Source organism: Lepidochelys kempii, chromosome 6 (genome assembly GCF_965140285.1).
Source record: "Lepidochelys kempii isolate rLepKem1 chromosome 6, rLepKem1.hap1, whole genome shotgun sequence".
Classification (NCBI taxonomy): Eukaryota; Metazoa; Chordata; order Testudines; family Cheloniidae; genus Lepidochelys; species Lepidochelys kempii.
In genome coordinates, this window is record NC_136385.1 from 129,964,588 (window position 1) to 131,118,020 (window position 1,153,433).

A 1,153,433-nucleotide genomic window follows, 5' to 3' on the forward strand; every position below is an offset into this window, starting at 1 on the left:
TTCTTTTGGCCCAGCCCTCCAATTTGTCTAGGTCCCTCTGTATCCTATCCCTGCCCTCCAGTGTATCTACTCCTCCTCCTCCCAGTTTAGTATCATCCGCAAATTTGCTGAGAGTGCAATCCACACCATCCTCCAGATCATTTATGAAGATATTGAACAAAACCGGCCCCAGGACCACCCCCTGGGGCACTCCACTTGACACCGGCTGTCAAATAGACATGGAGCCATTGATCACTACCCATTGAGCCCGACAATCTAGCCAACTTTCTACCCACCTTATAGTGCATTCATCCAGCCCATACTTCTTTAACTTGCTGACAAGAATACTGTGGGAGACCGTGTCAAAAGCTTTGCTAAAGTCAAGATACAATACATCCACTGCTTTCCCTTCATCCACAGAACCAGTAATCTCATCATAGAAGGTGATTAGATTAGTCAGGCATGACCTTCCCTTGGTGAATCCATGCCAACTGTTCCTGATCACTTTCCTCTCATGTAAGTGTTTCAGGATGGATTCCTTGAGGACCTGCTCCATGATTTTTCCGGGGACTAAGGTGAGGCTGACTGGCCTGTAGTTCCCAGGATCCTCCTTCTTCCCTTTTTTAAAGATTGGCACTACATTAGACTTTTTCCAGTCATCCGGGACTTCCCCCGTTCGCCACGAGTTTTCAAAGATAATGGCCAATGGCTCTGCAATCACAGCCGCCAATTCCTTTAGCACTCTCGGATGCAACTCGTCCGGCCCCATGCTTTTCTAAATAGTCCCTAACCACCTCTTTCTCCACAGAGGGCTGGCCATCTACTCCCCATGCTGTGATGCCCAGCGCAGCAGTCTGGGAGCTGTCCTTGTTATGAAGACAGAGGCAAAAAAAGCATTGAGCACATTAGCTTTTTCCACATTCTCTGTCACTAGGTTGCCTCCCTCATTCAGTAAGAGGCCCACACTTTCCTTGGCTTTCTTCTTGTTGCCAACATACCTGAAGAAACCCTTCTTGTTACTCTTGACATCTCTTGCTAGCTGCAGCTCCAGGTGCGATTTGGCCCTCCTGATTTCATTCCTACATGCCCGAGCAATATTTTTATACTCTTCCCTGGTCATATGTCCAACCTTCCACTTCTTGTGAGCTTTTTTTTTATGTTTAAGATCTGCTAGGATTTCACTGTTAAGCCAAGCTGGTCGCCTGCCATATTTACTATTCTTTCGACTCATCGGGATGGTTTGTCCCTGTAACCTCAACAGGGATTCCTTTAAATACAGCCAGCTCTCCTGGACTCCTTTCTCCTTCATATTAGTCCCCCAGGGGATCCTACCCATCCGTTCCCTGAGGGAGTCGAAGTCTGCTTTCCTGAAGTCCAGGGTCCGTATCCTGCTGCTTACCTTTCTTCCCTGTGTCAGGATCCTGAACTCAATCAACTCATGGTCACTGCCTCCCAGATTCCCATCCACTTTTGCTTCCCCTACTAATTCTTCCCGGTTTGTGAGCAGCAGGCCAAGAAAAGCTCCCCCCCTAGTTGGCTCCTCTAGCACTTGCACCAGGAAATTGTCCCCTACGCTTTCCAAAAAACTTCCTGGATTGTCTATGCACCGCTGTATTGCTCTCCCAGGTCATATAGATAACCACCGTCATTTCACCAGCCATGTTCTACTGGGAAGAGTCACACATGCCCTGGCAGTAGTGTGGGGCTACTTGCCATCAACACACACACACACACACACTCTGCCACAACTTCAGTCTAAGACCACATAAAAAGAGTTAAGAGGGGAGAGTCCAGCACACTGCAGAATCCAGTCAGATCCCAACAGGACTTACCGGGGTGGTGAAGGGGGAGGTTACCTGACTCCAAATGCAAGTTCCTCAACAATACAACAAGGCTTGGAAGGATTCGATTTTTTAAATCAGTGAATGTTGATTTCACAGTACACACCAACTTATGAAAATACATTTCCATCCACACTGATCAAAATTTACAAATAGACAAAGTCAGAAGAACGCTGCCTCAGAACATGCAGTTTGAGTTCTGGGTGTTTACTTTGTACATTTTGCCATGTGATATTGGCAATTTGTGCTCTAACGGTTATAAAGCTTTGACTTTTTGAAATCGGTGTCTACTCATTGAAATATTGTCTGACCCGACCCTCATTTCCCACAATGGTGAACATTTAAATCAATAAACATGAAAAAAATGCTTAAAAATAAGCATTGATGTTATCAAATAAGCATTGATGTTATTCATCAACATTATAACAATCAAGTTCAGCTGTGCCTAAGTAAGCTGGGACACACGACACCCTCCCAAAGCCTGGTGAGAAGGTGCCAGGTGATCAAGCAAGGCCAATACACAGGAGCCAGGCTATAGCTGGGGGGGGGGGTCAATTCACTTCTGTAGGTATCTATCCGAATCATTTAGGGAGATCACAGGGATTGGAAGTCACTGCTGCCATCTGCATAGCACATTCTTTGAGTACCAGAGGCAGGAGGACTAGACTAGTCTAGACAGTTCTGTGCCCGTTGGAGAAGACACCATTGCCGTAGGGGGATGTTGACTTATGCTAGGACTTACTGACCCCCTGTTCTGTCTTCTGACATGATTCTTCTCTTAGGGGGTTCCCCCTTTTCAACTCTCCCCCCATCACATTTTCTTCACCTAAATCACTGACAGCTGCCTTTCTTATCCATTTTTACCTGTTACTAGTCAGCATTGGCAATGCGCTCCATGCTGTACAAGACACCAAAGTGAATAGCAGGTTCTGACAGTAAATGCAGAAGAAAACATGGATGAGTATTTCAAAAATAGCAGTAGCATGCTTCTTTGTGAAGCGGGAGCTGAGGGAGACCAGGATACGGAGTGAAATTAAGTTGAAAAGACAGAAACAAGAGAGCTGAAAGAGAAATACAAAGGAACGGAACGGTCGGATCTGGCAGTTTTGAATTGCTCTGTTTCTTAGGATTGGGAAAGGAATGGGCCAGATCCTCAGATGTGCACCACACTGAAGACAACGGAGCTTTGATGATTTACACCAAGAAGGGCTCTGCAGTGCCTGGGATGTCTCCAACTGTCTTCACAGGACCCCTGTAGCATTCAGCCTGTTCAATCCACACATGACTCCCAGAAATGGAGCACTTCCCAAGGCAAGAGCTTGGGCTAATGCCGCTTGCCAAACTGTGCCACACCAGTCCTGGAAGCCCCTTGCTCCCGAGGGGGAACTCTGCAACTGATGTACAACTATGACGACAAGGGAAACATTGGGCTTCTACTTGTACTGAAGCATTGAACGAGTACTTATGGGTTGTGAATCTCCACATCTTATGGTATCTAGTCCCACGGCAGCCTGGCCATTCATGTAGCTGCTGAAGCTAGATATATCAGCACACAGGCAACCCTCCCCCGTTCCCCTCAGAAATGAACATCTTGAGCTGGAAGGCTGGGAATTTCCAGGGGCACCTCTGGACTCAGTGAAACTCAAGGGGATTTGTCCATTTAATGCTCTTTGGTTCCTTTGAAAAATACGAGCCTAAATGACATTGTTCCATACACAAATGCTAAGTCAAGGGGAGTCACATTGACGATCATGCTAAGCCTTATGGTTACTTAAAGGATTGCACATAAAACCTGACAAGGGAAAGCAAGGAGAACTTTAGAACAGATGCCTCAGAGCGCTTTCTCCTTCAAAGATGTGTACAGCTGTAAGAGCTCTCTGGAGCGGTCTCCCAAGCACATTGTTGAGTCAGAGGCACTAGGGACTTAAGAAATGGATTGTTTTAAGAAATGGAGCCACTGAAGGTAGCTGCTAGTGTATACTTGTGGTATTAGGTATTCAGAGGTTCAAGCTGAAGATATATCAGACCTGACTAACACTTCAGGACTCAGAGTGTCATGCGGTGGGTTTGTACAGCTTCAGGTGCCCCACTGCTGATTTGGACCTTTGGGTCCTACAATAAATATATTGCTTAGTGCATATTGTTTCATGAGTCTATCAGAATGTGTCAGTAATGGAAGAATCTGCCTGTTTGTTGCCAGCTGGAAGCCCGAGGATGATACAAATTACAGGAGATTAAAAAAAGGAAGAAACTGTCAGCCATGAGTCTACAAGCACTAGCTGCATTGTATAGTGCATACTATGGGGAAACTGAGGCACGGAGTGGGGATGTTAGAGTTAGGACCAGCCCAGTAACCCAAACACTGAGCCATGTCACTTCCCCTAATATACATGCAGGGTGCTTTCTAGAAAACATCCATCCATTTACACAGCGAGAGGCGACTCAGAGGACACTGGGGAGAGTGTTTAGCTCTGGTTGATCTTTCTCTCTAGCTGGTTTGTCCGTACACTTGATTGGTGCCTTACCTTTTCATGCCAGCGGCAGTTCAGTGCTACCCATGCAACGCTGGGTGCAAGCACAGGAGACTGGAATTCTCTGTGTCTGTGCTGAACGGACACATGCCCACATCTCACTCCAAACCTGGAAGCACCACCAGCAAGGAGGAGAGGTTAATTCATTCTCTCTGCCTTGATCCCGAGCACCTGGGGAATGGGCTGGTTAGTACACATTGTCAATTCTTACACATCTTCATCCCCTGCCTGAGGCTGGCTGGCTTTTAAAAAAAAATATACACTATCAGTGTTCTCTCCATCTTTGAGTTTCTTTTAGTACTCCCCACGCCGGAAATTCCTTTAAGGAGACAGAAAGACTTCTCCTCCTCCGTGAGCTATCAGAAATTCACCCACTGCAGCTGGATGCATACCATGTCCTTCTTCCTCTTTGTGAGAAAACGCTTTACGTGCTCGACTTATTTCAAACAGGAGCTGTATCACCGGTAAAACTCCCCAAAGAACTGCAGGGTATTGGCAGGCTGCTAGTTTAATTCGTACCTGCCAAACCAGAGAATAGACAGGTGAATATCTACACACAGGAAAATTCCTTTGTACCGAAGTTTTCCTGGAATTCCTAGCTCAAGAGAGTACTGTTGTAGAGAAAGCCAATACTCTTATTTTTTTTTAAACATGACATTAAGACAGTAGTTAAAAGCTTTTAACAGTCAATTAAACACTTAAGCTGAAGCATCACAAAACTGCAGGCTTCCCATCAGGCTGCCAATGGATTCAAAGATGGCCTTCTACTCCAGACACATCAATCTTCCCTTGTGGGGGTTCTCTATGTATCCTTCTGGCATCAGGATGGAGGAAAATCTATATATACACACACACGCACAAAATCCAGGGGAGTTTGTCCATTCATTTCAACAGGACCGGGAGAGGACAAATTTAAGGAAACATGTCTCTGGGAGACAGGATGAAATTTAACTGCAGCCACAACAGGGGACGGGGGAGGAATTACGAGGAATAGGAACAGGGCCGTTCAGAAGAAGTTAACATGCTTCAAATGATAAAATTCACTGAAATTTCTCACAGAAATGCTGTGATATTCTGAGAACTCCTTTTATCAAGTCACACTTCCACTGGCTGCCTGTGGAGTTCCAACAGGCCTGGAATAGCTGCAGCTGAGACCGTAAAGTTGCTAATTGAATAAGCCTTTGCTCTGAATTATTGCTTTTAACCACACAAAGAGCTTTCAACCCACAATGTTGTGTTCACCTTGAGCTTTTTAAAATTGAAGTTAATTTCTGAACAAAAAGTGACTTTCAATAAAGAAAAAATAAAAACAAAAGGTTTGCCTTCAAAATGTTGAAATAAAATGTTCTGTTTTTTTTTTCTTGTTTAGTTGACGAGTCAGACGTGAATTCACAAAATATTTTAGTTGACTCAAATCTGCATTTGTGGCATTTAGTCTGAAAAATTTCGCCCAGCTCTACTGAATACTGATCACCTCCATAATCATCACAGATGGACTCAAACCCCTTCTCTCATTCTAGATTAGCCCCTTGGCTATGTTGTAGAGCCCATTAATTTCCCAGGCATTTGTGGAGTGGGTAGGATGAGGAATTAGAAAGATTAGTCATGTTGCTGTTAAGAATATTATGGTTATAGACAGTAAATACTACTTGAATTGGAAAGGGCAGCTAATCATACATTTTTATTTCCTCTATTTGCAATTAATAGACAAATACAATTATACAGACAGAAATACATACTGTCGATATGTTGGGGAAAATACTGTTAATATCCTAATCAAAGACCTGTGACAAATCTGGCTATTATGTCATTGAGTCTAATTACATCCCCTTAAATGAAAGTAAAAATAAGATCAAAATTACAATAAAATTCCATTCATTTCTGATAGTGTTTTAATTACTGAAAAAGAGTCTAGAGCTTTGATATATATCTAAATTAGTTAATTACATATACATTTAAAAAAGAAATGAGAACATGTAGTGATGAAAGTGCAGTACATTTGTCCCATGTAACAGCAACGTTTGAAGCAAGCACAGAAGTCATGCAGATGTTAATGAAGCATTGGCCTTCTATTTGCAGAGAGAGACACAAGGGAAACAAGTGTCAACTGAACATGATTTAGCCTACAAGCTTCGGACACAAGCTTATGTTAAGCCTTTTCAGCTAAAACGGACCGTAATTTGGGAAACAAGAAATCACAGTTGGCTTGAATTCTTGAGATTATACGCTCCAGAAGTTGTTTTAAGATAAAGACAAACAAACAAAAAGAAAGAGCCAATGAAAGTGCAACATAGATTTCGTATCTGATCTATGTAGACAAAAATAATTTAAAAATTGGTGTCTATTCTCCTGAGCAACTGTGCCAAAGCCCCCTGATGTTGAAAGGGTGGGAAACTGTAGATTTTGAGATCTTCTCAATGATGAGCAAATATTGATTTTAGAGCAGAGATCATAAAACAGCTAGGCATTGGGGAGCAAGGAGTTGGCTAGCTTAGGGAATTCATAATAGGAGCTAGAGAGTTATACATCTAGGTCACTAGCTTGAATCCGCATCGGAGCAGTAGTAGTGACCTATTTGAAATCCCCTTATGATCTGTCTTGTTCCCACTGGACAAGGCCTTGTCTGGATTAGGATTTGGAAGGTGTTAGGAGTACTATGCTTGTGCCAGTTAGCACTCTTGCCGGCAAACTTGGCAAAAAGGTGAAAAATGCAGCTGGCCCGGACGCTGAACTCCTTCTTCATCCTGAGAACTGACTCATTCATCACATGCGTGAAAAGCATGCTGGGCAATCTGGGAAAACTTGCTGTCGTAATGCTGAGGTCTTATACAGTGCACTGGGTGACAGATAACTTTATCCTTGGCAGTTGTCAGAAGCACTCAGACAAACAAAAATATTAAAAAGGTGTCTAGCCCAAATCCAACGTGCAGGCTGCTCTTGGTTCTGAGGGCTATTTGCCCTCTGATCGCAGCTCTCATGTTTTATTAGCCTGTGGACAACAAACAGCCCTTTCTTAGCAGGGACAAAGTCACGTGTTTCACCCAGTGTGATTGCTTTGCCCAGACTTGCTGAGCAGGTTTCCCCTTGTCCTGTCTAGCACTGGGCAAACCTCAGAAGATCCACAGTACAGACCACTCCTAAACCCAGGGGTAGTCAATAGGTGGACTACGGTCCAAATCCAGATGCTTTTTAATGGACCACGGAATCTTTTTATTTACTTATCATTATTGTTATTATTTTTGTATTATTTTCTCTGGAGTCTGGATCTTGACTATACCTTGGCCAAAAAATTTGGACCGTGACAAAAATTAATTGATTACCCCGACTTAAGCTGAAGGAAAAAAACCTCCATTAGCTGGCAGTAAACATTGGCTGCGGTGATGTTGCACTCCATATGTTTTATGGAAATATGTGAATGAGTGTGAATATGATGTCACTGGAATATGCTTCATGCAAAGGTCTCCTGTCAGGTATCATTACAAAGCTTATGATCTACTGAGTGTGGTCATCCTATTTGTATGCATGTATCATTCTTCTATCTAAAGCTAGAAATATGAAATATAACCCTGAGGTCCTATTGAAATTATGCAAAGTGTGGGCCATTAACGGTGGTTTAGAATCTTGATGGCTCCCATTGTCTAGGACAATTGGTTGTAAATGGCTCTGTTTACTTGCAAGCCTTCCTGTGTTCCTGTGAGTCAAGCCAGGAAGAATGGAGACTAGGGAGTCTCACAGGACATGTGACCATGTCACCTGGTACTGAGATTCATCTTAAACCTGGTGCTTTTCATTTAGAAGGAGGGGTGGGGACCCAGAGAAACAAAAGATTCCTGCCTTGTGCCAAAGCTATAAAAGGGGATGGAACAGAACAAAGGGGGCTGCCAGTCATGAAAAACCCCTAGTTACCACCTGAACTGGAACTAACAAGGACTGTACCAGGGAAAAGGATTGGGTCCAGACTAGGAAGGAATCTAGTCTGTGAAAGAAGCTTTTTGGAACATCTCTCAGGGTGAGATTTACCTGTAATCAGTTTCTTAATGTATTAGACTTAGAGTTGCGTGATTTGTTTTATTTTGTTGGGTAACTTACTTTGTTCTGTCGGTTATTACTTGGAACCACTTAAATCCTACTTTTTATACTTAATAAAATCACTTTTGTTTATTAGTAAACCCAGAGTAAGTGATTAATACCTAGGGGAGCAAACAGCTGTGCATTTCTCTCTATCTATCTTATAGAGGGTGGACAATTTATGAGTTTACCCTGTATAATCTTTTTACAGAGTAAAATGGATTTATTTGGAGTGTAGACATACCCTAAGTGAGCTACAGCACCTCCAAGTAAGTGTAACTGGTACAAAGACTGAGATGCATCTCATTCCAGTGGAGCTAGAGCAGAGCAGGAGAACCAGACAAATAGTAAGGAATTGTGCCCTCAAAGTACCATCCTCTTCCTCAGGCTGGATGTAAAAACCGTAACATGGATGAAAACAGTGTAGACAGAACTCTTGTGTCAGTCAAGTCTGCCCGCCTGCTTTCATGGAAAAAAAACATTCTCAACAACAGGGTACAGGAGGGAAATTATTCCATTCCTCTCCCCTGGGACAGCAAGCCAGGCAGGCGTTGGAAGTAAACACAAAACCTTATGTGTCAAAGCTTGGGACATTAAAATCTCAAAGTACTGTTGTTCCAGGGATTAGAATAATGCGAGGACTCTGCTGGCTGTCAAGATCTGCAAAAAGCTGGGCTGCTATGTGTCAAACTTCAGCCTCCAGACAGGAGTAAGTTATTATGAGTCTTTTAATGCTGTTAATTCTTTTGTATTCCTTAATCTTCTTCAAATGTTCTTGGAGCCTGGCCAGGCCAGAATGTATATTCCAAATCACTGAAAGTTATGGATTCTTCTCCGTATATTTCACTTGTCAGATTTAAAGGCTGTTTTGGGAAAGCTGAGAAAAAACCCCTAGGATTAGCTTCTACAGAAACTTCATTTTGCAAAGCACACTGGCAAGAACTGTACAAATGAACTCATCTGAAATACCTAGCACGTGCACAAAACAGCCAGGAGAGCTCCCATAGGTCTGTCAATATCTTGAAGCTAGAGTTGGACAAAAACAGCTCAGGTCTAAAAGGATCTATGCCCTTATCCAGCCATTGTCTCTTTATTGGAGCCAAGAGGACTATCCATATCATAGAATCATAGAATCATACAATATCAGGGTTGGAAGGGACCCCAGAAGGTCATCTAGTCCAACCCCCTGCTCGAAGCAGGACCAATTCCCAGTTAAATCATCCCAGCCAGGGCTTTGTCAAGCCTGACCTTAAAAACCTCTAAGGAAGGAGATTCTACCACCTCCCTAGGTAACACATTCCAGTATTTCACCACCCTCTTAGTGAAAAAGTTTTTCCTAATATCCAATCTAAACCTCCCGCACTGCAACTTGAGACCATTACTCCTCGTTCTGTCATCTGCTACCATTGAGAACAGTCTAGAGCCATCCTCTTTGGAACCCCCTTTCAGGTAGTTGAAAGCAGCTATCAAATCCCCCCTCATTCTTCTCTTCTGCAGGCTAAACAATCCCAGCTCCCTCAGCCTCTCCTCATAACTCATGTGTTCCAGACCCCTAATAATTTTTGTTGCCCTTCGCTGGACTCTCCAATTTATCCACATCCTTCTTGAAGTGTGGGGCCCAAAACTGGACACAGTACTCCAGATGAGGCCTCACCAATGTCGAATAGAGGGGAACGATCACGTCCCTCGATCTGCTCGCTATGCCCCTACTTATACATCCCAAAATGCCATTGGCCTTCTTGGCAACAAGGGCACACTGCTGACTCATATCCAGCTTCTCGTCCACTGTCACCCCTAGGTCCTTTTCCGCAGAACTGCTGCCTAGCCATTCAGTCCCTAGTCTGTAGCTGTGCATTGGGTTCTTCCGTCCTAAGTGCAGGACCCTGCACTTATCCTTATTGAACCTCATCGAACCTCATCAGATTTCTTTTGGCCCAATCCTCCAATTTGTCTAGGTCCTTCTGTATCCTATCCCTCCCCTCCAGCGTATCTACCACTCCTCCCAGTTTAGTATCATCCACAAATTTGCTGAGAGTGCAATACACACCATCCTCCAGATCATTTATGAAGATATTGAACAAAACCGGCCCCAGGACCGACCCTTGGGGCACTCCACTTGATACCGGCTGCCAACTAGACATGGAGCCATTGATCACTACCCATTGAGCCCGACAATCTAGTCAGCTTTCTACCCACCTTATAGTGCATTCATCCAGCCCATACTTCCTTAACTTGCTGAGAAGAATACTGTGGGAGACCGTGTCAAAAGCTTTGCTAAAGTCAAGAAACAATACATCCACTGCTTTCCCTTCATCCACAGAACCAGTAATCTCATCATAAAAGGCGATTAGATTAGTCAGGCATGACCTTCCCTTGGTGAATTCATGCTGGCTGTTCCTGATCACTTTCCTCTCATGCAAGTGCTTCAGGATTGATTCTTTGAGGACCTGCTCCATGATTTTTCCAGGGACTGAGGTGAGGCTGACTGGCCTGTAGTTCCCAGGATCCTCCTTCTTCCCTTTTTTAAAGATTGGCACTACATTAGCCTTTTTCCAGTCATCCGGGACTTCCCCGGTTCGCCATGAGTTTTCAAAGCTAATGGCCAATGGCTCTGCAATCACAGCCGCCAATTCCTTCAGCACTCTCGGATGCAACTCGTCCGGCCCCGTGGACTTATGCACGTCCAGCTTTTCTAAATAGTCCCTAACCACCTCTATCTCCACAGAGGGCTGGCCATCTCTTCCCCATTTTGTGATGCCCAGCGCAGCAGTCTGGGAGCTGACCTTGTTCGTGAAGACAGAGGCAAAAAAAGCATTGAGTACATTAGCTTTTTCCACATCCTCTGTCACTAGGTTGCCTCCCTCATTCAGTAAGGGGCCCACACTTTCCTTGGCTTTCTTCTTGTTGCCAACATACCTGAAGAAACCCTTCTTGTTACTCTTGACATCTCTCGCTAGCTGCAGCTCCAGGTGCGATTTGGCCCTCCTGATATCATTCCTACATGCCCAAGCAATATTTTTATACTCTTCCCTGGTCATATGTCCAACCTTCCACTTCTTGTAAGCTTCTTTTTTATGTTTAAGATCCGCTAGGATTTCACCATTAAGCCAAGCTGGTCGCCTGCCATATTTACTATTCTTTCGACTCATCGGGATGGTTTGTCCCTGTAACCTCAACAGGGATTCCTTGAAATACAGCCAGCTCTCCTGGACTCCTTTCCCCTTCAAGTCAGTCCCCCAGGGGATCCTGGCCATCCGTTCCCTGAGGGAGTCGAAGTCTGCTTTCCTGAAGTCCAGGGTCCGTATCCTGCTGCTTACCTTTCTTCCCTGCGTCAGGATCCTGAACTCAACCAACTCATGGTCACTGCCTCCCAGATTCCCATCCACTTTTGCTTCCCCCACTAATTCTACCCGGTTTGTGAGCAGCAGGTCAAGAAAAGCGCCCCCCCCCTAGTTGGCTCCTCTAGCACTTGTGCCAGGAAATTGTCCCCTACGCTTTCCAAAAACTTCCTGGATTGTCTATGCACCGCTGTATTGCTCTCCCAGCAGATATCAGGAAAATTAAAGTCACCTATGAGAATCAGGGCATGAATATGAATAAAGTCTGTTTGCAGGATTTGGAGCCAAAGGCCCCTATCCTGCAGCTGGTTCTGCATGAGTGCAAATGGCCAGCCATACAGGTCTGTTTGCATGATTGAGGTCTAAATGTTTTCCATCCTCCACCCTTTGTCTATTTAGGCTCCAATCCTGCAATCACTAATGCATGGGCTTCTGGTTAAGCACACTGTCCCAGGGCTGATACACCCCGTCACCCTTTGGGGTGGGAGACAGGTGCATTAAGGCCCCATGGTTGAGTCTGTAGGGCTTCCCCCAGGCTTGGGGCTGCGTGGCCCTGTGGCCTGAGACTATAGTCCAGCCCTTGGGCTCAGGACAGTGTGGCCAGAGTCAATAGTGTGGGTGGTGGCCAGGATAGGGGAACCTGGGCCCGCCCTCTCCACCAGGTCTCAACCCAGGGCATTGTCAGTGGTGCGGTTGCCCACCAACTCAGAGGGGATCCTACCGAAACTTCCCTGCCAAGTTTCCCTGGGTCACTTCCTACCCAATCCTCTGCAGTTTGCTGCCTCCGAGTCTCCCGGGTCTCTCCCCTCTCTGTGGTGTCCAGAGCCTGTATTTCAGGGTCTGTCTCCGTCTGGCTGTCCTCTGTGTCCTGGAGCGCAGGCATTCCTCCTCCAGGAGACAGCAGTGCACTTCCTTCCTCGCTGACGGTCAGCCCAGATGGAGCTGCTCTGCTGCCTTTTATATCCTGTCTCCAGCTGGAGCATGCCCAGCAGAGACAAGAGGGTGTGGCCTCCTAGGCCAAGAGAGAAGGGTTAACCCCTGCTGCACCAGTGAGGGGCTGATACACCCCGTCACAAACACAAATAACTTCAATGGGGCTACCTGGGTGGGTAAAGTTCAGCATACAAAGTACTATAGTAGAACCTCAGAGTTACGAACACCTGGGGAATGGAGGCTGTTTGTAATTCTGAAATGTTCATAACCCTGAACAAAATGTTATGATTGTTCTTTCAAAAGTTTACAACTGAACATTGACTTAAAACAGCTTTGAAACTTTACTATGCAGAAGGAAAATGCTGCTTTCCCTTTATTTATTTATTTATTTTTAGTAATTTACGTTTAACACAATACTGTACTGTAATTGCTTTTTGCCTTTTTTTCATTTGTCTCTGCTGGTGCCCGATTGTGTATTTCTGGTTCCAAATGAGGTCTGTGGCTGACACAGTTCGTAATTCGGGTGTTCGTAACTCTGAGGTTCTACTGTATTTGCCGGATCAGAGGCTCAGAACGTTAGATCTTCTAGGCAAGGACTGACATGTATTGTCTTTCTAGCGCCTAGCAAAGCGAGACCTTGATCTCAGTGGAAGCCCTTAGCTAGAACCATAGTAGCAATATTTGTCATGCAGAGCTTATCCAAAGAAATGACAATACAAGGACAAAAGGAGAAAAATCAAAACCAGCCTAGCTGTAAAACAGTAACAAAAAATAGCAAAAATATCCCCAGCAGCTATGATCATCTCTCATAATATTAAAGATGGAGCAAGGTCCAAAGGAAATTACAACACACTACAGATTAAGCAAACTGTCTCCCAGGTAACTGTGCTGTCTCCCGTGCCACAATCAGCCATCATTCATTAAACCATAAAGTATATGTTTATTGCATGGCAAAGGCAGTGGTGTTCATAAAGGAGTCCCAAAGTGTGCGGACTGTCAGCTCATACGTAACCTTGTTGGTAATGAAATCTGTTCAGATTACCTGCTTGACTAAACCATGCCAGACAGCAAGAGAAGGACTTGGGATCGCTCCAGAAATTTAAAATAGCCTTACAGGCCCCAAACAAAAAAGCTGAGCAGCAATCTGTCTCGGAGCAACATCTGGGCTCTCTCACAGCACAGTGCTCAGAAGAATCAAAATGGGCACAATGTCCAAATGTTAACGGTTTATTTGTACTCTCTGTGACTACGTATGCCCCAAGTTTGCTACATCAAACAGCCCTAAACGATATGCCCTGGTAATCCTTTTCCGAGGGCATCTAAAGCCACTCCTGCATACTATTTCTGAGAAATATAAGCTCTGTGCAATCTTACATCTACGGGCTAGATTCTGCTCTCATTAGTAGAGTGAGATCAGTAGTAATCTCACTCTACTAATGAGAGTAAAGTACTAGACTAGTGAGTAACGATGGGAGAATCTGGCCCTAAAACAGCCAGACCCTACTGGCTTGAGTCCTGATTCTGCAGCCTTTATTCACACCAAGTAGCACATACTCACACACAAGGAGACTTTGCAAGTGTTTGCACTGAAGTGGCCTTTGCACCATGAAGCGCTGTTTCAGTTCAGTGAGTGATGGGCCCTAGGGAGCAATGGCCGATGTCAGTGAAGGATTTGCCCCCGCAGGAAGGAGAACAGTGGTTTGGAAGCCAATTACTTTTTCACTTCCATCATAAACAGGCCCTAGTTTGACAGTCTTTCCGGCCATGGAACGGGGAACCAAGCAGTGCTTAATTTGTGCCAGCACTTGCCAGGGCTGAGTCCTGTCATCTCTAGGCTTGGCAGTTCAGAGCCCTGGCACCTCTGGGCTTGCCACAACAGTTGTGAAAATAAAAAGAAAGGCTTGAGCCCCAGCACCTCTTTTATTACAAATTAAGACTCTCTGGGCCCTCATTTTAATTCCAGATTTTTTTTTTTTAAAAAAAACCTACCATTGGAAGCCAAAGATCGATCTTCAAATTTCAGAACCCTACAAGTAAGTTTCTTTTAAAGCTTTTACGATTTACCTTTAAGTACCTAGCAGTCATCACCACCGCATCAAAGTTTAATTTGCTCTATTTCACCACAATGTCCTCACTATATTGAGGCCAAGGATTAATTACTACCTGCTAATAAAAAGACAAATTAAATGCAAACAGCCACCAGACTGAATTATTAAATAATTACCTGTTTCGGCCTACATTGGGTCCTGCCGCCTGTTTGGTTTATTTATTATCACGTAATCACTTTATATTTTCACCTCTGGTGTGTTAAGTCTACAAAGGCGACTAGACAAAAGTTGCCTTAACTAGGACAGAGTGTGTGTTCCACTTGTGGGTTACATTTTGGGGCAGGCAGATCAGCTGTGCTTGGTAACTTTCAGCCAAGAATTTGGGTGGTATCCTGGACTTTGACTTCTCTTCCCACCTCACTTTGGTTCTTTAGCTGTCCCCTGTTGCTCTCTCTTGTTTAATATCTCTGCAATTTGTAACTACGTAACCCTTTCAGTTGCACAACCACGAGCCTTTGCTCTCTTGTGGCTCACCTTTGGATTGCTGTAGTAGTGTTTCAGCACGTTTGTCTACACGGCCCATCCCATGGCTTGCCAGCAATTGGTAAAGAGTGCAGCAGTATTTACAGCTTTCCCTGTTCCTTATTGCACTCACCATGTGTTATTCAGTGAATTGCATTGATTAACGAGGCTTTGGGCTAGTTTTAAGGGCTCAGTATTCTTCCATGGAGAATCTTGCAGGAGGGGAATCTGACATGGTATTTCCATTCTCTTATGGCAGCTACTCCAAGCCTGTGGAAAGAGCACAGACTGAGGTCTGGCAGCTGTGCCCGGGGCTCTGAGGTCCTGCAGGGAATTCTCCCTGTAGATATGTGCAGCTTGCCATGGAAGGGCTGCTGTTCCACGGTGCTTTGCCCCTCGGCCCATTGGCAGCACGTCTCTCTCGGTCACCATGCTCCCGTGGGACCTTGACTTGACCTTGACGTGGTCACCTTGACTCCCAGTGGGACTTCTTCTGAACATGCCACAGGAACACTGGGGGCAGATCACCACTGAGGTCTGGCAGCTGTGCCCGGGGCTCTGAGGTCCTGCAGGGAATTCTCCCTGTAGATATGTGCAGCTTGCCATGGAAGGGCTGCTGTTCCACGGTGCTTTGCCCCTCGGCCCATTGGCAGCACGTCTCTCTCGGTCACCATGCTCCCGTGGGACCTTGACTTGACCTTGACGTGGTCACCTCGACTCCCAGTGGGACTTCTTCTGAACATGCCACAGGAACACTGGGGGCAGATCACCTTCTGGAGCAGTGATCCTCTACCCTGTGACAAGCACCCCCATGAAGCATTCACACCAAGGGACTTCCATGGGTCCAGAGGGGGAAGTGAACAAGCCAGCACATTACTGTTTGCTTTAGCTCTATACTCCAGCATATTACAGCTGTTCCCTAGCCATGCTTCCCTCCCCTCTGTCATAATTATAAAGGGAAGGGTAAACCCCTTTGAAATCCCTCCTGGCCAGGGGAAAGCTCCTCTCACCTGTAAAGGGTTAAGAAGCTAAAGGTAACCTCGCTGGCACCTGACCAAAATGACCAATGAGGAGACAAGATACTTTCAAAAGCTGGGAGGAGGGAGAGAAACAAAGGGTCTGTGTCTGTCTGTATGCTGGTTTCTGCCAGGGATAGACCAGGAATGGAGTCTTAGAACTTTTAGTAAGTAATCTAGCTAGGTATGTGTTAGATTATGATTTCTTTAAATGGCTGAGAAAAGAATTGTGCTGAATAGAATAACTATTTCTGTCTGTGTATCTTTTTTGTAACTTAAGGTTTTGCCTAGAGGGGTTCTCTATGTTTTTGAATCTAATTACCCTGTAAGATATCTACCATCCTGATTTTACAGGGGGGATTTCTTTATTTCTATTTACTTCTATTTTTTATTAAAAGTCTTCTTGTAAAACACTGAATGCTTTTTCATTGTTCTCAGATCCAAGGGTTTGGGTCTGTGGTCACCTATGCAAATTGGTGAGGCTTTTTATCCAACATTTCCCAGGAAAGGGGGGATGCAAGTGTTGGGAGGATTGTTCATTGTTCTTAAGATCCAAGGGTCTGGGTCTGTAGTCACCTAGGCAAATTGGTGAGGCTTTTTACCAAACCTTGTCCAGGAAGTGGGGTGCAAGGTTTTGGGGAAGTATTTTGGGGGGAAGGACGCGTCCAAACAGCTCTTCCCCAGTAACCAGTATTAGTTTGGTGGTGGTAGCGGCCAGTCCAAGGATAACGGGTGTAATATTTTGTACCTTGGGGAAGTTTTGACCTAAGCTGGTAAAGATAAGCTTAGGAGGTTTTTCATGCAGGTCCCCACATCTGTACCCTAGAGTTCAGAGTGGGGGAGGAACCTTGACACCCTCAAAAACAGCTTCTGATTTCTGTCCTGTATTTTATCTGCTCCTCTCTCAGGGAGCTGAGTGTATGCTAATGACTGCTGTGGTTGCTAGTGGTGATGCAAGTGCTCATGTTTTAAACGGAGCTCGATACTCTTTGCTAAGCACGAATTTTTAGCTTCATCATGCACAGTGCAAGAAAGGAAGCCAGCCAGATCATCACAGTGCTCCTACAGGTCAGAGACACCTCTCTGCAGGTAGAATTTGAACTGGTGTGCAGAAGAGTAGCTGAGCTAATGCTGTGAAATCCAGCCGAATTCCTCCTGAAATATTAGGAGACAAGACTTTGCAGTGCTGCCAATGGACATAAAGCACCTTGTGGCTGTGTATGCATGTCCCGGCATGAAAGGAGGGTGCCTGGGGGTACGCAGACATTGCCATTAAGTCCACTTGTCCATCTCTGACCTCACCACCCTGGAGTCTAAGGACCAGTGAAAAGTCAATAGCAAGGCCCTTTGGTGCAGGGCAGCGTGACCTAGTAGCCAGCACCCGAGGAGCCACCAGCAAGGCCCAGGTAGAGGGGTCCGGGCCCACCCAGCTCCACTGGGCCCTGATTCAGGGCCCTGGCAGTGGCGGAGCGGTCCGTCACTGGCTCAGCGGGGAATCCCACTGAAACAAGCTGAGCTTACCTGGGTGGGAGATACCATTCCGTCACCCTCCCTGGGTCACTTCCTATCATTGTCTCTGGCATGGCAGTCCATGAGACTTCAGTGTTTCCAGGCTCCACAGCACTGGTCACTTCCTTGGGCTCCTTTGGTCGCAGGGGTCCAGGCTGATCCTTGGGGCCACCAATCTCCGCAGGCAGGGGCTGTAGCCTGTCCTCAGTGGGAACTTCCAGCACAGGTCCTTCCCCTCTGGCATCCAGCTCCGAATGATCTGGGCTTCCTCCCTTTATACTGCTGCAGCATCTGGAGCATGCCCAGTCCAGCCTAGGGGGCGAGTTTTACATCATCTTGGCTAGTGCAGTGTATGCACACTCCATCACACACCTGCAGAATGCTCTTTCTCATAGCATTTTCATAATTTGCCAAAACGAGCTTCATAATGTGAAGGAAAATGGTGCTGAAAATGTTTCCCATAGAAGTTAGGTCTTAAAATGCTTGAGTTATATCAAGACACTAGCCTCACTTTATTGGGAATGAATTATCCAGATCCTCCTAACTTCTACAGGCTGAAAGAATAGATTTACACACCTATATAATGTAGCCAAACATTATAAACAATTCACTTGGAGACTTGCCAGAGTTTTTTTCATTTAACAGGGGGAGGATAAGAATCAGGGAAATCATATTTAATTCATCTGGAGAGCACTTAACAATTGGTGACCCTCCTGTGGTTGTAATTTTCAGAATTACTTTCCCAGGTTATAGACTCAAAAAAGGATTTAGAAAGACCACAAGATGAAGAAACTAAACTGGAGAGGTGACATTCGCCATTCGGCGAATCATGTTCGTAAAACAGCAGCAGCATAGGGCTTCAGTGGTACCTTTGCGCACTCTGAGGAAGCAGCATAAAACGTGTGGTTCAACGCCCTAGAAGTAGGTAGGGTAGCGTGAAGGGATGCACGGACACACTTTAGAAAGGGAGACTTGGCTGGAGAGAAGATTAGTAGAGCTGCTCGGAAGAATCATAGAATCATAGAATATCAGGGTTGGAAGGGACCCCAGAAGGTCATCTAGTCCAACCCCCTGCTCAAAGCAGGGCCAATTCCCAGTTAAATCATCCCAGCCAGGGCTTTGTCAAGCCTGACCTTAAAAACCTCTAAGGAAGGAGATTCCTTAGAGTTGTTGATGAAACATTTTCATTGGAATTGACCAATTGGTCAAAATCTAAATGTTCTGCAGAGACTGGTCAGATCACTTGACTGCCTCCTTGGCAACTTACCTGGCAGGATGCTGGAGAGCTCAGGGACTGTGGCTCCAGGGCAGATTGTCATGCAGAAACCAGCTAGGGGCCATGGCCCTTGGGAAGCCATCCAGACAGATTGCCCCAGAGCTGGGGACCCCAGGGTTTCCAGGGTCCACAGCCTTGAGTCAGCCAGCCAAATAGCTGAGCTGCTCACAAAAATATGCAGTCTCAGTAAAAATAGCCACTGTCCCTGAGGATTGCAGGGGAGCAAATGTTGTTACCCATATTTGAAAAAGGCCCTAGGGTGATCAGAGAATTATAGACCAGTAAGCCTTACTTTCGCACCTGCCAAATCATACATAAACCTTTTCATCAGTAGATCTCAAAGCACTTTACAGAGGAGGTCGGTATCATTATTATTGATTCTGTCAGCTTCAGAAAGTGACCCATGTGTCACTGCCAACAGCTCAAGGAAGACCTCTGCTCAACATGCAGCTGAAGCCAAAAGCAGGTGTCAAGTTGGACAAGGAGCATGACGCTAAAAAATACAAAGCCTATTCTAATCCTTTCATAGAAATCAGTGGTGCGGCCTCATCTGGACACTGTGTGCAGTACTGGTTACCCCATCTCAAAAGGACATTGCAGAATTGGGAGCAGGGGCTCACAGAAGGGGGACAAGAATGACCGGGACTTGGAAAAATTCTACAAAAAGAGATTGAGAAGACTGGGATTGTTCTCCTTAGAAAGAAGACAAATATGGGGTTATGATAACATAACAAACCATCTTGAGAAGCAGGTCTGGAACTTCTGTTTTGCCTGTCTCATAATGGAAGAACAAAGGGTCATTCAGAAATTAAAATGTGGGACATTTAAAATAAAAAAAGAAACCCTTTTTCCTATAACGTGTAACAAGACTGTGGGACTCCGAGCCACAGGAAGTTGTTGAGGCCAAGAACTTAGATTTAAAGAGGGATTGGACAATTATATGGATAACAAGAATATCCTGAGTTTTCATAGTTAATGATACTTTTGTGAAAGGTGTGATGCTTGCAGACTAGTGCCTGCTCTTGCCAAGCCCCCTGGCCTCTCTAAACACTGGCAAAGGCATAGATAGAAACTAGTCTGGCCTCGCCTGTGTGTTAGTGTTGTTAAAATAAGTATTAGAGTTATAAGAATGTGTTTAGTATTTAGACTTTCTGACACGCATGTACAATGCTGCATGTATTAATCTCATAACATCTGTACCCCATGTTATAAGGTAATTAAGTGTTTCTTTTGTATCTGTAAAAGTGTTTGCTCTAAAACTGTAAACCCTCCACCATCAATAATGAAGCAATATAAAGTGTGAAATGCTAGTTTACCACAAAAGGTGTCATCTCTTCTCCAACAAAAGAAGGCCCATAGATACCAGATAAGCCATTGTGAACCATAAGAGTATAAGAAACCCCATATTGGGTCAGACCAATAGTCCATCTAGCCCAGTATCCTCTCTTCTGACAATGGCCCAATGCCAGGTGCTTCAGAGGGAATGAACAGAACAGGTAATCATCAAGTGATCCACCCCCTGTTGTCCACTCCTAGCTTCTGGCAAACAGATGCTAGGGACACCATCCCTGCCCATCCTGGCTAATAGCCATTGATGGACCTATCTTCCATGAATGTATTTAGTTCTTTTTTGAACCCTGTTATAGTTTTGGCCTTCACAACATCCTCTGGCAAAGAGTTCCACAGGTTGAAACACCAGTGGACAAAAGACTTTGTGCACGTCTCCTCTTCATGGATATGAGGGGAGCAATCAAACACTTGTCCCATCAGTTTGAGCTCAAGAAGAGAGGGCAAAACTTCTAAGCATAAGCAAGGGATCCCTGACTGTTCAGCTTGGGTTAGCCCTAATGGACATATAGAGCGTGCACATTACAGCAGCTTCTATGACTTTTTGAAACCCAAGGAATGGCTATAGACGGTGTTTGTGGTATGAGATCTGAGGTATAATTGACCTGGGGTAAGTGACTGGTCCTTAGGGACTGGGAGTAACCTGAAAATTGTTGTGATTTTTGGAGTAAGGGACCATCTATCACAAAGGAAGCTTGCCTGGGTGGCTAGCTAGACTGGAGTGCCTGAAGGACCGTCTGTAACTCTGTGGTTAGGCTGCTGTGGTGCCTGAGGAGTTCACACTTGATACTTGGTTGGTGAAATCGAAGTATAAAACTCCCAACCAGTGTGGGGTTTGTGTCCTGGTTTGTAACAATCTGCCCTGAGGTTGGTACTCATGTTCGTGAGTCACTCCAGACAGCTTGACAGAAGACATATTAAACCTTGTGCTCCAGGGCTTGAGGTCATCTGTACCAATTTGATATCACCATCAGAGTTAACATGGGGCAGATTATCCCACATCTGGATGAACAGCAGTGTTCTCACACCCTCCCCTAAAGCATCTGGCGCTGGCCACGCTCAGAGTCAGGACACAGGACTAGCTGGGCAAGCAAGCTGCTGGTGGCCTAGAATCCATGAATCATAGTGACCTTGATTCTTCATTTCTTTTCAAAACTTACAGATGTGAGACCTGGCTTCATTTCAGCATTTTTTGTCCTTCATTCACTTCCTGCAAATAACCGTAAGAGTTTGTTCAATTCAGGGCATCTCTGAGCCAGGCTGTTACAGACAAAAAGTTCCCTCACGTTTAGCTACGTGCTAAGACCAGTGTCTACCGGTTCAACTCACACTTCCATTTTGAGCTTCACAACTACGTCCAAAACTCTTCTGTTGTAAACTTCACATCCATAACATCAGCCATTAGTTGCAGAGAAAGGCCTCTCTTTGAGCTAAATGAGAACCATAATGGGTTTGAGTCCCCCCTCACATCAGTGAAACTTGATTGAGTCAGACTGCAAATTTGATTTACACCAGTCATTGAACGGAGCAGGTCATAAACTGCATGCCGGCAGTCCCCTTTCAGAAATCTCCATCAAACCCTTGTTCCCAGGGAGCAACTGAGCCTGAAGAATGAACTCCAGTTAGATTAAGGCAGAAAGCAAACTCCCTCACTGCTCACTACTGCTCTCCCCACCCCCCCAAGAAAAGAAACCATCACAAACAATATAAACATGCCCTCAAAGACTAAAAAGAATTTGTAAAACCGTAACACCGTCATCTGTTAACTGCTGCCATAAGAATATTTTGCTCATGCCGTTTGAACTGAAGTCTTCAACTTACTGTTTACTTATTCTGCTACGGACTCGAGTATTTTAAATACCAGAGCTACTCTTCCACATGTGCAATGCAGCCTATTTAAAAGGATTCACTACTGGCCTAATAAAGCAGAGCCCAAGTTTATGCACAAATGTTTCTGATCCTACTCCTCAATATTTTCGTTAGTGCCTTGGATGATTGAGTGCAGAGGACACCAAGCCGGAGGGGTTGCAAGCATGTTGGAGGACAGGATTAGAATTAAAAAGGACCTTGACAAATTGGATGAAATTCAATGAAGACAAGTGCAAACTACTTCACGTTGGAAGGAGTAAATCGGATGCACAGCCACAGAACAGGGAACACCTGGTGAGGTGCTCATACTGCAGAAAAGGAACTGGGGGTTAGCGTGGATCACAAATGGAGGAAGAGCCAACAAAGTGAGGCGGCTGGGAAGGAGACAAATAGAATTCTGGGGTGGATTAATGGCAGTGTTGTATGTGAGCCATGGTGCCACGGGGCAGTCCGCCCCTTGAAGGGCCAGGAAGCAGCCAGCCCTGTTCTGGAGAGTAGCCCAGCAGGCAGGTGCTGGGAATCAGCCAACCCAGCTAGTGATTGGGTGTGATGTTTCCCAGCTAGGAGATATAAACCAGGGCCCCAGGTCCAGGAGGGAGCTGGGGATGTTCTCTCCTGTGACAGCAGCAGAAGGCCCCAAAAGGGCAAGCTCTGAGACTGGGGAAGGCCCAGACTGTTACTGGAGGCCAGAGAGCCCCACAGTGTCAGCTGAATCAGGACTGTTGCTTTATGTTAATGTTCTACATGTCCTGGGCGGTGGGTGATGGACACAACTCAGCTGGGCACAGCCAGTTGTATGTCCTACGCTTGTGACTTTGGGCCACCAGCCTCCATGTGGGAGGTAGTTGTCCTGCTCTACTCACTGCTGGTGAGCTCCCAGGTGGAGTATTGAGTCTATCTGTGGATACCACACTTTAAGATTGACATGGGCAAATTGTAGATAAAGTCCAGAGGAAAAAGTGATGAAAGACTTAGAAAATCTGACTTAGGAGGAAAGGTTAAAGAAACGTGGTATGTTTACTCTAGAGACGGCAAGGATGTGGGCGGGGGGAACTTATAACAGTCTTCAGGTGTGTTAAGTGCTGTGTGATGGGGTTTGACTCACTGCTGTGATGCCTCCTGCTGGCTGTCCTGGGAATTAGCTTAGTTCACCCGTGCGCCCTGTCTGGTAACGTCTCACCACTGCTCCAAGAAGCACGTTGTCCCAAAAAACACAGTGTCCTCTTCAGGACACAGCCATCCGGCCATGTCACCCGCTGTTCAACCCCCTTCCAGAGGAACCATACTCCACTGTCCAGGCATTTCCTCAGTGGCAAGTGGGAGTAGGGGGGGGACCTGGGACCACCAACTTCTCTGGGTCCCAGCCCAGGGACCCTGTAAATGGTAGCCATGTGCTGCATCCCCTCCAACCCCACAGTCTATTCCATGGGTCACTTTCCCATAGCCCCAGCACCTTCTCCGGCCCTTGTCTCAGGGTCTCAGCAAGTCAGCCATCAGCCGGGAGCTCCCTCTCACTCCCCTAATCCTGGCCAGCCCTGCTCTGTCCAAGGTGCTAGCTGCCCTCTGCCTGCAAGACAGCCAGTCCTCCTCCCTCCCCGAGCTCCAGGGAGTGACAGACTTGCTCTGCCCTGCGGCTCTTCTTATATGGGCCTGTCCGGCCCTGATTAGCTTCTCCTCGCAGCCCTCTCCAGTTGGCTGTCTCCTGCACAGCCTCCCTAGGGTCTTCTCCAATTGGCTGCCAGTTGTGCATCCTCCCTAGAGTTGCTTTAATCCCTTTCAGGCCAGTGGGGGCAGGTGCCCCATCACACACTGTATTAAAGAGGATGCTGATCAATTGTTCTATCCTCGGTGGAAGTGGAGGACAAGCAATGGACTTAATCTGTATGAAGGGAGCTTTTAGCTTAGATGTTGGGGGGGGGAAATGCCCACCTCTCTGGACAGTTAAGCGCTAGATAGGCTTCCAAATGAGATTGTGGAAACTTTGTCAATGGGGTGTTTAAGAATGGGCAGAGGTGACACGTGCAGGGGGTGGGGCATGTAGGGTCACACGCCCCCCTCAGATTTGCTGCTTGGTTTGTACTGAGCATGTTTACATGGACTGGGACTGAGCATGCTCAGTAACGCTGCTGAAGCCAGCTGCCCTCACTCTGTCCCCCCTCGCTCCCCCACCACTATCGGCAGGCACGGATCGTCTCTGAGAACCAGTTACTAGACAAACACCTGCTAGGGGTGATCTAGGTGTACTTGGTCGTGCCTCTCAAAGTTCCTTCCTGCCCTTCCTTGCTATGGTTCTATTACTACATTTACATAAACACTTTGCAAGAAGGTTTATTAGGGAAAAGTTAACCCTTTGGGAACTACAGCTAGTCAATTGGCTAATTTGGGGTTTTTTTGCCTGGGCTATTGAGGGAGGGTTTTGTAGCTATTGGGAGGCAGGAAGGGCTGTATCTCTTCTCAGCAATGAACTCTGAATGGTCCTATCTCCCCACCTGCAGCCCTTCTCGCATAGAAGGCATTGAGAGGCATTCCAGGGAAAGGCCTAAAGGATGTGGGACAATTGTGAGCCTGCTTCTTAATCTTAATCACTGCATCAGAGGCAAGGGGCCTATGAAGATTGACATATGCTGAGGATCTGGCCAAGGGTGTACAGTGTTAACCACTTAACCGATAAGCATCAGTCTTATTGGTAATGTATTCCATTAATAATTAAACTCCACTGCCAGCCCGTGCTCGGGTCCCAGCGTAGTGTGGCAGCCAGGACCCTGGGCACGGGGCCGGCAGGTGAGATCCTGGGCATGGGGTAGCAGCCGGGACCTTGGGTACAGGGCTAGTAGCCAGGTTTCTGGGCGTGGGACAGCAGTAGAGTCCTGGGCGCAGGGCAGCAGCCAGGATGATGGGCGTGGGCAGCTGTCGGGATCCGGGGCACGGGGCGGCTGCAAGGACCCCAGGTGCAGGGGAGCAACAGAGCCCCAGGAGTGGGGCGGCAGCAGGGATTCCAGGCGTGGGGTGGCAGTGGAGCCCCACATAAAATGCAGGGGTGCTGCAGCACCCCTAGTTCCCCGCCTATGCTGTGAACTTAACAGTTAAACATTTAACCGAAAGAATTTTAATAGTTTAAACGGTTACTTTTTAAAAACGTTATTTACATCCCTAATCTGGCCCTCTACATGTACCTGTTTGAATGCAATGCAAGGACTGGACACGATGCCCTCTTCCTTTCACCATCTCTTTCGAATCTTCCTCTGTTAGATGTTCCCTGCTTGGCCAGCGCGTGAGTGAGGACAGAGGGTGTCTGTACATAATTTCCTTATCATTTTAGGTGTATGACTCCAGTTTTATCATTAGTTTCCCAGCACTGTTTTGAACATTTCCAGATTCTTGCTAATAGTTTTTCTTCAATTCTTGCTCCCAATTAACCTTTCATATTTCCTTTCATCCAGCAAACTGCACTTTCTGCCATTTACATTTTTTATCTTACTAATTGCATTTTTTCATCTCCATCTTTTGGTTTCAAATCTAATTATATTGTTATCACTGGCACTTGGATGGTGTAAAACCACTGGGTTATTGATAACTTCTGTTCATTATTAAATTAAAATTTGCCTTATTGTTCATTGCTTAACATTTTGATGTGGAAAGCTGCGGTTGGCTGTGCAACCATTCTGAATGTTTCCTTGGTTTACTGAAGCTCTTATTAAGTCATTCCATCCAGACTTCTTTCATTTTTTCAAATGTAATTCAGCCTTACTCTTGCCCACCTTTATTCAAAATACACTATGCAGCAAGAGAATAGATAGGCATAAAATGCACTTCCATTGTGTGAATGTTTCAAGTGTTCCTAAACAAAACTGAACATTCATAGAGTGCATAGCAACATTTATAACAGTTATCAAAAGCTAGCTGCTGGACCAACCATATGCATTTTAGCATAAGAACGTAACAATGACCATAGTGGGTCAGATCACTGGTCCATTTGGCTCAATATCCTGTCTTCTGTCAGTGGCTGCTCCCTGATGTTTCAAAGGGAATGAACAGAACAGAGCAATTTATCAAGTGAGCCACCCCCTGTCATCCAGTTTCATCTTCTGGCAATTGGAGATTTAAGGGCACCGAGAGCATGGGGTTGCATTCCTGACCATCCTGGCTAATAGCCATTCATGGACCTATTCTCCAGGAACTTACCCAATTCTTTTTTGAATGCATTTATACTTTTGGCCTTCACAACCACCCTAGCAACAAATTCCACAGGTTGACTATGCATTGTGTGAAGTAATATTTCCTTAGGTTGTTTTAAACCTGCTTCCTATTAATTCCACTGGGTGACCCTGGTTTGTGTGAAAAGGTAAATAACACTTCTTTATTCACTTTCTTCACACCATTCATGATTTTATAGACCACTGTCATATCCCCCCATAGCAAATGCTGAAGATGTCAGAACAAACACATCACCCTGTCCCATAAGTTTTTGCTTTCATGTCAGACCAAGCCCTAGTCTACACTAGGACTTTAGGTCAAATTTAGCAGCGTTAAATCGATATAAACCTGCACCCATCCACATGATGAAGCCCTTCATTTCGACTTAAAGGGCTATTAAAATCGATTTCCTTACTCTACCCCTGACAAGTGGATTAGCACTTAAATCGGGTCGAATTTGGGGTACTGTGGACAAAATTTGACGGTATTGGCCTCCGGGAGCTATCCCAGAGTGCTCCATTGTGACCACTCTGGACAGCACTCTCAACTCAGATGCACTGGCCAGGTAGACAGGAAAAGAACTGCGAACTTTTGAATCTCATTTCCTGTTTGGCCAGCGTGGCAAGCTGCAGGTGACCATGCAGCGCTCATCAGCAGAGGTGACCATGATGGAGTCCCAGAATCACAAAGAGCTCCAGCATGGACCGAACAGGAGGTACGGGATCTGATCACTGTATGGGGAGAGGAATCCGTGCTATCAGAACTCCGTTCCAGTTTTCGAAATGCCAAAACCTTTGTCAAAATCTCCCAGGGTATGAAGGACAGAGGCCATAACAGGGACCCGAACCAGTGCCGCGTGAAACTTAAAGAGCTGAGGCAAGCCTACCAGAAAACCAGAGAGGCGAATGGCCGCTCCGGGTCAGAGCCCGAAACATGCCGCTTCAATGATGAGCTGCATGCCATTTTAGGGGGTTCAGCCACCACTACCCCAGCCATGTTGTTTGACTCCTTCAACGGAGATGGAGGCAACACGAAGCAGGTTTTGGGGACGAAGAAGATGATGATGATGATGATGATGAGGTTGTAGATAGCTCACAGCAAGCAAGCGGAGAAACCGCTTTTCCCGACAGCCAGGAACTGTTTCTCACCCTAGACCTGGAGCCAGTACCCCCTGAACCCACTCAAGGCTGCCTCCTGGACCTGGCAGGCAGAGAAGGGACCTCCGGTGAGTGTACCTTTTAAAATACTATACATGGTTTAAAAGCAAGCGTGTGAAAGGATTACTTTGCCCTGGCATTCGCGGCTCTCCTGGATGTACTCCCAAAGCCTTTGCAAAAGGTTTCTGGGAAGGGCAGCCTTATTGCGTCCTCCATGGTAGGACACTTTACCTCTCCAGGCCAGTAACGCGTACTCGGGAATCATTGTAGAACAAAGCATTGCAGTGTATGTTTGCTGGCGTTCAAACAACATCCGTTCTTTATCTCTCTGTGTTATCCTCAGGAGAGTGAGATATCATTCATGGTCACCTGGTTGAAATAGGGTGCTTTTCTTCAGGGGACACTCAGAGGAGCCCGTTCCTGCTGGGCTGTTTGCCTGTGGCTGAACAGAAATGTTCCCCGCTGTTAGCCACGGGGAGGGGGGAGGGTTGAGGGGATAGCCACACGGTGGGGGGAGGCAAAATGCGACCTTGTAACGAAAGCACATGTGCTATGTATGTAATGTTAACAGCAAGGTTTACCCTGAAAGAGCGTAGCCACTGTTTTATAAAATGTGTCTTTTTAAATACCGCTGTCCCTTCTTTTTTTCTCCACCAGCTGCATGTGTTTCAATGATCACAGGATCTTCTCCTTCCCAGAGGCTAGTGAAGACTAAAAAGAAAAAAAAACGCACTCGTGATGAAATGTTCTCTGAGCTCATGCTGTCCTCCCACACTGACAGAGAACAGACGAATGCGTGGAGGCAAATAATGTCAGAGTGCAGGAAAGCACAAAATGACCGGGAGGAGAGGTGGCGGGCTGAAGAGAGTAAGTGGCGGGCTGAAGAGAGTAAGTGGCGGGCTGAAGACAGGGCTGAAGCTCAAATGTGGCAGCAGCGTGATGAGAGGAGGCAGGATTCAATGCTGAGGATGCTGGAGGACCAAACCAGTATGCTCCAGTGTATGGTTGAGCTGCAGCAAAGGCAGCTGGAGCACAGACTGCCACTACAGCCCCTGTGTAACCAACTGCCCTCCTCCCCAAGTTCCATAGCCTCCACACCCAGACGCCCAAGAACGTGGGGGGGGGGCCACCGGCCACTCCGCCACAGAGGATTGCCCAAAAAAATGAAGGCTGGCATTCAATAAATTTTAAAGTTGTAAACTTTTAAAGTGCTGTGTGGCATTTTCCTTCCCTCCTCCACCACCCCTCCTGGGCTACCTTGGTAGTTATCCCCCTATTTGTGTGATGAATGAATAAAGAATGCATGAATGTGAAGCAACAATGACTTTATTGCCTCTGCAAGTGGTGATCGAAGGGGGGGGGGGCGGGTGGTTAGCTTACAGGGAAGTAGAGCGAACTACGGGGCGGGGGGTTTCATCAAGGAGAAACAAACAGAACTTTCACACCGTAGCGTGGCCAGTCATGAAACTGGTTTTCAAAGCTTCTCTGATGCGTGCCGCGCCCTCCTGTACTCTTCTAACCGCGATTTGCCTCAACCTCCCACCCCGCCATAAACGTCTCCCCCTTACTCTCACAGATATTGTGAAGCACACAGCAAGCAGTAATAACAGTGGGAATATTGGCTTCGCTGAGGTCTAAGCGAGTCAGTAAACTGCGCCAGCGCGCTTTTAAACATCCAAATGCACATTCTACCACCATTCTGCACTTGCTCAGCCTGTAGTTGAACAGCTCCTGACTACTGTCCAGGCTGCCTGTGTACGGCTTCATGAGCCATGGCATTAAGGGGTAGGCTGGGTCCCCAAGGATACATATAGGCATTTCAACATCCCCAACAGTTATTTTCTGGTCTGGGAATAAAGTCCCTTCCTGCAGCTTTTGAAACAGACCAGAGTTCCTGAAGATGCGAGCGTCATGTACCTTTCCCAGCCATCCCACGTTGATGTTGGTGAAACGTCCGTTGTGATCCACCAGAGCTTGCAGCACTATCGAAAAGTACCCCTTGCGGTTTATGTACTCGCCCGCTTCATGCTCTGGTGCCAAGATAGGGATATGGGTTCCGTCTATGGCCCCACCACAGTTAGGGAATCCCATTGCAGCAAAGCCATCCACTATGACCTGCACATTTCCCAGGGTCACTACCCTTGATATCAGCAGATCTTTGATTGCGTGGGCTACTTGCATCACAGCAGCCCCCACAGTAGATTTGCCCACTCCAAATTGATTCCCGACTGACCGGTAGCTGTCTGGCGTTGCAAGCTTCCACAGGGCTATCGCCACTCGCTTCTCAACTGTGAGGGCTGCTCTCATCTTGGTATTCATGCGCTTCAGGGCAGGGGAAAGCAAGTCACAAAGTTCCATGAAAGTGCCTTTATGCATGCGAAAGTTTCGCAGCCACTGGGAATCGTCCCAGACCTGCAACACTATGCGGTCCCACCAGTCTGTGCTTGTTTCCCGAGCCCAGAATCGGCGTTCCACAGCATGAACCTGCCCCATTAGCACCATGATGAATGCATTGTCAGGGCCCATGCTTTCAGAGAAATCTGTGTCCATGTCCTGATCACTCACATGACCGCACTGACGTCGCCTCCTCACCCGGTATCGCTTTGCCAGGTTCTGGTGCTGCATATACTGATGGATAATGCGTGTGGTGTTTAATGTGCTCCTAATTGCCAAAGTGAGCTGAGCGGCCTCCATGCTTGCCTTGGTATGGCGTCCGCACAGAAAAAAGGCGCGGAACGATTGTCTGCCGTTGCTCTGACGGAGGGAGGGGCGACTGACGACACGACTTATAGGGTTGGCTTCAAGGAGCTAAAATCAACAAAGGAGGTGGCTTTACATCAAGGAGTATTTCAGGCAGGACTTCACGGAGGGTTCCAATAAGAAATGGTGCACCTAAGTTATTGTTCTTATTGGAACAAGGAGGTTAGTCTGGCCTCTGATTGATACATTGCTAGATTTACCTCGCTGCACCTTCTCTGTGAGTGACTGCAGTGTGACCTAGAGGAATGAGTCCCCTAGATGGGGGGGGAAGCAAATGAGTACAAAACAAATCTGGTCTTTCTTGTTTTGATCCACTCCATCTATCTTTTACATCTTTGGCTGGCAGCAGACGGTGCAGAAGGACTGCATGCCATCCACATCTCATGGCTGCCCGGCAGAAGATGATGCAATAGGACTGCTAACAATCTGTATCGCCTGCCTGCTCACCATAAGACGGTTCAATAGGACTGACTGCAGGACTAAAGAGAATGACCTGGTCAAGTCACTCCAAATTTAGTCCCTGCGCCCATGTCTGTCCAGGCGCTCCTGGCCGACGTGGCCAGGAGCACCTCGGACATGACGATGACGGCTACCAGTCGTACTGTACCGTCTGCTGCCACAAGGCAAGGGGTTGATGCTGCTGTGTAGCAATGCCGTACCAAGTCTGCCAGCACCCAGGAGACATAGGGTGACGGTTACCTGAGCGGGCTCCATGCTTGCCGTGGTATGGCGTCTGCACAGGTAACTCAGGAAAAAAGGCATGAAATGATTGTCTGCCTTTGCTTTCACGGAGGGAGGGAGGGAACGGGGGCCTGACGATATGTACCCAGAACTATCCACAACAATGTTTTAGCCCCATCAGGCATTGGGATCTCAACCCAGAATTCCAATGGGCGGCGGAGACTGCGGGAACTGTGGGATAGCCAGCCACAGTGCAACGCTCCTGGAAGTCGACGCTTGCCTCGGTACTGTGGAAGCGCTCCACCGAGTTAATGCACTTAATGCACTTAGAGCATTTTCTGTGGGGACACACACACTCGAATATATAAAACCGATTTCTAAAAAACTGACTTCTATAAATTCGACCTAATTTTGTAGTGTAGACATACCCTAAGAAGTTCCTGGAATAGCATATGCTAAGTTTTCAGAACTAATAGACATCTTTTCAACAGTCTGTGCTCTGAGACAGCTGAATGAACCAAGTTCCAACTCCACAGAAGCTAAAGGATGCTTACACCGTGGACTATATTTGGTCCTGAGTCTTCCAGACAACAATGAAAAAATGGTTCCTAACAGCCAAGGCCATCTGCAGGAGAGGGAAATTTGAAATCCCACCCGTTTCTGCTGATTGTTTAAAGGAGCTGTCCAAGAAGGAGCTGATGAAGGGATTGACATTAGAACAACCTGATGCCTGGTTTTAGATCTTGCATTAGTCACCATCTTCCTTGATATAAGTTGTGTAACTGCTCACAGCTAAAATTTGGATCAGATGCTAGCTAGGCTACCAAGCCTCATGTTACTATAATTATGGAGGATTTTATCAGTGTTTTATATGTATTGTGTTTTTTTTTCCTAGTTGAAATAATCTGCGTGTAAGCTGATCGGTAGTTTCAAACAGTTAGAATTTTTTCCTCTCTGACCTTCCACACCTGCATAGATGCATTATCAGGATTCACTCTCTCTGAAGTGAACAGCATAGCCGCTAGCACCCAGGATTCTGGACTAGATGGTTAGGTCAGATATTGAAAATTCAATGTTCTTGTGTGATGTGTTTCATTTTTAATTAGCTAAGTGACCTTCCAATTCATAATTCATATTGACCTGCATAATTCATAACCACCTGATACCTGCAAAAACTAAAGTACTGACAGAAGATCAGAAATCTCCAAATGCCATACAAATGAGGGATGGATTCAAAAATTCCAACTCAGGCAAGTTCTAACAAGGGCAATAATAGGTAATCTGGCAAAGCTCACTTGCCATGATCATTGTAATTCAATCCCACATCGTAAAAGCAGCCAGAATTGCATATTTTTGATGTGCTAGAAACAAAGTTCCTAGTTCTGAAGATGTGCAAGTTACATTTGGAAAAAAAAAAAATTCCAGCTGAATCCTGTGGGGTCACTTCAGTTTTACACTACAGTAGAGGAGAGTTTTAGAAAATTTGGAGACATTCAATTACTAATGGTAGTAAGACAGTGGGAGTTCACAGGGAGTTCCAGAGGGCAAGCTGAGAAATGAAGTTGTATATCATCTGCATAAGAATGAAATTGAACTGGAAGTTCATGTTACAGAACAAAACTGACTAATGCAATGGGCAGACAAAGAGAATGAGAAGAGAGGGCAGTTGACTGAGAAATACTAGATTAGGCAGGACAGGAGCAGGGTGACCTAGAAGACAAGACAGGCCAACGTCCACCCTAGTTTAATTTTACAGACATTCCTGATGTTACACAACAGATTTATTTGGTCCCGAGCATAAAGAGTGAAATCCTTGATGAGCCAAAGGTACTCTGAAATAAGGAAAGATTACTGGCAAATTCATAACAAAGATATCGTGTCCAGCTGAACAGTAACTGAACTCAGGTTTGCAAAAAAGATTTGAATCATACTCGGATAAATCTGTGACATCAGTAAATGTCATTCCCCTCACAAGATTGCACCATGAGAATATAGCCCCTTGCCATGCATTACGTAGACCTGACACCATTATTTCCAGGAGAAACAGGCCTTGAGCCATTATCTTCAGTGGAATCTGAACCAAACCCAGAGTTCTGAACTGCCTAAAAGGTCTTTTCCACCTCTACGTTTCGTGATTCCCTCATGCAGTATAATTAAATGCAAAAGCTCGTTTTGATACATTGTTAATCTTGAGAAACCAGGACATTCCAAGAGTTAAGGAAGCCACCACAAGATTAACTCCTGCCCCATGCACATAGATAGTATTTATTGAAGTGCTTTTGCTATTTAATGGATACCCTTGTAACCAGGTTGTTGGGGTGGTCCCCTTGTGGCCCTACCAGGCATAGCTCACCCAGCTGCTGGTGGGTCTCTTTCCCAATGAGGTCCAGTACAGTGCGGTTTTGGCCTTCTGGCCTTCAGTCCTACCCTTCTCAGGGTATTGAAGGTTCAGAGGCAATCAGGAACAAAAATAAGCCCAACTCAAAACAAGGCTCATCCCACAAACATTCAACCTGGCCCCATATGGCTCATTTCCAGAACAGTCTGTGCTTCCACCAAGTCCCTTCCCTGGGTCTGATCAGCTCTTCCAGAGGGGTTCATCCAGGCTGCAGGAAGGCTTCTCTTCTACCCAGAGAACCAGAGCTCTGCCCTTCTGCCTGGTTAGACCTGAGTTGGGCAAGGCCCTCTCCTTTTATCTCCCCTCTCTGTCCCTGACTTTGGCTGCAGGTGTAGTGGGGCAGGGCCAAGTGGGTTCACAGGCTTTCCTTAACCCCTTCATAGCCAGAAAGGAGCCTGTCACCCTCCAAACCCCTCATAGCCAGTGGGAGGTGGGGGCTTCTCTGCCCCATCACAACCTTATTGAATGCAGGATATGCAAGATAGCCAAGCAACCCTTACAGTAGAAGCCTTGGGCCAAATCATTAGCTGGTGTAAATCAGCATAGCTTCCACTAAGTTCAACTGAGCTGAACCAGTGTACACCACTTGAGGGTCTGGGCCCTTAACTTCTGGAATGTTCAGACTTGCAGGAAAGCACAAGAGCCTGTTTTCTTCCCTGCCTTAAAGCAGAGGAAGGATCCATTAACTTTGTAAATTAGCACACACAGCTGTCCTTGGGCTGTCCTGGGAGCCCTAAACTCCCACAAACCTGGAGGTTTTAAGTGGATTAAGCATGGTTCACAGAGCCTGAAATGAGTGCAATAATTCAGGCTTTTAGTGCATCAGTAGTATCAGGTTCTATGTGGGTTTGGTGATGGCCCCATAACACTGTGGCAGAAGCTCTACGGAATAACACCTCTTCACTTGCCAGGCTCTGAGCTTACTGGGACATTGTCCCTCCTTGCATTTTGTCTACTGCAATGCGGGAAGACAAAGTTCAAGTGCTAGAATTCATGCAGTGAAACCAGCTGCCTTTTAAGTACAGGTGGTGTGCATCCTGCACAACCCAGGCGTAAGGTGTTGCACGCACTGTGTGAGTGCAGAATTCTTGGGCAGGCCCCAGGGAACATAAGACGGTGATGCCGGGCAGCTACTAAAGTTAGTCTTGTCTGTGTTAGGGGGCTTATTCCTTCACCCACTTACTTCCCTGGTCCTTCTTGCATGAACAGAGAGCAACAATACCCAAAGTCCGAAGGTGCAAACAATTCGATGTTTATTGGGGTGAACTTCCAGCAAGCATGATTCCCGTTTCCTTCCTTAATATCCTCCTTCCCAGCTCTGACACCACAGAACCTTACACCTGTGTCCCTGTTCCCATTCCTGCCCTTAGCCAAACATGATTCCAATTTCCTTACCCCCATTCCCTGTTCCCATTTCCCCCTTTAGCCAAACATGATTCCAATTTCCTTACCCCCATTCCCTGTTCCCATTTCCCTCTTTAGCCAAACATGATTCCAATTTCCTTACCCCCATTCCCTGTTCCCATCTACCCCCCACACCCACTGCCTCACTTCCTGATTGACTGCAGACTATATAGTAAAACTTGAGTTCTGATTAGCTATACCTTAACCAATCATTTTCCTGAAATTTATCTAACCAATCCTAACATATTGTAACATGAATATGTAACCAATTATATCCCACCACCTTAATTAGTTTACACCCAGCAAAATTAATGATACAGCAGACAGGAACAATCACACAACCAGACAGAGATTATACAAACAAAGAATAGCAAAGTGGGAACTATAATGACAAAACAATACAGAAGTGAGGATTTCACATCCCAGCTACTGATAAGTGAGTTCTTGCCAGACAGGATGCTATCAAACTAAGTTTCCTTTTACATTTTCTAGGCACTTCCCTTTCTCTGGAGGCGATAGGCACTATCAGGACAGGATTGTATCCCAACAGCCCAATAGCACCTTCTTTCAATGTGACTAGTTTGGAATGTGAGGATGTGACCGGTCGCTTCCCAGCTTATGGCTGCCTCTGCTGCTTAGCCAAAGGCCTTAGCCTAAGACCAGGGCCTGAGCCTGTCACAGTGAGAGAAGGCCCTTACACCAGCAGACAGTGATTTTGATTCTTTCTTTTATACCTCTATAACTGGCCAAGTGATAAAAATACACCTAAATTCTTAGAGTACAGGCCTTTACAGACAGACCTGAATATCTATATCCTAACAAAAAGAAAAGGAGTACTTGTGGCACCTTAGAGACTAACCAATTTATTAGAGCATAAGCTTTTGTGAGCTACAGCTCACTTCCTCAGATGCATCGTGAGCTGTAGCTCACGAAAGCTTATGCTCTAATAAATTGGTTAGTCTCTAAGGTGCCACAAGTACTCCTTTTCTTTTTGCGAATACAGACTAACGCGGCTGTTACTCTGAAATATATCCTAACAGTCTGTTTGCAGTCATGCCAGACAGGAGAGTGCATGGCTTGTGCATGCTGCTGATGGTGCTGGGATACTTCCCCCACCCACTACCCCTCTTCTGCCTTGAGATCCTGATAGTGAGCGGGCATTTAAGGGGCTTCAGACTTACTTCTGAGTGGCGGAGAAGCCCACACATAGTTTCTACTCATGCCTGATCAGATGTGCCAGAGCCTGATGCTCCTCACTGCATTCCACGGAGAGTTCAATAGGTTCAGAGGCCAAACGGGACCACTGTGGTCACCTAGTCTGAACACCTGTATCACACAGGCCACAGACCTTCCCTCAATTAATTCCTATTTGAATCACAGCTGATCTTTTCGAAAAAAAACCCATTCAATCTAGAATGGAAAATTGCAGCGACAGAGACATCACCAGATCAAGGCCTTGGCTGTTGCAAGGATTCATAGATTCATAGATACTAAGGTCAGAAGGGACCATTATGATCATCTAGTCTGACCTCCTGCACAACGCAGGCCACAGAATCTCACCCACCCACTCCTGAAAAACCTCACCTATGTCTGAGCTATTGAAGTCCTCAAATCGTGGTTTAAAGACTTCAAGAAGCAGAGAATCCTCCAGCAAGTGACCCATGCCCCATGCTACAGAGGAAGGTGAAAAACCTCCAGGGCCTCTTCCAATCTGCCCTGGAGGAAAATTCCTTCCCGACCCCAAATATGGCAATCATCTAAACCCTGAGCATATGGGCAAGATTCACCAGCCAGACACTACAGAAAATTCTTTAGTGAGATCCCACCCCATCTTAGATCCCACCCCATCTAACATCGCATCACAGACCATTAGGCCTATTTACCATGAATATTTAAAGATCAATTAATTATCAACATCATGTTATCCCATCATACCATCTCCTCCATAAACTTATCAAGTTTAATCTTGAAGCCAGATAGATCTTTTGCTCCCATTGCTTCCCTTGGAAGGCTATTCCAAAACTTCACTCCTCTGATGGTTAGAAACCTTCGTCTAATTTCAAGTCTAAACTTCCTGGTGGCCAGTTTATATCCATTTGTTCTTGTGTCCACATTGGTACTGAGCTTAAATAATTCCTCTCCCTCTCCGGTATTTATCCCTCTGATATATTTATAGAGAGCAATCATATCTCCCCTCAACCTTCTTTTAGTTAGGCTAAACAAGCCAAGCTCCTTGAGTCTCTTTTCATAAGACAAGTTTTCCATTTCTCGGATCATCCTAGTAGCCCTTCTCTGTACCTGTTCCAGTTTGAATTCATCCTTCTTAAACATGGGAGACCAGAACTGCACACAGTATTCCAGGTGAGGTCTCACCAGTGCCTTATATAACGGTACTAAAACCTCCGTATCCCTACTGGAAATACCTCGCCTGATGCATCCCAAGACTGCATTAGCTTTTTTCACAGCCATATCACATTGACAGCTCATAGTCATCCTATGATCAACCAATACTCCAAGGTCCTTCTCCTCCTCCGTTACTTCTAATTGATGCGTCCCCAGCTTATAACTAAAATTCTTGTTATTAATCCCTAAATGCATAACCTTACACTTCTCACTATTAAATTTCATCCAATTACTATTACTCCAGTTTACAAGGTCATCCAGATCCTCCTGTAGGGTATCCCGGTCCTTCTCTAAATTGGCAATACCTCCCAGCTTTGTATCATCCGCAAACTTTATTAGCACACTCCTACTTTTTGTGCCGAGGTCAGTAATAAAAAGATTAAATAAGATTCGTCCAAAAACTGGTCCTTGAGGAACTCCACTGGTAACCTCCCTCCAGCCTGACAGTTCACCTTTCAATAGGACCCATTGTGGTCTCCCCTTTAACCAATTCCTTGTCCACCTTTCAATGTTCATACTGATCCCCATCTTATCCAATTTAACTAATAATTCCCCATGTGGCACAGTATCAAATGCCTTACTGAAATCTAGGTAAATTAGATCCACTGTGTTTCGTTTGTCTAAAAAAATCTGTTACTTTCTCAAAGAAGGAGATCAGGTTGGTTTGGCATGATCTACCTTTTGTAAAACCATGTTGTATTTTGTCCCATTTACCATTGACTTCAATGTCCTTAATTACTTTCTCCTTCAAAATTTTTTCCAAGATCTTGCATACTACAGATGTCAAACTAACAGGCCTGTAGTTACCCGGATCACTTTTTCCCCTTTCTTAAAAATAGGAACTATGTTAGCAATTCTCCAATCATACGGTACAAGTCCTGAGTTTACAGATTAATTAAAAATTCTTGCTAATGGGCTTGCAATTTCGGGTGCCAATTCCTTTAATATTCTTGGATGAAGATTATCTGGGCCCCCCGATTTAGTCCCATTAAGATGTTTGAGTTTCGCTTCTACCTCAGATATGGTAATATCTACCTCCATATCCTCATTCCCATTTGTCATGCTACCATAAAGATCCTCTTTAGCCTTATTAAAGACTGAGGCAAAGTATTTGTTTAGATATTGGGCCATGCCTAGATTATCCTTAACCTCCACTCCATCCTCAGTGTTTAGTGGTCCCACTTCTTTCTTTGTTTTCATCACATTGCTTGAATGGCCAAATCCTGCCCCCACAGTAGCCTGAGCACTTGGGCCCTGGGGTGTGGAAATCAAGGCTGTGGGTTACCATGGGGGAAAGGGAGAATGGAGACACTGCTGCAGCCTTTTCTCTGTTGTCTGCCCAGGAAGCGTGGGCCTAATTTAGTTATTCATGTGTTTGCTTTATAAAAGATGTATCTGGACCTGGTGCACATGCAAGCGTGGGCCCAATGGCATTAGCAAGTATGGCGGGGATCATGATGACTGCCCCTTGCCCCTGACTAGAAAAGCCTTTTGAGCACCAGAGAGAATCCCCGTCAAGCTCAGGTGATCCCATTTGAAGGCAGTTGTCTTCTAGCAGCTAAAGCCATTGTTGTGGTTTGTATTATGGCAGTCCCATTGCATTAAGCTTTTTAGAGATACTCTGTAAGCTGTCCCTGCCCTGAAGAGCTTACAGACTGAGGGAGAGGAAGGAAGTATTTTTATTACTACTTTTTATAGTTGGGGAGTTCAAAATCAGAGAGATTAAGACCCTGAGTCCTTATGCTAAGCACACAAAGCCTATTGACTCCAATAGGACTATTCACATGTATAAGGAATTTGTTGACTAGAAGCCTAAGTAACTTGTCCAAGGTCACACAGAAAGTCTGTGGCAGAACAAAGAATTGGACCCAGTTCTCCTGAGGCTCAGGACAGTGCGTTAACCACATGACCATATTTGAAACTCATATTCCACTGTGGTTTGGAACTCAGTTCTCCAGAGATAAAAGGGGAGGGACCTAAATTACCCTGCATGCCCCACATCTCTTCAAAATTAGATGAACTCGCCTCTAGTATCCTCTGTCGTGGGTACACATTTTAGTCACCCATGAAAAAGAATTAGTGTGCTCCTAATAAAAGAGAAAAAATGCATTTGGTTTTCAGGCATGCCATATAAAACTGAAAATGTACAGTGAGGTCGCAAATGAAAGTCGGAGTTTGTGACAAATAAGTCATTATTAGTCTGTGTAAACTATTACTCAGTTTAGTTAGCTAGGGCATTATTAAGCCAAGAAGGATGTGATAGGACATGTACAGAAACAGACAAATGATTTTACATTGTGCCCACCTTGTATTGCTTCTGACACACACTTTTGCTCGGGTTGGCAGGGTGCCATTAGGGCTGTGTTAATTTTAGCAGCAAGGACACTAAAGAAGGCAGACAGTGGTAATAATATATTCTGTTGGGGTCCTTTGTTGTCTTTTACTTTTCTTGTCACAGTCCTTTCTGCAAGGGGAAAAAAAAGAAGTCACCACTCCAGAAAAAAGAAATCTAGCAGTCATTCTTGGTCCCTGCTGGAAAGACATGGTGTCAAATTTGGTGTAAAGAAATGAAATCCCACGGTAGTCAATGGAGTGCACAAATCAACAGCAACTGAGTATTTGGCCTAAGGGTCTATGGTTGGCTGCTGTCCATTGGTGGCTTGAATTTTCAGAGATGCTGAGCACCCACAGTTTCCGCTGAAGTGATGAGACATCAGGCCATTGGCTTGTTTTCTGCTATATAACTAGAAATGGGAGCGGATGACAGTTTTCTACTAGACCCCTTCCCTGTCATGCCAACCATCGACCAAGGCTTTATCCAGTTTCCCATACAGATAAATGAAGAATATTTTGAAAAGCAGTTCTGCTCTGCCAATGTTCCCAGCCCTACCTGTGTACCTCTCAAATAACTACCTCCACCCATCTTCTACAGAGCCTTCTTTGGATGGCTCAAACTCCCTGAACTAATCAGAAAGCTCCATCCCCATTTTCAGCTTCCTCTTAAAAACCCACTTCTGCCATGCTGCCTGTAGAAGATCTTGCTGATATATATTAAAACACCCTCATGTCATTCCGCTTCCCTGGCCTCTCTCCGTCTGTGCTTAGGCCAAGAGCTTCACGTGGGGTTGGAAAGAGTCCAGCACATTGTGGATGCTACTGCAGACAAGCAGTAATAATGGGAACATACAGAAGAACATACACCTTAATCAGAGAAATGAAGAGGAGAATGTGAATAAGGAAGTGTTATTTACTCCTTCTCATAACACAAGAACTAGGGGTCACCCAATGAAATTAATAGGTAGCAGGATTAAAACAAACAAAATGAAGTATTTCTTCACACAATGCACTGGCAACCTGTGGAGCTCTTTGCCAGAGGATGTTGTGAAGGCCAAGATTATAACAGGGATCAGAAAAGAACTAGATAAATTCATGGAGAATAGGTCCATCAATAACTATTAGCGAGGATGAGCAGGGATGGTGTCCCTAGCCTCTGTTTGGCAGAAGGTGGGAATGGGTGACAGGGGTTGGATCACTTGTTGATTACCTGTTCTGGTTCATTCCCTCTGGGACATCTGGCATTGGCCACTGTTGGAAGACAGGATACTGGGCTACATGAACCTTTGGTCTGACCCAGTTTGGCCATTCTTATGACCCAGATCTCAAAGGTATTTAGACTTTCAATGATTTCAGTGGAAGTTAGGAGCCTAAATACATTTGAGGATCTGGGCCTAACACCTTAGTTGTTACCTCCTGGATATGATGATTAATTAAATGCATCATCAGCATAAGGAAGACAGCTTTGATTCCAATTTCTAGGCAGAATGACTCTTCCTGCCCAGACAAATCTGCTTTTCCTCCATGGATCCCTTTTCCATGGCCTACTTTGGCTAGCATCTCCAGCAGTAAATCGATTCTCATGCTATTACCAGTAAATGGTACAACCTAGTCATTCACCAGCAACTGTGACAAAACTGCCTTCATGCAAACTTCCATTTGTTAAAGCAACAACCTTCAGAACCATCCATTGTGAGAATGGCAGAGTGGGATCAAATTTCTGAACATAATGACAATGTCAGTGTAGTTTATGAAACCATAACAATATAAGAAATGACATCTGGTAAGCCCATCATGCATGTAATGTATGGTTAGCTTCAATGATTCCTCAGCGTTTTGCGCTCTGTGTAATGTATGGGTGGCAGGATGCCACTCAAAGTAAGTAGAATCGTTCAGCTGCCTTGAATATAAAGTGGCAAATATACCATGCTTCACTGAGTAGGCTAGTTGCACATGAATTTTGATGCAGATGCCCAGTGGAAATCCTGCTGATAAACAATGTAAGATGAACAACCTAAAGAATCAATACAGAATCGTATCCTGGAGAATACATTTGCATTTATACTGAAAAATCCTGGCATCCAGGCAGGAGCTGAACACTGGTTCCATGCCTATTAACCCACAGCCTTGTGGCTTTAAATACAAATTAACTCCATGTTGCTCAGGCACCTTCCTCTTTCCTCTACAGGTAGTAGACAACCTTGGTCCCTGAGGTAGCTGAGTCATGGTCTAAGGTGACTTCCTCTGGTCCTTTTCCTGTGAGTAGAAAGCTAGTGAAAGGGCTATAAAGGGATGAAATACAGGGTTACATTAGGGAAGTCATGGGCCCACCCAGGGTACTCTCTGTTCCTTCAGAGGGATCAGGGCTTATTGCACTTGCAGTCATCTTTTTAACTGCCATGGTGAGGTTGGCACTGGCGTAAACCACGGTATGCAGCCTGGCTACCTATCACTGGGCATTATATGGTTCCCATTGCCATGATATCTGAGGGCCTCGTTTCAGCTTCCAACCATGTATTCCCTCAACAGACTCTTCAATGGATTTGTCCACACACACCCCGTGAGATAGGGCAGTGCTATCATCCTCATGTTGCAGACGGGGCCCTGAGGAACAGAGACACTGAGACTTGCCAAGGTCATACAGGCAGAGTAATTGAACCCAGGTGTCCTGAATCCCAGTGTCATGCTCTAGCCACTGGGTCACCTTGCCTCTCTAGAGTCATCACAAGCCACAGTGTTCTCTAAAACAGAGGATTCTCCTGTCTCATAACATGGCAGCCGAGTTACTGACTGACCACCAGTGGCATTCATGTGTTCATTATCTGTGTATCCCTGCTTTCCTCAGAATATCAGCCTGGCCCCAGTTTCAAGGTGACCCCCAAGTGTATCCACAAGAGAGAGAGGGAACTACAAGAGGTGGGAAAGGGGCGTGCACCTCTCTAGTCTGAGAAGTCTCTCTTCCAGTGGTGGGTTCTGGCATGGGGGAAGCAGGGTAGGTTCGAGGGTGGTGGGTGGATGATGTCACTGCCTGGTTGCCATTTTGAGGGAATGGTGTAAAATGGCAGAGCAGACCAGCTGGGATTCATCGTTGGAAGTGGCAATGAGTGCACGTGCAACTGTTGCATGGGCAACTTAGAAATTTGAAAATTTGGCCTAATGTCTCAGCCAGGCCATAATCTGACCCATTCCTCCCTAGACCATCGTTCCCCCTGTCAGGGAAGAGAGGCAAGTCCAACTACAGAGACCCCCTAGTTTGCCTATGCACTGCAATATTGGGGTATCAACCTTACCATATTTGCACAGCACCTAGAACATTGGGGCCTTGAGCTCCATAAAGGAGAACTAACCTCTTGAATATCTCATTGGGGATGGGTGCGTTACCACCCTCCTTTTCTCACCCTGGTTCTCCCTGAAGGCTGCTGGCTGGCCGCAGAGGTTTGGCTCTCTGGACAAGTCACAAAGTTCAAATGGACCTTTCCAAGGTATTAAAGAGTAATAGTCTCGTTGCTTTCACTAGGGTCTTCAGCCTTGGCTGTGGGTCCTTTAAATTCAGCCCTTTGTTCAGGCTCCCATGTAAGCCCTGCCCCTGTCACGCTGTCTGGAGTGGCTCACTACTGTGAGTGCCTACCTCAGGGCAGACTGTCGAAAACAAGGCAGACACCCCAAACTGGTGGCATTTTCTATAATTAGATTTCACCAACCCAGGAACAAATGTGAACTCCTAGATAACTGTAATGGTCTTACCATGAAGTCACAGACAGTCCCCTGGGGCTCGCCAATCTATCTTGCCACCCAGGCAAGCTGGACTTCGTAATAAATGGTCACTTACATCAGAATGTTCAGGTTGCTCCCAGTTCCAAAAGACCAGTTACTTACCCCAGGTCATTTTGTATCTCAGATCTCACACCAAGACAATGCTTGTAGCCAGTCCTGTAATAAACTAACTAAAGGTTAATTGATTAGGAAAAAGAAACAGGAGACAGTTATTGACCCATTAAAGCAAGCAAGCCTACACACACAAATGAGTGACCATCTATGTTTCCTAAAGATGACAGAGATGTAGTAATCTGTCAATTCAAAATGTCTTTCAGAGTCGGCCCAGCGATAGGTGTAGTAGGTAACCCCTGGGAGTAACCAGTAAGTACCAGTAACTGGTTACTGCCAGTTACCCCTGGCAGTAACCTACTGCCTTCCTATAGTGTTTCTGGCTCTTTGAGAGTTCAAACAGCAAGGAAATGAAAAAAAAAATCTTCATCTCAACTATTTTTGTTTCCAGCATTCAAACAGATGGGAGGAGGCCTTCTGCACGTATTTCTCCATGGGTGGATGAGGCAATTAACAAAGCTTTTGCCCTATGATGGCCCACTTAATTTTTGATAGTCCTTCTGGATGAGCCAGGGGAGCCACTCTTCCTATCTGAGTTCACATGTTCAGAGCAGATATTTTAACAATTATAAAACCAACATATTTTACCTTGTAGCAGGGAATGCAGACATTACAAGTGAGATTAATGCATCCAGCAACACACAAACATTTGATAGACTCTAAACACTAAATGCATTCTTATAAATGCATTTTGAACAAAAGTAATGTACAGATTATTTGGTTTGGTTTCCAGCTATGAGTTTGTCCGGTCTGAGCTAATGCCTACAGCTTTGGCCAGAGCTGACACTTGGTCTACCCGTGTCACATCTGGGTTTAAGCAACTTTACCTGTGCCTGTAGGGGAATCCGGGGCCCACTACTGCAGGTTCCAGCCTCGGGACCCTATACACCGCAGCCACATATTGCTTGATTCAGTTCATTGGTGCTTCTTCCCTGGGCCTCTTCCTACTGGACCCTTTATCTCCATCCCTATCTCACGGCCAGCATCCTCAGTCATTTTTTTCCCTCTGCAGTCTCAACTATGTAAGTTCAGCCAGCCATAAACTATGGCCACTTGTCAGGTTCTGGTGGCCAGAGTGGAGCCCCCGCTTCAATCCTCTGGCTCCAGCCAAGGACAGACCAACTAAGGTCAGTCAGCAACTTTTATCTGGGTCAGCAAAGCCCTGATTGGCTGTTGCTGGTCCCTCTAGCCCTTGGAGGATCAGGTCACTGTGGTTTTCCAATGTGGCTGTTCCAGAGAATCCTCTCTAGGCAAGCCTGGAGGACCTGCTTTTGCTGCTCTTTTCTTCTCTCTACGCTGTAGGACAACAGGACCCCCAGCAGGGAGTTGCAATGGTCGAATGCACCCCCTCACAATCCCTAACTGAGACTCTCAGCATTAGAACAATGTTAAATAATAACTGAAAATTATGCTTTTACTTAAAGTTAGAATTTCGGTTAATGGTTATGTAAAAGGCACAAAACTGATACATATCAAAAAGTTTAGAGTCCTTAAAAAGTATTCCTGTGGCTGATTTTTTTTTAGAAAAAGTGGATGATGGGAAACCTTCTTAGATTATATTATGGGTAGCAAACCACAGCCTAGCTCGCTGAGCAAGGTCTTGCTGGTGGAGAGAACTCATTAATGTCATTCAAATAAATTGGTGTGAAATATGATCATCCCAAGCAGCACATTTATTTACACTTGCAAATCAGAAATAATACAGTTAGGATGGATGAGGCAACAATTAAGGAATATGTCTGCAGGTATTCAAGGAAATATTCAGCTTCTGCCGCATAAAATGAATATTTTATTGCCGGTGTGTATGTCTAATTGAATAATGAGGATAATAAAGCTCTTTTACAGGGGCAGCAGCAATGGAAATTTCAGCTAAATATAGAAGTAATTCCCCAGAAGTAGAGCTGGTACGCTAAGCGTTTTTGTCCCCTCAAAGTGCAGGAGATTCTTTAAGAATCACATAATGTGCAGTGTGCAGTCTGATTGCAAAGCAGTGGTGATACACTATGGATTGCGATGAGGGACGTCCCACTTTGCACAGGGCTCAGAATGGCACAGCACACCTTCAAAGAGCTATGCTTCAAATTGCAAGGTTGAAAAGGGAGAACTGAAACAGTGAGCATGGAAGAACCTGATTTTGCATCAATGTGGGCCCCGCTGTCAGGCCACCAGGTTATTCCTTCCTTCTCACAGGAGTAAGCCCAGTGAGTGCAGCATATAACTAAGCCTCATTACTGTGAGGATTATGCTTATATCCAAGGACCAATTCAACACCCACACCCTCATATCACCCTGCACTCTTCAGAGTAAGGAAGGGAGCTGGGACATATTTCCTCTCAGTGATGATGTCTCCTTCTTACTTGCATCTGCATAGCACTTTTATTTACACTTACATTGCGTGGAGCAGTCTAGTGGTCCCAGCTGTGCCCCATCCAGCATCCACTGAAATCCATGGGAGCCCTTCTGTTGACTTTGAAGTTGGATGAGGTCGTATGCATGGTTAGAATCATAGAATCATAGAATCATAGAATATCAGGGTTGGAAGGGACCCCTGAAGGTCATCTAGTCCAACCCCTTGCTCGAAGCAGGACCAATTCCCAGTTAAATCATCCCAGCCAGGGCTTTGTCAAGCCTGACCTTAAAAACCTCTAAGGAAGGAGATTCTACCACCTCCCTAGGTAACGCATTCCAGTGTTTCACCACCCTCTTAGTGAAAAAGTTTTTCCTAATATCCAATCTAAACCTCCCCCACTGCAACTTGAGACCATTACTCCTCGTTCTGTCATCTGCTACCATTGAGAACAGTCTAGAGGCATCCTCTTTGGAACCCCCTTTCAGGTAGTTGAAAGCCGCTATCAAATCCCCCCTCATTCTTCTCTTCTGCAGGCTAAACAATCCCAGTTCCCTCAGCCTCTCCTCATAAGTCATGTGTTCTAGACCCCTAATCATTTTTGTTGCCCTTCGCTGGACTCTCTCCAATTTATCCACAGGTTGACAGGCTCGGGACCAGGGTGCCTAGTTCTCTGACTATTTCAAACAATCCAGAATTGTTGAGTGAAGTGTCTACTCCTGCTGCTTCGACTTCCTTTCCGCTAACCCCCTCTTTGATCCACTGTCAACTGGTTTCACCATCCTGCCACTTCCCTGACCCTACAGTTTCCAAGGTCAACATGACTTCCTCCCAGACCAAATCTTAAAGGCTTTGCTTTGGTCTTAAGACTACCGTTTGCCATATAGAAGGAATTTTGACAGAAAAATTAAAACTCTGGTTCCTCAGGCCAGCAGGGTGTATTTAATTGTGCTGCCCATGTTGGATTTAATTTTTCTCCATGACAATGAATCCAAGGAGCCATTTTAGGACATCTAAAACCTCTGGCCTTTCTATTAAAATTTAATATAATAAAGAGAGTGGAGTAAATTCTGTGTCCTTTATTGAACAAAAGTCCCATTGAAGCAGTTTTGCTCAAGTACAGAGCAACAAATATGGCCCAGTGTAAACGGAATAGGAAATTGTGCTTTAACAGTAGTCTGTATGTACTTCATTAATAAATGGCAAGACCATTTCTGGAGTGCAAATGCTTATTCTATCCATGTTATCTCTTAATTATACCGGAAAGCCCCATGGCAGCACTTTGAACATCAATACCCAGTAGCCCAGTTTGCTGCAAGCTAGTTTCCCGGCACAGTATAATGTGAGTCTATAGTGATTGTTAAAAGACAGCATTTAGTGAGATTATAGCCAGTATAGTACAATAGAGGTTCCTTCAGAGCAAAGGCTTCAAATCATGAGTACATCTGGGGAGAAAAAGGTACAGCTATATTAGAAGATAATGATTACTACACATGTAGTTGTCACATCAAAGTCATTTTACAGTCACAACCTAATAAACGGCTGTGAAATGTGCCATTTCAAAGTCAGATTAATTCAGATTCCTGTGATATTGGCATCACATCCAAGTTATTATGCTCAGGCATTTTCACTGCAATGGATTGTGGGTTTTGATTGGTTTGTTTTCTTATTGATGAATTAGCCAAATGGTCATTAATATCCTTCCTGGATTTAGGGTATTTTTTATGCAAATCCAAAAGGAAAGAGAGAAAAAAAGTCATCTTATTCGAATAAAGTGATAGCCACTTGATTTGCAATGTTATTATTCTGGAACCTATGGAGTCATGTCCAGGCAAATTCAGGAAATGGCACCCATTACAAATCACAGAACTCAATGCATCCGTATATCCTTGTTTGTACACATAAATACAGAATATGTTAGAAAGTCAGCATATGTTAGAGTGAAGAGCAATCTGTTATGACTGTAATTTCATTGCATGTTGTACTACAGAGGATTGTGCTATAAATGCAGCTCATTATGATGGATGTGCTTCATTTTGTTCAACCAGTCATGGTAAAATATTTGGCTAATGTTTTCATTGCTTGCCATCTGTTTGGGCAGTAAGATTGTCCAGCACCACTTGAAATGTCACCGTTTCAAATAAGCATTTAATTGAAATTTAATCAGAGAGATCTTTTCTACTAATTAAATAGCAGCTGATTAACGGAAACTTTTTTGATATGTAATAGACAAGGCCCAGATTCTGACGCCCTTACTCACAATGAGTAGGAGACTTGCTCCTTGAGTATTGCTATTGAAATAAGTAAATCAGAGTGGATACGGGTATCAGAATGTGTACTTTGGTATATCTTACATACCCAAAAACTATGCTCAAAGGTTGCAAAGTCAGACCCTCAAAAGTTAGGATATGCCAGTCTGAAGATTGCCCTGGAAACATTCCCGGTACAGCTTTAATTCAGTTCCCTTGTGCATAAGCATTCCGATAAAGTATTTAATTTCTTGATCAAATACTATATTTTCCACAGGACCTACCTCTGCCTCATTCAGTGAACGGTGTGGTTACTCAATATTTCTTTTTATCTTCCTCATTCAATCTGTGGCCCTCCATCTTATTCAACGCACACAATCCAAGCCCTGCAACTGTATACAAATTTATTAATTTCCTCTTGGGCTTTTCCATGGGGCTCTCACCATAGTTTCTGAATATTTCATAAATATTAACAAATCTGTGTCTCGTCCCAGTTTTACAGCTGGAAACCTGAAGAACAGAGGCATTAAAGCTAAAATTGTCAGCGTGCACTAATTTTGGGTGCCGAACTTGAAACGGTGAGGGATTTTTCAGTGTATTTAGTATTTTTAGAGCATTTTATGATAGTGCGGTGGTTAAGGTGTATAGTTAAGGTTGTGATTAGCTGACAGTTTAACAGCTGGTTTTTTCAAGTGCTTTAAAATCTACATTCTGGCTGAGGTTGTCTTGAAAATGTCTTGCTTGTCTACACACAGATTTTTCCAGAAATACCAGTATTATTAAACTGGTATCGTTAAACCACTATATTTATATCAGCATAATCCCCATGTAGACACTCTCATTGAGCTATAAGAATGGCTTTTTCTGGTTTAGCTTAAACCACTTCCCATGCGACATAAGCCAAACGTGGAAAAGGCTCTTATCGGAATTTGTGTATATACCAGTATAACTATAGAGCTTTAAATTCACGCCTTAGTTTATAGTGATACAACTTCCCTGTGTAGACAAGCCCTTAGTCATATCTCATGTCTGCTTATTACAGGGCAGCCTGGCTGGAACATACTCACAGTATATCTCCATTGGCTTGTGCCAGATCCGGGGGTAGAGTTAAGGTTGTGGGGCAGGGCTGGTGTATACCTTCACTCTGCCCCTTGGGGCTGGCATGAGCCACTGGAGACACACTGTAAGTAGGTTTCAACTAGTAAGTATATTTCTCCTTACTTCCTAACCAATTCCAGCTGGCTAACCATGCCAAGAATGCTATAATAAAGCGCTTCTGAGATCTACTGATGAAAGTCCTATATAAGAGTTAGGTATTTTTATTGGTAATAGTATAATACCAATAACCATTTTTCAAACAAAATCAGTGATTGACACATTTTTAAAACTGTCTGCTTATTCATCTCAGGGTTTTCTCTTGGGCCCATCACTGCAGTCTTCAAGGGCTTAGAATGTGTGATAATAAATATTTCATATACATTGCAGTTTTCCTAGTACTTTAAGTGTATCATTTCCCATTCAGGGGGACCCAGTGACACATACATGCATATAAATATTGGTGAGGAGTAAAAAGTCTGTAAATTATGCCCCAAAGCCCCCTGAATTCAAAGAAAAGGGTATTTGCAAGTTATTAAAATAGGCACTTCTGACCTTTGCAACAAACACTTCTTAATTGCTTTTATTTTGCTGACTAGGCTTCACATTCAGGGGTTCTGCTGGTCAGTGCCCAATTAGTGCTCAAATAAATCACCGAGCCGTGTTACTAATGGGAATAAAGCTGACATTCTTGGAATCCAGGCTCAGTGAATTGGAGACAGGCCCTGAGGGACTCTATTCCTCTTCCATCTTTCTCCATTTCACTGAGGTGTTTGCAAGCCATTCAATAATATTCGACCATCAGGCTCTCATCAACCTTCACTTTCAGTGTCTTTAATGCTTGCCGCGGTCATTAACGATGCAGTCAGCAAGGCCAAGGGGGCCTGAGTATGTCAGCAGTTAATTAGTCCTCATGCTACACAAAGTTACTTGTTAAGTAATGGAGCTGCATCGAGTCACCTGTGCAGACACGGCAGCCCAGGACCGTTGCGTACGTTCGGTTTGGATGTACACCTTATAAAATGTCTGCTCTACTGGCTTTATGTTCATCTCTGAGGAAATCACTGTTACATAGATAAGGACAAATACTAGGTAACGTTAACGAGAACCACAGATTAAAATGGGAAATAATATATGGTCCTTTATTTAGCTAGACACTACTGCATCCAATGAAGTGAGCTGTAGCTCACGAAAGCTCATGCTCAAATAAATTGGTTAGTCTCTAAGATGCCACAAGTACTCCTTTTCTTTTTGCGAATACAGACTAACACGGCTGTTACTCTGAAACCTACTGCTATTATGTATATTACTTTCGCACTTAGAGGCCCCAGCTAAGCTCAGGGCTGCATTGCATAGTAAGTGACTGTCCCTGCCCTGAGGATCTTGCAACCTAAATCAACAAGAGAGAGGCAGGGTGGAGAAAAGGAATGTTCATTATAACTGTTTTACAGATCAAACCCACCGAGATTTCTAGACTTACCTGGGCTCACAAAGGAATTGTGGGTGAGTTGGGAATAGAACCCAATATCCTGAATCCCAGGTCAGCCACAACAGCGTCCTTCCTCTCTGCTCTGTATTTGATTTTATGTCCATTAATAAGTTTTTATACTGTTAGTTTATTTTATGTCCATTAATAATAACCCATTCCCAATACATGCTTTGTGGCTCATCTTCTTCCCCCAGTCTCACCTCCCCATATTCTCTGAAGCAGTGTCAGTGAAGATCACATCAGAATAGGAAGGGAGCACTACAAATACTTGCCTTCATGGTATATCCAATGCCAGCATAGCTCATAGACTCACAGATTCCAAGGCCAAAAGGATCATAGAATCATAGAAGATTAGGATTGGAAGAGACCTCATGAGGTCATCTAGTCCAATCCCCTGCTCAAAGCAGGACTAACCCCAACTAAATCATCCCAGCCAGGGCTTTGTCAAGCTGGGCCTTAAAAACCTCTAAGGATGGAGATTCCACCACCTCCCTAGGGAACCCATTCCAGTGCTTCCCCACCCTCCTAGTGAAAGAGTGTTTCCTAATATCCAACCTAGACCTCCCCCACTGCAACTTGAGAGACCATACTGATCATTACACCCTGCACATCACAGACCACAATACCTCACCCACCCGGTCCTGTAACAGACTCAATCCCTCTGGCTAACTGTTCTGGCATGACTCTTGCCACGAAGGCTGAAGCAGCAGAAAAAGAAAAAAGTTGCTGACAAAGTGAAGCACATTTTATTTAAAGAAAACAAATTCAAAATCAGGGTTGTGTCCTTCTGAGGCTGAATGGCTATTTCTAAGGCTATAATTTTAGACTCTCCAAGTGTAACCTGTAGAGGTAGAGCTGTGTCCCTTTGTGTCTCGCCAAAACCTTTTCTATTCCAGCTTTTTTGCATTCCACAGATGTTTCCTGTGGCTGTAGCTCAGGGCTACCTGCTGACGCTAGAAATGCTGGGCTCTGAAAAGCTCCTCAAAGACTTTAGCCACATAACCCCCCAGCGAGAAGGTTAAAAGGAGAGTGAAAATATTGTAGGGTATAATGCACAGGCACATCCCATCTGAGTTTGAGTACATATCCGTTCTTATACCATGCTCATCACAATAGTGCCTGAGCTCCTTCCCGTGGTGAATGAAGCCATGTGACTCTACAGTTGTATTACGCACAGGGAGGGCCTTTGGGTGAATAACTGATTTTCCAGTTCAGTGTCACTCCCAAAAAAATTCAGAAAAAATAATGATCCATTTGTTTCTAACCAAATCTGAATTTTTGATGAATCAAAAGAAGTCTATGGTGGTTTGGTTTCTATCTGGGAATTTAAACCTCTGCCCCCGCCCGGCCGCTAGCTCCTCAGCTTCCATTGGCTGGGAACCACAGCCAATGAGAGCTCCGGGGGTGGTGCCTGTGGGCAGAGGCAGCGCACAGAGCCATCTGCCACGCCACAGCCTAGGAGCAGCCTAGACAGGTCGCTGCTTGAGGCGAGCCACCCGAGGTGAGCGGCCCCTGGATCCGGCACCCCGCACTCCCTTCCGCATCCCAACCCGCTGCCCCAAGCCCTCTCCTGCACCCAAACTCTGTCCCAGAGCCTGTGCCGTGCATCCCACCCCCGCACCCAAACTCCCTTCCTCTTCATTAATTGGCATTTTTCACTTATGGGAACCCCCCATTCTCCCGGCATGCTGGATAAAACAGCTTTTACTGTAATTCTCTTGCTCAATGCAGTGGGATATATACACACTGCTAAAAAATACAGTGGTCATGATGTGCCAGATGACCACTGCCTTTTAATGCCACAGTACCAGGTAGAGAAAATGATACCAAAGACTCAAGAAACTGAGGGTTTTTTTTAAAGCAATGCAATTAGCATAGGATGAAGATGGATTAAGTGGAGGTGACACCATTGGAATCACTGGAGCCATGGACAAAATGCAGCCAGAAGTGAATCCTGGTTTAGTACTTTAGTACTGCAAAGAAAGCCTTACCCATCAAGCAGTGAATGTCACTAATCTACAACACTGTACCCTTCAGAACATTGTCAGAGAAGTTTTTGTCTCCAGATAATTTGTAGCTTTCATCCTGTGATGGTGTATTTCACAAACGTTATTGTTCCAGACAATTCAAATCTACCTAGAATCCTACATACACGCAGCTCTGAAAATGAGACACTGTAAACCTCAGGGAAATAGCAAAAGATTAGCGATGAGACAGGCCACACATTTCAGAGCCAGATTAAGATCCAGCTGTTAACTGCCCAGTTTCAGAGAAGGGTTCATATCTGAAGTTCTGGCTGAGCTCTTTATAGACTGAAAGCCTCGCCGTAAAGTTCCCGTCTGAATCTGAAGTTCTCCATGTTTCTGAGGGATGAGGATTCACATCCAGGTTGGGTATGCCTTCTGGGCTTAATATGTGCTGCTGGGCGGTGTTGTGGTCCTGTAATATACAGGATGTCAAACCTGACAATCTAGTGGTCCCTTTTGGCCTTAAAATCTATGACTATGGCCTGTCAATACTGTTACCACATGTACCTGGAAGGATAGCTACATGACTGAATTAATGCTGCCCCTTTATTTTTATACTAAATACATTACAGAGAAATTACTCTGCAATTATACCATTTTGATACATATGCCTAACACAAAATCCTAGAATCGGAAAGTTAATTACATAAGTTACACTTCCTAATTACACTATAATTGCTATCTGATTACAATCACTATATTATCAAGAGTAAACGAACTGGGAGATGAAAAGCTTAGTCAAACAAATCAGTAAATACAGAACACTAGAATTTTTTTCTAAATATTACAGGAAAGCAAATAACATATTAGAGATACTTTGCCACTGTGTATGTGAACACTTAGGACTCTCTTAGATCTATTTCAAATTATTCATTGAATCTACTTTAGTTCTTGGCTTGTCAATTGCTCACAATGAGTTCACTGCAAGTATTCAGAATTTGAAAATCAAGTTATGCCAATGGGACACCTACATCACATGATACTGTTTTTGTTCCTTGACTGGAAGCTCATAACCCTTAAACTTGAATTAGGGTCCTGGTGAGAATACCTGTGTTTTCAAATTCAGAATTCATTTTCTGCAAAGATTTCTGAATATTCACTTTAAATTGCTGTTCCCATTACTATGACTGACACTTTTCAGTAAATCATTTTCCTGCATCCATAAAAATCTTTGGTTTCATATTTAAGTGATCAGCAGAGTTTTCAGTTTGGATATAACACAGTGAAAGCTGAAGAGAATGCTAGTAGATTTCCTCTTTCAGGTTATATGGTTTATTGTCAAAACAGGCCAAGCCAGGTGTCCTACAAAGCTTAGCTGGATTCGCCAGATGACCAGCTATGGAATTAGGATATTCTGTTAAAGATTCTCTCTTGAGTTCTCCTTGGGGGTTTTCTCTACTGAAATCATTGTGAAAGAAGGAAAGACTGAATTCAAAGTCCCATATCTGTGTGCAAGAATATCTGGATTAGGTCTACTGGGTTGTCTGTTTTGAGATGCCTCGTGTTGTATTTGGACATAGAAATTAGTGCAAGTAACTGGAACTACTGATGATGCTAAATATCCAGGAAAAAATATTCATTGTGGTGGGAAATAAGGTGGAAATATTTGTTGTGGATTGGAGGTTTTACTTATTAGGGCCAAATGGAGAAAGGATCAGAGGATCAAAGGATCAGTTCATGCTGCTTAACTCAGGATAGCCCTTGAGGGTTCAATGCTGAGCACTACTCTGCTCTGTAGTACCAAAACGCACAGGAAAGCCACCAGAATCCCAAAGATGAGGATTCCCCTAGTGTGCTGGTGTCACTGGTGATCTAGAGATGTTGTAGCCAGCTCATACACCATCCCCATCTCACAGCCCAGGGGGCCATGCTGTGAGCATTACTGGAAGAGAAGGGGTAGAGCTGGAGCATCTTGGTGGTCTGGCAATGCCAAACTAACCTAAAGCCCTTTGGGGAACATAATCAGACGGGCCTAGTTTAGGGCAGCTCTAAACTACGGACTGAACCAGCCACTGGCCTGTGGATTGGAGAGAGGCAATTCCAAAACTCACGTCCATCTCAGCTACACACGTACTTGTGTGCTCATGTCTGCCATGCAGCACTTCTAGCAGACCAAACTAAAACAGCCAGGGGGAGCGATTGAAGCAGAAAACACAGAATAATATCCATAATAGAATGAGGGTCACAAGGAATATGGGTAACTAACACCAACCTCAGAACCATCACTGGAAACTGACCTTTGAATGTTCCCACTCCCTCCAACTAGCTTCACAGACTTGCAAGATTCTGTGGTCTCCCACCTTGTTTTTCAAAGATGTATAGATCCTGAGACCAGAAGGGATCACTGTGATCCTCTAGTCTGACCTCCTGTATAACATGGGCCAGAGAATGGCCCCAACATAATTCCTACAACAGATCTTTTAGAAAAATATCCAATCTGGATTTTAAAATTGTCAGTTATGAGAATCCATTGTTCCAAAGGTCAATTACTCGCCCTGTTAAAAATATATGCCTTCTTTCCAGTCTGAATTAGTCTAGCTTCAACATGTTACACCTATTAGATTGATGAGCCCATTATTAAATATTTGTTCCCCACAGATACTTAGAGACTGTGATCAAGTCACCTCTTAATCTTCTCTTTGTTAAACTAAACAGATTGAGCTCCTTGACTCTATCACTGTACAGCACGTTTTCTAAACCTTTAATCATTCTCTTGACTCTTCTCTAAACCCGCTTCAATTTACAAACGTACTTCTTGAATTGTGGACACCAGAGTTGGACACTGTATTCCAGCTGCAGTTGCACCAGTGCCAAATACAGTAGTAAATAATCTCTCTATTCCTACGTGAGATGTCCCTGTTTATGCATCCCAGGATTGCATTAGCTGTATTGGCCAGAGTGTCATTCTCGGAGCTCAATGTTCAGCTGATTATCCACCATGACTCCCAAATCTTTTTCAGAGTCCCTGCTTCCCTGACCAACCTGATTGCCTTCTATGATGAATAACTGGCTCTGTGGATATGGGGAAAGTGGCAGACATTATATATCTTGACTTAGCAAAGCTTTTGTTATGGTCTCCCACAGTATTCTTGCCAGCAAGTTAAAAAAGGTATGGATTGGATGAATGGACTATAAGGTGGATAGAAAGCTGGCTAGATCATCGAGCTCAACAGCTAGTGATCAACGGCTCGATGTCTAGTGGGTAGCTCGTATCTAGTGGAGTGCCCCAGAGGTCACTAGTATCTAGTGGGTAGCTAGTATCTAGAGGAGTGCCCCTGGGGCCAGTTTTGTTCAACATCTTCATTAATGATCTGGATGATGGGATGGATTGCACCCTCAGGAAGTTCACGGATGACACTAAGCTGCAGGGAGAGGTAGATAAGCTGGAGGGTAGGGATAGGGTCCAGAGTGACCTAGACAAATTGGAGGACTAGGCCAAAGAAATCTGATGAGGTTCAACAAGGACAAGTGCAGAATCCCGCACTTAGGACGGAAGAATCCCATGCACTGCTACAGGCTGGGGACCAACTGGCTAAGCGGCAGTTCTGCAGAAAGGGACTTGGGGATTACAGTGGATGAGAAGCCAGATATGAGTCAGCAGTGTGCCCTCATTGCCAAGAAGGTTAATGAAATATTGGGCTGCATTAGTAGGAGCGTTGCCAGCAGATCAAGGGAAGCAATTATTCCCTTCTATTCACTGCTGAGGACACATCTGGAGTATTGTGTCCAGTTTTAGGCCCCCCACTACAGAAAGGATGTGAACAAACTGGAGATAGTCCAGCAGAGGCCAATGAAAATGATTAGGGAGCTGGGGCACATGGTTTACAAGGAGAGGCTCAGGGAACTGGGTTTATTTAGTCTGCAGAACATAGGGGGAGGGGCGAGATTTGATAGCAGCCTTCAACTACCTGAAGGGGGGTTCCAAAGAGGATGGAGCTCAGCTGTTCTCAGTGGTGGCAGAGGACAGAACACGGAGCAGTGGTCTCAAATTGCAGTTGGGGAGGTCTAGGTTGGATATGAGGAAAAACTATTTCACTAGGAGGGTTGTGAAGAACTGGAATGGATTACCTAGGGAGGTGGTAGGATCTCCATCCTTAGAGGTTTTTAAGGCCTGGCTTGACAAAGCCCTGGCTGGGATGATTTAGTTGGGGACTGGTCCTGCTTTGCGCTGGACTAGATGACCTCCTGAGGTCTCTTCCAACCCTAATATTCTATGATTCTATGATTCCCAGGATGGAATCCCCCATCCTGTAAGTAGGGTGTGCATTCTTTGTTCCTAGATGTATATGTTTACATTTAGCCATAGTAGAATGCATATTGTTTGCTTGTGCCCAGTTTCTAAGCCACCCTGATCCAGACCATTCTGTATCAGTGACCTGTCCTCTTCATTATTTATCAGTCCCGCAATTTTTATGTCATCTGCAAACTTTATCAGTGATGATTTTATGTTTTCTTCCAGGTACTTATAAAAGTGTTAAATAGTGTTGGGCTAAGAACCTATCCGTTCAGGATCCACACACCTGTTCTATGATGTTTCTCCATTTACAATTACATTTTCAGGTCTATCAGTTATCCAGTTTTTAATTCATTTAATGTGTGCCATGTTAATTTTATATCATTCTAGCTTTTTAATCAAAATGTGGTGAGGTACCAAGTCTATTTCCTGCAGAAGTCTACATTTATCACATCAATACCATTATCTTTATCAACCAAACCTGTAATCTCATAAAAGATATCAAGTTATTATGATAGGATCTATTGTCTATAAGCTCATGTTGATTTGCTAATTATGTTACCCTCCTTTAGCTCTTTATTAACTGAGTCCCATATCAGCCTCTCCATTATCTTGCCTGGGATCGATGCCAGGCTGACCAGCCTATAATTTCTTGGGTCACCCCATTTACCTTTTGTAAAAATTGGCACAACATTAGTTTTTTCTCCAGTCTTCTGGAACTTCCCCAGTGCTCCAAATCTTTTTGAAAATCTATGTTAACAAACCAGCAACCCCTCAGCTAGCTCTTTTAAAACTCTTGGATGCAAGTTCTCTGGACCTCATGATTTAAAAATTTCTGACTTTAGTAGCTTTTCTTTAACATCCTCCAGAGATACTAGTGGAATGGAAAGAGTGCTACCATCACCATATGATGAGACTATATGATCTGTTATAGCTTGTTGAGGAAGGAGACTTATATTTCCAAATGGAGTCCCAGCAGCCACATGACCCTCCTACTCTAGAGATGGATGATCTCCTACTCTAATTTCTGGCTCCCTCACCAGGGAGCCCTTGAGGATTTGGTTCCCCATACTCCCCTCCCTCCAGCTCCCATCTGTGATTTCCCTTAAGATCCCTTACTTTAATGAGGAGTACTTTAATGAAAACTACTTTTCATGCAGTTGTCTCCTCTCTGGCAGTGTGTATGCATCGCTGTGCTGCATGCAAATTAACATGAACCACCAATCTTCACAACAAAACAACATCTAGGGGCTTGCTAGGGAAAAGTAGGCAGAAAATACTTCTAGCCTTCATTGCACAGAAGGCTAGTCAAGGCCATTCAATCCCCAAAGCATTTATTTCCAGGGTGGAAGCTGTGGATGCTCTTTGCCTGTTACCAGTGCAGGATACAGATTCTAACGCCAGTTGCAAAAAAAACTTGACGCAAGAAGTTACAAGAAGGGAAATTATTTGCTGTAATTCCTTCCATCTTGAAATGACCTATAAATGTAGAGGGCACTAAATATTTCTTCATTTCCCTGTAGAATATTCTGTTGCTTTCACAGCACTGACCAGGAAGTCTAGTACTATCTTAAATTGTACATAAACTGATTAATATACTGTAGCACCAAACCATCCCAAACCAACAGATGGATAATGAACGTTTCACTCTCGATGTCATGCATCAATCTCAAGACACTGTATAGTATTAGAACAGCCATATTCTTAATTCAAAAGTAAAGAAATCCAAGAGAACCAAATGCATACTAAAATGCCCCTTGAAAATCAGATTCACTGAAATCACTTTGAGCTCCTGATGAGAGAAAATTGCTGATATGGACAGGAAATGAAGCCTTGCATCAGAAATCCCTTCTTGCCCTTGGCTAGGCTCAAGTAAAACCGGCTTTCTGATACAAACAGCAACAAATCAACTAGCCACGAGAATGAGGTTTGCTGCCTAGGCCTAATGAAAGTTAAGCAAACACTGAAATTATTTAGTTGTGCACGCAAGGAAAGCTATTTACATTGATTTTATACAGTACTTTATTCTACCTGAATGAGATTTCCTTGTATGCACAAACTTTCATATTTACCTCTATTCATTAATTTGGTAGCCCTTTGTAAAGGTAGAATGCAGGAGAAACCTGGAAATCAGTAATGGTGAAAGAGACCTATGGGTGACAGTTCCAGACAACTAGACAGTCACTGTTCCGGAGGACTGGATGGTGGCAAATGTTCTCCCTTTATGTAGAAAGGCTCCAGGGGTAATCCAAGGAATTATAGACCAATGAGTCTTACAGCTGTACCTAGCAAGTTGGTTGAAATGAAAATAAAACCCAAAAGACCTAACCACTGTGAGAACATTATATCATAGTGTCTAACAAGCACAGTTTCAACAAGGGAAAATTGTGTCTCACTAATCCTTCAGAATTCTTTAAATGTGTCAATAAAGTGGAGGATAAAAGACAACAATCTGATGTCATTTATTTGGATTTCCAAAATGTCTTTGGCAAGGTTCCATGCAAGATACAAAAAAGGCTAAGAAGTCATGGGGCGAGAGGCAAAGTGTTGTCATGGATGAAAATAACAATGGGCCCCTCAAGATTCTGTATTAGGACACGACACATGTTGTTTAATATATTTGTTAGTAATCTGGAAATGGGGATGAGCAGTGAGGTAGCAAAGTTTGCACATATCACAAGTTATTGAAGATCAGTAATTAATCTGTGAAACTCCCTGCCACAGGAAGTAATTGAGGCCAAGAACTTAAGAAGGTTCAAAAAGAGGCTGGACAATAGAGATACCATGAATATCCAGGGTTATAATAATAATTATAAGAATTTGGTGACAGGGATATTAAACCTCATGCTTCAACGTTTGAGTCAATTTCTACCAATTAGAGATCAGGATGAGTAGGACAGATTATCCCATAGCTGCCTCTGCAGGTTTGTACACCTTCCCCTGAAGCATCTGGTACTGGGGGTACAGGGCTGGAAGATCTCGGGGCTGATGTAGTCCAACAGTTCTTAGGTTGTGATATGGCACCCAAACAGCCTATGCGCTTCATACACAGAATCATGATACCTCAGAGCAGGAAGATCACCGTTCCTCTCAATATGTCTCTCATTTAACTGCATGGGGCATATTGTGTTCAGTTCCAGGCCCTGTATTTCCTGACTGATCCTCCCAAACCAGAGTGAGTACAGAGAAGAGCAACAAAAATTGAGATCAAAAGGTGCTGGATGGAATGATCAAAGTTCTGCCTGGAATGACCTGTATGGACAGATGAATAGAGTTCAAGATGTTTGGTAAAAAAGGTTACTAAGAAGGGGGTGGAAATGAGGAATGACAACTGTCTACACATTTTCCAAGAGTGTCTGAGGGGTTACATAAACCCTGCACTAGCATGGAAGGGGTTAAAGAGCCGCTTCAGGCTGGAGTGGCCCTGCCCCACTGCACCTGCAAATCATGCCAGGACAGGAGGAGGAGTTAAAAGGAGGCAAGTCCACAAAGATGGGAGCAACCCTGGAATGGGTACAGGCTGTTACGTTTCTCCAGCCCTGGAGAGGGGGCTGACAGCCAACAGAGGCCTTGCCCTCACAGCAGGAGGGTGCAGAACCCAGGAGTTGAATGGGAAAGTAACACAGGCTGCCCAGGACCCCAGTGAGCTCTGACGTGGACACTGATAGTCTCAGGCCCCACTGCAATAAGAGAGCCTGAGAGCCTGGAGGGAGGTTTTTCTGTACCTTTCTTTTGTTTAACCCCTTTTGCTGACTAGGGGCTGTTGGTGGCATCACCGGGGACACAAGGATGGACAACACATTTGAGAGGTCCTTGCCGGACGGTGACCTCCAGTCCCCTAGAAAGACATCCCGTAGCATCCGCTGGTATGGGGGTGAAGTAAGTGGACTCATGTGCGTGCATCCCCACGTAACCTAAAAGCAAAGCCCTCCCACAGACAGATTCGTGAGACGTGGTCCATGGGGTAGGATGAGGAGCAATGGCATGTAATTCAGGACAGAAATCTGTCGTGAACATCAGAAGAAAAGTAAGAAGTGTCAGACTGTGGAATAGTCTCTCCAGGGAAATGGGGCGAGTTCCATTGCTTGGGACATTTAAAACTAGACTGAATAAAATGGCTTGAGGGAAACCAAACCTGGACTGGGAAGGAGAGGGATGGGATGACTTCAGTGTTTTTTCCCCCATGTCTGGGCCAGCTGATGTCAATTAGCGAAGCCTCACTGACATCAATGTGGCTCTACCAAAGTACACTCTTGAGGACTGGACCTACCCTCATTTATGGTGCTCTGATTTATAAACAGGCACATTACAGGAGAATATCTCTCTTCCTGCAAAGATACAGCAAGCCCGCGTCTTCACAATCGTTCTAACCAGGGAAATAGTAAATGCCCTTGGCATGTGCCATTTGAGAACGTGTGATGGGGTGTCCACTCCCTACCAGCCTTGAAAGGATGAACAATGCTGAAAAGGGGGCTGATTAATGTGAAAGGCTGAATCCGAGGGAGACCCAGGAACCCAGCTGAGAAGGAACAGGCGGGGCTGGTATGAAGACAGCACGTTGGCAGCAGGAACAGGCTGCAGGGAAGTAGTCTGCAGTCACTCCCTGGGAGAAGGGAGCTGTATTTGGGGTGACAGTGCCAGGTAACCTGCAGTTACTACCTGCGAGGAGGGACTTTGGTCTGGTCCACCCAGAGCTGGGGGGAGGCAGAATGTTGAGCTGAGAAGTTGGAAGATATAGGAAGGAGTCCAGGGGAAAAGCAACATGGTCTGAGAAGGCCACCATTGCTAGAGATAGGATCACTGGACAGGAACCCAGAGGAGAGGGTGGGTCCGGGTTCTGCTGCCAGCCACTGGAGGAGGGACACTGTCAGGGCAGTGAAGGGAAGGGAAAACTGCCGTTTCGTGTAAAGGGACTTTGATACCCTGGAAGGGAAGGAATATAGTGACCTGGCTGGAGGGCTGAGTCAGGAAGAAGCACCCCAAGTCCAAGAGGAAGAGCAAGGGCCTGGGGAGGGGAACCGACAGAATAGGGCATCAAACCTGCGAGGAGCTAATCCCCAGCAACCAGGGAGAGGCGCTTTAGCAGTGAGTAGACCCTGTGTCAAGAACGCAGTGTGGGACAGAGTTCAAACCTCCAGTAATCTTTGTCTATTCGACTATCTTTCCAGATTTTATAGGATTCTCTTTCTAAGGAGCAGGATAGCAGCCGAGAAATAAAAGGGACATTTTTTTTCTTATGAGAAGAGTGGGAGAAATGATGCTATAAAATAGTTTTAATATGGAGGGAGGGAAAGTCCATCAACAGTGTGTAACACAGATTTTGGCTGCAGTCATGGATCTGTCTATCTCTGCCATTTCCCTACCTATTTGGTCACATAGCATCAGGTTATCCTACCCCAGATCCAGGGAGGTCCTACGCAGCTGCACATGGTGGCTTACTTCTCCTTAGTCTACTCTACGGTTACGTGGGAACAGGGAACACTCTAGCTCCAAGTGGGCATTTCCTGGATCTTTATATCCAGACACAGCAGATGCGGGTGGGTATTCCAGGCTGGAGCCCCGCTTGATCTCTCTTTGTTTCTTTATGTCTGCCACTATTTGGGCCATATCCTCACCTGGCATAAGTTAGTATAGGGAAGCAAAAAGAAAAGGAGTACTTGTAGCACCTTAGAGACTAACCAATTTATTTGAGCATAAGCTTTCGTGAGCTACAACTCACCTCATCGAATGCATACTGTGGAAACTGCAGAAGATATTATGTACACAGAGACCATGAAACAATACCTCCTCCCACTCCACTCTCCTGCTGGTAATAGCTTATCTAAAGTGATCACTCTCCTTACAATGTGTATGATAATCAAGGTGGGCCATTTCCAGCATAAATCCAAGTTTAACCAGAACGTCTGGGGGGGAAGGAGGAGGAAAAAACAAGGGGAAATAGGCTACCTTGCATAATGACTTAGCCACTCCCAGTCTCTATTTAAGCCTAAATTAATAGTATCCAATTTGCAAATGAATTCCAATTCAGCAGCTTCTCGCTGCAGTCTGGATTTGAAGTTTTTTTGTTGTAACATAGCGACCTTCATGTCTGTAATTGCGTGACCAGAGAGATTGAAGTGTTCTCCAACTGGTTTATGAATGTTATAATTCTTGACATCTGATTTGTGTCCATTTATTCTTTTGCGTAGAGACTGTCCAGTTTGACCAATCTACATGGCAGAGGGGCATTGCTGGCACATGATGGCATATATCACATTGGTGGATGTGCAGGTGAACGAGCCTCTGATAGTGTGGCTGATGTTATTAGGCCCTGTGATGGTGTCCCCTGAATAGATATGTGGGCACAGTTGGCAACAGCCTTTGTTGCAAGGATAGGTTCCTGGGTTAGTGGTTCTGTTGTGTGGTATGTGGTTGCTGGTGAGTATTTGCTTCAGGTTGGGGGGCTGTCTGTAGGCAAGGACTGGCCTGTCTCCCAAGATTTGTGAGAGTGTTGGGTCATCCTTCAGGATAGGTTGTAGATCCTTAATAATGCGTTGGAGGGGTTTTAGTTGGGGGCTGAAGGTGACGGCTAGTGGCGTTCTGTTATTTTCTTTGTTAGGCCTGTCCTGTAGTAGGTGACTTCTGGGAACTCTTCTGGCTCTATCAATCTGTTTCTTCACTTCCGCAGGTGGGTATTGTAGTTGTAAGAATGCTTGATAGAGATCTTGTAGGTGTTTGTCTCTATCTGAGGGGTTGGAGCAAATGCGGTTGTATTGCAGAGCTTGGCTGTAGACGATCCATCGTCATGCACATTGTAGGGAGAGTGGTCACTTTGGATAAGCTATTACCAGCAGGAGAGTGAGTTTGTGTGTGTGTATTTGGGAGGGGAGGGTGAGAAAACCTGGATTTGTGCTGGAAATGGCCCACATTGATTATCACACACATTGTAAAGAGAGTGATCACTTTGCATGGGCTATTACCAGCAGGAGAGTGAGTTTGGGGGAGGGGGGCGGAGGGTGAGAAAACCTGGATTTGTGCTGGAAATGGCCCAACTTGATTATCATACACATTGTAAGGAGAGTGATCACTTTAGATAAGCTATTTCCAGCAGGAGAGTGGGGTGGGAGGAGGTATTGTTTCATGGTCTCTGTGTATATATAATGTCTTCTGCAGTTTCCACAGTATGCATCCGATGAAGTGAGCTGTAGCTCACGAAAGCTTATGCTCAAATAAATTGGTTAGTCTCTAAGGTGCCGCAAGTACTCCTTTTCTTTTTGCGAATACAGACTAACACGGCTGTTTCTCTGAAACCTGTCATTATATAGGGAAGCAGGGATTTCACTGGAGCGATGCTGATTTATACCAGCTGGGGCTCTGGCCCTGTGTGTCTTCAGTTCCTAGGAAGATTAGATTACAAAAATTAATAATTAAATAATAACTGTGTTCCTATCCTGATTGTCTGTGGTAGTGGGGAACTTGTGAGGCCATAACTAGAAAGGGCCTTTTACATTTTACAGGGAACATTCAACTAACAGGTCCAAGGGATGAAAAGAAGGTTCCTTGTGAGATCAAAAATTCCCAAACAAAAGGATTGATCTCTCTTTCTGGCTCACGGTCAGTAAGGAAATAAGGCTCAGCAGAATGTGAATTATATAAGCAGTGACCTATATTGTCTGTGCTCAGAGCAGCACTGATGAGAAGTCTGTACTGACAGCTGCAGAGTGCAAAGATTCTCAAAAGGAACTAGCCCCAGTGCTCAGCAGAAGGGGCTTCTAGGGTACTCGGCCTCCCAGTCTGGCGGAGGCCACAAGTGAGGAAGTGGGATTGAAACCCCTGTTGATAATCAACCAGAAATGGATTTAGAACAGACGATTCAGAGATCATCAGCACCTCCAGGCCCCTTGTCTACCACCCAAAACAGTTCTCCCATTCAGGATGCTGTGTGCCCTATATTAAACACCTTGGGTGAAACCCTTGACCCAGTAAGAAGAAAAGGAGTACTTGTGGCACCTTAGAGACTAACCAATTTATTTGAGCATAAGCTTTCGTGAGCTGCATCCGATGAAGTGAGCTGTAGCTCACGAAAGCTTATGCTCAAATAATTTGGTTAGTCGCTAAGGTGCCACAAGTACTCCTTTTCTTTTTGCGTATACAGACTAACACGACTGTTACTCTGAAACCTTGATCCAGTGAAATTAACAGGAGCTTTGCCTTTGACTTTAATGCGATCAGGATTTCACCACTTGAGTTCATAATGCTGTTATTATGTGTTAGCAGTTTGGATAGGATGAGCCAGATCCTCAGTGGATGACAATCAGCCTAGTCCCAATGAAATCAGCTGATTTTCATGAGCTGATGTTCTGGTGCCATGATTTTAGTTTCTCCCAAGTCTTTTAAAGTAAAGAATGGCAATTTCGTATCTGATTTATTGGTGGATGATTAGGACAGAGGTTGATTGATCACTTTTCTGTAGTGGCCCGAGACAGTAAGAAATCTCTAGGTTCCTATTATATGACTCACCTGAGAATAAATCTTTATTATGCACAATTTAGTCTCTCTCTCTCTCTCCTTTTTTTTTTAATCCAGTAGGGAAGTCTTTTTCAGTTATTGTCTCGTAAGGACCAGAGTTGTAAACATTATATCCCTGAAACAGCATCATTGCCTAGAACTTTATCATGGATCAAATCAAATCACAAGATGAAACATTGATGTGATATGGGATTAGGCAAGAAGCCATTGTGTTTTCAGATTCCCACTGACTGTTCTTCTCTTCATTTTTTATTTACAATCTCCAAAGGGCGGAGGTGGGAGGGGGTCTGGGAAATGCTAGCGGAAATGGAGGTGCACACCTACATTTAAGATTTTTTTTTTAAATTTTAATCTGATAGAGCTTGGCTAAAAATAACCCAACCCACTATGTTGCCGATCTATAACTACATTTTAAAGAGACAGACGGCTTTCAGGATTAGTAAGGGAAAAAAACCAAACCGGAATGTCAATGTCCATCCAGCACTGCCAGAAGCCAAAATAATTACAATCTGTAGATCTATGTGGCATTAATTACTAATTGTTTGCTTAGTTCCTGTGCACAGGAGTCCACACATCACCCAAATCAACAGGAGAATTCTACCCCATGTTGGGAGTCTAAGCAGAGAGGCCAAATCTTGAATGGGAAAGTAGACAGGGCTCGCCCTTTCCCTCGTGCTGGCCTTTCAGGGTCAGATTCACCAATAAGGTAGAGAGGTTATTTTACCTCTGTATTTGTCATTGGTGCAGCCATTGCTGGAATACTGTGTTCAGTTCTGCTGTCCACACTTCAAGAAGATTTTTGATAAACAGGAGAGGGGTCAGAAGAGCCACAATAATGATTAAAAGGTTAGAAAACCTGCCTCCTAGTGATAGACTCAATCTATTTAGCGTGAAAAAGAGAAGTTGTGACTTGATTACCGTCTTAAAATACCTGCACGGGAAACAAATATTTAATAATGGGCTCATCAATCTAGCAGCAAAAGGTATAACAAGATCCAATGGCTGGAAGTTGAAGCTAGACCAATTCAGTCTGGATATAAGGTGTAAATTTTTAATACATGACAGCAATGAACCATTGGAACAATTTACCAAGGTGCGTGGTGGATTCTCCATCACTGACAATTTTTAAATCAAGTTTGGATGTTTTTCTAAAAGATCTGCGCTAGCAATTATTTTGGGGAAGTTCTATTGGCCTGTATTATACAGACTGGATGATTCCAGTGGTCCCTTCTGGCCTTGGAATCTACCCATCTCGGATTATAACTAGAGTTGGACTAACATTTCCAAAGTTCCTAGGGATTTAGGAGCATAAGACCCATTTACAAAAGTGATTTAGGCACTCTGAAAAGGAAAGTCAGTGGCACTGAGGCTGTTAAGTCTTAGGTTCCTAAATCACATCATCATTTTAGAAATGTTTGCCCCTGTTCAAAATTTCCCAGATTTCAATTTTCTGATGACATTTTCCATCCAAAAGTCAATTTTAAACACAACGTGGCAGATTTTTGACCAGCTCTAGTTACAACAAAATGTGGCAATGCCCTGTAGGTACTAGAAGGATGCTTATACTGCCTGTATGTCTGTTCAATGGAGGAAAGGCTGCAACTGCAAACATTTTACCAGGACTAAAGAACTATTTCTAGTGGGTTGGAGAGTTGTTCACAGTTCTTTTAATTAGTAAGGACATTAGTAAGGTATAAAAAAAATCTTGAGGGCCCTACATACAGGACATACTGACTCTGGTTACATCCTTAGGCCCCATCCTGCAAACACGTGCACACATGTTAAACTTTGTTCACGTAATTAATCCCCCTGACTTCAGTGAGACTACTCACACTGGTCATATTAAGAATGTACTTAAGGGTTTGCAGTATGGGCCTTCACAAAGGCCTCCCTTCACAAAGAGATTTGGGACCTGATACTCTTCTCAGTTATACCAGTGAAAATCAGAAGTAATTCTACTGAAATCAGTGGAGTTATGCCATTGGAAAACTGGTGTGAGAGAAGAATTATAGCCCAGTCTTTCTTAGAAGATGCAGACCTAAGCACTGACCTTTCAAGGGTACTGAATTCATTTATTTCCAGAAGAAGCTAAAACCGCTCAATCACACCTTCATGAATTCATATGTTTGAAGGAGGAATTCGTAAGAAATGGTGCTATTACTTCTCTTCTCTATCTTCCTAAATTGAGGTTTCACATGTACAGTAAAGCCAAAACATCGATTTGACACAATCTGAGCAAGGCACATTCCTTCTGAGATTAAAAAGGGCATTTTTGCTGCTGACCCCATTGTGCATCAAGGTGTATCAAACACTGTGCAAATCCCCCAACTAATGGATTGGAAGAACTCTTTTATTCCAATGACCTTTTAACGAGATTTTTGGATTGAGTTTTATTCTTATAATTCAGCAAATCAGCTGCATAGGAATTGATCTTTTTTGCTGAGGGGCTATATTCAAGCACTGGACTTTCTCAAAATTTGGCATAGGACTACTTCTAATACGATGTCTTTTTTCTAGATTTGAGAACTGAGATTGCCTTTTACCTTGAATTCCTACCTTCCCTGACACACAGACGGCTGTTTAAGCATGTAGATATTGAGGGGGAAAAGCAGGGGGAAGGGACACTGGACTAGCAAAGGGAAATAGTTTTTATTTTATGACATGTTGCCCTTTGCGACCCAGTTCTTCAAGGTGCTTGGTGCCTCCTGAGGGGTTTTGAGGACCTGTCACTCCCACTGGGTGGAGGGGTGTCAAGGTTCCTTCCCCACTCTGAACTCTAGGGTACAGATGTGCGGACCTGCATGAAAACCTCCTAAGCTTACTTTTACCAGCTTAGGTTAAAACTTCCCCAAGGTACAAATTAATTTTACCCTTTGCCCTTGGATTACCACTGCCACCACCAAACTTTATCTGGGTTCCTGAAAAAAAACGTAGTTTGGACACGTCTTTCCCCCCAAAATCCTCCCAATCCTTGCACCCCACTTCCTGGGGAAGGTTTGGTAAAAATCCTCCCCAGTTTGCATAGGTGAACACAGACCCAAACCCTTGGATCTTAGAACAATGAAAAAGCATTCAGTTTTCTTACAAGAAGACTTTTAATAGAAGTAAAGGAATCACCTCTGTAAAATCAGGATGGTAGATACCTTACAGGATAATTAGATTCAAAACATAGAGAATCCCTCTAGGCAAAACCTTAAGTTACAAAAAAGACACACAGACAGGAATATTCAGCACAACTATTTTCTCAGCCATTTAAAGAAATCATAATCTAACACACACCTAGCTAGATTACTTACTAAGTTCTAAGACTCCATTCCTGTTCTGTCTGCAGCAAAAGCATCACACAGACAGACACAGACCCTTTGTTCTTGTTTTTTCTCCCTCCTCCCAGCTTTTGAAAGTATCTTGTCTCCTCATTAGTCATTTTGGTCAGGTGCCAGCAAGGTTACCTTTAGCTTCTTAACCCTTTACAGGTGAGAGGATTTTTCCTCTGGCCAGGAGGGATTTTAAAGGGGTTTACCCTTCCCTTTATATTTATGACAAGGGGTCTCAGCACTGATTTGATCAGGCCCTGACTCTTGGGAACGTACAAGATGGCTGTTGTACAGCCAGTACTGGGTTTACAATGGCACCAATGGTGCCACGGTGCTGGGTGCACACTTAGAAGGGGCCCTAGTGCTTGGACCATGGCCCTGCCCCCGCACTCTGCCCTGAGGTCCTGCCCGCCGTTTGGCCTCTTCCCCCACCCCCCACAGACATCTCCCACTGCTTGCTCCTCTCTGCCCCTTTCTCCCCATGTGAGTGGTAGGCGGGTCCTTTGGGGGAAGAGGACGAGTGGGAGCTGGGCTTTGGGGTGGAGCACAGAAAGAGTATGGGGGCTGGGGCTCAGGACAGAGTTCTGTAATCTGCCACCATTGAGAACAGCTGAGCTCCATCCTCTTTGGAACCCCCCTTCATGTAGTTGAAGGCTGCTATTAAATCCCCCCTCACTCTTCTCTTCTGCAGACTAAATAACCCCAGTTCCCTCAGCCTCTCCTCGTAAGTCATGTGCCCCAGCTCCCTAATCATTTTTGTTGCCCTCTGCTGGACTCTCTCCAATTTGTCCACATCCTTTCTGTAGTGGGGGCTCCAAAATTGGACGCAATACTCCAGATGTGGCCTCATCAGTGCTGAATAGAGGGGAATAATCACTTCCCTCAATCTGCTGGCAATGCTCCTACTAATGCAGCCCAATATGCCATTAGCCTTCTTGGCAACAAGGGCACACTGCTGACTCCTATCCAGCTTCTCATCCACTGTCATCCCCAGCTCCTTTTCTGCAGAACTGCCACTTAGCCAGTCAGTCCACAGCCTGTAGCGGTGCCTGGGATTCTTCCATCTTAAGTACAGGACTCTGCACTTGTCCTTGTTAAACCTCATCAGATTTCTTTTGGACCAATCCTCCAATTTGTCTGGGTCACTCTGGACCCTATCCCTACCCTCCAGCATATCCACCTCTCCCCCCAGTTTACTGTCATCCGCGAACTTGCTGAGAGTGCAATCCATCCCATCATCCAGCTCATTAATGAAGATGTTGAACAAAACCATCCCCAGGACCGACCCCTGTTTTGCAATAGCACCTTGGAGCAGTCATGTACCCTTGTGCTAGGCACTGTACAGACACAGAACAGAAAGAATCCTTCCCCAAAGATCTCAGGGTTCTCACATGATCGCTTTAAACCACGCTGCCAGTATAAAGAGCCTTTGGTTTAAGTGCCCTGCCGTCAGCAGCCTGTTGGCCTTCTGCTCCTTCTAACACGCACAACATTAACTAAGCCATGTTAATTCACACCTTCTGTGAGACAGCTTTGCTGATGCTGCCCTGGGTGTGCAGGTCTTTCAAAACCCAGCCAAGGAAAATGTTTTCTAAAAATAAAGCAAAAACAGCACCAATCAACACCCAGAAATGTGTGTCTGCAAAATTACAGTAGGGAGAAGCAAGGGATTTATTTCCTGGCCAGACATGACCAAAAGGTCTCTACCATTGCAAGAGCTGTTTTTCCACACCTGTAGTGCTCAGGAAGTGAGGAAGAGGAAGTTACTCACCTTGTGCAGTAACGATGGCTCTTTGAGATGTGTGTCCCTATGGGTGATCCACTTTAGGTGTCTGTGTGCCCCTGCACCTCTAATCGGAGATTTTTGGTAGCAGTGTCCCATTGAGCCCGCGTATGTGCTCTCCCTCCCTCATGGTCTGCCTCGAGGCTGTTTAGCACTTCACGGGCAAACCCCCCTCACTTCCACAGAGCCCTATAGAGAACTCCAAAGTAGAGGGGAGGAGGGCGGGTTGTGGAGCATCCATAGGGACACACATCTCGAAGAACCATCGTTACTGCACAAGGTGAGTAACTTCCTCTTCTTCTTCTTCGAGTAGTGTCCCTATGGGTGCTCCACTTTAGGTGACTCTGGAGCAGTACCCACCACTGGAGGCTGGGACTTAGGAGCGGAGTCTTTTAGAACAGAGAGTACTGTGGAGTCGAAGATGGTGTCAGCGGCCAAATCGTCAGTGATCGCATAATGTTCTGCGAAAGTATGGACAGAGGCCCCAGTCATTGCTCTATAGATTGGGGAGATAGGGGTATCCCTATGGAATGTGATTGAGGTAGGAACTGATCTCATGGAGTGAGCATGGACGGAAGCAATTGCACCCTTGCTAAGTGATTAATGCAACTAGAGACCCATTTGGATAGTCTTTGAGGAAATACCACAGAGCTTTTGTATCTTTCTGTGAACAAAAGGAAGAGTTTAGGGGATTTTCTGAAGTCCTTAGTCCTGTCCAAGTAGAATGCTAATGTCCTTCTAATATCTAGCATATGCACAATTGTCTCCCAGTTGTCACAATGTGAGTTTGGGAAAAAACAGGGAGCTGGATCTGTTGATTCATATGTAAAGTGCAGAAAAAGTAGGGAGAAACTTGGGATATGGCCTTAGAGTTGTTGTGGTTTTTGGTGGTTTTTGTTTTTAAAGACAAAGGCCGTGAATGATGGGTGTGCCATCTGGGCTGCTATTTCTCCTATGTGCCTAGCTGAGGTGATGGCAATTAGAAATGCTGTCATCATGGACTGGTGTAAGAGAGAACAAGTTGCCCTGGACTCGGAGGGAGGTCTAGTCCAAGCCCTGAGAACTAGATTAAAGTCCCAGGCTGGAACGGGTGGTGTCACATGGGGGAAGAGAGTCCCAATGCCCTTAAAGAGTCTACGCATTAGTGGTTGAGAAAACTCCAAGTGGGAAGCCATTTTTGCCATGAGATGTACCTAAGGGAGCTGAGTGAGAGTTTAAAATGTAGTGCAAAATCAGAGGGAGGAAAGAGAAGGTTGGGTCTGTCCTTTTGGAATGGTACAAACTTGGAGTCGTTTCCATTTTGTAGATGGGTATGTGGAGTGGTCAACTTGTGGTTGTGTTGCAACATGTGTTTCAGCTTGTCAGAGCATTCTGCTTCTAAGCCTTGGAACAAAGAAAGATCCAAGCCTGGAGGCGGGGGACCCATGGGTTGGGGTGAAGGGTTAGCCCATTGTTTTGAGAGAGCGGGTGAGGAATGGGCTGACGTCAGGGGAACAGGAAGGCATATTTCCACCTGCGTCAGGTAAGGGAGCCAGACTTGTCATAGTGAAGAGGGGCAATCACAATAACTCTCGCTTTGTTTCGTTGAATTTTCAACAGAATCTTGGATAGGGTAGAAAACTGGGAAAAGACATACAAGTGGGCCCTGTCCACTGGGAAGATGAGGACAACTTCCAGTGAATGTTTCCCAAAAGGATGGCTATATCTTGAAGCACCTCTGAATTCAGTATACACTCATTGTCATGAGAAAATTCCAACTGAGACTGTTGGTTATCCCATTCTGTATCCCTTGTAGACCGACAGCTGAGATGAGCACATTGTGATGGGTGCATCAATTCCAAAGTTTGAATACTGTCTTGCAGAGGGAGGGAGATCTGGCAGCTCCTTAGCAGTTTATACAAAACATACAGGTCACATTAAGTCCATCATAACCTTTGTGTGTTGTTTTTGATGAAAGGCAGAGTTTGTGCACAGGCACTCCTGACAGTCCTAGCCCCAAAAGACTGATATCGAAGGTCATTTCTCCTGAACCTTGTTGTTGTGTAGGTCAGCTCCCCAGCATATTAGGGAGACATGTGTCCCAGGGTGGTGAATGTGGGTAGTGAGAGGAGCGCTCTCGCTTGTACTGCATCAGGTTGGTGCTGATACAGTCCAGTCACTGTACCGGGGTTAGTATGCCACTACAATGAAGTGAACCTTGGAGAATATCCTGTGTGGAGCAGTCCGTACCTATAATGATCCTGCCCCAAAGGTAAGCAGTAGGAAATCTCCTGTACAATGGTTGTATTCAGATATGGAAGTAGGCACCCTGTAGGTTCAGGGCTAGAAATCAATCTCTTTGCTCTAGAGCTGGTCCTAACTGCTGTGAAGTAAGCTAAGGTGACTTCTGAGTGGCATGACAGGTGTATAGATGGCAGCTGATGCTGTAAGGTATCATTGTTCAGGCCCCCGACCAGCTCATCAAAGTGCTTATAAGAGGTAGTTTGAGAGGTCATGGACTGGGGTGCAGACTGTTCTCACTTTTGAGCCCTGGGCCTCTTACACTGTGGCTCATAACAGCACAGAGATGGTGAGTATTGAGAAGACTGTGGTCTGTGGTGTGGTTGAGAGGTATATCTTCTCTTCTGTTCCACAGTGTAGATTCCTAAGGGGTGTAGTGCGGTCCAAGAATCCTTCAGGATGTGGAGAGAAAATCTGTCTTCTCCACAAAGAGTTTGGCCCTTCAAATTGGATATCTGTAGCTCTTTGGGCAATCTAGAGAGGTGTAGTGGACAAAAAAAAAAACCCACAACCCACCTCAGTACCACTGTCATGGAGACTGGGCGGCAGCTGTAACAGCTACATCCAGTGGTGTCACTAGGAACGGTCTGGCTATTAACTAACCCTCTCTAAGAATGGTCTAAATCTGTTCTTTTTGTATTTCCAGTAATGTTTCAGAAACATCCTGGGTTTCCCAAGATTAAGAAAATTGTTTTGACCATGACAGTTTGTGAGCTGGTTTGGGTAGAGATGTAGGGTTGCTTTTGTTTACACTCTGTTGCTGGTTGGTGTGATGGAGGCTGGCTCTGCCAGATGATCTTGGTAGGATCTAGAATCAGCCCATTAATTGGGAGGACAGTTCTAGATGAGAAGGTAGTGTGCAGAATTTCCACCAACTTGTGATGTGCATTTGCCACCGCCTGTAAGGGAATCTGCAGCTCATCTGCCACCCTCTTGGTAAGATCCAGAAAGTTCTTAAATCTTCACCTAGTGATGAGTGGTGGGAAGCACAGTCTCATCTGGGAGAGATGAGGAGAAGTGTGCTGAAGAGGTAGCTTCCTCTTCAGGTGTTTTTTTCCCCCCCTTCCTCCTTCTTTCCTGTTCTGAAAAAGCTTTCTCCTATCCTGGCTCAGGTGCTCTCCTGCCCTGGCTCAGGTGCCAGGCTGTAGCAAACCATCTGGTGGACTCTCCCTGAGAGACACCGGAGATGGTCACACCATGTGTGTGTGTATATATCCGAAGAGTTACAATATGGCCTTGGGAGGGAGATGCAGGAAGGCAGGCATGGGCTGTTGGCATGATGGAATTGGGGATGACCCTTGTAGTGTGGTGGTGGGCCACCTTGAGGGGCCAGGGAATGATCTCCTCCTAGCCAGTGTCAGATTTGTCAAGGGGTAAGGGTGCCACTGACTGGGGTTTTGGCAGTATACAGCCCGGTGCTAAGAGTGATTCTTGGTGCCAGGATGTGGTCGATACTGGGGTCCTGGTACCAAGTAATGGGGATTGTGGTTCTTCCCCAATCATCAGGTCTCCAGGGTACCAGAGCTCATGTAGTACCGTGGGTTCATTTGGTACCACAGAGGAGGGTCCGTGGTACATTTTCAGTACCGATAGCTGGGCAGAGCACTCCCTAAATGAGAGTTTGGCCCAGTACAAAAAGTTTGTTTGTGCCACTTTTTTAGAGACAGAATGGTAATTGTCTCTCCTTGGGTCCTGAGGCCACAGGTCTCCAGAGTATCAGAGTACCTGTGTTACCATGAGCTTATGCGGAACCCCAGAGGAGTGTCTGTAGTCGGTATCGATGGTTGGGAAGGCGCAGAACGCTTTCTAGATGGGAGTTTTGTTGCATCTGGTACCAAAGGTTTCAGAGTAACAGCCGTGTTAGTCTGTATTCGCAAAAAGAAAAGGAGTACTTGTGGCACCTTAGAGACTAACCAATTTATTTGAGCATAAGCTTTCATGAGCTACAGCTCACTTCATCGGATGCATACTGTGGAAAATATAGAAGATGTTTTTATACACACAGACCATGAAAAAAAGGGTGTTTATCACTACAAAAGGTTTTCTCTCCCCCCACCCCACTCTCCTGCTGGTAATAGCTTATCTAAAGTGATCACTCTCCTTACAATGTGTGTGATAATCAAGGCGGGCCATTTCCAGCACAAATCCAGGGTTTAACAAGAACGTCTGAGGAACGGGGGGGGGGGGGGGGGGGGGGAGGAATAAACAAGGGGGAATAGGTTACTTTTTATAATGAATCAACCATTCCCAGTCTCTATTCAAGCCTAAGTTAATTGTATCCAATTTGCAAATTAATTCCAATTCAGCAATCTCTCTTTGGAGTCTCTTTTTGAAGTTTTTCTGTTGTAATATCACAACTTTCATGTCTGTAATCGCGTGACAAGGGAGATTGAAGTGTTCTCCAACTGGTTTATGAATGTTATAATTCTTGACATCTGATTTGTGTCCATTTATTCTTTTACGTAGAGACTGTCCAGTTTGACCAATATACAAGGCAAAGGGGCATTGCTGGCACATGATGGCATAGATCACATTGGCAGATGTGCAGGTGAACGAGCCTCTGATAGTGTGGCTGATGTTATTAGGCCCTGTGATGGTGTCCCCTGAATAGATATGTGGGCACAGTTGGCAACAGCCTTTGTTGCAAGGATAGGTTACTGGGTTAGTGGTTCTGTTGTGTGGTATGTGGTTGCTGGTGAGTGTTCGCTTCAGGTTGCGGGGCTGTCCTGTCTGGCCTGTCTCCCAAGATTTGTGAGAGTGTTGGGTCATCCTTCAGGATAGGTTGTAGATCCTTAATAATGCGTTGGAGGGGTTTTAGTTGGGGGCTGAAGGTGACGGCTAGTGGCGTTCTGTTATTTTCTTTGTTAGGCCTGTCCTGTAGTAGGTAACTTCTGGGAACTCTTCTGGCTCTATCAATCTGTTTCTTCACTTCTGCAGGTGGGTATTGTAGTTGTAAGAATGCTTGATAGAGATCTTGTAGGTGTTTGTCTCTGTCTGAGGGGTTGGAGCAAATGTGGTTGTATCGCAGAACTTGGCTGTAGACAATGGATCATGTGGTGTGGTCAGGGTGAAAGCTGGAGGCATGTAAGTAGGAATAGCGGTCACTAGGTTTCCGGTATAGGGTGGTGTTTATGTGACCATCATTTATTAGCACTGTAGTGTCCAGGAAGTGGATCTTTTGTGCGGACTGGACCCGGCTGAGGTTGATGGTGGGATGGAAATTGTTGAAATCGTAGTGGAATTCCTCAAGGGCTTCTTTTCCATGAGTCCAGATGATGAAGATGTCATCAATATAGTGCAAGTAGAGTAGGGGCGTTAGGGGACGAGAGCTGAGGAAGCGTTGTTCTAAGTCAGCCATAAAAATATTGGCATACTGTGGGGCCATGCGGGTACCCATAGCAGTGCCGCTGATTGGAAGGTATACATTGTCCCCAAATGTAAAATAGTTATGGGTAAGGACAAAGTCACAAAGTTCAGCCACCAGGTTAGCCGTGACATTATCGGAGATAGTGTTCTTGACAGCCTGTAGTCCATCTTTGTGTGGAATGTTGGTGTAGAGGGCTTCTACATCCATAATGGCCAGGATGGTGTTATCAGGAAGATCACCGATGGATTGTAGTTTCCTCAGGAAGTCAGTGGTGTCTCAAAGATAGCTGGGAGTGCTGGTAGCGTAAGGCCTGAGGAGGGAGTCTACAAAGCCAGACAATCCTGCTGTCAGGGTGCCAATGCCTGAGATGATAGGGCACCCAGGATTTCCAGGTTTATGGATCTTGGGTAGTAGATAGAATATCCCAGGTTGGGGTTCCAGGGGTGTGTCTGTGTGGATTTGATCTTGTGCTTTTTCAGGGAGTTTCTTGAGCAAATGCTGTAGTTGCTTTTGGTAACTCTCAGTGGGATCAGAGGGTAATGGCTTGTAGAAAGTGGTGTTGGAGAGCTGCTGAGCAGCCTCTTGTTCATATTCCAACCTATTCATGATAACAACAGCACCTCCTTTGTCAGCCTTTTTGATTATGATGTCAGAGTTGTTTCTGAGGCTGTGGATGGCATTGTGTTCTGCACAGCTGAGGTTGTGGGGCAAGTGATGCTGCTTTCCCACAATTTCAGCCCATGCATGACAGCAGAAGCACTCTATGCAGAAGTCCAGTCTGCTGTCTCGACCTTCAGGAGGAGTCCACCTAGAATCCTTCTTTTTGTAGTGTTGGTAGGGAGGTCTCTGTGGATTAGTATGTTGTTCAGAGGTGTGTTGGAAATATTCCTTGAGTCAGAGATGTCAAAAATAGGATTCTAGGTCACCACAGAACTGTATCATGTTCATGTGGGTGGAGGGGCAGAAGGAGAGGCCCCGAGATAGGACAGCTGCTTCTGCTGTGCTAAGAGTATAGTTGGATAGGTTAATAATATTGCTGGGTGGGTTGAGGGAACCATTGCTGTGGCCCCTTGTGGCATGTAGTAGTTTAGAAAGTTTAGTGTCCTTTTTCTTTTGTAGAGAAGCAAAGTGTGTGTTGTAAATGGCTTGTCTAGTTTTAGTAAAGTCCAGCCACGAGGAAGTTTGTGTGGAAGGTTGGTCTTTTGTGAGAGTATCCAGTTTTGCGAGCTCATTCTTTATCTTTCCCTGTTTGCTGTAGAGGATGTTGATCAGATGGTTTCGCAGTTTCTTTGAGAGCGTGTGACACGAGCTGTCAGCATAGTCTGTGTGGTATGTAGATTGTAATGGATTTTTAACCTTCAGTCCTTTTGGTACGATGTTCATCTGTTTGCATTTGGAAAGGAAGACGATGTGTGTCTGTATCTGTACAAGTTTTTTCATGCAGTTGATAGATTTCCACTCCATACGGCTAAATGCAGTGCCTTGCATAATGACAGGTTTCAGAGTAACAGCCGTGTTAGTCTGTATTCGCAAAAAGAAAAGGAGTACTTGTGGCACCTTAGAGACTAACCAATTTATTTGAGCATAAGCTTTTGTGAGCTACAGCTCACTTCATCGGATGCATACTGAGGAAAATACAGAAGATGTTTTTATACACACAGACCATGAAAAAATGCGTGTTTATCACTACAAAAGGTTTTCTCTCTCGCCACCCCACTCTCCTGCTGGTAATAGCTTATCTAAAGTGGTCACTCTCCTTACAATGTGTATGATAATCAAGGTGGGCCATTTTAACAAGGTTTAACAAGGGTTTAACAATCCAGGGTTTAACAAGAACGTCTGAGGAACGGGGGGGGGGGGGAGGAATAAACAAGGGGGAATAGGTTACTTTTTATAATGAATCAACCTTTCCCAGTCTCTATTCAAGCCTAAGTTAATTGTATCCAATTTGCAAATTAATTCCAATTCAGCAATCTCTCTTTGGAGTCTGTTTCTGAAGTTTTTCTATTGTAATATCGCAACTTTCATGTCTGTAATCACGTGACTAGGGAGATTGAAGTGTTCTCTGACTGGTTTATGAATGTTATAATTCTTGACATTGATTATCATACACATTGTAAGGAGAGTGACCACTTTAGATAAGCTATTACCAACAGGAGAGTGGGTTTGGGGGGAGAGAAAACCTTTTGTAGTGATAAACACGCATTTTTTCATGGTCTGTGTGTATAAAAACATCTTCTGTATTTTCCACAGTATGCCTCCGATGAAGTGAGCTGTAGCTCACAAAAGCTTATGCTCAAATAAATTGGTTAGCCTCTAAGGTGCCACAAGTACTCCTTTTCTTTTTGGTACCAAAGGGTTTCTTTATGCTGCTCTTTTAGAAATGGTACGGTAAGTGTTCCCTCTCCTTAGGGGATGGTACCCTTGCCTCAGAGCATGAGGTTGGAAGCCTCTGGTGTCTCCATGCCAAAGCAGAGCTGACAGCAGGGCTTCTCTGTGCCACTCTTTTAAAGATGGTACGGTAACGGTGCCCTCTGGGTGAAGTAGTTGCCCAGAGTAGAGCTCACAGCAGGGCAGAGCTCACAGCAGGAAGCCCCTTCTCAGGTTTCAGCTTCCAGAGCTTCGGTGCCCAACCAGAGCAGCAGCTGAGCTCACAGCAGGAGGTTCCTCTGCTGGTATCCTACCAAGGTGGCCACTCTGGGGAGTCCCACTGGCTGGGCCGCTACTCGGGGATCGGTGCCAAGATGGCCGCACTGGGAAACACCCCATTGGCTGGCCAGTTGCTCGGGGATAGGTGCCGAGATGGCCACACTGGGGAACACCCCCTCTGGCTGGCCAGTCGCTCGGGGGTCGGTGCTGAGATGGCCGCACTGGGGAACACCCCTCTGGCTGGCCAGTTGCTCAACGGAGCCTTTCCAGGGGGAGTCTGCAGGTGGCTTCTTCTTTCTCTCTCTCTCTCTCTCTCTCTCTTCTCCTCTTCACCACTTCACCCCTTTTCAAGTGAAGGCTCTGGGGATGATCCGGGGTCAACACCCACCAGAGTCCCCTGCAGACTGAAGAGTTTTCTCCATAAGGGAGGAATTTTTACTTCAGCTCCCAGCTCCTGTGAGGCTGCAGTTTTAGGTTTGGCAGGTAAAGCATTTCTGTGAGGGTCTCCCAGGCACAGTGAGTGTCTGGCCATGACAGGAACTGACTCCTGGCAGGAGAGGCACCCCTTGGAGCAGAGAGAGCCAGGCAAGCCCCTGGGCAGGGGGTGTCATCCTCTAGCAGGGAGGAATATGCTGAAGAACATGGTCTTTCCTTTTTTCTTTTTAACTGAAAAAGAAAATAATTATGAGTCTACTAGATGCCTGAGGAGGGGAGCGGGGAATGCCCCCAGAAAGGGAAGAAAAGTGAAGTTCTTTTCCTTTTTCTCTTTTCTTTTTAAACCAAAGGAATAAAATAAAATAAAGTAAAATAAAATTAAATTAAATTAAATTAAACACTAGCCTGAGTACTTTTAGGGAGAACAAAGGTAACAAAACAAACCCTACTTATGCCAATGACACAGATAAGGAAGGGACAACTGCTCTTTTCCTCAGAGACCAAAGGCAGTAGAGAAGGAAGGGAGGGGGGTTAACCCATGCAGTGCTAAATAGCCTCCAGGCAGACCAGGAGGGAGGGAGAGCACATGTGGGGGCTCAACAGGACACTGCTACCAAAAATCTCCGATTAGAGGTGCAGGGGCACACAGACATCTAAAGTGGAGCACCCATAGGGACACTACTCGAAGAAGAATTTAGCTAATTTCAAGCCATTGTGAAAAAAATGCATCTGTGCAAAGAATTTGAACATGCTTCCAAACAGCTGATTATAAAAGGGCATGACAGACTCTACAAATGGTTCTGTAACTATGCTTCAAACCACCATCCCCTCCTCCCATCCATCATCATGCCTGTTTATAACATATTCCCAGTGTAAATTATGAGCCAGAAAACCAGCTCATGTTGACATTTTCACATTCCAGCCTACAGGTGCCAAGAGGATTCAGAGATTATTAAATGTTAAGGCCACAAGGTACCTTTATGATCATCTACTCTGACCTCCTGCATAGCACTGGCCAGAGGAATTTACCCAGTGGTTCCTTCATGTAGCTCAATAACTTGTAGTTCCACTCCAGCATATATTTTAGAAAGACATCCAATCCTGCATTCAAGACTCTGAAAAATGGGGAAGTTACCCTCACTAATAAAAAATTGCAACTTATTTCCAGTTGCAACTTTGCTGACTTCAACTTCCAGCCAGTGGATCTTGTCACATGAAATTAAGGTGCCCTCTAGTTTCAGACCTATACACTGTGATCAAGCTGCCTCTTAACCTTTGCTTTGGTAACTAGATTGAGTTTATGTAGTCTCTCACAGGAAGGAGTGTTTTCATAAGAACATAAGAACTGCCATACTGGATCAGACCAAAGGTCCACCTAGCCCAGTATCCTGTCTTCCGACCGTGGTCAATGCCAGGAACCCCAGAGGGAATGAACAGAACAGGTCATCATCAAGTGATCCATTCTCTGTTGCTCATTCCCAGCTTCTGGCAAACAGAGGCTAGGGACACCAGCCCTGCCCATCCTGGCTAATAGCCATTGATGGACCTATTCTCCATGCATTTATTTAGTTCTTTCCAGACATCACCTCCTTCTTGTACATCTCCTCTGACCCTTTCCAGTTTTTCACCATACTTTTCAAGTGTGCACACCAGAACTGGACACAGTATTCCATTAATACTCTCATTAATGCCATATACAGAGTCAATATTACCACCTCACTCCTGGTCCAGATTCCCTTATTGATACACCCAAGGATCATGTTAGTGTTTTTGCCACAGCATCGCACTGGGAACTCATGGACAGCTGGTTATCAACAATGATTCCTAAGTCCACTCAGGATACAGTGCTTTCAGGATACAGTTTCCCCTATCCATTAAGGATGGCCTATATTCTTTGTTCCAGGATGTCTATGCCCTTGCATTTGGCTGGGTTAACTTACATGTATGTTTGATTGTGCTCAGCTTTACCAATTGATCCAGATTGCTCTCTCTCAGAGACCCATTCTTGTACATATTTCATGGTGGAGAAGTTATCTTTATGCTTCTGAAATGAGGAGGTTTCTTCTGTAGGGCAGATTTTTTTCCCTCACCTTCACAGAAAGGAAAAGACTGTGCTATTATCCTTAAGACTCATCTCTTAAGTTATGTTTGCTAGGATTTGCAATACATCTTGAAGCCTGTTAGAATGGTCACCATTTCTTCAACAATAATTATTACCTCTACTTCCCTTACTGGTAGCTCACATCCAACGCCAGATGAAAAGAACAGATCTGACCTATGGCTTCTGCCTTCTTTCAACATATTTATTACTTTTGTTCGTTTCAATGTGTCATGATAAAAGTGAAAGGTAAATTAAAAGTGGGAAAGTGATAGCTTAATTTCTTAAAAGTAAATGATCATTCAAGCTTATGTACACTGAAATGTCCAAAAATGATGGGGAAGATGGAACACCAACTTCCAGTGATCTTAAAGAGGCCATTATTTTAATGAATTAGGGATGGATGCCTTCAGTATTGATCTGCAGGTATTTGTCCTGAATGTTTTCTGTTGTTTGGTGGGGGGCTGTGCAGGCTTGCAATGGTTGGAGCATATCTACCAGATCAACTATATTTTTGAGGGCATTCCCTTTATTATTAATTGTTCATATATTACAGTAGCACCAGGAGGCCCTGATACCAGATGCCTATTGTCCTAGGTGCAGCTCATGTACATACTTAGAAACACCCCGTGTCCCAAACAGTTTACAATCTAAATAGACAAGGCAGACAATGAGTAGGAGACAAGACAATGCTACTATCCCCATAGTACAGATGGGAAACTGAGACAAGGACAGAAATGTGTATTGCCCCAGATAATACAGGATGTTGGTGACAGAGCTGGGAACTGGACCTTAATCTCTTTGAGTTATGGTGCAATGCCTTAACTACAATTCTTCCAGTGCCCTTGGTGCCATCTTCATTATCATAGAATGAGGCCCTGTACTGTAATACTGATTGGACCAAATCCTCAGCTGGTGTAAATCAGCATAGGTCCCATGGTTTCAGTGGAACTAAGTGAATTGACACCAGCCCAGTATAAACCACATTCATTTCCTTTTCTTTACGTTTTTCTTATTTTCCCCATTTCTGACTTGAATTGACCTGGTATTCCATGAAAGAAAAGGCGTCAGGAATGGATGAGATTTATGCATCAGACGTTTGTTGAGTAATAATGGCTTTTAAAACAGTAAAACTGACTCTGGCTATGAAGGGCATAAGCATTTTCCTGGGGACACTCTTCCTGGTAGAATGCCTGCTTAGGTGCCAAATGTGAAATCTCATATTAGATGAAAACATACGAGCTGCTCATGGCAAGCTCTTGGCCATCCTTGTCAGAAGCTGGGAGTTGAACTCAGGGTTCTCAGAGCTCAAGGCAGTTTGAAATGTGCATCTCCTCTTTCCATCAAGTCATTCACTATTCAAAACGAAGTTTGACAAAACTGTGCCAAGACATATTGTGCCGAGATGCTTCCAAGTGGGAAAAAAAGGAGACCCAAACGGTACAGCGATGGTTAGGATGATGTGTTGTGGAATACTGCATAGTTCAGAGTAGCGTAAAGTATCTCCTCTCTGTTCTTCAGGCCCCAGTTCAGCACTCCACTCCTTTCCAGCAAAGCATGTCAGCACATACATAACTTACTGAAGCATGTGCTTCACTGATCTGCTGAATGGGGATAGGCTTCAGCATAGGCTTTTGTAGTTCTGCAGATTGTGCAGTCACAGGTTTTAACTTCTGGCTTTAGGAGTCAGCATCCTTAAAACCAGAGCAATGCCACAGCACCTCAGCATGCAACAAAATAATTAGAAACACACCTGCGCACACAGCAACCACTGCCTCTCTTTGGGCCTGAGGTCAAAGAGACCTGTGAACCAACAAAACACCTGCTTCATTGAGTTCATCCTCTGGCAAAGTGCCTAGAGGCCATGGCAATGCTTATGGTACAAACACCAGGATAAATAAAAGAACCAGATCTGCTTTTTCCTCAGGCACAAATTGCAGAGGCAATTCGGTCACTTATCCCGCATCCCACTTTCCTTGTTTAAACAGCGGGACATGCCCAGTGCCCTTCACGTACCCTCATTCTAACCTCAGTTCAAGCTGGGTCAAAATAGACCGAGAGAATTAGCATGGTCCTGCATGCTCTGTGCTCCTAGAATGCCTCTTGACCTCACCGCAAGTCTGAGGTGTACAAAGAATGGCAAGGTTTAGGTCCGATGACACTGTTCACTTGGAACAAAAGGGACCAGCTGCCACCCACATAAATTCTACGTTTCCTCCCTTCTGCAGCTGTGGAACCTAACTCTGGAGCAGAAGATAGAATAGGGTCCTTGCTATCCAAGCTGCCCTTTTCTGTTTTCTTTGAGCCTTTCTTTTCACCCCTTGGGGGCAAATGGGAATAGATGTGTTATTTTTGTATAAATATCCCATGTCCCTGGGCGTATCTTTGTGATATTATTCTGCATGCTGAGAGTTAGATCAAAAGACATCAGGCAGAAAAGATAAAACAGTGACCTAGAGAAGGAGCATCCCCTCCAACACAATTGCAAGGTTTAAAGCCATGAAGAGGGGCTCCTCAGTTTCAACCCCGGCACCAGAGCTGTTTGGCTGAGAGAGCAGTTACATGACACTGGTCAGTTAAAAGGTACCCTTGACAGAAAGGTCAGGGAGAGGAGTGGTCAGTCAGCTGTGATGCTGACACAGAGACTGAATCAGAGTCAAGTTTAGAGGAAGAGGAGAATGGGGACCACCAGGGCGAAGTCATGTCTGCCCAAGGGCTGGATGCCAAGCGTGGATCAGACAGTATTTATGCCATCTCCTTGCTGTTTAAATTCCCCTTCTCTAAGTGCTGGGTACCTTGTACTTTTGGCAGAATATACCATAGGGCTTCTCTACATGGTGCATTAGTCCACATCCGAAGAGCATCCACTGAAGTGCATGGGATCCCCTTTCAGCGCCGGCTTAGCATCTGTATGATGTGTGAATAGGAGAGGGCACCTCAGTCTTTGGACAGTTCCAGACTTTCTAGCCCCAGGTTCATTCCATGGTGCAGCTGGTAGCTGGGCGACTTCTCCTCTTGGCGTGCTAAAGAATAACTACATGGCAGTGCCCACAGTGAGACAACCACACGGAGGCTGTGGCTACCACCCTCAGACTCACAAATAATTCAGACTCTCACAAGTAAACCAATTAAATCAGTAACTATAAACTGTACATAAGGGTTTGATTAAGGAGAAATATACAATCAATATAAATATTCAATGATTCAAATGATTGGAGATATCAACAATACTTTTTAAGTACCAAAGGCTACTGGCAAGCATACTAGGTCACATGACCACACCCCCAACCCCAAAGTTCCTCACCAGACATGTCTCCCCCTTGGCTCTGTCCATCCCCCCAGGTCTCAGGTACTCAGCTGATGCCCACATGGACACATTGCAGGCCTGCCAGGGGATGCTGTGAGAAACACTCTTTATTTTACTGGGAACTAGCAGTGCAGGGCTTGGTGATCCAGGTAGATGAAAGCCCTTAATGGTTCAACATTAAACTCTAACCACCTATCTAACTGTGACAGAGGGGACTCACTCAGGGTCCTTTTCTGGCTGAGTGGTCAGGAGACTGGTGCAGGCAAGCGGGTCCCCCTGGGGGATCTCTGGAGAGGGACTAACCACCCACTCCCTTCTGGAACAGCACAGACAGTCTTTAAAGCTTGGAACCTGAAGGTTCAGCTGCAAGCAGGTCGGATTTCTGGATCAAAAATCTCAGATCTGGTGTGAGCTGGCTGCAGGACAGGCAGGCTGCAGGCAGTGGCCGGAGAGCCGGGTTGTCTCCTCCTGTTGCTGGCAGGCTGGTGGCAGGAGGAGCAGGCTGTTCCCTTCAGAGCGATTCCTGAAGGCTGGGTTTACAAACAGGCCAGTTGCTAAGCCGGGACTTGCTGAGCTGGCTGACTGTAAGGAGACCTCTGTTCCCTGACTGGTCTCTGCCATGTGGAGGGAAAGGCGGGCTATCAGCAGCCTCCCTCCTACTTTCCCGGGCATCCAGGGGCTCTGCACAGGGTCAGAATCTGTTGTCATCTGCCTGGCTGTCCTCTTCCCTCTAGTTGGCTACTGGTGATGGCAGAGGACTAGGGGGGTCATGTTCCTCTCCCCTTCCTTTCTGCTGCTGTGGAAAGTCACCAGTGCAGGGCTCTGCCTTCGGCCCAACAGGGGCCCAAGAGGGCTGTCTCTTCTTCTGGGGCACCATTCCCTTGCTACGAGGTGAGGGCTACATGCTCATACACTAACTGGCCCATGTGGGCCCTGCCGGAATGTTCGTTAGTGCATGTTAATGTAGCACTGTTTGAAAGGGGACCCCGTTAACGAGCACCAGGAACCATTCAGTGCATGCCAGCCGGGCCCACACCAATAGGGTGACCAGACAGCAAGTGTGAAAAATCGGGACAGGGGGCCTATATAAGAAAAAGACCCAAAAATCTGGACTATCCCTATAAAATCGGAACATCTGGTCACCCTACACAGCAGCCAATTAGTACATGACACACAAGCACGCACTAGAGTTGTCATCCCCTCTGGGGCGGACCAACACACTGTGTAGACACGCCCTTCCTTTGTGTTGGAGAAGCTGATTCTGTCTCCTTGCACTGCTACTGTGCACAGGTTGCCCAGAGGCAAACTCCATTAAGCCTGCTAAGCAACATGGCGGGCAACCAAGGGGTGTAACCTGAAGACCCAGTCAGGAAGTGGTTGGATTGTGGGGAAGGGAAGGCATGGATCTGCCACTTGAAAGGGGTGCACTTGGGGGACTGGAAAAAGGGGTTTCAGCAGGGCCAGCCTGCTCCGTGTACACCAGCTGAGTATTTTATTTGTTAATAAACCATATATTATAGAATGCCTGAATTAGTCTTGATAGGTTGTTTGCAGTTGGCTCCAGCCCAGAGGATGTCATTTTCTATAGTAACGGGCCAGACTGTATGGTTCATACTCAGCATGCAAGAATCCACAGGAAGAGAAGTTAAAAAAAACCATATGGTAAAAGTGTAAATTGGGTACAAGTGAACAATAGGTATCTTAGTACAGCTACCTGGATGGTGTCTACATCTAGGAGCAAAGAATGCAGGCCACACTTACAGGATGCAGGACTCCACCCTGGGAAGCAGTGACTTTGAAAGAGATCTAGGGGTGCTGGTGGATAATCAGCAGAACATGAGCTCCCAATGTGGTCCTGTGGCAAAAAAATCAGATGTGATCCTGGGATGCATAAATGGGGGAATCTCAAGTCGGACCACAGAGGTTGTTTTACCTCCGTATTTGGCCCTGGTGTGACCACTGCTGGAATCCTGTGTCCAGTTCTGGTGCCCACAATTCAAAAAGGATGTTAAGAGGTGTCAAGGTTCCTCCCCCACTCTGAACTCTAGGGTACAGATGTGGGGACCTGCATGAAAAACCTCCTAAGCTTATCTTTACCAGCTTAGGTCAAAACTTCCCCAAGGTACAAAATATTACCCCCGTTATCCTTGGAATGGCCGCTACCACCACCAAACTAATACTGGTTACTGGGGAAGAGCTGTTTGGACGCGTCCTTCCCCCCAAAATACTTCCCAAAACCTTGCACCCCACTTCCTGGACAAGGTTTGGTAAAAAGCCTCACCAATTTGCCTAGGTGACTACAGACCCAGACCCTTGGATCTTAAGAACAATGAACAATCCTCCCAACACTTGCACCCCCCCCTTTCCTGGGAAATGTTGGATAAAAAGCCTCACCAATTTGCATAGGTGACCACAAACCCAAACCCTTGGATCTGAGAACAATGAAAAAGCATTCAGTGTTTTACAAGAAGACTTTTAATAAAAAATAGAAGTAAATAGAAATAAAGAAATCCCCCCTGTAAAATCAGGATGGTATATATCTTACAGGGTAATTAGATTCAAAAACATAGAGAACCCCTCTAGGCAAAACCTTAAGTTACAAAAAAGATACACAGACAGAAATAGTTATTCTATTCAGCACAATTCTTTTCTCAGCCATTTAAAGAAATCATAATCTAACACATACCTAGCTAGATTACTTACTAAAAGTTCTAAGACTCCATTCCTGTTCTGTCCCCGGCCAAGACGACTACAGACAGACACACAAGCCCTTTGTTTCTCTCCCTCCTCCCAGCTTTTGAAAGTATCTTGTCTCCTCATTGGTCATTTTGGTCAGGTGCCAGCGAGGTTACCTTTAGCTTCTTAACCCTTTACAGGTGAGAGGAGCTTTCCCCTGGCCAGGAGGGATTTCAAAGGGGTTTACCCTTCCCTTTATATTTATGACACGCCCCCCAAATCTCAGCTAGGGTGAAACACTGGCTGGGATTTCTTCCTGGAGCTCTAGGAAAACAGAGTTAATAAGACACATGCATCTCTAAATATACTACCAAGTACATAAAGACTAACAATATTTTCCACATCTCAAGGACGATTTTAACCAGTTGATTCTGGGAAACTTTCACGGGAGAGTGCATCAGCCACTTTGTCAGAAGCTCCTGAGATGTGTTGGATGTCGAAATCAAAATCTTGGAGAGCTAAACTCCACCGAAGAAGTTTTTTGTTAGTTTCTTTGACGGTGTGAAGCCACTTTAGTGCAGCATGGTCGGTTTGCAGGTGGAAACGCCGTCCCCAAACATATGGGCGTAGCTTTTCCAGAGCGTAGACAATGGCATAACATTCTTTTTCAGTGACTGACCAGTTGCTTTCCCTCTCAGACAGTTTTTTGCTGAGAAACACTACAGGGTGGAATTCTTGATCAGGTCCTTTCTGCATTAAAACTGCTCCCACACCACGCTCGGATGCATCTGTGGTTACTAGGAACGGTTTGTCAAAGTCTGGGGCCCTTAGTACAGGGTCAGACATGAGTGTCGCTTTAAGCTTGTTAAAGGCCTTCTGACACTTTCCGGTCCACTGAACAGCATTTGGCTGTTTCTTTTTGGTTAGGTCTGTCAGTGGGGCAGCGATTTGGCTGTAGTGCGGTACAAATCGTCTGTAATAACCGGCCAAGCCTAAGAAGGATTGAACCTGTTTCTTTGACTTTGGGACAGGCCACTTTTGGATAGCATCCACTTTGGCCTGTAGGGGGCTGATAGTTCCTTGACCCACCTGGTGTCCAAGGTAAGTCACTCTGTTTAGGCCTATTTGACACTTCTTAGCCTTAACAGTTAGTCCTGCCTCCCTTATGCGCTCAAGGACTTTTTGTAGATGTTCCAGGTGGTCTGCCCAGGAATCCGAAAATATGGCCACATCGTCAAGGTAGGCGACTGCATATTCTCCTAATCCCGCTAGGAGACCATCTACAAGTCTTTGGAAAGTGGCGGGTGCATTTCGCAGCCCGAAAGGGAGTACATTAAATTCATACAGCCCGAGATGTGTGATGAAGGCTGACCTTTCCTTGGCAGATTCATCTAGCGGTACCTGCCAGTACCCCTTGGTTAAGTCCAAGGTAGAGATGAACTGGGCCCTTCCCAGTTTCTCTAATAGTTCATCTGTGCGTGGCATGGGATAGTTGTCTGGGCGAGTTACAGCATTTAGCTTACGGTAGTCCACGCAAAAACGTATTTCCCCATCTGGTTTGGGAACTAGAACCACTGGAGATGCCCATGCACTTTCAGAGGGGCGGATTACACCCATCTGTAACATATCCTGGATCTCCCGTTCTATAGCAGTTTTAGCTTGAGGAGACACCCGGTAAGGTTGGACCCTAATTGGGTGAGCATTACCTGTGTCAATGGAGTGGTATGCCCGTTCAGTCAGTCCTGGGGTGGCTGAGAACGTTGGCGCGTAGCTAGTGCACAGCTCCTGGATCTGCTGTCGCTGCATACGCCCAAGGGTCATGGAGAGGTTCACCTCTTCCACACCACCAGCACATTTCCCTTCGTAGTAGACACCTTCAGGCCACTCAGCGTCGTCTCCTCCCTGGGCTGTAAACTGACAAACCTTTAATTCTCTGGATCGATTAGAAGAGCTGAGAGGCGGTGGGTTGCTCCGTGCCGCCGTCCAAGCTCTCTGGAGGCTTTCATCTGCTTCCTGTTCGGTCTGGAACTGTTCCCTTGATGCTGGAGACATCAGTTCCTCATGGGATTGTGGACCTAGGCTTGGTCCCTCTGGAAGCGATATAGGGGATGGAGCTGTTTCTGTTGACTGTGAACCGCTCTCCGCTGGTGCACTATGTTGGGATTCAGGCTCCGGCTGAGCCTCTTGTGTAGGGTTATCGGCTGCTGCCAGTTCAGGTTCGGTGGGGCCCTCTGGTGTTGAGGTTGCAAGTACTGGATTCAGTGCTGACACGGGGTCTGGTGTTGGTTGTTCGGCTGGTTCCGGTTCTGGGACTGGTTCTGTCTGGGTCTCTGGGACTGGATCCACTACTGCTGTTGCAGACATTGGCCTGGGGTCCAGGTCCATCACCTCTGACTGGGTCCTGATAGAAGTTTCCGGAACAGAGCTAGGCCTCACGGCTTGTTTAGCCTGGTTGCGGGTGACCATTCCCACCCTCTTGGCCTGCTTCACATGATTGGCCAAGTCTTCCCCCAACAGCATGGGAATGGGATAATCATCATAGACTGCAAAAGTCCACATTCCTGACCAGCCCTTGTACTGGACAGGCAACTTGGCTGTAGGCAAATTGAAAGAGTTGGACTTGAAGGGTTGAATCGTCACTTGGATCTCTGGGTTGATTAAATTGGGGTCCACTAAGGAAGCATGGATAGCTGACACTTGTGCTCCGGTGTCCCTCCACGCGGTGACCTTCTTCCCACCCACACTCACAGTTTCCCTCCGCTCCAAGGGTATCTGGGAGGTATCTGGGCCTGTGGACCTCTGGTGTGATTCCGGTGCAATGAACTGTAATCTGTTGGGGTTCTTGGGGCAGTTGGCCTTTACATGCCCCAGCTCGTTACACTTAAAACATCGTCCAGCTGACGGGTCACTGGGGCGAGGAGGGTTGCTGGAGAACGGGGTGGTGTGACGATAAGGGGTCTGGAGGGTTCTTTGGGAGGTAGGTGGGGCTTTGGGCGGCCCCCGGTAATAGGGTGTGGTCTGGGGTGGTCCCTTCTGGTCTCCGCTCCAACTGCGACCAGTTTTCTTCTTCTCTGCCACTTCCACCCATCTGGCTCCAATCTCTCCTGCCTCAATTACAGTTTTGGGTTTCCCATCTAGGATGTATCTTTCTATTTCCTCAGGAACACCCTCTAAGAATTGTTCCATTTGCATTAGGAAGGGCAAATTTACTGGAGATTCAACACTTGCTCCTGATATCCAGGCATCCCAATGTTTTACAATGTGGTAGGCATGTCGGGTAAATGACATGTCTGGTTTCCACCTTAGGGCTCTGAACCTCCGACGAGACTGCTCGGGTGTTATCCCCATTCTGACTCTCGCCTTGGATTTAAACAGTTCATACTTGTTCATGTGTTCTTTAGGCATTTCAGCTGCCACCTCAGCTAAGGGTCCACTGAGCTGCGGCCTCAGCTCTACCATGTATTGGTCAGTAGAGATGTTGTACCCAAGGCAGGCCCTTTCAAAGTTTTCTAAGAAGGCCTCAGTATCATCACCTGCCTTGTAGGTGGGGAACTTTCTGGGATGGGAAGTGGTACCTGGAGAAGGATTGCTAGGGTTTGTTGGTATATTCTGCTGGGCCTTTATCCTCTCCATCTCCTCCACATGCTTCCTCTCTTTTTCCTTCTCCTCCTCCACATGCTTCCTTGCCTCCATTTCCCTCTTGTGGGCAGCCTCTTGGTGTTGTTCTGCCTCCCTTTCTTGTTCCTTCTTCAGCTGCATGAGTTCTATCTGTCTTTCATGTTCCCTTTGTTTTTCCTCAGCCTGAAATTTGGCTAATTCCAGCTGTAGTCGAGCTGAGGATTTGGCCATTCTAACCTCTCTGTTTTTAACTAACTTTACACCCGAGGTTTAGAAATAAACAAACAAAACTTGGCTGTAAAATTTTGCTGTGCTGGAATAGAATACCTATTCTCTGATAGTGATTGTCAGCCTACAGAAAAAGACAATTCCCTTGTCTCTGCTCTGGGCCCAAATTAAAGCAAAAACCCTCCAACTACTTGGAAACCTGCTTACCCAGCCCAAAGAAGAAAAAAAATTTCTTTTCAAACCTGTGCTCCTTGTAAAACAAAAAAAAAATCAAAATCCTAAAAAAAACCCTGCCACTTTTGTCTCCAGGCAAATGGGTAGAGCACACACCCCCTATTTACTTTTAGGAAGAAAAGAAAAAAAAAAAAACCTCTGGGTTGGAAGACTGTGAATTTCCCTGCAGGAGTTAAGTACCCTGCCTCCAGGCAAAGAAAACCTGCAATTCACAAGATAATCCCCTTTTGTCTCTGCTTGGCCACAAAGCAGAGAGAAACCAAGCTGCTTTCAGTTTCAAAGCTGCCTTCTGGACTTCCTAAAAATTCCTTTTTAAAATCTGTATTTCTAGTTCAAAAAATCTCAACTGGATCTCAAAATGATTTCAGGTTCATCCCACCGCTGCCACCATGTCAAGGTTCCTCCCCCACTCTGAACTCTAGGGTACAGATGTGGGGACCTGCATGAAAAACCTCCTAAGCTTATCTTTACCAGCTTAGGTCAAAACTTCCCCAAGGTACAAAATATTACCCCCGTTATCCTTGGAATGGCCGCTACCACCACCAAACTAATACTGGTTACTGGGGAAGAGCTGTTTGGACGCGTCCTTCCCCCCAAAATACTTCCCAAAACCTTGCACCCCACTTCCTGGACAAGGTTTGGTAAAAAGCCTCACCAATTTGCCTAGGTGACTACAGACCCAGACCCTTGGATCTTAAGAACAATGAACAATCCTCCCAACACTTGCACCCCCCCCTTTCCTGGGAAATGTTGGATAAAAAGCCTCACCAATTTGCATAGGTGACCACAAACCCAAACCCTTGGATCTGAGAACAATGAAAAAGCATTCAGTGTTTTACAAGAAGACTTTTAATAAAAAATAGAAGTAAATAGAAATAAAGAAATCCCCCCTGTAAAATCAGGATGGTATATATCTTACAGGGTAATTAGATTCAAAAACATAGAGAACCCCTCTAGGCAAAACCTTAAGTTACAAAAAAGATACACAGACAGAAATAGTTATTCTATTCAGCACAATTCTTTTCTCAGCCATTTAAAGAAATCATAATCTAACACATACCTAGCTAGATTACTTACTAAAAGTTCTAAGACTCCATTCCTGTTCTGTCCCCGGCCAAGACGACTACAGACAGACACACAAGCCCTTTGTTTCTCTCCCTCCTCCCAGCTTTTGAAAGTATCTTGTCTCCTCATTGGTCATTTTGGTCAGGTGCCAGCGAGGTTACCTTTAGCTTCTTAACCCTTTACAGGTGAGAGGAGCTTTCCCCTGGCCAGGAGGGATTTCAAAGGGGTTTACCCTTCCCTTTATATTTATGACAAGAGGGTTCAGAGAAGAGCCACAAGCATGACTAAAGGATTAGAAAACATGCCTGATAGTGATAGACTCAAGGAGCTCAATCTATTTTGCTTAATAAAGAGAAGGTTAAGGGGTGACTTGATCATAGTCTGTAAGTACCTACATGGGGAACAAATATTTGATAATGGGCTCTTAAGTCTAGCAGAGAAAAGTCTAACACAATCCAATTGCTGTATGTTGAAGCTAGATAAATTAAGACTGGAAATAAGGCATCTTTTTTAACAGTGAGAGTAATTAACCATGGCACAGTGAACCAAGGGTCATGGTAGATTCTCTACCACTGACAATCTTTAAGGACTGGATGTTTTGCACTGTGAATTTTTTTAGGGGTGTGGGGGCAGTTTTCTGTCCTGTTATACAGGAAGTCAGACTAGATGATTCCAATGGTCCCTTCTGGCCTTGGAACCTATCAATCAATGGAAAAAGGATCAAAGGAATTTTTCTGAATGCAATGAATAATTAATGTGTGGAATTCACTGCTGCAAGATACTGGTGAGTGAACAGAATAGCTTTGGGAGTTTGCAGAAACAAAGAGACGGACATGGGCAAGAATAACATCTGCAGTTGCACTCACTAGGATAAAACCCTCATGCTGAAGCTCATCGCCGGATGGGATCAGAAGGCATCCTGCACGGTTTCCACAGTCAGTTCCAGTATGGGGGTTTTAATGCCTTAATTTGAGTAATTTTTTTGTAGGGGACCAAAGACCAGATTAGACTGACCGTTACCTGGTGCTCTGATAGGAGCTTTGATGCTGAAGAGCTAAATAAACATACATTAGTCATGCGGCTCCTACTTACTGGAAAGTACATTTGTATGCAATAAAGGCTAATTGTGTCACTAAGGCCACAGCCCACTGTAAAGGACAGTGTACAGATGTGCTGCCCCAGCGAGATTTCCTGGAGGCACAGAGCTTTGGGCAGGGAAAATACCGTAGGAACCAGCCCAGAGTGTGGCTGTGTGTACTCCCTCTCAGAAGGTGTTAGGTCCTTTGGAGGAGACAGGGAGGGGACCACTGACCCCCTACCAGGGTGTCTAGTGCTGATGGTAGCGCGTAGGTGATGGGGCAAGCTCTTACTCCCCCTATGTACACTGAAGAGCAGTGAAGACAATGGGCCTTCTAGAGGAGTCAAGTGGGGAAGAAGGCTATCAGAATCTGCCCCTCCGTCTTTGCACTTCCAGTGTGCCCAGCTCCTGTACAAGAGGGGAAGGGAAGGTCCTTGCACTCTATACGCCCAATGCACTTACAAGCCAGCTGAGCCCAAAAGAGCCTGCAGAATATGCGACCAGAAAGAGAAGATAAGTCTCAATAAGGTATCTGAGCACTGGCTAGGGAGAGCTGGTGGGAAGCCAGGATTTCTGTTCCAGTTGCAATTCTGATGTTTCTTGGGGGCGGGAATCATTCCCAATCAGAAGGAGAAGCCAAAATTTCAAAGCTTCCTGCAAAATAAATTTACCCCGAATTACTTGTTGCAACACATCACTGGCCCTTGAAGAGCTTGCGAAGCCCCTGCTACAACACCCATCTTCGTGTGCAAGTGGTGGAGTCCCCCTCGGTGCACCAGAGGATGGTCCTGGCAGAAAGCACCAGAATCGGAGACATCCTGGACTACGACCTGGGGGCCTGGGTGGATTCCCCGGGTGCTTGGTTGGTGCATGGGGCTCTCCACCCTGCGTGTACTCCAGGAGGTGGGGGCAGCCTTGTCACCCACCTCTCAGGTTTTCCTTGAGCGGTTCCTGAGAGAGGATGCCCCCCGCCTGCCCCTCACCCTGGTCCTCCAAACCTTTTCATCGGGCCCCTGCCCCGCGAACACCCCCCTCCCCCTTGGCCCCATCCCTTCCACAACTCGAGCTGGCTGCATGCCCTGCCGCCGGTTCATTTCTGAACCATGCCTAGAGAACAACTCTACACGCTTGTGCTTCACACGTTTCACCTCCTCACCCTCATGTCCCACCACTTGGCATCGGGATACCTTTTACCGCCTGTGGGAGGCAAGGAACCCTGGTGGGCCAACCAGGCTTGTACCTTGCACACTTCATCCCCATCCCCGATGCCTGTCCCTTTTGCAGCGTGAGGGAGATCCAGGCACACACTTATCTCAAATGCGCCAGGTTGCAGCCCCTTATCCGGCTCCTCCAGAAACTCCTGTTGAGGTTCTGGGTGCACTTTTCCCCCACACCTGTTTATATGCACACACCCTGTCCATGGCCCCAGGAAGTCATGAGACCTCCTCGTCAAACTCCTCCTGGCGCTGTCCAAAGTGGCCATCTACAGCACCAGAAAGAGGATGCTGGACAGGGAGGTGCTCTGTGACTGTGGGGCCTATTTCTGTTCCTCCCTGGTCTCATGTATCTGGGCAGAGTTCCTTTGGGCAGTGGCCACTGGCTTCCTGGACAGCTTTGAGGAGCAGTGGGTGCTGTCCGGGGTTCTCTGCTCAGTGTCCCCCTCTAAATCCCGAATTTTGAACCTATGACCCCCCCCCACACCACCACCACCACTCAAGGCCCTGTTATTCCTTAGTTGTCCTTTGTATTCCGTTGGGTCCCAGGTCCAGTGGATCCTCCCAGAAGGCTGCAGGAGGGGCCTCCCGCCTGTCTCCCAGAATTCAATAAGGCCCCTGAAGAGGGAAGACGCCAGCACACATGTGACTGGTCAACTGATCCCCAATTGGGTTTAAAAGATGGCACCTGGGCCCTCAAGGGAGGGGACTGGCTGGTGAGAGCTGCTGGAAACCTGGAGAAACAGCGATCTGGACAGTCAGCACCTGATAAGACTTGGAGAAACAGGAAGCAGCAGGTGAGAGCTGGCAGAAGTCGCCTGGCGGAGAACGGCAGGAGACCTCATTGAGGGAGCTGAGTTCTGAGGACAACTGGAACAGAAGCACTGGTGAGAACAGATGAAAGCTGGGGATCGCTGAGGAGTGGAAGGTTTAAACGGTGACTCCTGGGGAAAAGGGAAAGAACCAGATTGGTCGGAGAATCTGAGCTCATAATCAAGCAGGTAGACTTTATGTGCCCTGAGCAGGGCAGGGCTTAAAGGCAGGACAGTATGTGCCTTGGAGTCATGGATCGGGGCAGAAGGAACTGGGAACACAGTGCTGCTATTGATTCTCCAATGGGGCCCCTTGTCCAGGGAACAGAAAAACCTGTTTGATCTTTTTGTCTTTACTGTGAAATCAGATAAAAGTTTTATTACAAGGCTCTGAGGGAACTACTGCACTGATGTCTATGAATAAATTATACCCAGGGGTGCATTTTGTTTTGGATACTGAGAGATTATGTTCTGGTCATAAAGTTTGGAGAAGAAGGGAAGCTTGCCACTGGAGGGGGCCATAGATAGGGTTACCCTACGACAGGGACCATCAAAATATTTCATTTCAATTATGTTGAATCATTTCACTTAGATAGTGGTGAAACATTTCATGTCAAGAAGGTAAAATCATGGTATTTCAATAAGGTAAAATGTTTTGTTTAGATGTTCTTGTTTTGATTGATTTTGATCAATTTAATATTACATTAAATATTAAATATAATATATAAAATTAAAATATTTAATATAATATGAAAGTCAAAACAAAATGAATCAGAACAATAAAGTCTAAATGAAACATTTGACCATTATTGAAACAAAACATGCTGATGTTGTTGAAATTAAGTAAGAACGTCAAAATGATTCATGCAAACTTCACGGTGTTGACAATGTGGTTGGAATGAACACCTTCCAAACAATGTTGCCATTTTTATAAAGTTGCATATTTCAATTTAGAGCCATTGGCCGTTATCTCTGAAAACTAATTGAAGGATAGGGGGACGTCCCAGATGACTGGAAAAAGGCTAATGTAGTGCCCATCTTTAAAAAAGGGAAGAAGGAGGATCTTGGGAACTACAGGCCAGTCAGCCTCACCTCAGTCCCTGGAAAAATCATGGAGAAGGTCCTCAAGGAGTCAATTCTGAAGCACTTAGAGGAGAAGAAAGTGATCAGGAACAGTCAGCATGGATTCACCAAGGGCAAGTTATGCCTGACTAATCTAATTGCCTTCTATGATGAGATAACTGGCTCTGTGGATGAGGGGAAAGAAGTGGACGTGCTGTTCCTTGACTTTAGCAAAGCTTTTGACACGGTCTCCCACAGTATTCTTGCCAGCAAGTTAAAGATGTATGGGCTGGATGAATGGACTATAAGGTGGATAGAAAGCTGGCTAGATTGTTGGGCTCAACGGGTAGTGATCAATGGCTCCATGTCTAGTTGGCAGCCGGTATCAAGTGGAGTGCCCCTAGGGTCGGTCCTCAGGCTGGTTTTGTTCAATATCTTCATAAATGATCTGGAGGATGGTGTGGATTGCACCTTCAGCAAGTTTGCAGATGACACTAAACTGGGAGGAGAGGTAGATACGCTGGAGGGTAGGGATAGGATACAGAAGGCCCTAGACAAATTAGAGGATTGAGCCAAAAGAAATCTGATGAGGTTCAACAAGGACAAGTGCAGAGTCCTGCACTTAGGACGGAAGAATCCCATGCACTGCTACAGACTAGGGACCAAATGGCTAGGCAGCGGTTCTGCAGAAAAGGACCTAGGGGTTACAGTGGATGAGAAGCTGGATATGAGTCAACAGTGTGCCCTAGTTGCCAAGAAGGCCAATGGCATTTTGGGATGTTTACGTAGGGGCATTGCCAGCAGATCGAGGGACGTGACTGCTCCCCTCTATTCGACGTTGGTCAGGCCTCATCTGGAGTACTGTGTCCAGTTTGGGGCCCCACACTACAAGAAGGATGTGGAAAAATTGGAAAACGCCCAGCGGAGGGCAACAAAAATGATTAGGGGCTGGAACATATGACTTATGAGGAGATGCTGAGGGAACTGGGATTGTTTAGTCTGTGGAAGAGAAGAATGAGGAGGGATTTGATAGCTGCTTTCAACTACCTGAAAGGGGGTTCCAAAGAGGATTCATCTAGACTGTTCTCAGTGGTAGCAGATGACAGAACAAGGAGTAATGGTCTCAAGTTGCAGTGGGGGGCGGGTTAGGTTGGATATTAGGAAAAACTTTTTCACAAGGAGGGTGATGAAGCACTGGAATGCGTTACCTAGGGAGGTGGTGGAATCTCCTTCCTTTGAAGTTTTTAAGGTCAGGCTTGACAAAGCCCTGGCTGGGATGATTTAGTTGGGGATTGGTCCTGCTTTGAGCAGGGGGTTGGACTAGATGACCTTCCAACCCTGATATTCTATGATTCTATGAGGTGCCCGTCTCTGTGAGTGATCCACGAACAGCGATGTGTCTCCTGGAGTCAGGCAACCTAGGTGTGTGTTGTGGGAATGAGCGAGGTGCCTGCCTCACTCCACAGAAAACAGTGGGTGGCTACCTTCTCACCTGCACCCATCATCACCCTCTTCCTGTTGTAATGTGGATCAATCATTGGACCACAGAGAGTGACTCTATGTCCTGGCTCTTGGGACACCACCTTGTGGGAGGGGGATGGATCCAGGGCCCAGGCCCCCTGCCCCAATTACTTTTGTTTATCTACAGAGGAACAGCTTCAACCAGAGAAACTGAGGGTGCGGCACATCAGAGGTTTCTACAACCCAGTAGCTGGCGCACACTCCTGAGAGCTGGGCAACCCCTCAGGTTGAGGGGGGAATTGAACTAGAGTCTCCCACTTCTCAGGTGAGTGCTCTAACCACCGGGCTAAAGGGCAGGGATTGTTCCACCTCCTCTGGTCAGGCTGAGTGCAGCCTGCGTACCAGATTGGGGCCCATGGGAGAGCTAGTTGCTCCTGCACCTATCTTCCCCTGGTTCATGGGTCACCCTGAGGCTTAAGTGGGAGATAGGTGCCCAGATGCCTACAGTGAGGCAGCAGCGTGCATGCTCAGAGGCAGGAACTTAGGTGCCAAGCGAGTTAGTCACCTATAGAGTTCAGCAGGAGTTTCGTGGATTGCAGTGAAGCCAAAACTGGACCCTAGATACCTAAACATATTTTGTGGAGCAGGGCCAGAGAGAGACTAAGGGACCAGCCCACCATCAGGCAGGGTGCCTGGGTGAAGCAGTGAATTGAACCGACTTCTCCTGAGTCCCAGGCTAGTGCCTCAGTCACTGAACCATCCTTTCCCCTCACACATCAAATCTGGAGCCACCATATTTTTTTTCAAATTATAAAATTGCAATGAATTATTTTTGTCTACTAAATATGAAATTTGTTTCAATGTACGAAGAATAATCCCTTAAAAGACAGAAATTAGATCACCACTGGATTCGGCATGATTTATATGGGAGCAAAATGGTCTTGCATTAGCACAGTACATGTCAACTCAGCATGAACATTTGGCTTAGGCATGACAGACAAGCGCCTGTCCTGGAAATGTTCATTGAATAATTACAAACAGCTTTGAATTTAGACTCTTTTGTGTCTAAATAAAATACAGGATAAATAAAGAGTGATTAGAATCCATTAATGGGAAAGGGAACTAATTGAAATAGATTGTAGGTAGGAAATTAAATCTGTCAGGAGCCTTTGTCATAAAAGAAAATATCACTCTAGCTTTTGTGCGGGGAGAGCTAGTAGTTTATCAGGCACACTTTTCCAGGAGAACAGAATTCCAAGAGAGGGGATAATTATTATCTTTGCATTACAGTGGTGTGTGAAGGCCCCAGCTGAGATGAGAGCCACTTTGTGTTTGTACAGTGCCTAGGACACCACCAGTAAGAACATGTAATCTAAATAGACAAGACAGACAGAGGGTGGGAGAAAAGAAGGATTACTATCGTCATTTTAGAGATGGGGAACGGAGACACAGAGAGACTAATTATTTTGGAGAAGTTCTCTGGCCTGCGTTATGCAGGAGGTCAGAATAGACGGTCACAATGGACCCTTCTGGCTCTGGACTCAATGAATCTGTGAATGAAAGGCCAAGTTCACACAGGAAACCTGTGGCAGAATTGTGAGAATTAGACCTAGACCTCCTGAGACCACAATACTGTTTCATGTGGTGAATAACATGAGAGGATCCTGCGCTTAAATTTAACTGGCTCTTTGTTAACAGGACTCTGTACAGAAGTGCTGCAAGTGCAGGTAGCTTTCCAGCCATGTGCATGCGGATTAACTTTCTAGTATATCTTCCAATCTCTTCCCTTCTACAGCCTTCGCTCCCAGCCATTCCCCTGAATGTTTTTGTGTGTGGGTGGGAGAGTGGTTTGGGGCACTGGCATGAGCCCAGGCTAACTCTGCAGTGAAGACTTACCCTATTATTTCCTCTTCCCTTCTCTGCTGGGCTATACAGAACATATTCCATTTTAAAGCTGGATTATTTTACTCTACTAAGAATGCTACTTATTGTGGTCGGACCTGGAAAGAGCTCAGCTCTGGGGGTGCCAGGGCCCTCTTTGCTCTGTCCAGACCCCTTTTCCCCACTCACCCAGGCAAGGCCAGTGATATGAGATGTCCGAGGATGGCCAGAATTTGAGCAAAAGCCCCAAGGCAGAGGCAACACAGTTGTGCGGCTCCTCACACCCTTTGTCTATTTGTCTCCTCCCACCCTTTGGGGGAGGGTTTGTCTTTCCCTATGTGTTTGTACAGCACCTGACACAATTCTTGTGCTACTGTAATACACATAATGAATAATAAAAGTGCAGCCTCTGAATACAAAGCCCAATATTGGGGTCCATTCACAATCCTATTCTGTGTTTTGGAGGGACTTTTGCCAGCTTTTCTGGCAGTTGGTTCCAGTAGGATTACAATAGTCCCTTCTCGCTCTAATGACATCAACATGGAGTGGGCAGACTGGATAGAAAGCAAGGAAGAACAAAAGGCCTTCTCCTTTGCCTCCGAGGATTACAAAGGTCTCTCACAAACTGCTCAAAATATCCATCTGGCTGTTCTGATGATATAAAATAAATTCCCCCCCCCCTTGATTAAACCCTTTGCCCTGCTGGACCAAATTCTGTGTGTACATAGGCACTCAAGATACTCCCTTTTAAAGCATTACTCCATAAAAAGAAAACAAACCAGTTAATCAGCTCCTCTTTTCTTTCAGGGTGTGAATTAAAAATATGGTCCCAGATACTGACTATGTTCCACCTATGTGAGGTGATGCCCAGCTCTCTTGGAACAACACAGCTCTGTTCTGGGACCCATAGCCCAGCGGCCCACTGAGGGCTTTGAAAACTTCCACATCACTGGGGCAGAAGTTGACTTTATTTGGGGTTTGTTTTGTTTTGTTGCCAGCTTTTTTCCAGCCTCTATCTGACCTTGAGTTCATAAGAAGATTATCTCTGGTGACTCGGATGGGTTAGATAAGAAGAGCCTATTGAAATTATGTTCAGTTTTATATCCTTGAATTGAGGTTGATGCTAAAGCTACCCTAAATGATTTGTTTTAAAATAGAGCATTCGTGTCCTGAACTCAAAGGTAGTTTGAGGTAGTTGAGGAGGGGCTTGGAGAGAGCCCACCATTACCAGAGAGGGGATTCAACATATACATAAGAGTTTCATACATATTTTAAGGTAAAAAAAAAGTTCATTCCTCTTCTCCAGCTTATACTGCATCAAATGGGAGGTTTAGGGAATGCCATAGGATTGTAAAGTCTGTGTCATCTCTTTTGGACAAAGAATATGTCTCCATACAGTGCCTAGTGAGTTGGGCCCTGATCTCCGTTGAGTCCTACTGCGTTATCAGCGATAATGATATGCTGACCACTCTGACAAGTATTGGGTGTACATCTTCAGGGTCTGTAAATTGGTGTAGGTCCATTGACTGAAAGGGATGATGCTGATTTACACTAGCTGAGGATGTGGCCCTATATTCTGGGGGGGGAGGGGGGAGGGTTAACAAAAACATATAAGGACGTGCTAAAGGGGCCAACTGGCAACATGGCTATATGAACAGCCCCATTTTGAAAAGCAACTTAATTTCCAGGACCACGTAACTAAGAGACAGGCCTTGTCTTAGAAATGATGGGTGTCTCATTTTCAATTTTTGGAAGAACAAGCATTGCCAGCATACTTTTATTAACATTGCAGTAGCAGCTGGAGTTTAGGGCCCATAGTATACAGACACAGTCTAAGCCTTGAAGAGCATATCACCTACCTAGCCAAAGGGAGGGAGGGGAATTGAGGCACAGAAGTGTAGTGCCTTGCCCACAGTCACACAGCAGGTCAGTGACAGAGCTGGGACTAGAACCCTGATGCCTAGTCTACTGCTCTATCCAATACACACTGCTCTATCCCCTACTGAGCCATTATAGACTCATAGACTTTAAAGTCAGAAGGGACCATCATGTTCATCAAGTAGCTTGACCTCCTGCACAATGGAGGCCACAGAACCTCACGCACCCACTCCTGTAGTAGGCTCATAAACTTGGCTGAGTTACTGAAGTCCTCAAATCTTGATGTAAAGTCTTCAAGTTACAGAAAATCCATCATTTTCTCTCATTTTGATGCAGCAAGTGACCTGTGCCCCATGCCGCAGAGGAAGGCAAAACCCCCTCAGGGTCTCTGCCTATCTGACATGAAGGGAAGTCCCTTCCCAACCCCAGGATCAGTTAGACGCTGAGCACGTGGATGAGACCCCCCAGCCAGACTCATCATCCTTATGGCAAATCCCAAAGAGATGCTGTTTCCTTGTAGCACCACCCAGACCCAGTTGGGCCAGGTTCATCCCTAATGTAATGCCATTGACTTTACTAGTGACATCTGGGCAAATATGTGCTCAAGCCACTCCTAGGGAAAGCTCAGCCTGCTGAGAGCAGCTGGAGAAGTGACCCTGATCAAAGCCCATTCCTGCGGCACCAGAACGGATAAAAGCCGAGCTACAAAGGGGGCAGATGAAAAAGGACTATTGGGGAAAAAAAGAGTAAAATGGCATTTGCTTCAAGTGTGAGCATTTTAATTAGAGCTCATTATTTTGCCAATAAATCTCATATTATTAGACTGAGGATTTGACTCCTCAGCAGGGCTAGAGGCTAGCAGTCAAGCACTTGGGGACTTCACACTGTGATCACTCAACCCTACATGGAGATACTTTCTAATTATATTTTTTTAACAGGAAGTGTCAGTTAAATGCTAGTGCAGACCTTACAAATGCATGTGTAGGGTTTTTTAAAAAAAATTCTCACCCGTCTTTCTGAAATAACCTATGCCCACGGAAGAGTTACACAGCAGAAGCTTCATCTCTCACTGACATCTTGTTGGTTGTCTTGTTTCATTGTTACTGGGGAAAATGTCACACCGTGAGAGGTGTGTAGCTATATAGCCAGACATGAGCAATATACTGATGATGATCACCTTAGAAACTTCTCTGAGGCTACCTTGCACTGCAAAGCTCTGGAATAACAGGCTGAACACCTGTTTTGGAAAGGAAAGAAATCAGTCCTGCCAGGAAGCTCACTCTTTTATAAATACTGCATTAATAAGGGCCATGAGTGACTTGCTTTAGCTCATTTATTACAGTAATACCCAACCGCACCTTGACAATAAATGCAGCTCTCAGATTTTAAAAAGGCAGAAGACTCTCAATTCTTGTGAGCTATAAAATAGTCTACAATTTAAGACAGTCTGATGGGCTGGACAAGGCCCTGAGGCCTCGTGGTTCAGCCACACCCTGCCCCAGAAAAGAGAAGTGGAGGGGGTCCTCCAAGCTGCCTGCAGTAGCTGTATGGAACACAGCCAATCAGAAAGGAGTTGCAGGTGGCAACCCCCTTCTGGGATATATCTCCCCTACAGACTGTCTGTGGCTCAACCAGAGGGCTGGGTCACTGAAGACTCACCACAGAGAGAAAGTACAGGCACACCGGCTCGGCCAAGGGGGCGCATGCGAGAGGTGAGTGCATCCCATTACAGACAGCCAATAGAAAATGTCAAGAGATGAACCTAAGGGGATTTGTTGTGGGTGGGAAGACCGTCAGCATGAAGTGACTCCTCCAAAAGATGGAAGAGGCGTATAGTCTTGTGGCTAAGACACTCCATTGGGACACAGGAGGTCTGGGTTGTGTTCCCAGTTCTTCCATTGACATCCTGGGTGACCTCAGGAAGTCACACAGCACCAGACTTTCAAATGTGTAGCACCCACATTTGGGGCAAGATTTTCAGGGGAGTTCAGCTCCCATTTGGAGACCAAAATTAAGCCGAGCTCTTTTGAAACCGTGGCCTCTCATTTGGGTCCCTAAATGGGGAGCTGAACTCATATGAAAACCTAGCCCCAAACATGGGTGCAGAGCAGTTCTGAGACTCTGGCCCTACACCTCTGTGTGGCTCAGTTCCCCATCTCAAGATGGAGTAATATTTCATGTCACCAACTCTACCCCTTTGCGGTAGCTAGGAAGGCACCTGGCAGGGAGGCAGGCACTAGAAGTTATCAGACCCAACCGGACAACATCCACTGACTCCAAGCACTGAAAAGAGTGAAAGGCCCTGTGAACTATTTGCAGATCTGGGATGGGCAGGTATAGGCCCACATAGTCAGTGAAGAGGGAGGAACCGCTAAGCTATGGTCACAAGTGAGTGCATGGGGCGACAAATGAAAGAACAGAAACAGGGGTGAGGTAAGGTGAGGTGATGTGCCTGGGGAGTTGCCTGGGCTGAGGAAAGCCCTTGGGTAGTAGGCCGCCAGAGGCCAGGAAGCCCACAGCCTACAGCTGAAAGCAGGACATTTGTGTTACATTGTCATTTCCATTTTGCATTTGGAAGACTGAACAAAGCCGTGAGGCAAGGGCTAAGGACTGATTTGGGCATGGCTGGTTATTCCCCAGACCAGCAAGCAGCTCACCAACCTACACTTCCCCACCTCACGGGGCCACGAAGAAGAGATGCTAATTTATGTGAGGTTGCGATGGGCTTACAACGCATCACCTGCAAGGCGAGGGAAAGAACCCCAATTAGCTGTGCTCTGCACAGGGTGAGGGCATTAGCTAATTGGCTCCTGGCCAGCGAAGGTGGAGGCGGGCCTTACAAGTAAACTGAGGGAAGCTCAGATGGGGGAAGACTGCAGAGATGACAGGTGTCCGGTGGAGAGAAGCCATAGAAAAAACAGGAGTCGAGGAAGGCAGAACTGTACAGGCACAGGTTAGGCCTCCACAGGGGTAGCTGAGAGGTAGGGCCAACAAGGGAGCTATGGTGAAGTCTGAGAGGGATTGGCCACAGAAGGGCTCTTAGTTTCAATATTTGTTTGGACTTTCCTTTGGAATTGTTAGTGTTACCCTGGGGGAGGGGGCCGGCTTTCCTCTGACTTGTCCAGTGGGCCAAGCCACAGAATACCCGGAGTGGGAGTGGCGAGAAGATGAAGGCTGAGAAAAGCCATTGCGGGGCTAAAGGAGAGCCCAATAGGGAGTGTCAGAAATGAGGACCCTCTGAGGGCTGCAGCCAGAGACAAGTGGGTGCCCATATGAGGATGGGAAGTTACATGGATGCTAAGGCACTAAGGTGAGGGGAATCATGGAAGGACGTAGATGATAGTCTGCTTGTGGGACGGTCTGCTCCTTTGGCTCGTTGACTAGCTAGGTGTGTGAGCGTCACAGCACGGTAATGAAGAGAACTGGAGCAGTTCACATTTGGCTGCCTCTGTGTTTGTGCTCTTTGTATAAGTCGCATCCAGAGTTCAGATAAATCTTCTTGCTGAGCAGGAGAAAAGTTGGCTGTAAGACTGTGCATCACAATGTGTGTATTGTTGGGCTGCTATTTTCCCCCAGCAAAGCTGATATGATAATAATCATAATACTTTTCATCCAAAAGCTTTACAAACCAAGGCACCGATACTGCAAACATTTAACATGTGTAACATTATGCATCTGACTTCCATGAGCACTACCAATATTGATAGAGGAGTGTTAGTCTCCAGCCTCATTTATTCTCCCCCCGTCAACTTCCCTTTGCAGGAGGTATCAGAAAAAGCCTTTTGCAGAGGGGAAAACTAAGATGCAGTGCCTCAGTGACTTGTATAACGTCGTGCAGGAGGCAGGAGTGCCAAGACGACTATTCAAGACTTAGCATCCAGCCCCCAGCAGTACCACACTCCCTTCTTAATGCAGCATGGAAAGATCATAATTTTTTATGGACTAGATCCTTCAGTGTTCCTCTAGAATTCCTGTCTGTGGTGGGCAAAACCTGCAAGTCCAAATAATAAATTATACTAGACTCCCCTGGAGAAGAATGCACAAACATCCACTCAGTGGGGTTTAGCCATGCTTTATCATTTGACTTCAACCTCCCATGTAGACATAATTAGTAACCTGCTCCCTAAAGCCTCTTTTTCAGACTGCCTGGTAGATGCCCTCCGGCAACATCACTCAGTTCTTTAAGGGAGACTGGTTTCAGAGTAGCAGCCGTGTTAGTCTGTATCCGCAAAAAGAACAGGAGTACTTGTGGCACAAATTTGTTAGTCTCTAAGGTGCCACAAGTCCTCCTTTTCTTTTTAGGGGAGACTGCAATCTTAGATAGGAAGGGAAGACAAGGGAATCTCACTTTCAACTGGAATTCTTCTCAGCGCCATTTCAACTGCAACCCCTTCACCCCAGAGCTGAAAAACCACTTCGCCCACAGCTGTTTCACTGCTTGTGGATATTTCACAATGAATGCGTTTTTCTCTTACTTACACTCAGAAAACCTGATGGAATAGCACTGATAATGCCTTGGAAAAAACACAACTGGAACAAAGACAGTCACAAGCACACAAAGTCAAGTAAAACTGAGCATCATTAATGAGCGCAGATATGTTGCTTTCCTATCTGCTGATTAATCAGTTGATCACTGATTTGCTGAAACGCCAAAACTGAATTTGAAATGTCTCCTAATGTTGACCCAGTTAATAGGAGCAGGGCTGCAAGTGAGGGTGAAAAACAGCAAGGAGGACCCTGTGCTGAACCTCTTACACATGCAAGTAGTTCACTGCTAGACTGAAAACTCAGGCGGGAACTGTCTCTTTACAATATGAATGTACAAAGCCTAGAACAATGGGACCCTAATCCCTGACTGGAGCTCCAGGCACTACTGTTAATATCAGCACATTTATTTTTCCCAACTCTGATTATTAAAGGCAGAGCAGCTAATTATTCTCTCTCCTTCTCTTGCGTGCAAGACAAAAACCTGAAGCACCCCCCACAAATGACAAATATAAATATCAGATAACAGAAATCTCCCGGGAGATCTCCTGAGCTATTGCACCAAGGGGCAAGTTCATCACTGCCTGAGGCAAAATGCTGTCACTCACGCTTGTGAAAAGTTTTGTTGCCATCCACTGGCTTTATATGAGGGCAGCCCCATTGCCTTCAGTGCCGTTACCTCTGATCTCCAGTGGTGTAAGTGAAACCAGAATCAGGTCCCCTATCCCTCCACTAAAATGCTGTCTGAAGTGTGTCCCAATCTTATCTGTTCCTCTTCAGGCAATACAAAGACCTAGGTAGGCATGGTAGGGAACCTGATAGCCAGATTAGTACGTGCAGTAGGTAAGAAACCTAGGGAATGTTGATGTATTAACCAGTATCCTCTCTTTTTTGAATAACAATTCAATTATTTGTTATGAAGAAAAGACTACGTCTAATCCTGTTTAACCCTCTTTGGCTTTGGCATTAGTTTCCTAAGCTTTTAGTGTAATGAAAAAGCATTCTGACAATACTGTAGCTTGCCAATCTCCTATAGCCTAGGGATCTGTGGGTGTATACTGCCATTATGCGCTATATGGTGGTTTATTTGTTCAAAGAAGTTAGGCCTTTTCTATTGGAATTGGCACTGACTTAATATTACATATTTATACCAGGCTGCTATATCAATAATGTGTTTATTGCAGCAGTGCCTAATCATAGGCCAAGACCCTGTTCTGCTAGGGGCTGTACAAACAATGAACAAAAAGATGGTACCTTCCCCAAGGCTCTTACAATCTAAGATGCTACAATATATATTACTGTGACACCATTTCCTGTCCCTTGTGGTCTTTGTGTCTGATCCAAAGCACTTTGAAAGCAGTGAGACTTTCCCCACTGACTTCACTGGGCTTGGGATCAGCCCCTTAGTCCTTTGGGTAACATCTCTCTCAATTCTTTGTTTTGCTCCACCGGGCTGGAAAAGCTGCTGGAATGATTAAGGTGTGTGTAGGCAGGTTGTCACATGGTTTTAAACTGTCAAATCTAGAGTAGCTCAGTCTGTTCTTATCGCTTGTATAAGAACAGCATCTTTGCTTGGCTAGATTGTAGATAGAAGCGCACTCTCGCAAACTACAGCTCCCTACCTGCATGGACTCTTGGAACAGCATGAGGATTTCTTTGTCAATCGGTTTCCAGACTCCATGTTTCAAGCTGAACTCTTGGTGATTTCCTTTTCATTTGGGTAAAAGATAACTGATTGATAACTATGTTTTCCCACTATGCTGTTTCTTTTCATCTCCCTCTTCCCGCTGCTGCCAGCTTCTCATTCCATAAAGCTGTTTTTTGCATTTCTGTCCCCCTCCCAGAAAATTTAAAACCAATTTCAATCCAGTTTAATGTTTCTTTGTTTGTCTGACTATTTGCCATCTGCTGTGATTGAGTAAATATTATACTTTGTTATTGTGTTCCTAATCAATATGTGCAACACTAGTTAGCAACCTTCCTTATTAAACGGTCTCCCTCTGCTAAATTTAAATCATGGTTCTAGTTTCCAAACATAAATCATATACATTAATAAACAATACCTTTTGGCAAGTTATTTATTGGATACATTGGGAGGTGGTTGGGGTATTCATTCATTCCCAGGCAGGGACAGATCGTGATACCCTTGTACTGAGTAGTGTTTTTTTCTACAAACAATCCATTGATTTCAGTGGACTACCTGTGGCATTACAGGAGATGTGATTCAGCATTATTAAGTGTATCATAATTTGTCAACCACTGTTCGTTGCTGTTATGGCCTCAGTAACTAGTTATGGCTATTTTAGTGCAACTACAAGATATAAGTAGTATAAAAAAAAAGATTTCTCATCAGCACTTGTGGCTAAAATCCAAACCAAGAGGATGATGGCGAGGAATGACGTTGATAATCCTATGAACAGTATGTCTATGTGGAGCGAAGGGCCTAAAATTATTAATGTGATTTGTATTGATGTAACAGGTGGGCTATTTCATTAGAAGAAGCTTTTCTTCTAATGAGAATGGATGAATCCATTTATTCTGCATGAATCTAACAGTCCTAGATAATGGCACACAAGTTAAATTCATCCCTCTATGTCTTCAATAGCATTGTGAAACATAGGCCTCGAATGCAGTATCTATCTATAACACTTGGGAAGCTTAACAGAATTAATCTTGAAATGTTGAGTTCCTCCTCCTAGTTTCTTGTCTCCTTCCTACACTTTTTAAGAAGGATTTTATGTTTTTGGGGAAGCAGAAACCCAGAACACAGCATGAATGTCTTTTAAAGATGGATTTGGGCAGAGGGGAAGGTACTGTGTACAAATTAACTATGAAAAAAATGGAATAGTTGGAGACTCTTATTACACAAATGTGCAGCACTTAGAACAATGGGGTCTTGAGTAGAGTTGAGCCAATAAGTTATTTTTCATGTTGTTGGCAATTTCATACACACAAACAAATCATTTTGGGTCAAACAAAACATGAATTTTTTTTAAAAAAATTGGTGAATCAAAAAAAGAAAAAAAATATTTGTGGTGGAATAAAATATTTTATTTCGATTTTGAGCTCTTGATTTTCTTTTTTGAAATTGTTAAAAATAAATTAAAGGAAATTTTGAAGCAAAATGTTGTGTCAAACTGAAAAATCAAAATGCTTTGCTTTGAAAATGTCAATGGGAAACATTTCCATTTTTTCAGATTTGTTTGTTTGTTTTTATTTTGTAGAGGAACAATTCAGTGATATTGACACATTTGTAAAACATTTCAGTGCCACTGACTCTGCATTTTTCATACAAAAAATAAGGTAAGTGTTCATCCAGTTCTCAGCCCCAATGGCTGCTCATTGAATACAAATAATAAATAACAATTGTATAAGTGAATTTTAAGCCACTACAGAAGATGGCAAGATAACTTTACTAGACACAGAGCAGATGGTTATGAGGGTGAGTGTTTCGGATAGTTCCAGGAATTATCATTGTTCTTTATTATTTGAGGTTCTGAGGTATTCCCATAATATAACTGAGCATCAGGACCCATTGTACTGGATTCAATTTGAATTTTTTCAGCACCATTAAATGTTACTTAGGATATATCTCCACTGAATTAAATGATTTATATACTAATTTATTCAAGCATTAATATTAGCGATGGCCAAAATGCAATTAATTTTTTTTGTGGGAAACGTCCCTTGGAGGAAGGGGCGGGGGTTAAATGAAAAACCAAAACTGAAACTCAAAATTTTTCAGTTGTCAAACCATTTTTGGTTTTAAAAAAAATTGGTTTTCAGTCAACATTTTCAAAGTGCTGAAAAATGAAAAGCTGAGCATTGGGGCTGAAAATGGGAAATGTGTAACGAAAAACATTCGGCATCTGGATTCTGGCTTTTCAATGTTTAGCAAAAAGAAGAAAATGAACAGAAAACGTTTTCTTTGGTCACAATGCTATTTTTTATTCAAAAAATGTTGCTGACCAGTTCTAATCAGAAAGCCACGCCTAGAGCCTATTGCCGATTCTGCCTGGTTCTACATTATCTTTAGCAGGGCTTAAACTCTTCTGAAAAAGGTCTCCCCTAGTCTCTCAACTCATCCTGTTATATGTAATTACCTGTAACCTCTCACCCCCTGTCATAAATATAAAGGGAAAGGTAAACACCTTTAAAATCCCTCCTGGCCAGAGGAAAAACCCTTTCACCTGTAAAGGGTTAAGAAGCTAGGATAACCTCGCTGGCACCTGACCAAAATGACCAATGAGGAGACAAGATACTTTCAAAGCTGGAGGGGGGGAGAAACAAAGGGTCTCTCTGTCTGTTGTTTTGCCAGGAACAGAAAAGGAATGGAGTCTTAGAACTTAGTAAGTAATCTAGCTAGATATGCGTTAGATTCTGTTTTATTTAAATGGCTGATAAAATGAGTTGTGCTGAATGGAATGTATATTCCTGTTTTTGTGTCTTTTTGTAACTTAAGGTTTTGCCTAGATGGATTCTCTGTGTTTTGAATCTGATTACCCTGTAAGGTATTTACCATCCTGATTTTACAGAGGTGATTCTTTTACTTTTTCTTCTATCAAAATTCTTCTTTTAAGAACCTGATTGCTTTTTCATTGTTCTTAAGATCCAAGGGTTTGGGTCTGTGTTCACCGATGCAAACTGGTGAGGATTTTTATCAAGCCTTCCCCAGGAAAGGGGGTGTAGGGTTTGGGAAGGATTTTGGGGGGAAAGACGTTTCCAAGCGGGCTCTTTCCCGGTTATATATTTGTTAGACGCTTGATGGTGGCAGCAATAAAGTCCCAGGGCAAAAGGTAAAATAGTTTGTACCTTGGGGAAGTTTTAACCTAAGTTGGTAAGAATAAGCTTAGGGGGTTTTCATGCAGGTCCCCACATCTGTACCCTAGAGTTCAGAAAAACAAAGACTATTATTCCACTTCCTACTTAGTAATGATTAGAATTTGCATAATCTTACTTAGCATTTCGCACTTTTTCATCTCTTGAGTATTTGAGTACCTCACGAGCTGCAATGAATTGGCCATTGTGATGTCCGTGGAGGTTAAGTAATGTGTTCAAGAACACAGAGCAAGTCTGTGGCAGATCACAACCCAGGACTCCTGAGCTCCAGTCCTATGCCCTATTTCATGCATCACACTGCCTCCCTACCATGTTGTGATGCAGAGAAGGACACATTCAGTGTGTATTTTGCCCGTGTGGACAAGAGCGAGAGCAAAGTAGTGTGAGATTAGAAGAAAAAACAACAATGAAGAGTAAGTAAGCCATGCATGGAACTTCAACTGTTGTGTCACCTGTGGCTATGTTACATTTTCACAACAAACCATAGGTAATTACCCAGTAGGATCAGATTACTGGTACAGACAAACCCAGTATTTTCCTTAAACAAAGATTATGGGCCTTATCAATGCCGAGTGATTTCTTTTCTTGCTTTCCTCATTCCTGCAATATGACTATATCAAATGTAACCTGATTTGATTTATACTGGACTGCAGATCGCATTCTCTTGGCTCGTCTATATTTAGAGATCCATCCATTTTTTAGATAGTGTTTTAATCATTCCAGTCTAGACTGAACTGATACCAGAGTTGTTTGTCCACATTGTAGGTAAACAAACAAATAAATGTATTCTTCTATTAAATATTAAAACCAGACCACGTGCAGAACAGATGATTAATGGCTTGGAAGCATCCATCTGGCAAACCAAATTACTGAGAATATTGGACAGTACAAACTCCACAATGAATGATTATATCAACTCGGCTTAAAGGTAGGAGAGAGGGGGAAACAAAGCTGGTTGAGTGGTGAATGGACTATGCATGCCTAGTCTTAGACCCTGAATGGTTTGTTATATTGTACACATAATTATTCATTTGTAAAGTTCAGTATTTTGTTACTTCCAAGCACCTGAGCCAGACATATATACATAGTAATGCCCTGATGCAGTAGAGACTGAAGCAGCATTGTCCCATGAAAGTTAATGACAAAGCTCCCATTGACTTCAATGGGGCTAGGATTTCACCCTACCTATTTAGTTCTCAGTTCCCGTATTAGCTATTAATCTAGTCACATACTCGCTGGTTACCCTGTTTTAACTGTGAACAGTCCACCTCCAATTTATGGGTCACGGCAGCTAGTGCACAACTTAGGCAGCTCTCAGGGTTACCCCAGCCTGCATCATGGCCAAGCCACCCTCAAAAGCCCTGGAACTGGGGAGATGCAGGTAACTTTGGTTCCTGAGCCAACACTAGTGCTGTCACAAGGATGGATAGAGCTGCTTGGGTGCAAGTCGCTCCTGATATGGAGAGTCAGCTCTCATTAAACTACAGCCAGACCAGCACATAGGCCAGCCATAGAACTCTCTGCAAGCTGCTGAGTCAAAATAGTCTCGGGCACAAGGGAATTGGGAGGCAAGCTGAGGGAGAGGCAATAGAATCTGCACTGTCTCCATTGGCCCTGATCCCCTCTTACAGATTGTGTCCCAGGAGGGGCTGGAGTAGCAACCAGGAGCTGCCTACATTCCTAATCAATTGGAAATGGGTGTGTGAGACTGACTGCATTTTATACCTAGCTTCTCTTCACAAGCCAGTATTGCCAGACACTTCCCTGCAAAATGATGAGCAGATGAAATTTTTGAGCAAGAAATTGATCTGGCAAAAATGATCCACCAGAAGCTTTTGGTGCCCTTGAAATTTTACCGAGAGCAATGAGCTCAAACCACGCAAGGCAAATTTGGGAAAAATATTAGTGGGGGGCAGGAGGAAAGTCTCCAGTTTTCCTCAGTTCTGTTGACAACCCTCACCGACTTGTGAATGTTTTTACCCTAATTTCTCATTTCTCCACCATTTGTGGTATTAGGACAGGCAATGCTTTAAAATGCTTTTGGGTGCAACTGGGGAAAATAACACCAAAACTTTCTCCACAGATTCTCAAGTGTAGCCTCAGAAGATAAGGGTTCTAATCTGGAAGGCTGGCCCTTTGAGCTAGGTAACACATAGCCAGGATCGTTAATCAGAAAAAAGATATGTTTTTTTCAAAGATGTAAGGCCCATTTACTCCCACAAAAATGCACACACACATATTTGAACATGCGAACACCTGTTTGCTCTCCAAGGTAGCTTTTGCAGATGCAAATGAAAGTGGCACATATACAAATGAAGTGTTGATGGATCCTTGTTGGGTGCCTAGTTTTGGAAACTTTGCCCTGTAGTCTCTCTCACTTAAGCGCATGTTATCTGCAACCCTTAGAAACAGTAACAGGTGCAGAAAAGTGGTAAATCTTGGTTTACAGCTTTAAAACAAATTGAATCTATTTGTGGCATTTCATGATTAAATATTCCATGTTAGCTTCAGATCTAGCGTTCCATAATCAGCATAACAGAAGATCCAAGAGACATGACAAAAAGGTGTGCCTTAAGTTAAAAGTGATGAAAGGAAATCATAGAATCATAGAATATCAGAGTTGGAAAGGACCTCAGGAGGTCATCTAGTCCAACCCCCTGCTCAAAGCAGGACCAATCCACAACTAAATCATCCCAGCCAGGACTTTGTCAAGCCTGACCTTAAAAATATCTAAGGAAGGAGATTCCACCACCTCCCTAGGTAATGCATTCCAGTGTTTCACCACGCTCCTAGTGAAAAAGTTTTTCCTAATATCCAACCTAAACCTCCCCGACTGCAACTTGAGACCATTACTCCTCATTCTGTCATCTGCTACCACTGAGAACAGTCTAGATCCATCCTCTTTGGAACCCCCTTTCAGGTAGTTGAAAGCAGCTATCAAATCCCCCCTCATTCTTCTCTTCCGCAGACTAAACAATCCCAGTTCCCTCAGCCTCTCCTCATAACTCATGTGTTCCAGGCCCCTAATCATTTTTGTTGCCCTCCTAGGTCCTTTTCTGCAGAACTGCTGCCGAACCATTCAGTCCCTAGTCTGTAGCGGTGCATGGGGTTCTTCCGTCCTAAGTGCAGGACTCTGCACTTGTCCTTGTTGAACCTCATCAGATTTCTTTTGGCCCAATCCTCTAATTTGTCTAGGGCCTTCTGTATCCTATCCCTACCCTCCAGCGTATCTACCTCTCCTCCCAGTTTAGTGTCATCTGCAAACTTGCTGAGGGTGCAATCCACACCATCCTCCAGATCATTTATGAAGATATTGAAGAAAACCAGCCTGAGGACCGACCCTAGGGGCACTCCACTTGAAACCGGCTGCCAACTAGACATGGAGCCATTGATCACTACCCATTGAGCCCGATAATCTAGCCAACTTTCTATCCAGTTTATAGTCCATTCATCCAGCCCATACTTCTTTAACTTGCTGACAAGAATACTGTGGGAGACCGTGTCAAAAGCTTTGCTAAAGTCAAGGAACAACACGTCCACCGCTTTTCCCTCATCCACAGAGCCAGTTATCTTGTCATAGAAGGCAATTAGATTAGTCAAGCATAACTTGCCCTTGGTGAATCCATGCTGACTGTTCCTGATCTCTTTCCTCTCCTCTAAGTGCTTCAGAATTGATTCCTTGAGAACCTGCTCCATGATTTTTCCAGGGACTGAGGTGAGACTGACTGGCCTGTAATTCCCAGGATCCTCCTTCTTCCCTTTTTTAAAGATGGGCACTACATTTGCCTTTTTCCAGTTGTCCGGGACTTCCCCCTATCACCATGAGTTTTCAAAGATAATGGCCAATGGCTCTGCAATCACATCCGCCAACTCCTTTAGCACTCTCGGACGCAGCGCATCCGGCCCCATGGACTTGTGCTCATCCAGCTTTTCTAAATAGTCCCGAACCACTTCTTTCTCCACAGAGGACTGGTCACCTCCTCCCCATGCTGTGCTGCCCAGTGCAGTAGTCTGGGAGCTGACCTTGTTTGTGAAGACAGAGGCAAAAAAGCATTGAGTACATTAACTTTTTCCACATCCTCTGTCACTAGGTTGCCTGCCTCATTCAGTAAGGGGCCCACACTTTTCTTGACTTTCTTCTTGTTGCTAACATACCTGAAGAAACCCTTCTTGTTACTCTTAACATCTCTTGCTAGCTGCAACTCCAGGTGTAATTTGGCCTTCCTGATTTTACTCCTGCATGCCCGAGCAATATTTTTTGTGCATTGTGAAGTATTCTTTTTTTTTTTAAGGAAAAAAATATATAAAAACAAACAATCCCCAGTGAAAGGCTTAAAATATTATTTTTTCTAGGAAACTGAAGTTCAGATGATTTTATTTCCCACCTTGCCCTGGTCTGCTTCATGCTGGATTGTTTTCTATTAAGCTTCTAACTAGAGAAAAGCTCCAGTCCCTTTGGGAATTTAAATGCCATTTCATACTTACTGTATTTGGGGGACTTTGTCTCCTTACAAAAGATTTTCTCTGCCTAGGAAATGAGGTTTAGATTCCACTATGGATAAAATACTTTTTACAATATGTTGTATTAATTTTGGTGGAGTAAACGAGCCAAAGGTGTTAACGCAACTCAGTGTCTGTCCAACATTAATCACTGTCAAACAAGGTCCGGTGTTTGGCATACAGAGACCTTAGCCGGCTTAGTACAATGGCAAACAAACCATTACAAATCCTTTATACCTTTTATTAAAGATACAGAAAAGAAGGAAAAATAGTTAAATGTTAGAAATGTAAGGTATTAACTAAGGCTTTGATTTTAGCACTATTTCTTGTTCCCTTTAGCTGGAGAGAGATTTAAAAGGAAAACCCCCTTGTTTGACAGTCTCTTAGATGGTAATAACTGTCCTTTTGGGGGGAAAAGAAAAGACGTTAGTTGAGATGGGCTGGAGATGTTATTGGTGCTGTTGTCAAAGTCCAATCCCATTTCATCTCAGATGGTGTTTGGGTTTCAGCCAGAGCTCATATGGGTGGTGATGTTATGTGTGTCCCTCTCCCTGGATCGATCTGCTCTGGACATCTCTCAGGATTAGGATGACAGAGGCCCAGGGTTCCAGGAGATAGTGGGGGTAGCAGCCATGATGGTGAAGTTCGCTACACTAGCTCCCGTCTGATGTTCTCTATTTTGCCTCTCCAAAGTCTCTTTCTTTTAGGACCCACAAAGGTAATGGCGAGTGGAGTAGGCTGTCCCCTCATTATTTTTTCCACCACTTAGGTCTAGTTTCCAACACACCAATATTGGTTCATTAATTTCCGATTCCACATTTTCTGTTTTTATCAAACATGATTTTAACCTAGTCCTTGAACCGTAGCACTCAGCCTTTTGGTTTTGGATTAATTCAGTTTTTCTCTCTCTTCCGAACCTTTTCCCATCAACATTTGTTATTTTTGCTTATTGGGACATCTTATGAGGTTTCAGACACTTTTACATTTGAGCACATAATTAAAGTAAACTGATAAGCTCAATTATCACAACACCACCTTATCTCAATTGGACACCCAAGATAGACATAATGGCATGCAGGAGCCAAGCAGGAATGAGGTTGGAAAGGCAGTCCAGAGGGTAAGAGAGAATGTATATTAGAGAAATATCTGTCAGGGATGGTCTAGGTATACTTAATCCTGCCTCAGCCCAGGAGCATGGACTAAATTACTTCCTGAGGTCCCTTCCAGCCCTGCAATCTACAGCCCTGTCTCTGTCATTCTGCAGAGGGTCAGTCAGATTCCAGAAGCATATGAGTTGCAGCGAGTTCCCTAGGTAAAAGGCTATTGCTTATTCTGCAAAAGCACCCCATTTCTAAATGGTAAGAGTGTACCATTGCAAGGAATTTCCATACATGTCTGGTGTTCCAAACAACTAGCTGTGTTTGATGGATTCTGTGGACCACAGAGTTGCCATTGTGCTGAATATACATGCAGCTCCATATTGGCTAGCCCCCCAGGCCAACACTAGTGGAAGGGAATGGAAAACATCTGACTTCCCTCAGCACTGGATCAGGCTTTAAAGTAGTTGAAGGGAAAGCAGGAAGAAGAAACCAACCCCCTAAGGATGCTGACGTCCCATGTGTAAATTCAGAGGAGGGTACAAAGGAAATGTTTAAAGCAAGCCACTTGAGGAACCTGCAGGAGAGTCACCTTCAATAATTAGAGGTCAAGGGCTGTCAAGAAAAGGTGTTTTCTGTCCCATGTTCATAAAAGACTTATAAGAACCCTCTGTTTGTCAATGTGTGTTCCAGTGAAAAAACAAGTTAAGTGGCATGTCAGATGCAACGATACAGGAAAAGCTACTGCCAACAGCATTGTGTTGAACTGTGACCTGAGCTGCATCTGAGCCTGACAGGAAGATGCCATTTCAGGCTGGACTTTCAGAACAGTACAGTCCTCTGTGAGAGTACCGTAATTATCCTACCTTATCGACATAGCTGGGTGGTATGCAGATGGATGGAGATCTCACGTCCCTCCCTCGTGTCTTAGGCAAACAGTGTCTTCAGATTGCTCCCACGGTACCCTGGAGCAGCTCTGGACAGATGTGCTGAGCTGAGCAAACTGCAGAATCTGCTTACACCAACCCAGAAGAAGTCAGCCTGGAGGTTATGGAGGAGCGTTTGTAGCCCACTGTGGATTAGGGCTGTAGGTCCCCAGCTGTGCCTGATCTACCTGAGTCTGTTCCAGCCCCAGCTATGGAGCATTGGCTCTTTAGTTCAGATTGTAGTAGCTCATTCTCTGTAGCACCTAGCAGAGTGGGACCCTGATCTCCATTAGGGCTTCTAGAGGCTACGGTACTACAAATACATAGTCATAACGGGAGATTTGCATCCGCTATTTGCAGTACACTTAGACTTACACGGGACGTTTTGATTTGTTTCATGATGGCAAAGTCATTATTTTTTTTAAAATCACCAGGGCAGATCCTCAGCTGGTGGAAGTAGACTCCAAGGGGCGCATGACACTTTGCGGCAGAGCCTCAGCCTAGTGTAGAATATTTATTTCCCCCTTGCAATCAACACATGCAAGTTGTCTGGATACAGGGCAATTTGTGAGGGTTGGGGTTTCCATAGACCCCCTTCATTTTTGCCGGTGAGCACTATCAGAGGCTCGTTCACCTGCACATCTACCAATGTGATATATGCCATCATGTGCCAGCAATGCCCCGCTGCCATGTACATTGGTCAAACTGGACAGTCTCTACGTAAAAGAATAAATGGACCCAAATCAGACGTCAAGAATTATAACATTCATAAACCAGTTGGAGAACACGTCAATCTCTCTGGTCACTCGATTACAGACCTACAAGTCGCAATTCTTCAACAAAAATATTTCAAAACAGACTCCAACGAGAGACTGCTGAATTGGAATTTGCAAACTGGATACAATTAACTTAGGCTTGAATAGAGACTGGGAGTGGATGGGTCATTACACAAAGTAAAACTATTTCCCCATGTTTATTCCCCCACCCCCCCCACTGTTCCTCAGACGTTCTTGTCAACTGCTGGAAATGGCGCACCTTGATTATCACTACAAAAGGTTTCCCCGCCCCCGCTCCCCTGCTGGTAATAGCTCACCTTACCTGATCTCTCTCGTTACAGTCTGTATGGTAACACCCATTCTTTTATGTTCTCTGTGTATATAAAATCTCCCTACTGTATTTTCCACTACATGCATCCGATGAAGTCGGCTGTAGCTCATGAAAGCTTATGCTCAAATTAAATTTGTTAGTCTCTAAGGTGCCACAAGTCCTCCTTTTCTTTTTGCGGATACAGACTAACACAGCTGCTACTCTGAAACCAAGCTATCATGCTACTCCTTGAGATCTAAGCAACTTATGTTACTTTTCCACTTACACCTATGTTCTGCTGTGTGCACACATTATGTAGACCTTCCTCCACCACATACATCATTACGAATTTTGTTCCAATGATTATACCATTGTTCAAAATTGGTCATTGTTTGTAGGGGGCTCATAGTCTTAGTGTCCATGGGCTTATAAAATATTCTGTAACGCATGCAGACCCTGCAGGACCGGGAAAAAGCACATTTTGCTCCATCAGTCAAAATCTAATAAAGATGGACAAACTTCAAATTGCTTGTGTAGACTTCCCTCCCCCGCCCCCGCAAGGCTCTCAATAACTTGTATTTTAAATGAGGCAGACACTATTCGATAATCTCCAGAACACGCTAAGGTCGCTTGTAGTCGTGCAACGGGAAAGGGAGACATGATGTTTATTCGACCAAGTGTCCTTTTTTCAATACAATTCATTTGCTTGTTTTTTTCTTCTTTGACTCATATGGTTTTGTCTGAATTTGTTGGAGCAACAACTTTTAGGTAGTCTCTTAGCAGGGGCTGCTCTCTCTGGTTTATTTTATTATTGATTGATTTGTCTTGCGGCACCACCCAGTTGTGAACCAGAAACCTATTGTGTGAGGTGCTGTACAAAGACAGAACAAAAAGACAACCAAAGGGTAGAAATGAAGTATAAAACAAAAGAGTAAGTGATCTTGACAGCAAGGAAACAATATAATACCGATCAGCATGATAAGTAGTGGTCTCAACATACCTGCTGTCATATGTTATCATATGTTGTTAGTTGTGAAAAGAAGAGCAATATGTTGCTTTCAAACATGAACCCCTGGAAAGTTAACCCAAATGCACACTCCTGGCCAAGATTTTAAAAGTGGAGGCTACGAGCTATGCACAAAAGAGCAAGGGCACACGCAATTCAGTTAATTGTGTACACAAATGCAATGTTATTCGTATCTGTAGGACAGTATTACCCAGAGGCCTCACGTGAGATCAGGCTCCCATCGTGCCGTATGTACACCTAGTTAGAAACAAGCCCTGAAAACCCAGACATGGGAAGGGTGATTATCCCTGTGTGACAGGTTTCAATTGGTCCACCGAGCCGCTGTGGGGGGGGGGGACCTACTGTCTCACCGATAGGCCTTGGTTGCACCTTTCTGTCACTAGGGAATTAACAGAGGGAGGTGCGCCGGCAGGAGTCAGTGGCGTCCCTCAGGCAGGGGAGCGCCAGCAGGAGTCAGTGGCGCCCCTCAGGCAGGGGAGCGCCAGCAGGAGTCAGTGGCGCCCCTCAGGCAGGGGAGCGCCGGCAGGAGTCAGTGGCGCCCCTCAGGCAGGGGAGCGCCGGCAGGAGTCAGTGGCGCCCCTCAGGCAGGGGAGCGCCGGCAGGAGTCAGTGGCGTCCCTCAGGCAGGGGAGCGTCGGCAGGAGTCAGTGGCGTCCCTCAGGCAGGGGAGAGCCGGCAGGAGTCAGTGGCGCCCCTCAGGCAGGGGAGAGCCGGCAGGAGTCAGTGGCGCCCCTCAGGCAGGGGAGCGCCGGCAGGAGTCAGTGGCGTCCCTCAGGCAGGGGAGCGCCGGCAGGAGTCAGTGGCGTCCCTCAGGCAGGGGAGCGCCGGCAGGAGTCTGTAGCGTCCCTCAGGCAGGGGAGCGCCGGCAGGAGTCAGTGGCGTCCCTCAGGCAGGGGAGCGCCGGCAGGAGTCAGTGGCGCCCCTCAGGCAGGGGAGCGCCGGCAGGAGTCAGTGGCGTCCCTCAGGCAGGGGAGCGCCGGCAGGAGTCAGTGGCGCCCCTCAGGCAGGGGAGCGCCGGCAGGAGTCAGTGGCGTCCCTCAGGCAGGGGAGCGCCGGCAGGAGTCAGTGACGCCCCTCAGGCAGGGGAGCGCCGGCAGGAGTCAGTGGCGCCCCTCAGGCAGGGGAGCGCCGGCAGGAGTCAGTGGCGTCCCTCAGGCAGGGGAGCGCCGGCAGGAGTCAGTGGCGCCCCTCAGGCAGGGGAGCGCCGGCAGGAGTCAGTGACGCCCCTCAGGCAGGGGAGAGCCGGCAGGAGTCAGTGGCGCCCCTCAGGCAGGGGAGCGCCGGCAGGAGTCAGTGGCGCCCCTCAGGCAGGGGAGCGCCGGCAGGAGTCAGTGGCGTCCCTCAGGCAGGGGAGCGCCGGCAGGAGTCAGTGGCGCCCCTCAGGCAGGGGAGCGCCGGCAGGAGTCAGTGGCGTCCCTCAGGCAGGGGAGCGCCGGCAGGAGTCAGTGACGCCCCTCAGGCAGGGGAGCGCCGGCAGGAGTCAGTGGCGCCCCTCAGGCAGGGGAGCGCCGGCAGGAGTCAGTGACGCCCCTCAGGCAGGGGAGCGCCGGCAGGAGTCAGTGACGCCCCTCAGGCAGGGGAGCGCCGGCAGGAGTCAGTGGCGCCCCTCAGGCAGGGGAGCGCCGGCAGGAGTCAGTGGCGCCCCTCAGGCAGGGGAGCGCCGGCAGGATTCTGTGTCCCTCCCCTCAGGCAGGGGAGCGCCGGCCCGAGTCAGTGGCTTTGTCTGGATTCTGCTACCCCAGGCAGGTTGGCCGGGGTAGGGGAACGCAGGCCCACCCAACTCCACTGCATTCCAGCCCAGGGCCCTGACAGTGGCGGGAGGAGACGGTCCCACCACTGGGTTAGCGGGGAGCCATCCGCAACACGCTGACCAAATAGAACCACCGCACTGTGCAGTTCTGCCCCGGGCTACTTCCTACCCGGTCTCTCGAGAGGGTCCTTCTGTTCCCTCCAGCTCGTCAGGGTATTCAGCTGCTGGCAGCTCCAGCTCCCCCTCCGCGTCAGGCTCATGCTGGCCTGGGTTACTGCCTGGCTCCTCCAGTTCCTCAGCAGCTGGCAGCTCTGGTTGCCCCAGTCCTTCCTCCAGGTCAGATGTCTCCAGGTCCAGGGCCTCCCCTGGCTCAGCAGCAGGGTCTGGAAGGAACAGCCAGCAGCCTGGGTCTATCTCCCTCCCTGGTGCTGCGCTGACTGGGCCAAGGGCCCCGAACTTTGTACTTTCTTTTCCACCCCTCCCCTTCCGGGGGTTGGAGTAAGTTTGGTCTGGCTGAGAGAGTAGCTCTTTACCCTCTGGTTAGGAGGGAAGCCACCCTGGCTCCCTACAACCTGGTTTACAGGCAGGTGACTGAGACACAGAGAGATTAAAAGTCTTGCCCAAGGTTGTCCAAGGAGTTTGTGACTGAGCTGCGAAGTCTTCTGAGTCCCTGTCTAGTATGCAAGCCCTTCCTCTCCATGTGCATAGGACGTGCATGCTCAGTTTTGCACATACTCATCCGCCTCTGCTTTGTAAGGTTTAGCCCTGAGGGGCAACTTCACTCCTCACATGCATTGTTCACTTGCATCAAACACAGGCATCTGGCAGTGGGCCATGGAAAGCTCTCCCAGTAAGCAAGAAAGGTATTCAGAGTTATAGCTGCACTGGCTCCTGAACCCGGGGTTTTTGCACAGCTGAGCCATTACCTTGCTTATTCTTTCTTGATTACGGCACAGCCAATGCATCCACCACAGCTGAGCCGGGGGAAAAGCCGATGATGGAGATAATTTGACTACACTAGGATCTGAAAGCTTTTGGGTGTTTCTTGTCCGTCTCTCTCCTGTGCACAGTGCTATCGCCTTACAGTTAACACTGTAAGCCTGAAACAAGAAAGCAGAGGATTGTCTGAAGGGAAGAATAGTTAAGATAATTATCTTTGTTTTAATAGTAATTCTACAGCTCCGCTCTGATCATAGAGTTACTTCACAGCACACCACTTGCTGTGGCCACTTAGCCCTGGTATCGGACACCAATGAAAAGTTGTGACCGCAGCATTCAAGGGCGCAAAAACACAAAATAAAACATCCAACTTGTGTTTGAAAATGTCGGCTGTAGGTAAGGATGGGGTATGCCATTGCTATTTTCCTATTGGAGCAGTTATGTATGTCGTGGGCCAGATTCTTATCTCCTTGTTCCCAAAGAAGAGACGTTAAAGTCAAAAGGGTTACTCCTGTAGTAAGCTGCTATCTCATGTAAGGACCAGAAGCTGGTATCATATCACAGCAAACTTTACATTACCAAAGATGTGGGGGAAGGGGAGGGGAAGAAACAGGTGTTTCTCTCAGGCCTCACAACCTTGAAGACAGCTTGAGAGCCAGGGGAATGCCCCTTAAGGAGAGGCCGTGGCCCAGTTCAACCCACAGCCAAGCCATTCTGGGGCTTCTAGTACCCAGGGCTGGGTTGTACTGTGGGTCTGACAGTGAAGCATTCTGGGAGAAGGGCTAGGACTCTAAGGAACCTGCCTTTGTTTAATATGGGCATGGCCAGTGGCTAGGCCAGGTCTGTGGAGGGGCCCTCAGCTGAGAGGGAACCTGTGAGGAAGCCCATGACAGGGCCCCTGAGGCAGACCAGAGCACAGGGAACCCCAGAGAGGTGTACATTGTTAGTGGGATAGAGGCCTGCTCGTCAGCTCGTGGACCACAGCGGGTAAGCACTGCACTACGGGATGGAGGTTTCGAAAGGGGTGGAGCTGCCAATTTAGCCGAGGAGCTAAACTACTCAACCAGCATGGAGGAAATTAACTGAGGCACCAGCTGGAGCTGCCCATGGAAGGTAAAAGTAATTGTTTCAGCAAACTCCCCAGCCCTACACTCCAGCGCTCTTGAGGCAAGGCTGTCTGATGCAGCAGCAGTCTCTCTTCCGCAGCAAGGTTTGCTTCTGGCTTGTTCCCTGTTGACATTCCAATGGATAACCTCACACACCATGAGGAGCCTCTTCCTAGTACTGCACGCTCTACAGGAAAGGAAAGCCAGGGGCTCAGGGGCTCCTTTATAATCCATGTGAGCATTCAATGCCCCACGCTCACAATCAGTACTGACATCAGTGCAGGAGTGATCAGGATCTTAGATGGGGCAGCATGTAACTGACTGAATTAAAGGCAATTGTTCAGAATCACTTTGAGTCCCCATTAAAATAAATCCTCCCTTCAGTCCATGTTTTGTAACAGAACCAAAGACCTTAACCAACCTGTGCTGGTTTAGCTGGTTATCCCAGGAGCTGACCAAGCTAAATGCTCACTGGCCACGAGTAGTTCTCAGTCACGTGAGTAGTCTCATTGCAGGTTAAGTGAGTAACATTTATAAATCTGGGCCTTAAATAGGGAACGGAGTCTAAGTTCTTTTTTTAAGACAGAGGGGTTAAAGGTTGTAAACGAGAGCTGAATTTGGCTTAAGGTCTGCATATTTCCTGATGTCAGGGACAGAGACTCGAGTTGCATCTAAATAATGGTATAAGACAGTCAATAAAACATCTCTAACAAGGTGAGCCTCGTCTTCACCTGTCAAAGCAGAAACCCATGATTGCCGTTACTAAACTAACATGTAGACACTCTTGTACTGACCCATTGAACTGCCAACTACTACACATCTTTTCTGAAATTGGCAAAGTGAGGTTGAAGTTTAATAAGAATGTGGAATGGCAAGTCAGAATAGTGTGTCTGTCAGCTACGTAGGTTTGTTACAAGCCCATGTCTTGCAAGTGATTGTATCATATATCCAGGGCTTAAATTCAGCTGGCACTGTCCGGAGCAGAGCTCCAGTAAATATTTTCAAACCTTGACTCCAGCATGATGCTGTTGTGGTCCTCAACCGGGGGGGTCCACGACCCTCTGCAGGGGGCTGTGAGCTGGTTTCAGGTGGTCTGTGGAGTCCTGTGGCTGAAGCCTGGATCTCTGAGCCCCAGGGCGCCCTCCCATGTGGAATAGGGAACGGGGGGTGTTGAGCTCAGGGAAATATTCTATGAGAGTTTAAGCCCGGCGTATATACCATATTTACACACAGGAAATGTAAGTAGCTACAGTATATACACAGGGCAAGCGAGGTATAAGCTCCTTATTGCTTCAATTCACTGATCCTTAGTCTTCCACACATAACATCATTTGCCTTATCTTCTACAGTCCAAGACTCCAGAGGCCCATACTATGTATCCTTTGTATAGCACACGTTTTGTAACCTGATAGAATATTGACATTATACCTCATAATCTTAACACTAACTCCCATACCATGGTAAGGTTCTGTGGGCTGGAATCTGACACCACTACTCATGTTGACTAGCATCTTAGTTCAGGGATGATCGTGTGGAGGTCAACAGCTGAGGTGGGCAGGGTACGGATGAAAAGTTGAAATTGTGCATGTATTTGTGAACCAAGTATCTAAAACAAAAATGTGGACTGGGCCAATCGAAAGGTTTTGTTTCAATTCTGACCATTTTAAATTTGCTTTTAGCATCAATTAACAAAACATTTGAAATAAAAATTTGTTTGGAATAAAAAAAATGTTCAGAAAAATTTTCCCATTGGAGGATTGGTCAAAATCAACCCTTTCCAAGAATGATTTCGGTTTTGAAAAAGCAACATTTTCTCATGAAAAAATATTTAATTGGAAAATTGTCAAGCAGCTCCAGTAATCAGCCTGCTTGTGGTGCACCAGTGCTCTCAGTGTGTGAAGTGTTAGACTCTGGCCCCTTATGGGAGGAAACCTTTTGGCTTTTTCACTCCCTGTTCCCTGTGGAATTGTTCATTTTCAAGCAAATGTTTCATTTCATCTTTTTTTCCATAACTGAATAATTGAATCTGTGGTTTGATGCAGGATCAATACATACTTTTACTGAACCAGTAAGATATTGCTTGTGAAGGTAATAATATTAGTTAAGAAGCTAAATACAATTAAATTTGGAATTGTAGCAAATCAGTTGTGATACGGTCTTCTGATTAACCGTATTATTTAAATTACTAAAGATCATATCTGAATTTTCCTTGAACTGTGTATTAACGTTGCCTTCTCTTCTTCCACTAATTCAGCAGGACTGTCCCCTTCTTTGCACTACTCTGAGATGGGACGCCCAGGAACTGCCCTATTAAATTCTGTTTCTGGGTGCTTCTTTGCTACACAGTGGAATACAAGCTTTAACCAGTAGTTTGCTCCTTCCCATTTGCTTTGTTGGTTTTCTGGTGTTCTGTGTGCAAACACTAGGCGCTCACATGAAGTTCGTTCTGGCTTTAGAACTATTACTAGTTCTAGTGATTGACCCTTTTTCAAATATGGGGAATGCAACTGTTGGTACCTTTACAATCTCTAAAACTGGAGTGAACTTTAATTGTGCCGGCTCTATGCAGTGTCTCTTCTAACAATAAAAAACTATTTAGGGAATAGTAGAGAGAAAAGCACACAAACCTGACCCAAAGCACATTGAAGTCATGCAAAGACTTGCACTGACTTCTCTGGGCTCCAGATCTGTCCCCGTGTTGCTTTGGTATTCTAATCTGTCTTGATTACGGTAACATTTTCAAAAGTGCCTTTGCCTCTCTTGTTCACACACCCTTCCCAGCTCCACCCTGGGTCCTTTTCCCTATCTACCCTTTTTTTTTTTCTTTCCTATCATTCTCCTTTTGCCTTCTGTCTAATAAGAGTCTGGCTTAACTGGCCAAGCTTGCGTATTTGGCAACACTGCTGTAAACCTGTGACCAGAAAGAGGCAGGTAAAAGCAATGCTTCAAACACTGCCGGTACAAGTTTGGCAGGTCTCAGAGTGGCTAATCAGACCGTGAGCTGTGCCTGTGTTTTTCCAGCAGCGAGGTTGCAAGTGAGAGTCAACACCAGAGACAGAAGCTGCCTGTCCTATCTTTGCTGTTCTTTTCACTCCCCCTTTGTGTTTGTTTGTGTTGTTTTGTCTTCTAGGAAACAGGATCAGAGTTTTACAACAACAGCAACAACACAGCTCCCGACCATCTCTGCTCACTGTTTCTCTCCCCACAACCCCAAGAATGGACAGTTTTTACCATCTAAAGGTGTTAATAAAGGGCATTTCTTTCTAAAAACTCTCTATGGGGAAAGGGAGCAAGGGACATTGTTACAATGAAAGCCTTATTTCATTCTTTACATATAAAACACTTTAAATGCTTTTCCTTCTTTTTCTGTATCTTTCATCAAACGTGAGAAGAATTTTCAATGGTGCATTTGCCATGGTACTAAGCAGGCTGAGGTCTCTGTATACCAAACCTCAAACCTTGTTTAATACTGTTTAATGTTAGACAGGTTCGGGGTCATGGTAACACCTTTGATTTTGGGGGGTCATACAGCCCATCTAAATTACGAGAGCCCCCCCAAGGGAATTAGGTGTCAACTGAAGGGATATGGGCGTGTAGTGCTCTTATTTTACTCAGAAAATCCCAGCAGCTAGTTTGAAAATCTTGGCCTTGGGCTGTAGAGTTTTCATCACTCCAGACAGAGCCATAGTCTTTTCCCAGTTTCAAAGGGAGGTATCCAGGGTCAAAAATCACTTGACTAAATCTTCACAGGTTTCCTATGTGTGTGTATACAAACTTGAGAACAGGCTGGCTCTGCAAGTGCTCAGCTCTGAAGAAGGCTCTGTTGGGTGGGCAATAACAATAGATTTTTGGGGAAGAAATGCTACTGTTTAAATAAGCGAGGGCAAACTTTTCCCTACAAGCATCACTGCTGCTTAAACAGAGGATCATCCTTATGTTTGAACTTGCTTTCCCAATCACAACAGACCGTGGCTTGAGGGTTAACGTTATTTTTATATCCTTTCCTTTTTTTACAATGGCTGGATTATCTCTGAAGCTTTGATTCCAGTCCTAAAGAACCTGGTCCAGGTAAGAACATAAGAGCATCATTTGTTCTGTAAGCACTTAAGATCTAAGGAAAAGAAAAACACTGACTAGCTCAGCATACTGTACCTGCCCTTTATTCTTATCTGAATCTCAGTCTTACCTTCCTGCTCTTTCATTCTCTGCAAGTACGGAGAGAAGACTAGAGCAGGAAAGGTGTCCCTGGAGGTGGTAGGGGGTGTGGGGGAAGAGAGAGACACTTGACTTTTAAAACATTTTTAATAATATCAGTACAGAAACACTGTAAAAACAAAGCAAAAGATTACAAATTCAAAGCTAGCTGCCCATACCAAGCAGTACAAAGTTCATTTCCAATAGCCCACAATAATCCTTCTGATTATTGATTAACCAGGTGTGGGTTTTTCCAGAGTTTGCAGCCTTGAGGCCCCAATAAACATTCCTGGGACACATCCTGCTCTTTTAAGATGCATGTATCAGCAACTTCAACACAATTCTTATCAGGAAGGACGCAGGGTCAAGCTGCCCTTTCTGCAGCACCCAAAACTCCCCCCTCCCCTCCTGCCTTGGTCAAACTGAATGGCCAATTTACAGCCTGCTGACTTGGCTGCTTTTAGCAATAAGCCACAGTGATTTCAGGCACTTTACTGGTTTGCCAAAGTCTCCCTGTACAAGAGGGGGTGTGATCATAATGCATCATGCAATCGTCACATATTATTTGTGTTATAGTAATGCTTAGAAGCGCCAATATAGATCAAGACCCCCGCCATGGTAGGCACTATTCCCATGCATAGTAAAAGACTCACTGCCCCAAGAAGCATACAGTATAAATAGATAAGACAAAGGGTGGGAGGAGAAACAGAGGCTACCCCAGGTCACACAGCAGATCAGTGGCTGAAACTAGCAGGTTTCCCTAAAAGTCTTCATCAGACCATATTCTCACCTCCCTGTCTTTTGTCAGAAGTGGATACTGACTTAAACCCACGAAGTGTGAATGTGTTACTTCACATTTGCACATGCAAATGGACAATTGCAAACACAAAAGGGGATTAGCATGTGCAAGACCCCAATTTAGGCACACAAATGTGGGTGCCTTTGTACACCTGTTTTTTTTAAGGTGGGCAACATTCAGCCTCTATTTTTGGAACGTTTGGATTCAGTCCACTCTGGACAGTGAGCTGGATTCCCCTCTTGCTTGTACTAGTGAATGTGGAGCATGCTAGTCAACTGAGTTACATAAAGATAGCCCCTGTGCAAGTGAACACAAGAACATAGAGCATAAGACTGGCCGTTATGGGTCAGACCAATGGTCCAGCTGGCCCAGTATCCTGTCTTCTGACAGTGGCCAGTGCCAGGTGCTTCGGAGGGAATGAACAGAAGAGGGCAATTTCAAGTGATCCATCCCTTGTCATCCAATTTCAGCCTCTGGAAGCTGGAGGTTCAATGACACCTGGGGTATGGGGTTGTATCCCTGACCATCTCGGCTAATAGCCATCGAATAAGGACTGAATAATTTTAGGAAAACCTACTAGTTTCTTTACCTTCATGCATTTTTCTTTATTTATTTTTGATGTGTCAAACGCACCAATTCCAGGTTGTCAGTTGTTGTATATGTCCAGTGGTTCACATCATTTTTGAACATGTTGATGTTACTGAGTATTTGTCGCACAGGTGGAAATTTCAGCTTTTTCTTTTTAGATGCACTGAATAACATTTTCTGCAAAATTACCCGTCTGGGATTAGAAAAAGCTGTTTTGCATGCAGCAGCATCTAATGAAGGAACATGTTGTTCCACAGTATATCTGATGAGCAGCAAACACGTTCATCTGCTAGGTGTGTCCTTTTTGATTTCCCCCAGCAGTTCAGAAAGCAAATACCTGAGTAGGCATCATTTAGGAAGACTAACAAGAAATGTTTATTTGACTTTAGACCTTTGAACAGCACTGTAAAATCTGCAAGGTCTGAAAGTGCCTGCATTCAACGCACATTCTACAATAAAGATCGAAATCACGGAGTCCCTAACATTGTGCTTTCATGGATGTTGTCTGAGCGCTATCAATTTCATGTCTGATTGATTTTTGGAAATGTGTTGAATAGAATTCATTTTCAAGGCCCATTTATTCAAGATGAGGTTCGTGTCACATAAAATCTAAATAATCTATTTTGAATTATAAAGACTAAATCTGCTAGAAAAGCTGTTACTTCGGGAAGAATAGCATCCGACAAAGAGTTTCTTGTGGTGGTGGTATTTTTTCTCCAAAACATTGTCTTCCTGTAGTCTTATATTAAATCATCTGTTATGCTCTGAAATATTCCTTATATTTAGCAGCACTCAACCACTAAGAACCTTAGGCCTACAGTTGTATTTTTAAGAACACAGTAAATATGCCTTTCCTGGATTGGTCACTCATTTACCACAAAAATGTATTTGAATCAAACCACCAAGTCATATCTCTTTCATTGAGAAAATCACTGAGCTATGTACAAATACCAGTGCTCAGGTAGGACAGGAATCAAAATAAGTCCAACCAAAAATATTTTAGGCAAGGTATCTCATTCTACTAGCAAGGGTTGCTTTGTATGTCCATGTTGTATATTTAGTTAAACTAGTCTCCTCCTAGGACCATTGAATGTAAGCCTATAAAGAAGCAGAGCAGAAAGCAGAAGCAGGAGTACGTTAACCCAAAGGATGATTATAAGTTCTGTCTTCCCAAGTTCCTGCTAGGGTGGATTCTAAAGCTACTCAAGGGAAATCTATTCCCTCAAAGTGCATTTATACCTGAAAAGTGACTGTAAAACTCTAGCAATGTGTATGTATAAAATGTTTTTTTCTCTGACTCAGAAAGTCAAGCTGTATTTCTTCTGGCTCTCATGCCATTGTTAATAACGGACATTTCACACCTTGACGCTCGTTAACATTTATGTCGATCATGCCTGAGTCGCAACATAATCCAGTTTACTTCCTCAGAGTTGTATTGACTCTACATTCTAATCAGGAGTAAGTTTTTTATGTTTTGTGTTTGACAGTAAATAAGCAGCTGCAACACTTTGTACAGCCAGCCTAGAAATGTTTAGTATGCCAGCTGGCTTTAAAATTTCAGGCCTGCTTATATACATAACAAATTCCCACCCAAAAAGACCTCTGGCAATTAGCAGTTAAGGGTGCCAGAGTAAATGATAAAACTCTTAAACAAAATATTTAACAAGAAAATTACAATTAAAAAACCCACTGATTGTTAAGAGGCTGGAAATGACCATTTCCGTCAACTCACACAAGTATTTTATTACTCTTGTAGTCACATTTTCAGTTGATGAAGGCATTGACATGAAGTTTACCATATGCATTGTAATAACAATCTTAACTAGGAATACTTATGAAGTCATTCACAAATGCATATGTATCATAGCTATATCTCTAATTATATTTAGAGTTTGGGAATTTTGTTAACCAATAGTATCCCCCCAGCAAAAACAAACAAAACAGAGAAAAAACCAACAATAACAATTCCACAATAAATCCAACTCATCAATATATTCAAAGGCATTTCCAGGTGTATCAGTTAAAATCCAGAAGTTGCAGAAAGTGTTAGATAAATACGCTGTCTGAAACTGCAGGGATCATGCAAGTAACACACAGAAATTCTGTGAGAACCCTAAATAAAGCAAAACCTTGTTTGAAGGCCTCTGTGTTGCATGATCCATGCCACTTGCTGCCTGGCACTATTAAAGCATGCATGGAAATGATTTGCAGCTTTTCAAAATGCCCATGTCTCCATTATATGTTGTTGGGCACTGTAAGTATGCACATGGGGGCTTACATGCTGTGTGCACGTGACCATCTCCAACAATGGTCAGATGCCTTCCTGGACTGGAAGCAATAAACATAGTGACTGATAGGTAGAGACCTTTTTCTGACACTTTATATTTTTCTTCATTTTTTTCTTCAATTGGTGTCATAGGAAGAAATTTGAAGCCCTTATTACCATAACCGGTGAGGTGAAGGACAAACACTGTGTCATACATTATATGAAAGTTCTATTTATTGATAGATATATTGATAAATGTTATAGGCATGATTATTTGTTGTAGATAGTTAGAAGTGCATCAGCAGAATGGGTTATAGATCCCCATCCATACACATGTTGGAATCCATAATAATAAATTAACCATATATAAAAACATCCCTTAATAATGTTTTAAACATTTAGAAAGGAGAATGTTAATATAAAGTCTGACCAAATACAGTTGACTGAAGCCTGGAGTCTTTAAACTGAAAACACGACTCCTAGTGCTGCTTCTGTGGAGTGGCTAGGATCGGAAGACCTCATTGTCCACTGGAGGTCAATGTGTTGGGGTGGACACCAGTCTTCTATTGGAGAACAAATGTGGGGCCAGTTCTTGGGAGTCTGGTTCAGCAACATGTGCAGTCGTGGTCTCGGTGCCATTTGAGAAGTAGCAGCTCCTGAATGACACTTTTTAAAATAATGACAAATGGCAATTCTAAGGTCAATCCTACCATTCTAAGGCATAAACCCATCCCAGGCTGCGTCCATTCCACCTGTGGTTTAAGTGCAGAGCAGTTAGTCAAGTACATTATGTTTTGTTCATGGGTTGAATTTTTTGGATTCCTCAATAGCAACATAGGAGCTTCTGCAGGAGATCAGCCCAGTGGGATATCTAGTCCAATGGCCTGACTTTGGCCATAGCTGCTATGAGATGCTTCAGAGCAAGGTGAAAAGACCTCCCCCTCCCCCCTCCCACCCCGAGTGGATAATAATAGAGTAAGCTGCCCCTACGGGAGGTTTCTTCCTCTATCCCATTGTTTATGTCCTGGAGTGTGAGAGTTCATATCCCTTACAGGTGTTATGCTACCTAATGCAAAGGTGTCAAACACCCAGCACTATGTGCAACATGGCCACGGACCTGGTGCATGTGTCTCTTGGAGAATCTCTCCTGCCTAGTGTGATTTCCTTCCCCACTCCTCCCTGGCAACCACATAGTTGGTGTTGGTCCTGCTTTGAGCAGGGGGTTGGACTAGATGACCTCCTGAGGTCTCTTCCAACCCTGATCTTCTATGATTCTATGATAGGGGACACAGCTGGGGGAAGCAGTGTTTGGCCAAGGCTTTCCTGAACCATGGCAACCTCCACATGCTGTTAAAGCCTCTTGGGGCTGTTAGTAGCTAGCCGGCAACCTCTTGGCCACTCTAACCTGTGCCTTGGGACTGGCCCAGCATTGCAGGGGCCCTGGGGGATGTCACATGCTACTTGGCGCAGCTGGGGATTTATGTCTTGCTCTGCAATCTCTAAATAGCATGTCGCTTCTACCCAGTAACCAAATGAGAATTTCCTTCCCCAACCTTCATAGCAAACAGCAAAAGACATGGGTTCTTGGGCTCGTCTCCCATTTGCTATTGCTGTACAATACACCAAAATTACTTTTAAAATAGCCCTTAGCCTGGGATTTAAAATGCCAGTTAACTACTTCTCTAATCCTTGTACATGCTTGAGTTCTCTATATAGTGGGGAAACAGTGACTTAGTCAAATTGGCTTTATCCACCTCTGCAGAAATATCCACTTACAAATGCCATTAACCTCTTGTTAAGAGTTCTCGAATAGTTATTAGTGAGAGAGAGCGAGATGAGAGACCCCCGAAGGCTAGCAAGCCGGTTACTTGACATACATCCAAGGGAGTAACGGCTTCATCCGAAACTCCTAGCAAACTACACATCAAGCATCTACAGAATGTGTACAAGAGCCTGGATTATCCTCATTTCTGGAGAGATCCTGAACCTTTGGATAACTTGAGGCTTGGATGATTGGGGCAGCTTAGCACAGCTTTCAAAGCCTATTGAGCTTCTTCTCCAGTTATAAACATCTTCCCCAAGGCCAACAATCCAGAAATGGCAACTGCAAGCCAAGCTTGTCGGACCCTGGAGTACAGTGATGTCTGCTCCCCAAGGCTGGTTAGCTCAGGAGAAGGTGGCAGGGTCTGAGGATAGGATTTCCAGACACATGCAACATTGGCCTAATTCTACTCCCAGTGAAGTAAATGGGAGTTTAACCAGTGACTTCAATGTGAGCAGAATTAGGCAAATGCCTAATTTGAAAATGCCATGCTGCACTTCTTGGCATTTAGTCCTGGCATGACATGAGAAGTGTAGCAACCTGCATGGAACTTGGAGGAAGGAGCACAGGTTGCAGTGAGGAAGGGTGTGGAAAGGCACTAGGAAGTCCATCTGTGTGCACATGGGGAGGAAGCTAGCTGCAGTTGCAGCACCGCTGTAACTAGTTCTCTTAACAAAGCACCAGTTTAGAAACACGGTGTCCTCTCATGTTATTACCCAGAACACAGTCCATGAAACAAGTGGGTGCCCGGGGAGAGGCACTGTTAATCCTGTGGCATGTAACCCCAGAGCTGGGTGATATGCAGTTCAGTTCAGTTTTGGTTAACAGGGATGCAGTTAAAAGGGATCATAGCTCGTTCATTTCTAAAGGATAGAACCGGTGATTTTAAGATGGCTCTTTTGAAGTCTCAACTCAAGATGTTTTGGCCAATCCCTTAATGCAACCAGGGCAGAAAAAGTTATCGCATTCTCCCTTTATTTTTTATGGCCCACCTCCAAAATCCCAGTCTAACAACTGATTACCAAACCCAGCAGTGATTTGCAGCTTTAAACCACTCCAGGAAGATCAAAGAAGTGTTGCTGGCATGACAGCCCAAGGGTACTGACAGCTTGAGCAAAGAGAGAGGGGCCAGCTCTGGAGATTAGGAGATGAGATAGATAGATAGATAGATAGATAGATAGATAGATAGATAGATAGATAGATAGATAGATAGATAGATTCTTGTTATCATGCCTTTGTTTCAAAGTTTGCTACCAGTCTTTATGGGTGAAAGTCATTCCTCCACTTTTCCTTTCATTCTGAAAAGAAAAATATGAGCTTCATAGCTGAGTTGTTCCAGTTGATGGGAATAAATATAGGGCCTGTGTCCCCTCAACCCACTTGAATTGAAGGAAATTAAAGGATAGTTCTTACCGCTGTTTTTTTCCCGGTCACAAGGGTAGTAATTTCAGTGACCCTCATCAGCAAGAGTGCCAGTATATCTTTCATCTGATCGCTCAGGTTCAGCTAAGGAGCAGGCACAAGCTCTGCTTTATCTCCAAACGTTTTTTTAATAGGTTTCCAGATTTGAAAGCTCTCTGGAATGAGCTTTTAATAAATGGCTCTTCCATGGAAGCTGCATTTCCCAAACACTGATGCAGCTGGAATGGCTGGAAGCACGGCATGCTGCTTGTGAAGAGAGGTAGAGGTAGTCACGGTGCTCCAGACAAAAGCCACTCAGCAATAGAAAGTAATTTCACTAGTGCACAGATGTGGACCATTTTCAATTGAGTCCCACAATGTACAATGTTCCAATCTGTTCCGAGAAAGAGCAAGGACAAAAAATATAATCCTCTCCTGAGAAAAATACAGCTTTATAATCTCCATCTTCATTTTTCAGCACTAGATTTAGGAAAACAAAATAAAATGAACTAATTACAAAAAAGCAAACAAAGTAACCCATCAGCAGATCCCTGCCTAAGCTTTAAAGTGAAACATACAAACCTCAAATAGAATGAGAGGGGGAAAAATAGCGACAACCTAGGAACCTCAAATTTTTCAATAGCCATCCGTCAGAGGCAGAATTTCAGAGCAGGGAAGGGAACAGGCCTGATGTCTCAGCAATATGCACAGGATTCAGTTTGGCTTTTTATAATCTCATCCTAAGTGCTAGTTAAGAAAAACAAATTCTTATGTAGAGATAATGCAGCAGCACAAAGCAAACCTGATGGGGGGTATGGAATGCTCACTCGTGTGTGGTGGGATCTTCCAGTGGTATAGAGCTACCCTACTGCTTTATCATACCCCTGTCATAGCTGCTAGCTCCCAGTGGCATGGCCAGATGAAAGATTGCATCATGGCTAGGCAATCCCTAGCACTAATGGTCCCCCGCAACAGCAACAGTATGTACTGCATGTTGGCAGCAAGCCCTAATTAGAAAACTCTGATACTGCTTCAGTTTATGCTGTGGGACCAGTCCGGCACCATCTCTAGATAGCTGGACAGATCATTCCTTGGTTGCACTGGAGGATCTGGGCCCAGCCTACCCATTACTTCAGGTTTGCTTATCATTATTTGACATATTCCTAAAAACGAAGAAAAACGAAATCTAACCCCAGCTGCTGTCTTCCTTTCTCACCAATGCTAACACCAGTGTGTTTGTAAAGTCCTAGGGAAAAAAAAGAGGCATGTACATTTGCATGTGCAATTATGCCCCTAATTTGCTCCCGGAATTAAGGTGTCTGTGCACTAAAATCTAGCAATTGCACACAAAAATAGCTAATAGGGCATATGTGTGGATAACATTTCACAGTTTGCACAGTCAATTGTCACAGTTGTGTGCACATATTTGCATGCATGTTTATACACTTAACTTGTTTGAGACTCTGTTAGTACAACCTGCCTAAAGCTTTCCTGCCTAAAGCTACCAATCAGTAAAGCACCTAAACAGAAAATATGTCAGGCACTACTATAAACACTTTGGCCATATACTCTCCTGCATCAAGATCCAATATGTGCAGGAGAGCATATTATCCAGAAGGTGATTATGGCTCCTTGATTCACCAGCCACATTTGCTCCAGCCTTGGCTCTGTCATAGTTTAGAGCAGCCTAGAGGCAGCTTTCACTTTCACCAGCTGGCTATGCTCCTTGAGGGACGTGCTGAGAACTGCAGCGTGCAGCTGCCCCCTATGATGGCTTTTCATTAGCTGGGAACCAAAACCAAGGGATTTCTTAGACATGCAGTTAGGGTCAGATTCCAGCTCCTCTGTGCCATCTGAGTGGTGCAAAGGGCCAGAACAGAGGGATAGAATCTGTCCCTTTCCTCTCTCCTGGGACAATTGCAGGTGTCACCAGGTGGTACTGTTACAGTTAGTCATCCAAGTTCTTTTTCTTAGATTGCAAGTGAACATTCCCTCTTGGAAAGACATGCTGTGTTGATGTCAGTTTTCTTTGGCAAGGCTTTCTGGAGAGGCAGCTTCTAGAAAGAGGCAGCAATGGGAGCAATATGAAAGTTTGCCTTTTGCACTGGTCTCTGAGTCAATTCTTGAAACAGAGTTGCTCCCTAAGGCCTGGGCATTGGGGTTGGGCTCAGATTCTAGAAAGAAGGGATTTTGGGGGTGCTATTTGCCCACCGCTTCTCCAGGACTTACATATACATGTAAATGAAGAAAGTTACAATTACAATATGCTCATTGCTGATTTCTCCGGCACTGGGAAGCCAACCTGCAAGGCCACAGCCATGGTGTTGGAAGAAGAGTGAACAATAATTGCATCTTTTTGGAGAGTTTGGTAAATGTGTGATTATGTCTAGGTTCGTTTGTTATTTCAGATGACTGGTGCTTTAAGGAAAGCTCAGATTTTCCTCACTGCACTCAGGAGTAAAGCCGTTCTGCAAAGGGTCAGCACTTGGAGGGGGTTGGGGCTGAAACTAAAGATGTTATTAATAACCATTAAAATGGAGTTAAAAAAGAGCCTTTGGGCCTGATTCTCTTCTCATTTTTACACCTACTGGTGTAAATCAGGAGTCACTCCCTTGACACACTCTGGGGTAAAACTGGTGTGAAAAGAGACTCGCACCCACACTGTTTTGTGCATGCCTGTAAATTAGGCCAAAGCAGGGTTTGCTTCGCTCAAGTTCTTCCTGCATCAGCTCTTCAAAATGTGGCCATAATCCCCTGTAATTATTGAGTACTTCACAGATCAAGTCAGTTTTACAACCCATTAAAAAATCCAATTCATGCAAAAGTTGCAAATGCCTCTTGCAGTTGCACTGCCTCAAGTAGCCGGCTTTGCTCAGATATGACGCATTCTTTGCCTTTGACCCAACGTATTGCAAGGATTACTTGTTTATTGAACGGCTTATCAATTCCTACTGCGCGGCAGTGTTACTAACAGGTTGCTTCAGCTTTCCCAGCTTTCTCCATAAGAACGGCTATACTGGGTCAGACCAAAGATCTAGCCCAGTATCCTGTCTTCTGACAGTGGCCAATGCCAGGTGCCACAGAGGGAATGAACAGAACAGGTCATCATCAAGTGATCCATCCCCTGTCGCCCATTCCCAGGTTCTGGCAAACAGAAGCTAAGGACACCATCCCAGCCCATCCTGGCTAATAGCCATTGATGGACCTATCCTCCATGGATTTATCTAGTTCTCTTTTTAACCCTGTTAGTCTTGGCCTTCACAACATCCTTTGGCAAAGAATATCAGAGTTCTAAGCAAAGATGGGAAATTACAGTTCAGAGAAGTTTGGGTAAATTTCAATGGCTATTTTACTACTAGTCGTTGTATCATGGTATAATCTGGTGCAAACATACCTGGTTGAAAGGCCCAGAGAAATGCTCTCCTGCTCAACTCTTCTTCCTGGTCTATACTCAACATAACTTTGGTCTCAGCAGGGTCCAGCCACCAACTGTAAGTTACTGTAATGTCAATGCAGGCAGCACCACCCCCAACAGGTGGCACTGTATTTTCATCTTAGTGCTAAGATGTCATCTTGTTTTGAGATCATATATTAGGAAATATATATAACTGTCGGCTATAGGTGCGGGAGGGGGATTCTATCCTGGAAAGCAGTGACTCTGAAAAGCTTGAGGGGTCATGATGGATAATAAGATGAACATGAGCTCCCAGTGCAATGCTGTGGGTAACCCTGGGATGCATAATCAGAAGAATCTTGAGTAGGAGTAGGGAGGTTCTGTTACCTCTGTATTTGGCACTGGTGTGACCACTGCTGGAATACGGTGTCCAGTTCTGGTGCCCACAATTCAAGGAGGATGTTGATAAAGTGGAGAGGGTTCAGAGAAGAGCGACAAGAATGATTAAAGGATTAGAAAACATGCCTGATAGTGATAGACTCAAAGAGCTTGTTCTAGTTATTTTAACAAAGAGAATGTTAAGGGGTTACTTGATTGCAGCCTCTAAATACCTACATGGGGAACAAATATTTAATATGAGCTTTTCAGTCTAGTAGAGAAACAAATAATAAACACTATCCAATGTCTAGAAGTTGAAGCTGGACAAATTCAGACTTGGCATAAGGTGTATGTTTTTAACAGAGAGAGTAATTAACCCTTGGAACAACTTAGCAAGGTCATGGTGGATTCTCCATCACTGACAATTTTTAAATAAAGATCAGATGTTTTTCGAAAAGATCTGCTCTAGGAAGTATTTTGCACTGTGTTATATAGGATGTCAGACTAGATGATAACTGTGATCCCTTCTGGCCTTGGAATCTATAATATTTATGTTGTTGTATCTGATTATGGAGGAGTGTTACAGGAAGTTTGAGTCCTATCTCTAAATAACCCGAAGAAGCCCACTAAACATTGTGGTGCAGCGGGTCACACACCCATCATTCAGGCTGTCTATAAATAACTCTCCCTGGTTTCCAAGCCAGTTGTCTCCCTAGAATAGTGCACCTGGTTAGCAAAGAGTTAGGCACAAAAGGGAACTTGGTTCAGCCGCTAATCAAACTTCTCAGAGTTCCATTAACAGGCAAAGAGTTGAATTAAAAGGAAATCAGATGGATAAATCATTACAATTCAAGCCACAATTAAAAAGACAGACCATTGTAACAGTTAGGCAAAGCACTGTTTCATAGCCAGGTATCACCGTGATTTTTATAATACAATCTATAGACAAGTAAATAGTGTCATTACACTTCTCATCATCTGCTTTAAACACCGTAATTCATGGAACAGTGGGATTAATTAATCCCATTAATTCTGATTTTCTGGAGAACCCTAATGAATTTTGGTTCAGGATTTAACTCTTCCTCTTCCTGTAAACCAATAAAGGATTAGGAATGTGGAGTACTTTGTTCACATTTCAATGGAATATCTCAGCTGGAAGACTGTAGTGTCAGCAAATGTACCTTCTTCAAATAACGGGGCATGAGGGATAGAATGTTTGATGTCCCTGGCCGGAGTCAAGCATGGCACAGTCTCATCTCTCTTGGGACTTAGAGAACAACTAACATGCTCAGGCAAAGTTCTACTCATTCACCATGCATTTTCTCTACATTTCATTTCAATCAGTAGTGCTTTGCTCAGTAGGAGACTTCTGGACCAGCAGGGATCTTCTCCTTTTTTCACCTGCTCCTACACCCTGACTGGATCCATGGTGGCTTCTCTATCATACGTAGGCCTCCTGATTTCATTGCACCCAATTTTGGCCACCAAGCCAGTGGGTTTGATTAGCAGGGTTCTGGGACGCTGCCCCAGTTCCACCTGGAGTTTTCAAGGCAAGGCTGAAATCCCATCAAGTGAGGTCTTTTTCCCCCTTCTCCATTCGCCTCCTGTCCCACATGCACTGCTGTCCAAAGGCTCTTCTGGAGGGTGGGAGAGCACTCCTAGTTACTGGGATAGCTCAGTTCCCATATTACTCCTTAGATAAATTTCCATCTGCAGTAGGGGCAGCACTAGGCTCCTGTGTCCCAATGGTGATGAATGAGGACAGACAGGCCACCTTCTCCTTCCCACAGAAGAACCTCACAAGGGTGGGAGGGCAGCGACACCTAGAGCCTGGCCCCAGACAAATGGCCACTTCCTAAAGACACCGGATGGGATGAGTTTCTGGCCCACCTCCCACCCCCACACTGAGAAGCCTGCCAAAGGCAGGGGAGTGTTCAGAACCAGGGTTGGGGTGGTTAGGGTAGACTGGCCTGTTGGGAGAAGTAAAGAGTGGGACCTTTTGGGGGGCTCCACATCCTTTTCTTGGAGGGGGCAAAACTTTTGCCCAGGTCTAGGCACCATGCTATCCAGTGTAACAAACAGCAGTGTATTGAGTTCTGAAACAAACATGTTTATCAGCACTGAGAGCCTTCCTATGCACTGGTTTATTGGTGGTCAGAAAATGATGGGAAAGGGAATCTAGAGGGAAATGGCAGAGTACCCAAAGGGCTGAGACCCAGTGGCTCTCCCTGTTTAGAGTTTGCTGGACTGTGGCAGTACAAATTAGAACGCAGAAAACAATCAGATCCAGACCTTGAGCACACTGTCACCTGGCCTCTATACAGATCTGCCAATATCCCAAAGCTTTGGATGGTAGAAGTAACTTGTGCCATATTGGGTTTCCATTGTCCTTTATGCACCCTAAGAGACACAAACACACCCCAAAACTCCACTGGTGCTGGTTCATATGAATAATGGAGCCCATTGCTCTCTTTACCAATATGTTTAATGCTGGCCACAAGGTGCAGTCATCACCATCACAGGTAGCAACCCAGAGCAGAGCTAGCGAGCCAGCAAAATGTTCCCCTTTACAGTATCTGAATCCTGAATATATCAGCCATATCACTGCAGCCAAAGCCAGAGTGAAGACCCTCATGGATCCAGCAGACAGGTGGGTAAAGAAGCCAGGCTAATCTTTGTACATCTGGAAGTTACTTTGCGTACAATACTAGAGGCTTGTAGTGTTTCACAGAGACACATCTTAAACACTTTTCCATAAGACACATTGATTTCCTTTCACTGAGTTCAAATGCTTGGTGACCTGATCCTAACCCTTGGATTTTCTTTCTCAAGTGTCTTAGTGCTACAGTAGTGCTTTACCAGCCGTAATCTACGTTTTTATACGTTGTGGCGCCATCTATAGGACTGTGTCCTTTTATAAATATTTGTCAGGAATCTATATTTGCATGGCAAAGGGGAAATAAATCTACCTGCAGAGTTTGCTTGACTTATCTCCCTTGTGTAAATGAAAATTTTGCAGTCAAGATTTACGTGGCCTCAGCAAAGTTGATTCTAGTTCATAGACTATGAATAGCCTATTATATTTTAAAAGGTACATATTCCTTGTTCAGATTTATTCTATTATCATTAATTTGTATTGCAGTAACACTTAGCAGCCCCAGTGGAGATCAGGGCCCTGTCGATCTAGGCAGTGTAGTACATACACATAGCAAGAGACAGTCAAAAAAGAACTAGATAAGTTCATGGAGGATAGGTCCATCAATGGCTATTAGCCAGGATAGGCAGGGATGTTGTCCCTCGCCTCTGTTTGCCAGAAGCTGAGAATGGGCAACAGGGGATGGATCACTTGATGATTACCTGTTCTGTTCATTCCCTTTGGGGTACCTGGCATTGGCCAGTGTCGGAAGCCAGGATACTGGGCTAGCTGGGCCTTTGGTCTGACCCAGTATGGCCTTTTTTATGCTCTTATCTTGAGTAATATGTATCGTCTTCACCTCACTGTTCACCCCTTTTTCCAGATCATCCATGAATATGCTGAACAGTACTGGTCCCAGTACAGATCATTGGGGGACCCCACTATTTACTTCTCTCCACTGCGAAAACTGACCATTTATTCCTACCCATTGTTTCCTGCATTTTAACCAATTACTGACCCATGAAAGGACCTTCCCTCTTATCCCATGACTGCATACTTTGCTTAAGAGCGTTTGTGAGTCCAAGTACACTATATCAGCTGAATCACCTTTGTCCACATGCTTGTTGACTCCCTGTTATGGGGTGTACCTCCTACACAGGTCTGACGGGTTAAGATGGCCTAGTAGGCCAATTATCTACACAGGCTGCACCTGGAGGAGAAGCAAGGGAGTAGGGAGCTAATTGAAAGCAGGCTCAGCTGGGCAGGAACAGGTGGGACCTATAAAGCCAGGAAGCTGGCAACAGAATGTGGCTACTGCTGGGAAAGGGTAGTCACTTCCTGGGAAGAGGGAGAAGTGTTTGAAGGCTGCAGAGGCATGCAGGCTGCAGTCACTTTCTGGGAGGAGGGTTTGGAGCTAGTACAGCAGAGCAAGGAGTGGCAGGAAGCAGTCCAGGGAGGAAGCAATGAGGGCTGGGAAAGGAAAGCCCAGAATTGCTGGACTGGAACCCAGGGTAGTGGGTGGGCCTGGGTTCCCCTACCAGCCACCGTGGGCGTGGCATAGACTTGCGGCAGTGAATGGGAAGACTGCCCAGGATTGCTGAAGGAAAGTCTTTGATATACCCTGGAAGGGGGAAACACTGAATGACCTGGCCGGAGGGCTCAGTCATGAAGAAGACGCTGAGGTGCCTGGAATGAGAGAGGGTCTGCAGACCAGGGAGAGAGACAGAGTGATGGCATGCAAACTGCAGTAGGGGGCATTTGCCTTGAGAGCTAAGCCCTAGAGTGACCAGAAGGAGGCACCAGACCAGCGGGGAATGGAGCACCCCGTGACACTTCTTCAAAGAATTCTAGTGTATTGGTGAGGCATGATTCCCCTTTTGAAAAGCCATGTTGACTCTTCCCCAACACATGTTCATCTATGAGTTTGATAATTCTGTTCTTTACTATAGTTTCAACCAATTTGCCTGGTACTGAGTTTAGCCTAGCAAGCCTGTAATTACCTCCTGAGCCTTTTTTAAAAATAGGCATTAGGTTAGCTAGCCATCAGTCAGCTGGTACAGAGGGTAATTTAAGCAATAGGTTACATACCATGGTTAGTAGTTTTGCAATTTCATATCTGAGTTCCTTCAGAACTCTGGGGTGAATACCATCCAGTCCTGGTGACTTATTACTGTTTAATTTATCAACTTGTTCCAAAACTTCCTCTATTGTCACCTCAATCTGAGACAATTCCTCAAATTTGTCACCTAAAAAGAATGACTCATGTGTGGGAATCTTCCCCACATCCTCTGCAGTGACGACCGATGCAAACAATTCATTCAACTTCTCTGCAACAGCCTTGTCTTCCTTGAGTGGTCCTTTAGCATCTACACTGCAATTAGACACCTGCTGCTGGCCTGTGCCAGCTGACTCGGGCTTAAGAAGTTGTTTAATTGCAGTGTAAACGTTCGTGCTCAGGTTACAGCCTGAACTCTGGGACTCTCCCACGTTGCAGGACTCTATCCTGGGAAGCAGGGACTCTGAAAAAGATTTGGGGATCACAGTGGATAATCAGCTGGACATGAGCTGCCGGTGCGACACTGTGACCAAAAGAGTGAATGCGATCCTGGGTTTCATAAACAGGGGAACCTCGAGTAGGAGAAGAGAGGTTATTTTACCTCTGTATTTGGCACGGGTGTGATCGCTGCTGGAATCCTGTGTCCAGTTCTGGTGCCCACACTTCAAGAAGGTGAGGGTTCAGAGAAGAAACAGTGATAGACTCAGAGAGTTCAATCTATTTATTAACCAAGAGAAGTCATCAAGGGATGACTTGATTACAATCTATAATCTATGTATGTACATGGGGAACAACTATTTAATAGTGAGCTCTTCAGTCTCGCACAGAAAGGTGTAACGTGATCCAGCGACTGGAAGTTGAAGCTAGACTAATTCAGACTGAAATATGGTGTACATTTTTAACATGAAGTGTAATTAACCATTGGAATAATTTCCCAAGGGTTGAGGTGAATTCTCCATCACTGACCATTTTAAAATCAAGATTGGATGGTCTTCTAAAAGATCTGCTCAAGGAATTTTTTTAGGGAAGTTCTCTGGCCTGTGATATACAGAGACTGCAGGGCTGGTTTCCGCTGCCTGAAATCAGCAGTACTAAGGGATTATAGGAACGACCTGATGAAAGGCTAAGGATCTTAATAGCCAAATGTCACAGCCTGATGATACTAGAGCAAGATTTGTGGCGGTACAATAGCTGAGAATGCTTGTTTCCTGTAAGCTGCTGAGATGCAAAGAAATGCAGAGAGAGAATTTAACTCTACCGTGGAATGCTAGGAGTCTCTTCCATTGGCAAGAGTGACGACATTTCCATCTTTCTGTCCAGAGGGCTAAGCATTCTGCCCAAATGAACCCCTATTCTCCACATCATCTTTGCACCCTAAGCTCCCTAGCTAAGTGCTTACATGGCCCAGTATCAGTGGGGAATCTGACAATCTAATGCTGGGGAAACGCAGAGAAGTAAATGTGCAGGCTTTGGTTCTCAGTAACTCTGGTTCCTGCCCTTGGGAAAAGTACAAAGAGTTGAGGGGCGAGTGTTCCCCATACTCTGGGGCTGTGTAGGACCCTACACAGCCCCAGTGTTAACTCAGAGCAGCCTTCAGACTGCGCCCAAGGGTCCCTCAGAAGCATTGAACAGCCACAGGGCAGTACATTCCGGCTATGCCCCCAATTTGTCCCTACATTGCTGATTAGGAACAGGGCCAGTATAGAGCTTTGACTACCCAGGGAGCCCCACTGCTGAGGCAGTTGGTTTAGGGGCTATTTCTGCCTACCTCAGTGTCCCTTTATACTCCAGCATAGACCAATAGGACCTTAACATAACTGAAAATTCGGCTTGTCAGTCAACTTGTCCCCAACCATGGGTTCCTCCAATGGAGGAGACAGCATGGTCCTTAAACTCTGACTCAGGTCAAAGTTGACAAAGTAGTGGGAGGGCAGAAGAAAAAGCCTTCATTGGTGGGAGCTGGCCCACACAGGTTGGATTAGCATTTTGACTGGTCTGTTACCGTTTCAATTTGTCGAGAACCAGCATGGCTAACAATAGGGAATTGATCCCTCCAGGGGTTAGCTTTAATCCCTCTGTGATCATCAACATAATAAGCACTTATTAGCTTTCATTCAAGCAAATACCTCCTTTCAGAATGGCGCTGAAACCTTAAAGCACAAAGACGTCCATTAATCCTCAACATCCAGCAGCAGCTGCCGTGTGCTGGGGACAGGGAGAGCCGGCCAGGCCTGGAGCCAGAGCCAGAGCAGAAGCCCAGATTTGGACCGTGGCTTGTCACAAATCTACATGGTAGAGCGCCCCCTGTAGGAGCCATGTGGGAAGCACATATGAGAGTCCAATTACCCCCACCCCAGTGAGTGCCTCTGGGTACATCTTTCTAGAGGGCCAGTGCTCAACCCTCTGGCCAAGGCCACTTGGCAGTTTCTTCCCCTCTCAGGGTGAAATAACGTTTGTGTGTGTATGGGGGTGGGGGGGATGTGAGAACCTGGATTTATGCAGGAAATAGCCCAGCTTAATTGTCATGCACATTGTGTAAAGAGTTATCACTTTGGATGGGCTATCACCAGCAGGAGAGTGAATTTGTGTGGGGGGGTGGAGGGTGAGAAAACCTGGATTTGTGCTGGAAATCACTTTAGATAAGCTATTACCAGCAGGACAGTGGGGTGGGAATAGGTATTGTTTCATATTCTCTGTGTATATATAAAGCCTGCTGCAGTTTCCACGATATGCATCTGAAGAAGTGAGCTGTAGCTCACGAAAGCTTATGCTCTAATAAATTGGTTAGTCTCTAAGGTGCCACAAGTCCTCCTTTTCTTTTTGCGAATACAGACTAACACGGCTGTTACTCTGAAATAAGTACATAAGAACGGCCATTCTGGGTCAGACAAAGGTCCATCCAGCCCAGTATCCTGTCTACCGACAGTGGCCAATGCCAGGTGCCCCAGAGGGAGTGAACCTAACAGGTAATGATCAAGTGAGCTCTCTCCTGCCATCCATCTCCACCTCTGACAGAGGCTAATAGCCAGGATGGCTATTAATGGACTTAATCTCCATGAATTTATCCAGTTCTCTTTTAAACCCTGTTATAGTCCTAGCCTTCATAACCTCCTCAGGCAAGGAGTTCCACAGGTTGACTGTGCGCTGTGTGAAGAAGAACTTCCTTTTATTTGTTTTAAACATGCTGCCCATTAATTTCATTTGGTGGCCCCTAGTTCTTATACAAAGCCGCCTGCAGCCAGCAAACAAGGTTAAATGAAGGTATGAAGGAAAAGAAAAACCTGTTTCTGATTCTCTCCAGGCTGTGGGCCTCTCTTACTTCACAGGGGCGCTGGGAGTATCATCATCCACATCATAGTTCTGGGTCTCCCATGCAAGTCCCAGTCTTTTCCCCCTTTGAGCTCAAGAGATCTGCACTCTCTGTCAGGGCAAGGGGTTTGCTGGCTGTCAGCCCTCTCCTTGGAGCTGGAGATGCTTAAAAGCCTGTTCCCTTCCTAGGGCTGCCCCCATCTGAGCAGTGTTTCCTCCTTTTAACTCCTCCTCCTATCCTGGCATGACTGGCAGGTGCACAGAGGCTAGGCTACTCCATCCCAAAGCACCTTCCTAACCCCTCCCTGCTAAGTAGTTCATGCATCTCTCAAAGCAGAATTGAGCTCTTACTGTGCTATATATAAACTTCTATTGCAACATACAGGATAATAAAAAGTCCTCTCAGCCAGGGCAGCAAAGTATGGCAGTCCTGTTCTCCTATTATCCAATTTCTATGCTGGCTTCTGTGAGTGCTTTCAGTGCACTCAGAATCCTCTGCATTATTATCAGTCCATTGATGTAAAACAAAATGAATAGTCTTCTGAAAACAGGCAGAGCAGTGGATGAAAGGTCTCAAGACTATCTCTAATGTTTTCAAGATGTTTAGGAGTGCTGCTGGCTTGCTCAGACCTGCACATTGGTCATTAAAACGTGAAACAACAAGCATCCGATCCATCAGCCTAGCTTGAAGCAGCATGAGCCAGGCCTTACACCACCACAATTGCATGTCGAAACAGAGAAAGAACAGGGACAACAACCTCTCTTGTTCACTCTGAATGGAAGTAGGTCAGGGATAAGCAAATAACTTGCACATGTTCACGCACCAAACACATGTGCCTCCTTGGAGCCTGTTCTTGAGTGACTCGCATTACAAGTGCCTTGCTGCAGAAGCCTGATTGCAGGGGAATTGGAACACACCTATGCATGAGAGAGAGGGCCAACCTGCCAAGGAAGGGGAAGACAAAGATCACCAGCCAATTCCTGCCTTGCAAAGGAAGAGGGGACAATTGGAAAAACAGATCCACTGCTCATGGGATCTCCATCGGCTCCATTTCACTGCCTCCCCTCAAAAATGGGGCTGGTGGTGAATGTCCAGCAGTACTTGTGGAAAACAAAAAGCAGCAGATAGAAGGGATCTTGACCCACCCACACCTCCCAAGTAGGTCTTCCGTGCCACCAACACTATATCTCTTGGCCTTTCCACACCAGCAGCCACATGCTGCTGCCCTATTTGCCTTCTGTTAAAGCTATGGAGGGGAGCTACTGCTTCAAATTTCATCATAATTTATTCTGCCCTGAAATACAAATATGGGCCCTGCTCCATAGCTCACTGGAGTCAGTGGGAGTTTTCCCATTATCTTCAATGGTCTTTGGATTGGGCGCATGATGCATAGATTAGCCATTTCTGAGAATCCTTCCCCTCCAACCCACAACGGCCTGTCATTCTGATGGAGCCACAAAAGCTCACTGGACATGGAGGGACTTCCAGCAGCTCATGGGAAATGAAAACAAGCCTAAATAGCCCTTGTTGTCTCCAGCTAATGCTAGACATGCACCCCATGTCTGATCCCACGATGGGGGAGATTTGGGTCTCGTGTCATTGCCTTATGTGTGTGGAAGATGCAAGAAAAGTTACCTGTGTGAAGCCTGCAAATCTAAATTCTGCACAACAGGGAGCTAGTTGCGGTGCTTAATGAACAGAATTTTATTTGGAGAAGGTCAAAAAGCAATTACCCCTTAGTGAGGCATTCAGATATTCCAAATGAGCTGGCTCAGAGGGCAGAGCTGGACAAGAGCAGAGGCAATAGAAAAGAGACAACAAAGTTAAGTTCAAAAGTTGCAGACACTTACATAGAATCATAGAATATCAGGGTTGAAAGAGACCACAGGAGGTCACTAGTCCAACCCCCTGCTTAAAGCAGTACCAACCCCAACTAAATCATCCCAGCCAGGGCTTTGTCAAGCCGGGCCTTAAACACCTCTAAGGTGGCTGATTCCACCACCTCCCTTGGTAACCCATTCCAGTGCTTCACCACCCTCCTAGTGAAAAAGTTTTTCCTAATATCCAACCTAGACCGCTGTCACTGCAACTTGAGACCATTGCTCCTTGTTCTGTCATCTGCACCACTGAGAACAGCTGAGCTCCATCCTTTTTGGAAACCCCCTTCAGGTAGTTGAAGGCTGCTATCAAATTCCCCCTCACTCTTCTCTTCTGAGGACTAAACAAGCCCAGTTCCCACAACCTTTCCTCGTAAGTCATGTGCCCCAGCTCCCTGATCATTTTCATTGTCCTCTGCTGGACTCTCTCCAATTTTTCCACGTGCTTTCTGTAGGCGGGGGGGGGGGGGGGCAAAACTGGACACAATACTTCAGGTGTGGCCTCAACAGTGCCAAATAGAGGGGAATAATTACTTCCCTCGATCTGCTGACAACTCTCCTACTAATACAGCCCAATATGCTGTTACCCTTCTTGGCAACAAGGGCACACTGCTGACTCATATCCAGCTTCTCCTCCACCGTAATCCCCAGGTCCTTTTCTGCAGAACTGCTGCTTAGCCAGTTGGTCCCCAGCCTGTCGCAGTGCATGGGATTCTTCTGTCCAAAGCGCAGGACTCTGCACTTGTCCTTGTTGAACCTCATCAGATTTCGTTTGGACCCAGTCCTCCAATTTGTCTAGATCACTCTGGACCCTATCCCTATCCTCCAGCATATCTATCTCTCCCTCCAGCTTAGTGTTATCTGTGAACTTGCTGAGGGTGCAATCCATCCCATCATCTAGATCATTAATAAAGACGTTGAACAAAACCAGCCCCAGGACAGATCCCTGGGGCACTCCATTTGATAGCAGCTGCCAACTAGACATTGAGCCATTGATCACTACCCATTGAGCCCAACGATCTAGCCAGCTTTCTATCCACTTTATAGTCAATTCATCCAATCCATACTTCTTTAACTTGCTGGCAAGAATACTGTGGAAGACCGTAACAAAAGATTTGCTAAAGTCAAGGTATGGCACGTCCACTGCTTTCCCATATCCACAGAGCCAGTTATCTCATCATAGAAGGCAATCAGGTTGATCAGGCATGACTTGCCTTTGGTGAATCCATGTTGACTGTTCCTGATCACCTTCCTCTCCTCCAAGTGCTTCAAAACAGATTCCTTAAGGACCTACTCCATGATTTTTTCCAGGGACTAAGGTGAGGTTAACCGGTCTGTAATTCTCCAGATTCTCCTTTCTCCCTTTTTTAAAGATGGGCACTATATTTGCCTTTTTCCAATCATCCGGGACCTTCCCCGATCACTATGAATTTTCAGAGATAATGGACAATGGCTCTGCAATCACATCAGTTAACCCCCTCAGCACCCTTGGGTGCATTTCATCTGGCCCCATGGACTTGTGCACATCCAGCTTTTCTAAATAGTCCATATCCTCTTCTTTCACCACTGAGGGCTGCTCACCTCCTCCCCATACTGTGCTGCCCAGTGCAGCAGTCTGGGAGCTGACCTTGTCTGTGAAGACCAAGGCAAAAAAAGCATTGAGTACTTCAGCTTTTTCCACATCATCTGTCACTAGGTTGCCTCCCCCATTCAGTGAGGGTTCCACACTTTCCCTGACCTTCTTCTTCTTGCTAACATACCTGTAGAAACCCTTCTTGTTACCCTTCACATCCCTTGCTAGCTGCAACTCCAGTTGTGTTTTGGCGTTCCTGATGACACCTCTGCAAGCTCGAGCAATATTTGTGCATGAGTCATTTTACTCCTGTGAGTGGTCTTAGTGGAAGTCAAAGGGTGTCACATTAAAATCCCAGGACTGGGAAAAGCAGACCAGCAGCTGAAGCAATGTACCAAGCAGCACCTTGGTGGTGACGGAAAGTTTCAGAGAAGCAAGAGGCATGGACATAGCTAATGAAAATGTGGATAAAGGCCAGAAAGAGGAGAATGATTTTGCCCTATCCAACCTGGACCCACCCATCACTGGATGAAATTAGCCCTGAGATACAGAAGGGATGAAAGAAGAGCAATGTGGTAAATGCAAGGGGAATCTGAAGATCCTGCTAAAAGTCTCTGTCTGATTAGGCTCATTTTCCTGAAATATAAGAGAAATTTGACTGAAAAACCAATTGCAATCTATTTCAGAGCTGGGTATTTTCTCTGACCTGTCTGTATAATACTATAATAATGTGTGGCAAATTGAACAGTATATTACAATTAATCCAAAATATTTCACACCAAAAAAGACAATTAATTTGACCCCCTGGACCAGAATAAGGTAAACTTTTTTTGTGTATTCCTGTAACATGTTTGTGCATTTGTCTGATGTATGGGGAATTTAAAAGATCCCTAAAGAATAATCAGAACAGATTCCTACTCACCTAAAGTGTGCTGGGATGCTGGAAGGGAAGGAAAGATGTATTTGAACTATATTATGATAGACAGGGCTCATTATTTAGGTTGCCTGACACTCCCCATTGCCAGACACTCCCCAGGATAGGACCCTATTGTCAAAGGCTCGTAACTTTGCGAAAGTTTAACTGTTTGGTCTGAAATTTTCCATGCTGGGTATCAGACTAAGCCTGAATTTTCTTGAAAATTTTCAGCCAAAACAGTTCAGCCATTTCTAAGAAGAAGGCTAGGGTGAAACAAGTTATTTTTCCCATGTCAAAAAATTCTGGCAACCTTTTATTTCAATGCTTTTCAACCTGTGGTCCAGCGACCCCTGGGGGTCTGCAGACTACGTCTAAAGGGTCCACTGAAGGTTGTCGTTACCACAGAACAGTGGTTTTCAACCTGTGGTCTGCAGCCCATTTAGGGACCATAGATTATGTCTAAGATTTCCAAAGGGGTCTGTACCTCTATTTGAAATGTTTAGGGGTCCGCAAATGAAAAAAGTTTGAAAACCACTTTTTTATTTGAAACTCTCTACCAGTCTTATGCTTTGGAGCAGGGATGTGTAACTTGGCTGGGGGTGTCCTTTGTGTCAGGCATACGCCCTTTGCCATGTCTGTGAAAATCCATCCACATTTGGCCCACTTATAAGTCTATGAAAAATGGCATTTGGCACATGCGCAGTTGAGACTTCTTAGCTTTTTAGAAGCTAAATTGCCCAGGATTCCATCTGCACTAGGTATGCTCCAGCCTGGGACTAGGCAGGACTTTCCCTTCAATTGCAGCTCCAGCTGGGGTGAGCTGAGTCTGGGCCTAAGAACAGAGAGCCGGGAACCTGTCTCTTCTGTGCTCTCAATGATCCCCTGCTGGGCATCTGCATCCTGGAGAAGGATGGTGCCTGATCTGAATGCAGAGACAAGACAAAGGGACTAGATTGGGTCCTGTGTGAGGCAAACACACAGCCACACCAGGGCTGCTCACTCAGTTGCAATGACTTACCTCCCGGTAGGCCAGTCTGCACTCCACCCTAGTCCCCTGACCCTCCAGGGATATCGGTTGGCAGCTCCTTCATGGAGGTCATGACCTCTTATGAAGTGCTATTTGCTGCCTACATAATCTTCTTAGAAGCTGTTATGGATTGTGCGATGCAAAAGTCCTGAAATGTTGTTCTGGAGCAGTGAAAGAGGTTGAACTATCTGAATACCGCCTTGGAGAGTTTAGAAAATGACTAATGTCAACAGTGAGAGAGATTGCTGAACCAGTTCTTCTAGATGTCTGTTCCCTAATGCTCATGAACTCCCTTGGTTTGGATCTCACTGCTACTTTCCTTTGGGAGATGTAATATAATGGCTACTCTTTGACATATCCTGAGGCTGTCCCACATTGTCTTTAATGCAGTGTGAATACTTTAAAGAACTATCAGCAGGGGGCCCTGATAGCCATAAATCACATTTATAAGACGAAGGAAAGGAAAGCAGTGACTCTGTAAAGGATTGGGGGAAACTCATAGATACCAAATGGCCATGAGCTCCCAATGCAGTTCAAGGACCAATAAGCAAGGGATGTTGAGTAGAAGTAGGAAGGTAGTGTTGCTTCTGGATATTGAGTCCAGTTCTGGTGTCCGCACTTCAAAAAGCTTGCTCATAAATTGGAAATGGTTCAGAGAAAAGCAACAAGAATGATCTCATGCCTGGAAAACATGCTTTATAGTGAGACTTAGGGAAGCCAACCTATATAGGGGCTGAGAGGTGACTTGATTAAGTACCTAGAGGGAAACCAATTTCTGATGATAGCGGCTTTTTAATCGAGGTGAAAAAGACGTAGCAAGATCTACGGTTTAGAAGCCAATGCCAGACAAATTCAGACTAGAAATAGGGTGCAAGTTTTTAACGTTGAGGGTAATTTAACCATTGGCACAATCTTCCTAGGGACGTGGTGGATTCTCCATCTCTTCAAGTCTTTACATCAAGAGTGGCTGTCTTTCTAGAAGAGATGTTGTAGCTCAAACAGAAAGTGATGGGCTTGAAGCAGGAATTACTGGGTGAGGTTCTATGGCTGGTGCTATGTAGGAGAGCAGACAAGATGATCATAATGGTCCCTTCTGGCCTTAAAAAAGTATGAATAAGTTGTTCCCTTCTTAATAACTTGTACCACTATCATTCTAATTAAAGGTTTACAAGCTGTGACTACATTGTTTTTGCTAAATGGTATACCCAGGCTCCTTTAAACAACCAGGAGAATGTTCTACACAATAAAGACAAGTTTATTTAAATGTATTTAATGGCTCACAGTGTAGCTCTGGCACATAGAGCTAGGTTTGCAAAACAGTTCCAAGTAGTCAGCACCCGAAATCGGGCCTAGATTTGAAAAGCTCTCAGCAGTTTGTGCCGAATTTTCCAAAGGGCTCAGCATGTTGAATGTTGAAGTCTTTAGAAAATCTGGGACCTAAACAGAAGCTGAGCTCTTTTCAAAACCGAGTCTATCTAGACACTCAGCGTGACATCAGTGGACATATGCTGGTTTGCATCAGCTGAGGCTCTGGCCCTTATTTTTCACTTCCACCTTTATTTAGTTATTCAAACTCGAATCGTTTCAGAGTAACAGCCGTGTTAGTCTGTCTTCGCAAAAAGAAAAGGAGTACTTGTGGCACCTTAGAGACTAACCAATTTATTTGAGCATAGAATCATAGAATATCAGGGTTGGAAGGGACCCCAGAAGGTCATCTAGTCCAACCCCCTGCTCAAAGCAGGACCAATTCCCAGTTAAATCAATTCCCAGTTAAATCAAGTGAGCTACAGCTCACTTCATCGGATGCATACCGTGGAAACTGCAGAAGACATTATATACACACAGAGACCATGAAACAATACCTCCTCCCACCCCACTGTCCTGCTGGTAATAGCTTATCTATTATCTTTTATTATCTTATCTATAGATAAGCTATTACCAGCAGGACAGTGGGGTGGGAGGAGGTATTGTTTCATGGTCTCTGTGTGTATATAATGTCTTCAGCAGTTTCCACGGTATGCATCCAATGAAGTGAGCTGTAGCTCACGAAAGCTCATGCTCAAATAAATTGGTTAGTCTCTAAGGTGCCACAAGTCCTCCTTTTCAAACTCGAATACTATTCAAAATCAAAATGTCACACTCACTGATGTGCACCAGGCCTGTACCATTTAAGAAGTCTTTACCAGAAAATGATTTTCCATTGTTCCAAGGAGGTCATGCATAAACTTGGCATTTGTTCCATTAATTCTCTTATACTCTGCCAGTCACCCATGGCTAACTAAAAACTCTGTAGTCAAAACTAAAGGAGGCTGTTTTGCTGGCCATGAAGGGGTGAGTTTTAGAGCAGGGCAGGGGGCAGAGATCATACAGAAGGACCAGACAAAGCAGTGAAATGGATCAGGAGCCCAGCGGCATTCTGAAATGGATTTTAGAATCGTTGGAGTCATTTGCATAATAGCAGCCCTGCCTGCGTTAGAGGGAAGTCACAGCCTCTGCCATATAACTACACTTTCCCTCAATCCATTCCTCGGCTTGGCAATGGAGCATTAAGGCCTGTCTCACAGCTTCTCACCCATAGGACCTTGCTGGAGGGTGGGGGGCTTGTGGGAAATGTGTGGATGGAGAGCTCTGTGGAATGCATTTGTCTGGGGGAGTACAGCATGCCCCTGCACACTACTAATGCACACGGGACAGTCACTCTGGGTAATCTCGCCCCTGGTTTTCTTCAGCTGCACCGAGATGGTTTAAAATCCCTTTAAATGCCAGCTATTTTTTGCCAGTGCCCTTTGCAGATGCTGCTCTGAGGTGACCTTGTTCGTCAGATTTCAGTTTAAAACAAGTTTTGCTGAAGTCTAAAAAATGTCCAAGTAAATAGACTGAATCTTCCTTCTGCGAGTCTCCTCTCTCTGCCAGTGTGACATTCTGTAGACAGCAGTGGACTCTCTCCTGAGCCACACGACCAGAATTCTCATTCTCAGCCTCAAATAGCAGGATTGGGTCCACCCCTTCAAGTGCTCTTTCCAGGATCAGACCTATTGTTGACAATCCTGACATCAGAACTCCTTTCTGTGCCATGTGTAGCCTTGGAGTATCGCTGTCTAGCTAGCTGTTCGGGTATTTCCTTACCTGCCAACATGGAAGAGTGTCTAGACCCCATCCTGGACTGGTAAAGTGAGCTATGTTTTCTAGCACAAGTGGCTTGCAATCCCAAATTGGAGGTGAAGGAAGGTCTTGTAGTTAAGGCCCTGCACTGGAGCTCAGGAGTCCTGGGTTCGATTCTCAGAGACTTGCCACAATAGCCTGTGGTCGAGCAGGGTCTGCAGAGTCCCAGGCTAGCTCCCAAACCACTAGACCACTCTTCCTCACCAAACTATCCCATCCCTTCATTAATGTCATAGAACTTCACTGTTGTAGGCTTCCACCCTTCACTGAGTTCCGCAGGTGGATGCTTGCATCCATGCACAGCCAAAGGTCCATCCATGTGGCTCTCAGTACACTCAAAGCCTCTGATCCTGTAAGATCCTTACAGAGTGTGTGTGTGTCGGGGGGTGGGGGAGATGATGTGGAGTGGCTGTAGGTAGCTAATTCAATAGCTTTAAAGTTTGGAACACCGCACTCACATACCCCTCTTTACCTGCTCATTTGTATTCCAGCTCCCAGCTGAGCCTTGGTCTGTGAAGTGGGGTGTGAGGAAGCCCTTTACACTCCTGCCTGGGCTATTCATATCGCAGGTGAGAAAAGCCTCCCAGGGGTTGCTACTCCTACTTCTACAGAAGTGGGCAGGGAATGGGCATACAGGGGTGGGTGTGGACAACACCTTGGCTCCATTCCCTCTCAAAGCACCAGCCAGAATGCCAGTGCTCGCATGGAAGGAGAAATGATCTGCACCATGGCAAGGCAGGCATAGATTCCTTCCTGCATGGAGTGAGGGGGAAGCAGGGATCAGACTGTGGCTTTCTGAGTTATACCTCAGGCCCTGCCTAGTTTTTGAGGCAGTGCAGTTACATGCTGCCCCTCACAGAGGGAAACTGTAAGGGCCCCACAATGGTTCTGAACAGCAGGAGCATGAAAATGGGGGCTTCAAATAGAAACTGTTTTGCAACCTGACCTTTAGCAGCCTCTCCCCTGCCCGCAGTGTAAGACTCCGTAGCAGTCCCTGAATTGCTGGGTACATCTCAGAACAATGTGTCTTTCTTTTAACTATCTTAAACAAAAATTAACAAAACTTTTTTTAAAAATCCATTCTCTCCGGTTTGCTTTCCAGAACGGGAAATCCCAGCAGGATTTTAAATCATGTCCATCGCTGAGGAATTCCCAAAGGAACCACCTGATAGCAAGGAACCATATCCATGTACTAACAATATCTTCCTGGCCTAAATCCTTCCAGCAGCTACCTTCAAATGGAGCCTTCCATATATTCCATCCATTTTCCCTGTAACAGCTACCCTGGTCTTCTGGATGAACCCAGTCCATTTTGAGGAGCAATCAGGTGCTGCTGCTTTGCATTTCCATTGGTAATATCTCCCTCGAAAGCTTGCTTTGCTTCAGCAATAGTTTTACAGGGATATTAATTCACCCAGTGCCTACCTAGCATCTCCCTACTGTAGCTTAGCCACTAGAGTGTCTGTGGCAATCAGTGAAGTCAACATTGCTCTGTGCTATGTTTTTGCGTCCTTGGTCTGAACACAGTAGGTGCTACCCTGTTTTATACTTACTCAAACAGCTCTCCTATTAACTTCAATGAGAGCTTTGTCTACGTTAAGGCTGAGTGAGATGTGAGGGCCTTGCTATCCTCCGAGGTGAAAACCCAAGGATCAGGGAATCTTTGCAAGGTCCTTCTCAGTGACTAGACCTTTATAAGGATCCCTAGAATGGCTACAGTTACATTTGATGGGACGTAGAAGGGTTATAAACCCTCCTGCTTGAGGGGCACAAGGCAACCACTGACCAATGGAGGTCAGGAAGGCACTTCACTTATTAGCCACCACGGGATGCGTTGCCACTGGTAGTGGACTCTGTCAGAGAGGATCTGGGTGAGATGAGCCAGTGGTGTTGTCTGGTACTATGGCAATTCCTGTGTTTCTCTCTGATGTTACATAGTCCTCAAGGGAGTCCCGGGGGCCTCTGTTCCACGCATGACATTCTGTGACACCATCTAATATCACAGATGAGGCACTAATAAGAGTAGTGGATCAGCCAGCATGTCATGACAACATGGATGTAGCCTAGTCCCTTGATGAAGCCAGCACTGCAATCAGTGCCACGAAGAACTGCAGAGCTCCCGGATCTGGTGGCATTCCTGCAGAAAAATTCAAGTATGGAGGTGAGAACCTGCTGAGGCAACTGCATGGACTATTTCTCAATACATGGAGTACTGAAACTGTACTGCAAGACTTCAAAGACACCACCGTTGTCACCATAGGTAAGAGGAAAGGTTAAAAGTCCAGCTGTGGTAACTATCTCAGTATTTTGTTACTCGCTGTCGCTGGAAAAGTTCTGACTAGAGTACCATTTGATCATCTGCTATGCAACGTCGCTAATCGGATGATACTGGAGTGGCAATGCAGTTTTAGGTCAATGCGAGGAATGGCAGACATGATTTTTGTAGCCCACCAGAGGCAGGAGAAATGCAGAGAACAGCAACAGGATCTTTACACTGTCTTTATTGACCTGGCTAAAGCATCTGACACCCTGGCAATTATTACATAAATTTGGTTGTCCAGAAAAATTCACCAACGTTCTGAGGCTATTTCATGATGGCATGCTCAAGTCGAGTCAGCATAGATGTTCTGTTGGACCCATTTCCTATCATTAATGGTATTAAGCAGGGCTGCGTAATTTATCCACTCTCATTTAAGCTCTTCTGTGCAGCAATCCTTGATGATGCTACAAGAGACCTGAATGCTGGTATCAGGATACTTTTCCAATTGTCTGGAAAATTATTTAATCTGAAAGGCTGTGATCTTCCACAAAGGTCTTCAAGGCAATTGTTGATGAGCTGCTATATACCAGTGTCTGTGCTCTTGAGGCACGTACTCTGGGAAGATAGACGATTATGGACAGATTCGCAGACTCTGCAGAAAGGTGTGGGCTGACAATCAATCTGAAAAAGACAGAGGTCATGTATCAACCTATGCCAGGGACACCCTCCAGAAAGCAAAAGTCACCATCAGCAACCCACATCTGAATGCTGTTACAAACTCCTGCTATCTCAGTAGTATAGACAAGGAGCTGAAACAGCGTATCAACAAAGCCAGTTCATAGTTTGGCAAACTAGCTGGCAGAATCTGGCAGCAACATGGCATTAAGCTTCAAACCCAGTTCAAAGTTAGAGGTAGTGTTGTCCAACTTGTTGTATGGGTGTGAGACCTGGACCTGCTACAGGCATCACATTAAACTTCTAGATTAATACCATTTATGACATCTGCATGCCATGCTCTGCGTCAAATGGCAGGATAAAATTACCAGTGACAAGGTTCTGGCATGTACTTGCTCCACAGGGACTGAAGCCAGGCTTATCACATCACAGTTATGCTGGGCCGGTCATGTGTTGAGGATGGATGACACCAGAATGCCAAAGCAGTTGCTGGATGGCAAACTGAAAGTGGGCAAACCAGATGTGAAGCAGCCAGAAGCAATGCTCCAAGGACACACTGAAGCATACCATGAAGATAGTGCACATTGATGTTGACAGCTGGGAGTCGTCAGCAACAGATCGATCCGGCTGGCAAGCAGCAGTCAGCAATGGGGTTACCCAGTTTGAGATCAGCTGCCCTATGGATCTTCAGGCACAGAGGCTGGGTTGTAAACAGCGTCAGATTCAACAGGCACCAAGTGCAATCCTTTCCTTGGCATTGAGGTACCCATGCACTTCATACACAGAGGACTGCCACTGTCGCGTCGAGCTTTTTAACCACCACTGTCCTCCCAAGACATAAAACCACCGTCAGTATCATCTTCGGTCACAAATGACAAGAACAACATAGTCCTCCAGGAGACCAAAGGGGACTCTGTTCCACGCATGCCATCCTCTGATTTAAGGAGTTCATTTAAATGCCAGATCAGAGGAGAACACTTCTCTGAGGCTACGTCTAGCCTATGAGCTGGGGGTGTGCCTTCCCCTGCTCGTGAACACATCCTCGTGCTAGCGTGCAATAGCAATGTAGCTGCGGTAACACATACAGCAGCAGCATGGCCACGGCTGAGCTGTCATGGGATAAGAGGGAAGGTCCTCTCATGGATCTGTAACTGGTTAAAAGACAGGAAACAAAGGGTAGGAATAAATGGGCCAGTTTTCAGAACAGAGAGAGGTAAATAGTGATGTCCCCCAGGGGTCTGCTCTGGGACCAGTCCTGTTCAGCATATCCATAAATGATCTGGAAAAAGGGGTAAACGGTGAGGTGGCAAAATTGGCAGGTGATACAAAACTACTCAAGCTTAAGACTGTGAAGAGTTACAAAGGGATCTCACAAAACTGGGTGACTGGGCAACAAAGTGGCAGATGACATTTAACGTTGATAAATACAAAGTAAGGCACATTGGAAAACATCATCCCAACTATACATACTAAATGAGGGGATCTAAATGAGCTGTTACCACTCAAGAAAGAGATCTGGGAGTCACTGTGGATAGTTCCCTGAAAACATCCGCTCCAGGTGCCACAGTCATAAAAGCTAACGGAATGTTAGGAACTATTAGGAAAGGGACAGTGAATGAGTCAGGAGATATAATTCCACTATATAAATCCATGGGACGCCCATACCTTGAATACTGCCTGCAGATGTGGTTGCCCATCTCAAACAAGATATACTGGCACTGGAAAAAGTTCAGAAAAGGGCAATTGAAATGTTCGGGGGCATGGAACAGCTTCCACATGAGGAGAGATTAAAAAGCCTGGTACGGTTCAGTCTGGAAAAGAGACGACGAAGGGGAGAGATGAGAGAAGTCTATAAAACCATGACGGGTGTTGAGAAAGTTCATAACACAAGAACTTGGGGTCACCCAATGAAATGAACAGGCAGCAGGTTTAAACAAACAAGAGGAAGTATTTCTTTACACAACACACAGTCAACCTGTGGAACTCCCTGCCAGAGGATGTTGTGAAGGCCAAGACTAGAACAGGGTTCAGAAAAGAACTAGATACATTCACGGAGGATAGGTCCCTCAATGACTATTAGCCAGGATGGGCAGGGATGGTGTCCCTAGCCTCTGTTTGCCATCTGATAAGACTCATGGAATGTGGTTATTATAGGTGAACACATCTGAAGCTCTTTCCACACTACTGCAAGGAGAAGTGAGTTATCCAGTGAAGCCGTATGACTATTCTCATTGAGGTAAGGGAAAGATGTGGGCAAGTGGTGGGAATGTCGTCATGTCACTAATTATAGATACCATGACGAGGTAGTGACCTGAGTAGTGGATATGTGTTTACCCGTCTGACCCCTCTGTCAGTCTCCCAGCCAGCTGACCAACTGAGCTATTGTCTTAGAGCTGTGTGGGTTGGGGGGGGGCAGGTTGCCATCTGTCTACAGTCGGTTGTGGTGTGTTTTGTATTTATGCTACCCAGGAACAAGCTACTTAGAAATATAATGACCACATACCCCTCCTACCTGCCCCCCAAACAACCTCATATGCTAGCCAGCAACATTTTGCAGGTACTCTGATCTAGAGCCATTAAAACCTGCCCCTTCTGTAGGAGGGATGTTCTGATTTGCAAGAACTTAATGTGATCCAGTAGGATTCACCATGCAGGGCAAATCCCAGAATTTGTATCTCAGTGTCTAGTTTGCGATAGATCCTCTTTCATCTCTTCTTTTCTGAACAGCTTCCCCCCCACCCCCCGTCCTTCCATGCACTCTGCAGTACCTGTTTTTCAGTGCTTTTAGGAGACCTCACCCTTAGTACCATTGAGAAACAATGTGAGCGTGCTGGCTGCAGAGTGCAAAGTCACGCTCGTTCTCTTCTCCTGCTTTATTCCTTTCCTCAGGGTGCAAATCTCTGAGGAGTGGCTTCCCCCCTGCCCTTGTCCCACCCTACTCCCTACACTGGCACATCAAGATGTGGAAACACTGCTCATTATCGCCGTAGAGTCTAAGTGCAGGATCTATATGCCAGTCCTGGATGGGAGTCAGCTTACCTGGTCTTGCCGACACTTATTATTCCCTTTGCTTTTAATATATCTATTTACAGGCTCAGAATACAGTGGCAATATGATGGTAGCACTTTCCTGGTTGCAGTGATTTTTCTGCCTGTACGGAGAGCCTGGAAAATGAAGGATTACTGACGCTGTGCTCTATACAACTTAAACTCTGAGAAGACTGGAAAGTCCCCCTCTCTTCTTCCACATGGCTTCATTTTAAATGATCGCCCTATCTGAGCGAAACCTTTCTTTGCTAAACAAGGTCGCTTCTTTTAGCTTACTTGCTATATACGCAGGTTTAAAGCGATGGTGGTTAGTATTAAAACTCTTTTAGCTTTTCCTCTTTAAGGGGATTGCTTAAGCAGGCAGTGCTTCTCACCACTTTACTGCCTCTTGAGACTAAAGGCTACCAGTAGACCAGAAAATTATTTTAGGACTTCAAAGGCAGATTCATTTCTGGAAGGTGGGGCCTCTGCGTTTTCCCATCCCTAACCACAAATAGGGAAACAAACTGTTGCTGTGTTCGCGTCCACAGAGAGCCAATACAGGGAAAGACATCCTGCTGACAAGAGTGGCGGAAGAGCAGCACGCCAAACACATTCAAGGCAAGGAGGGAAGAAATGTGAGCCAATATTTCATCCAGGTTCCTAAATCATTGCGTGCTGGCAGCAGCATCAGAAACACGGAATAAAGAGAGCACACAGAGAGCTGAAATCAGTAGCAGCTTTAGGGCGTTGCAAGTGATTTCAATAGCCTCCTTTCATCAAATTCCAGCATTCCTGCAAGTCAGTCTTGTTTGACTTAACAGGTCAGCAGGAACAGCTTTTTATTTATGGCTGCACAGTCTTTTCCAGGGAGAGAGAGAGAGGCAAAGCTGAATATTCTCTGCTAAAGGCTCCCTTATCTCTGCAGAGCAGCCGTATTCAGAAGCGGAAGCACTCCATCTGTATTATAAGCTTGAGCTTAGCTGCAGAGGAGCAGCAGGCAATACACCCCAAGCCTGTAGAGAGCAGGGGCAATCAGACTGGGAAAACAAAACAAAACAAACAAGGCTGCCTACAGAAACAGCCCCTCTCCTAGCTACTCTTTTCTTAGATCAATGCGCTTTGAAAGTGACGCTCGATCAGCTGCAAATCAGACCCCTCAGTAACCCTGACTCTTCAAGCCGTTACAGCAGTTGGCTTGTAAATCGAATCCCGGGTGGCTTTTAGGTGGCTAACGTTTCAAGAATTTGGTGGCTTTGACACCTGTTTAATTTCCTTATAATGAAGATCACTTTTATTATTTCACCTCCATGTGTTCTGCAGGAGATGTAATGTTCCACAGCACAATGCGTCCGTCCTGGAGAAGCATAATATGGCTGAATGCTGGTCCAGTGAAAGATATCACCTCACCCACCTTGTCTCTGCTCTTACGAACAGCCACAAGAGGGGCTATGTTCTGGCATAGCCCCTCTAATTTTTCTAGGGATTTACATGGCCTTCATCACCATAGTTACCTCAGTGCTCTCATTTGTGGATTTAACCTCATCAATGGATTTTATCCTCATGGCATTCCTGTGAGGTAGGGAAATATCCCCCTTGTACGATGTGAAAGGAGGGCACACAGCAGATTAAGTGACTTGCCCAAGGTCTCACAGGAATTCTGTGTCAGAACCAAGAAATGAGCCCAGGCCCACTGGGTCCCAGCCTGGTATAATCACAGCCATTCTTCCTTCCCTACCTCAAGGCCTTAAATGGGAGTTAAGTAGTGCATAGCACTTGTGCTGGCCCTCTACACTCGGGTGAATTTCAGCCTAAATGAGCACTATACCTAATCTGATATATTTGGACCTATACCATAAGAAAATTCATTTTCGTTTTGTAACTCTTCCAAAAAACGTTTGCCCTTTACAATTAGATTACAATTATTTTCATATTGCTACATAAATTATGGTACAGAAGTTACCACATGGCACGTACAAAATATTATACACACCAGTCTAGTGTCTGCTGAACAGTTGGAGGTTAATTCACACTGTTGGTTTTCTTTAAAACTGTGCATTACCCTAAAGTACACCATCTATCAAAATAAAGGTCTATTTATGTTTCAGATATTGCACATCAGATCAGTTCTGTTTGTGGGCAGGGTTACTATACATCTGGGTTTTTTCCGGGCATGACTCTTTTTTGATCATCCGATTTCCCTCCGGGCAGATTTTGGAACTGTAAGCAAACATCCGTGATAGGGTAGTGCCGCCCTCCTGTGCTGCCTTCAGAGCTGGGAGGCTGGAAAGCTGCAGCAGCTGGTTAGTCGCCCAGCTCTGAAGGCAGAGCCATAATATACTATTCCCACCCTTACTTCTGCACTGCTGCTGGTAACGGCACTGCCTTCAGACCTAAGCAGCCGGAGAGCAGGAGCTGCGGTTCCTCCCCTTCCAGCTTCCATAGATTCATAGATTCATAGATATTTAGGTCAGAAGGGACCATTATGATCATCTAGTCTGACCTCCTGCACAATGCAGGCCACAGAATTTCACCCACCACTCCTAAAAAAGACCTCACACCTATATCTGTGCTATTGAAGTCCTCAAATTGTAGTTTGAAGACCTCAAGGAGCAGAGAATCCTCCAGCTTCCCCTCCCTGTAGCAGTGTGGTCTAGTTGGGAACTTGAAATATGGTATTTGTAGGAACAATATGGACATTCACGTCAGATCAGTTTTGTTGGTGTGGACATTGCTACCGGATTCCTAATACTTGTTCGTCAATGCTAACTCCTGTGGCGAAAGCTATTTGCAGAGCACAAGACGACATTTTATCAGTCCTACAAAACACACGGACTGTGCTGCATATTCTTGAGCACCATCTTCTACCAGCACCTTATCTATTAACTATATACATATATATGGATATAAAGCCCTCTTATAACAATCCTAGCACCTGGGTGACCTATTAAGTTATCAAAGACACTGTTATATCTTTAAAAGAGACGAATGTCCTTCTCTTTGAATTACAGCTGCTCTGCTGGTGTCATTCTGCCAACCTTACTCACACAAAGATTAACACTTTATTGAAATCAATAGGACTGTTCACTGGGTTAGTTACTACTCCATAAGATAGGTGGCTGAATCTGGGCTATAAAGTGGTCAGACCCTTGCAATTGGCTTGCGAGAGAGCCTTGACCTGGCTTTTTTGGGAAATGCCTCCATATATAAGTGAATCTTGCAATATGTTCCAGTTGTGGAAAACTATGGGCGTAGGCCAACCCCGGAGAGAGTTCAGCCCCGGAAGTGACTCTGTTAGATGTACAGAGTTGATACCACTGGATACAAAATAGTAACAAATATACCCCACAAAGGTTCAATGAAATATTAAGATAATCTCATGCCTGGGTAAATAGCAACCTCCAACAAATTACTAACAGTGAGGTGAATTGTCATTGCATTGCATAGGGATTTTTGTTCACAGGGTTTGCATGGAATGCTGAAGGACAGGCCTGTACCTAGTCCGCACAGATATGACAGACATTTGGGTGTCAATCCTAGCCCTACCGCACCTTCTTGTGTGAACTTGGGCAAGTCACTCCCCTTCTCTGTGCCATTCCCCAACTGTAAAGTGTGGCTAATAACTCTTCCCTACCTCACAAAGATGTTGCAATGGACCTTTGGCAAGGTCTTTTGTCAAAGGCTACTGAAGTAGGTGCCTCAAGGTTCCATACGATGTCCCATGTGGGTTAATATAGCTATTAATAATCTGGAAAGCGTGGCAAGCAGTGACGCAGGAAAAATTGCCAATGACACAAAGTTATTTTGGTTTGTCAGGACAGAGAGGATTTTGAGGAACTTCAAAGGAACTAACCAAGCTGGATGACTGGGCAAGATGACGACAAATTAAGTTTAAAGTTAATAAATGCAAGTATAGTGGAAGGGAAAAAAATAAACTATTCATACACCTTAGAGGATTCCAAATTAACTGTATCACTTTCGGAAAAGGATCTGGGCACCACTATGGACAATGCATAGACCTCTTCTCAGCGTGAAGCTGTGATCAAAAAAGCAAGCAAAATGTTAGATTGCATGAAGAATGTTATGGATAATACTATGGAAAATATTATATAAGTCAATATTGCGGCCCTATATAGAATGCTTTGTAGTATCGGTAGCACATCTTTAAAAGGATATTGCAGCATTAGAGGGGATTCAGAGAAGGGTGACAAATGATTAGGGGCCTGGAAAAAACTCTCCTCCTAAGAGAGATTGAAAATATTGGGATTGCTTTTCTTAGAAAGGAGACAGATACAAGGGCATACAGTGAACGTGTATTAAAAATGACAGTCCTAGAGAAGGTAGATTGGGAGCTTCTGTTCTCCCTGTCTTGCAACACAAGAACATGAGGACATTAAGTGAAATTAAAATTGGAAAATTCAAAACTGATGCAGGAAAATATGTTTGACTCAATTCATGTTTGGACTGTGGAACTCATTGCCACAGGATGTTGTTGAGGCTGGCAATTTAGCAAGATTCTGAAAGGAATTGGATATTTATATGGATAAAACAAATATTGAGTTGCTAACAATTTGGGAAGGAAGATTAAACCTCATGGTTTGAGATTTAAGTCAATTTCAACTGTTAGGGGTTAAGAGGAAAATTAATGTAGAGGGCAGATTATCCCACATCTACCATGGTGAGATTTCTTCTACTTTCTACTGAAGTGGTGCTGGCCACTGTTGGAGACAGGATACTGGAGTAGATGGACCCCAGGTCTGATCCAGTCTGGCAATGCCTCAGTGCCTGTGAGGATAAATCCAGTTAGTGGGCGGGTGCTCAGATAGTATAGTGGTGGAGACCATCTAAATGCACAGCTAGAACCTCACCACTCTTTGTGGTAAAAAAATGTGTCCTACAATAATAAAAGCACCCTATCTGGAGAGTGCTCCCATTACCAGGTCTGTGTGTCCACTTTAACAAGCAAGGAGACCACATTCATCCTTTGCCCTCTGAGAGCTGGGCAACACCAAATAATCATGGTGTTGAAGTCTTCGCATCTGGCCAGATTCTGTCATCCTTAATCACAGAGCAGTACCTGTCTCGGGGCCTGGTTCAAAGCCCATCGAGATCAATGAGTCAGCTCATCTGCAGAATAAGGACAGTTCAGCATGAGCACGTGTAGCCCTCCTGGTGTTTTACGGATATTGTGAGAGGCAGCACCTAGGGAACCTGCCACAGGAGCATGTTTGCCTGGTGATACTGAGCGGGGAGCTATCAGGAGGCATTGAGCCAGGGTGCCTGAGATATGTGGAGACAGGGTCAGGAAAGAGATGGAGGAGTTACAGGAGTCTGGCTGACGGACAGGACAACCCATGGCAGGCCCAGGAGAACCTGTACGTTGCTGAAATCACCCAGGCTTGCATTCGGGGGTCAGCTTACAGAACAGGGTTGCCAGGCATCTGTTTTTCGACTGGAATGCCATGGGTGCAGCCAGTGGCCATAGCTGCCTGGCCCCTCCACCTACGAGAAGCAGGACAAGCTGGCCACTTCTGGGAGGCATGCAGAGCTCAGGCAGGCAGGGGGCCTGCCTTAACCCTGCTGCACCCCAACCAGGAGCTGCCTGAGGTAAGCACCCACACCCCGAAGCCCCTCCTGCACCCCAACCCCTTGCCCCAAGTTGGAACCACCTCCCACACCCTATCTCCCTCCCAGAGTCTGCACCCCAACCCCCTGCCCCAGCCCTGAGCCCCCTCCTGCACCCCTGCCCCAGCCCTAAGCCTCCTCCTGTACCCCAAACCCCTCATCCCTGGCCCCACCCCAGAGCCCTCACCCCCTCCTGCACCCCAACTCCCTCCCCAGCCCGGTGAAAGTGAGTGAGGGTGGGGGAGAACGAGCGACCGAAGGAGGGGGACAGAGTTAGTGGGAGCAGGGCCTCGGAGAAGGGGTGGGGCAGGGTTGTTCAGTTTTGTGAGACTAGAAAGTTGGCAACCCTATTGCAGAAGCAAGAGATGCAACCCTTCAATCGCTCTTAGAGAAGAAGCACAAAGAATCAGGGCCCACTGGTCCCAAGGTGTGGCACTCAGCCCTGAGGAGGCAGGGATGAACATACTCCAGGAGAGGGCAATACAAAAGGATCAGAATCTGGCTTGCCGACGTCGTGCAGGCATGTGGTATTGTTCATAGGCGTTGCTGAGGTAGCATGCTGGAGACTGAGGTGTCATGCTGATGACAGGACAGCGCTGCAAAGGAGGGAGGTCTGTGTATGGGTGAAGAGTTCATTAAGAAATGGTGCTCAAGAATATGCATCAGTATTTTGGGGTGTTGTAGGGCCGGTGCAGGGACTGCTCTCGTGACTGGCTCTCTGCTTCAGTAGCCACGTGGCCTTTGGGAGAGCCGCAGGTGGGGCCCCGCAGACCTGCATGACCCTACTGAGTATTGCTAGTCTGGAAGGCTGTCATAAATATAAAGGGAAGGGTAAACCCCTTTAAAATCCCTCCTGGCCAGGGGAAACTCCTCTCACCTATAAAGGGTTAAGAAGCTAAAGGTAACCTCGCTGGCACCTGACCAAAATGACCAATGAGGAGACAAGATACTTTCAAAAGCTGGGAGGAGGGAGAGAAACAAAGGGTCTGTGTCTGTCTGTATGCTGCTTTTGCTGGGGACAGAACAGGAATGGAGTTTTAGAACTTTTAGTAAGTAATCTAGCTAGGTATGCGTTAGATTATGATTTCTTTAAATGGCTGAGAAAAGAATTGTGCTGAATAGAATAACTATTTCTGTCTGTGTATCTTTTTTGTAACTTAAGGTTTTGCCTAGAGGGGTTCTCTATGTTTTGAATCTAATTACCCTGTAAGGTATCTACCATCCTGATTTTACAGAGGTGATTTCTTTACTTCTATTTCTATTAAAAGTCTTCTTGTAAGAAAACTGAATGCTTTTTCATTGTTCTCAGATCCAAGGGTTTGGGTCTGTAGTCATCTAGGCAAATTGGTGAGGCTTTTTACCAAACCTTGTCCAGGAAGTGGGGTGCAAGGTTTTGGGAAGTATTTTGGGGGGAAAGACGTTTCCAAACAGCTCTTCCCCAGTAACCAGTATTTGTTTGATGGTGGTAGCTGCCAATCCAAGGACAAAGGGTGGAATATTTTGTACCTTGGGGAAGTTTTGACCTAAGCTGGTAAAGATAAGCTTAGGAGGTTTTTCATGCAGGTCCCCACATCTGTACCCTAGAGTTCAGAGTGGGGGAGGAACCTTGACAAAGGCCTTTCCCCTTCGAAACCAGAGGTGGGCTTAAAATTGGTCTGTCTTGGTAACAATGAAATGCTCCCTCAGGCCTGAAGCCCCAAACCACAGAAGTCAGTGGAAAGACTTTCAGTGACTTTAGTGGGCTTTGGATCAGGCCCTGAGACATCCCAGCTGCTGTAAATTTTGTTCCCTATTTCTGCAAGGGAGCAGTAGATTTCTGTAGGGAAGAATGATTGAAAACGTCAAAGGAGAGAGCCATCTGTTTTGTCTTCTGTAAATAGCACAGTGCGGGAGACTGGTCATTGTGTGTGTACAGAGTGGGTTCTTTTTTTCCTTTTTTTTAAAGGAAAGGAGAGGAGAGGAAATTCAGAGCTTTGCTCCTGGAAACATACACAGAGCTTGCTCTTTATTTCATGTTGAACTTAGTGAGGAATTAAGCACATCTGGTGTAAAGCACTTTGCTGCTGTAGGGGCATGGCAATTTCACTGTAATGATTATTAAATACCTTTATTGCCAAAATGAATCTTTAGACCAGGTTATTAAACAGCGGTGTGGAGTCTCAAACACAATCTCCATCAAGAGTTTCCTTGTGTATTTTTCTCTTGCCCCAATTCCCATAAAAACACCCACTGAGCTGGGCTAGCTCCTTCTTTGCTGATGTTCTCCATGCAACAATGTAGTGGTAGATTCACAAAGGGGCCTTCGCCACTGCAAAGCTCACTAATGCAGCATCGAACGTTTAGGCCCCCTGTCGCCTTGTGGAATCGGCAACCCCGAGTTAGGCGCAAGGCCTGGGCTGAGTGAGGCCCATTTTGTGAATGGGATTCACAAAAGCCAGCAAGCGAAGTGGGGAACTGCCAAAGTAGCCAGTAGGAAATGCTGAGGGGACGGCTGTGTCAAGACCCCACCCCCCAAAGGGAATGAGCTATCTGTCTCCACTCACGATTCACAGACATGTGCCCCCTCCTGGAGTTACGTACCTAACCCCCGTCATTCCTTTTCTAATGAGGATGCAGAAAGAGGGGTGATTTGTGGTGGTGTGCCACCCCCAGAACTTTCAGGCTAGTGGTTGTGGGAGACCCGGGTGCAATTCCTCTCTGCCTGATGTGAAGGAAGGTTCTGAACTTGGGCTTCCTTCCTTTTCGGTGCAGGCTTCAACCACTGAGCTATGGGATATGCTGGGTCAGGGCTCTCTCAGGCTGTCCTGCTGAAGCTGTCCCACTGCGTATGCCTAGTTCAATATGCATTGGCCCAAAGACAAAGTGAGGGCAACTATATACCCAATAGGTAGGACACTTCTCTCAGGTGTGGGAAGCCCAGCTTTCAATGCCCCTGCTTCAATGCATATTTAATTCTGAATATACAGTGGAAGTCCAATGTGGGAGACCCAAGTTGTATTAAACTTCTATATTGTGGTTGCACTTAGAAGCCACAACCAGGTTAGGTTGTATAATTATCTAATCAATGACCTGCCCCAGAGAGGCTGTACACTAGAAGTTTGGGGGTGGTACTCATCTCAGCAATATCTGCAATGGTGCCCACTGGGTTGTACAATAAGCCAATCAAAATAGCATCTCAGTGCTGGGTGACTTTTAATGGGCCCAACTGAAATATCTTTAATCGGTTCACAGGTCTGAGCCCTGTTTTGCAATTGGATCTTTGCAGGCAGGTGCTAACCCCTGCACAGACTTCCGGTGCAGTCATTGCGGGGTCACACAAGTGGCAGGGGTCCATTCATGTGGGTCAGGACCTGGGATTGTTCTAAAGCAGGGACTGAGGAATTAATTCTGAATTGGTTTTATTAAGTTGATGGCTTATGATCCAGATCCTCCTATTATATTTTAATTTGGCATTATTGTTAGGTGGCAAATTTAGGCCAATTGAAGGCTCAGTTTTAAGCTCTGAGTGCCTCCTTCCTCATCCCCTTGTGATAATGCTCTGCTCTTCTCCACTCTTATCATATTTGTGTAATTAAAGCTGAAAATAGTCCATCACAATGGGGAATATGCAACTGCAGAGAGAAGATCTAATATAATTATTTATCAGTCCTAGAATGATAATAGCTTTTATGAACATCCTTTATTATCCCTTCAATCAAAGACAGACAAGACAAAGCAGCCCTGGTAGCTGAAAACATGTCTACACTGCAATCAGGAGGTGTGATCGCAGCTCATGTAGACATACCTAGGCTAGCTTAGGTTCCAATCTTAGCACAGGCTGCCCAAACCAGCCCAGGACCCTGGATACTTATCCAGGTAACTAGCCCATGCTGAAGTCCAAGCTGCCACAGCTTCTCTGCTATTTCACAATGGACAGAGATAAACAGTAGGGTCCCCCGAGGATCTGTACTGGGACCTGTGACGTTCAACATATTCATTAATGATCTGGAACAAGGAATGAGCCGTGAAGTGGCAAAGTTTGCAGATGATAACTATCTTGAATGATTTTGTAAGTCCAAAGTTGACTTTGAAAAGTTACAGAGGGAGCTCACGAAACTGGGTGATTAGGCAACATAATGGTAGATGAAATTGAAAACAAATCAGTGCAAAGTAATGCACATTGGAAAAATAATCCCAATTACACATATGTAGTGATGGGTTCTAAATTAGTTGTTACCACTCAAGAAAAACATTTTGGAGTCACTGTGGATAATTTCCTGAGAACTTAAGCTCAATTTGCAGCAGCAGTCAAAAAAGCTAACAGAAGGGATACAAATAAGGATAAAAGTGAGACAGAAAATATTATAATGCCACTATATACGTCCCTGGTATGTCCACACTTTGAATACTGTGTCCAGTTCTGGTTACCCCATTTAAAAAAAATATCGTGAAAGGGGAAAAGTTTCAGAGAAAGGCAACAAAGATGATCAAGGGTACGGAACAGCTTCCGTACAAGGCAAGACTAAAAAGATTAGGACTGCTCATCTCAGTAAAGACGACTAAGTGAGGATAAAATAGAGGTCGATAAAATCATGAATGGTGTGAAAAAAATGAATAACAATGTGTTATTTACCCTTTTCCACAATACAAAAACTGGAGGTCACCCAATGAAATTAATAGGCAGCGGGCTTAATACAAACAAGAAGTACTTTTTTACACAGCACACAGTTAACTTGTGGAACTCATTGCCATGGGATGTTCTGATGGCCAAAAAGTATAACTGGGTTCAAAAAGGAATTAGATAAGTTCATGGAGGATCCGTCCACCAATGGCTATTAGCCAAGATGCTCAGGGATGCAACCCCATGCTTGGGACAACCCAAAACATGTGATTGCCTGGTTTGACCCGGTAAGGCAATCCTTATGTTCATATTTGTATTTGTGCTAGCTGTATCAAAGCTAGCTCAGGTATGTCTACATGTGCTGCAGTCACATGTCTGAGTGCAGTGCAGACCCACCCAAAGTCATGCTGTCCCTTAAATCTCTCCTTACCCTGCCCCACCCTCACATAAACTGTAACTAAAATATTCCATTTACTGTGTTATTACCTTTTCTCAAAAGATGATCTTGTTTCTAAGCCTTTTCGAATATTGTAAAGAAATATGTGGACATGTAGTTGTGAAGATGCATCCTTTATTCTGTTTGTAAAGGTGATAGCTGAAATTTCAGCATCTAGCTATTCTGCTAGCTTTTGACCAACGGAAGGATTGAGGCTTGATTCTGACCTCCATTTTGCAGACCAACCTCCTATTCAGTTTTGTCATATAGACGTGTAGGACTGGAAGGGACCTCAATAGGTCATCTAGTCAGTCCCATGCTCTCAAGGAAGGGCATTCTTCGTTAAGACTGGGCCCATGAATGCTGACACAAAGGAACAGTCCAGTAACGCATCCATACACTCTACTGAATTTCTTTTTGTGGCCTCATTGTAATACCCCTTGATGGGTCATCAGCAGGAACTGAACCTAAGTACTCTCCACCTGCAAGCATAACCACTGCTGCTTGACCTAAAGGATAAAGCCCCCTAAATGGCTGCTGTAAATGACTGATAAACCTCTTCTGTGGACCCCAGAGCTAGAACAAGACAAAACCCCACATCAGGTTAATGTGTACTCCACTGTGACAAAGAGGTAGCTGCGGCTCTCCCGCTGGAGCCCCGGAGGCCGGGATTGGGTTTTTGCGTCTGCCGCTGACTCTCTGTGACTGTGGGCAAGTCATGTCATTTCTAGGCCTCACTTTACTCACCTGATAAGGCTCCTTACTTTTCGACAGTGTCTCAAGGCCTTTGTGGGAAAAGCTCTAAATAAAGCAAGTGCACCAGTGTTAGCAAACACTATGTAAAGTGTGGTCACAAGGTCTCAAAACCTCATAGGGAAGTTTCATTAAACTACCCTTTTCTATTTGCATCCAAAATAGTTCCCTTAAAATAAAGTAGGAGCCCCTTAGGAGATACTGCAGTTTGCTAAAATACTAAGAATAATGGCACTGGCAGGGCAAAGGAAGAAACCTGGAGCTAGTTATGTGGAACTGTCTTTATTGTCCATAATAGCAGCATACCATAACAGTGGGGAAACAGTGGCTTCTACGCAGATCTCTTGGCGTCTGTGAGCATGAACCCTTGCTCCATAGGAAAGTAAAACTCTTACTGACTTTCGCTTGCATAAGAGAGTACAGAACTTTGCCGTTCAAACTCGGCTATTGGAAAATGCTGGCTAGTTCACAAATTCCTTAATTTGCTCAATGTTCTCTTTGTAGCAACAGTAGGATTCATTCTTATGTGCCTTTAGAACCAATTTATTCTGTTGGGTGTGTGTGTATATATATATATATATATATATATATATATATATATATACACACACACACACACACCTGGCCAAACTCATCCATTGCACAACTCCACTAACTTTCCCAGGCATGAAACTGGACCATTTATTTCACCGTTAACTCAGCTTCCACATGCAGAATTTGGGGTCATATTGTGTTGTTGGTTTTTCAGCAGCAGAACCAGCCTGGATTTTGGTTTCAATAGAAAGTTCTGGTTTAAAGTCTTTGTATTATCATTATCCCATGGTGTTTAGCCCAGGGTCTATTTTATACGGATGCTAAGTAGGGCTACAGGGTAATGCCAGTTTTTCACATTGAATAACCAGGACCTAATCTAATACCAGTGAAGCCAGTGGGTAGACTCACAGTGACTTGAATGCATGTTGAACCAGGCCTTCAGTAAGCAGGTCTTGGTGAGTATTTTTTTTCAATGCTATCTGAGTAGGAACCTGTTGGCTCAGCAGGGTTTGTTTCTCCCACGATCGTACACAAACAGGTAAGTTGCTTTGCTGACTCCGACGCCAGCATGACTAAGGGTTAAATTCTGATTGCCTTGCTCACAACTGCACAAGTGATCCAGCTGAAATGAACAAGACTACTTGCAGAATAAGATGCTACTCCTCGTGAGCACTGGCATCAGATATACCCAGAAGTGTTTGTTGCTTTTTGTGCTTAATATTTTTGCAGCTGGGTAAAGTCTGAGAACGAACTCAAGGCAGTCTTAAATAATCATGAAGACTCAGTAAATGTTACCATTATTTTCCTTGAGATCTTTTCCTTTCAAAGCAGGCTGAAATCCTAAATGTGTTGTTTTTACTCTAGAAGCTAGTTTGAATTCTTAATGTCATTAATCGAGTACCCCACAGCTGAAATTATTTTAAACACCTTTAGAGGGGAGGGGTAATCTATCTGAAAGTTGGTTGTGCAATGAATACATGGAAAAACATCCAGAGGTCTTCTTGTAATCATTGTTTGTCTGGTTTTTATTCCAGCTTATATATTTCAATGGAAACACACTCTTTATTTTGCTGTTCTATTAATAATACAGCAATGTGTAAATAATAGATGTGTTATTAATAAAATGGGTGAATGTGTATTCCCACTGAAATGCATGGACTGGAATGAAATGTCAACCACAGATTATGCAATGAATATTTGATATTTTAATTTATTACGTAATTTGAAATGAGACAACAGTTTGGGTCCTCATTTAAGCTTCATAACCCAGGTGGGCTCCTGGGGCTTGGATTTCATCTTTCACCTGTGGACACCATTTACAACTCCTTTAATTTCCATGCAAGTATTTCTCGCTTGCACAGGCATCAGACAAGATGTGCTCGGTGTGCCTCTCAGGAAATTGCTGTGTGTGCAAAGGTGGCTTTAAGCCACTTTTATACTCACCCGGTACTGAGGTTGCCAGAGCACTCGGCTGGCCCCTGCCATAAGTTCCTCAGGGATGCTCTGGCTTAAACCAGCTGTCCACATCTCCCAAAGAGCTGCTGTGGATTACCAAGTTGTAGGGACATGTCCTGTGCCAGCGGCTGGCAGTGAGGAGTGGCATAGGAGCTGCTATGCCAGTTCTCTGCCACCTGATAATTAATGTTAGTCTCTAAGGTGCCACAAGTACTCCTTTTCTTTTTGTCAAAAGGCCAGGTAAGCTGGTGTTCCATCTCTATTAGGATGTTTTGCCTGGCCACAGTGGGGCTGAGGACTCAGCTCTCTATTTCCAGTTGAATCTTTTTCCTTTTACATAGTGTCAGTGAGGAAAGGGTAGAGATGCTGCCTAGGCTAGGCCTCCTGTCACGGATGGGAACTGCACAGGGGGGCAAAAAAGAACTAGGTGCCAGGGCAAGACCCTGACTGATGTTGCTCAGTGCATATTAATGCATATTAGAAGGAACAATTTAATCTACCCGCACATGCTGATGAGTTCTCAAATCAGCAGCAGCTGTTCAGCAAAGGCATCTAGGCATTCCTGGGCAGCTCAATGCAGGAAAGAGCTCAGAATGTAGAGGCAGCCAAACAAATCAGTAAAACCCCAGTTCTGAAGCTCTTCCCCATAAGTAGCCCTTGTTCTAACAAATAGAAGTAATTGATTTTCAGCAAGGGAGATTTAGGTTAGATATTAAGAAAAAAAATCAAACTGTAAGTACAATTGAGCACCGGAATAAGTTACCAAGGGAGGTTGTGGAATCCCCATCTTGGAGGGTTTTAAGAATCGGTTAGACAAACCCCTGCCAGGGATGGTTTAGGTATACCTAATTCTGGGATGGGCTAGATGACCTATTGAGATCCCTTCAAACTGTACATTTCTATGATTCTATGAAGCAAATAGGACTATGTGCATGAGTAAGAATAGTGGAAGTGTGAACAGCGTGGTGACAGGTGGAACAAATATTTCCTCATAATGAAATTCACAAAGTGACATGGAATGCCCCATGTGGTACCACAAAGAATCAGACAGATCGCTTCTGCATTTCCAGAATGTTTTGCAGCTCGTTGGCAGATATACATGCGTACAGGGGAGAAGATGGGGGCAGTGAGCATAGCCTTTGCATCACTACATTTTGAAGATAGGGTTAAAGTGGTTTAAGAAGATTAAAAGAAGACCGGGCATCAACAGTGCACAATGAAAAGACCCAAACACAAAGCTTGAACTCAAGAGCAGGTTCAATGTTCGAATGGAGTTAACTTAAGAAAACCAAGACGTTGATACTCTGTGGGAAAAGATCAGAGAGTGCTTTCTAGAAAGTAGCAAGGCAATTCTCATATCAATGAAATCTAAAAGGGAAGCATGGATTAAGAATGCAACGTGGGCAGCAGGGAATAGAGAAGAAGTGTAAAGCAAGAACTCATGAATGCTAAAACATGCGAAGAGACAAGCAAGTGGCAAGATGAATACAGAGCGGTAGACAGAGAGGTAAAAAGGAGTGCTGAGAAGAGATGACATTTTTCTACCAATATATACCCTTTTAAGAGGCCGAAGATGCTACCCAAAGAGGTTACCTTACAACCTTGTATAAGACAAGCAACTAACAGGAAACTTTAGCAGTACTGGAGGCCTTATTAAAAGATGCCAATGGAAAGATTCTTAGTACAGAAGAAGAACAAAGGAAAAGGTGGAAGAAGAAGAACAAAGCACATTCTCAGTCTATTTTAAATAGACCAAGCCCAAGTGAACTACTAGAAATACAGGATGGAGGCCTACCACTAGAGCTTGATATTGATTTAGAAGATATTACCATGGAAGATGCTAAAAAAGCCATCAGTAAACTCAAGAATGGCAAATCAGCTGGAGAGATGCTTAAAGCAAGTGACCAAGGAACCCTCCAGACTCTCCTTGTGTTTTCGCATAGAATATGGAATGAAGAAAAGAATGCAACCCAGTGGAAAAGAGGCCTCTTAGTAAAATTGCACAGAGAGGTGACCTTATCAACTGCAATAACTGGAGAGAAATCACAGTACCTTCAGTGCCTGGGAAAATCATATACAACATCATCCTGGAATGTATCAAGAAACAAATAGACTTCAACATAGAGAGGAACAAAGCAGGTTTTAGACCATGGAGATCATGTGCAGACCTTACTGTTGTTCTCAGGCATGATATAAGGCATACATTTTTAACAGTGATAGTAATTAACCGTTGGAATAATTTAGCAAAGGTTGTGGTGGATTCTCCAAAACTGACAACTTTTAAAATCAAGATGGGATGTTTTTCTAGATGATGATTTAGTTGGGGATTGGTCCTGCTTTGAGCAGGGGGTTGCACTGGATTGCCTCCTGAGGTCCCTTCCAACCCTGATATTCTATGATTCTATGATCTGCTCTAGAGATTATTTGGGGGAAGATTTATGGTCTGTATTATATGGGAAGTCAGACCAGATCATCACAATGGTCCCTTCTGAGGAGGTTGTGAAGGCTAGGACTATAACAGGGTTTAAAAGAGAACTGGTTAAATTCATGGAGGTTAAGTCCATTAATGGCTATTAGCCAGGATGGGTAAGGAATGGTGTCCCTAGCCTCTGTCAGAGGGTGGAGATGGATGGCAGGAGAGAGATCACTAGATCATTACCTGTTATGTTCACTCCCTCTGGGGCACCTGGCATTGGCCACTGTTGGCAGACAGGATACTGGGCTGGATGGATCTTTGGTCTGACCCAGTATGGCCATTCTTATATTCTTATGTTCTAGCCTTGCGAGCTATGAATCTATGAATTACAGAACAAAAGTGTGGCCTGTCAAACACCTCGGGAAGTAAATATTATGGATTTCCAGAAGGCTTTTGACAGCATACACAGATACAGTCTTTGGAAAATTATGGCATATTATGGAAAACCAGCAAAAATAATTAGCATAATTTAAAAGGCTATCTAGCCTCATGCTTCACGGTATAAGATAATTACCAGCTGGGGTCAAGAAGAATTTTCTACTGAGTTATAGCATTGTTCATTTGGATGTGTAGCCCCTCCCATCAGGGGTCACTCAAGACCCCTCCCGGGTGCTTGCTACTTGCAGTGGTTTCTCCCCTCTCCTTATATGAAATAGGTCCTGAGTTATTTTTTGTGACACCGGGTGCCTCCACCTCAGGTGACTCCTCTCCATGTCTGAGCCACATGGGGTGCTGTGCCTTGGGAAAATGAACAATGCTACCACTGCTGGCCAGGAGTATAAACCCCATTACAAAGGGGTCACGTTACCCATGAGGAATATGGCTGCCTAGTCCCAGACCTCTTCACTCCCCACATATCAATTCGTCTCTAATAATTACTTTCCTAGCAAATTGGCAGTAAGTTCCTGTCGTAAAAGTTTACATTAATCCCCTGGATAAACTTTGAGCTGTTGACTATGGATTCCAATGAAAAAACGAGAGGCAACAAAAGACCAAAGCCTGAATCACCTAAAGCAGCTGAAAGGGGAGACCACACAGCCACAGCAGAACCTAGCCCAGGATATCGTGGCACTGAAAGAATTCCTCGCAGACTGACTGGATTCAATCTCAAAATATATTTGTGGCTTCTCTAAAGATGTATGTGATGTAAAATCCCGAATGGCCCTCTTGGGAAGTGAGCTATAAAAGCCTTCCATTGAAACCAGTGAAATGCAAAAAGAAACTGCCTCTTTAAAGCTTTAGACTAGACAAACTGGAAGAAAAACAGGCTAACTTAGAAAACAGATCTCAAAGACACAACCTTCCCCCTCTTGGGCCTTGCTGAGGGTCTAGAAGGGAAGGATATTATCAGCTTTCTTCAGAAGCTGCTCCCTGACATATTTAAATTGGAGCCCCAGCTGCCCCCATTAATAAAGCGCTATGTGGATACAAAATGTATATCTGCAGAGGAGGATATCCGCGGATATAAACCAGATATCGGCGGAGCTGCAGGACTCTACGGGATGCACTAGCGGCCAGAGCAGCAGCATGTTGGGTTGCCACTCGCAGGAGCCAGCGCCCTGCGCGAGCAGCTCCTCCTGCATCGCCGTACCACCCCCAGCTCCACCCACTGGGGCAGGCACCAGGCTCACTGGGAGCTGTCCCTGGTCATGCTAGTGTGTGCAAGCGGTGATGTCTCCTTCCTCCTCCCTCTGTCTTACTGGGGAGAATAGAAATAGCCAAAATGAATATCTGCCCAAGATTGACTTATATCGTTAGCCTATTGCTTTTCAAGGTCTGCCATAAATATAAAGGGAAGGGTAAACCCCTTTAAAATCCCTCCTGGCCAGAGGAAAAATCCTCTCACCTGTAAAGGGTTAAGAAGCTAAAGGTAACCTCGCTGGCACCTGACCAAAATGACCAATGAGGAGACAAGATACTTTCAAAAGCTGGGAGGAGGGAGAAAAACAAAGAGTCTGTGTCTGTCTGTATGCTGCTTTTTTGCTGGGGACAGAACAGGAATGGAGTCTTAGAACTTTTAGTAAGTAATCTAGCTAGGTATGTGTTAGATTATGATTTCTTTAAATGGCTGAGAAAAGAGCTGTGCTGAATAGAATGACTATTCCTGTCTGTGTGTCTTTTTGTAACTTAAGGTTTTGCCTAGAGGGAGTTTCTATGTTTTGAATCTAATTACCCTGTAAGGTATCTACCATCCTGATTTTACAGAGGTGATTCCTTTACTTCTATTAAAAGTCTTCTTGTAAGAAAACTGAATGCTTTTTCATTGTTCTAAGATCCAAGGGTTTGGGTCTGTGGTCAAATTAGTGAGGATTTTTACCAAACCTTCCCCAGGAAGTGGGGTGCAAGTGTTGGGAGGATTTTGGGGGGAAAGATGTGTCCAAACTACGTTTCCCAGTAAACCCAGTTAAAGTTTGGTGGTGGCAGTGGAAATTCCAAGGGCAAAGGGTAAAATTAATTTAGTTTTAACCTAAGATGCAAAAAGCTGGTAAGCTTAGGAGGTTTTCATGCAGGTCCCCACATCTGTACCCTCGAGTTCAGAGTGGGGAAGGAACCTTGACAAGGTCTCTCCCTTACTCTTTGCTTAAATAAAGAGGCTTGTCATGCAGTTTATATGGGATAAAAAACAGCCTCACTTGTCACAAAAGACCCTTTAAAAATCCTGGGCAAAGGGAAGCAGGGGGTTGCCAGATTTATATCTACATTATCTAGCATTCCACATGTGTCCTATTGTAAGGTAGCTCCCATCTAATAGCTCTGTATCCACACCAGCCTGGTTTGCTTAGCTATGCCAGTTGGTTCCCTCTTCTTCTTCAATATACTTTAAGATGTACCCACACCCTTCAGGAAAAATCCAATCTTTACCTCTTCGTAGGGCGTCCTGCAATATGTTAAGACAATTATAGCATCTGATCTTGCTAGTTTTCTTCTCATACCACTATGGGATAACCTGCACCTAAGGATCAAGGCCAACTCCAGGCTTAAGACAATTTGGGTAGAAAAAAGATTAACAAACATTGAAGACCGAAGATGAGATGATAGACTGGCCTCCTTTGATTGCATGTGCAACAACTATCAGCTAGCGCTTGTCTCAGAGTGCTTCTTTCAGCGCTATGCTCCAGGATTCATGCCAGAATAGGGGACAACTGGTTCGTTTCAACTCTCTCAGCTCGAAAATAATATGTTGAGAAATATAGAAACAAAAGTCACTTTGTAGGAATTACTTATAGCTGGTTTAATGCTTTGCGGTACCTCTCAATCTCAGTCGCAGAGAAAAATGGGGGAAAGAATTTAGCCATATTAGCCCAAGAGAAGCCTGGGAAGACATCTGGCTTAATGTGAAAGATACTTCAAGTTCTTCATCCTTGCAATTCTTCCAGAACAAGATATTAGACAGGTACTGCTGGGCTCCAGAATGTTTGCTTAAGTTTAATTTGGCAATACACAGATAACATTGGAGATGCAAACAGCCACGTTCCCACCTTTCATACATCCTTTATAGCTGTCAAAAATGCATGTGTTCTGGACTGCCTTATTCGGTGCATCCTCAAAACCTGTAAGTGTCACTATCTTTCCTCCTCCAAACTTGTGTATTTTAGGGGTGCTGGGTGAGTTGGTATTAGAAATGGATTGCAGGAACTATCTTAGTGGCTAAAAGAGCTTTATGGGGGAAAATAGAAATCTGCGATTCCTCCCTCAGATGCATACTGGCTCAGTGAGCTCTTGACTACTGCATTAATGGAAAGAATGACTTTGTCTAATACAAATGCTTGGAAACACTATGAGGATATGTGGTCATACATGAAACTATTGCCTACTTTTGCAGTTTAGAATACGTTAGTCCCTGATACTCAGGTTATGTTCTCATTTATTTATCTGTTAATTAGTTGCTTTAATAATTGATGCCCTGCACGACCTTTGTGGGTTTGGGGGTTGTTTGTGGGGGTTTTCCCCTCTGGGTTTTGCCACTAATGAATGTTGAATTTTGTAATTTATATGCTAGTTCCATGCTGTGCGCATATATATAATGTTGATATTTTATATAAAAGCAATAAAAATAAAGTTTTAAAAAATAAATGCCAGGACACAAGAAACAATAAAATACATCCACAGCAGCAAAGAAATAACACAGCCCGAAATAATCTCTCTCCACTCTCTTAAAAGTGTTCATTCCCAGAGAGCTAAAACTGTATCCTTAACCACCCCCACAAGCCTACACGGGGGCAACATGCAGCCTATAATGGAGCCTCAGGATACATCTGCACAGCTAAAAGCTAGCAACACATCCGTGAGTCTCAGAGCCCAGGTCGACAAGACTCATGCTCCCCGGGCCTGTGCTAAGGGGCTAAAAATAGCCATGTAGACAGCTGGGCTCAGACTCTGAAAGCCACTCGTCTTCTTGGGCTTCAAATCCTGAGCTCCAGCCTGAGCCTGAACGGATACATGGTGCTGTAGCACAAGCCCGAGTCTGTAGACATGTTTGTTTTTCGCCATATAGGCATATCCATAATTGCAACCTTAACTCTAGTGTGGCTAATGCCCAGTGCGTTATCCACTGGGCATTAGTTACAGGAGACCTGTGTTCAGCTTCTGGCTATGCCACTAGCCTGCTGGGTGACCAAATCATTCCCTCCCTGTGCCTCCCTTTCCCGATATGTGTAATGTGGGGAATCATAGATCTGGAAGGGACCTCCAGAGGTCATCTAGTCTAATCCCCTGTACTCAAGGCAGGACTTAGTACTACCTAATGCTAATCATCTCCTTTGCAAAGTGCTTTGAGATCTGAGAATGCTGTGTGAGAGCTAGGGGTTGTTATTCATTCCACTCCATCATAAATTACAGCACAGGAGGGAATTAGTAACATTTGTCTCTTGTAACATCAGCAGAGTCACCAACACACTGCGATCGAAGAAAGCAGGAGAAGAGAGTTTAGAAAAGACATTAAAAGCCTGTGAAGTATCCATTAGTTGCCAATTGTTCTGGGATAATTTCCTCCTTAGTATTTAGTCTATTGATTAGAAACTTGCTCCGTACTTTCTGTCCAAGAATATGCTTTGGAACGAGATTTCTCTGGCAGAGCACCAGCCTCTGAAGTCCTTTCTTAACATGGGCAAAACATCTGGCTCCTCCCACTTTTGTAGCTTATGCAGGACTGGATTCAGTGCAAGAATCTGACTGCTCTCCGGTTGGTGTGGGCAAAATTCATCCACAAAGTCAATGGATACCAGGAATGGAGTGGTACTAAATTTGCCTAGACCTCAGCTACTGGATTACCCCAACAGTAAAGAAATAAGGTTCAAGCAGAACAGATATATGCAATTATTTTTGTTCAACTCTGCATCATTGTTCTTACGGTCACATTTAGTGAAGCCAGCCTTGGTTGGGATGATAAAACTTGCGGTAAAAAATCCCATTAGATCTTACAAAACTTGCAACCAGTTTCTGGTAACAATCTGTTATTTTCCCCCTGATGACTTGAGTCCAAGGCCAGGAGCTTTACATGGTTTGACAGAAACCAGAAGGAACTTGCTTGACTGAAGTTTGCTCTTGTTTTTACAGTTATAAAACTGAAGTAACTACATGGGTGGCACTTAGTGGAACTACCCCAGGGCTGAATCTGGCAAGGTGATTCCAACATAGCCCTGGAGTCAGGGGTCCAGCACATGCCGAAGCTAACGGTCTTGCCCCCACTTCCAGCAGAGTTGAATGTAAATCAGATTGGACCTTATTCTAGGAGAGATGCTGTCGTTCAAACAGGAGTTAATTCCAGGAAGTTCTCTGGCCTGTGTTATACAGGAGGTCAGACTACATGAGGACTGGCATCCATTCTGGCCTGAAATCTATGAAAGAGTCAAGGAAAATATTGTCAGATCTTTGGGAAAGGGGCCGTCCTTTCATCCTATGTTTGTACAGCCTCTAGCACAGTGCGGTCCTGGCCTGTGACTAGGGCTCCTAGATGCTACCACAGTATAAATAAGAACTCCTGCTCTTCACTCTTTCTGGTCATCCCCTTCCCCAGGCTAACAAAGCCAAAGATACTTTAGCAGCTCCCCTTCTGACATTTAGGAGGCCCTGCAATGTGTCACCACCATTTTTTCCCCTTAAATCATCCCTCGCGCTAGTTTCAACCTAGACTCACTCTCCTACCAAGCCTGCATCTGACCCAGTTTAGAAACCAACAGTGCTCTGGTAGCCTTTATCGGGAGAGCCTTAGACACAGAAGAAACCATGTTGACTACCAGGAGAGTAAAGGCAGTTGATTTATCATTTAGCAAAGCACCTCGAACCATTTATTTTCAATCAATTTAAAAAGAAATCACAAGCTAAACAAAGGCAGATATTCCTTTACAGTTAGAGACACGAAATCTTGAAAAAAAAAAAAAAAAAAACAAGACGAGAGAGGTGCAAGAGGTGACAGATACACAGAGACACAGAAAACAGGGTCCAAAGCAACATTATATAGTTTTAAAAATCAATATAATCCTTTTAAAAAAAGAGGTCTGAGTCTGATTGCTGTTCTTTTATATGAATCACAACTACTGAGCTTAATCTCTGAGATGTATCTTCTGGAATTCTGCTTGTGTGCTGCTAACTGGTGAGAGCTATCATTGTAGGGAGGATTCTGTTAAATTGGGTGTACCCTTCTGAAAACTATTTGTTTAGAATGCAGACTGGTTTAAAACCTTGGGCAAAACCCTGCTCTGTTATGCCCAAGAGGTGCCTTTAATTCAGTGGGTTTGCAGGTGTGACCAAGAGCGGAGGTGGGCTTTGTATCTCCAGCAGCTTCCACTCTGTTTTTGATAGCATTCTGAGTGTAACAAAACACTTCACCTCTGCATGGAATAGCGGCCTTTGAGCCTGGCCTCTTCAGCTCTGTGCTTCACAGGTCTCTACCATTTGACCTAAAAGAGAAACCTCATTCGCTCATAGCAATAGTAGGTAATTATCCTCTAGAAGACAAGTCATTAGAAATGACTTATTATTTATTTGCATTACATTAGTGCTTAGAGCCCTCAATGAAGATCAGGGCCCCATTGTGCTAGGCACTATAAACACACATAGTACATGAAATTCCCTGCCCTGTGTAGCTTACATAAGGCAGAGAAGAGAAGCAGAGAGTTGAAAGGTGACATATAGCAGATAAATGACAGAGCAGGAACAGAACCCAAGTCTCCTGAGGCCTAAGCCAGCATCTGAGCCACTGGACCATGCTGCCCCTTGCTAAGGGGAGCTTTGATATGTGCGCAATAAATAAATACCACAACCAGCCTAAAGACTGCGTTTCCATAACCAGCCTCCCAAACTGAACAGTCACACATCATAAAAGCTCAGCATCTTGAGCAAGCAAAAGAGTTTTTCGCATCACCCAGTGGGGTACAACAGGGACAGAGCAGGAAGCGTTGGGGACCCGTGGAAGGGAAGACCCTGCCCTCTATCATTGGAAGACCAAATTTAGGATGGGCAGTAATTCCACCAGCCCAGTCTAGCTGGCAGGAAATATGGTAGCAGATGCTTCCTTAGCTCGACTGGGCCAATTCTACTTCAAGCCCTAGGAGCACACTCGCTCACCTACTGCCACTCTTGTAAGATCTCTGCCTATAGTCATGAACCGGTTCATCTGTGACACTTGTTATCAAAGCAGCCCAGCTAAAATGAATTGGTTCATTTCCCAGTCGCAAAGGGAGCATGAGAATGGCATTCCGGCTCCATTTCTGGAGATTGTAAAATCTTAGATTTTGCTGGTAACAAGCGTGGGTTAAAAAAACATCCAGCAAGAAATGTGGTTTTCAGACAGGTTTCTCTTCAGCCCATGAAAAAGGGAGTGTTGGGACCAAGGGGAGAATTCCCATTCACTGATTATTCGGTTGAAGCGTTGATCCAGGATGAGAAACTACAAGTCAAGCCCAGCTGCTGTTTTCACTCCACCCCGTTGGCCAGCAGAGTGCACTCAATCACATCCCTGCTGCCTTTGCAAACAACCTGCGCGAATCTTCCAGGCTAATAAAAATAATACCCAGTGGCTGCAGTGAGGAGCTACTAAAACTTAATTGTTTCCTGACGCATGGTGAAGAAGAATAGAAATGTTCCGGTGGGAACATGATTTTACTCAGGGAAATAAACATGGGCTGATTGTGTTACTTTAAATAATTCCCAGGACTTATTTCCATAGTGCAACAGGGGCGACTTTACCAGCAAGAGGGTTGTGCATTAATATATCTATGTAACTTAACAAGGATTCGCTTTTGTTTTTCCTGCTGATAATGTGCAACAGACTTATTCTTTTTGGAATGTCAGCCTTATTTGAATGATCTTTGGTGTGCTATTCGTTGGCAAAATAGCCAAGCAAACGTGACAGCTGCCTCTGTGAGGAGGGGAGTCAGAATATGAGGCTGCTGTTGCCTGTGTGTTCAGGCCTATCGCTCACCCATTACCCAATAACACTGGTACATTTTTGTCAAGCAGCCCCATTTGTCACTGTTCAATTAAATGTGAGCTGTGTCTGCTATGCCGGCCCTCTCTTCCACTCCAAGGAGTCATTGTTCCCATGCCATAGTCAGTGCAGTCAGATTAAGGCACGAGTGTAAGATGCCTTTTGATTTCTGGACACAACAGAGCTCCAGTCTGCAGCCAATTGTGTGTATGTGTGTATATTTTAATGCAAGAATAAAGCCACTGAACGAGAAGCAAGATAGCAGAGTCAAGGCAATGGACTGTGTTTGAATGCCTGTGATTAAATGTAATTCAGTCAGTGTGGGTATACAAATAACCAGGGGTGATTTTTTTAACCTGGATCAATGGGCAGGCGGTAACTGAGCTATTTCAAGCTCCCATCCCGAAAGACATGCTAACTTGTGGTACTTGAGGTTAAACATTTCCCTTCACAAGGGATTCATGCACTTGGGTTGAAATACACCCTGGGGGTAGATAACTCACAAGTGCAGTGGTTATAACTTTCTGTAACAGAGGAGCAATAGCCCCGCATAGCCAGGCAGGGCTTCTCTGCTGCCCTGACTAGCTCATAGGAGACATGGATAGACTCCACAAAGCTGGGAGTTGAGGTATGCTGACTCATTGTGCCAGGTGTAGTGTGTTAACCTCAGTTCAAGAGAATATAAAAGCAGTTTGCATGGCCCCTACTAGGAGGAAATGAGGGAGGGAGGGAGGAAGGGGTAAGGTAGGAAACTCTAGGTCCAGCCTGCCTGCTGGAAAAAAACTTGCAGTGGCTCCAGAAAATACTCTTGCTGGTGTGTGCATCTCTGAACCAGCTCTGCCCCTTTGAGAAACTCCCCTGTCAACTAACTTTAGACTTGCAAGTTAGAGTTACTGTTTTGGGGAGGGAACGTGCCAGTACCCTGAGACTGACCTTCCCCTCGCCTTTTTATGAGATAACTGATACATAAACCAACTTCTCATGCTTACCCAATGCATCTTTCTTTCGGGGGCAGGAGGCTTGACTTTAACTAGCTGATACAATAAGTCTTGTTGGAGTTCAAATTCAGCAAAACCCTGCCAACTAACATATTTGCATCTGCTCTTCCACTGTGACTATCCTTGTTTTAGATGGGGCAAAGGGGACTTCCTTCTGCTGTTCTACTCCCAACATAGCAAAGCCCAGGAACTTCTCCATATCAGCCAACCTCAGGTTCTGGGCTCAGCCAGTGGGGTGGGATGGGCTGAGATATTCTTGTGTTCTTCATTTCCACCTTTTCTCATGACCGTTAACCCTCCCCTGTTTCTTCCTTCCCATCAACCATCCCCCCGTCTCTTTCCCTCTGTGTTCTGTGACCTGTGAGTCAAACACATCTATATCCCCAAAGGCAAAGAATTCTCCTCTCAGGACTCTCTACTGTTGGGCCCATTGGTTCTCCACTGTGTGAAATGGTGCTAGTCTCTTCTCAGTGGTATCAGATAGGCTAACTTCTCAACTGCCCCTTGTGCTCAGAAGTCAGTTTGTTCTGCTCTTCCCCTCCTGTCCTGTGCAATTGGGCAGGCTGCGGTGTGGGGGTATATCCATGTTTCCTTGGGCACAAGTTCCAGTTGAACTGATGTCCCAAGTAGCTACTTACCTTCCTTTGCCCCAGGGTTTTGGAGATCATCAGAGCCTGTGGATGATTTTCTATAGGGGGACTGCTTCACCTGGTTATTCCTCCTAGTGTCTACCTACCCATTCCCTGACCACGGAGAGAGCCTGCAGGAGCTCCTGCCAGTTGTGTCACCAGCCTGATGATGGTGTTTAGCCGCCTCCACCAAAGTCCTTATGTCTCTGCGGTGTAGTTCAGCAGCTCCCATCTAACCCAGTAATGATATGGCTTCTTGGTTGTGGCCAGTCAGTATAGGATGACAGCTTGGTAACCTTAGGACTATTTGACTACAGGCTTATAAGTGCCCTGTGCTTTTCCCAATGAGATCTACCAGCACCATAGCCCACAGGATCAGTGGCCAGCAGACACAGGGGGCTAGACATTGAAATGTCTCTAAGGAAGCCCTTTTGCTCTGATACTGGCCAAGAGGAACCCCAGTAGCCTCTTTCACTGGCTCCCACCTACCTGCCTGGGAAGTTGACAGGAGTTGAGGGCTCAGCACCCAACAGAATCTTGCAGAATCGGGCCCTTAATGGGCTTTCCTATTTGGGTCTGGATTGTGCCTTGAAGGCACAGTTCTTCCAAGGTGAAAGTACGGGGCCCCTGAGTGGGCACGGGGGTTAGTCACCTACATCTACTTGCAGCATAAATACACACTGCACCACCACAGTGCAGCCGCAGCTGGAGGGTCGTGCTACACTTATTCCACAAATAGAAAAAGGAGGAAACCACCTGGGCACAGCTGTGTCCCACATAACCATGATTCATAAATATAATCGAACATGCAGCTGACACTAAACTAGGAGGAGTGATAGACATGCTGGAGGGTAGGGACAGGATACAGAGGGACCTAGACAAATTAGAGGATTGGGCCAAAAGAAATCTGATGAGGTTCAATAAGGACAAGTGCAGGGTCCTGCACTTAGGACGGAAGAACCCAATGCACAGCTACAGACTAGGGACCGAATGGCTCGGCAGCAGTTCGGCAGAAAAGGACCTAGGGGTGACAGTGGACGAGAAGCTGGATATGAGTCAGCAGTGTGCCTTTGTTGCCAAGAAGGCCAATGGCATTTTGGGATGTATAAGTAGGGGCATAGCGAGCAGATCGAGGGACGTGATCATTCCCCTCTACTCGGCATTGGTGAGGCCTCATCTGGAGTACTGTGTCCAGTTTTGGGCCCCACACTACAAGAAGGATGTGGAAAAATTGGAAAGAGTCCAGAGGAGGGCAAGAAAAATGATTAGGGGACTGGAACACATGACTTATGAGGAGAGGCTGAGGGAGCTGGGATTGTTTAGCCTGCAGAAGAGAAGAATGAGGGGGGATTTGATAGCTGCTTTCAACTACCTGAAAGAGGGTTCCAAAGAGGATGGCTCTAGACTATTCTCAGTGATAGCAGATGATAGAACAAGGAGTAATGGTCTCAAGTTGCAGTGGGAGAGGTTTAGGTTGGATATTAGGAAAAACTTTTTCACGAGGAGGGTGGTGAAGCACTGGAATGGGTTACCTAGGGAGGTGGTGGAATCTCCATCCTTAGAGGTTTTTAAGGTCAGGCTTGACAAAGCCCTGGCTGGGATGATTTAGTTGGGGATTGGTCCTGCTTTGAGCAGGGGGTTGGACTGATGACCTCCTGAGATCCCTTCCAACCCTGATAGTCTACGATTCTATGCCAGGTATGGCTACATACATACCACTGCTTTCACTGGCTTCTGCTGGCTTTGAGCACCTCTAGGGGGCTCACCAACTAATTAAAGGCACACTACCCTATTCCTATACACTATAGCAGTGCAGTATACAACAAGAGGGGGAAAGAAGCTTTGACCAAAGACAAAAGGATAAAATCTAGTCTTGTGACAGCATGGTCTATGCAGAGCATATAGGCCCTCACTTTTAAGGAGCTCAGGGCTTGTCTAAACGAACATTTTTGTTGGGTGACAAAGGAAATCCACTCCAATATAGGTTTAAACAGGTTCTTGGAGCCTTTAGTTTGTACGTTTTAAGACAATACACGTCACCTATGACTTACATGGACACATACGAACAGATCAGGCAAGAAAAGTAATTGATCATGTAACCCTTCTGCCAGGCGAAGTTGATAGCAGCAAGGGCCGGGTTCAGTACACAGGGGTTCCCTCTCATTAAAGCAAATGCAAAACTGGCTCGAGCCCCCACCCAGTGACCTGGGAAAATCTTACACACCCCCTGGGCGCCTCAAGGAGGCAATACTTCCCCTCTCGCAAGCACAGAGTCTTGGTGTAGTAGAGAATCTTTAATAACATGAGGCAAACAACATCAGCATTAAATTGGGGAAACACCACAACTAGTGTTCATTATCCAAACCATGAACACCGACCCACCCCAGAAAAATTGGGCCACATCCTTTCCCTCAGGCTCTTGAGTCCCAGAACCCAAACGTCTCTTGAGTCCAGCAATCCACAAATCACCCAAAGTCCAAAAAAGTCCAGCCCCGGAGTTCAAAAGTTCACCTGCAGAGTGTTACTCCCCAATCTGGCTAAAATGTGCCTGGGTGTGGGGGAAAGAGGTAAGGGGCACCTTACATGTCCTGAAGCTGACTGCCCCACAGGGCTCTGCTCCGCTCCACCACGACCGGCTCCACTCTGCACAGCTCGCCGTCTCACGACCGGCTCCGCTCAGCTCGCCGTCTCACGAACACACCGCCGTCTCACGACCGGCTCCGCTCAGCTCGCCGTCTCACGAACAAACCGCCGTCTCGCGACCGGCTCCGCTCAGCTCGCCGTCTCACGAACACACCGCCGTCTCGCGACCGGCTCCGCTCAGCTCGCCGTCTCACGAACACACCGCCGTCTCGCGACCGGCTCCGCTCAGCTCGCCGTCTCACGAACACACCGCCGTCTCGCGACCGGCTCCGCTCAGCTCGCCGTCTCACGAACACACCGCCGTCTCGCGACCGGCTCCGCTCAGCTCGCCGTCTCACGAACACATCGCTGTCTCGCGACCGGCTCCGCTCAGCTCGCCGTCATCACAAACACACCGCTGTCTTGCGACCGGCTCCGCTCAGCTCGCCGTCTCACGAACACACCGCTGCACACTAGATCCTCCGGCTCCCCACTACTTGACACAGTGCTCAGTGATTTCAGCTCTCAGTGATTTCAGCTCATAGTAGTGGGAGCCTTAGTGCTGGTGCACCATAAGGCTGAAGTGAATTCAGCACAGTACCTGTAACAAAACTCTTAATAGACCCAAAATTAGCTCAGACATTCCACAGTAGAGAGAGACAGAGGTGCAATTGATGTTTCAGGCCCTCACAAAGGGGCCTACACCACCAGGCACTAATACCTGTCTCAAGTCTCTCTCAGTTCACAGAGTTTTGGAACCCATGTCCCTTGCCTAGTGAGTGCTCCTCAGTTGATGGTGAGTCCTCCATCATAACAAAAAGGCCAAGTACAGTTCCAAGCACAGTTCCCATAATCAGGGTACTAACAATTTATTCTTCCCGCCCCAATAACAGAGACACTGGGGATCCCACAGCAGCCAAAGTGACCATTTGGGCAGTCTAGGCGGGGTGGGTGTGCCTATGCAAATGAGATCAGCCCCTGAAGTTCTTTTCCACAACTTGCCACACCTCACCACCAGATGTCAGGGTGGAGCCCACCCTGTCTCTGCTTACAATCATGTTACCTCTCCTGGGGACAGGGTGACTTTTTCCAAATCTCTGGTCTCCGTACTTCCCCTGTGTCTTCTCCACACTTGTCAATCACTTTCTCTTACACCCTGTATCTTAATGCTGACTCAGTTACCTCATCGGTTTACCTATCCATTTTAAACCCTAAAACATTTTTATCCATAAATCACAATAAGTAGCCAAAACTAATACATGGTACTTACCCTACAAAAATTATTTGTTGTTGACTTCTCTTATCTATTCTCTACTGTTAATCCCATTGGCTCCTACAGTTTTTATCATCTTACTGGTCAGTTTTTAAATGGCCTTAGGTTTTTTTCTTGTTAGCTTGTCTTGGGGGGAAAGAGGGGCACCTGAAATTAACAAATCCCTCATGACATTCTGTTTTCTGTCTGGTGTTTACACAGACCAAAGTTTTACAAGGTAACACACACAAACCAAGTTTCCTGGTTTATGCAACCCTGTAGTTTTTTCAGCTAAATTCTGGACTGTTGCGTAAGCAAAATATCTTTAAATTTTCCTGGTTTCATGAATGTTATATACAATCATTTCTCCAGCCTTGGTTACTATCTATATTTGACTAACACAATTCATTACACAGTTTACCAACACTGTGGTTTGTGGCAAGCTGAGACGTGAATCTACCCCACGCTAGCCGGCTGCACGCAAAGTGTCTCTGTAGACCTTGCTGATGCATGTAAAGGCTGTGTTGATACTGTGCACCGCTTCAAGCGGCATGTAGGATATGTGTGGCTACAGGCTGCATCCACACTGCAGCGTGCAGCTAGCCATGTCGATGAAAGGCTCTGGCAGTGGGCAGTGGGAAGGCTGCCTTTCCTGCCTCTGCAGTCTTTCCCTGTGTTAGAGGAGCAGGGAGGCCGCGGCACACGAGACTGCTAAAAACAGCGGAGCAGAAGGGAGGGAAAGCGTGGGTAAGTAGACAGTTGGGCAGTGTACGTACTTGGCTACATACCCACACCCGTCAGGCATGTCTTGGCTCCCCTAAGCCAGGCCGCACTGTCTACATTGCTATTTAGGGCTCCGTGGGTATATACGCTGCATGCTGCTGAAAGAGGTGTGTAGTGTATACATAGAATCATAGAATCATAGAATATCAGGGTTGGAAGGGACCCCAGAAGGTCATCTAGTCCTGCTCAAAACAGGACCAATTCCCAGTTAAATCATCCCAGCCAGGGCTTTGTCAAGCCTGACCTTAAAAACCTCTAAGGAAGGAGATTCTACCACCTCCCTAGGTAAAACCCCTGAATGGTTCCCTGGTGTGCTTTGATCAACTCCCATTTCAAAGCAGGGTAGAGCAAAGTGCGCTAGGGAACAGTTAGTGTGCATCAGCAAGCTCCATGCAGCTAGTTAGTGCGTGGCAGGCTAGGGCCGGGTTGATTTACACCCCACAGACTCAATGTTCATGTAGATAAGCGCCTAGGTGAGAGCCAAAAACAGGAAACGATCTCTTTTAGACAGATAAAGGCTAGATTGGAACCTGTTGGCCCAGGGTTTCAGACCTGACAAAGGCCTGATGAGCCATCCACCTTCAGGATGTAACATAAGCAGAGCAACTATGTGGGGTTGTACAACGGAGAGAATGAAACACACAGGTGCACTGACTTACTATCGGGTCATTCGGTGTCCTACTTGCTTGATTTCTTTGACAGACCCTCCCCCCTCTCCCCCCGCTTAGCTGTTCCCATTGCAGAGAGGCAGGGGTGGACCATGGAACACAACACGCCATGTCTTGACACTGACCGTTACACACACATTCCTCCATAACACCGCAGGTCGGAGAACCGAGAGGCTTTTCCATGAGTATAGAATGCTTCATATTTATGACTGAATTAGCTCAACTGCCCTGGGCAGAGCTGGATTTTTCCCACCAAAGCTTTGTTTCCCAGATATTATGAAACTTCCACACTGCCCTAATCATGGGTATACTGACTGTTAAATGCTGGCTTGTTTACTAATTTCAGAGGAGCAGCCGTGTTAGTCTGTATCCGCAAAAAGAACAGGAGGACTTGTGGCACCTTAGAGACTAACACATTTGTGCCACGAGTCCTCCTGTTCTTTTTGTTTACTAATGTATTTCATCCTTCTGCCAAAGGGCTGTTTCATATTGCCATCACTTAAAATAATGGTGTGGGGAGGAACAGTGGAGGAAGATTTATTTTTCTGTCTCTTTTTAACGTGTCTGAGCTTTTATCTAATATGTGAAGCTGCACAAGTCTCATTACTGAGATCTCTGGGCTGGAAGCAGAGTGGAATTCCTGCTGGAAGGAATGCCATAACAACCACAGCATTCGACCTGCCAGCTGTACTGCGGGGCCTCTTTCTGATGATTTGTGATTATGGCAGGTTTAATAGGTGCAACAGAGCGAATGAGGCTCGATCAGCCTCCCCTGTAAAGTCAGCACCAATCTCCTGTTCTGCTTCCCCTTCCGTTCGTGAGCCAAGGACCAAACAGGAGGCATATCAGTGGGAAAAGCTTAGAAAGTCCCCATACACATATTGAGAATAACAGGTTATAATCAATTCGTACCAGAAGTAATTGGCCATATGTGGCTACTTTTCCTAGGTAACTACTTGAGTGATGTGATGCAATTATGCTTTACTTGTATAACTGCTAATTTAAAGTTCCCAATGCTAACTTGTAAAATACAACGTATTAAATATTTACAGCTACATTTCAAATCAAATACAGTGTAAATAGCTTAATTGAGGAAAACACATCATGGTCATGTTAGCATTGGGCATTTTTAAATAGTGTTACCACTTTTGTTGACCCAACTAGTTAGCTTGTGTTCAGGTTCCTGCAGGCTGTTTCAGTGAGGAGGAGACATTGGCGATGGAGTCAGAGTATTTCTTTGATGCAATCTTGTTTGCTTACAAGAATGTACCTACAGATCCGTTTCTCCAATGCAGTAGGAGACTGTTTCATTCTTTCCTAGGCAGCACTGCCCAAAAGCTGTCTTAGCTTTTTCTCAGAGTAAAGCTGTGACTGTCCTTGGCTTTCTGGCTACCTTGTTTGTCTGCCCCTGTGGTCTTTATCCTGCTTCTGTGTCATGTACAGACCTGCACAGCTCCACCAATCAATGCCTTTGCCCCCTGCATTTGCTAGATCAGTTTCCTGGGGGTCCACATGTTTCAGCTTATACTGAAGCCTTGCCATGTACTTGTGTTTTGGGTGGTGGCTCCTAAGGTTCCAGCTCTCTGGTGCCATAAAGGAGCTTAATCACTTCTTGCAACTAGCCTGAAAGAAGGGCAATGGTTATGCCCACCAGCATCCATGAGGTTTTCGCCCACTCCCAGTATAACAGTAGCAAATACAGGAACACGCAGAAAATCCTCTATGATCTGGGATGTGAGAAGAATTGTATTTATTACAATGTTTTGACCTTTCCATTTTGAGTTTTGTATTGATGCTTTAAAATCTGGTGACTTTTATTTCTAACTTTTACCTAATGCATTTGAAAAAAACCACAAAAATGCTTAAAAAGGAATTAAACCTCTCTCTGGAATATCAAACAGCCTCTCACACTTGGCCCCACAGCTTGGGCTAGCGCACAATGAATTGTAGACCATATGTCCATGGATGTCAAGTTCCATGGGCCACCAAAGCCTTCTCCTAATTCTCCTACAGCCAAATCCACTCATGTGATCTCAGTTCTTCCACGAAAAGCAAGATGCATGAGGCTGACATGTCTGGGGGTGTACAAGGCTTTCCCTTGAGGCAAGCAAGTTGGCTCTCAGCTTGTGTAGTTCTGGCTCCCAGCTTCCATTACAAGCAGCTAGCAACAACATTCAGAGTCATAGTCTGAGACCTGCCTCAAGGCATCAAAGTAACAAGTGGTCAAAGATTAACCAAGGATATACAGTGTGCATGATATACTTATACTTGTTCCATACACGGAGCTCCCACTGGCAACAAGAAGTGTGCTTTGCGCTGAGAAAGGATAGGACCGCTGTCTTGTGCTATAGTGGCTTTTGTTGAACTGCAGTTTGTACTTGCTGGTTGCAGAGCAATACAACGTGCTGGGTAATTAATTTGGAAATACTGTACATGGAGCAGGCCACAGCATTTTAAACTTGCATTATCCTGAACATAACAAGAAACTGAAGATTAACAAAAATTAGACCCCATTTAGGGGAAGCAAGCCTAATATAAACAGGATATTGTTCAACCAACTTAGCATTGGACTATACTTGTTTCCAGTCAAAAGTCCAAATTCATCTTGCAGTTTAATCTCGGAATGATTGCAAATGACACCAAACCACTTATTTCAGGGCCAGATTCTGCTCTCCTTCCTAGAGTAAATTCAGAGAGATGTCAATGGACTTTCTCTGAATTTACACTAGGAGGGAGAGCAGAATCTGGCCCTAAAATAACTAGTTTGGTGTCATTTGCAATCATTCTGAGATTAAACTGCTCAGTGAAGAGAACAAGTGTATCGAAAGGCTCTGTTACACTTAATTATTTAGCTAATGACTCCATCCCTTAGAGGTTTGGACCTAAACATTGTTAAGTGAACCTGTCTAGATTTTCAGAACTACATCATGTCTGGGAAGTCTGTGGGCTGGAATAGGAATAGGTGAGTGGGTCTGGGTGGGAAATGGAGGTCCATGGAAAGATATGTCTGAGGACTGAACACTCCCATTTGTGACTTGGAAAATAAAATAATATTCAGACTTCTCCTGCTCCAAGTGGAAGGAAGGAGAGGAGCGTTGCCTGCAGCAGATAAGAAAGCTTCCATAGTGAATCTACAACCATTCAGAAATTGAGATTTTTACAAAGAATACGTTTGTGGAGGGTTATTTTCCTTCAAGATTTTGAAAATTTAGAATTGATGTTTTCAAGTCTTTCTCTGCAGCCATAAGGGGTAGATGCTTACATTTAATCCAAATCCATAAATAATAAGAGTTGCATGACTCCAGGAGCTGCCACTTTAACGAACACCAAATATCACAAGGCTCGCAGTAAAATTGTGTGAACTGGCAATAATAATGCTTTCTTGGGAGAGCAAAGCTTCCCTAATACAAAATGGCATAAGTCAAGGAGGCTGGAATTTAAACTTATGGGAACAGGGAGAGAGGAAAAATCAAAGAAATCCTGCATCTTGGCAGCAGGTTAGATTAGATGACCTTTGTGATCCCTTCTAACCCTAGGGTTCTAAAGAACTGGTGTCACACCTGTTCCTACTCGGGACAGGTGCAGGCCCTTATTTCCTATTGATGTCAATGGTAAAAGTCCGTGGGTACCTGTGCTGGGTAGGAATGGGGCGGTGGGGATTCAGTGCGCATCCCCCAACAACATATGGTTGTGGGAGAGGGGAGCTGTTGGCTTGCGACATCCTCTATTTCCTTTTCCCTTAGGGAGAAGAAGTGTGGGGCCCCACAAACCATGTGCTAGCTGATTGTGCCACTTTAGTGTTAAGAGGTCCCCTTTCCCTCCTAATCCCTCAATGTATCTCTGGCTGCCAGAGAGACCCTGTCATCTCACACAAGTACATGGGGAGAGGATTTGCCCTGAGACCCCACTGCCACATACAGCAGTTGATTGCATCCTTGCTTTCCAGAGCATGAGTAGGTGATGGTGGGCTGCTGTGGAACAGCTCCATTCCACTGCCCAGAGGTGGCTCTCACCTTAGTAATGTTCCATGGAGAGAGGCCTGGCAGGGCTTCCTTGCCTGAATCACAGCAGGGTCATCGACTTGCCTGAGAGCAGGTTCAGGGATCCAATGATCTCAAAATTAAAAATTAGACCCCATTTAGGGAAAGCAAGCCTAATATAACCAGGATATTATTAAGTATCCCTTACTGGGGCAAACTGGATGTTCTTGCCATCAACTCTTCAACCTACTAGGGGTGCCCTGGGCAGAAGCAGAGCTCTCCCCGCTCCAGAGAGGTGCACTACAAAGAGTACAATGGTAATAGCTTCATAGAGGTTCTTACCTAGTTCTTGGCTTCCCCACTGGACTACCTCTGAGGAAGCATTGATGTTACAGCATGATGATACACTACATCACTTCAGGGCAGCTGAAACTGTAAACATACCTGGCTTGAATCAATCATGCGGCAGATGTCTTCCTGCCCCTTGCCATCTGAGTAATTCAGCCTATAACCTTACCATCTCCTCACTTCCCAGAAAATCTTTGCTGGTCATCTGCAACTCACTTGTTGGGCCTGAAGATATGATAGCCCTGAGATACGCAGGCTAAAGAAGGTGAGTGCAATTCCATAAGTTTGAATCAGTTTTGCTGAGCATGAAATCTACGATCAGTTTGGACAGATGGATGAACTAGAGTGACACACACAGACAACTTACTGGTGCAGGCAATTTACATCAGAATCTTGACTGTCATGGCAAATCCCAAAGGGCTCAAGTACCACTGATCTCTGGCTATATCCTTAAAGTGGCCTGCTTGCCAGTGATGGCCATAAACTGAACATACGATCTTATCACACCGCTGACACTTTTAGTGCAGACATGATCACTGGCGATGTGGTGGCATTCCTTGTTGGGCATGCTTTGGAATTTGCTGGTAATCCATTCTAGTAACACATCTGTAGCAAGAGAGATGCCAAAACCAAACCAGTGCTGATGGAGGCAGTTGCTAGGTTAGGCTTCAAATATCCTTGTTTCTGATCTTGTCCTGCCAGTTGATATGGAACAGCTGATGGATATGATGATAATCAAAATGTGTTCAGCCTTAAGAGAAGACTGAGGGGGGACATAACTTTTCAAGTACATAAAAGGTTGTTACAAGGAGAAAGGAGAACAATTGTTCTCCTTAGCCTCTGAGGATAGGACAAGAAGCAATAGACTTAAACTGCAGCCAAGGTGGTTTCGTTGGACATTAGGAAAAAATTCCTAACTGTCAGGGTGGTTAAGCACTGGAATAAATTGCCCAGGGCGGTTGTGGAATTTCCATCACTGGAGGTTTTTAAGAGCAGGTTAGACTAACACTTGTCAGGGATAGTCTAGATAACAGTTAGCCCTGCCATGAGTGCAGGGGGCTGGACTAGACGACCTCTCGAGGTTCCTTCCAGTCCTATGATTCTATAATTCCTCAGCACTCATTTTACACTGACATACAAGTAATATAACTGTGGTTCTATAGCTCCACAACTCCGTGGCAAGTCTGACGTTGCAGCATCCCCACAGAGGCACCTGAAGGGCCCGATCCATGAGTATCTCCATCTTTTGAGCCTACTTAATGGTATCTTTTAAATATCTGATTTAACTGTGGACCTATTCCCAACAGAGAGAGAAATCAATTTAGCTTAGTGTCCTGTGTTTAGAAGACTCAAGGTGAAAATGTTACATAGGGAAGAACTGAAATATCTCTTGCTCAGGAACAAATTACTGGTAGAGTTTGGAATGACTTCGATTTCCAGAGTTTATGCAGTTATAGCAATTAGCTTAATTCACTTTGAATTTTCTTTATTTACATCTCTCCTTCCCACAGCAGAGAGGACTGTAACATTCATTCAGGACTACATAATACTATGCAAGTCTCTTGATATTGCAAAATGCAAATCTGTCACCAGCGATGAAGTTTACTGACAGCTCTTTATGCTTGCAGCCACAGAAATAGAGCTGCAATTTAGTTTAAGAGGACGCACTGCATCAACCCTACAATAATTGTGTCTCTATGGGTGTTTGTCTAACATGTGCGAAGCCGGAGATGAATATGGAATGATTTTTTCATTGCACTGAAAGACTGTATTCCAAAAATAGCATGACAATGTTGTGCAATGAGAAGGGGTAGTAATTTTGGAGGTTCTCTTGGATACAATGCCTCTTTAAATCAACAGCGATATCCTGACAAAACCAACCTGTCATTTTGTTGCACCACAAGGCGGTTGGCAATAAGCATCTTACGAGGCATTCTCCCAAAGTGCAGGTGATGACAGAAGTTCAGCTAAAGTAATTGATTAAAAACTTACCTGGTGTTTACTCCCGGGAGCGGGGTGTGTCTGTGTGTGTGTGTGTGAATGTTTCTTTGCCTTTTCCATGGCCGTAATAAAAACTGCTTTAGGGCTCTAGTTAAAAACAACAGTAACTCGACATTTGTAGATGACCTACTTGGAATGCATTAATCAAACTCTCCTCAGGAGCTAGAAACAGCATTCCTCACACATTCAAAATTCGCACTGAGGTCAGTGGAGGCTTGGATGCCACCTATTAAAACTAAGCCAGTTGTGCCTTTAAGCAAAGCTGTAAGTAAGGGCAGGGTGTAACCTGGACCATCCCAGGAGGGGGCTCTGGGCTGCATTATGCTGCCCCTTTTGCACTGGTAGCTTTGCCAGATGATGCATAGGGTGATGGAGCCCCTGCCCCCTCACCCATCCCATCCATTTGTTTGCTCCAGACAGAAACACCTGGAGCAAATCCAGGCTTTTGACCAAAAGTGAGAAGGTGTGGTGGCATAACTCTAATGCAGCCGCACAAGCGGGGAATGCTGTCTCCTCTACTACTCCCCTGCTTGGCTACATTTAGGGACAGTCACAATCTAGCCGGCTGCAAGTGTCTACATCTTGCGCGCTCTCTGTTTGTCATTTGTAAAGCTCTTCTTGCTTCACTATCAGAGCAATGACCATGAATGCCACTCAGCATCTTATTTCAGCACCAATTCCTGGACTGAAATGGACAGAATACTGCAAAAATATTTCTTTAAAATGTTCTCAAAGTAGCTTTTTTTCCTTCTGGAAGATGGAGGGGTTGGAATTGATGGTGAGGGTCGCGGGGTACTTAATAGGATTCCATCTGAAAATTCATCTAAATGTATCTGATGAGTTTTATCCCAGAGAATTGAAGTCTCTGCTTTAACACGAAGATGGAAAGGCAAACAGCAAATCCCGTAAGGATGATGTTCTGAGTGGGAGACCAGCTTCTCCACTGGTATAAATCAGCATAGCTTGGCTGGAGTCCATGAAACCATGTCTAGACACCAGCTGAGGGTCTGCCCTGTGGCTTTCTGGGGATAAGAGATTAAGAGAGCAGGTCCTCAAGGAATCCATTTTGAAGCACTTGGAGGTGAGGAAGGTGATCAGGAACAGTCAACATGGATTCACAAAGGGCAAGTAATGTCTGACCAACCTGATTGCCTTCTATGACGAGATAACTGGCTCTGTGGATATGGGGTAAAGCAGCAGACATGATATATCTTGACTTTAGCAAAGGTTTTGATACGGTCTCCCACAGTATTCTTCCCAGCAAGTTAAAAAAGTATGGATTGGATGAATGGACTATAAGGTGGATAGAAAGCTGGCTAGATCATCGGGCTCAGCAGGTAGTGATCAACAGCTCAAGGTCTTGTTGGCAGCTGGTATCAAGCGGAGTTCCCCAGAGGTCGGTCCTGGGGCGGGTTTTGTTCAACATCTTCATTAATGATCTGGATGATGGGATGGACTGCACCCTCAGCAAGTTCGCGAATGACACTAAGCTATGGGGAGAGGTAGATATGCTGGAAGGTAGGGATAGGATCCAGAGTGACATAGACAAATTGGAGGATTGGACCAAAGGAAATCTGATGAGGATCAACAAGGACAAGTGCAGAGTCCTGCACTTAGGACAGAAGAATCCCATGCACTGCTACAGGCTGGGGACCAACTGGCTAAGCAACAGTTCTGGAGAAAAGGACCTGGGGATTACCGTGGACAAGAAGCTGGATATGAGTCAATAGTGTGCCGTTGTTGGCAAGAAGGCTAATGGCATATTGGGTTGCACTGGTAGAAGCACTGCCAGCAGATCAAGGGAAATGATTATTTCCCTCTATTCGGCACTGGTGAGGCCACATCTGGAGTACTGCGTCCAGTTTTGGGGATCCCACTACTGAAAGGATGTGGACAAATTGGAGAGAGTCCAGCGGAGGGCAAGAAAAATGATTAGGGGGCTGGGGCACGACTTATGAGGAGAGGCTGAGGGAACTGGGGTAATTAGTCTGCAGAAGAGAAAAGTCAGGGGGGATTTGATAGCAACTTTCAACTACCTGAAAGGGGGTTCCAGAGGATGGAGCTTGGCTGTTCTCAGTGGTGGCAGATGACAGAACAAGGAGCAATGGTCTCAAGTTGCAGTGGGAGAGGTCTAGGTTGGATATTAGGAAAAACTTTTTCACTAGGAGGGTGGTGAAGCACTGGAATGGGTTACCTAGGGAGGTGGTGGAATCTCCATCCTTAGAGGTTTTTAAGGCCTAGCTTGACAAAGCCCTGGCTGGGATGATTTAGTTGGGGTTGGTCCTGCTTTGAGCAGGGGGTTGGACTAGATGACCTCCTGAGGTCTCTTCCAACCCTAATCTTCTATGATTCTATGATGCTTTGAAGCTTTGGGCAGGCAGGCAGTGAGTTGTTGTCATGCTGGACAGTGTGTTGTTGCTATTGCAACCTGAATCAGTATGTTGCAAAGGTGTTGCACTGTTGTTCTCAGGAACCAATGGTGTATTTTCCCCTTTACCGATCTCCCTTCTAGCCAATAAGAAAATGCCCTGAGAGTGCACCCTGCTGACTGGCCTTCTTTAGGAACAATCTGCAGGATTGCCCATTGCAATCTCTAGCTAGGCATCCCACTGGGCATATCAGTCATGGGGGAGCACTTCGGCTTTTGCAGCCACTTCTTTAAAATCTCCTTCTGCCATTGTGGAAGTAAGGAAGCTGCTAAAATATGCAGCTGTATTCCCTGTGGTCCTGAGCAGGGCTTGAACTTGGGACCTTCCACACAGCAGATCTTTACTCCTTGAGCTAAAGGATAACTCCATTAGCTGGTAGCAGCAGTAGGCTATTATCTTTTAGAATACCACCACTTCTGAAGTAATACACACTTTGCCAATGTTACAGTAATACTGGGAAAACAAAAAGCTTTTGTCTGCCAATGAAGGGGCTCTCATGTTCTCTAAAATGCCCCCCTCAATTTCTTGTAAATTGATCCCCAAGGTCCCTAGAGTGAGGCTGGATGGAAAGATTTAATGAAACATGACTTTTCAAACATGACACTTCCCCCCCGCCCCACTGCCCCACGATGTTTCCCTGTTGTTTGAAGTTTTCCATTTTTCAGCAGGGAAAAAGGGAGCAGAGAGAAGACTGGAAGCATGGGAGGAGGTTTGATTCCATTGGAGGAGAAATGAAACATTTCCCTTTCAAAGAGACTCAAGCCAAATTCTTTTTGAAAAATTTTGTAAAAAATCCCCAACCAATTAACACAGTATCCAGACATTAATCCTGAATTAAACAAATGTTTTTCATTTCATTCGAAGTTTCTCACAGAAGAGAATTTCCACTTTTGACCACCTAACTCTGTCAATAAACTTCATTAATTGACATGATCTGCACAACTCCCTCAAGCTGCTTTACCAACACTTTTAGAGAAGGGTTCCTCCGTCTTGGGGAGCTGGGCCTCTGGAGAGGCAGGGGCACCAGGAGAGGCCAAGAGGACACAGGGAAGAGGAGAATGAGCCCAGATCCACCTTTCCCTCGAAGGTACAAAGGCAGTGGTGCCTAGAAAGTTACTGCTGCCCCTATTCCAGCTAGGGTTGCCAGGTGTCTGGTTTTCAGCTGGAATGCCTGGTCAAAAAGGATCCTGGCAGCTCTGGTCAGCACCACCGAGCGGGCCGTTAAAAGTCCAGTCGGCGGTGCTGCGGGGCTAAGGCAGGCTGGTACCTACCTGTCCTGGCACCACGCTGCGCCCTGGAAGCGGCCAGCAGGTCCGGCTCCTCGGAGGGAGGGCCACAGGCCCCGCACGCTGCCCGAGCACTGGCTCCGCGCTCCCATTGGTGGTGATCGTGGCCAATGAGAGCTGGGGGGGGTGGAGCCTCCTGGCCCCTGCACCTGGGAGTCAAACCTGTTGGCCGCTTCTGGGGCTAGGGTGACCAGATGTCCTGATTTTATAGGGACAGTCCTGATATCTGGGGTTTTGTCTTATATAGGTTCCTATTACCCCCCACCCCATGTCCTGATTTTTCACACTTGCTGTCTGGACACCCTATCTGGGGTGCAGTGCAGAGCCAAGACAGGCAGGGAGCCTGCCTTAGCCCCACTGGTCCACTGGAGCCTCCCGAGGTAAGCCCACACCCCAACCCCAAGCCCCAAGCCCCTGTCCCAGCTCTGAGCCCCCCCAAAACCCAGAGCCCCTTCCTGCACCCCAAACCCCTCATCCCCGGCCCCCAGAGCCTGCACCAGCAGCTCGAGCCCTCACCCCCCTGTACCAGAACCCTCTGCCCCAGCCCAGAGCCCCCTCCCACACCCTGAACCCCTCATCCCTGGCACCATCCCAGAGCCTGCATCCCCAGTCCAGAGCCCGAACCCCCTCCCACACCCCAACCTTCTGCCTCAACCTTCAGCCCCTCCCACATTCCAAATCCCTCAGCTCCAGCCTGGAGTCCCCCCGTGAACCCCAAAACCCTCATCCCCAGCTCCACCCCAGAGCCCACACTCCCAGCCAGAACCCTCATCCCCTCCCACACCCCAACACCCTGCCCCCTTGTGCAACCTGAACCCGTCATTTCTGGCCCCATCCTGGAGCCCAGCCCCCCAGTTACAGCCCTCACCCCCTCCCACACCCCAACCCCCTGCCCCAGCACAGTGAAAGTGAGTGAAGGCAGGCGAGAGTGAACCATCAAGGGAAGTGGAATGTAGTGAGCAGGGATGGGGCTCAGGGAAGGGCGGGGCCTCAGGGAAGGGGCAGGGCTAGGGTGTTTGGTTTTGTGTGGTTAGAAAGTTGGCCACATTATTTCCAGCCAGCCAGAGGAGCAGCTCCTAAGGCCAGGCCTACAGCATGCTGCTACCCAAATGGCTCTTCTGTCCCCCTTCCTTAGGCACTAAACCCACCCACAGATGCACCTGCAGTTACCTCCCCAAGGAACTGACAGTGGTTCTCCTTTTCTACTGACCTAAAGCAACATGTGAGTGGGGAAAGGTCCAGCAGCCTTCCAGCAGGGAAGTAGGAACAAAAAACAAGCAAGAGCAGAGGTGAATCAAAATAGAGGGCGAGGGGAAGTAGACACGGAAGGACAAGGGAGAGAAAACGAGATGATGGGGTGTGATATTGGGGCACACAAAGACTAGGGGCACCTGGCTGCCCGTCAAAGGGCCTCCCGCAAGGCCTGATGCAAAGCTCAGTGAAGTCTACGGGAGTCTTTCTATGCAGCTTTGTAGTAGGCCCCTACAGCATTCCCAATGTGCTTCCCCAGATTCCAGCCATGCCAAAAAATACTTGAATGATAAATATCACCTTGTTTTGAAAGCAGGGGTGCTGAGAAGGCCAGGATTCGCTAAGCACAGAGAGCTTAATCTCCGTGCCCATTGTGGTCTGGAGAATATCCTGATTGGTCCGCCAGTGATCCCACTTCATTGTTCAGAACCATTCCATGGCTATTTAATTTGATTACTAACAGCAACACAGAAAACTCTTTTGTAAGAATTTGGATGGGTGTCACAGATATGACTTGTGGTTTGTTTTAAATTCCTCCTTTCCTACCCCCCGTTCCTCCCCACAATATACTAAGGCTATGTAGATCATGGTCAGATGACAGCGGTGTTTAGGGGTTTTTTTTCAACATTTGTCTGAAAATCAGTAAAGTCATGTTTAAACATTTAAAAATTCAGCATTTAAAAATCATATTTTAGGTAGCGATGACAAAATTGCAATTTTACTGTTTTGTGCAAAAGGAAAAAAACCTCTCCTCTGGAGAGAGTCCAGAGGAGAGCAACAAAAATCCTAAAACATTTAGAAAAGCTGACCTCTGAGGAAAGGTTTAAAAACAAAAACAAAAAATACCTCATCCTGGTTAGTCTTGAGAAGAGAAGACTGATTGGGGACCTGACATGTCTTCTAAGTATGACAACAGCTGTTATAAACAAGACAGTGATCAATTGTTCTCCACAGCCACTGAAAGTAAGACAAGATATAATGGGCTTACCCTGCAGCAAGGGACACTTAGGTTAGATATTAGGAAAAGCTTATTAACTATAAAGGTAGTTAAGCTCTGGAATTGGCTTCCAAAGGAGGTTGTGGAATCCCCATCAGTGGAGGTTTCTAAGAACACCTGTTGGGGTGGTCTAGGTTTACTTGGACCTGCCGATGATGTCTCACTGTTCCTGCCAGCCCTAAATATCTGATTCTATATTTAGGCACCAATCCTGCCAATATTTACATGCATGTTTACCTTTAGGCTATGAGTAGTCCCATTGACTTCAGTGAAACTGGTTATGTTTGAAAAGTTAAGCATGTGCTTTAGTCTCTGTAGTATTTATTTTATGGTGTACAATTCACTAGCAAAATGTTCAAGTCCCACTTTAGTGGCTGGTTCACCTGGAAATCATAACTTCCTAAAACCGCTAGTTAATGGAGTTATTCCTTTAGCTCAGATGGTAGGGATCTATGCTTTGCTGTTGATTTTGGATATCCACAGAAGGGGGGGTTGTTGCAAGTCTGTGACACTAAACAAAATCGAAGCGCCAAAAAGGCAGACTTCCGTGTTTCGAACATCAGCTCCATAAAGAGAGGCAACTACCTGATACTCCTAGTTGTTAGGAATGTGAGACCGTGCACAGGAACTCTGCAGCATATGGTGGTAGGCCTGGGGGTTGGAAACTCCTAAATTCAAAATTTTAATTACAAAAAAGGCAAAAATCTCCACTGAATCTCTTCAGCTGGCCCTAGTAGGGGGCCCTCCACTCTTCTGCTGTCTGTGCGGCTCAAAGCCAGGCACGGCTGGCATATCTAACTGTGGGAAGGCTGTGTGCAACCCCGTTGCCTTTCCTGCCCATTGGCCCCATCCGCAATTTCACCTCTGGGGCAGGTTCTCTTATTTTCTCCCATCCCTGATATGGGCTCCGCAGATCTAGAGGGACCCCCCGCAGAGGATAAGCAGGAAGCGAAGGAGAAAGAGCCAGCTCTGCTGCGCTGGTTATCCCTCACCTTCGATCCCATGGGGGAAAACCATCAGAAGTTAATGCTGCCAGCAGAATTAACTGCACTGTCCCCCCACCCCATGGCCATGCTGTGGAGAACCCCTTTGGACGGGTTCCCAGGGCATCTGCAGTAGGTTCCTGCAGGAGCTATTCATCCTCCACAGGTTCCAGTGGGGGCGGGGGGCACTTGATCCTCCTTATCTATGGGGCCTTGTGAATTCAGGGAGCAGAACCTTCAGTTTGTCCCACTAGGGCTAAATCGTGTACCGGTTCCGCCCTCGCCCTGCATCCCCAACAAGCCCTGCCTTGCAACAGAAGAATGAATAGTGAACGGAGCCCTCTCTGTCTGGGCGGGGCAGTAACAGCAGAGACAGAGAGAGGCTGCTATGCTGCTGTTGGCCATAGTCAGCATGAGAAGTTACTCGGCTTGGCAATCCTCCTCTCCACGCTTTTCCTGCTGTGCATGCTGCAGCAAGCAGGGAGCCAGCAAGCCCCGTGGAACCCATTGTTTTATGTGGAACAATCCTCTCTGCAGCATTACACCTCCATTACCTGCATGGATCCTCTTGGCCTGTCTCACCTGATTAGTCTCCTGAGGTTTAGTCGAATCCAAGCTTTTGGGCTCAGTACAGGTGTATGTGGATGAAATGTAATGGTCTGTGCTATACAGATGACCACGTCAGACGATCTAATGGTACCTTATGGCCTTAAACACTGTGGACTCTGTCTTCACAATGTTACCTGCTGGTCTATCGGAGGTGGTGTGTGAGTGGCTTGCTTCTGGGGCTCTGCACTCTGTATTCCGGTACAGAACTGCTGTCTGCGTAGCTTAGACAAGGCAGGAGGGGCATGCAAATACTCTTAGTATTTGGTGTTACACGGCTCTATTTTAGGCTGGTTTGATTTTTTTATATTTTTTTTTCATGGAAAGGGTAATGAATGGAGTTGTATTGGCAGGTCAAAACGCCCACGCAGGTATTTAGAGCTGGGGTTGTACAGTGAGTATGGTCTGTTGGGGGGTCATGCTGGAATGTGGAGTAGACTGTACGGGTTCATCTACACCAGTGGTTTTAAAACATTTTTTCTAGGGACCCAGTTGAAGAAAATTGTTGATGCCCGTGCCCCAGCGGAGCTGGGGATGAGGGGTTTGGGGTAAGGGAGGGGCTCAGGGCTGGGCCAGAGCGTTGGGGTGCAGAGGTGAGGGCTGCGGGGTTGGGCCGGGAATGAGGGGTTCAGGGTGGGGGAGGGGGCTCTGGTCTGGGGCAGGGGGCTGGGGTGCGGGAGGGGATCAGGGCTCTGGGCTGGAGGTGAAGGCTCTGGGGTGGGGCCAGGGATGAGGGCTTTGGGGTGCAGGAGGGGGATCCAGGTTTGGGGTGGGGCTCAGGGGATTGGGGCACGGATTTACCTCTGGTGGCTCCTGGTCAGCGACGCAGCCGCGGTGCAGAGGCAGGCTTCCCACCCGTCCTGGCATTGTGGACCGCGCTGTGTCTGAAGTGGCCAGCAGCAGGTCCAGCTCCTAGATGGAGGTGCGCAAGCGGCTCCGCGTGGCTCCGGGAACCGGCCAATGGGAGTGTGGAGCCGGTGCTCGGGCAGTGCGCAGAGCCCCATGGCCCCCCTGCCTAGGAGCCAGACCTACTGCTGGCCGCTTCCGGGGCGCCACGCAGTGTCGGAACAGGTAGCTGGACAGCGCGGCCGATGGCACTGTTAACATCCCGGTCAGCGGTGCTGACCAGAGCGGCCCAGTGCCTGCCGTGCCACGACCCAGCACTTTGAAAACCACTGATCTACGCTGCAACAAACAAAGGAAAAACCCAGAAACAAACCACCAAAATAACCCTGCAGCAGCAAGCTTCAAAGCCCAGGCCAGCTGACTTGAGCTTCCACTAGAGCGCTAAAAATAGCAGTGTAGACATTCCCACTCCAGCTGGAGCCCAGGCTCGGAGAGCCTCCCATGTCATTGAGGGTCAGAGCCCAGGCTCCAGCCCCACTGGGAACGTCCACCCTGCTGTTTTTAGTGCCACAGCATGAGGCTGAGCCAGTTGACCTGGGCTGAGGCTTGCTGCCCCGTGGAGGTTTGTCTTTGCTTTTGTTTGCAGTGTAGATGTACTCGCTGGTACCTGGCACTTCACAAACCCTGATGCTCATCAGTGAGTAACAAGCAAGTGGATTTTATCGCTGTACAAATGCCCCGGTGTGCTGTGCTTCGAGTGTTCTTCTGAGCCTCCTCGTGCTATTGGATTTACAAAGAACATGGGAATCAGACGGCTGAATCCTTGTGTCCAGCTGCGCTCCTATCTGTGCACGATCTGGGATGGGTGAGTGGGGTGGGTGGAGGGAAATGCGGCTGTATGTACCCTCCCACCTCCAGATTCTCAGGCCAGCGAGATTCCGTCAGTGCTTTAAACTCCCACTGAAGTCAGTGGAAACGGATGGTGCCCGCTGCGGGTACAGCTGCCCTGACCCCCAAGGGGCTGTGTGGGCAGCAGGAATTGTTGGAGCACAGCACAGACCCCTGCCGTGCCCCTTGCATTGGCACAAAGCTCGTTATGCTGGCTGTATACCCGGTGCACATTCCCTCATTGGGAGTACTCGGATAGCCCAGCCAAAACAGCCCCCGTGGGAGCCGAGACCTGGCCTGCAGCATTTATGAATGCATTTAAGAACAGCTTGTATGGACAGTGCTCTGACCTCCGGTAAACAGTGTGCCGCGTGCTCGTACCCCAATGCACTACATCACTGCAAACCAGGAGCACAGAAAGAGAGCTCAGCGGCTGGCCGGGATTAAAGAATGACTGCAAAGATTCCAACCCTCGTTAATGCTGTTGACCCGGCTGGGCCACGGGTGTCACAAGAGACTTTGACAGGGCTGCAGCTTCTTCCAGCATGTCATCTTTTGTTGGCCTCGGCCACTAATCCTTCACTGATATAGGCAGGCATGTACGAGGGAAATTTAGCTTTCCTTAAAGAGCTGTTTTACAATCCCAGCTTTCAGCTGTGTGGAACGATAGGAACTGAAGTGGAAGGGCCAGATTCTGACCTCACTAACCCCAATGTAAATTCTGGATAATTCAAGAGCGGCGTGGGTTCAGGAGAAACCTGGCAGGGGTTGGGTCCAAGAAAGAAGAATCACTTGCTGTCCAGTCGGCCCTCGGTCCCAGGAGCAAAGGGAGGCTGTTCTCAGTAAGTGAATTTAACAGGACACGGCACCGTAAGAGCAGATTGATGTAGTCTGACTCTTGCCTTAACATAGGAATTGAACCTGTGCTGGCCCCGTACCTGAGCTCCTGTGGACAGGCCATACAAAGTAAACAGTGCACCAGAAGACAGGGGTCTGCTCCCTACACTTGCAATGTTCAAATTTTCACTTAAAAATAGGGCTTCAGTCTACTCACCTGCAGTAAGAGGGCGACATTCCCCCATTTCATGTTGGATTCCCCAACCAACAGCTGTTCATCCCCCACATAAAAACTGCTCCTCCCCTCGTGCCTGGGAGAAAAGATGGGGCCTTGCAGCATGTTCAAACTCATTTTGGGCTTACTTTGGGGAGATATCTGGTGCACCTGGGGAGCTGGCAAACACCTCACATTCCCTCTCAACTCCTGATCAGGATTGGAGCCCAAGACACCAGTTGACCTTCCAAGCACTCCCCTGACCTTCACCCGGAGGCGGAGCATGCCCCATGCTTCGACTCTATTTCTAACAGAGTGGTAACATGTTAGCGAAGACTGATTAGCTCCCCGGCAGGTCCTGCCAATGGGGAGGCACGTGCCACACTGAACAATAGGCTCATCTCACTGCTCCCTGTCTTCTCCAACTCTTTGCCTTTTTCACCCTCTTCCCCCTCCCCCTCCCCCAGCTGTGTCATGTCCTAAACCTGGCTAGTGGGCTCTTGGGGATAGGGGCTTTCTTCCTCTTCCAAGTTTTTACAGTGTCCCAAGTAATGGGGCTGCCCCAATCCAGATCTAATATATGAAGGAAGAAAAGACCATGTGGGGATAAAGAGGGTGGAAGAGCAGTGGAGTTGATGGAGAGTAGGGCCTTCCTTAAACAGAGCCCAATGGGGGGCTGCCGGGGCCATCACATTTAACATAAGAACATAAGAATGGCCCTACTGGGTCAGACCAAAGGACCATTTAGCCCAGTATCTTCTCTTCTGACAGTGGCCAATGTCAGGTGCCCCAGAGGGAATGAAGAGAAGAGGGAATCATCAAGTGATCCATCCCCAGTCGGCCATTCCCAGCTTCTGGCAAACAGAGGCTAGGGACACCATTCCTGCCCATCCTGGCTAATAGCCATTGATGGACCTATCCTCCATGAACTTATCTAGTTCTTGTTTTGAACCCTGTTGTAGTCTTGGCCTTCACAACATTCTCTGGCAAGGCGTTCCACAGGTTGACTGTGCGTTGTGTGAAGACAGTGCTATTGTTAATCATGTTTAGTGGGGTAGTTGGGAAGGGCCAACCATCAATGGGATCCCATGGTGCTAGGCTGGAAAGTGGTAAATGGCTCCTGCTTCCTAGTTCCCAGGGATTTTAGCCCCTGTGATGTTAGCCCCGGAGGAGATGTTGGGAAGGGAGAAAACACTGAGGACGCTCACCAAGGAGGGGAAGAAAGTCAGGCCAGGAAGGCAAAGTGTCCTGAGGACAGAACAGGCTCCTAATGAAGATGATGCGTGGAAGGAGTCGGTGGGCAAGGCAGCCTCTGACCCAGCGAAGAGCCGCTGGCTGAGGAGCTACCCCTGGAGAAGGAGAAGCGCCAGGAGAGGGTAGCAGCTCCCCCTTGCAGGGGCGCTGCTACAGTTTGTGGAGTGGGGGTGCCGGGAGCCATTTGGCTGCAAGCTGCAAACCCTGCCTCTGACGGGACCCCCCTTCGAGCCGGGGGCGGGGGGCGTAGGGGCAGGAGGGTCCCCCTCCGCCCCCGGCTGCGATCCGGCCTCCCCACGTGCGAGGGGGGCTCGGCGGGCCTGCCCCTGGGCTGGGGCGGCCGGGCCCCCCCCGCTCGGCGCGCCCGCAGCTCGGCGCCGGCGCGGGGAAGGGGGGCGGAGGAGGGGGCGGGCAGGCGGGCCGGCAGGCAGCCGAGCCACGCAGGCTTTGACGTCGCCGGGCTGCGGCTCCCCAGCCCCGGCTCCCCGCACGCAGAGCGCAACGTGACCGCCCCGGCCGCCCCTCGCCGCTCACACACGCGCCGAGCCCGGCCGCTGCCGGACGCTGCATCCCCGGGCAGGGCTGGGGCAGGTGCGTGGCCCCGGGCGGCGGCGGCGGCTGCGTTGTTCCCGGCCGCCCGCGCTGCTGCTCGCCCCGCGGATCCCCAGCCCCGGCCGCTGCCTGGGGAGGGGGCCCCGGGCTGGGGGCCGCAGGGCAGCCGTGTGCATCGGCTCCCCGCGGGCTGCTGCCGCCCTCGGCCGGGGGGGGCGTTTTTTGGGGGTTTTTTTTTGGTTTTTTTTGGGGGGGGGCTGCTTCTCCGGAGCGGCTGGTCCCGGAGAGCGCCCGGGGGCGGGACACGCGGCTGCCGGCCGCCCCGCCGCGCACCATGCCCCGGGAGCCGCGCTGCGATGGCATCTGACGGCAGCCGGCAGCCGGCTGGGGCGGCCCCGGAGGCGGCTGGAAGCTGCGCGGAGCCCGGCGAGTGACTCGGGGGAGGCGAGAGGAGCCGGCGGAGCGGGGACCCCGCGGGGCCGAGGAGCGGACCGGCCCCCGGCTGGCCCCGCCGCTGCCGCCCGCCCGTCCCGGGGCGCCCAGCCGCTCGGCGCTCGCTGGGCTGGGCATCGGCCCGCGGCGGGTCCCGCGCTTCCTTCCCGCCCGGGGCTGGAGATGTGGATGCTGGCGCGAAGATGGATTTAGTGTACGGGCTGGTCTGGCTGCTGACGGTGCTGCTGGAGGGGATCTCCGGCCAAGGGGTGTACGGTGAGTCCCGCCGCCCCCCGAGCCTGACCTGGGGTGGGGTGGGGGGGGGTTCCGCCGCGGGCGAGGGAGAGGTGGGGCTCACCCCCGCCGAGGCAGGGGTTTGCGCCCCCCCTCCCCAGTGCAGAATGGGGCTGGGGTGGGGGGCACCGCTCGGTTGTCATTGTGCAGTGCAAGACTGGAGCCCCTCCGTGGCTGTTAGCTGGGGGACGGGACCGACCTGGCGCGCCGGATCAAACTTGCTGCCTGCAGAGAGAGGATCCCTTAGGATTCCTGCCTCCTGATACCCTCCCCCTCGCCCCCATCGGCATGCACCCCCCACACACCCCCCCGGCTCATCACCTCCCTCTCCCGCTTCTCCGGAGAGCCCGGGCTCGGTTTTCCGGCTCGGGAAGTGCAGGGAGTTTGCTTTCTGTGCACCCCCGTTGCCATGAGCACTGGCATCAGAAGAGAGTCCGGGTTCCCACTACCAGAGACCGCTTGGGGGAAATGGGGATGGGAGCGGATGAATGGACGCGGATTCAAGGCTTCCCGGGGGTGGGGTGAGGGGGGACCCCCGCTGCAAACAGCACGTCTGGGGGCTCGGTCCAGGGTCCTGTCAGCCCTCGCTTCCCACCTGGAGCGTGTGCGGCAGAGGAGGGAGCGGGTGCTTGGGCTGGGAGCTAAGAGACCCGTTGGTCATCGGCTGTAAACCCATTTGCCCCGGTTCCCCGCCGCGCGGCGGCTGTGAGCCGCCGTGTGAACGGAAACGGAGTCCCCGCTCCGGAGCGGGGAGCGAGCGATTTGGCGGCGCGCTGCCGTTCCCCTCCCTCCCGGGTCCGTTCTTCGTGGGCGCCACACGGCCGCGGTGCTCCGCCGGCTGGCCGTGGGGTTGGGATCATCCAGCTCTGGGGTGCAGGAACGGGGATACAGCGAGGCCGGAGTGGGACTCACCCCGGTCCCCCAGTGCCAGGGCAAACGCGGAGAAAGCCCCCAGGCGACGTTTGGGGAGGGACGGGGGAGGCTAGAAATAAGCTTTCCCTGGCGAACGAGCCACGCGTCCGCAGCTACCCGGGGATCCAAGGTCTGCGGGGCTCCCAATTCACGGCCAAGTCCAGCCCAGGCTCGTCCAGGGGTCCTGGGAGCTCCTCTGCAAGGGGTGCGTAGCGCGGGGAGCCAGGGCCTCCCTTCAGCCAGCTGGGCTCATGCCCCCCCTCAGCACTGCCAGGAGCCTGCACTTCGGTTGGGGCTCCCTCCCCGAGGAGGATTTTGTGATGTATTTATTTTGCATTTCCCCGTGAATTTCTATCATTCAGATGCCTTCCCTGGCAACAGCATCCTGGTGTTGGGAATGCTGACCCAGCGTGTTGGCACAGCGCAGATTCAGAGAAGACAAATATCCCAGTTAGACATGGAGAGGGAAGCAAATTGGTGCATGTTAGAGAGTGGCTGCTGTAGAAATCATGCAGGGCGGTAAAAGAGACAACCAGGACTACCGGAATGTGTAACATATCACAGCCTGGAGTGGCCAATACAGGGATCAATTTACAGGGCACATGTTACTGTTGGACCATTTCTTCTCATTAGCCATGTTACATTTCTTTACCGTGGCTTGCGAATCACCTCATCTAAGATCAATCTGTATTTCTCTGTCTTGTACTGGTGCACACCTGTTAAAAACATAATGCATTACTCTGGGTGGTGGAGGACCCTCAATTTGAGAGCTGGCTTTGCAAGGTTTATATTGGTACAAATGGACGGGAATTTGAACTGCAGCCGGGAGGAGCAGATTAGATGAATGCAAGTAGTTTGTCCACACTGATGTTGTGCATTTGGAAATTACAGGGCCAAAATCTGTGCGGATTTCCCTCCCCATGCAGCCTCAGTGCCTTCAAACGCATGGTCCAGAATGTAAATCAGCACTTTGTTTAGCTCATCAGATGGTTATTACAAATGGTTTCGAAAGGTAGGCTAAACAAACCCCCTCCTAGTAGAAGAGAAGCACATGCTGGATGGACAGTAGCTGCAGCACGTTTGCAGGAGAACATGGTACATACGATATGCAGCCATAATCTACGATAAAGCTGTGGCATAACAACAAAAGCCGGAAAGTCCAAAGAGCAGGGTACCATAGTGCTGCACCCGCCCCATAATCACAATACACACCTCTGAGACACCCATGCTACTTCATTATCCAAGGGGTGGCCTGGGGATGAGGGAGCTCTGGGTCACATTAATTACTGGTCTAAGTAGATGCAGCCCTGTTAGCTACAATAGAAGTTGCACTTGCTTGCGTAGGGCTAAATGTGTTCCTCTGTCTCTCACTTGCCCCAGTGTTTCCAGTTCCTGCTCCACATTACATAAGCAGCATAGCTCAGTGATGTGACATTGCTGTCATGCCTCCCATTCTCACAAGAGTATTGTGGTCGTACATGTTACGGAATCATTGTCATTTTTCTAGTACGCGTTGCTTTTGGCACACGTGCGCGCACACATGAAGGCAATAGGCCATTCGTGTCCATGACGCACCTGCAAGCAAACTTGTGGCTGGAGGTTTTTGAAATCCGATGTAATTCAAAATATTAGGAACGGTCATGAGGATTTTCCTTGGCGTTTGCATTACTGAAGCATTAAACTCTGTGTGCCACCAGTGCATCCATTCGCCTGTCAAACACAGGGACACACATTGTTGGATTTCTTGGAGCATAAGCTTCTGCAATGCATTGTAGAATATTTGTTAAGGCTTATATGTTGTGCGTGGGCATCTATGAAAGAGATCGTGCCCTTAGTTGGTTGCTAACAATTCTGCTGAAATCGTTACTGAAAAAAGGATTGCACATCTGGGCTAAGACTTCTTTGTAAATAAGAGTTAAATGTGATCTACTGTCATTCTGTAATGCACATTATACTTGGTCTCTGTATGGACCAGGGACCTGCAGATATTCATGATGTTGGGAGACAAAGTGTTTTTTCAATTATAAGTGAACATATGATATTTTAAAATGATACATTAAACTCAGTCTTGTTTTTCATTGGCAACCTCCTCATTTAAAATAAATATATATATATATACACACACCCATTTAGGGCAACAGCATATGTATTTCTTACTCAAGGACACCAGTCTAGGCTTCCAGTTCCTCAGCCACCACCTCTCTTGGGCAGAGGCACACGACTCTCTCTCTCCTGACTGGGGTTTTCCAGTTGCACGGTTCCCTGCCTCTGCTGTAATATTCCCTGTAAGCCAGACTGCCTGTACAGGCCAGCATCTGCACTTTCCTTTTCTCTCCAGAGGCTATGAACAGTGTAATGGCCTACAGCTATAAATTACCACACAGCTCTCTCTAGGCAAGCACGTTTATTCTTAAGGTGAAAGCATTACAGGGAAAACATTAAAAACAATAAAAGAACCTGCATACATGCTAAAAAAAAGCTCACCAGAGATCACCCCAACTCCAACCTCAGGCTCTGGTCGGTGTCAGTCCATCAAAACCCAAAACTGGGTTTTCCCTCTGGTGACAAGTTCCTAACTGTTTCAAATTCAGAATCAGAACAATTATGAATAGTTTAGTCTTTCCCTTATGCTGCTTAGGTCTTTGATCTTATCCTCATGTAAGAGGTGATCAGCAGACAATAGCTCACTCCTCAGGGTGTAGCTTCAAAAGGCTGGGTTTTGCATAACCGGAGTCTGGATAACCCCATGAAAACCATGTAATGGTTTTGTTCCAAGAGTCCATTCTTGTCTGGCACGTTGTTCAAGGTAATCCTTTGAAGACCAGGTCTCACATCTGTCACAACATTATGGAACAGTAACTTTCCAAAGTGCTCAGCATCCGCCTAAGTCGGCTCCTGTTGAAGTGAAACAGTCATCATAAAGCTCCTGTTAGCTCCAGTGGGAGCTGTTGGAAATACAGAGTGGGATTTTCCAGAGTAATTTGGAGGAAAGGTAAAATGTTCCAAATTGCCGAGGTTCCATTTTCAAAAGTGACATGGGCACGCTTAGGCAACTTAGGGCCTAAATCTCTTTTGAAAATATACGTGCCTTTGAAAATTGTACCTGAAATCTTTTTGTTCATAGTTTTTTTTTTCTTTTTTCTTTGACTGGAAAACTAGTGGCAATATTGCACCGAGAATCCTGAACATGTGGGCGGCCTGTCCTGCAGCCATTGCAGTTTAATGTGATTTTTTCCACTGACTTCAATGACAGCAGGATCATGCCCAATTGTAATCTCCTTGGGGCAGGGACTACATCCTCATTTGTGTACGCCCTCCCACTTAACGAAACTCATAGATAAATAATGACAATAATTAATGCCAAAAAATGGACCTGATTGAAGTAGTAGGAAAAGAAATTTTGCTCCCTTTTCCCTTCTCGTTTTTTAATATCTCCTGTCTTTGTGCCAGTTCCTCAACAGGTCGAAATGCCATTGGACTTCACTGGAGCGCCACTGACTGGTAACAGTGGTGTCTGGCCCTTCGTATTTTAAAATGCAAACCACTGATCCATGTGAACATAGATTCCAAGATCCCAGAAGAATGTAGTTCACTGTCTTAAGATAAATGCAATTATACAATTGTTTTAAACTAACGTTACTTCAAAGTATTATGAGTGATAATAATAATACCTAGCTCTTGCGTAGTGCTTTTCATCAGTAGTTCTCAGAGCTTTTCAAAGGAGGTCAGTCTCAGTGTTCCCATTTTACTGATGGGGAAATGGAGGCATAGAGATGCGGAGTGATTTATCCATTGTTACCTCGCAGCTCAGTGCCAGAGCCAAGAATACAACCCAGGGCTCCTGAGTCCCAGCCCAGTGCTCTATCCGCTAGTTCTGATTAAAATTATTAATAATATTCCAGGTGAGCCTGGAAGACTGACTAACGTCAGCGCGGACTATGGGGGTGTGAGTTGGAGCACGCCCTGAAGTGTTGCGTTGGAACTGTCCCGTGTAGACCCTTCTAGTGTGAACTGGAAGGTACCTGTTTGCGTAGTCCCGTTTAATGCCATGTATACAAGCTCTTTGCGTGGGTAGGGACACGGGCTCAAAGAGGTGGAGTGACTGCCCAAGGTCACACAGCAGGTCAGCGGCACAGCTAGGAACACACTTCAGATCTACCTGACTCCTAGCCCAATCCCCTATTCCCTGGACCACTGTAATACAAAGATCCAAAAGGCCTGAAAAAAATGGGGCTTTTCTCATATTTATTTCACCTCCTTAATTTTAGCTAGCTTATTTTCTGCAAAATAACCCTTCGAGAAACTCAAGAGCTGCATGCACTTTTCCCTTTTTAAATTATATCTCTCTGAATGCCATGCATGGTTACTAAAGCATAAAAAGTAAGTACTCAGAACATTACTGTTACATATTTTTATTCTACAGTAGAGTTGCAGTGCAGTATAAAAGTATGTTGGTGAGAAGGCTTCCTATGGGCACAAAGAGTTGTTATTAGATACCTTGAAGAAACGGTGTTCTGTAAAGATGAATGATATAGTAAAGATGGGAGAACAAAATTCTTAATGTCAATTTTACAAGCTCTTTAGGCCAAGGATGCAGAATTTGACAGGCTTTTGGATCTGTTATAAATGGTTTGTATTGTTCCAGGCCCTGCGAACCATTATGTCTTGGGGTCATGTACTCCCATGCGTTGCAGGCTGCAGAATGAAGAGTGTAGCAAATTACTACAAATCTATCCTGGAAAGTCTGACTGCAAACCACAACCTTCTGCGTGATATTACACCAAACTGAATTACAGCAGGGAAATGTCACAACCTGGATGAACTGCCAAAATTATAATATCAGAGGTGCGGGGTGTGGCCTGGAGGAAAAATGGAAGGAGGCACAGAAAATCACTACCTGTTATAGTAGAGACAAACATTCCAACTGTGTAACAATTTGCACAAGTAACTTGAGATGAGCAGCTGTAAACATTTTGGTGAGATCTATAATCTAAATGTAGCAATCGCTTAACCAGGCCTACAGTGGCTGTCTGAAAACAGCATGTGTGGGTGGGAGGGAGGCTCATTTGCAAATTCCAAGAGGCTCACAGCCACAGCTTACATAAATGCAACCCAGTCTCCTTTCCCAGAAGCAGGTATATCTCTGCTATGCACAGTGAGTTCCACAGGTTTCCTCGCTGTATTTTGTGGTCAGACCTCCAGCTGTATGCTCCTCCATGTTTCACTACAGATTGTTTGCCTGTGTCTTGCACATCTTTTCTCTTTTTATATGTTTCTGTTACTTCCGTGCGCTTTTCCCATGACCAGGAAAGACACGGCCCTTAGTAATCGTAAATGTCCATCAATTTGTAGGCGTCAAAATGCTGCTGAAGGTGAGTGCAAGTTCGTGTGTGTAAAGACAGGTATTTTCATATAAAGAGAGGCATGTGTGTGTAATATGTATCCCTCTCCACAGACACACACACACACAATTTTATAACAGCTTCTATAATTAAAAGAGCTAAAAAACCCCACCGACAGGCCTGGGTAACAGTAGTAGTATTCCTCAAAATGTTTATAAATGAAACCCGAAGAAAAGAGAGAGACATTGAAAAGCATAGGCACGGTGCTTGGGGCAGAGGAGAGAAGAGTATTGTTGAGATGGGCCAAAGCTATGCGATGGTCCAGCTGGAAAGCAGTATCTTGTAGTACTAAATACAGGGAAGCGTCCCCCTCTCAAGAAGCACCCTTGGTAAGTGAAGGATGATCCTTTTCCGTTGCTGCAGTGACTAATGTGGAAGGGTGAGCATTCCTGACACTAAACATTAGAGAGATTGCTCCTGGTGTTGTTTTTTTTTTTTTTAATGCCTGCTAAAAGCCTTATCCAATAGGCTTAATTTTAAAATATATTTTAATGTTTTATAAAGATGCACATTTAAAATCAATCAGTGGATCTAAGAATAAGAACGGAGCCTTGCATTCGATATGGCAACTTGGTTTGGGGGTCTGATTAAGTATCCTGTATAGAAAATACAGCCAGCCATTCAACATAAACTGGTGGTCATGTCTTGTCAAGAAAGAACTTTTCTCAGCCACATTGCTGCTTTTGTTTTTGAGCTGCATGCTTGCAGCTAACCAGAGAAGGAGATTAATGGCTGTTGGCTTTAGCAATATTGATGGCTGTATGTCATAGCTGAACCTGCTTTTACCTAATACTCTGGCTGAAGCCAGTGAAACAAGTGAGGCTGGAAGGAGGAAAAAAAACTCAAGGGAGGTGGGAACCCCAACACTAATGCATTTTCCCTGTTAGGAAAACTAATTAGGTTCAGGAAGATAGCTGATTATTAGCTCTTATATTCAAAAGCCAGCCTCTTAATTACCCAACCCCCAAATGGTACGGCTAGTTTCGTGTAGAGAGCTGGTTTTCTGAATCAGTGCTCCCCATCATGCAGATCTTTGAATGCGGTTATTGTATCATATGGTTTAACCCTGTACAATTCTGGATATTGTGTGACAGAAACCAAAGCAGTCTCACCAGAGAACAGGAAAGGTATTATGTCCTGCTGCAGTGCTGTGCATTTCTAAGCAGCTGATGTGCTCTGCAACTGCTAACTCCAGGACCATTTACTGAGCAGCCGATCCTTCAAAACTTTAACTCTTAACTCAGCCCACTTAGATTCCCTTGAAGGCTGTTCCCTCTTCTCCCAGCATATTTTAGCACTGAGATTTCATTAATGCTGGGAGACTATTTCATTTTCTGCATGTAAGCTAATGCACTTAGAGAGTGTGGAGAGCGGGAAATAATTCTGGCCCATCAACCTGCCCATTAACCAACACAAATGAATAGAAATGACTTTTCCAACGGATTCTTTTCTTGGCGGTCCCAGAGGCTGCTGCTGTATGCAATGGGTCACACACTTCAGCATTTTACATGGGGGAGCAAAGCAAAGGCGCACTGGATTTTTATGGAGAGGAACAGGGCGGCTTGGTTTTGCACTCCATTGCGCAGGTTTCGTGCATGATCCAGGGAGCACAGTCAACGTATAGAAATGTTCACCGATTTGTAGGGAAACATTAAATAACTGCGATTGAATGAATTTTGGGGGTGGATCCAAAGTCCGCTGATGCCAGCGGAGAAGCTCCTGCCAATGTCAGAGGGCTTTCGATCGGGTCCTGTGGCTGAAGAGTGACCGAAGTACTCTTTTTACAGACAAATACTGCAGCCTTGATGCCCAAATACTGTTCGGAGTATTACTGAGTGCCAGTTACCTCAGTCAGTAATGCAGGATTAGTCTGTTGGTAATTTTATATCCTAGAGTTCGCGGTGGTGGTGTTGTAGCTGTCTTGGTCCCAGGATATGAGAGAGACAAGGGGGTCCGGAGCTCCAAAGGTTGTCTCTTTCACCAGCAGAACTTGGTCCAAGAAAAGAGATTCCCTCACCCACCTTGTCTCTCTCATATTGGAGCATCTTGTGACTGGAAATAAAGGCAAAGATATTTGGAATGGTGTCAAAATCTGGCAAAATATGACAGGAAGATGGGCACGTGGAACATGGCGTTTAATGCTTTCCATGTAGGTGGCAACTAAAAGCAAGGTTTATATCTGATAAATATCATTAAAATGCATTAAGTTTCAAGCAAGCAAAAGAGGGGGCCGTATCCTCAGCGGGTGTAAGCGGTGGCAGCTCTGTTGTCTTCAATGGACCCTACTCCACTTTTATACCCATGCGGGAGCTACCCTGCCAACTGTGCCGCGTTCAGAGTAAGAAGATGATAACTCCAAAACAATCCTCTTGACATTTAAAGCGTTTTCTGTCTGCTCTCTTGAGTGGCTTATTAGCACATTGCTTGCATCTCCATAGAAGGAAGCCGTTGATGCTCTGCATATATTGGGTCAAGGTGTTCTCTCTGAATCGGAGCTAGGGGAATTGGGAGGAAGCCTGGCAGCAAGGAAGCACTTCAAAATAAATAAATAAATCTCTCCTGGCTCCTGAGCTAAATCCAGTTTAATTAGAGTCAGTGGGAAAACAAATGAAGAGGAAAAATAGCTCAATCCAGCTGCTCTCCCTCTCCTCGCATATTTCCTGGCAGCTTGTCCGCTCAGAGGTGCGACCTTTGACTCGTTCTTCATCAGTAAACGCGCCGCCCTGGATCTGCGCACCCTATTGCCGTCAGCAGCGATGGGAGTTGTGTGCCTGCTGATCAAGGGCTTGAGCTTGAATGGTTTTTGTGAGCAAGCTTGGAGGAGCTGGCTTGCCCGGATTTGATTCCCTAGTGAACAGGTGGCTGTGGCTTTCATTGAAACACCCTTGGAGGCGCTGTAAACTGAGTAGTTTGTATCTTGGACCAGTTGAGGAGAAAAAAACCCATTGAGACATTGGCTTCAAAGGGCTCAACGGTTGGCTTGGCCGGCTAGTTTTGGGTGCCTGGGGAAACCAGGGGAATGTGGGAGAGGCCTGTTCTTTGAAAATGTGTTCTCATGACTGGGACTTTGTACCGTCTGGGTGCCCAGTGACTGGGATAGCCAAACTTCACTGCTGTAGGAGGCTGGGCTCTGCAGGGGCGGCTGTCCTGTGTTTCTAAAGGGCTCCCCCTCCCATTACATCCAGTTCCTGAAGATGCTTAAGCAAGTCTCTGTTGCCTACTGGGGCAGTATAGCGACCTCAACAGAACTGAGAGAAAAGCCTCAGAAATAAATGGGTGGTGGGTTCCCTACAGTGATATCAAAGCCAGTTTTCCTGTTCTGGGCCAAGCTGGTAATTTTTAGACCGCATTGTAGAGTAGCGGGACTGACTGGGCAGGCGCAGGCGGAGGGGAGGAGTTAATGGGGGAAAGAGACCGACCGACTCCGCAGACCCACGAACTGGCATCGTAGTTGCAGGAATGCGGGCTCAGTGGGGTCTGGGTGTGTGTGTTCGGGGGAGACAGGGAAGCAATGGCAGGATGTGCGAGTCATGATGGGTTTAGGGGTATTCAGTTACCGTAGACATGAACACCCTCTTGGTGTCCCACAGAGCCCTCGTCTTCATGGAAGGGGGCGTCTCTTTGCTGTTTGCACAGGCTGCACTGTTGCAGACAGGGCTATGTGCAGTGGCCAGCACCAGTGGGCCGCTCATCCTGGCACAGAATTGCTGCAGCCCTTGGTGTGGGGTCTGCCTGCCCATCACCAGCTCTCGTGCTCTGCATCCCTGCTTCTCTGCACCAGCTCTGTTTCGCACTGAGCTCCGGTTCCTTGCAGCACAGTTCCATAGCTGGGCATTTCCTCTGGCTGCAGCTGTCCCTGGGACCCCTTGAGTACGGGTGGTGGTTGGGGGGAAGGGATTGAGGCAATCTCTGGGGGTCTAGAGGGTGGCTGGTGTTACCACTCCAGACCCATACCCACTCTTTGCACTTCTGTGGGGTGGACCCTGAATGCTTGGTGGCATCTGAGAGAAGGGGATATAGTGTTGAGGATGCAGTTGGTCCCACTTCTGTGTAGTCCAACCAGTCCCCAGGAGCAGGGGAGCTCCTGCCGATGACCCTCTTGGGCCTCTAGGCCAATTACTGTGCTTTGACAAATGCATTGTTCTCCGTTTTAAATCCCGACTCTAGGGGGACGCAGTGACACTAACTGCACCCACGGTGCAGGGGATTTTCAAAGGCACTAATGACTGGTGCCTCTTAACTCCCATCGATTTCCAGAGGGAGCTGCGCACACAGCTGTCCTTTGTGCTTTTGAGCAGCTCACGCAGTGTGTGCCGCCCAGTCCTCAAAGGAGACAAACTGAAATGAGTGAGCTACTTCCCCCCAATCTCTTTCAGCTCTCGCATTAGGTGATAAAAATAATAATTGCAGGTAGCTTTTCTCGGACACAGTGTGACAGTCTCCATTTAAAGGTACATTATACTCTAAACACTACAGAGCCTCTGCACTGAATACGTGATATGTTCTCATTAATATGAACATTCTCAAGGGTCTTTGTGGTTCATCAAACACATAATGGTACTTGAATTTTCTCTCCCTACACAGTATTATTATTGTGACTGGTAAAGGTTTTAGCATCTAGGGTAACAATTCAGGTGGATGCTGCCAATAGCCTTTCGCTAAAGGGCAGCAGGTGTCTATTTTAAAAGACACTTCTGGCTCTGAATAGTAAGTTCGTGTAAGTATTTGCTTTTACAATGACTTCATTTTTTGCATTATGCAGGGGTCGGACTAATTCAGAGTGCAACCCCAGCGTCACTTAGGATATGTCGACCCTGCAGCTGGGAGTGTGCTTCTCCGCTCGGGTGGACAGACACGCTAGCTCTGCGTGAGCGAACCCTAAAAATAGCAGGGTAACCAGGAATAGCCCAGGAGGCAGCTTGGGCTGAGCCACCTCAGTATGGTCCCAGTGCCTGAGTGTGTATTCGGACAGCTAGCCCAAACCATCTCCTGTGCTGTCGCTAGGTATGTGGCTGGTTTTAGCTGGGAAGCTGCAGTGTGAACGTACCTTGAGGGGAAAAGAAACTAGCACAACAAACCAGAGGGATTTTTTACAAATCAGTTATTTTCTTCAACCTGCAACAAATCTGGTTCAGTTGTTGGGAAGGAAGGAGTTCTCCAGTATCCACGGAGAAGGGTTGCTTGTTCTAATGCTGGTAATGGGGGAGGGATAGCTCCGTGGTTTGAGCATTGGCCTGCTAAACCCAGGGTTGTGAGTTCAATCCTTGAGGGGGCCATTTAGGGATCTGGGGCAATAATTGGGGATTGGCCCTGCTTTGAGCAGGGGGTTGGATTAGATGACCTCCGGAGGTCCCTTCCAACCCTGAGATTCTCTGATTCTACCACCTTCCGTCCACTCAGCTGTCAAGCAACTCCTCTGTACTCTGTCTCCAGCTGTACTGGGCATAAGTCCTCATCAGCCAAATATCCGCTACCTTGTGCTTGTGTTCCTTAGTATGTTCTAATCCCACCACCCACTCGGCCTCTAGCCCGAGGGGCTTTCCCTCACTCTGATGGTCATGCTGTCCTCTGCTTACTTGCTGTGTCTTTGCAGGTTTATTCTCATAGATTTTATTTCCAAGGAACATTTCAGTCTGAATTACTTCCTGTCATCGCCATAAGTAATCTGAATACTAAATACAGTTGACTTCAGTGGAAATAGCAGAGCCTGTTCTCAGGCAGTTCGCTTTTGGGGCCCCACTATACTGGAATAGGCTTTTGTTCAACTTGAATGTAGCTACTGTTTCCTGATTGACAGCAAACAAAGGGCCTGATCCTGCATATCTCTTCTTACACAAGACAGGGCTATACATGGGCATAAGTACTTTCAAGACTGAGAAGTAGGAGGAATACTCTCTCTTTCAGGTTGCCAGTTTTTACCATGCTTTTTCTTGGAGTTTGATTGGATTTTGGCATTGGGTTGTCACATCTTTATTAATTGCCCATTCCCAAATTTCCCAGTAGGCCAGGTGTAAGCCAGTGCAACTTCAGAGCTGGGCACATGTAAAATCCCTGCAAATGCCTAAGATTATCTTTTGAGTCCTTATGCAACAATGATAAAAATGAAGCCACAGCATGACGGCCAAGGCTCATACCAGCCTGCCTCCTGCTTCGCTAACCCTCTGGGCAGATGGTCAAGGAAGAGTAAGTAGGCCTCGGCATTTCGTTTTCAAGCCCATGAGTAGTGTACACATTTATTTCTACAGCTTGCTATTACTAAGGTATGGTAACTCTCAGCCTATGGTGCTCAATGATGAATAGTGGACTGTAATGCAAGGCACTGCTCACTGAACTGAGTGAGGCCGGTTTGGCTGACGGAAAGATTGTAAAACATGCCTTGCAATGAGGCTAAATTGAGTCTATTTAGTTGATCCAAGAGAAATGTTGAGAAGTGACTTGATCGTGGTCTAAAAGTATCTACAGAGGGGAGAAGATTTCTCATTGGAGAGGGCTCTTTAATCTACTCTCTAGCAAGGGTGCAAGTTGAAATCAGCAAAATGGAAATAGGAAAAATTAGGAAAAAATAGGAGAAATGGAAATAGGATGTACATTTTTAACAGTGAGGGCAGTTAGCCATTGGAACAACTCACTAAGGGAGGTACCGGATTCCTCATCTCTTGGTCTTTACATTAAGAATTGGATGTCTTTTCTAAAAGTTGTGCTCCAGCTCACCGATAAGTTGCGGGGTTTGAAGCAGGAATCTTGGGGGGAAATCTATAGTCTTGTGCTATGCAGAGGTCAGACTAGATAAGTCCCTTCTCACCTTGAATTCAATGAACCAATGAATCTCTTTTTAATATTACTTTAATGAAAATATCAGAATAATGTAAGTTACTCAGCAAATGATCTGACCTTTAATTGTAACCTGTTTTACATTATTAAAACAGGTTTCAGAGTAACGGCCGGGTTAGTCTGTATTTGCAAAAAGAAAAGGAGGACTTGTGGCACCTTAGAGACTAACCAAATTATTTGAGCATAAGCTTTCGTGAGCTACAGCTCACTTCATTGGATGCATACTGTGGAAACTGCAGAAGACATTATATACACAGAGACCATGAAACAATACCTTCTCCCACCCCACTCTCCTGCTGGTAATAGCTTATCTAAAGTGACCATTCTCCTTACAATGTGTATGAAAATCAAGGTGGGCCATTTCCAGCACAAATCCAGGTTTTCTCACCCCGTGTGTTTTGGGGCGGGGGGCTGAGAAAACCTGGATTTGTGCTGGAAATGGCCCACCTTGATTTTCATACACATTGTAAGGAGAGTGATCACTTTAGATAAGCTATTACCAGCAGGAGAGTGGGGTGAGAGGAGGTATTGTTTCATGGTCTCTGTGTATATAATGTCTTCTGCAGTTTCCACAGTATGCATCCGATGAAGTGAGCTGTAGCTCACGAACGCTTATGCTCAAATAAATTGGTTAGTCTCTAAGGTGCCACAAGTCCTCCTTTTCTTTTTATTATTAACACAATATATATGCTCTAGCGGGTAATATATCAAACATGCCTGTAAATATGAGTGTGCAGTAACCGCAATGTTTCTTTGAATTTAAATTAATTTAAATTTGTTGCTTAAAATATAACCTTAATTTCAGCGTCTTGTTCTTTGTATTTGAATATAATCAATATATGGCTGTAACAATAAGAGAACCAAAGCAGAATTATAGACACTCTTCAACTTCGGGGAAGTTCAGAACTTTCCATCTGGACCCTATCTTTTAAGTGAACTGATCCAAACCACATAATTCAAATACTCCCAAACTGTGTGTGAATTTGATTCTGGAATCCAGCTTCACAGACTGGCTCCCCCTAAGCTGACCAGAATTTCAAAATGAAAATTGGGAACACTTTTGTGGTGACTTTTTTAGGCTCATGAAGTAGTCTCACAAAAGTGCACATAAAAAGAAAAGTGTATTAGTCCTACTACTGTCAACTTTTCCCTCAGCACCAGCCGGTACATAATTCACGGAGTGGATGAGTTTTCACAGTAACTTCATGTCATGAATTTGTGATGAAATACTGAACAAATGTTGATGTTTCCTCTGAGCAAAAGAAGGGGGTAGTTAGTGTCCGCACTCATTTTCTCTTCACTCCAAACACTGTTCATCACACTGAACCCATGCTCTGTTGGTAAACACAGGGTAAATTTGACTCTGAGCAAACGTTTTATAATTATATAAAAAAAACAACAATCCATGTTTTCATTGACTGTAAATGATAAAGTGGGATGTCTCTGGCCTCCTGTGAGAAGTTCCCTTGATATCATATGAAAAACCAGGATTGTCCTTGGGAAAAAACAGATTTGGAGTTGCTTTAGGGTTACCCATATGACGAATAGAACTGGAGGAAAAATTTTCAGATTTAGATTTCCCTACAAAAGCAATGGGATGCATTTTTAAAGAAAACAATGAATGAAAAATGTTTTTTCCCCCCCCAGCCCACTATACATAGTAATTATCTGGGACCAAATGTGGCCCTGGTGTAAATGGACACATTAACCTTGCCTGTCAATGAGAGATGTATCTCATGCATTTGCCTCATTCTCTGGCCCCAGTCCTTTACTGTTTACTTTGGGAAAACTCCCATTGAAGCAAAGGGCTGGAGTGGGAGTTGGCCTGAACAAGGAATTCAGGATGAGGCGCTATGCTTAATGGTCCCAATGTCTCATCTTTCTAGAGCCCTAGTCCAGAGAAGCCTTTTGCTGTACTCAAATGATGCTGACTACTGTGTCGGGGTATTCTCCGGGGTAATGTCAGGCATAGTTTGGCCTGTGTATTCGGCACCCTTGCCTTGCAGAGAAGGTTCACTTCAGAAAACCCTGGTGGTCTGGGTTCCTGTGGTGGTCTTTCTTTTTAGAGAATTTGAGGAGCAGCATTTGTGACTTTAAACATGTTTCCCAATTATAACTGGTAGTTGACATGGTTTTAATAAACAGCAATACTCCTAGGCTAGACAGATGGCTTGCCAAAATTGGGGAAGTTTTAGCCACGGTGAAAATTAGCTGGCCCGAAATACGACACAAATGGCAAGCACTTAGAATCTTGCCTACTCTTGATGAAATTGGTTGGCCAGGGGAGCCATTCGCAGTGCCAGAATTCTCTCTGTTGGAATGGTAGTCCTTTGCAAATTCGACTTTCAGCCTCTGGCCTGTCCTTAGATGCCATTGGTTCCTCTTTGACCTTGACACTCCTCACACCAACAGGAGTTGGCCTATGCAGAACTGTTGCTTTAAAATGCCTTCTTTGACCCATGTGACCTGCTGTTTGTCATGATAGATAGTGTACTTAAATGGAAGGACTCGCCTGCATCATACCCACTTGGGCGATCTTAATAAAATTTATTAGGGGGAAAAATATGTTGGATTATTTCGCTAATTACCGTTAGTGTCTACAGGATGCAAAAAAAAAAAAGGTTTGGGCCACAATGTGCTAGTTACTATACGAACAAGCTATACCAAGACAGGCCCTGTCCCAGAGAGCCCCCAAACTAGGACGTAGACAATACTGAGTAGGTATATAGACAGGAAAACCATGGGGCTGAGGCAGAGAGAGGTGCATTTGTATAGGTCGGTGGCCACTGCGGTTTCAGTATTCACAGGTGGTCGCTAGCCTTTGGTATGCTAAACAAGTTAGGTACCCCCATTTTGTTTGGTAGCTTGGCAAGGTCCCAGAGACGAGTCTGATGGGGTCTGTTGTGTGTTGATGGAAATGTTATTTGTGATGGGGACTCTGTGACAGGACGGCTGGAGACTGGGTCAAAGAAGGTGCATGGCTGGGTGGGGAATTAGCTTATGGACAAGGCATGGTGGTGTTTAAAAGTAGCAACCGTCACCCAAGGAGAGAGAGCTTCTCTCAGCTGTATCTTCTCTCACTAGGAGAGCAAGTTTTGCCTCAGTCACAGTCCAGAGAAACAAGCGCCAGGACTTGCTTCATCCAGGCACACAGTATAAGGGGTGGCTGCTTCAGCCTTCATAGATCCCAGGAAAGACACCTCCTACTTCTTCTCTTGAGTCCACCTGCTTCTTCTCTGCTAGTCTGTCCCCATAGGTTCTTATATCCCTGCTTGTCAGGGAATTGGGTGGAAGCTGCCCAGGGGGTAGCCTCAACAAATCCCCTTGTACCTCTTAGCAGAGTGTCAGGGTAGTTGTTTGTTTGGGCTGGGGAGGGCTTTAATGTATCCCTACCAGGCCCTCTGTGAATTCCCATGATCCCCATCGCAGTCTCTAGTTGAGCTGTGGCACTGTGAAATATTTTGTCCTGGATGCATGCGCACACTTTGACTATCTCACCTGTTGTGGCTGGAAGCCAAGTCGCTCTGTAGTGCCAAGCGGTATAACAGCCCTGAGGCCTAGCAGCAGGCACTCTTAACAGAGGTGTTCATTCCTGTAGTCCATGAAAAATGTTTGAGTCATATCCACTTCGTAGCCCTGGGCAGGGCTGGACACAGTCAGAACCACGCCGCAGGAAGGAAATCCGGCCATAAAGCAAGTGGTGTGGGTGTCTCAATATGTGGGGCTTTTCTCTCTGTCCACTGCCTCAGTGTAGTATGAAGGGACACCATCTTATTGGAGATGCTCTGGCTACGTATGGTCATTAAAGGTCTCCTGATATCTCCACCCCACACTAGTAGCAGTTAGTGCTGCTCTGATTCCAGTCCCAACAACGACATTCTGCCTCCCTGACCTCCCTCTGTAGCTCTCGCTGGAGAAGTTACTCTTTGTTCTCCTGCCTCGACTCAGTTGTGTACCACGCCGAGGTAATTGCATTTCCCTGACGGATGCAATGATCCTTGAAAAATCTCTTCAGATAGCTCCGGGGTCCCTCTGCTCAAAGGCACTATTCTTAATGTCCTTTCCCCACATTAGGTAGCAACATAACCCTCAGCGCAGCCCCATGCTTCACTCACTCTTTGGAGCCTCAACCCAGCATCTAATTATGCACCTCTCAATAAAAGAAAGTTTTGCATCTGCAAATGATTGCCAGAGCAATCAGTTGTGGACACGGATGACAGAAACTAGGACAGAGTTGGGCCAATACTGAGTGCCCCAGCTGAGATGTACCTGTCCTCTCTGTTGTGAAGTGTTCTGAAATAATAGTTATTCACAGATGGTGTGAGTTAAATTTAATATGCAGTGGGAACTGACCGTCTGAAACACACAGGGTTATTAAAAAGAAAAGGAGTACTAGTGGCACCTTAGAGACTAACCAATTTATTATGGGATGCATCCGATGAAGTGAGCTGTAGCTCCCGAAAGCTCATGCTCAAATAAATTGGTTAGTCTCTAAGGTGCCACAAGTCCTCCTGTTCTTTTTGCGAATACAGACTAACACGGCTGCTACTCTGAAACCTAGGATTATTAAGTTACACCAGCAGCATTCTCAAGGGACTATATGAACAGAAATACACCTTTCTTAGGAGAGAAGGTCTCCAAAGTCCCTTACACAGCAGAACAGCAATCCATACTGCACTGTACTTTCTGATCATGCAACGCTGCCGGCTTGATATTTAGCTGGTTGGAGAAAAGAAGCATTTCGGGTGCTATACCTGCTTCTGAGTCCCCACGGTGATTGAGTTGGGGTTTTACAATTTCATTTCCCTCTTCTTCTTTCAAGTGTTCTCTCCCCTGTTCTTGACTGAAAGACCCACACGCACAATAAACATCTCTTTGCATGATAGTAACCAGAGGTGATACTTAAAGCAATAGTAGGGAACACTTTTCAGATAGTCGCGATGTTGCTTCAATGTGGTGCCTTTCCTAAATCTCCAACAAATGTTACAGGTCTAATGCTACAAGTTCAGCAGCGTGCGACAGCTAGGGGAAGGCCAGAACATGTTTGTAGCTGGATAGGAAAATATGAGTTTTACACTGGGTTGTCAGGCCCCAATCCAGCAAAGCACTTAAGCAAACTCTTAAATTTAAAGCATCTGAAAAGCCTCTTTGCTGGATTGGGCCTTAGTGCATATAAATTAGTGGATACAAATGTGCAGATGCTGGGAATAGAAAATTTCATGACTAATTGATCACACAATGCAAATGTGTACTGGATAACTCAGCTACTGTAAATTGGCCCATTCAATGAACCAGCTGTCCAGTCTTTCAAAGAGATACAGACAGGTATAATTTTGCTTTAAAAAAATTGTCTACAAACTCCTGTAATTGATCAGTGGGTTTCATTGCCAGGTGAATGACAAGTTAACGTATTCTCTCTGAGAAACAAGTCCAGAGAGGCAAAGAGAAATTGTTCTGGGTAAGGATCTTGGTAAGAGTGACCGAGATCTAGAAGACAGAAGCATCCATAATCATTGGGGAGAAATTGTCATTTCATTCCAACCCTTCCAGACTTCCTGGACCTAACCAGAGAGATTTTTAGATCGAGAGAGAATCTGTCAACAGTTTGCATCTGCATGTTTGAAAAGGGCAAGTATTAAAACACTAATTGCATGAGTCACGAGATACCTGTGCAGTGAGAAAGCCATGGTTTTTAAAACAGATGGCTGCTTAAGCATTAGATTTGATGATAGACAGTCACTTTAGAATCAGGTCATCTAAAAAGACACCAGGTTTTTTTCCTCTCTCTCTCTGTCTGTCTCTCTCCTCCCCCCCCCCCCCCCCCCCCCCCCCCCGAAGAGATTTGGAGGGGAAAATATGCACCCTTTAAAAAAAAAAAAAAGAAATTCAAGTTCTAGAAATGTCTGTGCTTTTGACAACCAAAGGACATTGGAATTAAAAAAAAAAACCCTCAGCAAACCTGTTTCAATTGTCTGAGATTGAGCTGAATGTAACCCCGTCATGGCAGCACTGTACCCTGCAAATAATGGGCAGATCACTGGCCTTCGAGCCCTTTGTGCACAGTACGGTTGAGCATTGCTGTGCGATGTTCAGCGCTTTGGGGCGTGTGTGGAGGGCACGGCTGAGCTGAAATGGAGTGTGTTAGAGAAGCCGTTAGAGTATTAGGGGGGTAGTGCTTGGATGTTGCGGTTGTCTCAGACATAACTGTGACTTTATCCAAGTGCCTGGAGTCAGAACTATGTCGGAATCGAAGCTTACTTTTTAAATATAAAACTTTCTAGATCTAGTGGCTGCCAAGAAATGCTTGAAAATGTTTTGTGTCACCCTTGCAGTGACATCTGCCTGAGTTTGCAGAGAGCCTGAAACAATAGCTCCTTAGAGAGGGAAATGCCCCATACATCCCAATGGAGTGATAACTGCCCTGGGAGGCCGCATCAGCACCCACCCTGCAGAGGGCTAAGTGTATGGCGGGCGAAAGAAGGAACAGGCCTGGCTGGCTGATAAACCCCAATTCCTGGTATAAGTAGTAGGGACCACCTCCTACCATCCTGCTTCTCTAGGGTGCAGAGGGACCCCTGGTGACGCTCCTTGGAGGGAAATTGGGTCCTCATGCCACTCCAAATTGGGGATGCAACTGTGGGCATGGCCCCTGGGGCCCCTTTCATCAATCCCAGAAGTCACTCTGTACTGGCCTAACTGCCCCAGTGAAGTCAACGGTAAAACTCCCATTGACGTCAGTGGGAGCAGAACCTGGGCCAGCGCTGAGTGCTTCCAAACATCCCACCCAACGTGCTTCTTGCGGTGTGGAAATCTGTTGCTGGCATGCAGGTTCTCGGCACGTGCCCACCTGTGTGCATGTGAACCCTGGCACGCGGGCAGGAGAAGGCCTGTCTGCATGACTGTCGTTTGTTTCTACTGTGAAAATTCAGATGGGTCCATCTGAGCCCTTTGATTGGAGCCTTGATGGTTAGAGAAGCCACTTGTGCTACTGGTGAAGAAAGTAACATGTTCAAAGCCTGTCCATGTTTGACAGCAAATGTTAATGACAGGGCTCAAAGTAACCAAACGAAGCAGGTTTGTCATCTCGTCTCTTTAGACAGCCAGCTAGAAAGGCACTTGTTTGTTCCTGTTTGTCCATTTCTTAGCCATGTACTGTGGGGGACTTAGTACTATTCATGGGTTAGAATAATACAGGAAGTGTATATGCAGCATACATAGTCTGCTGATTTGATGTTTTTAGGATCTCACGATCTGAATGGAAGGAATGATCTCAATTCAGAAACTCTAATAAGACAGGGAACTTTATATGCAGAACCAGATTCGATGATAATGCAGGGAATTCGGATATGGTAAAGGTAAAAATTGACTCTCTTAAGAATTCTGCTGCATAAAAACCAGTTGCCTTAAATCCACAAGAGGCTTTTAAAGCAGCACCAGCCCACAAACTTGAATTTGCCAAGACTTTTTTTTTTTTAAATTCTTTACATGGTTTCACTCACTAACGCTGGCTTCTGGCCTAAGGATTTACGAGATATGGATCAAAGTGGCAAGGAGATAAAAGTGTTCTACTGAGTCTATAGACTAATAGACAGAGCACCATTTTAGTGGTGTGTGCTGCGATGCTTAATTCAAATGTAAGAATCAGTAAAAACCTGGGTCTGCTTCATAGGCATTCAGGAAAGGGAATATGTTGCCGCAGACTGGTTTGCTACATCTTTTTTTGCAGGTCTGCGCAGTAGCTGTTAATACTTAGATTAATATTCTGGGTTACTATCTCTTTTCTTAAACTTCAGTTAGACCTTTTGGTGCAGTTCGTGTTTTATGAATATTTGAGTCTGGGGAGTTTAATGCTGAACTTGAAAGGATTTTCTTTACTAGAAATATGACACGTTGTAATAAGATGTTGCCGTAGCTAAGGTACATTGCAGTCCTCCTCACACAAACAACCTAGAATGATTATTTTTTTAAAATGAGGTACCCAGTATTTGTTCAGCCTCTTTCAACTTTCCTTTTACGTGTCTCTGCATTACATGAGTCAGATCCTCAGCGGATGTCAATTAGCCAAACTCCCTTGAAGACAACTGAGCCAAGGCTGTTGACTCCTGTGGAGAATCTGGCCCTATATTTTCATGTTAAGCGAATTTTCTAATCTGTGCATTTTGGCTATTAAAAGAAATTCTTTTGGAATAAAGGAAGATTGACAGGTATTCAGGTCATTTCTGCCATCTGCCTAATCTCTCTGAGCTACTGTTACTTGGATGGAGTTTCCCATTGAGGATTTGTGCTTGAGTTATTTCCTCAACCCCCTTTCTGAATTCCTCTTTGCCTGGTATGCTCATGAAGATTTGTCGCTCTACCTTGACACAGTTATCTAATAACCTAGTTTTGGTGACTGATAAAAAACTATGGCTTGACTGCTCATTCCAGCAATGCCTGGCCATTGCTGCTGGTGTAGGTATTCCGATTGTATAGTCCCTGGGAATGATTTTGATGATCTTGTCAGCTAAGGACATGGCTTCAGTTGGTTAATCATTTACTGCACACAAGCTGTCCTCAAAGCAAACTCTTCCCAGTGACTGACTGTGGAGTGTCATTATGTCCCTATTGGAGTATGTAGCCTGTCTGTCCTCTTGGCAGCAGGAATTTTTTCTACAAGGTGGGCCATGTGTGAAGGGGACACCTTCTCCCTCTTCCTTTGGCAGGTACACTCGGCTTGTGCCATGTAACCTAATACAAAGAAAAGAGAAGATGTAGCGATCAGGGCGGCCAACACTTGGATACTTGTTTTGGCCTTAGAAACAAAAAGTAGTTCTGTTTTGGCTTACTATTCTGGGCCATGCTAGAGTGGTGCAGGTTACATTTTATCTGACCAACAAAGTCAGTGTCTCGCAGAGCAGACGTTGGCTCACCAAGGTCAGTGGGTTGCTTGTGTGAGGAAGTGCTTACCTGTATAAGTAACGGATGCATTGGGTCGGTTTAACCGTCTGCTTCGCTAAAGGGCCTGAAGACAAATTTGGCAGCCTCTTTTTCTGCCAACTATCAGCCTTCACAATGGGACGTGGTTAATCTGGAACCTTCCTCACTGTGTTGAAGCGTTGTGGCTGTAAAACAAAAGGCCAGGGTCTTGAAATGTGATTGACGGGAGTAAAAGAATTGAGAGAAATGGTTGGCTTTCTATCTGTAATTGGACTAACTCAACTATTTGGGGAAAGAGGACCCAAATGGGGTGAACTGATTCAATAACCCCATTGAGATCGTGTTTATAGCGACAGTATGTAACCTCTACTTCCTCTATAGTCCATTATCTTTTAAATATGACACATTTATTAATACTTCTATAAGAAAATAAGTTGTACTGTCAACAGTACTGTTGATCATTAATAAAAATAGCAAATAGAAAGCTAATAGCTATTAAGAATTTCATGTTGCAAGGAGAAAAGGAGTACTTGTGGCACCTTAGAGACTAATCAATTTATTTGAGCATGAGCTTTCGTGAGCTACAGCTCACTTCATCGGATGCATGAGCTGTAGCTCACGAAAGCTCATGCTCAAATAAATTGGTTAGTCTCTAAGGTGCCACAAGTACTCCTTTTCTTTTTGCAAATACAGACTAACACGGCTGTTACTCTGAAACCTGTCAATGTTGCAAGGACATATTCTAACAGCAGCTCTGTATTCTGATTTTTAGCCTAGACTGTCATGCATTCCTTATTAGGCGCACAACACATTTTCCTCCTATCTAAAACCTCAGACAGTGGGGGCTCAAGGGCCCAGATTATGAATTAGAAAAAAAACCCTGAAATTTCCTTGTGGAAGAAGCTGAAAAGATTGGACAGATACTGGTATTAACACAGGGCTGCCTAGCTAATTAACAGCCATTATTCTGAAGGCAGAGTTAAAGTTACTATATTGGCCATGATATTTTTGACATTACATTGGAGGACTATCATGTGACAAGCCAGTTTTGAAAGCATTTTCTCTGTCATGGGGCCAGAGCTATTGAGGGTTTGCTTGAAGGTAAAGCTGTTGAAGTAGCAGAATCTCCTAAAGTTGTTTGGTGTAGAAGTATACATACTATGCAAATGCTGTACTTTTCTTCCTCAAGAAGCAACTTAAAATACGGACCTGGGAAAGTTTCATGCATTGACTGTAGATTGCCTGCTTGTGTACCTACAGCTGGAGTTTAAAGAGCTCCTTATTTAAATTGCGAGCCAGAGCTTCTCTCCCCAGATCAGTGGCAAAATAGTGCACAGGAGAACCGGAAAGTCAGACACATCCTGGCTACCAGCTTCCCCTAAATGTAGGAGAGCCTCCTTTTTCCTCACTCCGTGACACCTTGCGAAGGAGACTGCTGACATGTGAGTCAGCGGTGCACAGGCATGTTCGTAGGCCCACAGCTGTAATCTATTCTGATCTTTATTCAAAGCACAAGCAAGACCACAGTTCCTCTGCCTTCCCACAGTGGCTGCAAATAGCACAGAAGTGAATTGGCTAATCTGGTTTATTCTAGCTACCGACTTCCCTCAATGTAGCAGTTTCTCTTCTTCCTCCTTTGAAATTACTCATTTGCCATATCAACAGAGGGGTGTGCAGGGCAAAGGGGGAAACAATAGTTAATTAAGCACACAGTTAAAATGTAGGATATGGAGGTAGCTACTCGAGGGGCACATATCATTCAGTCGTTTTTTGTGCTTTTGAAAAAAATCCAAAGAACAGCGAAGAAATAGAGCTTTGGAGAAGTTACCACTCCAGGGCTGCATCTGTGACTCTGTTACTCCAGTTTCCTGATGGTGTTACTCCGTGGAAATTCTGGGAGAAAGAGGAGGAACTGGGACGATAAGGGGGGGGTACGACAGTATCTGGAATGGGGCAGATGTAAAACTAGCGAAGTTCCTTCTTTGTTAAACTGGTGTAACGGGTGAATCAAGCACATTATGTTCAATCTGCCTTATCCCAGATCTGAGCTGGATAACCAGCGATGGTGGCAAGTTGCTAAGTCCATCAAGTATAATCATAAAGAAAGATTTGTGTGACAGTACCGTTTTGTCCATCACACGCCAGGGACGGAACCAGGGGCCTCCAGAGGTAATGTCGTGCTGCCACCCAAGCTGCAACTCATGTCCTCCCTGGACCAACACAGGTGGGGACCTGTCACACACTCATCAGTGGGTTACATTTGCATTTCCAAAAAGTTTTTCATAAGGTTTGCTATAAGATTGGAGGTTATATGGCATTGGAGGTGTTTAAGCACAGATTAGACAAACAACTGTCAGGGATAGTGTTGGTTTATTTGGACCCACCTCAGCAGGGGGGATGGACCAGATGTCTTCTCAGGGTCCCTTCCAGTGCTACATTTCTGGGATCTTTAAGCTTTTTTTAATGTGAGAGTCAAAGATCTTAAATATCTATTTTAAATAAATGAAATAATCTTCCATAGATTCATAGATTCATAGAAGGTTAGGGTTGGAAGGGACCTCAGGAGGTCATCTAGTCCAACCCCCTGCTTGAAGCAGGACCAATCCCCAATTTTTGCTCCAGATCCCTAAACGGCCCCCTCAAGGATTGAACTCACAACCCTGGGTTTAGCAGGCCAATGCTCAAACCACTGAGCTATCCCTCCCCCCCTATCTATCCCTAACTATCCAATTCTGTTTCTCTAGCTAGGGCCTGGTCCAACTCCCACTGAAGGCAATACGACCGTGTCTAGTCGAGAGCTTTCCATTGCCTTGTAGCACGTGCTAACTGATTGCCAATTAATCCATGTTACAGGACTTGTGGCAAAATACCTTGTTCTCCGCAGTAGGCTCAGTCCTTTTTAGACTTGGAGACTCGGGTTTGGGGCAAGGCGAATCCTTATAGGAGGCATAGGGTCCTGCGACTCCTCTCCTCAGTCAGTCCCTTGGGCTTGTTTTCCTTCCCTTCTGGGGAGCGAGTGCAGCCTCCCTACTGGGAAGGTCTGGTGTCTTGCTGCAAACAGCCAACGGGCCACTTCCCTGCTCCTCTCACTCCCTCACTCTCCCCCTGCTACCACCCAGGGGAGGGTTTAAAAAGGTCCCAAGTAGTTGGAGTCAGCTGAACCTAATTGGTTCCCTAGCACCCCCTTTTCCGGCTGAACCTTATTGCCCCCTGGTTCTCTCTCCTCAGTGGATAGGGAGGGGACTTTTAATCCCCTGGGACTAATTACTACCCCCCTTTTGTAGCTGTTTGTCCTGGGTTTACCACAGACTGTAAACACTAATGTAGACCCTGGGCGTCTGTGCTAGCATTTACCAGTTGGAAAGTCTGCTCCCCCAAGGTCTGGAAGAGCCAAGTGGATAATGTGTTTCTAAATGATTTGTCTCCATAGTCTAAGACTGCTCTGGTTGAAGTTGATGGCAAAACTTCCATTGACTGCAGTGAGAGCCTAGTCAAGCCCTAAATTTGGTCAATTGCTTCTTTACATGCAAATAAAGGAATCAATTTATAATCTATTGTCCATCAGATCAAAGAGATTTTCTGTCAGCAGTAAGATCAAAGAATGCTCATCTCTCTTCATTTGGCAAAAGCAGCCCCTCTCACAATTTCAAATTCATTAAATTAAATTAATTAATAGTATTTATTTTGAGTTATGAAATGTGCCTATCTGACCCCCAGGCACCTGTAAAAAAAAATGACAAATTACAATCAAGGATAAATATCTTTCATGTAAATACGCTTTGCCACCCAAAGCCACTCCATGTTAAAACAGATCGCCCACTAAACTTGAGGGGCCTTTTAAAAGTATGAAAACTAATACCCTATGACTAAAAATCTGGAGTAAAATTCTGGATCTGTTGACATGCAAGTCAACAGGGGCTGGATTTCCTCCCCTCCCTGAGAAGACAGCTGAAGAGAAAGGAATGACTTTCCTATTCAAGTAATTTTTTTTTTTTAAAAAGAACACAGGATATATGGAAGAGCCTTTGCAAAATAACAATTACAAATAAATGCATTTTACAACAAAATAGTTGCAAATCGTTTTCTCCTCCTCTTTCCTGCCAAAACCTGAATTCTGTTTTTCTCTTATAATATTTTTGGACATTTCTTTAGTAAAAGAAACAAAGCTCTCTGCTCTGGTTTCGATGTTAAGGTTATTGTCAAATGCTGAAAGATAAACCCAGAACACCGTGTGCGGTGACCCAGCGACTCTGTGCAAATCCCCTCCCACTGTCAACTAATTCGAACTGCGTTTGTTAGCCCCTCACGGGTGAGCATCAACTCAGTGAAACCTCTGCATGGAACCCAAACAGTTTAATTACCTCTAACATCTTGATATCCTGGATGGATACAGAATGGCACTGGAAATAAACCTTCGTTTAGTTGGCAAATGCCTTCAGTCCAGCCTTCTCCTCGCAGAAGTCCATAGTTAGGGGGGCTGTAACACTATGCACTCAGTGGGTAGTAGGCTAGGTCTGTTTCATTGGCATTTCCAGGAGCTGCTGTAATACATAAAATAAAGAATAATAATTCTGCAGAGTTACTGCAGATTTACTATGCTAAGACAGAATCTTGCCCCATAATAATCAATAAATTAAACTTAGTCCACTTTAGCTCATTGAAATCTACAAGAACATGTTCACCAATGCACAGGAACAGATCCACACTCTGAGCTGATGCTGCTACCAGGCTCTCCTTGACTTGTACACTGAGTTCCTTGCAGTGTTGGTGGGAGTTGTATGCAGAGGGTCACTGATAGGGCTTGGCTCACAGCCCTGAGCTTGGAACCTGGCAGAGTTTCTTTCCACATTTAAATAATTGCTGATTATGAATGCTGAAATATTTATAACCGTGTATTGGGGGGAAAACAGTTGTGCCAGTCCAGAAATCTCACCAGTATTAATATAAAGCTAAGGGAACTGAGAATTTCCCTATTATAATTTTATCAGAGTAGAAAATGCTCTCTTTATTCAGAGCCTAACATGGCTCTTGAGGAGTTCAGATGGGGCTGCAGGGAGCAGAACAAGCATCTGTTGGGGACCTCACGCTTTGGAGGCTGGTATTCTTAGATAACATCTCTTCAGAATAGAGTCCCAGGATTTCTTCTGACTGCAGATGTGAAGCATGACAGCATTGGATGCTGTCAGTTACTTGCAAGACAGCTGAAATGAAGGTGTCCATGCCACCTCCCAGGAAAACTGCAGACTGACAGATGTTGTGAATGGAAGGTGGGAAAGGAGGGAGGAGAGGAACCTCAAAATCAGGTCAGTCCCTTAGCTAGTTCATGACTTCTTTGCTACTGCTGTGTCAATTATTTGTATTGCCCTGCTTGCTTCAGCTGCCTTAACATGCTTTCACTGAGTAACCCTTTGTTCCAATGTCCTGGCTTTTTTCATAACTTGGCACCACCCAGAAGCATCCAACTCCAGCGCTCACCATTCACAGCTTACGTAACTTGGCAACATCTTCACCTCAAGCGAGGAGCGTCCTTTGACCTTTCTCATGAGTTTCTTTTTCTTTCTGACACTGGGAGTGGAGGTGCAGGCAGATGAAAATCAAGCAGATGGGAGTGTGCTGTAATGAGGACAGCACAAGATTAATCTCATGGGTCAATAAAGCTCCACCACTGAGAGCTGTACAGCCGTAGCTAACGCAGGAATAAATTAAATTGCAACAGCATTTAGGATCGGTGTTGTAAACCTGCTCAAGGAATTGGTTGTACAGTGAAATATGGCCAGCCAAGTTCCCTTCTATTATTGGAAGATACAGTTGTCCCGGCTGAAGCCTAATTTGTCCTTTGTGTTGCTCAGTTTGTTTCACTTCATCCTTTAACTGCCCTGCCCGAGCCGCGTCAACGCTGGGGCAATTCACCAGCTCCCGATCAGTGTTAGACGCAGTGGGAGCCACCGTGCGTGCAAGGCATCAGTGTCCAGGCCTGATTTTACTGCTGTGCTCCTAAAGCCTGATGAAAAGCAAGTCTGAGTGACACGTCTGGGAAAAATGGCCCAGGCCAGAGGCGCAGTGTCCTCACAATGGCTTCCAGTGATTTTAACTCTAGTTTAGCAGACCTGGGGTTGGTACGAGTGAGAGTGGTAGAGTCAATTTCCCCAGGGTGCACAAGGCTCTACGAACCAAGTCCCGTCCCACCGAATCACAAAACTCCCCTGGACTCCATTTGCGGCAGAGCTGGAGGCTGAAGCTTTGGCTGAGCTAGAAAAGGAGGGACACTTGGCAAGTCTGTGGAAGACTCAGGGCTCGATTCTGGCAGGGAGGTCACAGACCTGAGAAGGATGTGCTGTGGAGATGCCCTGCTCCAGGAAATGCCCTGTGAAATCCAGCAGGGACCGTCTTGGGCAGGGCTTTCCTTTGTGTCTGTGAAGGGCAGAGTCTGCTCCATCCATCTGTCCCCAGGGTGCACCGTCCCTCTCAGGAAAGCGTTTGGGTCTCCCTGTGCACCAGCTGGAGAGGCCGGTTGGAGATGTTCTTGGGGGGTCAGAGAAGGCCTTGCCTGAGTGCCATTGCCCACCTTGGAGGCCCAGAGCTGGAAACAGCCTCTCCCTCCTCTGCTGCAGCCAGCAGGAACTGAGGGCAGCTGACAGTTGAGGCCATCACCTTCAATGGTGATAGCCAGATTTACCCCAGCTGCGGGGAGACTAGAATCAGGCCCTGCTTGTCTGCCATAACTCAGAGCTTCTCCATTTTCCTCTCCTGTGATTTTCTTTGCTTTTGTTGCCTCTAAAGCTAAAGGCCAGTAATGTCATTAACGTTCCAGTCGAAAGAACAAGCTCCATGAATGGAAGCTGTTGCATTGTCTAGCTTGACAAGAACCATTAAATCCTGCTGTCTCTGCACGCTGCAGGCCACCCCAGCTCGACTTGCCCAAGCTATGTAGTCTGTTACGTATCTCTGAGTACGGACCGCAGGGGTTAGGCGATCAGAATGAGATTATGTTGCACAGCAGCCTAAGGCCCTGTTCAAAATGGTACCCTGTGGCTGCTGCTAATGCGGTGGTGAGAGATGCAGTCATTCACCATTGGTTTTCAATGACCGGTCTCTGTGTGGAAGATCTAAAGCCAGGCTGCCCATCTCTTGTTAAATGTTAGTTTGGTGGCTGCCGTGTTGGCTGACACACCAGGGATTGAATCCGAGATTTCCAGAGCTAAAAGCACAAGTCTCAAGCACTGTAGCTGGAGGCTGTAACAGACTCACAACCTGTGTAGATCAGGCGTAGGAGGGGCCGTGAAACACACAAAGAAATGGATAGCATTAGCTACCACTAAGACTGGTTAAAAGAGTTGCATTCCAGAGGGGCCTGAAATCTCTACTGCACTGCACAGGCTCCCCTTGACAAGGCAAATTCATTTAGGTAGCTGAAGTGAATATGGGGGATACTGGCACAGAAGAGAGGTAGGTGCCCAACTCCTACTGAAAATTAGTGTGATTTTACTGCCTAACTCCTAAAATGTGCCTTGTGAAAATCACCCCCTAGAAAACTACAGGCAAGTTCTTACAGCGACCTCATTTCCATTTTCCCTGTAAGATGGCGCATAAGTATTTCACTTGGGAATTTGGTTTGCAAGCAGAGCATTGACCAGAATGGATGAGACACCTACAACTCCCCTGCACTGTTGCCAAGCCATCGATTCTGTTGATGTATTGAGAACACCACTTGGTGGCTATTCATAGGTCACAGGTTGGACAAAAATAAAGATTAGTGAGATAACTCATATGAGTCTTGGAACAAGTGAGCTAGTCAGGTAGCTAGTCAGGGGTAAATACATTAGCATGGGGAATGGGGAAATACTCTCTTTACATTGGGGTTCAGCAAACTATCTTCTGCCATAACATTTACATATGTCCAAATCTCTCTGTCATTTAGAGATTATGGCAGAAGAATTTCTCTTTTTTTAACACTTTTCTTAAAATGTATAATATGCAATAGCTTGGCGGTGTGCTGCTGTGTTCTTTCATTAGGCATAATAGACCAACAAATCATGTGTATATGTTCTGATCCCCGAGGTGAAGGCTAATAGGAGGTAAGGGCTGCATGTTAAGGAACTGATGCTATTGGCAGCTGAATTTACCAAGTGTTTTGCTTGCATGTTCGTTTTTTAGTGGAGATGATCTGGGTTGCCTAGGTCTGTAATGACGCACCAGTAGTTTCACTCTTGCAGTAACGACTATCAGACTACTCCTCGTTTCCTTGTGTCGTTCTGATACGCAAAATACCCAGCACTCAGCTATTTGTTCTGCGCTTATTAATGTGTAAAGTGGCATAACACATTATATATTAAATAAAGCTATAGCTCTTCCTGAATGCTGAGTGATGTAAAACTTTATTAATAGCCCTTCTGAGGTAGGTGAACTGTGTGGCTGGTTGTTTTTGTTTTTTTTTCTGTTCATCCTCTATGCTACAGAGTTCATGCCTTGACTCGTTCGGAAGGGCTTATAATGAAGTTTAAAGTCACTCAGCAGAAGGAAGAGCCATTACTTTATTTAATAGACAAGGCATAGTGCAACTCTGGGGTTAGAAAAGCAACTTCTGATACCGTTTAATATCACATGTTGTTAACTGTTTTGAAATCAAATACTGTGGTAATAACCAAGACTTGTATTAGGGGTACAGAACCGGGGGGTGAAATGCCATTGACTTCCGTAGAGCCAGGATTTCACCCCAGGAGCCTGGAAACATCAGGCTTGATTCAGATCTCACTTACATTGGTTCTATACCAGTGCAAGACCGTTGACTTCCATTGACCTATTTCTGTGCATACACCTACGAACAGTTAATCATCCAAGTACCCCAATTGCATGTGCCATCACGGTACTTGAACATGAACTTTAGGCATGCACAAGTGTGCATGCTTTTCGGAAAATAGGAGCCCAGAGATCATTAATTATCTTTCTTTTATTAAAAGCATGCTTTATTCAGCTATTTGAATTGGTGATCTAATGGTGGTGTGAATATTAACAGTGTGAAAAAAGCCTGAAAGCTGTTCATAGCCTTTGGCCAGGGAGTGGCTGAAACTCCCCTCTCTGGTCTCTGATCCCCTTACGCACTAGACACCCACCAGAAAAACTGATCTTCACACAGTGGTGAGCCTTGGAATTTCAGGCTTAACATCACAAGTTCTCATTTATTATGGGTGTTCCAATAACCCTGGCGTTCTGATCTCGGCCAGGGTGCTGGGTACATCCTGAGAGACGGTCGCTACCCTGAAGGGCTTATGTTCAGAACAGACAAGAGGGGCACGGTGGGTTTCGGAACAGAGACATGGAGAGGTCAGTAAAGCTGTTGAAAATTGTCCATTCCAACTTTTCCATTTATTTATTTATTTCTGAAAAAAACGATTGATTTTTATTTTTCAGAATTTTTTTTACATTTTCTGGTCCTTTCGACTTTTTTTTAGAAAATGAAAACTAACATTTTGATATTTGAAAATACAAATTGTCTTATTTTTTATGGCTGGTCTAGCCAGCTCTGGAGGTGAGCGAACAAGAAGGTTTCACACAACACTGTAACTGCAGGACCCCACTGCTCACCTTAGTGCATATGCATGTACGCAGCATAATAAATTGGTTTCATGCAGCCACACGAAGGTTTAGCCTGTTTACTGACCATTTATAAAGGGCAATGCCTGCTTTAGCCTGTTGTGGTCCGATGACTAAAGAACTGGCTTTGGAGTCAGGACACCTGGTGTCTATTCCTAGCTCTGCCACTGAGCTTCAGTGTGACCTTGGACAAGTCACTTCCTCTGTCCCCCCCCCCCCCCCCCCTTGCACCTTTTGTCTCTCTTGTCTGTTTAGATTGTAAACTCCTTGGGGCAGCATGTATACAGCACCCAGCCCAATGGGGCCCTGATCCTGGTTGCGTCTTTAGCTGCTCTGTTTAATAATAATTAATAATTAACATTGAGACATCTCTCTCTCATCCCTGGACATCAGGTGTCTCTTCACTGAGATTAGTGTTTTTACACCAATTTTAAACCAGTGTGAACGAGAGGAGAATCAGATCTGTAATAAGGTTTCTAGGTGTATTTTTTCAGTGAAGGTTTTGCGTAGCTCGCCATGCACCACACTGGAAGTTTAACCTTCGCTGCTTGTGAAGTTTGCTGTTTGTGTGACCATAAAAGGGAGCATCTGAAGAGCACAAATTTAAAGTTTCAAATGACATAAAAAAAATCTCAGCGGTAATAAATATCCAGCTTTGCCGACAGGTGCATGTCACCTGCTGCTAGTGCTGTTCTCTGTTTGGATGTTTCTCACTGATGAAGCGAGAAGCTTCTAAACACGATTTTAGGAAATCACCGTGAGTATGAATAAAAAATAATATGGAGAATTAAGACCCTCTTCAGTGTTGATTTTTTCTAATTAAAATTTAAAGTTTACCGTTGCTCAGTTATAGCAGAACACGCATTTTACCACTTCAAAGTACAGTGGGAGCCATTAACTTCATAGTTTTAAAACACAATGTTGTCTTATTCATTAAAACGTTACTAAAACGTACATCGGTCAAAACACTGGGTATTAGCGGGACAACCTGGATGAGCCACACGAATAGAGGGCTCGGTGAGTGGCCGTGGGAATAAAGCCATTTTACCTGTGCACAAAGTATAAGTTCCAGGGCTCCTTTTATAAGTTCCTCTTGCAGTTTAGGAACCGCTTTTTCCCGATAGGCCATAAATGCAGTTGTACTCTGTGCACATCTCGGTGGGTTCTCTCCTGCACGTATGTTCCCCCTCATCTCCTGGGTCCTGTTCCGGTGCAACGGAAGGTCTATGAGACCTCTGAACTATAAGGGCCAGTTTGTGGAGCTGCCGGGTGCTTTTCTTAAAAGTCCAACAACTTATTAAGGGGCCCAAATGATGAGTTTAGTATCCCTTCAAGCCAGTGGCCCCGAAACTTTTTATGTAGCACCCCCCTTACCCATAATGTCATCTGTCTGTGCCCCCTGGGCATGGGGTTGAGACCGGAGCTGCAGCTGGGGCCAAGGCCAGGAGCGGGATGGGAGCTGCATCTGGGAGCAGGGTCAGGCTGGGAGCCAAAGCTGGGGCCTTGGCTGGGAGTGGGGCTGGAGCTGGAGTGGAGCTGGGGGCAGAGCAGGGCTAGGTGGCACTCCGCCCCCCACCCCCCATGGGGGCTGGCCTGTGCCCTGCTGCACTCCCCTGCATGTTCCTCCGTGCCCCCCTAAGGGGGTCTACCTCACAGTTTGGAGAGCACTGCTTTAAGCAGAGGCAACGTGTGTGTGTGTGGGGGGGGGGGGGCAAATGGGGTCCGTGCCCCACAGATTTGCTGTGTGGCTTGTACTGAGCATGCTCAGTAACACTGCTGAACCTGGCCAACCTCACTCTGCCCTCCCCGCACTCCCTCCATATGCAGACACGGGTCATCTGTGCCTTTAAGTAGTTTTGGGAGGCTTATAATGGGCCTCCCTGTCTTTGTATTTCAAAAGCCACAAGAGTAGCCATGCACATAGGTAGCTAGGCCTGGATGTTTGTCATTGGTAAAAACAGTTATCTGGAACCTGTTTGTGTCTGTGTGGTTTGCTCACGCCCTTAATGTTGTGTGCAGAGCAGTCACACAACTCTGACCTCTCCTAAAAATCTGGCCCTAAGGTCTGAAGCAGGACATGAGGGATGCATCAGACTCGTGTTAGCCTTCTGCACTGGGGGTGTTCCATCGTACGTGTTTTTGTGGGGCGGGGGAAATATAGTTTCACAGCGGTGCAGCTTAAATACCTTCACCTGCTTTCAGCATAGGTGCACAGCAGTAGTCCCTTAACCAGGGAACGCCACTGTGTTTTTAAAAGGTTAGTAAAATTTTAATAGGCAGCAGATTCAAAACAAACAAGGAAATCTTTTTTCACACAACGCACGGTCAACCTGTGGAACTCCTTGCCAGAGGATATTGTGAAGGCCAAGACTATAACAGGGTTCAAAAAAGAACTAGATAAGTTCATGGAGGATAGGTCCATCCATGACTATTAGCCAGGATGGGCAGGGATGGTGTCCCTAGACTCTGTTTGCCAGAAGCTGGGAGTGGACGACAGGGGATGAATCACTTGATGATGACCTGTACTGTTCATTCCCTCTGGGGCACCTGGCATTGACCACTGTCGGTAGACAGGATACTGGGCTAGATGGACCATTGGTCTGACCCAGTGTGGCCGTTCTTATGTAAACTCCAGGACCCTGTTAGCTCTGGGCAGCCCACGCTGAGTTTATCTGGTAAAAGAATGGATGGCCTCAATTCCCATGTACGTCGGGAGTTGCGGGGACTCATCCCTTCTGAGGAGCTGCTTGGAGGACCAGCGAGACGGAAAGGAGAGCTGCCAGGGGGTTCATTCGTTCTCTCAATCCCCACAGAGCTCCTCTCTGTGAAGTTCTGCTGAGCCCGGGTTTTTTACTGTACCTGACAGAGCTGCATGGAAGGAACCTTGTCTCAGCACTGCCGCTGCTCCAGCCAAAGTCCTGAGCCCCAGCCTCCTTTCACTCAGTCAGAGGAAACGCTTCAGCTTTGGCCATGCACGGCCGGGCGGGCAGCAGCAGAAGAGCATTGCCAAGGGCTTTGGGCTCTGCAGGTTCAGGCCCATAAAAGGGATCAGAGAGGCTTGTTTTGCCTTCTTTGAAAGACTTTCCAAATTTGCAGATAGGAAAGGTTGACTCAAGGATTTATTGGGGGCTGCGGGAAGGAAGGGCAGTGAAAACCCAGGGTGAAAAAGTGAGCCAAGGGTGAATATGGACTATGGGACAGGGAAAATCGGGTCTCCAAACATAGCGATTCCTTTGTGTGTGTATAACAGGGTGTGAACCCTCGGCATTCAGTGCTGGAGCACAGACTGCTGCTTCTTGAACTAAAAGAGGAGCTCCAACAGCTAGTAGCAGTAGTAAACTGTTGTCCACTGGTGGAGCAACCACAAGAAGGGGTTGTGACGCTCTCTTTGCCAGTGAGTTGCATAAACTCAAAAGTACTCCGAGGTTTCCCAAAGCTTTAGGAGGTTTGTCCACACGTCTCCATTTAAATAGCAAGGTAAAGCTGAGGTTAGCAGAGTAGAGGACTCAGAGGCAAAGCAGGAATGGGTTACAGCTCTCCCACTGCCAGCAGGTGTCGTACTGACTGCTCCAGTTGGCTGTGAATAGAATGCGTAACAAGCCAATTCTTCCCAGAGTTCAGTGCAGCAGGAGGAACAGAGAGAGAAAACAGCCCAGTTACCAAATTCTGATCGCTGTGTAGCTAATGCAAACAGTGTGTCCTAATCAGAATATTGCAGAGCACAGAACGTCTCTTGTTGTTGCAAGGAGTAATCTGCCATTGTCAAAATTTCATCCCATAATTAAAAGACTCCATTACTCAACCTCTTCTTCCTTGAAAAGGACCCGCTTTCAAGTGTACTTCAGCAGTGCACGTTCTCTGATGCATTGCATGAATACCTCACAAGAGCAAGCTGGGGCTCTGGTGATGCATTACTGTAATAAATCATTGGAACAAGGTCCAATTATAGCATCCTCCGTGCTTAGGAAAGAGCCCCAGGAGACTGTATCCATTAAACACACAAAGGCATTAAAATAACATTGAGGATCTGATTTTAAGATGCTGACCCCTAAGTAGAAATTGCCACTCACACCTTACTGTGCCTTGGCAGTTGGCAGTACAATGGGTTGAGTTAAAAATGGAGATGGAAGCCTTGCTCTGAAACTGCTGTCCACTCTTTCTTTTTTTTTTTTTTTTTTTTTTTTTCATTTTAAGATGGGTCTTTAGGTGCATTGCCTTCCCTTGGTCCTGGTGTGCAACTGTTCGTGATGTCAGTGTCAAACACACTCTGTGTGTATTAGGGGTTATTTGCTGTATTTCATTTGTTCATTAAGCTTTGCAGTTTGGCACGTTGATGTGAGTTCCTGACCCAGGAGTGTTTACAGTGCAAACAAGTCAATTAGTTTTCTTGGCCCTATGGGAGAAGTGCAGCCCTAGCAAAGTCAATGTTTTGCTATACAAAATCCAGTTCCTAATTTACTGTATGTTTCTATTTGCTCTGAAGAGAAGATGTTGCATTGTCTGAGAGAGGTGTGAAGGAGGGGGATGCAGAGAAGATACAATGGGTGAATGCTGTGTGCAGAAAACCTACACACAAAAACTTCAAAAATGGCAAGAGCTTGGAGGAAAAACTCAAAGCGATTCACTCAAACACAATCGGATGCTTTCATTTCAGCATCCTAATGGAAAAAAGAATGCACCATTTCTTCTATCATACTGTCTGATATGGTCTTCCCACACACATAGCAGATCATTAGCTTTCAGTCTGGGTGGGTTTTAATTTAAATAAAAGGCAACAACAAGGAAAGAAAGTACAAACATAAAGTCTCCAGGAGAGAGCGCGGTTTGTGAGACTCCTTCTGTGCCAGCAGCCATCTCAAAGTGACTCTCAAGGAGAGTTTAAGGAGGTCAACTTTAAATATAAAAGTGCAATACATAGAAAACAGACTGACATTTAAACAGTGACATGTTTCACTCCATAAAATAGGCATATCACTGCAGTGTCTTTGGCCATGGAAAAGATTTGCATTCTTCCTGTCGAACCCCGGTGTGCAAGCATGTTTTCTTTGTTGTGGTTTTAAAATGTTCAGTAGGTTTTTAATTTAAAAAATGGGCAAAATAAGTGCCTCAGTCTCTAGCTCCGTTAAACAATAAACAAGAAGACAGGTGTCAGTGTTTCCCTCACCTAAGAACCTGGGTGAGTGAGTGGCTCTGAATCGCAGGACAGAGGTCTCCTTCTGCAGCATGTATAAACAGGTAGCACAACTAGTTGAGAACCGTCCTCTATAAAATTAAAGAAAAAGCTGAATAATTTGGACCCAAACTGTGACCAGCTTAATACATTGGGGTCAACTCTTCAGCTCAGGACAGACTGAGGTGAGTGGCATTTGGAAACGTCGACTCAGGCAGAGAGAATGGATTATTTTCACTCTAGGAAAATAAAAGGATGGACTATGGGTATTGCTTGAAAGATGGATGCCTGCAGTTCTCGGCATTCACATTAGTTGGAAACGGAGAGTAACTCACCACTCAAATAGCTTTGCCAGGGGTGCTGTGCATTCTCTGTCAGTTGGAGCCTTTACATTGATATTGGATGTCTTTCTAAAAGATACCCTCTAACTCCACCACAAATTATGGGCTAGATGCAGAAATCGCTGCCTGAAATTCTCTGGCTTGTGTTCTGCAGGAGGTCAGACTAGATGATCAGAATGGTCCCTTCTGGCCTTGGAATCTATGAATTAACCATGAATCACATATAATCATAGAAGATTAGGGTTGGAAGAGACCTCAGGAGGTCATCTCGTCCAATCCCCTGCTCAAAGTAGGACCAATCCCAACTAAATCATCCCAGTCAGGGCTTTGTTAAGCTGGTCCTTAAAAACTTCTCAGGATGGAGATTCCACCTACATAATAGATTGGTGCTGAATGTTCCAGAGCACGAGAGGGACTTTTGGAGAGACGTCCCAATGCAGGTCAATGGGATATAGACTCCTCAGTCACTTAGGCCATTTTGAAAATCCCAGCCTGAGCCTACATGCTGGAGATGTCTGAACTGAGAGCATGAGGAATGAAAGACAGAAACCATCTGCCCACCGTGGCATTTAGGTGAACCTGACCATTCCCAGAGAAAGCAGAGAACAGAAAAGGACAAAGGGTTCATCCTTCGTGACCTGGAGCAAGCGTCACCAATCAAAGAGCTTTCTTGGAAGAAAAAATATCCCAGTGTTAGTTCGGTGCCTACCCAAAGCCCAGGTCAGCTATTATGGTGATCATTATCCATGTGCTTTCAGACCTCTTAAGTGTACATCTACACTGCAGCCTGGAGGTGTTTGCAGCGCTGGTCGACAGACTCAGGCTAGCTCAGCGCCAGCTAGCGTGCTAACAATAGCAGTGTGGGTGTTGTGACACCGGGGGTGGCTCAGGTTAGTCTCCCGAGTCCAAGCCTGCCGGACCACCTGGGTCTGAGCTTGCCAGCCCTCGTGCCGCCGCAGTCAGGCTGCTGTTTGTCGTGCTGTTTATCTGCACTGCAACACGAAGGAGTGGGAAAAACTGGGGCTGAAATACGTGAGAAATTTTCATAATCGGGGGGTGGCAGAGGAAGAAGAGGGACTGATTTTGGTGCAGTTGTGGTTAAGTGCTTTATTTTTTGGTGAGCTAATGCAAGTGTTGGAATTTGGTATTTGCTGTGGGTTTAATCCCAAAGTTTGTACTCATTCCTCATCCAGGCAAACTCCCGTGTAAATGCTTGGAGAATCAGGTCTGAAGTCTCTCTCTATATCTCCCCCAAGTCTTCTGCTTCTGACTTTCGAATGCTGGCAGCTATAGCAGGTGATTGGGCTTCTGAGAGGCTGTGGAATCTGAAATGCTTAGACTCCCTCTATCTTCTCCTTACTCCCCTCTCTCCAGTGTGCCCACGCATGGCTGATTCTGCTCTTACAGTGGCATTACACGAGTATAAAACGGGCCCAAGCAAGCCAGGTTAGAATCCAGGTTGACACCTTTTATTCTTTGGTCTTCTGCATTATAAACAGAACTGAAGGAAAGGGATAGGGGTGGCATCATCAGAGTGATTTGTTCTTCTTAGCAAACTAAATTACAGAAAAAATCTTCACAATTGGAGTTAGAAAATCTCTGTATCATAATCAGGCTGAAATCATTGGGGACACCAAGTTTCAGAACCAATGGCCTAGCATGGTGTTAATGGACAACGAGGCAGCTGGAAGCCATCCATTGGCAGAGCTGTAAAACAAAAACCCTGAGTACTAGTTCAGAGTAAACATTTCATGCTATTTTTTGCCAGAGCAGGGATGTTAGCCTTGGTACCTGAGCTAAATTCCAGCTCTTCTGCCTCACTGGAATCCCCTTTGGATTGACTAAAGTGGCTTCTGAAAACCCATTGTGACCATTTTGTCAAGTCTATGAGCACTTTGGATATAAGGCACCCTATCAATATCACTTACTGTTCATTATTGTTCATTTAAAAGGTGTGATTATCAGAACGTTCAATCCAGCCGAAAAACTGCTGGTGATATTTAAAACAAATTTAGATCTGTTAGTTATACATGATTGTTCTGAGAACGACCAGCAACTGCACACCACACCACTGAAACACTAACCCAGGAACCAATTCCTGTAACAAACCTCCTTGCCTCCTCTGTTCCCATATCTACTCTAGCAACACCATCAGAGGACCCAACCACGCCATCAGGGACTCATTCACCTGCACATATACTAATGTGATATACGCCATAATATGCCAGCAATGCCTCTCTGCCAGGTACATTGGCCAAACTGGACAGTCTCTACATAAAAGAATAAATAGACACAAATCGGACATCAGGAATGGTAACATACAAAAGCCAGTAGGAGAACACTTCAATCTCCCTGGACATTCAATAACAGATCTAAAAGTAGCCACCCTGCAACAAAAAAACTTCAAAAACAGACTTCAAAGAGAAACTGCAGAGCTACAATTGATTTGCAAATTTAACACCATTAATTTGGGCTTGAAGAGGGACTGGGAGTGGCTGGCTCATTACAAAAGCAACTTTCCTTCTCCTGGAATTGACACCTCCTCATCAGTTATTGGGAGTGGACCACGTCCACCCTGATTGAAGTGGCCCTGTCAACACTGGTTCTCCGCTTGTGAGGTAACTCCCTTCTCTTCATGTGTCAGTATAACAATGTCTGCATCTGTAATTTTCATTCCATGCATCTGAAAGAGTGGGTTTTTTTACCCACGAAAGCTTATTCCCAAATAAATCTTTTATTCTTTAAGGTGCCACCGGACTCCTTGTTGTTCTGAGAACTGTAATCCACAAAGGCTGTGCAAGAAGTAATGAAATACCTTTTACAGCCACAGTAGCTATTACTGTAGTTTCACTGATGCCTCATTTCACTAAGAAACATGTATGTTCGGCTGACCATAACCTCAGTCAGTCTTAAATCTGTCTCCTCATCTGTACAAAATGGGGAGAAGCCGTTTTGTATTTGTCTGCTGTATGTTTTGAAGCTTGGACTGTGCTTCCCGTGAGAGTTACTGCATTATGCCAGTGCTCTCAAATCCCAGAAAAGGCTCTGGGTAGAAACTGGCATATTTGTAGACACTGCACTTAAAGAATCAGCCTTTGCCACAAGCAGTTACCACATTTGGTGCCTGAGTTGCTGAAGCTTGTTCTTAGTTACCGCAGTTCTTTCCTAGTCTTTGTAATGTTTGTTGGCAAATGGTGACCTTTTTGAGGATGACAAATCTTTCCTTGGAGAGATGCCCTGGGTGAAAGTCTGCAGTCTACCTAGGGTGTGATCAGCAGTCTTCTACCTACATAATGATTTGGTATGGTATAGAGAAGAACCAAAGGATGCTCCGTGAGAGATGCTAACTACTATTTAGCCTCGAGGACGGTGGGGAAGAATTCAGCAATCAGTTTTATTTTCTTTGACCCTCCAATCTTCTAATGCTTTCTTGCATGAGTATCAGCATGGGAGTCAGTAGAATTGTTTATGGCTCGGATTTGGGCAGATATTTAATCCCTATGCATCATTGTAAGCATGTGCTTGATCCTGAATTGGGGCCTTTGTGAGTTACAGCAGCGGAGTGTTTGTCCTTCATGAGTGCTGATGGAAAACGACTTTGGGGATCTTGCCCCAGCACTCAGCTGAGGGAATTGTTCAGTGTGGCCTGCTGCCGGAGTTGTAGACCTGACTCTGTATATGTCCGATTTTTTTTTTTCTTAGCACTCTGGTCATTCAAGGATTTTTGCTTTTTGTTCTGGGCTGAAGAATAGAGATTTTGTTTCTTTTCCTAATAATAAATGTACTGGGTGCAGGAGAGGCCCCAGCATCTGGCAGCTACCCGGGAGGTGTTTCTCTGTTTCTGAAGTCATGATCCCTCTGAGTAGGTGTTACTGAGAGGTCAGGAATGCCAAAGGGACAATGGCTATTTTAAAAATAAGGACGTACGTTCTAAGGAATAAGTGATGGAATCTGCTCTTACCTGGATATTTTGGTTTTGAGTCCCATCTAGTGATCTGTCCATTAGGCAACGCTGCCTCCCCTAAGTAGCTCTGGGATAAGCTACGTTCTCATGGTTGGGCGGACAATGATAATTTTTAGCTCTAAGAACTACTAAAAAAAAATAAATCAGTCCTTGAAAAAATAATCTCCAGGATCTGGGAAACATTTCTCTAGCCTACACCACAGATGTGATTTCAGACTGGTTTTAATCCGTGATCAAAATGTGGGATTAAAATAAGGAACAGGTGGTGGTTGTAATGAACAGTCATATTTTTGGCCTAGACTCTTTGTGTGCTCTCGTTAGCTGGTGGGCATCCACACACACTTCTTGCAGCCTGGGCAGTCAAATGATTGCAGAGAGAGACTGACACTGATTGTTTCAGGAGTAGGCATGCCACAACTGGGGCTGTCAAGTGATTAAAAAAATTAATTGTGATTAATCGTGCTGTTAAACAACAATAGGATACCATTTATTTTAAATATTTTTGGATGTTTACTACATTTTTAAATATATTGATTTCAATTACAACACAGAATACGAAGTGTACAGTGCTCACTTTATTTTTGATGACAAAGATTTGCACTGTAACAAAACAAATTTTTTTTTCAATTAATCTCATGTACTGTAGTGCAATCTCTTTATCATGAAAGTTGAACTTACACATGTAGAATTATGTACAAAAAAACCTGCATTCAAAAATAAAACAATATAAAACTTTAGAGCCTAGAAGTCCACTCAGTCCTACTTCTTGGTCAGCCAATCACTCAAAGTTCGTTACAATTTGCAGGAGATAGTGCTGCCCACTTCTTGTTTATAGTGTCACCTGAAAGTGAGAACAAGCATTCTCAGGGCACTGTTTGTAGCCAGTGTTGCAAGATATTTATGTTTCAACCACCATTCCAGAGGACATGCTTCCATGCTGATGATGAGTTCTGCTTGATAATGATCCAAAGCACTGCAGACCGATGCATGTTCGTTTTCATCATCTGAGTCAGATACCACCAGGAGAAGGTTGTTTTTCTTTTTTGGTGGTTTGGGTTCTGTAGTTTCCGCATCAGAGGGTTGCTCTTTTAAGTCTTCTGAAAGCATGCTCCACACCTCATCCCTCTCAGATTTTGTACGGCACTTCAGATTCTTGAACTTTGGGTCGAGTGCTGTAGCTATTTTTAGAAATCTCACATCGGTATCTTCTTTGTGTTTTGTCACGTCTGCTGTGAAAGTGTTCTTAAAATGAGCAACATGTGCTGGGTCATCATCCGAGACTGCTATAGCATGAAATATATGGCAGAATGCGGGTAAAACAGAGCAGGAGACGTACAACTCTCCCCTCAAGGAGTTCAGTCACAAATTTAATTGACGTGTTATTTTTTTAATGAGTATCATCAGCATGGAAGCATGTCCTTTGGAATGGTGGCCGAAGCATGAAGGGGCATATGAATGTTTAGCACATGTGGCATGTAAATACCTTGCAACACTGGCTACAAAAGTGCCATGTGAATGCCTGTTCTCACTTTCAGGTGACATTGTAAATAAGAAGCAGGCGGCAGTATCTCCCATCAATGTAAACAAACTTGTTTGTCTTAGCGATTGGCTGAACAAGAAATAGGACTGAGTGGACTTGTAGGATCTAAAGTTTTGCAGTGTTTTGTTTTTGAGAAAAGTTACGTAACCAGAAAAAAAATCTGCATTTGTAAGTTACACTTTCATGGTAAAGAGATTGCACTGCAGTACTTATATGAGGTGAATTGAAAAATACTATTCCTTTTGTTTATCATTTTTACAGTGCAAATATTTGTAATAATAATAATATAAAGTGAGCATTGTGCACTTTGTATTCTGTGTTGTAATTGAAATCAATATTGAAAATGGAGAAAAACATCCACGAATATTTAATAAGTTTCAATTGGTATTCTATTGTTATAAGTGTGATTAATCATCATTAATTTTTTTAATCATGATTTTTTTCCAGTTAATTGTGTGAGTTAACTGCGATTAAGTGACAGCCCTAGTTGCAACTGCAACTTACTCTACCAAATAGCATTGCTTGGCTCTTAACTTCCCCTCCCACCGTCCCACCTTTTCTCTCTCATTATTTGTGTATATTCGATGATCTTTGGGGCAGGGATGGTGTTGTTATTATAGGAGTGCATGCAACTCTTAGCACAATAGCTCTGTAGATGCTACTGCAATCCAGATATAGCAATAATGGGTAATAAATAGTTATCTGTTTATACTGGTACAATCTCAAGTTTTTCATATTTTTGGTCTGAATAGTACATATTCACAGACAGTTACATTCACATTTCATTCATCGTTCAGATTTTTTTCCCCCCTAAAAACAAGGATGTCCCTGTAGGTGGAGTAGATCAAAGTATTCTAAACCACTTCTTTCAGTGCTGTAACGTGAGTCCTTTAAGACCTAAGCAGTGAATATTACAAAGCATGATGCCACATGGGGGCCTTTGCATGTAGATCCTGTTATGTGTTGATGGGATTTAGATTTAGAACTCACATCTTGCCAACCTGAACATTCACCCTAAGGAAAAGCGCTCTTTTCTGAGTTGCAAAAGCAGTAAATTAAACAAAGTGGTAAGCAGGTGGCGGCTTGACATGCAGTGTCTGTGCCTTCAATGCCAAGTAGTGCAAAATCTTGGGTTGCCCCGCAGCATGGATTAGGTTCCTCCTGAAAGATTTCACTTAGTCTAGCGACCTTGGAAAACGTTTCATTTTCTCACAGATCGACTCATTACAGTAGTAAACTAATGAAAACAGGGAGAGCTCTTGATGGTGACCCTGTCCACATGCAAGTTGCAGGTGGGCCCAGATTTCAGGGGGCTGAGACTTGTTGCGGTGTATCGGAGTGAGGCACTGCTGTGTGGAAGCTGCATTATGTCTCATGGTTCCAAACCACTGGATAGCTCAGTGGTTTGAGCATTGGCCTGCTAAACCCAGGGTTGTGAGTTCAATCCTTGAGGGATCTGGGGCAAAAATTGGGGATTGGTCCTGCTTTGAGCAGGGGGGTTGATTAGATGACATCCTGAGGTCCCTTCCAACCCTGATATTCTGTGATTCTACAAGGATAGCAAGACTAGCAGAATTAACTATCCGCTTGGGACAGGGAATGGTGAGTTGAGCGTAGGTCAATGCATTGGAACTGAGCCTGCTAGGGGTAAGCACATGCTGCATCCTTTTAAAGGACAGCAGAGCTGTTTCTTCCCCATTTGCCCCTCCCAATGGAATTCCCTGCCACCCTCAGCAGGGCTCCTCCTCACCCTCCCAGTGCAAGCCCGTGGTATTCAGGGTCTTGCCAAATGCTAGGGGACACCCTTCCCTTAATGTCTTCCCAGCACTGTGCAAAAAGGAACTGTTTTCACCACCCCACTGTAAGCTCAGTGAGGAGAGGAAACTCCCAATTGTATAGATGAGGAAATTGAGGCACACAGGGGCTATGGCCTAGGTTCTCCAGAGCACTCACTCCCTCTGAGTGCCCACCTTGAGATGCCTTTAGGTGGACACTTCTGGAATCCTTGGCCTAAAGCACTGTGGCTGCAAAGGTAGTCATCAGCAGAAGTGGCAATGAAAGTCAGAGATTCCTTGCTCCCAGACCAGGGATCAATCCATAATATCATGCTAACTTGTTAATTGAGCCACACCTTCAAAACTTAACCCCTTCACCACTGTTAGATCGCTGTCATTTTACGCACACATCAGTCTAGCTGCCCATTCCCCTGTGCATTCCAGTTTTCAGTTTGTTAGGTGCATGACATTTATTTTTTTCATAGGGATGATATGGCCCTTACAGCAACATGAATCCTGTTCATATTTTAGGCAAGAATACATGCACACTTTTTAATATTTTTTAACGCAGCATTATTTTAGGAGAGTTTTTTGAAATAGTTTCCAAACTTTCAGGGAGGTTAGTCACATGGGGAAGGAAGATGAGAGATATGACTCATTTTTCTAGCATCCATGTAGCATATACCACTGGGCTCTCTGGGAAAATGTATTATTTAGCAGCAGTTGTGTTACTCAAAATGCCTATAGTAAGCAATCCCCAAATTTCCATTTAAATGTGTTTTAATCAGCCCCCCACAAATATATCACATTTTGAAGGTGCTTAACTTAGACTTAAGTATCATCCACTGTCTATAATTATTCACATTTCACTGGGTCTTTTCAATGAGCGCTGGGAACCAAAATCGCCCAAGGAGCCTTAGAAAACTCACCACGCGCAATTAATTCTTCCCGTGCAGAAGGTTAGCATCTCAGGATTTGAGTGCAGTGGTGCCTAGGAATGGGCTGGCCTGCTGGCTGGGATGGAGTTTACCCTTGTGCATCAGAACTGGACATTTTAAACCTGCTGCTATGGTTGCTACCCAGACCTTCTCCTCAGAGGGAGTGCTGCGTGGCATCCCCGGGAAACTTGTTGTTTTTACTCTGTTGGCTTTGAGGTTTCCAGCATTTGTCCTGCCTCCACCCTGGATGTCTGTTTTCTCCTCACGGGTATCTGCAATACACCTCTGGCTCTTGTTTATGAGGCAAGCAGAGTTCATGGATATAAAGCATAGAATCCTAGAACTGGAAGGGACTTCGAGAGATCATCTAGTCCAGTCCCCTGCATTCAGGGCAGGACTAAGTATGATCTAGACCATCCCTGACAGGTGTTTGTCCAACCTGCTCTTAAAAATCCCAATGGTGGAGTTTCCACAACCTCCCTAGGCAATTTATTTCAGTGCTTAACCACTCTGACAGTTAGGAAGCTTTTCCTAATGTCCAACCTAAACTGTCCTTGCTGCAATTTAAGCCCATTGTTTCTTGTCCTATCCTCAGAGGATAAGAAGAACAATTTTTCTCCCTTCACCTTTTATGTACTTAAAAACTGTTATCATGTCGCCTCTCAGTCTTCTCTTTTCCAGACTAAACAAACCTAATTTTTCAATCTTCCCTCATAGGTCATGTTTTCTAGATCTTTATTCATTTTTGTTGCTCTTCTCTGGACCTTCCCCAATTTGTCCACATCTTTCCTGAAATGTGGCACCCAGAACTGGACACAATACTCCAGTTGAGGCCTAATCAGCGCAGAGTAGAACGGAAGAATTACTTCTTGTGCCTTGCTTACAATACTGCTAATACAGTCCAGAATGATGTTTGCTTTTTTTTGCAACAGTGTTACACTGTTGACTCATATTTAGCTTGTGGTCCACTATGACCCTCAGATCCCTTTCCACAGTACTCCTTCCTAGGCAGTCATTTCCCATTTTGTATGTGTGCAACTGATTGTTCCTTCCTAAGTGGAGTACTTTGCATTTGTCCTTATTAATTTTCATCCTATTTACTTCAGACCATTTCTCCAGTTGGTCCAGATCATGTTGAATTTTAATCATGTCCTCCAAAGCACTTGCAACCCCTCCCAGATTGGTATCCTCAACAAACTTTATAAGTGTACTCTCCATGCCATTATCTAAATCATTGATGAAGATATTGAATAGAACCAGACGCAGAACCGATCGCTGTGGGACCCCACTCATTATGCCCTTCCAGCATGACTGTGAACCACTGATGATTACTCTCTGGGAACAGTTTCCAACCAGTTATACACCCACCTTATAGTAGCTCCATCCAGGTTGTATTTCCCTGCTTCATTTAATTTCCGCCAGTCAGGTTCCTCAGTTGGTTACATTTTCTCCTGATCATCTCTGGTCAAATCCAAGTCTTGCTCATACCCTACTATGCTACCGCCAGGAGATCTGCAGGGCTTGGGAAGAACAGACGCTTGCCTGGTCAGGCCATGTTCATGCCTGCCACTGCTTCACTTTTTCTTCAGGGCAAAGGGTTGGCCAGTAAATTCATATTGTCACAGGCCCTCCTGCCATGATCCCAAATACACCTCTGCCCTATCTCTGTGGAAATGGCCTGCATAGAGGGGATGAGGACACCCTTGGGTGAGCTCCCCTTAGCCCTGCCCTAGGGAAACCACATAAATCAACTGCATTGGGCCTAGCACGCTCTTGGAGGTGGGGTGGTGAGCAGAGCTAATGTGCTGAAACAGCAAGAGCCCATGTAAGTCAGTGAAATGCATTGCTTGCAGAACACCCATCCTGCAGGTCCACATGCTGGACCCGAGGGAACCCCAATAAAGCTGATGGTCATATTAGAGTAGATTGCCTTGGTAATGGCATTTAAGTGGGTGGACTAATGTGAGATGGAATCTTCTCAGGAAAGTTTCCACCTAGGGTGACCAGAAAACAAGTGTGAAAAATTGGAACACTTTTTTTTGGGGGGAGGTGGGGCATAGGTAGTTGCAGATATAAGACAGAGTCCCTAATATTGAGATCTGGTCACCCTAGAGCAACCTTCCAGGAACTGAAACACCCTGAGAAGGACAGAACTGGTTTTTCCCTCGTAAATGGCTCCCTAAGGTTTGGAAAAAGCTCAAGAAAAAGATAAAATGCCGATAAACATAATTGACATACAACACTGGAACTTAATTGTGTTTGTGATTAATAGCCTCATAATAGGCCTTACGTGAGGTTTTAGTAGAGTTGAAGTCTTGAGCAGGCCCTCTGCACAGAGGTAACTTCACCAATGGAATGTGTAGATCTTGAGCTACAGACTTTCAAAAATGCTACACTGACATACAGAGTTTGGATCCATAGAAAGCCCACACCAGAGGCGTGCCAAAGCGGAGAGGGAGTGACGTATTAGGGTAGCATACAGATTTTTAAAACCAGAATTCCTACCTGAAAAAGTGTCTTTAGCCCATTGTGAAAGCTTTTTCTTATGGTGTGCAGAAGGCATTTAGCAATTTCCTGTGCTCTACACAGATCAGCTGACTTGCAGTTTTTGAATGGTCCAGACATCAGCCACTATATGCTGAATAGTATCTGGGAGGGAAGGAAATTTGGCTGAGTATTATAGACACAGATTCCCTCAGAACTACCTGGCTGATAGGTGAGTGTTACCAGTTTTTTCCACCACCTCCTTGCTAATTTCATTTAATTAACAATCATGGTGAGAGCGCTGCTAGCTTCCTAAAGTGGAGTTCTGCCAGCAGTGGCCATGGATCCATCAATCAGCCTCATATGTGGATTCCTTGAGTTCCCACCCTCCTGTTACCCATCATTCTTACCTGTCAGCTCAATGAATAATCCTTTGAACAGGTGGCCTAGCTCCTGAGACTGTGTCCCCCCGAGCAGTGGAGCATCTGGTTTGGCCTGAGGAGCCATTCTGCATTCTCAGAAGTGCTGGGCTTTTCATTTCATTTGTGGGCTGCCTGGAGATTTTTCCAGACAGAAGATAGGTGTCTCTGCTGTGGGCTTTCAAGTCAGAGCACTTTTGCTTGCTCACAAAATTTGTTTCTTTTATAATGAACCTCTTCTTCCCTAGTCTGAAATGCTGCTGTCTACTCACACCATTAATGGGAGGCAGTGTGGCCTAGAGCATTGAAATGGGACTCAAAGACCTGAGTTCTAGTCCTGCCTCTCCCATTGACCTGCTGGGTGGCTCTGTTTCCCCATCTGTAAAATGGGGATAACTATACTGACCTTTCTCTGTAAGCGCTTTGGGATCTACAGATGAAGAGTGAGGTATTAAAAATACCTGGCGTGACTAATCCCCTTTCAAAGACAGAAAGAAGGCTCCCTCATTTACACTGAAGTTAGAGGAAGCAAGTCTTTGCTCACCGTCTCTCCTCAATGTACATTGTCCCAGCCAGAAGCTTTCTCTGTTTGATAAGAATGAAATTAGCTGAGAGCTAGCAAAAGACTTCAGCACTACTTATGTCTCACAGAAGCCCTCTTTGGAGTGATTAAGAGGTGTTTTTCTGCACAGGAGTGACATTTTACCCTAAAGGAGTTTAGGGATCAAGAGATTCTGCTGGAATCTGGCCAATATTGATTCCAGTTGAGTTTTGTCCATTAGAATGTCATTCTGGCCATAATTGGCTAATAGGCCCAGATGGAATCAGCTCTTCCAAAGTAGGAGAGATGACTGGGCGGTGTTTGGGGCATTCCAGCACTGAAAAGAAGAACAGTGGGGACAAGAAAAATAAACTTAAAAGCAGGAGGGGAAGGCTGCTGCCATGTTGGTGGTAAAAGTCAGGGACTTGAAGTGAAGGTGTCTGAGGATTTGGGGAAAGAAAGTGAAATATATCCAAGTACCAGGTGTGAATGGGTAAAATGGGATGGAAGGAATCGGCATCTGAGTGTGAAATTTCCTTTTCTTCCCCAGTGCATCTGATCTCTGAACTGTGGAGCAGATGGATTAGCTGCTTGCAAAGCAAACTGCAGCCTTGCTGAGCTTAGACCAGCCTTGCTGTTTTAACCAGCGTTGAAGCCTGTTGGTTATTAACCAGAGTCAAAGTGGAGACTTGTGTAGCTGTCTCACAGTCTGCTGAGGCTGCGGGTCCAATGTCTTGCCTGCGCCTTACTCTCTGCTATTAGCTGCGCTCTTGGGCAGCCCCCTGGGGCTGCTTCCCAAAGAGATTGAGGTCTGTTGTCTGAATGACTGTGTGCCTGGAAGATGCTGATTCTGTTTCTGGGGATTTTGGTTTGCTTACCTCGCCCCTGGCTCTGGAAGCTAGAATAGCAGCTTTGTGAGCCTTTAAATTAAGTACTGATTGGCTACGGGGAATGGCTGGAATGTGTCAGAGAAACATGCTACCTTGCTGTATATACAGCTGTTCAACTGACAAGGGTTACGAGGAGAAATCCCAGGCATGTGTGGTTTTCCCGATGCCTCTGAATGCTCAGACAAACGCAGCTCTGTTTATAACATCCAATAGGCTTGAGATCCACTGCATGGTGGCAGGAAGTCAGGTTTGTACCCGCTAACATGGCAAAATAAATTCATACTCCCTCAACTTCATGGCTTGCTTCTTGTCCTCACCTTCATGGCCCAGCAGAGAGTCCCTTCCCATTTCCACCTCCACCCTCATCTCATCCCACTCACTCCTCATGCTCCTGGCAAGCCAAACATTCTCTTGTGGCCAGATCGTAGTGCCAGATCCTTGTTCACATGCCCCCTCCTGCCTCTGAATCCATCCGGGAGCCTTTTGTGGCTCTTCTCCATGTCCGTCTTGTCCCATGCTGTCACTGCTCCTCTTCGCACCTTGAGCTTCTGTCCCCTTTTATTGGCGTTATCTTGTAAATGTGCTGGGGCAGGGATCCTTAGCAATGTTCCTGGGCGCTCTCTGGCTAATTGGTAATTATTAGAATAAAGGAATGATAGATATGGCAATTTCCTGCCATGTCCTTGGGAGACCTTATTCAATGAGGTTTTTGTTAGAATTAAAAAAGGAGCAGCTTGACCCAGAGGCAGGTTTCAGTTCGGGCTTCTTTACTGCGATACTTGTCCCCCTCCACCCAGTTGTCGAGTAAGCCCTAGATTCGTTACAGCTCACTCTTTTTATCTAAGTTAGTACGTAAATGCCTACATCCGGTACAACACCCCCAAACCCCTTACTGAGTAATAGAACCACCCATACGAGTAGTATATCCACCCCATCTATTGTTCACAGCATTGCACATGTTATACAGGCATTTTTACCTTGAAAATACATTTCTTTGCAGTAATTTGTTGCTACAAATTCCCTGAATCAGTGGTTCTCAGGGGAGAGATGAAGGGGCCATGACCCAGGGCTCGCTCGTGTAGCTGGGAAAGAAGGGAGGTAGAGATAACACTTCTTTTACACCAAGGGTGGGTTTTTTTTGGAAAACTACATTTCTTATGCAGCCACAACACTTACTTATTCCCAACAAGCTGAAGGGGAGGGCGAGGGATGACACTTACCGATCAAGCGAAGAAGCGGTGCCTACCTGCGACTCTACTCCCTAATACCATACACCGGTGGTTTCCCAGGTCTCTACTTAACCCTTACATATCCCAACAGTTTAAGTATCTTTGGGGTCCATTGTGTTAAATGAATGGTTTATGTATTATTGTGGGCTGGATTGTCTGTAACCTCTCGAGGGGGGAGATGTGAGAGATGTGCTCCCTGGGTGTTCACAGGACTATATTGAACAATGTGTCAGGTGAGAATGAACTCTTGAAACAAAACACGTTATGTGGTTTTCCTGGGGGGAGATGAATGCAAATTTCCCACCTTTGGTTATGCAAAAACCCAGGCTTTGGAAGCTACACCGTGAGAGGTCAGAGGTCTGCTGATCACCTGTTCCATGAGGCCAAGATCAAAGGTCCAAGCTGCATAAAGGAACGACTGAACTATTCACGATTGTTCTGGTTCTGAAGTTGAGGCAGTTAGGACCTTTGTAATCATGGGGAAAGTCCAGCTGTGGGTTTTGTTGAACTGACACCTACCAGAGCCTGAGGTGATCTCTGTTCAGCGTTTTTAGAACGCATGTAGGTTCTTTCATTGTTTTTTAATAAGTTTTCACTGTGATGCTTTCACCTTAAGAATAAATGTGCTTTCTTATAACGAGCTGTGTGGTAATTTATAGCTGTAGGCCATTATGCTGCTGAGAAAAAGCAAAGCACAGACACTGATCTGTTTTGTCAATCTATCTCACTGTGAACTAGGCAGGGGATTGTGCAGCCTGGAAAAAAACCCAGTCAGGAGGGAGAGAGACACGGGTCTCTATCCAAGGGAGGCGACAGCTGAGGAGCCAGGAAGCTAGAGTGGGTGCCCTCAATTTACCATGAGGGCCGAATACAGGTGCAGTTGCCCTGACTGGTGGTAAAAGGCATAAAAGTACCTCAGAGTTTCTTGATGGCTTTGGGCCTGATCCTTAGCTGGTATAAGTTTCCAATTGGGGGCAAACAACCGAATTAGTTTTCAGATGGAGTGTGATAAGTTCATGAACAGGGATTCTGCAATAGCAGGGGGCTGGACTCAGTGTCACAGGCTGCCCATTCTAGTCCTATGTCCCTATGACCTCAATGGCTCTGTGCCCATTTACACCCGCTGAACCCCTTCGGTTCATTGACTCGAAGCCTCTGTTCAGTTGCTGTGATGGCCATGGTTAAGGCTACATTTTAGTCACGGGTATTTTTAGTAAAAGTCATGGACAGGTCACAGGCAGTAAACAAAAATTCACAGCCCGTAACCTTTCCATGACTTTTACTATATACCCCTGACTAAAACTGGGGGGGACGGGGGGGTCTGGGCAGGGCGCTGCGGGTGCTCAAGCGGGGGTGGCCCAGGTACTCCAGAGTGGGAGACAGCCGGGGCGGGGGGTGGACCGCGGGTGCTCAGGAGGGTGCCACGGCCTGGGGAGGTACTGCAGGTGCTCGGGTGTGTATGTGTGCCATGGCCGGGGGGGGGGGGCGGGGCGCCACAGGAGCTCGGGGGGAGGGAGGTGCCAGGACTGGGGCAGGTTCCCTACCTGGCTCCTGGAATTGGCGACCTCCAGCTCCTAGCTCCCATGTGCTGCCCCCGCTCTGCCCCAAGCCCCAGTTCTGCAGCTCCCATTGGCTGGGAACCACAGCCAATGGGAGCTGTGGGGGTGGTGACTGTGGGCGGAGGCGGCACGTGGAACTAGGAGCTGAGGGAGGGGAGTTCCTGTTGCCCTTCTAGGGAGCCCCCCCAGGTAAACACCACCCCAGGTGGCTCCTGGGCCAGCTGCACGGGACTCTGCAGAAGTCATGGAGGGCACGGAAAGTCATGGAATCCGTGACTTCCATGACCTCTGTGACAAACACGGAGCCTTAGCCATGATATTTTAACTGAAAAAAACAGAAGTGAGGAAGTGAAACAAAAGCACAGGGATTGCCAAACTAAGGGACCCTCAAGGTCTGTGTAGGCCAGTCTCTAACCGGGGCCATGCCAACTCCTTCAGGGGAAGGGTCTGTCATAAATATAAAGGGAAGTGTAACAACCCTTATGTATGCAGTAACCTAAAATCCCTCCTGGCCAGAGGTACAGAATCCCCTTACCTGTAAGGGGTTTATCTGTTCAATTAACCTAGTTGGCACTTGACCAGAAGGATCCAATGGGAAAAGAAGATATTTTCAAATCTGCGGGGGGGGAGGTTTTGTTTGTGCTCTCTTTGTTTGGTTCCGTCTTGGGACAAAGAGAGAGACCAAGCGGGTAAACCAGCTCCTAAAAAGATCCTGAAATGATCCATCTAAAATTACAGAAATTGTAAGTAATAGCAAGGAAATGCATTAGATTATCTATTGTTTTAGCTTGTGAATTTTCCCTATACGAAAAGGTAATTTTATTCCTGTTTTGTAACTGGGAAGCAGAGTCAGAGGGGAATCCTCTGTGTTTTAAATCTTTTTATTTACCCTGTAACGTTATCTTCCATCCTGATTTTGCAGGTGTGATTCTTTTACTTTTTTTTTATATAAAATTCTCCTTTTAAGAACCTGATTAATTTTCAGTGTCCTAAAAACCAGGGATTTGGTCTGTTCTCACTTTGTTAACCTATTGGTTGGTATATTATTCTCAAGCCTCTGCAGGAAACAGGGTGAAGGGGTTTGGGGGGATATTGGAGGTGGGGGAGGATAGGGCTCCAAGTGGCCCCTCCCTGAATGTTTGTTTAAATCACTTGGTGGTGGCAGCAATACCGTCCAAGCACAAGGAAAAGAATGTGTGCCTTGGGGAAGTTTTTAACCTAAGCTGGTAGAAATAAGCTTAGGGGGTCTTTCATGCGGGTCCCCACATCTGTACCCCAGAGTTCAGAGTGGGGAGGGAACCCTGAAAGGGTCAAGAAAAACTGAAGTGATTCATTCTGGAATAACCCTGGTCATGTTTTCCCCCCCCCAACTCCCTCGGCTAAGGACTGGTTCCTGCCCTGATATAGTTACAAATATTTCTTCTAACCCCATCGCTGTCACAAGTGTTTGTTTTCAGCCGAGTCTACAGCATTTATGGCACGGCATTTATTAAAACTGACCTTTTCAAAACAGAGGAATTGTAAAATGTAGCATCTGTGCACACTCTGTCTATTATGGAGTACAAGGAAGCCGATTACTATCTCTGATACACTGCAGTTTGTTTTGAATTCCCCTGTGAATAATTCGAACCAGCACATCTGAAGGTTTTCTGTACTGACGGTAACCCTCTTGTAGTTGGATGCTGGAGGCTGGCAAACGGGACAGAGGCTCAGGCCACAGGAGGAACGGAAAGGTTGAAGATTGCCATGTAGTTTCCTTCTGGCAGAGACGAATCTTTCAAGTCTAAAGCAGCCACTGCTCAGTGGTTGACTTCTCAAAATGAGCAGGTTTGTGAGTGAGGAGGTAGAAACATGTCTTGTAACGGAAGGGGTGAAAAATCCCACAACAGCAGCAGACTTTGTATGAGTGTGTGAATGTGTGTAAGTGTCAGAGAGAGAGAGAGAGAGAGAGAGAGCGCCTCACAGATAGATCACAACTAAACCTGACACCTGCCAAAATAAATTGTTGAGGTTTTTTTGTTTGTTGTTTTAATAGATCACCTTGACTCTTGAGGCTATTTTAGTTATATGCTGGGTTGCATTTTTTTTCCACACACGTTCCAGTGAGGGAAGAAGGAATGAGTTGTGCTAATCTGCAGGGACTTTTCCTTCACAAACTAGAAGGAGCACCACATACCGGGCTGTTACGTAAGTGAATTCTCAGATAATGCCACAAGCTGAACAGCGGATGAAGATGGTTCTCAAGATGGAGTTTAGTTCTGCATGAGGGAGGGAGAGATCTAACCCCCTGGCTTGCTTCCTGATCTCTGTTTAGGGTCTGAAATATTTATCTAGCCTCCAGTGTTCTAAGTGGTTTTACATAACATCTAATATCTGTTGCCTGAATGGGACTGCATGCTTATTAAAGGGGGTTTCTTAAAGGCTAGGCTTCTGATTTCTCTTCAAAGGAAACCTTATAAAAACAGGCTTTATTTCAAGTGGACTTGGGTCCTGTTTTTATCACACACACACACAGCTGTGAACCAGGATATATGAGATTATCTGTCTGTCTATCAAATCTTGCATTCTTTCCAAATTGGGCTCTATATTTCCAGTTGGGATGAATCATTGTCATAAAGGCCTTTTACATTTCAGTGCAACGGCTCCCTTTTATTATCTTCCATTTCATGTCAATTAAATGAGAACGTGAAGAGTGATATCATGCTGCTGAAGCGAACGGCAATGGTGAAAGTTGAAATAGTTCAGTGCCTTAGCTTTTTATAGCACATGAATGAAATTGCTCACTAAAGTTCTTAACGATGCAGATGCTGGAGTTCTTGACTGTATGTGTTTCAGGTAAATCAGTTCTGAAAAGTCCTTTTTAAAAATCTCTGGGGAGAGAGAGCAAGGAAAAAGAAGCCAAATTGGGGATTATTTTAAGACACATTGTTCCTTCATACAGTGTGGAGTACATGACTGAGAAGCTAAGGAGATTTAACATTAAAATAACCATCCTGTTACGTAAGCGCTAAATAAAGAATATAATCAAAACTTCCTTGGATAATAGTTCAGATTGTGCAGCAGAATCTGAGAAACATACTTCCATGGACTTTGCAGAGGCAGCTCACTGTTTAGCTAAATGATGTGTCAATTTCCCACTACCTTCTACAGTTCATCCTCATTTTCATTAGCAAGAGTTCTCCTCCCCTCCAAACTGAACAGAGCAGGAATAATTCCCAGCAAACTTTCCTGTTGTTAGTACTTCTCCCCTTGCAATAGCTGGCCTTAGAAGTTCTAATGATGATTTCAGACCGGCATCATGCTGGCACAGCTGCTCTGTTCTACTGTGGCAAAGGCCCAGGGTTTCTCCTCCAGCATGGAAAGGCTGTGTCTGTAACATACGTGTGTTCCCTTCTGTATCTGTTCCACATAGAATGTGAGTCTCCTAGATTTGCCAGCCAAGGGATTGAGCCTAGCTAAGAGCATAGCTAGATATTAGGAAAAACTTTTCCACGAGGAGGGTGGTGAAGCACTGGAATGGGTTACCTAGGGAGGTGGTGGAATCTCCTTCCTTTGAGGTTTTTAAGGCCCGGCTTGACAAAGCCCTGGCTGGGATGATTTAATTGGGGATCGGTCCTGCTTTGAGCAGGGGGTTGGACTAGATGACCTCCTGAGGTCCCTTCCAACCCTAAGATTCTATAATTCTATGATGACAGGCCTCTAAAGTCTAGAGGGTGAGCTCATGTAACTTCTTCAGGTCAACCTTTAGATGCTCATGCACGTAGCTCTGCACAGCGTGGGTTCAATCCCGCAGGGTGGCAGTCGTTACATCTAAACTTTCTTTTTCTTAATCTCCTATCATTGCTTAGCGCAGATTTAGAGGATGCAGTGGTTAAAAAAGGTCGGTAGGGGGTCTCCACTCGTGATCCCACTGTCGCTGTCATCAGCGAAACTGCACAGACGTGAGAGTGTGAGGGGTCTGTGAATGCCGTGCAGAAACTCTTAAAATCGGGATTCACTGTTGTGAACCTGCTGGTATGCATATTAATTTTATATAAGACCTGGCACTGTGTATACGTAAAAACCGCTATCTTCAGCGAAACTGCAGACATGAATACTATAGCTCACAACTTCTGCGTCCTAAAATGAAGACACAGGCCTATGCCATTTGAATGAAGGAGAATAACCCTTTCTTGTCCCTTGCAATGGGGCTTCCATTTTCCTTTCATGACATCTGTGGGGAGCTAGAAAACCAGAAACATTTGAACAGATCCAATTTCTTCCAGTAGACGACAATGATACCCATGTACCATACTGGATGGCGTGTGATTACATTTTAGTGGGACTGCATTTTAGGTAAACTTAGATAGGTCCGTCTATATCCAGGTATAAACACATGGATCCCTAGAAGAGAGCATTAGATCATCTGTATCTTGGCAGAGTGTTAGATGAGATGACCCTTGCGGTCCCTTCTAACCCCATGATTCTATGTATATCACAGGGACATGAAAATACGTTGAGTGGGGTAATCCTATAATCAGGGAATTGTGGAAAGTGCAGATGGAAAATACCTGTTGGGTCAAATAGCCACCTGCCAATCCCTCGTGCTTTTTGTAATTCCATTCCATTAAATGAGTCGAGCAATGGAGCATCTGACTTTTTCCCCTTCTCTTGTCTACACCTGAAAGTTAATTCAGATTAAAGTAGGGAGTAAATTTAAAGCACGATAGCTGTTCTGGAATAACTCCATGTGTGGATACTTAGTTTGGAATAAGAGTCCTCTGTTCCAGTTTCACTTAATTCACTTTGAATGGAGTAAGTGAAACCAGAACAGGGCACTCTCATTCCAGAATTAGAGTGTCCACACATGGAGTTAATCAGGGTAAATTATTCCAGAATAGCTATTCTGGTATAAATCCATGTGCAGACAAGCCCTTATCAGTTATGCATTTGTCCCAGCTAAATGATCAGATCATGGACAAAGACTCAAATTTCATACACAATGAAATGATAGCCTATCATGTCTACACAAACATTCCAATGAAAGAAAACTGAATTCCACCTGTCAGATGTCTAAGCATCGATAGTGTGGGACCCAGCAGCCCTTGCAAGGGACCTCTGTGCCAGGGCAGAGGAAATACAGCAATCAAACATTGGAGCATTGGATTTCTGAAATGATGACAAGGATTAAAAACCACTGGGAAGTAACTGAACCAGAAACAGCAACGCCAAACCAGCCTGAGAAGTAATAGCTGCAGCCCATGACCCATACATCTGAGCATCAGTAATACCTATAAAAAGATGTTTAAAATATTCTGTAGCATAAGGGCAAAAAATACAAAACATTATGAGCCAACCTCCGATGTATGATCTCCATTCCCCCCGAGGATTGTGCACATGGAAGCAGGCAGATAGTAACTTACACATCAGCACATGTTGGGCACTGGAAGAGAGGTGAACTTGCTACTAAGCAAACAGCTAGCTACACAATCAGCCAACTGACCGCCTAACCTATCGCTAAAGGAAACAGTCTGAAAAATGAGTCAAAGGGTGCCCTTTGCATGGACCGAAAGTAAAAGGAATTGCTCATCTTCCAAGGACTGAGTCACTGTGACAAGGCCCTTGGAGTGAATCCACATTGGTGGTGAATCATACAATCAGACAGTAATCAACCAAAAGGGAAAAGGAACAGTATTCCCCAAGCCAACTGCAGCAAACGGGAGAATGAGAGCAATGGGGTAAAGAAACTCACGCGTTATAAAGGGAACATGTACCCAATCACAGCCCTATTCACTGTTTAACTAATGACCTGCAGCTAACACCCTAATGTCCCCACCATACCCAATGGGCCAAAATAGCTTGCTACCCTTCCCCCACCCCTTTGGGTCTAAAAAAGTGAATTCCTCAAGGCAGCTGAGTGAGATATAAGGCAAGGAGATGGAATGTCCTATGGGAGTGAGAACCATATTGTACTGAAAATAGTGAAAGAGAGGATCCAGCTGGTCCCCATTTGATATCTGAATAATTTGTGCTCTGTATGTTTTCTTTTTAAAGATATTTTTCCCTAGCGAGACCTGCTCTGCAGGTAAAGGGCCCAACTCCATTGGCATGGTGATGAAGTGCTCCCTGTCAGCCCTAAAACCCAGGGGTGAGTGAGGCAGGGATGGTCTTTCACTCACGGCCGGATACTTGCCTGGTGTAATTCCACATGCCTCCAGTGAAGTCAACGGAGCTATGCTGATTTACACCATCTGAGGATCTGGCCCCCTATCACTGTACAGCATCTAGCGCCGTGGGTCCTTGGTCTAGGGGGGGAACCTCTAAGTTGCACTGCGGTATAAATTGTGGGATGGTGAGAAGGGTGAGGGCCACATCCAGAAGGGTCACAGGGTCCTTGCGGAACACAAGTGGGAAAAGCTCTGTCACTGCGGAGCAAGAGAAACCAGGGACTCTTCTTCAGCCAATGAGGCAGGTGGCATCTTGTCAACTTTCTCTGGATGTTCCCCCCTAGCCTTACTTCTCTCTTGCCTGGATTGAGCCTGCGAGCTGTCACACAGCCTCCAGGATCGGCTCTTGTGAAAGCCAGTTGAGCGGGCCCGGGCTGTAAAGCTGGATGTTCTCAGCATCCTTGAACTGCAACCCAGACGGTCCTGAAGGATGGTGTGTGGAAGGAACTGTTTCTAGGGGGAACAAATTTCAGCTTTCCATGAGTCGGCTGCAGGTGTGAGAGACAGCTTCTGAGCTACGTCCTTCACGTCTGGGAAAGGTACACCGAGCATCACAGAGCCTTAACTCATCCTAAAACGGTCTCATCTCGGCTCCCATCTCCTCACCCATTGCAGACGACAGAGAGGGTGACATGGGGATTTTTCCAGATGTGTAGCTGTGGCGGTAATGTTTAGTGAGCAAATTTAGGATTTCAGTGCATGAAATGACTAAAGAATTTCAAGAGAACAGATGTCTTAGTCTGGTCTGGGCAAAACCTGAAGCAAAGGAAAACAATGGTGTCACACAAATAAACTAATTTAGATGCATGAGCACAAAAGACAAAATTAGCCATTTACATTTGCCATAACATTTTTCAAAGGGCTGTTTGGGAAGGTGGGGGAGGGAGGGAATTAATGGCGGTTGTATGGCTGCCTGCTTTGAATGGAAGCTACACAGTCATATACTGATGAAGCATTGCTAGCCACATTTTACAGCTAGGGAGCTGAGGCACAGAGAGATTAAAGGACTTGCTTGAGGTGAGACAGGGAAACTGCACTAGAACAGGGAATCAAATCCCTGTTTCCCAAGTGCTAGTCTGATGCCTGACCTTCAAGGCCAGCCTTTCTTGCTGTAGCAAAGTCAACCCTAACTAATGTGGGAAACAAAGTATTTATTACAGATCAATAACATATCCCCTTCATGTAACGCAAGAACTACAGGTCACCCAATGAAATTAATCAGCAGCAAGTTTGAAACAAACATAAGGAAGTATTTCCTCACACAGTGCACACTCAGCCTGTGGAACTCATTGCCAGGGGATCTTGTGAAGGCCAAAAGTATAACAGGGTACAAAAAAGAATTACATAAGTTCACTGAGAACAAGTCCATCAATAGCTATTAACCCAGATGGTCAGGGACACAACCCCATGCTCGGGTGTCCCTAAACCTCTGACTGCCTGAAACTGGGACAACAGGGGGTGGATCACTTGATAATTGCCCTGTTCTGTTCATTCCCTCTAAAGCGTCTGGCACCAGCCACTGTCGGAAGACAGGATACCGGGTTAGGTGGACCCTGGGTGTGATTCAGTATGGCCATTCTTATGTTCTAGATAGCATATGACACCTCTTTGTTTCTCTATTTTGACATGGTGGGCTTCACTTAGGTGTGAAGATAATAGTGCTGCATTAGTTTAGCATGGATCCATTTTGACTAATTGAGCGTCACATCTGACATTACAGCAAGAATGTTAATTATGACATTTACCCACCAATGACAGAACTCATGGTCTTCTCTCCACCGAAGGGCATGGCTTTCCAAAGCTGCTGTTGCTGGCCTGTTACAATGGAATGGAATCTTTGATGTTGATGCAAAATGCTGTTTTCAAGATCACATCTTTCCTTTCGAGTCATTTCTGTAATTTACAGAAGAGCACTCACTTGGCTACCTAACATATGGAATACCAAGATATTTAGGTAATCACGAAAAAAAACCCTTTTTGTTTCATGAACTAGAAGTGTTGACATCTGCTCCGGAAAAAAACAAATGTTCAACCAAATAAACTCATTAAGTATCCCTCGAGTGCCATGGTAAAATTATAATTGCATATTTCGACTGACATCCTGGGTTTGCGTGCAAGGATCGCTAATTATTTTTCAGGTTTTTTCCTTTCTTAGATGAGTGCCATGATATGTGAATATTTAGCAAAAGCTTTCTTGTGTTTTGCTTCCGAAAGGCTAGGTAAGGGCAGCCCTGCCTTTCTCCTACATAAGGCTATAATGCATAATATTATGGAGATGTGGTGATGACTCCAAAGTTAATATTGTGAGTATTACACCACTCATTGTTATTGATACTGCAGTCCTGCATAAAAGCACTCACTGAGATTAGGGTCCCATTGAGCCAGTTGATGCGCACATGCATAGGAAAAGAGAGACAAAAAGGGGAAAAATTAGTATCCTCATTTTACAGATGGGGAACTGAGACATCAGGTGATTTGGCTAAGATCACACAGTCTGTGGCAAAGACAGGAACTGCACCCTGCTCTCCTAAGTCCAGTTTAGTGCCTTTTTCACAAGAGCATCCATCCACTCATGAATAACGCAGCCCACAATGTTTTTTGTGTGCTTACAACTTAAAATAATTTTGCTTTTCATATTTTTACAAAAATAATACAAAGGCCTCAGGTACATGTATGTGTGTGCATAGATTGTGAAACTCCTGCAGTGGTGGACAGTAACTGATGTGAATAGCCCGACTGTCCTGAATGAGACTACTCATGAGATTGAGATTCACATTCGGCCCCTAAGTTATTAATATTCGCCAGCTAAAACTGAAGTAATGCAGTGGTGAATCAGGCCTTTTATCTCTCTAACCTAAACTTAGCATTTCTATACACTGTAAGGGTAATATAATGTTGTTGGAGTGTTGTTGTTTTTTATGGTTACATTACTGTAGCAAATTCAAGCCAACTAAATAATTTTGTGTGACTTGGAAATATACAGTACTGTGTTTGATGTCTCAATTATAGTTTCCCACAAAGTCAGACCATTAAATAGACTTTTATCTGTTTAAGGCAGAAGTCTTTGTTTTGGTGAATTGCACCTGGCATCTGCATCTGGAAGTGCAGTTACGTGTACAGTAGCTGTATTTTATTTGAGCAGGAGGTGGTAATTAAAAGTAGCATCTTTATATTTAGGTACTGAATGGGATAAAGGTTCTTCCACGTTTCAGAGTTAACATAACCGTCAATTTGCTCAAAGCTTTCACTGTTTCTTTCAAAGAAGATGTTAATACAAATCCGGGTTATCTGAAGAAATAGGGACACTGTCCTGTAGCTCTGGTTTGCTCTGTATTTAGTAATATAAAGGTGCAGTTATTTTTATCTTTAGAAATAATAATCTTATCTTGTTGTGTTTAAAATTTTGTGTATTTTTCTTTGCCATGCCACAGATGGCTTAAGTTAATTAAAACAAACAAACTTTTTTATATTAAACCTGCAGTAAAGTGTTCATTGAGTCATCGATTCCAGTCCAAAGGAGACTGTTGTATTAGTCTTTTGTAAGTACTTTGCATTGAGGTACACTTGAGCAGATTGAGCAGGCGAGCAGATTGGACCTCACATCTAGTGTCCTGCATCTCACAAAACATAGACTTTCACCCACTTACTCCTGCGTTGATCCCAATAACATGCATTTGAAGAAGTACAGCACATGTGGGTTAAAGACTCCAAGTGACAGTGAATCCATCACCTCCGTTTGTGAGCAATTGCTCTGGTTAATTGCCCTAATTGTTAAAAATCTGCACCTTCTTCCAAACAGGGTGAAAGAGCTCCTGTTTCTGAACAAATTGCATTCCCTCTCCTCCTGCTGATGCGGGGCGGAACTTAAGGGGGCACAGGATTTGGGTAATAGCACAGGCCTCATTCATGGCTTGGCCCCAACTGGAAATTGTCCATGTCATTTGCTGTTTCTCGGTGCATGGAGCAAAACTCCCATTGACAGCAGAGGGAGCAGGCAGTAAATGTGCAAAGCAGGCAGAAGTAGTGCGGTTATCTTTAGCTTAGGGCTGTGAAATGATTAAAAGAATAATTGTGGGCTTAAAAAAGAGTCGCGATTAATCGCTGTTTTAATTGCACCGTTGAGCAATAATAGAATACCACTTCAGATGTGTCAGAACTATTTTGGGATGCTTTTCTACATTTTCAAATATATTGATTTCAGTTACAACACAGAAATACCAAGTGTACAGTGCTTATTTTATATTTATTTTATTACAAGTATTTGCACTGTAAAAAGATAAAAGAAATAATATTTTTCAGTTCACCTCACACAGGTACTGTGGAGCAATCTCTTTATCATGAAAGTGCAACTTGCAAATGTAGAATTATTTTTGTTACATAACTGTACTCAAAAAGAAAACAGTGTAAAACTTTAGCGCCGACAATTCGAAGCATGAAGGGGCATACGAATGTTTAGCATATATGGCACATAAATACCTTGCAACACTGGCTACAACTGTGCCCTGCGAACACCTGTTCTCACTTTCAGGTGGCACTGTAAATAAGAAGCGGGCAGCAGTATCTCCCGTTAAATATAAAAAAACTTGTTTGTCTTAGTGATTGGCTGAACGAGAAGTAGGACTGAGTAGACTTATATGAGGTGAATTGAAAAATACTGGTTCTTTTGTTTATCTTTTTTCATAGTGCAAATATTTGTAATAAAAATAATAATATAGAGTGAGGGCTGTACACTTTGTATTCTGTGTTGTAATTGAAATCAATATATTTGAAAATGTAGAAAATATCCAAAAATATAGATGATCAATTTAAATTGGTATTCTATTATTGTTTAACAGTACAATTATGACTGCAATTAATCACAGCTATTTTTTAATCTAGTTATTTATTTTGCGTTAATCGCCTGCATTAACTGCAATTACTTGACAGCCCTACTTTACATGTGATTTAGGTTTCTCCTGTGATGGATCCACCACTCTGGGCAGGAGTCAACACTTCTTTTTAATTCTGTGCCACTTCCTGACTCCTACTTGATCTTGTGTGAGATCTTAACCAGAGCATCATGCTCGGAGTTCGTGTTCAGTAGGTTATCTACCATGATGGCTAAAACTTGTTGAGTGTCCCTGCAATTCCAGGATACTGGCTGCCATCTTATACGTGTGACCTACATTCTTTGTTCCTAGAAGTATGACTTTGCATTTGGCTTCGTTGAAAGGTAATGTTGTTCAAATGAGTACACTTTACCAAGTGATCCAGCTTGCTTTCTATGCCTACTTGTCCCCATTGTTATTTATCACTCCATCCATTTTTGGTGTCATTTGCAAATGTTACCAGCAATGATGATTTTATAGTTTCTTCCAGATCACTGATAAATATATTGAATAGCACTGGGCCAAGAACAGATTTCTGCAGAGCCCCACTCGAAACGTCCCATTGTATGATGATTCTCCATTTTTGGATGATCTATCACTTAACCAGTTTTTAATCTGTTTAATTTGGGTTCCATTAATCTTGTATAGTGCTATTGTTTTAATAGAGTGACAACCCACTACAGCTATCTGTTAGCTCACATGGGGGAAGTCTGTGCTGTGGATCGAAGAGCATGCTTCTGCTACGATTGGAGGTGGGATTACAGTGCATGTAGACGGAAGCCTGCACTGCTATTTTTAGTGAACCAGCTAGATTTAAGGTAGCTCAGCTTTGCTTAGAAGAGCTGCAAATCACCTCTGACTGCAGTGTGAACACCCAAAATGACGATGGCCCATGTGGGGTCAGTATGGGTCCATGTGGTGGAATTTCTATTTTTTCCGTTTTCTTTTTTAAAATCTTAGAACACTGTGTACAAGAAACTACATTCAAAGAACGTTATTAAGGTTGCAAATTCAAGCACTCAAAAGTGAGGAAAGGCAGAATGAATTCAACTTGAATTCAGCCCCTTGAGCATCCACGTTATGATATAGTCTTTTATTACATGAGGCCATATTGTTTATTTCCACAGGACCCCTACCTCATTCAATGTGTTGAACCGGGTGGCCAGTGCTCATTGAAGGGGTAGTTATCTAATATTTCTTTTTCTCCTCTTCCTTCAATGTATAGCCTAATAGCTTGTTTATTTCTGTGTTTAGATTTAAAATAATAACGGAAAATGCCTCTCCAATGTTCTCTGCGCTGTAACATCCTTAATAACACAATGAATAATATCCCAGCAGCGTTAACGTTCTCATTTCCGCAGGAACTTAGCTAAACGGACATCTTAGGTGCCGAATGCCACACAAAGACACCACCCCATCCAAATGCTGCTCTGAATTTAAAATGATGAATTTCCTCATGGGCTTATCTTCACAACACCCCTGAAGGGGCTCCATTAGGTCTGCAACTTTTGAGTGCTTGACACTGAAACCTTAATGTTGTTTTCTTTCTTTAATATATAATCTAGCTTTTATTTTTTCCATGGCTGATGCATCCATAAAATCAGTACATGCATTAAAAAAAAAAAAAAGAAGATAGCTAGATGCAGTGCAATGGCAAAAGCATTCCACAGAAGAGGTGGAGGAATAGCTCAGTGCTTTGAGCATTGGCCTGCTAAACCCAGGGTTGTGAGTTCAATCCTTGAAGGGGCCAGTTAGGGATCTGGGGCAAAAATTGGGGATTGGTCCTGCTTTGAGCAGGGGTTGGACTAGATGACCCCCTGAGGTCCCTTCCAACCCTGTGATTCTGTGAATGGCTACGCAAGAGCTTCCAAATATGCAACAAATAAAGAAAAATTAATAAAACACAAAGTAATCGCTCACTTAAAATGCACGATTCCTCAAAAATGCATAAGCATTTGGTATAATCTAATGTGTTCCTTTATTTAAAAAGCTTCTTAAAAGTATGATTGGGGAAGTCCGAATGAGTCGCTAGCTATGAAGAACATCATTATAGGTATGTTTAGCTCAAGAGGTAGTGGGATGCATTAGCTAGGTTATAGGACTGGAGAAAAAGGAGCTGGGTGGCTTTCGCAGCTCTTCCATTGATTTTCTCTGTGACCTTGGGCCAAACATGTCCTCTCTCAGCACCTCTTCTTCCCATCCCGCCCCTTAGCCTATCTATTTAGATTTTAGGCTGTTTTGGGCAGGGACTGGGTCCTAGTAGGTCTTTGTGCAAAGACTAGGGGCCCTGATTCCTAGATGCCAAGGCCAGAAGGGACCACTGTGACCATCTTGTCTGACCACCCATCTGTCATGGGCCATGGAACTCCCCTCATATAATCCCTAGCAGACTTGAGGCACTGCTGCAGTATAAATAATTAGAAGTACAAATTAACATTTACAGCTTGGGGAGAGGAAATAGATGCAGATCTCTTAAAACGCTTGGGGCCCAATGGTCATTCTTCTCAGCACAGTGTTTGGGTGAGCTATTTCTTGAAGAAAATGCTGTGTTTATTTTACAAGGTGGAGCAGAGACAACAAAGGTCTGATAAAAAGAAGCCCAACCATATCCAGAGGGCTTGTTATTCTCTCAAGGCTTGTGTAGATACACATACACGTAGATACAAGCTTTCTGTGCAGGCCCACCCTCATTAAAATCTGATCCATGACCCAACAGCACTTTCCCAGAACACTGCAGTAATGTCACTGGGTGCTAGGGAATCCATCCTGCAAGATGCTGTTGGGGACCCTGAGCTCCTGTGCTCATTGTTTCAGGCTGCAATGAACTCTGCACAAGAACCCCTGAGCCTATGTGGAATCTGCCCAGGGTAGAATGGGTCAGACAGGCACAGAGAGATGACATAGTTTGACCAAGGTCGTGCAGCAGGGTTGGGGCCATATCCCTGCAAATGCTGACAGTCCTATCAACTACAATAGGAGATCTGTCTACGTAGTCTCCTTCGCAGAGTCTGAGCCCTCACAGATAGTATTTAATGTCTGCATAGTAAAAGAGACTGCAGGACCAAACCCAAAGGTTTCATAGATTCCTAGATTCCGAGGCCAAAAGGGATCATCTTGTCTGACCTCTAGTCTAGCTCTTGTCTAGCTTCGACTTCCAACTACTGGCACGTGGGTCATTGTTGTCCAGTGTTACAGAGTGTGTGGGTTTTTTGAAGAAGAGACCAGCTGTGTTCTTATTTAGCCTTAATCAAGACTCTGAAAGTCAATGGGAGTCATTCCACTGGTTTGAATGGGCTTTGGATCATCGGTATGTCTAGTTCCTAAATAATACTCAGAAGGTGATTTTAGGTTCCTGTAACTCTTTTGCTAGCAGGCCGGCTGCTTGAAGGGCGTGCTTGTTTTCACAGAATGCCCAGTTGGAGTGCACACTCTTCCCATCAAAGGACAGTGTGAAATTTTGGTTTTTTTTTTAACCATGACGAGAGTTGCTAAATGTCATTGATTGACTCCACATTTGAAAGGGTAAGGTCGTGCAGACAGCAAGTTATCTGTGTACATAATAAATCACAAATAACACCCGGAGTTATCCTTTCTGCAGGCTTTTAGAGCACGTAGACTTTATTTTCAAAGTATCAGCAGCCCAAGCACACAGGCATGCCTTGTTTATTACAAGTTTACGCAAGTCATTGTAGGCTTTCATGTCTGAATGAGTAAGTGCTCCCAGCTACTGTCACATTATCCCCCCACCCCCTCCTCGACTCCCTGTAATCTGTTCTAATCTATAAATATACAGGATGGTATAAAACCAAATAATTGGACTTCACAGCTACAAAGTTGGGATTTCCTCTTTAAATAAAAGTGCATTTTGATGGATTTGTGGTTTGTAGTTAAAACTGTCTCCAAATCATTAAATGCCTGGGCTAAAAATACACTGTAAAGCTCAGCAATCAGCTTTCAGCAGTCTCTCTCCTGCTACTCTGTCCGCTTTTATGTGTGGATGTTAAAGTAGCCAGTTCTTTGTTGAGAAACATGCCCATCATAGGGGCTGACCATGTGACACAGAGTTTTCCACCCGTTCTCTGCAGATGCTGGGACTGTCTCTCTTGTTTGCATGGTACGGTCCGAGTTCATCTGGCATGAATGGTGGAGAGGACAACTTTGGTCTCACCAGTAACTTCTGGTAATATAAAACGTGCCTGAAAATAGAAACCTTTTGTATTCAGCCCATTGACTTGTGGAGATCCATGCAAACCACAGGCAAGGCTGCTGCAGGGTCTAAGCACTATCTTACCTGAGACAGTCCTAGGACCCATCTTCCCACCATGAATATAAAGGATGCTGCCCCACAGTGATTCCACTGGATCCAATAAGAAATATGGTCCCCCAGGCAAACCCGCCGGAATGCATGCAGGTGCTATTAAAACCCAGGTGGTGATGGCTCGTGGCTCTTAGCTTGGTAAATGTAAACTGCAACTCTGCCATATTTTGGATCTCATTAACTTAGTGTCCTTGTAGCCATGCAATTCTCAGGCCTGAAAGCCATCTGCACAGGCCCAGTGTTCTCAGATCTTGGGTTCCCATGGTAAGATGCTGTGGAACTCCTTGCCAGGGGATGTTGTAAAGGCCAAAAGTATAGACTGGTTTAAAAAATAATTAGATAAATTCAGGGAGGATAGGTTCATCAGTGGCTATTAGCCAGGATGGTCAGGGATGCAACCCCATGCTCTGACTGCCAGAAGCAAAACCTGGACAACAGGGGATGGATCACTCGATAATTGCCCTGTTCTGTTCATTCCTTCTGAAGCACCTGGCATTGGCCACTGTCAGAAGACAGGATACTGGGCTAGATGGGCCATAGGTCTGATCCAGTAGGGCCGTTCTTGTGTTCTTAAGCACCTGGACAGTTTACAAAAGTAGCAAAATTTCCTCATTTAGCTGTGCTATCCAGTCCACGGTAGCATGAAGACTAGCACGCAGGTCTCATAAAATGGCTCCCGGTCTTTGGTTTGTGGCATAAATATTTGTATCTGTTCTAATAATATTTAAGAAGTCTCCAGGTGCTTGGGATTAAGTCCACAGGAGGCCATTTTCTTTGCCATGAGTACGCTGCTGAGAATAGCGATGAGGGTGCCAAGCCGACGGGGCCCTTGGTTACAGCTGTGCAACCCAATTAATCATTTGGCCCACTTCCTATTTACCTAATGAGTGGGCTTTCTTCCAGCTGCGGAATTACTGGCTCCTTTTTACCTAGAGATCAGTTTCGGGGCTGTCCTGTGATTTCAATCTCTCCAGAGCCAGCGCAGGGTCAGGTTCTGACTCTGTCACGCGGGCGTAACTCAGAGTAATGCCGTCAGAGTTGGTGAAGTCGCTCCACAATCACTGTGATTGGGATGTCGTCCATAAACGTGGCAACTCTAAGGCCAGATGGTGTCACCTGCGTTTGGATCATGGGTATGTCTAGTTCCTGGAGAGTACTGAGAAGTGGGGCTGTTTCGGTTCTTGTATCTCTTTTCCTAGCAGGTCGGCTGCTTTAACGTGGGAGTTTGTAGTAATTGAATGCCCATTGGGAGGGCAGACTGCTCCCATCAAAGGCCAGTGGGAGGATTTTTGAGGGTGATGCAGAGCTGCACTGACCCCAGGGGAGTCCCAAGAGAGGCAGTGACTCAGACACACAGATCCCCCCCCCCCGACATTTCCCCTGCAGCAAAAGGGGGTGGGCGGCTGCATTGCTGTGCAGCCTATCCCTGTGTCCTGTCTGCAGGCCTAGCCAGCTCTGCAGGGCAGCAGGGTGACAGCGTCACCCCTTCTGTGTCCCTTTTGGGACAGGCTCACCCCTAAGGAGCAGCCCCTTTGCTGTCTGGGCTCAGAGATCGCTCATGTGCTGGAGCCATATCCTGTTGCCTGCCCCATACTGGGCACAATCAGGGTGAGCTCAAATCAGTGGCAACTGAAGTGTGCCAGGACAGTTTGCAGGTGGGGACCTGACACTGCTGTCTGGATCAGAGGCCTGCTCCATCTTGTTTTACCCAGTCTGCAAGCTCTTCAGAGCTGGGATTGTCCCTTAGCTCAATGGCCATCTCCCTGACTGGGACCAGGAGGTTCTCCTCTCATGTAAATAATTGATACTTAATCACCCTGTGCTCCAGACGAAACCAACCAGGCTTGTCCCTGGGCGTGGCTGGGATGTTTGGCCCCCACACTGATTTCACAGAAAACAAGAATCTCTCTGGAGGGGGAAGTCGGGTAAGATCGAGCCGGACTGATCCCGCCTCCTTTTCAGGAATTGTTCATTACAGCTCTCATTGAGGGTGAACTTGCAGAGCATCCTCAGGCCCCCTCCATACACCAACACCCCCCTGTCTCCCCGTTGCTCTCTCTGAACTCTGCTTTGTGTCACGTGTCACCTTGGTGTTTGGAAATATCCTGGCTTTGGGCCCCGCGACATAGGCACCAATGGTGCTACAGAAAGGCGGACCAGTGAGCTCCGCTTCCCAGCAACGGCTTATCCTCCCATTTCCTCCTGGCTTGCTTCTGAATTAAGGCTGCAGCAACAGTTGACATTGACTGTATCAGCAAGGGTCTGGAACATGGCCAGCATTAGTGGAAAGCTGAAGGAACATCAACTGGATCAGCTGTAATCAACCTCCAGCTTACCACATGTGTTAGAATACTAATCAGACGTGCCAGCTGGGGGTTATTAATAAGGCTGCGGAAGTGTGCGCTGTAAGTGCTGTGCCTCCATAATAAATAGAGGTGCCTGTTTAATTTCAATGAGGGGTCTGAAAATTATATTCATTATTGACTGGGGAAGGAATGGTGATTAATTCCTGGGTCATAACCGCCACAGGTTGTGAGTGCTTGTTGTGGGAAGGATTTCACCTGTGAGGTGGAGACGCCTACAGAACAAAGATGCAGGAGGGGAGGGAGGGATAGTTCAGTGGTTTGAGCATTGGCCTGCTAAACCCAGGGTTGTGAGTTCAATCCTTGAGGGTGCCATTTAAGGATCTGAGGCAAAAATTGGGGATTGGTCCTGTTTTGAGCAGGGGGTTGGACTAGATGACCTCTTGAGGTCCCTTCCAACCCTGATATTCTATGATTCTGTGATTTACTGGGCTTGAGACATTGTGCAGGAGAGCCTGATGTGAGAAACAAGAAAAGGAGTACTTGTGACACCTTAGAGACTAACCAATTTATTAAAATTAATAAATAAATTGGTTAGTCTCTAAGGTGCCACAAGTACTCCTTTTCTTTTTGCGAATACAGACTAACACGGCTGCTACTCTGAAACCTGATGTGAGAAAGTCGCTCTTCGATTGTTCCTGACATCTCTCACATAGCTGTGACTAATGGTAAGCCCAGCCGGTCAGCCATTCAGGCTTGGAATCAGCCGATCCTAAAAATGCTTGCAATCCAATAAAAAAGTGAAACTAAAGTCAAACACGCTGGCTTAACCATAAAGCCTGGATGGTAACTCTCTGATGACACCAAAGCAATAAGAAATTCTGTTTTTCACTAGCTGGGAGTGAGTTTTGGCCTCTGTAGCTCTGTGTACAGTATGTGGGGGTGACAAAAAAATTCACGGCCTGTGACCTGTCCATGACTTTTACTATAAACCCCCGACTAAAACTTGGGGTAGGGGGGTGGCTTGGGAGGGCGGCCCTGGGGCGCATGGCCTGGGGGGGACACTGCAGGTACTCGTGGGGGAGTCGCAGCCTGGGGGGGTCCCTACCCAGCTTCTGGGAAGCGCTGCCCCCAGCTCCTAGCTCCACGTGCTGCCTCTGCTCCGCCTCCATTGGGAACCGCGGCCAATGGGAACTGCGGGGGCGGTGCCTGAGGGCCGAGGCAGCATGTGGAGCTAGGAGCAGAGGGAGGGGAGTTCCTGCTGCCCTTGCAGGGAGCCCCCCAGATGAGCACTGCCCTGCACCCCAGCCCTGAGCCCCTCCCCCACACCCAAACTCCTGCTGCTGGGGGGTGGGGCGAGACTGCCCCAGCAGTGACCTGTATGCCTGTCCCCGGGCCAGGCGTACCAGTTGCTGCAGAAGTCACGGAGATCACAGAAAGTCACGGAATCCATGACCTCCGTGACCTCCGTGACAAACATGGATCCTTAGTATTAATTGTATAAATAAAGCCCATTTAAATCATTAGACTTGTGTATCTACAAAGAGCGACCTTTCCTTTTACCCAGGTGTTACAAAGAAACTAATCAGTAAAGTAGAATGGTAGAATATTGGTGCAAGCAGCTGTTCTTATTACAGTTTCATCACTATATGCAAACTCCCTACATACTTTTTTGCATATTTGCATACATTTAAAAATATGCTATCAGGGCTTCAGCATGTCCTATTAAAGCGTCAGTAACCCTTGTTTATCTCTTGCCTCTTTTAAATAAGGATTTGCATAGTTTAATGCTATAATTTAAATGTCAGATAGCAGATGCAGAAGCGAAGGGTTAGCATTGTAATAATCTGAGAGGTATATTCTTAAAAGCAGCAGCTTAATAGTGTCCTTTCCCTGGTGCATTAAATTCCATGATTGCCCACGTCTCCTTTGCAAGCCTAGCTATCCCTCATTATGTTGTCCTTTGCACAGCTGTTCCCCCATCATATATTCACACACTCCCATCCATTCCTCATGCACATGGGGAGTATGCTAGAAACCTAAGATTGTCCTCTTGAGACAGATAGTCTCCTGAAATTTATGGAGTAGCAAAGCTGGGTTAGTCACAAGCCACAGCTCTTTGGCATCGGCCAAATGGATTGGTTCCAGTGTAAACTAAGGCTGGTTTAGTGAAATCAACCATCTGTCCATGATGGATTTATGCACTAAAGTGGTGCGTTGCCATGCTGTGGCTATACTCTGGTTGACTCACAGTTGTCTGTATGGAGAATGCGTCGCTAGACACCAGATTTTTCTCCTCAGTTTGGGTCTTTACCCAAGTGGTAGCATCTCTCCCCCACTGCTAGCAAACGTTTAGGATGTGTATAATGTAACATTGTTGTTTGTGTTACGGTAAAACCTACAGGCCCCAACTGAGAATGAGGCCCCATTCAGGGGTGCTGGAAGAATTTTTATAGTGGCAGATAGCTCAGGATGGATGGTGTTTGTTATTACTACTTCAAGCCGAGGGGGTGCGGTAGCATCCTCAGCATCCCTGGTTCAAACACAACTGGCCCCATTGTGTGAGGCATTGTATAGAGACAGACAGCCCTGCCTCCAGTCTAAATAGACAAGGGAGAGACATACAAGTGTAGGCCTATATTTAGAGGTATACCATTTCCTGTGCAAATGTTTCCATTCGTTCATTTCCATCCTTCCTGTATCTGAAGTGGTAAAAAGCCTCCCATTTCTCAAAGCAACTGATGTAGTTGCTTTACTTTCATTCTCAGTGTCAGAGCTCTCTCAGTAAAACTGATTGTGACAGGTTCCCCCTAGGGTACCACCTAGAACTGGAGTACCACTGAGCCCCCTTGACCCACCAGCCTGGGCTCTCTTTTTCACTGTACTGCTGTGACAAGCTGCAAAGCTCTCTCTCTAGCCTGCACTTTCACCAGCATACATACAAGTAGGGACACACCCAGCTGCAGATACATACAGGCAGGCTCTCTGACCAGCCCCGGCCTGGGAAGGCGCCAGCTAGAGCACCTCCCAGCTCCTCAGGCACACGCCCCCTCTGGAGTGTAAACCCAAATTATACAGTCTTGCCCTCCACAGGGAACTGTACAGCGTAAGCTCATTAAATTCGCCCACTCCCTCAATGTGGAGAGGAATATGCAATAGCTTTATGCCCCTGAGTTATGATTCTGACACACTGGTTTAGATAAAGCAAAAATAAATTTATTAACGGCAAAAGATAGATTACAAATGATTATAAGGGATAGCAAACAGATCAAAGCAGATTACCTAGCAATTAAACAAAAACCACAAACTAAGCTTAATATACTAAATAGATGGGATATGCATAGCAGATTCTCACCCTAAGAGATGATACAGTGGGCTGCAGATTCTTAACGGGCAAACTGCACTTGCTTACAGCTTGGAATCCCCCGGTGTTCCATTCATGGGCTAAAAATGCCTTATGTACTTCCCCCAGTTCAGTCTTTGTTCCTCAGGTGTTTCTAGGAGTCTTTTTGTGTGGGGAGCGAAGAGCCCCAGATGATGCCACTCCCGGCCTTATATAACTTTTACACATGGCGGGAGCCCTTTGTATCCAAAGTTTAGTTCCCAGACCAGACTGTGGAAAAACTGATATCCCAAGATGGAGTCTAGAGACATGTGCTCACATCACTTGTCTTTGTCGAGTCATAGCAGCCATTACTCGGAGCCTGTCTGGAGCGTCCTCAGGAAGGCTCCCCAGGTGGAAGATAAGCTTCTTCTAAGGCTTATTGTTTTCCTAATGGCTTATTGTTTTCCTAATGGCCTATTCCCCACCCACTGTCTAGAATGAAAGCATCTTGTCTAGTGGGCGTTCCCCAGGTGTAAACAAATTTGAAGTGCAGAGACATCCTCAATATTCATAACTTCAGATTCAAAAATGATACATGCATACAAATAGGATAATCATATTCAGCAAATCATAACCTTTCCAGTGGCATTTTACATGACTTATCTTGCATAAAATACATCATAATCATATCATAATATCACTATAAAGAATATGGGGTGTAGTGTCATACTGATAACAAGAGTCTGCCCTGAAGTTTGGGCTCTGTTAGAAGACAAATGTACTTTTGTTCAAATTTGTCTATTCGGGGATACCAGCCCTCTGAAATGTAATTGGATGTTCCTGTGAGTGATTGCAGGCAAGATATTCTCTTGCCTCTCTTCTTCCATACTGTCGACTGCTTTGCTGGCAGCTTTACGGCTGTAGTGAAGAATCAATTCCTGTCTTGGTTCCTTCATAAGAACGTATTTGCAATATTCCAGATTGGCAAATTTCTAATCATCATTGACAGGGGGCTGCAACTCATTGCCCAGATGGCGTTAGTTACACATTCCACTTATTGTGAGGGCCTGGGAGCGATGATCATTCCAGTGGCGGTTATTAAAAGCACCATATCCTTGATTCGTCTGCGAGACTTGACTCATGACTAAAAATCCCTAGGTTAGTCAGGGGGAACACGTTTCCTGAAAGGAACGTGGCAATGCTTCTGAAGCAGGAAGAAGACTTGCAGTGACTTTGAATTATAGCAGTGGGTCTAGTAATCAATCATAACTGCTTAGCAGGCAAAGGCTGCTGTTTGATACATAATCAAGCTCCTTCAACCCTGTAGCTATCCTCTGTTCACCAGGGGTTTTCAGTAGCAAATTATATCAAAGGCTGGGTAGCCTTGTAACAAGCCCCTGATGTGGCAGGGGCTGGGGAAAAGCAGAGCTTTGTATTGAGAAAGTCTTAAGATGGTCAATTTTATGCAACATTTCATTTGATTGCCATAATTTGTTTGCTGGTCTTTTGTTCATTTCATATACTTTTTTTCAGGTTAGATTCATCCCCTCATTATTTTAGTCTTCTAAGCATGAGCACACAACACTTAGGAAAACACCTATGAACAGTTCTAGATACTGTCATGAGCTGATGACTCTGGATGGAGACGCATCAGTATCCATCATCTTTTTGCCTTGGCTCAAAAACTCAAGGTCACACCAGTGAGTAGAATCAGGTGGCTTTCACTCCTTCTAATGGAAGATCATTTTAGATCAAGCCCTCCATCTTGAGTTTAGGCATCCCAGTCTTACTGAGAGTGGAAGCATCTGTATGCTCTGGCCTATAGGTTAACACCAATTGGAGAGCTACTCCATATGAAAATGGTTTGCAGCTTGTAATGAGAATAACTGAAGGACAAATCATGGCGTGTAACAGCGATTGCATGCACAGAAATCTCTGGAAGATCTGAACCTGTGTTTGTTATGCACTGTTTAATCAGAGGAGCGGTGCTCATCTGTGAAATGGTAGAATCAAGAGAATAATTTCGACTAGCTCTTTATTGTGGTTTAATGTTGTGAAAGGAACATGCAGCCTGTAATTCTCTCCTACACAGCATCAGTTCACTGCACAACACAGCATCAGCCCCACTTAAACCCTCCAGATGGGAATATATGGGAATTAAGTTGTCCATAGGCCTTTTGTTGATCTCTGAATGAAGGGTGGGGTAGGAATTTCACCCAGATGGGTGGGATTGACCCTAGTCACATTTACAAAATCAGGGGGTTATATCTAACCACATTTACGAAATTGGGATGTACAGCTAGAGATAAAATTTCTAAATCTGTCAGATTGTCAGATGATCGCAAAAGGCTACCAAAAGTCATTGTTTTAGATTCCAGATCTTCATATTGGAGCTCCATAAAAACACTCCACTCCAGTCTCCTGAAAGTCTGACAGGAACCAATCTGTAATCGAGGTATCTGTGAAATAATGTTTCTAGTGGCACATGTAAGATGTTTGTAATAGAGAGATTCCTACCAAAAATGTATTTGCATAGATGTCCACGGAAGCTGAAGACCTAGGTCAAGTGGAGATCTGGTGGATATGGTTGGAGAACTGGATTTTGAATTGTTGAAGAAGAGGACAACGCCACCAGATACGTACCTAGGTACTTGGTTTACTGCTGAAGTCTGCTGCACGTATATTCTTACCCACCATTAAGCAGGGGGAGTGGTATGTTCCATGGAATAAGTGGGCATAAACATTCCTGTTTAAAAAAACAACAACAAGAATTCAAGACCCTTTGGATTGATCTCCACATATACCCTCAGTCATGCCCCTTCTACACAGTATTGATACAGTTACACTAAAATCAAGGGCTAGATTTTGAACTGAGGATGCAAGAAGCCCACCTGCAATATGGGTGGGACTGATTGCCCAGGAAACCCCCTTATTTATATTCAAATGATTTTTTGCAAATGGAAACCAGTAACTCAGCATGATGCGGAAACGTGTTTTTGCAGAAGCGGGCCGTTTTGTGAGTGCAACCATTAAAAATATGACTCAGTGTTTTAACAAATATATCTTTCAGCAATGTGCAGACTAACAGGACTCTTGATATTAACTATTTTATGCACTTACTGCTCCATTGAGCTTATTTTATGCAGTTATTTTCCCATAAAAACATTTTCGACTGAGTGTTGGGCTTGTAAACCTTTGATGACATCTTTTAATAACCCAGGCGCAGAGCTTTGCATTGACTCTAGTTTGAAATGATAATGACGTTTCTTCCCAAACATACTTTGTATACCAAAGAGCTCGCAAAGTAGTTATTTTACATTTAAAAGTGCTGTTTTTACTGGAGGGAAAAAACCCTGACATGCTACCTACTGCAGGTCTTTTTTGTCTGTCCTTGATTTGCCCTCAAGCGTTAGTGAAAAATATTGTCAGTCCTACTGCATGGAGATTGTTTGGGGGAAATAAATGTTTCAGCTGTGGAGCTATGTTCCCATTCGATACACCTTTCAGTCTGTAAACTGCTGAAGAAAGAAATAGGGACATTTTTTGTTTCAGTTCCAAACCACAGCGAACGCCTCTTTTTAACACGATAGATAGTGATACAAAACTGGAGATATCCCTTGATGTTCACGTACGAAAGGCTTCATAGCATCCTTTGTGTGCCTGAGCAATAGGTGCACACAAAGGCAAGCACCATCGTTTAGTGAACACCTTCACAAAACCTGCACACTGGGATCTGAAGAGAGGAGAAAGAGAACTGTCCCGGCCCATGACTCACTTGGCTCTGCTAACCCACATCTCCATCAGCATCATTTTCACAGACAAAAGGATATACAGAGTGCATTTCTACTCAGCGAAGCCTCTCAGTCACCTGACTCGCCAGGTCTGCCCCCTGTGTGTTCACAGCCAGATCTGCTCGTGACCTCTTCGCTCCTTTTTACTGCTGTTGGCACATGCCCAGTCAATATCCGGGAACTGACATCTGCGCCTCACTAAGAATTGTTTGCTAGATTCCAATCAGTTAATCCTGTGCTAACCTATAGAACATCATGGGGCTATACTGGTGGGGTGGGGCGCTGAAGGCTTTAGCTTTCAGTATTAAGGAGCATGGGCGAGAAGGAAAGAACCCAGCTTGACTCTCAGAGCTCAGGTATAGTTTGCAGGGATGTTAGTTAAAGGAGAAACGTGGAAATCAGTGAGTATAAGTGCACCCGGTACCATTAATTACTGTCATAGAAGATCTGCATTTCAGGCCTAATCCAAAATCAATGACAAGCATTTGAAACATTTCCATTGTCTTCCATGGGCTTTGGATCAGGGCCTTCGCATGTGAAGCAGTGGTTCTGAACCTGTTTACCGTTGTCGGCTGCATATGCAGCTCCGTGTGTTATGTGGGCTGCATCCACCCCAATATGCGGTTGTATCGCAGAGCTTGGCTGTAGACAATGGGTCGTGTGGTGTGGTCAGGGTGAAAGCTGGAGGCATGTAGGTAGGAATAGCGGTCAGTAGGTGTCTGGTATAGGGTGGTGGCTCACCTTGATTATCATACACACTGTAAGGAGAGTGATCACTTTACATAAGCTGTTACCAGCAGGAGAGTGGGGTGGGGAGAGAGAGAACCTTTTGTAGTGATAAACACCCATTTTTTCATGATTTGTGTGGATAAAAACAAACATCTTCTGTATTTTCCACAGTATGCATCTGATGAAGTGAGCTGTAGCTCACGAAAGCTCATGCTCAAATAAATTGGTTAGTCTCTAAGGTGCCACAAGTACTCCTTTTTCTTTTTGCGAATACAGACTAACACGGCTATTACTCTGAAACCTAATAAATACAAGGGGAGTGTATGATGGGATAACATGGTTTTGGTAATTAAATATTCATGGTAAATAGGCCCAGTGGCCTGTGATGGGATGTTAGATGGGGTGGGATCTGAGTTACCCAGGAAAGAATTTTCTGTAGTATCTGGCTGGTGAATCTTGCCTATATGCTCAGGGTTTAGCTGATTGCCATATTTGGGGTCGGGAAGGAATTTTCCTCCAGGGCAGATTGGAAGAGGCCCTGGGGGTTTTTCGCCTTCCTCTGCAGCGTGGGTCACTTGCTGGAGGATTCTCTGCTCCTTGAAGTTTTTAAACCACGGTTTGAGGACTTCAATAGCTCAGACATAGGTGAGAGGTTTTTTGCAGGAGTGGGTGGGTGAAATTCTGTGGCCTGTGTTGTGCAGGAGGTCGGACTAGATGGTCATAATGGTCCCTTCTGACCTAAATATCTTTGAATCTATGAATCTATGAGTGAGACCTTTTGTTAAAATATATTAATGAAGCTGTTTCTGATGATTTGTATTCAAATGCTGCCTCTTTTGTGTGGATTACTTTCTGTCTCCCATCCCAGGGGTCATTCACAAGTCAGCACCAGACAGGCACACTGATTATAATCTGAAAAGCATGCTGGTATTTGGTGCATTCACTGAGTAGTAGCGATGCTGAGAACTAAATACAGGACTTATCCATAGATTTGTTGGTTTGTGGTTTTGGAAATTCCTGTTATTTTTTGATGTAGTAGGAATAGAATGGAATCCATGGCTTGATTTGCCTGGATTAGCACAACCATTCAATTCAGTTTTTGTTGTTGGTTTTTGTTTTTGTTCTGTTCTTCTCTCCTTTTATGATGAGATTACTGGTTCTGTGGATGAAGGGAAAGCAGTGGATGTATTGTTTCTTGACTTTAGCAAACCTTTTGACACGGTCTCCCACAGTATTCTTGTCAGCAAGTTAAGGAAGTATGGGCTGGATGAATGCACTATAAGGAGGGTAGAAAGCTGGCTAGATTGTCGGGCTCAACGGGTAGTGATCAATGGCTCCATGTCTAGTTGGCAGCTGGTATCAAGTGGAGTGCCCCAAGGGTCGGTCCTGGGGCCGGTTTTGTTCAATATCTTCATAAATGATCTGGAGGATGGTGTGGATTGCACTCTCAGCAAATTTGCGGATGATACTAAACTGGGAGGAGTGGTAGATACGCTGGAGGGGAGGGATAGGATACAGAAGGACCTAGACAAATTGGAGGATTGGGCCAAAAGAAATCTGATGAGGTTCAACAAGGATAAGTGCAGGGTCCTGCACTTAGGACGGAAGAACCCAATGCACAGCTACAGACTAGGGACCGAATGGCTAGGCAGCAGTTCTGCGGAAAAGGACCTAGGGGTGACAGTGGACGAGAAGCTGGATATGAGTCAGCAGTGTGCCCTTGTTGCCAAGAAGGCCAATGGCATTTTGGGATGTATAAGTAGGGGCATAGTGAGCAGATCAAGGGACGTGATCGTCCCCCTCTATTCGACATTGGTGAGGCCTCATCTGGAGTACTGTGTCCAGTTTTGGGCCCCACACTACAAGAAGGATGTGGATAAATTGGAGAGAGTCCAGCGAAGGGCAACAAAAATGATTAGGGGTCTAGAACCCATGACTTATGAGGAGAGGCTGAGGGAGCTGGGATTGTTTAGCCAGCAGAAGAGAAGAATGAGGGGGGATTTGATAGCTGCTTTCACCTGAAAGGGGGTTCCAAAGAGGATGGCTCTAGACTGTTCTCAATGGTAGCAGATGACAGAACGAGGAGTAATGGTCTTAAGTTGCAGTGGGGGAGGTTTAGATTGGATATTAGGAAAAACTTTTTCACTAAGAGGGTGGTGAAACACTGGAATGCGTTACCTAGGGAGGTGGTAGAATCTCCTTCCTTAGAGGTTTTTAAGGTCAGGCTTGACAAAGCCCTGGCTGGGATGATTTAACTGGGAATTGGTCCTGCTTCGAGCAGGGGGTTGGACTAGATGACCTTCTGGGGTCCCTTCCAACCCTGATATTCTATGATTCTATGATTCCTGTGATGCTAACCGATTATAACTCAAAACAAGACCAAAATTTGCTGCCACGGTTTTTGTTTGTTGTTTAAAAAGGGCAGTCTGTGCTGGAAATCAAAATTGTAGCATGCTGCTGATCTCAACTCTTGCCCATGATAGTTACAAAGTGCGTAATAATATCCCTTGATGCTATTCCAAACTGGAGTCTAGTTTCATAAACCAAAGACGACTTTTCATCACCACCCAATGAGACTATCACTTGGAACCGGTGGCAAACATCCATTTGATTACACCGTGGTATTGTTCTGCTGATGTAGTAGCAAATGCTGCTTTATCTTCTTGTGGCTGACAAAGAAAACAAAGTGTGTAGAAATGCTGGTCCCATTAGCCCACTGCTACCTAAGCTTATCCTGGGACTGGAGTTAACTTGTCAGTGTTAACCAGGGCTTGATTAACTCCGCACATAAAGAAGGATATAATAAATACTTACAGTTCTTAAAGGGGAAAACCAGATGACCCAAACATACCGGTTCAGTACATCTATATGGTCCCCATCACTACCAAGCCAAGCACCTCACTATTATTGTTGGATTTATCCTCTCAATATCCCTGTAGGACAGGATCCCCATTTTGCAGAGAGTAAACTGACCCATGGTAGGACACAGAGTCAGCAGCTGAGCTAGGAATTAAGCCCCCGTCCCCTAAATCACAGACCAGTACTCTTACCACTAGACCAGCCTTCCTCCCACAGCTCTCCGATGGAGAATGGGAGTTGTGGGCTCTTTCTAATATTACAGCACCATCCTGAAAGGGGTGTCAGTGTGATTTCCCTGTCTCTGAGTGGATTCACTCCCTCTCTGCATGCTGCAGAACCTTCCCTGTGAGAGATGATGTGTGCCGGGAGCTCGTAAATACACCTCTGAAGAGCAAAGGTTTTGCCTTTGAAATGGCTCAGGCAGCTCCCAAATCAGAGGTATTTTCCAAAGCTTCCTAAAGGAGGATACCCCTGGCTCCCACTGCCTCCCCAGGCTGAGCACTGTGTTTTCTAGCTGTGCACATGGCGTGTTTTTCAAAGCAAGTTCCTTTGCAGGACAGGACACAGAGCATGCTTGTTGGCCTGCTCCCATGGTACCCGTCCACGAACACTGTGTACCAAGGGAAAAGATTCCCTTGGCTCTCCTCCCTGCAAATAGACGCCTCCCTTGTACATATGTGTGGGGTGTTATCGCAGGCCAAAAAGGGATGTTTGTTAGTAGGAGCCCCTTGTTCAGTGATAGCACATCACAGCATCTTTCTCTATCTCTACGGGATGAATTCTGGCTGTTACAAATCTCTAAGGAGAGATGGCCTGGGGAGAGGAGTCAGAAAAGAGGCCTGTAAGATTGGGATCAACCAATATTTGTGGAGCAAAATTCTTCTTTAACTTTGTCACCCTTCCTTTTAGCTAGACCAATACTCTGAATCACAGCAGGTGAAATCCTGGCCATTGACTCCAGCGGAGTCTGGATTTCACCCCACAGTTTTACAATTTCAGGGGACCACACACACATTCATATTCCCTCTCCTCAAACTCCTCTGCCAGTTCTAAGTGCTAATGTTAACCCTTCTGCATCCAGGCAATTGTTATTCCCTAGCATGCCCGCTACTGTTTATTTAGTTATTTTGGCCAGTTTTATCAAATTACCACTGGCTCAGAATTCAGAAGTTCTCAGTCATGTTCTAAATAAAGTCACCAATATTCTCTGCCATGTTGGCTAGTTTACGAACCCCTCTTCCCTCAACTCAACCAAATTCTTAATATAAAACTCTCTTCCTGAGTGTCCCTTGTTTGCTTGGATGCACTCACATTTGTTTTAATGGAGCTGTTAATAAAGTGTCAGCTGTCTCATAGAATGCTTTTCCACTTCTAGGTTTCTGCAGTTAGTTCTGGCCTGGGCAGGGGGAAGACCTTCTGATTTTGGATTGTAGGATGCTTTCCTTTGTAGTATCCTTCTTAACTATCTTTGCAAAAATACGCATAAATGTTATCACGGCATGTTTTTTACTTGTAATTGTTATATCCTCTTTCAGGATGTCTTGGTCAGGAGCGGCTAGTTACTTTACAGGCATTTGTGCTCTCAGACAGAGAGCTATCGATAATGGGGTTTTGAAGGGAGTGTATTTATTGTACAGTTAGCTGCATTGTAAATATCTCTTTCTGGGGCTTCTTTTTTAAGTTGAGCTTGAACTTTTGAACTGAAGGTCTTGGCTACGGGACAAGTAGAGAGTGAGTTGCAAAATGCTGTGACCGTGTCAAGCCTTTGGAAGAGAACCCAGTTCTGCGGATTGAAGTGGCAACGGGAGTGTTTTCAGGATCTAAAATTTAGAAGCGAGTTAGTATTTATGGCCTAGGGAATGGAGATTACACATAGTAATGGGGCTTTCTGTCTGTCAAATGCAGCTCTTCAACTGAAGCAGGCGAAGTATTTGGGGAATGACTTTCAGCTGGGGCACCGATTAATTTGATAACAGTACTTAGTTCTTGTATAGCGCTTTTCATCTGTTGGTTTCAAAGCATTTTACAAAGGAAAGTCAGTAACACTGTCCTCATCTTACAGATGGGGAAACTGAGGCACAGAGCAGTGACGTGACTGGCCCAAGGTCACAGAGGACATTAGTGGCAAAGCTGGGAATAGAACTCAGGTCTCTTGATTCCCAGCCAAGGACTGTCCGACATTGTCTTCCTTAATGTCATTAAGATTGGACTGTTTCATATGTAACTGTGACGGGGTGTACCAGATCCTCTGAGGCATCCTGCTGGAGGCCTTGGGGTTCTGCCACACCCTGCCCCAGAAAAGGGCAGTGGAGAGGGTCCTCCAAGTTCCTTGCTGAGGCTGGAGAAGCGCGTATGGTGTGTGACTGGCTGCAGGAGCTACAGGACCCTGGATAGAGCAAAGCTAGCAGAAGCCAGGCGGGGGCAGGGAATGCAAGATGGAGCTGTGGGCTGGTTGCTGGTCCTCCATCAGGACAAGGCCCTGAGGTAAGGGTGAAGAGGGTGGAGAGCTGCAGGGAAGTGATGCAAGGAATCAGAGCAGCGGTGCAGCTTAGATAAAGGGACATGGTGGATGGCTGCTATCTACAGAGTCCCTGGGCTGGGACCCAGAGTCGTGGGTGTGCTTGGGTCCCTCCCACCCCCCATTAGTCACTGGGGGAAGTGGCCTGGACTTTGAGGCACCCCAGAAGGGGAACTAGACTCTTTAGTGGCCCAGCAGGAGAGCTAGGACCTGAAACGCCCAGAGAGGGCAAGAACATTGCCTCCAGGGGAAAGCTCTAGAGTACAGCTCAATACCAGGGCTGAGACCATTGATGGACTAAGGGACTAATTATGGACCTAAGGCCAAGGAGGGGCTACAGAGAGAGAAAGTGCAGGCCCACACACAGTCAAACAAGGAGCGCTCGTGAGATGGGAGTGCATCCCAGTACAGTAACCTACCTCTGACGTTGATACCTCGGCCGAAGTGGGAACCTTCCTCCTATCTCAAATGGAAAATTCACTTTTTGACATGGATTGTAGGATGTGCAAGTCTGAAATATAGACCAGCATTGATAAAATCCCTAAAGAGAGACTTCTCAGAACAGCTTGTTGAAGGTGAAATCCAGGCTCCACAGAAGTCAACCGCCAAACTCACAGATTTCTCCCCAGAACTTTCCCTCTGATAGGAGATTGCATGGAATGGCTGAAGGGCAGTGGAGATGAGGAAAGGGCAAACTCTGTCAACTGGGTTCAGCCAGACAGAAGAACAGACTTAGGTGCAGTAGAGCTTGTCTTCATCTTAGGGTTTTCTATGGCCTCCATCACTGTAGGAGCTTAAGTACATGTCTCCCTAGTAGACTGGGGTGCAGCTAAAGGGGAACATTTGGTGGCAAAGCAAACTATGATCCAATAGCGAGGAACACTGGACGTGGATGACATTCACCATGGGGAAGAGGCTTTGCACGGCACGGTACTGTTTGAGCCAGGATCAATGTATATGCTATCGGAAGTGTGAGTTTGGGAAAGATGCTACTGTCTGTGACAGTTATTACCGTGCACAATCACTGAACAAAATGTCTTTATGCCAATTCCTGCTCTTATTCCATTATCACTATGCACACCTGCATCGCTGGATGGAAGCCAGGGGACTGACACTCTAAGGAGAATTAGTCAACAACAATCCATGAAACACGGTCTTTTTTTTTTAAAGAAAATCTTTATTTCTTTTGAAATTTTTATGTTCTTCTTTCATGAAGCATTGAAAATCATTTTTTGTTTGTTTGTTTGAAAATCTCAAACTGGCGAAAAATTCCAAAAACGTGAAATCCAAAAACGTGAAAATTTCCATTGTAAATTTCAGATATTCACAGCCTCTAAGGCCAGGAGGGACCACTGGGATCAGCTAGTCTGATCTCCTGCATTACACAGGCCAGAGAACTTCCCCCAAAAGAATTCCTAGAGCAGAGCTTTTAGAAAAGCATCCAATTTGGATTTAAAAATGGTCAGTCATTGAGAATCCACCACAACCTTAGTAAATTGTTCCAATGGATAATTACTCTCACTGTTAAAAATTTACCCCTCATTTCCCATCTAAATTTGTCTAGCTTCAACTTCCAGCCATTGGATCATGTTATACTTTTCTCTGCTAGACTAAAGAGCCCATTATTAAATATTTGTTCCTGGGGTATGTATTTATAACAATTCAAGTCACCTCTTAGCCTTCTAGTTCCTCTGAAATGAAAATATTTCATTTATTTCTAAATTGCTTAAGGGAAACACATGCCATTCTCCAACTTCAAGGGAAAGAAAGGAGCTCCCAGAGCACATAAGCACCTAGCATATAACAGCGTCAGACCCAATGGAAGAAGACACTCACTGGTAATTGCTATAGCAGTCTTTTGAAAAAATGGACTTTGTAACAATGTGCGCAGTGGAAAATCTCTGTGTGCAGGTGTTTTCTGAAACAATAGCTTAACTGGAGTGCTGAAAAATGAGTGATAAAATGTATGTCATGTGTATGGAATGGAGGAAATCACTAATGTAAAGAAGTGCTACCTAATACTTCACGAAACCAGTGAAACCATTTTTTCCCCCGAGGTTCCTCTGTTTCTGTTTGACTCTTTGCTAGGAAAGAGAGGGTGTTTATGTTCCTTCTCTAGATCAGTATTTTTTTTTTAAAAAAATCTCAAAACTTATATATCTGCATTTTTACCTCCAATGGCATAATCTGGTGTCTTCCTCTGAAGGATGCGTTTCTATGCCATACTTTCCCTACGCATTTGCTGGATGATTTTTACTTGACTTCTCTTGATTTTAATGACTGTTAGACTCCTACGTTTCAGTCAGATTCAGTTATCTGTAAAACTCAGCTGCAGGAATGATTTCAGCAGATAGGCTGGGCTTTTTCATATATAAAATCCCTTTCTAGACTTCTTCGACATGTGCACTAAGTCCTGCTCCAAACACATTGGCACCCAACTTTGATGGTTCCTCAGCCTGACAAGTAGACAGCAGGCTCGTGGTAGGGAAATATTTGTTGATGTTTGAAGATTATTTGTTGTTATCTGAACTTTATTGACAGATCTGTGAGTATCTCGCTTCTGAATTCAGGCTGGGTTCTCAGGTTGATTATTTTCCCTTATGATAGACGGTGTTAAAATTCTTTCTTCGATGAAAGGGGAATAAAAATATATTGTCAGTTTGACAGAATGAGAGGGGAAGGAACTTTTCAATGCACTTTTGTGGTATACCTTGGCTGGAAAGTAACAGTATAAAGAGAGGTCAAACTAGTCTGAGCTTGGTGCCTAAAGTTAAATGTCTAAATCGATATTTAGGGACCTGTTTGGAACTGGCTTCAGGTGAGAAGCAACCACCCAGGATCTAGAGGGGCTATACTATCTATACACTTGGGATGTCTGGATTAACATAGTGGGGAATGAGGCCCACTGAATCCATGTGCTGCATATAATAGACACTATTATATATTATAAATCACCTGCCGGGTTCTGAGAGCAGAACCCATGTCCTTCAAATTTAACCAACAAGCCTCTGTCTCTTAAGGTGAGCGGGAAACACCTGTAAGTGGTAACTCCTATATCCTTTTGGCTAGCCACTAGACATTATGCCTCTGCAAACACCAGCACTGTCCAGCAGGCAGGACAAGGATAAAACCATGGGCCCCCTTTTCTGCACCAGCTGGGCCTGTCAACTGGGACTGTCAATAGCAATATCCATTGCCCTCTCCCTTTATGTTTGCAGCCAGTTAAGTAAATTTCCAAGAGATGACTTCCACCAAATATTGTGTATTTGAAACATGGCTGCCTCCTGCGTGGGAGTATGAGGGAGGGGATGGGGCTCTCTTTTCTAGCACTCCTGCCCAAGGTGTGAATCCCAAAGGATGTCTCGTTCGCACAGATGCTCCTTTACCCCTCCAGGCTGTCGGACCATGTGCCACCTTGTAAGTTTTCTGGTGCAAGTACATGGGAGTGGGTACCTGACACTCCCTGACCATCGGAAGAAGATGGGAGGGAGCCAGATGTCCCCTTCTTGAGGATGGAGCAGAGGGAGAGGTTGTAGGTGATAGATGACCACCTTTGAACCTTCAAAACTCTTCACTGGTGAGGTGAATGTGTCCAATGGCTCATGGCTGTGAGGTCAGAAGAGAGGGAAGAATCACAGCTGTACAACCTCCCTTCCTCCCTCCCCCTCCCCGGCACACACACACACACACCATCCAATCTCTGGAACTATTTTGGTGATCCTGGGTTGGATTTTGGTTTTGCAAGAAAACATGAAATCAGGTTGGTGGCTTCATGCTCTGATTATGGTCAGCCTGGATTCTTGTTGTGAATATTTCCCACAGCTCTAATAATTTCAGTCTTCCCACCCACCATTTCCATAGCTTTAATTGGATAGGTTAGTCTTTGATTCTAATAGACTAATAAGCACAGGGCTGAGAACTAGAGACCTGGAGTCTATTCTTGATTCTGCCACTGGCTCTATATATGAGCAAATCCTCTGTGCCTTGACAACCCCAGCTGTAAAATGGAAATGACATGTTTACTTGTAATATTATTCAGCAACTAAATGTCTCTGGGAACTGAAGTGTGTTCCAGACAGAATGTGCTCATTGGTAAACAAAGAAGACAAAGCAGAAACTTGAGCTGTGTGGAAGCGCGTTTGATTCTGGCTGTAGCGGTTTTCTTCGATAAATGCCTCCTGTCTATTTTGCTCTGTGATTCCATTTATTGTTGATTATGTTCTCAGATTTACCCTTGAAGCAACACTTCTATTGTTATCCTAGATGTAATTGTCTATTAGCATCTTTTCACCGGCATTGCTATAAAGTCATATAGTACAGTTTCATTTCTTTTCATAGAGTGTTGCATACATGCACAGCTAGATTACAAATCAGAGTGTATTAAAGGAGCCTGAGAAGATGTATTTTATTTCTAGATTTCTTTGACTAATTCAAAGATGGTTAGTGCCTTAGCATTAAAGGAAATGGTGCATTATGCAGCCCTGTAGGGAGTCTACTGTACAAGGGACTGACATCAATAATTTCAACATTATGCTGTCATCTTTTCAGGAAACCATTGAACTGTAGATTTAGATTAGCATTTGCAGCTGAAGTATTGTTAAGTGTAGACCTTGATACAGACAAAGATAGATTTACTAGGTCCACAGTGTGAGGCAACTCTTCATAAGTGATTCGTATCATTGGCACTTGAAAGGCAGAGATCATGTCAGTTAGTACAACAGTCAGTTTAATTGATGGGATCAAGAAAGCCTTGAGTCCAACTTCAAAGAAGACAGCCCCATTGAAATCAATAACAGAGAAAACAATCAATGACCGCACCAAGCAGATGGATCGCTGGGTAGAACACTACTCTGAGCTTTACTCTCATGAAAATATTGTTACGGACGCAGTTATCAACACCATCAAAGGCCTGCCTTTTATGAACCAACTCGACGATGAACAGACTGTCGTGGAGCTTAGCCTTGCCATAGATGGCCTCTCCAATGGAAAGGCCCCTGGAAAAGACTGCATACTGTCCGAGGTCATAACATGCAGAAACCCTACTGTACTGCAACATCTTCACAAGTTGCTCTGTGCTGGAAAGAAGGCGAAGTACCATAAGAAATGAGAGATGCCAATATCATCACTCTCTATAAAAACAAGGGTGACAGAAGCAACTGTAACAACTATCATGGCATTTCCCTTCTTAGTATTATGGGAAAAGCCTTTGCCCAAGTTGTCCTGAACAGATTTCAGACCCTTGCAGGCAGAATCTATCCTGAATCACAGTGCAGCTTCAGAGCTGAAAGGTCTACTATCAACATGATCTTCTCATTGAGATAACTACAAGAGAAATGCAGAGAACAAAAAAAGCCCCTCTACAAAGCCTTCATTGATCTCACAAAGGCTTTTGACTTTGTCAGTAGAAGTGGACTATTTGTGCTTCTAGAAAAGATTGGATGTCCCCCCGAGCTCTTAACCATGATTTGATCCTTCCATGAAAACATGTACGGCACGGTCAAATATGACGGCTCAGAGTCTGAGGCTTTCCAGATTCATAGTTGAGTTAAGCAAGGTTGTGTACTTGCCCCAACTCTGTTTGGGATCTTCTCCTCCCTGCTACTGAAAGAAGCTTTTGGTTCCTCAACTGAGGGAATCTACTTGCACACAAGAGCTGATGTTAAACTGTTCAGTCTTGCAAGACTCAGATCTAAAATCAAGACTCAGGAGGCCTTTATCCAACACCTCCTCTTTGCTGATGATGCAGCAGGGACAACCCACACAGAAGCTCATCTTCAAAGCCTAATGGACAGTTTTTCCAAAGTTTTGCCAAGACTTTGGGCTTATCATAAGCCTAAAAAAGATGAACCTAATGTGCCAGGGAGTTGAGGAAGCACCCTCCATCGAGATCAACAACTATGAACTTCAAGTGGTGAACAAGTTCACATACCTGGGGCCTGCTATCGCATTCAATCTTTCACTTGAAACAGAACTCAAGATCTGCATTGGAAAAGCTGCCACAACATCTTAAGTGAACAAGAGGGTCTGGCAAAACAACTAACGGACAGAACACACAAAGCTCTTTGTGTATCGTGCATGTGTCACCACACTTCTGTATGGAAGGGAGACATGGATCTTGTACTCTTATCAGGAAAAGAGGCTCAACAGCTTTCATATGTGTTGCCTTCGTCAAATCTTTGGAATCTCTTGGAGGGACAGAGTCACCAACACTGAGGTGCTCAAACGGGCCACCATACCCAGCACACAAACATTCCTCAAACAGTGACACCTCCACTGGCTTGGGCATGTGTGCCAAATGAATGATGGGCGCATCCCAAAGGATATCCTCTATGGCAAATTGGCATCTGGAAAAAGACCCAAAGGATGCCCAACATTGCGTTTCAAGGATGTGTGCAAGCGAGACCTCAAAGAAATGGATGTAGGAAATGGGAACATCACACTCAAGACCAGAGCCTTTGGAAACAAGAGCTTAACAAAGGTTTCCAGAGTTATGAGAGGAAGCCATCCAGCTTAGCAGAGGAGAAAAGAGCTCACAGAAGGAAGAACCCAAAGGGTTGAAACATCACCTTTAAATGTGACAGATGCAGCAGAGATTGTCTCTCTCGAGTGGGTCTCTTCAGCTACTTTCATGGCTGCCATAAAACTGAGTAAATTCTTTACTTCTCAGGGGTGCATACCCATGGTCTCTTGAGATTGAAGGGTGCCTACTTGCTACTACTATAGTTCAATTGATGTTTCTAGATTCTTTTATCTCTCTGTACTTCTCCATACAGATTTGCAAGTGACATGCACTTTTTATGACTATCTTGAAGGTTTGTGGTTATTAAGGTCCTGGACAGAATGGAAGGATTCCCATTGTTCACTGTGTACTTGCTTAGTGGCTGAAGAGTCACATGGCCTTTATGTTTTAAAAGAACTGGCCAAGTTGATTTTTCTATAAGTCTTGGAATGATGGGAAAATTCCAGAAGGCTGGAAGAAAACTAATGTTGTGCCAATATTTTAAAAAGCATAAATGAGGTGACCTGGATAATTGTAGGCATGTCAATCTGACATCAGTTCCCAGCAAGATAAAGGAGTGGCTGATAAGGGACTCAATTAATAAATAATTAAAGCAGGGTAATATAGTTCGTGTTGATCAATATGGGTTTGTGGAAAACAGATCCTGTCAAACTAACTTGATATATTTTAAATGAGATTACGTATTTGGTTGATAACGGTAATAGTGTTGTTGTAATAGACGTCTTTAGGACATTTGACTTGGTACCACATGACACTTTGATTACAAGACTAGATTGATATAAAATTAACATGGCACACTTTAAATGGATTACAAGATGAATAACTGATAGGTCTCAAAAAGAAATTTAAAGTGGAATCACTATCAAGTGAACGTGTTTGTGCCAGGATCCCACAGGGATCTGTTCTTGGCTCTGCACTATTCAACATTTTTATCAGTGACCTGGAAGAAAAGAAAATCATCACTGATAAAGTTTTCCGATGACCCAAAAGTTGTGGGATTTGTGAGTAAGGAAGAGGAGAGGTCACTGATTCAGAGGTAGCTGGATTGCTTGGTAAACTGTGCGCAAGGAAACAATATGCATTTTAATACAGCTAAATGTATACATATAGAAATGAAAAATGTGGGCCATGCTTATAAGATGGAGGGCTCTATCCTGGGAAGCAGAGACTCTGAAAATGATTTGGGGGTCATGGTGGGTAATCAGTTGAACATGAGCTCCCAATGCAACACTCTGACCAAAAGAGCTAATGCTGTCCTTGGACGAATAAACAGGGGAATCTCAAGTAGGAGCAGAGAGGTTATTTTACCTCTTTATTTTGCACTGGTGAGACCACGGCTGGAATCCTGTATCCAAAATTCAAGAAGGATGTTGATAAACTGGGGAGAGTTCAGAGAAAAGCCATGAGAATGATTAAAGGACTAGAAACTTGCCTGATAGTGACAGACTCAAGGAGATCAATTTACTTAGCTTAACAGAGAGAAGGCTAAGGGGTTACTTGATCAGTCTATGAGTACTTACATAGGAACAAATATTTAATAATGGGCATTTCAGTCTAGCAGAGAAAGGTCTAACATGATCCAATGGCTGGAAAATGAAGCTAGACAAATTCAGACTGGAAATAAGGTGGAAAGTTTTAATGGTGAGAGTAATTAACCATTGAACAATTTACCAAGGGTCATGCTGGATTCTCCATCACTGGCAATTTTTAAATCATGATTGGATTTTTTCTAAAAGATCTGCTCTAGGAATTATTTTGGGGAAGTTCTCTGGCCTGCGTTATACAGGAGGTCAGACTAGACGATCACAATAATCCCTTCTGACCTTGGAACCTATGAGTCTATCCAACCCATATCCCTGAAATTAGTTTACTGAAAATTTACTTCTGCGCCAATGTCATGCCCTCTCTTTGCTGTTGCATTTACAAAACCATCTCTTTGTTGTGTACAAAATCCCACCATGCACCTGTTTACTCAAAGCCAACCACTGAGATCAAAAGCAGATGTTACCAAATATGAGCCTACCCGTGGCTCTTTGGAGCAATTATGCATATTTACCAAAGAAGTCAAATATTTATCCGTTGAGAACAGGTGCATGCAGAACTCCGCTTCAGAGCAGCAATTTCTTTGGCAATCTCAACTGAGCACCTTATTCACCTTCATACTGTTCCAAGTATTACTGGTCTCTCCTTGGAGCTGAACTGCATGATACTGACAGAGGAGGAGGATCCTTGGTGACAGATGAAGATGGGACATTGAATGCCCTTTGATCCATCTGAGTTCAATTGTGCCTTGTTTTTGAAACACACAGATTGTAACTAGCCTCCTCCCACACTACAGATAGATTCTGCCTGGTTCTCCTCTCACTTGCACGGGGGTAAAAGTGGTTTAACTGAGAAGAGAATGCTGGCCATAATTTTTTTTTTCTGGTGGGGAGAAATACTATTTTCCCTGCCACTCACTGTGACTTACTCCCCCTACTGACTCCTTATTTGCCACAGCATCAAGCTCAAATGTTTTGTCCTCACGTTCAAGGTCCTTCACATCTCTCTCCTCACTTCTGACCTGCTCTGATCTGGTGGCCCCTTCTGTACCACCCATGACACCACCCCTAGAGCTTGTGTGTCTGCTTTTGTGAAGATCCACAGGTCGGTTCTCCTGCTGTTGAGTCCGTACCACCCTCCTCCCACCCCCTTGGGCAGTGCTGGCAAAGGAGGGAACAGCAGCCTGTGATCTCTGTGGATTCAAGCACCACTGGATGTCCTGCTCTTGGAGGATTTGGCTTGGGGAGCCCACTGTGTTCCCTGATTGGCCCAGGCACACTCATAAGGCCTAGAGGATTGAGCTGGAGGCTGTCTGTGTAACTAGGTTGATTCCTGGCTTGCTGCTCCAAACAGACCCTGGTGCACGCTGTGGATGCCTTACTTTGCTCCCAGTTCCTGGCCCCGACCCTGATCTTGACACCTCGCCTAGAGTGACCGGATAGCAAGTGTGAAAAAGTGGGGGGTAATAGGAGCTTATATAAGAGAAAGCCCTGGATATCAGGACTGTCCCTATAAAATTGGGATATCTGTTCATCTGAATCTTGCCTTGCCTCTGCTCATCCGGTTTCAGCTGTCTCGCTTGGTTCTGAGCCAGTGCGGCTTATCAACCTTGACTCCTACCTGATCCTGTGGCATGACACTGCAATGGACTCCTGCTTCTGGCCTTGACGCTCTAGACTGAATTCAGACCATGTTCTCAAGACTCCTCCAGCCCACGCCCTGGCCTTGACCCATGCCCCCGTAGCCAGGGTCCTGACAGCTTTCCTTACAACCATCTTCACGCTTTCATACACTGGGGGCACCATCCCTGAACAGAACCTTTTCCTCCTTCAAATGCTTCAAAACCTGTTTTTGCAACTATACCTAGAAGAAATCCGATAATGACGAGGGTCCTGATCCAGCAAAGCCTTTACGTGCATGTTTAACTTTAACATGGGGGGTAGTCCCATGGCAATCAATGGGTAAATTAAATGCGCTTTAAGTGTTTTGCTGGATTGGGACCCACATACTCTGTGCAGTGAGGGACAGACCTCATGTTGGTCTTCGCAAGTGAAAAAATGCTGATGTCTGAATTGGAAAGGCTGCACTTGCTTTTGTGATAGTGAAAAAATGCTTCCCCCTTCCCCCCCATATACTGCCTGGGAGAGGACTAGTGACAACTGCAATTGGGTCAGTGCTATCATGCTGGCAGAGAGTGCTGCTGAGTGCTAGAAAAGAAGGAAGCATTTTTATATGGCCTTGTTCTTTTCTCTCCGCTTTTCCCAGACTTGCCTGGAGAAGAATCCCTTTCTATGTCCTTTGTCATCCTCCTGGTTTCTTTGTTTCCTCATGGGAAAGATTAGTGTCTCCGTAGGATAGGAAAAGAAAAGGAGGTGGGGGTGGGGGGAGAAAAGGTCAAGTGACTACATTGGATGAACAGGAAACGAATCTATAATGCGGGGAAAGACATTGTGAGAAGAAGAATGTGAGTTGTGTGGGAGGGCACCGGTGGGACGTGCACTAGTAAATTACTGAGCTACCCCAGACCTGTTGCTTGGGTTTGTCTAACAGTATTGCCAAGAAATCAGCAAATCCCAAGGGTTTGGAGTGATGCTTTGAAACAAGCTCCGTGAACGCTGAGGCCACCTGGGCTGTTTGTGTTTTGAATGGAGATTTTACAGCCCCCCCTTCCCCCCCCCCTCACTGCCCTGACACTTATTGTTCAGGACAGGGTGAGTTTATTTTCAGATCTCTTACTCAGTACTCACACCCCCATTCACTCACTCTCTCTGTCACACACACAATCACGCTTGCACATGCACAAGTGCATGCTTCCTCGCACGCGCGCACACATCTGCTCTCTCACACACACGTGCGCTCTTGCTCACGCACACACTCACACACACACACACAGATCTGAAAGCTCCAGCAATGTGGCTATTTTTCTTTATGTACCAAGAGATAAAAATAAAAAAGGAGCAGAAACTGGAGCCCGGCGCTGTTCAGTCCACATGAAAACAATGGTGTGGGTCTAACTGAAACAGACACATGCAATGAAATCCAGAGCCAAGGCTGCCATTGCCTCCAGGTATTGCAGCAGATGACCTCAGACTTTAGCTACAGTATGCTGCAAAACTCGGGCAGAACAGGGGATTTAAGGACAAAATACCAGCAGTCCTTCTGAGCTGCTTTGCTTTTGTCAGTTGCAGTTAAACATGAGTTTAATGGGGGTTTTATTTAATTTCATTTACTTGCTGGTAACGTCTATCAAGCTATCTGTCTATCAAGCTATCTGTCCGCAGGCACTTTGCTGGGCACAAGGGAGTCAGGGACCTGAAAAAATGGTAATGAAAGGACCATGAAACATGTCAAAGGGTTTTCGTTTTAGGTAGCTTCATTCATATACCATGTATATGTATTATTATTAATTTATAGTAGTGCCCGCTAAAACTCATAGACATTAAGGTCAGAAGGGACCATTATGATCATCTAGTCTGACCTCCTGCACAATGCAGGCCACCGAATCTCACTCACCCACTCCTGCAATAAACCTCCCACCTATGTCTGAGCTATTGAAGTCCTCAAATCATGGTTTAAAGACTTCAAGGTGCAGAGAATCCTCCGGCAAGTGACCCGTGCCCCATGCTGCAGAGGAAGGCGAAAACCCCCCAGGGCCTCTTCCAATCTGCCCTGGAGGAAAATTCCTTCCTGACCCCAAATATGGCGATCAGCTGAACCCTGAGCATGTGGGCAAGTTTCACCAGCCAGATACCCAGGAAAGAATTCTCTGTAGTAACTCAGATCCCACCCTGTCTAACATCCCATCACAGGCCATTGGGCCTATTTACCATGAATAGTTAAAGGATGACAGTTGTGCCTCTTTCTTACACACACACACACACACACACACACACACACACACACACATACTTGTGGACACACGCGATTGACATTTCTATAAAAACCCCTAAATAATTGCAGTAACACTCCCATAGTGGCAGGGTCCCGTGTCCAGAATTGCTCAGCACCCAGCACTTTCTGTTTCAGCACCTAAATGAAGTATCTGGGTGTTCAGAAGTTCTGAGCATCCATTGGTCTCAATATAGATCTGAGTTCATTTGGAAACCAGAACTTATTTTGGTGCCTACGTGAGAGGGGAGCACCTTTAAAAATCTGGCCCTGGATCTTTACAAAACAATTTAAAAATACATTCTTTTGACATTGGTCATGATCATTTTATCAGTCTTCTTCGCTCCCAGCAAAGTGTCAATGGAGAAGGTTCCATTCATATATCCCACTGGACTCGCATATATTCTTAGAACCTTTATATTTCCTCTTTCGGCTTAGTAATGATTGTTTTGGAGCACGTCATCTAATGTTTGCACTGATTGCGTTTGCATTGTTGAAAAACGCCCCCATGCCCATGGTGTGGTCATTTGGCAGCCAGTCAAGCCTAGGAAAGTGACTCACCTTCAAGAGGACAATAGATGTGGATGACACAATGAAATCATCTGAAAGCTCCTTGTACTAAGAATGCCACTTCCTACTCACATATGCTGATAAATAAGTTGGTCGTCCTCACACAGTCATCAGGAGTCAGATGTTAACTAAAGAAACAAAGCAGCATTATCTCATAGGTTCTTCAGTGAGATATGTTAATGTCACAAAAAGAAAAGGAGGACTTGTGGCACCTTAGAGACTAACCAATTTATTAGAGCATGAGCTTTCGTGAGCTACAGCTCACTTCCTCAGATGCATATCGTGGAAACTGCAGCAGGCTTTATATATACACAGAGAATATGAAACAATACCTATTCCCACCCCACTGTCCTGCTGGTAATAGCTTATCTAAAGTGATTTCCAGCACAAATCCAGGTTTTCTCACCCTCCACCCCCCACACAAATTCACTCTCCTGCTGGTGAAATAGGAATGCAGGAAATAGCCCAGCTTGATTGTCATGCACATTGTGTAAAGAGTTGTCACTTTGGATGGGCTATCACCAGCAGGAGAGTGAATTTGTGTGGGGGGTGGAGGGTGAGAAAACCTGGATTTGTGCTGGAAATCACTTTAGATAAGCTATTACCAGCAGGACAGTGGGGTGGGAATAGGTATTGTTTCATATTCTCTGTGTATATATAAAGCCTGCTGCAGTTTCCACGATATGCATCTGAGGAAGTGAGCTGTAGCTCACGAAAGCTCATGCTCTAATAAATTGGTTAGTCTCTAAGGTGCCACAAGTCCTCCTTTTCTTTTTGCAAATACAGACTAACACGGCTGTTACTCTGAAACCTGTCGTTAATGTCACAGTGATACTACCTACTGTGCTGATTTGATGGGTCATTTCCAGGTAGATAGCTGAGTACTTGGGGCCTATCCATATTTAGCAATGCTACTGCTAGAGACAAAGGGTACATTTACACTGGAATAAAAATGGCACAGATGTGCTGGCCCAGAGCAACTGACTCAGGCTCGTGGGGCTCAGGCTACCGGACTAAAATATTGAAGTATAGACATTAAGGCTTCGGCTAGAGCCTGGGCTCTGGGACCCTCATGGGATCCCAGAGCTTGGACTCGAGCCCAAATGTCTACAGTGCAGTTTTGCAGTCCAGAAGCCTAAGCCCCAGGAGCCTGCTCTGTTTAAGTGTTTAATTGCTGTGTCGATGAGCTCTAAGACAATGGAGAAGGATCTCTGTGCTTGCATTGCTCTATTTCACACTGAGCCAGTTTACACCTGGATAGAGTTGTCAGCTTGAATGTTTGAATATACTGTATTCATGGCCTTTGGAAATCCCAGGAGTGGCTTCTTCAGGTGCTGTATTTCAGAGGGGTAGCTGTGTTAGCCTGTATCAGCAAAAACAATAAGAGGTCCTTGTGGCACCTTAGAGACTAACAAATTTATTTGGGCATAAGCTTTCGAAGTGGGTTCTATCCCACGAAAGCTTATGCCCAAATAAATGTTTCTAAGGTGCCACAAGGACTCCTCGTTGTAGTTGCTATATTGAATCCAGCAAAGGAGAGGACTGCTCAACCAGCAGCTTAGTCCACTCAGTGGACTCGATCCTAATCCAAGATACACCCCATTGAGCAACATGGAAGTTGCATGCGTCTCTATGAAGGCAGGGCTAAATTCTCCCTGTAGAATCCTAGAATCATAGAATATTAGGGTTGGAAGAGTCCTCAGGAGGGCATCTAGTCCAATCCCCTGCTCCCAGCCAAAGCTTTGTCAAGCTGGGCCTTAAAAACCCCTAAGGATGGAGATTTCACCACCTCCCTAGGTAACCCATTCCAGTGCTTCACCACCCTCCCAGTGTTTCCTGATACCTAGCCTAGACCTCCCCCACTGCCTAGACCATTTCTTCTTCTTCTGTCATCTGCCACCACTGAGAACAGCCAAGCTCCATCCTCTTTGGAACCCCCCCTTCAGGTAATTGAAGGCTGCTATCAAATCTCCCCCTCACTCGTCTCTTCTGCAGACTAAATAACCCCAGTCCCCTCAGCCTCTCCTCATAAGTGTCTCCTCGTATAACATGCATACAGGATGAATGGCGGAGAGAGAAGGATTGTATTTGACTTCCTTGCTGAAGCTCTTTAGGTCCATCAAACTGCTGAAGGATTGCTGGTGTAGGGCGTAAACAAAAGTAAACTGTAAAATTGCAAATCAAAAGGTTTTGTTGGGAATCCTGTGGACCTCATTAATGTTGCCAGGGAATTCAAGAAAATACATTTCAGCTCTCCTCTTATGGTTGACCCAGAGACTAGATGCTCAGGACTTCAGATTCTGAGTGCCATTTCCTTCCTGCACTGAAGCTGGATAGTTCACTAGATACTGCAGAAGGTCTTTATAGTTATATTTTACGAAGTGCAGCATTACTACATCAATACTGAGGCATGGAAAAGAAAAGAGTGCAACTATTCAGCCATTTACTCAACATTAGAGCATTGCCCATCTGTTAACACATTCTGTGCTTAAACTTCCGTTGGGCTTTTGCCCCAGGAAGACAAAAATCCAGGTCAGCACAGCCACGTTCTGCAGGGCATGCTAAGTATTCAGTGCCTCTCTAAGAAGTGGGTTTCTTTTGGAATAATATAGAGCTTTGTTGAAACTAGAACAAGGCTGCAAAAGCAATGTCTGGCAATAAGTTACTCTAATGGCTAGGTCTCTTCTGTGTGTATAGTCAGGGATTTAGAAATCTGAGGTCTGGGCTACACGACAGACGTATATCAGTATAACTACGTCGCTCAGGGGTGTGAAAAATCCTCATCCCTGAATAATGTAGTTATACCAACCTAATACGCGCCGCTCCTCATTAAAGCACACAGTGGCACAGCTGCCTCGGTGCCGTGTTTTAAGTGTAGACGTGCCCTAAGTCTCCATAAAACAGCGTCCCCAATAATTTGCACCCGCAAACATGGAGACAATTTACGTGGGGGCTGAACATTTGAAGGGCTTAGCTCCACAGCACCACAGCATGTCCGGTAGAGCGCTCTAACGTGTGTTTCGACCGCCACGTGGAGACTGCTGGCATGAACTGCAAGTGACCTACTTTGTCCTGATGTTAATGGGCACTAGGTATCTTTTAGTTCGCTCCAGCAGGATCTACACAGGGCAGTCAGAGCGCATCACGTTAGAGTGGTCTACAATTCATACCCCCTGGAGTGTGCACTGCAGCGCCATGTAGACGAGCCCTGAATTGGCAATGAGAAACTTGGCACAAAATGCGTCCGTTTTAACCTCACTCTTGGTACACAAAGACGTGTGCAGGTTTTCATAGAAGGCAACCAAGAGACAGACAGTGCGTGTGTCAACCACCTGCCCAGGCTGCTCACAAAAGCTCTTTAAGGAGTAGCACATTTGATATAATTTGATTAATGTCTGCCAATTCTTTAAGAGCGTGAGTCGGTCTGGTTAAAGGAACTTGCTTAAGAGCCACCTTTTTATGATTATTGCCCATTAGAGGGTTTTTTTCAGTCTCTCTCTCTCCTTCTTTAGAAATGTGGATATGCGGGGGGAGGGGGGAGTTCTAATGGCTGTCATGAAAATTTCCCTTTTTTAAATCTTCAGGTTAGGATCTTGGCAGGTGTTTCCCTGCGATTGCTCTGATGAGAATGAATGTCAAGCCATTGAGCCAGCAAACTATATCGTTTTACTAGACTAAACCAGCCCTGATTGAGTCCCATCTCAAGTGACAGAGCTAGACTAGCCCTAAGTTAGTGAATGCAAAAGTTCATCAAAACCGAAAGTCTAGGTACTGCTCGTATTTCACCTGCCGTTCTTCTTGCCACAGCCGCAGCTTGTCTTCTTCCTTCTTCCCCTGTTCGTAGCTCTAGTGTCCGCACCAAAAGAGGAGCATTGTGATAATGGTGAACTCTGCAACCACACTGCTCTTTGTACCGCCCATTATAAATGGCTCTTTCATTGAGCTGGAGTCTCTCAATTGAGCTCCAGCTATCGGCTAACAAAAACATTCTCATACAGATTGAGAAGTTTTATTATATAGAGTTCCATTGCTGTGTCTTTTTGGGAGTAGACCAAACCATCATAGTGAAAAAGAATGAGCAGGAGAGAGGTCACATCTTCATTCTGACAGCCAAGGAAGAGTCTCTAGATAGCAAACACCTTGGTTCAATCGACAATTTATCCTTAAAAATTCTCAATTGAGAGTATACTTTATGAAGGCAGATATAGTACATGCAGCTTGGTTTTGTTACTGAGGCCAGGGCCTTGTTTGTGGTGTTAAAATGCTAAGAGTGTAGCTGTGGTCTCCCAACTGGGCAGTAAGATGATGCTAGAACACAAGGAACATAAGAATAAAATAAAAAAGCATCCAAGAATGTTGGGAGTAGAGTACCGGGTGGGGCAGATGGCTAACGACATGTCAGAGAGCCCGTCTCACGCACAGTGTGACTGAGATGGCTCGTCATCTCATCGAGCCAACTTTAGGACCAAGTGCACTGGGGTGGCGGTGAGGCAAGAAGTAGTTGAGTGGCGCAATCATGGTCTGAAGGTTCTGGAATTGGGACTTTGCTGGGAAGCTGAGGAATTTGTAGATTATTTTGATTTAGGTGCCTTTAAGAGGATGTAAGTGCTGGGGGCAGGGGAGGAAGGTGTGTGTGTGTTAAAGGAGCGAGAGCAATTGCAGCATATATGAAGGCTCGCTCCAGACTGCCTCTGAGGTGATCCTTGGCTTCCATTACCTCCATTTTTAAAATCTCTGTATTGTGCTTTTTCTGCTGAACCAATCCTACTTACCCAGATAACAGAGATGGAGAAGGCCTCCCAGGTTCCCTGGCCCACACTTCACTGCAGTGACTAGTAGAGATTCTAAACTACTTGGACATGCCTGCGCTTCCCCTCCCCTCTCCTGTCCTTTAGATCACCTGTCAGAGCTGCACTCAGGTTCAGAGAGATGTAGTTCAGAGGAGCGTGAAACTGTTTTCCTTGAGCTTTGATGAATGGCACGTGCACAGGACTGATATGCAGCATGAAATGTAATAAAACCATAATTCCTTCCCACTCGGTGTCATGAGTAATTCATGTTTATTATTATTATTATTTTATTTTATCTTTGGGATAAGAAAAAACTTCACAGCTGGAGCAGAATCTGTTTCTCTCCCTCTCGGTACAAATGATGTACATGCGATCAGTTTATGAAGCTTGATATCAAAAGTCACCTTTTCCCCTTGGTCTCACCACTGTTTCTTTTTCTTTTTCTGCTCTTTTATCTTCTTTGCTTTCTCCTCTTAGTTTTCGTCTTATCTCCAATACATTTGATGTTTGTTCTTTCTTTCCAGCTGCATCAGAGCTGGGCCTTTTCCCACTGTCCCACTGGTGCTATTCATTACCATCAGGGCAAAGAAAGGAAGTTCAAGAGACAGTATGATTTTCTGGTTCTGGACCTTGTTTCATCTGTGGCTGCATCAAGGATCAAGTGTATTGACAAAGGCTGTCTCTCCCTTCATGGTGGTAGAGGTGGAAGTTCTGTCTAGTGTGATGATGGTGATAACAAAATACTGATGTCCCAACAGCTCCTAAAAATAATTTTTAAAAAGAAGGAAAGATGAAGGATTTTTTATTGCTGACCCTGTCTGGAAGTGGTTGTGTTATCTAAAATAACGACTGTTTTATGATTATCTTCTGAGATCAGAGAATGAATGGATTTCAGAGGAGGCAAGATCTGCATGTGGGTTTGTTCATGCAGCATGATCACTGGGGAAAACCCTTCTTCAGGATGCTCTTTAAAATCCAAATCAGGAGGTTCTGCCTCCACAGTTCTATCACAAGATGGAACCTCATTAGAGATAGGAAGCTTAGATGTTGCTCCCACTTACCGCTGGAGTAGTCAGTGGCTGAAATTCATACAGGTATTGTGGGTTTACAGTGGGGTAAAAGAGAGCAGATTCCTGCCCGCAGATTTCATAATGGTTACATTCAAGAACATTTATAAATTACAAGAATAGATTTCATATCAAAAGGATGATTGAGACCCTTATTTACAGTAGTGAAATCTGCCAGAGGGTCTCAACCTATTAAACTTAAAATGATTTAATGTATAATGAAGAGCAAAACATTCCAGAATGGGTAGCTGAAAAGACATGAAGGTTAGAGTTCAAAATGGAGATTTTCCCTCACAAAAAGAGAAGGGAAGGGAATTGTTGAGTATTCCAGGGAAGAAGAAGAACAGACATTTCCCCAGGTTCAATTGGGGGAAAGAAAACCTAATATCCATAAATTATAAGGCCAGAATGATCACTCTGCACTGGCCTTATAAGTGCACTGGGTGAGGAACACTAAATGCCCCAATAACACTGAAACCAGACAATCACTACGCACTGGAATGAACTCACACGGGAAACGATAAAAGACAAAATCACCACATCACCTCTGGGTGAACACTTTTCACAGAGCGATCACTCTGTATCTGACTCTCAGTCCTCATCCTCAAGGAAACCTTCAGAAGACTACAAAAAGAAAAGGAGTACTTGTGGCACCTTAGAGACTAACCAATTTATTTGAGCATAAGCTTTCGTGAGCTACAGCTCATGAAAGCTTACGCTCAAATAAATTGGTTAGTCTCTAAGGTGCCACAAGTACTCCTTTTCTTTTTGTGAATACAGACTAACACGGCAGTTACTCTGAAACCTTCAGAAGACTGAAATTCATATATTTGCTAGACACTAAAAATCATGGCCTGAATAAAGACACTGGATTGATGGCTTAATACAATAGACTGTAACCCACTAAACACCCCACCTCCGGGCTTTCCCCCTTCCCCTGACTGGAGAGGTATTAATGGGCCACTTCACCGTGAATGGTCCCTTGAAATATGTGTTAACGATTTATGCTAAACAATCTGTTCCGCCTTGTATTTAGCTGGGACAGTACGGGTATGTCTACATAGCAAAGAAACGCCTGTGTCCGGCCCATGCCATCTGACTCAGGCTAAGGGGCTATTTAATTGCTGGATAGACTTCCAGACTTGGGCTGCAGCCCAAGCTCTGGAACCCTCCCACCTCGCAGGGTCCTAAAACCCGGGCTCCAGCCTGAGCCTAGGCATCGACACAGCAGTGAAACAGCCCTGTAGCCCAAGCCCCGTGAGCCCAAGTCGGCTGGCACAGACCAGCCATGGGTGTCTACTCACTGTGTAGACAAACCCTCAGAGTTCATTTCCCAGACCTGAAGAAGAGCTCTGTTTAAGCTCGAAAGCTGGTGTCTCTCACCAACAGAAGTTGGTCCAATAAAAGATATCACCTCACCCACCTTGACTCCCTCATATCCTGGGACTGGCAGGGCTACACCAACACTGCACACATAATCCCTGAATTAAGTCCTGTTTTCACTAAAGCAGATCTTTTTGAAAAAAACATCCAATCTTGATTTCAAAATTGCTGTGGTACTTCAGTGGGAGGTAAGCTTATTTAGCTTATGCTAAGCACCTAAACTCTTTTTGTTAATAAGAAGGCCAACAGATTTAATATTAAGGTCTTAAAAACAATCTAGACAGTCTTCTTTGAAACGTGTTTGTATGGATCCCACTCTTAGTGTGCATGCACGTGAAGCTAGAGATTTTTTGACTAGCAGTGTCTGTCAGGGCCACACACGTGCCCTGTGCCTCGTCCTGCTCCCATGTGAGGGCATAAAGGGCAGTATGGCCGCAACTTTCTCTCAGTTCCCCTCAGCGCCACTTCCTGCTGCTCCCATTGGCCGGGAACGGCAAACTGCAGCCACTGGGAGCCACAGGCCATGCCTGAGGACAGTCAATGTAAAGAAACTGTCTCGCGGCCCACCAGTGGATTACCTGATGGGCCGCAGGTTGCCCACCACTGTTCTAAAGTCTTCAGAATCACATTGACCTGAAGGGGGGGCGAGGGATAGCTCAGTGGTGGGGGGCGAGGGATAGCTCAGTGGTTTGAGCATTGGCCTGCTAAACCCAGGGTTGTGAGTTCAATCCTTGAGGGGGCCATTTAGGGATCTGGAGCAAAAATTGGGGATTGGTCCTGCTTCAAGCAAGGGGTTGGACTAGATGACCTCCTGAGGTCCCTTCCAACCCTAACCTTCTATGAATCTATGACCACCGTAACTGATGCAACCTCTCTGGATTGAACAGTACTGGTCAGACCCCCTGTACAGGGTTCCTGATCATGGCAGAGATGAAACCTGCTGGCTTCAAGCCCTGTCTGTCCAGCAGTGGCAATCCCCCTGAAGGATGGACACAGCAGGTGTGTTTTGCTTGGGGAAATCACATATCCCAAATGGATGCTGTGTATGCTCGTCCTTGGCACTTTTGAAAATTGTACTCAATGTGATGGCAATCAAACTGGCTATCATGTATCCCATTTCCTACTTTTATCCCTGTGGCATTCAAAGCCGATACTTCCAGAGGGGGCTGGGAAGGATATCTTGCTCAGATGTCTGGGAAAGTTTTAAAACTCCAGGAGTCACTGTTGGACAGCAAACAGTTGAGGATGCCTTGAAGTGCGTTGGGATGTAATATTGCCCAACGACTTTATTCCCAGTAATGTTTAGCAGTCTAGTCACACGGTATTTTGACAGTTGTCAGAGACAAAGCAAAGGTCAAAGATTCAAAACATTTTCTCGATCGCTTATAATAAGTCACAATTCTGTTTTATTTTCATTTCATTTCACATGAAAATTGGTTTTATCCTATTTAACCTTTTGTCCTGCTGAGTCATACCTTCGGATTCATCCATTAAACTTTAAAGACGTCTTTATTGGTTTTATTGATGTCTTTTTCTGTTCTACATGAAAAGGATCATTACTGACAATATGGCCTGTCAGAGATTGCCTTTCCTTTCAGCAACAAGAAACTAGCCTTTACATACCAGTAAAAATAACTCAACCACAGAAGCTTTCCTTAACAAATATATCGGAATACAAGACACACACTGTAATAATAAATAGAGAAATCTGAATAAGTATTCCAGTGGAATGATCTTTTAGATACAACTATGTTGCACCCTGCTCTGCAAGGGCGGTGGGATGGCTCAATGGTTAAAGTGCTCACTTGGGAAACTTAAGTTCTGTTCCTTGCCTTGCCATGAACTTCCTTTGCGACTTCGGGCAAATTGCTTACATTCTCTGTTCCTTATCTGTAGAATAGGGAAAACAGTTCTCCCCTACTTCACCAGGTTAGGGTGGGGCACTCAGATCCTATAGTGATCGGATCCATATAATAATAATCCTTATTCTCCATATCAGGATTAAACTGGACAGTTACAACTAGGGGGAAAAATGTCTCCCAGACAAGTGTTTTAATTTACATTTTTAATGTAAACAAGATGCAGGACAGAGCATGTAGGAAGGAGTTTGCAGGTATAGAACTAAGATGAAGACACCATTAAAATATTGTTTGTGTCTATAAAATCATTTAAAAATATTTATGGTCAACAGGTCACTTAGCAGGTCTAGCTCTAATTAACGTTGTAAGTCTGGATACTGCTGCCAAATCATATACAAAAGTGTTTAATAGAGGAATAAAGCTTTTCCTTTACTAGAAAATTAATATTTTTACAGCAGCTGTAAAGGAATATTTATTTCAAAAACAAATGATCTCAGCATTCTGGTGTGTGACATTTAGGTAGCTAATTTCCTTCTTCCCCAAGGATTTTTCATGAGTTTCATTTTGAAAACTTGAAACCAAAGTTGCTTTTCCTGCAAATGCCAGTTTGTTGGGGTTGCCTTTCTCTACAGCTGGTTGGAATTATTTTTTTATTTCTTTTTAATGCCACATCTGCTCTTTGGAGTTATAAAGCAGTCTGCCAAAAATGAAAAGTGGGATTGGAACCAAGGCCTGGATGGATGGGGAGGAGTCCACCTCTTGCCCTTAGGGAGATTTTTTTTCAGTGTTAAATTTGTGAACCTTGAAATTTACTGTAGCCATTGCAAAAGCACTAGAGAGCTCCTCGCTTCACGTCTTTATGCATCCACACATGTTGGGCCCAATCTAGCTTGTATTATGTTTGGTCTGGCAAAGAGCAATAAATAAAGGCCAATTCTCTCTAACTTTGCAAGTATATTAATAACAATGGATAGCATAAAATCTGAGTGTCCAAAAGGGCTAAGTAATGACATCAGACAGGGCTTGGTATCTTAGTGTGATGCCAGTAGCTTATTTTCCTATGCCTGACTTCTAAAGATTAAAATCACGTCATTAGTCCTTCACAGAAATCCAGCAACTTTCTAAATTACCTTAAAGCGATGACAAGTAGGTGACCCCAGAAATATTTTCTACATTAGTCATGAGTGCTTGTATGAAACATGCACAAGCCCATCTAAATAATTCCACCCCAAACCATGTTTTGAAAATAAACCCAAGAGGAACAAATGTTTTAAATAATAGAGGTCAGCAGAGATTTCTAAATCTGGGAATCCAAATTCCCTAGAGTGCTTTGAAATGTTTACCCTTAATTATTTAGGCCAATAATTCACACATGGGTGCATAAAATTAGGCATGTAAGATCAGATTTTTAAAAGAATTTAGGTGTTGGTGTGTTGGTGTTGCCACGCCTAACTGATTCAAGGGTCTAAGTCTCATTTTCAAAGGGGACTTAGGCACTTAGGAGCCAAAATCCCATGGACAGTCCTAAGTGCCTAAAACCCTTTTGGAAATGATATTTAAGCTCCTCAATCACTTAGACATGGCAATGCTCAGTGCATCAGTGACTCAATACCTTTAAAAAACTGGGCCCTAGGCTGAAATTTTCAAAAGTGTCTAATGGTTTCAGGTGCCTCATGTAGGGTCCTGTTGGAAAGAGCTGGGCCAAGGAAACTCTTTGCAGTACACAAGAAAAATTTGTATTGGTCCCACAAAACCTGAGAGCTACGCTGCATGGTACCTAGATAAGGTGCCATCTGCTGATACCTTATCTAGTAACTGACTATTTACATATATTCAGTCACTGAGCATTCTCATAACACCTCAGTTTTTGGATGCTCAGCTTGACACACCAAGAGCCTGAGATTCAGAGGAGGTGAGCACGTGTAGCTTCCATTGACTTCACTTAGCACTGAAGGCGCTCATCACTTCCGAAAATCAAGTCCAATTTGTTTCATTTGGGGCATTCATAAAATCAGGGACTTCTAAACATCCATCACCCTTGAAAATCTCAACCTTTGAATTATATTTGGGTGCCTAAATAAAAGCGACATTCAGAGGTGCAGCACTCAGTCTGTCACTGAAGTGTGGAAAGTTTGTACATTTTTTTCCTGTAAGATCTTGATCCAGGAAAGTACTTCAGTGGGATTTAGTCCCCATGATTTGATCACGTCTTTAAGGCCTTTCCTAACTTGGACTATTTTCCAGAATCTGGCCTAAATGCATGGAACCCCGTTAACCCAATGTGTATCTCTGTCCTTCTCTAGTGGCTGGAACGCACAAAGAAAGGTGGAATACATTGGCATGTCTTGTTTCATTCATACATCCTGTGATGTTGCTATTGAGTAGCATGCCTGTTGGCTCCATTCTTTCATGTTATTCTGCAAGAAGGTATGTGAGAAGGAAGGAAAGTGAAATCTGTAGGCAGAACTAAAATGCTGACGTGGACTTTTGCAGTGTATAGTTGTCTGGAGAATAAGATGGTGACACGTGAACCTCAGTGTCATTGCAATGCCTTTTGGCTGCTTATCTCACTGTAGCAGGATTTTGGAAAGTCGTGGTCAATTTTTATTTTGCTTCCAGGCATGGGTAAAATAACCTTAAGGTGAAGCTCTATTAACATAAAGGAATTCCTAGAGTTAGATCTTACAGGGACAGATTTCTGTTCTTTCCCGTGCATACCGTATCTTAAAACAAGCAGAGAATTATGTCAGTCTACCAAGATGCCTTGGAAAGTTTTGAACCCTCCAGGCCCAGCACAGAATGTCTGGGGAGACTGCTCTGTTACTAATATGATTTAGTTAGACAATGCATTGGAATTTTAGACTTGGCTCAGCTCTCCTCCCTGTACGGCTCTTAATTGATGGTTTCTAAGAATGGGCTTTGAGGGAAAGATACGTTCTGTGTGCCAGCTATTGCAGAAAGTATATTGCGTGTGCTCAGAGTATGGTTGGTATCATGCTGGCTTCTAGGCAAAAGGAACTGTATTCTAGCATATGAGGAGTCAAGAAAAATTGGTCTTAACGGCCTTGACAAATTATGATTGTTTACAAGGCAGTTCCTTGCTCTCTGTTGTGCAGATGAAGTGGGAGGTTAAGTGCGCAAAGTCATGGTTCCTCATTTGCATCAGCACAGTGTCCCCATTTCTAGCTCTCTAGAGAACGCTAGATAAGGAGCCTAAGACGTAGGCGTGGCCTGTTTGCTAGAGGGTGTGGCTAGACAGCCAGCACATAGGCTATGTTGTGCAGCGCACAATGAAGTGGGTGCTTATTGAGCAAGGTGCAACCTGTGTGTTGACAGTATGGCCATGAGATTTCAGTCCTTTTCCTAGCCTCTATGCTTCCCAAGTATGGTGTCTTGCCAATGATGTGCAGATGTCAAAGTCTTTTATGATGATCTATTAATAATTTTATTGGCACTGCATTGATTTATACAGCATGTAACAGAATGGCTTTCATTGCCCTCTAGAGGGACAGTCTGAAAAGTCTGTGACAGCTTAGACATCATCTCTCTCCTTAATCTCTGTTGAGATTAGCTAGAGAGCTTGTGTTGGCTACCCAGAGGTTCCAATGCAGGGGAGGGTGGCCTCAGGCCACTTGCAGTGATTATTTCCTTTCCTTTCTTCATTAAGAAAATCTTGGTTGCAACATCTTAGCCAGATGCAATGTGTTTTGGATGACAAAGATAGCTAAGTAGTGAGGACCTAGTAACCCAAAACATTCAGAGAGAAAAATAGAAACTTGCTAAAATCACAGTCCCAGCGGGATCTAAACATAGATTTTTTTTTCTGAATCTACATTTGTCCCTAACAAACTCACCTGTTAAGTCAGTTTGGGTTAAACTGAACAGGCCAAATTAATAAGCCTTGTACGTTAAACACACTCAGACTTCCTTAAATTTATTCATACCCATCTACAGCTGGGGCCCTTAAATTAGTCTAAAAAGGTGTCCATTAAATCATGGATTGATCTGCTTCAGTGCATACATTCTTACAGCCTCCTGTTAATTGCTTATGCCCAAATAAATCTGATAGTCTTTAAGGTGCCACCGGGCTCCTTGTTGTTTTTGTGGATACAGACTAACACTGCTATCCCCTGATACTGGTCTCCTGTTCATTGCTTTTCTTGCTAGTCTTCTCTTCTGGCACCTCAGCATGTGAGTGACCGTAGGTTAGACTCTCTTACACGCTGTCAGATGCAGGTGGCCAAAATCCAGTGTGCAAGAGGATAATCATTTACACATGGGTGAGTGGGTGTGAGTTTGGGTGAGCCTAAGAAATTATAAATGAGTCTCAAAGGAGACTTGGCTGGTATAATGTGTTTGTGGTGGGGCAGACCCACTTACAACTTACTTCTGAATTTGGTCAGACATGTCTACACAGAAACAAAGCAACAATCCAAAGTTCTGTATGATCCGGAAAATTCTCTATAGTCACCGAAATACCCTGGGGATGTGCCACCCTATAAAAACCCGGATAGACAGTGTCACAGAGTAGCTGGCCTTTTAAGGGGAGATGGGCCCAGGCCCACCTGCGACATAGCCAACTCTCCTCTCCAGATGGGGAGAACAAGCCGAGACATGTGACCGGTTGCTCATCAGACTCAATCATGCCTCTGGGTTGCTAAGGACAAGGGCTGGGGCAGAACAAGGTGGGTGGCCGATGGCTGCAGAAGACAAGAAGGAGACCTCTAGGCAATGGGGAGTTGCTGCTTTGAGAGCAGGAAGGCAGACCCTTAGGGAAGAAGGGCTGTGTCCAGCTGGAGACTGGCTGAGGACTCTACTTTGAGTTTTAATTTGTATTTGAAAGACTTCGATGCTTATTTGGGGGAACTGGATTAGGGGAACATTAAAAGGGCCAGCTGGAATAAACTGGTCTAAAGCTAAGCACAGACCAGCTTGCCCTTTTCTGTGTATTGTCTGTGTACAGGGGGAAGACCTTGTATGCCCTTGACCAGAGGGAAAGCGGTTGGGGACGACAGAAATGGTGTAAAAACTTAATAAATTAGGCCCTCAAGAGAGGAATTTTGTTTTGGACTGTGTGGTGATTTTGAGGAGCCCTGAGAAAAGGGGAAACTGAGGCAGGGCACTACAGAATCACCCATAGGACGAAGGGGCACTCAGGAGACATGTGAGCTGTTACAGACAGAATTATCTGTGAACAGATAATAATTTCCTCAAATGGATCGGTTATTCAGTAGTATCCAGGGCCCTTTATTATGAATTTTTGGTTCTGTGGATTGATCAGAGCAGTTCTCTGCAAGGATGCGATATTATATATTCCCTATTTGAACTATGACAGTTAGCTGTGAATGGTCAGAATAAGCCACTGGCAGATTCACTGGCAGGAGAAGGTAGAATTAAACTTTCACCAACCGTGCCAAACTCCCCGTGGCTGGCATTACTTGCAAACAAGAGTTTGAGACAAATACTGGCTAGCTAACCACCCAATGCTTTCCCCACTTTGGCCGGTTGAAGAGGAGAAGAAATATCTCAATCATTTAAACCAGTGCAAAATGAGTGCCCACTTATTCCAGGGCACCCGTGTCCCCTTGGAGCTTGCCTACCTTGTTCTGAATTTGAATACAATGGATAAAGCAAGTCAAAAAAATCCAACTTGTGTGATTTTTCAATGATGAACAGAGACAGATTTCATGAAAATGTTTAATTTTTGACCAGTTCTAACAGTGATTAACTTCAAGCCCCAATTAAGGAAATTGTAAAGTTAATTACATACCTAAAGTGCTGTATTGAACAAGAATTGATGTACAAATATTCTTAAATGTTGTCAGGGAGGACGTGTCCATCAATATTAGCCAAAATGGTCAGTGATGTAACCCTATGCTTTAGACATCCCAAGCCTCTGACTGCCAGATGCTGGGACTGGACGACAGGGGAGGGATCACTCAATAATTTCCCTGTTCTGTTCATTCCCTTTTAAGTATCTGGCATTGGCCACTGTCGGAAGACAGGATACTGGGCTAGATGGACCCTTGGTCTGACCCAGTACGGCCGTTCTTATGCTTTCCTGAATCGGGGCCTCACTAATTTTCTGAATTTGTGGTACAGAAGAAGCAGACTTTCAGTCCCCAAATGAAAGCTATAAAAGGTCTGAAAAGAGCAAAGAACCCTTGTCTGACAAGCAGGTAAAAGGAGGCATTGTATGATTTAACCAGATGTGAAAATGGCAGGCACGGGATGAACCAAAGGAGACGTAAAGGGAATTCAGTCCAAACAAATATCTTTAAAAAAATGAAAATAACCCTAGGAACTCTCCAATACACAGAGACAAAATAAAAACGGATAGTTCCAGGCAGTTAAATCAGATAAAAAATATATGGCGTTAGCAAGGCAACAAACGAGATAGCCAGTCTGTTTCTAACTGATTAGGGGTCAGGTACTGCCCAGGGATATGCACCCGGGACTTAGTACTGGTTATCCTTTGCTATATATTTCTGTGGAACAGAACGTAATGACAGGTTAATTCCTACAAGTGAATCCCCTTGACAATTGTAATGGAGCTTCCTGAGTCACACTGTCAAGTCAAGTGAGAGAAGAGGGCTGCGAAAAGGTTAGCAAGAAGGGGTTAGCATTCACCAACTCCAAATTCGCCTAGCGGCGAGGTTCCTGGGGGTATTCTGTGTGTATTTTCTGTTTACAGCTGCATTGCCTAAGTTTAGGGAAGGGATTTACCAAATGAGATCAGAGAGCAATATCAAGAGACATGAAGCTTAGACACTCATCTGCCTCCCTATTCTTCCCATTGTCTCTGTGAATGGAGAGTAACAGAGCCTGCAGTGAAGGCAGGGGATTATGAAAAAGACTGTGTTTAAATTCCAGGCACAAAGGAGTAATCGTGTGACTGGGGACACATGTGAGCAGCCAACAGACCCAAAGCCTCACGGCCGGGGAATAATGGCTCTCCGTGTACACCCCCTACCGTGCTCCCACGTTTCAGACCCAGCAGAACCAACACACATATCCTCAGCCCGCGCACTGGGCCTGGCCTGATATGATACATATATCCGGTTCTATTCAATATCTTCATCAGTGATTTAGATAATGGCATAGAGGGTACACTAATGAAGTTTGCGGATGATATCAAGCTGGGAGGGGTTGCAAGTGCTTTGGAGGATAGGATTAAAATTCAAAATGATCTGGACAAACTGGAGAAATGGTCTGAAGTAAACAGGATGAAATTGAATAAGGACAAATGCAAAGTACTCCACTTAGGAAGGAACAATGAGTTTCACACATGCAAAATGGGAAATGACTGCCTAGGAAGGAGTGCTGCAGAAAGGGAGCTGGGGATCATAGTGGATCACAAGCTAAATATGAGTCAACAGTGTAACACCATTGCAAAAAAAGCAAACATCATTCTGGGATGTATTAGCAGGAGTATTGTAAGCAAGACACAAGAAGTAATTCTTCTGCTGTACTCCACAATGATTAGGCCTCAACTGGAGTATTGTGTTCAGTTCTGGGCACCACATTTCAGGAAAGATGTGGGCAAATTGGAGAAAGTCCAGAGAAGAGCAACAAAAATTATTAAAGGTCTAGAAAACATGAACTATGAGGGAAGATTGACAAAAAATTGGGTTTATTTAGTCTGGAGAAGGGAAGACTGAGAGTTTTCAAATACATAAAACGTTGTTACAAGGAGGAGGGAGAAAAATTGTTCTCTTTAACCTCTGAGGATAGGATAAGAAGCAATGGGCTGCAATTGCAGCAAGGGTGGTTTAGGTTGGACATTAGGAAAAACTTCCTAACTGTCAGAGTGGTTAAGCGCTGGAATAAATTGCCCAGGGAGGTTGTGGAATCTCCACCACTGGGGATTTTTAAGAGCAGGTTGGACAAACACCTGTCAGGGATGGTCTAGATCATACTTAGTCCTGCCTTGAGTGCAGGGGACTGGACTAGATGAGCCCTTGAGGCTGTGATTAGTGTTTGGGAGAGACCTCCACCCAGTTGTGGATCTGTTCTACTGAGGCTGCTTCATCCACAGGGTCAAAGCAGTGGAGGTTGGGACTGGAGAGCTGGTGTCCCCTCCCACTGGCTGCAAGGAAAGGGATCAAAAGGAGGCCTGCTGGACTCCCTCCCCCGGCCCAGAAAGCAGTTAGCTCTCTGCCTGCTTATATCCGTATTCAAATTGTAAGGTAATTTGTCGGTGGGGAAGAAAGTGCAACACACACACACCAACCAATCTTTGACCCAGGCTGTAAGCTGCCCCAGACAGGAAGTTGAGGACCTGGCTGGGGTAAAGCCGCCATATACCATAGAATCATAGAATCATAGAATATCAGGGTTGGAAGGGACCCCAGAAGGTCATCTAGTCCAACCCCCTGCTCAAAGCAGGACCAATTCCCAGTTAAATCATCCCAGCCAGGGCTTTGTCAAGCCTGACCTTAAAAACCTCTAAGGAAGGAGATTCTACCACCTCCCTAGGTAACGCATTCCAGTGTTTCACCACCCTCTTAGTGAAAAAGTTTTTCCTAATATCCAATCTAAACCTCCCCCACTGCAACTTGAGACCATTACTCCTTGTCCTGTCCTCTTCTACCACTGAGAACAGTCTAGAGCCATCCTCTTTGGAACCCCCTTTCAGGTAGTTGAAAGCAGCTATCAAATCCCCCCTCATTCTTCTCTTCTGCAGGCTAAACAATCCCAGCTCCCTCAGCCTCTCCTCATAAGTCATGTGTTCCAGTCCCCTAATCATTTTTGTTGCCCTTCGCTGGACTCTCTCCAATTTATCCACATCCTTCTTGAAGTGTGGGGCCCAAAACTGGACACAGTACTCCAGATGAGGCCTCACCAATGTCGAATAGAGGGGAACGATCACGTCCCTCGATCTGCTCGCTATGCCCCTACTTATACATCCCAAAATGCCATTGGCCTTCTTGGCAACAAGGGCACACTGCTGACTCATATCCAGCTTCTCATCCACTGTCACCCCTAGGTCCTTTTCCGCAGAACTGCTGCCTAGCCATTCGGTCCCTAGTCTGTAGCAGTGCATTGGGTTCTTCCGTCCTAAGTGCAGGACCCTGCACTTATCCTTATTGAACCTCATCAGATTCCTTTTGGCCCAATCTTCCAATTGGTCTAGGTCCTTCTGTATCCTATCCCTCCTCTCCAGCGTATCTACCACTCCTCCCAGTTTAGTATCATCCGCAAATTTGCTCCACCCACTCCTGATCTCTGCCTAGGTATGGGGGGCATTTCAGGGGCAGCCGAGGAAGGTGGGGGAGGAGCCATTTCAGTCTCCACTAGCCCTGGGATCAGAGGAAGAGAGAAGTGGCTTTGAGCCGCCATTTTTTCCCCTTTCCTCAGCTTCACCAGAGATCTCGGTCGTACTAGGCAAAATCAGAGTGGGAATGGCTTTGTCTTGACTGTGCACATCTGCCATGACCCTGCAGCCCTTTGCAAGGATGGATGGGCTTGGGCAGAATTTGATTTTTATTTTTTTATAACCCGGATAGATTACATCAATGTTTATTTTAAAGCTTTTTTTTTTTAAAAAAAATACTGATACATTTACACAGGTGTGCAGAATGCTGGGGTTTAAGCCTTTCCTCCCCCACACCCCCATTTTTATCTGTTTAAATTTTCCCAATTTTGGGGCCAGTAATGGGAGAGAGGCCAGACAATAATTATCACATGACAGTAGAAGCTGAGATTCAACGAGTTACAGCTTTATAACTGGTACAACACAAATTGGCAACATAGTAAGTCAAAATATACAAAGCAAGCATCCTTAAATGAAACTCTAATAAGTTCTCAAGCCGCATTTTTCTTACTTCGCTGATCTGTACATTTTGATTGTCATCAATGGATGTATCTTTTCTGGGGCATCTATGTGTATGGTGAAATCAATGGTTATCCGTGTTTACCAGTAAACATCACATCCTTCCAAGCCTATGGATGGATAAGAGAGGGAAATTGACAAGGGGTAAAATAGTTGGCATGGGCACTGGTGGTACCATTCTGCATCCTACCAATGCAAAAGTAGCATGCTTCATAGAATCATAGAATATCAGGGTTGGAAGGGACCTCAGGAGGTCATCTAGTCCAACCCCTGCTCAAAAGGAAAACAAGTGGTAGCTCATACATCAATATACATAACACCCATGCCCAGTAGAGAAGGAAGAGCCAGTGGTTATGGAGGACTTGGGAGACCTAGGATTGATCCTTGCTCTGCTACAGACTTCCTGTGTGTCCTTCAGCAAGTCACTTACTCTCTCTGCGCCTCAGTTCCCCTTCTGGACAATGCAGATAATCGCCTGCCATACCTCACCAGGGGCTTGTGAGATTAGATACGTTACAGATAGTGAGGTGCTCAGATGGGGCAGCAATGGGGAAAGATAGATAGATAGATATTTAGGGAGTTCACTGTGACCTAGAGGAGAATACACTAAATAACCGTGTTTTAAACTTTTGATAGGTATCTTCCCCGAGACTAATTTTAGCCCCAGTGAGGGTGTTACACAGTTGCAGCTTCCGCCTTGAGTCTCAACGATTCTGCAGTCGGATGCTGTGACCGCTGCAATGGAGGCTGCTGGTTTATGGAGAGCTTTTAGCAGGAATGGCCCAGCTCCATTGAGCTGTTTCTCAGGGATGTGCGCGTGCGCACACATTCTCTCTCCTTCTGGGCTTTGCTGTAAAATGTGTCCCCTGCATTGATCTCTGCGACAGCAGGCTGGTTAGAAAATGGAGACTAAAGTGCTGGTGGAAGATGAATATGGGCTGCCATTACTCAGTGCACACTGTGCTTTGCCGCTGTGATGTGAAAATAAAAATGGAACGTCTGTGACAAACGAGGCACTTGTGAATATGGAGACAGAAGGAAAGGCACGGGCTGTGTGATTTGAATGGAGTCAGAGGGATCCTTTTTTGTGGTATGATTTACGAGCCCCCTTACAGCCATTGCGGCCGAGCTCAGCCCCAGGAACTGGCTTTGGAGTGCGTGCATCCTCCTTTGCCAGCCGGTGTCTGTGTCTCCTCTCATTTACCTAGCGTCCCTTCCCAGGGGACTGCAGCAAAGCTGCTGCTGATTCGGTGGCAGAAGACTCATGACCTGATGCTACATTTCAAGAAGCCTCGATGCTGCAGAGGGATGTTTCCAAGAAGCCACCAGTTTGGTGATTGAATGATGGAATTAGCTAGTCCGTAAAGTACTCAGTTTTAAAAAAAAACAACCACTGTGGGTTTGTTTGTTTGCTTGTTTCCTAAAGCAGACGAAAGGCCAGCAGGGAATGAGTTTGGGTTGGAACTGCCATTTCTGGACGTCTGGTGGAACTGTGGGTGGCATCTAACGAGCCACCTACTAGCTATTGTAGGGAGGGTTGGCTTATCATTTATATTGAGTTTAACTTAACCCCTTTCTTACTGGTTTCTGCTGCAAAGAAATGTGCCAGCATTCCAACAGAATGGAAAGCGTTCCGTGGGAGCATACCAGCAATACCAGTAAAATACCAGAGGTGTGCTGAGCACGTGTTACATTAGGTGACGCTGAGATGGCTGCTGTAAGTTCCGGAGAGGAGCTCATCACCTGTTTCCCCCCACATATTATGTGAAGGATTGACCGGAGTAGCCCGCGCTGGGTGCCCATGCACTCAGGGAGCAGAGAGTTGTGAAGGCTCCCGAGAACGTGCCCAGTTCGAATGTCAGAGTCCAGGGAGGAACTGGAAAGCGCTTGTGTGGGTGTGTTATGTGGTTCTATGGATTTAGAGTTCTCCCTTTGGAGACAGTGTTTACCGACATGGTCACACTCACACAAACACACGCTTCCGAGCCGGCACATGAGACACTTGTGTTATGGGAAAGGTAAAGGAAGAAAAGAAAAGAAAAAAAATTTAAACAGAGAAACTGAAGTGGAGTCCCAGCTCTTCTGTTTTCTTCATTCTTCTTTGATTAGAACAGAAAAGAGTAGGGTGACCGTATTTCCCTACGCTGAACACAGGACACCTGGTAAAATTACTCATCTTCAAGTGAGATCAGCGGCAATCAGTCAGAACGCGGCAGGACAAACCTTCAAATTAACATGAAGTTGACTGAGCCCCGGATAAAAAGAAATGCTGCGTAATTGGATTCTTTTTATTTGCCTTCTTATCTTGAAGGCTTTAGGCGTTGCAGGGGGAGAGGTGACACAAACCCCCGTCCTGCCCCCGACATACACACAGAGGCAGAGAAGACACACACACACTCCTGTACACACCGGCGGGTGACCGACCGGTCCAACCTTCCCTGCCCAGCGCTCTCCGCCCTCCATGCCTGGCTGAGCTCCCTAGATAGGGTGACCAGATGTCCCGTTTTTAAAAGGACAGTCCCGTTTTTGGGGACTTTTTCTTATATAGGCGCCTATTATCCCCCACCCACTGTCCCATGTTTTAACAGTTGCTATCTGGTCACCCTAGGCCCTGAGGACAGAACCACCTCTCCTGGTACCTGGTGGCGCGTCTTCCCAAGGCAACACGTCAGCGGGCATGCAGAGTCACATGCCCCCCCTCCAGATTTCTGCCAGGGTTCACACCAAAATATGGCCAGCAGCAGCCTTCGGCACTGTGGGGAAGGGAAGGGGGAGGTGGGGAAGGGATGGACTGGCCTTTGTCTTTGCACAGCTCATCTTTTCTCCCTCCCCCTCCCGTGTGATTGGAAGCAGCTTGTCCTTTTCTGCCTGCACGGTGTTGAAAGGCAGCTAACACCTCCAGGCTGCTGCTGGCCACCGACATAACCCAGCCACCTCTGGCTACACCCCAGGAAGGGGTTAAGCCCTAAGGATGCCTTGTGCACCAGGGCCCAGGGAACCTGACTGCAGGGGATTCAGCGAACCTGGCCAGAGAGGTGGCTCAGCGGGGGAAGTGCCTAGGGGATGGAGTAGCCCTGCGCTCCATGGGGGCAGGACCCAGGGTGGGGAGGTGGGTGAAGAGGGCGCTAAATCCCTACCCCAGGTGCTGCCGTGGAGCCTGCAGGTTCAGGGCACGAACTGGCTGGAAATCGCTTCCCCCTGCTCCCCCACTCCACAGCTTAGCTGAGGGGCAGAGAGGCTGCCCCATGTCAGCGCTGTGCGGGGCTTCGACACATGCAGGGCTCGGCGGCTCCTGGCCAGTGCCCTAGGCCGGAGGGTCTTGGACTTTCTCGGGGTGCCGGCCCAGCCAGAGGTGTGGGGGAAGGAAGGAGCCTTCCGGCCAGGCTGTTGGTGAGCTGAGTGCTCCGACCAGGGGATGGTTCTCTGCACAGCGCCGGGAGTGGGACTTGCCCCACCGGGGGGGGGGGATATGGAGGGGCAGCGGGGCTGCGAGGGCAAAAGGGCAAAGCATGGAGAGGACAGTGAGAGGGGGAGCATGTAAAGGGCCAATGGGTGGGCAGCAGAGGGGCACGTAACCAGCCACCGCCTGGCGCCTGCCCACACTCACCAGCTACCACAGCTCATAGTGTGCAGCCAGTGATGGCTGGAAACGGGGCGAGGGGCAGGGCCCTGATGGCCAAGAGCCGGCATCCAATGGGGCCTGCGCTGACAGACCAGTGGGGGAGTGGCTGGCCCCAGGCTCTGCACCTTCGCCCCACTCCCAGCCACGCACCCCCACTGCCAGTGTCGGCCATTGCCCCCCCACACTCACCACTGGTGGGCAGGCGGCTGGCGAGCAGAGATTTGGCCAGCAGCAGGACCCGCCAGTACTGATGGGGAGGGGACTGAAAATATGGGACAATTTGCCCAGTTTTAAGAAAGAGCTGGGACACCTGCAGGAGGGCTTTAAATACGGGACTGTCCCTTAAAAATGGGACCTCTGGTCATCATAGATGTTATCTCCAGGGTAGGAGGCCCAGCTCGCTCTCCTTTTCCAGCAGCTGGGTGAAGTGGGGTAGGGAAGGGTTGTTTTTTAACCTGGGTGTTGTCCTATGTATAATGGACCCCCGCATCTTTAATATGGGCAGTGGCTGGTAGGCTTAGTCCTTTGGATATTAGGCATCAGGTCAAATGTACAGTCTCCAACCCAAGGGTGTGGGAGGGCCTGGATGGGGATGTTGGTAAGAGAGTAGGAGACAGAGATGGGGGCAATTAAGGGGATAAGTTAGAACAGAGAAATTCAGTATTGAAAAAAAATAATTTGAGCGGAGAAATTGGAGAAGTAAGAGGGAAAACATGAGTGTGGAGATAAAGAGAACAATGGAGGGCTAGGAGGAAATGAACACTGAGGGCAACTCAGGGGGAAACACCCCACAATGGTCTATGATAGGCATGGAAAACCTGAAGTAAACCAGGGCTAAAGAAAAGCGAAGGAGAGGTAGGAAATAGAGATGGTTGACTGTGAGAAATGCAGCATGGTCTGCTGGGCCCTGGCGTGGGACTCAGGAGATGTGGCTTCTATTCTTGGCTCTCTGACGGACCTGCTGGGTATTGTTGCCTCTGTTTGCCCTCCCGCTCTTTGTCGGTCCTGCAAGATCTCTAGGGCACAGACTGACTTTCCCTTTATGTTCATACCAGTGCCTGGCATGACCGAGCTCCAGAGTAAGTGCTGTGGTCATATTAGGACACCTAATAACGGTAACGATACTTGTGTTCTGCAAATGTATGACATAACAGAAAAAAACACTCGGTTCTTTTTTTCAGTGGTATGTAACTAGCTCTGTAACTCGCCAAATGCTATTTGGCAAATATATTGTTAGATTAATTCCAGAGAAATTCCCTGAGTAATAGATTCAGCAATATATTTGACAAATCTGTTGTTACTAATGCCAGGGAAATTCACTGAATAATATATTCAGTAATATTTTTTCTACTACCCAACCAGCTCTGGTAATAAGTTAATACATTTTAAAGTATTTATTATATAGCGAGGTGACTAACAATGCTGTAATTAAATGCAATTCACAGTAAACAGTACGCCGCTGCTTTATGCTTTTGAACTGCAGAGGGGGTGGCTTTGAGGGGGTGACACTAGAGTGGGAGTGAGTCGGTGGGGAGAAATTAGTATCATTGGTATTTTTAAACCTGGCTAATAAGCGTAAAGGCAACGAGGAGTCCAGTGGCGCTTTAAAGACTAACAGATTTATTTGGCCATAAGCTTTTGCGGGTAAAAAAATCCACTTCTTCAGATGCATGACTCCACGAAAGCTTATGCCCAAATAAATCTGTTAGTCTTTAGGTGCTATCGGACAACTTGTTGTTTTTGTGGATACAGACTAACAGGCTACCCCCTGATACCTAATAAGCTTAGTCATCAGACTGGTAAGCGTTGGGTAAGTTTTTCAAGTCTCTGCAAATAACTCATCCCGAAAGAGGGCAAGTCTGTGAGGTGGACTGATTCTCAGAGAGTGCCCTGCCAGGTGAAATTTCTCAATGCTGGATTTCTGAAGATTGGCACAGTTTTCCCACTGAAATTCGATTGTGAAAGCTACGGGGTGCCAGAGCTTTTGTGCTTCAGCGTTGTCACTACGTCTCACTGTGTTCTCGTGTTTGCTGCAAACTTCTCGCCACGTTTCTGGAACCATCTCTGGAGCCACTGCATCAAATTGCTTCCAAGACTCTTTTTGCTTTAGAGAAGTCTCTTAGGTGCTCAAACATTCATGCTTCTAATGGCTAGTCTGCCAGAGACACGGGATGTGTCCAACTCCCATTGAAGTGAATAAGAGCCCTATTGGCTTCAGTGGGGGCTGGATCTGGGGGCCATAAACCCTAATGCTACTTCTGCTAAGGCAGGCTGCCCTGGGCTCTACCCCACATATGTGCAGTGTAGCTGGCAACCGTACTATCTACAGGTGTCCTGGAATTGTCATCGATGGGCACCTGGCTGTTGGATCAGAACCCCTGTGAGTGCATGGGGGGATGAGCTCTGCTTTACAATGTGCTACCTCAGGTGGGTTTGTAACTGTACTGTGAAGGGTAGAAGGACAGACGAGCTCAAAAATGTGTGACTGCCACCCGCTAGCAGCTAGCCTGGGGAAAAAAAAGATAAAAGCCCTAATATTATTATGCTACTGGGGATTTCTCAACTATCAGGAGCTTGTGTTGGGTCATGGGATAAGAGCAGTGGTTCCCAAACTGAGGTTCATAAAATCTTACAGGGGGTTCTCGGGGAAAAATTCCCTAATGGTGGACAGAGCTGTCCCTAGGGACCCTGGGCAGCCCGGGGCCAGCAGCCTGGAGCCTCTGGACTTCCAAGAGCTAAGCAGATCAAAGCAGGCACATCTGTCACACTGAGGAGATTTAAACTTCAAGATTCCTTATAAGAAATGGAAAGGGAGGTGGATGTTTTTTGCTGTTTTTAAAATTAAATAGGCAGCTAGTGTTGTTTTTAAAATTATTATGAAGAACAAGTTTAAGCTTTGTTGTAATGTGTGTTGTTTGCCTGGACTGCTCAAGACTTGAATGCTTGTGTAGGAGGAAGTCTTTGAGCTGGCTTCTTAAATCCCTTCATGCTGTTTCACGTCTGATACTTCTTGATAAACTATAAGAGCCTTGTCTTCTAACAGGCTTATTCCAAGTGATACAAGCTACGAAAGTGAGCTCTTGGAAGAGTGTTGCCGTTTTCATAATGTAATAAAAATACTGTAAAGATAAATAATAGTTAATAATAAATAGTGTGTAATAAGCATGTCATAAAAACAAATTCTATATATCCGAGATCACTGCTTTTATAATTTATACTCAGGTAAAGGAGAAGATCCCTGGAAATATTCATTTTTAGGAGGGGATTCGACAGACTTGACATTTTAGTGAAAAGGGTTCACAGGTTGTTAAAGTTTGGGAACCACTGGATAAGAGGGACTGTCCTCTCATGGATCAGAAACTGGTTAAAAGATAGGAAACGAAGAGTAGGAATAAATGGTCAGTTTTCAAAATGGAGAGGGGTAAATAGTGGGGTCCCCCGGGGATCTGTACAGGGACCAGTGCTGTTCAACATATTCACAAATGATCTGGAAAAAGGGATAAACAGTGGGGTAGTAAAATTTGCAGATGATACAAAACTACTGAAGATAGTTAAGTCCAAAGCAGACTGCTAAGAGTTACAAAGGGATCTCATAAAACTGGGTGACTGGGCAACCAAATTGCAGATGAAATTCAGTGTTGATAAATGCAAAGTAATGCACACTTGAAAACATAATTGTAACTATACATATAAAATGAGGGGGTCTAAATTAGCTGTTACCACTCAAAAAACAGATCTTGGAGTGATTCTGGCTAGTTCTCTGAAAACATCCAGTCAACGTGCAGCAGCAGTCAAAAAAGCGAACTGGATGTTGAAAACCATTAGGAATGGGATAGACAGTAATACCAGAAAATATCATGTTGCCTCTGTATAAATCCATGGTATTCCCACATCTTGAATACTGCATGCAGATCTGGTCACCCCATCTCAAAAAGGATATATTGGAATTGGAAAAGGCACAGAGAAGGACAACAAAAATGATTAGGGGTATGGAACAGCTTCCATATAAGCAGAGATTAATAAAACTGGGACTTAACTTATCAGCTTAGAAAAGAGACAATTAAGGAGGGGAAGGATATGGTAGAAGTCTATAAAATCATGACTGGTGTGGAGAAAGTAAATAAGGAAGTGTTATTTACTCCTTCTCATAACACAAGAATTAGGGGTCACCAAATGACATTAATAGGCAGCAAGTTTAAAACAAACAAAAGGAAGTTTTCTTCACACAACACACAGTCAACCTGTGGAACTCCTTGCCAGAGGAGGTTGTGAAGGCAAAGACTGTAACAGGGTTCAAAAAAGAACTAGATAAATTCATGGAGGATAGGTCCATCAATGGCTATTAACCAGGATGGACACGGTTGCAAAACTATGCTCTGAAGTATCCCTAGCCTGTTTGCCAGAAGCTGGGAGTGGGTGACAGGGGATGGATCGCACAGTAATTACTTATTCTGTTCATTCCCTCTGAAGCACCCAGCAGTGGTCACTGTCGAAAGGACTCTGGGCTAGATCAACCATAGGTCTGACCCAATATGGCCGTTCTTATGTTCATATGTGTTTTAGGAGCAGAAAACCATAGGTTCAACCCCAGCTGATATGTGTGAGGTCACTGCAGTAACAGAAGAGTATGAAATAGGCTTTAGTTTAAATGAAGTACTAAATAAACCAGTTATTGTACCTTGTGCCCTAAAAGCAGTGGAAAGGGGTAGCATTCATGTGACAATTGATGAACAATTTAAGGTAATCGAAAGGAACGGGTGCAGACAGCAGTGTATGGAGCAAGTGTCCAGATAGCTATTTTCCCCTCCCATGTGAGAGACTCTGGGGGAGGGCACTGTTCAGATATTAATGGTTAACAATACCTGATACATGTTCCTCTGTTTTAGCCAACACTATATTTGTGAGATAAATGGTCTGTACGTATCCATAGGCCTTATTTGGTCTCAGTGGCTGTTACATACAAGTCCTGTTTCATCTAAAGCGGTGTATCTAATATGAAGCTTGTCCGAGAGAATTCTGAGAGGTTAGGGATGCAGATACGAGTGCAGAGGGTTCTTAAGAGAAATCATTTACCATCCTGGAAATCAAATGTGATTTTTGGAGATTTTTGAAAGGGATTTTCAAGGGACTTGGAGTCAAGATTTTTGGATTCCGTTTCCTCTGCCACTGACTCAGATCCGATCTGCACACAGATTTTATACTAACATAAGTCTTCTAGTTAGAAGTTTGTTTGTTTTTGGTTTTTAACCAAAATAGTTATACAAATACCACCTCTAGTGTGGATGCACAGTTGTATTCCATCCATCTCTTGTTGGTACAAAGGTGCCTTGTACAAGCATAGTTTATTTTCCTTCCCCACAAGAATGAGCTATACCAGAATAAGCCCGTTATCCTGGTACAGCTGCATCCACATCGGGAGTGGGTTTATTGTTTTAACTATATTGGTATAGTTTCAACAGTACAACTTTCTAGTGTAGACAAGGCCTCACTGAGTGACTTTGGCAGTCATTTGTCTGTGCCTCAATTTATTCTCTGTAAAATGGGTATCTTTCAGTGGCATTGTGAGGCTCAACTAATTGTCTGTTAAGCAACTTGGGATCCTTGAATGCAAGGTTCCAATGAAGTACAAAGTATCATATAAAACTTCACTGACCTGACTTCTTTAGCTTCCACTAGCATACTGTATGGGACTGCCATCAGAAGAGAGAGATAATTAGAATTACCTGACTGATCCCCTAGAGCGCTTAGCCCTCTTTGCACATCGGGGAAAGTAAATCATTTAATCTTCCTTGAACTTTCAGCAGTTTCTACATCAAGTGTCCTATTTATTGCTGCAGCCTTTAGAAAGCCTCATGAGTAACTGGCAATCTGGATTCCATGTGTTCTGTCCTTTTCTGTAACATTACTTGTATCAGGTTAGCAGAACCACTACAGGCATCAAGGGGATAATTCTGGTAGATTAAGTTTCTTCACTTTTGTTTTGTCAACTGCAGTTGTTAAATTAAGTGCAAATTCGTCACATTTTAGCTAAAACTATAGGACACAACTTTTTTCCCCCTCCCCCAGCATGAAGAGCATAATAACCACCTGAAATCTGTGACTGCAATAAATGTAGATTAGTTCATTACTTTTAGCCCACTGGGATTTTTAAAATTAAGCTATGGTTGACACAGTTCCTATTTTAATGCAATTATGAAATGAAAGAAGCTGGTAGTTATGAGTTAAGGAACTTAGCACTCTCTCAGTTAATAGTTAATAACAAATGTTCATAATCAGGCAGTCCGTCTTTGGTAACTCAGAACAAATATTAATTACATTTGGAGATACTGCTGTTTGACCTTTAGGTTCCAATTTATGAAAATGTGATTAGTTTAGAATAGCAATATTTTACATGCATAATAATACACACCACGAAGCATGGAACTTGGTATTTCCTCAAAAATTACTTCTTTCCCGAGCAACTGGTGTCTTACCACCTTCTAATGTATCATTGCGCTCCGGTATTTATCCACCAAAGATTGGTTACCTTAATAGCAGCCACGGCCTGAAATATTTAGCTGTCTGAGCTACATTGCTCCTTCTTCACACATACATTACATAAATATATCATGATGTAACTGTTCCCTTTAGGAAACCTATATTATCATTTCTCAATAAAAACTATTTCCTTAGGGTTGGTCTACATTTACAGCAGCATGTAGAGTACAGATCCCGCTCGCCCAGCGAGCCTGGGTATAAACAGCTGGGTGAGGCACTGCTTTGACAGATGCCTGACCCCCTCTAATCATTGCATGGCAGGGTTGGGTAAACACAAGGCATGTGGTGGTGAATATCCCTTTTGACCCGTTCATTTGGAGTAGCAGGCACATTATTCGCCAGTTGTAGTTCCCTTCTAATTCTCTCCGGTCAGTACTGAGAGTATTTGTCATTGATACGTCTGCCTATTTTCACCAGGAACGCTTCGGCTCACCTTGCAGATCACAGCCAACCAGAGGTGTCTCCCATTCACCTCAGGCCCTAGGGAAGAACAGGGAAAACCTGACAGGCCATTGGGATCCCAGGGTGAGGGAGCCTGGAAATAAGCAAAATGTTTCAAAGGATTGAGGATGTCAAAAGACTTCTGGGTGCTCCAAAGGAAGTGTCCTCCCCTCATTAATTCTGTACAATCCTTCCATCACTGGCGAATGTTCTTCCGCTAATCCCCACCTGGCCTGTGAATGTGTGTGTGTTTGTATTCCTCTCTTAGGGTACAGAGTAACAGCCGTGTTAGTCTGTATTCGCAAAAAGAAAAGGAGTACTTGTGGCACCTTAGAGACTAACCAATTTATCTGAGCATGAGCTTTCGTGAGCTACAGCTCACTTCATCAGATGCATCCGATGAAGTGAGCTGTAGCTCATGAAAGCTCATGAGGCAAAACAGAGGCAAAAAAAGCATTGAGTACATTAGCTTTTTCCACATCCTCTGTCACTAGGTTGCCTCCCTCATTCAGTAAGGGGCCCACACATTCCTTGGCTTTTTTCTTGTTGCCAACATACCTGAAGAAACCCTTCTTGTTACTCTTGACATCTCTGGCTAGCTGCAGCTCCAGGTGCGATTTGGCCCTCCTGATAACATTCCTACATGCCCGAGCAATATTTTTATACTCTTCCCTGGTCATATGTCCAACCTTCCACTTCTTGTAAGCTTCTTTTTTATGTTTAAGATCCGCTAGGATTTCTCCATTAAGCCAAGCTGGTCGCCTGCCATATTTACTATTCTTTCAACTCATCGGGATGGTTTGTCCCTGTAACCTCAACAGGGATTCCTTGAAATACAGCCAGCTCTCCTGGACTCCTTTCCCCTTCAAGTTAGTCCCCCAGGGGATCCTGGCCATCCGTTCCCTGAGGGAGTCGAAGTCTGCTTTCCTGAAGTCCAGGGTCCGTATCCTGCTGCTTACCTTTCTTCCCTGTGTCAGGATCCTGAACTCAACCAACTCATGGTCACTGCCTCCCAGATTCCCATCCACTTTTGCTTCCCCCACTAATTCTACCCGATTTGTGAGCAGCAGGTCAAGAAAAGCGCCCCCCCTAGTTGGCTCCTCTAGCACTTGCGCCGGGAAATTGTCCCCTACGCTTTCCAAAAACTTCCTGGATTGTCTATGCACCGCTGTATTGCTCTCCCAGCAGATATCAGGAAAATTAAAGTCACCCATGAGAATCAGGGCATGCGATCTAGTAGCTTCCGTGAGCTGCCGGAAGAAAGCCTCATCCACCTCATCCCCCTGGTCCGGTGGTCTATAGCAGATTCCCACCACTACATCACTCTTGTTGCACACACTTCTAAACTTAATCCAGAGACACTCATGTTTTAGCAGGTTAAATAATCCTTGACTGTCCTACTTGCCATTCAAATTACATCACGGGTCAGGACATTCAGGAAAAGAGGGGGCCATATCCACACTGACTTCAATGTAGTACTCAGTGATGTCACTAGGAGATGAATTTGGACTTTATATATAGTAAAGTTTGTTTCCTGCACCTTTTGGGAGACTGATAACTTTAACTGCTGCAGTGTGGAGAGATTTTAGAGTACTAACACACAAATTAAGGAGACCAGAAAAGAGAAGGTACATTAATGAAGACAGGAGATAAACAAGGCAGAGCCACTGTTTTACCTACACAGGCATAGAGGAAGGATCAGAATAGTCATAGATTTTGGAGAAAGTTAATGACGTTTCATACTACAGAGAGTCTTAGGAACTTTTCAAATACTCAAGAAAATTTGGAGTACTTTAGTATTAAAATGTTAGAATTTCTTTTCAAGCCACTAGTAAGGAGGAAATATTACTGGAATGGCTACTTGTCAGATTGAATTTTTCAAACATAGTTAATATTGTTTGTTTGGCACAGATACAAAATAAATGTCTCAATCTGCTCAAATTCTGGTTTTGGTTAGATGAGTAAGTGAAAAAGAGAATTTTTAAAATAACTTTAATAAAAGCAAACTTTTTTGATAACTGATTGAATGGGAAAAATAATAAAAGGCTTTTGGTTTGAGAGCATCTGATTCTGTTCTCACGTACTCCCGTGTTACACTGGTGTGATTCCATTTTGTAGTTGAGTTAACACCTGGATGCCAAGTCTGAATGCAAAACTGAATTCTTTTGCATTCAGTTCAGACTTAGAAGTCACTGAAAATAGAGTTTGGCAATGGAAAGGCTGCCAGGTTGCACACAGAGTAATGAACCCAGAGGGCAAGGCTGCATGCGGAAGATCTCTTTCCACTGAAATGCAGTAGTCCTGAGAACTTGCATGCCTTACAGAGAGCTGCATCAGTTTTGCATTGCCTAGTACAGCGGTTCTCAAACTCCAGTGCACTGCAACCCCCTTCTGATATCAAAAATTATGACATGACCCCAGGAGGGGGGACCAAAGCCTGAGCCCTGTCGAGCCAAAGCTCAAGCCCCACCACCCCATGCGAGAGGGCAAAAGCCGAAGCCCAAGGGCTTCAGACCCAGGCAGGGGGCCTGTAATCTGAGCTCCTGCATCCAGGGTTGAAGCCATTGGGCTTCACCTTCAGCTCTGGGTGGTGGGACTTGGGTTTGGGCTTCAGCCCTGGGCCCCAGCAAGTCTAACACCAGCCCTGGCAACCCACTTAGGGGTCCCAACCCATAGGTTGAGAACTGCTGGCCTAATAGTAAAAGCTAAGGTCCCAGTTTGGAGCATTAGTGTATATGTTACTTCCACTGAAATTAATGAGCCAGATTCTGATGTAAATCACCATCACTCCATTGACCTGAATGGAGCTACACCAGTCGGGGATATGGGCCCAACAGTGGAGTTTTGCGTACATGAGGATTTCAAAATCAGGATTTCAAATATCCAGGTCCTGAGTCTCGCACGCTGAATGTTACTTCGAAAAGCTATTCCGAATGGAGGAGTTATCATTGTGTAGCGGCTACTTTGAATGGGGCCAGATCCCGAGAACGTGTGGAGCAAGCAAACATCAAGTGACATCACTGTTTGGTCCCATATTTTTGTTTTGCTCATAAGCATCCAACTGTGGAATGCTATGCCTATCTCTGGATGATCCCACCCTTGTACCAACCTGCCGAAGAACAGTAATTACCATTTTATCTCAAGGGGAGTTTTTTACAACTGCTTTTATTGGTTGAGGTTAGCGTCATAAGGTTCCTTTGACTCTCTGGTTCAAGCACAGGGTACCCCCAGGGCAATTCAATTTCAGAGGTCAGAAATGAAAGGTCCCTTGAATATGTCTAAGGACTGGAGCTTGCATTTTTTAGCTGATTTATTAAATATCATTTAGGATTGGATTAATTTTGGCCTAAACTGCCATCCTTCATCAAGATCAGAGCTGCTACACTACTCATAAATCTTTTCCTGAAGAGGCCTCAGAAAGAAAAACTACTTATTCCACTCAGCGCTGATTAAGAGCCTTCTGACGCACAGGAACAAATAATTGCTGTCAGGCGGCTAGGCATGGATACCAAGATGAAGGACAAAGAAACCAACGAGAGAGTCTGTCTCCTCTGAAACCTCCATAATCATATTCACTCCTAATTCCCAGAATGGTATAAATTATTCCATCTCTTTATTCTGTTCATTCTTGTTGCCTTCTCCTTGGGCGTTTTTCATTGATGAGCTTTGTTTAAATGAGTAAAACCCGTTTCCCATTAAATCCTTCTGAAGGCAATCGTTTTCCAAAACCAACTACTGCAGCAGAATGGCAGGACTCCACCACACTCCAGATAGGTCTGTAGGAGATGGAATGGAGCAAGTGTGTTGGCAAGAAGAGGAGATGGTATTGCTCAGGCACTGGGGTGGGGAGGGTCATCTGGATGGATGGATAGATAAACAGATTGCCCCTCCCTGGCTTTGTTTGAAAACTGGCTCGTGTTAATACCCTTCTTAGTCTTTTCTAGTAAGAAATGATGGAAACCCATAGCATACATTAGTGAGACAGCACAGCAGAAGGATGGTTCACGGATTAGGATACTAGTCAGACGGTACAGTTCGAATCCCTACACCCCTGCCAACGTCCTGTGTGATGTGGAGCAAGGCACTCTATCCCTCTGAGCCTTCCTGTAGAATGGGTGTAATAGCACTTCCCTAGCCATACCAGGGTGGAATGAGGCTAAATGCATTACAGACTGTGAGATGCTCAGATGCCACGGTGGTAGATGGCCTATGAATGCCATGGATGGACTTGGAATCACAGCTGCTATTGGAAGCTTGAGGCTACATCATCCCCCCGGAGGCTAGCAGAGAGGGGGCAATTTGTTTGTTGATTGGTTTTGCAGAGTTTTAAGGGAACTGTCCCATCTGGTGGGAGGCGGAGGAGATGTTCAGTATAGGCCAAATGATCAGGGCTTGTGTCCTGGGGACTTGTGGGTAAAGGAAGCTTAAGAGCTGAAGGGATGGATTCAACAAGCAGTCCCCTAGCCCCAGGGGGAGATCTGCCAGATCTCAGTCCCTTCCCCTGGCAGAATGGACAGGGCCATCAGCCTTTGCTAACGAGTCCTGCGCTTCCCAAGGAGGAATCAGCGAGCGCCTCCTCTCTGGTCTGCGAGGCCAGATCTTGGCTTGACGATGCTGTCACACAAATCGTATTGTAAGCCAAAGACCTGCTCTCTGGTAAAGGGAGGTTTCCGACTGCATCCGCAAGCCCACTGCTCCGAGCCACAAGTGCTCCTGCTTGGTGCGGCATCTGCCCCACTCCCATGGATGTACGCAGTAGCTTAGTCAGCCCTCAGGGCTCCAGACCATGGCACAGTATCAGACTCGCTGGCTTTGCTGATGAAAATTGTAATAGAAGGCCTGGATCCAGCCAAGCCCTGGAACATGCCTAAGGCTAAACACATGAGTAGCCCCGTGGGGCAAATGGGATTCTCGTATGCTTCAAGTTACGTACGTGGCTGGCTGGGCCTAAATCTGTGAGATATTTTGCAGGCACGTAGGCTGCTCATTTCAGCAATGAGCTGAAAATCTCGGATAAAATTCCTCCTACAGCTGTAGGGGCGAGAGTTAACCAGCCGCCTCCAGCACACCGCTCCACTGCAGAGGGGAAGAATCTGGCGTCTGACCCTTCCTGCCTTTGCACTTTGGATTTCAAAGACAGGTCTCATGTCACTGGGTGATTGTTTTTTTTTCTTTTTGGCCTTGTTCAAAAGAAGAGTAGACCCTCTAACCTTAATGCAGGCTAAGCGGAGGCCCCGTCTGGTGCAGCTCAGCTTTTTGGGGAGCTGGGGCATCAGCGTGAGCCGCCAGCCAGCGTATGTGTTACGTGTCCCCTGGTTGTGCCTGATCCACTGAGCCTGGCTCTTTAGCTCACACTGTGGGGTTCAGGCATTGCACGTCCCCGGTGTGTCGGGTCCATCACGTAAGTAGCTGCTGCCCCTCCTTGCCGAGCCGATGTGCCACCCGGAATAGCAGCCCCTTCCCTCAGAGCGGTTACCAAGGGGTTCCCCTTCCCGGGTGGCGACTGGCCAAAAAGAGGGTTGGGGGCGGCAGGGAGAAGACAGAGCCCTGTGTCTTCACTTTGCTGTGCACCAGTCTGCTAAGATGGTAAGTTCTGATCCTCTGACAGGGAAGTGACAGATTGTGTCCCATCCAGGACAAGAGAGGGGGAGAAATTATGTCTCTGAGTCAAAACCGGCTTCCCGGGAGGCCCTGACAACTGCCACCCACTGTGTAGGCTGTGTTTGGCAACTCTCTGTATGTTGGCACCGTCGCCAGGACTAGCATGAGAAGCAATAACTGATGGCCAGAGGCTGCCCCCCTTCTCGGCAAGCCGGCCCGTGAGCTGCCGCAGCTCAGGTAGGAGGACTTGTGGCACCTTAGAGACTAACCAATTTATTTGAGCATACTGTGTGCATCCGATGAAGTGAGCTGTAGCTCACGAAAGCTCATGCTCAAATAAATTGGTTAGTCTCTAAGGTGCCACAAGTCCTCCTTTTCTTTTTGCGAATACAGACTAACACGGCTGCTACTCTGAAAACAGCTCAGGTAGGGTGGCCAGAGACGCCACATGCCCCGCCTTGGGAAGGGCGAGCCGTGCTCCACCACATCTTCCCAAGGGAGAGGCCTCCATGCCCCACATGCTGTGCTGAAAGCAGATGAACACACGGAGCACGCGGGCCTGTCTTCCTCTCCCCCGCGTAAGGGCTCGACTGGGCCTTGAGGCAGAGCCCCAAGCTAAGGGTTGTGGGAAAGCAGCACCGTGCCTGGAGTAGCCCTGGGGACACGGTACCTGAAATCCCCCATTGAGGCACAGTGTCCTCCCCCTTCCCCCTTGCATTTCAATGGCCTGCTGCCCCCCCCCCCCCGCCATCAGCAAATGACAACACCCCCTAGGCTGGCTCAGCTGTATGACCTGATGAACTGGGGAAAGGACCCAAGGCCCCGTCCACTTCCCTCCCACATGCGCTTAGTAAGGGGTGTGCTCCTGCATCCAAGGTCTGGGTAGCTCCCGCACTGGCCTGAGACAGGTTCTGGCACCCTGGTATGCCCCACGGCAGGCATGCTGTCCTAGCCCTCAATTGGCCTTCTGTTCGATGTTGTAAGGAGGCACGGTCTGTCCACTTGTAGCCCACACGCTGTGCTGTCATTATGTTGTATAAATACCTTGAAATCAATGTAAATCTAACGCAACATCCTAGCGGAGATTTACACACGCAGAAGTCAAGGAAAAGTGAAGTTATGGTCCCAGATCAACCCTAACTCACCCCCGTGGTGCATAAGTAATCTTGAGCTGATTCTTCCATGATAACTGACTTTGGGATTATAGCACTCTGAGCAGCCCCGTCGCAATATATGGACCTACTTGTGGGGTAGCTGCTCAGTAGGAGTGCGGGTGGTGGAGTCCATCCCATGGGGTTTATTTGCTCACATTGTTACATTTGTGACTTCAGATAAATGTGCAGTAGGACTTAGGAACAGTCGCCGTGGCATCCCTAACTTTGGAATCTTGTGACTTTCGTTAATTTCAGTTTCCCGATCTTAATGTTCGTTTCTCACACAGGGGTGTAGGTGGGGTTTGTTTGTTTGCATTTCATTTTTATTAAGCAGAAGAAAAAAGGAGAGAGGAGAAAAACTGCGGTGATTGTGTTTATGAGTGACCCTACGGATAGGTGATCTGTGCAATACAGTCTAGAATGGAATTCCAGATGTTATCCATGAACTCCTGTGTACACAGGGAAAGCAGCTAGTGTTCCCACACTGAAAGCAGCAAACACAGCTCTTCCCTTATGTTTAGTGACCACAATTCAGTTAAGTGGCTGGAACAAAATTCACCAGTGACACAAACCGGGGCGTAAAGTCCGTATTGCATGTCAGTCGGCCACAGAACGGGTATAAATGCATGCAAGTGGTAAAGTCATGGAACTTGCGCTAATTTGGCATTCAAGGGATATGTAAAATGAATGCAACGGAGTCCAGTTTGGCATTCTGCCGGAGCAAATTCAGTCCCGGTTTAATGGGCATAACCACCGTTATTCTCATTTGGAGTTGTTCCTCTTTACATCAGGGCTCAGTTTGGCCCTGAACTACTAAGGATGATGCAGGTGTAAATTAAAGCTTGGAAAGGCCCGTTTTGACCAACATCTCTCACCTCCATTGTGTAGGCCAGGGCTCCTCAAGCTTTGCCTTGCGGAGGCCCCCTCCCACCTCCCAACATGCTATAAAAACTCCAGGGCCCAGCGAGGGTGGCAGGAGGGGGGGAACTCAGGGCTCCAGGCTGAGGGCAGGGGGGGAACCCTGGGTCATAGGGATAGTTTTACTTCTATTTGGGGGCGGCAAGGGCTGGCAGGGCTCAAGCCAGTTCTGCACAGCAGAGTCGGGGGGGGGGGGGGGAGCGCCACCTCCACCCCCGACTCACTCAGGAGGCCGCCCAGCCTGTCTGGGCTGTAGGGGGGGGGGGACGCAACCAAAAATATAACTCAAAGAGGGGACTCAGTTCAAAAAGTTTGAAGGGTGCAGGGTGTAGCTGGGGGCTGTGTGCAGGGAGGGGGTAGCTGGGGGCTGTGTGCAGGCAGGGGGTAGCTGGGGGCTTTGTGCAGGGAGGGGGTAGCTGGGGGCTGGGTGCAGGCAGGGGGTAGCTCAGGGTGCAGGCAGCGGGTAGCTGGGGGCTGGGTGCAGGCAGGGGGGTAGCTCAGGGTGTAGGGAGGGGGTAGCTGGAGGCTGTGTGCAGGCAGGGGGTAGCTGGGGGCTGTGTGCAGGCAGGGGGTAGCTGGGGGCTGTGTGCAAGCAGGGGGTAGCTCAGAGTGCAGGGAGGGGGTAGCTGGAGGCTGTGTGCAGGCACGGGGTAGCTCAGGGTGCAGGCAGGGGGTAGCTGGGGGCTGGGTGCAGGCAAGGGGTAGCTGGGGGCTGGGTGCAGGCAGGGGGTAGCTCAGGGTGCAGGGAGGGGGTAGCTGGGGGCTGGGTGTAGGGAGGGGGTAGCTGGGGGCTGGGTGCAGGCGGGGGGTAGCTGGAGGCTGGGTGCAGGCAGGGGGTAGCTGGGGGCTGGGTGCAGGCAGGGGGGTAGCTCAGGGTGCAGGGAGGGGGTAGCTGGGGGCTGGGTGCAGGCAGGGGGTAGCTGGGGGCTGTGTGCAGGCAGGGGGTAGCTCAGGGTGCAGGCAGGGGGTAGCTGGGGGCTGGGTGCAGGCAGGGGGGTTGCTCAGGATTTAGGCGTTGCTTTCAGCCCCGCGCTGCTCCTGGCCGGGGGAAAGAGGGGTGCTGCCTTCAGTCCCACACCACTCCCATCTTCAGTGCCAGGGCTCGGGGCACAGGATTTCAGCCACGGGGCCTCGCGGACCCCCTGAAAGGACTCGCGGACCCCCAGTTGAGAACTGCTGGAAAATGTTACACTCATTTTTGGATCTCTAATTTTGGAATTTTTTGACAGAAATTAAAAGGACAACATTTTCAGGGAAACTTTCATAAAACATGTTCCCATGTTCCCCCAGCTCTACCAATTTAGAACAGGTGCTAAATACAAAACAGGTACAATTTCCAGTACTCTTGTCATTTGTATCTGTTTTGCATCTGACACATAACTTACATCAGTGTTTGTGTCACTCCATATGTGGCCCTGAGCCTTCATTGGGGATTGAACCAGCTCAGTCCAGGCTGCACTGAATTGAATTTACTGTCTTGTATTTATCGAACTGCCAACGGGCTGAAATAAAGAGATCACCTTTTGGCTCAAGCCATTTGGCTTTCCAAGTTTCTAAACTCAGGACCTAATTTTCTTCTAATTTAAATTAGATTTACACTAGTATCGCTCCATTGGCTTCAGTTGAGTTATTCTTGATTTGCACTAGATGCATCCCAAAGCCTTTTGCAGAATGTAAAATCTTGGGCCAAGTTCTGATCTCGCATATGTTGGTATAAATCAGGAAAACCCTACTGAAGTAAATTGAGTTACACTAGAGTAAAACCAGGATGCTGTCAGGATGAGCCCATACAATATGTCTGATGCAGAATCCTAGGAACTACAATCTTGGATCACAAAGGCAGTGAAAATTCAGTATTGTTCTACTAAAGCCACTTTTGTTTAGGGAGTTTTTATTGTCAAGAAGTTAGATGTTTCACCTCTGTAACAAGCCCAGACAAACTGCTCTCCAACAAAATTGCTGGCTTGGAAAGGCAGTAATGCCATTTAGACCACATGCTGGACTTATCAGACATTTTTAACATCTCCATTTGGAAAGTTTCTGCTGTGACCCTGTTTTTATGACTTATTGTGGTAAAATCTGCACTTCACCGTCATTACAGGTATTCTCGGAACCCAAATGTTTTTGTGTGTTGGCACAGAGGCGGCTAAAGAGAGAATGATCTCAGCTGGAGACCACTTTCCCAAGAACTAAGTGTACCACTGAACATTTAAATTGCTACCATTCTTCCTAGTGCTGTTCTGGTTATAGGATTTATGTATGCTCTGGTATATTATTTCCAAGTCTCATTTTTCTGTTTTTAAAGAAATCTTTAAGGCTCTGTTGTTGTTAGTTATTTTCCCCTGTCTTGACCTAGCTATCTGACCAAACGTCCATCCCGCCATAACTGACTTATCCCTCTTGTGTTCGTCCTTCCATCTTGCTGTTCAGAATGCACTTGTTAGCTAATGATGTCCTCTTCTATCTGAGCAGATTAATTGGTTTTTCTTCACTATTGCTGTGTTATGGGAGTTTGATGGTGGCATTCCTGCCTGCCTTCTGTTCTCCTGTCTGTTCCATTACAAATATATGCATATCTCTTCCTTGGTGGGAAGAGATTGTGGAGCAAACTTTACGTTGGGGAAGCAGCATCAGGACCGATTTATAAGTGAATATGTTTGCCACAAATGCACCTGTCTACATCTCACTTTAGCTGCAGCTGTTACTGCCTTGCAAAATGTGGAATCTAAAACTTTTTCCCTTTGATATTCACATGAATATAATGAACGTTCAGACGCCCGCGAGTAATCCGAGTCTGAACTCTCAAGCTCTCTGACTGAACAAAAAAGGGCTTTCTTGTGCTGTTTGCATTTCTACCTTCTGAGCTACTGGGTTCCTTTTGTTAGCTTGGAATAATTCCAAGGTGATCAGAACTATTCATCCACCGTTTACACCAAGCACAGGTGACACAGTCACAAGGGACAGTCAGTTGTGCTCTCAGGGTCACTGCAGTCCATGTACCATGTCAAGATTTAATAACCCATCTTCCGTAGGGGACGTGCTTTTGGATCTGTGACTCGGAACAGAGAATTTGTGTTAGCTGCACAGTTTTTCCAGGGGTATAATTTACTGTGAGGTCAACATTCCCCTTATTAAACGTAGCCCATCTTTTCTCATTCCACACAGTTATCTAAAGTTTGACTTCTCTTTTTCCCCATTTCTTTCTGTCTCTTATCCCCGTTCCTTTGTGTTGTCTTTCACAAAATATTCTAAAATCTTGGATTAATTACAGATCTATAAAGCTACCTGTGCTTCCTCCTCATTCCTAGATCAACACTTACATGACTGGAACAGAGAATTGCCCACATGAGTTTTCTTATTGTATGTGATATATATAGCCTCCTGGTTGGACTGGACATTTTACACAGTGAGCTGGTTTCCAATATCTCTGGGCATTTTACAGCTCTGTGAATGGAGTTGCATGGGGGTAAAAGTGGTGTCAAAGACATCGGAAACCAGGTCATTGTGTTTTCGAATGTTGGTTCAGTGAAGGCTCTTTCTTAGAGAACAAAATGTTTGGAATCTTTCGCCATCAATTTCACTTTTTGTGTTCTGTAGGCGGATGGTGGAAAAGTTGAAATACAATGTGCAAAGTGATGAGCATCCTATGAAGGGATTTAAAAAATACCAGCGCTTTTCTGCAATAAAAAGGAAAATAACCAACAATACAGCAATGCATGTGAACATATACAAAGAGCAGAGAGTACATGTGTAATGGAACAGTGAGGCAATTTGCCTGAGTCTCACTTTCTTTGACTGTGGAATACAAAGCATATTATTTATAAGGCCTAAATTAGTCTTTAGAAGCAAGTCTCCAGTAGGTAACAGTATCTGTGTGTTAAGAATAATTTTAAATTGCAAGAAGGAGAAGCATTACCTGCCATGCATGAAGAAACCCAGAGACTTGCAGCTCATCTTATTAGTGCCAGATTCAGAGATTACTAATGAAATCAAGCACTAGACACCAGGACTGTGTTAGCCACTGCATCCTTTCCTATGTGACACAGCCCTGCTTTTTCTACAGAAGTTGGAAACAGCTAGGACAGATACCTGCATTGTTAGAAAACTCAAAGCTGCATGTTCACTGGCCTTGTACTTCATTTGTTTGTAATGCCAGGTGCTATTTAAAGATTGTGATCTTTATTTACAATAGGGTGCCAAGATGAAGGCCCTTTAAGACATATCTGGTATGAATATGCTGCAAGGGAAAAATGTTACCACAGAGAACAAAGAAATGGCAGTTTTAGCAGTAAGATTAACGCTTTACTCAACGGTATTGCAAGGCAAAGAGGAAAAAAGGCAGAAAAGTCTGGAAGTTGTTTTTGGTTTGGAGATTTAGGATGAGGTTAAAAGGAAACTGAGTTTTACCTACTATTTTACTAGAGATAGTCAACCTGGATTATCATCCTGGATGACTTTAGCATCCCTGAGAATGATGACTCTTCTAGATTAACTCCAAATTCCCATGGCCACTCTGGGAACAATCCAATCTGGTGTCTGGCTCAACACTGAAACCAGGTTCTGGTTTGCAATTGGAGGTGAAGGGGTGAAAAGTGCACACAAAAGATGGCTGGATCATTGCTCCCTTCCATTTCAGGTTAGGGGTCATGTCTGTTCCTTTGTGGTACAGGGTCTGTTTTTTGTGATCAAAGCATAACAGAATGGATTGGGTTTCGGATGCCTCTGATGAAGAACTTGTTGGCTGACGGGCCACACCTGTCAAATTGAACACTCTCGGTCCATCTTTATTCCTTTATTATACCATGGCAATAAACACGGCATGAGAAGATGGCCAGCTGTTGCAATACCTGTGTAGAAGCTACACTAGGGAAGCACAGCATCAGTTAGGATCTACGAGGAGAGCAGCAGTATAGGAGAAGGAAGCCCTGAAGTACCCTTGATGCACGGAGACTGGCAAAAGCTCGCATTGGCAAAGCAGTTCTACAGGTTCTTGGAACTGGGGTGTAGACAAGTGTGCATTCGTGTCAGAGTGTCAGTGTACAGTCTCACTCCTGTTGGGTTCATTAGAAAGATGGTCATTAACTTCAGCAGGAGTTAGTTTGGCTCATGAATGACACAATGGAAAAACAGAAAGAAGGAGCCTGCCCCATTATAGCACCTGCACGAAGAAAAGGTCTGAGGTTTGGGGCATCTATTTGTTCAGGATTCCTTGTCTTTCCAAATGACCACAGACCATTAGACCCACTGGTATTATAAGAGAATGAATCTCCTGGAGAAACTGGTCAGATTCTGCCTCTTTATTAATCTATCTGCAGTGTTTTGTGCGGCCACTGTAGTATCTTGAGTGGCTTCTATGTAAAATAAATTGGCCATAGTGAGATCCCTAGTGCAGACTCTGGCTCCTCTTCCTTATTGGGTTATAGGAAACTCTGGTTGAGGTAGGTGTTTTGGATAAATATCTACCCCAAGCTGATGGGGGGATAAAGCTGGAGAGAGAGAGAGAGATAGAGATAATTGATGTAGTGAATTTTGTTCTGGTTATTATGGAAAAGCATTATCAAAGAGGAGGTTTTTGAAATGCTTCCTGAGGGTGGTCAGACTGGATTCATGTTATCTCCTAGGAAAGGTGCAGACCTGGATCCCCCAACTGAGAATGTTTTGTCCCTGGCTCTGGGCTTTGTGATTTGCAATGTCCCAGAGGAATGCAACTGTCTTGGTTCTTTATTTACTGCTGTTAAATCTTCAGAAGCTAAAACTGATAATCTGACAGGTAGGAAACCTCCACTGGAAAATAATTTAGGTGTTGCTGACATTTAAAGAAAAAAACAATATTGTCAAAAAATATCCATGAATCCCTCAGTAAAGTTTGAAGCTCTATAGCTCAAAAGTAACATTGCTCAGAAGATCTGGGAGCATCGAGAATGAGTCGAAGGAAAAGAATGTTAAAAGTTGTAGGAATTCCAATGGGTGCTATGGGAAAACCTAAAAAAGAAGAAGGAGAAACTTTGTTAATAGTTGTGCTGATGCTGGAAATCAACCTCCCTGAAGTTACAGCTGATGTGAGGAACTGCCCACAAGAAACCGTTTGCTATGCACGACTAGAAGTTTTATTGGATCTGCAAACTTCAAGAACTGGGCTACATATTCCTGAGCACCATCTCCTGGCACCTTTTCTCAGGCTGGATTGATGTAAATCAAAGTGATTTAAGTAACTGTTTTTTATCCCAATTTAAATCAGTCCGCAGGAAACCTTTAATTTCAATAATTAATTTTTAATCATGTTTCATATTTATTCTTCTTAGTTATTTTCTTAAAGAAAAGTTGATTCTCATTGGTTGGTAACCATTAAAATATGTTGATTACTAAATATGGCCTTTACGCTACATTTGGTGGTTCTTTTGGCTAGCGAGGAGGATACACTATATGCCCATTTATATAAGGAATTATATTGCTTGATTTGTGTTTATGCAGATTCTTAAGTTTTACCTTTTTTATTATGTTAGAAAATGGTGAATAATGCATTTGTTTTTTGCTAGATGATTATTAGCTTTTTACTTTTTATATTTGTGTCAAGCTCTGTCTGAATGGAAATTGGAATTCAGTTAACATGTGCCAACCCATCATTTAAATGTTTAATTAATGAAATAAAACTACCCCAAATGTGATGGAGACACAAGGAAAAAAGTTTATTGAAACATAGTTTTCATTGAAAACTAACTGATTTATTAAACAAAAGGCTTGTCTACATGATGCAGCAAAGCACATTTGAAGGGTTTGATTTATAATGTGCTGTAACGTGTTACACTTGAACTGTCCTGCGTAGATCCTGCTGGGTTTCTCGAAAAGGTACCTCGCTCATGCAGACAACCATGATCTCCATGGAGCAGTCAGATCATAGCTCATTACAGCACTTTACTGTTTTACCCCTCAAATGTGTTTTTGCCAGCGTCATGGAGACATGCTGAAAAAAGTATCATCTATACTTTGGGAGGAGGGATAGCTCAGTGGTTTGAGCATTAGCCTGCTAAACCCAGGGTTGTGAGTTCAATCCTTGAGGGGGCCATTTAGGGATTGGGGCAAAAATTGGGGATTGGTCCTGCTTTGAGCAGGGGGTTGGACTAGATGACCTTCTGAGGTCCCTTCCAACCCTGATATTCTATGATATAGTTAGTGAATGAAAGTGATTGTTTCCAGTCACCAGGTCCTTCAGGATTTTAGAACTAGTAGAGTAGATTTCAAACCTAGTTTTTTATTAATTGATTGGAAGATGAAAACAAGCTTTTCTGCTTTTCAACTCCCAGTTGGTTTCTTAATTTTGAATGAACTAGTCATGGGGCCGAACTAGTTTAATAAACTGAAATGAAGAAAATATTCTTTCTGCACTGGCAGCAGAGGCTACTGCTGTCAAAAGGTTGTTTAGCACTTCAACAAACTCTACTTCCGGGTGCTAAGCCAGCGAACTCCACCATTTCAGTGATTTGACATTCTTCGGCAACCACTATTTCATACTAATTTTTAATGTAATTGAAATGATCTCAACAGATTATAGTAAGTGTAGGCCTTAATGTGCATTGTCGTATTTTTAAATAGATTTATTTTTAAAAACAAAAAAAAAATAATTTAAATTATAAACCCAATAGTTTTGATTTAAGAGAAAAACACAGTGATTTTTCCATTATCTAACTATATTTAGATAGCTGTAGTGCACTCCTGTAACAATAGCCTTTTGTGTTGCTCTGAACATTCTCAGTTATCGGATACATCAAAGGAAAGAAGTGTGTAACCCATGGGAACAGAGAGACAATTTGGAAGCAGCTAGAAGCAGAAAGGAAATGTATCACTAAGGGCAAATTATTTCAGTTTTGCAAAGCGGAGCACAGAGTCCAGCACTGTCGGAGGGAGAGGTGATTCGTGTCTTTGAAAGAAGATTGAAAAATAGTTTTGGTGCCAACAGGCTTGTTTCTTACTCAGCAGGACTGACAGTCATCGTTTAAATAGAGAAATAATTCATATCTGAGTTGAAGGGGGGTGTGTGTGTGTGAAGATTTTACTGGTGTTGTATAAATTGCACAAGGAGAACTTGACCCAGGAGATTGAGCCCTGGATGGGAGCTGGGGAGGAAATCGTTCTTCCTTACTAGATGGCTATGTGTACTGGATGTTTGCTGCTCCTTTAAAAGACTGGAAAATGTGAGCTGCTTTGCACTGCCAAGCAAAATGGATTGGGATTTTTAAAAGGCTTTGGAGCTGAGTAAAGAAAAGGAGGGAAACGAGGACTAAAGAAAACGTTTTGGGGCTCAATCCTTAGCCCTGTTCCAGCCCTTTTGTGCCACTCCCACACTGCCAGAAAGTCACTGGATTTCCCCAGTGGAGGGGAATCCCTGGGTATCATCGTGTCAGTGTCATAGAGCCACTACCCCTTGCAGTCCCCTCATGTTGGGGGCATGGTGTGGTTGTTGGCTGTGGTGTGGCCAGACTACACTGTTCTCCAGGAATCCCTGGCTTGCAAATGGCCACTTGGAGATGTAGCTTCAAATGCAGCCTCTCCTGTAAACTACTAACTTCCCTAGAGCTACTCTAAATTCCACCTAGGATCAAACCAGCACCCAGCTGGCCCCAGGGTCTCAGATCAGCAAACACCCTCTGTCCATTAGCTGCCTCCAGCAGATCCTGGGCCCAGGTCTCTTCCTTTCATTCCCCTAACTGTGGATTTATTCATCTCATAGGATTGATCTTGGATTTCTTTTGCATGCAAAAGCTTCAGTGATTTCAGTGGGTGTTAAATGGCTGCTCAGGACTTTCAATAAAAGGCCCTTGCAATAATTTTCAGGCATGGAGATGACATTATTTAGTTTGACTACCTACTGACTCAGGGAATTTAGATAATGCATTTTGAAATTTAAGAACTGAATAGCGTAAGATCAGTTGGTACTTGATGTATTGACATGTCATGTTAGACTACGTTAATTAGACAAGAGCAGCTTGTTCATGTCAAAACTGCTATACAAATATTGGGCCAAATTCATCCCTGCTATAAACCCAGTGATTTTAAGTGAAATCAGTTGCACTGAGGAAGAATTTGGTCCATAATTTTAAAGAAAGAAGGAGTTGAGAGAATAAACTGGTGAAGAAACAACTTGTCCTCGGTGGGGTAGCCAAAGGTAGAGGGTGAGATTTTCAAGGGCAACAACTACTAGGGGATTTAGATACACAACTCCCATTAATCTCAATTCTGAATCCTCTAGTCACCTCTGAAAATCTCAACCATAAACTTTTGTTGTACTGGCAAGAAAACGGTCTGATGTTTTTATAACAGTGCCATGTCGGGGGACCCATGTCTACCTCCAAGCTCACATTCTGCTCCCAGACCAGAGGGGGATAGGAACATTATCCAGGAAACAGCAAACTCCAGGCCTGATGCTGAGCCCCTGAAGATCCCATTGATGTCAGTGGGATTTTAATTTATAGCAAACCTAACCCATGGGCATGCTGGTAAAAGACTGAACATTATTTCTTGGGCCCTGCTCACCTAATATGTCCCATGATGGGGTGAGTATCTGCTGATTCCACTGGCTACTCTTGCATTCAGTAATCAATTGCAAATAAAACAGAACGCCAGCTAATAAAACATACCCCTGCCAGTTAATCAAACACACATGAGAACGTCTAGGATGAAGGTCAGGGTTGATGCTCTGAATCCCCTGACAGATAAGAGGGTTATTCTGCCTCTTATTGGGTATCTATCAGTGACTGTTCTCTCTGAACCTCAGTGGCTTTCTTGTTCCTGCAACAATTCGGTCTGTAGAGTCCTCTTCATTCTCTGAGCTGGATCCTGTGGTCGATGCCCCTGGTGGTTTAATTGTCAGTGACTGGGTGGGCATGTTACATCTGTTAGCCTAGGAGAATTGTCAGTAGCCTTCTGGAAGTCCTCAAGAAACATATGGCCTGTGGCCTCCTGGGTTTTGATTAAATGACCCCCATTTCCTCTGTCTATCCGATGTCCTAGTGTGTTTATGACATATGCCCTTAGTGCTGATGGTTGAGAGGATATATTGGCAGGATCCCACCTGCTTTCTGTTTGCAGTCTGACAGCTTTGATGCATGTCTTGTGTAATAATTGACTGGCATATACTTCACTGTAGCTGTGTGTTTTTGGCTAAAGAAACTGGTTACATGTTAACACTAAACTTTTTTCTTCCAGGGGCCAGGGTTATTTATGGGGACATGAAATGAACCAGACATGGCTTTGCCAAATATTCTTACACATCTCCTAAGCATCCTCATCCTACTCAGCTGAGTGTTGCCATCGATTCAATTTACTCCGTCTTAATGGCTGAATTTGCTCAATACACAGCTGATGGTGGACTTGATTTCACCTTAATTTTCCATGCCTACCAGCATAACACTCGGGCACCTCTGGCAATCTTGGGTGGATCATGGGCCAGATCCTCAGATGGTTAAATCAACATAGCTCCATTGGTTTGACAGTTTAACTACATTCGAATACTGCAAAGGTCCTATAAATAAATGCACAGTATCTACTATATTTCAGGCTGCGATTTCTCAGGATGTCACATTTCCAAAATCTCAGACACGCTATTTTTGAATAATTAATTTGTAGTCTAGCCTGAAGGGGCATTGTCCGGGATTTATAAGCATCCAGCGTGTGAGCAGCTAAATGATTCAGCAGAATGAGGATACAAAAGCTACACACTTGTCACTAGAAAGGTATTACAAAATAATGCTGGTTTACACCCCTTGAGGAGTACTGGAAATATAGTCTGTTTCATTGTGTTCTCTGTTCCATTCCATTTGTCATGTACCTTCCACCAGCAGCATCGAGAAATTGAATTCCATTTCTGACTCATTTCTTTGCTGTTCCTATTTGTGTTTGTCAGTGCTCTGGCCACCTGCGAGAAACCACTCCAGCCTGAAGATCATTTCCTTTCTCATTATCATCCTGCCGCCGCCTCCTCTCTCTCAGGTTGCGTTGTGATGAAGCTGCAGGATCGTAAGTGAGCTGTAGCTCACGAAAGCTCATGCTCAAATAAATTGGTTAGTCTCTAAGGTGCCACAAGTACTCCTTTTCTTTTTGCGAATACAGACTAACACGGCTGTTACTCTGAAACCTAAAGAATAATTATAATTAAAGCATAGGGGAGGTTTAAAATGCCAGAAAGTCAAATGGCAAAAGCAAAGACATTCAGAGTTAGAGCATGTCTCATAGCAAGCCAGAGGAAGCTGCCTGCTGTCTTTGTTAGAATGCCAATGTTGATGCTGCACTGATTGTTATTTATTATTGACATAGGGATAGTGCTGTGACTGATGCTTCACAGGCAAATAAAAAGATACAGGTCAGGCTGAAGGCAAAACCGTCCTGGAGGATGTGGAAAGATAACCGTAAATAAAAGAGGGGCTATGGCCTATAAGGGCGGGGGGATGTGCAGTGGTTGGGCAAAATCTGGATGCATTGTAGAGTTCTTGTCATTTCTTCAACTAATATTTATGAGGGGGTCGTCTCAAAGGACCAGTGGCAGGTGGGAAATGATAGGACGTGGTGAGAGAAGGGAGAGTTATGAATAGTCAGAGTGTGATCATCTGTCACATGAGATCAAAGACCAGAACAAAGAATAATATTGTTTGTTGGTTTTAGTCCCATATTTCTCCACAGATTGGGCCCCTGTTCAAATGAGATAACGTAAAAGGCTCATGCAAACATTATCATTTCTACTACAGTAGCATGTAGAGGCCTTGGGGAGATCAGAGCCTGTCGGTGGTAGGTGCTGTACAAACCTAGCAAGAGACAGTCCCTGCCCCAAAGAGAGACAGTCTAAAGAGGTAAGTCAGACAAAGGATGGGAGAAAGGAAGGACCCTTATCTCCATTTCACAGCTTGGGGAGGTGGCAGAAGTCGATTTTTACTTTTTTATAATTTTGACGAATAACATCAACGTTTATTATTAAGCATTTTTAAAGATTTTTATCTATTTTAAATTTTCACGGTTGCAGGAAATTATTGGGGGAGGGGCACAGGATCAGACACTAATTATTTAACCCTGGCATAACAATGCATTTTATACACATTACGGTAGGAGTCTACTAAGTTCTTAAGCAGCATTTTTCTTTCGTTGCCCTTCTGTAAATTTCTGTGATTATCAATGGAAATATTGTTTGTTGGTTTGTGTGTACGGTGAAATCAACATTTGCTGATATTTACCCAAACGATCTAATCCTTCCAAGCCTACAGATGGGGAACTGATGCACAGGGAGACTTACGGCCTGAAACTGAAAACAGTTAGGCTTACTGACGTGAGTAGTACCATTAAAGCCAAAGGAATTACTCACACAAGTAAAGTTATGTGCATGCATAAATGATTGCAAGATTGGCCAGTCACTGAACCCCCAAAGTCACACAGGGAGTCTGTGCAGAGCTGGGAACAGAACCCACATGTCTCAAGTCCCAGTTCAAAGCCTTACTTATCGTCTTCTTTACAATATGATAGAATGCCTGGCATAACCAGGGCGATGATCCAGATGGACCACCACATTCATTTCTGCATAGATGGTAATGGCGACAGAGCTATTTGTTCCCCATTTCTCACTGGGTTTGAGTCACTGCCATGCCTCTCGATCTATTTTTATCCACATCATAAGGATCCTTCTAAAGTTGCATGGAAAACTCCCCTTGACTTTGAAATAACTTTGATCCCGTCTTTATTAACCAGAAAAGCTGTTACTGTTCTTGACAGCACTCTAAAACAAAACAAAAGGGCCTAATTCATGAATAGTGCCTAGTGCACAGCTAAATTCTGCAGTGAGTCAGCCTATTTATCAAGACAATTCAACTTGAAAATTAGTCATGCAGAAAGATTTTGTTAGCCTGGATGGAGTGGGCACACTTTCCCTAAAAGAAAAGGAGGACTTGTGGCACCTTAGAGACGAACAAATTTATCTGAGCATAAGCTTTCGTGAGCTACAGCTCACTTCATCGGATGCTTATGCTCAAATAAAATTTGTTCGTCTCTAAGGTGCCACAAGTCCGCTTGTTCTTTTTGTGGATACAGACTAACACGGCTGCGACTCTTTCCGTAAAAGGGGACACACGCCATGACTACTTCTGAAGAGCAGTACAGTAGCTTCACGCATTTCAGACATCATGCTCCAAAAGGTTTTTTGTTTAAGGAACGATCTCTTCCCTTGCCTGGTAGATGTCTGCAGAAGAGAAGAATGAGGGGGGATTTGATAGCTGCTTTCAACTACCTGAGAGGTGGTTCCAGAGAGGATGGTTCTAGACTATTCTCAGTGGTAGAAGAGGACAGGACAAGGAGTAATGGTCTCAAGTTGCAGTGGGGGAGGTTTAGGTTGGATATTAGGAAAAACTTTTTCACTAGGAGGGTGGTGAAACACTGGAATGGGTTACCTAGGGAGGTGGTGGAATCTCCTTCCTTAGAGGTTTTTAAGGTCAGGCTTGACAGATGGCTGGGATGATTTAGTTGGGGATCGGTCCTGCTTTGAGCAGGGGGTTGGACTAGATGACCTCCTGAGGTCCCTTCCAACCCTGATAGTCTATGATTCTATGTGGGCAACATGGTGCAAAGTATTTATTGATGTTCCAACATTATAAACAGCCACTTAGCTCCATGCTAAGGAGCAAGGTGTTAATCATGCAGTCTGTTTTGTAGTACACGCTGAGTGTTGCTGAGACGCGCTGTGGAGCCTCTGTTAGTCAGAAAGCAGGGCAGTATGGGGTTAGGCCAGCATCATTGGTTAACCATTTTGATTTAGAAACAAATGACTTAAAATCAGGAAAAGAGCAGCCGAGGTAAAAATGAGAGCAGGAAGCAGCTGTACGCTGTGCTGCTGTAATGATGGGAACTTATAGAAAAGGGTAGGATCCTCACAAGTAGGACATGCGCATTTCTGTGTAATCGGTTGTGTTATGAAATCCAGGAGGCTGAATACTGTAGCATGTAGCAATGGAGCAGGGACGCATGGGCGAAGTGTATCGATCTCGGGTCGGTGGCCCCATGGCGTGGCACGCGGATATGGAATCACTACACTGTGGCACTCAGTGTTGCATCCCGGAGGCATGATTTCTGCGACGCAACCTCTGTTCCTCTAAGCCTCTTCTCGAGAAAAGCCCTGGCCTGCCATTTTTAAGGGTGGCATAGCAAGCATGGGCCGCTGTGACTGCACGTGTGACATCGGTACAGAACTGTGCGTGCCCCCCTGCCTTTTACCATCATCCATGTCCATTTTGAAAAGGAGGCTGGATCCGTGCAAACCTTCCTGAGCAATAGCGTTCAATGAGAATATAGGTAAATATGGGGGTGAATGAAATATCAAGATTTGCACACCCGGGTCTCCAGCTGGGAATTCTGTTTTCTAACATAGGACCAGATGCTCAGCTGGTGCGAAGCAGAGTATCTCCATCGGCTCCAATGGAACTAGGTTAATTTACTAGGTTAAATTTTAAACATTTAATTTAATGTTGGAGTCAGCAGCAGAAGTCCAGACCCCGGACTGCGTCACGGGCAGCACCGCTAGGGATGGCTGTGGGTGAGCTTGCCTGACATTTCCCACGGCAAGATCCAGAGTTCAGTGGCTTGTAACTTTATCAAACGGAAACAGTTTGAACTGATCCATTCCAAATGTGCCATTCTGCCTCAGACTGAATTTGTTTGGGCATAGTTGAGCTAAAATGGATCAACCATTTCCCAAAATGAGATTAGGGAAAATACATTGGTTTGCCCATGTTACAAAATATTCTTACAGGTTTTTTTCCTGTTGAAAGAATAGGGGGTGGCTGAATTAAGGTGGCACAGGCCACCTTAATTGTGGCATTTCCTTAACTTTTGAATATTTGACTTTGCAACCTTACTATTGTTCTTTTGAGTGTCATGTACTATATGTATTGTCAGAAAATGCACTGGTTATTTTTGTTCTTTTGTATGACTCTCTAGTATAGAAAGCACTGCCCAGAGTGCTGATATAATTCACTATCCTAATGGAGAAGCCTAGCTAGATAGATGGTGTATCCATAGATAGATTGTGAATCTATTAACAGAACACATCCATCTCCATCCACTTGAAATGTTCACAGTTGTGGCACAATGACTTCCATTCAGATAAGCAGGGTAACGCAGTAATTATACACCGGCCCATTTACTCTCCACTCCAAGGTTAGCACGTAAGTACTTACACCAACAGCAAAACTAAATACAGCTGCTGCTCACCAGTGAGAGCGTGAATTCTTTAAGGGCCCTGAAAGACCATTCGAAATCTCCCTCTTTTGCTGTGACCCTTCTGTGCTCTCTTTCCTTTAGGTTGATTGTCTCTTTTGAAATGAAAATCCAGCCGGTGCTCTGGCTAGTAGTTTGCCAGTCACTGTGTAAGACGGGCAGTCAGGATGGGTGCAGTTCTGCCACTGAGCACAGCCAGCTTTGCTGATACCTTTATCCTCCGGTAGTGCGTACACCCTGTGCATCTGGAGCTGAGGGGCTGCACTTCTTGTTGTTGCCTCATACTGAGTTTTGCGTGAGGCTAATAATGACAAAACAAACCCGGGGAAAGCTGCTACTGTTGCTGTTTTGGTTTGTTTGTTTCTCTCTCTCCTGTGAACTTCTTGACTCTGTCTCTTTATCTGTCAATATTTTTATAATGTTGCCCTGAGCATCTAGGAGAGCAGTGGGATTTGCTTGTTTTTTTCTCGGAGACCATGGTGCTTTAGCGGTCTTTATATACACAGTCCGTATAAAGTCAGATTTACGGTGAATGTAATGGTCAAATTCCAGAATGGACCTTACACTTGACAGATGGTTTCCTAGGGTTTTGTCTTTGTCCGTCTGTAGTGTTTGCTGGCAGCAAAGGTCATAGTTGTGCAAGGGTTCATAACTTTCTGAAAATATGCTTCTTTTTGAGCAAAAATTGTCATTCTTGGTCAGTCGCATTTGAGAAATCCTCCTTCACACGAGTATGCCCTACACACGCAAAGGAAGCCAGGTGTGACTTCTTGCATGAATACGGGCTGCAAGAGTATTCAGGTTCTTTATTTGGAACCCTGTTATCTATTACTTGTTGATGCAAACTTAAGTATCAGTGAAATATTGAGCATTCTCATCTGCCATTAATGCAAACCCCCTACTGTGAGCAGAATTTTTACCCTGAAAAGGGAGGAGGCCCAGAGACTCCATGAAATTCACTGTGGCCTTCAGTATTATCAATTTTGCATGGAAGGTGCCCAGATATTTTATTGATAGATGTTAGTGTAAAACCCTAAAATAGCAAGATAGAAATATAGTACATCTATATAGTCTGTGCAGCCAAATTTCACAATTCCTGAAAAATAATACTTTGAACCCACAGTTTCAGATGTTACTTATTATTTATATTACCTTAGCACTTTGGAGCTCTAGTCATGGACCAGGAGCCCATTGTGCTAGGCCCTGAACAAGCACAGAACAAAGAGACAATCACAAAAAGCTGACATTTTAAGATAACACAAAACTTGGTTTAATAGGAACATGGTTCCGTTAGTTACAAAGGGAAACGGTGCCTGCTTGTTAATCTTCCGTTTAGATGTAAGGGTTATACCATTACTACAGGCTCAGAAGCCATGAATGATAAACGTGGGTATTAGATTTCAAAACAAGGAACACATGCCATTTAGCGTCTGTAGGCCATGCCAATCCCAGACCGGCTCAATTGTGTTACCGACCAATCAGTTTGTTTGAACAATTTATAACACTTCTATGGCAAACTTTATTAATGGAAATATGCCATCATGCCTTGGAAAGAAACTCTCTCCAAAAATCAGTGAGATTGACCTTTTTCCCCAGTTTTAATTAACCCCTATAAGGATCTTCTTTCATGATGGCGTATCGACCCCTTGAACTACTCATTTGAGACACACGGATTTCGGCCAAAATGCTCACTTTGCAGCTCGAAAACATGATTAAGAATTTTATCCACCCTAGCCTAGCTGGCTTGGTTCCAAGAAGATCTATGTCACACTGTTTCCAAAAGATATATATATATATATATATATATATATATATATATATATATATTTGCTATATGCTTTTGAATAAAGGAACAATATGCTAATACTATTTAAAGCATTCGGCTTTGGGCCAGTTTTTATAAACTGAGTCAAATTTTTTCCTCCAGTCTAGGGAAGTGCTTTGTTTTAAAAATTTCCAGTGTATAGGGGAATAATCCTGGACTCACACTCTCTTGTACACTGTCTGTCTTCAGTACAGTGGCTGAGTGAGTGTAAAATCCAGGAGTCCCGGGTGAGATGATAGTATTATTTAACATTTATGTTGTGCCATTGCCTAGCTTCTCTACCAGGTTTCAGAGTAGCAGCCATGTTAGTCTGTATCCGCAAAAAGAAAAGGAGGACTTGTGGCACCTTAGAGACTAACACATTTATTTGTAGCTCACGAAAGCTTATGCTCAAATAAATTGGTTAGTCTCTAAGGTGCCACAAGTCCTCCTTTCCTTTCTACCACGTTTGTGCCCCATTGTGCTGGGCACTGAACATGCATATGATAAATGATAACCCAAAGGACATTTCTATGTTGTGACAAAAGACCCGCTGCACAGACATAACTGGCCTGGGTCAGCAACTCAGGCTCGTGGGTCTGGGGCAGCTGGGCTATAAAATTGCAGTGATGTTTTGGCTCAGGCTGGAGCCTGGGCTCTGTGTGCCAGCTGCAGGTCTTATTGCAATGTAGACATACCCGAAGAGATGACAGTCTAAGGACCTGATGTAAAAACATGGATATCAATAGAAGGCTGCCATTGATTTGTTTTGGATCAGGCCCTTACATACAAGGCCTAACTGCTAACTAAGACCAACAGGTAGTGGAGAGGGAGAATGGCATAATAATTTCAAAATAATAATGTGGACCCCTGATTATGTTCTACTAAAGTAATCCACTCAGATCCAATCAGTGCTGATTCCTTCTTAAGGATGAATATTGAAAAGTATGGGTTCTCTCTAGCTGGTAGGGTCAATTGTGTTGCTAACAACATAATAGATTTTCACTCTTTACAACCAAGGTTGGCTTTTGTTACTTGAGGACTTAGTGTCTAGCAGCGTCTCACCATTGTGAATGTCAGATCCCTTTTTATCAGGAAGTTGATATCTTTCTCTCTCTCTCTCTGGCTCCTGATATGGGAAAGTGTTTAAACCATCATCTCTTTGGGGGCCCCAATGCAATCAGCATGGCCCCTCATGTGCTTAAGTGCTTCGTTGGATCGGGGTGTTTGATTGTAAATTCCTTCGGCAAAGGATTAAGTCTTTTGTTGCTGTACACCACAGAGCACACTGTCAGCAGTTAACAAATAATAAATGCATATGGATACTTGGTTAGGAATGTGATCTCTTGCATGTAACTCATCTAAAGCAAGAAGAAGGAAGAGATATCCGCCTGTGGAGAAATACTTGTTATTAACCCTTCCCATTTCCCTTATGGCTAAATCTCGTTGTAAGTTGGGTATTGGCTACTTTGAAATAAATTAGTTTTCAATTAAATGGAGTTATATTAGCTATGTGAAATGGAAATATGTTACCCTAAGGAGCTTTCACAGTTGAGGTGGGTTTGAGGATGAGTTCTCTCTCCCTAGAAAATGTCTCATCCAGCTGGCTTAATATATATCCTCTGACAGCTAACCTCCTGCCACTTGCCTTCTAGAGGCGGAGGTGTTCCTAACAGAAAGTGGGGGTGCAAAAGGTGGGTGTCTGGCGTCTTATAACCAGTTGCTCTGGGCAGATGGGGCTCGTTAACTGTGGTAGGCAAGCCACCTAGGAGAAGGGACTCTGATTTCAAACCAACAATCCCAGGTCTGGCCAGGCAATTTGTACAAGGTATGCCAGTCGCACATGCTCTATTGGGCTTCGCCTTCAGGGACTACATCAGGATAATGCCAGGGCGTGCCTCAGAAGCGAAGCGTGGCAGTTTTGCCTGATGGATATGGAAAATGGGGAAAAAGCTGTTGCATTCTCGGTGCATGTGGCTAAAGAAGTGAGGCCAAGAACCTTGACTGGCTTTCCTGACTGTGGGAACAGTGGCAGAAAATCAAGAGAAGCAGCTGAGATGTTGAAAAGAAGGAGTGCAGATTGCTTGTATACTAGAGACAAAATGGAGGGGGTTGAAATCCATGAACATCAGTGAGGGTTACAAGATAATGTATCAAGGAGAGATGGTGGTGGTCCAACAACTTACTGGAAGCAGTGAAGAAAAAGAGGGAGGAAAGGCTTAAGGGGTGGAAATAAACAAGAATAGTGGAAAGTTATGTGGAAAACAAGCTGGTAAAGAAAAGGGTGAAAAGAGCAGAGGCAAAAGGTAAGGGTCTGGCATTTTAAGCCTTATATGCAGGACTACTAATGAAGGAAGAGGGGAAAGGAATACATAGATTAGCTAAGATTAGGCAAAGAAGCACAGAGGACTTGGATCTGTGACTTGTGTCAAAGACGAAGATGGAAGAGAACGGGTGGAACATAGGGAAACCACTAGGAGTTGGCTGTAGTTTTAGGAGAAACTGCTCAATGAAGAAAATGTGAAGAAACCGCCGGAAATGGCCCACCTTGATTATCACTACAAAAGGTTCCCCCCGCGCCTCCCACTCTCCTGCTGGTAATAGCTCACCTTTCCTGATCACTCTTGTTACAGTGTGTACGGTAACACCCATTGTTTCATGTTCTCTGTGTATATAAATCTCCCCACTGTATTTTCCACTACATGCATCCGATGAAGTGAGCTGTAGCTCACGAAAGCTTATGCACTAATACATTTTTTAGTCTCTGAGGTGCCAGAAGTCCTCCTTTTCTTTTTTTGAGGGAAGTATGTGCTAGCAACAACGTCACAAGACCTATCACCATGATGGAGGCTCAGACAGCGTTCAAGATGATGAAACATGGGAAGGCAGTGGTACTGGACGGTGTACCAACTGAGGCATTTAAAGCAGTAGGCCATGAGGGAGAGCTGATGACGTCAAACTTTTTTAACGTAATTCTCCATACTGGAAAAATGCTTGACAAGTGTAGGAAGAGCAAATTGTGTTAGGAACTGTAGTGTAGGCAACCAGACCTAGTGTCAGAGCTGGAGCTGGGGTCGGGAGTCAAGCCAAGAGTTGGACCCAGATTCAGAGTAGGGAGTCAAGCCCAGGGCTGGAGCCAGAACTGGTAGCGAATGATCAGGAGTAGAACATAGGGGCAGGAGCCAGAGATGAGGCGAGGATCAGGCACAGACAGGAGCAGGCCAGGAACTGAAGGCAGGAACAAGGAACTGGAGTGGAGTGGAGCAGGAATCAGGAGTAGGGGTTGGATGCAGATTGCAGGACACAGGCAAGAGCGGGGTTTGGTGCAGCAGCAGCAGAGAGTCTGCGTAGTTGCTTAGAGAGCCCCATGCATCACTTCCTTGCTTCAGGAGTGGATGTTAACCAATCAGATGACCACACCCCTTGGGCGTTTCTGATAGGACTTCCCGTGGGGCCGGACCTTCCCGGATTGGTGAGGTGCTGCTTCATCTGTTTCCCTTGGTGATAGACGAGGAAGTGTCAGAGACCCCGGGCCCCAACCCCCGCGTTCTAGACTCACTGAAACTGAGGACGCCCACCCTCAGATCCTTACACATTAGTCCCTATCGTCAAGCATAAAGGAGATGATGTAATTACTGACCCCTACTCAAGATATTGAATCAAATGAGGAAATGGTTGGAAAGAACAATTAAGAAAAGACTTCGAGAGGAGCTGGAGTGTCAAGAAAGCAACAATGGATGCAGTGTTTGCAGCCAAATATTGCAGGAAAAATGCAAGGAATTGCACTTAGTATTTGTGGATTTAGAGAAGGCTTATAACAGAGTCCCCAGAAAATTGCGATGGTGGTTCCCACAGTCATGCAAGCTGCCGGAGGCATATGTTGAGACTACCATGGACTATCATGGACTAACATGTATGAGGATAGCACAACAGTAGTGAGGAGCAACTGCGGCTACAGTGAGTCATTCAGTGTGAGGATAGGTCTATATCAAGGACCAGCTTTAAGCCCATCCCTATTTGTGATTGTAATGGACACCTTGACACTGGAGATGCTTGAAGCCAATGACATGTGGTGCCATGAAGATACATACAGACTGGAAGGGACCTAGAACTAAGGAGGGTTGAATTAGGAGAAAATGACTTACAAATCAGCCAACAAAGGACAGAATGCCAGAGACATTTCATTGTGAGGGACAATGAGAAGCTTATAAAACTAGATGGTAGAATTAAAGTCTGTGCAACATTTAAAATATCTCAGCTCAGTGTTGAGCCATGACTGGAATGTGAGTGTGTGGATGTTACAACCACATAAAGAGCACTTGGTGTCAATGGAGGGAATCAATGGAAATTCTCTTCAATAAGAATACGCTGAGGAAACTGAAGAGCAGAGTGTGATTAGACCAGCCACAATGTATGGATTGCAATGCTGGCCAATGAGGAAGAGAGAAGAACTACTTAACGCTGCAGAAGTGAGAATGCTCACGTGGATGCTGGAAAAGATGAGAGCTGATTGGCTACATGATGAAATGGTACGAGCTATGATGCAGGTAGCCTCCATCCTGGGAAAAGCTGAAGGAGTATTGACTGAGATGGATGAGTCATGTGAGATGCTGAAGTAGGTTGGTGACAGCTTGGAAGACACACCTGATGAGAATGCTTGGGGATGAAGAACAAGAGCGACTGACCCCGATTGATGTGGCAGGACGAAGAAAAAGAATGTTAGATACATTTAAATGGCTATATATCATTCTTATAGTTAGTGTAAGCGCAGGTCATCCGGAAGCAGTCTTACTGTGACATAGAGATAACCCAACCCTTCCTCTCCAGTTAATTTGCATGCTGCAATTCTCATTGTTGAAATGAGTGAATGGATATAGGGGAACTGTACGCATGTGCTAACGTATTTAATTGATGGATTACTTGATCATCTTTACTCAGACAGAGAGAAAACTGGGTTGGCTCTGTGCTTCTTAGTGTATGTGCATATGAGTAGCTTGTGATTTCCACATTGTTTCATACAGGTGTTTAGTGATCCATCCATTTCTCTTAAATTGCCCATAGAAATCTTAACTGTAGCAAAGACATTTTATTATTTAATACTTGTATGGTAAATTATACATGATAATAGAAAACATTTATGTAAATCTATCTGGTGTTTTTATGGCATACATTCATTTAATTATGATAGCTTGAATTTAGGTTGGCAATGAAACTAAAGATATTGACTTGACATGTCTTCTTATATGTGTGTCTGCTTTAAGCAACACCAGCATTGGTTGGCAAAAGAAGAATTAATCCTGAAGGTAGCAACTTGACCGTGCCTTTAAAAATAGGAATCCACCCTCCCACTGTCTTCCAAGAAGATTATCTGGTAAACGCAGTTCCCAAGTGGCACACCTATTTCTTTTATAGCGGCTTACCTTAAACCCGTCATGTTGAGAACCCAGAGAATATTCCATATGTTGTGAGACTGGAACAGCCACTAGTACAGACCCACGCAGGGTCCCACTGGGGGTATGGTCCCCAGAGGAGAATCAGGGCCTGGGTTGGGAGGTGAACCTGGCAGTGACGGCATACACCCTTTTCCTGTTGTAAGGGAGATGCAGCATGGTTGCCATCTCAGATATTGTGATGGGTTCTCTGGGTGAAGACGATAGGCTGAAGGACATCAGTCCATGGAGAGCAGGGTTCTCAAGGGAATTTCAGGGAAAGATCTGTTTGTCAATGGATCAGCCCAGGGCTCCGGAACCTTTTCTCATCTGTGAGTATTTGCTCGGCTGTTTCCTCCTGTTGTCAGGATACCTGTCAATATTAGGTGGATGGGGTAACAGGCAGGGATTCTATTTCAGGCTCTGCCACTGACCTGCCGTGTGACCATGGGCAAGTCACATCACCTCCCTGGTGCTTCAGGTTCTCCATTTGTATGATGGGTCTAATGATATTGACTCTCTCTTGGCAAAGCACTTTGATATCCCAGGCTGAAAAGTGCTAGGGAAGCGCTAAGTACAAGGTCATGTTTCTCATTAACCATTGTCTGAATGCTGAGGATGTCGTAGAAATTGTGGCTCTGGAAGAGAAGGAAAATGCAGACAATCCAATAACAAGATAGAAACGAAATACTCCTTCCCTCAACATGCACCCCCCCCCCCCAAAAAAATAAGGGAAAAATACTTTTAAAAGACCAAAACAACTGATCCAAAAAAGAGTATCATCCATGAGAACAGGTGAGGCAAAATATGAATTCCTCCCCAATGCACTACTACACCCTGGCCACCCTTAAAAACTTGCTAATTCCCTCAGCTACTTAAGTGGCACGACCTTTGCTGTTGGTATGCATCATCTTTATTATGGCAAGGCCAAACAAGAGTGAGGGCCCATTGCACTAGGCACCATAGAAACACAGAGTAGAAGATAGGCCCTGTCCTGAAGAGCTTACAGTCTTTGTATTTGCAGAATCCCCCACCGTGAAGTGTTTTCTGTCACGACAGAACTAATGTCAAAGGTATTTTTGTCAGTCACCCAGGTGACGCAACCACGTGTTCCGTGGAGATGAAGAGGAATAATCAAAATTGGGATTAAAACAATTGAAGACAAGATTTACTGAGACTTAAACAATGGAGTCATTCAAGAAAAGCTAATGAGATCGTATCCTGGGGAAATGGAGTATTAGGCAGAGAGTGAGCCTTGGGCTGGCATCTCTCCACCTCCACCCCTCAAGTTCTTTGCTCTTCTGAGTGGGAACGGCCCAGCTGATGGATATAAGGATTGGGCCAACTTCACAGTGGAGAAGGCCAAAGATGCCAGTTCAGATTGTCCCTCCCGCCACGATCTGTGCCCAGAGAGAAACCCTTTTGCATGGAAGGGGATTTGGCTGCCTTCCCAAAACTATTCCACCAGGTCGCTGAGAGAGGGCGTGGGCCCAGGGGCACAGTCGGCAGAGCAGGGCTGATGCACCTCAGAGATGCAGCACCTCAGGGGAGCTTGGAGTGATATTGGCAGTGCACTGGGGTGGGGATCCACTGATTGCACAACTCCTTAGGAGGGCACTCGCTAATCCTTAGGCCAGTCCATAGGTGTAGACTCATGGCTCTACCTCCTTCTCCACCCCTTGCAGGGGAATGTGCACCCCCAGGACAGGGGAAGAGAGCAGTCCCTGTGCTCCCTGAAGCACTGGGAGTTCTGTGACCGTGTGGAGGGTGCTTGTTGTGCTCTCCAAACTCTGCACATCAGGTCAGTCACAATCTGGCTCTTAATTAGTCACAAGTAGGCATGGAACTTAACAGGCATCTGTGGTGCGAGCTTTCCCCATGCACCACAGATGCCTGTTAATTTCCATGCCTACTGGCTAATAGACTGGAAAATGCAGCAGCGCATTGATTTGTACAGGAAGATTATCTTTGCAACCAATTTTTAAGCAAAAGCTTAGATTCTGCATCCCTGAGCACAGCGGAGTAGGTAGACAGACCCGACGCCCATGTAATCTCTGGATTTGGTTTGCCCCTAGTAAATTCAGAGGTGTATTTTTCTTGTTTCTTCCTAAATTAGATCTTACTCCAGAGAAAACAACAGACTAATGTAGCGTATCAATAATACTCTCTTTGAACTCTCATCTGCACAGATCAGGTAAGGAAGAAGAAAGGGTATTTCTTTATTAGAAATAAAAATCTCAGGCTTGCAATGTGGTTTCTCAATAAAACGTGCGGCTGGCTTTTGAAAATGGCTGATTAATGACATTAAGATGAAGGACTGGAACCTAGATCTAGGACCTAGATGACTTGGGTGGAAGGCTTGGCATCAAGATTCAAGGCTGTTGACGACTGGAGGTGACGCTGTCATTACATCCCCGTTCCATGAAAAGCGAATAAGGCTGTGTCAAGGTTCCTCCCCCACGCTGAACTCTAGGGTACAGATGTGGGGACCTGCATGAAAACCTCCTAAGCTTACTTTTACCAGCTTAGATTAAAACTTCCCCAAGATACAAATTAATTTTATCCTTTGTCCTTGGAATGACCACTGCCACCACCAAACTCTAACTGGGTTTACTGGGAAACATAGTTTGGACACGTCTTTTCCCCCAAAGTCCTCCCAACTCTTGCACCCCACTTCCTGGGAAAGGTTTGGTAAAAATCCTCACTAATTTGCATAGGTGACCACAGACCCAAACCCTTGGATCTGAGAACAATGAAAAAGCATTCAGTTTTCTTACAAGAAGACTTTTAATAGAAATAGAAGTAAATAGGAGTAAAGGAATCACCCCTGTAAAATCAGGATGGTAGGTACCTTACAGGGTAATTAGATTCAAAACATAGAGAATCTCTCTAGGCAAAACCTTAAGTTACAAAAAAGACACACAGACAGAAATAGTCATTCTATTCAGCACAATTCTTTTCTAAGCCATTTAAATAAATCATAATCTAACACATACCTAGCTAGATTACTTACTAAAAGTTCTAAGACTCCATTCCTGTTCTATCCCCGGCAAAGCAGCATACCAACAGACACAGACCCTTTGTTTCTCTCCCTCCTCCCAGCTTTTGAATGTATCTTGTCTCCTCATTGGTCATTTTGGTCAGGTGCCAGTGAGGTTACCTTTAGCTTCTTAACCCTTTACAGGTGAGAGGATTTTTCCTCTGGCCAGGAGGGATTTTAAAGGGGTTTACCCTTCCCTTTATATTAATGACAGGCTGCATGTAGTCTTGCATTACAAACATACTGGGGAGGGAAATGAACGGGCCTATTTGTCATTCATACCAGGGATCGAGTTTTCCCTGCTTATTTAAGTCTCTTGTCTTTCTGCGGCACAAACTAATGCACGTGGTAATGTATGAATTTGCTGAAGCTCCAGACAGCATGAAAAGGGACACACTCAATGAAAAGCTTATCAGTCATTATAAGAGTTTGCCAACGTGGGAAACAAAGTGGTCATCACAGGTATCGCTAGTTATAATATACCTTCTGGCAGTCTCCCAAAAGTGAGATTGCAATCTGAGCCACTTCCTCTGTAACTAAAAATTCAGTGGGTTCTGGGGCTGATTCATCCTTGCTTTGCACCTTGCAGAGATATTTACATCAGTGTGGAGTTGGCATAAACCTCTGCCCTTCTGATTCAGAGGAGTTCTCACACTCACTTTCAGCCTGCGTAAATGACGGCTCAAGGTGCACATCCCTGGAGAATCAGGCCCAATATTTTGCCCTTGGTCCAAATGAAAAGTGGACTTCTAAAATAGATATGAGAAGCTCTGGGAGATGACCGAAAAGGTAGCTTCTAAACAAGATGGGAGAGGCAGTGTGGCCTAATTCCAGAGCACTGGAGTGGGAGTCAGGAGACCTCATTCTTTTCCAACTCTGCCAGTGGCCTGCTGGGTGATCTTAGGCATGTCACGTCACTTCCTTGTGCCTCAGTTTACCCTACTGTAAAATGGGGATAATGATGCTGAGCTCTTCGGTGAACCACTTTGATATCTAATCATGAAAAGTGCTCTGTAAGAGCGAGTTATTCTATGAATGTAGTGACTACTAGTCTATTTATCTTAGTGTGATTGTCAAATGAGGCTATAATTATGCCCCACACTTCAAGTTGAAAATATCCCACAATGTCTATTGACTTAAATCTTGTGGTGAATGGCTAGCTATCCCAAAATGAATACAGTCAAATATTTCAAGAGACACTCCATGGATTGCTTTTGTTCTCAATTGTCTTTTCTCTTGTCCAGCTTTAGAAAACTGACCCCGCTCTGACCTAGTCCAGTGTTCTGAAATATTATTTCACCCATTTCTAAAGCACCTATCACCATAGTAGCTGGGCACTTTTACATATGCTGTGATATTTGTCTAGCACATGCAGTGCCCCCTAGTGGTATGTCAGGGCTGAATCCCCACTCTGGCACTTCGAGTGCGGAAGGTGGGGGCCCGCAAGGATTCTAGAAGTTAATACTGGCCACTCCAGGCTTGTATTAAACTCCCAAGGTTACAGCTTCTCTGTGACCTTGGCTTGGTAAATGCTGCCACCACCCAAATGCAAAAAAAAACCCCTTGAACCCAGGGAGGAGCACTTGGGAATTCCTCCCTGTGGGGTTACCCTTACGCACACACACCCACACCCACACCCCGCCCCCGGGGAAGAGCTGAGAAAGAAAACAAAGGAAATTAGCTATTGCTACCAGCTAATCAAACAACATGCACAAACCTCTTAGGACACAAAAATCCAAATCCTCTTCTTAAAAAAGGTAAATTTTATTAAAAACAAACAGAAAGAAAATAAATCTGGAACTTAGGCTTTTGCTAGATTTTAAAAGAGCAATTCCAAAAATTAAGCACCCAAAATAGCTTTCTTGGGGGGGTTCAGCTTAAAGGTTACAAGCAAACGAAAGCATCTGGAGTTAGCACAGAGGAGATCCACAAGCCAAAATAAAGAAATAAACCTGGTCGTGTCTATCTAAACATTCCCTATCCCAATGAGTCCTGCTAGGTATGGAAAATAATTTTTCATACCTGGTTCAAACCCACTTTCTTTTCTTCACCTGGTGGACTTTTTAACGCTTTGCAGGTGAAGCAAGTAGAGAACAGCTACCAAGAGGAATTTTACAACTAACTGGCTGGCTGGGTGTCCATCAAAGGGAGCTACCCCTCCTGCCCTTCATTTATCACATGGTAATATAGTTCTCTCAACCTGCACAGCTTCGTCTCGATGTCAAAGTGGAGCTGGTGGGAGCAGAAAGGGGAGAGAGAAAAATTCTAATTAAAAATCCATGTGTTTATACTGTGTGCAGGCCTCCCAAACTCTGTACATCTACTCTGTGGTATACCTGCCACGCTGTGATGGAATGTGTCCACGTGTGTATATGTAACACTTCTGTTCCTAATGCATAGCAAAGGCTTCCCTTTCACTAGAAAGAGATCTAGAGTCCAATTCACCAGGACATTACTCCAGCTTTATACTGATCTATCGCCACTGAAATCCATGCTGCTGCACTGGTGTAAAACTAGTGGTAAAAAAAGGCTGTTTTTAAAAAAACAAAAACAAAAACGTGGGCTCTTCTCTGGGTAAAAAGTGGTTTATATTATAGGAGAAAATATGTTCATCAACTCCAACTAATTTTGCAGAACCTCCAAACATAAACCAGCTCCTGAGGTTTGTGCCTTGAACTCGAGAGGATTCATCCATACCCTCCTCGTTACCCTCTTTTCTCATGCAGCTCAGTGTCCATTCTACCACTGAGAATTACATGCCAAACCAGCAGCTGGGTATACACACAGGTACTCCGGTCGCCGTGCACCTCTAAAACCTTACACCTGCGCTCTCCAAGTGTATAGCAACATTGATACTTTCCTGAAATACAAACCACTCCCCATAGCATTGTTCCTTTGCTTTCACAACTTCTCCGGCTGGTTCTTCCGATCAACGGTGCTATTTTTTCAGGACTCCTGTTTTGTTTCAAGAGAGATTTTCAGTGCAGAAGAGGTCATCTTAACTTTCAATCTCCTGTAGGTTTTGGAGCGACACTGATAAAGCCTCATGGGAGGTAGTGTCAGACGAAACCCTCTTTAAAAATTAAATACCTGGCCTTCCCATGGAGACAAAAAGAACTGAAAGGTCAACATCAACATTCACATTCTCCTTTAGGCCTGTTGAGATTTTGCTCACAAAAAAAGGCCGAGCTCTGTAATTTATTGCGTTCAGAAAATGCTGAGGAGGCTTTGCTGGTCACAAAATGTACAAGTGTAAAGATGAAACGCACATAATTGCTGGTCTAGCAATTTAGCAAAGCAGTGGTGGAGGGGAGGCCCCCCATGTCAAATCAAATCAAGACACCTTATGAATTCCTTTAGAAGATCAGGTTTCAGAGTAACAGCCGTGTTAGTCTGTATTCGCAAAAAGAAAAGGAGTACTTGTGGCACCTTAGAGACTAACCAATTTATTTGAGCATGAGCTTTCGTGAGCTACAGCTCACTTCATCGGATGCATACTGTGGAAACTGCAGAAGACATTATATACACAGAGACCATGAAACAATACCTCCTCCCACCCCACTCTCCGGCTGGTAATAGCTTATCTAAAGTGATCACTCTCCTTACAATGTGTATGATAATCAAGTTGGGCCATTTCCAGCACAAATCCAGGTTTTCTCACCCCCCCCCCTTTTTTCCAAAAACCACACACACAAACTCACTCTCCTGCTGGTAATAGCTTATCCAAAGTGACCACTCTCCCTACAATGTGCATGATAATCAAGGTGGGCCATTTCCAGCACAAATCCAGGTTTTCTCACCCCCCACCCCCATACACACACAAACTCACTCTCCTGCTGGTAATAGCTCATCCAAACTGACCACTCTCCTTACAATGTGTATGATAATCAAGGATTCTAGGTGGACTCCTCCTGAAGGTCGAAACAGCAGACTGGACTTCTACACAGAGTGCTTCCGCCGACGTGCACGGGCTGAAATTGTGGAAAAGCAGCATCACTTGCCCCGTAACCTCAGCCGTGCAGAACACAATGCCATCCACAGCCTCAGAAACAACACTGACATCATAATCAAAAAGGCTGACAAAGGAGGTGCTGTTGTCATCATGAATAGGTCGAAATATGAACAAGAGGCTGCTCGGCAGCTCTCCAACACCACTTTCTACAAGCCATTACCCTCTGATCCCATTGAGAGTTACCAAAAAAAACTACAGTATTTGCTCAAGAAACTCCCTGAAAAAGCAAAAGATCAAATCCTCACAGACACACCCCTGGAACCCCGATCTGGGATATTCTATCTACTACCTAAGATCCATAAACCTGGAAATCCTGGGCGCCCCATCATCTCAGGCATTGGCACCCTGACAGCAGGATTGTCTGGCTATGTAGACTCCCTCCTCAGACCCTACGCTACCAGCACTCCCAGCTACCTTCGAGACACCACTGACTTCCTGAGGAAACTACAATCCATCGTGATCTTCCTGATAACACCATCCTGGCCACTATGGATGTAGAAGCCCTCTACACCAACATTCCACACAAAGATGGACTACAAGCCGTCAAGAACACTATCCCCGATAATGTCACAGCTAACCTGGTGGCTGAACTTTGTGACTTTGTCCTTACCCATAACTATTTTACATTTGGGGACAACGTATACCTTCCAATCAGCGGCACTGCTATGGGTACCCGCATGGCCCCACAGTATGCCAATATTTTTATGGCTGATTTAGAACAACGCTTCTTCAGCTCTCGTCCCCTAATGCCCCTACTCTACTTGCGCTATATTGATGACATCTTCATCATCCGGACCCATGGAAAAGAAGCCCTTGAGGAATTCCCCATGATTTCAACAATTTCCATCCCACCATCAACCTCAGCCTGGTCCAGTCCACACAAAAGATCCACTTCCTGGACACTACAGTGCTAATAAACAATGGTCACATAAACACCACCCTATACCGGAAACCTACTGACCGCTATTCCTACTTACATGCCTCCAGCTTTCACCCTGACCACACCATACGATCCATCGTCTACAGCCAAGCTCTGCGATACAACCGCATTTGCTCCAACCCCTCAGACAGAGACAAACACTTACAAGATCTCTATCAAGCATTCTTACAAGTACAATACCCACCTGCGGAAGTGATGAAACAGATTGATAGAACCAGAAGAGTTCCCAGAAGTCACCTACTACAGGACAGGCCTAACAAAGAAAATAACAGAACACCACTAGCCATCACCTTCAGCCCCCAACTAAAACCCCTCCAACGCATTATTAAGCATCTACAACCTATCCTGAAGGATGACCCAACACTCTCACAAATCTTGGGAGACAGGCCAATCCTTGCCTACAGACAGCCCCCCAGCCTGAAGCAAATACTCACCAGCAACCACATACCACACAACAGAACCACTAACCCAGGAACCTATCCTTGCAACAAAGCCCGTTGCCAACTGTGCCCACATATCTATTCAGGGGACACCATCACAGGGCCTAATAACATCAGCCACACTATCAGAGGCTCGTTCACCTGCACATCCACCAATGTGATCTATGCCATCATGTGCCAGCAATGCCCCTCTGCCATGTACATTGGCCAAACTGGACAGTCTCTACGTAAAAGAATAAATGGACACAAATCAGATGTCAAGAATTATAACATTCATAAACCAGTCGGAGAACACTTCAATCTCTCTGGTCACGCAATTACAGACATGAAGGTCGCTATCTTAAAACAAAATACTTCAAATCCAGACTCCAGCGAGAAACTGTTGAATTGGAATTCATTTGCAAATTGGATACTATTAATTTAGGCTTAAATAGAGACTGGGAGTGGCTAAGTCATTATGCAAGGTAGCCTATTTCCCCTTGTTTTTTCCTACCCCACCCCCCAATGTTCTGGTTAAACTTGGATTTATGCTGGAAATGGCCCACCTTGATTATCATAGAATCATAGAATATCAGGGTTGGAAGGGACCCCAGAAGGTCATCTAGTCCAACCCCCTGCTCGAAGCAGGACCAATTCCCAGTTAAATCATCCCAGCCAGGGCTTTGTCAAGCCTGACCTTAAAAACCTCTAAGGAAGGAGATTCTACCACCTCCCTAGGTAACGCATTCCAGTGTTTCACCACCCTCTTAGTGAAAAAGTTTTTCCTAATATCCAATCTAAACCTCCCCCACTGCAACTTGAGACCATTACTCCTCGTTCTGTCATCTGCTACCATTGAGAACAGTCTAGAGCCATCCTCTTTGGAACCCCCTTTCAGGTAGTTGAAAGCTGCTATCAAATCCCCCCTCATTCTTCTCTTCTGCAGGCTAAACAATCCCAGCTCCCTCAGCCTCTCCTCATAACTCATGTGTTCCAGACCCCTAATCATTTTTGTTGCCCTTCGCTGGACTCTCTCCAATTTATCCACATCCTTCTTGTAGTGTGGGGCCCAAAACTGGACACAGTACTCCAGATGAGGCCTCACCAATGTCAAATAGAGGGGAACGATCACGTCCCTCGATCTGCTCGCTATGCCCCTACTTATACATCCCAAAATGCCATTGGCCTTCTTGGCAACAAGGGCACACTGCTGACTCATATCCAGCTTCTCGTCCACTGTCACCCCTAGGTCCTTTTCCGCAGAACTGCTGCCTAGCCATTCGGTCCCTAGTCTGTAGCTGTGCATTGGGTTCTTCCGTCCTAAGTGCAGGACCCTGCACTTATCCTTATTGAACCTCATCAGATTTCTTTTGGCCCAATCCTCCAGTTTGTCTAGGTCCTTCTGTATCCTATCCCTCCCCTCCAGCGTGTCTACCACTCCTCCCAGTTTAGTATCATCCGCAAATTTGCTGAGAGTGCAATCCACACCATCCTCCAGATCATTTATGAAGATATTGAACAAAACCGGCCCCAGGACCGACCCTTGGGGCACTCCACTTGATACCGGCTGCCAACTAGACATGGAGCCATTGATCACTACCCGTTGAGCCCGACAATCTAGCCAGCTTTCTACCCACCTTGTAGTGCATTCATCCAGCCCATACTTCCTTAACTTGCTGACAAGAATACTGTGGGAGACCGTGTCAAAAGCTTTGCTAAAGTCAAGAAACAATACATCCACTGCTTTCCCTTCATCCACAGAACCAGTAATCTCATCATAAAAGGCAATTAGATTAGTCAGGCATGACCTTCCCTTGGTGAATCCATGCTGGCTGTTCCTGATCACTTTCCTCTCATGCAAGTGCTTCAGGATTGATTCTTTGAGGACCTGCTCCATGATTTTTCCAGGGACTGAGGTGAGGCTGACTGGCCTGTAGTTCCCAGGATCCTCCTTCTTCCCTTTTTTAAAGATTGGCACTACATTAGCCTTTTTCCAGTCATCCGGGACTTCCCCCGTTCGCCACGAGTTTTCAAAGATAATGGCCAATGGCTCTGCAATCACAGCCGCCAATTCCTTCAGCACTCTCGGATGCAACTCGTCCGGCCCCATGGACTTGTGCACGTCCAGCTTTTCTAAATAGTCCCTAACCACCTCTATCTCCACAGAGGGCTGGCCATCTCTTCCCCATTTTGTGATGTCCAGCGCAGCAGTCTGGGAGCTGACCTTGTTAGTGAAAACAGAGGCAAAAAAAGCATTGAGTACATTAGCTTTTTCCACATCCTCTGTCACTAGATTGCCTCCCTCATTCAGTAAGGGGCCCACACTTTCCTTGGCTTTCTTCTTGTTGCCAACATACCTGAAGAAACCCTTCTTGTTACTCTTAACGTCTCTGGCTAGCTGCAGCTCCAGGTGCGATTTGGCCCTCCTGATATCATTCCTACATGCCCGAGCAATATTTTATACTCTTCCCTGGTCATATGTCCAACCTTCCACTTCTTGTAAGCTTCTTTTTTATGTTTAAGATAATGTAAGATTATCATACACATTGTAAGGAGAGTGGTCAGTTTGGATGGGCTATTACCAGCAGGAGAGTGAGTTTGTGTGTGTATGGGGGTGGGGGGTGAGAAAACCTGGATTTGTGCTGGAAATGGCCCACTTTGATTTTCATACACATTGTAAGGAGAGTGGTCACTTTGGATAAGCTATTACCAGGAGGAGAGTGAGTTTGTGTGTGTGGTTTTTGGAAAAGGGGGGGGGGCATGAGAAAACCTGGATTTGTGCTGGAAATGGCCCACCTTGATTATCATACACATTGTAAAAAGAGTGGTCACTTTGGATGGGCTAATACCAGCAGGAGAGTGAGTTTGTGTGTGGGTGGGCGGAGGGTGAGAAAACCTGGATTTGTGCTGGAAATGGCCCAACTTGATGATCACTTTAGATAAGCTATTACCAGCAGGAGAGTGGGGTGGGAGGAGGCATTGTTTCATTGTCTCTGTGTATATAATGTCTTCTGCAGTTTCCACAGTATGCATCCGATGAAGTGAGCTGTAGCTGACAAAAGCTCATGCTCAAATAAATTGGTTAGTCTCCAAGGGGCCACAAGTACTCCTTTTCTTTTTTTAGAAGATCAGTGCGTTGCCTAGTGGATTTTATTAGGCTTGGTAAGGCTTTCTGATTATGAATAAGATGAGTTGCAGGGTCGCAGCGTAAAACTGCCTTGCTTAAATCTTTTGGAAAGGGTGATGGGCGCAGGGAATCAGGGGGGAAGGTAACTGTGAAGGCAATGAAATCCCCGAGCCTGCGAGCCCCTAAACCGGCCTTGTTCCCTTACGCAGCTGGTGGAACTGGAGTCTGGTTTGTTCCAGCTGTTCAGACGTTCAAGCTGTCCATGTTCCGTTACGAACATGCGCATTCCTTGACTCCCCCCAGGCTGCGCTGTCTCTCTGTCTCCTGAGGGAGATGAAAACTAAGAATAACTAGTAGAAAAACTAGTAATTTTCGGAACAGCCCTCGCTGGATCAGTGGGAGCTGCAAGTGCCAAGCCCCTTTGGAAAAAGCAAACTGTTGTGTGGTTAACCATGTACGCAGCCCAGACCGAATTCTTCTGCGGGCCTTGTGCTCTTGGAGATGGATAGCTAACCTTTGGGCTAATTGCCGTGCAGGTCTCATAGGTGCAGTTTTACTCGACCTGAATGAGTGAAGTAAGTGGGGTGGTTTTCTCTGAAGACAACTGGGGAATTTCCTGTGTGTCTGCTCCATTGTACTAAACTGCGGTACCTGCGCCGATCCCAAGTAAATCGGTTTGGCACAGGGGGTGCCAAGGCTGATTCCCCACTCTGGCTCTTCGAGTGCAGAAAGTGGGGCCCACAAGGGTTTTAAAAATTAATACTGGCCACTCCAGGCTTGTATTAAATTCCCAAGGTTATAGCTTCTCTCTGGTCTTGGATGGGTAGATGCTGCCACCATCCAAGTGCAAAAAGACCCCTTGAAACCAGAAAGTCACACTTGGAAATTTCTTCCTGTGGGGTATCCTCAAGCCCTTTCTCTCACACCCCCCCACACCCCCCACCCCCTTTGGGGAAGAGCTGAGAAAGAAAAACAAAGGAAATCAGCTGTTGCCACCAGCTAATTAAACAACATCTGCAGAAACCTCTTAGGACACTAAAAATCCAATCCTGTTCTTAAGAAAGGTACATTTTATTAAAAACAAAAAAAGAGAAAATACATCTGGAACTTAGACTTTTGATAGATTTAAAAAACCCACTTACAAAAACTAAACATCAAGAATAATCTTCTTGAGGTTCAGCTTAAAGGTTATAAGCAAAACAAAAAGCATTTTGGATTAGCACAGAGGAGTCCACAAGCCGATAAGAAATAAAGAGAAATAAACCTAATTGTGTCTTCCTAGACATTCCCTGATTTACTTACATATCTGGCGTTTCATATAAGCAATCGCTAGGTATGATCTGATGGTTTTTCAAACCTGGCTTAAAGCTTCTCACTTCATAACTGCTGCCCTGTTCCCCTCTTTCCCGGAGAACAACAACACACAGACAAAGGGAAGTTTTTTTCCCAATTTTAAAAAGTACTAGCCCTCCCATTGGCTCTTTTGGTCAGGTGGCCACTCCTTTCCTTTTACCTGTGGGCTTCTTAACCCTTTACAGATAAAGCAAGTAGAGAACAACTACCAAAAGGGATTCCATAGCCAACTCTCTGGCTGGGTGTCCCGTTTATCACAGGGGATTGCACATTGGAAGGGGGATGAAATCCTCTCCCCTAGATTGATCTGGGGCTGCCCCTGGAAGGGGGTGGCTGGTGGGTGGATCTACATACCTGAGTATCCACCATCCCATGATCATGCCTCTGCCTCCCCTTCATGTTAGGGTGCCTGGGTCAGCTACAGATTCACAGTACATGGGGATGCACACCTCTTCACTGGATAACTAACGTCCTGCCACCCCCTGTTTTGCAGTGGAACCTAACCTGGGAAGTACCCATTCCCTGGGGTGGAAGGATAAGCCCCAGCAACAGCAGAAAAACTTCCGGTCAGTTTAAGTATGGAAGTAAACTTTGACGCAGGTCTTGGAGGTGAGCGAATAGCCAAGGCACAGTAACGCTCCCTCCCTGCTCTCTTTCTCTGTGCTGAGGCTGTGGGAGTGAGCAGCAGAGAGGCATAGTGTCAGCAGTATTCCCCCTGGCTGGCTCTGCCAGCTTCGTGACCTCTTCACACTGCGGGAGCAGCATACAGGGCCAGGCTGCAAAGCGTGCTCAGATCCTTAGCATGCAGTCATTACAATTAGCTTGGTTTGAGTTTGATTTGTTAGCCCCATGCGTGGTTTGAGATGGAAAACAGAAAACGCACAAAGCCTGTGTCTCAACCGCACACTGGTGGCATTTAAGCTTTAAGTGTGGATTTGATTTGAATTGAGTTCCATGCTGTACGACGTGTTTCTGTGACATAAATGAGCTAAGGGAATCTTTAAGGAAGGAAAAGGAGAAATAATTTGTGTTTGTGATATTTTGCTGAAGGGACGGTCACCAGGGAAATAGAAAGCTGATGTTCTGGAGTTTCTGCAGCCTCATGGGAAAATGTTCTACTGGGGGGGGGGAAATCTGCTGGTAACCCATACACCCCCTGGGTATGGTGTTCTGGCCTGTAGAGTGGCACTGAGCCCACTTAGAGAGAAAGAGATGAATGAGTCTTCCCTGCAGCCTTAGCTAACAGCCCTGTGGCTTTTAGCTCATGCCGTAAGCTCCAGGTTCAATCCCACATGCCGACGACCGGGGCCTGTCGGTGTTACGGGGGGCGGGGGGAGGGGCGCTCATCCAGGATTTCAACGGGGAAGTCTTTGAAGCTCGGGATGCACTTTCTCAGCTCGGGGAAGTATGTAACCCACAGAACTCCTGGGTGTGGTGTTCTGTCCTCTCCCATGGCACTGAGCCCACTTAGAGAGAGAGTCATGAGTCTGCTCTACAGCTTTGACGAAGAGCCGTATGGCTTTTAGCTCATGAGGTAGAGGCTCATGCACTAAGCTCCAGAGATCCCAGGTTCAATCCCGCCCGCCAGTGACCAGGGTCTGACGGGGTTACACTGGCATACTGTGTGTTTCCTGTTTTTTTTTTTCTCTAGAAACATAGTAATGTTAAGAAAAACAGGAGTTGCTTAGTTCTGGTCCACTCATGCTGCTTGGGTTGCGGGTGTCCATGTGTGTGGATCCATGAAGTCAGTTGCATGTGTCTTTGCAGAGTACAACAGGGACAGTGCAGAGAACCCCATGTCTCCGGGCTACGAGCTGAGCCTGTGAACTTCTGCGGTGGCTAGCTGCATTGGAGGTCACGTTAGCCGTAGGAATGGAAGGCTTCCAGGCCACCCACTGCTTTATCCACTGCTGACGGAGCACATTGCATTGAAGATTAGCACATCGGGGGGTTATGTAGCTTTCTCCATTGCCATGGGACTTCTCTGTGGCCCTCCAACATAGGACTGCTGCCCATGCTGGCAGAGATTAGATTTTACTCTATGCTGGATTCTCTCCCAGAAAGGGAATCTACCGGCGTAACTAGATAGCATTATGAGGAAAAAAAGGCATTTCTTTCTTTTCTGCCAAAGCTGTGTGAACACACACACACACACACACACACACATCATTAAAGCTCTACAGGACCGAGCTGCACATCTGTGCAGAGGAAGAGCTCCATGGGGTGAGCGTTTAGATGCTGCCTAGGATGAAAAATTTTTCCAGAAAGGAGCTGCAAAGCTTTCCTACAACCGAAGGCACTGGCTTAGTGGGCTTTCAAGTCTTTGCTCGTAGAATCCCCTGGATCAGAGTGCGGATTTAAAAGCTGCCCCATTTACCTGAAACCCCAAAGGTTTAAAGGCTTGTGTCCCCCTACAAGTCCTCCAGGTGAACTGTGGTCACACTGCATTTAAACAGTCCCTACCCTAAACCTTTGTTACATAGGAATAAAATCTTAGTGTCAGGCAGTGTCAGACCTAGCACTTCTTTGAGACACCCATGAAGACGAACATCTAACAGGAGGGAGTGACAGGGTCGCCACTCATCATTTTTCTGCTCATCCAGATGCCCTGCTGCTTGGCCTCATTTCCCCTTTGCTCACACTAAGCAGCAGAGCAGAACAAAGAGAGTCATTTCCACGCTGCAGGAAATTCTGATATCTCAGCATACGTTTTTGTCCTTTGTTGGGATGAAAAGTTAAAATATCAGGTTTTTTGTGCAATAAACTGTTCAGAAAAACTTCAACCTGAAAATGACAAAACAGTACATTTTAACATTTTGGATAGAAACAAAACATTTCAACATTCTGAAATAGAAATACTTCATTCTGGTTTTTTTAAATGACTCGTAACAGTCATTACGCTTATGCTCAAATATATTTGTTAGTCTCTAAGGTGCCACAAGTCCGCCTTTTCTTTTTGCGAATACAGACTAACGCGGCTGCTACTCTGAAACCTGTCATTTCAAGTCAGTTGAATGTAAAACTGTATTTCCCTATTGCAGCATATTGCCTCATGGGAGTTGTAGTTTGGGAACCTGATGCCCTTTTTCTCCCCTATGGGCCAGGCACCCTAGCTAAACTATATTTCCCATAATGTATTACAGTCATGTGACTCCTATTATGCTGCACACAATTGCTCAGCAGGGAGAATGCATTGCATCATGGGAAATAGAACCCAGTTAGGGAGCCCAGTCCAGAAGGAAGAATGTGGGCTTGAACTACAACTCCCATGAGGCAATGCTGCAAAATGAGGAAATGTAGTTTAATGTTGAATTGACTCAATGTTTCAGCTCAGTTGAACAATTTGAAAGGTTCCAAATCTGGTGAAACCAACCCAAAACCAAATACTTTGTTTAGATTTTCATAACAGAACAACAACAACAACAAAAAATCTGCAAAATTGAATTTTCCTGTGGAAAATTTTGATTTTGCAGAAACAGAATAGTCTGTCAAAAACAATTTTGATGGACAATTCCTGACTGCCAAGGGGGAGTGGAGTGAGCAGCACACACATATGTTAGTACACTTCTCGGGATAGAACCGCCAAGCCAGGAGGACAAGTTTGTTACACCTTCTGGAAACTAAAGAGCTTCCTGAGTTTTGGCCTACAAATCAGTACTCACTGGATATTTGACTCACTGGAGAACAGAAGATTATCTTAATGTTGAAACACTGGATGCAGGACATTTCGTCCTATATCCAACAAATAGCCTTGATTAAGGAATAGATACAATAACTCAACACCAAGAGCGATACTGGTATCTTACCAAGTACTCAAGGGCTACAACTGATATGCCTATATATATGCATACATGCATATGGATTTTTGTATCTGTTTATGTTCCCCCATGATGCATTTAGAGTAAACAAATCATGTATAAATACATAAAATACATTTTATTACCCTTCAAGCTGCATCATCTGCTGCTGTTGCTTCCCTTTCTGCATTTCTTTTGTCTCTTTCCACCTGCCAATGTTCTTTTTTCCCTGCCTCTATTTTTCACTCTCCTTTACCTAGAATTGCCACTCTCACTTGTATTTGAAAGCATGCTCTTTGCCCAAAGGGCTTACAGACTAAGGCATCAGTGCTACAGAGGTTTATACACATACTAAATTTTAAGCTTGTGAGTAGTCCCACTAAAATGAAGCACATGTGTAAGTCTTTGCACTTGGTATTTTTGTATAGATCAGAGCAAAGTAGGCCTGATAAATAATGGATAATGTGAGAAAAGTCATGATCTGTGATCACAAGTAAAAAATGACTTCCTGAGTTTTCTTCAGTCTGATAGTAGCTTGTGTCTGTGATCTTCTCCAGATTCCTTTCCTGTATATGGAAATGACAACAAACCTCATAGCTCTTCTTGAAAGATCTGTCTTCCATTTTCCAGACCTATGAGTGTTGCCAACCCCAAGCACTCAAAAGTCATAAGTCAGGGCTCCAAAATCATGAGATTTTGAAAATTAACACTTTTTAAAAATGGCTTTTTTGATTTTTGAGCTGTTAGGGTTCACATTGTCAATTTTTTCTTCATGTGATTATCCACACAGATTTCCACTCTCAGTATGCACGTGCCCCATATGTGTGAGATCAGTCACACACATTAAATTCATTAAGTTCCAAGAGTGGAATCTGCATGGACAACACATCTTGAAGAACCACAGCTCCTGTAAAAAGAAAAGGAGGACTTGTGGCACCTTAGAGACTAACAAATTTATTTGAGCATAAGCTTTCGTGAGCTACAGTCTCTAAGGTGCCACAAGTACTCCTTTTCTTTTTGCGAATACAGACTAACATGGCTGCTATTCTGAAACAGCTCTTGTAAAGTAACTGTTTTCTCACAGCGGTGTTGAATTACTGGGTAAAATTAAATGCCAGAAGCAAACATCATCTGCAAATACGTGGAATTATATTATAGTAGTGCTGGGCTTTTTATTTGTTTTTTTTTATATGCAGCATAATTAAGAAGCTGATGTTTAAAAAAATGTTGATAAGTAAAGAGAATTATGTAAGGTTTCTGTGATGCTCTCTTCTTTGCTTACTTTTGGCTTTTCTTAACATCTAATTTATTGCATCTGTGATCCTGCAGGGTTTTTAATATGTCCCCGTGAAGGTAAATCAGGGCTGAACTTCATAAAACTTAATAATTACCAAATGTTTAAAAGTACATGTGTGAATTGCACGGTTAACCATGGCTTGAGTCAAGTAATTACAAAGTATTTCCTGGTCAGTAGCACAGCTACGAGCAGCATAGTTATTGTATGAGCAGCCCTTAACCTCGTCTCCCTTTTCCTGATTTCATTTTAGTCCTTAGTTATTTCTCTTCTCACTTAATTCCTGCCTTGCTTATAGACACACTAGCCTAAGTTTTCAAAAGGGGCTAGTGACTTTTGCCCAGCTTGAGATACTTCGAAAGGCTCTGACTTCGGAGAGCAGTTGCAAAGCCGTTTCAGAAATCAGGCCCCTTTAAGGTGTCCCAGGTTGGGGATCTAAAAATGGAGCCACCCAGGAGCACCAGTCATGTCTGAACATTTACGCCACGGTTTCTTACAGGAGTTTTACAGTAATAATCTCTGGAAGCTGAACATATCTAAGACTATAAGAGATATTGGGAAAGTCTTCTGGACAATGTCCCAGCAAGGCAGTCATGATTTATGACTTCTGCCTTGGAAACCTTACTTATTCGTATTCCATTTTCTATAGCTGGTGGGGGAAAGATTGGACATCTGCAGAACCAGCTAAGCAAAGCTGGTTCTGTGAAAGGGAAGACGGGCAACATGATGGTGTCGCTGCAACACTTTGACCTCTGAGCTCTTCTCGGTGTGTCTGAAGGATGAAGGGGAAGGGGCAAGGGCCTGGGCACACGTAAGGAGTGAGGTGTTGTGAGTTTGGTGCCTGGGTGCCCTATACAACCAGAGGGGTGTGTGCTAAGCCCTGCCCCTCTCACGTAATAGGTGGCTAAACCCAGGCTGTGGGGAGGCACCTCTCTGTGTTAGCCAATCTCAGCTGTGAGCCCTCTTTGGAGTTAGGCACCAGTGCCTGTTTAGCAAGAAGCTGCAAGAGTGCTGCCCACCTCATAACTTTTAGCCCAGGAGGAAGAGCACTCACCTGGGAGGCAGAAGACCCAGGTTCAATCCCCCGCTGTGCCAGAAGGGAAGGAAGGATTTGAACAGGGGTCTCCTAACTTTTCTGGAGAATGCGCGAACCACTGAGCGATGGGCTAGTCAGAAGTTCCCTGAGTCTCTTCAGTCGATGCTGTTCCACTGTGGCTAAATAATGAAAGAAGGACTGGAACCAGGGTCTCCCACCTCCCAAGTGAGTTCTTAGTCCCTGGGCAACAGAGTCATTTTCTCCCATTCTGCCGGGCCCAGTGACTAGCTCAGCCTTTATCCACGGTGGGACAGTCCTGGGGTCAATTGAACCTGGGTCACCCCCAGCCCGGGCACAGCTGCTCGTCCTCCAGCTGGGTTTTGAACGGGGGCTGATCCAGTAGCCAGCCTCTGAGCACAGTTACCAGATCAGGCCCCAGCCATGCAAGAGGCAGCCGGTTGTCCCCTGATTTGTGACTCACTCTGGGGCTTAGGTGGGAGAGAGGCATCTGGACTCCGAGACTGAGGCAGCAGTTTCCGTGTTCAAGGGTCAAAACATAGGAGCATAGGCAGGAGAGTCAGAAGCTCCCTAGAAGTGGGGGGTCACTGGCGCCCAAACCATGGCCCACCCCGGCTTCAGCACTTACCCTCGAGGCCCACCCCACCCTGCCTCTTCCCCCGAGGCCCCATGCCCATTCCGTCCCTTCTCTGGAGGCCCCACCCTCCCTCCACCTCTTCCCCCGAGGCCCTGCCCCCCACTCGCTCCTCTCCGCCCCCTCTTCTTCCGTTGTGTGCCATTAAGGCAGGTTAAAAGTGATGGTGCCATAGCCCCCTGGCTCTCCCTGTTCTGCCGCCCCTGGGTGTAGGGAACTTTCACCCAAAAACTTAGGTGCCAAGTCAGTTTAGGTGCCTACAGGGTTCAGCAGATGTTTTGTGCTTTGCAGGGGTCCCGAAATGAGGTCTTAGGCACCTAAACGGGGACTTAGGCTCCCAGCATCCTTTTTTGCATCCATACCAAAATGTTTAGGGCCTGTGACGGCATTCTAGCATGGGAATTGCTTTATCTGTGCTAAGGGTGGCTCTGCTGCATTGTCTCCAAAGATTAATGCTACTCCATGAGCTTCTGACACAGTTTGCGTTGCTCCCACCTCCTGAGATAGAAAAGCCCAAGCTGGCTTTGAATCTCTGTTCTCCTTCACCTGCTGAGATGGAAGAGCACCATGGGGGCTCTGCTCGAAAGGTCAGCATCCGCCTATGGCTGATGTTTTGGGATGGGAAGGAGAGGAAAAAAAGAATGAGGACTCCAGAAATGTGGAGGTAGGCCAATTAAAATAAACTAAAGACTAATTACTGATTTGAGCCAGAGTCTTGGAAATACAGCTGACGATAGTCAGAGTATCAATGGACGAGAAAAGCCAAAATGACAGCCCGTTCTTTTTACAATGACCGCATTAGTGTGCAGAAAGGGTCCCCTTATTCCCAGTGACTAGAATATATATTGCAAACTGCGTGTATGCATTTGTATCCAGTTATTATCATTGGTTATGTTTTTAATTTGGACTCAGCAAGCATCTTTGGGGAGACTGTAAATAATCTGATGATGTATAATTATTATATTAGTATTGCAATAGTTAAAGCATAGTGCCCAGAATTAGTCTAGCAAGCACTGCTTTCTGCACAATGATTAGAATCTCAAAATGGTCTCGTCACAGAAGTTGGCAAGGTTCCTGGCTCTGAAGTTTTCCTTTTTATTCAAGGACTGACTTGAGCCAGATGCAGATTTGACATCAAGCCATTAGCGGAGACAGCTGCTTTAAATGCTACCTTTTCTTCAGGACTGAGTAGAGCTGGACTCACTGGTTGTTTCCAGAGCATATGCATTAAATACAAATTTGGAGTCATTAAAGGCTATGTGAATTAAATTGTCAGAGAATATTCCCTAAATCCAAACTAAGGTCCCGGCTAAAATACAGGAAGAGGACAGTGGTGTTTTGTGACTGAAATTAATTAGTGACTTTAGGGAGACATATATTTTAGTTGTCTGAATCTAAAGGAAAAACTCAGAAGACAACCATCTTCTGATTCTTTTTATGATCTTAACTAGGCCTGTGCTGCCTGTGTGTTTAAAAATTACCTCAGAAAAAAAAGAGACCTGGTTTTCCTCGGTCCTGCTTATAATCTCAGATATCTGAAATGAAATAAGTTCTGAGATAAGTGCCTTACAGGCCCTGTGGCGTGTCACAATGCATAAATCTTCTCCTAGACTGCTATTGTACCTATGAAACAGAGCTAAACACTGAAAAGGTGGTGTGTTGCTTTTCCTTACTTTTCCATGTGATGAATCTGGAAAAATAGGTAGGGCCTTTTCCTCACAGCTGTGTCTTACTCACATGGGTGAGAGCAGTTTTATTCCTGTTTATCAGCTATTTTAAGAAGCAAGAAGAACAAAAAGGAAGTTTTCTTGCAGCTTATACAATAACATATACACAGTGGGGAGTCGGAAACTGGAACATTGAAGAAACTTTAGTGACATAATTTTTTGAAAGACCTTGTACTCTCCTACCAGTCCACATCTGGCTGGGAACAGGGGACAATTCCTGACCATGGGCTTGGTCACCTACAGCTCTCCTTAGACTTATTCCTTTCAGGATTTAGCCTTGAATTTGTGGCAGATTTTGTGGGAGCAGAGAGAGAACAAACATAGGCACCATGTGCTTTGTCAGAGAGCTAGAGAATGACCATCTTGCTAGGAGGGGAAGTGTGGCCTAATAGGATAAAGTGCTACCCTAGACTCAGAAGACATGGTTTCTAGTCCTACCTATGTAAGAACCGGGTAGTATTAATCTAAAATTTCTCAAACAATGAATCTTGGATCTTGTTAGGAACTGGAGGAGCAAGAACTCATGTGAATTTAACCTAGTTCTAGAGGACTGCTTCTAAAGTAGGGAAATCAGAGCAGCTCTTATGGTTTTCTATGTCTATGCAGAGCCTCACCCCATGGAGAACCATAATCGGGGTCCTAGGAAGGGCAAGGGTGGTGCTGGGGCTGCAACTAACCTTCCTTCCCCGTGAGATAGGTGAAATCTGTGAGGTGTGATTTAGCCCCATGAGTTCAACTCTGCAGGGCTCAGAGGGAGCCATGACAAGCCTTGGAGAAAATTGACCTAAAATGGATTTTCTGTACATTAAAAGGTCTCCAGTTTAAGCTTCTGGTATCGTGTATGGGAAAGAGGAACTCTCCAGTTTCTAGTGACACAAAGGTCCTGAGACAGATCCTCAGCTGGCGTGAGCCAGTGTAGCTGTATGATAAGAGGTATGGAGCTGGTCCCTGGATTTTAGCTGTGCAGTGAGATATAGGACATTAAACAAATCACTGGTCGAAGAGGGAATGTTACCCAGGGTGGGCCTGGGTCGGCGTAATTCTGGGGATGAAATTCCTCATTTTTGAGGGGGAAAGAAGGAAACGTTTATCTGGTAGGTTCATTTAAAAATGGTAGCTGCTTGAAACTGTCCTGCACTTTGGAATGTTAAGAGAAAACTCGGAGTGATGGCTTAGTGGGCACAGGGCAGTTGAGACAGACAGAGGTCTCTGATCATAAATTTTTCAGCAGTTGATCGCATGACTCTGTATTTAATCACAATCCCTCGGGAAGACCCCTGCATTGCACACTTGTGGCTTCACAATTCACAAGTTGTGCAGACATCCCAGATTGGTAAGCAAAAGCGTTAATACACAACACCATCAGGTATTCTCTCTCCGCACATGCATGCATGTACACGTACACGTACACACACGCACGCAATTATGCAGGAGTTCTACAACTGGATCCTGTGAAAGTTGATGGCAAGCTGTGACATAAATTACTTTTCCCCTCAAAACCAAAACTCTAAGATCATTCAAAATAGCAGGCTGAGAATTTTCTACAGTTGCTAATTTACTGCGAGAAAGTATTACCTGTTGAAATCCCCACAGGTTTTGTTTACCCTTCACTTTCTCACAAATGCTGATTAGAGAAAGAAGTTTTTGCTAATTTTTTGGAGAAAATCATTTTCTTTTGCTGATAATTTAATCCATGGATTAAATCTGACCCACTTCTCTCAGTGTCATTATCTCACCTCAGATATTTATAATCAAAAAGTCTCTTTCTCTATTGTATTTATGCTCCAAGTGCTTGGAAGATTATGCATAATTATGTGACAAAGACACTTGGGATGGTGGAATCTAAAAAGATAATTTTTATCTGTCAAAGAGTTTTGTATTCTTTAAATCAAGAGAGGTCTTGATGCAACCTCCACAAAGGAGCAGACTCCTACTGCTTAAAGTTCACTAGACGGTTGGGTTGGTTCTGGTGTTTTGGTTGTTCACCTCATGTTGTAAAGTCCTTCAACATTAAGGACTGGGGATAGTGTCATTGTTTCATTTGCATTATTCTCCATTGGTCATGCAAAGCACACATTCCTTCACTGCACAATAAATTCTTAAAGCAGTAGACGTTAAAAATAATCAGCATCTGACCATCTTCCTATCACTCTCAAGGCTTCATGAAATTTACAGACATGGTAAAACATTAGACTTTATAGACAACAAACCGTTTTATACAAATGTATGGGAAAATAATTAATGGAGAGAAGAAAAAAAGATGAAAATCTGCCTTGAATTCTCCTTATCAAATATTTGTGGTTAGAAGAAGCATTGAAGGAATGAATATGATGACTACTTCCCCAATATATTATTCCCCTCTCTGCTACTACCATAATATTTTCAAAGATACTGGCTCCGAAAAAGAAACAGGGAGATTTTGCAAATGAGTTTAATGAAGATATTTTCCTTGTGAAATTAATAGATTTTAAGGCCAGGGGGGACGATCTGAGCTATAGCAAATAATTTTAAAATAATGTGTGAGCCAGCCATCAAACATATGGTCCCCAAGCAGCTACAATTTCAGTAACACACACAAACCAGTGGCCCTTAAAACCATCCTAAAGCACTCAAGACTTGATTGTCTAGGCCTCCATCCTGCCAAGGGTAGTTCTTTTGCAATATTCCCCTAATTTGATATTTGTAATTGCAGGACATGTTGTGAAGTTTTTGCACTTAGAGTTTGATTGTAAGGGAGTTATAAATCAGTTTGGCTTTGTAGGCATTGGGTCTGGGCACAATTTTACTTCAGTTCATTTGCATTTTGTCCCATAGGATAAAATGTCACTATTTATATTGGTAATGAATTCAGAAAACAGTTTTGAAATACGACTTCTTCATGATGCATAGCTATTAGAAATGGTTTAGTTCGCTGGCTGTGAGTGTGTGTGTGTGTCCATATACAGTCTCAGTGTTATATATAAAACAGAGAGTGGGCTCATATCTGGGTGGGGATACAAAAATAAATCTATTTCTGAACCTCTGTTTGCAGTAGCTCTGGTTTTTACAGGATTTGAATTCTTCAGAGCATGGAGATAAGATTTTGAAGAGCTTCTGAGAAGTCTTATGAATGGAATGCCTCCAAGCTACTAAAAGCAATACCAACTTTGCAAAATACTTACAGAGAATACAGATCAGGCAGATCTCCCATTTATACTCTGGGATATACCTGGTCTGTCAGATATTTTTCAATGTTAGTGTGTGTCATAAATATAAAGGGAAGGGTAAACCCCTTTGAAATCCCTCCTGGCCAGGGGAAAGCTCCTCTCACCTGTAAAGGGTTAAGAAGCTAAAGGTAACCTCGCTGGCACCTGACCAAAATGACCAGTGAGGAGACAAGATACTTTCAAAAGCTGGGAGGAGGGAGAGACATGTCAAGGTTCCTCCCCCACTCTGAACTCTAGGGTACAGATGTGGGGACCTGCATGAAAAACCTCCTAAGCTTATCTTTACCAGCTTAGGTCAAAACTTCCCCAAGGTACAAAATATTCCACCCGTTGACCTTGGACTGGCCACTACCACCACCAAACTAATACTGGTTACTGGGGAAGAGCTGTTTGGACGCGTCCTTCCCCCCAAAATACTTCCCAAAACCTTGCACCCCACTTCCTGGACAAGGTTTGGTAAAAAGCCTCACCAATTTGCATAGGTGACTACAGACCCAGACCCTTGGATCTTAAGAACAATGAACAATCCTCCCAACACTTGCACCCCCCTTTCCTGGGAAATGTTGGATAAAAAGCCTCACCAATTTGCATAGGTGACCACAGACCCAAACCCTTGGATCTGAGAACAATGAAAAAGCATTCAGTTTCTTACAAGAAGACTTTTAATAAAAATAGAAGTAAATAGAAATAAAGAAATCCTCCCTGTAAAATCAGGATGGTAGATATCTTACAGGGTAATTAGATTCAAAAACATAGAGAACCCCTCTAGGCAAAACCTTAAGTTACAAAAAAGATACACAGACAGAAATAGTTATTCTATTCAGCACAGTTCTTTTCTCAGCCATTTAAAGAAATCAGAATCTAACACGTACCTAGCTAGATTACTTACTAATACTCCATTCCTGGTCTATCCCCGGCCAAGACCCAGCATATAGACAGACTATAGACAGACACAGACCCTTTGTTTCTCTCCCTCCTCCCAGCTTTTGAAAGTATCTTGTCTCCTCATTGGTCATTTTGGTCAGGTGCCAGCGAGGTTACCTTTAGCTTCTTAACCCTTTACAGGTGAGAGGAGCTTTCCCCTGGCCAGGAGGGATTTCAAAGGGGTTTACCCTTCCCTTTATATTTATGACAGTGTGTCTTTGAACTTACACTGATATCACCATGAGGAAAGCATTTGAAGAGAAACGGACATTCACCGTAGGATGATCATCAACCACTTAAACTTTGCATGTCTGATATTTCACTAAGGTTGCTCTGCTGCATTCGTCGTTTGTAACTGTTTGACCATGTTGTATTTCATTAACCTTCATTCATTAGCTTGCTACACTGAATGTATTTCTGCGCCCTCCTCCCAGATACATTAACTATTTCACTCTTTTCAGTCATTTTCTCCATCACTCAGCTTTTGTATCCTGCATATTAGCTGCAGTTTCATTGTTGTTCTGTGGACTTCATTCTGTATATCATGTTGTCTTACAAATTAGGGCCCAAATTGTCCAAAGTGTGTGCATCCAACTTCTGTCTGTGCAGCACCCAAAGTGTGCACAACCCCAACTAACATATGCAACTCATTGGCAAAGTCTGTCATCTCCTCCTCTAGTGGCTGGGCCACCTAGAGGATAACAGCTTACTGTTGCTACCAATTAATAGCATCGCTCCCTGAGCTTTACAGGTCTGTGCTATAGCACTAAAATTCCTGCCTTCAGTCCCTCCTGCCAACCTGTCAAAAGTATAACAAGGTCCAATGGCTGGAAGTTGAAGCTAGACAAATAAGGCAAAATGTTTTAACAGCGATGGTAACTAACCGTTGGAACAACTTATCCCAAGGATTGTGGTTGATTCTTCAACTCTGGAAATTTTTAGATCATGATTGGATGGTTTTTTTTTAAAAGATATGCTCTAGTTCAAGCACAGCGATTGGTCTTGAAGCAGGGATTAATTCAGGAAAGTCCTATGGCCTGGGTTGTGCAGGGGATCAGACTAGATGACCACAAAGATCCCTTCTGGCTTTAAAATATATGAATCTATGAAACCCGTTTGGGGTAGGTGGTTATCGTATGCACATCAGGCACTGACTACACTGAAAAGCACCTACATAATTTTGTCTGCACCCGTTTGAAAATGTGTCTAAATATTTGGCATAAATCCATCTTAATGTACCATGTGTTCACTGTGTTAGTGTGTGACTTTCATCATACATGTGTCCTCATGTTTACTGGGTAGGACTGAGCATTTTCTTAAAAATACTTTTGAGCAAAACCAAGGTAGTGGATGTATAGCATAAGGGCCAAGTGTCTGTCCATTCTGTAATCAAAACAACCCTCTAATTAGTATTTTTCCTTTAAACAACAACATTGCTTTTTACCTTGCAAGCATTCCACTGACCTTTTTGTAGTTCTCACTGAATAATCAGTACCATCCAGGAATTTGCCCTCTAATGGGTTGCTGTTGCATTTTAGAATGGATATCAAGGTTTATTTTAATGCATTTTATTAATTAATTAAGTATGATTTTTCCCCTCTGTGGCTCAGTGGCGGGAGCACGGACACTGAGTTCCTCCTCACTTGCTCTGACAGGCAGGAAGTCGCTCAATCAGCATTCAGGATTTTCCCGCTCTCTGGGGCTCCCTCCTTTGGCTTCTCTAGTTTGACGCCTGCCTCTCTCAGAATACCATGGAGGAAGGCGTCCTCCGTGGCTGCGTCTTCCTGCCATTTTGTCTCTCTGCAAGAAAAGGCTAAAGAAAGAAAACCCCAAGCCTGGGCCTCGTTCATGTTGGGGATTAAATGGTTTTTATTCACTGATTTAGGGAACCTTCCCTCCCCACCTTAGAATCATAGAAGATTAGGGTTGGAAGAGACCTCAGGAGGTCATCTAGTTCAACCCCCTGCTCAAAGCAGGACCAATCCCCAACTAAATCATCCCAGCCAGAGCTTTGTCAAGCCTGACCTTAAAAACCTCTAAGGATGGAGATTCCACCACCTCCCTAGGGAACACATTCCAGTGCTTCACCACCCTCCTCATGAAATAGTGTTTCCTAATATCCAACCTAGACCTCCCTCACTGCAACTTGAGACCATTGCTTGAAACCACCTTGGTGGAGTCAATTTCTGGCATGTAAAACAGCTGCTCCATTTCCCTGCAGAGGAGAGAGACGAAGCTATTCATCTGTATAAGCAGTGTGGTTTTGTGGAGTATGGGGCCACACTCCCATGGGAGTGTGGCCTAAATGAACAGGACAGCCTACAATTCACAGGTGTGTGTGTGTGTGTGTGCGGGGGGGGGGGGGGGGGACTAATCTTCTCAATTGAAGGCTTGCTGGAGCAGCCAAGAAGGCATTTAACTACCAAGACCAGGGAGGGTACTTACGGAGGCAAAGGCGGTACCAACACAGACTCCACGTGTCCTGAACCAAGTGAATGGATGTGACAAAGAGAAGACAATACAAAGAGAAGAAATACTTTAAATTTTTCATACCAGTGCTAGGAATGTGGGTGATTAGGGGAACTGGAAATCCTCATTCATCAGAAGAACTTTGATATAACTGGCATTGCTGAAAGCTGGTGGGACAATCAGAATGATTGGAACATTAAAATCAGTACTTATAGCCTGTTCAGAAAGGAGAAAGTGGGTAAAAGAGGTGTTGGGGGGTGGGGGGCACGCTACATTAAAATCACCCATTATCTGTTTTAGAATTACGGATAACTTAGAACCACGGTGTCTTAAATGCATGTGGATCGGTGTACTAGCTAACAAAGCCCAGGAGTGGGCACTGGATGGGAGGGTGTTACGGACCATCAGATCAAACCAGAGAACAGGATGACTTACTCCCTAAACACCTGTCTGTAATGTGGAAAGAAAAATGTGGAGTTATTGGGGAGTTCACTTCGGGAGACATATGCTGGAAGTCTCATGCAGCCAGTAATAAAACATCATTAGAATTTCTAAAAAATTATAGATGATTTTTTAAAATACAAAAGGCATTGCACCCAGCACAAAGTAATGGCTAAAGAAGAATTAAAGGAGAGGAACATAATTAATGCCAGATAACATGGTTTTCTGTAAAATAGATCTTGTCAAACAAACCTGATTTCATTCTTTCACGAGATTACGAATTTGGTTGGTTTCAGAGTAGCAGCTGTGTTAGTCTGTGTCTGTAAAAAGAACAGGAGGACTTGTGGCACCTTAGAGACTAACAAATTTATTTGAGCAGAAGCTTTCGTGAGCTGCAGCTCACTTCATTGGATGCATTCAGTGGAAAATACAGTGGGGAGATTTATATACACAGAGAACATGAAACAATGGGTGTTACCATATACACTGTAAGGAGAGTGATCACTTAAGGTGAGCTATTACCAGCAGGAGAGCAGGGGCGGGGAAACTTTTCTTAGTGATAATCAAGGTGGGCCATTTCCAGCAGTTTGACAAGAATGTCTGAGGAACTGTGGGGGGGAAATAAACATGGGGAAATAGTTTTACTTTGTGCAATAACTCAACCACTCCCAGTCTGTATTCAAGCCTAAGTTAATTGTATCCAGTTTGCAAATTAATTCCAATTCATCAGTCTCTCATTGGCGTCTGTTTTTGAAGTTTTTTTGGTGAAGAATTGCCACTTTTAGGTCTGTAATCGAGTGACCAAAGAGATTGAAGTGTTCTCCGACTGGTTTTTGAATGTTATAATTCTTGACGTCTGATTTGTGTCCATTTATTCTTTTACGTAGAGACTGTCCGGTTTGGCCAATGTACATGGCAGAGGGGCATTGCTGGCACATGATGGCATATATCACATTGGTAGATGTGCAGGTGAACGAGCCTCTGATAGCATGGCTGATGTGATTAGCCCTATCATTGGTGTCCCCTGAATAGATATGTGGACACAGTTGGCAACAGGCTTTGTTGCAAGGATAGGTTCCTGGGTTATTGGTTCTGTTGTGTGGTGTGTGGTTGCTGGTGAGTATTTGCTTCAGGTTGGGGAGCTGTCTGTAAGCAAGGACTGGCCTGTCTCTCAAGATCTGTGAGAGTGATGGGTTGTCCTTCAGGATAGGTTGTAGATCCTTGATGATGCTTTGGAGAGGTTTTAGTTCAATTTGGTTGGTAAAGGTAACTGTGTAGGTGTAATAAATTTAGACTTTTGTAAGGCATTTGGCTTAGTGCTGCATGACCTTCTGATAAAAATAGCATGATGAAATATCAACAGAGGACATGTTAAATGGATTTAAAATGGCTAACTGATAGATCTCAAAAAGCAGTTGTCAGCAGGGAATCATTTTCAAATGCAGATGTTTCTCGTGGGGTTCTGCAGGGATCAGTACAAGGCCTGACATTATTCAACATTTTCTACAGTGATCTGAAAGGAAATGTAAAATCATTAGCAGAGTGATAAAGGAGGAGGACAGGGCAGTCACACAGAGTGATTCGGTTTGCAACCAAATGCAAAACCATACATCTAGGAACAAGGACTGCAGGGCATGCCTACAGAATGGGAGACTGTATCCTGGAAAGCAGTGACTCTGGAAAGGATATAGGGGTTGTCGTGCTGTCTGGAGTGACTCACAACTGTGAGTGCCTACCTCAGTGTGGACTCTCAGAAATAGGGGAGATACCCCAAGCTGGTGGTGTATTCTATAATTAGATTTCACCAAGCCAGGAACAAATGTGCACTCCTGGATCACTATAGCAGTCTTACCATGGAGTCACAGACAGTCCCCTTAGACTCAGACGAAGAACTGGGCGATAAAAGGTGATTTAAACCTAAAATCACACCACAGCAGGTTTCTCCCAGTCTCAAGAGACCAGACACTTAAATGAGACCAGTTTGTACTCCAGATCTTACACCAAAGACAATGCTGGCAGCCAAATCTACAGCAAACTAAATATAGGATTAGTAGCTAAGAAAAGGAAATGGGAGTTACAGAGAGGTTAAAGCAGGCAAAATATATGCACAGGTGAATCACCGTTTGTAACTCCAACTGGTGGCAGTGATGTGATAAACTGCCAGTTTCCCAAAAGTCTTTCGAGGTATCCAGATTGTCTCTGAGGATCTCCGCTTTGCATCTGGTACATTTCTCTGTAAGAGTCCAAACAGTCAGGGATAAAGGATCTTTCTTTGAATCCATATTTATAGCTTCTTCTGACAGAAGACAAGCTGATAGTGTCTATACCTGTGTGGACTTTTTTTGTGATGATGATGAGTGAGGAATGTACTTAGCCTTTGCATAATACTTTGAAATTAGCATTTTCTGTTAAAGTCCTTAAGTCCTTCCTTAGCATTTCACAAGATTTCTTTGATGGGTTATTTAGACACAGGGGTGTACACAATGTAAATGTTTGCTATTCCATTACAACAGGAACAGATAAGTGAAAACAATGCAAGTAACATTCCATTAGTTTTCATGAAGTTTAAACAGCTGATTACCCACTTATTCATTTAACACTTTGATCTATACTAACACACAAGTGAATGGGCCTGGGGTTCTGACCTGAGCTAGCATCTGGTTTGCCAGCATTACAAGGGTGATAGTAGAGAAGCAACTGAACATGTGGTCCCAGTGCAATGCTGTGGCAAAAAGTGCTAAGGAGATCTTTGGGTGGATGAACGAGGGAGCAGGAGTAGGTGGGTGGTTTTATCTCTGTGTACAATGTTGGTGAGACCAATATTGGCATACTGTGTCCAGTTCTGGTGTCCATGTTTTTAAAAGAAGGTTGAAAAATTAGACAGTGCAGACAAAAGAGACAAAAATTACGCGAGGGCTGGAGAAAATATTTTAGAGTGAGAGACCTAAAGAACTCCATCTGTTTAGTGTATCACTGAGAAGTGAGTTGATTGCGGTGACTAAAGATCTTCACAGGGAGAAAATACTAGGTATTAAAGGGTTCTTCAACTGAACAGAGAAAGGCATTACAGGAACCAATGGTTGGACCCTGAAGCCAGACAAGGTCCAGTTAGAAATAAGGCACACATATTTAGCAGTTGGAACCATTGGAACAAATGACAGAGGGAAATGGTAGGTTTGCCTGGTCATGATGTCTTTGCATCAAGACTGGATGCCTCTCTGCAACATGTGCTTTAGTCAAACACAAGTTACTGGGCACCACACAGGGGTAACTGAGTGAAACTGAATAACCTTTTATATACAGGAGGTCCAACTAGATGGTTCCTTTTGGCTTTAAACTCTAGTATTCTATACATTGACTTCAACTGTTTCCCTCGGGGCTATGACTCGAGTATCTGGTCTTTACCGATTAATACAGTTCACCCAGGCGAGTATTACGTTTGGACACTCAATCCACAATTCATTTCTTTCAAAGCTCTTTGTGAGGCCTATGTCCTGCTTCTAACTGAAGAGGGTGAGTGCTCCTCATGTGCGTGGGGCTGTGGTTTGCAGTGTGGGGAAGAAGGATGGAGATTGGGACTAATTGGGGCTAGTCAGAATTAAACAGTGTGCTGTGACAGAGAGTGCCATACCAATCAAACAAAAAACTTTTCTTACTCTAATGAGTGGCTCTGTGGCCTAGGTGTGGGGCCTGTCCCTTAACTATGAGAGGTCACAAAATCCCTGATGTGTCTGTTTACATGGTGATACATCTATGGCTCATATAATTTTCCTCTTACATACAGGAGGTCAGACGAGATTATTGAATGGTCACTTCTGCTTTTAAAATTTCTACAGAACTTCACATTATTATTGTGCCTTACAAAGTTTCTGCCTCTGAGGTGTGGCCTGAACAGCCTTGGTCAGGTGCTCAGTGATGATGTTAGGGGCTTCTGGATCTGTTTCCTTTCAGCCCTGCTGTCTTTCCATGGTCTGATTCATGGATAAAGCACATGGTTGGTTGGTTTTTTCTTCAGCTAAACCAGTTTGCTCCTTTGGCTAACAGCAAGCAAGGAGAGACCAGCAGCACCCATTCAGGATAGAAGAAGAGCAGGGAGGGGGCCAAAGAAACAAAAGAGAGAAAGGGGACATTTTAGCAGTTATTGGTTCTTATTCATCTCAATAGTTTGCAATACCCCATTTCTGCCACCCGGTAGTGCTGTGTGAAGCCATAAAGTACCAGCTGGCCCAGGTCCACTTGATTGATTCCAAAATGGTGGCTCCCAGCCAGGAACAGTACTGAGGGCTTGTCTTGTGTTAGTAGATCCAGAGAACACCAGGCAGGCATTCCCCTAAGGTAAGAGAGTGCCTGGGTCTCTTTGTGGTGGGTGGGCGAATGGGCTAACGCTTCGGCAGTGAGTATCCTGCAGCTGGTTTCAACTTCCTCTGTTACATTTCAGCAAAAGTGTTTGGTTTATGATAGAAGTGGGTTTGCTACTTTGGGTTTACTACTCTTGCTCACCCAGGGGTGATTTTGCTCTGCCACAATTTCTATTATTCAATACCAGTCCTGGGCAGCAGTTCATTAGGAGCGCATACATATGGTAGTTAGTTTGTGCAAGTATTCGCTACTTAGAACTGGCCAGCAAGTTGTAATGCAAAAGCCTACGTGATTGGTGCATTGAAAATTGTAAATGCAGCAAAATAAACCTAGATTCATTGGTCTGGAAATATCTGTGGTCAGCAGGCTTTAACCAGGGGCAGTCTCGAGTCTACCACTATAGTTCAGTAAGATATCTTTTTGATGAGCTTTAAAGAAATGCTTTTGAAACACTTTCTTTTCCCTAATATTTCAATTTTAAGAGTGTGTGTGTATAAAATCACATATATAATGTTGATATCATTGTGATGCAGTGCAGGGCTGTGTGATAAACTGAATTAATCATGTACTTTTGACAGACACTGTAATACAAATAGTAATGTGGGTCTAAAGAAGGATCTTCAAAATGGATTCCACATTACCCAAGGAGTTGCTGTTTCTTCCTAGTTTGTCACAGGGTCTGCTCCTTAAATAACTTTCTATATTCTTCAGAAGAATTATGCAAGCGTGTTAATGGAGGAGCTGCTAAATATCTGTTTAATATACAGTAATTGAGGCCAGTTCTGGATCTGGTGATTCTGTTTAAGCTCAGCAAGTGGTCTGAAGAGATGGCATAACCAACCAACCCCCCAGGTATATTCAAGTAGGTACGTTAGCTTCAGGGCAGTAATTTCCCCTCTTCATCTTTTGGTATGTTTTTGTACATAATCAGTGCCTTCTTTTCATCTCATAATGAACAGTGCCCTCTCCTGAGCACTCATCACCTTGTAATTGTCACTTTCTTATAGCTGTATTCTGACATGATTACTGCATTCACATTTTTATTGTAGTAGTGACCGTTTTATTAAGCTGCTATAGTGCTATTCATTATCATTTGATAAACCACTCATTATCAGTCATTTTCCTTTGTTCCCCCACATCATATTTACCAGTATCTTGAATCATAATCACAGAGAGTATTTTAATATGCAATTCTTACTGTGTCTTTCATCTTCATTCACTCAACACTCCAAAAGAGCCCCACCGGTTTGGTCTTGATTCTGTTGGCCATGATTTTCTCACTGTCACTTGTTTTACTGGCTACCGGCCAGCGCGTTGCCTGCACTGTAAAGATGGATAAGCAGCTGCCTCCCTAAGCAACATCAATGACTTTCCTTAGAAGATCTCGGAGATAATTTGTCCATTGTAGGTACACAAAAGACAAGCCATTCCTTCCTTCCTCCACAGAGACTGAATGTGTCATTTCCCTGCTGTACATAGTCCTTAGTGATCCAGTGAGTAACACAACACATGAATAGCTAATGAGCAACCCATAAAAACCAGGAATGTACAAGGAATCTTTACACTATCATGACTCTTTACTGATTGCTTGATGCTTAGTTTGGGAATCTAGATAATTAAAGTGAACAACTCTGGTCCAGTCTTTGGGTTTAGCCAAGTGGCTACTGGGCCAGGGCTTGGAAAATGGGGGCAAAGGTGGCTAATTTCTGTCATTGTGTTCTTCCACTCCCTGTGGCTATTGTGGGCCACGGTGACCTTCAGGGATGAAATATGTGTAAATCTTTGCGGGATCAAGCCATATGTTTTCAAGGAAATAACAAACACAATTATATATGATGATGATAAAAGGGCGTCAGTTTTGTCCCATGAATAAAACATTATTGAGTGGGGTTTCTTAAAAATTAGCTTTGTCCTGAACTCAATAAACCATTGTTGTCTTATGAAACATTATAAACCTACGACCCAGTTCTGCAAATGCTTACTCATGGGCTTAATTTCAGAACACGCGTAGTCTCATTGACTTCAGCTATTGTGGTGTTTACTTATCAGCAGGATTCAGAGAAATAGATGGATTATTTTTTCCTTAGCAAAATGAGCAGGAATTCTTGGCTGCAATTCAGTGCATTAGTTACTGGAACTTTGGGTGTACTAACTTCTTGTTGCGCTTCATCTTTGGGCAATACACAAGTGTAATTAAAATAAATGGAAGGATATTAAAATTAAAGGTAGAGGTAGGGTAAAAAGCTTTTTGACTTGTTTGAATCAAAACAGAGAAAGACCCTTTAAATACATGACCCAAAAAAGCTGGTGAAACAATCATAGAAAGAGAGACAAAGATAAACAAGTGTACAGAGTTCAGGGTCATACAACATTTTAAAAGTGAATGCTTATGAAAAAAACGCCGATTGAATTTAATGCAGATGATTCAGTGGACCTTACAGAAATCTAATAGGGTCCCATAGAAAATATTCTTACAAACTTGTGGGGCTTAATAGATCTTTTTATAGCATGCATTTCAGGTATCAATTTAGTCATCTCCTGAAACAATGCACAGGGGAGATGAATAAGCAATCGGGAAAAAGAAGTGTGAACTACAAGTAGACAAAAGCAGCAGTAAAAGCTCTTTTAGTTTATGGGAGCTGGAGGGGGAAATCCATTTGTGTGGAGTGGCTCTGTCTCTCTCTGGCTCATTTTGTGCACAAGATAATTCTAAGCTCTTCTGACGCATTGCTGTGAACACAGGCTGCTTGGGGGGGGGGGCAGGAAAACACTTCCCATCCTGTGGGATGCTGCTTTGGTCTGTGTGTGGGCACCAGTGTTAAATGCCAAGAATCATGGGGTGTAAGAGAATGCCTTGGCAAAGGGGAGAAACCACGTTTTTGGCCCTGACAGGAGCATGTTCCACATGACTGTTAATGAAATCTATTGAAAACCATGGAGACAATCCAAATCTGCGTGTGCTGTCACCTGCCGCTTTCTTCGGACCGTGCGGCTCATTCGTCTGCAACAGACTCGAAGCAGTGCTGATTTCTGTCCCCATGGAAAGGTTTGCTGCTACACGCTGACAGGAAAAATGTTTACTTCAACCGGGTCAAGTCAGATACTAACACTGTGCCTTTAATCACTGTTAAGTAAAAACTAACGGCATGCTTGAAAACATTGCTTTGTATGATTAGCCGTGGACAGCTTTTTGCCCCAGTTCATGGGAAAACTGTTTGCATATTTCTGACTACAAAGAGGTACAGAGCCTGATGAAACCTGGTTCCGAGCTAATCTTAAAAAAACAAAAAAACAAACAACCAAAAAGCAAACACACACCAAAAAATCCCTCCTGGAGTAAGGGTCTGAAACAAAACTCACTGAAGACCAGAGAGTTTCACATGAATTTCAGTGGTTTGAATCAGGCCCAAATTGTTAAGCAAGTACATGACCTGACTCAAACATATATAGTGAGGACAATCAAAACCAGGCTGTCTTCTTATATTTGAATAACTAGGCAGATATTTGGGGACTTGCTCAAAAACAAGCCAACTATTCAGTTGCTCTTCAGAAGTCGACAGGAATTCTAATGTAATTCGTTTAAAAATGTTCACACAACAATGATTTGCAGTTCATAAAGTTACTCAGTGCTATGTTGTTGTCATGCCAAGCTCTACAAGTGATGCTGAAGTGTAACCCGCTAAGAGGAATGCTCCCTTTTAAGAATGCTACTTGCAAGAAAGTTGTGCCTCTTCTGAAACAAAATTTTACTGATTTGATTTTGTTATCTATTGAAAGCATTAATAGCGACCTTGACTCAGCCTCCGGATGCCACGAATGAATGAAATTCAAAATGTTTAGCGTACATCTCTGTCAAACGACTCTATAATACTACATCCCTACCTTGCCGTCTGTTTATAGCCAACCCCATCAGAGAGTGCAGATAGATCTTGTGCTGCATTCTGCAGCACATTAAACGCTGGCTGTGGCCGTTTGCTCAAGGTGTGGTGGGCTCCAGAGGCCTGGACTGTCCATAAGAGAGTAACCCGCTTGTCACAAAGAGCTCAATCTGAGGAAATGACCCGTGATCACAACAGGTATGAAGAGATACAGTGAGAGAGAGACGCTCTCAAAATACCATTAAGGGCTTTGTAGATAAGAACCAACTCTTTGAACTGCACCCAGAAACAAATGGGCAGCTCAGATGAGAAACTTCATCCCTTGCTCCCAGAGGAATTCAGGGCCACAATGATGCAGGCATTGTAACCTCCAGACTGTAATTCACTGCATCTGAAGTTGGATCGGAAAACAAGTCAAAGACTCCAACTGGCTCAGAACACGTTATAGAAGTTCAGGCTGCCATGAGCCCATCGTGCCTTTGCCCTTGTTCCACTTCCTCCCCAGCTCCCAGTTGGCTCTTGCTGCTAGTTCAATGCCTTGGTCCTGAACTTCAAAGCCATTAATGGGTCAAAGTCCAGCTACATTTGACATTGCGTCTCTGCTTATAAACTGCTATGCTAGTTGCATTCCTCTGGGGCAGTGCAGATCAGAAAGGCGGATAAGGCTTTCTCAGACTATGGAATAAACTTCTGAGATGAATCCAGAATCTGATGAAGTTTAGGTCATGTTGCAAAGCCTTCTTCTGCACCATAACCAGAATGACACAACTGCTACCTCTGACCCCCTTCCCTCTGAAAAACAACAACAACCCTACTCCTCAGCAGGGAATCCCATAAAAAGAAAAGAAGCAAAGAGACGCCATGAAGTCTACTAGGGACCTTACTCTGCCAATCTAACTAATGTAGAAAAGTGCCTAGAGGGTATGATGTTAGCTACAGTACAAAACACTAAGGGCTTGTCCAAACTAGAATAAAAAGGTGTTGTGTTTGCTAACACGTTTTGACAAACACATTTTAAATGCGAGTGTGGACAGGGAACGTTATATTTTAATTCACATTAGTAGGACAAGGGGAACCCAAGAGAGTCGATGACAACCAAGCTAATAGTATATTAAAAATACAGTCAGTGTAAAGGAACACTAAAATAAATTATAGTGAACAGGCAAAACCACAGGAGTTAAGAATTTTGCAAACGTCTTAATGTGTCTTGCATATTCTTTTAAAATGTTTTTCCATTGTATGAACATATTGTTTAAAATGATTCAGACAAGAAACTATTACAATAATGTTTTACAGCTGTTGACATTTTCTTGTATTTTCCTCGGGGGGGAAAAGAATGATAGTGCATGCAATTTCCATCATTTATTTTCCCCTGTGAAACGCTTGCCCATCACAGTGGTTACTGAATGCTGTTGAAATGCCAATTCTATCATAATTCTCTTAAATATAAGCTGTGAACTGGGAAAAAGCTATAAAATAACTTGTTCTATTTGCCAGTACTTTTTTTTTTGCATGTTCCCTTTTTACATGTTTCCTTCTAGAAGAAAATTCCCCGTCAATATGACACAAATTTATCCATCCTCACATTTTCTCTGTTCTTCTTTGTCAAAAAAACCACACTCTATGGGCATGGGTAATTTTGCTATGGCTGGGTATTGCCACGTGGGTGTACGGCAGTGAAGCACAGATACAGATTCATAGGGGCAAGGCATTGCCACTGGGATCTCTGTTAGGTTCCTGAGATCTTAGTTGCGGTGTTTCCTCAATCCACAGAGGTGCACTCTACTGCAGACACAAAGTAGGACCTGTCGTCACACCATGGCAGTGTTTTATTTTGCACGAGATTAGTTGTCACTTGACATGAAATGGCTTCATTGGCCCATAACATTTTGGCCCCTGAGGTGGGGAGCTCAAATGATGCCCCCATGTCCCCTCGCTTGGACCAAAACTTTGAAAGGTCTCAATTCTGCCTTCTTCAACTGACCGTATTGCACAATCTAGCACCTGGTTAAATAATTCAACTTTGAATTGTTGTTTGGGGTCTCTTATGGGATTATCCCGTGCCTCGTAATCAAAATGTCATCTTCTTTGGTGACTCTTGTGTTCTTGAATGGGTGGGAAAATCGCTTCAGAGTGAAGTTCCTCTGCCAACTTCTGCGCACTCTTCAGAACGTTTTTAAATCCCTCATCTGACCGGTAAGACTGTAGGCATGACTTTGCTTTGTCCAGTTGTTCCATTGCTCCAGATATATCAAGGTCAACACTTTGGAGTCTCTTGCTTACAACATTTTTTTCAAACAGTATGTCATGCCACAACACTAAGCCACCAGAAATTTGAAGTTACGTATGTTTCTCGTGATTCCATTTCCCTCTGCCACTGTTCTCCCGCAAACAGTTCCTGTCGTAGCTTTATCCTCCATAATGGCAACTATGGCATCATCTATCTTCCCAATTTGGTGTTTGATAGGCTTTATCACCTCCACTCGACTTTTCCATCATGTGGCACTCATGTCAGTGTCAGAGAGGATGTTCCCAGATGTTGGTTCAAAATTTGCCATCGATGAGTTGATGCAGAAAAAAATACATAAACGATTTGAATTACATTAAAAAAATTCAGCAGCCTCACTAGAAGCTGATGCTGCATCACTGACCACCAAGTTCAGTGAATGAGAACTGCATGGGACAAAAAAAGCTCGAGGGTTTAACTCTCGAATCCATGTCTGCACTCCTCTGTTCTTGCCTCTCATGTTGGCACCATTGTCATAGCCCTGACCTCTCATGTCAGCTATCACAATTCCATCTTTTTAAGAAGCACATTTGTGATAACTGCTTCTGTAGTATCATCAATGTCTATAAATTCTAGAAAATGCTCTCTGACCGTCACCATTGCAGGGACATTTTCACTCGGTTCTGCTATTGTTACAAAACGCACCATTAAAGTAATTTGTTCTGTATGGCTGATGTCAGGTGTGCAGTCCGGAATAAGAGAGTAATATCTTGCTGACTTCAGATCTGCCACAATCTTCTGTTTGACTTTTCTTGCCAGTAACTGTATGATCTCATTTTGAATTGTTTTTCCAAGGTAGTGGTGTGTGTACATTTCTTGGATGAAAAGAAAAGGAGTACTTGTGGCACCTTAGAGACTAACCAATTTATTTGAGCATGAGCTTTCGTGAGCTACAGCTCACTTCATCGGATGCATCTGATGAAGTGAGCTGTAGCTCACGAAAGCTCATGCTCAAATAAATTGGTTAGTCTCTAAGGTGCCACAAATACTCCTTTTCTTTTTGCGAATACAGACTAACACGGCTGTTACTCTGAAACATTTCTTGGGTGGTGATTCTTCTTAGATGCTCCTAGAGTACAGCATCCAACTCAGCCATCAGCTCCACAGTTTTAAGGAAGTTTCCATTGTTTGGCGCATGCAGCTGATCTGAAGTGCTACGCAGTGCTAGGTTTTGGGTAGCAAGCATTCTCTCAATGGCAACGAGCCTTTTTGGAACATTTTGCCAGTAAAGAGACACTGATGCAAACTTCTCTTGATACTGGTCCTCTATGGTGGCCTTTAACCTTAGTCTCATCTCAAGCTCTTTCCACCTATGGAATGCTCTCTGATGATTTGCTGCCTTCTCATGGCATGCCAGATTTCTAGCCAGTTTTTTCCAGTCCTTTGTTCCTGTAGAACCCAATGTGGCTGGAACATTAGACTGGAAGAGTTTGCAACAAAAACAGTATGCAGCATTCTGGCTTTTTGAGTACATAAGCCATGGCCTCTTCACTTTGTCACCATTGGGGATTTCACGCCAGTAATGTGTTGGATGGAAACTTCTATTTTCATTGTCTTTGGGGAACATGAAGTTTTTCACTTGTTGTGGCCCGTGCAGTACAAGGAAGTCCCTCAGGCTACTGCTCAAGTGGGTCCACAGTCCTGGATCATCTAGATGTAAGGAACTAAACTCAGCAGCAGCTGTTTCTTGCACCTCCACCACACTCTTCTCTGATCTACACTTTTCTTCAGGAATGTGCATGGTTACATCCATTTGAGATAGAGATATGGATGCTGCAGTGGCTGCCAGGTCACCTGCACTCTGACTAACTGGAAGATCAGGCCTCTCCTCACCACTCACATCCTCACTGGGGCCGGAAGGCTCACCGTGACCATTTGTGTCTATGTATCTCGGGAGAGCTCCTTCCCTGAGAAGCTGGTGTTAATCAGTCCAGGTTCCTGGGGGTGCTAGAGAGGTACATAAGAGGCTTCTCCTCCTCTCTCTCCTTGCAGCTCCTGCTGCTTTCTGTTATTCCCTCTCCCCTTTTCTCCTGCCTGCCTATGTCTCCTGTGCCCTCCTTCCTCCAGCACAGCTCTCCACCATCTATGCATCTAGATCTGAGAGAATCCAGATGCACCAGCAGCAGACACAATTTTCTACACTCTGGGTCTTAGTGGCGCCCCCCCCCCCGCCACAGTCTGGCACCTGAGGCGGCCGCCTCAGTTCTCCTCATGGTAGGGCCAGCGCTGTCGGCCCCTTGCGGTGAAGTCCACCCCCCAGCATAGCAGGCTTTATGAAGCACCATACCCCCACTCAAGGCCTTAGAGTGAAATTCACCATGGCACAGAGGGCTGGCACGAGGTCTATGTGCTACTTAAATTCCACTTAACACCTGCCTTGTGCTGGCCCTTTGCAGCAGGGTGCCTTTCACCTCAGGGATTAAAGTTATATACTAAGGCTAGAGATGAGTCTGATGCAAAACCTGATCTGAATAATGACAGTGCTTACGGTATTGTTCTGTAGCTCTCAAAGCAGTTCAAATAATCATTCCCATTATTACAGAAGTAGAAAGAGAGGCAGAGAGGTTAAACGAGTTCCCCCAGATTGCACAGAAGGTCAGCAGTACAACCAGAATGGAACCCACGTTTCCTGAATTCCCATCTTGTGTCGCATCCATCCAATCGTACTGTATACCTAGCAGCTTTAGGGCTCTTTGAGATCCAAACCTGGATCTAGATCTGAATTTGCAAATGCCCCTCTTTTTAAAATGGGCCAGACCAAAACCAGGAATCTAAACTATCTTGAACTTTGCAGGCTTTGAAATCTGGATGGATTTGTTTTGCTTGAACCAGCGCTGTTTCACATCCTGTGTTCCTGAAAAACAGCATTGTTTATTTCCATTGTTCCTGCTACATTCGTGTATATGTTATCGCTAAAGTAAAGGAGAAAACATGTTTTTATGCCTGTCAGCAAAAAAAAAACAAAAAAAACCAACTGTTTTTGGATAGAAACTCTGAAAATTATAATTGCTGATAATTTACTGAATTAAAAATTCTGATGAATAATTTTGAATATGAATCATAGAATATCAGGGTTGGAAGGGACCTCAGGAGGTCATCTAGTCCAACCCCCTGCTCAAAGCAGGACCAATCCCCAATTAAATCATCCCAGCCAGGGCTTTATCAAGCCTGACCTTAAAAACTTCTAGGGAAGGAGATTCCACCACCTCCCTAGGTAACGCATTCCAGTGTTTCACCACCCTCCTAGTGAAAAAGTTTTCCTAATATCCAACCTAAACCGCCCCCCACTGCAACTTGAGACCATTACTCCTTGTCCTGTCCTCTTCTACCACTGAGAATAGTCTAGAACCATCCTCTCTGGAACCACCTCTCAGGTAGTTGAAAGCAGCTATCAAATCCCCCCTCATTCTTCTCTTCTGCAGACTAAACAATCCCAGTTCCCTCAGCCTCTCCTCATAACTCATGTGTTCCAGGCCCCTAATCACTTTTGTTGCCCTTCGCTGGACTCTCTCCAATTTATCCACATCCTTCTTGTAGTGTGGGGCCCAAAACTGGACACAGTACTCCAGATGAGGCCTCACCAATGTCGAATAGAGGGGGACGATGACGTCCCTCGATCTGCTCGCTATGCCCCTACTTATACATCCCAAAATGCCATTGGCATTTTTGGCAACACTGCAACACTCATATCCAGCTTCTCGTCCACTGTCACCCCTAGGTCCTTTTCCGCAGAACTGCTGCTAAGCCATTCGGTCCCTAGTCTGTAGCTGTGCATTGGATTCTTCCGTCCTAAGTGCAGGACCCTGCACTTATCCTTATTGAACCTCATCAGATTTCTTTTGGCCCAATCCTCCAATTTGTCTAGGTCCCTCTGTATCCTATCCCTGCCCTCCAGTGTATCTACCATTCCTCCCAGTTTAGTATCATCCGCAAATTTGCTGAGAGTGCAATCCACACCATCCTCCAGATCATTTATGAAGATATTGAACAAAACCGGCCCCAGGACCGACCCCTGGGGCACTCCACTTGACACTTAGAATGTTTTCTAAGATACTAACTTACGATTAAAAAAAGTTTTAACTAGCACACTTGCAAAAATCATGTTAGATTCTGCAAACGGGAGTAATCATTAGTCTTTTTATTACTGATTATCAAGATAGGATTTTTTTTATTTAAATACAGCTTGCTTAATTCTAATGTTTAATGTTAGTGTAATTCCATTTTTGATGATAGACTTACTACAGATTTATACTAGTCGAATTTGGTTTGATTGTTTTAAAATATTTTAATTGTATATGACATTTAAAAGCATAAAAACACAAACAAGTTTTTTTTTAATTAATGAATTTAGGCTTCAGCAATGTATTGGTACCATCCCTATGCAGCAATCCATCTTCATCTTGCTTAAAAAAGAATAGGAAGGAAAATTAACCCAACTCAAAAGGTAATATATAGCACATTTGTTCTGCTCTTAATAAATCAAGGAGCAGCATTAAGCTTCTTGTTATGTGTTTGTAAAGTGAGGTACTTGTGTATGACTGAGGTACTACCGCAGTAGAAATGAATAATAATAAGAATAGTATTACGAGAAATGAAAATTACCAGCTTTTATACACAAGGAATATTTCATTTTCAAGACTTGAGTGTACGCAAGATGAAAACAGCATGTTTTGTTTTGGCAACAGAAGATGTTTCAACTGTTTTGGATTCCTTCTTTTACTTTATTATGCCTTCTTCAAAAGGGATGTAGATCATGTCTTTCAACAAAAGGGATGTAGATCATGTCTTTGGACGGTGGACAAGATATATTTCAACCTGCATGTATAATATGACCAGTAGACTAACAATGGAAAATCTGATTGAGGGTAAACTGAAGGCAAGTCTGGAGAGTTTCCAAAGAGGCATTAGCCAAGTAGGAAAAAAGGGTGCCAGATAAGGAGGTCTAAGAATAAGACTGGCAGGCTATGGCAGATCTTTGCATATATACTGGGAGCAGGGGATAGTCCACTTGATATCCTCAAATGCTTCTTAAAAGCATCCTGTGTTCCATAAGCTAGTACCTTGAAGTCAATGGAACTACTCGTATTCATAAAGACAGGTTTCAGAGTAGCAGCCGTGTTAGTCTGTATTCGCAAAAAGAAAAGGAGTACTTGTGGCACCTTAGAGACTAACAAATTTATTTGAGCATAAGCTTTCGTGAGCTACAGCTCACTTCATCGGATGCATAAATTGGTTAGTCTCTAAGGTGCCACAAGTACTCCTTTTCTTGTATTCATAAAGTTAAGCTCCTGCAAAAGTGTTTTCAGGATCAGTGCCTTTGTCTATTAGAATTATAGGATGTGAAGATGGCAGAACACTAGAAAATGTGCTACATAGCAGAGAACAATGCTGCCTGGGCAGAGGAATACTTTACATACCCAGGTAGTTTGTCTCCATCTTCAGCATTCATTCTTACTCACATGCAGGCCAAGAATCCTCCTTTCAGTTTATGTTCATGCAGAATAGTCAGTAGGAGGGAAAAAATCTCACCATCATATTTTGTCATTTTTTTTATTGCATTTTATTTTTTGATTCTTACCAAGAGTAAGCCCAGTCTTCAGTACCATGGGATACTAATCTATTTTATTTTATTAATGCAAAGCAAGGTCATGATTATGTTCTTGTTGACCTCTGGTAAAGGCTGTGGGTTTACTAAGGCTTTGTTTATTACAATGAATAACCACGGAATTGGTAACTGTGCTGCCTCTATGCATCAACTTTTCATGGCATTTATTAGCTTTAATTTTATGGAAACCAAGCAGCCTAAAGTGAACTTCCCCAAGGTACAAATTAATTTTACCCTTTGCCCCTGGATTTCCACTGCCACCACCAAACTTTATCTGGGTTTACTGGGAAACGTAGTTTGGACACGTCTTTCCCCCCAAAATCCTCCCAACCCTTGCACCCCACTTCCTGGGGAAGGTTTGGTAAAAATCCTTACCAATTTGCATAGGTGACCACAGACCCAAACCCTTGATCTTAGAACAATGAAAAAGCATTCAGTTTTCTTACAAGACTTTTAACAGAAGTAAAGGAATCACTTCTGTAAAATCAGGATGGTAGATACCTTATAGGGTAATTAGATTCAAAACATAGAGAATCCCTCTAGGCAAAACCTTAAGTTACAAAAAAGACACACAGACAGGAATAGTCATTCTATTCAGCACAGCTCTTTTCTCAACCATTTAAAGAAATCATAATCTAACGCCTACCTAGCTAGATTACTTACTAAAATTTCTAAGACTCCATTCCTGTTCTGTCCCCAGCAAAAGCAGCATACAGACAGATACGGACCCTTTGTTTTTCTCCCTCCTCCCAGCTTTTGAAAGTATCTTGTCTCCTCATTGGTCATTTTGGTCAGGTGCCAGCGAGGTTACCTTTAGCTTCTTAACCCTTTACAGGTGAGAGGATTTTTCCTCTGGCCAGGAAGGATTTTTAAGGGGTTTACCCTTCCCTTTATATTTATGACAGGCTGGCATCTAGGTAATGTTGGACAAGGTATCACTGGTTTCAAGAAAAAACATTTTTCAACCACTTCTCTGTGTTGTGAATTATTTAAAAGTGGGCAAAAATAATAGATTTTCAAAAACTGGAGGTCACTTTTTGCAGAAAAGCATACACATTCACCCTCATTTGTGCCTAAAAAATCGGGTAACTACACATGCAAATAGGTATTTGAATGTACAGTTAAAAGAGGAATACTTTAAAGCATTTAGCACCTTTTTCAAGAGTCAAGCAACTATCCCATATCCCAAAGGGAACTCTGTGTATAGATCGATTGATCGTAATCACTTCATCCTCCTTCTCTCCAGCACTGAAATGTCACTGTTTCTGGGGAAGGATCCGTCAGCTGTTTTGCATTACCTAGCAACATCCAATTTAGAACAGGGAGTGAAGCATTTCATACACATTTGAAACTACTTGATGAGTTTAGGCACCTAAAATATAATTACCTGATTTTATATTTGCTAAAATGAAAAGGTTAGTACTCTTACCCTTTGAAAATTAATTGTATTCTTAATGTATGGGAAGCACCAAGAACTTGCGGCATGGTAAATATTTTACATGCACACCAAAAAAAACAAAACAAAACAACACAAAAACCAACAACCCCAAAGGGAGTAACAACACTTTCATTTTCTAATTGTATTGTGGAAATATTCCTATTTCTCTCGTAAAAGTAACAAAACAAAAAAGAAAAAAGAGAGAAAACTTAAACATTTATCATAAAGTGATTTTTCTCATTTGTTAAGAAACTGACATTTTTTGTCTTTTAGTTTCTTGTTGGAAAAAAAGAGAATTTTTTTAACAAACCCAAAAATGTGCATTAAAACATGTTTATATATAAAAAGGCCATTTTTCATTGGAAAAGGTTAAGATAGAAATGTTTTGATTGGCTCCACTCGGAGCTGGCTCAAGAGAAGAGGGACACCTGTTGGATCAGCGAAGGACCATTTTGTGCTTGCCGTTGTCCAGACTCCATGTGTGAACGCAGGTGCAGGTCTTCCTGCCAACTTTTTGCACGGGTATGCCTCCATTTTTTGGATTGCGTAGCTCCTAATGTATTAGTTGCCTTATTATGAAATAAAGGAAGATTAAGACAACTCAACCTTATTTTAACTGTAATTGGCTAATAAACTCCAACTGAGTTCTCATTCACAGATGTCAGTCTTTGTCTTGGTGGGAGGTGATTAGACTATGGAACACATTTTATTTGTGACAGCTTTAACAAAAGAGATTAAAGGCTCTATTTATTAATCTTATACTCTCTCATGTAAACTTCATGACTTTTGTTAATAGATTTCAGAATAGCAGCTGTGTTAGTCTGTATCTACAAAAAGAAAAGGAGTACTTGTGGCACCTTAGAGACTAACAAATTTATTTGAGCGTAAGCTTTCATGAGCTACAGCTCACTTCATCGGATGCATTCAGTTTCTTAAATCTCTCACTGTAAGATGGGTTTCAGAGTAGCAGCCGTGTTAGTCTGTATTCGCAAAAAGAACAGGAGGACTTGTGACACCTTAGAGACTAACCAATTTATTTGAGCATAAGCTTCCGTGACCTACAGCTCACTTCATCGGATGCAAGTGAGCTGTAGCTCAGGAAAGCTTATGCTCAAACAAATCGGTTAGTCTCTAAGGTACCACAAGTCCTCCTTTTCTTTTTGTTAATAGAGATACCCAAAGTCCATGGACAAAAAACACAATAGATGTAATACAAGTCTTGATTTTAGTAAGGCATTAGATACAGTTCTCTCATGAAACCTTACTAGGAAAGTTAAATGTAAATTAGCTTGGTTATAAGTGGAGCCTTATAGACTGAAAGCTCTCCGAAGGATCAAGGCAAAGAGTAATGAGCATTCTGTTCAGTGGTGCTGCAGCAAATGGTACTACTGGAAGCAGAGCGGGGTGGCGCGTTCAGGGGAGGAGGCGGAGGCAGAGCGGAGGTGAGGTGAGCTGCGGCCGGGTGCAGGGCGGGGAGCTGCCGGTGGGAGCTCTGCATCCACCAAATTCTCCCCATGGGTGCTCCAGCCCTGGAGCAACCCCAGAGTCGGTGCCTAAGGTGCCACTTTTGATGTGATCAGCGGGGGGAGCAGCCGCTCCCCCCTAGCTACGCTATCCCACCCCTAGGAGCCAGAGGGACCTGCCAGATGCTTTCTGGGAGCTGCCCCAGGTACGCACCACCAGGACTCCCCACCTTGCCCCCTGGCAGGTCCCTCTGGCTCTTAGGGGCGGGACGGGGTGGGCACCCACTACGGTGGCCCATGAGACCCTCCTGTGTGGTTCTGGGAACAGTCAGGGGACAGGGGAGGGGGGTGGATGGGGCAGGGGTTCCCGGGGGGGCATCAAGGAATATGGGGGTTTGGATGGGGCAGGAGTCCAGAGGGGGTGGGGGCGGGCCACGACCCCCTCGTGGGGTGAGGAGGGAACCGGTTGTTAAGATTTTGGCAGCTCATCACTGGGTATAAATATGCAAGCAAGAATCAGGCTAGGGATAAGGAGGTTAGTTCAATCAGGGGGATGAGGCCCTCTTCTAGCAGCTGAGGTGTGAACACCAAGGGAGGAGAAACGGCTTTTGGAGTTGGCGAGCCAGTCACAGTCCTTGTTTAATCCTGAGCTGATGGGGTCAAATTTGCAAATGAACTGAAGCTCTGCAGTTTCTCTTTGAAGTCTGGTCCTGAAGTTTTTTTGCTGCAGGATGGCTGCCTTTAAATCTGGTGTCCGGTGAAGTGTCCTTGTTTGGTGAAGGCAGATCTAAGTGTATTAAGATGTATATCCCAGACTTTCTCCTTGGAGCATCTTAGACTCAAGTTTCTGGTTGAACACTAACATTTATAAATTCAAAATGATATTCCTCCGTATAGGCTCCTTTTGCTGTTAGTCCTGAATATTCCTTGGGAAGTAACTTTGAATGCTTTTGTCGTAAAGATTACTTATTGCTTCCATGTAGCAACAGGAGCTGCACTGCGTAGTGAATAGCGCAGGCCTCCATACCAGCTGCCTGGGTTCTGAATGAAGAGCCACCAGTCATGTCTAGTTTAGGGCCTTTTCTCAATTATGAAAGAATTGAAATATTTATTGATACACTCATCTGCATAATTTACACATTATTTTGATATCAAACCACATTCTGTCGCTCTCTCTCTGATGTTAAGTGACATGTTGAGTGAGCGGGAGACGCTGGGGAACTCAGTCCTACTCTGTTGTAGTAAATATATATGTGGATAGCTCAATCAAATCATTGTGAAGGCTGCAAGTATTCCATTATTTATGATACATTAGAAGTGTGACAGAGTGTGCACACAGATGGACCAGGGAGGAAAGTGTTCAGAGTACAGAGATGATCAAGATAACTTGCATGTATCCATACAGGCACCAATCCTCATGCCATTGAGGTCATTGGGGGTTTTGCCATTGATTGCAGTTCAAATAAGAAAAGGCAATATGATTGTAAATAATAGACACCAGATGTCTGCTAGACATAGAAAGATTTCTTTTTGAACAAGTGTACTTTCTTTGCAATTCTCAAAGACAGCAGTAATCTCAAATCATATTACACAGCTAAAGACAAATTCGTGCCAATTGCTACCAGCAAATCTTCAAGTGACCTGGACCAGAAAGACCTATAGGTTATTCTCCATCATACAGAGGCTCCATATATATTAATGTTAATTTTTCCTGTAAAATGTGTGCGCACAGCTTTTTAGCTAGTTTGAGCACCAGCAAAGTAGCCACGGCCCAAACAGGACAGGGAAGAACAATAGCTTGCGAAGATGTTTGAAATACTTCCCAGAAGCACAGTTGTGCTGAACTCACAGTAACAAATATTTGGACAGCTCTTACAAGGCAGGGTAAGGATTACAGGAGTTTGAAAAGCAGCGTGTGGCAATCAAATAAGAGGTGATAGCCAGCATTTTCAGAGTGAGAGATGAGATCCGTATCGTTTGTACAAATACCATAAAAGAGAGAGAGAGACTCACATCATATAAGGTCTATTTTTTTAATGGGGGGAAAAACCCCTAAACATTTTAGTTAATTATGTATTTTCCACTAACTGACAAATTGACGTACTGCACAGTTCAGTACGCACGTGGAATTGGGCCCCTGCAGGGGCCTCCATGAAACCATTTACAACTTAGGACTCTGATTCTGCAACATCTTGCGCATGTGCTTTACCGAATACATTGAGAGCAGTGCCATTGACGACAATAAACCAGGGGAAGTAGCTAGAGGAATGGGGGCAGCCCACAGAGCAGTAGTCACAGTGCAGAAAGTTACGTGTATACGTCAGTCTTTGCAGGATCAGGATCAAATCTTTCAGTTAAACGCTCGATTTTGCTCCCAGAGAAGCCATGAGGAACGGTGCCATCAGCGCTAGATCCACCCCCCAACAGCCTGTAATGTTTGGGAGACGCAAACATGCTTATGATGCTGCTTGGCCCTAATGCAGAGACCACTGAAGCTAACGGAAGGACTGCCAGTGACTTCCATGGGCTTTGGACCATCCCCCGTGAAAACAGCTGTTTTGCAGCTCTTATCCCCAGGACGGTAAACACTAAGGCATTGGTTGCCATTAGAGTACTTACAGTTTTACCTTTGGCCTATTAAACCCAAGCATGATGGTTGCCTTTAGGAAGGGCCCAGTTCTGCCTTGAGGGAGACGTAAAGGGAGCACGGGGAGCCAGCTTGGAGCAGCGCACTCGCTGCTACATCCCCTTCCAGCTCTTCCTTTCCACTGGCCCTGCTCTGCAGGTGGGCGGCATAGTCCTGCCTGGCCACTTTGGGCACAGAGTATGTTAAGGGGAGAGCAATCTTAGCCTCCCGCCCCCCAGGCCTGCCCCACGCGCAGATCTACTGTGCTGCTCCGGCTTGTGGCCAGACACCACCTGGCACTAAACAGTGCTAACAAAAGACCAAGTGAGGAAATGAACAGGGAAATTTAATGATAACGGACTCCTTTGCTCAGTCCTGCTCCCCGTCATGTCCATGGGAGACAGGTGGTGTTCAAATGCTACCGTGATTAGCCCAGACACTGATTTTTAAAGATAGGTAGGTGTTGCCCTACTTAGGAGCTGAACCCAGGCTGTAAGTCAATGGGACTTTCACTTCTAAGCGCTTAAGTCGTTTTTTAAAATGAGCCTCGCGCTCCTAAGGCATTCAGGTGATGCAGTACTGAGCAGAGCGATGCCTAACTGCCTTCAGAAATCTGAGCCTGCATGCTTAGATAGTGTTGGCGTTGACTTAAATAGCTTTGATGCTGTGTTTTGGGAGCAGGGTCGGCACTTACACCGCCATTCACAAGAAAGGAAGGCAGGTATCAGGAAAGGTTCACAGGCAATCGCATGTTAGGATCAAACTTGTTCACCGTGTTAAATTGTTCAGTGGTGCCCAGAAAATCAATAATGCCTTTTAATATAGAAAACCCTGGACAAGTTGCCGCAGGTGGAAGTCCACAGAAAGGCTATTCCTTTAGAGACAACGTGGCTGTATGAAACAATCATTGTTTGTCTTAAGATCCTTGTCTGACAAAAGGAATTTATTATTATACCAACTCTGACTAGAGCTATCAAGGTTTAAAGCTACTCGTGTATTCAGAGTAGTGATAGCCGTGTCGGTTCCGACTCTTAGGCTATTAGAGACACAAGATGGGTGCGTATCTTTTATTGCACCAACTTCTTTTGGTGAAAGAGAAGCTTCAAAGCTGGTCTCTCTCACCAACAGAAGTTGGTGCAATAAAAGATACGACCTTACCCACCACCTCTCTCTCAAGCTACTTAATGCAGTACAGATATATTGCTTTGCTTCTGCCTTACAATGAAAGTGTGCCACACCTGAAGCCAGGCCTCTAACCCCCCTGGTACTTTGAGGGGGCTTTAGATCAGGATTCAGATTTCTGAGACTGTACTCTTTGCTCTAAGGTGGAACCAGAATGGAAACACTGGGCCTGAAAGCCCTTCCACCTTTGGAGTCCAAATAGTTTAGATCGTGATTTTAGTCTGATCTGCTCAGGTTGAGCTTATCTGTACTTAAAGTTAGAGCTCTGGAGAAAGGTAATTCCATTTCTTGGAGGATTTTGATAATTTAAAATACAGCTCTGATTGTATTTTTGTACACACACACACACATTGAAATACAACTAGAGCTGGTCAAAAGTTTCTCATTGAAAATGTGTGTGTGTTTGGGGGGGGGGGGGGGGTTTGACACACAGTGGCTTTTTTGTATATACAGACATTTCCATGGGAAGTGTCCATTTTCAGTTGAACTCTTTTACTTTTTAATGAAAACTTGAAAATATTCAAAGAACATTTTCAGCAAAAATGAAAACATTTTTCTCAATTTTTACTGAGGTAAAATATTCCTGACCACCTTTAATTATAATTATCTGAGCGCCCGTATAATTAGTGAATTGGGATTAAGCTGTATTAGAGCAAAGTTTCTTAAATCACTTTAGAGCATTGTCTCCCTAAACGCAGGCCAGCATTGTTAGGCCTCTCATGATGTATATCTAAGTGTGGAGTTGAAACCTATTGGTGCAGACGAATGGTGCATTTGAGAAGTCTAATTTAATCATGTAGACAGGGCAGGCTGCTACTCTTTCTTTCATTCTGGTTCGTTTCCATTTTGGGCTCTGTGAGCGAGGAACCATCTGGTGAGTATTTAGTATTCAGAACTGCACAGTCAATACTGGGGTATGGTGTTGCCAAGTTGTAACATGGGGGGGGCATTTTCCCATTTTCTCTAAGATTTCTTGAGTCTTGACTGGAGGAGCCCAGATTCCGGATGGGAGAAGGGTTGGGCTGCAGTAATGTATGTATTTGATATCCCTTAGTATTTCCTCAGCTCTATGAGTAAAACCACACACAACAGTGGCACTCATAGTAAAACAGCCACAAATAGGAAAGGGCTTTGGGAACCAGTAAATTCTCTACTGTTCTTGCCTTTTCCCTTTTATTATTTGTATTATTTGTATGTTGGGAGCACCAAAAAGCCTGCTGTGCACTGTACAAACACACAGTAAATGGCAGCCCCTGCCTCCCAAGAGTTTACAGTTGAAATAAATCATCTCTCTGCTGGACCATAAGGCACTACAGTAAAATGAGGCCAGCTCCTTTTGTCCCATCGCTTTGTGTATGTCATATGCGTGGTGCCAGTTCTCATGGTATTCCGTGGTTTATTTTTTCTTCAAGCCCCAGCTCCTGGAGTGCAGTGATGAATGAGAAGCTCAGCTTTCATGTACAATATGTGTGTGCATACACACACACACACACGATTTGAATGCTCCACAGAGAGATGGATTTGCCATTACACTGGCATTTGCTAGCCATAGGAGACTGCTCTTCACTACTTTCTCATAAAACGTGAGATTGCTGGGCGTCGACAGTAGGAGAGGGGGACACTGAACTCTTTGACAGCTCACAGATATTATTGCTGCCTTCTTTTCAACCAACGTTCGTGGTTCAGTGCCACAAGCCAAATGAAAGGGGAATGGAGGCTCCCTTCTTCTCACATGGAAAGCAGATGGGTGCTGTGTCAAAGAAGGCGCTCTCTGTCTCTTCCCTGTCAGACCCCGGGGGTCTTGAACCAGGTCCATGGGGGTTCTGGGAGTGATCACACTCCAATCCTCCCCCAGCAGCCCGCAGACAGTTGCAGAGACCAGGGTCCATGAAGCCCAACTGGGGCACAAACCCCACCCCTAGCTCTGATTGGGAGAGATCCAAGGCTCCTGATTGGGCTGCAGCACCTATTTAACCTAGAAGAGGAAACAGGAAGTTGTTTGTACGCTGAGGCTTCACCCTTCCATGGATTGGTGGTCTAGTGCTTACCTGTTCCTGCCTCCTGAGCCTGGCCTCCCGGTACCCTGACTTGTCCTGACTTTTGGTCCCTGCCCTCCAGTTTCTCTCTCAGCTCTGATCTCCTTGCATCCAGCCAAGGCTGATTCCTGGTAATTTGCCCCTGGACTCTTGGCCTGCAGCTGATGAGTTGTTCCAGCCCCAGTCTGGGGCCTTGTCTCCTTAGCTCATAGTTTTTAACTCTGGCAGTCCCCAGTTCAATCTCCGATGTGTCGGACAAGATGACAGACATCACACGATGTTCATCCACAGTGCCTCCTGTGACCTTCCCTTTTTCTCCCCACTGCCTTTTAATACCATTTGAACAGCATATGAAAACCCATCTTGCATCTATACAGTTTCCTCGTAGTGTTGGTGGTCATATTTATGTGGTATGGAATGTTCAACCTTTTAGCTCCTATTTTAATCTTAAACAGGAGTCTCTGAAATCCACCATAACACAAAATGCAAAGTTTCAGAGTAACTGCCGTGTTAGTCTGTATTCGCAAAAAGAAAAGGAGTACTTGTGGCACCTTAGAGACTAACCAATTTATTTGAGCATAAGCTTTCATGAGCTACAGATAAATTGGTTAGTCTCTAAGGTGCCACAAGTACTCCTTTTCTTTTTACAAAATGCAAAGACATCAAGGGACTCTGACTGGTGAGATGCCTGGGAGACAGTAGAAAGCCATGTTGTGATTTGTAAAGCTTGGAGAAGAATTTCTACCGTCATTATTTTTATTGGTAATGTTATAATGTGTATGTGGCTCTTTTGCTTCTTGAGCATTATCTTTATCTGTTTCAATTAATTTAAAATGCCGTGAGTCCATATCATCTGACAATGCTTGGCTGCACTGAAAAATGCATTATGCATTAAGCACATCTTTAAATGCACGCTTAATAATAATAAACACTAAAAATATTCTATTTAGAAGAAATTTGCTTATGTAGTTCTAATTTTCTGTTGGGTTTTTGTGGAGGGAGGTGGGCTTTTGTTTTTGTTTTTGTTTTTTCTCTCCTCTGATTTTTATTAGGATTTTGTTAATAGGATCACTGCACCAGGTAATCAGCTGAACGTGAATTCTCAGTGCAATGTTGTGACCAAAGGGCTAGTGTGAGCCTGGGAAGCATAAACAGGGACGTACTGAGGAGGAGAGGAGAGGCTATATCACTTCTGAATTTGGCATTGGTGCGACTGCTGCTGGAATCCTGTGTCCAGTTCTGGTGTCCACAATTCAAGAAGGAAGCTGATATATTGGAGAGGGTTCAGAGAAGAGCCAGAGGAATGATTAAAGGATTGAGAAACGTGCTTTACAGTGAGGGACTCAAAGAACTCAATCTATTTAGCTTTACAAGAGAAGGTTCAGGGGTGACTTGGTCAGACTATAGGGATCTACATGGGGAACAGAAATTTTATAACCGAGGGCTCCTCAATCTAGCAGCAAAAGGTATGACAAAATCCAGTGGCTGGAAGCTGAAACTAGACAAATTCAACCTGAAATAAGGTGCAGATTTTTAACAGTCAGGGTAATCAACCATAGGTCCAGTTTACTGAGGATGGTGGTGGATTCTCCATCACTGGACACTTTTCAATCAAGTTTGGATGTTTTTCTAAAATACATGTTCTAGTTCAAACAGGAGTTAGTCCAAGGAAATCCTATGGCCGCTGCAATGACAGAGGCCGGACTAGATAATCACTGTGGTTCCTTCTGGCCTTACAATCTATGAAAATCAGGGCAAGATCGTCAGCTGGTGTAAATCAATGTAGCATAATTGGCTTCAGTGGAGCTTCACTGATTTACAACAGCTGACGATCTGGTCCTAGAAACTTTATCCCTTAAGAATTCAGTAATTGTGTCTTCTTACATGAAGCTATTCCATGAAAACACCTGTTGTCATAGTTTCTGTTTTTCTTCTTACATGCATCTTGGTTATCATCAGAATTGTCTCCTTCTCCATAAAGAAAGTTCGCATGCAGATAGAGTTAAGTATCTGACTTTCAAAATTATTTTACACCGATAAATATTCATCATAGCTAGAACATCACCAACATTCACTTCTGTAGTTTGGAGACTAGATAAGGAACCAGAGTTCAGGACTGTGAAAAAGGAGGGAGAGTGCTCAAATATTGTGTGTTGCCATTTTGATGCTCACACAGCAGCAGCATCACACTATCATCACTGCTGCGGTTGTTGCACATGCCTGATAATCCCTATCCAAGATCCTGTGTGGGCAGAATGCTATTTAGAGAGATGGGGTAGGTGCGGTGATATCTTTTATTGGACCAACTTCTGTTAGTGAGAGAGACAAGCTTTCATGCTTACACCGAGCCCTTCCTTAGGTCTGGAAAACTAACTCAAAGTGTCACTATGTCAAATCCTTATGCTAAACAGTCTCTGTTCAAACCTTGTATTTAGCAGTGACACTGTGAGTTAGTTTCCCAGACCTGAAGAAGAGCTCTGTGTGGCTTGAAAGCTTCTCTCTCTCTATCTCTCTCTCCCCAAAAGAAATTGGTTCCATAAAAGAGATTCCCTCACCCACTTTGTCTCTGTAATATCCTGGGACCAACACGGCTACAACAACACCGGACTCATTATTACAGCTGGGTGAAATGTTTCCAATTTGAATTGGAAAAAGGGATGACATTTTGAGGACATTTCTAATTTTTTAGGGTTTTTGTGTTGTGTTGTTTTTGATGCTTGTCAAAAGATTTTGAATTTCAAAATGACTTAGTCTGAATTGAATTTTTAAAAAATCCTTATTTTTCAAAAAATATAATTTTCCCCTTTGTTTTTTTCAGTCAGCTCAATTCTATTGCAAGCAGACAGAGCTCCTCTGAGGAGGTTTAGCAGTGGATGCTCATGATTCTGTACTGCCAGGGCCCAAAAGTTGGTCAGATGTAGCAGCTTTCACTGGGAGGGCTGATGAGTAGGTGATGCATCTCCGAGGTAATTGCTGCTAGAAGATGAGAATTAGTAATATGGGAGACAAGAGAATGTTCAAGATTAAGGCCAGCAGAGGTATTCATTTTAGACCTTCACTGCAAGTTGAACAGGCAGAATGCCTCTCACTTGCAGCTTGCTGGCCTTTATCCTCATGCATCTCAGTCAGATGAGCCTAAAATTTAATCTGTGGTTTATAATGTCCTCAGAAACCCTTTGGTGACATAGGATTTGCAGCCGTAATCAAAGAAACTGGGGAAAACAGACTCAAACCCCTCTGCAGTGACTGGCTGAATGTGGTGTAGCAGGATTCCATTGTGTTAAGCATTTCCACCCCAAGGCAGCATTTGAAATAACTTGCTGTCACTCTGCTTGGGCTGCAGCTAGTATTGCTCATAGAAAACTCTGCATGGAAGGGGAAAGTGGCATCTCTATTTATATTACTTAAAAGGAGGACAGGGGAGTGTAAACTGTTCGCAGTGTTTGTGAATTTGTTCTTGAGCTGTCAAATGTTGGCTTCCTTTCATGCTTATCCATTGTGGTGCAGTGATAGTCACCATAGTCAAGGTTGTGCTGCAGAGTGGAGTTTTAACAGCAGCTTTACACCTTTCGCAAAAAAATCACAACACAGAATATAAACATTGAGCACTATTTGGTGAAAAATGAAATGTCATTAACAAATCACTCCTTTTTTATTGGATTGTCTCACTTTTCTTAGTATTCCTTTTGCAAGAAATTTAAAACCCAATGTGGACAAAGGACAGCTCCGGAGTGTTTGACGCTGAGACCTCGTGAGTGGGGGTGGGTCTTAAAGGCTGGACTCTCCTCTGAGCTGGAATGTCTATACTGTACTGCCATTTTATAGCCCCTTAGCCCAAGCCCTGCAAGTTCAAGTCAATTGACTAGAGCCAGCTGCAGGCATGCTGCAGGTCTTTTATTGCAGTGTGGTGTTGCTCCTCATATGCTGATCCTAAAATATCAGTTATACATCAGTCGTGTTTGTCTATAGAGCATAACACAAAACTGTAATAGTGACCTCATGTGCTCTGATATTAATGATATCAACAGGTGAGCACATCTGACGGTTATATAGCCCATTCATTGGGTAAGTTATTTTGCTTTAACACTGCCGAGGTCACTGTGAAGGAAGCTGGCTGGACATTGAAGTTAGATTAAATTCAGACTGAAAATAAGGCATACATTTTTAACAATGAGGATAATTAACCTCTGGAAAAATGTGCCATGGTGGATTCGCCATGTCTGGATGTTTTTCTAAAAGATCTGCTTTAGGTATTATTTTGCAGACATTCGCGGGCCTGTGTTACACAGGAGGGCAGACTAGATAATCACAGTGGTCCCTTCTGGCCTTAGAATCTATAAAGGTGTTGTAGTAACCAGGCAAGGTATTAACAAACTTCAACAGGACTTTATTTTTTAAAGTGGAAACCTCTTTTCCAAGCTGCTGCTTGCACCCTCAGTAGCTGTCCCTCAGCCTCTTCAACTCCTCCCCCCTCCTTCCTGTTTCCTGTCCTTTCAGACTCCCAACAGCCAGTGCTCCCAATTCTAATAATTACAAGCAACATCTAAACACCACATTCCCTCCTCTCTTAAGAAACTCTCCCAATTACAATGAACATTATTGTTCTAGCCACAGGAACAAATAGGAAACAAGGCACTATACTGTTGACAGAAATATTACACTAAAAACACTATAGATACTACATAACATAGTCTGTAGTCCAGACAGGTGGTGGTCTGAGTCTGACAGGCCGTCTCTCAAGCCCCAGTTCCAGTGCAGTGTCTTGTTGTGTTGATACTACGGTGAAGTCATCCAGTACAGACTGGGTGTTGGCATAAGCTCCTCTTGGTGCATAGGCAGGTGCAAGGTAAGAAGCATTCCATACCCGCCTATCAGAAGGTCGATAGGTGTAAGGTCCCTTCTTCTCTATGATTTTAAGAGGAGCTGTAAATTTATGGTCCCCTTTGCCTAAAATTCCAGGTTTTCGTATTCTAACGAAGGAACCACACTGAAACTTTGGTTCCTTAGCACCCCGTTGCTTGTCTGTGGAAGCCTTATACTTTGCTTGGTTCTGTTCAACTGTTTTTCTCACATCATCCTCGGTTGGGGCCTCAGGTCATGCCTTTAACAATCCAGCAATGTTCAGTTTAGTATTCATCTGTTTCCCATGCAGTAACTCTGCGGGTAATCTTTGCATTGTGGCTTGTCATGAAGCCCGGTATGCTTGCAAGAAATCAGTAGTGAAGGTTATCTACAATCGCCCTTCCAGTTTAGCCATTTGCAAACTCTCTTTCAAACTTCTGTTAAACCATTTGATTTCCCCATTGGCTTGAGAGTAGTATAGGGATGACCTTCTGTGTAAAATGTTCCTCTCTGCTAGAAAAGTTTCAAACTCCAGGGAAGTAAATTGACTACCATTATCTGAAACCAGTTCTTTGGGGTTACCTTCCCTGCTAAAAACTGAAGAGAGGAACTTAATTACTGTAGCAGAGAAGAGATTTGCAATGTAAACGCTACCTTAGGCCATTTACTGAAATAGTCTATTAAGGTGATGGCATAATGACAGTCAATTGGAGCAGTATCAAAGGGTCCTACAATGTCAATCACCACTTTTTCCCATGCAGATTCAGGAAGAGGAACAGGCTGTAATGGAGGGGTACATGTCACTGCTGTCTTATCATGCATTTGGCAAGTGACACAGGATTTTATGAGTGCTTCAGTTTGAGAGTCCATCCCTGGCCACCAATACAGATCCTGTAGTCATTGTTTGGTTCTGACAATTCCTTGATGAGTATCGTGTGCCAGGTGTATGAGTCTTGACAGTAATTATTCTGGCACAAGTAGCCGGTGGGTACCTTGTAGCACACAGCCATCGAGCAAAGAAAGTTCATTCCAAACTCTAAAATAAGGCAGCAAAACTGGGTCAAGGTTTTTAGGATGACTGGGCCATCTCTTTATCAGCAGTTCCCATAGTTTTTGTTGAATTGGACATACTGAATAAGCAGCTTGAAATTGTTCTCTTGTAACTGTGGTAAGAGTGCTTGTAGTAAGCGCAACTATGACATCCTCATCCTCCGGTGCACCATCTGGTGAAGGCAAAGGCAGGCGAGAAAGGCCATCAGCGTCCACATTTTGGTTTCCAGGCTTATATTCCAGTTCATAATTGAAAGAGAGTAGTCTTGCAGACCATCTAGCAATACAATATCCTGCTCTTCCCAGTCCTTTTGTGGTGAGCAACGTCGTCAAAGGGCTGTGGTCTGTGCGCAACTTGAACGTACGGCCCCACAGGTAAGTTCTTCATTTTTCAGTAGCCCAGACACAAGCAAGTGCTTCTATTTCAACTGTAGAATATTTTCTCTCAGCATTACTTAGTGTCCTTGAAGCAAGTGCAACAGTCCTCTCTGTGTTGTCCTCATGCACTTGTGTGAGGATAGTCCCAAGTCCATAATCAGAAGCATCAGTATTTACAATTGTGGGCAATGCAGGACCGAATAGTGCAAGTACTGGACTATGTACAATCAAGTCTTCCACCATTTCAAATCTAGCTTGTGGATCCGTTGTCCATTACTAAGGGTGGAACTTCTCCGTAGTAATTCCCGTAACGGTTCAATGACAGAAGCATAATTGGGAATGAATTTTGCATACCAGGAGGTAAGACGCAAGAAGGAACGTAAGGTTTGCAAATCTGTTGGAGGAGGAGCATTTGAAATTGCCAGGATATGAGCCAGATCAGGTTTTAGTCCAGCCTGTGAAATTGTATGCCCCAGAAAGGAGAGTTCAGTTTGTCTAAATTTGCATTTGGACCAATTGAGCTTGAGGCCTGCTTTGCTGATGCAGTTTAGTACAGACTGCAGGTTATTGTCATGCTCCTCAGAAGTATTTCCAAAAACAATAATATCATCCAAATAGCACTGAACTCCATGCTGATTCTTCAAAATCAACTACATCATTTTTTGGAAGGCACTTGGGGCTGATGCGAGACCGTATGGAACATGTTTAAAACGGAATAGTCCCTCATGTAATAAATGCTGTGAGGTCTCTGCTATCTTCATGCAACATAACATGGTAGTATGCGCTCTGCAAATCAAGAGTAAAAAACATCTTTGCTCCACGGAGTTCTGCAAATACTTCTTCTATGTGAGGAAGAGGATGGCTGTCAATCACAATAGCTTTATTTGGCTCCCTTAAGTCCACACAAAGGTGAATGTCTCCACCCTTCTTCTGCATCACTACTGTAGGTGAAACCCATTCCAAGGAGTTAATCTCTTCAATGATGTCCTCTTCAACAAGTTTTCTAAGTTCCTCTGAAACAGCTTCCCTGACTGAAAATGGTAAGCACTGTAATATCTGTCGTGCAGGCATCACATTATTCCACTTTTTAACTTTATGCAGAAACATATAAGGAAAGCCAAGTTTCTCCTCAACCTGGTGTTGGGTCCCAGCTGAAACTGGTGTGTGTACTGCAAGAGTGCTTTGCTGAGGAAGATCAATTCGTCCGTTAACTACCCTGAGATTTAAAGCAGCCAATAAATCTCTGCCAAGGATAGGAGTGCCTTTGTGGACAATGTAGAACTCTGCCGTTACACAGCAATCACCAAAAGTAACTATTGCTGGCAGGCAGCCACGTACTGGAATATGGTTTTTCAAATAGCACATCAAGTGAAGCTTGGGTTCAGTAAGAGGCACATCTTTAAAGTAATGCAGATAGATGGAATCAGGTAGTATAGATACTGCTGAGCCAGTGTCCAACATTCGCTGAATAGAATGTGATTTGCCTGAGGGTATGGCAGAAATGTTTACCATGCACTTTATTTGTTCTGGAATATGTGCAGTAGTGATTTTGTCCACGCTCAGCACAGTAACATCTGGTATTGTAACTGCATGCACCTGTTGATTGAACGGGCTGCTGCAACATACTTTAGCAAAATGCCCAATCTTTTTGCAATGATTGCACTGAGCTACTTTTGCCGGATATCCTGTGTAGCTTGCAAGGTGTTGTGGGGATCCACAGTGAAAGCATGCTTTTACTGTATTTTGAATTTGCTGATTTGGTGGTTTTTCATTAGTTTTCCTCTTGTAATTGTTTGTCTGCAGTAATAGTGAACTTTTCTGCAAAGGAGTCACAGCCTGGACTGTGCCTCCTGTAGCCATGCTCAATATTTTGGCTTCAGCTGTAGCTGACTCAATCTGGGTAGCAATGGTTATTGCTTTTTCTAGTGTAAGTTGTGGTTCTAGAAGTAAACATTCTCTTACACAAAGCATGGTTGTTTTCTCAATGAGTTGGTCTCTAATCATCTCATCTGCCATATTCCCAAAGTCACAAGTTTACAATCAGATTCCTCAGGGAAGCAATATATTGCATTATAGTCTCCCCTGGTTTCTGCTCACGCTGGCGAAGTCTGTAGTGATTAGCTACTACATTCACTTTTGGTACAAAAAGGTACTTTAATGCAGTGTGTGCAGTCTCCTATTTATCGTCTGCAAGGGGAAAAGTGTAAAATATATGCTGCCCTTCTGTTCCAAGGCAGTGGATTAGCAGAGCATGCTTTCTTACTTCAGAAATCTCTGTAGCACTGATTGCAAGCAGATAAGTCTCAAACATATGGATCCAGGCAGTAAAAGCAATTGGAGGCTCACCTGGGCTTTGTAGAAAGGGTGCAGGTGGGTTCAGAGGCAGAAGATCCATTCTTGTCGCAAAAATGTTGTAGTAGCCAGTCAAGGTATTAACAAACTTCAACAGGACTTTATTTTTTGAAGTGGAAACCTCTTTTCCAAGCTGCTGCTTGCACCCTCAGTAGCTGTCCCTCAGCCTCTTCAACTCCTCCCCCCTCCTTCCTGTTTCCTGTCCTTTCAGACTCCCAACAGCTGGTGTTCCCAATTCTAATAATTACAAGCAACATCTAAACACTACAGAAGGGTTTTTGCATTAGAGTGAAAGTTTGATGAAGCTGGGGTATCCATTGTTTAGGGTCTCCATTTGGAGATGGAAGCAAAAGCCTCAAGGAGAGTTGGAGCATTATCGACAGTGTGATAGGTAATATGGAGGTGAGATCGAATCTTTCCTCCATGCATTTAACATTTGGAGTGGGTAGGGTTGGTCCTGATGCTTTAGTTGTCACTAAACATAGTTCTTATTTGCTAACAGAATGAAGCTCTTCACCTTGTTACGTTTTGTTTGCATTCATCAGCAAGTCAGTCTCCTGCTTATTTTAGTGCTTATTAATAGTTCTGGGCTGCATACTCTGCCTGATCCATTGCTATTGATGTCATGGAGTCTTTCTGTTGACTCCAGTGGGCTTCGGATCTGGCCCTATTTGGATACATACGGTTGACTGCTGTTGCTGAACTTGAGGGCTGTAGAAGGTACTGAAAAAAGCTTATTGCCAGTGACTGATTTTGGCTAGAAGAATGAGATATGTTTTGCCTTTAAATGCTTAACAAGCTTACGCAGATACTTCATGAAGTGAGTGGCTCCACAATGAAAGTTAATGGCTAATTGCACTCTGTTAATTACACTGAAAATGTTGAGTTTCAGAGTAGCAGCCGTGTTAGTCTGTATTCGCAAAAAGAACAGGAGTACTTGTGGCACATTAGAGACTAAGAAATTTATTTGAGCATAAGCTTTCGTGAGCTACAGCTCACTTCATAAGCCAAGCCAGTGAAAAAAGGGACTGGTAAATCACATAAACAATAATACGGGATCTTAATTTGTCTGAGCATCACGTTGGGAAGGTCATAATGTTCACCATTTATTTGTATTGATTTGCTGATCACTCATTGGTGTCTACTGAAATAAATCACAAAGGTTCTGATGGTTACTCAGGATATTTCCTCTTAAAATAAATGTTGACATTATTACTATGCTATTTTTATACAGGGGTTGGGCAGTGAAAGTACATGAAAGTGTCATGGAAACTTGTGCGTGGGAAGTTTGCACATAAATACTATGAACATAAACCAAGATTTGTGTAACTCCTCTGTCCTGCATTTAAATAATGCACCTGTACAGTGTGCTTCCAAGTAACTGCACTACCTGGGGATCCAGGAAAAGAAATAAGGCATCAAACTCTCCTTTTACCTATTTATAGGGCCCATTGCTGGGATTCCCTCCAGGCAGGAACCTTTTTCCTCTCAGTCCATCCAGATCACCTCGCCCAGTTTTGGGAGAACATGTTTTCCAATACTCTGGAATCCAAAAACATGGACTCATCACTGGGGTTTCTTTATTGACATTTCATAATGCTACACCTCAGTTGATCAGGCTCAGGTGCGGGGTGGTGGGTTAGTGTACGCCACTACTCCAAAGTACATAATCATGAATCAGAATCTATGCGTATTCTAAAACAGACTAACACATGCACAGTACATTCTACACTCTATCACACACTTGGATTGTTTCACTAATTTTGTGACCCAGTCTTTGTATAGATCATGAGCTATGAAGCGTGCCAGTAAGCAAAGCTGCAGCTGCAAGCTTTTCACACATTACTCCTTACTATTTATCGTCTAGCTACATATTATTTACAAGGTCACTTGTGAATTCATGCTTTGTCCATTATCAACCTCTGTTTCCTCGCTTTGTTCATGCAAGACCTACACCCTTCACATATGTTGACTAGAATATGGAATTTTTATTGACTTACAGTAAATAAATAGTTGGCATTTTTCTTACACCTTCAGTTTGTAAACCAACTGATGCAGCTATTACCCACATGCCTCCCGGGTGTGGTGCTCTGTCCCATCTAGTGACACTGAAACCACTTGGAGAGAGAGATGAATGAGTCTGCTCTACAGCCTTCGCTAACAGCCATATATGGCGTTTAGTTCATGCAGTAGAAGCTCATGCACTAAACTTGAGAGGTCCCAGGTTCGATCCTGCTCGCCAACTGCCAGGGTGTCTCAGTGTTACACAGCCACAGTGAAATGTAGTACATCTGTATCCTTCAGGTTTAGCTCCCAGGAATGGAAGGTGGCTTAAAACAGTCAAGAAATTCACAATTCCTCCTCCCCATACCCTGACCCGGCACCTTAATGTCCATAGCTAAAAATGTATTCTCGGGAAAGTCAATTGAGTTTGTGGGTATCAGTTGACCTTAAAGGGACATTGTCAGCTTAAAAAATCATACCTTATGAACAAATATATTTTTCTGCCCATGTTAGTAATAAAGTTTTACACTGGTAAAAGTGAAACATTTTAAACAAACAGGTTTATTCATGCTTTTGTGTGTAATTTTCAGGTTTAAGAGTGAAAATTAATGTAATCAATTCCATTCTTTTAATGGTGCAGTATTAGTTTTCAGGGGAATGTTCATTTGTTTAAAATAATGGTTTTCATTGCCATTTTCTTTTAAAGTAGACACTATGCTGTTAACCTTTAGGTTTCATAAGTATATCTCTTTAAAAAAAGGCCAAATTTGAGTTGGTGCTGTCCATCTGAACAGCATGCATTAAAAACAAAACAAGCTGGCTGTTTAAAAGAAGGTAAAAGTAAAAGCAATTAAGAGTCATATTCACTATAACCCTTTTGATGGCATTAGTGGATATGGAAGTCATGGATGATATAAGACAGAACTATACCTGGTCTGAGCAATTAGCATAATGTGCATTTGAACTAAAGAGTCTTTTCTCTCTCTCCCTGAACACTGTGTATTGCATGGGGTAATTTCTCTGGGCTCTGATAAGACTTTTCATTTTAGTAGTGGTTTTCTTCCAGTGCTACTGGCTTCCATGAGAATGCAGGGGGCTACACATTTGTAGCAGGCATTGAGTTCCAGCAAATAAGTATTTAAATGCAAAGTCAAATATGCAACCAGATAAAGGTGTGTATTTCCTGCCCTCCGTTCTTTATGATGGATGGAGGCAAATGGGAATAAATGGGATGGAAAGGCCTCTGGATCCACAGAGAGGCAGGACAGAGAAAAGGCAACTTGCTCTCCTTTCTCAGCCGTTTGTGGGAGCTACTCCATATCGACACCACCTTGTCGGGTGCTTCAGATTCTGGGAGTTTGGGGCAGGAGGCAATTGGGGAGCAGCTGCTCCACAGAGCCCACTTTCTTCTGATGACACTGGCAGGAATGTGGGGGGGGGGCAGTTCTGCTTTCGCTTTGTGCTTTTATGCCCCTTGCTGTGTGTGGATGGAGATAGAGGAGAAGCATGCAGGCCAAGGTGCTGCACTTGGGGCCCCCTGCTTCTGGAAGGGGGTGGGGGCACAGAGAAGGAATGTGGGGAATCCTCTCTGCTTGGATTTTCTCAAGCCTCTCCCAGGGGTTTCTACACAGGCAAGAAGGAAGGATTTGGCCCATAGGTTATAGAACCTCGGGTAAATTATTACAAAGCCAGAGAAACTGATTAATTTTAGGTCATTTTTGGAGTTTGGCTGGCTCCCACAGGAAATAAAACAGGCTCAGGACTCATTTTTATCAGTAACTTCGTCACATTGAAGGTTTTACTCCCACCTAATGAGGGGGTGTGTGGATTTTTTTTTAAAAAATATTTAGATGTGCATTTTTGGTGGGATCTGTTTGCAAAGTGGTATTGAAAGTTTCCTGCTTTAGGAAAAGCAAATCGTTATTCGGTGCCACCTGTGCTAATTTGGTGGGGCAGCCACAGAGCGCCGGGTTCTGTCTCGCTACCTGTACACACTGGACTATTTTTACCTTGGAAACCAGTGGTTACCCATTTCTAAGGCTAGGATTTACTCAGGGGTATTTTTAGTAAAAGTCATGGACTGGTCACGGGCAGTAACCAAAATGTCATGGGCTGGTGACCTGTCCATGACTTTTACTAAAAATACCCCTGACTGAATCTTAGGTGCAGGGGGAAGGGTGCTTCTGGGGATGCTGCTTCTTTGTGGGGTGGAGTTCCAGGGGACGCTACTGATCCTGGAGGGGCAGTCCAGCCGCTGCTGGGCTGAGGGTGGGGAGGCGGGGCGGCCTGGGCCCACCTGACGCTGCCGTTGGGGAAGGGGCGGCCCTGGGGTCAGTCGTACCAGCTGCTGCAGAAATCACAGAGGTCCCGGAAAGTCACAGAATCCGCGACTTCCATGACCTCCATGAAAGACTCGCAGCCTTGCCCATTTCTCCTAGAAGAGTGTGTTGGCCGGGTTGGAGCATAAGAACTCTGAATCGTACTAAAAACGTGAAGGTTTGTCTTTGGAGTTGGGCAGTTGGTTCATACAGTTCCTTCTCCGTAAATAACAATGTGTTTCTCTGTCGGTTTGTTGGGCAGAGCTGGCGCAGATCACAGTCTGCAGGAGAATGCCGGCTTTGTCCGGCTTTCACATACAGCACCGGGACAAATGTATTTGGAGGACTGAGATTTCTGATTGACAGCTGTACAGTGTTTACTCTGAGAATGCTGCATCAGGGCACTGAGGCAGCGGCAGCATAGGGAGGGCCCCACGCGGGGACCCTTGCAGGTCAGGGATCGATCTGGCAGCGTTAGATCTGCAACTGCGGGAGAAGCCTCTGACCAGCCATGGCACTATTGCCCCTACTTATCATTTTGACCCAAACCTTGCCAGGCTTGGCTAAGATTTCCCTGGAAGCTGCTTTTGATGGGGGAAAATAGGGTTGACTAAATTAAATTTGCAGTGGAAAAATTCAGTTTTTTTTTTTTTTTAAACACTTGATAACTGAAATATTTTGATTCTTAACTGGTGCAGTGCCTCATGGTCTGGTACTCCTCGATGTGCTTAGCTCCCCAGCCAGAGTGCCCTGGGCACCACCTCTCTCTATCAGGAGGGGAGGCCGCTCTGTTTTACGGGCAATGAAGTCTGTCCCTGCGAGCCTGGCCGAGGAGAGGCACATGAGTTACAACTCGCAGGAGGTCCTGCGGCAGCGTTTCCACATCAAAATGTTTCAGTTTTTGATTAATACCAAAGAGTTCTGATGAAAAATCAGAATTTTCTGTGGAAAATTTTGAAAATTGCTTTCCCCATGAGGGTGGGAGGGGGATCCATTTTTTGTCCAGCTCTAATTTGGTATTAAAAGCCCAGCTTTTAAATCGTGTGAAAATCTGAGTTTTCTGTACATTTCTAGCTCTCATAGTGGCGAAGAAAAGCTTGAAAACAGGAGCCCGCAAGGTTCAAGAAACAGAAAATAAAGCTACCCCAAATTTCTTATTTTTTAAAAAATCTCCTGACTTTGGAGGGGATCCTGCCTCTTGGGGTTTGCATAGTTCAGGTTGGCCATATTTACCATATGGCAGCACTTACAGATACTTCACTTTCTTTTCTGGGAAGGAAAGGAAAGATTATATCAAAATGAATTTGAAACTATTAAAATGTTGTGGTCAGAGAGGTGCTAGGAGGCACGTAAGAGACTTCCTTGCTAGGCATGCTAGATAACTACTTGTTAAAGCTAAAAAGGAATGACACCAATAGTGATTAGTGTTTAGCGTGCACACAATGAGGTTTAATAGATTTCTTGCTGCATGTAATCGAACGCATTCCAGTCACCCAAAGGTTACTCCTATTCCCAGGGTTTCTAAACAAAGAGATGAGAGCTAAATTTGGCAGATTGAGGAACAGTGAACACAATTTTAATTCAAGAAATCCTATTCTCCCCTCTGAAAGGAGGAATGTGTTCCTGCTGGGCTCTGCATATTGGTGGCAGAATCATGCTATCTCACGAGGGATGCACGGTATGTTTTTTTTTAAGGCTGTTTGCGCTGGCTCAGCATTACAACACAATATTTTTTCTATTTGAATTCATGTACGGCTGTGTGTTTTCAAACTCCTCTTTAATATTCAACATAATATTGTTTTCATTCAAGTAAAATGAAAACCTTTATCAGGCCTACACTGCATTTTCCAAAACTTCCATCCTCTCGTTAGCGCTCCACTGACAACATGCTCCGCGGTGTTGTGATTCGGGTACGCTCCTTTCCTAGTCAGTGCCTGTCTGTTTTACACTTCGGCAACACCTCTGGCTGACAAAAACCATCAAATCATAGATAGACAAGGGTCCTACCTTGTTTCTTTAATATCCTGGGACCAACATGGCTACAACAACACTAAAATGCCTACGAAAATCAGAGATGTCCATTTGTAGCAGGGGGTCTCAGATGCATTAGGCATTTAAAGTGGGATTCTGCCAGTATTCTAAGAATGGCATCATGAGGTCCCAGGTTTCCAGACTCCATCCATGCACTGAGCAGGCTGACCCCTTCATCCGCCCATAGCTTCTAGCAGTTCAGCTGAGTGGAGGAGGACAATTCCATTTCATGGCAACTTTCGAGGGTTTCTAATTTTTTATTCCACATTGGACCTGGACCCACCGGAAGGTACTATTTTTATACAATCACATTTTGGACCATTTTCTGTCATTGTGTCAGAGTGTAGTCAGAGGAAAGCATGTTGATAAAAGCATAAGAACGGCAAAGGTCTATGTAGTCCAGTATCCTGTCTTCCAACAGTGGCCAATGCCAGGTGCCCCAGAGGGAATGAACAGAACAGGAAATTATCAAGTGATCCATCCCCTGTCACCCATTCCCAGCTTCTGGCAAGTAGAGGCTAGGGACACCATCCCTGTCCATCCTGACTAATAGCCATTGATGTTTGGATGGACCTATTCTCCATGAATTTATCTAGTTCTTTTTTGACCCCTGTTGTAGTCTTGGCCTCCACAACTTCTTCTGGCAAAGAGTTCCACTGATTGATTGCGTTGTGTGAAGAAATATTTCCTTTTGTTTGTTTTAAACCTGTTGCCTATTAATTTCATTTGGTGACCCCTAGTTTTTGTGTTATTTACTCCTTATAACACTTCCTTATTTACTTTCTCCACATCCATCATGATTTTATAGACCTCTATCATATGCCCCCTAGTCGTCACTTTTCCAAGCTGAAAGGTCCCAATTTTATTAATCTCGCCTTATATGGAAGTTGTTCCAGACCCCTAATCATTTTTGTTGCCCTTTTCTGAACCTTTTCCAAGTCCAATATATCTTTTTTGAGATGATGTGACCACATCTGCACACAGTATTCAAGATGTGGGCATACCATGGATTTATATAGGGGCAATATGATATTTTCTGTCTTATTATCTGTCCCTTTCTTAATGATGCCCAACATTCTGTTCACTTTTTGACTGCCGCTGCACATTGAGTGGATGTTTTCAGAGAACTATCCACAATGACTCCAAGATCTCTTTCTTGAGTGGTAACAGCTCATTTAGACCCCCTCATTTTATATGTATAGTTGGGATTGTTTTCCAATGTGCATTACTCTGAATCAACATTGAATTTCATCTGCCACTTTGTTGTCCAGTCACCAAGTTTTGAGAGATCCTTTTGTAGCTCTTCGCAGTCTGCCTGGGACTTAACTATCTTGAGTAGTTTTGTATCATCTGCAAATTTTGCCACCTCCCTGTTTACCCCTTTTCCAGATCATTTATGAATATGCTGAATAGGACTGGTCCCAGTAGAAACCCCGGGAGACACCACTATTTCTCTCTCTCCATCCTGAAAACTGATCATTTATTCCTACCCTTTGTTTCCTATCTTTTAACCAGTTACTGATCCATGAGAGGGCCTTCCCTTTTATCCCATGGCAGCTTACTTTACTTAAGAGTCTTTGATAAGGGACCTTGTAAAAGGCTTTCTGAAAATCTAAGCACACTATATCCACTGGATCCCCCTTGTCTACATCCTTGTTGACCCCCTCAAAGAATTCTAGTAGATTGGTGAGGCATGATTTCCCTTTACAAAAACCATGTTGACTTTTCCACAATAAATTATGTTCATCTATGTGTCCGACAATTCCGTTCTTTACTAAAGTTTCAACCAATTTGCTTGGTACTGGTCAGGCTTACGTACCTGTTATTGCTGGGATCACCTCTGGAGCCCTTTTTAAAATTGGCATCACGTTAGCCATCCTCCAGTCATTTGGTGCAGAAGCTGATTTAAATGATAGGTTACAAACTACAGTTAGTAGTTCTGCAGTTTCACATTTGAGTTCCTTCAGAACTCTGGGGTGAATACCATCTGGTCGTGATAACTTATTACTGTTTAGTTTATCAATTTGTTCCAAAACCTCCTCTACTGACACCTCAATCTGGGGCAGTTCCTCAGATCTGTCACCTAAAAAGAATGGCTCAGGTTTGGGAATCTCCCTCACATCCTCAGCCATGAAGACCGATGCAAAGAATTTGTTTAGTTTCTCCGCAATGGCCTTATTGGGATACAAGTCAGAACTTTGCTTTTGTCACTGTCCACTCAATTGCAAATAAATACCCTGTGACAAACGCTGTGCTACATTGTGGCTTTAGGTACAGCACTGAACATGACATGATATGTTTGTGGCATCACCCCATGAATAGGCCGAGGAGTCTTTGTGCCTTGGAGACACCCCAGTGAGAGAGTCTTAATTCCCTTCCTGTTGCATCTTTGCATTTGGCAGGGAGTGTGAATTTTCTGCTGATCTGCAGTAGCATCAAGTTAAGGCACATTCCATGCCAGTTTAGCAACGCTGTCTGATGAGCTGAGGGTGGGGGAATAATCCAGTGGCTACCCACTTTAAGCCTACCTGCTCTACTTCTGAGTAATCTGAACCACAGTCTGGGCAGCTGGTGCAGAGAGTCAAGGGAGATTCTTGTTCCCCCTCTCTTCTGTCCATGGGCGCGTAGTACAAGGTGCAACCTAAGCTAAGATTTATAAATGTAGGGAACTCCCCTTGTCATGGGAACATAGTGTTATACTCTGTAACTAATTTCACACAAATTGCTTTAGTATTTTATGCATTTTCTTAATGCTTGTAATGTCTTAAATCACCCTCATGTTTTTAATGTATTGTTGGAACAGGTATCATTTTGTTAACATGGGAATGATAGTTATAAACTCGGGATTTATTGTCAAAATGTGATACTTAACTCAGTTAAAACTGCTTTCAGTTCTGTATATTTATACTGTTATGTGTGGGGGAAGTGAACAAATTGGCTGCACTGAGCATGCAGTAATAAGTAAGACACCTTTACCGATAGGCCGGGGTGGCCAGACTGTGGCTCCGGAGCCCCATGCGGCTCTTCAGAAGTTACTAGGCGGCTCCTTGTCTAGGCACCGACTCCGGGGCTGGAGCGACAGGTGCCAACTTTCCAATGTGCCGGGGGGGCGCTGACTGCTCAACCCCTGGCTCTGCCACAGGCCCTGCCCCCACTCCACCCCTTCCCGCCCCCTCCCCTGAGCCTGCCGTTCCCTCGCTCCTCCCCCTCTCCCCCCAGAGCCTCCTGCACACCACGAAACAGCTGATCGGGAGGTGGGGGAGGGATGGGGAGGCGCTGATCGGTGGGGCTGCTGGTGGACGGGAGGCGCTGGGAGTGGGGGGGGAACTGATAGGGGGGGCTGCTGACGTATTACTGTGGCTCTTTGGCAATGTACATTGGTAAATTCTGGCTCCTTCTCAGGCTCAGGTTGGCCACCCCTGCGCTAGACTATAATACTATTGAAACAAACCTGGCAACATCATTTGTTTTAGGATGCCGGGAACAGCAAAATATTTCCTCATTTAGCCCATCACTTGTGGATAGAATCTTCACTTATTTCAGAAGATTCGTTGAACTCACTGCTTGAGATCTGTGGCTGAGAGCAAGAATAACAAAATACATGAAGAGCATCGAGGAAGGGTTTAGTGGGGGAAGATTTCTCACTATGCATGCCTGTGTGACCTCCCAGACACCTGTCTGTGCCTTGGAGCAGTGGCAGATTTGTAGCCTGCACAGGATGTATTAACCTGGCATGCTGTACTGTAAGCAACAGAATCATGACATGGTCCTTCCTGAGTTTGTCTGAAAATGCGGTTGGTATATGTGGAAATACAGAAGACAGAGGCCAGGGTTATAACATGGAAGGAATCAGGCACATGCATGTCCTATAGGGCAGTCAAATGTGACTCCTATAGTGACCCTTACATGAGTCAGTGCTAGGGATATTTTAAAGCAGATCATAGAAGATGAGGGTTGGAAGAGACCTCAGGAGGTCATCTAGTCCAACCCCCCTGCTTGAAGCAGGACCAACACCAGCTAAATTATCCCAGCCAGGGCTTTGTCAAACTGGGCCTTAAAAATCTCTATTGGATTTTACAGTATTCTGTGATTTCATGTCCCAGCTACAGCTGTAAAGAATCAGCGAATCTAGAAAAATTCCTCTCTTCAGAAATCCAGCTTTGTAGAAGTCGCTGCTGTGGACTGATGTGTTTCTGATGCAGAGATCCTGTTTAGCTCAACTTCATTCCCAGTTTCAGAAGGACTCTGCTGTTATGGTTATATGCCCCCTTTAGGACCTGCCAATGATGACCTACTCTAAGTCAGCTTCCGATTTATAATAAAAGGGGTAGCTTGGCGTCTAACTTTCTTGATTCTTATCAGTGTATGCGAATTATAACCATCTCAACATACCATATCTTTGAATTGAATTAGTTGGCCATTTGATGGGCAGAGAAAGAGCAACAGATAAGTCAGGAGATAAATTCCTGGAAGAGCATCAAGGAAATTATTCTTAATTCTCTGCCTCTGCAGAAGCACATGATCCTGCTCCAGCTTCATCAATAGCTCTTCGCTCTTGTGGAGATGGTACAAAAGACCGACATCGAGAGGTACCTCTCTAGTGGCTTATTTGGGGGAGTAGTAGAAAGCAGAGGGAGTAGTAGGTGTGTAAGCTAGCAGAAAAAGGTTCTTTTCTCCTGTCTGTGCTGGCAGCATTGTCCATTATCTCTGATATTCTGGGACAATCAATAGAGGTGTTTGTAAAGCTCACTTGGAGAGGGTTTTTACAGTCCATTAGTTCCATGGATACGATAGAGCTTTGGAACCAGGGTACATACAATTGGTGGGGGCTTCTCTCCTAACATTCTCTCAGTGAAGGTGGGTCAGGGAGCTGAGCTTTCTGTGTGTCATGGAATAGTGCTGCACTATAGTAGCAGGAGAGGAAACACCAAAGGGCCTATAATTTTTTCTCAGGCCTCTCCCCTGAAGACAGGCCTTTTGGGACATTACTAACGGGGTTCTTGCACCTGATGATATAGTTGCACTGTAATGCTGAGGTAGGACAGAGAGATGCTTGTAAAAAACATGTGGCAAGTATCTGAAGGGTTAAAGCTGAAGAAAGACAGAGTCCAGTCCCTCTCAATTGCCTGTGCTATGTGCTAATTATCAATGGCTTTCTTGTTCACCTCTCAGGGCATTTGTAAGATAGCTCCTGGTAAAAACCCTACAGTAGAGCTGGTGCAAAACTTTTCAATTCAACTTTGTTCCATTAAAAGATGATATTTTTGGTCAAAACCAAAATGTTTTGTGGAAACGTATCAGTTTGACCATGTGTGTTGGGAAAGTATCTCAGATCTAGGATGAATTTCTGGGGGAGGGTAAACACGCCAGAATGGTTAGGGCAGTGGATGGGATATGGGAAACCTAGTTTTTCTTTGTTCTTGCTCTCCGGCCAATGAATATTGAATTATTTTTACAAAGTGGAACAGCTCCAGCAGGTGAGATTGAGGGAGACGGACTCTATCGCACTGTGTTTAGGGTACTTTCTTCCTTGGAATATGGGAGTTCCAGGTTCAAGTCCGTGGTCTGACTCAGTATCCCACATCTCGGGTGAGTGCCCTAACCACTTGACTATTCTGGTCTCTTTCTCTCATGGTTTTTCATGAAAAATTCCCAAAGGTCTCATTTTCACATTGCATATGGGAAAAATAATCCCTACTGTACATATGCAATGGTGGTTCTAAATTAGCTGTTAACACCCAAGAAAGAGATCCTGGAGTCACTGTGGATAGTTCTATGAAAACTTCCACTTAATGCTCAGCATCGGTTCAAAAAGTCTAAGAGTGTTAGCAACTAGTCGGAAAGAGAGAGAAAATGAGATAGAACATATTATATTGCCACTATATAAACCCATGGTGCACCCACACCTTCAATACTGTGTCCAGTTCTGGTTGACCTGTCTCAAAAATAAGAGTGGTACTGGAAAAAGTTCAGAAAAGGGCAACAAAGATGATCAAGGGTATGGAATGGTTTTTATATAAGGAGAGACTAAAGAAGATTAGGCCTGGTCATTTTAGATAAAGAAACTAGTAAGGGGGGATATTATAGATGTCTATAAATTAATGAATGGTGTGGAGAAAGTGAACAAGGAAGTGATACTTACTGTTTTATACAATACAAAAACCACAGTCACCCAGTGAAATTAATAGGCAGCAGATTTATTACAAACAAGAAGTACTTTTTCCACACAATGCTCAGCTAACCTGTGGAACTCATTGCCATGGGATGTTGTGGTGGCCAGAAGTATACCTGGGTTCAAAAAAGAACTATATTAGTTTGTGGAGGATAAGTCCATCAATGGCTATTAGCCAAGATGGTCAGGGCTGCAACTACATGTTAAAACCCTAAACCTCTGAGTACCGGAAGTCCAGGAGGGGAAGATGAAAGTTGACCTGTTCTGTGTTCTCTCCTGATGCTCTAGTATGGGCCACTGTTAGAAACAGGATACCTTGATTTTTTTTTTCTTAAAAGAATTGTTATTTTCCTATTAGCCGTCTCCCCTCCCCCCGCAGTATTCCTAAGTTGCTCCTTTAATAAGGAATAGCTTCAAGAAGAGACTGAATTTATGGAGATCTGTTATTTCTGAATAGCAAAATGAATCCTTTTTATTCATTTGATGTGGAATTTTTCATCCACTGGGTGTTTAGAAAAACAGCAGGATAAAATAATTATATTGTCTGCAAGTGTCTTGAAATATGATCACTCCTAAGGAAATGTATGGTCCAGGTTTTAAGGTCTAAGAGAACATGAATACAGAAAGCTCAGCCCACTAAAATATATTTCTTGAATGTGTCACCTTTGATGTATGGCAGGCTATTCTGTATTTCTCTGCCATATGCTATGACTTTATGGCATTCCAGTGGCGTACCATTTTGTGAGTGGGCTAAATGCCATCTTAACTGCTAGACATGAGTGATGGTAGGTATTCCAGAGAGCTAGAAAATGAAGGGCATTCTAAATTATGAGCAGGAATGTTGAAGTGGCAAAATGCCACTTCATGTAAAATAAACATGCCTGATGCCAAGGCAATATGCTGTGATTTCCTGTACTCAGATTTGGTTAAGGGCAGCAAGATTCAGAAAAACACACACAGATGCTCAAGGAGGTGTCTTGTCTCCAGTGAATCCAAATTTTGGTTCCATTGAATGAGGTACAAGGAAGACTCCGTCCACAAGTGTGTGTCTGTGGTTGTCTATGGACTGGCTAAGATTCTAATACTGTGTGAAGACTGGGTGGCCAGTTCTCTTATCCCTGAGAGCCAGGGTTTCTAAATGTGATACTGTATGCTTTGTTTTTATATTTTAATGCTGTTCAGTGGAGGTGATTTTAAATAACATTATCTTAAGAGGAGGCTACTTTGCTCTTGGGTAGGGATGAATATGAATCAGAACGTTATTTTGGAGAGTCCTCCGTATATATGGGGCCAGTATGTACCTATGATTAATTGTGGCACACAGTGCTATTTACATGTTGAGCCGTCTGATTTGGGGTTGCAGTCAAGTAGAGGGAGGTCTCAATACTGAGGTGAGGGGGGCGTAGTTGCCTGAAAATATTTCTGATTACTGTGTGTTTCAAGTGAAAAATAGAGGCTGGATTGAGCACCTATTAAAAATCCAGCCCTTTAATAAACATGAAAATAATAGAAGAGAGATTAGGACCTCTGAAAAATATTAGAACTCCTGTACTACTTTAAGCAGCCTTTTAATTATTTCTTTTAATTTAAGTAACGATAAAATCTTCCTGGTCTGCAGAACTTGCAGGATTATTTAAAATGTAATTAAAGAAAATATATTTGAAATAGGAGGCTCAGAATGATTCTGTGAGAAGTACAGAATATATTTATCACAACACACTTCAGATCCTAGCAATGAATATTTTGCAATATAAGACCTGAGTCCTGCAATGAGCTTCACGCAGGTGGCCCCGTGACTTTGCATGGAGCTTATTCCAGGATCAGCACCTAAATCTCTAGAACAATCTCTACTTGTTCAGTAACTAACAATCACAGTATAAACATAGATCCCCAGTTCCCTTAATTTCACCCTTGCGGCCCCATTGAAATTTAATGGGGTTAATGTCAATGGATTGTACCCATACAATCCACCTATCTTTTTTTATTAGGATTTTATACTGATTTCCATCACTGAAGTATCTGAGCAGCTACCATGTAAAGCAGATTAGCAATAGCTTAACCCCTAGCAGACTTCATGGAGTTCTGGAATATAAAAAGGGGGAATGATCTGACTCTGAATGAGAAGATTTTAAAGAACTGCAGAAGCACCTGCAACTTGGAATGAAGTGTTAATACCCAAATATCAGCATTGAATTCTGTCAGTTGCAAACACGCTGGCCTTGAGTTTTTCTAGTTTTGTCATGAGATGTATGCAATTTAATAGCAAACAATTCTTGTACGTAATGAGGGTATTTTACTGTAGGTAGTCTGTGGGAATTGTAAAGCCCTTTATTGTCAGAGATAGGCAAGTACAATATTCAGGACACAAATGCATTTTATTATTGGATCAGCTTTTTCTATTGTTAGAAAATGTAATAAAATTCTTTCATTGGGTTACATAATCAAGTTCTATTATATTAAATATTCAGGGTATTGATTAAATTCATTTTGCATCCTGGATGGCATGAATGCAAAGTACCTAGTACTTGAAGAATTGTATGAGTTTTATGTTTGGTTTACATTACATCTATGTACACAAGGGTTTTTTGTCCATTTATTGATACGTGAAGTGCGTTGTGGTGTTCCCAATGCCCTGTGTATTGGGCAAGAGTGCATCAGAAAAAACATCACCCCAATTAAACTTGTGTGTCTGCTCTCAGCACAGAAGCCATTGATTGAATGGAGATGGAGTTTCTTATCTTTGTAATGATAAGCAGAACAGAGTCAAGCCACATTGCAAGAGTGTTACAAGGAATCATGGGCCAGAACTGCCCCTTCTGCAGCTGCTCTCTAGATAAATGAAGTTGTTTCTCTCTAGGGCTGTTGGTCTAATATATTAAAGTCACGATTTTCAAAACTGATTAGTAACTTTAGTTGCCCAAGTTGAAACACCTCTGTGATTTTCAGAAATACCTGGGCACACAAAATCACAAGTCACTTTTAAAAATCTTGCCTAAATTCACTTAACTCTACAACGTTTTGGAGGTGCATTGGTCTTTCTTTGGCTAGCTGACAATAACATTATGGGGAGCGGTCACCATCAATTGTTTTGGTGGAACCAACACCAGTGACGGGCATTCAATTGAAAAGAAAACACTTCACAGCCATGCCACTTTCTCTTATTGCAAGCACTGTCATCAGTCACCTGGCACTACGCTGTGCTGACCCCAAGCTGACCTTGCTGCCAAGGCTATGAGATCAAGATGAGGGTCACCTTTTTCCATTGATTGGGCTCCTTTTGCCAAGTTGCTTGACAGTTGCCCATATTTCTGTAATGTCGACTGCGTTTCCAGAACTCTGAAAGCTTTCCTGCTTGATAGCACTAACAGAAAAAGTACCAAGCTAATTAAATCACAGTACTGCTGCCCAATGCGACTGTCAGAGGCTGACCTAATTTTGACACTACAAAGCTTATCAGCAGAGTATCTATTAAGTTAGAGGAAACATAATTCTGTTTCGAAGAACAGTTAGATTTTTTTTTTCCTTACAACTCATTACACTGCTGTTTGTTGTACCTCCTGCTGGGCAAAGTATTACAAACTTGTGATCTATGACATATGGTCTGTGTCTGTCAGTATCTGCTTCCAGAACAGTAGGGATGCTCCAATTTAAAGGAGCAATGGGGAAAAAGGCCATGTTATTTCTTCAGACAGAAATATGCTACTTCTTGGATTGTCATCTTTTAAAGTTTAAATTTCCTTTTCACTGTGATTTGAAATAATACAAAACAATCATGGTTGCAAATCATTAGTTAAGCATTGAAATCTGATGTACTAGTTGAAGTGATGCACTTTAGAGTGTGGGAAGCAGTAAACTTGCTTTGTAGTTGGAAAAATAGAGTAGCTAATCATGCTAAAAGTTTCATACGAGTTATTTCTTATTGAAGGTACTGTGCACTCCAGTTTTGCACTGAGATGCCCTAGAGTCTAGGACCTAAATAAATCAATATGCTAGAGACCTGCACATTTCTGCAGGAATATTCAAGGAAAGAGAGGAAAGACTTGTGCTTTTAACCTGCTACGTAAAAATTCAAAAACAAGATGGCACACAAAACTTTTTAAGTTTATAGTAGTTTTCCCTCCTGAAATTTAAGTGTGGGAAAATGAGGGGCAAAATTAATGAAGGGTCTGCGATCATCTAAAAACCTGATTGTGCTAGGATTGGAGAACAATGAATGAGGATCAGATCTGATGTATTTGAACGGCCAATAATGGTTTTGTGTTACACGTGCACTGGATACCATGGGTGACCAGACTCCTCCTTTGGCTAGCATGGTCATAAACCTTGTTGCCTTGGCCTGATATTTTTAAAAAAGGGCATTGAAATGTTCTCTTTCTTTAGGCATTTATATAGGTAAGAATACGTGTTTTACATTTTGGACCTAATCCTGTTTTCATTGAAGACAAAGACAAAATCAAGCAGACTTCATTGGCAGTAGGATGTAAAACAGACATGAATTGGGCACTTTCATTTTGTCTCCATGAGTGCAAGATGAGGTAGAAAGACTGTCTTTCAGAATTCTGCATCCCTCCTAATCTTTCAATTCAAACATGTTTTAGTGGAACTGGTTCCACGAGAAAGCTATCTACGACCAATAATTTTTAGATCTTTCTCAAAGCTTCAAAATGTTTGACCACTCTATTCAAAACCCAAATGACCTGCTGTGGTTTGCTCTTTTTTTTTTTTTGACACAGTCCCATTCAAACAGAAGTATTTCCAACACCAAATGTTAAAATAGAAAAATGAGGCCCTATTTAAGAAAATAATAAATTTTAGATTTTATTTGTCTTCTGGTTTTTGAGCCTTTGGGGTGCACAGGGGTCACATTTTCATTTTCTCGTCTCATTCTCATTTTCTCTCCAACCACCAAGGCTAGAAACTTACTTAACACAACTCCTGTGACTGACACCCCTTCCATAAATCAGTGGTTTTCAACCTGTGGTCCACAGACCCCTGCGGGTCCATAGACTATGTTGAAGGGATTCGGGAAAGGTTGTTGTTACCATAGAACAGTGGTTTTCAACCTATGGTCAGCAGACCCCTGGGGGGTCCACGGACTATGTTTAAGATTTCTAAAGGGGTCCGCACCCCCATTCAAAATTTTTTAGGGGTCCAGAAATGAAAAAAGTTTGGAAAGCACTGCCATAAATCCTACAGGACCAAACTTTCTCATTTTTATAAAAATCCTTTGGTATTATTTGGGCCGGCTATAGTCAGTAAATACAGATGTTGCGTTCCCTGGAGGGGCATGGTACCTTGTTCCCACAGTGAAATGACAAAATAAACGTTATCCTGCATGCTTCTCTTGGGCACTGCTCATCCCCGCATCAGTTTAATCCTTTGTCCTGCTTTCCTTAAATGTGACCAGTTACCTGCATTCGTCTTCAAATTCAGTGGCCTTTCTAGTACTCCCCTGACAGAAAACTTAAGATACATTTTCACTGGACAACGGTTGCGTCTAGTAAACAAATTGCCACTCTAGTTTTTTTGTGATTAATTGAGGTTGCTGGCAGAGAGCGGCCCGTGAGGTGGATACAGCTAATATAAAGATGTGGAGATAGGTTAGAATGGCCACATCTTCCATTTGAAAACAAGGAATATCTTGGTACCACTCTGAGTGATTTGTAATATGTATTTTTATTTTATTTATTTTTCATTTCTGACCCCACACTTGTTTTCGTTGCATTAGGTGCTTATACTGAGGGGTATAGAAGTGTAATGGATTCTTTCATGCAATATTTACTGTGTATAATAACAAGACAAGTTCTTCAAAAATGCCACCAGACAAAATAAATGCCAAGTAGTATATTACTATAATGTCTCATCTGGCATTTAATCCTGGGAGGCATATTTCAGAAAGAGCTGTAATGAATATTCCTATAGTTGAGAAAGGGGTGACATTTCATAATTATGTAATACCTTATGAACCATAAAAAAGTAAAACTATAAAAAGGAAAAGGATATTTTGGTGTTTGTTTATTTGATCTTTACTTACAGGACTGTGCACTTTTGCCGTAATTGCGCATCATGGGTAATGTTTGCCTGTATGTGTTGCTTTTCGAGACCAGGTGGTTGTTGTATGAAAATGTATTGACACAAAAGTTCAGGGCACTTGAAGATAATCTGAATTTAAAAGGTTTCATTTCTGATAGAGTGTTGCCAGCTCTCACCGTTTTATTGGGAGTCTTGTGGTATTTGCGTTATCTAAAGTGTCAGCTTTTGAAATCCCGAGATTATGGGACTATCTCAGATTTCCCCCTACTTTTTTTTTTAAGTAAGGATGTAGCCTTCAGAGTTGCAGAAAGGAGCTGGGAACCCAAGTGTACCCCGTCGGCTCAGAAATCCAAAGCCAATTAAAGAATCCAAAATGCACTATTTAAAAAAATCTCATGATTTTTGGGAATCTGACCTCCTGATTTTTGAACTCCTGGGACTGGCAATGCTTCTGATATGCTAGAGCAGAGAACAGAAGAACGGCCAGACTGGATCAGACCAAAGGTCCATCCAGCCCAGTATCCTGTCTGCCAACAGTGGCCAGTGCCAGGTACCCCAGAGGGAGTGAACCTAACAGGTAATGATCAAGTGATCTCTCTCCTGCCATCCATCTCCACCCTCTGACAAACAGAGGCTAGGGACACCATTCCTTACCCATCCTGGCTAATAGCCATTAATGGACTTAACCTCCATGAATTTATCCAGTTCTCTTTTAAACCCTGCTATAGTCCTAGCCCTCACAACCTCCTCAGGCAAGGAGTTCCACAGGTTGACTGTGAACTTCCTTTTATTTGTCTTAAACCTGCTGCCCATTAATTTCATCTGGTGGCCCCTAGTTCTTATATTATGGGAACAAGTAAATAACTTTTCCTTATTCACTTTCTCCACACCACTCATGATTTTATAGACCTCTATCATCTCCCCCCTTAGTCTCCTCTTTTCCAAGCTGAAAAGTCCTAGTGTCTTTAATCTCTCCTCCTATGGGACCCGTTCCAAACCCCGAATCAGTTTAGTTGCCCTTTTCTGAACATTTTCTAATGCCATTATATCTTTTTTGAGATGAGGGGACCACATCTATATGCAGTATTCAAGATGTGGGCGTACCATGGATTTATATAAGGGCAATAAGATATTCTCCGTTTTATTCTCTTTCCCTTTTTTAATAATTCTTAACATCCTGTTCACTTTTTTGACTGCCGCTGCGCACTGCATGGACATCTTCAGAGAACTATCCACAATGACTCCAAGGTCTTTCTCCTGATTAGTTGTAGCTAAATTAGCCCCCATCATATTGTATGCATAGTTGGGGTTATTTTTTCCAATGTGCATTACTTTACATTTATATATATATATATATAGAGAGAGAAAATATGGTACATATTGATTTAATAGACAAGATTGACAGAAAATAAGCAAAATCAGGGTCTCAATCATTATTTTTTATTAAATCTACAAAATACTTAGAATAATAGAATATCAGGGTTGGAAGGGACCTCAGGAGGTCATCTAGTCCAACCCCCTGCTCAAAAGCAGGACCCATACCCAATTAAATCATCCCAGCCAGGGCTTTGTCAAGCCTGACCTTAAAAACTTCTAAGGAAGGAGATTCCACCACCTCCCTAGGCAACGCATTCCAGTGTTTCACCACCCTCCTAGTGAAAAAGTTTTTCCTAATATCCAACCTAAACCTCCCCCACTGCAACTTGAGACCATTACTCCTTGTCCTGTCCTCTTCCACCACTGAGAATAGTCTAGAACCATCCTCTCTGGAGCTACCTCTCAGGTAGTTGAAAGCAGCTATCAAATCCCCCCTCATTCTTCTCTTCTGCAGACTAAACAATCCCAGTTCCCTCAGCCTCTCCTCATAAGTCATGTGTTCCAGACCCCTAATCATTTTTGTTGCCCTTCGCTGGACTCTCTCCAATTTATCCACATCCTTCTTGTAGTGTGGGGCCCAAAACTGGACACAGTACTCCAGATGAGGCCTCACCAATGTCGAATAGAGGGGGACGATCACGTCCCTCGATCTGCTCGCTATGCCCCTACTTATACATCCCAAAATGCCATTGGCCTTCTTGGCAACAAGAGCATACTGCTGACTCATATCCAGCTTCTTGTCCACTGTCACCCCTAGGTCCTTTTCTGCAGAACTGCTGCCGAGCCATTCGGTCCCTAGTCTGTAGCTGTGCATTGGGTTCTTCTGTCCTAAGTGCAGGACCCTGCACTTATCCTTATTGAACCTCATCAGATTTCTTTTGGCCCAATCCTCCAATTTGTCTAGGTCCCTCTGTATCCTATCTCTGCCCTCCAGCGTATCTACCACTCCTCCCAGTTTAGTATCATCCGCAAATTTGCTGAGAGTGCAATCCACACCATCCTCCAGATCATTTATGAAGATATTGAACAAAACCGGCCCCAGGACCGACCCCTGGGGCACTCCACTTGACACCGGCTGCCAACTAGACATGGAGCCATTGATCACTACCCGTTGAGCCCGACAATCTAGCCAACTTTCTACCCACCTTATAGTGCATTCATCCAGCCCATACTTCCTTAACTTGCTGACAAGAATACTGTGGGAGACCGTGTCAAAAGCTTTGCTAAAGTCAAGATACAATACATCCACTGCTTTCCCTTCATCCACAGAACCAGTAATCTCATCATAGAAGGCGATTAGATTAGTCAGGCATGACCTTCCCTTGGTGAATCCATGCTGACTGTTCCTGATCACTTTCCTCTCATGTAAGTGCTTCAGGGTTGATTCTTTGAGGACCTGCTCCATGATTTTTCCGGGGACTGAAGTGAGGCTCACTGGCCTGTAGTTCCCAGGATCCTCCTTCTTCCCTTTTTTAAAGATTGGCACTACATTAGCCTTTTTCCAGTCATCCAGGACTTCCCCCGTTCGCCACGAGTTTGCAAAGATAATGGCCAATGGCTCTGCAATCACAGCCGCCAGTTCCTTTAGCACTCTCGGATGCAACTCATTCGGCCCCATGGACTTGTGCACGTCCAGTTTTTCTAAATAGTCCCTAACCACCTCTTTCTCCACAGAGGGCTGGCCATCTACTCCCCATGTTGTGATGCCCAGCACAGCAGTCTGGGAGCTGACCTTGTTCGTGAAGACAGAGGCAAAAAAAGCATTGAGTACATTAGCTTTTTCCACATCCTCCGTCACTAGGTTGCCTCCCTCATTCATTGAGGGGCCCACACTTTCCTTGGCTTTCTTCTTGTTGCCAACATATCTGAAGAAACCCTTCTTGTTACTCTTAACATCTCTCGCTAGCTGCAGCTCCAGGTGCGATTTGGCCCTCCTGATAACATTCCTACATGCCCGAGCAATATTTTTATACTCTTCCCTGGTCATATGTCCAACCTTCCACTTCTTGTAAGCTTCTTTTTTATGCTTAAGATCTGCTAGGATTTCACCATTAAGCCAAGCTGGTCGCCTGCCATACTTACTATTCTTTCGACACATTGGGATGGTTTGTCCCTGTAACCTCAACAGGGATTCCTTGAAATACAGCCAGCTCTCCTGGACTCCTTTCCCCTTCATGTTAGTCCCCCAGGGGATCCTACCCATCCGTTCTGTGAGGGAGTCGAAGTCTGCTTTCCTGAAGTCCAGGGTCCATATCCTGCTGCTTACCTTTCTTCCCTGTGTCAGGATCCTGAACTCAACCAACTCATGGTCACTGCCTCCCAGATTCCCATCCACTTTTGCTTCTCCCACTAATTCTTCCCGGTTTGTGAGCAGCAGGTCAAGAAAAGCTCCCCCCCCCCAGTTGGCTCCTCTAGCACTTGCACCAGGATATTGTCCCCTATGCTTTCCAAAAACTTCCTGGATTGTCTATGCACCGCTGTATTGCTCTCCCAGCAGATATCAGGAAAATTAAAGTCACCCATGAGAACCAGGGCATGCGATCTAGTAGCTTCCGCGACCTGCCGGAAGAAAGCCTCATCCACCTCATCCCCCTGGTCCGGTGGTCCATAGCAGACTCCCACCACTTCATCACTCCTGTTGCTCACAGTTCTAAACTTAATCCAGAGACACTCAGGTTTTTCTGCAGTATCGTTTTTAAAGTATCGTATTTTAATACTTCTGCAGTATCGTTTTTAAAGTATCTTATTTTAATACTTCTGAAGCATATTAAAAAAACAAACAAACTGCTGACCCTTTTCTTACCTTGCTGCACTCAGGCTCTGATTCTGCCAGGTACTTAATTTATTATTTATTATTTGTATTCCGGGAGCGGATAGGAGCCCAGGAGCTAGGCAGTGTGCACGACAGACCAAAATGACTGTCCCTGCTCCCCATGGAGTTTACGATGAAAGTGTAAGACGTACCTGACTTTAAGCATGGGAATGGTCCTACTCACATGCTTAAGTACTTTGCTCAATCAGCATCTAAGGGGCCAGTCGTAGATTCATCGCTTCCAAGACCAGAAGGGACCATCATGATCATCTAGTCTGAACTCCACCCAAATAGTTCCTAGAGCACATCTGTGAGACAATCATCCCATCTTGATTTTAAAAGAATCCACCATGACCCTTGGTAAGCTGTTACAATAGCTAATTACCCTCTCTGTTAAAAGTGTACACCTCATTTCCAGTCTGAATTTGTGAGCTTCAACTTTCAGTCATTGGCTCGTGTTAAACCTTTCTCTGCTAGATTCAACAGCCCATTTTCAAAAATTTCTTCTCCATGTAAAAAGAAAAGGAGTACTTTTGACACCTTAGAGACTAACCTTGGTTAGTCTCTAAGGTGCCACAAGTACTCCTTTTCTTTTTGCGAATACAGACTAACACGGCTGCTACTCTGAAACTTCTCCATGTAGATACTTACCAACTGTAATCAAGTCTCACCTTCCAGGTCATTGATAAAAATGTCAAATATTATAAGGCCAAGAACTAATTCCTGTAAAGGACCCCCCCTCCCCAGACACACTTGCTTGTTGATCTTTCCCCATGTACAATTACACTTTGAGACCTGTCAGCCAGCCAGTTTTAATCTGTTTACTTTGTGCCATGTTAATTTTACATTCGTTTTTAATCAAAATGTTGTATGCTACCAAGTCAAGCACCTTACAGAAGTCTAAGTATATTACATTAATACTATTACCTTTACCAATTGAACTTGTAATCTCATCAAAAAAAGATATCAAGTTATTTGAGAGGCTCTATTTTCTATAAACCCATGTTGATTGGTATTGCTTAATTACCGTCGTTTAATTCTTTATTAACTGCATCCCGTGTCAGCCTCTCTATTATCTTGCCTGGGATCAATGTCAGGCTGACAGACCTATAATTATCAGGTCATCCCATTTAACCTTCTTAAATATCGGCACAACATTCACTTTCTTCCAGTCTTCTGGAACTTAGTGCTTCCAGGCTTATAAAAATCAACTGTAACAGTCCAGTGAGCTCTTCAGCCAGCTCTTAAGTCCTTCATAACTTGAACACCTAGCCTTCCACTGTGACTGCAAAGGGAACACTATATGCCCAAAGAGAAGAATTATGCTATAGGTAAGGATGGGCCATCCAATTCAGAATTGAAACTAACAAAAGTCTAACAGGAATGACCAAGTTATTTGTGCCCAGAAACCAGATTCGTGCCTGCATATAAGGTATTTTTGTGTATAACTCAAATAATTGTGCGTGCCAGGCTTTGAAAAGTAACCCAGAAAAGTGCAGAGTAGAAAACAACTTTACATCCTGATATATTTTCTGTCTTTGAAAGGGTGGCAGAGAGAGCAGACCTGCTGGAACTCTTGAGAGATGACAGAACGTAGCTGCTGTTTGTAAACTAAACGTGTCCATTACAAAGCTGAGGAAATGGCAGCTTTAAAAAATAAGGCTTAGTTCAAAAAGCTCCAGCCAGGTTCCTTTGCAAACATCGCTTCCATCTTCAAAGCCAGCCAGCAGCAGCTACTCATGTGTCAATTTCAAAGGCTCTGTAGACAGATGTGGAGTCACTTCACAGAGAGCTGCCATGGTCCTGACAGCAGCTACAAAATTTAGGATCTAAACACTTCCTAATGCTTGCCATGCTTTAAAATCAGTGTGATCAAAATACGTAATGAACATAGAAATACAATGTTAGAAGGGGAGCCATATGTTTTCCTAATGTCTTTTCTCGCCCTGATGTTTCATTGGTGATTGGATATGAGGGAAAGTGATGTTGCAAAATATGTCCCAAGCCATGTGGGTGCATCAGGGCGTGCACGTGTTCAGGAAACTCTAGCCCCAGCCATTCAGGATATGTCTACCCTGCAGATGGAGTGAGCCTCCTCGCCCAGGTAGACAAATTCACCTTAGTTGGGCTCAAGGTAGCAGGCTAAATATAGCAGTCTGGATGTTGCTGCACCAACTGAGCCCCTGGCTAGCGCTCCGGAGGTCAGACCCAGGGGATCGGGATGGTTTGGACCCAGGTGACTAGCCTGAACCACCAGCAGTTTTGCAACATCCACGCTGCTATTCCTAGCTCAAACTGAGCTAGCAGGAGTCTCCCTACCCAGGCGAGGAGGCATGCTCCCAGCTGCAGTGTAAACATACCTTCAGATTCCTAAAGTCATGCGCTCAATAAGGTGGTTATGAGCCATCATAATCTGTTAGCACCCTCTGCTGGTCAAATGGCAATCATTTTTAGCTTAAAGAGGACCAAAGGTCCTACTTCCTAGAGAACTGGAGGCTTATTTAGAGGAGGTTTAGGGAGAAAATGGTTAAAGGTTAGAACTAGAAGTCACCCTTGGGCTCTGGTTCTGGATGCAAGCCCAACATCTGAGGGTATTGGATCTGGGTGTAAGGTTCAGGTACATCACTACTATCGAACTAGACCCACATGAGTATTTTTGATGCCTGTGTTCAGCAAATTAATTATTTTTCCTTCTGAGATATTTTCATTTAATGTTAAGTTAGATAAAGTTTTAGGGATATAAATGAGCAAACAGCTTGCTCCATAGCCAGTAGAGGTTGGCCCTCCTATCATTTTCCAGTCATGAGTGTATTATTTAATTTTTGTAGCTGTAAAGCACCCTCTTGAGCAGATGGCTTTCCCATCGGCTCCTAAGGTTCTGGGTTCAAAGCAGCTCAGCCCTCTCCTTGTGTCTTCTGTGTCTCTGACACAAGGCCCCCGTGTCAGACTACCTACTTTGGGATCCAGTTTCTTCCAAGTGCACTCCATCCAGGTTCGATAGTGCTGGCAGGTGCCATTGCTTTGTAGATAAAGTCAGAGAAGCAGCTCAGATAAATGGGAAGAATGTAATTTATGAAAAGAGGAGGCATGGCTCATCTAGGCATAATTAGGGGCAATGCAGAACTGCCCTGTTCAGGAGAGCCCTAGCCAAGGGGGGTACTCAGCCTCTGGAAGCATAGTTCCTCTCCATTGCAAAGCCAGTGCGCCCATTACCACATACCTTTGTGAGATGCAGCCTATTCCTTCCTCCCACCTTTGGGGAGACTGGGTAGAACCTAGGAGAAGGTGGGGATTTGCCTGCAGCCTGCCCCATCTGAATCCTTTGAGCAGAGGTGAAAGCAAGCTGGCACGCCCTGGTACGGCATATCGGCAAGAGCCAGTGCGCCGTACTGGGGTGGATCGGTTTCCTCAGGCGCAATTTAAAGGGCTTGCGGCGCCCAGCAGCGGCTGGAGCCCCCGGCCCTTTAAATTGCTGCCAGAGCCCTGCTGCCGGAGCCCTGGCGTAGCGGAGGCGGGGCTGGGGCAGTGATTTAAAGGGGCAGTAGCGGCGGCCAAGCCCTGGGCCCTTTAAATTGTCCCCGGAGCCCCACCCCCAGTTCCCCAGGGCTCCGGCAGGCTCCGGGGACGATTTAAAGGGCCCAGGGCGGTCGTGGAGGCCGGAGCCCTGTCCCCGGAGTCCTTGGGAAGTGGCGGCAGGGCTCTGGGGATGATTTAAAGGGCCTAGGGCTTGGCCGCCGCTACCCCCCCCACCAGGCCCTTTAAACCGCTGCCAGAGCCCCCGGCTGCTGCTGTTACCCCGGGGAGAGGGAAGGAGGCACTTGCCGGTACGGGGCTGGGGCTGGCTCTGACCTCCCCCAGCCGCGCCCCTTCCACCCGAGGCCCTGCCGCTTCCGGGGGCCAGAGCCGGCCCCAGCCCAGTCCCATACCGGTAAGTCACTAGACCTACTTTCACCCCTGCCTTTGAGGTGCAGTGGACCCCACGGGAGCAGGAAGGGAGCAGTTTCTATACTCCTGGAGTACGGGGCTTGCTCTTTCTACTCAGGCCTCAGAGGCTGCACAAGGCTTATGACATGCTGGCCCCACCCTCTGCACTGCCTCATGCGTGGCCCATTGCACAAAGGCCAGACACAGCGTGATCCCAGAACTGCACTCCTGGAGCCTCTCGCAGTATGAGGACCATTAACACAATGGTCTCATGCTGCATGGTTGCTTGAACAAACAGCCTGAGTAGACTTAAGTGAGGTGACTGTAAATTTAAGCAGCTAGTGAACCTGGCTTGTTTCCGTGAAACACACACCTTTGTTACAGTGAGCTACTAAAGACACACAACTCCAGACCCTTTATGTGGGGAGAGCTGTCATGTAAATGGCTTTATTATTACTTGGACTAATAGATTAGTAAGGCTGAGGACAAGGTGATCTTTAGGGGTTAGATTGTGATGCCTTTACTCGTGTTGAACGATACCTGATGCCCCAAGTCACCTTGCTGGAGTCAGTGAGGTGGCGTAAGGTTTTACTTAGGGACAAGTAAGTAGGGAAGTTAAACCTTAGGGTTGGTGTATAGGGGGAAGTTAGTGTGCAGCAAGCTAGCGTGTGAATTTAGAGCACACTCGTTTCTCCGAACTACCTCCCTCTGCACGTTCTCGCTGCGCACCCAGGCGTATGTCCGTGCTCCGAACTAGGGGTGTGATTCCCTGGCTCGTGCACCCACGCTCACGCCAGCTGCCGCGGAGCTAGCATGCGTGCAAATAGCAGCATAACCACAGGAACCCGCGTAGCGACAGCAGGCTCACAGCTCTGCCATGCTGCGTACAAACCCGCCTGAATCCAGTGGGTACAGATGCGGCCACACCTCCACCCATGCTACCACGGCTACGCTGCTATTTATACTTGCACTAACTGGATGGCAATGTCACGAGTACGTGTATGCGAGCAGGGGGATTGCACCCCCAGCTTGCAGTGCAGACGCAGCCTAAGAACGCGCCCTCAGGTGGTTTAACTTCATGTGCTTCCAAAGTGCAGTGCACATAAAAGCATTCTCAGTGCACAGCAGAAGTGTCCGCACAGCGAGTTGGTCCGGAGTAGGCTGTGAGCTGTAAATTCACAGTAGCTCGCTGCACATTAACTTCCCATGTAGACCAGCCCTCAGTGTGAGCACGGGAAAATGACCTAGATGTTTAATTTTTTTCTTGCAAGCAATAAACATCACCTTAGGCCAGGGGGAGTCTATAGGTGGACCGGCAGATGCTTTCGAATGGACCCCAAAATATTTGTATTTACTTTTTTTTATTACCATTATTGTTGTTGGGTTTTTTAAAATTTGTCTGGAGTCTGGACCTTGACTATACCTTGACCAAGAAATAGGGACCATGACAAAAAATAATTGACTACCCCGCCCTAAGGTCTCAGAGAAACCAACCCAATAACAGTGTACTGACGGGTCCTGTTGGGCATAATCCAATTCCTCTTTATGCAGACAACTCTGGCTGTTGGGAGAGTGGGAATGCTGGGAGAGATCCCAGGACTCTGAGTAGAAAGAGATGGCTAATCTCTCTCTCTCTCTCTTTCTCTCTTTATATATCTGCTATCTAATCTCTAGAAGATATCAGGTATAACGTGTGTGTATTGACACACTCACTCTACATAGCAGATAACTGATTTCCCTGGGTGTTGTATCCTTTTTGACTGGGGCTACTTTTGTCACAGTAGTGTCCAAGGAAAAAAATGGGTGATATTCATCCCAGAGGACATGAACTCAGAGTGCCTGGAAAGTAGTTTGCGTTCATGCCTATTCGCTTATGTTAGTTGGTCTATCCGGAATCTTGTTGCTGCTTGTTACTCACATGGAAAACCTTCAAAACTAATTTTCACCTTCTATCATTTGAGTTGTGAAAACCTGATCAACAAAGGGATCCAATCCATTATAAATAAAGCTATAACATTCAGCCTGTGCCCTTGGGATCGGTGAGCAACAAGGCCAGATTTCTTAAACACTTACCAAAAAGGTTGGCATAGGCCAGGCAAACTGAAAATGGTTTTAAATAGAGTAGATTGCAACAGGTGCAATTCCGGGTAGCTAAGAGAAAGGGAGTGAGTTGTACTGGCCTTAACTATCTTATTCTAGTCCTGTTCATTTGTGCTGCCTGGACAGCTTTGCCATAGACTCATTTTCTTAGGATTCCCAGGGTCAGATATTTAAAATATCAGAAGCCTTGCACCAGATTTATTAATTGTGCACTTGAGATCACCCAAGAGCAGGTGCAGATTGGTTGTTTTCATGTGAAAAGAAATCACTGTTGTCACCTGATAGATTCTTTGAGCCTGGATTTCAGCTCAGGTGCTAAAACCCTGATCTGCAAAGATTTAGGGACATGCTTGGTGCATAAAGCTATGTGGTGTGACAAAGGCAGATCTGAAAGACAAGGTAGGGGAGTTAATGTCTTTTATTGGACTAACTCCTGAGCTTACAGCTTGTCTCTCTAATATCCTGGGAACAACACTACACACAACAACACTGCATACAGCCATTAAACTCAGGCCCTGGCAGTTCTGGAAGGGTGTTCGGAGGGTGGTATATTAGTCTTAGAATGATTAAAGCCCTTTCCCTGTGAACTGAAAGATGTTACCTCTCGTTAATTGTGGACACCTGAGTCTAATTAAGGGCAGCCTGGGACCGTTAAAAACCAGCTCCAGTGAACGGGCTACAAGGAGACATGAGATGCAAGCTGCAGAAGGGTTGTGTGCTGCAAGGGGAAAAGGCATCTCCTAGGTGAAGAGCTGTTTTTCCCTATAAGGGAAATCTTGTGTTGTTTCTGTCTGGGGAGAGGACCTGGGTTCGCAGCATAGCTGGGCCCAGCGTGAGTGAAAGAGGATGACTGGTGATAGGTAGCCGGCGTGAGGAGAGGCAGTTCTCCAGTGGGAGTGAGGCAATTTAAATATTTTTTGTTTCTGTTTAAAAAAGCCCTCAGGCCAACCCCAAGGCCTACCCTATGAATACTGTAAATAAACTAATGTCCAGTACTAAACCTCCATAGTGGGACTGATTTACCACAGGCCCCCTCAGCGCCAGAGGGAGAAACACTGAGCCTTGATGTGCCGAAAGAGGGGCGTTCTCACAGTGTAGAGTGAAGTATGTGCATACGTCTTTGCAGTATCAGAGCCTACTTAGCCTCCGTTCAGTGAAGCAGGGGCTGAGGCTTCCAGGTCATCGACACGGTGGGCTGCTCAGACCCATGCCTCGGAGCTCCTTTGGGCCAAGAGTTCACCACTGGATCTGATTTCGCTGTCCTGTAGGCTTGTGCCAGGCTGTCTGATTGAAGAGCCACCCGCAGGTTAACAGTCGCGTTTGCCCCTACTAACGAATAGCATCGCTCCGGAGAGTTTTAAAGCTGACTTATTTTTTTATACATCTGATTTACCTTTTGCCATTTCTGCCGTTTATTGTCGTCTTATATTTCATTCAGCAAAGGCACTGTAATGAGTACTTGACCTTATCCTCCTATTGATCTGCTCGTGTGGAATTTGAATGAGGGGGCATTGCCTGGCTCGGAATTACTGACATCCCGTAGAGCCGTTGTTGTTCTCTCCTGGACTGTTAAAACATTATTGTGACTTGTGCATCCAATACGACAACCATTGTAATTTTCCAGCATAGGCACCACATGTTACACATGTGGGGCATATGGAAACATTTTGCTTTTCTCAGTGCAGGTTAAATATACCAGGAAAATGGAATCTGTCCTAACTGAAACTCCGGTCCTGCTCCTGGTCCCAGTGAAGTTGACGGATGTTAATATTCACTTTAAATGGGAGTAGAATCAACCCTGTTGTGCTGACTACTTTATTTTAGTGGTTTGATTAAAGCTTCGTATTTACCTAATAAGTGTTATAATACATTTAGAAAGGTATATAATAAAAAGAACAAAAATGGAAAGTTGATTTTGGGAAGGAAAACAAAAATAAACGAGCGTGCAAATGTGTCTTTAGGGGACCGCTGGATATACATAAATATTACAGCCAATGTTCATGGCACTGAACTTGTCCCTCACAGCCTATTACTGCCGCCGGCTAATGGAGTTCGTCTTTCAGTTCACATGGGAGGGTGCCGTGCTGTGGAGCTCAAGTTCCTGTATTCAAACCCTGCTGACGACCCCTGGGCAGGGTCATTATAATTGTGTGTTAGTACCATATTTCCAGGCAATATGTTTGCAGTTAAATATCTTTCTCTTTCAGTGCTAGCAGTCACACTGTGTCTTCCACTGTTCTTGAGGTTCCCCATGTCTAAAGAATAAGAAATGGCATCATCAAATGAAGGCGTCAGTCCTACTAAAACTTGCCCTTGGGTTTGCCTTTCATGCCAGTGGATGCTAATCTAGGTAGGGAGATAGCCACAGTAGAGATGGGCTTGTGCCAAACATTGAATATCTGGATTTTGGATCTGAACTTCCCATAAGTTTGTTGTTTTCAGGTTCCAGGTGCCCATCTCTACCTTAAAATATGGACAAAAGGCTACACAGATTGGATAGGTCACAGAAATGGGAGTGGGATCATCAGTGAATCTGGGCACTGGTTCTAAGCTAGCCCAGAAGTTGGTACACTTCAGACTGTTCCATGCCTTTGCAAAGCAAGCAGGTGATTTCAGGCCAGTCATTACGCTAAAGGTGTCCAAAAAAGCACTATCCCAACTGTGCCCCATATTGGCAGCCTCATCGGAGAGCCCGACAGCTGAATGGGCAGGAGGCTGAAGTCCTAGCATCTGTAGCAGAGTCTCCACCAGGGCAAGGGTGAGCCCAGTTTTTGAGGCTGCGAGAGCAGGTCTGCATGCCCCTGCAGCTCTTGTGTGCCTATGTCAGGGATGTCATTTTGGAGTCTCTTGCAATGGAAGGGGAAAAACAAATCAAACATCAGAGATGGAGCTGTTCTCTGGTTCCTTGTTTGTGGCCCTGCTTTTTATGGGGGTGTAGAGCAGTGGGGGAGGGGAGGGGAAGGTGTTTAGAGGAAGTCTGTGGGAGTAGTCATATAACTGCATCCAAAAACAGAGCATTGGATTCTTCCATTGGAGAAGGGCCTTACCCCTCACGTGAACACACACTGTTGGCACTGAGTTGGGCTGAGCATGGCTGGAGCTATGTCTAGCAGTTGGTCCTGTGGGGACAAGGGGCAAGTCACTGTGTGGAAACATTTTACTGACCTGTTTCTCTTTCTGCTGGTTTGACAGGCCCACCCACAGTGCGGATTGTGCACTCAGGCCTGGCGTGTAACATCGAGGAGGAGCGCTACTCGGAGAGGGTATACACCATCCGCGAGGGGGAGACTCTGGAGCTCACCTGCTTGGTGACTGGCCATCCTCGGCCACAGGTGAGTCCCAAACTGCGACCCAGCTGCATCCTGTAGCTGTATTGCTATAACTCTCCTGTTGTTCGCTCTCGTAGCCATGTCAGGTCATCTTGTTTGCAGATGTATTGGTGTGACTTGCTCTTATAAGTGCTGGACTCTCTTGAGTGCAATGAAGCTGGTTTAGCCCAGTTAGTATGACCAGGTTTGCCCACCCCAGCTATAGATGTTTGCATTCTAGGGTGGGATTCAAAACTGCTCAGTATTAGCCTAAAATGGCTCCCCTTGAAGAGTTATGTCAGCACTATGCAACTTTGAGAATTTCCCTCATGCAGTCGATAATCACAGTCAAGCAAGGGCAAATACCGTTAGTTGCAATCAACAAATGAATACGGATTACAAATAGGAGACACTTTTCTTCTAAATCTGGTGAATCTCAGTACAGCATGTGTGAGGTGAGGGGAAAGAAGCCATGCATAGATTCACTGCTCAAAATTCTTTCCAAGATCCTAAATGAAAAAACAAATAGTCTCTAAGGTGCCACAAATACTCCTTTTCTTTTTGCGGATGCAGACTAACACGGCTGCTACTCTGAAACCTGTCAAATAGAGGGTTGTAAATCAATTCCTTTTTATGTCATGGTTTATTTCTTTTTGTTCAGTGTTTGCAATACCTCTTAAAAGTAGGAAGTAACATTTATTTCCTTGCTGACTTTATGCTCTTTGGCAAATACGGATTTCTCTCGCTCCATCTTTTTTCCCCTCTGTTATGGCGCCCTGACCGCAGTTGTCGCAGTCCTCTAACATAAGTGGCATGATTAAATGTCAGTGAAGTTGTAGGGTAGGACTTTGATGACTTTCTGATGCTGCCGTGCTGGCTGATTGGTTCCCCATTAGCTGAATTTAATTCCCTGAATAAATATTAACTCTGCTTTAAAGATACTGATACATATTTTGTATGTATCCACACATTCTAAAATACTGTGGAAGAGACGAAAACAACTAGAGACCCAGATTTGGATACTTTTACTCATGCTGAGAAGCCCCTTACTCCTCCAGTAGGGCCACCTGACTTCATTGGAGTTACTTATGGAGGCTGATACTGTTCAGTGTAAGAGTGACAGAATCTCATCCATCTCGGATAACTTCAATTATCCAACCACCTGTCATCTGAAACAGCTTCATATCCCTCAGTGCCTGTTAATTACATTGAATATTCCCTCAATTATCAGAACCTTTATCATCCAACCTTTCAGTGTCTCTGTAGCATTCAAATAATCAAGCTTGTACTGTATGAACTAGTTTATTGACTTCTGCCTAGCATCTGTTAGAAGGAAAATACAGTGTATCACCTGGCAAGCATACAAGATTAGAATAAGTGAGTGTGCCTGTCTGTATACACACACACACACACGCACACCCACACACCACACATTTAAGTTTCTATTTCAAACCATCCTGTAGTTTAAAAAACGTTGGGGAAATGGGCAAGTTTGCTACCTCCTGTGTAGCCTGTGGGGAGAGCATGAAGGCTCCAGTCCTGCTCCCATCAAAGTGAATGGTAAAACACCTGTTGACTTCAGTGGTGCAAAATCGGACCCTAAGGGCAGGTCTACACTACAGCCAGGATCGATACTCTGAGATCGCTCCACTGGCGGTTGATTTAGCGGGTCTAGAGAAGACCCGCCAAATCAACAGCAGATTGCTCTCCAGTCGACCCCTGTACTCTACCCCCGACGAGAAGAGTAAGGTAAGTCGATGGGAGAGTTTCTCCCATAGACCTCGCGGTAACTCCACCTAAGATACATCAACTCCAGCTACGTTATTCACGTAGCTTGGAGTTGCGTAGGGTAGGTCGATATACCGCGATAGTGTAGACATAGCCTAAATCCCAAGCTCATAAAACGAGATGTTCCCTGCACTCTCTCTGCAAAGACAGCTTTTTTGCAAGGAGTTATTTCTTATTAACCAAGGCCTCTTCTTCAAGGCATATTATTCCCACACACCAGGTCACTCGGCCTGGAACTCTCTGAAGGGCTGCCAGAATAAATCATGTGGATAAGGATGAAGAGAGCCTAGAAATGCCACCCCTCAGAACAGTGAATTTTTAAGAAGCTTGGTTTCAGCATATGTTCCCACCACAGTGTCACAGGTTTCAAACGGAGGTCGGAGATCAGGCACTTTTCAGCTGTGTCCCTTTGAAACAGAAGATTCTGTTTCGAAGCTGCCTTCGGAGGACATGCTGACTCATCAGTTACCAGTATTTTCCCCTTGTGATGATTCTATGGCTCCAGGCCGAAGTCATGACTCAGAGGAATTTCTCTCCAATCCAGTGTCGTGGAGGAAAAGTTCTGTACTTATTTTTCATCATCACTTCTTATATTTCTTTTCCCACAGACAGGCAGCTTCTCCTGCTGGCATGTTTGCTGAGCTGATTGCAACTTTCCAGTCTTTCTGCTGCCATGAAGTGACTGGCTGTTGCCTTTTCTGCTGTCTGGGAGGACCTTCCCCCCTATGCGGGGAGGGCAGGGCACTTCCCCAGACTAGCGGGAAATCCTCGGCCTCTGTTAATGGTTGCAACAGTTGAGCAGCCTTAGCAGAAACATTGGCGAGCTGCTGCTGCTTGCACGCTCAGCAAAGGCGTGTTGTCTGTGGAGCCCAGTGTAGTGCTTGTGGCAGAATCCCTTTGTGCCAGAGGCTTCCCCCCCGGTGCTTACCAGCCCAGGGGGATGTGCTAGGATGGGCACTCCTGCGACCAGTGGCTGACCTGCCCCCTGCTTGCTGGGCAGCAGATAAGGGGCCCACAAGGGGTCCAGCGAGGCAGTTTCAGCACCTGACAGTGGGCGGCCTCCAGTTTGCTACCAACAGCCTGCCTAGGTTGAGGGCTGACCCTCTGCTTTGCTACCAAACAGCTTGGGGTCCCCATGGGGAGGGCAGCAGAGCACGTTTTAGATCAGCACTGCTGGTCTCCTGCCCCATCAGAGGCTGCAGCTGTCTAAGGTACTCGCATGGCCCCTGCCACTGCAGTATCTCAGCGCCTTACAGTCTTTGATGGATTTACCCTCACCGCACCCCCAGGGGATAGGACAGTGCTATTATCCCCATTGTGCATGCAGGAAGTGGGGTACAGAGAGATTAAGGTATGTCTACACTACAGTGGAGTCACAGCAAGTCTCAGGGCTGGGGTCAACTGACTTGGGCTTGTGGGGCTCATGCCATAGGGCTAAGAATAGCAGCATCGGCACTCAGGCTGGAGCCTGACCTCGGAGACCTTCCCCTTTCACCGGGTTGTTTGAGCCCCCACTTGCACACTGCTATCTTTAGCCACTCAGCGAGAGCCTGAGTCAGTTGACCTGGGCTCTGAGATGCACTGCCAAGTTCTTATTAGCATAGACATACCCTAAGGGATTTGCCCAGGGTCACGCAGGAAGCCTGTGGTGGAGCGGGGAATTGAACCAGCGTCTTCTAAGTCTTCGTCTAATGCCCTTGGATAAAGCCACAAAGCCATCAGCAGGTTCAGCCAGAGGGAGGAAACCTGCTTTTGCGGGTCTCACACAGCCAGTGCTGCCCTGATTCCCCTTTGTCCTGGGCTTTAGTACCAGCACTGTTTTTCTCTGCTTCTGCATGGTCCTGGGGCCACTTACACTCACCCTCCATTTGCTCTCTGTGCTGGATTGACAGCTCGCCATCCAGTCAGCAGATGCGAGAGGAGGAACTTTCTGTGGCTGTGCTTTTGTGTGGGCTGGGCCAGCATGATCACCTCTGAAGCTGCAGATCCTGTCCAGACCTGCATGTCTTCAGGCTCACAGCAGCCTAAGAAAAGGCCAGGGCTCTTTAGCTGCCTTCAGACTGGCTATAAACGGTACTTTCTTAAACAGTCACAAAGCTGCTGCTGCTGTATCAAAAAAGCTGTTCAACCAAAACGGTTTATCAAGACCGCATCCACACGGCTGCTTTCTCATAAAATCTCTATTTTCTTATCTTGGATCCAGGATGGAAAATTGATTTCAGTTCATTTGACCTGTTTATGGATTTTTCTCACTCGTCTAGCGCCTCCATCATCTGTCTCTCTCTTTCATATGTTACAGCTCACAAAAAAATCAAGGGGCTTGCAATATTTTCTGAAGATTAATTGCTTGGAGCAGGGGGATGGGTCTGATGGTCTCGGAAGTGTGATTCTGCTGCAAAATGCAGGAGGTTTGCAAGACTGATTTTGAATATTAGCCTTCTTTTATCACCTTCTCATTGAAGTTTAGTGCTCCCAAAAGCAAATGTATGAGAACAGGCAAGAATATTGTATAGTGCAGCCAGGCAATATCTAAGTTCATGCACATATCTGCCTATGGAAAATAGAATCTTCCTGACCTTTGTAGCCTCTGCCTTTCTATTGATCAAAGGCATGGACCAATCTGGCCTAACTCTTAAGTTGGTTTCGTGAAATTGACAAGCAAAGGAAGAGAGAAATCACAAGATGTGGGCACGTTAAACAAATCGATGTTTTCTTATGAGATAAGAAAAGAAATGGTGAATCCTTAAGGTTAGCATTTGCCAAGTATCTTCATCCGTCAAAGAGGCGGTGGGGTATTGTGTCTCATTCATTACTCTCACGTACTTTGTTTCTAAACTAGATAGTGGTTACACTTTAAAAAAAAATACTTAACGTAAATGCAGTGATGTGGTTGAGATTTCAAAGGTATAGAAGTTAGGAAATTCAAACCCATGGTTGTGGTTTCAGCCAGACCTTGATCATCTTGGGTGTGTATAATGTTTTGTCTTCGTGGGCCACTAAATCGTCAACTGTTAGATCTCCAAAGTACTTGACATTACCAAGAATCTAGAGTGTTCCCTCTTCAGGGGGGAGGGATAGCTCAATGGTTTGAGCATTGATCTGCTTAAACCCAGGGTTGTGAGTTCAATCCTTGAGGGGGCCATTTAGGGATATGGGCAAAAATTGGGGATTGGTCCTGCTTTGAGCAGGGGGTTGGACTAGATGACCTCCTGAGGTCCCTTCCAACCCTGATGTTCTATGATTCTTCTTGTGCAAAGAAATAGCATGGTGGAGCTTGCAGCTGTTTTAAGTGCCAGCCACTGGATGGTGTTGTTTTTTTTTTTCTTAATAGGCCCAATTCTTCAGCATCAGGCCCATAACTTTTCTGTGTTGTGACCAAGTTATAGTGGCTTTTGTATTGAGACGGCATTGGGGAAGGAAGGAGGTCTCTATTCTGAAGCTTTTCGTAGAATATTTGTGCTGATTTTATATGGAATCTTGACAACATGCATTAATTTCCCTCATTTTCTGTGGGAAGTGCCATATGGGATTAGAATCATAGTCCATCTAGTCTACAAAAACTTCAGAACATAAGAATGTCCATACTGGGTCAGACCAATGGTCCATCTAGCCCAGTATCCTGTCTTCTGACAGTGACCAATGACAGGTGCTTCAGACAGAATGAACAGAACAAGGCAATTTTTTGTGATCCATCTTCTGTTATCCACTCCCAGCTTCTGGCAAACAGAGGCTAGGGTCACTCAGAGCATGGTGTTGTATCCCATCCTGGCTAATAACCATTGATGGACCTATCCTCTATGAACTTATCTAGTTCTTTTTTGAACCCTGTTATTGTTTTGGCCTTCACAACATCCTCTGGCAAAGAGTTCCACAGGTTGGTGGTGCACTGTGTGAAGATATACTTCCTTTTATTTGTTTTAATCCAGCTTCTTATTAACTTCATTGGGCGACCACTTGTTCATGTGTTATGTGAAGGAGTAAATAACACTTTCTTATTCACTTTCTCCGTACCAGTCAAGACTTACAGACCTCTATCATATTCCCCCTTAGTCATCTCTTTTCCAAGCTGAACAGTTCCAGTCTTTTTTTAATCTTTCCTCATACGGAAGCTGTTTCATACCCTTAATAATTTTAGTTGCCTTTCTCTAGACCTTTTCCAATTCCAATATATCTTTTTTGAGATGGGGCATCTAGATCTGCACACAGTATTCAACATGTCAGCATACCATGGATTTATATAGAGGCATTATCCAACAAGTTCTTTGAATGTATTGGACACCATTTTTATTTCATAAGCTGGAGAAAGCTACTGTGGGGAGGCTGTTCTAGATTTGATTTTGACAAATAGGGAGGAACTGGTTGAGAATTTGAAAGTGGAAGGCAATTTGGGTGAAAGTGATCATGAAATGGTAGAGTTCATGATTCTAAGGAATGGTCGGAGGGAGAACAGCACAATAAAGACAATGGATTTCAAGAAGGCAGACTTTAGCAAACTCAGGGAGTTGGTAGGTAAGATCCCATGGGAATCAAGTCTAAGGGGAAAAACAATTGAAGACAGTTGGCAGTTTTTCAAAGAGATATTATTAAGGGCACAAGAGCAAACTATCCCACTGTGTGGGAAAGACGGGAAGTATGGCAAGAGACAACGCTGGCTTAGCCAAGAGATCTTCAATGATCTAAAACTCAAAAAAGAGTCCTACAAAAAGTGGAAACTTGGTGAAATTACAAAGGAGGAATATAAACAAATAACACAAGTATTATTAGGGACAAAATTAGAAAAGCCAAGGCACAAAACGAGATCAGACTAGCTAGGGACGTAAAAGGAAACAAGAAAACATTCTACAAATACATTAGAAGCAAGAGGAAGAGCAAGGACAGAGTAGGCCCGTTACTTAAGGAGGGGGGATAGACAATAACAGAAAATGTGGAAATGGCAGAGGTTCTTAATGACTTCTTTGTTTCGGTTTTCACTAAGAAGGTTGGTGACGACTGGACTTCTAACGTTGTGAATGCCAGTGAAAATGAGGTAGGATCAGAGTCTAAAACAGGGAAAGAACAAGTCAAAAATTACTTAGACAAGTTAGATGTCTTCAAATCACCAGGGCCTGATGAAATGCATCCTAGAATACTCAGGGAGCTGACTGAGGAGATATCTGAGCCATTAGCAATTATCTTTGAAAAGTCATGGAACACGGGAGACACTCCAGAAGACTGGAAAAGGGCAAATATAGTGTCCATCTATAAAAAGGGAAATAAGGACAACCCGGGCAATTACAGACCAGTCAGTTTAACTTCTGTACCCGGAAAGATAATGGAGCAAATAATTAAGCAATCAATTTGCAAACACCTAGAAGATAATAAGGTGAAAAATAACAGTCAGCATGGATTTGTCAAGAACAAATCATGTCAAACCAGCTTGATAGCTTTTTTTTGACAAGGTAACAAGCATTGTGGTTGGGGGGGAAGTGGTAGATGTGGTGTATCTTGACTTTAGTAGGGCTTTTGATACTGTCTCGCATGACCTTCTCATAAACAAACCAGGGAAATACAACCTACATGGAGCTACTATACGGTGGGTGCATAACTAGTTGGAAAACCATTCCCAGAGAGAAGTTATCAGTGGTTCACAGTCATGTTGGAAGGGCATAATGAGTGGGGTCCCGCAGGGATCAGTTCTGGGTCTGGTTCTGTTCAATATCTTCATCAGTGATTTAGATAATGGCATACAGAGTACACTTACCTTACAAAGTTTGTGGACAATACCAAGCTGGGAGGGGTTGCAAGTGCTTTAGAGGATAGGAATAAAACTCAAAATGATCTGGAGAAATGGTCTGAAGTAAATAGGATGAAATTCAAAAAGGACAAATGCAAAGTACTCCATTTAGGAAGGAACAATAAATTGCACATGTACAAAATGGGAAATGACTTCCTAGGAAGGAGTGCTGCGGAAAGGGATCTGGGGGGGTCATAGTGGATCACAAGCTAAATATGAGTCAACCGTATAGCACTGTTGCCAAAAAAGCAAACATCGTTCTGGGATGTATTAGCAGGAGTGTTGTAAGCAAGACCCGAGAAGTAATTCTTCTGCTCTACTCTGCGCTGCTTAGGCTTCAACTGGAGCATTGTTCTGGGCACCACATTTCAGGAAAGATGTGGAGAAATTGGAGAAAGTCCAGAGAAGAGCAACAAAACTGATTAAAGGTCTAGAAAACGTGACCTATGAGGGAAGATTGAAAAAATTTGGGTTCGTTTAGTCTGGAAAAGAGAAGACTGCAAGGGGACATAATAGTTTTCAAGTACATAAAAGGTTGTTACAAGGAGGAGGGAGAAAAAATGTTGTTCTTAACCTCTGAGGACAGTACAAGAAGCAATGGGCTTAAATTGCAGCAAGGGCGGTTTAGGTTGGACATTAGGAAAAATGTCCTAAGTGTATGTCTATACTACCCGCTGGATCGGCGGGCAGCGATCGATCCAGCGCGGGGGGGGGGGTGTCAATTTATCGTGTCTAGCTCCATTCCCCAGCTCAGGTCCCGGCTGCTGGCCCCTCATCTTGCTTCCAACCCTGCACCTGTAGCTCGGGTTCTGGACGCTGGTCTCACTCCACGGCCACAGGCCCAGGGCCCACACCGAGGGCCCCACTCCTGGTCCCGCACCTGGGGCTCTGCTCCTGGGGCCCTGGCCACCGGCTCTGCTCGCTGGCCCCGTGCCCCACCCCCCACTCCCAGGACTTCGCTCCCGGGGTCCCGCGCCTGGATCCCAGGGCTCCAAACCCAGGGCCCCGCATCCAGCCCCATGGCCAGGGCTCTGCTCCTGGCCCTGCATGTGGGGTCCCGGCTGCTGGCCCCTGCTCAGGGCTCTGTTCCTGTCCCCATGCCTGCGGTGGTGGTCCTTCAGTGCTGCTGAAGACCGGAGTGAGTGAAGGACCCAACGCTGAAGTGCCGCTGAAGACCCGGAGCGCCACCAGGTGAGTACAAGGGGGTGGCGCCTTTTTTATCTCCGCTCCCCCTGTTTTCTCCACCCGGCTACGCCACTGTGCCCACTCCCAGCCATGGCCACAGCCTCGGCCCCCTTACCGCTGTCCGGGTCCCCCCTCCCAAAGACACAGCCCTGCTCTCAGCCATAGCATGTTGGGCGGGGGGGCATGGACAGGGGTAAGGGGGCTGGCTCTCAGCATCCCCATGACTAAAAATGTCCCAGTGCCACTGTATATATAGTTGAGATTGTTTTCCAATGTCCATTACTTTGCATTTATCAACATTGAATTTCATCTGCCATTTTGTTTCCCAGTCACTCCGTTTTGTGAGGTCCCTTTGTATCTCTTAACAGTCTGCTTTGGACTTAACTATCTTGAGTAATTTTGTATCGTCTGCAAATTTTGCCACCTCACTGTTTACCCCTTTTTCCAGATCATTTATTTATATGTTGAACAGCATTGGTACCTGTTCGGACCCCTAGAGACACCACTATTTCCCTGTCTCCCTTCTAAAAACGGAATGAAATTCTACAACTAGAGCTGGTCAAAATTATTTGGACAACATTTCTTTCATAAAAAAATGGCTTTATGTGAGAATGTGGACTTCTTGAAAAAAATGTCAATGGTATGGACATTTTTTGCACAACATTTCCCACCACATTTTAATTTATTCTTTTTATTAATTTCATTGCAAATGTTATCAATTATTTTAATAATCATTAGTTACTTTTTTTCCTTTTCCAAAAAGCTATTTTCCAGTACAATTTACATTTTTTTTTTGGTAAGCACAGTTCTGAAAATAACTTTTCAAACTATTTTGATTAATAAATAGTAATAAATGTTGACCAAAGTATCATGAAATTGTTTGTGGAATAAACAGAAAATAAATTCAGTTCCAGTCCTTTAAGATGGAAACAACTTTGAAATTTTTTAGAAAATGGTTTTCTCATTTTTTCCCATCCTTTCTACCTAGTAGCCTGTCTCTGATATTGGGCAGTAGCACATGCTTCATAGGCAGCTATCAGAAGCACTGCATTAGGCAGTAACAAAACAAATATAAGGTAAGGACTGTTCTATCAAATATGGTAATAATATCAGTTTGATCAATTGGGGCTTTATTCCTGCAGTTGTTACTGAAACAAAATCTCCAGTATTTTCACTGGGAATTTTGCCTTAGTAAGGTATTCTGGATCAGAGCCTAGATGTATCACCAAATCCTTTTTATAGTCCAAATTTTAGATTTCCAACCAGTATGATACATTTTACATTACCAATTTAAGATTCTTGCTCACACAAGGATTTCCAGAAGGTAATGTAAGGAAACTTCTTCAAATGCTATAACTGTTTAACTTATCATGGAATATCAGGGTTGGAAGGGACCTCAGGAAGTTCCAACCCACTGCTCAAAGCAGGGCCAATCCCCAATTTTTGCCCCAGATCCCTAAATGGCCCTGTCATAAATATAAAGGGAAGGGTAACCACCTTTCTGTATACAGTGCTATAAAATCCCTCCTGGCCAGAGGCAAAAGCCTTTCACCTGTAAATGGTTAAGAAGTTAAGGTAACCTCGCTGGCACCTGATCCAAAATGACCAATGAGGGGACAAGATACGTTCAAACCTAGAGGGGGGAAAAAGGCTTTTGTCTGTCTGTGTGATACCTTTGCCGGGAACAGATCAAGGATGCAAGCCCTCCAACTCCTGTAAAGTTAGTAAGTAATCTAGCTAGAAAATGCATTAGGTTTTCTTTGTTTTGGGTTGTAAATTTTCTGTGCTGGAGGGAATGTGTATTCCTGTTTTTGTGTCTTTTTGTAACTTAAGGTTTTGCCTAGAGGGATTCTCTGTGTTTGGAATCTGACTGCCTGTGAGGTTATCTTCCATTCTAATCTTACAGAGCATTTCTTTTATCTTTGCTTTGTTCTTCTAATAAAGTTCTGTTTTTTAAGACCTTTGGTCTGACCCAGTATGGCCATTCTTATGTTCTTATGAAATAATTACAAAAAATAAGCATCAAGATAGCTCTCTTGGGGTTCAGCTTAAGGGTTACAAACAAAACAAAAACATCTGGGGTTAGCACAGAGGAGTCCATAAACCAATCAGAAATAAAAGAAATAACCCTAATCATGTCTTCCTAGACATTCCCTGATTACGTACATATCTGGGGTTTCAGATAAGTAGGGTTGAGGTATGAATTGATGCTTTTTCATACCTGGTTTTAAAGCTTTTTACAGAATAGCTCCAGCCCTATCCTGGTCTGTCCCCTCTCTCCGGAGAACAACAACAGACAAAGGGAAGTCCCCCCCCGCCCACAATTTTAAAAAAGTTTTAGCCCTCCCATTGGCTCTTTTGGTCAGGTGCCCATTCCCTTTCTTTTACCTAGCCTGGGAGACTTTTTAACCCTTTACAGGTAAAACAAACAGAGAACAGCCACCAAGAGCGACTTTATAGCTAACTGGCTGGCTGGGTGTCCATAAAAGGGAGCTACCTCCTTCCCGGCCCTTCATTTATCACACATGCACTGAAGTAGCAAGGCTCTCACTTGCTGCTACACATTTATTCCTCAAATATCATTTAGTGACTCAATCATGGAATTCATTTTTATTTAATGTGCTGCTAATAAAGACATAACATGATTATGATGCAGTGAGTCCAAGGAAATTGTTGACAATTTTGTTTGATATAAAATGGTTTGGGCTGATAATGTTTAGGAATAAAAAGAGAACCCCATGGAAATATGTAAAATATCCTTGAATATTACACTGCACTTGGAGAAATAGCTTTATTGTAAGCAATTACCTTGTGATGTAATTTAATTTATTATACTAACTGGGATACATAGAATACTTAAAGCTGCCTAAATATACAGTGGAAGTTTTCTGAGAAAATCTGGTTAATGAATGAGTTGTTTTCCCCCATTTGCCATAGTATTTAATTTCATTTCAGCTTATACTTTTCCAGGCTGCAATCATTCCTGCTGGTAATCACAGACAAAAATAATAAACAGCATTTATTTCATTCTTTTAGGGAATGGTTCTTTTTATGAACTCGTAACAGCTTTTTATATATACAAAAAAAACCTGATATGAATGTGAACAGCAGAGCAGCTGTGGCATGTAAAAATGTGAGAACTCAAATAGTAATAGGGTTGTGGCTTAAAAGCGATTCACAAATAGATTTGTATTTGCCCATTACAACACTGCGGAGTATGACTCCATTAAACTCCCCAGCCAACTAAATAGGCCTAATGGCCTGTGATGGGATGTTAGATGGGGTGGGATCTGAGTTACCCAGGAAAGAATTTTCTGTAGTATCTGGCTGGTGAATCTTGCCCATATGCTCAGGGTTCAGCTGATCGTCATATCTGGGGTCGGGAAGGAATTTTCCTCCAGGGCAGATTGGAAGAGGCCCTGGGGGGTTTTCTCCTTCCTCTGCAGCGTGGGGCACGGGTCACTTGCTGGAGGATTCTCTGCTCCTTGAAGTCTTTAAACCACGATTTGAGGACTTCGATAGCTCAGACGTAGGTGAGAGGTTTTTTGCAGGAGTGGGTAGGTGAAATTCTGTGGCCTGCGTTGTGCAGGAGGTGAGACTAGATGGTCATAATGGTCCCTTCTGATCTTAGTATCTATGATCTATTTGAGAGCAAGAGACGAGGGACATAGATCAGAAATTCACAGGAAGAAGGATACACAACTTTTTTAAACAGGTTGGACTATTTTGCTGAATGACAATCCATAATTGATGCACATTAAGGGAAAGAGTTAGCAGCTTTATTAGATACATCCAGCCCTACCAGTGACCAAAATCGAAATATACTTGTCCCTTGGATGCACTGGTTCTGAAGAGTCTCTTTTGAGTATTTTGAGAATCATCATGTAAAAGGAGACATTTTCCTTTGATATATGATCATTAGCTTCCCAGTATGCCAACTTCCTAATAATTCTTGGAGATATGTTGCCCCCCTACCAACGCCACTCCCCCCAATCTCCATACATGTCCAAAATAAAATACTTGGAGATATATCCCAACACTGGAGTAAGCACTAATTGTCTGGTTGTGACCTACTGGGAAGAATGAGGGATAACTGCATAGTTTGGGGACCGAGAGCCTGATCCAAAGGCCAGTGAAGTTCTTGGTAAGAGTCTTTTTGACTGCGGTAGACTTTGGATCAAGTCCTGATCATTTGTAGGCCCAATGGCAATTCGGAAAAAGAGTTACCAGGTTTCATAACCTGCCAGCCCCCAAATTATAATCTTACACTATGCTGTGTGTATCTTCAAAACTTTCCTGCCCTTTGTTTACTGAATACTACCCCTTGACCTTTCTGAGTGTTCAGCAGCCATTTTGTTCTCTAAGCTCAGTACAGACTATAAAAGGAGAGGCACAAACACCCATTGTGTGCTCTTACCTAGAGAAGATTACATTTATTCTCTCAGTCTACAACAAAGGCCATTCTTGATCTGTCTGTTTGCTCTTTGCACATGGAAAAATCTGTCACATATCAGGCTAGTCTGGTGTTGCATATGACAGTTATCTTCACATGCATTTTTGAAACCACCACAGAAATGTGCCCTACAAAAATATCATTCTGGTCTCTGTCTGTTCCACTTGGACAAAGAGAATAAAAATATGTATTTATATTACAGTAGCGCCTGGGTGGGGGTGGGGTTGGGGGTGGGGGGCGGCTGAGCTCAAAGACCCATCATTCTGAGTGCTGCACAAACCCAGAGAGGTGGGTTGAAGCACTTACAGTCTGACTAGACAAGATGGACGATTATGTGAGGGAAAGGGAAAAATATTGTGTCCATTTTATAGATGGAGAAGCGAGGAATACAGAGATTAGGTGATTTGTCTAAACTCACAAAAGGCATATGTGAGCATTGAACTCAGATCTCCTGAGTCCATGTTCAGGGTCTTAGTCACAAGATTATCCTTCTAATATAAAAATAAACTGTAAAAGAAGAAAATGAAGGGCTTAAAATGGTGTGAATAGGCTGATAAAATAGAAGCATCTGTTATTATCAGAGAGCATCTCAAATGGCTGAGAACTGTTATAATGCCTAAAATTGCTCTACAGAATAGCCCTATAGCCGTTCAAAGTAAAGCAAAATAATGATGTATGTTAAGGTGTTATTTTGAAAGGCTTTAAAATAATGGCTCGAGCAGACACTTATGTACTTTAGAGTTTAACCCAACTGAAGCCCTGCAGTCTACCAAGTGTGTTATGGAATTACACGTTCTGTTAATGGGGATAGCACCATACTGTGTTTTTGCTTTTCTGACTGTGGAAATAATAGCTAGTAATCAAGCCATAATGCCTTAATCACAATTGCAGACTGGCTGGTGTAGTGTATAATATATTAAAAATAAAAGTCTTTTTCCCCACAAAAAAACTATTTTCCCTTTCTCTTTACCTGTTTAACAGTGTTGTGAGAACTGGTGAAAGGCAGCTCCAAGACTTTAAAACACACACAAAGACTTACCTCAACCATATAGTTTTGTATTCAGTTGTTGTTATTGTATAGGTCAAGTATGCATGTAGACTTAGTACACCCTCATTTAGACGTAGGTGTTTTTGCACTGAAGGGAGAGCTTTTTGTCCAAATATACTCTTGTAACATTTACAACAGAATTAAGGGAGGGGGAAAAAAAACAAGGGAAAAAAAGAAAAGAAAATGCCAGATTAATTAGCTTTGGAAGCCAAACCAAATTAATGGAAAATGTTTGGAAGAAGATGGGAACATTAGCTGAAGCCCTGAAAGAATTACAAACTGAGTGATTTTGAGGAGGAGGAAGACTGCAGACCAATCTGATTGACAGAAAAGTCATAGAGCTGGCTGAGATGCCTTCACATGAACTCCTGATAATCTGAATTATTACTGACAGACTGATGGGATCTGATTCTCTGTGGTTAGAAGCTATATGTAACATATAGTTGGGAAGTTGGGAGTTTTTGTCCTCCTCTAGTGGCTGGTTCATAGAACAGGGCAGCTGTATACACTCATTGACAGCTAGAGGCTTTAGTCCTTTAGCTCAAACATCAGAAGCTCCTGCTTTAAGTACAAGAGGTTCTAGGTCCACTTCTTGCTGATCTTCCAAGGGTTGATTTTATGTAGCTTCTCCCCCAAGGTGTGGCTCAAGCCTGTTCTCTTTTGCCTGCTGCTTGGAGTGGCCTCTCACCTCAAGGGTATGGGTCCTGGGTTCTTCATCTTGGTGCCTGGTGCCTCCACCCAAAGGGGGGACCTCACCTAGTACATGGAACACAAGGGGTGCTGTCCCTTGGGAAATTCTTACTACCAAACAATACATGAGGAACACAGTCCAATACACAAGGAATAAAATCATCGCTATTCCCAAAGTAGCAATAAAGCAACAGGGGAAGCTTTTTTAGGTCCAGGGAACAAAGGATAGGGGATAATGAAAGAGCAGGAGTAACTAACATCATAAAGCATCCACAGTGCCTTAAACCCTCCACCCCCCAACATCTACAATGGGCCCAAACCCCTCAGCTCCCTCCGAGCACCTGTCTAGGCAGATAGTGAGTTGAGAATCAGTTTGCTGATGCTGTGCCATAATCGTTAGCTGACTTAAAACTCACAAGCAAAATAAACATAAGATTTCTTACAAGGTCTTCACCCCTAAACGGGAGGGTCATCCTGAAGCGCCCTGCTCTGGAGTCCCATGGAAAATTAGGCTGACTCTCAATAGCCCAGTGTGGAATCGCTCCTCAGCTTCCTGGCTTGCCGGTCTCCGCTGGGTTGAAACCTTTCATCTCGCCAGTAACCACCAGCAGAGTTCAGTGTCCATTTTGATAGTAATGGGAAGTTTACTGGGAACCCCACCAGCTGTGACACTTCTCTCTCTGCTGCACTCCAATCACAGCCAAAACCAATGGCTTTGTTTGCATTTGGGCTCACAGATGTTCTTGTAGGTTTCAGAGTAGCAGCCCTGTTAGTCTGTGTCTGTAAAAAGAAAAGGAGGACTTGTGGCACCTTAGAGACAAACAAATTTATTAGAGCATAAGCCTTCGTGAGCTACAGCTCACTTCATCGGATGCATACCGTGGAAAATACAGTGGGGAAATTTTATATACACAGAGAACATGAAACAATGGGTGTTACCATACAGACTGTAACGAGAGTGATCAGGAAAGGTGAGCTATTACCGGGGGGCGGGGGGGAAGACCTTTTGTAGTGATCATCAAGGTGGGCCATTTCCAGCAGTTGACAAGAACAGGAGGAGGGGAAATAAACAAGGGGAAATAGGTTTACTTTGTGTCATGACCCATCCACTCCCAGTCTTTATTCAAGCCTAAGTTAATGGTGTCCAGTTTGCAAATGAATTCCAATTCAGCGGTCTCTCCTTGGAGTCTGGTTTTTGAAGTTTCTTTGGTGAAGAATTGCCACTTTTAGGTCTGTATTCGAGTGACCACAGAGATTGAAGTGTCCTTGTAGGAGCTTCCAGTGTGTTCTCTGTCTGCCCTGGATGCGAGGAAGCCTGGGAAATGAAGTCCTGAGCCTCTGTAGCCTTTGCTGCAGTAGTCCAGAGGTGAGTCTCCTAAAGCGCTGGAGGAGTATGTCAGGAACAACCAACTTCAGAGGGGGTTACGTGTGTGTGTGTGCTTCACTGAAGATACAAAAGATCCTAGAATGTGTCTAATTTAGGTTTGGTCAGGAGGCTAAGGATCGTTGGTTCATCAGTGTTGCTTTGTGTTAGTTACGTGTTTGGTAACGGTGCACATTGTTCTGTAGTCTTGAAGGCAACATTTCTAATAAAAATAATCTTTAAAAATGCCAACTCTGCATAAAGCAGTTGAAGACACGCTGGAGTGACATGCCAGCCAATTTTGGTGTGGAATTGCTGTCTGTGCATACGGCAGCATCAGGAGATCAACACTCCCAGGACATCGATACATTTATTTCCCGGTCTATTTTCATGTCAGTAATTAATGTCAAGGTACTAGTGATCTATCTTGGTTACACCAACACCAGTCATAGATAATGCTGTGGGATGAACTTCTTGAAACATCAGTGACTAGGGCAGCACCTGGATAGATGAGCCTAATGTGCAATTCAAGGGGAACTCTTTAGACCAGTGGGAAAGTTTGAGAATGAAAATGGTCTTGTATATGAAGCCAGCAAATTCAATGCCATATAAAGCGTTAGGTGGGATCTTAAGCATTCACAGGACTCACTCCCTTAAATTTTCATGACTAATATGTTCTCTAAAGTCAATTGAAAACTAGAGATGAGTCTGAACCAGTCCTCTAGATCCCAGTTTCCCCAAAATTTTCAAGAAGTTTTAGATTAGGATCTATTTCCAGACTTTGTGGCTTGGGCCCAAAACATATGAAGACGAAACTATCCAAAGTGTCTATAAATCTGGAGGGAAATTTCTCATCTTCGTCAGTTAATCCTTGGGAAACTTGAAGGGTGAAAGGGGAAAGTAAATCCAATGGTTTGCAAAGAAAGTACTCTGATGGGGAGTGTTAACCGCCGATGTAATGTTTCTGTACAGTATTACCACAGCCAGCGTTGTGGGGCAAAGACAAACCCAATCAGTAAAGATGATGAGAAATGGAGCAGGTACGAAGCTGAGGTTGTGTGAGTGCAGAAAAGGGAACAGGCATCGCAGGAAAATTAGTCTTTTTGCTGGAGATTTGCACTACTTCACAGCCTTGCCTTCTCAGTAACTTGCCCAGAGCAGGTTTGGAAATGTGTCCGAATAGGTGTCTTTATTGCCAGGAAATGCTTACTGATTCACTGGAACAAGGGAAGGGTTAATAGCCAGTACTTGTGCTTGCCACTGCGGGGCAATACAGGGTGGCCCTGGAAATGTGTGGGTGCAGCAAAGGTGCTCCGTTTGTCGAGGGGGAGAGAAAATGGAAAGAAGAAGGAGTGGAAATGGGATAGGAGGATTGCGGGTGAGAGATGGTGGCTCTCAGTGGGAAAAGCCTCGTGTCTTTCTGAAAGGGAGAGGAAGAAAGCACGTAGAGGGAAGGAGAGACAGGCCCCCAGTGTGGGGTCAGGGGACAGTGAGTTATGGTAGAAGAAGCGCACATTGACGTTCAACTGGGGCCATCCCTGTGAAGGGCCAGAGCGTTTGAGTTTACATCCCATGCAATCCTGGTGCCTCTGTGGGTGTAAGTCCGGAAGAATTTTCCCCATCACTTTTAGGTTAGTCAGCTGCATTAGCCCTGCTACTCCCTGCAAGTGTTTTGTTTTGCGCTTCTCTGTCATTTGTACACTCCAGCGATTTCCACAGCATGTTAGCAAACAAATACAAAAGTTCACATGATGCCCTGATCTATTATTTTCTGGAACATGCTAATTTCTCGGGTCTGTCCCACCGTGAGCATGGCCCAGGACTTTTCTGTCCCCCCTCCTATCGTTCATTGCTGACAGAATGCTGACCAGGCAGGACGTTTTATCTCAAATGAACCGTGGGGTATGTCAAGGAGAAGAACTGGCACTTCAGCATGGCAGTGAGTCAGATCCACATGCCCTTTCACATCCGAATAAGCAGGAGCCCGGCATGCTTATGCTTAGCCATGTGTTCCTTAATTACTAACAGCAGTAACACCAATTGCCACCCATGAGTACACTTTGTCATGTTCACTCTATTGCTTTATATCTCTATCAATTAACATTACTCTTGCCATCACCAGGGAGATGGGAGAAAACAAACCGAAGCTGCCAACTTCTGCCCTTAAACGCATGTGCAATGGCCAGAGCATCAACTGGTGAGCTGAATGCTGGCCCCTAGTCGTCGTAAACGATTTGGCCATGCGTTACTGGAACATCAGCTCTTTCTGTTTGATGCTGCACTGCTCTCATAACAGCAGGGCTTAAAACAAAAAGGAGCCTGATATGGCATGGGAGGGGAAAAAAGCCATATTTGGGCCCCTGGAGCCAAATTTTTAAAGGTGGATCATTCAAAACTTTCCCTCGTGGGACTGCCTTTGGGTGCAAATGCTAGCACTGAATCCACCTCCCTAATTTGCAGGCCCAGTCTGGTAATTAAGCCTCTAGATTCTAAATACTAGTATTTGGCCAGCTGTTAATCGCCCCTGCAAAATGACAGACTCTCTTAAAAATCATGCACATTGCTTAACATGGTGTTTTTCTTACTTTTGGGGCTGGCTTAACTTCCTTCACCTGCTGCTTCTGAGTCACAGTCGTCTGGTGCACCAATTTCAAGGGCAAGAACCTAAACCCAATATATAGAAAATCTCTATTTAGACTCCTTAATGTGGATGTTGTTAAATATCAGCCAGATCACTAGCTGCCAGCTGGATTGTCAGGTGACGGATACAGCTATGGTCTTGAAAAATAGGTTTTCAACAGGTGCCGGCATTGGCCAGATTAGCAGAGGAACAACTGTTGGGAGCTATCACAGAGCATAGTGAGGAGAAGCAGCAGCAACCCCCATCCTTCCCACAGACCGGTCAGAAGGGAGTGCGGACCCTGCTCCAGTGGAAATAGTTCATTTTGTGCGTATTGTCAGAAATCCGTGGAAGGGGCAAAGGTTTCCTCAGGGCTCACCACTGGAACGGGCACAGGGCAGCTCAATTTTGACAAAACCGAGAGTTCTGCCTCCAGCTGGCCGAGGACGGGACACTGAACCCCCCTCACTTGGTGCCCGGACCAATGTGACGGGGGTCAGACAGAGCCTCTCTTCTCAAGGCATGGGAAGGGAGTGCAGTGACAGGTGGGTGCTATAGATTACTTTGAACACGGTTGCTGGACAGGTTTAACGGACTCCGTGGTTATGCCTCATCGTACCCCCAGCACTCAGGAGTTTGCTAGAGCAGGGACATGTGGTAGCACTCAGACCATTGCGACAGATGGGTGCTGGCCGTCTAGTCCCGCATCCGCAGAGCCTCCCGGGAGCCTATGCTGCCCTTTCTGTAGTCCCCAACAGGAACAGTGGCGAGGGGGGCTATAAAAGTTAATTCTCTCTTATCCCAACTGCATTGCCACCTGAGCATCCATAGATGCCACGCCCAGAGTAGGCTGCCCTTACTAAGGTGGGGCCCTCCGCCTCATCAAAGATGTTCGGTAAGGTCTGGTGGTAAAAATAGCATCCCACAGGATGTTCTTTTCTCCCCTTTCTAAGATGATCTCCCAGGACCCAGCTATGCACTCTGACATTTATTTACACCCACTCTGCTCTGTCAGAGCAGAGCAGATTTGTGCACGAGGCGGTCAGTTAGCTATGTGTAAGGGGACTGTTGCCCCCTTACTAACATTCAGTGGGGGTGTTTTAGTTGCTTGCTCCCAGTACTCAAAGGGGAAGCACTGATGGGGAATCAGGACCCTGAGACTGACAGCCCGCAGGAACAATGGGGAGAGGCCAATGCTCCAGGTCAGCCTCAATGACAGGGCGGGTAGGCTAATCAGGGAGTCGGGAGGCCAGGGAGGTCCCGTCCTCGTCCTGCGTGTGAGCTGGATTTGCCTGGGTCAGACAGAGTGGGGCCAAGCTAAGGAGCAAGCAGGGGCCTGAGCTGAGCTGGGCCAGATCCAGAGGGACCAGAAAAGCAGCCCAGAGAGAGCAGACTCTGTGCTGGGAGCAGAGCTGCAGCCCCAAAGCCAGAGGCACAGCCCAGAAAGAGCAGACTTGCCCTGGGAGCAGAGCTGCAGCAACCAGAGCCAGAGGGGCCAGAAAAGCAGCCCAGGAAGCAGGTCCGTGCTGGGAGCAGAGTCGCAGAAGCAGCCTGCAGAGCAGACCTGTCCTGGGAGCAGAGCTGGGTGCGGTGAGCAGCTGGGGAGAGCGAGAGGGACCCTGGGCAGCGGGCCCAGCACAGGGAGACGCCTCAGCCAAGAGGCTCTGCAGGCCAGGCTTGGATCGTAACCCCGACAGGGTGGGGGCGACACTGGGAAGAAGGGTCCTACCACTTAGAGCCTGAGAGCGTGTGGCCACCACCAGAGGAAGTGTCCAACCCACCGCATCCCTGTGTTGCACCAATAAAATAAAAACCAGCAGGATCTTATTAAAGGGAAAAAGGCAAAATACCACATTTATTGTGAATACAGAAAGAATCATAGTAAGCAGTTAGTTATAGCTATAACATTCCATTCAATCTCCATTTAAAATTAATCCATTCAATTTATTCACACATTCATTCATACAAACACACACACACACACACCCACACACACAGGTTCTGCAAGGTTGTTATCATAGTTACCAGCCTTAGAGTTGCTCATGTCAAGCCACTGGCCAGGTGGCCTGGACATGAGGAGGGAGCAGGGCCTTGTCAGATGCTCATCTGATGCTCCTGGAAGTTGGTTTGCAGAATCAGACCCCAAAGTTCTCACTTTTTAGAGTCTATTTTTATAGGAATTTCTTCCTATGCCAGTCTATGGGAATTGCTTCATCCTGCTGTTGCTGAATCAATCAGCAGATAGCACATTCCTGACGGCTCCAAGATGTTATCTTGTTCTTTGGTTCTCCCATTCTTGAGGCTGTTGGGTGGATTCCAGTCTGCCCACCGGGGGTGGGGGTGGGCGGTCCTCTGGTTATTTCCACTTGACGCCTTCTTCAGCCGATGGACACTGGATTCTTAGGCTGGCACCTCCCTGATCATTCAGTTATTATCCACACCAAGCATCCATCCACATCCATCCTCTATCTCTATTTTAATCACAATTGTTAATACAACAAAAGGGTGGGGAGTCTCTGGGTGCTGTTTCTGTTGTTACAGAGTATTGCTTTGAGTCTCTCTCTCTGTGAATTGCTTTGAGAACAGACTCTGTCTTAGAATGTACTAACACAATTAGCACATTGCAAGTTTCACACATAGAGGGAGAGAAACAGCACCAAAAACCAAGAGACCTCTTAATTAGTAATACCCTGGAATTTAAACTCCAGGGAATCAAACTCATTTGTGATTTTAATACAGAACTTCTTTAATATGATCCAACACCTGCAGCCCAGCCAGGGCCTGAGAAGGGGCCTGGGACTTACAAGGAACCGACTGTGAACTGCCCGGACGTTCCAGAGACCCTGTTTGTGATGTTCCCTGCCACAGAGCGGGGTGATGTTTCCTTTAACCTTTCCCATTTTTCCTTATTCTTTTTAAAATTAATTGTTGATAAAATAACTTGCATTTGCTTTAACTTGTATGTAATGGTCAGTGGGTCAGAGAAGTGCCCAGTGCAGAGAGAGTACCCTGGAGTGGAGACACCCTAGCCCCTGTCCTAGGTGACCACAGCAGGGTTGGGGGTCGAGCCCCCCAGGAATCCTGGGCCCAGCCTTGTTGGGGTTATGAGGACTCTGCCAGACAGGAGAGTGGAAGGGGAGTCCTCAAGGGCAGGGAGACCACTGGGTAAAGGAAGTGGGAGCGAGGACTCGGATCCTTTCGCTAGCCCACTTCACCGGGGTAGTGCAGTAGCCAGGAAAGTTCCCCACAAGAGCAGGACTATTCCCCCGCTTACATATGGAAAGCTTTGTGTGGGGATAAGGCCAAAGGGCAGCCCTGGCAATCAGCCCTGGATAATCTGTGCCTGCCTTATGTGTGAGCAGGAGTGAGCCAGTTGTCAGGGCTACCAACTATATAATAGGGCTGGCTTTCCAGTGCCTTGCACCTTGTGTGGTCACTTACACCAGGGCAGAGTGTAAGATGCTGGCTTTCTGATTTGGTAGCATTTTGCACTTCCTTTGCACAGGTGCAAGGCAGTGCAGAATCTCACAGAAAACCAATGGTCTGGTAAGACCAATAGGTTTCTCTCTCCTTGAATTGGAAGCAGCTCCTTTTAGGATTCCCCTGCTCTGGGTATTGCATGGCACTTGGTATCTTGCTTAAAACAACACTCGGGCTAATATGGATGTAGACTCTGCAATGGTGTGATGCAGATCTGCCACTGTGCCATCTGTTTAAGCTTTTCATGCCATACTGTATCATCCCATGCTGCCTTTGGCACCAGTTTGTGATTAGAAACCCGAATCCGATCTTCCTTGATGTCACTCTTCCTCTAGGTGTTACCAAAGTGCACGTTTGAGCCTTGTTGTCTTTGGACTTTTCATCTGACCGATGTGTTTTTGTAACAAACTGGCAAATGGTGGGTGCATCTCCTCTGGTTCCGCTCCTAGACTTATGTGGAAATGACACTGATCTATAGGGACCTCCTTTGTGAAAATATGTTGCCATTTTTTGCAGTCACAAACTTGTGCTGTCAGTTAATCACAGCTGCAAATATTACCATTTAGACATTTAAGTAGCTGGCTGCATTTGCAAAAATGGAAGAAGGGTTAAAGCCTCTAAAAAATCTGGATCTAACAAGAACCAGTAGGGTCTTCAGGGAACAAAATAAAGGAAAGAAAAATACCTCCAGGAAAAATAATATAACCTGCTGATATGCTAGATAATCTTTCCGCAAAACACAGCCTGGCTTGTCACTGCATGGAAGGTTCTGTGCAGCTAAATATATTTTGTCATTATCTCTGCTGTAATACTACACTCTTTGGTAAATTACTTTAAATCATATTTTGTACCGTTCTCCAACTGACTATTGACTCAGTGGGCTCGGTGCTAATAACTTGATCCATTATCTGGGCCATTAGTTGCCATAGAAACTAATTTTTCTTGATTTAGCCTTTAAAATATTATTGGTATTTGTATGAATGCAGGTGACTGTTATCGTGTGGTTGCAAAAGACTTTTCCCTTCTAATCTCCTATGCTCATAAATTACCCATGCTTGGCTACTGCCTGGAGGTGAATTTTTCTGCAAAGTTTAAACATACTCCTTCATTATTTTAGAGTTATGGAGGAGTGAAAAATACTCTCTCCCGGTTTATATGTAAACTCATTCTGTTGCACATGTGTGCACAGCTAGCTTAATACAGAAATAATTAAGTGCCCATTGGTTCGTTCACAAAGTCAGTTTGTGTAATCTGAAAATTGAGTAGCTCCCGCATCTATCCTCTGGGCTTCCTTTTCCCTTTCTGATAAATAGCACAGAAATTCAGCGTAGTGCTACGGCTGGAGAGTCAAAATTACAAAAGTCAGCAAAGCTCACGTTAAGGTCAATTAACTGAGCTGCAATGCGCACATATAATACGTTTGTTCCTGTTGCAACGTGGTGGTGTTTGTAGCTTCGTGTATTGCTTCATGTCATAAAATATAAGTCCTAAACGAGCGAGATGTGCAATGGAGATAAATGCACGTTACTGCTGAAAGCTTACCTTGTGCAACTCTTGATTTTTGTGACTTGAACTGTGATTTATACTTAATTGTAGACAAACACCGTGCATTGCCTTGGGGACCTTTGGTTAAAGGGTGTTTTGACAGCATCAGATTTGATTAATAGGAAGAAATGGGCTACCACTGACTTCTAGGCTGCTTCTCTGTGGTGTGTGTCAGCTAGTTTTGGGAGCAGGTGGAAGATCGGGTCTGTAATGCACATGCTGAAAACTGAATTTGGGATTTAATAAATTCCTTGCACACTCACGTTGATTTTCCTGTATGGTTATGCCCCAAAGATTACTAATAGTCTTTGAACCCGAAAACCATCAGGCTTATCCAAACATACCGGAGATGTAGGATTCTTGTGCTCAGCTTTTCTTTCTTTGTGCTTATTGAAGTTGAAAAGGCTCTATTACTGCTGATGTATTATAACCAGGGACTATGAATTATCTAGATTCTGATCCAGATGTCACCCGTAAGGTGTCTCGCAGTCCATTTTTAAAAGGCAATCTGACTTTATGCACTCCACTCCCCGAAGTGTCGTATTTTCTTTAGCATAAAAATACAGTGTATTGAAAACCAAACAAAACCACAAAATAAACATCGTGAAGCACTGCTCCGAATAGACCAATGAGATCGGTGAGTTGGGCAGCACGCGTACCCAGGGCAGAAAGGGAGAGTGAGAACAGCTGGACCTCTGCCCTAGGTGCTGCACATCTGGTTACTCTCCCTGTGGGCAGGGAATGGCAGCCTTGGCTCCACCCCAAAGTATGGCCCAGCACAGTTGAGCTGGCCTGGGCAGTATTGTAATGTGGTGCCGGTATAAGCAAGCAGCAATTTACTTTCTTGCCTTTCCCGGTCCTCCCCAGCTAAGCAAGAAGGAAGCAGGGAATGAGTTCTGCCTCAGAATGGTGTGTAAGAATCATGATACCACACTGGACTACACGTGGAATGTGGCACCTTTCACACCACCTCTTGCATGAATGCCTGTCTACACTAGTCCCTGGCTAGCCCTTAGGTATGTTCATATTAGTTATCAACTGCGCTCCCAGTGTTGCCATCCTTGTGTGCCCAGAACTCGGGCTGACATATTCCTGCGTGGTGGCTGTGCAAGGAATGGAAGATCGAGTGCTGCAAGAAGCTAAATCAACTGTCCAGCGATTCCAACAAATCTCAGCGACGAAGCCGCTATGCTGATGACATGGCCGAAACATGATTCCATCCTGGTCCTGTGACCTGGACGTCAAGTCACGCTCACCTGGGATCCCTGCTCCAGAGGACTCTGTTACGCTTTGCACTGCTCCTGTTTTGAGGCTCTGGCCTATTCTAATGTCATGTTTCTTCCTTCTGTACAGCTCCTTGCATATCAGGTACTGAACCTTTCGAGTCTGATTTTTCTGCCTTAACAACTATTGAAGAGTATTATGATCCATCAGGAATCTCAATGGAATCAGTGGGCCAAACTGTTCTTTTGCTTGTGTAACCAGGCAGGTGGATGCAAAGGCAACATTACAGATAACTATTATAACATCCTTTTTATTGCAGAGTTCTGTCTTTTTAGGACTTTTCAGAAGGCACTGCACAGAGTGAAACCTTAGGGCTACTGTCTGTACAACGCTGAGAGATGGATGTTAATCATTCCCAGACAGTTTTCAAAAAGAGAGAACTATACACTTGGTTTTACTAAGAAACATTTCATGCACACAGAAAAAAATTATAAATAATATAAAACATTGCAAATAGTATTTGGAATATTAGGAATAACTTTTAAACAGTTATTAGACAGTTAATCTGAACATGCCCCTCATACAGATTGTTCCCACCTTGTTGCTGTTACATATATTGAAATATAAGGTGTTTCACTAGAATATTAACATGTCTATATTGTAGCACCCACATCTAAAGATATTCCCCCTCTGATCTTCTCTGAGATGATTCCCCAGTCTGGACAGTGTGGTGGTAATATGCAGTGTGGGGCAACTTCATAGTTTGAGGAAAGTGGCAACATCTCGGACCTTTCAAACACTTCAGAATCTGGGCAGCAAACAGACAGCTTGGGGTCCCCAGAGCTAACAGCATCCCAGGCCAGGGGCTAATAAGTTACTGTTGCTGGTGAATCAGAAATCTGTTGCCTGTATCCATGTGTACAAGCATTGGATCCCAACCCACATATCTGTTGGTCCTGCGTCAATTAGCCGCCGAGTCCACAGGGCTGTCTTTAACTGTGTTTATAACTTGGCCCTCCAGTCATTGTGCTCCGATTGGCTCAGCTCTCAGAGGGTGATGAGCGTGTTAGGTGCCAGGCGGATTGCTCTCAATATGAGGCTGTGTTCTCCTAGCTACAATCTTGTCTATTGGGGCTACTCATGGAGTAAGGAACTGATCAGTCTGAGTAAGGGAGGCAGGATTGGGCCCTTAGGTTGGCGGCAGAATATTGAATTCCAGTACTCATTGATAGCAGGTTATTTTCCAGCACTACTTTATGGGGGTAACTCTGTTTGAGACGTGTGTGATGTATCACTACATGACTGTTTTAGCCGTAAGATTTTTGTTTTGCTCGCTGCTGGCATGCCATGTTGTTCTTAAAGGAACTCCTGCACTAAACATAGCTCTTCTCCTTAGGGGACTGGAAATCAGCAAGATGCTTAGTCAATTCCTGGTGCATGCTAGCTTGTCCTCTGGAGCAATGGGGCCCTGAGTACACAGCTTGTGCTGAAGAAATGGGTGGATTTATGTGGTGGCGGGTGGGAAATATTCCCTTAGTGTGTGCTAAATGGTGGGATAACTGCAGAGCTTGCAAAGACAAAAACTAGCCAATTCAGTACAAACAAGAGCTTAAAGTGCTAACCTAATTTGCATATGCATCTGCCGGGCAGCTAGTGTTCTTGGGGTGCAGGCCACCTGTAGCATGAAGACTGGATTTATATTGCAGGAAAAAGAGGGGATCAGTGCAGGATTTGGTCATGCTTGGTGAGATGGTGCAACATACCAGGTTACCGTCCAGCCTGGGTGAGGGCGGGGAGCTGTGTTTCCCCTGCCCTGTAACCTTGGGTGCCTTATGATGCCTGCTGAAGTAGCTCCCACCTGGGTCAAGCCCAAACAACCTTCCAGCACGCAAGCCGCACCCTGAGTGCCTGTGTGTCCTGCAGCCTGCCAGCCATACCTTGTTTACACTCTGGCTCTCACCAGCCTCGGTTATACTGCAGCGTGACCCCAGCACACCCCCAGTCTCAGGTATCCCCCCAGAAATGTATGTCCTGTACTGCCCAGCCCTCTCCTAGATAGTTCACATATATTATCTGTTATTCCTTTAGGGGAATAATATGCCAGTTTATCATCTCAAAATAGTAATTCAGACACTTCAGTTTAAACACACTGGCTTAGATAAAACAGTAAAACAAGTTTACTAACAACAAAGAGAGATTTTAAGTGAGTACAAGTAATGAGGCATAAAAGTCAGAAATGGTTACAAGACAAATAAAGATAGAACATTTATTAATACAGAGCTTAATAAACTAGATCAGATTCAGGTAAAGTTTCTCACTGCATGCTTTCAGCGGTATTACTGACCAAACCCTGTAGATCAGGACCCCTCCTCCCAATTCCAACCCTTGCTTCCTTTGGTGCTGGGCACGGGGCAAGAGAGGGGTGCCAGGGTGTTTGTCCGTCTTTTTATAGTTTCAGTCCTTCTCTTGAATTGGGCACTAGGAGACAAAGTGTCTGTGTGGAAGGATGTTCCCTGCTGGCTTTTACTCACCTATCTGAGCTTTCTTTGTTTCCTTTCCTGCTTGATGACTCTGTTTACTGCTTAAAGGCAAATGAAGCCGAGTATACATTGCTTTGTGTAAGAGAGACCTGTTTGCCAACCTGTTTGGTCAGGGCTGTGGGGTTTGGAACATGTGTTAATAACATTATACAGGGGGATCTTACAATTTTACAGACAATGTTGCCACATACATTTTATGAGGATGGTGCTGACCAGCAATTTACGAGTTATCAAATGATACCTTACAAGCCATGCCTTATACAAGAATTATTACAATAGTGTGTAGGGTGTGAACACGCGTACATTCCGTCACAGATGGGAACTGGAAGGTTGCAAATGACACTATTGTCCAGTTCCTGCTGGGCTTGGGAAGCTGGAAGGTGTGGGTTTGACATACAGCTCTGGAGATCTGTAGTTGGGGGCAGAGTGACCAGCCAAGATGGCCTTGAGAAGGCCCCACTTGAAAGCTCCATCCTGCGGATGTGTAGATCTGGTGCTTGAAAGGAGAAAGAGCGAGAGGGAGCCAGAAGGGGGCTGAGCAGAACAGGAAGAAGTGGGGATGTTGATCTGGGAGGAGAGGATGTCTGGCTGCCTGGTGCTAGGAAGAGGAAGAACATCTCGTGTGGAAAGACAGAACAGAGTGGATGGAGATTGTGTCTGTGAGCAGGGGGTTGGACTAGATGACCTCCTGACGTCTCTTCCAACCCTGATCTTCTATGATTCTGTGTGGGGGTGCTGCCGTTGGTCTAGCTGGACAAGGTGCAGGGTGTAGGAGGCTTGAGTTATTGCAAGGCAGAGGGAGAGCCCACTTTGTATATTGTTGCTTTATGTTCCAGGCACAACTCACTGCACCCTAGTCCTGTAGGTAGGCTACTGCAGACATAGCACAAAGCGCTGTGGTGGTGGTATAGAACATTGTTACTAAGTGCAGTGAGTGGCCAGCGAAAACAATAGACATGAGAGGGAAATAACTACACACAAAGGAAAAGGCTTTGGGCAGTCTTGGGCTCTTTCATTTCTCAGTTCCGAAGCAAACCCAGCAAATGTGCCAGTAAGCCCAAGACAATGTATAACAGGGTCCTTACTCTGGTCCTGAATTGCCACGAGACTTCCCATTAGGAGACGCTTAGTCTATGACAAATTGAGTGTCTGCTATGCTTAAATTCTTTTGCTAACCCTACAGTGTCTGTCTCAGAGAAGCCGCTGGGAGTGAGCAAGCTTAAGTCAAATAGGGGGAGTGGAGAGGGAGACAGGCAGATGTGGGGAGGCGGGTGGATGAAGGGATAGAATGTGCATCTTTAGGTTTAGAAAAGGAGGCAGGGGAGGAAAAGTCAACAAAGTAGGGGGTGAGTGGTTGTGTGGAGTCTTTACTCTGATATCAGTGCATGTATATCCAAGGGCAAAATTTAACCAAGACAGTGGCGGAACTAGGGGTAGGACACTTCTCTGTTTGTCATGCTCCCTCTCAAAGACTGAGCTATCCCTGGAGAATGTGAATTGACCCCTGAGTGCCATTACTAAGGCTACATTTTAGTCACAGGTATTTTTAGTAAAAGTCACGGACAGGTCATGGACAGTAAACAAAAATTCACGGCCTGTGACCTGTCCATGACTTCTACTATATACCCCTGACTAAATTTTTTGGGAGGCTGGCCTGGGGGCACCACTGGTGCTCGGGGGTGGGGCGCGGCAGCGGCGGCATGCGGTCTGAGACCCCTGCTGGTGCAGGGGAGGGAGTTGGCAGGGCTGGTAGGCTCCCTACCTGGCTCCGTGCCTCCTACGAAGCAGTGACATCCCTCCTGCTCAGCTCCTAGGTGGAGGCGTGGCCAGGCAGCTCTGCACACTGCCTCCGTCCTGAGCGCTGGCTTCTCCTCTCCCATCAGCCGGAAACTTCAGCCAATGGGAGCTGAGCGGGCAGTGCCTGCAGGCAGAGGCAGTGTGCAGAGCTGCCTGGCCATACCTCCGCATAAGAGCTGAGCGAAGGGAATGTCACTGCTTCCAGGGAGCCCCCCAAGTAAGTGCCGCCCAGAGCCTGCCTCACTCCGTCCTGTGCCCGTGCCCCCTCTCACACGCAAACTCTACTGCTGCAAGTGGGGGAGGGGGCACGGTGGCCCGAGACTGTCCTAGGTACGGCCGACGTGACTGGCACAGGGGCTGCCTGAGCTGCCCCCGGGCCAGGTGCACTGGCCACTGCAGAAGTCACGGAGGTCACGGAAAGTCACGGATACTATGACTTCCATGACCTCTGTGACAAACTCGCAGCCTTAGCCATTATAGACCACAAACTAGACATTCCTTCAGACTCAATTTGTGTTAGTCCCTAGCTCCCCTATACACTTGCCTGGCCAGCCGCACATCTTTACACAAGGCACGGCTGTCATTTTCAGTATCATGCATGCCGCTTCCAATACATTCAGACGTGTGAGTACCCTTTCTCTAAGCTGCATGGTGTAACTCGTCAAGTCCTTTGATTGCCTTTTTCTTTCTCTGTGAAAGTGCTACCCTTCAGGATGGATGGTGTTGCTTTGTCTCCAATTTTCTTCACATGTATCACTCATTTCTCTTGTCAGTCAGATCAAGAGACGTTTGGAGCGAAGGCTGGATGTACTTGAAGTATTTCAAAGAGGCATGACTCGTGCTGCTGTGTTGTTGGAAGAATATAGCAACAACAGCAGAAGCATGTAGGGCATAATCACCGATTCTTTCGGTTGCTGAGGAGCAATGGCGAAACAATGCATAAATGCTGGCCTCATTCAGTAAAACATTTATGAAGATTTTGTCCAGCATAAAATACAGCCTGACGAACTTAGTCATGAGTCAAGTTGAATTTTGTCAGGTGTTCAGTGAACATTTGTAGAATCTTCCAGTGAGTTGAGTCGTGTCACACAAAATCATCATCATTTTTCCTAACTAGAGTGCAATTATGGTAATAATTGTAAGCAAAGTGTAATAACGGAACAGCTGTCTCAGAGTAAGCCATTCCCTCCTTCGCAAATATTATGTTTTCTTGAGCAGCGTTAGAGGCTAATAAGAATTCCTAGCAATTAAAACGGAACCTCTAGTATCCACTTTATACCAAAGAAGTCTTTTATGTTTGACTTAAAATCAATCAAAGGAAATTACATGTATGGTATGGTGTGGTTTCTTTTTCCCCAAAAGTTGCTTTTTAAGTAGAATTTTTCAGTGGATGGACTAATAGAAAATGTTAATATTTTCTTTGCAAACCCTGAGCAGATGAAGGTCGCACTCTGTACTGGAATGTTCTGAAGCAGGATGCTATAATCACTCTACAGAATAATTAAACTGGCATATGTAAATTAGTGTTTCAGTAATATGCAGCAGCTTTGAGTCTGCAGAATGCCTGTTCTGAAAAATACTCCTGCTGTATGTGTCTTGCTGAATGCTGATTCAAGCGTGCTTTGCAAGAACTTTGCTGGAGTTCATTCTGGAAATCTAGGAAAGGGCTGAGGTATGATTGTATGGTATGTGTGTTAGAGTTATCTGTGTCAATTTTATAATCAACCATTTAGTGTATTTATTATTCAATATTCTTTATTTGATACTCCCTGAATGACTTTGGGTAAATCTTCACTTTGAGATGCACAGGTTCCAAAATATCATAAGAAAGGCCGTACTGGCTCAGACCAAAGGTCCATCTAGCCCAGTATCCTGTCTTCTGAAAGTGACCAATGCCAGGTGCCCCAAAGGGAATGAACAGAACAGGTAATCAACAAGTGATCCATCCCCTGTCACCCATTCCCAGCTTCTGGCAAACAGAGGCTAGGGAGACCATTCCTGCCCATCCTGGCTAATAGCCATAGATGGACCTATCCTCCATGAGTTTATCTAGTTCTTTTTTGAATCCTGTTATAGTCTTGACTTTGTGGCTCTCATTTCCTGATTATCTTTGTATCTACTGAGCCCCAAGGTTTATTCATATAACCCCAATTTTGGAAGGAAGGTATTTCAGCGGGAAGAGGAGGGAAGGGGAATCTGGACTAGCTAGGGGTGGAGGAATGGGAGTGACTGGATTTTTTCAGGAATACTGAGAACCTTCAGTTCCCATTTCTGTAGCTGGAGTTGTCAGTGCTCAGCACTTCTGCAAATCAGTCCAGGAGGAAATACAAACCGCATTCAAATACTTAAAAAAATCACAACAAATATTTGTTGGCAGTGTAGAAGTCAGTCTTATTGGATATCCAGCCCCATGCCACAGAACTAGAGATTTTGACCCAGAGCAGGAGCCTGATGCTGGTTCGTCTGAGTTGCAAACCAAAATGCTGGGCCTTGAGGTTCAATCTCACTGTGAAATCTGACACACAGGTGAGGTAATTGCTTTATTTACGGAAATAAAGTTGTCTCCCTGAACAACCGTAGGAAGGTGCAGCACACAGGTTTGTGCAGACATCCCAAGGGGACGCTCCAGCCCCAGGCCCAAGAAGTGCTTCCCAGCAGAGTCATTCTGGAACTGCCCCTGCTCCCTCACCCAGCCTGGAACCAACGCCCAACCCGGCACCTGGAATCTGGCATTAACCCTGCTGGTGCAACACTCGCCCTCTGGCCAACAGGGCTGGCTCCAGGCACAACCTTGCCTTTGCATCCAGCTGTTTTCCCTGTCCACAGTGTCTTAGTTGCTCCTACTGTTGGGCACTCAGGCAAATGCTTTAGCGTGCCCATTTATTTTAACAAGGTCTGTGATTTTCTTGCATCCAGCAGCCCTTTGGTGGCGGCTGTTAGCACCTTGAAGCATAATAGCATCATGGTGATCATGAATATTTATTTGAATTCTGAAGGGCTCTGTAGTTCAGCCATGTTCAGACTCCTGTCCGAAAAAAACCTTTGCACATATATATATTTTTTTGGTCCACACACATATTTAAAGAATGGCTGGTTGCTCTCCCTAGGAATGCTCCTATTCATGTATTAATAGCATTCACATGCTGATAAGTGTATTTGCTGTTCATTAATTTTTGTATTTACTTTTCATCTTTTATTATTGGTTATAAATTACCCTGGGTTTTTAAAATACCATAATGCAGTTGAGAAGCAGGAACATTGTTTTACTTAGGCGACCAATCACATGCTGCAAAAACTTATAGTCATGGTTGCAAACAGGGCATAGACTGAAATGGATTCACATAGTGTTAAGCCACTCTCACACACATTCACAGAAATCAGGGTTGAGGCATGGATGATTTGCAAATGGATATCAAAGTTCAACTTGTCAGATTCATTTGTAATTAATAATTTCACCAGATTCATTTGTAATTAATAATTTCACCAGATCTTCTGGGAGGCTGCTCTCTCTTCACAGGAACTGCAGTTTGTAAGCAGAAGTTGGTGGGGGGGGGGGGAAGAGATGAAGTTAAATCAGGATAAATGCAGCATCAGAACAATTAAAGTAAAGTATTTTGGTTGTATTCTCTCAGTTGAGGATATCAAGACCCCCCCGGGGCCTGCTAATGTATCAGCAATCACTGAAATGAGGCCATCAGAGAATCAAGCAGAGCTAAATATCTATCTGTATCTATGTGGGATGGTGATTTACCTGGCCAAGTTTTGGGTGCGGCTGAGAGATCTCCGACGAAAGACCGTCAGTGGGACACCCAACAGGATTCTGCTTCCGTCAAAACAGACTGAACAAAACATTCCATGATGTGGAAACATTACAAAAAGTCTCTCCTCTGTCTGTCTGTCTCTCCTCTACTTGTTCTTCCTCTAGACCTTCAGAGGATGGCAGGTTGAAAGTATCCATCACAAAAGAACGATGCAAACAGCAACATATCCACAGTGACTGTGCCCATCCCCCATAGCCCAGTACATAAGAACATAGGTTTCATTGTTCATAAGATGGGAGGGGTGGAAAAGAGTTCTAGCCCTATGAAGTTACCTTCACCTAGAAGGCAGAGCCACAAGGAGAAACAGAAGCAATTGCATGAGTGAGCATAAAGAGTAATTCAAGAACTTAATAACTGATGCTGCGGTGGTCTACCGGAGCCTGGCTGTAGAGAGGTGTTTTTGGTAATGAAAACAAAAAATCCTATCAGTGAAAATAAATCTACAATTCCTTGAGAAATAGAACCAATCAAGACCTTATTGCTGTGGGTAGCACCAGGAAATCAGTGTTTCCATTGCTGAATTGACCCGTCTGGAAGGGAGACTACCGTGTTATGAAGCATCTAGAAATAATAGCACAGTGCAGTCAGTTCCTGGTATTGGTTTCCATGGCAGCAGGAAGTGCACATGGTTGGAGACAACCAACATCTTTAATCCTCCTGTGGATTGAGGCCGTTTTGCTTTAATATTAGAGGAGGGGACTGAAAAGAGACCCAGGTCCAAGCACAACTGAACTTTGGTTCTGAATCTGAACTTTGAAGCTCGGCTCCTATATACATGAGATCAGACTCTGAAGTGGAGTCAGTCCTGGAGGGTCATATTCTGCCTTTGGATTTGAGAAGGGTGGCTACATTTCCTTGGGTGGATATACCTGATAGCCACACGCAGGGTTATGCTGGCATAGAAGTATTTGCTGTGACCGGCACACACATTTAAATACACAAAATCTCTTGCCACGTCCCCAGTTTTGGGGTCCACTGTCCCACGTTAAGAGCTGATGTAGCAAATTGCACACAAGAAGATTTTTGCAGAGCACGAGCCATACCGGGCTGACAAAATCCAGGAATTATCTACATATATATATTCTTGAGCGCCATCTACTGGCACTTTTGAGCTACACAGCGCTCAAGAGGAGCTCTAGGAGGTCTGTGTAGCTCGAAAGCTTGTCTCTTGTCTCCAACAGATTGGTCCAATAGAAGATATTACCTTACCCACCTAGTCTCTATTATATCCTGGGCCCATCATGGCCATAAAAACACTGCAGACTACTGATATATAGATCTTTCTCTTATAGAGCACACCTGTACTTGTAGAGTTTTGAGGGTGAGAGCTAAGAGAGATGGACTTGTGCAGAAGAAGCCAAATGCACCTCACACCGTATTAAAGTGGTCAGCCCACTGTGCATTCTTAGAGTCAGATTCTGCACCCCAGAGAATGGGGATTAACTGGCCGAGATGAAGGACACATTGACAGGAGAACTGGTTTTCTGTTCCTTTATAAAGTGTTAACTTTATGTAATCTCTTTCCCGGTAAATTTTTCCCACCAATTGCCACGCACTAGCTATATTTGCCTGCTTGAATCCCGACTGGCTCAGTAACTCCTTAGAACTCTGCGTGTATGAAACCTGCTCTCCTGTTTTGTACACATTTTCACATGAGCTTGGAGGTACTGCTTTGACATCACTAATTGACGCCAAAGGCAGCTGCAGGTCAGGCCAGCAGCATCCCAGTCTGTTAACCCAGGTCTGTGATGCACATCAGGTAGTGCCTGCCAGCGGGGTAGGGGTTACCCAGAAATGCCCGGTTCCTTTGAGCATGAGATTATTTCTAGGAGGCTTTTTCTTTCAGATGAGGCCTGATGGATAGGGGATGCTGGTCATGTTGGTTATTTGGTATTTCCTTGTCTCAATATTTCTTCAGACTTTTACTGGGTTTTTTCTTGTTAATTTATTTTCTGGACTCCTAGCAGGTTCTTCCAACTGATAAAGTTACACAGTCGCAGAGCTGTATCTCCTCACCTGAGGGCTTGTCAGTTGCCATTCTGGAAACACCTGAAATATTTTAGGCACTGCACATGCTGCCGGCTTGTACTTGGAAGCTCTAATGAGAGAGTGAGAGTGCGCTAACAGATTTTTTTTGACATAGGGACTGCGTTCTTTGTGCTGAAGCATACTGTATTACTGGGCTTGTTCCCAAGTGTTATTGAAGGGTTCTCGTTATGCAGGGCTTTCTTTGGAGGTTCTGGAGCCAGTTCCAGTGCAAATTTTTGCAAATTGCTCTGTTTGTTAGTAGCAGAAGGAAATCTGATGGGGGGGAAAAGCTGAACTTTAAATAACCATTAACCATTTAATCTGTGTGCAAATATTTGCCTTTGTAGCAAAAGGCAATTAGGAAAAAGAAAAAGACCGAATAACCATTGTCCTAATTCATTTTGTATGCAGGAGATACTTGTTTGTACTGTCCTACAGGACGAACAAAATTAAACACAGTAACTATAAAAATAAAACAGAACAGGGTCTCTTAAGGGTGAAGGACAAATGGCTTTAAAAGCATGAGCTTACTGTATTTGTGGGTGCTGAATGTCTAAAACAGTGTGGATCTGAGGCCCTTTCTGTTATCCAGAAGAATAGGAAATAATGCCATTTTTGAAAAAACAAACAAACAAACCCACCCAACACTTTGCAAGGCTATGCTGTATATCTGTCCCTTGCTCAGCCCCGCACTCTTGTGAGAGATGAGATGTAGGCTTTCTCAGTGGCTGCCCCCGCCTCTGGTAATGCATCCCATCAGAAATGCATCAACGTCCCTGATTGGCCAGGCTCAGGATGAGGCGTTAGACACGGTTCTTCGTCCAGGCTTTCTAGTAATGACACACCGGATTTCCCAGTTATTTTCCTCTCACCTTCTGTACCCGCTCCTTGAATCCCTCCACTGGCTTTCTCCTGTTTCACATCCACATGTGAAATGACATGTTTGTCATCTCATCCTAACCTTCCAGGTGACATATTACTCTGCTCCTGCCCACATAGCTACTCTCATGTCTAACTCTCTCTGCAGACACCCCCCCCCCCCAGTTCTGGTCCTTACCAATCTCATCTCATCACTCCTTTTGTATCCTTCCATGCTGCCCTCTACCACCTGCCCTCCTTTCATAGCCACATACCCTCCATCCCTTTAATCAAACCACTCCATAAAGTTAATTAATTTCACAGAGACTGGAAATGCTGTTCCCCACCAATTAAATATGTTGTTAAGAGAAGCTGTGTGCGTCCGATGAAGTGAGCTGTAGCTCATGAAAGCTCATGCTCAAATAAATTGGTTAGTCTCTAAGGTGCCACAAGTCCTCCTTTTCTTTTTGTGTTCTAAAGTGTGACCCAGCCTCTGGGACACTCAGTGGAATTTGGGTGTGTTGTACTGTATGTAAGTGCTTCACAACGGGGCTGCTGTTTTCCTTTATGACTTGTATTATAACAACACGCAATCAGCAATTAACAAAAAAAATAATTTTCTAGGCGATATCTACTGTCTGGGGTTTCTTCCAGGACACTGCTGCCATAGTGGGTGACTGCATGTGGTCCTTGGTTGTGGGGAGATGGATTATTTCTAGCTCTGGTAATGCTGCCTTAGATATAACATTTGTAGGGCCTTGTAAATAATGGTAATAAAAGTCTATGTTAAATGCTCTTATCCTTGCAATGCATGGGATCCAGCAGATAAAAATAACAGGAGTGAGTCCCCCCCCACCACCCATACATCTATCAATCAAAATGATAAGTATATTTATGACTTGCACATTTTAAGGGTATAATTAGGTATAATTACATGTTAAAATCATTACACATATGAACTCTAATTATATAATTGAAGACAATTATGCTAACTAGGTAAACAGACAATTAACTGAAAATCACTTCTCAAATCAAGGAAATTCATAGGCCCATCCAAAGAAAGTTAAAGTTCTGAGATTCCTGTCAAGGAGGTAACCGCCAACTCCAGCCTGCCATGCTGCATTCTCAGTTGGCCCTGTGTCATCTCACCATTGGCTGATGGAAATGTCTTTCAACTGTCTTTTATGTATTTTAGCTTTGCCTTACAAACTTCTTTTTTTTTAATTTTAGGTTTTTTTTATCCTTTCTCCTTTGTTTTCTCTTAGTCTCTGGCAGCAAACTTCTTGGGCTCTCGGATGTGTGTATGTTTGATGGGTTTTGGTTTGGTTGGTGGGTTTTATTGTTTTTGTTTTTTGCGTTTATAGGGTAGTGAGTAATAACCAACATGGATTTGTCAAGAACAAGTCATCCAAACCAAGCTAATGTCCATCTTTGACAGGGTTACTGGCCTAGTGCATAGTGGGGAAGCAGTAGACATAAAATCTCCTGATTTTTAGTAAGGATTTTGACAGTCTCACGTGACATTCTCATAAGCAAATGAGGGAAATGTAGTCATAGAATCATAGAATCATAGAATATCAGGGTTGGAAGGGACCCCAGAAGGTCATCTAGTCCAACCCCCTGCTCAAAGCAGGACCAATTCCCAGTTAAATCATCCCAGCCAGGGCTTTGTCAAGCCTGACCTTAAAAACCTCTAAGGAAGGAGATTCTACCACCTCCCTAGGTAACGCATTCCAGTGTTTCACCACCCTCTTAGTGAAGAAGTTTTTCCTAATATCCAATCTAAACCTCCCCCACTGCAACTTGAGACCATTACTCCTCGTTCTGTCGTCTGCTACCATTGAGAACAGTCTAGAGCCATCCTCTTTGGAACCCCCTTTCAGGTAGTTGAAAGCAGCTATCAAATCCCCCCTCATTCTTCTCTTCTGCAGGCTAAACAATCCCAGCTCCCTCAGCCTCTCCTCATAACTCATGTGTTCCAGTCCCCTAATCATTTTTGTTGCCCTTCGCTGGACTCTCTCCAATTTATCCACATCCTTCTTGAAGTGTGGGGCCCAAAACTGGACACAGTACTCCAGATGAGGCCTCACCAATGTCGAATAGAGGGGAACGATGACGTCCCTCGATCTGCTCGCTATGCCCCTACTTATACATCCCAAAATGCCATTGGCCTTCTTGGCAACAAGGGCACACTGCTGACTCATATCCAGCTTCTCGTCCACTGTCACCCCTAGGTCCTTTTCTGCAGAACTGCTGCCTAGCCATTCGGTCCCTAGTCTGTAGCTGTGCATTGGGTTCTTCCGTCCTAAGTGCAGGACCCTGCACTTATCCTTATTGAACCTCATCAGATTCCTTTTGGCCCAATCTTCCAATTGGTCTAGGTCCTTCTGTATCCTATCCCTCCCCTCCAGCGTATCTACCACTCCTCCCAGTTTAGTATCATCCGCAAATTTGCTGAGAGTGCAATCCACACCATCCTCCAGATCATTTATGAAGATATTGAATAAAACCGGCCCCAGGACCGACCCTTGGGGCACTCCACTTGATACCGGCTGCCAACTAGACATGGAGCCATTGATCACTACCCGTTGAGCCCGACAATTTAGCCAGCTTTCTACCCACCTTATAGTGCATTCATCCAGCCCATACTTCCTTAACTTGCTGACAAGAATACTATGGGAGACCGTGTCAAAAGCTTTGCTAAAGTCAAGAAACAAGAAGACTTGCTAAAGTCGAGATGAAATTAATATGAAGTGGGTGCACATCCGGTTGGAAGACCATAGAGTAGTTATTAACAGCTAACCATCAAAATGGGAGGATGTGTCTAGTGCATTCTCAGACTTCTTTGATCCTGCCCCCCGCTTTGTGTTCATAGTAATTTATGTCTTTCACCGCCACAAAAATACATATACCACCACCCAGCTCTGAAGGCACAGCAGAGAGTGGCAGCTGCTGGGCAGGCATCCAGCTCACAAGGTAGCACCGCCACCAGGAACAGTGCAGAAGTAAGGGTGTCATGGGATGGCATTGCCACCCTTACTTCTCCACTGCTGCGGGCAGCGCTGCCTTCAGAGCTGGGTGCCCGGCCAGCAGCTGCCACTCTCCTAAAGCTTCTCGTGCCCCCAGAGAATACATTCTGTGACCCTGCAGGGGGGCATACCCCCAGTTTGAGAATCTCTGGTCTGGTGGGTACCACAGCGGGCTGTCCTTTGCCCAGTCCTATTCAATATGTCTGTTAATGACTTGGATAATGAAGTGGAGAGGATGCCTATAGAATTGTGGATGACACCAAATTGGGAGGAGTTGCTAGCACCTTGGAGAAAAGGATTTGAATTCATAATGACCTTGAAAAATTGGAGAATTGGTCTGAAATCCACAAGATGAAATTAAGTAAAGACAAGTGCAAAGAACATCACTTAAGAAGGAAATATAAAATGCATAATTACAAAATGGGGAATAATTGGCTAGGGGGTAGTCGTGCTGAAAAGGATCTGGGAGTTGCAGTGGATCACCACTGAACACGAGCCAAAAATGTGATGCAGTTGCAAAAAAGATGAATATTCTGGGGTGTATTAATAGGGGTGTCATAGCTAAGACATGGGACGTAATTGTCCCGTTCTACTTGGCACTGGTGAGGCCTCAACTGGAGTGCTGTGTCCAGTTCTGGGTGCTGCGCTTTTGAAAAGATGTGGACAAATTGGAGGGAGTCCAGAGGAGAGCAACAAAAATGATAAAAGGTTTAGAGAACCTGATCTATGAGGAAAGGCTAAAAAAACTGGTCATATTTAGTCTTGAGAAAAGTAGACCTGGAGGAGACCTGATGGCAGTCTTCAAGTATGTTATGAAGAGGACGGTGATCAGTTGTCCTGTGAACATAAGAGAAGAAGTAATGGGATTCATCTGCAGCAAGGAAACTTTAGGTTAGATATCAGGAAAAACTTTCTAACTATAAGGATAGTTAAATACTTGAATAAGCTTCCAAGGGAGGTTGTGGAATGCCTGTCATTGGAGGTTTTTAAGAACAAACGCCTGTCAGGGATGGTCTCTGTTTATTTGGACCTGCCTCAGAATGGGGGGCTGGACTAGATGACCTCTCAAACTCTCTTTTAGTCCTACAGTTCTATAATTCTAGGTCTAATATCTTCATGAAAAGGAGAAAAAAGTTCAAAGTCAATTAGTCGGTTTCTATTTTAACATAGACAGTATGGCTGTAATAAAACAGCAATACATTTATAATGACATTGGAGACCTGCTGAGGATGCTGGATGAAAACTGATTAAAACATTTATCAGCAGACCCATAATAGGCTTTCTCCAGATGCACAAAGTTTGCCTGGTTTGTTCTTCACAGAATCATGGAAGTTAGGGCTTCTCTACATTTGGCACTTTACTGAAATAGCTAAGTGAATTAAGCTAAATTGGAAAAAAGGCAGAGTCATTCTGGAGTAAGAATGCCTACATGGGGTCTTCTACCAAAATCAACATTCTGCAACAGTTATTTTGGTAAATTTCCAAGTGTAGACAAGTCCTTTGAGATGGAAGATTAGTTCATCTTGGCCATCGCTCTGACAATACTTAATTATTGCCTATAATACCACTTCCAGAGTTTCGTCAAATCCAGTTTTTAAAGGCCCAGTGGTTTGATGCTACCACCAATTCCCTTGAGAAAAAACACAGCTTACTTCATCTTATGGTCATGAAGCTTTCTCCTGATATGTCCTTTAAAAGTCCCTTTTTTAATTTCATGGCCTTTATTTCTAGTTACATCCTACAGCAACAGTTTTATAGGTGCAGTACTTTTGATATTTGTGGATGATTTCCATGCGCTCTCTTCATTACTAATAGGAGCAATTTACATCTGTGCCACATTGCATAGTCTTCTAGGGCTGTACCAGTGCCCCAGGTCAGGCAAGTGCTAAATCCTTAAATTTAACACAAGTTAAACACAAGCTTTCCTGATTTGAGGCCTTGGTGCATCTCTAAATGGCTATGCAAGATGCAGGAGAGTGGAGAATCAGGCCTCACTTGTCGTCTAATGAGCTTTTTTGGTTTCTGTTATTTTCTGAGCATGTGGCGTTCCCGTATTGGTGACACTATGTAACAAAGGACAAGAGCCTTCAGAAAAAACGAGTGCAAAACAGGCACAGCCATTGCTGAGTGCATGTGATCTGCACTTCTTTTGCATGTGTGAGGGAAGATGGTCCTTGGACGTTGCCAACTATAGAATTGTGTGTCAATCTGTGACCTTGAGAAAGAATGGTGCTTGCGAGAGCCCTGCCCCTCCTCTTGAGGGAGCTTTCCCAGCATGTGCAGCCAGCTTTAGAAGGCAGCATTTGGATGGCAGCTGAGAGGGGCCTTCCTAGTTCCATTTATGAGTTGTTTGTTCATTTTCAGGTATTGTAAACCTGTGTTGTAACTGCCTAATAGTGTTTTAACAGAGGGGGTAATTGACCACTAGAATAACTTACCTAGTGATGTGGTGGAGTCTCCATCGTTTGAAGTCTTTAGATCAAGATGGGATCTAAAAGATATGCCCTAGCTCAGCCAGAAGCTATGGGCTTGATGCAGGAATTACTGGGTGAGACTGTTTGGCCTATGTTTAGCAGCAGGTCCGATTAGATGATAAACAATGGTCTCTTCCGGCCTTAACATCTATGAATTGCCTTTCAAACTGTCTTTTCTACAGCCATGTTGTCAAGGTTCTCTTCTTTTTAAAATCTGAGTTTCAGTAAATCCCCTCTGGTGTCACCCCTTCTGCATGATCACAGATCTCACCCTTGCTGCTTAAATGAACTGTGTTAAACCAATTCCCTGTGTGCAAAACAGAACATTTTCCATTTGTAGCCCAGAGTCTTTGTTAGATTTAGCTCAGTGATGGCATGCTGATGTTGGTTCTTATATAGTAAAAATAAAATAAAACAAAAATGCTACTTTAATATTAAGACTTTGGCTTAATTTGGAAAGATTATCAAAAAGACTGTAGACACTCCTCCTTAATCTATAGCATGGTGTATACAGTGATGCAATGTTGCAGATAATGCAAAAAAACCTGATCAAGTCTTAACTGGAGTAGGGCAATGCTCAGTGTCCATTAGGTTCTTCTGTTTCTAAGGTTCAGAACATTTTCCAGGGTCTTTTCAGAGTTCCTTCAAGCACAAGGAAGCCCATTTCTTTAATATTTTAAAGTACACTGTGCTTCTGGCTTATAGTTAGTGAAGAAAATGGGAACTACTTTAAGTAAACATGCTGATCCTGCAATGCAGGAAATCAATAATCTCTGTGCTATTTACTGAAGACAATGTAGTGGAAAAAGAACCATTTAAACAAAGTGTTTTATGATGTTCAGTTAACTGGATTTAATTTGAACAGGCAGAGGTGGGCCAAAAATGTGTCCGTGTTACAGTTAGAAGAATGCACAGGATGGCTCAGTGCACTAATATATCTTTGACACCTCTTGCCTCTGAGGACTTGAGTTCAAATTACAGGGCTGTCAGTCAGGGCAGCAGTTTGCTATAGGCTGGAAGCTATTTTCATGATCTCTATCAGGCTTGAATGCTTCTTGGATTGCTGTTGGGAAATGGGGGTTAGATCCCAAAGGATTTTGTATTATACGTCTAAAGGCAAAAACGTACTGTGGAATCATGCAGGGGGTTGTTTGATTACACTGTAGAATGAAAACGAATGCATTTGACTTTCCATTAATGCTAGTGTTCTTTAAAAAAATATTGTCCCGGCCTCTCAACCATCTACCGGTGCATGTAAATATCGTGTTGCAACCTTTGGGATCTATCCTTGTGTGCAGGCTTACTGACATTGAAGGGAGATGAGCACATCAGTGAAGAATATATATTTATTTGTGACATATACTGTTACACTTCTGTCTGCATATGTTCTGTCTAACTATTGTCACAGGGAATACCAAATATTAGCATAACTGAAAGATGGGAGAAAATACATTGTCCTCAAACCGTTCAGCTTGCTCATTGGGTGCCTTTGACAGCACCATGGGTATTGTTATTTCACTGTGTCCCTTGTATAGTCACTTTCTTCTGTGGGTCTGTCAGGGGAGTGAAAAGCAAAAATAGGCAAGGGGAATAGAGGCAGGTTTTACACCTAAAATGACTTTTAAAAAAAAAACGTTTTTAATGGCTAGGTTTCAAGATGTCTGTTACTTTCAGATCTGGCTCTGTTCTGAAGAGTGACTCTAAAGTAGCAAATTTCTTTTCAACAGCTATTTTCCCCTGTATCTGTTCAGTCTGCTGATTTTAGTGACAGAAATAAGCTTTTTACTACTGTTCACTCTTAAGAGGCAAAAAATAGCTAATGGGGGGAGCTAGCTTCTCATTCCTCTTTGTGCATCATCAACAGAATTGTTTGCTAGTGTCCGGTCAGTTACAACTGTGCAAACCCACTGAAGGCAATGGAATTACAGCAGTATGTCTAATCATCTTTCTTGGCCTGTAAAACCTTGGTTTGTGGTCATGATGTATGAGGAAGAAAGGGCTCAGCTTGACTTTGTGATCCCGGATAGAGCTTACAGGGTGATGGTAAAATACAAAACCAAAACAGCTTTCCTTGTAAACCAAGCATATTTGCTCCAGAAGATGCTGAGACAATAAGCAGTCATGTTGAGTGCCGTTTTTCAGAGGAGAACCCCACTTTGAGTGGCAATGGATTCACGTTCTGTTGCTGGGTGCAGTACTGCTCTTGTAACTCACAAGTGTTTGGTCGTGGCGGGCGTGGGTTCCTGAAGAGTGAAAATTTAAGACCGGTATCATACCCTTGCTACCACAACTGGAACGAGAGGGCTAATTCTGTCATCAGCAAAGACATATCACAGCTGAGATTTAATTTAATTCAGGTAAAAATCAGATCACCAAAAATGTGAGGAGAGGTGAATTTCCCACGAAGTCCATTGAATCGCTGCTTCATTGGTGATGTCATTGATATTAATTTCTATGCTGCTGCTGATAGCAAAAAGCTACGAAATAGCTTGTATTTATTTGTATACGTTAACCCCTTAAGAGTTACAGCTGGTGAATTTGCATGCATTTGAATTCATCAGGCTTCAACTCTGACACTGGAATTGTACATACTGCCCTAGTATTCTGCTGGTGAAAGAATGAGAGAAAAATAATTTGTTAAATTTCTAACACATTGCCACGTCTGCACTGTGGTGAAATTAGATTATATCCCCTTTTGTGAAGTAAAAGCAATATATTTCATTTTAAAGAAGTTGAAGTTGATGAATAATAGAGCTGGGTGAATAGTAACGATATATTATTCACAGTTGTTCGAACCATTTCATGAAACTCATTGAATAATTTAGTTGATGAACAGTGAATCATTTCCTCATTATAGGGTCTTACTATGTGAGGTCCTGAGTGATGCTTGCAAGAGACAGAGCACTTTCAGATCCTGTTGACCTGCATGGGAATTGATTGAGGTGCTCAGAACTTCACTGCTTTGAGCAGTTACCAGCCACTTGCTGCTGTGCAAGAAGGGGGAAAAAAGTCTGTCTTTAAGAGAGATATTTATAGCAAAATCAATATTGATTGTAAGAGGTTTCACTGCTTTAAATTTAAACACTTTTATACTGAACAGTCACAGAGAAAAATGTAACCGCAAAATTAGGATAAATTGCTGCATTTAATCACTTGATAGGTTACTCAAAAATGTTTTTGGAATGTGCTAAGTGTGACTTCATACAAATGACCCATTTCTTGATTCATTTACAACCAGCTATTGTAGAAATGGTCTTAAAAGTAGGGTTGTTTTAGCAATTTACCTTTTTAACTACTGGCGTCCACTCATTAATTTTCTCCTAATCTTTTAAGCTATCACTTGCAATTTATGCACTTACCTAGTTAGTCGTTAGCGTTTTCAGCTTTTGAACATGAAAAACCATATGATTGCCTTTTACAAGCCAAAGCAAGTTTCTAATTCAGGAGGCACCCAAATGTTAATATTTTAATCTTGTGTTCTGCTTGATTTTAAATAGTTTGGATGATAACGTGTGTGAAGAGTAGGGAGCAAACCTTGCATAACGTCTACTTAATAGAACAGTAATCATTTCTCTGCCCTGTAGGTTTTAGTTTACGGAAATTATGAAAAATGATTTAATTTCTTTTAAAGAAAATCTCCCATTTTGAATTAACATATACACAATTTAATAGGCAAAACAAAAAAATTGAGGTTTAGTAAAATATCCTGAAGACCCAGTTTCCTTTTTTACGTTGGGGTCATCATTATTACTGAAGTGTAGACATACACCTGTCTCTATTATTATTATTTATGTTACTGTAGCAGCTTGAGGTTTCCCTGTGCGAGGTACCGTTTAGTTACATCAGAGACAGTTCCTGCCCCAAAGAGCTTACAGACTAAAGAAACATGACAGAGAGGTGAAGTGACTTGCCTAAGGTCACACAGCTCAGTGGCAGAGCTTTGAATAAAACCCTAATCTCCTTATTTCCAGTACCTTACCCTGTCCATTGGGACTACATTATCTCTATCTGTGACAGCACTGGCTGGTCTAGATTAGAAGGAGGCCTTTATGATGTGCAGAATCAAGCCTTAAAGAGGTTCCACCCAGCCTATCCAACACAAAAATCATTGTGATGATTAATGGAAATGCAAGTAAAAAGCCAACAACCTGACATGAGCTGCAGAAAATCTCCTGGCATTGGAATGGGTATGGCCCCGCAGTCAGAAGGGTGAGATTATCAGGGCCAGAAATAGGGTGGACCCTCTGTGCAGCACAGAGCTCCACTCCATGCATACCCGCATGCCGTGTGGCAAAACTGGCATGTCAGCTACAACAGAGTTCCTTCCACTTTTGTCCCTTGCCACCGGGAGGTCTACTACAGCCATAGGGATGCAACAGTGTTCAGAGAATAATTTTGCAGTCTGAGGGAAGGAATCCTCCTTTCCCTTCCCCTGCTTGGGCTGGGTATTTGGCTGATAATTTGCCCCTAAATTAATAAACCTGGTGGATATTGTATAGGCTCGATCCAATATTCTGAGATCTATTTTTCATCTAAACTTTCATTAATGTGCTGAAATGGTTACCTAAGAGCTCTTGCTAGCAATCAGTCTGGGACTTTGTGCTTCAAGGTAGAGAACATTGGTCAAGCCAAATCATCCAGGCCACATTTTTCAGTAGTGGCTTCTGAATTTTGGGTGCCCCCATTTTTGGGTACCGTGGGCCTAAAATTCTGGAGCGCTGAGCACCTCCAATAACTATTGAAGTCAATGGGAGCTTGTAACGGGGTCAGCACCCGCCTCTCATGCGTGCCCCCTTTTCTCTGGCTGATAGTGCCTGCAAACACAGTTCTTTTCAAGGGAGGGGGAGTCACACATCTCTCGTGGATGGCCCCATTTCTCTCCCACTTAGATGTGAGCCTGCTTTTCTTTTTTGGTCTTACATCAGGGTGGCACCTGCCTCTCATGAGCATCCCTGGCCACTAGTTCTCTCGACTGGTCTTCAGCAGCTCAGCCCTTCGGCCGAGCCACAAACCCTGTCCTCCCTTCCAGGGTATACAGTCCCAAGTTCTTTTCACAGCCCTGGTATGGGGCCATAGCTCAGACTTCTGCTATTCTATCCAGCCAGTCAGGTACCCACTCTTTGGCAGCCTTCGCTGGGCTCAGTTCTGTCTGGTGAGCTCTCTGCATGCTGTTCGTCTAGCCAGCCAGGCACCCAGTCCTCCCTCATCAAGCTCCACACAGCAACTGAAGGCTCTGCTTTGCTGCTTGCCTTTTATCTGGCCCTTCTGGCCCCTTATTGGTAGCTCCAGCAGCCCCTCTGATTGGCTGCTTTTCTCCAGCCACTGTAGGCTGCCTGGAGGACTTCTCGCTGCTGCTCTATGCTGGGACAGGGTGATGCAGGGCCATGGGGCCTCCGGAGTTAGTCCACCCTGCCACAGAGCTATGATACTCTGGAAACAAAACCTAAGGTGTCTCCACTTGAGTGTCTCTCTCTCGATTTTGATGCAGAGAGAGAGAGAGAGAGAGAGAGTGTGTGTGTTGGTGTTGTTTTTGTGGGTAAAGAGTAACATGGCTACCCCCTAACGTTTGTATTTTAAAATCACAGGGTCCTTTTGAAAATCTTGGCACTTGTATTTGGGGAGAGATTCCATTTAACAAGTTGGGTTGCTCAAATTTTGGCCTACCTGATTACACCACTGTATGTTTGAGCAATATTTTTATACTCCTCCCTAGTCATCTGTCCAAGTTTCCACTTGTAAAATTCCTTTTTGTGTTTAAGCTCACAAAAGATTTCTCTGTTAAGCGACGCTGGTCGCCTGCCATATTTGCTGTTCTTTCTGCACATTGGGATGGTTTGTTCCTGCGCCTTCAGAAAGTCTTCTTTAAAATACAGCCAGCTTTCCTGGACTACTTTTCCCCTCATGTTAGCTTCCCAGGGGATCCTGCCCATCAGTTCCCCGAGGGAGTCAAAGTCCAGGGTCCGTATTCTGCTGCTCTCCTTTCTTCCTTTTGTCAGGATCCTGAACTTGACCATCTCATGGTCACTGCTGCCCAGGTTGCCACCCACTTCTAATTCCCCTATCAATTCATCCCTGCTTGTGAGCAGCAGGTCAAGAGGAGCACGGCCCCTAGTACATAAGGTACCTTAATTGTCAGGTGTTTGACATTATCTGTTTCCCAACAATATCTGCATGAAACTCGTTTGTACCACATAGTAAAACTTGGGATTCTGAATAGCTAAAATATCCAGATGTGGAACTGGGAATGTTAAATTCAGGTGACTGACTGCAGAAGGGCCATGGATCAAAGATGAAAATAATGTATTACACAGTGAGTAAAGTGGCAGAAACTGGCCCTTGGTAAAGATCGTAGGGTTCAATTACAAAATAAATGGCCACTCTTCACATGAAGGTTCCATGTATAAATAGCTTATAAAATAAATTATTAGTAGGTGTTTTAACAAAGTGATAATCAATTGTTATAGTCTGGTGCTGGATCTCAGACTGCACTGGTTCCATTTTTCTTTTTAAAGGATTTAGCAAAACAAACTTTTTTGAAGACCTTCAACCCAAATGGTGGAAACACAAAATAATTCATTTGGGCTGCATATGACTTTTAACCAACCCAGCCTGCAGCCCGATACCTTCTCAATAGCCTGGGAAAAGAGAGAGAAAATGATAAATATGGTACAGTATATTCACAAAGCTCCACTCCTTCCCTGACTCCGTGTTTACAACGAACGGAAGGATTTCATCCTCGTTAGATAGCCATCCAGCCATGTGACGCAAATGACTCAAAATCTGATTTTTTGTATGCCTGGATTACCCGGTGTCTAACTTGGTCCTGATATTTTCACAAGTTCTGAGCACCTACCATAGCCCTTGAAGTCAATGGGACCTGCGGGAGCTCAGCATTTCTGTAAAATCAAGCCCGAGATGTTTTAAATTTTGCACCAAGCAACTGAGACAGTGAAAATCTCAGGTCTCACATGAAAATGTTGGCACTGCTATTTTGAGACGGTGGAGTCCATATCAAATATTTGTTTTGAGGGCTTGCTAGCTTTTCCTACCTCAGTGTGAATTGTTTTTTGTACAAAAACAGCGCTGTGGCTCAGTAAAATTCTACAAATGCCTTGACACCATCTCGGCATGAATTCCCTCCCTCCCTCCCCCAAACAACAACAACACACCTCCTATGCTGACATGAATCTTACAGCAAGCGTATGGGAAGCTTACCCTTTGTTTCTACTTAGATTAGCTTGCAACTTGTTAGATTTATCTCAGTACTGCTCCATTCTTCCCTCCTTATATGGAAGATTCCTGTTAATGCTGGTAGGAGTTCAGTGTAAAAATGACCCATGTATCAATAGAAGAATATACTTGGTTGTTATATGCAATATCTATTTTTGCCTTCAGGACTAAAAGTGGATTTAAAGGCTGCCCTTTTTACCTTTTAATTTGTCTAGGTTGTCTTCAAGTTCTTTTTCCTATTGTGTTTGGCACACGTGACTGTTCTTTTTCCCTGTGGGAATCAGAGAGTGTTACGATGCTCTACATGATTGCTTTAAAAGTCTGCCAAAGCAATGAAGAGCTGGAGATATTAAGCTGTAGGAAATATATTAAGTTGTACTGGAGGAATTCCATATGTTGCACAAGTGTTATTAAACTTCCAGCTTCTAGGCACTGAGTTTTGCAGTCCTGAAAAGCAAATCTTAGATAAACCTGGACTTGGGTATGAAATAGATGTTACCTGTCTCACAGAAAGAGAGAGAGATGATCAGATGGATCCTAGAAATGAAGTAATAATCAGTTCAAGCACCTCTTTTTCCACCTCTCTGTTGTCAGGTTCCTTATTTATTCTTGTCAATTCCTTGACTTGTAGGGCCATGAGTAAAAAGGTGCCTAAATCTTAATTCATAATAGTCGTCTTATGACTAGTGAGTGATGTGCTAATACAGACTTTGTACATAGTGTAAATGTTTTTTTTTTCATAGCTATTGGCTGCTTGTAGCTTGGTTGTCTCTCCATTGATATCCAGTATCTGTCTGTGTAGCTTGCTGTCAGTTACCAGCATTGTTTCTCTACTAAAAATAATAAAAAAAAATCTCTTCCTTTTAACACTATAATGAAGTGTCCAGAGTACAATTATTCCTCTGCTGCCTTCCGGATACATTCTGAACTGATGATAAGTATCTCACATCCTGTTTGCTACTTACAGCTACTGTAGTGATAAAGGAATAGAGGTCTGTGCTTTTGGTCCACACTGAAGGAGATGTGTGACTTTAAGCTCATGAGCAGAGCCGTTGATGCCCATGTCATGATGCATGTGCTTACGTGTTTTCTTGGAGCGAGGCCTGGGAGCAGAGAGAAAGATAAGTTTTATCCCTGTCCTTGCTTAGTGCCCATGGCATATAACATACTGAAAAGCGGGACATTCTTAGGTGGCGCAGGCTGGCTACAATAAATGTCGAGAAATGTGTTTGTAAAGCAAAGACTCTTCCATTTTTGCATTCAGTTCCCAACTGATAACAGTTTTCTAGTGCTCTCCAAGATACAAGATCATAATTTTGACTGAAATTGAGGATTTCTTTTAATTGGATGTTTCACCACTCTAATAGTTCATGAGGAAAGTTTTAAACAATCGGTATTACTTTTACTTGGGGCCATTTCTTAATCCTGCTCCTTTCAGAGACATTACCGTATGAAATAAACAGGAACAGAAATTTCCATACCTCAGTTGCAAATCCATAGCCAGTAGCAATGTTATCATAGAATATCAGGGTTGGAAGGGACCTCAGCAGGTCATCTAGTCCAACCCCCTGCTCAAAGCAGGACCAACCCCAACTAAATCATCCCAGCCAGGGCTTTGTCAAGCCTGATCTTAAAAACCTCAAAGGAAGGAGATTCCACCACCTCCCTAGGTAACGCATTCCAGAACTTCACCACCCTCCTCGTGAAAAAGTTTTTCTTAATATCCAACCTAAACCTTCCCCACTGCAACTTGAGACCATTACTCCTTGTTCTGTCATCTGCTACCACTGGGGACAGTCTAGATCCATCTTCTTTGGAACCTCCTTTCAGGTAGTTGAAAGCAGCTATCAAATCCCCCCTCATTCTTCTCTTCCGCAGACTAAACAATCCCAGTTCCCTCAGCCTCTCCTCATAAGTCATGTGCTCCAGGCCCTAATAATTTTTGTTGCCGTCCGCTGGACATTTTCCAATTTTTCCACATCCTTCTTGTAGTGTGGGGCCCAAAACTGGACACAGTACTCCAGATGAGGCCTCACCAATGTTGAAAAGAAGGGAACGATCACATCCCTCGATCTGCCCCTACTTATACAGCCCAAAATGCCATGATCAGTTATATTCAAATGAAGATAGACATTCTGTACCCTTAGCCTTTTCGGGCACATTGCGTCATGTTGTTTCTGGTTTAATAAAATTTCAATACACAGAAAAATCATTTTATTTACAGATATATGCAGAGCCAGTCCCATAACTTCCCATGGTACTATAGCAATAGTTGCCAGGTCTGTGTGGGTGTTCTCCTGTCATGAATGATGAACATTTGGAAGATTCAGTAGAACAGTACCTCATTATTTCTGAAGTAAGCACAGTAAGCAGGAAAGTCTAGCACATTTTTGGCTTACCTTTCCTCTAGCCATCATATGGACATAGACCAAGTGTGTCTCAGGAATAGTTGCATCTGTTTTAGATGATCTGGAGGGTAGAGAAAGCAGCCTAGCAAGGTCAAGGCTTGTCAAGATAATTTAGAATTCTAATTATTCAGAGCCACCACCAGACAGTGCAGAAACGACATCTCTGAAATGTCTGAACAAAGGAATCCCTATAAACCAAGAAATCAAAGAAAACATTTCTGGGCTAGCCTGATAGTGGCTGTCATACTGAAGCTATCGTGCACTGCCATGCACAAGGCCTAGATCCAAACAGCTTGATCTCCACCGCCTTGCATTGTCATTTCTACCTGCCATTCCAGAGGTGGTGTTTCATTCCCATTTTGCACTCCTGTGGAGCTAGAGCTGATCAAGGAAAAGAAAGGGAGGAAATTAAAGGGGGGAAAGGCTACTTTTGGTCAAAATTTGGTTTAAATGTTTCCACTAGCTGCATTGTGCATGGATGTAAATGACTACGTAAGATGCAAGATGGTGTAGAATTGGACCCACAATGCCTTTCCAATCAACCCTTCCTGCTCATTTAACTTACAATATGTCTACACTGCAATCATGATGTGTGACTGCAGCATGGGTAGACCTACCTGAGCTAGCTAGCTTTAATTTAGCTCGCTCCGATACTGAAGCAGTGAAATCCCGGCGACGCAGCTTGTACAAGCTCACCCGGAACCTTGGCTTCAGTTCGGTGGCTAGCTTGCACTCAAGCCTATCTCACTCTGGCTTTTCTGCTACCAGTGCTCAAGCTAGCTTGGGTATGCCTAGATACACTGTGGTCAAATCCCAGGATTGCAGTGTTGACATACCCTTGCTCTTTCCAGAGGCAATTCTACTCAGTCGTGTATCCACTCAGCCATAGGTTCTCAAACTGTGGACTGGGGTCATTCTCCCTTTCTTTGGTTAGATGGGTCCTGAAACTTCTGTTGTAACGTGGGGTCATGGTACAGAAAAGTATGAGAACCACTAATTTAGGTATTTATATGGCGCACGCCCACCCCCCCCCCCCATACGAGCCATGATGCAGTGCAAGCCATGATGCAGGTAGCCCCCATCACGAAAAAGCTGAAGGAGTATTGTCTGAGATGGGTGTCTCATATGAGATGACGCGATGTGGGATATGTTGGCCAGAGAGTAGAAGAGGTGGTAGTCGCGGGTAAAGACCACGAGGAAGACTTTGAACAAGGCGGTTTGAGAGGCTGAAGGAGGACATGAAGAAGGTTGGTGTGAGCGTGGAAGACCCGCTTGACCAGAACGCTTGGAGAAAAAGATCAGGAACCACTGACACCAATTGACAGGACTAGGTGAGGGGGAAGCAGAAGCTATGAGGACCATCTATCACTGTAGTATCTGAATATCTTGGCTGGAAGGGTGGGGCCAGCTGAGGAGTCTCAAGAATGGGAGTGTTAAAGGAAGAGAAAATGAAGTCTATCAGCAGGAGAGTAGGGGAGAAGTGCACTGGAAAGCTTGCTATCCTGAGAGCTGTGGCTAATAGTTTCCTGCTCTGTGGTTGTAGCAGCCACTCTCTGAATGTGTTTTGCTAAAGGAAGCCAAAGAGGAGTCATCTGAGTGAAAGCCCGTGTGTTTTATGGACAATGCAAACGGCACATGGGTCAGATCGAGAACCATCACCCAGAACTTTAACTGAAAGCAAAAACAACCCAGTCAGAAAGGCACCAAACAATCCAGAATAAAAAGCCTAGCTGTTTGTAAAGGTTCAGATTAATCCTGGTGTGACAAACGTCCCCATCCATTCCAATGGCATTCTACTGCGATCCTTTTTCAGGGGAGGGGAGGAGGAGGAAGTTGCGCTTTGGCCTCTCCCCAACTGACTCCAGACTGTGTGCATGCAAAAAGGCTGCTTGGCCTGAGGCAGGGATTTCAATGTTGGGAGGGTGGTTAAGAGATTTAGTTGGGATGATTTAGTTGGGATTGGTCCTGCTCTGGGCAGGGGGTTGGACTAGATGGCCTCCAAAGGTCCCTTCCAACTCTGTTATTCTATGATTCTATGATTTCCTCATCCTTAAAATCTCATGGACGTGAGAGTAGGATGTTTGTTTGCAAGCCGTTCCAACAGGATTCCTCACGGAGCATGGGGGATAACCTTATTTTGATTATTTTATTTATTTGGTGCTTCACAGAGGTTTCAGTTTTGCAATGTAAAAATGTGATCGCCAGATTCCTCCTTTTCCTCTGATCACTTGGAGAGAAGAAAAATAAATCCATTGTGAAATCTATTGGAAATATTGAATGGTGGCTTTAAACCAGTCCATTGGTGCTGACCAAGCAGACTATGTGCCTTGAATAAAGGAAGGACATTAAGGTACTTTTGAGACAATACAGTGTTTGAGCTGATACTTCTGCAGTTCAGTGTGGCTTGTAAGCCTCTGCATTTCTTTCATAAATTCTAAGTTCAGAAGAGACCACTGTGATCATCTAGTCTGACCTGCGTAACAGGGGCCAGAGAACTGCCCCAAAATAATTCCTTAATTCTTAAGGTTCCTTTTCCAAATAAATAAGGAAAATATGTTTTGCTGCTTCTCTCTGACTGGCCATCTGTTCTGTGGCAATACCTGATGGGAATCAACTTCTTGCAGTATCTGCTCAAACCGTTAAAATACTAGCAAGGGTCTTGATGGCTCAATGGCTTGGTCTACGCAGAGTTAGTTGAACTGTCCATTACAAATATTATGAATATTTGAATTATGAATACAAACTTATGAATTTATCTACCTTTAAAAGTGAATCATTCATAAGCCAGCCCTGATTTCTGCTAATGCCCTACTTAGTAATAAGCATTCACAGTGACATTTTTATTGGCATTTTGAATGACAAATAAACAGCAGAATCTTGTGAAAACAAAAATGTAGGATATTGAAAAGTGACATGAGCAGCCAGCTCTGAGCAGTTTTGAAAATTTCACCCTACTAGGCCAAGATCAATGCAGCAGGTGAATGCATGTGTGTTATGTATTAACATGTATTATTAGTCTGATTTGTATAAGCCATGATGTATGGATGTGACGTCAATAAAAAGCCACATTATGAAAAGAATAGTTTTAGCCTGTTAGTTGTTTGCAAGCTGTTTTCTTTGAATATTTGTTCGTTCATGCTATGTGACTGGTCACACAATTCTGCTCCAATACTGGGACAATGGAAATTTTCAAACAAATTCTGAATAAGAAGCATTCACAGGGTGGTTTTGGATGAATAATCAAGTAGGCTAAAATTTGTGGAAAATTTTGGATTTCTGAACCATGCAAATGTCCATGAAGCAATAAAAGCAATTGGCTGGAAATTTTCAACCCAGGAACTGTCTGAACACTTGAATAAGCATGATCAGTGCTAGCCTGGGACTTGGGGATTATGGGTTAATTCCCTGATCCTCTACAGACCGCCTTTGTGCCCCTGGGGGAGCTGTTTAGTCTCGCTACACCTCAGTTGCTCAGGGAAGGGGTAGAGAGATAAAAGCACCACCCCACCTCACAGCTGAGAAGAGAAAGGCATTAACAATTGTGAGGGCTCAGATACCATGGGAATGGTATATGGAATGGTGAGGGCAGATAGCTTTCTCACATGGTATTTAGAGCCTGATACAGTGCCCACTGAAATAAATGAAAGGGCTTTCATTCAATGGATATTGGGCAAGAACTTTAATGACATTCCGCACGTCACCCACTGACTGTACCAGGCCCAGTACAACAGCCCCTAAACAACTATCATTAGAGCTGGGCCAAATTTTTCAAATGAAACTTTTTTTGCCAAAAAAATGCAGATTTGGGTCAACCAAGAAAGTTCAAAAATTATTCTCAAAGTCAACGAAGGGAACCAAAGTGTTTTGTTTGACCCAAAAATGTTTAGTTTGAGCTGAAACAAGTTTTATTTTTTTCAATTTGTCCAGTGAACCGAAAAAGCATAGGTCTATCTTGAAGGGGAGTTATGCTTGAGTAAGACCTCTAGGCTCAGTCATCTTATTTTACTGTATTCATTTGCTTTGATTAGTGCATTAGTCATATTTTTGCAGTGTTGGCGCTCAATAAATAACAATATTATATTGATTGGAATCAGATCCTTGTCGTATTTGCATTGAGTTAAAGCTAACGTGAATAATGAATTCAGATTAAATCAACTGCAATGTAAACATGGTATTTTTTTTCCAGAGCCACTCTCACTTGAAAGAGAGAGAACCTGGTTCGTCATTTTACACCTTTTTGTCTTTGGAAGACCATTCTCCTTGCTAAGTAGAGGTCAGCTCCAAAATTACTTCATACTGTTAATATTAACCCCGCAAAAGTGAGGAATCCTGATAAAGCTGAAAATCCACTTTAGGAGCTAATGCTGGCCATTTAAAGTCAGACCTCTGTGAAATGGTCTTGGAGGTCAGAGGATGGATTGGATAAAGGAATCTTTGGTTCATTTATTGAGCTGTAGCTGAGGGTATGACTGTACCAATGGGACAGACTGGGCTATGTTATTTCTAAGATTAGATAGATGTAACAATAGTGAGTGATTTTAAAAAAAATATTCTGAGATGGATTCTTTTGACATAGTAAATTCCAACTTTTTGAATTTTTCAAGAAAAAATATTTCCCCTTAAAGATCAAGTCTATTTGTTCGATCCATTTTTCTATTTTACTTTTAAAATGTAAGAAAAAAATATAAAACAATTAATTTAAATCAACAACCTCCTGGCAATTTTGGGTTCAAACAGTAACAGTAATAATAATAAAGCATGCAGGAGATTGAGTGACTATCTTCTCCTTTTTGTGTAACCTTAACACTAAGCCAGTGTTTATTTTTAAATTAAAAAAAAAATAATTAAAGTTTGACAGCAACCTTCTGCACACTCTGTACACCAAAATTAGCCAGAAGCACATTTTTATACATGACTTAAAATGCCCCAAAGCTGGGGCTTTACAGTAGAAATGCAAACATATTAATATTTGTAAATATAGATGTGGTAATGGTGTTTCTCTCACACAAAGACAGAATAATGTAGATAGAGAGTTTTAGATATTTGCTTATTCCTGCATGGTGCAGCTATGTTTGAATTATGCAGGTCAGCTGCAAAGTGTGTAATGCCCACCTGCAAGCTACTCCATCATATATTGTGAATATTCCTGTGTATTTTATAAAAGAGACTCAAAATGTTTTGGGGAACTTTCAAACATTTATTCTTCTGTCTGTAACTCCAGCTTCTGGAGTCCAAGCCTACAGCCCTTCGGGGGGTGGGGCGGGGGGTGGAGAAAAATGGATATAAAGCTCCCATTTTGGGTCCTAATGGATCAGAAAATATGGGACTTCAAACCTGTTTGTGGTCCAGGATTGAGTGTTGCTTGTTGTGGCTTCTGGCCCAGTGTAATTTTCAGGGAGAAGTTCCTATGGGAAAGTAGGTAACAGTTGTTTCTTTTTTAATGGCATCACTTTTGAAGGTGCTCAGAGCTCCTGGAGGAGGCGGATAAACAGGCAAAGTTCCGTCAATGCAGGTCCTCGCGTGTTTCCATGTATTTTTTTCAGATGACAATCATGCTCACATACCGCACAATGGTGGAAGGCATAGAGCTGGTTGAATAATATTAATTGGGGACCATATTCTTACTGGTGGACTCTGTGTGTTTGTGTGTGTCTGGGGGGGGGGGGGGGAGGAAAGGATGCTCAAGGAGTTATCGTTCCTGTACTGTGGTGCGTGAGGTTGGGAGGATAGTGAACTGCACTTCATGATGGGCTGTGGTAGGAGGCACAGAAGAGGTGCTGTTGAGACACTGCAGTCCATGGATAATGGTGTAGTTCAGTGAGACACTATCTGGTCCATTGGACACTGGTTTCTGTTCCTAGCTCTGCCATTGATCTGCTGTGCTTCTCTGGGCAAGTGACTTCATCTCCCTGTACCTACATCTGTCTTGTCTATTCAGCTGGTAAGCTTTCCAGGCCACTGTATCAGTACAATGCCTTGTATAGTGGGCCCCTCGAGCTTGGCTGGGTTCTCTAGATGTTCTGTAATATGCATGAAAACAACAACAGTGTGCTACTCAACATCATTAATGGTTCGTAGAATGAGGATTTAATTTTTCCAGTATATAACAAATGAACTGTATCCACATTAACAAGCATGCCAAGCAGGATATTTTACCAGTAATTACTTCACTACTTCTGTAATGTGTTGTCCATAAGGCCAGTCCCTTCCTCCATTGCCATTCACTGCTAGTTGAAAAAGAAGTCCCTTTAACAGCTGTGTGGAGACGGCCAGAGACTCAGCAAGAGAAAACACTGTTGCGACCATTTTCCTTTAAGTGGCATTTGCCAGAGGTCTGCTTTTTAGCAAGAAACTGCTTCGTTCGACTTGGAATTCCAACAGAGACTTTGCATCGTTGTTGAATGTGAGATGGAAAAGTCGTTCACAAAATAACTAGGCCAGTCCTTGGCACTGCTGGAACTGAAGCGTAGCTGTGAAGTCAGTGGAGCGACTTGGTGTCAAATTGGTTTAACGGCCCGTAACGTTGGGCTGAACATGTCCTTTTTCTTGTGCTGTGAAGTGCGGCCATTGCAATTAGCTCAAGTATTTTCAATGCATGTTTCATCCAATTGTACAAACTTTTCACTGAGTCATACCATAACAACTGTCTGTATCATTACCGGAGCGGATTCTGTTGTGCACAGCTGTGTTTAAAAGAATTGCATTGTTTGTAACAGAGTGTTATAGGCATTCCAACTGGTTTGGCAGTTTAACAGAAGTATTCGCTTTGAAAAGTTTGCACATTTTTGGAAAATAATTATTGATGTAGAAGAAGTTCTAATTATTGTAACAGACAATTTTTTTTAAAAAAAGCCAAGCAACTATTTTAACTCCTCCCCCACCCCCAGGTATAGACAGCTGCCTGAAAGTGTGAGACACTGTTCATGATATGGCTATCGAAGAGCAGCTGGAGGCTTCTGTTATATTTTAAGATGTTTCCAAATAGAAATTTGTGCTCTGATTTTCATTAATTTGACTTCAATGGGAGTGGCAGGGGCTCAAAACCTTGGAAAATGTGTCCATTATAACGAGTGCTATGGCACACTGAAATATTTTTTTATATAAACCTAGGTAGAACAATACAAAAAATAAATTCAATATAAAATTGCCTCAGCTATTAAAAAGAACAGCACAGAACTAGACCTGATGTGCTCTGCTTAATTCTGCTCAGAGAGGGTTTTTCCGCAGCTATTTAAGCAGACGTGTTACTGCTGGTGGTTGAGTCATCACATATGTCCCTCACCAGCGGGATTCAGTTCTTTATAAGGTATTTCCAACTAGAGTAATCGGGTAGTGCTATCAGCTATTGCTAACATAGGCTAGTTCTGGGGCTCCAGTCCTGGTATTCTCTGATTTCTCAGAGCCACAGGACCCATGGTGCTCTCGGTTTTGTAGAGCAATCTCTGCAGCTGTACTGCATTCATTTTCAGAAACAGCCAACCTAAAGTAACAATCTTTTCTGATGCTTGCTCAGATCAGGTGGACGAAAACAGCAGGAAGTGCCTCTGACCGATTTCAAGACTCGAGTGTCTTCAATGAAACTCTGAGGATTACAAATATCCAGCGACACCAAGGAGGCCGTTACTACTGCAAGGCGGAGAATGGTTTGGGTTCCCCAGCTATAAAGTCAATCCGAGTGGATGTGTACTGTAAGTAAACAGCTCCCAGAGCTCTTATCAGAGTTTCTGTTTACCTCCTCTACTGTCTGGCATTATGTGAAGGGGGCCAAGGAATACTAAGGAAGTGGGGAGCCCCCGACAAATTACAAACACGCAAACTCTTGGAATATCATTTAGAGGTAACACTCTGGGTCCAATTCTGCAGCCTTTACTCCTGCGAGTAATCTTAACTCCTGTGAATGTTCCCATTGAAGTCCAAGGGGTCGTTCACATGAGTAGGGGTTGCAAGTTCAGGCTCTTGCATTGAGAAAAGTTAAAAGTATCATGACGAGACACGTTTATTAGTTAGGACCTGATGGAGCTCCTTGGAAAGGGAAGTTTTGCCCTTACATCAGTGCGATCAGGATATGCTCTGAGTGCATAGAGTCACTACTACACATCTACCAATGCTCCAAACTTCCAGGGATTGCCACCCACACATCAACAGTGGCCTGCAGCAATGGCTCTGTTGTTAGTTAATGGTGTCCTTTTCAGAGCACCTCTGCGTATTCCATGTTGAATGCATAATTTTAAAAAAACAGGTTGAGACCTTGATGAGTCCTATTTCTGTGAACTCTGCTGCACAATGCAGCCCCATAAAGGGTTGTAGATAATACAGTTGTTTATCCAAACTGTATCCAGAAATGCTTCTAGTGTTTAATCAAGTGAAGTGAGCAAAAATTAATAAACCTCAAAACCAATAAATGCCCAAACCTCTTGCTATCCGCACAAAATGAGCCCAGAGGCAAAGGAAGTGGTCTATGAGACTTTAGGGGAAAACTTGCAAAGCTGTAAAAGGGAGTCACGTGTCCATTTGTACCTTTGAAACTCTCCCCCAAATGGTCTCTGTACGTTTTACAGGTGAACAGTGGTACTGTGTTTCCTACACAACACACATGCTCATGGAAAGCGAGTGCCCAGCAGAACTTGCCCCAGCAGTGGTATATGTTACATTGCGTGACACAGCAATCGGGTCTCCGAACCCCTTCGCCAGAACCGTGGAACAAAGGGAATGAAGGGGAATGGAAATGACCGTTTCCTCACACTCGGAGCTTGCAGTAAAATCAATTCGTTGGGCTAACAGAAAAGCAAATCCGGATCTGACCTGCACACATCCCAGCTACAAAGAGAAATCTAGTCACATAAGTGAAATATAGTCCCTCTCATTACTGGATAGAGCATTTTCCAGTAGATGTCTAGTAAACTTTCCCCCTGCATTTGTGTATATACTCAGTATGGCTGTACCTGCCGATAGCACAGTGGAAAGTTTTGAATGCCTAATGCACATACCTTTACACAGACTGCGGGACAAGGAAAGCAGGATCAAAGTCCTTTTCTTTTCCTACTACAAAGGAAATGGTCCTTGCAGGGAACATTTGGAGGATCCTATAATGTAAGAGGCATTGTCTCAAAGATGGTTTGTAAAAGGACAGCAGGGTTCCAAATTAGTGACAGGTTTTTTCTTTTCTTTGACTGAACCCTTTAAAAAATAAGATGATTGGCCTCGATAAGACTTGAAGAAGCGTGACTCTCATTAACAGATTTCATCAGCATTAAAAGCACCCTATTGCTTTTTGATGTAGGGTAAGATAGTTTGCTGTTTTAGAAGACAAATTAGAGGATGGGGCCAAAAGAAATCTGATGAGGTTCAACAAGGACAAGTGCAGAGACCGAATGGCTCGGCAGCAGTTCTGCAGAAAAGGACCTAGGGGTGACAGTGGACGAGAAGCTGGATATGAGTCAACAGTGTGCCCTTGTTGCCAAGAAGGCCAATGGCATTTTGGGATGTATAAGTAGGGGCATAGCGAGCAGATCGAGGGACGTGATCGTTCCCCTCTATTTGACCTTGGTGAGGCCTCATCTGGAGTACTGTGTCCAGTTTTGGGCCCCACACTACAAGAAGGATGTGGAAAAATTGTTTAGTCTGCGGAGGAGAAGAATGAGGGGGGATTTGATAGCTGCTTTCAACTACCTGAAAGGAGGTTCCAAAGAGGATGGATCTAGACTGTTCTCAGTGGTAGCTGATGACAGAACAAGGAGTAATGGTCTCACGTTGCAGTGGGGGAGGTTTAGGTTGGATATTAGGAAAAACTTTTTCACTAGGAGGGTGGTGAAACACTGGAATGTGTTACCTAGGGAGGTGGTAGATATTTAGATATCTATTTAGATATACTTCCTTAGATATTTTTAAGGTCAGGCTTGACAAAGCCCTGCTGGGATGATTTAGTTGGGGATTGGTCCTGCTTTGAGCAGGGGGTTGGACTAGTTGACCTCCTGAGGTCCCTTCCAACCCTGATATTCTATGATTCTGTGGTAAGACCAGTTGTACATGCTGCTAGGATAGTTATCAGTTTTTAAAATCTGAGTAAACTGCTTTTTCAACAGGTTTTCCTGTCCTAAACAGACTCCCAGCACACTCTTTTCTTCACTCAGTTAGTCTCTAAGGTGCCACAAGTCCTCCTTTTCTTCTCACCCACTTTGTCACTCTAATATCCTGAGACCGACATGGGTACAACATGGTTTTAATAATTAGTTCATTTATTACTGATTGTTAGAGTCCAGTAGGCCAAATGAGTGTTGGTAATCTTGCTTAATAACCATATATAACACCTTCTCCCTGATGTGCTTTGTATCATCCGGACACGCACACACTTAGGCCACGTCTACACGAGCAGGTTCCAGCAGCACGACTGTATCGATGCAGCCGTGCTGCTGTAAAATCACTCACGCAGCCGCTCTGTGCTGATGGGAGAGAGCTCATCCGTCGACATAATAAAACCACCCCGATGATCGATGGTAGCTGTGTTGGCAGGAGACGCTCTCCCACCAGCAGTGCACAAGAGCGCTTATGCTGGTAAAACTTACATGGCTGAGGGTTTTTTTTTTCGCCCCCCACACCCTTGAGCAACATAAGTTTTGCCAATGTAAGTGGTGTTGTTGACGTGGGCTTAGTGTCCGCACCTCAGCCTTGCTCCCGCTTATGTAAGTGGCTTAGGGCTTTATGTTGGTGTGGACAAGAGGCGTAGGGCTTTATGTTGGTGTGGTTAGGGTGACGCACTGTTCATGTAGACACTGTTAATTACGTCGGCTGCTGGCTGTCATTTTTGTCAATTTCACAAGTCCTATTGACAAGAAAGCTGGGCTGTCACCAGGGTGGGTGGGGGGCTCCAGCCCAGTCCCCCCGCCCCTCCCGGCTCCCTGCTCCAAGCCAGGCTGTGTCCTCCCTACTCGGAGCCCAGTGCTTCCTGGGGGCTCCTGGCTCCCCACTGCTGGGGGGCTGGCTGCCTGCCCCAGCTCTCGGCTCTTCTCTGGGAGTCTGGCTGCTCCCCCCAGATTCTCAGCTCCCCACTCCACACCGCAGCTGGGCTCCCAGCAGGGAGTTCCATGCCTGGAGTCCAGGCGGCTCCCGGGAGCCTCGCGCCAGACCTTGGGCTCCCCACAGGGAGCCGGGAATCAAAGGCACAGCCTGGCTTGGAATGGGGAGCTTCTGGCAGCTGCCCGAAGGCTCCTGGCTTCCCGCAGGGAGCCCAGCGGCCAGCTGAGACCCCTGGGAGCTGGCCAGACTCTGGGCTCAGAGCTTGCAGCCAGGAGCCCAGCCTCTGGGAGCAGGGAGCCCAGGGGACAGCTGGGCTTCCAGTGGGGAACTGCATGCCCAGGCTCTCAGTCCCCCACACTGCCCCTCTGAAGTTGGAATAAGCGTTCCTGGTGAGGCTGCGCACCACTGGCAGAAGGAGGGCAGCGTGGACACGAACCACCGCAGCAGTTATTGTGGTGGTTGTAAGTTGACCTAACATAGGTCTACTTACATTGCTAGTGTAGACATGCCCTTATATATGTATTCTGCATCCCCAGAATCTTCCATATACACAGGGCCTAAGGGATATATCACTGAGGTCAGCTACATGTAGGTAGCTGCTGAAAACCCCATAGGAAAAGATTTGAGTCTTATTACATGAGGGCGACTTAAGGTCTCTTTTTAATATCCATCAATTGGAATTTCCATAATTTCTTAGTTTTAGGCACATTAATTAAAATAAGGTGAAAGCCTGGCCTTGCATTAAACATATGGTTAGTACTCTTAGAGCTGTTGTTTTGGAAATGTTTGTAATTTTAAAGTTTGGATCCTTCTTGACTTAGGCTGAGGTTGGATCTGAGGATCAGATTCTTCATCCTCTTTATAAATTGTTTTAGCTGTCATTTTTTTCTTGGATTTACTGAGGTCTATTATTTATTATCTCATTATTACATCTCATTCCACTTCTTGTGCCTGAGAATTTGTCATGCTTCTTGACCATGTCATAACCTTTAGGTCTTGGCCATGACTTAGTCCCAGAGGATTTCGCATGAGAAACCAGTTGGTGTTCTGGCAACTATTTTATGGTCAAATATTTCTGAGCAGACAACTGTGGAGGTAGACTCAAGATGCAAAATCTGGATTGAACCTAGATTAAAAAAAAAAACAACAGGAAACTCAGAGCTAATGAAAAATTTAAAGAAAACCAAAATAATGAAAGTATGAAGTTTCACAGCTAAGGTACCTAAAATACTTTACAGTCATTGAGCAGTTACAATTGTCTGTGTTAAATTCTTTGCTCCTTTTTAGCTGCATTGTAAATTGTATTTGTAATAATACCCTAGATTAGGTCCTCCATAGAGTATTGAACCTGGAACCTTTGGATCTGTGAGCCTCTTCTGTTTAAGCTGTAAAATGCCAGGTCCTTTAGATCAGAGCCAGTAGAAGACTTGCAGATAAAGTTGGTCGAAAATTTTCCATCAAAACATATTTTCATGGAAAATTTGATTTTGTGGAAAATGTCCATTTTTGTCAGAATTGAAGGGGGAGGGATTGTTATTAACCCAGTACCCTGGGAAACCATTTATGTGTTTTTGGCTTTTTTCAGCAACTGAAAAAGAGAAATTTCAGGCCAAAACCAGAAACAATCTTTTTTTTTTTTTTCCAACAAAACATATCACAGACACCAACTGGGGATAAGGATTTTAGTTTTTATTGAAATTTTACATGGGCAAGCAGCCCCACCCCAACAAAACCATTTCCCGACTTGCACTGCTCATAATCCTCTTTGTAGTCTAGCCACTAGAGGGAGACAGAGACACTCTATTTTAATATGGGTTACATGTTGCTTTGGATGTTTCTAAGAGCTAAATGACATTGTCTGCTTATGATTTAAAGTTTGAAAAGCCACAATATTTGTACAGCGAACAAGTGGTTTCTTGAAGAATGGGCAAGAACATTTTGTTTTGTGGTTGGTTGTATGCCTTTGCTGTAGAGTTGCTAGAGGTGTGTTATTCACAGCTCCTTGGCAAATGTTGATAGGAACAAAAGTTGGATGAAAAGTAAAATTTCCCCATTTTTTTTTTCACATGCCAGTCTGCTCTATGGTTCAGTAGCGCTTGGCACACTGATTGGAATAATAGTGAACAATCCCATAAGGTACTTCCACATGGAATTGATGGAAATTTTAACACCAGGTCCAAGACAGAATAAAGCATCCTAGTTTTGCCATTACTAAGAAGGTGACTCTTTGTTATAGATACAGGAGTGAAAGAGTCTGGTTTGGTCAGGGCCCACAAGCTGAATGAGGTCTTCATGCCAATTCCTCCGAGACTCAGGGAGGCCCTTCAGAACCCACCCAAATCCCACCCTCCCCTCTCAGCAAGACTTGCTCGTTCCTGATGGACCCAAAAGAATTGTTAGTCACCCATGAGCCTGTTTAGGTTCATCAAATGGCAGCGCTGTGGCTGGGAGGGATTCTTGAGGCCCCTGCTGTGCTCATAATATGCTTTCCAGTAATCCTCACTCCTGCTCTGCTTCCCCCTTCGTTCCCTTCTCCCCACCCTTCATGCTCTGCTGGCACCCTCCAGGGCCCCTGCTCTGCTGTCCCTCATACTCTCCTTCTTCAATTCCCCTCTGCAGTCTTCATTCACTCCGTCACCCCAGCTGCCGCCTCTGCTCATCTGCTCCCATGTGTCTGCTTGGATTCTCGGGAAGCAGGAGTTCCACAGGGAGAGGGCATTGGAGAGTAAAGGGAGGCATTCCCTCACTTGATTAGAAGATTATTTTTTATTGTCTCCCATGTCCTGCTTTCCAGCATGGAGCTTGGGAAGACACATAGGAAGCATTTTGTAACTGAGGGTAGGAACACAGAGAGCACTTCAGTTTTGTAGCGGGGCCGGGGGGGAAGGTTGTTCCTCCTTTCCCCTCTATGAGTCTTCCCTAGTGATTGGCTTACACGGGATGCGTGTCTCCACAAAAAGAGATGCTGGAGAGTTGGGGCTTGGTTTTTAGAACACCGCAAGCTGCCGAATGCTCACAAATGGATGTGGACAAATTGGAGCGAGTCCAGAGAAGAGCAATAAAAATGATGAAAGGTCTAGAAAACATGAGCTATGGGGGAAGATTGAAAGAAACTGGGTTTGCTTAGTCTGGGAAAGAGAAGACTGAGAGGGGACATAACAGTTTTCACATACATAAAAGGTTGTCACAAGGAAGAGGGAGAAAAATTGTTGTTGTTAACCTCTGAGGACAGGACAAGAAGCAATGGGTTTAAATTGCAGCAAGGGCGGTTTAGGTTGGACACTAGGAAAAAAATTCCTAACTGTCAGAGTGGTTAAGGCCTGGAATAAATTGCCCAGGGGGGTTGTGGAATCGCCATCGTTGGAGATTTTTAAGAGCAGGTTGGACGGACACCGGTCAGGGATGGTCTAGATAATACTTAGTCCTGCCAGGAGTGCAGGGGACTGGACTAGACCTCCCCTTCCAGTTCTATGATTCTATGCGGAGCACTTTGGGAAATGTGCCTACATCACTTAGGGCCCTGATCCTGCTGTAGCACCCACATCCAGTGCTAATGACTGCAGTAGGGTGTCGGGAGGGCAATAGAATCATCTGCAGATTCGAGGCCTGGGTGCTTACATGGCAGCTGAGCTCTTGTGCAAATCTGTGCATGACTTCTGTAAAGAAAGCCGAGTGCTCCAGAAATCTTTGAATGTTTTATTTTAAACTTATCTGAGCCAGTGAGGCATCTCAATGTTGCTATTTAAAATCTTAATAACTTTTAGAATTTGAGTTTAATTGCCTAATCGTCAGTCCCTGTGCACTAGATCCGATCTGGAGAGTGCCGCAAAACTAAGTTTTAAAACAAAACTCTTTTCTGTGTTTTGTTGTTGTTTGCTACAAACTAGCCACGCAAGTTACAGATTTTTCTGGATATCTTTTATCTTTAGGATATCACAATTCAGGCACCCCGTGTCCAAATGACTTCAAATGCAATAGAAAATGTTACCTTGGTTTTAGAGCTAATTTACCAGTCCTGGAGGAGATATTCCTATGCCTGCGGGTTGTAGAAAGAAGAGCAAAATTGTGACGCTTATGTAAACTCGGTTGTAACCTTAACGAGGGAAGAAACTGTTGCTGCTCCATAACCTTGGCAATTTCAGCTGTGAAGGGACAACGGGGAAATATTCTTGCAATTATGATAAATGTTTGATCTTTAGGGTTTTATTACCATGCTTCATTTTGGCCTGAGTTTCCTGGCACCAAGGTGTTAATAAGCTTTACACAAGATGTTTTGTAGTGTTTTTAAAGTTATTAACCTGCTTATTATTCTGATCTGTAACTTGGTGTAATCTGAGTTGCTGGTTTATTATTCTTCTGCTCCAGGATATGTAAAATATGTATTTCATACAAATATTAATGTGAACGGAGCACCTCTAAAAAGTTAAACTAAGCAATCATTCTAAAGATAGCAAGGGATCTAAGCCCTGTGGTGGATTGACGGGAACAGAACTGTTTCATCAAGAATGAGTGGTTTACAGTGTATATAGTCTGGCAGATAATTGTCTGCCCCAGAGGGCTGGCTTTATTCCGTTCATTTCAAACCTGCCCACAATATTTCTGAATCCCCATCAGAGTGTTCTCAGGGAGTCCTTCAGCCCTTTCCTAGCAAAGTGTATCAATTCAAGACCTTGCTTTTAACTTTCATGCTTGTCTGGCATGCCTAAAAAAGCAGCAGCAGCCCTTTCGGGGGTGAGGCCAGTGTGTTTGAGCTTTAAAAAGATAGATAATTGGGTAGGGCTGATGGAATCCTCATTTTCATTCCAGCCCAAATCCTGGGCAGCCTCTTAAAAAGCAATCTTGGATTCTTATTAAACTTTAAAAGAATCTCGACGTTTGTGCACTCTGAATATATTGGGAAGCCAGATAAAGCAAAAGGCGAAGCCCCCGCTGAATAAGCAGGGTTGTTAGGTCAGAACAGCAGCTTTAACACAGGAGCAACAAACTGCTATAAATACCTAATGGCACTGGGATGCAAGACAACGGAATTCAGACTGGGTCTAGCACTGGACTATAGAGGTCTCTTTCATTTATGTGGAAGCACAGATGTCACATATGAGCACCTGATTTTGAAATGAAAGGCACATGTGGGCAGACACATTTAAAGAGGTCTTGCCTACATGCTTTGACATTTTAGAAGTCCAGAAACTGCTTCAATTTATAAAACACGAGCGCGCCACACACACCTTCCTGATCCCCAATGTCTAATATTGTTGGCCATTATAAAAGGTATCTCACATTTAAGACCCAGGGGAACTCAACTGATATTGACACTTGTTTTCTTAACTCTCAACAAACTACCCCTTGAGCTGATGAAAGCATCACCACCAACTAGTTAATGTGTGTGGAGTCTTGGAGACCACCAGTACCTCCTGTTCCAACTCAGTCTCTCAGCTCCCCCGTGGCTCCCAGGCTGCCCTTTCACCCATGGCAACTCACCCTGGAGTAGAGCAGAGAGGTTACTTTACCTCTGTATTTGGCACTGATGTGACCGCTGCTGGAATCCTGGGTCCAGTTCTGGTGCCCACAATTCAAGGAGGTTGACAAATTAGAGTTCAGAAAAGAACCATGGGAGTGATTAAAGGATTTTAGAAAAGATGCCTTATAGTGATAGCCTCAGGGAGTTGGATCTATTTAGCTTAACAAAGAGAAGGTTAAGGGGTGACTTGATTACTGTCCCGCAGTATCCACATGGGCAACAAATATTTAATAATGGGCTCTTCAGTCTAGCAGAGAAAGGTCTAACACGATCCAATGGCTGGAAGTTGAAGCTAAACAAATTCAAACTAGAAATATGGAGTAAATTTTCAGCAGCGAGAGTAATTAACCATTGGAACAACTTCTCAAGTATGGTGGTGAATTCTCCTTCCATCACTAATGATATTTAAATCAAGATTGGATTTTTTTTCTGAAAATCTGCTCTAGGAATGATTTTGGGGAAGTTCCATGGCCTATGTTAATACAGAAAGTCAAACTAGATAATCACATTTGTCCCTTCTGCCTTTGAATCTGTAAAAACCCTTCCCTAGGGTGACCTGGGCCCTTACAGACCGAAAAAAGGGTGGGTGTCTTGAACTCCCAGACACCTTCACGTGGTAGGGCCATGTGCGTGTGGCTCTCTGTGCCAGTGTCTCTCCGCGGCCATGGAACAGCTGGGTTAACCCTTCCAGACACACAGAAGATCCCTTAGTAAAGTGAGTTTATTTGAAGAATAAAAGCACAGAGAAAAATTGAACAAAACGGAATTAAATGTCAGTCGTCTTGCATCTCAGTTTAAACTCATTGCAGATTAAGCTGGACAGGCTGCCTCATCCTAACCCACAGAAAAGGAAAATGTATCTGTTATGTTCTCACATGTCCTTGGAGAGACAGAACGGTTCTGTGCCTCCATCATGGTGGGACAAACACTCTCCATAGAATCGCTCGTCAAGCTGGTGTCCTTTGTCTCCGCAATGCCATCCATTTAAGAAGAACTCCTCGATCCTGCTTCCGAGACAGCTGTAGGTCTGAGGTACTTAATATACTGGCAATGGCCTTTGTGCTGAGGAGCTGTTTTTTGGAGACACAGCACTGTTCCCTCATCCCAAGCTTCTTGAGATATGAGTTGTATCCCAGCCCTGGTCTCTGGGTCTCCCAATCTTTCAGGTGTTAAATTGTAAAAATCCCTGGTCCCCTTTCCGGCAGATATCTCTGCCTGGGGTGGAATCATCTCACTCCTCCCTCTCTTCTCAGAAAAATCTATACATTATGGACAGAAACCAGCTTTTGTTAGCTCTCCAAAATCCATGTGCCATTTCATCATAAACTTCAGCTCCTCTCCATGAAGGTGCCTCATTACCTATCTCCAATCTTTCCCCTCCTCCTCCAGGAGGAAGCCTTTGTACTTTCCTCTTGAGAAATTTGCCTAGGTCATGGAGAAGGAGGAGGTCCCCCTTTATAAGGGAAGAAGCTTAGGGTATAATAGGAGCATCACGTTTTAAAGAAGCAAAGCTAGACAGAGCTTTATTCCTTTTGCCAGAAGGGCAATTTACCAGATTTTTTACAAAGAAGTATTAACTGTTTCATTGAGAGCATAGTTATTTAATCCTCTTACCACACTGATCTTTATGCATTCCAGGTCAGGATGCACAGCCAGAATAACAGAAGGCAGATTTAAAGGTTACACCTTGACTAAAAGGTGTTTCAAAGTCATTTGGAAATTAAAATGAAAAACACTCTTGACTGGATTGAGTGAATGCGTACATTGAATATATTGCATTCTGTATACGAGGCAAATGTTGGATAGGTAACAGTGTGTGTTGAAATGTATCTTCAATACCAGGATTAAGGGCCCTATTCTAGCAAAACAACATTACACACAAAGATCCTTTCTCTTGCATGAAGACCTACTGAAGTCTCTGCTTGTGAATCTGTTTTCAGAACCAGCCTCTTTAGATATGAATAGTTAAATACAGTGTGGGTTGTTGGGTTTTCAGTCTGTGGTGTGTGTGCATTAAAAATGCTAGTGTTTACTGTTTGCCTGTGTTTTACTGCTGCTTTTTCCTTGATCAAGTTGCAGTGGGGGAGGTTTAGATTGGATATTAGGAAAAACTTTTTCACTAAGAGGGTGGTGAAACACTGGAATGCGTTACCTAGGGAGGTGGTAGAATCTCCTTCCTTAGAGGTTTTTAAGGTCAGGCTTGACAAAGCCCTGGCTGGGATGATTTAACTGGGAATTGGTCCTGCTTCGAGCAGGGGGTTGGACTAGATGACCTTCTGGGGTCCCTTCCAACCCTGATATTCTATGATTCTATGACTCTATGATCTCTCTACGTTGACAGCCTGGGGGAGGCAAGGTCAGTATGTTGCCAATGTATTCGTCGCACACAATTTTACCCTGAACTGAAAAGATGTGTCCTGCACCCCTCAATTTAAAATGACTGACACTGTGTTCTTTGCCTTAACACTTTTCCTCTGTATGTGTCAAATATTCCTCTGGATGGGGAAGCTCAGAAAGAGGGAAAGAATGACAAAAAGGCATCTTGGTATGTAGCCTGAGCCTTAACAGAACATTTCTAAAGCAAACACTTGGGGATAAAAATAATGAAACCCAAACAAATATTATGTTGCCATTGTTTCTTGACTAGGTGAGCAGGATAGGAGTGAATGACATGCGCTTTCACGGCGGGTGTTATTGTAGTGCGCACCGATTTATGTGTATGTTACATGAGTCAAAAATTCTGGATTCGGTTCCTGGCTGTGCCTCACTTTCCCCTTCTGAAAGAGAGAGATAATGATCATGAACCTACCTTGCAGAGGTGTTGTGAGAGTAATTTTCAATAATGTATGTAACAGGCATAGGGACTCTTAGCAAGAAAGTGCTATAGAAGGGCAAGATTTTCTTTTTCCATCTGAAGTGTCAGTTAAAGTATCCTGTCATCTATGGGTGTGTATCTCTATCTATAGCTGTAATTTTATTTTAAAGGCATCGCATGCAGAAAATAAGAATCAGGCTGTTCCTGATTGCTAGCTGGGCTTGAGAAGTCAGCCGGGGGGGAGACTGCAGCCTGAAAATTAATGAGCCTTCAAAAGAGTTGGTCGGGGGACAGCATACTACTTCCCTGCACAATCTCTACAGTGGTGCTGTATCTCTATCCCCCAGGTGGTGCGACCCCAGTGAGGAGCAAGCTCCCTGCACCTGCTCTCAGCAATCCATGGGAGGGCAACATTTCTACTCCCAGTGTTTGCATGGTGGGATCTATTGCAAGAAAGCTTTTTTAAAAGTCTGTTCAAACGGTTCCTCTCCCAACCACCCACCTCAAGTGAACTACACACAGTAAAGCTATGATAGTCCAGCCCTAACGCTAGGCTATATCGTCCAGGCTGAGAGACAGATGGGCCTGGAATGATGAGAAATGGAGCCATGGCCCTTTTGTGTTTGTTGTGTTGGGACTGACTGCAGGATGTTGCTGTCTGTCGATGGGTTAGCTTACTACAGAGCCACCACCCACTGCTTGCAGAGCACGGAATGCTGTCGATAATGCGTCAGACGAGAAAGATCTAAAGTCACTGCCCTGCTCCTGGTTTAGGATCTGCCCCTTAATAGCATGTGCAATCATTGGCCTCTACGAGCAGTCCTATAAAGGTGGAACACAGAGACTTTTAATGCAGGGATCATGATACTGCTTTTCTTGTCAGTCTGGAAAGAGATGTTGCAGGGGACTGTTGAGTGCTGCTCATAGGGACTTAGCTGCATCTCACTCTCTCTCTCTCTCCTTAATGTTAATGGGAGTCATATTGCTAAGTCTCCACACGCAGTGGTCCAAATTTACCCCTAATTTTCCACCCGCTGCACAAATCCTAACGTGGAAATGCAGAATCCAACCTGATGTCAATAATTAATTAAATCCTGGAAATGATTTCTCTGAGCTACTGCAGAATTACTTTGCATTACATTTGAACTTCTACACGAATGTAACACTGTGCATTTTGAACACTCAGGCAGGTCAGCTCTATTTTTAGCCTTTTCTTTTAATATTACTCCATTTAGATACAGACATTATTATTAAGCTGTAATTCACTCTTTACTTAGTGTGTGCTGCACAGAGAAGTCAGTTTTTCATGTAATTAAAAAAAAAAATAAAGGTACCTAGCAGCAAATCTGCAAAGAAAGTAAAATATGGGAAGATGGAGAATTGGCTGAAATTGGCAAGTTACTTTCAGTTTATTGCTTTCTATGCTAGACCATTCTTATCCTCCACCCCACGCCCCGCTAAATAGATAATTATATATAGCCAGTGGATGCTGGATTTGAATTTGATAAGATGGAGAGGAAGTGATGTTCCCCTCTCCCCATCTGCTATTTTTGGTTTGGATGAAGATAATGATGTACTCTGCCAGAATGTTAAGGAGGCTTGAGCTCCTGATTTACTTTTACGGTAATGTTGGGATACGGCCCCATCTACCTGGCACCCAGGAGAGTCAAGAATTCAGGGAGTTTAGCATAGAAAAAAGATTCATGGTTGAACCATTTTGCACTGAAGTTATTGAAGCAATTAGTACAGGAAGTTCACAATGGGAGATTTCAAGGATAGTATTGTATCTGATTTATGCATACATTTGAGATGAAAGCCATTATTGAAGAGCTTCTGTCAGAGCTGCTCCTCCAGTCACTCTGATGGCGGTACTTTAGATAATTTCATGCGTCTCGGCCTTTCAACACCCTGTGTTTTTCAGGTCCCGTTATATGAGTGTGTTAAAGAATTCCCTTGTAAATTAGACAAGCCGTTTAGCTTTATACATTGTAAACATCCTCACAGAGTTTAAAAGATAGACACCTGCTGTGTCTAGGGAAGGCTATTCCTTTAAACCAGGCACACATTTATGTGTGTGTGTGAGAGAGAGAGAGGGAGAGAGAGATGGGTTTGGAATTGTTTGCCTCTTCATAATTCAGGATTTCCCTGCAGCCCCAAAATGGTTCCCCCCCTCTTTCTTGTTCTGGATCGCATGTCTGACTGCTATAGACTTTCGGTATTGGTTTGACGGAAAGGCTTATAATACCTCAACAGCATTGTTATTATTTTCCTTCCTTGCATGTCATAAACAGCGCATCCAGTGCGATGCTCATATCCTGCTGCATTCTCAGCAAGCCCAGCACTGTTCCTGATCTTTGAAGCATTATGGTGACATAAATAAAGACAAACTAGGAACAAGGCCAATAGCATACACAGAAAATGCAGATGAAGTTGTGAATGGTAAAACGGTTGCATTATTTTTATAAAAAGAAATATTTTTGAAAATGCTCCACTGAGAATCTGGAACGGTCCCAAAGGACCTGATTTCTAGGTTATTTGCTGCAGTGCGATTTTATTTAGATTGGATTACCCACCCAGTGCATATACCCTATACAGTTTTCTATGAAAGGAATACCACAGTAGTGTTTTCCCAAGGTCTGATCATCAGCTCCAAGCAGTATCTAATTCATGCCAACTGCAGACATTTTTTTTTGAATGATCCTTTTCATGCTCTGTGTTCCCACTGACCCAAAGAGCAGGCAATGAGATGCACGTCTGCCACATTCCCCAAATCAGAGCCCTGTCACTAAGGTCTCAATCCACCTCCCGCTTAGAAACGATGGAAGGTTTGCCATTGGCTGAGCTAGGAGTTGGATGAGACTATAAATGAGATGGTGGTAAATTGAGGGGCTGGTGTGGGTGTGGTAATGAGCCCTGAACTCAACAGAGGCCCTAGTTGCACTGAACAGCTTTCTCACGGTTGTGGCCCCAGAGCCTTCCAGGCTCATTGTGCTTGGTGACTTCAGTGCCCCTGCAACAGTTCTTCTGGATCGGCTCCATGCTCCATGGCTGCCATGACAACCACAGGACTGGCCCCGGTGGCTTTTTGCTTCTGTTGTATGGAGCTGGGCCCATTTCTGATGTGCAGTTTGGGGTGAGGTTGGAGTGGGGAGCAGGGATGGTGAAGGCTATTGTTAGCATGGGGGTCAGACTCCCCTTCCATGCCAGAGCAAAGGAAATAAATCAATAAAAATCTTGTTCTTGTGGGCTAAACCTTGATGTCAGTTCACTGTTCTCTTGTAGCAAATTAAGCCTGTGGTTCATGGTTTGTTGAAAAATACAATGTGTCCCTTTAGTCTCTCTGGGGTGTTCACCCCCCTTTTCCAGTGGTATAATGGGAAGCATATTTTCTGTACACTTCTCTGAAAATGTTTGTCAGTCTCTCCTGGCTGCCGCAATTAAGACGTAATTCAGGGACTAAAAATCTAATTCAGCGGCCTCATTAGTCTCTGTGTCGCCTCTCTGACTTGTACTTGCCTGATTCTGTCTGCAGAAAATCAAGCCACCTCCCTGCAATGACACTGTTAATTTCCATCCAAGGTAGCTGGCAATATTCAGATATATACAATTTGATCTTTTTTTTTTTTTTCATTTATTGCAAGCCCCATTGGTGTGGTTAAATCCTGATATGAGTATTTGGATGGAAGACCAGAATAAAGAAAATATATATATATATATATATATATATATATATAAGCCACTAATGTAAGCATTAGCATAAGAGGAGACCAAATGTTTTCATTCTTCCTCACTTTTCTGTGCATGGCACAATAAAGCTTGTCTTCTGAAGACACTTTGAAATGAGATATTATGCAGATGGAAGGCATTTAGAAGCCTTCCAATGTTGATAAATGTATTATTTCAACATGACAGAAGTATAAATTTAATTTGAGGATTTCTGAATATTCCCCGTCTGAGGTCAAACTTGTCAATTAGAATATTTCTAATCTCTGCAAATGGTAATGCTGGCTGCTCATTGAAGAGAGACCATGGATACAGGATGTTGGGCCTGCAGTGAAAAGGAAGTGCTGTGGTTACAGTGGCAGAAGCTGGCGGTTCTAAAAATAATAATGTGTGTGGTTAATTTACCTTGTTCAGCATGGTGCCATCCTGGGATAAAGCTGCTCATTTGTAAATCGGCCTGTATGTCTTCATAGGACTCTGCAAAGCAATGTCTAAATACTAGGAGAAAGGGTTTTTTTTGTTATTAAGACACTAGACTGGGACCAAAAGATTTGGATTCAGTCCACAGCTCTGCCACAGACTTGCTGTGCAACCTTGGATCAATCACTTAATCCCTGTGCCTCAGGTCCCTGTTTGTAAAATGGAGGGAAGAACCCTTTTTCTTTCCAGGCTTTTGACTATTTAAATTGTACATGCTTCACAGCTCCTCTGTGTTGGTTCCAGTGTCTATCAAAGGAAGGAATTATGGGTGTCAGCAAGAATGAGGGGAATATGAAAGGAATCAATGAAAGAATTCATTGCTACGATTATCACAACACTTTATAAAATACAGGCCCAAACCTGCACATGAATACCCGTTCAAGTGAGGGCTGCACAATCAGGGCCCTATATGTCCTAGATCTGACACTTCTGTTAATACACCCTAGAATATTAACCTTTTTTGCAACTGTGTCATCACATATTTGGCTCATATTTAATTTGTGATCTACTATAGCCCCCAGATCCTTTTCAGTAGTACTACCGCCTACCCAGTTATTCCCCAGTTTGTAGTTGTGAATTTGATTTTCTTCCTTCCTAAGTGAAGTACTTTGCACTTGTCTTTATTAAATTTCATCTTGTTCATTTCAGACCAATTCTCCAATTTGTCACGGTCGTTTTGAATTTCAATCCTGTCCTCTGGCATGCTTGCAGCCCCTCCCAGCTTTGTGTCCTCTACAGATTTGATAAGCATTCTCTGCATCATTATTGAAGTTATTAATGAAAATATTGACTAAGTACTAGACCCAGGACTGACCCCTGCAAGACCCCCCTAGATGTGTTTTCTCAGTTTGACAGCAAACCACTGATCAATGCGCTTTGAGTATCATTTTCCAGCCAGTTGTGCACCCACGTTATAGTAGTTTCACGTGCTCCGAGTGACTGAGTCTTTACAATTAAACATACTGGTCATAGCAAAAACACTTATTTGACAAACGCATTTGTAATGCCCTTCAGTTTTTCCGATTTGTCATTTGGTGTTTAAGATTTTTGCTGAGATTTTGCATTGACCTAAATGATTTTTTATATAGGATGACTGCATGATATATTTTAATAAAGCAAATTTTAATGCAGAACATTGATTTCATTTTATTTTATTTCAAGGGTTTTTTTTTTTTTTTCAGTTCGAAAGACACATAGTGAATTCAAATGATCAAGATGTTTATAGCAATTTTCAACCATGTGCCATTTTGAAGGCTGTTTAAATTGGTCTTGAACATCTTTGGATTTATAAAAACTACTGCTACTGACCCTGACTATATTGTCACAAAAAGAATTGTGTAAATGCCAATGTGCTTAGCATTTTGCTGCTTGTTTGATTTTTCTACTGCATTCTTCAGCTATTTCTAACTCTGCTTTGCATTCTTTCATAGATGAGACAAAGTACATTAGCAATGATTGATAGGAAATAAATATCACTAAGGGAGATCCCTGAATTTTTTTGAAACACAAAAGGAGGATGAGTAATAAAACATATGAATACAAAGGCCATGAGTCCTATTTACAGCAAACCACAGTCTTCTATTGCATGTCTGACTTTACTGGTCCATTAAACCTTTACAAATTGGCTTTGTTTGCACATAATTTATAATTCATACTTATGCCCACTGATTTCTATAGTTTTACAAGAGAACGAGTCCAACTAGGGGCAAATAGCTGGGAGTCAGGAATGTACTGGAAGTGCCCATGTTAAATGTGTAGTAGTGAACTGGATTATATAGCAATGGTATATTGGAACAAGAAAGAACAATTTATATGTCTATTATATTTGACTGCACTTGTGTTGTGAAGGGCCATTCTTCTCCCATTTTTAGCCAAAGAATGAAAAGCCGCCCAGAGGGTGATGAAAGTAAAGTGAAGTGAATATGTGCTTTTCAGTTCTCCGGCACTTTTATCGTTGGCCCTGCTGGGTACAGAGTGCGAGAAAAGCAGGTTGGAATTTATCATGACCTGTTTATGATATAAGAACAAGACCCAGAAGAATGAGAATCTCTCTCTAAGATGCTGCCAGTGGTTGGTAGATAAATGAGGGGAGTGATGAGATTTGGCAGACAAGTGAAATTTCAGAGAGTTAATCTAAAGAATGCCATTTTAGCAGGCTATTGGAGCACGGCCTCATTATTTCTTTTATTGCTACACTGAGGTGCATTTCAGGTGTTAATTGCAGCTGTATCAGTCAGGAAGACTACCAAAAGTTTTTAGAAATATGAGTCCATCTCTTTAACTGACAGGGTGACTGACAGCTTCATTTAAACTCACCGTCTCACTCCCAACGCCATGTTCTGTCGGGACTGAGTTTCTCACTTTTGATGTTTAAAAATAATTTTAAATGCAGTTGCTATTTTTAAGGTTTGACAAACCTTGGCTGATGGGCTGATCTGAAATTATGCTGGTTTGCCTAATAGCTCGGGATTTTTTAGGTGGAAGAGGTTGGGACTGCAGAATCCCTAATGGAATACGTTACAGAGTTCTTATGGATTTTCAAATAGCCTTCCAGTATTCAGGCAAAGATATATAGAGCTACAGGCTTTTCTCTAATCTGTAGAAAGAACGAGGAGGACTTGTGGCACCTTAGAGACTAACAAATGTATTTGAGCATAAGCTTTTGTGGGCCAAAGTCCACTTCATCAGATGCATGCAGTGGAAAATACAGTAGATGTGTGGACAGAGTTGGCAACGGGCTTTGTTGCACTAACCCAGGAACCTATCCTTGCAACAAAGCCCGTTGCCAACTCTGTCTACATATCTATTCAAGGGACACCATCATAAGACCTAATCACATCAGCCACACTATCAGAGGCTCGTTCACCTGCACATCTACTAACGTGATATATGTCATCATATGTGCCAGTAATGCCCCTCTGCCATGTACATTGGCCAAATTGGACAGTCTCTATGCAAAAGAATAAATGGACACAATTCGGACATCAAGAATTATAACATTCAAAAGCCATTTTTTATGTTCTCTCTGTGTGTGTGTGTGTGTGTGTCTTCCTACTGTATTTTCCACTGCATGCATCTGATGAAGTGGGCTTTAGCCCATGAAAGCTTATGCTCAAATAAATTTGTTAGTCTTTAAGGTGCCACAAGTACTCCTCTTTCTTTCTGATAATACAGACTAACATGGCTACTACTCTGAAATCTATAATCTGTGTTTCTCCTGCAGAACACACATACAAGTTTCTGTGAGAGTGAGTTTGTGTGTGGGGGGGTGGAGGGTGAGAAAACCTGGATTTGTGCTGGAAATGGCCCAACTTGATGATCACTTTAGATAAGCTATTACCAGCAGAACAGTGGGGTGGGAGGAGGTATTGTTTCATGTTCTCTGTGTGTATATAAAGTCTGCTGCAGTTTCCACGGTATGCATCCGATGAAGTGAGCTGTAGCTCACGAAAGCTCATGCTCAAATAAATTGGTTAGTCTCTAAGGTGCCACAAGTACTCCTTTTCTTTTTGCGAATACAGACTAACACGCTGTTACTCTGAAGTGTGTTGTTTGGTAACCCTCCACTAAACCAATAACATTCCAGCGGTCGTCTGCTTGGTAGATTACTGCTATTCTCACTCCAAAAAGTCATAGAGGAAGAAATAAAAGTGTAGACACCTTATACTCTGCCCCATCAGTTCATGCAATCCATCATGGAAATTGGATACTTTGCAAACAGGTTAATTAGGTACTGGGGTAGGGAAGAGTCTACTATAATTTCTATCCTCTTTTGCAGATTATTTTCCTATGGTAAACCAAGTGTTGTTCTCTTAAAGTACATTGCTGTCAAATGTGTCTGGATAATATGTACATTGCAATTACAAGTTCATTCAAATGTTCCTGTCTTTAGAAAGATCCCGCTTCCATAGGCTTAGCAAAAAGAAAATTATGTATCTCCTGAAACAGACTCTCGTATTACACTACAACACTGCAAATTGAGCTTGGACTTCTGATGACCTTTTTGTTTCAGTTTTCACCATAAAGGTTAATAATAACTGGATGTCAGTGAATAGTGAATGTCAGTGAAAATGAGGTAGGGTCAGAGGCTAAAATAAGGAAAGAACAAGTTAAAAATGACTTAGACAAGTTAGATGTCTTCAAGTCACCAGGGCCTGATGAAATACATGCTTGAATACTCAAAGAGCTGACTGAGGTGATATCTGAGCCCTTAGCAATTATCTTTGAAAAATCATGGAAGACGGGAGAGATTCCAGAGGGCTGGAAAAGGGCAAATATAGTGTCAATCTGTAAAAAGGGGAATAAGGACAAACTGGGGAATAACAGACCAGTCATCTTAACATCAGTACCCAGAAAGATAATGGAGCAAATAATTAAGCAATCAATTTGCAAACACCTAGAAGATAATAAGGTGATAAATAACCATTCAGGATGGATTTGTCAAGAACAAATCATGTCAAACCAACCCCATAGCTTTCTTTGACAGGGTAACAGGCCTTGTGGGTAGAAGGGAAGTGGTTGTTGTATATCTTGACTTTACTAAGGAAATACAACCTATATGGAGCTACTATAAGGTGGGTTCATAACTGGCTGGAAAACTGTTCCCAGAGAGTAACCATCAGTGGTTCACAATCAAGCTGGAAGGGCACATCAAGTAGGGTTGCACAGGGATAAGTTCTGGGTCTGGTTCTGTTCAATATCTTCGTCAATGATTTAGTAGTGGCATAGAGAGTGCACTTATAAAGTTTGCCTTTGATACCAAGCTGAGAGGGGTTGCAAGTGCTTTGGAGGATAGGATTAAAATTCAAAATGATCTGGACAAAATGGAGAAATGATCTGAAGTAAATAGGATGAAATTCAATAAGGACAAGTGCAAAGTACTCCACTAAGGAAGGAACAATCAGTTTCACAGATACAAAATGGGAAATGACTGCCTAGGAAAGAGTACTGTGGAAAGGGATCTGAGGGGTCATAGTGGATCACAAGCTAAATATGAGTCAACAGTGTAACGCTGTTGCAAAAAAAAGCAAACATCATTCTGGGATGTATTAGCAGGAGTGTTGTAAGCAAGACACGAGAAGTAATTCTTCTGCTCCATTCCGTGCTGATTATGCCTCAAATGGAGTTTTGTGTTCAGTTCTTGGTGCCACATTTCAGGAAAGAAGTGGACAAATTGGAGAAGGTCCAGAGAAGAGCAACAAAACTAATTAAAGGTCTAGAAAACATGACCTATGAGGGAAGATTGAAAACATAAGGTTTGTTTAGTCTGGAAAAGAGAAGACTGAGGGGGGACATGATAACAGTTTTCAAGGACATAAAAGGTTGTTACCAGGAGGAGGGAGAAAAATTGTTCTTCTTAACCTCTGAGGACAGTACAAGAAGCAATGGACTTAAATTGCAGCAAGGTTGGTTTAGGTTGGACATTAGGGAAAACTTTCTAACTGTCACTGTGGTTAAGCGCTGGAATAAATTGCCTAGGGAGGTTGTGGAATCTCCATCATTGGAGATTTTTAAGAGCAGGTTAGACAAACACCTTTCAGGGATGGTCTAGATCAGTGGTTCCCAAACTTGAGCTTCCAGCAGCTCCCATGGGCCTGGAGCCACGATCGGCCAAACCTGTGGACACGGCAGATAAACAAATCGGCCCGGCCCGCCAGGGGCTTTCCCTGCACAAACGACGGAACAAGTCTGGGAACCAGTGGTCTAGATAATATTTAGTCCTGCCATGAGTGCAACTCTTTGAGTTTCAAATGTGTGTGCCTGCCTGCACTTTTCAGGTCCACAAAGGCTACAAGAAACTCTCATGATAAGAGTCCTGTATTGCTGATGAGCTGATGGGGTCTCATGTGCAGGCTTCTATGGCGGCAGTCCAGGTGGTAAAACAAACACAAGTCAGAATTTAGGCCACACTGCAATCAGTCACTTACCAACTCTTCCTTATGTACTGTAGAGTGGGATCTTTAATGGCTACAAATGGTTGGGACCTCCTTTTTTACATCTCTTCTGAAAGATACCTCCAGCAGCTCAGCATGCGTTCAGCGTTGACTTATACAGACAGTGCCCCTTTTTGAATCTACCTTTGTACCATTCTGCCTTTCCTTTCAATGCCAATGTCTCCCAGACATGACCCAGTTTAGTGGGGGAAATCTCAGAGCCAAAGGTGACATGGTTGCAGGCAAGGAAAGCATAAAAGATGAATTTGAAGGAGCTGTGGTTGTAGTATTTCAATGTTCTATTAATCAACGAATTTAGTTTAATTCTTTAACAGATATACATCTGCTATTAGGCATGCATATTAATACTAAGCTTTTGAAAATACAGTCCTGATTAAAAGAAGGAAAAGAGTTGCACCACAGGCTGGTGGTATTGCAATTAGTTCAGTAAAAATATTAATTAGTTCCTTCCTAGAGTGGAAATTTCAAACTAAATCTGTAGTCCATTATTTCACTTATCTTTGTGTAAACTCATCAGCATTGAGGGGAAGCTGTGCTGGATGAGAAGGCATTGGACCAGATTTGCCATAGTCTTACACGAGATGTACACTGATGTATTCCCATCCACTTAAACAGATGCACTTTGGATTTATACTGAAGTATCTAAAAGCAGAATTAGCTCCATTGCCTTTGTGAAATAACCCAACCTTATACCACTAGGAATCTGTAAAATACTGAATGGCATGGGCTGATTTTAAAGAAAGTAGAAGAACATAAATTGTTTTAAAATATCCAAACCGAGGGCTTATTTGCCAGCTGTTTGATTGTTTTAATCTGGCGTCATCTACAAAGCAATTACACATGAATTAAAACTTCTTGAGTAGCTTTCAAGGAAATATTGACCACTAAACATTTTAATTACGGCCCATTGAAATAGAAACATTTAAATCAACAAGATGAACAATGGCAGAGCAGGTTGAGTTTCGAAAAGGGATGCTTTTTTACCACACACCAAATAACATATCCACAGCCTGTGCTCTTGATTGAAGCATAAAACTTCCATGCACGTTGTTTTTTTTTTCTTTTCTCCTCCAAGAAAATTAATTGAAGTAGAAACAAAACCTTAAAATAAGCTCATTTCATCCACAAATTAAAACATGTCACCATACAAAGGGGTTAGCGGAGTCGTGCGACGGTATTGGGATTGTAGTATGGACATGCCTGTCTTTTGATGTGATCAGAGGAATGCAGATGACATTGATAAGCCGCTAGCTACTGTCAGCAGAATGTTAGTATGCTTGAATAAAACCTTTTGGAACCTTAAATCAGTGTCCATGGAAGCTAAAACCAGATTATATGCAATGCCCATTGTACCCATATTAATTTAGGGTTGCAAATCATGAGTACTGGCAAACTGTAGCAAAAGCTGTACACATTTGAAATGAGGTGCCTGCACTGTTCCTAGGTGTGAACAAGGCTAGCCAGACTAAGAAGTGACACAATCTGTCGAACACTGAAATTACAGTATGTGATTGCAATCATCAAAAACGCCATTTGCAATGGTTTGGCCATGTTGCTAGTGTGACTCCATAATGGCTGCCTTAAAACTGTTCTCTGCGCAAGAGTGCATGGTGGGAGTCCAAGCAGGCCGTGATATAACACAGTATATAAAACCCCACAGGCCGCCCTCCGCAGGCTCAAATGGTGGCTCAAAACAGAAGTGGATGGAATCTGCTTATAACCTCAGCCCTGCCCAGTCTTGGCCTTGGAAAAAGGAGAGGATGGTAATCACGAGAGGTAATGCTGTTGCTCCAAGCGGTTTCACTTCTGCTGGTCCAGAGGTGTCTGGTGTTGCTTATTATGCTTCGTTGCTGCAACAGTGATGCTGTAATGGCAGCAGAGAGTCCCATTCTAAAGGGCTGCTCAGAGGAGAATGAGCTCGGCATAGCAGCTGTTCCAGTCTCAGCAGGACAAGAAGGAGGAAGTTGAATGGCAGGTGGCTTTGTGGTGTATCAGCGGCACATCTCTCTCCCCACCCTTCACCTGTGCACATGCCCTCCCCCATTGGCTCTGGGGGAACGGTGGGTTCCCTTCTGTCATGGATTGAGCAGAGGCGCTCTTTTTCCCTTGCTCCAATTATCTTTAGGTTGCTGCTGCTGAAACTACCTGAGGGGGAGTCGCATAAAATGTAAGCGTAAGGGAGAATTACTCCCTGCCCTCTAAAGAAGCTGTCTTGATTTTATTTTCCAGACTTATCAATATAAGTCCCTCAGTCACCATAACTCTGATCTTTTTGAAATCCCAGGTTGCTGGTGCAACATTGTGGGAGTTGGGTTGTGCATCCAAATGGCAAACTGAATCTGTCATCACTAAATTATGCCCAGCTATTTCAAAAGAGTTACCCCCCAAAATGGAGTTGTGCCAGAGATACCATGAAGTATATGGAGGGCACTCAGATACTAGGGTGATGGTCCTAAGGTAGCTAGGATGAGTGCCTCCAAATATTGAGTCCCAAACCTGAATTCAGCTGTATATGGTCACCTGGCCCTTTGAACCTAGCTTAAAACTCTCCTCATTAGGTTGTTTAGTCAGTGTCGCAAGACACACTTCTCCTTTTTGCTCAGATGGACCCATTTCTTCCCAACAGTCCTTCCCAGAATAGCATCCCATGGTTGAGGAAGCCAAAACCATCCTGTCAACACCATCTGAACAGCCATGAAGTTATCTCCAGGATGCATCTTTTCCTGCCTGGGCCCTTACCTTTAACTGGCAGAACTGAAGAGACCACCATCAGCATGCCTGCACTCTTCATCCTCACTCCCAGAACCCTGTAGTCACCACTGATCGGCTCAGATGCATACATGGCAGTATTTTTGGTGCCCATGTGGGGGGAGCAACATGGGGTAGTGGTCAGAGATCTGGATGACCCTCAGCAAGTTGTCTGTAATGTCTCAGATACAGGGCTCTAACCTTTGTAGATTGACATTTATCTGCTCCAGGTACATAGATTCAGGTGTAGTTGTTGGACCAAGGTCTACAGAACCTCCAAGAACCACACCCCCAGAAACTCCTCCTTCAGGGCCTACCAAACTTCCCTTTGTGGTCTTCATAGATTCATAGATTTTTTTAATTTCAAAAGGGACCTTTGTGATCATCTTGTCTGATCTCCTGCGTAACAGAGGCCACGGGACTTCCCTGAATTAATTACTGCTTCAGATCCAATAACTCTGGCTGAACTAGAGCATGTCTTTTAGAAAAAAAGCCATACAATCTTGATTTAAAGATTTCCTGTGATGGAGAATCCTCCATAACCTTTGGTATGTTATTCCAATCGTTAATTACCATCTCTGTTTAAAAAACCAAACAAAAACAAAAACTCTGAGCCTTAGTTCTAATCTGAACTTCTCTGGCTTCAACTTGTTGCACCTTTTTCTGCTAGATTGAAGAGACCTCTATCAAATTTCTATTCCCCACATAGGTACTTATATACTGTGATCAAGTGACTCTTTAACCTTCTCTTTGTTAAGCTAAATAGACTGAGCTCCGTGAGCCTGTCACTATAGGACGTTTTCAAATCCTTTAATCATTCTCGCAACTCTTCTTTGAAACCTCTCCGTTTTTTCAACATTCTTCTTGAAGTGTGATAAAAATGGAAATGTGTATTGATAATAGGGAGATGTATTTGAATATAAGGTCACACTTTCATAAGTGGCTTAGGCACATAGGTGTCCCATTTTTACTTATAATTAAACTTAGGCTCCTAAGTATCTAAGTTATTTTTTGAAAATGGCATTTAAGCTCCTTGGTCACTTATGGACTTTTGAAAATTGTACCCATAATGTGTGTGTGTGTAATAATTTAAGCTGCACTCTAATATCCTATAGACAATTTTTTTGACTGATAAACATACACTCCTTATGTTCAGTTTCATGAGCTGGATTTCCTAGCAAATAGCAATTTACCTGGAAGTTTTCTCACTAACTTGCTGCTGCTTATGTACACCCAGGTACTGTCTATTCCCTTGATGGTTCAACACGGAATTTACAAAACATCCCAAAATACCATAGCAAAAAATGTTTTGCACAAAAGCTCCTCCAGGATAAATAGCAATTCAGTGGATGACATTTCCCTGCTCCTTTAGCAAGTCTACAATAACTCTTTTATAACAATTAGGCATCTGGGTCTACCAGGAGGAGTAATTTATGGTGCTTACATTGTTATGAAGTGTTTAGAAGTAAACCAGCTGCTTATAGCCAATTCGTACATCACTACCTTGCATGACTCATACATTTGATTAGGTTTATCAAAGAAATAATTGTTTCACTGTAATGTTTTGTCCTCCAAAATTTTAGAGTTTACAGCTGTTCTTGCTGGGATAATTAAGGAAGGGGTTTTCTTTAGGAAAAAGAAAAGGAGTACTTGTGGCACCTTAGAGACTAACACATTTATTTGAGCATAAGCTTTCGTGAGCTACAGCTCACTTCATCGGATTCATTCAGTGAAAATACAGTGGGGAGATTTACATACATAGAGAACATGAAACAATGGGCGTTACCATACACACTGTAAAGAGAGTGATCACTTAAGGTGAGCTATTACCAGCAGGAGAGCTGAATAGATATGTGGACACAGTTGGCAACGGGCTTTGTTGCAAGGATAGGTTCCTGTGTTAGTGGTTCTGTTGTGTGGTGTGTGGTTGCTGGAGAGTATTTGCTTCAGGTTGGGGGGCTGTCTGTAAGCAAGGACTGGCCTGTCTCCCAAGATTTGTGAGAGTGATGGGTCGTCCTTCAGGATAGGTTTTAGATCCTTGATGATGCGTTGGACAGGTTTTAGTTGGGGGCTGAAGGTGATGGCTAGTGGCGTTCTGTTATGTCCACATATCTATTCAGGGGACACCATCATAGGGCCTAATCACATCAGCCACACTATCAGAGGCTCGTTCACCTGCATATCCACCAATGTGATATATGCCATCATGTGCCAGCAATGCCCCTCTGCCATGTACATTGGTCAAACTGGACAATCTCTACGTAAAAGAATAAATGGACACAAATCAGATATCAAGAATTATAACATTCAAAAACCAGTTGGAGAACACTTCAATCTCTTTGGTCACTTGATTACAGACCTAAAAGTGGCAATTCTTCAACAAAAAAACTTCAAAAACAGACTCCAAGGAGAGACTGCTGAATTGGAATTAATTTGCAAACTGGATACAATTAACTTAGGCTTGAATAGAGACTGGGAGTGGATGGGTCATTACACAAAGTAAAACTTTTTCCCCATATTTATTCCCATGCCCCACCCCCCCACTGTTCCTCAGGGGTTCTTGTCAACTGCTGGAGATGGCCCACCTTGATTATCACTACGAAAGGTCCCCCCCCCCCCCCGCCCCGCTCTCCTGCTGGTAATAGCTCACCTTAAGTGATCACTCTTGTTACAAGTAAAGGAGTATTTGTGGCACCTTAGAGACTAACAAATTTATTTGAACACAAGCTTTTGTGAGCTACAGCCCATTCATCCAATGAAGTGAGCTGTAGCTCACGAAAGCTGATGCTCAAATAAATTTGTTAGTCTCTAAGGTGCCACAAGTATTCCTTTTCTTTTTTGCGAATACAGACTAACACGACTGCTACTCTGAAACCTTTAGGAAAATGGTTAATCCATGTGTCCATGGGAGTTTTAGGCATGTGGCAACAGGTGTCTCAATAAAGACACAACTTATGCCAGTAAAATCAGAGCTTCACCACTGTCACTTTTGTCTACGCTAAATGTTTGTACTGATGCAGCTACACTGGTGGCCAAAAATTCAGGGGCTGGAATTTTCAAGTAATCCCAAGGGAATGAAATTCAATGAGTTTTGGGCATCTGCCACCCTTTGTTTCCTTTGAAAACCCTACCCAAATATTCAAGGAACGCACATTCCCTCTTTGCATACAGATATTTCTTTTCCTTCCTTAAAGAAGATCCCCTGGCTTGACTCCAGGTCTGACCTGGCACCTACTCTGTAAATATGGAATCAGAAGTTGCATCTCAGAGATGTGTCAGTGGGTGCTATTAAAAATTTACCTTTCTCTACCCCCAGATACTTGCAGTTAACCACAGTATCTTCCTCCTTAGAATAGGAAATACATCAATCACTGTGGAATGGCAAAAAAATTAGTTTATTAGCCTATTCTAGGTCCTTTCTTTAATGTGAAGATCAGCAAGGTGCTTGGATTCCAGTCAAAAGTGCTCAACCACACCTAATTTTCATCTGTTTTCTGCCATGGGTGATTTGGTGATGCCTTGATTTTATCAAGTACAATCATGATTTTCTGTGCTGTATCAGTGCTGGATTTAGCTTTTTAAATGAGCCATCACACAGGTACAGGCAGCCCAGATTGTAAACAAAATTCTTCCAGAATCAAGTGATGACCTTCTTCATTGTGGATTGAGATATCTTAGAAAAGCTTATTGCTAATCATGATATTTATGCTAATCTTATGGTAAACAATGACCTCATCTGCAGCAGAGCTCACATATCAGACTGCTAAATACAAAACAAAAATAAAGGAAAAAAGTCATGAAAGAGAATAATTATAATATGTTGTTAAAATGCCTCATTCTGCTGTGAGAGAAGTGGTGGGAGGAACCTTATCACAGTTGCTATATCTGGGGTAAAATTGTACTTAATTTTAAGTTATTTTATTTATTTTTGTAATTTAATTAAATGAAGATGATATCGCATTAAAGGTCCCGAGAAGCAGTCAGAAAGGGAAACCTGTTGTTTTTTGGCCATGGCTTTTCAATCATGTTAGCTCAATCAACACAATAGATTGCAAACAGAACTTGGTTAGACTTGGGATATATCTACCCTGCAGGCTGAGGTGTGATGGCAGCTTGGCCAGCCCTTGTGCAGATCTCTAACCCTCCACCTCCTCTTCCCTGAAGAAAGAAATATATAACCACGTTTACAATTAAATTGTCATCACTGGGCTTCTCTTTTTAACCCCTCTCTGACAGAAATGAGGCATTTCACACCTCTCAGACTTGTTCTATTCTTTCTGCAGACTCCTCTCCACATCACTTACACACTCCATTCCCATGCTTGTGCTTTCTTCGCACATGTCAGCTAGAGACCTGGTTTGGGTTTGTTTAGGTTTCTTGTAAGCAAAAGCTGAGATTCTGGATAACAAGACAGCAGCTTAAAAGAGATGCCAGTACAGCACACGGGCACACACTGGTTGCTTCCAAGCCCTGCTTAACAGAAGCAAGGTTGTATACTTCCCCTCTGCCATGGACATTGGCCAAACTGGACAGTCTCTACACAAAAGAATAAATGGACACAAATCTGACATCAGGAATTATAACATTCAAAAACCAGTCGGAGAACACGTCAATCTCCCTGGTCACCCATTCACAGACTTAAAAGTGGCAGTTCTTCAACAAAAAAAAAAAACCCTTTAGAAACAGACTCCAATGGGAAACTGCAGAACTGGAACTAATTTGCAAACTGGACACCATTAGGCCTAATAGAGACTGAGAGTGGCTGGGTCACTATAGAAACTAAATCAAGTTGTTAGTCTCTAAGGTGCCACAACTACTCCTTGTTATTTTTACAAAAACTAATTTCCCCTTGCTAAATACTCACACCTTCTTGTCAACTGTTTGAAATGGACCACCTTGTTTACATTGGCCTCATTAGCACTACACAGGTGATTTCCACTCCTTCTTGTCAACTGTTGAGAATTGCCTCCTTCCAACTTAAATTTAATTGGCTCCTAAGGACTGACCCCCCTCCCCTTGGTAAGGCAATGCCCACCTTTTCATATGCTGTGTATTTATGCCTCCCTACTGTATGGTCCACTCCATGTTTCTGATGAAGTGGGTTTTAGCCCACAAAAGTTTATGCCCAAATGCATTTGTTAGTCTCTGAAGTGCTACAAGGACCCCTCATTGTTTATACTTCCCACTGCTTGTCATTCCGAAAGCATCAATTAAACAGGTGTGTTAAAAACACATAAACCAAAAAACCCTTGCATGATTACATCAGTGATTTGGGAATCTATCAGTCAAACCACCACAAGTATAATAATGGCTTTTATTTTTTAAAGGGCTATTTGGAACTTGCAATACTAAAAAAAAATCTCGTAATTTTTAACTAAAGAACCTAGACAGCATTTTAAAATTACAAACTAAATTAAGTTGCAGGTAAAGGGAATGGTCGGCAGATTTGGCATTTTAAAATGAACTGACATGAAGACTGGTTTTTGGTATTTGTTTTCTATTTCTTGGACTGAAATGGAAGTTTCCAATATTCTTTGATTCACCCAACCAAGGAAATTGGACGGAGGTAAGAGAAGTGGGGTTTTCAGTATTGGGGACAGATTAGTGGGACAATGAAAACCATAGAATCATAGAATATCAGGGTTGGAAGGGACCTCAGGAGGTCATCTAGTCCAACCCCCTGCTCAAAAGCAGGACCCATCCCCAATTAAATCATCCCAGCAAGGGCTTTGTCAAGCCTGACCTTAAAAACTTCTAAGGAAGGAGATTCCACCACCTCCCTAGGCAACGCATTCCAGTGTTTCACCACCCTCCTAGTGAAAAAGTTTTTCGTAATATCCAACCTAAACCTCCCCCACTGCAACTTGAGACCATTACTCCTTGTCCTGTCCTCTTCCACCACTGAGAATAGTCTAGTACCATCCTCTCTGGAACCACCTCTCAGGTAGTTAAAAGCAGCTATCAAATCCCCCCTCATTCTTCTCTTCCGCAGACTAAACAATCCCAGTTCCCTCAGCCTCTCCTCATAAGACATGTGTTCCAGACCCCTATTCATTTTTGTTGCCCTTCGCTGGACTCTTTCCAATTTATCCACATCCTTCTTGTAGTGTGGGGCCCAAAACTGGACACAGTACTCCAGATGAGGCCTCACCAATGTCGAATAGAGGGGGACGATCACGTCCCTCGATCTGCTGGCAATGCCCCTACTTATACATCCCAAAATGCCATTGGCCTTCTTGGCAACAAGGGCACACTGCTGACTCATATCCAGCTTCTCGTCCACTGTCACCCCTAGGTCCTTTTCCGCAGAACTGCTGCCTAGCCATTCGGTCCCTAGTCTGTAGCGGTGCATTGGGTTCTTCCGTCCTAAGTGCAGGACCCTGCACTTATCCTTATTGAACCTCATCAGATTTCTTTTGGCCCAATCCTCCAATTTGTCTAGGTCCCTCTGTATCCTATCCCTGCCCTCCAGCGTATCTACCACTCCTCCCAGTTTAGTATCATCCGCAAATTTGCTGAGAGTGCAGTGGCATAGTCCCAAACTCTGCTGAGAGCCTACAAATTAGCCACAAAACACCACTTGCAGTAGACCAGACATGTTTATAATATGACTGTGCCCCCTTTTTTTTTTTTTTTTGCTTACATGCTTTTCGTGTCGTGGCATCAGCTGATCATATACCCAGAAGTCATAATCTAATTTCCCTGGATGAAAGAGATGCCCTACCGTAGTGTTCATACAACATCACAGAGAAATGGTCTTGTAGCCTGAAAGGCTGGAGCAGACGAATATTGTAGAGGGGAATCCTCTTTCAGGTTCAACAGTGGAAGTGGGAATTGTTACCACCTGTCTGTCTTCTCAGGTGCATAGCAATGAAGTCAGGTGCTTGATGCTCTTGGACTTGTTGGGCTCTTTTACCTCTGTCTCTTTGCCGGTTGAGGCTTCATGTAGGTATTTATGGAGAGCAAGAATAAGCATTGCAGAGGGCTTTAATAGATCTCTCACTTGATGTTACCCATCTGATACCCAGGAGGTTGCTAAGGCTGTGGATTGTTTTGCTAACATTTCACACCATTTTGACCATGGATTCAGCTGCATGGGAGCACGAATGCAGAGAACGTTTCAGGTTAGGTTGATGAGGGCATGTTAAAAACAGGTGCTCAGAGTGGGTTTACGCCGAATGGTGCTTAAAAGAGTTGTTGGAGCCTTCTCAACGTGAGTGGTAGCAATGGTGGGGAAAAATTCAGAGCATAGCCAGTGCCTTTGACTGAGGCAGCACGAGATGATGCATTTGGAGTAGCGACTTAAGTGCACAGCTACTCCAGACGTCCCCAGGACAGTCCATGCTCCATCAGATACCACTGAGATCCAGCGGCGCTGCGGGGAGTCTTTGCAGAAGGGAATGCACCCCAAATAATCCAAAGCAGCTGCTGCTGCTGCAGTCCCTGCAGCCCATCATGCAGATGAGCTGTAGGAAGAAAGACAGAGGCTCTACATGTGACGATCGCCCCACCACAGCTCTGAGCTGGAGTGGCACAGAGTCGCTAGAGCAGAGCTAAGGATCCACCCATTTTTGTTGTTATCTTTTCATTTTTCCCCCCAAAGATGCAACTCTTGCCATAGATTCAACCCTATTGGTTAGACCTGCAGAAAGACTATGTACAAACAAACACCATGTAATTCCCTTTTGCATTTCTAAAACAATACTTTTTTTAGGAGGAGGTTGAAATCCTGGACCCATTGATGTGAACAGCCGAATTCCCATTGACTTCAGTGAGGTCAGGATTTTCCACATCGTAATTTTTGCAGTACAAAATGTAACATGGGAAAATGTAGATTTCAGTTGCTGAATGATCTGCTTTGGCTAATTAATATTGATTTGCTGTCTGTGTGCTAATGAGTTATTGTCTTTTCCTGGCAATGTCACCATAGGATTGGACTGAATAGAATCTTCTCTCTCTCCTCACCCCTCTGCCCCGTTCATCTTCATGGGAAAGAGAGAATGTGCTAATGTATTCTCAAGGGATTCTCGTTCCTGAAAAATTGCTTAGCAAAATCTGCTAATGATTCCAAATTGAGAAAGAGGAAGTGAAAAGGCTGGTTTCTCAACTCTAGGACTGGCCAGTTGAGAACCTGGCAAATTAAGGTCACTATTGTCTTCCAGTCCAGCCACGTCTATGCTATGGGGACAGTAATGGCATAGAATAATAGATGATTAGGGTTGGAAGGGACCTCAGGAGGTCATCTAGTCCAACCCCCTGCTCAAAGCAGGACCAACCCCAACTAAATCATCCCAGCCAGGGCTTTGTCAAGCCTGACCTTAAAAACTTCAAATGAAGGAGATTCCACCACCTCCATAGGTAACCCATTCCAGTGCTTCACCACCCTCCTAGTAAAAAAATTTTTCCTAATATCCAACCTAAACCTCCCCCACTGCAACTTGAGACCATTATTCCTTGTTCTGTCATCAGCTACCACTGAGAACAGTCTAGCTCCATCCTCTTTGGAACCCCCTTTCAGGTAGTTGAAAGCAGCTATCAAATCCCCCCTCATTCTTCTCTTCCGCAGACTAAACAATCCCAGTTCCCTCAGCCTCTCCTCATAACTCATGTGTTCCAGTCCCCTAATCATTTTTGTTGCCCTTCTCTGGACTCTCTCCAATTTTACCACATTCTTCTTGTAGTGTGGAGCCCAAAACTGGACACAGTACTCCAGATGAGGCCTCACCAATGCCGAATAGAGGGGAATGATCACGTCCTTCGATCTGCTGGCAATGCTCCTACTTATACAGCCCAAAATGCCATTAGCTTTCTTGGCAACAAGGGCACACTGTTGATTCATATCCAGCTTCTCGTCCATGGTAACCCCTAGATCCTTTTCTACAGAACTCCTGCCTAGCTGCTCGGTCCCTAGTCTGTAGCAGTGCATGTGACTATTCTGTCCTACGTGCAGGACTCTGCACTTGTCCTTGTTGAACCTCTTCAGATTTCTTTTGGCCCAATCCTCTAATTTGTCTACATCTCCATAGTGCAGATGCTGCCTGCAGGAATGGAAGGGGTTTTCCCATCATTATAGGAACGTCACCTCTAGGTTTGATGGGTAGGTAGGTCAACAGATGCATTCTTTTGTTAACCTAGTTCTGTCCATACTGATGGTTAGGTTGACATAACTGTGATGCTCGGGGGTGTTGATTTTTCAACTGAGCACTGTATCTAGCAAAAAGAAAAAGAGTACTTGTGGCACCTTAGAGACTAACCAATTTATTTGAGCATAAGCTTTCGTGAGCTATAGCTCACTTCATCGAATGCATACCTGATGAAATCCAGGTATGCATCCAGTGAAGTGAGCTGTAGCTCACGAAAGCTTATGCTCAGATAAATTGGTTAGTCTCTAAGGTGCCACAAGTACTCCTTTTCTTTTTGTGAATACAGACTAACACAGCTGTTACTCTGAACACTGTATCTAGGTCTACCTAAATTTGACGTTTAGAGCGGAACTAGATCTGATAGGAATATTCTCCTTTTGTTTACTGTTTTGTTTCTCTACCCACAGACCTGGTTCACTCTCTATCTAGCCACTTCAGCCAAGCTGCCAGTCACTAGCTACCTGGATAACAGTTTTGTGGCAGAAATCCAGCTGATCAAGCACTCTTTCTTACAAGTTCCAGGTGTTTCAGAGGAGGGCGCTAGAAAGATAAAAGGACTAGATGACCTCCTGAGGTCTCTTCGAACCCTGATATTCTATGATTCTAAGATACAAGATACTCTATATTCTGTTCCATTCTATATCCTTACCTTAGCATCTTAGTGCTTTCCAGTAGTGCAGTAAGTGATGTGACTGGTCTACTGATTGCTTTTACCCAGTGAGTAGTATATAATTCAAGGCTGTTTTACCACACTTTCATTTGCAGCCGTTCTAATTGCTAGATGTGTCTGATTTGATTTAGCTTGACAATAAATATGTTCCTGGATTTGCTCTCCTGAAATATCACTGCAGCAAAGTGGACTCTCATTCTCTGGGATTATGAGAAGGTTTTTTTGTGTGTTTCCTTGTTTGCTACAAAGTGATGAATATCAGAGAGACACAGAAGGCACAAACTGGGAGGCAGAAAGATGAGACATTCGAACTGCTAGGTAATTTTAATCAAATTACAGTAATTTTAATAATAACAAGTCAAGCATAAAGCTGATACGAGGTTAAGCCTTTGGCCCTACAATAAGTGTCTCAGAAGATCTCATATTAGCTGTGTGGCGTTTTTTCATTACCGAGTGATGAAATCACAGTTCCTTCATACTCGGTTTCTTTCACAATGATACAAATCAGGCAGTTTATTTAGATATTTATATTTGTTTTCACATTTAGAAATAATGCCCATTGCCTTAGCACTTGGGTGCCTTACACGCTTAGGTTGATGTAGTTAGGGCGATGCATTGTCCATGTAGACGCTGCATTACTGACATCACTTCGTGGCTGTCAGCCCTGGGGCTGGGGGTGCTCCAGTTGTGAGTTGTTTTATAATGCCTCGTGTTGGGCACTTTCCCATGTGCTGGGAGTGTCCAGTGTAATATTAGCATTGGGAAGACCTCAAAGTGCTTTGTATTCTGAGGACAGTTACAAATTTTAACTTGGACCTTAGTGGTGATGTGTGTTTTCAGAGAGAGACAGTGGGATTACTGAAGTCAATTGAAGCCGTGTAAATAGATCTGAAGACAGAATTTGACTCAGGGCAGTAAAGCTACAATTAATTTATTTGTTAACTTAAAAAAAACAGCATGTGGGATCATTGGGTTTCTGTTGTTTCAAACTAGTTAGTGTTACAGAATTCAAGAAACACAGCTGCAGAATCCCATGTGTTGTTCCACAGAGACAGAGAAGGCTTACAGCAAACTTCTGAAATCTGCTTTTTGTAATAAGCCTGTTGAATTTCTGCCCTTCGGCTACACGAACCAAGGTCAGTAGGCGCTGTTTGATAATGGGTCAAAATTGTAGCTAATCAAAAAATTGGATCACATAGGACCCAATCCTGCTAAGTGCTGAGTGCCTCATAAAATTAGCCTGGTGGTGTTAGTTTATTCTTAAGGGAGTTTATTTTGATAAACTCAGTAAAGCAGATTGAAAACTCAGGTGTATGAACCTGTCAACATACCCAATGAACACTCCATTCAAATCAGCTACCATCATTACAAGAAATAGCTGTAAGACAAAGACAGAGGAACCGAGGGATAAAAGAAAAAGAAACGAAGAGCCGAGAAGGAACAGATAGTTTAAACATCTCTGTATGACTGCTTGTCAGGACCCTTCATTGGGGGCATGGATCAGCATTCCCATTACACTCCCCGTCAGTACCCAGCCCATGCCAAGGAAGCTAATGATCCAACCAGCGGACCAAATTCGGCGATGAATCCTAGTCACGAGCCACCTTAGGCATGTTGCACATCGGCTAAGAAGCAGCAGCCTTCATTAGCCATTGAATTTCCTTTTGGGCATCCACGCAGGAAGTAGCTTTCCAGGTGCTGCCAGGGCGTCAAAGTACAATCGGCTCTCTGGAACTACTGAAATCCGTTCTTTTTTTCAGCAGTAATGTCAGTCGGTTGAAAATGACTGTAAAGTTAATAAAAAGAAAAGGAGGACTTGTGGCACCTTAGAGACTAACCAGTTTATTTGAGCATAAGCTTTCGTGAGCTACAGCTCACTTCATCGGATGCATACTGTGGAAAATACAGAAGACGTCCCTATACACACAAACCATGAAAAAATGGGGGATTATCACTACAAAAGGTTTTCTCTCCCCTCACCCCACTCTCTTCAAGCCTAAGTTAACTGTATCCAATTGGCTTGAATAGAGACTGGGAGTGGCTAGGTCATTATGCAAGGTAGCCTATTTCCCCTTGTTTTTTCCTACCCCCTCCCCCCCCAGACGTTTTTGTTAAACCCTGGATTTGTGCTGGAAATGGCCCACCTTGATTGTCATACACATTGTAAGGGAGAATGATCACTTTGGATGGGCTGTTGCCAACAGGAGAGTGGGTTTGTGGGGGTGGGGATGGGGATGGGGAGAAGGCCTGGATTTGTGCTGGAGATGGCCCACATTAATTATTGTGCACATTGTGAGGAAAGTGATCACTTAGAGCGGGGTTTTTTGTGGGAGGGGGGGGGGAACCTGGATTTGTACTGGAAATGGCCCACCTTGATTATCATACACATTGTAAGGAGAGTGATCACTTTACATAAGCTATTACCAGCAGGAGAGTAGGGTGGGGGGAGAGAAAACCTTTTGTAGTGATAATCACCCATTTTTTCATGGTCTCTGTGTATAAAAACATCTTCTGTATTTTCCACAGTATGCATCCGATGAAGTGAGCTGTAGCTCACGAAAGCTTATGCTCAAATAAATTGGTTAGTCTCTAAGGTGCCACAAGTACTCCTTTTCTTTTTGCAAATACAGACTAACACGGCTGTTACTCTGAAACCTGTAAAGTTAATAACGTCTCAGAGTGTTAGCTTACACTAAATGCGATCTTTTCAATTTAAGTCCAGTAGAAACATCCACCTAAGATGTTCTGAGGCTGTGTCTGTAAGGTAAACTTCCAGGGGGCGATTTTCAAAGGCACAATGTGTTCGGTGCTCAGTTCCTACTTGTGACTTTGGAAAATTGTCCCCTTCAATATTCTTGCCTAATTTCTTTGTCAAAAGAAAAATAAACAGTGTCAAGTGAAGGAGAAAAAAGTCAATAAGCAAAGCAAGAGGAGAAAATGATGGGAAAAGTTCTGTGCTGCTTCAGGACAGAAGATTTGTTTCAAGAATGACTCAAGGCCTGATTCAATGTCCACTGAAGTCAATGAGAGTCTGCACAATTTAGAGTCATCTCAGACGGTCCTTTCCATACGGTGAGATTATAAGCAGTGTTACTCAGGATCACAAGGAGACATATTTGGATTTTAATATTTTAGCTCTGAACTTTAACCAAAAATTAGGTGTCCAGGTCTTTTTTCAGCTCTCATCCTCTCTCTTTCCTTAGCGTGTATTAAATATAGCAGACATATCACCTTTTACAAGAGCAGAACAGGAGTTCTTTGGGAAGAGTTTCTTCTATGGAATGCAGGAGTGATCTGGTTCTTTTGTCCAGAGAATTCATTCCTTCTTCATATGTGAGAAATGGGAAAATCTCTCGGAAAGGCTCCTTTCCATTATTGCATGTTAGATTGGAAATTCCTTGGGGCAGGGACTGACTTATTAGGTGTATGTACAGTGCTTAGCACAATGGTGTCTTGATCTCCCTGGGGTGCATCAGTGCAATCCAATGTGTTTGGTTCTTTCGTTAATGGAGTCTGTGCATACACATCCTACTCCAGAATTCTAGCGATGGCTCCAGTCCATCCATTTACCCTTATTGTAGTTTTTCTCAATGGATGTTATAATCCAATTGACATTTGACAGAACTGGGAATATTAAAACAGGAAGATTTTCTTCTTTTTTTTACAGCTTTTTTGTTTTTGGATTATTTGGAAGATCTTGTTCAAAAATATGGCTTTTCTTTTGAAAGGTAAAAATCGTGAGTGTATTCATATGAATGTGTTGATTGTCATTTGGAAACTATCACCATCGGGACTTTTAGTTGAGTTTTTGATTGTGTGTGCTCGCTATCTCTCTGTCCACAGATATAAAGCTTTTACAGTGAAGAGATTAAAATGCATGGCTACTTTAGACTGACAACCTTGCTGGCGAAAATTAAGAAATTAAGATTAAATATTCATGCTTGCTAGAATGAAAATGGAAGATTCAAATTAGGTTAAACCAAATAAGATTTATATTTTCTTGTCAAATGTATTTTAGTGATGTTTAATTAGTCGTGAATAGCTGCCGTTCAACTACTTTGCAGAATTTTTACAATATATTAATTAGGAAATGGCTATTTTTGAACCACAGCAGAGTGCTAACAATTACTTGTGGAATAATAATAATTTCTTATTCACTGGTTGCATATGCAGATCTGTTTTAATTTTTTTTATTATACAGAGAATCTGCTAAGAGCATTGTAAAGTTATATGAATAAATAACTATTACACTGTTTGTTTTCTAAATTTAAACTGATGTCTCTAATTCATAATAATTCCTAAGCTCATATCCGTCTCCAGTGTGTACATCTCAAGTTCAGGTTCATGATAAATAATGCTATAAGTATCCCTAGGTTGTAATACTAGGCAGCAAAATTTTCAAATAGTACTAGCGATGCTGAGTGCCTGAAGTTTTAAGTGTCCCTTCTGAAGGTCCCTTAAAAAGAACCCTGGTTTTCAGGAAATGCTGAGTACTGTTCTCTGCAAATCAGCCCCTTCTACGTTTCCCAGATTAGACACCCACACATTGAGGCACCTACAATTGTTTGTATTTGACAGGTAAAGAGCCTGAGTGTGGGAAAGTCATATGAATTTCAGAAGAGATGAGCATATAGAGAAGCAGACTGAACATACCTGTTACTCTGGTGCAGTCTCTCAGGAACAGTTTGTATGTGGCTAGATATTTTTATAAAGCATTAGTCCCAGTTGGTGTATGTGGAAGCGACTGATTGCTCAGGCTGCTAGCTACATTACCTCAGCCTGCTCCGTTTAAATGATAGTGATGTAAGGATGAGTTTAACTCCTGTTTCCTATGGTCTCCATTTGGGAGTAGCCTCTGGTTATCAGATTTGTTAACAAAGACAAGGCTGAGGCTTGGGAGACTGAAGAAGATGGAGCCTCAGATATATTTTAATGTAAGTTGGGTGAAATGATAGTTTAAAGCATTCAAAGTCTTTCTTTCAAACACATTTGCTGTAGTATACACTGTATGAAATTCCCTAATGACCCCTGTATTTTTTTAATGACGTTTTAGATTCATGAATTTTAAGGCCATTAGATCATCTAATGGGAGCTCTTGTGTATCATTAACGTACACCCGATTGTCTCTGTATTGAGCCCAATAACTTGTGTTTGGCTAAGGCAGATCTTCCAGAAAGGCATCCATCTGGATCTGAAGAACCAGCACTTCCTTTGGCAGTTTGTTCCTGTGGTTAGTAATTAGCCTCGTTGTAATAAAAGTGTGCCTTCTTTCTAATTTGAATTGGTCTGGTTTCAGCTTCTGTCAAGGTTCCTCCCCCACTCTGAACTCTAGGGTACAGATGTGGGGACCTGCATGAAAAACCTCCTAAGCTTATCTTTACCAGCTTAGGTCAAAACTTCCCCAAGGTACAAAATATTCCACCCTTTGTCCTTGGATTGGCCGCTACCACCACCAAACTAATACTGGTTACTGGGGAAGAGCTGTTTGGATGCGTCTTTCCCCCCAAAATACTTCCCAAAACCTTGCACCCCACTTCTTGGACAAGGTTTGGTAAAAAGCCTCACCAATTTGCCTAGGTGACTACAGACCCAGACCCTTGGATCTTAAGAACAATGAACAATCCTCCCAACACTTGCACCCCCCCTTTCCTGGGAAATGTTGGATAAAAAGCCTCACCAATTTGCATAGGTGACCACAGACCCAAACCCTTGGATCTGAGAACAATGAAAAAGCATTCAGTTTTCTTACAAGAAGACTTTTAATAGAAATAGAAGTAAATAGAAATAAAGAAATCCCCCCTGTAAAATCAGGATGGTAGATACCTTACAGGGTAATTAGATTCAAAAACATAGAGAACCCCTCTAGGCAAAACCTTAAGTTACAAAAAAGATACACAGACAGAAATAGTTATTCTATTCAGCACAGTTCTTTTCTCAGCCATTTAAAGAAATCCTAATCTAACACGTACCTAGCTAGATTACTTACTAAAAGTCCTAAGACTCCATTCCTGGTCTATCCCTGGCCAAGACGACTACAGACAGAGACAGACCCTTTGTTTCTCTCCCTCCTCCCAGCTTTTGAAAGTATCTTGTCTCCTCATTGGTCATTTTGATCAGGTGCCAGCAAGGTTACCTTTAGCTTCTTAACCCTTTACAGGTGAGAGGAGCTTTCCCCTGGCCAGGAGGGATTTCAAAGGGGTTTACCCTTCCCTTTATATTTATGACAGCTTCCAGCTGCTGTTTCTTGTTCATTTCTCTGCTAGATTGAAGAGCCGTTAGTGCCGGGTATTTTCTCCCTGTGTAGGTTTCGATACAGTGTCATCAATCACCTTGCAATCTTCTTTCTGAGATGCTAAACAGATTGAGCTCTTTAAGTCTCTCACTGTGAGGCATTTTCTCCAATCCTGGAATCATTTTTATGGCTCTTTTCTGCACCCTCTCCAACATCCTTTTAAAAATGTGCACGGTATTTCTGTACTGGCCTCACCAATCCCATATACAGATGTAAAATCACCTTCATACTCCGACTAGCTACTTCTCTGGATGTAAGCTGGGTCTGACTTTTGCCACAGCATTGCACTAGAAGCTCATGTTGAGTTGACCATTAAATCCTTTTCAGAGTAACTGCTTTGCAGGATACAATCTCCCATTCTGTAGGTATGACATTCCTTTTTCATGGATGCTATAATTTTGCATTTGTCTGTATTAAAATGCATTTGTTTGAATGGGCCCAGCTTACTAAATCATCCAGATCACTCTTAGTGACTGCCTTGTTCTCAGTGTTATTTACTACTGCACCAATCTTTGTGCACGTTTTATCAGCAGTGATTTTATATTTACTTCCAGATCATTGATGAAAATGTTGAATAGCATCGGGCCTGATACAAATTCCTGCAGAACCCCTCTAGAAACACCCACAATTGATGATGGTTACCTACTGACAGCTATTTTTGAGATTTGGAAGTTGTACAGTTCTTAATAAATTGAACGTGCACTTTATTTATATTGTATGGTGCTAATTTTGTGATCAGAATGTCATGCAGTGCTAAGTCAAATGCCTTTAAAAAGTCTATGAATTACATCTTTGCAGTTATCTTTATCAACGAAATTTGTAATATCATCAAAGAATTAAATCATTGGTTTGACAAGACCTATTTGATATAAAACCATGCAAAATAGTACCAATTATATTTCTAGCCTTTAATTCTTCATCAATTAACTCCCGTATCAGTTTTTCTGTTATTTTGCTTGGGACTGACGTCAGGCAAACCAGGCCATAGTTACTCAGGTGTTTTTGATTTTTGACATGACATTAACATTTTTCCAGTACTTATTTAAAATGCATGGGTAAGAGATTCCTTTGCCAGCTCTTTTAGGACTCTTGGATACAAATTATCCAAGCCTGATGATTTAAAATTTTTTATCCATAGTAGATGTTGTTTAACTACTTCTTTAAATACTAATGGACAGGAAAGTACTTCATCATCTTCATGTGAAAAGAGTACATCAATCCTGCTTATTTCCAATTTCAGAACAAAAACATTTATTGAACATTTCTGACTTTTCTGTATCATTATTTACAGTTTTACCACCTCCATCTAGTAAAGGGCCTAAACCGTTGCTAAGATTTCTTTTTGTTCCCAATATACTTAAAAACTCCTTATTGTCCTTAGCCCTGCCAAGGCTGGATTATTTTTCCCTGATGTCTTTATTTTCCCTTATCAGCTTTAAGCACTTTATCATTCAGTATAAATTAGAACTTGTATCTGTATCCCCTTTTTTTCCAATTTGTTACATATTGCTTTATTTCTTTATTCCTGCTTGGAGCCTTTTCTGTCCCACAGAATCTGGATGGGCTGTTAGCCAAAGTAGTTGTCTTCCTGTATTGTGGAATTGTTGGGTTTTTGGCCATCTAGTAAACTTATTTTAAAGAACTCCCAATTTTCATCCCCATGTTTCTGTCTACTTTTTTCAGTAACTCAGTATTTGCATTCAATATTCATATCGAGCCTTGAAGTGAGTACAGAAACAGGGCTCTTCATTTGCCATTAGAGCAAGTCACTAACTTGCCACAGCCTATATATTTGGGTGTATTCAAATTACATAACCTATTGATTGTGTGTCTCAAAAATATTTTATTGACTTCTTATATTTGAATAATTCAAGACCATACAGAATAATATAGTACTGACACCAGGACTGTGTCCCTGCAGAAGTTTGGAGCCCTGCTGAAAACCATGGGCTGCTAAACCCCCTTTTTTAAAAAAGAAATGCAAGCCTTTTCCATAAGAATAGAAAGTGTGTTAGGCAACCCCGGTATGTTATTGCCACCTGCCCTATAGTATGACCCTATGAAGCAGAGGTGACCCGTGGGGCGGTGACATGCGGAGTCACAGGCTCCCCTCCCCAGATTTGCTGCTTGGCTTGTAGCGAGCATGCTCACAGGGACTGAACACGCTCAGTAACACTGCTGAAGCTGGCTGCCCTCTCTCTGCCCCGCACCCTCTCCTCCCCGCCCGGGGTCATCTCTGCTATGAAGCAATTTCAGTCGGTTCCACAGATCACTCTTAAAAGTGCCTTTTCTCATTTCCAAGGCTCGCTCTCTTTGAACAACTCAGGACAGTTGTGGTCGATTTAAAACCGCCACCACCACCACAACTTTGTAGTCCCGCGGGTTGAAGGAAAATCATGTAGCAAAAGCAGGCTATGCAATCCTGCACTTGTCTCCATGTGGGGGGGCTGGTTCCCCATTGAAGCTGTAGGATTGCATGTGGGTTGCAGGACTGGGCACAGGGTTCTGACTCGTGGTACATTATGCTGCCACGCTGTGTCTGTAATCAATAACATTTCTCCAAGCATTTCTAAACGTTGGAGATCAGCAATGTGCCACATTGTACAATGCTTAGTCCCATTCCGCCAGCTCGTGTCATTGCCCTGCAGGTCATGACGTGTTTGGTCTAGTTTTGTTTCACACAGTTTTTGCTTTGATTTCTGCTTGTGCAACAGTTTCAGGATTTCAGGAGGGAATATTTCCCATACAGTATTTATCACATGTTTGCCATCTGGGTTTTCACTGTCATTCCATTCAATTCAAAATTTAAAGACTGAAAAATTGGACCTCACGGCAGCATAAATCTCTGTGGAAAACATAATTCTGTGATCATTTGGGGGGATTAATAGACTTTTTAACTTAAAACAACACCCCATGACTTCAGTTTCATTTAATAACTGATTAATCACCTTACTCTTCATAATTAGATAATTTAAAAAATGCAAGTCTTATGGCAAAGCAAAGGGAGGAAAATACACCTTGTGCTGAATCTGTTCCTATTGTGCTAGACCCCCCTGAGATTTCCTTCTGCATTTCCCCTTTGCTAGTTAATTGCCTTGTAAGAACTAAAGTCAATAGCTTCAAGCCTAGACTGTTGAACGGCTTGCTCCTTCACGTACTGTTGGAGAGGGGAAAAATGTGTACACACAGGTTTAACCAATTACAAAAAGAAGTCCATTTGGGATTTTGAATACAAATGGGTGGTGATTCAGCTAGGCATTGAAATCGGAATTCCAAGAGAGCTTTGACTACAGTCTACGAATGCCATTTTGATCAGACAGCTTTAAAATGGCCTTCTTGAGTGAAACTAATTTGACAGTTGCCATTCCTGGTAGTTACAGCCTGTAGCAAATGCCTGGTAGCGTTACAAAATATGTTTTAAATTGTTTGTAACTTTTTATATTGCCGGAGCAAAATGCCTTCTTACATAATAATCCAATAGACCATTTCTCTAACCCGGCACACTAATGGAACATGTAGCTGAATTCTCAGTGAAAGCTCCTAACTACTTTGCAGAATAACGCAGCGTTATTTTGTCTTTTCTATTCACGCTGCTTTTGTTGCTCTCATGCAGCTGGAGAGATTTTCTACTGCCAGTGACTCAATCAGTCATTTTCTGCTGTGAGAATTTTCCATTAAGTGGACATAATGGAAATGGTGTGGCAGGGACCTTGCCCTCTGTTGCAGTCCTGAGCTTTGACTTCTTTGAGATTCAAGATGATCATTATTTTAGACCCAGTGGAGATAAAGGCCCCACGGTGCTAGGCATGCACAAACACACTAAAAGAGAGCGCCTGCCCAAAAGAGTTTACAGTCCTACTAGATGAGAGATGAAGGAAGTGTTATCATCACTGCCGTTTTACAAATAGACATCAGATGTACCTCTGTGAGGTTAAGTAACTTGCTGAAGCTCATATTGGAAGTCTGTGGCAGACCTTGGAGTTAAATCCACAGTACCTTAACCAGAAGGCCATCTTTCCTTGAAAGAGTAAATGAGAAGAGGTTCCGTGAGAGGAGAGGTTTCAAATTTCCACTCTGTCATTACTAAAAAGAAAAGGAGTACTTGTGGCACCTTAGAGACTAACCAATTTATTAGAGCATAAGCTTTCGTGAGCTACAGCTCACTTCATCAGATTCTTTTTGCGAATACAGACTAACACGGCTGTTACTCTGAAATCTGTCATTACTGTGTATTGTGTAAACGGTATTGTTGATCAGCAAAGACTCTGGAGAGCCACTACTGTGTGATGTGTTCTGCATTTTGCTGGGGCTGTAGGCAACCAGGTGTTTTGGGCTGTAGCTGGGGCTGTAGGCAACCAGGTGTTTTTCGCTTGAAGTTTAAGAAAACTATTTTCCGTAGTTTATTTGCCATTGAATGAATGGAGGACATAACATTTCAGCATTCTCCTTCCATTGCAAATGTTACTCTGTTATAAAATAACTTTTAAAAGAAAAACAAAATCTCATTATAAAATGCCATCCTAATTTGAAACAGCTGTTTCATAATTTGTTTCTGTGATGCTACATTCAATATTTTGCAGAGTAGAACTAAGGTAACATTTATTTAAAATCCATTCACTATTACCAAGAATTATTGTCCGTATTACTCGGATAGACGTATGGAACATGTGTTTCGTATTAATCGAGATGCTTACTCCAATGTGCACAGCCACTGGTCTTACTACTCAAATCAAGATGTACACCTTTAAAGAGCAGCTTACATATTTAAGGCAGATGGCTATTTTTTAGCATTGATTGGCCTCAATCCTGCAAACATGCAATGGAGCAACTGTGTTCTCCTGGACCTGATTCAGCAAAGTACTGTAGTATATGCCTTACTTCAAGCATGTGAGTGTACTCCCACTGACATCAATAGGACAAGGAACATGCTGAAAGTTGGACCCTGAAGCAGGGTCTGGAGTTGTTCTAACTGATTCAATGGATTTCTCACATTTGCAAAGTTACTCAGGTGCATAAGTCTTTGAAGGACTGGGGTTGTAATTTGTGGATGAGTGGGTAAAATCAGAATTAACTGAAGAAATCCTGCATATTCTAGAGTTTAATAGGCGTGTGTGTTTGTTTTTCATGGGTTTCTACACATTTTTCTAACCAATAAAATGTGTGCCGAATTAACACAAGCAATCACTGTGTGCATGCAGATTGAGCAATGATAGGTCTATGTGGATAAGCAGGCACTGTTGGGTATGCAGTCAGCCCTTATGAATACACAGCTACAGTAAATGTACATGCAGATTGGGAGCACACCTAGATCTACCTGTCTACACCTAGCCTTTTGGAAACCTAAGTACCTAATTTGGAGAAGCAGCCTCCTACTGGTCATTAGAAGTTTTAGTAGCTAGATGTCCATCTGCCGCTAATTGTGAGTGGAAACTTGCAGGCTGAGTTATTTGCAGGTGGAAAATTGTGCAACATAAGTTAGTAAAGGTGGCTGGGATGGGGGTTATTTGCATGTTTTTCTTCAATGTAGCCATTATTTTTAAGACAACTTACCAAAATATGTTGGTAAAACAACACTGCATACCAAGGAATTGTCTCCCCCTTTGATAGGAGCTAGCCAAGTGTCAGAAGCTTATCGGCATAATTGTTTAGGCAGGGTATTCCCGCTACACAATTTAACCCTAAATTTCTATATTAGAAGCTGAAGGCCAAATGGTATTGTGCAAATGCTCTAATCGTCTCTAAAAGCCTAAAAAATAAGTGATTCCTACATCCATATCATAACATACGTTCATAAACATTTGATCAGAAGAGTCACAAAAGAATCAAACCCAGGGATAATGCTTTCATCCTCGTTTGCTCCAGTATGATCAGATAGGAGCTGAGAAATACCCCTGGTTTTTGTATACAGTGCAACAGACAATTGATGGCATATTGATTGTCACTGTCTTTGCTAAAACCAGGTTTCGGTCCTGCTGATTCAACATGCACAATCTTTCTTTATTACTCAAACTAGTTAGAACCATCCATGATCACTGGGGCCTTTTTCCCCAAGAACTTTTCCTCCTGTGTTATGTTACCAGTTACCTTTCAGGTCCAGTTTTTCCAATTAAGCCACATTCTTTCAAGGCCTTCCCAGAACTGCTAACAGGATCTACTCTTCCCATAAATATATTTTCTTTAGCCGAGCTAATTTAACCCTTTATATACTTCTTTAATACTATGCCAAGTTAGTCGATTTACAGGGCTAACTTTCCTTTCTCCTGTTTAGAGGCAGTGAGGTATTTGCGAAGTGTGGACTTGGAATGGGAAGAAACTCTGTTGTGGGCTTCAGGGATGCTTAAATTGATACTGCAGGAGCTGGAAGTCTGTATTTTAAATATCAAGAGGGGTCGCCGTGTTAGTCTGTATCCACAAAAACAACGAGGAGTCTGGTGCCACCTTAAAGACTAAGAGATTTATTTGGGCATAAGCTTTCGTGGGTAAAAAAACCCACTTCTTCAGATGCATGGAGTGAAAGTTACAGATACAGGCATAAATTTACTGACACAGGAAGAGAAGGAAGTTACCTTACAAGTGGAGAACCAGGGCTGACAGGGCCAATTCAGTCAGGGTGGATGTGGTCCACTCGCAATAATTGATGAGGAGGTGTCAATACCAAGAGAGGGAAAATTGCTTTTGTAGTGAGCCAGCCGCTCCCAGTCCCTCTTCAAACCCAAATTAATGGTGTTAAGTTTGCAAATGAATTGTAGCTCTGCAGTTTCTCTTTGAAGTCTGTTTTTGAAGTTTTTTTGTTGCAGGCTGGCTACTTTTAAATCTGTTGTAGAATGTCCAGGGAGATGTAAGTGTTCTCCTACCGGCTTTTGTAGGTTACCGTTCCTGGTGTCTGATTTGTGTCCATTTATTCTTTTACGTAGAGACTGTCCAGTTTGGCCAATGTACATGGCAGAGGGGCATTGCTGGCACATGATGGCATATGACACATTAGTAGATGTGCAGGTGAATGAGCCCCTGATGGTGTGGCTGATGTGGTTGGGTCCTCTGATGGTGTCTCTAGAGTAGATATGGGGACAGAGCAGGCAACGGGAGAGTCAAGAGCAATTGAGAGTCAAGGGTATCCAAAGCCTGGGATGGATCTTCTTGTTTGTATCTTAATACATATCTAACTACCTAAAGACATGTCTGCCTTAAAAATGTTCTATTTTATTACTTTAAAGAAACACAAATACACTCACATTATCCGATAAGAGGCAAAGATAAAACATTCTCACCAAATAACATCAAACTTCTCTTACAATGCAAATTAAAACAGCTTGACTAATTATTTCCAGGGTTTGATCAACAGTGTTTTAACTAAGTGAGATTAAGAAAGAAAGCGAGATTAAATTGTTTAAATGCAACATTAATTCACGCTTAACACCATGCGTGGTTTTGAAGTTATTTCTCTTGTGGTAACAGCTAGGAACCTCAACGGTGAGAAGGGACCCCATTGTGGCAGGTGCTGTACCAACACAGAACAGAAAGACGATCCAAAGAACTGACAATCTAAGAGTATACACTTGGAGTAGTAACTGTTCTCGGAACAGATCCCAAACATTCTCATACTTACCTGTTGTTTTTCAAGATGTGCAGTCTTACTTGGTTGCTTACTTCTGTGTAGGAAACACCTTAGGTTCTATGTAAGTGCTGATTTTGTTAACTGAATTGTGTGTTTTTGTGCTTTTTTTTTGCCTTTCCAGATTTAGATGACCCGATAGTGACAGTTCACCAGAGCATCGGGGAAGCAAAAGAACAGTTTTACTATGAGAGAACAGTGTTTCTCAGGTGTGTTGCTAACTCCAACCCACCTGTACGGTACAGCTGGAGACGTGGCCAAGAGGTATTACTGCAAGGGTCGGATAAAGGAGTTGAAATCTATGAACCCTTCTTTACCCAGGTAGGAATCAAGGTACAGTATTTTTCTTTTCCTCATAATATTTTCCCCCCTTACGTACACAGTATATTGACCCCTTAAAGAACGGTTTCCTTCTTTCCATTTCAGGCTTCACATCTGTTGTTTTCCCCCCACGGAAGCTGAAGAAATAGCTATCAGGCATGGTGTAGGGGTTTTCACCAACATGGTTCATTTCAGGAGCCTGAGGGAGTTAGAAACTGACTCTTATCTAATTCTGGTGGGAGTTGGGAGCCTACAACTCCCACCAGAATTAGATAAGAGTCAGTTATTTTTATCATGAGCCAGAGTCCATAGACCCAGGCTCCGACACTCGCTGCTGTGGATCTGTTTAGACATACCCGAAGAGTCAGCTGCTCTAAAATAAATATCCAGCTTCCATCCCCTTGCAAACCTGCTCAAGGTCCCGTAGGGCTGTTGGCTTCTCTGTTGTGGAAATCACATGCAATACTGTGTGCAAAAACACACGGTGCCCAGGCCTGGTGCTGATTCTCGGCACTGGGTAACTTTCAGCCATGGTGAGTTAGCACACAAACGGAAGTGGAATACTTTTCTTTAGGCTGACACTGTTTGGGCAATTTACACTATAGGGCAAGATTGCATGTGCTGTGCGTATCATGTCTGTGTGTGCTGTGTAATGATGGCGTGCCTAGGAGTTACTGAGTGCCTTTATTTTTGTAAGCATCATTTAACAGAGAGGAAACTCTCTCTTTATTTTCAAAAAGAAAAGGAGTACTTGTGGCACCTTAGAGACTAACCAATTTATTTGAGCATAAGCTTTCGTGAGCTACAGCTCACTTCATCGGATGTACTCCTTTTCTTTTTGCGAATACAGACTAACACGGCTGTTACTCTGAAACCTCGCTTTATTTTGAAATTGTTGGGCTACCCTCTAAAAAGGAATCTAAGTCAGTAATAACGGGTGGTAAGATCCACTGCAGGTGCAAACTGAAGTAGCTCCTTTGAAGTCATTGAAGTGCACAAATTAAAGATCTGCCCCATCATCCTGTTTTTTCCTACCTGTTCCCCAAATAATTAATGTACAGTGTCTCTGTATAGAAGGTTACAGGGGGAGAAAGCTGCTGTTGCTCAGAAGTGTTGCTACCAATAATCTCTGGCAGCTCAGGCGTATTGGCCATCAAAGCTGCCTATCAGATCACATTTTTGAACACATTTGTATTTCTGAAGACCGTAAATCAACCCCAGTTTGAAAGTGGGGGAGAAGGAGATCCAGTCTACTGAAAACAAGTGTGTGTGTGTGTGTGTGTGTGTGTGTGTGTGTGTGTGTGTGTGAGAGAGAGTGTTTTGAAAATCTGAAAAAAACACTGAGGAAAGAAACAAACAGCTGCCCGTTGAGTTAGAGCAGAACAATCCTAAATAATTCTGAGCTTTTGACTTGAGAGCACCATCATTTCTGCTGTGTATTACACTCTGTATTGCTGACCTAGCTTGCAATATTACAGAGAAACATACAGACTGGAACCTTACAGAGATGAGAAATAGACGGGGAGAGTACCATTCCTGGACCTCTGAACGCAATGAGATTATTCTTAATTTATCATCTATGGACCCAGTTAGGGACTCTGTGGTCTGTTTTCTAGTGAACACAGAGGTGTGGATTTGGAGGGTTTTGAATGGTTAATTAAAAGTCAAATTCTCCCTCTGAAATGGGATTCTTTGACTAATAATGCATCAACATGGCAACGTTTACTGTAATTTCTTTTGTTCGATATGTTCTTATTAGGCTAGAAAGCATCACATTAAATTAGATTCCTTTTTAAAAAAAAGTATGGTCCCTAGGTTATTATTAGGAACACTCTTGGTAGAACCTGTGTGTGTATTAAATTAATAAATAAATCAGATTGTCATATTCATCATCAAAAGCTTATCCACAGCCTTTCTGCATATATTGGTGCTCAGGTTGAATTAGCGCATCTACCTGTGTGCATATGAGATTTGATACACAAGAGGACGAAGTGTAATTAAAAGTTCGAGTCATACATGTTTACTGCATATACCTGCATAACTGGTCCTGCTGATGATACGTCCAGTAGCAAACAGTGATAGCTGATGTGAGGAGGGATAAGAGATTTGACTTTAGAACATTTGGGGATTTGAAGTTGAGATGGCATTTTCTTGTTGATAGCTTTGAAGCTGGATCATCAGTCCAAATCAAATGAAGTTTAGGGAAAACAAATATTGAAAAATTTTAACTTTTCTCTTCTATTGTAGCCAAAGGGAGGAGGGGTGAAGGAAGCAGCGTATTCTATCTGTATTTCCATTTTATTCAGTATTAAATAAAAGAAGGTAAAACATAAACCACATTATTGCCTTATCTTCATTTTAGGAATCCTGCCGCTCAAATTTAGCTCTAGATTTTCAAACCAGAATTTCTGCAATTTGGTTGTTAACAAGGATTACTTATTCTAGTAACTCTCTGGGGGGAGGGGGAGGGAACCCAGTCATATACTCATGTACTAAAGCAGTTCAGATAGTGAATTTTTTAAAGCTTTTAACTTGCCGCACAAGTTTTCCCCTAAGGATTTTCTTCATCATCATCATCATCATCATTAGATATTGTAATTGCACAGTTCAATGATAAGATTACATTTGCTGTATTTACACTAATTATATAATTAGACATAATTACACTAATTACACAAATCAGCTAAAATTACTTTTAACAAATCATAGACATTGACGTAACATAAACCACATTACAATTGTGAGATCCGTCCACAACATCAAGGAGTGAACAGCTGAGGCTTAAACTTGCGAGACTCACAAACTCATAGTATCTGCGGGCCTGATCCACAGGCCATTGACTTCCACAGTTGTCTTCACGTCAACTTAAATGAGCTTTAAATTGGCCCTCGCGTCCCCCAGATATGCCTGAGCACGCTGTAAGGTATGAAATCCTGCATTCCCATCTCACGCAGGACTACACTGGTGTCTGACTTTGACCAAAGAGATTTAGTAACTCTGTTCATTTCCATCTCCATCCGTGTTTGCTGGCCACCCGTATCTATCCTTCTCTGAAAAGGGGTTCAGATTTCCCTTTGTAGTACTGTGTGCGTTTGAACAGTCTAGTTTAAACCCTTGTTCCTGCGAACACTTATGTAACATCTGCTTAACTTTCACATTTAACTTTGCGGGCACTACTCGCATGTTTGTAGTGAAGCATGCTGCGTTATGTTTTCAGGACTGGGACCTAACGTTGCATTTAAGGCTACCTCTTTCCTGAACGAGCCACGTGCTCCATTTATTTCACTTTCATCTCGTTTTGCTTATTCATAATGTGCAGTATTTTTGAATGCAGCCCATATAGCCATCCAAATCCTTCCTATTTAACCTTGTGCACTTGATATTTATGCAACCATTTTGTCTCAATAAAACTATACACCAGACAGTAATATTATTAACAACTGAGAGGAAATCTTGTAATAAGAGTTCTTCAGTTTGTTTCTTTCAGCGTTTAGGCCACTTCATGCCTGCTTTATGCAGAGCTTCAGTTTGCTTTAGAGGGAGTTCTGCCTGCGTAAGTCAAAGAGGATTTGTCCTTTTATATCCTTTTAGTTTAAGAACTGATGCAGTACTGGTCAGATCAATGGTCCATGTATTCCAGTGGACTGTCTCTGACAGTGGCCAGTACCAAAGGGAGAGTGTACAAAATAGGGCTATTTTGGAGAGATCCCACCTGTCTTCCCCTCCCGGCTTCTGGCGGTCAGAGGTTTAGAGTCGCTCTGAGCATGGGGTTGCAGACCTGGTCATCTTGGCTAACAGCCTTGACGGACCTATCCTCCATGAACATACCTCGTTCTTTTCTGAATTCAGTTATACTTTTGGCCATCGCAGCATCCCATGGCAATGAGTTCCACAGGTTACTTGTGCATTGTGTGAAAAAGCACTTTCTCTTGTTTGCATTAAACATGCTGCCTATTGATTTTTTTGGGTGACCCCTGGCTTTTGTATTGTTTGAACACTTCTCTATTCACTTTTTCCACACTATTCATAATTTTATAGACCTCTGTCATATCCCCCTTAATCATCTTTTTTTTCCTAAGCAAAACAGCCCTAATACTTTTGGTCTCTCCGAGTATGGAATCATTCCTTACCCTTGACCATCTTTGTTGCCCTTCTGTGAGCCTTTTCAAGTTCCGCTATATTCTTTTTGAGATGGGGTAACCAGAACTGGACACACGGAGGTGTGGGCACACCGTGGATTTATGGAGGGGCATTCTGATAGTTTCTGTCTTATTTTCTATCCCTTTCCTAATAGTTCCTAACACCTTATTAGCTTTTTTTGACTGCTGCTGTGCATTGAGCTGAAGGTTTCAGAGAACTATCCACGATTGCTCAAAGGTCTCTTTCTTTCTCTCATATAAACTCTGATTAAATATTTGTTGAATGTGAGGAGTCTTGAGCTTGAAAAAATACTTTTGTTTCTATGCTGGCACTAATTGCATGTTCACGTTTTAATACAGCTTTATTTTATTTAATTTCTGTTTCTGTGGCGCACTGTTAACTGACAATGATTTACCATAGAAATGATGATGTTGTAACTATGTTTCACATTTCTGTTTTTTTCCCCCCATGATGTCTTTATTTTGTATTTGATCTAAAATTGAGTATTTGCATTTAAACAGTCCTTCCTGAAGACATCTGGTATCGCTTTGTTAGGGAAACATAAACACCTGTGTCTTTTCTATCAATGATATAAGATTTTGTATATTTTTTCATTAAGGGTTGTTTTCTCAAATGTTTCTGTTTGCAGGTTCTCTGTTATGCCCAATTCATATAGTATTTTATGTGAAAATTTCCTGCCTGGATGCTATAATTTTCTCTAGATCCTGTCAAAAAGAGCTCCATTATTAAATACTCTGTTCAGATCTTTGCACCATAATTTGCATAACTGCTGTCTAAAAATAAAATCTCTAGGAAGCCGGTTTTCAAAGGAAAGCAACAGGAACCCTTTTACAGTAGCTTATGATTTTTCATTATCCAAGTTGTATCTCAGGATGCATTACCTGAAATGATACCCAGTCAGCAATTGTGACTTCAAAGCTGCTGCCAAAACAAGATTTTTCTTTCATTTGTTTGAGTGTATGTAGGGGAGTTAACCTTTTAGGTCATGCCTGTAAGCATTTTTGCAGAGCACTTTTTGTATGCAGCTGGGTTGGTTAAAATCAACTCTTCTTTCTGGATAGTTCCAACTTGTCACCTGCTCCTAATTAGCCATCCCAATACAATATTCTTGTGGTCCCAGCAGTCTGTCTCAGAAAGCTATGATAATCTGCCTGTCCCTGTGGCTTAATCTCATCCTAATTTACCTTTCTAATGTGTGCAGGGGGAAACAAAGATATTGAAACTAAAGAATCTTCGGCCTCAGGACTATGCTAATTACAGCTGCATTGCTTCAGTGAGGAGTGTGTGCAACATCCCTGACAAGATGGTGTCTTTCAGACTCTCCAATAAAACAGGTACCGTATGAAACTATCTACTCTCCTAGTGGATCTGGTACTTGTACAATGTCTTCCAGATGTATAGACTGCACAGGATTATGCTATAATGTACAAAATGTGGCAATGCACAAACCCACCCGATGCTATGATCTATCTAGAAGTAATGGGCAGACGCAACAAAATTCAGATATTCATCCAAAATGCCCTGCAGTTGGAGTGTGTTTGGATCAGGGATTTTGATTCCTCTCCTTACGTGATAGGGGACAGCTGTGGAATTTGTATCAGGATCTGACTTTCCCTAGCATTTAGGGGATTTCTCTATTATCTAGGTGTTTGATAAATATGCACACAAAAGTGTTGCATTTATTGTCCTCCGAGAATACAAATAATAGCCGCAGTTGATATAAAAGTATCCTTAATATATTGTTTAGAAGGGATAATAAATGATTGACAGATGTAAGTGTGTTACAGACATGAGTGTGTGCTATAAACACAACCGGAGAAGGTGCTGTAGATGATAATAAGTCATATATTGATCTGTTGAACTCTTGTTACAATTAACCATTTATTAAAATAACTACTAATAATTTTAAACCTTTAGAAACTATTTATAAATTTACCCTTGATCTAAAGTCTAAAAGAAATAGCTGTGGGCCAGGATGAGTGGTAACTTACTCTGAAAAGTCCCAATGGAGTCAATGCGACTATTTGTAGAGTAGGATATTATTCAATGAGAGTAAAAGGATCACAGTCAAGCCCTATAAAAAGATCTTGGGTGGAAGATTTCATAAGAACCCTCTAGATGCTCTACAGCAGTGGTTCCCAAACTACTTCCTCCGCTTGTGCCTCCAATGGGGGCTACTGGAAATGGCGTGGTCCGAGGAACATACTGGCCACGGCTTCCAGCAGCCCCCGTGGGCCTGGAGCAGCAAACCACAGCCACTGGGAGCCGCGATTGGCCGAACCTGCGGATGTGGCAGGCAAACAAATCGGCCCGGCCCGGCAGGGGCTTTCCCTACACAAGCGGCGGAACTAGTCTGGGAACCACTGCTCTATAGAGCTAGTCAGGAATTTTCCATCAGAATGTTTTGGCAAAAGAAAATGCTTTTTTTCTTCAAAGTTGATTTTTTTTTTAAAGAGAAAAAAAAAAGACTTTTGCCAGTGTTTCGATTTTCTGTTGGGAACATTGAAACAAAATATTTAATTTCCGATTGGGTTAATCCGAATCAAAATATTTTGATTTATCAAATTGAAACATTTTGCATTGGGTCAGTTAGATATCAATCGGTGTCTCCTGAGTTGCCACATGGAAATTATAGTTCATTTGTCTCATGTCCCTGTTGTCCTCTAGGCTTCGGCCTCCCAACTGGACTACATCTCCCATATCAAACTTTCCCACAGGGCAAACTTTTCGAATTTTTCACCTGCTTTCATGCTTTGTATCAATGTTGATTAGATAATTTGCAAGAAATGTTTTGTGAACTGGAAGCCAAACAGCAGAAATATTGTGTTAGCTCTGTTCAAAGTCAAGAGTAGATAATTAATAACTTCAAGTAGATGTTTTCTGGAGAACTGTTGGTTAGCAAGTGTCAAAACATGTTGAAGATTGTAAGTTACATTAAGTGAGTTTACGCTTTAATATATGCTGCAAGGGCCCTGAAAACAGGTAATGAATGAATGAAGCTGCCGGTTGAAGATGCAATAAGGGTTCTGCATGGATCTAGGATGAACTACTCATTGTATATACATTTGTACATTTTCCCATTTTTCTATAGTCATGGCTCGATTCCAAAGTATGACCATAAGCTTATTTGTATATCTCTGATGGTTGTGAAAGTAGGTATAATTTCAAAGACCAAGGGCCTGATTCTGCTTAGGTGTAAATCAGGAGTAACTCCATTGACATCTAAGGAGACATGCTCATGTAAACCCTGCGTGAGTGGGAGCAGAATCAGGCCTGGAGATGGTAGTCAGCAACTATATAACCCAATGATCAATGTGTACTTTGATTCCCCATTTCTGCCTGGTCCACAGAGGATGTGAATCTGTTACATCCCCAGCTACAGAGCTTGGCTCTTTAGCTTAAGCTATAGACACACTCCGGCTTTCTGCTCTAGCAGTCTCTAGTTCAGTCCCTGGTGTGGTGGCCAAGATGGTGGTTGTTACCTCTTCACCAGGTGAGAGCAGCAGTTCTCAGAGATGCGATTTAAATGAGTGTCGCTGTAGTACATTTTAGCACTATTAGAGAAAGTCCTCTCCGCGAGCTTGTTAAAATGGGTCCATCAGTGAGGGCACACACCTCGTTCGGAAGCATCTGGGGCTGGCTACCATTCGAGACCAGATTAGAATAACTAGTTTGTGGTTTATTAAGAACTATAAAAGATGTGACAACTGGGCCAAAACTTGCTTTCATTTACACTGATGTTACTTCCTGCAAGTTAATGGAGTTTCTCTGGATTTATACTAGTGTAACAGAGCAGAATCTGTACTCTGTGTCCATTTGATTCAGTGTCTGCCTGCACGTGTGTCCCACCTTTTTGTATTTCTGTTGGTATATAGTGTGGAACTATTTCAATAGGAGTAACCAAAGAAGAGAAACAGTCAGAAGAGGCTATAAAGTGACAAGCAAATGTAGCAATTCTGATACGTGAAAGTGGTGGCAAGTGAAAGTCAGCTTCGCGGCTTATCACAGAGCCTGTGTGTTTAGCATCACTAGTCTCCATCAGTCTAGTCTGTAACCAAAACTGGAGGAGAAAGCTGTTGCCAAAGATCATATTACTGTTACCGATTAGAGAGAGGGCTGGATGTAGCAAAGAAAATTTATGGCCGTGTGATGGGGACTCAGGGCTGGGATGCCTAGTGGTTAGCACATCTGTTTTCTGCCCCTTCCCCCTCTCTCTGATAGGGGTGCCTGTTCTTGATTGTAAGCCGGCAACCTCCAGCTTCCCACCGGCATCCGGGCCTTGTCTCTTAAGAAGGTGTGATAAGGAGACTCGGGCCCTCCTCCTCCACCGGGTCCCAGCCCAGAGACCTGTGGGAAGCAGCACCGGCAGGGTCCCCCCTGCAGCAAGTCCAAGTTCACTTCCCTGGGCTACTTCTTACCCATAGGTCCCTTCAGTATGGGGCATGGCTGCCATAGTCGAACCATTCACTCAGCAAATAAAGAGGCCAAATGAGCAGGTCCCTGCAGATCCTCAAAGGGGAGGGTGTTTGGAGAAGGCCCTGCCTGTGAGCCTTACCCACTCTGGGGTCCCCTCCCACTCTCGGCCTTCTGCCTGGCTTCCTGGAGAAGGGTTCCTTTCTCCTGCAGCCTGTCTACCACCTTTGCCTCCATTTTTTAACTCCCTTCTAACTCGCTCCTCCAGTTGGAGCATGCTTGGCAGGCCTGGAGGTGTGGGGTTTCTGGTTCCAGTGTTCTCTCTTAACCACTTTGGGTCCTTCAAAGCTACTTCTGCTGCCACTGGTTCCTTCATCCTTCCAAATTCTTGTGCACGCTTCTAGTTTCCTTCCCCGGCTCCGTGAAGCTCGAACGCTTGTACCTCCCACCCACAGAATTTGGTCCAATAAAAGACATTACCTCGCCCACCTGGTCTACCTCATATCCTGGAACCAGCACGACTACAGCAACACTGCAAATGATTGTACAACAGACATGCAACGGTTGTATTATGTTTTGGTTTTGTATAACAGCACCTAGGCCCGAAAGGAACCAGCCAACCTCAGAGCCCCTTTGTGCTTTAGGTCAAAACTTCCCCAAGGTACAAAATATTCCACCCGTTGTCCTTGGACTGGCCGCTACCACCACCAAACTAATACTGGTTACTGGGGAAGAGCTGTTTGGACGCGTCCTTCCCCCCAAAATACTTCCCAAAACCTTGCACCCCACTTCCTGGACAAGGTTTGGTAAAAAGCCTCACCAATTTGCCTAGGTGACTACAGACCCAGACCCTTGGATCTTAAGAACAATGAACAATCCTCCCAACACTTGCACCCCCCCTTTCCTGGGAAATGTTGGATAAAAAGCCTCACCAATTTGCATAGGTGACCACAGACCCAAACCCTTGGATCTGAGAACAATGAAAAAGCATTCAGTTTTCTTACAAGAAGACTTTTAATAAAAATAGAAGTAAATAGAAATAAAGAAATCCCCCCTGTAAAATCAGGATGGTAGATATCTTACAGGGTAATTAGATTCAAAAACATAGAGAACCCCTCTAGGCAAAACCTTAAGTTACAAAAAAGATACACAGACAGAAATAGTTATTCTATTCAGCACAGTTCTTTTCTCAGCCATTTAAAGAAATCATAATCTAACACATGCCTAGCTAGATTACCTACTAAAAGTTCTAAGACTCCATTCCTGGTCTATCCCCGACAAAGACAGACTATAGACAGACACACAGACCCTTTGTTTCTCTCCCTCCTCCCAGCTTTTGAAAGTATCTTGTCTCCTCATTGGTCATTTTGGTCAGGTGCCAGCGAAGTTACCTTTAGCTTCTTAACCCTTTACAGGTGAGAGGAGCTTTCCCCTGGCCAGGAGGGATTTCAAAGGGCTTTACCCTTCCCTTTATATTTATGACACGCCCCCCAAATCTCAGCTAGGGTGAAACACTGGCTGGGATTTCTTCCAGGAGCTCTAGGAAAAACAGAGTTAATAAGACACATGCATCTCTAAATATACTACCAAGTACATAAAGACTAACAATATTTTCCACATCTCAAGGACGATTTTAACCAGTTGATTCTGGGAAACTTTCACGGGAGAGTGCATCAGCCACTTTGTTAGAAGCTCCTGAGATGTGTTGGATGTCGAAATCAAAATCTTGGAGAGCTAAACTCCACCGAAGAAGTTTTTTGTTAGTTTCCTTGACGGTGTGAAGCCACTTCAGTGCAGCATGGTCGGTTTGCAGGTGGAAACGCCGTCCCCAAACATATGGGCGTAGCTTTTCCAGAGCGTAGACAATGGCGTAACATTCTTTTTCAGTGACTGACCAGTTGCTTTCCCTCTCAGATAGTTTTTTGCTGAGAAACACTACAGGGTGGAATTCTTGATCAGGTCCTTTCTGCATTAAAACTGCTCCCACACCATGCTCGGACGCATCTGTGGTTACTAGGAACGGTTTGTCAAAGTCCGGGGCCCTTAGTACAGGGTCAGACATGAGTGTCGCTTTAAGCTTGTTAAAGGCCTTCTGACACTTTTCGGTCCACTGAACAGCCTTTGGCTGTTTCTTTTTGGTTAGGTCTGTCAGTGGGGCGGCGATTTGGCTGTAGTGCGGTACAAATCGTCTGTAATAACCGGCCAAGCCTAAGAAGGATTGAACCTGTTTCTTTGACTTTGGGACAGGCCACTTTTGGATAGCATCCACTTTGGCCTGTAGGGGGCTGATAGTTCCTTGACCCACCTGGTGTCCAAGGTAAGTCACTCTGTTTAGGCCTATTTGACACTTCTTAGCCTTAACAGTTAGTCCTGCCTCCCTTATGCGCTCAAGGACTTTGTGTAGATGTTCCAGGTGGTCTGCCCAGAAATCCGAAAATATGGCCACGTCGTCAAGGTAGGCGACTGCATATTCTCCTAATCCCGCTAGGAGACCATCTACAAGTCTTTGGAAAGTGGCGGGTGCATTTCGCAGCCCGAAAGGGAGTACATTAAATTCATACAGCCCGAGATGTGTGATGAAGGCTGACCTTTCCTTGGCAGATTCATCTAGCGGTACCTGCCAGTACCCCTTGGTTAAGTCCAAGGTAGAGATGAACTGGGCCCGTCCCAGTTTCTCTAATAGTTCATCTGTGCGTAGCATTGGATAGTTGTCTGGGCGAGTTACAGCATTTAGCTTACGGTAGTCCACGCAAAAACGTATTTCCCCATCTGGTTTGGGAACTATAGAATCATAGAATATCAGGGTTGGAAGGGACCCCTGAAGATCATCTAGTCCAACCCCCTGCTCGAAGCAGGACCAATTCCCAGTTAAATCATCCCAGCCAGGACTTTGTCAAGCCTGACCTTAAAAACCTCTAAGGAAGGAGATTCTGCCACCTCCCTAGGTAACGCATTCCAGTTTTTCACCACCCTCTTAGTGAAAAAGTTTTTCCTAATATCCAATCTAAACCTCCCCCACTGCAACTTGAGACCATTACTCCTCGTTCTGTCATCTGCTACCATTGAGAACAGTCTAGAGCCATCCTCTTTGGAACCCCCTTTCAGGTAGTTGAAAGCAGCTATCAAATCCCCCCTCATTCTTCTCTTCTGCAGGCTAAACAATCCCAGCTCCCTCAGCCTCTCCTCATAAGTCATGTGTTCTAGACCCCTAATCATTTTTGTTGCCCTTCGCTGGACTCTCTCCAATTTATCCACATCCTTCTTGTAGTGTGGGGCCCAAAACTGGACACAGTACTCCAGATGAGGCCTCACCAATGTCGAATAGAGGGGAACGATCACGTCCCTCGATCTGCTCGCTATGCCCCTACTTATACATCCCAAAATGCCATTGGCCTTCTTGGCAACAAGGGCACACTGCTGACTCATATCCAGCTTCTCGTCCACTGTCACCCCTAGGTCCTTTTCCGCAGAACTGCTGCCTAGCTATTCGGTCCCTAGTCTGTAGCGGTGCATTGGATTCTTCCATCCTAAGTGCAGGACCCTGCACTTATCCTTATTGAACCTCATCAGATTTCTTTTGGCCCAATCCTCCAATTTGTCTAGGTCCTTCTGTATCCTATCCCTCCCCTCCAGCGTATCTACCACTCCTCCCAGTTTAGTATCATCCGCAAATTTGCTGAGAGTGCAATCCACACCATCCTCCAGATCATTTATGAAGATATTGAACAAAACCGGCCCCAGGACCGACCCTTGGGGCACTCCACTTGATACCGGCTGCCAACTAGACATGGTTCCTGTGGAGAAGTTTAATGGAACTTTGGTTCCATGGTTCCAACTAGAACCACTGGAGATGCCCATGCACTTTCAGAGGGGCGGATTACACCCATCTGTAACATATCCTGGATCTCCCGTTCTATAGCAGTTTTAGCTTGAGGAGACACCCGGTAAGGGTGGACCCTAATTGGGTGAGCATTACCTGTGTCAATGAAGTGGTATGCCCGTTCAGTCAGGCCTGGGGTGGCTGAGAACGTTGGCGCGTAGCTAGTGCACAGCTCCTGGATCTGCTGTCGCTGCATATGCCCAAGGGTCATGGAGAGGTTCACCTCTTCCACACCACCACCACATTTCCCTTCGTAGTAGACACCTTCGGGCCACTCAGCGTCATCTCCTCTGTGGGCTGTAAACTGACAACCCTTTAATTCTCTGGAATAAAAGGGCTTTAGAGAATTAATATGGTACACCTTAGGCTTTCGGTTGGAGGTGGGGAATGCTATGAGATAATTAACAGCTCCCAGGCGCTCCTGGACCGTGAATGGCCCTTCCCACGATGCTTCCATTTTATGGGCCTGGAGCGCCCTTAAGACCATGACCTGGTCTCCTACTTTGAAGGAATGCTCTCTAGCATGTTTATCATACCAGGCTTTTTGCTCTTTTTGAGCATCCTGTAAGTTTTCTCTAGCAAGGGCTAAGGAGGTTCGGAGGGTGTTTTGTAGTTTGGTTACAAAGTCCAGAATGTTAGTTCCTGGAGAAGGTGTAAATCCCTCCCATTGCTGCTTCACCAACTGCAATGGCCCCTTAACCTCACGGCCATATACAAGTTCAAATGGGGAAAACCCTAAACTGGGATGTGGTACAGCTCTGTAGGCAAAGAGCAACTGCTGCAACACTAGGTCCCAATCATTGGAGTGCTCATTTACGAATTTACGTATCATGGCCCCCAAAGTTCCATTAAACTTCTCCACCATGCCATTTGTTTGATGGTGGTAAGGAGTGGCAACCAAGTGATTTACCCCATGAGCTTCCCAAAGGTTTTTCATAGTTCCTGCCAGGAAATTAGTCCCTGCATCTGTGAGGATGTCGGAGGGCCAACCTACCCAGGCAAAAATGTCTGCTAGTGCCTGGCACACACTTTTAGCCCTGGTGTTGCTTAGAGCTACTGCTTCTGGCCATCGGGTAGCAAAATCCATGAAAGTCAGTATGTACTGCTTTCCTCTGGGTGTCTTTTTCGGAAAAGGACCCAGAATATCCACAGCTACTCGCTGAAATGGAACTTCAATGTTGGGGAGTGGCTGGAGAGGGGCTTTGACCTGGTCTTGGGGTTTTCTCACTCTTTGGCACACCTCACAAGACTGGACATAGGTAGAAACATCCTTGCCCATTCCCTCCCAGTGGAATGACCCCCCGAAACGGTCTTTGGTCCTGTTCACCCCAGCATGGCCACTAGGGTGATCGTGGGCTAAGCTCAAGAGCTTGGCCCGGTATTTAGTTGGAACTACCAACTGTCTCTGAGGATGCCAGTTTTCCTGGTGTCCACCAGAAAGAGTTTCCTTGTATAAAAGTCCTCTTTCTACAACAAACCTGCATCACCCTTCCTGCTGTTGATATCTTCATGTAAAAGTCCTGTCTTGTAGATTTTACAACTTTTCTACTGCTGTCAGGCCTCCATTGTGAGACGTACAATGCCCTGTGCACACATGCCCTGGCAGGGGGATAAGCATCTGCTTGAGAGGAACCTATCACTTCCTGGTCCTCTGCCTTAACTCCAAGGCTTTGAGAACATAATTTCCAGTATGGATTCATAACTCCTTAAACATTATCCATGCATATATTTTGGAATGATTATGATGACCACTGGGCTATTGGCTTTGGAGACCTTACATGTCACCCTTTGGTAAACTTAGTGTGCATCTATATGACCCAAGGGATCCCTATAAACTCTATGCTCCCCTCTGCCCACTGCTAGCTGGCATCAAAAGGTTCTTGTGTCACACACAATTAAACTGAATCATAGTTTAAGCTGGCATTTTATCTTCTGTGGTAGGAATCAAATGAGAAAAGTTTCCTTCACTTCTAATCTCTCCATTAAGCAGCCTTCTATTTTGTCTAACTTATACTGTCTCTGTTGATTCCACACAGCATTACAGAATTATTTCATTTGAAAAAATAAGTATTTCTCTTTGCCAGCCATGGTGTTTTCCAGGAATACGGTGACAGTATATGAAAACGATCTGCAGGTGTCCAAAATCCCCAGATAAGAAGCGTAGCCAGTATAATAGAGCTGAATGCTGAGGCTGGGGATGATATTAGTTGTGTAGTAGAAAAATAAAGCAACTAATTACAGATACTTACAGTAAATTAACATGGTATGCGAGTGGAACCTATCTGAACTGCTGTATTTTAGGGATTATCATTGTTTTCCATAATTTTATGGGTTTATAAAGCAGTCATAAAAAGGTCCTTCCCGCCATTTGAGAGCTGGCCCACAGATTCTCATTTGTGGTATATTGTGTTTAAATCATGATACGTTTCCGATTGGTTCTCCATTTTTAAGTTAAAGGACGAGCAAATTGGGAAATCGTTGGAATTTTTAACCTTTCATCTTTGTTTTCCCCACTTCTGCAATTCAAAGCCAGCTTTGATTTAACCTGAATTTTTACAGTGAATGATTAAAAAACAATATCTCCTAGCATGGTCTGTTGTTTATGGTTTGGATTTTAGCTTATATAGAGCCTGATGCTGCAAATGGATCCATGCAGCTAGATTCTGGTGCCACAGTGGAGTACCACTGAAGTCAAAGGGGCTCTGCATGGGCAAAGGGGTGAGCCCAGATGGGTCTGCTTACAGGACTGGGTCCACACTAGGCATGAGATGTACATTAGGTCATGACTTGTAGTCCCACACCTTATTTTTTTATCTATAATTTTTATTAATGTTTCCAAATAGAACAAATGCACCAAAATACCAGATTCATCATAATACACAAGGTAAATAAAGAGGGTTAAGATACAGGGAGAGGAGGAGAAACAACATCTCACTCTTCAGGGTCTATGTTAATCATAGACCTCTAAAAAGTCAGCCCAAATTGCTTTGAATTTGTTGGGAATTCCCTTTCTGTGGAATGTCAGTCATGTGTTAGCTGTCAGGTTGACCATATCACCAACCCAGGCATCAATATTTGGTGGGGATCGACTTTTCCATTTTTGCAGAATCAATTTTTTTATTGTCCAAAGCTGCACGTTGGGACCATACTGCCTTGTTACCAAGTAATCTCCATGTATCAGGAATATATCCAAGAATGAAATTTAAGAGGGAGGGTCCCAAATTAGCATCCAAAATCAAATTGGTCCTTTGACCCACCTCACGCGAGAAATTCTTGATCCACAGGGTTAACACATGAGCTAAAACATATGGAGTAATACAGCACTAATGGAGTTACATTCCCAACAGTGGTCAGCATTTATGGGGCCCATTACCATTAGCCTATGTGGGGATCAGCATATTTGAAAAGTGTGTTTTGGTGAATAAGCCACAGTCTCAGGTCTATCGTTGTTTTTTTTTTTTTTTAACATTAGATGGAATTGTGCTCCATTGGGTTGGAGATGGTTGTGTATCCAAATCTCTGCTCCACGCCAATCTCAAATGAACAATCTTTTGCAGGGTTTTTTGGGCCGGAAAATCATAAAAGGATACCACAGACCCAGTAAATCCAGGAAGTCTCCTCCAAAAAAATAAAACCTTCTAAAGGTTCTGGAGTACCCAATGCATCTGGCCCAAATATATTCATAAGTAATGCTTTAACTGGAGGTATTTCCATGCTCCAGAGCAGGGTAAGCCAAACTGCTGAAGATCTACAGATGATTTAAATTTATCATTGACAGCTAGCTGTCACACAGTCCTCATTCCTCTGTCCATCCAATCCGTCCACAAACTTTAAGGATAGGATTGCTCCAGAGTTCCTATTTTCAAGCAGTCTCTTGCTTAAGGGTCATTGAATTTTTGTGCACCTTTGACTTAGCTGCACAACCCACCCTCCAGCCCAAGGTGTGCAAGTCAGAGTTGCACATCCTTGTGCATATGCAAACCTAGGTTCCCCTGTGTCAGGTCATTTGCACATCCCTTGAGAGTGTGATGAAGTGCACACAAGCTTAGGTGCAAACCTGCTTGAAAATTTGGCCCATAACTGTATCTCTTTTTGGCAGTCAGAAGACCAAAATGCAAATAGAGACAAAAAGACATATTTTAAAAATTGGAAGTTAAATCCTAAGGAGGACAGTGGAAAGGAGCATAGATTCTGGCAAATCAAGTGTAAAAGTATAATTAGGCAGGACAAAAAGAATTTTAAAAACTAGCAGAAGACACAAAAACTAACAGCAGTTTTTATTTAAAGTACATCAGAAGCAGGAAGCCTGCCAAACAATCACTGAGGCCACTGGATGATTGCGGTGCTTAAGGAGCACTCAAAGAAGACGAGGCCATTGAGGAGCAGCTAAATGAATTCTTTGCATTGATCTTCATTGCAGAGGAGGTGAGGGAGATTCCCACACCTGAGCCATTCTTTTTAGGTGACAAATCTGAGGAACTGTCCCAGATGGAGGTGTCAATAGAGGAGGTGTTTTTAATAAATTGATAAATTAAACAGAAATAAGTCACCAGGGCAAGTTGGTATTCACCCAAGAGTTCTGAGGCAACTCAAGTATGAAATCGCAGAACTACTAGCCGTGATTTGTAATCTATCCCTTAAATCAGCCTCTGTACCCAATAACTGGTGGATAGCTAATGTAACACCGATTTTTTTTAAGAAAGCTCTAGAGGCAATCCTGGCTATTACAGGTCAGTAAGCCTGATTTCAGTACCAGGCAAATTGCTTGAAACTCTAATAAAGTACAGAATTATCAGACACACAGATGAACATGATATGTTCGAAAAGAGTGAATGTGGCTTTTGTAAAGAGAAATTATGCCTCACCAATTTATTAGAATTCTTTGAGGGGCTCAGCAAACACCGACAAGGGTGATCCAGTGGATATAATGTACTTGGACTTTCAGAAAGCTTTTGACCAGGTCCCTCACCAAAGGCTCTTAAGCAAGGAGTCATGAGGTAGGAGGGAAGGTCCTCTCAGGGATCACTAACTAGTTAAGACAGGAAACAAAGGGTAGGAATAAATGGACTGTTTTCACAATGGAGAGAGTTAAATAATGGGGTCCCTATGGGATCTGTACTGGGACCAATAATGTTCCACATATTCATAAATAACCAGGAAAAAGTGGTAAAGGTGAGGTGGCAAAGTTTGCAGGTGCTACAAAGGTTTCAGAGTAGCAGCCGTGTTAGTCTGTATCCGCAAAAAGAAAAGGAGGACTTGTGGCACCTTAGAGACTGTAACGAGAGTAGGGGATGAAATAAACAAGGGAAAATAGTTTTACTTTGTGTAATGACACATCCACTGCCAGTCTTTATTCAAGCCTAAGTTAATTGTATCCAGTTTGCAAATTAATTCCAATTCAGCAGTCTCTCCTTGGAGTTTGTTTTTGAAGCTTTTTTGTTGAAGAATTGCCACTTTTAGGTCTGTAATCGAGTGACCAAAGAGACTGAAGTGTTCTCCAACTGGTTTTTTAATGTTATAGTTCTTGACGTCTGATTTGTGTCCATTTATTCTTTTACATAGAGACTGTCCAGTTTGGCCAATGTACATGGCAGAGGGGCATTGCTGGCACATGATGCCATGTATCACATTGGTAGATGTGCAGGTGAACGAGCCTCTGATAGTGTGGCTGATGTGATTAGGCCCTATGATGGTGTCCCCTGAATAGATATGTGGACACAGTTGGCAATGAGCTTTGTTGCAAGGATAGGTTCTTGGGTTAGTGGTTCTGTTGTGTAGTGTGTGGTTGCTGGTGGGTATTTGCTTCAGATTGGGGGGCTGTCTGTAGGCAAGGACTGGCCTGTCTCCCAAGATCTGTGAGAGTGATGGGTCGTCCTTCAGGATAGGTTTTAGATCCTTGATGATGCTCTGGAGAGGTTTTAGTTGGGGGCTGAAGATGATGGCTAGTGGTGTTCTGTTATTTTCTTTGTTGGGCCTGTCCTGTAGTAGGTGACTTCTGGGTACTCTTCTGGCGGTGTCAATTTGTTTCTTCACTTCCGCAGGTGGGTATTGTAGTTGTAAGAACACTTGATAGATATCTTGTAGGTGTTGGAATTAATTTGGAATTAATTAATTGGAATTAATTTGCAAACTGGATACAATTAACTTAGGCTTGAATAAAGACTGGGAGTGGATGGGTCATTACACAAAGTAAAACTATTTCCCCTTGTTTATTTATCCCCCCAGTGTTCTTGTCAACTGCTGGAAATGGCCCACCTTGATTATCACTACAAAAGGTGTGTTCCCCTCCCCCCTCCCGCTCTCCTGCCGGTAATAGCTCACCTTACCTTATCACTGTCATTACAATGTGTATGGTAACACCCAGTGTTTCATGTTCTCTGTGTATATAAAATCTCCCCACTGTATTTTCCACTGTATGCATCCGATGAAGTGAGCTGTAGCTCACAAAAGCTTATGTTCTAATAAATTTGTTAGTCTCTAAGGTGCCACAAGTCCTCCTTTTCTTTTTGCAAGTGCTACAAAATTACTTAATTTAGTTAGATCCCAAGTAGACCGTGAAGATTTACAGAAGGATTTCACAAAACTGGATGACTGGGCAACAAAATGGCAGATGAAATTCAATGTTGATAAATGCAAAGCAATGCACATTAGAAAACATAATCCCAACTGTACATAGAAAATGATGGGGTCTAAATGAGCTGTTATCACTAACGAAAGAGATCTCAGAGTCGTCATGGATAGTTGTCTGAAAACATCTGCTCAGTGTGCAGAGGCTCTCAAAAAAGGTAAAAGAATGTTGGGAATCCCAAGGAAAGGGATAGATAATAAGACAGAAAATATCACTATAGAAATCCATGAACATCTTGAATGCTGTGTCCAGCTCTGGTCACCCTGTCTCAGAAAAGATATGTCAGAATTGGAAAAGGTACAGAGAAGGGCAATGAAATTAATAGGCAGTAGATTTAAAACAAACATAAGGAAGTCCTTCTTCACACAATGCACAGTCACCCTGTGGAACTTGTTGCCAAGGATGTTGTAAAGGCCAAAAGTATAAATGGATTAAAAAATGATTACATAGGTTTCTGTAGAATAGGTCCATCAATGGCTATTAGCCAAGATGATCAGGGATGTAACCTCATGTTCTGGGTGTCCCTAAACCTTTGACTGCCAGAAGCGGGGACTGGACAACAGGTGATGGATCACTTGAAAATTGCCCTGTTCTATTCATTCCCTCGGAGCATCTGGCACTGGACCCAGTGCAGCCATTCTTATGTTTTTATTAACATGCTTTTGATTCAGGTGTCATTGATCTAGCAGCATGTGATCTAGTAAGAGAAGCACCTTTACCCTCTAAAGCAATATCTATCCAAGGCAATCATCACAAGTGTCAGTAGAGACCTAGTTTTTCTCTTTGGTTCAGAGAATATCAGCACCGAGTCACTGATCAGAATATGCTTCCATTCTATCTGTGTATGGTCCCCTGCCAATTCAGTTTTGCTGATAAGCCCAGAGGGGCAGGCATAGCATATAGGGGCAGAAAGTACTCAGTAAATAGAGGGTGATAGGTAAATATCTTATAATATGAATAATCATAAATTATTGACTGAATGCTGCCCCAGTTGGCACATTGGCCCAGTTAGTTAATCAAACCCACTGCATGATGTACACTTTTTATTAGTAGATACGGACGGATGTATTTCGCAGAGCCAATCTTTCGTTAATCTCCATCTGTACATCAGCAGTGGATAATTTGCCACTCAAACATTGTTGCAGTTATTTGAAACTTCCAGTTGTCCCTGTTTAGTAACTTCCAGTTGTCCCTGTTTAGTAACACTCCTTTTTGCTTTAAATTCTTTGATGTACTTGGACTAACCTACCGTTGTGTTCTGTCTTAGCGGAGTTCCTAATTCCATCCTCATAAACTTCCCCCTGCATAATGTGCTACCGGCTTTCAAAGCTAGGATCTTCAGTTTTACAAAATGTATCATATGCAAAGACAAACATTTTAAAAATGTGGCTGCCTAAAGTTAGGCTTCTACATTCATATTTAGTTCCCTTAAATAAAAAGGGGACTGATTTTCAGAAGAGCTGGGTATCCACAAATCCCATGAAAGTTAATGAATCTGTAGGTTCTCAGCACTTCTGAAAGTTGAGCCACCTGAGGTTATTAAATATGGTTTCAGGAACCTTTTTTAGGCACCCAGTTATGCAAATATGTACCAAAGTTTTTATTTTTGCTGCTTGCAGTTTTGTAATTATTAATCTTTATGATCATCAATGTTGGTAGTATTAAAGACTTAAAAAAAAAAAAGCTACTGGAGGGCAGATTGTCACTCCGTTTAAAGCTTTGCCTATATTGGAAGTGAAGCCCAGAGCTCAGAAATGTAACAAACACTTGACACTTCACTGAGTATTTCATGCTGAGTAATCTGATATTACTCCTTTAAGGCTGATTTCAGAGTAGCAGCCGTGTTAGTCTGTATTCACAAAAAGAAAAGGAGGACTTGTGGCACCTTAGAGACTAACAAATTTATTAGAGCATAAGCTTTCATGAGCTACAGCTCACTTCATCGGATGCATTCAGTGGAAAAACAAAAAAACTTCAAAAACAGACTCCAGCGAGAGACTGCTGAATTGGAATTAATTTGCAAACTGGATACAATTAACTTAGGCTTGAATAGAGACTGGGAGTGGATGGGTCATTACACGAAGTAAAACTATTTCCCCATGTTTATTCCCCCCCACCCCCCCACTGTTCCTCAAACGTTCTCGTCAACTGCTGGGAATGGCCCACCTTGATGATCACTACAAAAGGTGTGTTCCCCTCCCCCCTCCCGCTCTCCTGCTGGTAATAGCTCACCTTAAGTGATCAGTATGGTTACAGTCTGTATGGTAACACCCATTGTTTCATGTTCTCTGTGTATATAAGTCTCCCCACTGTATTTTCCACTGAATGCATCCGATGAAGTGAGCTGTAGCTCACGAAAGCTTATGCTCAAATAAATGTGTTAGTCTCGAAGGTGCCACAAGTCCTCCTTTTCTTTAAGGCTGACATTGAGATCTAGATCTTTATCTAAAACAATCCTAAACCAAAGCAAAGCTTTGAAAGCAGCCATGGAGGCTTGCTGGCTGGCTCCATTTTGGCCAGCGGCATTCCATTGGAAACCTTTCAAAAATGGTTTTAATATGCATTGTCTATGTCTTCTGCAGCGTCGTAGAGGTTTAGCCTGTGTGCAGCTCTTGGGCAGAACTTTTTTCAAGGGGGCATTGCATTTTAGTTAGTAGAGCTCCTCAATATTTTTAAATCATTGTGTCCAATACTCTTTAATTCTAAAAAAAGGAAAAATAAACCGGGTGTGTTCATGCATGCGAATGCACAAATCAGGTTTTTTTAGTTAGATCCTCAGCTGCTGCCAACTGATGTAGTTTCATGGAAGTGGAGGGAGTGAAAAACCTGGGACTGTTTAGTCTAGAAAGGAGATGAATAAGAGGGGGGATGGCAGGGTTGCATGTAAAATAGCGAATGGTGCAGAGACCAGGCAAAGCAGGGGCATATACAGATCAAAATGGAAAACACTGAAGAAACTGCATTAAGCAAACCTGTTTTGAGAATCTTCAGAAATTGTTTGAATTTTGAGTGGGGGTTTGACCACAGGTTGGGGATATTTTACCCAAATGCTGAGCTGATCTCTAGTTTAAACTAAACCGTTTTAGAATCAGGGTTTATAACTTGAAATTTTTAGACAGGCTTTAACGTGGAGTGGAGAGGTTGAGGGCACTGGGCTTGTTTAGTCTGCAGAAGAGAAGAGTGAGGGGGGATTTGACAGCAGCCTTCAAATACCTGTGGGGGGGGGGTTCCAAAGAGGATGGAGCTCGGCTGTTCTCAGTGGTGGCAGGTGACAGAACAAGGATCAATGGTCTCAAGTTGCAGTGGGGGAGGTCTTGGCTGGATATTAGGAAACACTATTTCACTATGAGGGTGCAATGGGTTCCCTAGGGAGGTGGTGGAACCTCCATCCTTAGAGGTTTTTAAGGCCCGGCTTGACAAAGCCCTGGCTGGGATGATTTAGTTGGGGTTGGTCCTGCTTTGAGCAGGGGGTTGGACTAGATGACCTCCTGAGGTCTCTTCCAACCCCAATCTCCTATGATTCTATGGCACATGTTAAATGTGGAACTATAATGAGCAATATTTTTTTTTACATTTGATTTCCCTGTATTTTCTTTGAATCGGAAAATTCCAGTGGGATTTTTTGACAGCCTTAAATAACTATCATGCCATAGATAGTAACTGGCCTTTGGATGAGAGCGCAAACCTGACTAGCAGACATAACTTATGGTAGCGTTTTCATGTGTCTTTGCTTTTAATTATTCAACTGCCTGCTGTGTTCTTTAGACCTCAAAGTGCTTAGATTTTTAAAGTGCTATTCAGGTGAAAAGAAACCTATGGAAACATGGACGCTGTCCAAATGGCATAGTCTGGAAAAATATATCTTTTAGTCATTTAAGGAATAAAATCTATAGTGGAGGAATGAATTAGCTGCTTGCTGTCACTGGAATATGCTTCTTTTCAGATGATATTCCCGACTGGGACCTTGTTCAAGTTCTCTTCTGTGATGAGCATGTAATTACTTTAAGCCTGAAAACATGTTTTTTGAAAGTCTAATTTTTTGAATGCCGATACATAATATGACTGAGAATAATATAAAATTGTATTTATTATTTCAAAAGGAAAGTAATAGTCAACCTTTCAGAGAGGTCTTTTTGCTGCTGATGCCAAATGGAGGTAATCCTTATGCTGTTTTCTCTCCATAAACCAATATTACTGTTTGTGTTGCAGTTGTATTAGAGGCCCTAGCTGAGATTAGCACCCCGTTTTGCTAGGCTCTGTATAGATGCATAGGATATAGGAACAAGGGAAAGAATTACCATCAGATTTAAGGTCTGTCTCTGATAGGACCAGTACCAGGTGTTTCAGAGGAAGATGTAAGAGCCCTGCAGTAAGATGATGTAGATTAATCTGTCCCCCATGTTAGGTCTCAGTCCCTAATAGTTAAAGATTAGTTGAAGCCTGGAAACTTGAGGTTTAATATCCCTTCCATATCATTTGCCATCATTAGTTCTAATAACGCTGGATATTCTTGTCAGTCATGCAGATGGCCAATCCATTTTATAACCTTGCTGAGTTCTTGGCCTCAACACCTTCCAGTGGCAATGAGTTCCACAGTCCAGTCTTACAATGTGTGTAGTAAGAGACAGTCTCTGCCCCAGAGACTTGACAATCTAAATAGATAAGGCAGACCGTTAAAGTACTACTATCCCCCTTTTACAGAAGGGGGCTGAGGCACAGAGAGAATAAAGGGTAGATTTTCAAATGATTTTAGAAGCCCAAAGTTGCAGGTAGGTGCCCAGTGGGATTTTCAAAAGCAATGAGCTCAGTTAGAGTTTGGCACCTCAGCTTTTTGAAAACCCCACTAGGTGCCTATCTTCATCAAAACCCTTGGAAAAGTTGGCCCTAAGTGACTTGCCTAAGGTCACACAGATCTGGGAATTGACCCAGATCTCCTGAGACCCAGTCAAGTGCCTTAACCATGAGACCATTATCCTCCCTACTTCAAAGCTTTGCATGTCCAACTCATGGACAAGAGTAACAAGATGGGGCTCTAGTCCTGTGAGGGGCTGAGCACAGGGGTGAAAGTAACTTAAAGGACTTACCGATACGCCGGAGTCCTGAGGGGGGCGTGGCCTCAAACAGAAGAGGCGTGGCCTTTAAATCACCCTGGAGCTATCAGCTGCAGGGGCGACTGAGAGCTCAGGGGCAAATTAAAGGGTCTGGGGCTCCGGCTGCCACGGAGCTCCGGGCCCTTTAAATTAGCACGAGAGCCCTGCCACTGCTACCCCGGGGCTCGAGCAGCAGGGCTTGGGCGGTGCTTTAAAGGGCCGCGGGCTCCCCGCAGTGGCAGGAGCACCGGGCCCTTTAAATCACCGGGGAAGCCGGTCTGGTCCGGCACAGAGGACCGGACCGGCTTACTTTCACCTCTGGCTGAGCTCATAGGCACTCAACACCTAGCAAGACGTTCCCCCTCCTCAGGTGCTTCTTTGACTGACAAATGGGGGGGGCACTGTGGGAGAAGCAAGAGGTCCTTTCCCTTCCTATCTCCAGTGGATCAGGGTCCCTGAATCATAGCATATCAGGGTTGGAAGGGACCTCAGGAGATCATCTAGTCCAACCCCCTGCTCAAAGCAGGACCAATCCCCAATTTTTGCCCCAGATCCCTAAATGCCCCCCTCAAGGATTGAACTCACAACCCTGGGTTTAAGCAGGCCAGTGCTCAAACCACTAAGCTATCCTTCCCCCCTCTGAAGCCCCAGAGCATTTCACAGGTGTACAGTTGGTTAGCTTATCGGCTCTTTTTTCACATTACATTAAAAAAGAAACCAATGGAAATTAAATCGCACAAGCCAAAACTCTGAGTTCAGGCTGAAGCTGTGTTCTCAGCCCTCTCTGACATGTCCAGGGTGTCTCTGAAAACGCAGGCTTGCTCCCACTCTTGCTGTTGGTGTCTAGCAGTGAGAGCTTTTCCTCTGCCTGCCTCCAGGCTCTGGTGAGCCCTCCCTGCCCCCAGTCATTCCCTACAAGTCCATTCTCTCTCTCTCTCTCTCCCTTTCCAAGCACCCGAGCAGAGCACAGACCAGGGGCGGCAGGCGCTCCCTGCTTTCCCCCCTGACACATGAAGAGCGCTCGCTCCCGTGACGAGCCCCCGCTCCCATTCTTGGCTGGGTGTGTCTGGCTGTGAATGGATTGCTGGTGACTGGACTGACTGAGAGAGGGGAGCAGGCTGTGCTCCCTGGGTGTATGGCAAACCTCACGCTGGCAGCAGGAATAGCAGGAGATGGGCAGGTTTGCAAGGTAATTCTATATCCCCCTTTAGCACGGTTGCTAATCAGCTTATCTCCAGGCCAGAACCTGGCAGCTTTGCGGTGGGGTATATCCAACATACTGCATACTAGACCAAATGAGGCCCCCCCTTACTCCACTGTAGAGCTACATGAATTCCATTCAGTCGCAGGTGCTGATTCACCGCTGTGTTACCATAGGGTGCTAGATAGCGATGGAGTCCGACAGACATGGATAGCATGGGCGTGGCCCGTTGATGTCACTGTTGCTTTACAGTCATCCCCCATTTACATCACAGAGCAGAATTTGACCCGGGGGTGCCCCAGGGTGGTCTGAAGGAAGGCTAGACCTTTAGCATGACCTCCGAGTTTCTTGGCTGTCTCGACTGTAAAGCAGGCCTTTGAAGCCAGCATTTGGACAAGCTTCTAGATTTGGGTGGAATGCATTCTAGCGGAGTCTGCCGTGCCGTGTGAGCAGAAGCCAATCGCCGTATTCAGATCAGGATTTCCACGTACGTGCTATTTAGAATGAGATGCCGGCATGAGAGGGTCGTTTCACAGCTTTTTTATCCCATCAGCCGCTCTCAGTGTCTCTCTGTCTGAAGCACAGCCAGGGGTCTCCTTTCATCTAAGGGATGAGGAGGCCATTATGGTAACAGCAGCCGTCGTTTGGGTTGACGTTGTCGACGCTTTCATCTTGTGTTCTAAGTGGTGAAGCATCGGCTGCGGTTCTGCTGTTCCCGGCGGACGTTTAGAGAGAGTAGGGCAGAGGCAGTTCTTTGCACAAGTCCTTCTGGAGCTAACTTTAGCCTCGGCATGGAAAGGAAAATGGCAGTGATCAAGCCGCACCAATATTGACTGACACCCGACCAGTGCACGTCCAGCTCCCCGGCTGAATTCTAGCAGGTACTGCACAGAGGTACCTGCCAGAAAAGCTGTGCCCAGCATCGTGGACCGGGAGGTGCCCACTCCGATTCTCACTTCCGCCCCCAAAACATAAGACCCGCAGTGACGGGCGTGTGAAGAGGTACAGAGTCAGGGCATGTGATTCTCATGTGTGTACATGGATGTCTCCTGACACAGCAGGACCCCAACGCTCGGCACTCTATGTACGTCCCAACTGGCTACTCACCCGCTTTGTTCCTCATCTTCTGCTCTCCCCTGGACCTGCATGCCGGTCCCACGGCCCAGCCTCACTCTTCCCCACCCACCAGGCATCTCTGCATTTTCACCTCCCTCTGCTGCCAGCCACCCATCCCCTGCCCACTCAACCATGTGGCTTCCCCTCCTGTTATCTACTTCCTCCCTCCCCGTCCACGACTTTTAATAAAAATACCGTGACTAAAATGTAGCCTTAACTGTAATCATGTCACCTCTTCTCCCCTCATTCTCCCCTTTTAGCTGATCCCTTCCAAAATAACCCCCGGCCTCCCCAAATTGTAGAATTAACACCACATTTCCCACTGTCACATTCTTCATGCTGCTTGTGTGTCCTACCCCTTCCTCACCCTGTGTCTGTCTGATCTGTTTAGACAATGTTGTCTCATTGTTTCTTGTACTTTCCTCTCTGGCTATATCCATTTTTGTCACTTGTCTTGGATTTGCAGCTCTTTGGGAGAGGTACCATCTTCTTGTTCTGTCTTTGTACAGCGCCTGGCACAGTGGGGTCCATAATTGGGCTCGGAGGTGCTGCTGCTTGTCCTGCCTGTCATACTGTCCTGGAACGATTAGATTTTTATAGGTAAAATGTTGATACACATCGATTTCACCGTACACAAGCAAAACGACAAACCTATTTCCATTTATGGTCATCTAAATATACAGTTAGGCAAAGTAAGAAAAATGCTGCTTAAGAACTCAGAGTTTGAGTTAGGATATTTGCTTTGTAGATTTTGACTTGTGATGTTGACAGTTTGTGCTTTAATGGGGAGAAAACTTCCTATTTTTTTGACTCTCAACATCTGTTGCCCTTAAATAATTATTGTCCGACCCTCCCAGGAGTTCCTACAACTGCGAAAATGTAAATTGATAAAAAGAGAAAAAAATGTTAAAACCCAGAATGTTGCACAGTGAAAATTTAAATTGAAAAAAAAGCTTAAAAATAAATCTCTCAACGTTATTTTAAAAAATAAAAACCCAATTTTGCCAAGCCCAATTATGATGTTCCTTTAATATTTATATAGTTAATTTCTCCAAATCAGAATAAAAAGCCCTCTTCTTTCGTAGATAGTAGCTTGTGATACCTAGGATCTGAGCGAGATATTTACCTTCACTCTTGTCTTGTTCCTTCCAAACATTTTGCACAGGATTCCTTCTGCTTAGTGCCACTGTGTGATGGAATTTCCCTTCATAGCCCAATAAGCAGGGTGCAGAAATCAGTGCAGCTCTTCTGTGGGTGCGAATGCGCCTGTCGGCACAGGCCTGAGCAAGCCCAGCTGTGTTGCACCAGAGCAGATCAGGGGGTGAACTGTGATGGCTCTGCTCCAGGAGCAGGGGAATCTGCTGGAGCGCGTAAGCAGGTGACTTCATCTGTGTGCTGCTCCTTGCACTGGCCTCTCCCCACCCAGCGGCGCCAGAAGGGGGTCAGCGGCCCTGCTCTCCCCCACGTGTGGGTCGCGTAGCCGTTCGGGAGAGTAAGGGGGTGCCGTGTGCCCCTTTGCTCCCCTGTGCAGGAGCATCAAGCAATGGTCTTGCCCAGCATGAAACGTATTGTTGTTTGTTAAATCACTGTCAGCCCAGATTCAGACATGGAGGGCCTGGGGTTTCAGCGGGTGTCTTGTAGAGGAAGGATGCTGTTTGCTGGCAGGATCTGGAGAATGGAGAAGGCTGTGCTTTCTGTGTTGAATAACAGGAATGCTAATAACGAATTCCCCTCAGAGCTAGCCTACACTAGAAAGCTAGGCTGAATCAGCTACGTCACTGAGGGGTGTGAAAAATTCACCCCCTGCAACAGACATTGTTAAGTCAACCTAAGCCTCAGTGTAGACAGTGCTAAGAATTCTTCTGTCAACCTAGCTGCTGTCTCTCGGGGAGGTGGATTCACTCCAGTGATGGAAGAATCCCTGTGCCGCTGTAGCATTTCTAGACATTGGCTCCATATTTAAGATCCAGTGCTCTGGGCATCTATCTCTTAAATTGATCCTTGCAAAAAAAAAACTTAGACGATGGCCACCTGCAAGTAGATATGCCTCGACCCCTGCCCTCCGCAACGACTCTACCCAAAGGGGCATGATGGTAGGCTTGCAGCATTCCCAGATCTAGGCTCTGGCGCCCCTAAGTGGGCAGTAAGTTCCAAAATCGAGGACCCCTGCTCTGCAATCACAGGTGTAGGTGCACCTGAGCTAGCTCCCACCTAGCTAGCTTGAATAACAATAGTGCTGAAGCCCCTTGCGCACTTACGAGACTCCCAGGTGGGCTTGTACAGTCCATGCTGTTGAAGCTTCCTGGCTATTGCTATTCAAGCTAGCTAGATCAAAGGGTGTGTCTGCAGCCACACCTCTGACAGCAATGTAGACATGCTCTCAGAGAGCACCCAGCCAGCAGCCGCGCTGGTTTATATATAGCGGCTCTGCTGACCTCAGCTGGTGTGGTGTGTCAGATACAGAAATAGGGCTGTCAGCCTCCGAACAACATATCTCTCTCCCATCTTTTCCAGCGTCTCCATCAATTAAGCTCCTGGTGGACGACCCCATCGTGGTGAACCCCGGCGAGGCCATCACCTTGGTCTGTGTGACGACGGGAGGCGAGCCGGCACCCACTCTTACCTGGGTGAGATCCATTGGAGCCCTGCCTGAAAAAACTGGGCTGAACGGCGGGACCTTGACGATCCCGGCCGTGGCTTCGGATGACGCCGGCACGTACAGCTGCATTGCCAATAATAACGTGGGGAACCCTGCAAAAAAGTCCACCAACATCATTGTAAGAGGTAAGTTGGGCTTGGATGCTCTCAACATGCTCCTCTGAGGGCTAACTCTCCTTCATTCCTCTTTGGCAGGGTGGCTGCCTGTAAATTTGTGTCCTACTGTGCCAAGCATGGTGTTGGCCATTTATAACAACATAAGGAATAAATCAGTACTGGATCAATGCAGTTTCAACTGGGGTTTAGGCACACCGTGACTACCTCTGTAGTCCAGCCCTGAGGGCCTGCCAAGGAGTAGCAGCTGGGGCCCCACTGCCTCGCCCCTTGGAAAGGGAGGACAAGTAGCCAGAGGCCTCCAGTCCTGCTGGATGCTATCTGTGGGCAGGCTGGCCGGACCTTCTGCATTTTTCTCCAGCCACATATGGAGTCCTCTGCTGGGGTGGTGTTGGCAGGAGCCCCCAAGAGAGCAGTTCTTGGAATTTATACCCCACTGAGATGCATGGGGCAGTCACCCTGTTGGAGGGGAGGGATAGCTCAGTGGTTTGAGCATTGGCCTGGTAAACCCAGGGTTGTGAGTTCAATCCTTGAGGGGGCCATTTAGGCATCTGAGGCAAAAATTGGGGATTGGTCCTGGTTTGAGCAGGGAGGTGGACTAGATGACCCCCTGAGGTCCCTTCCAACCCTGATATTCTATGATTCTATGCTTCAGGCTTTCCGCAGTTGTCACCAGGGTCACATGTTCATTCTTTTCTTCACGCCCACAAGGGTGGGAAGCTTACTACCTTGGGGGTTTCCCTGAAAGCTGATATTCTGATGTGATCACATGTCTGCAAGTGCTGTGGCCTGTTGTATTGGAATAAATGGGCTAACGGTGTTTATATAACTTAGTTAATGGCTAATATTAAACAGTGTCACGCACGTTTTGGGGTTTGGTCGATAGAAACTTTAGCTTGCTTAGTTCTCTGGTAAACACACTGTTTGCTTTTGTAGCTAAGCAGTTGTTCTCCCTAAAATCTCTTCCATTAAGGGCCCACCACAGGAGTGAGAGGCGAAATAGCTCCTCCCCTCATTATTTAGGTTATTATTTAGGCTAAGTTTAAAAAAAAAAACAGTTTTCATTTACTGATTTTTAATTTGCCACTTATTTTGGTTGCTAGGCAGAATTTTACCACAGGGTTTTGAGTTATGTTAGTAGCTCCTTTTGTTTGGATTAACTTAGATTGACGGGTTATAACTTTTCTCATTAATATTTGACATGACAGTTTATGAATTTACACTTACTTTTTAAAAGTGACCTTACAGTTAGGGTAAATTTGAAGCCCACTTATTACAACAGGCCTGAGTCCATGGTACCGATAATTTAATCCAGGTAAGGGGACAAGGAAGAATTTGTGCACAGTAATTACTCCTAGGAGAAAACTAAATCTGCAGAGTTGTGTTGGCTTGCAGTGTGAGCCTGGGCTAACCACAGAGATATGGCTGATTAGTTTGAAGGAAGATTCCTATTGGTTGGTAGGTGGATTAATCTACCTGAACCAAATAGTTCAGTTGAAACTAATTTTCTATAATCTAAGATGCCAATGGTACGGAAACATAAACTCCCACACAGTGGGTGCTTTCAGTAATAACTTGTGATTCATCAGATTCGGGAGAATCTGCTGTATAAGGAGCAATGGTGTGATTATTTCATGAGAGCATAGGCTCTGTTTGCTCCTTAGTGCCCAGCAATATTATACTTTCCAACAGGCCGATGAAGTAGTATGCATTGTTCGGGAGGTCCAGGAGAGAGCATAGCACCAGGCTTCTGTAGGAGTTTGTTAGGCTGTTGCAACGGCGTTATTTGTCAGATCATTCCATTGGAATCTTTTGACATTCGGCTTAAAGCTTTTATTGTCCGGAAGCAAAAATGCTGTGTTATTTCCAGAATCAGGCATCCACCCTCATTCGCTGGGATTTACAACTGTCATAAAACTGGGCAATGAGGAACGCACGTTTGGAATAAGCAAAAGGGAAGGAAAAGCTTTTCATGTAAAGAAATCTCGATATTTTCATTGACCCAAAAAGCAGCATTAAAGGAGTCCTTGGCTCCCCACAGGAACCAGTGTCAGGAGTCGGAGGATAATAATACTCTGCTCGTACATTTTTATTTACGGGAGCCCATGCCTGGAAAAATATCATTGAAAACATATCTGGGTTTTCCTTTTCTAAAGAGCAGCCTGGCCCAGTTCATTCCTAACTCAGTCAGGCGTGGGGAAGAAATCACCAGCACCCCAGCAAACGACAGATAAGGCATAGCCACCCTCCAGGCAAAGTGGCTGAAGGAAACAACGGGTTGCACTCGTAGCTGCAAACCATACCCCTCAACGGGGGCTGTGTTCGGCACAGCAACTTGGTGGGAGTTCCCAGGGACACTGACCACTAGAGGAGCCTACCTGACGCTACAGCAGCGGAAGGGTGCAGCTGTGGCCCCCTTTCCTTGGAATGGGCCAACTTCTGCTGTTGCTTGAAGCCTTTCCACCTCTAACCTAGGTGGTTGATCGAGGCCGTTTGCTGTATGGCTGCACGCGAGGTGGAGAGAGAGAAGAACTTCCCTCCCTCTTAACTTCTGCAGAACTTTCCTAGGAATGGCAGCAGGGTGATCAGAGAGCCCCGGGGTAGTGGAGGGAGGTCCGCTGGAGAGGCTGGGGAGAGGAGGTACTGTGAAAAGGCAGTGGCTCCTCTGGCGATGAGTTGAGGTTGGCTTCTCATGATATGGCCCAGTCATTCTACTCCAGATTTGTTTCTCTATTTCAGAAAAGCTGGTCAAATTCTCTTCCGGCATCACCAGGTGCACCACCTAGTGGCAGGAAGTCAGGAAAGTTGCATCTGCTCATGCCTGTGGTCAATTTTGCCCATAAACTTTAATAATTTAAGTGCACTGGTCTCTATTATGATATTTTTCTTCTTTCATATTTAAAGGGACAGGACCAACTTAAAAAGTCCTTCTCTCTGGCAGAGTTTAATTTACCTTTGTTATGATTAATACCCGAGTTTAACAGAGCTGAAATAGATTTGAGAAAAAAAAATCTGATCTTAGTTTGTTTTTTGGGTGTGTTGGACAGTACTTTGAATGCTGTCTTGTTGCTTTCCCTATATATCTATGCTCCTTTTCGGTGTCTGGATTTCCACACAGCAGCCGAGGACAGAGAGGAACATTTATTTAAAATATGAAATTGTATATCCACAAATTATCCACAATTCTCATGGGGACTCCAGGACAGGGGTTGGAGCTGTACTATGTCTGGATGATTATTCTTTTTAAAACCAGGTGATTTTGCTGTATATTTACCCTGGACCCATGGCCTTTCCGTCCGAGGCTAGTTCTATCAGTGTTGTCTTCATCGCCAACAATTTTCTTGGCTTGATTTTCGCAGCTTTCTTCTCAGCTAATGGTATAAAAAAGCCACATTTATGACTACTTCCTGTCCTCTAATGCAGGCCTTGAAACCCATGATTGCAAATGACGTCACCAAACCCCAGCAGACAGTTCATTTAAGAACCCAAGCACCTTGAGATGTAACCCTTATAAACAGATTCCATGTAGGTCACAAGTGAAAATGATTCTGTCAGTCCATCCTCATCTCCATTGACCCATATTCCAAAACATCCAGCTTGGTGCACTGATCAAGAGAAGCCAAGAGTAGTAAGTGAGAGAGAGAGGATGGCCCAATGGTTCCTGCATTGGTTTGGGACTCAGGGGACTTGAGTTCAATTCTCTACTCTGCCACAGACTTCCTATGTTACGTTGTTTATTTTCTGTGCCTCAGTTTCCCCTCTGTGTAATGGGGATAAGAGTGTTTCCCTAGGTCACAGGGTGTTGTGGAGGTAAACGCATTAAAAATTGTTGCTTCCCTAATTCACCTGCATGTGGGTGTGTGCGTGCGATGCAATGCAATGCTGAGAACCATGAATAGAATTGCTGCACAGGAGGGTGGCAGTTGATCAAACACACAGATACACAGGTTATAAACTAGAGATGTCAGAGCCATATGTGAGAAGACAGGCGTGGAGGGCTGCACCCTGTCACAAGTGGGGGCTTACCCAGAAATTGCCTTATCCGTGCTCATGGATAACCTGCTCGAGAGGGGCTAGTGCACAGGTTTGACTGTTCGGACAATGGGGGAGACCCTGCAGTGGCTCGCAGAACAGCAGAAGGAGAGGCAGAAGACTCTGCAGGCCTTCCCGCAGTCCCACCACCTGGAGAAACACTCCTTTATTCGAGAGCAAGTTCACGTACAGCAGCAGCTACTCCAAGGTGCGGTGAGTCCTGCAGTGGGCATAGGCAGTAGGCCTCCGTGACATGGGCTCTGCAGATGATCCCGACTCATTCTTGGTCGCTGTTGAAAGAGTAGCTGTGGCTGAAGACTGAGAGAAGGGAACCTCGGCCCTATGGCTCGCACCCAACTTGACAGGGGAAGCCCAGGCAGCCTGTGTGGCTCTAAGTGATGAGCAAGCACTGGACTATGAGGTGGTTAAAGCAGCCTTCCTAGATGGGGGGGTGGGGGCTTACCCACTGAAAAGTAGCCACAAAAGTTTTGGGCTGCTAGATGGTCTGGGGTGTTACGGCCCTGGACGTTTGCCCAGAAACGGATGGACTGGGCCACTCGCTGGTTGAGGCCAGACACTCTGATTGGGTGAGATCATGGATGCAGTAATTTTTGAACAGTTCCTTCAGGAGAACACACAGGTATGGGTCAGGAAACATTAGCTGGTCATCCTAGATCCTGCGTCAGACTCACAAAAGAATTCGTAGAGGCGGACATCCCCAGGAAAGAGGGTTGACAGTACCAGGGACCAGTGCGGGTGAGAAGGGTTGGAGAACCCCTGGCTGGAAAGGTTGCAGAGAAGAAGGAAGAGCCTAGAGGGAATCTTGCTGGGACTCGGGGTATTGTCTGTTATGGGTATGGGCACCAAGGACACCTAAAAAGAGACTGCCCTTAGATGGGATGTGGGTTAGCAGAGTTCTGCGGTTGGGCGGGTCCTCTTGGGCATGGAAGGAAAAGGAAATGACCTCCTGTTTCTTCACTAGACCCACTAAATTGATGCTGCTGTGCTGATTTAGCTCCGTAGTGAACACAAGCCCTTAGTGTGTGTGTTCCTAACTCCTTTTGAATCAATGGACATTATACTGGGGATGAGATAGATCCTCACATACAGAACCTGCTGCAGGAGTATCATGAACATTTTACAATAAAGTACCATTCCTTAAAGATAGTATTTTCCTAGTCAAGCCTTCAGCTAACAAAGTCAGCACCCTTTGTTTCCCTACTGCCACGTTTTCATGTTCGTGCCATTCCCTTGCAGCAGTCAGATAATGTTAACAAAAATTTTGCAGAGATGGTAAAGAGAAATTGTTTTGAGTGCTGTAGTGTTGTTCCTTAAGAGGCACAGATACCATGCAATATCTTTCATTCCCTCCTTTTTGCTCTGAACAAGAGCTCACTAGAGACAAATACATGACTTGTTGAATTGTGTTTTTACTGTTGGAGCAGCTGCCTCTATAACAAATCCATGTGCTGTTTACCTGGCAAGATCACCACTTATTGAGAGAGCTGGCGAAATACAGGCATTTCTCCGAATACCGTTAATAACTCATTCCAAACTGCCTGATATCCCAGAATATGTCATTCCTTCCAGAGAATATTCTAATGGAGTCTGGGTCAAAAAATAATTCTGGTTTCATCAGAAGTGGCCAAAACCCAACTCTAATTATGTAAGTTTTCTTTCCAAGTATCTTTTATAGATTAATTAATGAGCTTTTGAAATGGTCCTCAGGCTACGTTTGCAGAGTTTCATTAGGATGCCGGTGGGTGTTCTCAGTGGTAACATTTTCCACTTCCTGCTCTCCTAATCCCTGTGATTGAAGACCATTGATTATTAAAATTAACCACCCATAAAGCATTTCTAGATTAAACCCTGAAAAGTGCATGGATTTTAAGGAGCTTTGGACTCCTTCTGCTCACAGTCAGGAAATTCCTGTAAGGTCAGAACTTTGCCACTTTTCTCACAGATGTAGACCTGTGGACTATCCTTGGATCACTCGATGATGACCTGTTCTGTTCTGTCCCTCTGGGGCACCTGGCATTGGCCACTGTCGGAAGACAGGATACTGGGCTAGAGGGACCTTTGGTCTGACCCAGTGTGGCCGTTCTTTTGTTATCCTTAGTGCAGTATACACATGCAAGTGTACATGGGATGAGCGTAGGCCTAGCAAGGGCAGGAGATGTCCACTGAGCCCTGAGAGCCTGCTCCCTTACCCCCAGAGATGCCCCTTCCTCCCCTCCTTTGTCATAATCCTGTCCACTGTCCTAGTCCCCGTGAAGGGCACCAGAGCAGTGCCACCCATTCTGCAGCCTTCTCTTCTCAGTTGCTTGCCACCTCACTGCGCAGAGCTTTGCAGTCTAACTCCATCCTGCCCTGACCTCATTTGCCCGCTTAATGTGTCCGGCTGCCTTTCTCCAGGATGACACAATGCTCAGGAACTGGCAACAAGTGCTAGTGGGATCCAGCAAGATAGCTGGCCAGGAGAGGACGAGGGGACCTTCCTCTTTCTACCTGGGACACGGCTGATCAGGACTGCTTCACCGTAAAACCCCAACCTGGTCCCACCTCCCAGAATTATTCAATTCCTCAACCACAACACTTCCTGCCCGCTCCATACCTCTAGGGAACTGAATAGTCTTTAAGGTGTAAATCACCTACAATTTAGTGCTCTGACTTATCAAGAGTCCTGTAGTTGCTGAGATGCTACTATTAGCTTGTGTCCTGTGGGGCTCTGCGCACTTTGACTTGGGTCTGCCGTGCCCCTGCTGAACAGTACTGTTTGTTTTTCCCTTCAGGCTAGAAGTGAAGTTTTCTGCAGGGCCTTGCTATCTGATCTGAGACTTAACCCGGTTACACCACACCTGTGTCACTGTCGACGCAGTCACTTGCATGCATATGTGCGCACACACACGTGAGATACATGCGAGAGATAACCAACCCGTATCACATGTTGGTATATTGCTTCCATTCCTTCATCCTCCTTTGTCTGTACTGGCTTTTATGTCAGCTTTAGATTGGGGCACGAATCTTGCTTTCTGATTTGTCTCCGAAGTGCTGTAAAAATAAAAAAAAAACATAGGCAGTTGTGTGTGAGTGGGAAGGGAGGGGGAATTCAATACCCAGCTCTACCACAGTTTTCTGTGTGTGAACCTGGGCAAGTCACATAGTCTCTCTGTGCCTCAGTTTCCCCTCTCTAAAATGGGGAAATAACACTGCCCTACCTCACAGGGTGTTGTGAGGGTAAACACAATAAAGGTAGCTAGATATTCTGATATTACAGTGATAGAGGCCATATAAGTACCATAGATAGGTAAGGATTCAAGGCTTGATTTTCAAAATTATTAGGAATTTTCCTTACTTCCATTTTGGGAAGTCCCAGCTTGAGACACCTCAAAGGGGCCTGATTCTGAGAGCTCAGGTGCTCAGCGCTGTCTGAAAATCAGGCCTCTTTAAGGTGTCTCAAGTTGGGCACCCAAATTCCCTGGTGACTTTTGAAAATCTTTCCCTGTGGGTACAAGTTTTCCAAAGGGATCCCCAGAGACAGAGAGCAATGTCTCTTCCCTGGTTCTTCATCACTCGTCTGTGAAGAATGAAAGGTTTTTGGTGACACAAACCTTGAAGGAATAAAGTTGGTTACTCCATTCACCATTAGGGCAAAAATGCAAGGTAGCATTCCTGAAGGACACCTGGGCATGGAATTATGCAAAAGGAAGAGCCAGAGGAATCCTTTACCAGGCTGGCATGAACACACAGATTGGCAATATGGTCTAGAAGTGTGTCAGATGTGGTGCTCACACCAGCCCAGAGAATCATTACATGCTCAGCAAGTATTAGAATGATCAGGGGAAAATGTGTCAAATAGCATCTTTTACTTTAAAGGCAAAGACAGTTTTGTGTCTGATCTGTTTATGTGACTTTTGAGTCTTATCTGTATGAATCTGTTTCACAAAACCTGAACTCTGTTTTTTCCAAGAAGTGGAATTCCCAATTGACTCTGTTCAAAAACTTACCCACACTTTATTTAGCACAAAAGCGTTTGCCAGGCATTAAGATTTTAAGCTGTATACATCACATCCAAAGTGCCCAAGATTAAACGGGCTAGCAGAAAGAACTGTTCAGGCTGTCAAAAATACACTCAAGAAAACAAAGATGGATAGCTAGCATTAATGGAATCACTTGCCCTGTTACTAAGGAGTGGATGGCTTAAAATGAGGTTTGCTGCTGTAATTGACTTAAAGCAAGTAACACCCAATGGTTATCCACTCCCAGTATCCGGCAGCCAGAGGTTTAGGGACATCCAGAGCCTGGGGTTGCATCCCAGACCATCTTGGTTAATAGCCATTGATGAACCTATCCCCCAGGAACTGAACTAGTTCTTTTTTGAACCCAGTTACAATTTTGGCCTTCACAACATCCCCTCCTGCCTTTTAATTTCGCAGGGTGATCCCTCGTTCATCTGTTGTATGAAGGAGTAAATAACACAACTTTATTCACTTTCTCCACACCTGTCATGGTTTTATAGATTTCTGTCATATCTCCCCTTAGTTGTCTCTTTTCCAAGCTGAAAAATCCGATTTTATTAATCTCTCCTCATGTGGCAGCCGTTCCATACCCCTAAGCATTTTTGTAGCCCTTCTTTGTAACTTTTCCAATTCTAATGTATCTTTTTCGAGATGGGAAGACCAGAACTTCATGAATTATTCAAAGTGGGGGCGTGCCATACATCTATCTAATGGCATTATGATATTTGCTATCTTATTATCTAACCCTTTCCTAATGGCTCCTAACATTCAATTGTTTTTTTTTGGCTGCTGCTGGACACTGAGCAGATGTTTTCAGAGAACTCTAGGATCTCGTTCATGAGTGGTAACAGCTGATTTAGACCGTGTTATTTTGTACGTATAGTGGGGATAATATTTCCAATGCGCATTCCTTTGCATATTTCACCATTGAATTTCATCTGCCATTTTGTTGCCCAGTCACCCAGTTCTGTGAGAACCCTTTGTAACTCTTCACAGTCTGCCTGGGACTTAACTATCCTGAGCAGTTTTGTATTCTCTGCAAACGTTGCCACTTCACTTTTTACCCCTTTTTCCAGATGGTTTATGAATATGCTGAACAGCACTGATCCCAGTGCAGATTCTTAGGGGTCCCTGCTATTTACCTCTCTGTGCTGTGAAAACTGACCATTTATTCCTCCTTTTTGTTTCCTGTCTTTTTGCCAATTACAGTCCCATGAGAACCTCCCCTCTTATCCCACAACTGCTTAATTTGCTTAAGAGCCTTTGGTGAGGGACCTTGTCAAAGGGTTTCTGAAAGTCCAAGTGCACCATACCCATGGGATCACCCTTGTGCACAGGTTTCTTGACCCCCTCAAGGAATTCTAATAGATTGGTGAGGCATCATTTCCTTTTACAAAAGCTCTCTGTTAACTCTTCTTCAACAAATGGTGTTAATCTATGTGTCTAATAATTCTTTTCTTTACTGTAGTGTTGACCAATTTGCCTGGTACTGAAGTTAGACTTACCAGCCTGGATCACCTCTGAACCCTTAAAAAACCAACAACTTTACATTAGCTATCCACCCGTTATCTGAGACAGAGGATGATTTAAGCCATAAGTTACACACCACTGTTATTAGTTCTGCAGTTTCACAACTGAGTTCCTTCAGAACTTTTGAGTGAATACCATCTGGTCCTGGTGACTTATTACTGTTTAGTTTATCAATTTGTTCAAAAACCTCCTCTACTGACACCTCAGTCTGGGACACTTCCTCAGATTTATCACCTAAAAAGAATGGCTCAGGTGTGGGAATCTCTCTCACATCCTCTGCAATGAAGACTGATGCAAATAATTCATTTAGCTTCTCCTCAATGGCCTTGTCTTCTTTGAGTGCTCCTTAAGCACCACAATCATCCAGTGGCCTCAGTGATTGTTTGGCAGGCTTCCTGCTTCTGATGTACTTTAAATAAAAATTCTGTTAGTTTTTGTGTCTTTTGCTAGTTGCTCTTCAAATTTTAGCTTGCCTAATTATATTTTTACACTTTATTTAAGAGTTTATACTCCTTTCCATTTTTCTCAGTGGGATTTGACTTCCAATTTTTAAAAGATATTGTTTTGTCTCTTATCACCTCTTTTACTTTGTTGTTTACCTGTGGTAACATTTTTTCATCCTCTTGAATTTGAGCCTCTATCATGGTGGGTTTTTTTAAAGAAAAGTTTCCATGCAGCTTGCAGGCATTTCACTCTTGTGGCTATACCTTTTTATTTTCATTTAAAACGCCTCCTCATTTTTGTGTAGTTCCCCTTCTTGAAGTGAAATGCTACGGTGGTGGCCTTCTTTGGTATCCCCCACCCCCCCCACCCCAAGGATGTTATATTGGATTACAATGTGATCACTATTACTAAGCAGTTCAGCTATTTTCACCTCTTGGACCAGATCCTGTGCTCCACTTAGGACTAAATCAAGAATTGCCTCTCGTGGGTTCCAGGATTAGCTGCTACAAGAAACAGTCATTAATGATGTCTAGAAATTTCATCTCAGCAGCCCGTCCTGAGGTAACATGTACCCAGGCAATGTGAGGATAGCTGAAAATCCCCCGTTATTATTGAGTTTTCTATTTCTCTAGCCTCTCTAATCTCCCTGAATAGTTCCCAGTCACTATCACCATCCTAGTCAGGTGGTTAGCAGTATATTCCCACTGCTGTACTCTTATTATTCAAGCATGGAATTTCTATCCATGGAGATTCTACGGTACACGTCGTTAGATTTTTACTCTCTGCTTTCTTTCACATATAGTGCGACCCCCTGCCCACCAGCATGACCTGCTCTCATTCCTATACAATTTGTACCCTGGTATTACTATGTCCCCTTGATTATTATCATTTCACCAAGTTTCTGAGATGGCTATTCTATCAATATTCTCATTTAATACCAGGCACTCACGTACACCCATCAGAAGTATTTTGACTTTTTGCCTTTGTATACAAGCCCCTGTTCAAGGCAAAGATAGGGTCTGGGTTTAAAAAGCCATAGCAATATTAATTATCTAGCACCATCATCCCAGGGCAGCTAGTTGTCTTCTTTCACAGAGGTTGTTACGTGCTGCCAGCCTGAAAAGTCATAACTAACGTATGTAGTCATTGGCAGGCATCACTTGTAATGCTGACGGTGGGTTGTCAGAGCCATTAACTATGCACTTGAACAGTCTTCGTTTGCAATGCTGTGGTTTTTCTGTGGAGCTGGCAGAGGGATCCTTTCGCTTTTTCTTCTTTCTGCGGTCTATGAAGGTCTGAGCTTCAGCCTGATTTCATGGCTGTGGAAAGCTCAAGGACAGGGCAAAGATCCACGCACATAAAAGGCATAACTATCCAGAACAGACACAAAGACCACCACCCTCTCTGTAAGGGACAAATGGGCATAACCTCACAGCTTGATTCTGCAGAAAGAGGACTGCAGTAGGGTTTGAGGGTGCTCAGCACCTGTCAGGAATGAGACCCTACTGGCTTATTTTGCATGTGTGGGGGAGTGAGGCGGGGACCACTCGCACAGTGCTTCAGCCTCCAGCATCTATGGTCTCCTTCGGGCTAGCTGGAAAACCTTCCGGAATTCTAGTTTGGGGGGCGGGGGGAGGGGAAGGTTTCAAAATGTGTGTTTGTTTGGATATGGAATAAAAATGAGACTTTTAAACATTTGCTGTTGGGAAAAAAAACACACGAGGGACCCTGCAGGAATAGAGCAGTGGTCAAGGCACTTACCTTGGTTCAGCTCCCTGCTGTGCCCAATTCAGAGCTTGGATCTCCCACATCCCAAGTGAGTGTGTAACCACTGGGCTATTCTGGGGTGGGTCAGTTGCTCTCTGTTTCTCAGAAATTCCATTCTGGACCCGGGAAACCTTTCTGCACAAAGGTCTCATTTGGACAGATAGGCATTTTCATATGAAAAATCCCTGACCAGCTCTCATTCTCCTGACTATTGACAGACACATCTCTGCAACCGTGGTCCAGCCCACACGAGGTTAGTGGTACAAAACCTCCTCTGACCTGAATTTGCAAAATGAAACCCCCACATGTTGCTACAGTCGTGATAAGTTATCTGAGGTCTCTCATAAAAGTTTACAGCTCTAAGAATGAAAGTGTGAAAAGTGGAGCCTCAGAGTTTAATAAGTCTATTTATTTTTACTATCTGAAATTGCAGCACCAAATGTGTTCTCTCACTCTGTCAGGATGTGGTGTATCATAGATAAGTCCATAAAGCAATTCCACATTAAAATCTAGATAGTTTATTGATTCTGCAGTTCTTTTCATTGGAACACCCTGGAACCTTTCTGTACAGACATTTTATTTCTAAATAATAGGCAGCGGCTGTTCTGTATTTGATTGTGCTGCCAGGAATCAGGATTTCTATAAGAATACTTTACAGACGAGGTTCAGGAGGCAAAATTCAACTTGTGCCTTTTTCCGGAGATGTTGCTCTTTCAGGACTTGTCTTCACAAGGAAAATAAGGTCTTGTTTTTGTTTTTAAGCATGTTGGCTAAAAAGTGTTAAATAACATGCTAAACCCTAGTATAGACATAGCAATAGTTGTTTTAACACTTCTTAGCAGATAGAAAAGGAGGACTTGTGGCACCTTAGAGACTAACCAATTTATTTGAGCATAAGCTTTCGTGAGCTACAGCTCACCTGTAGCTCACGAAAGCTCATGCTCAAATAAATTGGTTAGTCTCTAAGGTGCCACAAGTCCTCTTTTTCTTTTTGCAAATACAAACTAACACGGCTGTTACTCTGAAACCTGTTCTTAGCAGATGTTTACCACCTGCTAACACACATTAAAACTACAAATGCCTTAACCACAGTAGGAATAGAAATGGTCAAAAAATGGAATTCCCATCCTGCGGGATACTCTGCGATTTCAAGATTTCATTTTGAAATGGGATGAAAAGTTGAGAAGTCTGAATTTTTCATGAAAAGACATATCCCCAAATATTTTATTCTGACATCTTCAAAATGGGTTTGCTTTGATAAGCTTGAACAAGTGTTTTGAATTTGATTTTGAATGTAATGTAAGACAGCAATCTAATATTTGTCACAATAATGTCAAAATGAAATGGTTTGACCTGATCTAAGTGAAAGGTTTTAATGAGCCTGAAATGTTTCAGTTTCGTCAAATGAGCATTTTCCAAAGGTAAGCATTCCCCTGGAAAACAGTCACCCTGTGCTAGACAGCATGTTACCGTGTGTTAGCTAATACGTGGTTTTAATGAAACTCAACACCATCTTGTTTCCTAGTATAGAGAAACCCTGAGATACAGTTATGACTGCAAGCAGTTCATAGACTTTTCAGGCTATTTTCACCCGCCGATTCCATCAGGCCACTTCTGCCTCAGCGTATGGCCAGAGTGCCTGCTGATGTTAAGACCTTGCTCATCCTCTCTAGTCTGCCAGTGACGATTTACCAGCAATGGCTGTGATGAGGAGACACTTTCATCAAAAGACGGAAAGCACAAAAATTATTGAGAAATTAAAAGCAAAACCTTAAAGCGCCCGAGAGAGAGTCCAACCCTGAGGGGTGGGTAGCGCAAACTGGAAGATGTAGGGCTGGATTGGCACCTTCCCATCCAGTTCCTGTAACAGGCCTTGTGTAACAGTGACACCCCAGGAGCAGGGAGAGGGCTGAAGAGTGACTCCGAGTTACAGTTTGGTCCTTGCTTCCCTCTTCCTGCATGGGTGGGGAGGGGTAAGCTGTGCCATCCCTTTTTCTTACTTTCCACACCTGGCTTAGCTGCACTGTCCGGCAGGTCAGGGTGGGATGGAGCTAAGATTCCTCTTGCTCAGCTGCACCCTGCCCCTTTCACAGTGCGTGGCAATGCAGATTGCCCACACTGAGGGGCAGAGGGGTCACTGATGTATCCCCTTTCTCAACAACTAGGCACCTGACTGAGCTCAGAGCGATTTGCATTTCAACAGGGCATAGAAATTACAGCAGTGCTGAAAGGTCTATCTGGCATTCCCACTTCCAAGATGAACAGGTTAAAGGGGGAGGTGGGACTGGGAAGCGAGTGTGATTGAGTGTGCTATTTTTATACTGAAGGTGGTGGCAGGCACACTGTATAACTATGCAGTATAATCCCCTGCAGGAATGGTCAGGCAATTTGCAAGTGGCTCAGTCCTCAAAAACTGAGCCATTGAGAGAGTACAGTACAAATGTAAAATACTTCTCTAACCCTGTAGTGAAAGTGTACCTTGCTGTGATGAGATACACGTGTTATTAGCAGATTGATAATTACTAGGGAATTGCATTGGCAAAATATATCTGAATTTCCATATATCTGCCCTCCCATACCAAAGTGCATACTGTCCCACTTTCTGGAGGCTTAGCTGTATGCTTGGGATCAGAAACTCACCAGCTGATTATATATGATTCTCAGCACTGGGCCTGTGATCTCTGACGGCTGGCGTGAGGTCTTGGAGCCTGACTGTGCAACGTGCATTCACTCACGTATTCCCATTGAATTCAGTGGGCTATTCATGTAAGAAAGGGCCGCAGAGCTGCCACTGATGTGCTGTATATGGTTAAAGCATAGCTTGGCCTCCCATCTGGATTGCCATTATATGTGAGCTGTCCTGTGTTTTTCCTGATGGTCGACATGATGTTTCTTGGGAGGAGTTGTGTCAGTTTGTCGTTTTGCAATGACTGTTTCCAAAATAGATTTGGTCATAGTTCTTAAATAAGGTGGTTAATAGGGACTGGACATCCTTACTTCTGTTGAATAGCACCCTCCTCCAGAAATAGTCCCACTGAAGTGAATGAGACTACCCATAGAGTAGGATATCTGTGTCGGGGAGGATATGAGAATGTGTCTTATGTGACTTAGAATCCTTCAGAGTATCCATCTATTTGCTATGCTGACTTTTTTTTTTTTTGCTTAAAAATTAAAATAAAAAGGGAAACAACAAAAATAACCGTAACATTCAGTATTCTCCCATGACAACAAGAATGGTGAAGACTGAGAAGCTCTTAGTCATATGTAATATTGTCAGAAAATTACATGTTGGACTGAAAGTTCTCATGCCTGGACTCAACCCCCAGTGACTAATAATTTTGGAAAGTTGTACAAGAACCTGCAAAACAATTTTTGAGCCATTAAACCATGGGATGAAAGCCACTTGCGGAGGAAGGAGCTATTCAGCGCAACGAATGGTGGCAGAATAAAGCCCTTAATGAAAACTTTATAAGTAGAATTTGAACGTTCAATCCACTCCAAAGTATATTTTAATGCCAGCGCATTAGGATGTAGGAGACTTCCTGGTGTGGGGACTAATCTTGTTTCTTTGCTTTGTACATTTTTGAAGAAAGGCAGACGTACGTTAAGTTTCATTTATTGCATGTGGGCAGAGTGAAAAGTGCAGATTTACAATTCACTGCCTTCTGGCTTTTTGGGGAGTCATGCAAGAATATTTTTTGACAGATTTGGCACTAGAGGTGGGCTTTATAAAGGCATTGGCCCTGGTCAACACCCAGCTGTAATGTATAACAGAGGATTTATAATTTGTTTGGCAAGTACGAAACCTATTGGGAATGATGTCAACTTCTCTTCATTGTTCCATTTAGATTCCAATTCTTGACCGGCTTTGTGATGAGACTTGCGAATTTCCAGTTTGTTTTCGTGATGGGCAGTTTGCAGAATGGCATTTTCCTGAATTCATGCTTGTGTTGCTGTTGCTTGCCCGTCTGGTGAACTGGCAAGCTGGAGTCTTTAACATCTTAGTTTGTTTCCTTTCCTTGGCTTTGTGTTTCCAAAGAAGGCTGCATGCCTGATCAGTAAGCTAGGCAGGTGGTGACCTGATCCTGCTGCTTATTGTGCAACACTTGTTTGTTAGTCCCCCAAAAGCAACCCTGGTATATGTGTTTCAGAGTAGCAGCCGTGTTAGTCTGTATCCGCAAAAAGAAAAGGAGTACTTGTGGCACCTTTAGAGACTAGCAAATTTATTAGAGCATAAGCTTTCGTGAGCTACAGCTCACTTCATCAGATGCATACAGTGGAAAATATAGTGGGGAGATTTTATATACACAGAGAATATGAAACAATGGGTGTTACCATACAGACTGTAACGAGAGTGATCAGGAAAGGTGAGCTATTACCGGCGGGGATGGATCTTTTGTAGTGATAATCAAGGTGGGCCATTTCCAGCAGTTGACAAGAACAGTAGGAGGGGAAATAAAGAAGGGGGAATAGTTTTACTTTGTATAGGTTTCAGAGTAGCAGCCATGTTAGTCTGTATTGGCAAAAAGAAAAGGAGGACTTGTGGCACCTTAGAAACTAACAAATTTATTTGAGCATAAGCTTTCGTGAGCTACAGCTCACTTCATTGGATGCATTCAGTGGAAAATACAGTGGGGAGATTTATATACATAGAGAACATGAAACAATGGGTGTTACCATACACACTGTAACCAGAGTGATCACTTAAGGTGAGCTATTACGAGCAGGAGAACAGGGGAGAAAAAAGCTTTTGTAGTGATAATCAAGGTGGGCCATTCCCAGCAGTTGACAAGAATGTCTGAGGAACAGTTGGGAGAGGAAGGGGGGAATAAACATGGGGAAATAGTTTACTTTGTGTAATGACCCATCCACTCCCAGTCTCTATTCAAGCCTAAGTTAATTATATCCAGTTTGCAAATTAATTCCAATTCAGCAGTCTCTCTTTGGAGTCTGTTTCTGAAGTTTTTTTGTTGAAGAATTGCCACTTTTAGGTCTGTAATCGAGTGACCAAAGAGATTGAAGTGTTCTCTGACTGGTTTTTGAATGTTACAATTCTTGACGTCTGATTTGTGTCCGTTTATTCTTTTACATAGAGACTGTCCAGTTTGGCCAATGTACATGGCAGAGGGGCATTGCTGGCATGTGATGGCATATGTCACATTGGTAGATGTGCAGGTGAACGAGCCTCTGATAGTGTGGCTGATGTGATTAGGCCCTACTGATGGTGTCCCCTGAATAGATGTGTGGACACAGTTGGCAGTGGGCTTTGTTGCAAGGATAGGTTCTTGGGTTAGTGGTTCTGTTGTGTGGTGTGTGGTTCCTGGTGAGTATTTGCTTCAGGTTGGGGAGCTGTCAGTAAGCAAGGACTGGCCTGTCTCCCAAGATCTGTGAGAGTGATGGGTCGTCCTTCAGGATAGGTTGTAGATCCTTGATGATGTGTTGGAGAGGTTTTAGTTGGGGGCTGAAGGTGATGGCTAGTGGTGTTCTGTTATTTTCTTTGTTGGGCCTGTCCTGTAGTAGGTGACTTCTGGATTCTCTTCTGACGGTGTCAATCTGTTTCTTCACTTCAGCAGGTGGGTATTGTAGTTGTAAGAACGCTTGATAGACACTTGAATCTCTTTGGTCACTCGATTACAGACCTCAAGGTGGCAATTCTTCAACAAAAAAACTTCAAAACCAGACTCCAACGAGAGACTGCTGAATTGGAATTAATTTGCAAACTGGATACAATTAATTTAGGCTTGAATAAAGACTGGGAGTGGATGGGTCATTACACAAAGTAAAACTATTTCCCCTTGTTTATTTCCCTTCCTACTGTTCTTGACAACTGCTGGAAATGGCCCACCTTGCTTATCACTACAAAAGGTCCCCGTCCCCCGCTCTCCTGCTGGTAATGGCTCACCTTTCCTGATCACTCTTATTACAGTCTGTATGGTAACACCCATTGTTTCATGTTCTCTGTGTATATAAAATCTCCCCACTGTATTTTCCACTACATGCATCCGATGAAGTGAGCTGTAGCTCACGAAAGCTTATGCTCTAATAAATTTGTTAGTGTCTAAGGTGCCACAAGTCCTCCTTTTCTTTTTATGGTATATGTGTCTCCACCTGTTACTCCCTGTAAGTTTGTTTTTACTTCTTCTGTACAACACCAAGTACAGTGGGGTTTCTAGTCTGTTCTGTTGTATTGTATTCGGGTTCTTTTACTGTCTCCATGGCTGAGGTATCTTAGCACCTTCCTGTAGTGCCTGAAGCAACATGACTAACATCTGATCCCTGATGTGGTGCTCTCAGTTACAGTAATACAGACAATAGTGAGAGAACTCATTGTCAGGAATCAAGGCCTGCAGCAGAGCTAGTCACCGGGCAACCTAAGGAGCGGAACAGGCCTGTAATGGACTGCCTGAATAGCTGGATCCCTGGAGTGGCTGGAGGAATCAGCAGACCAGTTCTTAAACCTAGCAGCAGCAGTTCAGCAGCTGCATTCAGCCACAGGTGTGATAGACCCAGCCCAGTATCTTGTCCCACTCCAGGTAAGCTGGTTCTGACCCTCTGCTCTGATTCCTGACCTCTGTCTTTGGCTCTGACCCCTAGCTCTTCTGGCCTTTGACTCTGGTTCTGACTCTGGGTTCCAGCTCCGGTTCTTATCGTGGGCTCCTATTTATGGCTACAACTCCTCCTCTAACCACTGGGCCTGACTCCTGCTCCAGCCACTAGGCACAGCCGCCCCATCCCAGTCCTGTGCCACTAATTACTAGGGATGTATCCAAAGCAGAATCAGACATTCTAAATGGGTTTTGTAATTTGGACCCAGATTTTGTGGCTGGACTCCATCTCTTAATGATCACTCTCAGCAAGTTCATGGATGACACGAAGCTGGGGGGAGAGGTAGATATGCTGGAGGGTAGGGATAGGGTCCAGAGTGACCTAGAAAAATTGGAGGATTGGGCCCTAAAAAAATCTAATGATGTTCAACAAGGACAAGTGCAGAGTTCTGCACTTAGGAAGGAAGAATCCCATGCACCGCTACAAACCAGGGCCTGAATGGCTAGGCAGCAGTTCTGCGGAAAAGGAGCTGGGGATTACAGTGGACGAGAAGATGGATAGGAGTCAGCAGTGTGCCCTTGTTGCCAAGGAGGCTAATGGCATATTGAGCTGCATTAGTAGGAGCACTGCCAACAGATTGAGGGAAGTGATTATTCCGCTTTATACGGCTCTGGTGAGGCCAAATCTGGAATATTGTGTCCAGTTTTCATCCCTGCACAACAGAAAGGATGTGGACAAATTGGAGAGAGTCCAGCGGAGGGCAACAAAAATGATTAGGGGGCTGGGGCATATGACTTATGAGGAGAGGCTGAGGGAACTGGGCTTATTTAGTCTGCAGAAGAGAAGCGTGAGGGGGGATTTGATAGCAGCCTTCAACTACCTGAAGGGGGGTTCCAAAGAGGATGGAGCTTGGCTGTTCTCAGTGGTGGCAGGTGACAGAACAAGGATCAATGGTCTCAAGTTGCAGTGGGGGAGGTCTAGGTTGGATATTAGGAAACACTATTTCATTGGGGGGGGGAGCACTGGAATGGGTTCCCTAGGGAGGTGGTGGAATCTCCATCCTTAGAGGTTTTTAAGGCCCAGCTTGAGAAAGCCCTGGCTGGGATGATTTAGTTGGTGTTGGTCCTGCTTTGAGCAGGGGGTTGGACTAGATGACCTCCTGTGGTCTCTTCCAATCCTAATCTTCTATGATTCCATGATTTTTTGACAGTATTGATCACAGATTCTCTTTCTTGTGGTTACACAGCTTAACCTGCTAGTAACATACCATCTCTCATTGTTTCCTTGTGCTCCCTGGTTGGTCTGTCGATACACACCTGCTTTCTTTTGTCTTACACATAGGATGTAAGTTTTGGGGGAGAAGACTGTGTTCGTACAGCGCATCCTACCATGGGGCCCTTGTCCAGGAGTAAGGCTGTTAGGTGCAACCACAATACAACAAATAAAAACATAAGAACGACCCTACTGGATCAGACCTATGGTCCATCTAGACCAGTATCCTGTCTTCCAACCGTGGCCAATGCCAGGTGCTTCAGAGGGAATGAACAAAAATAACTGTACTCCGTAGCTATTAGCCACGTTTACTCCATTGGGGTTACTCATGTTTCTCACAAGTGTGGGAGGGGAACTAGGTCCATGAGGTGGTAGCACGTTGCTCTTCTGGTGACAGTTGCATCTTCTGAATATTTGCTATTTGAGGCCGTGAAAGGAGAACCCAAGCTCTGGGGCATATCCTTGGATCTCAGTTTCACCTATTTAACAGTTCATATACTGAGTAATTTGCAGAATGAACTCCACTGCAGTACCCTATGGAGAAGCTGAAATCTCACTCGCCCCCCCCACCAGAAAAAAAAGCAGCAAAAGACACAGAAGCTAATTAACTTGATCCCAGGTGAAAACAGCCATTTGCCACGGTACACCTCCAGAATAACAAGCCCTTCTGTCTTAAAAATTTTAAAGCACTTATAAAAATACAGACAAACTGTGTAAATATCTCCATGCTATTTGCATTTAAATTGAAAATGTGACTGCATCTGGTCTCATAAGTGCCAAATAATTACTTGATATTCAAAAGTTTGGAGATGCTCTGGTAGAAAATGCTTGACAACCTAATTGTTCTGACAGTTATTGAAAGTAAGGGGTTTAAAAGCTTAAACTGAGGCCATGTTATCAGCAGAGAAACGAGCGGTTGGTGATTGAACCGGTGGGATTGTGTGCCCACGGTAGCCAGCTTTTTAGTTGAAGTTTTGTCCACTTCCATTGCCCTGCACTATGGGTATGCCATTTCACATTAGCCAGTAACTCCCTGAAGCCGTGGCTTCAGGGAGATCTTTAAACACATTCCGGAAGCCCAGGAAAGGGTTTTGTTCCCATAATCCCCTGCAAGACCCTTATACATTCGTGGGTACCACTGTGATACTTGAAGTGTTTGAGTCTATTTGCTTAGCTTAACAAAGTGAAGGTTATGGGGTCAGTTGATCACCTTCCGGAAACACCTTTATGGGGAACATTACTTTGGTAATAGAAGCCTTCTCAATCTAGCAGACAAGCTCCATTGACTAGAAGTTGAAGCTAGACAAATTCTACCATTAGAACAACTTGCCAAGTGTTGTGGTGGATTCCTTATTGCTGGCCATTGCTGGATGTTTTTTTCTAAAATATTTCTTGTAATTCAAACAGGAATTAAATCAGGGAAATCCTATGGGTTGTGTCATGCAGGAAGCCAAACTAGATAATCACAGTGTTCTCTTCTGGCCTTAAGAAAAGGAGTACTTGTGGCACCTTAGAGACTAACCAATTTATTAGAGCATAAGCTTTCGTGAGCTACAGCTCACTTCCTCAGATGCATATCGTGGAAACTGCAGCAGGCTTTATATATACACAGAGAATATGAAACAATACCTATTCCCACCCCACTGTCCTGCTGGTAATAGCTTATCTAAAGTGATCATCAGGTGGGTCATTTCCAGCACAAATCCAGGTTTTCTCACCCTCCACCTCCCCACACAAATTCACTCTCCTGCTGGTGATAGCCCATCCAAAGTGACAACTCTTTACACAATGTGCATGACAATCAAGCTGGGCTATTTCCTGCACAAATCCAGGTTTTCTCACATCCCCCCCACCCCCATACACACACAAACTCACTCTCCTGCTGGTAATAGCTCATCCAAACTGACCACTCTTCAAGTTAAAATCCAAGTTAAACCAGAACATCTGGGGGGGGGGGGAGGAAAAAACAAGAGGAAACAGGCTACCTTGCATAATGACTTAGCCACTCCAAGTCTCTATTTAAGCCTAAATTAATAGTATCCAATTTGCAAATGAATTCCAATTCAGCAGTTTCTCGCTGGAGTCTGGATTTGAAGTTTTTTTGTTTTAAGATAGCGACCTTCATGTCTGTGATCGCGTGACCAGAGAGATTGAAGTGTTCTCCGACTGGTTTATGAATGTTATAATTCTTGACATCTGATTTGTGTCCATTTATTCTTTTACGTAGAGACTGTCCAGTTTGACCAATGTACATGGCAGAGGGGCATTGCTGGCACATGATGGCATATATCACATTGGTGGATGTGCAGGTGAACGAGCCTCTGATAGTGTGGCTGATGTTATTAGGCCCTGTGATGGTGTCCCCTGAATAGATATGTGGGCACAATTGGCAACGGGCTTTGTTGCAAGGATAAGTTCCTGGGTTAGTGGTTCTGTTGTGTGGTATGTGGTTGTTGGTGAGTATTTGCTTCAGGTTGCGGGGCTGTCTGTAGGCAAGGACTGGCCTGTCTCCCAAGATTTGTGAGAGTGTTGGGTCATCCTTTAGGATAGGTTGTAGATCCTTAATAATGCGTTGGAGGGGTTTTAGTTGGGGGCTGAAGGTGACGGCTAGTGGCGTTCTGTTATTTTCTTTGTTAGGCCTGTCCTGTAGTAGGTAACTTCTGGGAACTCTTCTGGCTCTATCAGTCTGTTTCTTTACTTCTGCAGGTGGGTATTGTAGTTGTAAGAAAGCTTGACAGAGATCTTGTAGGTGTTTGTCTCTGTCTGAGGGGTTGGAGCAAATGCGGTTGTATCGCAGAGCTTGGCTGTAGACGATGGATCGTGTGGTGTGGTCAGGGTGAAAGCTGGAGGCATGCAGGTAGGAATAGCGGTCAGTAGGTTTCCGGTATAGGGTGGTGTTTATGTGACCATTGTTTATTAGCACTGTAGTGTCCAGGAAGTGGATCTCTTGTGTGGACTGGACCAGGCTGAGGTTGGTGGTGGGATGGAAATTGTTGAAATCATGGTGGAATTCCTCAAGGGCTTCTTTTCCATGGGTCCAGATGATGAAGATGTCATCAATATAGCGCAGGTAGAGTAGGGGCTTTAGGGGACGAGAGCTGAGGAAGCGTTGTTCTAAATCAGCCATAAAAATGTTGGCATACTGTGGGGCCATGCGGGTACCCATAGCAGTGCCGCTGATCTGAAGGTATACATTGTCCCCAAATGTGAAGTAGTTATGGGTAAGGACAAAGTCACAAAGTTCAGCCACCAGGTTAGCCGTGACATTATCGGGGATAATGGGACTACAAGCCGTCAAGAACACTATCCCCGATAATGTCACGGCTAACCTGGTGGCTGAACTTTGTGACTTTGTCCTTACCCATAACTATTTTACATTTGGGGACAACGTATACCTTCCAATCAGCGGCACTGCTATGGGTACCCGCATGGCCCCACAGTATGCCAACATTTTTATGGCTGATTTAGAACAACGCTTCCTCAGCTCTCGTCCCCTAAAGCCCCTACTCTACCTGCGCTATATTGATGACATCTTCATCATCTGGACCCATGGAAAAGAAGCCCTTGAGGAATTCCACCATGATTTCAACAATTTCCATCCCACCACCAACCTCAGCCTGGTCCAGTCCACACAAGAGATCCACTTCCTGGACACTACAGTGCTAATAAACAATGGTCACATAAACACCACCCTATACCGGAAACCTACTGACCGCTATTCCTACCTGCATGCCTCCAGCTTTCACCCTGACCACACCACACGATCCATCGTCTACAGCCAAGCTCTGCGATACAACCGCATTTGCTCCAACCCCTCAGACAGAGACAAACACCTACAAGATCTCTGTCAAGCTTTCTTACAACTACAATACCCACCTGCAGAAGTAAAGAAACAGATTGATAGAGCCAGAAGAGTTCCCAGAAGTTACCTACTACAGGACAGGCCTAACAAAGAAAATAACAGAACGCCACTAGCCGTCACCTTCAGCCCCCAACTAAAACCCCTCCAACGCATTATTAAGGATCTACAACCTATCCTAAAGGATGACCCAACACTCTCACAAATCTTGGGAGACAGGCCAGTCCTTGCCTACAGACAGCCCCGCAACCTGAAGCAAATACTCACCAACAACCACATACCACACAACAGAACCACTAACCCAGGAACTTATCCTTGCAACAAAGCCCGTTGCCAATTGTGCCCACATATCTATTCAGGGGACACCATCACAGGGCCTAATAACATCAGCCACACTATCAGAGGCTCGTTCACCTGCACATCCACCAATGTGATATATGCCATCATGTGCCAGCAATGCCCCTCTGCCATGTACATTGGTCAAACTGGACAGTCTCTACGTAAAAGAATAAATGGACACAAATCAGATGTCAAGAATTATAACATTCATAAACCAGTCGGAGAACACTTCAATCTCTCTGGTCACGCGATCACAGACATGAAGGTCGCTATCTTAAAACAAAAAAACTTCAAATCCAGACTCCAGCGAGAAACTGCTGAATTGGAATTCATTTGCAAATCGGATACTATTAATTTAGGCTTAAATAGAGACTTGGAGTGGCTAAGTCATTATGCAAGGTAGCCTGTTTCCTCTTGTTTTTTCCTCCCCCCCCCCCCCCCAGATGTTCTGGTTTAACTTGGATTTTAACTTGAAGAGTGGTCAGTTTGGATGAGCTATTACCAGCAGGAGAGTGAGTTTGTGTGTGTATGGGGGTGGGGGGGATGTGAGAAAACCTGGATTTGTGCAGGAAATAGCCCAGCTTGATTGTCATGCACATTGTGTAAAGAGTTGTCACTTTGGATGGGCTATCACCAGCAGGAGAGTGAATTTGTGTGGGGAGGTGGAGGGTGAGAAAACCTGGATTTGTGCTGGAAATGACCCACCTGATGATCACTTTAGATAAGCTATTACCAGCAGGACAGTGGGGTGGGAATAGGTATTGTTTCATATTCTCTGTGTATATATAAAGCCTGCTGCAGTTTCCACGATATGCATCTGAGGAAGTGAGCTGTAGCTCACGAAAGCTTATGCTCTAATAAATTGGTTAGTCTCTAAGGTGCCACAAGTACTCCTTTTCTTTTTGCGAATACAGACTAACACGGCTGTTACTCTGAAACCTGTCTTCTGGCCTTGTCATCTATGATTGCTTTTTCCTAGTCCTCACCTTAAAATGGAGCCCAGGATGAACAATCTGCTCTTGCTCCTTGCTCAGGAAGAGAGATTTCTGCTGAAGCTTTTGGAGGGAGTTCTGCCAACCAGTGCTGAGTGTCTGGGCTTGAGACCGGCATATGGCAGAGTGTTTACTCCCAGCCATGGAGGAGACAGTTCTGTGAGGTGCTTGGGGATGACAGGACAGAGTGTTGATTCTGAGTTCAGACTGGTTTGGACCAAGTTGTATTCAAGGCTTGGGAGGAGCAGAAGCGGCTGCATGAATTCAGCCTGAATAAGGAGAGGTTTCTACATTTCTGGAGGGAGCCAGCACGACCTGATCTGCAGCAGTAGTCCATGAAGATGAGGGCACATTGGGAGAAGAGAGAGGGGTGTTCAGCTCAGGAAATCTGGCTACCCTGAAAGTTACTGGTCACTTGAGCACAAATTTGGGTTTAGGAAGTCCACAGTGGACACAGTTGCTGTAGAGGGGTGCAAATGGCATTATGGAAGTGTCTGTGTTCCCTATGCTGCTTTGAAAGATCTCAGTCAGGGCAAGTGATCAAGCGTCCATTGTATCCGAGATCGCTGAGGATGGGATTCACAAACTCTGGGATTCACAAACTCGGCAGGAACTATTGATGAAACAACGTGCCCATTGCATTCTCCCTGTCTCCTCACATGCTCAGTAGTCAATGCGTTGAAAGGTGTCCTCTATGCCCGTGATGCAGACCTTAACGGATCATCCTGGCAGGGTCTTGGTCATGGGCATGGCATGGCCCGGCCAAACTCATTTTCAACATTCTGTCATTTTCAAGAGCAGCCAGAGGAGACCACTCTTTCGATTACATTGGAATTAATGGGGTTTCCATCTCCACTATGATTCTGGGGGACCCTTCTCATTATCCACTTCTCCCCTGCCTAAGGACACCATTCCCAGATCAGACAGAGCGGGAAAACAGGCCTTTTTGACTCTGTAGGCACAGGGTGGAGTTGGAGAGTGGTCTGGGGGACTAAACTCAAGGAGGATACATCTGTTGCCCAGCAATCACCCTTTGATAACCAACGTGATTATAATATCTGCATGGTATAATATGGTAAGATAAGCAAACCAAAGGTAAAGAGTGGAATAAGGAGATGGCAGGACTTGCAGCAACCTGTACACAGCCAGACAGAAAAGGTATTTTCCTTGTGGGTGTTACTTCGGTAACACAGCTGGCTGTTGGTGTGCTTACAAATTAGAAACTCTCTCTGCTGTGCACACACTTTAAAGCAGTGTTGGGCCTTCCAGAGGAAGCCATGAACTAAATATGATCTTTTGTTGTTTTTAGATTCGTCACCCATAGCTATGTTGATGGCGGGTTTCTTCCCATATATTATGATGTCTGTTTATTATATCCTGTGTCCTTGATGCGTACTGCAAAAGAGGATGCGGAGGAGTCTGTTGCAGTAATTATTGGCCTTTTGGATGGGGAGAGGGGTTTGTCTGCTTTTGGGGCGGTGGGACTACTTTGTGGATGGTTAAGTCTGTTTATGGAGCTCGTACTTGAGTAATGGTCTGCATTCATTTTGCCGTGAGAGGCTGTGGAAGAGCTATGTTAAATAATGGTGTGTTTTGACGTGGAAATTATGCAGAACTTTTATTTTCCAAACATTGTATTTATTTTTCCCCAAATAATGTTTCAGGACAATTGGAATAGAAGACAAGTCCTGATATATATTCTACAAATGGCAACAGAGATATTGTCTTAATATTGAATATAATCCATCCCACTGGGATTCTAGTTGTCCTTGCAATGCTACTGTAAATGAGCAGAATACTTGGGAGCAGTGACTGTGGGAGAGTTGGGCAGTAGGAGGCACTACAATGTGTGTCACTGTCTACAAGTCAGCTCTCTTCCTGTGCGGGAGGGATAGGTGCCTGCTCCAGTCTCTGTTAAGCCTCAAGAAATATAAAATTGTCTTCTCTCTATTTTGGGAATTGTTTAATCATATCCAGTTGTGTAGAAAATTGGTTAGAGAAGCAGAAAGACCCCAGGAGAAATCTATGACCAGCAGAGTTAAGGAGAACAAGTAGGTTTTTTAATCATATAAGGAACAAAGGGAAACCTAACAATGATACTGGTCCATTATTATATGGAAATGGAAGAATCATCAATAATAATGCAGAAAAGACAGAAGCATTCAATAAATATTTCTGTTCTATTTGCGGGGGGGAAGTCAGATGTATTCATATTAAATGATGCTGCTGATGATATACTTTCCCTTCCAATAGAAACTAAGGAGGATGTTAAACAACAGCTAATAAAGATGGACATTTTTAAATCAGCAGATCTGGATAACTTCCATCCAAGAGATTTAAAAGAGTTGGCCAAGGAGCGCTCTGAACCATTCATATTTGTTTTCAGTAGATCTTGGAACTCTTGGAAAGTTCTAGAAGATTGGGAGAAAACTAGTGGTGTACCAGTATCTACAAAGGATAAATGGTGTGACCAGGGAATTATAAAAAAGAAAAGGAGGACTTGTGGCACCTTAGAGATTAACAAATTTGAGCATAAGCTTTCGTGAGCTACAGCTCACTTCATCGGATGCATTCTGTGGAAAATACAGTGGGGAGACTTATATGCATAGAGAACATGAAACAATGGGTGTTACCATACACACTGTAAGGAGAGTGATCAGGTAAGGTGAGCTATTACCAGCAGGAGAGCGGGGGGTTAGGGGGAACCTTTTGTAGTGATAATCAAGGTGGGCCATTTCCAGCAGTTGACAAGAACGTCCGAGGAACGGGTGGGGGGAGGGGAGGAAATAAACATGGGGAAGTAGTTTTACTTTGTGTAATGACCCATCCACTCCCAGTCTTTATTCAAGCCTAAGTTAATTGAATCCAGTTTGCAAATCAATTCCAATTCAGCAGTCTCTCGTTGGAGTCTGTTTTTGAAGTTTTTTTGTTTAAGAATTGCCACTTTTAGGTCTGTAATCGAGTGACCAAAGAGATTGAAGTGTTCTCCAACTGGTTTTTGAACGTTATAGGCATGCCAGCCTGACATAGATCCCATGCAAAATAATGGAACGGCTGATACAAGACGTGATTAATAAAAAATTAAAGGAGGGTAACATAATTAAGGTCAATAAACATAAGTTATGGGAAATAGATCATGTCAAACTACCTTTTTTTAAATGAGATTACAAGTTTGACTGATAAAGGTAATAGTGTTGGTGTAAGACATTTGGAAGGCATTTGACTTGATACCACATGACATATTAAGAAACTAAAACAATACAAAATTAACATGACACACACTGAATGCATTAAAAACTGGCTAACTAATATGTCTCAAAATGTAATTGTAAATAGAGAATCATTGTCAAGCAAGTATGATGCATCTATACTGGCTAAAAAAAAGCAGTTTTGTTTCCATGGTGCTGGACGGGGAATGCTTATTATTGGCTTCATTGAATTGACAGAGATGAATATACTAACAGAGGTGGGTAACTAGTGGTGTTCCCCAAGGGTCAGTCCTAGGACCAGTCCTATTCAACTTATTCAGAAATGATCTGGAGAAAGGGGTAAACAGTGAGGTGGCAAAGTTTGCAGATGATACTAAACTGCTCAAGATAGTTAAGACCAAAGCAGACTGTGAAGAACTTCAAAAAGATCTCACAAAACTAAGTGATTGGGCAACAAAATGGCAAATGAAATTTAATGTGGATAAATATAAAGTAATGCACATTGGAAAAAATAATCCTAACTATGCATACAATATGGGGGGCGGGATAGCTCAGTGGTTTGCGCATTGGCCTGTTAAACCCAGGGTTGTGAGTTCAATCCTTGAGGGGGCCATTTAGGGTTCTGGGGCAAAATTGGGGATTGATCCTGCTTTGAGCAGGGGGTTGGACTAAATGACCTCCTGAGGTCCCTTCCAACTCTGATATTCTATGAATCTAAGATGATGGGGGCTAACTTAGCTACAACTAATCAGGAAAGAGATCTTGGAGTCATCGTGGCTAGTTCTCTGAAGACGTCCATGCAGTGTACAGTGGTAGGCAAAAAAGCGAACAGGATGTTAGGAATTATTAAAAAAAGGATAGAGAATAAGACGGAGAATATCTTATTGCCCTTATATAAATCCATAGTACGCCCACATCTTGAATACTGCGTACAGATGTGGTCCCCTCATCTCAAAAAAGAGATACTGGTATTAGAAAAGGTTCAGAGAAGGGCAACTAAAATGATTAGGGGTTTGGAACGGGTCCCATAGGAGGAGAGATTAAAGAGACTAGGACTTTTCAGCATGGAAAAGAGGAGGCTAAGGGGGGATATAATAGAGGTCTATAAAATCATGAGTGGTGTGGAGAAAGTGAATAAGGAAAAGTTATTTACTTGTTCCCATAATATAAGAACTAGGGGCCACCAAATGAAATTAATGGGCAGCAGATTTAAAACAAATAAAAGGAAGTTCTTCACACAGTGCACAGTCAACCTGTGGAACTCCTTGCCTGAGGAGGTTATGAAGGCTAGGACTATAACAGGGTTTAAAAGAGAACTAGATAAATTCATGGAGGTTAAGTCCATAAATGGCTATTAGCCAGGATGGGTAAGGAATGGTGTCCCTAGCCTCTGTTTGTCAGAGGGTGGAGATGGGTGGCAGGAGAGAGATCACTTGATCATTACCTGTTAGGTTCACTCCCTCTGGGGCACCTGACATTGGCCCCTGTTGGCAGACAGGATACTGGGCTGGATGGACCTTTGGTCTTACCCAGTATGGCCATTCTTATGTTCTTAGAAATACTATACAAGACTTCCCTTTACTCTCGCATCCCACCGGAATCAGTTCTCGGCCTCACATGATTTAAAATTTTTATCAATGACCCAGAGAAAGATAGAAAATTACCACTGATAACATTTGATGATGACACAAAGACTGGGGGAGTGGTAAATAATGAAGACAAGTCACTATTTCAGAGTGAATCTACAGCATCACATGGGGAGCTCATGTTCAGCTGATTATTCACCATGAGCCCAGGTTCTTCTCAGAGTCATTGCTTCTCAGAACAGAGGCCCCCAAGCTGAATGTATGGCCTGCATTCTTTGTTCCTAGGTGTATGACTTCACATTTGGCTATATTGAAAGACATATTGTTCGTTTGCCCCCACCTTGCTAAGCAATCCAGATTAGAGGTGGGGGAAAAAAACGGGACTCTGGTGGCAATGGTGATGCCCCTCTTATACCCAATAACCGAGTTGTGTTAGGGCATTCACTTGGAAAGTGGGAGAGTCAGGTTTGAATCCCTGCTCTGGAGAAGGGATTTAAACCTAGGTCTCTCCCCACCCCCAGGTGAGTGATCTAACAACTAGAATATTGGGTCTGAAGGTGGGGGGGCACCCCCACCACCATCTCCTCCTTCTAGAGTTTGTCAATCTATCCCATTGTTGACTTTGCTTTGATTTTAAAAAAAGGCTAAAAATGCTCAACATGAAAACATGTTTAGTTTGATGCAAAAGAGTTTTTTCCAACTTTTGCTGAAAATTAAAAAAAAATCAGTTTTGATTCAACTTGAACCATTTCTTTCCTGTTTTTTCGGAACTACCAACAAACCAAAAAATCAATTATTCACACAGCCTTAGGCTCACAGGGGATAATCTACTGAATGTGAGCTACCCATGTGATGCTATGGCCAAAAGAGCTAATGCGATCCTGGGAAGTATAAACAGGGGAATATTGAGTGGACTAGAGAAGTTATCTCACCTCCCTATTTGGCACTAGTGTAACGTTTGCTGGACACTGTGTCCACTTCTGGAGTCCACAATTCAAAAAAAGATGTTGATAAATTGGAGAGGGTCCAGAGAAGAGCCTGGGGAACTACAAAGAACTGGAAAACGTGCTTTATTGTGATAGATTCAAGGAGCTCAATCAAAGAGAGAGCTAAACAGTGACTTGATCACAGTCTATGGTCATGTTTACACTGTCCCACAGATTGGAATATGGGGGTGTGAACAGCAGTGAGCACAAAAGTGCCGCACTTTAATTCCCCTATGTGAATGCCACAGGTGTAAATTAAAAGGCTCCTACTTTGCATTAATGTAGTCCTGTTTGAAGAGGTTCACGTTAATATGAACTAGGAACCTTCTAGTTCATGCCCGCAGTGTCCACATGGGGAATCACAGCATATCACCCTGATGTGCAGTGGTATTCACAGCCCCATAATCTGGGGGGTGCTGTAGACATGCCCTATAACAGTGGTTCTCAAAGTTTGGTACTGGTGACCCCTTTCACAGAGCAAGCCTCTGAGAATGACCCCTCCTTATAAATTAAAAACACTTTTTAATATATTTAACACCATTATGAATTGGGGGGGGGCAAAGCAGGGTTTGGGGTGGAGGCTGACAGGTCGTGACCCTCCATGTAATAACCTTGTGACCCCCTGAGGGGTCCCAACCCCCAGTTTGAGAACCCCTGCCCTATAAGTACCTACCTGGGAAACAGAAATTTAACGATAGAAGCCTCTTCAGTCTAGCAGATAAAGGTATAATACGATCCAGTGGCTGGAAGATGAAACTAGACAAATACAAACTACAAATAAGCCACAATTTTTTTAACAGTAAGGATAGTTAACTATTGGAACAATTCATCAAGGTTTGTGGTGGATTCTTCAACACTAGAAATATTAAAATCAAGATTCTTTTTTTTTCTAAAAGTCATACTTTAGTTCCAACAGAAATTAATTCAGGGAGGTCTTCTAGCCTGCGCTAGCCAGGAGGTCACACTAGGTCATCACAGTGGTTCCTTCTGGTCTTGGGATCTATGAATAGTCTCCTGCTTTTTACCTAATTTATTTGTTTCTTTATGTACATATTGGCACCAACTGTGATGAATGATAAATAATATGAATTAATACAAGAGATTATGTAAACCCTGTTACAGATCTAATTAAACCTACAGCAGTAAACCTCTTTCGAACAGTGTGTCATCTCTGTGTGTCATCTCCGTGTTGCACTGCACAGTAATTCTTCTCATGGATCTCTCATACCGGACATCCATTATTACACTGGATTGAGTTAGGCTAGAAGATCCCTTAATTTTGAATGCTCTTCCTTTTATGACTTTAAATCAGGACTGGAATTCACTTTAGCACATTTTTGGGTGATGCCAAAATTATTTTCTTACACATGAACACCATGGCCAAATGAATGTTGCAAGGTAACACTGTGAGATCTGTTCATCATTGCAGAACTTTTTTCCCCCCATAGGTCTCTACTCTGTTATTTGGTAGCTGCATTTAGGGCTATATACGTGGAATACTCAGATAATGCATCTACACTGACGGGGGCAAAAAACCCAAACTTCGTTTCCATGGTGCTGGAGGCAGAATGCTTATTATTGGCTCCATTGAACAGACAGAACTGGATGTACTAACAAAGAGAGAAATACCAGCGAAGACTTCCATTAGCTGGGCTTTGCTGTGGAAATGGCTGTTTATTTAATGCGTAGTTCCATTTATATGGTGTTTTCACTGAAAGCCAGAAATTAAGCAGTGTGCTCAGAGCTCTTTCGCATGGGGAGGGTTGATTTTGGAGTAGAGATTTCTCCATCCATGGATTTCTGCCTCATTCAGTCATACAGACAAATAACACTGGAACTTAAGTCAGTGATGAAGGTTTTTGATAGCAGCTTTGAACAAAATGTGTCTGGAAACAGCCAAGTGAAATTAAATTCACAGCTTGTTTTATTGTGTTTTATTTAAGCTTGTCGCTTCACTTTCACAATATGGAAATCAAATCTGTGTTCTGTAGTTTTTAAATTCTCACGTTTTACGTTGGAATTGAACAAATTACTATTAGTGAAGAACATGGCTACTAGGTTAAAAACAGCCCTAGTTGACTTTATCGAGTTGCTCTGCATACCAGCCTCCATCTGGCATTGTTTTGCAGCAAGTTCTTGTTGAGGATTTAATTAATCAAAGCTCGGGTCATTGAAGCTGATGTTTTAGTATTATGGCTTAAATTGAAAAATCTTATTGTTTTGCCTTTGGATTTTTAATTGGGCTAATTTTCAGGAAGCTTGAACAGTTCAAAATGATTGAAATAAAACATTTCTCTTAATAGTAGTCGCACATTTTCTCTTAATATTGTAAAACACGGTGAGTCAATTCATACCCTGTGCTCTCCTCAGGCCTCAAAAATAGGATTGTCACAACTCTGCAAGGTATGGCCCCAGTCCAGCCAGGAGATCCCCTCAGGATCACACCAGTGTAGATTCAATAGCTCACTCTGAATGGCACAAAACACACTGGATGCCGTAAATTGTTGCATGCTGTAGGGAGCTAGTCGGTTCATTTTTTTATTGCTCAAAGCATTACAGTGCAAACCCTGTTCTTTACACGTCGGCTGTGAACAGGTGAGTCCAGCAGCTCTGAACGTCGTTCAGCAAAATTGGGTCAACCTTTATTTGCCTTATTTTTCATTGTCCACTGCCTCTGCGTGTCTAGGCCCCGTCCAGAAGCAGCAGCAGGGGTGCCAGCAGACAAAGAGAAGAATCTTATTTCCCAAAATTTCCCACGAGGTTTTGGAGAATCAAGAGGTTGACATTGTTAAAATAAGTTTTGAAACTTTTTCAATCCTTATCTGAACTACCCCCCAAGCTCTGAGCCTTTGAATTTCATCTCCGGCTAAGGTCCTGATCCTGCAGTGGGGTCACATGGCAATTCCTTGGACGTGTGAGGAGTCCATTGGTGTCAGTTGGACTCTAGGAGGGTGCCGGGCCCGAAGGACCGCGGCCCAGTGCAGTTTGGAAGAAGGGGGAATGGTTTTCAGGGCTCCATATGCTTAGTGGTTTGATGTTCTCACCATGAGCTGGATTATGGGGCAGTGTGTAAACTGCCTTGACTCTTGAGTTGCGCCGTGCCTTAGCCATATGCCTCTGAATCAGAGTTTCTCTCTGCTTGCTCCTACGGGGTGGTAATTTAGTCTTCGCCTATACCACGACTAAAGACTAGATTCACGAAGGAGACTTAGGAGTTAGCTTTTGCAGTGCCTAGGTGTTCACAGCAGCGGAATTCACAGCTCTGAGTTAGGGGCCCAGGTTCCTCATGCATTGAATGGGGAGACTTTTGCACCCATGAAGAGGATTCCCAGAAGCCAGCAAGTTGAGCAGGGAACTGCCTGTCCTAGCCAGGAGAGAAATGCAAAGCAATGAGACAAGGCTTAGAGCCCCAATCAGCAAAGGGATTTAGCTGCCTAAGGGGGCGAGTCTACATGGCACGTGACTGAGTTGCATATTTGGCGTGTGACTTTCTAGCTCAGTGGCTCTCAACCTTTCCAGACGACTGGCCCCCTTTCACGAGTCTGATTTGTCTTGCACACCCCAAGTTTCACCTCACTTAAAAAACTACCTGCTTACAAAATCAGACATCAGAATACAGTTGCTGACTTTCTTATTTTTACCATATGATTATAAAATAAATCAATTGGAATATAAATGTTGTACTTACATTTCAGTGGCTAGTGTAAAGGGCAATATAAACAAAGCACGACATTTTCGTTTTACTGACTTCGCTAGCGCTTTTTATGTAGCCTGTTGTAAAACTAAGCAAATATCCAGAGGAGTTGAGGTACCCGCTGGAAGACCTCGGCGTACCCCTGGTTGAGAAACACTGCTCTAGTGTACTGGCTTGCTGTGCTGTAATTTCCCGAGGGACACTGCACGAGGAGCCCCATAGTGCACTTTGATTGGCTACATCGGACACCTGGGAATCGGCAAAGCACACTCCGGGATTTTGACTGAGCTGCGGCAGAGCCCACATGGGATGTGACTGCACGGCGAGCTATCAAGTCTCACCCTGGCATGCTGCTCTGTTACATCTCTCTGCACTCGGGATCCTCAGCCATAAACTGTCTCCTGGAGTTGGGCACCTAAGCCAGGTCAGCAGTTTCTCATGAAAAGCAGTGTGACACCCCTCCCGCATTATAGCCAATAGCCCAGTGGTTAGGGCACTCAGCTTGGACGTGGAGACCTGGGTTCGAATCCCTGTTCCAAATCAGGTAGAGTGGGGATTCAGACCTGGGTCTCCCACAACCCAGGTGAGTCCCCTGTTGGCTATTTGGGGATCCAGACCCTATTGTGCTAGGTACTGTACAAACATAGGGAAAAAAGATATCCCCTGTCCCAAGGGACTCACAATCTGTGGATTAGACAAGAGACAACAGATGGGTACAGACAGGTGGGAGAGTACAAGGAAAGAATGAGCAACATTACAAGATGTGGTCTCAGCATGTGAGCTGCCTAATTGTTGTGAATTTTCCTTTTTTTTTTTAGCATCACATCAGAGGAGAGATATGAAGGTGGTTAATGAGGTAAATTTGCAGATGTTGATGGGGAACTCCTCCCACATATGAGGGATAGCATGGGAGAAAACATGATCATGCTTGATTGAAGATTGAACAAGTGGGCGGTGGAGGCTGGTATCCTGGCCAACATTGGCAGATTGGTAATGAGTGAGATATTATGCAGGAAGAATTAGCAAGATTTAGACACAGTCTTGATGTGAGGACCTACAGAGAGGGCTGAGTCCAAGATGATGCCCAGGTTATGGGCCTGAATGACAGTGACTGAGAAAGGAGGTATCAGGGAAGGATTTGCGGGGGGGAGATTGAGCTCTATTTTAGCCATGTTGAGCTTGAGCAGGTGGCTAGATATACCTGATGAGATGTCAGAGAGGCAGGCTGAGATTTTAGTTTGAACAGGATCCAGGTCTGGGGTAGAGAGGTAGATCTATAAGACATCCACATACAGATGGTGATGGAATTTGTGTTTGTCGATGAGATTACTAGTAATCCCACTTACTCCTGGGATGTGGGATCCAAAACTGAGGTATCCTGTCTGAGGCACTGGGGGGCCTGTTATGTGAGTACATAAGCTTACCTCTACATGTCAGTCCTAAGAAAGAGTCTATGTTTTTTGTGCACGTTGGGGCTAAAACAGCATAGAATCCTACACTGTATCATGCCTCCAAACAGGAACGTTGCATACAAGAGCCAATGATTCTTTACATCTTCTTTCCTTCCCTTGTGCACATGCTCAGCGAGAAAATCTCTCTCTCTCTGGGTGTTGTCAGGGGCCATTATCAAAGTATTTTACTTCTACATCAACGAGCAAGAAGAAACTCACACCTGTGTAATCTAAAAGGCTCCAGTCATCATGCTAAATAAAATGGGCAGAATAATGGCACTTCTGTGATTGTGCTTCATCACTTCTCTTCTAAACCTCCATTTTTAGGGCTTTCTGACTTCGCTGTTTAAAATGAGGGGTTTTCTTTTTAAGTTAAGTGAGTGTGAAAAATTGTGGATGTTGGTTTGAAACGCTGGTTTTGCATTGTCCCGGCTAGGGAAAAACATTCCAACTTTTTACTAAAGAAATACAATTGGAGTTACCCATAATACAATTGCTTTCGGTGTTTAATTTGTCTTTCCTCTTAGCACCAAGAGCCCCTTAGAGTCACCCCTCATCTGAAAATTCCATCCACCTAAAAGTCACCGTGGGGACCTGGAGGGCTGGCAGTGGCTCCTTCTAAAGCCAATAAACACTGTCAGAGTCACGGGCATGGAGTTTCTAGGGAATGATGCTAGTAATGAACTACCTCCATGGCCCTGGTCCTGGGGGTCCAGGCAAAGGGCTTGGTTCAAATCCCACTGGAGTCAGTGGAAAGACTGCTGATGGCTTTGGGTGTGTCTACACTGCAATCACGACATACCCAAGTAACCTTTAATCTGGCTAGCTTGGGTACTGATAATGGTGAAGCTGTGGAAGCATGGGATTCAGAGTTGCTAGCCACCCGAGTAACTGTCCAGGGTCCCAGGGATCGGTGATGTGTGTGTGGAGGGGGGGCATGTGGGGTCAAGTGCCTCCCCAGATTTCTGCTTGGCCTGCGCGGGGGGCAGAGGAGAGGTCCTTCTCCCAGGGTGCCTGACCCCCAGCATGTTCAGGCGCTCTCCGTGGCAGCCAGGCCCAAGTGGGGAGCGGGACCAGCTGCCAGGGGCAGGGGCTGAGCAAGCTGGAAATGTGCCGTGGACAAGGGGATGGGGGTCTCTGGCTCGCTCGGCCCCTGGCAACCAGGCTTGGGCGGGGAGCAGAGCAGTCGGGGCAGCCTGCCACCCCAGCCTGGCGCTCTCTCAGGCAGCTGCTGCTCTGCACAGAGTCAGCAACCTGGAGCGGCAGGTAGGAGAAGCAGCTGGTCCCACTCCCTGCCCGGTCCCGGCTGCCAGGGTGAGCAGCTGAACATGGCTGGGGGAGGCGTGGCGGGAAAAGGACAGAGCTCCCCCTTCCCCACAGGTAACTGGTGGGGAGGGGAGAGCGCGGCGGCCCTGGGCTGGGCACAGGGTCGGGAGATCACATTGCAGAGGACATAAATGGGGTGGTCAGCGTGTCTGTGACCCCAACTGAACCCTGTGCTGCTGCAGATTCACAGTGATTGGCACCTGAGATGTATCAAACGTATGTCTGCTTGTGTTGCTATTACACCTCCTGATTCCAGTGTAGACAGACCCTTCGATGGGCTGCGGATCAGCCCTTAGCCCTCTGCTCAGGGTTTCTGTGCAGGCCCTCCCTAAAAATAAACTCAGAAATATTTTCCACTTAGTGTGAGATAGTTGATAGACAGTCCTGGCCCTCCAAAAAAGGGAATAAGATTCTATTTCTCTCCCCCTTCTACAGAATTAGGGGTGTGTGTGTGTGTGAGTGAGAAAGAGGGAGAGAAATTATCAGACATCTAAAATGTTTCAGAGAGCTCAGACACTGGCCACTCCCCCGTGAAAACATTGTCTGTTGATCCTGCTGTCCCCAGGGTGGGTTCCATGTGGCTTTCCCCACCAGGCCTTGGCCTGTCTACACTTGGAGCTGTGGGGGGTGACTGCCAGCTCGAAGAGACAGACTCGCGCTAGTTCTGATCGAGCGTGTGGAATGGAATATAGCTGGGGCAGCACATGCGGTGGGACCGGCTAGCTGGCCCAAGAACATACTTGGAGTCTCTGACAGGCATATACTCGGAGCTGCCAGACTACCCTGCGTTCTATTTTTAGCAAGCTAACTCAATCGGAGCTAGCACGGGGTATGTCTCTTCCAGCTTGGAATCACATTCCTCGCTCAGTGTGGACAAACCCTTGGAGCACCTCAGCTGTTTCAAGAGCGCTCTCTAGCTGTCGCTATGTAAATAGCCAGCAGATGGTGCTTGAGACGATGTAGCATAGTTCTGGATTTTGTAAGGCCAATAAAAGTTGATGGTGGACGTGGACGCTGCATATTACACTTCTGGGCAGCTGGTTACGTCCACTCTTAGCACCAGCAGATGACTGTCTTGAACCATTCATAGATAATGAGACAAAGCAAAGTTGCACTCCAGCGTTGACAAAATGCTCACAGGCATGATCAACGTTCAAACAGAACCACTGCTGGTTGGGAACAGAGCTTGAACCCAAGTGGAGTCTGACTGTGTGTTCAAGGTTCAAATTAGTATTTTGCACGGTTCTGCGACTGAATATTGCCGTTGATGCAGGCTCCATACAATCACATATGCAAATACCAGCATGCACAAGGCCAAGCATTCCCCACTCCTCTGTGTCAGCTTAGGAGGCTGGCTGTGGCCAGTAAACCATTGTGTCAAAACTTGTGAATTGTGCAGCAGCTAATGCATGCAATTACTGTGTTTGATGCTATTCATATATCTCAAAATATACATTTGCAAGATATGAAACATTTTGGTGGATTAAAGGAGCATTTGGGGTTGATTGGGGTGGGGGAGAGATGATATAACTGAACGCAAAGAATGCAAATAAGCTTTAGTGGAGACACTTTCAGTGTATTTTATAACTTTGAAATGTAATTGTCTGCGAAAACTGTTGGGGGAGAGTGGAGAAGATTGTTTCCCTGGTTTCTATTTGATCACATCACAGTTTTGCAGGGTCTCTTCAGAGACAGACTGACAATTTCCTGAACAGGTTCTGAAGCGCACAGGGCAATTATGGACATTTGCCATATTTTCCAGCACTGTTTGTTGACTGTGTGCAGAAAACCTTGCCAGGACATAGATATTGTAAGCATTTCTCTAGGGCCCCAGCTCCCAGACTCACACGATTACATCCAGATCTAAGTTTTCTTTCTTTTTAAATATTGTGTCTAACCCTCAGGGCTGTGAAGAAAAGCTTGCCCTGAATGTAACTGATGTAGCGACAAAACAAAACAAGCAGAACACCCCTGGGCAGAACTCAGGGCACCGTGGTGTATATCAGTATGTCTGCTCTTAGGTATGGGGGTCATTGGAAAGGATTTGAATCTGGGCCTGCTCAAAGAACAGGTGCTCTAGGAATGGACAAAGAACTGATATGTCGGGGTCATTGGTGCACATAAACCCTGAGACATTATTGAAAATATAGCTAGAAATAAACTTTCAAGGGATAGGTGATACTTCAACTCCTAACAGATGGGGAAGGGGTGGGGTGCTCCTGAGAGGGGGCAGTGTATGGGCAGAAAATTTAAATGCTCTGAGGACCGTCAGAGGCTTCATCCAGCCTGTGGATCTCGGATTCTGCACTTCAGATCTTGGAGTCGGCTTTTGCTTCCTGGCTCTACAGAAGGTCCACCAGCCTGTGGAGAAATCCCCTGAATCTAGCTCAGTGCAGCAAGAGTCGGGATATTGGCACAGAGACTGAGCGCTTCAGTGCTGTTCACTGCCCCAGCTGCTCTTCCAGTCATTGTGACTGAATCTTCCATGGGAGTCGTGCAGTCTTGGGAAACCTGCCTTCAGCTGCCTGTGAATCTCCTCTCAGGGGAATGTTTGCAAGTGTGGAGGGAGAATCTTCACAAGTTAATACTGATGATGAGCATTAGCTTGCCCGGGGAAGAAAGCATTTAGTGAATCCCTAGGCTTTCCCTCTGTGAGGGTATGTGTCCTGATCCTTCCAGCTATAATAGGAACTGGGCTGGGCAGAGTGCAAGCCAAAAGGTCTGCAATGAAGCAGAGAGGGAAATACAGTAGATGAGATTAGAGATAACACTGTTCTCCTTATTCTCATGAAGTTTCTTGTTCAACACTAGAAGAAAGTGACCCTTTCTGTGATTCTTTACCGGGGAACCTGGCAACCTCCTAAAAACCAGCACCCAGGAGGGGCACCCTCTCTTGGGAGAGTGAGGACGTTTTTGTGGGCAAGGAAGGTGTGGCTGCCTGAAGGGTGTCAATTTATTTGGACAGTTGTCCCTCAAAAATGTTTAGAACATGGAAAGCTTTGATTATTGCTCCTGGATCTTTTACAACCTGAATGTGTGACTAGAACGGCCCTATGTAACCAGCGAATGTAATAGGAAAGGAATGAGCTCTGAGGTAAATAATCGATTTCCAGCTGCTAATCGTGGAACTGAACTGTGTCCCCCTGCAACTGAGTGAGGTTAGGGAGCCATGGATGTTGATTGGCTAACAATGGTACGTAATGCTTTAGGGCTATGATTATAAAACCAAAATTGTTCCCCTCGTGTTGATTGGCTAACAATGGTACGTAATGCTTTAGGGCTATGATTATAAAACCAAAATTGTTCCTCTCGTGTTGGCAGTGGCAATGCAGGTTTTGTGAGGCTCCTGGAGAATACAACCAGAGAGAGAGAGAGGCATTCTTGTTAACCAGGTGTAAAATGGGGAGTCCTTGGTGCTGTGAGCGATGGCTGTGATGCTTGCTGAGAGGCTAGGAAAGAGGGATGCCGTGTGAAGGAAGAGCCTCGTGTGTGGAGAGCAGAAGGGAGAGGAGGAGGGGAATGGCACAGAAGCTTTCACTAGGTCCGATTTTATGGGATCTATAGGCTCCTGTACTTCCTAACAAGAAATACAGTGTTTCAGCACCCTGTTTCTGTGCCTGTGAATCTCCTTTGGGAAAATGATTTGGCTAAGGTGGGTGTTGTACAGGAACCCCTGGGCCTACCTGACAGAAAACTATTTCTGTCATTACAGTGGTTTTAGAAATACAGGGTTTGCCGTAGCCGGTCAGAACATTGTCTGGTCACGTCCAATACCCTGTCGCTGGTTGTTGCTAATACCTGATGCTTCCTCAGAAGTAAAAATAAGACAGCAAACAAAACCATACCTCACTTGCTGGGAGCCAACTGTGCAATGTAGTTCATGGGCAATGAAAGGAGTGTTCCTGACCCATGAGGCTTATGGCCTGAAGCCTGAGACTCCCTTTCTCCTTAGCTTACAGTTGCTCTTATGGTTTTAGCCAAAATGAGGAATGGATGAGATTTAAAGCTTTCGTTTAAACTTTGCTATCCACTTGCTGGGAAAGAGAAATGGCTAAAACTCACTGTGTGTAGGCAAGGGGAAAAATGATTCAGAATTGAAACCAGCTTGGTGATTTTACTACTAAACAGAGCTGACTGAATTATTCCTTACATCATTTATTTAACTTTTCCCCCCTCTGTTTGCAAAGTGTGAGTGTATTTGTTACATCCATGTATTTGTGGGAAATGTATTTGAACAAATTGCAGCTGCTGACTACAAATGTTCACTTTGAGAATTTTCCATTTCTTTATTTGTTGGGTTGGGTTGGACAGCTAAGTCACATGGGCCGGTTTCTGCTTCCTGTGCGGTTGATTGCAACTTTTAAACACTGTAGCAAATGATGAATAACGACTAGCATATTGTGACATGAATTTTTCCATACTAAAATTCATGAAACTTTCAAGATTCAGAAATACTTGATTAGAAACCTAGCAGCCATCCATATACCTCAACAATGAAGTACCCGAGTTTCCAATAACCTTTTGTGTTCTCCAACCTGTGCTACAAGCAAATCAATTCTTTTCTTCTCTAATTAAGATGGTTATGCTATTTCACCAGCCCAAGTTTGTTACTGTGTCTCTGTGTGTCTATTGTCTGTGTGTTTGTCCATCTCTCTCTGTTTGTGGGCTGCTATCCAGATTTTGAAAGATTTTTAGATTTGTGGGTAGAGGATGAAAAGAGAAAAAAACAGATAAAAAATACAATTAAAATATTATCAATGAAGTGTCAAGCAGTTTTATTCCAAGAGTTACTGAGCTAACAGAGAGTCTGAATTAGCATTTTCAACACTTCATAAACAGCTGACGATGGATGCTCTCCTAGCTTGCTTTGTACCTCATAAGTTCATTTCAATTTCATCTTGTTACACTTTCTGTATATGAGCAAACTGTTTATTACCCAAAGTATGAGTATCCTGACAAGAAAATTTTCAGTACACAGCCTTTACCATTTGTAACAATGTCACACTTCATTTGCTGTAAGCGTCTAAATACATGAGGCCAGACAGGGGAATGCTGCTGTGTGTCCTAATTTCACCCCAGAATGCTCCATGCATGAATCGCTGTATGAGCAGTTGCAGGAATAAGGGGGCGGGACAGACAAAGGAACTTTCCACTACGCTAAAAAGTCAAATAATGCAGCAGAAATGTCAGATTTAAATTGTCTTCCAGTTTTTGTGTTTAGCCTGAATATTTGTTTATAAAATTTCCAACTGGTGTTTTCCTTGTGGGGCTTTTCAGTTTGACACAGAATATATAGAGAAATATATTCTGAGAGAGAGAGAGATTATACAAGTAGCATTTACATGCAGTATATCAGAAGTTATACATATTTAAAGAGCTTAATGGTTGACTGTGGGACAGCTTCCAAAAATTAGCATCATACCAGCTGCTTTGCTAATTCAAATTGCCATAGTTTCAGGATAGTTTTAGGTTAGTTTTAAACAAAAATATTGAAAACAAATGTCTGAAGTATGCCATCAAGTTGCTTTTTATGGCAAATTGCTGAATTTGTGTCAGTGACTCTCATCGGTTGAAGATTGTCCTAGCTCAAGAGAGTGTCATGGGGTAGCAGTTAGCATTCTTGGCTGGGACCTCGATCACCTGAGTTCTGATACTGGTTCTGATACTGTCTCCTTAAGCCCTCACTTAATTTCTTTACCTCAGGTTCTTCCTCTGTAAAACTGGGACAGTACTTCCCCTAGTTGGCTGGAGGGTTGAGGATTAATATTAATTAAGTCTTGTCCTAGTGAACTGAAGAAAATAACTTTATTATTAATTTAAAAACCTGTTGATGCTTGTGGCAAGCTCTGTCACTGCAATTTCTGGTTAACATTCTGTCCCCAGCTGTGTGCGCGCATGTTGGCCTCACTTCACTTCGACAGGCGCTGCCCCACCGGGGATAGGCAGCCCCGCTTCATCCCTAGGAAGGGCATGCTGTGTTTGTATAACACTGACAGACCCCGGGCGCTGGTGGGCGGGATCGAACCTGGGACCTCTGGAGCTTAGTGCATGAGCCTCTATCACATGAGCTAAAAGCCCGCTGGCTGTTAGCCAAGGCTGTAGAGCAGACTCATTAATTCTCTCTAAGTGGTCTCTGTGCCGCTAGATGGGACAGACCACCGCACCCAGAAGATGTGTGGGTTACATTTGCACAGCCTCTCTTGGGGAATACACTGGGGAAGGGTAGCTTTAAATTTAAATTGCTTTAAATTGCAACTTCAGAACAGACCGACTAAGGAAGGCTGCTCAGAGGATGCATCCATGCTCCAGGTGTGCTCCTTACCTGGCCACTTCCGGGACTGCAGTTGCTGGCAGTGGGATCCCCACTGAGACAAGCCTGTGGAGGCTGCAGCCTGTGAGCACTGGTAGGAGGAGGGGTGAATCCAGCCCACTAATGGGGGGAAGAGCCGCATGTGTGTACCTCAGGAAGGATTTTAGCCTAGGAGTTTGTTTGCTTTTTCCTATAGGCTGTTCCACAGAGCTGTCCCTGACCGCAGACAGATTTGAGGTGACACTGCTGATCATTCCAGTGATATTAGATTGATCTCTGTGTTTTGTTATTTTCAGGCACTCTGATAGGACAGTGGGGGGGGGGGGATCTACCTAGAACAACACACGGTCAAAACTGAGGAATCTTGAACTATTTTTATTACCCTTCAATTGCCAGCAGCTCCGCCAGGTTTATTTACTGTGTCTATTCCTTGTTTGCATGACAATAGCGGTGAGAGCTTTAGCAATGCATATGTATGACGTGGCTATGACACTAATTAAGGACCCGATCCAGCTAACGTTTAAGCCATGTGTTCGACTTTACGCAAGTGAGTAGTTTACTGTGACTTCAGTGGGACCATTGATGTGCACAGGCGTAAGGGTTTGCAGAATTGTGGGTCTCGGGTGGCAAGAGCTGTACCATATTAGACTAACTGTGGGCATATTTTTATATTTTAGCCTTAAAAAAAGGCCGGTTTTGGATCACGCCTGACCCCTATCACAAAGACGACAACATCCAGATTGGGCGTGAGGTGAAAATCTCCTGCCAGGTGGAAGCTGTTCCTTCTGAGGAGCTCACATTCAGTTGGTTTAAAAATGGACGCCCATTGCGTAGCTCAGAAAGGATGGTCATCACCCAGACTGACCCTGATGTTTCCCCTGGCACCACCAACCTGGACATCATCGACTTGAAATTCACTGACTTTGGAACGTACACTTGCGTGGCATCCCTGAAAGGCGGTGGTATATCCGATATCAGCATTGATGTCAACATATCCAGCAGTACAGGTAAGGCTGCTCCCTTCGACTTTGGCTTTACAAGTTAAAGGTCCAATATTGGCTCTTCCTCAGTGCGCGTGCAAGAGAAGAGGAGCGAACCTAGCAGGCTTCCCCATCACTTGGACTCATGGTTTCCAGAGTGTGGTGCTCCTATGAACAGAAGGCAGAAGGTTGGCTGGGTGGCAGATGATGCTCTGTTCCCCAAAGGAAGGTCGTGCAGCTGCTTGCATCTAGTAATAGACATTGGGTGTGGGGCAGGCAGCTGTGTTTTAATGAGTATGTAAGGGAATACTGGGGCTTATGCTGCTCCCAGTTGGCAAAATCCCATAGGCATCCATTGTGGTTTAGGTACTCAATGCATGCTCATTTCTGTGTCTTACTAAAAAGTATCTCTCTCTGCTGGCAATTGTCTCAGCTAAGAGTATCTTCCAATGTGTATGGAGTGCGTGTGTTTCTCTCTGAACAGATGGATGGCTTGTAACTCATGTGAACACATATTCATGAATATTGCAGTTTCTTGCATTTTTTTACCAGTGGCTGATTTTAGTGACTGACGCAGCCCCCATTGTTACTGCAGCCACAGAACAACAAAAATCCTTAGATTAGTATGGAATGCTTTCTGGTAGAGTCAGTTACTTTCTGCATTTGTTACCCATGATCGGGTTTTTATAAATTAAAAAGGTTTTCTCCCCCCGGTATGTCAAATCAAATATGAATAGAGCAAAACTGACTGTCTCCTTTCTCTCGTGAGTTTGAAAAAAAACAGCAAAGGCCCTTCAACCAGGTCCAAATGAAAGCTGCTTTATACTTTTTTATAATCTAGAAAATATATTTTGTAATAGAAAATATTCTTTCTGCCATCACTGAAAAAAAAAGGATTGCTATTCAGTTTTTCCAGTACAAATGAATGTATGTTTCCAGATAAGTTAAAATCGCAAATTTGTGTTAAAGTACACAGGCAAAGCATGTCAGTGTTTTGTGCCTTATAGCTCCTGTCTTTGATATGCTACATGGCTACAGCTTTCATCAGGTTATGCTAACTGTCGTAGACCCATAGACTTAAAGGCCAGAAGGGACTGTTGTGATCTTCACTGGATTCTTTCCAATTTTTCCACATCCTTCTTGTAGTGTGGGGCCCAAAACTGGACACAGTACTCCAGATGAGGCCTCACTAATGTTGAATAGAGGGGAATGATCCACAGTGACCTTAGGCTTATCTGTTAGGACAGCCGCCCAGGATATTAAGGGAGAATTTTTCTCCCACTTTGACACCAGTAGTTATTCCATGTCCCTGCCCCTTAGAGGAGTCTAAGAAACAGTTGAGAGGAAGATGAGGAGAAGGAAGGTCTGCTGTAAACTACACACACAGCCAAATGCGACAGGGAGTTTCTGCCATAGTTATGCTTAAGCCTTGGATCCAGAAGAATGCTGTCAACAAGTCTCAGAAGGGGAACAAGAAGCATCCTTGGCCATCACAAACCTTCAGAAGGCTGCAGCAAATCCGGAAGACCGGGAGAAGGGGGACCCTTGTCTCAGACCTTGATCTCAGCATTGGAAGGGAACTGCCAGGTTGGGTCTGATTCTGAGTGACATCAGAAGGGCTTTGGCCCCAGGGATCCACTCCCTCAGATTCCTCCTCTCAGACTGTAAACTCTGAATTCATCTAGGCCTGGACCACTGCACCCAGGGCTGCCCTCCCTCCGCTTTTCTGCCAGTGGTGGGCAGCTGTATGTTGTACTCAGTGCTCCAGCAGAACCCTCCGGCTGCCCACAGGGATGCATTGATTTTTACACCCCCTAGCTGGCCTTCCCATGCCTCCTCCATGGCCAGTGCTGCCTCCTTTCTTGGGCTGTGTTGGCCCTGCAGGACCCCAGTAGGTGAGAGGCCAGGGCTGCCTTTCACCATTTTCCACCTTTGCCAGAAGCTAGCATAGACACTGGGGGTTCTCTGGTCCCCCATCTAGACCAGCTGAGGAAGGGAGTTAGTAACATCTGTCTGATAGAGAGAGGATGTTGAACACTCAAAGGATCTAGCAGGATGTTTAGGGCTGGCTATTATCACATTTGGAAAACAGGTTCTCACTGTTGCACTTGCCAGCCTCCTGGAACAGTATCAAGGTATGAAGGACAAGAAAAAAACATCAAAGGAATTACACAAGTGCTGCCCATCTCAGAGGGAAAAGCTGTAAAACAGGGTAACAGTAGTTGTCAAAACTCTGGCATGTCACCCAAGACCAGAGAGAGAAGGCAGGATGCACAGTCAACGGAACAAGTTTCACATGAAGACTTTTCTCCCCTTCCCCTGTGGTGCTCACTAGTGTCCATATTGGTGTCCATCCTTGGTTCATCTTTTGACCATGTGATTGGGTCCTAAACTCTCTCTAGCGCTTTTCCTCAGTAGATCTCAAAGAAGGTTGGTATCATTATCCCCATTTTACAGATGGGGAAACTGAGGCCCAGAGAGATTAAGTGACTGGCCAAAGGTCACACAGCAGGTCAGTGGCAGAGATGGGAATAGATCCATGGTCTCCTGAGTCCCAGTCTAGTGCTCTATGCACTGGGCCACAGACTTACAGACAAAACAATCAGTGATTCAGATACTTGGAGTGCTAATTTCTATCTTCATGTTTATTTATCACAAAGGCAGTGAAGACAGAGCCTATGAGCAACAGCCTCACACACCTGAGCTTTCGATGTAGTGTAGCATGCACTCCAGCTGTACAGTTTAGCAGTGCTCATCTTACTAACTGGGACAGGAGTGAAGTGGAAAGAGAGAGAAGATTGTTAGCTGGCAAATGCAATGTTGGGGCCTGATGGATGCATGTGGGAGAATGGCATTCTGTGAACTCATGCGTACCCTCTCTAGCAGAAAGTTACCAGTGCATTATCTTTACTTGCTATAGGATCATCTGGAAGAGTAATAGAATAGTAATAGAATAAATCAGAAGCATCATTCAGATGACCATACCTGTCAGCTTTTCATAATTTCTGCAGGCAGTGATGTATTATGTCAGTACTTAGGTTCACTGTCCCGTAACATGCAAGACAAAGAGAAAGAGGGAGGAAAAAATATCATTCAGAACCAGTCTTCCTTAACGGCTTAAAAGACATGTCTATTTGTATGACTTCATCACCCAATTAGGGAAAGCTGAAAGTGTTTCAGTCTGAATTTGAAGGTCATTAGTGATTCATCAAGATTCATAACTGCTGAGATAGAGATGAACATAAGGTCCATGCACAAACACATTTTCCAAGTGCCAGAACTGAGCATTGCTATCTTACACATCTTGCTGTTCATCAGCTATCTGACTCTGGGTATGATCCTTCATTCCTTACTCCGGCAGGATTCCCACTGCTGCCGAAAGGGGAGGACACAAAACCTCACATACTGCATTGCGAGGAAGGGAAGTTTGCTGAAGCTAACTTTCATGGGATGTGCTGTAGCAGCCTCCCACCAATCAGAAACGGATAACAGTACCAGGGGACATGACACATTTCCAGAGCCTATAGAATTCCATTTGTGCATCAGGAGTGAATTTCATTGGATGTTTGTGAAATTAAAGACCCTCCCTTTCTGCAGGACAAGTGTAGTTTTAAAGGTTCAGTGGTAATGCGCTCGAGCCATTACCTTTCCAGATCTGTGTGCTCCCAAACCGTTTAGACTTCCAAATCTGATTCTGATGCAAATTAAACAGATGACCCAAATCTCCTAAGAAACACTCCTGACCTGAGCAGTGCTTTAAAGTGGCTGCAGAGTCGCGGCACGAGCGCTGGGAGGGCGCTCTGCTGGTGCTCTGTCTACACTGGCACGTTACAGTGCTGAAACCTGCATCACTCAGGGGAATGTTTCTTCACACTCCTGAGCGGGAAAGGTGCAGCGCTGTAAAGTGCAGTGTAGACAAGCCCTTACTAAGTTCAAGATATACCATGTCTACTGCTTCCTCCCTGTCCACAAGGCTTGATACCCTGTCAAAGAAATCTATTAGGTTGGTTTGACACGATTTGTTCTTGACAAATCCATGCTGACTGTTAGAATCATAGAATATCAGGGTTGGAAGGGACCTCAGGAGGTCATCTAGTCCAACCCCCTGCTCAAAGCAGGGCCAATCCCCAACTAAATCATCCCAGCCAGGGCTTTGACCTTAAAAACTTCAAATGAAGGAGATTCCACCACCTCCCTAGGTAACGCGTTCCAGTGTTTCACCACCCTCCTAGTGAAAAAAGTTTTTCCTAATATCCAACCTAAACCTCCCCCACTGCAACTTGAGACCATTACTCCTCATTCTGTCATCTGCTACCACTGAGAACAGTCTAGCTCCATTCTCTTTGGAACCCCCTTTCAGGTAGTTGAAAGCAGCTTTCAAATCCCCCCTCATTCTTCTCTTCCGCAGACTAAACAATCCCAGTTCCCTCAGCCTCTCCTCATAAGTCATGTGTTCCAGTCCCCTAATCAGTTTTGTTGCCCTTCGTTGGACTCTCTCCAATTTCTCCACATCCTTCTTGTAGTGTGGGGCCCAAAACTGGACACAGTACTCCAGATGAGGCCTCACCAATGCCGAATAGAGGAGAACGATCAGATCACGTCCCTCGATCTGCTGGCAATGCCCCTGTTACTTATCACCTTATTATCGTCTAGGTGTTTGCAAATTGATTGCTTAATTATTTGCTCAATTATCTTTCCAGGTACTGAGGTTAAGGTGAGTGGTCTGTATTTCCCTGGGTTGTCCTTATTTCCTGTTTTATAGATTGGCACATAGGTGGAGTTTGGGGATGCAAGGGGGTGTTGCCCTCCCCCACTCCCCTGGCCCCCCAAACTACAAGCCTCAGGCAGGCAGCCTGAGTGTGCAGTTTTCAGAGTAACAGCCGTGTTAGTCTGTATTTGCAAAAAGAAAAGGAGTACATGTGGCACCTTAGAGACTAACCAATTTATTTGAGCATAAGCTTTTTGAGTGTGCAGTGTAATGAGTTCTGCAGAGGAGACTGGAGAAGTGCTGTTCCCAGCTCGTGCCCCTGGGGCAGGGAGTCAGAATTTTGTTTATAAACAGAGTGATTAACGGGTGTTTAAGGTTAGGAAACATTCTAACAGCCCTTTCTTAAGTTAAATGATCTGTTCCAAGTTTGGTGAACTACAAAAAGTAAGTAGCCTAAATGATGGAAAGCAACTGTTGATTTTCTATAATTGTTTCAATTGTTGTATTGAAGAGGTGGTAAGAAAGTTACTAATATCCTTCTTTGAGAAGATAACTGATTTTTTAGACAAAAGAAATGCAGCAGATCTAATCTACTTGGATTTCAGGAAGGCACCTCATACAGTTCCACAAGAGAAATTATTAGTTAAATTGGAGAAGATGAGGATTAATATTAGAACTGAGAGGTGGATAAGGAACTGGCTAAAGGAGAGCCTACAACAAGTCATACTGAAAGATGAACTCTCAGGCTAGAGGGAGGTTACTAGTGGAGTTCCTCAGGGATCAGTCTTGGGACCAATCTCATTTAACATTTTTATTACTGACCTTGGCACAAAAAGTGGGAGTGTGCTAATAAAATATGAAGATGGCACAAAGTTGGGAGGTATTGCCAATACGGAAGAGGACTGGAATATACAAGAAGATCTGGATGACCTTGTAATAGAAGTAATAGAAAATGGATGATACTTAATAGAACAAAATGCAAGATCATGCATTTAGAGACTAACAGCAAGAATTTTTGCTATAAGCTGGGGACTTATTAGTTGGAAGTGACAGAGGTGGAGAAAGACCTGGGTGTATTGGTTGATCACAGGATGACTATGAGCGGTCAATGTGGTGCGGCAGTGAAAAAAGGCTAATACAGTCCTAGGATCATCAGGCGAGATATTTCCAATAGAGACAGAGAAGTGTTATTACCATCATACAAGGCAGTGGTGAGACCTCATCTGGAATGTTGTGTGCAATGCTGATCTCCCATTTTTAAGAAAGATGAATTCAAACTGGAACAGGTGAAGAGGAGGCTACTAGGATGACCCAAGAAATGGAGAATCTACCTTATCAGTGGAGACTCAAAGAGCTTGGCTTGTTTAGCTGAACCAAAAGAAGGCTGAGGGGAGCTATGATTGCTCTCTATAAATGCATCAGAGGGATAAGTACCAGGGAGGGAGAGGAGTTATTTAAGTTAAGTGGCAATGAAGTGAGGCTGACCGGTCTGTAGTTCCCTGGGTTCTCTTTCTTCCCTTTTTAAAATATGGGCACTATATTTTCCTTTTTCCAATTGTCTGGGACCTCTCACAAAAGTGTTTACAGAATTCATACTACACGGTACCAACATATTTACAAAAATCTTCTCTCTGATGCTCCACAGCCACACACAGCACAATCTCACATGATATTTCATCCCCGCTCTCGAATCATAGAGTATCAGGGTGGGAAGGGACCTCAGGAGGTGTCTAGTCCAACCCCCTGCTCAAAGCAGGACCGATCCCAGAACAAATGGGTATAAACTGGCCATCAACAAGTTTAGACTTGAAATTAGGCAATGGTTTCTAACCACCAGAGGACTGAAGTTCTGGAGCCACCTTCCACAGGGAGCAGTGGGGGTAAAAAAACTAACTGGCTTCAAGACTGAGCTTGATAAATTTATGGAGGGGATGGTATGACAGGACTGCCTAAAATGCCATGTGGCCCATCGGCGATTGACTGTAGCAAAAATCCCCAGTGCTAGATGGGGACACTAGACGTGGAGGACTCTGAGTTACTACAGAGAATTCTTTCCCAGGTATCTGCCTGGTGTGTCTTACCCACATGCCCAGGGAAGAGTATAAAAATATTGCTCGGGCATGTAGGAATGATATCAGGAGGGCCAAATCGCACCTGGAGCTGCAGCTAGCGAGAGATGTCAAGAGTAACAAGAAGGGTTTCTTCAGGTATGTTGGCAACAAGAAGAAAGCCAAGGAAAGTGTGGGCCCCTTACTGAATGAGGGAGGCAACCTAGTGACAGAGGATGTGGAAAAAGCTAATGTACTCAATGCTTTTTTTGCCTCTGTCTTCACGAACAAGGTCAGCTCCCAGACTGCTGCGCTGAGCATCACAAAATGGGGAAGAGATGGCCAGCCCTCTGTGGAGATAGAGGTGGTTAGGGACTATTTAGAAAAGCTGGACGTGCACAAGTCCATGGGGCCAGACGAGTTGCATCCGAGAGTGCTGAAGGAATTGGCGGCTGTGATTGCAGAGCCATTGGCCATTATCTTTGAAAACTCGTGACGAACCGGGGAAGTCCCGGATGACTGGAAAAAGGCTAATGTAGTGCCAATTTTTAAAAAAGGGAAGAAGGAGGATCCTGGGAACTACAGGCCAGTCAGCCTCACCTCAGTCCCTGGAAAAATCATGGAGCAGGTCCTCAAAGAATCAATCCTGAAGCACTTGCATGAGAGGAAAGTGATCAGGAACAGCCAGCATGGATTCATGCCTGACTAATCTAATCGCCTTTTATGATGAGATTACTGGTTCTGTGGATGAAGGGAAAGCAGTGGATGTATTGTTTCTTGACTTTAGCAAAGCTTTTGACACGGTCTCCCACAGTATTCTTGTCAGTAAGTTAAGGAAGTATGGGCTGGATGAATGCACTATAAGGTGGGTAGAAAGCTGGCTAGATTGTCGGGCTCAACGGGTAGTGATCAATGGCTCCATGTCTAGTTGACAGCCGGTATCAAGTGGAGTGCCCCAAGGGTCGGTCCTGGGGCCGGTTTTGTTCAATATCTTCATAAATGATCTGGAGGATGGTGTGGATTGCACTCTCAGCAAATTTGCGGATGATACTAAACTGGGAGGAGTGGTAGATACGCTGGAGGGGAGGGATAGGATACAGAAGGACCTAGACAAATTGGAGGATTGGGCCAAAAGAAATCTGAGGAGGTTCAATAAGGATAAGTGCAGGGTCCTGCACTTAAGATGGAAGAATCCAATGCACCGCTACAGACTAGGGACCGAATGGCTAGGCAGCAGTTCTGCGGAAAAGGACCTAGGGGTGACAGTGGACGAGAAGCTGGATATGAGTCAGCAGTGTGCCCTTGTTGCCAAGAAGGCCAATGGCATTTTGGGATGTATAAGTAGGGGCATAGTGAGCAGATCGAGGGACGTGATCGTTCCTCTCTATTCGACACTGGTGAGGCCTCATCTGGAGTACTGTGTCCAGTTTTGGGCCCCACACTACAAGAAGGATGTGGATTAATTGGAGAGAGTCCAGCGAAGGGCAACAAAAATGATTAGGGGTCTAGAACACATGACTTATGAGGAGAGGCTGAGGGAGCTGGGCTTGTTTAGCCTGCAGAAGAGAAGAATGAGGGGGGATTTGATAGCTGCTTTCAACTACCTGAAAGGGGGTTCCAAAGAGGATGGCTCTAGACTGTTCTCAATGGTAGCAGATGACAGAGTGAGGAGTAATGGTCTCAAGTTGCAGTGGGGGAGGTTTAGATTGGATATTAGGAAAAACTTTTTCACTAAGAGGGTGGTGAAACACTGGAATGCGTTACCTAGGGAGGTGGTAGAATCTCCTTCCTCAGAGGTTTTTAAGGTCAGGCTTGACAAAGCCCTGGCTGGGATGATTTAACTGGGAATTAGTCCTGCTTCGAGCAGGGGGTTGGACTAGATGACCTTCTGGGGTCCCTTCCAACCCTGATATTCTATGATTCTATGATCTAACTGATCACCATATTTGGGGTTGGGAAGGAATTTTCCCCTGGGTCAGGTTGGCAGAGACCTGGAATTTTTTTGCCTTCCTCTGCAGCATGGGGCATGGGTCACTTGCAGGTTTAAACTAGTGTAAATAGTGAATTCTCTGTAATTTGAAGTCCTAACACCATGATTTGAGGACTTCAGTAACTCAGCTAGAGGTTAGGGGTCTATTACAGAAGTGAGTGGGTGAATTTCTGTGGCCTGCGATGTGCAGGAGGTCAGATCCATGATCATGATGTTCCATTTTGACATTAGTAAGAGTATCTGAGTAAGAATATACATTACAATTTTAAACCTAACTAGTGTCCCTTAAGTGACTTGCTACAAGGTGTCAGAACATGTTAGTATTAAGAGTTGAGTGGGTCTAATATTTATTTAATTTTCTTTCTTGATATAGGAATTAGATACAGTGTTCCTGTCAGATAATTTCTAAGTTATTATCTGGAAAAAAACACCAACCAACCAACCAACCAACTTAGCGATTCCCCTGGAATCACAAATAAAGCCCCCCCCCCCCCCCGAAATGGCACCTCTTTGATAGGCATGGAATTTTGCCCCCCACATGCGTCCCCACTGGCTTGACTGGAACTGCTCCGCCTCCCCAAACAGAAGTCAAACTATGCCTATAACAGTCATAACACAAGAACTAGGGGCCACCCAATGAAATTAATAGGCAGTGCATTTAAAACAAACAAAAGGAAGTACTTCTTCACCCAACACACAGTCAACCTGTGGAACTCCTTGCCTGAGAATGTTATGAAGGCCAAGACTATAACACGGTTCAAAAAAGAACTAGATAAATTCATGAAGGATAGGTCCATCAATGACTACTAGCCAGGTTGGGCAGGGTTCATGCCCCAGACTCTGTTTGCCAGAAGCTGGGAATGGGCGACAGGGGATGGATCTCTTGATGATTCCCTGTTCTGTTCATTCGCTCTGGGGCACCTGGAATTGGCCACTGTCGGAAGACAGGATATCGGGCTAGATGGACCTTTCGTCTGACCCAGTATGGCCATTCTTATGGATTGGCACTATACTTGCCCTTTTCCAGTCCTCTGGAATCTCTCCCATCTTCCATGACTTTTCAAAGATAACCACTAATCGTTCAGATATCTCCTCGGTCAGCTCCTTGAGTATTCTAGGATTTATTTCATCACGTCCTGGTGACTTGAACACAACAAATTTGTCTTGTTCTTTCCTTATTTTAGCCTCTGATCTTACCTCATTTTCACTGGCACTCGCTATGTTAGACATCCAATCACTACTAACCTTTTTTGGGGAAAAATCAAAACCAAACCAAAACATCTGTGACCTGTGGTTTGTTCTCTCTCATCCTCTTAGGAGGAGAATTGTTCATGCAACATAGTGTATTGCTTTGGCAGGGTTTTGCTTTTAAATGCCCGTGATGCTGTGTGTTTCCATTAGAGAAGGCAGGAGAAATGCACTTTGTACTTGGAGCAGAATTTAGTGAGGTTTCTGGTAGTCCCTAGTTCCTGGGGGAGTTGGTTCCACAGCCTTGATGAATCCGCTGGTGAGAAAGCACTCTCTCCTATACAGGTGAGCTTTGCTCGTTTGGGACAAAGTCCCATTTTGCCAGAGGAGTGAAGTTGTTCATTCCAGAATTTTAGGCGAACTTTTTGAATATGCTCAACCTGGGCCATTGGACATCTTGAAGATAAGGGCCCATCTTGCAATGGTCAAAAAGAGGGTGCACAGACTCAAGTCCCTGGCTGTGAAAACAGCAGGCTTGGTCAGCTGGTGTGCAGCTGGGCATGGCTTTGCCTCACCGCTGCTGTAGAAGCTGAAGCAGAAATATCCTCTTAGGAAACATCCTAGTTCTGCAGCCGTGAAGCCCAGGAATAGAGCACAATGTGGATGGGACTACGGGTCCAGTGTTGGCCTGGTCAGAATCCATTGGTGTCACTCCTTTTGATGGGACTCTAGAATGAGTCATATTTTCCATACCAACACATTACTGTGAACTGGCAGAGTAACTCAAAAATTACAAGAATGTATTCGTAAAACGTCAAGCCACAAATCTTCCTTGTGATGATCTGATCTTTAAGCTGATCAATTATCTACTAAAGAATTTGCTAATTAAACCTCATTTGCTTATTAGAACTTGGGGCCCTGATCTATTGATGAAGCATTCTGTTTGCTGGTCGTCTCATTCTGCCTTTGACAACACATGAAAGAATTATCTTCATTTTAGTTCAAATTGTTTATTAAAATCACAGTAGTGTCTATTTCCATGATGACAAAGAGCATTCTTTGGTATAATTAGTTGTATAATTAAGACATTTGTAAGCCACAAGCATTGTCCAACAGTGATCATTTATAAGCAGTCTACCAATGTCAAATGGGTTCTGGTGGAAACAAATGACTTATTTATTACTGGAGTAAATTGATTTTTGGAGACATCATCCTTTGAACGGTTTATCATTGCAAGCAATAGGTTCATGAAGCGAAAAAGAAATTGTGGGTTGCTTTAAAATGTTTTTCTTTTATAATTACTTGATATCGAATGTACACAGGAGTTTTATTCTTTATTTGTGGACTCATCTGCCCCTTATACGACACATTACAACACGGTTTGTGTGGTGAGGTGTCTCCCTGCCTTTGTGTTACTGCACAAGGTGTGATGATGAGCTGCTATCACAGCAGATCTCACTGATCCACATCTTCTCTGAATCTGATGTCCTCCTTGGTCTTATAGCTCTTCCCAACTGTGTTTGCACACCACAGCCTGACTGCAACACAACTTGATGGGAGCAGAGAACTCCATCCCTGACCTTGAATGAAACTGGCATGGGTGTGTAGGTTCTACAATCTCTTTATCTGTGTACACCTTTGCTTTGAGGATAAGGGGCTCTCTTCTCCATGGAGTGGCTGCATGAAATTACCCAGGCAGCAGCCATTCTAATTTTTAAAAACTAGTAAAAATAGAGATAATGGAATTAAAAGAAAATAAATAGCTTGACACCTCTAGATTTACACTTTTCTTAAGCTAAACTACATAAGACCTTCTCAGCTTACTTCCCGAGAAGAAGAAAGGAAAAGTGAATGAAAGGTTCAAAAGTTTACATCTTTTGAAAGCAATCCCTTTCGGCAGGACTGGCAGTCTCACTAGCTGTCCAGATACCAACTCTTCTTCTGCCCATTCTCAAGATGCCAGCTAAATCCCCTTCCTAGTTTCCCCAAACAGTTGTTTGAAGACAAACACACAGTATGGGTTGGTAAACAATTTCACTCTCCTTCCAGGAAATGGTCCATTAAGAAAGAGAAGGTCCCTAATGATGATTAATGGCTGCCTTACTAAAGCTTAATGAGGTAGCTCTGAGGCTGCCTTTCACAGACCATCTTGGATAGCTGTTGCCAGTTTCAGCCAGGCCTCTTGTTAACCCTCTTCCCAAAGCAGCTTTTTCGTCTTTGCCATGAACTATGCATCTGTCGCAAAGCTGCCTGTGGCAGGAGATGCACTTTAAGGGTCCAGAACATCACCTTTGACCTTTGTAGAAATTGGAGAAAGCAAAGCCCTAAATAAGGGGGCTTCTTATTTCCCTGACACAGCAATGTAGTTCCCTTCAATGTCCTTTAGTGCCTTGAGCACTATAGTTTTAAATGACGCAAGTGAAGGGCTTCCGTCCATTATCTTGGCTGATTAACTCAGTCTAATCTCAGTGTGAGATTATTTCTTGATGCACAGACATTCCTTTGCCTGACTTGGTCCATCCTTACTGGTTCAATTGCCATTGGCCCACTCTACACAGCCCGGTCCCTTCTTGGTGTTTCTATGCGCCAAATACTTGTGAACTTTATCCCTCTCTCCCAGAGCCACAACCTCTCTCTCTCCTAATTAGGTTATCCACTCGTTGCAAATGGTCTTCCTATATGTCTGCAGAGCATCGTGCACACCTGTGGAGATGTGTAAGTAATAACCCTCTCCCACCTCCATATCTGGGCTGTCACTAATTCCTGAGCATTTATTCGGCAACATCTCAGAATGCCATCTTTTATTATCCCTCCAAACCGCTAAAACCCACATCCTGGACCGGTAATATTTTACCTTGAGCGCAACAGCCTTGTTCTCTGAAGTCTCCTTGTCTCTCGCCTTCTCTGTCCTCCAACTGTCCATTCAAAATGCTGCTGTAAATCAAGTAGTGGCTTGAAACTCATGTCCCTGGATGCTATCGGTGAAGTGTGCATACTAACAGGTTTCAGAGTAGCAGCCGTGTTAGTCTGTATCTGCAAAATGAAAAGGAGGACTTGTGGCACCTTAGAGACTAACCAATTTATTTGAGCACAAGCTTATGCGCAAATAAATTTGTTAGTGTCTAAAGTGCCACAAGTACTCCTTTTCTTGTGTGTGCATACTAGATACTTAAGACTGAGGTCAAGTAATTTGCACACTGTTTTGATTCCATTCATGCCCTCTCCAAATCTTTCCATTGGCATCCTCTTGATAGCTGCATCGAACACTAGCTTCTTGTCCTTGCCATCAGCACCCTGTGTAACTTGCCTCCTGTATCCATATTTGCTCCCATTAATGACAATTGTGGTATCATCTAGAGACCCTAATCAGGGATCAGCATGTCGTTATGCTGGGTGCTGTACAAAACCATCACGAAAAATGGTCCCAGCCCTATTGATCTTAAAATCTAAGATCTCTTGGCTAAATTTCTGTATGCTTTTGCATATCCTTCTTGGCTATCATCGCCCAGCTAAATGTTCATGTATTTTGTTTTCTTCCACTTTGTTCTGGCCTTCTTAAATTAAATACTTCAGCCACCTTTCGAATACTCACTAAACAGACCACAAACGAAGAAGGGTAAGACTAGTTATCAACGGTTCAGTGTCATACTGGGGGATCGTACCTACTGTGGTTCCACGCGAGTCTTGTCTTGGATCCAGTACTATATATTATTTTCACTAATGAATTAGATAATAGAGTTGAGATGATGCTTATCAGATTTTCAGACAACACCAAGCTGGGAGGGTTCTCTAAAATATGAAGGACAGGATTAGTATTAAAATGACCTTGACACACTGGAGAATTGGTCTGTAACCAACAAGGTGAAATTTGATAAAGACAATAGCAAAGTACTACACTTAGGAAGGAAAAATCACATGCAAAATGAGGTGTAATTGGCTAGGCAGTAGTTCTACAGAAAAGGTTCACATATTATATCTATATACACGCACACAGAATACTGTCATCAGTTGTTCTCCATATCTACTGACGGTAGGACAAAAATAATTGGCTTAATCTGCAGCAAGGGAGATTTAGGTTAGATATTAGGGGGTTGTGGAATCCCCCTCATTGGAGGTTTGTAAGAACAGGCTGGACAAACACCTGTCAGGGATCATCTAGTTACTTGGTCCTGCTTCAGTGTCTGGCTAGACAACCTGACCTCTCTTGAGTTCCCTTCCAGCCCTGCATTTCAGTGAGTCTATGAGATTCCGGGCAGAGATGATTTTGTTGGTGCTGGGCTGCTTTTGTTAACTTGCCTGACTTCTGCCGACAAATAGTTTATTATTGTTGCTGTTACTGCAGTAGTGTCTGTGGGGAGGGGGAGAGTGAGATGTGGTCTGAGTGTACTGATAAATATTGTATCCGAGAAAGATTTATTCTTTGAGTGCTATCTTGTTTCTGCTGAGTCAGAAACTCCATCAGAATTTTCTTCCTCCTCTTTTGGGGGGAAGCAGCTTGGCCATGGTGATTCCCTGGGGGAACGACATTTTGGCCTCCCTTCCCCCCTCCCCCGACCCTATTGCTATAACGGGTATCGGGACTGAGAACAGCTGTGTAATGAGTTGCATGCTATTATTCTCTCTTTCTCCCATGTCAGTATGTGGCATTTGGTATAAAGGGAAAGGTGTCAGATGTATTTTTTCTCAAGCCATTGTATTCCCATGTCTGTTCTTTTTGAGTGAGAAACCTTCATTTCACGTCAGCTTCTTCAGCCTGCTCCTGATAGTTTGTTGTTCAGTCTGTTTGCTATATAAGCATGTATTCGCATACACACGCTTTCCCTGTGTGCCTGTGAGTGAAAGAACACAACGTGGGTGGGGGGTGTAGTGATTTTATCACCATGTGCTTGGGATGACTGCAATACTCATGGCTGGGGAGGCTCTGACTGAGGTATTTAGGATTTGCCAGATGATGCCCCATCAAGCCATTGTGCCCAATACCATCACCTGTTTTGTAGGTCTGTGCCTCACATGTTTCACAAGAATATATTCTAGCAATGTTTTAGAAAGATCTGCATTTTAAGTACAGGTTCATTTTTTTATATCCTTCTGTAAAACCAGTTTGCCTCCGTTATGGCAGAGTTAGGAGGGAGCTACTAAAGCCTGTGAAATAGTCTAAAAGAGCATTGCTGTGCCTGAAAATGTCCCCGTTTTAAAGTCTGATACTGAAGGATCTTGCAGGCCTAGAAATGAGCGCTGGTCCCAGGGGGATGATGGGGCTCTGTCTCCCCTTCTCACCAGTACAAAGGTCCCACTTCTGGCCCTGCAGGGCTGTGAGGTAGAATCAACGAATCATAGAAATGTAGGACTGGAAGGAACCTCGATAGGCTCCCTAGTCCAGCCCCCTGCACTAAGGCAGGTTTGAATGTTTCAATTTTTTATGGACAGAAGGTTTGGTTTGGTGCAAACTGAATCTTGCCCATCCTGGCTGGGGGTAGGGTATTTTTTTTTTTAAAAAAGTCCATGTTTTAGGGGGAAAGAAGCAACTTTTCTCTGGCAGGCTGATTAAAAGGAAACTGTGGTATTCGAAGGTGCTGAGAGATTTGAAGCCTTAGAACAAGTCCTAGGGGGTGGATAGTCTCCTGAGGGTGGGCAAGCAAATGATACATGATAAATGTACTTATTGCATGGCTCTGCACCCAGTCACATGGTTTTCCCTCCACACACTGCACGTATCTGTATTTAAATGGACCTACTTCAAAGCTAGCTATCACTTGTAGGTGTTATCCATGCAAGTAAACGCATCCGATGAAGTGAGCTGTAGCTCACAAAAGCTTATGCTCAAATAAATTGGTTAGTCTCTAAGGTGCCACAAGTCCTCCTTTTCTTTTTTTGTGAATACAGACTAACACGGCTGTTACTCTGAAACAAGTCTGTGTGGCGCCCAATGTGGCTGTTCACATCTAGAAATCATGCACAACTCCAGGAAATGTATTTTGATCTGCATTAAGCCCACGGCTAAGAGAGAAGAAAAAGCTGGGTTACAAAACGAATATAGCGTGATGAGATTGCGACGATAATTGAACATGGCAAAAATGTTCTCTTCAAGCCTTTGACGCTCTTAGTGCTCTGTACTTATCAAAAGTAGCTACGTAAAGTACAGAGGCAGAAGTGCCATCTCTAATGGGGCTAACTGCGGAAAGCTCAGCTGAATGCTAATAGGCTCCTAGCACAAACACTAGTCTGGTGACACGAGTATATAGTTACAAGCTGCACTTACTTCTGATCTCGCACCTTCCCTGGTAGACTCTTTCAAACGGGGGAACAAGCTGTCTAGGAAAAAGTGGAAATGTTATCGTGTATTTTGTACACGAGCACTGATTGCATTGACCACCTCTTCTTATCATCGTTATGCCACGGTCCTAGTCAAGGGATTACGTGACACTTGTTGGAAAGAACTGTTCAAATGTTCCTTCCCAGAGTTGTTTGTTCGTAGGTTTAAAATGTGCATTAAGAAAAGCCTTTGCGGGTAATGTTGTGACAGATTTCTGAATTTTGTATTTAGTTCTTGACTGTTCTATACGAGGTCTGCAGTCAGTTCTATGATAAAAAAAAGTTTGCAAGGTCAAACATACTTCAACGGAAAGCCATGCAACCAAAAGGTTCATCTCATAAAAATACTAGTAGCAACAATGTATCTTTTCTTCATTTTTGCAACTACTTTCCCTGTAAATACTAACTAGGGAACCTTCTCTTCTTTCCCCCCGCTTTCCCTTTCAAGTTCCGCCCAATCTGACTGTTCCACAAGAAAAATCACCTTTAGTCACCCGGGAAGGAGACATTATAGAACTACAATGCCAGGTGACCGGAAAGCCCAAACCTATCATTCTTTGGTCCAGAGCTGATAAGGAGATTGCAATGCCAGATGGATCCATGCAGATGGAGAGCTATGATGGAATACTGAGGATAGTGAATGTGTCGAGGGAGATGACAGGAACATACAGATGTCAGACCAGTCAGTACAATGGATTTAATGTGAAACCCAGAGAAGCATTGGTGCAGCTCATTGTGCAGTGTAAGTAAATTCTTATTTTCTTCTTATGCGTTTTGGGGGGAAATGACTTGATTGTTTCCTGGTAAACTCATAGCAATAGGAGTCTGCTGGTTATTCCATGCATCGGTGTCCTGCTGTTTTGGTTCTGTGGTTCCCAGAATTCATGATTAGAATATGCAGATACCATATAAGTAAAAATGCCACAAGCTACTCATTGATTTAAAAAGTATCTGATAATGCTGTTGTCAATTTTTAATGAACCTGTGTTATTCTGTGGATGTCTAACATTACTCTTCTTTAAGTGCCAGAACAAATAACTCATGTAGAAGAGTGTGTTTCTGTAAATTGTGGCCCCCATACTGATTTCACTTATGGACATTATGTGAGATAAGAAAAAAGTTCATGGGGCTTGGTGTATGCGGAACTGTTAACACACTTTGCATGGGGAACTTTTTAGAGTCTCAATCTGTGAATTATAAACAGTGTTGCCATAAAATTCAGTCACATTTAGGAGAGAATGTGGGGAAATAAATTACTTTGCAAACACTATGCTTTTATGATCAGAGAATGAGGTGGGGACACTAATTCATTGTCATGTCTGTGTAAGTGACAGATAAGATGGTCTCTAGGAGACTTTCAAGTCTGAAAATCAAATCAAGTTAAAAATGCTGGTTCTTATTTTCGCTGTTAAATAAAGTGACTTATGCGCCACTCAGTTATTCCTGATTTAGATGAACCAAGCAGCTCTTTAGGTCAGGGACTCTCTCTAGCCATGAGTATGTTTACTGCTTGGCCAATGAGTCGCTGATCTCAGTTGGGGCCTCTAAGTAATACTGCTATTCTCCTCCCAATTAATAATATAGTCAGTTATTTTAATATGGTATTTTTTATTTTTGGTGGTCTCTTGCTGAAGAAACCATTTGTGATTAACAGAGCTGCTCACCTGTTTTTTACACTTCAGTCAGATATGCAGAGGTACACTGGCACATCCCTTATACATGTAAGCTCACAAACATATGTAAGTGGCCTCATCTCAAAAAAGATATACTGGCATTAGAAAACGTTCAGAAAAGGGTAACTAAACTGATTTGGGGTTTGGAACGGGTCCCATAGGAGGAGAGATTAAAGAGGCTCGGACTTTTCAGCTTGGAAAAGAGGAGACTAAGGGGGGAGATGATAGAGGTCTATAAAATCATGAGTGGTGTGGAGAAAGTGAATAAGGAAAATTTATTTGCTTGTTCCCATAATATAAGAACTAGGGGCCACCAGATGAAATTAATGGGCAGTAGGTTTAAAACAAATAAAAGGAAGTTCTTCATTCAGTGCACAGTCAATCTGTGGAACTCCTTGCCTGAGGAGGTTATGAAGGCTAGGACTATAACAGGGTTTAAAAGACAACTGGATAAATTCATGGAGGTTAAATCCATAAATGGCTATTAGCCAGGATGGGTAAGGAATGGTGTCCCTAGCCTCTGTTTGTCAGAGGGTGGAGATGGATGGCAGGAGAGAGATCACTTGATCATTACCTGTTAGATGCCCCAGAGGGAGTGAACCTGGCATTGGCCACTGTCAGCAGACAGGATACTGGGCTGGATGGACCTTTGGTCTTACCCAGTATGGTCATTCTTATGTTCTTATGACAAATAGCCACATGGATTTTTGTTGCTAAAGATTCTGCCCCAAGGCTCTGTAACTGAATGTATTATCTGCTCCTTCCACTTTCTCCTCTTCTCTCTTCCAATGGAATAGTGGCCTCCCATGGGCTAGATGCTTATGCAAGCCACAATGGGTTTAGATCACCCCCACAGGAGACTAGCTAGTCCCTCGTTAATAAAGACACCAACTGGCTAATTCTTCCTCATACGTTAACACTTCAGTGCCATGGAAGAGGTTAGCTTTTAGAGGAAGAAAAGCTACATTAGCTTCCTCTGTACTTTTTGCTGAGCACAAGAGGAGTCGTGTCCAGCTGCAGATGCACTGAGGAAAACTCTTGGGAGCGTGAAATTGAATGTCACGTGGCGGGGACCTTGGGGGAAAGCGGTCTCCAGAGCCCCGCATGGGGACGTGAACGCAAAGTAAATGTGACGATAGTGTTCTGGTGCGCGAGGCACTGGCTGAGGAGCATGGAGTCGAGGGGTCTGTTCCTGACTCTGCCGCTGAGCTGTGTGGCCTGGGACAAATCACTGCCTCTGTTCTCGCTCGCACCCTCTCTCTGTCTTGTCTGTTTAAACAGGAAACTCCTCAGGGCAGGGACTGTCTTTTATGCTGTGTTTGTGCAGCACCTTGGACAGTGGGTCTGAGTCTAGGCTGGGCCTCTCTAGATGCTAATGCCATACAAACAGTAAGGATAGTAGCAGAGGTGGGCTATTAGAGGGATCCCTCCAGCAGCTGGGATAGGGTGCAGTTTTACCTGAGTGAGGTGTTGCAGATAACAGGAGAGCTTAAATAGAAATATTCCTAATGAAAATCTGGTTTTAGGCTTTTTGAAGCTGCTAAGATGTCCATATGTCTGCCTTCTCCAGTCTATTCCCCTTGGTAATGGTATATCTGGGATTTGTGTGCCTTGTCCTCCACCCTGGAATTCCCCGTGATGACACAACCTTGGAGAGCCTTGTTTAATCCATTTAGAAACCAGAAACATGAGTTTCAGCCTCATTTGGGCACTGAATTGTTTGTGGGGTCCTTGGAGGAGAGTAGGTTTTTTGGGGAATGTTGGAAGAGCACTCTGGACAGTCTGTGCCTGTCAGCATGCTGCCAAGGACAGAGAGGAGCAAAGTCAAACCTAAAGTTGCAAGTAATGGAGGAGTTCATAGACAGCTTCTAGCCTGAGGTACATACCCAGCGTTTCAGGGTCCAGGCCAGGAGGAGAGGTCAAAATCAAGCTGAGGTCTTTCAAGAGCCTGTATTGTCGTGGCAGCTACAGGAGATCTATGCTGTTGCCTGGACACTTCCTGGAACGCCCCTGGGGTTTATATAGGGTGGGAGCCACTCAGGAGCCATGAGGCTGCTGCCTGTCGGACTCCTTGAAGCGGGACTTCCTGCAATTTCTGTCCACAGCAGGTCATAGATAAGGGAATACAAGCAGGGTATAGCTGCTGATGCTTAGCAGCCTGGAGGTGTTTGCTGCCTGCCAACTCTTCAGGCCCGGCTTTGAGACCCACTGGCCTTACAGTGCCTCACTAACCCTGCTGAGTCTGCTCACTTGTTTTACCCCTGTTTTGTGTCCCATCTTGCATATGTAAGGGCCTGATCCAAAGCCCACTGAAGTCACTGTAAAGGTTCTCATTGATTCCGGTGGGCTTTGGCTCACCCACTTGGGCTGCATTTAAGCACGTGATCAACATTAACATCAATAGGAGCTAAGCATGTGTTTTGCTGAATGGGGATGGACTGCGAAAGCTGGGCCTTGCTTCCCACAATTCTATAGACTTCTCAGAAACTACCCGTCTCAGGCCCCAATCAGTTCCCTATTAAACTCAGTGGAATTTCTCCACTTGACTTCCATGGAAGTTGTCGGAGCAAGCTCTCAGATAGCTGAGAGATAAGTAACAAAGTCTCTCTCCCATGCCTCTCAACCTAGAACATTACGAATACTTTTGTTATAATGTTAGAGGAAAAAGCTCTGGTTTATATTATAGATTTAAAAACAAAAAAACACCACACTATTTGCACCAGCTGATGTGTTTTGAAAGTGCTGGGAGAAACAAGAAGAACATGGTTATGAGAGGCCAGCAGTATATCAAAGGTCTTTGGGTGAGTTTTTTTTTTTTTTAAATGTGTCTTTGTTTAGATTCCTACTCGTTTTGTGCTGATATTAGCAAGTGAGAATTTGAATAGAAATGTGGAAAGCATGGATTTCATGATGATCTTTGAGGTATTGGAGAAGACGTGTGTGTGTGTGTGTGTGTGTGTGTATGTATGTTAACATTAACTTCAGTGTTCTTTTTATAATGGTAATACTATTAATTTTATCTGAGATAAAGAAACGTCAGTGATTTTAAATCAGTAATGGCTGTATGATTTATTCTTGGATGATTCTGTGTTCTAAATAGAAAGTGATATTTTGGTGAAACTCTGTGAATTATGTAATGACTCATTAATTTTGCATTTTCTGCAGTGTGTGGGGGTGTGAGGAGAGAGGTATGAAGAAGTGTAATGTATCTAGTTGCACACAATCCAGTTCTTTATGGCATAAAAACAAGCTCTATGTGTGAAACCAAATCACCTCTGTGGCCAAGCAGAATGAAACTTAGTTAGGTCCCATCCTGGGATGCAACCGCTTCCATAAAACTGAACATTTGAGTCCAATTCCCTCAGTTCATACCCAGGCAAAATTCCCCTTGACAGTGGTTTTTAAGTCAGCTGCATCACATGTGTAAAGGAATAGGCGTTTTTCATGCGGCCACTGTGAACAATGAACCCCGCCATGACTACTACTGTGTGCAAATACACCCATCATTAATGTTCCCTTGCCACCTACCCACCTCATGTATGTGTGTTTATTCCCATATTGTGTATTGTCAAACTCCTAGATTGTGAGTTTCCTAGGACAAGGACTCTCTTTGTGATACAGGTTTATACTGTGAGCACTAAGTCATCATTCGGGCCTTGTAAGCCTCTTCAGCATCATGACATTCTGGTAGGAGATGTGCCATGTAGTGCAAAGGAATCATGGCAGTCAGAGATGGAAAAGACCAGTTAGATTATCTAGTCCACCTTCCTGCTAGTGCAGAATTGGTCAGCATACTTTCTAGTGCAATTTCAAAAGCCCCCAGTTGATGATATCCCAACCACCTTCTCGGGAGACCACTCTATACTCAAATACAGCAAAATCTACGCTCCTTCCATACTCATGACCTGGGAGGAGGATCCAGTGGTTAGGTCATTAGCCGGAGTCCAGGGTTCACTTCCCTGCTCCGCCAAAAATTCCCGAGTGACCTTGGGCACATGAATTAGTGTGTCTCTGCCTCAGTTTCCCATCTGTAAAATGGGGATAGTAGCACTTCCGTTCCTCCCTCGGGTGTGTGAAGATAAATACATTAAAGGCCATGAGGGTGCTCAGATTACACTGGAGAGCTGTAGGTTTGGGATCTGTTGTGGACTCTTTTGACATTTTCTCTTAAACGCATCAATTGCTTGTGTAACCCACCAAGCCTCTCCATCCCACAGGGTGTGAGTACCATGCCAGTCTTTCCCTGCAGAGCCTTGGGATCTAATATAAATACAGCCCCATTTGCAACAGTAAAACCAGGATAATGACTGCCCCCCACGGCTTCTCTTGGACCCATGGGTTTTGCCATAGCAACATAAACCTCTCATGAGTGGCTGGGAATGCTCACCAAAATCCTTGTGGAAAAAATCACAACTCAAGGATTTCCACTGCCCCTCCCCCACCCAAGGGGAGGGCCACTAAAAGGAGGCAGCCCTAAAGTTAGAGGTGTGCCCCCTGGAGCTCCATGCAGTGTGGGGTCTCTGTCCTATGTAACTAAGTCATCCCCAGGCTCCAGCTGGAGACACCAGGGAAAACTGTAAGGTGGAGACAAGACCCTGAAATAAGAGAGGAGACACCTTTTCCAGGACATGGTGACTACCTCTGATGGATCTCGTGAACACTGACAGCAAGGGACACAGATGAATGGTATCAGGCTCCTCAGCCTTGCCGGTTCACGGGGACTCAGTGGCTTCTAAGGGGTCTCTACCCTGTTGCAGTTTCTTGCACACTCACTGGACTGTTTTATCCACAGCAGTGGGTCCCACCATCTATGAAATGACCAACATTTGGGCATTTCAGAGTGAGAATTTGGCCTGTAAGTACTCAGCACTATTATCTCTCTTACAGGGCGTATATTGGGAGGGAGCCCTGATGTGCAGGCAAGGCATTCGGTGGGTGTGGGTGGGGGGGTTGTTTGTATCGGCATTAGTCCATTTGCATTGCATTTGTGTATTTTCAGTTAACTCAGTCCCTTGGGAGTACAGTAACTTAGGCCGGGCTGCTCACCTTCAGTATATTCCCTGTCCAACGTGTGTTGTTAGGTGCATTGCTCCCATTAGTTTAAGGGGGAGGGGACTACTTTTAGAGTTTCCTGGGAGGACCACAGCCTGCACTCTGAGGCTCCATGCATTTTTAAAGCTGGTCTTGCCCTCCTGCAGAGCCTACATGAGGTTCCAGTGAACACAGGTCTCCTTATCCAACCTGGGAACTGTTGCTCGGAAGACAGCATCCTTGCCCAGAGGCAAGTGGGTAGGAGTCCCCAAGCAGGAGGCATTATACTTAACATATGTTGTGAAAGATTGCTCTTCCAGATCCAGCCTGAGTTGAAGGACACCAAGTAGGAAATGGGAGAGGTTTGTGCAGTGAAATGCCCCTGGGCTTCATCTCTTCACACCTTTGGCCATTTCCTTTGTGTCTCTGCATCCCCATGTGCAAACTTAACTTAATTCAAGTTTTGAAAAAAAAGAAAAGAAAAGCAACTTTGTTGGCACAAAAGAATGGAGTCCAAGAGCAATTTAAATGCTCCACATTTTCTACCAGAACAGGACACTCAACAAATAAAAAATGCCATCAGGTACAATATGATCAAATGTTTACATCATGTACCTTATCAAGTGGTGATACTGGAAAGGGCAGAATAGTTTTTCATGAGAAATTATTCTTTCCTCTTGGGCCTTCATTTTATATGCTGTAATATTACTTTGGTGCTACATAAAATATTGCTGATAGCATAAACTGCTTTTCAAATGTACTGGTCTCCACATACTTGTAAAGCCTCTTAAAACATCAAATATACTTCAAGGTAATTTGATTTGCACAACAGGACTGTGGTACATTGAATTTCCTTTCACTATAACCTGAGGTTCTATGTATGTATCATAGAAATGTAGGACTGGAAGGGACCTCGAGAGGTCATCTAGTCTAGTCCCCTGCACAAAACATCCCTTACAGTTGTTTCTCTAACCTGTTCCTAAAAACCTCCAATGACACAAATTCCACAACCTCCCTAGGCAATTTATTCCAGTGCTTAACCACCCTGAGAATTGGGAAGTTTTTTCTAATATCTAAACTAAATCTCCCTTGCTGCAGTGTAAGCCCATTACTACTTGGCCAGTCCTCAGTGGATAAAGAGAACAACTGATCACCCTCCTCTTTAAAACAACCTTTTATGTACTTGAAAAGTATTTGGAATAGAGCACAGTTCATTAGCAAGAAATACTGGGCCTGATGATGATCTGTTTCATTAATGTAAATCTGGAGTGAATCAGTAGAATTCAAAATAGTTGGTCTGGATTTACATCAGTGTGAGTGAGCTCAGAATCAAGTCCACTTTGCTTTGATTCTATGATTGTACAGCTGAAGATAGGAAAGATTTTGTGCTCTAGTCAATATCTTTGCCAATGCAAGATTGTTTGCACATCTCCTTAGTAATTTTCCAAACATGTGTCTAATGAAATAACCAGCTGGGAATTTTCACTATAGCTGTTCAATTGCCCTTGGACTGCAGCAACATAATCTATCACAATGACAGACCGTAGTGACACAGTGAGTCTGTCCATACTGTACCCTTTAACAAGCAGGTAAATCCTTTACTCGGGTCCCTCTGCTTATAAATTACAGTAAAGTCAGAAAATACCTAATGTACAGATTGAGTAGAGATATAGAGGTGAGAAGGGAAACCAGCGAGCAATATAGGCAGCTTCTGTAATTGAACTCATGTTAAGCTTGGTCTTTACAGCCTGGGTGAAAGGCATCCTGGGATGCTTGTGCGGTTTTTTGTACAAAGTCTATAGGAAAGACAAGGAGACAGTCCTCTGACCTCGAAATAGACTTTTTAAAACGCACAACTGTACTGTCAGTCTCTGTCTGTCTGTCTCTCTAAGCCCCACGTTATAGGGGACCTACAGTATTTTAGTGCTGTGCTATTGTGGAACTAGCAGAGGGATTATATACTCACTAAGCATCTCACCCTACTGCTGTGATGTCCTGCTGTACTGGGAAGCAAAGGACAGGACCATATTGGCCAGTGCTACCTAAAGAACAGAAATTAAATATAAATATAAATCCTTGCCAAAGAGGAAAGAGCAACATTTGAAGGAAAAGGCATTTGGGGCCAGATCTTATGCCATGGAAGGAAAGTGTTCAGCACATAGAGGAGGGTTAAGAGGAAGCACAAAAGGGACTTTATGCCTCCTTTGTGATCCCTGGATGCTGGGGTCAGGTCAGTCGTGGCAGCCTGGAGTTTCTGTGAGTGAAGGATGGTATGAGACTGCCCCCTCTGTCAGACCTAGACTGCTGGGAGGAGAGAGGAGCAAGTAACTAGTTGCCTTCTGCACCTGCCATTCTTACCACTCTGGGTAGCAGGGGCAGAACATACTGTGTCTTGTCAAAGCATTGTCTCTGCTTCTGCATGAGAATCAATGTCTCCAGGAGTTTAGGGTTAGGGTGTGCTGTGCCTTACTAGCAGAATGGAGCGCTGTGACCGAAGACACCCCTGTATTCACACCCTATACATTATTGTAATAATCTTTGTGCAAAGCATGCTTTGTGACATATGACTGAAAAACTAACAACACACTGATCATCAGTAGTCTTGTGTAATGCATGTATGAAATGCGTATTGAGAGTTATGAACATAAGATGAAATTATGACTACAGTGTGTTTAGCAGACAAGTCTGGGGAGGAGGTAAACTGGTTTCTGAAAGACGACAACAAGCGGACACCTCTAGACAGGGGTCATCAAAGTTGATTGGCAATCACTTGTAAAATGGCCATTCTTCGGCAACAAAGAGGGGCAGGAACAGCTCGATCTGCATTTTAGCAAACAACAATATGGAACCTCTTTCACCGCGAGACTCTGTCTCTGTCCTCACAGCTGGAATGAGCTTTATCTAGGGGTAACCCTCGGGAAAATGGAGACTGGATGATGAAAGTGAGGGGCAAAAATAGCCCAAGCTTGCTTGTGTGCACACATTCTCTCTCTCACCTAAGAAGACCAAGGAATCAGCCCTTTGACTTTGGGAGGGATCCTGGCCTGAGAATTTGGTCAGTCCTGTTGCTGGGAACATGTGTTAAGGAGTTTCCCTTGAACCTAGTCGAGCTTGTTAAGTTTTGCTACTAGAAAGTGTTTTATTTTTGTCTCTTGTAACCATATCTGACTTTAATACCATATATTTGTACTCACTGAAAATCTCTCTCTCTCTTTGTAGTTAAACTTGGTTTATTTTTTAATCAAAACTAATCCATATTGAGTTTCAACTGAATGGTTTGGGTAATGCCAGTTAAAGTAGCAAACTGTTGCATATTGACCCTTTACAGGGACAGCAAACCTCTGATATCTGAACCACCCAGGGGAGGGCAGGACAGTGCAGAACCCATGTTTTGGGGAATACTTGGGACTGGGAGTGTGTTGGGGTCACCCGGCAAGTACTAACCAAGGCTGGAGGAAGCCAGAGTGTGACTGGAGTGTTGCTGACAGGCTGCTGGGGTCAGAGCGGCTGGGCCAGGGCTGCAGCTATACACACACTCAGGGGTGATGTGCCTGCTGGCAGGCTGCTTGTGAGTTGCCCAGGTTGGGAGCTACAACAGCAAAGCATTGTGAGACACCCCAGGGCAGACAGGGACACAACCCCTCACCGGTCTGGAAGGTGACAAGCACATAAAAATGGGTTCCTTAAAGAAAATGAATAAATCTGTGCATATAAGGATTTCTAAGGAGTCTTGGCAGCAGAAAGCTGAAACACCACAGAGTTTCTTGGAAAAAAAACATATTGTCATTTTTTAATTATTATTCAGCAAGGAGCGGTCTAAACTATGTAGCATTGCACACCCTTTAAGGTCTAATTTGGTAGCTATTCTACAGTACCCCTGACTTGAATAGGAATTTTGCCTGTGGGCCTGTACTTTTGCTAGGTCTTCACAAAGTGAAGTGGAAAAGAAATATTTGCATGCCTCCTACATAGCTGAAATAACATCACCCTGGATTTTCAGAATTACTGAACACCGGTTGCAGTCAATGCGACCTAGGGTTGTTTAGCATCCCTATAATAAGATGGAGTTCATGGGCTGTCTTATTTGTCATAGTGTCTATTTAGACTGTAAGTCTTTCAGAGCAGGGACTGTCTGTTACTATGTGTCCGTACAGTACCTAGCATGATAGGGCCCTGATATCCATTCAGTCCTCTAGGCACCACTGGAATATAAATAATAAATGAAAGCTGAGAATCAGGCCCTCATGCAGAGTATGGACCCTGGTCTAATGTTCATTATTGCAACAAAAGAAATTAGGAACATCTCCCGTTTTTTATAGTTATGTCTCTTGCAAGGGCAGATGAGTCCAAATGAATATGAGGATGAAACAGTTTCCCTGCTGACCTTGGAATTTCAGCACAGAGCAGAAATTGAGCCATTTATCGATGTGAAAGACTTTGGTCCAAACACTCTCTTGGCTTGACTTCACTGATCTCAGTGAAGTTACACTTCCAGAGAATTGGGACATTTCCTCCTCTCCATGCACGGCAACAAAACTAATTTCTTAGTAACCTCTGTCCACTAAACTTCTTCATGTCATTGGCTGATACAATCTGAGGAGTTAATGGCATTGCTCCATTAACTATATTCGGGATCACAAACAGAAAATCCCAGAGGATGGTGTACCATCACCACCTCTTTCATCTCAAGCTAATATTGCTAACACAGTAACTATCAATTAACATCCACACCCAAGAGAGTGCTCTGCTTTATCTGTGCAACAGTGAGGTACCGAACTCTCCCAATGATATTTGCATGTCTGTGAATAACATTCTAATTAACTGTCCTGACACAGGTCATGTTGGTGTGTGGGTGTGTGCGTACACAGCTCAGACATTTGTGGGCATCTCTTGACTTTGAAAATGTATTTCTTAATTTTCTGTTTAAAATGGAAAAGGGAGAAATCTAATGGCAGTTGATTAGAAAGCTATTTAGGGCAGGTTGATAATTCCAGAAAAAAATGCTTCCTTTAAAAAAGAATCAAATTTAAAACAAACAGAGGCCACAAAGTAAATCCGTGTTTGTCATTTACAGCCATATTATTTAGATCAAATCCTAAAGGCCAAGCTTATCAAAGCCTTAGCGTTTTTCTTCTCATGTTTGCAGTGGAGGCATTAGCAGAAGCCTGAGGCCACACTATATTTGAATGATACTGATTGACACTCCAGATGGAGGTTATAGAATCTAGTACATTCCCTGGGCTGTTTGGCTCAGTGTTTTCTGAATTAATTCCCTTATTGGTTATTAGCTATTAGCTTTTGTCTACATTTAGAGGTTTATTTTTCACTAAATATTTCTGTGCTAGTTTGTAATTATTTTGGTGCTTGGACTTTACCAGTGAACTCCCAGACGTAATAAAAGTGACATGTAAACTTTTAATTTCAGAATAATGAAGATGCTACTCTTTGCCTTTGTTATCTTTGCTTTGGTTCTAGAATTGTGTCCAAAGCAAAATCACAGATCCCCAAACTTTAGGAGTGATTGAAATTCGAAAATGGATCCAGATTTAAATTTTGCAAATGGTGTTAATAATAGACCAAAGCAAATCTTGGATCATAATATCTCCCGACTTCAGGGCCGTTCAAAGTTCAGACCTGGATCCACAGTTTTTGGCTTGACCCCATAGCTATTTTTCCCCAGCCTGTTCATTAACATTCACTTACAAACAACTTTTATACAGCCAGTGGCCTTATGTTCCTCATTGCCTTGAGGAACATGGGACGTCAAAGCTCCAGACTCAATCATTGGAATGCTAGGAAATGCTTAGTTAGAATATCCCCACATTGAGTGTTAGGATTACAAGTAAAATCCAACCACAAACTTGCAGGACCATGAAATGCATAAGGAAAGTGCTGTTTCACACACAACACTACGGGTGGGGTGGGCTCACCTTGCCTTCGAATTGAAAAAGGCTGAGTAGAGGTGGTAAAAGAAAAGTTCACTTAAGACCTCTTCACAAGCTGGATATGCTGGTACCCTTTGTCAGGTTCAGGGTAGTTGTCCAGGCTGCCTGGTGCCTAGCAAAGTGGGACAGCAATCTCGGTTAGGTCTTTTCAATACCATCCTGATATTAATGTCATATTTTGTAGGGTACCTACAGCATTTGCAGTGGATGATTAAAAGCCATGTATGAAAATACTACAGTCTTATCATTGTGAAGACGTGTCTCATTACATTTATTTCACTGAGAAATTTGAACTTTTCAGCAAAGGTTCTGTTTTGCCACATCTTTGTTCCCAGCAAAGGTCCTGGTTTTACGGCTGCTGCTATAGTTTCTGCACTTTTAGCATTTAGCAGCTTTTGTCTGTTGATGCCTTTTTTTTTTCCCCTGTGCGTTTTTTCTCCTGTTGGTCATTATCATCCCATTTTTACTTGTTAAACTGATGAACTTTTCTTTCTCCCATCTTAACTTTTCATTTGATTTTTATGGTGCATTTTGCCTCCTTGCAGCTTTTATAGTATGCTGTGCCTTAGGCTCTTTCTCTGAAGACTTTTTGCCCGGGAGGATTGCTTTCTCGGTGCTGTTCCATTAGGGCATTTTGATCATTTTTTTCAATACTCTCTTCAGGAAAATTGCTCTTTTCTTGATATCTCACCTTTGCGGCTATACTAAGCAAAGGTGGTGAATAGTTGCATAGAATCTTCTGGGTATGAGAGCTCAAGATGTAGTCCAATTACAAATCTGCTTCATGTTAAATAATATCTTATTCAGTGTGCAGGGAAAGGGGTTTGTAACTAATGTTTTCAGCCAGTACAAGTTTGACTATGCAAACAATTCAATACAAGTGTGGCCAACTCTTGCCATTTTATCTTACGACTCACAATATTTCATAAGGACCCAGCTCCTGGAGTCTAGTGAATCTCAGCTTGTATTTTTTTAAAGTAAATGTCTAGCCCTTGTGGAGCGAAGCTGCAAAATGTGACCTGAAAGCGCCCTGCTAGTTCAAAAAACAGAAGGCAAAGAAAAAGAATCCAAAACATATTATTTTTAAACTCATGTTTTTTTAAAGCCAGTCTCATGGTTTTTGAGGGGTCTGGATTCAAAAATTTTGAACGCTTGAGTTTGGCAATACTGCACCATTTTCTTTAAATATTTATGACTAGATTGTATTCTTGCAATACTTAAACTAGCAGGGTAGCAAGGGGAAGTTAGCTCATGACCCTGCCCATCCTTAACTGGAGTTTGGAGTACAGTCTCTCTTCTCCGAGTAGTCCTCCTGTGAGTAAGTGAGCAAGGAGGAGATGGAGAAAGGTGGTGAGTGGTCAGAGCCTTGCCTGTACTCGCTCTGCTCACTGGCAAGAAGTTATAGCCAACCAAGGGCTGCAGTAACTTGCTTCCCTACTCCAGAGACAAAGTTAAGCAAGAAAGGAATTGCTGCTTTCAGAGTCAAAATTCCTTCCCAGGGCTGCTCTGATGTGGCAGCCAGACACCCCCGTATACTCAGGGCTGAGCCTGAAGGCTCTGTTTAGCCTTCCGTCATTATTCAGACCATTGAGATGTCCGTACTTGCTCTCCTTGGGATTCAGGCTACAAGTGGTGTTTCCAGTGTGCTGGTTTTTAATCCTGATGTTTGTCAGAATTCTAGCCAGCGCAGAGAGTAAAAAAAAAAGGGGGGAAAGTTTCTTGGAGAAAGGCTGCTGTGCGCAATGTTAGCATGGTAAATAAACAACGGTGACTCTATATATAATTTATGTGAACATAACAAGGGAGGGAAAAATCATTGAAAAAATGTGTAGAAACACTGGCAAAACTTGGATCAGTAAAGCAAAATAATAGCAGTATTGTGACATTTACCCAGGTCAAAATCAGTGTGTCTCCGGTGACCTGTAGAGGTGATGAATATGCAAGCATTGGCAAAGTGGAAATTTATTAATGAAAGTAGGATAATTTTGCATATTTTCTTATCCAGTGGTCACTGGGAGAACCTCATAAGATTCATTGTGTCTGTTGTTGAAAATGTTCCCTAGAACAGCAGGTAAAATACAATCTGGAGCACATGCATTTAAATGATTGAAAAAATCCTAAATTATTGGTAACGATTTTAACAGCCTATCATATTGAAGATGTTTTTAAAGCAGAGGGGTTTATTCCAATCAGCTGCCAAAACGATGACAAAAGCACTTTTTTTGAACATGGCTCTTGCAATGAGAACGAATGAAGAAACAGAAAGAAAGAGTCCTAACGGTTGGTGCCTCCCTGTATAATGTACAGGGCTGCAGAGCCAGAATGTGGGGTTTGAGCTAAGCCAGACTCCTCTGGAGCTCTCCTGCGTAGTTTCAGAACCTGACTCGTAGAATTGATAAATTAAGCAAGTCATGCATTTATATGCACCAATCTGTGCAAAATGGGTACAATTTTATCTCCAGAAACCTCCTATGTATTAACAGTTGTGTGGTCTGGGTTTGGTTTGTGTTGGCACACTGCACTTTTGAATGCCACAGCAGCTGGCCATTTCTTCATGTTCATTTGAGCCAAGATATTTCACATGAAATTGGACAAACGGCGCAGTATGGGAGGGTGGGAAACCAAAGGGAAGCAGGAGGCCAAATCTTGACCCTGTTTGACACTGATGTAAAGAGGATGGTGGCCCCTTCCTCCAGCCTGGGAGAGCTCTGATCCTAAGGCTGGGCAGACAGTGTGGAAGGTGCCCCTGAGCTGCCCTTCAGGGACAATGCGGGTGGGTCCCCATGGAGCAACAGGGGGCAGCTGATATAAATGAGCTCTTTGGCCCATCTGCAGATGCTGCCCATGGCGGGTACTGGAGATGTTTGTGCAGGCCTGCGACTGTAGGACCCTCCTCCTTCCAAGCAACTCACTATGCACCCCCCAAACAAAACTCCATTGTGATGTGGTTAGAGGGACTGAGAGTCCTAGGACTGGGGGTTGTGCACCCTCCCTCTTCTGGACTGGCTAAGACGGGGCTTATCCAGCCTCAACAGGCCCTTGTCATTCCTAGCTGCCAGCTGCATTTTGAAGGCTGCTTGCGTCCTGGTTATTACAGATGGACAGTGCAGGCTGGTGGGGGGTGGGGGGTGAGGAGAGCTATCTCTCTGACCCCACAGCAAAGTGAGGAGAGGAGTGTCACTGAGACAAAGGGAGGGATGGGTGTGGATACAGAGCCCTTCTGTAGCCCCCGCTAGTGGGCTTGAGGGAGAATTGGAGGAATGCTCCATGAGAGAGCTCCAGCTGGACTCCAAGTGCTCAGCAGTAAAGATGTAGCCCAAGGAGAGTCAAGGCAGGGTGAAGTCTCTCTGTTTTGGGAAAAGCCGGCCTCACAGACATGGAAAAATAATCTAGGCTTAAATTGCTTGCGCCTTAATTGTTGATAGTTAAATTTGAGACACCTTTGATTTGTCTAGAGGGGTCGCTCAGCACTGTCAGAAAAGGAGGCCCTTTAAAGATGTCTCCAGTTGGGCACCTAAAAGCCAAGATGAGTGAACTCACTAGTCAGTTGTGAACATGCAGGCCTGCTTGTACCTTATTGCAGACACTTCCTTCCAGGGAGAGCTAGTGACCATGTACTTCCTTCTTCCCACACTGCTCTAGCTTCCTTCTGAAATGAGACACATCACTCATTTCTCTGGCTAGCTGGGAATGTGTTCCACCTTCCAATGTTCTTTGTGCAAAGAGAACCTGCACGAAGTGCTTCCATGAGGAGATAAACTGTAGGTGAAATCCTGGGAAAAAGCAGGCAGCAGCCAAATGCGTTTGCACATCAGTCAAGCCTGCCTACATTTCAGCTGCTAGATGTACATCATCTCTTTTGAAATGAATGACAGGTTTGCCATTTCTCAGGGAATCTTCTGACTTGTTTGAAGGCTGCCAAAGATTATTGAGTGTTATCTGGGCCCTGAACACACAAACTGACTGAATGCTGATATTTAATTCCCCACATGTTCAGACAGTATTTCGATGTTCACTGCAATTTTCTATTTCCATCTTCGTAGTTCTGCAAAGTTATGGGGTTTAACCATGTTTTTCAATTTTTATCAATTTAAATTTTCACAATGAGAGGTCAGACAATAATTATTTAATGACAATACACAGTGAGATTCAAAAAGTTAAAGCTTTCTAGCCCTTAAAACACAAATTGTCAATATCACATGTCAAAATATACAAAGTAAAGAGCCTTCAATCAAAAGCTAGTAAAATTCTCAAGTGGCATTTTTCTTAATTTGCCAATCTGTAAATTTTGAATATTATCAATGGAAATACTTTCTACATGCCATTAATGACTGCTTCTTGGAGCAGCTAGTCTTTGAACTCACAAGGAAGAGACCATTCTTGATTTAGTCCAAAGTGATGCAGAGGATCTTGTCCATGAGGTGAATATAGGTGAACTGTTCAGTAATAGTGACCATAATAGAATAAAATGTAATGTCCTTGTAGGGGGAAAATTCCAAACATACTCATAAATAAATTAGTCAAAAGGGGTAAACAGTGAGATGGCAGAGTTTGCAGACAATACAAAATTTGCAGACAATACAATATTCAAGATAGGTAAGTCCAAAGCAAGAGTTACAAAGGGACCTCACAAACCTAGGTGACTGAGCAAGAAAATGGCACATGAAATCCAGTGTTAAATGCAAAGCAGTTCACATTAGAAAACATAATCACAACTACACATCCAAAATAATAGGGTCTAAATTAGCTGTTACCACTCAGTGTGCAGCAGCAGTCAAAAAAGCTAACAGAACATTAGGAACAATTAGGAAAAGGGATCATAATAAGACAGAAAATATCATCATGCCACTGTATAAACCCAGGGTACGCCCACATCTTGAATACTATCTTCAGTTATGGTTGCCCCATCTGAAAAGAGATATATTAGAATTGGGAGAAGTACAGAGAAGGGCAACAAAAAAAATTACGGGTTGTGACGGGGCTCCTGGCCCGCCCTGGCCCTGGGGGGTTTAAAACCAGCCTAGGGAGGATGAGTGGCAGGCAGCCAAAGGAGGGGCTGCAGGGGAAACAGGTAACTAGGGTGACAGCTGCAGACAATTAGGGTGGCGGCTGGACCAGCCAATCAGGGCCCAGCCAGCCCATATAAAAGGAAGCTGCAGACCAGAGCGAAGAGTCTGCTGCAGGGAGCCCTAGGGAGAAGACTGGTTTCTAGAGAGCTCCTGACGGGCTGCCAGGACTTACAGGCTCGAGGCCCTGGGAAGAGGGCAAGGGAGCTGGAGCCGGAGCCAGAGGCAGGAGCGAAAGGAACTGAGGTTGCGGGAAAGTGGCCCAGGGAATAGAGACAGTGAGTGGGAAGGAAGGGGCTGCTGTTAGCCAGGTCCCTGGGTCGGGGCCCGGAGTAGTGGGCAGGCCTGCCCCTGGTCTCCCTGCCCCAAGCTGCTGAAGGAGTGGCCCAGCTGGGCACTGGCAAGCCACTGCGAGGAGTGGCTGGTTTCTTGTTGGAGGAGTCCCCCGGAAGTGTGGGGGGTGGGACCGGACGGTGACACAGCCAGGGGGCTGTGCCACAAAGAAGACACTGAAAGGAGCCATAACGGGCCTGCAGGTGGAGGCGAGGAGGGGAGAGCCACCACCACCCGAGGGAACACCCAAAATTCCCAAAACACCCAGCAGGGGGCGCCAGTGTGGTGAGTGATCCCATGACACGGGTATGGAACAGCTTCCTTATGAGGAGAGATTAAAAAGACTGGGACTGTTCATCTTGGGGGGGGGGAGGGACTAAAGGGGTATAGGACAAAGGTCTCTCAACTCATGGATGCTGTGGAGAAAGTGCCTAAGGAAGCGTTGTTTACCCCTTCACGAAACACAAGAACCAGGGGTCAGCTAATGAAATTAATAGGCAGCAGGTTTTAAACAAACAAAAGGAAGTATTTCTTCACACAACACACAGACTGCCTGTGGAACTCCTTGCCAGGGGATGTTGAACAGGCCAGGAGGATAAATGTGTTCTGATTTAAATAAATTCATGGAGAATCGATCCATCAGTGGCTATTAGCCAAGATGATTGGGGGGTAACCCCATGCTCCAGGTGTCCCTAAACCTCTAACTGCGAACTGCTGAGACTGGACGACAGGGGGATGGATTACTTGATAAATTGCCCTGTTCTGTTCATCCCCTCTGAAGCACCTGGCACTGGTAACTGTTGGAAGACAGGATACTGGGCTCGATGAACCATTGGTCTGACCCAGTATGGCCATTCTTACATTCTGATCTTTTGATTGGTTTGTGTGTGTACAGTGACATTGACGTTTATCGATATTTACCAATAAAAATGTAATCTTTTGAAGCCTAATCATACTACACCTCCTGCGGGTGCACATATATATGTTGGACATCACAAATACAAAACAAAGTCAAGCAAACAAAAACTCCAAACCACTAAGAGAAAAGGGAATTAAAATAATTTGATTTCTTAATTAGCTCTAAGGTCATGAGTGCTAGATCTTCACCTTTGCCAACAGGATGGCTGCAAGTCAAGCCCTCTGGCTTCCCACTCAGTGCAAGAAGCACAGTGCTGCTGAGGGAGTGTGCAGTCTGTTTTTTTGGCTTACAGCACTTTGAGGGCTTGTTCCTACAACATAAATATACGACATCCAAAAAACTCTATCTGAGAACCATTAAGGTTGCAAAGTCAAGCACTATGAAGTTAGGAATGGCAGGACGAAGGTGGCCTGTGAAACCTTAAATTCGCCCCATTTCATGTTTTCATTGTGATGTAGTCGTTAACCGCATGATCATGTGCCATTTTTTTCACAGAGCCCCTTAATTCTGGTATTTCCTGTCTTTTGAATGCTTGACTTTGCAACCTTAATCTCCTTTTAACATAGCATTTTTGGTTGCAATATCTATAATTTAAAGGAAGTGGCTCTGTACTCCCTCCATGCAGTTGTATTTTTGTGCACTGCTACTAATTCCAAGTTTAGCAAGGCCTTGTGCCTGCTCTGTTCTCTGCTCTCCTCCGCCCCGCACTCCTTCATGCAGCAATGGGGATGAAATTAGATCCCAGTTGTGCTCATTATGAGTCACTATCGTCTGGTGGAGCTAACGGATAGGACACCGGATTTGTTATAACAGCCCCCGTGTTCATGGTAATAAGATGAGCTTTGTTTATGGGGCAATTCCATTCCAGTTGAGAACCCACTTGGCTGCATTACTCCCAGCAGAGTTGTCTGAGTTCCGTGTTCAGAGAGGACGTGCTCTTTGGCAGCCCAGCTGGTGCAGTTAGTTATGCTTCGCAAGAGGGTAGGAGACCAGGACACAGGGGTGAAAGTAAGTCTAGGGACTTACCAGTACAGGGCTGGGCTGGGGCCAACTCTGCCCCCAGAAGGCCGGAGCCCTGGGCCTTTGAAATCGTCCCTGGAGCCTGCCGGAGCCCTGGGGAAGCGGGGGCGGGGCTCCAGGGACAATTTAAAGGGCCCAGGGCTCGGCTGCTGCTACCGCCCGGGGCCCTTTAAATCGCCGCCCCAGCCCCACTGCCACTACCCCAGGGCTCCGGCAGCGGGGCTCTGGCAGCAATTTAAAGGGCCGGGGGCTCCAGCCACTGCTGGGCACCTCAGGCCCTTTAATTGTTCCTGGGGAAGCCGATTCACCCCGGTACGGTGCACTGGCTCTTGCCGATACGCCGTAACGGGGTGTACCAGCTTACTTTCACCTCTGCCAGGACATGAGATGTCATCTTAGCGGGAGCCGGGCTCCCCATGCTGCAGCTGGACATGGAGACTGCTGCTGTGTGGATCCTCCTTCCTGCCGCCCTGCATGTGTGCCATGCTAGGATTCCCAGAGTAAAATCCCAGCCGCACTGATTATTATCCTAGCCCCGATGGTTATTGTGCATTGACTTTAGTGCAGCCAGGACTTCACCCATAGAGTCTACTACAGCCAGCATAATGGCTGCAGTGTCCACTACAAAGCAGCTCCAGCGTGTGGATTCCTCCCCCCCGTGTCCACTGCACAACTCCTTCGCGCCCAGCCCCGCTACTCTGCAGGGCGGTTGCTATCGTCCACTTAGCTGTATCATTGTGGGCTCAGTCTCTTGCTGAGCCCGTGGCTGTTCTGTCTCTTCCAGGTTCTACCGAGAAAGGTGAAAGCCTTGTGTGAACGTATGCAGAGGCTGGGGTAGGCTCCTCCACTGATGAAACGTAAGGGAAATAAGATTTCTAACAGCGCTGCTTACATAGAGAAGCTTTTCAAATCAATAACCATAAAAGTCCAGATGGAGGGGAATTTGGCACCCATACTTTTGGCAGTTTGTTGTGTCTAGGGAGAGGAGGGGACTCTGGTGTACTTTTCTAGGGATGATGTAATTTCCAGGTAGTCCACGCCCTTGGAAATATGTACTGATCCTTCACCCTGGATAAGTAATTCCTAACTTTATAGAGGCCCTTCATAACCATGCAGTTCAGTAATGAGATTTGGTATTTAAAAAGCAATTTTTATTCTCCGGGTGTTTTCCCATGCGATGGGTGAGTGTATTTTCCTTTCACTTATTAGCCTTGATTATCATCATTGCTTCTTTTTTTCTCCTTGCTTGTGGTGACCAGTAAGACGTATCTGCTCCGATTCGGCTCCTATTGTTTCCAACACGAGTTACGGATATGCATGTAAGAAAGGCCTGTTCTCATTTAGGATGATGTGATAGGGGACTAAGATAGCTTACTCTGAAGCTGGGGAAGTTTGCTTTTCTTCCTGGACTCCTAGTTAGCATTATAATGCAGTTCTTGAGTAAATTGTTTTGTGATGGTATTTATGATATGATCAGACTTACAAGCAGACCATGCCAGACACTTTCATCTCTCAAGGAACCCTTTGCTTATTTGATGATCCAATTAAACATGTTTTCTATGAATTATCTTTGATGTTCTCAACAAATTCCAGAGAACAGCACATGTCACTTAGGGGACTCCAATAGAATAAGACATGCATCTTATATTTCTGAAATACTTTAAATAATTTGCGGTGCAAAAAAAAAAAAAAAAAAAAAGACCTTTAGTTTTTGTCACATTTTACAAGGAAAACTCCATGATTCTGAAGGTAGAAAACCCACCAGCCCTCCCTGTTTAAGGGAATTAGTTTTGTAAGAATTCTCTTCATCCAATGAAGTGAGCTGTAGCTCACGAAAGTTTATGCTCAAATAAATTGGTTAGTCTTTAAGGTGCCAAAAGTCCTCCTTTTCTTTTTGCGAATACAGACTAACACGGCTGCTACTCTGAAACCTTCTTCACAGTGGGTGTATATATAGCAGATATTCTGACAATATCCATTCTGTAGCTCCCAAACAAATATTCCTTATTAATTTTCTGCAGTGACTTTAACTGGAAGACTATATCAACAGGAAAATGTAAAGTAGCAAGAAAAATGAATCAAGTTCACACACATTGAATAAGTTCTTATGTACAACCTGCATCAAGCCCCACTGATAAGCAACCAGAGCCCATTAAAGCCTTGGGTTAAGTCTCCAGAAGCACCTGACCAGTCCCTGTGAATCCTGCCACACTGTAGTTCCAGATCGTAATGATGCATTGACCACACACAGTCACCATACACACACCGCAAAATCACTTCCATGCAAAGTCTATTCTCGTTCCCTACAGATCAGTTTCCAAATGGCTTTTGATCTAATCAGACTCACGGAGTAGAGTTCTCCCAAATAATGTCATCTTTCAGAAAAAGACAGTAAGCTAGGGATGTCAATGCTAATTCAGCCTCCAAGTCTTCCGTCTTATTGATCGTCTCTGTTTCAGCTTGGTTTGGGGCAATGCTAGGCAGTTCTCCCAAATCACATGTAAATTAAGATTCATTCGGTTCCTTCACAATAGAGACATTTAAAGATTGGGAAGCCCTAAATCTGGAATGTCTTAGCCTCTGTAAAAGACATATATTTAGTCTTGGTTTTCAAACCCTCGAGCAGCTAATCATAGACACGGCCCCCTCCTTTGCTGTATGTCTGTTGTCATGATTGATATTACCTTGGTCTGGTAGTCATTCTGAGGATTTGCTCACTTATTCCTTCATTTTAGTCCTGGGAGCCACAAAATTCACTTCCTTGGTTTGTGATTGTCGGAGCTGGAAATTCGTAAGTCCGGTTACATGTTAGAGCTACTCATCCACAAAACAATCTATAGGCCATAGACCAGGGAGGGCACCTGGGGGCCATGGCCCAACCAGTTTTTGGCCAGGCCAAGCCTGAGTGGCACAGTGACCCAGGTTTCAGTGCCATGCACTCAGATTTGGATGGGATGGGTGTAGGGGCTCATGGGCTAGGGGATCAGGTGCTGTGGGGGGATGGAGGAGAGGAAGGTGATCAGGAACAGTTAACATGGATTCACCAAGAGCAAGTCATGCCCGACCAACCTGATTGCCTTCTATGATGAGACAATTGGCTCTGTGGATATGGGGAAAGCGGTGGATGTGATATATCTTGACTTTAGCAAAGCTTTTGATATGGTCTCCCACAGTATTCTTGCCAGCAAGTTAAAAAAGTATGGATTGGGTGAATGGACTATAAGGTGGATAGAAAGCTGGCTAGATCATCGGGCTCAATGGGTAGTGATCAATGGCTCCATGTCTAGTTGGCAGCTGGTATCAAGCGGCATGCCCCAGGGGTCTGTCCTGGGGCCGGTTTTGTTCAACATCTTTATTAATGGATGATGATGATGAATTGCACCCGCAGCAAATTCACAGATTACATTAAGCTGGGGGGAGAGGTAGATACCCTGGACGGGAGGGATAGGGTCCAGAGTGACCTAGAGAAATTGGAGGATTGGGCCAAAAGAAATCTGATGAGGTTCAACATGGACAAGTGCAGAGTCCTGCACTTAGGAAGGAAGAATCCCATGCATGGCTATATGCTGGGGACTAACTGGCAGCAGTTCTGCAGAAAAGGACCTGGGGATTACAGTGGACAAGAAGCAGGATATGAATCTGCCCAAGATCCCATCTTCCTGTTCCCAGTAAAATCTACTTTGTTATATTGTTGTTTTGGGCTGTGTTGTTTCCTTTCTGATGTTCGTGCTGATATACTTTGTTTCTTTTTTACTGGGGTTTATACTCCAGGCCAGCAGTGTGTGGTGTCCCAGGTCTTGAACCTAGGCCTGGCAGTCCCCTGACAGCCTCTTCATCCTGGCTTCCACCCATCTGCTGAAAGCTGTTGGGCTGAGAACCAGTAGGACTGTAGCCTCAGCCAAGGCACCGCCCAAGGGACCCCTGATTGGAGGATCACCTGGTTTCACCGATTAGTCCAAACAGGCTATTTAAGTCAGAAGGAGGCACAGGAAGTTTGTCCGAGCAACTAGGGGATTTTCTGTTGTGGCTGCATTGGCCCCTGCTTGTGCCTGCCTCCTGCACCCACCCCTGTTCCTGATTCCTGCTCTGCTCCTGCTCACCCCTGTCTTCTCTCCTGTTCCCATCATCCTCCTGCTCCATGCTTCATCCTCGCCTCTCCTCCAGTTCCTGCCCTTACACCTCACCTTCAAACACCAGTTACCAAACCTGGCTTTGACTCCAGCTTCTGAGCCTGACTCTGGTTTGACCCTTGGCTCTGGCATTTGGTATCTGACCTCGGCTCTGACTTTGAGCTTTGATTGTTGTTTCTGACTCTGTCTTGACACCCTGGCTCTATTCCCCAACCTGGACACCTGCACCACCCACCAGATCTGACTCCTGCTCTGACTACTAGGCCAGACCACTTACATCCTGGTCCATAACACAGTAGTAACATTTAGCCATTTTCCCCAGGGACAGCATCCTGTGTCTCCTGGGCACAGTGAGGAGTTACCTAGGGTGGAGGTACCCGGTGTCACAACAAAGAACCCAAGACCCAGCCCATGTAAGGAGAGGGGAGAAGCCAATCCAAGTAGCAAGCATCAGGGAGGAGAAAGGCGGTGTAAGCCACACCTCATGGAAGGAGCTACACGAGTTAATTAATATTTTCTTTATGGGCATCATTTCCAGGATAGTTGTCCATTTAACTTGGACATTGATTAATTACAATCAAAGAAGGTGATGGGATCTGCAGTTCTGGTTGAACACCATGTAGAGATAATATTTCATTTCTAACCTGATGATTTACTTAAGCTATCCACTTTGCAAACCTAGCTCTCATGGGTTTGATCATCCAGAAAACTCCATCTGAACAAGCTGGATCTTTTGGTCAAAACCCAAACAAAAGCATACAAAACAAAACCAGGCTGCTGCTGTCTCATCATCTCCTGTCCATGGGCAGCTCTCATAAATATTCAGAGGAACAAGCCACTCACCACGCAATGGGCCAGCTTCTATCCGGACACTACCACTTTGCTCCAGAAACTCCACAGCATTAACAGCCTCTCTCATAACACTGTCCTTGCCACCATGGATGTCACTGCCCTATACATGACTATCCTTCACAATGACGGCATCACTGCCTGCATCAAATATCTACAAGACAATGGACAACACTCAGACATCAACCCCAAACACATCACCAAACTCATCCATTTCATCCTCACCCATAACAATTTTACATTCAACAACAAACCCTTTGTCCAAACATGAGTATTAGGATGGCTCCCCAATATGCCAACTCTTCATGGGCCACCTCCAAGAATTTCTTGGCAAATGCACCACAAATCAATGATATAGCTGAGATACAACAATGATGTTTTCATTCTCTGGACAGACGAACTAAACTCCCTCATAGATTTCCACCACCCATCCATTAATTTCTCTCTCTCTCTCTAACGTTCCCACATCAGCATCAACTTCCCAAACACTGTGATTAGTTTCAACAACGGAACCCTACAAACAACTATATACAAGAAACCCCAACAAGGATCACGTCCTCTACCTTCACAGATCCAATAACCACCCCAAACACAACAGTATATTTTAAAGACTGGCATTGTCTTCTCTGAAATGTCTCATAGAATTATAGGACTGGAAAGGGACCTCGAGAGGTCGTCCAGTCCAGCCCCCCGCACTTATGACAGGGCTAAGTATTATCTAGTCCGTCCCTGACAGGTGTCACAATTCTCCGGTTGAAGCCTAACCAGCTGTTTGTCAGGCTGTGTATGTTTCTTTGCTGTAGAACTAGGAACTACTTAATCCTGTGGTGGTGTGAGCATCGACAATAACCCACACACTATTTCACTTAGTCTGCCAGTCTTTTACCAACTAAAGGCTGTTATGACCTTTGAAATAATGTTCAGTGTTGGTGTGTATAGCTCTTCAGAGAATCCTCTCAGGGGCTCACTCTAGCCTTAGCAAATTCCATATATATTTGATCCTATATATTGTTAATGAAATATATACATTTCAATAACAATAACACAGTGAGGTATACAGTGAATGTCATGGAATGCTAAACTGTATAATACTATTTTCAGCCACCAGGTGGTCCCATTTGTAAGATACCTTACCTGAGCTTACAACTTTATCTGGCAATGCATTAAAGGCTCCTGCAGAGAACATATTGCTGGTATATGTCTCTGGGTAAGACGGTCTATAGCCAGTCCATATCTAGTACAAGGAGCTTGACTTCCAGCCTAATGTGTACAAGGAAATACCTCGGGTTTCTGGAGGTGTAAAAGAAGATGAGAAAAGAAATACCTGTATTAAATAGTCCAGACAAGAGAACAGTTATATTGTGTAGAAGAAAGTTGAGCATCCTCACTGGGCAATGATTATGCTGGACAGTCACGTTGAACAAATCTCCAATTTTCCAGCTACATCCCACTAATCCTTCATTCATGCCCTTTTCTACAAGCTCAAATGGCTTTGTTTTTGAAAACTGGTAATTAGAGGTTTATCCCTTCTTAGACAAATTATGCAGGATGATTGCTACGGCAGATCTTGTAACTTTCCAGCTCCAGGGAATCTGCATGGTCAGGGACCAGTCCTCCATATGGCCTCCTCCAGAATAAACTTTGGTAGTTTGGTTTTATTAAAGGAGGTAATTAGCAGCTTCTGGCTACTCATAGAACTTTCTTGATTTTTTTTTCCAATCAGTACTGACTGCTTCTAGCAAAAATATGCTTAAGGCTCCCAAACTGTACCATAAAGATAGGTATGTGTGTGTGAATATATATAAATTATAATTATCCCCTAGATGTAGAGATAACATTTATCCCATGAATATCATCATTTCTTCTTGACCACCTCGTGTGTTGTCATAAATATAAAGGGAAGGGTAAACCCCTTTAAAATCCCTCCTGGCCAGAGGAAAAATCCTCTCACCTGTAAAGAGTTAAGAAGCTAAAGGTAACCTCATTGGCACCTGACCAAAATGACCAATGAGGAGACAAGATACTTTCAAAAGCTGGGAGGAGGGAGAAAAACAAAGGGTCTGGGACTGTCTGTATGCTGGTCTTTGCCAGGGACAGAACAGGAATAGAGTCTTAGAACTTTTAGTAAGTAATCTAGCTAGGTATGTGTTAGATTCTGATTTCTTTAAATGGCTGAGAAAAGAACTGTGCTGAATAGAATGACTATCCCTGTCCGTGTGTCTTTTTTGTAACTTAAGGTTTTGCCTAGAGGGATTCTCTATGTTTTTAATCTAATTACCCTGTAAGGTATCTACCATCCTGATTTTACAGAGGTGATTCCTTTACTTCTATTAAAAGTCGTCTTGTAAGAAAACTGAATGCTTTTCATTGTTCTAAGATCCAAGGGTTTGGGTCTGTGGTCACCTATGCAAATTGGTGAGGATTTTTACCAAACCTTCCCCAGGAAGTGGGGTGCAAGGGTTGGGAGGATTTTGGGAGGAAGGACGTGTCCAAACTACGTTTCCCAGTAAACCCAGTTAAAGTTTGGTGGTGGCAGTGGAAATTCCAAGGGCAAAGGGTAAAATTAATTTGTACCTTGGGGAAGTTTTAACCTAAGCTGGTAAAAGTAAGCTTAGGAGGTTTTCATGCAGGTCCCCACATCTGTACCCTAGAGTTCAGAGTGGGGAAGGAACCTTGACATGTGTGTACAAAAACATGAAGAGCTTACCATTTGGAATTTGGGTGGATTCAACGGTATGAACTCAAACGAACATAAGTGGAGAAGAGGAAAAAAATTTGAGGAAGGAGGCTGATACTCAGGTACCACACATGTGATGAGAGTTGTGTACGATGCTATCTGTGCATTGTTTTCAGTTGAGTACATCACTGGATTTCGGTGCCGTTCTCAACTGGCACACGTTGACCATAGCTCCATTGACTTTAGCGGACCTGTGCCGATTTATGTCGGCTAAGGATCTGGCCCTGTGTTCCAGTGATATAGCCCCTCATTTTTGTGCGTTACATTGTAAACGTCTGTGACATTGTGTTGTCCAAACTTTTAGGGTGCCTGTCTGCAACTTGAACTGAAGTTCATTATGTGTAGCAGCTGTTTAGGAAAATGATCTTGGTTCCTGTTTACGGCTTGTTCTAGGGGTTCTTAAACACTCCAAAATAAAGTTGTTAAGGGAAATGACATGACAAGCTGAAACACTGATAGCAAATGGTACAGCGGTGCTCTAAAATACTGACAACCCGATTCTCCACCACGTAGCAGCCTGTGGGCTAGTGTACATCCGTGCACGAGAGGGTATCAGATATTACCATTCTCATGTGGCAACATTTAAGAGCAATGCCGGGTAGTGGAGAATCAAGTATTCCAGTTTACCATAGTGTCTTAGGCTGCTGGTATTATGGTCACTCTGTTTATGTAAGGGACAGGACTGAAGCTACTTGTGTGAGAACTCCAGCCCCATTCCATAAACAGGAAGAGAGAAAACGTGTCCAGAATAGACTGGAAACGTATTTTGAGGCACACAGGGCGGCTGGATGAATGAATATCTATTTTTATTTGGAAAAAGTTAAACAAATACAGAACACCTTCTCTTTAGGGATGAGTAAAATTTGACTGGATGTGATGGTATGAACTGAAATGAGCATAAGAGAATCCCAGTTGCAGTCGGAGAGGGGATGTTTGTTCCCATGTACTGCCGTCTGGATTAGGCTGGTGTATTCTACAAAGGAAAAAATGTGAACAGGATTTTCTGTTTCTTGTGGGGAGGTGAGCACAGGGTGATCAGGAAGGGGTTCGCTGCTAGCTTCCGTATAACGCTAAGAATAACTCCGGCTTCACCAGAAACTATGCAGCGCTCCAAAATATGCATAGCATAAGCCATGGCAGAGTTCAGAAAGGAAATGAAAATGAACAAAAACGTCTTTTTTCAATAACCTTGAAAATTCAATTTTGGAGATAAAATAGAGGCTGATAAAAATGGATGTGGGGGTAGATGAACTAGAACACAGGCGAAGAAAGAGAGACTGAAACAGCTGGAAGAGAGAGAACTGCATTACACAGATTTACTGAAACCACAAAGGCAATTATGTGTAAAACATTGAGAAAACAGACCTGGGAGAAATAACGTTAAATTTTATGGAATCCCAGGGGGAGAAAAACAATTAAATGCTGAAATTTATTCCCCTCTGCATAAAAATGCTGGACACAGAAGATAAATCTGCCTGCCTGAGGCGGATCCTCAAAAACAGTCACTCTGCTTTACTGGGAGGTGGAATGAGGGTGGTTAATTGAAATCTGGGCCCAAATTCAGGTCCAACTTTCATGATTAGTGCTTATCTCTATTTGAAAGTCAATATTCCAAACATGGATTATCAAGCAGCTTTGCCTATTAAGACTAAGTTACTGAAAGCAATAAGCAGTGGAAATACAACTGAGGCCTTTAAAATGGCTCTTTAGTTGTTATGTTGTTAGAATCATAGACTATCAGGGTTGGAAGGGACCTCAGGAGATCATCTAGTCCAACCCCCTGCTCAAAGCAGGACCAATCCCCAACTAAATCATCCCAGCCAGGGCTTTGTCAACCCGAGCCTTAAAAACCACTAAGGAAGGAGATTCCACCACCTCCCTAGGTAACCCATTCCAGTGCTTCACCACTCTCCTAGTGAAAGAGTTGTTGCAAATCTTCACAGGGTGGTTTGTCTGTATTAACACAGGACATTAAAGGGCAATGACATTTGATCTCTGCCAAACTCAAGGCCTCCTGATTTCACATATGTGCTGCTGCTGGGAAGAAAATAACCTGTCTATTCTGTGTCAGTGGAAATGAAGCTTGCTTTGCCATGGAGTGACTGAGATTTTAGATCAATCACTCGCACTCACAATCAATCTCAATCAGCATGGAGTAACGTACCTGTCAGGCGTCGGCATGAGCCCTGGTTGCACCCTGCTATATTCCAAACTCGCCCTTGATCCTTTTGGAAGAAGCATCACTTCAACTGTAGCTCTTACAGAGCTTTGGCCACTACTGATGCTGTGACAATTTGGATAAAACCGGAGGAAAGCAGAACCCCCTCTATCAGTTGTTAAAGCTCTCTGTCATGCCGGCTGTAATGTAGAGGAATTAAGCAGTGGCCTCTCCATAGTTCATGAGCCCTCTACTGGCCTGACTGTCTTCTACGTTTGAGAAGCGACCAGAACCCGTCCAGAGCACCAGTGTGTATGTGTAGCTAGGCCTTGCATGCGTATGTATCTAGGTAGTAAATGCAGTTACTCAGACACCACCACCACCGCCAACACCCCGGGGCCTGTGTGGTATTCCATATTAGGTGTGTTGTGTAAAGAGTAAAAGAGACGACACTGACCCGAGAAGTTTGTGTGACTGCCGTCGAAGGACATGGATGTAGAATTTTAGGTACATTATTACTCTCTTGGCAGAACAATATGGTGGCCAGCTGTCCGTGGGAGCACAATATTTTTGTTGCTATTTCCACAAGAGATTTACCTTTTGCATTCAGGTATGTCCTGTGCAGGGGTGAAAGTAACTTAAGGGACTTACCAGTATGCAGGGCCGGGATCCTGAATGGGGGGGTGGGGTCCCTCGGGCAGAAGGGGCGGGACCTTTAAATCCCCAGGCCCTTTAAATAGCTGCAACTTACCCCAGGGCTCCAGCAGTGATTTATAGGGCCCGGGGCTCCAGCTTCGGTAGCAGCGGCCAGGAGTTCTGGGACCGTTAAATCACTGCCGGAGCAGCCACCGCCACTACCCCGGGGCTCTGGCAGAGGGGCTCTGGTGGTGATTTAAAGAGCCAAGGGCTCCGGCCGCTGCTGGGAGCCCAGGGCCCTTTTAAATTGCCTGCCTAGGAAAGCTGCCCCCTGTCGGTACAGTCGTCTGTGTACCGGCTCTTGCTGGTTTGCCGTACCGGCTTACTTTCACCTCTGGTCCTATGTAAGATCCTAGAGAATAAAACAGAATCAGAGGGACTGGAGGTTGAATGAATGAAGTTTGCTAGGCCAAGATTTTCAAATATGGCCGAGTTAAGCTCCTAACTCAATAATTAAGTACTGAAGAATGGACTTAGGAGTCCAATTTTATGGACCCTTTTGTGAAAATCTTGGCCCTACCCTGTTTCCTTCAAGGGCAGCATTGTTACCAGTAATACTTCCCACAGTGATTCAGTTTGGAATGGCTCAAGTCAAATGGAAATCCCGCTCTTTCCTTGGGGCGAGTACTTCACATTCTAATAAATCACATCAAAATGGTCTGATATTCAGCCTTCGTTTTTGCTTTCTTCATTACATCATTTCCCTTCTTGTCATATAAACAATTACTTCCCTTTCTCAAGGTTTACCTCATTCAGATGTTTGCAGAGGGTTCTCACGTCCTGCACAAAACACCCCTTTAGCGTCTAATGGGCCATATTTTCTGTCTGCATTAGTCAGCTCCTCTTGCCCTTTAATATTTTAAATGATTCTCTGAATGCCATCGAATTTAACATCTTTGGAGGGTCCTCAGAAGCGTATGCAGTAGTCAAGAAACAGTCTTACCAGCCTCGTATAGAGCAAATGGGGTGGTCATCTTGCCTTTCTAGGTGTTTTGCTGAGAATCACATTCACCTTTTTTCCACTGCTATATCACCTTGCTGGTTCCGATCTAATTTGCTGTCCTAGATCATCCTACAGCTCCTTATGCTATTCCTTTTGACTCTGTCTGGGATTATTTTCCCCTGATGGTATTACAGTAATTCCAAAGAGGAAATAACTTGATTGTTTCAAGTAGGATTCCCTTAGTTGGAAAATGGAATGTTTCCGATTGTTTTGCTGCACTCCCAGCTGTTTGCTACGTGCCTCGATAGGCACAAATGTTAGCAGTGTGAATGAGACCCCAGCCCTTCATTCTGCTGAGAATCCCTCATGCCCGTGTGACTCAGATTTCACTTCCTTCCTTCTTGTTAGCAATGATCAGTAACTACTACCTCTGTTAGGATCAACAGCCAATGTATATCATATGAACACTTGCTCTGAGTGGGAGAACATTCATTTTTCCTCAAAGAGCCATTACATTGCATTAGAAAGGGCAACAGATACATTTTCTCCAGTAAATGTTTTTGATGGAATTATGATATGTTCAGGCTTACGAGCCGAGCTGTCAAAGGCCCTATCTTATTAGATGATCTCCTATGGTGTTTTCAGAGCAAAGACTAGCAAATGCATATGGTGTCATAACAGCTTCAAAGACTGATGCCCTTGTTTATTCTCTGATCTGCTCCTAAGGATCACAGTTTCACTCCCTTGGGTGGGGTGTTGCTCTTGATGGTTTCCATTTTACTTCAGCTGTAACTGGTCAACAATTTTTCAATTAAATGTTTTTGCATCAGAAAATGACAATTCATCAGAAAGGTTTCTGAGGATCAGGAGGGAATTTCTGCTGTGTGTGTGTGAGAGAGAGAGACCTACCTCAGAATAGCAAATATCTTGTTTGTTAGACCTCTGCCTGATTCAGATCAGGGACTTGAATCCAGGTCTCCCACATCCCAGGTGAGTGTGCTGACCACTGAGCTATTCATGGGCAGAGATGGGTGAATGATCTCGATCTCTCGCTGTCTTGCTCATATATAGATTTTATTTTGTGACAAAAAGTGACTGATCTTGTTTTCATTCCAATTTCAAAACTTCACAGTTTTTCAGGAAGGGGTATTCTTGTTTTCCGGCCAGAGCTATTTACATGGCACTCATCAGGCTCCAGATGCTGTTGACACTCATTCCTAACAGGCATGATAAATGAGCTCGCAAGAAAATGGCATTTGGCTTAAAGAAAATGAAGTTTTCCGGAGGTTGCTTTAAGGAGTTAAACAGGAGTAGAGCCTCCAAATGGTCAGTTCTCCTTTTACCAGTACATGCTGCAGTGGAAACAATTAATTAGCTAGGACATCCAAGTCACACAGATATAATTTAAACATTAAATGGCAATAAAATCTAATCTGACAGGGGAAATGGACAATGACGTGATATACTGTGTCTGTGATTTTGTGTTACAGTAAATTGCCTAGTTTCTTTTCTTAAGAACATAAGAATAGCTATAATGGGTCTGACCAAAGGTCCATTCAGCCCAGTATCCTGTCTATGACAGTGGCCAATGCCAGGTGCTCCAGAGGGAGTGAACCTAACAAGTAATGATCAGTGATCTCTCTCCTGCCATCCATCTCCACCCTCTGACAAACAGAGGCTAGGGACACCATTCCTTACCCACCCTCGCTAATAGCCATTAATGGACTTAACCTCCATGAATTTATCCAATTCTCTTTTAAACCCTGTTATAGTCCTAGCCTTCACCACCTCCTCAGGCAAGGAGTTCCACAGGTTGACTGTGCGCTGAGTGAAAAGGAATTTCCTTTTATTTGTTTTAAACCTGCTGGCCATTAATTTCATTTGGTGGCCCCTAGTTTTCTTCTTCCAGTTATTCTTCTGTTACTGTCTGAGCAAACTGATTAGATTGGCCTCATTACCACTACAAAGTATTCTACTGTTAAGAATAGCCCACTTCCACCTTAATTGAATTGTCTCGTTAGTACTGACCCCCCCACACACACACACTTGGTAAGGCAATGCCCATCTTTTCATGTACTGTGTATTTATACCTGCCTACTGTATTTTCCACTCCATGCATCTGACAAAGTGGGTTTTAGCCCACAAAAGCTTATGCCCAAATAAATGTGTTAGTCTCTAAGGTGCCACAAGGGTACCGCTCCGAAACCTTGCATATTGTGACTTAAACAGTGCAGCCAGGAACTAATCACACCTAAAGAATTAACTGAGGTAGGCAGGTCCCTGTAGAGAGCTATCCGAACCTAACCACAAATCTTAAAAGGGTCAAAGTCCTGGGAGGACAGGTGGGAGCCAGTGGCAAGTTGGAAGGGAAAGGAGACAATATTAGGACTTTAGGGCTCATTTCTGCAATGGGTACTCACACTGAGCAGCACTTACTCATGTGAGTAATCCTTTGACTTCGGTGGGAATACTCCCATGAGTAGATCCAGCTCAATATGAGTAAAGGTGCAGAATCCAGCGCTAAGTTGTTGTTGAAATGGATAATATCCAACCTGTTTTAATATGCCCCAACAAGACGGATTGGTGCTGGGACCTTCTGCTTTCCCCCTCAGCTGTACCAGTTCCATTTTCACTCAGCACAAAATAGCTACGTTGTTACTGGAATGAAAATTATTTTCTGCCCCTGCCAAAACTTCTCTGGCAAGCAGGAATTTCCTTCGCCTCTTTGCAGTTACACCAAACTGGCTACACTTTTTATTTTTTAATCTCACATGCTCAAGTTTATTCATTATATTGCAGGAGCCCAAAGTCTTAATTTTGCTGTCATGGCACATGAGAATAATCAGTCTCTGTGCAGCAAAGTTCTGTAGGAAGAAATATGGCCCTTCTGGAAACTCCAGAATGCAACATGCCAGCAGACAACAGTCTTCACGCATAAAAATGTTCCACTTTATTGTGCAGCTTCACATTCTCGGGCTGGATTCTCTGGCCCCATTCCATTCCTTTTGGCCACTCCTGCCATGCAAAGGGAGCAGAAGGGTTCCACATTTCCCCAGCTGGGGAGGGCCCTGGCATTGAGTAGTCTGCATGGGTGCAGAGCTGACAGCCTGTGGACAGGGGATGGTTACTGTGTGTGTGTGTGAAGGGGGTGTGGCCTGAAGATAGCATGCCCCGCCTTCCCAAGCTGGTGTGTGCTCCCTTGGGAACCACACAGTCTGGGGCTGCTCTAACTTGTGCCAGGGCTGAAGCAGGTTGGCCAAAAAAAATCAGGGAGCTGTAAGTGGCTCCCCTCTGCCTCTCCTGTGCCAAGCAGGTCTCAGCACATGACCGGGCTTGGTCCTTAGTTTTCAAGGTTGTCTTAGCTCCAGAAGAACATGCCCTTTTGTTTCAAATGTGTGAGAAAATGCCACAGAGTGGTAGCAAAAGGGGTGAGGATGGGATGCCTTTGATGGTGAAAATACTTTGAATGAGATAATCACCTCTGAAATACATGTAGACAAGCAGGAATTGTATTTTTTGTCCTAGAGATTCTAGTAACAGCAACAATAGCTCTAATCGTTGTCCTTGGACTGGTGTTTTGGAGCAGATCCCTTGTTTACCTTTCTCTTGAAGAACTCCCTTTTAAGTCAGTGGGGATTTTGCTGGGGTGAGGTGAGCAGCATTTGCTCCTTACAAGCCCAGTGTTTTGTAAAGGTCCATTTTCATCTTGTCAGACTTTGGGATCCCTCTTAAATAGATGCCTGTATAAGCTAAATGGCAGACCCATGTGTCCCTGAGGTCAGGATGGTATTCCTGCTTGTATGTGTCATGGACGGTGCTGTGGAGAAGCAGACCAGTGGGGCACACTTGTCTGAACCTGCAAGCAGTACAGGGCCATGCTATGGGTCTGTGGTGTAGGTGCATATTACAGAGAGGTCATTAGGGGCCTGTCCTGTTCCAGTACCGGCATAAGGCTGAGACAATATCAACTTTTCCACTGGTAGACTCACAGACTTTAAAGCAATCATGATCACCTCATCTGACTTCCTGCACATTACAGGCCACAGACCTCCTATAACAGACCCGTAACCTCTGGCTGAGTTACTGAAATCCTCAGGTCACGATTTTAAGATGTCTAATTACAGAGGATCCACCATTTACAGTAGTTTAAACCTGCAAGTGACCCATGTCCCAGGCTGCAGAGGAAGGCAAAAAAAAAACAAAACAAAAAAAAACACCCAGGGTCTCTGCTAATCTGAGCAAGGGGAAAATTCCTTCCTGATCCCAAATATGGCAATCAGTTAGACCCTGCGTATTTGGTTGAGACCCACCAGCCAGACACCTGGGAAAGAATTCTCTGTAATAACTCAGAGCCTTCCCCATCTAGTGTCCCATCACCGGCCATTGGAGAGATTTGCTCCTTGCACTTTTATATTGGCTATATACTATTGTAGACAGTGTCGTCGTAACTTCCCCTCTGTAAACGTCTCAGGCTCAGTCTTGAAGCCAGTTAGGTTTTTTGCCCCCACTGCTCCCCTTGGGAGGCTGTTCCAGAACTTTACTCCTCTGATGGATGGTTAGAAATCTTCATCTAATTTGAAGCTTAAACTTGTTGATGGCCAGTTTTATATGTTGTGTCCACATTGGCACTTAACTTAAATAACTCCTCTCCCTCCTTGTTATTTGTTGCTCTGTTGTATTTATAGAGAGCAGTCATATCTCCCCTCAGCCTTTTTTTGGCTAAGTTAAACAAGCCAAGCTCTTTGAGTCTCCTCTCGTAAGGTAGGTTTTCCATTCCTCTGATCATCCTAGTAGCCCTTCTCTGCACCTGTTCTTGTCTGAATTCATCTTTCTTAACCTTGGGAGACCACAACTGCACATAGTATTCCAGATGAGGTCTCACCAGAGTCTTGTACAATGTCAATAACTCTTCCCTGTCTCTAGTGGATATACCTCGCTCAATTCATCCTAGGATTGCATTAGCCTTTTTTCACAGACGTGTCACATTGGTGGCTTATAGTCCTCCTGTGATCAACCAATACACTCATCTCTTTCGCCTCCTTTGTTGCTTCCAATTGAAAAGTGCAGGGACGTCCCCTTCCTATTGCCTGAGGATGCATTCTCCCTCCCCAAGGCAGCAGGGGAGTATGTGGGTCAGGGCTTCCCTGAGCCGCCTGCAGAACTGGCGAGATATGCCTCGGAGAGCATGATCCCCCATGCAAAGGGATAGAGCAGTGTGTGTGTGTTCCTTCTGTGTGCTGGGGAGTTGGGATGAGGACTGATGCCACCTGAGGCACAGACACAGCCTTCCTAACCTCCCCACTGGTGTGGGGCAGTGGGGTTCATAATAACACAAGCACGTTCCGTACGTAACAATGCAAGGAGATGCGTTCAATTGAGAACCCATTGTAGATGGCAAACACACACACAAACATAAATCACCATTTATGGTTGTTGTTTTCCTGTTTTCTTAAATGCTCACACGATAAATGGTTAAAATCATCACCTCATCAAGTGCAAGTAACAGCCCTTTGTAACCTCTTAACTTCTAATACAATAAATATTAGCCTGTTTAAAGTGAGAGAGACAGAGAGAGGGATCCCAGGTTATCTGAGGGACAGCACTTAAGATATGTTTTTAAATTCAGGCACCACAAATGGCCCCGAGAGAAAAGGTAGCATTTTGGTATGTATGGTGTGCTTTCATTGTACGGTGACATCGGTTCAGTAACTGCAACTTGATTTTATTCTCCAAGGCCGGCTCTCTCTTAATCATATAAGGTTAAAAAAAACCACACACGCACACAAACTCCACAACTCACTTGCATCATTACTGAGATTTTTTTTTCTTGTGAGTTATTGATCATCTGTGCTGAAAATTGTCAGTACAGGGAATCATACAACACAGCTGAGAATTCTTTGTTGTGTCGAGTGGATTATAGTTTACACACCCTAGGGCACTAACAGAAGAAACGTCTATACATCCTCCAAGGTTGTGCCTACATATTTAAGGCAACTATTATGGGTGGGAAAACCAGCTAGAATAGAATAAAACGCAAGTTGCTAATCTTGCCTGAGATGAGGCTATTCTGTGCTCACTCCTGTTCTGTCATTGACAAATTCTACAATGATCCCATCAAGTTAGAGAGCAACCTTTTGCTGTTCAGAAAAGAGATGTCTTTCATAGCTGTGAATCGGGTTTCTGTAATGAGTAAGACTCTTCTGTAACATCTGTTCTTTAAAGTTACTGGATGTGTCAGCGTGTTTTTGCCAGGTTCTATCTTGGCATTGTACTTACCCACTTATTTTTTGTATTTTCTTATCCTTTCTTGATTAGCTTTACAGCATTCTCTTTTTCTAAGCTGGCAGTTTTCCTACTAGCCAAGTGCCTGTCCCCTGTCACCCGGTAATAAATGTTCCAGGTCAGGATGTATGCAGTGGTTGAACTCGAGACTCTGGATTTAAAAGCATGAACCTCTCCTGTTTGAGCTAAAGCAGTAGCTTAGAATCATTAGTAGATTCAGATACCTCGTTATATGGTCCAGCCACAAGAGGAGACAAAGGCCCTACCTGTCTTAATTTCGATTACATCAACATCTTTAGATTTAGTACTCTGACATTTACACCTGGAATGCTCAAAAGGGTCTCAAGGACATCACCTGTGTTGGTGCAGGTTTCAGAGTAGCAGCCGTGTTAGTCTGTATTCTGCAAAAAGAAAAGGAGGACTTGTGGCACCTTAGAGACTAACCACAGTACTCCTTTTCTTTTTGTGTTGGTGCACATGCACATAGACACACAAATCTATCCTCTGTTTTGGTCCCTCTTTATCAATGTATCAAGAAAGCAAAACACTGTCTGGTTAGAAATGGATCTAGTTCATCAAAGAAATACCATATGCAGGTATGAAAATAGACTATTCAGTAAGGAAACTGATTTCTATTTACATAGGGGTTGCTGCAAACCATGTGTAAAATAACATTTCAAAAATGACCAGAAATACCTTCACTTTGTCATTTTAAATGAACTCACCTGCTATACTTCTACTGTCTGTACTGGCTGTGTGACGGGGTATACCTGGCCCTTCAAGGGTCCCTGCTGGAGGGGAGGTCACCTCACTCCAAGAAAGGAGCAGTGAAGGTGGGTCTTCCAGACCTGCCTAGAGAGGCTTCACAGAAGCAGCCAATCGAAGCTCAGCAGGATCAGACAAAAGGAGCTGCTAGGGCTGAGCAGGTCAGTTCCTGGCTGGGTTCAGGGGAGCAGTGAAGGGTGCCAGGAGCTTGACAAAGAACCAGAAGATGGGTTCTGGGGGCATTTGCATTCAGTGATGAGGAAGAGGATCTGAGAACTTCAGCCTAGAGGTCAGGGTGAAGAGAGAGAGGCTGTGTGGGGAAAAGCCCAAGGAATAGCAGCAGCGAACTGAGACAGTAGTGTGTTGCTGCTGGGTTGGGACTCGGAGTAGTGGATGGGACCGGGTTCTCCCGCTGGCCACGGAAAAAGTAATCTAAGCCCCGGGAAGAGGACAAGGCTCATTTAGAAGCCTGAGTGTTAAAGGGCCCAGAGATGGGACTGGTGAGGGCAGGTAGCTTGGGTTTTTGCTACCCCGGAAAGGGTTCATCCATTTATGACTGTGTGACTTGGCCAGAGGGCTGAGACTCTGAAGACCTGCCTAGCAAGGGCAGCAACCTACAGGGATGCCAGGAGCGTAGACTAAAGATTGCTGTACCATACCCAGCTGATAGCAGGCATGTAGGAGGTGAGTGTCCCATCACAGGCTGCTTTTCCCAGAAGAAGTTGTCCCTGATCCTGGTGAAAATGGGGTTTATTTCAAGGTATTATATAATCAGATGGCAAAAATGAAACCCAAGTGTTTGCAGGTGTATTGTGCGTACAGCTAGACTGGGTTAGTCATGCTATTCTTCTTATCCTGATGCATGCTTTCCCCAGGCCTGCTCATTTGTTTCCTCCTCCTGTATGTGTTGTCTTTTAGACGATAAGTTTCTCAGGGGCAGGACTGTCCGTTACCGGCAAATCTCTTTCAGAAGTGTTAAAAATCTTGTTGGGCACAATTACAAGATGGGGGAGAGTAACCGGGAATGCACTGACACTGAAAAGGACTGAGGGGTCCTGGCAGATGAACCAGTTGAACATGCTGTAGCTCAGAGGACTAATACCATCCTTTCATGTATAAGCAGGGGGATACTGTGTAGAGCTAGGGAGGTGGTATTACCTCTTTATACAGCATTTGTGAGACCACTAGTGAAATACTGTGTCCAGTTCTGGTGCCCACACTTCAAAAATATGTTGCAAAATTGGAAAGAGATACAATTCATAGAATTTAAGGCCAGGAGGGGGACCATTAGATCCTCTACCTTATCCCTTGTATATCACAAACCTTTAAATTTCACCCAATTACTCCTGCATTGAGTCTAATAACTTGCGTTTGGCTAAAGTGTATCTTTCAGGCTGGTATCCAGTCTTGACTTGAAGACATAAAGAGATGGCAAATCCACTATATCCTTTGGTACTTTCTTCCAGTTGTTAATCGCCATCGCTGTGAGAAATGTGTGCCTCATTTCTAATTTGAATTTGTCAGGTTTCACCTCCTAGCCGTTGGTTCTCATTATGCATTTCTCCACTCGATGGAGGAGCTCTGTGGTACCCAGCATTCTCTCCCCCTGAAGGCATTATACTGTAGTCAAGTCACTTCTCACTCTTCATTTTGATAAGATGAAAAGATTGAGCTCCTTAAAAACTCACTGTAAGACATTTTTCATTTTCATCGCACTGGGAGCTCATGTTGAGTAGCTTGCCCACTATGACCCCTAAATCCTTTCCCAAAGTCACGGCTTTCCAGAACTCAGTCCCCCATTCTGTAGGTGTGGCCTGTAGTCCATGTCCCTACATGTATAACTTTGCATTTGGCTGTATTAAAACATGTTTTGTTTATGTGGGCCCTGCTTATCAAGGGATCACTCTGTATGACTGTCCTGTCTTCATCATTAGTTACCACTCCACCAATGTTTCTGTCATTCACATTTTTTGTCAGCGGTGATATTGTATTAACTTCCAGATCATTGAGGAAGATGTTAGTGTCAGACCTAGTACTGATCCCTGCAGAACCTCACGGACTGCTACTTTTTGACATCTGTCAGTTAGCCAGTTCTTAATCCATTTAATGTGTGCTCTGTTAATACTGGATTGTGCTGTTTTTGAATCAGAATGTCATGTGACACTAACTCAAACACTTTACAAAAGTCTATTGTATCTGAGTTCTGAAAAACCCATCTTACAGTGAAAAGAAAAGGAGGACTTGTGGCACCTTAGAGACTAACCAATTTATTTGAGCATAAGCTTTCGTGAGCTACAGCTCACTTCATCGGATGCATACCGTGGAAACTGCAGAAGTCATTATATACAGACAGAGACCATGAAACAATACCTCACCCTCCTCCAAAAACCACACACACAAACTCACTCTCCTGCTGGTAATAAGGTTCATGGACTCTGTGTGTATATAATGTCTTCTGCAGTTTCCACGGTATGCATCCGATGAAGTGAGCTGTAGCTCACGAAAGCTCATGCTCAAATAAATTGGTTAGTCTCTAAGGTGCCACAAGTACTCCTTTTCTTTTTGCGAATACAGACTAACACGGCTGTTACTCTGAAACCCATCTTACAGTGAGAGATTTAAGAAACTGAATGCATCCGAAGAAGTGAGCTGTAGCTCATGAAAGCTTATGCTCAAATAAATTTGTTAGTCTCTAAGGTGCCACGAGTACTCCTTTTTTTTTTGTTGAATCTATTTAGTTTATCCTAGAGAAGGCTAAGACCTGACTTTACCACAGTCTCCAAATACCTACATGGGGAAGAGAGTTCTGATAGTAGATATCTCTTTAACCTGGCAGAAGAAGGAAAAATGAATTCCAATGGCTGGAAGCTGAAGCTAGACAAATTGAGACTAGAGAGAAATCACACATTTTAAATAGGTCAATTAACCATTGAAACAACTTACCTAGAAATGTGGTGGATTCTCCATCACCTAAAGCCTCTAAATCAAGATTAGATATCTTTCTAAAAGATATGCTATAGTTCAAACAGAAATGGGATTCATTCAGGAATTACTGGGTGAGGTTCTCTGGCCTGTGCTATGCATGATGTCAGACTAGATGATCATATTAGTCCCCGTTGACTTCAATATCTATGAATCTTGAAGCATGTTTGTATAGTGCCTAGCATAATAGGGCTCCACCCTGTTGGTTGATGTCCCTAGATCAGCTATACTCAGATTGAGGCTTGGGAGCCACTAGTGGCTCTTTATTGTGTCTCCTGTGGCTCTTTGCAGCACATGATATTAAAACACTGTGTGAGTTAATTATTAACCAATCTAAGTTATTAACCAATCAGGATTCTTTTACTATGTTATTAACCAATTGTAGAATACATTGTCAGTCATTTTGCTGTGAGAAATTTATGTGTATATATAATAAATTATACAGTGAATTCACACTGCAAATCTGGAGTTCTTAGTTCACAAATTAACCTTGGTTGACCACTGGGTGGTGTCACACCCAGCCACCGAGGGTTTCAGTGCAGGATATACTGTGGGTCTTTTTGGTAATGTTAATCACTAATTTGACTCCTGAAATGCAGAGATCTGAGTATCCCTGCTCTAGATGCTATGGCTACATAACAGCTCTAGAAAAATATACCAAAATCAAGATTGGTTCCTGAAGGATTCCTTGTTAAAAGGGTGGCTTTAAAGATTGTAATGGATATTATTCATAACACAATTCAGACAGCTGCAGTGATAAGTAATGATTCAGTCCAGTTGGGCTGAAGACTGTATGTGCATCATTGTCACTAAGTATGCTAACCCTGGTTTAGTCTTTAAAATTCATTCCGTTCTTGTGCCTCTGGATGTAGATACGTCCATATCATCCACTTCCGCTTTGTCAGTATTAACTGATATGTAAGTGGTTATGTTCAGCCAAGTCATATCACACTGCATTAATCCACCTCATGTCTGTCACGCAAGTCATTAGAAACAATACGTGGCAGCTATTTTTATATCCCATTTAATTTTCATGCAGACCTTGCATTTTAATTCTTGTGACATATCTTCACAATTGACATAATATACATATATCTAATTCATTAAAGAGGGCCTATTAGCAAATGTGCAAATAAGAACAGGATTGCTGTAGGAGTCTGATTTCTAGGCCATTGCTGTGATAAACTTACAAATGGCCATCATATTTTCTTTCGGCATACAGGTACCACATTGAAAAGAATCACTTTGCAGGTAAAAATTACTAACCTGGACAATTCTAATTGGTTAGAAACTAAACATAAGTGGTTGCTTCTAGCTAGTACATTACATAAATTACGAGTGCATGGCTTTGTAACATTTTGTTATACAGTACATGCTGCTGTGAATGATTTGCCGTTCCAGTCCTGAACTTTATTTTTGTGCCAATGCTTGAAGGACAATAGTGGAACCTAGGCATTTGTTTAAAATCATAGTAGCTTATCTAAAATTGGTGCTATTTAATATTTTGATGTTTGTTTGTAAGATCATTTCTAGTGGTTTTTCAGATCCTGTTTCATTTACTTGGCATTAAATGAATGTAACAGTCATGTTTCCAATTGCGTGCAGTTGTTGTGATGCATTATGTTCACGCCATGCAGTAGTTTGAATAAATAAATTCAAAAAATGATTACAGAGTTTATGGATCGGATCCTCAGCTGGTGTACATCAGCATAGCTTCATTGACTTCAGTAGAGCTACACCAGCTTAGGCTAGGGGAGATCTAGTTCTTTATCTCCTGTGAGAATAAAAAAAAAAATAGACCATGATTCACAGGTGAAGAGTTTCTTTTCAGACATTTTAAGGGCAGGATGGACCCTGGTGATCACCTGGCCTCCTACATCAAATCCTGTTCTACCACAGACTATCAAGGAGTCCTGTGGGTGTTGTGTTGCACTAAAATCTGGAGTTCTTAATTCACAAATTAACCCTGGTTGGCCACTGGGTGGTGTCACACCCAGCCACCTGGGATCTCAGTGCAGGATATACCATGCGACTCTCATAGGCTGGCTTCAGTGTTGGAAACAGTGATGTTAACCCACAAGGCCTAGTACAGTCCCGTGGTCCCTCTGGGCAAGGACTTTTCTGCCCTGCCCCTTATTCTGGACAAAGCCTTGCAGATATTTCCCTGGTGATGGGCTGCAACCTCAGGAAAGGCCCCTGTTGCTGAATCAGGCCCTGCATGAAGTGTGCAGCAGAAGCAGGCAGAGTCACAAGGAATATGCCCCGTTACATAGAAATGTGATATATGGGCAACTAGCAGTAACACAGAGAGGAAACCACTTCTTGCACACACATGAAGTTTCTCTGTGTTTCACTCTTTAACACTTCTTTTTTCAAAAGGGCTTTTTTTGTGATGTGATTCCCCTGAAACCTGCATGTAAAGTTAGGTTAATAAAGAAGCATTAACTCTTTTAAATATATAAGGCATCCATTCTGTAGCTACTGGAATGAAAAAAAAAAACATGAGTTAACTGAAGAAGGTAAAAAGAAAAGGAGTACTTGTGGCACCTTAGAGACTAACCAATTTATTTGAGCATGAGCTTTTGTGAGCTACAGCTCACTTCATCGATGCATACCACGGTATGCATCCGATGAAGTGAGCTGTAGCTCACGAAAGCTCATGCTCAGATAAATTGGTTAGTCTCTAAGGTGCCACAAGTACTCCTTTTCTTTTTGCGAAGACAGACTAACACGGCTGTTACTCTGAAACCTGAAGAAGGTAAGCTAGCCCCCCATTTTAAGGGGGTGTTTTGGTTAAACTCCCTCTGGTAGTGAATAGTGACACCATGGTGGATATAACCATGAAATATCTTTAAAAGCTTAATATGATGTTAGGAAAAGTTATTTCCAAGGATTCTGAGGCTTGAGGGGAGAGTGTCATTTTGCTAGAAGAGCTACAAGATCTTTACTTTTCATGAAGGATTTGAATAATCCTCGGGAGATAACCTTTCTGACGAAGGGTAATTTAAAAGAGGATGACTTCCCTCTTATTATACTGTACCTTGAGGTTTCTATTGAAGCAGATGACATTTCCAAAGAACCTTAAATAGAAATATGAAAGTGTGGCGCAAAGAAGTACTTGAATAATAGAAAAATGTGTGCGATTGGATGACCTAGATAAGGCAAGTTAAATATATTGACACTGCTTCCTTCAGATTGAAGGGCCAGACAATGACCAGAAAAATAATTTAGTGAAATGACTGATTCAGTGTCAGTATTGATGGCGGCAGCATCAAAGCCTGTCTTTTGTTACAGAGTATTTGAAATAATTTGTTTCTTCACTGAATCCAACGTGCAGGAACTGAGTTATAGAAGGAATCTTGACCTGCACAGTTCTGTCCTGTAAAGTATTCGCCTTAGGCCAATTCATTAAATCTTGCACTTTGTGTATTTGACGTGTGTGCCACAATTTCATTGATAAGTCTCGTTTCGGAACGCTTACATTGTGAATAGATGTGCCTGGGAAGGACTGTCATTCAGAGCTTTCCTGACATCTGGGGTTGGTGCTGGGTAACACTTTAGGGCCCAATCCTGCAAACACTTAAGCCCATGAGTAACTTTACTCATGTATCATCCCAAAAAGTTACTCTCATGTTTGCAGGATGGAAACCGTTCTTTAAAAAGGAAGTGTGGCTCTATAAACGATTGGATGCAGAGTACATGTCAAGCTCAGCCCAAGGAAACAAATGAATTACACTGAATTCTCAGGAGAACATTCCTTTTCAAGATGTATATTAGCAGACTTTTTACTCAGTCTGCAGAGGTTATCACATGACAGATCTTGAACCGATGCATGCTGACTGTGCTCAGTTTTTCATGTCTGAACAAACATAACACCCCTTAAATTACAACGTGAATCCTACTAAAAGATGGCAGGCAGAAACTAGCAAAACTGTTTTATCATCACTCTGCATCAGATTCTGGCATGCATGCTCCACAGGGTAAGATACTGCTCAGTGTGAGTCAGGATGGAGAAACGATCCCTATATTTTTTTCCATTTTTTTTTTTACACTTTCATTATTAAAAATGCTTTTTACTTAGGCATGTGTCAAGCCTTGTTTTTCTAATTGCAAAAGGTATAAACTAAATGCAAACCTTTCAGTTTTTTAAACTAGTGTGGCAATTATTGTGATTTGTGTTTAGGATGCTTTTGAAGACTATTTGTTTGCAGGGCTTTCTGCCATCCAGCAGTGAATTTTAGGGAAATCTAAAGCTGTTGGGTTCATTTTATGGGAGGCTTTTAACAACTGCAATCATTTTACTGCTGCTTTTTAAAATGCCAAGTATCACTCGTTAACTGCGGGCAGGGATGTAGCGAAGAGGGACACTGAACAGTCTAGTAAATAGCCCTTATACAGAAGCCGCTTGAATAATCATTCACTGCCTTTATGAAAAAGTCCTCAAGAAGCCAATCAAACCAATAGGGTTCAATAGAAATTGTTCACCAAATGGGGAGTGGTTTCCTTTCCAAAGTAATACACTTGTCTCAAACCAAAGCGTTTTTCTGCAGCTACACAAAGGTCTCTCTCACTCAACGTTAAAGTGAAGAGCATGTCTCAGCCAGCGATCTCAAGACAACGCAGCAGAAGCGTTGGCCCATGATTTGCCTGAGTTGTGCCATTCCCCTCACTGGCAGCCATGTTGTGTGACACAAAATACTGCCATCCCATCTCTTTGGTTTAAATATCTTCCAGTCCAGTGTGTTCTCACACATAGGGTAATCTGAAACTATTAATTAAGAAATGCTGTTGAATCTCATTTTGTGGCCTCAGTGATACCTTCCGGCAGGTTAATTTGGCATGCCAAATAGTATTTCCTGTTCTCACTTCTGTGTTGGCCACCTTCCAATTTCGTTGACCATCCCCCTGTTCTTTTGCTATGAGAGAGGGTGCATAGCCTTCTTCAGACCATCATTCATTCTTTTATGACTATCACATGCATTCATAGTCATCTCCCCTCTAACTGAACAGGTCTATTCATTCCAGTCTCATCCCTCAGCCTTTCCATGCATCTAAACAATTTCTGCATGTGTCTTTGGACTCCTGGTATCTCTGTTACATTTTTTTTTCCTTGAGACTGGGTGACCAGAATGGAACATGGTATTCTAACGGGGGGGGGGGGGGGTCTATTGTTGCTTTATGTCAGGGCATAACATTGTCAGCATTCAGAGTAACAGCCGTGTTAGTCTGTATTCGCAAAAAGAAGAGGAGTACTTGTGGCACCTTAGAGACTAACCAATTTATTTGAGCATAAGCTTTCGTGAGCTACAACTCACTTCATCGGATGCATACTGTGGAAAGTGTAGAAGATCTTTTTATATACACAGAAAGCATGAAAAATACCTCCTCCCACCCCACTCTCCTGCTGGTAATAGCTTATCTAAAGTGATCACTCTCCTTACAATGTGTATGATAATCAAGTTGGGCCATTTCCAGCACAAATCCAGGTTTTCTCCCCCCACAAACCCACTCTTCTGCTGGTAACAGCTTATCTAAAGTGACCGTTCTCCTTACAATGTGTATGATAATCAAGGTGGGCCATTTCCAGCACAAATCCAGGGTTTAAAAAGAACATTGGGGGGGGGTAGGAAAAAACAAGGGGAAATAGGTTACCTTGCATAATGACTTAGCCACTCCGAGTCTCTATTCAAGCCTAAGTTAATTGTATCCAATTTGCAAATGAATTCCAATTCAACAGTTTCTCGCTGGAGTCTGGATTTGAAGTTTCTTTGTTGTAATATAGCAACTTTCATGTCTGTAATCGCGTGACCAGAGAGATTGAAGTGTTCTCCGACTGGTTTATGAATGTTATAATTCTTGACATCTGATTTGTGTCCATTTATTCTTTTACGTAGAGACTGTCCAGTTTGGCCAATGTACATGGCAGAGGGGCATTGCTGGCACATGATGGCATAGATCACATTGGTGGATGTGCAGGTGAACGAGCCTCTGATAGTGTGGCTGATGTTATTAGGCCCTGTGATGGTGTCCCCTGAATAGATATGTGGGCACAGTTGGCAATGGGCTTTGTTGCAAGGATAGGTTCCTGGGTTAGTGGTTCTGTTGTGTGGTATGTGGTTGCTGGTGAGTATTTGCTTCAGGTTGGGGGGCTGTCTGTAGGCAAGGACTGGCCTGTCTCCCAAGATTTGTGAGAGTGTTGGGTCATCCTTCAGGACAATCCAGGAAGTTTTTGGAAAGCGTAGGGGACAATTTCCTGGTGCAAGTGCTAGAGGAGCCAACTGAGGGGGAGCTTTTCTTGACCTGCTGCTCACAAACCGGGAAGAATTAGTAGGGGAAGCAAAAGTGGATGGGAATCTGGGAGGCAGTGACCATGAGTTGGTTGAGTTCAGGATCCTGACACAGGGAAGAAAGGTAAGCAGCAGGATACGGACCCTGGACTTCAGAAAAGCAGACTTCGACTCCCTCAGGGAACGGATGGGTAGGATCCCCTGGGGGGACTAACACGAAGGGGAAAGGAGTCCAGGAGAGCTGGCTGTATTTCAAGGAATCCCAGTTGAGGTTACAGGGACAAACCATCCAGATGTGTCGAAAGAATAGTAAATATGGCAGGCGGCCAGCTTAGCTTAACGGTGAAATCCTAGCGGATCTTAAGCATAAAAAAGAAGCTTACAAGAAGTGGAAGGTTGGACATATGACCAGGGAAGAGTATACAAATATTGCTCGGGCATGTAGGAATGAAATTAGGAGGGCCAAATCGCACCTGGAGCTGCAGCTAGCGAGAGATGTTAAGAGTAACAAGAAGGGTTTCTTCAGGTATGTTGGCAACAAGAAGAAAGCCAAGGAAAGTGTGGGCCCCTTAATGAATGAGGGAGGCAACCTAGTGACAGAGGATGTGGAAAAAGCTAATGTACTCAATGCTTTTTTTGCCTCTGTCTTCACGAACAAGGTCAGCTCCCAGACTGCTGCGCTGGGCATCACAACATGGGGAATAGATGGCCAGCCCTCTGTGGAGAAAGAGGTGGTTAGGGACTATTTAGAAAAGCTGGACGTGCACAAGTCCATGGGGCTGGATGAGTTGCATCCGAGAGTGCTAAAGGAACTGGCGGCTGTGATTGCAGAGCCATTGGCCATTATCTTTGAAAACTCGTGGCGAACGGGGGAAGTCCCGGATGACTGGAAAAAGGCTAATGTAGTGCCAATCTTTAAAAAAGGAAAGAAGGAGGATCCTGGGAACTACAGGCCAGTGAGCCTCACTTCAGTCCCCGGAAAAATCATGGAACAGGTCCTCAAAGAATCAATCCTGAAGCACTTGCATGAGAGGAAAGTGATCAGGAACAGTCAGCATGGATTCACCAAGGGAAGGTCATGCCTGACTAATCTAATCGCCTTCTATGATGAGATTACTGGTTCTGTGGATGAAGGGAAAGCAGTGGATGTATTGTTTCTTGACTTTAGCAAAGCTTTTGACACGGTCTCCCACAGTATACTTGTCAGCAAGTTAAAGAAGTATGGGCTGGATGAATGCACTATAAGGTGGGTAGAAAGTTGGCTAGATTGTCGGGCTCAACAGGTAGTGATCAATGGCTCCATGTCTAGTTGGCAGCCGGTGTCAAGTGGAGTGCCCCGGGGTCGGTCCTGGGGCCGGTTTTGTTCAATATCTTCATAAATGATCTGGAGGATGGTGTGGATTGCACTCTCAGCAAATTTGCGGATGATACTAAACAGGGAGGAGTGGTAGATACGCTGGAGGGCAGGGATAGGATACAGAGGGACCTAGACAAATTGGAGGATTGGGCCAAAAGAAATCTGATGAGGTTCAATAAGGATAAGTGCAGGGTCCTGCACTTAGGACGGAAGAACCCAATGCACAGCTACAGACTAGGGACCGAATGGCTAGGCAGCAGTTCTGCGGAAAAGGACCTAGGGGTGACAGTGGACGAGAAGCTGGATATGAGTCAGCAGTGTGCCCTTGTTGCCAAGAAGGCCAATGGCATTTTGGGATGTATAAGTAGGGGCATAGCGAGCAGATCAGGGACGTGATCATCCCCCTCTATTCAACATTGGTGAGGCCTCATCTGGAGTACTGTGTCCAGTTTTGGGCCCCACACTACAAGAAGGATGTGGATAAATTGGAGAGGGTCCAGCGAAGGGCAACAAAAATGATTAGGGGTCTGGAACACATGACTTATGAGGAGAGGCTGAGGGAACTGGGATTGTTTAGTCTGCGGAAGAGAAGAATGAGGGGGGATTTGATAGCTGCTTTCAACTACCTGAGAGGTAGTTCCAGAGAGGATGGTTCTAGACTATTCTCAGTGGTGAAAGAGGACAGGACAAGGAGTAATGGTCTCAAGTTGCAGTGGGGGAGGTTTAGGTTGGATATTAGGAAAAACTTTTTCACTAAGAGGGTGGTGAAACACTGGAATGCGTTGCCTAGGGAGGTGGTGGAATCTCCTTCCTTAGAAGTTTTTAAGGTCAGGCTTGACAAAGCCCTGGCTGGGATGATTTAATTGGAGATGGGTCCTGCTTTTGAGCAGGGGGTTGGACTAGATGACCTCCTGAGGTCCCTTCCAACCCTGATATTCTATGATTCTATAGGTTGTAGATCCTTAATAATGCGTTGGAGGGGTTTTAGTTGGGGGCTGAAGGTGACGGCTAGTGGCGTTCTGTTATTTTCTTTGTTGGGCCTGTCCTGTGGTAGGTGACTTCTGGGAACTCTTCTGGCTCTATCAATCTGTTTCTTCACTTCCGCAGGTGGGTATTGTAGTTGTAAGAATGCTTGATAGAGATCTTGTAGGTGTTTGTCTCTGTCTGAGGGGTTGGAGCAAGTGCGGTTGTATCGCAGCAATGTCAGCATTGTTTTCTATCCCATTGTTTATGCAGTCTGCTTGTGAGCTTTTTTCACAGTTGCTGCACACTGAGATGATGTTGGAGCACATCTGAGCCAGCTGCGTGTGTGTGTGTGTGTGGGGGTGTGTGTTCCAGAAACTGTGTGGAATCAGTATGCTTGGCAGAATTTGACATATAATTTTGATGGATAATTTCATTGTTGATCTTTAAGCATTGTTCATTTATTTTTATCTGTTTAAATTTTTACAGTTGAGGGAAATTATGGGGAGTCAGACAATAATTAATGAGAGTAGCAGAGCTTAATTTGTGCTGGGGCTCTCTTCTGTCAGTGGCATGCAAAGCGTGACCCTACCGCGCATACCATGTGCAAGGTCACTCTGCGCGGAGGAAGCCGTCTCCATCCTTAGAGGTTTTTTCTCCAGCCGTAGAGGTTTTTAAGGCCTGGTTTGACAAAGCCCTGGCTGGGGTGATTTAGATGGGGTTGGTCCTGCTTTGAGCAGGGGGTTAGACTAGATGACCTCCTGAGGTCCCTTCCCACCCTAATCTTCTATGATTGCTTGAGTCCTGGCACCTCTTTCTTTATAGATTAAGCACTAGACAGTAGATGTTGAGATTGAAAAGTTAATTGCTTTATAACCATTAAAACTCAAACTGTCAGCATTGCACATCAAAAGGTTGAAAGCGAATATCCTTAAATCAAGCTCTAAGTTCTCAAGCAGCATTTTTCATACTTTGCTTACCTGTACATGTCAATTCTTAGGGATGGGAATACTTTTTCGTCGGTTTGTGCTTATATGGAGAAACTTGATGTTTACTGACATTTACCAAAAAAAATCAAATCGTTCCAAGCCGAGGCGTCGGTTATTTGTATATAAACTTTATTCAATGCTTTGATGTGCATGCATGGTTTCCAGGGATTTTCGTGCAGGTTAGGTGTGATCATTCAAGGACAGAGTCTGCCCGATACATTTGCTCCTGATGTGCCCATTTGAGATCATAGGACATGAATAGCTGGCGAGTAGGGCTAAGAACTCCCACTTTTACTAAAACCGCACTCTGTTTGGGAGATGTGAACATATTTTCTGCAATCTGTAGGCACAAGTAGCTGTCTGAATTCTCTAAGCAGAGAATGCCACAATCACAGGAAGCCACAGTTTGGCTTGTAGGCTGCTGTTAGTCCCTCAGATGCACAGATTGTTCATCTTTTTGCTGATCTCTTTGGAGATCTGGAAAGAAAATCACTCTTCAGTGAATTCAGTCTTGGATTAAAAAACATCTCCCTATTTTAATTGTACTAGCTTAATCAGATACCATCTGCTGCCATTATAAACTGTGGCATCTAAGGTAATGTTGACCCTTCCAATTCTGCTGATCCTCCTGGAAGGGATTAGGGGTTAATTTTTGTTTTTATTATTTTAATTTTGTTAACAGGAGCTCAGTGTCTTTCAGTGGCATCATCCTGAAGAACAGGTGGAAGCTTAAGCATCCAGTAGTGTATTGGTCTTCAGGTCCTGAGTGTAGTAGTGTTTAATAGGCCTAGTCAACATATTTTCATCAAAACTTTTTTTGATGGAAAACTGGATATTTGATTAATTTTTCCTAGGAAGTGTCAGCTTTCTTTAAAAAAAAAATCTGTTTGTGTTATAAAACCAATAATGTGAAAACTGAAATAAAAAGATTGGGGAAAAAATAGTATTTTGGGCTTTCAGTGAAAAGCCACATTTTTCTGACCCCATTTTTAGCTGCTCTGTAGTCCTTAATGTATCCTACAACTGTATGTTTATGTATTATAAATGAATTTCCTTTGGTTCAGTGATATAGCACACTCTCTTTCCTAATATAGAGAGGTGTGAGTATGAGAGAGAGGCTCTGCGCCATGAAAGTGGTCTGTCTCTTACCCAAAATGGCATCCCAAAGAGTGTACATGATAGTTTCTCCTTCAGCATTTGGTTTGGAAAGTATCAGCCTATTTTCTGTGCAAAGTCTGAAGTCATGAGCATTTCTGTTATGATGGGCCTAATCCTGGGAAAGCCTCAGCACCTTCCATTTACAGCTCCAGTCCACTGGAGGCATCTTGGAGGACAGGGGCCTAAGTTAACGGTGCTTTTAAAAATAGTCATTTGTTTATATTTGACAGATGGAAAAAAGATAGATTAGAGTTGATGGCTTTGACTCTGGGAAGTTATGTTTACTTAAATATGATAAAATATATGCAATTATTGTACAGTAATTGCATGAAGAGTTGTTATGGTAAAATACGGCTTGAGCTGTTTTGGATTCAATGCAGATTTTATGCTTTGGAAGGAAGCTGTATGATATTGCTGGATTGTTTCTAAATAGCTCCACCCGATTATTGTGTGCCCTGGTTTGCCTGTGGTAGCTGTAATAAATGATGAAGACATAACTGCAATTCTAATTATATTGCACTGGGAACACAGGGCCTGAGCCCGCCAGCCCTTACTCATGTGAGGAACCATTTGTAAAGATGGTGCTGAAAAAAATTTAGAGTTCTGTCCTTAGGCAGGTCCCTGCATGCCTTCATAGAATCATAGAATATCAGGGTTGGAAGGGACCTCAGGAGGTCATCTAGTCCAACCCCCTCCTCAAAGCAGGACCAATCCCCAATTTTTGCCCCAGTTCCCTAAATGGCCCCCTCAAGGATTGAACTCACAACCCTGGGTTTAGCAGGCCAATGCTCAAACCACTGAGCTATGCCTCCCCCCATGAGCTATCCCTCCCCCGTGAGTCCCAAGGTGTATCTGCCTTCTCCCAATGAGTCAGTTGTATAGCTGATGGTCCTTAAAGGGCCATCAAGCAGGCTAGGCAGTGCTAATGCCAAACTGTCTGGGGTGTCACCCAGAAGCGTAGCACAAGTTTGAAATACAGACAGTATAGAGCCAATACTTATAACTTTAAATACAAAAATGATACATGCATACAGATAGCATAATCCTAACCAGCAAACCATAACCTTGTCTTAGACACCTTACACAACACCTTTGTACAATATTTGCTGCAAATATATAACCCTGGTTGCAACAATGATCTATATGGTCACTGGTTATGTCAGTAACATCACACCATTATTCAGATGAGTCGTTCCCCCGAAGATGAGTAAGGACTCCTCATGCAGAGTTTTGCAGATTCCAACCCATATGGATGTCACTTTGTGGTCCTTGCCATAGGGAATTTCAGTGTGAATTCAGACAAAACAGATCTACGAGGCAACAAATGAGTTATGAGAGGGTCTGACAATGTCCTTGTAGAGGAGAAAACATGCTGCAGGAAGATTCCTGGGAGAAGGGGACTGTAATGCTCTCACAGGGCTCTTCACTTGCCAGACAATCGCATAGCAGCATCCTGTGTCTGGAAGTTGAAGTTAAATGCAGAATGGTGCAGTTTTCTAGCAGTGAGGGTAATTAACCATGCGGACAGCTTACCAGGGGAGGCGTTGGAGTCTCCACTACCAGAAGTGTCCAGACTGAGACTGGATATCTGTCTAGAAGAGATGCTATCGCATTTGACTGGCCTTTTGAGACAAGCTGGGATCAGCCTTCCCGTGACTTAGCACCTCTCTCTCAGCCTCACTGGTGAGCTAGCAGTGACCGCAGCTGAATGGGGTAGGGAGATTTAATTGTGACCACTGCAGTCAGCTGCAGGGAATCAGGAAGGACTACTTAAATAGAGCTGACCGTCAGTATGAGAGAGAGAGACTGCGGAGGGACTCTCCTGCAGATAAGAGAACCCACGGGAGCTGGGCGGACTCCTGTGAGGGACCCCGGAGATAGAGCCTACATGGTGCAGGGAGTTCCCTAAAGGAAGCTGCCAGAGTCCCTGGGGAAGGGAGGCAGTGGGGGAAACCTGCTGGGGCGGAAACAGGAAAAGAGAAACTCTGCAGGAGCCAGGAGAAGGAGCCACAAGCAGAGGACGTCAGTGGAGCCCAAGAGGGCAGAAGAACTATTAGTTTGGTCGTTAGTTTTGGACTTTCAGTTGCATCTGTTGTTACGTCGGAGATGAATGCACTTTTATGTGACTAGGCAAGAGAATCAGGCCACAGAAGACCCAGAGAGAGAGAGAGGCCATCGCAGGGCTGAGGAAGTGGTCAAAAGGGGGTGCAAAAGGCTGATTCTTGCAACGCTGCCTCCAGGCATGAGCATGCATCATTACAGATGCTCAAGCACACAGTATGGGGCTCATTGCAGGAATCACTGGGTGAAACTCTGTGCCCCATGTTGTGCGGGAAGTAAGACTGGATAATCATAATGGTCCTTTCTGGCCTTAACATCTAGGAATAAGAGAGAGAGAAGGGTGGTGCTTGCAGCAATGTGGGAAAAGAAGTGCAAAGCTTAGCCTGAGAAGTTAGAAACAAATTAGGAAGAGTAGGCGGTGATATAAATAGCAACAAAATTGTGTAGGGACTTGTGGTAGAGAACATTGAGCTTCAATCTGAAGTGACAAAAAAAATCGAGGAGCTGTGAAGGGATTTGAAGACGGGAAGCAATATGGTCGGGCTGGCAGGGGAGGAGGATGATTTCACCAGCAGCAATTTGGAGAGAGCTGGGCGGGGAGGAGTGAGATATGAAGAGTCTGGATACATGTGGTGAAAATCTGTGGAAGGTCAGCTCCAGCAGGAGTTCTTTTAGATTTTATTTTGAGGGGGTCTCAGAGTAGAACTTTGGTAACTGTTGGGGGTCCGTTATGGAGAGAAAAAAGGGGAGAGATGTATGAGAAAACCCTTCCACCACATCACGATGAAAACAATCTTCCTGGGGTTTCATGTACCTTGGGCTGCTGTTTCATGATTTTATTTTTTCACAATCTGTGTATGAACTTTTAAAACAAATGGGCTGGTTTATGAACCTTAGCTCTGGTGGGTAGCAGTTCTGTGCACCATAAACTCATCCGACTTGCAGCCCCACGCAGCAGCTGTTATGTGATTACAAGACACCGCATGGTACTGTTTCTCCTTTGTATTACAGCATTGTTGTGGGATTGCAGTTTCTTTTTATGAATCCATAAAACATTTTGAAACCTACTGCACAGTTGGCGAAAACTGAAGGCAGCTTAGAATGGGGTCTAAGTGCAAAGTTTGCAATTTTTTATGTGTATTAACAACTTGCCGGCATAAGAACGCTCCAATGGCATGTGGAGAATTGTATTTTCCCTCACCCCCTTAAGCTGTCAGGTGACTTCTTTGCAAAACATGTAAGTTACAGTGCTTTGCAAGTTTGGATGTAGACTTAGCCAGAAATGTTCCAAGGCTCTACTGAGGGGGCAAAATAATGCTGTTGTCGGTCCTTTATCATCCAGCATGCAAAAGGAACGTTGGCTTTGGTGTAATAACCAAAAGGGAATGGAGCAAAGGGCCTACTAGTAAATATGTCTGTGCCTCAGGTGAAATATTTAACTGTTCTTGAAAACAACCATTTAAGGAAAATTGACATCCCAGAAAATCTCTGTAGCTGCTCAGATGAAAAAGTATTGATCTGAATATGCACAGAGGCTGATTAGGGGTTTGTGGGGCACTGCACCAGAGCAAGTGGGGAGACTCTCCACCCCTTCCGACTGCAGTCCCCCCATTTCTTCCTGCACGGTGCTCCTGCCGGGGAGCGAGGTCGGGGCGTGGGGGCTTGCCCTGTCCTGCCCGCCGTGTGCACCTGCTGGGGAGCGGGGTGGAGCGCGGGGGCTTCCCCTGCTCCCCACCAGGAGCGTCGGGCAGAGCAAGTCAGGGTGCAGGGGAAAAAAGCCGTTGGCCCAGGGGCTAATCTGTCACTGAATATGCAAAATGGTTCTAATAAATTTAACTGAGGCCTCTGCTATGGCTTCTGGGCAGAGGATCTGTGGATGTGAGGAGGCCATGGTTGGGGTTTGCACCCCATATTCACCACTGTCTTCAGCTCTGTGGGGTCAGAGGATCCCCCACTGTATGGCTCTGGGGACAGTGTGCTCACTGGACACACTGTCTCCTGAAGTGCGGGGGGAGCATGGCTGCTGCCCCAGCCTGTGTCAGGGCCCCCTGCCCACTCTTGGGAACGTAGAACCACTGGAGACCGGCCTGACGGGAGAGGCCCTGTGCAGGGGCAGAACCGGGTGGCTGTACCCTTGTTGTTGTTCATATGATTTGCTTTACCGCAGCACCTCAAAGCCCTAGTCATGGGCCGGGCCCCCTGGGTGCTGCACAACACAATAAAAGGACAGGCCCTTCCCCCGAAGGGCTTACAATGGAAGTAAGATGTGAGATGTGGGCACGGATAGACAGGGGGGGGGGGTGTTTTCATTTTATTATTCCCCATGCAGGTTCTGGGGCGGAGGAGGCGGCCGTGTGTGCTGTTCAGCTCCCTGGGTTCATTAGGCATCTCCTTGGGCTCTGGCTGGCCCAGGGCTCCTCCAGGCGGGGGGGAATGGGGCAGGGCAGGGGGTCTCGGGGCTCCGGCTGCGAGGGGGGTGGGGAAGGAAGGGGCGGAGCCGGGGGCTAGATTCCCCGAAGGGGGGCTCCGCTCGCCAGCCCTGCAGCTCTTCCCAACCATGAGAGGAAGTGTGGGGCAAGCAGAAAGGGGCTAAAGTAAACATTTAACAAGTGGACGATGGAGTCAACATGCCAACTGTGAATGAGAGAGAATAGGTAGGACAGGGAGAAGCCTTGAAAGGGAAGAGAAGCAGCTTGTGCTGATGGGGAAGGGTGAGCCAGTGGCAGGATGCAAAGAGAGAGCTGACATGGTCAGAGCAACAGACTAGGAAAATGATCTGTGCAACAGCCTTGAGAATGGATACAAGCAGGGCAAGGTTGGATTTGCCAAGACAAGGGAGAAGGACGTTGCAGTAACTGAGACTCGAGATTACGAAAGCCTGAATGAGCGCTTTAGCTGTGTGGGTAGACCGGAAAGGCCGTATCTTAGCAATGTTAGGCAGCTGCAGTCTGCGAGATTTAGATGTACCCTGGATGTGAGGCGTTCGAGAGAGGTCCGAATTGAAGATGATGAAGGTTACAGGCCCAAGTGATGGGCAGAAGGGTGGAGTTGTCCAAGAAAAGAAGTAATAGGGAGAGGGGCTGGGGGAGAAGATTAAGAGCTCTGTCTTCATTGTGTTGAGCTCGAGACATCCAGGAGGAGAGGTTAGAGAGACAGGCTGCGATTCGAGTTTGGACAGGAGACAGATCTGGAGCAGAGAGGTAGATCTGTGAATCGTCAGTGTCGAGATGGTAGTGGAATTTCTGTTTGCGGATGAGAGAGGTGCCCCGGCCCAGTCACGGATCCGGTCTCCTGCTGTCCACCCACCAGGGGCATCTAAGTCTCTGGGTCCTTGCATCCTGAGTGTTTTAAGCCCCTGGAGAAAGTCCAGCCAGTCCCCCAATCTTGGGGTCCCTAGGCAAACCTGCAGAGTGGAGACGTGAACTATAACTCCCCTTCTGAGAGCTGCAACCCCCTGTCCAGTTGTCTAGCCCGTCTGGTTGCAATAGTAGCCCTTCTGACTCCCCTACATTTAAACATACCATCCCCCAGAACTCCACCCTCATGGGAGAGCCTGCTAGTTTGCATCTGAAATCTCTCCAGATGCTTACAGTAGCTGTGAAGCACATAACACACACGGGCATTTTGAGAAGTCTGACATAATTGCTCTTTTTCTTAATCATACAAAGCCCAAGAGAGAACAGATTATTTAGAAAACAACAAACATCCTACCTGCAGTGCCCCTTTATAGCTCACCCTTCCCTTGGGAGTCCTTGGGGATCATCTGGGCTCAGGAAGGCAGATAGTGTCTCCCAACTCATGCAGGCCCTCGAAGCTGGGTTGCTTCTCTCTCCTCTTCATCTGGAGACAAAATGGCAGAAGACCCAATTCGATCGGACTTCATTGCCAAAGCCACCTCTCCTCTGCTAAACTGGTTCTCCTGGTTTTTAGAGCTCTTTCCTTTCAGCGGCAGAGCACTTCACGTCAACGACTCGTTGGTATTCCTTTGGAATTTCCAACAGGGAGGCCAACAGGCAATAGAGAAGGTAAAAGGCTACACATTCAAAATGGAGTTTGCAGCTTGGTAAAGATACATGCAGAGAAGCATTTGTGACAGTAGCAGCTGTCATCCGAACACTTCATAATAACTTCATACAGTCAGCCGCAATCCATACGTTTGTACAGCTAGGTTCCCAAATAGGCTCAGGCGCACTCTATGCAGGATTCAGTGCATCTCGCCATGTGCCTTAAGCACAAACTGTGCTCCTTCCTGCTCCTCATCCCAACCACATACAGAAAACAGGAAATATTCGAAAAAAATGTTTTAGTAACAAATTGGCAATTTGCGAGATGTCTCACTGCCAACACTGGCCATGTTGGAACCCGTGTATCCTCTGCTGTTTCCCCTGTCCCTATTGCATCAAACACAAGCTGCCTGTCTTCACTTTCAAGGCCTTATCCCCACCCTGACTATCAGCTCTCATTCACCACTGAGCTGTCCACTCCCTCCTCTGTTCAGCCTAAGACACCATACTCCATCGCCCGCTTATTAAATTTTCAGACAGGCCCCTTTGTGTTTTATCCCATCATGCATCTCATGCTTTGGAGGATCTCCATGTAAACATCCACAAAACTACCTCAGAGTCTTCATTCAAAACCCTACTTAAATCCTTTGCTGTAATGCTTACAAGAAACTTGACAATGGTTAGGCTGTTGGTGTGTTGAGACCGTTACCGGTCATGCTGACCAATATCGACTCACTGGTTCCTTGCACTCTTGCATTGGGTCTGGCTGTATCCGTGTGTTGTCTCTTTTCATATACTTAGATTGTAAGCTCTTGGGGCCAGGGACCGTCTTTTCATTCTGTTTGTACCTAGCACAATGGGATCCTGTTCTGTGACTAGGCCTCCTCGGTGCTATGGTAATACAAATCATGAATAATGATAATACCCAACAATCATAAAAAGCAGTATTCCAGTGTAAGTGTCTTGAGCTCCCTGTTGCTTATCAGAGGTAATAGCCTTGCTTTTCAGCATATGGTGACACTTGCCAGTAGGCTAAGAAACTATGGGTCTGCATCTCCATTGCCACTCTTGTGTAGTCATATCCACCCAGGCAAATTGGGTATTGGTCTCCTACATCGGAATGGTAGCATTCTGCATCCCCTTTGCCATCGCTTTGCACTGGTATAAATTACATGGGCACAGGACAGTGGAGAACTGGGCAACATAATACTAATTTTTAACTTGTTTGGCTAGTCTTGTCATGAGGGAAGTTAGAAGAAAATGGTTTGTTATTATTTTATACAATATACTTCTGCTACGCAAATGCTTTTCCCAGAATATGAAGTATGGAAGCAGAATACATAAAACATGAGCAATGGAGTAGATTGTTTAGAAAGAAGATAAATTATACATATTCCATGGTTCTTTAAATAATTTTTTACATTATTTAAAATCATATTCTTGAGTGAGCTGGTCAAATAAAACCATGTTGGGTGGATGTTTTAGCAAATAAAGAAGTCAGCTTTGCTCCAGAGTTATTCATGTGGTGACACTGGTTGTTTGTGTTTGGATGATCTCTGCTTTATTCCTTAGAATATTTGTGAATTTCAAAATACTTCCACATTTTAGCATGAATAATTAATCTTGTGAAAGTTCAGACTTACATGTGGTGTTTGCAGTTTGTTGTTCACTGGTCTCAAAAAGTCTGTCGTCATGTCCAGGGGCAGAAACAGGGCCGTATGACCATGAGACACAGCAAACAGAACAGGCACAGTGAATAGTTTGCAACATCCCAAGGCTGACATTTGTATCCACGAACTGGATTTTCAGTGTGAATTGTGGAGGCCGTTAGGCTTCAAAGGCCCGTCTCTCTCCTCGTGGGCCCCTGGGTCTACAAGCTGTATTTGTCACCACTAACGCTCTTTTGCGGCATCCTTGGTTTTCAAACCTCCGTCACTGCTCTTCTGCCTTCCCACAAAATCTTTTTGTCCTGTTCCTCGCAACCTCAAGTGGAGTGGATGAAATAGTTAGAAAATAGAAGTGGAGTATCATTAGCTGACTGCTCTCTAGCTAGGCCCTCTCACTGTGGGGCAGCCCGTAAACTTGCCACTTTAAGCTAAAATAAGTAAATATGGTTAATTCAGTAACTGAACTGCCCTTACCTGCTAGAGGAATTACAGTCCCATGAATACTGCAAACACTGACCATTCTCTAACTAAAAATCTTAGTTATCTGAGCTTCTGGCATTTTTTTTTTAATGTCAGAACTGCCAGTGCTGTGCATTTCTAGACTAAAAATAAATGTATTTGTATTAGTCTAACACAGCACCTGCATGCCCTAGTGCTCAAGGGGACCCCATTGTATTAGGCTCAGTACAAACATGGAACAAAAAGACGGCCTCTCTCGCAAAGAGCTTACATTCTAAGTCAAAGACAACAAGTGGACACAGACAGATTCGGGAGCAGAAGGAAACAATGAGACAGGGTTGATCAGCATAACAAACAGGGCTCTCAGCACACCTGCCGACAAGTTTTAATGTGTAAGTTGTCAGTTTTCAATGTGAAACATGTTGGCAATCTAATAAAACGTGCACAGGAGAAGAGCTAGTAGAAATTGTATTAAATATCACAATTCAGATGAAAGGTTTTGTTTTTTTCTTTTTTCATCCCCCCCACCCCCCATTTTCTGGCCAGTTCATAGAGTAGTGAAAAATTGTCACCAAAAATGTTGCACGTGTTTCACACAAAGTATTTTTGCCTTTTCCAATCACCTCTGTGCAGGACCACAGCATGGTCACTGACCGTTATCTCCTGCCTATTTGCAAAATAAATAAATACATATATAAAAAGCATTGTGGCATGCCATCAGCTGGCATATATAGATGTTGCTCCATCGAAGTCAATGGAGCTTTGCCAATGAACGTTTGGTGTGGATCTGACCCAGTGTGTTAAAAAGTTGTCTGCCTAAGGAATAATCTCAGTACTTAGAAACCTGCGCAAATAGGTAAGAATACATTGCAGTCGGGAAGTTTATTTTTTATTTCCCTGCCGAGTGTTTTTCAGATACAAATGATATAATTCATAGGATATGACTGAGAACACTGCTCGTGCAGGTATTCAGGTTCACTGGCATAGGAAAAATCCTGCCTGTCCTAATTATCTCTAGGTATCAAAGATGTGATTCAGAAAGGCATCTAATTTACCACCATTCTACTCACACATAATAATCGCAAGATAAAATACCTTGCCTGCAGTACAAAATGATAAACAAGTCTACAGTAGGCACCTATTCTCATAGTTTGGAATTTTAGAAAGTGTGTTTTGCTAAATGGGAAAATAATAGATTGCTGTGGATAAAAACGAGCTGTAATTTGCTTCAGAATAAATTTCCATTTAATTGATAAACAGTCACCAAAGGAAGTTTATTATTGACAGGTTTCAGAGCAACAGCCGTGTTAGTCTGTCTTTGCAAAAAGAACAGGAGGACTTGTGGCTCCTCTGAAACCTTTTATTATTGACAGTTATTTTTTTTTTAAATGTAAAGCTTCAGAACTGTTTGGTATTATTTTTTAAAATATGTTTGCAAGTGTGTCTTTTTAATTACAATTTTTGTTTAATGACAGGTTTCAGAGTAGCAGCCGTGTTAGTCTGTATTCGCAAAAAGAACAGGTGTACTTGTGGCACCTTACAGACTAACCAATTTATTTGAGCATAAGCTTTCGTAAGCTACAGCTCACTTCATCGGATGCATTCAGTGGAAGTGAGCTGTAGCTCACGAAAGCTTATGCTCAAATAAATTTGTTAGTCTCTGAGGTGCCACAAGTATTCCTTTTAATTTTTGTTTAATGAACATTCGTGAAAGAGGTTTAGAATCTGGGTTTGAGATTTCCAGCATTCTAGCTTCCACTGGAAAGTTGTTGGCACTATTTTCATGGAGATCATGAACATTATTGATTCATAGATTAAAGGTCAGATGGGACCACTAGATCATCTACTCAACTCTGTATAACAGAGGCCATTAAATATCACCAATAACTAGTGTTTGGATGAAAACATTTTCCAGAAAGGCATCCAGTCTTGACTTGAAGACATTAAGAGATGGAGAATCCACCGCTTCCCTTGGCAGTTTGTTCGATTGACGAATCACCCTCACTTAATAATCTGTGCCTTATTTCTAATTTGGATTTGTGTTGTTTCAAATCCATGTATTGGTTCTTGTTCTGTCTTTCTCTGCTAGAATAAAGAGCCATTTAGTACCCAGTATTGACTCCCTGTGAAGACACTTATACACTGTAATCGAGTCACCTTTCAGTCTTTTTTTCCCCTGATAAACTAAATAGATTAAGCTCCTTAAATCTCTCATTGTCAGTCATTTTCTTTAGACCCCAAATCATTTTTTTGTCTCTCTTTTCCGCAGCCTCTCCAATTTTTCAACATCCTTAGAATCTTTGATCTGTTTGGGATGTGACTAAAAATTAACCTCCCTTTAAAAATGCCGTATTTATTTCCCCTAATTGTTCTTTATGATTGCCATAGCCAGAGTAGGAAACCAGGAATTCCTGCGTTCTAATCTCAGCTCTGACAGTGATGTCTTCCGTAACCTTGGGAAAATCATCTAACCTTTTTTGCATAGGTAGGCATGGCTTGGTGCAGTCTAGCCCTTAGTTTTTCTCAATGGCTCAGTCATCAAGGAAGCACAACTGAGTGTGGCTGGCAGGAAGGGATGTCAAAGGCAGACCTGCCATCTGCTCCCAGTCACTTTCCTCAGTGCTTCCCTTGTCATCAGCATCTTTAACGTGCAGTTTGTTTTACAGGAGCTGGATCGGGAGCTGTTTAACACTCCCAGGTCAGCGTTTATACAAATGCCTAAAAGTCAGCAGCTGATGGAGCTGGATGTGCTTTCAACTCCCTTCTCTCAGCCCAGCTGCTCCTCCTCCAGCTGCTTCTCACAGACAGCTGGGCTGTAGCTTTGAAGACTTTTTTTCCCTGTTAAAGAGGCTAAATCAGGAGCTAGGAAATTTCCAGTGCAGCTTTTTCTAAGCCACCCATGAAGAGCTGTTGGAGGAAGAGGAGGGCTCGGGCTAACTGGATACAAGGGGTTGGAGTTGTCAAAGGCTTTCTGAGAATATTTCCTTCTGTGCGGGTCAATGAGGCTTTCACCGTAATTAGTCCAGCAGCTCAGTGCAGGATCTGCGTGTCAGTGCATGATCCAGACCTGATGAGGAGGCACGCTGAGGGTATTACTGCAGGTTCCTGTTAAGAGATTTGGTTTTATTGTGTTACATTCTGTGCCTTGTATTATACAGCAGGTCAGATAAGATGATCAAAATGGCCCCTTCTTAGATTAAAATCCTGAATTTTCTCCCTTCAAACCCCAAATTCAGAGTCTTCCAATTGCTGCATTTCACCTAGCTGTGCTGTGCATCACAATCATGGAAGATCCGTGTTTTGGTACGACTTTGATATACAACCCTAAATTGGCCCAGGTTCACTTGAAAGGCATGTGAACTTTGCTTGACCTTTCTGTAAACAGGATCTGAGGTTGTAAGGAAACATGACACCAGGTGAGTTTCCTGTAGTTTTGCACTTTGTTGTAAATGTTTCAGTTTAACAATGGGATCTAAGAGATAGCCATCCCTCCCCTCCTACTGCTTGAGCCTGCTAATACAGGTGAGCAACTTTGCCAAAGAAGCCGGTGGGATTACTCACCTAAGCAGAATTGCTTACAAACTTTTTTGCAGATCAGACTATAGGTACAGATCAAATGTGGAAAAGTTGTATATGTAATATACATTTTCTGTGTGTATGTACAGACAAACACTCACACACACATATGTAGGTATCAAGAAATTCCTGAAGTCTTCTTCCCACATCCCAGTATATTTGTAGACCCAAACACAGACACAAAAATAAAAGAAATACAGTAGAACCTCGGAGTTATAAATACCAGAGTTACGAACTGACCGGTCAACCACACACCTCATTTGGAACCGAAAGTGCATAATGGGGCAGTGGCACAAACACACAAAAAAAGCAGGTTTCAGAGTAACAGCCGTGTTAGTCTGTATTCGCAAAAAGAAAAGGAGTACACAAGTACTCCTTTTCTTTTTACAAAAAAAGCAAGTTCAGTACAGGTCTGTGTTAAACATAAGCTACTAAAATAATAAAGGGAAAGTTTTTTAAAGAAAGATTTGACAAGGTAAGGAAACTGTTTCTGTGCTTGTTTCATTTAAATGAAGATGGGTAAAAGCAACATTTTTCTTCTGTTCCAGAGCTGTCTTAAGTCAATTGTTCAGTTGTAAACTTTTGAAAGACCAACCATAACATTTCGTTCAGAGTCACAAACATTTCAGAGTTACAAGCAACCTCCATTCCCAAGGAGTTCGTAACTCTGTGGTTCTACTGTAAAAGCAATTGACCTTCATTATTAAGCATCATACAAATACAACACCTAACTTATCTACACAGGCAAACATTCCATCAGTAGGTGAAAAAAATGGCCTTTTAAGTGATGCTAGAATGATTGACTTTTCCACTGCCTATCCCTCAGGCAACAGAGTAATTTACAACATGTTTCCGTCAGTTATTGGAAACAGCACTTGTTTAAATTTGTCCCCACATCACCAGCATTTTAAACACTGCAAAGCAACATCAGTAGCAAAAACCAAATGCTTATTGGTCTTCCCCAAATTTAGGAATATAATATTTTCCATCACAGATCCACATCACCCATTACTCTGTTATTCGTCATGGAAAAGCAAAACTGGAATTCTAATTGCAAATAATATAGAGAGAGCTGTACCCAATTTTTGCCCAGTTGCTAGAAAATACTCAGATATCACTGACATGGACATATTCAAAGTGGATACGATGACGAGAAGGAAAAAACCTTAGCCTGAAGTCAGGTGAAGTAGAAAAACCTTGAGATACACAGATTGATAGAAGGATTTGACTGGGACAGACTTAAGTGATGAGACGGCCAGATCACTTATTTTGTCTTTGGATAGCAAAAAAGATATGAGTGACCCCAAGCGTGGCTATTAGTATAATTAAAGACTGGTGGCTCCAGGAGAGGAATGTCAGTCTAGTGGACTCAGTGTCTGAAGGCACTTCCACTAGTTTTATACATAATGCTCTCCCGGGGTTTCGTGCAGCTTCATCCATTGCTGAATTTGGGAGGTGGGTTTGGTAGGATCTTGTATCTAGATAGATCTGCTAGCTATTACTATCAGGTATTGCTGTTGAAGGCCCACTTTTCTGGGCTGATATAGGGGGACATTGATGAAAAATAATTTCCCATCCATTGATTTGTTTTTTTTCTGAATCCTCTTATACCAGCCCAGACATCCCACCAGGGTTTACTCCATATTAAGGCTTGGGGATAATTCTCCACTGTAGGGGCATTTATTGTTGATATAAGGTTCCTACTAGATGAACCAGCTGAAAAGTGACCTCCAAGAGAAATGATATCACAGTTCTTATTCCTTCCTGTCTCAGCCTACCAGGAGACAGGAGTACATACTCTTGCCTAGGCTGACATAGAAGAACCTGGAGAAACCAAATTAACAGGGAGGAGTCACCACTCATGGCCACAAAAATCTAGATAAATTCATTGAATGGGATATTATTTCATTAGAAAAACCTACTACAGTCAGGGACTGCCTTGATACAGAACGTACAGTGAAAAGCAGTTACCTGGTAAAAAAAAACTTTTTTGGCATTCTGCTTGCCGTCTAAATTAGAGAGCCTTAAAATTTTCCTGGTTATAATCATTATGATGCAATGGTACTTAGACTCACGAACATTCATATAACTTCTGTTGTAACACTAGAATGTCTGTCTCCCAAGGATAATTGTTTGAGAGAGTGAAGTGTACTTCCTTTGCAATTTCTCCTTAAATGTTTTTTTCAGAGAGGCTAGAATTCTGAAATGCGGGTACAAATAATGCAAGTGAGTCAGATATGTGTATAAGTCCTATACCACAAGGTAATAAGTTTCCTCCTGGCCATGAACATCTCCAGTTGAAGTTTTATACAAGGCCATTTTATCCTGAAACAGCTGAGGATTTGTCATATCTTGTCAAAGGTCCTCACCTAGATTCTACTGCAAGCTCTGGCCTGTTGTAACAATTGTTTTTTTTTTCCTTTTTCTCTGTGTCCTTTATAAAAGGTTGAATACATTTTTAATAGTGGTTGTTGCCATGGAACTAAGCAGACCAAGCCCTCTCACCCCAAGTAATGTTAAATCTTTAGTGTTGTACAGGGACAGGGTTATGTTAACACATTTGACTCTCTGGGCCTGTTTATGACTTTGAAATTAACACAACAGGTCTCCATCCTGACTGTGGTGTTCATTGTTGCTTTTTACCTTTTTTTAATGCAAGCTACAACTGTTATTACCTGAAAAGATAAAATAAATAATGAATGAGTGTTCTGAGGTGGTTATTTCTTCCAATCAATAGGTATAGTCGGGTGATGCTGAGTTTGAGGCTCATTATTTAAAGATCTTTTGCCTTTTTTAAACAAACAAACGTTTATTTAAAAGGCAAATATCTCATGAGAGTAAATACCCCATATTTGCCCCTATGCGGACGTTATCTGGGGTAGGGAGTGAGAATTCTTAACTTAAACTTGTGGAATTTTCTATGGCATTCTTCTATCAGGAGTGAGAGCTTCTTTGACGCAGAAGATATGGTGGAGTTTCACCCCTCCCCCCCAAATTTTTGGTTCCCTATGATTTCCCTGAGAATTTGGAATCCTCCAGAGCTAAGGTGCATCCACAAGGATGTCACTCATCTTGTCCGCACCTCCATCTCGTTGCATCCCATGAACTCATAGTTCCTACAGGAACTTCCCAGATCACATGCTACCTGCCTTGTAGTGGGTTGTGGGGTGAGGGGACAAAGCTTCAAATAATATGAGGAGGAACCAATGCAAATTACTATTCACTCTGTGAACAACAAGGTATTTGGTTGGGGGGGGGAAGGAACGTTGGAATCTAAGGTAGCCCCAATTACCCCTTCTTCCCTACCCAATGTTGCTGGGGGAAGGGAAGTGGATGGGGGATGAGGGCCTTACCTTGTTGACCTGAATACACAGATCACAAAGTTGTTGCAATAACATGACCAGATACTTTTTGCCCACCCCTATTTGGAGAGACGCTCTGGCAACTATACCATCAGAATCTATTGTAAACTCTCTCACTGTTAGAGCTTTGCAGAGAACAGCAATTCCGTTTAGTGGCGGATTTCAGAATTTCAAAACTTAGTTATTTTCTTATTGGGAACAAAAGCCAAAAAATGCAAAATTCTTTGTGAAACAGAATATGAAAACTGTTGGTTTAGAAACACTGGAATGTTTTGCTTCAATAGGAAGTGCCACCCAGCAGGCTGAAGAGGAGCCCGATGCATAAGAGCTCTGGGAGTGCAGCGGAGCTGGAACCTCAGAGCTTGGGCGCCAGCATTCCCAGAGCTTCCACAGGATTGGCTCCTCATCAGCCCACCGGATAGCTTACCAGTGAGCTGTAAGACTGGAATCCTTGGCTCCCCAGATACCTGCCAGGTGAGCTGATGAGGAGCCAGGCAAATGAGCTGGCAGGAAATCAGGTAGGTTTTGAAACCAGCCTGCATTCTCCAATGGCAAACTGAATAGTTGAAGGGTTTCTGGCTGTATTTCAAGGAATCCCTGTTGAGGTTACAGGGACAAACCATCCCAATGAGTCGAAAGAATAGTAAATATGGCAGGCGGCCAGCTTGGCTTAATGGTGAAATCCTAGCGGATCTTAAGCATAAAAAAGAAGCTTACAAGAAGTGTAAGGTTGGACATATGACCAGGGAAGAGTATAAAAATATTGCTCGGGCATGTAGGAATGATATCAGGAGGGCCAAATCGCACCTGGAGCTGCAGCTAGCGAGAGATGTCAAGAGTAACAAGAAGGGTTTCTTCAGGTATGTTGGCAACAAGAAGAAAGCCAAGGAAAGTGTGGGCCCCTTACTGAATGAGGGAGGCAACCTAGTGACAGAGGATGTGGAAAAAGCTAATGTACTCAATGCTTTTTTTGCCTCTGTCTTCACAAACAAGGTCAGCTCCCAGACTGCTGCGCTGGGCATCACAAAATGGTGAAGAGATGGCCAGCCCTCTGTGGAGATAGAGGTGGTTAGGGACTATTTAGAAAAGCTGGACATGCACAAGTCCATGGGGCCGGACGAGTTGCATCCGAGAGTGCTGAAGGAATTGGCGGCTGTGATTGCAGAGCCATTGGCCATTATCTTTGAAAACTCGTGGCGAACGGGGGAAGTCCCGGATGACTGGAAAAAGGCTAATGTAGTGCCAATCTTTAAAAAAGGGAAGAAGGAGGATCCTGGGAACTACAGGCCAGTCAGCCTCACCTCAGTCCCTGGAAAAATCATGGAGCAGGTCCTCAAAGAATCAATCCTGAAGCACTTGCATGAGAGGAAAGTGATCAGGAACAGCCAGCATGGATTCACCAAGGGAAGGTCATGCCTGACTAATCTAATTGCCTTTTATGATGAGATTACTGGTTCTGTGGATGAAGGGAAAGCAGTGGATGTATTGTTTCCTGACTTTAGCAAAGCTTTTGACACGGTCTCCCACAGTATTCTTGTCAGCAAGTTAAGGAAGTATGGGCTGGATGAATGCACTATAAGGTGGGTAGAAAGCTGGCTAGATTGTCGGGCTCAACGGATAGTGATCAATGGCTCCATGTCTAGTTGGCAGCCGGTATCAAGTGGAGTGCCCCAAAGGTCGGTCCTGGGGCCGGTATTGTTCAATATCTTCATAAATGATCTGGAGGATGGTGTGGATTGCACTCTCAGCAAATTTGCGGATGATACTAAACAGGGAGGAGTGGTAGATACGCTGGAGGGGAGGGATAGGATACAGAAGGACCTAGACAAATTGGAGGATTGGGCCAAAAGAAATCTGATGAGGTTCAATAAGGATAAGTGCAGGGTCCTGCACTTAGGATGGAAGAATCCAATGCACCGCTACAGACTAGGGACCGAATGGCTAGGCAGCAGTTCTGCGGAAAAGGACCTAGGGGTGACAGTGGACGAGAAGCTGGATATGAGTCAGCAGTGTGCCCTTGTTGCCAAGAAGGCCAATGGCATTTTGGGATGTATAAGTAGGGGCATAGCGAGCAGATCGAGGGACGTGATCGTTCCCCTCTATTCGACATTGGTGAGGCCTCATCTGGAGTACTGTGTCCAGTTTTGGGCCCCACACTACAAGAAGGATGTGGATAAATTGGAGAGAGTCCAGCGAAGGGCAACAAAAATGATTAGGGGTCTAGAACACATGACTTATGAGGAGAGGCTGAGGGAGCTGGGATTGTTTAGCCTGCAGAAGAGAAGAATGAGGGGGGATTTGATAGCTGCTTTCAACTACCTGAAAGGGGGTTCCAAAGAGGATGGCTCTAGACTGTTCTCAATGGTAGCAGATGACAGAACAAGGAGTAATGGTCTCAAGTTGCAGTTGGGGAGGTTTAGATTGGATATTAGGGAAATCTTTTTCACTATGAGAGTGGTGAAACACTGGAATGCGTTACCTAGGGAGGTGGTAGAATCTCCTTCCTTAGAGGTTTTTAAGGTCAGGCTTGACAAAGCCCTGGCTGGGATGATTTAACTGGGAATTGGTCCTGCTTTGAGCAGGGGGTTGGACTAGATGACCTTCAGGGGTCCCTTCCAACCCTGATATTCTATGATTCTATGATCTCCACTCACTATACTGAATATGGCCTTGCCTGCAGCTATACAGTGTATCTACCTGTCTAACTGTTACAAGTTTTCTGTACACATAAAACACTAATAGGAAGAGGTTGGAAACAAGATCAGGGTAAGGATTTAGGGATTTTGCTGTTTTAGAAGCTTTATGTTCTTTGGAACACTTAACAGGAAACTTCCTCAGCTGTATAGCGCCGTGGAAGTCACTGCACCAGCTGAGGATCTGGCCTAATTCATCTCTAATTCAGCAGTTCTTCTACTAGGTTCATTACACTGCAACCCCTTCATAGAATCATAGAAGACTATCAGGGTTGGAAGGGACCTCAGGAGGTCATCTAGTCCAACCCCCTGCTCAAAGCAGGACCAATCCCCAACTAAATCATCCCAACCAGGGCTTTGTCAAGCCTGACCTTAAAAATATCTAAGGAAGGAGATTCCACCACCTTCTGACAATAACAATTACTACAGGACCCCAGGAGGGGGTACTGAAGCCTGAGCCCACCCAAGCCCTACCACCCTGGCAGGGGGGCCAAAGCCAAAGCCCCACTGCCCCAGGTCAGAGACCCAAAGCCGAATCCCTAGGGCTTCAGCCCCAGGCAGGGCACCCGTAAGCTTAGCCCCGTCGCCCAGGGCTGAAGCACTCAGGCTTGGGCTTTCGCTTTGGCCCAGGGCCCCAGTAAGTCTATGCCAGCCTGCTGACCCCATTAAAATGGGGTCGTGACCCACTTTGGGGTCCCGAGCCGCAGTGTGATAACTGCTGCTCTAGTCTGTTGATGAAGGTCTAAACCTAGCTGCCAGCAGTATAGGGGCACCAGAGGTAGTAGAACTGGAGGGCCACAAAAGATGGAAAGGGACAGGGCATGCACAGGAGGATTGGGTTTGGCATCATGGATGTGCAGATCCATCTGTGCTCTGTTCATCCGAGCACCTATGTAGAGGTGGCTGTCTCAGAGTTAACTTCTGCTACCTCAACATACTATGAACAAAATTCTTCTGCTTTGCATGACCATCTCTGCCCATGTATTTTCCTTCACACCAGAGATGCTTTTCCCTCCCTATGACTTTCAAGATACTTACAATCATTTGAAAAACGTCTTGCTGATTGTTACACAGGCATGAAGTACAACAGCTGAATGCCATCGCCTGTAACAAATGTTGTCTGAAACTGGTATGCTACAAGGTTTAGTTTCATTTAAAGTATGCTCGTTATGAGTCGTCTTTAAGCGGCAGGCAATTAGCATCGCCTTACCATTGGAGGTGCAGTTCCTATTTGTGTGGGTAGGACCAGATGTCCCAATTTTATAGGGACAGTCCTGATTTGGGACTATTTTTCTTATATAGGCTTCTATTACCTCCAACCCCCGTCCCGATTTTTCACATTTGCTGTCTGGTCACCCTAGTAGTGGTACCATTTTCAGTTTACATCATGCCTGGGTTCAATGCCAACAATTTGAAGGTTATTGGGATCTCTGCTCAATAAGGTAAAATCTATGAAGAATCTAAGAACAATATGTTTTGGATCAGATGCTGCTGTATGATAGTAACATTTTAACAACAAAACACACTCGGTAAAGATTTTTCTCCAGTAGCTATTTTCTGGCTAAAGGATTTTTTTCAATGGGAAATGCAGGTTCAGCAAAATTTAAAAATTCGAGGGGAAAAATTAAATGAAATATTTGTTTTAGTTTGGGGTCAGTTTGAATTGAAACATGTATAGTCATCCAATCAAACTGAAGCAGTTTATTGTCAAACTGGCATCTGCCTAAGCTGCCACGTTGCCTCATGGGAGTTGTAGTTTAGGTGTCTCATATCCCCATTCTTATTTTCATCAGAGCAAAAGCAAAGGTTGAAATATCAAAATTTCCCACCGGACCAAAGTCCCAGTTTTCACTCAGCTCCATTCCACAGTAACCTAATATCATTATCACAGCAAGACTTTTACTTATTAACATTGAACAATTTGAAATGTGCCATACAGTGCAGATAAATCCTACCTGATGAAAATTTTAGTCCTAGAGTGGCTGCATTGCAGGGCCTTTAATGGCTGCAGCCATAGCCAGTGTCTACTAAAAATTCCTTGATGTAAGGCTGCTTTACAGTCCATTAAACAGCTCACTTTGAGAGGTTTGGTTTATTTTTAAAGGTTTTACATTTTACTTTATCCTTTAAAGACAGGACATTTACCATGGGATGAAATCTGCCTTAGGACTTTTGGAAAGCGCCAAAAAAAAAAAAGGAAAAGAAAGAGAGAGAGGGACAGAGAAAGAGAGTTTAATCAGCCTCCCGAGAAATAGGAGTGATCTGTAACTTTCTGTGCTCCATAGACTGTACACTCTTTTATCACACCATTCAAAGCCTCTTGTACTGCATGGTTTCAAACACAACCGCAAAAGTCTTCACTTCTCAACAGGCAGTTCCTTGAATGAAAGTTCTACCCCATTAATACCCGTCACACAGAAGGAAAGCTTCATACGGGAGAGCAGTTTCTCTGTTGGGAGTCTTGACGGGTTTGGAATGAGTAAGCTAGGTTTCATGCAGTATGTAATAACTGTACCTAGGGTTGGCTCTGAAAGTTAGACCTATTAGACAGTCCTTTTAATAGTGATATGTAGATTTCTCGTGTGCTTCTGGAGTAGGAGCCTTTCCAGGTTTCTTCTCTTTATTGGTCTGAAAGGAGCATAACGATGACACACAGCTTTTAAGAGTTTTCTCTAAAACTGTGCTTATCCACCACCAAATGTCTTCCCCTTTTGTACTCCGATTTCTCTGATCTAGAGAGCCACTCAGAAAGTTCTGGCTAGAGCAGAGCAAAAACCAGATTTTCTTTTCCTGGGAAATTCTACAGTGGCAATTTTTTTTTTTCATTCAAAGATGAAATGAAAACCATAAGATTTTAAATTTTTGTGCAAAAAAAAATAAAACCTATAAAAAGAAATATTTTTGGTTTGATTTTGACCATTGTAAATTGTTTTAATGTTTTATATAAAAACAATTTGATTTCAAAAAGTCATTGTGAAACAAAACATTCCATTCCTTTAATGTCAGAATGGGGTGTTTCAACATTATTGAAACATTTCATTTGTATTCAAATAACATTTTGTCAGAATCAACCCATTTTTTCCAAAAAGTATTGATTTTGAAAAAAATACTTCTGCCTTGCAATTAGAAAGCCAGTGGAAATTTAAAGCATATCAGTTTTTACATATTTTTTATTCCATTAGCGTCAAAGTCTGACAAAGTGCTAAATTGCAAATCTAAATAGCTTTAAATAGTATTTCAGATCAGGGTATGGGAAAACTACCAGGCTTCTGCTACCTGGGGGACTAAACCAACTAAACAGGTAGATGGAAAAGACAAGAACAGGACTGCCCACCTGGTTTCCTGGAGGCAATACCCTGGTGAGAACCTTACCAAATTATCTCATATCCCCCTCAGCCACTGCAAAGGAAGAAGGTGCTGAGTTTTGTACCAGGGTATCACCCCTATTCTATTTTGTTCAGGTTCTTATACCATGTTTCTCATTGTAGTCCTGGCACCCTGCAAGGAGGCTCACCGTCTGGGAATACAAACATCAAAGTAGTAGGTTTTTCAAACAATCTGAACTCCATTCATGTCCAATTTTTTGTCTCTTCTCTGAGTTCATGGTCCTATAGCTGTTGTAGGTCTCCATCCCCCTGAGGGCCCCTATTCTCCATTGCAATCCAATCCCAGTATATCTCGTGAAGGAATAATTCCTGTTGTGTCTCCTCCTCTCCTTTAAAAAAAACAAACAAAAAACCAGAACACTGTAGCTGTCTGTAAAATTAAGTTTTATCTCCGCTAATGGACATCAACTAAAAAACATTGCAATATAGTACTCTGGATGTGTTACTTTTTTTAACCAATGTTCCCATTGATGGGTATCCATCTCTAATCTCATGGACACAAGGTAGATTCACCGTATTGTAACCCTTCTGGGGACATGTTATCATTATTTGCCATACTCATGTTGTTTTTGTGGCTTATCTTCTCTAATAATCTGTCTCCTACAGATCCTCCTGCTGTGGAACCAACGTTTCTGGAGATTCGACAGGGCCAGGGTCGAAGCATCACTATGAGTTGCCGGGTGCTGAGAGCGTATCCAACTCGGGTTCTGACATATGAGTGGAGACTAGGCAACAAGTTGCTGCGGACTGGTCAGTTTGATGCTCATGATTCTACAGAGTACATAGTGAGCAGCCTTTCCAGGGACAGTTATGGGATTTATAATTGTAACATCATAAATGAAGCCGGGGCAGGCCGATGCAGCTTCCTTGTTACAGGTAAGCTTTCCAAGGTGCTGGTAATGAGTTTTCCTGCAAAATGGTGTTTTCTAGCAGAGAGAATGAGAACAAAAGCATTTTGAGTATCCATGTGTGTCCCACAGTAATACCATGGCTGCTCCAATGGGTTTATTTTTAACATAAGATTTGCATCTCTGGTAACACACATTAGGTGACTTAATGCCTAATGCTTGAATTAAAGCAAGGTTGGTAATGAAGTAGGTTATTAAGCATGTTTCATTGGTGCAAGGACAAAAATTGCTGCCATTGGTCTCATTAAGGTACAAATCAAATATCCTTCATTATGTCTGCAGACATTTGTGGTCAAGACTGTGACATAAGGCATTGCTGGGAGAGCAAACTGACGACAAACTTTACAATCAATCCTGACTTTCTCATTGGCTTAAGATAGGTTAAAAGAAGGGATGGGTCCTAACCAAAACTCACGATGCAAAAAACTCTTGTACAGTGAGGGTTTGAAATCTGGATCTCTCATTAAAAGACATACATAGAGAGTTTGATTCAGCGATGCAGTACCACAAAGTCGGATGTGATTTACGGCCTCAGCTTTAGTCTAGCCAATCACATAATTAATGTACTAAACTTCAACTTGAGTTTATAACATGTCTTTAATATTCAGCCTCAACCATAGGATGGGGCTGTAAAGCATTTATCAGAAATAAAAGTCTTGGTTCTTTTTCAGTTGGAAATTAGTTGCCATTGAAAGTATTCTTCCTCTTCGAGGGCCTGATCCCCATACGACCTCATGGCCTGATTTATGTTGGCAGTTAGCACTATGCCTGGCAGTAAATACTTCCAGGATTGTGCCCATAATGAAGCGATCATTGTGTATCATGGTTAAACCTGCCTCGCAAATCTTAAAAATAAAGGAGTGACAAGATTTATCTCAAAATTCAGCCCCCGTAGTCAACAGATGTTGAATATGGTGGTAGAAGAATCAAGACCAAGAAGACTCCAAAGTGTTTAAAGAAATTTTGTTGTTTTCTTTTAACAAGTGCTGCCTGACATCTTTTTCTTAGTGTTGGCACCATGGATCTTAACATGCCATGCAAAAGTGACTTGGTGAATACTTCAATGAATGATGTCTGTGGTCCTCATAAAATTTAATCAAGCTTTAGGTTGGCCTGTCTATTTTGATTCTAAATGAAGGCAGTTGTTACCAGTGACTCTATGTTTTTGAAATGACTGTGGTTCGCAAGCATTGATGTTTAATCCACAGGTGGCTTGGAAGGAAACACGAGAAAAAGTCCATTTCCTCAAATGAGTCAATGCAATCCAATTTATTGTTCATCACTCTTTGGACCCAGGATTGTGGAAAGCTATTCTAAGGCAATTATTTTGCTGAGATTGGGGTAATCTGTGTAGCCTCGGTGTGATTTATTACCGTGACAAAACAAGGAACCTAACTGAAATTAGCAATGAAATAGTTTTATGATGTACTATCCATCCCACTGTGTGCTACATCACTTTTTTATCTGTACCATTATGTGTATTTAGTTCTTGTAGTGTTATTAAAAACAGGAACATAACATCTTCTGATGTGACCTCTATGCTTTTCTCAGTCTTTCAGGTTAAAGCCTGCATGTTCACGGTTGGTAAATATGCCTTTTAGTGGTGTGCGGTCAAAACCCTACTCTCATATCAAGAGACAAATTGCAGCCAAGGGGACATATTCTGCTTCTAGATCTCAACAAGGCAGATGAAGTTTCCAGGATTGGAGAGAAAGAAAGTGGGGAGGGGAGCGAAGAAATGATTGAAGCCTGATAGAATTTTTTACAGAGCGTGAATTCAAAGAAATTAGCTCACATCTTACAGCAAAACCCCATTGTTTTGGAAACCACTGCAGGAATCTGACAGCAGGGTGCTTGTCTCTCAGAGTCAGTTTGAACAATGATAATCAGACTGGTCCATTTCTAGTCAATTTTATTTTTAAATTCTCATACAGTAACACAATGCCACAATGTTTGAGTTGCAAAGACTGTAGAGGAAAATGCATGCGCTCAGGGAAAAAAACTTACGGAATTAAAAACATATGTGGAAATATTAATATTGATCTTAGAATTTGTAAAATTCAATTTTACTAAACTTATATTTTTGAGCCAAATTTGAGAAAAACAAACAAATTTTGTGGAAAACAAAAAATTAATTACTCCAGTTTCACCGGTATGAGTCAGATAATATGATCTCAGTGTCCTTTAGAAAAACCACAAATCATGTGCAAAATGAAGATAAATTTTAACATTCACAAATGAAAATATTCTATATTTATCTCAAAGTCTTTGACATCACACATCGTAAGTGAAGATCAATGGAAAGCAATTTTCAGGCATTATATGGTGCAATTAAGATTCAGCAGAGACTGAAAGAAAATTGACAAAATGCTTGAATACAGAAAAATGACATGAATATTACTGAATGTTTATGAGCCCTCATGTATGTGGAAAAACTGTTTGAATGCTCAGTTATGAAGTGTAATCAGCAGATGAGAATTACTGCATGTAGTGTTGTGGAACGTGTGGGAAGAGGTAAATGGCAGACTTCTTGATGTAAGGCCACATTCAGAAGACTTTGTTCAACTCTCATTCAATTCAGTAGGAGATATTTTTCTGTGTGTGCAAGATCTCCTGAACTGTGTAGTTCCTGACTACAGTGTCTGGCCTGGATAGCCAAGCTGAGCATTAGACAGATGCACAAGAGGTGTCCCGACAAAGACACCTTCCCTTCCACTGTCCTAAGGCTGCTGAAATGCTCCAGAACCCAGTGGCTAGAGAAGATTCCAATCCCAGAAGGGGCCATTGTGATCATCTAGTGTAGCACAGGCAAGAGAACTGCTCCCACAAAAATTCCTAGAGCAGATCTTGGCGAGAAATATCTAGTCATGATTTAACAATTGCCACTGATACAGAATCCACCATAGCCCTCGTTAAATTATTTCAATAGTTAATTACTCTCATTGTTACAAATGTACACCTTATTTGCATTCTGATTTTGCCAGCTTCAACTTCCAGTCACTAGATTGTGTTACTCCTTTAACTGCTAGATTGAAGAGCCCATTGTCAAATATTTGTTCCTCATGTAGGGACTGTGATCAAATCACTCCTTAACTTTCTTTTTGTTAAGCTAAATAGATTGAGCTCCTCGATTCTCTGACTATGAGACATGTTTTCTAATCCTTTGGTTATTCTCATGGCTCTTCTCCAAACCCTCTCCAATTTATCAACATCCTTCCTGAAACTGTTAACACGAGAAGTGGGCACAGTATTTGAGCAGCAGTCACACCCGTGCCAAGTACAGAAATATAGAAACTTCCTGTACCTGCTCAAGATTCTCCTGTTTATAGATCCAAGGACCACGATATGCATCCGATGAAGTGAGCTGTAGCTCACGAAAGCTCATGCTCAAATAAATTGGTTAGTCTCTAAGGTGCCACAAGTACTCCTTTTCTTTTTGCGTATACAGACTAACACGGCTGTTACTCTGAAACCTGTCATTTGCCCTTTTGGCTACCATGTTGCACTGGGAGATCATGTTCAGTTAATTATCCACCATGACCCACAAATTGTGTAGAGTCATGCTTCCCAGGATAGAGTCCCCCATCCGGTAAGTGTGGGCTTCATTCTTTGTTCCAAGATGTTTACATTTGCCCATATTAAAACATATATTGTTTCCTTGTGCCCAGCTTACCAAGAAATCCAAATTGTTTTGTAGCAGTGATCTGACCTCTTCATTAGTTATCATTCCCCCAATTTTTGTGTCATCTACCAACTGTATCAGTGATGATTTTATATTCTGATCCAAGTCATTGAGAAAAATGTTCAGGATTTGCAAGGCCTTACACACCTCACCCTTCCCCGTGTGGCAGAAGTGGAGGGAAGGGATCCATGGAGTAGCCTTACCTATGGCTTAAGCTCTCCCACCCCTTCATTTCCACAAAGGTGGTGGGTGGGAAGTGGGACTCCATGCTGCACAGATTGCTCACCACCTGCACGCCTCCCCACGTCCAGCTACTTCTGTGGTAGTGTATGAATTTCACCTCAAAGAGACCTTCCATAGGCAGACAGGGGGAGCTGGAATGGCCTCTGAGTCTTCTGAAATTCATTACTCAGTCAAATAGTTCCATGATGGCAAATGGACTGTTGTTATAATTATACATTTGTAGGACTAGCACTGAAATATGAAATATTATTAGCACTACAGGTTCTGCTGCCTATGCTCAAGGTTACCTGACACTTCACATTTTAAGACCCTGTTTTAGTTGCTTATGGCTTTGCCAAACTTTGACCATTGGACTGAAATTTTCCATGTTGGGTGTCTGCCTCAGGCTGAATTATTTGGGAAATTTTCAGCAAGAACAGTTGTTATTTGCAAGCATAAAATTAGGGAAAATGATGTTGGTTTTATACATTAAAAAATACTTCAAATGATTTTGTTGAGAAACTCTAGCAACTCCATGCATTGTAGCAGGCACTTGAAACTGAGCCACAGGGTCGCCCTGATGTCAGGGATGTACCGTTTCCTATCCCTGTGAAAATCCATCCACATTTGTCCAAGTTACGACTCTGAAATTAAGGTTGCGCAGGCAACCTTAGAATCATAGACTATCAGGGTTGGAAGGGCCTCAGGAAGTCATCTAGTCCAACCCCCTGCTCAAAGCAGGACCAATCCCCGACTAAATTATCCCATCCCAACCTTTACTCTGGCATTTCCTTACTTTTGTGTGCTTGACTTGCAACCTTCACATTCATTTAATTAACATAGGGGTTTGTATGTAGTGTATTATCAAATGAATATAAAGGAGATAATATTCTGTAATAATCCCCTTCACACATTATTTCCTTTTAAAGTTTATAGAAATGCCTGGATCCATGGATAGTTGCCTTTAAAAATAAATATGAGAGCTAGTTGACATTTTTTTATTAAAACTGATTTTATGGAGAATTTTTATGCTGCCATCCTTCCATTCTTTACTGATTGCATCTCTCAGATCAGCCGTTCCATGTTTTTGCCCAGGACTAATTCCAAACCAATTGGTCTACAGTTACATGAGTCATTCCTTTCACCTTTTAAAAATATTGGCAAAACATTAGGTTTTGCCAGTTCTCTGGAACTTCCCCAGTGTTCGGAGATGTATTAAAACTCTCCCTCTGTGGCTCAGAGTGCTTCTTGGTCAAGTCTTTAAAAATATTAGGCTTTGGAAGTTTAAAAATATGATCTCAGAGGCAAACTGAGTTCTTTTCTTCTTGGGGCTTGTAAGCATGTGGACTGACCCCTGCGGCGCCTCCTGCTGGTCTTTGTCGGGAATTAGCCCACCAGGCTCCGGAGCGCCCTCTGCAGGCCGGTGGTCTGCCTTACCGCTGACCCCTCATCCCTGCCGGACCCGGTGACCCTTGTCTCCTGGGTGGCTGCCCCCTGGCAGTACACCTGCTGTCTCTCAGGCTCCCCCACAACCCACTATCCCCACCTTGCCTCAGTGTAAGGCTACTGCCAGTCACCAACTAGCCCCCGCTCACTGGGGCAGACTGCAGGGTAAAAGCCACTCATCACTGGCAAGGAGGGGTTTGGACCTGCTGCCTCGGCCTACCCATGGGCTGCCCCCTTTGCAACCCCAGTATCTGCCTGGCCTTCCACTAGGCCGCAGCCTGGGATTTTCCAGGCCGGAGCTCCCCAGCTCTCTTGGCCTTTCCCCAGCACTGCTCCAATCTAGGTAATCTCTGCTCCCTGCAGTTAGGTCCCTCCCTCTCCAAAGGTGAGAGAAAGAGTGTCTCAGCTCCTGGCTCACTGCCTAATTATAAGGCCAGCTGAGCCCTAACTGGGGCGTGTCCCAGCTGCGGCTGCTTCCCCAGTTAGCCCAGGCTTCTTGTTCCCAGCCACAGCCCTCTCCTGGGCTGTTCTAAGCCCTTCAGGGCAGGAGCGGGTGTCTACCCTGCTACAGGGCTGTTCTATAACCTACTAGTCCCTCTGTGTGTTACAAGTTCCCCTCCGTGCACCAGCACAGAGAATATTCGTTATTTGAGTCCCCCAGCTATAGAGCCTTGGCTCTTCAGTTCAAGCCGCTGCAGCTCATGCTTTTAGCTTTGGAAGTCCCTTGTTCAGTCCCTGATGAGGCAGTCATTTGCACAACTGATAATGGCTTTGCAGGCCTACTTCGGCCCTTCGAAATAGCTGTATGAACTTCTTATTGTCAAAATATGCCCTCCATGATACCTGTTCACCCCTATTCCTTCAATGGACATGTGTAGATGCAACTGACAGGGACTTAATATACACTTCTGTCAATGCTGCACAAAGAGGGATAGAATCAGACTCAGTTCCTCTTGGCTGTATTGGTTCTGCAGGGAGGGCAGGAGTCAACAGCCGCGAAAACTTACTGTCATTTCTAAATTAAAACAACATGACTAAATATACACAGGGAGCAGAGCTGCTGGGTAACGAGGGAGCATTTTTTAACCTTGTTCCTTTCAGAGTAGGATTCCACTTCAAGCAGTCGGTATATCCCTTCCATTCTGCATGGGGACTTCAAGTCCTTTGCATGACTTTCTTCCATTGTTCTAAGAAAGCAGGTTATTAAGAGTCTGGACTCATCACATTTTACCCTTGTGCTTATATCTGTACAGCACTCTGCACCTGCGCCGTGCAGTATCGACTTGAAGTGGTATCAGAGTGATTGCACTGTATTTGATTAAACCCACTATACACCTCACTCCTGTGACGCCATCTTAAAATATTTGGTATGCGTTTGGAGTTGTATGTTTCTAATGGAGTTATTACCTGAGTTAAACCTATTCTGTCTCTTTGATTTGTGTTATCTCAGATTGTGTGATCCATTTAGAGTAGGGTCTTGCCAGGGAAACATGAAATATATATTGTTTGCAGCAAAACCAGAACGTTCACTTCCCAGCTCTTTTCTTACAAATTCTCAAAAGACCACATGAGGCAACAAGGAAAGTCACAGATTTTAGAAAGTCTTATTTGACCGCATCAGGATTTGTTTCAGGATTCAGGAATGTGCTTGAGCAAATGATCCCAAACCGATGTCAGACAGCATTTATCTTCCTAGGGTAGCATGGCCCATTCTGCCAGTGGGATCGTCAGGAACCCAGCTCGTGTTCGATCCAAATAATTCAGCTAAATGCTACTTGAATTAGACGTTGACTGTATGGAATGTGTAATGGTAGCTCTAGTTTCTAATGTTGCCGAGAGAGCTCTTGTGAAGACTATCAAAGAGAGTGGGGCTAAGAGAAGTAAGAAGGGAAAGGGTGGATGAAGAATGGAGAGGGGCTTGGTAAAAGAGGAGAGAAGTAAAACCCAGGAAGAGGCAGGAGTGGAGGAGGATAAAATGATGCAAATTCAGGCATCAAGGAATGAAAGGCCCAACAAGGGAAAGGTGAATTACTTGACTAAAGAACACTGAAATTGACATTAACCTTTGCTCTTAAAACACTGGCCTTTTATTTTTGCCATTGATGAAATGCCATTTGACTATGATAGACTACAGCAGCTCAACTGGGTAGATAGCCAGATCTGTCGGAGTCTCTCTTTGCTATAGGCCTTTTGGCTGCTCGGGAGAGAAGAAAGGTGACTTGAATGTTCAGAAACATGGAGAACCAGCCTGTTATATTTCTCATTTGCAATAGTTTTACTTAGAGTCATCTTTTTCCATTTTTTTTTTTGGCTAATTTTGTGTGTGCAAAGTGTTTAGGGCCAGATAATGATATGCTTACATTGAGTAGTCCCTGGGACAGCTCTAGGAAGAATTATTATTCAGCTTGAGCAAGGGTATTTGAATCTGTCCCTCAATAATTAAAACATGTCTGGTTCCTGTTAATCCATCCCAGTCCACCTTAGTAGTTCCCTTCAGGTACCGAGGTCACATTTCTGGCAATCTGTGTCTGTTGAATGTGGTCACAATTATTATTATCTGCTATTTGCTATTATCTGTCAATAGCAAACCGAAAGTAGGAAAGGCAGAACAAGGGACAGACTCTTCCTGTTTGCAGTGCTTTTGATTTACTGATAGACATTTCTAAAGACTAGTAGCTCTGAAGTGACAAAAGGTAAACCGATGAGCTGAAATCAGTGTGGAAAAACTTACCAACTTTTTTTTCACTTCATTAATGTATAAAGAGCTAATTAAAGGGACTATTTAGATGTATGGGTTGCAGGACTGAGCCGTAACCCGTTAGCTCAGTACTTCAAAAACATAAAACCATTCTCTGTTTGCCTGATCCCAATTTGAAAGGACACGATCAACCTGAAATCTGCTCAGTATCAAAAATAGAGCGAAAAGTAGTTTCAGGTACTACATCATCCCCCAATTCCCCCAGCTCCTTTTAATGGATTGGCAGTTATATTTTCCTATTTCAAAACCATATTTTTCTCTCTCCTGTTGATGTGTTGGAAGGTGCTTGTAAAGATATGGGGAAACTGACTAAATATCTGATTTATATGGGGGAAACAATGAAAATGTCTAAACACAAAGTGCAATTAAAAAAATCTTATTTTTTTCCTCTCTAATCTGTTTCCATTTTAATCATCTTAAATGTTACTTGTAACAACCATAGGTAAAAAAAATGTCAGGCGGAAGTGTGGTTTTTAAACTGATGGTGTCTCTGGAATGTGAAGGAGATTAAGACACCATCACAGGTGAATAGCAACTCTAATAATCAATGATCCTTTAGCATGCCAATGTGGGAAAGGTATGTTCTTTGGATGAACTGCAGGCATTCCTGAAGATATGGAGCACCAAGAACAGTACCAAGCTTCAATTTCTCTTACATAAATGCCCCATAGTTAGTTACCCTTCACTGAATTTTCTGATGTTTTTTAAGAAATGTAACAATTTTTCTCCCAAACTTTTAATTGTCAGTTTTATTAGGATGTCATTCAGTTCCACTGACGTCAGTGGCAAAACTCATTACTTCAGCAACTCCAAGGTTTGACCTAGTCTGTTGGCTCCAGTGTTTTCTGAGTGATATCTGTCATAGTTCGGCATATGTTAATTGCTAGGATTTTGGTTTCACATCAGTAGTTTCTAACGTTTGCTGTGAGGATCTGCTCTGTTCTATATAGGTTCTTATATCATAATCATCCCTGTAGTATCTGAGTGCCTTCCAGTAATGCGTTAAGCGACGTGAGTAACATCTGTTAGCTGGTTGCCATTAACATTAATCTAAAGATTCTTTCTTTGGCATTGCTGTTTGTTTGTTTTTTCTCGCTTTATCTTGAAGCCCAAATTGTCTCTGCAAATGGTAGCCTCAAGGGCCATTATTGGAATTCATTGTGAAGATTTTGCAAAGTAGGTCTCTGTTGCAGGGATCCTGTGCCAATCTTCTGATGCTTTGTGCTGTGTTATGAGTGAATTCAATCAGGGCTTTTTAGCTTTTGCTCTTCCCGGAGGTATTTGTTAGCTGTTTTGTCATCTTGGTGCAGCTTAACTCACATTTAATGTCAGAACAATCCAAATGTTTCATCACAGTGAAGACATGAAAAGACAAATTACTTTAAAGAACTTCTGCAATTGTATATCCCACAGATCACTCAAGATTCACTTTTAAAACAGACTTCCCATTTTAAGATGTCTGAAATGAATCTAAAGAAGTTCCTATGCTCTAATGTGAATCTATGGTGTTTTGGTCTTCTAATGATCTTGTTTTTGCTTCCAAGAAAATCTATCATCTGTCTCATCCTGTCTGATTCTCAGTCAAATGACTTGTTTTCTTAATTAGTGTCTGACAGACTATTTTTAAATCTGTATTAACTCATTTTGTAACAGTTATCCACAAAAGTCTAAATACTCACAGAACCTGCAGCTAGCCCATCATTCAGGTATTTTTCTGAAAATAAAGTGGTCCTTTAACTCTCATCTGGTGTCTAGGTTGCTCATAATCTCATGACTGCATTGTTACAGGTCACTTCTGATTGACTACTTGCATTGGATCTTAGTGAAGTAACCCACTTACTGCTTTCAGATAGGTTTCAGAGTAACAGCCGTGTTAGTCTGTATTCGCAAAAAGAAAAGGAGTGTGCCACAAGTACTCCTTTTCTTTTTGCTTTCAGATATTATTTCATGTACCTTACAATTAGCTGTGACATTTCCTTGAACGGTTAAGATACTGCTTGTAGTTTGACCCCAGGTTCACTCACTGACTGCATTCTAATCTATCAAGACATACTCAGATAGTTTGCCTTAATGGACAATTTTCTCCCAGTTCTCCTTTTGAAATCTGCCATACTGCACGGTTGAGTCCAAAGTCTGATTCCTTTTGCTCTTTATCTTCTTCTCTTCCGTCATATTATTGAGAGCCTTTGGTTGAATTTTCATCTCCTTGCTGTGATTTACAGATTTACAGCTCGAGCAAAGATGGTATCTCATTGACTTCTGTTTTTGAAATTTGCTTTTAAGCCATGCAAAAGTGGAGGAGGAGGAGTTTTCTTCTTTACGTCTCAGTGCCAGTAAGATCAGCCGTCTGAGTTTCAAAGGTGCTGGTCATGTGCAGAGCCCCCTGACTTAAGTGGGACTTGTGAACACTCAGCATTTTTGAAAAATCAGGCCACCAGTGTTTGACTGGAGCATCAGCTGCTTCTCCAGCTTGATGTCTACATCTCCTGAATGACAACCCACTGTTTAATTCAACTTGGAGATGGATTTGGCATATTTTACATACTCTCACAAGAATGTTAAATGGCAGAGTGGCATCGGATTTATATACTGTATGTAGGGTGTCATTGCTTAAGTGTATCAGGGTTTAGACTGAGATCCCACTGAAATTGTTGCTTTAGGTTTTCATACACTTTGTGTATGTCAGTTCCCACCCAAATAAACTATGATTAATAAGTATAATAATGGCAAAAGGCCCTGTCCTGCCAGCTCCTCTGCAGCGGAGGAGACCCCCAGCTATGGTAGAACTTTGTCATCTTATTTGTAGTAGAGAGCTCACCCCATAGATACTGTAGAATTCTACTCCATGAGGGCTTCTTCTGCACTGCTGTGGAGAAGGGAATTGTCCTCGATGATCCTGAGAGCAATCAATATCACTAACAGGAGGCATGAATTAATGCTGTTACTAAACAATAAAGAGCTCTCTGATGCCAATATACATGCCACTCCCCCTTTGTTTCTCTTATTTCTTAAATTCATTATCACATTAGAGTGAACATATATTATTTTGTGTGTCTCTTTGGCATGCATACTAACAGAAATCCTGGATCTATTTACTCCCAGAATTCTGTGCCAAAAAATTAAAAATTCTGTATGCAATGTTTTGAAATTCTTCATATTTTATTTGTCAAAATAACACAATATATTCACACCAGTTTCAATAATTTTGGTAATTTATTTAAAAACATCTGTCAGCAAGTATGTTTGTAACAATAAAGACAACAAAAAAGATTCAGGAAATGTTTTTGAACAAATAGATTCCTTATGAGACACATGAATACAGAACTTTGAGTAATAATTCATTTAAACTACAATACAGAAATGTATTTCCCACACCCCTCAGAAGCTGTGCAAAGCCTTGGGGGAATCAGGGGTAATGGAGGAGCTGAGGGAGAGGGACGTAAGTGCTGGAAGGAGCCTGGGAGTGAACCTGGAATGTTGTTGGGTGTGGGTGGGAGAAGTATGGAAGAGGTTTTATTGTGGGGGGGAGGGATTGTTGGGGAGTTTCCCCCTGCAGATCCTGGCTAACTCCAGCCTCTCCCATTCAGTCAGGAACATCTGCCCCTGTGTCCCTTCCTTCTCCCCATCCCGATGTGTCCCTGCACCGCCATTCAGCCACCCCTGCCCCCTGTCCCCATGTGGACCTGCACCCCCGTTCCCAGGTGTCCTAGACCCCCACTCCCTTCAGCCCCCACTCCAGTCTGTTGTCCCCCCGACTAGCTCTTCTGAACCCCAGTCTATGTGACCCTCCAGCAGCCCTGTGTGCCCCCCAGCCCCCCATATTCTGTGCCTCCTCACTTGGCCTCGCAGGCAGGACACTGTAAGGAATGCAGCCTGCCCTCCTCCCTATCAGCTGCTGGCTGCTATGGCCAGTGAGCCGGCTGCCCTCCATTCTGGCACCACAGCATCCCATGGTGGGCAAAAGGTGAAACTGCAGCATCTCTCTGGCAGAATGTATTTTCTGAAGAGAAAAAAAAATCCACAGGGGACATAAATTCTGCATGTGCGCAGTGGCGCAGAATCCCCGCAGGAGTAGTCTACTGACGGGTTAACCCTTCAGTGATCTCATCATGTTTCAGAAGTGAAAAGACCATTGAAAACAGTCTGGTATCTGAAGCTTGGGAGATTGTGAAATGGGGTTAGACTTTGAGCTCCAGAGGAGCTCAGGGCCAGACTGTGCCCAGCACCTCAAACTGTGGCCCGGGCAGCTCAGCTCAAATTCAGGCACCTTAAATAAGGGCCAGATTTGCAAATGTTCTCCACACCCACCCTCTCCCAAGGTGAGACTTCTGGCTGGATTTTCAGAACAGCTCCGTGTCCAGCGTGCTAACCTCTATTGACTCTCTGCCTGCTTAATTTGATGCCTAAAAGGAGAGGTGAGCTTGTTTGAAAATCTCACTCCAATTTTGGGGGCTGATCCTTTCTGAAAATTCCAGCCATAGATTGTATTACAAAAGGTATCTCCCGGCCAAAAAAACTGTACTGATTGTTCTGGAGAAAGTTGTGTTTCAGCAAATCTGTAGACTCTAACTGTTGTCTGGGGAGTGGAGCTAAGCGAAACTAATGATTTTCTCTTCTTGAGTATTCACGTGTTCCACTTGAGATTTTCCCAAGAGTCTGCAAATTTGATCCATTTCCAGTGCCAAAAACGGCTGTCAATTTTGCTCGTGGTGCAGTTCATGCCATAAGCAAGATGCGTTATTGTTTTGTTTTTGTGTGAGTGCTTGTGATGTGTTAGGCCCTTTCCATGTGCAGAAAAAGGAATGGTTCCTGCCTTGAGGAGCTTACAGCCTGGGGATGGATAGACAGAGAGACGTCAGGGAAGGTGAATGGAAAAAGATTTTCCAAGCAGATCAACCAGACCTACAAAAGGCAGCACAGCAGAAGTGGGGTTTTGAGAGGGATTTAAAAGTGGTGACGATAAGGGCTTTGCTGTTGTGTTCAGAACAATCAAACCATGCGAAAGAGGGCATGGTATTAAAAAAATTGTGAAGTTCATAGAAAATCTCATCATATTATCAAAACAGCTTCTTTACTGCAGAGAAATAGGATTTTTTCCCCATCCAGAATTAACTTTTTATTTTTTGAAGAAACCAGCTAAATAGTTGAGGCTAACGCAGAGAATGGGCTCCATGCAAACTTTAAAACATGATTATTTTCCCCCGCCACCCATGGTACAGTTGGGAAAATATTATTATGCAGCTGTTCTGGAAAGGACCCTCTGGATAGTCTCAACATACGTGGGAAGGGATGGTGGGACTTACTGGAGTGGCATTTTGCTGTGTGGCATTGTGCCTTCCTATTTAAGAGGGACAATCTACAAAGGCTAACGAATGTGAACTGCTAATACAGTATGGCTAAGGGCAAGGCCATAGTGAAATCACTTATTATTCCCCCCCCACCACCACCAATTAACTACATCCTATGTCAGCCTGTGAGTTTGTTTATTGCATCTTCCATTGTGATTCGATCATCTGTTGGCTTGTCATTGGTAAGATCCTTCTGGATGAATTAACCTGCTCCCTCTATTAATAACTCTTTAAAGGCGAGTTAATCTGCCCTGAAACAGGCAATGTGGTTTTAGTGAGCCATTGCTAGTGTTGATCAGCAGTGCTGGGTAGATTCTGTTTGATGTTCTGGAGATGTTCGCATAGAGGTAGAGTCTGTAAATATTTCGGTTGCTATTGCTGACTCACACCCTAGAACTGTGCGTACCTCTTCACTGGGCAACAGCTTTGCTGCTGTGCGTGAGCGATATGTGGCGGTTGCTGGCTGAAGCATGTCTACATACCACCTGTAGTGCAGTGCATATGAGTGACAAAGACATAGAACCTGCAGGGGGAAAGAGCGTTCCCGTGCCCCATTTAATTTCTCCACTTTACCAGAAGATGACTACTAATTCACACCCTAGGAATTGAGGAGGCCGTTCTCATTTTCCTCTGATTCTCGCTTGTGTTTTTCTCCAGATAGTATTAGAAGCAGAAGCATTGTTTCTACAGGGTGATTTGTCTTTATGGCTAATGTGTAATTTGTGTCAGCTTGCGGGTTGCCCAGCAGGACTTCAGTTTAGCGTGCAGTTTCTAACCACGCTGAGGTGCAGCGAGTCAAAGCAAGGGCTAGATTGTGGTTGGCCCTGTTTTGGTAGTAAAGGAGTGGGGAAGGAACAAGGGGCTTCCCCCCCCACACTCCGTTATGTACCCATGCAGGGGCTGGCTGCATTTGCAGGCCATGCAGAGTACAGGGACTGCACCCTCTTGGGTGCAAGCCTTTTCAAGTTTCAGAGTAACAGCTGTGTTAGTCTGTATTCGCAAAAATAACAGGAGGACTTGTGGCACCTTAGAGACTAACCATTTTATTTGAGCATAAGCTTTCGTGAGCTACAGCTCACTTCATCGGATGCATACTGTGGAAACTGCAGAAGACATTATATACACAGAGACCATGAAACAATACCTCCTCCCACCCCACTCTCCTGCTGGTAATAGCTTATCTAAAGTGATCACTCTCCTTACAATGTGTATGATAATCAAGTTGGGCCATTTCTAGCACAAATCCAGGTTTCTCACCCTCCACGACCCCCCCCCCCCCACAAACTCACTCTCCTGCTGGTAATAGCCCATCCAAAGTGACCACTCTCTTTACAATGTGTATAATCAAGGTGGGCCATTTCCAGCACAAATCCAGGTCTTCTCACCCCACCCCCCAAAACACACACACACAAACTCACTCTCCTGATGGTAATAGCTCATCCAAACTGACCACTCTCCTTACAATGTGTATGATAATCAAGGTGGGCCATTTCCAGCATAAATCCAAGTTTAAACAGAAAGTCTGAGGGCGGGGGGAGGGGTAGGAAAAAACAAGGGGAAATAGGTTACCTTGCATAATGACTTAGCCACTCCCAGTCTCTATTTAAGCCTAAATTAATAGTATCCAATTTGCAAATGAATTCCAATTCAGCAGTTTCTCGCTGGAGTCTGGATTTGAAGTTTTTTTGTTGTAAGATAGCGACCTTCATGTCTGTAATTGCGTGACCAGAGAGATTGAAGTGTTCTCCGACTGGTTTATGAATGTTATAATTCTTGACATCTGATTGGTGTCCATTTATTCTTTTACATAGAGACTGTCCAATTTGACCAATGTACATGGCAGAGGGGCATTGCTGGCACATGATGGCATATATTACATTAGTAGATGTGCAGGTGATGTGTACATTGGTAGATATATTACATTGGTAGATGTGCAGGTGATGTTATAATCATTGTCTCCATTTTATAGAAGGAGAAACTGAGGCATGGGAGATTGACTTGACTTGCCCGAGGTCATCCAGGAGGCCTTTGACTGAGATGGCAATAGGACCCAGGACTCCTGTGTCCCACTCCAGTGCTCTACCCAGTTGATCATGCTGGCTCCCAACTGAAGAGTGATTACTGTTGCCAGCACCCAGTGCCGAGAGGCTAAACAACAGCTGGGGTTGGTTCGCTACCCGGTGTGCTACACCCAATAATCACAACGGGGTGGAGAAGCAGAAAAGTTTATTTGCAGCTGCAAAGAAGGTCCAGGGAGAATAGAATCTCAAATCCTGTACACAGAGCAGGAAGTTACACAGGCTTTTATACATCCCTTCTTCAGCGTACTTGTCCAATAGCAAGCTGCCCTAAGTATCCATATAGCCAGCCAATCCAGTTCCCAGCTAGTTCCCTTGTTCTCTGTATCATTTGTTAAACTATACATAAAGCTGCTTTATTCAGCATTGTTCTTCCATATCTGCCCTGTTCGGCCTTGCTTAGTTTCAGGCAGTCTGACTCTGCAACATATTGTTGCAGATCCTCAGCATAACTGCTGTGTGTGCCTTCAGGCGGGGGAGCCAAGGACACTTGGGCCTAGTACGCAGAGCTGCTGCGAGTGCCTCAAGGCAAGGGGGGGGCCAAGGACACCGGGGCCTAGTGCGAGGGGGCTTCATCGACACTCGTGGTCTTCCATCCCCTCGAGTTACCTAGTGGCCATGCCTCAGTGTCCCCAACAATTACTACCGCCCTGAAACCTAAATAGGCAGCGGTAACAGACTATCCTGACTAATTAAACACCCTCCCTCCCCCCCGTGGCCTCCTGCCCTAAGGTAATTGTAGGTTTCGTTGCTGTAGCGTGGATCAAGTCCAACAGCAGTTTGGCAGTTCTGTGCTGGTGTATTTTATTTTGTTTTGTTTTTAATGTATATGCTTGGAGCCACCATTGACACTAGGATGTGCTGCTTACATTATCTGAAACGCAAAACAAACTCCTTCTGTTCTGTGGCAGCTCGTGTTTGACAATTGAGATAATCTATGCAAATTATCAAGCAAGCCTAAGCTTTTTTAAAAAAATCAAAGATTGCATATATTTTTTCATTGATGTGATTTCTGCCTTGTATGCTGTCAGTATTTTAAGCAATTACTGGGGCGGGGGGACTAGATCTCTGGCAGCTGCATTTAGAAGATCAGAACCCCACCATCAATCTTTGAGTTGTACTGAACCTAAATAGAGTTAGAAGCACAGATGGGAGCAAATAATCTTCAGGTTTAAATTATCCATGTATACAATGATTTCAAGTGGCAACTTTTTACACATTCGTAAAACGCATTTTTGTTTGGTTTGGTTTTTTACTTCTCTTTTTGTGATCGATAACATTGGAGTCCTTCCTTTGGTTTGCATGATATCATATAACACAGTTGCACATACCCAGTGTAGGGGAGAAATATAATGTTATTTTAACTGGGTCCTTGCTTTGCATTCTGTGGGCGAGAGATTCTTTGACTTTACCATGATTTGTACCAGGAGAGAGATTTAGAATTTCTCCCTGTTCATACCAGTATATGTTTTTAGTGCATTCCAGACTTGTTTTAATGTTTAGTTGTATACTGTATCTCTCAGATGTCCCGACCTGTTGTCACAAAAGAGGTCTTGTTGCTTTATTTGTAGTATTGTAAACCAGAGATTTTAAAGCCAGAGGGGACCATTATGATGATCTAGTCTGACCTCCTGTATAACACATCCAGAAAGTCTGAATCAAACCAGTTTAGCAAAAAGAACAGGAGTACTGGTGGCACCTTAGAGACTAACAAATTTATTAGCTCATAAGCTTTCGTGGGCTACAGCCCACTTCATCCCACTGTAGCCCATGAAAGCCTATGATCTAATAAATTTGTTCGTCTCTAAGATGCCACAAGTATTCCTGTTCTTTTTGTGGATACAGACTAACACGGCTGCTACTCTAAAACCAGTGTAGGTTCCCAATCCAGATTTATGGAATAATAACTAGTAAATACCATACAGGCAGATTCTAACATACAGGAATTGAATGCACTTCATTTTAAACTACTTGATCTAGCTTTAGTTCATCCAACCCTCCCTTTTTTTGTCATTGACCAATGTCCTCCTGTATTTGGATGATGGCAGTACCTGTGTCATTTCAGGTCATTGCACTGATTCGAGAATCCATATTCCCTTGAGGCTGTATTCTGATTCGCTTATGCATAGTAAACAGCATCTTACTCCACAAGCCTCACTGAAGCCAAGTGACCAAAAACTTTCAGGGAAAGACATCCCAGTTTCATTAAGGATGTGACTAATTCATAGATTCATAGACTCGTAGATATTAAGGTCAGAAGGGACCATTCTGATCATCTAGTCTGACCTCCTACACAACGCAGGCCACCAAATCTCACCCACCCACTCCTGCGATAAACCTCTCACCTATGTCTGAGCTACTGAAGTCCTCAAATCATGGTTTAAATAGGACCCACGTTTTCTGTGGAGCACCACGTCTATTCAAAACCCTTACATTCGGCTGATTCCGACTCAGAGGCCATATAACAACACCGTCCCCCTTTCCTAATCTTCAAGCTATACATGGCATAAAAGTTCCTTTTTTATCTTGCTGGTTCTGTCTGTCTGAATGGTCTGATGTTACAATAGACCATACCCCGCTAGCACCGACTTTTTGCTTTCTTAAAAGCTGGTGACAATTATGACATTTTAAAAGACTCAACATTTGTCCAGAATTTCCGTTGCTGAAATTTCACATTTTAAAAAAAATGTCACCCAGTTCCAGTTCTCTTCACTGAACTAGCATCTACACTTCATACAGGGTTGCTTGAACCTCGTTGGATTTTGAGGCCCAAGATGATTCTGTGAATTAGTACTTTTTTTTTGCCCTGAGGTGCCCTTCTCTTTCCACTTTAATAAGACTAGAGCACTTTCATCAGATCTCATTCATATTTGGAGAAATAATCTCTCACTAATTGGCTATCAAGAGGGCCTTACAATTATTCCAAACAATTTAATCAATCCTGAGTCTTATTTCTGTCTTCTGGGATCAGATCCAAAACGAAAACTGATTCAAAGGAGCTGTTCTCCTCCCACCGGATTGTATTTTATTCCTAGCTGCCAAACATTAGCTAGTGTTTCAGCCACAGTATCAAAGCTAATTTGTTTAAGGGTGAAGTAGTATTAACTGCCTAATTAACATACTGTACAATACAGCCCATAACGTTTGTGTAGCTGCAAGAGGGAATTCACTTAATACCTTATTGTGTCCATCACCTTTTCAGTCCCGACGCCAGAAGAAAACAGAGTTGGCAGTGCAGTATTCAGATTCCCTGCAGCATTCCATAAAGCCACTACCTTACCCCTTCCAATCCCTCCTTAAGACTCACCTCCGCTGTAACCCCTACAAAGCCCCATCAGCTCATCCCAGCATGGTGAGCTCTGGCTACTGCTTATCCAGCAGAACTTGCTTAGTTTGTTGTTACCTTGTCTCCTTGTTCCCCTACAACAGTGGTCTCCAACCTTTTTACGCACAAGATCACTTTTTGAATTTAAGTTCAACCCAGGATCTACCCCGCCCCTTCCCTGTGGCCCCTCCCCTTCCCTGAGGCCCTGCCCCGCTCACTCCAGTCTCCCCTCCCTCCATCATTCACTGTCCCCAACCCTCACTCACTTTCATCAGGCTGGGGCAGGGGGTTGGGGTGCCAGGAGGGGTTGCAGGCTCTAGGCTGGGGCCGAGGGGTTTGGAGTGTGGGAGGGGTCTCTGGGCTGAGCCTGGGGCAGAGGGTTGGGGTACAGGACAGGGTGAGGGGTGCAAGCTCTGGGAGGGAGTTTGGGTGCAGGAAGGGGCTCCGGGCTGGGGCAGAAGGTTGGGATACAGGAGGGAGTGCGAGATGCACGCTCCAGCCAGGAGGCACTTACCACAGGCGGCTCCCAGTCAGCAGCGCAGCAGGGCTAAGGCAGGCTCCCAGCCTGCCTGCCCTGGGCCCAAACTGCTCCCGGAACTGGCTGGCATGGCTCTGCAGCCCCTGGGGAGGGTCAGGTGGTGCCGCATGCTGCACCCACCCCTAGCAACGACCCGCAGCTCCCATTGGCTGGGAACTGCAGCCAATGGGAGCTGAGGGGGCGGCGCTTGCAGGCGTGGGCAGCATGAGGTGACCCACTGCCCCCCCAGGGGCTGCAAGCGCTGCCCCCACAGCTCCCACTGGCCCCAGTTCCCGCCAATGGGAGCTGCGGAGTCGGAGCTGGAGGGGCGGAGGTAGCAGCAGTGCACGGAGCCACCTGCCCCCACCGCCCTGAGGCTGCAGAGACATGCCAGTTGCTTCCAGGAGCATTGTCAGGCCCGGGCCAGGGCAGGCAGGCAGCCTGCCTTAGCCCCACTGTGCCGCCGGACATTTAGTGAATGGAGATCACGACTGACTGGCAGAGGTTCCAGGATCGATCGGTCGATCGCAATTGACCGGTTGGTGACCACTGTTCTACAATTTGTCTGTTTCTTTTGTCCGCCTGTCACCTTGTTCCTAAGCCAAGATGATAAACTCTTTCGGAACTAGGCTATCGTTTTACTTTCTGTCGGTACAGCACCTCACACAATGGGGTTCTGGTCCCCTTGAGGCCTATAGTTGCTGTTGTAATACAAACATTAAATATTTCTTAACATTACATGCAAGTAATGAGGAGATGTGAGGTCTGCAAGCCTCTGTCCCCAAGTCAGATCCATTTGCTCAGCTGCAACAGTATCTTTTCTCCTTCTCTTTGTTGTTTAACTTGGGCCTTGTCATCAAGCACTTGGATTTACAAGAGCTAAGGGTGTGGTAGAAATATGCTTTGATCTCTCAACTGCATTAGGGCTGCAGATTTTAAGTTTATCTCCAAAATCGAGTCTCCTACCCTGAGAGCCAAGCGACCGCTTTACTGTGTAGAGGGAAACTGAGTCCACAAAAGGTTGACCAGCCACCTCGTTAGTGGAGTTCTGTAATATACATACCCACAAACCAGTGCTATTGGTCACAAACAGCCCCATTTTAGAAAGAATTCATTTGTAAAATGAATGTACACTGTAGTATCTGGAATCAAAGTTCAACCCCAACACTGAGAGCTGCTGCAATCTCTAAGAGTCTGTGACTCTGTAGAAAACACTCTTGCAATTGTCCACCAGTTGCACTCAGCTGTAATATCACGTTTACACTGAAAAATAGCATCACCAAACACACAGGTCTCATCCCCTGTAAAGTAGAGGATGAGATAATGGGATTTGTTATAACATGGATTAGTGAGCCTGTCAAGGTTCCCTCCCCACTCTGTACTCTAGGGTACAGATGTGGGTACCTGCATGAAAGACCCCCTAAGCTTATTTCTACCAGCTTAGTTTAAAACTTCCCCAAGGCACAAATCACTATTTGTCCTTGGACTGAGGTATGCTGCCACCACCAAGTTATTTAGACAAAGAATCAGGGAAAGGACCACTTGGAGTTCCTATTCCCACAAAATATCCCTCCAAGCCCTACACCCCCTTTCCTGGGGAGGCTTGAAAAATAAATATGGTGAGCACAAACCAATCCTTGGGTTTGTAGGACACTAAAAACCCAGTCAGATTCTTAAAAAACAGAACTTTATTGTAAAGAAAAAAGAAGTAAAAGAAGCACCTCTGTAAAATCAGGATGGAAGGTAATTTTACAGGACAATCTGGTTCAAAACACAGAGGATGTCCCTCTAGGCAAAACTTAAAAGTTACAAAAAACAGGGATAAACCTCCCTCTCCAAGGGAGAATTCATAAGCTAAAACAAAATATAAATGAATGCATTTCCTTGCTTTTTTTTTACAATTTTTGTAATCTAGCTGCTTAGTTCAAGTAGGGCTTTGGGAGATGTATTTTCCCTGCCCTGATTCCTCGCTGGCCCGGAGAGAACCAACAAAGAGAACAAAGCAAAAACCTTCCCCCACAGATTTGAAAGTATCTTCTCCCCTTATTGGTCCTTTTGGTTGGGTGCCAACCAGGTTACCTGAGCTTCTTAACCCTTTACAGGTAAGGAGGGATTTTAGGATACCCTTAGCTGTATGTTTATGACAGCACCTATCACACTTTTATTTGAAGTCAGTTATTCATATGCAAGCCTAGATAGATCAATGGGATAATTGTTTTTTGTTTCTGTTTCATTGTGCACAGACATACTCATAAGCTGTCTCGCTGCTTTTTTGAATTTTTCTGTATTCAGGTGGTTTATGATTTACCAACCTGCCCCTGTTAGGAATGGGGATACATGGAAGAAGCACTGATTAGAACAGAGCTACACACAGCTCAGGTGCAAGGAGCATCGTGGGGCCCGGGTCAGGGCAGGCAGGCATTTGGAATTATATGTACAGATTTTGTCAGTGTCATCAATAAACAAATAACTGGCTGTCTATAAGTATCTCCCTCTACCCACCTTGGAAAGCCAATCTCAAGTCCGTAACCTCTCTCCTGTTCTTTTGTCTGTTGATTTGTTAAGGGAAAGCCACACCTGCTGAGTGTGCTTTATGCTAAGTTAATTGAGTTTAGCTGCTAGAGATGTTCCAACACTTAAGGATACCCACAATTACATAGAAAGTTCATATGGTGTTTGAGTTGCTGCAGCCGGGAAGGGCAATAGTGCAAAACCATGAATTATGGGCCAGATTTTGACTCCTCTTCTCCCCTCCAGCTAACAACCCCACTGAAAGATTTACAGGTAGCGTATATGAATGGGACTGCTTGAGGAGTAAGGCATCTGAATCTGGCACTATTTTCTCCTCCTTTTAGCTCTGCTCCATGTCTCATATTTCCCATCAGGAGAATTCCTGAAATGTATCTCGATGGCCCAGATCTAGCTCATAGGCTCATGGATTTTAAAGCCAGAAAGGGCCATCATGATCATCTAGCCTGATCTCCTGTTAATCACAGGCCACAGAACCTCACCCACTCCTGTAGTAGACCCATAATCTCTGGCTGAGTTACTGAAGTCCTGAAATCTTAATACACAAAAAGAAAAGGAGGACTTGTGGCACCTTAGAGTCCTCCTTTTCTTTTTGCGGATACAGACTAACAAGGCTGCTACTCTGAAACCTGTTAATACACAAAGAATCCACCCTTTACTCTAGTTGAAACCATCAAATGACCTGGGCTTCATGTTGCAGAGGAAGGCAAAAAGCCCCCAGGGTCTTTGCCAATCTGAGCTGGAGGAAATCCCCCACCCAAACCCAAACATGGCAATCAGTTATATCCTGAACATGTGGGCGAAATCCACCTTAGGAAAGAATTCTCTGTAGTCACTCAGAGCCCTTCCCCTCTATGCTGGCCATCTGAGATATGAGCTCATAGCAGTAGCGGATGGGCAATACACACTTGTAGGCAATCTCGTCATCACAACCCCTCCATAAATTTAGGAAGCTCAGTCGTATGACAAGTTAGCCTGCTATGGTTAAGTGTCTTTCCCTAGAGCAAATGTCATTGCCGTGGCCCTCCAGAAAGACACAGTGAGCTTCAGGGCTCGCAGACACACTAGAGGCCAGCCTGTCGCATTATCACGCTCGTGGGATTCGCCTTCTCCCGCACCCCAACCTTGGGAGTTTGTGAGGAAATGCCAAGTGTTTGAACATTACTAATGCTACAACTGCTAAGTGCAATATGTTAAATTTCCTTCCCTTCTCAGAACAAATATTAAATGTCAGGAATAATCATTCTCCCCAGGTAAGTTTTAGAATAGCTAATATGATATATATTAGCAAATGGAATTATTGTAGCCATGAGCAAAGAGCTTTATGCTACTTCCCGGGATACCAATAAGAAAATGAAAAATGGAGGTTAATTCTAAATCAAGGCTAGTTGCCCTACAGCCTAGATTAGAAAAGGTCTGAGCAAGCCTGAATTTGAGGTAGGACCTGAGAATCTGCTGTAGAGCTAAGGTTCATTTAACATCTAGAGAATATTAGATTTAAATATAGAGCAAGATTGTCAAGTGGATGAACTGAATTATTTTTGAAATTAATTTATTTCCTTATGAAGACATGCATACAAACTACCTGTAAATCTCAGCTGGCGGTACCAGTGTTTCTGTAAAGGAAGATTTGATTTCAAGCTGACTATAAGTTATTACCTTTCATGTACATCTAAAGGAATGTTGCAGGCTATAAACTGACTGTAAGATGCAAGCTCTCACGTACGTCTTAATGACTATTGCAGTAATGTTTATATCTTTCCCAAGGACAGGAGAAGACCTTCCTACCGTATTACTGGCTCTGGCAGCCTCACTTCCCACAAACCTATCTGACAGTAAGACACCAGCATCCTTTTTAATTGAATGTCTTAAGTCTGATGCTGAAACTCTTCAAAGCAAGTCTGGGGACAGATTGCGCTGTGTGACCCGTGTGCTCCAGCAGAAGTGGGGCTGAGCTACTGCAGCAGCACCCCTGCCACGGTGGAGTCCACCCCACAAGTCCAGGACCTCTGCTGGGGAGAAGATGTGGTGGTCTTGGGGATGACACATCGTCCTACCCTGGCTCTGCAGACCTTGCCCAGGAAAGCTAATAGAGACCTATTTCGCTGTCTGTCTCTTCTCCCAAGGGCATTCACTATCAAGGAGAGGAGATGTCCATGGCAGGGAAGATGGACATCCACCAGGACCCATGGTGGTCAGCGCTGGGGTGCAGTCATAGAGCCTCCTGCAGATCCCCAATGCTTTGCCTCTGCCCCACCCTTGACAGCACAGTAGTGGGGAATCTCCAGAGGGAGATCTGACTGGGGTTTCCCATTCAGAATCTCCCCTCTGAGGGTGGGGCCTCAGCTGTCCAATTACCAGCAATTAGACAGGTGGCCACCCTACACACATCCCAAAAAGAGGCAGCCCCTGCCCTGAGAGAGCTCGCAATCTACATTGTAATCCAGATCAGGATCTCAGCTCCGAATATGTAAATGTTTGTGGGTATTCACCTGCAGGGATTCAGTTTGGCCTCCCATACAGATTAGGCCGCTTTGGCAGAACATGGGTTCAGTGTCAGGTTTGGAGTTCAAACAGCCTCTAAAGGTTCAGGGATTTCGTCCAGGCCTATCTCCAAACAGGCTTCAGAAAGGCCCCGGCAATGAGTTTCCTTTGAATACTTGGAGGCACTTGGACTCAAAAAAGTTTTAGTGCTTACCCTCAGGCAGAAGCCTGGCAGCAGACCAGGGAAGGGGAGAGGCTGCTGTAAGCATTGAGAGATAGCTCTGAGCGTCCAGGAGCATCAGTGAAGAAATGGTCCTGGGAAATTGCTCAGCTTTTGTTCTGCGATTGAGATTTAAGTACACTGTATGGGCCAGACCCTAAAGTAGGGTAACACTATTGATGCCAGTGGAGATGCCCTGACCTTACTTTTAACCCAGGAACAGTCCCATTGCATTCAGGGCCAATAAATTCCTCCCGTCACTAGCTTGAGTGGTTTTTTTCATTGATTCCTGTAATCAGGATAGAGCAGTGTATTTCATGGAACATAGAAGGTATAAAATAGTCTGGGACCATATGTCTGCTGTTTGCACATCTGTTAAGTCGTAAAACTTCCTGTAAGTTAGCACTGCAATTTAAAAAAATATTTTTGAGTCCCCTTCTAGACACAGCTGGTGTTTGATTTTAATTAAATGACTCTATGACCGTGGGGGTTAAAATAGAATACTATTGAGCCAACAATATCTCCTCAAACTACAGGAAAAGAGTATAAAGGACACACTTTCCAATTAATGCAGGCTATTGATTTTCATTTGGTTCCTTCTGACTTTGCTACTGGTGAAAAAGCTGGATTGCTGTAACTGACTACTCGGAGACGTGTAACTGGAGCACCTCAGATGCTTGACCAGAGCAATGCTATCCATTGTGCAAATCTAATGTAACAAAGATAGTTGTCTTTATCTAACTGGTTGTTCATCGATGTACCGGTCCAAAGCCCATTGTAAGCCATGAAAAAGATGTCTATTAACTTTGGTGGTCTATGAAGGCTCTGACTGATTGATCATTAATTTCCATGGTTCAGCTGAATTAAAACTTGAAATGTATTCATTTATTCACCATGGACTGATGAGAATGGAAAAACCCACCAAATTTGACCTTTCCATCAAAGGTCACAATTCATTTTTATTGACTTTCAACCATTCAAGTGCCCTTTTATGTTAGGGATAGCAATTTCCAAAGGTGATATTAATTAATTCTAAGTTGGGGATGAGGTCTTCCATTTGGAAAAACAAAGGTTATATGAGGTGGTCAGAGTTATGTTTGTTTTTAAATTCTTTGTTCTGACCAAGAACATTTCCATGAATATGATTATCAAATACACACTACATAAAATAATCAATGCAGTATTAACAGTGCCATCTGAGATTAATTTGTCCAACAGCAGTGGTGAACTGGCTTGCGGAGTGGGGAGGTGGTGCGTATTCATGCGCGGATACTAGAAACCTAGTGGAAAAACATGGTGGGCCATGAATATCATTTTGCTGATATTCCATGTGGCTGAAAGTACTATTTAACAGTTGTACGGGTATTGCAGCCTGTCCCCATGTAAGTAAGCTCCATCAAGGCAATCCCAGTGGAGTTCTTCCCCAAGTGTGATATCAGTATAACCTGCCCACCTGTTTCACAGGGTTCTAATGCACGCCAAAATTGCTTCTTTCCATTTTTACCACACATTATGGGTGGAAAAAACTGCATTGTTACTGAGAGGCTGGAAATCTGCAAATTTAGGAATAAGAAATTAATGGTTTAGGTGAAAGGATCCCTTTTATTCTCCACGGGCGGCTCTCTACAATTAGAATAATCTAAGTAAATAATGTTACAGCTTTGAAAAAGCCAGAGCTCACTGTAAGTGAACCTTTGTTCTCCAGCTGCTGCTGTCAATAGCCCTATTTGCCTGGAAGGCAAACTTCTGTCATCTCATACTATATAATTTGCAACCATTACTGTACATGATGCAAACCATTTTTAAGTATGTAAGGCTCAAATCTTGCGGATGATAATTTCATACTGTTCCTGTTTAGGTGGAACATTGCCTATTCTAGGAACAGCGAGAGAAATCTTCCATCGTTTGGATGCATAGCGTCTCAGCAAAAAGAACAGGAGGACTTGTGGCACCTTAGAGACTAACCAATTTATTTGAGCATAAGCTTTCGTGAGCTACTGTTTTTCCACTGAATGCATCCGATGAAGTGAGCTGTAGCTCACGAAAGCTTATGCTCAAATAAATTGGTTAGTCTCTAAGGTGCCACAAGTACTCCTGTTCTTTTTGCGGATACAGACTCACACGGCTGCTACTCTGACACCTGTCATGGCGTATCAGGTTTTCTGATTGTACTCTGCTGTTCACAGGCCTGAAACATTTATTTTTAAGAAGCATGAATGGGTGAAAACACACTATTTCTCTGCTGATTTTTTTTTTAAAACCCTGCTTGCCAAAAATATTCTCTCAAGTATTTTAATCCTATAGAGCATGAAGAATTTATGTTAAAGAGTATTTACTAGAGAGCCCTAGAGCATTGCCAATGTAGTGCTCTATATAGGATGGCAAGAGCTAAACCTTTTATTTAAATATTGATGGTGGGAAGGCGGGAGGGAGTTTAGTCGGTATTTGGTATTTGACTTTCTTCCTCCAAAGTGCTTGTTTATGAGTTTAATATGGGTCACTTTGGATGTTGCTTTCTGGTTGTCTGAGCTGAATACAGCTGTTTCTTCATTAGGAAGACCTCCATGTACCAGGGTGTGGCGATGCGGCGACTCACCCCTGCGGCGCCTCCTGTGGGCTATCTGGGAATTAGCTCTTTTTTTACCAGCTCCGGAGTGCCCTCTGCCGGTGTCTCGCTGTCGCTGGCCCCCATGTCCCTCCCGGACCCCAGTGCCCTTTTACCTGGGGTGCTGCCCCTCCAGGCAATACCCCAAAGATCTGTATCTCCCCTCCCCGGGGAACCCCCACCCTCTATCCCCACCTTGCCTCAGCCTATGGGCTACTGCCGGTCACCATCTAGCCCACTTTCACTGGGGCCGAATGCAGTCTGTATAAGCCAGTCACATAGGCAAGGGAGGTTTTGACCTGCTGCCTTTTCCTGCAATCCAGTATCTCCAGGGGCCTTGTACAAGGCCCTGCAGCCTGGGGAGTTGCCGGCCTGGAGCTCCCCCAGCTCTTCTGAGCTTTCCCCAGCCCTGCTTTACTCCTGTATCCTTAGGCTTCCCAGGCAACCAGGTCCATCCCCTTCCTCAGCTAGAGGGAGACTGTTTGCTCCTGGCCCACTGCCCTCTTATAAGGGCCAGCTGAGCCCTGACTGGGGTGTGGCAACAGCTGAGGCTGCTTGGCCAATCAGCTTTTCCCCAGCAGCAGCCCTCTCCTGGGCTGCTTTTAACCCTTTTCCCCAGGAGTGGGGCAATCGCCGCACTACACAGGGATATAGGATGGAGACAATCGAAACTCAATGATTGTAAAATGGAGAGAGAGGAAGGAAGTGTGTCCTTCACAGGGAGGAAGCCCAACTGCAAACAAGAAGCACTCTGTCAGGTTTTTCACACAATTAAAAAAAAAAATCCCAAAGAGCTCGCTTTTGATCTAATGTGGAATGAAAACAAATGTTGAAACCTCAACGTTTTTTTGTGAAACGAAATTCTTGTTTTCCGGCCAGCCCTAATGAGCATTGGCAAGGAGAAGCTGCACTGGCAACCGGAGAGTACCGTTGGACTGCAGCCTTGCCAGAGAAGCCTGGATAATGCCTGCTGAGTATGAATTCAAACCACAGAGGAAAATCTTTGAGCCGAGAGCGTGTCAGATAACCAGGAATTCACATCCTTTGAATGTGCCACTGTACACGGCAGGCCTTTTCATGATTCCAGAAGAGTGTAGTTCCCCATGAGCTGTAACTCATGCTTTCTCATAGCTAAGACCATGTGGAAATCATGCAGCAGCAAAGTGACAGAACAGTTCCACTGGCTCCCCTCTGTTAAGTGCAGTAGCGCTCCTGTATAGCACTTACTCCCAAAGGACCACACTTTATTGGCTACGAATGATCACTTGTCTTGCAAATTTTTCAGGGTTCCTATCTGATCTGGGGACATTTTTTCAGACACTGTCAAAAGCTTCCATTTGCATCTCCGCTTACTTCGATGCTGTGTTTTGCCGCAGATAGATGTGTTGACAAGATATTGTTGTTTAGCAGTCTCTTGGTGACCTTCGGTTCTGCTTTCCGTACAACACCTACTCTAATTCTTACACTGATTCTCCATTGATCAGATCTGTAGCACTAGTTGGCCTGCAGCACTGGCCCACTCCCCAGCTCTCATGTTTTAAATCCCATTGGGTTTCCTTAGTGAGTGCAGCTCAACCAGCAAATAAGTTGCTACTTCCACTACTTACATAAATTCCACTTTGTTTGCTGCTTCTCTGTTTTTCTGCACTTGCCAATAACTGATTTTTTTTTGGGTGTGTGTATGTCTGTCTATTAGTTCTTATTTACTGTGCAGATAAATACCGTCCTTGTATACACCTGAAAGGACTAAGATAAGATGGAATTCTGAACTCCAGACACAGTTCTAAACTAATCTGATTCCTAAGTATTTACCTTTCCAAATATCTTGAGTCCTCGTGCAGGTCATGTATTATGTTGACCCGTTGGAAAGACTGCTCAAAGAAATTTTACAGAGACATTTCATATAACCAATTACAATTTATCTTGAAACTTTTGTAGATAATCAAATGACTGGTTAAGACAAAAATAATAAATTTTAAATCACATTTCAGCTGAGGAGCAATGCGGTCAATTCTCAGCATTGTTTGATTTCAAGGAAAAAGGGGAAATGCTTCTTACAGCAAATATTACACTGGAAACATCAGAAAAGGCAAAATAGTGTGAGCTCTTCCCCAGCTCAGCCAGCAGATGTCACTTTTGGTTATCATTGACAATACATGATGCGAGCACTGCAGTCCAACTGCTGTAGGTTCACAGCTATCGATTGGTTCAGAAGAATCACAGTGAAAAGAAGGGACAGAAATAAGTAAAGGGAATGCAGAGAATAAGGTGATCCTTTGGATGAAATGTGGGGCATTTCCTAGGACTGCTCAATTTTATGTTAATACAATTGTTGACTGAGAGACCAGTTTATTGGTTCAGCGCAAGAGCTTGCTATATTTGCAACTGGTGAATGTTAAATCATCTGAAAAGAGCAAATATCTCTCTTCAATCTTTTTTAATCCATTTTCAAAATGAATCTTTGTACCTGTTTGTTCAGAGATTCCAAAATGATCCTTTCTATACAAAGTGCAAAGCCATTATGTATTATTTGTATAGCGGTAGCACCTGGGAGCCCTCGTCACAGACCAGGACTGTCTTGGGTGTGGCACTGTACGAACACAGAGCAAAAGTCTCTCCCTTGGAGAGTTTACGATCTAAGTATAAGAGAAGAGACGACAGGTGGAGACAAAAAGGAGGAGCACAATGAAATAATGAGACAGTGCTGGTCACCATGGAAGGCTGTGGTCCTAGCATACCAGCAGCTTAGTCGTTGCAAGTATATTTGCTTTGTAGGCATCGCAGTAAAGGAGAGTTTAAAGGAGGGATTTGAAAGAGGAGAATGAGCTGAGTTTGAGGATGTTTACAGGGAGCACCTTCCAATCATGAAGACAGGCATGGGAGAAAGCACAAAGGTGCTTCTTTGAAAATGTAACAAGCAGGCAATGAAGGTTGTCATCATGGGCCAATCAGAGAGGTGAGCTGATATCTAGATAGTGAAAGAGAGATGATTGGGTGAGGAATGGACCATAAAGAACCCTGAAAGTGAAGACAAGTAGCTTATGCTTGATGTGGCAGAGAAAGGGAAGCCCGTGGAGGGATGCAAAGAGGGGTGACATGGTCAAACTGACCCAATGAGCTAGCAAAATTAACTTTATGGTAGCATGCCAGAGAAAAGGATGTCACAGTAATTGAGATCATGAGACCCTGAAGTTTTAGCTGTATGACTGGATAGGAAGGCTGTATCTTAGAGGTGTCTGCAGAAAGAACCTGCCAGATTTAGCCATTGCCTGAATAGTAGGATCTAGGGAGAGGTCTGAGTTGAAGATCACACCCAGGTTACAAGCCTGAGAGACAGGTGAGATGGGGGTAGTGTCTACAGTTATCGAGAAAGGCAGGAGCATGGAGGCTTTGGGAGGAAGAGGAAGAGTTCTGCTTTAGCCATGTTGAGCTTGAGGGCATGACAATACATCCAGGAGGAGATGTTAGAGGCCATGTCTACATTTGAGCTGGAAGGTGTAGTTCCATCTCGAGTAGACATACCTGATCTGTGTTCGAGCCTGTGTGCTAAAAATAGAAGGGTAGCTGCAGCAGTGGGAGGGGCCAGCCATACCAGGTCCAATCCCATTTGAGACCCTAGACACATATTTGGGGTGGGTAGCCCCTCCTGCCATTTGCATCACCATAGCTGCACTTCTATTTTTAGCATTCTAGCTTGATCAAAGCTAGTGAGGGCATGTCTGCTCAAGCTGGAAATTGTACCTTCCCAGAGAGACTGGCCAAGATTTTAGTGTGGACTGAAGGGCACAGGTCTTCTGTACAGAGGTAAATCTCTGAGTCACTGGCACAGAGATGGTAGTTGAATTTGTTAATGAAATTATCCAGAGACAAGACGTAGAAGGAGAAGAGAAGGGGACCAAGGGCAGAGCTCTCTGGTACCCCACCCCTGAATGTTTGAGCATGTATGAGGAGGATTCTCTTAATCAGTGGTTCTCACTGTGGGGTACACAGAGGTCTTCTAGGGGGTCCATCAACTCATCTAAATATTTGCCTAGTTTTACAACAGGCTACATAAAAAGCACTAGTAAAGTCAGTACAAATTAAATTTTATACAGACAACGACTTGTTTATACTGCTTTATATGCTATACTCTGGAACGTAACTACAATATTTATATTCCAGTGGATTGATTTTATAGTTATATGGTAAAAATGAGAAAGTCAGCAATTTTTCAGTAAGTGTGCTGTGACACTTTTGTATTTTTATGTCTGATTTTGTAAGAAAGTAGTTTTGAAGTGAAGTGAAACTTGGGGGTATGCAAGACAAATCAGAGTCTTGAAAGGGGTCCAGTAGTCTGGAAAGGTTGAGAACCACTGCTCTGAATGACACGCTGAAGGAATGATTAGAGAGGTGAGAGGAGAACCAGGAGAGGACAGAATCATGGTAGCCAAGGGAAGACAAGATTTCGAGAAGAGGAGTTTGGTCAACAGTGTCAAAGACAGCTGATAGATTGAGGAGGATGAAGCACTGGGTCTGAGCTTTGGCTAGGAAAAGGTCATTAGAGACTTGTTAGTTTCAGTGGAATGCAAGGGATGGAAGCAGGATTGGAGAGGGTCTAGCGTGGAATTGGAAGTGAGGCACTCGAGACAGACATTGTAGACAACCCATTGGGGGGAGGGATTGCTCAGTGGTTTGAGCATTGGCCTGCTAAACCCAGGGTTGTGAGTTCAATCCTTGAGGGGGGCATTAGGGATCTGGGGCAAAAATTGGAGATTGGTCCTGGTTTGAGCAGGGGGTTGGACTAGATGACCTCCTGAGGTCCCTTCCAACCCTGATATTCTATGATTCTGTGTTCATTAGTGAAAGGGAGATGGGTGGTAGTTGGAGACACGAGTGCAGTCAAGGAGGGAAGAGATTAAAGCATGTTTGCATTGTGAAGGGAAAGAACCAGAGGAGAGTGAAAGGTTAAGGAAAAGAGTAAAGGAGTGGGTGAGAGGGTGTCCATTGGATGGGTTAGAGAAGGAGAGCAGATGATAACCATCTGAGTCCATGCTAGGGGAGAAGAAAGAAAGAATTGTAGGAGGATATGGGGAAAGGGGACGAAAAGGTGAGGCGGGGGAGGGAGTTGAAAATGCAAAAATGTCACTGGGATCATGTGCAATGGAGTCAATGAGGCTGGAGAAGCAGAGTTGCTTGGCCGTGAAAATGGCAGAATGGAATGAGGAGAGAATGAATTTGTACCAGAGGAAGTCCTGGGATTCCTGCCAGGGATACTCCATGATGCACGAGCAGGAGCGGAGGAAGCGTCTGTTGTGGGTGTGCCAGGCTGTGGGATTGGCAGAGACCTTACCACGGGAGAGTGAGGGAGAAGAGTCAAGCATAGAGGAGAGTGAAGCCTGGAGAGAATCAACCACCCTATGAATGGAAGGAAGGGAGGAGATGGCAAAGAGGAGAGGGTTAAGAGCAGACTAGAAGTAGTCAGCACTGATGGAGTGGAAGTCACAGACAGACCGAGTGACAGGGTGTGCAGTCTGACAGGCGATGCAGGAGACTAGCTGATGATCAGAGACAGGGGTTCAGCAACAGAGAGAGAGCAGTGCTTGGTGTAGACCAAGTCAAGTGAATAACATTAAGGCAGGGGTGCTCAAACTGGCGGTTGGGATCCCTCAGGGGGTCGTGAGGTTATTACATGGGGGGGGGGGTCATGAGCTGTCAGCTTCCACCTCAAACCCTTTGCCTCCAGCATTTATAATAGTGTTAAATATGTAAAAAATGTTTTTAATTTATTAGGGGGGGTCGCACTCAGAGGCTTGCTATGTGAAAGGGCTCCCCAGTACAAAAGTTAGAGAACCACTGCTTTAAGGGATGAAAATCAGTGTCATGTGAAAAATCAAGCAAAGATCTTTTACAGACAACAGGAGTTGGATGACTAGATCCCCATTCAAGAAATATTTACACATGTGCTTCACTCCATCTGTATTTAGGACAGCACCTAAACATATGCCGAAGTCTCATTGACTGCCGTGGGACTTCAGCATGTGTTTCAAGTTAAGTACATTGAATGTTTTTTCTGGATTGGGGCTATAGCATTCTCCTCCCGCAACACCTTGCTGAAGATATACCACGAGGTAGCTTATTCACCAGCATTTTAGAATGTACATGAAGAGGAATCAAAGTGATGTATGGAAGTAGCTGCACGAGAGATGGGCTAATGACCACATAAACAGAGTATGGAATAATCGGGGCTTGTACAATAGTGGGGTAGTGTGTCCTGTGGATTTGTCAGCAACGTTGAGGAACTAGAAATGGGAAGAGTTCTGTTTATTTCTTTGTCTGCTCCACTCTTGCATTCTTTACAAAATAGGTAATTCTGAAAAATACTCGACGATTCGTATCCATCAGAAAACAATAATGTTTTAACCCCATCTGTCGTAACATTTTCTTTAATACTGTTGAGCTGATTTCCTCTCCTGCATGCTGTCAGAAAAGTGTGTGTGTGTGCATTGTTCAGAAATGTAGATGAACACAGCAAGAAGATTTTGATGCCTAGTGCCATTTGCGAAAAAGCACTGTCACTTCTCCCTCATTTGTGGGTTCTTGTGGGAATATTGCAGATTGTTTTTCTGTACTGGAGGATTTCCGTAGAACAGCATCATCGGTGTGCAGGGCTCCAATACTACAGTGAAGGGTATGCTTGTGTGCGTTGAGTGCCCCTTCTCCCATTGACATTAGAGGAAACTCAGAAGACTCAGCTCCTGGAGATCCATGCCCTATAATTGCAAAGGGGCAGGGGGGAAGGGAGAGACCTCATATTCTGATGGCTGGGTGGCTCATCAGCACATTAGGAATGCCTGAGCTGCTTCAAGTTTACCTTGGCTTAGGGAAGTGAATTGAGAGCACTGGAACTGCTCCCGACATAAAACAAGACCACCTCCTTGCAGCAGCTGGCCTGGAGAGAGGTTTCAGGTAGGGAAAGAAGGCAATGTTAACTGATCCCGCCACACTCCCCCAAAGATTCTTCCTAAAGCTTGCCTGAAAATGTGCAATGGAAAATTAAGGTGCTATGTGATAAGGGCCATGTTAGGCTATTCATTTCCAGGTGATTAGGGCCTATGCAAAGCACGTTAAAGTGCATGGAAAGATTTCGATTAACAATAGTGGGCTTTGGATCACGCCCGGGGTGCCCTTCTCATATGGTTGATATGGCCCGGGCCCATGATTTTCAAAAGTGGCTAGTGATTTTTAGGCACCTCCATATTTGAATGGCTGTAAGAGGGTCTGAGCGTCAGAATGTATTACATAGCCATCCTATGAAAATCAGTCTCAAGCTAGCCACCTACAGATTAAGGTACCCCAAATTACTAGCCGCTTTTGAAAATCTTGACCCTGGCAGCCATGACAGCCAAGGAACTCTCATTTGTTTGATTTAGACAGAAGATGCTTCTGGTATCCTTTTAGAATTTCCCTTTCCATGAACAGAACCATTAAAGAATAAATGCTTCCTGAAAAACAAAGTCCTTTGTTCACCATTAATGAACTAGAAATATTAAATTCTCAAGTTCATGTTTCTTGAGATCTCATATTACATTCCTTCACATTTCTATTCTAGCTTTTCTGAGAGAGAAATATATTGCAACCATTTCATTTCAACCATCCTGCAATGATAGTGAGTGGGTAGGCATCTTCTTTAACACTTTCCACATTGAGAGTTCTTTCCCTGGAGGGGAGTTCTATTTGTGTATATAGGCTGTTGAGCTTGCTGCTGAGATCCTGCTCATGAGACACCAGCAATGCCCCGTGAAAACCCTCTTAGCTCTTACTTGAAATGAAGAACAGAAAGGGGCAAAGACTGTATTCACCAATAATGATGTGTGGCTTTCTGCACTAGGACAACTCACCTGTGGAAAGTGACGGATTGCGGAAAGGCTGTCTAGGCCTGAGAACCACTTCCAGGTTTAGATAATTGTGGGGATGTTGTGAGATAGAGCTAAGAAGGGACTGCCTTTCCTTTCCAGAACATTACATCTGAATTCAAGGGAGAGTAAGCCAATGAGCCTGTGGTTTTTTTAACCTGAGTATCTGCTCCAGCTAAAGGTTTGAGTAGTTCCTCTGTGTACCGCTAACGATGACTATAGCCCTATGGGACACACGTTGGTGAAGCAATATTAGCAAACACATCCGAATGTGTATTTGCTTTGATGCGGTAGCTCTGGACAGATGCTGAAAAATCCACAGCCTGCTTTAGCTGTGTGGGAGGCCACGGAATGCCACCATTCTGTTTCTCTATCCATCCCTGAATGTTATACAGGTCATCCCAATGGAGCACAGTCAAATGCTGTATCCCCTACTGCACCATCACGTATTCCACATGCGCCACATCATGCATGGCAAAAAATATTTTAGAAATGTTTGGTAGAGGTGAACAAATGTGTCTGACTATTTTTGAATCCTTCCCCTGGTAAAAGCTGTTGCTGTGAGTCCAACAGTTCGGGGTAGAGCGGAAGAGAATAACTGAAAGCACCTCCACAATTGCTTTAATAGACACAATGACATTAAAGTCTGATCCCTCTAGAACTGTGAGGGCTAGGTTCTGCTGGGAAGCTGCCCCTTCCAGTGGTACAAAGCTTCCATTTCTACCTCTGCAGAGTTGCTGGTTATCAACTGATGCTATACAGTGATTATGAAATACACTCTCTCCCTCCCTCTCTCTTGTCTCAGACACAATGCCCCTCCCTATGTCAGTTGGGCGGCAGGTGGGTGAGGTGGCAGTTTGATCAGATCAGCAGGGAGATGGCCAAATCCCGAGAGAGAAAAGCTCATGCCTAGACATGTTGGAGTCAAACCATTCCTTGTACCTCTAAGTGCACATAGGAATGCGCTCAGAGGAGAGGGACTCCTTTCCTTCCAGTTGGCCAGCCAGGGAAGGATGAAGGGAACTGATTGGCTTTCACAGTCCTCTTCTCAATGTGTAAAGCCTTCCCAAGCATCCGGGGGCCATATTGCTGCTCTCCTTCCCTGTAGCTGAGGGATATTGAGCTGTGTTTCCAGGATGCTAGGGGTCTGACCGATGGCCTGTTTGGGGATTTAGGAAGGAGGTGGTTGGTTTTTTTTCCATTGGGTCATATTGGCAGAGGCTGGAGGTATTTTTGCCCTCCTCACAACATTGTGGTGTTCAGGTTTAGGTTAAAAGGAGTAAGTACAGAAATGTTAATGCTAGGAGATAATAGAAGAATGCTTTACTTGTCTCGACTAGTGGCTGATGTTCATGCAGCTAAAGAAAAAAAGGGCCAGATCCCAGAGGAGAATGAAACCCACAATATGGCTGGAGGATCTTTTGCCTCCAAGGAGAAGGGGAAGGGAGATCTGATTTTTTTTCAGAAGTCTTGGAGCACTGGGGAGGTTCCAAAGAACTGAATGAAAGCTAATATTTGAAAGGGTAAACAGAATGATCCAGGTAATTGTAGGCTTGTCAATCTGACATAGATCATGGACAAAATAAAGGAATGGCTTGAATGGGATTCAAGTAAGAAAGAAAAAATTAGAATAATATAATTAATGCCAATGAACATGTGTTTATGAAAATAGATCTTGTCAAACTAATTACCCTTTTCTGAAAAGATTATAAATTAAGTTGATAAAGGTAACAGTGTTGATGTAGTATAGATCTCTGTATGGTGTTTGACTTAGCACCACACAACATTCTGAATAAGAAACTGGAAGAAAACAAAATCAACCTGGTATATATTAGGATTGGTCCTGCTTTGAGCAGGGGGTTGGACTAGATGACTTCCCTGAGTTTCCAACCCCCTTCTATGATTCTACATGGATTAAAAACTGTTGGACAGATCTCAGAATGTTACCGTAAATGGGAACCTTCGAGTGGGTTTGTTTCTATTGGGTCCTGCAGAGACTGGCTCTCGGGCCTCCACTATTTAACATTTTCATCAATGACCTAAATGAAAACATAACATTATTACTGATAAAGTTTACGGATGACATAAAAATTGGGGGCGTGGTAAAAAATGAAGATAACATGTCACTGATACAGGGCGATCTGGAACACTCGGTAAACTGGACTCATGCAAACAGTGCTTCTTTCAGTACAGCCACATGTAAGGTCATAAATGCAGGCTCTACTTACAGGATGAGGAACTCTATCCTGAAAACGAGTGACCCCGAAAAAGACTTGAGAGTCATATGGGATTAGCTGAACCTGAGCTCCCAGTGCGACACTGTGGCCAAAAGGACTAATGCAATCCCTGGATGTATAAACAGGGGAATATCCAGTGGGAATAGAGAGATTATTTTACTTCTGCATTTGGCACTGGCCCAACCACTGCTGGAATACTGTGTAGAGTTTTGGTGTCCACAATTCAAGAAGGATGTTGATAGATTTGAGAGGGTTCAGAGAAGAGCCACGAGAATGATTAAAGGATTTGAAAACTGCCTTAAAGTGATAGCTTCAAGGAGATCAATTTACTTAGCTTAACAAATAGATGGTTAAGGGTGACTAATCAGTCTGTAAGTACCTACAAGCGGAATAGAAATTTAATAATAGAGGGCTCTTCAGTGTAGCATACAAAAGGTATAACAAGATCCAGTGGCTCGAAGTTGAAGCTAGACAAATTTAGACTGTATAATAAGGTGCAAACTTTTCACAGGCAGGGTAATGAACCATTAGAACAATTTCCCAGTGGTTGAGATGGATTCTGCATAGCTGGAAATTTTCAAATCAAGATTGGATGTTTTTTTTCTAAAAGGTTATGCTCTAGTTCAAGCAGGAATTAATTCAGGGAAACCCTACAGCCTTTGTTACACAGGAGATCAAATTAGATTATCACAGTGCTCCTGTTTTTATAATCTATGACATAATCACAGACTGAGAGCCTTCTTGGCATCCTCTACCCCCTTTGCAGAGGGTGGGGGCAGAAGAGAATTCAGAAGTGAGCTGAATCCTGGAGTTAAGATGATGAGTATCTACCCTGAGTTATTGGTTATATGTTGGAAGCCCTGTAACCCTGCTCTGGACCCAGTTAAATTCCTGGTATGTGAGAGATGGTGGATGGATAGCAAGTCCCTTTCCAGTTATTAAGTTCATAAAGTCTCATCCTGCTTCTTAAATCTGTCCATGTCTGTCTTTCATTCACCTGTATGTCCTGATCCATCTAAACATTGTCTGGAATAACATTTCAGCAATGTCTCCCAGCTATAAATAGCATACACTACAATAGTTTAGGTTTCAGAGTAGCAGCCGCGTTAGTCTGTATCCACAAAAAAAAGAGGAGGACTTGTGGCACCTTAGAGACTAACAAATTTATTTGTAGCTCATGAAAGCTTATGCTCAAATAAATTTGTTAGTCTCTAAGGCGCTACAAGTCCTCCTTTTCTTTTTACAATAGTTTAGTTACTCAATTTTAAGAATCTGAAAAGTAAGTATTCACCTTGCTTTTCTGCCGTTATTGATGGGAAAGAAACCTGTATTGTTAACAAGGTTATCCTGGGGTTGTTGTTTGTAGGTAACATCACTGCTAGAGACAATGAATGTGCGCTCTAATGACATTACTGCTAAGAGACACATGCTGGTCATGATCCCCATGTTGCAACTCTTATGACTTCAGTGGGACTTCTGTGTGCAGATCAAAGGCTGTAAACATGTAGAGGCCAAGATTAGATAATATAAGTGCTGATTAGTAGGCAGATGAATAAAAATATAAACAATCTGCTAGAATCTAACCCTAGAATTTCCATTCTGTATTACTCTGAACACAGCCCAGACGCATAAGCTTACGTGAGGCTCCCATATACGGAAAAGAGGAAAATCCTTTCCAGGCTTTGCTGCATTTCATTTAAGCATATTTGACTTGTGCTGCTCTGTTAGAAATGACTCTGTTGACCCATGTGGAGTGACAGGAGGTTTATATAAACAGCCTAATTTCTGTCCCAATTATGTGCTTGCTTTACAACAGTCACAGGTCCCTGCTGCAATGAAGACTTGCCGTTAAGTCTCATTTTCTAGGATGCTGATGGTCTGAGGAGCCAGACCCACATTTCAAACTGCAACAGAAGATATGGGAGGCAACATGGGCTTCTTAGGGGATAAGGGGTCAGAGATTTCGGGCAGGGGAGGTTTAAAATTTTAACCGCAAAGTTCAGCACTTGGTTCCCCCAAATAGCCCTTTCCAGTCCAGTATACTATCCCCACCTCATCTGACTTTCTGTGGGATGGACTTTTCTCTTCCACCTAAGCCCTTTATCCATCATGTCCATATGTTCAATCCAGCTTACCCAGCGCACCCTGGCAGACACTGCACTAGTGCCTGTCCTTTGCTCAGATTGTGGTGTTTTCTGGGTGTGCACTGAGCAGTGAACAGATCAGTGAAAGAACCAGACACAATATGGTATCACTCTTACGAGCAAAACCTGTATTCTGTGCTCTACATGACTTTCCCTCACCCTCCAAATCGTAGACCTTTTGGGGTGAGATTTCTCACACTTGATCTCAATTCAGACGTGTGATTTGTATGTGTTGTTTTCCGGATCGCTTAGAGAAAACCAAAAGCTCTCCGATTTATGGTGGCAGTTCACTAAATGCAAGAAGCATCTGCTGCTACAAAAAGCACATCTGTTTTTATTACAAAAATGTAATCTCAAAGGAAAATGGTAGCACTGATTTTTTATGAAGTATCCCCAGGTTTTGACCAATCAACATGCAGACCAGGTAGATTGCAGTACTTAGTTATGATTGGGGGAGAGTTCCACTAGGGGCTGTAACATGTAGTGATGACATTTTGACCTGGGAACCCCAGCCAAGGACAAGGCTCCAGTCTGCTAGTCACTGTAATTCATGTTCAACCTTTTTGGCTTTATTACAGTTTGATACGAAAACACTTCCCTGCCTCTGCACGTCGATACGTAATCAAGTTAGTCATTTCTTTTAAATGCCTAGGTAACTTAAAGTGGTTTCAGTTATAAAACTTGGCAAGTATGTGGGGCCAAATCTTCAGCGGCATTGGCGTTATAGAATGCAGCTGATGAGCAGGGGGTTGGACTAGATGACCTCCTGAGGTCCCTTCCAACCCTGATACTCTATGATTCTATGACCTGGTCCATAGCTCTCCATAAGGAATGTGTGTTTTAATTTTTCAAAGGGATTGAGAAATTAGGGACTTCATAAATGAGAGAGAATTGTATCCCCCATACACATCGGACGATATTGTCCTTACTGACACCGGGGCATGCTGGGACTCTTCCCATTAAAGTCAATGGAAAGATGCCCACTGCGTTGAATGGGAACTGGGTTAGCTCTGCAGTTTACAGTTATGCATTGATATCCATAACACCCTCTCATGTTGCCCAGCAACTGGCAGTGCGGATTCCACATATCCTAGGGCTGTGCACTCCAGACTGCAGCGCATGTAAGAGTGTGTCCAGGTAAAGCAGGAGAGGCGCACGACCTTCTGTGATCATTCTGAGATCATCACAACAGGAGACCCAGCACAGCAAGGAGCAGATCATTGCCAGGAGGGAAATGGGGAGATTCAGGACTACTCCTCCCAGGAGTCTCCAACTTATGAGTGGTTACAGACCCTTCCTGGCTCAGTGGCCCATATGGGCATGGATTGAGTAGTCCCCTCAACACAAGGGAATGGCTGGCTGTGACTATGTGTAACACCTCAGAACAGGTCAGTGAGCTAGTTCTTCATAGACTAGATTGTTTTCCTTCCTTTACACTGCTGCATCCTGGCATTTAATCTTTATTTGACCAAATGTCATTGCTGCAGTTATTGGATCATTTATCTCCACTCTCTGTATAGTTCCAAGGACGGTCTTTGTTGACAAGCACAGTCTGCCGGAAGCAGCACAATTGCACTGCTGCAGATTTGCATTTATTATGCATCTGTCCCAGCTCAAAGCCAATGATTTCAATGAGGGCTTAGACCCTCTTAAAACCGTCTTAAAAAGAGACATTTGGTGAATTCCAAAACAATAACCAGCTTTCTGGTGCTACTAAATTTCACAAATCAGATGTTTAATGTTGTGGTGTTAAATTTTCATTAATAAAAGAAGGCTTGTGCGTTAGGATGGAATTTGAAGTATACAGCTAATCACGAGTCCTCGTTATATTAGAAAAGGTGACTATGTTCCACAAGTACCCACACTGTGACGAGAGTCTGATAATGTACCCATTTTGTAGGCCCCTGGAGATGCCATTATGGTCATCTGCAGTCGAGTGGGGAAGATTATTATCTGTGTTCAGCAAAACTGTACTCAATAAAGGTAGACACAGGAAAGGTGTTTAAACTCCGATGTGACTTTTTCCTCTAAAAGATAAGTATGAGCCCAAGTAATAAAGGGTCAATATGCAACATCAATGTATTTAGAATCATAGAATCATAGAATATCAGGGTTGGAAGGGACCCCAGAAGGTCATCTAGTCCAACCCCCTGCTCGAAGCAGGACCAATTCCCAGTTAAATCATCCCAGCCAGGGCTTTGTCAAGCCTGACCTTAAAAACCTCTAAGGAAGGAGATTCTACCACCTCCCTAGGTAACGCATTCCAGTGTTTCACCACCCTCTTAGTGAAAAAGTTTTTCCTAATATCCAATCTAAACCTCCCCCACTGCAACTTGAGACCATTACTCCTCGTTCTGTCATCTGCTACCATTGAGAACAGTCTAGAGCCATCCCCTTTGGAACCCCCTTTCAGGTAGTTGAAAGCAGCTATCAAATCCCCCCTCATTCTTCTCTTCTGCAGGCTAAACAATCCCAGCTCCCTCAGCCTCTCCTCATAAGTCATGTGTTCTAGACCCCTAATCATTTTTGTTGCCCTTCGCTGGACTCTCTCCAATTTATCCACATCCTTCTTGTAGTGTGGGGCCCAAAACTGGACACAGTACTCCAGATGAGGCCTCACCAATGTCGAATAGAGAGGAACGATCACGTCCCTCGATCTGCTCGCTATGCCCCTACTTATACATCCCAAAATGCCATTGGCCTTCTTGGCAACAAGGGCACACTGCTGACTCATATCCAGCTTCTCGTCCACTGTCACCCCTAGGTCCTTGTCCGCAGAACTGCTGCCTAGCCATTCGGTCCCTAGTCTGTAGCGGTGCATTGGATTCTTTCATCCTAAGTGCGGGACCCTGCACTTATCCTTATTGAACCTCATCAGATTTCTTTTGGCCCAATCCTCCAATTTGTCTAGGTCCTTCTGTATCCTATCCCTCCCCTCCAGCGTATCTACCACTCCTCCCAGTTTAGTATCATCCGCAAATTTGCTGAGAGTGCAATCTACACCATCCTCCAGATCATTTATGAAGATATTGAACAAAAAAAATTTGTCTGTCCCTGGCATAACATGGCACCAACCGAATGGAACATTACAAAGATATGGGACTTTTTCATACAGTTAGTTCTAAACTTTTCCTCCAGCAACTACTTGAGATAGCAATAATGTCCCCAGCCTAGGAACTTTCCCTGGGAACTGATTGAGGTTCCTAGCTCTCACTTTCACATCAGGGGGTCATTAATCCTCAGGAAATGCCATGGACCTTCATCGTTATTGCTGAAATAAATATCAGGGTTACGTGTTTTGTGTAGTGTAGTTTGGGCCAAAGGATTTTGTCTTTTCTCATTATATTTTTTCATCTCCCATTTCATCTCCCTTTTTCGCTTGTCCCTACCTTACTGGCTCTCCGTAGCAATGATGGCCATTTGTATAGATGGGCACTATGATTATGAGTGGTAATGAAGCCAAAGACCCTCTGTGTCTAAAGCACAAGCCCCTAACACTAGAGTGAAAGGAGAGCGCCATCAGCTGTGCTATAGTCATAAGTGTATACCATCTTTGCAGGGGACAGCTACTAGAGGGAGACATGTCCGTACATGCTTGGCCAGTGCATTATACCTTCACAGTATTGTAGTTCCTTCAGTCCTTCGTACTACTTAATCCATTGTTTATAACAGTGACACACTCTGAAAATGCCTGACCCTCAAGCTCCATTTGGTTATGCTGGGTTCAGAGACCAAGATGTCTAAAACCTACCCACCCTGGCTATATCCTTCAGGCTAACTTGAGCCGCAGACTAGCTTGGACAGGTTGCTAGCTGTGGTACACATGATTAGTGCTAGAAGTTCTCTCTGTATAATTTAAGTTGCGACTCATTTTCAGTTGTGAACTTGGTCTTGATCCTCCCCTTCCCCAGGCGGGCCAAAATCAAGCCAATCTACCTGAAATGTTGCCCATGTTGAGTGAAGTCTTCGTCCCATTAAAATCAATGGTAAAACATGCATTGACTTCAGTAAGGCTAGGATTTCACCTGTGGTCTTCTACCAGATTACAACTTCATTTAATTTTCATAATGTCTGTGGGTAATTAGACAAAGGTGATATTAAAGAGGGTTTTGAAAACACACATTATAATCTCTGTGAGATCTGATATGAATGTGATAATGTGCACAGCCGCAGTCTGCAAACATTGACATGTCGGTGGGTTTGGACACAGAAGAAGGGAGATCAGGATGACAGAAGCAGGAAACAAGGCCTGGAAAGGTCTGGCCTAGAACAGGGTTTCTAAGAGCACCAGGTCACCAAGACTAATAATTCTCATGGACTGTTTTGGAGTACCTAACCCCATGAAGGTCCCTTACATCCTCTGAGCACAGGCTCCAGCGGAGATTTTAATCCACACAATGAGAGTTGCAGTTGTTTACACTACACTAATATTTCACGACATGCAAACGCATTCAATCTTTCATAGACTATATGGTTTAGCAATCTGTCTCGGAACATTTTGTAAAGTTTCTTAAATACTTGAGGAAATTCCTGGACAAAAACTTTGTTAAACTTGAAGGGGTTTATTTTTCAAATTTTACCTGAACTTTTTGGCTGTTTAATGTTTCTTTTGATAAAAATGAAATGTTGTTTTAAGAGTCACAATTCTCATTCCAACACAACCAATTTCTGTTTGTCTGAGAACTATACTAATGCTGACATCGTAAGCAGAGCTGTGCAGAGGATAGAGGTTCCATTTTATGAAGTATTTTGAGATTTCAAAATTTGACTTCATTCCTAATTGGAATGAAAATTGTAAATTTTCAAATTCTCCATAAAGGAACATTAAAAAATCAGTCAATTTTTGTCAATCAAAAAAGGTGCTTCTATAAAAATCAAACTGTTTTGTTTTGATTTTGACTTTTTTAAATGTATTATTTTATAATACAAAATCAGAACAATCAAAACCAAAAAATCAATTTGCAGATTCCAAGACCCACAGAGACCACTGTGGTCATGTAGCCTGACCTTCTGTACAATGCAGGCCACCGAACTTCCCTGAAATAACTTTTGGTTGAACTAGGGCATATCTTTTTTAGAAATCGAATCTTGATTTAAAAAATTGCCAGTGATGGAGAATCTACACCCTTTTCAAAAAGAGAAATTGAAATTTTTCATTATGAAAATGCTGAAACGTCGGATTTTGACTTTGTCAGACTTTTGGGAGGCAGGTGTTCGTCTGAAATGACATTTGAGCAAAATAGATCTGATTTTTCAAAGCATTTCAGTTTCAACAGACATGTATATTCCAACAGAATTATGGTTCTCTCCAAATTTCTCCAACCAGTTCTAATTGTAAGCAAAGCATCTCCTCCTTCACTGAGAAAATAAGTTGCATGTAAAGATGTTAATGGCATTTCTGTGTTTGAGTCAAGAAATACCCTAAGTCGATTGCATCCTAATAAGAGCTCAGATATCATTTCATCAGATGGACAGCAAATCATATTAGGCTTTTCCTGATTTAAGGAACAAAAATTCATACGCTATGGTAAACTGTTGGTATATCACAGTGCATTTCAAAATGCCACGTCCAACTCTGTGTTTATTGTGCAATATCTGCATATGTATCTAAATAATGTACTGTGGCTATAACCATACGTTTCTGGGACTAGGACTGAAGTATGGAATGGAGGTATTGTATTTCCAGATCGGGGTACATGATGTCATTTGGAATGGATTGTGTTGTGTGTGGTAGCTGGAGTTAATGTGTTTGCTCTGACAGAGAATCTGGAGCAGGGGTGGGCAAACTACGGCCTGCGGGCCGTTTTAAGCTGGCCCGTGAGCTCTCACTGGGATGTTGGGTCAGGGGGCTGCACCACACGGCTAAGGCCCGCTCCGGCACTCCAGCTGGGGCCCCGGGTCGGGGAGCCTTACCACACGGCTCCTGGAAGCCACAGCATGGCCCCGCTCCAAGGGTTGGGGGCCACTCCACCCGTAGGGGCTGGAGAAGGGACATGATACTGCTTCCAGGAGCCACTTGAGGTAAGTGCCGCTTGGAGCTTGCACCCCTGAGCCTCTCCCCATGCCCCAACCCCTATCCCAGCCCTGATCCCCTTCCCATTCCCCAAACCCCTCGATCCCAGCACAGAGCATCCTCCTGCACCCCAAACCTCTCATCTGCAGCCCCACCCCAGAGCCTGCACCTCCAGCCGTAACCTGAACCCCTTCCCGCACCCCTGCCCCAACTCTGATCCCTCTCCGAACTCCTCGATCCCAGCACGGAGCACCCTCCTACACCCCAAACTCCTCATCCCCAGCCCCACCCCAGAGCCCGCACCCCCTCCTTCACCCCAACCCCAATTCTGTGAGCATTCATAGCCAGCCATACAATTTCTATTCCCCGATGTGGCCCTCAGGCCAAAAAGTTTGCCCACCCCTGATCTGGAGGCATAATAGTCTGAATATCCAATGTCAGTCACTTTAGCCGTGCAAGACCTCTTTGTGGAAGATTTTTTTATTTAGCAGACCAATTTTCTCCTGGACCAAAAATGACACTTGAGAATTACTTTTAATAATAAAGGAGAAATGAACAATTTTAGTCCATTTTTTTCTCAAGTGGTGAGAAATGTAAAGATAGACTTGAGATGTGCTTTTTGAAGCCATGTAGCAAAAGGGCCCTTCACAAAATGGTGCTGTAGCAGCTGAATAAAAATTGCAGTTGAAAAATGGAAGCATTATTTTGAGAACTGTTTTATCATTCCGTGTTTTTGTATGTCTGTATTCTGCAGGCAAAGCCTATGCCCCTGAGTTCTACTACGACACCTACAGTCCCCTCTGGCAGAACAGACCCCGTGTTTACTCCTACAGTCTGCAGTGGACTCAAATGAACCCGGATGCTGTGGACCGCATCCTTGCATATCGTTTAGGGATTAGACAGGTGAGGTTATAATTTGCTTCTTACAACAGGTGCCTGTTTGCTGTTCTGCCCTCTGTGAGAACTGCCCTCCCCTTTGTTTTCATCTTATCTTGTGTGAAGCTCAGAATTTGTATTTACCCTGCTTTGAAGATTTGCTGCTGTTCTGCAAAGGCAGTCCCGAAACACTTACAAATCCTTGCAAATAATTTGCATATTTCCAGTGTGACAACACAGAGATTAAAGAGGTATTTCTCAGGGGGTTTAGAGGAGGTTCAGCTCAAGAGATACTAGAAAGATTACCTGAAAGAAACTTGCAACCAAATTCAACTTTTTATATCTAGCCATATATCTATGTATCTTTTGCTATGTCTCCCTATAAAGATAGAAAAATATAGAGAGAGTTATATCTTTCATACACAGGCAGCTTGTGATCTTTGAGCTCTTGAACACCTTACTTAAACACATGTAAATATATAGCCCTTGTGATTTGGACATTTTAGAACACAATTGATGTAGAGAAGGGTGGACAGCACCAGTCCATCTGCAGAAGAACTATTACGTTAATATATGAAAGTTAGCAGTCAGAATTAGTCTGTCATTTGGGAATTTTCAAAGCAATATCAGCTATCTTCTAATAAGGTGACTGCAATAATTAAACTAGCAGAACAAAGCTGTACACTGCTAAACTGTCATTAACAGGCAATGCCTCCTCTTACTCCCACCCATAACATGTGGCCAAACAGATGGATGTTTTTGTACTTCTGCACTGATCTCAGTACGCCTGACCTAAACCTTGGAAGTATGTATTCTAAACTATAGTATATTATTGCTGGTTATTATGGTCCTCTCTGGATTCTGGACTATTTGTATGTGCTAAGCCCTACAGATGTACTGTAGCTTAATCATCATATGAGTTGAGGACATTTTGATCTATGATACTTTTACACATTGTAGAGGGAAAAGTGCCTGATTCCAAAACATCCTTGTAGAATGGGTTCTTCCTCAGCCACTAATACTTTCTCAGTCCAAGTTTTAACCCACTGCTGGCGGAGAGGTGACGTACAGGGTGAGGCAGACTGTCTTCCCTTCTGAATGAATGTATCATACCTGTGATGCCCCCAGACCTACCAAGTCAAGCTGCAAGTGCTCTGAGCTCAATCTTACACTCCAGTCTCCTACGTGAGTAAGGCTCTAAGATTTCTGGTTAAAAGGTTGCAGTCATAGTTGGTTAAAGGGCTAGTTTTGGTGTAAAATGCAGTATGCCTTCCAAAGCAGGACAGCCGTACAGAAGAGACGCTGTGGGTCCTGATGGGTTTTTGAAGGCAAGCATGATGGAGGAGGGGCCGGGCCAAATTTCAGTTGGTGTGGTGACCCCACGAGTGAGTGGTGTTGCGACTTGGTGTACAGCTTCAGATAACCGCTCAAATTTGCAACTATAAAAAGCTGTGGTTGTGTCTTCCTTACAGCCTTGTACATGGTGGACTGAATCAAGCAATTGTGCTGGCTCTGTCATATTTGATATTAAATTGTTTTACGAGTATCAGTGGTTCATGCCTTTCTTACAAGGGACTGCCACTAATTGTTTCGGAACGAGAAGGTTTGATGACATTGTGCCTAAGATAACAGATGTGTGCTGAGGGAATACGGGTCATTGAGGATGATTCTTAAAGAGAAACCTTTGTAAAATTATAAAGTGCAAAAGTATTTCTTCAGCCATGAATGTCTTACAGTCCTTTTACTGGGCTGAATTTTTCATGTGCTAAAGCGTGCATATGATGTGAGCATGTTTCCTGTAACGATTAACCAATATATTTGTGCTGTCGTGAGCGTATGGCTCATTTGCATCGGGCCTAGAATAGGTCAGAATGGTTTTGGGACAATGACTGTCGCACTTGATAGCCTGGTGGTTAGGGCACTGGACTGGGAATTGGGAGACCCAGGCTATAGTCCCTGCTCTGTCTGATCCAGAAATCTTATGGTTAAGGCACTGGACTGGGACTCAGGATATATGGGTTCAGTCCCCAGCTATGCCACTGGCTTCAGGACAGCTGCTCTCAGTTCCTGTAGCTTAGCGAACAGAGCACTGGACTGGGACTAAGGAGACCTTGGGGGGCGGGGCTAGGTCTCAGCTCTGCCAGTAGCCTGCTTGGTGACCTTGGGCATGTCCCTTCCCCCTCTGTAAAGTGGAGATAGTGGTATTGATCTCCTTTGCAGAGCACTTTGAGATCTGCTGCTGAAAAGTGCTACCTAAGAGCTAAGTACTATTACTAGTAATTGGTTTGGATTAATGGGTCAGATCTAAAGAACATCAGCCTCCAGTGAGGAACTTTTACACTTTGGGGAATTCCTAACACAGCCCTCTTTTGGAAGCTATTTTTTTCCCATCTTTAGTTGAACTTCAAATAGGGATTTCTGTGTCCTCAAACACCTAGATCTAGAGATGCCCAGGGAACAGCAGGAGATGCTTACATTTTAGAATCAAACAAACGCCACAGTGGGAAGGCCTTCCCTTAACACATTGCTTCAGGAGGGATTGTGTCCTTTTCTGATGCTCAAGAAGAAGAGACTCCTTTGGCTTCCACAGCAGTTGGTGATGTATCCAAATTAGACTCTTTGGGGCAATGACCATGTCTACGTGTATGTTTGGCACATAGCACAATAGGGCCCTAATCCTGACTGGAACCTTTGAGTGCCCTATAATACTAACAATCATCCATCCCAGACAGCCTCCTGATCGGTAAATTCTTCAACAGGCGTAACTTGAGAGGCGGAGCGGGTTGATTGCCTCTTTCTTGGGCTACAATTATGACCTGCTAATAAAACAAAGAAAGAAGAGGTCTTTCCTTTTATTCTGTGTAAGTGTGTCTGTGATCTTAAACATATAATTTATACCTGAGAAATTACCCACTACCTTTCATTCTTTATGTTAAGACCTTCCAGCTGACACTTGTGAATTGACTCTTCTACCAAAAGGAAATGCTGTAGGACGTGTTAAGTGTTACACAGATTGGTGGTTAAAATAAAAAGGCCTCCAGGGTAGGCTTGGGAAGCAAATCAAAGAACGTTCCTAAAGGGAAGAGTCTTTTTCAAAGGTTGGAATGTTAATAATGGGGTGTTTGCTTACCTTGGCAGTTATAATATATGCATGCTGAAAGCCATGCAGGGGGAATTCAGCTAATTGAGCAATTCACTGGCATTCAGTTCATTGCCATAAAGTTTTGAAACTGTTCCTTGCCAGTCTCTCATTGCTAGTGATATTTGTATTTATATTTCTGCTACACAAAGTTGGTTCTGATTAGCCAATGAAAGAGGCTGGTCACTTTCACTTTTGCAGCTAGTTTTGTTTCTGTTTTCTTTTATTCTGTAGCGCTAGCTATTGGGCCAGATTGAAAAAGGTATTTAGGTGCCTAATGATGCAGACAGGTGCCTATTGAGATTTTCCAAAGTGCCTCAGCAGGTGAGGAACCGAACACCTACAGAAAAACAATGGGAGTTAAGTGCCTAACCCACTTAGACATTTTTGACAATCTCAGTGAGCACCTCTCTGCATCATAAGACACCTAAATATCTTTGCCACTCAGGCCCAAAGCCCCAGAGAATGATCAAATTAAAAAGTCTGTGGTGAACTAAAAAAGAAATCATGACAATATTTCAAATTATTTGAGGATTTTTAGCCTCCCTTACCCATTCCATTTTAATTTAATTTTAATTACCTTTCATTGGGTCTTAAATTATTAGATCCTTTAATCAAATTTCAGTAACAGTACTTTACATCAACGCACTCAAAATATTTTTCTTTCATCTACCTGGGTCTACATTTAAATTTTGAGTGAGCCGTTCAGAAGTGTTTTTAATATGATTTCTCCTGAAACTGGGGTGATAGAGTTCTGGTTCTGTTTGCTAACAGCAGTTTTCTCTCTGAAATGTTGGGGTTCAGATACTTTACTTTGCAATATGTGTTCTGTTTTTTCCAACAGATTGGGCAGAGATGATACGGAACCAATTTTCATACTGTAGCTCGAAACGGACACTGTCATGCTAATACAGGGAAAGGATTCTTTCACCATAGGGAGCAGTTTTGTTTGGTGGCTGTAGGTTGATTGAATTCACCTATAAATAATACAAAAAATTCCAAACACGGGAGTTTTCCTGTTTGCAGCAGTAACCGTCACTTGCCATCTGAGTAAACAACACCCCTCCCTTCAGCCAATCACCAGTTCTTTACTAGGGGACTATAAATGTGTGAATTCCCCTGGACCTCCCTTCACACACGTTAGCATGTTTTTATTATTATTATTCATTATGTGTGTTACCAGAGCACGTACCAGCCCCAGTCATGGAGCAGGACTCCATTGTGCTAATCACGGTACAAACATAGAGCAAATAGAGAGATCTACAGAGAGCTTCCAATCTAAGTATAAGATGAGACAACAGATGTATACAGACAGACCAACAGGGGAGTACGAACAAACAATGAGACAACATCGGTCAGCATGATTTTGCTAACTGTTTTACACTCTCTCCCTTAAATGATATGATTGTGTTGTGAATAATTGCAAATAGATATTTCATGTGTGTAAATTATCACCTTTGACAGACATTGTGGAAGTGAAATGTAAACAATCAAGGTGCTAAAGAAGCCCTCAAGACGAGGCCATTGAAGAGAAGCTAAATGAATTCTTTGCATTGGTCTTCATTGCGCAAGATGTGAGGGTGATTCCCACACTTGAGCCATTCAGAATGAGGTGTCAGTAGAGGAGGTTTTCGAACCAACTGATAAATTAAACAGTAATAAGTCACCAGGGCCAGATGGTATCACCCAAGCGTTCTGAAGGAACTCAAATGTGAAATTGCAGAACAACAAGATTAAATCAGCTTCTGTATCAGATGGCTGGAATAGCTTATGTGATGCCAATATTTTTTTTAAAAAACTGCAGAGGTGATCTTGGCAGTTACAGGCTGGTGAGCCTAATTTACCGGGCAAATTGGTTGAAACTATAGTAAAGAACAGAATTCTCAGACATAAAAATGAAGATGATTTGTTGGGCAAGGGTCAACATAGCTTTTCTAAAGGGAAATCATGCCTCACCAATCTATTAGAATACTTTGAGGAGATCAACAATCATGTGGACAAGGGTGAGCCAGTGGATATAGTGTACTTAGAGTTTCAGAAAGCCTTTGACAAGATCCTTCACCAAAGGCTCTGAAGCTAAGCAAGCAGTCATAGGATAAGAGGAAAGTCCCTCTTATGGATCAGTAACTGGTTAAAGACAGGTTTCAGAGAAGCAGCCATGTTAGTCTATATCCACAAAAAGAACATGAGTACTTGTGGCACCTTAGAGACTAACACATTTATTTGAGCATAAGCTTTTGTGAGCTATAGCCCACTTCATCGGATGCATAGAATGGAACATATAGTAAGAAGATACATGTATACATACAGAGAACATGAAAAGGTGGAACTAGCCATACCAACTGTAAGAGGCTAATTAATTAAGATGAGCTATTATCAGCAGGAGAAAAAACTTTTGTAGCGATAATCAAGATAGACCATTTAGACAGTTGACAAGAAGGTGTGAGGATACTTAAAATGGGGAAATAGATTCAATATATGTAATGACCAGCCATGCCCAGTCTCTATTCAAACCCAAGTTAATGGTTTCTAGTTTGCATATTAATTCAAGCTCAGCAGTTTCTCGTTGGAGTCTGTTTTTTAAGCTTTTCTGTTGCAAAATTGCCATCCTTAAATCTTACACTGATTGGCCAGAGAGATTGAAGAGTTCTCCTACCGGTTTTTGAATGTTATGGTTCCTGATGTCAGATTTGTGTTCATTTATTCTTTTGCGTAGAGACTGTCCGGTCTGGCCAATGTACATGACAGAGAGACATTGCTGGCACATCATGGCATATATCACATTGGTAGATGTGCAGGTGAACGAGCCCCTGATGACAGGTTTCAGAGTAACAGCCGTGTTAGTCTGTATTCTCAAAAAGAAAAGGAGGACTTGTGGCACCTTAGAGACTAACCAATTTATTTGAGCATGAGCTTTCGTGAGCTACAGCTCACTTCATTGGATGCATACTGTGGAAAATACAGAAGATGTTTGTTTTTATGCACACAAATCATGAAAAAATGGGTGTTTATCACTACAAAAGGTTTTGTTGGGGCGGGGGGGAGAAAACCTGGATTTGTGCTGGAAATGGCCCACCTTGATTATCATACACATTGTAAGGAGAGTGATCACTTTAGATAAGCTATTACCAGCAGGAGAGTGGGGTGGGGGGAGAGAAAACCTTTTGAAGTGATAAACACCGATTTTTTCATGTATAAAAACACTTCTGTATTTTCCACAGTATGCATCCGATGAAGTGAGCTGTAGCTCACGAAAGCTTATGCTCAAATAAATTGGTTAGTCTGTAAAGTGCCACAAAAGCCCCTGATGGTGTGGCATGTGATTAGGCCCTATGATGGTGTCCCCTGAATAGATATGTGGACACAGTTGGCATCGGGCTTTGTTGCAAGGATAGGTTCCTGGGTTAGCATTTTGTTGTGTGATGTGTGGTTGCTTGAGAGTATTTGCTTCAGGTTGGGGGGCTGTCTATAAGCAAAATCACACATATTGACTCTATTTCCCCATGTTAAGTATCCTCACAAGTGCCACAAGTACTCCCGTTCTTTTTGTAGTTAAAAGACAGAAAACAAAGAATAGAAATAAATGGTCAGTTTTCAGAATGGAGACAGGTAAATAGTGGTATCTCCAAGGGATCTGTAGTGGGCCCAATGCTGTTCAACATATTTATAAATGATCTTGAAAAATGGGTAAAGAGTTAAGTGGCAGAATGTGCAGATGATACAAAAATTACTCAAGATAGTCAAGAGCAAAGCAGACTGTGATGAGTTAAAAAGGGATCTCAGAAAATTGTGTGACTGAGCAAGGAAATAGCAGATGAAATTCAGGGTTGATAAATCCAAAGAAGGCACATTGGAAAGCATAATCCCAACTATACGTACAAAATGATGGGGTCAAAATTAGCTGTCTTGGTCATAAAGAGATCTTGGCGTTATTGTGGAGAGTTCTCTGAAAACATCCACACAATGCACAGCGGGAGTCAAAAAAGGTAACATAATGTTGGGAACCATTAGGAAAGGGATAGAAAATAAGTCAGTAAATATCATTGTGCCACTGTGTAAATGCAGGGTCCTCCCATATCTTGAATACTGCGTGCATTTCTGGTTGCCCCATCTCAGAAAGTTATATTAGAAATGGAAAAGGTACAGAGAAGGGCAGCAAAATGATTAGGGGCGTGGAACAGCTTCCATTCGAGAGATTAAAAAGTCTGGGACTGTCTAGCTTGGAAGAGAGACGACTAAGCAGGGATATGATAGAAGTCTGTAAAATCATGAATGGGCTGGGGGAGACAGTGACCAAGGAAGTGTTATTTACCCCTTCACATAACACAAGAACCAGGGGGTCACCCAATGGAAAGGAATAGGCAGCAGGACAAAACGATGTACTTATTCATACAACATATAATCCACGTTGGAACTGGTTGCCAGAGGATGTTGTGAAGGCCAAAGCTAAAACTTGGTTAAAACAGAATTAGACACCTCTATGAAGGACAGGTCTATCAATGGCTATTAGCCAAGATGGCCAGGGATGCAACCCCATGCTCTGGGTGTCCCTAAGCCTCTACCTGCCAGAAGCTGGGAGTGGATGACAGGGGATGGATCACTCAATATTTGCACTGTTCTGTGAATTCCCTCTGGGGTACCTGGCATCGGCCACTGTCGGAAGACAGGATGCTGGGCTAGATGGACCAATGGTCTGACCCAGTATGGCCATTCTTATGTTTTAAGCCTTTCTGGATCCAGCTGGGCTGATTCTCCTCTCACTTTGTAATAGAGCATACCAGCCCTTTAAGGATTGTAACGGGAACCAATATCTGCCGGTACCAGGATTTCATGGGACAGACAATGCTATTACTGATGAGGGAAGTGGTCTCAGGGAAGCAGTCAGGACATCATGGTGCAGACTTTGATTTTAGCCCCTGAGGCTGGTCTTTCATGAATAGGAGGATCTGGAACTTCCCTCAGACGTGGTGAGGTATTAGGTTGGTCCCTGATGCTTCCAGCCAAGCTCTGTCTCTCAGAAGTAGGAATCAGTGCCCCTGGTCACTCCTGGAAAGTGCAGGGCAGGTAGGTTTGTTTACATGTGTCTTATTTATTTTGGAACACTTGGCTCGTCTGGCTGTTTTGATAAGACTTAGATAAAGAACCCAAATGGGGAACTGACAAGTGCCCAGTACCCACCTTCTTTATATGACCTGCCACATACAAGTGTCCCAAAGCATCCAAGCCAAGGAAACGTCTCTTGTGTTCTTGTAGCTATTGTTTATTATATGCAGGTTACTAGCATTTGTTGGGGCTTTTTTTATTATTTTTGTTTGTTTCTTTTTATTTGGCTTGCCACAAATGGCCTATGCAGCAGGGTCCTCAAACACCCTCTTTGATTAAAAGAGAAGAGGGAGGCACTTATAAAAAGGAGGAAAGAGAAGAATGCATTGGCAGGGTGGAGGATACTCCTGGGAGGTGGCCCAGAGACAAGATAACGCACAAGGAAGGCACCAGAAACATAGAGCTAGAGGTGGAAGGCCCACAGGGACGGAGGTTTTCCCATGGTACTGGCAAATCCTGCAAAAGCCCAAAGTGGAATCCAGATATCCTGAGTTCCAGGCCATTTTATGAAGCACAAGACCATCCTTTCATCAGTCAGCCAATATTGAGTATATTGCTCTAAAATTAAAAGACTTCTGTATGGCTCTGTTTGAGAAAGTGGCAGTTTTTAGTGTGTGGGTTTTTTTTAAATTTCCTGAAGTGTTGTGAAGCATTAGTGGTAGATTATTGGCTAAGCAGGAAGGTGGGTGTCTGTGTGTGAGATTAGATTAAGAGTGCCACATTTATCTCATTAACAAAATGCTTGTTACATTAATAGTGCTGAAACCAGAGACTTAAAAAAGTTTTCCTGCTTGCTGTACAAAATTGAAGCATTGCTGTTTTATTCTGGGAAAAGTTCAGACAAAATGTTCAGAATATACAGTCTATGGCATGTTTATACCTGCTGGGTTCTTCGATGTGATTTTAAAGAGTCTGAAGCAAGATGAAACGTAATCTTGATGTCTTAATGCAATTTTCATAAAATGTTTGCTTTCTCCTCAGCATTTTGTGCATTTGGCGGACCATTGTGGAAGCTTGTGCATGAAATACATGTAACAGTTCAATTGTTAAATATAAAAGAACCCTGATGGTTAAAGATTGCGAGCGAACTTTTTCCTCATGAAAAAGAAATTGTGGCACTGTAAAATTGTTCTTTGATTATAGAGCACAGGAAGGAAGTTGTGGTGTCTCAGCCAATCAGAGTGTAGTAATGCTGCAGAGTTAAAGGGGTATGTTTGGGTGGTTTTCCCTTTCCTGCAGTCTCTGGTCTGACTGGCTCAGGCACTCACAAGTTTGCTGGTGATGTTTGCTGGCAGCGCAGCAGAAGTTGAAAACTCCAAAACGACAGTGAATGATCTCGCCGCACATTAAGCGCTGGGGGCTGTTGTCTGGATCACTGGAAATGGTGTGTGCCCCTTTACGTCCTAGAGTTCCAGGGAGTGATTTTCAACGGCAGTGGCAGCCCAGGTCAGCATGGGGCCGCTGACTCATTCCCCCCAAGAAGAAAGGGGGGACTGTATAGGTCCAGGCTAGTGCAGGACAAGCCCTCATTTACCGGGACCTGGTGGAGCAGCGCCCACTCTCTTACTCACGGAAGTGGTGAAACACAAGGTTTCATCAGGATGCGCTGTGGGCATTGCGCTAGTTGCTTCTTTCTCAGGGGAATGGGAAAGGGATTTTTCCCTCACTGCCAGATTGGCCAAGGTGAAGTGGGTTCGGGGATCACTTAGTTGGGCGAACATAAAACAGGAGCTAGGTTATGATGTTGCAACTCATTATGTAAATGTGGGGTGGGTGTCCAGTGCAGGTACTCCGTAGAGAAGGGACACAGTGATCAGATAAAATGGATTGGAAAGGGATTTAAAGGAGGTATTCTTTAAAGGAGTGGAAACAGGGGGCTCAGGGCTCCCATGATAGGTATGACAGGGAGCCAACCCCCCCCTCCTCCTCCTGTATAGCCCATTGCTTAACCCTCTTTCAAGGGAGGGAAGGTGAAGTCCCAGCAGTGCGTTGGCTGGGGACCAGGATGGGTGATGGGGAGGGCTGACAGAAGCCCACACGCTGTACATTGAAATGATTATGGAATGACCTGCACTGTACACTTTTATTGGCCAGGTACTCCCAGACATTTACTAATAGAACTGCGCCCTAATTAAACCACATCCAGTGTCTCCTGACCTGTTTCCAGCATAACAGGGACAATGAGAACACAGAGGGAAAAGAGTTGGGAATGGTGGGTGACAAGAGATGAATCATTTGATTACCTGCTCTGTTCATTCCCTCTGGGGCACCTGTCATTGGCCATTGTAGGAAAACAGGATACTGGGCTGGATGGAGCTTTGGTCTGACCAGTGTGGCCGTTCTTATGAGACATGGGGCCTGACTCTCAGTTATGCTACGTTAGGCCACTGTGAGGGGATAAGTAGGCCTTAGAGTGGTTGGAAACATCCCCCTGAAAATACCACCTGTGGAAGGAGCCTCCTTGGGCAGCATGTGGTAGAATTAAGGTCTATATGTGAGCTCTGTTTCCAGCCCTGGCATAAGGAGTGGATCAGGACCATGCTGCAGCATATGCACTATGGATAATTGCTGCTTCTCCGGCCCCTAGGGAGCCATCAGAACCAAAGTTTAATTTAAAGCATCTCTGAGGCTGCTCTAAATTACATCTAGGGTTGGAAAAACCTGTGCCAGGTCCCAGAATAGGACCCACCTGGTCTGACTATCAGGGAGCGTCATCCCAGAAATCGCTCCGTATCTCTATGCCAAGATACTAGTATCATACACCATGCCATGGGGTAGAAGACAAAACTGATTCAGACACAGGGAGAGAAGTTAGGTGTGGAAGAACATGACCCAGAAGAATTACATTAACCAGCCTTTTCAAGGGCAGATTGAAGAGAAGTTGGAGAGGAAGGTGCGTCAGATACAGCAAACTGTGATAAGAAGTTAAGAAGGATGCTTCATTTGGTTTCGTGATGGATCAGTGAAATCAAAAAGGGTGCAGGGAGCCACCATCTTGTGCAAGAGCACCCACACAACCAAGAGCACCCACACAACAGATAGTAAGGTGCATCATTCTTCTGAATGGAGAGTGAACATGAAAATAATGATATATTTACCAGCATATTATAATTTAAACGAAAGTGAGTTTTGTGAAATGTATTCACTTGGACACAGACAAAACCCAAGTTGCTGGAAACAAATGCTGTGTAAATTATGTGAGAGGGGGACCTTTTGCCATCTTCCACGCTACTCAGCCTGGTGCAGGGAAAAAAACAGTTAAGATCAAGGCATTTTCATTCTCTCTGTCACAGAGCATGTATAAAAACTAGAGATTAAAAATGCAAATATTTCTGTTTTGCAGCCACCCAGAAACAAGTGCTCACGGCTGTAGTATTTCATTTGTAAGGGGGGGAAAGAGAAGATATAGAGAGGGCTAATTCAAATATATATTGAATGCTTTTAACATTGTTCTCTTTATGAAAAATTTCAAACAGCCTCCAGCAGAGGGACATGTGCCGTCTTAAAGGGTTGTTCATGGCATGGATTTGCTTTTGTGAGGCTAGATAAGGCCTTTCTTAAATTCATCTTGTTACATCGGTTCTTGTGAAATAACAGAGAGAGAGAGAGAGTTTGGCAAATAAAGTGAGCAGAGCATGCGAAGGCATGCTTCTTATTGATTCTGTGGGGTTTGGTAAATTGAGTTGGAGAAGCAACGGTGCTGTTTTACAGTTTTTGTTTTGTAATATTATTGATAACTGTTAGGCTCATTCCACAGGAGATGGGGCTTGAATTCCAAATGTAGCAAGCGGAGCCCTGTCATTGTAAACATTATCTGCAATGGCCAATGTAGTTGTGAATGATTCTTTTAATTGAAATGTTAGAAATATTACAGCTTCAAATTCTTCATATGAATTGGGCAGGGGACTGTATTTGTGTGAAAATCATTCAATTGGCAACAACAGATAGAACAATGTTCATAACATGAAGGTTGCTCAGTGAATCACTCAGAAATCAAGAAATCCCAAAGTTAAAGGTTTACCTGAAACCTTAACCCAGCACATGCTGATGCTCTAATTCTGGTCTAGGAGCATCTTAGCTCACCAGTCCTATTTACTTTAATGGGGCTGCTGCTGGAATAAGGTCCTAGCTATTGAAGTTCTCGTTCAGTAAGGTGCCTAAATGGACCTTTGGCTCCCGCTGAAGATAATGGGCTAAATTCTCTTCTGGTGTAAATAGACAAAACTCCATTGAAGTCAATGGAACTATATCCTTTGACACCAACAGGGAACTCAGGTCACTGAGCTAATTTCTGTCCTCGTTACGCTACACGTGGCATGTGGCAGATATGACGGTACCCTGCAATGTCCTGGGCAAACCTTGTGGAATTAAGTTAAAGCATATTGAATTGCATTTAGTACCTTTGGGGTCCATTGTATTGCAAATGCAAACATCTCCACACTGTTGAGATTTTCTCTGTGCTTTCCCCTTCTAGGCACTTGCTTTTACTGCTGTTGACACTTATGCAATTCACACCATTACAGATGCCACACATGCTGCCCCCCTATATATGTCCCAGGCGGAAGCTGGCATATTATGTCAATACAAGTAATTGCTGCCGGCTCACATTGCCTTGGTTAGTTTTTCATTATACAGTACAAACATGCAAGAGTAAATTGAAACCTGCTCAGCACATTACAGTGCAAAACATACATTTAAGCAGCGGGTATGATGCACAGTTCTCTATTAGCACTTCTAGTATCTAGCTTGCATGAATGAATTTATCTCTTGAGCATTACGGGAAAGACAGTTGCTTTGTCTGGTAATGTATCAGCAGATACCAAATTGTATCAACTACAGTAATTGAAAGAATGGATCTTGAATGGACGCTTTCTGTTACTCTGCCATTAATGGTGTTGTTGTTTGTATTCTAGTTGTGCCTAGGAGGCCTAATCGTAGACCCAGTACCCATTTGCGCTAGGGCCTGTACAAACAAACATAGACCAAAATGACAGCCCTACTGCAAGGAGCTCACAATCTAAATATGCAAGAGACAACGGATGGCTACAGACAGATGGGGGAGCACAAGGAAACTGGGAGACGATATTGGTCAATAAGACAGGCAGTGATCACAGCACACTAGCTTCCTAACTTGATCTCAAGTTTTTAGTAGGCATCACTTCACAGGAGAGCTTTAAGAAGGGTTTTGATGGAGTACAATGACATGACTTTGGAGGGTTCAAAAAAGAACTAGGTAAATTCATGGAGGATAGGTCCATCAATGACTATTAGCCAGGATGGGCAAGGATGGCATCCCTAGCCTCTGTTTGCCAGAAGCTGAGAATGAGCAACAGGGGATGGATCACTTCATGATTCCCTGTTCTGTTCATTCCCTCTGGGGCACCTGGCATTGGCCACTGTCATAGTATTTCCTTAACTCCAAAGTTCAGTGCCTACAAAGAAGTAACAAACAGTTTGGTAATAGCATTCATAAGAAGGTATGCTCCGATTTCATTGTTCAGTTATGTTTTAGGAATTCTGAATCTTTCATATTTATTGTCATGGTTTGTTTGTTTTTTTATTTTGTTTTTGTTGATGTTTCAATGGCCCACTTTGAAAGGAACCCTCTTGCCAACTTTCTGAGAGAGCCTAGGATTTTCAAATGAGCTCAGCACACTGGGTGTCGGTTGGGTGCTCAGCTCCTTTGAAAATCAGTCCCCAAGTTTGGAAAACTTAGTCTTTGGCTGTTTTGAAACGTTATTCCTTTGTTCATATTATCCCATTCTTCTTATTATTTATAGGTATTAACATAGTGCCTAGAAGTCCTACCCATGAACCAGGATTCTTTATGAAAAAGTTGGTCCCTGCCCAACGAGCTTACAATCTAATTATAAAACAAGAGACAACTGATACAGTCAGGGCAGTACAACAAAAGAATGTGGCAATACTGGTTATCATGACAGGCAGTGGTCTTAGCTGCCTAATTGTTGTCAAGTTTTTTATAGGCATCACAGCAAAGGAGAGCTTTAAGGAGGTGTTTGAAGGACAAAATGCATTTGATCAGCGGATGTTTATTGGGGCAGCATGGGAGACAGCACAAAGGTGCTCGTTGGGAAATTTAACAAGCTGGTGATGGAGGCCAGAACCATGGGCTAATCAGAAATGGGAGTTGACATCTTGATAGTGTATGTGTGATGTTAGAGTGAGTGGGGATAGGCCATGAAAGGCCTTGAAAATGAAGAAAAGTAGCTTATGTATGAGGTAATAAAGAAGGAGGAGTCAGTGAAGGCATGCAAAGAGAAGGGTGATGTGGCCAAAGTGGTGGGTTAGGGAAAAGATCTTTGCAGAAACATTCTGAATGGATATAAGTGGGGCAAGGCTGCATTTGTCAAGGCCAAAGAAAAGGATGTTGCCGTGAAAAAGGCACAAGACTGAAACAGGTTTCAGAGGGGCAGCTGTGTTAGTCTGTGTCAGCAAAAAAAACCGAGGAGTACTTGTGGCACCTTAGAGACTAACAAATGTATTTGGGCATAAGCTTTTGTGGGCTATAGCTCACTTCATCGGATGCATTCAGTGGAAAATACAGTAGGAAGATATATATACACACAGAGAACATGAAACAATGGGTGTTGTCATACCAACTGTAACAAGACCAATTAATTAAGGTGGGCTATTATCAGCAGGAGAAAAAAGTTTTTTTCACTACAAAAGGTTTTTTTTTTCTCCTGCTGATAATAGCCCACCTTAATTAACTGGTCTCGTTACAGTTGGTATGACAACACCCATTGTTTCATGTTCTCTGTGTGTATATATATCTTCCTACTGTATTTTCCACTGAATGCATCCGATGAAGTGAGCTATAGCCCACAAAAGCTTATGCCCAAATACATTTGTTAGTCTCTAAGGTGCCACAAGTCCTCCTCAAGACGGAAAAAATTTACAAGATGGAAAAAATTTTAGCTGTGCAGATGGATAGGAAAGGCCGCATTTTAGAACTGTTCTGCAGAAAGAATCTACACAGGCTGGATGGAGAGAGGCCCGAGTCAAAGATGATACCCAGGCTACTGGTGTGAATGACAGGCAGAGTGGGGGTGGTATCCACGCTGATTGAGAAAAGAGGCAACAGGGAGGGTTCTAGCCATGTTGGGCTTCATCTGGTGGCTAGACATGCACAAGAAGATGTCAGAAAGATAGGCCAAGATTTTAGTTTGGACCAAAGGAGACAGGTCTGGGGTAGAGAAAACTGTGAGCTGTCAACATAGAGATGGTATTGAATTGTGTTTGCAGATGAGATTACCCAGAGATAATGTGTAGAGGGAGAAGAGAAAGAGTCCTCAATTTATTGTGCTTACAATAGCTAATCCAGCTCTACAGACTCACTCACACAAACCACGTACGTTCTTTACAGTCACTCTCATGCTGCAGAAACGTCTGGGACTCCCAAGTCATAATCCTGACTTTGATTAACACTATCAAACTGGTAACTTACCAAAAGATGAATCCATTATGTGTGTGTGTGGTGGGGGAGGGGGGCATTGTCATAACCTTGTGCACAAAATGATAACAGCATGACCGTATACTTCAGTGAAGAATATGACATTTCATGTACTTTAGAGTTTACACACTCGTCTGTCATTACCAAAATTAATTCCCACATAAAAAATTCAGCCTGTGCATAGCATTATGCCTTAACTTTCATTACTTCCTTCTCAGCAGAAAACTCTGTAATACGAGTGGATTTCTGCTGATAAAGTAGCACATCCATCAGACTTTTAGAGAGGCAGTAGAAAACAATGGTGTGAGTGGAAGAGCAATTTCATGAACGGAGCTGCTAAAGCTAGAGGAATGTATTTTCATAACATTATTTGCATCTTATTACATTCTGACACTTGTTTTAGGTATTCAGACTCCACCTACATGACAAAAAGGTTTGAGTTGTTTCATCCATTTATAGAATCATAGAAGTGTAGGACTGGAAGGGACCTTAAGAGGTCATCTAGTCCAGTCACCTGCACTCATGGCAGGACTAAGTATGATCTAGACCACCCCTGACAGGTGTTTGTCAAACCTGCTCTTAAAAATGTCCAATGACGGAGATTCCACAACCTCCCTGGGCAATTTATTCCAGTGCTTAACTACCCTAACAGAAAATTTTTCCTAATGTCCAAACTAAACCTTCCTTGCTGCAATCTAAGCCCATTGCTTCTTGTCCTATCCTCATAAGTTAAGGAGAACAATTTTTCTCCCTCTTCCTTGTTACAACTTTTTATGTATTTGAAAGTGGATATTATGTCCCCGCTCAGTCTTCTCTTCTCCAGACTAAAGAAACCGATTTTTTTCAATCTTCCCTTATAGGTCATGTTTTCTAGACCTATAATCATTTTTGTTGCTCTTCTCTGGACATTCTCCAATTTGTCCACATCATTCCTGAAATATGGCACCCAGAACTGGACACAATACTCCAGTTGAGGCCTAATCAGTGCAGAGTAGAGTGGAATTACTTCTTGTGTCTTGCTTACAACACTCCTGCTAATACCTCCAGAATGATATTTGATTTTTTTTGCATCAGTGTTACACTGTTGACTTATATTTAGCTTGTGATCCACCATGACCCCCAGATCCTTTTCCTCAGTACCCTTTTGTATGTGTGCAACTGATTGTTCCTGCCTAAGTGGAGTACTTTGGATTTGTCCCTATTGAATTTAATCCTGTTTACTTCAGACCATTTCTCCAGTTTCTCCAGATAATTTTGAATTTTAATCCTATCCTGCAGAGCACTTGCCATCCTCCTAGCTTGGCATCATCCACAAACTTTATAAGTGTACTCTCTATGCCATTATCTAAATCATTGATGAAGATATTGAACAGAACCAGAACCAGGAGTGGTCCCTGTGGTATCCCACTTGATATGCCTTTCCAGATTGACTGTGAACCACTGATAACGACTCTCTGGGAACGGTTTTCCAACCAGTTACGCACCTACCTTATATTAGCTCAATCTAGGTTTCGATAAAAATTCTATAAAAAGCTGCTTTCCTAACAAGAATATTACTTGTCCATTTAGCAATAATGGATTCACAGTCTTTTAGCTGATCCTGTAAGCCTTGTGTCACATAGGTGGTCATTCTCCTGAATACATATTACTGGGCTCAATACAGGGGTAACTGGGTGAAATTTAAGGGCCTGTGTTAAACAGGAGGTCAGACAGGATAGTCTGCTGGTGCCTTCTGGCTTTAAACTCTATGGGTAGGTCTGTAGAGTACAGACACTGCAAGCCCAGCTAGCAGAAATATGAATAGCACTGTAGACGGTGAGGTGCAGCTTAAGTGAGTAAAGTCACGCCAAAACCTTGGGGCATGCACATAGGTCATTAAAAACCCAAGCAGTGCTTTCCACATCAACACTGCTTGTTTTTAGCTCCCCTTGCCAGATCCTTTCTCTTCTGCTTCCCCCCGACCAGCCTTTTACTGTGGCGTGTAGCTCCACAGACCCTACCTGCTGCCGCCATTGTAGACAAGGCCTATGCCGCTATGACTAGTTCCATTGCCTGCTCGTGTGTAAGTCTGTGCAGGATGGGAGCCTTAGACTGTACGCTCTTGGGGGCTGGGCGTTTCTCTTACTACATGTTTGTACATCACCGAGCACGATGGCCCCCTGTTGTCAGACGCCACCGGTGAGGTGCTCTGCTCTGTTCAATGTTCATAACAGTCGGCTGCATGCATGTGTTCCCTCTGTGTGCTGCCCTGGCTCTGCAGGTCACTGGCACAGCAGACCCCGAGAGAACCTCCAATGACCACAGACTCCGAAAAGGTATGAAGGCACCCGGCCAGGTTTATTGTCAAACGAAGCACAGTAATAGTTTCCCGCAGACCCTACAGGACATACTACGAATATGTGCCCCCAACAATGGACACAGCTCAGGCAGTGGCGGGACACTCCGCTGCCCCCTAGGCCAGACAAAGACACCGCCCCAGGGATACGTTCTTATACTCAGGTACAAACAAGTTATACATCGTTCTTGACGTATTGAGGTGCAACCCCTCTACGTAGCAAGGTACAACCCCTCTACTCAGTAAGGTGCCGCCTCTCACCTTGTACATGTTGGTTTGAACAAAACAACTCTATCCCTCATGTTACCCTTTTGCCCCCGTCTTTAGGATGGGTTGGCCTGTTCTTGGTTATCTGTGTGTAATGTGCAAGTATCGGAGTGTTCTGGTATCTCTAGTGTCCAGGACCTTTTAGGTATGTGTATTTTTGCAACATCAGCCCTTTCCTTGCCAGCTTTTGTGAGCAGAGCCTGCCTCTGGTTCACAGCTTAACTTTGCTTTATGTTAGCAAAGTCTTGACCATTACTTCAGTTCAGGCCTTAGACCTCATACTGGGCCTCTGATAAGGGTTTATTTTTTAGGGCCTTATCTTACCACAACCCCCAGTCTTGGTTAGGGCTTCTAGGCACTATTCAAGAACAATAATAATAGGCTTGCCCTTAATTGGGGCTCAGATGGTCAAAACTTCACACAATTGTGCTGGAGCAGTGAGCCACTGTTGATATGTAGGTAGCTGCATTTGCCATGACTGTGACTAAGAGGGTTGACAATATTTTTAGAAGATCCCAATAACATTTCAGCTAAGGCAAGAGGTGGACAGGTGGTGGTCAAGTTTATGTTGGCTGTTTTTTTTTAAGACCAACCCCACTTTGTAATCCCTTAATCACACATTTCTCCCCCCCCCCCCCCCCCCAAGCTTCTAGCTGTGGGAACAGCATAACAAGTGTTACAGCACACAGCCAGTGCTAGCGGATAAGCGCTTACCTTAAATAACATGTATTATACAAATGATGAGACACTGGATTGATGGTAAGTTTTTCCCTAATGAACTGCATTGCTTTTTGGCCACTGAATGGGACCATTTGATCTGTTCTTTTGTTTACAGAAACCATTTCATCCTCTGAATTAAATGTATCCACTTTTTAAATGAATAAAAATCATATAATCATTCACTCGTAAACAAACCAGGAATGAACTGCCTCTGTGCTTTCTTAACAAAAACACATTCACACTTTGAGAACTTCATTAATGAACCTGGTTGAGATTTCCCTTATTCTTGTGTACAGTAACTGTCTGCAGTGTTTCAACAATGGCTTAAGGAAAACATTCATGTCTGAGAGTTGACCTAATTTTTGTTAATCTGATGAAAGCAACATAGTCAACAATGGCATGAACTTTCCATGGTAATGCACCTCAAATTCATCCAATTACCTTATTACTCACGGATAGATTTATGCAAGAGACTCATGAAGGTTGCTCGTAATGCAGTCTTGGTTTTCCATTTCATTTACTAAGAAAGCCTTGTTTATTTCCAGTACGGACTGAGTATTAAAGCACTGCTCTGCGATACTTAAAAAGGCTTTCTGTTGTCGTCTTGATTGCTACGATCTTCATTAACTTGTCACCGCATAGTTATTCAGTATGAAGGAGTGGTTGTTCATGAATAGCATTTAGAAATTGTAATAAAATCAATTAGTTTAGCAGTGATGAGGACACACTACCTGTCATTCTCCAGATTTTTCCAGAGAGAATGGTACAATTCAGGCAACTGCAGTATAGTGCCTGCACCTTGGGATAGTTTAATTGTGGCCGTTTTTTGGTTGTTGTGTACTGTGGTTTGTTTTAATATAAAATGTTTATTTTAGATCTAGAAACTGAATTTAAATGCCAATTTTAATTACTATAATTCTCTTGCCCCATTGAAGACAATGGGACTATTCTGTGGGAGTGATACTAAATTTAAGGGTTGCCTAAATCCAGGCTCTTAGTGTTTCTACTGGCATTAAATGGTGGAGCTGCTCCTTTATTTGAAAAGTTTAAACTAGTGGTTCTCAAACTTTTGTAGTGATGACCCCTTTCACACAGCAAGCCTCCGAGTGCGACCTCCCTTATACATTAAAAACACTTTTTTTTATATTTAACAGTCTTATAAATGCTGGAGGCAAAGTGGGGTTTAGTGTGGAGGCTGACAGCTCGCGACCCCCCAGGCCATAACCTTGTGACCCTCTGAGGGGTCCCGACCCCCCAGTTTGAGAATCCCCGGGTTAAATTAATACAGCACCCTTTAACCAGAAGGAACATGGAGCACTTTACTGCCTACCATATAAGGACAGATCACTTCACCCACCATCAAAAGGCAGTCACCTCTGGGGTAGAGTACAGCAGCACTTAACAGCATACACAACTCTACTGGAAGCAAAGAACTTCTTATCTTGTTTAAACCACTGGGTGAATTTACTGTGTGCAGGCAGAATGTGGTTGCCTAACCTTAGACTTTGGTCAGGACATCAGGGTTAACATTCACTGACTCGTTACAATGGCTGTAATCTTTACAGAGTCACAGTGGTCAGGGCACTTGTGCTTATATTTCTCCCAAAGGACAATACCTTCAGCAGCACAGTGTGCTCTAAACCTCCTTGCTGGTACATTGATCCAAAAAAGACTCAGCGCAAGGAGGGTCACCTACTGATCCAATGAGAGCACTCGCTGCCGACTCTGGGTTTTCCTGGGAATTTTTCCCATCCAACTACTGTCCCAGCTCAGTCTTCCTTAGCTTCTGAGTTCTAACGAGATCACAGCCCAAAGTTAATGGAATGACACCTGACTGGGTAAGATGAAGAGAAGTCCCAGGTCCCCCCATGACGTGGCCCAAGAATCATTTACTTTTCTAAGGGAGTGGATTGAACACTACACTCCCTAGGGTTCAGCTCTTGGTGTTATTTCATAATTGTGTTGCTGTGGCACCCAGTTGGGATCGGTGCCTCGTTTTGGTGACTGCTCTGCAAACGATAGATCCCTGCCCTGACAGTAACACAGAAGTGCCTGCCGTCTTCGTGGCGCCGGCATGTGATGGGCTTTACAGACCCCATATTAAGATTCAAGGAGTGGTGGAATGGTATTGGGCCAAGAAGGCCCCACCCCTCTGCAGGTTCCAAACCTGCTTTAAAGGGAGCTTTGGCAGGCCAGCGAGGGGGAGCATGGAGGAGAGACAAGCAGGCAGGCTGGGCCCGTTTCAGCAGAGCAGTCTACAGGCAGAGGACTGGGTCTGTGACTAAGACACGGCTGGGATCCCCGACTAGGGGGAACAGCTGAACTCTTGAGGGTGAGCTGGGAAGTATTCCTCCCCCATCTCCCAGTGGAAGCCCTGACCTGCTGAGATTGTGTAAGCAGAAGGCTGGGGCCATGTCCCAAACTGAAGGGAAAACAGGGAAGGTAGGAAGTGGCCCGGGGAGACTGATCTGGAGTGGCCCCCAGACAGGACTGAGCACCCCTTGCCCTTGTCCCCAGGATGGGACCTGTCTTTCCCTTTTCCCCCAGCCTCTTGAGGGATCTCAGAGGACTGTTTGATCACTGCCTGACCACTAGGCCTGCTGGCCCCCGAGTGTTCCAACAATGCTGACCCAGTGTGCCCATCTTCCATACTGCTCATCCCACAGGAAAAGATTCAGGCTCAGGCCAGGTGCCTCTGGTCAGATGGCATCCATGATACAGTTACTCAGAGTGTCTATAGGCCCACTGACCTCCCCTCTTTCTCTGCAGTAACAAAATGGTGGGGATTTTTTATCTAGCTGGAAAAGGCTGATTCCCAATGGCCTGAGACTTCTCCCTTGAAGTCAGTGGGAGCAACTGAGACTTCTCCATTAACTTGGCAGTACTCACATGACTGGAGTACTGTCCGGGATGGTTATAAACTGTTCAGGAAGGGCAGAAAAGGTGGGGGAGTAGCACTGTATGTAAGGGAGCAGTATGACTGCTCAGAGCTCCGGTACGAAACTGCAGAAAAACCTGAGTGTCTATGGATTAAGTTTAGAAGTGTGAGCAACAGGAGTAATGTAGTGGTGGGAGTCTGCTATAGACCACCGGACCAGGGGGATGAGGTGGATGAGGCTTTCTTCCAGCAGCTCGCGGAAGCTACTAGATCGCACGCCCTGGTTCTCATGGGTGACTTTAATTTTCCTGATATCTGCTGGGAGAGCAATACAGCGGTGCATAGACAATCCAGGAAGTTTTTGGAAAGTGTAGGGGACAATTTCCTGGTGCAAGTGCTAGAGGAGCCAACTAGGGGGGGAGCTTTTCTTGACCTGCTCCTCACAAACTGGGAAGAATTAGTAGGGGAAGCAAAAGTGGATGGGAATCTGGGAGGCAGTGACTATGAGTTGGTTGAGTTCAGGATCCTGACACAGGGAAGAAAGGTAAGCAGCAGGATACGGACCCTGGACTTCAGGAAAGCAGACTTCAACTCCCTCAGGGAACGGATGGGTAGGATCCCCTGGGGGACTAACATGAAGGGGAAAGGAGTCCAGGAGAGCTGGCTGTATTTCAAGGAATCCCTGTTGAGGTTACAGGGACAAACCATCCCGATGTGTCGAAAGAATAGTAAATATGGCAGGCGACCAGCTTGGCTTAACGGTGAAATCCTAGCGGATCTTAAGCATAAAAAAGAAGCTTACAAGAAGTGGAAGGTTGGACATATGACCAGGGAAGAGTATAAAAATATTGCTCGGGCATGTAGGAATGAAATTAGGAGGGCCAAATCGCACCTGGAGCTGCAGCTAGCGAGAGTTGTTAAGAGTAACAAGAAGGGTTTCTTCAGGTATGTTGGCAACAAGAAGAAAGCCAAGGAAAGTGTGGGCCCCTTTATGAATGAGGGAGGCAACCTAGTGACAGAGGATGTGGAAAAAGCTAATGTACTCAATGCTTTTTTTGCCTCTGTCTTCATGAACAAGGTCAGCTCCCAAACTGCTGCGCTGGGCATCACAACATGGGGAATAGATGGCCAGCCCTCTGTAGAGAAAGAGGTGGTTAGGGACTATTTAGAAAAGCTGGACGTGCACAAGTCCATGGGGCCAGACGAGTTGCATCCGAGAGTGCTAAAGGAACTGGCGGCTGTGATTGCAGAGCCATTGGCCATTATCTTTGAAAACTCGTGGTGAACGGGGGAAGTCCCGGATGACTGGAAAAAGGCTAATGTAGTGCCAATCTTTAAAAAAGGGAAGAAGGAGGATCCTGGGAACTACAGGCCAGTCAGCCTCACCTCAGTCCCCGGAAAAATCATGGAGCAGGTCCTCAAAGAATCAATCCTGAAGCACTTAAATGAGAGGAAAGTGATCAGGAACAGTCAGCATGGATTCACCAAGGGAAGGTCATGCATGACTAATCTAATCGCTTTCTATGATGAGATTACTGGTTCTGCGGATGAAGGGAAAGCAGTGGATGTATTGTATCTTGACTTTAGCAAAGCTTTTGACACTGTCTCCCACAGTATTCTTGTCAGCAAGTTAAAGAAGTACGGGCTGGATGAATGCACTATAAGGTGGGTAAAAAGTTGGCTAGATTGTCGGGCTCAACGGGTAGTGATCAATGGCTCCATGTCTAGTTGGCAGCCGGTGTCAAGTGGAGTGCCCCAGGGGTCGGTCCTGGGGCCGGTTTTGTTCAATATCTTCATAAATGATCTGGAGGATGGTGTGGATTGCACTCTCAGCAAATTTGTGGATGATACTAAACTGGGAGGAGTGGTAGATACGCTGGAGGGCAGGGATAGGATACAGAAGGACCTAGACAAATTGGAGGATTGGGCCAAAAGAAATCTGATGAGGTTCAATAAGGATAAGTGCAGGGTCCTGCACTTAGGACGGAAGAATCCAATGCACCGCTACAGACTAGGGACCGAATGGCTAGGCAGCAGTTCTGCGGAAAAGGACCTAGGGGTGACAGTGGATGAGAAGCTGGATATGAGTCAGCAGTGAGCCCTTGTTGCCAAGAAGGCCAATGGTATTTTGGGATGTATAAGTAGGGGCATAGCAAGCAGATCGAGGGACGTGATCGTTGCCCTCTATTCGACATTGGTGAGGCCTCATCTGGAGTACTGTGTCCAGTTTGGGGCCCCACACTACAAGAAGGATGTGGATAAATTGGAAAGAGTCCAGCGAAGGGCAACAAAAATGATTAGGGGTCTGGAACACATGACTTATGAGGAGAGGCTGAGGGAACTGGCATTGTTTAGTCTGCAGAAGAGAAGAATGAGGGGGGATTTGATAGCTGCTTTCAGCTACTTGAGAGGTGGTTCCAGAGAGGATGGTTCTAGACTATTGTCAGTGGTGGAAGAGGACAGGAGAAGGAGTAATGGTCTCAAGTTGCAGTGGGGGAGGTTTAGGTTGGATATTAGGAAAAACTTTTTCACTAGGAGGGTGGTGAAACACTGGAATGTGTTGCCTAGGGAGGTGGTGGAATCTCCTTCCTTAGAAGTTTTTAAGGTCAGGCTTGACAAAGCCCTGGCGGGGATGATTTAATTGGGGATGGGTCCTGCTTTTAAGCAGGGGGTTGGACTAGATGACCTCCTGAGGTCCCTTCCAACCCTGATATTCTATGATTCTATGAATTCTATGATTCTATGATAACTTCAGTGGGCAAAAGGATCAGTTCCTAAATGGGCATCTCCCTGCTGCTCAGGGTTAGAAAACACTCATAAAGTTCTGCCACTTTCTGAAAATAGTGGCTGTCTGAAAAGTGGGGTGTTCTTTGAACTGGTACAAAAGTATTACTTCAGCACTACATGGGGTGGAAAATGAGCACCCATGAAATGGCTGGGTCATTCATCGGTGTGTACAGTGCCCCAGTCTTTGTTGAAATGAACCAACACCAGATTTTGTCCTTGTTGCATGAGCACAAAACTAGCCTCAGATAGCTTCCAGTGCCTCACACATCTATCAGTCTACCCACTAGAAAAATAATTGCTGGTGGGTTTTTATTTGCCGCAAAAAATGCAGAATAACTGAGGATGATGCTGAGAATGTGATACTGTTTGTCTAATGAAGAAAATAATATTAAAATGTAATTTTACTGACTACAAAATGACAATGTGTAGTGTAAACCCTCACTCAATCTTTGCTTATTGCATAGATTGGGAGGAGAACTAGGATAGCCGAATGAAGATTATGTATTTTTGGGGTTCATTTTATTTCTTTCAGTTTCATTATAGCTTGGCTTTATTTTGTTGCAAAGAGTGCTAGAATTGTTTCTGTAAACAGGTTTTAAAAGTTACCAAGGGCTACATGGGAACTCGACACCCATGCAAGAGAGTGTAAGAACTGCTCCTGCACAGACCTTGGGTCTGAGCACGCAAAGGTAAATGGAGCTAACCTATGTTGTAGGTGCTTATGTATCCCCCATTGTTAGTGTACTTGAGCACTTCACAGCATGTAATAGTTATCTTCACGACCCTCCGGGAGCTAGGGCAGGTTCATTATCCTCATTTTGAAGCTCAGGCTTGATTTTCAAAGGCATCGGTGGAAAGTAGATGATCTGCTTCCAGTGACTTCCCATGCGAGTTGGTGCTTTTATACACCTATGTGTGTTTGAAATTCTTCCCCTATGGGACTTGCCCAAGGTCACACAGGAAGACAGTGGCAGAGCAGGAAGTTGAGTCCCAGGCTAGCACCTCAGCCGTGGGACAGTTCTTCTTCTCTGGAATGACTAGGCCAAGTGGCCGTTTACTCCCTCCCTGTGGTCGGGAGATGGGTAGTGAGCAGAGCTCTAGCACTATCGCCCCCTGCTGGCCAGCAGAGCGGACCTGTGCAGAGGGGTTTGTAGTTTACGGATAGCATAGTGTAGTAGTTAATTACTCACCCCAAGAGCAAGGGAGAAGCAGGAAAGCAACTGCAGTTCAGAGGTGTCTCTGACTCATCACGACCCTTGGACAGTTTCCTCAAAATGAACAGTCTAACCCACAATTGACATTTCTGTGACATTACCCATGGCAAAATCTGGACTGCTGAACAGCTGTCTCCTCAATTCCCGAACGTGGAGTGCCTTTTACACGGCTCTGCTATGAAAGCAATCACTCCTGGTCTACTCACACACAGCCTCCAGCATGTAAATCACTCCCAGCTCTACTGTATGAGTGCTATCACCAGCCACCCAGGAACTACACTGCAGGGCAACACCAGCAAACTCCCAGTCCCAGACTTTCCCCCAGAAATGTGTGACTTGTACTGCCAGCCCTTCCTGGACAATCCCAGATCATAAAAGTCCATCATTTATTAATATGAAATGATATGCACAAATCTTGGTGTTTCCCAACCATTTCAATCCAAACACGCTGGTTTAGATAAAACAATTTTATTAACTACAGAAAGATAGATTTTAGGTGATTACAAGTGCTGAGGCAGAAAAGTCAGAATTGGTTGCAAGAAAATAAAACGTAAAACAATTAATATCTAACTTAACAACTGAATGAATTTAAAGCAAAGGTTTCTCTCACCACATGCTTTAGCAGACTTACTGGCCGAACTGGTTTCAATCAGAACTCTTCCCCAGTTCAGTGTTAATGTCCTTGTCTTTCAGGTGTTCTTGATGCCACAGGCAGAGAGAAAGGGAGAGGTCTTTGGGGGCATCTATTCCCCTTTCTTATTGTTCTCTTTTTCTTTGAAAATCACCTCCAGCTGAGGTTCAGGAGACAGACGATCTGGAGGGATGGGAACTTACAGCTGTTTCTTTGCCAAAATGTAGATTTCTCTCACACCTTTTTTCTTGCCGAAGAATGGCCACAAACCAGGTGACAGTCCATTTGATTTTTTTGATATCTGGCTGAGACATCAGTTTGCCTTTTGTCATTGAAGAACTGGTTTGTGCCTGCTTTTCTAAACTTGGAACACGTCTTAGTAATGTTATACAGTAGAATGTTATAACTTTACATACAAAATTGCCCCACATATTTTACCAGGACAATATTGTTCAGCAAATTATGAGTTGGTTGAGTTCAGGATCCTGATGCAGGGAAGAAAGGTAAGCAGCAGGATACGGACCCTGGACTTCAGAAAAGCAGACTTCGACTCCCTCACGGAACGGATGGCCAGGATCCCCTGGGGGACTAACATGAAGGGGAAAGGAGTCCAGGAGAGCTGGCTGTATTTCAAGGAATCCCTGTTGAGGTTACAGGGACAAACCATCCCGATGAGTCGAAAGAATAGTAAATATGGCAGGCGACCAGCTTGGCTTAATGGTGAAATCCTAGCGGATCTTAAGCATAAAAAAGAAGCTTACAAGAAGTGTAAGGTTGGACATATGACCAGGGAAGAGTATAAAAATATTGCTCGGGCATGTAGGAATGATATCAGGAGGGCCAAATCGCACCTGGAGCTGCAGCTAGCAAGTGATGTCAAGAGTAACAAGAAGGGTTTCTTCAGGTATGTTGGCAACAAGAAGAAAGCCAAGGAAAGTGTGGGCCCCTTACTGAATGAGGGAGGCAACCAAGTGACAGAGGATGTGGAAAAAGCTAATGTACTCAATGCTTTTTTTGCCTCTGTCTTCACTAACAAGGTCAGCTCCCAGACTGCTGCGCTGGGCATCACAAAATGGGGAAGAGATGGCCAGCCCTCTGTGGAGATAGAGGTGGTTAGGGACTATTTAGAAAAGCTGGACGTGCACAAGTCCATGGGGCGGGACGAGTTGCATCCGAGAGTGCTGAAGGAATTGGCGGCTGTGATTGCAGAGCCATTGGCCATTATCTTTGAAAACTCGTGGTGAACGGGGGAAGTCCCGGATGACTGGAACAAGGCTAATGTAGTGCCAATCTTTAAAAAAGGGAAGAAGGAGGATCCTGGGAACTACAGGCCAGTCAGCCTCACCTCAGTCCCCGGAAAAATCATGGAGCAGGTCCTCAAAGAATCAATCCTGAAGCACTTACATGAGAGGAAAGTGATCAGGAACAGCCAGCATGGATTCACCAAGGGAAGGTCATGCATGACTAATCTAATCGCCTTTTATGATGAGATTACTGGTTCTGTAGATGAAGGGAAAGCAGTGGATGTATTGTTTCTTGACTTTAGCAAAGCTTTTGACACGGTCTCCCACAGTATTCTTGTCAGTAAGTTAAGGAAGTATGGGCTGGATGAATGCACTATAAGGTGGGTAGAAAGCTGGCTACATTGTCGGGCTCAACGGATAGTGATCAATGGCTCCATGTCTAGTTGGCAGCCGGTGTCAAGTGGAGTGCCCCAGGGGTCGGTCCTGAGGCCGGTTTTGTTCAATATCTTCATAAATGATCTGGAGGATGGTGTGGATTGCACTCTCAGCAAATTTGCGGATGATACTAAACTGGGAGGAGTGGTAGATACGCTGGAGGGCAGGGATAGGATACAGAAGGACCTAGACAAATTGGAGGATTGGGCCAAAAGAAATCTGATGAGGTTCAATAAGGATAAGTGCAGGGTCCTGCACTTAGGACGGAAGAATCCAATGCACTGCTACAGACTAGGGACCGAATGGCTAGGCAGCAGTTCTGCGGAAAAGGACCTAGGGGTGACAGTGGATGAGAAGCTGGATATGAGTCAGCAGTGTGCCCTTGTTGCCAAGAAGGCCAATGGCATTTTGGGATGTATAAGTAGGGGTATAGCGAGCAGATCGAGGGACGTGATCATTCCCCTCTATTCGACATTGGTGAGGCCTCATCTGGAGTACTGTGTCCAGTTTGGGGCTCCACACTAGAAGAAGGATGTGGATAAATTGGAGAGAGTCCAGCGAAGGGCAACAAAAATGATTAGGGGTCTAGAACACATGACTTATGAGGAGAGGCTGAGGGAGCTGGGGTTGTTTAGTCTGCAGAAGAGAAGAATGAGGGGGGATTTGATAGCTGCTTTCAACTACCTGAAAGGGGGTTCCAAAGAGGATGGCTCTAGACTGTTCTCAATGGTAGCAGATGACAGAACGAGGAGTAATGGTCTCAAGTTGCAGTGGGGGAGGTTTAGTTTGGATATTAGGGAAATCTTTTTCACTATGAGAGTGGTGAAACACTGGAATGCGTTACCTAGGGAGGTGGTAGAATCTCCTTCCTTAGAGGTTTTTAAGGTCAGGCTTGACAAAAGCCGTGGCTGGGATGATTTAACTGGGAATTGGTCCTGCTTCGAGCAGGGGGTTGGACTAGATGACCTTCTGGGATCCCTTCCAACCCTGATATTCTATGATTCTATGATTCTATGATTTTCAAATGATCTTACGAGGCATACTTTGTAGAAAATGTATCCACTACTTTATGAAATATTTTCCTCAGATACGTGTGGAGATCTCCTGTCTAAAATTAATTGAACCTCCTTATTTATATTTTTTTTTCTGGTGTTCAGTCCTAGTGATGCTTTGCAGTAAATTTTATCCATTACTGACAGAGATGTAATTTTAGTTTCCGGCACACTATGTCTATATTGCTATACCTTTACTGATTGCTACATTCTATTTCTGAGAGTCATATGAGTATTTAATGCATTCTGTAAAGTTAGGATTAGAGTTAAGATCCTTAATTTTTTATTCAGTTTTAGTCACAGACGGTCCAAATCTGAAAATCTTTCCTGGGAGTTTTGGCTAAGCGTTGAGGGACAAATCTTTTCCTTTTCATGTGAAAGGACAGAAACACATATCCTGACCCACTCTCACCCTTGTATAACTCCCTCATGGAGGGAAGCCTGCAGAACTGCAGGACTGGGGATGGAAACCCTACAGGTTCTGCGGTGTATAAAAACAAGGAAAGAAGAAAAGGAGGACTTGTGGCACTTTAGAGACTAACCAATTTATTTAGGCATAAGCTTTCGTGAGCTACAGCTCACTTCATCGGATGCATACTGTGGAAAATACAGAAGATGTTTTTATACACACAGACGATGAAAAAATGGGTGTTTATCACTACAAAAGGTTTTCTCTCCCCCCACCCCACTCTCGTGCTGGTAATAGCTTATCTAAAGTGATAACTCTCCTTACAATGTGTATGATAATCAAGGTGGGCCATTTCCAGCACAAATCCAGGTTTTCTCCCCACCCACCAAAACCCACTCTCCTGTTGGTAATAGCTTATCTAAAGTGATCACTCTCGAGGAGATGGCCCACCTTGATTATCATACACATTGTAAGGAGAGGTTTCAGAGTAACAGCCGTGTTAGTCTGTATTCGCAAAAAGAAAAGGAGGACTTGTGGCACCTTAGAGACTAACCAATTTATTAGAGCATAAGCTTTCGTGAGCTACAGCTCACTTCCTCAGATGCATATCGTGGAAACTGCAGCAGGCTTTATATATACACAGAGAATATGAAACAATACCTATTCCCACCCCACTGTCCTGCTGGTAATAGCTTATCTAAAGTGATTTCCAGCACAAATCCAGGTTTTCTCACCCTCCACCCCCCCACACAAATTCACTCTCCTGCTGGTGCCAGTGGGGTGGGAATAGGTATTGTTTCATATTCTCTGTGTATATATAAAGCCTGCTGCAGTTTCCACGATATGCATCTGAGGAAGTGAGCTGTAGCTCACGAAAGCTTATGCTCTAATAAATTGGTTAGTCTCTAAGGTGCCACAAGTCCTCCTTTTCTTATTGTAAGGAGAGTGATCACTTTAGATAAGCTATTACCAACAGGAGAGTGCGTTTTGTGGGGGAGGGGGGAGAAAACCTGGATTTGTGCTGGAAATGGCCCAACTTGATTATCATACACATTGTAAGGAGAGTGATCACTTTAGATAAGCTATTACCAGCAGGAGAGTGGGGTGGGGGGAGAGAAAACCTTTTGTAGTGATAAACACCCATTTTTTCATTGTCCGTGTGTATAAAAACATCTTCTGTATTTTCCACAGTATGCATCCGATGAAGTGAGCTGTAGCTCACGAAAGCTCATGCTCAAATAAATTGGTTAGTCTCTAAGGTGCCACAAGTCCTCCTTTTCTTTTTGCGAATACAGACTAACACGGCTGCTACTCTGAAACCTGTCATTAAGCAAGGGAAGAAGAGTTGTCGCAGTGATTTACAATAATGTACTACCTATTGGTGGTGACAGTGCTCAATGGGACCATGCCGCATTGGGTGGATATCTGCCTTACTCCGATTGATCCACCATCTAATCACATTCATCTCCTCTGTGCAAAGCAGAGCTCCGCATAGCGGCTATTCGGTGTCGTGTGGGGGAATTCTGCATAACAGCTGTCATTTCCATGTGCGTCTGCTACTGATACCCTTCTGCAAAGCATCTATGGGTCGGAGCAGAAGAAGGCATGTGGATTCTAGCGTGGATAGATACTGGCTAGTCAGTACTGGCTGGATAGGCAGAAGGACACTGTACAGCCCAGATGCCTCTCTTCCTTACACCCCCAAAATCATCCTCTAGCCAAATATGTTCAGTGTTTGTAATACACCTATGTCAAAATCCACTCGTGAGAATTGGCTCAGGATTTAGTCTTTGCACAAATGGGCACAACTACGGCAACTTCAGTGGAATTGAGGTTGCTTACACCAGAGCTGAATTTGGCCCTTTGGACTGAATTTTCTTGATGCACAAAGGCTGAATCACTACTCTTGCGAAATGAACTGGGACCAAAGACCAAATTAAACATCTAAACCAGAGCTGAGTGACAGTTCCAGTGACTGCTTGGAAAATGTGATAAAATCGAAATGTCATAAATGGCTATATCACATCACGTAAAGTGGAAACTAAGACAACAGCAAAAAAACTAGGGACCATGGCAAAAGATTCAGAGCAGCTTTGGTTTAGTTCTTTTCATCCACATTACAGAAATTCATCACTGTGGATTATTTTGGAACCATAGGGTTAGAAGGGACCACAAGGGTCACCTAGTCTAACCCCCTGCCAAGATGCGGGATTTGTTGTGTTTAAACCAGCTTCTTTTTGAAAACCTCCTGTGAAGGAGCTTCCATGGCTTCCCTAGGAAGTTTGTTCCATTGTCCTACTGTTCTTACAGATGGGAAGTTTTTCCTGAGATTTAATCTAAAAATGTCACCCTTCTGCCAGGTGGAGCCAGCAGCAACAAGGCCCAGGTTCAGTATCTAGGGGTTCCCTTTCAACATTACAACACAAATCCAGCTTGAGCTCCCACCCAGTGACCTGGGACAATTACACACCACACCCTGGGTGCCAATAAGAGGCAATATTTCACCTCTCGCAAGCACAGAGTCTGAATGTAGCAAAAACTTTTAATAAAAGGAGGGACGTAACACAGCATTAATTTGGGAAAACACCACAACTAGGATTCATAAACACAAACCATGAGGAAAAGACCCACCCCCAAGTAGGTTGGGCAGTATCCTTTTCCCTTCAGGGTTTTAAGTCCAGTAACCCAAAAGTCCCTTTCACATGCCCGTCCTTTCTCTGCACCCCAATCACAGTTGCTGTCCTTAGCCAGTGCAGCCCCAGAGTTCAGAGGTTCATCCGTAGAGTTCACCTCCCAGGGGGTAAGGGGTGTGTGTGTGTAAGGAGGCACCTTACATGCTGCGCTGATCAGGCACTTGCTCGTTGCCCCAAGAGCAGATTGCCACGACTCTCTGCAGGGCTCTGCTCTGGCCCTCTCTGCCAGCTGCCCTGCTGGCCGCTTGCCACGCCTCTCCGCCAGCCACCCTGCTCACCGCATCTCTTCACCAGTTTGAACCCATTGCTTCTTTCCTGCCCTCTGTGCCAAGATAAAACAACTTTTCTCCATCATTTTTATGGCAACCTTTCAACTATTTGAAGACTGCTACTATGTCCCCCCTTAATCTCCTCTTTTCCAAACTAAACATAATCAATTCCTTCTGCCTTTGCATTCCATCCCTTTGATCAGGGCTTATATTGAGCCGAAGCTGGCCAGAGCAGAACTTTGGTAAATATTTTCAGACCTTGACTCCAGCCTTGTTACCCAGGGTTTTCAGAACCCATAGCAGGGGCAACTTAGCTGTTTCACTCTTGGTGGTGTCAGGAATAAATCAATGGGAACACAGCGATTCTGTCTGATAAAAGATGAATTCAAGTAAGCTTGCTCTATCTAACACTGCAGTTTATTAGATAAAGCGCCCACAGACAGAAGCAATAGGTTTAGAACATCCCAGATATTTTCCGAAACTCTGGAACGGTATTGCGTAATTAACAGCAGGTTTGCAGTGGCCAGTTGTTCACCCGCTGGGGAGAAAAGGTGTCAGGAAAAACATCTCTCAAGCTGGCTTCAGAGGACTGCTCCAAAGTACATTCTGTAGCTAGTCCTTTTTATAACTAACTTCTACAAGACACACAAGTCATAATGATCCTACTGGATCATCACTTTTCCTAACTTTCAATAAACTTCTACTGTCAGAGGCATTGAGACGCAAGGTTTCCATCCACTCATCTTTTCTCAGTCTCAGTTACTTACTTTTCTCTCCCCTCCTCCCATTCTGATTCTGCCAGCTAGATTTTGACCTTGAATCTAAAAGCCTGCTTTCCAATTAACCCTTAACTGCGTGGCATTCTATTTTATTAATTCATGATGGCTGAAGGCACATAATATGGTTGCAATTGGCTTGATCACATTCTGGGGAACACATCCCTCAAATCCAGGCTAACAGCCTGATAGTGTTGCGGTTCTCAACTGGAGGTCTGTGGCCCTCTATGGGGCCACAAGCCAATTTTAGGGGTCCACGGGGCCTTGCAAGTGAAGCCTTAAGCCCCAGCATGCTCCCTATGGGACTGAAGCCCCAAGCCCTGTCACGCCTCCTGCTGGGCTGAAGCCCTGGTGCCTCCCTTGGAAAACAGGTGTGTGAGGTGGGTTCCAGGAAATGACCTATGAGAATTTAAGCCCGGCCTTTGATGATCTTTGTCGCTCGCCTCTGGATCCTGTCCTGTTTCTCTACAGACTTCCTATACAGTGGTGACCAAAACTGGATACAGTCCTCCAGCTGAGGCCTGACCAATGTTGCGTAGAGTGGTACCATCACCTCCCGGGGCTTCCACGCTATGCCTCTGTTAATGCCACCTAAAATTGCCTTTGCACCTTTTGCAACAGCATCGCGTTGCTGACTTGTGTTGAGGTTTTGATTCACCACAACTCCCGGATCCTCTTGAGCAGTGCTTCTGCCAAGCCAGCTATCCCCCGTTCTGTATTTGTGCATTTGGGTTTTTCTTCCCTATGTTTTGAAATGTAATAGGGCAGTATAATAGCCTCATGTTAACTTGGAGAGCTTCATGTTGAAAGGGAGACACAATGATAGATAATATTGAGCAAGATTGTTAATGAAATGTAACAGCCTGCTAACTGTAAATCAGATTAGATGCATAGGGTATGGAAGGCCATTCCCTTTAGGGCATGTGTATAACTTAGTATTTAGCAAGGAAGAACTCATTCACATTTTTTGTTTGATTAAGGAAAAGGAATGGGATTGCTACATATCTATTTATTATTTTATGATTTATGACTACTATTATTTATTTATTATTTATTAATGTATTGATTTGAACTAAATCACTAAATGCTGCCGCAGCTACTTATGGGAATGATGCAATTCATTCATTTATATTAGCCCTCATTAACTAAAGATATGTTTGCCTGATTTATCTAAGTCAATGCAGACAATTTGTGGGTGCAATCAATAGGCCAAGAACGCTGGATGAAGGAAGCATTTAGTTTATATAAACATAACCGTGCATGTGATATAATCAATATTTAAATGTCCCATGGGATTAATTTGTCAAAAATACCCCACTATTGGTTAAAACCTTTTAGAGGGCGGAGTGCCAGTATATTTCTTAGCAAACAGTCAAAGAACAAACTGCTAATATCTTGTCCTGAACAACAGGGAGAAGGTATTTTCAGCACGTCATAATAAAGGGATGCCAGGTGTTTACACTACATTTTCGCTGACATCAGGAAGCTGTTCTACCCTTTTTTCTTGACACCAGTGAACTAAAATTTCTAAACATTAAAAGATAACTGCAAAAAGATGTCAGTATCAAGTTGCCTTGCTTTGGAATGGTGTATACTTTGGGATGCTATGTAAAGATAATTAAATGTTAGATACAGGATAATCATAATTAATAAATGCCCGTAGGGTGATTCCACTTCTTCTCAAAGCTCTGCTTGTGTTCGTAAGCTGTTAGAGCTGCTCTTCTTGCAGTTTAGGCCATAAACAGAGCTCCTTTAGTGAATTTCAGCTGGATGTAGGTTGGGCAAACTGATCTGGATGAAATAAGGAGCCTCCTCCTTCTAAAACTTTTATCCAAAAAACAATTGGAACCCAACTTCTGTTGTGTTTCAGAAACATTAGATTAATCGCTCCTCCTCCCCCTCCCCCTTTCACCAGATCCTGCCATGAGCTCGGCGTGGATAGACTCTTGCACCTATATGAAACTTAATTGACACTAACGTAAATATATGACACAGGGGCTATATACTGTGTCTGCTCTGTGCTTTGAAAATGAGTTAACCTACCTGGCTGATGAGTATGTAACTATGGACAGAGCTTTCAGAACCATTTAAGTCCGCTATGGGCCCAAATGCAATTGAAAGTCAAGCCCCAAGCCTAGGATAAAATTTTCAGAAGTGCCTAACTGATTGAGGAGCATTAACACCTTTTTCAGAAGCCACTTGGGCTCCTATGGGCCTTTTGAAAATGGCACTTAGGCACTTCTGACAATTTTATTCTAGAAGATCAATGCTGATCCATCCCCCTATATTCCCCTCAGAGTTTAGAGGGATTTTTATCTTTTCTATGATATATTCTTGCATTAAAACAAATGGCTGGTTGATGTAATTACTAGCTGATATGTCCCATAAGCAGAGCTTCATGCATGCAAAGGGATCCAAGTGCCGGGAATCAGTTATGTTTACTACTGTAGCTGAACTAATTGTCAAAGCATAGTAGACGCAGTATATGACACTCTTTACAATACATTTGCTTTTCATATTTGCCATTAAAATATGTTATTGGTTTTCATTCTGGATTTCAGATGTTTGCCTTCCTTGAATGAATGTGGCAGTGTGGATATCTAGCATTGTCTAGCATGGCTAACCAGCTGTCCACATCAAGGCTTGTATTGTTAATTAACAGGCCTATTTCCACTCTTGACACTGACAGAATTTTACAGGCAGCTGAATAATTATTACTTATTACATATCTCTGAAGAAGATATTTCTGGACTTAGTGGATAATGTGTTTATGCCACTGCTTAATTTCCAGAATTCCCATTGAAATTAGGTTCCTAAGTGGCTTAGGCTATTTAAAAATTTTACCCCAAATTACTAGCTTATCAAGACAAGAATTATTCAAAGTATTCCCCCTGCTCCCCACCACCAAAATTAAGTGTATTAAAATTCTCCCAACTCTAGAAAGTTATTAGCTTCAATAAATGGCTGTAAGAAACAGAAAACTAATAGCAAAACCCATATATGCTGGAAACCCAGCAATCATTGGTTCATGCATCTAGCAACATAGTGATGGTATTACAAATATTCAAAATTGTGACTAAACACCATTTTTGTGAGCCCGGTAAGGCTACCAATGTACAAAAAAAAGTAAAGCAGGCCTGCTTAGACAGTTTTATTTTGCTGGGGACTTCACAGTGCCGACGGGGATCAGTGGAGCCTGGGAATAGCCCAGTCAGGGAGGGAGAGAGAAATAGAGAGAGATGCATATCTCCACTCAGGAGACAGCTGAGGAGATGGCAGCCGAGAGGGGGTGCCCTTGCTGTACCATGGAGGTGAAAATACAGGTGCAGTTGACCTGAATTGTGACAATCGCCTTTTACACTTCTCATACCTGTAAATAGGTCTACAGAGCTGCTTCTCTTCCAATATATTACCTTTGCTCCGTTTTATAAAAGCACTGTCCAGGCCAAATAAAATGAATCTAGATCTTACATCTCAATTTGTAAATAGATGAGTATGTGCAGGCAAGCGAGTTCTGTGTTCTCCTCTTTCTGAATCATATTAACTCTACTGCCTCGTCAAGTGCAAGTTAAAGTCAAAAAAATATAGTCATTGGATCATGATCTGCATTCCGATTTATGGGGTACTCGGTATCCATCTTAACATACATGACTGCCAGTTCTGTCATATATAGGACCTGTAATGAATCTTGGTTAGTAGGAGCCCTTGCCTTATTCACTGAAGGGGGACCTGATCATTGTCTTCAAAAATCTTAATGGCTGTTGTAAAGAGGGTGGTGATCAATTATTCTCTATGCCTACTAAAGAAAGGACAAGAAGTAATCAGCTTAATCAGAAGCAAAGTAGGTAAGACGTTAGAGACAAGTTCTCACTATAAGGATAGTTAAGCACTGAAATAAGTTATCAAGGGAGACTGCCGAATCCTTGCAATGGAAATTTTTAAGAACAGGCTAGAAAAAAATCTGTCAGGGATGGTCTCTGTTTACTTGGTACTGCCTCAGCACAGGGGGATGGACTAGAGGACTTCTTGAGGTCCCTTCCAGCCCTACAGTGGTATGATTCTACCTGGCTGAAGGCAAGTGAAATGGCTAGTAGGCCTAAGACAGCCTTGGTGGAACAAAGTGAGTGACTGACAAGGATTGCAGTCAGTGATAGTCTCAGGAATAAATGTGCAGTATGATAGAACTGGTGATCTATATAAGGTGATCAAAATAAAGAATCCCCAAAACTTGAGGCTGAAAGAATGTGAAGAATTGAAACATGCCAGCAGTAGTTTTTATTACTATGTATACTACTGAAGGATTGGGACCCCATTGTGATAGACATTGTATACACATATAACAAAAAACAAGGCCCCCATGTCAAAGAACGTACAGTCTAACCGTTTTATTTGGTCTCTGAAGGGTTTGCTTAAAACTTGGTTAGAAGTTAGAACGCTAGTTCTGATTTGAATGCAGGGTACCAACATCAGTAATGCTGAGCTAAACTCTGTAAGAGCTCTCAGTGCATCTGTCCATGAGATTCCCATTTTGATGACTAAGAGTCATAGGGTTGAATTCCCCATGCACTGCTTTGAAAATGTAGCCCTAAATCTTGTTATAATTACCTTTAACATCTTCTCTGCAGCACTCTTGTTGCTTAGCCTTCAAGGACAGCACCATCTACTTGAGACAAGGTTTATTCATTATTATGTAAAGTTTCCTGACAGATTGTGAAGGTACACAGTGTATTATGCATTATTCAGGGAATATTGAATGTCCCCATGTCCTTTGTGTTTGTTTCCACTTTATTTTCCCACACTACTAAATCACCTATGTTATGAGCATTTCATGTAGGTCGGAATTTAGCTGCAAATGTAATTGGTGTTGAGTTCTTACAGGGGTATGTGCTGCTTTCTTGCCTCTCCCACTCACCATGGCATACAAGTGATGTGCAGTTTATCCACTGTATTGCCCTAGTCACATTTAGCCTGGATCAGTCACTACATTTGAATTAAGGGTTTGTTTGAGCTGTGAATAGAAACGTGGCATAAAAACATGAACAATACAAATGATAGAAGGAACAATTCTCCGAGTGGCATAAATGCTGATGAATGCAAATGTTTCCTTTGTAAGCTGTGTGATAGCAAAATAACACATTCGGCAAAATTTGAATATGTCTGATATTCGTGCTATATTTATGTTCGTGGGTATCCAAACTGTGGAGAGAAATAAGAGACTGAGGGTCTGTTATGCAACGAGTGCCTTGGCTTTCATAGTTCATTTCATTAGCTCTTATCAGTGATGTAATTATTAACACCAGGAGAGCGGACATCTAGCAGACGTCTCTCATATGGTCTTTTTAAAGATACGAGACAATGTCACATATTTTGTCATATGGTTATAATTATTAACAATTGTTATTTACTTATTGTGGTGGCCTAGGAATCCCATTCTTGACCCAAGACCCAGGATACTAGACATTGCTCAAACACATAGGCCCATTGGTACTTAGTTGACATTTTATTAATATCAGGTCTTTGAAGGTTGGTTATTTCCATGCTCATGAATGTGGAAGGTTAATACCACTTTCTGTATAAGGCTTGAACCTATAAGATGCTGAGCAAATAGCCCTCATTCAGCACTTGTCAGTGGGACCGTTGACAAGCTTAAAATTAGATTAATAGATTTCAAGGCCAGAAGAGATCACTGTGATGAGCTAGTCTGACCACCTGTATAACACAGGCCAGAGAACTTCCTCCAAATAATTCCAACAGCAGATCTTTTAGAAAAACATCCAATCTTGATTTAAAAATTGTCAATGATGGAGAAACCACCAAGACCCTTGGTAAATTATCCCAATGGTTAACCACCCTCATTGTCAAAAATTTACCTTATTTGCAGTCTGAATTTGTCTATCTTCAACTTCCAGCCATTGGATCATGCTATACCTTGCTCTGCTATATTGAATTAAATTGAACTTACATTAAAATTGAATTAAACAATTAAACAATTGTTCCCCATGCCTCCCTCTAGTCAAAGATTTGCATGCCTTTGTAGCCCTTAGCTAGCCTAGAAGTAAGACATCAAGGAGAGCAGACGTGTAATTTTCTCCTGTATCAGAGTGATATTTGAAATACCTTACAACAGGAAGAATGGCTATTCTGTGTGCACTCAAATGTTTTTATGGTAAGCTTTGAATCGACAGTATAAACAGAAACAATGACAAATTTGTAGAACTGTCCAATTTGATGAACTACAGTTTGCACTTGTCCCATCTGTAATTTCCTTTCTAGCCCTAAATTCCACTCATTTTCCTCCTTTTCTACGACTCTGACAGTCATAAAGTCGACAGTTTTATGACCGTGCATGTGTTCGGTCCCTTCCCAGCAGGTAGAGACTGATTCACATCAATTCCCTGCAATTCAAGACAACTTGGTCTTTTCTGCAAAGTTCTGTGTGGTGGTGTTCATGCAGCAGCAGCCTACTAAGCCCAGGTCTACACTAGGAGTTGAGGTCGAATTTAGCAGTGTTAAATTAATTTAACCCTGCACCCGTCCACACGATGAAGCCTTTTTTTTCAACTTAAAGGGCTCTTAAAATCTATTTCCTTACTCCACCCCCGACAAGGGGATTAGCGCTGAAATCGACCTTGCCGGGTCAAATTTGGAGTACTGTGGATGCAATTAGATGGTATTGGCCTCTGGGAGCTATCCCAGAGTGTTCCATTGTGACCGCTCTGGACAGCACTCTCAACTCAGATGCACTGGCCAGATAGACAGGAAAAGGCCCGCGAACTTTTGAATTTCAATTTCCAGTTTGGCCAGTGTTGCAAGCTGCAGGTGAGTGCAGAGCTCATCAGCAGAGGTGATCATGGTGGAGTCCCAGAATCGCAAAAGAGCTCCAGCATGGACTGAACGGGAGGTACGGGATCTGATCGCTGTATGGGGAGAGGAATCCGTGCTATCAGAGCTCCGTTCCAGTTTTTGAAATGCCAAAACATTTGTCAAAATCTCCCAGGGCATGAAGGACTGAGGCCGTAACAGGGACCTGAAGCAGTGCTGCGTGAAACTTAAGGAGCTGAGGCAAGCATACCAGAAAACCAGAGAGGCAAATGGCCATTCCGGGTCAGAGCCCCAAACATGCCGCTTCTATGATGAGCTCCATGTCCATTTTAGGGGGTTCAGTCACCACTACCCCAGGCATGTTATTTGACTCCTTCAATGGAGATGGAGGCAACACGGAAGCAGGTTTTGGGGACGAGGAAGATAGCTCACAACAAGCAAGTGGAGAAACCAGTTTTCCGACAGCCAGGAACTGTTTCTCACTCTGGACTTGGAGCCAGTACCATCCGAACCCACCCAAGGCTGCCTCCCGGACCCGCCAAGCGGAGAAGGGACCTCTGGTGAGTGTACCTTTTAAAATAGTATACATGGCTTAAAAGCAAGCATGTTTAATGATTAATTTGCCCTGGCATTCACGGCTCTCCTGGATGTACTCCCAAAGCCTTTTCAAAAGGTTTCTAGGGAGGGCAGCCTTATTCTGTCCACCATGGTAGGACACTTTACCACTCCAGGCCAGTAGCACGTACTCGGGAATCATTGCAGAACAAAGCATTGCAGTATATGTTTGCTGGCGTTCAAACAACATCCGTTCTTTATCTCTCTGTGTTATCCTCAGGAGAGTGATATCATTCATGATCACCTGGTTGAAATAGGGTGCTTTTCTTAAGGGGACATTCAGAGGTGCCCGTTCCTGCTGGGCTGTTTGCCTGTGGCTGAACAGACATGTTCCCCACTGTTAGCTATGGGGAGTGAGGAGGGGTGAGGGACTAGCCACGTGGGGGGAGGCAAAATGCGACCTTGGAATGAAAGCACATGTGCTATGTATGTAATGTTAACAGCAAGGTTTACCATGAAAGAGTGTACCCATTGTCCTATAAAATGTGTCTTTTTAAATACCACTGTCCCCTTTTTTTTCTCCACCAGCTGCATGTGTTTCAAGGATCACAGGATCTTCTCCTTTCCAGAGGCTAATGAAGATTAGAAGGTGAAAAAAAAGCACTCGCAATGAAATGTTCTCTGAGCTCATGCTGTCCTCCCACACTGACAGAGCACAGACGAATGCGTGGAGGCAGACAATGTCAGAGTGCAGGAAAGCACAAAATGACCGGGAGGAGAGGTAGCAGGCTGAGGAGAATAAGTGGTGGGCTGAAGAGAGGGCTGAAGCTGAAAGGTGGCGGCATCATGATGAGAGGAGGCAGGATTCAATGCTGAGGCTGCTGGAGGATCAAACTAATATGCTCCAGCATATGTGTAACCCTTCTGCCTGCCAGGGTTGGCAGCAACAAGGGCCGGATTCAGTATCTACGGGTTCCATTCCAATAACACAATGCAAAACCGGCTCGAGCCCCAACCCAGTGACCTGGAACAAATATATACCACCCCTGCTGGGCGCCTCCAAGAGGCAATACTTCCCCTCTCGCAAGCCCATAGTCTGAGTGTAGCAAAAAGCCTTTTAATAACAGAGAGAAACAATGTGGCATTATGTTGGGGAAACACCACCAACAGGATTCCTAACACAACCCATGAGCAAAAAACCCACCCCAAGCAAATTGGGGCATGTCCTTTCCCTTTAGTTCTTGAGTCCAGCAACCCAAAATCACCCGAAGTCCCACAACCCAAAAGTCTCTGTCCCTGGTCAGGGCAGCCCCAGAGTTCAAAAGTTTATCTGCAGAGTTTTACCTCCCAACCTGGGTGGAAATGGGTGGGGGAGTAAGGGGTACCTTACGTGGTCCAAAGCTGATGGCCCCACCTCTCCATGGGGCTCCGCTCTGCCAACTGCCCCCATGAGCTGCTCCAGGCATCCAACAAACCGTCCTGCTCCACCAGCTGCTCTGCTCATCGTTCCGCAAACTGCTCCACCATATATCTTCAGGCTCCCCCACTACTTAACAGAACACTCAGTGATTTCAGCTCTTAGGAAGTTCAGCTCTTTTCTGATTTCAGCTTGTAGTAGGGGAGCCTCAGTGCTGGTGCACCATTTGCCCAAAGTGAATTCAGCTCAGCAGCCTGTAACTTGACTCCTAATGGAATCAAAATTAGCTCTGATATTCCACAGTGCAGAGAGGAGGAAGCACAATTCGCATGTAAGGCCCTCACCAAGGGGCCCATGCCACCAAGTATTAATACCTGTCCCCAGCCTCTCTCAATTCACAGCGTTTTGGAACCCATGTCCCTTGCCTAGCGAGTGCTACTTAGTTGATGGCGAGTCCCTCCATCATAACAAAAGGTCAAGTGCAGTTCCACTGTCCTTGATTCCCATAATCAGGGTAAAAACAGTTTATTCTTCCTGCCCCAATAACAGAGACACTGGGGATCCCACAGCAGCCAAAGTGACCATTTGGGCAGCTATGGCCTCATTCTAGGCGGGGTGGGTGTGCCTATGCAAATGAGATCGGCCCCTGAAGTTTTTTTCCACAACTTGCCACACCTCACCACCAGATGTCAGGGTGGAGCTCATCCTGACTCTGCTTACATCTGGTTGAGCTGCAGGAAAGGCAGCTGGAGCACAGACCGCCGCTACAGCCCCTGTGTAACCAACCGTTCTCCTCCCCAAGTTCCATAGCCTCCTCATCCAGACACCCAAGAATGCAGTGGGGGGGCCTCCGGCCACCCAGCCACTCCACCCAAGAGGATTGCCCAAGCAACAGAAGGCTGGCATTCAATAAGTTTTAAAGTTTTAAACTTTTAAAGTGGTGTGTGGCTGTGTCCTTCCCTTCTCCGCCACCCCTTCTGGTGCTTCTCTCCTCCACCGCCCCTCCCGGGCTACCTTGGCAGTTATCCCCCTATTTGTGCGATGAATTAATAAAGAATGCATGAATGTGAAGCAACAATGACTTTATTGCCTCTGCAAGCGGTGATCGAAGGGAGGAGGGGAGGGTGGTTAGCTTTCAGGGAAGTAGAGTGAACCAAGGTGCGGGGGGTTTCATCAAGGAGAAACAAACAGAACTTTCACACCATAGCCTGGCCAGTCATGAAACTGGTTTTCAAAGCTTCTCTGATGCGTACCGCGCCCTCCTTTGCTCTTCTAGCCGCCCTGCTGTCTGCCTGCGCATAACCAGCGGCCAGGTGATTTGCCTCAACCTCCCACCCTGCCATAAATGTCTCCCCCTTACTCTCACAGATATTGTGGAGCACACAGCAAGCAATAATAACAGTGGGAATATTGGTTTCGCTGAGGTCTAAGCGAGTCAGTAAACTGCGCCAGCGCGCCTTTAAACGTCCAAATGCACATTCTACCACCATTCTGCACTTGCTCAGCCTGTAGTTGAACAGCTCCTGACTACTGTCCAGGCTGCCTGTGTACGGCTTCATGAGCCATGGCATTAAGGCGTAGGCTGGGTCCCCAAGGATACATACAGGCATTTCAAGATCCCCAACGGTTATTTTCTGGTCTGGGAATAAAGTCCCTTCCTGCAGCTTTTGAAACAGACCAGAGTTCCTGAAGATGCGAGCGTCATGTACCTTTCCCGGCCATCCCACGATGATGTTGGTGAAACGTCCCTTGTGATCCACCAGTGCTTGCAGCACTGTTGAAAAGTACCCCTTTTGTGGTTTATGTATTCGCCGGCTTGGTGCTCCGGTGCCAAGATAAGGATATGGGTTCCGTCTATGGCCCCACAGTTAGGGAATCCCATTGCAGCAAAGCCATCCACTATGACCTGCACATTTCCCAGGGTCACTACCCTTGATATCAGCAGATCTTTGATTACGTTGGCTACTTGCATCACAGCAGCCCCCACAGTAGATTTGCCCACGCCAAATTGATTCCCGACTGACCGGTAGCTGTCTGGCATTGCAAGCTTCCACAGGGCTATTGCCACTCACTTCTCAACTGTGAGGGCTCCTCTCATCTTGGTATTCATGCACGTTAGGGCAGGGGAAAGAAAGTCACAAAGTTCCATGAAAGTGCCCTTATGCATGCGAAAGTTTCGCAACCACTGGGAATTATCCCAGACCTGCAACACTATGTGGTCCCACCAGTCTGTGCTTGTTTCCCGGGCCCAGAATCGGCGTTCCACCGCATGAACCTGCCCCATTAGCGCCATGTTGCCCGCATTGCCAGGGCCCGTGCTTTCAGAGAAGTCTGTGTCCATGTCCTCATCACTCACGTCACCGCGCTGACGTCGTCTACTCGCCCGGTATCGCTTTGCCAGATTCTGGTGCTGCATATACTGTTGGATAATGTGCGTGGTGTTTAATGTGCTCCTAATTGCCGAAGTGATCTGAGCGGGCTCCATGCTTGCTGTGGTATGGCGTCTGCACTGAAAAAAGGTGTGGAACGATTGTCTGCCGTTGCTCTGACAGAGGGAGGGGCGACTGACGACATGGCTTACAGGGTTGGCTTACAGCGAATTAAAATCAACAAAGGGGGAGGCTTTACATCAAGGAGAAACAAAAACAACACAGAATGGCCCCCTCAAGGATTGAACTCAAACCCCTGGGTTTAGCAGGCCAATGCTCAACCCACTAAGCTCTCCCTCCCTCTGGTATTTCAGGCGGGACTGAATCTCCATTAAAGTTTTCAAGGTGCCCCTGACAGACCTCACGAAAACGATTGTCAGCCATTGATTTCAGGGGGTGGGGGGGAGCAAATGAATACAAAACAAATCTGGTCTATTTCTTGTTTTGATCCACTCCGTCTATCTTTTACATCTTTGGCATCTATGGCAGCAGACGGTGCAGTAGGACTGCTAGCCATCCTCATCTCCTGCCTGCTCACCATAAGATGGTACAATAGGACTGCCTGCAGGACTAAAGAGAATGACCTGGTCGAGTCACTCCTAATTTAGTCCCTGCACCCATGTCTGCCCAGGCGCTCCTGACCGACATTACCGAGGCGGCCAGGAGCACCTCAGACACGATGAGGATGGTTTTCAGGCCTATTGCACTGTCTGCTGCCACAAGGCAATGGGTTGCTGCTGCTGTGTAGCAATGCAGTACCATGTCTGCCAGCATCCAGGAGATATACGGTGACAGTGAGCTGAGCGGGCTCCATGCTTGCCGTGGTATGGCGTCTGCACAGGTAACTCAGGAAAAAAGGCGCGAAACAATTGTCTGCCGTTGCTTTCACAGAGGGAGGGCCTGACGACATGTACCCAGAACCACCCGCGACAATGTTTTAGCCCCATCAGGCATTGGGATCTCAATCCAGAATTCCAATGGGCGGCGGAGACTGCGGGAACTGTGGGATAGCTACCCACAGTGCAATGCTCCGGAAGTTGACGCTAGCCTCGGTACTGTGGAAGCACTCTGCCAAGTTAATGCACTTAATGCACTTAGAGCATTTTGTGTCGGGACACACACACTCGAATATATAAAAACGATTTCTAAAAAACTGACTTCTATAAATTCGACCTGATCTCGTAGTGATGACATACCCTCAGACTAATTACAAACAAAGAGCTGCATTGCCGCATTTTGTTTAAGTAAGTTACACAAGAGCAACAAGACATGCAGAGAAAGACCTTTCCGTATAACGTTAAAGACCTTTCCGTATAACGTTAATTTCAGTTTGCCCTTACTGGAATATATAATCAATTTTGAGAGTGAAATACCCTTTTTCCCTGTCTGATCCAGGCACAGGAAAGGACTAATTAGACTACGTCTCTTCACGGCTGCAGTTTAAAACCAGCCTTTCTTGTGGTAGTCATTTGTCATAAGCTACTATGAAATTGCTGCTTTTGCTGCTGTACTCTGCCTTAGCTGCTGGTTTCTAATGACAGACCCCCACGAATGAACAGATCGTGTGTTAATGGGCTTCTGGACACTGCTACGACATCAATAATCTTTCTCCCGCAGGAGCTCCCATTGCAAAGCTACCTTTTCAGTGGAGAGCATTGTCGTAAGAGGACGTATTTTAACAAGTAGAGTGCCATATACTGTACACACTGCATTTGTAATAAACAGCAGAACTTCAACCGTTAATAGAAAATACTGCTCCTCTTATGTATACTTTGTTTTAAACCTTTCAGTCTCTCTCTCCTTCCATCTTTTTCTTAATTGACCACCATTGTTTTTATTCCTCCCCTCCCCCCAACATTTCACACGTGCATACCTTAACTCGGGAGCAGTCCCACTGAAGCCTAAACATGAGCAGGGTCAGAACCTTAGCATGAGATTTTTCCAAAGTGCTCAGCATTGGCCTAACTCAGTTCCCTCGGAATCTAATGCTCTGCCCCCACAGTCTTCAATGGAGGCAGAAAAAGCTAATGGCTCCCCATCCTTCCTTTCGAATTTTCTTACTTTCTGTTGGTTCGTCAACCTTATTTTTATCTGAGGTGGGCTTGTGTTGTATGTTTAATAATAGACCAGTCTTGTTTTCTTTTCCGTAGATGCAGATATAAACCTTCCTGTCAATGTTTTAAATTTGCTTTTCACATCATTTGCTGGAATCAAATGTGATGCTTTAGCAGCTTATTTCCCCAACTATTTCAGTATACCCTTTTCTAACAGCTTTGAATTAAAAATCTGGAAAAAGAGGGGGGGTGTTGTTTTTAATAAACATGAAGTTCTATAATCACAAGTTTGTAATAATTAATGACATCAGTGCACCTGCCAAGCAGAATCAGTTGAGTAGAACATCTCATTATAACAGCATAGTACCTGCAGAGTTCCTTTGGGATGGATAGTAAATATTTAATGATTTGTTCTTGATAGCCTGGAGAGAATGCCTGTAATAAGCCAGTGTCTCTTCAGGTAATATTGAAATATCCAATAACTTTGCTACCCAACATGAGTACACTTTGAGTGTTTCTGGTCATTAATAAACCACTTAAAGCATGAATGAACTAATGTGGCATTCAGTATTTATTAAACTTTCTCTCTATTTAGATTTTTCGTCTCTTGGACAAGTGCATTGAAAATGACAAAGTTTATTGATTTAGATGTTGTAACTCCTGTACACTCTATGAAGTGTAAATATATACAACTCCTCCTTATTTGCTTCATATTGATGTTTCATTGTTCTTTTCAGTTCATCCACCTTTCTGAGGTGACTGGGGCTGTTAATAATTGTGGAGTCTGTTCCCATGCAGTGCTGAGTGTCCTCAACTCCTGTTGACTTATGGTGTAATTCTACTGTGAAGTGTGACATTGTAGGGTCATGTAATTGTCTCTCAATTTTTTCCATGTCAGATGTGCTCATTGTACAACTAAAAGACATTTTCTTCTAGCTGCCAACTCTGCAAACTCACTCTGAGAGTCAAGCTGGGTAATTCCCTTCTTACTCATCGACAAAGTGGTAAAGCCCTGGGAGCCATACTGTGCTCTGTTACTCCTGAACCTTCTCATTATCTTCAGTTCTGCCCCAGGTGACACATGGGCAACATCATTGCCGTGAATGGGGATGCAGAGGGGCACCTGACTGGGCCTGAAGGAGCAATGCTCTTGACGAGGAGGAATGGAACTCCGCTCACTCTGCCATGGCTGAGAGCTCTGCAGGCAGAAAAGGAGTAAGGAGAGCTGGCCTAAAAGCAGGAATCCCTTTCCTCAAAAATGTTCATGTTTTTGAATAAAAGTTTCATCCTGAAGCAGGGACAAAGCATTAAAAAGGCAAAATGTTCACAGAAAGGAGTTTCAGGAAAACTCCATTTCAGGAGACCAGAAACTGAAATTTTCAGCTTTCCAGCTGTCTTCAGGTGCTCTAACTCCATGCCACCCCTCCAGCTCCAGGAGTCAGAGAGGCATTGCCCATCCCCTGGAGATTAGGGGGAAGTGAGAAGGCAGAGCACCCAGTTCTGTTCCACTCCATGCCCTGAAGCTGAGAGCAAGGCAGGAAAACTTGCCTGTGTTTTGTCACGTCTGTAATAGATTCGGCAGAACATTTCACTCTATCAAATTGGCACTTTCCAACAAAACTGAGTTTCATAGAAAATTTCCAAGCAGTTCTAGGCAAAGGAACTTACTTTTGTCACTGCAGTCAGCTGGTGTGATTCGAAATACACATTGGGAGAATGTCTACCAGGCAGAAAGGTATCTTCATATGTAGTCTGTTTTCAGGATACAGCCACACTGTGAATGGATGTCAAGGACTATAAGTGCCCACAAATTTGGGACCTTTGAGCTCATCAGCTGAACAGGAGATTTTTAAAAGAGGGCACATTTTAAACATTCTTTAACCTGCTTCTCTCAGTTAAATCTAGAACTTAAGGCCGGAATTTCAAAGGTATCTAGGTGCCTAACGATGCAAAGAGGTGCTAGCGGGATTTTCAAAAGCATCTACACGCCTATCTGCAGTTTTAGGCAACTAATTTCTTTTAAAACTCTGGTCCTTAGTGCCTTGCATTAGGCCTCTTTCCCTGATGTATTAGAAAATTTTTAAGATGGAAAAACTGAAAATGCGTGGTTGCTTTCATGGTACTCTGAAAGATCTGTAGTTATGTGATATTTGATAGGAGCAGATGTGGTACAACACAGAATGCAATGAGGAGTTTGATGCATAGGAAAGGTAGGTGGAGAGAATGGAAGTAACTTATTTGCCTGCAGATTGCAAAGGTCCATTATCTCTGCAACCTCAATTAAAAGATCCATTAGTTATAAAAAATGGGTCTTTTATGTGTTAGGTGGCATAGGAAAGATTTTGTGTTCTTATCTAGAGCTAATCAAGCAAATGAAGCTTCTGCAGACCACTGTGCTCCATTTCCAGAATGAAAGGGTGGCAGTTTGTGCCAAAAGCTCCAATCTTTCCATGATTCTTCTGATTTCAGGCTGGACAACAGCGTTGGTGGGAACAGGAGATCACGGTAAACGGAAACATTCAGAAAGGAGAGTTAATTACATACAACCTGACTGAGCTGATCAAGCCAGAGGCCTATGAAGTCCGCCTAACTCCCATCACCAGATTTGGGGAGGGAGATTCAACCATCCGTGTCATCAAATATAGTGGTAAGGAGACGTTATGGTAACAGGAGACATACTGGAATATGGGTCACACAGTTTAATGTAACTGGTAATGTGCAGTTAAGAGCAAAATTTAGTTCCTGTCACTGTAAGCTGTATAATCATGCTCAAAGAGTAATTATCAATGGTCCGATGCCAAACTGATGGATTATATCTAGTTAGGTCTTGCAGGGGTCCGTTCTGGGTCCAGTACTGTTCAATATTTTCATTAATACCTTGGATAGTGGAATGCAGAAGACACTTTTAAAATTTGCAGATGTCACTAACCAGGGAGGGGTTGCTAGCATTTAGAAGGACAGGATTAGAATTCAGAACAACCTTGACAAATTGGTGAATTGGTCTGAAATAAACAAGGTGAAGATCAATAAAGACACATGCAAAGTACTACACATAGGAAGAAAAAAAATCAAATGAACAAATACAAAATGGTGAACTAGGCAGTAGTACTGCTTAAAAAGGATCTGGGGTTATCATGGATCACAAATTGAATATGAGTCGTCAATGTGATGCAGTTGTGAAAAAGTAATATCATCCTGGGGTGTATTAACAGGAGTGTTGTAGGTAAGACAGGAGGTAATTGTCCTGCTCTATTTGGCACTGGTGAGGTCTCAGCTGAAGTATTGTAACCAATCCTAGGTGCCACACTTTGGGAAAGATGTGATCAAATTAGAGAGAATCCAAAGGAGAGCAACAAAAATTATAAAAGATTTGGAAAACCTGACCTATGAGGAAAAGCTTAAACGAACAAACAAACAAAAAGCTGGCCATGTTTAGTCTTGAGAGAAGAAGACTGGGGAGAAGCTGATAAGTCGTTGAATATTTTAAAGATTGCGATAAAGAGGATCGTGATCAGTTGTTCTCCATGTCCACGGAGGGTAGGACAAGTACTGATGAGCTAAATCTGCATCCAGGGAAATTTAGGTTGGATATTAGGAAAAGCTTTCCAACTATAAGGATAATTAAGCTCTGGAACAGGCTTCCAAAGGAGGTTGTGGAATCCCCATCATTAGAAGATTTTAAGAACAGATTGGACAAATATCTGACAGGGATGGCCTGGGTTTCCTTAGTCCTGCCTCAGCACAGGGGGCTGGACAATGACTTCTCAAGGTCCTATCCAGTCCTACATTTCTATGACACTATGAAATTGAACAAATAGGTAGAATTATGTCTAAGGCCTCGATACAGCAATTAGATCGTCACAGGCAGAGCCTTGTGCCTGCAGGAAGGGTGCTGCTCTGCGTAGAGCTGGGCCGCTATAGCATTTTCGATTTCCCTGGAAATTCCACAATCTCCATTTTTTTCCCCATTCCAAAGTGGAACAAAGCTCCCGCCCCCCCCCAAATTGAAATTTCTCATGAAACACAATTCAGAAGAAAACATTCTGAGTAGATTGAAACATTTCATTTAGGTAAAATCTAGATACTTTGTTCAATTTTCAACCTTTTAAAACTTTTTTTTTATAGAAAAACAATGAAGTTCATTGCAAAAAGTTGTTTCAAAACAAAGTGTAAACATTCCCTTCAGATTTCAGCGGAGCAGCCGGGTTAGTCTGTGTCCGCAAAAAGAAAAGGAATACTTGTGGCACCTTAGAGACAAACAAATTTATTTGAGCATGAGCTTTCATGAGCTACAGCTCACCTCATGGGATAAATTGGTTAGTCTCTAAGGTGCCACAAGTCCTCCATTCCTTTCAGAAAATGTCAAAGCATTTCATTTTGGAACTTTTTCTAAGCAACATGTTGTCAAACTTGACACTTTTTTAAACATTTCGGTTTTGACGAAAACAGCTTCTTTTACTCACAAAATGTTTCAACTACAAAATTCTGACGAGCTCTAGTTCAGGGCAAGTGCAAGCGTCTTCCCACAGTGACCTGCAGCTGCCACGTGGACACAGAAGACTGCCCACATGAATCTAGTTGGGTTTTGGATTGCTATAGCCTTTGTTTTTTGGAAATCTCCAAATATTGCTAACGTTTGACTCTTAGACCTGCACAAAAACCTTAGTTTTTTTGTGAATATTTGTTTAATGAATTGAATTCTCTTTTCCTGTTTGTTTCCCTTTCCCTCTGTAAATATCATAATGAAAGGACAATATGCCCATGTGGAGTATCAATCCTGAACTCAGTGGAGCTGGGCCAAAATAATACCGGCTGAGGACCTGGCCCAATGACTGGAAGGATTTTTAACTGAAAAAAATGAAGTAAATTTAAGCACATATTGGAGGAGCTTTGTAAGAAGGGAATTTAAAAGTTTGGAAACGCAAGTGTGAACATTAGAACCCTGATTCTCTGTTACCCTCGTCCAAACAGGAAACAGATGGCATGTGACGTGTCGAGTCACAACTAGGCAACGTAATTCCGAGACGCTTTAGCAGCTAGCTAGCACAATGGCCAGAGCTATATAAAATCTTGAGAGAGCTCCATTTTGGATACCAACTATAATAGACGGCTCAGAGGCAATCTGCAGACCAAGAATTACTCCTGGAAATTAGTTGTCAAATAATTTTGAATAATGAACCTATCTGAGAAAATTGTAAGCGGCTTGTGCACAATTCATGAAAAGAAAAATACGCTACATTTATCAAAAAGATTATTCATGATCAATTATTAGCTCCGCCACGCTCAATTCCAGTGCAAATAATTTAATAGTGTGTTAATATCAACCAAAGAAATGAAATGAGACACCCCAAAATATTGATTCCACAGGCACATATTTGTACTTTCCAATTCCGGACAGCTACCCTGCTCACAAGATGAGCCAAGCTTAGGGGTTTTGCATTTTGCAGAAAGTAGTTGTCTAAGCAATGTATTTGTGTCCCAAGGTATGAACTAATCAAAGCTTAGGTCACTTAGGTCTCCTGAGTCCCAGGCTAGCTGCTTAACTCCTGGATCATCCTTCCTCTTCTGACAAATGCAAAGAGCAGCATCCAACTTATGGGTGGTTAGCTCATCTCCCCTTGGGCTCATCTGGCAGTGCCTGTCGCCTGTGGAGCACAAGAGGTTGTTTCAAGGATTAGCTGTGGCAGTGTGCTAGAGGCAAACACACCGCACGCCCCACAAGGTCACTTGCTGAATTCAGGATTTTGCTGACTTGTTAAGTCAACTGAAGTGTCTAGCCCTGCACTGGCAGAAACACCTCCTTCCTGCAACAGAAACGGCATGTTTCTGCTGGAGGGAATTTTGTTCTCAGATCTGTCACTAATACAGATTTGAATGAAATACACACGCATTTCAAATGTGCTGACGAAGTACCTGTTGCAAAATCAAACCACCCAGCAGAAAACAAGCCGTTTGCATTCTATGCAAGATGGGTACATTAGTTTTGGAGCGCGATTCAGCGCTATTGATGCCGGTATCTGCAGCTTTGCAGTTTTAAAGATCATGAATAGGCTGCAAATCAACAGGATAAATCTCAAGTTGCTTTCCTTTAAAGTAGAACTCAAGATAGTTAACCCTTCGTGCACTTCAAACATGGGGTGTGTCTGAGCACCATTATCATAACAATTGTCTCAGCACACCTATTATAAAGCTTTATTTCCAAGGTGTACTAGATTCAGCCATAAAATAATGAGATCTCACACATTTATCCCAGTGTCGTGTTTTATATTTATAACCTCAAAACGCTTGATTCCTAGAGATGTTGTTAACAGGCTGACAGGATGCATTTCACAGCAGCAAGTCCACATAAATGTAGATGATAAATCGTAAATATTATCCAGGAATTAAAATAAGAGCAGAGGGAACGTGGCTAGAAAGGACAATTAAGGTAACAATTTGCAAAGCTCTTTTCACTGCAAATGTTTGTTCTTTGGGGCATCTGGCCAAGCAGGGACACATTGGAATCGTAAGATTTTCAATATACTTTTAATCAAGTGTGTGTTGAGTTGCATTCTGTCTCCAAGAGGAACATATCCTGGATTCCAGCAGTGCCAGCCTATGTTTCTCACATCATCTCTTTGGACATTTCTTATTGAAACATACTGTAGGTTTAATTCTCACACTAATATATTAGTATTCCATTGTGAGCTCTATGATTGGTAACCTACATCTCTTAGTATATTATATATTTATCATCAGGCTAATTATATTTTTACTCACTTTTTATTTTATCCAGAATAAAATGCAGATCAGACTCATTCTAATTAGAGATGCTAGAGCTGTTTGCTGCATTTTTCTTTGAACTGAGCTGAACCAGGTGTACAGAGGGGGAACAGAAGGGCAGTGCACAACTTAAATCCTACTTTGAGGGCTTACGTTGGGTTTAAATAGTGTATCATTAGAACATAAGAATGGCCATACTGGGTCAGACCAAAGGTTCATCTATCCCAGTATCCTGTCTGCCGACAGTGGCCAATGTCAGGTGTCCCAGAAGGAATGAACAAAACAGAGAATCATCAGGTGATCCATCCCCTGTATTGTCTGTGTGTTGACTCCACATAGAGCCAGTTTCACCCTTTAACAGTTGTTGGAAAGTTTTCAAGAATCAACAAGCAATTTTCATCATGTATTTTGCTTCTGTGCCCTCATGAGTTATAGAAATTGATTTCCTTTCAGTGCAGAGATAGCAGACTTCTGGCTACCAGCAAAGAGTTAAAATGTGAAACTCTAGTTTCATAAAAACTGAGAGACATGCATGAAAAAAATATATCCAGTTTGCAGAGACAGTATGTTGTTTCAGAGGTAGAGTATCTATAATTCACATTGGTTAAAAAGCCGTCAGTGAACTACAGAAAAGTAAAAACAGAACAGACTGATTTTAAATGCACCATTTACTGGGACCAGGGCCTGGATCCTGCAAGAGTCCAACAGCCCTCACTTCCCATTGACTTAAACCAGGAGCCTATTGGGTTAGTGCACCAACTTTCCTTCCTTCCACCTAAATCCAAACCCTATCATAGGTTACAAGTACAAATTACCTTGGCAGCTTGAACGTAACTCCCGATTTTGCAAAGCTTTCCAATATATCGCACAATTTAACACAGGTAGTATTATCTGCTCAAAGGAAAACTCAGGGTTGGAATCCCTAAGATATTGCAAGTCCCAGGATTCAGGTATATTGCCAGATGTTTGTATAATACGCACCAGTACTATGCACGTCTCAAGTACTATCAATCCCTCTCTTTCCCAAGCATTCTTTTCCATTCCCAGAGCCTTAAAATGTAAACAAATGTATGATTTTGGTGTGCTGTTCAATCTCCCGACGACTTCAAAATGTCTGTATTTTATTATCAAGTGGCGGTAGTCATTCCACAGGTAAGGCTTGCATCAGGCTGACATTAAAAAGCCCTATTTTCAAAACCCCTCTAAATTTTTATTGAAGCATCTGATTTGTCTTTAAATAGGTATGCTTGACTTAGGTTAGAATAAGGGTTTTTAAAGAGATTTGTGGTAAATTGGGGATTGAAGGGCTAACTCTTCAACTAGTGCAAATAGACATACCATCCCTGGCTTGTCTTCACTATGGGGGTAAGTCGACCTAAGTTACGCACTCCAGCTACATGAATAATGTAGCTGGAGTTGATGTAGCTTAGGTCGACTTACCCCGGTGTCTTCACCACACTGCATCAGTGGGAGATGCTCTCCAGTTGACTTCCCTTACTCTTCTCGGAGAGCTGGAGTACCGGGATCGAGCAGAGAGTGCTCTGCTGTCGATTTAGCGGGTCTTCACTAGACCCACTAAATCAGTCCCTGCTGCATCGATTGCAGCAGGGTCGATCTCCCTGAGTGAAGACCAGCCCTTAGTGAAGCTATGCTGGTTTGCACGAGCTGGAGATCTAGCCCAAAGAGTATTATAGGCTAGGTGATCATAATTTTCCTGTGTTTTCAAAATATTCCCATTCAAAATAATGCAGTCCATCATGAAATTTCCACCCGCAGTTTCTCAGCTGCTTTATAACCACACATTTGTACAGGTCTGCAGGCAATGAAGTAAAACATACTTTTTACAGATGAAATTTCCTCATTATGAGTTGGATCCATCTCTGGCCTGGAAAGTTAGCACCATCAGTGAATTTGCCATTGAAGATATCCCCATCAGCAAGTTCATTGCTGAACAACTGGAATAACTGTATCGACATATATTGAGATTAATATTTTTCATGTTTATATCTGTTGATGTTGTGGCATTTCTTGTTGCCTTTTACCATTTTAAATATTAAACGGTGAAAAATCTGCATTTCATCTACAAATGCACAAGTTGTGTCACAGTTGTTCGTGGCTACAACGAATGCACTGGAATCTGAACCTATTCTGGTGACTTCTATATTTACTATCAAATAGTATGAAGTTAATCTAATATGGGAGTAGTTACAGAGCACAGCACAGCGTGAATGAAACCAGCAACTGCAGATTAACATTTACATTGCTCCAATACAAACACATGCAACTTTCAATGAGCTTTTCTGTTAGGAGCTGTTTGAATGATTGTCCGAAATGTGGAAACTATATAATTAGGAAAATCTCAGTGATGTGTTTTTAAAAAAATATCTTCGCCTCCTAACCCATACTTTTAGGTATAGACAAAAAAAGGGAAAACACGCTAGTACCTGGATACTATCAATCAAAAGTGTGTACACATGCTTTGTTTTCCACCTTCTCTCCACTGTGGCATGGAGAAAAGAAAAATCAGCATAGTATGAATGATATGATTGACGAATCACTTATTAGATGCATATATTATTCTGCAAGAGAACATTCAGTACACCAAGTAAACACAATCACATCAATTTAAATAGCACTAATCGACTGTGTACGCTAGTGCAGTACAAATATGTCTTGTAGTAACAATTTTAAGGATCATCTTCATCATTTCACGTAAATCCATGTAGGCTGGTATGGTAAAAGACAACTATAAAATCTCTGAATGTTCAGTAACTCCATTTCAAATCTGAACACACACTTTCTTTATACATCTTCCTATGTAAAAAAAAAATTATAATAATTCTTAAGCAGCAATTAAAGTTGCAAACGGAGCTGCTTCTTACCACTCCAAAAGCAACGGGCAGTATTTCTTCAGTGTATATAGAATGGGACTCCTGGTACACCTGTACACAACAAGAATGGTCTGCCATATGAGGCTGTCAGTTACTACTCCAACACTTAAATTTCCATAGGCTAAATGTTAATTTTTTTAAAAAATAGTGACTTTTATGTAGGTTAGAAAAGTATATCATTATTGCATGCCTCGATCCTGAGATCAGCTCAGACCCCAGATGGGTGCAAAGATCCAGCCTCATGGATCCAGTTTCAGGATTGGGACCTTATATAAGAAGGTTACAGAGCAGCACTACAGCACAAAATTAAGACCATTTTTGGGGTGTGCAAACAGAAAATTCCAGTATGCGGGTGTGTGTTAAAAGGATCATGTTAAGTTAGGTGTTACAATTAATAGGGCAGATTGTCAGCCATGACTGGTTTCTTTTGTGTCTCTTAGCTTAATTGGCTTAATATTCCCTTTCTCCTTTTTTTTGCTCTTCATATTGAGATTTCATGTTCTTTGGAGCAAGGGCTCTTTCTAACCATGTGTATGTGGATTGCCTAATACTATCAGATCCTGGGGGCCTTTATGCACTATTGTAATACGAGCTGATCAGGAAATTTTCAACACACCATTTTTTCACTGAAAAATGCCAGTTTGTCTAAAAAAACCCTCCTCTTTGAAGAACAGGATCCATTTCAATGACTGTCCCTACTGGAAAAGGTTTTGGGTAAAATCTCATTTCCACATTTTCAAATTGGGAAGTTTTGGAAGTTTCAGTTGAAACAACTTTTCATTTAAAAAATTTAGTAAATTTAGACTAAAAAATGTTTTTAAAAAGAGAGAGAAAAGTCAGAATCAAAACCAAACATTTTGATTGACCTGAACCAAAACTTTGTTCAGATTTTTGGTGTGCAAAAATTTTGAAGATTTAGACTTTTTGTCCCAGTTTAAGATGGAAATTTTTTTCGATATCTCAAACATTTACATTGGACAGGAAAACTGTTTCTCACCAATCTCAAATTATCGTACCAATAATAAAAAATATAATCAAGCAGCTGAAAATATAGTATATTTAACCTTAGCTATTGATGTCCAAAATTATTGCTTGTTTTTTTAATGATTTCTCTAAGAACAGCCATACTGGGTCAGACGAATCATCCATCTACCCAGTAAACTGACTTCCGTGAGTAGCCAATGCCAGGTGCGTTAGAGGCAATGAGCAGAACAGGGTAATTGATTGAGCGTGGGGTTGCATCCCTGACCATCTTGGCTAATACCATAGATGGACCTGTCCTCCATGAACTTACCCCGTTATTTTTTTAACTCAATTATACTTTTAGTCTTCACAACATCCCCGCCAATGAGTGTAATTTTTGTGTTCTTCGCACTAGCACATAAGGGCACCTCAATTGTTCCTTAATCAAGTTTTTAATTTGGGAAGAATTTGTGGTAAATTTAAATAGGCTTTTACATAGGTTTTATACTGAGAGAGAATCGCCTGTTGAATGTGAAAAGGATTTTTTTTTTACTCTCTGCCAAGGTTTGTGTGGCGTAATCTACATGGACAAGGATTACCAGAAATAAGGTCTCGAAATTAAAGTGTGGTTTATGCCCACATGCCTGGGGTAAAAATCTAACAGAACAGACACAGAGGATCCAGCAGAGTCAAATAGTTTTATCACAATTCTTTCTGTTCTGAGAATGCTTTCTTTATAAAGCAGTCAGATCAGCTAGAGTCAGGATGAACTGACTAGAATCATAGACAACTAGTGTTGGAAAAGACCTCAGGAGGTCATCTAGTCCAACCCCCTGCTCAAAGCAGGACCAATCCCCGACTAAATCACCCCAGCCAGGTCTCTGTCAAGCCTGACCTTAAAAACCTCAAAGGAAACAGATTCCACCACCTCCCTAGGTAACACATTCCAGTGCTTCACCACCCTCCTACTGAAAAAGTTTTTCCTAATATCCAACCTAGACCTCCCCCACTGCAACTTGAGACCATTACTCCTTGTTCTGTCATCTGCCACCACTGAGAACAGCTGAGCTCCATCCTCTTTGGAACCCCCCCTCAGGAAGTTGAAGGCTGCTATCAAATTCCCCCACCCCATTCTCTTCTGCAGACTAAACAATCCCAGTTCCCTCAGCCTCTCCTCGTAAGTCATGTGCCTCAGCCCCCTAATCATTTTTGTTGCCCTCTGCTGGACTCTCTCCAATTTGTCCTCATCCTTTCTGTACTGGGGGGACCAAAACTGGATGCAATACTCCAGCTGTGGCCTCACCAGTGCCAAGTAGAGGGGAATAATCACTTCCCTCAATCTGCTGGCAATGCTCCTACTAATGCAGCCCAATATGCCATTGGCCTTCTTGGCAACAAGGGCACACTGTTGACTCATATCCAGCTTCTCGTCCACTGTCATCCCCAGGTCCTTTTCTGCAGAACTGCCACTTAGCCAGTCAGTCTCCAGCCTGTAGCGGTGCATGGGATTCTTCCATCTTAAGTGCAGGACTCTGCACTTGTCCTTGTTGAACCTCATCAGATTTCTTTTAGCCCAATCCTCCAATTTGTCTAGGTCACTCTGGACCCTATCCCTACCCTCCAGTTTATCTAATTCTCCCCCCAGTTTAGTGTCATCTGCGAATTTACTGAGGGTGCAATTAATCCCATCATCCAGATCATTGATAAAGATGTTGAACAAAACCGGCCCCAGGACTGACTCCTGGGGCACTCTGCTTGATACCGGCTGCCAACTAGACATTGAGCCGTTGATCACTACCCATTGTACCAGACAATCTAGCCAGCTTTCTATCCATTTGATAGTCCATTCATCCAATCCATACTTTTTTAACTTGCTGGCAAGAATACTGTGGGAGACCATATCAAAAGCTTTGCTAAAGTCAAGATATATCATATCCACTGCTTTCCCCATATGCACAGAGCCAGTTATCCATCCTGGAAAGCAAACAGGTTGGTCAGGCATGACTTGCCCTTTGTAAATCCATGTTGACTATTCCTGATCATCTTCCTCTCCTCCAAGTGCTTCAGAATGGATTCCTTGAGGACCTGCTCCATGATTTTGCCAGGACTGAAGTGAGGCTGACCGGTCTGTAGTTCCCTGGGTTCTCTTTCTTCCCTTTTTTAAATATGGGCACTATATTTGCCTTTTTCCAATCATCTGGGACCTCCCCCGGTCACCACAAATTTTCAAAGATAATGGCCAATGGCTCTGCAATCACATCAGCCAACTCCCTCAGCAACCTTGGATGATTAGATCTGGACCCATGGACTTGTGCACGTCCAGCTTTTCTAAATGGTTCTTAACCTGTTCTTTCGCCACTGAGGGCTGCTCACCTCCTCCTTATACTGTGCTGCCCAGTGCAGCAGTCTGGGAGCTGACCTTGTCTGTGAAGACCGAGGCAAAAAAAGCATTGAGTACTTCAGCTTTTTCCACATGATCTGTCACTATGTTGCCTTCCGCATTCAGTAAGGGTCCGACACTTTCCCTGACCTTTTTTCTTGTTCCTAACATACCTGTAGAAACCCTTCTTGTTACCCTTCACATCCCTTGCTAGCTGCATCTCTGATTGGCCTTCCTTATTACACCCCTGCATGCTCTAGCAATATTTTTATACTCCTTCCTAGTCAGCTGTCCAAATTTCCACTTCTTGTAGGCTTCCTTTTTGAGTTTAAGCTCACCAAAGAATGGTTATAACGCTGAACTTTAAAAATTTCTAGACAGTTCAAACTCAACCTCAGGAATGTAGTTCTTCAGTCATCCATTAGTTTCCTTTCATGGCTAATTTTACTTACTACTTCTGGCTCACACAGCAATCTGACCTTTCAGAAATGAGAATTTGAGAATCATCTTCCCCTGTTTTATAGCTACTTGCTGCATTACTTAGGAGAGTGCTTTTTTGCCAGTTCACCATGTGTCAATAAGTTCAGCCTAACCATAGCTTAATTTGTTGTTCTGCTTTTGTCAATCAGTCTGAGCTGAAGCTTGCGTGGCAGCCAGCCCTTTTTGGTTTAGTTGCTGTACTCTGAGCAGTCTCACGAGCATGGCTCAAGGTGACCCACTAATGATAGTTTCTATAAAAGCTTCTCTGTACAATTACAAAGCAAGCGTCACTAAATGCAGCTTCTAGCAATTTCAGCTAATTCTGAGTTCAGCCACTCAAGAAGCACACAAAATGAAGGTTTCTCGAAGAGTGAAAGGTAATTTTTTTTTTTTTTTAACAAATGCATGTGAGGTTATCTAATGGAAGTTAACGACTAAGTTCCTCTGGCAAATCACAGATCATTCTTTTAGGTGAAGTGAGATAAAATGGCAGAGCTACTAAATGGAGGGGTTTTTTTAAGTGTCAGGTTGTATCTGCAACTAAGTATAACTCATGAGGGAAGGTGAGAAGCAAAGTGTTTATGTCCATAAACAGAGCAGGTGGCTAACAGTATCAACACATGGATCAATAACTGGGTAGAAGTCTGCTATTAACAAAGCCTTCATCTGCATATATACAGTACAATAGGGTTACAAGGTTTCATCAAACATCATTTGGAGCCAGAAGTAGATTGCACAGTTTCTTTAGATAATTGTCCCTTTCTGATTCCGGGCCTAAACCCACAATCCCTCATGATTACAGGAACAGGTCTCTATTTCCTAAATAACCCAGCTGAAATCCTCTCCTGTGCGCAGGGCCAGCATATGGCCTATGCACCATCTAATTCCCACGTCAGCCTTATTTTTGAGGTCTTCAGTGATGCACAGGCATGGTGCTGACCCTCTCGGCAGGGGTGAATTTCATCCCTACTCCATTAAGTAGGAACTTGTCATTCTGATTTCAAAATACGACATTGTGGAATTGTAGAATTATAGATGGGAAAAGGGGTATGGATCCAAAGGAGTTCAAAGCAATTACACCACAGATCTATGAACCACACAACCAAGTTTATCTACCATTCTCTGAGACTTAAAATCACTGTGCCTTATCGTCCTACTTTGGCTCTGTGGGGATTAGCAGAGTAATTACTGTAATATTTTATAAAATTACTGCCTTAACCTTCCAAGTTTATAATCCTTCTCTGATATGCATATATTGTACCTGGAAGATCATAGAGAGGACACTGGGATAGTACATTTCAGAACTGTATTTTATTAATATCCTGGCCAATCATTGTCAATCCTTTATTGTTATAAAAGTAAGTATATAATGTAACTAGTGAACAGTGATATACATAGAAGTGGCATGTACTGGTTTTTGGAATAGAATACTTTATTTACATTACTTCATCTCTGTTGAAAAAGAAATTCTGTATGTTCCCCCTGCTATTGTCTGAAAGTCAGATGGGTGCTTTGGGGAATGCCACAAGTTCTGTTTGTTTGCCAGCATGTTTTTCTGATATAAAACTTAAATATGGGCCCAACTGGAATTTTCCTAAGGAGGAGGCCCAGACCTCTCGCCAGCCCCACACTCTTCCCCCTCCCGCCTCCCAGCCCCGAGCTCTCTCATGCTGCCTTTGCACCAAAAACGCATGCTGTCCTCTCTGCACCCACAGCTCCACACACTCCTCCTGCTGTCCCCCACCCAGCCATGAGCTCTCCCCACTGCACCCAGCCCTGCAGTCTCCCTGCCCCACACCCAAACCCATGGTCTCACACGGAGAGATGGTCAGGCTGACAGACAGCATCCCCAAGAGGGGCCAGGCAGTTCTGGGAGCCCTTGACTGCATCCTCTGTCTGCATCTCCACTTCCCCAGGAAGCATCAAAAGCCCAGATCCAATCTTCCAAACCCTCCTGGAGGCTGAGATGCCCAGGTCCCGCTCCTCCACTCCTCCCAGAGGCTAGGGGTGCCTGTTGCCCATGGCCCTGAAAGGACTGCAAAGGGGGAGGGGGGGCACACAGGATTGCAACACCACTGAAATTTGGCCTGGCTGCCCCTCCATCATGCCTGCTGGGAAGGGGCTCTGTTGCTGCGCTACCCAGCTCTGGTCAGCAGCCGGGAGGGATCCTGAGCCTCCCGCCCCTCCCCTTTGCACCCTGCATTTAAAGAAACCTGAACCAGTCAGATAGGAAGTGGGATTTAGGCTGTGTTGACATTTCACATGGCAGCATTTTTAAACCCATGAGAATGGATTCGTTACAGGTGAAATTCCCTGTAATCCAGAGGGCCAGTGTGCTGCTAGCACCCCACATTAAGGGATGAACAGAGTCTAATATGAACCCTCTGCACACTCAGTTTTACCCATTTTCTATTATGTGTTGGCTTCAGCAATAGGACATCAGCCTGCTGCTAGCTGGACAGCTACTTTTCTTCCTTAAACTAAGTGTGAGGGTCGAGGTTTGATGCCTGACTGTGTGCGCTGAGATTTCTGTGGAAGAGCGTGCTCATCCCTGGGAAGTGCTGAAGTCTTTAGATCGTTAAAGAGCAGGACAGTGGCTGTTGTGCTGACCCTAACCATGTGCAATCATCAGTGTTCTTACACGGCCCCCAAGGAAGGTGTAGGATAAGTAGAGTACTGGTTTTAAAAAGGCTTTCAAATGACATTAATTGTCTTCTTCTCTGTCTTTCTTCCAGCTCCAGTCAATCCGCACTTAAGTAAGTATTTTTATCCTTTGCTGCACTTCATCATTGGAAGAATTAGATTTGCATTAATTGTTGCTTCATGGTTGTGCAATAAATGGGCAGCATTTCATTTTCAGCTGTGGTCCATGGATTCCATAAGGTCCATTTTAATTCTGTCACACATGACTGCACTTGTTTGTGGTAGGAGACTGGGACTTTTTTTAATTTCCAGTTGCTGAACAAAGAGTACTCAGATCAAGAGAAGATTGCGGCTGCTGGGCATACCCCTTCCCCTGTGTCCCAAACCGATGAATAATCCCTAAGGAAAAGGCACATATGTTTTCAAAGGTCCTCCAGGTGGCAGTTCCCAGGAAGTTACTGTGATCCAATCATCACAGTAGAACCCCCCTGGGAGCTGCCACCTGATGTGCCCAGACTACTTCTGCCCCTGCTTTCCTGCCCTGGCAGCTTAGGACTTCAGTGTCCTGCCTGGCTTGAGCCAGACCCGCTAGCCTGCTGCAAACCCAGACCCAGGTCTGAACCATGTCCCCTAACAGCTGTAGGCTTAACTGAAAGCAGCTTACAGAAGTGTTCCTGTCTTTGACACTCAGATGCCCAACTCCCAATGGGGTCCAAACCCTAAATAAATCCGGTTTACCCTGTATAAAGCTTATACAGGGTAAATTCATAAATTGTTCACCCTCTATAACATTGATAGAGAGATATGCACTGCTATTCCGCCCCCCCAAGTATTAATTAAGACATTGTAGACAACCCGTTGGGGGGAGGGATAGCTCAGTGGTTTGAGCATTGGCCTGCTAAACCCAGGGTTGTGAGTTCAATCCTTGAGGGGGCCATTTAGGGATCTGGGGCAAAAATTGGGGATTGGCCCTGCTTTGAGCAGGGGGTTGGACTAGATGACCTCCTGAGGTCCCTTCCAACCCTGATATTCTCTGATTCTATGTGTTTAAATAACCAAAGACAAGTTGTTTTCAATGAGCTGGAGGAGATAGGGTGGAAGGCACAGTGAAATCACAGAATCATAGAAGATTAGGGTTGGAAAAGACACCAGGAGGTCATCTAGTCCAACCCTTTGCTCAAAGCAGGACCAACCCCAACTAAATCATCCCAGCCAGGGCTTTGTCAAGCTGGAACTTAAAAACCTCTAAAGATGGAGATTCCACCACCTCCCTAGGTAACCCAGTCCAGTGCTTCACCATTGTCCTAATGAAATAGTTTTTTTCTAATATGCAACCTACACCCCCACCACTGCAACTTGAGCCCATTACTCCTTGTGCTGTCATCTGCCACCACTGAGAACAGCTGAGCTCCATCCTTTTAGGAACCCCCACTTCAGGTAGTTGAAGGCTGCTATCAAATCCCCCCACCCCATTCTTCTCTTCTGCAGACTAAATAACCCCAGTTCCCTCAGCCTCTTCTCGTAAGTCATGTGCCCCAGCCCCCCAATCATTTCAGTTGCCCACTGCTGGACTCTCGCCAATTTGTCCACATCCTTTCTGTACTGGGGGGACCAAAACTGGATGCAGTGCTCCAGGTGTGGCCTCACCAGTGCCGAATAGAGGGGAATAATCATTCCCTCGATCTGTGGGCAGTGCTCCTACTAATGCAGCCCAATATGCCATTAGCCTTCTTAGCAACAAGGGCACACTGTTGACTCGTATCCAGCTTCTCATCCACTGTAATCCCCAGGTCATTTTCTGCAGAACTTCCACTATGTCAGTCAGTCCCCAGCCTGTAGTAGTGCATGGGATTCTTTCAGCCTAAGTGCAGGACTCTACACTTGTCCTTGTTGAACCTCATCAGATTTCTTTTGGCCCAATCCTCCAATTTGTCTAGGTCACTCTGGACCCTATCCCTACCCTCCAGTTTATCTAATTCTCCCCCCAGTTTAGTGTCATCTGCGAACTTACTGAGGGTGCAATTAATCCCATCATCCAGATCATTAATGAAGATGTTGAACAAAACCGGCCCCAGGGCCGACCCCTGGGGCACTCCACTCCACTGCCAACTAGACTTCGAGCCATTGATCACTACCCATTGAGCCCGATGATATACCCAGCTTTCTATCCATGTTGTAGTCCATTCATCAAATCCAGACTTCTTTAACTTACTGGCAAGAATACTGTGGGAGACCATATCAAAAGCTTTGCTAAAGTCAAGGTATATCACAACCACTGCTTTTCCCATATCCTCAGAGCCAGTTATCTCATCATGACTTGCCCTTGTTGAATCCAATATCTATGTATACAGTGGTGTTGTAGCCATTTCGGTCCCATGATATTAGAGAGACAAGGTGGGTGAGGTGATATCTTTTATTGGACCAGGTTTTGTTGATGAGAGAGACAAGCTTTTGAGCTACCCAGAGCTCTTCTTCAGCTCTGGGAAATTTAGCTGACACTGAGTCTCTTTAGTGAATATCTCGTTATTTGTACCAGTGACTTTGAAAAACTGTGATCATTTATTGGATGAGATGCTCAAATAGCTGAAAGCAGAGCTTTCTTGCTGTTTCTCCAAAGGCGAAGCAAGCTAACGTTATAAAAGGATGTTACTAAGCTGAAATCCATAGACATTTCCTTATGGTGGTAATATTTGATGAAATATCCCACTAGTGATACTTGACAAAAATAAATCTCAATAAGCATTTTGGCTGTGTGTTGAGCTTTAGGGGCTCCTGTGGCAGACTGAATAAGAGGGAAACTGCTACGGGCAATGAGAAACATACCTTTTATTGCCCAGACATCGTGTTTAGTAAGGTGTGCAGAAATACAGCTGGAAACAGAAGGAAGTATTTCAGGCACATCAGTATTACTGCTATCAGTCAACTACAATGGGAGCAAAACTGGTTCTCAGCTACTGTGAACAGTTCAAGAATCATAGAATCATAGAAGATTAGGGTTGGAAGAGACCTCAGGAGGTCATCTAGTGCAACCCCCTGCTCAAAGCAGGAACAACCCCAAGTAAATCATCCCAGTCAGGGCTTTGTCAAGCCAGGCCTTGAAAACCTCTAAGGATGGAGATTCCACCACCTCCCTAGGTGACCCATTCCAGTGCTTCACCACCCTCCTAGTGAAATAATGTTTCCTAATATCCAACCTAGACCTCCCCCACTGCAACATGACCATTGCTCCTTCTTCTGTCATCTGCCACCACCGAGAACAGCCTAGAATACAGAATACAGGAGAACCTCAGAGTTGCAAACACCTCAGGAATGGAGATTGTTTGTAATTCTGAAATGTTTGTTAACTCTGAACAAAATGTTATGGTTCTTCATTGAAAAGTTTTCAACTGAACATTGACTTAATATTTAAAACATTGAAACTTTACTATGCAAAAGAAAAATGCTTTTAACCATCTTAATTTAAATGAAACAAGCACAGAAACAGTTTCCTTACCTTGTCAAGTCTTTTTTAAAACTTTCCCTTTCTTTTTTCAGTAGTATACATTTAACACGGTATTTGCTTGTACTCTACTGCACACTTGTACTGCATTTGCTTTTGCTTTTTTTTTTTTGTCTCTGCTGCTGCCTAATTGCATACTTCCGGTTCCAAATGAGGTGTGTGGTTGACCAGTCAGTTAATAACTCTGGTGTTCATAACACTGAGGTTCTATTGTAGATGACTCAACACTTTAAATTTGTTTACTGATGATCCCGTCTAGTGTGTTAATAATTAGGGCAGAATGGAAAGACTTCTATTGAATTAGCATTTAATCAGCCCTCCGTTGACTACATATATATTTAATTTATTAAGAAAATATTTAATAGCATTCCCAAGTGCATTAAATTACATCTGTCTCCAATTTTAAAGTTTAAAATTTCTTTCCTTCTTTTCTTCTTTCATGGCAAATTTATTGTTCAGTTAAAGGACCCAGATTAACAGTCCTAGACATTAAGTCCTCTGTCTACAGTACAGTTTCAATGTGGGAAACGTCAGAGCTGCATTAGTAAGAAGGATCACTTTGAGCAGTGAGAGGGGGTATTTCATTGCCCTACCCATACCCATGCCCTTGGTCTGTCAGGATCAGCTTCCAGCTGTGCTAGTGAAGATGGGGAAACATGTCAGTCAAGAACTGGAGTGAGCCCATCCAATCATTTTACTGAGGCCTGGGTTACACTAATGCTGTAATTCGACCTAAGTTACGCTAGTTAAGTTACATAAGTAATGTAACTTAAGTCGACGTGCCTTAGTTCGATTTACAACGGTGTCCACACTACTCTGTGTCAACAGGAGACACTCTCTGGTGACATAGCTTCTGCCTCTAGGTGAGGTGGATTACAGACGTTGACAAGAGAGTGCTCTCCCATCGACTTAGCTTGACGCACTAAATCGATGCTGCTGCATTGATTGCATCGGCGCCAAGTGTAGTGTAGACATGGCTACAGAACAGCCATCAGTGGTAACAACTTTAGGTCAGTAATATCTGGGGCAAAATGCCTCGCCCTTCTGAAGTCAATGACAAAATTTTCAGTAGGGCCAGGCCTTCATCCTTTAGATGGATTCAAACTAGTAAACTAGAGATAAAAGATTCTGTATTCCATTACGCACATTATCTTTGTTTTCTAGATCTCGTCTTATTTATCTCACAAGTGTCAATTTAAAGATGCTGTCTATCTGTCTCTCTGTGTAAATAAACCACCAAAACCCTGTGTTCATAGACAACTAAGAATTGATTTAAAACCCAGGAAATTCTGCCCCTTACTTTAACTTGATGGGCCTGATTCTGTGTAAATCAAGAGTAGTCAGTGGAGTCACCCTGGATAAAACTGATTTGTGTGAGACCAGAATCATTCGCTTCATGCATAAATTCTGCAGCATGCAAATGACATAAAATGTTTCCTTATTATGAGACTTCTGAAATAGCTAAATGAGCATTTCCAATGGGTTAAAGACTGAGATTTAGCCTTAAATCTGTATTCCCTTTCTTTTGTGAGTTTATTAAAGACTGTTGTCATGATATGTGCATGTAACTCCCATTAATGTAAACAGAAGTTATGTTTGAATAAGGAAAGAGATTGGAATATAAATATTCATATTTAAATGTGGGTCTTATGAGGGAATGGATGACATGAGGGATTAATGATAGAATGCAGAGCATTTTGTCTTGAGGATGCATTTTCACATTTGGCCCTGATTAGCCGTGAAACTAATTAATGGCCTCAATCCAGTTTCTAAATTGCCATGTGCTTGTAAAATAAAATCTACCACCCTATTGGTGCTGTTGACCAGAGGCCCATGACCTGATCCTGAATTATAAGGCTAGATTAATATATACATATTGCAAAAGTGCTTCTAATAATTGTGAGTGAAGCCAATATGGCTGAGATGTAAATAGGAGGGCGTAAAGTATGAATATGTATGTTAAGTGAGGCTTGGAATATGCTGAGGCCTACTGAGGTGTGTTAGGCATACATTTGTTAGCGTGGTATTATTGTGTGAACGAAGGTTACTGAATGATATATGGCAGCTGCACCTTCCCTACACCAAAGGCAGCATGGGGTATGGTAAGCAGAGATGCAGGAGCCTGAGGTGAGCTTGATCCCAGCGTTTCCACCTGTGGGGCCCAGCCCAGCGAGGTCCTGGGGCATCAGGGGGCTGGAGGTTGTAAAATTTAGTAATGTGTATCTTGTTGCAGTTTAGCAATGCATTTTGTGGTAAACAGGTAAACCACAAACAGATGGTAGCATCTCAGGGGCTTTTAGCAATTAGAGCTAACACATATACCAAAACTATTGGGAAAGGGACGGATGCGAGTGGCTGGCTTAACTGTTGGAAATATGACTATGGTCAATTGAAATAACACGTGTAGACAGGTGGAACCCTAACACTGGTCTCCTGGAATACTCGCGATGAATAAGGGCTGAGACTTGATCAGATATGGCCCCAGATGTATGTGGGTGGAATGGAGAAAGGTGTATAAAAGTTTGTCAAACCAAGCCCTAGTGGGGAGATCCAGAATGACAGTGGAGGTGACATCCAAAACCATCATCTCCTCTTGTGGTGTGCGCCACTGGCTGTTTCTTCCATCTTTGTTTCTAACGGTCTCCGAAAGGTTGTAGGTATGCATAGTGTAAGACTGTAAGTATGAACAATGCGGGAAACTACTTTACTGCAATTCTCTGATTCTTATACTTATGTATTTGGTTTTTATATTATTTCAATTATAGTCTGTGTTAACTCAAGCTCATAAAATTTCTGTGTGTGTTTCACCAATCTCATCTTCTTAATTAGCACCAAATAGCCACCTGAGTAAAAGAACCTGTTCTTTGTGACAGGTGCACTTTGCAACCAAAATTAACTCCAGGTTACAGTGCTGAATGGCTCCTTTATTGATGCTCTTAGAAGATAGGACAAAATTTAAATGGACTTAAAGACCTATCCAGCCTGTCATGAGCTGGGGCATCTCAGCCAGACAGGACTGTGTGGGGATGCACAGACTGCCAGCACTCATGATATACCTCTTTAATGGATGAATAAAGGACGGTGACGATCTGTTCAAAAACTCTTGAATTCACAGACAGGAAATGTGCAGATCTAACATCTCAAGTTATTTCCATGTTTATACTTTTGTCTATTTGTTTATATGTATATAGAGTCAAAGATACTTGGCACCAGCCCTTTCCAATTTATTCCAAATGCCTGAGTCCCATTTGCAGCTGACCCTGTGTTAAATAAATGGCAAACTTGTGCCTACTTTTTCATCGGGCCTGAAATTTGTTTTTGCTCACTCAAAGGAAAAAAGCTTTTAATCTGCTGATGTGGAATTTCTAAATGAACCTTCTGCAGCATGCTTCAAAGTGCAAATGTAGCCTTTAAACTACTGCAGCACGGTTAGAAATGGCAAGACGGATGGTGAGGCTGACTTTGGGTTTAACTCAGCTTGTTGTAGGAGCTGGATCAGATTTTACTCATTTTCCACTCTGGTTAGCTGTCATGTAAGCAATATTTCATCGCTGAATTGTATCACTCTGTGCAGGAATAGTGCGTGTAGGGTACTGACAACTCTGAGTTTCCATCTGCGGAGCTCGCTATTAATGGGACACTTTGGGTCAGTAGAGAGGGGAGATGGTCCACACAGCAGACCCCACAAGTGACAGTGGGTTTGGGCCACAAAACCCGTGGCTTGTTTGAGATCTGCTTGGATGTTTGGGCAGATGAAAGGGGCCACTTTTAGCTCTCTCATCAGCATGAGTCCTGTTGTCAGGACACCCCTTTAACCACAACTGCCCCTTGAATCACCTCAAGGGGGGGGTGTGGGAGGAGCCAATGCAAATTAATGCCAATTTGATCTGAATTAACTTGTTCTGTAGCATTAGCTTGTCCTGCAGGTTTTGTAGGGGGGATCCTAGTGGAAGTGTTACCAGTCCCACCCCAGTCCTCCAAGGCACCTGCTAGCAACACCCTCTCCTTTGATCACAATGTAGACAAGGATCAGAGGCTGCAGTTTCCATCCATCTGTCATATTCCTAAGGCAGTTCAGCACCTTGAGAGCTATAGTAAGGGTTTGTCTAAGTGGAGGGGAGCCCAATGTACACATCAGGATATTATATGGAACAGGCTATTTTAATATTGGATTGGTGCAAAATACATTTCTAAAGGTGACACGCTCCGCTTCTATTTTGTTCATAGATCTTCATCTGCACCGCACTTCTTTCATGAGCTTTGTCGGTGTCACTGTGTACTCTTTTGTGAGCTAAGAAATAAAGCAGCAGATGCTAATCTGCATCAGTTCACATACATCATTATTCAGGTTATTGGATTCCACAGAGTGTGTAACTGTTTTTCAGATTTCTTCTCCGTTGTGCTTGTGACAGTGCTCATGTATTTAATGATTTTGTATATTATAAGTTTTCCCTTAAATTAGACTCCAAAATGATGTGTGCGGGGGGAGGGTTTCATAATTAAACAAATGTACAGTTGACTGTCAGTCATACTGATGGTGAACAATCCTTTCAGGCCAACTGAGGGATGGTGCTTTAGTTAACTTGATTCTTACAGTCAAATGGTGATGATTCTACTCAAGTCAGTGGATTTATCTGAGAAAAGAGGTAAATCTGATCATTGTTCTGAGGGAGTAGACATATGTGTCTGGGATAACCTGGTTTTGTAGAGGAATGTTTCATGCTCAGCACTACGAAGTAGACACTTTTCTTTCAGTCCTCCTAGCCTAACCAGAAATGGGATGAGGAAGAACCAGAAAAATCTCTCAAAATTGCCATAGGGCTTGGGGTGAAATGCCAAGCTTAATTTTTCAGATTTGGGTATTAGATGATTTCAGATCAGCTTCAGGTTAGCCGCCATTCTTTGGGATCCTTACCCAACCCTAGCTCCAACTCCAAGGGCCTGTGTGCTGATCTCACTAACATAGTACAACATCACTGACCTGAGTGGATATATTACATATTTAACCTCCTAAACCTGCAAACACTTAGACACCTGCTTGACTTAACACCCCTAAGTAGTCCTGTGTAGAGCTTGGCAAAATAGTCTTTGTACAAGTGAGCGCATGTGAGAATGACTCTGTAACTGGTAGTTAGAGCATTCTCCTAGAATGTGGTTAGATCCAAGTTCAAGTCCCTGCTTCAATGGTTATTTAATTATTTATAAGAAATGGAACAGATTCAACATGAGAAATTGATAGAGACCCCTAGCTCAATGGTTAGTGCATGCTGTTGCAATTGGGAAGATCCATGTTCAAATCCCTTTTTCATATGAGGTGTAGGGGGCATAGAATGCGGCTCTCCCATATGCCAGGAGGCTAAAGGTTATCACTGAGCTAAAGATTATCAGGTAGGTCTCCTTCCTACCCCACCCCACCCATTTTGTGAATGAAGTCTTCATTGGCTTTGGTGAAAATCCCTGAAATTGGCATGGAATTTTTGGAGTTGCGTTGAAATGAAACTTGAAGCATTGGCTCAACTCAACTTTTTTTTTTTTTTTGGCTTAACAAGTCACCTAATTTTTTTTAAAAAAATCATTTTTGGTTTGACCCAATTTTTTTTTTTAAATTTTGGACATGCCAGGGAACCAAAAAATCTATTATGTGCCCAGCTCTAGTTTCCTGGAGGCCAGTGGAGCACTATTGCACAATAGTGAGTACAAAATGCACACTTATGAAGGAGGTAGTAACAAACAGACAGTATACAGACAACTGTTCTCTCCTGCCAGACCTTGCTGGAGCAGTGCACACACGGGGACTGCTCGTGTACATAAAGTTCAGCAGGTGCCTTGGGGGCCTTACACTGCTGGGAAGGAGATGAGAATCCAGGCCCCAAAACCTCGGATGGTTTGGGTTCCTGGCTACCCAAGAGTGCAACTTTGTGCTCATGTAATAATGATACACTCAGCTGCAATAAACTGAGTTGCATGAGTTGACAGTCCCACGGTATAAACAGGAGGAGACCGCTGGAAATTACTCAGCTGGAAACCTTTGATTGTAAGCCTTGCTTACTCCTTAAACTGGAGTCCAACTCTCTCGGCCTTAAGGGCATTCTGCAAAGCTTGTCTGTTCTCCTAGGCTTTTCCAAAGGGTGGGTGGCCTAAGAAGGGCTGAAGGATAATGCTGAATGGTGGAAGGGGATCTATTTGATAAGATCTGTACATGTTTTCAGTTTACACGTACACCTGGAGTGATAGTCGGGTGTATATTTTAGCAATTACAATAAAAAAATAACTATTGTAAAGGAAGACACATCCTTGACATTCTACCCGGATTTCAAAAAAATTCACAATGTCCAATATTAATAATGGCCATTGTCCTTTAAAAAGGTTGTTGCACTTCAAGACTTTTGACAGTTACGCATACAATGGTTGCAATGACTGAAGTCGTGTTCCTTTACTGTGTTGGCTGTAGGAGAGTTTCACTGTGGATTTGAAGATGGCAACATATGTCTATTCACTCAAGATGATACGGATAATTTTGACTGGACGAAACAAAGCACTGCCACCAGGGACACAAAATATACCCCAAACACTGGACCCAACGCAGACCGAAGTGGCTCCAAAGAAGGTAAAACGTAGCTTAGATTTCTGCAACAACAGACCCTCAGCAAATGCAAATCAACATAGCTCCACTGAGGATCTACCCAACATGTTGAGTCCCAAGGCCTTGTCTTTTCTTAATGACAACCAGCAATATTTAGGTTGAAAATACTGAGCTATGATAATTCTGTAGGGACTCCATAACATTTAATAGAGATGATCCCAAAGCAAAATCTTGCATCTGAACATTTACATACAGAGGTCAGATCTGTGTCTAAAACCAAGCTTTGTGGCTCCTGACCAGTCCTGTTTGTTACCATTTCTAATGGACATTTTAAAGATGATCAGTTTCAGACAATAGGTCCTGTAGTGATGTATATTTCAAACTTCCTACAAAGTTCTGTAGCTTTTAGTCATTTAAATTCTTACGAGCAGATTGTGAGAGCTAAAAGTTTCATTGCCCTGTCTTCATTTTGTATCCTGCTAAAGGGCGTGATTTGAAATCTGCCATCCCTGTTAACTAAAGCACTGGATTCTGCTTTCTGTATGCGTTCGAACGTTGACTTTCAGACTTACAGTACAGGATTGTGATCGCTCACGCTACTTTATACTCCACATCCCACCTGCACTACCAAACACAGTAATGCTTGTGTTGCCTGTGCTTGGTTACAGTTATTGAGCAAGTCACATTAAAAAACTAGTATCTATAATGCTGACATAAACTAGAATCAGGATCATTGAATAATGTGTTCTTTCACTGAGAATGGGCTTTTGAACCGTGTATCCCACGGTATTCTTGCCAGCAAGTTAAAGAAGTGTGGGCTGGATGGATGGACTGTAAGGTGGATAGAAAGCTGGCTAGATTATCGGGCTCAACGGGTAGTAGTCAATGACTCCATGTCTAGTTGGCAGCCGGTATCTAGCGGAGTCCCCCAAGGGTCGGTCCTGGGGCTGGTTTTGTTGAATATCTTCATTAATGATGTGGAGGATGGCGTGGATTGCACCCTCAGCAAGTTTGCAGATGACACTAAACTGGGAGGAGAGGTACATACGCTGGAGGGTAGGGATAGGATACAGAGGGACCTAGACAAATTAGAGGATTGGGCCAAAGGAAATCTGATGACATTCAACAAAGACAAGTGCAGAGTCCTGCACTTAGGACAGAAGAATCCCATTCACTGCTACAGACTAGGGACTGAATGGCTAGGCAGCAGTTCTGCAGAAAAGGACCTAGTGGTTACAGTGGACGGGACGCTGGATATGAGTCAACAGTGTGCCCTTGTTGCCAAGAAGGCTAACGGCATTTTGGGCTGTATAAGTAAGGGCATTGCCAGCAGATTGAGGGACGCGATCGTTCCCCTCTATTCGACATTGGTGAGGCCTCGTCTGGAGTACTGTGTCCAGTTTTGGGCCCCACGCTACAAGAATGATGTGGAAAAATTGGAGAGAGTCCAGCGGAGGGCAACAAAAATGATTAGGGGATTGGAACGCATGACTTATGAGGAGAGGCTGAGGGAACTGGGATTGTTTAGTCTGCAGAAGAGAAGAATGAGGGAGGATTTGATAGCTGCTTTCAGCTACCTGACAGGGTTCCAATATCTAGACTGTTCTCAGTTGTAGAAGATGACAGAACAAGGAGTAATGGTCTCAAGCTGCAGTGGGGGAGGTCTTGGTTGGATATTAGGAAAAGCTTTTTCAGTAGGAGGGTGGTGAAGCACTGGAATGCTTACCTAGGGAGGGGATGGAATCTCCTTTCTTTGAGCTTTTTAAGATCAGGCTTGACAAAGCCCTGGCTGGGGTGATTTAGTTGGGGATTGGTCCTACTTTGAGCAGGGGGTTGGACTAGATGACCTCCTGAGGTCCCTTCCAACCCTGATAGTCTATGATTCTATGATTGGTAGGGCTATCGAAAAGGCTCCTTGAAACGATGCCATGAAGAAATTGTTCATTATTTTAAAAATACTTCTTCTTTCACTATTCATATAAACACTTTGCCACCTTGAGACTGAGATCTGGAACCTAAACAAAGAATTTCCCCCTTTGTTGTGTCTGCACATTGGTTTATTGCTTTACCGTTGCTTGTGAGTACTGAACGACAAGCACAGATTTTTACCATGAATAGAAAAAAAAATCTCATTGAAGCATTTGTCTGTGGAAGCCCATGGGATTTATGCAGGTCAAGTGCGGCAAACAAGGCTCAGCGGTGTCAGATGAATGTAAAAAAATTGTTCAAGGTGCTTAACAGCTCTGGTGCTGAGTAGCCTTACACTGAGAGAAAGAGACTGTGTGTGTGTGTGTGTGTGTGTGTGTTTGTTTAAAGACTGAACTTAACAATTTCCATTCTGGCCTTCTTCTAGGTTTCTACATGTACATTGAAACGTCACGCCCGAGGCTGGAAGGAGAAAAGGCCAGACTTCTTAGTCCCTTTTTCAGTGTAGCCCCTAAAAACCCTTATGGAGTCACCAACACCGCATATTGTTTTAGTTTCTACTATCACATGTACGGACAGCACATAGGTGAGAGGAACCCAACAATATTGTCAGTTTTGGTGTAGGGCAAATTACAGGAGAAACTGTGGTTTTATTAATGGAAAACAATAACACACACATCTTACTGAAAAAGGAAAGGTCAGCAGCATCTAAATGTTACCCCTTTGTACAGCACCTAGCACCATGGGGTTCCGCTCCGTGACCAGGGCTGCCAGGTGCTATGGTAATACAGAATATAATAAGACGTGCCAATTAGCACCTTCATCACTTTGGGCTTGTTCAGCACAGCCCACACTTGAGGGCAATAGAGAACCACTCCATTCAAAGCATGGGGCAGCAGCAGGAACCCCTTCTAAGTGCATGTGAATGTGGCTTTGAGAAAGGAAATTTTCAAGTATTGCAGAGAGAAAGGGCTGTAAGCACTTTGCTGGTACTACACCAGTATTTTGAGTCCCCTGCCGTGAGGAGGCGAGGGTCGGGGTCACTTGATTATCAGCTATAACTCTCTTCTCATGGCTATTGTAACATCCCAGAATGGATTTCTACAGGCTGGTCCTGGCCCTTGGTGAAAAATCAAAAGAAACAGCCAAAAGTAGGTTTGGTTTTTTTAATGACGTACATGCCATATCTAAAGGACCCTGGTGTATCTCAGTGATATATATTTATGTGTTAAGAAGGCATAAGCAACAGCCGGCGCGTCTCTCTGGATCCCAGAAACCCCATATAAGTGAACAGAGCATCAGAATGTGTCTGAATGGATTTCTAGCATCAAGCTGATTTCAAGTTTATGTTGCCGAAATTACATTTTTCGGGGCAAACCCCTCCCTCTGATGCATGGTAGTGGCTCCTTTTGGACTCCCCTGCCTCCCTCCAGGTAGGATTTAGCCCTTAAATAAAGCAGAGGAGTTGAATGAGTTTTGTTAGTTGCCACTGTAAGATGAACCATTTGGAGGCAGCTCCAAGGCAGGTCTTCAGTCGGAGCTTTCTTTGTAACGGCAAGGGTTAGTCGGGTTTAGTGAGTATCATTCAAAAAAACCTAAAATCCCATGGGAAGCTACTGATGGTATTTGGCAGTAAAGGATACAGTGAGGCCATATAAGTAGCCAGCATTTTCCAAGGTAATGGTAGGGTTGAGTACGGTGTCAACTTGACATCCCTTTGGACTCTTGTCCAAAGCATAATCACATCATGGGTCCAGCCTAATGTATCAGGGGAAGTTTCCATGTCTGCTCAATCCTTGGCTTCTCTGCTGAGACTGTTAACGGGAGTGCCGTGTGTGCTAATTGCAACAGGAGCAAATTCTGCCATCCGCACAGCTGCCCAACCAAATGGCAGAGGATTCCCAGCACCACAGTTGATTGGTGGTTGTAAGCCGGGCGGGTTTGGTTTGGCCATTTTGAAAAATGAGTGAGTTTAGTGCTCTTCAGGAGGAGAGAGAAATAATAGCACGGTCTTGGGTACCTCTGCAGCGCAGCCAGCCAATCACGCTCCCATTGGTACAATGGCCAAGAGGGAAAAGGGGAGCTTATGTGGAGAAATGAGGGCTGGGTATGAGATTACCAAATCCATTGTAAGGTTAGGCTAAAGCCTAGCTCCCAAGAGAAAAGCAGGCATGGAATTCCCTGTCCTGTCACAATTAGGTTTGGAACTAGGGTCTATGTTTCTAATCGTACTCCCAAATATGTGTTGCTTTTAACTGTGAACCATATGAGAAGTTCCTGTCAGATCAGACAGAATTAACCCTGAGAATGCTCACATCCTCCTAACTGCCAGCCCAAAGACGATGCACTCTGAATATTCACCTTTTCGAGGGGTTAACATTGATAATCCCTAAAAGTACAGACAGAAGACCGTTTGTGTCTCTTGTCTCTGCAAATGGCTGCTCATGTGGGCTCTTTCCTGTGAGGTGCTGAGCTCCTGTAACTGCAGCTCCTGTTCAATGGGAGTGTAGAGTGATTGGCATGTGGCAGGTTTGGGTCACAATAATATTTTCATACGTTTGTAACTGGAGCAATGAAGTGGCACGCGCTCTTTAAGAAGCAGTGCCAGGGCTAACGTACCACAGGTTTTCACAAGTGGTGCAGTCGGTCTGTGTCCTACATCACCTTATTTCCAATCTATTTGATCTACAGCAGCCTCTCAGTGTGGTACCGCGTTGTTGGGGGAACAAGGAATAAAACAAAGAGTCACCAGGGACAGTCTGTATTTAGTGAAAGACTGCCAAACCAAAATAAAAACAACACTGTACAAGAATACTGCCTGACGATCACTATTTCAGTAAAATAGTGTTCAATGGATGCCACAGAAAAGCTAATACAGTCATTAAAGTTTCTCTTCACCTTCAACAAGTTAGCCCAAGAGTTCCCAAGCTATAAAACCATCCAAAGCATAAACTCCTCTGATTTATTTTTATGCAAAAATGTATCATGTCTCCATTGCAATTTGTATTATCTGCTCAAGGGTCACTTGGCTGCTCATTTTCCTGTCTGTCAGAATTGTTCTCCGTTTAAAAGAAAAGTTCACCAGGGGTCAGTTTTTCAAAACAAGTCTTGCATGCAGTACTTGTGGTCTTTTGCAAGTATTCACAGCCATGACTGGCAGCAAGTTATTAATTTCAAGAGTAGGCGTTTACTGCAGGTTGAATCTATCAAACTTGCAAATGTATTTGGGGCTGACAAAAGTAGGTGTGTGTAAATAAACTCAAGAAGCTGCCAGATTGATTGAGAAGGCCTGCACATAGCTGGTGAAGTAATGCCTGTTCTTTTAAGCAAGAGGGCTCAAAAGATGTAATCCACATGTCATTAGTTTGAACTACATAACAGGAGTTTGGCAGAGGTAAGAATGATCTTGCATTTTGGCATCCTGTATGGCCTAAATAATTGAGTGTGGTAATCATCCTGCAGTACCCACCCAGCTGTATGCCACAATCTGTATCTCCCAGCACTAGTGGATAATACATTGACACAGAACATCGGTGCATTGCTTGCTATTGGCATTATTTTGGATCTTCATGAAAAGTAAGATTATATGTAATAGTTTTCTTTAATCTAGCATAAATTTAAATTCATGCTGTGACTACTCATAGGTGGGCTGGCTTTTCTCTAATGTATCTCTAGTAGTTTGGAAAGCGCCTAAGCCTTTAGGGTACCACACTCTCTTCCTTCAGTTCTGCTCAACCCTGTGCTAAGCAATCCACATCTCCTTTAACTGCTCCCATGCCTGCAGTTCCTGGCAACTTGTCTCACTCTTCTAACTGGCTGCTCCAATTGTGCTCCATTTCCCTGCCCTTAAGAAAACCGCACTTAGAACCTCCTTTCTCTCCCGGTTTCACTTTAACTTCCTGCTTCCCTTCATCTCTAACATCCTGGAACATGCACCTACTGTCCTCTTATTCCCTCCAATCGGGCATGTGCCTGGAACCTGCCAGCACAAAACTCACTGCACTTTCCTTTCTTTGCCTGCTCTAAGGGTCTCCACTCCCTATTCATTCTTCACTACTGCTTTTAACACTCTAAGCCATTCTTGTCTGCTCAAGACCTTCTCTTCACTGGGAGCCCATAACTCTGAACTCTTCCTTGCTGACTTATATGTCAGCATTACCTTTGGTGGATCTTCCTCCTCCTGGCTCCCCCTCCACCCTTCTTTCCAAATACTGCACTCATCCAGTATTCCGTCCCCCCTTCTAGCCCTCTGATTCTTTTCTTCCCACCCATGCCCCTGGACTATGAAGCCTACCCACTTCCCGTCCCCACTCTCTTTAAGTTACCATACTCCTAGCCAACCTGAAATCTCTAACAATGGCTGTTCTTTCTGCCTAGCCTTGGAGGCTTCTTCATTTCAAATCTTGCACCAAGGACCAGTGAGGAAGCAAGCAAGAAAGGGGGAGAATTATTTGAGCTGAACTGGCATGAATCTTACAAGAGCTTCCCATTCAGTTTGGAGCTGGTTCTTATTTCACAAGAGCCAGGCGACCCTTCCCCAGTGCTGAGCCCTGGTTGGCTCATCTGACAGATGGTGAACATGTGTGAAACCTGAACGACTGCTGGCCCAAGCTTCCCACATAGCTTCAGAAACAGCAACAGTGCATGCCTAGTACCTGCCACACCCTAGTTCTGGGTGTTGGTGGGTCCTTCTAGCTGAGTTGCCCTGCCCTCTGCATGTTTGAAAAGAGACAGGGTGTCCCTCTAAAATCCATGTCTCCTCCCCACTGCTTCTCTCTCTTCCTTTCGATTGAAAAATCAAATGCTACAGTGTAAAAAAAAAAAAAAAAACCCACCAGCCGTTAAGGCACCGAGGCCCATTCAGATTTGCACCCAGTCTGAAGGTAAGGTGGGAGCCTAATTCTTGGTGCGCCTGTGTAAACATCAGCTGCAGGCACATTTACTGCTTCTTTTTACGTCTGTCAATTTCATTCCATTTTTTTGTTGTTTTTTTAAAATCTAATCTTGTGTTTTTCAAGGCCATGAGTTGCACTAGGAACCAGAACTTTGTGTGACTTTGAGCTGTGTCATTGTGCAGGTGTCTCTTACAGCAGAGGTATATTTGTAAACTTAACTTGTACTTTGTGTTCCCAGGGTGCTGGATAAATTATATAATTAATGTTCCAGGGGACATGTTTTACTCAAGGCTTTGCTCTTCTTTGCATCCCAAGAGAACAGTGGCTTTTGAGAGCTTTGACGCTGTGAACTTTTTCAAATCAAGGCAAAAATGATTTTTTAAAAAAAGGCTGATATAGAAAGGACACATCCAGCCTCCAGGCAGCAGGAGATAGCTGTGTCTGATGGGAAGCACATGAGAAACATGCACCGGGTCTATGAACTTCATGACTTCTTTAATCTTGCCAAATTCTATGTGACACTTGTTAGGGGGCTTATTCCTTCACCCACTTACTTCCCTGGTCCTTCTCGCATGAACAGAGAGCAACAATACCCGAAGTCCAAAGGTGCAAACAATTTGATGTTTATTGGGGTGAACTTCCAGCAAGCATGATTCCAGTTTCCTTCCTTAGTATCCTCCTTCCCAGCTCTGACACCACAGAGCCTTACACCTGTGTCCCTGTTCCCATTCCTACCCTTAGCCAAACATGATTCCAACTTCCTTACTCCCATTCCCTGTTCCCATTTCCCCCTTTAGCAAAACATGATTCCAATTTTCTTATCCCCATTCCCTGTTCCCATCCCACATGCCCATGCCCATGCCCACCCACACCCACACCCCAGTCACTTCCTCATTGACTACAGATTATATAGTAAAACTTGAGTTCTGCTTAGCTATACCTTAACCAATCATTTTCCTGAAATTTGACTAACCAATCCTAACATATTGTAACATGATTATGTAACCAATTATATCCCACCACCTCAATTAGTTTACACCCAGCAAAATTAATTATACAGCAGACAGAAACAATCACAGAGCCAGACAGAGATTATACAGACAAACAACAGCAAAGTGGGAACTATAATGACAAAACAATACAGAAGTGAGGATTTCACATCCCAGCTATTGATAAGTGAGTTCTTGCCAGACAGGATGCTATCAAACTAAGTTTCCTTTTACATTTTCTAGGCACTTCCCTTTCTCTGGAGGTGATAGGAATACAATCCTGTCCTGATAGTGCCTAACAGCCCAATAGCACCTTCTTTCAATGTGACTAGTTTGGAATGTGAGGATGTGACCGGTCGCTTCCCAGCTTATGGCTGCCTCTGCTGCTTAGCCAAAGGCCTGAGCCTAAGCACAGGGCCACAAACTGTCACAGTAAGAGAAGGCCCTTACACCGGCAGACAGTGATTTTGATTCTTTCTTTTATACCTCTATCACTAGCCAAGTGATAAGAATACACCTAAATTCTTAGAGTACAGGCCTTTGCAGACAGGCCTGAATATCTATATCCTAACAACACTTATGATTTTGTCACTTCCAACAGCAGGAAAAAAACATGTCACATTCCTATTCAAAGACCGAATGAATAAAGAATACATAAGGGAGAAGTAGGGGTGTGATGGCACCCTGGGGTACAACCTGGATCTGTGGGACCTCTGTGCTCCCTTAACTTTCCAGCCTGGGCTCTCTCACACAATGCTATGCCAGTGAGGAGCAGCAAAACTCCTCCAGACGCTGTGATCGTTCAGCCATCAGCATATGGAGCCCCACACCCAGTGAAATTCCAGGAATGCTCCTTGAGCCACTCATGAATTATACAGAGAGAGGCAGCAGCCAATCATCTCAGCCTTGCACTGCAGAAATGTACCATCTTGCACTGTTCAAGTCTCCCTTGGACAGTGCAAGTTCATTAATAAGTTTGCCACTTCAAAGGAAAGTGGACATGCACCAGCCTTTGTCATCTGAGCTGAGCTTCCCCAAGCACTGCAACCAAACACACACTGTTTTAGCTAAAATATAAAACAGATTTATTAACTACAGAAAGAGAGATTTGAAGTGATTGTAAGTAGCAGACATAGAGATCAAAGTTGGTTATCTAAGAAATAAAAAGAGAAATGCAGCCTAAATTCTAACTTAGACTAAGCAAGACTGGAATCAAGCAGTCTCTCACCCTAACAGACGTTACAGGCAGCCCACAGTTCTTCAATACACAGACTAGGACCAGTCTCCCTAGTTCAAAGTCGTCTTCCAGAGGATCTTCCAGGAGTTGAGATGGAGCCGGAGGAGGAAAGGCCAAGTGATGATTTCACAGTCCCTCTTTTATACTTTCGTCCATCTGCTGGACAGATCCTTGCACTGATGCCAGTCCCCATTAGTCAGACTGTCCCCATCTGTGTAGGTACCTGCCCTCTCCAAGCAATCTCTCAGAGAGTGGATTCTTCTTGATGGGCCATTAATGTCCATCTGGCCAGTAATAGCGGCTCCTTTGTCCTGACTGAAAAGCTGGCTGTGGTGTCTCCCAACCTCACAACATACTTCAGTAGGACATATAGCAAAACTTCATAACTTCACGTACAATGACGACACAGACCATCCAACAGGATATTAAGGTTCAACAGATCAAGACTTTTAAAATGATACCTCACAAGCCATGCGTTGTATAAAGCCTATAATCATATGACAGTGGTGAATATGGGGCTTCCAGGGTGCTACTTTGAGGTACAGTGTGTCACAATGGGAAAGGGGCAAATGCCTAAGGGAGGGGTTGAAGCATCAAGGCAGACTGTTACCTGTAGCAAAGAGTGTCTGCACTGGAATCTGCACACAGCTGAACACTATTAACAAAGAAACTATCTGTGCAAAAGAACCAAACTGACTAACGTTGTTACTGGGTTTTTTCATAGGAAGCTTGAATGTTTACCTACGGTTAAAGGGACAGACCACGATAGAAAATCCAGTATGGTCTTCAAGTGGGAATAAGGGACAACACTGGAACCAGGCCCGGGTTAATATACACCCCACCACTTCATTTCAGGTAAGGCAGAGGAGAGTAAAGCTATCTGATGCATGCACTGGAAATAGAGCATTCTCTTTGGCACTGATGGGGGAAATCAAGCAAGTGTCCTGTTTACATTTCTGCTTTTTTGACACAGCATTTCACAGCTTCATTTCAGCTCTGAAAGCTGCTTTCTGGACAGATAATTGCTTTCCCTCTTGTAAATAGGTGCAGATCACAGAGATTAACAATGCATATTTAATGTCAGAATACCAACCATTACCTGGAATAGTAACCTGTTTTCAGCTGGGAATGGTGCTATCAGTTTATGTAAAACATGTTTTTTTTCAGCTGAGCAACTTGAATAGAAAGTTTGCTTCATGTGTAATTTGTCTGGGGACCAAGGAGCAATACACAATCAGATCCCTAGAAATTTATGCTCTCGCCACAAAAAAATAAATTATCTCTGAATCTTTGGTAACAATTAGGTGACAAAGGAACAGTATTCCCTGTAGAAAATTCCTGACTTTGCAAAGATACACACAGCATTCATTAGACTTACACAGCTTGCCGCAGGTTTTCACAAACTTTGTGCTTGATTTGATCATGAGACATGTACAGACTTCTGCAAAAAATGTGTGGTTTTATGGGCCCAACTCTGCTATCCATACTCATGAGGATGAGCAGTTGGTGACCTGAATGAGCCCAGTGAACTCAGTATAACTGCTTGAGTAAGAAACTCCTCTCCAGCATAAAAGTAGCACAAATGAACCTTATATCTTTAAAGCTATCCTACTCCCAAGGATGATTAGGCACTATTGTTCTGGGCTCCAAAACGTATGCACCTCCAAGTCTGCTAACCTGAAAACATGGATTGGCAATTACTACTGATCCTGACCCTGAATTTTTCATTTCCAAAGTAAAGGGCAACGATAGAAGGAAAGTTATTTGATGTCCGTGCTCCTAGACGCTGTTCCAAGCATATAAAAGGCAGCATGGAAGACGCTGGGAAGAAAACAATGAGAGAAGGATGACATGGAGGAGGTGGTAAACTAGAAAACGTGGACAGAGCAAAGACTGTGGGGACTGTCTCCATATTTGCTCACCCAGTATCATCTATGCTTATTAAAGGTTTCAGGAATCTCTACCCCCAGATTAGAGACCCTACTCCAACCTTAGACCTCAACCTGCTACTCAGATACCTGATGAGATCTCCATTCGAACCAATGGCAACCTGTTCTCTGCTCAGTTTATCTATGAAGATGTCCTTTTTAGTAGCCATCACATTGGCCTGTAGGTTTGGGGAGATTAGAGCCTTGATGGCAGATCCCCCCTTTACAGTTTTCTTCAAGGACAAAAGGTCTTTACGTCAAAACCCTAAATTCTTACCTAAAGTTCTATCGGAGTTCCATCTTAACCATTCCATTCATCTACCAGTGTTTCTTCCGAAGCCACATAGTTCTCTGCAGGAGTCCTGTTTTCATATATTGGATGTTAAAAGGGCTTTGGCTTTCCGCATTGATAGGACGAAGCATTTTGAAAAGTCACCCAGGCTGTTCATCTCCTTCATGGATAGATCCAAGGGGTCCATGATCTCTGCTTAGAGACCATCAAGATGGCTATCTGGAGGTACTGTCATTTGTTATGATGCTCTTCCTCCACAGCAGGTAATAGCACATTTGATCACATCACAAGCAACACATCATTAGTTAAGAACGTCTCAGTATCTGGTATATGTACAGCTGCGACTTGGGCCTCATACACTTTCAAAGTATTTACACTTTACTTCCTGCCAGTCCGATGCAGCATTTGGTACTTAAGTACTATCTTCGGTTCTAGTCTAAATTCCAAAGTCACCTGAAGTGCAGAACCCATGGCGCGGGGACTACTCAAAAAAGAAGAAAAGGAAGTTACTCACCTTGTGCAGTACCTGGGGTTCTTCAAGAGGTGTCCTCCTGTGGTGCTCCACTGCCCGCCCTCCTTCCCCTCTGCTTCCGACTGTTCTCTACGGGATATGAAGAAGGCGGAGAAGGAACTGAAGGTGCTTTGCCCAAGCATGCCTATACAGCCTTGGTGTCTGGCATGAGGCGGTAGAGGGAATATGCACAGGCCAAACTGCTAATGGAAACTCTCTAATCAAGGGCTCGGGAGGCACATGAGCACCTGAAGTGGAGCACTCAGAGGGATTCATATCGCAAAAACCAGCAGTTACTGTCTTCATGTCTGTCGTAGAGTTTTATATTGCCACCACCACCATATGCAAATGCCTTTCATGTAATATCAATAGCACTAGCCACGTTCCTAGTGGGTTTCACTGGGTCTCTGACTCTTCTCTCTTTTTAGGTTACAACTCTGTGTAGAGTTTTTTGTTTGTTCTTGAGTTAGCTCATTTTCTTTGGTTGATTTGATTTTTACAGGGTTTTTTTATTTGTTATATGAAAAAACCTAGGCCCAGGAAGACAAGTAAAAGAAATGTCATATTTACGTCTGGTCAAAACTTTTCCGCCTCAACTTTTTTTGAGGGAAACATTTTCCACTAAATTTAATTTTCGCAGAGAGTGCTTGCTTTTCTTGAAATGTTTAGTTGGAAAACCTAAACAGTGAACATTTTCAGTTTTTGACCCCCCTTACCTCCCAAACTGCAATCTACAAAGTTTAAATGCTCAGTTAGTGATTGCATCTGTTTTAATGTGACTTTGTTTTGCACCTGGGCAACCTGTGCCAACTAGCTTTGTGCAGTGTTGTTGTAGCTGTGTTGGTCCTAGGACATTAGAGAGACAAGGTGGGTGAGGTGATATCTTCCATTGGGACAACTTCAGTTGGTGAGGGAGTCAAGCTTTCGAGCTTACACAGAGCTCTTCTTTAGGTGACTTGAAGCGCTCTGTATAGTTCCAAAGCTAGTCTCTCTTGTCTTTCACACAACGCACAGTCAACCTGTGGAACTCCTTGCAAGAGGATGTTGTAAAGGCCAAGACTGTAAAAGGGTTCAAAAAAGAACTAAATAAATTAATGAAAGGCTATTAGCCAGGATGGGCAGGGATGGCGTCCCTAACCTCTGTTTGCCAGAAGCTGGGAATGGGCAACAGGGGATGGATCACTTGATGATTACCTGTTCTGTTCATTCCCTCTGGGGCACCTGGCATTCGCCACTGTCAGAAGACAGAAGACCGGGCTACATGAACGTTTGGTCTGACCCATTTTGGCCGTTCTTATGTTCTCACCAACAGGAGTTAGTCCAATAAAAGATATTACCTCACTCACCTTATCTCCCTAATTTACTGCTTTGGAAGTTATCCAAAGCCAGGCAAGATTTCATCCTTCCAACATCTAATTCGGCTTATAAACCTCTGTTGTGATTTAGTCCAGAATAATGAGCACGATTCATTTAATTCTTCAGAAACAAATGGATATTTTACATGAAAGGATGGATCTGTCAATAAACAAACAAACAGCATGCACGCACACACAAATCAAGTGAATTTTAGTGTCTGGAACAGACTGACAGACTGTGAAAGATGGACAGACTGCCCTGGGGAATTAAACGCTTTGTTTCTCCACAGAACAGATACAGCACAGGGGTTGCCCAAGGCAAGCACTTAAGCTGCATGTCATCTCTAGGGTTATGGATGTGGCTTCGTTTTCATTCCCATCAGTCCATGTCCTCTGTACTTAGCCCCCTGACAAGGATGCCAGTATTGGTAGCTTTTTTCATTATTTTGACTTTCGGCTACTAGAAACAGGCTGAGAACGTCATCATCTTAGACCCAAATGAAATGTTGGCAAGAAACTCCAAAGCTGGCTACAATAGTTACTTGGGCCCTGGGAATAAAAGAAGGCCAAGAAGACTTAGGGCTTGTCTACACTGGCACTTTACAGCACTGAACCTTTCTCGCTCAGGGGTGTGAAAAAGCACCCCCCTGAGCGCAGCAAGTTTCAGGGCTGTAACGCGCCCCTGTAGGCAGTGCCCCAGCGCTGGGGGCTGTGCCCCCCGTGGAGGTGGTTTTTTAGAGCGCTGGGAGAGCTCTCCCCCAGCACTCTGCTGTGACCGCACTTTAACATTGCCAGTGTGGACTAGCCCTCAGGATAAAAGATGAGCCCCACTGCATCATTCCTTCCAATTAAGGATGCTCTGAGCATGAACATTTAGATCCAGGTTGAAATCTTTGCCAAGCTAGGGGGCGTTCGGACATGGGATTTTGAGTGGGCTGGTTTCTACTGCTATTCAGGAGTCTCTCCAGGGAAGTACGCCCCGCCTGACATCTATTGGAAAAAGCAACTAAAAGCAAAATCCCCTTTGAGGCTCCCTGGATCGATGGGAAGATATAAGGCATAGTTTCCATTTTACTTGTCAAGAGAGTAAAGTGGCCTTCAGTATATTTGTAAGCCCTGCTATTCTTCTGCTTAAATGCAGCATTTCTAACAACAGCTGTGTAAAATTACATGGGCACAGATAATAGCTTTTGCTAGAGACTGGTAGGGGATTGTGATCATCTGGCACATCCTGCAAGTAACTACGAGCTGAACACTAGACTGCGCTTCATGCATTGCCAATACTCTTCTGCTGTGATTTGTTTGGAGCCAGTGGCCAACCTGGCTAACAGGGAACCATCTTTGAAACCTGTGCAGCTTCTTGCCAGAAGCAGATTTTAATTAAATGCAACTGCTTGTATGTTTGTTTATAGAGTTCTTGGTGTCTTGAAGCAGTGCTTGTCCTAACCAGGAGAGATTTGATTTTAAACCCGGTTGACAGGTTCTGTACAGCCTGCCAAGAGAGGGAGGTGAGCAGCACTTTGAGAAAAGAGGAGAAAGATATTTTCCTTTCAAGCTGAATACTTTCCATTATAAGTGTTAGAGTGGGGGAAATGTGATGAGAGGGTAATTACCAGAAACACTGTTTTCAGACAGTGGGCTAAAAATGGAAACCTTGCTGTTCTCCCAATTACTGTTCCTGGTTACACTAATGCCTGCCTTGTTACAGTAATTAACCTACAATATCACACTTCAGTAAAATAACGATGGAGTCATCCACTACAAATGTGTTGCTTTCCAGTTTATTTAGCATTGCGAGCACAGAACTTGCAGTGTGACTTAAGGCACGCCAGTCAGCTTTTAAATACATCCCCGAGCCCGGCCACTCTACCGCCGTAGTGTCAACAACCTAGAGCAGTGCTTCTTAAGCTCTCTGATGTGGGGGACTGGCAATTTTTTTTTCCAATGTGCGTGCAGACCGGCAGCCGATGGCTCGTGGACCGGCACCGGTCCGCGGGCCACCACTTTGAGTAGCACTAGCCTAGAGGGTGAATTTGGCTTAATACACGTAGGACATGTGTCTACTGCTGACGGCATGAGTAACGCGATCAAGTGGAATAAAGAAAGTAAAATCTGCCTCTACACAGCATAATGTCTTGCGATCTGGTATTCTGGCACATCGTAGTGCTTGAATGTTATTTATATGGTAATGTCCATCCATGTGTGGTGCTGAGCACCTCTTGCGAGATGCAGTGCACTGCTTCACTGGGTATTGAGGACTTGCTGGACATTTGTAATGAAAGCTACTCATTCTAACTGAACAACACCGACTGAACTGTATTAATGAGCAAAGAAAAGATGGAACCTGTCAAAAGAACTTTGATAGGCTCAATCCTGTGCCCTATTAAATCACTGGTAAAACTGCTGCTGAAATCAGTGGCAGCAGAATCCGGCTAAGTGTTTTCTATAATCGGTACTGTAACTGAATTATTACTAAATGTAATGTATTACTCCAAATAGAATTAAATGTCTTCCAGTTGTTAATTTCTGTATCAGTGCCACAGTGTTTCCATATGATGTGCTTTGAATTTCATACATATATTGTAGTAGATGAAAGTTTAAAACTTGTCATCTCTGTTAACTGAAAGCATTTCAAAAGGATAGCTGTGTGAATTTGATTGCTTGCAAAATAGGGGTTGCATAATTCCCTTCACCTTTACAGAAAGACTTTGAAGTTTGCTATTGGATACATTTTCTCATGTTTCTGCAGTACTGTAGTAATCCTTCATTAATAACTGGCATTATGGCAAATATTAGTAACTACCTTGCTACAGGCCAGACATCTCCAAACTGGGATAACTTTCCTCTCCAGCTAAAGTAATACAGATTTCTGCCTCTAACTGTCTCACAGCGTTGCTCTCTTTTTCGTCAACCACATACTGTCCTTGGTTGGCAATTACCATTCTCATATTCTGAGAACACACTGGACCACGTCTGATTTTTTTTCTCAAGGTGCCCTGAAAACAAGGGGAAACATCTACACTGGAGAACTGCTAACCATCACAAGGATGGGAATAGCCTCTCGCTATTCATCGTTGAGCTAGGATCTGCTCATTTCCTTCACCAAAGCAATAATGGGAAGTGCTGTTGACACCCAGTGCTTCCTGAGAGACCAGGCTCCTCTAGTGTATGAACCTGGAAAAAACATGATGGACATATGCCGCAATAAGCAGTGGTGCTGACGTAGTCTCAGTCATGTCCTCCAGTGACTTGCAATAAATATTTTCTCAGGCTTGTCTTAGGGGGCTAGTCATCATCCAAACAGACTCTGGCAGAACCCCAAATGAAAGAGAGAGTGGTGAATGAGTGTCCATGTGACTCTCTGGAACCTCTCAAAAGGAAAGTCTAAATACAACACCAGCCTGTTCCAAAGTTTCTCTCAGACTGGGGGTAATGACCACCAGGGGCAGTTTGCAAACAGGTGCGAGGGGGTTAAGACCACCCTGTCCTTTCCATATTGCTGAGTAGCAAGGGGATCCCAGTGTGATCCCAGCTAGATTAGATGAGTGTCGCAGTATGGAAATGTGATCGGTGGAATGGGTTTGGGAAAAGTGGAGAACCACTGATCTCATCTCACCCAGGAGTTTCTTTGAACTCTGTCTAATTGACGCACCCTCATGTCTTCCCCGGAACAAGGTCACGTGCAATAATAAGTTGTAATGCCAAGAGACCTCCAGCAGAGGGCAAACTCATGTTTAAGCCAGTCGTATAGATAGCAGACGCCTCCCTTTTTTCATGGCACATTATCTGAGATGCCTTCACTGTATGGTGCCAGACGACCATCACGCCTACACTGTATGGTGCCAGACGACCATCACGCCTGTACTGTATGGTGCCAGACGACCATCACGCCTACACTGTATGGTGCCAGACGACCATCACGCCTGTACTGTATGGTGCCAGACGACCATCACGCCTACACTGTATGGTGCCAGACGACCATCACGCCTGTACTGTGTGGTGCCAGACGACCATCACGCCTGTACTCTATGGTGCCAGACGACCATCACGCCTGTACTGTGTGGTGCCAGACGACCATCAGGCCTATACTGTATGGTGCCAGACGACCATCAGGCCTTCACTGTGTGGTGCCAGACGACCATCATGCCTGTACTGTGTGGTGCCAGACGACCATCACGCCTTCACTGTATGGTGCCAGACGACCATCACGCCTGTACTGTATGGTGCCAGACGACCATCACGCCTACACTGTATGGTGCCAGACGACCATCACGCCTGTACTGTGTGGTGCCAGACGACCATCACGCCTGTACTCTATGGTGCCAGACGACCATCACGCCTGTACTGTGTGGTGCCAGACGACCATCAGGCCTTCACTGTGTGGTGCCAGACGACCATCATGCCTGTACTGTGTGGTGCCAGACGACCATCACGCCTTCACTGTGTGGTGCCAGACGACCATCACGCCTACACTGTATGGTGCCAGACGACCATCACGCCTACACTGTATGGTGCCAGACGACCATCACGCCTGTACTGTATGGTGCCAGACGACCATCACGCCTTCACTGTATGGTGCCAGACGACCATCACGCCTGTACTGTATGGTGCCAGACGACCATCACGCCTTCACTGTATGGTGCCAGACGACCATCACGCCTACACTGTATGGTGCCAGACTACCATCACGCCTGTACTGTATGGTGCCAGACGACCATCAGGCCTATACTGTGTGGTGCCAGACGACCATCACGCCTGTACTGTATGGTGCCAGACGACCATCACGCCTACACTGTATGGTGCCAGACGACCATCACGCCTACACTGTATGGTGCCAGCCGACCATCACGCCTTCACTGTATGGTGCCAGACGACCATCAGGCCTATACTGTATGGTGCCAGACGATCATCACGCCTATACTGTATGGTGCCAGCCGACCATCACGCCTTCACTGTATGGTGCCAGACGACCATCAGGCCTATACTGTATGGTGCCAGACGATCATCACGCCTATACTGTATGGTGCCAGACGACCATCACGCCTACACTGTGTGGTGCCAGACGACCATCACGCCTTTATTTCTATAGTGCCGCCCATTGAGGGACGTGGGTGCTATGCAGCAGACAAGCAAATGTCCAGTCTTGGGATGACATGCTGTGCTGTCATTGGTTGTTGCTGAGGTGTTTTGTTTTGCGGGGGGATAGAGTTGCTCCCTGGAACTAGTCGCTGGTGTTGGGCTGAGGCTCCTAGCAGACAGAATAGCCCTGCATGCTGTGCCAGGCCTGGTGTATACTTGTAAACAAAGCAAGTTACAGTTAACATATGCCTAGACTCTGCACTAATGATTTCTCCGTTACTGGGATGCTGGCCTGCAAGCTCAACAGGTGTATGTACATTACTGAAGGCACATCGAGAGTCATGAACTACAGCTCTTTAATTTAACCACATTAATTTGTGTCTGTGAATAGAGCTGAATATTTTCTATTTGTCATGAATTCCCTGTATTGCTAATTGTATCATATTTATTTTTTGCAGCTCATTTTTGAAGGGATCCGAGGTCCTGGCATAGAAGGTGATATTGCTATTGATGATGTATCAATTGTGGAAGGAGAGTGTATGAAAGCAGACCAGCCAGCCAACAGTAAGTGGGTCCTCCAGACAGTGTGATGAGCTGTCTAGATACTTATGCCTCTCCCCATCGCTGTAAATGCGAGCTGTGTTCTAAACCAGACCCTGAGGTGCAGAAAACAAAACAAAATATTTCCCAGTAAAGATGGAGATTTTTAAATATTACCTTGGAACCAAAATCTGGAGCCAAAATATATCTATTCAAATATGAAAATGCATAACATTTTTTTTTAAATGTAATGGCAGCAAAGAGAAGGAAAACCAAATGGGAGGCAGGCAGGACAGGACCATGAAATTGCACTCTGGTGTATAGCTAGAGAGCATGTATATAATGGCACTGGTCTATATTAAAGGAATACTAGTTCTCCTCATATAGAGCCAGATTCTGATAGCCACCATCCCATCGTTCCATGCCTTACTCTATAGGACTCCATTTGAAGTCAGTGGAATTGTTTGCGGAGTAAGGTACGACTGTACTGAGGTCAGGATATCAGAATCTGTCCCCTAGACAACAGACATTTGGATATTAATAACATACTTAATTTTAAAAGTGTATAGATCTCCTTTTCTTTTACAATGAATAAACATTGTGTGCGTGTGTGTGTGTGTGCATTTGAGTGTGTGCGTATATATTTATTTGTTTTATTATTATTATACATAAAAATCTCCATTACCCTACTTATAAATCTGACTGAATAAAGGGAGGGAAGGAGATAGATAGATAGATAGATAGATGGGAGGGATAGCATTGGCCTGCTAAACCCAGGATTGTGACTTCAATCCTTGAGGGGGCCATTTAGAGATCAGGGGCAAAAATTGGGAATTGGTCCTGCTTTGAGCAGGGGGTTAGACTAGATGATCTCCTGAGGTCCCTGCCAACCCTGATGTTCTATGATTCTAGAGATAGATATTATAGGCTCACAACTATGCTAAAAGAATTTTAAGGTTGCAAAGCCAAACACTCAAAATTTAGGAAATTCCCAAATGTAGGCTGCCTGTGAAACCTTAATTCACACACACACACCCCAGGCACACACTTTGTGCATAGGTTTTTATGATACAGTCTTTAATTATATGATCACTTACTATTTTTCTCACAGGACCTGTGCCTTATTCAGTGCCCAGGATTGACCTTGGTCCCCTTATTTATCAATAAATATCATCCAGTTATCCCAACAGCTCTGGAACTTTGGTGGAAGTGGGAAGCCCACGAGACTCTGTCCCTCTCCGTGGCCTTGCCCCCTGCTCCTCCTCTTCTTCCCAAGGCCCCGCCCCCTGGCCCGGCTGGAAGTCAGAGCTGGGCCATGGTAAGAGTCACGGGGCACTGTGGGGAGTTCTGGACCCTCCACCTGCCCTGGGCAGCAGGCCAGGGTTCCCAAGAGCAGACTCCAGCCCATGACCCTGCCCCCCTGGGGCACACCACCCAGGGCAGGTGAAGGGTTAAGGGCTCCCCACAGTAGCTTCCCTGGTGGCTTCCCAGTTCCGACTTCCAGCCTGGCCAGGGGGCGTGGCCTTGGGGGGAAGAGGCGGAGCAGGGGCAGGGCTCCTGAGAGGGACCGGGTCTTTTGGAAAGCACCAGGAAGAGGCTGGCACCACCAGCAGGGGCTAGATTCTGCAGCGGGGGAGCTGCTTTCCTCCCACATTGTGAAGCGCAGTCCCTCCCAGCGCCATTCTGGTCCCCTGCCCCCCAAACTATGTCCATGTTAAAAAGCAGGCGGGCATGGCCCTTGCACTTTTAAAAGTGGGGGGGGGCAGAGGGGTGGTGCCGGCACCCCTGAGTTATTCTGTTCCCCAGCCTCTGCATTTCCAAACGGGATCTTTCAATCTGTGCAGTGTCAGTGTGCCATTTACCCTTAGGTGGTAAACTCTTGATTCTCTGATTGTTAATTCCACTCTTTTTCTCCCCCACTCTTTGTAGATTTACGAGCAGGTGCTGTTGGGACATTAGCACATATATGGCTTTTTCCAGTGATCCTCCTCATGTCTGTCTTAAGTCATCAAAGGTGACCTTATCCTGGCAGAGGCTATGAAAGATTCACCAGGCATTGGCATGAAGAAAGAGTCTTTGTAAAATGGACATTTAAAAACAAACTACCAAAGATTCCTCCACTGACTGACTCAAAACATTAAAATAAATAAATAAATAAAAATTTAAAAAAAAAAGCACTGGGGATAAAAGGCATCATGGGAGCGTAACTGGCTCTGAACCACATGTGAAAAGCGATCTGGCATAAAAGAGACCTTCAGGTGCTTTTGTGGTCTATAAGAAATACGGCATCATCTGGTTGAACTCTGAAAAAAAGACCTATAGAAATCCTTGTCAAAGCACAAAGTCATGGCTGGTTTTGTTTCAAATGAATAGTTTGCTTGTTACCATGGAAACCTAATGGCCTGCCAAAAAAAGAGAGTGAGCGAGAGAGAAACAACACCTCACTGTAAACAGGGTATATGAAGAGCTGGCGTTTATTTTCCCTTCAAGAAGGTTTTTAGTATAGAATTCAATAAATGTAGGCCCTTTCACCTTTGGGTGTCACCTCCCCTAGAAAATAACCCTCGATCAAAGATGTTTAAGACATTTATGTTTCATTTTTTCATGGCTATGCTAGATAACTGTATGCTGTCTCCTTTTGCATGCATTATTATCCAGGGTGTGTAACCTGGGATTACATATGACACGGGCTTAAACGAGTTTGCTTGCAGCCACTTCAACACCCTTCCTCCCCAGCTAAGTCATCCGTTCTAATGAAGTGAAGAAACCAAACCACCGTCTTTTATAAATTGCCATGGAAACCAAGTGCCTTCAATGAAACAAGCCTGATTAAAAACAAACAAAATCAACACAGAAGCTTGCGCTGCTAAAATGTGGTTTGTGCAAACTGTTTTCTAAACAAACCACAGAGCCGAAGTGTGCAAACAGCAGGCAAGGAGACAAAGCCGCTTCTGGAGAAGGATGGACCAAAGTTGCTGCATAAGACCCTTTCAGACGAGATACTCCAGACGGCCATGGCCTTTCAGATTATTATCCATTAGAAAATAGCTTCCTTTGGTCCTGGACACGGGAGCAGTACTTCTTTCTCCAGATGCTCAAGTGGGTCACCAGAGAAACAGGTTGTTAAGATGTACTTAGTGCAGCAAACACAAAAGGGATTGTCTTACTCTAACCTCCATTTGAAAAGAAATTGGCCCGAGCTTTAGAGAGACGAGAAGGTGTGTGTGTGCGATTGCAGTGCATACAAAATAACACAAAAAGGGGGCCGCCAACGCACAGGGGGGCCTGCAAATCTGGCTTTATTCAAAACATGGATGGTATAATGCCTCTGCCCGTTAGTCAGACTCTGTGCAGATTGTGAAACATTATTTTAGCATAATTAAAAAAAGACACTTTTACAAAAAAAAACAAAAAACAAAAAACAACAACCTGTAAAAATGATTTTGAGCTACCTGAGTACCTACCATACCTTTAACCGGCCAGTTTTCCAATGCATTGTAAATTTCCCTTATACAGTGGGTTATGATAATTTGAAGACCTTTTCCCTTAAATTATCTCCGCTTTTAACTTCATTTAAAAAAGACTTTTGTCTCAAGATGATGATGATGATTTTATTATATGTTCAACACCCTAGGATTAAAAACCTGATATGCAAGTAATTGGGATACAAATATTAAAAACAACAACGACAAAATATAACATTTTCAAATATTAATATAAAAAGCACAACAAGATGCAGTAAAACAATTACAAGGCTTGATTTTTTTTTATTCTGTAGAAAAATGTTTGTGCAAATTCAGTAATTCAACTGAAGAGATAATTTTACAGCTATGTTCAATAAAGCCTCTTTCCAGGTAAGGTATGCTAAGTGGTATGCGTATTTGTTGCGCTGTGTGCACTTATTCACGAAAAGGTGTAAGCGAGAGTTGCTTTCTTGTGTCGTAATCTGTCACTGTCTGAATCCATAATACTACATGGTGTCAAGTATCAGGGGGTAGCCGTGTTAGTCTGTATCCACAAAAAGAACAAGGAGTCCGGGGGCACCTTAAAGACTAACAGATTTATTTGGGCATAAGCGTTTGTGGGTAAAAAGCCACTTGATAATGCCTGCATCTGTAATTTTCACTCCATGCATCTGATGAAGTGGGTTTTTTACCCATGAACGCTTATGCCCAAATAAATCTGTTAGTCTTTAAGGTGCCCCCGGACTCCTTGTTGTTTTCATAATACTACATGACGTTTAGGGACAGGGATTTTCCAAGGGTACTGCCAACTATCTACTTGTAAGTGATTTCACTTGTTTGTAATATGCTAGTCCTGTGGGAGTGCCTGAGTGGGAGTCCACTTGGAAATCAAGTAGGAGTTTTGAGCATGGATTGACATGTGGTTGGGGCCTTTTATGCTTTTTCAATAAAAGACATTTCCAGCTAGCAAGCATCAGCATTAATTAAGGATGGGAGAACAATAAGAACTTGCACCTGGTATCTTTTGAGGTTCAGAACAGTTCTGATAATGTTAAGAACAAAATGTTCACATACGTCTCCCCTTTCTGGTTTCATCTAGAAGTCAAAGTAGTGACATATCACCGGAGAGGATTTTTCTCTCCATATTTTTGGAATGGCTGTCTTTGGAGAGAACCTGCCTTGCAAGATTTCCAACCCTGTTTCCAGAAACATTATTTCAAGCCCATCTGAACCTTTTGCAGTTCCCCCATCATTAATGTTTAGGTACTGTATGTCAGCTGCCATCGTGAAAGCAATACGACTCACATTTGGACATTTTTCAGTCTGAGCACCAGCTTCAGTGGTCCTCTCATCAGAGAGGTCGCAAACACTTCCCAGGGCTGTCCATGAAGACTGCCAGCAGAGGGACCAGAAACTTGGCTGGTATTTCAGCTAATACAAAGGGAGCTATCCATATTCATATCAGCTGAGGATCTGGCATGTTGTTTTCTGGTTTATCCTTCACACTAGATTGCTGTCAATCCTTTTGCTGTTTTGTTTTATAAAATCCAGACTGTTTTGCTCTCTGTAGATTGACTGTGCTCCTTTAAAAGTAAAACATGAGCCCTTCCCTTTATGTTTGCTACTTTTCCTCTAATTCATGACTGCTAAAACCAGACCAAAATACAACTGAAATCTGGAGGCCTGTTCTTCAGCACAGGAAAGCAGAAGTATCCTGGAAGCTGCTCCTAGCATCGTACGCTAAGCAGTCATAGCGTTGTGTGAACAGCAGCAGTCCGTGACGTTGGCTGTCGTAAGTAGTGAGAATAATGCGGAGAGAGAATTTGGAGAGGCTCTTAAAATGCCCATTCACATTCAAACGGTTTTGATCAAGATAGTTGGCAAAAAATGAGGGGTTTTTCTTTGTTGGGATTGTAAAGCAAAAATACAAACAGATTTGCACCTGCCAATTTTAAAATGCATTGAATGTTTATTAAAATGTTCTGGTTTAACAGCCCCAGACACCAAAGTCCTCTTGGTAGTTCCAGTGCAGTGTAAACACAAACTAAGTCACCTTCCCCCACTACCCTACACCTTTGTCTTAGCTTTGACCTGCAGAGGTCAACTCTTGGGGTGAGAGGATTTTCAATCCTTGCTTCTGGTCTGGGCGCAAAAGAGAACACCAGTTAGTGCGGATCTTCTTGTTCATTATTTACTTGAGAATAGACTGGACTTGTATTTGTGTTTCCAGTAAGCCACTGGAAAACCAACGAGATGGCAAAGACGTTGGGTTATTGTGCAGACGCAGGATACGCCTGAAGTGGGGGCTGAGCAGTGAAAGGTGCTGTATCTGATTACCCAATTTCCTGAGCCATCTAATCCTGTTTCTGGTGTATTTTTAAATGACTCATGAAAATGAATTGTACAAATGTCAACTCTGCAAAAATGTCAGTTCATATGTAATGTTTCTATTAAAGAAAAATGGAGGAAGGTGGGGAGCAAAGTTTGGATAATAAACTCCCCTTGACTTCAGTGAGAATGGCTACAAGAGCGTGTCCTGACTGAGCCTTCTTAGCATTCACCATTCGCTTTCTCCTTTTATACCCAGCAATGGCACCATAACCTGCATCTTTTCTAAAAAGCGTAGTTTGAACATGAAATCCTAAATAAAATGATCAAGTTATTTGATCTCACTATGCCAGCCCAGCTCTTCCCCTGCAGGCAGCTTTATCCAGGGACACCCGCTTTTCTCATGGGGAAACAAAAGAACATGGACTAAGTAGGGGCAAATTACTGCAGAATAAATTGCAAATACACTGCATCTCGCTACCTACAAAATTGACTCAAGCCAGCTAAATTAATTAGACTCTAAAGGCATGGAACTGCTCCTCATTAGAGCAGGTCGAAGAGGCTGTGTGTAGTGGGATAAAAATAGAAAATTTAGCTACCCTATGGTTAGAGGATAGGTTCTTTGCATTCAACCCGCTTTATATCAACCAAGCCTTTTTCAGAACAATTTTCAAATGCATATAAATTTGAAACCCACAATAATGCTCAAGCACAGAGGTCTCTCTCCTGAAATGTCCATTAGAGACCTTGGAAGAGGAACTGCTTGGTCAGCTGGATGTAAATTAAACTGCAGCTGAAAGTCCTCAAGCCATTAACGGGGCTTCTTACAGCCTTCCGTGTACACATGCAATTTCCCTCTCGCAACTCGATGGGCTTCTGTCACCACTTTGTTTCACCAGCCTTCCTCCAGTGAGTCCATTTGATTTGTAACAGAGTTGGTTAATCAAAATTCCATACTCTTTAAGCACCACCTATCAGCTAAAGCATTGCCTCATTCCTCACATTAAGGCCTTGTCTCTGCTACACAGTTCTGTGGACAAAAGTCAGGTTTGTCTGATGAAACCATGGTGATGTACACACAACAATGCTCCTCCTGCTGGTTTAACTCCCGTGCTACACCACCAACATAATAAAACCACCGTGATGAGCAGCAGAGAGCTTTTGGCGTCAAAGTTAGAGTGACGCACTGTCAGTGTAGACGCGGTTCTTGCTTATGTTGCCCTGCGCGGCATCCAGGAGGTTTCCCACAATGCCTATCATGATCACTCTGGTAAGCAGTTTCTACTCTATTTCCCTGCAGCCAGGTACATAGGCATGCACCCCTCCCACTTTAAAGCCCTGGGAATTTTTGAAATTCCACTTCCTGTTTGCTATGTGAGCTTTCTGCAGCAAATGCCCTCCCACCTGGAGCACGCCGGAGTTCTTGGATCTGCTGGGTCTGTGGAGAGAGGAGGCTGTGCCGTTGCAGTTCCAATCCAGCTGTAGGAACTTTCACACCTACACGCAGATTGCTCATGGCATCAGTGAGGAGGAGCACAAAAGGGACAGGCAGCAGTGCCGTGCTAAGATCAAGGAGCTGAAGCAGGCCTACCAGAAAGCAAGGGAGGCCAACTGTCACTCTGGTGAGGCACCAAAAACATGCTGCTTCTACAAGGAGCTTCATGCCATCCTCGGCAGCGACCCCACCTCCACCACCAAGAGTCCCATGGATACTTCACAGGGGCTGGAGGCGGCGGCCAGCAGAGTCAACCCCAAGGATGAAATGGTGAATGAGGAGGTCGAGTTGAAGGAGGATGTAGGACAGGCGACATTCTCGTTGGGTGGCATGCTGAGCCAGGACCTTGACTTCAGCGGGGTCTATCCAGCCCCGGCATTCCGGCTCTGGCGTGCCTGAAGCAGAAGATGGGAGTGCTGATTAGTACTCATTTTGCTTTAATCCTGCACGGTTACATGAGGTAGCTGTTACATGAGGTGTCCTTTAGTATGTTACATGGTGTATGTGGGAGAAGGGATTGTACGCCTGCTCAGTGGGGGGCCCTGCAGAAAAGTTTGTTCATGCACACCAAGATCTCCTGGGAATCCTCCATAGAGATCTGTAGGAAACTTTTCTGCAGATACTCTGCAAGCCCTCTGCTGAAGGTTCCTTGGCAGAGCTGCTTTGTTTCTTCCCCCATGGTAGGAAACTTTGCCACCCCAATTGGCAATTACTTCTGGAAGAACTGAAGCAGCATATGGACCAGGTCTGAAGCATGCAGGAGATGCGCCCTTGCATCCTCGATTACTCACAGTAGTGAGATATTAGCTTAGATCACCCCTGCCTGTGGAAAACAGTCCCCTTCTGAAATCACCCAGACCCTTTGTCCTATCTTGCACAGCTCTTCTGCCCCCCCAGTCCAAACTCACCATGTTTAGTGCTCTGGCCAAGCTGCATGCTTGCCAAGGGAAAGTGAGAAAGAGGTGTATGTAACTTTTATTATTCAAACCTGTGAGTGCACCCACAATACTGACTCTGTGAATTGTTTCTTTTACTTCTGCAGATGTGCCCCTGAAGGCCAGGCTCCAGCAAACCAGCAGAGCGCCTCCGTCAGATAAGGAGATGAACGAGGAGTCAGGAGGGCACATTTTGTGAAGTGCTGCAATCCTCAGATCAGGCCAATAGTGAGCACAGAACTCAGAGAGAGAATAAATGAAAAACTAGAAATGGATAGCTAGGAGAGGAGACTGGGCCAGGGGCTCATCATAGAGGGTCAGAACCAGGTGATAAAGCTCATGGAGGACCAAACAGAGATGCTGAGGTCCCTAACTGCACAGCTGGCAGAACACGTGCATGCTCGACTCCCCCTGCAGCCCATGCCCCTTTGCCTTCCTTGCCCTCCCCAAACACATTCCTGACCCATTCTTGCACTCCACCTCTGGGGCCATTTTCCATAACAACAGCTGGACTTACAGCTGTGAGATCCTCACTTCAGAGAGTGCTGCTCACTGTCATGTCCCTCGTAAGAAATGTTAATCTGTGTATTGCTGTTTAATAAAAATTTAGTCTTACCAAGACAGTGATTCTTTATTTGTGACCTTCATAGGGCAGTTGCAACAGATACATTCATACAAATTGGCAAATCAGCACATTTGCAGACTACAATTAACGCTCAGGCAGGAATCGTTACAGGGGTCATTCAATGTGTCAAGTAAACAATGGCTGGCTCAATTCATTACAGAAAGACACATTACTGGGGCTCATTGTCAAAATTCTGCTTAAAAGCCTTCCTGATTCAAATAGCCCCCTGTTGAGACTCTCTCATCGCCCTAGTGTCTGACTGCTCAAAATCAGCTGCCAGGTGATCCAGCGCAGCACTGCTTCCCCAGGGAAACTTTTCCCCCACTTTGGCTTCACAAATGTTATAGACAGCACAGCAGGCTGCTATGACCATGAGAATATTTTCCTTTTTGAGGTCTAACCTGCCAAAAAGGTAGCTCCAGCGACCCTTTAATCTGCCCAGCACACATTCTACAGTCATTCTGCCCCTGTTGAGCCAGTTGTTGAATCACTCCTTGCTGCCGACAAGGTTTCCAGAGTACGACTTCATGAGCCACAGCAGTAAGGGGTAGGCTGGGTCTCCCAGGATCACTATGGGCATTTCCGCATCCCCTGTTGGAATCTTCTGGTCTGGAAATAAGATGCCTGCATGCAGCTTTCTGTACAGGCCAGTGTTCCTGAAGAGCCATGCGTCATGCACCTTCCTTGACCATCCCAAGTTGATGTCAGTGAAACGACCTCAGTGATCTACCAGCACCTGCAATACCATAGAGAAGTCACCCTTTCAGTTGATGTACTCTCTCATGAGATGGTGTGGGGCCAAAATGGGCATATGCCTGCCATTTATCACCCCATCGCAGTTAGGGAATCCCATTGCTGCAAAACCATCCGCTATTTCCTGCACATTGCTTGGCATCACAGTCCTTCGTAGCAGGAGGTGATTAATGGCCCTCCACGCTTGCATCACTGCAACCCACATGGTGGCCTTCAAACTCCAGACTGATTTGCGACTGACCAGTAGCAATCTGGAGTTGCCAGCTTCCACACAGCGATTGCCACATGGTTTTCCACTGTTAGCACAGCTCTCATTTTTGTGTCCTTGCGCTGCAGGATCAGAGCAAACTCTGTACAGAGTTCAAGGAAGGTGGTTTTGTGCCCTTTAAAGTTCTGTTGCCACTTTGCATCATCCCATACCTGCATCATAATCCAATCCCACCACTCGGTGCTTGTTTCCTGAGCCCAATCGCGATGGTCCACCATGTGCAGCTGCTCCATGCATGCCAACATCAATCTTGAATTGTTTCCATGGCACCCAGCTGGGCAGGTACCACAAATTCCTAGCTCATGAAACACTGCAGCATCGGCTGCGTTGTGTTCATAATGTTTATCACAAGACTGGTGAGCAATTCAGGATCTATGCTTTCAGGCAGAGATGGCAGGTGCAAAGTTTACAGGGGCAGTTGAAAAATGGTGCAAAGTACAGTTTGAAGCCCTGGGAACTATGGGGCGGAGAAAACTGCATCATAGGATCCACCCACATTGTTAGTATATAGGTCTGTTTGTCCTTTTTGATACTCTTATACCAAAATGTGTAAACAAAGTCAAACCCAAAATTCTATCCCAGGCTAACAAAGACACTGTGATGTTGCTTCTGCCTAGTCAGCTGGATTTGTTAGTACAATGGGAACAGATTAGAGCCGTGAAAGTGTTACTCAGAGCACACTTTAAGATTGCCTCAACCTCTATCTCAAGGCAAAGTCAAGCAACCAGTCGGGAGGGGCAAAGGGACTTTGTGGGAAGGTATAAAATACTAAAAGACCAAAGAAATGTCCATCCCTGACTGGAGCACAACCTCAATCCTTACTCCTCCCGTGGGGGACAAAGAGGTGGGATGAAGACCCCAGACCCAAAATGGAACAAGACCCTAAGTTGTAAGGGAAGGGACTGTGGGCCTGCATTTCAGGTATAATTGTGCCTCCTCAGGAGGGGGGGACGGGACACTGGGAAACAAGGCTCTGCAGCATCAGAATTATGAACACGCTTGCTGGAAACTAATCCCAATAAACATTGCATTGTCTACACTTTGGACTTCTGCTCTCTGTCTGTGTGACAAGAACTAGGGGAGAGGGTGAAGGGAAAGCCCTCTAACACACATGATGCACTGCAATCATTCCCAGAACTCCTCATGGGTGAAGGTGGTGATTTGCACCATAGGATAGATACCCACAGTGCACTGTTCTCTCTGTCAGAGCTAGAGCACCAAGTGTGGACGCTCTCCGCCGACACAAGGAGTGTTGTGTGAACATGCACAAGTGATGTAATTACAGTGGTTTATGATCGTTGTCGATGTAACTTAAGTTAACTTAACTCTGTAGTGTAGACATGGCCTTATCCTTACGTCTCTTATTTCTTAAGCTCTGTAAAATCCCAGTTTTGTAGTGAAAGTCCTGGCCCGGCACACAGTTAAGATTCTTCTCTCCCTTAAAGATGAAGGCCAATTTAGCTGTATTTTAGGAAGGCTCATCTGAACTTTTTTCTAATTTAAAAGGACTGTTGTACACCACCTTTAAAGGGAATCCCTTTCCCTCAGACTAATGGGTTCTCAGTTTTGAATTAGAAAAAGCATTTGATTTGATAGACTAGGGCTCTCTCTTTGCTGTTGTGAGAAACAGAGCTTCAGCTGGACTCATACTTGTGGGCAACTCCTAAGAGCAATAACAAAGCTAGGCAGCAATTTCTTAATCCTTTTCCCCGGGATGGAACACATAAAATATACCCCCATAACCTGTTCCATTCACCACTGCAGTACAAAAACATTCACCTCAGTAGTACAGGAAGAATTAGAATGTGACAAATTAATAATCTGCTGTCACTTTATGCAGATGAGATCACGAACCCCCAAATCATGAACCCGTGGCATTTCCTCCCTCACGTGTAGGACATTCTTTTTGAGTTTGCTATCATCTCTGGGCAAAAACTCACCTGGGATGATCCCACTGACCCCAATTTTGCCATCTGACAGCCCCAATTAGTATCCACTGACTCGAATGTTTAGCGAAAGCAAGTCCAGTCATTCGGAAAGTGTCCTAAGGACCCTCACATTCTGGACTCCAGTCCCACATTAATTGATTAGCCAAGTGAAGGCCAACAGAAAAGGGGAGGATAGCCAGTTTCCTTCCACCTGAGGCTGGCAAACAAATTCAGAGCATATCCAATTCAACAGCAGGGTTCTGGAAGCCTTCTTCCTTCATGTATCACAAGGTGGCCTAAAGTCACTTACCATGCAAAGACTTGAATCATATCCCCAAATCATAGAATATTAGGGTTGGAAGGGACCTCAGGAGATCATCCTGTCCAACCCCCTGCTCAAAGCAAGACCAATCCCCAATTTTTGCCCCAGATCCCTAAATGGCCCCCTCAAGGATTGAACTCACAATCCTGGGTTTAGCAGGCCAATGCTCAAACCACGGAGCTACCCCTCCCCCCAGTCAGGGTTGCCGCTCAGGCTGTCCGCACCCAGATCTCCCCACCTGCTGGGAAAGGCAGGTGATGGCAGCTGGCACCACAGCACGATTCCCCCACTCTACAAACCTTGCAGAGGGCATTCTGTGACTGAGCGCGCGGCACAGGAAGGGAATGGAAGCCAAAGGAGAAGGAGGCTGACCAATGGTATGTTTCGGCAGGTTGGGGATGAATGTGCATCATCCCTCTCCAATGCTGTGGAAACTTCCCTGAAATAATAAAACCACCAGGGGCTGAATTTACGGCAACCAGATGACCCAATTTTATAAGCAGGGTCCTGATATTCGGGACTTTTTCTTATATGGGTGCCTATTACCTGCCACCCCCCCGTACAGATTTTTCACACTTGCTATCTGGTCATCCTTGCTGAACTTTGCATGGAGACCTCCCCTGTCCCCCATAGCTGTTGGGAGGAGGGGCTTGGGGACCAGAGCCACCATGGAGGCATTGCCTCTGCAGAGCTCCTGGGGTCCATTGGGATTGAAGGCACGCTCCACACCATGTTCCACAGGGTGGCAAAGCCCAGCCTGCTTGATGGGACAATGTGGGGACCTCTTTGCAGAGATTTGCCATGAGCACAACTGATCCAGGCCAACGTTATTGTCTTGCTTCCCAGCTGTATCACTGGGATCCCTGGGTTAGCAAAAATCCAACTCCAGAGGAGAACACTAGAGTGAATAACACCTGAGTCGGATTTTTAATAAAACACAATGTATATTTATCTCAGTGTCTCTGGGCAAATGCTTTATGTACCATAGGATGAGTCATACACAGAGTCATACACAGAGGCATCCAAGGGGGGAATGTCCCCATTGCTTTCCAGAACACTACAGTCAAAAGCGCAAAGGAACTGAGGCAAGACAGGAGAAGTGCCAGCCCAGTTACAGGTGAGAGCTTTTTGAGATCAACTTACACATAAACTTTAATAGTAAATTAAGGGTTTTTTCATTTTTCTAACATGGCATCTTATTCATATCTCTAAGAGAAACATTTGTTGTGTAATAGCACAACCCCAGAGAGAAATGGTTGCAAAATTGAGTATTCAGAAAAGGAATCAGAGTCCTGTGGGTGGGGAATACCTTATTCCCCCCAACTCACTGAGCATAAGACTATTATTTCAACAATGTATAATCCTGGTGCATATTTTGAAATTCAGTGTGTTAAAAAGTTTATGACGCAATGAACCAAAGTGATTGAAATATAGGGTGAACATTGGCCCTCCTGACAAGAGATCTGTGGAAAAACATGATGTAGTTGGCAGTTCTAATGAAAAAAACACCATCACTGATTACTTTTAATGTGTTACATAGAAGCAAATTAGCTTAAAGAGAGTGCTTCCCTCTCTCATAGGTTTTCTTCTGATGCTGGTTCTTTGTACCATATGTTTTGGTTTTGCTCCAAATTGACCATCATCTAGTCTGAACTCACCAACGCGCTATGAAAAGGTCACCCATAACCAGTTTCCTTTCAGTTCTATCTTCTGAGTATTTCATACATTACAGAAATGACTTTATTGTTAACAAATTCTCAGGCAAATGTATCACTCGAACTTTGCTCATATAGCAACGGAGACAAGTGAAAATTGAAGAGACTGCCACAAATGCCTTGTGGAAATGTTAAAGCTGATTTCTTTGGAGCCAAAACTCGTGCATGCCTCAGATCTTCTGACTGTTCTCCCACAAAGGAGAAATACGGAAAAGGAGACAACCAGAAATGTGAAGTATATTGACTTGTATTTTACAACTCCCACCACAAAAGATAATTGAAGAAATGTCTATTACATTGAGTTGCAGTGTTGAAGCCGTGTTGGTTCCAGGATATGAAAGAGAGAAGATGGGTGAGATAATATTTTTTATTGGCCCAACTTCAGTTGGGGGAAGGGCCAAGTTTTCGAGCTACCCGGAGCTCTTCTTTGGGCCTAGGGAAGGAAGCAAAGTGTCTGAGCTAAATACAAATTGGAACAGATTGTCAAGCAGAAGGAAGTGGTCACTTGAAGTGAGTGATTGGGAGTTAGATCGTTATGCATAAAGGGGTTTGAAGTGTGCAACTAAGGGTAGCAGGCAGTGTGCTGTGTTACTAATTGTTGTAATGGGCCATAAAACCATCACTAGAATGTGTTAAATTCATAACTCTATTAGACACCAAAAACCATGTATTTAAACAGATTTTAAGGTCCTAGGCTTGCCTTTCAAGGTGTGGTGCAGTTTGAGTTTGTTGTTGCCTACCACCTCACACTAGAACCCATACAGAGCATCATCAAACAGTTATGACCCATATATGATGGGGACCACATCCTGAAATAAATCTTTCCCCTGGTCTTCTGCCCTTCAAACAATTCCCCAGTCTCACCAAGCTCATTATCAGAAGCAAGTTTCCCACAGACCAGCACACACCAACTCAAAGCAGCCCCAGACTCTGCCAGAACAACAGATGCAAAACCCAGCAGACATATCTCCACGGCTACAATGATCAGTACCCATCATAACACATCTTTCAAGATCTGTGGGTCCTACACAGGCACTATGCTCTCGAATGAACTCATACAGAATAATGATAAAAAGCAACAACAACAACAACAAAATTACCTGTGAACGAACACTCTTCACAAAGGGATCACTCTGTATCTGATCTTGCAATTCTTGTCCTCAATGGAAACCTGCGCAACACCTTCAAAAGGCACTTAGGGTATGTCTACACTGCCATAAAACACCCCCAGAAGGCCCACGTCAGCTGACTACAGTTTGTGAGGCTCAGCTGCAGGGATATACAATTGCAGCGTAGCTGTCTCCATCCTTAGAGGTTTTTAAGACCTGGCTTGACAAAGCCCTGGCTGGGATGATTTAGCTGGGGTTAATCCTGCTTTGAGCAGGGTTGGACTAGATGACCTCCTGAGGTCTCTTCCAACCCTGATATTCTATGATTCTGTCCAGGCTCGTGCAATTTTATAGCCACGAGCCCCAGTCTGAGCCAGCTGATGCGGGCCAGAGCCAGGTGTTTCATTGCAGACACACCCTTTAATTCATAACTCTGCTGGACACCCAAAACCACGGACTTCACAGAGGCACTGGTTTTATAGTTCATTACAACAATTTGTAACACACCGCACTGCCTGCTACTCTTAATTGAACATTTAAACCCTTTATGATGATAATCTAACCCCCAATTGCTCACTTCAAGTGACTGTCTCTTTCTTTTTACCCATCTGTCTCAACTTGTATTTAGCTCAGACACTCTGATTCCTTTCCCAGACTTGAAGAGGAGCTTGGTGTAATTTGAAAGTTTGTACTTCCACCAACAGAGGTCCAATAAAAGGTATGTCGACGTAATAGACAAGGAAGGTGATGTCATAAGGGTTAGCAGCTTCAGTACCTTCTCAGGAAAGATCATCTGTGTGTCAGCATTCACATTACTCTGTGGGTGGGTGGGGGTGCATTTGTATATATGTAATTGAAGTTAGTGAAAGTATATCAAGTGAATAGTGTGATTTAAGCAGCTCAATTACTGTATATACCCTAAACATAATCTCTTATTTTATTGGAACACCCACTGTAGATATCTTTTTGTTGTTGTTACTGTTAAATTGCAAACTGGTCTCACTTCTATCCCCAGAGTATAAGTTTGTTATGTGCACAGACTATTTTACCCCCCCAAAATGTTTCTCTATATTTTTGTTACCCACTCTATTGCTAGTAATTTAAAATAATATGTATATGTGTGTGTGTATAATATATGTGTGTATAATATGTGTGTGTGTGTGTGTATTCCTAGCAATATATGTATGTGCCTCTGTCCTTTTTCTCTTCTAGCCCAAAATCCAATAAAAAAAAGAACATGTGGGTCGGGGAAATAGTTTCAGGAACTGGCTTGTGTCACAGTTTCATGGTAGCTGCAGGCCCATTCCCCCTCTATGGTCCACCAGGGACACTCTCTTTAAGCTTTCAGCTCCCAGCCATCCTCTTTCTTGGGCAGAGACCCACATCTCAATCTCTCCTGACCAAGAATTTTAAGGTTGCACAGATCCCTGCCTTACACTGTGATCTCCCCAGCAAGACAGACTGATCAGAAGACCAATGGTTGTGCTTTCCTTTTTCTCTGCAGGCCATGACCAGTGGATTGTCCGCAGTTATAATTTACCACACAGCTCTTTATAAGCAAGCACATTCATTCTGAAGGTAAAAGCATCACAGAGGAAACATATTAAAACAATAAAAATACCTACATGCATGCTAAAACGCTTACCAAAAATCACCCCCAACTCCAATCTCAGATTCAGGTAGGTGTCAGTCTTTCAAAAAATCCTGCTGTGCTTTCCCAGTGGTTACAAGTTCATATCGGTCTTTAGATCAGGTACCAGAACAAAGCCTGAGCCACTCAGCCATTTCTTTTAGCTGCTCGGGTCTTTGAGCTTGGCCTTCTGACTAATGTCATCGACAATCACCTTTTCCTCAAGGCATAACTTCAAAAGGCTGGGTTTTTCCATAACTGGAGCTGGGGACTTTACACCAGGGGTTCTCAAACTGGGGGTCAGGACCCCTCAGGGGGTCACGAGGTTATTACATGGGGGGTTGTGAGCTGTCAGCCTCCACCACAAACCCTGTCTTGCCTCCTGCATTAATAATGGTGTTAAAAATATTTAAAAGTGCTTTTCATTTATAAGGGGGGTCGCACTCAGAGGCTTGCTATGTGAAAGGGGTCACCAGTACAAAAGTTGAAAACCACTGCTTTACACTAACCACTCCCTGGGAATTCCCCAGGAAATCCGCTTAACACCTGTTGTCCCAAAAGTCCATACTTGTCTGGAACATTTTCACTGTAGTCTTTTGAACTCCTAAGCCTCATATCTGAGAGCTTACATACAATCCCGGCACACAATGACACATAAACTTAATACAATAAAGTCCTCCAAGGATATTGCAGGAAATTGCCCTATCTGTCACAATATGGTTGATAGGCAGATGCTCCTGTCCAGTTACACTCCTGTCCAGTTATACTTACCTGCTATTGTAAGGCCTGTTGTCTCCTCGCAACTGGTTAGGATAAACTTCCTCCAGTCCTTGAATTGCTCTATATTGGGTGGTTTTTAGTGCACCAGTGTGAACTTTTCTTTAGCTTCCTAAAGAGACCAAGCCCTCATCTCTTTTGTGAGGGTTGACAAGAAGAGAAAACCAGGAAATGTCCTGGGCTGTTGAAGTCTTTCCCCTTTCTGCACGGTGCCAGTAGATTACTGAGGATTTAACCATGCCATAGAAAGAGCTGAGGGCTGATTTCCATTTTGTGAGCTGTCATATCACTTTGAAATAGAACATCACTAATTCCTGGGAAAAGAACCCATGCAGAGATCTGTCAGCTCAATGCCAACCATACAAAATTAAAACCAAGCCATTGTCTGGACATTGGTCTCTCCGTGAGGGGAAGTGTGAGTGAGAGAGTCTGACTGGCAACCACAAAATCCAGAAAAGTGTGCCACATGTTACTGAATTTCTGCCTGTGCATCTCTTTGCTACATAGTTCATGTCAGGGATCATAGTGGATAGGGTACTGGGCTAGGACTCAGAACACCTCTGCCACTGACCTGATATGTGACCTTGGGCAATTCCCTTCACCTTTATTTTCTGCTCTCCCATTGCCCCACTTTCTATTTAGACGGCAAGCTATTCACAAGTATCAGGGCCAAAATGTAGGCTGGTGGGTCTAGTGGTTGAAGCAGAGTCAGAGTCTCAAGCCAAGGGTCAGAATCAGGATTTGGGCCAAGGATAGGAGCTGGGGGTCAGAGCATCAAGCACAGGGTCAGAGCCCAGGGACAAGGATCAGGAACAAGACAGGAACCAGGAATTGGTCAGAAAGGCAGACAAGAAAGCAGGGTCCAATGTAACAGCCAGGTAGAGCCCAGTAGTGTGGATAAATTCTAGTGACTCTCTTTGGGTTTAAATAGGAAGTCCTGACCAATCAGAGTTCACAGATTTCCCCCAGTCAGGCCCAGTGAAGCACTCCCTGAAGTAACTTCAGGTTTCATGGTCTCTCCAATTCAGTTGGCTTGTACTGAGCTGCTGAGTGGGAGCCTGGCTCCAGATTCAAGACCTGTGGGGATCATAACAGCTCCTCCTCCCCTAGGGGTGTTCTTGGGGCATGCTGGACCAGATTCCTTGGGGTGGTTTGGTGGAATGCCTTGAGTAAAGCGTAAGAACAGCCATACTGGGTCAGACCAATGGTCCAGCTAACCCAGTATCCTGTCTTCTGACAGTGGCCAATTCCAGGTACTTCAGGGGGAATGAACAGAACAGACAGTCCCTGAGTGATCCATTCCCTGTTGTAAATTCCCACTTTATGGCAATCAGAGTCTAGGGACACCCAGAGCTTGGGGTTGCATCTCTTTTCATCTTGGCTAATAGCCTTTGATGGATCTATCTTCCATGACCTTGTGTAATTCTTTTTTGAACCCTGTTATAGAGCAGGGGGCGTGAATGTTTTCTGCCAGTTCCCAAGTACATTCTAGTAGTCCATACCACTCCCAGTGGATCAGGTACCAGAATTTGCCCCATTTAATCTTGGAATTCAGGAGCTCATGGACAATGTACAGTTCAAGACTTTGCACATGTACCAGGGGGGGAGGTGGTTGATTCTGATGAGAGAAGGGGTTTTCTGTGTATTGTTTTAGCAATGAAATGTGGAAATCAGGATGGACTAAGGCAGGAAGAGCTCAAAGGTGACTGGGTTGATCTGTTGTCTGATTCAATAGGGACCCAGGTGATCCAGTTTGTGAGATGGTCTACCCATATAATGAGGTTCTGCTGAGATCCGCACCTTATCACCCAGGGGGACCTGGTTCATGACCTGAGGCTGCAGGCCTTTTATAATCCAGATTTGCTTTTTCAAGATGGTTCCTCAGTATCGCCTGAGTCTGATGGATTTGTTGAACCCAATCCAATCCTGCTGGGTTGGAGGAGGATGCAGGTAACTCTGTGTGGACCAGTGGATGGAACCCATAGTTTGCAAAGAAACGGCTTTGGTCTGTGAAACCATGATCTGCACTGTTGTATGCAAATTCTGCATAGGGTAATAGTGAAGATCAAGAATCCAAATGGTATTTTGTGTAGCAGTATAGATTTGGTTTACTCTCTCTGTTTGGCTGGTGCTCTAAGGATGGAATGCAGCGGAGAGGCAAGTGTGGAACCCCAAAATTTATAGTGCCTCCCACCAGAACTGATAGATGAATTGCAGACCATGTTCGGAGATAATGTGATTTGGAAGACCAAGGAGATGGGCAACATTGGTTATCCATAACTGGATTGTTTCTTTGGATGAGGGTCGGAAGGCACAGAGAAAAAAATGGGCCATTTTGGTAAGGTGGTTTACAACTGTCAGGATCATTGCAAACCTGCTGGACTCTGGCAATTCTACTATAACATTTAATGCAATAGTCACCAAGACCTAGGCTTCCAGGGGTGGAAGGAGGCCAAAGAGTTTACTTTATGGTGTCTTGGCACGTGTGCTCACATTACAGGAAGCAACAAACAGCTGTATTGTAGAATGCATTTAGGGCAATCAGAAAAAGCGAGATACCAAACATTGAGTTTTGAAGCACCCCAGACATCCTGCTAGCAGGACGTCATGGCAAAGTTGTAGCATCGTCACATCAGAGGAACCGGGGGAATGTAGATACGGCCCTTCAAAATGTGACTTCCCCCTCAGTGTCATGTGTTTATTGCAGCTAACTCATGGGGAGGTATTCCTGAAGCCGAGGCAGAATGGATTAAAGAAAATAAATCCTGTCAGATGGTGGCATTCAGGAAATTATGGGGTTTAAATAGATGAGGTGGTTCCTGGCTTTTGATTGGTGTAATATTCTCCTTTCCATTAAGAAGGCATCATCTTTGCCATTTCCAATTTCAGGGCAAGTAGAAAATAACAAAGTTAAACCGTGAAAAAGAAAAAGACCCACAGAATGTTTCACTGATTCAATGTGCCAGCTTTGTGCAGGTATTCTACATTTTTATGGTTGGTAAAAAAAACCTGGACCAGATTTTGGGCCCCCTTGAGGTAATGGTGCCATTCCTCAAAGGCTGCTTTGATGGCTAGAAGTTCTTTGTCCAGGATTTCATAGTTCTACTCTGTGGGAATGAGTTTCTGGGAGAAATAGGCACATGGATGTAAAATCTGCTGAGTCCCCTGTCTTTGCAAGAGTACAGCATAAGGGAGGAGTCTGCTTTTACCATACGGGAGGAGTCTGCTTCTACAACAAAAGTCTGTGTGGCACCCGGGTGAGCAGTGATAAAGGCTAGCTTCCATTGTTCAAAAGTGTTATGGGCCTCAGGGGGCCAGTGAAACTGAATCTTCATGTGGAGTAGGGCTGTGAGAGGTCTAATTTCCTTTGAGAAATCTGGAGTAAACCAATGACAAAAGTTGGAAAAACCTAGAAAGCATTGCAGGTCACGGAGATTTCAGGATGCATCCCAGTCATGAAGAACCTGGACCATATGCGAATCCATCTTAATGCCTTCAGCAGACAGGATGGAAGGTGAATTTTTCTTATTTAGCATAAAACCTATGTTGCCATCGTCTTTTTAGGCCTGTCCTGATGCTGAAACTGTGCTGCTGTGGGTTGTTGGAAAAAACAAGTATATCCTCTGTGACATTCCCCAGGGTGTAACCTAAATTGCTGTGTCCCCTGAGCTTTCCAGCCTGGGATGCCCTTTACACTGCTTTGCTAATGAACAGCAAATCCCTCCAGGTTCTGTTCACTTACGGCCTCCAGTGTGCAAAGTCACTCCCAGATGAATACATGAATGCTATATACATGGCAACACCCGCATGCCTCAGTCCCAGGCTTGCACCCCAAAATGTGTGTCTTGCACTGTTCAGTAGCTCACTAAACCTTGCAAGCTCATAAATTAGTCTGTCATTCCAACAAAGGAATGTACCAACAAAGCACCAGCTCTGTTGACCCAAGTAAAAATTCCTCCAACACATTAGTTTAGATAAAACAGTAAAACAAGTTTATTAACTAGAGAAAGATAGATTTTAAGTGATTATAATTCGTAAGGCACATAAATCAGAATTGGCTACAAAAAGATAAACACGCAAGCTAATTCCTAAACTTTACCAAGGCTCCTAAGCGAAAGCATTTCTCTCACCCAAAAACTGTCCACAGTCTGTACTGGCTGGAAAAACCTTCAGGCCAGGACCACTCCCCGCAGTACAATGATGCACCTTTGTCTTTCAAGTGGTCTTGCTGCCATGGGTAGAGCTGGGGGGAGGAGAGGTATTTAGAGGCATTTTCCCCTCTTCTTATTCTCTGACTCTTTGACCTGGAAAAATCTTTGCTGGGTCATGGGGTCAGGCAGTTCCATGGCTTACGTAAGCTGCCAGCTGTCCTTCAGGTGAATTGTAAATTTATCATTTACAACTCTCCTGCTGGTGAATATCCGATTAAGCAGGTAATGGCCTTTAGCACCTTGCAGGTGTGCAAGTGTGTCTTTGTCTCTGAAAATCTAGTTTGAGTCTGCTTTTCAAACTTTGTAACATGTTACAGTAAAATCATTGTTGTGGAGTCCCATAACTTATTTTAACAGGACAATCATGTTCAGCAGATTATGAGTTTTCAAATGATACCTTACAAGGCATACTTTCTACAAAATATATCATAACCATATACAAGTGGTGAATGTTGGTACAGGTATGTCACATTGTCAAGACAGACTACAACATTGGTCTAATATATCCCATAACACATCATTGAGGAAATGCTGAAAAGTGTCTGGGGGATTCGTTAGGTTCAACAGTATTACAATATACTTGAATTTGCCATAATGGGTACTAAATGCCATTTTCTATGTATCACCTTCTATAATACTCCTGAAATTGTAGCCCCTCGCCCAGGGTCTAGGTTTGTAAATATTCCAGCAGTCCCTATGTGATCCAACATCTCAGGAATTAGGGGCAGAGGGTATTGATTCCTGACTGTGATTTGACTCAAGGCTTGGTAATCTACGCAGTGCTGGAGCTTACCATCTTTCTTCTTAATGAAGAGGACCAATGCTCTAGCCAGTGGTGTTGATTTATGAATGATCCCTTCAGTTAAATTTCCTTGGATTCAATCTCCAAATGCTTCCAATTTGGGCTGTAACATAGCCTAGAGTTTCCCAAACGAAACCTGCATTCCTGGCTGCAAATCTATTCGGCAATCATAGGTATGGTGCAGAGAAATGATATAACACCTCAGCAAACTCTTGGTATTTACAGGGGAGTTCTGCCATGGGCTCTGAGAGTGTGCTCATCTAGGTGGCCACCTTTACCTGAGATTTTCTTGGGGTGGAAGCTGGATCAACATTGGCTTGTCCCTGGCAGTGTCACTAGCAACATTCCAAAGGGAAGCTGATTTCCTGTCTTTACCAGTGAATGACAGCCAGGGAGGCCAGCCAGGGGCCAGCCAGGGGATTCCAAGAATCGGCGGGAAGGGAGGAGCGTTTATCACCCCAAACTGCAATATTTCCTTGTGCTCCCAGACAAAGACTTCTTCAGAGATTGTGTTCTGAGATATGGGTCCCTAGGACAGAGCGAGTCATCAATAGTCTCAATCAGTTCAAGGGTGGACTGAGGCAGTAAAGGGGATTTTCAGGGCATTGGCCATCACAATATCTATAAAATTGTTGTCTGCCCCTGGATCAATCTGGCCTCCTCCCAGAATATGCAGCTGAATGGATATTTGCAAGTGAGAGGCTTTCCTAGGAAATTTGCTGCACGTGCCAGTTAGTTGAGATTCAAAGCTCTGGGACTTCTCTTGACCTGATGCCCCCGCTGGTTCCTCCGTACCGTGGATGGGCCAGTTTGTTTCCCAGGTTTTTCAGGGTTCATACAGGACAAGTGGATATAGCATTGACCAGATTCATAACAATAAAAACATAGGTGGTAATTTTGTCACTGTTCCTTCTCTTTGGGGGCAAACTGCCTGTGGTTTTGACCAGGGCAAAGTGAGGGCAAAATACCACCATTATGGTTTGTTAGTGTTTTCCATCCACTTCGTAATCATGTAAATGGTTTAACAAGGGACAGGGCAATAGTGCAGCAGTTCCTTGCATTCTGTGGTGTTGGTTCACTCTGTTTCTTCGGTCACTTTTGTTAGGATATAGATATTCAGGCCTGTCTGTAAAGGCCTATACTCTAAGAATTTAGGTGTATTCCTATCACTTGGCTAGTTAGAGGTATAAAAGAAAGAATCAAAATCACTGTCTGCCAGTGTAAGGGCCTTCTCTTACTGTGACAGTCTGAGGCCCTGTTCTTAGGCTAAGGCCTTTGGCTAAGCGACAGAGGCAGCCATAAGCTGGGAAGTGAATGGTCACATCCTCACATTCCAAACTAGTCACATTGAAATAAGGTGCTATTGGGCTGTTAGGAATTTAATCCTGTCCTTATAGTGCCTATCACCTCCAGAGAAAGGGAAGTGCCTAGAAGCTGTAAAAGGAAATTGAGGTTGATAGTTTTCTGTCTGGTAAGAACTCACTTATCAATAGACACAGCTGGGAAACTCTTATGTCTTTACAGATGTAGTTGTGAAATCCTCACTTCTGTATTGTTTTGTCATTATAGTTCCCACTTTGCTATTGTTTATTGGCATGGTCTCTGTCTGGTTCTGTGATTGCTTCTGTCTGCTGTATAATTAATTTTGCTGGGTGTAAACTAATTAAGGTGGTGGGATATAATTGGTTAGCTAATCCATGTTAGGATTGGTTAGTTAAATTTTAGTAGAATGATTGGTTAAGGTATAGCTAAGAATATTACTATATAAATTAGGGGCAAACAGGAAGTAAGTTGGGATTCGAAAATAAGGAAAAAAGGAACTTGTATTTAAGCTTGCTGGAAGTTCACCCCAATAAACATCGAATTGTTTGCACCTTTGGACTTCGGGTATTGTTGCTCTCTGTTCATGTGAGAAGGACCAGGGAAGTGAGTGGGTGAAGGAATAAGCCCCCTAACAACTTTTATTCATTCTTTTTACAAAGACTCTCTTTTACAAAGATTAAAGGAACATCTACTATCGGAAATCTTTGTTCCATATTGGTATTTATAAACTGTGAACAAATCTCCTCTTAACTATCTTTCAGATGAGCTGTTTGTAGATTGAGCTCCTTCAGTTTCTCACTGTGAAGTGTGTTGTCCAAACCATGAATAATTCTTGTAGCTCTTCTCGGAACCATCTCCAGGTTATCCATGTCCCTTTAAAAGGTTCGACACCAGGACTGGGCGCAGAATAATTCTGTGGGAATTATTCCTGCATAGCTCATAAAAAAGTCTTTGGTAAACTTGCTAAGAAATGGGTAACAGGTTCAGAGCCCTCTAAAACTTCAGATTCCCCATGACCCATGGAAGACCAATGACTCCCAGCAGCCACAGGCCTAATGATCCTGCCGCTGGCCAACATGGCCTCTTCAAGACCCATCCTGCTATTGACCATCTCTCTCAGGCTGCATAGACTCCACAGTAACAGTAGACATGGTGCTGGGGGCTGGGGGTGGCATGTGGGACACAGGTTTAAGGCTGCTTGAAGGATCATTAACATCCATTTAGTTAGCCACTCAGATAGGTTCAGGATCTGTAAGTATAGATTGCAATGAAGAGCTACTCCATCCCCCACTCTTGAAAAGCTGTGGAGAGCCAATATCTCAGGGATCCAATGATGGATTTTCACAGGGTCCATAACCTTATTGAAGGGTCCAAACTCCCTGCTGTTTGCACTCTGATGTTCATAATCCTATGGTTTTAGCTCACGTCCGTTTGACAATGCCTCGGGTAACATGCCGTGGGGCTAGACCCGCTATGCTTCAAACAGCAGGGCTGTGTGAAAACCCCGCACAGCATGGGGTCGGTGTCAGCTGACTGGGATGAAGGCCATCTAGCCTAGTGGTTGGAGCGGGCATCAGGCCTAGTGGTCAGAGCAGCCACTGGGACCCAAGGACTAGGGTCAGAGCCTAAGTCAGTAGTTGGAAGCTGGAGCCAAGGGGCAAACCTGAGGGAGGAACTGGGGCGGGCAAGGTAGCAGGCAAGGAGGGGCTCAAGGTGGGGCAGCAGGAACAAGGTAGCACAGGAGCAGGCCCAAGGGTGGGCCTGAGCACTGAGCATCCAGCAAGCTGCGGCTGCTGTTGGCTTAAGAGCCAGCCTGCTGGCCTATGCAGCCAGTCAGGTAGTATGGCCAATCAGGCAGCCTGCTGCCATCCATCTGCACTGATGAGGCTACCCGGAGATGGGCTCTTCTGCTGGCTGTGATCCCTAACAGCAGGAAGGAAGGAGTGTGGCCACTGGATCAAGCAGGGCTGAACACACCTGACTCTGGAGGGTGGCAGAGCTGCCTGTGGGTTGGGCTAGGATTCTACCAATCCAGTCTGGACACAAGCTTGTTGAACTGAATTTGGTGCATTTGCGTGTGAAATCTTCCGTATGTCAAGGCTACAACATGCAAAGCAGAGTAATTGCTTCACCATGGGTAAGCAGTGCTGTTCTAATCTCATCCTCCTAGCCCTGTAGCCTGCTCTAGGATTTAAAACATAACCTCCGCTAGGAACAAAAAATCAGTTCGATGGATTTCAAACACCTACAAATGGAAAAAAATTTCTTCATATGTAGCCTCCAGTTGTTTCAGTGAGACAGACAAGAAGGCTAGAGGTACAGATGCCACAGACATAACACCTTCTTGTGTTCACAAACTCTATTCCTGAGTTATATACACATCGTAAAAGCACTTCAGTGCAGAGACTGAAATAATAGGAGTATATTCATGCCTTCACTTAGTATGAAGCCAAAACAGGACAATAGCAGAGGGGTAGCCATGTTAGTTTATATCTGCAAAAACAACAAGGAGTCTGGTGGCACCTTAAAGACTAACAGGTTTATTTGGGCATAAATTTGTTAAAGAACCCAGTTGTCACCTGCTCCAGTGCCAGCTGGCACATGGCCAGAAGAGCCATCCCTTTGCACAGTCCTATTGCCGTGTGTGTTGCCCACTTGCACTGCCTGTCGCACAGTGCAGTCGACTCCCCTGGAAGCTTTATATCCCTGGCTGTTTGCATGGCTGTTATTTAAGTTGATAAATTTCTTATGTTTTTCAGTCAATTATGATTCAACACAGTAGTATCTGTTTAAGGTGCTTATCTGGCCTCCGTCACCATGGTTTCTGAGTACCTCACAATCTTTAATGCATTCACACTCACAACACCTTCGGGAGGTAAGACAAGGCTTTTCACACATTGTACACATGGGAAACTGAGGCACAGAGAGACTAAGTGACTTGCCCAAGGAGCACAGGAAGTCTTGGAAGCTGAACTGAACCCAGATCTCTTTAGTGCCAAGCTAATGCCCTAAGAACTGGACCATCATTTCGCTCCATTAGCAAGGGCAAGATTATTCCTTTACCAAAGACTTAATAGCCTACAATATCTTAGGTGTTCCTATACTGTAGGCATTTTCACGCTTATTAAGGGAATGCTAGGAAATACACATGGCGATTCACCACTCTTCAAAAGCATAACAATTAATACAGCTGAACAAGAGTTAAACCCTGCTTACCTTCCACATTCTGCTAGTCTCGTTGATATCATTGCAATTTTGTGCACAATTAAGGTGGACAGGATTTAATCCATTAGTGAACACAGGTTAGCTCAGAGTGCTAAACATGGAGTATACCTTCAGGATCACTGAATGAATTGATCTTCAGCACTCAAAACTTTGCAAAGTGTGATTTTTTTCTCCCTGCCACAACAGAAGATAAAATAAAATCTGAAGGCAAGAACAGTTTGAGTCTTATCTTGTGAACGCTACATCTATATTATCAGTGTAGAATTTTGCAACAGACTTAGTGGCTTTCAATGTGGTCATATATGCCTTCAAAAAGCAAATTGGAGAACTTTTCTTCAGCCAATTCTGATATTCCAGCAACCTAACCGATCCAGATGCAAAAACAGATGCAGTAAGGTCTTAACGCTGCAACCAGATCTGCACAGGCTAACCTGTGTGCAGATCACTGATGATGTCACTGCAAGTTTCCAGTTGAAGACTCAGGGGTTTGAGAGAGACTGTGTATATGCAAGCACCTATTTTACTTCTGTATTTGCACACGTACACAAACTTCCCTTCTGCATTATAATAGCTGATAAATTGGAGAGGTGTCAGAGGACATCCACCAAAATGATTAAAGGATTGGAAAATATACCTTATAGTGACAGACTCAAGGAGCTCAAACTATTAACAAAGAGAAGATTACGGGATGACTTGAACCCAGTCTATAAATACCTACACGGGGAACAAAAATGTGATAATGGGCTTTTCAGTCTAGCAGACAAAAGTAAAACAAGATCCAGCTCCTGGAAGATGAGACTGAGGTTGGAAACAAGAAATGCATTTTTAACAGTGAGGTTAATTAACCATTGGAACAATTTACCAAGGGTCATGGTGGATTCTCCAACATTTGCAACTTTTAAATCAAGATGGGATGTTTTTCTAGAAGATCTGCTGTAGCTCAAGCAGGAATTAGTTTAGGGAAGTCCTCTGGCCTGTGTAATACCTAGATGATCACACTGTACTGTTCTGCATCTGAAGAAATGGGTTTTTTACCCTTGAAAATGTATGCCCAAATAAACCTGTTAGTCTTTAAGGTGCCAGCAGACTCCTTGTTGTTTTTGCAGATATAAACTAACATGGCTACCCCTCTGCTATTGTCCTGTTTTGGCTTCATAATAAGTGAAGTGCAGTAGATCTAGTGTACTAGGACTTCAGGAAAGCATTTGACATGGTACCACATGGGAAATGATGAGTTAAGTTACAAAGAAGGTGCGGATTAGTATAAGAATCATTAGGTGGGGAAGGAACACTCTAAAGAGGAGAAGGCAGTGGGTGGTGCTGAAAGGTGAACTGTTGGACCGGAGAGAAGCCTCCTCAATACAGAGGAGGATCGGAACATTATACAGAAAGATCTGGATGACCTTGAAGACTGGAGTTACAGAAATCGGATGAAATTCAATAGTACACAGGGCAACGTCATGCAGCTTAAGTGCTAATCATAAAATTTCTGCTAATTTCTGCTGCAAGGGGGGTGGGGTGGTATAAGTTAGAAGCGACGGAGGACCTGGGTTTGTGGGTCGATCAGAGGATGACGATGAGCCACCAATGTGATGTGACTCTGGAAAAAGGTAAATGTGATCCTAGGATGTATTGGGTGAGGCATCTCCAGTAGGTAGAGAAGCACTAATGCCATTGTACAAACTACTGGTAAGACCTCATCTGGAATACTGGGTGCAATTCTGGCCACCCGTGCTCAATAAAGACGAATTCAAACTAGAACCGGGGCAGGGAAGAGCTACAGGGATGATCAGGGGAATGGAGGCCCTACCTCATGAAGGGAGGTTGGAAGACTTGGCTTGTTTAGCCTAAGCAGATGAAGGGTGAGAGGGGACATGTTCTCTCTATATATATACATTGTGGGGGTGAACACCAGGGCGGGGGAAGAGCTCTTTTAGCTAAAGGACAATGCTGGCACAAGAACAAATGGATAGAAACTGGCCCAGAATAAAGTCAGGCTGGAAATTAGCAGGTTTCTAACCATCAAAGGGGTGAGGTTCTGGAACAGTCTCCAATTAGGAGTTGTTGGGGGAAAACAACTCAATTAGTTTTAAGAAAGAGCAGGTCACATTTATAGGTGTAATTGTATGATGGGGCTGGTTGTGATGATGGGGGAAAGGGCTCAGAGGCCATAGGGCTCACATCCACTTTGTGTCCTGTGTCCCTAAAGCTCATGGTTCAGGGTTCTAGCTGGTGACCTGAAAAGGTCAGGATTTCTCCTCCCCTCCAATGTATTCTGGGGTGTGCGTGGGGGGGGTCTTGTCTCCTTTCTCTAAAGCATGGCTAGAGAGGGGATATCAGGGCTGGAAGGACCAGGGCTCCGAGGTGGCACTGAGCAATCTCTCTCTCAGAGGTTTTGCTAGCCGGTTCTTGCTCACATGCTCTGTGTGGGGTTGGGAAGGAATTTCCCCCCAGGTCACACTGGCAGTGATTTTGGGGAGGGGGTTGCCTCGCTCTGTAGCATGTTGGTGCAGATCACATGCCAGGATTATCTGGGTATATTTTGCTTAATCAATTCCCTGCCATTGCATGGGCCTCGGGGACCGGCGCACCTCAGTCCCTCCTATTCTCTGCTTGTGGCACAGAACAGTTTAGTCTCCTGAGGGCTGTAATACCTTGGTCTAATTTCAGTTGTAGGGTTTTGTGTGGGGGTGCTGGTTGCTGGTGGTGGCCTGTGATATATGGGAAGCCAGACTAGAGCAGCAGTTCTCAAACTTCATTTTACTGCGACCTCCTTCTGACAACAGAAAATACTACGTGACCCTTGCGGGGGTAGGGGGCCAGCCAAATCCAGAACCCCCCTGCTCTGGGCAGGGGGAATAAGGCTGAAGCCCAAGGGCTTGAGCCCCGCTGCTCAGGGCTGATGCTGAAGTCTGAGCCCCACCGTCCAGGGCTGAATCCGCTTGGGCCTGGGCCCAGACCCCAACCCTGGGTGGTGAGGCTTGGACTTGGGCTTGGGCTTTGATCCCAGGTGTTTGGGCTTGGGCTTTGGCCCTGGGCCCCAGCAAGTCTAACACCAGCCCTGACTAATCCATTAAAATGGGGTCATGACCCACTTTGGGGTCCCAACCCACAGTTTGAGGACCACTGGACTAGAGAATCTAGCAGTCCCTTCTGGCCTTAAATTATATTATTTCCCATTCCAAGGCCGCTTAAAGGCTGAGTATGTTCTGGATCACTATGTTAATGACTTTCATCATGTGAGGGGGGAGATGAAATTCACGTAGATGTTAGTGTCTCATCGGGTGAGGCCATGGGTGGCAGGTGTTGCATAGAAAGGGGACTGCTGAAATAGCTGGGTGTTTCATAGGGAGGCATATATGCACTGAATATGTACAGGGTTGCCATGTGATGAGAGATGGAGGGACATGCTCTGAGGATTGTGTGCATGAAGTTTGGATGCTGCAGGATGAGCACATGGGAAGCTGGATGGCTCCGATGGTGTTTGAGCATGATTTGGCGTGTCTATAAGGGAAGATCTTTAAGATCTTTAGTTTACACCACTCGTAGTCTTGCCACCAGAATCTATTTTCTATCTGTAGAGGAGAGGCGGTCAGACCACCAGAGACTTGCACACACACATAACTTTTAAAAATCAAATGCTTTAAATCATCTCTCTCCAGCCTTATCCTATTCAGGGAATAAACCAATGTTGATAAACAGAGAGTTAATTGTGCAAACACAAATGTACTCCCCAGGCCCTTCAGATTTGATGGGCTGCAAATAAATGAGCTTTGATTATTTACATATATAGCCTAACAGACTCTGAGTGAGCAAACTTAGAGAAGCTTCAGGAACTGGTATATCAGAGTCCTTCTTAATGAGCATCTCAGAAGCTGTCAAAGAGTAATTAGATGTATCAGCACCTTGTAGAGCTGACTGAGGAATAAAATTGCCATCCCATGAGAAATTCCGGTATGTTGACACTTGTTTTTATAACAAATCAGGGCAAAAAGTCAAAAAGTTTTTGAGGAATAAAACATTCAAAACCAAATTGATTCAGAATTGTTGCCATGTTTCCGTTTGGTTTGTTGGCCCAAAACGAAGCAGTTTATTTCAGGATGGTTTGACATTAATGTCTGCATCCAACAGAGCACCAGGGTGCTTCATGGGAGGTCCCAGAGAACATCTCATTTTTGATGAAATCCCACTCTTCAATGGAAAAATGTTTGGTTTGAAAATTTTTGACCGGTCGTAGCAGCAAGGCAGATTTACAGGTGTAATTTCATTGTGCCAAACACTTTCTTCTTGCAGAGATCCTTTGCTATGTTATATTTTCTACTCATTGGTCCGAAGAACAGCATATTGTCAAGATAAGGTGGAGAAGGAGCAAGGCTTGACTTAATGTTAATATGGTTCCAAAACATGTCGGTATTTTAGAGAAGGAACGTGATAAAGATTTCACTCTCAGTTTGACTACTTTCTGTCAGGCAATGATCCATTAGCAGTTTTCTTTTGTATCATTCTACCCCAGTATCATGAAGGTCATCAGTAATAGTACTATGGTTGTAATTTATTTATCTCTTCTAACCCAAGTTATCTGCTGAGAATTTAGTGTTGCCTATAATTAAGGTGACTGTACATGCTTCAGAAGATCCTGGACCTTGTAAGAAATGTCTTTGATGACCAGCAAAAGACAGCATTGCATACAGCAGGGTCTAAACAATTTAAGTTGACAGGTGTCAAGGTTCCTTCCACACTCTGAACTCTAGGGTACAGATGTGGGGACCTGCATGAAACCCCGCAAGCTTATTTTTACCAGCTTAGGTTAAAACTTCCCCAAGGTACAAGCTATTTTACCTTTGCCCTTGGAATTTATTGCTGCCACCACCAAGCGTCTAACAAATATATAACAGGGAAAGAGCCCGCTTGGAAACGTCTTTCCCCCAAAAATCCTCCCCAAACCCTGCACCCCCTTTCCTGGGGAAAGCTTGATAAAAATCCTCACCGATTTGCATAGGTGAACCCAGACCCAAACCCTTGGATCTTAAGAACAAAGTAAAAGCAATCAGGTTCTTGAAAGACAAATTTTAATTGAAGAAAAAAAGTAAAAGAATCACCTCTGTAAAATCAGGATGGTAAATACCTTACAGGGTAATCAGATTCAAAACATAGAGAATCCCTCTAGGCAAAACCTTAAGTTACAAAAAGACACAAAAACAGGAATATACATCCCATTCAGCACAGCTTATTTTATCAGCCATTTAAACAAAACAGAATCTAATGCATATCTAGCTAGATTACTTACTATGTTCTAAGACTCCATTTCTGGTCTGTTCCTGGCAAAAGCATCACACAGACAGAGAGAGTCTTTGTTTCCCCCCTCCCCCCCTCAAGCTTTGAAAGTATTTTGTCTCCTCATTGGTCATTTTGGTCAGGTGCCAGCGAGGTTATCCTAGCTTCTTAACCCTTTACAGGTGAAAGGGTTTTTCCTCTGGCCAGGAGGGATTTTAAAGATGTTTACCCTTCCCTTTATATTTATGACAACAGGAAAGCTGATCCCCTTGTTGTAATATGTAAACAAGTGACCTGATTCTTCAGAGACTCTGAGCACCTCTGGCTCCTCCTGACATCAGGGGTCAGCCCCTCTGAAAATCAGGCCCAAATAAATTACTTTATTATCATTATTCTTTAATGAATTCTGTTCTTGCAGAAAGTTAATATCTCCAGGTGCTGTACCCTGTCAGGCAACAGAACAGGGCCAGCCTGAAGGCTAAACGACACAACCAGGTCAATATTTATCCCTAAACAGCTGCTTCTTTGTGTAGGCTTGCCGTCTGCCTGCACTGGACACAAATGGAGTATTGTGAGCAGCTGTCGGTGACGGGAGACCTTGACCACCTGAGAGGGATGTGCTGTGTTTTTTAGTAAGTTCCATTTTTTAAAGACAAGATGACGAGCAATATATGTGTGAGGATTATAGGACTGCAGAAGTGGCTCGGGGCCTGGCAATGTCCCTGTTGCTTGTATTAATCTCCTAGGAACACATTGCTTCTGTCTCACTCTTTAATTAAGAAGTGCAAATTAATAAAAAATCAAATTCCCACAAAGGCATGCAAATTTCTGCTGAAGGCTGTGGCTCCCAATCCACTCCAGGTTATGTTGCATGCAGAACTAATTGGCAAAATTTAGCAGTTTGTAATGTTGTAGGCCCTGATCCTGCAATTAGATGCACACAGGCAAGAGTTAAATTAAGGGAGAGGAGGGGAGAGTGCAGCTCTGCTTCCTTCACTAAAAGTAGATAGAGACTGTCCCCACCTGTCTCTGGCTTGGGTAATCGCAAGTTTCCCCCTCGGCCCCAGCCTCTTTATTTTATAGTGAAAGCACCTCCCCCTGTTTCAATCTACTTAACCCACTCCATGTGGGTGTACCTGCCCAAAGGAATCCAATTGCAGGATTGCTCCTTAGCTTGGAAGTGCAGTGGCAGGCAAGGATTGAAACGTTGCAAAAGATGGTACTGGTGCATCTGTGACATGAACGAACGACCCAGGAAACAAGCCTAGAGCATCAAATATTCTATCATGGTGGCATTGGTGACTGCCATGGTCACAGCGACATTGTGTCTGAAAATTCAGATGCGTGATGGCAAGGGGAGGCTGAGTGACACAGAATACCTGACTCACACAATTCCCACTAGAAAGGCTAATCAAAGTCGTGTGGAAAGGGATCATTAAAGTGCTTTTAAATTAAAGCTGGGGATAAAGTGGAATGCCAGATTCAAACACCCTCAGGTCCTGCTGCTCCTCACAGGCCCATTGGTGTGAGAAACCTCTGAATGGGGTTTGTACATTGGCCACTGTCAGGAGACAGGGTACTGGGCTAGATGGACCTTTGGTCTGACCCAGGTGGGCCATTCTTATATTGTATTTTGGAGTAGTTTAGACCACAACTTAGGCCCATTTCTATTTGAAATTAGAATGTGTCACCCTGGTGGTATTTTCATACTTCCTTGGCAGCAGATGCCTGTGACTCTGATTGGTAATACAGTATGAAGCAAGAGCCATGCAGAACACTAGCAGTCTAGGATGGGGAGAAAGGTTGGTGTGAAGCCATGTAAATACAGGAACTCTTACTTTACAGCATGAAAAAGAAGGTATAACTCAGAAAGGGCCTGATCCTAGGCCCTTTGAAGTCACTGGAAAGTCTGCTATTGACTTCTGGCGAGGTGCAAAGAACGCTGAGTGTAGCCACATCAACGGCTTATGTGAATTCCCAGTAATCCAGCTGGGGATGAAAAATTATAGCAGCAAGTATTTGGTCTATCTGCACAGCAGAGACTCAATAGCCCAAAGAAATTCCTAGCTCAGTCCAAGCAGATCCTGACCTGCACAAATCTACGGAGATGAAATTCAGAGGAAAAGGGTTTCTTAAAACAAACCAATTAACCAAATTTCAGGGGAAGCTGGGGCTGCTTAGCACCAGGGGGAAGTAGGGCCCACGGTGCCATGAGGCACTCCACAGCTTCACTTCGAACACTCCTACTGTGCTGCCACCTATACCACTGTCTCCGAGTTGACCCATGGCATACCCGTGACCCTCTCAGATCAGGCTGGCTGCCCATTCTTTCCTTGGGACATGGTCATTGTTCAAATTCTCTTCCTCCTTCCCATCATTCCTGTTCATGTCACACAACAGATTCCATAGGCCCCTCTCTCATTAGCACAGAGGTGTAGCTTGATCAATCAAGGTTTTTGTCGAGCAGTGTTGTGACACTTCCCGTGAGTACCCAGGGTCGTGAGGCACCTTGGTACCACTTCTCTTTGCGCGAGGAAGTCTTGTCTGTGCCTGCTGGATGTCAGATCCCTGAAACCTCCAGCCTATGGCAGCACAAGCTCTGCCTTCCAGGCATCTGCAGGCCTTGCTCTCTCAGGACGGGTGAGTGATAGGCACATGCCTCCGCAAGTCTTCTGAACATCCCAGCCCAGCCCCTGTTCCACCAAACACTTGTAGAGCTCTCAGACTCGCTACTTGCAAAGGAATAGCAGCACACGGGATCCAGCTCAGGATTCTCACTCCACATAGCACTCAGATATATTTATAGTGAAAACAAGAGTGGAAGAAGTGGAAGGTTGGACATATGACCAGGGAAGAGTATAAAAATATTGCTCGGGCATGTAGGAATGTTATCAGGAGGGCCAAATCGCACCTGGAGCTGCAGCTAGCCAGAGATGTCAAGAGTAACAAGAAGGGTTTCTTCAGGTATGTTGGCAACAAGAAGAAAGCCAAGGAATGTGTGGGCCCCTTACTGAATGAGGGAGGCAACCTAGTGACAGAGGATGTGGAAAAAGCTAATGTACTCAATGCTTTTTTTGCCTCTGTTTTCACTAACAAGGTCAGCTCCCAGACTGCTGTGCTGGGCATCACAAAATGGGGAAGAGATGGCCAGCCCTCTGTGGAGATAGAGGTAGTTAGGGACTATTTAGAAAAGCTGGACGTGCACAAGTCCATGGGGCCGGACGAGTTGCATCCGAGAGTGCTGAAGGAATTGGCGGCTGTGATTGCAGAGCCATTGGCCATTATCTTTGAAAACTCGTGGCGAACCGGGGAAGTCCCGGATGACTGGAAAAAGGCTAATGTAGTGCCAATCTTTAAAAAAGGGAAGAAGGAGGATCCTGGGAACTACAGGCCAGTCAGCCTCACTTCAGTCCCTGGAAAAATCATGGAGCAGGTCCTCAAAGAATCAATCCTGAAGCACTTGCATAAGAGGAAAGTGATCAGGAACAGCCAGCATGGATTCACCAAGGGAAGGTCATGCCTGACTAATCTAATTGCCTTTTATGATGAGATTACTGGTTCTGTGGATGAAGGGAAAGCAGTGGATGTATTGTTTCTTGACTTTAGCAAAGCTTTTGACACGGTCTCCCACAGTATTCTTGTCAGCAAGTTAAGGAAGTATGGGCTGGATGAATGCACTACAAGGTGGGTAGAAAGCTGGCTAGATTGTCGGGCTCAACGGGTAGTGATCAATGGCTCCATATCTAGTTGGCAGCCGGTATCAAGTGGAGTACCCCAAGGGTCGGTCCTGGGGCCGGTTTTGTTCAATATCTTCATAAATGATCTGGAGGATGGTGTGGATTGCACTCTCAGCAAATTTGCGGATGATACTAAACTGGGAGGAGTGGTAGATACGCTGGAGGGCAGGGATAGGATACAGAAGGACCTAGACAAATTGGAGGATTGGGCCAAAAGAAATCTGATGAGGTTCAATAAGGATAAGTGCAGGGTCCTGCACTTAGGACGGAAGAACCCAATGCACAGCTACAGACTAGGGACCGAATGGCTAGGCAGCAGTTCTGCGGAAAAGGACCTAGGGGTGACAGTGGACGAGAAGCTGGATATGAGTCAGCAGTGTGCCCTTGTTGCCAAGAAGGCCAATGGCATTTTGGGATGTATAAGTAGGGGCATAGCGAGCAGATCGAGGGACGTGATCGTTCCCCTCTATTCGACATTGGTGAGGCCTCATCTGGAGTACTGAGTCCAGTTTTGGGCCCCACACTTCAAGAAGGATGTGGATAAATTGGAGAGAGTCCAGCGAAGGGCAACAAAAATGATTAGGGGACTGGAACACATGAGTTATGAGGAGAGGCTGAGGGAGCTGGGATTGTTTAGCCTGCAGAAGAGAAGAATGAGGGGGGATTTGATAGCTGCTTTCAACTACCTGAAAGGGGGTTCCAAAGAGGATGGCTCTAGACTGTTCTCAATGGTAGCTGATGACAGAAAGAGGAGTAATGGTCTCAAGTTGCAGTGGGGAAGGTTTAGATTGGATATTAGGAAAAACGTTTTCACTAAGAGGGTGGTGAAACACTGGAATGCGTTACCTAGGGAGGTGGTAGAATCTCCTTCCTTAGAGGTTTTTAAGGTCAGGCTTGACAAATCCCTGGCTGGGATGATTTAACTGGGAATTGGTCCTGCTTTGAGCAGGGGGTTGGACTAGATGACCTTCTGGGGTCCCTTCCAACCCTGATATTCTATGATTCTATGATTCTAAGAGTATGTTTGTTATCAAAGAATGGAAATTCAAATGATAGTGAGCAAGAATATTGGAAACAAATGGTTACATATAAAACAAGATCATAACCCACCACTTAGCGCCGAACCTTAGCTCACAAGACAGTCCTTTCCTCTTACAGGACAGCTTACCCCAGGTCCCCGCAGTGTTTTCAACCGGGATGGCTGAGATCCAAGATCAAGCCTGGTGTCAGCTTGTCTTTGGAGACTGAAGGATACCTGGGGGTTCTTCTGATCCCTAGATACCAGACCAAACCTTTTAATCTTAAAAATGGGGTTCCCTGCTCCTCCTAGCTGTTTCCCTCTTCCAGTTAATTTCTTTTTGAGGTCTCTGCAAGCTCTTCATTACCATTTAAGACAGTATGCTAACAGACTTCTGTTGTGAGACACACACACCAGGAAGGTAAGTGTCTCCTACCTCCCCTCTGGAGAAGTTTGTCACAAGATACACTATCTTTATGTGCGTGGCCTTCAACAAGGCCTAAAGAACATATTTTTCAGAATATATACACAACTCTTCCCATTTTTCCATACATGCATCTTGCAGTGTTTGTGATGGCCAGTGTGACAGGTTTTCATGAGACAACTTACATGACATGTTTGTGGTGAACCAAGGGGGTCCCTATACCCCTATGTCTCCCTATTTACTCCTGTGCCCACTGCCAGTAGGCATCTAATGGTCCTTGGGTCACAAGTATTTTACCCAGAGTCAGCACATGTCAAAAATGAGAAAATTTAGCACACAGTTTGGATAAAATTTGTTCCATTTTTTTAATTGAAAAATGTTGAGTTTTGATTATTTTAACCAGTTCTGCCCAGAATCCATTTCAAGCTGACCCAGATTTCATTTCAATTTCCTCCCCCCCCCCCCCCATATGCACAGAGGGTGTGATCCAATTCACCTTTAAAGGCCATCAGAGGACTTGTATTGATGTCAAGTTGAGTTGGACTGAGCCAAGCTCAGGGTGTCTTGTATCTGCTGGATACTAGCAAAGGATCCATTACTTCCTTCTGGAATAGTCCCCAGTCAGATTTCTAGGCTGGACTTCTAACTATCTTCCCACAAGGGGAAAGGCTCACAAGACTGCTGTTTGCAAGACTCCTGCTCCAGCAATGAGATGCTGCTGAGCATGAGCCATGTGCTAAAATTCATACCAATACTGCAGCAGTGCAATTGACTGTCACTCCCCGGGGACGGTGCAGAAAGCTTACTCAGGGCTCCACACTTGGGCAGAACTGTTTTAATTTTTGTTTCCAACAGCCCTTGTTGTAACTCTCCCCCTCCCCAGTGCACAAAAGAATCAAAAGGAGTGGTTGCAACGGCTGTTTCTCTCACACTTCGTAAGCAGAGTGCTGCGTTGTGGATTATATGAGCCCATCTCTTCATAACTGGGCGGTATTAAGGTGACTGTGCAAAGGACAGGCTGGTGAAGTCCAGTTCTGCCGTTGCTGACTGGAACGTGATTAGATATGGATCACTGAGCGATGTTGTCTATCCTCTATTTTTACCCCCTCCCTCTCCTCCGCACCTTCCTTTGGACCATGATATTATAGAAATTAGAACCAATTTTGCTCGGGTTTATATTTCTGCTCCTGGTCAAGTGGTACTCCACAGCCATCTCAGTGTGGGGTAGTGGTCATTTGGTTAAGTGTTATTTCAAGATCCCAGAGAGCACACATTTAAGGATTAATAGTTTCTTAAACTCTCTACTCCATGGGGATGATGAGAAATGTACCTCTTGCTTTCCTTTAAAAGACACCAGTGCACTAAACTTGCTAATAAACCTGCTTCTTTGTTCACAAAGGTAATCACAGCCTATGTGCCGGCATTGAGAGAGTCTGAATGAGGTTTAAATGATAACTGTCATTACAGGCCTGGTCATTCACTCAGTGAGGGTCTTCCCATTGTAAGGCTCTTTCCCTGCTGGGTTTGAATGCTAATACATGGGTAATGTGGCTGAGATTGACCACTTAAAAGGAAATAAGATATTTTATTTGATTTGGAAAAATAATCAAGAGCTTTTCTTTAAATGCAAAAGACTTGTATTTAAATTGATAACCAGTGGGAAGTGCAGTTTGACATTTTCCTTTGGATTCAGCATAAAGCACACCAGGAACCACTTCCTTTTATGTGGCAAAAAACATCTCATGCATAATAATCATGAAATAGGCCTTTGGGAGCTAACTCCGTACAAGTAATATGGGGTGTAATTTTGGGGGTGTTGGAGGGGAAGTGGCAGCAAGAGTTCAGATTTCTTTCTGCAGGAGGCTTAGCTCTGGATAGCAAAGGCTCAGTCTAATAAAAAAGGGAAACCAGAGGCCAATCCATTGTTATCCACTTATTGTTGCTTTTTCATATGTACAGATACCTTGTTGGTGTGGTGACTGACTCTTTCTTACATATATGTTGGCTTGGAAGGATTAGATTTTTTTTTGGCAATCGTCGATTTCACCAGACACTGGTGAATAAAGTACTTCCATAGATAATCAAAATTGACAGCTGGGCAAAGTAAGAAAAATGCTCTTTGAGAACTTGTTGAAGTTTAATTTAAGGATATTTATGTTTCATATTTTGACATGTGATGTTGAGAGTTTGTGTTTTAAAAGTTATAAAGTATGAACTCTTTGAATCTCCATGTCTATTGTAATTAAATATTTTTGCCTTCCCCCCCCCGCCTTATTGTCTGGCCCCCTCCAAATTCCTACAATTGTGAAAATTGAAATAAAGAAAAATCGAATAAAATGTTTAAACCTCAGAATTTTGCTCAACTGTGGAAATGTAAATGGATCAAAATCAGGAAAAAAATGCTTAAAATAAACATCAATGTTATCCATCAAAAAGTACATAAAACAATTGAATTCTGCCAAGCCTATATATAGGTGTGCCATGTCTATCAAAATGAGGCCCCGCAAACCCCAGTCAGGGCCTCTAAAAGTCTTAATGGAACAGGAATAACAAGTAATACACTTAAACACATCCAGCTTCTTCAGTTTCATTTTCCCGTGAGTGGGTAACAACATTCAATGTTGGTGTATTGGTAAGGATCACAACAGCATCCAAAGCCTCTTCTCCTCTTTCCTTGGGGCCGACATCCATAGGGAACCTGAAATTGCGTTGAATGTCAGTGGTGCAGGCAAATCCTTAGATTTGCACTGTGACCCCTGGGCGATGAGACTATCTAGGGGTCTAGGCAAATAGATGGTGTTGTCTAATGCAGTGCTATCTATTCAAAGTCCCCAATTCCAGAAACAGGGAACTGACTGGCAATGTTTCCTGCAGAGCTGAGAGCAGAAGGAGAGTCCTTGAATGGTGATGGTTTAAATAACTTTTGGGGAAAATATCTCTTGCTTTATAACAGCTGTCCATTCACTTCAGAACACCAACGGGTGCCTAGAGGATGGGGATGTGCTTCAGCACCAGACATTTATAATACTGAGCCCCACGCTGCTCTTCACAGCTACACAGCAGGATGGAGAAAACAGCTTTCCCAGCTCAGTGGAATTGCATCATAGGCAAACAATAGGCCACTTTTCTGCCCCTCTTCCTCAGGTACAGTAGGACCCGAGTGTTGCCGATGGTCTCACTGAAATCCACATTCCAAGGTACGGAGTGACCGTGGCACAGTGTGCCCCTTTATCTCTAAGCATGCTCAGCTGTATTCCTATCCCTAGATTCTAAGCACCCTGCAGCAGGGAGTCTGACTTCATACTCTCTGGGCTTGGATTGCACATCTGTGAAGGGGAGCAGAAGGGAGGAAGCAAATAAATCCCTCCCTGTGAACTAGCAGGGCCTTGGGTCCAGGTGCTTAGAGTGAGTGCTTGCTTACTCCCACCCTGGAGCAGAGGGGCAGGGAGGAGTGGGCGACAGGAGCAGCCTTGGGTCCATCCCTGACGACATTCCTGCCAGCTGCACTGAGCCAGTGCCGGGGCCGTGTAATTTGCTGCTGGTGCAGGCCAGTGTATCATAGAGTCAGAATATCAGGGTTGGAAGGGACCTCAGGAGGTCATCTAGTCCAATCCCCTGCTCAAAGCAGGACCAATCCCCAACGTACCAGGAAGACGGAGATGTGCCTCGGTATGTTTTTCTCAAAGATATTCTCTAGTTCCAACAGGGATTGTTTCAGGGAAGTTCTGTGGCCTGGATTATGGAGGAGGTCAGATTAGTGGTCCCATCCAACCTTGGAATTTACACATCTATAAGAGGTGTGTCTGCAGGTCCCTTGTCCTTCCCGGGCAATTCCTGAGATGGTGCAACAGATGCAATGTTCCCTGGCCCAGCACTGTGCCTACAGACAAATCCGGCCCTCGGTAGAATGACATCTTTTTATTTAAGATGGAAAATTAATTGAACAACTAATCTTCTTGCTTCAACCGTTGCTATATATGGTGAAATTTAATTTCATTACCTAAACTACATGTTCCATTTCACTTTTTAAATGGTGTATTTATTTTTCTAATAAACTTTCACTTAAGTCCCTTAAGGAACATGATCATAGTGAGATAAAGACTAAACTCTATCTTTCACTTTCAATGGTAGACATTAGTCAGAGTATATTATGTTTATGGGTTCTTTGATTAACCTAAAAGCTGACAAGTCTTCATAATCTTTGCTGGAGAGATTTTTTTAATGGATGATGGTTGCTTTTTACTGACAGAGAGAAGGGCTCCATTTCCCATGTACCGGATGTTTGCTCAAATTTATCTTGATCCTACTTCTACTGAAAGCAACAGGGAAAACTCACGTAGGTTCCTGTGATGGCAGAATTAGAACACTTTTTTAGGAGCTCAGCAATTCCTATTTGTCTCTATTTTGGGATTTCAACTTAAGATCCTGATCCTGCAAAGACTTCTACCTGTGCCTAAGTTTGTTCATGTGACTAATCACGTGGAACTACTCATGGGCATATAGTTAATATGCGTGTATCTTTGCATGACTGGTGCATATGTGAGCAGCAGCTCACGATAGCAACAGGCACATGGATATTTTTGTGATCCTTCTTTTGTGTATGTTTTAACCAGAGGCCAGCTTTCTTTTTAAAAGCCGGTGGTTGTTGCCTATTCCCTTCTCTGCTGGCAGGTGTAGTTTAAAGGCAGGAGACTAGAAGAGCACGATTTGCAGAAAATAACATTTTTCAGTGTTAGTAGAGGGAAAATGCTGCAAAATGTGGATTAGATCCATACTTTCCTTAAATTCAAAGCCAGGATTTTGTTTTCACCCATTAGACAGACTGAAATCAACCAAGAAAGTCACGTAAGGATCCAAGTTTAGGGGTGGTTGGTTCAGGAACATTGGTATGCGCCATTTCAAAGAGGAAATAAAAGAAACTTGTTTTGTGAGGCAATCTAGGGTTTCCTCTACTTTTCCATAGATTTGCAGAAGTTTTCCACATTTTGGCAAGAAAAACCTCTTCCAGATTTTACCTTCCAGGAAGCTATAGTGTATAGGAACTGGGTAGTCCCTCTAAATAGTTTGTGAGCCCTGTAGTGACCCTCACTGTCTTCCATTTTAGAAGCCACCTGCAAGAGCTTCAGTGTATATATGTTGTATTTATTAGTGAACACTACAGCTGGTCAGAAAGTGGGTTTTTTTCCCCATGGAAAATTTGATGTTTCTGAGAAAAATCAAAAATTGAAAAATTTTGGCCAAAACCTTTCAACTGGAAACCAAATATTTGGAAGTGCTGACATGGTGCCTCCTGGAAGTTGTAGATTAGGTGCTTCATGCTCCCCCAACCTCATGTATGGGCGGGGCTTCCCAGCCAGAATTCATCTCCCAGGATGCACCAGGCTGTGTCTCCTCTTGCTGAGCTGCCACAGTGCATCGTTGGAGATGTAGTCTGTAGGGGAACTTGGCCCATAGAGGAGATTGGAGGCATGAGACCGTTGAACTACAACTCCCAGCACCAGCGTGGTGTGCTCAATCAAAAATTGTTGGTTTTACAAAAAAACTGCTCAGTTTTCAGAAGTTTGTTTTTTCAACAGAAATCAAAATTTTCCATGGAAAGATATATTTATTTATTTATTCACTAATTTGGTGAAAACATTTCATTTAGTCAAAAACTCAATTCTGTCTCCAGAACGTTGACAGAAAATTTTCAACCAGTCCCAGTAAACACTTATTTGGACCCCACTGTGTCCATGTTGGTCCGTCATATGATGATTGTTGTGTGGAACCTAAGAATCATAGAATCACAGAATATCAGGGTTGGAAGGGACCTCAGGAGCTCATCTAGTCCAACCCCCTGCTCAAAGCTTTGATACTCACAAGATTGAAGACAGCAATTAGTCCCATAAAAGATGAGCCTCAATAGGGGCATAGCCCAAAGGTAATGGCTCAGAGGAAAGACAAACACAGCTTGGTGTGGAGTGGAAGTGGGGCTCAAACTCAACTGGTATGTGGAGGAAAGGTGAAGTGCCACCACTCCCCCACTGCCACCTTGTGCACCAACATCTTTTCTTTCTTTCTTTCTTTCTTTCTTTCTTTCTTTCTTTCTTTCTTTCTTTCTTTCTTTCTTTCTTTCTTTCTTTCTTTCTTTCTTTCTTTCTTTTAAAGTAAAATCACAAGCTGTTAACCTCAAAACTGTGACCTGCATGAAACTTGCTGACACCTGCCTGCATTTGCTGGGATTTGGTGACAGGGCATGGATCACTTAAAGATAACCTGTCTGTTCATTCCCTTTGGGGCACCTGCCCTTGCCCACTGTTAGAGGAGAGGCTACTGGGCTTGATGGACCTTTGGTCTGACCCAGTATGGCCGTTCTTATGTTCTTACCTGAAATGACAGCTCTGAGAGGTGTGATGTGGTCCACTGATCTCCATGGGTACTCACTCAGATGCCAGTGAAAGAAAGGAGGGAGGGGAGGAGATTATGGAGAGCTGCACAAGCTACTGTGCCTGCCAGCTAATTTCGGCATTGCCAGCGCATGGGCTTGGGAGGGTGAAGCCATTTTATTGTCCCCAGTCAAGAAGGAACCTGGTGGAGCCAAGCAGGGCATCTGAGCCTCCTCCATGGAAGAGTCAAGCTTGATCAGTCCAGCATGGCATGTGAATGCTAGAAGCCCAACCTGGCATATGAGCCTCATTGAAGAGAAGCCAAGCAGAGGAGCCCAGCAGAGCCCCTGGGAGTATTTAGACCCCCTGCTGGAAAGCACAGCCCAAGGAATAGAGAGGCCCATGTGGTCATATTTTTCACAGTTTTCTGAGGGTGGTGTGGAGCTTAGAAAAGTACCATCTCTCCCCCCTATTAAGTTTGAGGAGGAGGATGTAATTGATATTTCCAGCTCCGTGGGCTTTGCCGGACATCTGCAAGGACTCAGGCATAGGGAGGAGTAGGAAGGGGAAAGGACAATGCTGTGGCTTAGTTGGGAGGATGCGTAGCTGTGAAAGTGATAATACCTAGATGGGGTTATTTGGATACACAGTCACACTCCAGTGATGTGCAGTAATGAAATTAAATTGCTGAGGTTTCCCACCATTGCACTAGACGTTATCCCTCAAATTAAGGCCAGAAGAGATGTCTCCTATGGAACTGCTTCCTATTATGTGTGTCACATGACCTCCTCTTCCTTTCAATCCCTTGTAAAACATGCTCCTCTTGCAAAGAACAATAATCCAGGCTGGATAATCCACCGAGGTCTTTGCAATAAATAAAAGCATCATCCACCCCCCAGAAGCAGAACACCTCTCTGAGATTTTACCCTCCCTCTGAGAAGCACTTGCATCTGAACAGCACTGTTTGAACTGGACCGTGATCACATCGAGGGCAAGGGACTGTGTCTGCCTCTCTGTCTGTGCAGTGAACAGCATGCTGTGGCCCCATGAATAAATAATCGCAATGCTCCATGCAGAAGGGGTGAATATGTTCATTTATCTAATAACCATAGGCACACTTTTCTTTTACGCCAGACTGGCCACTGGAAGAAGAATGAAGTACAACGACTGGCTTCTTGCTGACAAGCATCTCTATAATGAGGCAGGTACAAAGAAAATATACGAAATAGGGGGAAATAAATTGTGGAAAATTAGCTGACATTTTGCTACAAGAACTCCAAATCTCTGTGATTTTTGCTCCCTTCAGACACGTCACCTTCTCCATTTCCTCTGTTTTTCGATGGTCTTTTTAGCTAGGCTTAGCTATAAATCTTCATTTGGTTTGAGTCTACAGGACTGCAGTGAAACATTCTGTGGCGCTAGTCTTAAGAATGTCTGGTCTGTGAATTGAGGCAGGTTGGTTTTCCTCAGTGTAAATTAGAGTTACCATTTCCTTCAAGAAAAATTCTCCATCATCCAAAGAAAATTCTGGGAAGAGTTTTCAAGGCCTGGAGGCCATTTGCAGTGACAAGGAGGAATGGCATCTAATAAGCTTTGTACTTGGTACTTTGCTGATCTAAAGATACTGGATTGCATGGGAGCAAATAGAGCTACATAACATTTACTGCAGATGTTGATCTGACCTTAATTATTTATTAAAACTCACCCTCTCTTTCTCCTGGCTAGAGGAGGAAAAAGCCTATATGCTGGAGATGAACCTGAAGTGAAGCTCTGGTTCCAAACTTCCCCAAACCCTCAAACTTTGGGGAAGATCAGTTATGGGTCTGAACTTTGTCCTTCTGACCCATTTTTCATGAAGGTATGATTGCCTTCAGCTGAATATGGAGTTGAGTTTACCATATGACCAAGTGCTTCCATCTTCCCAGGTGTTACAATGTTTGGTATAGAGTCAGAGAAGTCTTCATTTTCAGGTGGCAAATGGAAAAAGTGTAACGTCTGCAGCTATAGTTTTGTGAAGGGCTAACCTAGCCCTTGTGGTGCTCTTCTGAAAACCAAGGGAGCTTGTATTTAACAATTGCATTCTTTAATTCCAGACTACAAAAGTGCCATCATGGAAGCCAGAGCTTGCTGTTAGCTGTAGGCTTCAGATCTCTGTTCTGTCCTGCAGCCCAGAGTCCCCCCTTCTGATAAGGACAGTGACCACCACGCATCCCTGCACAGTAGTAAGAGCTCCTCTGCACACCCCTGGTTTTCACACTTACACGGTTTTAGAAGAGAGCCTCTAGCTTTACCAATACTTGCCTGTAGGCAAACATCTGGACCTGAATTAAGAACATTATCTAAACTTTGGAGTTTGAAGAGAATTGGAACCAAATCTGAAAGACAAAATCAGCCCCCAGAGTTCACCCATCTCTCTGTCTCTACATAAATTACAATCCCACTTCATGCATAACAGCCAATTCACATGCTTTGCTGTGGTTCAGCTAGGATGGGGTTTGGGTATTCATGGTGGAGGAATTACAGGCCTCATTCTGGTGTGACTGCACTGGTGTGAATCAGGAGTCACTTCACCAGAGTCCATGGAGTTACACAAGTGTGAACCCTATGCAGTGAGAGGATACTCAAAAGCTGTGACTCTGTATGGGCTTAATTCAGCGGCCACCAAATGTTTTTAGTTGACACCACAGCACCCAATTGTTAGATGGTAAATTTGTTTTGCCCCCGCTCCCCCCATGGCATGTTTCCGGCTCACTTCCCGCTGCCAGGGAGGGTGGTGAACATGTCGGGGCGAGGGGAAGGGGGCACGCACAGGGAGAGAAAGACAGAGCCCCTCTCCCTCCCTGCCCCCAGCAGGCCAATCCTGGGGTGGGGCACTTGACCCCCATGCTCTCCCTACATGTCGCCTCTGCTGGCATTAATAATTGGACGAAGTCTAGTAGCCTGGATTTAAGATGCCCATTCATCAGCACAGAAACTGGTGATACTATTCTTCCACCATAGTATTTGTATATTCCAGAAATGTTGGCAGAAGTGTGCTGCATTCCCCTTCAGGAGCCAATTCACTAGAAGATAACAGCCTACTACTAGTCACAACTGAGGAGGTGATTCCTTTAGCTCAGATGGTAGCAGTATGTGCTGTGTTTCTGAATGAGACAGGTTCAACTGTGCTAAAAGTATGCGCTGAGGGAGGTCTATGCACTTTGATCAAATTATGGATTATGTCTCCTTCCTCATTTCCGAATGTGACTACCTCATTACATTTCCTTGGGCTCTTCCGCTCAGTGCATAGCATCTTGAGTTTTCATTTTCTATTACAGTCAAATATATTTTGAACTGTTTGATTCACAGTGTTGGTTTATCTTTCTCCATAACCTTTTTTTTCAAAATGTAACTTCTCTGGTGAGCGAAATGCATGTATCTTCTGGCAAAATACATTGGCGTGACTAACTTCTGATGCTGCCCTACTTTAGTAGACATGGTACCTCCATATTTTAATGTGCTCAGTTCCTGTGGGTAATATACCATGTATCTGCTATGGTAAATTCTATTTTTAAGCTGTCTTGAAAGAGGTCTGTTGCCTATTCAAGGAATATCGGGTCACTCCCAATCCAGGAATTGGGTTCACTAATGCTTAAAAATCTCCCATTATACTGAGGCAGAATATAATGTCCTATCACAGCACAAGTGTATGCTTGGTTCTGCTCTCAGTGATGTTAGTGGAACTCCAGGGTAACCCCCCTTTATTCTTCAGTGGAGCTATTTCACTGCAGCTGGTATGAATGAGATCAGAGCTGGGCCCTGTAACTAAGTCCCCTGCTTTATTCTATTTTTGTACTTACTGACAAGCTTCTAGAGACATTTTTATTGCGGTGCGTAGGTGTAAATTGCTTTCCTCATAGTAGTTATGACAACCTACAGCTAGGACGCAGGAGACAAAATGTGGAACCCTGTGGGAATTAACTAATCCTGTACCATTATTTAAATAGTCCATTTAAATCCCAGCTGGCAGGGTGCCAGCCTCCTAGTCTTCAGTGTCAAAGGCCACAGCCCTGGGCTGTGAGATCCTTTACTTACACTAATTGTATTGCTATTGACTGATGTCTTTTACCAGTGGGTAGAAGTGTCTAACCTGCCTAGCAAACTATGTAAAGAGTATTCCGTTAGACACAGGATTTGGCTGCCTTTGAATGTGACTTGATATATTTAGAATGCGCCGGTGGTTCAGGTTATGTTAGCTTTTTATGCAATACAAATTAGTGCCTTGCGCTCTGCTGAAATGATTCAGTCCATTAAAATATACACCATTAATCCAAGCCCACTGGTCTGAAAAAAAAGCAGGTGTTTCTATGTACCCCTCAAATGTTGAGACTAAGAAATATTGATTATTAGCATATGCAGATGGAGAATCTTAGAAATAAATGGAACCCAACATATTTCTTAATCGTTAATTATTGTCCAGACCTGGACCCTCTGGTGAAGAGAGAAAGGTCTGGCACTGAATCAGGTGGAAGTCGCTTATCAGCTTTTCACACTTCCTGGTGGCCATTTGTCATGTTCTGGGTTGCAATCCAGACCAGGGAGGGTTGTCATTACCTGCCTTGTAAACCTGACCATCCCTGAGTTCCCAGGGGATGCTCGACCCATGCTCTGCCCCAGGTCCTTCCCCCACTCCACCCCTTGCCCCAAGCCCTTACCCCACTCTGCCTCTTCCTGCCCCCACTCTGCACCTGCTCCACCTCTTCCTGCCCCCCCACCTCTTCCTGCCCCTGCTCCTCCGCCTCGCCCCAGAACCTCCTGCACGCCACTGAACAGCTGATCACAGTAGGCTGGAGGGGAAGGGGATGAGCTGATCTGAGGGGTTGCTATTTTTTTTCCATGATGACCCCGGGTGCCTTAAAATGCTTGGCAGTTGTATTTACCTTGTTTGGACATTCCCAGCCAGTAGACAAGCACGCACTGTGTGATAAGCAGCTCTGGACCAGCAATTCTGATTCCAGCAGCCTTGATGTTGCCTGGCAAGATGACCCCAACAGTGTCCAGCCCTTTCCTGGATCATTCAGAGGAATAATAAGGTTTGTTTGTTCCTCTAAAGTGACAAACTGCCCATTCTAGAGGCTAAGACTTAACAAAACGATAGTCTGGGTTCAAGGTAAGATTCTCAACACAACACCTTCCAGCAAAATGGCTAGCGACCCTTCCGGTCAGGGTCTCCCATGAAGTCCAAAGGGCTCAGTTCCTTTTTCTTCTGAGGTGAAAGATAATATCCCCTCTCTTTTATAGTCCACTGAACCTTCAAAATGGATCCTTCTGAAGGCTACCCCCAAAGTAATGTTCATTTAAGCTGTGAGGAAGGAGTCATGGAGTCTGTTGGTGAAGGAAATTCCAGACTGTATTTTTTCCTCCACTGGTGTTTGCTAAAATGCAAATGAATGGCCACTTGACATGTGATTGCTAATGGACTCTGATGGCACCTGGCTGGAGCCGTCAGCCTGTCCTTTGTCTAGGAGAAACCTCCCCAGATTTCTCTGGTAAACACATTTCAGTTTCACATTTGCTTTATATTTTTATGGTCCCTTGAGTGTTTACCACATACACCCAAACAAGAATATTAATGACCAATGTGGTATTTTTAGTTTCCCAATGATACATTTCATGACATATATCAGATACAGGTTATGATACTAGTGAGTTGGGGCATGTTGAACTGGTCAGGGCAACTGAAACTCACTATCGGTTACCAGTGAGCCCCCAGCTTCTTGCATTGGGATGCTGTTAGGGTCATATGCTTCCCACTTTATTTCTTCCCAGCTGCTGCTGTATCTTCCTGAGCCAAAGAAACCACTTTAAGCCCTGTCCGAATACTGTGCACCATTCAGAAATGAAAGGGCAACTGAGGAATTGACAATGACTAGCCCTCCCTGGAAAGTTAAATAGTTATCACATACTAAGGAGGATTCTTACTATGCAGAAATGATCTGGTTTGGCAGAAGACAAAGAGCCCAGTCTCACCCTCTTTGCAATCAAGGTAAAAACTCCCATTGCTTTCAGTAGCAGTAGAATTTGGCCCTAAATTAAACCCTGCCTAGACTTACAGGCCTCCAGAACCTAGATGAGAGGCTGCACCTGTTCTGTTGGAACAGAAAACAATTAACAAATATAAAGTTTGTTTTCCCGTGGTCTGACTGGCTTCAGTACAAACAGATCCTTTCTGACCCAGGAATCCAAAACAGGTAGAGTAGAGCCATGTGGGTAAGACTGACAGCCCCCAGAGACTAGGCCATACCTCCCAGAGATTAGTGAGACAGTCTGAGCTCCTGTTTCAGTCTCCCCTTGCTGCAGTGGAAAACAGTCTCCCATCTCATGAGTGGAAAAATATTTTCTTTAAGCTCATGGCAGAGCTTTCAGCCAATTAAGCTATTCAAGTAGCTGAGCATTCGGAGCTGGTTTAGACCCTTGGTAAGCAAGTAAACAATATACATTTCACAATGCGCTTGGAGCCTCACACCTTGTGGAATGCTGGAGGCTTTGCCTTGTGTTGCTTCCTTTCATTCTTTGCAAGGAAACACTCAACGTTCATAAATAAATAAATCTTTCCTGAACTCACTAGCTAATCCAGAGGAGACTGAAAATATCACAAATTACTGGGTTTAAATCCTTTCCTGAATCAGAGGCCTCAGACTGTCAAATCATTGAGGCCAGGATGATGTTATGCTGTTTGTTTTGAAGAGGACTAGCAGAGACAACGCACGCTTCCCGATAGTGGGGGTACTGCCGGGGGGGGCAGAGTGAAGGCAACTGGCTTCAGCAGCCTTACCGAGCATGCTCAGTCCATGTGAGCATGCTCAGTACAAGCCAAGCAGCAAATCTGGGGCAGGGGCACATGACTCCGCATTACCCCCCTCCCCCCATGTCACCTTTGGGCCTAGCACATGTTTGCTCACCTGTAACACTAATTAACAATAATCTGGTCTGAAATTGGAGCCCGACGCAAAGTCCACTGGAGTCAAGGGAAAGATGCCCATTCAGATTGTTGGCTAGGATCAGTCCCTTGGTCTCACTAGCCAAGGCCAAGACCAAGACCACAGTATAATCTGGTCTGAAATTGGAGCCTGACGCAAAGTCCACTGGAGTCAAGGGAAAGATGCCCATTCAGATTGTTGGCTAGGATCAGTCCCTTGGTCTCACTAGCCAAGACCAAGACCACAGTACCTATGATGCATAAGTTTAATTAAAATAAAGATGAACAGAAATAAAATAACCACTAGTATCGCAATGCCCTGTCCCATCCCATCCCTTTAAAATGTCTTTATAATGGACTGGGGAGAAGAGAAAATGCCATTCTGTTATTATTTAAAACGATGCCAAGTATCGATTTCAGCTTCTGCTGCTTCTAAACTGCTTCAGCAGCAATAATGGTTTTGTGGAAATAATGAAGAGTTCGTAATGTGCTTCCAATTTGACATTCATAGGTGGTGCTTGTAAGCAATCTTCAGTTCAATCTCCGGCTGCACCATGATAAACCAAGTGCTTTCCTGCACTTTATGCAATGCACTGCATTCACTGAAGTGTATGCTCAGCATTATTTCACGGGTGCCTTTCCTGACTCTTGCTTTATTTACTCAGTCGGCCTTAGTTAGAACATCTTTAAACACATTTCCCAATTTGCAAAATGACAGATTTACTGGGGCACTTAAAATCCATGTGTATAACCGAAAGGATTTTAATCAAGAAACTTCTTCAGACACTAAATAAGGCTGTTTTTATTCCAATTTCTACAGTGTTTAGTGTTTGACCATTTTAATCAGGCAAATTTGCAGTCAAGTTCAGGTTTGTCTTGCATCAGCCCAAACACATTTAATTCTGTAGTACTTCGGTCAACTGGACTGAAAACTCATGTGAAGTTTCTGGAGGGTGGTGTGTAGAATGATATTGGCTGTGTGAACAACTACCCCTTAGATCAGAGCTGTGAACAATATTCAATTTCATTTACTATTCGCTGTTTACACCGTGCCCCCACTATGTTGTATTTCTCTCTGCTTGGGCAGTGACACTAGACAGGTGTCGGTTCGTGCATTTTAATTTTCTTGCTTGGTGTCAGCCTGTGCCATTGTGTCTGCATTTCAGATATTGCCGGGAATGTTTGCATTTTTTTAAGAGCTGTGCAGCGAAAAAAGGGCTTAGGAATCACATAGATTAATACCAGAGATTGTAAGAGCCAGAAAAGAAACAAGCACTTCTGAGTTCTACTTTTGATTCTGTCATTACTTCACGGTAGCATCTTGGACAAGTTACTAAAAACTCTGCCTCGGTTTCCCCATCTGTATAATGGGATAAAAAACCTATACCTACCTCTCAGTGGCAGCGTGAGGCTCAGTTATTTAGGGACCAGTCTCCTTCCCACACATAAAACATGGTCTCTCAGGGTCCCTGCACAGGACTTCAGACACACTCTGAGGTTTCTCTTGGAGTTGCAGATATGGTGAAGTCTCTGCAACCAATGAGTTCTTCCCATGCAGGGGGACTATGTCCTGGATTCACTTAGGCAAAGATCCCCAGGCTCTGACCTCAGTCCATGCCCAGTTTCTCCCTTTGTACATATAAGGAAGCAGAGGCAGCCTGGCCTAGTGGATACTGTGTCCTATAGGCATAGGTATTTGCTAGGTAAGGCATAGACACAAGTTAAGGCAGTCATGCAATGAACCTACAGGCCGTGGGCGGATAAGACAACAGCTTAGCTAGACAAGCCATAAGGCCCCAGAAAGTCTTAGCATATGTGGTTAACCCTAGCTCAGAAGGTGTGACGAGACGGAATGCTGTAATGCCTACACCGCTGACTGGTGACCACAGGGTACCAGTGACACCAGCTTAGGAACAGCACCAGATGCAGATGCCCACCCTCAAGACTACCAGGGTGACTGACTGATGTGTAGGTTCATAAGCTAGTGGTAAATGGAGCAGCACCCTTAGGGAGAAGGGCACCCCAGCATTAGTAGGGGGAGGGAGTACAAATAACGAAAAGGGGATGACACCCCTACTGGACATGCACTAGGCAGAGCGTTGTCAGTGTAACTGATTATAAAAGTTGTATCCCAGTTTGCATGTCTTGGGAGGTGCCAGAATGGCGGCCACTCATGATGGTGACGAGGAAGGTAAAGATGATGAGGAAGATAATGACTAAGGCCAGAGCTTTTTCTGCAAGGAATGGTGTGAGTATATGAATGCTCAGATGCTCATTCTGTGTTCTCTCTCTCTACCTTGCTGGCTTGGAGTGTTTGTAACCTTGCTGACTGTGTTAATAAAACTACTGCAAACACAGAAGGCTTTTCCTAAGCGTGAGCCCTGCAACTGCACACGAACAGTAATTCTGATAAACCTGAGCCTGATCTTGGGATGAGAACCTACCAAACCTCAGAGTGTTCACAGGGACGTCCTAAGTAACCAGCACAATTAATACACAATCCACAGCCCAGGCAACAGTCGAGCACTGGACTGGGAGTCAGGAGACTTGGGTTCTCGTCCCAGGTCTGCTACTGGATCGCTGGGTGACCTTGGGCAAGTCACTTCCCCGCTCTGTGCCTGTAAAATGGGGAAAATGATGCTTGTCTCCTTGGAGTTCTGCGAATGAAAGGTGTTGTAGATGAGCTTGGTATCATGTTATTACAATCATTCGAGACCGTGCACTCTGCCTGCCCCAAAGTCCATGAAAAAGTCTTTTTGACTTCACGGGGCTTTGGATCAGGCCCTCTATGTGCTGGCTTTCCAAACCCTGCTTCCTCCATGTGCTGAAACCTTCCCTGTTCCACTGTGTCCTGGACTTCCTGCACCCATGGGTGCTCGCGGGAATTGTGTGGGCACTAGATCACGATGGTGTGTGCTCAGCTATCTGAACGGGTTCCTTTACGAGGCCAGCGACAGCAGCCTCTGCTCTGAACTACTTTGCTTTTGTCCTACAGCATCACCACCAGCAGAGCCTATGGCCGGGGCCCTCCCCAGGCAGCAAGGACTCAGCAGCTGGGGCAGGAGCCGCTGCTCTGCTACATCCCAGCCTGGCCACGGCCCCTCAGCACCACGAGGGCTGGGAGCCTCCCAACATTGCAGCTTCGGCATCATGAGGGCAAGGGGCCCCCACTAAATCACAGCCTAGCCTCGACCCCTCAGCCGCATCTGGGCTGGGAACAGACTGGCAGGGGAAAGTCCCAAGGCGGTTCAGTAATGAGAGGGACTGTTGTTTTTTTAAGGGATGGGATTGTAGGCAGTGAGGCCCTTACATATGAGAGACGGTTGCTGTGATGTAGTGAGCTGGTGGAGGGTCTGGAAGGGGACAAGAGATCGCTTACAGCAATTCCTGGGGGCTTCACTAGTTGCCTGCCCAGCTTACTTTGATTGCCTTTTGGCAGCTTTCGGGACAACACAGCCATGTCCTGGCAACGTGGAGTGCTGAGATTGCAGTATGGTTGTGTTGGATTCATTGACCCCAGTGGTAGCTGGCAATATTGCTGGGCAAAGAACTGGGTTTTTGGTTTGCTGGCAGTTCTGAATCATAAGAATAATAATTAATAATTAACAATTAATTAATTAATTATGAAAATCAGATCAACCTGAGCCGAATCCAAAAATTGCAAAAAAAAAAAAAAAAAAAAGCCTGTTTCATTCAGGCCAAACAAAACATATTGTTCCAAAGGGTTAGATTCACAAACCAGCTGGAAGAGGAGGCCATAGCAACCTCCTTAAAACTTTTGGCCCAGCAGTGAAGGCACTCACCCGGCAGGCAAGCGACCCAGGTTCTGTTCTCACCTCTGATCTGAAGATCGGATTTGAACATGGGTCTCACAAATTGCACAAGAGCAGCCTAGCCACTGGGGTAAGGGGTATCCTGGCAAGGATCTCAAGCAGTTTCTCCTCTGGAGACTGTTCCACTCTGTATAAATAACTAGTCATTGGTGTAGGGACATGAACTTGGGTATCTCACATCCTCTGTGGGTGCCCGGACAACCAATAGACTATAGATTCTCATGCTCTTTCCTTGCCCCATAGCTTATTCAGTGCCATTCATAATAGCAATTCACAGCCATCCTCCTCTCTTCTTTTGTGAGCTGCCTCCACGCCTCAGAAACTATTTGGGAAATTTGTGTCAAATTCACGAATAGCTTTGTGTAAACCAAAACTTCATCTTCTGGTGAATAAACTATTCATGTGAAAAATATCAAACAGCTCTCACTGGCAGAGGGAGACAAGGTATATTGGTAAGGAGAAGGCATAAGTCAGAAATAAGTTGTTTAATTTTTCTTCCTTTGGTGCCACATGCCAAGGAGGGGGAATTATTGGGAAATGAGGCTCCTGGCCTTTAGTTCATGATAATTAATGCTAGGTCGATGGGAAATAAAACATTAACGAAATGATAACCTTAATGCCGTTGGGATTTCATTACATGATGAATGGTGTAGTAGGGCACGTACAGCCTTGGCTAGGCATCTTTTCATTATTATTTAAAGCTAAATAAATACATAACAGTAAATAGATTTTGTCCATTTAAGTTAGACCCTCACTCTTAAACCTCCAAAGAGTCACATGGGAAGTTGCCACACAGTTAAAGGACAACCTACCACCAGGGAATGCTTCCTCCTAAACACAGATAGTTGGAAGTTGTCAGATGCGATGAAGTTTACCCTTCCAAACTCTTGTGTACGTTTGTTAGTATTTAATATTCCATCTCTGCTAGTCATGTAAATGTCCAGTCCTTTTTAATTCACTATAAATTATGTTTTCTAAGTCTTTAATCATTCTTGTGGCTCTTCTCTGAACCCTCTCCCATTTGTCAACATCCTTCTTTAACTGTGGACACCAGAACTGAACAAAACATTCCAGCAGTGATTGCACCCGTGCCAGTTTGGTCTGACCCAGTATGACCATTCTTATGTTCTTAATTTACAGAGTTATAATAACCTCTCGACTTGAGAGTCCCGTTTACGCATCCAAGGATCGCATTAGCCCTTTTGGCCTCAGCCTTGCACTGGGAGCTCATGTTCAGCTGATTATCCACCATGACCTCCAACTTTTTAACAGGGTCACTGTTTCCCAGGATTGAGTCCCCCATCCTGTAAGACTGGCCTACCTTCTTTGTTCCTAGATGTGCCCATTTACATTTGGCTGTATTAAAATATGTACAGCTTTTCAAGAGCTCCACATCACTCTCTATCAGTGACCTGTCCTCTTCATCATTTACCACCCTCTACTTTTTGTGTCATCTGCAGACTTTATCAGTGATGATCTTATGTTTCCTTCCAGGTCATTGATAACAATGTTAAAAAGCATAGGGTCTCTTCCAAAGAGCCCAAGGGGGAGGTTAGCAGAGGCACAGACCCCAGCTAGGCATCTAATAACCATTCAAAGTCAATGGGAGATAGGGGCCTAACTGGTATGTGTGCCTAAGTCACTTAGGTGTTCTGAACATTTTTTCCCTTGGCCTCAATGATTGGTGGCAATGAGTTCCACAGACTGATTGTGTGTGGTGTGAAAAAAAATTCCTTTTATTAGTTTTGAACTGGCCACCTTCCAGTTTCATTAGCTGGCCCTTTGTTCTTGTACTTGCTCTCACGGGTCATTCATTGGAGCCCACAACCAGTGGGTTTCAGGGAACGGTGCATTGTACTGGCAAGAGGACTTTATAGACAGTGAGGCTACTCCTGTCTTGCTAGTGAAACATGGAAAATTCCTGCTGTCCACTAGGGAATTTCTGTCCTGCAGGGTCCATTGACCAACATAAAGTTGCTATTTAAAGACATCATATTCCTACTGGACAGGTGGTCTTTGAAGTCTGTAGGACTGTGGGGTTTGCTCAGCAGAACAGTTGGGTTTGACAGCTCTTTGTGGGTGGCATTGTTTTACTGGTATATTTATTAAAAGCTGTAAGTTGTTGCAGTGACTGGCACTTGATATGAATGTGTGCATTAATAAATAAAGCACCTTCTCTGTAAAGTTGCTTTTAGGAGCTTGGGATTTATGTATCCAAGTGAGGTGCTAGTTCTAAAGAAGGATTTTAATGCACTTCAGCGGCGCAGGGGAGAAGAATGCTAACAAGTCTTACATCAAGGACATCCTGAGAAAAAAGGAGCCACAAAGTAATTATGCACTATTTATGAAGTAGTGTGTGCCGCATGCCAATATTATTGTGTCGCTCTATGATTAATAGTGTTATTTAGCATGTTTTTGGAGAACAGCAAAATTTTTCTTGACTGTTGCAGCATACAAAGGATGTCAATTAAGACTTGGAGACTTGTTTCTGAACTCTGCAAAAAGTCCTGGATATAGCTAATTGACACATGTAACTAATTGACATGCACCGCCCGCTTGCAGGAAGAATAGCTACAGCACTTCATGCAGCATTTCTATTACTCCTTGCCAGGGCCCAGCACTCACAGATCCAAGGAGCATAGGAGCTACCAGCCTGGATCAGATTGGTGGTCTGTGTTGTCCAGCATCCTTTCTCCAACAGTTGCCAGATGATCCCTGCATTATGGGATAACCTAACCCCAGGGAATTATTTTTTCTAGTCCCCCATTAGTGACAGATTGGCTTATGCCCTGAGGCATGAGGTTTATACACCTTCCAAAACTATTTAACTATCATTCCATTAAAATTTTAACCTTTGTGATTGTAACTTGAATTGTTCTCATTAGCCAGAGCCGGCCCTAGGCAAATTGTGCCCCAGGCGAGAAGTGTCTTCGGCGCCCCCACCCCCTTCATTTGTTAAACTTTTGAATGCCTTATTTTTATTGCATTTGTAACCAATTTCATTACTTTGATGCACGATTTGCATGCATGATTTATCTCTGTCATATAAGATGATAAATTTGCATGCTAGGATCTGTAAGTCTGTATTTATTCATGCCACATATAAGCAATTAAAAAAATAATTTCCTCTGAGCTTATAGAAACTTTTTTAATTTTAAGAATAACTGAAATGTACTAACATCAAGAAATTAAGTGTGCACCAACATTGGGTGGACCAGTATTAAACAGTTTTACTGTAGGAGACAACTTTAGAATGTTAACCCTCGTCCTTTAGTTCAAAAGGTTGCTTTTCTCACCTTTTCCCTTGCAAACTAAAGCACAGCCTCAGAGAGATCCAAAGCCTGGCCAAATGGCATTTTCAAGCGATAAAATAGCAAGTGATGTCAGTATCTTGGTGGCCATCATTGGTCGAAGATAGGTTTTAATAAGTCTGAACTTCGAAAACCTGTGCTCACCACTCGCAGCTGTGACTGGGAGCACGAAGGGAATCCTCAAAGCTATCCACACATTAGGAAAAGTGTCTTTCAGCTTTACATCATGAATGAATTGGGGAACTTGGAGTAGAGTGTTTCCCATGTTGCAAAATGTGATAGGTATCCAATTCAACATAGAGGTCTTTATCATTGACATCGGAACATTCCCCATGTGTCAGCATCCAGTGATGGTCCGTACAATTTTTCAAGACTGTTTTTACTAAGGTCATACAACCCCCCTCCCGCAACCCCAGGTCTTTTTGTGCTGCTTCATTTGGCCAAACCTTTCCTCAATGGACACACGAGCAGTGTCAATGAGCGAGCAAAAAAACTCTTGAAATTTTCTTCTGAGCTTCTCATCAGCTCATTTCTGCCCTCGTAACCAAAGTGTGTCTTCTTCTGAGGAATATGAGTTTCCTTGAAGACAGGCTCAACTCGCAAATTTTCCACCATTTCTTTGGTAGTGGTGATGACATCTTCAAATCTGCTGTCTCTGTAGGCCACAATGAAATCAAGGCAGCTTCTTATCAAAATCATAGGGGTCACAATTTCCATCAACTGAGTTTGTAATGCCTTGCTTACAACGTTGACTTGGAACAGGATATCATGACAAACCACAACTGAGACCAGAAATTTGAAGTCAGTGATCTGGTTTACCAGACTTTGTGCCTCGTGTCAGATTCTGGCCTCGGCTTTACTCGACTGCGACAGTTCCATCGGGGAGTCGTAAATCTCATTTATTTGGTCTCACTGGCCTTACGCTGTCAATGTGGCTCTCCCAGTGAGTGTCACTTCGTGGTTTTGGGGTCAGATTTGTAACACTGTCTGTGAGGATCTTCCACCTGATAGTTGATTCTGAAAACAAGACATACATCCTTCACAATACTATGCAGAGAGATGCTAAATCTAAAGATGATGATGTTGCATCTGACACAACCAGGTTGAGGAAATGGCAGCAATAAAGCACAAAGAAAGCTCTTGGATTCAACGCAAGGATCCACTGTTTCTTCCCTTCACGTTTCTGTTGTTGTCTTCACCTTAGTCATTGGAGTCATGAAGCTTTATTTTTATTCTCACTCAAAATGTTCATAAAGAATTTTGTTTGGCCTTTTCCAGTAGGTTCCATGAGATTCTACAAAGGTCCAGCACATCCTAGGAGGTTAGTGAAAAATGAATCCACATGCGGAATACCTGAAATGTTTTACTTCAAACATTCTATTTTCCCTTTTGTCGCTAACCACAAAAACAGCACCCTAAGCCCAGCAATCCTCAATACTGGCACCCCGGGCAGTTGCTGGATTGCCTTCCCCTAAATCCAGCCCTGTCATTAGCCAAATAAATGGCAAATCTTTTTTTAAGCTTTTCATCTCAGTGTCTTGTGGCAATGAGTTCCACAAGCTAACTGTGCATTGTGTGGGACAATATTTCCTTTTATCAGTTTTGAATTTGCCACCTTTCAGTTTAATTGAATCTTTCCCTGTTTTTGCATCGTGAGTAAAAGGACCACAGTGAAAATGCAAGTTGACCCTCCCTATTCTCCAGAAATGTCTGTCATTCATTCCACTCTGTTTAAAGCAACATGTCAGTGGGGCACAGGTATATTTAGATATTTGGATGTTTATTAATTCACTTCCCTTGCTGTGATATTTCACAAGCAGACCAGTAATTCTAAATAATTTATAGTGAAGGGACTGAATTCAAATATATTTTCCTTTTCCTTTAAATGCATTCAACGTAACTATTTTCTTTTGAATTGATTCATAAGAGAGCTCTGTGAGCTTATATATAATTCATAAACAATTTCTATTTTTTATATTCTTTAAGCTGGTTTGATTACTTTCTTATCTTTGATTCTTTCCTCACTTTCTCTAATGAAAGTGGTGCTAGTTGCTATGGTAACCTATGTCTTCTCCTTTCCCTTTCCTTCTTTTCTTCCCCACTTCTGTCTGAAAGCAACTGTTTGTCTGTTTAGAGAACGGCCCTCTCCAAGAGCCCTGCTCACGGCCACGGCTTTCTGAAGAAGGCCCTGCCGTTGCACTGTTTGTATTCGACACACAGTATCAGGGCATCGACTGTAAGCCCTTGAGGGTCACAGATTGCGCTTCCCGCCTCCTGCTCGGTGAAGTGGAAAGACGTTGTGGAAGATCAGGCCAGCACCACTGTAGCTGACTGCAGTGGGAGTGAATAGACTAGAGACATGCACAGCCACTTGCTCCCGTGGCAACACTTGGAAGAAAGTAGGAAGTGACCGTATTCGTGGTGAGCACCATGTTAGATGTTCTACAGTGTCTGTCCTCTCTGCTGTCTGAGCCCTTTAGTAATGCAAGGACAGACAGCAGCTCAGCTCTGCCTTCGCCAGATTCCCATTCAGGGGGAAGGGGCTAGCTCTAAGAAATGCATGTCCCCCCCACCCCGATTTGTGTCCCTTGGCTCAGTGACCTCCAGTCTTGCAGCTGGCAGGGCCATTCTGACAGCGGAGCATGGCAGTCGTTGCTGCACGGAGTGAGGCAGTCCCTCTGACAGCACGTGCCTTGGCAAGTAGGGAGCTGGCAGAGCTGCTCCGTGGTACTCCCAAAGGCTTGAACCACATGTGTGAATCATAAGGGCCCATCTGCCCACTGCTTGCACAATGCCCCACGCACGCACATGTCATTATGACAGCTGCTCAGTGCTGGAGTACACACCAAATCCTTAAGGTGCCAGGAGTGTGCAGGCGTACTGCAACTCTTCGCAACCACTGAAGACACTTCAGCTGTTAGACTCTACAGGTGATAGCCATGGTGGGTCCCAAGACCCACTCAGACACAGGACTAAGGGAACGGAGAGGTCACTAGGGCTGGCAGAAAAAGGAAAGGTTGCAGATATTGTAGGTACAGAGACTTTACCTGTTACAGTTCAAAGTGAACAATTACCGTTCTTGTTTGGGCCTCTGGAGCAGTCCAGTGGAGAGTCAGCACTCTTCAGACAATTGTTCCCCTCTCCAGACCACTCTCGGTCCAAAGCCAATAAAAGTTCTTAGGTTTATACAATGTCATTGTCAACCCCCCATTGTTACATGTTTCTGAAATCTGGCATATGCTAGAAGCCTATCACAGGAAACTTACTGCAATCCAGCAGAGATGCTTGCGGAGAATACTTGGTGGCCACTGGTGGGATAAAGTAACTTACATTGATGTGTTACAAAGGACTTGGCCAACAGACTGTAGAGACAATGGCCTGGTCTACACTACCGCAGTAAATCCATCTAAGTGACGCAACTTCAGTTACGTGAAAAAAGTAACTGAAGTTGACGTAGTTAGATACACTTACTCCGGTGTCTACACTGCACTGGGTCGACAGGAGATGCTCTCCTGACAACTTCCCTTACGTTTCTCAGGGAGGTGGAGTACACAGATCGATGGGAGAGTGCTCTCCCATCAATTTAGCTATTCTTCACCAGACCCACTAAATTGACCCTTGCTGCATTGATTGCAGCAATGCCGATCTATTGGTAAGTGTAGAACAGCTAATGATTCAAGAAAGAAGAGGTTTGGAGATGTTGTATGGATGTAAAAAAACTTCATATTCCTAGACAAGTCTTTGACTGGATACCGCCTGGTGGAGGATGGAAAAGAGGAGGACAACCGATGACATTAAAAAAGCCATTGAGAAAGATGCCGCTGTCATAGAAACAGACTGTAATGGATCAAGAAACATGGTGCTAGACAGATGGAGGTGAAATACTGGGTTGCCTAATGTGTCTCAAGGCTTGAAAGCATCTAATCAAAATAAATCAGCCAGTGTCTCCCATTGGGGCACCTCTCCACTGGTTCCCTGCCCAGCTGCTGCTGCTTCCCCATAAGTCCGACATGGAACTACACCCAGTTGTATCATCTGGCAGTCACAGCCTGTCCCACACGTGGTCTGTGTACATTACCTGGGGGCTCTTCTCCGCAGTCCTGGTTACCCATGCTGCTGCTGCTTCCCAAAGGTGCCCAGTCACTTCCTGGTAGATTAAAGCTAACCTGGGTATGTCCACCTAATCTGCAGTCACCTCGCCAACTGCAGTGTAGACGTGCCCTTCGCTCTTCGGGGCAGGGAGCCATCTGGTGAAGAGCTGAACATGCTGTGTTCAGGAAGCATGCCATAAATGATGACTGCAGAGAGGGCCAGAGGAGAGTATTTCCAGAAGATCTTTTTATCTCTTTCGCACGCACATATCCCTTCCCCTGCTGCCACCTCCCCGTCACAGTGAATCTGATGGGTGCACAGGTCAAATCCAAGTGGCGTAGCAACAAGCTAGTTCTCAACCTTGGATGTTCAGGTCCAGTTCCAACCGGTGCAACATGGGGATTTTGGATCTACACAGAGAATGCAAAATGTATGAGGTATTTCAAACTCTTATTAATGATGATGATTATTTATTTATTACTTGCATTATAGCAGCTTCTAGGGGCTCCCACCAAGATACATAGTGAGATATTGGGAATGGGCACCAGGGGATGGATCACTTGATGATTCCCTGTTCTGTTCATTCCCTCTAAGGCATCTGACATTGGCCACTGTTGAAGGCAGGAAACTGGGCTACCTGGACCTTTGGTCTGATCCAGTATGGCCGTTCTTATACAATCCCTGCTCTAGCCAGAATGTGCTTTTAAGCCATGATTCCATAACTGAATGTGTGCGGGCAAGCCCCTACATGAAGGCTGATCCCTGGTGAAGTCAACAGTGATGAATCCAGTTGCAGGAGTCCACCTGACTGGAGATCATTTGGGGACAGAGGTCTTAGCTTACAACTAGACACACCTGATTAGGGGCACAATCAGCAATGGGCAACAGAGAAGGTGAGAGCTGATAAACTCTGCTCCTAGTTCATATCTGATCCTGCCAAATCCAGCCAGGTAGAAAGAGAATGAAATTATTCTGCCCTAATAAAAAACAAACAAACAAACAGAAACAAGTGGCAACAACAAAATGCCTGTTGCCTGTTTTCATTCAGATGTAAAGTTTTTCACCCAACTTTGGTAGCAATCGAGGGAAGAGGAGGAGGGAAGGTCCATATCACACACATCATGACATCTCATCAAAACACAGCATTAAAATAATCATATTCCACCGTTTGCTATGTGCTAGGAATCTTGAGATGTTTCAATCTGCATTTACCAGCCCACCTAATTAGCATATAAAACCATTTGCTATGAAACAGATAATCTGCAGCGTGACCTTGCTCTGAGTGAACAGGCTCAGGGCCAAGTTTTTTTGTGTTGTGTGCTGTTTCTTAACATACAAAAATAATACATATTCAGAAGGAAAAGCAAAGCTATTACCAAACAGCCAGACAGCACAAGGCCCCCCACAGTATATGTACATAATTTATTCCTCCTAGTTTCCTCCAGCACAAAAAAAAAAGCGGGGGGGAATTGAATTTGTTCCAATGTTTGGTTAATTACCTCAAGCATACCACAAACACGGGCTTTGCAAATATTTGTGCAACTCTAATTTGATATATCTAATTAAATACTATTTATTAAATTACTGTTGCAGTCTCTCATGAAACAGCTAACAGACTGAGACAAGTCAAACAAGGAGAAGTTTAGGATTTTCCCTCACCTCTCGCATTGATGCATTTTGTTTATTTTTGAATTGCTAGAGCGGGTCCATTGATGTGACGCCAGGAGCAAAGGAGATCTCAGCCCTATTATTGCATTGGTGGATGTCCCATTGTGCTAGGCACTGAACGATCCCGTAGTAAGACACTCCCTGCTCCAGAGAGATTACAATAGACGAGACAGACATTCAGTGGGAGAGGAGATATAGCCAAAGTGACTTGTCCAAGCGATCAGTTGTTGAGATGTGTCCTGAGCCTCAGTACAAAGCCCTGCCCACTGGACCATGCTTACAAATCTGTCAGGTGTCAAATTCTACTCCATGTTGGAAGCGTGGCATAAAAGGTCTCAATCCAAGAGATTTTTTTAATTAAAAAAATACATGTATGCATGGTTCAGCACAACACAACCACCTTAACTGTACCCTCTGGATTGTCAGTTTTTGAATGTATTCTATTTTTATTTTGGTGGCTAAATATTTTCTTAAAGGATACTGTTATATGAGTAATGTTAGTGAAAGATATTTTTGTCAACACTAAACTTTTCCCATAAAATACTTGTAACTGCTGGATGTTTAGAATGATTCTATATGTGCATTTAAAGAGGAAAAGTGTATGACATTAATATATGGTTTAATTAGATATGCACATGGACTTGTATTTAAGACTTGTAGTTAATGGGTACTGATCAGAGGCGACCCATGCCTGCCGATAGCGGTGGGGGCAGAGTGAGGGGAGCCAGCTTCAGCAGCATTACTTAGCATGCTCAGTCCATGTGAGCATGCTCAGTCCAAACCAAGGAGAAAATGGGGGGCGGGGTGTGTCATCTCTGGTACATATAATTGTTTTGTGTTTGGAAGGGTTTTGTGCCTGAGAGTACGCTTGAAGGAATACTGTTTATTTTGGGACAGAGTTAAGGTAGTTGCTTTGTGATTTTTGTATTATTATTCCAGTGCCAATTAATATACTAGTTTCTTTCTTCTGCGCCCCACTGCTGCAATGAATCAGATTGTCTAGTCCCATGAGTTCCCACGGTCAGTGATCAACAAGAAACGTTGACTTAACACAGCAGGGTAACCCAGCAATCCCATTGCACCACGTTTCCTGGAAGGTCTTTTTGCTGTCTGCTCCTGGGTTTGAAGGTTTGCCACACCTTCTAAATAGAGACCTCATGCTTCTGGATTCTGCTCTCTCTAATGAACTGCCAAATGGTGTGTTAGGCCTATCTGTTTGGTCAAGTTTTTAATTAACTATTAGATTATTTTGTAATCACAGGGAGCAGTTGTTTTATTTGTGAGTATTTTATTTGGGAAGTCATACTTTGTTAATGCATTGGTGGTTTTTAGTGGTGGAAAGTACCTAGGTGAAGGCTGGCATAACTGTTTAAATAAAGGCAACAGAAGAGTGTAGTGCTTTGGGCTTTTAGAGTTTGAAGAAAGTCTATCAATTTTTTTTTAAACATCACATTTCTGCATATTAGATACGTCAAAGAAGTGAAAGACGGGAAACAAGGCATTGCAAATCCTGATGACCCATAATATTTTGAGATCTGAATTGAAGCAATGCATCTTGTGGACCAAAACTAAAAATGGCAACACTGGCTGGCAAATGTCACTCTTTGTTTATAGTCTGGCAAACCTGAGCACAGTGGGGAAACTGAATATTCAAACAACTGGTTTGTCTGAGCAAATGTATCCATTGTGCATGCATTTATCTCTTTTCCCTTGTACCTGCGTGTCTTGTGGGTGAAATGTGTGCACCTCTTTTGCTGAACTTCTAAAAAAAAAAAAAAATTCTGGGTGAAGTTTTCAGGTTAACTTGGCAAATATCTCATGCTTCAACTTGGCCTAAATTTATTCCCAGGAACTCAATGGGAGTGTGACTCTGTACTTCGGTGGGAGCAGCCCTAGGCCAGCACTGAGTGCTGTTGACAATCCCACTCAGGATGCATGTTCCTCATGGTGCAGCAGCCCTACCGTTTTCCATTGTTTTGTTTCAGAGCCCGGGGGGCCAGTTTCCTTCTGGAGTAGGGATGAGAACACACCCCCACTAAAACCTTCAGCCTGCACGCAATTCCTCTTCCCTTCATTTACTTTCAGACTTTCAACCTCTTGTGCTGAAAAAATTGCATTTGTATCTGCCCACAGAATTCAAATATCTTTCTTCCTCCTCATAGACGCTACCTGGGGAGCAGTAGGCAGGCAGGCAGGCCTCGTTTCTTCCTGACTAATGGGAAAGCTGCATGTTGAAATATGTGGCATTCTCCTCATTGTAAACCATGTCTAGCACACCGGGAGAGAGCATATGGAGGAACACGGTGCTCCAGAGCAGCAAACCCATCCCAGTGCAGTCCATGAGTCCGCACTGGCTGCAGTAACTGGGATTTCGATATTCCGTAAAAGACACTAATGCTGAATGTCGCTGCTGCCGCAAAGCCAGGCAACACGGGGAGGGGGAGGAAAGTTTGCAGTGTTCGGCTGCATGGTCATGAAACCTGGGAGCCGACTGGCTTTTGGTCCAAATAACCCATTCCATTCCCCCGAAGCAGGGGCAGGTTGGTTAGGGTCCATACAGAGGTTTCCTGAGGGAAAGGGGAGAAGTGCACAGCCTAGTCCTTATCACATATGAGCAATATTAGATTGCTTCAAAGCCTAGATTTTGGAGTTGCCTGTACAAACTTATGAATACCGTTTCTTGGTTGGGTTAGTGTCGGGTCGCCAGGTGTCTGGTTTTCAACGCGAATGCCCAGTCGAAAAGGGACCCTGGTGGCTCCGGTCCGCGCCTGGCTGTTAAAAGTCCAGTTGATGGTGCTTCAGGGCTAAAGCAGGTTAGTCCCCACCTGTCCTGCACCAGCTGCACCCTGTGCGTGGCCAGCAGGTCTGGCTCCTAGGCGGCGGGGGTGGGGCACGGGACTCTATGCACTGCCCCCACTGTGAGCACCAGCTCTGCACTCCCATTGGTCAGGAACCGCGGCCAATGGGAGCTGTGGGGGGGTCAGTGCCTGTGGGTGAGAGCAGTGCACGGCGCCTCCTGGCCCACCTGCCTAGGAGCTGGGACAACGGGGGAAGGGAAACCTCCCCCTGGGGAGTGGGTCCTGATGCTCACATCTCCTGGCAAACACGTGGAGGGACAAGAGACAATCCAGAGCCACCCGCTTTGCAGTCCACCTCTGACATCCTGCTAAGATGTTTAACCAAGCTCAGCAGACACAAGAGAAATCAAAAACCTTTGGCTGGATTTAAAAAGGGAGGACAGTGCGGGAGGTGAAGGAAAGAGACTGAAGGGCGGAGACTGTTGAGGAATAGACGGACACCCAGACTCCAAAGGCCAGGGCTCTGGGATAAGACAGGCCTGCCTAAGCCTTAGGGAAGGTAGACATGTGCCCTGGCTGTTTATTATTATAAAAAACTCTTCTCTTATGCCTGCCTTGAGTTTCACTGGGTAGTCAGTGCCCGCCATCGCCTCACTGTTCCTTTCTGGTTTATTATCCCTTAGCTGACTCTTGCTCATTTTATTTAAGACTGATTCTTGATGCATGCTAAATGTATCATTCTTAAAGACTCATTAGCACCTACGTGTCTCTCTACATTCTTCTGATCGTTTTACAGTTTAGATGTGTCCTCACAGGTGATTAGCTTGATATTCGCCCATCTATCTCCCAGTATCAGGGGCAATGCGATGGTAACCTTTGTGCCCACATGTTGAAAAATACGAACATACACAAAATATTAATAAGAGGGGAAGGATGATCCAGTGGTTAAAGCGCTAGATTGGGACTCAGAAGGTCTTTCCTAGATTCCAGCGTCTTTCAGATTTCCTGTGTGATTGTGACTAAGGGACTTAGTCTCTCAATTGCTCAGCATTCTGTCTGCAAAATAATACGTCCTTTCTTGCCTATTTAGGTGTAAGCACTGCAGGGTGGAGGTTGTCTCTTAGAATATGTTTGGACAGCATCTATCACAATGGGGCATTTTCTTGGGTAGAGACTGTAGGAAGCAGAGTAGTACAGAGGAAGCAGTTGCCCAAGCACAATGGGTAACTGACTATTCAAACAACGGGTTTGTTTGAGCAACGGTGCACATTGTGAATGCATTTATCTCTCTCCACCCACACGCGCATGTCCTGTGGGTGAAATGTACGCACCTATTTCAGTAAAATATACGGTGTGATTTTCAGAGATGCCCCTCCTAACGGCTTCCAATGAAATCAAGAGGAGCAGAGAAGGTTCAATTCAACACCACTGAAAATCAAGCCACTTATTTAAGTGCCTAACTGTAAGGACCCAGGTTTCAATAACTTTGCCTTAACTGTTTGTGTTTCATGGTTTGTTTTCATAAGTAAATTTTAAACTCTGACTCTCAGGGGGACATTAAACTTGTTTATATATGTACTTTCAACCTTTGCTATTAATGCTAGGCAGAGCTAGTCAGAAGACAATAAGTTGGATTCACCAAGGGAAGGTCATGCCTGACTAATCTAATCGCCTTTTATAATGAGATTACTGGTTCTGTGGATGAAGGGAAAGCAGTGGATGTATTGTTTCTTGACTTTAGCAAAGCTTTTGACACGGTCTCCCACAGTATTCTTGTCAGCAAGTTAAGGAAGTTGCTGACTGGATGAATAGGCTGGATGAATGCACTATAAGGTGGGTAGAAAGCTGGCTAGATTGTCGGGCTCAACGGGTAGTGATCAATGGCTCCATGTCTAGTTGGCAGCCGGTATCAAGTGGAGTGCCCCAAGGGTCGGTCCTGGGGCTGGTTTTGTTCAATATCTTCATAAATGATCTGGAGGATGGTGTGGATTGCACTCTCAGCAAATTTGCGGATGATACTAAACTGGGAGGAGTGGTAGATACGCTGGAGGGGAGGGATAGGATACAGAAGGACCTAGACAAATTGGAGGATTGGGCCAAAAGAAATCTGATGAGGTTCAATAAGGATAAGTGCAGGGTCCTGCACTTAGGATGGAAGAATCCAATGCACCGCTACAGACTAGGGACCGAATGGCTAGGCAGCAGTTCTGCGGAAAAGGACCTAGGGGTGACAGTGGACGAGAAGCTGGATATGAGTCAGCAGTGTGCCCTTGTTGCCAAGAAGGCCAATGGCATTTTGGGATGTATAAGTAGGGGCATAGGGAGCAGATCGAGGGACGTGATCATCCCCCTCTATTCGACATTGGTGAGGCCTCATCTGGAGTACTGTGTCCACTTTTGGGCTCCACACTGCAAGAAGGATGTGGATAAATTGGAGAGAGTCCAGCGAAGGGCAACAAAAATTATTAGGGGTCTGGAACACATGGCTTATGAGGAGACGCTGAGGGAACTGGGATTGTTTAGTCTGCAGAAGAGAAGAATGAGGAGGGATTTGATAGCTGCTTTCAACTTCATGAGAGGTGGTTCCAGAGAGGCTGATTCTAGACTATTCTCAGTGGTAGAAGAGGACAGGACAAGGAGTAATGGTCTCAAGTTGCAGTGGGGGAGGTTTAGGTTGGATATTAGGAAAAACTTTTTCACTAAGAGGGTGGTGAAACACTGGAATGCGTTACCTAGGGAGGTGGTAGAATCTCCTTCCTTAGAGGTTTTTAAGGTCAGGTTTGACAAAGCCCTGGCTGGGATGATTTAACTGGGAATTGGTCCTGCTTCGAGCAGGGGGTTAGACTAGATGACCTTCTGGGGTCCCTTCCAACCCTGATATTCTATGATTCTATGATTCTAAGTGCCCTATAAAAGAGTGAACAATTCACGCTGAGTTGTGGTCTGTCTAAAGACAATTTAGGAAGGAGTGAAACATTTTGGTTTTCTCAAAAATGTTTGGAAATTTTCTGGCTGATCAATTAGAACCAAAAGCCAAAATTTTTTTTACCAAAAAGTATTTTTACAGAATATCTTTGTTCTTATTTTTTCAATGAAAAAGTGGAAAATGTCAAATGAAATAAAAATTTTCCACAAATTATTGTTTTGCACCCCCCAAAAAAGAGGACATTTTCCATTTAAAAAAAAGGTCAACAGGAAAATTTTGATTGGCTCTAATGCTAGGATAACATGTATAGACGTGCATTGAGCTCCAACCATGCAAAATACATTTTGCATTGTATTAAAAAGCTGTAAATAACATAGGTATTGTGCATATGTTATTTTATAACATTATACATAACACAGAGCAAGGAAGTAATCCAGATGTGTTATGTAATGTAGACATGCAGTATGTCTTGAGGGTGCTTGGCATCTTGCAAGATGCACCTTATAGCAAGACACCAGTTCCCACCATTCATCTTGAATGGTTCAATCTCTTGTACTGCACTTCTCCATTTTTGGATTGACATGAACAGCTTGATGCTGTTAGCAAAGAGAGGAGTTTTTCATCATCCATAAATTTGAGATAGCAGATTTCATGCTGGATGAATCAATAATTCCATTTTAAAATGAATGCTTAAATTTGTAGTCTTTGAAGATGACATTTTTTGGAATAAAAGAAGGCATCATTAAATAAAAGCAGTGGTAATTGCCGGCCTCTCTCAGAAAAATAGTTGACCCTGCATATAAACTCTCCCTCAAGAAACCCATTAGTCTTTCTATATTTGGTTAGCACAGTTAGTAATAATGATCCAAAGAATAAATCTACTAATAGGGTTTTTTTTTTGCATGAACTTGGGTGCTTGACCTGAAAGGACTGAAAAGATTTCAAATAAACAGGGGAATGTTTCATTTGCAGACAATTGCTACTTCCGTTATTTTATATTTTTTCTGTGCTTGTGGGTGCACAATAATTCCTTTCGTTCTGAATCATAACAGAGTCGGTGGTGAGAAGAAACACGTGCTACGTAGTAATTGTGGTAATGAATACAAGCGGGTCACCCTACTAGTAGATCCTTCCTCCCCCTTGGTTCCCAGTACAGACACTGCAGTGCACACAGGATCTTGAAGACACGGAGCAGCCCGCCGTGCTACAGATGATCGAGACACCACGCTTTGTTTTGGAGCTGTGTTTTAAACATTGTCTCAAACTTCGTCATAATGGCGAATTGTATCTGCATTATGGAGCTTCGGCAGTACGGACAGCAGTGCAAGTGGCTATGGTGCAATGCATTCTACGTCAGGTGCACACTCTACGCGGCACTCCCGGCCAGCAGTGCTGGGTCAGTAGAGTGCTCCATCTCTGCCACCATTCCCACCAAAGCTCCCCGTCGTATTGACGGTTAGGTATCCCGGCAGAGAGCTTTTCCAGCAAAATGTTCGTCAACATTTTAAATTTCAAGTTAAAAAAATGGGAAGACATTTTGCAAAATTGTTCTCAGCCATCGCTAGTGCATAATGTCTGTCCGTCGCTTTGAACAGTGAGTGCTTTTCTGGGTGAGGATTCAAGCATGTCTTGTGAGGAGCTGGGATGCAACTTGGTAGCTGCGTATTCATGCCATCCCTGAAAATGGCATAGCTGGAATTCAGGAAGCAGGCAGTAACTGAGACAAGAGCGCTTTGAGATCAGGGAGTGACATAGGAGCTAGGTATTATTTGCTCAGGCCCCGAGAGAACACAGTGATTACCAAGCTAAACTATCCCGAATAAGTGTCCAGCAACATACATACTTACAATAGCCACCTTGTCCTTTCCCCCCAAATGTTCAGCTAGATGGGACGTCTCTCCAAGAAACATAAAAATACACAGGAACAGAAGTTGAAATTAACTCCCCTAGAAGTCGTGCGTCGAAGGTTGAGGCCGGAAGGGAACACATTGATCATCTAGTTTGACCTTCTATATATGCAGTCCATTGAAGTTTTCCCCGAAGCTGGATTCTTGCTTTTACCTTTCTTGCATTTTTTCATGTTCTTTGAACCCTTCTCTGATATGTTCTGTTCCTCTATTGCTAAACCCACTCCTTGCCGCCCTTCCTGTTCAGAGCTTTGCCTTTCATTTTCACTATTGTACCCTCACATTCTCTGTCTCTCTCTCTTTCCTTTGTGCTCCCCATTCCTATCTCTGTTTCTCCTTTAATCTCCTGCTTGGCTTAGCCATGGAGGAAGGAAAGTCTCATAGATAAGGGACTGGACTCATAGATCCCAATACCCCCAGATCATGATATTTTAAAAATAATAACTGTATGGGTTTCTTCCATTTGCCTTCTCATCTGAGCCTTCAGGGTTCACATTTTCATACTTTCTTGTAAGTCATGAGGGGTAGAAACTTTATTTTCTAAAGGAAAGTTGATGGTCTCATGTAATAACATGTCTCCAGGAGCAGGGCCTTTAAGCAAATGACCAAATATCACAAGATTTAGCAACATTGGGTCATGTAGAAATGTCGAGAAAGGGGGTGAGCTGGTCTCTTTTCAGAGCCATTTGGTATGTCAAACCTTTCTCAGCCTTATTGGCATCCTTCAGTCTTCATTCATTCATTCATTTCCTGGAAGCATTTGGACCCAGAAATGCTCTACAATCATTTTCAGCCTTCAAAGATATGAGTCACTTTCTGACCTGAGACTTGTCCTGTTGAAATGTACATGGACAATAAAAGGATGGCTTTCAAACGTGGCTGATTGAGCGGCGTCTCCCATGCCTCCACCAGCATCTACAAAGGTGGGAAAGAAACAATCCCCAGGAGCTGCCGATTAGCTCTAAGGCTTGTACACTGACACAGTGTCCTGCAACTCAGTCACTTGAAGCTAGAGGGCCAGATCCTGTGATGTGACTTGTGCAAATGTTAGCTAGGCAATGGTCCCGCTATTGTGGGGAACTTTCCTGGCTTATATACTACCCTGGTGAAGTGGGCTAGCGAAAGGATCCGAGTCCTCGCTCCCACTTCCCTTACCCAGAGGCCTCCCTGCCCTTGAGGACTCCCCTTCCACTCTCCTGTCTGGCAGAGTCCTCGTAACCCTGACAAGGCTGGGCCCAGGATTCCGGGGTGGGCTTGACCCCCAAGCTTGTCGTGGTCACTTAAAGCAGGGGCTAGGGTGTCCCCACTCCGGGGTGCTCTCTGCACTAGACACTTCCCTGACCCACGGATCATCAAATACAGATCAAAGCAAATACAATTTGTTAAACAGCAAAAAATTAAGAAAATAAGGGAAAAAATGGGAAAGGTGAAAGGAAAACCCGTTACCCTGCTCTGTGGTACGGGGACATCACAACCAGTGTCTCTGGAATGTAAGGGAAGTTCAGTCTGTTCCTTGTAAGTCCCAGGCCTTCTGCTCAGGCCCTGGCCGTGCTGCAGGGATGCTGTGGGTTGGACACCTGCTCTGGCGGTGGCCACACGCTCTCAGGCTCTAGGTGTCAGGACCCTTCTTCCCAGCGTCGCCCCTGCCCCGTTGGGGTTACGATCCCCCTCCCAGTCTGGTCTGCCAAGCGTCTTGGCTGGGGCCTCTCCCCATTGGTCCTGGGGACAGACATCTCAGGCTGTTGCTTTCCCATCAGCCCTTTCCCTTTCTTTTGGTACTGGGAGATGGCCAACCAAAACTCACCACTCAATTTTACTATGGGGCTCTAGCAGGGTGGCGACTCACCCCTGCAGCGCCTCCTGCAGGTCGTCCAGGGAATTAGCGTTCCAGCCTGCAGAGCGCCCTCTGCAGGCTGGTGTCCTGCTGCCGCTGGGCCCCGAGTCTCTCCTGGACCCCGGTGCCCCTTTTACCCAGGGTGCTGTCCCCTGGCAGTACCCTGCACAGATCTGGGTCTCCCCTCCCCAGGGAACCCCCAACCCTCTACCCCCACCTCGCCTCAGTCTATGGCCACTGCCAGTCATCACCTCGCCCCCGTTCCCTGGGGCCGACTGTAGTGTAAGCGCTACTCATCGTAGGCAAAGGGGGGTTTGGACCTGCTGCCTCTGCCTACCCCGTGGGCTGCCCCTGCAGCCCCAGCACTTACTTGGCCTTCCACTAGGCCTGCAGCCTGGGGGGTTCCCAGGCCAGAGCTCCCCAGCTCCTCTGGCCTTCCCCCAGCCCTGCTCCACTCAGGTACCTTGGTACGCTCCCAGCAGCCAGGTCCCTCCCTCTGCACAGGCGAGAGGGAGAGTCCCCCTGCTCCTGGCCTCTCTGGCTTTGTTACTTTGCTTGCCCTGCCCCAGTCCTTCAGTGCTGGCTACCTGCCCTGCCCCAAACGTTGTGATTTGGTTTGGTTGCCTGCCCCGCCCTTAGAGCCGAAGCGCCCTCCTGTGCTTTGCCTGGTCCCCTTTTCCCCTTGTCCTTTTTTGCCCACCGCAAGCTCAGTCCCTCTTACCTAAGCACCTACGCCCCCTCCATAAGTGCTTGTGTCCCCGTTTCATTTGCTCCCCCATCACTGTTCACAGACTCCCCGATGATATTGTAGCTCCTCCCCTTCCCAGTGCAGCCGGAGGAGCCGTATCCCTACCCAGTACCTGTGCCCCCCTTTTGTCCCTCCATCCCCCACTGCTAACGCCCTCTTCCCCTGCCTGCAGCCTAGCGGGGAGGAGTGTTCGCTTTCCCCCACCCCGGGGGCACCCTCCTTCCCTGCCTACAGCTTAACAGGGAGAAGTGGCTAGCCCCTTCCCCCACATTTCTCTGCCTCTCCTGCTGGACCCTCCTCCCCTGCACATTGCTTAGCAGGGAGGAGTGGCTGCCCATCGCGCCCCTACCCCCATATTAGGGCCTCCTCCTGCCTCTCGCCATCATGGAGGAGGACCCTGTTCCTGCCCCGCCCCTGCCCCTGCCCCTGCCGACCCTGTGGTTCCTCCCTTCCCACTGCCCCTGCCTGCCCCAGCGGATGCCCTCTCGGCCACCACTAGCCCAGACTCCGCCGCTGCCATGGCCGCCCCTTCCACCGGCAAAAAGGGCCAGGGAAATAAAAAGGGCAAAGGCCCTGCCCGGAAAACAAAACCTCCCATTGGCGGGGCTGCTCTTCCTGCCGCGGCCCCGACATCTGCCGCGGCCCCTTCCTCCCCAGCCGTTCCCTGCACCAGCTCTGGGGGCGCTCCATCCCTAGCCCCCAGAGCGTACGCCCAGGTGGCCACCGCCCCCCCCCCGCATGCCGCCGCGCCATCTGCCCCGACTGCCGCCTCCGGTACCGTTCCTGGCGGCCGGGGGCCCTTCCCCTCGCGTCCACTGCCTCCTTGTGCCCACCTCGCCCCACGTTGAAAAGTACATGCGGGCGCTGGCGGTAGGGCCCACGGCCATCGTGGCGGCCTCCAAGATGTATGGTAAAGTTGTGTTCTTCCTAACGTCGGAGGCCGCCGCTCCGGAGGCAGTAGAGAAGGGCCTGGCGGTGGGGGGGCGCGTTCGTTCCCCTAGAACCCCTGGAGGACTTGGGCGTACGGGTGGTATTGACCTCCGGCCCACCCTTCCTGCCCAACGTTGCCCTGTTGCCCGCCCTCTCCACCCTGGGGAAACCCATTTCCATCATCAGCCCTCTCCCCCTGGGCTGCAAGGACCCAGCCCTCTGCCACGTTCCGTCCTTCCGCCGGCAGGTGCAGATTCAAGTGCTGCCGGCGACGCGTGGCGCTCGAGGGGTCCTTCTTGGTGCCCTATCAGGGGGCCCATTACCGGGTCCATTATTCGATGGGGAAGGTCCAGTGCTTCCTCTGCCGGGTGACGGGGCACGTCCGGAGGGACTGCCCCCTAGCCCGACTTGGAGGAGCATCCGGGACCCCCGAGACCCGGGAGGGCACCAGCCCTGTCACCACAGGTGACCCTGGCAGCCCAGCTGCCGCTGCCATTGCCCCTCCTCCCATGGAGGGGAGGGTGGCAAGACCTCTGCCAGCTGAGGGAGAGGGCCTGCCCCAGGGGGAGGTTTCCCTTCCCCCCATTTTCCTGCCCTTGCCGCCCCATGCCTCAGAACCCTTGGCCCCTGGCCCTGCCTCTGCCGACCAGCTCTCCACCTCGGAGGGCTGGGTCCTCATCCGGGGGAAACGCAGCACCTGCAAATCGCTGGCTTGATCCCTCCCCTCTGACGAGGAGGGAGAGGAGGCCCCCTGAAAGATGCTGCGGGGGGCTGACATCGCTCCATCTTCCGCCGCACCCCCGGAAGGAGCCTGGCAGGAGGCACTAGCCACGGGAGCCATGGCAGCGGACGGAGATGCCAGCGCCCCCCTTGTTGAGTCCCCCCCACCCAGGAGGCCTCTGTGGGAGTTCCCCCGGCCCCCTTGTCACCTGTGCCCCCCGCCACCGTCAATATCGGGGCTATTACTGCCCTGGTTACTGGCGGAGAGGACTGTGGGGCCGCGAGGACTGAATTTACACCCACATTTGAGGAGATCGAGGCCCTGGGTCTGACCCCGGTCACCCAGGGGGAGGACGACACCCCGCACCCGCCAGCGGGCCTAGATCTGAGCCGCGGCTCAGTTCAACCACCCCCTCCTCCTTCTCCCTGCCCCTCACTCCCAGCTGAAGCCCCCACTCTGGTCCTGGGGGCGCCACTGGCTCTCCCTATTTGCCCGGCCACGGTTGGCATCTCACCTGAGGCCGCCAAGCCCCCAGAGGCTACGGCCGATGCTGAGCGGTCAGGCCCCGAGCCTGTGGGCGTGCCCTTCACCACCCGGACAGAGCGGTTAGTCTCCCCTCCGGAGGGGGGGCCCTGCTGAAGTTTCTGTAGTGCTTGGCACCGTGGCTGCGGGTGACACGTTTCTCACCGCTCCCATGCCCGGCGTCAGAGAAGGGCCCCCTCTAAGCCTTGTCCCTTTGGCCCCCAATCCCAGCCGAGAAGAGCCACACCCTGGCAGACCAGCTGCCAGGGACCGTGAACCCACCCTTATCCCCACTCCTATTCCTATCCCTGCTCTCAACCCCTCTCCTGTCCCGGTCCCAATATCAACCCTTGTCCCTGTTCCCACCCCTTCTTCTGCCCTAGTCCCTGTCCCTGTTCCCACCCCAATCCCATTTCTGTTCCTGAAGTGTTGCTCGCCCCCTTCCCTGCCACCTCCCATGCAGTTCCTGCCCCCAAGGTTGTCTCATTCCCGTTATTCACGGACAACCCTCAAAGGGCGGTTTTTGTGCCACTCTTTCCAACACTATGGGGGCTGCACTATTCCCTCCGCTTCTCCCTCCCTCCCGTGCCGGGGATGGGGATGGGCGGCCCAGCACAACAGCGCCGGGGTTCCGCTCCATGCTTGCCCATCTCTGCAGGCCACGAAGATCTTTTAGGGGCCTCACCGGAGGACGGTAGCAGGTTGGCTGCCACGTCCCCCTCTGCACTGAGGGAAGAGCTGTGCCGTTTCCTGCTCGACACCCGTGGCTCGAAGAGCAAGGTGCAGCTCACCCTCCAGCACTGGGGGGACTTCCACCGTGTCCTCCAGGCCGTGAAGGGCCATTTGTGGAAGGGGAGAGGGAACGGGAGGCAGGGCCTCGTGCCTACCAGCGGGCCTGTAGGTGCTGCGACTCCCTGATGACCTTTGGGGTTGAACATGGGTTGTTGCGGGGCCCGCTGGAGGCTGTCAATCACCCTGCCTGTGAGGATTCACCCCAGCCCTCCCTATGAAGGACACCATCTTTGCTACGCTGAACACCGGGGCTGAAGCGTGGGTCTCCGCAGGAGCCAGGTGTTCTCCTTCCTTCGGGAGGGGGGTACTCTGTGATCTTCCTGCAGGAGACCCACATGGCTCCAGCCATCAAGGCTAGCTGGCAGCTGGAGTGGGGGGACGAGGTTTACTTTAGCTGCCTCGGCACCCGTTTGGCTGGGGTGGCCACCCTGTTCTCCCCTGAGCTATGGCCCGAGGTGCTGGGGGTAGCCGAGGTCATGCCAGGTCACCTGTTGCATGTCTGGACCTGCGTGGAGGGGCTGACATTAAACCTGGTCAATGTCTATGCCCCAAAGGTAGGCCCGGAATGAGTGTCTTTCCATCAGCAGGCGTCGGCCTTTCTTGGCACTCTGGGTCCTCACGAGTGCCTGGTCCTGGGAGGGGACTTCAACACCACCCTCGCGGACTGGGACCGCTCAGGAGTCGAGATATCCCAGGCAGCCGCAGGCGTCCTCAGGGAGATCATGGATCATCACTCCCCGGTGGACGTCTGGCACAACCACCATCCGGACGATGATGTCACCTTTACCTATGTCCAGGTGGAGGAGGATTGGTGACGCCACTCCTGGTTGGACCGCATTTATTTTTCGCGTTTCCATCTGGCATGAGACCATGCCTCTGGCATCTGGCCAGCCCCATTCTCGGATCACCACTTCGTGACCATGACGGCCTCTCTCAGCTCAGAGAGACCGGGGCCGGCCTATTGGCATTTTAACAACAGCTTGCTGGAGGACGTGGGCTTTGTGGCATCCTTTTGGGAGTTCTGGCGGGCCTGGCAGGGGCAGCAGCGTGCCTTTCCCTCGGCAAGGCAGTGGTGGGATGTGGGGAAGGTGCACCCATGGCTCTTCTGCCACGACTACACTTGGGGCGCCACCCGGTGGAGGGATGCGCTGTTAGGGCAGTTGGATTGTGAGGTCTTAGAGCTAGAGAGGCATCTGGCCTCCGGCCCCAAGGATCCACCCCTCTGCGCAGTGTGCCGGGAGAAGCAGGAAGAGCTCTGAACCCTGGAGGACCATCGAGCCCGGGGAGCTTTCGTTTGATCCCGCATCCATCTCCTTCGGGACATGGATCACGGCTCCCGCTTCTTCTATGCCCTGGAGAAAAGGAAGGGGGCCAAAAAGCACGTCACCTGCTTCCTGGCAGAGGACGGTACCCCCCTTATGGATCCGGAGGTGCTGCCGGCTGGCAGCATCGACTGGCCCGAGTCCTTGCAAAGCAAGGTCCTTCTTCTCTTGTGCAGGCGAGCCATGCTCGCCTTATTGCCGAAGAAGGGGGACCTCCACGACCTACGGAATTGGTGTCCCGTCTCGCTTCTCAGCGCAGACTACAAGGTCGTAGTGCAGGCCATCCAGCTGCGGCTGGGGGTCTGTGCCGGCAGACGTGGTCCATCCCAACCAGACCTACTCCGTCCCGGGATGGACCATATTTGATAACTTGTGTTTGGTCCAGGATCTCTTGGAGCTGGGGTGTAGGGATGGTCTGTTGTTGTCCTCTTGTCCCTGGACCAGGAGAAGGCATTTGACAGGGTGGACCACGGGTATCTCCTGGGCACCCTGTGGGTTTTTTGGCTTTGGGCCCCGGTTTGTAGGCATTCTCCAGGTGCTGTATGCTGACGCAGACTTCTGGTCAGGCTCAGCTGGACCCTGACCGAGCCGGTCAGCTTTGGGAGGGGAGTATGGCAGGGGTGACCCCTCTCAGGGCAGCTGTATGCTCTGGCAATCGAGCCCTTCTCCATCTCCTCCGCTGGAGGTTGACGGGTTGGTGCTTCGGGAGCCGGAGCTGTGGCTGGTCCAGTTGGCGTATGCCAACTATGTGCTCCTCGTGGTCCAGGACCCGGATGACCTGGTGCAGGTGGAGACCTGCCAGGCCGTTTACTCAGCTGCCTCCTCCGTCTGGGTCAACTGGGTCAAAAGCTCTGGCCTGATGGTCAGGAAGAGGTGGCAGGTGAGCTCCCTCCCACCTGCGCTTCAAGCCATCAGGTGGAGCGCGGGTCCGCTGCTCTATCTTGGCATTTATCTATCCACCACGCATCCTTGTCCACGAGAGAACTTGCAGGATTTGGAGGCCAGCGAGGGTGAGTGGCTGCAGAGAGGGACAGGACTGTTCCATTGTCTCTCCCTGTGAGGGAGGGCGCTGGTGCTGAACCAGCTAGTCCTGTCCATGCTCTGGCACTGGCTCAACACCCTGAGCCCAGCCCCAAGGATCCTGGCCAGGCTCCAGAGGATGGCTCTGGTGTTCTTCTGACCGGGGCTGCACTGAGTCTCTGCAGGGGTCCTGAGTCTTCCCCTGGAGGAGGGAGCACAGGGCCTGGTTTGCTTGTACAGCCAGGTCCATGTCTTCTGCCTCCAGGCCCTGCAGAGGCTCCCCTCTGGTGCAGGTAGTCTGGCGTGGAGCACATTGGCGCACGCCTTCCTCCGCCGCCTCCGAGGGCTCCGATATGACCGGCAACTCTTTTTTCTCCATCCAAGAGTTCTTCCGTAAGACCTCTCTGAGCTGTCAGTCTTCTACCAGGACTTCCTCCAGATCTGGAAGCTTTTTTCGGCAACCAGGTCCTTTGTGGCCACCGAGGGGGCGGACCTCCTCGCGGAGCCCCTGCTACACAACCTCGATCTATGTGTGCAGGTGGTGGAATCTCCCTCGGTGTGTCGGAGGTTGGTCCTGCCAGAAACTACCAGAGTCGGAGACCTCCTGGACTATGACATGGGGGACTGGGTGACGCCCCACATGCTCGGTCGACGCATGAGGCTCTCAACCCTTCCAACCCCTAGGCGCATACTCCAGGAGGTGAAGGCTGCCTTGTCACCCGATTCTCTCATTTTCCTGAGGCGAGCCCTGCACGAGGGCATTCCCCGCCCACCCCGACCCCTGGCCCTCCAGACATTTATCTTCGGCCCCTGTTCTGTGAGCCCCCGCCCCCAGCCTCCCCACTCCCATACTCTGAGCCGGCTGCATACCCTGCAGCCGGTCTGGTTTCAAACTGCACCCAGAAACCATCTATACACGCTTGTGCTCCACACACTGCACTTTCTCACCCTCGCGTCCCTCCCAAACACCAAATGGCGGAACTATCTTCCACCTCAAGAGGGTGAGGAGCCCTGGTGGGCCAGCCTTTATTCCACCTTGGTTTCATGGCCCACCGGGGACATCGGTTGGCGGCTCCTTCATGGAGCCGTGAGCACGGGCGTGCACCTGGCGCGGTTCACCCTTATACCCAAGGCCTGCCCCTTTTGTGGCATGAGGGAGAACCAGGCGCATGCCTATCTTGAATGCGCCAGGTGGCAGTCCCTATTCTGGCTCCTCCAGAACCTCTTGTTGAGGTTCTGGCTGCACTTCTCCCCACACTTGTTCCTCTTTGCACACCTTATCCATGGCCCCACAAAGTCGCAAGACCTCCTCGTCCACCATCCTCCTCCTGGCCGTGGCCAAAGTTTCCATCTATAATACCAGGAGGAGGATGGTGGATGAGGGGGTGCTCTGCGACTGTGGGGCCTATTTCCGTTCCTCCTTAGTTTCATGCATCCCAGGCAGAGTTCCACTGGGCAGCATCTGCTGGCTCCGTTGACAGCTTTGAGGAGCAGTGGGCGCTGTCCAGGGTCATATGCTCAGTGTCCCCATCTGGTATCCTCATTTTGAACCTATCACCTTCACTCCGACCCCTGTTTTTCATTAGTTGTCCCCTGCATTTACTTGGTCCCTGGGTCCAGTGGTCCCTCCCGCTAGGCTGGGGGAGGGGCCTTTAGGAGTGGGCAGGATCGTGCCCGCCCACCTCCCGGGTTTTCCAATACAACCCCGCGACAGGGGCCAACAGTCCCCTTACACAAAGCTGTCCTAATGCCTAAAACGTGAACAGTCTGTGCAGCAGCTCCGATACCAACCCCTCTGGCAAAGCTGGCTTGAAGGGAAGGAAAGGAAGTGAGTGTCCAGCTGACAGAAAGTCTTCCTGCTCTACTTACCCTGAGTAGCACCTTCCTTCTTATTAAACACACTCATTTACCATAGTCCCACTCCTCCGTTTGCCGCGGTGGGACTACTCACGGAGTAGACCATTGCTCAGTTCTAGGAGAGGGGTCAGATGTGTCTTAGTATTTGACCGTACAGCGACTAGCACAATGGGACCCCAACCTCAGCTGTGGTCTCTAGGTGTTACCAGGGTACAAATGCTTTAAAGAATAAGGAAAAAGGTCCAGGAGACTAAAGGCTGTTATCAGTTTATGGGACCACTGGAAGGGGGAAAGGTGCCTAATGGATCCCAAAATATGAAAGTACTCAAGTATTAGAATAAGCAGGTACCGTACAAAATTGCATGGTGTAAAATACATTATGTCGTGGGCTGAATTCATGAATAAATCGATCAATACTCTGGTAAGTAAAAAAGCAAAGCTGTTGGAAAATCATCGGCAAATATGTCAGACAAGTCTTCTTCTTGAACCAAAGAGGGCAGGGATTTGGAATCTAAAAATCTTTTTGTGTCACCAGAATCTACAAAGGTGTATCTATTACCCTCAAAAATGAGTTCAAAGATGGGCTGGGTTAAAAAAAGCCTGAAGCTTCAGCACCCAGTTTAACAAACTCTGCTTTCAGTGATTCACTTCCACAGCCTCTTGCTTCAGTAACACAAGACACATCAGGAAACATGTAAATACCGTGAAACTGACTCTGAGCTCACTTAAGCTGGTTTTGGACCAGTGTAACTGATTAGACTTCACTGGAGTTGTTCCTGATTTACGCTGATATAAGTGACAGCTGAGTCATTCCCTGTACATTTTTCTAGCAAACGTCACTGTTTTTTTTCTTCTTTCTAATTTGAAAGCAATCTCTGTCCCTATTCTCCACATGGAACAAAAGGTCACGAGCAGAGTTCAGCTGTGATCAGGAAAAGAGATTCCACCATTTTTTTTTATTACCACTAATTATGCCTTGAGGGCCAGAAGTCAAAAAAGGAGCACATCAAGCTTGTTCAGCTTATAAATGGGGTATACATTGAAAACCATGATTCATTTCTTTTTTCCCTAGCAAGCCAGGAAGAGTAAACATCAGACCTCTACTTAGACCCAAAATATGCAGAGTTTTAATTTTGGAAATATGTTCAAAATTCTAATTCCTAATCTTCTCCTTCAACTGTCATAAAGCGCCTTTCAGATTTTCAGTTCTGATTTAATTTTTATGACCTGAAAATATAATTTTGAAAATATTTTTGAAGTTGAGCTTGAATTTCCTCTGTGTTGGCAGTTATCGGGCCAGCAACATCAGTGGTATAATACTTTTTAAAAATCTAATTGTATAAAGGGAGAGGAATTGATTCATCTTTCTCAACAGAAGCAATACTAGCGTGAGAAGAGGGAATAATGTGTTTCACATATCCCTTTTAGGCCAACTCCACCCAGCTTTCAGCACTAATCCGGAGGAACCTAGTGACTTAATATTTCTGAGTTTGCTTTTTTCAATACTCTGTGTTGGGGGAGGAAATCCTTAAAAAAATCTTTATTTACAAATGTTCACAATGAAATACTCCCAGAGACATCACATTCCAGTTGCCATGTTCTCAAAATATTCACTATAAACAGTGCACTGGTTATCAATTCTGAACTACTGTTGCAAATGCCACAGATTTGTCATTCCCTAGAAACCAATTTTTAGAGCTGGTCGAAAAACGGGATGCAGTTTTTGTAAACATTTTTTTTTCCAAAAGAAAAATGTCAGCACAATTTCAAATTTTGAAATGTTTCAACCAGCTGTAAAGCTGGTCAAAAATAGAATGAAATTTTCACTGAAAACTATAACCTGTATTTTCTTTTAAAAATGTTTTTTGGGGAAAGTCATTAAAACTGCACATTTCAAAAATTTACAATCAACTTGTACCAGTTTTGCAGGTTTCCTCAAATTGCAAACTAAAAACCAAGACTACACAAGAATTACCAATGCAGACATTAATAATAACAAGCCAGAAGTACAAATCTGCCCTTCATTTGCTCAAGTAACTATCAATGATCAGGCTAAATATTGCCTTTATGTTCCTTGTCCCAGATATGACACTGGCAAGGAAGCCAGTGATGTTAATCTTTATGTTCTTCAGTCCCAGAAATGGTTTTAGCATGTAGAGTTGGTGAGAACTAGGATGGCATTGTGATCCCAGCTCTGACATGACTGCGATTTGAACTATGAGAACTATGACGAAGTTATATGGTCAGTTATATGGTTTATCTCCTAGTGCTGCCTTCTGGCTAGTTTTATGCCTCACTTATGGTAAGGAGTGGTGTCCCTAGCCACTATTTGTCAGAGGGTGGAGATGGATGGCAGGAGAGAGATCACTGATCATTACCTGTTAGGTTCACTCTCTCTGGGGCACCTGACATTGGCCACTGTCAGCAGACAGGATACTGGGCTGGATGGACCTTTGGTCTGACCCAGTCTGGTTGTTCTTATGTTCACTGATGTCATTGTGTATAAGTCAGTGAAGACTGTGTCCAGTGAAGAATTGTGTGCCTAGCAATGTGTTAAATCATTAAGCCACTGACAACATGGCACTTTGTAATTACCCTACATAAGAAGAGAGATTGCAGAGAAAATTCACTGTGGGGGAAACTCACCTTTGTGCAGAGGGTCAGCCCAAAGCCAATGTATCACTTAAGTCCCAATTGAGCCCACTGAGGAACTCAAGTGGTGCACACAGTTGAAATTGGCTCATTGGATGCACAGATCTGGGCTGGCCCGCCGCACAGGGGTGAATGTCATCGTCTATTCGCTACTATGGCAAATTAATGCAATATCTGAAGTACAATGCTATAAAACAAAACTTAGGTGCAGAAACAGTATGATTTGTAGAGGAAAAGCAAAAGGGTGAAATCCTGGCCTCACTGAAGTTCATGGTAATTTTGCCATAGACTTCAAAGGGGTCGTAATTTCTCTCCAAACATTCACCGGGAATGAGAGGACCCTATGTTTTAAAAGACGTAGCGTGAGAAAGGCAGGAAAAAACAGAATGAGATTCATCCTAGAAACATGCAAAGTATTGTATCAGGGGATGAATAATTCAAAACACAGATATTCAGCAAGAGGACGAGTTCTGGAAAGTGGAGTCACAGTGAAGAAAACCTAGGAGTGATAGCCGATAGCAAATTGGATATGAACTTGCAATGGACTATGGTAAGGCACTTTGGGCTACATATACAGAGGCATGGCATTGCTATGGACCAGAGGGGATAATCCCTCTCAGTACAGTACAAGACTGGTAAAGCCACACCTAGAAGATTTTTAGGTACAGTTCTGAGCACTTCATTATTGGTAGTATTGATAGATTGGATGTTGACCAAGCAGGAGACGAGCAACACAATGATTAAAGAGCTGGAGGGATTGTCTGCACAGTACCTAAGGGGAATGTGTTAATGGTCTCAAAGTCTTTGAAGGGAGAAAATACCAAGAGAGGACAGGAATTGTTTAGGGTGCTTCAGAAGGGCATTGGGATGCAAAGGAATGCTTAGGAATATTGAATATTGGGGACAATGTTTTCATAATTCAGGCTGTTAAATTGTGGCATAGCCACACGGAGCTATTGTGTAAAGCTTGGATAGATCTTTCTTTCTGAATAAGCAAATGAATCATGGAATCCTGTATTGAGGAGGGAATAACACAAGGATAGATGCCTTGTAAGAAATCCTAAATTTGATTGGATTGACAACTGCCAAAAATTTCACTGAAGAAAAGAAAACAGCTTGAAATCATGGGCTGCAGAGATCTTCAGGTTTCCATTCAGTAAGCCATAGTTAGTCACAGTTAGTTCTAGAGATGTCCACTTTCCCCATCCTTGATTATCAGACTCTCTGATGTTAAAACACTCCCCCCCCCGACCCCCAACCAGAGATACTGTAGGGAGATATGGGAATTATCATACGAGACCTTAGGCCTGGTCTACACTTTAAAATTAGATCAACCTAGTTACTGTTGGTGGGGGTCCAGCTCCCTCCTCCCCCTCCATTCCCAGACACAGTTTCCTGGAAAATAACAGTCCAGGGTCCAATCTGCACGCAATTCGATGGGTTTATTGGGGTAAACAAGCAAACATATTCCAAAGCCCTCACACCAGTCGGGCTATCGCTATACGCTGATAGACTTTTCCTCTTCCTCTCCCCCAGCTACTGTTCTATACACTGATAGAACGCCCTTCTTCTCCTGACCCCTAGCTCTGCACGCCGAGGGAGCGCTCTCTTCCACCCCCATCTTCTTGGCAAACTTAATTATACTTGTAGTGACCCTCCCCTGGTACCACCCTTCCAATATCTGGTCATGTTCCGTTCCGGGGGGTCCTGAGTCTGGGGTCAATGACACCACCTCTTTTGTAGCTGATGGGCGGGATAAGGAGCGGGGTTACTTTTGGCTGTGATCACTTTTTTGCAGACTTTGCGTCTGCTCCTTACACCTTCCTGCTGCTCCATTAGCCCCTTATCTTGTCTTGTTACTGAAAGGCAAGGCCACCAGCTGGAGCGGGAGGGTGGGGGGGCGCAGCCTTGTGCTTTCACTTACATTCTCTTGCTTGCTTATTCAGCCTGTTTAAACTAAAAGCAAGTCCAGAAGCAAGATTATTATTATTTAGTCTCTATCCTATTTATTTCACTTGCTCCTATCAGTTATGTCACTCAGATGTGTGACAAATTTGCATCGCTGAGCCCCATAGTTCAGCTGACTTAACCCCCAGTGTAGGCACATGAATTTTTCCATTGGAGTAGCCACTGCTGCTCAGAGAGGTGGATTAACCACAGCGATGGTGTGAGGGAGTAGAGAAATGGCCGACCGGTACAGCGGGCATTAAAGAAAACCTGTGGGTTCAGCTAGCCCTGCCCCACTATACCAGCAGCCAATGCCAGGCCTGGAATGGGGAGAAAAGAAGGGAGCCTGGCTCAGTTGGGGGTGGACTGGCGAGGAGTCAGGGGCTCTCTGTCGGCCTGCCCAAAGGGATGGATGAGTGACCTGCCAGCCAACGCAGCCACTTGAGGCAAGTAATGGCCCCCTTACCATGGGGAGGCTGCAAATAAGCCCTAGCACTCGGGGCAACTGGACTAGTGAGGACACTCCCCAAACTGAAGAGACTTTGTATGAAGTAGCCCAGGGAAACAGGTCTTGACTCCCCACCATCTCCCCGTAGGGGTTGATCTACAGAGGGCCTTCAGCTGGGACCTGGTAGACAGGGAGGGTCCAGGTGTCCCTTACATCCCATCTGGCCTTACAGACTAAAAAGACCAGTGATCTAGCCACTAGGCCACCCAGCCACAGAAGACCCTATCACAGATGGAAAACCCTCTTCTGTTGCTACAGGAAGCATCAATACTACACAACACTACAATGGAATACCTGTAGTGTAGTCATGGCCTTAGTTATGGCAGAAGTGATTGTAAGTTCAAATCCTCCATATAATGGAGGAGTAATACTGTGATTCCTCAGTTATCAGACAGCTGTCTATGGATGGGCCATAAAACCTATCAATCCAGTCCTTTTAGGGGTATCTCTGTATGAAACAAAATAACACTTTAATGGAAAGACATCTATCTCTTCTGTTCAGCAATCAAATACATCTTCCTCCTTCTTCCCTCTTACAGACATGGTTCTTATATGACTCTAAATCCCTGAGCAGTTGCTATGAAAAAACATGGCTTTAAAGTGCCAGCAAGGCATCTCCACCTCATTACAAGCAGCCCCTGGCACGGGTTTTAAATCCTTCTCCCACCGCTGCACGAACAGGGTAGGTTATGACACTGCTATGGCGGGGTTAATAATGGATTGTTTGCATCACTGGCAATTCTGCAAAATAATTTAAAAAAATATTTTGGGGGTCGAACCAAAAATGAAATTGTTTGAACTTTTTTGCGAAGCAGAAAGTCAAGAAATTTTGTTTCAAGTTGAATCAAATGTTTCATTTAACATGAAACAAAACATTTATTTTTGATTTAGAACAATGTCATATGCTTTTTCTTCAATAAAATTGAAGGGAATTTTGAGACCATTTTTTTTTCAGATAAAAAAATCAAAATATTTCCTTTTGAAAATGTCAAAATGAAATATTTCGATTTTTCGGAGATTTTTTGTCGGGCTTTTTTTTCACCAAAACTACTTGGCAAAATCGATATGAATTTGCAAAATGTTATCGTGCTGCTGGATCTGCATTTTTTTTTCTAATCTGGCACAAATTTTCTCCAGCTCTCCACACCCTTCCATGAAACACTTTTCTCCTTGAATTTGGAGAGGGCAATGTCTGTGAAGAGTCAGCATAACGGGGGGAGCTTCCCAGTGCCCCGGAGATCCCAGAGAAGGCTAAGATGGGACTGGGGGCAGATTGTATGAGATTTCTGTGAAGGTGAGTCATCCTGCTCCATGCAGAAGACTTCAATGGTAAGAGGTTGGCGTCCTGGGAAGAACAGGTGGGTGGCTTATCAGGAAAAGCAAAGGGTTCTTGGGGGTTCCTGCTGGGGCTTCAGGTTGAACAAACCTGCAGGGATTAGAGGACTCAACCCTGCGAGCCCAGCTTGCAGGCCTAGAAGTCACAAAAGCAACACAAACCGAAACATGCAGAGCAACTTTGGCGTTGTGTATCCTCATTAGAGCATTTATATGACTGTCATGGTTGAATGGGAAGGGTCCCTGACCCAGAGTCCTGGCTCAGCCAGTGCAACTGCTGGGCCCAGTCCCGCTCCAGGATCAGCTGCTGCTATTGCATATGATCCTTGACATCCAGCCCATCCAACCCCTCCATGAGTTTTGTATCATGGTGTTTCCCCATCAGTTCCCACGCACTTCCACAGACCAATGCTCACCTCTTTACAGCAGCTGCTGTTAGCGATGTACCCCATTGACTCTGTGGAAGTAGATAAAGGCAATTTGGATGCAGGCCTCTGAAATGAGCAGGAGTCAGGCTAACTCTAGCTTTAATAACGCGAGATTTGTAGAAGCAGGGATAGTGCGAAGTGAGTGGAAAAGAACTGCGAAAGAAGCTGCTGTGACCTTGTATGAGATAAGAATAGAATGCCGACGACAAGAGAAATGGTAAGAAAAATAAGAGATCATGAAGGAATATGTATAACCAATATGCAGCTGTTGCTTATTATTGTCTGTAATAAAGGTATAAATACTTGCTGTACTTGTTTATCTTTAGAGAGACCTGCCTAGGTGGGGGAAACCCTGTGTCCTAGGGCACTCTCTCTGTGCAACTGCTTGAGGTAATAAAGTGTATCTGATTTGCTGAACCCAACCTGAGAGTGAGAACTGTGTTTTTCTCTGACAACTTGTACTATCTATCCTGCAGTAAATCTTGGTGCCAGATATGGGGGCCAAAGGTGAAACCTGCATGGCCACATCCAGGATGCTCCTGTTATCCACATCCTTTGTCCTTTGCACTTCTACTCCTGTGGTCTTTCATAGTCCTATGGACCGCTCCTCTCCTCCTTTCTTCACTCTCCCCTCCTAGAGAGTCAGGAGAAAGATCAGCTCTGAAACTCACAAGTGTTCCAATCCCTCTCCTCCGCTTTCTGACAAACACCAGCAAATTTCTCAGCCCTACGGAAGCTTGCGGATGTTGGCTCAGGAACTCTCCGTAAGTAAAGCCAGCTATCTACCACTTTGGCTCAAGTTAATGTATCAAGGTTGTAACAAAATGGTCAATTTGAGGCATCAACTACAGTCAATCTGATCTCCTCCCCTCTTCTTCCCCATACAAAAAATGTGTTTTCAAAATATTATTGTTCCTCTAGTGCCAAAAAAAAAAAGATTAAAAGTCAGTTTCTCCCCAAAGGCCACACTTGTTTTCAAGAAAGATAAAAGAGATGAAAGATGAAAGAGTCACTGGGTAGCCTTGTTGATGAAAAAATGTAATAGGCATTTCTCACTTCTTCTTTCTGTTGTGGCCCAGCTACCTTCTCTATGAAGTGGAGATGAAATTATTTCTCAGATTCTCTCTCCATGTTCCCTGGTCTCTCATTTAGAGATAAAGATTATATTTCCTGGGCTTTATCATGACTGTGTAGGCTTTTGTCTCCCACAAAGGATACATCTTCCTGGAGTTTAACAACTCTTTATAACCTGTCAGGGTTCTAATATAATGTGCATGTGACATGGTTATAGTTTATTTTATAATGGCCAAGCCACTCTTGGAATGTCTTTTCTGTCTAAAAGAACTCTTCAGGCTCAGTCAGGGGAAGTTTCTTCTATTTCATATTTTTGACGTCAGGAAAAGTCGTGTACTAGACGCTTTTGTTTTCTTTTTCAGGAATATCATCATAATTGCAAAAGGTACTTAAAAGAGAGATTGTTTTTTCATTCTCATATCCATTTTACCTTGATTGCAGCTATGTGCTTTTCTGGTATTTTCTTGATAATAGATAACCCCTTTTGTGTTCATTTTGATGGGCCCAGAGACTGAAAGGGGTTACCGTGGCTCAGTTACTATACAACGTTAAACCATTAAATACTGAGGGTTCTGAGAACTGAGACCTCATCCAGCTTAGTTCCATGGCAAATAAGCTAGAAAATTCATGGCAAAATTTGGAAATGTGTGAGTAGGATACGCAGAAGAAAATGAATCCAAAACAAAACGTATAGCGCCTTGAAACTGAAACTGAGCGGTTATGCAAAATCATCTTAATTTCAATTTCTGAAAAGTCTCTTTTTCAGAGAAAGGGTATTAATTAGAGTTCCTTAGTTTGTCAAACAGCCTTGCTTAGTGAGGAAGGAAGGGTTAGTTCTTTTGATGGATTTTTAAAGCAGCTATGAGTTTTATCAAAAACTAGACAGGTACAAGACGGGGAACACACAGGATAGCTAAGGGGTGGGGGGTGGGGGTATGGCTTTCTGTTGAAGTTCCCAGGACTTGAGGTGGCTGGTTAGTCACAGACAGATGCTCTGAGCTGGCAGTTTGGCCTCATCAACTGTTGCTGCAGACGTTGGCTCACTTCCCCATTCTGGGACATCACTGGCTGGTCTGGCAGGTCCTTCTCTCTCCCTGGTCCTTCTTGGGATGGGCTGACTCATCTTTTTGTCCTGCTGCCATACTATGCAGCTGGACTCAGGATGAGGACAAAAGCCAAGAAACATAAGAGGGAGATAGTGAGGGATGGAAAAGAGACAGAGCAGGATCTTGCATGTAGTAACCCAGGGTCCTTGCTGATCTAGTCTTCACTGGTGTTTGCAGGTCTGATGATCCTCAAGGCTCACCTGTGAAGGGTAGAGTCTGCAGAGTGCAGCAGAGACTTGTTGGCCTTTTCTGAGGCCCTTTCCTCCCCACACAGGAGTCCCTGATTTTGCTCCTCAAAGTCTCTTCTTTAAGGACCCCGATGAGGGGTAATGGGCGGAAAAGCCCATCCCCTCATTATTGTGTCCAACTGTTAGGTTGAATTTATGACACCCCAATCTTGGTCCTTTATTTTGTTTTTGCAATTCCCTTTTGTTTACAAATCACAACCTTCTCATTGTTCTAGGGTCAGAAAGCTGGCCCTTTGCTCCAGTCCAGCCTCTCTGTCTCCTTTTCATCACATAGAACAATGAATATTGATAGAAAGGCTACTGTAACATTTTATGAGCAGGTAACAAATGAGCTCACAATCGGCAGGAAGAACCTTCACTGTTCCTCTCCAGATGGGAGATCTATACAGCCACTCTCTTGAAGATATACTGCAGTATTTTTACTGCCCCCCATCGGGTGGTTTTGCCAGTGTCTCCATACTCAGACCCCGTGTTCAGCACAAAACAGTGGTTTGCTGCTTCATGTTGTTTGCAAGGGGAGTTTTGCCTGAGAGAGCATGTCTAGAGTTGGCCCTTGACATTTTATTTACATCCTGAGCATCTTGATATGCCACCCTGAGCCGTTCCTGGCCAGTTCATGAGTCATGTTGCACTGAGGTCTGTTCCACCTGGGGACTCACTGCAATATTTCACTCCTTGTCCCTCTTGGTAGAACTACTTTGTCCTTCTCTGTACCTAGTCTGTCCTAAAAAGAAAAGGAGTACTTGTGGCACCTTAGAGACTAACCAATTTATTTGAGCATTAACTTTCGTGAGCTACAGCATCCGGATGCATCCGATGAAGTGAGCTGTAGCTCACGAAAGCTTATGCTCAAATAAATTGGTTAGTCTCTAAGGTGCCACAAGTCCTCCTTTTCTTTTTGCGAATACAGACTAACACGGCTGCTACTCTGAAACTAGTCTGCTCTGAGTCCAAATAGTTTGGCATGAGCCACTAGCTGTTTATTTTCCCTGTGTAAATTATTCTACATGAGCTGCATGATGAGCTGCAATACAGCATCAGTTTGTGTCTTCAGATCCCAGCTCCTACCTGATCTCACTGCTAAGTGTCTCAATTATTTCTACAGCAAATATTATTCTCTCTTCTGTCAGTGTGTGTCTTTTTCTTCTAGTGGGCAATCTAAGGTAGCATGCCTTCCGCTGGTAAGGGGTGAATGGAGTATAAATGCCTTTTCCGCTGTACTCGTATTCTGTCGAACCTAGCAGATGCTTTTCTTAAAGGTTTATTAAGCGCAGTCTGTAAAGGTTTGTGATCAGTCTGTGCAGCTTCTCTGCGAAATAAGTACAGATTATGTTTTCGTGCAGTAGAAACCACTCTCAATAGCTCTTTTTCTGTCTGGGCAGAGTTCTGCCCAGCAGAATTCGGAGAGCTACTTGTGTGGCTACTGAACAACCTTGTTGCACTAGGCATCTTCTGATGCCAAAACCTGAATCTTTATTGGTGTCTGTGGCTCAGGTTCCCACAGAGCTACTTCCAAACAATTGAAGGCATTTTCCTGCTGTGACCCACTGAAACCATATAGTATTGTGATGGGGTGTCCCCCTGGCACAAGGTCTGAGCGGGTTACTGTGGGCTAGGAGGGGCCAGTTAAACATTGATGATGCACCTGAAGGGGACAGAGATGGTTAGGGTCTAATGGAAGATGAAGCCCAGCCAGGGGAAGAGCTGGACTAGGATGATGAAGCCAGGATGCAAGAACAGGAATGGTGCTGTAAGGAGGAGGTCTGAAATCACTCCCAAGAGGGAAAGGGAGTTGGCCATAGACAAGGGGTATGTCTACACTACGGAATAAGGTCGAATTTATAGAAGTTGGTTTTTTAGAAATCGGTTTTATATATTCGAGTGTGTGTGTCCCCACAGAAAATGCTCTAAGTGCATTAAGTGCATTAACTCGGCGGAGCGCTTCCACAGTACCGAGGCTAGAGTCGACTTCCGGAGCGTTGCACTGTGGGTAGCTATCCCACAGTTCCCGCAGTCTCCGCCGCCCATTGGAATTCTGGGTTGAGATCCCAGTGCCTGATGGGGCTAAAACATTGTCGCGGGTGGTTCTGGGTACATATCGTCAGGCACCCGTTCCCTCCCTCCCTCCATGAAAGCAAGGGCAGACAATCGTTTCGCGCCTTTTTTCCTGAGTTACCTGTGCAGACGCCATACCATGGCAAGCATGGAGCCCGCTCAGGTAACCGTCACCCTATGACTCCTGGGTGCTGGCAGACGCGGTACTACATTGCTACACAGTAGCAGCACCCCCTTGCCTTGTGGCAGCAGACGGTACAGTACGACTGGTAGCCGTCATCGTCATGTCCGAGGTGCTCCTGGCCATGTCGGCTGGGAGCGCCTGGACAGACATGGGCGCAGGGACTAAATTTGGAGTGACTTGACCAGGTCATTCTCTTTAGTCCTGCAGTCAGTCCTATTGAACCGTCTTATGGTGAGCGGGCAGGCGATACGGATTGCTAGCAGTCGTACTGTACCATCTTCTGCCAGGCAGGCAGGAGATGAGGATGGTTAGCAGTCGTACTGTACCATCTTCTGCCGAGCAACCATGAGATGTGGATGGCATGCAGTCCTTCTGCACCATCTGCTGCCAGCCAAAGATGTAAAAGATAGATGGAGTGGGTCAAAACAAGAAATAGACCAGATTTGTTTTGTACTCATTTGCCTCCTCCCCTGTCTAGGGGACTCATTCCTCTAGGTCACACTGCAGTCACTCACAGAGAAGGTGCAGCGAGGTAAATCTAGCCATGTATCAATCAGAGGCCAGGCTAACCTCCTTGTTCCAATAAGAACGATAACTTAGGTGCACCATTTCTTATTGGAATCCTCCGTGAAGTCCTGCCTGAAATACTCCTTGATGTAAAGACACCCCCTTTGTTGATTTTAGCTCCCTGAAGCCAACCCTGTAAGCCGTGTCGTCAGTCGCCCCTCCCTCCATCAGAGCAACGGCAGACAATCGTTCCGCGCCGTTTTTCTGTGCGGACGCCATACCAAGGCAAGCATGGAGGCCGCTCAGCTCACTTTGGCAATTAGGAGCACATTAAACACCACACGCATTATCCAGCAGTATATGCAGCACCGGAACCTGGCAAAGTGATACCGGGCGAGGAGGCGACGTCAGCGCGGTCACGTGAGTGATCAGGACATGGACACAGATTTATTTGAAAGCATGGGCCCTGCCAATGCATGCATCATGGTGCTAATGGGGCAGGTTCATGCTGTGGAACGCCGATTCTGGGCCCGGGAAACAAGCACAGACTGGTGGGACCACATAGTGTTGCAGGTCTGGGACGATTCCCAGTGGCTGCGAAACTTTCGCATGCGTAAGGGCACTTTCATGGAACTTTGTGACTTGCTTTCCCCTGTCCTGAGGTGCATGAATACCAAGATGAAAGCAGCCCTCACAGTTGAGAAGCGAGTGGCGATAGCCCTGTGGAAGCTTGCAACGCCAGACAGCTACCGGTCAGTTGGGAATCAATTTGGAGTGGGCAAATCTACTGTGGGGGCTGCTGTGATGCAAGTAGCCCACGCAATCAAAGATCTGCTGATATCAAGGGTAGTGACCCTGGGAAATGTGCAGGTCATAGTGGATGGCTTTGCTGCAATGGGATTCCCTAACTGTGGTGGGGCCATAGACGGAACCCATATCCCTATCTTGGCACCGAAGCACCAAGCCGCCGAGTACATAAACCGCAAGGGGTACTTTTCGATAGTGCTGCAAGCTCTGGTGGATCACAAGGGACGTTTCACCAACATCAACGTGGGATGGCCAGGAAAGGTGCATGATGCTCGCATCTTCAGGAACTCTGGTCTGTTTCAAAAGCTGCAGGAAGGGACTTTATTCCCAGACCAGAAAATAACCGTTGGGGATGTTGAAATGCCTATAGTTATCCTTGGGGACCCAGCCTACGCCTTAATGCCATGGTTCATGAAGCCGTACACAGGCAGCCTGGACAGTAGTCAGGAGCTGTTCAACTACAGGCTGAGCAAGTGCAGAATGGTGGTAGAATGTGCATTTGGATGTTTAAAAGCGCGCTAGCGCAGTTTACTGACTCGCTTAGACCTCAGCGAAACCAATATTCCCACTGTTATTACTGCTTGCTGTGTGCTCCACAATATCTGTGAGAGTAAGGGGGAGACGTTTATGGCGGGGTGGGAGGTTGAGGCAAATCGCCTGGCGGCTGGTTACGTGCAGCCAGACACCAGGGCGGTTAGAAGAGCACAGGAGGGCGTGGTACACATCAGAGAAGCTTTGAAAACCAGTTTCATGACTGGCCAGGCTACGGTGTGAAAGTTCTGTTTTTTTCTCCTTGATGAAACCCCCCACCCCTTGGTTCACTCTACTTCCCTGTAAGCTAACCACCCGCCCCTCCCCCCTTCGATCACCACTTGCAGAGGCAATAAAGTCATTGTTGCTTCACATTCATGCATTCTTTATTCATTCATCACACAAATAGGGGGATGACTACCAAGGTAGCCCAGGAGGGGTGGTGGAGGAGGGAAGGAAAATGCCACACAGCACTTTAAAAGTTTACAACTTTAAAATTTATTGAATGACAGCCTTCATTTTTTTGGGCAATCCTCTGTGGGGAGTGGCTGGTTGGCCGGTGGCCCCCCCCAACGCGTTCTTGGGCGTCTGGGTGTGGAGGCTATGGAACTTGGGGAGGAGGGCAGTTGGTTACACAGGGGCTGTAGTGGCAGTCTGTGCTCCAGCTGCCTTTGCTGCAGCTCAACCATACACTGGAGCATACTGGTTTGGTCCTGCAGCAGCCTCAGCATTGAATCCTGCCTCCTCTCATCACGCTGCCGCCACATTTGAGCTTCAGCCCTCTCTTCAGCCCGCCACTTACTCTCTTCAACCCGCCACCTCTCCTCGGTCATTTTGTGCTTTCCTGCACTCTGACATTATTTGCCTCCACGCATTCGTCTGTTCTCTGTCAGTGTGGGAGGACAGCATGAGCTCGGAGAACATTTCATCGCGAGTGCGTTTTTTTTTCTTTCTAAGCTTCACTAGCCTCTGGGAAGGAGAAGATCCTGTGATCATTGAAACACATGCAGCTGGTGGAGAAAAAAAAAGGAACAGCGGTATTTAAAAAGATACATTTTATAAAACAGTGGCTACACTCTTTCAGGGTAAACCTTGCTGTTAACATTACATACATAGCATATGTGCTTTCGTTACAAGGTCGCATTTTGCCTCCCCCCACCGCGTGACTACCCCCTCAACCTTCCCCCCTCCCTGTGGCTAACAGCGGGGAACATTTCTGTTTAGCCACAGGCAAACAGCCCAGCAGGAATGGGCTCCTCTGAGTGTCCCCTGAAGAAAAGCACTCTATTTCAACCAGGTGACCATGAATTATATCTCACTCTCCTGAGGATAACACAGAGAGATAAAGAACGGATGTTGTTTGAATGCCAGCAAACATACACTGCAATGCTTTGTTCTACAATGATTCCCGAGTACGTGTTACTGGCCTGGAGTGGTAAAGTGTCCTACCATGAAGGATGCAATAAGGCTGCCCTCCCCAGAAACCTTTTGCAAAGGCTTTAGGACTACATCTAGGAGAACCGAAAATGCCAGGGCAAAGTAATCCTTTCACATGCTTGCTTTTAAACCATGTATAGTATTTTAAAAGGTACACTCACCAGAGGTCCCTTCTCCACCTGCTGGGTCCAGGAGGCAGCCTTGGGTGGGTTCGGGGGGTACTGGCTCCAGGTCCAGGGTGAGAAACAGTTCCTGGCTGTCGGGAAAACCGGTTTCTCCGCTTGCTTGCTGTGAGCTATCTACAACCTCCTCCTCATCATCATCTTCTTCGTCCCCAAAACCTGCTTCCGTATTGCCTCCATCTCCATTGAAGGAGTCAAACAACACGGCTGGGGTAGTGGTGGCTGAACCCCCTAAAATGGCATCCAGCTCATCATAGAAGTGGCATGTTTGGGGCTCTGACCCGGAGCAGCCGTTCGCCTCTCTGGTTTTCTGGTAGGCTTGCCTCAGCTCCTTCAGTTTCACACGGCACTGCTTCGGGTCCCTGTTATGGCCTCTGTCTTTCATGCCCTGGGAGATTTTGACAAAGGTTTTGGCATTTTGAAAACTGGAACGGAGTTCTGATAGCACGGATTCCTCTCCCCAAGCAGCGATCAGATCCCATACCTCCCGTTTGGTCCATGCTGGAGCTCTTTTGTGATTCTGGGACTCCATCATGGTCACCTGTGCTGATGAGCTCTGCATGGTCACCTGCAGCTTGCCACGCTGGCCAAACAGGAAATGAGATTCAAAAGTTCGTGGTTCTTTTCCTGTCTACCTGGCCAGTGCATCTGAGTTGAGAGTGCTGTCCAGAGCGGTCACAATGGAGCACTCTGGGATAGCTCCCGGAGACCAATACCATCGAATTGTGTCCACAGTACCCCAAATTCGAGCCGGCAACGTCGTTTTAAGCGCTAATCCACTTGTCAGGGGTGGAGTAAGGAAATCGATTTTAAGAGCCCTTTAAGTCGAAATAAAGGGCTTCATTGTGTGGACGGGTGCAGGTTTACATCGATTTAACGCTGCTAAATTCGACCTAAAGTCCTAGTGTAGACCAGGGCAAGGAGGCAGTCTCCGCGGAAGTAAGCCATGGGGTCCTGCCCTGGAACAGGCATCGGGCAAGAGGCTGAGAAGGGTGACGTAGCCACAGGGAACAGAGGAATCTCCAGAGATAGGCAAGGAGACAGTGAGGTGAGATAGGAAGGAGCCCAGGGATACAGCCACAGGCTGTGAGACTGAGTAGATTTAGGTTGCTAGTCCCTGAGCTGGAACCCAGAGTAGCAGTCAACCCCGGATTCCCCTACCAGCCACTGGGAAAGTAGCACTGGACCTAGACTTGGAACAGAGACTTTATCTGGACAGCTTGTCTGGTGGGACTTTGTTACTCTGGAAGAGGAAGACTACATAGTAAGCTGGTCAAAGGGCTGAGTCACAGAGCGAGGGGGCCACAGTGTGAGCAATGGATAAAAGGGGGCACCAGACACAAGAAGAGCTAATTCCCAGACCTAGCCACAAGAAGGGGCACTTGCAGTGAGTGGACCACGCCCCCGGTTACAAGTATCTTTGCACGGATGCTTCTGGCCATTCTGGTGACTTCTGTTGCTCAGCAAATGCATATTGCCTGATGTCTACACAGATCTGCTCCTCTGAGCAGACTGTCTTTTCAGCATTTGCCTTTAGTGCTGACTACACTAAGTTTCGAACAAACTGACCTCTGTCCTGACTAATACTAGTTGATTATGCTACACATCCAAACACTTAGGAAAAATTGCTCATATTTGAACCCATTAATTCTTTTTTTCAATCACAAAGTCTCTTGCTAAAGACGAGACAGGCATACATTGGTCTTGTGGTTTTACAATAGCAAATTGTAACAATAAAAAAATCATTACACAGTTATTGGATGTGTCTAGGGCCACTGGTGGGCAATTGCTTGTCTTATTAACCACATTAATATCCTTTATGTAACAAATTTCCATTTCAGCAATGGTATTTTGTATACAGCATACCAGGAAGCTGATGAAGTAATAAAAGAAGAGAGAAGGTGGGGGCACTGAGAAAAAAAATCCCCCAACTGAGTTTTCTAACCTACCCAAACTAGCCAGTGGTTTATGCCATGCGGAAACCCGAGTCTGACATGGTGAATTCACCAGATTTCCCAACTCAGATGCCAAAATAATTCTAAAATATTAAAACCAATGTGTTTCACAGCCTCCCTTCCAATTACTCAGCCATACCCCAGATAGTGATCCACAGTCACCAGAATTTGCTTTGCTCCACAGAAGTTTTGAGCTGCAGAGAGATTTCTTATGTGAGGAATGAGAGTCAAAAGAAACATAAATGCAATTTTGTCTGGTTAATTTTTTTTAAAGAGTAGGTATGGAATGGAAATAATTTAAAAGAAAAGCCTATTCGTTTCTCCTTCTTCGACCTCCTTGTTCCATTTTTTATCTAGCATTGATGGGGTTTTTTGCTTCTCCTTGCTGGCTTCTTTCAGACATCTACCTCAACTTGTTCAGTGAATTCATCACTTTAGTTTGGGGTCATTCATCTCTGCTTTTCCTCCAAAAGTTAATACATGTTTAATGGCTGGGTAATGTGCAAGACAGAAATATTTGACACACTTGTGAAAGGTGTTAGAATAATGCCCTTCCAAATTTATCTAGAACTACATCTCTCATTTGTAAGGTGCTCAATGGTCTTTCAATGATCGGTCTAATGTGCTTGTAAAGTTCATTATCATCTTTGGAAGGGATATAAACCCATCTTTGGCACATTAATCAACAAATTACTGAGAGGGGATAAGGCAGAAACTTTTCTTAGGGACAGGTTATTCCATAACTGCCTGCTGCAGGCCTTCTTGTACTTTCCTCTGAAGCAGAGACAAGATAATATTTATTATTTATATTACAGTTATATAATAAATGTATATTATTTATACACGGTGGGGCCCCAGTGGAGATCAGGGCCCCATTGTGCTAGGCACTGTAAACACGCATAGGAAGACAGAGCAAAATTTTGCCAATCTAAGTAAATAAAACAAACAACAGAGGTCGCAATGGGAGTGTTATTATCCCTATTGTACAGATGGGGAATTGAGGCATAGAGAGACTAAGTAACTTGCCCCAGGCCTCACAGGCAGTCTGTTGCAGAGCAGAGAACTGAATCCAGATTGTCTTGGTCCCATTTATAAAACCACCCTTCCTCTCAAATTTAGGACATTGGATTAGATGAACCAGTAGTCTGATCTAAGATAGCAATTTCTATGCTCATTTCATTGCAATGTTTTTTTTCCTTAGGGAGTCTGGAGGTGGGAAATAGGGGGTCACTGGCTTCATAATCCAGGGCTATCTAATGTCAGCTTCTCCCCACCCCATTTAGAAAAAATAGAAAAGAAAAATTAAATGTTATTTGATTAATATCCCAAATCCATCCTATCTGAATACCCTTACTAAGCAGCTTTCCAATGGCCAGTTATCTGTCAATAAACGAATTGAGCCACGATCTGGGATGAACCCCTAATAGTTATTGCTGTTAAACTATATATTATGCAGTTGGGTAAAGTACATAGTCACATCTGTGTCTTTAAGGCATGCAAGAAATTAGAGTAACCCTTCAATTCCAGAACAGGAACTCGGGTGGTGCAGCTGATTCCTCACGCATATGGTGAAAACTGCCACTCATGAGTACCAATAACCCTGGGGAAGCCACCCTCTGCCTGGGAAAGAAGCAGAATGACATTCACTCCTGAAAACTCTCCTCAGCATCAGGGGAGTAAATAGCAGTGACTCCAAGTGTTCAGCACTCAGGGCAGAAGGGTCATTAGAAGTGTCATGAAATTCACACCTATGCTGACTTGCTCTGGGTGTGAGCTCTTAAGGGAAAACAGTGCAATGATTAGTTCTCTGGAGGAACACAAATGGAAACTGAAGATATTTCTACCTGTGGTGCTGTGGAAAGAGCCTATAGCCAGGAAGCCTTAAATGTATTGTTATTATACATGCATGGCCATTATTAGTACGGCTGTCTGAATTCTCCATTGGTCCTTTACAATCCTGTGCCCAGTCCTGTCTGGGTGCAGAACTCCCCTGGAGATAGACACAGCTTCTTCCATTTGCTCCTCTTTAAGTATTGCCCTTTCCAGGTGTAAGGAAACCTGCTTCCACCTGCCAGTGTTCCTCGCTATTCTCCGTGCACACTTTCCAGCTGATGCTCCCAATCTAAACAAGTTTATTGCAGTAGCTACATTGCACTGAACAGCAATGGAAAGCCGTGACATAGGGGAGTTTTCTTTCTAACTGTGTCAACTAGTGGTTTCCTTATGTGCAGACGTATGAAGGTTTTAATCCCTGATTTTATTTTTTAAGTTCCAGAAAACATAATGGCATTGGAGGGGTGTCTTCATGCACTGGCACTAAAAACAAACACAACACAACTCCTTCTCCAAACAGGACCCGTTCTTGAGCCAAGAGCCACATCCCGCTTTCATTCTTTACAGTGTGCATCCCATCCCCCCAGAGTAATTATAGCAAGGGCTTGAGAGAGATGTAGGTGGCCTGTCGGCACAAAGGAAAATTTCACCGACATGAAATGTGCTGGGTATTTTACAGACACAGAACAAGACTGGTCCCTACTCCAAAGCGCTTACAGGCTGAACAGGAGCTTGACTCTAACTCATGCTTTCCACGCAGAAGCATTACTCCTGTAGACAGAGTTTACTGTTTGGCTTAAGGTAAATTAATAATAAACACTGATGATCAGGCTCTTTTTTTCTTCTAACCAAAAATTACGTATGGAAGTTTTTGGATTTTCACTGAAAAAAACAAAACAAAACAAAGAAAAAAAACCATTTTTTTTGAGCAAGTGAACCCCCAAAAAACTTTAGCGGGTCAGGAAAAATGGTGTTTTACTGAAGATTTTTGGGCGTCTTCCTGGAAATTTTCTGTGGGTAAAACCCACAGCATAGTTGTGTCTTTGGGGCTTTTTTAATGCAAAAATCTGATTTTTTTGGGTGGGAGGAGGGGTTGTTGTTGTTCTGAAACCGGACGTTTCCTGAGAATTTCCATTGGGAAGAAAAAGTCATTTTTCATCAGACTGTTCAGGTGAGATTTTGTTCCACGTCTAACAATAATGATTTAATGAATAAAAAGAGCTGCAGAGTGTGAGACCTGGTGAATGCTCTCCGTGCCACTGTAAATGCAGCCGGCATCACACAGACAGAGAAAGTGCCACAGTGAATTAGTAGGAGAGGTGGAATTAGATTACTGGAGTTCCCGGCTCATTTTCCCTATTCTCAGTCCATTTGACTACATTACCCTGATAATATTAGCATTATGTTTATTCATATGTGTTTGCTGTGGGTCACAGTATGTTGTTATCTTTTAATGAAAAAAGTGCATTCAATCTATTTAGCTGTACATTCATTAAGAGAGCATTAAGCATTTGCCATCACATAGCCAGCTGCCCACTGAGAAACTCAAGCCCTTTGTGCACTAAATAAGTCTTAACAAGCCTTTTCTTTGCATTCATTTTCAAAACATTTGGCGGTCACTTGTTTCTTCTCAAGAGAATATCAGTGATCCTCTCTCTAAAGTTTCTCTCTGTGTGCAGGGAATATATAGTTTTAGATGTATATCTGGGAAAGGAGTAAATCTTATAATTGACAAACACATCAATACTTGTACAAAGTTCCATGCAAAAGAATTTGATTTTCAAGATGGAGATCGAGCGGCAACAAAGATTTCTAGGTCGGTAAAGTATGAATATTTCATGGTTTATGATTGGAGATCTGGAATGTTTATTTTAAAGGGACACAGACTAATCTTGCTCTGTGTTGACTAAGGATTTAGCTACACATGAAAACTGATCCAGAATAAGATAGTGTGAATTTAAAGTGGATTAGCAATTCTTGATTAACTCCATGTGTGGATGTTCTTATTCTGGAGTAAGATTACTTTATTCCAAATTAGTTTGGTCCACTTTTGAATTGAGTTGATTCAGAATAAGGCATTCTTGTTCTGGAATAAGAGCATCCACACATGGAGTTAACCAGGAATAATTCCCCATGTAGACAAGCCCTAATTCTTGAAATTGCCAGTGAAGGTTCATTCAAGTTGTCTGCACATGAGTTAGGCCCTGATCCTGCAAGATGGTTTGTGCGGACAAACCCCAGCATCCATGTGGAGCCCCACTGGTATCAACGCTCCTCAGCAGAGGCATAATGGTGTTTATTATTTGTATTAACTTCGTACCTAGCAATGCGTCATGGACCTAGACTCCATTGTGCTCGATGTTGCACAAACACAGAACAAAAATACAGTCCCTGCCCCAAAGCACTTCCAATCCAAGTGTAGGACAACAGCTGGATACAGACAGATTGGCCAGGAAAGACAAAGAAACAGTATGGGTCAGCAGGAGAGCCTCTTGTCTCAGTGCATCAGCAGCCAGCATCCTTCTTTGTAGGCGGCATGGCAAAGGAGATTTCTGAAGAGGGATATGAAAGAGAACAATGAGCTGTCTTTGTGATGTTTATGGGGAGCTCCTCCCAAGTGTGGGGCAGCACGGGGGAAAGTGAAAATGTAACCAGTGGGTGATGGAGGCTGGCATGGACTGATATGAGGTGCACACTGACCTTTCAATACTCCATGAGATATTTCTACATTCCTAGATTCTAAGGTCAGAAAGGACCACTGTGATCGTTAGTCTGACCTCCTGTATAGCACAGGCCAGAGAATTGCCCCCAAATAATTCCTAGAGCAGAGACTTTAGAAAAAAACATCAATTCTTGATCTAAAAATTAACAGTGATGGAGAGTCCACCACAACCCTTGGTAAATTGTTCCACTGCTTAATGTCCGCAATGGATGATAGGTAGGGTGGGACTGACTGTGAGGGACCATGAAAGTGAAGAGACAAGCAGCTTATATTTGCAATAGTGAAGGAGGAGTAAGTGGAGGAATGCAAAAGTATGGTCAGAGTGACAGGAGAAGAGAATGATCTTTGCAGCAGCATTCTGAATGGGTATGAGCAGGGCAAGATGGTATTTGTCAAGGCCAGAAAGAAGGATGTTGCAGTAATTGAGACACAAACTGATGAGCGCCTGGCCAAGAGTGATAGTTGTGTGTATGGACAGGCAAGGCCATTTCTTAGCACTGTGATGCAGAAAGAAGCTGCGAGACTTAGACATAGCCTGGATGTGAGGATCTGGAGAGATATCTGAGTTGAAGATGATGTCCAGGTTATGGGCAGGATGGTGGTGTTGCCCAGGGTGATCAAGAAAAATGTAGTGGGGAGGGTTTGGGAAGTTTAAGAGCTCTGTTTTAGCCATGTTGAGCTTGATTTGGCAGCTAGAAATAAATAAGGAGATATTTGAGAGACAGGTGAAGATTTGAGTTTGGACAGAAGGAGATAGGGCTAGAGCAGAGAGATAGATCTGTGCATAGAGATGGTAGTTGAATTTATGTTTGCAGACGAGATTATCCAGAGATAACATGTAGATTGAGAAGAGAAGGGGACCAAGGACACAGCCCTGTTGAACCCCCACAGAAAGTTGGAGAAGTATGAGGGGATCCTCCGAAGGCCACACTGAAGGAGCAACTAGAGATACAGAAGAAAACCAAGAGAGAAGAGAGACACAGAAGCTAAGGGAGGACAAGATTTCAAGAAGAAGAGCATGATCAATGGTGTTGAAGGCAGCTGACAGGTCAAGGGGGATGAGGATGGAGTACACTGCCTGCAGAACCCAGTAGGCGCTCCGTGGGCTTGATTTTCCTCTCAGCTATACCAATAGAACTCAGGAGGAAGAGGATCAAAGGTGGAGGAGAGTGAAGCATGGAGAAAATCAACCATAATAGAGATGGAAGAAAGGGTAGAGAGGGGAGGGAGGAGATGGCAGAGAGCAGACGAGAAGTCATCTGCACTGATGGACTGGAAGTCACTGAAAAGGCGAGTGACAGGGTTTGAAGATGGAAGAACTGATGGGCAATGTTGAAGGTGCCAGGTGATGTCAGAAAAGGGGGGAACTTGGCAACAGAGAGAGCAGGGCTTGGGGGGAAGACCAGGTCAAGTGTGTAGCCCTTTTGGTGACTGGTAGAGTTGAACCAGGGCTGCTGGTTGAATGAAGAGATGAAGGTAAGGAAACGTGCAGCTAAGGGATCAGATGGGGCATCAACATGGAAGTTGAAGTCTCTGAAGATGAGTGTGGCAGATTGTGAGGAGAGGAATAGAGAGCCAGGAATTGTGATCAGAAAGGAATGCTGATGGGGAGAAGTTGGTGAGACAGTAGATAACAGAAGAGAGGAAAGTAGAGTCCGAAGGAGGTTCACCTCAGCTTGGGGGATCCCACTGTAGTTACTCTGGGTCGCCAATAGCTGACAATAATTATCAGCGATGGATTGATTTCCTAGCTGGCACAGTGTAGCATTGCATTTCATCCTATGGCACGATTAGTAATGCACTAAGCCATTTTGGGTGCCATAGGTCAAAACCAACAGATTAAACTTAATTCAGAAACCTACAGGCAGCTAGTGCAAATAATGAACACTGACTTAACACATTTGCTGTGCAATACTCCTCCTATCAAGTAAGTTGTCCCATAAGAACATATTCTGCATGAGTTTCATTTTCTGGTTGGTTTTAGGGTGTAGCCAAATTAAGCTACATCTTAAAACATTGCAATAATCAGATTGTGAGAAGAAAAAGCCATGGATAACTGTGGCAAGATCCAGGTCCAAAAATTAAAACACCCTGACTGTATGCAAACTATAAAAAGACCATCTGGTTGTTGCTGTTCCCAGCTGAGAATTGAACCCTAGATTGTGAATCTGATGGATAAATGACAGGTATATACCTTCAGTCAAAGGGAAAGATATTATCCTGACCATCGCCACCAGCTGCTTCCAGCCACCCATCACCTCAGCCAGTTATCTTCCATCCATGTCACAATCTCATCCAGACACTAATTAAAGATATTGACTGTTTTGGGTGGGTCAGATAATATTGATACATAAAGCAGAATATCACTAGCTTATTGAAAACATTGCAGCCCGTCTCCTAACTATGGAAACAGGACAGCGTTAGGGGGCTGCTAAGGGCTAGAATACTGGTAGCTGTGGACAAAATATCATTGCAATGTCATAGAATCATAGAATATCAGGGTTGGAAGGGACCTTAGGAGGTCATCTAGTCCACCCCCCTGCTCAAAGCAGGACCAATCCCCAATTAAATCATCACCAATTAATGTCCCTCCAGAGCACCCCCATTTTGTTTCAGGAGCAGTGGTAGATACATAGGTTTGACTGTATGGGGAGACTTTGGCAAACCAATAAAGTGTCTGAAACCACTATGGCTTATTGCTAAAAGCAGCCAAGTCAGCACTCTCAGTTTGACCAAGGCAGGAGGGGTGGGGGGAGTTTTGGGTGCCACAGAAAGGGCAGCTTGACCCTGCGTCCTTCCTGATATGAATTGTGTTGAAGTTGCTGATACATGCATCTTAGAAGAGCAGGATGTGCCCCAAGAATGTCTGTTGGGGCCTCAAGGCTGCAAACTCTGCAAAAACCCACACCTGGTTAATCGATAATCAGAAGGAACCTCTCGCTTGACCATTGAAACTGCTTACTTAACAAGTTTCCTTTAAGGGACATGTCATTCTATTACTAATGTATAAATAAGGGGAAAAAGTTTGAGGTAGGGGGACTCCTCAGGACTGGACTCTCTCTCTGGATGCATCTTGTGTTTCCCAGCAGCAGACGGGCTGCCGCTGTGCCACTCGAGAGCCACACTCAGCTTTGGTAATTATCAAGGTTGGGGGTGTTTTACTAACCCATTGCAGACGTGTATATAAGTGCTTGAGACTAAGTAAAGTTTAGCTTTAAGTGAAAGCACTCTTGTGTTGTCCTGTTTGTGCCAGCCATTGGTCAGTCAGAAGGTCGTGTCTCCCCTGATTTATTTCCTGACACCACCTCACACAGAGTAAAAGTTACAAAGAGTTTTGGGTTGAAAGAACCCCGGGTAACATGACTAGATGCATTTATTACCACAGTTATATTTTCAATCAAGCACAGTGGAATTCTGCAATGATCTAAAAGCTTGGTGGGATAACTCACATGACTGGAGTACTGTCATGGATGGATATAAGCTGTTCAGGAAGGACAGGCAGGGCAGAAAAGGTGGGGGAGTTGCACTGAATGTAAGGGAGCAGTATGACTGCTCAGAGCTCAAGTATGAAACTGCAGAAAAACCTGAGAGTCTCTGGATTAAGTTTAGAAGCTTGAGCAACAAGGGTGATGTCGTGGTGGGAGTCTGATAGAGACCACCGGACCAGGGGGATGAGGTGGACGAAGCTTTCTTCCGGCAACTCGCAGAAGCTACTAGATCACAGGCCCTGGTTCTCATGGGAGACTTCAGTCACCCTCATATCTGCTGGGAGAGTAATAAAGCAGTGCACAGACAATCCAGGAAGTTTTTGGAAAGTGTAGGGGACAATTTCCTGGTGCAAGTGCTGGAGGAACCAACTAGGGGCAGAGCTCTTCTTGACCTGCTGCTCACAAACCGGGAAGAATTAGTAGGGGAAGCTAAAGTGGATGGGAACCTGGGAGGCAGTGACCATGAGATGGTTGAGTTCAGGATCCTGACACAGGGAAGAAAGGAGAGCAGCAGAATACGGACCCTGGACCTCAGAAAAGCAGACTTTGACTCCCTCAGGGAACTGGTGGGCAGGATCCCCTGGGAGAATCCCTTCCTGCTTCTCCACGTGAGCACCAATGATACTGCCAAGAATGACCTTGAGCGGATCACTGCAGACTACATGGCTCTGGGAAGAAGGATAAAGGAGTTTGAGGCGCAAGTGGTGTTCTTGTCCATCCTCCCCGTGGAAGGAAAAGGCCTGGGTAGGGACCGTCGAATCATGGAAGTCAACGAATGGCTACGCAGGTGGTGTCAGAGAGAAGGCTTTGGATTCTTTGACCATGGGATGGTGTTCCATGAAGGAGGAGTGCTGGGCAGAGACGGGCTCCACCTAACGAAGAGAGGGAAGAGCATCTTTGCGAGCAGGCTGGCTAACCTAGTGAGGAGGGCTTTAAACTAGGTTCACCGGGGGAAGGAGACCAAAGCCCTGAGATAATTGGGCAAACAGGATACCGGGAGGAAGCACAGGCAGGAACATCTGTTAGGGGAGGGCTCCTACCTCATACCGAGAATGAGGGGCGATCAGCAGGTTATCTCAAGTGCCTATATACGAATGCACAAAGCCTTGGAAACAAGCAGGGAGAACTGGAGGACCTGGTGAAGGCAAGGAATTATGACGTGATTGGAATAAAAGAGACTTAGTGGGATAACTCACATGACTGGAGTACTGTCATGGATGGTTATAAATTGTTCAGAAAGGACAGGCAGGGCAGAAAAGGTGGGGAAATAGCACGGTATGTAAGGGAGCAGTATGACTGCTCAGAGCTCCGGTATGAAACTGCAGAAAAACCTGAGTGTCTCTGGATTAAGTTTAGAAGTGTAAGCAACAAGGGTGATGTAGTGGTGGGAGTCTGCTATAGATCACCAGACCAGGGGGATGAGGCTTTCTCCCGGCAACTCGCAGAAGTTACTAGATCGCACGCCCTGGTTCTCATGGGCGACTTTAATCATCCTGATATCTGCTGGGAGAGCAATACAGCGGTGCACACAAAATCCAGGAAGTTTTTGGAAAGTGTAGGGGACAATTTCCTGGTGCAAGTGCTGGAGGAGCCAACTAGGGGGAGAGCTTTTCTTGACCTGCTGCTCACAAACTGGGAAGAATTAGTAGGGGAAGCAAAAGTGGATGGGAATCTGGGAGGCAGTGACCATGAGTTGGTCGAGTTCAGGATCCTGACACAGGGAAGAAAGGGAAGCAGGAGAATAAGGACCCTGGACTTCAGGAAAGCGAACTGATGGGTAGGATCCCCCGGGGGAATAACATGAGGGGGAAAAAAGTCCAGGAGAGCTGGCTGTATTTCAAAGAATCCCTATTGAGGTTACAGGGACAAACCATCCCGATATGTCGAAAGAATAGTAAATATGGCAGGCGACCAGCTTGGCTTAACAATGAAATCCTTGCTGATCTTGAACACAAAAAGAAGCTTACAAGAAGTGGAAGATTGGATAAATGATGAGGGAAGAGTATAAAAATATTGCTCGGGGATGCAGGAGTGTAATCAGGAAGGCCAAATCACACCTGCAGTTGCAGCTAGCAAGAGATGTTAAGAGTAACAAGAAGGGTTTCTTCAGGTATGTTAGCAACAAGAAGAAAGTCAAGGAATGTGTGGGCCCCTTACTGAATGAAGGAGGCAACCTAGTGAGAGAGGATGTGGAAAAAGCTAATGTACTCAATGCTTTTTTTGCCTCTGTCTTCACGAACAAGGTCAGGTCTCAGACTACCGCACTGTGCAGCACAGCATGGGGAGGAGGTGACCAGCCCTCTGTGAAGGAAGAAGTGGTTCGGGACTATTTAGAAAAGCTGGACGAGCACAAGTCCATGGGGCCGGATGCGCTGCATCTGAGAGTGCCAAAGGAGTTGGCGGATGTGATTACAGAGCCATTGGCCATTATCTTTGAAAACTCATGGGTAGTTGAGCCTGACAATGGCTCCATGTCCCCTTGGCAGCCGGTATCAAGTGCAGTGCCCCAACAGTCGGTCCTGGTACCGGTTTTGTTCAATATCTTCATAAATGATCTGGAGGATGGTGTGGATTTCACCCTCAGCAAGTTTGCAGATGACACTAAACTGGGAGGAGAGGTAGATACGCTGGAGGGTAGGGGTAGGATATAGAGGGACCTAGACAAATTAGAGGATTGGACCAAAAGAAATCTGATGAGGTTCAACAAGGACAAGTACAGAGTCCTGCACTTAGGGCAGAAGAACCCCATGCACCGCTACAGACTAGGGACCAAATGGCTCGGCAGCAGTTCTGCAGAAAAGGACCTACGGGTGACAGTGGACGAGAAGCTGGATATGAGCCAACAGTGTGCCCTTGTTACCAAGAAGGCCAATGGCATTTTGGGATATATATGTAGGGACATTGCCAGCAGATCGAGAGACGTGATCGTTCCCCTGTATTTGACATTGGTGAGGCCTCATCTGGAGTTCTGTGTCCAGTTTTGGGCCCCACACTAAAAGAAGGATGTGGAAAAATTGGAAAGAGTCCAGCGGTGGGCAACAAATGATTAGGGGACTGGAACACATGACTTATGAGGAGAGGCTGAGGGAGCTGGGATTGTTTAGTCTGCGGAAGGGAAGGATGAGGGGGGATTTGATAGCTGCTTTCAACTACCTGAAAGGGGGTTCCAAAGAAGATGGATCTAGATTGTTCTCAGTGGTAGCTGATGACAGAACAAGGAGTAATGGTCTCACGTTGCAGTGGGAGAGGTTTAGGTTGGATAGTAGGAAAAACTTTTTCACTAGGAGGATGGTGAAACACTGGACTGTGTTACCTAGGGAGGTGGTGGAATTTCCTTCCCTAGACATTTTTAAGGTCAGGCTTGACAAAGCCCTGGCTGGGATGATTTAGTTGTGGATTGGTCCTTCTTTGAGCAGGGGGTTGGACCTCCTGAGGTCCCTTCCAACCCTGATATTCTATGATTCTAACAAGCAATGTTACCATTATTCTGTGGTTATGCTTGTTGTATATAAATGTGATTTATTCCATATATTTAATCACCACCTTTATTAAATGAAAGATATTTGAAGTTGAAAGAAATTCCAATGATGGTACCTCTTGCAGAGCTTCTCAGTAAAACAGCTTTGTGTGTGTGTCAGTCTATATATTTGACTTTTGAACTAGTGACAAGTCTAGCAGACACTATTAAGAGATATGGCAAGTTATATAGTGTGGAAATAACATTGATGACATGGTAGGCGATTCTTATAGTGAATTCACGCTTCCAGCTTCTACACCACCTGCGTAGCCATTCGTTGACTTCCATGATTCGACGGTCCCTACCCAGGCCTTTTCCTTCCACGGGGAGGATGGACAAGAACACCACTTGCGCCTCAAACTCCTTTATCCTTCTTCCCAGAGCCATGTAGTCCGCAGTGATCCGCTCAAGGTCATTCTTGGCAGTATCATTGTGCTGTTTGCCATGCTATACATTGAAAATACTTCAGCTGCCACAGTAAATATCAATACTGTGGGGTAGTGAACATCCATTGTTCCTGGTATCCAAGTTCATTTCTAATCCCATGCTATTAGCTTTATACATTGGGTGAAATTCTAGCCGGGAAGCTTTGTAATTAACTTGAGTGTGGCCAGGATATTTATCCAGTGAATTTAAGATTTTTTGTAAATTATTCAGGTATTTCATCAGCAGAAGTACAGTAAATGTTCAGATAAGGGCACACCTGAGGTTATCTGGTAATTTTTGGTATTTCCCAAATACTCATCCCATCTATCCGCACTGCTGGGTCTAATTCCTCCAAGAAGTAGTTGGCATTTGGAAACCGGGATGCCCCAGGGTAATGTTAGCTAATCCGTGTTGTCGAGTTCTATGATCTAATTTCCAGAAGTACCACATTTAAGGGTGATATTTCTAGGAAGGATAACAGCTAAGATGATGGTGCTTATCTGTTCAGATATGCACCTGGTGCAAAGCCCACTTAAGTAAAAAGAATCTCTCCATTGACTTCGACAGACATTAGGTGAGGAAGGCATAATACTAATGGATTTCAAATTCCCCAGTTTTAAAGAACGAGGAGTACTTGTGGCACCTTAGAGACTAACAAATTTATTTGGGCATAAACTTTCGTGGGCTAAAACCCACTTCAGATGCATCTGATGAAGTGGGTTTTAGCCCATGAGAGGTTATACCCAAATAAATTGGTTAGTCTCTAAGGTGCCACAAGTACTCCTCGTTCTTTTTGCTGGTACAGACTTACACGGCTACCGTTCTGAAACCTGTCACCAGGTTTAAAGGCAACTGAACTTCACCCAGGCTGTTCACCTAGGCTCCAGCCCTGAAAACCCTTGAGCCCAAGAGTGACTCACTGAAGTCACTGGAACTAGTCATGTCAGTGAAGTTACACATGGGGTAGATGAGACCAGGGCCCAGTCTGTAACCAAGAGAAGGAAAGTAACCGTGCCCGTTCAGCATTCTAAGACTCTCCATAAATAATAATTCCAAAGTTTTCATGCAATCAAGCTTAATTTCTTAAAAGATCAGACACGAAAGGTTAGAAAATATAAAAAGAATAAAACAGATGTGGGGGAATAGAGTGGTTTTAAAAGATGGTTGATAATCAAAAGCTATGTTTATTTATATTTAATTGCTTTAATAAATGTAGGACTGCCAGACTGGAAATAGAAAGTATCCTTCTACTTCTTCAGTTTAAATCTTCTAAGTACCCCTAGAAATGACATTTTTCATCGTACCGTGCTTTGCTTGGCAAAAATGTTAAAATAAATAAATGTGTTATGCCAGACAGTGTCATAACTGTCATAAATCATCAGGCTTTCAGGCTGAGAACTACGAGCAGTAGGTAATATTCCATAACTCTAATTTATAAAAGTCTGTAAATCCTATTAGTCCCTCGTAAACGACTCTATTGACACAAAAGACTTGGAGTGTAAAATAAAGAAAATAAGACTAATAGATGGTAGAGCAAGCCCTAAAGAGTCATAAAATGGCAAAGGAGTTCACATGTCGGTTAGACCTTCCAAAGCTGAAAAATATCACTGGATTAAATTTAATTTCTCGGTCCTTTGCTTTAGCCAGTGTTAAACGACTTCTCCTTTTCCCAGAACACGCGCATTTATTACGAACAGTTACTATTCGTGACAGCAGCTCTGATGCCCCAACAACAATCAGAGCCTCATTGCGGTCAGCACTGTGTGCATGTGTAGTAAGAAGAAGTCCCTGCCCCCAAGAGCTTGCAGTCAAGCGAGGTCAGACAGACAGGGAGGGAGACAGGCAGGACTGCTATGCTCATTTTACAGATGGAGAACTGAGGCCCAGACTGATTAAGGCCTAGATCCCTAAAGACGTTTAGATGAGAGTTTGGCACTGTGATGGGGCATGTAAATCCCACCCTGGAAAAGAAGGGGTTAAGGAGCAGTTCTGGGCCTAAGTGAATCCACCCTGTTGCACCTGCAGAGTCTGCTCTGGCTGGAGGGGGAGGAGTTTAAAGGTAGCCAGATGGCTCAGAAGTGGTAGGGAGAGGAGGTGGATGAGGAAAGTCCTATCTTGGGAGGTCCTGAGTCTGGGCTGCAAGGGAGGGATCTGCAAGCAGTAGCTATCCTAGGCTCTGGGGTAGGGGGGCAAGCAGGCAAGAGATGCCGGTGAGAGGTAGCTGGGAGCTTTCTCTGGGTAAAGGGGGAGCATGACAACCTTGGGCAGTGGGAGTGAAACCCCGGAACTGGGGCCAGTGTGAAGCTGGGGCTGGCTTCAAGGAAGACAGTGACTAGCTGAGCCCGGCTGGGTCGAAGATACAATTATTTTTGCTATTTTCTGTTGGTCTTTAAGTGAAAATGTAAGGCCTTGTGGGACGCAAGGGATAGGAAATAGCCAGGGAGGCAGGGCTGAAGTGCTCCAGGGTGCTCGCTATCACCTGGGTCAGGCCCTGGGGGAAGTGGAGGGCCAGGGCTCTTCTACCAAGCACCAGTAACCCCAGACCCTGTCACAGGTATCTAAGCACCTGTGAGCATTTGGGCCTAAGTGGTTGGCCCAAGGTCACCCAGGGAGTCTGTAGCAGAGTTGGAACCTAACCCAAATCACCTGGATCCCAGCCCAGTGCCTTACCCACAATCCCATCACTCCACAGACTAATTCAGTGAGTTTTAAATATGAGACTAGTTCACATTGTCTTGTGAACTAAACATTTCATGTCCACACAAGAGTGGGAGAACAGAGGTGGTCAGGGTTTTCATTTGAGTGGAGTGTCTGATGAGACACACCCATAAATTGCGTTATGGGAGTAGTTTTCTAATGCAGCCACGGGAAGATGGTGACAGGGTCCAAATATATTGGAAAGGCTCCTTTGGTGGCTGATGCCAGCACTATTGATATTAGCTCCCCATCTTGAGAACTGAGCAAAAAAAAGGGAAAGGGTCAGAAAAAGCAGCGATAAAGTGAGAGGCAGGAGAAAAAATGAAGATGTGAAAGAAAGAAAAGTGAAAAGCACGGGGTAGCCTTTGACACTCACTGTGCATGACTGAAGTGACCACAGGAGGTGCAGGACAAAGATAAATATGTCCCAAGGAGCAGCTGTAATCAGGGAGAAGTGGGCCTAGACGCAGCTGTGAAGGAGAGACTCAGTAATGCTATGACTGATAGTAAAACAGTAAGATCTTTATTATGACTCAACGAGCTCCCTTTACCCACATGGAATAATGTGTTTAGAATAAAAACCTGCATCTGGAGGGTAAGAACCCCAACAGAGCAGCAGGGAAATAGCAAACAGTTTCAGATGAGGAGTTAAGCTCACTGAGAATGTTCTTCTGTCATTATATATTCTCTTCCCTCTCTCTACAGGTTTCAGAGTAACAGCCGTGTTAGTCTGTATTCGCAAAAAGAACAGGAGGACTTGTGGCACCTTAGAGACTAACACATTTATTTGAGCATGAGCTTTCATGAGCTGCATCCGATGAAGTGAGCTGTAGCTCACCAAAGCTTATGCTCAAATAAATTGGTTAGTCTCTAAGGTGCCACAAGTCCTCCTTTTCCTCTCTTTACAGTAATTCAGATGTCGCCTTAACTTCATGAAGAAACAACTAACAGCTCACACTTTGTGAAAAGCAGGATGGAGCTCTTTCTGAATGGTAACTGGGCTCCTTGTGAGGAAGGCCTGGAATATTCCTTATGACTCAAGTAAACTTTGCATAACTTGCAAGAGAAAGGAAGCTATTGTACATTTAGTCTGCCTCTTTGCATTGTGGTGATAATGCCACGGGTGCTTTTCATTTATAACTGTATGGGCAGGAAATGGATACATATCTAAATACCTAGTTAATTCAAAACAATTATTTAACGTCTTGGTTCACCTGTACAGCTCTATATGGGTGATTAGTCTCTCAGGCATGGTCTACACTGGGCGGGGAGGTTGATCTAAGATACGTAACTTCAGCTATGAGAATAGCGTAGCTGAAGTCAACGTATCTTAGATCAACTTAGAATCACTTACTTCTCATCCTCGCGGCACGGGATCGATGGCGGCCGATCCCCTGTCGACTCCGCTTCTGCGCCTCGCCATAGTGGAGTTCCGGAGTCGACGGCAGAGCGATCGGGGATCGATCACTACCCGCCAATCTGGCGGGTAGTGTAGACATGGCCTAAAAGGGAGACAAACCTAAGGTTTCAGAGTAACAGCCATGTTAGTCTGTATTCGCAAAAAGAAAAGGAGTACTTGTGGCACCTTAGAGACTAACCAATTTATTTGAGCATAATCTTCATCCGATGAAGTGAGCTATAGCTCACGAAAGCTTATGCTCAAATAAATTGGTTAGTCTCTAAGGTGCCACAAGTCCTCCTTTTCTTTAAACCTAAGGTTATGATCACCCTAAATTACTCATAAACATAGCCTTTATTTTTCTTACTGGAGTAGGAAAGTTATGGGAAACAACCTGCCCTAATGTCAGCATATTCTTATCTTTTCCAAACATGGCTTTTTAGGGGACTTTTGCTCAATATTTAGTATCTATGCTTGTAAATCATTAAAGAGTCTTGCCAGGAATTTTCCCAGTTGCATTGTGAGGCTGTTGTTTTTAACCAAGACCCAGGCTTAGCTGTTGCTCAACATTCTTGGGAATATAATATTCATGGGTGTGTCTTTTTCACTTTGTATGATAATACAAGGTGGCACATTCCAATGTCTACGTTCGTTCCTGTCTTTTTTGCCCATGTTTTAGCATCCACCATATTTACAACACAGTATTAGCACTGATATAAGTATTAACACTTATATCCATAACAATATCTTAAAATGGAATGCTCCTAGTTGTATTCCTTTGATTCCCACCAGCTCGTTCTATTTGATTATTTATTATATACAGCTTTTCTCGCATATGAACTAAATATTTGTATTTCATTTTATCCAAGATTTTAAGTAGATTTAATTTAGCGACAGGCCCTGTAAAGTTAGGGAGCCAACCTCGAAGCCTCAGAACCAAAGCTTGGTCAATATTTTACTACTATTGGTTCAATAAAGTTGGGTATAGCTATGATTTTGATGGATCCAATTATAGTTTCGAATTTAGGTATAAAACACCAGCTGGACTGATTTACTGGGCATATTTAACTGCTGCATGATCACACAGCACTCACCGTTTCCCACATAAGTGGCACATGTTTGATGTTCACTCCAGGCACTCAATCAAGATGAGCCCTTTCTTGGAGTCCATTCCTGTTACTATGGTCTGGGCCATGATTGCACAGCTCCTAGGACATCACATCAGCTGATCCATCTGGCTCAGACCTCTGTGCTGCAGTTCAGTAGGGGTGCTTGCCACCATCCAGTATCTGAGGGACCTTGATGTGTTCCTTAAAAGTTGAGTCTTTGAGGACCCCTGCTGAGATGACCTGTACTACTGTTTCATAACAGTAGGTCTCCCAATGGCTATTATCTCCAGTCAGATGAGGGGTTTTTTTTTTATTTGAAGTTGGGAGCTTTCTCTAACAAGACCCAGTATTACACTTTTGGTTCAGGCAGGTAGTCCTCTTAACTGCTATACCATTCATTCCCTAAGGAAATTGAAGAAAAGTTCCTTCTTAGGTTAAGACTCAGAGTCTAGTCCTTAGGAGCACTGACCATCTCAGGGCTGGTTACTCATGCCACTTGTGTTGAGATCTGCTAGACAGACATCGGTTCACCAAATTCTGCATGTTGCTCATCCCATCTTAGTCAACACTCTTGCTAAAGCTGGTCAGAAACACTTCAACAACACCAGTTTCCATCAGAAAATGAAATACATCAAAAGAGAAATGCTTTGTGAAATTGTCAATACAGATGAAATTTCATTCCAACAATGTCCAAATGTCCTAACTTTGCATTTAATGTTATTTTTTATTTTATATTATACATTTTTATAAAAAAATCAATCAACCTGAAAAAAAAACTACAGAATTTCTTTTCACGGATAATTTTGATTTTTAGATTCCGGTGTTTCACCATCCTCCTAGTGAAAAAGTTTTTCCTAATATCCAACCTAAACCACCCCCCCCACTGCAACTTGAGACCATTACTCCTTGTTCTGTCATCAGCTACCACGGAAAACAGTCTAGATCCATCCTCTTTGGAACCCCCTTTCAGGTAGTTGAAAGCAGCTATCAAATCCCCCCTCATTCTTCTCTTCCGCAGACTAAACAATCCCAGTTCCCTCAGCCTCTTCTCATAAGTCATGTGTTCCAGTCCCCTAATCATTTTTGTTGCCCTCCACTGGACTCTTTCCAATTTTTCCACATCCTTCTTTTAGTGTGGGGCCCAAAACTGGACACAGTACTCCAGATGAGGCCTCACCAATGTCAAATAGAGGGGAACGATCATGTCCCTCGATCTGCTGGCAATGCCCCTACTCATACATTCCAAAATGTCATTGGCCTTCTTGGCAACAAGGGCACACTTTTGACTCATATCCAGCTTCTCGTCCACTGTAACCCCTAGGTCCTTTTCTGCAGAACTGCTGCCGAGCCATTTGGACCCTAGTCTGTAGCGGTGCATGGGATTCTTCCGTCCTAAGTGCAGGACTCTGTACTTGTCCTTGTTGAACCTCATCAAATTTCTTTTGGCCAAATCCTCTAATTTGTCTATGGTCTTCTGTATCCTACCCCTACCCTCTTGCGTATCTATCTCTCCTCCCAGTTTAGTGTCATCTGCAAACTTGCTGAGGGTGCAATCCACACCATCCTCCAGATCATTTATGAAGATATTGAACAAAACCGGCCGCAGGACCGACCCTTGGGGCACTCCACTTGATACCGGCTGCCAGATAGACATGGAGCCATTGATCACTACCCGTTGAGCCCAACAATCTAGCCAACTTTCTATCCAGTTTATAGTCCATTCATCCAGCCCATGCTTCTTTAACTTGCTGGCAAGAATACTGTGGGAGACCGTGTCAAAAGCTTTGCTAAAGTCAAGGAACAACACATCCACCGCTTTCCCCTCATCCACAGAGCCAGTTATCTCATCATACAAGGCAGTTAGGTTAGTCAGGCATGACTTGCCCTTGGTGAATCCATGCTGACTGTTCCTGATCACTTTTCTCTCCTCTAAGTGCTTCAGAACTGATTCCTTGAGGACCTGCTCCATGATTTTTCCTGGGACTGAGGCGAGGCTGACTGGCCTGTAGTTCCCCTGATACTCCTTCTTCCCTTTTTTAAAGATGGGCACTACATTAGCCTTTTTCCAGTAGTCCGGGACTTCCCCCGATCACCATGAGTTTTCAAAGATAATGGCCAATGGCTCTGCAATCACATCCGCCAACTCCTTTAGCACTCTCAGATGCAGCGCATCCAGCCCCATGGACTTGTGCTCGTCCAGCTTTTCTAAATAGTCCCGAACCACTTCTTTCTCCACAGAGGGCTGGTCACCTCCTCCCCATGCTGTGCTGCCCAGTGCAGTAGTCTGGGAGCTGACCTTGTTCGTGAAGACAGAGGCGAAAAAAGCATTGAGTACCTTAGCTTTTTCCACATCCTCTCTCACTAGGTTGCCTCCTTCATTCAGTAAGGGGCCCACACTTTCCTTGACTTTCTTCTTGTTGCTAACATACCTGAAGAAACCCTTCTTGTTACTCTTAACATCTCTTGCTAGCCACAACTCCAGGTGTGATTTGGCCTTCCTGATTTCACTCCTGCATGCCCGAGCAATATTTTTATAGTCTTCCCTGGTCATTTGTCCAATCTCCCACTTCTTGTAAGCTTCTTTTTTGTGTTTAAGATCAGCAAGGATTTCACTATTAAGCCAAGCTGGTTGCCTGCCATATTTACTATTCTTTCGACACATCGGGATGGTTTGTCCCTGTAACCTCAATAAGGATTCTTGAAAATACAGCCAGCTCTCCTGGACTCCTTTCCCCCTCATGTTATTCTCCCAGGGGATCCTGCCCATCAGTTCCCTGAAGGAGTCAAAATCTGCTTTTCTGAAGTCCAGGGTCCATATTCTGCTGCTCTCCTTTCTTCCCTGTGTCAGGATCCTGAACTCAACCATCTCATGGTCACTGCCTCCCAGGTTCCCATCCACTTTTGCTTCCCCCACTAATTCTTCCCGGTTTGTGAGCAGCAGGTCAAGAAGAGCTCTGCCCCTAGTTGGTTCCTCCAGCACTTGCACCAGGAAATTGTCCCCTACACTTTCCAAAAACTTCCTGGATTGTGTGTGCACCGCTGTATTGCTCTTCCAGCAGATATGAGGGTGACTGAAGTCTCCCATGAAAACCAGGGCCTGCGATCTAGTAACTTCCGTGAGTTGCAGGAAGAAAGCCTTGTCCACCTCATCCCCTTGGTCCGGTGGTCTCTAGCAGACTCCCACCACGACATCACCCTTGTTGCTCACACTTCTAAACTTAATCCAGAGGCTCTCAGGTTTTTCTGCAGTTTCATACTTGAGCTCTGAGCAGTCATACTGCTTCCTTACATACAGTGCAACTCCCCTACCTTTTCTGCCCTGCCTGTCCTTCCTGAACAGTTTATATCCATCCATGACAGTACTCCAGTCATGTGCGTTATCCCACCAAGTCTCTGTTATTCCAATCACATCCTAATTCCTTGACTGTGCCAGGACTTCCAGTTCTCCCTGCTTGTTTCCCAGGCTTCTTGCATTATATACAATCTACTCATTTTTGATGTTCACAGTTAAAGCATAATCTGCTTCCCATGCTGGAGGCACACAGCTATGAAAATCCCATTGTGTCAGATCTGTGGACCTTAACATGAAGAATGGATAAATGTCCTGTGTCTATCAGAAAATTCCCTGCCTTTGAATAAGATCCATCCCACCGTGGAAATGATGGAGCATCTAGAACTGAGATGGAAACGGAAATGCTCTGCAGTAGAGAAATTGTTGGTTTTTTTCCCCTCCAAGTATATTTCACTGTAATTTTGGACAGCAGATTTGAATTAACTTGGCTGTGGAAGTTTTCTGATCTGGAGGGAACCTCAGGAGGTGGGCCATTCCTATCCTGATGGTGATTAACAGGGCTGGTTCTTTCGCCCCCCGCCCCCGAAGGTGCATGTTGGCCAAAGTACCCAGTGTAACGGATCCGTGGACTTTATTACTCAAAGAAAGGACATTTTCAAGTAAGCATGGGTAATGTTTCCAATTATTAAACATTCAGCTGCATTTCTACTTGAATACGGTACAGACCTCTGCCAAATGTATTTATCTGAAGTGTTGTTGTAGCCATGCTGGTCCCATGATACTAAAGAGACAAGGTGGGTGAGGTAATATCATTTGTTGGACCAACTTCTGTTGGTGAAAGAGACAAACTTTCAAGCTTATATGGCGCTCTTCTTCAGGTTTTATGGTAAATGTCGGCAGCAGGAAACCCAGCAGAGAAGGGATGGAGGCATCTGTCTATCGTATTAGGTTGCCCATCACTATAATGGTAGAGAACCAACTGCCAATGTAGGTTCTAGGCATAAATTATTCTTTTCTAAAGGGGGAAATAGATTGTATAGAGTTTCATATTTTCCTTGTTCTCCAAAGAAAGGGAGTCTCACAGGCCATTCTTGAAATATTTACTCACATATGTACCTGGACAGGGATGTCTATACAGTATTGAGCGTTTCAAATGTTCCTCTGTGATGAATGTTACCACTCCTTTATGCTTACTTGGCAAGAAGCTGCAGTGAGGGGTGGCACAAAATCAATCTTCAAACCACATTATTAACAACAAGCAGGAAGAACAGTGCACCTCCTCATTGTTAGAGAGACACCATTGGAGGAGCTCTGCTAAGTAATTCAATATCTTACCAAAGGCATTCATAGCATTTTTACAAATATTCTAAAACTGAAATGCAAATGAAATGCTTAAAAAGGTTTTAATTGCGAACACTCACAAGATGGTATGTGGCCAGTTTGTAATCTCTAGCCAAAGGCTATAGTCTTAAAATAAGTCATTCGGTTCTGAAACTGAACTGAGTTATTATAGTCACATGAAAACAAATAACTTTAATGGGGCAGATGGAAATTGAATATTAGTGGCCAAGGATGTACCATGCTTTTGAATGCGAAGCAATGGGTGCATTTCAAGCCTTGCTATCAGCTATGAAATGGTGCAGGAAATCTGAGTATAATATTTAGCAGACTTCAGTTATATTGCAGGGAGCGTTTTGTTCTCTTGAATAGGAACCAAAGGAAACAAATAGTAAAATCCTACCTTAAAATAATTGTCAGGCTGAGACAAAAATCTGCAAAAAGCAATTTCTGTGTTGTCATTCTATGCAAATGGAAGATGCCCACATACCAAACAATCCAAACCTCTTTGCTGCTAATCCAGTCCTGTTGATTTTATTCTAGAAATGACTGTAATTGACTAGTCCTTCCCAGGGTGTCGCTTATCTATGGATATACTGATTGTCAGGCAATAAAATAACAGATGCTAGCTCAGACTCCCCCAGATGAGAACTGTTTTATGTGCCAAATATATTGTCTAATTCAAGAATGTGTGACCATGCAATTAAAAAAAAAGTTATTAAAGAATTTATATGATTAATTAAAATTCCTGCTTAGTACATTGTTCTGTTTTCTTTTACCCGGAGGATGATTTCAGCTTCTGTATTGTGATGAGGAATAAAATGAGTCACAAATTCCTTAGTTTAGTCATTCTGATTTTCTAAATGAAAAATAATTGTGTCCAACCAGAAAGGGACATCACTAACTACTCATAAAAATGCATTTACAGATTACTATCATTCCAGCAACCATCCCATTCATTTGTTTCACGGACTGTACAGACAGAAAGTGATGTCTGATTTTCTCTAATCTCATCAGAGTCCTCTTGGAGTAATCAGTTCTCATGTATAGTCTGAACGTTCCATTCAGCTGGCACATTTTGTCATCACCGACATCAGGCTATGAAACCTTACAGCTTTGCATAAGGAGCCGCGGAGCAAGGAGAACTAGTCACCATGAGTCGCTCAGGAAGCCGAAAGTCCATGAATGGCTTTAACTCTTGCGTTGAGGTACAGTGTGAAATCCAATAGTGTTTTATTGCCCAGGGGCCTGATTATTCCAGCTGATGCTTGGAGAGCATTTGACATAGTGGGTACAAGACGCTCTCTGTAAGACTGAAAAGATTACACTGAAAAGATACTGTCCTTTGTCATTATTATTTGGATTGCACTGAGGCCAATCAATGATCAGGGCTCCATAGTATTAGGTGCTGTACAAGCAAGTAAGAAGAAGCCAAGAACCTGCCCTGGAGCACTCATGATCTAGGCTGATGACCCTGGGGGTTGCATATGCCTTGCTCACTTTCCAGGCAGGCTGTAGGAAAAGGGGGCATGGCTTGTCAAAGGGGAAGCGTGGTCCGGGCGGGATCGCCTTTGAAAGCAACAGAGGGCAACTGCATCACATACCCCTGGATGTTCGGCTTATGGGAGCACAGCAGTTCACGTTTGCTCTTTTAACACGCTAGTGTAACGCCAACAGACCCTGGTGGTCGGTGGGTGGGATTGAACCTTGGTCCTCAGTGCATAAACCTCTACTGCATGAGCTAAAAGGCACCTGGCTCTTAGCCCAAGGCGGCAGCAGACTCATCAAGCTGTAGCTGGGCTAGCTGCCAGTAGTGTGGGATGGAGCATCACACGAAGCAGGCCTGGGTTACAGTAGCAGGCAGGGGAAGGAAGTCCAGAACTAAATATTGTGTTGAGCATCCCGTTAACACTGGGATAGCTTGTGTAAGGGACACACAGGTGTGATGAAGGGTTGAGGTCCTGTGATACAGCATAGCCAGAGGGCAGCAGGAAAGTGTTAGAAGGCAGCCTTATTCCCTGTAGAGGGAAGAAAAGTTTGCTATAAATTAATTGGAGCACCTGAAGCCAGTCACATGATAAAACCCCCCTGCCTCAGTCAGACAAGAGGAGGAGTTGAAGCAGAGTGGTGTTGGAGCAGACCGCAGTTTGGAGGGAAGCAGAGGAGAGTTTGGAGAAGTGCTGTGATGGGCTAAGAAGACCAAGACCCTAAGTAAAGGGACACTTGGTTTGTGCAGTGAGAAGGCAGGAAGCCCCACAAGTTGAAGGGCAGGAGAGGGAAGATTTACCGCTATCCCTAGGGCCCCTGGGCTGGGACCCGGAGTAGAGGGCAGGCCCGGGTCCGTCCCCCTCCACTCTCCTCCCCTAGGACACTAGTGGGGCAGTTAATACCCAAGTTCAGGGGCAAGAAATGGTGCTCTGAACCCCACCCCCCCAAGAAGAGAAAGCGTGAGACACATCATAGTGGTGCTGCAATTTGCCACAGTCCAATACCAGGCATGCATGGGAGTGTGCGTGTGGCATGACACCTTAGAGAGGTTCAGCCTCCTGCCCTGTGTGCTTCCAGCCAACCCTGCTGGCTGATTGAGGAGGAAAGGGAAGGTGATAGCCCAGCCTCCTCCCCACCCCTAGGGGATGGTTTGCACACATGGGGGTGGTAGGAAGTAGGAAACTGTGATTTGTCTCTGATCCTTACACAGGGTACACTGGGGGCAGGATGGGTAGGTTCTGTTGCCGTCCCCCACCACCTAGTAGAAGAGGCAGAGATAATCTAACTCATTGTTAACAGTGAGAACATAGGGCCCTTCACTTGTGAAGCACGGTATGGCCAATGATAGTGTAACCCATAGGAACCCAGTGTAGGTCTTTGTCTCCCTCTAGTGTCTGGACACTGTGAAGTTTATGAATCTGCTCCTGCGCTCAGCAACTGGTTCTAGGTTTAGTTCACTAGTAGATACTCTTGTTTGTAGATCAAAAGATCATGTATTCAGCTCCATCCAGGGGGCTGGTACACTAGTATTTCCCTTCCTATGGCATGTGGTACCCTTAGGGAAAAGCTGCTTTAAAGCCACTTTGGGCCTGGATAAGGGTAGGTCCTTAGGACGTGCATTCTGGGTAACCCTTGGGTAGCACTGTGCAGTTGCACTGTGAAGAGGTGAGGATGTGGATGTTAGTTAAGGAGAGGAGTCTGTCCATGACTTTCCAGTACAGAAGTTTTGCAGTTTATTACTTTGCTACTGGCAGGAAGAACAAAATGCTCTGGATTGAAGACAGTGCAGGTACAGTATCCTACGGAAAACAGATTTGTTTGAGGTCACGGTCTCAGGGTGCAGCATGGTTAATAGATACCACTTTGGATTTTATTTTTTCCCCTAAGAAATTGCTGTTTAAGCTCATCTTTCGGTGAAATCTTTCAAAGCTTGCTCTTTAGATGTGGAATTAAAAGAAAGTTACCACATCAAATGGGGGAGGGTCTAATACAAATAGCTTCCATAGCAGATGTATTTGGAACTATTTATGAGCTCCAAATAGGAGCTCTGATTTGGATGTGAGGCCACAGGGATTGGCTGCTGGGAGGAATGCAGATGCTGAGTGTGTGTGGAGAGGCAGAGGGGGTGCGACAGCCCTTGATTTGTTCTTCTTTATCAGATTTACAGATCAATATTTAATTTTTTAAAAAAGGCCAATTAAAGGCTAATACTTTCAAAAAGGGTTTGGGAAGCTAACGATTCCATGCCAAACCACAGTGCTTGAAATTTTCCAGCAGCCTTCGCTATCTGTCTCTAATGCCATTATGCAAACTTTGATGGTAAAACCCCTCTTTTAGACAGCTCCCAGTGGTGCGAAGCTGTTTTGATTGCTAGCTTTCTGCTCAGCTGTCAGAGAGAGAAACAGATAATTGGGTCCAGGTTGGAGACGCGAACACACCCGAGTCCTAGCAGCATTTGCACGGTGCTGCTACTCAAAAGTTGGGTGAAAAGTTTGGAAGCCTTTTATAAATTAACCTATTTGCCTGCCTGCAAATTGAATAAAAATAGAGGGGGTATAGTAAGAAAAAAATCTCCAGCCGGTGCAGTCAGACGGTAGAATCTTAACCACGGTAAACACCCTTCAGCAGAGCAGTCTGAAACGAAATCAAAATGTAAATTTGTTTTGTCCGACGTTGTCTGTGAGTTCCCTTCCTCTTACTTGCTGATAGTTATTGAGTTGGGTACCTGGGCTTGAGCCACTGCAGTCTAGAGTGCATAACTTCCTCTGCACTCCACCCTCCTGTCCCTACACCTGAGCAAAGTAAACCTCTAGCAAACAGAAAGACCCAAGATCCACTTTGGCTAAACTAAAGAACAACCCACCCTTCCCCAGTCAGTGAGTCAGGGACCCGGCTGCCTCTCTATAATAGCTTATTTGGAATCAGTCTGGCCCCTTCCTTGCTGTGATACCCGAATGGCACAGTTTAACGGTGGACTGTCCAAGAATTGATTTACCTCCCAGTACCATCACTGGTCAACAAGCTGGTCAAACAGTAGAGGGTCAAGAGAGAACAGGATGAAGGGAGGAGGAAGAGGAACAGGAGGAAAAGGTGAGGGGTATGGGAAATAAAGCAGGAGGTGACAGGGGATGGATGATTACCTGTTCTGTTCATTCCCTCTAAGGCACCAGGTATTGGCCATTGTCGGCAGACAGGATACTGGGCTAGATGGACCTTTGGCCTGAGCCAGTACGGCCGTTCTGATGTTCTTCATGCTTGATGTCATGATTCCACCAGGCATCAAAGAGCAGGTTATGGGCAGCCAGAAGGAGGGGAGGAGAAATCCAGAGACACACAACTCTTACGTGATGGAAAAGCCAAATTGACCAGGAGCTTATAGTGACACAAGCTGGTTTTTCTCATTTTCTCTTTGTTAGCTGTGGAATAAGAGCCCAGTTTTGCGTCCCATCCACACCCAGCCGTGCCCCGAAGTCCATGGGGGTGTTGAGTGCATATAGCACATGAAGTCCTGCTCCTAACTAGAGCTGTACGAACAACTGATTGTTTGTTGGGTTCACGGGTCATTCCCAAATATATCAATTAATTAAAACAAATTAGTTTGGGGTTGACCCCAAGCAATGAGCTTTGAATTTTTCAGTGAACCAAAAAGTTGGAAAAATTTGTTTGGGTCAAACAAAATGTTTTGCTTTTATTCCCCAATTTTTTAGATTTTTAAAATAAAATTGAAGTTACTTTTGAAACAAAAAGTAATCTTGAATAAAAAATGGAAATGTTTAATTCTGAAAGAAAATGTTTTTGACTCTTCTCTGAACTTTTTCTCAGATTTATTTTTTTGGGGGCTGAAGCAATTTGGCGAAGCTGACATGAATTGGCAGAATGTTTTGGTTGACCCAAATCTGCACTTTTCCATGTGTGGGAGGGAAGTTCTGGATGAACCCCGTCACCCAGCACTACTCCAACCTGAACAACTGTGCAAATAACAGGTTTCAGAGGAACAGCCGTGCTAGTCTGTATCCGCAAAAAGAAAAGGAGGACTTGTGGCACCTTAGAGACGAACAAATTAATCTGAGCATGAGCTTTCGTGAGCTACATCTGAATGCATCCGATGAAGTGAGCTGGAGTTCACGAAAGCTTATGCTCAAATAAATTTGTTAGTCGCCAATTGTGCAAATGTCCTTGTCCAAATAAGTGCTCTCCAAGACAAACCACTTTCCCAGTTTTCCCTGCACTTTGTCACCTGCATTGCTGCTGCTCAGGGACTGCAGCAAAGAGCCAGCAAATGCAGGCATCATCACTTCCTTACAGTTCAATGTTAGATGCCTGGTCTGCACAGTGACTTTACCCTACACCAACAAATCTACTAAGCGACAGAAGCAGTGGGCAGCTGACCAGGCGGTGCTGTTTATGCCGCCTTTGCGTTCACAGAAGGGTCCTCACATGGATTATCTATTTTTTTATTCGAGTTAAACTCTAGCTCCTGTACAGCAAACCAGTAATACTAAAAGTAGCACGCTGGGCTTTTGAAAAGGCGCTCAGTAGCTCTCCCCCCTCTCCCTTTACCTGTACCGTTGTGCAGATGGTGATAATGTACCTGGGAAGTGGTTACAAAGATGACAAAAATAAGCCCAAGAAATCTTTGTGTCAGTCAAATGTATACAGCCTTATATATTTCCATAAAAATGCACCTTAATTCAGACAGAGGTAATATGCTCAGTTTGTGTTTTAAATGCCTTATGCAATCAGAAATCAACCTTGCTGACTGATCTGTGGGACTGATTACGTGCAAAGTATTTTTTTTTAAATAAAATCCTTCAGTTTAACTCTGCAATCTGAGCCCTTTCCGAGTGAACAGCTGTCTGAGTTTTGTCTCCCTTAAAGGCAAAACTCAAACCTTTGCCCGTTATTTAAAGTGACATTTTAACCATATCAAGGTTTTTTTGAACTACCATAAGTCTCAAGATGTTTAATTGTTTCAGGTTGAAAAGTATGCAAGCTGCATTCAATTTCAGACACTTTACACTATTTGCTAAATATTTATTCACCCTTTAAGGTATGATAATAATAGCAGGGCTTTTTCACTAGCTTCCCGGCTGCACAGCCGAATTACATGAAAATTATAAAGCTCTGAACTGCACAGAGCAAAGAAGCAGGCCGGTTTGGTATGAGATGTTTGGTTCATTTAGATTCAGATATTCTGTTGCACAATGCAGCAGGTCATTAGGAAACCTGAGAGAGCTCAGATGTTTATCCAAAATGGAATCGCATTTCTAATATTGTGACACTTTTCCACCCTGTACTGGCAGGTAGGGAGTATGGTGCTATATAGGTGTCCGATATATACCTACGGTTAGATAATGCTAGATACATTTGGTTTTATAAGATAGAAGCCTTCCAGGAAAGGTGCTTTGCCTTCCTCTTAGCACCACGGAAACTTTAAGGAGAAATTCGGCAACACCCCTCCTAGCAACAATATGTCGTCGTCTTTGCTTCCCAGTTCTGAAAACAACTGGAGCAAAACGATGCTGGGATTACGCAGTAAATGCTGCTCTGGTGACATTTGTAGCCCTTTTGGGCAAACTCAAGATATTAGGATGGTTCAGATAAGGTGCGTATCTAAACCAAACCACTCACTTATTTGACTCATACTTGCACAAAACTCCTTGCTTTTAAATAATTAACCGGGTATGGTGAGTGAAGGGAAAAATCTGCTCTTGAGTGGAAGGGAAGCATCTTCAGCTACTCTGAACAGTTTTGAAGGGCACCCACCTTGGATGTAGAAGACCCAGGTTCAGGTTCAAGTCCCTGTCCTGTCGAATTCAGACTCCTACCCACTAGGTTATTGGCCATTCTGGGGGCTTGGTCTCATTTTGTCTTGATACAGAATGAAAACAAATAAAGGAATATTGGGAAAAAATGAAGCGTTGTTTTTTAAATTTGTTTGTATTTATTTGTTTGAAGAAAAAGGCCATTTTTTTAATGTAAAAGCTTTTTGTTCAAAACAACTCATCCCTCTCTATTCATTGCTTATATTACAGAAGCTACTACAGGCCCCAGCTGACCCTCGGTTCCCAACACGCTAGGTGCTGTACAAACACAGAATAAAAGATAGTCCCTGCCTTGAGGAGTTTACACTCTAAATAGGCCAGGATAGGAGGGGCAAGTGCAGTACAGGGAGGTGAAGTAACTGGCGCAGTCACTGTGAAAAACAAGAGTAGAACCTAGTTCTCTTAACAGTCACCTGAATGTCCTTTCTAGCTCCTATGCTACCTAGCCATATATCTCAAAGCTGACCACCACATTCACCCAAAATAATATCAATGCACTAGACCATGTGTTCTCCACCTGAAAGCTGCAAACACGTTTCTGAGGGTTACAACCCTTCCAGCTTTCATTACAGCTATATGGGATGGAGGATCTTGACACTTGCGGGAAAGGGGGTCTTGAAACTGTTCTCTGTTGTAACATACTATGGACGAGGTTGAGAACCATTGTGCTAAGTATTTCTGTAAACCAACATACTGTATAAGTATGATAGATATGGTACTTTCCTGCGCATCCTTGGGAGACCTTAGTGAGTCAAGTTTAGGTATCTTTAGGGTCCACTGTATTAAATGCAGAGTTTACATATTATTGTGGGCTAAAGTTGTATGTAACCTCTCTAGAGGTGAGATGTGAGACTGGGAGTTCAAAGGGCTCTACTGAAAATGTGCCAGACAAGAATGGATTTGGGGGATAATGAGTGGGAGGCGGATTTCCTGGGGAACCCCTAGGCAGAGCTTCATGCAAATTCTCCAGCTTCAGTTGTGCAAGCCTGATGTGAGGAGAGACTCTTTGTCTGGTGATTACCTGTTACCAAAGGCCAAGCTCAGTGGCCTGAGCCGTACAAAGAAATGGCTGTTCTGCCCAACTGGGGCTCTGGTTCTGAATCTGAGACAGTTAGGAACTTGGAACGAAGGGGAAAACCCAGCTGTGGGTTTTGAAGGACTAGCGCTCACTGGAGTCCAAGGTTGGATTTGAGAGGTGGCCTCTAGTGAGCTTTTTACAATGCATGTGGGTTTTAAAATGTATTCTCTGTAATGCTTTCACCTTAAGAATAGAAGTGCTGGCTTAGAAGAAGCTGTGTGGGAGAGCCCTGCATGGGACTATTTTTTAAATGCTTCTCCTGTCCTGCACTGCAGTACCCACTCTGACGCCCTCCAGCATTGTTTCTTGCATTTTTATCCCACTCCCACCTGCAAAAACCTTACAGCCCACAAGAGAGAGAGAACCCCTCCCCCCACGCTACTAGAGAAACAAAAAACCTGTTGGTTGATATATTACGTATACACATGGAATTCAGGCTCAGTTTTTAGGAATAATACAAATCTTGCTTAAACCATGGGAAAAAAACACTTGAACGCCAGTTACAATAGACACCGAATCTCTTTCCATGCCGTGCTTAAATTTAAGTATTAAAACCTTTATTTAAAAAAACAAAGATTTAGTGTTTTCCTGCAAATGATCGCAGTTTGGGTTTTTTGCCCACCCAATCCCGTTTGCAATAAAGTACATTTTACCTGCTCCCCCTATTATGGGAGCAGGTCCTGGGGAATCGCGGGATCCCAGTCCCCCTGCAGGGCTCTACTGTTTTAATCATACCAACATGTACAAGGTCATGGGCAGTAACTATGTCAGAGGCAGTACGTAACTTGTTTGTATCGGGGCAAAAAGATGTATCTCAGAGGGAGTATCTTTGGCCAGCTTCAGGGACAGTGAAAGTCCTGCCATTCACTGAGCTGCCTCCATTGTCATGGGGGTACATGTCTTAGTATCCTCGTGGAGCCTGCCAAGTGCTATTACTGTGCTTTGACTACAATAAACTCATCTGGGTGCCTTCGTACCTTAACGGATCTTGTAGTCATTGGGTGGTTTGCTCGATGTCTGCTGTGCCGGCTGTCTGCACAGAACTGGGGCAGCACACAGGGAGGACACACACATGCAGCTGAACATCTAACAACAGTAACTTGTAACTGCGGGCACTTATGCTGGTCATATCCTTCAAAGAGAATGCAAAGCACAGACGCTGGCCTACTTAGGCAGTCTGACTTGTTGGGACCAGCAGGGAACTATGCAGCCTGGAAAAAAACAGTCAGGAGGGAGTGTGACATGGGGTTGCAGATCAAGAGCAGGGACAGAGAGGAGTTTGAGCCTAAAGTGTGTGCCTTTGGTGGACCATGAGGTGGGGAATACAGGAGCAGTTACCCTGAACTGTGACAGTAAGACATCACTGTTTATAGTAATTTCTGAGAGATGTCTTTTGATTTTTCCTTTTAAAAACCTTGTAATTTCCTTATTTGGGGGCAAATGTGAGTGGGACTCCATCAACTGCAAATAATCTGTGATAAAGTTTTCCCAAAAAATGGTAAAATCCTCCAAAGATCTGCAAAAAAATGTACTAAATGTTTTTGGAGTGAAATTCAATTTGAATATAATTTTTCCACAAAGGGGAACACAGAAGAATGAAATCCCATTTGTCTATTTTGTTTTGACTATATGCTCTGACTCTCCTGTGACTGCACACTGATCCTTCACGTGACGCTACAAATGTGTCTGAGTTTTGGAACAGGAAAACAGTATATGCAAGAAGAATTCCAAAATTGTGGCCAAACCCATATCGACCTGAGATGGAGGTTGGCATGCGTTTGCCCAAGGCTGTAATCAAATCATGACTTTTAGCTGGCATCGTGACCGCCATTTTGAAGAACGTGACTTACCTTCATGCATCCGACGAAGTGGGTATTCACCACGTTTATGCTCCAATATGTCTGTTAGTCTATAAGGTGCCACAGGACTCTTTGCCGCTTTTGAGTATGTAAGTGGAAATGACTAAAGATGTCCAGGCTAGAGCACGCAGGGTTAGTCCATGAAGGGACTAACAGAGACATCAGCTGTGGTTGTTTTCTAATCAAAGGGAACCACCCAAGGACCATGGTTCCACTATAGGGTGCGGCTGGGTTGAAGGAAACTGGTTTTCCCAGTTTGGACTCCAGGGAACTTCTAAGTACTTAACAAGGGTTCTGCAACTGATCAGCTGGTTGCATGACAGAAGGGAAAGAAACCTTATTGAAGGGCAGGATCTGCTCCAGGCTCCCCCTCCCTCAGTGGCTAACCAATGACAGATCAACAGCAGGAGGTAGAGGGGGTCTACTCACCTGACACCTGGACTGGGCCCAAGGTCTCATAAGATGGGGTGAGCTTAGGCTGGAGGCGGGGGTGGGGAAGAGTATATAGACTTTCGTTGTTTTGCCTAGAGACCAGTAACTCTTGTATGCTTTGAGAGTAAAAGTCACTGTGTTTTAGAAACCCCTGTGCAAAACCGGTGCTCCCTCACTTTACCTGCTACAGGGCCCTGAAGAGTTAACTGTAATGGAGAGTGCCCGCAGGGCGGAGCCCTGGGGCTGCACACGTAAGCGATGGGAGAGGCTTGGCTAGTCCAGCGCTGGTTTCAGGATCTCAGGCAGTCAGACTGCAGAGTCCCACATCCCCAGGAGGGAGGGCGAGACAGAGCGGGTCTGTACCCAGGGATGTGCCTTTGGGTACGGCTATACTGCGGCTGGGGGTGTGATTTGCTCCTGGTGTAGAACTGCCCGTGCCAGCTTTAATTGGGTTAGCTGGCTACAAATAGCAGTGAGGCGATGGCAGCATGGGCCCAGTAGGCCAGGCAGGCTTGTGCCATGTGCGCCAAAGCCCACTCAGCTAGAGTGGATATCTCCACACGAGCAACCGGCCTCACCCCGGCCGCAGCGTAGACATACGCTCAGGCTGCGTGGGAGCTAGGGGTGTGACTCCCCTGCTCATGTACACATACTCACACTGACTCGCACTGAGCTGGCTGTCTCTCGGACGAGTCGATGTTGGAGAATCAGTTTGTTTCAGTAGATCTGCTTGTGTGAACGTAGACTGATGAGGGGTCCACGCAAGCCTGACGTGGTGGCATGTTTTGGCCACAGCCTGCTCTCTTCACTCAAGCTTCTCTCCGGCATTCTCTGTTCTGCTCCTCTTCATGGCTTTAAGCACAGTCCAACAGGGCTGCTTCCATCCTGATCCCCTGGCATTCAGCAGAGGCTTCCCATGTGTTCGGGTCAATTTAGCCAACTTTTCGGGTGTCCTGATATAATTTTCCATGACCTCTGCGCGTATGCGCTCCTGATTTCAACTGTCCATAAAATATGGCTTTGCGGAGTTGTGTATCATCTGTCCACAGGCAGTGACATTGCACCTGTGTGATTAGGGATTCATGAAGCAGGCCCAGGACTTTGATGTTGGTTATCCTGTCCAACCATTTGATGATATTCATGAGATACACACAACGCATGCGAAAATGCTCCAGTTGTTTCAAGCTTCTGGTATAGAGCATAAGAATGGGACCATTGGAGGGTCTGGGCTGCTGACCCTGTGAAGCTAGGCTTGGCAGGAAGTACCGCAGAGCAAGGACTGAGTGACAGCCCCCCACAGTCCACTGATTGGCTGAGGCTGGTATTTAAATCAGGAAGCCCACATGGGAAAGTGCCTGAGCAACAACACAAACTGCCTGCTTCGCTCTGTCTCTGCTCCAGCCCCTCCTTGCCGTAGACTGATTCTCACCCTGGTTTGTCCTCAACATTGCTATTTGATTGCTGTCTATAACCTGGCGCTTGACCCTGACTTCCTAGTATCTTGACCTGGCTTGCTCCCGACCCTGCAGCTCATCTCTTGACTGTAATTTAGCAGCTGACCAGTGCACACAGGCCACCCACCGCCCAGCCCTGACATAGAGCGTCCATGTTTCACAGCCGTAGAGAAGAGTGCTTAATGTGCTTGCATGATAGGCAGCCATCACGGTGCGAATGCCTCTCACATTCCACAGGGGGCGACAAAGTCGACCCCAGGCAGGACTGGCCTGAGACCTGCGCCGCCTGCTTTCCTCATCGATCCTGGTCTTGTTAGATGAAGTGCCGCCAAGATAGCAAAACTTTCCTACTGCATCAAGCGGCGCGGCATCACCTGTGGCTTCGAGCTGGCACCAGTGCAAACAGCCGGGAGCACAAACAGCAACAGCGGAGGGCCAGCCTCGCTGTGCCGAGGGCAAACTCCCCTGCAGCCAGTGGCTATGCACTCGGCGAGGCTCAGCCGTGCCCCTGATGCCATTAACTGTTCTCCTGCAACCACACTGGTATTTATCCTTGGGCTAGCACGTGTACGTGAGCAGGGGCCTCACACCTCGATTGCATCGCGTCGATACAGCCCTAGAGATCGGAGCTAGACCCGGTGCCTGGATGCTGCCCATACCCAGCCGGCCTGGAAGCGTGTAGGATCCGAAGGTTGGCTCCAGTTACAGCAGCCTGGTGAGTGTCCGTCAGAGCGTCATAAACCACTGTCTCAATGAGCGCGTAAGAAATTTGCATTCCAATTGCAGCACCGGCCCTTCTCGTCTTTATGCTGGTTTATAACTATATTCTGCCAAGGGACACATCTGTGCCCATGTCCTATTCTCTTTGAATGTAGGCTTGCCCTTGTCCCTCTAGAAAGAGCCGTGCAGGCTCCTGTTTACAAACTTTACCTCAGAATCCTCCACTTGATTTCTGAACATGACAATAGTTGCAGCTTTTCATCGCAGTGTTAGTTTTTTTCATTGCTACCCTGGGGTACAGGGAAGTGGCTGAATAGCTGAGACCTCCAGCCTCTCAGACATGCCTCAGCACAACGCAAACAGTTACTTTAAACAAATCAAATCAAGCATCCAGCTGTGATTCGACAACAGGACACAAGTTCATTCATCCTCTCCGCTGTGTTCGTGATACACAGGTAGAATGCCTTTATTTCCCCCCAGCCACACAGAATTGAATACAAAGAAAAAGCAGTGCTCTCCACTGTGCACAGTATTGTGGTATAAATCACGTTGGCTCAGGAGCTGTGCTAGCTTTATGGAGCCCAGGTTAACTTAGTGGGAATGATTTTTCACATCTGCTTCCCATTTTGCACCCTCAAGTATTTGTGTGCACAGTTTTGCAGGGACAAAGAATGGCCCAAGTATCGAGCCTGGCTCGAAAGCCTAGTGAAGACCACTGGAGTCTCTCCATTGACTTCAGTGGGCTGTGAATTGGGCCCAAAGACCACAATTCAGACGGCTGCTGTAGAATTTAGCTGCCATCATCTGTAGCTATAGCTATATAGAATCATAGAGCCATAGGCTTTGACGGGACTGCAAGGGTTTTCTAGGGATGCAGGAGTATGTATCTACAGCTAGTCGTAGATGAAAAGTGAAAGACTGAATTTAAAATCCACTAGACTAATTGATTAATTTCTCTTTAAGAAACTGGGGGACATGAAAGAAGGAGGCCCTTCTGTATGAGGAAAGACTAAAAGGACTACACCATATTTTCAGAACTGTATATTATTTATTATTCCTACTTACAGCAGGACAAGCAAACCTCAATTTGTGATTCAGAGGACCAACTGTGCTATTTAGAGGATACAGTACAAAAGTCTGTAATAACTGGCTCCTCCAGTTTCTTAAATATGTTAGCCAAATTTAATTTGGTGGGAAATGTTGTTTAATTTATCCATGAAATCTAATATTAGTGCAAGTGAAAACTATTTTCCTTAGAATCGGAAGGAGTTCTCCCAGGAAAGCATGTCATAAAAGCTTTGGAAAGTTTTGCTCTTTGGGACCAAATATGTTATCCCACAATTGACAGATAATTTTACAAATACTTGTGTGTCTGGAAAACGTTGGATAAATGACAAAATGATGAGAGAGGAAGTTGCACAATACATCTGACAAGTTTGCTGAGGTCATCGTTGAAGCGATGAATCTGCCATTGTGCAATGCCTGGCCAGGGTATTTGGAGTGATTGATGGGAAAGCACCTGACACACAGTTGGCATAGCTAGTCAGAAGAAGACTTTTAATATTAACTTGTTACAGAATATGACTCTGAGCGACTGGCAGTCTTAAAAACCGTAGTGCCCATCTAGAAAAGGGAAATAAGGCCAACCCGGGGAATTACAGACCAGTCAGCTTAACTTCTGTACCCAGAAAGATAATGGAGCAAATAATTATGCAATCAATTTGCAAATGGCTAGAAGATAATAAGGTGATAAATAATAGTCAGCATGGATTTATCAAGCTCAAATCATGTCAAACCAACCTGACAGCTTTCTTTGACAGGGTAACAAGCCTTGTAGACAGGAGGGAAGCGGTAGACATGGTATATCTTGACTTTAGTAAGGCTTTTGATATTGTCTCTCATGACCTTATAAACAAACTGGGGAAATACAAACTAGATGGAGCTAGGTGGGTGCATAACTGGTTGGAAAATCATTCCCAGAAAGTAGTTATCAGTGGTTCACAGTCATGCTCATAAATGATCTGGAGGATGGTGTGGATTGCACCCTCAGCAAGTTTGCAGATGACACTAAACTGGGGAGGTAGGTACGCTGGAGGGTAGGGATAGGATACAGAGGGCCCTAGACAAATTAGAGGATTGGGCCAAAAGAAATCTGATGAGGTTCAACAAGGACAAGTGCAGAGTCCTGCACTTAGGACGGAAGAACCCCATGCACCGCTACAGACTAGGGACCGAATGGCTGGGCAGTAGTTCTGCAGAAAAGGACCTAGGGGTTACAGTGGACGAGAAGCTGGATATGAGTCAACAGTGTGCCCTTGTTGCCAAGAAGGCCAATGGCATTTTGGGCTGTATAAGTAGGAGCATTGCCAGCAGATCGAGGGATGTGATCATTCCCCTCTATTTGACATTGGTGAGGCCTCATCTGGAGTACTGTGTCCAGTTTTGGGCCCCACACTACAAGAAGGATGTGGAAAAATTGGAAAGAGTCCAGCGGAGGGCAACAAAAATGATTAGGGGACTGGAACACATGACTTATGAGGAGAGGCTGAGGGAACTGGGATTGTTTGGTCTGCGGAAGAGAAGAATGAGGGGGGATTTGATAGCTGCTTTCAACTACCTGAAAGGGGGTTACAAAGAGGATGGATCTAGACTGTTCTCAGTGGTAGCTGATGACAGAACGAGGAGTAATGGTCTCAAGTTGCAATGGGGGAGGTTTAGGTTGGATATTAGGAAAAACTTTTTCACGAGGAGGGTGGGGAAGCACTGGAATGCGTTACCTAGGGAGGTGGTAGAATCTCCTTCCTTTGAGGTTTTTAAGATCAGGCTTGACAAAGCCCTGGGTGGGATGATTTAGTTGGGGATTGGTCCTGCTTTGAGCAGGGGGTTGGACTAGATGACCTCTTGAGGTCCCTTCCAACCCTGATATTCTATGATTCTATGCTGGAAAGGCATAACAAGTGGGATCCTGCAGGGATGGGTTCTGGGTCCGGTTCTGTTCAATAGCTTCATCAATGATTTAGATAATGGCATAGAGAGTACACTTATAAAGTTTGCGGATGACAACAAGCTGGGAGGGGTTGCAAGTGCTTTGGAGGATTGGATTAAAATTCAAAATGATCTGGACGAACTGGAGAATTGGTCTGAAGTAAATAGGATGAAATTCAATAAGGCAAATAAAAAGTACTCCACTTGTGAAGGAACAATCAGTTTCACACATACAAAATGGGAAATGACTGCCTAGGAAGGAGTACTGCAGAAAGGGATCTGGGGGTCATAGTGGATCACAAACTAAATATGAGTCAACAGTGTAACGCTGTTGCAAAAAAAGCAAACATCATTCTGGGACGTATTAGCAGGAGTACTGTATGCAAGACACAAGAAGTAATTCTTCCGCTCTACTCTGCGCTGATTAGGCCCCAACTGGAGTGTTGTGTCCAGTTCTGGGCACCACATTTCAGGAAAGATGTGGACAAATTGGAGAAAGTCGAGAGAAGAGCAACAAAAATTATTAAAGGTCTAGAAAACATGACCTATGAAGGAAGATTGAAAAAATTGGGTTTGTTTAGTCTGGAGAAGAGAAGACTGAGAGGGGACAGGATAACAGTTTTCAAGTACATAAAAGGTTGTTACAAGGAGGAGGGAGGAAAAATTGTTCTTCTTAACCTCTGAGGACAGGACAAGAAGCAATGGGCTTAAATTGCAGCAAGGGCGGTTTCGGTTGGACATCAGGAAAAACTTCCTAAATGTTAGGGTGGTGAAGCACTGGAAGAAATTACCTAGGGAAGTGGTGGAATCTCCATCACTGGGGATTTTTAAGAACGGGCTGGACAAAAACCTGTCAGGGATGGTCTAGATAATACTTAGTCCTGCCATGAGTGCAGAGGACAGGACTAGATGCCCTCTCGAGGTCCCTTCCAGTCCTATGATTCTATGTATGGAAAGGAAAGCAGAATGAAGGTTCATTCAGCAAAAGTGGGGTGATCTACAAACTTGACATGATTTTTGGTGACAAGCAAAACTGAAGTATGAATTTGTAATATACCGTCGAAGCATGCGGTGAATCCCTGTATAGGGGTCAACTAGTGGAGCAGTTTACTAGGAGTTACTCCTTTATTCGGAATGATAGAAGCTTGTTCTGTGGAGTGAAAAGTCATGGGTTCAAACCTTGCTGACCTATGCTAAAGGCTATTACAAAGTCCTGCAGAAAAAAAAGCTTATTTCTGAGGGTCACTAAGGGCTTGTCTTCACATACAGGGCTGCAGCTACACTGCTGCGGTGCTTTATTGAAGACACTACTATGCTGACGGGATAGCTTCTCCAATTGGCCTAGTTAATCCACCTCCCCAAGAGGCGGGAGCTGCGCTGGTGGGAGAATCTCTCCCACCTACATAGCACTTCTTGACCAGAAGTTTGGTCAGTATTACTACATCGCTCAGGGGTATGCCAACTGAAAACAGACTAGCATTCCCGTGGATGCAACCATTCCCGAATGACTCAGCATATATCTATTTGAGAATGCTTTTCCTAGAAGCTGCACATCATTCTGAATACAGGTGGTAATTATTTCAATGACAAGTAGCATTACCATATTTATATGTGAGGCTGGGCATTGGGTTTGAGGGTAAATCATTACAGTTGTTCAGTCATCCTGTAAATTACCGATAGACTTAATGATATGTGCCAGAGAATATGGTGTTAAACAGGAAGTTTCAGAAGTCTGCCGTCCATACAATTTATGGCAGATGACTTACAAAAGCACAGCTCTGCTGCTAATAGTGTATGTTGTTATTGTTCACCAGGAAATGTTTCTGTAAGGTTTATCACTACCTGTTTTTGGTAATAGGAGCCCCTATATCAATGAATACAGTAAACTGGAACCTGACAATGGTTAGGGAGGCAGCAAGCTGTCATTCTGTACATCCAGTTATTTTTATTAACCTATCTTTCATTACCCTACCCACTCAACCTGACCCCCTGGTTTGTCTCAAACACCTGTTATGTCCAATCTTTCTTCTGTGTAAGCTCTTTGAGGAAGAGACCATCATTTTCAAAAAGTTTGTACAGCACCTAGCACTATGGTGCCTAATCTCTTGACTTCAACATGATACTATAATATAAATAATATTAATTATTATGACTATCAGTATTAATAATACTGTGTTTTTCAGGAAGACAACTCTTTACAGACATAGCCGCTCTCCACTTTACAGAAGGAACGCTCATTGACTTCAATGGAGATTCTGAATTAGAACCAGCCCAAACTAGATCTGAAGTCAAAATTTAAGAAACGTTGATTGATTGATTTTTTTAAGGTTACTGTTATTGTCTTGTGCCTCTGCCATACCTGGTTTCATTCGGAAGAAGAAATACTGAACTATTGTGTAAAAAGTCATTTCTGAGAGATACCCAGCCTGACTGGATGGAGTACATAATTGAAATCACTCAAGTAAACTGATTCTTATGAGATATGTAGCCAAATTAATGAATTAAGGATGCTCAGATATGTTTAGAAACACCATCTCCAATTATGGATGTGTTACAAAACTGGGCTCCTTGTGATCTAACATGACTATAGGAAGAGGTGAGATATTTTTCAGATCAACATATTCCTTAAGAATGTCCAGGAGAAAATTTTCCAACTCAGCTGGTGTTCACTGAGTTGCTAGTCTATCAATCACCAGAGGACTGTGTGCATTATGATGATAAAGTATAGATTACTTTCTGATGAACATTCGTAGACTCATAGATTTAAGGCCAGACGGGATCATCTAGTCTGGTCTCCTGCTTACCACAGGCTAAAGAAATTCACTTGCATCTAGTCCATTACTTCTGTTTGAGCTGCAGATTATATTTCAGAAAGAGATACAGGCTTGTTTAAAAGGGTTAAATTTACGGAAAATCTGCCATTTGCCTTCGTAAGTTCCTTCAGTGGTAAATTACCCTTTAGGTTAAAAATTTGCACCTTATTTCTAGCCTGAAGTTTTTTAGCTTTAACTTTCAACCACTGGATCGTATCACACCCTTTTCTCCTGGATTAACAATCCACCTACTATCAGAAATCTCTTCCACACACATCTCAGAGTAACAGCCGTGTTAGTCTGTATTCGCAAAAAGAAAAGGAGTACTTGTGGCACCTTAGAGACTAACCAATTTATTTGAGCATGAGCTTTCGTGAGCTACAGCTCACTTCATCGGATGCATACCGTGGAAACTGCAGCAGACTTTATATACACACAGAGAATATGAAACAATACCTCCTCCCACCCCACTGTCCAGCTATTACCAGCAGGACAGTGGGGTGGGAGGAGGTATTGTTTCATGATCTCTGTGTGTATATAAAGTCTGCTGCAGTTTCCACGGTATGCATCTAATGAAGTGAGCTGTAGCTCACGAAAGCTCATGCTCAAATAAATTGGTTAGTCTCTAAGGTGCCACAAGTACTCCTTTTCGTTTTTCCACACACATGCAGACCATAATCAAGTTGCCTCCCAGTGTGACATGGTACGTAACAGGATGAACGCGATCCTGGGCTGTATAAGCAGGGGAATATGAAGTAGAAATAGGGAGCTGGCATTACCTGTTTATAGAGCATTAGTGCGACCATTACTGGATATTGTGTCCGGTCTGGTGTCCCCACTTCAAAAAGGTTGTTAAAAAAACTGGAAAGAGTTCACACAGGATCTAGAAGAATGATGTGAAGTCTGGAAAACCTGCAAAAAGTGAGAGACTAGAGAAGATCAATCTATTCAGAGCCCTGGCTTCTGGAGCTTTGCCTGGCCAGAGCTCCTCAGCTGGGTCTCGACTGCCCCCTAAGCCTGGTTGTGGCCATGCCCCAGGCCTGCTCCCTGGACCGATCCCCTACGCTCACTTCAGGCCACTCTTGGGCCTGCTCTTTCCAGTAGCACCAAACAGCATCACATGCTCTGTTCTCTTACTAGCCCTACCCCTATGCCAACGACTGGCCCAGAGCTAATCAGCTCTCCAGCAGCCAATCCCCTGCCCCTGCTCTGGAATGACATTCCTTCCCTCTAAAGGGGAGGCTGGCTGGCAGGCGATGGAAGAGGTGGGATTTCCTCTGCAGCCTCCAGAGCCAGCTCCCTTTTCTGCGCATTCCTTTGTGAATCCAAGCTCCCAGAGATACGGCTGACCCTCCCACCACGTGGGTGATCTGTAGAGGTCAATGGTAAACTATATGAACGAAGGTGTTTTAGTTCTTCAATGGATGCCCTCTTCTCCCCCACAAAAAAAATCCCCACTTTAATTGTGCAGTGTGAGAATGCAGATTGGTGATCTCTAATAGTCACTGAAAGTGCTTAGGAATGTATCCAGGAGCTTGCTCCAGCCTGGTGTTCAATTTCCCTTTTGTTTGTTGTCTTAGAAGGCTATTGTCTCTGCTGCATTTGCCAGCTAGCTCCCAATCTATAATTCAACTCAAATCCCTTAAAAGTCTTTTAAAAAAAGCAGGCACATCTTTGCAGGTGAGCAATACCGATACGACCTGAAAGTGGACCAAACTGCGGGCTTGATTAACCAACCCCTTCCTGCTAATTAATCTGATTGGTTTCCTGCTCATTCTAAAGTCATGAGGATGCTCCGCCTACGGGCGAGTACATTAAGCCGAGAGGAATGCAAGTCAGACCACATTTTTAGTGGACTCTCAATCTTAACTTATTTTTAATCTTAATTAGAACTAGAGCCTTTCTAAACACGCCACCTGCGGCACAGCGATTTAACACCCCGGGGGGCTAAGCTGATAAATCCTACCCCGCTCAAGAGACAGTGCCGTGATTCATCATGCCGCTGCCTGTGGGAAGAGCTACTACCACTGTAATTAGCAGTGAATGTGTGAATCGTGATGTGCCAGACAAAGAAATAACATTTGAAAGCTGCTCTCTCGGCTGGTGGCCATAGATCATCCTTTGGGGGTCGAGTTTGTGCAATGCCGTTGCATCAGTGACTCAAACTGACAAACCAATAGGCCAAGCTAGCTTGCAGCTAGACTTATGTCAGCAGCCAAGTCTGAGCTGTTCACTCAGAGGCGACACAAGCCAACAGGCAATGGTCATTGCCACCTTCTCCTAGCTTCCAAAAATAACTGATGCAGCAACGTAAAATGCAGCAATGTAAAATGCTCTAGATAATATCACATGCCCGTCCTCGGACGTGAAGGTGGCTGTTGCAATGACTTGCCCACACATAATACTGCATCGTAGGAATCCACGCTATCTCCTCCCAGTTTCGGCAGGATATTCCAGGATTTGGACTGTGGATTGGCCTACCATGCCTGGTTGGCTAATGAACTCAAATTGCCTTTGTTCAAACTGCCAGCCATTGGCAACAGGCCCTGCTAACTCTATTTGTTTATTCAAATGCCCCCTGTGGTAGGCTACATGCCAGAGGCAGAGGCTACCAGCAGTAATGTACTGTTCAGTCACAGGACCATTCAGAAAGCATTGGGCCCCGAAGATATCAGCAAGCCCTCTTGGCTGCTGACACCTGAAGAAGTGGGATGTGCAGGACCAGATTCTCCTTTAAACCACCTGCTCCATCTTTCTCCACATTCCGAATGAGTCCCAGGTGATGATGATTAAAATAGTCCAGTGATAATACACAGTACTAACACCTTGCATTTATACTCTGCTTTCCAGGTCCTCAATCCTTCACCAACATTACTGAATCCAGAGGGTAATTATAAAGCACTGGGTTAATATGCAGGAAGAAGAGAACACAGTGGAGGCAGCTTCTTATGAAAAGTACCTGGATATTTTGCTAGTGATGGTTTGAAAAATGTAGGTCGTGTTTAGAAAATCATTGTAAAGAAAATTCATGCTATAATTTATGGATGTAATGCTACGTGGAGCTCCCATTGACTTCATGCAGCACAAAGGTTTACTTATGTATATGCAGTTCTAGGATCAGGCTCTCTATTAATAACAAGAGCCTGAGTTGAGGAAACTCAGATAAGGATGAGGGAGGGAGGGACGGAGAAGAAAGGAAGGTGCTGTATAAGCAAAGAGTCACAGATGGAGGATGATTATTTATAGGGTAGGTTGAAATTTTGAACTTTTTTCATAAACATGTGTCCTTTATTAAGAAATGAAAGAGATATTTGCTCTCATGCATGTGCAACACACACACACATCTTACTACGTTTTTATTATTTCAGCAAAGAAAGGAAGACAAATATTTCTCCCCCTTTTCTGTTGACACAAAGGAAGGGAAACAGGAGAAAAGGAAGAAGTATCTTGGTGGGGGAGATAATGTGGGTGGCGGGGCAAAAGGAGAGAGAAGGAAAAATATGAAATCCAAAACTAATCACATTTTTAATATAAATTTCATGAACATTTTTGGATGAAAAAGACCATTACTTTTTAAAATGGCAGAAATAGCATAATTCTGACATTTTAAATCTTCCATGAGAAATCCTTTCAATTTTTGTGACAGCTCCGATCATTTGTCAGTGGGTGTAGTACTGTGCTCCCAGCAGGAATCAGGCGTACAGAAACTCCGACGTGGGGGCACACTTTAAATAGTGCCTCTCAGGCAATCTGGAGATTATTATATCTGTATTTCTATACCAGACAACAGGGTCCATTTTTGTAAATAAATACCAGAGGAGTTATTTAAGTCAAGTGCCAATGTTGACACAAGAACAAATGGATATAAACTGACCCTCAACAAGTTTAGGCTTGAAATTAGGGGAAGGTTTCTAACCATCAGAGAAGTGAAGTTCTGGAATTTCAAGGTCTTCCAAGAAGAGCAGTGGGGCAAAAAAACTAAGTGACTTTAAGACTGAGCTTGGCAAGCTGATGGAGGGGATGGTATGATGAGGCTGCCTACAACGGTAGCTCATCTGCGACTGCTAGTAGCAATGGTTGGTGATGGGACACTAGATGGGGAGGGCTCTGAGTTATTACAGATAATTCTTTCCACAGTGTCTGGCTGGTGGGTCTTGCTGAAATGCTCAGGGTCTAACTGACTGCCATATTTGGAGTCTGGAAGGAATTTTCCCTTGGTCAGATTGGCAGAGACCCTGGGGTTTTTTTTGTTTTTTTTTTGCCTTCCTCTGCAGCATGGTGCATGGGTCACTTGCATGTTTAAACTAGTGTCAGAGGTGGATTCTCTGTAGAATCATAGACTATCAGGGTTGGAAGGGACCTCAGGAGGTCATCTAGTCCAACCCCCTGCCCAAAGCAGGACCAATCCCCAACTAAATCATGTAGTTTGAAGTCTTTAAATCATGATTTGAGGACTTCAGTAACTCCGCTAGAGGTTAGGGGTCTGTTACAGGAGTGGGTGGGTGAGGTTCTGTGGTCTGAAATATGCAGGAGATCAGACGAGATGACTATGATGGTCCTTTCTGACCTTAATGTCTATGAGTCTATTTTCATGTAACAGAAAGACAGTCCCTGTCTCAAAGGGTTTACAATCGTAGCATCGGAAGAGGAAAACAGGCTGATGTAGGAGGGGGGAGATGGCTGGTGTTACAGTGAAGCAGGTATGTCTGGTGAACAAAAAGCAGTGGTGATTGAGGAATTTATCTGTTTGACCTTGCTAGTATATGCACCGCGGAGGTACCAGCTCTGCCGTAAGCACCGCACAGATAAAGGGCTTAAATTCAATCTAGTCCCACATTTTAACGTCCACGAAATAAGCTCCTATAAAGCATGGGGAAAACAAAGAAATAGCACAAGTCAGAGGCAAACCAAACAAAGCGAGGCTGCTTACCCCCCTGGTGTGACCAGTGCGACTCGAATGGCGTGCAGACACCTCCAACTCCTCAGCGCGCCTGTGGGGCTGGTGAGAGATGAGGAAGCTGATTTAGTGCCAGTAATCGTGTTGCCTACACAAGCACACAGGCAGCGTGAACCCTCTTACTGCTTGTGACCTTTCAGTGACGGAGAAAAGATTTCATTGCTGTCTCTCAAGGCAAACACAAAACACTGTAGGGAAAATCTATTTTGGTGATATAAAAACCTTTCAAAGGAAGATATTATGCGGTAGGAAATAGCGATAAAAGTAACACGTGTAAAGTTTATGTATTACTCCAAGTACAAAGGTTGGTGATCACAGTGTGTATTTCCACGAAGGGGCTCAATCCGAAATGTTGCGAAGCAGCATCACTGTCTTGATCCCAAAGGCGTCAGACAACGCGAGGATCATCTCTACAGATTGAAGGAGAGCTGGCCTCCTCCCCCCGCCCCCCCCCACGCCCTGCCCCAACTAATTTTCATGCAAGGTAATGATGGCTCCAGACTTTATGACTTCCACCTAAACTGAGCTTTTGAACAAACGGTTCCCCGGGCTATTGTCAATGTGCTGAAGCATCAGCAAAGGTGAGCTGCCAGGCTGAATGATGGATGAGGGCTGACTGGTGACCTATTTGGGAGAAGAATGTTTCCTCCGTTTGGTTTATTGTAGCTGGTGCTCATTAAAAAGGTAATTTAGGAAACATTAAAAATAAATAAATGAAACAATCGCTTTGCAAGCTAGTGCAGTGAAAGGCTCAATATGGCATGGGATTGTCCTGAGAGAGCTGTAAATGCAGGAGAGAACTTAATCTGCAAATGGTTTTGAAACTTTAGGAAGGGAGCTGCTAGATATAGTTAGAATTTACACTTTGTTGCCTATATTTTGTGCCAAATGCTGATACATTAGATTTGCTGGTATTTGCCTTCTCTTGGTTTATTTTATGTTCACCGTGTGCATACCCCTTTTAAACGATGGCATGGCTGGGTTGGGAAGGAAGGTGGAGTATCTCTACAAAAGCCAATTCATTTCTTAGGTAGTTCCTGTTGTCATTGGCCCCAGGATGTGCTATGGGCTCCCCCCTGCACTCACTAGAGGTTTGTGTAGACATGGTCCCCTTTGCACCAGCGAGGCCAGGCATCAAAGCCAGCACGTACCCCCCCTACTACTATTTCTCCTAATTGAATCCTCTAGTACCACAGACTGTGTACAGGGCACATCTTACAGTTGTAGCCCACATCCTGGAGGATCCTCCTGGACTAGACAGGTGTGTTGCATTTCAGTGATGGGTGAAGTTCCGTTTCTCATTTGTTTTAAGTTTCTAAATGGGGTGGGGCTTGAAGGCCTGTGAGGTGATTAATTTATGTGAGATGATACAGCCGGTTGACGACTGACAATGTGCAGAATGACTGTGGGTCGGGAAAGTCCTCCCACAGCCCAGCCTAGCAGGCAGGCAGAAGATATATCCCTGCTGGCATGCGGTAATTTGCTGACATTCGAGAGATCTACGGTCTGCACAGGAGCATATAGCTCTTACAAGGCACAGTGTAGGCTTTTTCAGCCCATCATCTCTCTCTCTTCCCTCTGTGTCGATTTGTGTGCTATTCTTCATAGCATGGGATAGCGAAATATGTAAACTGAGGGAGAGGCAAGGGGTTCAGGAAAGGTACTCGGACAACGTCCTGTTTGATTTAAATGGTGAATTTTCCTGGGCTTGCAGTTTCTGTGGGGGAAACCAAGTGCCTCTTTCTTTCAAGAGAAACTGGAAGGAAGAGTGAAAAGGATATCACACAAAGGATTCTTGTGATGAGGGTGGGTGCTCACTTAGTTTTGTTCATCAGGCAATTGTAATCTTGACCAGCTCTCACTGAATATTGTTATAGTCCGAGAGGTACAGAAAAAAAAAGGAGTTTTAATATTTCAAGTTACAACAGAAAAGCCCACTGAGAAGATAAGCAATGAGTCTATGGCTAACCACACTGGTGGGGCCTGCTATCGGTGAATACAGGTACATTTACTTGTACAGCACGAAAGGAAGAATACTTAAGAGGCATCTACCAAAGCACATATTTATAAAACAGCCCTTTCCCACCTTCACACTCGGGGAGCCTGTACTCACCCTCCTGCGGTGAGGTTCCTGGATGCTGGATTGTACAGAAATAGCAATGACTGGTTCACTCATTCTCAGATGTGCTGCCTTACAAGAAAACCCCTTGTTGAAATGTAGATCACTGAAAGCCAGGGAATCGCATGGTGTAGTTTACCTGTCTCCTGCAATACAGCAGTATCCTAATACTCTGGGCAAAGCATGATAAAAAGAACAATATTTGCTTATTTTATAATAATGCATATAATATATGCAATATATAATATATATAATATATGCTTATTTTATTTCTTTATACCCACTATCCATATGTTCCAGGTGCCTTTGGCGTAACTTAAAAAGACAGTAAAATTAATACCCAAACATCACTAATGTGCGGCAGTGACTCTCAATATAATCCACTCCCAGCAAACTAGGTAACTCCATAATTCAGTTCATATTCCCTCTCCAACATCTCCTCCCTGTTTTCCAAGGCCTGGGAAGAGGGATGAGCTGGAGATGAGTGGAAGGGGTAGGGGTGTTGTTTAGTACTTGGAATTTCTTAATGTCACCAATTCAAACCTTGAGAAGAATTCACTTGGCCAAGGTTTGGATCACTTCTGAGTTTTTCCATGTGATCTTGCCCATTATGGCCTGACGCTAGTACCGGTGTCAGGGCTTGTCTAGGCGGCCCCACAATGGGGACTACAGGGTGTGTGAGTTGCACTAATGTGCCGCACTGCAACTGCCCTGTAGATCCTATTAGCATGCACTAAAAGGTGCCTAGTTCATGTTAACTTAGCCCTTTTGAATGGTTAGATGTTCGGCTGTGTGTGTGTGTGTGTGTGTGTTTTCTTTGTGTTCTCCCTGTGTGCTGCTCCAGCTCTGCGCAGACAGCTGGCACAGCAGACCTCGAGCAAACTTCCCAATGATCCGTTAAGTTACGAAGGCACCAGGCCGGGTTTACTGTCGACAAAGCATGGTAATAGCACCTGGCAGTCTCCACGAGGCTACTAAGACATGTATGCCGGTCACAATGGATGCAGCTTAGTGAATGGCGGGACTTTCCATTCCTCCCTCTGAGATACATCTTTATATCCTGATACAAACAAGTTACGTACTGCCCCTCTGGCATAGTTAGTCACTCTCCCCTGATGTGGTTAGTTATCACCTTGTACATGTTGGTTCGATCAAAACGTCTCTATTATGTACTGTCATCCTGACCTTATCTTTTAGGAGGGGTCCATGTGTTTCTGTTATCCTTGGGGAATGTTTTGTACCATTCTTGATATGGGATGTGTTTGCATAAGTACTCTGTTTAGCACTTCTTAGGAATGTGTATTCCTGCATTATCTTCCTTGTTCTTACTAGATTTTCTGATCTGGTCCTGCCTCATACCAGGCCTCTGATACAAGGGCTTATGTCTCAGGCCCTCTTCCTACTACAGTCTCCCACTTTTTGTCTTTTTATGCAGAGGATGTTTACCCCTGAGCCCAGAAAAGCATAATGCACAGACTAAAAATGACCCAGTGGGCTAAACACTGCTTTTTGGCCATTTTGCATCTAGACAAGCTCTCATTATATCACATTTTACCTAAACCAGCTACTCATAGACCCACAAACTGCACTAAGTCCCAGTAGGAATGGATTCTGGTTGGCCCTTGGAAGCAGACGATAGGGTGAGTCCTGCCAGCCGCTTATTTTACCTACATTCCTTATAACCACAGGGTGCATAACCATTCTGTTCTAAGGTGCAAGGGAAACTACATGAATGGGAAACTGAAGCAAGGATTATGAGTGAAAAAATTGACAGTGGGAGTTATGTGTTGGTAGGTTGGTTGGTAGAGACATGCAGTGTGAGACACACAAGTCCAAAGAGCACACACACACACACACAGAATTTTGTAGGTGCAAACTTTCCTCTTCATGTTTGTGTTGCATGCACCAGATTCTTGCACCAGACAAGCAGTTTAAATTGAGTGCCATTCGGTGGCAGAAACAATAGTTCATGTCTCCTGGGCGCTTTGCTTTTTTGTCTGGTACAAACATACCCCTCCCTGTTGCTGAGCAAATTGAACTGTATGCACTTTCCTTTCCTTTCCAAGTGCTTTGCCGCAGTAGGGGCAGCAGGTACCCTTTTTGTGAGATCCCCTTTGTCTTGGGATGGTTGTTCTCCCACAACATGGTGAAAGGCCTCCAGCTGATATCGCCACTTTCAACAGATGGGGAGAAAGAAAGCATGACTTCCGGCTCCACAGGAGATGTAGGATAGTTGAACAAAGAAAAGTAATGCACAGTGGGACTTTGAATGAGTACTGGATGTTTACTGGTTCTGGTTCTTCAATGGCCCATTATAGCTCACTCTGTGATGGTTTCTAAGACACAGGCGGTTATTGGGATCTTGGTCATCGGTACCAGGCTGGACTCCTTCCATCCACTACAGCACTTGCAATCAGAGACCTGCTGCTGATCCATAGCCTTAAAGTCACATGGCCAGATAATCCTTTGATCCCATATTCACTGGGATCAAAGGATTATCCTCTGGGCTCTGGCTCCACCTTTCCAGAAAGTGAATTTCGGGATGAAGAAGGCACTAGCCTCCATAATTACAGCCCAACAAGGGGAGGGTGTAATGGAGACTTTTGCTAAGTTATTGCTTCGAATGGCCCCTTTTCTTTTTAACAGCAAACAACAAACGCAGCTGGAAAAGAAAGCTCTTTGTCACCTGCCAAACCATATTTTAGCTTGAAGACAGACGCCAGCTTGTGTGGCTAAGTGTTTGTCCAGTGGTCCTCGATCACGGATTGAATTTCGATCTTTCCGATAAACCCCGTGTTCCTGTAACGAAGGAAAAAAGACACAGATGGGGCACGAAGGTGAAAACATATTCCTGCAACCTCTGCTGCTGCTTTCTTCTCACAAAAATCTAGGTCAAGCTCATTTTAAGAGTAGCTTTCCAAGTGAGATGTAGCAGTCAGCCATAGCACATTTGCCTAAAACTAGCGCACATAAAATATGGGCAAAACTGCCCGAGAAGCACAGGGTGCAGACCCATTGTTGCTGCTCATCATAATGGCTCAGCAGCTTCCTGCCACAGGAAAATGAGCTGTAATCACACATTTTACTTTACTTCTCTCTATCTCACTGATGGCCAATTTATCCGCAGCAGCATATTTACATGCCTGTTTACTGCATTGAAATTCTTCACCAGAGCCGATGCTACATTGCCTCAGAGCGCTACAGAATTTAATTGAACCAGCATGAGAGAGCTGATGAATGGGTTGCTTGCACTGATGGCTGGGGCAGAATTTCAATGGATGATTTAAAGAGCAGTGTTTGCCATTCCTCGGGGGCAGGCAAGCCCCCATGTGTCCAGAGCGACGGTTTTTTATCCGCCATTACTGGCAGAAAACGATTTCCAGTCATTTGCAAATGGTTTACGGCTTTCCTTTCGTCTTGGACTTCAACAATCCAAAGTTGTAAATGTCTCCATGTATGTAGCATACAGAACCTTAACTCCATGTACACACGTGCACACAGAGAGCAAGAGGATATGGGTAGACTGTACAAGCCATGAGCAAAGGGCAGCCTGTCACTAAGCTGTCAGCAACCATATTACGACTCTTTCACTTTTGCTTGGAGTCGGGGGCAGGGAGGTGAGGAAGAGCTGTCTGTGCCAGGCCTGTAGCTGGTTCCTCCCTGCAGGCCAGTGCTGGCCGTTGGTGGCTGGAGGAAGGGGACAATCAAGATTCTGCTTGCATTCTGCTCCTGCCTGCCCACTTCTCCCTCCCCCATGGAGGCCGCGCTCCTCCGACACTGCAGCCCACAATATGGGAAGCCCGTACAGGAGAGTAAGAGGGTGCCTCATGCTTCCTCGCTTCTCTGCATGGGCTTTAACTGAAAACCTGGAGGAAAAAGGGGGGTCTTTTTCGACCCTAATCCCTTCCAGTTTTTGTCCAGCAGCTATAGAAGTCCAATTGTTCTCAGAGGGTTTCGAACACCGGTCACAACTGTGCGGGTTTTAGAAGATGGAGCCCCAAAAAGGCAAGTGACTCCCCCAAGGCGGCACAAGAAGTTGGTGGCGGAGCTGCAAGGGACCACGGAAGTTTCACTGCTTCACTTGAAACAGAGAGAGGCCTCCGCTTTATTAACCCTGACCCAACACAGTCAATCTTCTCCCTGAGTGTGCGGGCAGTTCCTTCCGGGATGTCGGTTCTGCCTTAATCAAACTGGGAGCTGACTGGGAATCATGAGAGAGACACCCTCAGTCAGAGACCTTCCCCCACCCATGCCTTGCTAACTGTTTGACCGAGTTTAGGGTACCGGTTTCACAGAACTGCCAGGGTTATAGTCTCACGGCTCTTCCTGTAAGAAAGCTGCGAAGGTGGGAATGTCATACCCACAGTGGGTAGAAAATACAGAGCATGCATCAGTGCGTCCAGGGGAGACTTTACTTTTGTTCATTCTTCTTCTGTTTCATCCAGAATAGGTCACTTGCCTACAATGTTTTGCTCCTTCTATACAGAAATATAACTGCCCTGTTATCTTTGGACCTAGCAGAGAAGAAGACAGAGACAGGGGGTGCTGATTTAAGCACAGCCATCAGATGTGATGGCTTTACTGTTCTGGCAGCAACAGAAACCAAAACCAAAGTGCGGCTTTTCCCTGGGTAGGAGGAATACAGAGCATCCAAATATTTGAAGGAACAGGACATCACATCCCTTACTTTTGTTTTCACTGTCTCTCTCACCCTGAACATCTATCTATTTGTTTTATACTGACACTCATCACTATTATCTGTCTGCTTTCCACAGTAAATAGTCTGGCAATAGGTCCCTAATGGAGGTAATAATGTTTAAGTCAGTTTCAAACTTGATGTCTGAGTTGGTTCAGAATTAGGTGAGCTGAGCTCTACCTTTTTATCTCTTCATGGGAGAGGTCTGAAGTGGAGGACAAAAGTAATCTTTGTAGCCTGAATGGGGCTCCTGCTGAATTGCTCATTTGAGAGTGGAAACTCTCTTACAGTGTGCTAGGCTCCGGGGTGGGACTGCATCGAACATTTCCACTGAATAGAGCATTAAATAAAGACTACATCCAAAGTAACAGGTCATGGACTGAAGCTGAATGGTGATCATTCAGGGAGAATATCTTTATACCCATGGCTATTGGAATACAGGGGAGCAAACCTGTCAAAGTCAGCATTATACGCAGTGTATTGTGCTGCAGACCAAAGGGGAATTGAATACGTTTTCAGAGTAGGAGAGAATACAGAGAAACAGCTGCAGTGCTCACAAGATCTAGAGGTTTGAGTGGATGAAATGTAATTTGATTGGTGTTTCCTGGCACCATCCTCAATGGGGCTCTCTTGTCCCATAAAGGAAAGCAAACTTTCAGCACCCGGATGGTAAAACGGTCTTTCAGATTTTAACCCCTTCATATCTCATTTCTAGTCCATACCGATTGCATTTGCTTTCCCAGTAAATTCGATCCCTTCTCCCGAGGGGATCATATCACTAGCTGAAGGATATACTATTCGTAAGCCTCCTTCCTTTTTGAGTCTCTGGATACGATTTTTGGAAGCACCTACGATTATGTCAGCACTGAAATTGAACACCGGAGGCTGGCCCATGTCAGCTGACTGGGGCTCGAGGGGGTCAGGCTACAGGGATGTTTAATTGTAGTGTAGGCATTTGGACTTGGGCTAGAGCTCAGGTCCTGGAACCCTCCCACCTCGTAGGGTCTCAGAGCCTGGGCTCCAGCCTGAACCTGAATGTCTGTATCACAACTAAACAGACCTGTAGCCCAGGCCCCAGGAGCCTGAGTCAGCGGACATGGGCCAGCCTCGGGTGTATAACTGCACATAGACTTACCCTAGGTCAGTGGTTCCCAAACTTGTTCTGCCACTTGTGCAGGGAAAGCCCCTGGTGGGCCGGGCCGATTTGTTTACCTGCCGCATCTGCAGGTTCGGCCGGTCGCGGCCCCCAGTGGCCGCGGTTCGCTGCTCCAGGCCAATGGGAGCTGCTGGAAGCAGCGGCCAGTATGTCCCTCGGCCTGCCCCACTTCCAGCAGCCCCCATGGGCCTGGAGCAGCAAACTGCAGCCACTGGGAGCCGCGATCGGCCAAACCTGTGGACGCAGCAGGTAAACAAGCCAGTCCGGCCCAGGAGGGGCTTTCCCTGGACAAGCAGCGGAACTAGTTTGGGAACCACTGCTCTATGTGATTTAAGATCCTAAATCCCATTTTCAAAAGTGGCTTAAGTGCTTAGGAGCCTAAATCACTTTCCCAAAATGGGAATCTCATTGAACGGCACTGCCAGCGTGGAGTAAAATCCTTTCTTCTGCAACTTGGGCCAGATCCTCAGTTGCTATAAATCAGCCTTTCTCTGAAGTCAATGGACTGATGCTGATTTACACAAGCTGAGGATCTAACCCTTTATGATATAATTCCCAGACCAAAAAAATCCATAACAAAACCCTACATTAATAAGGAGTTAATGTTGAGAGTACATGTAAAAACCAGAGGGACAGAACCAAGAATTACACAGTCAGGGAAGAAGTCTGAGTCAAGATTACATTTGTAACAAATCCAAACACGTTAAAATATAGAAATGCATCAAATAACCTTAACTCTGCCCTGCAATGACATCATTCAATAACCATGCAATTATGATTAAGGTATTTTACTGTTTGTGGTCCCAGATGAGAGGCAACCAACTTTTAAAGACATATTTTAAAAATATTTTCTCCCATTATGTTTCCCAGCATGCATTATTTTATCTGCCCTTATCTAAACCCCCTGATCAGAGAGCACGCCAATCTATTCAGATAAGGAGCCATCCTACTTTATGTAAACTCCTGCATCTTGCTACATTTATTATATTCCTTTGTGAAAATCTGCCATGCTCTGCTTCTGTCTAAAACACATTTGTACAGAAATCCAGTGCAATTATTTATGCTGGAGTGGGCATTAGGGAAAATGCGATATCTTTGTGTGTGTTATTACGTATAGTAGGAAAATCATTTTCACAGCTTAGGATCAGTTTCAAGAAAGAGAATTAATAATTGTATTTGTTTCATTTTTCGTGTCAGCAGGTATCCAAAATTTAAAATGACAGACCCTTCCATAGTATAATACACTGATTATTATGCTTCAGATACTAATTTGTGGGCCTGGGTTCTTGCTGGCATTCTGTGCTCTGTTGGTATTGTCCTGGTGCCAGAATACAGAAAACAAGCCCCTATTTTTCCCACGTTGACATGTGTCTATAAATGTACCAGCTACATCTGTGGGCGGATTCAAACTTCTTCATTAATAGCCAGACATTTGTGTTACTAAAAATTCAATACGTTTCTCATCGCCTCCACAGATGCGAACAATGTTTTCTAAAAACAGGGAAAATAAATAGCTCTCAGAACGTCATGACTCACAGCAAGCTTGGTGCTAGTATGAATTGTGGATAAATGAAAAAGAGTTGTATTATTATTTATAAATATGCTATGCCCCTCAGGCATGTATCTGCGTGATATTACCCTGCCTGAGTGCATGAGATAGATCAAACCTTAGACCTTCGTTTCTTCTGTACCATCAGGCGGTCCAGGTCCTCCACTGATTCTGGTCACTCGCTAATTGTGGTTGTAGGGGCTGTAAAAATAAACGAGGAACGGTAAAATAATAGCCTAATAAGGAGCATTTCTTCAAACCATAACCAGGTTTATAGCTGTGAGCAGGGACGCCTCAGCCTTAGCCGAGCTAGCAGGGCTGTTTGCTGAGGTTGAATACCCTACAAGATCTAAAGATACTGGTCTGTTACAAGATCTGCCCTACAGAGTGGGAGGGCGGATGCCGTCAGCAGCTGCAGGCTAACACGGAGATTGACTGCGAGTCAGAGGTCTGCAGCAAAAGGCTGCCCGGGAAGGATGGAGGAAGTGATGGCGACTCAGGGCATGCCAAGCCTGGGTCAGACAGTATGCGGGCTGTGTTGTTTTAAAGCCACTTCTCTAGGCACTGGGAATCTTTTGGCAGAATAAATCAGACTTCATGTTGGAGAAGCTGCTCCTGGGTCCCGGACACTGGTGCTGTCCACAGGCTCCTGGAGGGAAGCTCTGGGGACAGGGGGTGCCAAGCCCATTGGGCCTGCTAGATAACGCAGTTGGCAGCCAGGGGCATGTAACCTGGAGACCCAGTTGGAAAACGGGTGGGCTGTGGGATCCCACCCCAAAGAAAAGTGGAGGCACACACCTGCCCCTAGAAAGGGGGTACACTTGGGGGACTGGAAGAGGGTCCCAGGAGGGGCAGCCTGCTCAGGGACTGTGATAGGGATCACTGGTAGCCTTCATACAGCTAGAGAATGGTAAGTGCTATTTATTATTTGTATTCCTGTAGCATTCAGAAGCCCCGCCACCAGTATAGAGGCATGTGTTAAGTCAGGGACAGCCCATCCCCCAAAGAGCTTCCAGGCTCAGGCTCTGAACCAACAGAGACTTAGGGCTGGCCTGTGGACAATTTTTGTCCTGCTTTAAGTATAGCAGTTTGGAAACAGGTTTCGTTGGAGCAGAGCAACCCCCTAGTGTGGATGCAGTTCTACCTGTATAAAGATGCTTCTATCAGTACAGAGAAATAAGCTGTACTGATTAAAGCTGGGCAGGAACTGGATTTTCTGTTTTGGGCAGAAATCCACAATTTCAAAAGAATTCCCTGTTCCAGAGTAGAACGAAAACAAACTATCCTCCTCCCCCGCACGAATGAAAACCTAAAGATGGAAACTGCCTGAGCTGACCAAAACATTTCACTGTGATAAAATTGAAATGTTTTCTTCTAATTTTGACGTATTTTATATGATATCATATAAAAAATGAAAAATGGAGGAGGCTTTTGAAACCAGGAAATCAAGAAGTTCTGATCCACAAAAGGGAAGCGCACTCGGTTCTGATTTTTTTTTAAAAAAAATAAATTGAATCAAAATCTACATGTTTTGCTTTTTCCAAATTGGCATTTTTCTGCCAGAAAAACATTTTGTGGCTTCCCACCAGCAATAATACCAAAAGCAGCAAACGCTACGCTTCGTACACAGCATCCACCCGGCTAGTGCTACTTTAACTACAGTAGAACCTCAAAGATACGAACTCCAGAGCTCTGGACTTACCGGTCAGCTGGACACCCTCTGGAACCGGAAGTAATCAGGCCGCAGCGGGACACACAACAAGTAAAAGCAAGCAAATACTTTACTGCCGAGGCCAGAGGTGGCCAACCTGGGGCTTTGGAGCCCCATGCGGCTCTTCAGAAGTTACTAGGCGGCTCCTTGTCTAGGCACCGACTCCGGGGCTGGAGCGACAGGTGCCAACTTCCCAATGTGCCGGGGGGCGCTCACGGCTCCACCCCTGGCTCTGCCACAGGCCCTGCCCCCACTCCACCCCTTCCCGCCCCCTCCCCTGAGTTTTTCGTGCCCTCACTTCCCTTCCCCTCCCCCCAAAGCCTGCTGCACGCCACAAAACAGCTGATCGGGAGGTGGGGGAGGGATGGGGAGGCGCTGATCGGTGGGGCTGCTGGTGGGTGGGAGGCGCTGGGAGTGGCAGGGGGAGCTGATGGGGGGCTGCTGATGTGTTACTGTGGCTCTTTGGCAATGTACATTGGTAAATTCTGACTCCTTCTCAGGCTCAGGTTGGCCACCCCTGGCCTAGGGGCTTTCACCCCGGGACTCAGGGCATCAGCTGGTGGGGAGGGTTAGGGCTGCAGCCAGAAGGTGAGGGGGATCAGGGCTCCAGGCAGGAGACGGTCAGGGCTTCTGACCCTCAGGAGCACCAGGGCTCAGGGCTTTAGATCTGGGGGGAGCGCTGGGGCTCAGGACTTCAGCCCCGTGGCTCCGTTCCTGGCTTCAGCCCTGTGGGAAGTGCCGAGGTTCGGGGCTTTAGCTACGAGGGGAGCTCTGGTAGCTTTAGCTATGGGGGGAGCATGCCCACCCCCTGCTGAAACTGGGAGTGGAGCCATGGGGAGAACAGATGTAAGGGATGGTCTAGATAATATTTGTTACTGCCTCAGTCTAGGGGGCTAGATGACCTATGATGCAACAAGTGAGTATGACCTACAAATGGAGGGAAACGGGGGGAAAGGGTAACAAATAAGATCATAGAATCATAGAATCATAGAATATCAGGGTTGGAAGGGACCTCAGGAGGTCATCTAGTCCAACCTCCTGCTCAACGCAGAACCAATCCCCAACTAAATCACCCCAGCCAGGGCTTTGTCAAGCCGGGCCTTAAAAACCTGTAATGATGGAGATTCCACCACCTCCCTAGGTAACCCATTCCAGTGCTTCACCACCCTCCTAGTGAAATAGTTTTTCCTAATATCCAACCTAGACCTCCCCCACTGCAACTTGAGACCATTACTCCTCGTTCTGTCACCTGCCACCACTGAGAACAGCCAAGCTCCATCCTTTTTGGAACCCCCCTTCAGGTAGTTGAAGGCTGCTATCAAATCCCCACTCACTCCTCTCTTCTGCAGACTAAATATTCCCAGTTCCCTCAGCTTCTCCCCGTAAATCATGTGCCCCACCCCACTGATCATTTTTGTTGCCCTCTGCTGGACTCTCTCCAATTTGGCCACATCCTTTCTGTAGTGGGGGGCCCAAAACTGTGTCCAGATGTGGCCCCACCAGTGCCGAATAGAGGGGCATAATCACTTCCCTCGATCTGCTGGCAGTGCTCCTACTAATGCAGCCCAATATGCCGTTAGCTTTCTTGGCGACAAGGACCCACTATTGATGCATATCCAGCTTCTCATCCACTGTAAACCCCAGTTCCTTTTCTGCATAACTGCTGCTTAGCCAGTCAGTCCCCAGCCTGTAGCACGTTACAAGATCACGTTACATAGTAGCAATTGCATAACTTGGAGGTTCTTGATTATTCCAAGTGTTTTCTTTTTTAAATTTACCATAAAATAAACAAATAAAATCCATCATGCTCAGCTGGCTAGTTTCTTACAGGCATTGTGGTAGAGTTGGGTCTTGAACAAGTGTTTAAGGGGGAGAGGACATTGGTCTTATTTTGATTCATTCAGAGAGGATATTCCATGCATCTGGGGTGGTGCAGAAGAAGGAATGGAGACAGTTGTGAGACATGCTGGCAAATGGGATGAAAAGTCTGGGATATGCCGGGGTGCGAAGAAGATGGGAATTGCCATGAGAAAAGACATAGTGAATGAGTAAGGAGAAGTAGAATGGTGAAGGGGAGCAAGTGGAGGAATTGAAAGAAGGGGTGATGTGGTCAAGTGATGGGGGTGTATGTTTGGGATGCCAGAAGGGAGGTAGCTGCCATACATCAAGACCAGAGATGCCAAGTGCCTAAACTAGAATTCTAGCTGCATGGACAGAAAGAAAAGGTCAGACTTTGGCAGTGATATGGAGAAAGAGTCAGCAGGATTTGGACACTGCCTGGAAATGGAACTCGGGGGTGTCAGGGGTCAAAGATGCACACAGGTTATGGGATTGCTTCACTGGAAGGAAACACAACTATTGCACAATTTGATAATAACTAGAACAATCAGAACTGATTCAAAAAGAAACCCTGTGTTTACTAAGGATCTGACTCAGCAACGTGGCGGATGGGGCCTCAAGTGAGAGGGGTGCCTTGCTGCATCCACACCTGGATTACTGCAAGCCTTCATGTATCCAGTTCACATTTTCACTTCACAAGGATACCGATGTCCTGAGTAACATACTCCATGACTCTTGTTGGCCACAAATGACCATCACCGAGTTGCACACAAAGAATCTGAAGTCCTTCTGGCTTGTGTATTTTGTAGAAGCCCCTTTTGGGCTCCCAGCAGAAGTGTTTAGGACTCATTCCAATGGGTGTTTCCCATGCCCCCCCCCATATAAAGCTTGAGAGAATAGACTTTGCAGAGTGGGACTAGCACAGAAGATAAAAGAGAGGGAACCTCCACTTACACCTCAGAGTCAGTAAACAGGGCACGTGTGCAGATACTAAAAGCGAATTATATAGTCTAGAATACCACTGCAAACTCCCCATGTGGGTCTGCAGACCAGTTGTTATTCCCTTGCCATGTGCTCACTGCTCTGGGGTCCCAGACAGAAAGCCCCTGCGGAGTACTGCTCCCTGGTATGCAGAAGCATGGGACAGCTGTGGCATGGCCATCACACCGGATGTTCGGGACCTTGCACTCCTGCAGAGGCAGGGGCCAGGATTTCACCCTGTGTGAATAGTGGCACCAAAGAGCAGCCTTGCAAAGAGTAGACTCCACAGAGAACTAAATCCTCCCTAAGCCAGCCCCAGTACTAGTCCCAAGAAAGTCTATGGCTCTAGAAGGCAAATGGAGTTGGCCCAGAGCTGTGTTTAACAATTTAGATACAGTATCTGATAACATCTAAATAAAGCAAATATTTTTAACAAATGTCCAATGTGCTCTCTTGCCTTCGATCAGTTTGATTGAATTGATTGGAGTATTGTAGATTCCCGGCGGCCGTTTCTGGCAGTTAGCAGCATTGGCCGGTAAAGGATACACTAGGAAGTCTAAAATGCAGCACTCTCTCCCCTGGTGCATAACGCAGCTGATGCTCTAGGTTTCCATAACAAAATAGTTTTTAAATTAGAAGAGTCTTCTGCTGCTCCAACTTGCTGTCCTGGGTGTTTTCATCTTGAGAACAGCAGGTGAACGGGAACACGCCCAAACCTCTTTTTATTTCCTAGTAATTCCAACATGGATGAGGTTTGGAAGCTAGCAGCAGCCAAACAAATATGCTGAGGCTGGCATGGAGGGGGGCTGGTGGGAAAAGCTAGACAAACGGCAGGAAACCAGACATAGAGTTTTAATAGAAAATTGAAACTTAATCAGAGCCGAGGTACTGTACTTTAACCCCAGTGTCTTCTTGGCTCCAGTTGATAGTTCCCGTTTATGAGAAAAAGGACTAAATACTTTGGGTTGAATTTGGGTTAGCCAAGTCTGAAATTAAATCATGCAGGAGTCAGACCAAAAGATCCCTTTTCTCATCTGTGTCTTTCTGCAGCACTGTATTATTAGATAATGTAGGACATGAGTCGGTTCAATTGAATGAAATCTGGTCATTCGACTGCAAATGCTACCCCATAAACAATGAAGTGCAGTAACAATTCACACAGGTAAGAAGCTGATGGATATATTTTTAACCAAATAACTGCTGACCAATGTACATTTTAGAATTGAAACACACCTTCCTGAGGAGACGGACAGGTGTGCCATGCAGGCTGGTGGGCAGTGGGTAATGACTGTAGCACCATGAGCAGGGCTAAAACTTGGCCAACTAATTCAGTGATAAGCTAGTTGCTAAAAAGCAGATGGCCAGGTGGTATAACATGACATTGAAGGCTTTGTGAAATTCAGGACAATAAGAAGTTGTTTTTTAAGCATCTTAGGAACAAAAAGAATCATAACAATGGTATTGATCCATTGCTAAATGGAAATGGTAGAACTAGCAATTATAATGCAGAAGAGGCAAATATATTACAAGACATTAATACATCAATACATATTTCTCTTCTGTATTTGGGAAGAAACAGGCGATGTACTCATCTCTCAGGAGGATGTTAAACAACAGCTAGTAAAGTCAGAAATGTTTAAATCAGCAAGTCAGGATAACTTGCATCCAAGAATTTTAAAAGGGAGCTGACTGAGGAGCTCGCTGGACCATTAATATTGATTTTCAATAAGTTGTGGATCACCTGAGAAGTTCCAGAGAACTGGAAGAAAGCCAATGTTGTGCCAATTTTAAAAAAGCGTAAATGGGATGACTCAGGTAATTACAGGCCTGTTGGTGTGCCATCGATCCCAGGCAAGGTAATAAGTTGACTAAAGGAGGGTAATATAATTAATGCCAGTCAACATGAGATTATGGAAAATAGATCTTGTTGGACTAATCTATTTTTTTAAATGAGATTACAAGTTTGGTTGATAAAGGTAATAGTGTTGATGCAACACACATTTCTGTAAGGCATTTGACTTGGTAGTGTGTGACATTTTGATCCAAAATCTAGAACGATATCAAATTAACATGGCACATTTTAAATGTACTGAAAGCTGGCTAAATGATAAGTCTCGAGATGTAATTATAAACTGGGAATCACCACTGAATGGGAGTGTTTCTAGCAGAGTCCTGCAGGAATCGGTTCTTGACCCTACACTAACTAACATTTTTCTCAATGACCTGCAAGAAAACGTAATATCATCACTGATGAAGTTTGAAGAAAATACAAAGATTGGGAGAGTGGTAAATAACGAAGAGGACAGGTCTCTGATACAGAGTGATCTGGATCACTTGGTAAACTGGGGGCAAGCTAATAATGAGCATTTTAATATGGCTAAATATAAATGTATATATCTAGGAACAAAGAATGCAGGCCATACTTACAAGATGGGGGACTCGATCATGGACTCTGAAAAAGATTTGGAGGTCATGGTGGATAACCAGCTGAATATGAGTTCCCAGCGCCATGCTATGGCCAAAAAAGCTCATGTGATCCTTGAATGGATAAAACAGGGGAATCATTGAGATATGTATGGTGGACTAAGATGGCTTCATTTTTGCTGGGCCAGATCCACACTGTAACACAATCAGTAGACCAGAAATGTATGGCGTATACACACTAATGGTTCTTAATTCATTAACGTCTCCAAAGATCACCGAAAATATGCAGTGCTATGTAAGAGCTAAGTACTACTACTAGACAACTCATGTTTGCCACATAAAATGTAAAGGCACAGACACTACCATCCTACCTTCTGTTCTGAAGTTTCCAATTTCAAAGATCCCTTGTAAGGAATTTTCAGTTCTTCATAGATATTAAGGACCAACATTCCAAGTACGGCCACCAAAAGGCCAGTCCTGTAAATCCCACTGGCAGCTTATACAAGTTGCAGGATCAATCCCTGAGCTGTGTCCACACAATATGATTGCACATCTCTTACGTGACCGAAATGCCCACCTGTGTGTAACACATGCAATTCTACCAGTCCAACTGAGTCTCAAATGCAGCACAATGAGCTTGTACGGGCAGTGGTTGTGCCCAGACTGCTTGGAAACTTTTTAAAGACACCGAAATAGAGTGTCAACTTAAACGTATATGCGAAATTAAAAAAAACACGGTAAGAGAACCAAAAAAGAGCCACCGTGGCCAAACAACAAAGTAAAAGAAGCAGTGAGAGGCAAAAAGGCCTCCTTTAAAAAGTGGAAATTAAATCCTAGTGAGAAAAATAGAAAGGAGTGTAAACACGAGCAAATTAAGTGTAAAACTAAAATGAGGAAGGCCAAAAAAAATATTTGAGGAACAGTCAAGCCAAAGACTCAAAAAGTAACAGGAATTTTTTTTTAAGTACATCAGAAGCAGGAAGCCTGATAAACAACCCGTGGGCAAAAATAAAGCCATCTTAGCACACCATACAGACCTCAATGATACCATTTAACTGTTTTCCTTTGGTACAATTATTTGGCATTCTTTGTGCACCTTAATTTAGTTAAATGCTACTTTCTGAAGTTTCGCATATGTACAAGCATGTATAAAGTGCCAAAAATCTATACAAGAGAGACAAGGTGGGTGAGATTATATCTTTCCTTGGACCAGCTTCTGTTGGTGAAAGAGGCCAGCTTTCGAGCTCCACAGAGCTCTATTTCAGGTCTGGGCAAGGTACTCAGAGCGTCCGTATACCTCGAAAGCTTGCCTCATTCACCAACAAAACTCGGTCCAATAACATCTATTACCTCACCCCGCCCCCCTCGTCTCTCTCATATCCAGGGACCAACAAGCTACAACAGCACTGCAAATGTCAATCTATGCAAACATTCGCCTATTTTATAATTGATTGCATAAGGTCAGATTCTGATACTCTCATTCATTCTGTGTAGTTCCTTAGCACCACTGAAATTAATTACTTGCAGAGTGTGAGGTACTAGATAGTGTGAATACATAGTGCTATAGGCATTCATGGTTATGTTACCATATAATCTTTCCATGAACAATACCATCAAATAGAGGTCTGTCTTACCCGTCTTAAGAGGAATGGAATAAATAGAGGCAAGTAGGAAACTAGCGCTCAGGTAGGGAAAGGAGGTTCATAGACTTTAAATAAAAGAGAAGAACCCCAGATCAGTGTAGCTCTGGGCTTCAGGGCAGTGAAGCAAAGCTAAGTGGTTCTATCCATTATGAATTGTGCAAAGAGGCAACTGGAGGGCATCCTATGCATCCATAATAAACCAGAGCAATATAAAACAATACAAATAATGAATGAAATCAAATGGGATTGAAATTAAATTTGAATTTCCTCTACCTCTGAGCAACCTTACCAAACGGAAAAATCCAGGCATTAAAAGGAGAGCAGGTAGGTCTGCTGCATAAGGCAGCAGCTGTATGCAAAATGTGAGCGCTCTCACTGCTCAACCCACCAATGACCCAGGCCAATGAGCGGACAGACTGATCATCCCCGAGTGCCTTATGATATAGTCCTGAACCATAAGAGGAAAGGTCCTCTGACGCTAGCCTGTTATTCATCACTGCGCTAAAAAAATACACCATTAGAGTCTTTGTGGGCCTCTCATTTTCTGCCTTTACGCTTTGAGTGCAGAATTCTTAGAAGAAGTCTCTTAAATGAGTCCCTGATTATGTAGGCGAAGCATGTGCAATGGAATAGGAAGACACATTCTCTCTCTCCCCCCTATTTTATAGAACTTGCATTTCTTTGTTCATTTTTCACCACGGATCCAGCACCTGGACATGCCATGGCCTACTTACGCAGGTAGGTAACAGCCAGGGAGACCATGGAGGAGGCCTCAATATACAGGGATGGTTGGCTCTGTGCCGGCCCCAAACAGAGGGGACCACAAGGACAGGACAGGCAAGGAGCCACTGGAACCATGTTGCCCCTTTAGTGGTAGGAGCACAGGAGTGGGGCAGATCAGTGGTCACTCGCTCTTCCAGTTCATAGGCCGGGCAAGTGGCCTTCAGTAGGACATGGAAAGTAACTTCCAGCCTCCTGCCCAGTGCCCTGTCTGACAGATGGATTTTTGGCCATCTCCCTCAGCAAATCATGGAGCAGGTCCTCAAAGAATCAATCCTGAAGCACTTGCATGAGAGGAAAGTGATCAGGAACAGCCAGCATGGATTCACCAAGGGAAGGTCATGCCTGACTAATCTAATCGCCTTTTATGATGAGATTACTGGTTCTGTGGATGAAGGGAAAGCAGTGGATGTATTGTTTCTTGACTTTAGCAAAGCTTTTGACACGGTCTCCCATAGTATTCTTGTCAGCAAGTTAAGGAAGTATGGGCTGGATGAATGCACTATAAGGTGGGTAGAAAGCTGGCTAAATTGTCGGGCTCAATGGGTAGTGATCAATGGCTCCATGTCTAGTTGGCAGCCGGTATCAAGTGGAGTGCCCCAAGGGTCGGTCCTGGGGCCGGTTTTATTCAATATCTTCATAAATGATCTGGAGGATGGTGTGGATTGCACTCTCAGCAAATTTGCGGATGATACTAAACTGGGAGGAGTGGTAGATACGCTGGAGGGGAGGGATAGGATACAGAAGGACCTAGACCAATTGGAAGATTGGGCCAAAAGGAATCTGATGAGGTTCAATAAGGATAAGTGCAGGGTCCTGCACTTAGGACGGAAGAACCCAATGCACAGCTACAGACTAGGGACCGAATGGCTAGGCAGCAGTTCTGCAGAAAAGGACCTAGGGGTGACAGTGGACGAGAAGCTGGATATGAGTCAGCAGTGTGCCCTTGTTGCCAAGAAGGCCAATGGCATTTTGGGATGTATAAGTAGGGGCATAGCGAGCAGATCGAGGGACGTGATCGTCCCCCTCTATTCGACATTGGTGAGGCCTCATCTGGAGTACTGTGTCCAGTTTTGGGCCCCACACTTCAAGAAGGATGTGGATAAATTGGAGAGAGTCCAGCGAAGGGCAACAAAAATGATTAGGGGACTGGAACACATGAGTTATGAGGAGAGGCTGAGGGAGCTGGGATTGTTTAGCCTGCAGAAGAGAAGAATGAGGGGGGATTTGATAGCTGCTTTCAACTACCTGAAAGGGGGTTCCAAAGAGGATGGCTCTAGACTGTTCTCAATGGTAGCAGATGACAGAACGAGGAGTAATGGTCTCAAGTTGCAGTGGGGGAGGTTTAGATTGGATATTAGGAAAAACTTTTTCACTAAGAGGGTGGTGAAACACTGGAATGCATTACCTAGGGAGGTGGTAGAATCTCCTTCCTTAGAGGTTTTTAAGGTCAGGCTTGACAAAGCCCTGGCTGGGATGATTTAACTGGGAATTGGTCCTGCTTTGAGCAGGGGGTTGGACTAGATGACCTTCTGGGGTCCCTTCCAACCCTGATATTCTATGATTCTATGATTCTATGAAATCTCACTTCGGGTGTTTGTACGCTGCAAGCCCCAAACCCGCGGCAGCGAATCTCAGAGCTCAGGCCAATGGACACGAGTTCGCACTCCCAGGTGAAAACAGCAGTGTAGATATTCCCACTCCTGCTCTGAAACCTGGCGAGGCAGGTGGGTCTCCAGCCTGCCACCAATGACCCATCCCTTCCCAGCTGCAAAACCTGCTTTGCCTGCTGGAGCCAGGACCTGACCTATTGCTTCATTGTCTGTAGATTCAGGGCATGGAATCACCTTTGGAAATTTATCTTTGCAGTTTGAAGGGCTAGACACTGAATTGTTTCACACAAAAGCTTCAGTTGATCTCCGACACATGGTGCCCATCCAACTTCACACCGATACTGATCGGGGCTTCACACTGCACTGTATTCCTGAGACTTTTTGCTTCATGGCCCACTTCATGCATCATCAACCAGAAATCAGGAAGTAGTGAAAATATTACAGCAACTCTCTTTGGACCAAAATAACCGCAACCATCTTTCTACTCCTCCCGTTCTCTCTCTCTTTCTGTCTCACTCCCCCCCCAATTGTATAATTTATGTTATTCAGCTTTATTAATATTATTTTATCTTAGCACCTAGGAGCTCAAGACATGGACCAGGAGCCCACTGGGCTAGGCCTGGTACGTTATTTCTTAGGTTTATTATGTCAGTGCAGACTAGGATCCAGCTATGCTAGGTGCAGTAGAAACACAGAACAACAAGACACTCCTGCCTCAGGTTGCTGATTTGTTATTTTGGAGCGGAAGCAACATTGGACTATGTACAACCTGGCCAATGAAATGTATCATGAAGCTATGAAAGTTCATGAGGAAGAGCTACAGAGTGAAGTGTGCTATTTACCTCTGATCATGTTATTTAGAGCTCACTTTCCATGTTTGTACCAGTAAGGAAACTGCCAAGAACTAATGTCTTCTCTGTGATTCTAGCATGGGGACGACTCGCCGCAAATGACCAGGCCAACTTTCATTTAGTTACGAATGGCTGAGAAAAGTATCCGTGAACACATGCTTCTGGAACTGATGAGATCCCAGGCTTGTTAAGCAACCCTTCTTCCCAGGCTCTCAGCAGCTGTTAAATCACACATGTGGGCTAACATTTTTACACAGCAAAGAATAGGACCACATGGAAAAGAAGTCTAATTTGTATTGACCTTTACCAGTGCACACTTAGCCCAAATGTACTCAGCGCTTCCTCCATACGGTTCAAACATTGTACTACCTCTAGATTCTCATTTTCTTATGCTATATCTTGTAATGCATTCAGGGGGATAATTTCAGTAACTCAGAGCTCAAACGTCCAAATGTAAACACATAAAAACTAGAGAGAATCCTACGTAGAGATGTAAGGCAGTGAGATTGTTACAGAGTATATCAGTGAAAGAACTTTCAGCTCACCCAGAATGATTTGCTGCATTAGCTAAAATCCAGTTTGGGTGGAAGACTGATCACAAGAGCTGGCACTTCGTAAATGCTGCAGATATCTTAGCATCTGCACAGCTATAGTACCATCTGAATGACAATATCTTCATTTTACGGTTCTGAATTTCTTCACTTGCCCTAGCTTAACAATATGTACAGCATGACATAAAAACCTTATATTAAAGGCAATTAAACATGGTTTTCACATCCGATATATACTGCTTAATTGATAGTGAGCATCTGGGGTGGCTAACAAAGACATGGTGGCTTTATATTCTGAAAGATCTCAAATCTTTTTATAAAAATGTTACAGGCTAGATTCTTAGAGGCTGTAAACAGGTATAGTTCCATTGAAGTCAACAGAGCTACAATGATTTACACCAGCAGAGCCTCTGGTTCTACATTGGTCCCCACTGCAGTTATAACCTGCCTCCCAGAGTCCTTCAGAAGATTCTGCAGTTTATTATACCATCAATCAACAAAGAAAACTAAATCAAACAGCTGCAGGATCTGTCCATTTGCACCAATATTTGTCTTTAATTTGTTCACAATGAAATCCTGGCCCCATTGAAATCAATGATAACACTCCCATTGGCTTCGGTGGGGCTAGGATTACACTATTAATTGTTAAATAGGGTCTTTTTAACCTCTGTTTAACCTCAAGACAGCGGTGTTTGTTAGTTTCAAGAGGACTCCTCGCTATTTCACCCTGGCCCTTGTTGTTGCTGACAAATGCCTGGCAGAAGGGTTACCTACAGATCAGGCTCTTGAGATCCAACCCAATATATGACTAGTGATACCATATGCACTGCTTACAGACTATGACATGATGAGAGAGGCCATGTGTAAGTGTCCAGAGTATTGACGCTAATTAGGCCTCTTCAGCAAAGTGCAATTGCAATAAATTGATGAGGGTTGCAATCATAGGTGTTCTGGGAAACGAACAAGGATTTGAAATTGGGATAACTCAAAGGTTATATCCTCTGAAACAACTAAACAACTTATGTTAAGCTTAGTAGTAGCAAAAACATAATATAGACACTGTAAAGGGGTAGGAAGATCAATAGAAAGAATGTATTCCTGCTGTGGATAAAAATAACTAGGACTGAAATATATTGCGTGTTTTTATTTTAAGGTTTATAGAAAAGGTGTTCAGCAGTAAATCTGTAATCTCATGTACAATATGGAGCACAAAGAAAATATCCTGAGCCATGTCCAGATGAACTCCTGGGCTCCTTTTATTAGTTCCATGCAGAGCTGAATAACATTAGAAATGTCTCTTCTATGGGAAATTCATACATTTCAAAACTTGTTTTCACCCCAAATATTAAGGTCTGTTTAAAAAACCTGAAATACTTTGTTTCGAGTTATTTCAACATTAAATTACATTTTTCCATTGTGCTGCATAGCCTCATGGGGATTGTAACTGGGGATCCTGATGCCCCCCCCTATCTTTTCCCTGGGCCGGATTCCTTGACTACACTACATCTCCCATAATGCATCTAGAAGCATGGAATGCCCATCATGCACCATCATGTCTCTACGTAAAAGAATAAATGGACAAAAATCAGGTGTCAAGAATTATAACATTCATAAACCAGTTGGAGAACACTTCAATCTCTCTGGTCACTTGATCTCAGACCTAAAGGTTGCAATATTAAAACTAAAAGACTTCAAAAACGGACTCCAATGAGAGATTGCTGAATTGGAATTAATTTGCAAACTGGATACAATTAACTTAGGCTTGAATAGAGCCTGGGAGTGGATGTGTCATTACGCAAAGTAAAACTATTTCCCCATGTTTATCCCCCCCCCCTTCGCTCCTCGGACATTGCTGTTAACTGCTGGAAATGGCCCACGTTGATTATCACTACAAAAGGTATTCTCCCCCCAGCTCTCCTGCTGGTAATAGCTCATCTTAAGTGATCACTCTCCTTACAGTGTGTATGATAACACCCATTTTTTCATGGTCTGTGTGTATATAAATCTCCTCACTGTATTTTCCACTGAATGCATCTGATGAAGTGAGCTGTAGCTCACAAAAGCTTATACTCAAATAAATTGGTTAGTCTCTAAGGTGCCACTAGTACGCCTTTTCATCATGTACCACATCGTTCTGTCAGAAGGATATCAGTACATTGTCTCATGGGAGCTGTAGTCTTCATGGGAGCCTGGCCCTTAGGAAGGAATTGGGTCTGGAACTACAGGTCCCATAAGGCATTATGCCCTGATAGGGAAATTCAGTTTAGTGTTTTGTTGAATTGATATGAAACAAAACATTTCTGGTCAGTTCAAAAAACAAAATATTCTGATTTGAGTCAAATGGAACCAAAATCAAATCTTTAATTTCAATTTTCCCCAATGGAAAGTCAAACATTTCCAGCAAAATTTAAATTTTGCTATCGAAAATTTTGGTTTTTGCGGAAGCTGCATTTTCCATCAGAAAATCATTCTATGGAAAATTCCAAGACCAGCTCTAGTGCAGTGTGTGTGTACGTGTGCGTGTGGGTGGGGGGAGTTTGAGCTGCGAGGGGGATGTGTTAGTGGGTGAGAATATAACATAGGCCCTTTGACGTATTCCTTTCCTTTTGTCCAAATCTGTCTCTTTTCTGCCTCTGTCCGTTGGCCTTGCCCTGGAAACGGATGGAGTCAGAAAGCAGATTTGTGCCTCTCCACTCTTTTTTGTTCTTTTTTGATTTCCCTAACCTTTTTTTATTATATTGACTAAGTGAGTATATGGGAAGAATGATGTAGTGATCGGACTGATATTATGTGTGTTACTGTTTTATTAATATCACCAAAATAAAAAACCAGAACCCGGCAGGCTTTGGCTGCTGTTTGCTCATACTTATGGCAGAAAAGGCAGCAAGAAAAGAAGACTGATACAAGACCTCTTTCTGTAGTCCCTTCCTTGAGAAGTGTAATAGGGCAAATATTATTTTGGCTTTGACTGTTGCCATAAGGTGGCCTGGGAAAGCACATTTTCCTACATGAAATCGTTGTGAATGAAAACAAAGGGGAAAATGATTAGCATTAGCTTCTTTTCAGAAATGATTACAACCATTGAAGATCTGAGGGATTTTTTTCCCCCTGTACAGTGTTTGCTTTTACCGTTCCTGTCCTCATACTCTAAGTAACAAAAGATGCTGCATGAAATGACTTTGTGTATGTTTCCAGCTTTTAATACTGAGAACAATTTAATTAAGCATGGTGGATTGTGAAGGGACTTTGTGGATTGCCTAATGTGTGCTACAAGGCTATAGCTGTCCTCAAATAGCCAAGTGTTCCTCAATACACTGTTCTTTTCACGTTGACAGTGGTGAGTGGAACTTTCCATGGAGCCACTAACAATCCAAGACTGCTAAATAGAAATACCTTGATGAGCACTGCCGATGACCCAGCCAGTGAGGGGAAGTACTGTGTACTAGGATATTAGATTCTCCTGTATGAAAGTGTTGCTCTAGTTAAATAGGGTCTGTGGGGAAAGCAAGCAGGAAAGCAACACAATAGCTCTAGATTAGTGACCTACTAACAAAACCTGGGGCAATTACCGAACAATGGCCTATTTCCAGGCTCCAGCCTGAAGAGACACAGCTGTTGTGTGAAACAGTGAGCCTAGGCAGCAACGGGACACTAAATGGTTAAAAGGCCCTCTTACAAGAGAAGGAGGGGTAAATTGGGGCTGTCTTGGGGGACAGACTGACACTGAGTCAGAAGAGGTTGGGCAAGCATCATAGAATGGGAAACCTTAGGGAGAAGCTGGTATATGTAGACACTGGTTGGTTGTTTTAAGATCCTTTTTTTTGTGGAAGTGCTTTTGTTCTAATAAATAACGCTTTGCTTTACGAAGGCTGTGTGGTCACTGTATTAACCACTGGACACTGCATCCAATGGGCACAGAACTGCAGGACTGGAACTTAAGTCTAGGGAGGTGGTGGAATCTCCATCCTTAGAGGTTTGTAAGGCCCGGCTTGACAAAACCTTGGCTGGGATGATTTAGTTGGGGATTGGTCCTGCTTTGAGCAAGGGGTTGGGCTGGATGACCTCCTGAGATCTCTTCCAACCCTGATATTCTATGATTCTAAGTCACGCCTGCCAAGATATTCACAGCTGATTGCAGAGGACTGTAGCCCTATGCCCGGTCTGAGAGTGGGAGAATCACCTGATTACACCTCAAGAGCGAGGTGACGGCTTGAGGCCTGAGACCTGAACGGTTTCACTCCAAGACCAGGGGAGCGAGAGCTGCAGTTACTGTGACAGTGGTTAGTGTCATTTTGAAGTATATGCCTTTGTTTAAAATTCTGGCTCATACCCATTGCTGGGTATTATTTTAGAATCCGCAATTCTGTGTATATATTTTTATATAATGTTTGTTATATTACATGGTATTGTGAAGACATATGTAAATGCACTAGTACAAATGTATCTGAAAACCTACTGTATTCTGAAAATCTGTGAATACATTCAGTTATTTTCATCTAACTTAGATGTGCAGCTGGTCTAGGTCCTGGTTTAGAGAAATCCTGGAATGTTGACTTGGGTATTCTGAATTCATTTACATTTCCTAACATTCTGATTATTGCTCTTACTTATCTGTATGATAATAGCACACAGGAGCACCAATCAAGGATCAGGCCCCACTCTGCTAGGTGCTGTGCAGACATGGAGTGGAAAAAAGTCCATGACGCAAAGAGCTCACAATCCAGGTTCTGGAAAGAGGCAATGAGTGAATAAGACCAAAAAAAAAAAAAAAAAAAAGAAGTGGGGAATAGAGGTAGGATAAAGGAACAGTGAAAATGAGCATGCAGTAAGGTTTCAAAAAGGCTCACCACTTCTTTATTCTGACTTCTCACTTCATAACAGAATTTGTTGAAATTGTCCTTTTTTTTTTTTTTTTTTTTTTAGTTTTTGACATTTTTCACCAAAATTTGGACATGAACTCTTTACTAAACTTGTAATGAAAAAAATATCCCACTTCTCAACCTACTCTAGAACTCATCAACATTTGCCAAATTTTGATGGAAATTTCATTGGAATGTCCAATTTTAGACATAAAAAATAGGACTTTTGGGGTAACAGTTTCAGCAATTTCCCTCCACTCAACTCCCATTATGCAGCTAACTCAACTTCAGGCTAGAGAGTGGACCTCAGATGTGTGACCATGTGTTGACTTTTCCTTGTAATACAGCAGAACCTCACCAATTCACACTGAGTAGTTCTTGTGAATTACTGGGTTTGGCTAAGAGAAGTAAGGGTTGTATTCTACCTTTGCTGGTATTCAGGACCCTCCTGCTGGGTTAGTGGCATGACTCTGCTCTGCAAACATGGGGAAGCATTTGTGGAGACTTTGCAAGAGGCATGGAACCCTGCCTTATGAGGAGCCCACCTCTGCAGGACTCCTTGGGTTGTCTGTGGGAGTTGAGGACAGGCCACAGTAAGTGATGGACCATGGTTCATTCCCCATTTATTCTATTCAAATAATTACATCCCACTTGGTTATACAAATCATACAGTATTTGATGCTTATCAGCTATATAATAGATTCTGTCCGTTAGCATGCATTTCTCATATGACTGCTTCAGAGCTAGCCAGGAACACAAGAAAGCCACCATGTGTCAGAATCTCAGTTCTTTGCTTCTGGCCCTGGATTAAAAGAGGAAAGTCATAGGGGTGCAACAAGAAAACATTTTTGTTTAAAGCAAATCAACTTTGCTGAAGCTCCGAAATGTTCCCTTTGGTTTTGGCACATGTTTTAAGCAAAATTCAAGACAGGTTTTATTATATCTGAACCAATTTGCTCATCCTGCATTAGGAATGTAATGATGTGTTAAAAATTCTATCAACAAAAATAATTTATAAACCCATTATTCTTTACCGAATGGTGAGCTATATCTGAGTACGCTCATTAGGGCCTAGATTCAGAGCCCATTGAAGTCAGTGAAAAAGGCCCATTGGTTGCTGTGGACTTTGAATAAGGTCATATGTTACCAAAATGTAATATTGAATGTACAATATATCTATTGAAGACATTGCCCGAGGTGTGTGTGAGTTTTTATTTTAAAGGAGAAAATACATACATATAGTCGCTAGCTAGGCTTTTTGTGTTGAGATGAAGAGCTAGACAATGGTGCTACATAACAATTCCATATTCACAGCCTAGGATCTCCCATGCTACACAATGAAACTTCACGGTATTTTGCTTTAAAACCATATTGTTCCCTGGAAAGATAACACTTTCATAGTCAATCCCATGAAAGCTTCTGGAACTACCATTCAATTCATGTTCGTTATAATGCAGTAGGTTGATATGAATTGTTTCATAAAGAGAGGAGACTTCTTATTAAAACATTAAGTCAAATTCCACCCAGTGTGAGCAGGGACAACTCCACTGATTTGTTGCTTCATTGACTCCATTGATATGGTCTTGGATTCTATGGTAAAGACATAGTATAAAAAGATGGCTTGACAGAGGAAATATATCCTGTCCACTTAAGTGCCCATTCATTCAGGTTCTCATTTATTTACACTCTCCTCTTCCCACCAGCCACATTAGTTAAATGTTACTTCAAGACTGAGTGTTGGTCGTTTAAAGGATGGATTGAGGCAAGTACATCCATGCTGAGATGCTTTTTATTCTGATACTAATCTGAGTCTAAAATGCCATCTACTTTTCTCTTTCTTCATGTGCAGTAACTCTTAATCTCTGGAAGATGCTAAAATTAACAATTGAGAGAAGGCTTAGAACAAATGAGAAGCCTAAAGCACAAGCATTTACAACCAGATCTTGTTTCTCCTCCATATGGGATTACTATTATTACTGTTTAAGAATGTCTTGGCTGGATGATATTTTGTCTCCAGTTAATTTAAAATGTCTCTTACATCTCATTGAATTTAGTTCACTGTCTTAGATGCTAGTATCCATAGAAACAGGATCCAATGGTTCCTGCTCATGCATGATCATCATAAATCTCGAGTCTAGTGCCATATAAATACCAGCTGAGCACTGCAGACACGGCCACCTGGGGCTTTGTGAAAATGAAATTGGTACTTACCGATCGGATATATCAAAGCAGCTCTCCCTCTTCTGTAAGGGTATTTAGAAGGAAATGCTGAGTGATACACATGATAATATGATTTTGACCCTTACATGAATTGAAAGTAATCTGACTCCATTATAAATAGCACGCTGTCCCTGTCCACCTTTCATTAAACTGGAATTTGAAATCTGGAATGTTTGGTTTATTTTCATAGTCATAACTTCTAAGCAAAGCAATGACATTAGTGTATATGGCCTTCTTCATGGTAATGGGGCTTGGAGGATCACCTCCTGGATAGCATACTGGAGGTTACAGACTTGTGAGCTAGCTGACCAAATATCATGTGCTCAGAACAAACCTGGCTGGAACTGGGGGTCTGTGTATTTCTTGATATTCTCCTGCCTCTGGGCCAGACACTTGGCCCCACTGATTCTGTTTTGTGCACAAAGCCGCTATCAAAATGGCTTAATAGGCTACCTGGGGATTCCCAACCAGGATGCTAGAACAGCTCTTAATGGGACACCAACTTCATTGATAAAGTATAATTTGAATTTATGCTATTATGAATTCAAAAAGTGAGACTAAATTGAGGATTATGGGACTTTTGTGGAAGGTGAAACCCTAACAAATAATTTTTTGGACAATTACTGAGCTAATACATGCCTATGACATAACCATTCGATAAGATGTTACTTGCTATATTCAAATGCAACAGATTATATTACCAGAAAATAAATCATGACACAGCAATTAGTCTTGTTTCTAGTATGAAATGCAGTTTGTGGCATATTAAAATTCCGACAGGCTCCATCTGTTTAAACTATGTTTCCTTATAATCTAATTACACAAGGTATCCATGCCTGAGTCATTAACAGCATTATGAATAATGATATTCATTAGCACTAGCCTACATGTGCTATTTGTTTTTTGTTTTTCCCCTGAGAGAGATCAGTTACTAGCAAAGATTTCTATTTTGACAATCTCCGTCTGGGTTGTTCTGACATCATTTTGTTCTGTGTGAGGGATAGTCACTCTGGTTTCAATTAGCTCTCATAAAGAATGCTTACCTCTTGTTCTGAGGGCTTTGTGTGTGGCGTTGCATTTTTCTCCATGCAAATTTGCCTTTTTGCAACCTCATGTCAGGCTCAGCATGTTCCTTTCTGGAGCTCCTCTGGCACCACTGATGTGCAGCTCAGTTCTGAATTGGGCATATTATTGGTAAAAAGGCAGCCACTAGTATCCGAAAGTGCCCTGGCATCCAAATCTTCCTCTCGCCTTTAGGTAGCAAGGGTTAGAACAGAGTCGGCAGGAAAACCAGTTGCTTTGAGAAAATATTTATACAGTTCATGGCTGACGCTGCCCAGATTCCACTGAACTTGCGCAGCTGATATTGTCTGTGTAGCTGTTTCATTAAGTAAAGTAAATGGGATCAGACAAGTCCTCAAGGACTCTGAGTTCCCAATAGCAATTTGGGTCCTTGATTAAAGGTCTGTAAGGGGCTTCTAATCACTAAAATCCAATCCTGATATTAGGAAATATTCAGCACTCTGTGTACAACCAGCCTTATCCGAGACAACACAATTCCTGCTAGATGCAATACAAGTTATAGTTGCTCACTGATAACTGAAAAGGAAGTTGCTTTTCATTCCTTGTTGCCCATTTGTGATAAGCATACAAGGAAGCAGAAAATAATGTATGCTTCTAGCACTAGGAGTCCTCTGGACCATATTTCCCTTTCCCATATCAGGCCCATCTCATCAGTTGAGTGTTACTCCCTGACTGTCCTGTTGACAGTGGACCATGAAACGGGATCCATTTGGCTATTGTTGAGCTTCTCTTTGTCAGCACAGTCTCGTGTAGGGAAAGAAGAGAGTGCTGGGGGACCGGGAAGGGTTTTAAGAGGCTGGCAAGGCAGGAGTGGGATTCAATTAGGGTACAGACAGGTGGCCGAACGAGAGGTGGAGAGAATGCATTTATGTTGGAGGCACACATGGGGCGTGAAGGAGATGTGCTTGGCCAGCATTTTCCTCCAGTCCTGCTCCGCTGCTCGGGAGCAGGAGCAGTTGAAGCAGATGCTGGGGAAGGGGGTGAGCCAAGGTTAGGGACCTGTGGGTTGGACTTTATGGTGTGAGAGAGGTGCGAAGAAGTAAGGGTGGTGGGGAGATGGTACTGGAGATTAGGCGATGTTTGCCTACAGTGAAGAGAATGGGGAGATACAGCTGAGAGAGGCAGAGATGTCGTGGACATTGATAGGGTTGAAGATCCTGGACATGCCAGTTGGAAATACAAGCTGGTGGGTGACATTGAATGAGATGAGCTGGTGATGGCTAGAGAGTGGGGACTCAGGACGGGAGAAGGAGGGCATCCTGGTCAACAGGTGTATAGGGGAGGAGTTTCTCTGCACCCTGTGTGCCATGGAAAGCCCAACAGAAAGGAGGGCTTAGAACTCACAGCAGAGACTGCTCAGATTATTTGTACTCTGTGTATATTGTAGATTAATCAGCAATAGCATTTATTACCTCCCATGCTCGTTAATGCTTGGGGACAGGTAATAAGGCCCCAAAGGTGCCCTGTGGGGTGAGAGGGGTGATACATTGGGCTGAAAGGCAGGACTCAGGTACCACAGTGATGGCCAGCAGTGTAACATCTAGAGAGAGACTGTATCGTGCTGTGCTTTTGCTAACATAGCCCTCTACATTTCTGGAAAATCTTAAACCTGGGAATTTTCTGAAGGATTGAGGACTGTCTAAACTGGGCCTGCATTATCCCACATGATATATTTGCTCTGGATTATGCAACATCTGTTCAATGCAACATCTCTTTCTTAGGAAAATTTGGCTTTGGCAGTTATTCCTTGAGAGAGCAAATATTGATTTGAGGAGAAAAGCAGGTAACTGAGCTTTCTAGCAATCTTGTACAGTACTGACAACTATGACTTGAACCCAGAACCTCTCAATTCATTTGAGTTCAAACATCTTGCCTCATAAGACAATATAAGACAAATATTAACCTAATGAGTTCATCTTGTGTTCAGAACTCTTTCCCAGAAGATTTCAAGCCTACATGCTTTGGGAGCCAATGGAGATAACACAATAAATATGGTTGCTCTAAGTTGATGAGGGATCCATTGAAATTCAATAGAAGCTATCAAGATTAAATGACTGTTTCATTACAAATATAAATCTTCTGCTCCTTTATTAAATTCTGCAGAGATTTATTAAATTTTGTGGGGTTCGAGAGACACAACAGAATTTTAATACAAAAAGACAGAGTGAATTTAATCTAGTTTTCATAAGACTGCAGCAGGTTGATGCGATCTTTTTGGAGATGGTGAATATTTCAAAATATTACAGAAAACTAATATTTGTGGAAAAATATTTAATTCAAAGATGTGTAGTCCAACATTTACCAATAATAGAATCACACGCAGCAGTTTCAAATATCGTGGACATCAGGGTTTTCAGTTTAAAAGCTCTGTTTTCAGTATTATTGTTTAAACGACCTGAATGAACATCTATAAAGAGGGTCAAATCGGACCCTAGAGTGATTATTCCTCTATTACAAATTCCACATTTTGTGAGGGGTAGGCATACAATCAGATTATAGATGTGTACGATTATGGACTGTCTCATATCTAAAAAATACTGTGGTGCCTGTAGGGCATTTTGAAAGAAGACAAAAGATGACCATCACCCTCCATGAAGAGCATAGCAAAATGAGTCACACCAGATAAAAGAAGAAAAGAAACATTGGATGGAAAATTCACACAGAGTCTGAGCAAGTGCCCAGTGATGGCGGTGGAAGGCTTCCCGTTGACTTCAGTGGCGGTTAGTTCAAGTCCTTAAAGTCTATATTTTAGATGATTAAATGTGGATGTTTATGCAAAGTTCCTCCAGCGCAAGTGTCAGCACGGCAGAAAATGTGAAAATTATTGGGAAATCTTTCAAATGAGCATTGAAGACGGGCATCACTGACAGAGCAGAGGTGGGGAGGTCAAGATCCTGATAGCATATGAGTGAGACTTTGTGATGGGCCTTAAAAGAGAAGACAAAACACTAGGTGCTTGTTGCAGTGGAGAAGGAGATAGTATAAAGCATGGGGTGGATGTTGGCAAAATGACAAGCCAGAATTTTTTTTCTTTGTGGCATCATTTGGAATGGAGATAAGTGGGGCAAGGTGGGAATTGTAAAAGCCTGAAAGGAGGGAGGTGCTGTGGTTGAGATGTGAGATGAGGAGGTATTTCATGAGAGTTTTAGCTGGATGGATGGACAGGAAAGTCTGGATCTGAGAGATGTAGTGAGGAAGAAATGTAGTCATTCAACGAGCATCCTTTACTGGAGTAAGATCTCATGTTATATTGGACAAATATTATAATAAAGTAGCTGCACATTTGAAACCCTCTTGGGGCACAAGACCTGAATCAAAAAGTACAATGAAAAGAAGAAAACAAAGCCTTAAGTGACAAGATTAGAAAAAATATTCCTAACTGTCTCATAAAGTTGAGGGTACATATTGAGCCGACTGTCGGGTGTCTTTCTAATTTCATTCTGAGACGTGACAAGAGCCAGACTGTAGTCTCATTTACACTACACAAAGTGCTGTGCATAATGAAGACATTAAGGTCTGGTTCATACCACAGAAGTTGCATGGATGACTGTGGGACCAATGGAACAGGAAGTGATTAAAAAACATGATGAAGTAGCTGGAAAGTTAAATTATGTTTTTGCATTACTCTTCAATTTCAGAAGACAACGGAGAGTTTTCTAATCCAAGGACACTTTTTATGGGAGTTTAAAATATGGCCTTGACAGAGATTGAAGTCTTTAAAGAGGAAGTATGAAACACTTAAAGAAATTCAAGTGCAGTAAATCTCCAAGAGTGAAAGTTTGGAGGGTTCTGAAGGAAATGAATTGTGAAATACTGGAGACACTGAAGAGGAAATACAATATCTTTTTGCTCTAGTAATTTATATGACACAGATGGGACTAGAATGCATTCTTTTTTGTTTTGTTTTGTTTTGTTTTAGAGAGAGGTCATGTACAATAAGCTATGTATATTATATTATCTCTGCATGCAAAGCTGGAGATTTTTTCTTCTTGTCAAGCACAGAGAAGTTTTACATATGCTTGCTGTTTAAATATTAAAGGAAAGAAGCATCTGTCTCTGAAAATTTTAAAACTTGCCAATGTGGTGCCATTTATAAAACAAACAAACAAACAAAACCAAACGCTGAAGAACACAAGGTCCAAAGAGTGGGTAACCTCCAATCTGTGCCAAGGAAATGGGAACAGATTTTCAAAACATGGTCTGTCTTGGGTGTGCACCAATTTAGATGTGAATTTTGGGCAGCCTGTGCATGCAAATGATAGAATACACACAGGCAAAGCATACCCCTTTGTACAAATGAAGATCGAATGGGGTTTTGCCTGTAAATGTTATCACATGTGCATATACATCCATGGTATTGATCCTACAAATCCTTACGCACATGAGTAACTATTTCTCATGAGTAGCCTCTTTGAACTCTGGCATGATAAATCCCAGAGGATGGAGCTATGATGGAGAAACTCTTTGCAAGGATTCCTTCTGTATACAGATCTTGGGACACAGGGACTACACCTGTGAGCTGCAGTTATGCATATGGGTACGTATTTGCAGGATAGGGCCCAAAGACTACAAAAGTTCTACACCCGAGATATCTGCATGCAAAAAGGTGCATGCACATGAATGGAGCTTGGAATGAAGTGCTATTGACAGTTTGGCCCAAGTGGGCTAATAAAAGAGAAAATAGCACAGTCCTTGTCTTTGAATAGACATAGTAATCTAGGGTCAACCAGGCCTAAATTCTATTGTACTTCTCTAACTTATTAGAGAAGCCTCTGCAAAGTGAATAGAATAGTAATAATCTTGAGCAATAAAGGTAACCCAATGGACATATAATACATGTGGACTTTTGATAAGCTCCCACATAAAAGACTATCAAAGAAAAGAAATGAGTAGAGGAGAAAGAGGAACGTTATGACATGGATTAAAAACTTAATAAGTGATAAGAAAAAATGGTCTCCTAATGAACCTTTGCTTCTTATTGTTGGGAGAGGTTAACAGTGGATGTTCCAGGGAATAGCAGGAGGACCAGCAATTATTTCCAGCACGTTGACTGATTTGGAGCAGGCATGGCACAGTGAGTAGGTGGAATCTGCTGGTGACAATATGCTGTTCCACTTAGTAATTGTGGTCACACTTTATATTAAGTGTACATCTATAAATAATTTATAAATGTTAATAAGTGATTAATAGATGTCATAACTGCGTGCTACAGCCATCAGTAGCACCTGTTATGGAACATTATACATGCTTCAGCAGAAGGTTTCCGAGATGGTTCTGAGTCTGACATGATGTCCCAGGAGGTGAGCTGCTTCCCTAGAGCCTGCATCTGAGATGTGACTGAAATGTTGCTGTTACCCTGGGCCCCTCTGACCACTACCCCATGCTGTTCAGCCACCTGGGCACTAATGAGACCACCAGGGATGACCCTGAGCAGATCAGCAGTGACTGCAGAGCTCTGGGAGTGAGGGTGAAGGGGTCAGGGGCACCACTTGTGTTCTCGTTCATCCTTCCAATTGAGAGTAAGGGCCCAGGGGGGGAACACACACATCCTGGAGATGAATGCATGGCTGCATAGATGGTGTTTGTGACGGGTTGGACCCCTTGGGAATTCACCTTATGTGCTGAGATACCACTGAGTCTACCTGTTCTGCCAGCATGGGTCATCTTTAACCTGTCTTGCTGAGCCAGGCCCTTAAAATGTCCTCTAACACACACACACACAGGCAGGGACACACCCAGCTGCAGATCAGCTCTGGGAAGGCTCAGCTTAAGGGACTTGCTCCAGCACTCAGATGTCCCCCTTCCTTGGAGTGCAGACCCAAAGGTATATTATGAAATTCACCCCCTCCCTCAATGTGGAGAGAGGAGTGCACACTTCTTTCTCTCCCCTCCGTTCACCCCAGTTAGAAATTACAGAACCTGGGTTTAAACAAAACAGCTGTTACTAACTATAAAAGGCAAATTTTAAGTGGTAAAAGGGATAAGAAACAGAACAAAGCAGATTACTAAGCAAATAAAATCAAACACACAAAGTAAGCTAGTTTCACTAAAGACATTGGTTACAAATAGTATTTCTCCCCCTAGATATTTTGCAAGCAGTTTGCAAAGTTTCTGTCGTTCAGAGTTCCAGTTATATTCCTTTTTCAAACTGGACCCACCTCGGTCTGGACTCCCTCCCTGCAGTCTTTCTTCTTTGGCAGACTGCCCATGGAGCAGAGGAGTCCTCTTTGCCTTCCTCCCCACCCTTAAATAGGATTTACATAAGGCAGGAATCCTTTGTTTCCCAAACTTAACCTCCCCCACCCCCCGCCGCCTTCCCTTACAGTGGAAAGTTACAAGAAGTCTCAAGTAATGTTTTAGTATTGGGTGACAAGACCACCTGACCCTGTAGTATCACAGTGTCATGAGTCAGTAGCAGTATGGAGTGTCCACAGGAAGGCCAAGCTTTTCACAGTCCATTGTCCTTGCTGAGGGGCCATACACCCTGTCTGGCTTTTCCATTGTTGTACCTGAAGTGTTAGCATGGGCGTCACCCAAAGTAGCACGGTTGAAATACAGATACATAGTCAATATTCCTAACTTCAGATACAGAAATGATACAGGCACACACACTAGATAATCACATTCAGTAAATCAGAACCTTTCCAACGATATCTCACATGAGCCTTCTTGCATAAAGTATAGCTCAGTTATGTCATATTCATATCATAAACATATCTTCATAAGGAATATGGAATGACATGTCACAGTATTGAAGGGAGGGCTTTGGGTTCCTCGACCATGGGATGCTGTTCCATGAAGGAGGACTGCTAGGAAGAGATGGGGGTTCATATGACCAAGAAGGGGAAGATCATCTTTGGACTCTGACTTGCAGCCTGGTGAGGAGGGCTTTAAACTCGGTAAAAAAGGGGTCAGGTGACAAAAGGCCACAGGTAGGTATAAAAAATGTGACCTTAATAGAGGGTTAGATGTTGGTGGGGGGATATGAACAATTACAATAGGATCATAAGTGCAACTACTCCTGGGGGAATTCTGTGCCTAAAAATTCTGCACCTAAGAATTAAAAATTCTGCAAAATTCTGCACATTTTATTTGTAAAAATAACACAATATAATCACACACGTTTCAATTATTTTGGGAATTTATTTCAAAACACCTATCAGCAAGTATGTCTATAACAACATAGACAACAAGAAAAGCTTCAGGAACTGTTTTGTGACAAATAACTCCTTATGAGGTATATTAATACAGAAATTTGAGTAATAATTCATTTAAACTACAATACAGAACTGTATTTCCTGCACCCATCAGAAGCAGTGCAATGCTTGGGGGAGTCAGGGGTAACGGAGGAGCCGAAGGAAAGGAAAGTAGTTGCTGGGAAGGAGCGTGGAATTGGAACTGGAAGGTTGCTGGGTGTGCTTGGGAGAAGTATGGAACAGGGTTTGTTTTTTTTTTGATGGGGAGGGACTGTTAGGGGGTTGGAGAGCCTCACCCATGCAGACCCTGGCTGACCCCTAGCCTCTCCCATTCAGTCAGGCTCATCTTCCCCTGTCCCTCTGTGTCCCTGAACCCTCACCTCCTTTCCCATGCATCTCTCCCTCCCCATGTGGCCTCGCACCACCACTCAACCAGCCCCACTCCCCATCCCCATGTGGCCCTGCACCCCTCTGTCCCTGGAACAAATGATTAAACAATCAGTTTGTAAGAACCTAGAGGCTTATAGGGTAATAAGTTTTCATAAACAAATTATAACAAAACAACCTAATTTCCTTCTTTCACAAGGTTACTGGTCTAGAGTATGGGGGAGGAGGAAGCAGTAGATGTGATCTATCTTGATTTTAGTAAGGCTTTTGATACAATCGCATGAGACATTCTCATAAGCAAACTAGGGAAATGTGTCTCAATAAAATTACAATCATATAAGTGCATAACTGGTTGAAAGACCATATTCAGAGTAGCGATCATATGTCCTCCTAGTGTGACAGCAAACCAATCTAATGGGGCCCTGCAGAGGGTTAGTCCTTGGTCTGGTACTATTAAACATTTTTCATTAATGACTTGCATGATGTAGTGGAGGATTTATTTATAAAATTTGTGCATGACACCAAACTGGGAGGGATTGCAAGCACACTGTTGGACAGAATTAGAATTCAAAAGGACCTTGACAAATTGGAGAATTGGTCTGAAATTAACAAAATGAAATTCAATAAAGGCAAAGGCAAAGTACTTCATTTAGGTAGGAAAAATCAAATGTACAACTACAAAATATGAACTAATTGATTCAGCAGCAGTACTGCTGAAAAGGATCTGGGGATAATGGGGGATTACAACTGACTATGTGCCAATAAATTGAAGCAGTTGCAAAAAAAAGGCTAATATTCTGGGCTATATTAATGGGAACATTTTATGTAAGACAGAGAAGGTAATTGTCCTGCTCTACTCAGCACTGGTGAGGCCACAGCTCAAGTACTGTTTCCGCACTTTAGGAAAGATGTGGACAAATTGAAGAGAATCCAGAAGAGAGAAACAAAAATGCTCAAAAGGAGATAAGTCTGATCTCAACCTTTCTAAAGGGAGATAAGTCTGATCTCAACTGTGATGCAGCTGATTTACTTCCCCAGTGGAGAGAATAAATTAAGACACTTGGCAGGCAATCATGTGATTAAAGCAGACATCTGAAAGAGCAGTAAAAAGAGGCCTGTGGACACCCAAAGGGTGGCTGCAAAACAACATGGGTGGGAGAGCGTTGATTTGTCCTGCAATGGTCCTTAAAGAAGGGATCAGTAGACAAACCTATCTGGAGTTTTGTCTTTCTTTTGCAAGAAGGTGAAAGAGGTGGGAGAGGACTGTGACATTCTATACCTTGGGGGAGGATCCTGTAACCCACATATTCCTCGTGTTTATAGAATTGTGATCTTACTTATATAACAGGGTGTGTGAGGTATCAGGGGAAAGGTTATGATCTGCTGAAAGTAATTTCTCTATCCATATATGTAGATCATTAATGCATATGAAGTTATGAGAATTGTGTTCTATGGCTGTCACTAAAACATGCCGTAAATTGGAGAATCAGCCAGATATTAGCTCCCCAGAGGCAACAGCAAGGAAAGTAACTAACGCCTGGGCAGGTTGTCAAACAACCCATCAACAACCACTGTCCACCTGCATGAGGCCACACCAGGGGAATCACTCAACCTTGCTTGGAGACTCAGCAATGCCCAGCAGACATGCCTGGACTTGTGCTCCCCAAGCACACGGACTGAGGGTATAAAGCAGAACACCGGGGCCCCGTGTGGGGCCTTTCTCCTTCACCAACCTACACTGCAAGCAACAAGGACACCCTGAAGACTCCAACTGAGGGGACTGGCCCAGATTTTAAGGGTAAAATCTGTGTACTAGGAACTGCAATATCCAGTGGGGTGAGAAAAACTGCTTAATCTAGATGTTGCCCAGTCTAATAGGGTTCAGAGTTTGGACTTTGTACTTATATTTTATTTTATTTTGATAACTAACTCCGACTTTTTGCCTATCACTTATAATCACTTAAAAATCTATCTTTTGTAGTGAATACATTTGTTTTACTGTTTATCTTTACCAGAGAGTCTGTATGAATTGTGTGAAAAACTGCTCAGGTTTGGAAAGGCTGGTGTACGTCCACTTTCCATCGATGAAGTGATGAACCAATTAATAAATTTGCACTTCTCGTCTTGAGCAGTGTAAGATGGTATATTCCTGAGTTACAGTGTTGGGAGCTGGGAGGATTTGGCTGGTGCCTTTCCCTGTGTGATTCATTAGTACATCTGGGAGCATTCATGCAATCTAGCTGGGTATTGCATCTCCACCTGTGGTTGTGCTGAGTGATCACAGCATCTGGAGGGGTTTGCTGCTGCTCACTAGCAAGGCATTGTGAAAGACTGCCCAGGCTGGAGAGAGTTCAGGGGGCACTGCAGTCCCACAGTCCCAGGCTGCACCCCGGGGATCCTGTCACAAGGACTTGTGTCTTCTCCAGCAGCTCAGAGAAGAGCAGAGGAGAAGGTACCTCAGTATGGAGGGGCTATGTCCAATTTAAGGCTGGGTGGAGGACATTTGGGGCTTATTGGGAACTTTATATTAATAAAAGCAGACCACGAGAAGGGCTATTATTGGCTACTGAATGCATCTCTGAGTTTATGCACAACCAAAAACGGAAACTGAAGCATGGTGCTGCAGAGCCACCCCTGACCATGAAGGGGTGTGTAGGTGGTAACCAGACTTGTTACATTGGCACTGAGATTTGGACTCATGTAAAGTATTAAGAGCTGGCTAAAGTCAACATTTTCAAGCCTGGGTACAGTAACGCTCCCCTAGGTGAATGGGGCCTGGTTTTCAGAGGTGCTCATTACCCACAGCTCTATTTCTTTTAGAGTGGAAATACCCTCCCCTTTATTGTTCCCCCTCCCAAATGCATAATTGTGTTGTCTTATTTGATAGGATCAGGTCAGGGCATGGTTAGTGTTTAATTAAAAGAGCAGTAGTGATTTTATAATATGGGTTTTAAGTGCTAACAAGTACAAAGAAGACACCGTTCCATTATACTGCAAGTTATTCTGATCAAACACAAGTCCAGGAGGTTGCTTTTCCTCCATTGTTCTTCTGCCATTTGGAATAATTGGGTTTTTTACCTGTCAATTCTCATGTTCGCCAGCCCCCCAATTTAGTCATTATCTAGAGCTCAGTTTGACAGAATCATATACTAGTTACATGGTTTATCCTGCTGATTAAGACCTCCTGATTACAAGGCTCTTTGCTAATAGCTATATTAGCTATGATTTCCCTCCTTCCTCACCCGCTTTGTCAGTGCTAGCAAGCAAGTATACTACAAGCAGAAAGAAAGAAGAGTTTTCTTCATAGGACTTATAACAGCCTAGGAGAGCTGAAATAAATGTTTTGCCATTATAATAAACTTTATGGATCCAGGGCATAAACTGGTCTGAATTGACCACAGCACCTCAGATCAAGGGAGAAAACCTATTAAGGTCTTTCTAGTCTATAACCTGACAAAACTGATAGACCCTATGCCCAGTGCATAAGTGAAAGAAAGGCACCAATCTGGCTTCTCCATCTAGTGGAGGTATTTGAGAAAGTAGATAAAGAGTAGAACAAATGTCTTCATGAAGTGCCAGACTCACTTTGCCATTTTGAATCTGCCTTCCCTTTGCTGTACACTGCATTTCACTTCTGAGTGTGTAAGGAGGAAGTGCTGTGTGTGATAAAGATTAGTGGTACTTCCAGGCAGCCGGACTGGACAACTCGAGGCATCAAGTGCTGTGGAGAGGGAACAATGGATTTATTTTCCCCTGAAGAATTTTGCCTTTTTTTTTTTTGTATCCGAGAAACATAAAACTGATTTTTTAAGCTATCGTGCTATTCAGTGCATCAGCATCAAGGAGCAGATGTGTAGCTCCCAAGGCCAGAGGGGACCATTGTCTGACCTCCTGTGTAACAGAGGACACAGAACTTCCCCAGAATAATTCCATCAGCCTCCGCTGGAGAGTAGAGGCCAAAGGGGGAGTAAAGAGAGATTGTGAAATTGCCGGCTGGGTGAAACGAGAGAGTTCCTTGGGGCAGAAGGCAACTGCTGGTGCTTTTAGGGCCTGATCTAAACCAAATGGAAAACTCCTTTTGAGTTCAGTGGACTTTGGATCAAGACCTTGATCCAGTACATTTCGGCAGAAGATCAGTGTTCCTTTCAATTGGCCCTCATTTTAGAACCAAATTTGCCTCTGTCCCATGCAGATATTATGGGATCTTTCTTACATGACCATGAACGATTGACATCCAAATAGCTGAATCATAACACTGAGGGTCTACACAGCACAGGTTATGCTAAAGAAATAATCTCTTGAGGTCTCGCACCTGGGTGCGCCGCTCAGTTCATCCTTCCACTTGCAGTAAATAGGGTAACATCTTGCAGGTCCTGTGGCTGCCAGAGCTGTGATACATTTTGCTGGGGTGAGGGCCTCTCTCTGTGTTGTTCTTTCACACAGACGCCACCTCCCCATGCACCAACTCTGATAACACAGCTGCCTCTGAGCTCTGTAGCCCTCCCATGCCCCCCTGACACCCAGCCTGTCAGGCCCACTTTTGGCCAGCTATCCTCCCACTGCCGCAGAATCCCCAGCCCCTCGCACCCCCAGCGCACACTCCACTGGTCGGCGGGTTCATCACGGGCCTTTTCGGTGGCTTATTATTTTTGTTTAAGAACATGGTGTGGTGAGCGGGGGCTATGTCTGTACAAATTATGAATTCTGAGTGATATTCTGAAATTGTACTATGCAAAACTGCTGTATCATCTGTGTCCATATGTATATGTGGGTCCACCATTGCTTACAGTACCTCTAACAGGTACACACCGGATCAGATCCAATAGAAGGTGCTTAGGACTCAACAGTTCAATTCAGGAGCAAACATCTGGGAACAATGGGTAAGATGCATCCTCTGAAGGGGGGTGGGGTGCAGAGAGGGAGACAGGATGAGTAAACATGGGGCATGAGACATGCGTGAGCAACCATCCCAGAAGCTGCATAAGGGGCTCCAAGAGGGAGTCCCCATGTAACAGCCTGCATGAGGCAGAGGACACCTGGGCTGCCTGGACACTGATGGTCCCCAAGGCCACCCAAGAGAGCGGGAAGCTAGCAAGGGAAAGGTGGGCAACGTTTGTTTTTTTCGTATGTTCTGTACTCTTTTGTGCTTTATATGATCTCAAACCAGCAGACAAAGGGGATGCCATCGTTATCCTCAACCGTGATGGCTGCATTAACGAAACCATCTGAGAACTCTCCAACATCGCCTACTATAAAGAACTCAAGGAAGACCCCTATAGCACAATTTACACAGAAATTTAAGGATATTATCAAATCCTTCTCCAAACAACTCCAGGAGAACCTCTGCAAACTCATCTCCCATGAACCCATTGCTGGGACCTTAAACATGCTTCCTGACATATACAGACAAAGGGAACCCAGGCAGACCCATCATATCTGGCCACAGCACTCTTACTGAAGGAATATTGGGACTCAGTGAAACCCTCCTCAAACCACTCAAACAAGCAAAGGGCCAGCTTCCTTCAGGACATAACTGACTTCTTCCACAAACTGCACAACATTAATGGCTTCTCTCAGAACACCATCCTCAACACCATGGATGTCACCTCCCTATATACCTCACAATGGCAGCATAGCTGCCTGGTTCAAATATTTACAAGACAATGGACAACCCTCAGATATCCACCCCAAACATGTTGCCAAACTCATCCATTTCATCCTCACCCATAACAATTTTACATTCAACAGCAAAGACTTTGTCCAGCAGTGGGAACAACCATTGGTACTAGGCCGCCAACCTATACCCCAACCTCTTCATGGGCCACTTTGAAGAAGAATGTTTAGACAAATGCACCATGAAACCAATGCTATATCTGAGATACATTGATGATATCTTCATCCTCTGGACAGACAACTTAAACTCCCTCGTAGATTTTCACCACAACTTCAACAACAAAACTCTCTCCAGAATACTCCCACACTAGCATCAACTTCCTGGACACCCAATCAGCTTCAACAATGGAACCCTACTGACAACTATATACAAGAAACCCGTCAATCACCACACCTACCTTCATAGATCCAATAACCATGCCATACACACCAAGAAATCTGTTATCTACAGCTAGGCACTCGGATAACACAGAATATGCTCCAGGGAGAAACTTTGTGATATATACCTTAACACTCTTAAAACTACGCTCACCAAACAAGGACACCCCACCAGAGAAGGAGATCATATCATGGAATGGGCCACCCAAATACTCTGAGAGAACCTGCTCCAATACAGAAATAAAACCGCATCCAATTGCACACCCTTAGTTGTCACCTACCACCCCACAATCCATATGGGGTATCATCGACCAACTAAAACCCATACTCAATGAGAACCACATTGTGAAAGAAATCTTTCCTGAATCCCGTCTTTCACCTTTAAACAACCCCCCAACCTCTCTAAGCTCATCATCAGAAGGAAGCTCCCCATAGACCAGGAAATACCAAATCAAAGTGGCACCAGACCCTGTCAGAAGAACTGAAGCAAAACCTTCAAACATATCTGCACTGCTACAACAACACACCTGTCAAGATTCAGGGGTCCTATGCATGCCTGTTGCAACAAGTGGTGGACTTCATCCAGTGCAATCAATTCCCCAATAGCAACTAGACAACCTCTGCTCTGTCAAATGAACTCACACAGGAAAAAGAAAAGGAGGACTTGTGGCACCTTAGAGACTAACACATTTATTTGAGCAAATACATTGGTTAGTCTCTAAGGTGCCACAAGTCCTCCTTTTCTTTTTGTGGATACAGACTAACACGGCTGCTACTCTGAAACCTGTCACACGGGAAAATGATAAAAGACAAAAACAGCACATCCCCTGTGGGTGAACACTTTTCACAAAGCGATCACTCTAGATCTGACCTGTCAGTCCTCAGCCTCAAAGGAAACCTGCATAACACCTTTTAAAAGACGAGCCTGGGAGCTTAAATTCATTACTCTGCTAGATATCAAAAATCATGGACTGAATTGAGACACTGGATTTATAGTTTATTTCAACAATCTGTAATCCACTAACAACCTCTCCCCAGCTGCTTCCTCCTTTCCTTTCCCCCATGACTGGAGAGGTGTTAACAGGCCACTTCACTTTGAATGGTCCCTTGAAATATGTGATAGGTTTCAGAGGGGTAGCCATGTTAGTCTGTATCAGCAAAAACAATGAGAAGTCCGTGTGGCACCTTAGAGACTAATAAAGTCACTACAAAAAGTAATTTTCCCCTCTGCTGATACTCACGCCTTCTTGTCAAGTGTTGGAAATGGGCGACATCCACCTTGATTGCGTTGGCCTTGTTAGCATTACAAAAGTAATTTTCTTCCTTTCATGCATCCGATGAAGTGATCCAGAGCAGCAGAGGTTTGGATTCCCTCACAGCAGTGGAGTGGGTGGCTGGGAGGCGTCTCTTCCTGTGATCTGTGATACAGCGTCCCTCTGTTGACTGTCTGAAACCTCAGCAGTTGTGCGGTGTCCCTAGAGATGGCCTTGTGCTTTATCTGGAACATGGCCAGGTGAGGAGCTGAATTTCAGACAGATGCACCTCACTCACTGAGGAAAGCTCGTCAGAGAGACTGCCTTGATCGGTAAGATGAACGTGGGTGAGTGCGTGTGAGTGTGAAACTTATCCTCCTAAGCCATGAAGGCACTTTGGAAAAACCCTACCCCTTGTGAAGAGTGGAAACCCATATCATTTCTAACATGCCCTGTTAGGAGATGGCGTGCGATAATACATTCTGTGTCCCCGTGTCCACCCTGAACACTGATGGCATGCGAGTCGTGACCTCACCCAAACACAAAAAGACTCTGAGTGAACCAAAACAGGTTTTGTTTTACAATCGCTCTGTAAACACCCATCAATTCATGGTTCCCCAGAAGTCCAGGCTCTGGTAGCGCATAGAATAAACACCCCGGCAGCAATTTTTGCCTCTTTCCAAAATTGTATCTGCAACATTTTCATTCCACAAAATCATGCAGACACCACTTTATTTCTTGGTTTCCCCACTTTGCAATCAGAAAGCCTTGTCCCCTGTTGGAAATTAAACATGATAATACATTAATAAAACCCCATTAAATTGTCATACAGTCTTTCTGGATTTCCTTTCCCATCACTGCTTATTATTACACACAAATACCCTAAGTAGAAGCTACGCCCTTTGTGCTCAGCCTAATCCATTCAACTGGGTTTGACATAATCCATTCATCACCATGGAAGCAATGCTGAGATCACAAATGCTGGATCGTGGCATTACTGAATAAATAAGTCAGGGAGTGTGCTGATTAGAAAGAAGCATACAAAAATCTTTGAAATCAGTAGTGATAACAATAGAAAAAGTACATGACAGCTAATGAATGAGATTTCGATTAACATTACAGTTTGGAAACGTTGCCAGAGTTCTGCAGTGGTTCTTTAAGCTAGACATGGATGAACTTTCATAATGGTGTCTCTGTCAGGCAAAACATCTGTTGACTAGAGAGAGTGTTTTATTTTGGGGGATGACTGCATTGCAAGAATGCCCTTGTAGGAGTTCCAGGATAGACCTCCAACACCAGCTAAGGAAAAGTACCATTTGAAAAGTTAGAAATTGCTTGACGCTTTTGCTAAAGGAAAAGTTTAATTCTGCCTTACTGTCTGCAAAAGTGCTATGTGCCTTCAGAGTCTTTGACATAGGTTATTTTCAGAAGGATACAGGAAGCACCAGGTCTATCCCTTATCTAGGCACCTTTCTGATGTCCTCTATCTACATCAACGGGATGTAGCATTTGCAAACAATACTGAGTACATAAGAGTAAATTTCCCCAAGTACCGTATTTGGGACTGTGCTAGCTGCTGCCCGTTGTAAATGTGAAGAGATACACGTACTGTTGACATTATCCTATCCAGACCAATTAGCTATTGTGTGATTACAGACATTCAAAAAATTCAACCAGCTCTACTTACATAAGATGCATTGATTCCAATTCTGGATTAAATTTAAGCCACTAAATCAATACAATGTGGCTTTTGCAACAGTGGGAAGAATTAACCCAGAAGTTAGTGTCAATAAAAATATTCTCCTTTCGGTGCTCAGCTTTTAAAAGCTCCATCTGACGGATTTCTTATGAGGCCAAAGTAACCAAAGTGTAGGCTTTCAGCTAGAATAATTTCTCCGCCCTTCAAAATAACTGCTTATTATACCCAAATATTCATTCTATTTATCTAAGGGAATAATGAGCCTTGAACACTGGTTAAGAGCGTAACAAAGCTATCAGATTTTTATCAGGCTTGATGCAGCAGCTGTAGCTGATTTGAGCTGCTTATCATAATATTCCCCTAAAACTTGCAATGCCTAGAATGAATTACATTCATTGGCTTAGCATGGTCCACTGCCAATGAAGGAAAATGGGTGTTTTTCTAAACTATTGGTATCGAAGATAGATTTTTTTTGATGCAATTGATAACTAAGGCAAGTCTTTTTACCAGAGAACTTCTAAGAATCCCATATAAATGAACAAGGATAAAATCAATGGGTTTCTATAGAAATCACTCTTAAAAACCCATAGAATAAAATCCTCTCCACAGTTTAGAATTTTATAACATTCTGTGTGATGATTAAAATAACCTTTGAAAAGTTCTCATAAATCTAACAGGACTTTTCCACTAGGGAATTGAACTATTAAGGCTCCAATTTAAAAAAAAGAGAGAAAACACTTGCACACATGCGTAAATTAATCGACTTCAATGAGATTTAAGAACAGGCTTAAAGTTGCATTCTATTCTCAATAAGGATGTATCTCTGAATCACAGACCTAATGAGGATGGAGGATATTAGCCACTGTAATTTATCCACGTATGGCTATCTTGCTGTAACAGACCATGACAATGAATTAAGAACCATTTTTTTCTTATAATAATAATTCCTAGAAGCCCCAATTAAGATCAAGGTCCTTTCATCCTTTAGGCATTAGGCCTAAAGAGGCTTGTCTTGACTTCTGAGGATTATTCTAGATTTTGGTGGGACAGGGGCCAGACTATGAGCCATTTGGTGGGAGCTTTGCCATGTGTTCAGTGAACGTTCTTGCTCCTCTCTGGAGTCTCATGGGAGATGGCATATGATAGCTTGCAGAATGCTCTAAAATGTCAGTCTAAACTTGCTGGGTAAACTGGAGGAGTGGGATTTCTGGGGATAGCAGCTCACAGAGACAAATTATGCAGGGTTCTTGCCATAGTTTTTATCCAAGTATTAGGTTCCATTGGCAGTAATTTACTTGCATTTCGGTTTCTGACTGTTCTTACCCCCACACGAAAACTGCAATTTGAACTGAAACTAAATGAAAACTTTCATTTGTTTGGAACACTTCCCTGGAACATTTTTTAAAATGTCAAATGAAACATTATTATTAGAATTGTGTCAGGGACTAACCAGGGTGGTTTTTTTTTTGACCTGTTGTAATAAACAGTGAGGGCAAAGAAACTGGGTTCTAAGAACCTGGGGAGATTCTTATGTTCTACCCTATGGCACAGCACACGATGAGGTGCATGAAAAAGTTCCAGCATTTCCCTAGGCAAATAGGAATAGCAGGCCATGCTCCCAGCAAGACAGGAGTACAGCACTGAATTGCCTTTCCAAACTAACATGCTGGAGCTAAACCTGCTATGATGTGTGGGTTGCTTTAGTGATCCCTTTAATCCCTTTAGTGATTTCATATTTACCTGGCAAAAGGGCACCTCTGTGACTCAAGGAGTAATGAACCAATGAGGTGTGACTGAGTGAGCACAAAGACTTAGCATACCAGTGGTTAAAGCAATACCTGCAGCAGGAAACACTTTGCTATCAAGCAGTGAACGCAGGCTTCTTTGTATGGACACTGTTGCTTTTAGTACCAGATTGACAGTTCAGTGCCACCTAGAGAATCTTCTGCTGAATTATCTGTGTAGGAGATTTTCACCGATAGTGTTGCATGATAAGTAACCACTCACATCTTTTTAAACTCTCCACTACCTTTGACGTTAAGGAGTTCATTTCAGTGCCCTCCAGGTCATCTCAAAGTACTAATTCCCTTATGGAGCTTAGTTTTGCATCAGGACTCATTGAGAAACCAGCAGCTCTTGTGAAGACCAATGTGGTGTTTCATGTCTACAGCTAACCTGGGGGCTGATCCTCTCACCTTTAGTTGGGTAAGTAATCACATAAGGGTAGCAAGTTGAATCATAGAATCATAGAATATCAGGGTTGGAAGGGACCCCAGAAGGTCATCTAGTCCAACCCCCTGCTCAAAGCAGGACCAATTCCCAGTTAAATCATCCCAGCCAGGGCTTTGTCAAGCCTGACCTTAAAAACCTCTAAGGAAGGAGATTCTACCACCTCCCTAGGTAACGCATTCCAGTGTTTCACCACCCTCTTAGTGAAAAAGTTTTTCCTAATATCCAATCTAAACCTCCCCCACTGCAACTTGAATCCTTAGTCCCTATGTCCTATACATTCCAGAAGTCCTCCATTCACAGATTCCAAGGCCAGAAGGGATCATTGTGATGATCTTGTCTGCCCGCCTACATAACACAGGCCAGAGAATGTCCTCTGAAATAATTCCCGTTTGAACTGGAGCAGATCTTTTAGAAAATCTTCCAATCTTGATTTTAAAATGGTCAGTGATGGAGAAACAACCATGTCCCCTTTGTAAATGGTCCCAATGGTTAATTACACTCACTACTAAAAATACCACCTTTCCAGGCTGAATTTGTCTAGCTTCACCTTCCAGCCATAGACCTTTTTCTGCTAGAACGAAGAGCCCATTATCAAATATTTGTTCCTCATTTAAGTACTTATGAACTATAATCAGGTTGCCCCTTAACCTTCTCTTTGTTAAGCTAAATAGATTGAGATCATTAAGTTTCTCACTACAAGACATGTTTGGCAATCCCTTAATCATTCTCGTTGCTCTTCTCTGAACCCTCTCCAGTTGATCAACATCCTTCTTGAATTGTGGACACCAGAGATAGACAGAGTATTCCAGCCATGGTCACACCCATGCCAAATACACAGGATCTCATTAGTCGTTTTTGGCCACAGTACTGCACCGGGTGCTCATGTTCAGCTGATTATCCACCATGATACCCAAATCCTTTTCAGACTGCCTGCTTCCCAGAAGAGAGTCCGTCGTTTTGAAAGTATTTCCTCCATTCTTTGTTCCTAGAGCTATACATTTACCTGCTGTTTGGTTGTGCCCATCTTACCAATAAAATCCAAGTGTAATAAAATGTGCCTACCTACTATAAATGCCATTGTGAAATTTCTGGTGCTGACAGGGCAGAATTTTTTAAAAATTCAACTTATGTCTGTATTTAACCCCAACAGATTAGTCACTGTGAGTAACTGTACACTTTTTATTGGAGTTCTTCCTCTCCCCACTGAAATGTCAGTGTCTGTTGGGGGGTTAAATTCTAGTATCAGCGATACTGACGTACATCTGCAGTAATCCCAATGACAAGAATGGAGTTACTGCTGATGTAACTGGTGTAACTGAAAGAAGAATTTGATTCTAGCAGCTGTTTTTTGCAGAGAGTGCCTCATATTTATGAAGCATGAAAGAAAATGCATAATTGCACAAATGGCTTCTGCACATTGGACATTAACAAAGTAACTGAACAGGATGCATAAGATCCTCCTCATTGTGCTTGGGAGTGCTCCGGGAGACCATCTGTGAAAACACTTTAGGGTCCTATAGCTTGTCACTCACCTTTCACATGCTATGAAGACAATACAGTTACTGCCAAATTGACTGAAAGGTAAAATACCATTCCTGATACTGAGAACAGAGCTCTGGTCAAGGAACAGCTTCCAAATTCACAAGAAACATTGCTTGTTTAGAAACCGGGTATTAGTGAGACACTTTGAAAATGTAAGTACTGCCTTTTCCACAAGACCTAAGAGTGTAATAAGGACATATTTGTAACCTACTCCTCCAACCAATGCTGGAAATGCATTTTTGCATAATCTTGTGTTGAAGTTGTCTATACTGTATTCTCTCCCTGCCACAGTCAATCAATTGACAAATTTGTGTACCCTTGACTTTGAAGCCATGTGGGAAAAGATCTGTGGTGGAAACTCAACTATGATTTCTGCAACTGACTGGTTCTTTTCAGCTGTCAGAGTCTCACGCTGTGTTTGTCTTTCCTTTCAAAAGCTGTATTCCCTCTTAGACTTCCTTTTCCTTGGAGTACTGGACTTTCTTCTTTCCTTTACATCTGTTTCAGCTTCTATCTTTCCTCAGTCCCCCAAGATAGACACCTTGAACTTTCCTACTCTGGTATCCTCGTCTATTTATGATTATTGATAATTTATGTTGCTTTATCGGTTTAGGTGGGTGGAGACAAATTTTTGTAGTTGACGTTTGTCATATTATAAACTTATATGTGCAATTCAACACAATTGGCAAGCTCTATACATGTTCCCCTGTACCAGATTTATCCTGGGAAACCTATGCAAGAGGCCTGCTGCAATAATTGGGACCTTGCAGGCCTTTGTTAATTGTTAGATGAGCTGAAAAAAGTGGGCAAAGGTACATGAATTGTCACAATGATCTGTTGTATAAAATTAAGAAGAGATGTAAGAAGGAAACAGACTAAATTAATGTAAACAGAAAGGGTTTGCTGATACTGCTGAAGGACTGTGTTAAGATTATGACTGGTAAACAAAAGGAGGAAAGGACTGGAAATTAATGGAGCAAAATTGGTGCTTTGCAAATTAGGCCTAAATGGTGGGAAAAATAATAAAAGAATGAACAGTTCCACCCAGGTCCCTTTCTGATTCCTAGTTTGGCATCATACTAAGCAGGTTAAGGTCTCTGTATACCAAACCCCAAATCTTGTTTAACACTGTTTAATATTGGACAGTTTCAAAGTCATATTAACACCTTTGACTCTTTGGGACTCTTTATTCCATCTAACTGAATACAACAGGCCATCCTTATTAAACATCCTCCTGTCTTTAGAGACAGCTTCCAAATATCCCCAAACATACTGAATACAATTCCATTCCACATTTATTAGCTTTGTTGCTTAGGACAGGTTTCATTACACTAAGAACGTGCTGTGGCTGACGACAAAGAGAAATAAAGATTGAATATTATTGGGGACCTAATTTCTGTCCTAGCACTGCATTTAAGTGCATTCATAATCTTAATATCCTGGCTCTGTAAAACACAACTCCTTGAAGTGTTTAGTCAGCTGGGCAATCACTTTAACACATGAGTAGGGGTGACAGGACCATGTCCTTTGCTGGCTCCTCATTATAGAATTAGCGAATAAATATCTGATCCAACTCCCATTGCAATAAACAGGAGTTTCTCCATTTACTTCAATAGGAGTTGAACCAAGTCATAAATAAGCATGGAAGTCGGTTACACCCTCATCCATTGGACCTTTCCATTAGATTTGACATGGCAATATAAAAAACCTCTCTCTCTCCTATTGTTACTAGCACCTGCCTGGATGACTTCTCCACCTTCATCTGTGTTTGGGTGGAGGACGCTCAGTCATGCCACTCCCAGCTGGACCACATATACATTTCACACTTTCCCATTTTGCCGGCCCACTCCTCCAGCATCCAGCTGGACCCATTCTCAGATCACCACTTGGTGGCTCTGGCAGCAGAGGCGGGGGCCAGTCTATTGGCATCCAAATAACAACTTGCACCTTCCTTGTCTGTGGATAAAGAAGGGACATTAGTCTCTCAGGCTGCACTTCAATGAGTGTAAATTTACTGATAAAAATTGTAATTTAAAAATGTGTCTTTTAAGGTAAATAGGAAAAAATGTTATGGAAGCATCTGCAAAGTAATGTATGCAAATAGTCTGTTCAGAGTTTAGATATGTGACTTGGCAAAGTTTAAATAACATAAACTTTTACATGAGTGAAATTAGTGCTCTAACATGGGCACTCTCTATACTTCTTCATGTGATTATTAGTTTTCATAGCTAAATAGCTTGATTTTTATTGATTATGGGTCCAATTCTGAAAAGTACTGAGGGCATGAACTCAGTTGCCACTGGGACTCAGAACATCCGGAGGTGCCCAGCACATTGGTGGACTGGACGTTTTCTTTGTACTCCCTGATCATATAGAATACCGCAATCATGCTGCAAGTCCCAAGGATTCTCTCTTTAACAAATACAGGACTATAGCGGGGTGCACTCAAGGCTTGCAAAAGCCCCCTGGCCAAGTGCATGTGCCTTCATCTCTTTCTCTCGATTTGTGGTGGGTCTTTGCTGACTCAGCCCCCCGGCCGAGTCACACACAGTCTGCATGTGAAATAAAATCAAAGCAAACCCCTTTTGGGGTACAAGTCGAACAGGGTCCTCTCTCAGGGCTTTCTGTAACATCTCTCTCTGTTTGTCCCTGTTCTGGAATAGGGCAGTGCCCCAGGGCTCCCTCCCTGGAGGCAATGTCTTCGCCCTCTCAGGGCCTTTCTGGCCCCAGCTCTCCTACTGGACCACTACAGTTCAGTAACCGTGGGGCGCCGCAAAATCTGGGCTACTTTCCCAGTGCTTGGGGGACCCAGGCCCACCCTCTACTCAGGGTCCCAGCACAGAGACCCAGATAGCAGCCATGCCATGCCCCTTTATCTAAGCTGCACCACTTCTCTAATTCCCTGGCCATTTCCCAATGGCTCCAGCCCATTCTTCACCCTGACCTATTGGCCTTGTCCTGATGGAGTCCCAGCAGCCAGCCCAGAGATCCGTCTGCTCTCCCTGGCTTCTGGCAGCGCAGCGCAGCGCAGCACTGCCCTGTCCAAGGTCCTGCAGCTCCCTCAGCCAGCCAGCCAGACACACCATCTACTCTCCTCCCAGTCTAGCAAGGAACCAGTCTCAGTCTGGCCATGCAGCTCTTCTTATACTAGCCTGCAGGGCCCTGATTGGCTGCTTCCTCCACAGCTGATCTAGGCAGCCTGGAGGACCTCTCTACTGCCTTTTTCTGGGGCAGGGTGTGGAAGGGCCATGAGGCCCTTAAGGCCAAGTTGGGTCATGCAATCAGGCCCTGCATGATCCATTCACAAGACTGGAACTGGGTAAAACTCCTGTGGGTTTGGTTGGTGATTAAATTTCTACAGAACCTCTAAGAACCACTCCCACCTCCCTAAGGCTCACTAACATAAGCTTTTTGGTCTTCATAGATTTTAAGATCAGAATGGACCATTGTGTCATCCAGTCTGATCTCCTGCATAACACAGGCCCTGGGACTTAACTAAATTAATTCCTGCTTCAAGTCCAACAATTCTGGTTCAACTAGAGCATATGTTTTAGAAAAGCATTTTAGACTGCACAGCCCTTTATTATCAAATTCTGTTCCTCCTGGAGCTACTCAGAACTAGGATCAAATCACCCTTTAACCTTTTTCTTGAAAAACCTCTGAGTCTATCAATATAAAGCATGTTTACCAATTCTGAAATCATCCTCATGGCTCTTCTCTAAATCCTCTCCAATTTTTCAACATCTTCCTTGAATTGTAGACAGAAGAACTGGACACAGTATTCCAGTAGAGGCTGCACCAGTGCCAAATACAGAGGGAAAATCACCTTCCTATTCCTACTCAATATTCGCCTATTTATACATTAAATGATCGCATTAGCCCTTTTGGCCAGAGTGTTGTACTGGGAGCTCATGTTTAGCTAATTATTCACAATGACCCCCACCAACTCCTTTTCAGAGTTACTGCTTCCTAGGATAGAGTCCCCTGGCCTGTAAGTGTGGCTGCATTCTTTGTTCCTACATCTACGTTCATACAGTTGGCTGTATTGAAACAATTTTTTTTATCTTGCCCAGCTGAACAAGTGATCCAAAATCAGTGACCTATCCTCTGAAAACTTTAACAGTGATTTTATGTTTTTGCCTATGTAATTGATAAGAATATTAAATTGCATCGGGCCAAGAACTGGTCCCTGCAGGACCCCTCTAGAAATACACCCCTTAACAATGATTGCTTATTTACAATTACATTTTGAGACCTATCAACGGTCAGTTTTTAATCCATGTTAATTATATCTCATCTCATTTCTTAATCAAAATGCGGTGTGGTACCAAGTCAACTGTCTTACAGAAGCCAAAAGTATGGTACACCAGCATTATTTTGTCAACCAAACTTGTAACCTCATAAAAAAAAAAATCAAGTTAGTTTGACAAGATCTAGTTTCCATAAACCCAGGCTGATTGGGAGTAATTCTATTACTCTCCTTTAATTCTTTATCAACTGAATATCATATCAGCCTTTCTTTTTTTTCCCAGGATCAAAATCAGGTGGATAGGTCTATACCTACTCATGATTATTCATGTCAGCTTTCCTCCTTCATGCTACTTCCTGAAGCTAAGAGGTCTCTTCTTCCTGGATTGTTCCTCCTTTCTAAACAGTCTTTAGGGAGTCCTAGTTACTCCTAATGACAATGGTCTTGTATTGCTCTTTAGTGCCTTTTCAAATGGAAGGTAAACCAACTCCCTTATTATCTAAGCATGTGTCTAAGCAATAATATATAATGGACTTATTTTTATTTTTTGCAGTATGTTTCACACTTCAGAAATCATTTAACCGGTCACTTCCTTGGGCAGTAATTGCTCCCTCCCCAATATTTTGGTATTCTTAATTTTCAGTACTATAATTATTGTGTAACATGGCTAGTGTTGTTTTACTGACTATCATGTTCTAGTCTAGAGGTCCCATCCCATGATCTCATCCTCCATACCTGCACAGCAGAATACCAACTGACAATGCTCAACCAAAAACTCTAAGCAGTATTACATCATGAGATGCATTACATCAGGGGAAGAAATTCTCATTGGCTGACCATGGACTGAAGCTAAATAAACCCTTTCATGGGAGGTCCATTCGTGGGCAAGGTGTAATTCTGTAAAGCACCTCCATGCATGTGAAAGACAACAAACTATTTTAAAAAATTCTCCCACTCTTACTCATGACGTATTCAGTCAATATCTCCTGGACTTCAGTGGGAGTTTGCCAGATTATAGACTAAGTAAAAACTGTGTAAAGACTTCAATATTTGGACCTTTGTCTTCATTGATATGAAAGTTCTTAATGGAACCCTAAACTCCTGGCTTGTGACTCTGTATGATCTCTCATCAACACATAAGGTCACCATGGCGAAGACATCAGTTACCAGTAGCTAGTAGCTAGTAGCTAGTAGAAGTTACACAGTATTTCAGCTACCACAGTGGTTTGCTATATTTATCACAAAAAATGAGTGGGGTATGTCTGACACATCAGTACAGCGACTGTTAACAAATCGTGACTCTTTAGCAGTGACTTTTAATTCTTGGGTCTTCCTCTTGGTTTTTCACTTCCTTTGCTCTTTTGTGTGACATTCCTTACCTGTATTTGGACTTTCACACACTGCAAATTGAAAGTAAAACAAAAGGGAAAATTGTTGGCAGCTGAAGCCATGACCAGGACTGTAGGAGCCCATCTGTTAGAAATTTTGAAGGTCCCAACTGCACTTATCATTTGGAGGAGACCTTCTCTGTACATTTATGCAGCACCTGGGCTTCAGCCTTCTATTAACATATTAAAAAACATTTAGTGGATTAACTGGCTGATGTGGTCACCAGCAAAATGTAGCTAGAGTTACACTTTAGTGTATACACTGAGCTAGCCAGCTCCTACATTGTCCAGATTCTGTTTTCTCTGCAATGTTTGAATCCCTTATCACCATAATTGATAGTAGGAAATAATTGACCAGATGGTCTTCTAGCAGGTACAATAAAATAGATTAAAACAATCCAATCTGGGGCTGAAAGAGAGGATAGCTGGAATTCATAAAAACACCATCTTCAACCATGCTACAGTGTCAGTATCTACATCAGTGAATTGATAGTATTGTATATTTCTGTAGGGCTGTGTCCTTTAATAATGGTGGTGGCTGTGGATGTTGATCGTATATTGATATCAGGGTCGTAAATTAACAATGTTCTAGGTACCTTCCAAATATTCAGGAAGAGACAGTCCCTGACCAAAGAAGCTAACAATCTGAGGACCAGCAGAGAAGTAGACAGGGATTAGGGGAACGAGTACAAAAGTGGGAATTTAGAGGCAAGTCAGCTCAATTAGGTCTTTCCGTAAGGAGCCAATTGGAAGAAGACACCATGATGATTTTGTGGCAAATAAGGCTGAGGATATTGTCAGCATGGACAATGTGGATTTATATGATCCCTATCTATTTTCTAGTATATGTTAATCCAAGGTTATAGTGTTTGTAGTCATGCCCTTCTTGAGCAGTGGGACCATACAGTATGGGCACTTAGACCCTGGAACCAGTGCCTCAGCCCTCCTGGTTCTCCAGTTGCTTAGACATGTCCCCCCCACAGGGTCCACCTGACTGCGGGAGCTTTGGTGTCTAGCTAATGCCTTCAGCGATGGCATGGCTGTAAAGCAGGGACAGACAGGTTTATGCATCCCTGCTTTACTCTTAAAAAGCACAGGAGAGCAACAGATCTGTGGAAAACAACAAACTCCTTAACACCATCCCCTTCAGTCTGATCTGTCCCCTTTTGTGAGTAACTGCTTTGGTCTGAGGCCTTTACGAGAAGCAAAATCCATCCTGATGTAATGACAGCTGGGTGTTCTGTTGCTGGCCATGAAATGGCTTCCTTGGCTTAAAGAGTATTCCCTTTTTCAGAACAGTCTCTGCCCTTTACTCCTGCTGGGGATATGCTATGCTTCTGGGCAGAGAGTCATTCAAAGTCAATAGCGCTGCCTAGAGAACCCCCATTGCTCTAGGAGGCAAGAGTCGTTCAATGTTGACGGTCCTGTCACAGGTTTCCAGACAGCGTTTCTGCCCTAGGTGTCAAGTCCCGCGACATAACAAATGTGCAAAGCCGTACGAAAGATTCCTTTCGGAACAAAGCTTGAAATGTCTTGTTTCAGAGTAGCAGCCGTGTTAGTCTGTATTCGCAAAAAGAAAAGGAGGACTTGTGGCACCTTAGAGACTAACCGATTTATTAGAGCATAAGCTTTCGTGAGCTACAGCTCACTTCCTCAGATGCATATCGTGGAAACTGCAGCAGGCTTTATATATACACAGAGAATATGAAACAATACCTATTCCCACCCCACTGTCCTGCTGGTAATAGCTTATCTAAAGTGATTTCCAGCACAAATCCAGGTTTTCTCACCCTCCACCCCCCCACACAAATTCACTCTCCTGCTGGTGATAGCCCATCCAAAGTGACAACTCTTTACACAATGTGCATGACAATCAAGCTGGGCTATTTCCTGCATAAATCCAGGTTCTCACATCCCCCCCACCCCCATACACACACAAACTCACTCTCCTGCTGGTAATAGCTCATCCAAACTGACCACTCTTCAAGTTAAAATCCAAGTTAAACCAGAACATCTGGGGGGGGGGGGGGGGGTAGGAAAAAACAAGAGGAAACAGGCTACCTTGCATAATGACTTAGCCACTCCAAGTCTCTATTTAAGCCTAAATTAATAGTATCCAATTTGCAAATGAATTCCAATTCAGCAGTTTCTCGCTGGAGTCTGGATTTGAAGTTTTTTTGTTTTAAGATAGCGACCTTCATGTCTGTGATCGCGTGACCAGAGAGATTGAAGTGTTCTCCGACTGGTTTATGAATGTTATAATTCTTGACATCTGATTTGTGTCCATTTATTCTTTTACGTAGAGACTGTCCAGTTTGACCAATGTACATGGCAGAGGGGCATTGCTGGCACATGATGGCATATATCACATTGGTGGATGTGCAGGTGAACGAGCCTCTGATAGTGTGGCTGATGTTATTAGGCCCTGTGATGGTGTCCCCTGAATAGATATGTGGGCACAGTTGGCAACGGGCTTTGTTGCAAGGATAAGTTCCTGGGTTAGTGGTTCTGTTGTGTGGTATGTGGTTGTTGGTGAGTATTTGCTTCAGGTTGCGGGGCTGTCTGTAGGCAAGGACTGGCCTGTCTCCCAAGATTTGTGAGAGTGTTGGGTCATCCTTTAGGATAGGTTGTAGATCCTTAATAATGCGTTGGAGGGGTTTTAGTTGGGGGCTGAAGGTGACGGCTAGTGGCGTTCTGTTATTTTCTTTGTTAGGCCTGTCCTGTAGTAGGTAACTTCTGGGAACTCTTCTGGCTCTATCAATCTGTTTCTTTACTTCTGCAGGTGGGTACTGTAGTTGTAAGAAAGCTTGACAGAGTTCTTGTAGGTGTTTGTCTCTGTCTGAGGGGTTGGAGCAAATGCGGTTGTATCGCAGAGCTTGGCTGTAGACGATGGATCGTGTGGTGTGGTCAGGGTGAAAGCTGGAGGCATGCAGGTAGGAATAGTGGTCAGTATGTACATTGGTCAAACTGGACAGTCTCTACGTAAAAGAATAAATGGACACAAATCAGATGTCAAGAATTATAACATTCATAAACCAGTCGGAGAACACTTCAATCTCTCTGGTCACGCGATCACAGACATGAAGGTCGCTATCTTAAAACAAAAAAACTTCAAATCCAGACTCCAGCGAGAAACTGCTGAATTGGAATTCATTTGCAAATTGGATACTATTAATTTAGGCTTAAATAGAGACTTGGAGTGGCTAAGTCATTATGCAAGGTAGCCTGTTTCCTCTTGTTTTTTCCTACCCCCCCCCCCCCAGATGTTCTGGTTTAACTTGGATTTTAACTTGAAGAGTGGTCAGTTTGGATGAGCTATTACCAGCAGGAGAGTGAGTTTGTGTGTGTATGGGGGTGGGGGGGATGTGAGAACCTGGATTTATGCAGGAAATAGCCCAGCTTGATTGTCATGCACATTGTGTAAAGAGTTGTCACTTTGGATGGGCTATCACCAGCAGGAGAGTGAATTTGTGTGGGGGGGTGGAGGGTGAGAAAACCTGGATTTGTGCTGGAAATCACTTTAGATAAGCTATTACCAGCAGGACAGTGGGGTGGGAATAGGTATTGTTTCATATTCTCTGTGTATATATAAAGCCTGCTGCAGTTTCCACGATATGCATCTGAGGAAGTGAGCTGTAGCTCACGAAAGCTTATGCTCTAATAAATCGGTTAGTCTCTAAGGTGCCACAAGTCCTCCTTTTCTTTTTGAAATGTCTTGGGCATTTGCAAAACAAAACCACAATTCACCCCGACATATCCCCCAGACTGTTAGTGTGTGCTCCTGCACTGAAGGCAGGAGTGACTGGGCCTCCGGTAGATTTGGGTTCAATTCCCACCTCGCTCACAGGTAGCCCAGTGGTCTAGTTTGCCTTTAGTATATTCACTGCTCCTGTAGTACAGTGGGCAGGGGCAGCAGGTTTGTATAATTTTTGGTGCTGCCCAGAATGGGTCCAAGTCGTGCCCCCTCCACCCCACCTCCTTAAGGGTCTGGGAGGAAGTTTGAGTGTGGGAGGGGGGAGGTGTTGGGCTCTGGGAGGGCGTTTGGGTGCGGGCTCTGGACTGGAGCAGTGGGGTGGGCTCTGGGAAGGCGTTTGGGTGTAGGGCATAGGCTCTGGGAGGGAGTTGGGGTGTGGGGTCTGGGCTGGGGCAGGAGGAGTGGGTGTGGGGATGTGCTCTGGGAGGGAGTTTGGGTGAGGGGTCTGGTCTGGGGCAGGGATGCAGGAGGAGGCTCAGGGCTGGGGCTGAGGGCTGAGGTGCAGCGGGTGAGGACTCTGGCTGGGGGCACAGGGTCTGGGGTGCGACAAGGCCTGGGATGAGGAGGTTGGGATGCCGACAGGCTGCCCCAGGGTGAGGGCCAGAGAGGAGGACTCCCCCCAATCCTTTCCCCCACTGCTGCTGCCCCTCACTGTAGCCTCACTGGGGGTGAGGGATGGGGCTGCCCCTTGCCCAGCGTGGGGCAGAAGCAGTGACTGTGGGGCAGGGAGCTGCATGGTGTCACTACACTCACCCAAGGCCCAGCTGCTCCGGTCTAGGAAGCCCCCTCACCTCCACTGTGGTGGGTGGGTGCTGGAGGCGGAGGGGGCTGCCATCACATGTGGCTTCCTCCCCTGCTGCAGCCTGCTGCCCCACACTGTAGCCTCATGGCGGGGGAATGCCCCGTGCCCGGGGCCGCAAGCTGTGGGGGCAGGATCACAGGGTCAGACACTCAAGGAGGCCCCAGCAGCTGCTCAGGTGAGTGAGGTCCAGAGGTCTGTTCCCGCGTCTCCTCCCGGTGGGTGCCAGTCCTTCGTGCACTTCCTCCCCTCCTCTGGTGCAGCAGCAGCCAGCTGCCTCAGCCCGCTCTCGCCGTGTAGCCTAGCCTTCGGTGGCAGTACAGGCAAAGGAGAGCAGCGCGGAGCTGCCCACTTTTAATCAGGCAGGGATGCTCCGGGCGGGGTGCTCCGGGGCCTGGGGGAGGCGCGTGGGGGGCGGCAGGCGGGGGTCAGGGGATGCTCCAGGCAGGGCCGGGGGAGAGACCCTGCTCCAAACATTGAATATTGCTGGAGCCCAGGCACCACGGCCCATGTAACTCGCCGCCCCTGACAGTGGGGTTGCCTGTCTATGTATATTTTCTTATAAGTTTCTTATTTTCTTACGGGTTTGATTATTTGTTTTATTATAACAGGTTTATATTAGAGTATATTTTGGCCACATCCTGTATGTCGAGCTAAAGCAAAGTTAGCATACATATGTTTGGGACCTTTCACCTAAATAGGTGGTGAGGAGCTAAAGCATAAGGTCCATAGATGGCTTCCACCTTTAACATGGAGGATGTGTTAAAGCAGGTTGGCATAGGGGCGTTCCTAAGTTCATACCCTTTTAAAACTTAACAGGTAAACCACAACTTGGAAAGAACTGAAAGAACCGGTTAGGACAAAAATAACAAACGTGATACCTAACCCCGAAAGGGCCATGGTAATGAATTGATGTAGATGATAATAAGTTGAGGTCACTGTTATACTAACCTATAGAAAAAAGACACTCCAACATTATTAAGGTGAGGAAATACAAATAAGGAAAAGGAGAAAAATCCCCTACTGAATATGCATGGAACATAATGGCGTCAGCGTAACATATTATAAAAGTGACATCCCAGCCTATGGGCAATAGGAGAGCGAGATATAGCCCTTGGGAGGTGCCAGAATGAAGGCCACCAGTGATGAGGGGCAGGGGTGGCCAACCTGTGGCTCCAGAGCCGCATGCGGCTCTTCAGAAGTTACTGGGCGGCTCCTTGTCTAGGCACCGACTCCGGGGCTGGAGCGACAGGTGCCAACTTTCCAATGTGCCGGGGGGCGCTCGCTGCTCAACCCTGGCTCTTCCACAGGCCCTGCCCCCACTGCACCCCTTCCTGCCCCCTCCCCTGAGCCTGCCGTGCTCTCGCTCCCCCCGAGCCTCCTGCACACCATGAAACAGCTGATCAGGAGGTGTACATTCTGCAATATCCCTATCTACCTTACTGAGTTGTGGGATCAGGGCATCTCATTTGGGACGAGAGAACTCCAGGTTCAAGTCTTTACTCTGCCTGATTTGGAGCCTGAGAAACCTTCCCAATGAATTTTTCATCGAAACCAATATGTTTCCGCTAAACATTTCCATTTTGACAAAATTACTTTTTTCTAAAAAAAGTGTTTAGTTGAAAGTTTTTCTCCCAGTTCTACCTATAGCCTAATCCTGAGCAGAGCTCCCATTGAATTAACTTGGCATTAGGTGCATCAGGATTTTCTGAACCCAAACCAGTGGTAACTTAACTTTTTGTCTCCAAGTGGTGACAGGAATAAATCAATGGGGACACAGCTCCTCCATCTGATAAATGACTAGTACAGACACAAGTGCTTTTACCTAAAAATACTCTTTTAGTAGGTCTCAAGCACGCAGACACATATATGCTGTAGCAGTAGATTCGGCGCATTCCAAACATCTATAATTACCCAAAGTCTGAGATGTAATCAAGTAATCGAGAACCAGGATTTCGGGGGCTCTACTTCCATCCAGCTGCTGGGGAGTTTAGGTGTCAGCTCCTTGCCCAAAGAAAAGTTCCCTGGGCTGCTCCAAAGGGTATCTTTTTTTGCCTAATCTTGTATAGGTAACTTAAACAAAGCACATAACTCAGAGTGACTCCTAGCAGGTCACCAAGTCTCCTAATTTCAGCAGATTACTCATTATCTCTTATCATAAAAGCATTTCTATTATTTCTAGTCATAACAGCAATAAAACGTATGTCAGGGGCATTTAATCATGGTCGGCTGTCAACATTCCTTCCATTCTCATGGTACATTAACTCTCTGTCCCATCCTCCCATTCTGATTAGCAAAACTGCAAACATGCAGCGGTTTTGCCTTTCCTCTCAGAGCCTAAGGTTATTCCTGGCTATGTGGTATTTGGTTTTCAGCTAGCAGTGACTGGAACCGTAAAATGGCTGATTGTAGTAATGTCAAGTTCTGGGGTTACAAGGATGGCATGACCTGGTCCTTAGCATCAGTGCTCTGTTAACCAGCCAGGCTTCTAGGAAAAGAACAACAAAACAAAGGTAATGGAAATTCTCATCTGCAAAAGGAGACCTGGGAAATAATGAGTCTTACATTTCAGAAGCTTTGCTGGAAAAGGCCTGCGAGAGCTGAAGACTCCCTTGAAAGCAGGCTTTGGACTGCAGGAAGCTCCCATGAGAATCGTGTTTGCTAAGAAAACATCAGAGAAGGCAATAAAGCCAATGACATGAAAACAAAGCATTCGGAGGAGGAAGAATATGTTAATGATCAGTGATAACCCTTTGATGTTCCTTGGATGAACTGAAACTCATGTGTAAAACATAAGGGATAAATTCTGCAATGCACTAGATTTTTTTCATTAATACGATGCATTTGCATGAAACCGCGGAAACCTGTGAGCATTTTCTTTCAAAATACAAAAATAATCCGATATCCAGGTTTCATTCTTCTGACAGCCTGATTCATACAGAAATCATTCAGTTAGAATAAATCAAGTGATCCAACCCAAATATAAAAAATACTTTTTAAAGTACATGTGTAGAGACTGGGGGTAAAGACATGATAGGTTTGATTTCTGAAAGGGAAAGGTACAGTTTGAGTTTTAAAGAGCATTATACTTATTATTATGAAGTATTATCTGTATCCCACTAGCATCTAAAGCCCTACTCAAGGTTCCATAGTGTTAGACGTGTTGCACACACACACAGTATGAAGTGGACCCTTCTGTGAAGAGATTACAACACAGACAGAAAGACAATAATAACAGATGATATGCATACACATTGAAATTCAATCCCCTGGGACTTGGTTTTGATTCTTTAAGTTAACTGGAGGATTTCCAGTTTTGCACATATCATCCTGGTCTATCTTCAAAACCTATACATTGGGTTAATGTTACAGAGAATATTTGTACTGTTCATCCCAAATGGTTCCACCACTTCCCAACTGTAAAAGGCCTTGTGTGTCTATTCTGTCACTGGCCCAGAGAAATGGCATCGTTTAGTGGCACTGCATTGCACCTAGGAACTCTGCCTAGTGGCATCTTTGCAACACGAGCCAGGCAATGATGCATGCTGATGGTGGCTCACCATTCGCTAATCCTCATGGCACACTGGGATTATGTTTACACGGCAAAAAAAGACTCGTGGCTGGTCCATATCAGCTGACTAAGTTTTGCGGGGCTCAAGCCGCGGGGCTATACAATTGCACTGTAGATCATCAGGATCAGATTGGAGTCTGGGCTCTGGGACCACCCCCACCATGACAGGGGTCTAAGATCCCAGGCTCCCACCATGCCCAAATGTCTACACTACAATTTTATAGCCCCACAGCCTGAGCCTTATAAGCCTGATCTGGGCTGGCTGTGGGTCTTTGACTGCAGTGTAGACAGACCCTGTGCTACTACACTAAATGGCTGGTTCCCTAGCACTGGCCTTAAAAGAGCTGGCAGCTAAAAGGGTCTTACCTCTGCTCTGCTGTCCTCCAAGTCTTCCCCTCCTTTCATTCCACCTTCCCTTCCCTCACATTATGTTTCCTATGTTGCCCAGCTCACAACTAGGTTAAGAAACAGAGCAATGCAGCTGTTTTCATTCAGATGCAGAGGTGCCTATAGTGACCCACTCCTTTGTCATCTTGGCATTAAATCGATGTACAATGCTTTGCACAGGATTATACCTTAAGACCACATGCAAAGTTCAGCTGAGCCCCAATCCAGCAAAGCATTTAAGCACGTGCTTAATTTTAATTATGTGAGTAACTCCACTGAGTATTCCTACAATAGCTGGATTGCAGTCCTTGTGCAGAATGGGCCAGCCTATTAGCTATGAGGTTTCTCTCAAAGGGAGAATGATCTGTGGTGGTCACCAACTTGTTTCTGGGTGCAATTTACAATGCTAATTTGATCTTCACATCTGTAACTGGCAACTGCAACTACTTACAAGATTCCCTCATTCCCATGTGATCCCCCAGCCACTGAGATCAGCTGAGTGTCTTGAGCGAATATGCCTCTGGGCGAGTCAGGAGGCTCACTGAGGGCTCCTTGACTAGAATATCCACTAAGGGTGTCTCCAAGGTGTGACATTGCACTCTATATGATTTTACAAAAAATATGCTGAGTATGAATATCATGTCATTGGAATATGCTTCAAGCAAAAGGTCTCTTGTAAGGTATCATTACAAAGCTTATAATCTACTGAGTGCGGTCATCCTATTTGTATAAATGTATCACTCTTGTATCTGAAACTAGAAATATGAAATCTAACTCTGAGGGCCTATTGTAGTTATGCAAAGTGTGGGCAATTAATGGTGGTCTGGAATCTAAAGGCTCCCATTAACCAGGGCAATTACCTGTAGATGGCTCTTGTTTTACCTGTAAGTCTTCCTGTATACCTGTGGGCTGGCAACTGGATAATGAAGTCTTACAGTGACGTGTGATCATGTCACCTGAACTGGAATCCATCTTTACCATTGGTGCTTTTCCAATGAGAAGGAGGGGTGGGAACCCAGAGGGACAAAGGATTCCTACCTTATGCAAAAGATATATAAGTGGGTGGAACAGAACAAAGGGGGCAGCCATCATGAAAAATCGCTTAGCTACCACCTGAGCTGGAACAAGGGCTGTACCAGGGGAAAGGATTGTGCCCAGACTAGGAAGGCATCCAGTCTGTGAAAGAAACTTATTGAAACATCTCTGAGGGTGAGATTTTTATCTGTATTCAGTTTTATTACTGTACTAATCTTAGACTTGCGTGTTTTATTTTATTTTGCTTGGTAATTCACTTTGTTCTGTCTGTTGCTACTTGGAACCACTTAAATCCTATTTTCTGCATTTAATAAAATCACTTTTTACTTATTAATTAATCCAGAGTATGTATTAATACCTGGGGCGGGGGGACAGCTGTGCATATCTCTCTATCAGTGTTATAGAGGGCGAACAATTTATGAGTTTATCCTTTATAAGCTTTATACAGGGTAAAACAGATTTATTTGGGGTTTGGACCCCATCGGGAGTTGGGCATCTGAGTGTCAAAGACAGAAACATTTCTTAAGCTGCTTTCAGTTAAGTCTGCAGCTTTGGGGCACGTGGTTCGGACCCTGGATCTGTGTTGGAGCAGACTAGCATGTCTGGCTTAACGAGACAGGGTGTCGGAGTCCCAGGCTGGCAGGGAAAGCAGGGGCAGAAGTAGTTTTGGCACATCAGTTGTCAGCCCCAAGGGGGTTTCTTTGATCCAACCCGTCACACAAGGTCTCTTACATAAGAACATAAGAACAGCTATTCTGGGTCAGACCAAAGGTCCATCTAGCCCAGTATCCTGTCTTCCGACAGTGGCCAATGCCTGGTGCCCCAGAGGGAATGAAAAGAACAGGTAATCATCTAGTGATCCATCCCCTGTGGCCCATTCCCAGCTTCTGGCAAACACAGGCTCGGGACACCATTCCTGCCCATCCCGGCTCATAGCTATTGATGAATCCACCCTCTTTGAATTTATCTAGTTCTTTTTTGAACCGTGTTATAGTCTTGGCCTTCACAGCATCCTCTGGCAAGGAGTTCCACAGGTTGAATGTGTGTTGTGTGAAAAAATACTTCCTTTTGTTTGTTTTAAACCTGCTGCCTATTAATTTCATTTGGTGGCCCCTAGTTCTTGTGTTATGAGAAGGAGTAAGTAACACTTCCTTATTTACTTTCTCCCCATCAGTCGTGATTTTATACCCCTCTCCCATATCCCCCCTTAGTCGCCTCTTTTCCAAGCTGAAAAGTTCCAATCTTATTAATCTGTCCTCAGCCGTTCCATACCCCTAATCATTTTTGTTGCTCTTTTCATGAACCTTTTCCAAGTCCTATATATATTTTTTGTGTTGGGGTGACCACATCTGCATGCAGTATTCAAGATGTGACCGGTTAGCTCAGTTGGTTAGAGCGTGGTGCTAATAACGCCAAGGTCGCGGGTTCGATCCCCGTACGGGCCACAGTGTAAAATTTTCAGGCTTGACAAAGCCCTGGCTGGGATGATTTAACTGGGAATTGGTCCTGCTTTGAGCAGGGGGTTGGACTAGATGACCTTTTGGGGTCCCTTCCAACCCTGATATTCTATGATTCTATGTGGGCGTACTATGGATTTATATAGAGGCAATATGATATTTGCTGTCTTATATCTATCCCTTTCCTAATGATTCCCAACATTCTGTTTGCTTTTTTGACTGCTACTGCACATTGAGTAGATGTTTTCAGAGAACTACCCACAATGACTCTTTCTTGAGTCGTAACAGCTAATTTAGACCCCATCATTTTATATGTATAGTTGGGATTATGTTTTCCAATGTGCATTACTTTGCATGTATCAACATGGAATTTCATCTGCCATTTTGTTGCCCAATCACCCAGTTTTGAGAGATCCTTTTGTAGCTCTTCACAGTCTGCCTGGGACTTAACTATCTTGAGTAGTTTTGTATCATCTGCAAATTTTGCCATCACACTTTTTACCCCTTTTTCCAGATCATTTATGAATATGTTGAATAGAACTGGTCCCAGTACAGACCCCTGAAGGACCCTACTATTTACCTCTCTCCATTCTGAAAACTGACCGTTTATTCCTACTCGTTGTTTCCTATCTTTTAACCAGTTACCAATCCATGAGAGGACCTTTCCTGTACCCCATGACTTCTTACTTTGCTTAGGGAGGCACCTTGTCAAAGGCTTTCTGAAAATCTAAGTACACTATATCCACTGGATTCCTCTTCTCCACATACTTGTTGACATCCGCAAAGAATTTGTGTAGATTGGTGAGGTATGATTTCCCTTTACAAAAACCATACGGACCAATTGCAGTCATGTGGGCTCCCACATACCGAATCCTGCTGAGTCCATGGGGAGGATGCATGTGGGATTGGATAATTCACCGAGACATTTGGGAAATTAAACTACCTGGTATGCCTAACCGATTTATAGTCAGTGCGCCTGGAATAACACCCAACATTTGGATAGGGAGAGGGAGTCAATGGACACTCTGCCCTTTATAACCCCCACGGCTTCAGTGTGTACGAAAACTGAAGCCAGGGAAAGTTGTCACTGTTCATGACAACATTTGTTGGGAGGGTATGGGACAAGGAACTACCCTGACAGGACACCTGCTTTTCCAAGCTAATGACAGCTGTGTGTATGTTCAGGCCACCACTTTGCAAGACATACATTTTAACCTCACCACTGCTGCAGGCAATCATATTATTTACTGGCTTGCGGATGGAATTCAACAATCAGCCCTTAGGTTTGAGATTCCCTTTAATGGGACTGCCTTAGTACCTGACCGGTTCCAACATTTGCTTTCACTCCTACCAGAGATCCGGAAAAATCTCTGAATTACAAGATCAAATTCATATGCTTCAAAATATGTATCAAATTAAAACGTATACCTTTCATACAGCTGAAAGATGTCTCCTTTATGTACTAATGATGATGTTTTGTGTTTTGTGACTAAGGCTATACAACAACCCCATCATATTATTACAATGGGACTGTTAATGCTTTTATTGTTGTTGTTCAGTTTAGGATTATGTTATTGTCGTTATAAAGAATGTAATAATAATAATAACAACACCTTCTATGTTCATACTAACCAGGCATTGTCGTTGCATCCAATCAAACCCCATGAGGCTGAACCATTTGATCTAGACTCAGAAACACAAGGTTCGATGAAAATGGAGGTTTAAGGCTGATAGTTGGGCTGGAAGCACAAATGGGGGAGTGTGGAAGTGGAAAAAGGGATAAAGGGAATTTGAAGGCAGACATCTTAGTTTTCTTAGGAATAGAGCAAGGGTCAGGCTACCTCTAACTCTAATAACGCGAGACTTTAAGGCAGGGCCTGGGCGAGTGGGAAGAGAGTGGGAAACTTGTAAGAGATGCTGTTTTGACCTTGTGTTAGGTAAGAATGGAACGCAAATTGTAGCAGGAACTGCTTAGAAAAGTAAGATCTCAGGAAGGAATATGTATAAACAAGACGTGGCTGTTGATCATTATTGTATGCAGTAAAAGGTACAGATGCTTGCCCTAATTGTTTATCTGGCAGAGACCTGCCTCGGAAGGGGGAATCCCTTTCCATGCGCACTCTCCCCCTTGCAATTGCTTGAGAATAAACTGTCTTTGACTCATTGCAAACAACCAAAGAGTGAAGACTGTGTTTTTCTTCCACAATTTGGAAGAAAATTGTGTAAACTGACATATTGGAGGGCTGTCATCTCCCAGCTGTACTGTGTTGGCGATAAGTGCTCCCCGATAGACTTTGTAATGACCCCATGTCAGGTGAGTCTGGATCTGCAGGAACATCTGGTCTCTGGGATAGACATGGCAACATCCCCGTGAGACAGCATGCCTAGGACTGTAGGCCTGTTTATTTAGGCCTTTGACACTTGTTTTTCTATAAGTACAAGAAATAGGCGGAAGGGAGACTAGAGATGGTACAGAGAATGCTTCCTTATTTGTTTAACTTTCTTTCAACAGCTGCGAGGACCTTCATCACGATTTCATTACAGTCTTTTTAGCAGAGCTAGTCAAAACTGTAGTACATTTTCAACAATACATTTCAAATGAAAAATATTTGATTTAATTAACCTGCAGAATTTTCAAATGAAACATAGCAGAATTTTTTTTCAAATTGTTGTTTTCTCCACCGCTCTCTCTCTCCCTTTTTCCCACTGGAAAAAGGGCTGTTGGGAAGGAGAAGAAAGAGCAAAACCAAAAAACCTGAAAACCAAAACTTGTGTTTTCATTAAAAAAAAACAAACAGACAATTTGACCATAATAACAATTTTCTGCAAACACTTTTGTTTAGCTCCAAAAGACATTTCTTGGGATTTTTTTATCAGCTTTGCTTTTCATCTAATTGAAACACTAACTTGATTCTGTCCCTATTGATGCCTGCCCACAGCAACTCTCTTAAATTCCACTGTGAATTGTGCATCAAATATCTTGCACATGAATGGGGAATAAAACAACACTCTAATTTATGTGTTAACATACTATTTCCCAGTCAAAGGTACACATTTAAAAATATCAGTGAAAATCCTAATATAAAACTGAACAAATATAGATTCATAGATATTAAGGTCAGAAGGGACCATTATGATCATCTAGTCTGACCTCCAGCACAACGCAGGCCACCGAATCTCACCCACCCACTCCTGCGATAAACCTCTCACCTATATCTGAGCTACTGAAGTCATCAAAACATGGTTTAAAGACTTTAAGGTGCAGAGAATCCTCCAGCAAGTGACCTGTGCCAATGCTGCAGAGGAAGGCGAAAACCCCCCAGGGCCTCTTCCAATCTGCCCTGGAGGAAAATTCCTTCCCGACCCCAAATATGGCGATCAGCTGAACCCTGAGCATGTGGACAAGTTTCAACAGCCAGACGAATTCTCTGTAGTAACTCAGATCCCACCCCATCTAACATTCCACCACAGGCCATTGGGCCTATTTACCATGAATAGTTAAAGATCAATTAATTGCCAAAATCATGTTATCCCATCATACCTTCTCCTCCATAAACTTATTGAGTTTATAAAACTTATCATCCTGTATAAAAAACACAAAGTATGGTAGGATTATAACCAGCAGGAATATGAGTCATCCAGTTTGCATAGGTACCTTGGTTTCCCGACAACATCTCTCTTCCATCTATCCTTTATTCGCTGTTGGAAATTATAGCAGGCAAATAAAGAGCGACAGCTCCAGAGAGCGGCAGCTCCAAAAAGCATAATTAAGTCCTTTAGCCACAATAGACCATGCTTAATTTACTGTGTAGAGATAAACATGTGTGGATCAGATAGAATTCTGCCCTAAATTAACATATGTTGCTTTATTTTTAAATGAGTTTTTATTGTATCTCTCTGTACATAAGAGGGGCGGGGGTGGGGGGAAGGAGAAGAGACAGGAAAGGAAAAGTACAAAGATAACAATAAGAGCAAGCTGAGATACCATGTATTACAGCACCCCACATACAACCAAGTCTTCAGTCCATGAAGACATTAAGACTGCATAAAATTAATAAGGTGAAAGGCGAGCATTATCTTTGGCTTGTCGGGAGCAGGCCCACCTTGTGGATATTCAGGGAACAGCAGCCTAGAGGTAAGTAATTGGCATGTGAGTCATTCTTAGAATTCTTCCTCTGCTAGGATGTCCCTCAGTTTAATAAACCATCGCTATATCCCAGATGATACCGCTCTGCTGCAAGTGAGCAGCCAACAAAATATGCTGTAATAACCAATGACATTAGGGGCTGCTTTTTAATTTAAAATAAAGAGTAAGGGAATTGAATCAAATCAAAGCTGCCCTGAGCTTAACTCTTTTGAAGGTTAGAAAAAGTCTGGGTGCCTCCCGAGGCTCATCTGAAGATAAGATCCCTCTCTGAAAGGCCGGTGGTCAGCTTCTCTCTGTAATAAAGGTCCTCCGCGCATTCCAGGTAAAGCCTTCTGTCAAGAGCTGACACATTGCCTGCCTACCCCCACATGCCCCGGTAAAAACTTTCTTCACAAGGCAAGTTAAAGTGCTGGATCTGATTCTGCTGTTCTCCACATTTCGATCAGAGTACCTCCTTTGCATTCAGTGATTTGCACTGGTGTAAAGGGAGATCCAAATCAGCCCCATGATGTTGGAAACTGGTCTTTATCGTCGGTAATTATCCTGGCAGCATCAAGTTGATCCTTAATGCTGTGAACAGCCTGGCATATTACATGTTAATGGGCTATGGGTTTGCTGCAGGAAGGCAGACTAACAAACCAGTTGTTTACGGCTGGTAATGATTGATTTGTCAGTGATTATATAGCTTAATTCTACTGCGGCATGAATCAAAGATGACACTTCTTTCTTTTTAAGCTGTCACTTAGGGTTTAGTGTTCCACGCTGTAATGGGTGTTGAAAGGTGGTGATTGTGATGGCCTTTCACCATGTTTCCTTCTCACGGCACTGCCGTAAACTATTTCTTTTCAGTGCCGCTTTGCTCTGAACATAAACAGCTGATGTTTGCACTAGCCAGAGGGGGAAAGGCTTAAACGTTAACCTTTCCTGTTCAGGGATAGCCAGCGTGGACACTGTGACCCTGATTCTCATTTGTATACAGGTCGCCTTATACCACTCTTGCAGTGTGGATGGACCATACAGCAGATCTAAATTAGCTACACTCATTTTAAGGCCCCTTTATGTAGTCAGAAAGGTGTAAAAGGGCCTTAATCTAAAGGAGAATCATGGAATCATAGAATAACAGAGTTGGAAGGGACCTCTAGAGGCCATCTACTCCAACCCCCTGCCCAGAGCAGGACCAATCCCAACTAAATCAGGCCCAGTAAGATTAATTTTATTGTATATTAAGCTGTGTTATGTGTCACTTAAGGCTGCTTTACATATAACATACCTAGTAGGAACCACCTGCAGATACAGCCCTCACCAACGGCATGACCATCACACCACAACCTTAACTCTGCTCCAGTAGGGATGCCAGCTTTTGAGGACACCCTCCCCAAGTTGCACCTTCCACCACCAACAGACCAGACTCCCCCCACTTCTCGCCATCCCTTCTGCACAGCTCTCTAAAGCCGCAGGTGCTCAGGTGTGGGGGCGGTGGTGCTGGAAGGAGCAGTGAGTTGTCTGTGGTTCTCGGGTGACTGCTGAGGCCTGTCTCTGGTTGGAGGAGTTGGGTTTGTACTGCTGGTGGCCTTAGCCTTCCATTTCCAGACTCTCCTGCACACAGGGCAGCAAACTGGTCACATGAGGAGTGGGGTGGGAGATGTTTGACCACCCTAACCCAGCAGAATGGACAGGGAGGGTGGAGGGGTCTGGGCCATTTGCCCAGAATTCTTGTGCCTATGTCTCCTCCCTGGCTGAAAGGCTCCACTGAAGCTGTGTTGACAGGGCTTTTTCCATGCTTTTGGAAAACCACCAAACAGGGCTGTGTCATACAGAGAGGCTCAGGACAACAGTTAATAAAGTCCCAGGTGGCATTCGCTGTGGAGATACCATTTCTGGGTGTCTGGGGCAGGAGAGGGGGAATGGGCTGTGCAGTGCAACACCCCCCCCCCCCAGGCTCTACCCAGCGTTAACAACCCCACATCCTCCCTGATTCCTCTGCAGACTCTCAGTGAAGGGTCAGGACCATGCTGCAGAACTGTCCTGAACCTTGGCTCCCTTCTGTCTGGCATGGGGGACAGCCAGACAGGGGCCAATGGAAGTTTGCAATTACTCTTTCTAATTGAACGTTCCTTTTCATACAGAAATGTTGGATCTCTCTCTCTTTTGCAACTCCTTCTTAATATTAATGGGAGCAAGTGCAGGGATTTAAAGGGCAGGGTTGGACTGCAGTTTGAAAACCATGCTTTCCTGTTATTATCAAAGAGCTTTTCCTCCTAAGCCACATAACTCCCAATTCCACAAACAGATTTAATTCACTTTTCCAAAAAGTGACCTGAAGGCTATATGAAATGAATTATTCACCCATCGCCAGTAACAAAACCCATCACATTTGTTTCTGATCTAGGAATATAAAAGATATCGCCATCTAGATTTCATCACAATTCGATGTGCAAAGCATTTTTACAGGATTTCTCTGTTTAAGTCTGTCAAAATGCTTTTTCCGTGAGCTGCAAGAGGCAAAGAAATATAGACAGAGAGACTTTGTGTTCCCTGAACTAGAGAACATTCAGTGCAATTTTACTTTGCATAATGACAGGTTTCAGAGTAACAGCCGTGTTAGTCTGTATTCGCAAAAAGAAAAGGAGTACTTGTGGCACCTTAGAGACTAACCAATTTATTTGAGCATGAGCTTTCGTGAGCTACAGCTCACTTCATCGGATGCATACCGTGGAAACTGCAGCAGACTTTATATACACACAGAGATCATGAAACAATACCTCCTCCCACCCCACTGTCCTGCTATTATCAGGACAGTGGGGTGGGAGGAGGTATTGTTTCATGATCTCTGTGTGTATATAAAGTCTGCTGCAGTTTCCACGGTATGCATCCGATGAAGTGAGCTGTAGCTCACGAAAGCTCATGCTCAAATAAATTGGTTAGTCTCTAAGGTGCCACAAGTACTCCTTTTCTTTTTGCAGTTTTACTGTGACAGATTTAATGCTTTTCTCCCCTGTTTCTGGAGGTGCCAATACAAGATGATGATAAAAGGTTTGATGGATGGATAGATTCTCCACTTCTGTGTTGCATATTTGCTGGTATATCATTGAATTAATATTTTATACATATATTTTGACAAAGTTCCTCCTCTGCCTTGGTGGGTCCTGCGCTTATTGGCGGATTTGCTCGCCTCAGAGGTTCACGGCAGCCCTCAGTTTGGCCACTTTCATGGCTCAAATCTGCCGTTCACTCAGTTAGCCTCATGACCAGCCAGCATGGGGAAAAGGAAGAAGAACAATCCCCGCAGTCTCTGGTGATCCACTTAGTGGATTGGGGAACAGGTCAAAGACCTTCCCCTCTGGTGGAATCCACAGTCCAGGTCAACTCCTCTGGTATCAAGTAGGGAGCTGGGGGGATGGAGGGATGGGGGGAACCCGGGCCCGCCCTCTACTCTGGGTTCCAGCCCAGGGCTCTCTGGATTGCAGCTGTCTACAGTGGCTCCTGTAATAGCTGCGTGACAGCTACAACTCCGTGGGCTACTTCCCCATGGCCTCCTCCCAACACCTTCTTTATTCTCACCACAGGACCTTCCTCCTGATTCCAGATAGCATTTGTTCTCCTCAGTCCTCCTGCAGCACGTCCTCTCACTCTCAGCAACTTGCGTGCACCTCACTAACTGGAGTGAGAGCCTTTTTAAACCAGGTGTCCTGATTAGCCTTAATTAATTCTAGCAGCTTCCCAATTGGCTACAGGTGTCCCAATTAGCCTGTCTGCCTTAATTAGTTCTAGAAAGTTCCTGAGTGTTCTGGAATAGTCCCTGTTATTTTACCCAGGGAAAAGGGACCTGCTTAACCTGGAACTAATGTATCTACCTTCGACCACACTTTTGTAGCCATCTGGCCTGACCCTGTCACAACATATCCACTAGGTGGATCAGTCTTGATAATGTGTGTGTATGTCTATATATACACATTATCAAGATTGATATATATATATACACTGATATATATATATATATACACTCAGATCTTTATATTGTCTTTGTGTAATACAAAAATAAAACTGGAGTGGTTTGTCAAAGCTTCGGAGTTAAGATGGACAGAATCGGTTTGGAAATATTGGTTAGTTTCACAAACAGGGTTGTTTGTGGATTATTGCTACAATACATGATGTATTTTGACTACTTGACAAACGTCTGGATTAGAATCTGCCATGTTAAATATATCATGCCCAGATGAATGGTCTTTGAAAGTGATACTTTCAGCAATGCCACTAAGTTGATAATTGCTGATTGACATCACTAGTGGAAGAACTGATGTCTAGAATCACATACATCTGTAAGTGAGGTAGTCTACTTTTCTTCCATGGCTTATTTTTTAACAATACTACATAGGCTATAAATTATCAGAATAGTCCTGTCTGGTCTTAAAATATATTAATTAAAAAATCAAATTACTGTAGGCTAGTAAATTCATGTGATTCCTGTTCTAGAATTTGTTCTGTTTTCAGCACTGATGGTTAATCTTCTCTGTCCCCCTCTCCCTCCAAACAGTAAAGTTCATTCTTTGACATCTCCACATGTATCCTATGGAGATGGGTTCACAACTAGCTGTTTCATCATTGCACACAGTTGAGAAGTATTTGGGAAATGATTAACATTATCAAGACTCTCTGGACTGAGATTATTAAAAAAAAAGTCATTTAGGCCCAAATTCTTTCCCCAGCCCCGCCCCGCCAAGCTACATGGCAGGCAATTTCTCTAGGATTGGATGGGCTAGGAGTCCTTCTCCCTGCTGAACACTGGCATCAGAGCAGCTTTGCAGAAACCCTTCTCTTCCTCTTCCCTCCCTGTCATCTAGGTTACAGAGACTGTCCCAAACGTCTCTACTGCAACACTGCAAAATTATGACAAAGAACATTCATGTTTACAGCCACCTCCAACTCTGCACAGTGATGGTAACATTAAAGTAGCAACTCCAATTTGTGAAACCCACTCTCGGTTTGTAGTTGGTCTTGTATCTATTTTGACTGATGCACAAGACAAAAGTTTTAAGAGTGGTAAACCATTGTCCAAAGAAAGAAACCTCCCACTCACCAACTGCTTATCAACTAAATCAAAATCTCTCCTTTTCATTGCTGAGATTGTACCTGGGATTTCTTGCCATCAAGCCATACACACAACTTCCATTGACTCCTGCTCATGGAAAGGGGGTGGCAAGATATGGCCTTTAGTTTGAAGACTGACTTCATTCCCAGCTGCTCAGACTTGTTTTTCTTTCTCCTAGATCTTTTTACATTATTAACCCTCAAGGCATCATGCTCAAGTCATTCCGGATTAAAATAATGACCAAACCACTCTGGAAACAAATACTAGAGGGGTTGGAGAGAAAAAAAAAATCTGTGTTTCATCATATCTGCAAAGGAAATGATTTCTTCACCCCCCCACACACATGCTATTTTAAGAACCTCTTCCATCAATGCCACTGACCTGAATTCTGTAAAATGTTATGAGGGGGGAGGAGTTTAGTTCCAACCAAAACACAGTCACCTTCTATGTCCAGAAATAACCGGCATGTGTCCCAGAAGACTATGCCGTCTAGGACACAGATGATTAGCACAGTGACAGGTGAAGGGGAAAAGGAATAGAAGAGTCAGGCTTTTCACTTAGAGGCAGAAACATATAAAACACCATTTCTTTCCAAGAGTGGAGAAACTTAGCCTGTTAAGAAAATTAATATTACAGATCATATGTCAATTGACGCCTTTACTTCTTTTCTCTGTGCATTTGAGTCACTAGGGTTGGGATTTCTAAAGGGGCTTAAAGGAGTAGCTGCCCCTCCTTTTGAAAATCAATGGGAATTGGACACCTCACTCCCTTTGAAGCCCCAGCTTGCATTAATTGTTTGCTTACATCCAGTTCTAACGAAGGGCTAATTCCACCTATAGACACATGCCGTGGTCAGGAGATTGTCTGGAGATCAAGGTGTAAGCAATACACTAGGTAGGGAAGGCAAAATAAAGCCCTCAAACGTAGTCCATTTGCCGTTCTTTTGCTTAGTTAACACACAAGAGATCCTAAACAAGAGCAAAGCAACACAGAGCCCATTTGAGCAGGGGATCTGGGTCTCTCTCCCAGCTGAGTGCTCTAACCACTGGGCTCACGTCATTCTCATGCTTTTTAGCCCAACAGAGATTTAATGATGTAATCCCCATTTGGAGTTTGCCAGCTCCTGGAACTCTGGACTGAACCTTTAGAGGGTCCCACTCTATGGACTGCACCCATAATGGCTATCAGAGCCCTCTGATGCCATTTCCCAGCGTGCTTTGAGTCAGGGGCAGGGGCAGGGACGGAAAGGGTAGCAACTCCTGCTGAGACCAATAGGGAGGCTTCTGCATGAGGTGAACAGGCTGTTTGCCTGACATGACAGGCTGTTTGCTGGGATACCGATAAGCCGGGGCTGTTCAGCCCCTCAGTAGGAAGGGACAGCCTTACCCAGAGGAGAGACAAGGTTTAGTTTCAGTTTTGAGCTGTGAGTTGGGAGCTGAGAGAGATGCAGAACAGCTCAGGGAGTCTCTGATTAACTCCCCTCCCCACAAAGGGAGCCTTTGCATGACTGTGGGATCCAGTGCATGGGTCAGGCTGCTCCAGCCCTGCAGATATCAGTGTCCAGAGATCCAACCTAGCACTAGCTATTGAGAGCCAGCAGAGACTCCCACAGGGACTCCAGACCCAGAATAAAGGAGAGGACCCTGCCCCATGCAGGGGTAGAGACAATGTAAGGGGACCCTTTGTCTTTAAGGAGGCCAATGTTCACAGTACTGCAGCACCTGCCTCCGGCCTCCTCCCTGGCATGCCATCTGCCTGGGAAGGTGCCAGGTAGGGATCTGGGAGTGGGAAGAGTTGCGAGGTGGGGAATTGGTTGATGTTTTAGTATTTATTAGTTACCCCTAACCATTTCCTGCCCCAGATTCCATCTTCCTGCCCCCAGTAAAGTCCCCTTTGTTATTTTTTGTTTGGGGGGGGGGGTTTCCTTGCTAGGGTTTGTGCTGATGTTATTTATTTTTTCTTGTGTACTGGGGTTTAGACTCCTGGCCAGAAGTGCTAGCATTAGTCATTTTCCCAAGGGATAGCACCCCATGTGTCCCGGGCACAGTGAAGGGGCACCTGGGGTGGAGGCACCAGGCGTCACAAAAAAGAAAACAGGACCCGGACCATGTGAGGAGAGGGGAGAACCCACTCCGAGTAGTGAGCACCAGGCAGGAGGCGTGAGGCATACCTAGGAGGAGGAACCGCGGGTATTCATACAAGGGGAATAGCTCCAACAGGAGAGACTGACAGAGTTAGATTGACATGGACCTAGGCACTGCCCCAGACTGCCCCAGACTACCCCATAGTGCAGGAGTTAGGGCACTTTTGTGGCAGAGGGGAGACTCCAGTTCAATACCAAATCAAAAGCTCCTTTGGTATGAACTAAAATAATGGATTAGAATTATTTAACAACCTCATGTAAGGCAGATTGAGGACTTGAATCCACATCCCAGGTGAGTACTCTAACCCCTGGGCAAACGATTATTGGGGAGGAGAAAGAAGCAGCTCTGTCTCTGTTTTGTGCGGGGCCTGACCCGGTAGGTGATTTCTAAGCATGCCGACCAGTTCGGGGGTGTCATAAATATAAAGGGAAAGGTAAACCCCTTTGAAATCCCTCCTGGCCAGGGGAAAACTCCTCTCATCTGTAAAGGGTTAAGAAGCTAAAGGTAACCTCGCTGGCACCTGACCAAAATGACCAACGAGGAGACAAGATACTTTCAAAAGCTGGGAGGAGGAAGAGAAACAGGGGGTCTGTGTGTCTGTCTATATGCTGTTTCTGCGGGGGATAGACCAGGAATGGAGTCTTAGAACTTTTAGTAAGTAATCTAGCTAGGTATGTGTTAGATTATGATTTCTTTAAATGGCTGAGAAAAGAATTGTGCTGAATAGAATAACTATTTCTGTCTGTGTATCTTTTTTGTAACTTAAGGTTTTGCCTAGAGGGGTTCTCTATGTTTTTGAATCTAATTACCCTGTAAGGTATCTACCATCCTGATTTTACAGAGGTGATTTCTTTACTTCTATTTACTTCTATTTACTTCTATTTCTATTAAAAGTCTTCTTGTAAGAAAACTGAATGCTTTTTCATTGTTCTCAGATCCAAGGGTTTGGGTCTGTGGTCACCTATGCAAATTGGTGAGGCTTTTTATCCAACATTTCCCAGGAAAGGGGGGGTGCAAGTGTTGGGAGGATTGTTCATTGTTCTTAAGATCCAAGGGTCTGGGTCTGTAGTCACCTAGGCAAATTGGTGAGGCTTTTTACCAAACCTTGTCCAGGAAGTGGGGTGCAAGGTTTTGGGAAGTATTTTGGGGGGAAGGACGCGTCCAAACAGCTCTTCCCCAGTAACCAGTATTAGTTTGGTGGTGGTAGCGGCCAATCCAAGGACAAAGGGTGGAATATTTTGTACCTTGGGGAAGTTTTGACCTAAGCTGGTAAAGATAAGCTTAGGAGGTTTTTCATGCAGGTCCCCACATCTGTACCCTAGCGTTCAGAGTGGGGAAGGAACTGTGACAGGGGGCCATAAGTGAGCAGGAGAGGAGAACACCTCATTTGTGTCAGTATCAAGCCCAGTCCCAGAGCGCACTCAGGATTCACCAGCTAACTTAGCCATAGCAACTTCAGTATTTGTAGTGTCCGTTTGGAGGGGCCTCCCCAGAGCTCACTCAGCTCTGCTGCTGTCCTCTACAACTTCAGCAAAGAAACCTCCCAACAGCGCAGCGTCCGCACCGGAAAGGAATCAGCAACATAAAACCTTTGCACTGAGCATTTGCCATACGATAGGAACCCTCTTCCCTGTCTCAGCGCTGTTCCACTACCCAACCAACTCTGAATGTGTTTACAAAGTATGGTGAACCCCAGGGTGTCACTGGAGGAATTCTGGGTAGCATGTTTATGCAGATGAAACAACTGCATGGCCATCCTTCCCATTGTTCATCAACAGAGGAAGCAGAGAGCTTCTTGTGCTCTGAGCTTCAGGCCACAAGCCTTTCCCATTGCGCTAATTCACACATCTCTTGGTGTTATTGTTTCTGTTTGTTGACCCAAACAGATGCCATTTGTTAACATTCTCAAAGGCTTGTCTCAAAGGACATTAGCATACAAACTTCTGTCAGACGTGTAGTAAATAGGGAGTAAAATAGGAATGCCAGGACTAGATTTCATAAAAAACTAAGTAAAACTTGCTTTAAACTGCTTTAATGTGCATTAACAAAAAATTGAGTTTAAACTGGCAATCACAAGTACTTTTGATGATCAGAGTATCCTTCTGTATGTGCAGGGGTTTTTTTTTTCCAGCTAAATTTGCTACCCATGCTCACCACACAGGAAGAATATGATGATGTTAAATAATTCTAATCCATTATTTTAGCTCAAACAAAAGGAGCTTTTGATTTTGTATTGTTTAATCTAATTGAGATCAGTGTGGGGAAAAATAGATTAGACACATAGTTAAAGTGGCACTCAAAAAGAAATGATTCAGCTCAGAAGCTCTGGAATCAGGACACTTAAAGGACACTGCATGGTGGGAATGGCGATAAAAGAGCAGGTTAGGTCGCTTTGAACTTTAGCAGGCTTTAAAGATGAGCACTATACCTAAAAACTCTACTTCCTGCAGAACTGCATTTCTGCTGCTAATTCTATATAGCTTGTCCTTCCTTTTCTTTTCATAACAACTCACTGATGTGCTTAGCACAACCTGGAGCTCCTATTAAGTTCTACCATTTCAATATAGTAATTCAGTCTCACTCGTGTTTCATTTACAATCCTGCCAGCCAAATCGCAAATATCACTAGCCCCATCGTGCACTGAACTGTAAATTAGCTGCCCATATAAACTGCCCCTCTGTGAAGTTGAAACTAGACAAATTCAGACTGGAAAAAAAAGCACAGAATTTTTAATAGTGAGAATAATTAACCATTGGAACAATTTACCAAGGGTCTGGGTGGATTCTCCATCACTGACAAGTTTTAAATCAAGATTGGCCATTTCTCTATGAGATCTGCTCTAGATCAAACAAGAATTATTGTGGGGAAGTTCTATGGCCTGTGTTATAAAGGAGGTCAGATTCGATCAGTTGTTCTCAACCTGTACAGCATTGCGGTCCACATATGCAGCTCTCTGTGACTTATGTGGGCAACATCCACACACACACTATATATATATATACTGTGATAAACTCAGGACAGACAGCTGCAAGGGCGGGGTAGAAAACAGTCCCAGAAGGGTAAAAGGCCCTCCCTCCCTATCAACAGGTCAATTAGGATCAGGTGATTCCAACTAAGGGCTGCATGAAACCTTTTTAAACCCTCCCCTGTGGGGAAGGGGGGGGGGGGTGTCAAGATGCCAGTTAGTGAGAAGCAGCAAGCCAGTGAGCTTTACCAGGAGGGGAGGCTGCATTCCCTCCCCCAGGGGAGAAAAACAAGCCTAAAAGACAGGTTTCAGAGTAGCAGCTGTGTTAGTCTGTATTCGCAAAAAGAACAGGAGGACTTGTGGCACCTTAGAGACTAACCAATTTATTTGAGCATGAGCTTTCGTGAGCTACAGCTCACTTCATCGGATGCATTCAGTGGAAAATACAGTGAGGAGATTTATATACACACAGAATATGAAAAAATGGGTGTTATCATACACACTGTAAGGAGAGTGATCACTTAAGATGAGCTATTACCAGCAGGAGAGCGGGGGGGGGGGGGGGGGAACCTTTTGTAGTGAAAATCAAGGTGGGCCATTTCCAGCAGTTAACAAGAACATCTGAGGAACAGTGGGGGGTGGTAGTGGGGGGAATAAATATGGGGAAATAGTTTTACTTTGTGTAATGACCCATCCACTCCCAGTCTCTATTCAAACCTAAGTTAATTGCATCCAATTTGCAAATTAAATGCCAATTCAGCAGTCTCTCATTGGAGTCTGTTTTTGAAGTCTTTTTGTGAAGAATTGCCACTTTTAGGTCAGAAATTGAGTGACCAGAGAGACTGAAGTGTTCTCTGGCTGGTTTATGAATGTTATAATTCTTGACGTCTGATTTGTGTCCATTTATTCTTTTACATAGAGACCGTCCGGTTTGGCCAATGTACAAGCCTAAAAGACTGGCTGAGAGAAGGACGGACTGCCCCTGTGCAGCCAAGGGGGACTGTTTTACCCCAAGCCCGTCTCGCCAAACACACACACACTCTACCTGTATGGCCCTGGGGATGTCACATGGTCCGCAACTGTGTACTGACTGGGCCACAAGCAGCCCATAGGTTGAGAACCTCTGGACTAGATGATCATAATGGACCCTTCTGGCTTTGGAATCTATGAATTTGCCTCTTGAAAGAATTTTTTCTGACAGGATCATCGGCCTAGAAATAGGCAAAGATGCTTCCGTGTATTTATACTATTCACCTTTTCCAATAATTTGCCAGTACCACAGCTGCAACAGGATACAAGTCTAGCCGAAGAAAGCAAGAGGTTAAAAACAAAAACTGACCCCTAATTATTGCAGTTAATTTGGTCTGTACCATGTTAATAAATGGGTAAAACAGGAGTGCCGATCCAAAGCATTTATTTCCAGCTGCAGTCCCATGACACGGGGCAGGGCTATAAAAACATGAGTCACACGGCTATTACATAACAGTGTTCAGGAGCTGCTAATTCTAGGGGCTGCCATTAAGGGTCCATCTTCACTGCGAAATGAACCTGGCTGATACAGTACCCAGGTTAGTCTCTTCTCGCTGAGAGCAGCCACACTGCCAAACCATCCCCACTTACCGTGCCCTCGCCCCTGCTGCACTGACGTTTGTGCGGCTAGGACTTCTGGGAGCATATCCCTTGGTACTTTGGGCTGCAGTAAGCTGAGCCTCTTCATGATTCTTCCCAGTGAATTGTAAGAAAACCTGTTTGTCCTTCTGGGCATGCAGGGGGAATTGTGGGAAGGCACTGGAGGACTATCAGCACTTACATGATTTAGCCTGTGTCCTCACTGCAAAGTGGGCAGGTTACCTGAGCGTTAAAAATTTTTGCTTATTTTTTTAAACAAAACCATACATAGAAAACATGAGGGTTTCCTGTTGATTCTACCAAATAGCCTGAAACAACAATTCACCTTTCTGCCTATATGTCTTTCTTTAAACTGCATCTTAGTTGCTTTTCAAAGTTTGCTTTAAAGCATGAAGGAATCAATGCAAGTTTAAATCCATTGACCAATTTAAAATGTCAAGATCGAAGAAAGAAAGAACATTAAAGAGATGCAGATTGTGTTCTGTAAGCACAGAGTTACTGTTCTATTGACATTTGACTTTGATGACTTGGATCTAAGCCATGGTTCCCACCTTTGTATGTTTCTTTAATTCTCTTCAGTGAACTCAGTTGACATGTTGTATAAACTTGCATCACCTTGAAAAGTGTCCTGGTTTTAGTTAAAGATGTTTGTTTGTGTGCTTGAATGTATGACGGTGAAAACTGACAGTGTAGTTGTGGCTGTTTTGGTCCCAGGGTATTAGAGACAAGGTAATATATTTTATTGGACCAATTTTGGTTGTCTCCCTCACCAACAGAAGTTGGTTTAATAAAACATATTACCTCACCCGCCTTGTCTCTCTAATATCCTGGGACTGACACGGCTACAACTACTTGCACTAGTCTGTGTTTTTAAATCTCGGTTCAGGATTCTGTATTGATCTAGGTGCATGTTTATGGGTTCTTAGGGTTATATCCTAAGAGATGCTCAGCAGACATCAAATCTCATTGCAGCCAATCAGACTGAAGACATTCTACCCCTTATTTACATGTCCATTCTGACCCAGCTTTTATCCCCCTCCCACGTTCAGTGTATCAGAGTCTTACTGTCAAATTCTCTCTCGCCATTTATATAGTACCCAAAAATGTGCTAGGCATTTTAAGGATAGAATACAAGACACAACACCATTGCAAAGACATTAGAAACTAAAGGGGGAGGAGAGAAATCAAGATGAAATCATTTTTAGTTAAGTATTTTCACCAGGATATTACTTGGGTTTGATTCCCCCTCCCGCAGCAACACATACCCTTTGCCTGAATGAATTCTTGCCCCTCAGGTTGTCACTCATACTGCTGAGTTGCTTGGCTATTAGAAAGAGCAAAAGGATAATGGATCAGCGCATTTTCTTAAGAAGTCAAGAATGCCACCCTGTTTTACTCCAAGCGCATCTCGCCAAGGCTAAAATCACCTGAGGCTGCTGAGCCTGAGAAAGTGCCTTGCCACACATGGTGCCAGAGGTGGGATGCTCTGAGTGAGACTTCGTGGAGAACTGTCTCAGGGCAGGGTAAATCACCCCCAATGAGAAGACAAAAAATTGGAGGATGTAGTGAAGGCACTTGCACAGGCCACCGCGGCCCAACAAGAAGCTACCAGGGTTCAGATGGCTACCCAGCAGGAGTCAGTGCGAGGAGATGAATCCATTACTGATGAGCCAGGTGGCTCTGAGTCGGCCAAGTTGTGAGGTCCTTAATGGAGCTAAACTGCCTCTTCAGTGGTAGCACAGAACTCGGACTGTAGCTCTCAAAAGGGTAAAGCGTTGTCTGGGGCTGACAAATGCTCAGTTCTGTAGGCAGGGACTCCCGGCTGCATTTACTAAATAAACAAACACATTTCTTTTAAGGAAAGAATCCTGCATTCAGGGATTACCCTACAGGATCATTTTAAAATGTGCTTTATTTTCTGAATTGAAATAAAAACCAAGGGCCTGATCCAACTGCCAATAAAACCAAAGAAAAAGACTCCATTGAGATCACTGGGAATCGGGTCAAGCCATAAAGAATTTCTAAAAGGACTCTGCAATCCGAAGAGCTAGGTGAAATATGACTGCTTTGTCACTGCATTGTTAACGACACTTTTCTGCAGCTATTGATGTTGTTGTGAACTCCTCTTTGGTGCTTGTGCAGTTACTAAAGACTGAAGTGCTAATCCTCATATCTGACTGAATTGTCCTCCCAAAGGGAGGGAGCAAAGGTGGTGCTCTACCACTTTCGTGTCCCCCTCCAACCTTCAAGCCAGCCCTTGGCACAAGCTAGAGCAACCTCAAGACAGCTCTAACTTCTGCCTGGTTACAACAGCCTTCAAGGGGCCATTAGAGCAGCCAGAGATGACCAGAGTGCAGCAGCCCTCCAGCCAAGCCCATGCCCCTAGCCACATCCCTAACATTGTCTCTGTGACGGGGCTGGTAGCACAGAGCTGAGTGTTCATTGTGGGGATCCCCATGCTTCGGCAGAATCCCTAACTGGCTGTGATGATGCCTTTTGCCTGTTTTGCTCTGCTGGAGCTGTGCCAAGCAGGCAGAATGCTCATGACCCATCGTCCCAGCTGTCTCTCCCTCCATCCCCTCAGTGGCTCCCAGCCCCAGACTCCCCCCCGATAGGTGCCTCATCCAATCTCACTCTCCATCCCTGCCTTGACTCCTTGTTCCGGCCTCTTTGCCCAGCCAATCCCAGTTTTCACCCTGCATCCCAGATACTTGTCAGATCTGTCTCTTCTGCCCCCAACCCTCATTCCTGCCAGCTGGTTTCTACTCCCAGCTCAGATCCAGTCTCACCCCTCCACACACCCCAGCCAGCTTGTTCCCAATCCTTCTTGGTTTTCTTCACCAGCTGTCAGTACAGTCTCCTTGCCCAGCCAGTCCCAGTCTCCCAACAATTCTGAGTCAGTTTCCTTGGCCCAATCTACGCCTTTCCCTGCCACTTGTCTGGCTTTGGTCCCTTTTGCACTCAAATCAGCCAGCTTCCTCTGCCATGCTGCTTGGATGCCAGCAGGTGGGTGGAGGTCAGAGCATAGGAGAGACAGGCTCCCTGCTCTCAGTTCTGGGCCTGTGCCACCCCATCCCAGAGGAGCTAGGAGGAGCCATAACAGGGAAAAGTCCTTCTGAGACTCTCTAGCCCTGGGCTAGAACACATTCAGTCGGTCTATTGGGATGGCACATGCAGGGTCAGCATTAGGAGCCGTGAGATGATTAAGGATCAGTGCTAAAATCCTCAGATTTAGCAATTAAGATCTACCACATCTCTACAGAGCATGACGCCTATAGGTTGGCCTAATTGGGGTGGATTTTCAAGGGCAAAAAGGCATATCACTGACGCCAAGCCCCCTACCAAATTTTGTGTTCACATTCCAAAGCACAGGAACACTAGACATTTTTTAAATGAAAGGTCACCACAAAATTTTAAGGTGAGCAAAATAATGCATTTTTCCTAGCCCCATTCTTAGAAACACCTGAATCATTTTGGGAGACATTTTTGAAGAGCATTTAGCCTAAGGTAGACACCCAGCATGGAACATTCCAGCCCAAATGGCTAAAGATTGTAAAAGTTAGAAACAACAGAAAACAGAGTCTTACAATGGTATGTGTCTGGCAACTGTAAGTGTAGATGGTGCTACAAGCCCTGCCTATAATCAGATCATCTCAGCCTCTGATAAAGAAAATATCTTAAGGAAAAACTGAGATTATGAATCTGAAATGAATAAAGTTGATGGGAATTATCTGCATTTACTGTCCTATGGCTTAGTTTGCCAACTAATCCCCCCCCCCCCAGGGCCTTTTAATTATTTATAGAAATCTCATCAAATACAGATGAAAAGGGTCACAACAATTAGTATAAAACAAACACTTCAGCGTAATGCACCATAATGATTTTTTTTTGCCATAATCAGTTAGCCAAGCTCGAGGAACGTCTGATGCATTTGAAGCTAACTAAGCCATTATCACATTTTCCAAAACTCGCAATCATGCTAACAATTAAACAAATGACTAAACTGATCATAAGATAAGCTCTCCATATGAAGGCGTAGCAGAGTGTTCTTTCATCAGTGTGTCTGTGTGAGAGGCCCAGGCTGGGGGAGCAGATGGGAAGGATGGTCCTCTGTTAAATCACCTGACTGGCACTTGGCTCTGGGTTCAATTCCTGCCACTTCCTGTGTGGCTTTGGGCAACCCACAGAATTGTGGGTGCCTCAGTTCTAAAACAGGGAGAGTCAGAGCTCCTTTGTGGCCCTATTGTAAATTCTTTAGGGTATTGATTGCTTCCTATTCACCATTGGCCAAACCGGACAGTCGCTAGGCAAAAGAATAAATGGACATAAATCTGTCATCAGGAATCATAACATTCACAAACCGGTAGGAGAACACTTCAACCTCTCTGGCCACTCAATAAAAGATTTAAGGGTGGCAATTTTGCAACAGAAAAGCTTCAAAAACAGACTCCAAGGAGAAACTGCTGAGCTTGAATTAATATGCAAACTAGATACCATTAACTTGGGTTTGAATAGAGACTGGGCATGGCTGGGTCATTACACATATTGAATCTATTTCCCTATGAAGAAAAGGAGTACTTGTGGCACCTTAGAGACTAGACAACTCTTTACACAATGTGCATGACAATCAAGTTGGGCTATTTCCTGCACAAATCCAGGTTTTCTCACATCCCCCCACCCCCATACACACACAAACTCACTCTCCTGCTGGTAATAGCTCATCCAAACTGACCACTCTTCAAGTTTAAATCCAAGTTAAACCAGAACATCTGGGGGGGGGTAGGAAAAAACAAGAGGAAACAGGCTACCTTGCATAATGACTTAGCCACTCCCAGTCTCTATTTAAGCCTAAATTAATAGTATCCAATTTGCAAATGAATTCCAATTCAGCAGTTTCTCGCTGGAGTCTGGATTTGAAGTTTTTTTGTTTTAAGATAGCGACCTTCATGTCTGTGATTGCGTGACCAGAGAGATTGAAGTGTTCTCCGACTGGTTTATGAATGTTATAATTCTTGACATCTGATTTGTGTCCATTTATTCTTTTACGTAGAGACTGTCCAGTTTGACCAATGTACATGGCAGAGGGGCATTGCTGGCACATGATGGCATATATCACATTGGTGGATGTGCAGGTGAACGAGCCTCTGATAGTGTGGCTGATGTTATTAGGCCCTGTGATGGTGTCCCCTGAATAGATATGTGGGCACAATTGGCAACGGGCTTTGTTGCAAGGATAAGTTCCTGGGTTAGTGGTTCTGTTGTGTGGTATGTGGTTGTTGGTGAGTATTTGCTTCAGGTTGCGGGGCTGTCTGTAGGCAAGGACTGGCCTGTCTCCCAAGAGTTGTGAGAGTGTTGAGTCATCCTTTAGGATAGGTTGTAGATCCTTAATAATGCGTTGGAGGGGTTTTAGTTGGGGGCTGAAGGTGACGGCTAGTGGCGTTCTGTTATTTTCTTTGTTAGGCCTGTCCTGTAGTAGGTAACTTCTGGGAACTCTTCTGGCTCTATCAATCTGTTTCTTTACTTCTGCAGGTGGGTATTGTAGTTGTAAGAAAGCTTGACAGAGATCTTGTAGGTGTTTGTCTCTGTCTGAGGGGTTGGAGCAAATGCGGTTGTATCGCAGAGCTTGGCTGTAGACGATGGATCGTGTGGTGTGGTCAGGGTGAAAGCTGGAGGCATGCAGGTAGGAATAGTGGTCAGTAGGTTTCCGGTATAGGGTGGTGTTTATGTGACCATTGTTTATTAGCACTGTAGTGTCCAGGAAGTGGATCTCTTGTGTGGACTGGACCAGGCTGAGGTTGGTGGTGGGATGGAAATTGTTGAAATCATGGTGGAATTCCTCAAGGGCTTCTTTTCCATGGGTCCAGATGATGAAGATGTCATCAATATAGCACAAGTAGAGTAGGGGCTTTAGGGGACGAGAGCTGAGGAAGCGTTGTTCTAAATCAGCCATAAAAATGTTGGCATACTGTGGTATTCCCTATGCTAAGTCTCCTCCTCACACCTTCTTGTCAACTATCTAAATGGGCCATCTTGATTATCACGACAAAAGTTTTTTTCTCCTGCTGATAATAGCTCATCTTAACTACTTAGCCTCTCACAGTTTGTATGGCAACTTCCACCTTCTCTGTATGTATATATATCTATCTTCTTACTATATGTTCCATTCTATGCATCCGATGAAGTGAGCTGTAGCCCACGAAAGCTTATGCTCTAATAAATGTGTTAGTCTCTAAGGTGCCATGAGTCCTCCTGTTCTTTTTTCCTATTCACAGGACCTGCAATGCTAGTCCAATGGGAACATTGCTTGGGGCTTTTAGGCACTGGAGCAATACCAAGAGTGATAACGTGGCCCGAGTCAAATATCTTTGCACGCGCTTGTGGCATCCAACGCTGTAATTTGCCCTGCCCAGTGAAGTCAACAGGAAGGCTTCCTTTGCCTTCGCTGGAGTTTGGATCAGACCCCAAAGCTAGATCTACACTCTGAGCTAGGGGTGTGACCCCCAGCTCGCGCACTCATACACATGCTAGCTCGAGGCGAGCGAGCGCAAGTATAAAGAGCAGTGTAGCCGTGTCAAGTACAAATCTGCCTGAACCCCAGGGGTACCTGGCCGCACGGCTGAGCTGTGCTGTCGTTCATGCTATTGCAGCTACAGTGCTACACTTATACTCATGCTAATTCTCCTCTAACTAACCTGAGCTGGGAACCATACCCCTAGCAAGTAGTGTAGACGTAGCCTGAGTGAATAAAGGGAAGGGAAGGGGAACCTCAGGTATTCCTCTGTCATGAGGCAAAATTCTCACTGACATCAATGAAATCACCCACTGAACCAGTAAAAGCTGCCACATTCAAAAATGGAAATACTTGCTGGCCCAACATGTAATTTGAGAGTGGAACTCCTTGCTGCAGGACGTTGTTGAGGCCAAGAATTTAGCATTATTCAGAGAAGGACTGGACAATTATAGAGTTAAGTTTATACAGAGATATACTAGTTAACAACCACATAAAAGAGAATTGGGAGAGAGATAAAACCTCATGTTTGAGGGTTTAAACTGATGTCCAACTATTAGGAATTAGGGTGAGACCTTCCCGGGGGCAGACTGCCTTTCTTGGACATGTTTGGTGCTGGCCACTGTTGGAGGCAGGATAGTGGAGTAGATGGATCTTGGTCTGAACCAATAAATTCCTTTGTGCACAAAAACTGAGTCAGGATTTGATTGATTATTAATGACCGTTGTTTAAAAAGTCACAGCTAATAGTGGTTTTATTATTAGCTGGCTCGCTACTGCCTGTTTGAAAAAAGAAAGTGACCAGGAATTCTGTTACTGATAATCATGAGATCACCTGGCTCTTATCTAGTACCTTCTATCATTAGATCTTGAAGTGCTTTACAAAGGAGGTCAGTATCATTATCCCCATTTTGCAGATGGGGAAACTGAGGCATGGAGCAGTGACATGGTTTACCAGTGGTTCCCAGCAGAACCAGGATTTGAACCCAGGTCTCCTGAGTCCCAGTCCTGTGCATCTTAGTCTTCATTGTGGTTTTCCAGAAGCATTTTATAATTTTGTTCCCAGTTTAATGTAGGTTTTGCAAATAATCTGTCCCTGCTTTAAAAAGCATTCATGCTGGCAATAAAAGCTAACTGTACACAGATGTAATTACCCATCAGTGTGCTGCTCAGTCAGAGAACACTTTCCTGATGCTGATCTGTGAAGTTGCCTTTAGAAACTTACATACTCTCCCTGATTCTCTCTCTCACTTGTCTTGGAACAATCTTGAATTTCGGAAGGAGAAGAGCCAGACGCACCATTACATCCACTCGGGATTTTGCATTTGCCAACTGCTTTTACACGGAAGACGTTCAGATACTGCAGTGATTGACAGCAGTACACCACCCTTAGATAGCTGCATAAACAGAGAGAAGGAATGCTAATGGGGTATACAAAGAACAGAGACAGAATGTTTTCAGATCTACCCAGGAAGCATCAAACCTACCTGGCTCTTCAGCAAGTCAACATCTAGCCTCATGCCTATGGCCCCATGCCTGCCACACTGAATAAGGGCAGACAGAATCTGACCCGTAGTTATCGACTATTGCTCCAATATTCTCCATGCCACAAGTCACAGTTTCGCCAACCTACTGAGTGATAATATCGTCACAGACATGTCAATAGCATTTTCTAACCATGTCTGAGTTCCTGTTTACCTCCCCTCCCACTTTCCCTTCTGTTTATTCTCACAGGCTGCTGCTGGCAAACCTACTGCTCAGGAGTTTTGTAGATTTTAACTCTCATGGGAGGCGTTAGAGTATGTTTAGCTCCTGAATATTTAAAGTTGTGTCTGTAGTTAAACACAGGGACTTGGTGTTTGTGAGATTCCAGCTTTCTGCGGCCAGACAGAAGTGGGGTGAGGCTGGGGGAATCGGAGAATGGGCGGTGAGCAGCAGCTCAAAGAGGAAAAATTGTCAAAGACAATATCCCCTTTTGAATACAGATTTCACCACCAGCCACTTGGGGGAAAAAATCCATGATTGTTTAAATAGCTGAGAACACCACTGGAAAATGTCTTTCTGCAATTCAAAATAAACAGCTATTTGGAGTTGTGGAACCTGCTGTATCTTATTGGTACTACAGGACCGACTTTGTCTTTCAAGACAGGCTACCATTCCATGGAGCACCCACTCCAGGATCAATTGAGATTGGAGATGATATTTTGTGGCCTGGTGAGCACTAGTCCTTCTCTGACACTTTCAGAAAGGACTGAAAAATAATGTTGGCCAGATACTAACAGAATTGGGTCTCCAAACCGCAGAGTGTATTCCCCTGCCCCTCATTGCTAATAGGAAAGGAACGCATATTACGTGGTCTAAGCCAGTGGTTCCTACCTGGGGGGCTTGTGGTAACTGCTCCACAATAAGTAACTCGGGTAACTCCCACTACAATTAATTGGAAGATTCCTGGGGAGTCCTGTGAGAACTGGATTGGACTGTAACACAGTGTCTCTGACACAATCTCCAAATAGAGGACAAACAATGTATGGAGTGGACCCACAGTGCAGACCATTTGAAGCCTCTTTCTGATTGCACAGATTCCCTTCTGACCCAGAAGTGACCCCTAAACTTTAATTAGTAGAAGTTTAAATCTAATTGCCAACATAAATAGATTCTTTCAACAGCCTGGATGAATTTAGTATTGTTGTTCGCAAAAAGAACAGGAGGACTTGTGGCACCTTAGAGACTAACCAATTTATTTGAGCATAAGCTTTCGTGAGCTAGTGAGCTGTAGCTCCCGAAAGCTTATGCTCAAATAAATTGGTTAGTCTCTAAGGTGCCACAAGTCCTCCTTTTCTTTCTGTGAATACAGACTAACACGGCTGCTACTCTGAAACCTTAGTAGTATTGTTGTAGCCCTGTTGGTCCCAGGATATCAGAGAGACAACGTGAGTGAGGTAATGCCTTTTATTGGATCAAAGTCTGCGAATTTACATGGCTGAATTTACACAGCCAGCCATGTAACAAGTACATTTTAATCAAAATTAATAGTACTTAGAGCAAATCAAACCAGATATGCAAATCGATAATGATTCTGGCCTGGCTGAGCACAAATTATTGCTTCCCATGAAACATTTACTCGCATTATCTGCTAGCTTCCTCCAGGCTATTTAGAATGGTAATCAGTTACTTTCTAAGTTCCCCTATCTTCATTATGTTTATTTAAAACTGTTCTCAATTACAGCATCCTCTCCTTGTTTGTTAGTTCGGTAGAACTGATTACCATCCCTGTCTTCAAGTTGTGGATGCTGTGAAGGCACAGTAAAGAACTGCTCTACTCATTTTCTGCCTTGAGAATGTATGTACCTGAATTTCAACCATCAGCTTCAGAATTGAAATCCAAATACATTTCCCCTTGGTAAAAGGTAAATTCTTGCACCTGTACATCCGAAGAGTCACTCCGGCCAAAAGAGAGAGAAAAATAGCCTGGCTCACAGCAGAAAAGCCAGGCTTGTGGATAAAAAGGGACAGCATGCCTCAGCTTGCCACAGCAGAACCAGCGGATACGTGTCAGAACAGCACCTGGACCACCAGAGTTCTCAGGTCTGGCTCTGCCTTTACTTCACCGTGTAGCTAGGAGCAAATCATGTGCAGTCTCTCTCCCCCGCCTTGAGCCAAACCACCAACCATATTTCTGCCCCCCACTCCAGCTGTGACCATGTGACCATCTGGGCCTTGCCTCCCCATAGTTTTTAAGATGGTTTCTCATGAGAAGAATACAAAATATTTCAAATCACTAGACCACATGAACTGAACTTATTGACTTCATAAGGAACAGTCCCGCTAGGGTCTGGCCTGAACGACTAGCCAACACCGCTGCTGCTTCGCTCGCTGATAGGCCTTGCATCTGGACTCGACCGCTTTGGAGGAGACAAGGCTCTAGCAGGGGGGCAGGTTTGTAGAAATTTTGGTGGCGCCCAGAACCCGCCCCCCACCCCCAAACTCCGCTCCCCCCCACCTGCCTAAGGCTCTGGGAGGGAGTTTGGGTTGGGGGAGGAGTTCTGGGGTGCAGGCCCTGGGCTGGGAATTAGGGTGCAGGAGGGGTGCAGGCTCTGGGAGGGAGTTTGGGTGGGGGAGGGGGCCTGGGGTGCAGTCTCCGGGATGGAGTTTGGGTGCTGGGTGTAGGCTCCGGGCTGGGGCAAGGGGTGGGGGTGCAGCAGGGGGTGAGGGGTGCAGGCTCTGGGAGGGCGTTTGGGTGCAGGCTCTGGGAGAGAGTTTTGGGGGCAGGAGGGGGGTGTGGGAAGGGAGAGCGGGTGCAGGCTCTGGGAAGGAGTTTGGGGATAGGAGGGGGTGCTGGGGTGAGGGCTGTGGGGCTGAGGATGAAAGGTTTGGGGTGTGGGAGGGGGCTCAGGGCTGGGGCAGAGGATTAGGGTGCGGGGGGATGAGGGCTCTGGCTGGGGCTGGGGTTGAGGGGTTTGGGGCATTGGAGAGGCTCAGGGCTAGGGCAGAAGGGCAGAGTAAGGGCAGCCTGCCCTGCCATTAGTGAATGGGGGGCACTCGGATCCTGCGGCAGCAGTTGATGCCGGAAGCCGGCAGAGCAGAGTCAGCGTGAGCTGCAGGCTCCGGGGCAGTGAGCGAGGGCAGCAAGTGGGGGCTGGGGGACGTTCGGGGGAGTTGCGGGGGGTGGCAGGCAGAGCCGTGGGAGAGACCCGGCCTCAAACATTGGTGGAGCCGGGCCCCTGGGCCCTGAATATTGCTGGAGCCCGGGCAGCACGAGTGTATATAACTCGCCGCCCCTGGGCTCTAGACAAAAACAGCCCAGCATGGTGGGTAAATGCTGTCCCATAACAAACTCTTTGCCTGGCCTTCCTACAATGGGAAACAAAACCCTGGCTCAAAGCACCTTTAAAAACTGTTGGGGAGGTCAGAACAGTCCTGGATCTCTCCTCCATGTCCTGGGCTAATCTCTCTTTCAGATGACATTTAGGTTACACAGAAGTCAGGTGATGGATTAATTAGTTGATGCTTGTTTGTAACACAGTGTGCAGATATAAATCTCTATACAAGTAAGTATTTTGCTGAATGCTGGGGTTCTTAGTCAGGTCTTATGCTGAGAGATTCCCAATTATTCCAATAGGACAGTGGTCTCCACACTTTTAAGGTTCGCACCCCCACCTTACACCTTTCTGCATCCCCCTAACCCCTGTAGCCAGGCCAGGAGTGTGGCCATGGCTTCTGGGAGGGGTGTGTGTGTGTGTGTAACCGTGCCTCAATGGGTCACAACTGAGGATGCCAAATTCAGGAAGAACTGCTGAGAAATAGGGCAAATGTACCTCAAGACTGGTGGCTGATCCCCCATAGGATATACCAAACCAGCAACAACAGTAAACTCCTGTTTCACCACACTAGCTAACAAGAAAACATAAAGGCAGTTTCCTCTGGCATTCCAGTTCTTCTATAACCACCAAAAACACTGGATTCAGAGATGAGTGGTTCTTTACAAGCAGTCTCATCAAATGAAAGGTTCTTCTGATCCCAAAGGACCAGCCACATATCCAGGTCAATATATAATTCAGATCTTATCCAAAAGTCAAGCTGGTGCCAATCCTTTAGTATCTAAAATCTAAAGGTTTATTCATAAAAAGAAAGAAAGAAATATAGATGAGAACTAAAATTGGTTAAATGGAATCAATTACATCCAGTGATGGCAAAGTTCTTGGTTCAGGGTTGTAGTGGTGATGGAATAAACTGCTGGCTTAAGTCAAGTCCCTGGAGCACATCCACAACTTGGATGGGTCATTCAGTCCTTTGTTCAGAGCTTCAGTTTGTAACAAAGTTCCTCCAGAGGTAAGAAGCAGGATTGAAGACCAAATGGAGGTGTTTCCAGGGCCTTTTTTAACTTTTGCCATGTGGAGGACATCCCATTGTTCTTACTGTGAAAAATTACAGCAACAAGATGGAGTTTGGAGTCACATGGGCAAGTCACACATTCATGCCCAATTTCCCTCAGTCATTGCAGGAAGCCATTACCTGCACTCCAGACAGCACATTTACAGAACAGTCCGCCCAGTGAAGATGGGCATCTCCCATGGTCCATTGTCAGTCAAGTGTTTCTTGATGAACCACTTAATCTGAACAGTCCCTCCCAGATGTGCTGGGCGCTACCTTGTGGGCGGTACCCCAGGAGCCAACATTTGAAATCAAGGTATAGAGCCAATACATATAACTTCAAATACAAAAATGATACATGCATACAGATAGCACAATCATAACCCGCAAACCATAACCTTTTATGACACCTCACTCGACAACCTTTGTAAGAGATTTGCTGAAAATATATAACAGTGGTTGCAACAATGATCTATATGGTCATATTTTAATCAAATAATGTCACGGGGGACAGACAGGGCTAAGGAGGCCAAGCCTGGGGCTGGGAAGGGAGCCACAGCCCGGGGCTGAGGCTGGGGGCAAGGCTAGGGCCAGGGCAGGGTGTGGAGCTGCAGCCGGGCTGCGGTTGGGGGCCAAGGCTGGCCTGGGAGCTGGGGCCGTGGCTGGGAGCTGGGGCCGTGGCAGAGAGAGTCTGGGTGGCACTCCCTCCCTGCCTCCCTGTGGGGGCTGGCCCGGACCCCGTCACGCCCCCTGGAACGTTACTCGGTGCCCCCCTAGAAGGGTGCGCCCCACAGTTTGGGGACCACCGAACAGGAGTTTGCCAGAGTAAAGGCCTAACCACCAGACCCATTGTTATGGCCGTAACATACAGAAAAGGCTAATAAAGTGGTTGTCTTCATGGTAGTGTACAGGCCAAAAATGAAAACATCCCACAAAATGGTGTCACGTCATATGAGGTAAATAGAATCCTTTCTTGACTGCATTACTGGTGGGTGTTCTACAGATCCCTGAGTCCCACAACAGGCACCGAGGGCCAATCTGTCACCAACAGCTTTTCAAAAATGATGCTTTTGTCACAGCAGTCTCCCTAACGCACCAGGACAGCGCCCCGAGCACAGACTCGTTGCCATCGTCGTTACAGCTGAGGTGTGTTATCCGAGCCACCTCACGATGTGACGCACGATAGGAGTGTGTCATTCTCAGAGCTCAGGTTAAGCTCAGTGGGAAATACAATGGCCCTGTGGCCCCAAGGTTAATATTTCGTCACCACGAACTACAGAGGTGATGCTGAAATGAACTGCGGTGACGTCTGCATGCAGAAACAACGGCTGACTGAGCTCCAGTTTGAAGTCTGGGCGTGATGTCTACCCCTCATATTCCTGCCCCGTCTCGATCCAGCCTCACCCTCTTTCCATTTACCTCAGCAGCTCCGCAACCTCCCTCCTTCTCTGGTAGGGACCTCCCATGTTCATTCTCCCCTCCTCTCCTCCACACGGGTTCTCCCCAGCTCACACGCTCTCTTCCGTGTGTTCACTGAGTGTGAAACAGGGAGAGGACTGAGAGGGAGAGCGCACCATGGGAGGGAGAAAGAGGCAGAGGGAGGGACGGAGGGAGAAAGCAGAACAGAAGTAAGTAGGAGCCCTGGTGCTACGTCCCCCTCTCCAAGACAGGCAAGGGGGAGCCATGCACCCTTATTGCCCTAGACTGGCATTACTGGAGCAACAATAGCTGAGCCCACAGCCCACGGGCAGGAAACTTCTGTATGCAGCAGAAACTCCACTGTGCACAGTGTGTGCCAGAGGGGACAGCCTAGAGAGAGCAATGCTTGCTAGGCAGCAGCACCTCCCTTTAAATGCCTGTGTCCTGTTACTGAACCTTGAGTGCTACCTGTCAGGATCCCAACAAGGGAATTAGGGGCCAAGGTTCAAAGCAGGGGTACACCTGAGGCTAGGAGTAGCCGAGGACCTTCTAGGCAGTTCCGGGACAGGGTCGACACAGAGGGCCAGAGGACCCATGTTTCAGGGTCTGAATCAGGATACAAAGTCCAAAACAAGTTCAAAGGCATAGAATAGAAACAGTCGTGGCAGCTACAGAGGATCCACACTGCTGCCTGGACACTTCCTGCAATGCTCCTTGGGTTTATCTTGGGCAGGGAGCCAATCAGGAGCCATGAGGCTGCTGTCTGACAAACCCTTGGGATGGAACAGCGGGTCATGGGCAGTGGAGTGCAAGGTAGACACAATTGCTGCTGGGTAGCAGCCTGGCAATGTTAGCCACCTGGTATCTCTACAGGCCTGAGTTCAAGACCTGTGGGGCCTTGTGCTACCTTCTGATTTCCCCCTCATTATTATTTATGGGTTCCAATCAGGGACGGGAACCCCACTGAGCTAGGCACTGCCATGGTACCAGTGATCTGCAGGCCTACAGACTAAATACCATGGATGATTCCCCACAAACACAGACGCTATAGATCTATATAGCCTAGAACCACCATTAATGAATCTGTTACCTGCAGAGTAATAACCAATGGCCATATATAGAAAAATTCATATCCATGGGCCCATTTCTTCAAAGGACCCAGGATGCAGTCAAGCTCATTGGATGAATTACTATGTCATGTTCTTTTCTTTGGTTGTTGTTGCCATTGAGGTTTGCTCTGGGTTTGGTCCCTTCTAGTTCAGTACATTGCAGATTATTTCGGATATACATGAAGAGGCTGAGATGAGAACACTGAAGGAAGAGGCAGTTGGGGACACATTAGCTGCCTGAACTCTGTGGAGAGGAAGTGATCAATCCAGATTTGCTCCAGGTAATTTTCAGCCAACCTAGCAAGTACATTTGTTTTGCTGTTCTTCTAGAGCTTTGCTGTCAAGGATACATGGAGATGCTCAATGTCAGAAGATGAATCCATTATGAGGAACTACTTTTCATCGGCATTTACTCAATCCAACTTGACATGAAGGCAGCAGCTTTCCAGTACTTTTTTTACTTAAAGTCATTAGTTATAATAACCAACTGCACTATGAGAAACATAAATCTCTCCCAAAGTGGACTATAATGATATTGAATATTGCCCATTTTTCATCTGAGAAACATCAGGGCGAAGGGCTGTTCAGTGGTCATAGAGGAATGTATCCATTTTTTTGCTTGCGGTGAAGTGGGTTCAAACATGGTGTAGATAACAAAAAAAGAAGTAACTCTGACGGTCTCTCCAAGCAGGGGCTTTTAGAAAAGTGCTTACCCAGGCAGGGCCATCCTTAGGATTTATGGAGTCCTACACAGTATTATTAGATCGGTGCCCCTACGCCCAACGGCAGCCCGGGCTCACAGCCTGGGCGGGGTGGGGAGGCAGCAAAGGATACTTGGCCGCCCGGCCCGCCTCAAGCGGCAGAGAGTCACGGTTCCCCGCAGAGACCCCCGGACCCTCTCCCTCATGCAGAATGCATGGCCCCGGCGCATTCGGCTCTGTGAATACAGCCCCTGCCCAAGGAGACTGCAGCACGCTGGGTGTGCAGGAGCCCACCTGCTCTTACCCGCTGTCCTGGGCAGTGGGTGAAGCTGCCGCTTGGGGAGGCCAGCTCCCCAGCTCACCTGTGGCCCCACCCATGGTCTGACTGAACATGACAGTGAGGCACAACTGGCTTTGTCAGTAAACTCAGAAACTGACAGTGTGTACCTGGGGGTTGGCAAATGCCTGCTAAAATTGCTTCATTACCACTTGAATGGCTCTTGAACAGTGTCAGTGTTGTGCTAATCGGTCTGGCGGGCTGGAGGCTTTTTCACTTTTAAGTTACTTGATCCCCTCCGGAGTCACCAGGCTGCAGCAGCTAGTTGTGGGATCCTGCAGAAAGGGTCAGAACAGGGATAGGAAGGGGTGGGAGGGCGGACACTAAGACCCAGGGGTGCCCCAAATTTTCTGATGCCCTATGCTGCGTATGCCTAAGGACAGCCCTGTACCCAGGCATGCAGCTCCTATGCAGCTTGTACACACCACCCACAGCACACACGCCTCCTCGCCTCCACCAGAAACGTGCCATCTTAATGCCAACCACAAACATCAAGCACGGCACACATGCTTCCTACTTCCATCACCTACAGAACGCGACCAGGCACACCATTGCACACAGTCAGGGTTCGTCTCCATGGATGGTATGTCGCGCTTTAGTGAAGATGCTACTATGCCAACAGGAGATTTTCTGCCGTCGGGGTAGTTAATCCACCTCCATGAGAGGCAGTAGCTATGTTGGTGGAAGAAGCTCTCCTGTTGACACAGCGCTGTCTACACTGGGGGTTAGGTTGCTATAACTACGTCACTGAGGGGTGTGAATATTTCAATTATTTTTTCAATTCAACGGAACTATACCGGTGTAAGTTTGTAATGTAGAGCTGACCCAATTCCCACAAATGATTTCCACTATGACAAACTATTTCTCCTTAATAAATAAAAGTTCCTTCTCACAGCAATCAACATAATATACTTGTACATGACTGCAGGCCAAACGTATGCACCATGGGCAAGTGGAGGCATGGCTCTCCTGCCATTCCCTGCATAGAATCATAGAATATCAGGGTTGGAAGGGACCTCAGGAGGTCATCTCATCCAACCCCCTGCTCAAAGCAGGACCAATCCCCAACTAAATCATCCCAGCCAGGGCTTTGTCAAGCCTGATCTTAAAATCCTCAAAAGGAAGGAGATTCCACCACCTCCCTAGGTAACCCATTCCAGTGTTTCACCACCCTCCTAGTGAAAAAGTTTTTCCTAATATCCAACCTAAACTGCTCCCACTGCAACTTGAGACCATTACTCCTCGTTCTGTCATCTGCTACCACTGAGAACAGTCTAGATCCATCCTCTTTGGAACCCCCTCTCAGGTAGTTGAAAGCAGCTATCAAATCCCCCCTCATTCTTCTCTTCCGCAGACTAAACAATCCCAGTTCCCTCAGCCTCTCCTCATAACTCATGTGTTCCAGTCCCCTAATTATTTTTGTTGCCTTCTGCTGGACGCTTTCCAATATTTTCACATCCTTCTCGTAGCATGGGGCCCAAAACTGGACACAGTACTCCAGATGAGGCCTCACCAATGTTGAATAGAGGGGAATGATCACATCCCTCGATCTGCTGGCAATGCCCCTACTTATACAGCCCAAAATGCCATTGACCTTCTTGGCAACAAGGGCACACTGTTGACTCATATGCATGCTTCTGTGCAGGTGGAAAGGATCAGCCTTGCTGCCCCTGCTCTTCATCACAATCTAGGCAGTTCTTACATGACTGAACAGGAGGCTGAGTGGGTGTCCCATCACCCTTTCCTCCTCTGGGTGGCTGCATAAGAAAAGACGACAATCTAATCCCAAGACTTGTATCTGGCTAGTTGTAGCTATGTAAGTATGCATTCATGCACCCCACCATCAGGTTTGGGAAGCAATTTCTCTCCACATCTGGAATGAGTGGGACCTCTGCATTGCTCAGAGGCCGCAACACTATGGAATATTAAAATATATACATATCTTGCTAGCCAGACTGGATTGCTTTGTTGACAGAATTATCAACTTAGATGAAAGGAACCAATAACAGATCTGGAGTTTAATGAAGCATCAGATACTGTCTCACTGCCTGAAAAATGTATTACATTGACTTGTATAGCACTTTCATGTGGACTAAAAATTAGCTGAAAGACAGCAAAAAAGGGCCACAATGAACAGAAATGTTTGGAGCCAGGTGGAAAGGCCCAGTAGGGTAAGATTGCATCTACCACTGAGGACAGAGAAGCAATACAAATGTACCCAGTGACATTAGAAATGTGGCCAGAAAACAACATGAGACTCAACCATAAATAATACAGGCTAATGCATGGGAAGTGAGGGGAGGATAAAGTGAAGCATATTCAACAGAAAGGGGAAACCTAAAAGCAGGGATGCTGAGATAGACTTAGCAGAGGTATCGGGCAGCAAATTCCCAGTGTGTTTGCTGTTAGCATGGCAACACATGTGTCCGGTGAAATTCTGGGCTGCATCTGGAGAGATGTCATGGCACAACACTGGAAGACGATAGCCTTCCTTGGGTGCTGCAGAGGACTTAGTATAAATACTGCAGTGGAATGACTGGAGAGAGAGAGAGAGCAGGTAGACAGAGCTGTTCTGCATTCCTACCTAGAATATCATCTTCCGTTCTCAGTGCTACAATAGCAGAAAGCTATAGACAAACTTGAGGGAATTCTGAAATTACCAAGAGGCTGGAAAGACTCATTAGCACACTGGAAAGACAAGGTGGGTGAGATAATATCTTCCATTGGACCAACTTCTGCTGGTGAGAGAGACATTTAGTGCACTGGGAGGAGGTAGTACCCAATGCCCCAACAAAAACTATGTGGATGAAACCAGACAGACAATCACGACACTCTCGAACGAACTGACACAGGAAAGAAAAAAACACCACATTGCCTCTGGGTGAACACTTTTCACAAAGCGAACACTCTGTGTCTGACCTATCAGACCTCATCCTCAAAGTAAACCTGCATAACACCTTCAAAAGACCAGCCTGGGAGCCTGAATTCATAACTTTGCCAGACACTAAAAATCATGGTCTTAATAAAGGCGCTGGATTTATGGCTTATTACACCCATCTGTAAGCCACTAACCCCACTTTTTCTCCTCTGACTAGAGGGGGGTTAAGGACCACTTCACCTTGAATGGCCCCTTAGCATATGATCTAACTACTTATGCTAAACAATCTTTTTGATCTTCAATTTAGCTGTGACAGCCTGAGTACCTTTCCCAGATCTGAACAAGAGCTCCGTGTAGCTTGAAAGCTTGTCTCTCTTCCCAAGAGAAGTCGGTCCAATAAAAGATATCACCGCACTCTCCTTGTCTCGCTAATATCCTGGGACCGACCCAGCTACAACACTGCACACATCACTAGAGCAGTGGCAGAGATTGAGGCTAGGGTAGACACACTGTAACCATTTACATGTACATGCATTTGATCAGTGTAAATGGCAAGGACGGAGAGAAATGACTGAGGGTGCGACAAGGGGCTATGATGAGGAACAATGGGATAACATTAAAAGAGAGATGTAAGCTGCATATCAGGAACATCTTTTAGTAATCTGTAGAATTATCCCATTGGTGCAAGCTCCATTGTTTGGGGTATTTTCAAACCAGCTTGTACTGCACGGCACAGAAGTACAAGGGGAAAGAGATGAACTGGATTACTTAATAGATTTTTTCCCATTTCTAACTCCTATGAATCAGTGTGGAAAAATGACTAATGTGCGTGTGAATAGATTTTGTCCAAGGAAGACACTACAGTTGCTTTCCTTTTCCTCTTGCCAGTAGCTGTCAGATGTCTGAAACCAATTCTGTTTCAATCAAGTTTTTTGCTTCAGTTACCTACCTCATTTATTCTCTCTCTCTCACCCCGCCCCCCAAATATCTTTCAGAAGGTTTGTAAGCACCGCTATGAAAAGCAGCTCTGCTTTTGTTGTTTGGCGTTAAAACTACATCTGAAAAGAAAATCTAGATGAATGTGCATTGGACCGCAAGAACCTGTGCAAAATAACCATTGCAACATGCCTGAAGCATTCTCATGGAAGACAAATTAGATTACACAGCTGTCTTTGGGGGGGAAGGCACTTTTGATAAGGTTAAAAGATAAACAGCAGAGAGCACAGACACCTGAAGCAGCTGCAGAGATCTTGCACGCTTCATATATACCAACCAGAGGACTCTTCAGGTGACCAGAAAGGGCCGTTTCAGATTCTAGACCTTTTGGATGAGATTTTCAATGACATCCAATTCTCATTCATGTTAATAGTGTCAAACTCCCCTGGGCATTTACTGAACATATCAGCCTCTGTGTGCCTATACTTAGATGCAGAGTAAATCTATCTATCTTCTCTTACTGCTGCCCATCACCGGAGTACCTGAGTGCCAGACCATGCACATATTGTAGTATGTTCAAAGAGAATTGGGAAGGTTTTTTTAAATAGAATAAATGATTGGCTAAAATGCAGAGAACAGCTATGGAAAAGAGGGTGAGTCTGTCACTACAACAGACACAGGGGGAAAAGGGTCTGAAATGGATATTCTGTAAAACGAACTGATTCCATCTGCACAAGCCTTGTCAATTCAGATCAAGAACTGTTATGAAGCACAGTAGTAACTGAGATGTGGTTTAGCTACAGTTTAGCCAGCCAGCATTCCAAAACTGCTCTCACTTAAGTCCCCACATAGGCAGGGACCAACTTTTGAGCACGGTTCTAATGCAGATGAACCTTCTCCCCACTGGACAGTCAAACCATGCTGGTACCTGTTTTGGCCGCAATCAAGTTTACACTGTGTGGAAGGATGCTTATTATATTTTGGTTTTAGACCTGCATAGACGAGACCAGTGCAAGGAACAAGATTTATGGCTAGAGCTAGGTGAAAACTGCCGAGTAGAAAATAGTACTTTTTTTTTGTATTTGTATCAATAAGCATCCCAGAATCCTTTGCTCTGGTTCCAAAGAGGAGGCACCTGTGACAGGTATGGCAATTCCCTGCACAGACCTTACTGAATTAAGTTTACGTATCTTAGAATTGTGTGGTACTACACATGTTCATGTGTTACTATGGGATTGCGTGTAACCCCTTTAACGGGGAGACAGGCCTAATGTAAACCCTTGGAGGTGTTCTGACCATCAACAGACTCTTTTAAAAAAAAAGTTGTTCTTTTTAGTTGAGTGAATGTCCTAGGAAATACAAGGTCGGGGGGCGCGGGGGAATATTAGCCACTTCCAGGCCCATCATTTTGAAGCTGTGCCCTGTGGAATAACCAATAGTCTGCTGATGCTCTGTTATATAAGGACATGATGAAAGGCCCAAATTGGAGAAAAGAGTGACTCCCAGATTTAAGGGGGTGCTTGTTCTGAGCCACATGTGTTTTGAACTTATGATCACAGAAAAACCACAAGGAGGGCTTTGAAGGACTGCTCGCTAGCTTAAATCCTTGAGTGCAAGGGACTGGACTACATGACCTCTTGAGGTCCCTTCCAGTTCTATGATTCTGTGGTTGCTGGTAAGCTTATTAGTACATGTGTAGGTTCTTTTATCATTTTTATAGTTTTTTCTGTAATGCTTTTACCTTAAAAATAAATATACTTGCTTGGAAAGAGTTGTGTGGTAACTTGTATCGGTGGACAACTACATTGTTTAAAGTCTTTGAGGAGCAACGCAGAACAGGCCTGCTTAGACAGTCTGACTTTGCTGGGGAAGCCAGCGTAGTCAGGGAACCATGGGGCCTGGAAATACCAGGAGGCAGAAAGGGACATGAGTCCTCCCGCAAAGGTGGGATCTGGAAGCCTGAGTGCCCTTGCTGGACCATGAGGGGCGAATACAGGTGGGGTTGACCTGAATTGTGACCTCATGACTGGAACTGACGCAGCAGTTTTTGGGACATCTGAGGACCGGAGCATCTGCTTCATAGAAGACTAGGGAATTAGAACAGGCTCATAAGCCTTTATCCCCCTCCCCAAAGAGCTGCTAACTACATTTGTGAAGAATTCTCCAGCCCAAAATGAATTTTGAGGGATTTAGGCAACATGCAATTAAAGAAAAGGAGGACTTGTGGCACCTTAGAGACAAACCAATTTATTTGAGCATGAGCTTTCGTGAGCTACAACTCACTTCATCGGATGAATGCGCTGTAGCTCACAAAAGCTTATGTTCAAATAAATTTGCTAGTCTCTAAGGTGCCACAAGTCCTCCTTTTCTTTTTGTGGATACAGACCTACACGGCTGCTACTCTGAAACATGCAATTAAAGAAAGTTTTTGTTTCCTTGAGGTCAGATTCTGATACCATTACTCATGCTGAATAGCCCCTTATTCCTGTGGGGCTACTGATGCTGAATGGTACTTTACTCATTGAGTCAGAGTATCAGGAACTGGCCCTCAGAAAACCGAAGAAACACAGCAAATTGGTTGAAGGTAAGAATTTATGTGAACATTCAAGCTCCCCACCTGTTCAGGGCTGTGTGCATTTGATTGATTTCACACTTGAAAACTATGAGTTTAGCAGTGCTCTGTTTGCTAATTCCCAAATCACAGTACTCTTAGCTGATTTGTCACACCTCGAGCACTTAATGTTTTAAAATATTGACAGACTGATTGTCTCCAGTTCCTCAGTGAAAGCTGTGAGCATAATGCTATTCTTAAAAAAACAGAGATAGTCTGCTAAATCCTTTATTTAGAATCATAGAAGTGCAGGACTGGAAGGGACCTCAATAGGTCATCTAGTCCAGTCCCCTAGACTCAAGGCAGGATAGCATAATAGCTAGTCCATTTCACACAGGTGTTTGTCTAACCTGTTCTAGAAAACCTCCAATGACAGAGATTCCACAACCTACCTTTGTTCCAGTGCTTAACTACCCTGACAGTTAGGAAGTTTTTCCTAAAGTCCCACCTACACCTCCCTTGCGGTAATTTAAACCCATTTGCTTCTTGTCCTGTGCTTAGAGGTTAAGGAGAACAATGTTTCACCCTCCTCCTTGTAACGGCGTTTTAGGTACTTGAAAACTGTTATGGCCCCACTCAGTCTTCTCTTCTCCAGCCTAAACAAACCCAATGTTTTCAATCTTTCCTCATAGGTAGGGACCTACCAAATTCACATCCATTTTGGGAAATTTCACAGCCAGAGGGTTTTAAAATTGGTCAATTTCATGTTTTCAGTTGTTTACATCTGAAATTTCAGAGTCTAGTAACTGTGGTGTCCCAACCCAAAAGGTACCCAGAAGTGGGTCTGATCTCCCCTTGCCCCCCACCCCATCCCGAGCTGTCATGCAAGGGAAGGACAAGTCCTGTCCCTCCCAAAGCCCAGCAGGGATTTGCAGCTAGGAGCCTCCTGTCTGGGGTGCTTCCAGGAGCAGGGGGATATCAGTCCCACCTCCACAAGTCTCCTCCAGCTGCAGGAACCTCTGGTGCTGGAGCTTCATGCATAAGGGGGAGGCACTCAGAGGTGGGTCTTCTCTCCCGCCCCCCACCCCAGCTGCTATACAAGGGAAGGACAAGTCCTGTACCTCCCCAGCCCAGCAGGGACTCACAGCTAGGAGCCCCCTGGCTGGGGCACCGCCAGCAGGAAGGGAGAGATCAGATTTCATGGGGAAGGGCTTATTTCATGGTCTGTGACACATTTTCCATGGCCATGAAATTGGTAGAGCCCTACTCATAGCTTATGTTTTCTAGACCTTTAATCATTTTTGTTGCTATCCTCTGGACTTTCCCCAATTTATTCATCATCTTTCCTTTCACTTCTTGACTTCTAAATGTTGAGGTAACTTCTAGCTGCTTTAAAGGTTTTTTCTTTTTTTAAATATTGCTTTTGAAATAGCAGCACGATCACCCACTGGATATCCTTCCTATTCCACTTAAGGTGTTTCCCCCATCCTTATCCTGCTGTGTGAAAAGAGCAATACTTGTCTCACTGTGCAAATGAAAGATAAGACCCCACACTCAATTTTGCTCTTTATCTTAAAAAAAATAATGCAAAAAGGAAAACGATTTTAATGCACCGAGGTCCCAACTTACATCAGGGCCACATTGTGTTAGGTGCTGAACAAACACAGTGAGAGAGATAGATGCTGCCCTAAAGAGCTTGCAGTCTAAATAAACAAATCAGACAAAGGGGAAACAGAGGCACAGAAAGGCAAAGGGACATAGTCAAGGTTTACACAACAAGAAAACAGCAGCATCAGGAATAGAACCCGTCTTCTCACTCCCAGCCCCATGCTCAACATAGTAGACCATATTGAATAGAGCAATACAGCGGTGCACAGACAATCCAGGAAGTTTCGGAAAGTGTAGGGGACAATTTCCTAGTGCAAATGCTGGAGGAACCAACTAGGGGCAGAGCTCTTCTTGACCTGCTGCTCACAAACAGAGAAGAATTAGTAGGGGAAGCAAAAGTGGATGGGAACCTGGGAGGTAGTGACCATGAGGTGGTCGAGTTCAGGATCGTGACACAAGGAAGAAAGGACAGCAGCAGAATATGGACCCTGGACTTCAGAAAAACAGACTGACTCCCTCAGGGAACTGATGGGCAGGATCCCCTGGGAGAATAAATGAGGGGGGAAAAGGAGTCCAGGAGAGCTGGCTGTATTTTAAAGAATCCCTATTGAGGTTGCAGGAACAAACCATCCCAATGCGTAGAAAGAAAAATAAATATGGCAGGGGACCAGCTTGGCTTAAACACTGAAATCCTTGCTGATCTTAAAAAACACAAAAAAGAAGCTTACACGAAGTGGAAGATTGGACAAATGACCAGGGAGGAGTATAAAGATATTGCTTAGGCATGCAGGAGTGAAATCAGGAAGGCCAAATCACACTTGGAGTTGCAGCTAGCAAGGGATGTTAAGAGTAACAAAAAGGGTTTCTTCAGGTATGTTAGCAACAAGAAGAAGGAAAGTGTGGGCCCCTTATTGAATGGGGGAGGCAACCTAGTGAGAGAGGATGTGGAAAAAGCTAATGTACTCAATGCTTTTTTCACCTCTGCCTTCACGAACAAGGTCAGCTCCCAGACTGCCGCACTGGATAGCACAGCATGGGGAGGAGGTGACCAGCCCTCTGTGGAGAACAAAGGGGTTCAGGACTATTTAGAAAAGCTGGACAAGCACAAGTCCACGAGGCCGGATGCACTGCATTCGAGGGTGCTAAAGGAGTTGGCGGATGTGATTGCAGAGCCTTTGGCCATTATCTTTGAAAACTCATGGTGATCTGGGGAGGTCCCGGATGACTGGAAAAAGGCTAATGTAGGGCCTATCTTTTAAAAAGAGAAGTAGTAACTACAGGCCAGTCAGCCTCACCTCAGTCCCTGGAAAAATCATGGAGCAGGTCCTCAAGAAATCAATTCTGAAGCACTTAGAGGAGAAGAAAGTGATCAGGAACAGTCAGCAGGGATTCACCAAGGGATTCACCATGCCTGACTAACCTAATTGCCTTCTATGAAGAGAAAACTGGCTCTGTGGATGACGGGAAAGCAGTGGACGTGTTATTCCTGGATTTTAGCAAAGCTTTTGATATGGTCCCCTCAGCATTCTTGCCAGCAAGTTAAAGAAGTATGAGCTGGATGAATGGACTATAAGGTGGGTAGAAAGCTGGCTAGATTGTCGGGCTCAAAGGGTAGTGATCAATGGTTCCATGTCTAGTTCATCCAGCCGGTATCCAGCATAGTGCCCCAAGCGTCGGTCCTGGGGCTGTTTTTTTTCAATATCTTCATTAACGATCTGGAGGATGGTGTGGATTGCACTCTCAGCAAGTTTGCAGATGATGCTAAACTGGGAGGAGTGGTAGATACACTGGAAGGTAGGGATAGGATGGGACCTAGACAAATTAGAGGCTTGGGCCAAAAGAAATCTGATGAGGTTCAACAAGGACAAGTGCAGAGTCCTGCATGTAGAATGGAAAAATCCCATGCACTGCTACAGACTAGGGACCGAGCGGCTAGGCAGCAGTTCTGCGGAAAAGGACCTAGGGGTTCCAGTGGACGAGAAGCTGGATATGAGTTAACAGTGTTCCCTTGTTGCCAAGAAGGCTAACGGCATTTTGGGTTCTATAAGTAGGAGCATTACCAGCAGATTGAGGAACGTGATCATTCCCCTCTATTCGGCATTGGTGAGGCCTCATCTGGAGTACTGTGTCCAGTTTTGGGCCCCACACTACAAGAAGGATGTGGAAAAATTGGAAAGAGTCCAATAGAGGGCAACAAAAATGATTAGGGGCCTGGAGCACATGACTTATGAGAAGAGGCTGAGGAAACTGGAATTGTTTAGTTTGCAGAAGAGAAGAATGAGGGGGGATTTGATAGCTGCTTTCAACTACCTGAAAGGGGGTTCCAAAGAGGATGGATCTAGACTGTTCTCAGTGGTAGCAGATGACAGAACAAGGAGTCTCAAGTTGCAGTTGGGGAGGTTTAGGTTGGATATTAGGAAAAACTTTTTCACTAGGAGGGTGGTGAAACACTGGAATGCGTTACCTAGGCAGGTGGTGGAATCTTCTTTCTAAGAGGTTTTTAAGGTCAGGATTGACAAAGCCCTGGCTGGGATGATTTAGTTTGGGATTGGTCCTGTTTTGAGTAGGGGGTTGGACTAGATGACCTCCTGAGGTCCCTTCCAACCCTGATATTCTATGGTTCTATGAAAGCAAGAAATGAACATTTTAAATGGGCTTTTAAAAATGTATGTAATGCCTAGGATTTATTTCCTTTGTTCCTTTTCCTACTTATGTTGTTGTTATACATACAGCTGATTAGCAGTTTCTGGTTTAATCAAGTACACCTTGAGTGTAAATACAACTTAGTTAAAATGGAACTTAACATTAGTTAATCTTTAATGTGTTATTGGACCCAAAGTTCCCAGCTCTGCAAACACTTATGCATGTGCTTAACTTTCCCTCATGATAGCAAGCTGGGTGGGATTGCAAGCACTTTGGAGAACAGAATTAGAATTCAGACTGGTCTTGACAAACTGGAGAAATGGTCTCAGGTAAATAGGATGAAATTCAATAAGGAGAAATACAAAGTACTCCACTTAGGAAGGACTAATCAATTGCACAAATACAAAACAAGAAATGACTGCCTAGAAAGGAATACTGCAAAAAAGGATGTGGGGGTTATAGCGGATCACAAGCTAAATACAAGTCAACAATGTAACACTGTTGGAAAAAGAGCAAACAGCATTCTGGGATGTATTAACAGAAGTGTTGTAAGCAAGACATGAGAAGTAATTCTTCCACTACTCATCACAGATAAGGCCCAAACTGAAGCAGTGTATCCAGTTCAGGGCAACACATTTCAGGAAAGACGTGGACAAATTGGAGAAAGTCCAGAGAAAGCAACAAAAAAAGACTAAAGGTCTCGAAAACATGACCTAAGAGGAAAAAAATGAGAACAGTGGGTTTGTTTAGTCTGGAGAAGACCGAGGGGGAACTTGATAAGAGTCTTCAAGTATGTAAAAGGTTGTTATAAAGAGTAGGCCGATAAGTTTTTTTCCCCATAACCACCAAGGACAAGAGAAGACGCAATGGGCTTAAAGTGCAGCAAGGGAGATTTAGTATAGACATTAGGAAAACTTCCTAACAGTTGGTAGTTAAGTGCTGGAGCAAATTATTGAAGGAGGTTGTGGAATTTCTGGCGCTGGAGATGTTCAAGAACAGATTAGGCAAACACTTGTTGGGGACGGTCTAATACTTAGTCCTGCCTCAGTGCAGGGGACTGGACTAGATGACCTATCAAGGAACCTGCCACTTCTTCATTTCTATGATTCTATGAGCAGTCCCAATCAAGTAAATGGGGACTATTCACATGCTTAAAGTTTAGCATGTGTTTAAATGTTTACAGGGTTGGGGCTTAACTGCTAATTGCCCTAATCAAAATTAGCAAACAGATGCCATTTTAAAAAAATGGGTACCTTATCAGGAGTGCCACTAAATGACGATGGAAAATATGTCAAGGGAAACCAAAATTAACTCCCGTCTAAGAAATCATCCACATGAATATGTATGATACATATGAGCTGACTGACGAATGACCACACCTCACCAGAAGCAATGCCTTACGCTGAATAATGGAGGTTCCTCTTTCAAAGGTGACACATTAGTCATTCAAATGCATTCCATATCCTAGTGCAAAGACCTTTTAGAGCTCTAACTCAAACACTGCTTTCTTTATAAAAACGGAAGAACATCTTTCCCAGTTAAATATGGTGACCACTTTTCAAGAATGGCCTTCTTCCCTCTCCCCATACTCTATGGCCTCAGAAGTAGGCTGACTTTGGCTGGACGCTGCAGGGATCCAGTGTGGGTACTCATTTAAAACATGTTCTGGTTCCCTGGTAAACTGGAACTGGGACCAGGCATAGGGGAGGCATCCCCCAAAGAAGGTAGGGGAAGGGGGTGGGCTCCAAATTCTAGAGTTTCACTCCTTTCACAATACCCTCAGCACTCCTGCGAGGACATGGCAACAGGTCCCAACAGCAGTGCAATGGGACCAGCAGTGCAGTGGCCAGGTGTGAGGAGATGCGTCAGTGGAAACGTGCCCGTCCTGGCCAAATGGGCGGGGGGAGCATGGCTCCGGCTCACTCAGCTCAGCAGGGCTGGCAGTCCATTCCTGGTGTCCTGGAGCCTGGAAACCCTCTCTGTTCTCCGGTCGGTGAGGGGGATAGGCAGGGGAACCCAGACCTGTCTACTCCACTAAGTTCCAACTTGAAGCCCTTGAGCTAGACAGGGAGAGTCAGGGTTTTCTGATTCTGACTGTGGCCTGAGCTCCTTCCTACCTTCCCTTGGCCTCTGAAGGCTCTTCAGTCTGTTGGCCTGTTCGCCCCTTTCTGGGGTGTTGTCTCAGGGCAATCTGCTGGCAGGAGTTCCTTTCTCCTGCCTGCTCACTCCTCTGTTAGCTGGCAGACAAAAGAGTTGCCCCACCCTTCTGCCTTTATCCAGGCAGCTGTTGTTAGCCTGACAGTCAGCAGTGGCTGGCAGTGTCTGTATTAACCCTTTGGTCGCTGGACGGGCATGAGGTAACATACACCCCATGACACAAGGTTAATGGTTTGGGGGACTGTAGCTAACCAGGTGGTACAGATTATTAAATGGCTGACCTATGCTGCGGGTTTCCCAGTTGTGTTAAATTGATAAAGTTGCAGCCTCGTTAAACCACATTCCTTGGTGTCTTGTCTTTCTTCCTGCAGTGAGTGGGTCACAATAACTCGCCATAGCAAAAGAGCCGAAGCCAGGTCAGAGAGCCCTGTATAACACCTACAGCGCAGCTGGTGTTTTGCGTATCAGGCTACGGTACGGCGTCAGGTAAACTGTAGAAGTGGCTGCTTTTCATGGCTTCATTGTTCAACTGTTCTATGGGCCAAACCCAGATACCCTTTGCAGTTTCCGAAGTCAATAGTTGTTTTGCCTGAGTAAGGACAGAGTAAAACCTGACAAAGACCTTCTGGATTTGGCCTCCTAAGTGTTGGGCTTGCCTTACACCCCTTTCCTACACAAGGAAAGCTCTGTCAATCTCAGTCTGCCCACTAATTTGGAATAAGTATGTTCCAGTCCTGTGGAAACTCTCTCTGTCCTGATCGTTTTGAACAGCATTTGCTAGCGACCCAACATCTCATTCCATCTCCTGCCCTAAAGATGTGAGAATATTCACTCGCAAGTATGGTATTCAGCCATTAGATGCTTCCCTACTGTGATGAATGTTCCAGAAAGGGAGTAAGTGGCCTTTGATAACCAACAGAGAGGAAGAGGGAGTGGAGGCTGCTGAAGAAAGCCTGCTTGTTTCATCTGCAGGTCTACAATGGGTCTCCCAAATCTGTGCATGTTGATTGAGGAGGATTGTGGCTCCACATAGTATGACCCATGGATTTACATCCAGTCGACAAGATCTGTTGTATTTTTGAACCTTGTCATGAGGCCCATCACTCACCACCAGACTGGCGTCTCCTCCTGGTCACTCTGGGGATTAGCTTGAGGCCGATACCCCCTGTCTGCAGCTTGCACACCGTCACTGTCTCTGCATCTGCCTGCAGCCCCTCTCACAGTCTCAGGAATGCAGCACCATCTTCAGAACAAAGCCCTCCCACAGTGTCACCATCTGTGATCCCCCCTTTCGGCGGATAGTGTCTCAGTTCAATAATCATGCCAATTCCCCTGTGTCGAGTGGCTGGGACCCAGGACCGCCCACTACTCTGGGTCCCAGCCTAGGAACCCTGTGGATAGCAGCCTCCTGCTGCACTTCTAATTCCTTTCTCCGCTGCTACGATCCACTGGACCACTTCCCCATAGCCCCAGGACCTTCTTCGCCCTTACCTCAGGGCACCCTAGCTGCTCAGTCCCTACAGCCAGCCAGGAGCTCTCTTGCTCCCCCAGTCCCTGATAGCAACCGACCTGTCCATGGTGCTAGCTTCCTTTCAGCCTGCTAGGTACCCAGTCTTCACCCCTAGGGCTCCCAGCAGCAGCTGACCTTGGTGCTGCCCTACAGCTCCTTTAATGTGAGCCTGCTGGGTCCTGATTGGCTGCAGCTTGCAGTCTTTTTCCTATTGGCTGTGCCCCATTGCAGCCTCTCTAGGCCCCTTGGAGGACTCACCTTGACTGCTCCCTGCTGGGTTTAACCCTTTTTTACATTTGTGTGGGGCCAACGCCCCATCACAAACTCTCTATCTGGCCACAATCCTCTTCCAATAGCAAAATGGTCTGAGTTAGCCCTTTGCTGCACTCTCAGAAATTCTTATGGATTCTGTGATTCTAAAACCATTATGGTTAAACTACAAGCCACAAAAGAAAGTCACTTTAGGTTACTTACAATTCATTAAAAAAAATCAATTTTGAAAAAGTAACTTTGTTAAATAATTCACCTAAAATGAAGGGAAATATCATCTGAGGTCTAAATATCTAAATATCTAAATATCATCTACTCAGGACTGTAGCACACCAGGGGAAACTCGACTGCACAGTAGTTTGTGCTTCATTGTATTGCAGTTGGTATTTGATAGCCTGGTAATATTTTAATAGTCTTGAATGAGCATTTAATTTATATTTAATCGAGCAGCTACACTCTATTGTAATTAAATATCAATTGATTGTGAAAAGAGCACTTGCTGAGATTTAATATGTAAGAGATAAACCTGGTCTGCTGCATAATTAACTCAAAGGACATGAATTAAAGAGCAATCAGATTTCTAGAACACAGAACTTGTCAAGAAAGTTGATCAAGTTGGGAGATACAATGGAAATTAAATGAAAACAAGATTCTGAAACCACTTGTGCGTATTTAATAAGGTACCTGGCTACTTGTTGATGGTCTTTGCTGTGGAGTTTATTTTGAGACAGAAATCACTATAAATCATGAGGAGTCAGTATTTATGCCGGTTGTGTCCTGTACCAAGCAAGGGCACCACCAGCAATGTTTCCCATGGTAAACAATGTGGGACCATCCCTGCTGCAGATGCTAACCCCGGCACCTGTCCCACCAAGTCCATGCACACTCAGCCCCCATCTTCCAGCCTGGCCCTCCCAGGTGCCGTGTCACTCCCCGTCCCTGAGAGGGAACACGGGCCGCTGGGAATGGGATGAGGCCAGGCCGGAGCAAGCTCCACAGCAGCAACGAGGAGCATCAGCACCGGCCACCCACTGCAAGCTCGCGTTTGGCTCTGCAGCCCCTGAATCATGCGTGCAGAGCCAGCGGGTCAGGCAGCGCTGCTCCTCCTTACCGCTGCCAGGGGTACACAGAATGCGTCACGTGCGTAGGGCTGCGGCAGCCAGGTTGCAAGAGACATCCCCTTGCTGGGCAGACGGTCACAGAGCTGAATCCCACATGACCTTTGCTTGTTGGGGCTGGGCAGAGTTAGGTACTGGCCCTGGGTTTCGTCCCCTGGACGTGCACTCCAGCTGCCGACCTCCTCTTTGACACCCCTCTTGGCAGTGGGGACCCACCCATGCAATTGCCCAGGCGCTAAAACCAGTGCTATCTTCCCCAAGCCTCTCCAGCAGCTTTTTCATGTTCTCCAGAATCCCAGTGAAGGTGTGAGCCTTCTGGGTCACAAGTCTCCTCTTCAGGGGCACAGGACAGTGTAGGCCAACAGACAAACACAAAGACTGCACAGGTTTGTAAGACACTATTGTTATTTTCTTGCCAGCATGAGAAAGACAAAGCTAGATAAAATAAACACACCAGTATGCATTTCTCTGCCTCAGTTTCCTCACCTCTCTGTAAAGTTCTTTGGGCAGAGTCCTCTGAGGTGCTCAGGATCCTTCACCTTCAGCTCATGGATTCTCTTCATAATCATGGAACCTTTCCAGGCCAGCTAGCTTCCTCCGACCTCGACTGGTCCCCCAATTGAACTGCCCATCTTGCTATGAAAGCCTGCTCATCGCTTTCATAGCAAGAAGGATAAAGGAGTTTGAGGTGCAAGGGTGTTCTCATCCATCCTCCCTGTGGAAGGAAAAGGCCTGGGTAGGGACCGTCGAATCGTGGAAGTCAACGAATGGCTACACAGGTGGTGTCGGAGAGAAGGCTTTGGATTCTTTGACCATTGGATGGTGTTCCATGAAGGAGGAGTGCTAGGAAGTGACGGGCTCCACCTTATGAAGAGAGGGAAGAGCATCTTTGCGAGCAGGCTGGCTAACCTAGTGAGGAGGGCTTTAAACTAGGTTCACCGGGGGAAGGAGACCAAAGCCCTGAGGTAAGTGGGAAAGCGGGACACCGGGAGGAAGCACAGGCAGGAATGTCTGTGAGGGGAGGGCTCCTGCCTCATACTGAGAATGAGGGGTGATCAGCAGGTTATCTCAAGTGCTTATATACGAATGCACAAAGCCTTGGAAACAAGCAGGGAGAACTGGAGGTCCTGGTGATGTCAAGGAATTATGATGTGATTGGAATAACAGAGACTTGGTGGGATAACTCACATGACTGGAGTACTGTCATGGATGGTTATAAACTGTTCAGGAAGGACAGGCAGGGCGGAAAAGGTGGGGGAGTAGCACTGTATGTAAGGGAGCAGTATGACTGCTCAGAGCTCCGGTACGAAACTGCAGAAAACTGCAGAAAAACCTGAGTGTCTCTGGATAAAGTTTAGAAGTGTGAGCAACAAGAGTGATGTAGTGGTGGGAGTCTGCTATAGACCACCGGACCAGGGGGATGAGGTGGAAGAGGCTTTCTTCTGGCAGCTCGCAGAAGCTACTAGATTGCACGCCCTGGTTCTCATGGGTGACTTTAATTTTCCTGATATCTGCTGGGAGAGCAATACAGCGGTGCATAGACAATCCAGGAAGTTTTTGGAAAGCGTAGGGGACAATTTCCTGGTGCAAGTGCTGGAGGAACCAACTAGGGGGGGAGCTTTTCTTGACCTGCTGCTCACAAACCGGGAAGAATTAGTAGGGGAAGCAAAACTGGATGGGAATCTGGGAGGCAGTGACCATGAGTTGATTGAGTTCAGGATCCTGACACAGGGAAGAAAGGTAAGCAGCAGGATACGGACCCTGGACTTCAGGAAAGCAGACTTTGACTCCCTCAGGGAACGGATGGGTAGGATCCCCTGGGAGAATAAATGAGAGGGGGAAAGGAGTCCAGGAGAGCTGGCTGTATTTCAAGGAATCCCTGTTGAGGTTACAGGGACAAACCATCCCGATGTGTCGAAAGAATAGTAAATATGGCAGGTGACCAGCTTGGCTTAACAGTGAAATCCTAGCGGATCTTAAACATAAAAAAGAAGCTTACAAGAAGTGGAAGGTTGGACATATGACCAGGGAAGAGTATAAAAATATTGCTCAGGCATGTAGGAATGAAATCAGGATGGCCAAATCACACCTGGAGCTGCAGCTAGCAAGAGATGTCAAGAGGAATAAGAAGGGTTTCTTCAGGTATGTTGGCAACAAGAAGAAAGCCAAGGAAAGTGTGGGCCCCTTAATGAATGAGGGAGGCAACCTAGTGACAGAGGATGTGGAAAAAGCTAATGTACTCAATACTTTTTTTGCCTCTGTCTTCACAAACAAGGTCAGCTCCCAGACTGCTGCGCTGGGCATCACGACATAGGGAATAGATGGCCAGCCCTCTGTGGAGAAAGAGGTGGTTAGGCACTATTTAGAAAAGCTGGACGTGCACAAGTCCATGGGACTGGACGAGTTGCATCCGAGAGTGCTAAAGGAATTGGCGGCTGTGATTGCAGAGCCATTGGCCATTATCTTTGAAAACTCGTGGCGAACGGGGGAAGTCCCGGATGACTGGAAAAAAGCTAATGTAGTGCCAATCTTTAAAAAAGGGAAGAAGGAGGATCCTGGGAACTACAGGCCAGTCAGCCTCACCTCAGTCCCTGGAAAAATCATGGAGCAGGTCCTCAAAGAATCAATCCTGAAGCACTTACATAAGAGGAAAGTGATCAGGAACAGCCAGCATGGATTCACCAAGGGAAGATCATGCCTGACTAATCTAATCGCCTTCTATGATGAAATTACTGGTTCTGTGGATGAGGGGAAAGCAGTGGATGTATTGTTTCTTGACTTTAGCAAAGCTTTTGACACGGTCTCCCACAGTATTCTTGTCAGCAAGTTAAAGAAGTATGGGCTGGATGAATGCACTATAAGGTGGGTAGAAAGTTGGCTAGATTGTCGGGCTCAACAGGTAGTGATAAATGGCTCCATGTCTAGTTGGCAGCCGGTGTCAAGTGGAGTGCCCCAGGGGTCGGTCCTGGGGTCGGTTTTGTTCAATATCTTCATAAATGATCTGGAGGATGGTGTGGTTTGCACTCTCAGCAAATTTGCGGATGATACTAAACTGGGAGGAGTGGTAGATACGCTGGAGGGCAGGGATAGGATACAGAGGGACCTAGACAAATTGGAGGATTGGGCCAAAAGAAATCTGATGAGGTTCAATAAGGATAAGTGCAGGGTCCTGCACTTAGGACGGAAGAACCCAATGCACAGCTACAGACTAGGGACCGAATGGCTAGGCAGCAGTTCTGTGGAAAAGGACCTAGGGGTGACAGTGGATGAGAAGCTGGATATGAGTCAGCAGTGTGCCCTTGTTGCCAAGAAGGCCATGGCATTTTGGGATGTATAATTAGGGGCATAGCGAACAGATCGAGGGACGTGATCGTCCCCCTCTATTCAACATTGGTGAGGCCTCATCTGGAGTACTGTGTCCAGTTTTGGGCCCCACACTACAAGAAGGATGTGGATAAATTGGAGAGAGTCCAGCGAAGGGCAACAAAAATGATTAGGGGTCTGGAACACATGACTTATGAGGAGATGCTGAGGGAACTGGGATTGTTTAGTCTGCAGAAGAGAAGAATGAGGGGGGATTTGATAGCTGCTTTCAACTACCTGAGAGGTGGTTCCAGCGAGGATGGTTCTAGACTATTCTCAGTGGTAGAAGAGGACAGGACAAGGAGTAATGTTCTCAAGTTGCAGTGGGGGAGGTTTAGGTTGGATATTAGGAAAAACTTTTTCACTAGGAGGGTGGTGAAATACTGGAATGCATTACCTAGGGAGGTGGTAGAATCTCCTTCCTTAGAAGTTTTTAAGGTCAGGCTTGACAAAGCCCTGGCTGGGATGATTTAATTGGGGATTGGTCCTGCTTTGAGCAGGGGGTTGGACTAGATGACCTCCTGAGGTCCCTTCCAACCCTGATATTCTGTGATTCTATGATTCTCTCTTCTGCACAAAGCTTCCTGTCTCTGTAAGTCTCTTGAGGCTCCCCTATCACAATCTGGGTTCTTTGTTCTGCATTTGAGAATTTCCCATGCCCCATCCCTGCAGACAAAATTGGAGGGACTAGCTTCTCCACTCAGGCAATCTCTTTAGCATACACATTGCCCCATATTGTTTCCACCTAAACAAGCTATCATTAAAAGGTCTAACAAACCCCCATTGTACGAGGTCTGTGACAGACATGCTACAGTTCTTGTCAGAAAGTGGTGAATTCCATATCCACATTGAGGCATTCCATGATCCAACAACTTCATAACTTCAACCAGAATTCATAAGCTGTACATAGACATATTCACCAGATCTTCACACAGGCCTTTAATGTAGTTTGAATAGAATTTTTTTCCTTTAGAGTTAGTCTATCTCAGACATACTTGAAAAAATGCAGCTTTTTAAAGTAAAGTCTTCAATTCATTCTCCAAATCCTTTCCTTTTTCAGAATCCTTTTGGCTTATGCACACTAGTGAATGACAGTAAATGTGATTTGTTTTCTGCTTTGATTTCTTTTTTACAGCACCTTACACTTAAAATAAAAAAATACCAGCCAGAAAAAGCCTTTCACTGGAATGTTATTGACTGGCAACCAAGTCCAACCATGCGGCCGCAGAAACAATAACCTCCACATTTGAATTAAACTCCACAGAAATAGTGACATAATATTCGAAAAATATAAGTGATGGACACAAGTTAGAAGTTCACCTCTAAATATATTTGCATTGTTGGCATAACATTGAACTGCCATTTCCTGAATGCATAAACCCCAACGAAATTAAAATGTTTTCTTATTCTGAGAAGATACCGCAGCATAATTCACACATATTCCACCCCCGCACATCTACAATATGCTTCTTGAGCAGCAAGAGCTCTCCCAACGTAATATTTTTTCCAATGTTTGTTGCACATCATAAACAAACAATAATGTAGCATAATATTAATCGTTTCTATTCTGCTCAAGCTCTCCCCCACAATGCAAACACACACTGATTACCAAGGGGATTCAAACACTCTGTGTCCTCTTAAATTTGAACGGAACCAAAGTTCTTTCAATAAATCCCTTTTAAAATGCAAATGCAATTCCATTTTGGGATGCGTCACATAAAGCTGTATTGATGTTTAGCATGGGAACAGATCGTTCAGCGACATCAGGAACAAACCCCACGGTTGTAGTGGAACAAGGCTATAAATGACAACGTGTGGAGCAGCGAGAGAAGCCGGGGGAAGAACACTGGGTTCTTTTCTCACTGGCCTCGCAGCAGTCTTTGATTCTTGCTGACTGTAGAGGTGGGATGAAGTCATTTAAGCCAGTGGCTCTTAACCTTTCCAAACAACTGTACCCCTTTCAGGAGTCGGATTTGTCTTGTGTACCCCAAGTTTCACCTCACTTAAAAACAACTTGCTAACAAATTCAGACATAAAAATAAAAAAGTGTCACAGCACAGTATTACTGAAAAATTGCCGACTTTCTCATTTTACCATATAATTATAAAATAAATTGGAATATAAATATTGTACTTACATTTCAGGGTATAGTATATACAGCAGTATAAATAAGTCATTGTCTGTATGAGATTTTAGTTTGTCCTGACTTTGCTAGTGCTTTTCGTGTAGCCTGTTGTAAAACTAGGCAAATCTCTATATCAGTTGATGTACCCCCTGGAAGACCTCTGTGTACCCCCAGGGGTACGTGTGCCCCTGGTTGAGAACCTCTGGTTTAAGCCATTACTGAGCTATGTTCAAAAACTGCTAGCTCCATTTCCACTAATATCACAGCGTCAGAGTAGAGGTCACTGAAAAACACCATCTTTTTAATTCCCAATGAAAAATATCCCATTTTTCCTGAAATTTCCTATAAAATTGAGGCTGACCTGGAGCATTGGCCTCTCCCCTTTGGGTACTGGGAGCTAGCCAACCAAAACACCCCCACTGAATGTTAGTAAGGGGACAACCCCTTACACTGAGGCAAATGGATGGGGAAAAGTGGAGATCCACGAATGGCAGTCCAGAGTAGCTGAGCTTGTGCAGGACGGGTATTACCTTGCTGGTGGCATAGGTCAGTAGTAGAAATTTTATAAGAAATTTATAGGAAATTTTATAAGAAAAGAAAAGAAAAGAAAAGAAAAGAAAAGAAAAGAAAAGAAAATCTTGAATTATATTTATGTTATTAGCTGCAAAAAATGTTTATGGGACAATTCTGAGTTTCATGGAAAATTCTGCATTTTAGATTTTTCATCAGCTACTTTTCAAAGAAAAACTTTCCGCCAGCCTTAAGTCAGACCGTTGTAAGTGTCCATGCAGTTAACCCCTTCGAACACTTAGCGACACGCCTCTGAGTCACCACCATCAATATTCCTGCACTCTACTACTGACCTATGCCACCAGCAAGGTAATACCCGTCCTGCACAAGCTCAGCTACTCTGGATTGCCATTCGTGGATCTCCACTTTTCCCCATCCATTTGCCTCAGTGTCAGGGGTTGTCCCCTTACTAACATTCAGTGGGGTGTTTTGGTTGGCTAGCTCGCAGTACCCAAAGGGGAGAGGCCAATGCTCCAGGTCAGCCTCAATGACAGGGCGGGCAGGCTAATCAGAGAGTCAGGAGGCCAGGGGGGTCCCATCCTCCGTGCGAGCTGCATTTGCCTGGGTCAGACAGAGTGCGGCTGAGCTAAAAAGAAAGCAGGGGCCCGAGCTGAGCTGGGGAGCAGAGCTGGGCCAGATCCAGAGGGACCAGAAAAGCAGCCCAGGAAGCAGGTCAGAGTTTGGAGCAGAGTCAGAGAAGCATCCCAGAGAGAGCAGATCCTGTGCTGGGAGCAGGGCTGCAGCCACAGAGCCAGGTGTGGTGAGCAACTGCGGCCAGCCAAGGGGGGACCCTGGGCAAAGGGTCCAGCGCAGAAAGACACCCCCAGCCAACGGTCCTTGCAAGCCAGACTGGGAGGGGGATCTTAACCCAACTGCAGGGGGGAGGGTGGGATGACGCTGGGAAGAAAGGTCCCACCACCCAAAGCCCGGAGGTGTGTGGCCACCACTAGAGGAAGTGTCCAACCCGCAGCATCCCTGCAGCACGGCCAGGGCCGGAGCAGGAGGCCTGGGACCTACAAGGAACCGACTGTGAACTGCCCTGATGTTCCAGAGACCCTGTTTGTGATGTTCCCCGCCACAGAGCAGGGTGATGTGTTTCCTTTAACCTTTCCCATTTTTCCTTTTTTTTTTTTTAATGAATTGTTAATTAAACAACTTATATTTGCTTTAACTTGTATGTAAGGGTCAGTGGGTCAGAGAAGTGCCCAGTGCAGAGAGAGTACCCTGGAGTGGAGACACCCTAGCCCCTGTCCTAGGTGACCACAGCAGGGTTGGGGGTCGAGCCCCCCAGGAATCCTGGGCCCAGCCTTGTTGGGGTTACGAGGACTCTGCCAGGCGGGAGAGTGGAAGGGGAGTCCTCAAGGGCAGGGAGGCCACTGGGTAAAGGAAGTGGGAGCGAGGACTCAGATCCTTTCGCTAGCCCACTTCACGGGGTAGTGCAGAAGCCAGGAAAGTTCCCCACAAGAGCAGCACTATTCCCCCGCTTACATCAGAGAGAGTAAGTAGCTGGGTCATGCCTGTAAGGAGGATTGCTCAGGCCATTAGTCAGTCATATTATATAACCTTTGGAGACTGCCTCTCATCTGGCCTCTGTTCAGACAGCAGCACTGCACTAATTAGTGTACTAAGACTGACATATCCTGGGTTGAAATTTACAGGAGGTGGAGGCAAACTATACTTGGAAGAGGGCTCCAGGCAATCTCTTTCCTCAGGAGATGGTCCAAGCCTGACCATTCTGTAGAATCCAAGGCTTCTGTCATTAACAAGGAATTTTTTGACAAATCGCTTTTTCATTGAAAAATGCTGATTGGTCAAAAATCAAAACTGTTCATGAAACAGCATCAGGTTCGACGACTTTCCCAACTTGAAAAAAATATCAAGAAAAATAGTTTTGATGTTTACAGAGCATTAATTTTTTTAATCAAGAAAGGGATGAATAATAAGACAGAAAATATCATATTGCCTCTGTATAAATCTGTGGTACGCCCACACCTTGAATACTGCGTGCAGATGTGGTCACCCCATCTCAAAAAAGATATATTGGAGTTGGAAAAGGTTCAGAAAAGGGCAAGAAAAATTATTAGGAGTATGGAACGGCTTCTGTATGAGGAGAGATTAATAAGACTGGGACTTTTCAGCTTGGAAAAGAGGCGACTAAGGGGGGAGATGATAGAGGTCTGTAAAATCATGAGTGGTATAGAGAAATTAAATAAGGAAGTGTTATTTATTCCTTCTCATAATAGAAGAACAAGGGGCCACCAAATGAAATTAATAGGTAGCAGGTTTAAAACAAACACAAGAAAGTATTTTTTCATGCAACGCACTGTCAACCTGTGGAACTCCTTGCCAGAGGGTGTTGTGAAGGCCAGTACTATAACAGGGTTCAAAAGGGAGCTAGATAGATTCATGGAAGATAGCCATTGATGGACCTAATAGCCAGGTTAGGCAGGAATGGTGTCCCTAGCCTCTGTTTACCAGAAGCTGGGATTGGGTGACAGGGCATGGATCACTTGATCGTAACCTGTCTGTTCATTCCCTTTGGGGCACCTGCCATTGGCCACTGTCAGAGGACAGGATACTGGGCTTGATGGACCTTTGGTCTGACCCAGTATGGCTGTTCTTATGTTCTTACGTTAATATATATATTATAATATATAATATATATATACACACACACACACAGTTTTCCGGTTCAAAATGAAATTTGGTTTCAAAATTTAAACTAATTAGGCTGTTTTTTTTTTTAAAGTTTAAACATGAGAAAAGGTCAAAATAGAAACAAAACATTTCAACTGACCCCTCCCCCACAAAAAAATCATTTTTGGTTCACAAAATTTTCAAGATGGACTACATGCCCCCAATTCAAGGTCAGAAAAAAAATTGAACTCTCAAACATAATGAGAGAGGAAAACCACTTCCTGTGCAGCTCTAGGCTCGGGCGTGGTTTGGTTTTATGCATAGACGATGATAATGGAAGTAAAAATGAAGATGTGATGAATGATTAGGGCAGGGCAGAGAGGAGACTTTGAGGAAGTCTCCTGTAGAATTGGTCCTTCAATCACAGGGCTTATGGGGCAGATGAATTTGAGAGTTTTACATTTAATACATTGTTTCTCCAATGGACACAAGAGGACTCGAGATTAAAAACTACTTTAGTGAAGGGACTACCGAAAAGCAAAGAAATCAGGTTGTCTGGTTGTGCTTGCTGAGCTATAGAGGAAATGGAATGAACAAGCTCCTCGCAGCCACTCTCTACAGATCACATAGCTTGGTTTTTGTTTGTGTTATGAAGGCATAACGTGCCACCATTTTACAGTACACTCGAGCCAGCTTAGTTGACATACACAGAAGAGGATGCATCCAGAGGCTGAGTTTTATTATGGTCTGAAAAGCCATCAGGCAGAGAACCAGGAAGCAGCTTCCACCACAAGAGAAATGACAGCAAATTTCAGACAGAGTTGAAAATAACGGGTCATATTCATTCCTGGTGTAACTCCACTGACGTCTGCGGTCCAAAGAGGGTTCCCCCACCCACTTAGAACTATGTGTAAGGCTGTGGCATTTAGGGAGAACTAAACACAGCGGAAACTGCTTCAAATGTTTCTGCTGCTGCAGCAAACCAGATGGGCTGACTGCAGGAAGGTAATGTATTGTGGTTTACTGGACACTAAGTTGCTGAATGGTAATAGGTTACAACACAAAACTCTTACGAGCCCAATACTCTATATTTAAGAAAGATCAGTAAGAAATAGAATGTGTGTCCTTTCTTTGGAAGCTAACATGTTTGCTAGGCTGATGGGCGGATCTGTGTACGGATATCAGCATGTCCATCTATCTTCTTGGTGTCCACAGATTTGAGAGGCAGATGTTCATCAGCTATTCCATGTAATGGGTGGAATCATCTTTGTGACTTAAGATTAGTTTAACTTCATAGGAACATGGTGTGCAGCCCCACTCCACAGACCAAGAGCTGTGTTGTGAAAGTGGGCCCTGCCCCTGGAGCTGTGATTGGCGAGGGGATGAGCAAACAGCAGAAGCTGGTCTCTCCACCCTCACTGGGCCCTGGTTGGTTAGACAGCCGGAAGAAAATCCTGCCCCTACTTCCTGCTGCCAAGCTCTTCTGCAATCGCTGGAGAAACAACGGTGCAGACTGCTGGAGAGGGCATCTGCTGCTATTGGGACATAGCAGGCCAAGAGTGAGTGCCGAGTGTAGGACAGGTCTAGGGAGCACCGGGCCCCCCTGAGCCTGCACTGGGCTGCAGATGGGCATCAGCCAGAGCCCAAAGGGAAGGAGACCCCCCAATCAGTGGCTGATGGGCTGTGGTTCGGGGGCACTGGGGCTGTTGGTTTGTGATGAAGAATGACTGATGCTGATAAAGACGATTGTTACTGATAACAATGTTGGAGTGATTTCTGGTGTATTCCTACCACCGCAAAGGCTATAGGGGAGACATGGTTCATTCCTGTTGCTCTGAAGAAGATGAAAAGTTCTCCATGGTGTAACAACCTCCAATACTGTATCTGGGGTGGTACGAGTCTTCTCCAGTCCCTGGCAGGAGATTGCAGAATGACCAAGATGAGATGTTATTCACCTGAGGGGAGATGTGCAAAAGGCACAAATGAGTATTAGCTGCTGCCTTTGAAAATCCCCCTCCCCTAATTAATAGCTTCCACAGAGAGACTGAAAACATCCTGAGGGCAGTAGAATCTGTCCTTGTGGCCTGGTGGGTGAGAGTCCCCCTGGGGAAGGCGTCAATGGAAAGCATTCCATACATCTTTTCCGCTGCTCTTCTTCCACCAAGTCCTAGGGCTTCTGACACGGGGAGCACAAGTGAAGAGAGAGAGGCAGGGAGGGCTCAGGATTCCTCTCATCAAAGACAATGAAGAGCAGAAAAAGAGCAAGCAGTTGCAGCAGCCAGCCCTACAGAGGGGAGCGGAACATACAGACGGGAGCCAGGAGAGGCTCTGCAAACACTTCCCCCAGGAGCCTAGCAGCGGTAACACACACTATGGCCCTATGGCACTGGAGATGGACCCTGGCAGCAAAAGCAATTAAGGCATTAAGATCGGTGATTTAGACCAAATTTCATTTAGACCGAAATGTATTTGGTCAGATTCTGATCTCAGTTACAGAGATGTAAAACCGCTAACAGCTGTGAATTTACTCTGCATTTCCTATAACAGAGCCAAGACCAGAATCCAGCTCTCCACATTGGGTCCCAGCCTAAAGATAATTTTTTCTGTCCTGTGGAAAGGATGAGCAAAACTGGTTCCACCATTCTTGAGTTAAGAATGTGAAAAATTCAGTACTTTCACATAACTCAAAAATGGCTGAGCTCAAATGGCTGATCCAGCCCCCGTTAGTTTTACTGGGAAGACTCCTGTCGACATTAATAGGAATTAGATGAAACCTGGGCTTATTTTATAGTTCACTGGGGAGGGAAAATCAATTTGGCTCAGTATTATCTTTAACACTATGAATGCTTAAACTTGGAATTTATACACATTATATTTTGTTCCTGATGATATAAGGTTACGAGCATTTCAGTAATCAATGTGTTGTTAAAACATTCCTCAGGGAAGGATCTGTCAGTTAAAGATAGATTGGATATGGCCTTCTGAGTTTAGGACACCTTACTTAGATCGTAGATGCATCTAGACACATCGTTGGTCTAATTAACCAGTGGGTATTTTTCCCCTTTCTTTTCTTCTGCCCACACCCTGCCCACTTCAATCTTTTTCTATTCTTCTCTTTAAAACAAGAACCAAAATTAGGGAAATTAAAAACAAAAACTAGCATTCGCACAGTGTTAAGGATGAGAAATGAAGCATTCAGAAATCAGGATATTCATTCTAAAATGAAGGTTCCTGGACTAACTTTACCTGTGCCATTTTGCATAGGAACATAGGAATTCCCTGACTGGATCAGATCCAAGGTCCATCTAGCCCAATATCCTGGCTCTGACATTGGCTAGTACCAGATGCTTTAAATAGGGTGACCAGACAGCAAATGTGAAAAAATCGGGATGGGGGTGGGGAGTAATAGGAGCCTATATAAGAAAAAGACCCCCAAATCAGGACTGTCCCTATAAAATCAGGACATCTGGTCACCCTACTTTAAAGGTAGGTGCTCCCTCTTTAGGTGTCATCTAATGGTTAAGAGATTGGTTGAAACCCTAGTTAATATCTTTTCCATGTGTTTGGCACTTTGTATTCACTTTCCTTTCCATATACATGAAATGTAATGTGTTTCTGCTATTTAATCAATACCAGGATGTGCTCAGGGTGAAATTGTGGCCCTGTTAAAACAAAACAAACAATCAAACCAAAGACCCCTCACCGACTTCAGTAGGTCCCAGATATCAGCCTGGGATGTAAAATATGACAAGATGAACATTGGTAGAAATCTTAACTTTTCAAATGTCCTTACCGTCAAATGTGTGATTTCTCAGTCTTCAAATTGGGGTCACGCTAGTTTTTCCTAGATTTTAAAAAAATATAAATTGCAAGGACTGAAAAGTGTAAAAGATGACAGAAACATAACTATGGATCCTCTAGGGCACATCTGTAAAACAGAGATTTTCTTGTGAAGATAGGTTGGATCTACTTTGAATCTCTTCATTCTGATATGAATGTATTTTTTACTCACACACCGCTTGAAACTTGTGTAGCATTTCTCCTTCACAGTGGAGTTCTTTGAACACACACAGAATAGAGACAAATAAAACCTATGCTATTCAGTGCTTAGTGCTATCATTTCGATACTGTCTTACTCATCGGGTTCTCTATATAAACTTCTGGAAACAGTATGAATGCTCAAAGCTGCATGTGATTGGCTTTAGTCTCTCCACTCATGAACCTCTTGCCATTCACATTACATCAACAAACAAAAAGCTCCCTTTTTGTCACGTAGCAAGAGGAAACAAAAGCTTTATTGTTCTCTGCCCTGTCTACAGAAGCCATACAACTCAATGAAGATCAAATATTAATGTAATGTTCCAAGGACGATGTTTGAAACTCTCAGCATCACAAGCTTGTTGAAAACAGTGGCTAGAGAAATCTCTCAACATAAAAGTCCTCTAAAGTGTAGGATTCCCCAGATAAAAAGCAGCATGGTGTTGCAAGTACTTTCTGAATGTACTTTTGAAAACAATGGGCGTGTATACCATAGGCCAGTCAGAAAGTAATGCCAGATAATAGCAACAGAACTATTTAAAATACAATCTATTTTCAAACCTCAGAAGTAAATGGGATGAAAACTCTTATTTGATTAGCACCTGGAGCGTTCCAGATGCTTTACTCAATTTACATTGAAACATAAGCAGCCAATTAAAAAAACACATAGGCACTGGATAGCAGGAGGTGAGGACAAGGGCTATAACAACAGAATTATGCCAACACTTTGTGTCTGATCCATCTCTCATGAAAATCAATAGAAGACTTTCTATTGACTTTAGTTACAGTTGAATGGATCTCTTATGTAGATAAGTATGAGCATCTTTATGTCTTTAACCTAGTGGGGGCTAGAAGGTTGATTAGATTTTTTTGTAGTTCTAACTTATTTTTATCTTTAGTTAGTTTACAAAAGCTAGATATTAGATCTCCGTAGAAATGGTCTGAAATAAAAATATGCCTAACGTCACAAAAACACAAGACACACAACCAGAGGGGAAAGTCTGACACATCCAGAATTTGGCTTCACCTAAAACAGTCACTTTGGATTCCCAAACCAGTAACCTAGCATTGTATTCTATTGAAATTAGAGTGGAAAGGAAGTTGTACAGTAATTCCTATACAGAAGGGAATGAACGGCACTCTTCCGAAAAGGCAAAACCAATTCTTTTGACTGCTTCTTTAATAATAGCTATTAAAACACAGTAGCAGTTGCAACAGAAACAAAGTAAGCTCTCAGTCCCTGGAAGTAAGGAGATAGCTATTGGAGAAGAACCTTGGTACTGTGTGGCAAACTCTCAGCCATCACTGACCAGATTGTGCACCCCTTCCTCACACACACAGGCCGCTGACTTCAGTGGAACTACTCGCTATTGTAAGTAAATGGTTCATAATTTGTCTCCATGGAATTTAGCAGCCTTAAATATTGCTATCTACCTTCCAACAACACCCCTTCCTGGCCTGGAGCCTCTCTGGCAGCACAAAGGACAGCAGTTGCCATTACAAAGTCAACCCTGGCCATCAGTGACATCTGAAATAACACAGGACCAGTTTCTACCAACCTTACTCACCTTGAGTAGCACCTCACTATGCAAGTAGTTGTATCGTCAATGGGTTAACTTGTGGAGTAAGATGCTACCTCAGTGCAAGTAATGGTGGCAGAATCTGGCCCATAATTATTTACTTTTTTTAATAGGGAAAAACCAGATCAGTTTGCAACTGACTGAGACATAAATAAGGGTTACATTCTCAACACATATAATTTGCAATGAAGAATTCAGCTAGAGCTGGTCAGGAATTTTTCAATGAAACCTTTTTTTTTTTCTTGGAAAAATACCAATTTGTCGAAACTGAAACTTTTCCGAAACTTGCTGGTTTCAACCAAGCTTTCATTAGGAAAGTATCTCAAGTCCAGGATGGAATTTCCGGAGGGAGTGACACCGTCCCCCCAACTGAAAAGCTAATAGCCCAGTGGGTAAGGCAGCTGAGTTCAAGCCGCCACTCCAAAACACTCAGAGCAGGGGCCTGAATCTGAGACTCTCAGGTGGCTGTCCTGACCACCAGGATACTGGCAGTTCTGGGGTGGGTGCCTCTCTCATATGTTTTTTTTTGTTTTGTTTTTTCCCCAAAAGCTCTTGTTTTTGTTCCAATGAGGAATGAAAACAAATTTCACAAAATGGAATTCTTGTTTTCCAGACAGCCCTAAATTCAACCCATTCTAGAAAAAAACCTACTGCACTAGGTCATGCTGCTTAACTATCCTACCAACAGAGAAGTGTGCAGCCCAGTACATCCAAAAGAGATTTATTCAGTCAGACTAATTGACTCAAGTGATGGATTTTCACCTATTCCACAGACTATGCAGGAGTGGAGGAGTATTGATATTCAACTTAAACTCCAAACCTTCCTTGCCCTTTATTTCCTTCAAATATTTGGAGATTTTTAATACTTTTTTTTTAAGACTCCCTCTGACTATCACAAGCTCATATGCACAAACACCTGCATGGTCACTTTTTCCAGTACTATCAAACCACTGTAGGAGGGGTCAAGACTCCCTAAACACTCCCCCACAAGTCCCACTGTCCTTCATTTATCCTCTCTATTCCCCCAGTGGCTGTGTAACGCCCACAGACCCTGGTCGTTGGCGGGCGGGATCAAACCTGGGACCTCTGGAGCTAAATGCATGAGCTTCTACTACATGAGCTGAAAGTCACACGGCTCTTAGCGAAGGCTGTAGCAGACTCATTAATCTCTAAGTGGTCTTGGTGCCACTAGAGGGAGACAGAGCACCACATCCAGGAGGAGTGTGGGTTACAGATGCATTTGGGGGAGTTCTCTGGGGCAGTCACTCCCTGGCAGACGACTGGCTCTTCTTCCTTCTGTCCCCTTGCAAGAAAGGTGAGTCTGGCTGGAACAGTGGCCAACCTGTCAGACAGCCCCTGGATAGGGTTTTACATCCTCAGTCTCTGAAAGTCTATTGCCCCTTTATGTGGTTTACCTCCTACACCTCTTCCTGGGGCGGGTTGCGTGGCTGTCAGCTGAGGCAGCTCTGGAAGCAGTGTGTTCCTTGTCTGTCTTTTCCTCAACTGGCCTGCCGCTGTTATTAGCAGTCTCTGTGGAACAGCCTTCTTCCTGGTAAGCTTCCCCTTGAAAGCACCTCCTCCTCCAGGAGGAACAAGCTGGGCAGGTGCACCTCCTTAGGGCAGCACAAGCCCAGTGGCTCTTGTTAGCCTCCTCCCTGCCGCTGGGAGTGGGTGTCCCTTCACACCCACTGAATTCTACAGTTGCAAAGAATTTTGCAGGCAGGAGAATCTATATTGTCCAATGGATTTTCCAAGCACAGTGATCACCCTTACAAGCTTGCCCCCGTGTTTTCAGTAAATAAGGTTACCTGAGTAGATATAGCACATGCATACACTTCCCTACACATCCCACAGAAAAATCTGCAAATACTCAGGAAATGTTTTCTAATGATCAAAGATATGTAGCAAGAGTGACTTGTGTTTAGTCCAACACCGGCATGAAAAATACAGTGACTATCCCCTGCACAAGTCACCGAGGACTGAGGGTACTCGGCATCTTGTGGCATCTGTCCCATAGTTTACAATAAATACTACTTCAACTCCCTCAAGTCTGGAGTATAAATGGAACAAATGTCCAAAATGAAAGTTAAGCTTCAAGATATTCTTTGCTTTCCAGAAAAGACTGCACTGATCCCATCAATTACAGCTTAAGCCCTAAACATTTGATACTCAGGGTTTTTATTTTACTGGATTTTCAGAAAGGCTTCTTACTTCTTCTGCCTCTATAGTACATCACACAAATCAGACTCCATTCTTTCAAAGTCCTTAATGACTCTGCAACAGCACGAATCATACTGAAATCAAGCAAGAACAAAGTTATGGCTACTATAAATATTAGTGAGAGACCATACTTCATCTTTCCTCTCAGATGAGACTCTGGAGAACAGAAACTGAGCTGTGTATCCACCGGTCTTGACTGTCGAAATCTTGCTATTGAATACTCCTGAATAATAACTAACTGTATGCTGCAACAACATTATTAAGAAACTTGAAGGCAGATTGGATGCATTTTGATTTTATTTCCATTGTCTCCAAAAAGCAGGTTCAGAAGTTAATAAATACTGGCAGTCTGTACTCCTACGTTCACCCCTTTCATAAGACTATGATACATTTTGTACAAAGCATATTGTGTATGGTATCATTTGAAAACTTATGATTTGCTGATTGTTATTGTCCTGGAAAATATGTCTGGCAATATTGTATGTAAAGAAAGAAGATTCCACTGTGTGATATTACTGGGACATGTTCCAACCTGTTCAGAAGGGCAGTCACTAACAAGTTCCCCCGAGATAAAATGCTAGCCAATGCCTCAACCAGGTGTGAACAGCATCAAAGAGACCACCACCTGATTACGTGGCCACTCTTCCACAGGAGAGAGGGTGTGGGCAAGAGAAGCAGTCTAAGGTTCCTGGCCACACACTGAGTATGCAGCACAGAGGGCTGCTAAGCTGCTCAACTTCTGAGTAGGAGCAAAGGAAGGGAATGGTGACGATCTGATATGTCTCACCCCTTTCTCTAGGGCCTGATCCAATGCCCATTGACATGAACGTTCCTTTGACCTGGAGTAAGCATCAGCTGCACACACACCTCCCCCTTCCCATCTGCTTCCACTGCAATAGATCCCCCTGGGAGTGGCAGCTAAGAAGAGAGAAATGCGGCCAAGGTGAAGAAATGAATGGAATAGCCCACTAGGCATGTTTTCCATTAACTCGGCCCGACTGACAGTGATGTAAGGCATCCTTAGTTACTACTGGTAACAATAAAAAAGAGACACAAAGGAACAGAGACCAGTATCTGGTCCAATAAGCATATTCGACACATACCCATAATGCACATGTAGAAAGCCACCACACTGTGCTCTTCTGTTCTATCCTACTAGAGGAGAAAAATCTGGCTCTTAGCACCATGCGTGAGTGGTTCATTGACCTTAAGGTGACATTAATTTGCTGCTGCTTTTTAAAGTAGATTTCAATTATTACTGATTCTTTAATACCAAAGGGAACCACAGGAGCCTGTCAGCATTGGCTGGCTTGAAATGTGATGTAATTATCATCAGGCTCTAGTCAAGGATTTTAAATTAAAGACAACTTGGTCTGTAAATCCTTTGTGTCGAGATTATTGTTCTCTTTTCCTAATGGCTTTTGGCACCGGCCTTGTCACTGGTTTATTGTACAACCCACTGGCTGTGACAGTGTCTTCTATGAATAAATCATATACTTCAGTAAGCACCAGACGATGGCAAAATGGAACAGCAGAAGAAATAAGCAATAAAGAACCATTACGGGTGCCTGTTTGCCTCTGCAGGTTTACATCCTCATCTGATTTAATTTCCTGTTTGTAAAAGTGCAACTCGCCGCCGTGCTGTTATGAAATAAAGCCATGAATGTTCACACAGGTGCAAATAAGAAGTGAGGTGCCTGCTCGGTGGTAAGGTATATACTCCAGCCGCCACATGGCTTGGCCTCTCATACGTCTGTGTGAGTCAGAGAGAGGCACTGGAGGATTCATGGGGGATAAAATCACTTAGGTACATTATTGCCACCCAGGTGAGATTCATACAGGTGTGTATTTTCACTAGCTTAATTCTGAATAAATACTGTGTTTTCCATCAAAACCAAAGAGCAGATAGGTAGCCTAGGTCCACACATCAGATTGCCAGCTAGTGTACCTCCTTCTTTATGCAGGCAGTGGCATCACCATTAGCTAGAGCTAAAGTCTGATCATTAAAAGGGCTGTATATTATTAGCTGTATTAGAGTAGTGACTATAGGTCCCTACCATGTTCAGAGCCCCATTGTGCTCAATGCTGTACAGAAAATAGCGAGATAGAGTCTCTGCTTCAAAGACCTTACCATCTAAACAGACAAACAGAATGTATATGATCCCTATTGACACTTGGGAAACTGAGGCATGCAGCTGTTAAATGACTTGCCCAAGGACACACAAAAAGTGTGTAGCAAAGTTCGGAATTCAACCCAGAATGCCTCCTGAACATTACTATTCCAGTGCCTTACTGATCGTATGAATCCTCTTTTCAGCCTAGAAACTTCATGATGGGGCTTTCTGCATTCATCTAGACCAAAAGACTATGATACATCATGCATGATAGACCATAGGGCTGTTAGGAAAACAATAATGAAACAAAAGCAAATAAACATCGCTACAGGAGAAGCTACAATAAAATATGAACCTAAAAATAGCACCAGCCATAAATGGCTCTGGTAGATGCTCAGTGATATTTTTGTAACGTATAAAATACACAGCTAAATGCTCTTATGCAGTGTTCTTCTTGGGAAGAACTCCAGGGAGCCCAACACACAAAGAGTACCATCCACCATCTCCACAGCACCATGGATGGATAGTGGGTTGTCCTGGGTGCCTGGGGCTTGGTTAGTCTTGGTACAATGAACTATGCTACACCTGAACCCGTTAAGCTGGCTCCAAAGACAGCATAGAAACCCAAATTCTGGTGGCCATTTATCCAGCCTGGTGATGACGTGGTAGAGGTGTTCTCCTTTCTGTTCACCACAGTGAGCTGCTGATGTTATTACCTGGATGGAGAGCGTGCAACACTATTCAGATAGGGTTTCTGCTGTGAAGTTGGTGACTCCCATGTCCACAGGTTCGGCCGATCGTGGCTCCCACTGCCCGCGGTTTGCCGCTCCAGGCCAATGGGGGCTATGGGAAGGGCAGCCAGCACATCCCTCGGCCCGCACCGCTTTCTGCAGCCCCCATTGGCCTGGAGCGGTGAACCGCAGCCAGTGGGAGCCGCGATCGGCCGAACCTGCGGACGCGGCAGGTAAACAAACCAGCCCGGCCCACCAGAGTCTTTCAGTGAAAAAGCGGTGAACCAGAGTTGAGAACCACTGCCCTAGACACACTGTCTTTGGATCATGTGCCAACCACTGACCTTCAAAGGGATGTGAAGCTCAAGCTGGCTCTGAGCCTGGTGGAAGTAGAAGTATGTTGACACAGTCGTTGATGTACTTGGTTTCAGTCTCATTTCTTGCAATAGTCACCTCTGACAGCCTTATCACTGTTCAGGTTCATTTGGGTCTTTTTGAGTCAGTCTCTTGAGGCCAAGCAGATATCATCAGCCTACATTAACCACCTGGAGACTGTATTCGGTAGGTCGCTGGTGAATACATTAATCATAGAATCATAGAGTATCAGGGTTGGAAGGGACCTCAGAAGGCCATCTAGTCCAACCCCCTGCTCAAAGCAGGACCGATCCCCAATTAAATCATGCATCCGATGAAGTGAGCTGTAGCTCACGAAAGCTCATGCTCAAATAAATTTGTTAGTCTCTAAGGTGCCACAAGTCCTCCTTTTCTTTCTCTTCTTTTGGAAGCTGAAGGTGCTGGTTTTGTGACCCAGAGCCTCTTGAAAATGTGTACCTTGAAGCAGTATCTAAGTTGCCATGGCAACACATCTAGGATGAACTCTTCACATCTTGTACAACAGACCAGTGTGTCATATGTGGAGTTTGCTAATGTTATTGCAGAGCCATTGACCATTATCTTTGAAAACTCATGGGAGGTCCTGATGAGTGACCATGTTTTCCTGCTAAAGTCTGACATGTCCATTTTTGAGATTGCTTTTTCCCCATCATGTTCTTTGAGCTGCATGCAGGCTCTCTGGAAGCTGGTTGGATATTTATGGAACACCAGATTTTTCATATTGTTTAAGGAGGTCTGCATGTTCTTCATCCAGACATGGTATGTAGGTTTCTTGGGCACCACATGGAAGGAACTTGGAGGCCGCCTTAAAACTTGTCTTGATAAACTGTGTGGTTTGATTTATTGACATGTTATGTGGGATACATACATACATGTATTTGCAAAAAGAAAAGGAGTACTTGTGGCACCTTAGAGACTAACCAATTTATTTGAGCATACGCTTTCGTGAGCTACAGCTCACTTCATTGGATGCATACTGTGGACAGTATGCATCCAATGAAGTGAGCTGTAGCTCATGAAAGCTTAAGCTCAAATAAATTAGTTAGTCTCTAAGGTGCCCAAGTACTCCTTTTCTTTTTGCGAATACAGACTAACACGGCTGCTACTCTGAATACTGCATATTGGTCAAGTTGCTCAGTGTAATTGTCCAAGTCTACCTTTCTATAGTTGCAATGCAGCCTTACAAACTAGTGATCACTAAAGGCATGGTAACCCCTAATCGGATAAGGATGGGGCAATGCTGGCTGGGGGGAAAATTTCAAAGGACCTGGCTGGTAGAGGGTGGTCTCCAGCAGAAGTGATGCAAGTGCGGTCAAGTGAGCAGCCCTTGCAGTGATGAAGAAGGTGTAGTTCATTAAAGGAAGCCCAGTTTGCAAGGTCTATATCACTTTGATTGGATTCTCTATAGCTCCAGATGGTGTGGTGGCCATGAATATATTGGGCATTGTTAAGGAAAAGTTAGCACATGTGACTCCATTTTGGTTTGGGGCCCACCATTGTTTAAATGCCAGCACATCATACACCAGGAGGAGTAATCCTTAGATATTGAATCCCTGTGAAAATCCTCCTCCTTGTCTCCAGCCTGCCTTGACTCCCAGTATCTGGTTTTTGTCAGTCTCTAACTCCCTGTCTCTTGGCCTTGATGTGGGGCCTCCCATCCTGATAATAAAAGTTACTGATGCATAGCTTTAGGACCATGCTGTGTAATTAACATACTGGTATAGCACGAGGAATGCACCAAGCAGGGATAGGTGGTAGATAAGACAAGGGTTTGTTTATTGGCTAAGGTTTCCGATGCACGAGGGCAACATGCTTTGCTAAAAGGTATATAACCTTTGTATAATCTGCATTCAGGGTCCCCTCCTGGCTAGCAGGGGGGCACCACGCTCGAGCGTAATAAACTTAGTGTCTTTTGGGAACTCTGCAGTTGTGGACTTTGTTTCTGTGCCTCAGCCTAGATTCGAACTGTGCGTGACCTATCAGGTATAATTCGCAGCATTGATGTGTGTGTCCCATCAGGTATAATTCGCAGCATTTGTGTGCGTGTCCTACCAGGTATAATTCGCAGCAGTTGTGTGCGTGTCCTACAAGGTATAATTCGTAACAGCATAAATGGTGGGATGATGGTAGAACAGGAGCGCTGATTAGAAGGCTTGTAGATGTTAGTCACTTTAAACTGACTGGTCCTTACAATGCCATAATAGTCAGATATGCTGTAGATGATAGACTTTCCACATCAAATAAATTGGGTTTTACATTAGTGGCTCAACCATTGTTTTCGTGCTGGCTGTAGTTTATAAGAGATTTTGTACCAGCAGTAGCTTTTCAACACTAGAGATTATGAACTGACAGGCAATAAGGAAATTCACATGAATTTCCTGAAGGCCGATGACATCGGCGTTGGGTCAGGAGGCAATGTTCTCAAGAACAGAACACTTTGTGGCCTTCAACATTCAACTGTAGCACCTTGAGGGAAGGGCTAACGTGTATAGCATGTCCTTGTCCTTGTCTAGGTCGATAGTAACTGGGAACCAGTAGATTCAGTTTGCTAGCTGCTGCTCTGGCTTCCTCCAAAGGGAATCCACAAGGTTCACAATGAGAACATAGCTGCATTGTACACTTTGCAATTAAAGGTTATCAGTCATAATCCTGTTGACATTTTTGCTTGTCACATATTCATTTTTTTCATGTTTGAGTACATCAGCACCATGGCATGATATAAATTGAGACAATCAATTAGAAAGTACAATTCTATAAAGGAAAATAGATTTTGTAACTTCAATCCAATATCGATGAGTAGGTCTTAGCAGCCTGAACTTGGAATGTCAAAGCTTTATTTGTGCTAAGTTTAATTCAGTATTATCTTAATTTAAATTTTGAAATATAGTTTATTTTATAGAATTTCTCTTTTTCATCAATTTATTTTATTGTTGTTCATTATTTGTACTGACTCCAACAGAAGTACTTGTGTCCTTGAAGTTAGGCATACATATATGCACCTTACCAAAATGAGGTCTTAATTCATAACCCATAAGTATTTAGGCCAAGTTTTTCAAACTTGGGTGCCTAAAGCTAGCACCTAAGTGAGTCACCTGCAGCTCTTAGAGATGTCAGTGAGCTAAGTGTGCTCAGCACCTCTGAAGAATCAGGGCACTTATTTAGGTCCCTAAACATGGCTTTAAATGCTAGTCAGGTTTGAAAGTGTTGTCCCTATTAACCATCATATCCGAGATCTCAAGAAAAATAAATGTGCAAATATGCAAAAATGGATCCTAAAGCTGAGCTTGCACGTTTGCATGCAATGGCTCTTTGCATTCACGCCAGGCAGCTGTTTAACAACCCAGTTAGCAAGAGCAAATGTCTAGTTGTGCAGATAAATCTGGATTGTATACGCCGACACACACTCTAAAACTGGAGGGGTAATTATTAGTGGGAGGGGCTGAGGTGTCTGTTCTCTGCCCCTCGGAAGGGTCTGGAGACATGATTTAGTTTAGCAATATAGCAATTTCATCTATCAATATCGCATCCATCTCCCTTTTCTCCTCCCAACGAAGAAAAATGTTCCAAAAGGACTCTTATTTGATGGATCTGGCTATAAAGACTCTGGTTCTTTTCACAGGTCTCTATTAGAACAAGCATCTGCTTCATTTGTCAATTCCATGCCGCCCAGTGCACATGCTACTGAATTTCCAGACCAATACGGCCAACCATGCAATTTGTGGGGGAAGATTTTGCCTGACTGCAGAAGATGGCTGCCAAGAGACTCTCCGCTCATGAAGCATTTAAACAAATTCTTTTTAACACAAAGGATGCTAAGATCGGTCTGCAGACATGCATTTCTACTGCCAGTTAACTGCTCTGTCCAGCATGTGCTGGTTTGTAGCCCAGTCCCGTCTACACCTGGTTTCTAATATTGTAGTGGTGTCATTTGCTTTACTGTAATATGTCTGCTGGGTCATTGATGAGAGCGGTGTGCATATTTAATTGTTCCTAATGACTATTTTATGTAATCTCCATTTTAAAAGCTCTGTAATACATCCTCGTATGGTAAAACGTAACACTATTACTGTTCTAGGAAGGTATTTTTAACTTACTATGAAAACAAAGGCATGTAACATACAAAAGATAAGCTCAAGTGTTAAAGTTATGACAGGAACCAAAAAATGTGGTATTCACAAATATGGCTGCATGTTGATATATATTTATGACCAGTTTCCAGATGAGCTGATGGGATTCACATAAAGACTCAGTTCCTGCAGATCGGCATAACTCCACGGATTTTAGTGGAGCCATATCGATTTACTCCAGCTGAGTATCTGGCCCACCGTCTTATGCCACTGCCCCTGCTGGACTACTGTTGTCCATAAACCTTCCATTCATTACAGTGCAGTATAAGAACGTCACAGAATCATAGACTATCAGGGTTGGAAGGGACCTCAGGAGGTCATCTAGTCCAACCCCCTGCTCAAAGCAGGACCAATCCCCAAGTTTTGCCCCAGATCCCAAATGGCCCCCTCAAGGATTGAACTCACAACCCTGGGTTTAGCAGGCCAATGCTCAAACCACTGAGCTATCCCTCCACCGCCCCCCTTGGGAATGAAACGCATCCCTGGAGGTGGGATATCCCTAGAAAGTTC

General features: G+C 44.4%; 1 protein-coding gene and 1 non-coding gene across 7 annotated transcripts; both read left to right on the forward strand.

Moving 5' to 3' along the window:
* Positions 1-210,985: 210,985 nt before the first annotated feature.
* On the forward strand, positions 210,986-874,868 carry MDGA2 (MAM domain containing glycosylphosphatidylinositol anchor 2). Of its 6 annotated transcripts, none has more exons than XM_073350233.2 (17): positions 210,987-211,434; positions 460,968-461,107; positions 519,951-520,125; positions 568,530-568,738; positions 574,089-574,221; positions 597,730-597,999; positions 642,027-642,356; positions 659,024-659,317; positions 732,673-732,942; positions 779,229-779,377; positions 828,523-828,700; positions 842,265-842,285; positions 852,123-852,278; positions 854,608-854,766; positions 862,026-862,156; positions 870,925-871,030; positions 872,936-874,868. In XM_073350233.2, the coding sequence occupies exons 1-17, from the start codon at positions 211,362-211,364 to the stop codon at positions 873,022-873,024; spliced, it is 2,883 nt and encodes a 960-aa protein (XP_073206334.1). In that variant the 5' UTR covers positions 210,987-211,361; the 3' UTR covers positions 873,025-874,868. The 6 variants fall into 6 exon arrangements, with proteins under 6 accessions (XP_073206338.1, XP_073206334.1, XP_073206336.1 ...); XM_073350235.2 differs by having other exon boundaries at positions 732,673-732,816; XM_073350234.2 differs by having other exon boundaries at positions 568,530-568,726; positions 872,936-874,867.
* A 206,482-nt stretch (positions 874,869-1,081,350) lies between these two features.
* TRNAI-AAU (transfer RNA isoleucine (anticodon AAU)) lies at positions 1,081,351-1,081,424 on the forward strand. Its single transcript has one exon. It is a non-coding gene; the product is annotated as a tRNA-Ile (tRNA).
* Positions 1,081,425-1,153,433: the final 72,009 nt, after the last annotated feature.

Bases quoted from the DNA above. Each gene is read 5' to 3' on its own strand.
- MDGA2 (XM_073350233.2), top strand. From the start codon at position 211,362: ATGGATTTAGTGTACGGGCTGGTCTGGCTGCTGACGGTGCTGCTGGAG. The intron at 211,435-460,967 runs GTGAGTCCCGCC...CTGGTTTGACAG, and splicing joins CTCCGGCCAAGGGGTGTACG to GCCCACCCACAGTGCGGATT. The intron at 828,701-842,264 runs GTAAGGAGACGT...TCTTTCTTCCAG, and splicing joins CCGTGTCATCAAATATAGTG to CTCCAGTCAATCCGCACTTA.